At 43.8% G+C, this 1,010,721-nt stretch overlaps 5 protein-coding genes and 1 long non-coding RNA gene across 18 annotated transcripts; 3 read left to right on the top strand and 3 right to left on the bottom strand.

The window, feature by feature from the left end:
* Positions 1-132,269: 132,269 nt before the first annotated feature.
* LOC137371258 (protein furry homolog) lies at positions 132,270-665,239 on the top strand. 5 transcript variants are annotated; one of them, XM_068033517.1, is made up of 61 exons: positions 132,270-132,305; positions 206,974-207,173; positions 235,091-235,144; positions 291,218-291,357; positions 297,536-297,626; positions 298,812-298,891; positions 298,980-299,060; positions 302,631-302,799; positions 303,755-303,847; positions 303,934-304,032; positions 305,180-305,281; positions 306,998-307,101; positions 321,210-321,318; positions 324,561-324,647; positions 329,481-329,652; positions 334,775-334,907; positions 346,222-346,329; positions 354,477-354,732; positions 371,539-371,694; positions 374,208-374,294; positions 376,233-376,492; positions 376,941-377,130; positions 386,247-386,371; positions 407,888-407,945; positions 408,827-408,918; positions 412,424-412,596; positions 417,121-417,281; positions 429,898-430,008; positions 432,675-432,829; positions 440,362-440,461; positions 445,558-445,729; positions 458,848-459,104; positions 470,114-470,260; positions 482,302-482,470; positions 485,063-485,153; positions 493,598-493,683; positions 508,539-508,689; positions 527,081-527,184; positions 528,921-529,106; positions 530,982-531,180; positions 545,243-545,364; positions 552,274-552,461; positions 556,811-556,905; positions 561,303-561,910; positions 564,398-564,495; positions 564,597-564,767; positions 565,930-566,070; positions 570,566-570,745; positions 574,799-574,960; positions 575,130-575,204; positions 578,075-578,248; positions 589,499-589,699; positions 595,427-595,588; positions 611,626-611,774; positions 620,118-620,316; positions 621,979-622,128; positions 630,919-631,017; positions 635,193-635,276; positions 647,021-647,131; positions 649,285-649,487; positions 663,516-665,239. In XM_068033517.1, exons 1-61 carry the CDS (start codon positions 132,281-132,283, stop codon positions 663,772-663,774), a joined length of 8,964 nt encoding a protein of 2,987 aa, XP_067889618.1. In that variant the 5' UTR covers positions 132,270-132,280; the 3' UTR covers positions 663,775-665,239. The 5 variants fall into 5 exon arrangements, with proteins under 5 accessions (XP_067889618.1, XP_067889615.1, XP_067889617.1 ...); XM_068033514.1 differs by lacking the exon at positions 132,270-132,305 and adding an exon at positions 133,084-133,370; XM_068033518.1 differs by lacking the exon at positions 132,270-132,305 and adding an exon at positions 159,898-159,971.
* A 14,456-nt stretch (positions 665,240-679,695) lies between these two features.
* LOC137371257 (zygote arrest protein 1.L-like) lies at positions 679,696-689,633 on the bottom strand. The gene is made up of 4 exons (XM_068033513.1): positions 688,965-689,633; positions 688,408-688,500; positions 683,509-683,583; positions 679,696-679,942 (listed from the first exon to the last, which is right to left on the bottom strand). The coding sequence occupies exons 1-4, from the start codon at positions 689,622-689,624 to the stop codon at positions 679,799-679,801; spliced, it is 972 nt and encodes a 323-aa protein (XP_067889614.1). The 5' UTR covers positions 689,625-689,633; the 3' UTR covers positions 679,696-679,798.
* Positions 688,980-866,126, top strand: brca2 (BRCA2 DNA repair associated). Of its 6 annotated transcripts, none has more exons than XM_068033510.1 (27): positions 688,980-689,347; positions 705,406-705,548; positions 705,784-706,026; positions 709,012-709,117; positions 720,221-720,276; positions 720,567-720,607; positions 720,683-720,797; positions 731,066-731,118; positions 736,510-736,633; positions 747,504-748,925; positions 749,735-754,816; positions 770,084-770,182; positions 770,878-770,956; positions 773,187-773,635; positions 781,485-781,675; positions 784,755-784,942; positions 786,028-786,198; positions 787,776-788,175; positions 797,879-798,034; positions 805,909-806,056; positions 807,444-807,565; positions 812,258-812,456; positions 817,635-817,801; positions 826,412-826,550; positions 844,743-844,999; positions 860,907-861,056; positions 864,846-866,126. In XM_068033510.1, the coding sequence occupies exons 2-27, from the start codon at positions 705,491-705,493 to the stop codon at positions 865,971-865,973; spliced, it is 11,343 nt and encodes a 3,780-aa protein (XP_067889611.1). In that variant the 5' UTR covers positions 688,980-689,347; positions 705,406-705,490; the 3' UTR covers positions 865,974-866,126. The 6 variants fall into 6 exon arrangements, with proteins under 6 accessions (XP_067889611.1, XP_067889613.1, XP_067889607.1 ...); XM_068033512.1 differs by lacking the exon at positions 688,980-689,347 and adding an exon at positions 701,716-701,802 and having other exon boundaries at positions 709,015-709,117; XM_068033506.1 differs by lacking the exon at positions 688,980-689,347 and adding an exon at positions 701,716-701,802.
* Positions 866,127-868,651: 2,525 nt separating this feature from the next.
* On the bottom strand, positions 868,652-887,771 carry LOC137371253 (NEDD4-binding protein 2-like 1). The gene is made up of 5 exons (XM_068033505.1): positions 887,427-887,771; positions 875,755-875,882; positions 875,553-875,641; positions 874,639-874,715; positions 868,652-869,741 (listed from the first exon to the last, which is right to left on the bottom strand). Exons 1-5 carry the CDS (start codon positions 887,570-887,572, stop codon positions 869,627-869,629), a joined length of 555 nt encoding a protein of 184 aa, XP_067889606.1. The 5' UTR covers positions 887,573-887,771; the 3' UTR covers positions 868,652-869,626.
* Positions 887,353-898,108, top strand: LOC137371254 (uncharacterized). The gene is made up of 2 exons (XR_010975199.1): positions 887,353-887,842; positions 897,999-898,108. It is a non-coding gene; the product is annotated as an uncharacterized lncRNA (long non-coding RNA).
* Positions 893,550-981,366, bottom strand: LOC137371252 (NEDD4-binding protein 2-like). 4 transcript variants are annotated; one of them, XM_068033501.1, is made up of 11 exons: positions 981,262-981,366; positions 975,273-976,288; positions 969,027-969,151; positions 962,476-962,564; positions 961,174-961,250; positions 951,829-951,978; positions 914,759-916,797; positions 911,802-911,887; positions 906,064-906,109; positions 897,621-897,849; positions 893,550-895,043 (listed from the first exon to the last, which is right to left on the bottom strand). In XM_068033501.1, exons 1-10 carry the CDS (start codon positions 981,262-981,264, stop codon positions 897,659-897,661), a joined length of 3,822 nt encoding a protein of 1,273 aa, XP_067889602.1. In that variant the 5' UTR covers positions 981,265-981,366; the 3' UTR covers positions 893,550-895,043; positions 897,621-897,658. The 4 variants fall into 4 exon arrangements, with proteins under 4 accessions (XP_067889602.1, XP_067889603.1, XP_067889604.1 ...); XM_068033502.1 differs by having other exon boundaries at positions 893,550-895,005; XM_068033503.1 differs by lacking the exon at positions 893,550-895,043 and adding an exon at positions 895,051-895,968.
* Positions 981,367-1,010,721: the final 29,355 nt, after the last annotated feature.

Genomic DNA, 1,010,721 nt, shown 5'->3' with positions numbered 1-1,010,721 from the left:
AGACTTTCCTATTCTCTTTCTTCTATTTACTTTATTTCTAATTCACCTTACTTTATCTATTCCGTGCCTTTTTTATTAATATTTAAAACACCCACTTATTTAGTTTCCTTTACCTCCTGGGATTTAATTTTATTGATGAGACCCATATGGAAAAAAGTAGCATCAGTTAGGATGCAAAGTATCCCTTGTGGCTGTTTTGTTAGACAATTGAGTTCCTGACATGCTTGTGTTTATATGCCTCAAATTAGGAAGCATAACCATATCAGAAGTTATTTCATCTATGGTGTAACGATCTAATAGTGAAGAATTATAAATAATCTAATTGCAAGGATTTTTTGAAAAATGCATTCCAATTATCAAATGATTTTTGCATTGGCAATATTGCTTTTAAAAGGGATATTGATGCCAAATGTTTGTGGGAGTTCTGCTGGTCTCTGCTTCAACTTTGGTGGGATGCAGTTGGAACACCTAGAAAAATGGCGGAGACCTGGTTACGCCAGATTGCCATCATTTTCAGGTGTTTCCTCTGGCTGGATTTTACCAGCCCTTTGCAGATGGACTGGGAAGAGGGAGGGCTGGTAATATGGTGCCGAGAGGCATCGGGAGGGGAACCCGACGTCTTCCCGATGCCATAGCATATTAGAAGCAATGGGAACCTCAGCGGGGCGGCAGCCCACCGGGCAACCAGTTGAGGCAATTAAGCGATAAAAACAGAAAATGCTGGAAACGCTCAACAGGTCTGGCAGCATTTGTGGAGAGCAAAACAGAATTAACATGAAAGGCCATAGGTCTAAAATGCTAACTCTGTTTCTCTTTCCACAGATGTTGCCTGATCGGTTGAGGTTTTCCAGTATTTTCTGTTTTTATTTCAGATTTCCAGCATCTGCAGCAACTGGTTCACTGCTTGCTTAGAGGTGTACTGGCATCCACAAGAGCATATGTGGCACTACTGGTGGGAAGTAACCTGGAGCTCATCCCAAAGAAACAGGTCAGAGTTTGAAGATCATCCCCCAAGCTCGACAGTCATTGAGGAACTTAAAGTCCTTTGAAAAAGGGATATTGCAGCTTGGTTTAATTTAAAGTAGACATTTGACCGTTCTCTCATCTGAACACACATTACTTGAAATAAACTATGCTTAAACAGTGGAGATCAGTGAACATAAGTCAGTTGATTTTCAGATAATATTCCAGTTCCATAATACACCAGCTGTCCTGCAGAAAATTTATAATTACACAAAAATATTGATTCTTATTACAAGCCACTAGTATACAGAAGGGCTAGCATCATAAAGTTAAAAATAAAATTAGTGCATCATGGTACTATTAATGGAGCTGTATTAATTATTATATATTGATACTGTAAAATGGCACTTTAAATTTGCATTATTCGAATTTTCAGATGTTTACTGGTAAGCCCAGGGTGGGTATTTAATCTTTCCTTTATTCTAATTGTTTTTATCTTAATTACTATTCATTGCAAAAAATCTTCATCCAAGCATGGTGAATTATCTTGTTTTGCATCACCCTGCAGAATATACAACCGTATTTTAGAATTATTTCCTGATATTTTGCTAATGTTACTTAAACACTTCAGTTCCTAATATTGTTGACTGAAGCAGGTAGTCTTTGCTCTAATTAATCTGCCCTCCCTATATTTTTATTACTAAGGTATCCTGAGAACCATTGTGAATTTTGTTTTAAATTATGTATGCATGTACTGTACAACAGAAATGAAACTTGCTTTTAACTAATGGACACTGTTGGAGAGATTTCGCCAAGCAGAAAGATAGATCATGAATTTGGCTGATTTACATGGGAAATTATTAATCGAACATTTTTGAACTGAATATGTATCTTAATGTTAACTTATAAATGCAGATGAATTGAAAAAATATTTATTGTTGTAATATTTGTTTGAATCTAGGTTAATCATCATGCAGACAGCAGAAATTACATGTAGTCATGCCAGATTCTTAAGAAACATTATATTATCTTTTTTTTTACAAAATTTAGGCTGCCACTTCAGTGCACTACTGAGGCAGTGCTGCATTGTTGGAGGAGCAGTCTTTTAGATAAGATGTTAAACCAAGGCCCAATCTGCCCTCTCAGGTGGATGTAAAATAACATTTAATGGTTGTCACATGACTCAAGTTAAAACTAGAACAGAAAGACTGGTAACTGGGAAAGATGTAGGCAGAGAAGTGACAGTTGCGCGTCCCTTGATTGGACAAGATTGGGAGCAGCAATGCGCACCTGAGAGAGCAGCAAACTCGCAAACCTTTAGTTGTAGTGTTAGTGTTTACCTTCTGGAATGAGATAAAGTTAGCTCCTGCTGCTGAAGAAGTGTCAAGGAGGAAGAGACTAGATTCTTGTTGAATGTTTAAAGAGTCTCCTGTTTTTGAAGAAAATCCTGCTAAATTAATTCTCAATGCCGCCTGAAAAGAACTGTTCTAAAAGCTCCCAATGACCCATCTACGTGGACTCAGGGGCCAGACTGTATGCCAGCTTTGGAACACAACGTATCTCATCTGCTATATTCGTCAAAAATGAGCAAGTATTTAGCCCAAGTGTTTTTTCTGTCTGTAACAGAGCTCTGAACAAAAATCCCTTTTATTTTTCTGCTTAACCGGTGTATGTGTGTGGGTATATGCGAGTGTGAGGGGTTAAGGTAAAAATGGAACTTTAATATTTCAATCTGTGTGTTTATGCTTTACTTCATTACTGGTAAAGTCTTGTTTAATAATAAACTGATAATTTTGTTGTTCATGAAAGAAACCTGGTTGGTGCGTTTTATTCTGGAAAAAATAGAGTATATGATTGACTATATCAGTAAGTGGGAAAATTTAAATATATGTTGTGACCTGTGGAAAAGTGGAACTAGAATAAACGGTGCACTCCTCCCGCCTCAGTCGTAACAACGGATAAAATGTATATGAAAGATCTATTAAATGCATACGAGGCATGTTCAGACTTTGATAAATTTTAGCAAGACAGACTGTTATTCCATAGAGGAATATATCATGGAATTTAACACGTTATATAAAATATTGTAGAAATTCTATCTGGAGAGCCATTGTTCAGTACTAGCTTTCAAATTGTTGGATTGTGCTAAAGTATCAGACATGGCTAGGCTCCTGGTCTTAACTGGAGTGAGATTCTCAGAAAGACACATGCTTTTGGATCAGGTGGCTGAAGCTTGAAAGAAATTCCTGGGAAAGCAGTCATTTCCAGCAGCCTTCATGGCATAAATGGGATATTTGGCAGTGTCACAGGAGATGGAGGACTCAATGGTAGCGGCCTTTCAAGATCGTTTAGATAGGGAGTGCAAGCATCAATACAGCAGAAGAATCAAAGACAAAAGAAATGAGGATAGAGACATTTTTGGCAGATCTGGCAGATGACAGGAGTACAACAACAGATGAATGAACCCCAGGAACTCCTGTAGAATTATTAACAGATGTTGCAAATGTGATTCAAAATATTATTATGTGGTAAATTGTCCAAAGTGGAACAACCAGGTTTTCGAAGTGACGCATAACAGGGAAGGTTCAGAAGTGGAAGATGATGATATTGATCAGTTTGAGAGAATTGTACAGGTCACAAGAAGCTTCAGTCTGGTAATGAGTATACTAATTGTGGATTTATTTCATTGCGCTATGTTGGACAGTGGTTGCATATCCACAGTATGTGGAACAGTTTGGTTGAAATATTATTTAGATTCGCTTAGTAGTGAGGATCAACATAAGGTCAGGGAATATGAGTTCTACTTGCTTCAGGTTCAGGGATGACAACACATTAAAGTCACTGAAAGAGGTGGTGATACCATGCAGAATAGCTGTAGTAAGCCACTTTATTAGTACAGATGTGGTATCTATTAAGATACCCTTGCTGCAGAGAAAATCTTTCGTGAAAAAGGCACAAATGAAATTGGACATAGGACATGATAAATAAATTGTCTTTGGAAAGTCAGTAGATTTGCAATTTACCCACTCAGGACATTATTGCATCCCTTTAACAAAACCTAACATCTCTAATAAGAATGTTGAAGAAGTGTTAATGGCATCAGGTGATAAGAATTTGAGAGGGAAAAAAGCATTTGTCTTAAAACTACATCGACAATTTGCTCATCTCTCTTCTCACAGATTAAAAATCCTACTAAAGGATGTGGGGGTGGTTGATGAGTACACAAAGCTTATTGAAGAGATTAGTGAAAAATGTGATATATGTAAAAAGTATCGGAGGACACCATCACAGCCGATTGTAAGTCTCCCATTAGTACTAGACTTTAATGAAGTATTAACTATGGATTTAAAGGTGTGGGACAGGACAAACATTTTTATTTTGCATTTCATAGACATGGCAACAAGATTCAGTTTTTCTACAGTAACACCTGGTAAAGACAAAAAAGTGGTTGCAGATAAAATCATGGAAAAATGAATAGAGACTGGACTGGGGGCACTGGATAATTTCCTGACTGACAATGGGGGGGGGGGGGGGGGGAACGGGGGGAGGAAGGGCATTTGCTAATGATGAGTTTAGAGACATGCAAAAATCTGGATATTGTAGTGATGAACACTGCAGCTGAAAGTCCTTTCAGTAATGGACTCAAAGAAATCACACAATGATTGATGAGATCCTCCATAAAATCTTAGCCAACCAACCAAATTGAAAGCTAACATCTGCCCTGATGTGGACAGTCCATGTGAATAATTTGCTTCAAATGGTTGGGGGCTATAGTCCGTATCAGTTGGTGTCTGGGAGGAATTCCAGAATACCTTCTGGGCTGTGTGATCATCCCCCGGCCTTGGAAGGGACGACAATTAGTTCCACCTTTTATGTGCACTTGAATGCCCCATATGCAGGAAGGAGGGCATTCATCAAGGCAGAAGTCTCGGAAAATTCGGTGAGCCTTTAATCCTGGGGATTTAGTACACTATAAAAGAGAGGGGCAGAAAGAGTGGAAAGGTTCAGGTAAAGTGATAGGGTATGAATGGAAGACAGTGATTCTCCAACATGGGAGTCAAACTATTAGGGTCCATTCATCTAAGTTAATTGGGATTAATTATAAACTTGCAGAATCTGAACAATTAGTAGAAGGCAATGAGGCACCCTCACATACTCATATTCATTGACAGCTATGAGGAACAGAATATGGTAAATAAGAGGCTGGATGACAATAGGCAAAGTGATACCGGTGCACAGATAGGGCTATTTTACCCAAAGGACAACTGCCTAAAGTCAGTACTAGGGTAGTGAACATACTAGAAAGGTCCACTGAATGCCAGGATGTGACCATTGTAGGGAGACTACCGGCAAATTCAAACATTGGCTAAAAGTCCAAGATGATGAACAAGAGGTAAAATCTCTGGCAAATGAGGTGAAACAGTGAAAAGCAAGATAACATAGTGCGAGTCCCCATAGTGGGTCTGGAAGTGAGTCTGGAACTAGGAACCTCTGATCATGGGAGGGAAAGATCCTGTAGCAGTAGCCCAGAAAGAGATAAGGGGCTGGATTTTGTGTAGGATGTGGGGCTCCCAGCCGAAAAGGGGTGGGGAACTCCACCTCAGCATTTTTGCAGGCCCTTGGAGCAATCCTCCGGTGTTTTCAAATGTACGTTTCAGGAGGAAGGATCCCTGTCCCTTTAAAGATGGGGATCCTGCCTTCATGAGCTGCCAGCCAATCAGAGGGCCGGCAGCTCAGCAGTATCATCAGCGCCACTGGGAGTGGTGGCCACTGCCAGTACTGCAAAGGCCTTGGACCCAGGCCCAACGGTGGAACCCTGGACAAGTGGTAGGTGAGGCGGGGTCACTGGGGTCAGTCTGCAAGGCCCCAGCGAAGAGGGGCTGGTGTGTGGTCTTCTGGTCCAGGTAGATGGGGGGTCCCGGGGGAGTGAATTGTAAAACCCCAGCCAAGACAAGTAGAGGCCAGAGCTTGACTAGACTACACAATAGAGCAAGGAATACAGAACATTCTAAGAGCACTACTAGAAGTAGAAGCCCTTACGATTGTGAAATTATGGTGGCTGCAATCAAATTAGAAGAAAAATTAATGAGGCAAAACAAAAAGAGTTGGAAAGTTGAAAGGAATTTGTTGTCTATTCTGAAGTGCAAGAAAGGGAACAGCCAGCCTTATCACATAGATGGATATATATGGAAAAAGTACTGCCAGATGGGACATAAAAGGCTAAAGCAAGACAAGTGGCTCGGGGTTTTGAAGGCAGGAAAAGTGATTTTAAAAATTATCTTAGCTCTTTTAGCCACATACTCATGGGAATGTAGGTCGATTGATCTAAAAGCTGCATTTTTGCAGGATGAAAATTTCAAAGGGAAGTGTTTTTGAAACCACCTAAAGAAACGTGTAATGTAGAAGGGAAGCTGTGGAAATTAAACAAATGTGTTTATGGATTGAATGATGCATCAAGCGTATGGCATTTCTCCATTAGGTCTACCTTGCTGAAAGAACGCTATATTCAGCTGACAGCAGATCCAGCAATGTTCTCCTGGTATCACAAACAGAAAGTCGCAGGCATCTCTATGATGCACATCGATGATTTTCTATGGGGAGGTTCTGCAGAATTTGAGGAATTGGTTATAGAGAAGTTAAAAGGGAATTTAAGATTGGAAGTCAGGCTTCAGGGGCCTTTAAATGTATGGGGTTAGACACTAATCAGAATAGGTTGGGAATAACCTTGAATCAACATTCATAACTAGAAATTGTTAATTGTATCCTGATAAATCAGGCCAGGTTGTCATAGAAAGATGGTCTTGCACCCAAATAAGAAACAGAGCAGTTAAGAAGCTTGATTGGACAGGTAAACTGGTTATGCACTCAGACAAGACTTGATGCCAGTTGATGTATTGGCACTTAGTAATGTGATGCAACATGCCACAATTGAAGAGGTTTTGAAGGCAAATAAAACGTTCAAAAAATTAAATTTGGAGAAATGCATACTCAAGTTTCCAGCCCTGGGTGATCCGAAAGCCATGAGCTTCTCTTTAGTGATGCTTCTCATGCCAATCTTCCAGATGGATATTTGAGTACAGCTGGGTTTATCATATTCTTGGTGGGGGAAAATGGAAAGTGTTATCCCTTGGCCTGGTAAGCCAAGAAAATAAAAAGGGTAGTGAAAAGTACCCTCGCTGCAGAAACACTAGTGCTAGTAGAAGCGATAGATATGGGATTTTACTTATCTAACAATTTGATTGAAATCCTATACAAGGGGCATTCTGTGAAAAATTTGCCTATTGAATGCTATGTGGATAACCGTTCTCTGTGGGATAACGTTCATTCGACAAAGAGTGTCACTGAGAAATTTTAAGAATTGACCTTGCTAGTATAAAGGAAATGTTGAAGAGAAAATAAATCTCTGATATAAAATGGATCAATGCAAGTTACCAATTATCGGACTGTTTTACAAAGAGGAATGCTTGCTCCAAGAAATTGTTGGAGGTCCTAAAAGACCTTGTATTGTGATGAGTTGTACAAAATATGGAAAATCATTTTTCTTGATTTGTTTTGTAATTATTTAAGTATGTTATAAAGTTTTTTTCTTAAAGAAAGGGGAATCTGTTTATGGTAGGTTAATTAGGTTGCCAAAGATACACAGGTGAAGGGCATTGTTTAATTAAGCACTTAGAGCAGGATAGAAAGAGAGCCTGCTGGGACATGGGGGTGTTGAGCAGGAAGCACAGATATGTAATGCTGGATTCTGTGAATAAACTGACTATCGAGAAAAGAATCCATGTCTAGCTTCATTCTTCCCCATTTGGCTGATATCCATTCAACAGCAGAGGTCGTGGGTTTGCAAGGTGCTGTCAATGGAGCCTTGGTGAGTTGCTGCAGTGCATCTTGTAGACGGTACACACAGCGGCCACTGGGATAAACTTTATTGAGACAAGGTGGATGGGTATGGAGGCATGGGGGAACATGAAATCGAGTCAGGGCACGTCGGGCAGGAAGTCTGACATCATGACATCCCATTCCAATTTTCTGCAGGGAGGCAATCATGGCAGGCAGAGGTCCAACATTGACACAGCGGACAGGTAATTAAGATACCTTAGAGGTCAACTGAAAATGATTTTAGTCAGCAGTTACAAATTTATTAACGGCACATGGGTCTCACAGGGCTTCAGAATCTCGCCTCCTCAAGGAGGCGACATAGAGATGGCAGAGCATGGCTGGCTAGAAGGGGAGGCTATCAGAAGGGCAACCATCGAGGGCCTGGAAGGGCCCCGAAGGGAGGGCTGACCTTAGGGCATCAAGTGTGAGGGGAAGGTGTGCTGCGCTGCAAAGGGGCCAATACAACGATGGCAACAGGTAAGTGACACCTGGTCAAAGATCACAAGTATGGAGCATCAACAGGGGGACACTGGCAGAAGAAGACTGCCTTTCAAGGACAGGCCACTTATCATGGGCCTCATTCACCCCAGGCTTCAGGGATCCTGTTGAAGATGAGGTGCTCCTGGCAGGAGGGAGGGCCAGGCACCTGCAGTGGCACTGCAAGGGTCTATGAACCCACAGGAGGGTCCTAGGTGCCTCCGGACATGGAAGAAGGGCAAAGAGGATAGAGAGGGCTGCCCCACACAGAAGGAGGTACCCTCCACAGAGAGTGTACAGGTCGAGGCTCAACCACCTGAAGATGTCTGACAGCCAGTGCCAGTGAAGACTCCGCCTCTCCAGGGAGGCTGTGACAGACCTGTGTGCCATGATGCATAATGAGCAGTGCCCCAGGGGACTTGTTGTAATGCAAATACCAGTGACCCTGACGATCACCATGGCGTTGAACTTCTATGCCACCGGATCATTCTGGGGATCCAGAAGGGACACATGTGGAATTTCGCAGTCTGGGGCACATCGGTGCATCAAGCAGGTCACCATTGCCTTTTTCAGGAGGACCGAAGATTATGTACACTTCAAAACGGATCCCAACTCACAATCAGAGAGGGCTATTGGTTTCAGGGCCATCGCTAGATTCCCCCAGGTACAGGGTGTCATCGACTTTATGCATGTGGCCATCAAGGCTCCAGAATACCAGCCAGCAGTCTTCATCAACAGGAAGGGCTTCCATTCCCTCAATGTGCAATTGGTCTGCAACCACCGTAAATGGATCATGCAGGTCTGTGCACACTTCCCAGGAACTTGCTGCATTTTGAGGCAGCCCCAGGTGCCTGAACTTTTCCGGCCTCCCTCCAGCCTTCAGGGAGGGAGCCTTGGGGACAAAAGCTACCTACTAAGGACATGGCTGCCGACACCTGTGAGGGACCCACACACGGATGCAGAGGAGAGGTACAACACCTGCCAGGGGACAATGAGTAGCCATTGATCAGGCCATTGGTCTGCTGAAGATGAGATTCAGGTGCCTGGATCAGCCCTCCATTATGCCCCGGTGAGGGTTTCACATATCGTTATGGTTTTCTGTGTGCTGTACACCCTTGCCCTGCAGAGGGGAGAGCCAATGAGCAACAAGGATAATGACGAGCAGGATGCCTCTGCACACAATGATGAGGAGCAGGAAGATGGCTTGGCCAGATAAAGGGCCCCAGGGGCAACAAATGATTGGATATGAGTGACAGGCAAGGGAGGCTCATCACGCATTCGTGTTTCATTTGACTCTTTATGGCCTTTGTACCTTTTCCAATAAAGCCCTTCCTTGATGCAGCCATCTTTCAGTCTTCCTTCCTTAACGAAGCAATGCCTTACTGAACATTCATGCAGAGCAGATCTGGTGAGGCTCCAGAGTTGATACCTTGCAGCATCAAGCCCATGATGCAGGAGAAAGGGAGGAATTCCATGTCTGGCAGCAAACATTTATTTACATGTAGAGTATAGAGTGACAATGTGATCAAGCAAACACTGTGAAGACCCAGTGATTCTATGTGCACTTCTTAATTCAATTACGTGTATTCTTACGTGGTGCTGCCCCTGCACTGTTAGCTGAGGCAGAGGCTGTCTGGTCACCTTGTTGCCCTGTGGCTAGAGATGACCTTGGCGGTCGTCCTCAGGATGCCTTGGGCCTGGATAGCCCTGGCATGCTGTGGTCCTCCTGCACAGAAGCAATACCGCCTTTATTCAGCAGGGATAGAGGAGCTGGCGACACTGGCAGATGGAGCGAGGAGCTGGTGTCCACACCAAGAGCACCTTGAGAGGAGTGTCACACTCCCCCTCCCTACCTAGGCAGACTTCTGCCGCCCTGCTGACTAAAGAGGCCAGAGGACCAGGGAGGGTCCCTGCCCCCTTTTGCCCTGCCACTGCTGCTTTGCGGCCATGGTGAGGATGAGGGTATACAGGTCTGACCAAATGTCCTGCAGACAGAGCGCTCTGCTGGATGTGGCTCTCCATCACAGCCTCCAATCTGTCAATGGAGCAGGCCACTCGTGCACCAGTCAGAGACAATATCGAGCTCAAGGCTTGGATGGGCTCCTCCATCATCCATGTTTGATCATCTCTGCCAGATATTGCCGCACCTTTCGCTGCAACTCCAGCATTTCCCAGAAGCACTTCATGAGCCTGGGCTCAGCATGGGCTTGGCCTCCCACAAGCCCCCGACTGAGAGAGGCCTGGGCTACCACAGCCTCCATCAACTGCTTGGGCGTGTGTATGCTGTGTCCACCAGGTTCTGTGCCCACAACTAAAGTTGCGCGCAAACCCACTGTGGTGCATGTATCTGCGCTGGTGGAGGATTATGAGGTGCTGCTGGATCCTCTGAGGCTCCTTCCTCCCCCTCAGAGATGGCAGGAGATGTTGCAAATTCCAGTGTTCTCTGCTGTGCCACAGCTTGACCTGCATGACAGAACAAAGAGACATGTAAGGATCAAGGGCCTGTCCTCCCTCCATAGCAAGCACCACAATGATGCAGACCTGTGTGTGCACCTTATGTCTTGTGAGCTGCATGGCTCCAAGGTGGCTGATGCTGTAGTGTGCCCCTTACTGTCTTGAGAAGGTGCTCCTGTCTCCCCATCAGCAATACTACACCCATCATTTGGGCTGGCCAGCTCCATGGCCTCCTCCTCCATCGGCGTGAGCAGCTGAAGGGGACCCCCGCCTCTGGTCTTCACAGGCTCCCTACGGTTATGCGCCTTCTTCTCCTGCATGCAGAGGGGAGATGTTGGACCCCTAGCAACATCAATCCTAAAGAAAATAGGCTGCTTGCCTCATTTAATTGCCACCGTGACAGGCCATTGACCATCATGTGGCATCTCTTTTTCTCTTTGCCCACGTCTGGGGGGGAGATGGGGTTGGGGGGGGGAAATTGATCGTTCTCCTCCCAATGCACCCTCCTACTTCTCCAGATCAAGAGGATGACAGCGTTAAATGATCTTTTCACAATCCGATGAGGTCATTGAGTCACTTGCAGCACTGTATCCATGTGCGCAGAGTAACACTGCAGCTGCTGACCTCAGCTATCTGTTTTGGGTGGCAGGTCTCTTCCTCCTGTCACTCAGGAACAAGATGTCCCTCCTAACCCTAACATTCTGAAGGAGCACATGGAGGGAGGCATCAGGAAAGCTTGGGGCCACATGGGGTCCCCTGTTAACCATTTATTGAGAATTGCTGTTACCTCCTTCTCTTCCAGCCCTTGTGAGTGCAGAGTGCACTACAGGCCTGGCAGCCCTTTAATGATGGCTGTTTTAACTGCTGAGGCAACAGCTGACACCTTGCTCCCCGCCTCTGGGCCCAACCCTGACAACGTAATTGCATGCAAGGCCTGTCTCATTTGGGTTAATTGGCCAGCCGCCACTGAACAGCGTGCGGCCGGCCACTACTGCCCCCAAGGTGGATTGCGTCTGGCTCCTCTTGCCAGTGGGACTGGAGTCCCAAAAATAAAATCCAGCCCACTGTGCGCCAGTGGTGGAGGGAGTGAATGCTTGGTGGCTGGATTGCCAATATCAAGGGGGTTGCTTTGTCCTGAATAGTGTCAAACGTCTTGAGTGTTGTTGGTGCTGTACTCATCCAGGCAAGTGGATAGTATTCCATCACACTTTTGACTCATGCCTTGCAGGTGGTGAACAGTATTTGCGGAGTCAGGAGAAGTGCTACTTGCTGCAGAATTCCAAGCCTTTGACCTGCTTTTTTAGCCACAGCATTTATATGGCTGGTCCAGATAAGCTTCTGGTCAATGGTGACCCCCAGGATGTTAATGGTGGGAGATGGTATTGCTGTTGAACATCAAGGGGACTGGTTAGTTTCTCTCTTGTTGGAAATAGACATTGCCTATGTTACGGCCACATGGTGAGGGGTATGGATGGTTCCCAGTGTTCAACTCCCACCTGACCGCGGCAAGTATTTTTGTTATTAGGGTTTTAACCCCTTTGTATTTCATTTGTCAAATAAACAGACAACGACAGGTTTTCTTGTCGGTTTAAAGCAGAAGATTAATTATTTATTGAGCAACACATGCCTTTTCCCAAAATTGTGCAACTGCACCCACTCACGCATTCATTTGCACACACAGGCAAGAAGCGACAGAGAGAGGGAAAGGGGTAAGTGGTTTGAAGTTGTCTTCACCCAAGAGAATGAGGATGTAGATATGGAACTTAGAGAGAGAGACTGTGAGGTTCTTGAGCAGATTGTCATAGGGAGTGACAAGGTACTGGAGGTTTTGGAAGGCTTAAAAGTGGACAAGTCTCCAGGTCCGGACGATTTGTGTCCCAGGATGCTGTGGGAGGCGAGGGTGGAGATTGCAGGGGCTCTGACCCTAATTTTTAATTCCTCTCTGGCCACGGGGGAGATGCCAGAGGACTGGAGAACAGCCAATGTGGTCCCACTATTTAAGAAAGGTTGTAGAGATAAGCCAGGGAACTACAGACCAGTGAGTCTCATGCCAGTGGTAAGGAGACTATTGGAGAAAATTCTGAAGGAGAGAATCTATCTCCACTTGGAGAGGCAAAATTTGATTAGGAATAGTCAGCATGGCTTTGTCAGAGGGAGGTTATGCCGAACAAATTTGATTGAATTTTTTGAGCATGTGACCAGATGTGTAGATGAGGGTAGTGCAGTTGATGTAGTTTACATGGATTTCAGCAAAGCCTTTAACAAGGTCCCACATGGGAGACTTATCAAGAAAGCAAATGCACAAGGGATACAAGGTAACTTGATAAGGTAGATTCAAAATTGGCTTAGCTGTAGGAGACAGAGAGTGATGACAGACGGCTGTTTTAGTGACTGGAAGCCAGTGTCCAGTGGCGTACCACAGGGATCTGTGCTGGGTCCCCTATTGTTTGTCATTTATATAAACGACATAGATGACTATGTGGGGAGTAGGATCAGTAAGTTCGCAGATGACACAAAGATTGGCTGAGTGGTTAACAGTGAGGTGGAGTGTCTTAGGTTACAGGAAGATATAGACAGGATGGTCAAATGGGCAGAAAAGTGGCAGATGGAATTTAACGCTGAAAAGTGTGTGGTGATACACTTTGGAAGGAGTAATGTGACACGGAAGTATTCAATGAATGGCCTGACACTGGGAAGTTCCGAGGAACAAAGGGACCTTGGCGTGTTTGTCCATAGATCTCTGAAGGCAGAAGGGCAGGTTAATAGGGTGGTGAAAAAGACATATGGGACACTTGCCTTTATCAATCGAGGCATAGATTACAAAAGCAGGGAGGTCATGTTGGAGTTGTACAGAACTTTGGTAAGGCCACAGCTGGAGTACTGTGTGCAATTCTGGTCGCCACATTATAAGAAGGATGTGATTGCATTGGAGGGGGTGCAGAGGTGTTTCACCAGGATGTTGCCTGGGATGGAACATTTAAGCTATGAAGAGAGGTTGGATAGGCTTGGGTTGTTTTTGCTGGAGCAGAGAAGACTGAGGGGTGACCTGATCGAGGTGTACAAGATTATGAGGGGCATGGACAGGGTGGATAGGGAGCAGCTGTTCCCCTTAATTGAAGGGTCAGTTACAAGGGGTCACAAGTTTAAGGTGAGGAGCGGGAGCTTTAAGGGGGATTTGAGGAAGAACTTTTTTACCCAGAGGGTGGTGATGGTCTGGAATGCCCTGCCTGGGAGGGTGGTAGAGGCAGGTTGCCTCACATCCTTTAAAAAGTACCTGGATGAGCACTTGGCACGTCATAACATTCAAGGCTTTGGGCCAAGTGCTGGCAAATGGGATTAGGTAGACAGGTCAGGTGTCTTTAATGCATCGGTGCAGACTTGATGGGTCAAAGGGCCTCCTATGCACTGTATTATTCTGTGATTCTGTGAAGTGAGGTAGGCTTCGGAGTTCACGGTAAACCTGTTGAATCCTCTCGTAGGTCAAGTTCTCTTTAGTTGCAGGCCTGAGGTGTTAATAGATTTCTCTATTGGTTGAAAGTTTAGTTTGAAGACAGGGGATCACTTCCAGTTCACTGCTGCACAAGTTAAAATGTAGAATTCACAGCAGGACACCTTCCTTTTTGGCTTGCTGGATTTTTCTCCCAGCTCTCAGCTGAACAAGTTTTGGTGATGCTTCTTCCTGGGTCTCCCTCTCTTTTAGAGAGCTACCTTTAAAGCTAAATGTTTCTCACATCTCGCCTTTGTTGGGAGACAGAGATTTTCCTCCCTGTGGCGACCAACAATGGCCCAGGATGTGGCTACTTCACACCTTGTTTCCAAAGAACACATTTAATTCAGAAGTGCCTCTTGATGGGTTCAGGATGGGTGTAATTGATACCTCTTAGCTTTGAATGTATTCTTTTGGCCTTGCCAGTTTAAATATACAAAGGCAAGGTCTTTGGATCCTCGGTGGCCATTTTTAAGATCATTGTCCACTTCGTTTTTTGAAAAGAAGTCAATTTTTATAACTCTTCAGATTGAGTTCTTGTAGTTTCACTTTACATGAGCGCCACACCTGGAGATTATGCGGAAAAAATGTTGCTTGTCAGTTATCAGCCCAAGCCTGAATGTTGTTCAGTAAATGGGGAGTTACAAATGGTACTGAACACTGTGCAATCATCAGCAAACATCCCCACTCTGACCACAATTCAAAAGTTCTTCACTGGCTGTAAAGTGTTTTGGGATGTCCTGAGGTCATGGAAGGTGCTATATGGATCCAAGTTCCTTCTTCTTTCTTTTGTCGTAAATAATAATGGGACTGATCATTTAAATTTCTTATTACAGCTATCTGGCTTACTTATATCAAAAAGGTAAAGGTTTTCAACTGTCCTTATATATTAGAAAGGAGAAACACCCTCAGTCAATGGCGTACCCTTGAACTGTAGTCACTGTTGTAATGTAGGGAAATGTAGCAATACATTTCTGTTGCACAAAAGCAGACAAGCAGTTTTTCTTTGTGATGTTGAATGAGGGATAAATATTGGACAGACGCCTCCCCAGCTATTCTTTGAAAAGTGCAGTGGAATCGTTCACATCCACCTGAGAAACTAGACTCAATTAATGTTTTATCTGAAAGATGGTACAGTGTAACACTCCCTTAGCACAATACTGAAATCAGCCTAGATTAGGTGCTCACGTCTCTGTAGTGTGACTTCAACCAGCAATCTTCTGTACCAGAGGTGCAAGTGCCACCACTGAGCCAAACTGACACGTAGTGGAGCAATAGTGGTGTTTTTCACTGTGAGTTGGAGAATATGCAGCCTTATAGTTGTGTGTGTGTTATACCACACAACACAATATTATTTGACAATGCAAGCTTTGTTATATAAAAAATGTGGTTTGCCGTCCTTAAAGTGTTATTAATGGGAGTTCATCCAGAAATAACTTACAGTTGCTAACCGACAAATTCAATCTCTAACACTCGGAAGAGTGCATGTACAGTAAGATTATGATTGAACAACACCTTTTTTGTTAAATACAAGTTGACCACTGATTTTACCAGAGGTTGAAAGAATGAAGAAGTATCATAACAGGCAAAAATATATGCATTTAATATGCACGACTAATCTGATGGGTCAAACTGTAAACAATCAATGATGTGTCCAACCCAGGATGTATAATGAAGAAACAGCATGGGTGTCATTTCAATTTGTATCACCAGGCAAAAAACTGGACATTCTGAATCGGTCATGCAAGTTACAATGTCAATCCTGATTTTCTTTTTCATTGACTTAAATGCAAAAAAAAAATTGGGTGGGTGTAAATTAGCCAGCCAATCAGTATCACCAGTTTTTTGCCCTGTGATAAAAGTTAAAACTTATTCCGATATCAGCTGTTTGACTTGTTTAAAATGGATCCAGACAATTTAATATATTTATAAAAAGAGTCCTTATTATAAAAAAGTAAGGCTTTGAATAGATAAGAGTAATTTGACTTGATTACTCACAAAGAAGAGGGAAGAAAGAATATTTTATAATACTTACCAAATATGGTTTTTGGGAGTAGAGTAACTGATCACTGGAACTTCATCAGGCGTTAAATAGTAGTGAGTTCATGCATATGCAAAGGCCCCAAAAGTTTCTTGAAGGAAGGCCCAGAAGAAATAAGTAGGCTTTAGGAAAGAAGTAAAAATCAAGCCCTAGGTGCCTGAGAGAATAGGTCTCTGGTTCCCACAAGTTTGTTTCTCATTCAGGTCAGAAGTAAGTTTACATGTCTTGTGTGAACTAATTAATTATTGAATTATTTAAACTTATGATTTTTTTGTGCATATTATTATGACAGGTGAGAAAGGTGTCTAGGGGTCTTTCTCAGCCTTCACCTGGTCTTTTGTCACAGGGTTTAATTTTAAACACACCATGTTTTGAGCTCTCCCTTGGTGAATCCTTGTTCATCACTTAGCTATTATAAGGGAAAGAAATGAGCACAAACAAGTTTTCTTAGGTTTAAAGAAGAAAAGTGAAATTTATAAAAACTTAAACTGAAACTCTAACTCGGTTAATGCTTACGGAGACACACCGCACCCCATGCAAGCATGCATACGTGATCTGCACATGCAAATAGAGACAGAAAAGAGCAGAAGAAAAGATAAGTAGACAGGCTTGAGGCAATTTCTGAAAAGGGTTTTTTGTTACTGTGCTTTGATCTCGCTGTCGTCCTTGCTTGTAGATACATCTTGTTTTTCGTTGGGGCCCAGTATTCTTCTTAAACCTTGTTCACTGTAGGAGACTTTTCTCTCTTGGGGTTCATATGTCTACAATGGTTTCCGAAGCTGGTGAGAGCAGACAGGAGAGAGGTCTTTTCCAGTCCAGGAGCAAAACAGCTTTCTGAATTTTAAAACTCTGTGGCAAGTTCAAATTCAAAAAACTCCAACAGCCAGTCAGTCATGTGACTAAACTGGTCTGACCATGTCTGTTTGTGTATTTGGCCATCTTAGCAGTTAACCTGGAATGCTAGCTTCTCCACCGCAATGTCTGGTAATCAAAAGTCCATTGTGGGTTAAATTGGAGCAGGGAGTGGCCCCTTTGTCCTTTCCAAGTACTGTCTGTTACTATGCAAATGTATTTCCAGTCAAGGGTCTGGTGTTTTTTTCTTAAACAAGTTCTTTCTTTACTTCAGTAACAGTTTAAAAAGTCAATGTTCATGTGGTGAAATTAATGTGTTTCATTCTTGGCAGGTGGGGGCCTGCATGACAATATAGTTGGCTGGCTATGGAAACAGAATAGGCATCATTGTTTGAGTGATTTTATGAGTTTGTTTGGTGGTAGTAGCTGGTTCCTTATTGGCAGTTTTGATAAATAAGTTTGTGATTTAAATGAAATAAAAACAAATGCTGGAAATACTCAGCTAGTCTAGCAGCATCTGTGGATAGAGAAACAGAGTTAACGTTTCAGGTCGATGACTTTTCTTCACAACTGGGTAAAGTTAGAAATGTAATAGGTTTTAAGTAGGTCAAATAGGAGAGGTGGAAAGAGAGCAAATCTGTGATAGGGCAGAAGATGGGAGACATTAAATGACAAAAGAGTTGGTGGGGCAGAGCCAAGGGGAATGATAATGGGACAAGCAAAGAGACAAAGGATGTGTCCAGAGGAGGTGTGAATGGCAGAATAAAGAACAGTTGCCATCCGAAAATAAACAAGAGGAGAAAAAGAGAAAACAAGATTAAAACCAAAACATGCAAATTAAAGGAAACAAAATGCGGGCCACAGATTTCGCTCTGAAATTGTTGAATGCAATGTTGAGTCCATAAAGCTGTAAAATGCCTAATCGAAATATAAAGTGCTGTTCCTCAAGCTTATGTGAAGCTTCATTGGAACACTACAGTATGCTGAGGACAGAGATATCAGCATGAGAGCAAGGCAAAGAATTACAATGGCAGACCACCATGCTCAAGGGCATGTTTGCAGAGTGAACAGAAAGCAGTCACCTAATCAGGATTTGGTCTCCCCAGTATACAGCAGACCACATTTTAAGCCTTGGTCTCTCCCGAGCCGCCCACAAGGCATTGGGGTTGTTAGGGCCCATGCACAGGGATAAGTGGATGCCGGTGGGAGGAGGTGGGGGGAAGGGGGTGCGGGGGGGTGGAGGGGGAGGGGTGTGGTGGGAAGGGGTGGAGGGAAGGGGTGCGAGGGGGAGCTGGGAAGGGGGCTGCAGGGGGGGTATGGGAGGGAGTACAGGGGAAGGGGGTGTGAGGGGAAGATGGTGTGAGGGGGGAGCTGGGAAGGGGGTGCGAGGGGGGTGAGCTGGGAGGGGAGAGCTGGGAGGGGAGAGGGTCGGGGAAGGGGGTGCAGGTAATAAAACATTTCATCAGCTCCCACCATTGTCCACTGGTGATCCTCACTCAATCAGAGCGGCCTCCTCCCTGGAGCCCATCATGGCCGCGCCGCCCTTCACAGTCGACGCTCTGGACGGACAACTGGGTTTCCTGCCGGCTCGGGAGCAGCAACCTCGCTCCTTCATCTTTCAGGCGTTCACCAATAAAACTGGCATCGGTATCGTCGAAGGACAGGAAGACCACGTGGTCCGGAGCGGAACCCCGAAGGCGGTCATGTGTCACCTTTGGCATGTTTCTGGCAGTTCCTGCAGCCATACCGGTGCCAAACGTCATGCTCTGCACTCCTTTGGACCCCACCAGGAAGGCCGAGAGTGGGGTTTTGATGCTTGGGCAACTCACAACCTCCATACATCCACCCAGGCATGCGCCATGGAGAGGTCACTCCATAGCCGCCTCACAGCGACCAAAACAACACGGAAGGCAGCAGTTACGGGTTATAAGCCCAGCTCAATTGGCGTAGAGATTGGGCGCCATGGGTTGCCTTTGTCGGTGGAAGAGGTCATCGCATCTCACTGGACAGCTACCGCCCGCCTCAAACCGGGCAGCCCCCGGTCAGTAAGGTTCTGTTCCGCCACAGTCCACCTGCTTCAATGGGTGCTTGGAGCTCAGGGTCATTGCCCGACAAGTGGACTGTAACACCGCACCAAACAGCATGACAAAAAAAGGAAAGAAGGTACCAGCCCTTCGTTTTGCAAGCTGGAACGTCAGAACTATGTGTCCTGGCCTGTCAGAAGACCTTACACAAATCAACGATTCTCGGAAGACCGCCATCATTAACAACGAGCTCAGTAGACTCAATGTGGACATTGCAGCACTTCAGGAGACACGCCCGCCTGCGAGCGGATCTCTAACAGAGCAAGACTACACCTTCTTCTGGCAGGGTAGGGATCCTGAAGAACCAAGACGGCATGGAGTGGGCTTCGCCATCAGAAACTCTTTGCTCAGCATGATAGGGCCACCCTCAAATGGCTCGGAACGCATACTGTCCATCCGACTGTTCACCGCCTCTGGTCCAGTACACCTACTCAGCATCTATGCTCCAACACTCTGCTCCCCACCTGAAGCTAAAGACCAGTTCTACGAGGAACTCAATAATATCATTCGTAGCAGCCCCAATACCGAACCCCTTTTTCTGCTGGGGGCGTTGGGACCAACCATGACACATGGCCCTCCTGCCTTGGGTGCTATGGCATTGGAAGGATGAATGAGAATGGACAGAGACTGCTTGAGTTGTGTACCTATCATAACCTCTGCATCACCAGCTCGTTCTTTCACACTAAACCCTGTCACCAGGTTTCTTGGAGTCACCCAAGATCACGTCGTTGGCACCAGCTGGACCTCATCGTCACAAGGCGAGCCTCTTTAAACAGCGTTCAAATCACACGCAGCTTCCACAGTGCGGACTGCGACACCGACCACTCCCCGGTGTGCAGCAAGGTTAGACTCAAACCAAAGAAGCTGCATCACTCCAAGCAGAAAGGCCGCCCGCGCATCAACACTAGCAGAATTTCTCATCCACAGCTGTTACATAAGTTTCTAAATTCACTTGAAAAAGCCCTTCAAAACATGCCGACAGGGGATGCACAGACCAAGTGGGCCCACATCAGAGATGCCATCTATGGCTCAGCAATGACCAACTATGGCAAACGTGTGAAGTGGAATGCAGACTGGTTTCAATCTCACTTTGAAGAGCTGGAACCTGTCATAGCCGCTAAGCGCATTGCACTGCTGAACTACAAGAAAGCCCCCAGCGAGTTAACATCCGTAGCACTTAAAGCAGCCAGAAGTGCTGCACAAAGAACAGCCAGGCGCTGCGCAAATGACTACTTGCAACACCTATGCAGTTATATGCAGCTGGCCTCTGACGCCGGAAACATCAGAGGAATGTATGATGATATTAAGAGAGCTTTTGGGCCAACCATCAAGAAGATCGCCTCCCCTCAAATCTAAATCAGGGGACACAATCACTGATCAACGCAAGCAAATGGAGCGCTGGGTGGAGGACTACCTAGAACTGTACTCCAGGGAAAATGTTGTCACTGAGACCGCCTTCAATGCAGCCCAGTCTCTGCCAGTCATGGATGAGTTGGACGTACAGCCAACAAAATCGGAACTCAGTGATGCCATTGATTCTCTAGCCAGCAGAAAAGACCCTGGGAAGGACGGCATTACCCCTGAAATGATCAAGAGTGCCAAGCCTGCTATACTTATAGCACTCTACGAACTGCTTTGCCTGTGCTGGGATGAGGGAGCAGTACCACAGGACATGCGCGATGCCAATATCATCGCCCTCTATAAGAACAAGGGTAACCACGGTGACTGCACAACTACCGTGGAATCTCCCTGCTCAGCATAGTGGGAAAGTCTTCGCTCGAGTCGCTTTAAACAGGCTCCAGAAGCTGGCTGAGCGTGTCTACCCTGAGGCACAGTGTGGCTTTCGAGCAGAGAGATCCACCATTGACATGCTGTTCTCCCTTCGCCAGCTACAGGAGAAATGCCGTGAACAACAGATGCCCCTCTATGTTGCTTTCATCGATCTCACCAAAGCCTTTGACCTCATCAGCAGAGGTGGTCTCTTCAGACTACTAGAAAAGATCGGATGTCCAGCAAAGCTACTAAGTATCATCAGGATCCCCAAGGACACATTGTACAGCGAGCTCATCACTGGTATCAGACCCACTGGCCGTCCATGTCTCCGTTTTAAAGACGTCTGCAAACGCGACATGAAGTCCTGTGACATTAATCACAAGTCATGGGAGCCAGTTGCCAGTGATCACCAGAGCTGGCGGACATCCATAAAGGCGGGGTTAAAGTGTGGCGAGTCGAAGAGACTTAGCAGTTGACAGGTAAAAAGACAGAAGCGCAAGGTGAGAGCCAATTGTGTAACTGCCCTGGCAACCAATTTCATCTGCAGCACCTGTGGAAGAGTCTGTCTCTATAAGTGGCCTTTATAGCCACTCCAGGCGCTGCTTCACAAACCACTGACCACCTCCAGGCACTTACCCATTGTCTCTCGAGACAAGGAGACCAAAGAAGAAGAAGAAGAAGAAGGTAGATAAAATTATAAAGGAACTTAAAATTGGAAGTTGGGCTTCTGGAGCTTTTAAATATATTGGGTTGAATATTAGGTAGACTAAGTTGGGGGTAACCCTAAATCAACAGTCTTGCCTAGAGAATATTAATAGGATCCCAATAAATCGTGCCAGATCCTGTCACAAGGAAGAATCTGTTAAGGAAGAAGCAGACCAGTTAAGGAGCTTAATCGAGCAATTAAACTGGTTGTGCACACAAACTAGGCCAGATGCTTGCTATGATTTATTAGAATTCAGCACCATGTTATTGTTGGAGAAGTGCTGAAAGCAAATAAGGCATTGAAGAAATTGGGTTTAGACAAACGTACACAATTTTCCAGCATTGGGTGACCCGGCAGAAATTAAATTAGACATTTTTAGTGACGCCTCACATGCTTATCTTCCTGATGGTTATTCGACCACAGCAGGGTGCATTATATTTTTCGTGGGAAGAAATTATAAATTTTGTCCATTAGCCTGGGTATCGAAGAAAATAGAGGATAGTTAAAAGCACCTTAGCTGCTGAGACACTTGCACTGATAGAAGAGATAGATATGGGTATGTATTTATCGAGTATTTTCAAGGAACTCTTTTATAAGGGACAATTGAAGAAAAATGTTCTTGTAGAATGTTCCAGAGAGAGTGGTTATCTATATAACAATGTCCTTTCAACAAAAAGTGTCACGGAAAAGAGGTTAAGAATTGATTTCGTGAATATAAAAATGTTGGAACGAAAAGAAATTTCCAAAATAAAATGGGTTGATGCTAGTCATCAGTTATCGGATTGTTTTACGAAGAGAGGTTCTTGTTTGAATAAATTTTTGGATGTCCTCGAAGAGGGCCATCTTGTGTTATGAGTTAGGAAAACGTGGAGATTTTTCATGTTAAGATCGATTTGTAATTCTTTAAACAAAGTTTTTTTTATAATGTGGGGGGGGATGTACAGTATGTTAATGGCTGGTGTTGTTGAAGGTTAATGGTATAATGTAAGATAGGGAAAACTATCATTATTTTGGTTCTCTTTGTACATATGTGTATTTAATTTAAAGTAAAAAGAGGAATCTGTTAGTGTCTAAAGTTCTGTTAATGGATGTTAAATACCTAGTAGTTGAAGGTAATAGGGTGAACAGGTGTTGGATGTTGATTAGTTAATTGTACTCAGATGTATATATAAAGAAGAGCCAGACAGCACTAGCTGGGTGTTGTTAGCAGTGGAGAAGTAAGCTCTATGGCAAGCAATAAACAGTCTCCATCAAAGCATCCTAGTCTCAGTGTCTTCTTCACAAACAGGCTGGGAAGTTTCTCTAACATCCGTCATCTCTTCCAGCATGACATACACTTGGATGTCCCTATCTGATGCCAAATGAACTGGCTGCCGCTGGCTACTCACTTTACCAGATCGCAAGAGGCCATTGAACCTCTTCCTGCACTGGACCCAGGTCCTTCTCATGGTTTCCCGGCTGCTGACCTCCATGGCTACTTCCATCCATGCCCTCTTGGTCTCCCTGGAGGAATTCCTCCTCCTTGAGGCCGGGTGTAACAGCTCACTCCTCTCGAATATGGCATCTCCAGAGAGGCATCCGAGAAATAGGGTGCTTCCCAGGGACGCATGCCCATACAGGCCCTCTGTGCTCTCTGCTGCTGCTTCTCTAAAGGCAACAGCAAGCCCAGTGATGGCTCCCACTTGACTTTTAAAATTGCCCTCAGCGACCTGTTCCCACCTCCAGAACACTTCCAGCACCTCTAGTTGGGTGCTGGACTTGCTCCCAAGCCAATTACTAAGTTTGCATTTGAAAATTGCAGTGCATTAGCCCAGGTTTGGGGCCATGAAATGCTCCAGGCAATGGGTTCCCGACCTGTAACGAAAATCCAACTCATGGTACTTCCTTCTCTAGCACTATCCAACACTATCGTTTTGTGCATTTAATTCCTCTTTTCTACTTCTAAAAGCTGCTGCCCAAACCCCTGCCAATTTAGTTTAAACCCTTCCAAGCCACATTAGTGAACCTTCCCACGAAGACATTGGCCCCAGTCCTGTTGAGGTACAACCCATCCCCTTTGAATAGTTGCCTCCTTCCCCAGAACTAGTTCCAATGTCCCAGGGATCTGAAGGCCTCCCTCCTGCACCATGCCGCAAGCCAAGCATTGATCCTCCCTGTCTTCCTGTTTTTGCTCTTGCTACCTTGTGACATGGGGAGTAATACAGAGATCACTACCTTCACGGTCCTACTTTTTAATTTCCTCCCCAGCTCCTGAAAGTCTGACCTTAGGATCTCAATACCCACTCTCTGTCATTAGTTCTGATGTGTACCACAATTTCTGGCTCTCTTCTTTACCGCTGCAGAATAGTCTGCTCCCTCTCCATGACACTAGGGAATCGTGATGATGGTTACAGAATTGTGTGGCTGTCCCCCTAACTGGAATCTCTATAATGATTGCATGTATACTCTTTAGTGTTGCCTCCTGTGCAGTTCCTTGTGCATTTGTGTCATGGTCTAGACTGCACTCCTTCAAGGTGTCATCACTCTCAACAGTCTCCTTTGCTGAGTATTGGTTTAACAGTGGCACACGCTCTGAAGACTCCAGCACTTCCTGCCTCTTCTTACTCTTCTAGATAGCCACCCATCTACTATCCTGAACTCTTACTGCCTGTTGGGTGACCACCTTCTGGGACATACAATCTAGGAAACTATCATTCTCCCTGATGCTCCGCAGTGATTTCAGCTGCCGTTCAAGCTCAGAAATCCAGAGCTTGAGCTCTCGCAGCTGGTGACACTTCCTACATAGGTAGTCCCCCAAGACACATGAAGTGTCCTAAGGTTTCCATACGGCGCAAAATTTACAGGCAGGATGTTTGTCACGGGCTTCTCAACCCCACCGTCGGTCTCAAATGCGAGTTAGAAGGTGCACTGTGTGGGAAACAGTCACTTGTGGCCAATTAGTAGCCAGAGGATGGGCTAGCTGTCCAATTAAAAACAGCGGTGGGCTCTAGCAGCTGGAGGGTCAGTCAGAAGCCTTCCAGCTTGAAAGCAGCAGCAGGATGTCATTCAACTTAAGTGAGGGATTGGGTGCCCCAAAATGGAGGTTCCTTCCATTTTGAAATTTAAAATAAAAAAATGGCCTTGCAGGCAGAGGGAGCCTCTAACCTTCCCTGGTACACTGGTCCCCTGCCAGGGGAAAATTCCAGTCCACCTCAAATAGCAGGCCATAATAGTCCATTCAGTGGATTAGTAGGCTATCTGCCATTTGCGGGCAGGTAGCCCCAGTGCACATCCTGATCCTGCCTCCAACAAAATGGCCCAGGGGGTGGGGTGGAGCTGGGGAACCAGCACGCAGGCCAGTGCCGTGAAATTCTGCGGCTGCCTGCCTCTGTTGCCGCACCAGCATGGGGCTAAAAATCCTGACCTGTAACTCTTTAGTGACCTCATCACCAAAGCTAAACCAAGTAGTACTTCGATATTCTTAACCTTGCGTCGATTCTCACTACTTAGTGAATCAAGATAACATTTTAACCAATTTGTTTCCCACAGTGATGAAGTGCAAGCACTATCCAGCACTGCACAGTTAAAGGTGTCCATGACCATACATTCATCACAGGACTAAAACTCCTTGCGACCAGTACAATGTACTTGGCTTCATCATTATCTTCATCCTGTTCCTCAGAATTCTCTTTGTCATGTGCCATTTCGAGGACTCTCCCATTTTGTTCACCGCATAACGATACTTCGAGTCACACCTGAAGTGCCTATTAACTGTTTCTGGGAATTTCTGGGATTCATTTTCCTATTATTGCTGTTCCAGTTCTGTTTTCTGCTGTAATAGCCAGATCTGGTAAAGGTACTTTCATCCTCATTCTATCTGTCCTCAATCCTTCCATTGTATTGATGCCTGCATCTAGTATCGGGATCATTTCAAAATCTAGCAATCATTGAGTTCTCTATTATTTGTGACACTGCGGAATGATCCATTTGTTCCATAAGGGCTGAGATAGGAGTCGCCAACACATAGATCGGACAGCCTTTGGGTAGCTTACATAAAGCTCCTGACAATGCAGTCCGACCACCCATGACATCCTGCCAGCATTAATCTGCGCATCCTGACATCACTGTGCACTGCCATCACAACAGGATTAAAGAGTGGCTAGCAAGCGGAGGGAGGGGCAGAGCAAGCTGGGGCGGGGTGGAGCGAGCAGAGATGCGAAGCGAGCGGGGGTGAGTGCTCGTGATATTTTTCCTCAGTAGTAGAAGTAGCTCTCACTAAAGAAAAGGTTGGCGATCTCTGGGATGAAGGAAATGATAGTTTCTCTCAAGGCAGCAGACATCTGATATAACAGGGTGTCTCTCTCTGAGAACCGAACACCAGTTAGTAGCCTCCTAGGGAGCACTGAAGGTAGGACAAAGAGACGGCTGGGTGAGGGTACCGTCACCCAAAATTATCACTCATGCACTTGGAGGAAGATGGCACTGGTACTGTCAACTCCCTCACCAAGTGAAGAGTGTCACAAGAAGATTCACATGCTTAGTGGGACAGACAAGTCAACAAACTGCACAGTTCTTCCTTTTTCCTCCTTGCTCATTTTGATCATCAACACATTTTTCACCCTCTTAAAGCCACACTTCCACAACAAGCCTTTTATAATACTATCTGGATAAGAGCCATTCAACTCCCTATCTTGCACCATGCTAACAGCTCTTCTAACACACAATAACTGCATTGCACAAAAGCAATATCTCTTCCTTCACTTTAATACCCTGTCATGAAAATCCTACATGCCAAATGGGAAATATTAATTTCATCAGTTGGAACCTTGCCTGAGACTTTTACTGGAAATTCTTACAAATAACTTTTTTAAAAAGTATACTGGCGGCTAAGATAGCCACTGTAATTTATATTTGAAGCACCAAAGGATTAGACTGGAGACAACACGATTGACTCAACCTAGCCAGAACAATGGGGTGTTTTCTGATTAAATTACTTGAAAATGGCATTATCAACACGGTTGTCAGGGGCCATTGACACCCATTGACTTTGAAAGAGCCAACACCCACCAAGTGTGACTGGACAGCTTGAGGGGTAGAGCCTTGAATCTCAGAGAAGATTCCAGAAGGACCTCATTTACACTACAAAGAGGTTTGATAATGTCATGTGACTGCTTGTGCAGCTCTGAGGAGACTGTAAACTTTAACAGAAAGCAGAGAAGAGTAACTGAAAATCCATCAACGAAGCAGCTCTCTCTCTCTCCAGTCAGACCACCACAAGCAGCAACTAGGGGACAAGGATCAAACTCCTCTTCTGCTTTCAGGAGCCTGGAGAAAAGCAAGCCACCTCTGTGCATGTGGCCCAGCGAAGACTTCAGGAATACAACTTAAGCTGAGGACTTGAGATTTAAAACTGTATTTAAATTTCATTTATCCAGATTCTACTCCAACCACCAAACCTGTTTTCCTGCTGTAATCTATTCGTATGTGTGTGTGTGTGGGCTGAATTTAGGACTCCCCCAGATATTGGCATCCGTGGTGAGGGAAGTCTGAAGATTGCTCCAGAGGCTCACCACATGCCGGCCCCTCCGTCGCTTGGCGATGGGCCTGGTATTTACATATTTAAATAAATTTGCACACCTGAGTTAATTGCATGCCGCAGCCTCCAGTCCCGTTGCAATCTTTGTGCTGCTGGCTGGCAATCCTGCACCTTCCGATCCCCGTCTGGGGAATCGAGGCAGCACACTGGTTGGGAGGGGGAGTAGGTAATTTTTCTGTACAGGGGTGGGGGGAGCAGCGATTAAAGTCTTCTCATTGATGGAGGAGATTCGGGAAGGGGAACGTTTATAGTTTATGCACTTTGAGGGGGGAAAGGTCATTTGAAAAAGGAAAGTGTTTTAGGCTGTTAATCAATTTTATGATCATTTGGGAGTGGGTTGAGAGAAGGCCAAAAGTACTGCATCTAACTGTTTTTACTATTGTCTTCCAAAATCTTAAAATCTGCCAGAAGGGCTCAACGCCCTTTAAAAATGGCGTCAGCGCCTACACACAAGCAGCTGATGCCATTGCCAGTGATGGACAGGCCATCCCCTCCATATGATCAGGGAAAGGGGAGGGGCACGGGCCGCCCTGTTCATTCAAATGAGCCACCGCGCTGAAGATTACGGCGGCTCACCGACATGCATCCAGCGCAGGCAGGGCACCACTTCCTTCACCCGCTGCTGAGAAGAAGATTTCAGCCTGTATGAATATGTGCGTGAATGCGTAGGGTATTTTAGTAAGTTTAACCAGTTTAGAGTGTTAAGAAAAATAAACTTATATCTTTCTTGTTTAAACTCAAGAAAACCTGTCTGATTGGTTCTTTGGCAATCATATTAGAGGAACAGGAGCAAGCCCTCTCTGAGGTGGTAAGTTCAATCACTGTGTAAAAAGGATAGACCCTGTTGTGGTCAAACCAGAGAAGGGGTGAAAGGGGGAGCCTGAGACTCCTTCCTCCCCTAGCCGTAACAACACTCATAACCCTAAATCGATGACCTGACCTCTACCTCTCCCATGCAACTTGCCGCACACTCCTTACCTGCCAGCATTGCCCTATTACCTTACCGTTTTGAAGGAAAAATTGACTGACAATGCCTACCAAAGGCGAGCCACTAGAAAATTTTGTATTCTTTTAAATCCATCAACCCCTTCAAGGGCAGGGCCAGACAGCTAATGGGAAAATACTCAGCTTTTGGCATAGGAGATGATGAGGTCAGCAGCAGCTTGCCAATGCCAAGCTATTGTTTGAGCACAATCCCTTCAAAGCATCACACAGCCACAACCTTCCAGCCCTTTTTTAGTTTCAATGCACCAAATGGGGGTCTTTAATGTTCATCACCAACAGTGGCTTGTAGTACCACAACTGACTGAGCGGCAGAGTCCTGAAACAGACTGAGCTTGTTGTAGGTGGTGAAAGAACCAACATGAAGGATTAATCTACCTGACCTCATCTCACCTATGTACTGTTGAATATGCATCTGCCCATGATGGTGTTGGGAGAAATGACCATACAGTCCTTGTGGAGACAAAGGCTATCTTCACACTGAGAACACACTGTGTTGTGCCGTTGTGCGGCACTAACACCAGAATAAATGGGATGGATTTAGATCAGATCTCGCAGCTCAAAGCTGAAAATCCATGAGGTGCTGTTGGCCATCAGCAGGACAGAATTGTATACCACCACAATCTGTAACCTCAACGCCCGTCATATACTTCAGTTTTTCAATGCCATCATGGCATTGGTTCAATGGGAAAAGTAGAAAGCATGCCATCAGCAACGCCAGGAATTTCTATGATTCTATCCTGGAGTAAAAAATTGTAGGGCTGTGGGGAAGGGATGGGGAATGGAACTAGCTGATTTGCTCTTGCAGAGAGCCAGCAGGGGTACAACAGGCCAAATGACCTCATTCGGTGCTGTAAATTTCTATGATTCTATACCTGAAAATGATGTACCAGCATGGTGAGGCTACAACACAGGACTACACAGGAAGGGGCATGCTTTAGACATGAGCTAAGTGATCCAACAACTACAGATTAAATATCTGCAATCCTGCCACATCTAGCTATGAAGGCTGGAGGGCAATTAAGTAACTAAAGGAGGAGGGTTCTTCACGAACATTCCCGTCCTCAACGTTGGCAGAGCCCAACATGTCAGTGCAAAAGACAAGGCTCAAGCATTTGCAACCGTCTTCAACCAAAAATGCCAAGTGGATGATCTTTCTCAGCCTCCTCCTTAGGTCCCCACCAAAGATTACACTCTTCAGCCAATTTAACTCACATCAAGAAAGAGCTGAGGGCACTGAATATACTGCGCTCCAGAGCGAGCCATGCCTCTGTTCCAGTGAAGACAGACACAAAATATTTGTTGTGTGTATTTGAGACGAAGGTCAATAGACCTTTGGGTATGAAGGGAATTAAGGGGTATGGGGATAGTGTGGGAAAGAAAAGTTGAGGCATAAGATCAGTTTGCATAAGATCTTGTTGAATGGCCTACTGCTGCTCCTATTTCTTATTTTCAGGTGTATTGCAGCAAATAACTAGAACTAGACATTGGAGGATAAATACTTACCTCTTTTACAGGATCTGAAATTTGAAAAGTTCTTAGTGCAAGAAACCAGTGTTCACTTTGAAGAAATCAAAAAGGTCAGTTAGCTGTCCTGGAATGTTCTGAAAAGCCCAGATAGCTGTAGTTCCGGGTGTGTTTATATCCTATATCCAGATATGCAATAGGGCAAGGAGACAACAAATATAAAGTTAGAAGCATTGGATGCAATAACTGCTATAATAAAAAGAATACATACCTGCAAATGCTGTTTGGGAACTGAGAAACAATAATCAAAAATGATCAATTCTGCGTATAAATGCAAGTTTATTTGTTTGTGCATATGATATGGAAAGAAAATAGACTTATTGCAGAAGAAAGGCATGATTTTTGACAAATATTATTAGTGGGTTATTGCACATTTTATCATAAATAGCATCTGAAATTGTATGCTCTCTGAGCTTTAGCAATTAAGTAAGACAAGCAAGTCACTCATCTGCTGATTAAGAGGGTTGGAACCAAGTAATCTGCAAAGCAAACTAGCATTGTCATTACAATAGTGACTACATTCCAAAAAGTATTTTAATAGCTGTAAAGTGTTTTGGAATGTTCTAAGGTCATTATAGGTGCTAATAAATGTAAGTTCTTTATTTCTTCTGTTTACATCTCCGCTTTCAATGTTTGAATCTCTACATTATACTCTCTGCAGCCCAGAAAACATCGTAATCCAAAGTTATTATCAACACTGCTCCTAACCAGTCTTGTTTCATCAGTTAAGACATTCCACATAGTAGGTCAAGGCTCTGTGAATAGGAGCTACACTATCTGTTATTAAATTACAAGTTTCACTGACTAAATATAGATCTTACTGTAATAAAATTGACTGTCCATAATGAGGCATTGTTACTGTTCTGATGTTTGTTTCAATTTTTCTCTATATCAAAAAATTAGCAAAAGAAAATTAGCATTGTAAACATTTTCTATTACAACATATTATACCATGAAATTGGAAATTTGATCACCATCCACTGCTCGAAAATTGATAGCTTTTAAAAAAAACTTTGGATGCATTTCTTCTTCCAGGCTCATCAGAAATATCTATTACTAAACAGTTCACTATGTAAGATCTTTAATTGTGCTACAACTCACCTTTCGCAATAAATATACATGTGCATGTGTGTGTGTGTCAGAAATTGTTAAATGGTACACATTTAATGGGAAAGGCATATATTTACATTAATATATGCATATGTAGTAATATATTCAGAAAAAATTGTTAAAACTTTTGCTCAAATATTAGTCCTTTCATAATCCAACATTTTGTATATAAAATGCCTCTACAACGCCTGTGAAGCAAGTATTTATTTATCTTTGGTTTCATGACTAGGAAGAAGCTCAGACTACCATTATTCAACAGATTGTAATAGTGCTGCTGCTATGGTTATGAGTCCCTTCAACCTACCAACAAGCTTCGAGGGTCTTAATGTCTTGGGTGTTTCTGTTTAATATTGGAATGGCAATCTGAATTCCAGAAATAGTTCTACAAATTCCTAAATATAACATGTAATATGTGCACACTCACACTTGTGAAAGTTGTCTCTTCAGTACTCAAAACTCTATTGCTTAAGAATGTTCTTTTGAAACTGATACAGAATCATAGCTGAAATAATATGCAGTAATGTATTAAAAATCTTGCTTAGCTATTCCTCCAACACAATGCAATTTGTTTTTCTGGCTAGTTTTATCTCTGTGATATTTGGAAGAGTTCAGAAATTCTCTGCTTACTACCTTGGTAGTAGTCCTTTTGCTGAAAAACATGATAAGCAGAGAATTTCTGAACTCTTCCAAATATCACAGAAATATAACTAACCAGAAAAACAAAGGCCTTGAAATTGCATTGTGTTGGGGGAATAGAAACAGATATTAGCGTATCAGTTTGAAATTCTCTCTATCGTGGCAGAGGTGCTAACCTATTTGAAATCAATGAACTAATGCCTGCAGAGAGGAATTTTAGATGCATGCATCAAGCATACAGCATAATTGCAAGCCCACAGTTTTGCTGAAATTTTGTTATACCAAAATGCTCACAGAAATTCAAAATACTTACAACTTCTAATAAGTATCACTTTTTTTCATTCATTCATGGGATGTGAGTGTCGCTGGCACGGCCAGCATTTATTGTCCATCCTTAATTGCCCTTGAGAGGGTGGTGGTGAGTTGCCTTCTTGAACTGCTGTAGACCTTGCAGGTACACCCAGAGTGCTGTTAGGTAGGGAGTTCCAGGTTATTTGACCAGCGACAATGAAGGAATAGCAATATATTTACAAGTTGGGATGGTGTGTGATTTAGAGGGGAACTAACAAGTGGTGATGTTTCCAGGTGCTTGCTGCCCTTGTCCTGCTGGGCTTTAGAGGTCGCAGGTTTGGAAGGTGCTGTTGAAGAAGTCCTGGAAAGTTGCTGCAAGGCATCTTGTAGATGTTACATATAGCAACCATGGTGCTCCCGTGGTGGACGGAGTGAATGTTTAAGCTGGTGGGTGAGATGCCAATCAAGTTTTTTCCTGGATAGTGTCAAACTTCTTGAGTGTTAATGGAGCTGCACTCCTGACTTATGCCTTGTATATGGTGGAATGTTCCTGGGGAGTCAGGAGTTGAGTTACTCGCCACTGGATACCCAGCCAGTCTTTGACTTACTCTTGTAGCCACAGTATTTATGTGGCTGGTCCAATCCCCAGGATGTTGATGGTGGGGATTTAACAATGATGATGCCATTGAATGTCAAGGGGAGCTGGTTACACTCTCACTCTTGCTGGAGATGGTCATTGCATGGCACTTGTGTGGCGCGAATATTAACTTCCACTTAGCAGTTGAAGCCTCAATGTTGCCCAGGTCTTGCTGCATGCAGACATGGACTGCTTCAATATTTGAGGAATTACGAATGGAACTGAACACCATGTAATCATCAGCGAACATCCTCACTTCTGACCTTATGATGGAGGGAAGGTCATTGATGAATCAAAGAATGGTTACAGCGCAGAAAGAGGCTATTTGGCCCATCATGTCAGTGCTGGCTCTCTGCAACAGCAACTCAGCCAATCCCACTTGCCTGCCCTTTCCCCGTAGTCTGCAAACTTTTCCTCGTCAGATAATTATCCAGTTCCCTTTTGAAAGCCATGATTGAATCTGCCTCCACCACAGTCCCAGGCTGTGCTTTCTAGATCCTAACCACTCATTGTGTAAAAAAGTTTTTCCTCATGCTGCCTTTGGTTCTTTTGCCATTCACCTTAAATTGGTGTCCTCTGGTTCTCAATTCTTCAATCAATGGGATTCTCTCCATCTATTCTGTCCAGACCAATCACGATTTTGAACAACTCTATCAAACATTCTCTCAATGTTTTCTTCTTCAAATCTCTCGACCTGCTTTAAAGACAACAGCTCCAGTTTCTCCAATCTATCCATATAACTGAAGTCCCTCACTTCTGGAACCATTCTCATAAATCTTTTCTGCACCCTCTCTAATGCCTTCACATCCTTCCCAAAGTGTGGTGCCCAAAAATGGACACAATATTCCACTGGAGGCCAAACCAGTGTTTTATAAACCTTCACAATAACTTTCTTGCTTTTGTACTCTATTCCTCTATTTATAAAGCCCAGATTCCATATGCCTTATTAACTGCTTCCTCAACCTGCCCTGCTACTGTCAATGATTTGTGCACATATACCCCAGGGCCCTCTGCTTCTGCACCCCATTTAGAATTGTATCCTTTATTTTATATTGCCTCTCCCGTTGTTCCGACCAAAATGTATCACTTCAACTTCTCTGCACTAAATTTATCTGCTATGTGTTCACCCATTCCACTCGCCGATTTATGTCCTCTTGAAGTCTATCACTATCCTCCTTACAGTGCACAATATTTCCATGTTTGTGTCATCTGAAATTTTGAAATAGCACCCTGCACACCCTTCGCCCACTTTCCCCCACTGTGTTATTCTCTCCCGCCCCACTGGCCGCTCTCCCCCTTCGGCCACTCACTCCAGGCCTCGACGCTTTCTCCCCCTCCCCCCTTCTCCCCACTGGCCGCTTCTCCCCCTCAGCCACTTGCTCCAGACCTCACCACTGCTCTCCCCTTCCCCTCCCCTCGGCCGATTGATCCTCTTTTCCCGCACCCTAACCCCACACCTACCCGCTGCCCCCCCCCCCCCACCCCCACCACCCAGCCCTCTGGCAGATCGCCCTATCGTTTTCTCCCTACCTCCAGTCTGGGCCGTGCCACTTCCCTCCTCTCGGCTACTCGCTCCTACATCACCCCTCGCGGCCTGCTTTGCTTCTTCAAGCGGCTCGCAGAAAACGACTGAACGTGGGAGCGAGTGGCCGAAGGAGGGAGGTGGCGCGGCCTGGAGCTAGTGTCTGGAGGAGGGGTGGGTGTAGGCGGGGGGCGAGCGGCCGGAGAGCAGGGTGGCGGGGGAGCAGGAAGCGATGAGCAGTTGGCTGAGGGGAGGGGAAGTGTGGGGGGGCAGTGGTGAAATCTGGAGCAAGTGTGAATGTGTGGATTGGGAGAATGGGAGATTGTGGTATGGAGGTGGGGGTGGGGGATGGAGCAATAATTCACACAGTTATTTCTTCCATAGACTTCACAGTGTAAATGTTGACTTTACCGTCTTATAGAAAATTGCTTTACATTCCAAATTTCAATGGCAGTATCATACCAGAGGTCTTCTGCCTTTGTTAAAAAAAAACTGTTGAACAGGAGACATCCAAGAAATGATGCAAATGAAACAATGGCAGGAGGAAGTGGGGGACTGTCGGGGCTGGGATGGAGGCGACAATGGTAACCATTGGGGGGATTTTCAGGTTGAATTTGTTTTTGTGATAAATTGAGCAGCACCATCTTTCATCCTGGCAGCTGCCTGAAACGTCTCAGACAGTGATGTTTCAATGGAAGAGGCTGCATTTGCACTTGTGCTAGTACTGCACCACCTAGTGGTTGCATTGTCAGCATTTGATAAGGTACCACATAAAAGGCTGGTTAACAAAATTGAGGGTCAGTGTCCAATTGGATAAAAAAAATGACTTATGCATAGAAAACAGTGAAAAATGGTTTCTTTTCAAACTAAAGGATAGTAGACAGTGGTGTTCCCCAAGGGTCAGTGCTGGGACCATTGCTTTTTTCATATATATAAATGACCTGGATCTTGGAATACAGATTAGAAGCTCAAAATTGCCGATGACACCAAACTTGAAGGTGTGGCAAACAGGAAGGATGATATGAACCGCCCGCAACAGGACATGGATAGGCTAGCAGAATGAGCAGAGAGGGGGCAGATGGAGTTTAATACTGGCATGATGCAATTTGGCAGAAGGAATGGGGAGAGGCAATATATACATAATGGCACGGTTCTAAAGAGCGTGCAGGAAGAGACGGACCTGGGGTTGCATGTGCATCAATCTTTAAAGGCGGCAAAACATACTGAGTGGTTCGTAAAGTATATGGGATCTTGGGATTCATAAATACAGGCATTGAATACAAAAGCAGGGAAGCTATGCTGAACCTTTATGAAGCTCTGGTTAGGCCCCCAACTGGAGTATTGCGTTCAGTTCTGGTCACCACACTTCAAGAAGGATGTGAGGGTCCTTGAGAGGGTACAGAGGAAATTTACCAGAATGGTTCCAGGGATGGAGAATTTTAGTTAAAAGGTGAGGTTGGAAAAGCTGGGTTTGTTTTCCTTAGAACAAAGGAGATTGAGGGGAGATTTGATAGAAGTGTACAAGATTATGAGAGGCTTAGGTAAGGTAGACAAGGGAAAACTGTTCCCATTAACAAATGCTAGAAGGACTTCTTCTTCTTCTTCTTTGGCCTCCTTGTCTTGAGAGACAATGGGTAAGCGCCTGGAGGTGGTCAGTGGTTTGTGAAGCAGCACCTGGATTGGCTATAAAGGCCAATTCTAGAGTGACAGACTCTTCCACAGGTGCTGCAGAAAAAATTGGTTGTTGGGGCTGTTACACAGTTGGCTCTCCCCTTACGCTTCTGTCTTTTTTCCTGCCAACTGCTCAGTCTCTTCGATTCGCCACACTTTAGCCCCGCCTTTATGGCTGCCCACCAGCTCTGGCGATCATTGGCAACTGACTCCCATGACTTGTGATCAATGTCACAGGACTTCATGTCGTGTTTGCAGACGTCTTTAAAGCGGAGACATGGATGGCCGATGGGTCTGATACCAGTGATGAGCTCGCTGTACAATGTGTCCTTGGGGATCCTGCCATCTTCCAAGTGGCTCACATGGCCAAGCCATCTCAAGCGCAGCTGGCTCAGTAGGGTGTATATGCTGGGGATGTTGGCCGCCTCGAGGACTTCTGTGTTGGAGATACGGTCCTGCCACCTGATGCCAAGGATTCTCTGGAGGCAGCGAAGATGGAATGAATAGAGATGTCGCTCTTGGCTGACATACATTGTGCAGGTCTCGCTGCCGTAGAGCAAGGTACTGAGGACACAGGCTTGATACACTCAGACTTTTGTGTTCCGTGTCAGTGCGCCATTTTCCCACACTCTCTTGGCCAGTCTGGACATAGCAGTGGAAGCCGTTCCCATGCACTTGTTGATTTCTGCATCGAGAGACAGGTTACTGGTGATAGTTGAGCCTAGGTAGGTGAACTCTTGAACCACTTCCAGAGCATGGTTGCCAATATTGATGGATGGAGCATTTCTGACGTCCTGTCCCATGATGTTCGTTTTCTTGAGGCTGATGGTTAGGCCAAATTTGTTGCAGGCAGCCGCAATCCTGTTGATGAGTCTCTGCAGACACTCTTCAGTGTGAGATGTTAATGCAGCATCGTCAGCAAAGAGGCGTTCCCTGATGAGGACTTTCCGTACTTTGGTCTTCGCTCTTAGATGGGCAAGGTTGAACAACCTGCCACCTGATCTTGTGTGGAGGAAAATTCCGTCTTTTGAAGACTTGAAAGCATTTGAGAGCAGCAGGGAGAAGAAGATCCCAAACAGTGTAGGTGCGAGAACACAGCCCTGTTTCACGCTACTCAGGATAGGAAAGGGGTCTGATAAGGCGCCGCTATGCTGAATTGTGCCTTTCATATTGTCATGGAATGAGGTGAAGATACTTAGTAGCTTTGGTGGACATCCGATCTTTTCTAGTAGTCTGAAGAGACCACGTCTGCTGACGAGGTCAAAGGCTTTGGTGAGATCGATGAAAGCAACGTAAAGGGGCATCTGTTGTTCGCGGCATTTCTCCTGTAGCTGATGAAGGGAGAACAGCATGTCAATGGTGGAACTCTCTGCTCGAAAGCCACACTGTGCCTCAGGGTAGGCACACTCAGCCAGCTTCTGGAGCATGTTTAAAGCGACTCGAGCGAAGGCTTTCCCCACAATGCTGAGCAGGGAGATTCCACGGTAGTTGTTGCAGTCACCGCGGTCACCCTTGTTCTTATAGAGGGTGATGATATTGGCATCGCGCATGTCCTGTGGTACTGCTCCCTCGTCCCAGCACAGGCAAAGCAGTTCGTAGAGTGTGGAAAGTATAGCAGGCTTGGCACTCTTGATCATTTCAGGGGTAATGCCATCCTTCCCAGGGGCTTTTCCGCTGGCTTAGAGAATCAATGGCATCACTGAGTTCCGATTTTGTTGGCTGTACATCCCACTCATCCATGACAGACAGAGACTGGGCTGCATTGAGGGCGGTCTCAGTGACAACATTTTCCCTGGAGTACAGTTCTAGGTAGTGCTCCACCCAGCGCTCCATTTTCTTGCGTTGGTCAGTAATTGTGTCCCTGATTTAGACTTCAGGGGGGCAATCTTCTTGATGGTTGGCCCAAAAGCTCTCTTAATGCCATCATACATTCCTCTGATGTTTCCGGTGTCGGAGGCCAGCTGAATATGACTGCATAGGTGTTGCCAGTAGTCACTTGCGCAGCGCCTGGCTGTTCTTTGTGCAGCGCTTCTGGCTGCTTTAAGTGCTATGGATGTTAACTCGCTGGGGGCTTTCTTGTAGTTCAACATTGCAATGTGCTTAGCGGCTATGACAGGTTCCAGCTCTTCAAAATGAGATTGAAACGAGTCTGCATTCTGCTTCACACATTTGCCATCGGTGGTCATTGCTGAGTCATAGATGCCATCTCTGATGTGGGCCCACTTGGTCTCTGCATCCCCTGTAGGAGTGTTTTGAAGGGCTTTTTCAAGTGAATTTAGAAACTTATGTAACAGCTGTGGATAAGAAATTCTACTAGTGTTGATGTGCGGGCGGCCCTTCTGCTTGGAGTGATGCAGCTTCTTTGGTTTGAGTCTAACCTTGCTGCACACCAGGGAGTGGTCGGTGTCGCAGTCCGCACTGTGGAAGCTGCACGTAATTTGAACGCTGTTTAAAGAGGCTCGCCTTGTGACGATGAGGTCCAGCTGGTGTCAACGACGTGATCTTGGGTGCCTCCAAGAAACCTGGTGACAGGGTTTAGTATGAAAGAACGAGCTGGTGATGCAGAGGTTGTGATAGGTACATAACTCAAGCAGTCTCTGTCCATTCTCATTCATCCTTCCAATGCCATAGCGCCCAAGGCAGGAGTGCCATGAGTCATGGTCGGCCCCAACCCTGGCATTAAAGTCCCCCAGCAGGAACAGATGTTCGGTATTGGGGATGCTACTAATGATATTATGGAGTTCCTTGTAGAACTGGTCTTTAACTTCAGGTGGGGAGCAGAGTGTTGGAGCATAGATGCTGAGTAGGTGCACTGGACCAGAGGCGGTGAGCAGGCGGATGGACAGTATGCGTTCTGAGCCATTTGAAGGAGGCTCTAGAAGGACTAAGGGACACAGATTGAAAGTTTTGAGCAAAAGATGCAGGGGGAATATGAGGAATTTTTTTATGCAGTGGGTGGTAATGACCTGGAACCCGCTGCCCAGATGTGTGGTGGAAGCAGAGACAATCAATGATTTCAAGAGGAAATTAGATGTCCACCTGAGAGAAATAGATTTGCAGGGCTGTGGGGATCAAGCCAGGGAGTGGGACTGACAGCATAGCTCCGTGGAGAGCCGGTATGGACTCAATGTGCCTTAAATTGCCTCCTTCTGTGCCATAAATGACACAATGAACCTGTGACTCTAAAGGGAGAGAGCAGGAGAGTGGGGCTAATTGGACAGGTCTACCTAAAAGCCGGCACAGGCATGATGGGTTGAATGACCTCCTTCAGTGCTGTATCCTTCTCAGTCTAGGTCATTAATATAGATCAAGAACAGTAGTGGTCCTAATACCAATCCTTGGGGAACTCCAATATATACCTTCTTCCATTCCAAAAAGCAACTATTCACCACGACTGTTTCCTGTCACTCAGCCAATTTCGTATCATGCTGCCACTGTCCCGGTTATTCCATGGGCTGACAAGCCTGTTATGTGGCACTTTATCAAACATCTTTTGGAAGTCCATATACACTACATCAAGTGCATTACCCTCATCGACCCTCTCTGTTACCTCATCAAAAAACTCAATTAAGTTTGTTAAATACGATTTTCCCTTAACAAATCATGCTGGACTTCTTGAAGTAATCAACATATGTTCAAGTGACTGTTAATTTTGTCCAGAATCATTGTTTCTAAAAGCTTCCCAGGGTTAAACTGACTGGCCTGTAATTTCTGGGCTTATCCTTACACCCTTTTTGAACAAGTATGTAACATTTGCAATTTTCCAGTCCTCTGGCATCACTCCTATATCTAAGGAGGACTGGAATTATTATTGCCAGTGCACCCATAATTTCCACCCTTTCTTCCTTTCGTATCCTCGCATGCATCTGATCTGGCCCTGATGACTTATCAACTTTAAGTACAGCCAGTCTTTCTAATACCTCCTCTTTATCAAGTTTAGCCCATCTAGTGTATCAATTACCTCCTCTTTCATAGGAACATAGGAGCAGGAGTAGGCCATTCAGCCCATCGAGCCTGCCCCGCCATTCAATATGATCATGGCTGATCATCCACTTCAATGCCTTTTTCCCCACATTATCCCCATATCCCTTTATGTCATTTGTATTTAGAAATCTGTCAATCTCTGCTTTCAACATACTTTCACTATGACTTGGGAAGCATCTTCTTCCTTGGCAAAGACAGATGCAAAGTTGTCATTTAGTACCTCAGCCATGCTGACTGCTTCCTTGGGTAAATCCCCTTTATGGTCCCAAATCGGCCCCACTTCTCCTTTTACAACCTTTTTACTATTTATAGGTCTATTGAAGACTTTTGGATTCCCTTTTATGTTAGCTCCCAGTCTCTTCTCATACACTCTCTTTGCTTCTCTTATTTCTTTTTCATTTCCTCTCTGAACTTTTTATATTCAACCTTGTTCTCACTTGTATTATCAACCTGACATCTGTCATATGCACCCTTTTTCTGTTTCATCTTTCTCTCTGGCTTTGGAGCTCTAGATCTGTTTGTCCTACCTTTTCCCCTTGGGAAATGTACTTCAACCATACCCTAATTATCTCCTCTTTAAAGGCAGCCCATTGTCCCGTTACAGTTTTATCTGTGTCACACTCATGGAAGGAGCCGTGATGAAATAAACAATGAACTGGAGAATTTATGGAATAAAAAAGTAAAAGAACTGTGGCACTTGACTATCCAACAAAATTTAAGAGGTCAGGCGATACATCCTCCCCCCCACCCCCGCCCCCAGCCACTGGAAATATACGTTTGTCTGCTGAAGATGAAATGCGTTAACCTCATCTGTATTAGCTTTGGGGAGAACCCATTGAAACTGAAAGGGGCCCATTACATATTGATGACTCATATATACAGGAATGAACTAACAAAGACTTTTTGCAGACAGCCGGTCTCCATGCCCAAGGTCACCACAAAGGGTGTAAAGAACACCACTTCATCGGAAATAGATTACAATCAGAGGCCATCATGCAACAATGGCTCTCATATCCTGAAGCATTGAATGGTCACCACAGGGGAAATCAAACCATAGTCACCTGACCAAAATTCAAACTTGAGGGTATTTACCTTAAAAGATAGCCTTCAGGAGAGAGAGGGAGATCAGCTAAAGAAGACACTGAAAGCCACATCCAGCAAATGTCTGTGAGATCAGTCCAGCTAAGCAAGAAGCCCTGGTGCTGATATTATACTTCAACTTTCTGCAGCAGTGAAATTAAAATATGACCTTTATTTTGAAAAAAGTCCCCACCTGCAGAAGTGGGATGGAACATGAATTTCCATTACTGTCTCTGGACTGAAGTTTTAACCATTAGAAGTCTACAACACCTCAGCAAGTTCAAGACTGCAAACATCCAGGCCTGCACATTTGAAAAAGCTTTCCTCCCAAGAAGATTCAACAGGCTTCTGTAAACCACGAACTCTTATATCACTTGGGACATAAATTGCACCCTATCCTTTTCCTTCTATCTATCTATCCTTATGTGTGCTTGTGTGAAGGCGTGAGTGGATGAAGGCTGCGATCAATTCGGGTTTTGCTGTTTAAATAAAAATTTAAACTTCCTTTTTTTTAAAACCTATAAGAAAACCTGTTGCTGTCTGTTTATTTGGCAAACAAAACACTCAGGGACTAAACACCACTTTTTAAAAAAAACACTGTCTACAGTCAGTTGGCAGGTGACAACTGGAAGTGACCCACACCATTTCCCCACCTGTCTGTAATACCTGCCAATCTTTGATTCCAATTTACCAGGGACAAGATGCATTCTCACCCCACTGAAATTGGCCCTTCCCCAATTAAACATTTTTAATCTGGATTACTCCTTGTCCTTTTTCATAGCTAACCTAAACCTTATGATATTATGATCACTGTCCCCTAAATGTTTCCCGACTGATTCTTGGTCCTCTTGACCCACCTCATTCCCCAGAGCCAGATCCAGCAATGCCTCCCTTCTCATTGGACTGGAAACCTATTGATGTAGGTACACTCTAACTATCCCAGTCTCTATTAGGATAATTAAAGTCCCCCATTATAACTATTCTATAATTCTTCATTCTCACTATAATTTCCTTGCAAATTTGTTCTTCTATATCTTTTCCACTAGTTGGGGGCCAATAGAATATACCATTAGTGCAATGGTACCTCTATAGTTTCTTAGCTGTAACCAAATAGATTCTATCCTTGACCCCTCCAGGACATCTTCTCTCTCCAGCACTGTAATATTCTCCTTAATCAATACTGTCACCTCTCTTCCTTTCTTTCCTTCCCTATCTTTTCCACTAGTTGGTGGCCAATAGAATATTAGTGCTGTGGTACCTCTATAGTGCCTGGGAGGCACAGTGGCGCAGTGGTTAGCACCGCAGCCTCACAGCTCCAGCAACCCGAGTGCGGCTCTGGGTACTGCCTGTGCGGAGTTTGCAAGTTCTCCCTATGACCGCGTGGGTTTCCGCCAGGTGCTCCAGTTTCCTCCCACAGCCAAAGACTGCAGGTTGATAGGTAAATTGGCCATTGTAAATTGCCCCTAGTGTAGGTAGGTGGTAGGAGAATTGTGGGGATGTGGTAGGGAACATGGAATTAATGTAGGATTAGTATAAATGGGTGATTGATGGTCAGCACAGACTCGGTGGGCCAAAGGGCCTGTTTCAGTGCTGTATCTCTCTATGACTATCTTTCCCAAACACCTTGTATCCAGGAATATTTAGTACCCAGGCCTGCCATTTTTTGAGCCAGCTCTCTGCTATTGGTACAACATCACGTTCCACCTGACCAAACTTATTTACCACACCCTGTGCATTCACATACATGCGCAGTAAACCTAATTTCACTGACCTGAAACGTTAAAAGTCTGCTTCTCTCTTCACAGATGCTGCCAGACCTGCTGATTATTTCCAGCATTTCTTGTTTTCATTTCTAATTTAGACCTTGTTCTGACGAAAGGTCACAGTGGCGCAGTGGTTAGCACTGCAGCCTCACAACTCCAGGGACCCGGGTTCGATTCCGGGTACTGCCTGTGTGGAGTTTGCAAGTTCTCCCTGTGTCTGCGTGGGTTTTCTCCGGGTGCTCCGGTTTCCTCCCACAAGCCAAAAGACTTGCAGGTTGGTAGGTAAATTGGCCATTATAAATTGTCACTAGTATAGGTAGGTGGTAGGGAAATATAGGAATAGGTGGGGATGTTTGTTGGGAATGTAGGATTAGTATAAAAATGGGTGGTTGATGTTCAGCACAGACTCGGTGGGCCGAAGGGCCTGTTTCAGTGCTGTATCTCTAATCTAATCTAGGCCTGAAACATTAACTCTGCTCCTCTCTCCACAGATGCCGCCAGACCTGCTGAGTATTTCCAGCACTTTGTTTTTATTTCAGATTTCCAGCAGTATTTTACTTTTCTTACATTTTAATGGATTTATTTTTAAAATGTAAATTCAATTTTATTTTAAAATATGATCAGTAGATAAAGTAGCCTTTCATCTCGGAGACATGGGTTTGAATTCAGCCAGATTCGTGGAATAACAAGGTCTTTTGTCTTGGTTTTAAGAGTACAACGTCTGAATCCCCAATCTAGCTCCTCATCGCACAAGACTAAATTTCCCTTAATTTGGAATTTAACTGACACAAAATTGGCAGTCTCATTCAGAGATGTCACGTATAGACTGGAAAAAGAAAAATGGCCCTCTGATGCAGTGCTGGATGTTCTTCTTGGGCTGGGATTAAAACATGTTGTTAAATCAGAATAAAGGCAAGTAACGTCATCGAAAGATGCGATTCTATACATTACTCGAAGTCACTGATCCAACCGCTGAGTGGTCAAACAGATTTTTTCCGGTTTGCCAGGCCAATATTCCTAACCTTGATGAGCAGAAAATCTATCAACATGTTTTAAGTAAAATATCCTCGATATGAGGACGGGAGGAGATCCTAAAAAGCGTGTGCACTCGGTGTAATTAGAACAGAAACTCGTGTATGGATTTCTTAGTAACTTGGTTTGAAGAATCTTAAGCGTTTTGATGGGTTTTCGCACATCAGAAACCAGCCCGTCGAAAACAAAGAGTTTACTGGAGTTTGCTACAGTCATTCCGTACCTTAAAAAAACATCAGATTTCCGTGACAACAAGGTACCCAGCAACTTTGATGTATAGTTTGGTAGAAACGAGAAATGTCGCTGCAGGCTTTAAGACCTTGTAGGAACCTTTGTATTGGAGCGACTGAAATTCGGCGAGAGCGATGCGGTAACCAAACACGAAGCAGCACCTATTTTGATTGACATCGCTATTAACCACTCAATCAAACGACTGGACCGCGTGGCGTTTTAAGTAGCCAATGAGTGGAGGGAGTAGGCTGGTGCCCTGCTGGGTTCAGTTGGGAGCGACGCGGTAGCTGTGGGAACCACAGCAGCTGGGGTGGACCGAGTGAAACCAACAGTTAACGGTCGGCGCGAGACTGAACGATGGTGACAGTTGGAAACAACGGTCAAACGGTATGTAATTGTATGTTGCGTGAAGATATATATGCAGCCGCGCATGACCAAACTGCCATTGAAGCTTTATTTTATCTATAAATGTTCAGTCGAACATTTCTCATCCTGTTTACAATTTTTGGGAGAAAAGGTTATTTATAAGCAGCGCACTTTTTGTTTTATCTGCTTACACGTTTTGGGGTAAAATAGATAATTTCCCACACAGGTAAATTCCCGAGAGAGAGAGATCAACAAATTATTGTCCGTTCTCCTTTTATCGTCTAGTCCCAATTCATTGTTTTGAATTTCGTGTTCTGATGGGATTTTCATTTGTCATCATTTATCTTCTCCCCCGCTCCAAACAAGAATAAAACAAGTATCAAGCTGTTCATGAATAATAAATATTGCTTCCACCCTATGTGATTACACTTAATTAAATATATATTATTGAAATGTTGTAACTCTTTGTTCTTTGCAGTTTACTTTTTTAATTAACAAACGTTTGCATTCAATAAGTGTGAATAAAAAACAATTCCATTCGCAATATTCACAATGATCTCTGAGCATGTTATTTCTTACATTAAATATGCTCGTGATACTCGGTAAAGTTAATTTTAACAGTTATTTTGTGCCATTTTTGCATCTTCCCTGATCTTTCCTGGCATCGAACTCCAAATTGCTTTTCTGACGCTTAATTTCCTTATAATTATGCATTGTCATTAGGGTAAGAATGATAATGAAAGTGGACCTGGTGCAGCCATAATAATTGTTTAAAAAACAGTTTTAAAAGGATTGCAGGAACTTGCAGCAAGAACTTACAGTTAGTGAAAATTAGAGGTATATGCCAAATTCAAAGAATTGTTATAGTTGTTCTTCATTGACTGGGACATCCCAAGGTTGCGATATCAATTCACATTCTTTCTTCTATAAGTTGCTTTATGGGCCAGGTTTTCCTGTCAAAATAATGGTAAGGCTAATGGCGCTCAGTGACGACATGTGTCAGGTTCGGGTCGGGTCGCACTTCTGGGTCCGGCTTTCAGGCTCGGGACGGGCCAGGTCTGGGTCGGACGCACACAGTATTGATTGGATTTGAAAGGTTACTTGAAAAGAAATGCATTCGGAATCGGAAGGTCGGTAAAGTGAGCATTCCAGTGGTTGGGTCAGGCTCAGGTCAGGTCGGGCTCGGGAAAAAATGGAGGGACTTGGGCCAGGTCGGGCTCTGATCCAATGTGGTTCTGTCAGGTTTGGGTCAGGTTTTCCTGACCTGAGCAGGTCTTTAGCTCAGTGTCATTTATGCAGAGATGGTGTAGCAACTTCAGACAAAGAGCAGATGCGCTTTTATATGCCAATATGCAAAAGCTGAGGTCCAAGTTGTGCTACCCCATGAATAGCTTAGCAAAAATGGCATTTCGCTATTTGCTTCACCATTTTATTATGCATTGAATGTCGTAAAGTTGCTGTATTTGCACAGTAGATACCAACAAAACTCACCACAGAAAGTTAAGTCTTGTCCTGTCAAGTGTATGCATCTGTCTGACAATAATTGTGACTTATCACATAGTTATTCAACCTCTGGCACTGAAAATTAACTATTACAAGTGTGGATTCTCATTCCTCAAACATGACAGTATTGCATAGTATTTACAGCACCAAAACAGACTACTTAGCCCAATAGGTCCAGGCATCTCATCCACAAACTTAAACATTCACTCCGTCCACAACCAGCGCACAGTGGCAGCAGTGTGTGCCATATGCAAGTTACACTGCAGCAACTCGCCAAGCCTCCTTCAACAGCACCTTCCAAACCTGCAACCTCGACCACCTAGAAGGACAAGGACAGCAGACATATAGAAGCACCACCACCTGCAAGCATCACATCATTCTGACTTGGAAATATATCGCTGTTCCTTCACTGTTGTCGGGTCAAAAACATAGAACTCCCTCCCTAACAGCACTGTGGATGTATCTACACTAGATGGACTGCAGTGGTTCAAGAAGGCGGCTGACCACCACCTTCTCAAGGGCAATTAGGGATGGGCAACAAATGCTGGCCTGGCCAGTGACACTCACATCCCATGAAAGAATAAAAGAAGGCCAGTGTTTAATTGTTGTTGGAGATTTCAAAATGTAACATTTTAATTTTAACTCTTTCACTTTTCCTTTCTATCTCTGCAGTCTTTTTTCTCTCTCTTTCTGTGCCTGATATGACATTGAATTCACTCTAATTTACACTTTCTTCTCAGTTCTTGCACTGTTTATTTCATAATCATTCCATCTGATTGGTTAAGGATATACATAGATGCTTGCCCTGTTCACTCAAGTCTCAGATTACCAGCTTGCACTTTCAGCAACTTGCTATGCAAAAAAAATGTAAAAACTTGGGGCCTGATTTTCCTTCTGGATCTGGGAAACAGACATTGAAACTGTTTCCAGATCCCAATCCCACCCCTGGGGGGAAGCAGTCATAGGCCCCAGTTTTCACAGGGGGCAGCCTGTTAATTCGCTGGAGGACAGGTTGTTAATTGTATGAAATGTGTTTAATTATATGCAGGAGGGGGGTATTAATTAGGGTTTCTTTGAACACTTATAAAGAGACACTTGCTGAAACCTGAGGCATGGTTGAGTTAGGTGTATGCTTGTAATGTAAGACTGCGTAAAGATTGGCTCCAGTACTATCTTTCAGCAACTGGCTTTCTGGGATAGAACATGGGTTGGGTGACCAATTAGCGGCCACAGAGGCAGGAATGAAAGTATGTGGGCCCAATTTAAACTGACCTTGGCAGCCATTACTATGGCTGTCATTTTACTGAATCAATTGCTGTACTTCTCATGGAACAGGAACGGAGGGGTCAGTAATTTCCTTGGTTTCCCCCTTTCATCCTTCTTAAAAAGTGGAGTGGCATGTGCAACTTTCCAATCCAGAGGGACCACTTCTGAATCTAGGGAACTCTGAAAGACTATAGTTAGGGCATCTACAATGTGCTCCCCTACTTACTTTAACACTCGCGGATGGTCCTGGGGATTTCTCACTCTTTAGTTCCATTAATTTCCTTGTTACTGATGTTTTACTTACGTTAATTGTATTAAGTCCCTGTCCCCTATCGACTATTAATTTTTTCGGGACTTCTGGCAAGTTATCCTCCTTTTCAACTGTAAATACTGAGGCAAAGTAATTGTTCAACATGTCTGCCATTTCCCCATTATCAATGACAGTATCTCCATTTTCAGCTTTTAGTGGGCCTACATTGCTCTTGACCACTCACTTTCCCTTTATGTAACTATAAAATGTCTTCTTATTCATTTTGATGTCCCTTGCAAGTTTCCTTTCATAATCTCTTTTAGTAGTTCTTATAAGCTGCTTTGTGACCCTTTGCTGGTCTTTGTATAGAACATTACAGCGCAGTACAGGCCCTTCGGCCCTCGATGTTGCGCCGACCTGTGAAATCATCTGACCTACACTATTCCATTTTCATCCATATGTCTATCCAATGACCACTTAATTTCCCTTAAAGTTGGCGAGTCTACTACTGTTGCAGGCAGGGCGTTCCACGCCCCTACTACTCTCTGAGTAAAGAAACTACCTCTGACATCTGTCCTATATCTATCACCCCTCAACTTAAAGCTATGTCCCCTCGTGTTTGCCATCACCATCCAAGGAAAAAGACTCTCACTATCCACCCTATCTAACCCTCTGATTATCTTATATGTCTCTATTAAGTCACCTCTCCTCCTCCTCCTCTCTAACGAAAACAACCTCAAGTCCCTCAGCCTTTCCTCGTAAGACCTTCCCTCCATACCAGGCAACATCCTAGTAAATCTCCTCTGCACCCTTTCCAAAGCTTCCACATCCTTCCTATAATGCGGTGACCAGAACTACACGCAATACTCCAAGTGCGGCCGCACCAGAGTTTTGTACAGCTGCAGCATGACCTCGTGGCTCCGAAACTCGATTCCCCTACTAATAAAAGCTAACACACCATATGCCTTCTTAACAGCCCTATTAACCTGGGTGGCAACTTTCAGGGATTTATGTACCTGGACACCAAGATCTCTCTGCTCATCTACACTACCAAGAATCTTCCCATTAGCCCAGTACTCTGCATTCCTGTTACTCCTTCCAAAGTGAATCACCTCACACTTTTCTGCATTAAACTCCATTTGCCATCTCAGCCCAGCTCTGCAGCCTATCTATGTCCCTCTGTAACCTACAACATCCTTCGGCACTATCCAAAACTCCACCGACCTTCGTGTCATCCGCAAATTTACTAACCCACCCTTCTACACCCTCATCCAGGTCATTTATAAAAATGACAAACAGCAGTGGCCCCAAAACAGATCCTTGCGGTACACCACTAGTAACTAAACTCCAGGATGAACATTTGCCATCAACCACCACCCTCTGTCTTCTTTCAGCTAGCCAATTTCTGATCCAAAGCACTAAATCACCTTCAATCCCATACTTCCGTATTTTCTGCAATAGCCTACCGTGGGGAACCTTATCAAATGCCTTACTGAAATCCATATACACCACATCCACGGTTTTACCCTCATCCACCTGTTTGGTCACCTTCTCAAAAAACTCAATAAGGTTTGTGAGGCACGACCTACCCTTCACAAAACCGTGCTGACCATCGCTAATGAACTTATTCTTTTCAAGATGATTATAAATCCTATCTCTTATAACCTTTTCCAACATTTTACCCACAACCGAAGTAAGGCTCACAGGTTTATAATTACCAGGGCTGTCTCTACTCCCCTTCTTGAACAAGGGGACAACATTTGCTATCCTCCAGTCTTCCGGCACTATTCCTGTCGACAATGACGACATAAAGATCAAGGACAAAGGCTCTGCAATCTCCTCCCTGGCTTCCCAGAGAATCCTAGGATAAATCCCATCTGGCCCAGGGGACTTATCTATTTTCACACTTTCCAAAATTGCTAACACCTCCTCCTTGTGAATCTCAATCCCATCTAGCCTAGTAGTCTGTATCTCAGTATTCTCCTCGACAACATTTTCTTTCTCTACTGTAAATACTGACGCAAAATATTCATTTAACGCTTCCCCTATCTCCTCTGATTCCACACACAACTTCCCACTACTATCCTTGATTGGCCCAATCTCATTCTCATTCGGCCGGATCTGTGCTGCGTTTTGCATTTTTGTAAGCCCTTTTTGTTTTATGCTATCCCTAATCTCTTTAGTTGTCCATGGCTGTTCTTTCTGTGAAGTGGAGCTTTTTCCTCTCGGGTATAGACTCGCCCTGTATTTCATTAAATGTTTCTTTAAATATTCTCCACTGTTCTTCAGTCGTTTGACCCATTAACAGATCTACCCAGTTTACCGTGGACAGTCTCTGTCTCATCCTGGTAAAGTCAGCCTTACCCAAGTTTAAACTTCTAGTGGTTGATTCGTGCTTTTCACATTCAAACGCTACCTTGAATTCGATCATGTTGTGATCACTATTTGATAAATGTTCGCGCACAGTTAGGCTACTAATTAAATTTGGCTCATTACTCATAACTAAATCTAATATTGCCTGTCCCCTTCTTACATCTAGGACATATTGCTGTAGGAAACTATCCCGGACACATTCCAGAAATTCACTCCCTTTCTGACAGGTACTAGTCTGCCTTTCCCAATCTATGTGTAAGTTAAAATTAATACTACTCTGCCTTTGTTACACACTTGCCTAATTTGTACATTTATACAATCTAATACCTCAGAACTGCTACCTATGCCCCCATGATGCTAGGAGGGTGACGGCCCCTGCAATGCTCGAGCGTGTACAGAACACTCTCCCTGAAACCTGTGCACGCCCAATGGCACCTGTGCCAATGACTGAGTCCCCCTCTGCACCGTTCTCCCTTTTACACACCTAATTTCTTGGGGGCAACCACGAGTAGCTCCCCCACTGTGTTGCCACCTCCATGCAACTGGTCTGCACCTGACCCAGCATGCATCTTGTGCGCCCCCACCAACTTCTCAACATGGCCCTCTACAGGCTCGTAATGAGCTCTTTACCTTAATTGGATTCATTTGGGAATTGGGCTTGTAATTGGGGCTAACCTCCCATGTCCTGATGAAATCCGCCAATGGCGGAAATGATGTGTGGAATCTGGCACACTGGCCGGCGCCACTATTTTCATCATCTGCCCACCTCCTTTCTCGCCCTGGCAGTCCCTTAAAAATCAGGCACTTCCTGTCAGCGATGGTTCAGTTGGTAGCACTCTTGCCTATGATTCAGAAGGTTCTGGGTTTAAATCCCACTCTAGGACCTGACATAAAAATCAAGGCTGACACTCCAGTGCAGTACTGAGAGTGCTGCATTGCAGGAGGTGCCATTTTTTTAGATAAGACATTAAGTCAAGGCCCCATCTGCCTGCTGGACAGGATGTCAAAGAACCCATGGAACTATTTAGAAGAAGAGCTGGAGAGTTATTCCAAGTATCCTGGCCAATGTTTATCCCTAAATCAACATCAAAAACCAGATTATTTGGTCATTATCATATTGTTGTTTGTGGGAGCGTGCTGTGTGTACATTGGCTGCTGTGTTTTCTACATTTATAACAGTGCATTTATAACATTTATAACACTTCAAAAGTGCTTCATTGGCTGTAAAGTGCTTTGAGACACTGGTGGTCATGAAAGACACTATATAAATGGAAGTCTTTTTTTTTAAGTGGGCGAGTCTAACTAACAGCAGTTATCGATAGATGCCCTTCTAAAGCAAAATTTGGGCCAGTTGGTTTAAGGATCTAGCGCAGCTGCTGCAAAACGAATATGGTAGAGGAACCAACCACAATTAATATTGGGCACAGTGTAGTATTCCAACTGTGTAAATAGTGTACCGGATTAATAAATAACCTTTTGGCAGAAAATATGCCATATGCAGTTACATTGTTTTGTAATTTTTTGCCCTGAGCTCATTAACACTCTTCTGTGGTTGTTTTATAGTGAGCATAGTAACAAATCAGATGCAGCACTGGGCAAGTTTGCTACAATTGGTGATATCTTACAACTTGATTGTACTTCAAGGGGAAGCTTAAAACATGGCAATGGAGAAACAAATGGAACTTAAAATAGACAGATCCCTCTGAATACCAACATTTCCCAGTCTCTCTCCATTTAAAATAAAAATTCTGCTTTTCTATTTTTCCTGCCAAGCGGTAACTTCACATTTCTCCACACTACAGTCTATCTGCCACATTTTTGTCCACTCATTTTAACCTGTCATCATCCTTTTGCATCCTCCTCAGCTTACTTTACCACCAGCAAACCCAGGAAACTGCATACCTGTTAGTTTAACATCAATTACAGGGAAGTTGGACAAGTATATCTGATCTGAGAGTCGGCACAGATTTGTGAAGGGTCAGATCAATGAAGTCCAATTTGGGGAAGCGAGAGCTCATTCACTTTGGATCTGAAAAAGACAAATCAGAATTTTTTTCTTAATGGTGGAAGACCAGGACTTGTGTTTGATAATACTCCTGTGAACCTCCATGGGATGTTTGATAATGCTGCTGTGAACCTCCATGGGATGTTTTATTACCTTAAAGGTGCTATATAAATGCAAGTTATTGTTGAATGGAACGTGTAGGATGTTGCCTATATGGATTTTAAGATAGCATTCGACAAAGTACCACATAAAAGGCTGGTTAACAAAATGGAATGGAACTGGAGGGTCAGAGTCCAATTGGATAAAAAAAATTGGCTCAAGGATAGAAAACAGCAAATCATGGTAAATTGTTTTTCAGACTGCAGGATGGTAGACAGTGGTATTTCCCAAGGGTCAGTGCTTTTATTGCTATATATAATTGACTTGGATCTTGGAATAGAGTAGAATTTCAAAATTTGCCAATGATACTCAGCTTGGAGTTACAAACAGTGAGGATGTTACAAACTGCCTGCAACAGGACATAGGTAGGCTAGCAGAATGGACAGACAAGTGTCAGATGCAATTTAATACAGACAAGTGTGAGGTGATGCAATTTGGAAGAAGGGATAGGGTGAGGCAATATAGACTTAATGGCGCAGTTCGAAAGAGTGTGTAGCAACGAGGGACCAGGGTGTGCATGTGCATCAATCTTTTGAAGGTGGCAGGACATATTGAGAGAGTGGTTAGCAAAGCAAATGGGATCTTGAGCTTCATAAATAGAGGCATAGAATACAACAGCAAGGAAGTTATATTGAACCTTTATAAATCTCTGGTTAGGCCCCAACTAGAGTGTTGCATCCAGTTCTGGTCACCCCACTTCAGGAAAGATGTGAGGGTCCTTGAGAGGGTGCTGAGGAGATTTACCAGAATGATCCCAGGGATGGAGGATTTTAGTTACAAGGTTAGGTTGGCAAAGCAGAGGTTGTTCTCCCTGGAGCAAAGGAGATTGAGGGAAGATTTGATAGAGGTGTACAAGATTATGACAGGCTTAGATGAGTTAGACAAGGAAAAATTGTTCCCGTTAACTGCTGGTACAAGGACTAGGGGACACAGATTGAAGGTTTTGGGCAAGAAATACAGGGCAATTGTGAGGAAGAACTTTTTTTTGCAGCAAGTGGTAATAACCTGGAACTCGCTGCCGACAAGGCTGCTAGAAGTGGATACTATCAATAATTTTAAAAGGAAATTGGATGGGCACTTGAAGGAAATAAGTTTGCAGGATCGAGCAGGGCATGGGACTGACTGGATTGCTCCACGGAGAGCCAGCTTGGATTCGATGGGCTAAATGGCCTCTTTCTATGCCGTAAATGACTCTATGACACTGTTGTCTCTAGTTTACATAAATGACCTGAATTTAGAAGCTAATGTCAAGTGGTCAAATTAGCAGATGATGCCCCCCGCCCCAGAAATGGCAGTGAATTAAAGGCGTAGCTCAGAAATTACAGAATGAGTTAAACAAAATATGTAAATGAGCAGAAAAGGACAGATGAAATTTGATGCAAACAAGTGTAAAGTGCTAAAAAAAAATAGAGCTTACATATTACTCATGAATAGTGTTGAAATAGCCATGAATTAGGCTGCAAGAGACACATGAATATTAATAGATTTGACAGTAAACACATCAAAACAATGCAGAGTAATAATCAACAAATTTGATAGAATATTGAACTATGTAGCCAAAATAGTAGAATAAAAGTTGGAGAACTTTATAGAGCATGGTCAGATTACATCTTGAATATTGCATTCTGAGTTATGATAAACTGAACAGGAGACATTTGATCTTATAGAGTTATATAAGGGTATAGAAAAATGTAACCACAAAATATCTGTTAACTTAAACTATAGAGTACTAGAGAGGCACCAGTTCCAACTAATATCAGGAATTTTTTCTTCACACACAGTGATTAACGTGTGGAATAGTGGAGCCAAAACCATTGGTAGTGTTTAAGAAACAGCCAGATGTGATGATGTGGGGGATTTTATGATCTCTCTGGATGGATGAATTAAAATTTGGGGCGGCACAGTGGCGCAGTGGTTAGCACCGTAGCCTCACAGCTCCAGCGACCTGGGTTCAATTCTGGGTACTGCCTGTGTGGAGTTTGCAAGTTCTCCCTGTGTCTGCGTGGGTTTCCTCCGGGTGCTCCGGTTTCCTCCCACATGCCAAAGACTTGCAGGTTGATAGGTGAATTGGCCATTAGCAATTGCCCCTAGTATAGGTAGGTGGTAGGAAAATATAGGGACAGGCGGGGATGTGGTAGGAATATGGAATTAGTGTAGGATTAGTATAAATGGGTGGTTGATGGTCGGCACAGACTCGGTGGGCCGAAGGGCCTGTTTCAGTGCTGTATCTCTAAACTAAACTAAACTAAAATGGGCCAAAAGATCTTCTTCATCTGTAATTATCTTGGGATCTTGTGCAGCAAAGTTTTTAGCTATTGCAAAACTGTATTAAAGTTCCATATTGCAAGTAAAACTTCCTCTTGATGCAGATTTTGTCTGTTTGGTCAGTTAGATAATCACTTCTGTGGAAAATCTCCCTCATTGAATGCTATTGTTCAAAGGTTTCCCATCGCACCATGTGACAAATTACAGTACAGTTCATACTGCTTATCGTGGGCGCTTTGATGCTAACATGATTTGACTGCTATATGAATTGGATGGATCTATGCTGTTTGCCTATGCAATGCTATAGATTAATTATTTCCTCAATTAATATGTTGCTTTTGTGTGAGTAAAACAAGGGAACTGAAGGGACAGCTTTAATTGCAAACTGCCACCAAGAAATAAACTCTCGACATAGAATTATTTAAATCAGAAGTCACAAATTAATATGGATTTCAGATATTGCCTTAGCATGTGAATTCCTCTAGCAACAAATTATAAAAATCTGACCGATGCTTGAAAGCTGCCCTTGTTCACAACATTTGTCAATCACCATGTTCACAATTGTTTTTCAAATATATTCAGTAATAACCAACACTACTTAGAGGTTATTAAGTAAAATAGGTATTTGCACCTTCACGAAGTGTAAACTGCTCTTTCAGCATCTATTTCTGCCTGAAATGCACTTGATATACTGTAAGCAGCAACTTTGTAATTAATAATAATGGTAATGGCAAATGTTGGCACTAATACTTGCCAGATTTTAAATGATTGCCCCATTTAAACATTGTTTAAATAATGGGGACTATAACAACAATTATTCGGTGAACAAAGTCAAAATTTGGTTGATTTAGGAATTTCCCTGTGTCTGAATTGTACATGACTACGTTACCTTTATTATATGAAAATAAATTTAAGACTTTTTTTGCTCAATTAGATAAAGAATTATCAAAAGCTCTCCCAAAGACTCTCTTTTTAGGGATGTGCACTGCTATATGGTATAGAATCATAGAATGGTTACAGCACAGAAGGGGGCCATTCAGCCTACCGTATCTGTGCTGGCAATCTGCTAAAGCAACTCAGCTAGTTCCACTCCCCTGTCTTTTCCCTGTAGCCCTGAAAATTATTTCTCTTCAGATAATTATCTGATTCCCTTTTGAAAGCCATGAATGAATCTGCCTCCACCACAATCTCAGACAGTGTTTTCCAGATCCTAACCACTTGCTGCATAAAGTTTTTCCTCATGCCACCTTTGGTTCTTTTGCCATTCACTTTAAATTGCTGCCCTCTGGTTCGCGACCCTTCCACCAATGGGAATAGTTTTTCCCTACCTACTCTGACCAGACCACTCGTTATTTTGAACACCTTCATCAAATCTCCTCTCAACCTTCTCTAAAGAGCTGCAGCTTCACCAATCTATCCACATAACAGAAGTCTCTCATCCCTGGAACCATTCTCAAACATCTTTATTTTAATTTTATTTTATTTAGAGATACAGCACTGAAACAGGCCCTTTGGCCCACCGAGTCTGTGCCAACCAACAACCACCCACTTATACTAATCCTACATTAACCCCATATTCCCTACCACATCCCCACCATTCTATTACCACCTACCTACACTAGGGACAATTTAAAATGACCAATTTACCTATCAACCTGCAAGTCTTTGACTGTGGGAGGAAACCGGAACACCCGACGGAAACCCACGCGGTCACAGGGAGAACTTGCAAACTCCGCACAGGCAGTACCCAGAACTGAACCCGGGTCGCTGGAGCTGTGAGGCTGCAGTGCTAACCACTGAACTCTCTCTAATGCCTTTGTTTGTTCATTTGTTGGTGTCATCTTCTTCCCAGAAGATTGACGGCCATGGATCTCCATCTCTGTCTGTCCTGTACTGTCCTTACACATTCCGCATAGGTCACTTGCATCCAGTCCATTATATCTGTCATCCATTTTCTCCTCTGCATCCCTCTCCTATGTTTTCTGTCGATCTTTTCTTCCAATAATTGTCTCTGTCTACCTTCTGCTTTAATGATGATTGAAATATTGTATCTTTCTCTCTGACATAATGCCCGACTTTCCTCTTTTTCTCCAGCCTTTTCCAGCACTTCCTCATTAGTCTTTCTGTCTATGTAGGATATGCAGAACATGCTCCTTTATGTCCACATCTCAAATGCATTCAGCTTATCAATAGTCTCTTTGTTTGTTATCCATGTCTCTGAGGCATATAACATGGATGACAAAATGTAGCATCTCAGCATTCTTTTCCGAAGATTCAGGTTCAGTTTCATTGATGTTAACACATCCTTCATTCTGACAAAGCTGTCCTGGCTATCTCAATTCTCCATCAGATCTCACAATCACAACTCCCATCGTCTGATAACCTGCCCAAGGTATGCCTTCACATTCTTCCAAAAGTGTCGTGCCCAGAATTGGACACAATACTCCAGTTGAGGCCGAACCCGTGTTTTTTAAAGCTTCATCATAACTTCTTTACTTCTGTCCTCCATGCCTCTATTTATAAAGCCTAGGATCCCGTATACCTTATTAACCACTTTCTCAACCTGGCCTGCCACCTTCAATGATTTGTGCACATGTATGCCCAGGTCCCTCTGCTCCTGCACCCCCTTTAGAATTGTATACTTTTATGTTGTGTCCCCTCATTTCTTTCTGCTAAAATGCTTCACACTTCTCTGCATATATTTCATCTGCTATGTGTTTGCTCATTCCACCAACCTGCCTCTGTCCTCTTGAGGTCAGTCACTATCCTTCTCATAGTTCACAATACTTCCGGGTTTTGTGTCATTTGCAAATTTTGATATTGTGCCCTATATACCCAAGTCTAGATCATTAATATAGATCAAGAAAGCAGTGGTCCTAATACCGACCCCAGGGGAACCCCACTTCTATACCTTCCTCCAATCCAAAAAACAACCGTTCCTCACTATCTGTTTCCTGTCACTTCATATCCATGCTGCCGCTTTTACTTTCATTTTATGGGATTTAACTTTGCTGACAAGCCTGTTATGTGTCTCTTTATCAAACACCTTTTGAAAGTCTACACTGCATTAACCACATTACTCTCATCAACCCTCTTTGTTACCTCATCAAAAACATAAAAAAAATTACAAGCATTCCAGGTTTGATTTCTAATCTTAGTTGGGAAGGAGGGGTGCAACAGTAGAAGAAATTCTCTGGACAAACTGGTCTTAAAATAAACCCAATTTATTTATTTGCACATATTCAGTGCGTAGGTGCTCAGTTTCTGCCCCCTCATCCAATGCTTCCCTTGGGTGATAATGATGTTGTGTGTCATCAAACTCTTAGTCTTGTACTCTAAGTTGCTTGGCAAGTAGAAAGGATAAGTGCGATGGCTGCCTGCTGTGACTATGGTGTCAATCTTTTGCCAGCAAACAGGATGGCCCTGTTACTGCTTCTGTGTCCACTGCTGCAGTGGGGCTGCCTGGCATATCTGCTTTTATTTGAGGTAAAGAGCGACATGTACCAAATGTGGCATTGCTCTGAGAGAGACTATCTTATCTTTGTCTATTCCTGCATAATGGTTCTCCAATTAATCTCTTAGTATGTTAAAGCCTGATGAGCCCTCATGAAATTTGGAGAACAAAACCTCCATTGCAGCAATGTGAGCACTCATAATATTCCCAGTGTGCAAAAACCCCTGTTTCCATGGGTACCACTGCAGATGCACAGGAATATAGACTGGGTGGGCAAGAAGATGGCAGAAGAGGATAAAGTGGGGAAATGTAAAGTTACTCACTTTGGTAGGAAGAACAGAAACAGAATATTTTTTAAATGTTGAGAAACTATTAAATGTTGATGTTCAATGGGATTTGGGTATCCTTGTACATTAAACATAAAGTTAATATACAGGTACAGCAAGCAATTAGGTTGGAGTACAAAAGTAAGGAAGTCTTGCTGCAATTGTACAGGGGTTTGGTGAGACCACAGCTGGAGTACTGTGTACATTTTGGTCCTTGTACCTAAGGAAAGATATACTTGCCTTGGAGTGCTGCAACAAAGGTTCTCGAGATTAATTCCTGGGATGAGAGAGTTGTCCTGTGAGGAGAGATTGAGTAGCATGGATTTATATTCTCTCGAGTTTAGAAGAATGAGAGATGATCTCATTCGGAGTGCTTAACAGGGTAGATGTGGAGAGGCTGTTTCTCCTAGCTGGAGAAACAAGAACTAATGGGCATAGTGTCAGCCATGGTTCAGTTGGTAGCACTCTCACCTCTGAGTCACAAGCTTCTGGGTTCAAGTCACACACCAGCGCTGGAGCACTAAAATTAAGGCTGATACTGCAGTGTAGTACTGAGGGAGTGCTGCACTGTCAAAGGTGCTATTTTTCAGATGAGATACTAAACCAAGGCCCCACCTGTCTGCTTTAGGTGGATGTCAAAGAAGAGCAGGGGAGTTATCCCCAGTGTCCTGGTCAATATTTATCCTTCAGTCAACATCACAAAAATAGATTATCTGGTCATCATCACATTGCTGTTTGTTGGAGTTTGCTATGTGGAAATTGGTTGCTGCCTTTCCTACATTACAACAGTGACCACACTTCAAAAGTACTTCATTGACTGTAAAGCACTTTGGAACATCTGGTGGTTGTGAAAAGCGTGATAAAAATGGAAGTCTATAATCTCGGGATAAAGGATCAGCCTTATGAGATGCGGAGAAAATTTTCACTGAAAGGGTTGTGAGTCTTTGGAATTCCCTACTTCGGATGGTTGTGGATGCTCAGTCGTTGAGTATATTCAAGAGTGAGATAGATGGATAGATTTTTGGACTATAAGGGAATCAAGGCATAAGAGGATCAAGTGGGAAGGTGGAATTGAGGTAGAAGATCAGCCATCATTGTATCGAATGGTGGAGCAGTCTCTAAATGGCCTAATCCTGCTCCCATTTCTTATGTAACAAAAAAGGGATACAAAGAAAGTGGTAAGAGCTGCAAAAAGAGAACACAATAAAAAGCTTGTGAAGGATATAAATCATAAAGGTTTTTAAAAATATATATGAAGAGAAAGATAATGGCTAGAGCTAATGTGGACCCGTTGATGATAGGCGCAGGTGATGCTGTATTTGGAAAGTAGAAAATGGCAGTTACTAAACATCTACATTGTATAAGTCTTCAGAGCAGGGATGTAGATAAAGCACCAAAAATAAAAGGAGCATTAAAATAAATCAAGGGAAGGACCCATTAGATTTAATGGTCACAAAATTGGATTCAGTGTAAAGACCTGCGACCCGACCCGAACCCGACAGGACCTGACGACATGTGTCTGGTTCGGGTTGGGTCGCTCTTCCGGGTCCGGCTTTCAGGCTCAGGTCGGGCTGGGGCCGGGTCTGGGTCCAGGTCCGGGTTGGGAACACACAGTATTAATTGGACTTGAAAGGTTGTTTAAAAAGAAATGGATTCAGAATCGGAAGGTAGGTAAAGTGAACATTCCGGTGGTCGGGTCGGGCTTGGGTATGGTCGGGCTCAGGTAAGTTTGGGTGTGGGAAAAAATGGAGGGACTCGGGCCGGATCGGGCTCAGGTCCGATGTGGTTCTGTCGGGTTCGGGTCGGGTTTTTTTTCCTGACCTGAGCAGGCCTTTAATTCAGTGGTGCATTTGGTGTTGGTGTTAGGGGAGCCCGGAGGTGCTAAAAATGGTGGACGATCCACTTCCGGCATGGCCTGTGAAGATGGCTATGCATGGAACGGCAATGGTGTAGGCATGTCATGCATGCACCAGAAGCATGCAGAGTGCGCAGATCATCACGCCACTCAGTGTCTAACACTGATTTAGTGCCCAATGTGCCATTACGGACCCTACTTAAACCTCTGAGCTGAACTAGTATTCAGCTGCACAAAGGATCACCCCTGGCCCCCCCACTAGCGCTATTGAAAATGATCAACATGGGGCTTTCAAGTGAGGTGCTTTTGACTTTTGCTGCTGCAGAGTTGATGTACTGTGTTGTTGAATGAGTTATGAAAAGTTGTTGGAATCAGAAGGGACTTTTGCAAGGAGTTCAGTGGAGTTTGGAGACCTCTGAGCAGAAAACTTTATATTACTCATGGGAGTTTTAATTGTGGTTCCTCTTGGGCTGCAGCATGACAGGGAGATGGAACATTGGGCACAGGCAACCAAGAAGGGAAGCTGTACGCAGAGAGAGGAGGAGGAGGAGGGCTTTCAACAAAAGACTGTACCCACCTCAGGTATTCTCCTACCTCCACCTCAGCCAGGAGCAGTGTCTGAGCAGCTATGATTCACCAAAGAGATGGTCACTGAAGCGTGCTACCTCCTCCAACTGTACCTGCAGCTGCAAAGCAGGACAAGAACAGCGCTGCCATTGGCAGTCACGATCACCGTGACACTCAATTTCTACACCTCAGGATCCTTCCAGGCTGGAACCAGCGACATTGCCAAAATTTTACAGTTCGCCATGCATCGCTGCATCAGGAGGTCACAGAGGCCCTATACACAAGGAGAGGGGACCTTGTAGTCTTCTCTCTAAGCAAGAAGAGCGGGTACATGACTTTGCCAGGGTAGCAGGATTTTCCAAGGCGCAGGGAACCACTGACTGCACGCATGTGGCTCTGCGAGCTTCGCATCTCAACAGGGAAATGTTATAGGACCTGCAAAGGGTTTCACTTTTTTAACTTGCAATTGGTGTGTGAGCATGCACAGAGCATCATGCTGATTGATGTTTGCTATCCTGGCATCAGCCATGATGCTTTATCCTGGACCAACCAGGCATTCTGGCAATATTCGAGCCATGAAGGTGAACAAGAGGGTAGATACTTTGTGACGAGGGCCACCTTCTCTTCACATGCCTCATGAACCCCCTCCACCACCTGACCACACATACACAGCGCTTGTACAAGAGCTATACTGTGACCAGAAACATCTGGACTGCTCAGTGGGGTGTCCTGCAGTATTCGCCAAATTGTTTCTCCAAATTCATGGTGGTCTCCTACATTCTACACAACTTGGCTCTCATGAGGGTGTCAGACCTTTGGCGAGCACCTTGGGAAGAGCAGAAGGAGGAAGGGAGGAGGCATCCGAGACACCAACGCTCTGAATGGGCTGGTTGTGAGCGGCTTATTAGACTCCAGTTCGCCTGAAATCAACCCAACATCACGTTGCACCACAATTCCTCACCTTTCCAACCATCTGTTATTGATTATCGCAGCATCTTGGCAAAAGTCCAGAAATAAACAACACCACAAAAAAAACTTCCATGACAAGTTTATCCAACACTTGCAATAATATGTGCAAAATTGAAGTATTCACCCTTGTGCTTTCCCTTAGCGGGTCTTGTGGGTGCCTTTGCCTGACCTAGTGCTCCTATGTACTGCTACCCAAGTGGCTGCAGCATGGCTGGTGGATGGCTGCTGACTTTCAATGGGGGAGACTGCAGATGACCTTGCAGGACATCCTTGAGAAGCTGGACCCTCAAGCCCCAGGGCTGTGGACTGCCCCACCCCAGCATGGATAGCAGCAGTCTGGGCTGGCTGGCTAAGCGACATCAGCAGGAGAACTGGCAAAGTGGCAGTGGTGGGAATATGAATGGAGGTCAGCAGGTTATTGCAACATGGAGCCTCTCTGACACCCCCAGGGCAACACCTCAGCATTCCTAGTAATCTTCTGGAGCACAGATTGCTGGACTGCTGTGAAAGCATACCTGCCCATTATGGCACTGGTATCCACAGCCATGATGCCAATAGTCTGACATTGCATGACACTAAGCATGGATTTCATGGCTTCACTCTGACCTTCCACTGCAGCACTCAAGACTTTTTGCCTGTGCTGCAAAGCAAGTTGAGACATCGGCCACCAGATGCTGCATCACAGCTAGGTCCACATGTACTGTCATGAAATTGACCACCACTTCCATGCTGTAAAGGATGGGCTCCAGGCTCTGCACAAAGCCCTGTGCCCTGGAGCTGGACTCCTCACTGCTCCTTGACAGTGACAGCAGGCTCTGGCAGGCCTGCCAAGGCACAAGCATGTCTGTGCATGCCCGTTAGCCTTTTCCTATATACGGCCCCATCGAGTTCCTCATCTGAATCCTCTGAGCAGAATTTGTTTTGCGACCTTGCTTTCTGTTTTGCTGGCACATGTGCTATCCTTTTCCCCCAACCAAGCTGGAGCTCACTCATATCCAGTGATTCACTATGTGCTGATCCCACCTCTATTAATGTAAGTCTTTCTTCTTTTTTTCTCTATACTATCTTCTAAAATATGCGCAATGCCAGTATCCGAGCTGGTGGCTGAGTGTCAGATCAAGTGACTGTACTTGATGGGCAGACCCATCGTTTCAGCCCTGCCCCACTGAACTTATTTCTTTCTAGCTTGACTCTATATTTTCTCCGCTGGTCCAGTCTCTTCCCACCTACATCCGTGACTCTTCTGACGCCCTACGTCATTTTGACAATTTCCAGTTTCCTGGCCCTAACTGCCTCTTCTTCACTATGGACGTCCGATCTCTCCACACCTCCATCTCCCACCAGGACGGATTGAGGGCTCTCCGCTTCTTCCTTGAACAGAGGCCCAACCAGTCCAACACCACCCTCCTCTGTCTAGCTGAACTTGTTCTCACGTTGAACAACTTCTCCTTCAACTCCACTTACTCCCTTCAAGTAAAAGGTGTTGCTATGGGTACCCGCTTGGGTCCTAGTTATGCCTGTCTTTTTGTGGGATATGTCGAACATTCCTTGTTCCAGTCCTACTCAGGCCCCCTCCCCCAACTCTTTTTCCAGTACATTGATGACTGTATCGATGCTGTTTCCTGTTCCCACCCCGAACTGGAAAACATTATCAACTTTGCTTCCAAATTCCACCCTGCTCTCACCTTTTACATGGTCCATCTCCGACATTTCCCTTCCCTTCCTCGACTTCTCTGTCTCCGTCTCCAGGGATAGGCTGTAGACTCATTCATTATAAGCCCACTGAGTCCCACAGCTACCTCGACAATCCTTCTTCACACCCTGCCTCCTGTAAGGACTCCATTCCATTCTCCCAGTTTCTCCGTCTCCGCGCATCTGCTCTGATGATGCAACCTTCCACAACAGCACTTCTGATACGTCTTCCTTTTTCCACAACCGAGGATTCTCCACCCCCCACCCCCCCCACCACTCTCGTTGACAGGGCCTTCAACCGTGTCCGTCCCATTTCCCGCACTTCTGCCCTCACCCCTTCCTCTCCCACCCAGAAAAGTGGCAGGGTTCCCCTTGTCCTCACTTTCCACCCCACCAGCCTCCACAACCAGAGGATCATTCTCCGCCGTTTCTGCCATCTCCCCTCCCCTGTCAGCATTCCAAAGGGATCGTTTCTTCTGTGACACCCTGGTCCACTCCTCCATTACCACCGACACCTCATCCCCTACCCACAGCACCTTCCCATGCAATCGCAGGAGGTGTAATACCTGGCCTTTTACCTCCTCTCTCCTCACTATCCAAGGCCCCAAACATTCCTTTCAGGTGAAGCAGCGATCTACTTGTACTTCTTTCAATTTAGTATACTGTATTCGCTGCTCACAATGCGGTCTCCTCTACATTGGGGAGACCAAACACAGATTGGGTGACCACTTTGTGGAACACCTCCGCTCAGTCGGAAAGCATGACCCCAAGCTTCCAGTTGCTTGCCATTTCAACATTACCTCCTGCTCTCTTGCCAACATTTCTGTCTTTGGCCTGCTTGAGTATTCCAATGAACATCAACGCAAGCTCGAGGAGCAGCACCTGATCTTTCGATTAGGCACTCTCAGCCTTTCGGACTGAACATTGAGTTCAATAACTTCAGAGAATGACTGGCCCTTTTTGTTTTTAATATTTATTTTTCAACCACGTGCCAGCTTTTCATGTAGTCAGAGCTGCATATTTTTCTGCTATTAATACTCTCTCTGGACTACTGCTTTGTCTTTCACCACAAGCATTAACACACTCTTTGCCTTTGTCCCAGGACAGCTTTGTTATTTAATCTCTCCTGCCCTCTGCCCTATAAAACATCTTCTCCTTGGTTCTCTCCCCCACCCCCTCCCCTTCACATGCTTAAAACGAATTCTTTTCTGACCTTTGCCAGTTCTGATGGAAGGTCACAGACCTGAAACATTAACTTTGCTTCTCTCTCCACAGATGCTGCCAGACCTGTTGAGTATTTCCAGCACTTTTTGTTTTTATTTCAAGTGATGATACTTCTTCATCAGACACATTCTGTGCTATGTGGGAACTCCAGGATGAACATAAGAAGTGGGAGCTGGAGTAGAACATTCGGCTCTTCGAGCCTGAATGCCATTCAACAAGATCATGGTTGATTTTCTACCCCAACTCCAACTTTCCTCACCATATTCCTTAATTCTCTTTGTACCCAACAATCCAGGCTGGGCTGATAAGTGACAAGTAACATTCATGCCACACAAGTGCCAGGCAATGACCATCTCCAACAAGAGAGAATCTAACCATCTCCCCTTGACATTCAATGGCATTACTATCACTGAATCTCCCACTATCAACATCCTGGGGGTTAACTTTGACCAGAAATGGAACTGGACTAACCACATAAATGCTGTGGCTACAAAAGCAGGTCAGAGACTTGGAATTCTGCAATGAGTAACTCACTTCCTGTCTCCCCAATGCCTGTCCAATATCTACAAGGCACAAGTCGGGAGTGTGCTGGAATACTCTCCACTTGCCTGGATGGGTGCAGCTCCAACAACTTTCAAGAAGCTCGACACCATCCAGAACAAAACAGCCTACTTGATTGGTACACCATTCACTCCCTCCACCACCGACGCACAGTGACAGCACACTGTGTACCATACACAAGATGCACTGCAGCAACTCACCAAGGCCCCTTCGACAGCATCTTCCAAACCCGTGACCTCTACCATGTAGAAGGACAAGGGCAGCAGATGCATGGGAACAACACCACCTGCAAGTTCTCCTTCAAGCCACACACCATCATGACTGGGAGCTATATCACCGTTCTTCACAGTCGCTGGGTCAAAATCCAGGAACTCCCTTCCTAACAGCACTTTTGGTGTATCTATACCACTACGATTGCAGCAGTTCAAGAAGGCAGCTCACCTCCACCTTCTCAAGGGCACTTGGGAATGGCCAGTAAATGGTAAATGCTGGTCTAACCAGTGATGCCCACATCACACAAATGAATAATAAAAATCTACCAACCTCTGTCTTGAATATACCTAATGAATGTGCATCCTAAGCTCTCTGATATAAAGAATTCTGAAGATTTACAACCCTTTGAGATGAAGAAATGTATCCTTATCTCAGTCCTAAATGGCCAACCCTTTATTTTGAGACTGTGACCCTATGTTCTAGATTCCCCAGCCAGAGGAAATATTTTCTCAGCATCTACCTAGTAAAACCCCTTACAAATTTTATATGTTGCAATTGGATTAACTCTCATTCTTCTAAACTCCAGGGAATATAAGCCTAGTCGACTCGATCTCTCCTCATAAGACAATCCTCTCATCTCAGAAACCAGTCTAGCGAACTTTCAGTGCACTCCCTCCAGGACAGTTATATTCTTCCTTCGGTAACAAGACCAAAACTGCACACAGTATGCCAAGTATGGCCTCACCAAAGTCCTGCATAATTGTACCAAGACTTCTTTACTCTATTCCAATCCCTTTGCAACAAGACACTTCTTGTGCCCTGGATAACCATGTGTGCAGGAAGTTGTCATTTGGAGGAGCTTGAGCAGCAGCTGGTGTCACTACAGTGCATCCACAAGGCTGAGAGCTATGTGGATGGCACATTGCTGAAGGTGGTCATCCCGCAGTTTAAGTGTGTGCAGTCAGAGAGGGAATGGGTGACTGCCAGACAGACAAGGAGGACCAGGCAGGTAGTATAGGTGTCTTCTGAGTGCATCTTGTTCTCCAACAAGCTGGTGAGGGCAATGGTTCCTCTGGAAGTACAGTCAGAGCCAAGTCCATTGCACCACCAGTGGCTCAGCTGTATAGAAGGGGAGGAGAAAGGTCAGAAAAGCAATAGGGATAGGGGATTCGATAAGGGAAGAGACATGCATTTGAACCTTCAGTCGTGACTCCAGAATGGTATGTTGCCTCCCTGAAGGCGTTCAAGGAGAAAGGGGACCGGGCGCCACTGTCGATCCTCGCAGCGGAGCCGGTCTTCGCGCATCCGTCACAACGGGACCAGGTGGTGACGATTCACCTCTACAGCCCCCATGTTCCGGTGGTGGATATACTCCCCTTTCTCGCCAGGTACGTCGAGGTGGCCGGCAGCAGCACTGATGTCAAGGATCTCTTTGGGATTTGGACCAGCAAGCGGCAGGTCAAGGTGACCTTGAAGGTAGATCCCAGTGGAGCCATCATCCACCCTCCCTCCAGCTTCGCTATCGGGGGAAGTCGAGGCTTCTTGGTCTACGCTGGGCAGCCCAGAGTTTGCCACACTGTTTGTGTCCCGTGCTGTCACGGTCAGATCCACCGACGTCAAGCCGGTGTTCTTCTCCGACCACTGCCTCTTACTGGCCGACTGTCACTTACAGGACGACCAGCGGGTTGGCAGAGGGACGTGGAAGCTCAATGCTACACTGCTGACCCCAGAGAATGTTGAGGAACTCAAAAGGGATTACAAAGGTTGGAGGACCGTGAAACCCCTCTTTGAGTCTCCAGTTCACTGGTGGGAAGCGACTAAGGAGAACATCAAGAGGTTCTTCATCCACAAAGGTGTTCAGAAGGCGAGAGAGAGACAGAGGGAAATGTCCCGACTCCAGAAAATTATGCAAAATCTACTCCGGTTGCAGTCAATGGGGGTCGAGGTCAAGGAGGACCTCCAAGAGGTGAAGAGCCAGCAGGCCTCGCTCTTTGTCAAGGAGGCCTCCAAGATCATCTTCCGGTCCAGAGTCCGCTCCATCGAGCAGGATGAGACGTGCTCGCGTTACTTCTTCCAAAAGGTACACACAGAGAGCTCTGTTATCAGCAGCCTGAAGGAAGAAGATGGCTCGGTAACGTCTTCGCAGTTCGACATACTAAGGATCAGCAAATCCTTTTATGCTGGGCTGTATGACGCGAAGCCCACAGACAGCAGAGCCTCCCAGTCCTTCCTGTCATCTATCGGAGGTCTTAGATGACGGCAGGAGGGAGAGACTGGACAAGCCGCTAACTCTGGACGAGCTGACAAAGGCTGTCGAGTCCTTCGAGACGAGTAAAACTCCCGGGAGCGATGGCTTACCGGTCGAGTTGTACTCAGCCCTGTGGGACTGGGTCGGCCCGGACCTGCTGGAAGTATACGAGAGTATGCTCCTGGCCGGCAGCATGTCAGAATCCATGAGGAAAGGCATCATCACCCTCATTTACAAGCAGAAGGGGGAGAGGGCAGAAATCAGAAATTGGCGGCCCATCTCACTGCTTAATGTTGACCACAAGATTCTGTCCAAAGTCATAGCCAGTTGAGTCAAATCTGCTCTGGAGTTGGTGATTCACCCCGATCAGACCTGTACTGTACCCGGCAGGAAGATCTCTGATAGTCTCGCGCTACTCAGGGATACGATCACCTACGTACGGGACAGGAGGGTGGACACCTGCCTCATCAGCCTGGACCAGGAGAAGGCTTTTGACAGGATATCGCACACCTACATGATGGACGTGCTTTCCAAAATGGGGTTTGGGGAGGGAATCTGCAATTGGATCCAACTGCTCTACACAACCATCAGTAGCGCAGTCTCAATCAACGGGTGGGAATCAGAAAGTTTCCCGATCAAATCTGGACTCAGACAGGGCTGTCCTCTCTCCCCGGTCTTGTTTGTTTGCTGTATTGAACCCTTTGCTGAGTCTATTAGGAAGGATGCGAGCATAAGAGGGGTGACAATCCCAGGCAGCGGAGGCACTCAGGTCAAAACCTCCCTGTACATGGATGACGTCGCCGTCTTCTGCTCGGATCCGCTGTCTGTGCGCAGACTGATGAGCATCTGCGACCAGTTCGAACTGGCCTCGGGAGCCAAAGTTAATGACGGCAAGAGCGAGGCCATGTTCTTTGGGAACTGGGCTGACTGATCCTTTGTCCCCTTCACCGTCAGGTCAGATTACCTGAAGGTGCTGGGGATATGGTTCGGAAGGGCCGGGGCGTGCACCAAAACATGGGAGGAGCGAGTAGCCAAGGTACGACAAAAGTTGGGCATGTGGGGGCAGCGATCTCTCTCCATTGTGGGTAAGAACCAGGTCATCAGGTGCGAGGCACTCACGTTGTTGCTCTACATGGCGCAGGTCTGGCCCATACCCCACTCATGCGCTGTGGCAGTCACCCGAGCCATTTTCCGCTTCGTCTGGGGATCTAAAATGGACCGGGTCCGGAGGGACACGATGTTCAAATCTCTGGACAAGGGCGGGAAAAATGTACCCAACGTGGCCCTCATCCTGATGACCACCTTCGTGTGCGGCTGCATCAAGCTGTGTGTAGATCTCCAGTACGCAAACTCCAAGTGTCACTACGTGCTGAGGTTCTATCTGTCCCCGGTGTTGCGAAGGATGGGCCTGGTCACATTGCCGCGGAACGCTCCATGCAGTTGGGCCGTGCCGTACCACCTATCCTTCGTGGAGCAGTTTCTGCGGGAAAACACCTTTGACCACCGGTCCATCAGGCAGTGGTCTGCACGGAATGTCCTCAAGGCCCTACGGGAAAAGGAGACGGTGGATCCTGTCGGATGGTTCCCCGAGCAGACCGTCAAAGTCATTTGGCGGAATGCCTCATCACCAGAACTTTCAAACAAGCACCAAGACGTAGCTTGGCTGGTGGTGAGAAGGGCCCTCCCCGTCAGATCCTTCTTGCACACCCGAAGTCTCGCCCCCTCCGCACAATGCCCCCGCGGTGGCTGTGGTGGGGAAGAGACGGTCGCCCACCTCCTCCTGGAATGTGTCTTTGCAAAGCAGGTGTGGAAAGAGATGCAGTGGTTTTTGTCGAGGTTCATCCCAAGCAGCTCTGTAACACAGGAGTCTGTGCTCTACGGGCTGTTCCCAGGGACGCACACCGAGACAAACATCAACCGCTGCTGGAGGACTATCAATTCGGTGAAAGACGCCCTTTGGTCTGCCCGAAACTTGCTGGTCTTCCAGCGCAAAGAGTTGTCCACCACCGAATGTTGCAGACTGGCACATTCCAAGGTCCAGGACTACGTGCTGAGGGACGCACTAAAGCTTGGGGCAGCCGCAGCAAAGGCTCAATGGGGAAAGACCACAGTGTAAGGTCCCCCCACCAAGCTGAACTGAGGGGCTGGATCCATGGGAAACCCCTCGAACTGTATCGTTGATATTTTCTTTTGCTGTCAATGTGAAACTGTAATTGGCATGACAATAGTGAAATGGAAGGGTTGTGAAGAAACTCATGATAGTATAGAAGGAAACTGATCTCCCTTGCAATGTTTGTATTTTTTGGTGCTGTTTGAAACTGTTTGGCAATGTAATTTTTGCAGATTTTTGTGAATAAAGTATATTTTGGAAATTAAAAAAAAAATAGAATATAAAAGCTGGGAGGTTAAGCTAGAACTGCATAAAACACAACTTAGACCAAAGCTAGAATACCGAGTAGTTCTGGTTACCATGATGCAGGAAGCATACGATTGCACTAGAGGGGGTACAGAGGAGATTTCCAAGGATGTTGCCTGGACTGAAGACTTTTAGTTATGAGGAAAGATTGGAGCAGCTTGGGTTGTTTTCCTTGGAACTGAGGAGGCTGAAGGGCGATTTCATTGAGGTGTATACAATTTATGAGGGCCTAGATGGTGTGGATAGAAAGGATCTATTTCCCATAGAAGAGATCAATAACAAGGGGTCATAGATTCAAAGTAATTGGCAGACGAATTACAGAGGAGTTGAGGAAACCGTTTTTGGCCCAGAGGTTGGTGGGGATCTGGAACTCAGTGACTGAAAGAGTTTTAGAGGCAGAAACCCTCATTGCATTTTAAAAGTTCTTACATATGCACATGAAACGCCATAACCTATAAGGCTATGGACCAAGGGCTGAAAAATGGGATTAAGCTGGATAGATTATTTTCAGCTGGCACAGACAAAATGGGCAGAATTTAGTGAATCCGTCTCAGTCCTGGTGGACTCAGTCCTGGCTGTCGCTGCTTGTCATGTGTGCGGCCAACCCACCACAATCATGCAGCGGGCAGCCAATTATCGTAATAGAGGCGCAGGCCTGACTAATAGCATGCCAGGGGCAGGTGGGCAGCAAGGCACGAATGGTGTCTTCAGCAGAGACAACGCAGTGCTGGCGCCATCTTTAAAACGCTGCCAGCCCTGCTTAAACTGCTGCTTCACTTACTGACTTTGCTACTTTGCCTTTGTTGAAGTTTTGTCATTGCGGCTGCTGTGCCGCTGACTCCCTGCCTGGAGTGCCTTTGCTGCTGTGCTGCTGACCAAGGACTTAGAAGTCCAGGAACTTTCTGGAAACCAATGGGGGCCATGTCCAGGGCAGGACACCAGGTGATCCCATGGTTCAGTGATGTCTCCCTGGAGGTTCTCCTCCAGGCTGCAGTGGAAGGGTGTGAGGTCTTCTTCCCCAGCGATGGTAATAATAGGTCCTCCTGCCTGACCAAGCAAGCCTGGATGAAGATCACAGCGGAGGTTAGCAGCCGTGGAGTCACCTAATGCAACTGGGTCCAGTGCCGCAAGAAGATCAACAACCTCCTTCGTTCTGTCAAGGTGACTGCTCCATAACTCTCTCTCCTTTTTAGGGATAGCAAGTGGCTACGCAGGAAGATGCAGGACCATGGGGAGCCATTGCAACTGCTCTGGCAAAGCGGGTCAGCCTTCACCTCGTCCTGACAGATGCATGGTTGCCTCTCTGTCACTGGTCCCCTTCTTTCACAGTTCACCTTCATTAACTTCTTTGAGACCAGGCAGCAACATGAGCTATATGCGATAGCCCACTAGGGGACAAGGGGCTGACACTAGCAAAACTGTCATGTTAATCTCTCTGCGAAGTTTGACTATCTCCATCTTTCCACTTGCAGGACATGAGGGCCCACAACAGGAGGGAGGCAACCCCAAATGGCGGAGGAATCCCAGATCTTCAGCCTTTCTCCACAGCTGAGGAAGAGGTGTTAGAATTGGTAGGGACCCACGGCACTCACGCCATATCTGATGGAGAGACTGGAGTCTCCACGCAACAGAGTGAGGATTGGCCTCCATCGACATGCACTTCACTTCTGGAGACCCACAACATGTATGGTTGGCATGACGAGATCTGCACAGCCTAACCCACATATTTTTGTTCTCTTGCGCAAGTCAGCCGTCACAGGAGACTCGGCCAGAAGGGGGCCAGATGTCCACCTCTGAGAAGGAGGAGCACTTCGAGGTTGCACAGTCCCATGTTTCTCCTGCATTTTCTACCATTTTCACAGACCTGAAACGTTAACACTGCTTCTCTCTCCACAGATGCTGCCTGACCTGCTGAGTATTTCCAGTAATTTCTGTTTTTATTTCAGATTTCCAACATCTGTAGTATTTTGCTTTTATGATCAGAAACAAAATTGTTTTCTCTGTCGTAACAGTTATCTGGAGATGTGCACAAATGCACGTTGTTGTAGATTAAATTCTTGTCATTGCATTACATGACTTCCTTTCCTCATGTATATTGAATTAAATTCAATGACAACTTGCATTTATCTAGCACCTTTAACATAGTAAAACGTCCCAAGCTACTTCACAGAAGGGTTATCAAACAATTTGGCATTCATCCACATAAGGGCAGATTACCAAAAGTTTGGTTAAAGAGGCAGATTTTAAGGAGCATCTTAAAAGAGGAAAGAGAGGCAGAGAGGTTTAGACAGAGAATTCCAGAGCTTAAATTCATCATTTTATATTCTGCAAGAAAAAACATGCTTTTACTTAAAATAGAAAGACAGACAGTGGATGGATGGTCGAGTTTGGAGGAATTTATAATATTGTGTTTAGATATATTTCTGGGATCTTTCGAAAAATAAGACATTGTATTTCTCAAATACCTCGCTATAAGTGACTGACTATTTTCTGTGATTTAGGCCAGCTTGTATTTGTTTTGTATTTATAAAGTGGTTTAGCATGGTTTCTGTAGTGAAAGCCAAGCTACCTGCTGCAGTGCAGCTGTAGTCAACGCCATAAAGAGCTGAAAATTCCATTATAAAGCAGCTGCATTACCTCAGACAAAGGAAGGGGAGATTTTCAACTGCTGGCTGCCCACAGAAGTGGAAGCTGCTGTTCATCCACTGAGGGTATTTTAAGATGACCATGGTGGGTGACATAAGACATCTGGCTACGGACTGCAGCATCCCGGCCTTGGCCTGAGCAATCTGGGTCTGATAATTTCCAGCACAACACTGGCACTGGTTGAGGGGCTGATGGTGGGGGAGCTGGACACGCTGTTGTTCTGCGAGAGGTCAGCAATGCATCTCCCATGTTAACACTGCCACTCATGTGGAGCTGCACTTCAGCACTCCCTGTGTTCTGTGCAAGAGCAGAGTATAGGAGTGAGGTAATGGTTTGGAACAGTAATCTGAGCTTCCATTGAAGCTGTCAGAGCTGCCACCACAGGCTCTGTAACTGAGAGCCCCACTGTTATGGTCATAAGTGACCATGTGCCCTGTGATTGACTGCATTAATTCAATGCGGTATGCGTTGACTTTACACAAGTAGAAGGTAGAATTCTCCGGCATTATGTGCAGGTTTCCTGGCAGGCTGTCCAATTCATTTGGGTAGTTGGTGCACAGCCATCAGTCTTTTGTATGCAGAGCCCACCTCTACAGGCTGTTCCCAGGGACACGTACCATTATAAACATCAACTGCTGCTGGAGGACCAACGACTCAGTGAAACATGCACTTTGATCTGCCCAAAACTTGCTTGTCTTCCAGTGCAATGAGCTGTCCATGACCAAGATCCAGGACTACAAGCTAAGGGACGCACCAAAGCTTGGGGCAGCTGCCACAAAGGCTCAATGGGGAGAGGCCACTGTGTAAGGCCCTCCCACCATACTATTACAAGGGGCTGGAGATCATGTAAAACCTCTCAAGCTGTATACACCAGAGAATGTTTGACAAGAAATGTAAATGTACATTGTAAATATGGCAAGTGCAGTGAGACACTTCATGTACTGTATTGAAAAAAATGATCTGTATTGTGCTTTATGTAATGTCAAATTTGAACTAATGTACTTTTACAAATTTTATGAATAAAGCATATTTTTAAGAAAGAAAATAGGCAGAGCCCATGTGCACTCCTATGGAGGCTGGTAGACTTTCACTACAAGGCCAGGTCCCCACTATGGATCAGGACTGTGGAGTCCTGGCCATGGACCTCTGCCCATCTTTTGTCTTGCAGGAGTCAAGAAGAAGTTCTATCCCATACAGATCAATGAGGAGATTCCTGGAAACTTGGTGAAACTTTGGTGTCTCGGGCCAGTATATCCCAAGCACTTATATGCTGTGTCCTAGGGCCATCAGTAAAAATAGATTACTCCAATAACATGCCAGTAACTCATTGTGGAATTGCTGTAAAGTTCAAAAAGTAGCTTTATCCCACTGCCCCACCTCCCTCACTCAGAAATGTCACTCTGAATCCTGAGCTTAATATTGTTGTTGATTGCTCCACTGATATGTGGCCATCTATTAAATCTCAAGTATCTGCATTTTCATGTGGGCTTCATGCACAATAATTGTGAGATCCAGAGCAGGATTTTTATCATTTATACCAGTCAAGTGACAATTTTTGACGCTTGCATAGAGGGACTTTTTTGCAGGTGTTTCATGATTGAAGAGAGAGCATGGAGGGAGGGAGGTGTGGAGGGGAGGGGGGGGTGGAATGTGGAGGGGAAGGGGAGAGTGGGAGCATGGGAGGAGTAGTGGGAGAGCATGGGGTGAATGGGAGAGTGTGTGGAGGGGAAGGGGAGAGGATGGGCAATGAGGGGGAGAGTGTGGAGGGAGGGGAAGCAGAGTGTGGGGAGGGGAGGGGAGGGGTAATGAGACAGGATTCATAATAAGTGACCTCATAGTAAAGGATCCTCTAGGCAAGAATGATCATAACATGATAGAATTTCCCATTCAGTTTGAGGGTGAGAAATTTGGGTCTAAAACTAATGTCTTAAACTTAAAGGGTATGAAGACAGTAGGGTTAGGTGGACTGGGGAAATAAGCTAAAAGGTAAGACAGTAGAGAAGCTGTGGCAGACATTTAAGGAGATATTTCATATCTTTCAACAAGGAAATATTCCATTGAGAAAGACTGAGAAGGATACTCCATTTGTGGTTAACTAAGTAAGTTCAGGATGATATCAAATTGAAAGAAAAGCTATACAATGTTGCAAAGATTAGTGGTAGGCCAGGGATTGGGAACATTTTAGAAACCAGCAGAGGATGACTAAAAACTAATAAAGAGGGGGAAAATTGGAGTATGAGAGTAAACTAGCAAGAAATATAAAATCAGACAGTAAAAGCTTGAGTGTAAGGAGGTACTGGGAGGAATGGCAAACAGTAAGGATGATATGAACTGCCTGAAACAGGACATAGACTAGCGGAATGGGCAGACAAGTGGCAGATGGAATCTAATACAGACAAATGTGAGATGGTGCATTTTGGCAGAAGGGATAGGGTGAGACAATCTAGACTTAATGATGCGGTTCTAAAAAGTGTGCAGGAAGAGAGGGACCTGGGGGTGCAGAGGCATCGATCTTTGAAGGTGGCAGGTCATATTGAGAGAGTGGTTAGAAAAGTATATGGGATCTTGGGCTTCATAAATAGAAGCATAGAGTGCAAAAGTAGGGAAGTTATGCTAAACCTTTATCCAGCTCTGGTTAGGCCCCAACCAGAGTAATGTGCCCAGTTCTGGTTACCACATTTTAGGAAAGACGTGAGGCTCCTTGAGAGGATGCAGAGGAGATTTACCAGAATGGTTCCAGGGATGGGGGATTTTAGTTATGTTAGGTTGGAGAAGCTGGGATTGTTCTCCCTGCAGCAAAAGAGGTTGAGGGGAAATATGACAGAGGTATTCAAGATTATGACAGACTTAGATAAGTTAGACAAGGAAAAACTGTTTCCATTAACTGATGGTACAAGGATTAGGGGACACAGATTGAAGGGTTTGGGCAAGAGATGCAAGGGTGATGTGAGAAAGAACTTTAAGCAGCGAGTGGTAATGACCTGGAACTTGCTGCCCATGAGGGTAGTGGAAGCAGAGACAATCAATGATTTCAAAAGGAAATTGGATGGGCACTTGAAGGAAATAAACTTGCAGGGCTACAGGGATCGAGAGGGGGAATGGGACTGACTGGATTGCTCTGCAGAGAGCAGCATTGACTCAATGGGCTGAATGGCCTCCTTCTATGCTGTAAATTACTAGATAAATGATTTCCATAGCTGGGGGCTCCCCTCCGGGAACTCCCAAGTGTGGACACTGGCTCCTCAGCCCTTCCGCCAGTGAGCACAGTTCCAGCAACCGTGACAGCTGAGGAGTTGTGTGCACCAGTGCAAGAAACCCTCATGCAGCTGGGGCCTTCTCGGACTCGGCAGCCAGAGGACAGCTGCTGAAATCATCACAGGCCAAGGGACATCTTGATCAGCCTTAATTTATAAGTTGTTGACTTCCCCCTTAGTGGAATGCCAATGTAAGCACAGCCCTCATTTGACTATGATCTCCCGTGGCGCTTGTTTCAACTGGGCACTAGGCACGGAACACAAATGGGAAGGAGGCAACAGACTACATGCATTGAGATGAGTCTTTATTGGAGTCTCGGTGAGTGGACATCAGAGTGGTTGGAAATGGATATTTATGAGATTGTCTTCTGCCCCCTTGGCTGTCACTCAATCTGCCTGGCCTTAGGTGCAAGGGGTTCAACATCCAGTGCTGTTTGCTCATTTCCTTCCTCTGTGTCCTCCTAGTCAGTGGAGAAGTGTCGCTCAGGCATCTCATCGTCATGCAAGGCACGCCCCCCCCCCCCCCCCCCCACTACAGTCCTAGATTGTGCAGAGCACAGCAGTCCACCACAATACGTGATTCTCTCGCAGGGGCATACTGTAGGGCTCCACCGGATCAATCTAGGCAGCGGAATCACATCTTCAGCAGTCTGGTGGTCTGCCCGATGGTTCCTTGGGTAGAACCATGGCAAGTGTTATACCTCTCTGCTACAGGCGTGAGTAGCCAAGTCTTCAATGGGTAGCCCTTGTCCTTGAAAATCCATCACTGATGGCAAGCTGGGGGGTGGGTGGGGGGAGGGGGGGTGGGTGGAGGGGTGTGAAAAGCTGTGGCACCTGTCGAGTTATGTAGGCATTGTGGCTGCATCCCGAGAAGCTAGCACACACCTTCAGTAAACGCCTTCAGTGGTCGCAGGCGAGTTGAATGTTGATTGAATGGAAACCTTTCCTCTTGCTGAAGGTGGCTGGCTGATCCATTGGAGCTTTCATGGCCAAATGTGTGCTATCTATCACAGCTTGTACCCTGGGAAATGCAGTGATGCCCTGAATTTAGTGGCCCTCTTAGCCTGACCGTCAAGGTCAGTGTATTAGCATGCATAGATAATGACCCTCTTGAACAGGGCATTGGTCACCTCCTTGATGCAGCGGTGAGCTGCTGCCTGTGAGACCCCACATATGTCCCCGGTGGATCCGTGGAATGATCCAGGTCAAAAACGTTAAGCGCCACTGTGATCTTCAGGGCCACTGGCATAGGCTGCCCCCCCAAATCCCATAGGTCGCAACTTGTCCTGCAGCAGGGAGTAAAGTTGGTGGCGGCCTTCTCTGGCAATGCCGCTTGTCATTTTAAGGTAGCTGATTTGAGTCCAGTACTTTCAGGCGCAGGTGGGTCCTTCGTGGCATGGCCGGCTGCTGCTGCTCTCGTTCTGGAGCTTCACAGGCAGGCACAGCTGCATCTTGGCCCTCCCTCTGTTGAAGCACCGCATCACACCAATGGAGTACAAAAATACAGGGTGAATGAGACCTATGCAAGGTGCCCAGTGGACCTACAGAGTGATGTCGAAGAAGAGATGATCCTGCCCTGTGCACTGAGCTTCTGCAACTTCTCCTGGCAAAGTCCATGGTGGTCCTCAGTGCCCAACCTTGCTGATGACCATCCCTCTTGTTCAGCAGTATGGGCAACCACACATCTAGAGATAGTGGATGCATTGGTGGTTATCTTTCAAAATTCTATAGATTCTGGAAAGGTTCCTGTAGACTGGAAAGTAGCAAATGAGAATTGGTTAACAGACAGAAAAAAAAGAGTAGGAATAAACATCATTCTCAGGATGGCAGTCTGTTACGAGTGGAGTGCTGCAAAGATCAGTGCTGGGGCCACAGCTGTTCACAATCTATATAAATGATTTGGATGTAGTGACCAAATGTAATATTTCCAAACTTGCTGATGACACAAAACTAGGTGGGAATGTAAATTGTGAGGAGTACACAAGGAGGCTTCATGGGGACCTGGACAGGCTAAGTGAATGAGCAAGAACATAACAGATGGAATATAATGTGAATAAGTGTGAAGTTATCCACTTTGGCAGAAAAAGCAGAAAAACGGTATTTCTTAAATGGTGAGAGGTTGGGAACTGTTGATGTTCAAAGGGATCTGGGTGTCCTTGTTCATGAGTCTCTAAAAGCTAGCATGCAGGTGCAGCAAGCAATTAGGAACGCAAATGGTATGTTGGCCTTCAACGCAAGGGGTTTTGAGTAAAGAAGTCTTGCTGCAATTGTATAGAGCCTCGGTGAGACCACACTGGAATATTGTGTACAATTTTGGTATCCTCATCTAAGGAGGGATGTACTTTCCATCAAGGGAGTGCAACAGAGGTTCACCGGCCTAATCCCTGGGATGGCGGGACTGTCTTATCAGGAGAGATTGAGGAAACTGGGCCTGTATTCTCTGGAGTTTTGAAGAATGAGAGGTGATCTCATGAAACTTATAAAATTCTTACAGGGCATGACAGGTTGGATGTAGATAAGATGTTTCCTGGCTGGTGAGTATAGAACCAGGGGACATAGTCTCAGAATAAGGGGTAGGCCATTTAAGACTGAGAATGAGGAGGAATTTCTCCACTCAGAGGGTGGTGAACCTTTGGAATTCTCTACCCCAGAGGGCTGAGGAAGCTCAATCATTGAGCAATTGAGCATGTTCTAAACAGAAATCGATAGATAGCTAATGGCATCGAGGGTTCAAAAAGCGTGCCAAAACACAGGCGGAGAGACAGAGAGAGAGGAGCGCAGCCCGAGGAGCGGAGGGTTCAAAAAGCGCACCAAACCAGTCGGAGAGACAGAGAGAGAGGAGCACAGCCCGAGGAGCGGGAGCGGAGCCGGGAAAAAAAAAAATCAAAAAGTGACATCAGAGTAACATCACATTCAACAGTGAGAGCAGGGAAACAGAAAGCATCTGGGCTTCAGGTACGCTTTTAATTTAAATTGAAATCAAATATAGAGAAAGACTTGATCAATTTATTAGTATATAAACTAAAAACTAAAGCAGATTAAAGAACTAAAGATCAATGGGAAATTTAAAAAACAAATTAAAATCTAATTAAATAAAATAGAGATGCAGGGCCAGGCGATGTGTTGTACCTGCATGATGTAGGAGCTGATGGACCCCATTGTGGTTCCTAGTGACCACATCTGTAGCAAGTGTTGGTTGCTCGAGGAACTCTGACTCAGAGTTGATGAGCTCAAGTCTGAGCTTCGGACACTGCAACACATCAAGGAGGGGGAGAGTTACCTGGATGCTGTGTTTCAGGAGACAGTCACACCCCTTAGATTAACCACCTTGAATTCGGCCAGTGGTCAGGGACAGGAGGGTGTGACTATGAGTGAGGCAGGTAGAGGGATTCAGGAAGTAGTGTTGCAGGAGCCTCAGACCTTGTCCTTGTCCAACAGCTCCCTGTGTGGACGAGAGCAGGGAATGTAGGGAGGATGAGCAAACTGACCATAGCACCGTGGTACAGGGAACCATTCAACTGGGGGGAGAAAAGAGAAATGTAGTTGTAATCGGGGATAGTATAGTTAGGGGTATAGACACTGTTCTCTGTGGCCAGGATCGAGAGTCCCGAAGGCTGTGTTGCCTACCTGGTGCTAGGGTTCAAGATATCTCATCTGGGCTGCAAAGGAACTTGGAGTGGGAGGGGAAAGATCCAGTTGTCGTGATCCACGTAGGTACCAACGATAAAGGTAGAACGAGGATAGAGGTTCTGCTGAGGGAATATGAGCAGCTAGGGGCTAAATTAAAAAGCAGAGCCAAAAAGGTAATAATCTCTGGATTACTACCTGAGCCATGAGCTAATTGGCACAGGGTCAATAAGTTTAAAGAAGTAAATGAGTGGCTTAAAGATTGGTCTGGGAGAAATGAGTTCAAGTTCGTGGAACATTGGCACCAGTACTGGGGAAGGAGGGAGCTGTTCCGATAGGACAGGCTCCACCTAAATCATGCTGGGACCACAGTCCTGGTGAATCGTATAACTGGGCTGTAGATAGGGCTTTAAACTAAATTGTGGGGGGGGTTCAGTTACATGGAAAATTAGAAAGTCAAAGTTAAAGGAGAAGGTAGGAGTGCAGGTTAGTGATGAGGCTGATTGTTACCAGAAAATAAAAGGAAGGGACAGAACGTGTGAACGTCATATTGCACAAGAAATCGTACAAGAGTACATAAATTTGATAATAGAACAAACTTAAAGGCTTAGTATCTGAATGCACGAAGCATTCAGAATAAAATAAATGAGTTAACAGCGAAAATAGAGACGAATGAGTATGATTTAGTGGCGATTACTGAGACGTGGTTGCAGGGAAACCAGGTTTGGGAATTGAATATCCTAGGGTATTCAGTATTTTGGAAGGATAGGCAGGAAGGTAAAGGAGGTGGTGTAGCTTTGTTAGTAAAGGAAGAGATCAGTGCTGTAGTGAAAAATGATATTAGGCACTGGAGATCAAGACGTAGAATCAGTCTGGGTAGAAATAAGAAATAGCAAGGGAAAGAAGTCCCTGGTGGGAATAATCCATAGGTCCCCAAACAGTAATTCCGCAGTGGGGCACAGTATAAACCAGGAAATACTGGGGGCTTGCAAGAAAGGTACAGCAATTAGGTGGCACAGTGGTTAGCACCGCAGCCTCACAGCTCCAGGGACCTGGGTTCAATTCTGGGTACTGCCTGGGCGGAGTTTGCAAGTTCTCCCTGTGAGCATGTGGGTTTTCGCCGGGTGCTCCGGTTTCCTCCCACAGCCAAACACTTGCAGGTGATAGGTAAATTGGCCATTGTAAATTGCCCCTCGTGTAGGTAGGTGGTAGGGAATATGGGATTACTGTAGGGTTAGTATAAATGGGTGGTTGATGATCGGCACAGACTCAGTGGGCCGAAGGGCCTGTTTCAGTGCTGTATCTCTAAATAAATCAAAATAATCATGGGTGATTTTAATGTGCATTATGACTGGATTAATCAAATTTTCAAGGGTAGCCTTGAGGGAGAGTTCATTGAATGTATTAGAGATTTATTTTTGAGCACTGTGTTGTGGAACCAACCAGGGAGCAGGCTATTCTAGCTTTGGTATTGTGTAATGAGGTGGGGTTGATTAATGATCTCACAGTTAAGGATCCTCTAGGAAAGAGTGATCACAGCATGCTCGAATTTCAAATTCAGTTTGAGCGCGAAAAATTGGAGTCCCACACTAGCGTTCTGGAGTTAAAGGTAATTACATAGGCATGAGGACAGATTTGGCCCTAGTTGACTGGGCAAGAAGACTAAAAGATAGAACAGTTGATGAGCAGTGGCAGATGTTTAAGGAGATATTCAGTTCCTCCCAACTAAAATATATTCCAGAGAGGAAGAAAGATTCTAAGATGGAGAAAAAACATCCATGGCTAAGCAAGGAAGTTAAGGATAACAAAGACAAAAACTACAGCATACCATATTGCAAAGGCCAGTGGCAGGCTGGAAGATTGGGAAACTTTTAAAGATCAACAAAGGGTTACTAAAAAAGTAATAAAAAGAGCAAAGGTAAATTATGAAAGAAAACTTGAGCAAAATATAAAAACGGATAGCAAAAGCTTCTAAAAGTATATAAAAGGGAAGAGAGTAGCTAAAGTGAATGTTAGTCCTTTGGAGGATGAGACAGGGGAGTTAATAGAGGGGAACAAAGAAATGGCGGAGACACTAAATCAGTACGTTGCCTCAGTTTTCACGGTGGAGAACACTAGTACCATCCCAATAGTAAGAAGAAATGCAGAGGTTATAGAAAGGGAGGAACTTAGAACAATCATCATCACTAGGAAAAAAGTACTGAGCAAACTATTGGGATTGAAGGCAGACAAGTCCCCAGGGCCTGATGGCCTACATCTTAGGGTCTTAAAGGAAGTGGCAGCAGAGATAGTGGATCCATTGGTTATAATATTCCAAAATTCCCTGGATGCGGGAAAGGTTCCAGTTGATTGGAAGAAAGCTAATATAACGCCCTTGTTCAAAAAAGGGAGGGAGGCAGAAAGTAGGAAACTATAGACCAGTTAGTTTAACGTCTGTCGTTGGGAAATTGTTAGAAACCATTATTAAGGAAGTAATAACAGGACATTTAGAAAGTCAAAACACAATCCATCAGAGTCAGCATAGTTTTATGAAGGGTAAATCGTGTTTGACTAATTTGCTAGAGTTCTTTGAAACTGTAACAAGCAAAGTGGATAATGAGGTTCCTGTAGATGTAGTATATCTGGATGTCCAGAAGGCATTTGATAAGGTGCCACACAAAAGGTTAATACACAAGATAAGCTCACATTGGGTTAGGGGCAATTTATTAGCTTGGATAGAGGATTGGCTAACCAACAGAAAACAGAGAGTTGGGATAAATGGGTCTTTTTCTGGCTGGCAAGATGTAACTAGTGGGGTGCCACAGGGTTCAGTCCTCAGGCCCCAACTATTTACAATCTACATTAATGACTTGGATGCAGGGATAGAAGGTACTATAGCCAAATTTTCAGATGACACTAAAATAGGTGGGATAGTAAGTTGCAATAAAGAAATAAAAAATTTACAAATGAATATGGATAGGTTGTGTGAATGGGCCAAAATTTGGCCGATGGAGTTTAACGTGGATAAGTGTGAAGTTATCCATTTCGGTCGGAAGAATAGAAAGGCAAATTATTATCTAAATGGAGAGAAACTTCAGAGTGCTTCAGTGCAAAGGGATTTGGGTGTCCTTGTGCATGATTTGCTGAAAACTAGTTTGCAGGTACAGCAGGTAATAAGGAAGGCAAATGGAATTTTGGCATTTATTGCTAAAGGAATAGAGCATAAAAGTAGGTGAGTGTTGCTGCAACTGTACAAGGCATTAGTGAGAACGCACCTGGAGTATTGCGTACAGTTTTGGTCCCCTTACTTGAGGGGGGATGTAGTTGCACTGGAGGCAGTTCAGAGGAGGTTCACTAGATTGATTCCAGAGTTGAGGGGTTGATCTTATGAAGAGAGATTGAGCAGTTTAGGTCTTTAATCTCTGGAGTTTAGAAGAATGAGAGGAGATCTAATTGAAGTATATAAGATGATTAAGGGGATTTACAAAGTAGACATAGAGAGGATGCTTCCTCTTGTGGGGCAATCTGGAATGAGAGGTCATAGTTTTAGGATAAGGGCTAGCAGATTTAAAACAGAGATGAGGAGCAATTACTTCTTTCAAAGGGTCGTGAGTCTGTGGAATTCACTACCCCAGAGGGCGGTGGATGCCAGGACATTGAGTAAACTTAAGGGGGAGATAGATAGATTTTTAATTAGTAATGGGTTGAAAGGTTATGGAGAATGGGCAGGAAAGTGGAGTTGAGGCTGAGATGAGATCAGCCATGATCGTATTGAATGGCGGAGCAGGCTCAAGGGGCTGAATTGCCTACTCCTGGTATGGGGATAGAGCAGGAAAATGGCGTTGAGGTAGATGATCAACCATGATCTAATTGAATGGCGGAGCTCACTCGACAGGCTGAATAGCCTACTCCTGATCCTATGTTCCTATCTCACCCAACAGTTTGGTCACCCAATAAAAACACACAAAACCAAGGAACCCCCCCCACCCCCCCAGACTTGCAGAGCACACAGCACTGCAATCTGACAATGACCTCTGCACCCCCATCTTCCCCTGTGCAGCACTGTTCATGGCTGCCTACCCACTGGGGCACTGAAGTCTTGCTTCAGTGCCGCCAGCTTTTTGCGGTCGGGAACCTGAAGGCACGTGACTGCCGCCACTGTCCACTAAATCACAAGACATCATTAAATCAATGTGAATTAGACGCAAATGCATTACAATTAACTGCTCAGCAATTTAAAATAGATTCCGGTTGTGTTGGGTTGGCAAAGCCGCCTTGGTGTTTTCCCACACTGACTAAATCTGGAACCAAGGTTGCGATGCTGGATTTCTGGACAGACGCTTCTGACACGATTCTTCATCACCCCGATGCCACCATTTCCCCTTCAAACGGCTGCACGAAATTCTGCCCAATGGGCCAGACGGCCGCCTCCTATGCCATAAATTTTCGATGTCTCTATCTGACATCTGCTCTTGTTCATGCCCTTCTACCTGAGGCTGCACTGACTGTACAGGGTGGTGGTTCTTGGGTATCTGAAACCATAAGTGCATAAAGGTGGAAAGCAGGCAGTCCATGGCCACATCATCTGCTGCTCCTACTTCATACCAGTTGCAGGATGAGGGTGAAAAAAGTGGGATTTGAAGAGGTGGAAAAGGCAATATCATAGAGGTGAATTTTTACCAGCCTCCTGACGCAGGGGTCATGGCTTGGGGGGGGGAGGGGGGCCTCGAAAATGCCTCTGGGAGAGGTCTGCCATGGGCCTCGATGCCGGGAAGGTCCCAAACAATATTACTGGTGGTGGAAAGGCCTCGTGGTGGTCACCCCCCCCCCCCCTCGCCAACGGGAACAGGACTCAAATATTTAAATGGATGTAAGTTAGGGCGGCACAGTGGCGCAGTGGTTAGCACCGCAGCCTCACAGCTCTAGGGACCCGGGTTCGATTCCGGGTACTGCCTGTGTGGAGTTTGCAAGTTCTCCCTGTGTCTGCGTGGGTTTTCTCTGGGTGCTCCGGTTTCCTCCCACAAGCCAAAAGACTTGCAGGTTGATAGGTAAATTGGCCATTATAAATTGTCACTAGTATAGGTAGGTGGTAGGGAAATATAGGGACAGGTGGGGATGTTTGGTAGGAATATGGGATTAGTGTAGGATTAGTATAAATGGGTGGTTGATGTTCGGCACAGACTCGGTGGGCCGAAGGGCCTGTTTCAGTGCTGTATCTCTAATCTAATCTTAATGAATTAATGACCTACCTGCCCCCCGTCGGCCGTCCCGCTACCATATTCCAGTCGGTTGCTGTGACTCCACGCCTTCAGATCTCTGTTCGGAAATCCGAGGTGGCATACTGTTTGGGAGGGGGAGCAGGTAAGTTTTCAGGGCGGAAGAAGTGGGGAGCAGGGAAAAGTATTGCGATTAGTGGAAGGGATTGAAGGTGAAAGTTAATAAACTTTGCAGGGGAAAGGTTGGGATCGCAAGGTAAGTTTTTTTGGGGGGAGGGGGAGAGGGCAAGTAATAAATTGTTTAGTCATTGTGGGGTGGGAGAGGGGCTTGAAACTTTCATGAAGGTTTTTGCTTTAAATTTATAATGCCTCTCACTTTGAAAAATCAAATTCATTGCAAGGACTTGAAGCCCTTTAAAAATGGTGCCGGCGCCTGCACAGTGGCGCCGGACGTCATTGCCGGGGACGGAGCTCTCGCTGTCTCCCACATCATCAGGGAGAGTGGTCCGCCCCAGCCATGTAATTGAGCCGCCGTGCTGAATACTGCTGCGGCTCCGCAGAGCAAATACCGCGCGTGTGCCCCGCCATCTCTGAAGCAGCTGGAAAAATTCAGCCCACAGTCTTAGAGATACAGCTCTGAAACAGGCCCTTCGGTCCACCGAGTCTGTGCCGACCATCAACCACCCATTTATACTAATCCTACACTAATCCCATATTCCTACCACATCCCCACCTGTCCCTATATATTTCCCTACCACCTACCTATGCTAGGGGCAATTTATAATGGCCAATTAACCTATCAACCTGCAAGTCTTTGGCATGTGGGAGGAAACCGGAGCACCCGGAGGAAACCCACGCAGACACAGGGAGAACTTGCAAACTCCGCACAGGCAGTACCCAGAATCGAACCCGGGTCGCTGGAGCTGTGAGGCTGCAGTGCTAACCACTGCGCCACTGTGCCACCCCGAAACATCCTGGATGTTCTCGGCAATGCTGATTGCAATAGCCTCAGTCACTGCTATAACAATAATTCACAGTATTGCTCCTCCAAGGGGCTCTGGAAATGCAGGCACGCCTGTCCCCTGCTGATTGGCTGCTGCTCCCACTTGTTGTGTGCCACCTTGTCCTGAAAGAGAGAGGGAGGAGTGTCAGTGTGTGTGTTGCAATGCAAAAGGACGATGAGCCTATCATTGCTGAATAGCTGGAAGTATGTGGAAGCTGCAAGATTTGGATGTGAGGATCGCAGCAGTAGTATTTGAGGGTGAGGTTCAGCATATGAATGTTGGGCATGAGTCCTGATTGCTAGAGATTGCTGATGAGTGAGTGATGTGGGTATGATGCATTGAGCAGTATGAAAGTTTGGTGGTGCAGTGGGTAGGAGATGGCATTTGAAGATGCATTCATTGATCTTGGCTACTTGTGTGAGATGATTGAAATTTTTTGTGGCACTGCAGCCAAGTCCTCAGGGCCAGGCTCCTTGAACTGACCTCCACGGCTGCCTATTCCCATTCCATTTGCACTGCATGCCTTGAAGACCTTCTGGCCCCCTGCGGAAACATGACGTCTCTCCTCCATTCCACCTTTTGGACTAAGGGCATCAGCAATGCATCTCAGAACTTGGAAGCCCTCTCTCTGGCCTGCTGCTCCATTGGTATTCTTTATTCCTTGAGAAACATTTTTTGATACAGTTTCAACACTTGCTGCAGCTAGATTGCACCTCCCCTTTAACAGGTAAAAGCTTGCTATAAGAACTGCAGGCTGGCCACCCACGCACCTGATCTCCCAGCTGAGTGTAAAGACGGTCAGCAGTGCATTTAGCGCTGGGCTGCACACTGTGATCATGGTGATGAGCACAACGTTTTTATGCTGCCTGGATCACCTAGATCAGGTGGGGGAGTAACTGCGCATTGCAATCCCTGTGCCCACAAACTGGCCCTATCAAATTTTTAGTCCGCTGTGTGTTTTTTAAAAAATGATTATGGAGAAACTAATGAGATTAAAGATAAGACAAATCTCCAGGTTTCCACTCCAAGGTATTAAAAGAATCATAGAATCGTAGAAATGTACAAACAAAAGAAGGCCATTCAGCCCATCATGTTTGCACAAGCTGACAAGGAGCCAATCAGCCTAATCTGACTTTTCAGCTCTTGGTCCGTAGCCTCGTAGGTTACAGCACTTCAATGAGTGTCCAAGTACTTCTTAAATGTACTAAGGGTTTCTGCCTCTACCACACTTTTAGGCAGTGAGTTCCAGATCCCCAACACCCTCTGGGTGAAAAGATTTCCTTCGAAACCTCCTACCTCTTACCCTAAATCTACATCCCTTGGTTATTAGCCCCCTCAACCAAGGGGAAAAAGGGCCTTTCTATCCACTCTATCCAGACCCCTCATAATTTTATACACTTCAATTAGGTCTCCCCTCAGCCTCTTTTGTTCCAAGAAAAGAACCATAGTCTATCCAATCTTTCCTCAACTAAAATTCTCCAGTCTAGGCAATATCCTTGTAAATTTCCTCTGTGCTCTCTGTAACGCAATCATATCTTTCCTACAGTACAATGACCAGAACTGCAAGCAGTACTCCAGCTGTGGCCTAACTGGTGTTTTTATTAGTTCCAGCATAACCTCCCAGCTCTTATTTTCTATGCCTCGGCTAATAAAGGCATTGAATATAAGTATGACCTCTTGACCACCTTATTTACCTGTCCAGCCACGTCCAGGGATCTGTGGACATGCACTCCAAGGTCCCTTTGTTCCTCTATATTTCTCAGTGTCCTAACATTTATTGTATATTCTCTTGCCTTGTTAGCCTTTCCCAAATGCATATCTCAAACTTCCAGTGGTTTGAACTCCATTTGCCACTGTTTTGCCCACTTGACTAGTCCATTGATATCTTCCTACACACTACAACTTTCTTCTTCATTATCAACCACACGGCTACATTTTGGATCGTCTGCAAACTTCTTAATCATTCCCCTACATTCAAGTCCAAATCCTTGATAAAAACCACAAAAACAAGGGACCTCGTACTGAGCCCTGTGGAACCCCACTGTAAACAGCCTTCCACTCACAAAAACACCCATCGACCATTACCCTTTGCTTCTTGCCTCTGAGCCAATTTTGGATCCAATTTGCCTTAGATCCCATGGGCTTTTACTTTTGAAACCAGTCTGCCATGTGGGAATTTATCAAAAGCCTTTCTAAAATCCATATAGACTACATCCTTATTGACCCTCCTTGTTACCTCCTCAGAAAATTCAATCATATTAGTCAATCATGACCTTCCCTTAACATACTGGGCTGATGATCTTTGATTAATCTGTGTCTTTCTAAATGAAGATTCATCTGTCCATCAGAATTTTTTCCAATAATTTTCCCACCACCGAGGGTAGGTTGACTGACCTGTAATTATTTAGTCTGTCCCTTTCTCAAATTTTAAACAATGGAATATTGTTAGCTATCCTCCAGTGCTCTGGCACCACACCTGTATCCAGAGACGTTTGGAAAATGATGGTCAGAGCCTCCACTATTTCTTCTCTTGCTTCCCTTAACAGCCTAGGGTACAATTCTTCCTGGCCTGGGGATTTATCCACTTTCAAAGATGTTAAACCCCTTAATACTTCCTCTCTCACTATGTTAATTTCATCCTATATTTCACACTCCTCCTCCCTGATTGCAATGTCTGTAACATCCCTCTCTTGTGAAAACAGACGCAAAGTATTCATGAAGAACCATACAAAGTCCTCCGCCTCCACACGCAGTTTACCCTAATGGTTCCTACCCTGCTCTTTCTTTAGTTGTTCTATTGCCCTTTATGTATTTATTAAAAAATCTTTGGGTTTTCCTTGATTTTATACTTGCCAATATTTTTTTCATGCCCTCTTTTTGCTTTCCTAATTTCCTTTATAATTTCACCCCTACTTCTGTAGGTTTTCTGCAGTATTGAGCCCTCTGTATTTGTCATAAGCTTCCCTTTTATCTTTATCACTATCTCTTCCTTGAATACCTTCCAATGATCTAGCACTGATTTACCTTCAAGTAGCTGTTTTCAGTCCACTTTAGCTAAATTACATCTTAGCTCAATTCCCCAATTCAGAACTTTTATTCCTGGCCTGTCTTTGTCCTTTTCCATAACCACCCTAAATCTAACTGAATTATGATCACTTCCACCAAAGTGCTCCCCAGCTGATATCCCTTCCACCTGCCCAACTTCATTCCCTAAAACAAAGTCCTGAATACATTTTAAGAATTCTGCTCCCTCTGTGCCTTTCACACTAATTCTATCCCAGTTAATATTAGGGTGGTTGAAATCCGTATTGTTTTTGCACTTTACAGAGATTTGCTTACGTATTTGATCTTCTATCTCCCTCTGAATGTATGTTTGGGGGTCTATAGTACAATCTCAATAGTGCAATTTTGTATTCTTCAGTTCAATCCATATGGCCTCATTTGATGATCCTTCTACCATGTCATCCCTCCTCACAGCTATAATTTCTTTTATCAATATTGTCCCCCCTCCCTTTTTTTTTTAAATCCCCTCTCTATCTTATCTGAAAACCCTGCAATCAGGAATGTTGAGCTGACATGATGCCCTTCTTTCAGCCATGACTCAGTAGTAGTATAATACCATACTCCCACATGTCAATCTGTGTTCTCAGTTCATCTGCCTTATTCCCTAGACTTGTTGCATTGAAGTATATACCATTTAGCACTGTCAAACTCCCTTATTTATTTTCTAGCCTTTGTTTCCTCTGCCTTCCAAAGATACTTACTAATTTTCTGCCTTCCATTTTCAACTTTTCTTCTCCCCCTTCTGAATCTACTCTCAGGTTGCCATTCCCCTGCCAAACTAGATTAAACCTTCCCCAACAGTACGAGCAAAACCCCTTGTGCTCCATCTCCCACCTCCCCCAGAAGCAGTCCCAATGCCTCAGGAATCTAAAGCCCTCCCTCCTGCACCATCTCTCCAGCCACGCATTCCTCAGCTCTGTCTTCTATTTCTGTACTCACTGGAATGTAGCACTGGGAGTAATCCAGAGATTACTACCTTCGAGGCCCTGCTTTTCAATCTCTCTCCTAGCCCCCTTAACTCTGCCTTCATGACCTCATTCCCCTTTCTGCTTATATCATTGGTGCTGATATGGACTACGGCCTCTGGCTGTTCACCCACCCCCCTCAGAATGCACTGTAGCTGCTCAGTGACATCCTTGACTCTAACACCAGGGAGGCAACATAACATCCTGAAGTCACGTCTGCAGCCGCAGAAGCGCCTGTCTGTTCCCCTCACTACAAGATCCCCCACCACTATTGCTCTTTTATGCTTCTTCCTCCCCTGCTATGCAACTGAGCCACCCATGGTACTGTGGACTTGGTTCTGCCTGCACTCCCCAGAACCATCACTCTCATCAGAATTCTGAATATCAGTTGGAGAGCAAGATGCACTCATGGAATCCTTGCCCCGCTTGCCTGGTCCTCCTTGTCCTTCTGCTGGTCACCCATTCCCTCTCTACCTGCACATTTGTTAAGCTGCAGGGTGATCACCTCCAGAAACTTGCTATCAATGAAGCTCAGCCTTGCGGATGCCCATAGTGACTCCAGTCGCCGCTCAAGCTCCGACACCCAGAGCTCAAGCTGCTCTAGCTGGTGACACTTCCTGCACCTTTTGTCCAGGTCATGAGAAGCATCCAAGATTTCCCACATTGCACTGGATGCATCTTCCATGGGGCTGAGGTTTCTTGCCATGCCTTTACTTTCTAGATTATTCACGAGAAGCACTTACCAGCTACTCACCAATCCCTCCTTCCCTGGTTGGTATATCACTATAGCTGTTTTGCTATAGATGTTGCTTTCGTTATAGGTTGAGGGATCCTGAATTCAGCAATGGAAAAGCCTCCGCTCTTGACCTTGTCCAACAGGTACAAGGTACTTGCACCCTGTGTGGATGAGCAAACGGACCACTGCACTGTGGTACAGGAGGCCATTTGAGTGGGGGGAGTAAAAAGAAAAGTGATAGTGGTAGGGGATTCCATAATTAGGGGTACTGATAGCATCCTTGGTAAGCAGGACCAAGAGTCCCGCATGGTATGTTGCCCGGTGCCAGGGGGAGGGACATCTCTAACCAGCGTGAAAGGATATTGGAGAGGGAGGGGGAGGATCCAGTTTTGGTGGTCCACATTGGGACAAACAACATAGGCAAGACTAGGCAAGAGGACCTGTTTGGGGATTATCAGGAACTAGGAACAAAATCAAAAAACAGGTCCTCAAGGGTTATAATCTCTGGATTATTACCCGAACCACGTGTAAATTGTCATAGGGATAAGAAAATTAGTGAAGTAAACACGTGGCTAAAGGAGTGGTGTGGGAAAGAGGGGTTCCATTTCATGGGGCACTGGGACAGGAGGGAACTGTACCGTTGGGACGGGCTCCACCTGAACCGATCTGGGACCAGTGTCCTAGTGGAAAGGATGACTAGGGTGGTCATAAGGACTTTAAACTAGTAAATGATGGAGGAGAGGGAGGCCTCAGGGGAAGTCAATACAGTTTCAAAAACAAGTAACAGGGCAGAGAGTAAAGAAACAGTCAGGAACCCTACTTCAGGAACTGCAGGTAATGGCAAAACTGCAAGAAGTATACTGGTTTAACCAGAAGAGAGAAATAATAAACAGACGAATAAAGCATCAGTGCTGAGGGACAGGTTAGGGGGTATAGCCCAAATAAGTGTTCTATATACAAATGCACGGAGTGTAAGGAATAAACTGGATGAGCGACAGGCACAAATTCACATTTTTTTTAAAGAAATACAGCACTGAAACAGGCCCTTTGGCCCACCGAGACTGTGCCGATCATCAACCACCCATTTATACTAATCCTACACTAATTCCATATTCCTACCTCATCCCCACCTGTCCCTATATTTCCCTACCACCTACCTATACTAGGGGCAATTGCTAATGGCCAATTCACCTATCAACCTGCAAGTCTTTGGCATGTGGGAGGAAACCGGAGCACCCGGAGGAAACCCACGCAGACACAGGGAGAACTTGCAAACTCCACACAGGCAGTACCCAGAATTGAACCCGGGTCACTGGAGCGGTGAGGCTGCGGTGCTAACCACTGCGCCACTGTGCCGCCCATATGGAAGATGATGTGGTGGCCATTGCGGAGACGTGGCTGCAGGATGGTCCGGACTGGGAACTAAATATACCTGGTTATAAAGTTTACAGGAGGGACGGGGAAAATGGCAGAGGGGGTGGAGTAGCCTTACTGATTAGAAATATCACCTCCTTGGTGAGAAGGATATAATGAGGGGAAAGCATCCAGTGGAGACCTTATGGGTGGAATTGGGGAACAGAAAAGGATCTAAAACTGTAATAGGTGTTGTGTATAGACCCCCTGGTAGCAGTTCTGAGGTGTGAGATTGTATAAATGCACAAATTAGGCATGTGTGTAACAAAGGCAGAGTAGTATTAAAGGGGGATTTTAACTTACACAGATTGGGAGAGGCAGACTAGTACCTGTCAGAAAGGGAGTAAATTTCTGGAATGTGTCTGGGATAATTTCCTACAGCAATATGTCCTAGATGTAACAAGGGGACAGGCAATATTAGATTTAGTTATGAGGAATGAGCTAAATTTAGTTAGTAGCCTAACTGTGCGTGAACATTTTTCAAATAGTGATCACAACATGATCGAATTCAAGGTAGCGTTTTGAAAGTGAAAAGCATGAATCAGCTACTAGAATTTTAGACTTGGGTAAGGCTGACTTTACCAGGATGAGACAGAGACTGTCCACGGGAAACTGGGTAGATCTGCTAATGGGTCAAACGACTGAAGAACAGTGGAGAATATTTAAAGAAACATTTAACGAAATACAGAGCGAGTCTATACCCCTGAGAGGATAAAGCTCCACTTCACAGAAAAAACAGCCATGGACAACTAAAGAGATTAGGGATAGCATAAAACTAAAAGAAAGGACTTACAAAATTGCAAAATGCAGCACAGATCTGGCCAAATGGGATCGATACAAAGACCAGCAAAGGGTCACAAAGCAGCTTATAAGAGCTACTAAAAGGGATTATGAAAGGAAACTTGCAAGGGACATCAAAATCAATAAGAAATTTTATAGTTACATAAAGGGAAAGCGGGTAGTCATGAGCAATGTAGGCCCACTAAAAGCTGAAAATGGAGATATTGTAATTGATAATGGGGAAATGGTAGACATGTTGAACAATTACTTTGCCTCAGTATTTACAGTTGAAAAGGAGAATAACTTCCTGGAAGTCCCGAAAAAATTAATAGCAGATAGGAGACAGGGACTTAATACAATTAACGTAAGTAAAACATCAGTAACAAGGAAATTAATGGAACTAAAGAGTGAGAAATCCCCAGAACCTGATGGTTTCCATTCAAGGGTGTTAAAGTAAGTAGGGGAGCACATTGTAGATGCCCCAACTATAGTCTTTCAGAGTTCCCTAGATTCAGGAGTGGTCCCTCTGGATTGGAAAGTTGCACATGTCACTCCACTTTTTAAGAAGGGTGAAAGGGGGAACCAAGGAAATTACAGACCAGTTAGACTGACATCTGTGGTGGGCAAGTTGCTGGAGTCTATAATCAAGGATAGGGTGACTGAACACCTGGAAAAATTTCAGTTAATCAGGGACAGCCAGCATGGATTCATGACAGGAAGGTCATGCCTGACAAATCTCATTGAATTTTTTGAAGAGGTGACTTAGGTAGTGGACAGGGGAATGTCTATGGATGTTGTCTATGTGGACTTCCAGAAGGCATTTGATAAAGTCCCACATAAGAGACTATTAACTAAGGTGTTAACTAAGGCCCATGGAGTTGAGGGCAAATTATTGACATGGTTAGGAAGTTGATTGAGTGGTTGGCGATGGAGAGTGGGGATAATGGGTATGTACTCTGATTGGCAGTATGTGACTAGTGGTGTCCCACAGCGATCTATGTTGGGGCCTCAATTATTCACATTATTCATTAACGACTTGGATGATGGCATAGTAAGTCATATATCCAAATCTGCTGATGATACAAAGTTAGGCGGCATTGTAGACAGTCTAGATGATAGCATAAAATTGCAAAGAGATAGTGACAGACTATGTGAATGGGCAAAACTGTGGCAGATGGATGTCAATGCCGGCAAGTGTGAGGTTATCCATTTTGGACCAAAAAAGGATAGAGCAGGGTACTTTCTAAATAGGAAGAGGTTAAGTATAGTGAATGTCCAAAGAGACTTTGGGGGAGGGGGGGGGGGGGGGGGTGGGCGTGGGGTGGGTGTTCAGGTGCATAGATCTTTAAAATGCCACGAGCAAGTGCAGAAAAATAATCAAAAGGGCTAACAGAATGCTAGCCTTTATATCTAGAGGATTGGAGTATAAAGATGCAGAGGTTATGCTGCAGCTGTACAAAACCCTGGTTAGACCCTACTTGGAGTACTGTGAGCAGTTCTGGGCACCACACCTTAGGAAGGATATATTGGCCTTGGAGGGAGTGCAATGTAGGTTTACAAGAATGATACCTTGACTACAGGGGTTAAGTTACGAGGAGAGATTACACAAATTAGGCCTGTTTTTGCTAGAATTTAGAAGGTTAAGGGGTGATCTGATCGAAGTCTTCAAGATATTAACAGTAAAAGACAGGCTAGATAAAGATAAACTATTTCCACTGGTTGGAGATTCTAAAACTAGGGGGCATATTCTAAAAATTAGGGCCAGACCGTTCAGGCGAGATGTTAGGAAGCACTTCTTCATGTGAAGGGTGGTAGAGGTTTGGAACTCTCTCCCACAAACAGCATTTGAAGCTAGAACAGTTGTTAATTTAAAATCTGAGATAGATTTTTGTTAAGCAAAGATATTAAGGGAAAAGGGCCAAAGGCAGGTATATGGAGTTCGGCCACGGATCAGCCATGATCTCATTGAATGGCGGGACAGGCTCGAGGGGCTGAATGGCCTACTCCTGTTCCTATCTTCCTATGTTCCTATGTTATTGGAGATTTCGCTGGAAGCTCCCTATCTCCCACTTTAACTCCACGGTCGTGTCGCTCAGTTTCTACCCAGTTCTGCTGCGGTCGGTGAGCCTCTCAAATTCTCAAAGTTAGGTAGTCTCGAAGCAGTACTCTGTCGAGCTTGACTTCGTGCTACTTTATACTAGAAGTAGGTGAAGATATTGTTCATCTTCCAAAACTGTCTCAATTTAGGAATTCTCTCCTTGGAATGGAAAACTGCCAATGCCACTTTGAGATATAAACTAGAAAATTGTAGACCCATTTGTCACAGATCCGTGACTATAATCTGTTACTAGGAGCAGAGTGACTGAGCATATGAACAAATATGGGCTGATCACAGATCATGTGCATTGATTTATATGTGCATGTCTAGTAAACCTAGTTAATTTTTTGAGTGCCTGTGGATGTTATATTTACAAACTTCTCGAAGATGTTTGACAAGGTTCCATATAAGAGACTGTTAACAAATATGAGTGTGAGGAATTGGAAGCAACCTCTTGGTTTGGATTGGATATTGGTTAGGAGGCAGGATACAGAAAGTAGGGTTAATGAACGTGTACTCAGATTGGCAATATGTGACCAGTGGTGTTCCATAGGGATCTGTACTGATGCCTTAGCTTTTCATTATATTTATACATATATAAACGTCTCTCTTCCTTCAAACAAGTTTTCTGACAACACTAATTAGTTTTCATGGTAAATCATATAGATAGGAGCCAAAGGTTGCAAAGGGGCATTGAGAGATTCGTTGAGTTTAGGGCGACACAGTGGCTAGCACCACAGCCTCACAGCTCCAGCAACCCAGGTTCGGTTCTGGGTACTGCCTGTGTGGAGTTTGCAAGTTCTCCCTGTGACTGTGTGAGTTTCCACTGGGTGCTCTGGTTTCCTCCCACAGCCAAAGACTTGCAGATTGATAGGTAAATTGGCCATTGTAAATTGCCCCTAGTGTAGGTAGGTGGTAGGAAAATTGAGGGAAGGTAGGGAACATGGGATTAATGTAGGATTAGTATAAATGGATGGTTGAATGTCAGCACAGACTCGGTGGGCCAAAGGGCCTGTTTCAGTGCTGTATCTCTCCATGAGTGGGCAAAACTGTGGCAGATGGGGTTTAATATGGGAAAGTGTGAGGTCATCCACTGTGGACCTAAGAAAGATATATCAGGGTATTTTCTAAATGTTGAATTTAGGAATTGTTGATGAGTGGAGATATTTAGGCATGCAAGTACAAAAATCACAAAGCTAGTGGACAGGTATGAAAAATAATTTTAAAATCTAATGGAATGTTGGCCTTTAGATCAAGAAGGTAGGAATACAAAAGGGTAGAAGTTATATTACAGCTGTACAGAGACATGGTTAGACCCCTTCTGGAATACTGCATTCAGTTATGGGCAATGTACCTCAGGAAGGATATATTGGCGTTGGAGTGGGTGCACTGCAGATTTATCAGAATGATACTGAGGCTAAAAGAGTTAAATTATAAAAATAGGTTGCACAGACTAGGCTTGTATTCCTTTGAGTATAGAATATTAAGGGGGGATCTAACTGAAGTGTTCAAGATGATTAAAGGATTTGTTTGGGTAGATAGAGAAAAAATATTTCCTTTGGGAGAGTCCAGAACAGGGTGAATGGCCTTAAAAGCACTTCTGCACACAAATGGTAGCAGAAATCTGGAACATGCTTCCCCAAAAAGCTATTGAGGCTGGGTCAATTGAAAATTTCACATCCGATATTGATAAATTTTTATTCGGAAAAGGTAATGAAAGAAACAAGGTAGGTGGATGGAGTTCAAGTACAGATCAGCCATGATCTAATTGATTGGCAGAATAGGCTTGATGTGGCTACGAGACCTATTCCTCTTCCTATGTTCCTAATAAAGAAGGGATATAGTGAAACTGGCAGGTGTACTTTACAAATACTTTATATCAGTGTTTACAAAAGAGAAGGATTGTAAAGGAGCTAACTCCTAAATTGGTTAAAATTGAGTTTAGAGATTACTCAGGGCAGGTATCATGCATGTGGGGCGCAGAGCTGGTGGCAAGCCCCCAAGACACTGGCGTAAGGCTTAAGGCCATTTTAACTTCCAGGCTTCATGAATATTTGAAATGAAGGCCGTCCTCTTGATTGCCTGCAGAATCAGGCAGATTTGCACATTCCCTGACTCTACTTCAAAGTGGGTATGCGCCTCCTTAAAACGAGCCTCATTCTCTGCAGAGATGAGTTGAAGGGCTGTCCCAGCTTGCTTGAGTGTTCCTGGAAGGCCTAGTGGAGGAAGCATGGACCAGGAGGAAGATACTGTTCCCTAGAACCTGCAAGAATATCCCCAAGGCCATTATTAGGCAGGTCTGGACAGAGGTGGTTGGGATGTCAGCCAGCAGCGCCACCCCCAGGACCTGGGTTCAATTACCACTCAAGAGCAGCAAAAGTGAGTACACCTCCCCATCTCTCTACCTCTACTACCAGTACTTCATCACATCCTACAACTATTCAACAAGTACATATTAAGACAACTCTCTTGCTCATTCCAAAGACACACAACTCTTCAGTTTCTCTTTACATCACACACTAATGCCATTCTCTTTTCACGTACTACCACTTGCACAACGACCAACTACTCCCACCATTTCTTCCTCACTTCACATCACACATCTTTTCTCTTTACATTCAGCACCTGCTTATTCTTTCTTTTAGCTTACATCTGCTACACCATTCAATACTTCTACTTTATGCAGAAGTCCAAAACAAGCCCAGTTACCTTCCCAACTTCCACTTACTCTTGCTCTCTTTCTGCAGGACAAGACAATGCACAATGTCTAAGAGGAGAACAGGAGGAGTAGGGGAATCCTGAAAATCATTGCCCTCACATAGACAGAGGAAGAAGCTCTGGAGATTACTGGTCCAGGCAGGTCATGAGTATGGCACTTGGGGAGTCTGGCCAGCGTATCCAAGCAGAGTGTTTGTATATTATTTGTAACTCTTCATTCAACTCAACTCAAACAGCAAGTTTAGCAACTTCAACCTGTGTTCCATAGACCATTACCTGATCATGTGCAACTTCTCACTGACCTCTTAACTGTTCTCCATTTTCTCTTCCTTTTAGGGCCTTCTGAACACTAGGGACACCTGCAGAAAAACAGACTTTGGAGGAGGACCATTCTTCTGAGGATACAGCATCAGGCACTCCACCCCTCCCAGCCACCAGCTGTGACATTGGCACTGTGGATTAGGTAGTGAGCTAGAGGGGTTTATACATGGTGATGAACCTGGCACCAGTGGCAGAGACAGCAAAGGTCCTGGTTGGATGCGGAGGCCCTCTCCCAGATCTGCTGAGAATGACAGACATAGAAAATAGGAAAATAGGAGCAGGAGTAGGTCAATTGGCCCTTCGAGGACTTCCAAGGCCTACCCATGAGAAGTAAACTGCTGGCCACACTGTTATGACCGCAGTGGAAGCAACAAACTGTCCATTCAGTTCTGTCACTCCACAGGTTGCAGCATATTATTTAAGCTTTCACCCAATTGGAAAAACAGCCAAATTAAACCCTCTAGTAACCCCAGAATGAAACAAACCAAACCAGATATCTTTAGACAACAACAAATTAACTATTTTATTAAAAAACTAAATCTTAAACACTATTAAGATAAACCTATGTCTAAAGACCTTGTAACTCCTGTCCCTTTAAACATGTCAATCATAGGGCCAGCAGCTCAGCAGCACCACAGCTAGTAGTGGCCACTGCTGGTACTGCACATACCTTGGACACAGGCCCAGCGCTGGAACTCCTGACCTCAGGTAAGTGAGGTGGGTTTGCCAGGGCCAGTCTTGAAGGCCCCAGCAAGGGGGGTTGGGAGGGTGGGTGTGAAGTCCTGTGGAAGGGGGGGTCCATGGTGGCCGGTGAGGATCATCCATGGATACAGACTGCCCATGAAGGAGGGACAACACCCCCCAAGCGAGCAGGGAGGCTGCCTCATTTCATAAGGCGTCCTCCCCACATGCCGGTGGCACCCCCCCACTACTGGTTAGATCCCAGCAGCAGCAGGAAGAGGACCTTAACTGGCCATTAATAGGCCACTTAAGGCCCTCAATTGGCCTCTGGGCAGGAAGGCCATTCCTGCCCTTGGCAAAATCGCTTGACAATGGAGCGGCAACGGGCCCTCCGCCCCTGCCATACGTTGCGATTCGAGGAGCCCCCCGCCCCCCCCCAAGCCACCTCAGGCAGGAACTATAAAATCCAGCCCAACATTTCAGATCGATGACCCTTCATTCGAACTTTGGTCACAAAAGAATAGTTCAACCCCACCTCCTGGAGTGTTGTGTCCAATCTTGGGCACCAACTTTAGGAAAGCTTTGGAGAGGGTGCAGAAGCGATTTATTACAATGGCTCCAGGGATGAGGGATTACAGTTACGTGGAGAGAATGAAGAAACTGGGGTTGTTCTCATTACAGCAGAGAAGATTTAAGAGGAGATCTGATAGAGGTGTTTAAAATCATTAAGAGTTTAGATAGAATAAATAAAGAGGAACTGTTTCCAATGGCTAAAGGGTCAATAACCAGAGGGCACAGATTTAAGGTGATTGGCTAAAGAACCATAAGCAACATGAGGAAAATCTCTTTTACGCAGCACTAAGGTAATGAGTGGTTAGGATTTGGAATATATTTCTTGTCGGGTGATAGAAACAGATTCAAAAATAGCTTTTAAAAGGAAATTGGATAAATACTTGAATGAGAAAAAAATTGCAGGGATATGGGGAAAGAGCAGGGGAATGGGACTAACAGGATTGTTCTTTGAAAGCCAGTGGAGACGTGATAGGCTGAATTGTCTCCTTCTGTCTTACAGGTCCCCTGTCAATTACTTTAGTTTTACACCTCTTGATTGATCTGTCAATCGCTATATAAATGCAAACTGTTGTTGCTGTTGTAAATCAAATCCTTAGGATGAAGTCAGTTGCAGAACTATCACAAAGGCAATCCAGCAGTCTTGTGTATGCGTTACCTTTGCATCACCCTAGGCCAACTTTCTTTCAACAGATGGCGCTATCCAGGGTAGCCTTTGCATATAGCCATTTATGTATCAATACAATCACCTTCAACTTTACAGACACCTAACCAACATAAAATTGTCTTGTGTCTCGGAAGTTAAAAGACAAATAATTTACAAGATGATGTTTCATCTCCATACCCACTTGCACCTACAACCTTTCAAGTTCTTGTAGCAGGGTCTTTCCACCTCAAAGAGATAATTAAACTGCGAGTAAGATCAGTTCCAATTAAAAAGTTACTGGGCACAGTAAAATTAATCTAAAAATATCAATAGCAATCTCCATCTCTAACATGCTCCAAGGCCAATATATTTTGATGGGATCCAACCAAGGCTCTGTACATCTGAAGTATCACTTCCTCAATTTTGAATTCCAAATCCTTTGAGATAATGGCCAACACTATTAACCCTTTTGATTGCATTTTGTATCGGTACATCACCTTTTAGTAACTTGTGTACATGGGTGACTAAATTGCTTTGCTCCTACACAAGTCTAAGCCTCTCCTCATTAAGTATGAGGAGCCTTTCTTGGATCCAAAATGGATGACTTCACAATTCACCACATTGCATTCCATTTGCCACAGTTTTTCCCACTCAATTACACCCTGTTCCCATCTACACAACTTACTGTGACTCCTAATTTAGAGTCATCTGAAAACCTGGATATACAAATTTCCATTCCTTCATTCAACAACAACTTGCATTTATTTAGCATCTTTAATTTGGTAAAGAATGCCAATGTTCTTCACAGGGCCCTTATCAAACAAAAATTTGACACTGAGCCACATAAGGGGATATTTGTTCAAAGAGGTAGATTTTAAAGGAGCTTCTTAAAGGAGGAAAGAGAGATAGAAAGGCAGAGAGTTTAGAGAAGTGCTAAGGGCCTCAGCAGCTGAAGGCACAACTGCCAATGGTGGAGGGATTAAAAGCAGGGATGGTCAATGTCACAATTGGAGGCGTGCAGATTTCTTGGATGGTTATAGGGCTGGATGACATTTCAGAGATTGGGAAGGGTGAGGCCATTGGAGGAATTTGAAAACAAGGATGAGAACTTTAAAATTGAGGAGGTGTTGGAGGACATTGGTGTGGTCAACCATGGCAAAGGCTGTAGACAGATTGAGAAGGACAAACAGGGATAGTTAACCATGATCACAAAGACTCTGCTTCAAAAGTAGTGCTTCAGGGGAGGCGGTGGTACAGTGGCAATGTCAGTGGACTAGCAATCCAGAGGCCCAGGTTAATGCTATGGGAACATGGGTTCAAATCCCACATTGGCAGCTGGTGGAATTTAAATTCAATTAATAAAAAATCTGGAATTACAAAGTTAGTCTCAGTAATGGTGACCTTGAAACCATTGTTGTAAAAACCCATCTGGTTCACTCCTTTAGGGAAGGAAATTTGCCATCCTTACCTGGTCTGGCTAACATGTGAACATTCAGACCCACAGAAATGTGTTTGACTCTTAAATGCCTTCTAAAATGGACTTGCAAGCCATTCAGTTGTACCAAACCCCGAGAGAAAAGCCTAAAAGGAATGAAACCGGATGGACCACCCAGCATCAACCGAGGCACTGGAAGCGACAGTCCTGTCAACCCTGTTAGGACTCCTTACTAACATCTGGGGACTTCTGCCAAAATTGGAAGAGCTGTCCCACAGGCCAGTCAAGCAACAGCCTGACACAGTCATACTCACGGAATCATATCTTACAATGTCCCAGACACTACCGTCACCATTGCTCGGTATGTTATGTCCCATCGACAGGACAGACCCACCAGAGGTGGCAGCACAGTGGTATACAGTCAGGAGGGAGTTGCCCTGGAAGTCCTCAACATTGACTCCGGACCCCATGAAGTCTCATGGCATCAGGTCAAACATGGACAAGGAAACCTCCTGCTGATTACCACCCCCTTAGCTGATGAATCAGTACTCCTCCATGTTGAACACTACCTGGAAGAAGCACTGAGGGTGGTAAGGGCACAGAATGCACTCTGGATGGGGGACTTCAATGTCCATCACCAAGAGTGGCTCAGTAGCACCACTGTTGACCGAGCTGGCCAAGTCCCAAAGGACTTAGCTGCTAGGCTGGTCTGCAGCAGGTGATGAGAGAGCCAACAAGAGGGAAAAAACCTACTTGAGCTTGTCCACACCAATCTACCTGTTGCAGACGCATCTGTCCTTGATAGTATTTGTCGGAGTGACCACCGCACAGTCCTTATGGAGATGAAGTTCTGTCTTCACATTGAGGAATCCTCTGTGTGGCACTACCACTGTACTAAATGGGACAGATTTTGACCAAATCTAGCAACTCAAAACTGGGCATCCATGAGGCACTGTGGGCCATCAGCAGCAGCAGAATTGTATTCAACCACAATCTGTAACCTCATGGCCCAGCATATCCCCCTGCTCTACCATTACCATCAAGCCAAGGGAATACACCTTGGTTTAACAAAGAGTGTAAGAGAGCATGTTAGAAGCAGCACCAGGCTTTCCCAAAAATGAGGTATCAACCTGGTAAAGCTACAACACAGGACTACATGCATGCCAAACAGCGGAAGCTGCATGCTATAGATAGAGCTAAGTGATCCTACAACCAATGGTTCAGATCTAAGCTCTGCAGTCCTGCCACATAAAGTCATGAATGGTGGTGGACAATTAAAGAACTAACAGGAAGAGGAGGCTCCACAAGTATTCCCATCCTCAACGATGGGGGATCCCAGCACATCAGTGCTAAAGACAAGGCTGAAGCATTTGCAACCATCTTCAGCCAGAAGTATCGAGTGGATGATACATCTCAGCCTCCTCCTGAGATCCCCAGCATCACAGATGCCAGTCTTCAGCCAATTCAATTCACTCCACGCAATTTTACTAAGCTGAGGAGTGATTTAGCGAAAGTGAACTGGAAACAGCAACTGGCAGGTAAATCAGTGTCAGAGCAATGGGAGGCATTCAAAGGGGGGATTCAAGGGGTTCAGAGTAAACATGTTCCCACAAAGAGAAAGGGTAGGATGGCCAAATCTAGAGTCCCTTGAATGTCAAGGAGCTTACAGGGTAAAATAAGGCAGAAAAGGAAAGCTCATGTCCGACACCAAGAACTCAATAGTACAGAAAGCCGACAGGATTATAGAAAGTCGAGGGGTGAAATCAAAAAGAAAATAGGAAATCAAAGAGTGGGCAAGAAAGAAAATTTGCAAGCAAAATCAAGGTGAATCCAAAGATGTTTTATCAATACATTAAGAGTAAGAGGATAACGAACGAAAGAGTAGAACCCATAAAAGACCAAAAAGGTGTGGAAGATGTTGATATGGTTCTTAACGCATCTGTCTTCACAAAAGAGGGGGACGATGCAGATATTGTAGTTAAGAAGGATGTGATAAAGGGAGGGAGGAAGTATTAATGGGATTAGCACCCTTGAAAGTGGATAAATAACCAGGGCCGGATGAAATGTAACCAAGGTTGATAAAAGAAGTCAGGGAGGAAATAGTAGATGCTCTGACCATCATTTTCCAGTATTGCCGGAGGATTGGAGGACTGCTAACGTTGTTTAAACAGGGACCGAGGGATAGACCAAACAATTACAGGCCAGTCAGTCTAACCTCAGTAGTGGACAAATTATTGGAATCTATTCTGAGAGATAAGATAAATTGTCACTTAGAAGGACATGGATTAGTCAAGGATAGTCAGCATAGATTTGTTAAGGGAAGATCGTGTCTTGACTAACTTGATTGAATTTTTTGAAGAAGTAACAAAGAGGATTGATGAGGGTAGTGCAGCTGATGTGCAGTCAATACCAGGAGTCAAGCCCTGAGAACCTGGATGCACCTCTTACTTTCTCCCCTCCCCTCACCACAACCCTTACCCTGGTGCCTTTTTCCTTTTAGATACCTAAGAAGTGCAACCTGGCCTGGCAGTGGAGGAACACCAAAAAGAAATTGATGAAGACATACCAACACTTGATTTCACACTCGGGGCTCCTAGCTCAGCTACTCACACTGCACATATCTTAAAGAATAAATAAGAGGTGCAATCTGCATGTGGTGAGGCACCGAGTACGAGTGTGCTGCAGTCAGGGCAGGGGGCCAGCTAACCAGAAGGCAAGGTCGCACACGGATCTGCTGCAGAGAACTCAAATGAGGACTTTGATTGGGCAGCCTACAAAAGAACACTGATGGTTAAACAAAACAAAATGCTTGGTGTACTGGGGATCCTGCCAGAAAGTCTGCGTTCAACGTCAAGGAACATGGAGGAATCCAGCACCAACTTGGCACAGGACTGTGTGCAGGGCTTGGAACCCATCCTTTTCAGTGTGGAAGTGGTGGCCAACACCATTCATATATTTGTGGACCCAACCATGATGCTGCGTGTGAAGGCTGATGTAGCTTTCATTGCAGCATAAGCAATAGCAACATCTAAGTGCTGCAGTGGAACTTCAAACTGCTGCCATCATGGCTATGGCTACCAATATTCAAAGTGGCTTGCACTGTATCACAGCACTCCTGTAATGTGTTCTCCATCAGATCCGCTCCCTAAAGACCCTCTGTGGATATGGCCTCCTGCTGAGAGCCTTTCTCAACACTCCCTATAGACTTTTGCAACTGGAAACAACTAAGGAATGCACCAAACACTTTTCGAATCATAGCAACAGCCAGAAGAAATCAATCAGCAACTACCTCATAAGTAGTTGATGATCCCTTAAAATAGCACTGGTGGGGGGCTTCTTTCCCGCTGCTGAATAAGTATTGAGCTGTGTGAGGTTAAGAGGTGTTGGCTGGGACATTGAGTTCTATAATGGCACCCTTGGCGTCAAATCAGTGTGTACATCATGATCCACCTGCTTGACATATGTAGGGACCTTAGAGGCCTTAAGTCTGGATTCAGACCCTTACTCTGGAGACAATGAATCAGGCGAGACAAAATATTCAAGTGAAACACAAAGAACAAAGAACAGTACAGCACAGGAACAGTCCACTCGGCCCTCCAAGCCTGCGCCGATCTTGATGCCTGCCAAAACTAAAACCTTCTGCACTTCCGGAGACCGTATCCCTCTATTCCTATCCTATTCATGTATTTGTCAAGATGCCTCTTAAACGTCGCTATCGTACCTGCTTCCACCACCTTCCCCGGCAGCACGTTCCAGGCACTCACCACCCTCTGTGTAAAGAACATGCCTCGCACATCCCCTCTAAACTTTGCCCCACGCACCTTAAACCTATGTCCCATTGTAACTGACTCTTCCACCTTGAGAAAAAGCTTCTGACTATCCACTCTGTCCATGCCGCTCATAACTTTATAAACCTCTATCATGTCGCCCCTCCACCTCCGTCATTCCAGTGAAAACAATCCGAGTTTATCCAACCTCTCCTCATAGCTAATGCCCTCCAGACCAGGCAACATCCTGGTAAACCGCTTCTGTACCCTCTCCAAAGCCTCCACGTCCTTCTGGTAGTGTGGCGACCAGAATTGCACGCAATATTCCAAGTGTGGCCTAACCAAAGTTCTGTACAGCTGCAGCAGGACTTGCCAATTTTTATACTCTATGCCCCGACCGATGAAGGCAAACATGACTACCTTATCCACCTGCGTTGCCACTTTCAGTGACCTGTGGACCTGTACACCCAGATCTCTCTGCCTGTCAATACTCCTAAGGGTTCTGCCATTTACTGTATACTTCCCACCTGTATTAGATCCTCCAAAATGCATTACCTCACATTTGTCCGGATTAAACTCCATCTGCCATTTCTCCGCCCAAGTCTCCAACTGATCTATATCCTGCTGTATCCTCTGACAATCCTCATCACTATCCGCAACTCCACCAACCTTTGTGTCGTCCGCAAACTTACTAATCAGACCAGCTACATTTTCCTCCAAATCATTTATATATACTACAAACAGCAAAGGTCCCAGCACTGATCCCTGTGGAACACCACTAGTCACATCCCTCCATTTAGAAAATCACCCTTCCACTGCTACCCTCTGCCTTCTATGACTGAGCCAGTTCTGCATCCATCTTTCCAGCTCATCTCTGATCCCATGTGACTTCACCTTTTGTACCAGTCTGCCATGAGGGACCTTGTCAAAGGCTTTACTGAAGTCCATATAGATAACATCCACTGCCCTTCCTTCATCAATCATCTTTGTCACTTCCTCAAAAAACTCTATCAAATTAGTGAGACACGACCTCCCCTTCACAAAACCATGCTGCCTCCCACTAATAAGTTTGTTTGTTTCCAAATGGGAGTAAATCCTGTCCCGAAGAATCGTCTCCAATAATTTCCTGACCACTGACGTAAGGCTCACCGGCCTATAATTTCCTGGATTATCCTTGCTACCCTTCTTAAACAAAGGAACAACATTGGCTATTCTCCAGTCCTCTGGGACCTCACTTGTAGCCAATGAGGATGCAAAGATTTCGGTCAAGGCCCCAGCAATTTCTTCCCTTGCCTCCCTCAGTATTCTGGGGTAGATCCCATCAGGTCCTGGGGACCTATCTACCTTAATGCTTTGCAAGACCCCCAACACCTCCTCCTTTTCGATAATGAGATGACCGAGACTATCTACACTCCCTTCCCTAGGCTCATCATCCACCAAGTCCTTCTCTTTGGTGAATACTGATGCAAAGTACTCATTTAGTACCTCGCCCATTTCCTCTGGCTCCACACATAGATTCCCTTCTCTGTCCTTGAGTGGGCCAACCCTTTCCCTAGTTACCCTCTTGCTCTTTATATACGTATAAAAAGCCTTGGGATTTTCCTTAATCCTGTTTGCCAATGACTTTTCATGACCCCTTTTAGCCCTCCTGACTCCTTGCTTAAGTTCCTTCCTTGATATTCCTCAAGGGATTAGTCTGTTCCTACCCTTCCAGCCCTTACGAATGCTTCCTTTTTCTTTTTGATTCGGCTCACAATATCCCTCATTATCCAAGGTTCCTGAAACTTGCCAAACTTATCCTTCTTCCTCGCAGGAACATGCCGATCCCGGATTCTAATCAACTGACGTTTGAAAGACTCCCACATGTCAGATGTTGATTTACCCTCAAACAGCCGCCCCCAATCTAAATTCTTTAGTTCCTGCCTAATATTGTTATAATTAGCCTTCCCCCAATTTAGCACCTTCACCCGAGGACTACTCTTATCCTTATCCACAAGTACCTTAAAACTTATGGAATTATGGTCACTGTTCCCGAAATGCGCCCCGACTGAAACTTCGACCACCTGGCCGGGCTCATTCCCCAATACCAGGTCCAGTACGGCCCCATCCCTGGTTGGACTCTCTCCATATTGTTTCAAGAAGCCCTCCTGGATGCTCCTTACAAATTCTGCCCCATCCAAGCCCCTAGCACTAAGTGAGTCCCAGTCAATATAGGGGAAGTTAAAATCACCCACCACTACAACCCTGTTACCTTTACATCTTTCCAAAATCTGTCTACAAATCTGCTCCTCTACCTCCCGCTGGCTGTTGGGAGGCCTGTAGAAAACTCCCAACATCGTGACTGCACCCTTCTTATTCCTGAGCTCCACCCATATTGCCTCGCTGCACGACCCCTCCAAGGTGTCCTCCCGCAGTACAGCTGTGATAATCTCCTTAACAAGTAATGCAATTCCCCCACCCCTTTTACATCCCCCTCTATCCCGCCTGAAGCTTCTAAATCCTGGAACATTTAGCTGCCAATCTTGTCCTTCCCTCAACGAAGTCTCTGTAATAGCAACAATATCACAGTTCCAAGTAGTCAAGAAGGCATACGGCATGCTTGCCTTCATCGGTCGGGGCATAGAGTATAAAAATTGGCAAGTCATGTTGCAGCTGTACAGAACCTTAGTCAGGCCACACTTAGAATATTGCGTGCAATTCTGTTCGCCACACTATCAGAAGGACGTGGAGGCTTTGGAGAGGGTACAGAGGAGGTTTACCAGGATGTTGCCTGGTCTGGAGGGCATTAGCTATGAGGAGAGGTTGGAAAAACACGGATTGTTTTCACTGGAACGACGGAGGTGGAGGGGCGACATGATAGAGGTTTACAAAGTTATGAGCGGCATGGACAGAGTGGATAGTCAGAAGCTTTTTCCCAGGGTGGAAGAGTCAGTTACTAGGGGACATAGGTTTAAGGTGCGAGGGGCAAAGTTTAGAGGGGATGTGCGAGGCAAGATATTTTACACAGAGGGTGGTGAGTGCCTGGAACCTGCTGCCAGGGGAGGTGGTGGAAGCAGATACGAAAGCAACGTTTAGGAGACATCTTGACAAATATATGAATAGGAAGCGAATAGAGGGATATGGGCCCCGGAGGTGCAGAAGGTGTTAGTTTCGGCAGGCATCAAGATCGGCACAGGCTTGGAGGGCCGAATGGCCTGTTCCTGTGCTGTACTGTTCTTTGTTCTTTGTACTAATCCAAGCTCGAAGTTCATCTGCCTTACCTGTTATACTTCTCGCACGGAAACAAAGGCACTTCAGACTACCAGTCCCACTGTGCTCCGCTTACTGGCCTTATTTACTAGTTCCCCCTCATTTATTTCACTTGCTGCCCTACTGCTCTGGTTCCCACCCCCCTGCCACACTAGTTTAAACCCTCCCGAGTGAGGCTAGCAAACCTCGCAGCCAGGATATTTGTGCCCCTCCAGTTTCGATGCAACCCGTCCTTCTTGTACAGGTCCCATCTGTCCCTGAAGAGAGCCCAATGGTCCAGATATCTGAAACCCTCCCTCCTACACCAGCTGTTCAGCCACGTGTTTAGCTGCACTGTCTTCCTATTTCTAGCCTCACTGGCACGTGGCACAGGGAGTAATCCCGAGATTACAACCCTAGATGTCCTGTCTTTTAACTTTCTACCTAACTCCCTAAACTCCCCCTGCAGGACCTCGTCACTCTTCCTGCCTATGTCATTGGTACCAATGTGTACCACAACCTCTGGCTGGTCACCCTCCCCCTTCAGAATGCCCCCTGTCCGTTCAGAGACATCCTTGACCCTGGCACCAGGGAGGCAACATACCATCCTGGAGTCTCTTTCACGTCCACAAAGTGCCTCTCTGTGCCCCTGACTATAGAGTCCCCTATAACTATTGCTCTTCTGCACTTTGCCCTCCCTGCTGAACAACAGTGCCAGATGTGGTGCCACTGCTCTGGCTGATGCTGTTTTCCCCTGATAGGCCACCCCCCCAACAGTATCCAAAACAGTATACTTGTTAGAGAGGGGGATAGCCACAGGAGATTCCTGCACTGACTGCCTGCCCCTTCTAGCGGTCACCCATCTATCTGCCTGCACCTTGGGTGTAACTACTTCTCTAAAACTCCTGTCTATGACGCTTTCTGTCACCTGTATGCTCCTAAGTGCATCCAGTTGCCGCTCCAACTGATCCATGCGGTCTGTGAGGAGCTGCAACTGGGTACACTTCCTGCAGATGTAGTCGTCCGGAATGCTGGAAGCGTCACGGACCTCCGACATCTCACAGGTGAAGCACTTCACCCTCTAACTGACATTTCTAGCACTAATTAATAAATTAATTGAAGATAAATAAATATTTATTAAATCCTTCTAAATTGTTATAATAACTATATAGTCCCGAGTGCTAGATTCCTACTGTAAATATTAAATGCTAACTAAATACAGTAATCACCTTTCTGGTTTAGTTACTCTACTTATTAATTAATTAGGGTTTTAATCAATTTTTATCAATGTTTTATTTTCAAATTCAGTAAAAACAAAAATGTTCTACCAGCCAATCAGGTCACAGCTTTCCTGTGACTCACTTTCAGTTTTTTTACCAGAGGTAGGTTTTTTTATACTTACTGGCCCGGAACTCCGCCCTCCGAGTCTTCTCCCAGTCAGCTGTGCTCTTTGGAAGCTCTCAGCTCCCCTCACTAAGGACAGGTAGGAAATGAAAGGAGCTCCTCACCGAACTTCCTCAGTTACCAAACTTCCACTGTAGCACTCTAATACAACCCAAGTCAGCACTCTAGTGTAAACAAAGTCAGCAATGTCAAATGGCTCACTTTTATACTGACTGACTCTAGCCCCGTGAAATCTGGTTTAAGCCAATTCTCTAATTAACAAGGTGCAGCTGCAAGCAGAGCCTGAGTGAACCCTGTTTAAAGCTGGTCTAAAACTCACCTTCTCCAACCCTAACAGCAACTGTTAAGTTGATCTGCTAAATAAAAGACAGATTAGATTTAAGATAAAATTAACCCTTAATTATCCTCAGTTGTCAAACTTCTACTGTCGCACTCTGATGCAACCCAAGTCAGCACTCCAGTGCAAACTTGCTCCATGGTGGCCTCCCCACTGCTTGGCGATGGAACCAACATTTCAATATGTTAATAAACATAAATGAATGAATAATGAGTTACCTCGTCGCGCCGGCCGTCCCGCTCTGATATTACGGTTGGTGGCCGGCACTCCCATGCTGTCTGATCTCCAACCAGTGAAGTATGGTGGAACACTGGTGGGAAATGGGAAGTAAGTTTTCCGAACGGGAAGGGGGAGCGGGGTCAAACCTTTTTGATTGGTCTAGGGGGTGGTGGGAAGGGATAAAGTTGATAGTTCATTAACTTTGTGGGGGGGGGGGGGGTGGAGGGATCGCAAGGTAAGTTTTTTTTAGGGGGAGAAGGCAAGTAATTAAATTTTTAAGGTCATGGGAGGGATGGGAGAGGGTTGTGATAATTTAATTTAGTTTTTTATCATCATGTTTATTTAAAAATTCAAATTATATTGAAGGGCTGGAAGCCCTTTCGAAATGGCACTGGTACCTGCGCAGTGATGCTGGACGCCGTTGCCGGTATGGAACGCCTGCCCCCTGCACATCATTGGGGGGGGGAGCGGGTGGCAGGGTTGCTGTCCACCCCGGCCATGTAAATGAGCCGCCGCATATATCACGATGGCTCTGTGGAGTAAATCCCGTGCATGCGCGCTGCCATCTTTCGTAAAATTGAGCCCAGTGATGTAGGTGACTTTCTCTCTGGGGTCTCTGTCTGTAGTGATGATAGACTTGGACAGGTTTCGAAACTTGCAATGTTACCTGGAGAGAGAGCGATAGCCCCACTGGGTCCTGCACTAATTAGCTCCCAAAGCTTGTCTGCTGTAACAGAAATTCCAAGTTCACACAGACTGGGGAGACGGTCACGTGGTTCTGTCAGTATTTTTGTTTCTTTAATGAGGCCCAAAGTCTGAGAATCCCAAATCTCTCTCAGGTCGTATTGTTTTAATGGTTAGCCCCTGGAGGTACGTCTCCAGTAGTGAATGCTCCGAGATGGCTTCAAATGTCTTGCTAACGAGGGTGATCCTAGATAACTTACTCAACTGTTCAAGTCATTGTCCTGAATGAGAGCTTTTTAGATATGTGTCTCCACTTCAATGCCTTGGAATGTGAGGTGTTTAATTCAAATTGCGGTGGCCATCTTAGCTACCAACTTTTTGAAAGTTGCATGTAAGATTCCAGCTTTGTTTTTTAAAAGTTTAATGTAGGTTTCCAACCGATAAATTAAAAATCCTCATTCAGCACAGCATGTTTTCGTGACACTGCCTTCTGGATCAGAGTAACCAGATAACTTTCCCCTTTCCTGATGTATTGCAGTGTTTTTAGCTTGTCCTCCAGCTCACTGACTCTGAGCCGAAGCTCCTCGAGCCGCAGACACTTACTGCAGACGTGTTTGCCGTGGATCACAGTTGTGTCCACCAGCTCCCACATACTGCAGCCACAACACATCACCTGTCCTGCCATCTATATTATGTGTTAATTTATTTTTTTAAATTAATTTATAATTAAGAAACTCCACTACTACTAAGTCCCACTACTAATAGGCTTTACTACTGCTGGTAAACCTTACTACTACTAATAAAACCTTACTAATAGATTACCTGAGTCTCAGAAGATTCTTATTCTTATTATTTCAATTAATGTTATACTAACCCCAATTAAAATTCCTTAGTTTAGATAAGAAAAAAAGAGAAAAGAGGTGGAAGAGGAGGAGGAGGAAGAAAGGAGGAGACCACATGTACCAGCTGAAATTGGACTGAGCGAGAGGGACTGCAGAGTGAGGCTTTGCTTCAGCTGAAAAGAATTTCCCCACCCCCAACATGGACCCACTATCTTCTTACAATACATCAAAAAAAGCCAACAGTGATAACCTTCACACAACTTTATCTAACAATACATCAATAATACAGAAAAAAAGAACTAATCACCCTTGTGCATCGTCTCAGTGCCTGTCTAGCAGGTGCCCTTGCCTGGCCTTGCAGACCAACTCCAGGAGCTGCAGTATGGCTGGTAGAAGGCTGCTGACTTGCACCAGAGGAGACTGCAAATGGCCTTGGAGGATGTCATTGAGTAGCTCTGGGCCTTTAAGGCCCAGCTTCAGACTTCAGCATCACAGCATGGGTGTCAGCAGTCTGGGATAGCTGGTTGAAAGGCATCAACAAGGGCAGTGGGGGAGTGGCAATGATGGGAACACAAGTGCTGTCATCCTGAGAGTTAACAGCAGATTCAGGCTCCATGATGCCACTGCCTCTCTCATGGGGCAGCACCTCAGCACACCTCATCATCTGTTGGACTGCTGTGAGAGCCTACATGCCCCATAGAGCACTGAGATTCGCATCCATGATGGCAGCTGTCTGTGTTTGGATGGCAGCAGTCAAAGGCATGTGCTTTCTACAGAACGCTACTTGGCCCCCTGGAGTGTGAATAGGATGCCTGCATAGAAATAGATACCAGGATTGTGCAGGTCCACACTTTACCATGCCACAATCATGGAAAAGAGGTGGGTAGACCAATTTTTTGTCTTACTTAATAGACATGGGCATATCATGAACCATGGCCCCCAGCCTGAAATTTGGGGCAACTGAATTTCATGCCCTCAATGTTCGCAGATGACACAAAACTCAAATGTGTGAAGCAATGAGGACGATACTAGCAGACTTAAGGAGGACATAGAGTGGTTTATTAAAAGCCATAGAGTACAAAAGCAAATAAGTTATATTAAGCCTTTATAAATCACTGCTTAGGCCTCGGCTGGAGCACTGTGTCCAATTCTGGGCACTACACCATAGGAAGGATGTCAAGGCTTAGAGGTTACAGAAGGGATTTACTAGAATGGTAGCAGGAATGAGGGACTTCAGTTCTGTGGAGAGATTGAGAATATGGAGTTGTTCTCTTTGGAGCAGAGAAAGTTCTAGGGACTTTAATGGAAGAGTTCAAAATTATGAAGGGTTTTGATAGAGCAAATAGAGAGAAACTGCTTCCTTGGCAGGAGGGTTGATAACCAGAGAACACAAATTTAAGGTAGTTGGCAAAAGAACCAAGAGGGAGATGAGACTTTTTCACATAACGAGTCAATACGTCTGGAACACACTACCCAAAAGAGCAAGAGTCATGGAAGTGCATTCAGTAGTAACTTTTAAAAGGGAATTGGATATATATTTGAAAAGGAAACATTTTCAGGGATATGGAGGAAGAGCAGGGGAGTGGAACTAATTGAATAGTTCTTTGAAAAAGACAGTCACAACTTTGAAATGGCCTCCTTCTGTGCTGTAAGATTCTATGATTTTATGAATGTCTTCAGCTTCCTGATACCAGTAAACTTCTTCCTCATTTGCAACTAGGTGAGAGGGACTTGGGCTGCAGCAGTGACTCTGTTGGTGATGTCTTTCCTTGCAGCTTTCATCTGAGTTTTACTACAGAGTGTCTTGTAGCCCAAATAAGGTTATCTTGTTTTGGTGCACTTCCTGCAGCAGAACCTCCAACTATTCATCCTCAAAATAAACAGTTTATCCACATTTCTCCCTTGTGTCATTGTGAACAATTAGCCAACTTTTCTTCCATCATTACAACTTCCTCTTTAATAGAAAGCTGTAACTGTGTAATAGCTGCTGTCCTGCCAGATTTTGCAACCCAGCCAACTGTGCTATTGACACAGGTTCCCTGGGCATGTTTTCAAATGCCGGGAGCCTGTTCAAATTAGTGGGAGGAACCAGCATTGCTAAATACAGTATGGCACAACCTCTGATCTGCCAGTAAATTGTGACTGGCCATGGGCCAGCTTAACCTTGATTTTGCCACACCTGCTAAATTAGAGCTAGTATTCCTTCATATTTCCTGTAATCAATCATTATTATTCTGGTTAAGATAAAACTTATTTGCACTATGACACTTCATTGGAGGTTTGACACAGTGCCCATGCTCTACTTCTTTTAAAGTTTTATGTGGAAATCTCTGTGTAATTATCAAAAATGTCATAATCTGGAATGATGAAGCTTTGGAAAAGAAACACCTGTGTTTACAATGAAAAGGAGTACGTTTGTTCATTTTAAGCCAAACCATTATTTTACTATTACTACTTTTCCTTATGGTCACATAGGGTTATAAATTCAGCAGGATTAGTGGGAAAAATTTTTGAATATTGGTCTTCCTTAATAGCAAGGTTAATAACATTTCTCCGCAACAGCCTCATCCTCTTGAATTTATAATATGTTGTTTAATACCAATGTTGTTATTTTGTAGAAGAGTTCTTGAAGACATATCAAGAATCAATATAGGAGGTCCATTATTCAAAGCACCAGTTCTTTTCTCAGATGCCTTTTGTCTTTGCTTTTTGGCATCCACAAAGAGTAATTCTACTGCCCAGACACTAAAAACAGGTAAATACATGTTTAATTTCCACTGCCTTTGCATGAATAAAGTAGACATGCATACCAAGGGATTTGATAACTGCTCATTTTTACATCCTATGCAAAGCTGTTCTCACTCTTGTATTCTGTGGCAATTATTACATGTATAACAGTTTATTTGGAAAATTTAATGATATGTGGCAAGTGAAATGTATACTGTAGGTAAATGATAAAATATGGGGAAAACTACAGAGGAGTACTTTTGCTATATAAAAATAACCTTCAGTCCAAACCAGAGCCTGTTATTTATACCTTTTTTTTATTTTGGCCCCTCTCAAGTCCTTCTGTCCTTCCTGCTACCCAAACATATCCTTACATTTCTACCTTCTTGGGTAGTTTTCACCACCCCCCTCCCCAATCCTACCCTAACTCATCATTACTCCCCTGCTTTCCTATTATCCTTCTGCTAGTCCAAGTTTGATCTTGGATATGCCTATAGGTACCCTCTGTGCCTTTCTTGGCATTCTGAGAAGGGACCATCAAGGCGCTCAAGACTGCATCCTTAGGTGTAGGAACCCCAACTACACTGTCCTCCTCTCTCCCTAACTTTCCCAAACTACATGCCCAGGAGGGGTTAATCTCCTTCCCATCCCACTCACTCCTGCCTCCTCAGACAATGTGGTTGACTCTTAACTGCCTTCTGAAATGGCCTAGCATGCCATTCAGTTGTATCAAACTGCTACAGAAAAGTCAAATTAAGAATAAAACTGGACAGGCCACCTGGCATCAACCTAGGCACAGAAAAAGATAAAGGCACACCCTGCCCAGTTGACCCTGCAAAGCCCTCCTCACTAACATCTGGGGACTTGTGCCAAAATTGGGAGAGCTGTTCCACAGACAGTCAAGCAACAGCCTGACATAGTCATACTCACCGAATTATACCTTAAAGCTAATGTCCCAAACTCCTCCATCTCATCCCTGGGTATGTCCTGTCCCACTGATAGATAGACCCACCAGAGATGGCTGCTCAGTGGTATACACTCAAGAAGGAGTGGCCCTGGGAGTCCTCAACATTGACTCTGGACCCCATGAAGTCTCACGGCATCAGGTCAAACATGGGCAAGGAAACCTCCTGCTGATTACCACCTACCACCCTCCCTCAGCTGAAGAAATCAGTTTCCAACATGTTGAACAACACTTGTACGAAGCACTGAGGGTAGCAAGGGCGCAAAATGTACTCTGTGTGGGGTCTTCAATGTCCATCACCAAGAGTCACTCGGTGGCACCACTGTTGACCGAGCTGGACGAGTCCTGAAGGACATAACTGCCCAACAAGGCCTGCAGTAGCTGCTAAGAGAACCAACAAGGTGGAAAATTTTATCTGGTCTTGCCTTCTGTTACAGATGCATCTGTCCATGATTGTATTGATAAGAGTGACCATCTCACAGTCCTAGTGGAGACAAAACTTTGTCTTCACACTGAGGATATGTGGCACTACTACCGTGTTAAATGGGATAGATTCAGAACAGATCTAGCAGCTCAAAACTGGGGATCCATGAGGCAATGTGGGTCATCAGCGGCAGCAGAATTGTATTCAACCACAATCTGTAACCTCATGGTTTGGCATATCCCTCACTCTACCATTACCATCAAGCCATGGATCAACCCTGGTTCAATGAGGAGTGTATCAGGGCATGCCAGGACCAACACCAGGCATACCTAAAAAAGAGATGCCAACTTGGTGAAGCTACAACACAGAACTGCATGCATGTTAAAGAGTGGAAGCAGTATATGATAGAAAGAGCTAAGCGATCCCATAACCAATGGATCAGGTCAAAGCTCTGCAGTTCTGCCACATCCTGTCATGAATGGTGGTGGACAATTAAACAACTAACTGGAGGAGGTGGCTCCACAAACATCATACCCTCAATTATGGGGAAGCCCAGCACATCAGTGTAAAAGACAAGGCTGAAGCACTTGCAATCATCTTCAGCCAGAAGTGCTGGATGGATGATCCATCTTGGCCTCCTTCTAAGGTCCCCACTATCATAAGGTGGGGTCTTCAATGTCCATCACCAAGATTCACTTGGTAGCACCACTATTGACCGAGCTGGACGAGTCCTGAAGGACATATCTGCCCGACAAGGCCTGCGGTAGCTGGTGAGAGAACCAACAAGGTGGAAAAGCCTACTTGGTCTTGCCCTCACCAATCTACCTATTGCAGATGCATCTGTCCATGATAGTATTGGTAGGAGTGACCACCACAGAGTCCTAATGGAGACAAAACTCCGTCTTCACACTGAGAATGTGCGGCACTATTACTGTGTTAAATGGGATAGATTTCGGTCAGTCTTCAGCCAATTTGATTCACTCCACATGGTATCTGGGCCCCTGGGGTAGGGTATCCCTTCGTGGCACAATGGGACTGGCGGGTGCTAAGCACCATGTCTACCTCTTTCATCTGCTGTAAGCCATTATGTCCTCCAGCACCACACCACTTCCCATTCACCAACAGGCAAGTTTCCAATTGCAGGTAATTTCCATAGCGTGAGCTTGTTTATAATATGAAATTGATCCCAGGAAGGCATGTGAAGCCAGCACACTAAAAGCTAGATGTGTGATCTTTCTGCACCACCATACCACCTGTCAAACTTATGCCAGATTGGAAAATTTAGGGTGGTGTGTTTTCTACCAATTCTGTACTGTAGATGGAGTAGTTGTTCTTTTTATGGCTGATGTTTAAGAATACAAATCTTTTTTTAAAAAATCTGCCACTTCATAATGCAGTAAGCCAAAATATGCTGAAATTTGCCAATGCTGAATAATGTATTAGCTAATATACGTTCAGTCCGTGTTAGTGATGTTGGAAGGCCACGGAGCTTGTTACGAAAGTGCTTCCATTTTTAATATTTGATTTTTTGAGGACGCGTGTTAAAACTGAAAAGATTCCATGGATGTGTTTTTTTTTACCAAGTTCACTGAAAGGACGCTTGAGATGTTGTTTGAAAACACCTGTGCTGGAAAGTATGTGCTTTAAGCTCAACAAACTACAGAAACAAAGAACAAAGAAGAACAAAGAAAATTACAGCACAGGAACAGGCCCTTCGGCCCTCCATGCCTGCGCCGATCCAGATCCTCTATCTAAACATGTCGCCTATTTTCTAAGGTGACCTTGGTGACCTGGGGAAGATGTTTACAAGGAAGCCACATGTCAAGGTTTATGGAGATCAGGACGTTGACTTTCTGTTTGGGGTTTGGATATTGTTTTCAGTTCAGTCGGCGTGTGAACTGTTTTGAAGACAGCTGATGTTTTGCCTGCCGAGGAAGAAGAAACCACCCAGCTCACCTATTTGAAGAAACCCTGCAACGATCCAGCGTGGAAGAGCTAAAATCCCTGGTGCTACATCTCTTCTGAGAAGCTGGGAAAACCTGCCAGGTTAATTCTCAGAGCTGCCTGAAAAGAACTGCTTTAGAAACAACCCCAGTGACCCGTCTCCGTATAACCGAACGCCAGACCAAAAGGGACAACTGACTTCCTTCCAAAATTTCTCTTTTTTCTTCAAGAATTAGCTAGTATTTGGCCAAAATATTCTCTCTTTTTTTGTAACAGACCTCTGCAGAGAGAATTTCTGTATTTTTTCAGTGCGTGTATAGGGAATTTAAAAAGGGAACTTTCATATTTCAATTTGTGTGTTTGCTTTGTTTCGTTACTGGATAATTCTTGTTTAATAAACAACAAAATTATCAGTTTATTATCAAAGAAACCTGGTTGGTGTATTTTATTCTGAGATAAAGAATAGAGTATATTATGACCGACTCGGTAACTGGGTATACATTTTTAAAATCAAAGTGATTCCTGACAACGCAGCCAGCCGCTGACATAATCAGTGTGCGCCAAATGCGCACATGCGCAGATGGGCTCCAGTTCTCTGCGCGTGCGTGGCGTTCTGACTTGCCAGGACTGGTTACCGCATGCGCTGACAACTTCATCACAAAAGTGTCCATCTTTATGCAACGCGCCTGTTCGGCTCTTCTCCCCCACAACCACCCCCCCTACTCCGCTTCTCTCTGCGGCCGCTCCGCTCCATCCCCTACCCCGCCTATCTCCCCCCCGCCACCCGCGCTCTCCCCCATCCCTCCAGACGCTAGCTCAAGGCGGTGCCACTTCCCTCCTCTCTGCCACGTGCTCCTGCATCGCTTGATTCTTAGGGCGGTGCGTTGCGGGAAGGAAACAGGGGGCAGGGAGCGAGCGTACAGAGTGGAATGGCATGGAAAACAATTAGAATTGTCCAGCACTGTCAGAGGTGCTGTACTTTGGATTTCCATTGCGTGCTGCCATATGTTTACTTTGTCATTCTCTGATTATTTGAACAGCACCATCTTTAGCCCTGGCAGCTGCCTTAACATCGCAGACTGTGACGTTTAAGTGGAACAGGCTGCATTTGTGCATGCGCCAGTACAGCGCCAACTAGTGGAAGCGTTGTCAGCAAATGCAGCCTTTTAAAATATATGCTGTGATCTGCGGAGAAGTGGGACTAGAAAAGACAGTACACTCCTCCCACCTCAGCCGTAACAAAGTAATATTTTGTTTATATTTAAAAATACCTCTATCACTCCAAGACAGGAATTAATTAAAATACGTTTTACTTTTGTTTCTATAAAAGGTCACCTTTTTGAAAAAAGATAAATTTGGCTGGAATGGACCCATTAATCATCTGCAGTCACTGCAATCATTCCTACTTGACAATCCCATCACAAATAACAAATTAGTCAAAAGCAGGGCAGATTACTTAAATATCTAATTTACATCTTCAGCTGCTTCATCAATGACCTTCCTTCAATCATAAGGTCAGAAGTGGGGATGTTCGCTGATGATTGCACAATCTTCAGCACTATTTGTGACTCTTCAGACACTGAAGCAGTCTGTGTAGAAATGCAGCAAGACCCGGACAATGTCCAGGCTTGGGCTGATAAGTGGCAAGTACCATTCGTCCACATAAGTGCCGGGCAATGACTATCTCAAACAAGAGGGAATCTAACCATCTCCCCTTGGCATTCAATGGCATTACGATCGCTGAATCCCCCACTATCAACATCCTGGGGGGTTACCATTAACTAGAAACTGAACTGGAGTAGCCATATAAATACCATAGATACAAGAGCAGGTCAGAGACTAGGAATGATGCGGCGAGTAACTCACCTCTTGACTCCCCAAAGCCTGTCCACCATCTACAAGGCACAAGTAAGGATTATGATGGAATACTCTCCACTTGCCTGGATGGGTGCAGCTCCAACAACACTCAAGAAGCTCGACGCCATCCAGGACAAAGCAGCCCACTTGATTGGCACCCCATCCACAAACATTCACTCCCTCCACCACCGACGCACAGTGGCAGCAGTGTGTACCATCTACAAGATGTACCACAGCAATGCACCAAGACTCCTTAGACAGCACCTTTCAAACCCACAACCTCTACCACCTAGAAGGACAAGGGCAGCAGTTGCATGGAAACACCACCACCTGCAAGTTCCCCTCCAAGCCACACACCATCCTGACTTAGAAGTATATCTTCGAACTTCACTGTTGCTGGGTCAAAATCCTGGAACTTCCTTCCTCACAGCACTGTGGGTGTACCTACCCCACATAGACTGCAGGGGTTCAAGAAGGCAACTCACCACCACCTTCTCAAGTGCAATTAAGGATGGGCAATAAATGCTGGCATAGCCAGCTATGCCCGATTCTCACAAATGAATAAAAAAAAGTGGCTTTTGCAGCACATAAGAAAAAACAATAAATAATGAATTGCTACCTGGACAGATTTGTGCTTGATTTTATTTCCTGTAACACTTGTTTTTTCTTCACCATTGAATATATATGAAGTAATTTTGATACCCAATGTATTTTCACATTAGCAGACTAGGATTCTGGAGAGGAAGTTGCTGGGAATTGATCTTTCAGGTTATATTATAAATGCTGTCGCCATCATTGTTTACCACAATTGAAAAAAGGGTTGGGATGAAATAAAATTGTCATTTTGGTATATTTGACCCATTTGGATCAATTGAATATAAATTTATTAGGCAGCACAATGCTTTCTGGAAGTCCATATAAACTACATGACTGATGCAGATGCACATGCAGGGTTGCTTGAAGAGATGTAACACATTCAACACCGTCCAATCCTTTAGCACAGCACCCGTCTCTGTATTTTGAAAATTCATGGTTAGTCCTCCTACTACCTCATCACTAACCTCCTTTAGTATTCTGGATGCATGCATTAATTGTACACTTATTATTTTCCAGCACCCTCAGCCCTTAAGAATACATATATTTTTTGGGTTCCTTTCACTTACTGATTCACAAACCTTTGAAGACTTCCCTCATTCTCCTCTGTAAATAGCAATACAAAGTATTAAGCTACTCAGCTTTCAATAAACTAATTTTTGAATGGTCCAATCTTTCCCATTGTTCTTTTTTTAAATATATTTATTTTAAAAACTTTTTTTAAATTCCCTTTATGTTGGTTGCAACTTATTTTTCCTGATCTCAACCCACAGAGACTCGATATGTTGTTGTAATATTTTTCCTTTCTCCATGGAGCCTTATTCTCCTGGCCCTCCTCAATCTCTAATGCCCTAAGACAGCTGTTAAGCTAACTGGCCTGTAGTTTCCTGCTTTCTGTCTCCCTCCCTTTTTGAATAAAGGAGTTACATTGGCTATTTTCCAATCTAATGGAACCTTCCCCGAATCTAGGGAAGTTTGGAAAATTAAAACCAACACAGCAACTATCTCACTATCCACTTCTTTTAGGACCCTAGGATGAAGTCCACCAGAACCCGGGAACTTGTCAGCCCGCAGCTCCAACAATTTGCTCAGTACCAGTTCCCTGGTGATTGCAATTTTCTTGAGTTCCTCTCTCCTTCCATTTCCTGATTTACAGCTATTTGTGGGATGTTACTTGTATCCTCTATAATGAAGACTGATACAAAATACCTGTTCAATTCATTTGCCATTTCCTTATTTTCCCTTATTAATTCCCCAGACTCACTTTCTATAGGACCAATGCTCACTTTGTTAACTTTTTTCTTTTTTAAATCAAACGCAGCTGGCCACTGACGCCATCAGGCTGCGCCAAGGTGCGCACATGCACAGATGGTCTCCTGCTCTTTGCGCGTGTGCTGCGTTCCGACTTGCCAGGACTGGTTAGCCCACGTGCCGATGACATTATCACGTGACATGTGCATCTTCGGGCAACGCGCCTGGTCAGCCTCTACGCATGCGCTTTACGCGTACAGCAATGCAATGCTAACGGGTATTCACCCATGTGTCAAGCTCCACTCCGCCCCCCCCCCCCCTTCGCTGCTTTCTCTGGTTGCTTCACTCCCCCCCTCACTGCTCTGTCTGGCTGCTCCGCTCCCCCGCTCGCTGCTGTCTTCGGCTGCTCCACTCTTTCCGGCCGTTCTGTTCCCCCGCCCCCCCCACCCCCGTCCCCGGCCCGCTCCCCCCACCCCAGCCCACTCCCCCCCCTCCGCCCTCGTCCCCGGCCCACTCGCTCACTCCCTCCCGCCATTGTGTGCTGCCATGTGTTTAGGTTAGGTTGCCTTCGTGTGGTTATTTGAGCAGCGCCATCTTTAGTCCTGGCAGCTACCTGAAGTCACAGACTGTGACGTTTTAGTGGCACATGCTCCATTTGTGCATGTGCCACTGCAGCGCCACCTAGTGGTAGCACTGTCAGCAAACGCAGCCTTTTTAAATATCTATAGAAACTCTTACTATCTGTCTTTATATTTCTAGCTAGCTTTCTCTCATACTCTAATTTTTCCCTCATCAATCTTTTAGCCATTCTTTGCTGTTCTTTATATTCTGTCCGGTCATCTGACCTGCCACTCATCTTTGCGCAATTATATGCTTTTTCTTTAAGTTTGATACTACCTTTAACTTTTTTTAGTTAACCACAGATAGTGGGTCCTCCCCTTGGAATTTTTCTTTCTCATTGGAATGTATCTACTCTGTACATTCTGAAATATCCCTTTAAATATCTGCCACTGCTTCTCTATTCCTATCCCTTAACCTAATTTACCAGTTCACTTTAGCTAGTTCTGCTTTCATGCCCTCATAACTGCCCTTATTTAAGTTTAAAATACTAGTCTTGGACCCATTCTTCTCTCCCTCAAACTGAATGTAAAATTCAGTCATATTATAACTACTGTTACCTAGGGGCGCCTTCACTATGAGGTCATCAATTAATCCTATCTCATTGCACAATACCAGATCTAGTGCAGCCTGCTCTTTGGTTGGCTCCAGAACATCCTACTGTGTTCTTACTGTTAGGGAGCCAGTACACCACTTCCACGAGTGACTTCTTGCCTTTATCATTTCTCATCTCTACCTAAACTGCTTCTTCTAAACTGATTTTCTGAACTTAGGTCATCCCTCGCTAATGTGCCTTCCCCTCCTCACCCAATTCCCTCAACTCACCAAGCTCCCAGAACTCTGTTAAATCACACTCAGTCTCACTGTTTGGAGGCTTATAGAATACCCCTAGTAATGTGATCATACACTTTTTGCTTCTCAACTCTAACCAAATGGATTCTATCCTTGGCCCCTCAAGGACATCCTCAGTTTCCAACACTACAATGTCTTCCCTAATCAGTATTGCCACTCCACCTCCCTTTTTCTTTCACTTTCTTTTCTGAACACTTTATATCCTTGAATATTAAGCGTCCAGTCCTCACCATGTCTTGCATGATTGGTATTATGGAGATTTTAGGAGTGGTTTTCCTGATCTCCTATCATAACTTCAGCAACTCAACAAGGCTCCTTCGACAGCACCTTCCAAACACGCGACCTCTACCACACAGAAGGACAAGGGCAGCAGGTACATGAGAACACCACCACCTGCAAGTTCCCATCCAAGCCACACACCATCCTTACTTGGAACTATATCGCCATTCCTTCACTGTCGCTGGGTCAAAATCCTGGAACTCCCTTCCTAACAGCACTGTGAGTGTACCTACACCAAAAGGACTGCAGCGGTTCAAGAAGGCGGCTCACCACCACTTTCTCAAAGGTAATTAGGGATGGGCAATAAATGCTGGCCTAGCCAGCGACGCCAACCCTGGAGAAACAGTGATCCACCTGTAATTTCATAACCGCTGTTCAGTCTTTAAAAGTGTTCCACTTGTCTGCAACTGAAGTATGCTTGAGTAACCTTCCCCCAATATATTTTCTTTTGTTGCTACCTCATTTCATTAAATTTAGCCATGTTAAAGTTCAATACTCACTTAGTGCTACATTGTTCTTTCTACTAGATCACGTTAAATGTTATTACTCTTTAAGAATTCATGATAGATGTTTCTACTGTGTGTATGACCGGCACCAATAATGACAGGCCTGGAGTTTCCACACAATTCCCATGTAAATATCAATGTAATCTGGGCAACTTGGAATGAAATAGCACTAAAGTTCGTAGAACTTTAAACGTGAGTTGTACCTATAATTACATTATATTTGAGTATCCATAATCTTTAATGCTGATTCAAAAGTCCATTTGACCAAAGCAGTTCCCACCCAAAAAACTGGTCAGACTCAAGGGTCAGAATGGGGAGTTCCCACCGATTGTATCTGCTCAGGGATGTTAATCACATTGTGCCTAGAATCTCAGGCACAAAGGTACCTGTGGTCATGTGAATCCAGCGTTAATCACCTCTACCTGCAGTGACCAGCTGTCACCTATAACCTGACCTTGCTGTGTTTCTCCTGCTGCAGCTGCAATTACTTTAAATTACTCATAATTCAGTTTAAACTAGTGTAAATTCAACCAATTACAGCAGAGCTGTGTGGCATCAATTGACTGCTGGTCACAGGTCTGATGTACCAATGCAGATCAAAGTTTTTAATTGGCTTTATTTGACTGCTAGGACGAAGGGCATTAAATCAATCAGTTGAAGAATGGCTCATTTCCTGGCAATCCCACACCTCCCCGTGATGCTGGAAAATGCCCTGTTCCAGTCACAAATCAATTACGATGATTATACTGCATGATTTTGCTGAATCTTTGGAGATTTACATTTAGGCATATGCTAATGACTTTGCGTGGAAACTTGAGTATAACTTCACCATGTCCAGTGCATTCTGGAAGTATTTTGCTGATTGCACCCCAAGGGGAAACTTCAAGGTAGATATCCATTTATTCATGAATGTGCAGTGTTGGATGGCAGGCCCCTCCATACTCCCTCTTGCACCTCACAGTATATTTTGTATGACCACAATTGATTTATTTAGACAATCCTACACAGGCAGAAATCTCCAATTGTAATTAGGCTCTATGAAATATGAACCTCCAGATACTGCAGCAGAACCAGGAACTATACTGGACCTCCAGCCAGCAGTCGTCCATTCTTGAACATTCAGCACAACATGATGCTCCTGAACTATGTGCTGTAAGTCATGCTGTGCTTCCTCCTCAATCTCCATCCTGCAAGTCACAGATACACAATCAAATGTAAGACATCCAGAATAGAGGAACATAGGGACAGGAGTATGCCATTCAGTCCCTTGAGCCCATTCCACTATTCAATAATATCATGGCTGATCTGCAACCTAACTCCACACACCTGCCATTGACCCATGTCCCTTTGGATAACAAAAATCTATCAATCTCAGATTTAAAATGTGCAATTGATCTAGCATTAAGTGTCGTTTGCAAAAGATAGTTTCAAATTTTTACCACTGTTTGCATGTAAACGTGCTTCCTAATTTCACTCCTAAATGGTCTGGCTCTAACCATATGCCCCATCATTGTCGTAGTCCTATACTATCCAACCAAAGGAAATAGTTTCTCCCTATCTATCCTGTCTGTTCCCATTAAAAGTTTGAAACCTTGAGTCAAATCAACCTTAACCTTCCAAATTCCAGGTAATCCAACCCTAATTTGTGTAATCTCTCTTTGTAATTTAACCTTTGGAGTCTAGATATTATTCTGGTAAATCTACACTGCACTTCCTCAAAGGCTAATATATCCTTTCTGAGGTGTGGGATCCAGAACTGCACACAATGCTCCAGATATAGTTTGACCAAGACTTTGTATAGCTGTAGCATGACTTCTGACCCTTTGTATTCCAGTTTTTTAGATGTAAAGGCTAGCATTTCATTAACCTTTCTGATTATTTTCTGTACCTGTTTATTACACTTTAATGATCTCCACTGTTTCTTGCTTTTCACTGTTTGGAAAGTACTCTGCTTTATCCATTTTAGGTCCAAGGTTAAGGAACTCACATTTGCCTACATTGAAATCTATTTACCACAGTTTTGATCATTCACTTAATCTATCAATATCTGTTTGTAATTTAATGCTTTCATTTACACTGTTTCCTATGCCATCAGAGGACAGGAAAAACTTTTATTTATTTATTATTTGGAGGTACAGCACTGAAACAGGCCCTTCGAGTCTGTGCTGACCATCAACCACCCATTTATACTAATCCTACATTAATCCCATATTCCTACCACATCCCCTCAATTCCCCTACAATACTCGGGGCAATTTTATAATGGCCAATTTACCTATCAACCTGCAAGTCCTTGGCTGTGGGGGGAAACTGGAACACCTGGCGAAAACCCACACAGTCACAGGGAGAACTTGCAAACTCTGCTCAGGCAGTACCCAGAATCAAACCTGGGTCGCTGGAGCTGTGAGGCTGCGGTGCTAACCACTGCGCCACTGTTTAAGGCTGCATAATTCATTTCCAAGGTTCAGGTGGTATCTTCCTCTTGAAGGAGGCACTTGTAGAGATTATTTTGTCTGATGACTCTATTGTCCAAATCAAAATTGTCCAGGGCCTCAGTATCTACGACCATGGGAGGGGACCAAAATTGAATGCAGTGTTCTAGATGTAGCCTGACCAAGGCCTTGTACAAAGTAAGCATAATAATTGTTTAAATATACTTATGTACAGAGTTTTGAGTTGGTATTCAGTTTACACAATTGTAGTAATACTAGGCGTTCATATTTTTAGAGGATTTGTTTTAGAAAAGTAAAGGGAAATTGTTTGTGAGCAAACCATAAATGTAAGCATTGTCTACAGCCTTGTTAAACAGCACTGGAGGTAGCGAAGTGTTGTTGTACAATATTGTTCTTTGTTAACATATAAGAGTCATTCCATTGTGATATCAGAATCAGTTACTACGCATCTTTGGTGTTGGATTTTATACCAGATATTTTTGTGCAGTGTATTGAGGTGGAAAGATAGCATTGTGGGAGTAGTTACATTAAAATATACTCCCTTCTATATCTATTCATAAAAAGGCTTCTGTGGAAGATATCCTAGCTTTTACTCAGATAACAATGTGTAAATTAACTGTAATTGACTCTATGATTCTCTATGACTCATTCCATTTGTCTTTTTGATTATTTGTTCATGATATTTTAATGATCTGTGTACCTGAACTTTCAAGTCTCTTTGGGTCTCCACTGTTTCTAGCTTTTCAGTATTTAAAAAGCACACTGTTCTATCCTTTTTAGCTCCAAACTAGATGACCTCACAAATGCCTACATTCCCTACAGCCATACAAAGCCCTGATTCGACCACACCTGGAGTACTGTGAGCAGTTCTGGGCATGACACTTTAGGAAGGATATAGTGGCCTTGGAGAAAGTGCAGTGGAGAGTGAATATGGAGATTGATAGAATACTTGATACAGCAAATGTATGTTGCCTTTCTACTTTTAAGGACAAAGCTCTACTGTGATTTTAGCTTAGCTCAGATCATCATGGAAAAAGAACTCCCCTCCATTAATTAAAAAAATCTAAATTATGTTTTTTGCAGGAGAAAGAAGTAGTTAAGTAACTAGGAGTCAGTGTTGAGCCTGACAGCAAGCTGCAAGAAAGTTGTGACCCAAATTGGAAAATCATCATTGCATGGTGTGTATGTGTATTTTATGTTTTTTTGCTTGTTAAAGTTAGGAATTTTGGCTTTAGGGAATGGTCACTCTTGTACCTTTGGCACCCATTATCAGCATCAAGCCTGCACAGATAAGGATCACTCTGCCTCAACAATGTCTCTTAACCTAGGCTTAGTAGAACACAACACGCTGCATCATTATAAATTATTTTGTTTCCTATACTAGCTATCTTTATAGTATCACTGTATCAGATCAACAATTTACATCAAAACTGTTTTTCATTTTATGCCGTGTGCCTTTATTGTGCTCATCATGAAATAGGTTAACGCCGCCCTAATTAATTTCATGCAGAACCCTTGCAGCTAGCAGTTCAGACTGAATTTACACCCAGCTCCCAGAGATGAAATCACTCTTTTTCTGATTTTCCTCCTCTCCTTCTGAAGGTGCTAATTTGTGTTTCTGCTTTGAAGGTTTCACCCTTTACAATACCTCACTTAACTATCCATTCTTTACATCAGCCTAGGCATTATGTACTGCAGAGCTCTTCAGCTGTGCACACATCAGATGTGAGGCCAATCCTGTCATCACATGTGATTGATGTCCTTTGCAAGTCCCTTGCCTGTACTTTTAGTGCCACTTTAGAATCAGGAACAGTTCTCTTGGCCTGGAAGGATGCTCATTTAATTTCATTTTTTAAAAAGAGTGATAACACAGAACCAGAGAATATTAGGTCAATTAGTTTGACTTCAGTTATAGGTAAAATGGTGGGAATCATAAGAGATGTTCTATATGAACACCCAGACAAAGAAGGGGGTCATCATGGACACTTCACATGGCTTCTGGAAAATAAAGTCGTGTCTTAGAAATGTGATCAAATTTTTGGAAGATGTTACTAGATTAGTGATGATCAGAACTTGGTAGAGATAGTCTACCTGGATTTTCAGAAAGCCTTTGATAAGGTACTTCACAATAGGTTACTCTGCAAGATAAAGATGGCACCGCTCAATTTATCACAAAAACAACTTCAACCCGAAAATGCCCTCAAAGGTTGCCAATGCTGCTTCCATCCCACGCACCAACAGTCTGCTGCTCCCTCCTGCCATTGCTTCATATGTATCATTTCTTGGATGTCTCCTGCTCAACTATTTTGATTTTCTGACAAAGCCAGAAGATCTCTGGTATGATACTGCCATTGAAATTTGGAATGTAAAGTAACTTTCTATGGGAACATTGGTAATGTCAGCATTTACACTGTGAAGTTTATAGAGGAAATAACTCTGTGAATTTCTGCCCCACCCCCCACCTACCTCCATTCTGCAATCTCCCAATCCACACATTCACACTCGCTACAGCTTCGCCGTGCCCCCCCCCCCACCATCAGCTGCTTGCTCCAGACTTTGCCACTGCTCCCCCACTCCCCCTCCCCACGTTTGATCGTTCTCTGCGCCCTGCCCGAAGAAGCAAGGCGGGTCACGAGGGGTGACGTAGGAGTGAGTGGCCGAGAGGAGGGAAGTGACGTGGCCTAGAGCTAGCGTCTGGGGGTGGGTCAGCTATCTGAAAAGAAAAAGACACATTTATATAGTGTACTTCATGACCTCAGGACACCCCAAATTGTTTTACGGCTAATTAATTACTGTTGAAATGTAGTCACTGTTGTAGGAAACACGACAGCCAATTTGAGCACAGCAAGGTCCTACAAAACTGCAATGTGTCAATGACCAGATAATATGTCTTGTTGATGTTGGTTAATATTGGATAAATATTGCCCAGAACATTGAAAGAACTCCCCGTTCTTCTTCAAATAGTGCCTTGGGATCTTTTGCCTCTACCTGTGAGAACAGACTGGGCCTCAATTTAACATCTCACCTGAAAAACACCACCTTCAACATTGCATGATTCCCTCAGCATGGCATAGTAGTGTCAGCCTATATTATTTGCACAACTCTCTGAAATAAGGCTTGAACACACAACCTTCTGACTGAGAGGCACTGAGCTAAGGCTGAGCTAAAATGAGTTGAGGCGTTAGGGCTTGAGGCATGATTATAGTTTAGAATGAGCTGTAAGTTGTGTTAGTGTTTGGCATAGACAATGAGTATAGGTGGAGCAGGGAACACTTTGCAGCAAGGAACTGTTGGGCCATCTGTGAGAAACCTGGTATAATTGTGTATTGCTTCCTTGCTTATCATCAGGTATGTACCCTCGTATCCTGTTTAGAGATACAGCACTGAAACAGGCCCTTCGGCCCACCGAGTCTGTGCTGACCATCAACCACCCATTTATACTAATCCTACACCAATCCCATATTCCTACCACATCCCCACCTGTCCCTATATTTCCCTACCACCTACCTATACTAGTGGCAATTTATAATGGCCAATTTACCTACCAACCTGCAAGTCTTTTGGCTTGTGGGAGGAAACCGGAGCACCCGGAGAAAACCCACGCAGACACAGGGAGAACTTGCAAACTCCACACAGGCAGTACCCAGAATTGAACCCAGGTCGCTGGAGCTGTGAGGCTGCGGTGCTAACCACTGCGCCACTGTGCCGTCCTCTGGGAAGACTGCACAGAAATGCCAAATTGGGCAGCCCACATCACTGCTCCCCTCCTTTGTAGCTGCATGTCCACCAAACAAAGGAATGTCAGCTGTATCACTCATTCATTACCCACAAAATTGGTTTTGTGCCTCCATATTGGTTTCCTTTCACATTATTTGTACCTGATGCTTCTTTATTTTCAGCTTAGCTTTTGACAAAGTTCACAAATATGTGAAATTGATTTTGAAGCCTGATAAAGCTGAAATAAATATTTGTCCTCATGTCAGCCATTCACTTTTAAATTGGACTTTATAACCAGAAATTCCACTTGCTGCATTGAGCCATCTCTCTCTACAAAGCTACACAGACAACTGTGCATAATTATTCAAAGGTGCTGGATTGCAAATTTCAGAGCAGTCAGTGCATTTCCACACAGGGAAGGTGACAGAAAAACCTCTCACACTATGAATGCAATATCAGGCCTTTAGAGATGTGCTAAAGGTTCATTAAGACCCTCACGTTAACGTAAATGAGGTGTATGCCCAGAATGCCCTTTGAGCACCGGAGCAGCACTGCTTCCAAATGGAATTTACTTCAGTAATATTTAGTTTTCCTTCTAAAAGTCACCTTTTTCCAAATAAGTGACATAACCTGTGAATGATTTCCCTAAAACAAATCATATGTCTCTAAGCTGTATAGCAGGATACTTTTGTGTTTGCTTGTTTGAATTGGTGCTTAGGCACAAAGGTCTTTGAATTTATACAGTCAGCTTCCTAAAATCGCTGTATCATTCTATGATTTTAAATGTGTTTGAATGGTGAAAGCTGTCAAGTTCATTACCCATGCAATTAAAATGTGAAGATTTTCTGAATCTTTTAATACTAACCAAATAATCATATTGGTGATAGATTTTCTTGCAAAACCAGCTAGTGCCAGCAAGTTCTGGTTATGTTGGGAGTTCCTGCATTCTCCAGAGTGTCTTGCTATTCTAATCAATTCCAAAAGAATATTTTTTACCTTTTGTGTTGTTTAGTTTAGTTTAGAGATACAGCACTGAAACAGGCCCTTCGGCCCACCGAGTCTGTGCCGACCATCAACCACCCATTTATACTAATCCTACACTAATCCCATATTCCTATCACATCCCACCTGTCCCTATATATTTCCCTACCACCTACCCATACTAGGGGCAATTTATAATGGCCAATTAACCTATCAACCTGCAAGTCTTTGGCATGTGGGAGGAAACCGGAGCACCCGGAGGAAACCCACGCAGACACAGGGAGAACTTGCAAACTCCGCACAGGCAGTACCCAGAATCGAACCCGGGTCCCTGGAGCTGTGAGGCTGCGGTGCTAACCACTGCGCCATAACTTGTTTTGTAGGTAATAACTTGTTTTGTAGGTAATTTGTGAAGGTAAGGGTGGGATGAGAAAGGTTGATGGAACATAATGTTTTGGTTATTTTCATTTTCTGATGGTTTCATTTGGTTTTCAAAATATTTTGGGCCTGAAGTTCCACAAGTGTTGTTCCAAACTCTTGTCGTAACATTGGCAGGAGATCAGCAGAACCCCCAGAGAAATAGCATAAACAGGAGGACCCTGTAGATTTTCAGTTTCTTCCTGACTATGGTTGAGCTGAATTTTCTTTTCTTATGAGGATTTCCAGCATATACAGTCTGTAAATGGTTATTTTATTTCAAGTTCAAGAGCATTAAAACTCACTAATACATGTAATCTTATCTCTTTTGTTTGTGTTTAAAAGTATATAGCCTAGAAATTCCTGCAGGTGGAAGTACTTTGGCTGTGAGAAATGGGCAAGTGTAGTTTGGAGAATTATGTACTTAGAAACTCAGTGGCTTCCTGCCAGCTTCACAAATGATGTCATATGTTTGACTGACAACGATGCTCATACTCACACAGAATATGTGTGACCCTCATTAAAAGGTCAGATTCCAAGTGAATAAGGAGATAATAGAAAGTCCACCAAAATTCTTGTTTATTTGCTCATTCCTACACTGTGCAATGTTATATCCATCAAGATTCTCACCTGGTGGGAAGGAATCTCAAAGCTTCATATACTTTGGTCACCATTTAAACTAGTGGATTGCTTTCAGTGCTTCTCTCAAGATTTAATGGGAAATGATGACCAACAACAAATAAGGTATAGCATCAGAGGCACAAATTCCTATTTCTGCATACCAAGCAAAAAAGATAGAAAGACTTGCATTTATATAGCACCTTTTACAACCACTGGCTGTTTCAAAATGCTTTACAGCCAATTAAGTACTTTTTGATGTGTGGTCACTGTTGTAATGCAGGAAACACTTGATGAATGATAATATTTAAGAGAACACTTTTATCTCTATTTCTACAAGATAGCAACAGCAATGTGACAGGATTGTCCAATTTGTCCGCCTTGCAGAATTTCCCCAAAGTTCAGTGGAGCACTGATGGCAACCATCCGGGCTCTAACACATTGCAATGATCTACATGAATCAAGGGAGCTTCTGCTACATCAATGCGCAAGTGAACTATACAGACAAAACTGTAAAATTCAGATCAGGGAAAGCCATGATCAAATTGTACAATATTCTAGTTTGACCACACTTGGAGAAACATGTCCATTTCTGGTCGTAGGAGGCAGTGCAAGAGTTCCTAATATTATGATCTGAATTATGAAGGAACAGCAGAATGTCTTCGGCTTTTCAGCCTGTAAACAAGGAGGGAGAAATTATATAGTGTTGGCCTGTCAACACAAACTGGCCTCAGGTAACAATTCCCGTGTGGGATTAGTTATGCCAGTGGCCCGATGGAAATTGGACTTTGGGCCTTATTTAAATTAGACCGGAGAGCTGCTGCACATCCCCAGGCAGCCTGCCAGTCAAGTAGATATTAACTTTGGGTCCCTGCAATGCCAGCAGCAGCCCTCAGGTAGGTATTGGTTGATGATGGGTCGATCGGGAGGGCCCAAAGAGAAATGGTCTTCAGGACTGCTATGGAGCCCGGAGGCTCCATATACAGTTAAGTATTTTTTACAAGACTTAGCTTTTTGGTGACAGCCTCCAGTGGTTCCTTTAAGGATCATTAGTTCAGCTGCAGGTAGACTTCGTTGCCCTGAACACAGCAAGCCTGGTGCCGCTTGCAGGCTGATTAATACAGAGGAGTCCTAAAACCAGCATTTTGCTGGTTTTTGCATATACAAGAGGCCTAATGCCAGTTTCAGGCATGGACCGTGTATGCTTAAACTGGAACCTTTATCAAAGTTGCTGGTGATGCACTTCGGCACAGAATGTGCAAGTGTATGCTAACATCATACAGATAACTGTGTATTTCGTAAAAAAGGTTGCTAATCATTGTAAGGATTTTCTAGATTGCTTGTACCATAATACCATAGCACTTTACGAATCTTTAGAACTTTACAAGAATATAATCTGAAGTTGTCAGAAACTGCCTAAAACAGATGTACTAAAGTTTCAATGATAGACTATACCATCTAATTCTCAGGGCATGTAAAGAAGTTGGAATGTTTGCACATAAAGAATATACCATCACAGTTTTCTGAGAATGTTCCTGAAATTATTTAAAATCTTACAATTATTTCCACATCTTTGTAGTTGTTTGTGAGGAATGGAATCTTAATTATTTAATATCTTTTCTTAACTTTGTTCTGAAGCTATCCACTGCTGCTCGGAGAGACTATTTTGTAATTCTACACCTGTGTGAGGCCTCGCCCATTAAATCGCAGGACTGCCCTAACAAGAATGTGAGGTAAACCATAGGCAATCAGATAGTTGAGCTTACATATGTTTGAGGAACAGGATCCTCTACAAAGCCTTCCCATGTGAAGCTGGACTTAGTTCCTATTGTTTAGTTGATTTCAATGGCACTTGACGATAGCAATTTGAACTCCGTGATCAAAGATACTGCAGATTTACTCCAGGATGAATTAAATTCAAGGAGGAGAGTTAGCCTTCCACCAGAATTCTTGGTGCGGATTGATAATTATGAGAAAGGTAATAGGAACTACAGGAATGTAGAGCAAATACACTTAAGGCGCCCGAAGAAAAGACCTTCTATTTTTCAAGGTAGGAGATGGTTTTGTGATATATGTTGATTGTGACTTATGATTATGAAATGCTTTTTTAAATATGTAGATTACAGCCAATATTTCTGTTTAAAATGACATCTATATGTGCCAGTTTAACCAGAAAAAATATGAATAGAGAAATATTGGTCAAATTAACATGTTAGGATGTGTTGCCGGTTTTAACAGCACAGTGCGCCACAAGTAGTGTTTTAAATACAAAAGTTTAAAAAGTGCCCATGGCAAGAGTCTGTTTATGACTAAGTAGAACTGATGACTGCACAGCTAGCAATTGGTAATTATCTAAAGTTATGCTTTGCATTCCTCTTCCTCAGCAGAGCCTGAAGATTGTTGATATGAGTGGTTGTTTCAACCAGATCACTTCATGATCTATGCGAGAAAGCTGCTGAATGTATACTTTAAAACTATTGCGAAGCAATGTAAGAATATGAAACTTTCGGGCACTTGGCAAATGCTTTTTTATAATGCTATTAGTCATATCACTTTTTTAAATTCATACACGGGATGTGGGTATTGCTGGCAAGGCCGGCATTTATTGCCCATCCCTAACTGCCTTTGAGAAAGTGGTAGTGAACCACCTTCTTGAATACAACTGAGTGGCTTGCAAGGCCATTTCTGAGGGCAGTTAAGAGTCAACCACATTGCTATGGGTCCAGATTCACATATAGGCCAAACTGAGTAAAGGTGCCAGATTTCCTTTCCCAAAGGATGTTAATGAACCAGATGGGTTTTTAATGACAATCTGATAGTATCAGTAATGGTGACCATGAAACTATCTCTTTGATCCAACTTATTTACTTAATTGAGTTTAAATTCCCCAGCTGCCGAATTCATGGGCCAGATTTTATTCCGGTGACAGAGGTCCTGGCAGCGGGCCGGAAGGCGGGCGGGAGACCCTGCCTCAGCCCTCTGTTGGACCCATTTGCTATCTCATGGCGGGCAGTCAATTAACTGTCCCCTGTCAGGGATGCCATCCGTTTAAGGGACGAGCTCCCGCCTCCAGAGCTGTCGGACAATCGCAAGGCCGGCAGCTCTGCAGTACCAGCAGTGCCACCAAGAGTGGTGGCCACTGCCAGGTACTGCAGGAGGTCCTGCAGTTCCGAAGACGTCGGAGACCCCAGGACAGGTAAGTGGGGTTGGGTTCGCCGGGGCCATTCAGGCAAGCTCCAGCAATAGGGCAGGGTGGTTAATGATGATGGGAGGGGGCAACCATTGCCACTGGGGGCCCTCCGGGGGCCATCTATTGCCCCCAAAGGAGGGACCGCCCCCATTCCCGCTAGGAGGCGACCAGACTTTACCTGGTGTCATCTCCACGTGGCGGCGTGCTCTTCTGTCCTCCACAATATTGGAGTGGAGGCAGGAATATGACCATTAATTGATCATTTAAGGGCTTCAATTGGCCTGGGGCAGGAAAGTGGTCCTCGGCCTTCCCCACCCCAAACAAAATGACAGGGGACCCAGGCAATGTCGGGAATGACACCCCTAGCAATTTTGTTTGCCACCCCACCTCCATTACCGTCTCCAAGGGCAGGATAAAATTCTGCATGTCTCCAGATCATTAAGTTCAAGCCTCTGGAATGTTAGTCCAGTAACATCACTATGCTACCATGCCCCCTAAAATAGACATACAAAGTACATTAAAAACATTACTGTTTCTCCTGCAGTATTCCTCATGGTAAGTCAGAGGATTAGGTTGGGAAATGTAGGATTTGAGGTTTTGGTGCAGAAGGAAAGGAGTTGAAGTCGAGGTGGACCAAAACTTGGTAAAAATAAAATAGTAGGTCTGTTATGGCATTGTTCATGGTAAGATAGCAGCAGTTTTGCGTTGCTGGTTTTCTAACTCCCATTATCTTTCTGTTTTTTATGCCTCTGTGCCCTCTTGCTTTTCTCTTTGCCTTCTTACTGGGACCAAAATTCCAGAATCTTGCTCCACCTGCTGAAGTGCACAATAGAACTCTAGTACATCCTTGAATCCCAACACAGTTGCTGTCCCAAGCAGTTGGGACAGATCATTTAAATACTTGGGGTTGAATGCCATGCATCTAAGAGCTATGAGAGGCGCCCACTATGAGAAGATTGGAGTGCCATTCCAGTCCGATAGGGGATCAGAGGTTCAGGAAGGGAAGGAACTGTTGCTAAATTTAAAAATTGCTTCTTGGGGTGCTAAAAGGCCACTGTTAGAAAGGTAATTAATCTCCTCTAGGATTGACTACCGTTGTCTATAGAACTTTTAGGATATTTACTAGGTTCTGTTATGAACTCTTGTCAGGTCTGAACTGGCAACAGCTCTGTTGAGCCAAATGGGGGGCATGGGCAAAGTCCTGAAGTAGCCCGCGAACTCTCGCAGACACGGCCCACCATGACATTGCAGGGAGGGGAAGACCTGCTCCCTTTTGGTTGATTTAAAAAGCAAACAAAAGCTGGGAGCTCTATGGATTAGGTTTTTAGTCACTGTTGCTGAAAGTGAAACATCTGCTCTTTGCAGTCTGGCTTTTAGGTGTGTCACAAATAGTGCTTCATCCTGTTTTGGATTGAGATATTTCTGGAGCTAACCAGTTTGCTCTGACGTAAGTATTATGAAAATGACTTGAGCATTTATGCTCAAAATGTAGCAGATTATACATGTCTATCATCAACATTTTGGGCATTGCAAAATTCACCTTTGCTGACAAAAATCAGCGGGTTGTATTTCTTTTCCCCTCAGTGCTGCTCCAAAACACGCTCTGTTGCTAGTGGAAGTAGGTCCAGCCTGTGCATGTTGTAAGCGAAAATTCTTGTAAGTACAGGAATGTCTGCCCACAGTATGCAGTTCCAGAATTACTTCCATTAGCAACTGGGTTTGAGTAGAAACAACACTGAAAGGGGAAGGAAGGGACGGAGGGGGGGGGGGGGGGGGGGCGAAATGGATGTCAAAAACAGAGAGTGTAAAGGGGAATGGATGGCAATGATGGGGAAGTAATATGGGAAAATGCATGATGTTGAAGGGGGAGGGAAGGGGAAATGAATGGGAAAAGGAAGGGCTGGGAAATGAAAGGTGAAGAGGAGTTATAAGGGGACAGATGAAAGGGAGCAGACGGTAAGATTGGTGTTTTAGGAGAAGCTGAGAGCAACACTTTGAGAGGGGAAAGGAAGGAGATTACCAACTTACCAACTTCGAGGGAGTGGGAAGAACCATGTCAGCTTTAACTGAGGGGCAGGGCAAAGACTACCAGTCTGAGCTGGGTTACAGAGTGTAGCTTGAAAAGACAGGGAAGAGGAAAAATGGCAGTTTGAGTGGGGGGAGGGGAAGAAGAGTGCTAGTTTGATGTGCGAGGGGGGAAGAACCATGCCACCTTGAACTGAATGGATGAGAGTGCCAGCATAAATTGGGGAGAAGTGACAGCTTGAACTGGAAGGGAGAAGGAGTGTCAGCTTACAAGGGAGTGGGGGGTTGGAATGGGAGGGGGGAGGTGGGGGGGGGGGGTGTGGAGAGAAAGAATAGTAGCAGCTTGAATGGGGATAAGAAAAGAATACCAGCTTTAACTGGAGTGGAGAAGGGACCAAGATCAATTGAGGCGGGAAGGAAGAAGAGTTATAACTCGATTAGGATTGTAAGGAGTTTTGGGAAGATTTGAGGACGAGAAAATGTCTCAATGAAATGACAGGTAGTTGTATTTTTTTTAAATTCATTCATGGGATGAGGGCGTCACTGGCTATGCCAGCATTTATTGCCCATTGCTAATTGCCCTTGAGAAGGTGGTGGTGAGCTGCCTTCTTGAACCGCTGCAGTCCATGTGAGGTAGGTACACCCACAGTGCTGTTAGGAAGGGAGTTCCAGGATTTTGACCCAGTGACAGTGAAGGAACGGCGATATAGTTCCAAGTCAGGATGGTGTGTGACTTGGACGGGAACTTGCAGGTGGTGATGTTCCCATGCATCTGCTGTTCTTGTCCTTCGAGGTGGTAGAGGTCGCGGGTTTGTTCATCGGTGGTAGAGGGAGTGAATATTTGTGCCTGGCGTGCCAATCAAGCGGGCTTCTTTGTTCTGGATGGTGTCAAGCTTCTTGAGTGTTGTTGGAGCTGCACCCATCCAGGCAAGTGGAGAGTATTCCATCACACTCCTGACTTGTGCCTTGTAGATGGTGAACAGGCTTTGGGGAGTCAGGAGGTGAGTTACACGCCGCAGGATTCCTAGCCTCTGACCTGCTCTTGTAGCCACGGTATTTATATGGCATACAGTATCTTTGTTAGCTGGTTCCAGATTGGGTATTGTGCCTCTGTGAACTAGGTGGGTGGGGAAGGTTGGATGTGGCAGAGTGATTCCATTGAGGTAACGTTTAGGGAAGTTTCAAACACAAAATAAGAAACAAAATAACAATTTTACATCTAATCAATCATGAAGTATAAAAGTTTTTAAAAATTTGTTCCTGGGATATGAGTATCACTCCCTAATTGCCCTTGAGAAGATGATGGTGATCTGCCCTTCTTGAACTGCTGCAGTCCATGTGGTGCTAGGTAGGGAGTTTCTGGGTTTTGACCCAGAGATAATGAAGGAACAGCAACATATTTCCAAGTCAGGATTGTGCGTGACTTTGAGGAGAACTTGCAGGCGATGATGCTCCCATGCACCAATGTCTTTGTCCTTCTAGGCAGGAGAGGACATGGGAATGGGAGGTACTGTCAAAGAAGCCTTGGTGATTTGCTGCAGTACATTTTGTAGATAGTACACATTGCAACCACAGTGTGCTAGTGGTGGAGGGAGTGAATGTTTAAGGTGGCAAATAGGGTGTCAGTCAAGCGGGCTGCTTTATCCTGGATGGTGTCGAGTTTCTTCAGTGTTATTGGAGCTGCACCCATCCAGGCAAGTGAAGAGTATTCCATCACACTCCTGACTTGTGCCTTGAAGATTGTGCAAAAGCTTTGGGGATTTAGGAGGTGAGTCAGTTGCTGCAGAGTAACCAGTCTCTGGCCTGCACTTGTAGCCAAAGTATTTATGTGACTGCTCCAGTTGACTTTCTGGCCAGTGGTGACCCTGCCATCTCGCCTTTTCAGGATGTTGATGCTGAGGTGTTTGGGGATATTAATGCTATTGAATGTTAAGGGGAGATAGTTAGACTTGTTAAAATTAACAAGAATGTACAATTTTTAATATTAAAATTCACCAATCTAGCCCACCAATTTTGTGTCTTCAACAATTGGATTTTTTTCAGACATTGTATTGACTCCATATGCCTGTGGAGGCATGTTCAAGCTACAATTCCTGTAATGACCCCTATTTCTGGGGTGCAACACAGAAGAAAATAGGGATAGAGACCATTTTGCTGGATTTCCATTCCCAATATGCTTCACATGCACTATCCATCATGGGTTAGGCAGGGGTTGCACTATTACATCTAAAATAGGAACTCCTTCGCAAATTTTATTTACCAGTCCTGGCTACAACACCATTGGATTCAGCATGTCAATTCATGCCATCAGCTGATTGCAAATCAATAGCAACAACAACTTGTATTTATAGATAGTGCCTTTAACATAGTAAAGCGCTTCACAGGAGCAAACAAAATTTGACACTGAGTCATTTGCAGATTGCTCTCATGTTAACTGGGCAGTCAGTTTCCTAAGACTACATTTGAAATCCTGTTACCTTTGAAGGGAAAGACAATAACATAGTTAGAATTATTTAATTACTAATGAATTAATCTTTGGCTTTTTTTTTTGATGTGATAAGAATTAAAAGGTAGCCTGTTGCAATAAAGGTGAATTGTGGGCAAAAGCGAAATGGGTATTCCATTTGGCATACTTCAGTACACATGCTTCTTGGAGGAAATGGAGGAGGATGAAAAGATTATCTGGTCATCTCTTTGCTGCTTGTGGAACCTTGCTGTGCACAAATTGGCTGCTGCATATCCTACACTGTTGTAGTGGCTACACTTCTTCATGGGCTGTAAAGCGCTTTGGGACATCTTGAAGTTGTGAAAGGTACTTATTTTAAAGGTACTTCTATAAATGGATGTCTTTCTTTCTTATACATAAATTAACAAATCTATGACCTTTGATCTGTTCAGAATTCTTCCACGTTACCTGCAAAAATAAGTTCTTTCTGGCTTTCCCTTTGAGCTTTAACTTTATCTGCCCCTTTAATGATCCCAGTGGCTTTCAGGCCCAGGCAGCACCCAGACATCCTTTTTGTCTGGCCCTGTGCCCAAACGTGTGCCGAAGACTACTCCTAATGTGCACCTGCTTCATTGTAATGAGGTCCCGGAGGTTGCTCCGATGCTGAAGTATTGCCATAACACTTCTGGTATGTTGCACACTAATTGCTCCAGGACAGTGCCAGAAGAGGAAGATCGGTCCTATCAAGTACAAGCCAGGCTTTTGGGAGAGGCTGAGGTCTTCTAATAAAAACCTTTGGAGACATTGAAGGACACAAAGAACAAAGAACAGTACAGCACAGGAACAGGCCATTTGGCCCTCCAAGCCTGCGCCGATCTTGATGCCTGCCGAAACTAACAACACTTCCGGGGCCCATATCCCTCTATTCCCTTCCTATTCATATATTTGTCAAGATGTTTCATAAACGTCGCTATCGTATCTGCTTCCACCACCTCCCCTGGCAGCAAGTTCCAGGCACTCACCACCCTCTGTGTAAAAAACTTGCCTCGCACATCCCCTCCAAACTTTGCCCCTCGCACCTTAAACCTATGTCCCCATGTAACTGACTCTTCCACCCTGGGAAAAAGCTTCTGACTATCCATTCTGTCCATGCCGCTCATAACTTTGTAAACCTCTATCATGTCGCCCCTCCACCTCCGTCGTTCCAGTGAAAACAATCCGAGTTTTTCCAACCTCTCCTCATAGCTAATGCCCTCCAGACCAGGCAACATCCTGGTAAACCTCCTCTGTACCCTCTCCAAAGCCTCCACGTCCTTCTGGTAGTGTGGCGACCAGAATTGCACACAATATTCTAAGTGTGGCCTAACTAAGGTTCTGTACAGCTGCAACATGACTTGCCAATTTTTACACTCTATGCCCCGACCGATGAAGGCAAGCATGCCGTATGCCTTCTTGACTACCTTATCCACCTGCGTTGCCACTTTCAGTGACCTGTGGACCTGTACACCCAGATCTCTCTGCCTGTCAATACTCCTAAGGGTTCTGCCATTTACTGTATACCTCCCACCTGCATTAGACCTTCCAAACTGCATTACCTCACATTTGTCTGCATTAAACCCCATCTGCCATTTCTCTGCCCAAGTCGCCAACCGATCTATATCCTGTTGTATCCTCTGACAATCCTCATCATTATCTGCAACTCCACCAACCTTTGTGTCGTCCGCAAACTTACTAATCAGACCAGCTACATTTTCCTCCAAATCATTTATATATACTACAAACAGCAAAGTTCCCAGCACTGATCCCTGCAGAACACCACTAGTCACATCCCTCCATTCTGAAAAACACCCATCCACTGTTACCCTCTGCCTTCTGTGACTGAGCCAGTTCTGTATCCATCTTGCCAGCTCACCTCTGATCCCGTGTGACTTCACCTTTTGCACCAGTCTGCCATGCGGGACCTTGTCAAAGGCTTTACTAAAGTCCATGTAGACAACATCCACCGCCCTTCCTTCATCAATCATCTTCGTCACTTCCTCAAAAAACTCAATCAAATTTGTAAGACACGACCTCCCCTTCACAAAACCATGCTGTCTCTCGCTAATAAGTTTGTTTGTTTCCTAATGGGAATAAATCCTGTCCCAAAGAATCCTCTCTAATAGTTTCCCTACCACTGACGTAAGGCTCACCGGCCTATAATTTCCTGGATTATCCTTACCACCCTTCTTAAACAAAGGAACAACATTGGCTATTCTCCAGTCCTCTGGGACCTCACCTGTAGCCAATGAGGATGCATTTCTGTCAAGGCCCCAGCAATTTCTTCCCTTGCCTCCCTCAGTATTCTAGGGTAGATCCCATCAGGCCCTGGGGACTTATCTGCCTTAATGCTTTGCAAGACACCCAACACCTCCTCCTTTTTGATAATGAGATGACAGAGACTATCTGCACTCCCTTCCCTAAGCTCATCATCCACCAAGTCCTTCTCCTTGGTGAATACTGATGCAAAGACCAGTATATAAATGTATCATTTTTTGTGAAATATGTAATTTAAAAAATAATATTGTTTAAATTCTTATTTTGAAAAATAGAAATTTCAGTTACTGAGAAAAAAAAGGCAGGATTTTCCTTTTCGGAAATTATTTTGAATAGTATGTAGAGGCAATCACTAAAATGGTGAGTTATATATGTTTGCCAAGGTAAAACATTACTAACAATGAAAATACTATCAAAGTGCCTCCTAAAGGTGTCATAGTTGGAAAAAAATGGGGACAATTTAATAATGAGGTGTCCCAGAAGAGCTGGTTTATACAGGCGTTTTCAATGAAACGTGCACACTATGCACCAAATTTAACACTCGATAAACTGGAATCAAAAATTGGCAAGCAAAACTCTTATGGAACAATGGACTGACTTTAAAGAGGAGATAGATTGGGTACAGTTGAGGTGCATTCCCACAAAGGAGAAAGATAAGACAAACAAAGCCAGAGCTCCCTGGATGTAGAAAGAGATAGAGAATAAGATGAAGCGGGAAAAGGTCGCATATGGCGAGGCGGTGGTGTAGTGGTATTGTCACTGAACCAGAAACCCAGGGCATTGCTCTGGGGATATGGGTTCGAATCCCACCGCAGCAGAAAGTGGAATTTGAATTTAATTAATAAATCTGGAATTAAATAGTCTAATGATGACAATGAAACCATTGTCGACTGTTGTAAAAACCCATCTGGTTCACTAATGTCCTTTAGGGAAGGAAATCTGCTGTCCTTACCTGGTCTGGCCGACATGTGATTCCAGACCCACAACAAAGTGGTTGACTCTTGCACGCCTGTGAAATGGCCTAGTGAGCCACTCAGTTGTACCTAACTGCTACCAAGTCAATAAAAAAGAATTAAACCAGATGGACTACCCGGCATCGACCTAGGCACCGGAAACGACAACAGCAAACCCAGCCCTGTTGATCCTGCAAAATCCTCCTTACTAACATCTGGGGGCTTGTACCAAAGTTGGGAGAGCTGTCCCACAGACTAGTCAAGCAACAGCCTGACACAGTCATACTCATGGCATCATACCTTACAGACAATGTCCCAGGCACTGCCATCACTGTCCCTGGGTATGTTGTGTCCCACCAGCAGGACAGACCCAGCAGAGGTGGCAACACATTGGTATACAGTCAGGAGGGAGTTGCCCTGGGAGACCTCAACGCTGACTCTGGACCTCATGAAGTCTCAGGGCATCAGGTCAAACATGGACAAGGAAACCTCCTGCTGATTACTGCCCTCCCTCAGCTGATGAGTCAGTACTCCTCCATGTTGACCACCACTTGGAGGAAGCACTGAGGGTGGCAAAGGTGCAGAATGTATTCTGGGTGGGGGACTTCAATGTCCACCACCAAGAGTAGCTCGGTAGCTGCTAGACTGGGTATGCGGCAGGTGGTGAGGGAACCAACAAGAGGGGAAAACATACTTGACCTCGTCCTCACCAAACTGCCTGTCGCAGATGCATCTGTCCATGACAGTATTGGTAGGAGTGACCACCGCACAGTCCTTGTGGAGACGAAGTCCCACCTTCACATTGAGGATACCCTCCATTCTGTTGTGCGGCACTACCTCCGTGCTAAATGGGATAGCTTCCGAACAGATCTAGCAATGCAAAACTGGGCATCCATGAGGCGCTGTCGGCCATCAGCAGCAGCAAAATTGTACTCAACCACAATCTGTAACCTCATGGCCCGGCATATCCCCAACTCTACCATTACCATCCAGCCGGGAGACCGACCCTGGTTCAATGAAGAGTGCAGGAGCAGCACCAGGCATACCTCAAAATGAGGTGTCAACCTGGTGAAGCTACAACACAGGACTACTTGTGTGGCAAACTGGGTAAGCAGCATGCGATAGATAGAGCTAAGCGATCCCATGACCAACAGATCAGATGTAAGCTCTGCTGTCCTGCCACATCCAGCCTGAATGGTGGTGGACAATAAACAACTAACTGAAAGAGGTGGCTCCACAAATACCCCCATCCGCAATGATAGGGGAGCCCAGCACATCAGTGCGAAAGATAAGGCTGAAGCATTTGCAACAATCTTCAGCAAGAAGCGCCCCTAGCCAACCTGTTCCAGTACAGCTACAACACTGGCATCTACCTGGTAATATGGAAAATTGCCCAGGTACGTCCTGTACACAAAAAGCAGAACAAGTCCAACCCGGCCAATTACCGCCCCATCAGTCTACTTTCAAAGAACAAAGAACAAAGAAAATTACAGCACAGGAACAGGCCCTTCGGCCCTCCAAGCCTGCGCCGATCCAGATCCTCTATCTAAACATGTCGCCTATTTTCTAAGGGTCTGTATCTCTTTGCTTCCTGCCCATTCATGTATCCATCTTAAAAGACGCTATCGTGCCCGCGTCTACCACCTCCGCTGGCAACGCGTTCCAGGCACCCACCACCCTCTGCGTAAAGAACTTTCCACGCATATCCCCCTAAACTTTACCCCTCTCACTTTGAATTCGTGACCCCTAGTAATTGAATCCCCCACTCTGGGAAAAATCTTCTTGCTATCCACCCTGTCTATACCTCTCATGATTTTGTACACCTCAATCAGGTCCCCCCTCAACCTCCGTCTTTCTAATGAAAATAATCCTAATCTGCTCAACCTCTCTTCATAGCTAGCGCCCTCCATACCAGGCAACATCCTGGTGAACCTCCTCTGCACCCTCTCCAAAGCATCTCCATCCTTTTGGTAATGTGGCGACCAGAACTGCACGCAGTATTCCAAATGTGGCCGAACCAAAGTCTTATACAATTGTAATGTGACCTGCCAACTCTTGTACTCAATACCCCGTCCGATGAAGGAAAGCATGCCGTATGCCTTCTTGACCACTCTATTGACCTGCGTTGCCACCTTCAGGGAACAATGGACCTGAACACCCAAATCTCTCTGTACATCAATTTTCCCCAGGACTTTTCCATTTACTGTATAGTTCACTCTTGAATTGGATCTTCCAAAATGCATCACCTCGCATTTGCCCTGATTGAACTCCATCTGCCATTTCTCTGCCCAACTCTCCAATCTATCTATATTCTGCTGTATTCTCTGACAGTCCCCTTCACTATCTGCTACTCCACCAATCTTAGTGTCATCTGCAAACTTGCTAATCAGACCACCTATACTTTCCTCCAAATCAATCATCAATCATCAGTAAAGTGATAGAAGGTGTCAGCTACAGTGCCATCAAGTGGCACTTGCTTAGCAATAACCTGCTCAGTGACACTAAGTTTGGGTTCCGCCAGGGCCACTCAGCTCCTAAGCTCATTACAGCCTTGGTTCAAACATGGACAAAAGAGCTGAACTCTAGATGTGAGGTGAGAGTGACTGCCCTTGACATCAAAGCAGCATTTGACCAAGTATGGCATCAAGGAGCCCTAGCAAAACTGAAGTCAATGGGAATCAGGGGGAAAACTCTCCACTGGTTGGAGTCATACCTAGCGCAAAGCAAGATGGTTGTGGTTGTTGGAGATAAATCATCACTGCAGGAGTTCCTCAAGGTAGTGTCCTAGGCCCAACCATCTTCAGCTGCTCATCAATGACCTTCCTTCAATCATAAGGTCAAAAGTGGGGGGGGTTCACTTGTGATTGCACAATGTTCAACACCATTCGCAACTCCTTAGATTCTGAAGCAGCCCGTGTAGAAATGCAGCAAGACCTGGGCAATATCCAGGCTTGGGCTGATAAGTGGCAAGTAACATTCATGCCACACAAGTGCCAGGCAATGACCATCTCCAACAAGAGAGAATCTAACCATCTCCCCTTGCCAGTCAATGGCATTACGATTGCTGAATCCCTCACTATCAACATCCTAAGGGCTACCATTGACCAGAAACTGAACTGGAGTAGCCACATAAACACCGTAGCTGCAAGAGCAGGTCAGAGGCTAGGAATCCTGTGGTGGATAGCTCACCCCCTGATTCCCCAAAGCTTGTCCACCATCTACAAGGCACAAGTCAGGAATGTGATGAAATACTCTTCACTTTCCTGGATGGGTGCAGCTCCAACAACACTCAAGAAGCCCGACGCCATCCAGGACAAAACAGCCCGCTTAATTGGCACCCCATCCACAAACATTCACTCCCTCCACTACCGACGCATAGTGGCAGCAGTGTGTACCATCTACAAGATGGTATTAACGCACCAAGGTTCCTTAGACAGCACCTTCCAAACCCGCGACCACTACCAACTGGAAGGACAAGGGCAGCAAATGCATGGGAACACCACCACCTGCCAGTTCCCCTCCAAGTCACACACCATCCTGATTTGGAACTATATCGCCGTTCCTTCACTGTCACTGGGTCAAAATCCTGGAACTCCCTTCCTAACAGCATTGTGGGTATACCTACCCCACAAGGACTGCAGCGGTTCAAGAAGGCAGCTCAATAGCAGTTGAGGATGGGCAATAAATGCTGGCCTAGCCAGCAACGCCCACATCCCACGAATGAATAAAAAAAGACAGATGTCAAGTTGATAATAAAAGTGAGAACCAGGCTGAGTATAGAAAGTTCAGAGAGGAACTGATAAAGGAAATAAGAGAAGCAAAGAGAGAGTATAAGAGACTGGCAGCTAATATAAAAGGGAATCTAAAAGTCTTCTGCAGGCATATAAATAGTAAAAGAGTGGTAAAATGAGTGGGCCGATTCAGGACCGAAAAGGGAATTTACATAGGGAGGCAGACGGCATGGCTAAGGTATTAAATGAAGAAGATGCTGCCAAAGTCATAGTGAAAGAGGAGGTAGTTGAGGCACAGGATGGACTAAAGCTTGATAAAGAGGAGGTATTAGGAAGGCTGGCTGTATTTAAAATTGATGTCACCAGGACCAGATCAGCTGCATCCGAGGATACTGAGGGAAGTAAGAGTGGAAATTGCGGAGGCACTAGCCATTATCTTCCAATCCTCCTTAGATACAGAGATTGTGCCAGAAGATTGGAGAATTGCAAATGTCACACCCTTGTTCAAAAAAGGGTGTAAGGAGAAGCCCAGCAACTACACGCCAATCAGTTTAACCTCAGTGGTGGGAAAGCTTTTTGAATCGATAATCTGGGACAAAATTAACACTCACTTTGACAAATGTAGATTAATTAAGGAAAGCCAGCATCGATTTGTTGAGGGCAAATTGTGTTTAGCTAATTTGATGAGATAATGGAGATGGTTGATGAGGGTAATGCGGTTGATGTGGTGTACATGGACTTCCAAAAAAGCATTTGTTAAAGTGCCAGATAACAGGCTTGTCAGCAAAGTTGAAGCCCATGGAATACAAGGGACAATGTAAGCATGGATTCAAAGTTGGCTGAGTGACAGGAAAGAGAGAGTAGTGGTAAACGGTTTTGTTTTGGACTGGAGGATGGTATATAGTGGGGTTCCCCAGGGGTCAGTGTTAGGACCATTGCTTTTCTTGATCTATATTGATGACCTATACTTTGTGTGCAGGGAACGGTTCCAAAATTTGTGAATGACACAAAACTTGGATGTATTGTGAACTGTGAGGAGGATAGTGATTGACCTCAAGAGGACATAGGCAGGCTGGTTGAATGGGTGAACACGTAGAAGATGAAATTTAATGCAGAGAAGTATGAAGTAATACATTTTGGTAAAAGGAACGAGGAAAGCTAATGTAAATTAAAGGATACAATTCTAGAGGGGGCGCAGGTGCATAGGGAACTGGGAATATATGTGCACAAATTGTTGAAGGAGACAGGGCAGGTCGAGAAAGGAGTTAATAAGGCATATGGGATCCTCGACTTTATAAATAGTGGCACAGAGTACAAAAGCAAGAAAGTTATGATGAACATTTATAAAACACTGGTTCAACTTCAACTGGAGTATTGTATCCAATTCTGAGCACTACACTTTAGGAAGGATGTTAAGGCATTAGAGGGTGCAGAAAAGATATAAGAAAATAGTTCCAGGGATGAGGAACTTCAGTTATTTGGATAGATTAGAGAAGCTGGGGCAGTTGTCCTTGAACAGAAGGTTGAGAAGAGTTTTGGGAGAGGTGTTCAAACTCATGAGCGATCTAGTCAGAGTAGATAGGGAGAAACTGTTCCCACTGGCAGAAGGATCAAGAATCAAAGAACACCGATTTAAAGTGAATGGCAAAAGAACCAAAGGTGACATGAGAAAAAACTTTTTTATGCAGCGAGTGGTTAGGATCTGGAATGCACTGAGTGCGTGGTGGAGGCACATTCAAATGTGGCTTTTGAAAGGAAAGTGGATAATTACCTGAAGAGAAACAATTTGCAGGGCTACGTGGAAAAGGTGGAGGAGTGGGACTAGGTAAGTTGCTCTTGCAGAGAGCTGGCGCAGACACAATGGGCTAAATGGCCTCTTTCTGTGCTGTAACTGTTTTATGATTCAATAACTCTAGTTGATCTTTAGTATTCAGTTCAAGCAGGTTTATGAATGATAATTGGATCAAAGTGGAGGAAGGAGAAAGAAGATACGAGAGAGTATCAGGGTGTAAGGAATTGGAAGGGAGGAGATAGAGGTGACAGTCATGGATAGAGAGGTGACACGGAGGGACAAGGAGAGTTAGGGGAAAAATGAGCAGGAGGAGAGGGGGAAGAAGAGAGTGAGGGTAGGGGAACAGGGAGTGGATAGGGGCAGACACCAGGGCTACGTTGAGGCAATTAGGTTGGCACAGGTTGGGAGAAAAGGGAAGCAATTTTAGCAGTGGTTGGAGGGGATCAGCAAACAAATTTGGGGAAGCTCAAGCCCAACAAAGTCTATCAATGGGAAAGATAAGAAAACTCTCTTATGGGGTGAAGGGGTTGGCCAACGCCATAAAACTCTGTGAGGGTAGGGAGCCATCTCACGGAGGAAGAGTAAAACAGCAAATGCACTTGGAGGGGGATTACAGTTGGGAAACATGTGCGGTTGGGAACAGTTGGGGATTATTTGAAAGCTCTTTCAGGGGCTGTGGAGGGAAGGCCAAATAATATTTTAAGCAACAGAGGTGTGCCAGCATTCTCATCAGGGGTTGGGAATGTTTTCTAAGGCTTGGTGTACTCTCTGCAGATTCCATAGGCTAGCAAACAGTCTTGACAGAGGAAAAGAATGTTAAAAGGGAAAGAACTCTTGATGGGAAGAATGTTAATATTATGGAAGCAGGGGGTTTTTAAAGTCCAAAAATGATTTTTCATTACATTAATTGTCTTTTCTGTGCAGCGTTCAGTAATGACCATTGAGATGCTAATAAATGTGTCCTCTTACAATATTAGATGTAACAATTTGGGTTTGTCAAGATTAGGTAATGCCAGATTCAGGGAGGAGGCTAATAATTTTAATCACCAACTTTAGAAAATGCTTATAAGGAGGGATTAAGATAATAGTTAAGAGTAGTCAATAGGAGACGCTTTCTGATAGCCTGAGGGATGATAAAAAAAAAAATTGGACAGGGGGCTAGGTGGGGAGCATGGAAGGATGCAGCAATGTTTGACGTGTCTAGGCTTTGAGCAAAATTGAAGAAAAATTCCCCGACTGCCATCATTTTTACCTCTACTTTTATTGACTCCTCAGAATAACTGCAGTTTAAAATTAATTTCCTTTCAAAAAGATGTGAATGGAAGTTAAAATACAAGGTAAACAAAAATATTGTAATGGCTTCTGCAGCTAACTTTACCATGACAGCTCTTTCACATTGACACTTTCAGACATACTAGATAGATCTATATACTTGGTATAAACAGAATTATGCTGTAGCCACCCAATGGGTGAATTTGACATTATAACACAGTCATGGCTTGCATATATCGCAAATAAACATATCATACAACTGTTCGTACCAGAAATGTTGGGGAACACAGGGCTTAGTGAGAGAGAGGAACTGAAAGAAATCAGTATTAGTAGAGAAATGGTGTTGTGGATATTGATGGGATTGAAGGCCGATAAATCCCCAGGGCCTGATGGTATGCATCCCAGAGTACTTAAGGAACTGGCCCTAGAAATAGTGGATGCATTGGTGGTCATCTTCCAAGATTCTATAGACTGTGGAACAGTTCCTACAGATTGGAGGGTAGCTAATGTAACCCCACTAGGGAGGTAGAGAGAAAGCAGGGAATTATAGACCAGTCAGCCCGATGTCGGTAGTGGGGAAAATTCTAGAGTCCATTATCAAAGATTTTATAGCAGAGCACTTAGAGAACAGTGGTAGAATCGGGCAGAGTCAGCATGGACTTACGAAAGGGCAATCATGCTTGACAAATCTACTAGAATTCTTTGAGGATGTAACTAGTAGAGTTGATGAGGGGGAGCCAGTGGATGTGGTTTATTTGGACTTTCAGAAGGCTTTCGACAAAGTCCCATATAAGAGATTAGCATGTAAAATTAAAGCACATGGGATTGGGGGTAGTGTATTGCGATGGATAGAAAATTGGTTGGCTGACAGGAAACAAAGAGCAGGGATAAATGGGTCTTTTTCAGAATGGCAGGCAGTGACTAGTGGGGTACTGCAGGGATTGGTGCTAGGACCCCAGCTATTCACAATATACATTAATGATTTAGATGAAGGAACTAAATGTAATATCTCCAAATTTGCAGATGACACAAAACTGGGTGGGAGGGTGAGTTGTGAGGAGGATGCAGAGAGGCTTCAGGGTGATTTGGACAAGTCGAGTGAGTGGGCTAATGCATGGCAGATGCAGTATAATGTGGATAAATGTGAGGTTATCCACTTTGGTAGCAAAAGCAGGAAGTCAGATTATTATCTGAACGGCTATAAACTGAGAGAGGGGAATATGCAGCGAGAACTGGGTGTTCTCGTACACCAGTCGCTGAATGTAAGCATGCAGGTGCAACAGGCGGTAAAAAAGGCAAATGGTATGTTGGCCTTCATAGCGTGAAGATTCGAGTACAGAAGCAGGGATGTCTTGCTACAATTATACAGGGCCTTGGTGAGGCCACACCTGGAATATTGTGTGCAGTTTTGGTCTCCTTATCTGAGGAAGGATGTTCTTGCTATAGAGGGAGTGCAGCGAAGGTTTACCAGACTGATTCCTGGGATGGCGGGACTGTCGTATGAGGAGAGATTGAGTCAGTTAGGATTATATTCGCTGGAGTTCAGAAGAATGAGGGGGGATCTCATAGAAACCTATAAAATTCTAACAGGACTTGACAGGGTAGATGCAGGAAGGATGTGACCGATGGTGGGGGAGTCCAGAACCAGGGGTCATAGTCTAAGGATACAGGGTAAACCTTTCCGGACTGAGATGAGGAGAAATTTCTTCACCCAGAGAGTGGTGAGCCTGTGGAATTCGCTACCACAGAAAGCAGTTGAGGCCAAAACATTGTATGTTTTCAAAAAGGAGTTAGATATAGCTCTTGGGTCAAAAGGGATCAAATGGTATGGGGCGAAAGCCGGAACAGGCTACTGAGTTGGATGATCAGCCATGATCATAATGAATGGCGGAGCAGGCTCGAAGGGCCGAATGGCCTACTCCTGCTCCTATTTTCTCTGTTTCTATGTTTCACAGATAAGGGTTGTGTGTAATTCAGATAGGAATATTATCCAGTAGATCACAGGCATCCACTTCATGTAACTTCAGTTATAGTATGATAAATTTATTATACTGAAATGTGACAAAAAATGACTTACACTGAAAAATATCTACACATCAGTCACTAATTTTATATATTATTATTGCTTGTCAATATAAGTTTAAGCTGCAAATATGCATTCTTATATGGTAGTATAAATTTCCGATTAATGTTAGACTGTTGCCTTCCAATTTGGGACCATCCTACTTGATATTTCCTCTTAACACTTTCAAATATTTAAGTATGTAGGTACAGCTACCTGGAAATTATCCAGGGATCCAAAACACTTTTTAATCTGAGACCTATGTAGGTTAGGTCTAGCAGTCTTAAAGTAGACTCATCTATCGTATATATAAATCAAACTAATGTAAGAAACTACTGATCGGAGAATTTCAGCATTTGTACATCACATAATATGGCACAGTCAACCAGGAATTTACAATCTGACAGCCTACATCTAATAGACTATTTCATGCTTTGAAGCAATTGAAGCAGAGCTATGGAACAATCTAGATATTGTAGTTAAGGCTACTGAGACACTTATACTGTAGTGCAACTCACATGCAGTTCAATGGAGTGCTGAAATACAGATTCAATTCCCCTGACTGCCTAATAGTTGCGCTGTTGTGGGAGGGTACAAAGCCAGATGCCTGTTTATTAATGAAAAAACTAAAATCAGAAACAGATATTCATTTGTTTTTAAAAGCAAAATACTGCAGATGCTGGAAATCTGAAATAAAAACAGAAAGTGCTAGCAATACTCAGCAGGTCTGGCAGCATCTTTGGAGACAGGAACAGAACCCATCATCAGATGAAAGGTCACAGACCTGAAACATTAACTCTGTTTCTCTCTCAATTGATTTGTTTTTGTTGTGTGTCTCTTGGTGGCTAATGAAAGTAGCGTTCTCAGAAGCCTGAAAGCAGGCTTCCAACCTGCTGGATATGGATGCCAGCATGGTGACCTAGCACCAGGCACTGAAGAGGAAGCTGGATAAGTACATGAAGGAACAGTAGGATATCCTTAGGGTTAGATGAAGTAAGGTGGAAGGAGATTCATGTGGAGCATAATGCCAAGGAGAGGTGGTTGGACTTTCTCTTGCTGACAATGGCCGTTGCATGCCACTTGTGTGGCACAAATGTTACTTGCCACTTTTCAGCCCAAGCCTCAATGGTTTCCAGGTCTTGTTGCACATGGGCACGGACTGTTATAGTATCTGAGGAATTGTGAATGGAACTGAGCACTGTGCAATCATTAGTGAACATCTCCATTTCTGACCTTATGAAGAGGGAAGGTCATTGATGATACAGCTGAAGATGGTTGGACCTAGGACAATGCCTTGAGGAACACCCGCAGCGATGTCCTGGAGCTGAGCTGATTGGCCACCAACAACCACAGCCTTCTTCCTTTGAGCTAGTTATGACTCAAACCAGTAAAGAGTTTTCCCCCTCATTCCCATTGACTACAATAAAAGCAAAATGCTGCAGATGCTGGAAATCTGAAATAAAAACCAAAAGTGCTGGAAATACTCAGCAGGTCTGGCAGCATCTGTGGAGAGAGAAGCAGAGTTAATGTTTCAGGTCGGTGACCTTTCATCAGAACTGGCAAAGGTTAATAACCTGTGACTTTTCTAATATTTGTCAGTTCCAAAGAAGGGTCACTGACCCGAAACGTTAACTCTGCTTCTCTTTTCACAGATGCTGCCAGACCTGCTGAGTGGTTCCAGCATTTCTTGTTTTTATTTCAGATTTCCAGCATCCGCAGTATTTTGCTTTTAGAAAAGAATTAGGTTTTAAGCAAATGAAGGGGAGGGAGGTGGGGGAGAGAATAAAGGGGAAGCTGTTTGATAGGGCAGTGGGCAGGACAGATTAAATAACAAAGCTGTCCTGGGATAAAGGTAAAGCGTGTGTTAATGCTTGTGGTGAAAGACAAAGCATTAGTCCAGAGAGAGTGTTAATAGCAGAATAATGCAGCTCTGACTACATGAAAAGCAGGCACATAGTTAAAAAATAAAATATTAAAAAAAGGCCAATGTGATTATTGACAGCGCAGCCAGCAGCTGACATCATCAGACTGTGCCAAACTGCACACAGGCACAGATTGACTCCTACTCTCTGCACATGTGCTGCGTTCCGCATTGCCAGGACTGGTTGGCGCATGCACAGATGACATCATCGCGTAATGTAGGCAGAGACTGGCAGTGGAGGAAGCGGGGAGAGCGCAGCCAAAGATTTCCTCCTCCCCCCGCCCGCTCCCCCCACCCCCGCCGCTCGCCCGCCTGCTCCCTACCGTGCTCGCTCATCGCCCTTCCGCCACTCGCTCATCCCCCTCCCGCCACTCACTCACCCCCACCTGCCTGCCCCCTCACACCTCCCCCCCCACCCGCTTACCCCCTCCCCCCCCCGACGGCTGACTCCCACTCCTGCTCGCTCTCTCCCGCTTGCTCACCCGCCGCTTGCTCACCACCCCCCCCCAACTGCTCGCTCACTCCCTACCCCGCCGCTCGCTCGCTCCCTCCCTCCCTCCCCGGCCCGCTCACTCACTCCCTCCCCGGCCTGCTCACTCACTCCCTCCCTGGCCCGCTTGCTCTCTCCCTCCGGCCATTTGTGCTGCCATGTGTTTAGGTTGCCTTCGTGTGATTATTTGAGCAGCGCCATCTTTAGTCCTGGCAGCTGCCTGACATCGCAGACTGTGACGTTTTATTAGCACAGGCTGCATCTGCGCATGTGCCATTGCAGCGCCACCTAGTAGCTGCGTTGTCAGCAAATGCAGCCAAAAAAGGCCAGTCATGCTCTGAAGTTATTGAACTCAATGTTCAGTCCGCAAGGCTGTAGAGTGCCTAACGGAAAGATTAGTTGCTGCTCCTCGAGCTTGCATTGATGTTCACTGGAACACTGGAGCAGGTCAAAAACAGAAATGTTGGCATGAGAGCAGAGGGGAGTGTTGAAATAGCAAGCAACCGGGAGCTCGGGGTCATGCTTTCGGACTGAATGGAGGTGTTCCGCAAAGCAGTCACCCAATCTCCATTTGGTCTCCCCAATGTAGAGACCACCGTATTGTGAACAGCGAATACAGTATACTAAATCGAAAGAAGTACAAGTAAATCGCTGCTTCATCTGAATGTTTGTGGCCTTTGGGGGATGGGGAAGGAGGGACCTCTGCAGTCCAACATCAGGATTCGCCGTTAACAGCATCGCCAATGCCACCCCTGCCATGTCATTGGGGGGGGCGATGGCCACCATCGTTGTGCTAAATGGCCGCCCGCTGCGTGAACGTGGTGGTGCAGCCACTAACCTCACAGGTGGGGGGCGCTGCCATTTTTCAGTCTAGATGATAGCAAAAAATTGCAAAGAGATATTGATAGACTTGGTGAGTGGGCAAAACTGTGGGAGATGGATTTCAATGCAGGCAAGTGTGAGATTATCCATTTTGGACCAAAAAAGGATAGAGCAGGGTACTTTTTAAATGGGAAGAGGTTAAGTACAGTGGATGTCCAAAGAGACTTGGGGGTTCAGGTGCATAGATCTTTAAAATGCCACGAGCAAGAGCAGAAAATAATCAAAAAGGCTAATGGAATGCTAACCTTTATACCTAGAGGACTGGAGTATAAAGACACAGAGGGTATGCTGCAGCTGTACAAAACCCTTGTTAGACCCCACTTGGAGTACTGTGAACAGTTCTGGGCACCACACCTTAGGAAGGATATATTGGCCTTGGAGGGAGTGCAACGTAGGTTTACAAGAATGATACCTGGACTACAGGGGTTAAGTTACGAGGAGAGATTACACAAATTAGGCCTGTTTTCGCTAGAATTTAGAAGGTTAAGGGATGATCTGATCGAAGTCGTCAAAATATTAACAAGAAAAGACAGGCTAGATAAAGATAAACTATTTCCACTGGTTGGAGATTCTAAAACTAGGGGGCATAGTCTAAAAATTAGGACTAGACCGTTCAGGAAAGATGTTAGGAAGCACTGCTTCACGCAAAGGGTGGTAGAGTTTGGAGCTCTCTCCCACAAACAGCATTTGAAGCTAAAACAGTTGTTAATTTTAAATCTGAGAGAGATATATTTTTGTTAAGCAAAGATATTAAGTGATATGGGCCAAAGGCAGGTATATGGAGTTAGGCCATGGATCAGCCATGATCTCATTGAATGGTGGGACAGGCTCAAGGGGCTGAATGGCCTGTTCCTATCTTCCTATGTTCCTATGCATGTCTGTGCTAGATATCCAGGAAGATGCCATGACTCATTCACTCTGTAATAATGACATCTCCAGCAGGTTCTCTCCATGACACAGCCTCAACAGCTGACTCCTTCTCATAGATCTTATAGAAGACAAAGGCTACCCTCTGAAGATATTGTTGCTGAGTCCTGTAAGGAACCCTTCCAATTTCCACAGCAGAGATACATCAGGAGCCTCAACATCACCACAGCAATAATAGAGCAAGCCATTAGGTTGCTCAAGATGTGGTTCAGGTGCCTGGACAGATCTGGAGATGACCTTCAGTATGCCCCTCAAGGGTCTCCAGGATTGTTGCAATCTGCTGTGCCCTTCACAACATCACAGTGCAGAGAGGAGTGCTGCTGCAGCTTGAGGAAGATATAGAACAGCCGGTATTAGAGGTGGAGGAAGAGAGAGAGGTAGAGGACCCAGATGTGGCCATGGTGCCTGCAGTCACACACCTGGAAGCTTGAGTCCAGGCACGCCTCACTTAATATGTGTATGTAAAGACACCTGGCAGTGAAATCAGAAATCCTATTCCACCCCTCCCACCAAGACACACCTCATTCAAACAGCCAACTGTCATATTCACTTGCTTTCCTCCTCATAAAGGCAGATCATAACATTCACCTGAAGGCTAATGTCCAAGGTGAATGGGTGAGGCAACAAAGAAGAGGCCATGAGAAAGAGTTCTATTAAAGTCTTTCATTCATTGAAATAAACATCGTTATCACTCCATTAACCATGTCATAAGCACCATTAACCTTGTTATAAGCACCCAAGAGAACCCCCTGGTGCAGCTAAGACGTCTTTCTCATTTGCTTCTTCATACTCCTACATGGTGCCACCCCTATGGCTTCAGCTGAGCTGAAGACAGACTGTTCATTCCCCTGCTCTGACACGAGAGGCCTGTGGCAGACATAGAGTCGTCGAGTCATTACGGCACAGAAGATGGCCATTTGGCTCATTGAGTCCATTCTGGCTCACTGTAGAACAATCCAATCGGTCCCATTCCCCCAGTCTATCCCTGTAGCCCTGCAAGTTTACTTCCCTCAAGTATCCATCTAATTTGTTTTGAAAACATTCATCGTCTCTGCTTCCACCGCCCTCGTAGGCAGTCCTTCCTTGTACCATCAGCTAATGTACCAAAACTTGTACCATCTTTGTCTACCTTATCTAAATCTGTCATAATCTGTACACCTCTATCAACTCTCCCCTCAATCTTCTTTGCTCCAAGAAGAACAAACACAGCTTCACCAAGCTAACCTTGTAGCTAAATTCCCTCATCCCTGGAACCATTCTGATATATCTCTTCTGCATCCTGTCAAGGACCCTCACATCTTTCCCATGTCTTCTTTCCATTCTTCTCCTTTCTGAATGCTTCACCATCAAGATTTTCTGCAGCTTTTCATACCTTTGCCAAGGTCCCTTTAACTACTGCGACTTCATTGACAGGGTGAGGGTCATCATCGCGCCTGCACTCTCTAATTTGTCAGGAAACCTGGAAGCAGGATGCTAATGCCATGCCTCAGTTGAACAGCCACAGCAAAGCCCACACCAGCAACAACTGCGTTCCCGGGTCAGCCCCATTAAAATTCTGCCCAATTGTAATAATATGAGATTATAAAGTAAACAAAAACCCACAATGCTGGAAAACTCTGCAAATTAATATGCTGAAAAAGTTAGTTCGTTTATAAACACCACCCTGAAAACAGCCATGAATATAGGATGAAAATAAAAATAAGGAGCAAGAACATTGAATGTTTCAGGCTGTGTCCAGGCTCTGTGACCGAAAGTTGTTTACAGGCTGCCTCTGTTTACTGGCATTCATCTGAGTTTCTACCTTTGCCATTTCTCAGTCCATGTATATCGTGTCCAAACTATACTTGCTTGCTCCCATTGGCTGTGAGAAATTTCCTCCACGGTGTTGCTGTCAAATACTGTTACGGCCAGGTGAGGAGGGGGTTTCAGGCTCCCTTCTTGCCCCTTCTTATTTGACTGCAACAGGGTTTATTCCTTTTAAATAGTGGTTGTATGAGTGTTTTACCTTTCTCCTTTATTGTGATCGTGAAAGAACCAATCGGTCACGTCTTCTTGAGTTTAAACAAGAGGTAAGTTTATTAAACTTAACACTAACCTATTTTAAAAATATGCTACACATTCACGCACACATTCACACGAGAATCACACACACACAAATAGATTACAGGAGGGAAAATAGATTTGGTGGTTCGATTAAAGTCCAGAATAAATGGAATTTAAATACAGTCTGTAAAGTGGATAATCCATTAGTCCTCAGCTGAAGCTGTATTCTTGAAGTTCTTGGTTGGTCAAAGTGTATTTTGACTGGCTTGCTTTGTTCAAGATTTTCATGAAGGCAGAATCTGTAGTTGGCTGTCTTCCCCTGGTTGCTGGCTTTAGGCATGGAGGCTCCCCCAGTCGCAGACGGTTTTCAAACCTGATGTTTTCTGTGGAGAGAGAAAGAGAAGCATGCAGCTTTCGACTGCTGTTCACTCAGTTACCGCTTGTCTTCTGTCAGTGTAACAAAACTTATAGTTTTTTCAGAGAGGGACAGATGGTCACATGGTTCTCTCAATCCCCTTTGTTTTTAATGAACTTTTCTGGAACCTTCTAATGAAATTCAAGGTTCCACATGCCCCAAGATGCCAATTCACACTTGGAGGGGATTGGCTCTTTCAAAGTTAAAGTGAGGATTGCCTTGACTGCTATGCTAATGAAGGCATTTCAGGTAATTCAATCACTTAGAGCAATCCATTGTCCTGGGTGGGCTTCTTGTTAAACTTTCTGTCTCCAGTTCAATCTCCTGGTATTTCAGTGGCCATATTGGCTGTTAGTTTTTTTTTAAAGTTACTGTAGGATTTTTTCCCATTAAAAGTCTAATGTAAGTTTCCAACCAAGGAAATTAATATTTCCCATTGGCATTTAGGGTTTCCTTGACAATTACACATCTGATTACTTGAAAAAATGATCCTACATGTGGAAAATAACAATCCTAAAGCAGGAGATTTGTATTCCCTGGGTGAAACTCCCGCCAAATGCAGGAGAGTTGGTAGGGCCACTGTCTGGAAAGAATGCTAGGCCTGGAGTTTTCTTCCTGGGTGCAACGTGAAGGTTAGACCCAAAAATTCATCCAATGTTGAGCCCATTTTGCCCATGTCAAGTTACATCCAAATATCCTCCCAATCCCAATCTCATTAGAATATGCTTGAACTAAAAATGGGCAGACATTTGTGTAAAAAATGAGGCCCAGAGAAAGCACTGAGCTCACCCACATATTTCTTCCTTAAATATGAACATTTTACCTTCAATTCATTTAACCATCATTTATGTACATCCGGTCTACAATGTTTAGGAACCTGCAATTGGGAAAGCTTTTTAATTTTTAATGTAACTATGCCAAAAGATTGATTCATAGAAACAGAAAATATAGAGCAGGCCTCACTGAGGATTTTTTTGTTTAAAACCCTTGAAAAATTGCAGCATAATACCAGAAGATTGACTTTCTTCCCTGCTGTACCTAAAAATCAGGTCACAATTTTTAAAATTCTTTCACGGGATGTGGGCGCCACTGGCTCGGCCAGCATTTATTGCCCATCGCTAATTGCCCTTGAGAAGGTGGTGGTGAGCTGCCTTCTTGAACCGCTGCAGTCCTTAGGGTGTAGGTACACCTACAGTGCTGTTAGGAAGAAAAGAGACCCTCCAAACAGGTGCAATTGGAGGATGCTTTGTGGGTAGAGGTTCATTTGAGCATTGGGTTTGATGGATGGTCATTAAAAAAGGACACTTGGACAAATTGTAGTTCCAAGCATAACTAACTTATGTCCAAAATTGTGCGATCTTTTAAGTCACGTTATTGGGTTGCACCAAGATTATGCATTACACTAGGCGCAGATGCAGAGAAAGCTCCAGGCTATTGCTTCAGTCATGCATGAGCTGCAAATTATTGTTATAAAGCACTAAAGGCAAGGGATAAAATGTCATGTGAATCTTTAATTGATGCAAAGTCCTACTTTATGGCAAAATAGTAGCAGTATGTTAGCTGCTTACCTGACATCTAAGAAAAATTATTTTTTCAATTCCCAAATCTTTTTGATATTTGTTACATAGTCCATATTCTAAATATAAATATATTTGTAGGATATTTGATGTACTGTTTAAGGGGTTTGGCAAATAGTATGTCTGCAAAGGTCAGTTTTCTTGTACTGATATTAGAAAAAAAACATTGCAGTTATGCCAAGGACAGTTGAAATGTGTTGCAGAATGCTTTATATCAGTAGGGACTGCCTATACTGTAATGATAGTTGCTTTGAATTTGAAGAGTTTCATTATATGACAGTTTTTTGTCTCTAATAGCAAACATTAGAAATGCCTCTCCTCAAGAAATACAATGAACCAGATTTTGCTGTAGCAGGACATCTAATGGCATCTGCCATTAGTTAAACTTTTTTTGCCTACAAGGATGCTGGAAATGCAAACTGAAAGTAGCACAGAGAGGGAAAGAGGGCATCTTCTTAAGCAATGAGATTTACATTTTAAAAATAAACAGCAGAAGGTCTGAGAAGGAGGCTAAACGTATGAGCTGCATTCATGTCAAATCAGGTACAGAAAGTGAAACAAAGAGAGGGAAAGAAAGATTGGATAAGAGAAAGAACAAGACAGAAAGGAGAAGTAAGATTTTTTTTAAATTGACATTATTAAAATCTAATACACCTGAAGGAATACGACTCCACACTAATAATTAATTTAGGTGCCAAAGAGGTTGATTGGCAGTCACATTGTTGAAATGGTACCTATGCTTGTAATTACTAGCCCTAAATTCCGCCGCAGTTTTAGTTTGTATTTACCGTGCAAATAGAGCAACTCCACAATATTCTATGAATTCGAATGTCAATGGTGAGGCAGGGCAATGAAATGCTGTTTTTACGCCGTTAATGGCACAGCAGTGCAACGCGGACAGCATCATTTGGATATTTGCTTTTTATTGCTCATCTGCCTCTCATCTGAAATTGCTGCACCATTTATGCATAAATAACAACAAGCACCACTTTGCTATTTTGATAGCAAAATCTGGCCCATCGTATTCTGGGGTGGTTTGTATCATTTTATAGAGGAAGTGCAATCAATAACCTGAAAATGTATCATGCATTCTGAAATGAGCAGCACTGTATTCAGGCAGCATTCATACTGTCGCAGTATGCTTTCTGTGACTGAAATAAGTGTTGTAATTAAATTGGCTGTGTGACCACTAAGACAATTTGTTAATGTGAAACACGATGTTATTATTCCCTTCAAATTGAGTCATGTTGTATGATTAAAGGAGTAAGAATTTCCCACCTGTATGGAAAATATTTTTTGATCGCTGAATGTATCCAACGCTAGTATGCATTTAAAATGGTGCGTTGACGGGTAATGTTTTTTTCGGAATGAACCAAAGAAACTTAACGTACTGGCGATGGAACAGAAAAAAGCCAAGCTTAACGCCGTGCTGCGACTGATTCGCACGCGCTCTCCCCGGGGATTGGGCTGACGGATGAGCTTTTTAACGTCACTGCAACCAGATATATGGGTGCAGTTCTGCTTTACTGCAGTATGATGCGGCTGCATATATTTCAGTGCACTCTGCTTGAAGAAAAGATGAGAACGCTGCATATGCTGAGTTTGTTTTAGGGAAAGAAAGGATATAAAAACCGGCTAAATTCCCGTGATTACAGAAAATCTTTCACCGCCTTCTCAGTGTGGTTCCAACTCGGTGCTGTGTTTGCGTATGAAAGCGCAATGGATCAACGCAGCACTGTTCCCTTTTTTGCATAGATTTAAGTCTGTCAGACAGAAAAGCAACGAACAGGACACCTCAAACACTATTGAAGGACCCATTCTAATAGTATTTGTCTAGCAATTGTTTTGAGCAAACATACAAAGAATGCATGTTGAAAGACAGCAAACCTCAACATCATCTCAGTCCACCGATAAATACCAGACATTGACAAACAGAATACCAAGAAGATAGAAGCTACACAACGCATCAAGAGACCATTTAAAGACATCTTATGCTCTTTTAAAAGGACCGCTGAGAACAAGAATAAGAGTCTGTCTAGAGATTTCTTGTCTTCCTACCCTGCTGTTTATGTTACCGATTGTGCACAGTACCTGCCATTGCTATTTAGGATCACAGTAGCTTCTTTGTAAACTGCCGATATGGCCAGCCAGCAAGATTCAGGCTTCTTTGAGATCAGCATCAAGTCATTGCTGAAATCCTGGAGCAATAGTAAGTAAACACCGACCATAGTGTGCTCTATTGGACACAATACTCCTGATGGATAATGATTTTGGTTTATACATGCTATTGTTGCACATCTCTGTTTTTTTTGTTTCCAGCTGCCACTTGGAATCAAAATGTCATAGATTTAAATAATTCTCATTACGTGCGGAGGCTGTAATGGAATTAAGGAAGATTTGTCTTGATTGAATTCCCTTATCAAGCTGCTTTTAGGCCTACAATTACAGTGCAAGCATTTCCTGTCTATGTTTAATTTTGTTTAGACTTCATAATGAAAAAAATCCCCTGCATTTAAAAAAACAAGCAGGAGGGTGGTAGGACTCCATGCTAGTTGCTTTTATAATTGCTTTTTAGAACTGCGTAGTTCTGGCAGGCAAGTTATATGTAACGATAACGTATATTAACCGCCACATTGGCTTTAAAATGACAGGCGACCGAGTCACTCATTTTCATGTGTCTTTTTTTTTGTCATTAAAAACAATAGGTTTAGGTACGATTATGCATTCCATCGATTTAAGTAATAAGTGCAAAGCTTTTACCTTGAATATCTGTTTATTTTGAACATAGAAATTAGTTCTAAAGCATTCATGTATAATACCTGATTTTTAACATTTCAGTGGTTTAGAAAAACAAAATAAAGAAATGTGGAGGTTTTAGGTAGGGCAATTTGCCACAGATTGATCAGGTAATGATAGACTTGTTATATATTGTGGTAAATGAAAATGTGGATTTGAGAATTAACATATGTAATCATTACTCAGTGTCATATATTCTACCTCTGGACCCTGGTTTTGGAATTGTTTACTTTCTATCAGACCTCTTTCACGTTAGTGTCCTTCAAAATGTTTTTAATGCATTGCACAATTGAGAGCTACTGTGATAACAGTCTAGAAGCCTAAACTGATGATATTAAAGATATCGATTGTAATGTGCTATGCTGTTTGCAGTACCTGTAACTATATTTTTAGAAAATTTTAAAATACAGTCTTTGTATAAAACCTTTGATTTTATGGGCCTGACAGAACTGTATTTACATCATTGACCATCTTTGATTTTAGATCTCTTGCACAGTTTGTTGACATAATTCAAAGCCATTAAACAGTAACATAACAATTAAAAGGCCTTTTGTCATTTGAAGAAGTAGTCCTCTTTAAGAATCCATCATTACAGTTCTTCCTTTTCAAAGTTGTTGATTTAATATTCTTTGCACAGAAGAAAAGTGAAGTGCTATTTTAATTTATAGAATTGCATAGCGTATACAGCACAAAAAATGGGCCATTCCAGCGTTTATGCTCCATTCATGCCTCCTCTTGTCTTTCTTTATCGAACTCTATCAGAATAACCCTCTATTCCTTTCTCTTCATTTGCTTACCTAGCCTTCCCTTAAATGCACGTGTACTATTTGCCTCAACCATTCCCTGTGGTTGTGAGTTCCACATTCTTACTACTTTTTGGGTAAAGAGGTTTCTTCTGAATTTCCTATTTGATTACATTGATGACCTCTAGTTTTGCTCTTCTCCACAACTGGAAGCAGTTGTTTACTGTATCAAAATGTTTCATATAGATTAAAATTATTAGGTCATCACTCAGCCATCTCTTTTCGAAACCCAGCCTGTTCATCCTTTTCTAATAGGTGTAACATCAAAGTTCTGGTATCCTCCTTGTGAATCTTTTTATTTGACCTCTCCAGTGCCTTTATACCCTTTGTGTAATTGGCGACCAGAATTGTACACAGTACTCCAAATGTAATCTAACCAAAGTTCAATACGAGTTTAGAATAACTTCTCTATTTTTCAATTCTATCCGTCTAGAAATAAACCCGAGTACTTGGTTTGCTTTTTTTTTTTATGGCCTTATTAACTTCTACATCACTACTTTTAGTGATTTGTGTATTTGTAGTCCAAGATCCCTTTGTTCCTGTACCCCATTTATATTCTTATTCATGTAATAAGTGTGCTCCTTGGGGATTATTTTTCTAGGCCCCTGGAAGTTGATGTGGAGGCAGAGAGGGTAACAAACAATTTTAGGGAAAAAATGCTTCGGGCCAGTTTGTTGAAAAGTTTTCACCTTCGGCTGCTTTTCCCAGGGGCGAGCTGGGTCTGATGCCAGAAGCCCTTGCATCTGTGGCAGGAAACCAGTTAAGGTAGTTAGGGATAAAAACAAAAAGTACTGGAAATACTCAGCAGGACTGGCAGCATTTGTGGAGAGAGAAGCAGTTAACGTTTCAGGTCTGATGAAAGGTCACGGGTCACGGCCTCTGACCTGCTCTTGTAGCCATAGTATTTATGTGGCTGTTCCAGTTCAGTTTCTGGTCAATGGTAACCCCGCCACCACCTCCCCCCCCCCCCCCCCCCCAGGATGTTAGTGTGGGGATTCAGCGAGGGTAATGCCATTGAATGCCAAGGGGAGATGGTTAGATTCTGTCTTGTTGGAGATCATTATTGCTTGGCACTTGTGTGGCGCAAATGTTACTTGCCACTTATCAGCCCTAGCGAATGTTACTGAACATTGCACGATCATCAGTGAATATCCCCACTTCTGACCTTATGACAGAGGGAAGGTAATTGATGAAGCAGCTGAAGATTGTTGGGCCTAGGACATTAGCCTGAGGAACTTCTGCAGCAATGTCCTGGGGCTGGGATGGCACCTCCATTACATCCCTGCTGCTCTTGCTGCTTGCCCCTCAGCAGCACTCTCACTGGTGACACTGTGAAGGCTGCCAATTGCCCTAGCAATGAGCTGTGCTGTATCCACCTCCCTCTTCTGGATACTGCCCACTGTCCCTAATTGGATGGCACTCCCAGAGACGGGTTCTTAATTGTCCGGCACACATTAGATGGCGCCTGAGTCCTACTACTGCTGTGAACGGGGTCGGAACCTGAAATTTGTCCTGTTGCTGAAATGATCAAAGTCGAGAAAATTCAGCCTCTTATTTTTCTTAGCAAAATGTAATTCCTCACACTTATCTGTGTTGAAATTCATTTGTCAATTATATGCCCATTCTTCAAGTTTATTAATGTCTTCTTGCGATTTCTCGCTGTCCTCTTCAGTGTTGACTATCGGCCCCAATTTGGTGTCATCTGCAAATTTAGAAATTCTGTTTCAAGAGGTTTTATTTTTGTACTAAAATCTTAGAATTCTGTGTGTTTTTAAAAAAACTGCAAAAAGGATTTTCACTGGACGTGGACACCTGCAAATAGCTGAAATTTTTGGATGTTGACTTTGTATACAAGAATAGGAAAGCAGGCAGTTTCAAGGAAGCCAGCCAAGGGTTTTGCCCTCCTCAGAGCAACCTTTGAATGACACAGGAGACTCTATGACAGGTCACGTGATCGGCTCAGGAAGGTTTACTTTCACTTGGGACTCTTTTAAAAACCAGTGAGTTGGTCAAAGAGCAAGCATTTGAAATTTGTTTTCTGACCTGCCTGGAAATCAAAGTGGAAAACCCAGAAAAATACCTCTCTCTGTAAGAAGCAAACCTGTATTTGAAAGGTGACAGATTCCTATTGCCTTCTGTGTCAGAAGAATTCCTGCATCCAGTGTTGTTCCTGTTGCCTCCTGTGTTTTGGGAAATCCTGGAACATGAAGAAAGCTTCTACTAGTTTACTGCTTCTGTGAGTCCTCAGCAGACCTGTTGCTACACTCTTGCTGAAAGACCTATGACACCTGCTGTCGTCGAATTGCTTTGAACGCCTACCCATGACAGACTGTTCATCAACTTCGAGTGGCATCCAACTATTTGACTCTGGGATACCTCACCCAACTGAAGAATTTCCTACCAGAATAGGACCAACTGAATTACTTTATTATTCCTTTTATTTATGTGAAACAGCTGTAAACCAGAATCCTTTTTTCCCCCCAGTTAACCATTTTTATTGAATGTATGTGTGTGCATGAGGGCTAGGGAATTAGGGAGCTTTTCATATGTATAGATTTATCTCATTAGTTGTTAAGACTTTTTTTCTAATAAATGGTTAATGATGTTGTTTGAAGAAACCTGGTTGGTGTGCTTTATTCTGAGGGGCAAATAAAGTCTAATTGACAGTAGGTGGGAAAAATTTATTGATAGGCTGTGATCCGTGGGGAAGTGGGACTGAATTAACAGTGCATTTCTCCTGCCTGGGTCGTAACACATTTTTGATTCCAAAGTCTAAATCATTAATATAAATTGTGAATAAGAGTGGTGCCAGCACTGATCTCCACTTTCTGCCTTCTGTCACTCTGAATAGCTACCCTTTTCTCTTGCTTTCTGTCATTAAACCAGTTTAGCTATCCATTCTGCGACTTTTCCTCTGACTCAGCATCCTCTGAGCTTATTCGTTAATCTATTACGTGATACCGTATTGAAGCCTTTTGGCAATTTAGATAAATTACATATACAGCATTAACCTTGCCTTCACTGAATACAAATGTTTGGATAATTAGAGAAGAGCTTCAAGTTATTAGGAGTAATCCGTACATTCTAGGTGGAATTTTCTGAACTTAATCTCTGCTGAAATGGTGGGACTGTTAGCGGGTCAGGTATCACAACTGGAGCAAACTTTGCTGAGGCTGTTTAACTAAGCTATGCCATTAGCATCCCACCTCTGGGTTTTCCAACCAATCAGGGAGGGAGGCAGGATGACAAAGTGAGCAAGAGAACAGCCTTTCCAACCAAGTAAGCATGGAACGAAGTGGCCGAAGAAGTCAGCAGCAGGTATGGCTCCTGCAACCTGGCGATAGTGCACCAAGAGGATCCTGGACCTCCAGGAGGGTGGGAAAGGTGAGTGGCAGAACACTTTCAGGTGCCAAGTCCCACACTCTAGGCTGGACCTTGTTGTCCCACCTGTGGTGGGTTCCGTGGCAGGGGGACCTGAAGATGGGTCTGAATGAGGCCCACCATAGACCTTGACGATGGGAGGGCCTGGCCTGATCTTCCTGGCAGCGGTGAGGCTCTGTGTCAGCCAAACCCTGCCCTCTCTGTCGCTGGGTGACAGGACCTCAATTTAAAATTCAAATAAATAAAATTAATACATTTACATAGACTCACCAATCTTGAGGGACCAACGCAATGTTCAGACAAGGGCAGCAAATGCATGGGAGCACCACCACCTGCAAGTTCCCCTCCAAGTCACACACCATCCTGACGGAACTATATCACCGTTCCTTCACTGTTGCTGGGTCAAAATCCTGGAATTCCCTTCCTAATAGCACTGTGGGTGTACCTACCCCACATGGACTGCAGCTGTTCAAGAAGGCAGCTCACCACCACCTTCTCAAGGGCAATTAGCAATAGACAATAAATGTTGACCTGGCCAGTGATGTCCTTATCCCATGAATGAATTAAAAAAAACTTCCCGCGCCTTCAATTCCCTGTCCGGGGAACGATGGCGTGACACTGATGGGGAGGGGGTAGGAGGTCAGATTTTTAGTGTTGTGGGGGAACGTGATGGGGTCAGATGCATGCATTGGGTGTAGGGGATGGTGGGAAGGGTTGCACTTCAAACTTTGTGCAGTTTGGGGGGGCAGGGCAGGTAGGGCAGATGTAAAAGGTAAGTGTTTGGGGTAGGGAAGAGCGAATAGTTAATGTAACCATTATTGGTGGGATGGGAAAGGGGCATAAGAAATTATTTAATTTTGGGTGGTATGTGTTTAAAAATTTAAATTAGGTGGCAGGGCTGGCTGCCTTTTAAAAAAAAATGGCATGAGTGCCTGTTCACAGGCAGCTGATGCCATTGCCGGGGACGAACCGCCCACCCCCTCCACGGGATTTGGGGGGGCACCCCGCCATTTTTTGAGCTTGCCACCGAGATCAGCGGCAGGCTCTTAAAATCCAGTGCTCTGACTTTCTCAGTATTCTCCTTCACAGCACTGCTTAGAACAACATGTTGCAGCTGCACTCATTCCTCTCCCTGCTGGCACCTCACATCCCCTTCTGAGCAGCCAACACTCACACTCGCCCTCATCCTATTACCCTCTTGAGCCCATGCCTCACAATCACCCTCCATAAATGTTGTCCTTCCCTGCTATCCACACAAGCCATTTCTAACTCTTCTAACTCTCTGCTGTTTCTCTCCTGGCAGGGGAAGCCGCAATCCTGTCGATGAGTCTCTTCGCTTATGATGCTGCATTAACATCCCACACAGAAGAGTGTCTGCAGAGGCTCATCGACAGGATTGTGACTGCCTGCAGCGAATTTGGCCTAACCATCAGCCTCAAGAAAATGAACATCAAGGGACAGGACATCAGAAATGCTCCATCCATCAATATTGGCAACCATGCTCTGGAAGTGGTTCAAGAGTTCACCTACCTAGGCTCAACTATCACCAGTAACTTTTCTTTCAATGCAGAAATCAACAAGCGCATGGGAAAGGCGTCCGCTGCTATGTCTAGACTGGCCAAGAGGGTGTGGGAAAATGGTGCACTGACACGGAACACAAAAGTTCGAGTGTATCAAGCCTGTATCCTCAGTACCTTGCTCTACGGCAGCGTGGCCTGGACAACGTATGTCAGCCAAGAGTGCTGTCTCAATTCATTCCATCTTCGCTGCCTACAGAGAATCCTTGGCATCAGGTGGCAGGACCGTATCTCCAACACAGAAGTCCTCGAGGCGGCCAACATCACCAGCATATACATCCTACTGAGCCAGCAGCGCTTGAGATGGCTTGGCCATGTGAGCCGCATGGAAGATGGCAGGATCCCTAAGGACACATTGTACAGCGAGCTCGTCACTGGTATCCGACCCACCGGCCATCTATGTCTGCACTTTAAAGACATCTGCAAACACGACATGAAGTCCTGTGACATTGACTACAAGTCATGGGAGTCAGTTGCCAGAGCTGGCGGACAACCATAAAGGCAGGGCTAAAGAGTGGCGAGTCGAAGAGACTTAGCTGTTGGCAGGAAAAAAGACAGAAGCGCAAGGAGAGAGCCAACTGTGTAACAGCCCCGACAACCAATTTTATCTGCGGCGCCTGTGGAAGAGTCTGTCACTCTAGAATAGGCCTTTATAGCCACTCCAGGTGCTGCTTAACAAACCACTGACCACCTCCAGGCGCTTACCCATTGTATCTCGAGATAAGTAGGCCAAACAGAAGAGCAGGGGAAGAGAGCATGCAACCTCAGGGAAAGACAGAGACCCGTCGATTGGTGGGGGGCGGGGAGGGGTGGTTGTCCTCCTCTGACAGATACCTTGTTGGCTACTGGCAATTGTGCCACCAGGCCCACTGAGAAGGAGGTCTTGTTCCAGGAGGCTACAGATGTCAGCAACCACCTGTTGTGAAAGTCTGAGCCTCGTGAGATACTGGGTGGTGCTCTCACATATCAAGAGAGATGATCCTCTGCCTGTAGACTCTGTATTGGGGGCTTTGTTGTCTTCCAGCTTGATCTCTGTGTCCATCCTCTCTGCCATGTGGAGCAGCATGTGGCTGAGGAGAAGGTAGCTGCTGTTGGGGATTTTGATGCTGCTACTTGACTTGTCGCATCAGAGGTGGAAGGTAGAGCTGCATAAGCTTCCCCATGCTGTGCTGAAGGCTGGCAGCAGGGAAGTACAACTGAAGGTCAGTGAAGTGCAGGGCAGGTGAAGTACCTTCCAGGAAGTTGCCAATCATCCGCTAAGCAGTGAAAGCACACTCTCTGAGAAGAAATCTTATGAACAGTAGCCTCTCACCTGGCAGTATCTACAGCTCTTCAGTTTCACTGAAGAAACACTCAGGGCTGTGCATTTGCCTCGTTCACCCTGGAAACCTACTGACAAGTCAGGAAACGGGTGCCTGGCTGTTAAAGTCAGAATTAAGGGTGTTACGACCAGGTGAGAAAACTGTTTAGCAGTCTCTTTCAGCCTTCACCTGGTCTTACTGTAACAGGGTTTAATTTTAAAGACTGTGTTTTGAGCTCCCCCTTCGTGAATCCTTGTTCACCACTTTCCAATTATAAGGCAAAGAAATGAGCATAAACAGGCTTTCTTAGGTTTAAAGAAGAAAACTGAAATTTTATTAAATTTAAACTTAAACTCTAATTCGGTAAACGCCTACGAATACATGCTGCGCCCCAAGCTAGCATGCACATGCGGTATGCACATGCAAATAGAGACAGAAAAGAGCAGAAGAAAAATAGTGAAGAGGTTTGAGGCAATCTCTGAAGTGGGGTTTTTTACTGTGCTTCTATCTCACTATAGAGTCCTTGAATGTAGGTAGTCTTGCTTTTCGTTGGGGCCCAGTATTCTTCTTAAACCTTGTTCACTGTAGAAAGCTTTTCTCTCTTGGGGTTCATATGTCTTCAATGGATCTTCAATTCCGTGAGAAAGAGATGGGAGCAAGGCCCTTTCAGTCCAATTCAGTTTTAAAACTCTGTGGCAAGTTCAAATACAAAAAAACTCCAAGTCATGTGACTAAACTGGTCTGACCACGTCTTCTGTGTATTGGGGAAGCAGGGATTGGTTCCTTTGTTCCAACACTGTCTGATAGTATGCAGAAAAGTTCTTTCCGGCGAGGGGCCTGGCAATTCCTTGTGATAGGCCCTCTTTTCTTCCCAGCAACAATTTTAAGTTTTAATATTCATGTGGCGAAATATGTGTCTCATTCTTGGCAGGCGGGGGCCTGCATGACAAGGTTTAAAAGAGTACATAATTAGCTATTATAATATTTAAATGCCTTAACCGACAGCTATATTGGTTTCGCTTCTCATCTTCAATCCCTCCCGGGGGAAACCTGGAAGAGGGCAGGACGATGTTGGGATCCAGACCCGATGTCATTTTTGGGAGATTTTTGTGAAAATTCCCCCTCCATGTGTGAGGTACTCACTGAAAAATGTTGTAGAATGTCTATAGGATTCTTATGATTTTTAAAACAAAAATAGTTGAATTCCCTAAGATCTAACAGGATTATGGTTTTGAAGTTTTACAGAATTGCAGTAGTGAGAAATTATTAATTTTGTTTGTAGGCTATTTAACAGACAAGATTTATTTGCCTAATTGTCTCACCTGTTATTTGGCTTATTGAACTCCTGTAAACAATTCGCTACGAAGGCACAATTTCAGCAGCGTAATTCCTGCTCAAAATATTTTTAAGACTTTTAGCAGAAGACGTAGAATGGTAGCTCATGTTTATGTTGTGTGATCTCAGATGCATAATTTTCAGCATTCACTAGACATAGATAATTATGGGGCATGGTGATGCAATATATTCGAGTATGAGATGGTTGTGTGCAGTTTGAATCACATATTGTGTTAACTTCCAGATTTCATTAGTGTGCCTGCGAGGAGATACTGTGCAGAGGCCAGGTATCTCCCTAAGGAAAGGAAAAAATGGAGTATCATCACTAAGCTACTGTTGTGCGTCTGCTAGGAACTGGCTGGAATTGTATTAAAAAATCAAAGGATTCATGCCTTCCAAAATTCTTAGTGATATTTTATTTTCATGAAAATTACAGTAAAAGCTACAATGTGAATTTATGCCTGCATATATAAAGAGCTATCTAAACCTTGATCTTGTACATCTGTATCAAATCTCCCTTCAATCTCCACTGCCTAAAGTTTACGTATTTCAGGGTAATACCTGAATACCTTGAAATACCTCATTCAAATCAAGAAATTATGTTTAAACAACAGCAACTTTTATTTATATAGCACCTTTTAGCATAATAAAACGTCCCAAGGCACTTCACCAGGAGTGTTATTAAGCAAAATTTGACAACGAGCCACATAATGTGACATAAGGGCAGATGGCAAAAAGCTTGGTCAACAAGGTAGATTTTAAGCAGCATCATAAAGGAGGAACGAGAAGTGGAGAGGTGTAGGGAGGCAATTCCAGAGCTTAGGGCCTAGGCTGCTGAAGGCACAGACATCAATGGTGGAGTGATTAAAATCGTGGATGCTCAAGAATTAGATAAGCACAGATATCATGGAAGGTAGTGGGGCTGGAGGAGATTACAGAGATAGAGAGGGGCGAAACCATGGAGCAATTTGAAAAGAAGGATGAGATGTTTAGAATTGAGGCGTTGCTTGACTGGGAAACAATGTAGTTTAGGCAACATTCAAAATTTTAAAACCACACTTAATAAAGAGGAAACTGGATGGTGCAGTTGGTTGGTATACCCATCAGCTTCATCTGATAAGGTTAAAGAATTTCCTTTCCTCTAGCTATACATGTCTCAAAGAAGGACAGGCCTGGGTATCAAATAATCTTGGATACAAGGTGTTCAGGAAAGGAAAGGGGCAGGGGTGGCAGTATTGAATAAGGAGAATATTGCAGTGCTGGAGAGAGAGGATGTCCCAGAAGGGTCAAGAACAGAATTTATTTGGCTATTGTTAAGAAACAAAAAAAGGTGCCGTTACATTGCTTGGTGACGTCTATAGACCACCAACTAATGGGAAAGATGTAGAGAAACAAATTTGCAAGCAGATTACAGAAAGGTGCAAGAATTATGGAGTAGTTATAATGGGGGACTTCAATTATTTGAATATAGACTGGGATAGTAGTAGTGTAAAGGGCAGAGAAGGTGTCTTCTCTTATAGCCTGCCCTGAGGCTGCACCCCGATGGAGTTCTGTTTTTACATCCTATTTAAGGCCACAACCTGCTGGTTCCTTCCTTACAGCCTGCCTTTCTCCTGAAAGTCTGTTAAATTTATCTGGATTTAGAATTCCGTTGTTTATTGTCATGCTCCAAAATGCAGAGACCAGTAGTCTGAGTTCCACAAAGCTGCTCGGCATTTTCATTTCCCCCAGCTGTTATCATCTGCCTGGTTCATTTGCATGTTCCCAATGACTGACTCCTTGTTCTAAGATACAAAAGTCTGTGAAGGCAAAACCCATTGTTCTTCAGATATTACTGCTGTAGTCCCTTCTTCAGAAGACAATCTTTGATCTTTTCTCTCTGTTGTCCTGGTAACCTTTTGCAGATAGTCTTTTGCAGAGTGGAGGTGAGGTCAGGTGACCTTCTGGACTCCATCTTGATCTTTTAAAAATCACAATCTTTAAGACATAATCATGTTAGAAGGTCCAGCATTCATAACACCAGGACATCATTGCGCGAGTTCCTCAGGGTAGTGTCTTAGGCCTAACCATCTTCAGCTGCTCTTTTAATGACCTTCCCTCCATCATAAGGTCAAAAGGGGGGGGATGTTTGCTGATGATTGCACAGTGATCAGTACCATTTGTGACTCCTCAGATACTGAAGAAATGCATGCCCACATGCATCAAGACCTGAACAATATTCAGGCTTGGTGTGCCACACAAGTGCCAAGCAATGACTAGCTCTGACAAGAGAGAAACTAACCATCTTCTCAACATTCAACAGCATTACCATCACTGAATTCCCCACCTGGGATTACTTCTAACCAGAAACTTAACTAGACCAGCCACAAAAAACTATGGCTACAAGAGCAGGTCAGAGGCTGGGAATTCTGCAGCAAATAACTCACCTCCTGACCCCCTAAAGCCTGTCCACCATCTACAAGGCACACGTCAGGAGTGTGATGGATTACTCTCCACTTGCCTGGATGAGTGCAGCTCCAACAACACCCAGGAAGCTTGATACCATCCAGGGCAAAGCAGCCTGCTTGATTGGCACCCCATCCACCACCATAAATCTCACACCCTCCACCACTGGCGCACAGTGGCAGCAGTGTGTACCATCTACAAGATGCAGTGCAACAACTTGCCAAGCCTCCTTTGACAGCACCTCCCAAACCCACGATTTCTACAACCTAGAAGGATAAACAGCAGCTTCATAGGAACACCACCACCTGCTAGTACCTCTCCAAGCCACACACTATCCTGACTTGGAACTATATCGTTGTTCCTTCACTGTTGCTGGGTCAAAAGTTTGGAACTCCCTTCCTAACAGCTATTCCACATGGACTGCAGCGGTTCAAGAAGGTGGCTCACTATCACTTTCTCGACGGCAATTAGGGATGGACAACAAATGCCAGTCACACTCACATCCCATGAATGAATAACGTAAAAACACCTGATATAGAAAATGCAAATGGTCAGGAGTGCTTTTCTCAGTTGAATGTAATGCCACCTTGTTAGGGCAGATTGAGAGGAACTTTGCACTGGATGTGGTAGTTTTATTCTTGATCAGGGAATGTTTTGATTACACCTCTGTTAAACGCTTTGGGATTTCTTTTGCAATAAAGGCATTATATAAATGTAAATTGTTGTTTGATATTGACACCAAGTGACTAAATGAAAATTGTTTAATTTACCACCATGGTAAATAAGCAGTGGCAGATATTTAAGAAGATATTTCATACTCTCAACAAAGATATATAATATTGCGAAAGAAAGACTCTACTAGAAGGATGTGCCATCCGTGGCTAACTAAGCAAGTTAAGGATGGTATCAAATTGAAAGAAAAGGCGTACAGTGCTGCGAAGATTAGTGGTAGGCCAGAAGATTGGGAAAATTTTAGAAACTAGCAAATGATGATTAAAAAAGGGAGGAAATTTTTAATATGAGAGTAAACTAGCAAGATATATAACGAGTCAGTAAGAACTTAGACAAATATATAAAAAGGAAGAGAGTAGCAAAATTAAACATTGGTTCCTTAGAGAGACTGAGGAATTAATAATGGGAAACAAGGAAATAGCAGAGACTTTGAACAAGTATTTTGTATTTGTCTTCACAGAAGAAGACATAAAAAAATCCCAAGAATAGTAGAAAATTAAGGGAGGAATAGGAAGGGCAGAACCAGAACCAAAGCAACTGCGGCACAGTGGCGCAGTGGTTAGCACCGCAGCCTCACAGCTCCAGGGACCCGGGTTCGATTCCGGGTACTGCCTGTGTGGAGTTTGCAAGTTCTCCCTGTGTCTGCGTGGGTTTTCTCCGGGTGCTCCGGTTTCCTCCCACAAGCCAAAAGACTTGCAGGTTGATAGGTAAATTGGCCATTATAAATTGTCACTAGTATAGGTAGGTGGTAGGGCAATATAGGGACAGGTGGGGATGTTTGGTAGGAATATGGGATTAGTGTAGGATTAGTATAAATGGGTGGTTGATGTTCGGCACAGACTCGGTGGGCCGAAGGGCCTGTTTCAGTGCTGTATCTCTAATCTAATCTAATCTAATTGTCGCTAGAGAAAAAGTACTAGGAAAACTAATGGGACTAAAGGCTGATGGGGCTCTTGGACCTGGAGGGCTGCATCCAAAAGAAGTGGCTGCAGAGATAGTGAATGCATTGGTTGTAATATTCCAAAATTCCCTAGGTTCTGGAAAGGTCCCAGTGGATTCGAAAACTACAAATGTAACATCTCTATTCAAAAAAGGAGGGAGACAGAAAGCAGGAAACTATAGGCCAGTTAGCCTAACATCTGTCATTGGGAAAATGCTAGAATCCATTATGAAGGATTATGTAGCAGGACATTTAGAAAATCCTAATAAAATCAAGCAGAGTCAACATGGTTTTGTGAAAGGGAAATCATGTTTGACAAGTTCATTAGAGTTATTTGAGGATGTAACAAGCATGGGATAAAGGAGAACCAGTCAATGTTATATATTTGGATTTCCAGAAGGCATTTGATAAGATGCCACATCAAAGGTTACTGCACAAGATAAAAGCTCATGGTTTTGGGGGTAATATATTAGCAGAGATAAAGGATTGGCTAACTAACAGGAAGCAGAGTTGGGATAAATGGATCATTTTCAGATTGCCAAGCTAATTAGTGGGGTGCTGCAGGGATCGGTGCTGGGGCCTCAACTATTTACAATCTATTAATGACTTGGATGAAGGGACCAAGTATATTGTGCCAAATTTGCTGATACAAAGATATGTAGAAAAGCAAATTGTGAGGGGGGCATAAAGGGCTGGATTTTGTTTTGTAGACGGGGGTCTGGGCGGCAGGCCAGAAGGTGGGGGGAGACCTTGCCTCAGCCCTCCGTTGGGCCTCCATTACAATTACATGGCAGGCAGGCAGGCAATTAATTGCCTGCTGTAAGGGATTCAGTCCCTTTAAGGGATGAGCTCCCACCTCCATGAGCTGCCAGCCAATCTGAAGGCCGGCAGCTCTGCAGTACTGGTAGCACCACTAAGAACAGTGCCGACCGCTGTTATGGCAGCTGGCCCTGCAGTACAAAGATTTCCAGAGACCTCGGGAAAGATGAGTAGGTTCGGGGTTGCTGGGGCAATTCAGTGAGGGGAAGTGGCAGTCACTTCTGGGGAGGCCCGCCGGGGCCCTGTACTGCCCCCAAAGGAGGTACCTCCCCCACCCCACTAGGTGGGTGTCTCCCCATGGTGGCGGGCCCCTACACCTTCTAATTGAGGTTGATGTGGGAAGAGGCCCTTAAATAGCCATCAGTTGGTCACATTTAGAGCATCAATTAGCCTGGGGCAGGAAGGCCATCCTTGGCCGTCCTCGCCCTGGGCTAAATTGGAAGGCATCAGGAAGGCGATGGGCACTCTGCCTCGTGTCTTCTGATGCAATTTTATGGGCACTCTCCGTTCTCGTCCTGAAGGGGCCCATAAAATTCAACCCAAAGAGTCTGCAAAGGGATATAGATAGGTTAAGTGAGTAGGAAAAAATTTGGCAGATGGAGTATAATGTGGGAAAATGTGAGGTTGTCCACTTTGGTGGGAAGAATGAAAAAACAGAATATTATGTAAATGGAGAAATACTGCAGAATGCTGTGGCAGCAGAGGGGTCTGGGTGTCCTTGTATATGAATCACAAAATGTTAGTGTGGAGGTACAGCAAGTAATTAGGAAGGCAAATAGAATGTTGGCCTTTATTGCAACGGAGATGGAGTATAAAAGTAGCGAACTGTTGCTACATTTGTACAGGGCATTGGTAAGACCATATCTAGAGTACTGCGTACAGTTTTGCTTCCTTATTTAAGGAGGGATATACTTGCGTTGGAGGCAGTTCAGAGAAGGTTCATTAGGCTGATTCCTAGGATGAAGGGTTTGCCTTATGAGTAAAGGTTGAGCAGGTTGTGCTTATACTAATTGGAGTTTAGAAGGATGAGAGGTGATCTTATTGAAACATATAAGATTCTGAGAGTGCTTGACAGGGTTGATGCTGAGAGGATGTTTCCTCTCGTGTGGCAATCTAAAATTGGGGACACCGTTTCAAATTGAGGGGTCTCCCATTTAAGACTGAGATAAGGAGGATTTTTTTTTCTCTGAGGACTGTTAATCTTTGGAATGCTCTACCCTCGAGAGAAGTGGAGACAGGGTCATTGAATATATTTAAGGCTGAGCTAGACAGATTAAAGGCCTACTCAGGTCTGCAAAAAAAAAACCCGACCCAAGCCCGACAGAACCACATCCGACCTGGCCTGAGTCCTTCCATTTTTTCCCGCACCCGACCATCAGTTAACCTACCTTCCGTTTTTCACTTTGTTGCTGATCTGCACAAGCTTAAAGTAACTAATGAAACCACCTTTCTAGTCCAAAAATTAAATTAACAGTGGAGCCACTTACCTGTGATAGAGCATGTCCGACCGGGCCCGACCCGGGCCCGAATGCCAGACCCGGAAGTGCAACCCGACCCGACCCCGACATATGTCGTTGGGTCCCGTCAGGTTCAGGTCAGGTAGCGGGCCTTTAAGACAGATGTTTGATCTACAAGGGAGTAAAAGGTTAAGAGGGGCCGGCAGGCAAGTGGAGTTAAGGCCACAATCAGGTCAGCCATGATCTTGTTGAATGGCAGAGCAGGCCAAATAACCTACTCCTGCTTCTTATGTTCTTACTGGCATTTTTTATTGTATGTGTGCTGGTCAGAGATGAAGATTCTTTGGTATCAAGGTTATGAACTGATTTAGAATGTGGCTTGACTCCTCTCTTTCAGGGACTTGTCTTCCCATCACTTCCTGTTTATCTCAATTCTTCATTGGACTTAGCACTGAATTAATGTCTGTATCCTGAGCTGAACCTCGATATCTCATTTCATAACAAGTATTGAGATTTTGGCACTTTAAATGCCAGGGTAGCCTTGTGGAAAATAAATTAGCCCTGTTGAGCTTTTTTGCTCACTCCAGCGCAAGCTGCACACTATGAAAGTTATGTGATATTGGATGAAAATGGGTATTGTTCTTGCGAATTATCATACCAAGCACTGTAAATTTTAAAGCTCAAATCTAGGATCAGTTGTTGACTGTAGTGAGCATTCAACGTGCTCTTATGATTGTGGTAGGCTGAGAATTAAAATGATGACAGAAACTGCATGAGAGCCAAAGGTAGAAAATATTGCACAGAAAGCAGCTGCAGTTGGTTGCCTGGTCATCGCAGTGATGAGGTTTAGAAGTGGGTCAAGTGGGATAAAATGCACTGCATGTTTAATTTTTAAAACCGCAGTAGATGTGATTGGTAATGTGATAATATAATCAAATTGCAGGCATCATCATTGTACTCTTGTCTGCTTATACACAAGATGAACTCGCAAACTACTTTTCCTGGATTTTGCTTACTTTTCACTGGTGACAGTGCAGTAGCATCATAATTTTCGATTGGTTAACAAAACAGTTTTTGCCAAGCTTGCTGCACAAGAAGTAGCTTAAAACAGCAAGAATAGTATATTTGTTTTCTGCTGTGGGAAAGTACTGACTTTTATAGAAAATATAAATTTTACTCTAATCATTGTGAACGGTACTGATCACCTTTTTGACACCTATTAAATCTTCTCTGTATGAGACGTTGCCAACCACATTTCAGAAATTTACTTTGTAAGAATACCATATATTTTCCATTGTGATTTTAATGGAATTTGCCACAAATTTTGTTACAGTGAAGGACAGTAAACTGGTTAAGTTAGAGTGTGGTTCTTTTGTTAAGCAGAGAATCTGCAAGCAGCAATATTCTAGCCATTAGTAGCTAAATCGTACACGGTACAAATTTAAACTTTAAATTGCACGTTTGGAACACAAAATCACAATTAGGATTAGGCTTCTTGGCCAGCCAATTGAAATACATAACATACATAATCTAATGTTATGGTCGATTTTGTCACCGAACAACTATATCTAGTGTTCCTGGGGATAAAAAGGTAGTCTAAAAACTGAAAGTTTCACCTTTATACATGCTGCCCTGGAGTTACCTCTTTGTGTGCACCCAAAATTAAGTATATTTTAGTTATGTGCGTAACACATGTCCAATATTCTGCAATCTTTGAAGTCGCGTAATTTGTTTGCACCCAGATTATGTAGGTATCCAGGCACACAGATGCAGCAAAATTCCGGACCACCATGTCTGAGATTTTCTGTCCAGGATTAACAATTACACAGTATATAATTTCATCGTGATATCAGACCCTGGAGATGTTACAGAACACTCCTGACATTATAACAGCACTGAAAGGTGGGAAATACCAAACTAGTGACTAGAAGCCAAAATAGTTTTATTTATAAGTACTGTAAGAAAATACATTGAAGCAGTAAGATGTAGCAATACTTAAAACCATAAAGTTGGAATCAATCCACAAAGAGGAAACAATCGACATAGGTTTTTACTATGCAGAGTTATATTTCAATGACTCGAATAACCTATTAATATCCCCAGTATATATATCAAACCAAAGACATCTGAGGATGCAACTATCAGCCAGCTGAGATCAAAGACACAATGGATCAGTGTTACAATGAGAACAGTATTGAATGGCAAGACTGTCCAGCAGGTGTTTATATGTCATTAGTTTACTCGTGGGAGACGGTGGTGTAGTGGTAATGTCGTTGGACTAATAATCCAGACGCCCAGGCTAATGCCCTGGGGACACTGGTTCAAATCCCACCACAGCAGCTGGTGAAATTTAAATTCTACTGGTTAATAAATTAATAATAAATCTCAGTAATGGTGCCATGAAACTATCATCAATTGTCATTAAAACCCATCTCATTCACCAATGTCCTTTAGGGAAGGAAATCTGCCATCCTTAACTGGTCTGGCCTACATGCGCCTCCAGACCCACAGCACTGTCGTTGACACTTAACTGCTCTCTGAAATGGCTTAGCAAGCCACCCAGTTGTCAAGGGCAATTAAGGATGGGGAACAAATGCTAGCCTTGCCAGCAATCCCCACATCCCATGAAAGAACAAAAAAAAGAGGACCAGTTAATGCTTCAACCTAGCATATCATCACCTGGGCAGGGGGATTTTAACTGCCAGTGAGTTTCCAGCAGGAAACCAGTGGTTTGAGTTAGAGTCACACCTGTTCATGGCAGAATGAGGCAACTATCGGGCATGATTAACATGCTGAGAAGCGGTGGCTGGCCTGTGGTAATTTAAGCCCTTGGCCATCTTCCAGGACTCAGGTGAGGGTTGGGACTAATGTTCCATGAGGACCCAGGAAGAGCCCAATCCTCCTGTCCCGACAAAGGAGAGTAAAATAAACTTGTGTTGAATGCCCTCTTCTCTGACTCGATTTTACCTAGTGGGAAAGTTGCGTGGTTTCCCTACTCAGGTCGGAGTCAAAATCGCAGTCAGGGCCCAATGATATCATCAGAACTCGATCTGAATATTTAAAGAAAAACTCTGCTGGTATCAGGGAGATGCTTTTGCCATCTGCTCAGAAGAGCACGTTAAAGTTGAAGACGGCAGGATCCAGGTAGGGCAACATCAGGTAAGTCACTCGGTTGATTTTAACTGCCTCCCAACCTGGTTTCTGCCAGGTGGGTAGGGTTAAAATTGACAAACTGAGATTGCTCCTTCTGTATCCTGACTCATTTACGGATCAAAAATCCTGGGGCCTAAATTTTATAGACAGTTGGGCTTTAGTATTTTGAAATTTGGTCAGGAAAGAATTTGTCAAATTTAATTTTAAGTCATTTCAAAATTGTATGACACAAAATACACAAATCTCCCTACTTGTCACATCAGTCTAGCTATCCTCATATAAATTTCATGGTATCTCAAACCAAATCAGGCACAGTGTTTTTTTGGGATTCCTTGTTCGATATTCCAGTGCTAATGGACTTGTTTTCTCCTTTAAAGATTGGTCTCTTTCACCTTTTGTTTTCCATAATCCGCAAAGTGCCTGAAGTAATCATTAGCAAATTGTGGTCTGTTATCAGATACTATCTGATCAGGTGTACCATGTGTTGAGAAAACTTCTGATGACTGCTTCAATTGTTGTGTACATCCATTTAATCTTGATCCATCTTGAGAAGTAATCGATTATAATTAGATATGATCTTCCATCAAAGAAGAATAAATCTATCGCCAATCATTCCCATGGTCTAGTTGGGAATTGGGTCGAAATTAGAGGTTCTCTTTGATCCTGCCTATGAGATATACATATGCCACAATTAAAATCGGTTCTTCGATATCCTTTGAGATTGTAGGGTTATGGGGAGAAGGCGAGGGAATGGCAGTAGATGAATTGCTCTTTTGCAGAGCTGGTGCAGACACGATGGGCCGAATGACCACCTTCTGCGCTGTAATGATTCTGTGATAATCTATGAAAACCATTCCAAGAATAAGTGATGAGACTTGTTTTTTCAGTTACTTTTGCTGTATGTTCTTTTTTCAATACTGTATGACATTTCCAGTGAATATAATTTTATGTCTGATACAAGATTATAGAAGACAACATAGAAAATTACCAATAAATACTTGAGAAGTTGCATTGGGCTAGACTTTCTACCTATTGAATATGAATGGATACAAAAATAGCTTATTTATTGTGCCAGCATGCTATAGGAATTCATACTTAAGTGCACTTCAATATTGTATGATTTTATTTTTTTTTATCTGATACTCTTAGTTTATCACCCCAAATTCTTCCTAGCATCACTACTGCCATGACAGGCCTATAATCACCAATGTTCCACTCCAAATACAAAGTATGGAAGGAAACATTTATCATTATACAGCTATACAAGAGCTCACTGCACAAAATTAGAAGCTCCCACCTTTGCACTTAGCTAAAATTCTTGGCCTTGAAATTGCCAGCTCTTGGGTTGTGGAAATGGAGGTGGAGGGGTGGTAGTAAAATAGAGGGAAGCTGTTCTGGGACGGCTCCCTGATGCAGTCCCAACACCTGGGAAGTTTCCCAGCGTTGGGCTGTGAGGTGGATTGGCTGGCTGGTCCATGGGGATGGGCATCCGATTTGCATAATTCAAGGACCTATTACAGGCCATTTTACAGCACCGTTGACATTTTGTCAACAGTGGGGCAGCCCCCTTGCCGCTTGGAAAAGCCACCAGCTTCATTGAGGCAGCCTCACTGCAGCAGCCCGAGGGGACCTCGAAGCCAGAGGCTCCATGACCCAAAAGGCAGCCCCTGCGATCTTCCAGGAAGGGTTTCGCCTCCAACCTCAGGTCCAACTGCCTTTTGCCCCCTAAATTTTAATTTGTACTTAGCTGTTTGAGGGCGCCTTCATTTTGAGGCACACTGAGGTCTTCAACCTGCCTTAGCAGTGCACACCTCTCCCCATGGGGCTGCTGACCTTCAGAGCTGCCAGCCCTCTGATTGGACCAGCAGCATCAGGAGCCGGCCTGCTGTCTTTAATTGGGCTGGCCTACAGGTGGTCAGTTAGGTTCTGCTGCCGACGACTGTGGGCTCAAGACATGCTTTTCGGCCTGATGTTGGGGTCCCGAAGCCCATGGTAAAAGACGGGCCACACTGTGGGATAAAATTATATGAAAGCTTAATGCCATTGTCTGAAATACCAGGGGAATGGGAACCTAAATTGTAGTTCCAGTGTACAGGCTGTTGAGAGTAGTGAGGTAGGGGATAAGGTTACAAGGACGCAAGAGGGCACTGGCAAGCAAGAACTTGGTTTAAAGTGTGTCTACTTCAACGCCAGGAGCATCCGGAATAAGGTGGGTGAGCTTGCAGCATGGGTTGGTACCTGGGATCCTGATGTTGTGGCCATTTCAGAGACATGGGTAGAGCAGGGGCAGGAATGGATGTTGCAGGTTCCGGGATTTAGATGTTTCAGTAAGAACAGAGAAGAGGGTAAAAGAGGGGGGGGGTGTGGCATTGTTAATCAAGGAAAGTATTACAGCGGCAGAAAGGACGTTTGAGGACTCGTCTACTGAGGTAGTATGGGCCGAGGTTAGAAACAGGAGAGGAGAGGTCACCCTGTTGGGAGTTTTCTATAGACCTCCGAATAGTTCCAGAGATGTAGAGGAAAGGATAGCGAAGATGATTCTCGACAGAAGCGAGAGTAACAGGGTAGTGGTTATGGGGGACTTTAACTTTCCAAATATTGACTGGAAATACTATAGTTCGAGTACTTTAGATGGGTCTGTTTTTGTCCAGTGTGTGCAGGAGGGTTTTCTGACACAGTATGTTGACAGGCCAACCAGGGGCGATGCCACATTGGATTTGGTACTGGGTAATGAACCCGGCCAGGTGTTCGATTTAGATGTAGGTGAGCACTTTGGCGATAGTGATCACAATTCGGTTAGGTTTACCTTAGCGATGGGCAGGGACAGGTATATACCGCAGGGCAAGAATTATAGCTGGGGGAAAGGAAATTATGACGCGATTAGGCAAGATTTAGGATGTGTAGGATGGGGAAGGAAACTGCAGGGGATGGGCACAAACGAAATGTGGAGCTTATTCAAGGAGCAGCTAATGCGTGTCCTTGATAAGTATGTACCTGTCAGGCAGGGAGGAAGTTGTCGAGCGAGGGAGCCGTGGTTTACTCAAGAAGTTGAAGCGCTTGTCAAGAGGAAGAGGGCGGCTTATGTTAGGATGAGACGTGAAGGCTCAGTTAGGGTGCTTGAGAGTTACAAGCTAGCCAGGAAGGATCTAAAGGGAGGGCTAAGAAGAGCAAGGAGAGGACACGAGAAGTCATTGGCGGATAGGATCAAAGAAAACCCTAAGGCTTTCTATAAGTATATCAGGAATAAAAGAATGATAAGAGTTAGAACAGGGCCAATCAAGGATAGTAGTGGGAAGTTGTGTGCGGAATCAGAGGAGATAGGGGAAGCGTTAAATGAATATTTTTCGTCAGTATTTACAGTAGAGAAAGAAAATGTTGCCGAGGGGATTACTGAGATACAGCCGACTAGGCTAGATGGGATTGAAATTCACAAGGAGGAGGTGTTAGCAATTTTGGAAAGAGTGAAAATAGATAAGTTCCCTGGGCCAGATGGGATTTATCCTAGGATTCTCTGGGAAGCCAGGGAGGAGATTGCAGAGCCGTTGTTGTTGATCTTTATGTCGTCATTGTCGACAGGAGTAGTGCCGGAGGACTGGAGGATAGCAAATGTTGTCCCCTTGTTCAAGAAGGGGAGTAGAGACAGCCCTGGTAATTATAGACCTGTGAGCCTTACTTCGGTTGTGGGTAAAATGTTGGAAAAGGTTATAAGAGATAGGATTTATAATCATCTTGAAAAGAATAAGTTCATTTGCGATAGTCAGCACGGTTTTGTGAAAGGTAGGTTGTGCCTCACAAACCTTATTGAATTTTTCGAGAAGGTGACCAAACAGGTGGATGAGGGTAAAGCAGTGGATGTGGTGTATATGGATTTCAGTAAGGCGTTTGATAAGGTTCCCCACGGTAGGCTATTGCAGAAAAGACGGAAGTATGGGGTTGAAGGTGATTTAGAGCTTTGGATCAGAAATTGGCTAGCTGAAAGAAGACAGAGGGTGGTGGTTGATGGCAAATGTTCATCCTGGAGTTTAGTTACTAGTGGTGTACCGCAAGGATCTGTTTTGGGGCCACTGCTGTTTGTCATTTTTATAAATGACCTGGATGAGGGTGTAGAAGGGTGGGTTAGTAAATTTGCGGATGACACGAAGGTCGGTGGAGTTGTGGATAGTGTCGAAGGGTGTTGTCGGGTACAGAGGGACATAGATAGGCTGCAGAGCTGGGCTGAGAGATGGCAAATGGAGTTTAATGCGGAGAAGTGTGAGGTGATTCACTTTGGAAGGAGTAACAGCAATGCAGAGTACTGGGCTAATGGGAAGATTCTTGGTAGTGTAGATGAACAGAGAGATCTTGGTGTCCAGGTACATAAATCCCTGAAAGTTGCTACCCAGGTTAATAGGGCTGTTAAGAAGGCATATGGTGTGTTAGCTTTTATTAGTAGGGGGATTGAGTTTCGGAGCCACGAGGTCATGATGCAGCTGTACAAAACTCTGGTGAGGCCGCACCTTGAGTATTGCGTGCAGTTCTGGTCACCGCATTATAGGAAGGATGTGGAAGCTTTGGAAAGGGTGCAGAGGAGATTTACTAGGATGTTGCCTGGTATGGAAGGAAGGTCTTGCGAGGAAAGGCTGAGGGACTTGGGGTTGTTTTCGTTAGAGAGAGAGAAGGAGGAGGAGAGGTGACTTAATAGAGACATACAAGATAATCAGAGGGTTCGATAGGGTGGATAGTGAGAGTCTTTTTCCTCGGATGATGATGGCAAACACGAGGGGACATAGCTTTAAGTTGAGGGGTGAAAGATATAGGACAGATGTCAGAGGTAGTTTCTTTACGCAGAGAGTAGTAGGGGCGTGGAACGCCCTGCCTGCAACAGTAGTAGACTCGCCAACTTTAAGGGCATTTAAGTGGTCTTTGGATAGACATATGGATGAAAATGGAATAGTGTAGGTCAGGTGGTCGGCGCAACATCGAGGGCCGAAGGGCCTGTACTGCGCTGTAATGTTCTAATGTTCTAATCATCAGTGGTGTTACCCTATTTAAAATAGCATGCACATGCTTAATGCATTCACTAGCTTTTATCCCACAGCATAATTTCAGTGCTGTAATGAGAACACTGCCAATTTGTCTCTCTACATCCAACTCCACATTTTAAGGCACAACTTAAAACCTTCCTCTTTGACCAACTTTTGGTCATCCCTTCTGATATTTCCTTCTTTGGCTCAGTGCTATTTCAGTCTGTTTACACCTTTGCAAAGTATCTTGGGACGTTTTTCTGTGTTAAAGGTGCTGCATAAATGCAAATTGTTGTTGATTAGGAGCTAGGAGAAAAAAACTAAACCTAATTGTCTCAAGATATGGCCTCCATGTCTCCTTGCTAATGTTCCACCCTCAGTTAATTTGAAACAAATTAGCTTGTCATTTATTTCTTAAGCACTTTGTGGCATATTACTGAATTAAAATGGCTACTGTATTTGATTACATTCCAGTCACTGCACTCCAAAAGTAATTAATTGTGTGTAGCACTTTAAAATGATTTGATGATGTGATAAAGCACCCTGTAAATGCAAGGGAATGATTTTCATTTTTAGTTCTATTCAAATTCGTACAACTTTCAGACTCACCAGAATACCAAGTGCCACTAACATGCACTTTTCGCGTCCAGTCTTCTATGCATAATAATTCACAATTGGAGTGTGGAGCACAGAGCGTTTAGGAAACAGAAGGCTTTGTAAACTGAGTGCTAAGTCGGGAATTTGGTGCAAGTGCAAATTTGGTACAGAGGGGGAAGAAGATGCGGCTTTTTATTTTTTTACCTCCAGTACCTGGTGAGTATTCTTCTTTTGTCTGCAAGCTAGGAGACTGTAACTTGCTATTACTTTACTTTCATAAATTAGTAACTAGTTAACTAATCAAACAAATAAATGAGGTTAGACAGACCTGGCAGGGCACATGGGGTGCCATGACTGAAACATGTGAGCGTTTGTGGAATACATTGCAGTCCCGGACAACCATATCTGCGGTTAGTGCCTGCAGCTTAAGCAACTTCAGCTCAGAGTTGCTGAGCTGGAGTCTGAGCTTCAGACATTGCAGGGCATTAGGGAGGGGGAAAAGTTACCTGGACAGTTTGTTCCAGGATGCAGTCACACCGCTTAAGTAGAACTTTAAAGTTAGTCAATGGTCAAGACAGGAGGGTGTGACTGCGTATCAGGCAGATATGGGGATCCAGCATGTAATGATGGAAGAGACTTGACCCTTGACTTTGACCAACAGATATGAGGAACTTGCTACATATGCAGTTGAGAACATGGACTGCAGGGTGGATGAGAAAACTGACCATGGCATCATGGTGCAGGATGCCATTCAAGTGGGGGGAATGAAAAGGAATGTGTTAGTGATAGGGGTTAGTGTAGCCGGGGGATGGATGCTGTTTTCTGCAGCCGGATCGGGAGTTCCGAAGGTTGCATTGCCTGCCGGTGCCAGGATTAAGGACATCTCCTTGAGGCTGGAGACAAACTGGAATGGGGGGGGGGGGGGGGGGAGTATCCAGTTGTCGTGGTCCACTGACCTAGGTAGAACTAGGAATGATGTTTTGCTGAGAGAGTTTGATGAGTTAGCTTCCAAATTAAAATGCAGAACCTCAAAGGTAATAATCCCTGAACTGTTATCTGAGCCACAGCCAATTGGCATAGGGTTAAGCAGATTAGAGAATTAAACGCCTGGCTCAAAGAGTGACTTGGGAAACAGGGGTTTCGATTCATGGGGCACTGGCACCAGTACTCTGGAAAGAGGGAGCTGTTTCATTTGGATGGGCTTCACTTAAACCAGACTGGGATCAGTGTCCTGGTGAACTGAATAAGAAGGGTTGTGAATTGGTCTTTAAACTGGAAGGTGGTGGGAGGGGGTTCAGGAGAAGGAAAATCTAAAGATGAACGTTGAGGCAATAGAATAGTGTAGCGATTTGGATAAAGACAGGCAGAGTGGAACAGGAAGGGCCACCTGGTTTAGCGGTAATTGTGCATCAGCAAAAAAGATCCATGCAAACAATAATAGTAAAGAAATGAAAATTAAAGGCTTTTTATCTGAATGTGCAAAGCATTTGCAATAAAATGGATGAACGGGTGGCACAAAAAGAGATAAATGGTTTAGATCTAATTGCCATTACAAAGAGATGGAGCTGGATTGTCTTTATGGAGGCGGGAAACGGGAACCAGATCTGGTTTTGGATCAGAAATCCACCTCCTCTGGGAAACTGATGCAGATTACAATTTTCTAAGCTGGAGGGCCATGTTACAGAGAGCACAGCGGATTACCATAATGACCAAGACCCTTGCAGGAGCGTATTGGAGGGTGCTGCCCAACCGATCCAGGCACCAGAATCACATCTTCAGAAACCCGATGACCTACTCAATTGTTGGCCTGCTGAGCAGGTGGCATTGGTTGTTTCGTCTCTGTGCCTCTGGGCTCCTGTAGAGGGATTAGTAGCCATCTCTTCAAGGAATTTCCCTTGTCCCCTTGAATCCATCCACACCCTTAGGGGGAAGGTGTGAAGTACCGAGGCAGCCTGGACTGGTGGCGGATGAAGGAGTCATGGCAGCTGCTAGGAAAGTGAGTGCACACATAGAAGAAGGTCCTGTTATGGTCGCAGACCATTTGGACATTGAGAGAGTAGAAGCCCTTCTCGTTGATGGATCTCACTGGCCAGTCGCTGGGTGCCTTGATGGCCAGATGGGTGCAAGCTCATCCTGGCTATTCTGTCCAATGTCAAAGTAGCCTGTTCCCATCCGAACTCCCTCAGCTGGATTTTATGCGTTCACCAAGCCTTCCCCTGCCAACCACAGCTGCCCAAGAGATGCTGGCGGCCTCACGTCCCTTTCCGCTTTCCTGTCACTTGAGACTGAAAAGGCACTTCTTACAGCCACAGCAGTGGCCACTCTGTGATACATTTGAAGCAGCCGAACTCTTTTTTTGGGCCTCTGCAGTATTTGAATCGGCTCTTTGCATCGCCCTCATTGTCCCCTGCTGCTTTCATGTCTTGAACACCCTTTTGTGTTTCCCCCATGGCGTCCACCACATTCCCAAACTTTAAAAATGAAAAACTGCTGCTGACAAGTCCGTTAATGAGCTCTTTAATGAGTTCAACAGGCAATGAAGTGGAAGCATGTGCCCAACCCTTTCCATCATTGCCAGCGTCCCTTTAAAAATGGCATCATGCTCCAGAGGTGGCAGGTCCCAGTGCTGACCTCTGTGAACATGATATTCAAAATCGCGCTCACCTCTTTACCTGCACTCAGCGAGCTTTGAAAATCTGGCCCCTAAAGTCTATTATTAGAGACGTACTAACAGAGCATTTAAAGAATCATAATATGATTATGCAAAGTCAACACAGATTTATGAAAGGGAAATGATGTTTGACAAATGTGTTAGTTTTTTGAGGTTATGACTGGCATGGTAGATAAGGGGGTGTATTTGGATTTCCAAAAAGCGTTTGATCAGGTGTCACACATCCCATGAATGAATACAAAAAAAGATGCATGGGAACACCACCACCTGCAAGTTCCCCTCCAAGCCACACGCCATCCTGACTTGGAACTATATTGCCATTCCTTCACTGTCGCTGGGTCAAAATCCTGGAAGTCCCTTCCTAATAGCACTATGGGTGTACCCACACCACATGGACTGTGGTGGTTCAAGAAGGCAGCTTACCAGCACCTTCTCAAGACCGTTAGGAATGGGCACTAAATGCCGGTGTAGCCAACGACACCACATTCCCTGAAAGAATAATTTTAAAAAGAAATTGGCTATAGAACCTGAGAGGAATTGAGGAGAAATGTTTTGACAAAGAGGGTTGTTAAGATTTGAAACTCATGCTCTGAATGGGTGGTGGAAGCAGATTTCATAGCAACTTTCAAAAGGCAATTGAACATGTATTTGAAGAGGGCTAATTTGCAAGGTTATGGGAAAAAGGCTGGGGAGTGGGACTAAATTGGTAGCTCTTTCAAAGATCCAGCATAGACGGAATGGCCTCCCTCTGTGCTCGAAGATTCTAAGAACAGACATTCACATTTCAGTGGGATCATAAAATAAAAGCAAAATACTGTGCATGCTGGACATCTGAAATAAAAATAGAAAGTACTGGAAATAGACAGCAGGTCTGGCAGCATGTGTGGAGAGAGAAACAGAGTTGACTGAGTATTTCCAGCACTTTCTGTTTTTATTTCATAGTGATGCCACTGGGAAGTTTGCTGGCATAGCCATCATCAGGAAGAATAGCCTCCACCAACAAAGTTTGCAAATATTTCACTGCAAACATTGGGATTTGGATGCAGGTGCCGCTCTGAGCACCTGTTGTGCGACCTGACCTGTCTGGAGTTCTTCCGCTGGTCTCCTTTGCCTCCAAACACGCCACCTTGAGGGATTCCTGGTGCCAAAGCCTCCATGCCAGTGGAGGAAAATAGAAATAAGCAAATAGCTGCACCTGGCACTAAGGCTCTTTAAAGCCTAAGTGCCAACTGGAAACAGAAATACTACATGAAGGGCCTTTAAAAGTCAAAATGCACTTACTTGAAAATGTCAAAAGATAATTAAAAGATGCCTGAAAAATGCTGCAGGGTACTAATGCATTGTACCGTATAGTTGGGAACGAGTTTACGTCTTAAAATTCCTCATACAGTGAGGTGTCAGTCTCAAAAGATGAATCAAGAGTAACATGGATTGACCTTGTGGCAGACCATACATCTGGTATATTGGCTAGGGAATGATGCATGGTAGGTAGGAACATAAAATGGGAGGAGAAATGAACTTCCTGTTAGAAGTTAAAATTAAACTGAAAGATTTTCAATGAATTCTATGGGGCTGATTTTTGAAATAATTTCCAGTGAAAAGAACTTTAATCGATAATAAAAAATAGAGCTGGAAATACTCTTCAGGTCTGACAGCATCTGTGGAATGAGAAGCAGAGTTAGTGTTTCAGGTCTGTGGCCTTTAATCAGAACACTCTATAATGCATTAAGCTATAATGCTTTTTTATGTAACCATAGTGAAAGTAATGTTTTTTCTCCTCTATGTGAGCTTGTGATCTGACATTGAATTCCATTGGGAGAAGTTCATCTATTTTCCTCTGAAAGAGTGCTTTTGGTCATACATTGTGAACATAACTTCTACACATGACCTATACAGTGGCATTATGCTGTGTCCCTTTTTTGCTTTTGGAAACCGCCTACAGATTTAATGTGAACTTAATGTGGAGTGGGAGGGGCATGCCTGCTGCTCTACAATGAGGGAAGTAACACAGGTCAAACGTACCTTCCTGGTGGTAGTCTCAGTTTGGTTGCCAAGCACCTGAAGAAACTGACCACAGCATCCAAGGCCCATGTCATGGCCATGTCCCAATTCACAAGGGGTTAAGAGACATTTAACAAATATAGGTTAGCAGTTGCCAGATTTGATTTACAATTCATGCTGTGGTAACTGTTTGCAGCCAGGTCAGTGGTTGGACTGCAGCAATTAGCCTCAGCAAAGATATCCTATCAAGGACGAAAATAATCACCTTGGGTTACCACCTCTGTTGCTGCTAAAATCATTGAGGGTGAATTTTCTTTGGGCTTCTCTATGTGCGCTGCTGTAATTCTGGCAGAAGATACCCAGAGGAAATTCAGCTCCATTGATTCCTGCCAGAAAATGTTTACTTGTTGGTAGAGAGCACAGTCAGCCTCAGCAGCGCAGCATTCCCATGCTCAAATAGCTTATTGACTCTCTGGTCTCACACGTGAAAGAATGTCCATTGCAGCATGGTACCAGAGAACATTTGTACTTGTGGAACTAGATGATGCTTTGAATGGAGGGAAACATTGGGCATGTAAAGAATGGTGTGTGCCTAATATTTAGGTTTTATATGAAAATTATAGCTTGGCCCCATTATTTTAAATTTGAAGTTTTTCTATTTTTCTTATGTTAATTGGTTTCTCATCCTTTATTTTAATGCTCTGTTTCAATTCTTCTCAAATAAGGAGGGAGTGGCAGAGTTTGTTTTGCCTTTCTGGTCACCTTACAACCATTCTGCTGCCCAGTCCATGAGTGATTATCTCTCTGACAGTTGCCATGCTTTAAAAATGAATTATATCAACACATAGCAAGAAAGGGATTGACGGTTACAAGAATATTGATATTTCTGTTTGAACGATTTTGCATTAGGAAGAGAGTGACTGGATCTACAGTGGGTGGGGGGTGTGCGGGTGTGAATGGGGAACCTAACAGGATTATAGTATAGCGCATTCTAAGAATTATTACTGTATATCTAAATACAGCAAAACCAGTTACAATAATAAACTACACAATATATTAATGCTTCAACTGAGAATTCAGTAAGATTATTTACTGGAGCTGAACCAGTAACCTAAGCATCCATTTGACCCTGAGCTCAGCTTCCAACCTCATAGCCTCTCCATCACCAAGATTGCCTACTTCTACGTCTGTGGCATCGCCCGTCTCCATCCCATTGCAGCCCACATGCTTGTTACCTTCAGACTGCATGATTCCAATGCTCTGTTGGTCAGCCTCCCACCTTCCACCGTCCTTAAACTTCAGCTCATCCAAACTCTCCTACTGGTATCTTAATGTGCACCAAGTCTCATTCACCCATCACCTCTGTGTTTGCTGATCTACATTGACTTCTGGTTCAGCAACACCTCAAATTTAAAATTCTTTTGTTCAAATGCCTCCACGGCCTCTCCCCTTCCTATCTCTTCAGCACTACAACCCTCTGAGATCTGCATTCCTTTATTGTAGGCTCTTGTGTATCTCCTGTTTCCTTTGCCCCACGATTGGCAGTTATACCTTCAACTATCAAGGCCTTAAGCTGTATAATTCCCTCCCTCAACCTCTCTTCATCTCAACCTATCTCTCTCTTTAAGAAGTGCATTAAAACCTACCTTTTTGACCACCTGCATTAATATTTCTTTATGTGGCTCAGTGTTAAATTTTGTCTTGTACTGCTCATGTGAAGCATGTTGGGACCTTTTACTACGTTAAAGAAGCTACATCAATGCAGGTTGTTGTTGTATCAAAATTAATTTTGCTCAGTAAAATCCTTGTTCATGAAAAGTTACAATAGATTTTAAAAAAGGTTTACTTGAAATCATGCTGTGATTACAAAGACCAAATATGACATCCAGGGTTTGTCTGCAAGTTTACTGAATACTTCTGGAAGAATTTGTGGTTTTACACTGGCTTCTGGCACGCACTGTGTACTGGGGTTTTCTGTGGTGGAATCTGAGGTATCTGTACTTATTGCCAACATATGCTTGATTCAACTGTGCACTTCTAACACTTCAACTATTGTTTGATCAGTAATAATTACTGTATACAATTGTCAGTGTTCAGTGCCATTTCTTAAATTTAAACTGTATTCTTTTGGGCCTCCTTATCTCGAGAGACAATGGATACGCGCCTGGAGGTGGTCAGTGGTTTGTGAAGCAGCGCCTGGAGTGGCTATAAAGGCCAATTCTGGAGTGACAGGCTCTTCCACAGGTGCTGCAGAGAAATTTGTTTGTTGGGGCTGTTGCACAGTTGGCTCTCCCCTTGCGCCTCTGTCTTTTTTCCTGCCAACTACTAAGTCTCTTCGACTCGCCACAATTTAGCCCTGTCTTTATGGCTGCCCGCCAGCTCTGGCGAATGCTGGCAACTGACTCCCACGACTTGTGATCAATGTCACACGATTTCATGTCGCGTTTGCAGACGTCTTTATAACGGAGACATGGACGGCCGGTGGGTCTGATACCAGTGGCGAGCGAGCTCGCTGTACAATGTGTCTTTGGGGATCCTGCCATCTTCCATGCGGCTCACATGGCCAAGCCATCTCAAGCGCTGCTGACTCAGTAGTGTGTATAAGCTGGGGATGTTGGCCGCTTCAAGGACTTCTGTGTTGGAGATATAGTCCTGCCACCTGATGCCAAGTATTCTCCGAAGGCAGCGAAGATGGAATGAATTGAGACGTCGCTCTTGGCTGGCATACGTTGTCCAGGCCTCGCTGCCGTAGAGCAAGGTACTGAGGACACAGGCCTGATACACTCGGACTTTTGTGTTCCGTGTCAGTGCGCCATTTTCCCACACTCTCTTGGCCAGTCTGAACATAGCAGTGGAAGCCTTACCCATGCGCTTGTTGATTTCTGCATCTAGAGACAGGTTACTGGTGATAGTTGAGCCTAGGTAGGTGAACTCTTGAACCACTTCCAGAGCGTGGTCGCCAATATTGATGGATGGAGCATTTCTGACATCCTGCCCCATGATGTTTGTTTTCTTGAGGCTGATGGTTAGGCCAAATTCATTGCAGGCAGACGCAAACCTGTCGATGAGACTCTGCAGGCATTCTTCAGTGTGAGATGTTAAAGCAGCATCGTCAGCAAAGAGGAGTTCTCTGATGAGGACTTTCCGTACTTTGGACTTCGCTCTTAGACGGGCAAGGTTGAACAACCTGCCCCCTGATCTTGTGTGGAGGAAAATTCCTTCTTCAGAGGATTTGAACGCATGTGAAAGCAGCAGGGAGAAGAAAATCCCAAAAAGTGTGGGTGCGAGAACACAGCCCTGTTTCACACCACTCAGGATAGGAAAGGGCTCTGATGAGGAGCCACCATGTTGAATTGTGCCTTTCATATTGTCATGGAATGAGGTGATGATACTTAGTAGCTTTGGTGGACATCCGATCTTTTCTAGTAGTCTGAAGAGACCACGTCTGCTGACGAGGTCAAAGGCTTTGGTGAGATCAATGAAAGCAATGTAGAGGGGCATCTGTTGTTCACGGCATTTCTCCTGTATCTGACGAAGGGAGAACAGCATGTCAATAGTCGATCTCTCTGCACGAAAGCCACACTGTGCCTCAGGGTAGACGCGCTCGGCCAGCTTCTGGAGCCTGTTCAGAGCGACTCGAGCAAAGACTTTCCCCACTATGCTGAGCAGGGAGATTCCACGGTAGTTGTTGCAGTCACCGCGGTCACCTTTGTTTTTATAGAGGGTGATGATGTTGGCATCGCGCATGTCCTGGGGTACTGCTCCCTCGTCCCAGCACAGGCATAGCAGTTCATGTAGTGCTGAGAGTATAGCAGGCTTGGCACTCTTGATTATTTCAGGGGTAATGCTGTCCTTCCCAGGGGCTTTTCCGCTGGCTAGGGAATCAATGGCATCACTGAGTTCTGATTTGGTTGGCTGTATGTCCAGCTCATCCATGACTGGTAGAGGCTGGGCTGCATTGAGGGCAGTCTCAGTGACAGCATTCTCCCTGGAGTACAGTTCTAGGTAGTGCTCAACCCAGCGGTCCATCTGTTTGCGTTGGTCAGTGATTATGTCCCCCGATTTAGATTTGAGGGGGGTGATCTTCTTGATGGTTGGCCCAAGAGCTCTCTTCATGCCATCATACATTCCTCTGATGTTTCCGGTGTCTGAGGCCAGCTGAATATGGCTGCATATGTGTTGCCAGTAGTCGTTTGCGCAACGCCTAGCTGTTCTTTGTGCAGTACTTCTGGCTGCTTTAAGTGCTGCGGATGTTAAATCGCTGGGGGCTTTCTTGTAGTTCAAAAGTGCAATGCGCTTAGCGGCTATGACAGGTTCCAGCTCTTCATTATGAGATTGAAACCAGTCTGCATTTCTCTTCGCACTTTTGCCGTAGGTGGTCAAAGCTGACTCATAGATGGCGTCTCTGATGTGGGCCCACTTGGTCTCAGCATCCCCTGTGGGAGTGTTTTGAAGGGCTGTTACAAGTGAATTTAGAAATTTTTGTAACAGCTGTGGGTGAGAAATTCTGCTCGTGTTGATGCGCGGGTGGCCCTTCTGCTTGGAATGATGCAACTTCTTTGGTCTGAGTCTAACCTTGCTGCACACCAGGGAGTGGTCGGTGTCGCAGTCCGCACTGTGGAAGCTGCGTGTGATTTGAACACTGTTTAAGGCGGCTCTCCTTGTGACAATGAGGTCTAGCTGGTGCCAACGACGTGATCTTGGGTGCCTCCATGAAACCTGGTGACAGGGTTTAGTGTGAAAGAACGAGTTGGTGATGCAGAGGTTATGATAGGTACACAACTCAAGCAGTCTCTGCCCGTTCTCATTCATCCTTCCAACGCCATAGCGCCCAAGGCAGGAGGGCCATGAGTCATGGTCGGCCCCAACCCTGGCATTAAGGTCCCCCAGCAGGAATAGGTGTTCGGTGTTGGGGATGCTGCTAATGATGTTATGGAGTTGTTCATAGAACTGGTCTTTAGCTTCAGGTGGGGAACAGAGTGTTGGAGCATAGATGCTGAGTAGGTGTACTGGACCAGAGGTGGTGAGCAGTCGGATGGACAGTATGCGTTCCGAGCCATTTGAGGGAGGCTCTATCATGCTGAGCAAGGAGTTTCTGATGGCGAAGCCCACTCCATGCTGTCTTGGTTCTTCAGGATCCCTGCCCTGCCAGAAGAAGGTGTAGTCTTGCTCTGCTAGAGAGCCACTCGCGGGGAGGCGAGTCTCCTGAAGTGCTGCAATGTCCACATTGAGTCTACTGAGCTCGTTGTTAATGATGGCGGTCTTCCGAGAATCGTTGATTTGTGTAAGGTCTTCCGACAGGCCAGGACACATAGTTCTGACGTTCCAGCTTGCAAAGCGAAGGGCTGGTACCTTCTTTCCTTTTTTCATGTTGTTTGGTGCGGTGTATCAGTCCACCTTTCGGGCAATGACCCTGAGCTCCAAGCACCCATTGAAGCAGGCAGACTGTGGCGGGACAGAACCTTATTGACCGGGGGCTGCCCGGTTTGAGGCGGGCGGTAGCTGTCCAGTGAGGTGCAATGACCTCTCCCACCGACAAAGGCAACCCGTGGCGCCCAGTTTCTACGCCGATTTATCTGGACTTATAACCCGTAACTGCTGCCTTCCGTGTTGTTTCAGTCGCTGTGAGGCAACTATGGAGTGACCTCTCCATGGCGCATGCCTGGGCAAATTTATGGAGGTTGAGAGTTGCCCAGTCGTCAAAACCCCCCTCTCGGCCTTTCTGGTGGGGTCCAAAGGAGTGCAGGACACGACGTTTGGCACCAGTATGGCTGCAGGAACTGCCGGAAACATGCCAAAGGTGACACATGACCGCCTACGGGGTTCCGCTCCGGATTTTCTGTTAGGGTTTACTCCCTTAGCCTTGGTCTCTCCCGAGACGCCCACAAGGCAGTGGGGTTGTTGGGGCCCCTACACAGGTGTAGGATGGTGCCGGTGGGAGGAGGGGATGCAAGGGGGAGGGGTAGAGGGAGGGGGTGGGGGGGGGGGGTGCAGGGGAAGGGGGTGCGGGGTGAAGATGGTGCGGGGTATATTGAATATATAAAACTATCATTTTGGAGAGTGACAACTGTTTTATATAGATAACTGCACTTGTGCCATCGCACTTTTAGACATTTTAGCAATCCATAGCTTAGTTCTTCTTTAGCCTCCTTATCTCGAGAGACAATGGATACGCGTCTGCAGGTGGTCAGTGGTTTGTGGAGCAGCGCCTGGAGTTGCTATAAAGGCCAATTCTAGAGTGACAGACTCTTCCACAGGTGCTGCAGATAAAATTGGTTGTCAGGGCTGTTACACAGTTGGCTCTCCCCTTGCGCTTCTGTCTTTTTTCCTGCCAACTGCTAAGTCTCTTCGACTCACCACATTTTAGCCCCGTCTTTATGGCTGCCCGCCAGCTCTGGCGAACGCTGGCAACTGACTCCCACGACTTGTGATCAATGTCACAAGATTTCATGTCGCGTTTGCAGACATCTTTAAAGCAGAGACATGGACGGCCGGTGGGTCTGATACCAGTGGCGAGCTTGCTGTACAATGTGTCCTTGGGGATCCTGCCATCTTCCATGCGGCTCACATGGCCAAGCCATCTCAAGCGCCGCTGACTCAGTAGTGTGTACAAACTGGGGATGTTGGCTGCCTCGAGGACTTCTGTGTTGGAGATACGGTCCTGCCACCTGATGCCAAGTATTCTCCGGAGGCAGCGAAGATGGAATGAATTGAGATGTCGCTCTTGGCTAACATACGTTGTCCAGGCCTCGCTGCCATAGAGCAAGGTACTGAGGACACAGGCCTGATACACTCGGACTTTTGTGTTCTGTGTCAGTGCGCCATTTCCCCACACTCTCTTGGCCAGTCTGGACATAGCAGTGGAAGCCTTTCCCATGCGCTTGTTGATTTTTGCATCAAGAGACAGGTTACTGGTGATAGTTGAGCCTAGGTAGGTGAACTCTTGAACCACTTCCAGAGCGTGGTCGCCAATATTGATGGATGGAGCATTTCTGACGTCCTGCCCCATGATGTTTGTTTTCTTGAGGCTGATGGTTAGGCCAAATTCATTGCAGGCAGCCGCAAACCTGTCGATGAGACTCTGCAGGCACTCTTCAGTGTGAGATGTTAAAGCAGCATCGTCAGCAAAGAGGAGTTCCCTGATGAGGACGTTCCGTACTTTGGACTTCACTTTTAGACGGGCAAGGTTGAACAACCTGCCCCCTGATCTTGTGTGGAGGAAAATTCCTTCTTCAGAGGACTTGAACGCATGTGAAAGCAGCAGGGAGAAGAAAATCCCAAAAAGTGTGGGTGCGAGAACACAGCCCTGTTTCACGCCACTCAGGATAGGAAAGGGCTCTGATGAGGAGCCACCATGTTGAATTGTGCCTTTCATATTGTCATGGAATGAGGTGATGATACTTAGTAGCTTTGGGCATCCAATCTTTTCTAGTAGTCTGAAGAGACCACGTCTGCTGACGAGGTCAAAGGCTTTGGTGCGATCAATGAAAGCAATGTAGAGGGGCATCTGTTGTTCACGGCATTTCTCCTGTATCTGACGAAGGGAGAACAGCATGTCAACGGTCGATCTCTCTGCACGAAAGCCACACTGTGCCTCAGGGTAGACGCGCTCGGCCAGCTTCTGGAGCCTGTTCAGAGCGACTCGAGCAAAGACTTTCCCCACTATGCTGAGCAGGGAGATTCCACGGTAGTTGTTGCAGTCACCGCGGTCACCTTTGTTTTTATAGAGGGTGATGATATTGGCATCGCGCATGTCCTGGGGTACTGCTCCCTCGTCCCAGCACAGGCATAGCAGTTCATGTAGTGCTGAGAGTACTGTGTCCTGGCCTGTCGGAAGACCTTACATAGCTTAGTATGCACTGGATAAATATAGAGAAGCAACCACTATGCATGTTGTAGTCCATCATCGTGTACCTCAGCTAAAAATTATCCTTTCTCTGACCTTCAGTTGTGGAAAGCTCAACTACTGGGCAGAAGGGCATAGGCTGTGTTGCAACAAAACATCCCTTCAGAATTGATTTTAAAAATATTTGCCAAGAATACTGACTAGTTTCGTACTCTACATCACTTACCACAGGAAATGGCTGAGAGAATGCTAGAACAAATATTTATACATATCTTTTTAGCTCAGAAAGAATTATAGTAATTGAATTGCACAGATAAACAGGGAGCTCATGGAGATTACAGCAGCCTGTTGGAGGAAGTCCATTGCGATCAGCTTGATAAATGGACTTGGTAGGTACTCTGTATTATCGGCTTTTTAATGTTTGTGTGAGACTGGCTATGTCAGCTATGGACGAGATAAAATTTTTAAAAAGTGATATCAGGGTTATCTAGCAAAGCAGGGAGCAATACTAAAGCAACAGAATGAACGACTACTATTAGAATACAACTATATAGTAACCAAATACTGTAAAAGAAATTATTTTTAAAAATAACTAATGAGAATATTCTGTTATTGCTTTGAATTAGAAAATTAACTTTACACTCTGACTATTGGAATGATGCAGTAAATATATCTGTAGTTTTTAACTACCAAAATTTAAAGCAAATTATTTAATGGCTCACTTTTCATTGATTGTGTCTGCTTAGAATGGTTTTGTTTCACTACTCCTTTTCAGTATTTTTTAATATTTGGAACATTAGCAGTTGCCAGTAAGTTTAAATTAGTATTAATTTAAAAATAATTAAAACTTCCTAGTTCCATAGCTAATGTAAAATTTCAAAATAGAACCTACAGCAAATATTTGAAAAGCTACATATTTAAGAACATATTTTAACTGTACATAAATGGATTGTCAATAAAAGGAGTCCAATACCCTATTTACACAGGGAGATTGAATTCAGGTCTGGCAAGCTTGTATGAAATGCATTCATTTTCCTTAGTGTTGATAGCTGTTGCTGTTCTAAATAAGGACCCAGTGACTGACTATCAAATTACCAATGTGATGCCTGTATGAACTTGTCAAGTAAGAGCAGAATGCTTTAAGAAAACAGGATCTCAACAGTCTGATTCAATTTAATTTTCATTAAAATGATTTTAAAGACCTTACATAGTGGCCATTTTGGGACATGTGGCTGGATTTAACATTTCTGAGAGCAGCTCAGTCTGCTGCCAATAGTTAACTATATTCCTGATTTGCGACATAGGCTGGAATTTTACGCCCCCTGCGGGAATGGGCTGGGAGGCGGAGGAAGTATAAACTCGAGTGGGAGGTGGGGGAGGGGGGTGTGGGGGCGCCGTTCCTGTTGCCTACCTGCCCATGTTGCTATTTTACCAGCATCAGTGGAGGTGGCAAATGAACCACTTGCCTCAGGCCAATTGAGGCCCTTAAATGGCCAATTAATTGTCACTTAAGGGCCTCATCCCACTGCTGCTGGTATATTACCAGTGGCAGATGGGCACTTCAGTGCATGAGGAGGCCCCCCCAGCTGCACAAGGCACCCCCACTGAAACACCTCACCCTGCCCTCTCGATTGACACCCAACCGCATCCCCCCACTCACCCCCTGCCTCCTGGGGCTCAGCTGATTTCCCTGGCGAGGTCCGATCTCCACTTACCTTTTCCAGGGCCTCCTCCATTCTTGCTGGCCCTGTCTGGGGGCAGTCCCGCCACTCCTGTTGGTGCTGCTGGGACTGAAGTGCTCTTGGCTCTTTGATTGGCAGGTCTTGGAGGTGGGACATCCTGCCTCAGAGGGGCAGAATTCATGACTGAGGCCAATTAAGGCCTGGGTCACGCAAAATTGCAGCGTGGCTTCCAGGCCTGGCAGAGGCAACCACTCCCCTGACTTTTTTTCCTGCCATAGTGTACCAAAGTATGTTTATAGAAATGGATGACCAACATCTTCCGCCTTCCTGTGATTGCTACACATCTCTTAGAGTCATTAGCATTTTGGAGGTGGGCCCCACAGCCCCTTTTGAGGAGTTTTGCCAGACTGGGGCACAGCTTCGCAGTGACAGAACTCAGTGTAGAGATACAGACATTCTCCATGTTATCTATAAAAACCAATTTAAACAAAATAAATTCGTGCTCTATGAGGTCTGTGCAAGGCAATTCTCTGTGTACTGTTGTTCAGGCTGTGACACAGGAAAAAAGAATTGGGCTACCACCACTGTCAGGAGAATGTTGCACAATTTGGCCAATCAGGCATCCTTTGCATTCAGCACTGAGCAGAGGAAATGCATCGAATGGCCATATTTCCCCTATTTCTGTGGAATCCTACTATGCAAGAGGGTGCCTCAGCTGCCTAGAGTGAGGACACTGGAGGAAATTGGACATAGCATACCATGTGCTTGAACAATTGTCCAGTCCTACATCTGCCACCAGTGGGTAGCAAGTGGGAGATTTAAGTCTAATCTTGAAATTTCAAATTTTATCATGTTGGGGTGTGTGTGTGCATTCGTGTGTGTTGTTACGACCACGGCGGGAGAAACGCACCATCAATTCAGTCCTGTCACTCCACAGATCGCAGCATATTATTTAAGGTTTTCCCACCTAACCGGAAAATAGCCAAATTAAACACTCTAGTAACCCCCAGAATAAAACAGAGCAAACCAGGTATCTTTAGACAATAACAAATTAACTATTTATTGAAACTAGATCTTAAACACTATTAGAATAAACCTATGTCTAAAGACCTTGCAACTTCTTATTTTTACCTAACTTCCCCATTCACACACACACACACTCAAAAATAACAGTAGTTAACCGGTTTTAAAAAGTGGTGTTTTAAAAATTAGCTGTCTCTTAAGAATAAACAAAATAAATAACTCTTTGTGGGTTTAGGTTCCTGATGGATGAGGTATTCTAATGTGGAAATAGTCAAAGGCCACTCGTAGTCTTCACATGGATTTGGTGCAGTAGTCTGTTCTTAATAGGCATTCAAACTCTTCGGCTGCAGTAAGCATCACCAGGTCCCTCAGCAATACAAACGGTTTCTTGAAAAAGGAAGGCTTTTCTTCTTTAGGCAATTAACTCAGCCCGTAGCTCCCTGTAGAATTTTTGCTGAAAGAAAATAGATAGCTTTCTTCTCTTCAGTAGCAGCCTCATTGGAGATTCTGTCAAAACTAACTGGTCCGGACTGGTTTTTGCCAGTTTTACAGTCAAATCAAAACATTGAACCTTGTGACCTCACTCTCTCCTGCTGTCGCCTAGGGTAACAAGTGCAGCTGCTGGCACACTGTGCCTTAGAAATTCCAGAACTTTCTCTCCCTTAAAGGTGCACTGTTTATGACAGAGTCTTAAAGGCACATACTGTTTTTAATCCGAGGAGAAAAATAATTACAAGTCCGTGACAGTGTGTGTACATTTGTGCATGTGTATTTGAGCACAGAGGAGAGGCTCTGATTATCATAACCTGTGCTTTGTTGATAGAAAACATAAATATTCTAATTAGTGACAGCTGTGAAACAAGAATCAACAGACAGACACTGTTACAGGGAGAAAGAGACACGCACAAATGAAAAGCTCATCGACCTGAAACATTGGGCTGAATTTTCCACTGGGCGTTGGGACCCCGATGTCAGGACAAAATTGGGGTCCTAAGTTTGTGCATGTCACTTGGGCACCTGCCGGCACAACCATCAGGGAGGCAGCCTCCTAATTGGCTGCCTCCACGTTTGCCATCCTATTATGGACATCAGGCAGGTTCCCAAGGTGGGAGGTCCAATCTGAGGGCCCACAGCACAGGTCGGCTGGCAGCCCCACCAGGAGAGGTTGGCACTGCTGAGGTAGAAAGGCGATTGCGAGGGCGCCTCAATATGGAGGCACTCCGGACGCTTTCCAAAAATCTGAGAATGAAGAGGCCCACAGTTGGTAAGACCATCATTGGATTGGTTTTGGTAACAGGTGCGGCCTTTCATCCCAGCGGCATCTTCATTGGGCATGGAACCTCCAGCTTTGTTGGCCCCCTGGCCTGCTGCCTCCAAGGAGCTGCCAGGCTTCATGTTCAGCAGGGCCCATTGCAACAGTGGGAAACTGCCATTGCCTTTGGAAAATGGTCCCTAAGTAGGGCCTTAATTGGCTGCCCACCTCCATGGAAGAGATCGCCATTTTTGTTCCCAGCCCGCCCCTGGAAAATTCCCTCTGAGACAGGAAAGTGTCAGGGAGCCCCTCATTGGGCCTCCCACCTTGGGAACCTGCCCAATGCCCATTATAGGATGGCAAGCGCAGAGGCGGCCAATTGGGAGGCTGCCTCCCTGATGGTAGTGCCGGCAGGTGCTTGAATGACATGCGCAAACTTAGGATCCCAATTTCGTCCCGACATCGGGGTCCCAACGCCCAGTGGAAAATTCAGCCCAATGTTTCAGGTCGATGAGCTTTTCATTTGTGCGTGTCTCTTTCTCCCTGTAACAGTGTCTGTCTGTTGATTCTTGTTTCACAGCTGTCACTAATTAGAATGTTTGTTTTCTATCAACGAAGCACAGGTGTTTTTCCCCTATTTTCCTGGACCACCTGCCTCTAAACCCCATCCCCACATGGCCAGGAAATTCAGCCCGTTAATTCTATTTCTCCCAGCTGCTGCCAGACATGCTGAATATTTCCAGGATTTTCTGTTTTTATTTCAATTTTCTAGCATCTGCATTATTTTGCTTTTGTACAAAATCAGGCATACATGCTCCAGCATTAATTTCTCTTCCCACCCAACCTAAGCATGATAGGCTTTTGGCTGCCATTCACCACACTAATGAATGTAAATAATAGCAGAAAGGCAGGGCCTGACAATGCACCCAATTTCCCTATCTTCCACCTGTATCACTGCTGACCCCAGGGACAACCTGGAAGGGGGTGTATCCTAGGGCAGTGAATACAATCCAACTAAGCAGCACAATGGAGGGAGTGAGCCTAGCATTAGTCTTCTACCTGGCCTGTAACCAGCAACGCTGTCCACTCAGAATTGGGTATGGCCAAATTTCTAGACCATAATTTCTACACCTCTTTCAGCTGACCTACACACAATGCGAGATGGCTCACCATTGGACCATTGAATATTTGAGAACTTAAAATTCCCCATTGTACAAATGCTACCAATTTCAGATCTTCTCTTGAAAGATGTTGATCAATTCAGTTTGAATTTTCAGTATTTTCTTTGTTTTCTTTCAAATTTTCAGCATTTGCAGCATTGTCTTTATATTTCATTATGCAGCCAATTTAAATTGGGCATGTTTCTTAGGTTTGTCCCTATTGCCTTGTGCCTCTCCCCACACCCACTTGCTGCAAGCCCCAAGTCACTCTCACCACTGCTGCTCATTCCCTGACCAAACTGCCAACTCGATCTAGCCTTGGCCACTGTAGGCAACACCATCCTCGCGTGACCCAGTGAAATCTCGAGCCCTGTCAGGTAAAACAGATTTCCAGTCATGAAAGTACTCAGTGCCTTTTCAACTAAATTTAAAGGCACAGTAAGTGTATGATGATTTAAATCGGGTCCCAGACACAATTTGGAATCTGTCTTTTCAGCAGTGGAGAAATTGGGATTCCCAAAAGGGCTTTCCTAAGCATGTTTAAGTTACCATTTGTAATGTACCATCTGTTTGTACTTTAAATAACAGTGGCTTCTCATATTTCCTCTTATCACCTGTCACCACTCAGGCTTCTGTTCCGACCATCCTTATACTTCCCCTGCCCCTTCTGCATTCCCATCCTTGATGGGACCAACCTTTCCTCTGCTTTTTCCCCCATTGTAACTGCCAGCTTTTTGATCCAAACACTGATTTCCCACTCTCAGAAAATGCTGGAAATACTCAACAGGTCAGGCAGCATCTGTGGAGAGAAAAACAGAGTTAAAGTTTCAGGTCTGTGACCTATCTGTAATGAAAGGTCACAGACCTGAGATGTTGGGCTGGATTTTATGTAGGAGGTGGGTCTCCCAGCACAGGCCGAAAAAGCAGGGGGAACCCCACCTCTGCCTTTTTCCACCCACCCCCCCCAACCCCCGGAGCGATCCTTTGGTCTTTCTCTATCAAAGTTTCATGAGCCGGGGTTCCCGTTCCTTTAAAGATGGGGATCCCGCTTCCATGAGTTGGCAGCCAATCAGAGAGCCAACAGCTCAGCGCCACTTGGAGCTGTGGCCATAGACAGTACTACAGAGGCTTCGGACTCAAGTCCAGTGCTGGAGGAGGGACTCCCCTCACAAGCCCGCAAGGAAGTCACCTCGTGTTACAAGACGACCTCCCTGCGTGGTGGAGGCTCCCCTCACTGCTGGTAAGATTGCAGCAGCAGTGGGAAGAGGTCCTTAATTGGCCGTAATAGGCCACTTAAGGGCTTCAATTGGCTACTGGGTGGGAAGGCCGCCGTCGGCCTATCCCGCCCTGGGAAGATCGCTTGACGACGGGCCCTCCGCCACTGCCACCGCCACCCATCACAATTCTTTTCTAACCTTTGCCAGTTCTGATGAAAGGTCACAGACCTGAAACTCTGCTTCTTTCTCCACAGATGCTGCCTGACTTGCTGAGTATTTCCAGCACTTTCTGTTTTTATATTAATTTTGACAGACAGCAATGCATGCAAACCAAAAAGCAAGGCTGCCCCTATATCAAAATTTAGCACCTTTGAGCTTCCTGTAAGTCATGTTGGTGCCATCTCTTCAACAGCAATGTCAGCTTCACCAAGTGAGCCCAGCTGAACCTTCCTATTCTGTGAAGTATGTAATTCAGCAGTGCTAAAATGTATGGAAGAGGAATATTTCTAATGCTTCTGCTACTTTTGCACCATGGAAGATGTCAATGTTCAAGCTTTTGGATAATTCACCAGAAAAGAAAGTAAAAGATCAATGGTGGGCAAGTGCTGGAAATACTCAGCATGTCTGGCAGCATCTGTGGAGAGAGAAGCAGAGTTAACATTTCCGGTCAGTGACCCTTCATTAGAACTGGCAAAGGTTAGAAGTGTGATAGATTTTAGGCAGATAAAGTGGGGGTGGGGCAAGAGATAACAAAAGTAAAGGTGTTGATAGGACAGGGTCACAGAGAATAACTGACCAGAAGGTCATGGAGCAAAGGCAAACAGCATGTTAATACTGTGTTGAAAGACAAAGCATTAATGCAGAGAGGGTGTTAATGGACATGAAAATGAACAGCCTTGGCCCAAGGCACAAACATGACAATAACAGTGGGCAGGCACATTGTAAGAAAAATGAATGATGAAACAAACTAAAATAAAAGAAAAAGCAAAAAAAGAAAAAATAACTGAAAATAAAAAGGGGGGCCCATCATGCTCTGAAATTATTGAACTTAGTGTTCAGTCCGGCAGGCTGTAGCGTGCCTAATCGGTAAATGAAATGCTGTTCCTCGAGCTTGCATTGATGTTCTCTCGAATACTGCAGCAAGCCCAGTACAGATATGTGGGCATGAGAGCAGGGTGGTGTGTTGAAATGGCAAGCAACTGGAAGCTCAGGCTCATGCTTTCGGATTGAGCGGAGGTGTTCTGCAAAGTGGTCACCCAATCTGCATTTGGTCTCCCCAATATAGAGGAGACCACATTGCGATCAACGAATACAGTATACTAAATTGAAAGAAGTACAAGTAAATCACTGCTTCACCTGAAAGGAGTGTTTGGGGCCTTGGATAGTGAGGAGAGAGGAGGTAAAAGTGCAGGCATTACACCTCCTGCGGTTGCTTGAGAAGGTGCCGTGGGAACGGGACGAGGTGTTGGGGGTAATGGAGGAGTGGACCAGGGTGTCACAGAGGGAATGATCCCTTCGGAATGCTGACAGGAGGGGGGGCGGAGAGGAAGATGCATTTGGCAGTGGCATCACGCTGGACGTGGCAGAAATGGTGGAGGATGATCCTCTGGATGTGGAAGCTGGGGGGGTGGAAAGTGAGTTCAAGGGGAACCCTGTTGCGGTTCTGGGAGGGAGGGGTAGGGGTGAGGATAGAGGTGCGGGAAATGGGCCGGACATGGTTGAGGGGGGAATCCTCGGTTGAGGAAAAAGGAAGACATGTCAGAAGCGCTGCTGTGGAAGATTGTATCGTCAGAGCAGATGCGTCAGAAAAAATGGGAGAATGGAATGGAGTCCTTACAGGAGGCAGGGTGTGCAGAAGTGTAATCGAGGTAGCTGTGGGAGTCGGTGGGCTTATAATGAATATTAGTAGACAGCCTATCCCCAGAGATGGAGACAGAGAAGTGGAGGAAGGAAAGGGAAGTGTCGGAGATGGACCATGTAAAGGTGAGAGAAGGGTGGAAATTGGAAGCAAAGTTGATTGTTTTCCAGTTCGGGGTGGGAGCAGGAAATGGCACCTATTCAGTGATCAATGTACTGGAAAATAAGTTGGGGGAGGGGGCCTGAATAGGAATTGAACAAGGAATGTTCAACATATCCCACAAAAAGATAGGCATAACTAGGACCCATAGAAATCTCTGCTGAGTATTTCCAGCATTTCTTGTTTTCATTTCAAATTTCCAGCATCTGCAGTATTTTGCTTTTATTATGTTGGAAGTAAATGTTGTGTTAATCATTTACTTTATTGCTTAGATGCTGTGATGGTTGACACCATCTACCCCACTATATTAGTGAAATGCAACCTTGAAAATCTGATTTTTTAAAAAGTTTGTATGCTGAAGGTGTCATTCAGACAGTTTATTGATTATTCTGCTTTTTCCCCTCAGCTTCTCCAGTAGGCAACGGATACATCAAACCACCAGCAACACCTACAAGCAACATACAAGGTGAAAGAGGTCCACCAACCATGATGCCCATCAATGTTGACCCTGATATTAAGTCGGGAGAATATGTCTTAAAAAGCGTATTTGTCAATTTTACTACTCAGGCTGAAAGAAAGATTCGCATCATCATGGCAGAACCGCTGGTAAGTTAAGGAACAAAGATTTTTGTTTTAGTCTGTGGTCCTTCAAATTTAACACTTTCTTGTTAACTTCAATTTTTCCAGAGCTAGCTTCTTAAATGGAGCTCTGGGCAATCCCATTCATAAATGTTATTACAGGTCTATTAAAAGATACTAGTGATGTTCTTTGGCACTGCTCACAGATAAAAACAAATTGTTTAGCAACCAGAGATGAAGCACCCCAACTGTGAGTCACACTGTACAATTTCACTCATCTAGAATCACAGAATTGTTACAGTGCAGAAGGAGGCAATTTGACCCATTCGGCCACACCTGCTCTCTGAAAGAGCAATTCAGTCAGTTCCATTCCCCCGCCTTCTCACCGTAACCCTGCACATTCTTCCTTTTCATATAACTGTCTAATTCCCTTTTGAATGCTTCAGTTGAACCTGCCTCCACCACACTCAGGCAGTGCATTCTAAACCTTAACCACTTGCTGTGTGAAAACTTTTTCCTCATGTCACTTTTGCTTCTCTTACCAAACATTTTAATGTGCCCTCTCTTTCTCGATCCTCTCACGGGTGGGAACAGTTTCTCTCTATCTATTCTGTCCAGACCCTTCATGATTTTGAATACCTCTATCAAATTACCTCTCAGCCTTCTCTTCAAGGAAAACAGTCCTAACTTCACCAATCTGCCTTAATAGCTGAAGTTCCTCACCCCTGGAACCATTCTCGTGAATCTTTTCTGTACTCTGTCCAGTGCCCTCACGTCTTTCCTAAAGTGCGGTGCCCGGAACTGGACGCAGTACTCCAGCTGAGGCCAAACTAGTGTCTTATATAAGTTCAACGTAACTTCCTTGCTGTTGTACTCTATGCCCTTATTAATAAAGCCCAGGTTACTGTATGCTTTATTAACCGCTCTGCCAACCTATCCTGCCACCTTCAATGACTTATGCACATATACACCCAGGTCCCTCTGCTCCTGCACTCCTTTAGAAGTGTACCCTTTATTTTATATTGTCTCTCCATGTTCTTGCTACCAAAATGAATCACATTTCTCTGCATTGAACTTCATCTGCCACCTGTCTGCCCATTCCACCAACTTGTCTATGCTCACTTCCCCTCTGGACCTTCTATATTCAGCTTGCTTCTCGATAGTATTTTCTACCTGCATCTGTCATACGCAAACTTTTTCTTTTATCTTAATTTCTACCTCTTTTGTCATCCAGGGAGCTCTGGATTTGTTTACCCTACCTTTCCCCTTCGGGGGAACATGCCTTGACTGTGCCCAAACTATCTCTTCTTTGAAGGTAGCTCATTGATCAGCTACTGTTTTTCCTACCAACCTTTCACTCCAATTTATTCACCCTAGCGGAATTCTTACCCCACTGAAGTTGGCTTTCCCTCAGTTATTTATTCTTACTCTGGATTGTTCTTTGTCCTTTTCCATAGTCAACCTAAACTTATGATACAATGATCACTGTCCCCTAAGTGCTGTCCTAGAACATGGCTACCTGACCCGAACCCGACGACATGTGTCAGGTTTGGGTCGGGTCGCTCTTCTGGGTCCAGCCTTCGGGATCAGGTCAGATCGAGCCGGGTTGGACACACTCTATCACCACCTCCGGTATGTGGCTCCAATGTTAATGTACTTTTTGGACTTGAAAGCTTGTTTAGTTACAGTTTTTTTAAAGCTTGTGCAGATAAGCAACAAAGTGAAAAACGGAAGCTAGGTTAACTGATGGTCGGGTCCGGTTGGGCGCAGGATAAAATGAAAGGACTCAGGCCGGGTCGGGCTCGGGATGGATGTGGTTCTTTCGAGCTCGGTTCAGGTTTCATTTGCATACCCAAGCCGGCCTTTACTTGGCCCACCTCATTCCCAAGAACCAGGTCTAGTAGTGCTTCCTTTCTCATTGAACTAGCAACATACTGCTGGAGAAAGTTTTCCTGAACACAATCTAGGAACTCTTGCCCCTAATTACCCTTTACGCTACTACTATCCCAGTCTATATTCAGATAATTAAAATTATAGCCAATCTATAATTCTTGCACCTCTCTGTAATTTCCTTGCAAATTTGTTCCTCCATGTCCTTCCCCCTAGTTGGTGGTCTATAGACAACACCGAGCAATGTAACAGCATTTTTGTTCCTTAGCTCTAGCCAAATTGACTCTGTCCTCGACCCCTCTGGGACATCCTTTTTCTCCAGCCCTGCAATGCTCTCCTTAATCAATACTGCCACCCATCCCGTTTTTTTCCCTTTCCTATCTTTCCTGAACACCTTGTATCCAGAAATATTTTATTTTTTATATCATTTATATAAATTTATATAAAAATAAAAATATAAATATATAAATGTATAAATACATATAATTTACAACACCCAGTCCTGCCCTTCTTTGAGCCAAGTCTCAGTTATAGTCACAACATCATATTTCCACATGGCAAACTGCGCCTGTACCTCACTAATCTTATTAACCACGCTCCATGCATTCACATACATGTACATTTACCCTGATTTAGACTTTATTACTTTCTCCCTTACTCTGACCCCACCTAATAACTTACTATTCCCTATTCTGGTGCTGTCTATCTCCCCCAGTATTGTGTGCACCTTGGTATTCCTCTCTGATAGTTGCTCCTGGTTCCCACATCCATGACAAGTTACCAGTTTTGCTTCCATCCAATCTGAGCTCCCTCTCAGGTTCCCAGCCCTCTGTCAATCGAGTTTAAAACCCTCCCCAACAGCACTAGAAAATCTCCCTGCGAGGATATTAGTCCCAGTCCTGCTAAGATGCAATCCATCCATCTTGTACAGGTCCCACCTGCCCCAGAACTATTCCCAATGCCTCAGAAATTTGATGCTTTCCCTCCTACACCAGTTCTCCAGCCATGTGTTCAATTGCTTAATTCTCCTATTCCTATGCTTACTCGCCCGTGGGACTGGGAGTAGTCCTGAGATTATTGCTTTTGAGGTCCTGCTTTTTAATCTCCTTCCTAGCTCCCTGAAATCTGCTTTCAGGACCTCATCCCCCTTCTTACCTATATTATTGGTGCCAACGTGGACCACAACCTCTGGCTGTTCACCCTCCCTCAGAAGAATGTCCTGTTGCTGCTCCATGACATCCTTGACCCTGGCACCAGGGAGGCAACACACCATCCTGGAGTCATGTCTGCGGCCGCAGAAATGCCAGTCTGTTCCCCTAACTAATGAATCTCCTATCACTACTGATCTTCCACGCTTCTTCCTCCCCTCCTGTGCAGCTGAGCGGTGCCACAAACTTGGCTCTGACGGAACTCCTCTGAGGAACCAACACCCTCACCAGTATCCAAAATGGAAAACTGACTAGCGAGCGAGATCGCCTCAAGAGACTTCTGCACTACCTGCCTGGTTCTCTTAGATTGCCTGACGGTCATCATTCCCTATCTGCCTGAATGCTGCTATCCTGCGGTGTGACCACCTCCCTAAACATGCTATCCACATAGTTCTCTGCCTCGCAGATGCAGCACAGTGACTCCTACCACCGCTCAAGTTCCGAAACCCAGAGCTCAAGCTTGTGCAACGCGTGACACTTCCTGCAGATGTTTGTTAGGACTCATGGTTCGTCCATGCCTTCCCACATGCCACAGTCTGTACATTCCACTCAGCCGAGCTGCTCTGTCATGCCTTAACTTTACAGACTATTTATTATAAGTAGAATACTCACTAACCAGCTCCTTCCACTGCACCGAAGGAAGAACCAAATACTGGAGGGTGAAAAATATAGAAAAAAGGAGCACTTCCTCCCCCCTTCACTAAACTCCCCACTCACCAAGCTCGTATCTCCACATTCATACAAATTTTGAACTTTCGGATTTCTGTTGGATGTGTGTTACAGCACTGACACTCTCTGCATTCACAGCATTCTCAGCCTCTCCACCAATAAAGGATTGCCTCCTCCTGCACTGGCATAAATGTAGACCTGATTAGAGCTTGTTTCGTACCTCAGTCACTTACCTTCCAATATGTGATATTCCTGCTTGTCAGAAGCAGTTTTCATCTCATTGCTGAGTTCTGAAGTCCACATCTCTCTGCTGCTCAGCAGAGCTGGGAGAAGACCTTGTCCTCCAGTGAGCTGTCTCCTGACCATCCCTGCTCACTAGTGGTAACTGTTGCACTGTGTGAACACCTCTGTACCTCACTTTCTAACCCAACCAAGGTGTGATTCTCTACTGGTGTACTGTTGTTTTGGAGTGATGGAGTGTGTGAAGGTGCCTCCTCAGAAGAACTTTCCTCTGAGATGTCTACCTTGAGGGGCTCTGTTTTTTTGAGAAAAGCCTAGAGAAAAGGGACAGAAGTTTGGAGATACTGACTGGACAGTAGCAGATAAGAGGCACGATAATGCAAGTTGATGTAGTCAAGCTGTGTGCTTATGGATCCTTCAGAGGTTCATGACGAGATGCAAGGACTATTCAGACACTCTGTTCACAGAAGCTTCCACCCTCAAAATGTCCCATGTTGACAGTTCTTGCAAGGTCACTGATCTCAAGTACTTGCAGCTCCAGGTATGACTGCACCATGAGGTTGGGTGGTCTTCCTTCGTTCCCTGTTATTGTGGATTGTCTTGTCCTGCAGAGAGAGAGAGAGTTAATAGGTGTTTCATGCAAAGGATATTGCAGATGTCTGGGGCTACTGCTTGTTGTGCAGAGGCTGAGAGTGAAAAGAAGCAAGAGATGATCTTCCCAACTACATCCGTGACTCTTCTGACACCATACGTTATTTTGACAATTTCCAGTTTCCTGGACCCAACCGCCGCCTCTTCACTATGGGCGTCCAATCTGTCGACACCTCCATCCCCTACCAGGACAGTTTGAGGGCTCTCCGCTTCTTCTTTGAACAGAGGCCCAACCAGTCCCCATCCACCATCACCCTCCTCCGCTTGTCTGAACTTAATCTTACATTGAACAACTTCTCCTTCAAGTGAAAGGTGGTGCTGTGGGTACCCGCGTGGGTCCTAGTTATGCATGTCTTTTTGTGGAATATGTCAAACATTCCTTGTTCCAGTCCTACTCAGGCCCCTTCCCCCAACTCTTTTTCCAGTACATTGATGACTGTATCGGTGCCGTTTCCTGCTCCCGCGGCGAACTGGAAAACTTTATCAACTTTGCTTCTAATTTCCACCCTTCTCTCACCTTTACATGGTCCATCTCCGATACTTCCCTTTCCTTCCTCCACTTCTCTGTCTCCACCTCTGGGGATAGGTTGTCTACTAATATTCGTTATAAGCCCACCGACTCCCACAGCTACCTCGATTACACTTCTGCACACCCTGCCTCCTGTAAGGACTCCATTCCATTCTCCCAGTTTCTCCATCTCTGACGCATCTGCTCTGATGATGCAACCTTCCACAACAGCGCTTCTGATATGTCTTTCCTTTTTCCTCAACCAAGGATTCCCCCCCACTGTGGTAGACAGGGCCCTCAACCGTGTCCGGCCCATTTCCCGCACCTCTACCGTCAGCCCTACCCCTCCCTCCCAGAACGGCAACAGGGTTCCCCTTGTCCTCACTATCCACCCCACCAGCCTCCACATCCAAAGGATCATCCTCCGCCAAGTCCAGCGTGATGCCACTGCCAAACACATCTTCCCCTCCCCTGTCAGCATTCCAAAGGGATCGTTCCCTTCATGACACCCTGGTCCACTCCTCCATTACCCCCAACACCTCATCCCCCTCCCACGGCAACTTCCCATGCAATTGCAGGAGGTGTAATAACTGCCCATTCACCTCCTCTGTCCTCACTATCCAAGGCCCCAAACGCTCCTTTGAGGTGAAGCAGCGATTTACTAGATCAAACGCAGATCGGGTGACCACTTTGTGGATCACCTCCGCTCAGTCCGAAAACATAACCCCGAGCTTCCGGTTGCTGGCCATTTCAACACATCCCCTGCTCTGTCCTGGGATTGCTGCAGTGTTCGAGTGAACGCAAGCTCGAGGAACAGCATCTCATTTACCGATTAGGCACGCTACAGCCTGCAAGACTGAACATTGAGTTCAATAATTTCAGAGCCTGACTGGCCCCCCTTTTTATTTTCAGCTATTTTTTATTTTTTATTTTCTATTTGTTTATTTTATTTCATTTTGTTTCATCTTTCATTTTTTTTTACCATGTGCCGACCCACTTTTTTTGTCATGTTTGTGCTTTGGGCCAGGTTGTTCTATTTTTCTGTGAATTAACACCCTCTCTGCACTAACGCTTTGTCTTTCAGCACACCATTAACATACCGTTGCCTTTGCTCTATGATCTTTTGGTCAGTTATTCTCTGTGACCTTGTCCTATCAACACCTTCTCTTTTGTTATCTCTTGCCCCACCCCCGCTTTATTTGCTTAAAACCTATTACATTTCTAGCCTCTGCCAGTTTTGATGAAGGGTCACTGACCTGAAAAGTTAACTCTGCTTTTCTCTCCACAGATGCTGCCAGACCTGTTGAGTATTTCCAGCATTTCTTGTTTTTATTACAAGAGATGATCAGGATGTATAGGTGTTGAATGAAAAGCAGGTTTATGGAGTGTGTAGTGAGGAAGGAGCCACAGGTGAAGTTGGTTATTGTGCAAAGGCTAGCAAGCTTAAAGAGAATAATGCTATTATGGTGCTGTGAAGGGAGCAAGAAAGAGATTATTGTGTATTTGTAATGCGAATGAGAAGTGCTATTTTGTGCTTGGTAGTGAAGGCCACGGTGGAGGGGAGGGCAGTGTTGTGGGGTAGGGGGAAATAATTATTGCCATGTGCTGTTGAGAGAGCTGGATAAATAATAAACTGTAGTCAGTCCTGTTACTCAGATTGACTTGCAAGTCATTGAAGTGTTCCCTGCACTGGATCCAGGTCCCATGCGTGATGCTTCCTAGCAGGTTAGCAAATCGGCTGGAAAACCTACCGATTATATTATAATTATCCATCGATAGAGCCATGACTCAACCCCTGATTGTGATGGCAAGCCCACTTTTATCGAGGAGAATGATGATGTGCAGGTGAATTCTGCTTCCTCCACTGGCAGTCCAGTGTCTGGGGTAGTCTGGAGCAGACAAAGCAGCATCACCAAACCTGAGGGCATGATCTGATGATCTAGTGCCCATTTCTGTCCTTCAGTCTTTCCCTGGTGTCTGCAGCCAGAGCGCACCTCCCACTTAATAGATGCTGGCTGCCTTTAAGTGGCATCAGAAATGCTGATTTCCCATCCTGCAAATGTCCTCTGTGCATCCATTTTTGTGCACCATTTAATTTCTAAATCCTTATTCCTTTATTTAAGTCTTTCCCTGCTTATAACAAGACAATGTAATTTTTCTCCCACTGCCTTTTCTCCTGTTGTCTACTATCCATTTTGCTATTTTTATTTGTACATTAGAAACATAGAAACATAGGAAATAGGAGCAGGAGTAGGCCATTCATTATGATCATGGCTGATCATCCAACTCAGTAGCTTGTTCCGGCTTTTGTCCCATACCCTTTGATCCCTTTCACCCCAAGAGTTATATCTAACTCCTTTTTGAAAACATACAATGTTTTGGCCTCAAGTGCTTTCTGAGGTAGCGAATTCCACTGGCTCACCACTCTCGGGGTGAAGAAATTTCTCCTCATCTCAGTCCTGAAAGGTTTAGCCCATATCCTTAGACTATGACTCCTGGTTCTGGACTCCCCCACCATCGGGAACTTCCTTCCTGCATCTACCTTGTCAAGTTCTGTTAGAATCTTATAGGTTTCTATGAGATCCCCCCTCACTCTTCTGAACTCCAGCGAATATAATCCTAACCGACTCGATCTCTCCTCATACGTCAGTCCCTGCACACAATATTGCAGGTGTGGCCTCACCAAGGCCCTGTATAATTGCAAGACATCCCTGCTTCTGTACTCGAATCCTCTCGCTATGAAGGCCAACATACCATTTGCCATTAACCTCATCTATTTCTACCTTTTCTACTTTCTCTCTGATTTCATTTTCCCTTGCTTATCCAGTTAAAATGACACTTCATTTACCTGTTTTGCCAGCACCAATGTCTCTCAACAGCTAGAAAATACCTTCACAGGATCACCCATTATACTCGTTGTACAGAGTATTCCAACAAGAAGCTTGAGATATTCTTTCTTTGGGTAATTTGAATATATTCAGATACATTTCAGCCCCTTATTGAAGTTCCAGCCCATTTTGTTCCATCAGAGGATCTTGTTCAGTGCAAATTGGACAGAGAAACAGACAAAAAGGGCTATCTGGTGATGATCGCAGGTTTCACACCAGCTGGACAAAACCTGCTAATAGGAAAATCAGCCATTTGGTGTGATGTAATACAAGTATACTTCAAAAATATATTTGCTCAATGTGATCTCAGAATGTGGTTAATTAGTTTTGTTAAATTGTTTCATAGGACCACAGTTGTATTACATGCCAGAGTTAGCAACTCGGCATAATATAGATATGACCTAGTTAAATTTGTATTAAATTTTAATTGAGAATCACAGTGAATTAAAAGTTAAAAGAGACGTTGACCTAGAAATTTATGTGCACCCATTTTCTTGTTATCGGGGATGGAGTCAAAGGAGCAAAAGATGGGTCTCATGGACAATCTGGGCTTGGAGAGGGAATAAGGGGAAATAATTAGAGAAATGAGAGAAAAATACAGGTTTAGGTATAGGGAAAAGTTGTGGGGAAGGATTGGCTTTGTTGAAAACAGAAATAGAAGCAACTGCTGCAGCTGAATGAATGCTCTGAATCTGTGCGGCAAAGATGTCCATGAGCTTCTTCCATTTATTGCCAAATGAGAAATATTAATTTAATCGGTTGGAAACTTACAGTCGACTTTGAATGGAAAAAATCCCACAGTTAACTTTTAAAGAACTAGCAGCCAAGATGGCCACTGCAGTTTGCATCTGAAATACCAGGAGATTGAACTGGAGACAAAAGTCTACTAAGAAGCCCAGCCAGAACAATGCTTTGGCTAACTGAGTAGATTATGCAGATCATCCTCATTAGAAGGACAGTCAAAGCTATTTTGAGGCATTCATAAGTGGAGACGTCCCTCCAGGGATAAACACTGACAACCCCACCTAAGGGAGATTTTAGGTTTTATACTTCGGACCTCATTAAAAACAAAGGGGATTGAGAGAACCATGTGACCATCTGTCCATCTCTGAAAAAAACTGGGAGTTTTGTTACACTCACAGAAGCCAAGGAGTAACTGACTGCAGCAGCAGAGAAAGCTGTGTGCCTCTCTCTCTCTGTCTCTGTCTCTGTCTCTGTCTCTCTCTCTCTCTCTCTCTCTCTCTCTCTCTGTCTCTCTCTCTCTCTCTGTCTCTCTGTCTCTTTCCAGAAAACATCAAGTTTGAAAACTGTCTGTGACTGTTGACACAGCTACAGACTGCTACAGCCAGAGACCAGGAGAAGAGAGCCACCTGGACTGTCTTCAAGAAAGCCCTGAGCAAAGCAGGCCAACCACAAAGTGCACTTTGACCAGCCATGGACTTCAAGAATACAGCTTCAGCCGGAGGACTACCGCTTCACATCCACTTCACAGACTGTGTATTTAAGTTCCATTTATTCTGGACTGTAATCCAACCACCAAATCTATTTTTCTTTCTGTAATCTATTTGTGTGTGTGTGATTCTCTTGTGAATGTATGCGTGAATGTGTAACATTTTATTTATTATTTTTAAATCCGGGTTAGAGTGTTAAGTATAATAAAATTACCTCTTGTCTAAACTCAAGAAAACCTGTCTGATAGGTTCTTTCACAATCACAGTAAAGGTAAAAGGTAAAACACTCACGGAGGTCGTAAGCACAACCACTGTTTAAAAGGAATAAATCCTGTTGCGGTCAAATAAAAGGAAGGGCAAGAGGAGTGACTGTGACCCCCCCCCCCCCCCCCCCCACATAACAGAAGTGAGGGTAGAGAGGAGAGAGCAGAGAGACTTAACGGGTTGGTTGGTAGATATCCAGTGAAGGTGTTAACTGTGCACAATAGCAGATCTAGTATTGCATCAATTCAGCAGAGGAGTGAGGAATACTGGAAGTGAAACCCAAGGACCAAGCGTAGTGATGATTTTATTTTCACTGCTCTTCTTGGTTTTCACTTCCATTTACTGTTCAGTCCACAATACATACTTTCTGTCAAGATTTTGAGTCATTTTTATGTCAACCCTTAACATTGAAAATCACAGTGTAAATATTTTATAATAGCAAATCCCTACCTGCGTATGTAGTTCATCATCATTATGGGTTGTGTTAATCCAATTTTACTTTGAGATCTTTCATCGTCTCTGCTTCCACCATCCTTGTTGGCAGTGAGTTCCAGGTCATTACCACTCACAGCTTTAAAAAGTTCTTCCTCACACCACCCCCACACCACATCTTTTGCCCAAAATCTTAAAGCTATGTCCCCTAGTCCTTGTACCATCAGCTAATGGAAACAGCTTCTCTTTGTTTACCTTATCTAAACCTTTCATAATCTTGTACACCTCTACCAAATCTCCCTTCAATCTCCTTTGCTCCAAGGAGAACAACCCCAGCTTCCCCAACCTAAACTTGTAGCTATTTTCCCTCGTCCTCGGAACCATTCTAGTAAATCTCCTCTGCACCCTCTCAAGGATCCTCACATCCATCCTAATGTGTGATGACCAGAATTGGATGGAATGCTCCAGTTGTGGCCTCACCAGAACTTTTGAAAGGTTCAGCATAACTTCCTTGCTTTTGTACTCAATACCTCTATTTATGAAGCCCTAAATCCCATATGCTTTGCTAACCACTCTTTCAATATGCCCTACCACTTTCAAAGATCAATGCACATGAATCCCAGGTCTCTGTTCCTGCACACTCTTTAGATCTGTGCCATTCAGTCTATATTGCCTCTTCCTAACCCTTCTGCCAAAATGCATCATCTCACACTTGTCTGTATTAAATTTCATCTGCTCCTTGTGTGAAAATCAGTATCATCTGTGCCCATGTCCCACCAAAAGACAAGCATGCAAAGTTGATGGATTTGAGGATCGATCAATATGTTTGAGTAAAAGTGGCAACTACAGTTCTACAGAATGACATGCTTGATTGTCAAATTGTTAAAAATCTTCAGTCTGGTTTCAAAATGTTATTGTTGTTCATGCAGTGCTATTTAGATAAAAGATTTCCTTGGTTCACTATTTAATCCTTATATATCAATTTTCAGTTTCACTATAGAATGGTTACAGGGGAAATTTTTCCTTGTGGTTTTTAATTTAAACTCTTTTCACTGGTTAATTTTTGTAAATTAAAAGTCGCAGTTGCAGTACAAAGACAGCTGTGTTATTATAAATTGTTTTGGAAACAGATGTAACGTCAAAAGGATGTGATTGTTGGTATCTGTGTGTACTGTAAAAAGATCATGTTTTGTGTACATCAGAATATTAATCCTATACTTTTCTTGGGTTCAAAAATATGATATTATGGTTAATCTTCATTTCTGCATGTTTGTTGCTCCTGAGTTAAAAAAAAATCTTATCAATCAAACTACCTTTTAATATAGGTTACTGAAAAAAATAAAGTACTAATTAAAACAATAGTAGATATTCCCAATGGACAAGTATTTCCAAACATTGGTATCTATCAGATCAGCATGTGGTAATTCATGTAAACAAGGAAACTGGAGAATGGCTAGTACAGGAGATATTGGGAACATGGATTTTCTGGTTGGTTTCAGAACTCTTAAATTTGAGCTATTGTGTGTAAGTCTCATCAGACCACAAAGAAACACCTTTTTATCCACTGGGCTATGAATGGATACTGATCAATCTGTCGCCAAATGCTTCTCTACCTCCACTCAACTATTTCAGAAAAGATGGATGCATGCCATTAGATTGCTCGTGATGCAGAACACAATCACTGAGACTGAGAAAAATGTAGGAAACAACCTAAACTGCTCGGCTTGAAAGTATCAGTGCTTTACTAAAACTGCTAGGGAAGAGACATTACTATAGGACCACTGGATGTACAAAATTTGTTTATCGCAGTCATAAATCTATGCTACAATCCCACTGAGTTTGTATGTGGAAAATAGTGCTGTTCATGCTCACATCTATGTTTTCTGCATGATAATTTTTAAAGGGCCAGTGTAGAGTTAGTGGGAGTAATTTTGACTTTGTGTAACAGTTTATTATGGGTGATAACAAATCGACAGCCTGTTTAACATTTCTCTGGTAGGCTAGGAACAGATGAAGCACTTGAGGAATATAAAGACAGTAGGAAGGAACTTAAGCAAGGAGTTAGGAGGGCTAAAAGGGGTCATGAAAAGTCATTGGCAAACAGGATTAAGGAAAATCCCAAGGCTTTTTATACATATATAAAGAGCAAGAGGGTAACCAGGGAAAGGGTTGGCCCACTCAAGGACAGAGATGGGAATCTATGCGTGGAGCCAGAGGAAATGGGTGAGGTGCGAAATGAGTACTTTGCATCAGTATTCACCAAGGAGAAGGACTTGGTGGATGATGAGCCTAGTGAAGGGAGTGCAGATAGTCTCAGTGATCTCATTATCAAAAAGGAGGAGGTGTTGGGTGTCTTACAAAGCATTAAGGTAGATAAGTCCCCAGGGCCTGATGGGATCTACCCTAGAATACTGAGGGAGGCAAGGGAAGAAATTGCTGGGGCCTTGACAGAAATCTTTGCATCCTCATTGGCTACAGGTGAGGTCCCAGATGACTGGAGAATAGCCAATGTTGTTCCTTTGTTTAAGAAGGGTGGTAAGGATAATCCAGGAAATTATAGGCCGGTGAGCCTATAATTCCTTACTTGGTCAGGAAATTATTGGAGAGGATTCTTCGGGACAAGATTTACTCCCATTTGAAAACAAACAAACTTATTAGCGAGAGACAGCATGGTTTTGTGAAGGGGAGGTCGTGTCTTACTAATTTGATTGAGTTTTTTGAGGAAGTGACGAAGATGATTGATGAGGGATGGGCGGTGGATGGTGTCTATATGGACTTTAGTAAAGCCTTTGACAAGGTCCCGCATGGCAGACTGGTGCAAAAGGTGAAGTCACACGGGATTAGAGGTGAGCTGGCAAGATGGATACAGAACTGGCTCTGTCATAGAAGGCAGAGGGTAACAGTGGATGGGTGTTTTTCTGAATGGAGGGATGTGACTAGTGGTGTTCCGCAGGGATCAGTGCTGGGACCTTTGCTGTTTGTAGTATATATAAAAGATTTGGAGGAAAATGTAGCTGGTCTGATTAGTAAGTTTGCGGACGACACAAAGGTTGGTGGAGTTGCGGTTAATGATGAGGATTGTCAGAGGATACAGCAGGATATAGATTGGTTGGAGACTTGGGCGGAGAAATGGCAGATGGAGTTTAATCCGGACAAATGTGAGGTAATGCATTTGGAAGGTCTAATGCAGGTGGGAAGTATACAGTAAATGGCAGAACCCTTAGGAGTATTGACAGGCAGAGAGATCTGGGCGTATAGGTCCACAGGTCACTGAAAGTGGCAACGCAGGTGGATAAGGTAGTCAAGAAGGCATACGGCATGCTTGCCTTCATCGGTCAGGGCATAGAGTATAAAAATTGGCAAGTCATGTTGCAGCTATACAGAACCTTAGTTAGGCCACACTTAGAATATTGCGTGCAATTCTGGTCGCCACACTACCAGAAGGACGTGGAGGCTTTGGAGAGGGTACAGAGGAGGTTTACCAGGATGTTGCCTGGTCTGGAGGGCATTAGCTATGAGGAGAGGTTGGAAAAACTCATTGTTTTCACTGGAACGACGGAGGTGGAGGGGCGACATGATAGAGGTTTACAAAGTAATGAGCGGCATGGACAGAGTGGATAGTCAGAAGCTTTTTCCCAGGGTGGAAGAGTCAGTTACTAGGGGACATAGGTTTAAGGTGCGAGGGGCAAAGTTTAGAGGGGATGTGCGAGGCAAGTTCTTTACACAGAGGGTGGTGAGTGCCTGGAACTTGCTGCCAGGGGAGGTGGTGGAAGCAGATGCGATAGCGACGTTTAAGAGACATCTTGACAAATATATGAATAGGAAGGGAATAGAGGGATATGGGCCCCGGAAGTGCAGAAGTTGTTAGTTTAGGCAGGCATCAAGATCGGCGTGGGCTCGGAGGGCCGAATGGCCTGTTCCTGTGCTGTACTGTTCTTTGTTCTTTATTTCTATTGACTTCAATGGAAATAAAAATTGGGAGAGATATAACTCGCTATTACCTATTTTGTACTATCGCACCATGTCGACCTCATTACTTTTTCAAGACACTAATCTTAGTCTCGCAATAAAAATACACTCCGGTTAGAAATATAGGGCTGGATTTTTCTAGTTGAGAGAAGTCTCAGTGCTGGGTTCAAATGTGGGCCACAGAGCCGCATGGGGTGGGTGGACTTTATTAGGATCTTCCCATCTGCATCCACTGAACGTCCAGCAGGCGGGGGAGCTGGTCAAGAATAAGTGGCAGGTGGGCGGAAGTTCCAGCAGGTCAAAGGATGATGCCATATTTAAAGGCCAGTCTGCAGCCTTCATACAGGCTGCACACATAGGGCTGAATTTAGTGGGCCCATTGTGGGTCTTTTTCTTTTAGAGATGCAGCACTGAAACAGGCCCTTCGGCCCACCGAGTCTGTTCCGACCATCAACCACCCATTTATACTAATCCTACACTAATTCCATATTCCTACCACATCCCCACCTGTTCCTATATTTCCCTACCACCTACCAATACTAGGGGCAATTTATAATGGCCAATTTACCCATCAACCTGCAAGTCTTTGGCTCCTGGCAACGGACCCAGAAGTGGGCACCATTCCCGCTAGTCACGTGGGCGGCTGCCCTACTACAGTCATATGGTGGGTGGCCATTTTGCGTAATGTAGGCACGGGGCTTGTCCAATCACACGGCGGGAGTGAAATGCAATAATGGAGGCACGAGGCCCTCCCAGTCACACGGTGGGAGCCAGTTGCAAGATGCTGAATGCAACCTTTACAAGTGCTTCTTCAAGGTGTGAACCCATCCCTAGCAGCTGGACTCAAGGCAGGCTACCGATCAGGCTGTTCCTTGGCCTGTGATGACTTTGGTGGCTGTCTGATGGATTCCTGCACTGGTGTAGGACTCTGTTCAGGCATCATGGCTAATGGAGCTGAGCTCACTGGCAGAGGGGCTGAAGAGCCAGTTTCCACACTCGGGATGCCCTGAGGGAGGTCAGTCTCTCCTCCTCCCTTTCAAGGTTCACTCGAACTTCCCTGCTCACTAGAGAAGGACGAGGAGTTGGAGAAGACTCCAGCTGCCTCGTCCTTCTCATGCCTTGCCATTGCTCCGTAGAGCTCAAAGTAATGTTGTGCAGGTCTGCGCGCGTTTGTGGAATCTGGTTCTCTATGAGAGTCGCCAACCTCTCGATAGAGGAAGTCATGCGCTCGCATGCCTGAGACACAGCAGCACTTATGGTATAAATGGACTCCTCCATCGCCCACTCATGGCTGTGCATTTCCTCTGGCATCAATGCCTAATGTTGCCTTAACTCTCCCTGCAACTCCAGCATGCTGTGTGCTGTCAACACCAGAGGCTCATAGGACCAGTAGCGGATGAAGGACCAATGATGGCTCCGGGATCACATGAGACCTCAGAGGAGGAACTGTCATCTGAGGAGACAGTGTCACATCAGTCCAGCGCGCCCTCCACCAATGCAGACATACTTATGTCAATGGGCATTGACACGCATTTAGAAAGAGTGACGCCAGCTGATGAACACAGCACAGATGCGCACAAGCAGGTAACGGAGGCAGTGACAGCTGTGGCCACTTCCAATCAGAGGATTGAGAAAAGGCCCAGTGATGATGAACGTCCAGCAGGTTTCAAGATTCGGGAGTCATTAGCAAAGCAGCAGATGCTGGAGCAGCAGTGTGAAATGGGTAGATATCTGTCAATATTCCCAGAAGCTGTTTGCTTCCATGTGCAAACCATGGAGGAGTCCATCCCTGCCTTGAGCAGCACCATGTCTCTGGTGTGTGAGCGCATGGCCTCCTCCATTGAGAGAGTGGTGACCCTCATGGAGAGCTACATGCAGCATGCCACCAAACGGATGCAGGAGGTGTGCATCAACTTCCACAGTATGGCCTCATCCAAGAGCTATGTTGAGTGATGGGTAGGTGAGATGGTCCCGAAATGCATGGACCTGTTGCCAGATGTTCAATCACTCCAGGTTAGCAGGGAAGTGCAGGTGAGTCTTGAAAGTGTCAAGCATCTGCTGTCTGAAACCTATGAGGGCTTTTCTTAAGGCACTCCTTACGAGGACAGGGGATCCTCGTCCCCTTTGATGGTGACACAAATGCTGCATGCAGCACTGATGAAAGAGGCAGCTACTGCAGATGCAGGTGACCCCGAATGTGTTGGGCCCCTCTAGGACACCCAGAGGTTGTCCACTGTGGCCATCTCATCTACCAGAGTAGAAAAGGCAGCAGCCTGCCTCCATATCAGCTGCAGGTGCTGGGAGAGCACAACATGGAAGCACCTGGAAGCGTTCACGTAAATCCACCTAGTTGAACTTGGAGTCTCACAGGGTGATTTTTTTTTGCTGAATGCCAAAATATTAGATCTTAATACTTTAGAAAGCCTAGGGAAGTATAGAAAGTGCAGGGTGAAGTAAAAAGGAAATTAGAAAAGCAAAGAGAGGACATGAAAAATTATTGGCAGGTAAAATCAAGGAAAACCCAAAGATGTTTTATCAGTACATTAAGAACAAGAGGATAACAAAGGGAAGGGTAGGGTCTATCAGAGATGTACAAGGAAACCTATGCGTGGATGCAGAAGATGTGGGCAGGGTTGTTAATGAGTTTTTGTCTCCGCAGGAGAGGGTTGATGTAGACATTGTAGTTAAAGAGGAGGAGTGTGAAATATTAGATACGATAAGCATAATGAGAGAGTAAGTACAAGAGGGTCTGATATCATTGAAAGTGGATAAATTGCCAGGGCCAGATGGATTGCATCCCAGATTGTTAAAGGAAGCCAGGGAGGAAATAGCAGATGCTCTGAGGATCATTTTCAAATCCTCACTAGATACAGGAGGGGTACCAGATGATTGGACGTCTGCGAATGTTGTGCCATTGTTTAAAAAGGGTGCGAGGGATAGGCCAAATAATTACAGGCTGGTCAGTCTGACCTCAGTGGTAGGTAAATTGTTAGAATCTATTTTGAACGACAGGATAATCTGCCATTTAGAAAGGCACGGATTAATCAGATATAGTCAGCATGGATTTGTTAAGGGAAGGTCATGTCTTACTAACTTAATGGAGCTTTTTGAGGAAGTAACAAGAAGGATTGATGAGGGTAGTGCAGTAGATGTCGTCCACATGGATTTTAGTAAGGCATTTGACAAGGTCCCACATGGCAGACTGGTCAGTAAAATGAAAGCCCATGGGATACAGGGGAATGTGGCAGGTTGGATCCAGAATTGGCTCAGTGACAGGAAACAAAGGGTAGTAGTCGACAGATCTTTTTGTGAATGGAAAGCTGTTTCCAGTGGCGTTCCACAGGGCTGTGTTGGTCCCTCGCTGTTTGTGGTATAAATAATTTGGACTTAAATGTGAGAGGCATGATTGGGAAATTTGCTGATGACACAAAAATTGGCCGTGTAGTTGATAGTGAAGAGGATAGCCCTAGACTCCAGAAAGATGTCAATAGTTTGGTTGAGTGGGCGGAAAAGTGGCAAATGGAATTCAATCCAGATAAGTGTGAGGTAATGCATTTGGGGAGGGCAAATAAAGCGAAGGAATACACAATAAATGGGGGGATATCGAGAGGGGTAGAAGAAGTGAGAGACCTTGGAGTGCATGTCTACAGGTCCCTGAAGGTGACAGGACAGGTAGCTAGAGTGGTGAAGAAGGCATATGGAATGCTTTCCTTTATTGGCCGAGGTATAGAATTCAAAAGCAGGGATGTAATGCTGGAACTACATAAAACGCTGGTTAGGCCACAACTGGAGTATTGCGTACAGTTCTGGTCACCACATTACAGAAAGGACATAATTGCTCTCGAGAGAGAGTACAGAGGAGATTTACGAGAATGTTGCCAGGGCTCGAAAGTTGCAACTATGAGGAAAGATTGGATAGGCTAGGGTTGTTTTCCTTGGAACAGAGGAGGCTGAGGGTGACTTAATAGAGGTGTACCAAATTATGAGGGGCCTAGATAGAGTAGACAGGAAGGAACTGTTTCCCCTAACAGAGAGGTCAATTACCAGGGGGCACCGATTTAAGATGATTGGTAGAAGGATTAGAGGGGACATGAGGAAAAGCTTTTTCACCCAGAGGGTGGTGGCTGTCTGGAATTCACTGCCAGGAATGCTGGTGGAGGCAGAAACCCTCAATCCTGTTGAAAGGTACCTGGACATACAACTGAAGTGCTTTAACCTGCAAGGCTATGGACCAGGTGCTGGAAGGTGGGATTAGATTGGGCAGCTAGTTTTTTTGGCTGGAATGGACATGACTGGCTGAATGGCCTCCTTCTGTGCTGTAATTTTTCTATGGTTCTATCGTTTGTGCAAATTAAAGTTCTTGTAATGCATACTTTAATGGGTTGTCTGTTCATTTCTGCATCAGTGGGCTGTTGTCCGATGTTGAGCACTTCAGATGGAAGGTGTGGAAAGGTGTGCTCAGAATGAGGCCAATGATGAATGTAGCCCTTGGAATGACGTAATGACAGAGCCAGTGAGATGGTATAGTCGTTGATGAAATGCCACCAAGGCTCCCTCAGGGAGAAGATTGAATAATTTCCCAGGGCATTTAAAGTATATCGGAAGAAATATGTGCTTATGAGTGAGTCGCATCTCTCTGGCACACTTGTCAATGCCCGAAATCAGACCTGCAGATGCATTTCCATTGGCTGCTTGGTCTCGTGCCTTCTCCCATTCATCCTCCTAGGGGGAGGAGAAGGCAGTATGTCCAATATGGTTGTCCCTCTCCAATGCAACTCTCGTCTGGAGTGCCAGGTTCTGTAGAGCGCAGCGTTCCTCCATGATACACGGCCCTTGATGTGGCGTATTGCAGGGTTCCCCCCGATCTATCTCAGCACCTGAACCTCATTTTCAGTAGGCCAATGGCCTGTTTGATGGTCGCCCTTGTAGTGACATGGCAGCAGTTGTTGGTGTCCTCTGGCTCAGTGGTAGGGTTCGACTCAGGTGTAAACAACCATGTCTTTAGTGCAATACCCTTATCCCCCAGTATCCATCCACAAAGGCGTTTGGTGGCCTGAAGAGCTGAGGCACCTGGGACTGTCTCAGGATGTACGATTCGTGGCAGCTTCCCGGGAACTGTGCGCACACCTGCAGGATCCTTTTGCAGTGGTCACAGACTATTTGCACATCAACTGCGAGGGGCTTACACATTGCAGTCCCTCCAAATATTCAAACCTCCACTTAGCTGAACATCAGCCTCTGTTTGACAATGCAGCTGTACTCAATTGCTGTCCCTTCCAGCCAACACTCACCTCTCGCTGCGATCTCATCTCCTTTGAGCAGGCGGGTTGCTGATGCTGCGTGGAACCCATGCGCCCCATGGAAAATTTAAAATCCACTTCAAATTCACTCTCAATTGGCTGCTTATCAGCCTCAATTGCCAACCTGCCATACCTTGTGAATTCCGGATCTCACTGCCCAGTCACCCCTGGGAAGTTAGCCTGGCAGCAGGAAGACGTTGGGGTTCCACTGCGTGTTCCCCTGCCATTTTGCAGGCCTCCCCGCCCCACCTCCGAGTCCATTGCCACGGGACCAGTAAAATTCCACCGAAGGCTCTAATTTTAACACTGGGTGGATAGATGATGAGGCAAATTAGAAATTCACCCACAGTTTGCACTGAGAGCTGCTGAGTCTGGTAAGTCTGGTGAGAAGGAGTTTTAAGGGTTAATTTCTCTCTAAAGTCCAGTTTTTCTTCAATTTAGCAGTTAACTAAAATTACAGCTTAAGTAAGAGAAGTTTAAGTTTTATTCCAGCCTTAAAACAAGGATATACTAGCTCTCAGGGAGCAGCTGCAGCTAGTTACTTCGGAGGTGGCTTAAACTGGTTTTCAGAAGTTTGAGTCAGTTGTTTTTCAGAAAGTATAAAGCAGGGCTTCCTCGCTGCTGCTTCGTCTGAACTGAGTGCTACCTCGAGTGCACAGAGTGTAATGTGGGAGTTTGATGACTTGAGAGCATTCAGTGCGGGAGGTACTCCTTTTTTCAGCCTCCAGCAGCTGGCTCTTTCTTCGGTGCAGGGGAAGAAGCTGATTGGTGAGTAACTGGTAAGTTATTCTACTTATTCTAATAGTAATAAATAGTTTTTAAAGTTAGGGTAGGTCAGGGCCACTCAGCCAACTGGAATGCACAACCTGTGATATGTGGGAAGTCATGGACGCACCACATGTCGCAGACGAACACATCTGCAGGAAGTGTCACCAGCTGCAGATGCTTGAGTTCCGGGTTTCGGAACACGAGCGGCGGCTGGAGTCACAGTTGTGAATCCGCGAGGTGGAGGACTACATGGATAGCATGTTTATGGAGGTGGTCACACTGCAGTTTAGCAGCACGCAGGCAGAGAGGGAATGGGTAACCGCCATGCAGTCTAAGAGAACCAGGCAGGCCGTGCAGGAGTCCCCTGAGTCTATCTTGCTAATCAATTTTCCATTTTGGATACTGGTGAGGGCGATTGTTCCTCAGGGGAGTGCAGCCAGAGCAAAGTCCGTAGTACCACGGGTGGCTCAGCTGCACTCGAGGGGAAGAAGAAGAGTGGAAGAGCAGTAGTGATAGGGGATTCGATAGTCAGGGGATCAGACAGGCATTTCTGTGGCAGTAAAAGTGATTCCAGGTTGGTGCGTTGCCTCCCTGGTGCCAGGGTCAAGGATGTCATGGTGCGGCTGAAGGACATCCTTCTGGGGTTCTGGGGGAGGGTGAACAGCCAGAGGTCGTGGTCCACATGACATAGGTAGGAAGCGGGATGATGTCCCGAAAGCAGACTTTAGGGAGTTAGGAAGGAAATTAAAAAGCAGGACCTCAAGAACAGTAATCTCAGGATTGCTCCCAGTGCCACGTGCTAGTGAGCACAGGAATAGGAGGATTGATCGATTGAGCACTGGCTGGAGAATTGGTGTAGGAGGGAGGGCATCAGGGTTCTGAGGCATTGGGACCAGTTCTGGGGCAGGTGGGACCTGTACAAGATGGATGGGCTACACCTTAACAGGACCAGAACTAATATCCTCGCAGGGAGATTTGCTAGTGCTGTTGGGGAGGGTTTAAACTAGCTTGTCAGGGGGATGGGAACCTGGGAGATACCTCAAATTGGAAGGAAAGCTGGTAACAGGAGGTAGAAAAGTAGCAAGGACATTAGAAGGCAGGCGAAACAAAGGCGAGCATCAATTAGGCTTAGAATACAGAATAATGTCAAGAAGACAAGGTTAAGGGCACTCTACCTGAATGTACACAGCATTCGCAACAAGATATATGATTTAAAGGCACAAATAGAGGTAAATGGATATGATCTAATTGCCATTATGGAAACGTGGCTACAGGGTGACCAAGACTGGGAACTGAATATTCAAGGATATTCGACTTTTAGGAAGAGCAGGCAAAAAGGAAAAGGAGGTGGTGCTGCATTGATAATAAGGGATGAGATCAGTACATTAGTAAGGTAGGATCTCAGATCAGAAGAATAACATGTGGAATCTGTTTGGGTGGAGCTAAGAAACAGCAAGGAGCAGCAATCGGTGGGAGGAGTTGCTTATAGGCCACCAAACAGTAATGTGGGGCATGGTATTACTCAGGAGATTAGAGAAGCATGTAGCATGGGTAATACAGTAATCACGGGTGACTTCAATATGTATGTAGACTCAGTAAACCTAATGAGCGCTAATGCAGTGGAGGATGTGTTTCTGGAGTGTGTTAGGAATGGTTTTCCAGAGCAGTATGTCGAGGAACTGATTAGAGAACAGGCTATTTTAGATCTAGTATTATGTAATGAGAAAGGGCTAATTAATAATCTTGTGAAAGAATCCTTTGGGATGAATGACCATAATATGATAGAATTTTACATTATTTTTTGAAAGTGAGGTAGTTCAATCTGAAGCCAGGGTGTTAAATTTGAACAAATGAAATGCTGAAGGTATGAGGGGCAAATTGGCTGAAGTGGATTGGGAAAATAGATTAAAAGGTATGATAGTACATCGGCAATGGATAGTCTTTAAATAATTATTACATAGTTTACAGCAACTATACATTCCTTCAAGGCACAAAAGCCCCAAAAGAAAAGTCAGTCAACTGTGGCTAACAAAGGAAGTTACGGATTGTATGAGATTAAAAGAAAAGGCCTATAAAGTTGCCAGAAATAGTAGTAAACCAGAGGATTGGGAGGATTTTAGAATACAGCAAAAAAGGACCAAGAAACTGATAAAGGGAGAATAGAATATGAATGTAAACTAGCAAAAAACATAAAAATGGACTGTAAAAGTTTCTATAGATATGTAAAAAGGAATCGTTTGGCTAAGAGAAATGTGGGTCCATTACAGACAGGGTCGGGAATTTATAATGGGGAATAGAGAAATGGCAGAGAAGCTAAATGATTACTTTGTGTCTGACTTCACTGAGGAAGATACAAGAAATTTCCCAGAATTAGAGATCCAAGGGACTCGGGAGAATGAGGAATTGAAGGAAATTAGTATTAGTAAGAAGGTTGTATTGGAGAAATTAATGGGACTGAAGGCTGATAAGTCCCGGGACCTGATATTCTGCATCCCAGAGTGTTGAAAGAGGTAGCTATGGAGATAGTGGATGCATTGGTGATCATCTTCCAAAATTTTATAGATTCTGGAATGGTTCCTGCAGATTGGAAGGTAGCAAATGTCACCCCACTATTTAAGAAGGGAGGGAGAGAGAAAATAGGAAACTACAGACCTGTTAGCCTTACATCAGTCATTGGGAAAATGCTAGCATCTATTCTAAAGGATGTGATAAATGGACAGATAATAATGATCTGATTGGGCATAGTCAACATGGATTTGTGAATGGGCAATCACGTTTGATAAACCTGTTGGAGTTTTCCGAGGATGTTACTGACAGAATTGATAAAGAGGAGTCAGTGGGTCAGTGGACGTAGTGTACTTGGATTTTCAGAAGGCTTTTGATAAAGTCCCCCACAGGAGGTTGGTTAGCAAAATTAAAGCACATGGGATAGGAGGTAATATACTGGCGTGGATTAAGGATTAGTTAACAGGTAGAAAGCAGAAAATAGGAATAAACGGGTCATTCTCGCGTTGGCAGGCTATGACTAGCGGGGTGCCGCAGGGATCAGTGCTTGGGCCCCAGCTGTTCACAATATATATCAATGGTTTGGATGTGGGGACCAAATGTAATATTTCCAAGTTCACAGATGACACAAAACTAGATGGGAATGTGTGTTCTGAGGAAGATGCAAAGCGGCTTACAAGGGATTTGGACAGGCTAAGTGAATGGGCAAGAACATGGCAGATGGAATATAATGTGGAAAAATTTGAGGTTATCCACTTGGGTAGGAGGAATAAATGTGCAGAGTATTTCTTAAATGGTAAGAGATTAGAAATTGTAGATGTACAAAGGGACCTGAGTATCCTCGTCAATAAGTCACTGAAAGCTAACATGCAGGTGCAGCAAGCAATTAGGAAGGCTAATGGTATGTTATCCTTTATCACAAGAGGATTTGAGAACAGGAGTAGTGAAGTCTTGTTTCAATTGTATAGAAGCTTGGTTAGACCGCACCTGGAGTACTGTGCGCAGTTTTGGTCCCCTTACTTTAGGGAGGATATTACTGCCATAGAGGGAGTGCAATGAAGGTTCACCAGACTTGTTACCGGGATGGCAGGACTGTCTTCTGATGAGAGATTGGGGAAACTGGGCCTGTATTCTCTAGAGTTTTGAAGAATGAGAGGTGATCTCATTGAAACCTACAAAATACATACATGGATAGACAGGGTGGATGCAGGTAAGATGTTTCCCCTGGTTGGGGAGTCTAGAACCAGGGGACACAATTTCAAAATAAGGGGGAAGCCACTTAGGACCGAGATGACGAAACATTTCTTTACTCAGAGGGTTGTGAATCTTTGGAATTCTCTATCCCAGAGGGCTGTGGAAGCTCAGTCATTGAGTATGTTTAAAGCAGAGATTGACAGATTTCTACATATGGGTGCCATAAAGGAATATGGAGATAGTGTGGGGAAAAAGGCACTGAAGTGGATGATCAGCCATGATTATATTGAATGGCGGAGCAGGCTGAATGGCCTATTCCTGCTCCTATGTTCCCAAAACAAGCCTGGGGCTATATTTTAACTACCAAACCTTATTATAGATCAACCATGATCTTGTTGAATGGTGGAACAGGTGTGAGGGGACGAGCGGCCTACTCCTACACCTAATCCGTATGTTTGCATGTCCGTATAATCTCAAAAGAGGATTTCCCACCCACCAGTCTGACAGAACAGTAAATGTGTCCACTTTGGGAGCATACCCTCCAGTGGTTCAGCTGGAGGCCTATTTTAAGCGTCAATGCATCTCTTAAAGCACTTCTGTCTCGCCTATGTTTTGCTGAACAGAGAAAGGGAATAACACAAATGCCAAGGACCAAGCCCTCAGAATCTCTGAAGCCTCTTTGAGGTCCTGCTGGAAGAGATGAGGGAGAGCAGAGAAGTTCTTTATTCCAAAATTGGAAGGAGGGTGCCGAAGTGTGAAGTTTACCAGCCTGGAAGGAGGTGACAAGAGGTGGTCAATTCCAAGAGTGTCACCCACGGGATTTAGATTCAATGTAAGAAAAGGTTCAATGTGTCCAGCAACTATATGCCAGTCAGTTTAACCTTGGTGGTGGGAAAGCATTTAGAAACAATAATCCGAGACAAAATTAACAGTTTTTTGGCCGTGTGGATTAATTAAGGAAAGCCAGCACGTATTTGTTAAAGGCAAATCGTGCTGAACTAACTTGATTGGGATTTTTGGTAAGGTAACAGAGAGGGTTGATGAGGGTGATGCGATTGATATGGTGTATGTGGACTTCCAAAAGATATTTGAAAAGTGCCACATAATAAACTTGCCAGCAAAGTTGAAAGCCATTGAATAAAAAGGACAGTGGCAGCATGGATGCAACTTGGCTGCGTGACAGGAAATAGAGAGTAGTGGTGAACAGGAGTTTTTGGATTGAAGGAAGGTATACAGTGGGGTTCCCCAGAGAACTAGGTCCACTGCTTTTCTTGATATGTATTAGTGACCTAGACTTGAGTATACAGGGTGTAATTTCAAAATTTGCAGATGACACAAAATTTGTAAGAATTGTGAACTGTGAGGAGGATAATGATAGACTTCAAGAGGATACAGACAGGCTGGTGTAATGGCGGACGCATGGCGGGTGAAATTTAATGCAGAAAAGTGTGAAGTGATTTATTTTGGTAGGAAGAACGAGGAGAGTCAATACAAATTAAAGGGTACAATTCTAAAGGGGTGCAGGAGCAGCGGGATCTGGGGTTATATCTACACAAATCGTTGAAGGTGGCAGGGGAGGTTGCGAAAGCTGTTAAACAGGCATACTCTTATGATAAACTGCATAAAACACTGGTGCAGCCTCAACTGGAATACTGCATCCAATTCTGAGGCGTCTAGACAGAGTACATAGGGAGAAACTGTTCTCATTGGTGAAAGGGTTGAGAACCAGAGGACACTGATTTAAGGTGATTGGCAAAAGAGCCAATGGCGACATGAAAACTTTTTTATACAGCAAATGGTTAGGATCTGGAATGCCCTGCTTGAGAGTGTGGTGGAGGCAGATTCAATCGTAGCTTTCCGAAGGGAATTGGATAAACACCTGAAGAAAGAACATTTGCAGGGCTAAGGGGAAAGGGCAGGGGACTAACTGGGTTGCTTTTGCAGAAAACCGGCATGAACAGAATGGACCGAGTGGCCTCCTTCAGTGTTGTGACCATTCTCTAATTCTGTGATTCATGTGTTGCCCTCCCTCAGGATGTCAGCACTTCTATTCTCTCGCCATCCCCATAACCATTACCAACCATGGTGCTAGAAAGTCAGCTCTGGTCAGACTGCTCCAGCATCTGCCATATTTATAAAATCTGTGGCTGGACCCTCAGATGCTCAAGCATTCAGGACTTGCCAGTCACAAGCATATCAAAGTCCCCCATGTGAGCAACACCATCCCACCACCAGCTCTTCTGAAGCCCCTGGAGATGCACATCATCGGAGAAGCAGAGTAGGGGCCTAATGAAATTAAATAATAATCAGCTGACATTGTCAGTTTCCCCAATGCAATTTTCATGTCAATATGTGCTGTTTCCACTATTTCTTCAACCCACCCACATACCATAGGCAGCACAGATCAAAGTTAGGGGCAGGACCTGTACTGCCTATGGAACATAGGAACAGGAGTAGACCATGCAGCTGCTCGAACTTGTTCCAAGGAAACTGAGAAAGACTATTTCCTCTGCTTGGGGAGTCAGTAGCTTTTTTTTATTCCTTTGTGGGATGTGAACATTGCTGGCAAGGCCAGCATTTATTTCTCATCCCTAATTAACCTTGAAAAGGTTGTGGTGAGCCACTTTCTTGAACTGCTGTCATCCATGTGGTGTAGGTACACCCACAGTGCTGTTAGGATTTTGACCCAGGGACAGTGAAGGAGTGGCAATATATTCCCAAGTAAGGATGTTGTGTGACTTGGGGGGGAGTTTGCAGGTGGTGGTGTTCCCATTTTTTAAAAATTTAAGGTGGCCTTTATACCCCAGGCCCCTTTTATTTATTTTATGTCGGTGGTGGGGGGGGTGGGGGGGTGGGTGGGGGGGGGGGGGGGGTGTTCCCATGCGTCTGTTGCCCTTGTTCTTCTAGGTGATAGAGATTGCGGGTTTGGAAGGTGCTGTCAAAGGAGCTTTGGCAAGTTGCTGCAGTGCCTCTTGTAGGTTTGTATACACTATGGGTCATCAATTTAAATTCCTCTCTGAAAGAGTAAGGAGACACGGTAGGATAAATCTGGAACAATTTGCCACAAGAAATACTTAAGATCGGGACTATTCCATCATTTAAGGGAAAATTGGACAAACATTTGAAGCAAAGGAAGACACGGGTTTATGAAGATTGAGCAACATAGTAGCATTAATTTTGGATTGTTCTTGCAAAGAAACAGTACAATCGCTGAATGTCAAATGATTTCTCTGCTGTAAAACTCTGTACCACCAGCCCAGTACTGGTCTTGCTGTTGTTTAGTGGCAGTACAGCAGGAAGGCAAGGAAATTGTTTAGTTACTGCAGATCCACCCCAGACCCATCATTTAAATGTAGCAAGAAGGTCTAAGGGCAGCTGGCCAACATCCGAGCTGGTGGAGAGGCAGGAAATTTTGTAGGGCAGTTTTAAGGACAGGGATTTGACAGTAAGTCAATGTTCAAAGCTTCAATGTTGTATTACCCCAAAACTGTGTGAAATCAAGTGCTTTAATATAGTAAAATCCAGTCCATGGTGTGCTTCTGGGGAGAAATCCAATACTATGGTTAATTATACATTGACACATCTTTATGATGCCATCAGGTCTGCTGCCCAGCTTCCTTTGAGAATCGTAGCCTCTGCACGTACCAATCGTCTACCGAGCCAATGCCTGGTCACCTGTGTAGGTGTATGACCACTGCTGGGTGGGCAGAGAGCACCACACTTGCAGCCTGACCAAGTGGTGGCACAACACCAGCAATTATAGTATAACAGTAGCAACTAATTTTGCTGGACACCAACATTAGTGTGATCTTTTTAATGTCAGGATATTCATCACTCATTTAAACAGCTTGCTGGCAAATTTTAATTACATTCCAGAACAGTTTTGAATGTTGCATTTTGTTTCAAATGTATAGAGGTACACAGGAACTGTGTTACCTATCAGTGTTCTCCTGATAATGATTTACTTAGTGCATTTGTGATGACCTCTGTAACATTTTCTGTTACAGGAAAAGCCATTGACAAAATCCTTGCAAAGGGGAGAAGACCCACAGTTTGATCAGGTAAATAAAACAGAATAATTAATAAATGTTTGATACATTTGTTTTAATATTGAAGGCTTTTATTTACGAAATAATTAAATGTGCAATGTGAAAACGCATCAAAAAGCAGCAAAAAATAGTACAAATTTTGCAACACAATTGAAGAGATAACCATTGTTGTAACATATCTATACACAGTATTTAATTAAGTCATGCCATGTGGGAGTAACAACAACTTGCATTTATATTGTGCCTTTAACATACAATAATGACCCAAGGTGGTTCACAGAAGTGTAATCAGCCAAGAGGATGCTGAGCCACACGAGTTATTTGACATAGTGACTAAAAGCTAGATCAGAGAGCTGGGTTTTAAGGAGGATCGGAAGGTGAAGAGGCAGAGAGACTTAGAAAGGGAATTCCAGAGCACAGAGTCAAAATAACTGCAGGAAATTTTCAGTGATTGAGCGAAGGGAATGGGAGATACAGGTGAGGCCAAAGTCAGAGGAACAGAAAATTCTTGGAGCGTTGTAGGGCTGAAGGAGGTTACAAAGATAGAGAGGATCAAGGCCATGAAGGGATTTAAACACGAGGACGATCATTTTAAATTCAAAGCATTAAGGAAACAGGTCCCAGTCGTTACAACTGAGGCGAGAGGAGTGCACTGTCTTTTTCTAGTTCTCCTTCTCCACAGGTTATAACATATATTTAAATGTTTACCCAGTTACCAATACGGCCATTCATGCACCCTATTTTCTATTTCAGAACAAAATACAACAACCAGGTTTCTTTGATAAACAACAAAATTATCAATTTATTATAAAACAAGACGTATTCAGTAAAGATGCACCATTAACACACAGATTGAAATATGAAAGTTCCCTTCTACCTTAGCCCCTCACACACGCAGACACACACACACACCAGTTAACGGAAAAATAAAGGAATTTCTTTGCAGAGATCTTTTTACAAAAAAAAGGACAAAAAGTAATACTTTGGCCTAATACTTGTTAATTCTTGAAGGAAAAGGAGAAGATTTGGAATGATGTCAGTTGTCCTTTTATTCTGGTGTCCCAAATATACGTAGATGGCTGTCACTGGGATCTTTCTGGAGCAGTTCTCTTCCGGTGACATTGAGGATTAGTCTGGTAGGCTTTCCAGGAGAAATATGGCATCAGGGGTTTCAGCCACCACAAAAAACTCTCAGGGCTTTGCAGAGAGGTGGAGAAAGGACAGGTGATGTCTTATCTCTCAGCAGGCTGACCTCCAACTAACAAAGCAAGGGATGTGACTAGTGGTGTTCCGCAGGGATCAGTGCTGGGACCTTTGCTCTTTGTAGTATATATAAATGATTTGGAGGAAAATGTAGCTGGTCTGATTAGTAAGTTTGCGGACGACACAAAGGTTGGTGGAGTTGTGGATAATGATGAGGATTGTCAGAGGATACAGCAGGATATAGATCGGTTGGAGACTTGGGCGGAGAAATGGCAGATGGAGTTTAATCCAGACAAATGTGAGGTAATGCATTTTGGAAGGTCTAATGCAGGTGGGAGGTATACAGTCAATAGCAGAACCCTTAGGAGTATTGACAGGCAGAGAGATCTGGGCGTACAGGTCCACAGGTCACTGAAAGTGGCAACGCAGGTGGATAAGGTAGCCAAGAAGGCATACGGCATGCTTGCCTTCATCGGTCAGGGCATAGAGTATAAAAATTGGCAAGTCATGTTGCAGCTGTACAGAACCTTAGTTAGGCCACACTTAGAATATTGAGTGCAATTCTGGTCGCCACACTACCAGAAGGATGTGGAGGCTTTGGAGAGGGTACAGAGGAGGTTTACCAGGATGTTGCCTGGTCTGGAGGGCATTAGCTATGAGGAGAGGTTGGAAAAACTCGGATTGTTTTCACTGGAACGACAGAGGTGGAGGGGCGACATGATAGAGGTTTACAAAGTTATGAGCGGCATGGACAGAGTGGATAGTCAGAAGCTTTTTCCCAGGGTGGAAGAGTCAGTTACTAGGGGACATAGGTTTAAGGTGCAAGGGGCAAAGTTTAGAGGGGATGTGCGAGGCAAGTATTTTTACACAGAGGGTGGTGAGTGCCTGGAACTTGCTGCCAGGGGAGGTGGTGGAAGCAGATTCGATAGCGACGTTTAAGAGACATCTTGACAAATATATGAATAGGATGGGAATAGAGGGATATGGGCCCCGGAAGTGCAGAAAGTGTTAGTTTCAGCAGGCATCAAGATTGGCGCAGGCTTGGAGGGCCGAATGGCCTGTTGCTGTGTTGTACTGTTCCTTGTTCTTTGTTCTCTCTTGAGCACTATAAATCTTGACTTGTCACTTCTCTTGTAAACAACTCCCATAGTCAGAAGACACCTGTTGTTTACTTAGCTGAAGACATGTGACATCCAGTAAATGTTTTTAAACAGAAAGTTCAAGTTCCAACATCCTTCCGATGACCCTTTCAAAGAAAAAGTCCAACATCGATGGAATCTCCTCAGTCTTCCAGATGAATCCATCTTCACAATTTTGGCACACAAGTTCTCAAAAAAATTTTAAAATGCAAACACTTCCATAACACAATGTAAATCGGCAAGCACAGGTGTGTTGGGTGAGAAGGACTTGGTATGGAGTACAATATGTGCAGCAGAGTTTGAATGATTTGATGTTTATGGAGGGTGGGAAGTGACCATGAGATAATTGAAGTTAAATAAAACTATGGACTTTAACACAAGGGTTTCAGCAGGAAATAGGCTCTAATCGATGTTGACGTGGGCAATGTTACAGAAGTAGAAGTAGAACCTTTGTGATGGAGAGGATATGGAGTATGAATCTCAGCTTAGGGTGAATTAGGATGCCATGGTTGTGAACAATCTGATTCAACCTGAGGCAATGACTGTGGAGGGGGATAGGACTGATTGCAAGGTTATAAAGTTTATGTTGGAGTCTGAAGCCAATGGCTTTGCTCTTCCCAATGTTTAGCTGAATGAAATTGCAGATTATCCAAAGCTGCACATTGGACAAAGCAGTATGACAACAGAGAGTCAGCGGAACGGGAGAAAGGTGACAGCGAGGTTGTACTGATGAACTGAACATCTGTCTTTGGATTATGTTGTCAAGGGGCAGCAAGTAGATAAAGTAGAAGAGGAGTCCAAGGATATATTTTTGGGCCAATTCAGAAGTGCAGAGGTGGGACAAGAAACCCATAAGAACTAGGACCAGAAATAGGCCATACAGCCCCTCAATCTTGCTCTGTGATTCAGTAAGATCCTGACTGATCTACGTCAATTCTGTTTTCCCACCAACCCCATGTCCATTAATTCCCTTAATGTCCAAAAATCTATCGACCTCTGTTTTAAATATACTCAGTGGGAGAGGAGAGCATTCAAAAATCGCGCAAGAACCTTGGAGATTCGGAGAGGAGAGCATTCATAACGTGCCAGAATCTCAGAGATTCAGAGAGAAGCAGCGAGAGAGGAAAGCATTCAAAAAGTGCGCCAGGACCTTGGAGTTTCAGAGAGAAGCAGCAGGAGAGGAGATAATTCAAAATGCATGTCAGAACCTCAGAGATTCGGGGAGAAGCAGCGGGTGAGGAGAGCATTCAAAAAGTGCGCCAGAACCTCGGAGATTCGGAAAGAAGCAGCGGAAGAGGAGAGCATTCAAAAAGCGCACCAGAACCTCGGAGATTTGGAAAGAAGCAGCAGAAGAGGAGAGCATTCAAAAAGCACGCCAGAACCTCGGAGATTCAGAGAGAAGCAGCGGGAGAGGAGTGGGAGTTTCGGAGGCAAATCAAAAATCGAAAAGTGACGTCTCAATCAACAGAGAGTGCGGGGAAAGCGAAAGCAGGCCGAGTGAGTATACCAGTAAGCTTTTAATTGAATGTAAATTAATCAAATATAAAATAAGACTTGATTGATTCATTAGTATAAAAACTAAGGCAGATTTTATAATTTATCATATTTCGAGAGAGAGAGGGATCAGCAGGGAGCATATTGTTTCAAATTAGGAGCTGGGTAATTATAATTTTTTTCAATCGTGCTAGTGTAACAGTAAGTGTTATAATAAGAATATAAACACAGAGCGGGACTAGAAGTATTAAGTACAATTGATTGTTCAAACAGGTACTTTTAATTTAAATCAAACATAGCATCAAACATCCAAATATTTAACATCCAAATTAATTAATTAAATAGATGTGTTGCAGCTGTAGTATGTGGGAGCTGGTGGATGCCAATGCGATCCACGGTGGTCACATCTGCTGAAAGTGTTAGCTGTTCGAGGGCCTTCAACTCAGAGTTGATGAGCTGGAGTCTGAGCTGCAGACACTGCAACACATCAGGGAGGAGGAGAGTTACCTGGACACTGTGTTTCAGGAGACAGTCACACCCCTTAGATTAATTACATCAAATTTGCACCATGGTCATGGACAGGGGGGTGTGACTGCGAGTGAGGCAGGTATGGGGATCCAGAATTTAGCTTTGGAGGAGCCTCAGTCAGTGCCCTTATCCAATAGGTACAAGGTTCTTGCTCCTGGTATGGACAAGGGCACAGACTGAAGGGAGGATGAGCGATCTGACCATAATACCGTGGTTCAGAGTGCCATTCAAGTGGGGGAAGAAAAGAGAAATGTAGTAATAGGGGATAGCATAGTTAGGGGAATAGATACTGTTCTCTGCAGCAAAGACAGGGAGTCCGGAAGGCTGTGTTGCCTACCTGGTGCCAAGATTAAGGACATCTCTTCTGGGCTGGAAAGGAACATGGAGTGGGAGGGGAAGGATCCAGTCGCCGTGGTCCACGTAGGTACCAACGACCTCGGTAGGACTAGGAAAGAGATTCTGCTGAGGGACTATGAGCAGATCGGGGCTAAATTAAAAAGCAGAACCTCAAAGGTAATAATCTCCGGATTACTACCTGAGCCACGTGCAAATTGGCGTAGGGTAAATAAGATTAGAGAGGTAAATGCGTGACTCAAAGATTGGTGTGGGAGAAATGGGTTCCGATTCATGGAGCACTGGCACCAGTAATGCGGAAGGAGAGAGCTGTTCTGTTGGGACGGGCTTCATTTGAACCATGCTGTGACCACTGTCCTGGCGAATCGTATAACTAGGGTTGTAGATAGGACTTTAAACTAATTAGTGGGGGGGGAGGGTTCAATTGAAGGGAACTTTTAAAAATCAACAAGAAATGAGAAAACGGCGCAGGGTAGTGAAGAAGTGAGTGGTAATCAAAGTGCGACAGGAAGGGGCAGAAAGTATAAGTAGAAGAGTGCAGCAGAAATTAGAACCAGAATGAGGAATAATGCTAAAAAGTCAAAGCTTAAGGCTCTTTATCTGAATGCACGCAGAATTTTTAACAAGATAGATGAGCTGACGGCACAAATAGAAATAAATGAATATGACTTGATAGCTGTTACAGAGATGTGCTTGCAGGGTGACCTAGACTGGGACCTCCACATTCAAGGATATTCGACGTTCTGGAAAAATAGGCAAAAAGGAAAAGGAGGTGGGATAGCTTTGTTAATAAAGGAAGGTATCAGTGTGGTGGTGAGCAGTGATATAGGTGCAGTAGATTGTGATGTGGAATCAGTTAGGATGGAAATAAGGAATAGCAAGGGGAAGAAGTCACAGGTGGGAGTCGTCTATTGGTCCCCAAAGATTTGCCTTACTGTCGGACAAAGTGTAAATCAGGAAATAATGGAGGCATGTAAGAAGGGCTCTTCAATTGTCATGGGTGATTTTAATCTGCATATTGACTGGACAAATCAGATTGGCAGAGGTAACATGGAAGACGAATTTGTAGAGTGCATCAGGGATTGTTATTTAGAGCAATATGTTGCAGAACCTACCCGGGAACAGGTTATTTTAGATCTAGTAATGTGTAATGAGGTAGGATTAATAAGAGATATCATAGTTAAGGATCCTCTAGGAGGTAGCGATCACAACATGGTAGAATTTCAAATTCAATTTAAAGGCAAGCAACCCGGTTCTCAAACCAGTGTCCTCAACTTAAACAAGGGCAATTACAGACATATGAAGAAAGAGTTGTCTAAAGCAGGCTGGGAAAATAGACTAAGGGGAAGGTCAGTGGATGAGCAGTGGCAGACATTTAAGCAGATATTTCATAACGCTCAGCAAAAATTTATGCTGGTCAAAAAGAAGGACTCAATGAGAAGGATGAACCACCTGTGGTTAACGAAGGCGGTCAAGGAGAGTATCCAATCAAAAACTAAGGCATACAAAGTGGCAAAAACTAGTGGTTGCCAGAGGATTAGGAATTTTTTAGAAGCCAGCAGCGGATGACTAAAAAGCTAATAAGGAGGGATAAAATTGATTATGAAAGTAAATTCGCAAGAAATATAAAAAGAAACAGCAAGAGCTTCTACGGGTATATAAAAAGAAAGAGAGCAGCTAAAGTGAGTGTGGGACCCTTGGAGGATGCGAGTGGAGAATTGATAACGGGGAACAGGGAAATGGCAGATAATTTAAACCAATATTTTGCATTGGTCTTCACAGTGGAGGACACTATAAACATCCCACAGATATCAGATAAACAAGGAGCTAATGGGAGGAAAGATCTTGGAACAGTCTCTATTACGAGGGACAAAGTATTTGACAAACTAATGGGACTAAAGGCAGACAAGTCGCCAGGACCCGATGGCCTGCATCCAAGGGTTTTAAAGGAAGTGGCTGCAGAGATAGTGGAGGCATTGTTCAAAATATTCCAGAACTCACTGGATTCCGGGACGGCCCCAGCCGATTGGAAAACCGCTAATGTGACGCCCCTGTTCAAGAAGGGAGGGAGACAAAAAGCAGGAAACTATAGACCAGTCAGCCTAACATCAGTCGTTGGGAAAATGCTAGAGTCCATTATTAAGGAAGAAATAGCAGGATATTTGGAAAAGCTTAACGCAATCAAACAGAGTCAACATGGTTTTGTGAAAGGGAAATCATGTTTGACAAAACAAAGTTGATAGAGGGGAACCAGGAGATGCAGTGTATTTGGATTTCCAGAAGGCATTCGATAAGGTGCCACATAAAAGATTATTGCACAAGATAGGAGCTCACGGTATTGGGGGTAATGTATTAGCATGAACAAAGAGAACAAAGAACAGTACAGCACAGGAACAGGCCATTCGGCCCTCCAAGCCTGCGCTGATCTTGATGCCTGCCTAAACTAAAACCTTCTGCACTTCCGGGGACCGTATCCCTCTATTCCCATCCTATTCATGTATTTGTCAAGATGCCTCTTAAACGTCGCTATCGTACCTGCTTCCACCACCTGCCCCAGCAGCACATTCCAGGCACTCACCACCCTCTGTGTAAAGAACTTGCCTCGCACATCCCCTCTAAACTTTGCCCCTCGCACCTTAAACCTATGCCCCCTAGTAACTGACTCTTCCACCCTGGGAAAAAGCTTCTGACTATCCACTCTGTCCATGCCACTCATAACTTTATAAACCTCTATCATGTCGCCCCTCCACCTCTGTCATTCCAGTGAAAACAATCCGAGTTTATCCAACCTCTCCTCATAGCTAATGCCCTCCAGACCAGGCAACATCCTGGTAAACCTCTTCTATACCCTCTCCAAAGCCTCCACGTCCTTCTGGTGGTGTGGCGACCAGAATTGCACGCAATATTCTAAGTGTGGCCTAACTAAAGTTCTGTACAGCTGCAGCATGACTTGCCATTTTTTATACTCTATGCCCCGACCGATGAAGGCAAGCATGCCGTATGCCTTCTTGACTACCTTATCCACCTGCATTGCCACTTTCAGTGACCTGTGGACCTGTACGCCCAGATCTCTCTGCCTGTCAGTACTTGTAAGGGTTCTGCCATTTACTGTATACTTCCCACCTGCATTAGACCTTCCAAAATGCATTACCTCACCTTTGTCCGGATTAAACTCATCTGCCATTTCTCTGCCCAAGTCTCCAACCAATCTATATCCTGCTGTATCCTCTGACAATCCTTATCACTATCCGCAACTCCACCAACCTTTGTGTCGTCCGCAAACTTACTAATCAGACCAGCTACATTTTCCTCCAAATCATTTATATATACTACAAAGAGCAAAGGTCCCAGCACTGATCCCTGCGGAACACCACTAGTTACATCCCTCCATTCAGAAAAGCACCCTTCCACTGCTACCCTCTGTCTTCTGTGACTGAGCCAGTTCTGTATCCATCTTGCCAGCTCACCTCTGATCCCGTGTGACTTCACCTTTTGTACCAGTCTGCCATGAGGGACCTTGTCAAAGGCTTTACTGAAGTCCATATAGATAACATCCACTGCCCTTCCTTCATCAATCATCTTTGTCACTTCCTCAAAAACTCAATCAAATTAATGAGACACGACCTCCCCTTCACAAAACCATGCTGCCTCTCGCTAATAAGTTTGTTTGTTTCCAAATGGGAGTAAATCCTGTCCCGCAGAATCCTCTCTAATAATTTCCCCACCACTGACGTAAGGCTCACCGGCCTATAATTTCCTGGGTTATCCTTGCTACCCATCTTAAACAAACGAACAACATTGGCTATTCTCCAGTCCTCTGGGACCTCACCTGTAGGCAATGAGGATGCAAAGATTTCTGTCAAGGCCCCAGCAATTTCTTCCCTTGCCTCCCTCAGTATTCTGGGGTAGATTTCATCAGGCCCTGGGGACTTATCTACTTTAATGCTTTGCAAGACACCCAACACCTCCTTTTTGATAATGAGATGACTGAGACTATCTACACTCCCTTCCCTAGGCTCATCATCCACCAAGTCCTTCTCTTTGGTGAATACTGATGCAAAGTACTCATTTAGTACCTCGCCCATTTCCTCTGGCTCCACACATAGATTCCCTTCTCTGTCCTTGAGTGGGCCAACCCTTTCCCTAGTTACCCTCTTGCTCTTTATATACATATAAAAAGCCTTGGGATTTTCCCTAATCCTGTTTGCCAATGACTTTTCATGACCCCTTTTAGCCCTCCTGACTCCTTGCTTAAGTTCCTTCCTACTGTCTTTATATTCCTCAAGGGATTCGTCTCTTCCTAGCCTTCCAACCCTTACGAATGCTTCCTTTTTCTTTTTGACTAGGCTCACAATATCCCTCGTTATCCAAGGTTCCCGAAACTTGCCAAACTTATCCTTCTTCCTCACAGGAACGTGCTGGTCCTGGATTCTAATCAACTGACGTTTGAAAGACTCCCACATGTCAGATGTTGATTTACCCTCAAACAATCGCCCCCAATCTAAATTCTTCAGTTCCTGCCTAATATTGTTATAATTAGCCTTCCCCCAATTTAGCACCTTCACCCGAGGACTACTCTTATCCTTATCCACAAGTACCTTAAAACTTATGAAATTATGGTCACAGTTCCCAAAATGCTCCACTACTGAAACTTCGACCACCTGGGCGGGCTCATTCCCCAATACCAGCTCCAGTACGGCCCCATCCCTGGTTGGACTATCTACATATTGTTTCAAGAAGCCCTCTTGGATGCTCCTTACAAATTCTGCCCCATCCAAGCCCCTAGCACTAAGTGAGTCCCAGTCAATATAGGGGAAGTTAAAATCACCGACCACTACAACCCTGTTACCTTTACATCTTTCCAAAATCTGTCTACATATCTGTCTACATGGACTGAGGATTGGTTAACTCACAGAAGACAGAGAGTCGGGATTAATAGGTCTTTTTCAGGTTGGAAAGACGTAACTAGTGGAGTGCCACAAGGATCAGTCCTAGGGCCTCAATTAGTTACTATCTATATTAATGACTTGGAGGAGGGGGCAGAGTGTAATATATCCAAATTTGCTGACGATACAAAAATAGATAGGAGGGCATGTTGTGATGAGGACATAAGGAATCTGCAAGGGGATATAGATAGGTTGAGTGAATGGGCAAAAACTTGGCAGATGGAGTTTAATGATTAGATTAGATTAGATTAGAGATACAGCACTGAAACAGGCCCTTCGGCCCACCGAGTCTGTACCGAACATCAACCACCCATTTATACTAATCCTACACTAATCCCATATTCCTACCAAACATCCCCACCTGTCCCTATATTTCCCTACCACCTACCTATACTAGTGACAATTTATAATGGCCAATTTACCTATCAACCTGCAAGTCTTTTGGCTTGTGGGAGGAAACCGGAGCACCCGGAGAAAACCCACGCAGACACAGGGAGAACTTGCAAACTCCACACAGGCAGTACCCGGAATCGAACCCGGGTCCCTTCAGCTGTGAGGCTGCGGTGCTAACCACTGCGCCACTGTGCCGCCCTAATGTAGGAAAGTGTGAGGTCATGCACTTTGGTAGGAAGAATCAAAAGGCAGACTATTATTTAAATGGAGAGAGACTCCAAGAAAATGCAGCACAGAGGGATCTGGGTGTTCTTGTGCATGAAACACAAAAAGTTAGCATGCAAGTGCAGCAAGTAATTAAGAAGGCAAATGGAATTTTGGCCTTTATTGCTCGGGGGTTGGAGTTTAAAAATAGGGAAGTCTTATTCCAACTGTACAGGGTGTTGGTGAGGCCGCACCTGGAGTACTGTGTACAGTTTTGGTCCCCGTATTTATGAAAGGATATAGTGGCATTGGAGGCAGTTCAAAAGAGCTTCACTAGGCTGATTCCTGGAATGAAGAGGTTGGCTATCAAGAACGGCTAAACAGGTTAGGCCTTTATTTAGAAGAATGAGGGGTGATCTTATTGAAACGTAAAAGATTCTGAGGGGGCTTGACAGGGTAGATGTTGAGAAGATGTTTCCACTAGTGGGGGAATCTCGAACTAGGGGACATAGTTACAGAATAAGGGGACACTCATGTAAAACTGAGATGCGAAGAAATTTCTTCTCTCAGAGGGTAGTGAACATCTGGAATTCTCTACCCCAGACAGTTATGGAGGCTAGATCACTGGAAGTATTAAAGAGGAGGTAGATAGATTTTTGAAATATCAGGGAGTTGAGGGCTATGAGGAGGTGGCACAAAAGAGGAATCGAGGTCTGGGGCAGATCAGTCGTGATCTTATTGAATGGCTTGAGGGACCGAATGGCCTACTCCTGCTCCTATTTCTTTTGTTCTTATGTTCATCGTCTGAGCATCCATAGCCCTCTGGGGTAAAGAATTCCAAAGATTCACAACCTTCTTAGTGAAGAAATTTGTTCTTATCTCAGTCCTAAATGGCTGACCCCTTATTCTGGAACCATGACCCCTAGTTCTCGACTTCCCAGCCAGGGGATACAGACTCTCAGCATCTACCCTGTCAAGCTCTCTTAGAATTAAACTCCAGAGAATGTAGGCCCATTTTACTCCATCTCCCCTCTTAGGACAACCCTCTGATCCCAGGAATCAATGTAGTGAACCTTGATTGCATCTTCTCTGAGGCAGGTATATCCTCCCCTAGGTAAGGAGACCAAAACGCAGTACTCTTGGTGTGGTCTCACCGAAGCTCCATTGTCAGGCAAACCCAGCCCGCCCCGCCACCTACCAAGACTGAGGCACACATGATTTTGCCACATGGACATTAAAACTTAACAAGTGCAAGCCCCTGACTGGAAAGACATTTTTGCATAGTAACAGATGGTGTTGAAACAATGGGGACCCAGTAATTGCTTCTCCCATACACATAAGTGGTCAGGCCAGTTTTAGTCGCATGACTAACTGGCTGTTGCAGAGGTTTGAACTGAGAGTTTTACATTGGAGAAAACAGTACTTGAAATCAGAAAACTCCTGTCTCCTGGTTTGAGAAGACCTCTCCTCTCCTGCCTGCTTATCTCTCAGGGCACTGAAACCATTGAAGACACGTAAACTCAGAGAGAAAAATCTCCTACGTGACCCAGGTTTACAAAGAATACTGGTCCCCAACGAAACGCAAGACCATATCTTCAATCAAGGACTACATCGAGCTTGAGAATCAGTAACAAGATATTGCCTCAAACTGTTCGACTGATCTTTTCTTCTGCTCTTTTATGCCCTTATTTGCATGCGTGTATCTCGTGTGCATTCTAGCTTGGGCGCATCATATATCCATAGGCGTTAACCATATTAGAGTTTAAGTTTAAGGTTTAATAAATTTTATCTTTTTTAAACCAAAGAAAGCCTGTTTCTGCTCATTTCTTTGCCTTATAATTGGAAAGTTGTGAACAAGGATTCACAAAGGGGAGCTCAAAATACAGTGTGTTTAAAATTAAACCCTGTTACAATAAAACCAGGTGAAGATAGTAACAGACCCCTAGACACCTTGCTCGGCTGGTTGTAGCACCCATATAATTGCAGCAAGATTTCCTCACTCTTATAGTCCAATCCTCTTGCAATAAAGACTAACATACCATTTGCCTTCCTAATTGCTTGCTGTACCTCATGTTAACTTTCTGTGATGCAATGAGGGACATGCTTTGGCTATGATCAGGTAAGTAAGAGTGGAACCAGGTGAGGACAGTCACACTGAGCTGGACAACAGAGGACTACACAAGATAAGAACACATAGTGTAGGGGGTAACATATTAGCATGGATAAATGACTGGTTAGCTAACAGGAAGCAGAGAGTATGGACAAATGGGTCTTTTTCAGGTTAGCAAGCTGTAACTAGTGGAGTGCCACAGGGATCAGTGCTGGGGCCTCAACTATTTACAATTTATATCATGACTTGGATGAAGGGACCAAATGTATGGTAGCTAAATTTGCCGATGACACCACGATAGGAAGGAAAATAAGTTGTCAAATGGAGGTTAAGAGTCTACAAAATGATATAGATAGTTTAAGTGAGTGGGCACAAATTTCGCAGATGGAGAATAATGTGAGAAAATGTGAACCTGTCCACTTTGGCAGAAAAAATAGAAAAGCTGTATACCATTTAAATGGAGAGAGATTGCAGAACTCTGGGTACAGAGGGATCTGGGTGTCCTGGTACATGAATCACAAAAGGTTAGAATGCCGGTACAGCAAGTGTTTATGAAGGCAAATGGAATATTGGCATTTATTGCAAGGGGAATGGAATATAAAAGTAGGGAGGTTTTACTGAAGTGACACGGAACCTTGGTGAGACCATATCTGGAGTACTATGTACAGTTTTGGTCTTATTTGAAAAAGCATATAATTGCATTAGAAAAAGTTCAGATAAGGTTCACTCAACTAATTCTGGGAATGAAGGGCTTATCTTATGAAGAGAGGTTGAACAGGTTGAGCCTATACCTGTTGGAGTTCAGAAGAATGAGAGGTGATCTTATTGAAATATATAAGATCCTGAGGAGACTTGATAGAGTGGATACTGGGAGGATGTTTCTTCTTGTGGGGGAGACTAGAACTAAGGGACACAGTTTAAGAATAAGAGGTCTCCCTTTTAAGATGGAGATGAGGAGAATTTTTTTTCTCAATGTCGTTATTTTGTGGAATTCTCTTCCTCAGAAAGCAGTGGAGGCTGGGTCATTGAATTTATTCAAGGCTGAGTTAGATAGATTTTTGATAGACAAAGGAGTCAAGGGTTATGGGGGGGGGGCAGACGGGAAAGTGGAGTTGAGACCACAACCGAGATCAGCCATGATCTTATCGAATGATGGAGCAGGCTTGAAGGGCCACATGGCCTACTCCTGCTCCTAAGTCCTATGCTCCTATGAGATGCATTGGTGGATGTTTGTGTGAAGACTGTCAAAGAGATTGAGGAATATGAGAAATGATAGTGCACCAGATCACAGTCACAAAGGATGTAATTTGTGACTTTGATGGGGCCATTTCAGTTCTGTGACAGAGATGGAAACCTAATGAAAGAGACTCAAACATTGTGTTGGAGGTTGGATTGGAACAGATTTAGGAGGTGACAGCACATTCTAGGACTTTAGAGAGAGCTTGGGGTGGTAGTTTTCATGGACAGAGGGATTTTTTGAGGGGCAGGGTGATGACGATGGCTTTGAAAGGGAGGGGACAGTACCTGTTAAAGGTTTAGCTTGGTAGGCAAGAGGAAGATGTGGAGATGGTGCAGAGGCAGCTGAATGGATGGCTGCAATCACTGTTCCTTCTAAGCTGAGTGGTCACATGGCCAAGCAGCAACCCAAAGGTCTCTATACAGGCAGAGCACAAGTTTAAGTTACCAGCAAAAAAACTTTAAAGGTTCTGCGCACATAATGAATAGGCAACATAAAATAAAAAAAATTAGAGGGGGCATTGGTCGCAATCTTCGTGATTGAGAAGTCCATGATCCCTTCACATTTGTTGGATGTAAGGATGGAGATGCAGTGGAGAGGGGTTTAAGAAGATGATTGATAGTGGAGGAAGGAAGTCAGCGGCCATCTTTGCTCTTCAGGATGCTCCTGGAGTAATGAGTGGTTTTGGCAGAAGAGAGTAAGGCCTGATCGTGCTTGATATGGTCCAGACAGGTCTGGCAATGTATGTCTAAGTCACTTGTACGCTTAAGTCTGCACCCCTTGTACTTTAGAGAGTGAAAATGGGAGCCATACGAGGGGGAACAATCTAGGTGGGAAAGAGTAAAGGTTTTGTTGGGGACAATAGCATCAAAGATAGAGGAGGGGGTAGTTGAGCAGATTGTCAGCTTCAGAAATATCATGGTAAATAGAGAGCCAAATCTTAGACAGCTCGCTGCTTGAAAGTGCAATTGTAGGTAACTTAAGGAAGATTTTATTCTGGGGTGGGCACAGAAGGAAGTTAAAATGGATGATGTAGGGAGATGTGTGTGGAGAGGGATACAAGGAAGTAGCTGAAGATGGTCTTGTCTTAGTTAAAACCGTGGAAATACAGATGGCATCTGGTATGGTTGAGGGGCTGGCGTGAACATTGGTTGGAGAGTTTATGTGAAGAGAAAGATTAAGGGAGGAAAGGAGTGCAGGGAAACCAGAGGAGAGAAGACAAGGTGAGTTGGGATTGAGATTGAAATTACTGAGGATGAGGAGTTAATTAGTGCAGAGACTGTGGAACAAAAGGAGGGATTTAACTAAGTGAGAAACCTGTAGTGGGTCTCAGTGGTGGTGGGGGAAGGGGTGTGCAACGCAATAGAAAATGATTATTTTAAAACGAGTTGAGGTTTGAAGTAGGAGAAGGTACTAGAGGAGCAGGGAGATCCCATGGTGATAAAGGCCACACAGCCACCATGGCGTTTTAGGTTGGCTAGTTGGCGGAATGTATAGCCAGATGGGAAGGTGTCAGTAATAAGTATAATGTCACCACCTGTGAGGCAAATTTCCATCAAAGCCAAGATGTCAATGCAATAATCCATAGGTTATACTCCAATACCAGCCAGACAATTGTAGGAGTGGGATGTTGGGAAGGGGAGGAGGAATGGATGGGAAGGGGAGGAGGAATGGATGGGAAGGGGCAATGAAAGAAGGGGAGAGGGAAGAGCAGAATGGAAAGGAGAGGGGGATAAATGGCAATTAAGAGAGAAAGAAGAGGGAATAGATGGCAATGATGGGGAAAGGGAAGGGAAAATGGACTGCATTGATGGGGTGAAGAAGAGGGAGATTATATAACAAAGTGGATGGGAAATGGATGACAATGGAGTGCAAAGAGAAGTAGAAAATTAAGGGAAAAGGGAAGGAATAAATGAAAGCAGAAGCTGGAAGTAGTGCTTGGGTTTGTGAAAGGAAGTGTGCCAGAATTAATTGATGAGCTTGAACTGAGGAGGTTGGAGAGGGAAAAGATTGCCAGTTCAAACTGAGGGAAAAAAAAGGGTGCCATTTTAAATGGCAAGATGAAAGAAGAATTGGGCAGTTGGAAGGAAACTGTCAGTTTGAACATGGTTGTAGAAGAATGCCAGATTTAATTGAGAAGGGGGAAGTGCAGGTCGAATTGGGAGACATGATGCCCAGGACACTGAGAAACTCAATGCTCTTCAAAATGCCATGGTTAACTTTCATATCAACAGGATTTTAATTTAATTGGGGGAGGGGGGGGGGGGAGAAGCATTCAAGTAGTAACTGAGATGCTTGGTGAATGACAGAGAATTTTTATTAAGGGGGCAGGAGGTGGATAATGTACTGTGTCTCCCTGAGGCACAGCTGCCTCTTGGGCCTGCCTCCGTTGGAGGTGTGTCAACATGCCAGGGGGATCCAACAGCACAGAGTGTATGCGGCCCATGCTAGCTGACCTGGGACCTTTGGATCACTTCAGATGCAGTGACGACCCTGCTTTGGCAATATGCTTATCACTATTTGCTCGGTGGAATGCCTGATGTACCTCAGAACTCAAATTTACTGATGGTCGACCATCTTTTCCAGCAATGTGAGCCACCACACACAGTAACACAGCAATAATGAAACCCTATAATGTCCAACCATATCGAACCAAAACCTCCGCAGAGCCCCCGATACACCCAACCCCTTTGCAGAGCCCGCATCAACAGAATGGCAATGGCCTTAGAGACCCCTACTTCCCCATGCTGCAATGGTCAGGATACCTCCCGAGGCAGCACTAAGGCCTCTTACCTTGGTGCCACCAGCTTTTAATGGTCGCAAACCTGAAGGCACGTGAGTGCTGCCTGCCATTCACAAAATCACAGTCCATTCATTAAATTACAAATAATTGTATTTATATTCATGTTAAACAACATTTCAGCAATTTAAGATAGGTTAATTCTACTATGTTACTTCCTGAAAATAGAGACATGTTGTCGAAGCTTTTCGTCTAACACTCATCAGGACAATCCGCAAGAATAACCAACATAAGGGGAAACCAACTCTTTTACTACCTGAGAAGAGAGTGCTGATTGGTTGGCAAGTGAACTCTGATTGGTAGAGGCATTGCCATAGAGAATGCATCAGTTTACAGTGACTGACAGTTAACTGCCAACCTTTGTTTGAAATTTAAACCAGGTAGCTTGACTCTGGTCAAGGCATTGCCCTGAGGAATGAACCAGTGAATGGCTGTCAATTATTTTGTTCAGCTGAAACAGGTGCAATGTTTGTACATATTCTTTCTGTCTGCAAAGAACAGCGCTCACCTCTCCCATTGGGGCTGCTGGCCGAACATTGCTGCGTGCCCTCTCATTGGGCCTCCCACTCCACTGGTCTGCCAGCTATCCTTAATTGTACAGGGCTCCTCGAGGTGGCTTCTTAATTGGCTGCCTCTGGGAAGATCATGAGCGACATCCCATCCTGGCCACTTCCGGGTTCCCAACCTGAAATTACCACCCAACCAGGAAAATCCAGCCCATTGTTCCTCATTGAGGTCCAGGTAGGAGAATTTCTCCCTGAGCAGCCTGGACAGTTATGGCCTCCTGCTGAGAGCCTTTCTCCCCCTGTACCTCCTTGCTCTTCGAGCAACTTGTCTTGCTATGTGTCGCCTCTGCTCATTCTCTCTGTCAAACTGTAGTCCAAGAAGATCCATACTACTGTGTCTATGTCTGAGAGTGAGTGGTTTGTGCAAAATCCTTGAAGTCAGGAGAAAGTGCTTCAGTACCTGCCACACCATGTCCTGTAGATTTTAGTCACTTTAAACAACTCTAGAAACCAGCACAGCAATCACAGCAATAGCCAATTGAAATCAATCAGCAACTAAGTGAAAGTAGTTGATGATCCCTTTAAGTAGCATTGGTGGGGTGGTGGGGGGAATCCTTTTTTAAAAAAATTATTCATTCTTGGGAAGTCAGCGTCACTGGCAAAATCAGCATTTGTTGCCTACGCCTACTTGCGTTTGAGAAGGAGGTGGTGAACCACCTGCTTGAAACGCTGCAATCCACGAGGTGTAGGTACACCCACAGTGCTGTTAGGAAGGGAGTTTCAGGATTTTAAACCAGTGACAGTGAAGGAATGGCAATATAGTTCCAAGTCAGGATGGTTTGTGGCTTGGAGGGGAACTTGCAGGTGGTGGTGTTCCCATGCATCTGCTGTCCTTGCCCTTCTAGGTGGTAGAGGTCGCGGATTTGGAAGCCGTTGTCGAAGGAAGCTTGGTGAGTTGCTGCAGTGCATCTTGTAGATGGTACACACTGTTGACAGTGTGCGTCAGTGGTGGAGGGAGTGAATGTTTAAGGTGGTGGATTGGGTGCCAATCAAGCAGGCTGCTTTGTCCTGCTGAACGCATATTCAGCTTGCATGTTTAACAGAGGATGCAAGCTGGAGTGTTGAACTCCAAAATAGCAGCACTGGAATGAAATCAATGATCCACGACATGATCTGCCTACTTTATATACTTCTGGTGGACAGCCACTGGCCACATGCAAACACCCTCACCAAAATGGCAATGAGCGCAGCTCATACCCGAAGGGCACATGCTTGCAGCAGATGCCATTTTGGAGACAGAACAGCACTCACAGTGCCAAAAAAACAGGCACTAAGGAGCCAAACTTTGTGGCCAGTCTTTCTTCTCTGCCTCACTTCCTCTAACAGCACTTCCATAACTGCTTTCAAGAACCTAGGAACTCTGTTGTCCTGCAGACCTGCCAGACATTATGTAGTATATGGTAAGAGCTAATCATATTTTAATACTGTCCACTCTGTCGGGAGGAGTGGTGAATAAAGGAGTGAGACAGCATAGACAATTAAGTAGAGTCTCTGTGTGAGTTATTTCCGGTCTAAATAGCACAGAAAGATGGTGACGAAGAAGGGATGGATTTTATTGGAATTTCATTTCATTGGAATAATCAAGGACCAGAGAACATTGAAACTTTTTGGAATCCCTGAAGTTAAATTAGAGGATGTTTGAGTGGTTTAGAAAGATTGCTCCGTGTACACGTCGTGTTCCTGCACAGCTCAGTGAGTCAGCGTAAGGTACTTAGGGTGGAGGCTATCTTTTTTTTGTACCGCAGGAGATATAAACTGAGAGCAGATGCACATTTAGGCTGAGTGTTGTATGTAGTTGCATGAAAAAATGGCACAAAAAATTATTTGGGGTCAATGGGTAAATTCAGCCTTGACAAAGATGACTGGAGTAATTACGAACAAAGGCTTAATATAAAGCAAACAAAATAGACGATAAGGATAAAGTTAATGTCTTCCTCACCATGATGGGGCCAGATGCCTTTGATGTACTGTCTAACCAGTGTTGGCTGACAGACTCCAGTAATATGAGATACATCAAAATAAATGAGATTCTGGACTCGAATTATGGCACGATTAAGAATGAGATCGCATTTGAGTGTTGCATTCCAACAAACGAAATGGTTGCCAAGTGAATCTGTAGCGAATTACATTCTTGAGTTAAAGAAATTCTCCCACCTCTGTGGGTATGGCGCGAACTTAGGAGATAAACCTAAAAGACAATTTCGCAGGAGGTTTGAAAAACAATAAAATTCAGGCCAAACTATTAAGTTAAGGAAATAAGCTGACATGGAGAGAGACCTGCGATGAGTCCACGGCCATGGAAACAGCAGAAAGGGATAATTGCAGATTGCAAGGGAGTTCTTTTTCTAAGCCGGCAGGCAAGGTCTACTGGATTTCAGCGGGATCCAGGCCATGTGAGCCAAGTCCAGTCTCAGAGTCAGAAGTTAAGATGTTACCATTGCCATGATGGCCACAAACCATCTCAATGTCTCCATTTTCAGTCAAAGTGCTATGCTTGTGTGAAAGTCGGTCATATCCAGATGGCATGCAGGAATAGAGGAAACAGTAATCCTTCAGGTCACAGTCAAGCACCAGGTCAGGGCCAGGCGTCATTTCTCAGTCAAGGACCAGGTCACGATCAGAGTAGATCAGAAGCTAGTTCGGGAGCCTGGAAGTCCTCAAATGTGCATATGATTGATATGGAAACAGAAGTTGATGTTATCGAGCAGGAAGATCAAGAGCTGTACTCTGTTAGAGAACAACAAAAATAACACACGGAAGATGAGAGTAATAGGGCTGAAGATATAATTCCAGTGCCCACAGTAGGTAGGAAAGTAAAAGATTCACAACTTATATTCATCATTGATACAACTGCAGCAGTATCTGTTATCTTGGAAGGAGAGTGCAAGAAATCCCTAATTCACATTCCCTTACGTAAAACTGGTGTGAAACTGACTAATTATTCCAATAACAGTATTCCAATGGTAGATCAAGTTAGTGTTAAGGCGGAATACAATGATGCATCCTATTATTACCATTGGTAGTAGTTGGAGGGAGCAAAGTCTCCCTGATAGGAAGAAATTGGCTTAAGAAGATACGGTTAAACTGGTCTGAGTTATTTACAGTAGGGATTAGTAAGAGTAAGTCTGACATTGAGAAAGTGCTAAGAGATCACAAAGTGGTTTTTAAGCAAGGAGGACCAAATGATAAAATCACACATCACAAGACTGAAGTCAAGATAAAGTACAAAGTACAGCTGACATTTTGCAAGGCTAGGCCAGTGCCTTGTGCCCAGTTAGAAGTAGTAAGTGAAGAGTTGGATAGATTAGAAAGATCAGGGGAAATTAAGAAGGCAAAGAGCAGTGAATGGGCTGCACCCATTGTGGTAGTTAAAAAAGCAAATGGGTCTATTTAGATTTGTGGAGATGACAACCAAATGGTAAATAAGGTGATCGAAAATGATACTTAACCACTGCCTACCAGTGAAGATTTGTTATCTAATTTAGCCAATGGGAAGGTATTCAGTACGATAGATCTATCAAATGCATACTTGCAATTAGAATTAACTCACAAGAGCAAGGAATTGCTTACCATTCATACATGCAAAGGTTTGTACCAGTGCAAAAGGTTACCATTTCGGGCGTCTGCTGCTGCTGGAGTTTTCCAAAGCATCATGGATCAGATAATAAGTGGGATGAAGGGAGTGTGCTGCTTCTCAGATGGCATTCTAATTAGCAGTAAGATAGAGGAGAAGACATTGTAAGGTTGAATGAAGTTCTAGATTGACCAAGAGTATGGCATCAAAGCAAAAAAGCACAAGTGTTGCTTCATGGTGTCAACAGTAATGTACTTGGGTCACCAAATAGATGGTGCGGGTATCTACCTGATGCAGGAGAAAGTTGACGGGATTTTGAAAGCAAAAAGACCAGAGAACAAGGAAGAACTTAGAACGTTCATAGGGATTGTTGTGTATTATTCTAAGTTCATCCCCGATTTAGCTAACACATTCACCCCACTTTATGAACTGCTCAAAAATGGAATTGTTTGGGAGTGGTCTGTAGAGTGCCAGAAAGCATTTGAAGAAGTGAACAAAGTACTGACTAGTGATGCTGTTTTGGCCTACTGTGATTTCAAGAAACAACTGGTTTTAGCGTGTGTTGCATCACTACAAGGTTCCTTATCTCATATAATAGAAGATGGTATGGAGAGACCTGCAGCATATGCTTCACATACATTAACAAAGTCAGAGCAAAATTACTGACAAGTTGGGAAAGAGGCATTAGCCAGCATATATGGTGTTACAAAGTTCCACAAGTACCAAATTCACTTTGTTAACTGAATACCAAGCCCTTACGATCATCTTTGATTCAAAGAAGGGGGTACCATCCCTAGCAGCAGCACGGTTTCAGAGGTGGGTGTTTTGATTTTGATGACCCTTCAGTACGATATTAAATATTGCAAGTCAGCAGATCATGCTAATGTGGAAGTTCTTTCAGGATTTCCTGTGATGACTGATTCATTCTTAGCTACTGAGTTACTTGTGAATTACTTTACATACACAAATGACATGCCAATGTCTCCCAGAGAAGTTAGTGAATAAACTCACAGGGATGTGGTGCTCAGTAAAGTGCTGTCATGAATGGCTGGCCTAAACAATGTGATGATGAGAAACTACAGGAGTATTGCACACGTAGAGCAGAATTTAATGCAGCTGTTTAAAGCGGGAATGATGGGATGGTGGGGATGGAGAATCACGTTGAAACCGTCTGCCCAGAGATTTGGCGTCACAATGTCAGTTCCGGATTTTGTCAAAGGTGGGAAATCACCAAGGGAGCATTGCCACCCTGGTGCGATGGGAAGCTATTTTAAATTGCTGAACAGTTGTTTTGAATGCATTTACATCTAATTATCCTTGATTTAATGGCTGTCCCTTAACTTAGTGGACGGCGGGTGGCACTCAAGTGCCTTCGGGTTCACAACCGTTAAAACCTGGTGGTACCGAGGTGAGAGGCTTCATTGCCATGACAACGAGGTAGCCCTGAACATTGCTGCATAGGGGAAGAGGAGGGTTCGGAGGCCATTATCGGACTGTGTTGCTGTGTGCTGTACAAGGGGGATGGGGATCCCGGGGGCTCTGCAAGGGGGTTTGGAGTCTCGGGGCTCAGCAAGGGTTTAGCATGGGTCTAGAGGGGCTGTATTGGGTTCCGATAATGCTGTGTGAGATGGTTGGTCGCTCACACTGCTGGAAGGGAGGGTCAGCTATCAGCAAGGTTGGGCACTGACGGACATCAGGGACTCTGCCGGGAGAATTGTCAGAAGCTTAGTTGCCAAGGCAGGGTCGTCTCTGCATTGACGGCGATCTGCAGGTCAACTGACATGGGACTCGTACGCCCTGTACTTTTTGACTCCCGTGGTATTGTGTGGTGCCTCCAGTGGAGGAAGGGCCAAGAAGCAGCAGCACCTGACCATGAAGCTCCACGACAAGAGTAACAACAGCCAGCCATGCCAAGATGGGCCCACGTACGCCAGAGAGTGTATCGGACTTGAATCAGCTACCTCCAAATGTCCAAGTGCCATTGTCAACGAAGACTACAGCTCTCTAGCGAGGCTGTCAGCGACGTATGTGTCCTGCTGCAGGACATGTTGCGTCCAGTGGGATTTGGGGGTTACCCTATGGTAGTGGCCCTGAGGATTGCAGTGGCACTTAACTGTAACGTGTCTGGATCTTCTCAAGGATTCACCAGGGACGTGTGTGGGGTCTCACAGTCAGCAGCCCACCGCTGCATCAAGGAGGTGACCAATACCCTGTTCAAGAGGGCCAGTGACTATGTGTGCTACCAGACCCTGACAGTCAGACTGAGAGGGCCAGGTGATTTGGGGCCATCGCTGGATTTCCCAGGGTGCAAGGTGTGTTACATTGCATTCATGAGGCCATCATGGCTCCCCGGACCAGCCAGCTGCATTCATTAACAGGAAGGGCTCCCATTCAATCAATGTTCAATTGGTCTGTGAACACTGAAAGTGTTTCCTGCAGGTGTGAACTTTCTTTTGAGGAAGCAGCAATGACACCTACATTCTTCGACAGTCCCAGGTGCCACAGCTTTTCAGGCCCCCGCTTGTCTTCAGCAATGGATTATCGGGGACAAGGGCTACGCATTGAAGACTTGGCTTCTTACGTCTGTGAGGAACCCTTGCAATGCAGCAGAGGTGGTACAACAATTGCTACCATCGAGCAGGCCATTGCGCTCCTGAAGATGAGATTCTGCTGCCTCGATCGATCTGATGGAGACCTGCAGTATGCTGCAGCGAAGGTCTCACGTATCACCGTTGTCTGCTGCGCTCTGCACAGTTTAGTGGATGCCTTAAATGATGATGAGATGCCTGAGCGACACGCCTCCACTGACGAGGATGCAGAGGAAGGAGAGGAACAAGCAGCACTGTATGGTGAAGACTGTGCAATGGAGGCCAGGCAGATTGACATGTCAAGGAGGCAAGAGATAACCTCATAATCACCTGCTTCCAGCCACCCTGATGTCCACTCACAGAGAATCCAATGAAGACTCACCTTAATGCATGTAGTCTTTTCCATTTGTGTTCCCTGACTTGCGACCAACTGCAGTCTGCACTAGTGCCCATGGGAGAAAATATGTTAATGAGGACTGTGGTCATAGGAATTCTACTAAGGGAGAAGTCAGCAGCCGCAGTTAAGGCATAAAGGAAAATGGCTTTCAGACAATGATTGTTCATGATTTCACAAAATCACAGAATCGTTACAGTGCAGAAGGAGGCCATTCGGCCCATTGTCTCCGCACTGGCTCTCTGAAAGAGCAATTCCCTCAATTCCATTCCCCTGCCTTCTTCCCATAACCCTGTATATTCTTCCTAAACATATCACTGGCTAATTCCCTTTTGAATGCTTCAATTGAACCTGCCTCCACCATGTTCTCAGACAGCGCATTCTGGACCTTAACCACTTGCTTCGTGAAAAGGTTTTTCCTCATGTCACTTTTGCCTCTCTTACCAAATACTTTAAATCTCTGCCCTCTCATTCTCAATCCTTTCACAAGTGGGAAGGTTCTTTCTATCTACTCTGTCCAGACCCCTCATGATTTTGAATACCTCTATCAAATCCCCTCTCAGCCTTTTCTTCAAGGAAAACAGTCCTAACTTCTCCAATCTATCTTCATAACTGAAATACCTCATCCCGGAACCATTCTTGTGAATCTTTTCTGTACTCTCTCCAATGTCCTCATGTCCTTCCTAAAGTGCGGCACCCAGAACTGGACGCAATACTCCAGCTGAGGCGAACTAGTGTCTTATACAAGTTTAACATAACTTCCTTGCTCTTGTACACTATGGCCTATTAATAAAGCCCAGGATACTGCATGCTTTATTAACTTCTCTGTCAACCTGTCCTGTCGCCTTCAATGACTTATGCATAAGTACACTTAGGTCCCTCTGCTCTTGCACCCCCTTTAGAATTGTATCCCTTATTCTATATTGTCTCTCCATGTTCTTCCGACCAAAATGAATCACTTCACATTTCTCTGCATTGAACTTCATCTGCCACTTGTCTGCCAATTCCACCAACTTGTCTATGTCCTTTTGAAGTTCTACACTATCCTCCTCACAGTTCACAATGCTTCCAAGTTTCGTGTCGTCTGCAAATTTTGAAATTGTGCCCTGTACACCAGGGTCTAGGTCCTTAATATATATCAGGAAACACAAAGGTCCCAACACTGATCCTTGAGGAACTTCACTACAAACCTTCCTCCAGTTCGAAAAACGTCCATTAACCACTACTCTTTGTTTCCTGTCACTCAGCTAATTTCGTATCCATGTTTCTACCATCCCCCTTATTCAATGAGCTACAGGTTGTAGTTAATCAATACATGCAATATTTCCTACGCCCCCAAGTGTGGCTAGGTGGTTTTCTTAATACATTTGCGAGTGCTCCTACACGGTGTGATCCCTATGACAGCAGCTGGGCTGTAGGCAGGTTGCGGATCAGGCTGCCCCTTGGCCTGAGCTGACTTTGGCAGGCGTCCTCTGGCTGCCTGAAGCCTGGATGGCCCCGGTAGCCTGAGGGTGTCCTGCACTGGTGCAGAACTCTCCTCAGGCATCACAACTGCTGGAGCTGGGCTCACTGACAGAGGGGCTGAGGTGCCAGTGTCCACACTAGGGGAGCCCCCAGATGAGGAAGGCAGCCTCTGCTCCTCCCTTTTAAGGCTCACTTCAACCTCCCTACTCCCTAGAGAAGCACAAGGAGCGGGAGAAGTCTCACACCTTGCCACTGCTGCGTCGAACTCATGGCCAAGGTGATGGTGTGCAGGTCTGCGTGCATCTGTGGGATCTGGCTCTCCAGGAGGGTCGCCAACCTCTCTGTGGAGGAAGCTATGTGCTCACAGAACTGAGACACGACAGCACTCATGCCATGGATGGACTCCTCTATCGTCAGCTCATGGCTGTGCGTGGCCTCTGGCATCTCTGCAAAATGTTGCCTTACCTCTCTCTGCAACTCCAGGATACCCTGTGGTATCGACACACCAGAGGCTCGTCATCACCTTGGGGCTCAGCATGAGCCTGACCACCCACAGTCCTCTGACTGTCAAAGGACTCGGCTATCTCAGCCTTAGCCAGTTGCTCGGGCGCATGTGAAATGTTCTCAGCAGCTTGTGACCCTCATTCTAAAGCCGTGCCATTACCCACCAAGGTGAAAGTTTCTGCACTATTGGGAAGTGCAGAAGAGTCATGGAATGGTGCATCTTCTGAGTGTTCCTCCTCCTCAGAGCTTGAAGACTGTCTCCCTGCAGCTGCAGTCTCCTGCACACATCGACCTGCATGAGAGAACACAAATGTGTGGGTTAGACTGTGCAGATCTCGTCATGCCAACCATACATGATGTGGGTCTCCAGAAGTGATGTGCATGTCATGGAAGCCAATCCTTACTGTCTTGCGCAGAGACTCCAGTCTCTCCGTCTGATATTGTGCGGCCACCCTGGTTCCCTGAAAATTTCAAGGCCTCTTCCTCAGCTGTGGTGAGAGGATGCAGATCCAAAAGTCCTCTGCCAGGTCCAGGCTGTCTGCCTCCTGTAGACCCTCTTGTCCTGCAAGAGGAAGAATGGAGTTCATAAAAATTTGGAGAGAGGTCAAAATGACAGTTCTGCTACTGTCAGCCCTTTGTCTCCTACTGGGGGTCTGAAATATCTCATGCTGACACACGCTGTCAGGGGAGTTAACAGGGGTGAGCTATGAAGGAGGGTGACTTGTGACTGAGATGCAGCCATGCATTGTTGTGTTATTGGTTTTCAACACAAACATACCAAACCCAATGAGACTGCTTGGTAAATGGCACGAAGATCATTTGCACACATTCGATTCGTTAAAACAGTCACTTTCTGCTGAGGCATGTTTACAATATTACGACCCAAGGTGTTAAGACTGAGGCGGGAGGAGTGCACTGTCATTTCTAGTTCTGCTTCTCCACAGGTCACAACATATATTTAAATGTTTACCCAGTTACCAACACAGCCAGTCATATACTCTATTTTTTATCCCAGAATAAAATACACCAACCAGGTTTCTTTAATTAACAACAACATTGTCAATTTATTATAAAATAAGACTTAACCAGCAATCAAGCAAAGCATTAAACACACAGTTTGAAATATGAAAGTTCCCTTTTAAAATTCCCCACACATAAACTCACACACACACTGAAAGAAATACAGAAATTCTCTCTGCAGGGGTCTGTTCCAAAAAAAGACTAAAAGGAATATTTTGGCCAAATACTTGCTAAGTCTTGAAGAAAAAAGATAAGATATGGAAAGGTGTCAGTTTTTTGTTATGGCATCCCAAATACGCATAGACGGCTGTCACTAGGATCTTTCTGGAGCAGTCATTTTCAGGTGACGTTGAGGATCACTTTGGCAGGCTTTCCAGGAGAAATGCAGCTTCAGTTTCCCTATTTTTTTACATTTGATTCTCAGGAAGTTCTCAAAGAGATGGAAGAGGGTGAGCTGATGGTTTCTGCTCTCTTGGCTGGTTTTCTCCAACTGTGTTCAAAACAGTTCACACCACAACACGCTGTTCAAAGCGAAACCAAAAACAATATCTCTAGAGTCAAGCCTGCTGACCCCTATAAATTTTGACCTGTCACTTCTCCGTGAACAAAATCCCACCCAGGTCACCTAGGTTTCTGTTGTTTATTGCTTAAAGCACATGACTTTCAGCAAGGCTCTTCTAAAATAACAACTCAGTGTCCTTTCAATGGACTGTCAACAACAAAGCAAAGTCCAGCTTCTATTACATTTTCAGCCTTCTCAAATTCCTCTCCACAATTTAAATATAAGTCCTCAAAAACATATACTTAACAAAAAATATAGAAACCCTTTCGTAGCAAAGAAACTGCACTCTAAGTAGATGCTTCACAAAAAGCTCTCGGAGCATATCTGTTTGAGGAAAGTAGAACAATTGCATTTGGTTCCAAACGTTTGTCACCCACTCAGGTGAACAATTTGAACATAGAACGAGAATTATTAGCATTAGTTTTCGGTATTACTAAATTCCTCATGTACCTATTTGGCAAACACTTTGTCAAGGCTGATCATAAGCTATTGGTATTGATTTGGCAAAAACCACAAACCAAAGGTTACTAATCAAGGTACAGGGGTCTGATTGTGAGGCCTGACACAAATCTGGAAACCGCATGGTCTGACACATTGAGCAGACTACCCAACCCCAAGAAGACAGAAGATGTACTCTTAGATGTCCAAGTACACAAAATAGATGTCGAGCTAGAACATGTGTACATGCATGATCTAATGTGACAGAAAAAATGTGAAGAGCTTCAAGAAGAGTATTCCAGAGATCCTGTTCTAACAGTATTATGGCAGCTCATCATCAGTGAGCCGGATATGATGCAAGAGGTTCCCATAAAGCTCAGAACCTTTTGGCCGTACCGTGACAAATTAGGGATATCTAGCAGTGTCATTTTTAAAGTTAGACAAGTGTTGATTCCAAAAGCACTTTGTCAGGATATCCGTACACAATTACATCAAGGTCCAATGGCCATTGAAAAGTCAAGGTGACTTTCACGTGAGACAGTTTATTGGCCAGGGATCAATAATGACTTAGAACGAGCAGTGAGGATGTGCGATGCATGTCAAGAGCATTATACGGAGCCAGCACAGAGAGACACCGCATCCTTATACTGTTCCATCACATCCATAGTCAAGAATAGAAACTGACATATTTACCGTCAGAGGTGACGACTTTTTGCTTGTTACCGACCACTTCTCCAAATTTCCTATCATTCATCAACTGAGGAATACATCAAGCACATCGGAAGCAAACACAATAAGTGCCTTTTCAGTCTTTTTGGTTCCCCGAAGGAGATAGTGTCGGATAACAGTCCACAGTACACTGGTAAGCCATTTCAAGACACAAAGTGGGTTGTAAATCACATTACGTCATCTTCATATTATCCAAGGTCAAATGGACGAGCAGGATGGTGAGAACGGCAAAGTCATTAATTTTGAAGTGCAAGCAGACTAGTCAAGACATCCAACTAGCAATGTTGCATCTACGAGGAACACCACTGGGCACAGGATTACCATCCCTAGCAGAGATCATATTTGGAAGGCAAGTCAGGACAACTTTTCTGTGTCATCATTTGGTCAGATCGTCATCAATCCAAGACAAAAAAAAATGGGCATGACAAGAGAAAATGAAAATCACAATGACAAGCACGTAGGCAGGAATTACCTCCTCTATAGATCGGATGAAAGGTCAGAATGATTCATCTGCAAGAGAAGACATGGTTCCCTGCAGAAGTGTCCAAGATCTGTAACAAGCCATGGTCATAAGAGGTAACCACCCCGAATGGAGCGACGTCAAGAAGGAACAGATGTCAGCTGGAAGAGTTATCCAACAGCGTCATACCTGACACTCCTGTAGTGTCAAGTTCTAAGACTGGAGTAGAGGAAAATGACATGTACAACACCCAAGTACAATATAATTGTCAGTCTAGACCTATGAGTCAAGAGAAAGGATTTAACAGGAAAAGACAGGCAAGATAAAGATAAACTATTTCCAGGGGTTGGAGATTCTAAAACTAGGGGGCATAGTCTAAACATTAGGTCCAGACCGTTCAGGAGAGATGTTAGAAAGCACTTCTTCACGCAAAGGGTGGTAGAGGTTTGATTAGAAAACATCAGTTGATTAGAATCCAGGACCGGCATGTTCCTGTGAGGATGAAGGATAAGTGTGGCAAGTTTCGGGAACCTTGGATAACGAGGGATATTGTGAGCTTAGTCAAAAAGAAAAAGGAAGCATTCGTAAGGGCTAGAAGGCTGGGAACAGACAAAGCCCTTGAGGAATATAAAGAAGGTAGGAAGGAACTTAAGCAAGGAGTCAGGAGGGCTAAAAGGGGTCATGAAATGTCATTGGCAAACAGGATTTAAGGAGAATCCCAAGGCTTTTTATACGTATATAAAGAGCAAGAGGGTAGCCAGGTAAAGGGTTGGCCCACTCAAGGACAGAGGAGGGAATCTATGCGTGCAGCCAGAGGAAATGGGCGAGGTACTAAATGAGTACTTTGCATCAGTATTCACCAAAGAGAAGGACTTGGTGGATGATGAGTCTAGGGAAAGGTGTGGAGATAGTCGGGGTCATGTCAATATCAAAAAGGAGGTGTGGGGCGTCTTGAAAAACATTAAGGTAGATAAGTCCCCAGGGCCTGATGGGATCTACCCCAGGATACTGAGGGAGGCAAGGGAGGAAATTGCTGGGGCCTTGACAGAAATCTTTGTATCCTCATTGGCTACTGATGAGGTCCCAGAGGACTGGAGAATAGCCAATGTTGTTCCTTTGTTTAAGAAGGGTGGCAAGGATAATCCAGGAAATTACAGGCCGGTGAGCTTTACGTCAGTGGTAGCGAAATTATTGGAGAAGATTCTTCGGGACAGAATTTACTCCCACTTGGAAACAAATGAACTTATTAGCGACAGGCAGCATGGTTTTGTGAAAGGGAGGTCGTGTCTCACTAACTTGATCGGGTTTTTTGAGGAAGTGACGAAGATGATTGATGAAGGAAGGGCAGTGGATGTTGTCTACATGGAATTCAGTAAAGCCTTTGACAAGGTCCCTCATGGCAGACTGATGCAAAAGGTGAAGTCACACGGGATCAGAGATGAGCTGGCAAGATGGATACAGAACTGGCTCTGTCATAGAAGACAGAGGGTAGCAGTGGAAGGGTGCTTTTCTGAATGGAGGGCTGTGACTAGTGGTGTTCCACAGGGATCAGTGCTGGGACCTTTGCTCTATGTAGTATATATAACTGATTTTGAGGAAAATGTAGCTGGTCTGATTAGTAAGTTTGCGGACGACACAAAGGTTGGTGGAGTTGTGGATAGTCATGAGGCTGGTCAGAGGATACAGCAGGATATGAATCGGTTGGAGACTTGGGCGGAGAAATGGCAGATGGAGTTTAATCCGGACAAATGTGAGGGTAATGCATTTTGGAAGGTCTAATACAGGTGGGAATTATACAGTAAATGGCAGAACCCTTAGGAGTATTGACAGGCAGAGTGATCTGGGCATACAGGTCCACAGGTCACTGAAAGTGGCAACGCAGGTGGATAAGGTAGTCAAGAAGGCATACGGCATGCTTGCCTTCATCGGTCGTGGCATAGAGTATAAAAATTGGCAAGTCATGCTGCAGCTGTACAGAACCTTAGTTAGGCCACACTTGGAATATTGCGTACAATTCTGGTCACCACACTACCAGAAGGATGTGGAGGCTTTGGAGAGGGTACAGAAGAGGTTTACCAGGATGTTGCCTGGTCTGGAGGGTATTAGCTATGAGGAGAGGTTGGATAAACTCGGATTGTTTTCACTGGAACGACGGAGGTGGAAGTGCGACCTGATAGAGGTTTATAAAGTTATGAGCGGCATGGACAGAGTGGATAGTCAGAAGCTTTTTCCCAGGGTGGAAGAGTCAGTTACTAGGGGACATAGGTTTAAGGTGCATGGGGCAAAGTTTAGAGGGGATGTGCGAGGCAAGTTTTTTACAGAGGGTGGTGAGTGCCTGGAACTTGCTGCCAGGGGAGGTGGTGGAAGCAGGTACGATAGCGACGTTTAAGAGGCATCTTGACAAATACATGAATAGGATGGGAATAGAGGGATATGGACCCCGGAAGTGCAGAAAGTTTTAGTTCAGACAGGCATTATGATTGGCGCAGGCTTGGAGGGCCGAATGGCCTGTTCCTGTGCTGTACTGTTCTTTGTTCTTTGTTTGGAACTCTCTCCCACAAACAGCAGTTAAAGCTAGAACAGTTGTTCGTTTTAAATCTGAGATAGATAAATTTCTGTTAAACAAAGATATTAAGGGATATGGGCCAAAGGCAGGTATATGGAGTTAGGCTGCGGATCAGCCATGATCTCATTGAATGGCGGGACAGGCTCGAGGGGCTGAATGGCCTACTCCTGTTCCTATCATCCTATGTTCCTATGTTCCTATTTGACAATTCCAGATCTCAGCAAAGTTGCATTGTTACCAGATCAAGTCAAGTCAGCAGACCTGTATATTTCAGGGACACCTGATTAATTAACTTGAGAGTTCATACATGTTTAAATATTGTTCCCAATTATCCTATTTCATCATGTACATAGTTTATAACTTATGTAACTTTTCTATTTAAGGATGTTGGGGGATGTTGTGATATTGTTTTAACTGCCTGAATACTAGTTAACATGCTACTGAATATGTAAATAGTGTGATATACATCATCACAGGAAGTGATGCAAGTTAACATGTGACATAGTCGGAGCAGTGTTAGCAGGCAGCACATACGTTGTAGAGCTCTCCTGTAATTCTGTAATAAAGAAACGTTTAACGTCGAATGTAGGAGGTCGTTGACCCTCTTTCGGCAGTGCACCTATTTCCGATGGGTGACCCAACTGCTGCGACTATCTCTGCGGTCTCCAGCCAGGTTTGCTTAGTCACACAAGAGGAAGACTTCTTGCCATCGCTGGGGATGAGAATGTCCTGCCTTTTCCTTGCAGCCTGGAGGAGAATCTGCAGGGAGGCATCATTGAACCGTGGGGCTACCCTGTGACTTGCCTCCGCCATCCTGTGCTGTCTTCCTTGGGGGGTTGGGCGTTCCAGGAATCAGTCCAGCAATGTTTTCAGCTGCACAGATTTGCTAATGATACTAAGTCAGAAGTGCGTGCAGGGCAGGCAGGCTTTTAAATATGGCACCAGCACCTGTTTCAGAGCCCTCTGACATCATAATCAGCGACCCGCATCCCGCCCCCGCTACGTGATTGTAGATGGGGCCAATGGCTCCACTGTGCAAAATGGTAGGACTGGTGGTGGGCACGTTAAATTCAGCCCATAGAAATGAACTGAGAGTAGATTAAGGCTGTCGTCTTTGGGGTTTAAGAGCCAAGATTTAGAGAGAGATTGTTAGAAGAACAACATCAAGAGCACATAGGGATAGTCTGTATGAAAGTTAGACAGAGATATTGAAGAATTGGTGAAAAGTTGTGGTGTGTCTCAGAATGAGAAATGTTCCCCCAAATTTGCTTTCATTCCATGGTCAAACACAAGGGGCGGAATTTAATAGGCCCCCAGGAGACAGGCTGAGAGGTGGGCGGCCCATAAAATTTTGAGGGGTGGGGGTGGAGGGCCTGTCACCTTCCCATCACACTGCAGTTAAGTTGGGGATAGGAAGGGCCGCAAATGGCCTTCCCGCCCAGAGGCCAATTGAGGCCCTAAAGTGGCCAATCATTAACCACTTAAGCGCCTCTCTCCACCATCACTGGAATTAAACCAGCGGTGGAGGGAGGAGGGGGTTCCTCTGCCATGTGGGGAGGTCTCCCAGTAAAACAAGACAGCCTCCCTATGGGTTTATTTGAGGGACGGGGATCCTGGCACCAGGCAGTTAATTGCCCGAGCGCCATTGAATTGTGCCGTGCGGGGGGTAGGATGCCGAAGGGCCAAAGTGGGATTCCCCTTGCCTTTTCAGCCTGGCGTCAGGACTCCCACCAGCTCGACTAAATTCAGCCCATGGAAAGCATGGGAATGGATACATGTCAATTTCTTTGAAGTGGAAGGGAAAGAGTACTTTGTTTTGGTAGATAGCTATAGCAAGTGGAATAATGTTGACTTTATGCCCAATTACACCTGTGCCAAAACTGTTGCGATTTTGAGAAGTTGCAATTTATGGATTGCTAGAGATGTTGGTATCAGGCACTGGCCCCCAGTTTACGTCAGAAGAGTTTGGAATATTTCAAGTAAGAATGGAGTCAAACACATTCTGGTATCACCCAGCATCGAATGGTGCTGCAGAAGGAAGTGTGCAGATTATGAAGCCGTGTTGCAGAAGTATTTGCTAGATGACAAGCTCGACAGTGATTCCCACTTTTCCCTTCGGCACAGACAAGACAATTTTCTGTTCTCTTACAGAATGACCTCACAGTCTACAAAAGGTTGCTCACCTTATGAGTTTGTGTTTAAACATGCTCCTAAGACAATGTTTAGTTTGCTTAAGCCTGACATCAATTGTAAAGTAACAGAAAAGCAAGACAAAGCGAAGAGGAGTAATGATATATCAGGCATGAAACTTAAAGCATTCAGTGCTGGTCTGAGATCATGGTGCAAAACCACCATGATGGTAAGGAGAATATGTGTTTGGAGTTGTTGTAAAGAGACTAGGTGCATTCACATATCTAGTGAAGAAGAGTGGAGAGAGACTCATCAGTGTCAAGTTAGATCATTTGCTTGAATGAGGAAATCCGATAAAGGAGAGCTAACCCTCCTATAGTTCAGATTCTTCCTACAGTCCAAAGTGGAAGTCAGAAAGGAAGGGAAAGTCATAAAGAAACTTAAATTTTGTCGTATCACAGACTCTACTGTTCCGACGAGGTGAGAAAAAGGTCTAGGGTTCCCTTTCAGCCTTCACCTGGTCTTAGCGTAACAGGGCTTAGTTTTTAACACACTGTTTTTAGCTCCCCCTTGATGAATCCTTGTTCACTACTTTCCAATTATAAGGCAAAGAAACCAGCACAAACAGGTTTTCTTAGGTTTAAAGAAAAAAGGTTGAAATTTCTTAAACTTAAACTTAAATTTTAATTCAGTTAACGCCTATGGATACACGATGCACCCACGCTAGCATGCATATGCGATACACACATGCAAATAGAGACAGAAAAGAGCAGAAGAAAAAATAAAGTGGGAAAGTTTGAGGCAATATCTGAAGAGTTTTTGTTATGGTTCTTCGAGCTCACTTGAAAGTCCTTGATTGTAGGTAGATCTGGCTTTTCGTTGAGGCCCAGTATTCTTAAACCTTGTTCACTGTAGGAGACTTTTTTTTTCTTGGGGTTCATGTGTCTTTAGTGGATTCAGAGACTTGTGAGAAAGAGATGGGAGCAGACAGGAGAGATCTTCTCAGTCCAGGAACAAACAGTCTTTCTGAGTTCAAACTCTCTGTGGCTAGTTAAAAACCCTGGAACAGTTAGTCATGTGATCAGCTGGTCCAACCAGTCCTGGCCCCTGTGGATTGCATCACCCTAGCAGGCCCTGGAATGCACTTCCGCACCCCAGTCACTGTCTGGTGATCAACATCCATTGTTGAATGCGTTGGGGAATGTCCTTTGTCTACACAAGCACTATCTATTAATATGCAAATGTCTTTTCCAGCCACGGCTGATCTGTTTAACAAGTCATTTCCTCACTCCAGCAATAGTTTAAAACCAATGTTCATGACAAAATTAATGTGCCTCATTCTTGGCAGGTGGGGAGCCTGCATGACAGTACCATTAGAGCAAAATGATCGAGAGGCTTTGATTAAGACGAGTTGGTCGATGTCACAGTCCCAACCATTAAGTGGAGTTGGTAGTTAAAGTCAACATTCAGGTTTGCACAGTCTGAGATGTTGAGAGAGCAGAGCCAAACTCATGAAAATGGGAGAAGACAGCCAGACAGAAAAAGAAAGAAACCAGATACGTTAATTGGGCAGTAGGAAGGAAGAAGCAAGATCTTAAAGAGAAATTGGGAAATTGGAAGTATAAGCCTACTTCCCATTCCAAGAGAGGTTAAGTATTTTTTTTAAAATTTTGTTTTGTCAAATAAAAGGCCATTAGACTACATGGGTATGTTGAAATACTTGAAGTAGTGCAGTTAGATACTGATTGTATCAAATGGTACACAAAACACAAGATACATATACATAATGCAGTGTTATTTCAGGAAAGAAGTTGTTATTTTCATTATTTCTTGTCAAATTATGATTTTCATTATACACATATTGGTGTTGAGGCAAAAGATTTTTTTGACCTGTAATTTACTCTGGTTGTACTGGTCATATATGTATTGGGTGTGATTATAGGATAAACAAAAATGCAACCCAACCTGTTAAATTGCAGATATTGTTGGTTGTGTTGTGAGGTAATCTTTTTTTTTAAGTGAGGAAGAAGTGTAGTATAAGGTAAGAGCCGATCATATTGTATTACTGCCCTCTCTGTTGGGAGGAATGATGACTAAAGGAGTGAGACAACATGGCTGATTAAGTAGTCTCTGAGAGTTATTTCTGGTCCAAACACCACACACTGGACTGAATTTTATAGAGCCCTCGACGTCGGGATCTGTGGCGGGGGTGCCCCGGATGAGGCCCACCACGGACCTTGACACCGGCAAGACCCGGCCCGATATTGCCGGCGGTGGTGAGGCCTCGTGGCAGCCCCCTCGCCGTTCAGCGACGGGGCCGCCATTTAAATATTTAAATAAATTAACTTACCTAAATAAATGAGTTTCCCATCGCCTCCTGAAGTCCAGACGCGATCTTCACCCCGGCGCCTTCGGATTGCCGTCCGGGGAAATGAGGTGCAACACTGGTGGGGAGGGCGTTGGAGGTAAGTTTCTAGTGTAGGATGGGGGGATGGGGTCAAATTAACATCATGGGTGTAGGAGATGGTGGGAAGGGTTATAGTTTAAAGTTTTTGCAGTTTTGTGCAGGTATAGGTCAGATTGTGAAGGTAAATATTTTGGGGGGCAGAGGGCAAATAATTAATTTAATTGATATTGGGGGTGGAAGAGGAGGAAAAGAAATGTATTTATTTATTTGAATTCAATGTCACTTTAAATATTTAAATCGCCCGGTAGGTGTGACAGCCCTTTAAAAATGGCATCAGCGCCTGCGCACAGGCAGCTGACGCCATTGCTGGGGACAGACAGTCCGCCCCCTCCATGTGATCGGGGGTAGGGTGCGCTCTGCCCAGCTATTTAAATGAGCTGCTGCGCTTGGAAGCATGGCGGCTCTTTGGCATGTGGCCCGCATAGGCGGGCTGACATTTTTTCCAGTCAGCAGCGGGCTTATAAAATTCAGCCCATTATTGGTTCATAAACTTTCTGCCATGCTCCAAATCTGTTATGGTGTGTGCCTGATTGTAAGATGGTGCACTTTTAAATCTTACAATAACATACCAGTCCCCACCCTCAAATGGACATGATCCCAATCAGAGGTGATTCTGATACTTAAAGCACATCCCAAATATTTTAGTTAGGCTGACCACAGGTAAGGTATGGTGAGCCACTTGGCATCAGGTGGCTGTGAATCATGCTGTGCTACACTTTCACTTGGGATTTTGCCCAATTGGGAAATCTAGGATCTGAATGATAAAATTCTAGTAATGCCATCTTATGTAATGCATGAATTCTTTTTAAATTTTCTTTCTGGTTAGTACTCATTGGATACACTGGGAAGTGTGTTGCTCAGATAGAATTAAACAGTTCAAGTGCAAACCATTTTCAAATGTAGCTCTTGATAAAGGAAAGATGCTCTTAGTCTTAGAGATGAGTGACAAGAACTGTTGGCTTGCTTTGGAGCTGCTTATTTGATACAAGGGAATAGGACTTTGGTGTTTCAGATTAAAATTGTTATTTCTATTAAAAAAATTAGGAGGTCAATATTTCATATTCCTACTGTACCATTTTACACATGAAAGGGACATGAGTGGAACTGAAAGCTTTAACAAATATACACAAATTTTGCGTGGCACAATTTTCAAGTGTGCCTTGATTTAGTTTAGGTGTGCAGTGCTGCTCCTGGAGCAGGTGGCATCCTAATAACCATCTGCAAATCAGGGTAATATGCTAGTTTCAAGACCCAAATGTTATTTTGGATGCTATTCATGTTTTTATCGACAATTCCTCAATCCGCCAACAAACCATCAGTGGTACAAATTGGAAGGATGCTTTTCAGTAATATTTAAGGGGATCCCAAGTTGCTCTGAGATAAAATACTAGAAAGTTTTAGGAAAGGTTTAGCATCGATTACATAGTGTTTTTTTGGTTACATAGACCATTTATAACTACCCATAATACCCATAAGACATGATTAACTGTTACAGGCTTCTCACAATGCACTTTTGCCAGAATGGGGGTCCTTCTGGGAATTCCAGTGTCTAATAGAAGAACAGAAAGAAGGAGCACATGAACTGCAGCTGCAGAGAGAGAGAGGCAACAGAAGGGGGAGAACTTGCAGGGTTCCTTACCCTCCCAGAGTCTGAACTTCTCAGTGGAGCAGTGCCTAAGGAGGTTACACTTCTCCAGGGACATTCTGACTGCGTTGTATCACATCATGCAGCTCATGACCTATAGCCAAACACCAGAGGGACACAGCTTTGCCTGTTACAGTGAAAATCATTGCAGCCTTTGACTTCTTTTCCTCTGGCTCCTTCCAGGCAGCAACAGCGGTTCTCAGTAACAATCAGTCAGTCTCCATTACATGCTTGAGTTAAGCAAGTGGGCGGCGCATTGGTTAGCACCGCAGCCTCACAGCTCCAGGGACCCGGGTTCGATTCTGGGTATTGCCTGTGTGGAGTTTGCAAGTTCTCCCTGTGTCTGCGTGGGTTTTCGCCGGGTGCTCTGGTTTCCTCCCACATCCAAAAGACTTGCAGGTGATAGGTAAATTGGCTGTTGTAAATTGCCCCTAGTGTAGGGAGGTGATAGGGAATATGGGATTACTGTAGGGTTAGTATAAATGGGTGGTTGTTGGTCGGCACAGACTCGGTGGGCCGAAGGGCCTGTTTCTCTAATAAAATAAAAATAAAATAAGTGTTGAAACCCATTTCCCAGGTCAAACAATTTCATCATTTGCCCCATGGACAACTGGAAAGAACAGGATAGGACTCTGGAGTTCACACAAATTGCTTGTTAGATGGACCAGATGGTCCTTTTCGACACATTGCTTTTACATGTTTGAAAGTCCAGGATGTCCTTTACTAGATGCACATCAACCTGTAGTTTTCTGAGGATGTGGACGAGATTAACAAGGCCACATTTATTGGTGATTCCCAGTTTCCTGCTGAAAGTAGTTGGTGTCTTTCAACTACTGCTGTCATTGTGATGTGGTGTTCCCTATCTTTTTATTCTGATTTGAGGACGAACTTTGAATCATTCGATTGCCAGAAAGTCACATGAAGCTGTAAAATGAAATGCAAGACAAAGTGACCAAATTTTATATTGGCCTGAATTTTACTAGCACGCCACAAATTGTGGTGGCGCGCATTGAAGTCGGCAGTCCACCTGCGTGGAGAGACCACTGCTGAGCCCCCACGATATTTTGCACAGGCTCATTTAAATGGAGGGGGTGGAATGGCCACCCCCCAGTGACATAGAGGGGAGGCCACTCCATCCTAGGCAATGGCGTGCGGTGCCACCATGCAGGCACCAGCGCCATTGTTAAAGGGCTCATGCCCTTAGAAGAAATTAAAATTTTTAAAGGTACATTATTGTAAATGGTCTTTAAAAAAAAAAGCTGGAGGCCCTTTCCCACCACCGCCATGTTTGTTTTAGGGCCACCAAACCAAAATAAACTTTATTCCCACCCCGAACCTTCCCCCCCAACCTTGTTACTTTTGCCCTTCAACCCTTTCCCACCATCCCCTCAGCCAATACACAATGTTTCCCCTGCTCCCCACCCTCAAAATTTCACTACCCCCTCCCCATCCACCACCCCCCCCCCCCACCCCAGTGTCTTGCCTCAGTTCCCCAAATGGGGATCCAAAGGCGCGGGACTTACTGCTACCAGCCAGAATATCGGCATGGGACGGCCGCCTGGTCCAGGTAAGTTAATTAACATGAATTTGACTTAATTTCAATACACAAATAAAGGCTCTGCCACCATGCGGTGGGGGCGCCTCACCGAGGCCTTGCTGCCAGCGGTAAAATGCAGCAGCAAGGCCTTCTCAGAGGCAGGGGTCAAGGTGGGCCTCTCCTGGAAGAATTTTCCAGGACCCCCCGTCACGACCCCTGACGTCGAAGGGCTTGTAAAATTCAGCCCATTATGGTGCAAATCACCTATCTCAAGATGAGTCAGAAGTTATGCTGTTGAAGAGGGGTGTTTGGGTAAATGCTAGATAGATGCACATTTCCATTGGTAAAACATTTATAAGTGATGTTCTTAGAGACAGTGAGGTGTTTTTGATTAGTTCCAGTAAATGGTGTTTTCCTTACACATCAAATAGAAAGTGCCTTTACTGTTATGCAGCTGGGGAGAGGCAGAACACTAGCATTTTAAATCACGCTACCTTTCAAATTAAAATTTCATCCTATAACACTGCTGCTTTATCCTACAACTTACTGTGAATGATATAACAGGAGATATATCTGTTTGCCGTACCCTAATTTGGTGTCATAAGAAAATTTTGATATTAGTCCCTCTATGCCAGGGGTCAGCACCAGTGGCTCTGGAGCCAAATGCAAATCTTTAACATTTCATTTGCGGCTTCCAGCCTTTTCAAGTTGGATCGCATTATATGAAAAAACCTAAAGAAGTTAAGTCAAGAAAAGTAAGAGCTGTGATTTTATTGTGGGGATAAAAGGCACATGAACATGCATATACTGGAGATACGAAGAAAAAGATATCAAAAGAGACGCAAAAAAAATCAAAAAATGCAATAATTCAGTTGGGTCTATTTTAATTTAATTTTTTCTGTTGATATAATAAAATACATGTATTGAATTTATGAATCATGCAAATTATGTATTCTACCAGAGACACTTGGCAATTTGCCATGTATTTGGTTCAGCAATGCCAAATTTTTGTCTTGCAGCTCACAGTAATTTAGGCAAATATGTCCAAATCATTTGTGTATCTGTGCAAGAGAGATCCAATTCCAGACCCTTACAGCATATATTTGACAGTCTGAGAAATTCCCTCTATCAATGCTACCATTTTACCTTTAATACCATTGGCCTAAATTTTTGCAACAAATCTCCTACATGGCACTTTGTCAAACATTTTCTTTGAAATTCAAAATATACAACAGCCGTCCCTTTCCATTTCATGTTTGGTCATTACTTTGAACAATCTGATCAAATTAGTGAAGCTCGTCCTCCCCTTTACAATCTGTGTTGACTATCCCTGATCAGCCCAAACCTTTCAGAATGATATCCTTCATTATAGTCAATAGAATCTTTTCTGCCACTAGGTCCATAATTACAAAAGTGCAACATTTGTAACCCTCTAGTCCTTTATTACAATTCTTGGATCCAAAGAATTTGAAAAATTAGGGTTAGTGATTCTGCTATTTTATCACTAAGCTCATTCAGTATTTGGGAGAACTAGACCATCTGCCTCTAGTGACATAATTTCAGTGCACCTGGCACACAACTAGCCTGGTTACATACCTCCATAGATCCTACAACTACGACTGCCAGATCTTGATGGATCACCTTAAGAAATATTGAATCTCTCTACATTTGCCTGTCCACAGCCAAATGTTCATAATATTCCAGATTAATTTTGGAGGTTAAAGACAGTCTGAGGCTCTTCTTCTCAATGACACACTGACTAAGGCTGAATTTCTCATCTCCGAAGCTAAATGTATGGACTTTATAATCTCAAAATATTAGCATTATTCATGTCTCTGCTTCTACCTTCACCTCTGCCTCTGCTTCCTCCTCCCCCAGCCTTCTGCTTGCCTCATGTCTGAAAGCTGTATGCACACTGACTTCCACAGCTACTTGACTAAACTTCCTCTCATCCCCCTTCCTCTATGGACTCTCATTCTCCCAGTTTCTCTGTCACTGTCGCATCTGTTCTGACATGCCACCTTCTATACCAGAGCTTCCAATATGCTTTCCTTTTTTCTCAACCAAGGATTCCCCGCCATCATGATTGACAGGTCCCACGGCTGTATCTGGTGCATTTCCTGCATTTCTGCTCTTACCCCATCCCCCCCCCCCCCCTCCCTACCAGCCTCCACATTTAACAGGTTGTCATCCACCATTTCCGCCACCTCCTGGATGATGCCAGCACCAAACGCATTCCGAAGGGACCATTTCCTCCCCAACATTCTGGTCCCAATCACCCCCAACATCCGTTCCCCTCACCAAAGCACCTTCCATTCCAAGAGCAGGAGATGGAACACCTGCCCTTTTACATCCTCCCTTTCCACCATCCAGGGCCTCAAACACTCCTTCCAGGTGAAACTGCTATTTATTCGTACTTCTTTTAATTTAGTCCACTGCATTCGATGCTCACGATGCAGTATCATCTACTTTGGGGAGACCAAATGCAGATTGAGTAACCACTTTGTGGAACACCTGCAGTCAGTTTGAAAGCATGACTGAAAGCCAGCTTCCAGTCGCTTGTCATTTTAATATCTGCCCCATTTTCCCTGTGATCTCTCTGTCCTCAGCCTCCTACAGTGTTGCAATGAGCGTAAGCTCAAGGAACAGCACCTCATCTTTCGATTAGGTACTTTGCAGCCTTCCAGACTCAACATTGAGTTTAACAATTTCAGATCATAACCTTTGGTGTCAGTTTTTTAGATGCCAGCTGTTAGTGATGATTCTGTTTTCCCATTTACACCTCCTCTAGACCTATCCTTTTTTTTTGCTTGTTCCATTATCATCTCTTTTTGCCTTACACCATTATCTCTTTTATCATTTAATCGCTCCTGCCTTCAATCCTATCACAGACCTTCGCTTTTGTTCTTCCCCCTTCCCCACCCATGCCAAACCCCCTTCCCTGCCTCTGTAGTTGCTTAAAACTTGTTACAATACTTCTTCCAATTCTGGCATAAAACTGAAGCATTCTTTTTGGCAAGCATCAAAAACTGCTTACCAGAACCCTCGATTCTTTACCGCTTTATGGTTGCACATTCAAGCTGAACTTGACAGTATGCAAACATGCTGTCCTGTTTGAACCTCAACTGAGATTTAAAACCCATATTCAATGCATCATGAAAAGTACCTTTTTCTCCCTCTGCAAGATTCCTCGCTTTGGCTTTTATCTCCACTGACCATCGCTGAAACCCCCATGCATACCTTCCTAACATTTGGGTTCTAATTTTCAAAACTCTACTCGCCCACCATCCAAATAGCTTTCTAAATGAAAGTAATCACTTGTTATTTTTAATTTCTTAGTCTGCAAAAGGATTATGGACGAAATAAGCAAACTGTATCCTGTATTGACCATCAGAAGCATTGCAGTATTTTGCTTTTGTTTTAGCCCCCAGTTGGGATTGGATTCAGCTTTTTTAGCAGATATGTTACTATATCTGGTAACTTAACTCTGGAATTATAACCTCAGTATGCACCAAGTGTTTTTGCTTTTATAAGCAACATATGATATTTCAAATTCAGTTGCAAAAAGGCAAAATCATTCAGTTCCCATCCATGTTTAAGGCTTATGAAAGTGGTTGTATGACAGAGGATTTTAAGATCTAGAAATGTTATGCAGCCCATCTCATGTATTCAAGATAGCTTTGTTTAGCAATTTAAAGATTTGCTGGATGATTTTTCACTTTAGCTCTCTGGGTGTGCCCCTCAGCATATATCAGGAAATGGGCACCCCAGAAATAAAAAGATAGGCTAGGGTTGCACATTTTCTTGATGTTATGCCCTAGATGTGTGCTGTGACTGCCAAATCAGAAAAGCTGTCCTGTACAGTCATAGAGGTTTAAATTAGGTTCTCAGTTGAGTTCTTCAGTGTTAGGGCAGATTGTTTAAATGCCAATTAGTTACCAATGAAACTGCTTCTCAGTTGAAAATGATTAAACTCCATGAAGATTGAAACCAGTTGTAAAAGAAGAAATATTTGAATTTTGGAGGGCTATTCCATGTGAAAAGTATCCAAGCATGAAGATTGCCATCCTTTGTCTGTTCCTTATGTTCAATTACCCCTATGTGCCCATACTTCCTTTTCTAGCAAGTAAAATCAAATGTACTTTGTGGGAGCTGGTGGACACCAGTGTGATTCACTGCAACCACACCTGCAGTAAGCGTCTGCAGCTCGAGGAACTTCGCCTCAGAGTTGTTAAGCTGGAGTCCGAGCTTCGGACACTGAAATGCATCAGGGAGGGAGAAAGTTACCTGGACACTTTGTTCCAGGAGGCAGTCACGCCCCTTAGGTTAGGTACTTCAGATTTGGTCTGTGGTCAGGGACAAGGGGGTGTGTCTAGGAGTAAGGCAGGTATGGGAATCCAGAAGGTAGCACTGGAGGAGCGTCAGCCCTGTACTTCTCCAACAGGTTTGAGGTTTTTGCAGCCTGTGTGGAAGACAGCAGGGGCTGCAGGGAGGACGATTAGAGGTTCTTGCAGTCTGTGTGGATGAGAGCAGGGGCTGCAGGGAGGATGAGTAAACTGACTACAGCTCCGTGGTACAGGGGGCCATTCAAGTGGGGGGAATAAAAAGGAATGTTTCAGTAGTAGTAGGGGACAGTATAGTTATGGGGATAGACACTGTTCTCTGCAGCCGAGAGCATGAATCCTAAAGGCTGTGTTGCCTGCCTAATTGAGGATATCTCCTTGGGACTGGAGAGGAACTTGGAGTGGGATGGGAAGAATCCAGTTGTCATGGTCCACATAGGCACCAACAACATAGGTTGGACTAAAAAAGAGGTTCTGCTAAGAGCTAGAGGATAAATTAAAAAGCAGAACCACAAAGGTGATTTTTGCTTGGAAGATCAAGATGTAGAATCAGTTTGGGTGGAGATAAGAAATAGCAAGGGAAAGAAGTAACTGGTGGGATTAATTTATGGGCCCCAACAGTAGCTACACTGTAGGACAGTGTATAAATCAAGAAATAATGGGGGCTTGTAAGAAAGGTACCGCAATAATCGTGAGCAATTTTAATCTTCATTTCAGTTGGACAAATCAAATTGCAAAGGTAGCCTTGAGGGTGAGCTCATAAAGTGTATTCAGACAGTTTCGCAGAACAATATGTTCTGGAACCAACCAGGGAACAGGCTATTTTAGACCTGGTAATATGGAATGAGGCATGATTAATTAATGATCTCAAAATGAAGGATCCTCTAGGCAAGAATGATCTTAACATGAGAAACTTGAGTCTGAAACTAGGGTGTTAAACTTAAATACAGGCAATTACAAAGATATGAAGACTGAGATGACTGGGAAAATGGTTTAAAAGGTAAGTCGGTAGATAAGCAATGGCAGATATTTAAGGAGCTATTTCATAACTCTCAACAAAGATATATACCATTGCGAAAGAAACACTCCACAAGAAGGATGTGCCATCTGTGGCTAACAGGGAAGTTAAGGATGGTATCAAATTGAAAGAAAAGGTGTACAATGCTGCAAAGATTAGTGGTAGGCTGACCATTGATAAAAATTTAGAAACCAGCAAAGGATGAGGAAAAAAAGAGGGAGAAATTAGAATATTAACATGAACTAGCAAAAAATATAAAAACAAACAGTAAGAGCTTCTACAAGTATATAAAAAGGTAGAGAGTAGCTGAAGTAAACGTTAGTCGCTTAGAGGATGAGACTGGGGAATTAATAATGGGAAACAAGGAAATGGCAGGGACTTTGAACAAGTATTTTGTATGTCTTCATAGAAGAAGACACAAAAAGTATCCCAAGCGTAGTAGAAAATCACGAGGCAAAAAGGAAGGAAGAATTTAAAACAATCACTGTCACTAGTTAAAAAGTTCTGGGAGAAGTAATGGGACTAAAGGTTGAAAGTCCACTGGACCTGATGGCCTGCCTCCTGGGCTCTTATAAGAAGTGGCTGCGGAGATAGTGGATGCATTGGTTGTAATCTTCCAAAATTACCTGGATTCTGGAAAGGCCCCAGCAGACTGGAAAACCACAAATGTAACACCTCTTTTCAAGAGAGGGAGACAAAAATCAAGAAACTATAAGCCAGTTAGCCTAACGTCTGTCATTAAGAAAATGCTGGAATCCATTATTAAGGAAGTAGTAGCAGGACATTTAGAAAATTTTAATACAATCAAGCAGAGCCAACATGGTTTTGTGGAAGGAAAATCATATTTGACAGATTTATTAGAGTTCTTTGAGGATGTAGCAAGCAGGATGGATAAAGGAGAACCAGTAGATGTAGTGTATTTGGAATTCCAAAAGGCATTCGATAAGGTGCCACGTAAAAGGTTACTGCACAAGATAAGAGCTCATGGTGTTTGGGGTAATATATTAGCATAGATCGAGGATTGGCCAACTAACAGGAAACAGAGAATTGGGATAAATGGGTCATTTTCAGATTTGTAAACAGTAACTAGTGGGGGCCACAGGGATCAGTGCTGGGGCCTCAACTATTTACAGTCTATATTACTGACTTGGATGAAGGGACCGAGTGTATTGCTGCTGAAGATACAAAGGTGGGTAAGAAAGCAGGTTGTGAGGACGATTCAAAAAGTCTGCAAAGGGATATAGATAGGTAGGTGAGTGGGCAAAATTTTGGCAGGAGTATAATATGGGAAAATGTGAGGTTATACTATTTGCTGGGAAGAATAGAAAAACAGAATATTATTTAAATGGAGAGAGACTACAGAATGCTGCAGTACAGAGGAATCTGAGTGTCCTCTTGCATGAATCACAGAAAGTTAGCATGCAGGTACAGCAATTAATTAGGAAGGCAAGTAGAATGTTGGCGTTTATTGCCGGGGGTTGGAGTATAAAAGTAGGGAAGTCTTGCTACAACTGTATAGGGCATTGGTGAGACCACACCTAGGGTACTGTGTACAGTTTTGGTATCCTTATTTCAGTAGAGATATACTTGCATTGGAGGAAATTCAGAGAAGGTTCACTCGGTTGATTCCTCGGATGAAGGGGTTTTCTTTTGAGGAAAGGTTGAACAGGTTATGCTTATACTAATTGGAGTTTAGAAGAATGAGAGGTGATCTTATTGAAATATATAAGGTTCTGAGGGGGCTTGACAGGGGAAATGCTGAGAGGATGTTTCCCCTCGTGTGGGAATCTAGATCTAGGGGGCACAGTTTCAAATGAGTGGTCTTCCATTTAAACTGAAGATGAGGAGGAATTTCTTCTCTCAGAAGGTTGTTAATCTTTTGAATTCTTGACCCCCGAGGAAAGTGAAGGCTAGGTCATTGAATATATTCAAGGCTGAGCTGGAAAGATTTTTGATCTACAAGGGTGTTAAAGGTAATGGGGGCAGGCATAAAAATGGAGTTAAGGCCACAATCAGACCAATCATGATCATATTGAAAGGCGGAGCAGACTCGAGGAGCCAAATGGCTTACTCCTGCTACTTTTTTTTATTCTTTGTGTGGGCGTCGCTGGCTAGGATAGTATTTATTGCCCATCCCTAATTGCCTTCTTGAACCGTTGCAGTCCGTGTGCCGTAGGTACACCCACAGTGCTGTTGGGAAGGGAGTTCCAGGATTTCGACCCAATGACAGTAAAGGAACGGCGATATAGTTCCAAGTCAGGATGCTGTGTGGCTTGGAGGGGAACTTGCAGGTGGTGGTGTTTCCATGCAACTGCTGCCCTTGTCCTTCTACGTGGTAGAGGTCGTGGGTTTGGAAGGTGCTGTCTAAGGAGCCTTGGTGCGTTGCTGCAGTGCATCTTGTAGATGGTACACATTGCTGCCACTGTGTGTCGGTGGTGGAGGGAGTGAATGTTTGTGGATGGGATGCTAATCAAGTAGGCTGTTTTGTCCTTGATGGTGTCGAGCTTCTTGAGTGTTGTTGGAACTGAATGCATCCAGTCAAGTGGAGAGTATTCCATCACATTCCTGAATTCACAGAATCGTAACAGTGCAGAAGGAGGCCATTCAGCTCATCATGTCCACACTGGCTCTCCAAAAGAACAATTCCCTCAGTTCCATTCCCCTGCCTTCTCCCCATAACCCTGCACATTCTTCCTTTTCATATAACTGTCTAATTCTCTTTTGAATGCTTCAATTGAACCTGCCTCCACCTCACTCTCAGGCAGCACATTCCAGACCTTAAACACTCGCTGCATGAAAATGTTTTTCCTCATGCCACTTTCGCTTCTCTTACCAAATACTTTAAATCTCTGCCCTCTCGTTCTTGATCCTTTCACAAGTGGGAAGGTTCTTTCTATCTACTCTGTCCAGACCGCTCATGATTTTGAATACCTCTTTCAAATCACCTCTCAGCCTTCTCCAAGGAAAAAAGTCCTAACTTCTCCAGTCTATCTTCGTAACTGAAATTCTTCATCCCTGGAACCATTCTTATGAATCTTTTCTGTACTCTCTCCAATGCCCTCACGTCTTTCCTCAAGTGCGGTGCCCAGAACTGGATGCAGTACTCCAGCTGAGGCCAAACGAGTGTCTTGTATAAGTTTAACATAACTTCCTTACTGTTGTACTCTATGCCCCTATTAATAAAGCCCAGGATACTGTATGCTTTATTAACCGCTCTCTCAACCCGTTCTGTCACCTTCAATGACTTATGCACAAAGACACCCAGGTCCCTCTGCTCCTGCACCCTCTTTAGAATTGTACCCTTTATTCGATACTTTTTCTCCATGTTCTTCCTACCAAAGTGAATCACTTCAGATTTCTCTGCATTGAACTTCATCTGCCATGTGCCTGCCCTTTCCAGCAACTTGTCTATGCCCTTTTGAAGTTCTACACTGTCCTCCTCACAGTTCACAATGCTTCCGTTTCGTATCATCCATAAACTTTGAAATTGTACCCTGTACACCATGGTCTTGGTCATTAATATGCCTTGTCGATGGTGGACAGGCTTTTGGGGAGTCAGGAGGTGAGTTACTTGCCGCAGGATTCCTAGCCTCTGACCTGCTCTTAAAGTCATAGAGAGATACAGCACTGACACAGGCCCTTCGGCCCACCGGGTCCGTGCCGACCATCAACCACCCATTTTTATACTAATCCTATATTAATCCCATCTTTCCCTCTCACATCCCCACCTTCCCTCAATTCTCCTACCACCTACCTACACTAGGCACAATTTTTTACAATGGCCAATTTACCTATCAACCCGCAAGTCTTTGGCATTTGGGAGGAAACCAGAGCACCTGGAGGAAACACGTGGTCACAGGGAGAACCTGTTTCCTCCGGTTTCCTCCCACATGTCAAAGACTTGCTGGTTGATAGGTTAATTGGCCATTATAAATTGCCCCTAGTGTAGGTGGTAGGGAAATATAGGGACAGGTGGGGATGTGATAGGAATATGGAATTAGTGCAGGATTAGTATGAATGGGTGGTTGATGGTCGGCACAGACTCGGTGGGCCGAAGGGCCTGTTTCAGTGCAGTATCTCTAAAAAAAAAAACTTGCAAACTCCGCACAGACAGTTTGCAGAACAGAATCCGGGTCACTGGAGCTGTGAGGCTGCAGTGCTAGCTACTGCGCCACTGTGCCACCCATCTTGTAGCCATGGTATTTATATAGCTACTCCAGTTCAGTTTCTGGTCAATGATAATCCCCAGGATGTTGATAGTAGGGGATTCAGCAATCGTAATGCCATTGAAATTCAAGGGGAGATGGTTAGATTCACTATTGTTTGAGATGGTCGTTTCCTGGCACTGGTGTGGTGCAAATGTTACTTGCCGCTTATCAGCCCAAGCCTGGATATTTTCCAGGTCTTGCTGCATTTCTGCACGGACTGCTTCAGTATCTGAGGAGTTGTGAATGGTGCTGAACATTGTGCAATCATCAGTGAACATCCTCACTTCTGACTTTATGATTGGAGGAAGATCATTGATGAAGCAGCTGAAGATGGTTGGGCCTAGGACACTACCCTGAGGAACTCCTGCAGTGCTGTCCTGGAGCTAAGATGATTGACCTCCAACAACCACAACCATCTTCCTTTGTGCTAGGTATGACTCCAACCAGCAGAGTATTTTCCCCCTGATTCCCATTGACTTCAGTTTTGCTAGGGCTCCTTGATGCCATACTCGGTCAAATGCTGCCTTGATGTCGAGGACAGGCACTCTTGCCTCACCTCTTTAGTTCAGCTCTTTTGTCCATGTTTGAACCAAGGCTGTAATGAGGTTAGGAGCTGAGTGGCCCTGGCGGAACCCAAACTGAGCGTCAGTGAGCAGGTTATTGCTAAGCAAGTGCCACTTGATAGCACTGTCAACGACACCTTCCATCACTTTACTGATGATCGAGATTAGACTGATGGGGCGGTGATTGGCTGGGTTGGACTTGTCCTGCTTTTTGTGTGCAGGACATACCTGGGCAATTTTCCACATTGCTGGGTAGATGCCAGTGTTGTAGCTGTACTGGAACAGCTTGGCCAGGGGCGTGGCAAGTTCTGGAGCACAGGTCCTCAGTACTGTTGCCAGAATGTTGTCAGGGCCCATCGCCTTTGCGGTATCCAGTGCCTTCAGTCATTTCTTGATATCACGCGGAGTGAATCGAATTGGCTGAAGACTGGCATCTGTGATGCTGGGGACTTCAGGAGGAGGCCGAGTTGGATCATCCACTCGGCACTTCTGGCTGAAGATTGTTGCAAATGTTTCAGCCGTATCTGCTGCCTTGCCCTTCTAGGTGGTAGAGGTTGCGGGTTTGGAAGGTGCTTTTGACTTCCCTACTTTTCTGTTTTTAATCTATTCTCACTGACTCTCCAATTTCAGATTTCATACACAACAAAGTGCTAATCAAAATTTTAAATAATGGTGGAAATTGCATTGATTTGTGCACTTGATTGTGCCTGTGCAATACAAACATTTTTAATGTATTTACTGTGCTTAGCAGTGTTGTTATTTTTAGTAACCAAAAAAATTTTTTTTTTAATTGCTCTGCAAAATGTTGTATTGTTTGAATTAACATGATGACTGGATCTTCCTTATTATTCAGTGACAGAAAGTGTGCCATAGTTTACACTTATAAAGCTGGATTTTGTTCTCCCCCAGGCGTTAGGTTCCGTGGGGTGGGTGGGGGGGGGGGGCCTGAAACTGGCTCCAGATGAAGCCTGCCATGAACCTTGATGCCATGAGGACCTGGCCCGATTCTCCCGGCACCGGTGAGACTCTGAGGCAGCAACCCCGCCCCCCCCCCCCCCCCCCTGCTGCGAGGCGACAGGATCACAATTTAAATATTCAAATTTTTAAAATTAATAAATTTAAATATACTTACCTGAGATCTTGAGGGCCCTCTGTGATCTTTGGCAACTTTGTCAGTGTTGGGGCAGGGGTGGGGGGGGGAAGTGGGTGGTGTCAAGTACATGGAATGCCTGTAGGGGATGGTGGGAGGGGTTGAACCTTAAACTTTGGGGTGGGGAAACGTCAGATTTAAAAGCTAAGGGTTTTGTGGGGGGAAAGGGCACATAGTTATTGTAATTGATTTTGTGGGGGTGGGAAAGGGGCTAAAGAAATGTATTTAATTTTGGGGGATCTTCCTTTAAAAATTTAAATATGGCAGCAAGGGGCTGGCTGCCCTTTAAAAATGGCGCCACACCTGCATATAGGCTGCTGATGCCATGCCATTGCTGGGAACGCTCAGCCCGCCCCCTCCATGTGATTGGGGGGGGGGGGGGTGGGTGGGTGTGGGCCGCCCCGGCTATTTAAATGAGCTGCCGTGTTTAAGATCCCGGCAGTTCTTTGGCATGCGGCCCTGAGCTAGCCGTCAATGCCGGTGGCAGGCTATTAAAATCGAGCCCAAAATATTTCATACTAGTATGTATCACCAGTAATAATTTAAGGCAGCTTTAATATAATGGGGTACCATAGACTGCAGATACATGAGGCTAGATTTTTACGTTCGTCATTTGAGTGGTAAACTGGTGGATTGGATTGCCAGCTTGTTATAGAACTCACTCAATTTACATTTCCATTGAAATCAATGGACATTAAAATCAGGCAGCTTCTCTTCAAGGTGGAGGGGGCAATCCGCTCTGCTGCTTCATAGCCCAAGTGATAAACGTGAAAATTCCTTCCATGGTTTTGGTGCCACACTGACAATTCTGACCGTAAATTACACAATTTCTGTAGAGCTAAGAACAGTGGAAATGTACTATAGTATTGCAGTCCCAGGAGAACTTTCCCACAGCCAAAACAATTTTTTACTGAGAATAAAAGTAGGCCGACAGCGATCCCTAAGCTTACCACTTCCATCTCCCGTTTATTCTCTGTTTCCGTCTGTGAACCAACTTTCCTAGCCATGCTGCCACAATCCTTTTTATACTATATGCCTCAATTTTTCAACCAGATCTCTTGAGAAACTTCCTACCAAATGACTTCTAAAAATCCAACTACACTATATCTGTTGATTCCCTTTATCCAATCAATCACCTCTTTAAAAAGCTCAATTAAATTTGTCAAACACAACTTGCCTTTAACAAATCCGTGGTGGCTGCCTTGATTAACCCATGCATTTCTAAATGTTATTTAAATTTCTAAATTTTATCTCAAATTGTGGATTCTGAGATTTTTCTCACAAAAGATATTGGGCTAACTGGTATATAGCAATGTAAGCATGCCGATGTAAACAGTACTCTTTCTTGATTCCTATGTATGTCAAATACTATTCAACCTTGGGTGGTCAAACTTTTAAAGCTCACGAAGTAGAAAAAAATATCTGGCTAAGTGTTGCTTTTAAAATAGATTCATTATTGTTCTAACTCTACGTTAGATATTTTGAAACAAAATAATAGATTTTAATATAGTTTTAATGTAATTTAAACTTCATATTTTTAATATCAGTTGTTAACAACAAATGTCATTGTTCACTGAATTTAACACTATGTCTGGATAACTTTGTGAGTAATGACAAATTTTTGAAAATCTGAATTTAGACGACTGCTGCATTAAAATCCAAGTGGCAGATTTATCCATACAAATCTTGCAGTATAGTAAAGACATTGATTTAAAAATGTAAATCCTATGTGTGGTTCACTGTCAAAAAGAAAACCTTCATTCAGTTTATTTATATAAGTGTGCGCCAGTAAAAATAGCACAGGGTTTCATTTGAACAGACAAGTGTATTTTAGTGGTTGAAACCCAAGGTCAAGACAACCAGGCAAATGAGTACATTGAAGTGATATCTACCAACTGTATGAAGTTCATTTATAATGAAAGAAAATGAGCATTCATTGCAATAGACCATATTTGCACATATATTTAATCTGTTCCAACTATAACACAGAGCCAGGATTCATCTTGCCACTGGCTCAAAAGCCAGTGTGAATGAAGTCTGTAATTCACCAGACTGTCCAGACTCTCCTCCCTTCCTGTTATAAGTATGAAACCTTTACAAGATCAACCCTTCCTTCCTGCTTTGACTTGAAAAAATGATTTTAAAAAAAAAGTAACGACAGATGAAAGTGTGCTGATCTCTTCTTCCATGACAAAGTGCCTTTATTGTGACAAATGCAGAGTTAGAAAGAGGGGTAATTAATCTTTTTAGCTGAACGATGTCATTGTCTATTTAAAGTGTAGTTGTCTGTTATTTTTAGTTTGGTTAAAGAGGCAATGAAAAAGACAGGTAGAAATTGGTTATGATCAGTCTCCAGTGCAAAGTGAGCAGCGTGTTTGGAACGTGTGCCCAATGACGAAGGACCAAAGTTAATTCTAAATTGTGCCTAAAGCTTCCATAATACTGACAGGTTGCAAGCGCCATTTGTGTGCCTCAGTGCAAATCGCCAGTCAGGGCCTCCGCAATATCAGCCGGCTCAGACCCCTAACCATCCATAGGTAACTTCTTGGGGGCTGTGGGGGAGGGACATGCGAGAAGGGGCTAGCACGGGCCAACACCAACCCACAATATAAGGGTAAGGGAAAAGCCAAAAGATTTATTTGGTAGCAACCACTGGTTAGGCCATGATAGACCTGGAAAAACTGACCAGACCATGTGCAGCACCTGCTTTGCTTGGTTTTTGCCAATTTTGACATTGGGGTCTTAAAACAGCTGTTAGGTCTCTGATTTGCATATTCAAGGAACCTATTGCTTGTTTTGCATGAGTGCCCATGCATATTTAAAAGTTAGCGCATGTAAATTTGGCAGATCATACCTGAAAATTGTTCCCTCCGGTGTGAATTTTGATAAAGAGAGCGAGCTATCCAGTTCTACAGACTAACAGGATTCCTACAGATGCAAGGAGCCACTGAAGGAACACACGTACCATTGAAAGCCCCATATGACAACCCGCTCAATTTTATGAGCAGGAAAGATGTCACTCTATTAGTATGTAGTAGATGTACCATATCTATATTATGTTATCCTGCATATTAATTCCAGCTATCTAGGAAGCTGCCATGGCACTTACATCTTATGACAACCCTTGTGACTTGGAGCCATGTGTCAGAATAGTTGATTCGTGATTAGGACTATCTCCTGCAGTCATAGCTTAAGGCTTCTGTGAACAGAAAGCATCAATAGATAAATGAGGCCCATGCAACTACAATAGGCAGTCTCAGGTTTTACTTTAGGTGCTTATACAAATTTGGTGGAGCCCTTCAGTGCACCTTATAATGAGGCTTTCGAAATTAATTGCAGGCTGCGTGCTACATAACACTGATGAATAAGGCTTGCTACTTCTGGAAGCTGAAAACAATGATGATAAAAAGGTTGAACAGGTAGAACATGACATGGAGCAGTTCAGGCATCAACCATCAACCAGTGAAAGGAAGACCGAACTGATCGCCCTTTGCTTTCAGTAAATAAAAGACTAGCTCACCAAACAAAGCCACTTCACACATGCATGTACATGCCCACACCCTCAAGACTGATGTCTTAAGTTTCCTATGTCATCATTCAAACCCTAAAAGTTGGAAGCATACAAAAGAAAAAAATACTTGCATTTATATAGTGCCTTTCAAAGCCACTGGACATTCAGAAGCTGTTCACAGCCTATGAAGTACTTTTGAAGTGTTGATATTGATTGAGGGGTAAATATTGGTCACGACACTGGGGATGCCTCCTCTGTTCTTCTTCAAAATAGTGCCGCGGGTTCTTTTATTGTCCACCTGAGAGGGTAAATGGGGCTTTGGCTTAGTATCTCATCCGAAAGACGGCACTTCTGACAGTGCAGCACTCCCTCAGTACTGCACTGGAGTGTCAGCCTAGATTTTTGAGCTCAAGTCCATACACAAAATGAACTCCCAACATTAGTCAAGTTTACTTCACAGAACAGCACTCACCAAAGATGTGTATTACCACCATTGTCTTGGCTGCCATTTGAGACCATTAAACATCTACTGGCACTGTGACAGTTCTTGGGGTTGTGCAGGTAGTACTGGCTACCTCTGCAATCTCCCACCATGCAGCTAGGACCACCCTTTTAATAGCCTCCGTGCTCAACAGCTTTATCTTCTGGCTTTCGCTTCAGTCAAGAGAATCTCCATGGATGCATCCAAAAATCTGGGGGCCATTCCAGCTGCTGAAATCACTGCTGCACTTTCAGACATTTTAGCCACTGATTTTTGCTCGACAGAGATGGATGCACCACTTTAAACATTGTAGCTCTAAATTTCCCTTTTTTCTAATGGTGGTAAACCTATTGAGTGGTATTATGGTTGCAAATCAATCCTGCATATGTAATGAGGGCCCTGGAGAAAATTGAAGCAGGTTAGTGGTAAAGTCACATGGGTTGGCAATAACCTTTTTCCAACATTAATCTAACAATGGGAGGAGATGCCAGCCCGTATTATGGCAACTTATTTCAACTTTGGGACCGCTCAAATGGACTCAATATGATATTTCCCAGTCTTTCCTATTCCTATGTAACTGCAGCTGTTAAAAACCCAACTTTTATTCCCTATTTTAAAATTAAAAACTTTGTGACACCCTTCTAATTTGATTGATATTGATTGAATGAGCATTATAATTATGGCATGAAAGAAACGAATGAACTTGAATTTATCAGTGCTTTTCTAATTCTTAAGAGATCCCAGAGTGCATCACAGCTAATTCAGTATTTGAAGTGTAGTTGTTCTGTAAATAAATATGGCATACAATTTGCACACAGTTAAATTCTACAAAGAGCAAGTGGGATAAATGAACAGTTAATGGCTTAGAAATTCAGCCACATAACAACTGTTTTTCAGCTGCTAGGTCACCTCCAAAGCTTTCAATATGGCAAACAGAAGAAGCACGCTCATTGTGAACTGAAAGGGTGATGCCTGCTGTATTGGTAGAGGCCAAAAAAATTGACTTTCAGTGCCCATTCCTGAAACAGGCATTAGACCCCTTGCATATCCAAAAAGAGGCCTAGCCCCTGTTTGAGATTCCCCACCACAAGATTGATTTGCGCTGAGGCAGCCGGCACCAGTGCTTAGAGGGACTGCCTGTTAGGCTGCAAACACCAAGGTAAATTTTCAAAATATGCTTACTTGAATGTGGCGCCCCTGTCACTCTGGACAATTTCCCGACCACCAATTGCATTCTTCCCCTGGAGACCCTGCCACTCTGGACAATTTCCTGATCACCAATTACGTCCTTCCCTCCAGGAATAGTTGACAGATAGGGAGGGGCAAGGCCATGGAGAATATGAACACAAGGATGAGAGTTTTAAATTTGGTGCATTGTTGAATGTTGTAGTCGTTGTAGAGCACAAAGATGATGGGTGAATGGAACTTGGCATGTATCAGGAAATGGGCAGCAGAGTTTTGGATGAGCTGAAGTTTACAGAAAGTAGAAGATGGGAGGCTGGCCAGGAAAGCATTGGAATAGTCAAGTCTGCAGATAATAAAAGCATGGATGAGGCAGGATCTGGTACAGGCAATATTATGGAAGTGGAAGCAGGCAGTTTTGGTGATGGAGAGGATGAACCTTCTGAAATAAAGATGATGTCACAACCACTAGCCAAGCTAATGATTCAGACATTGATCCAAATGCAGTTGTTTTACATAAACTAATTAGATGTATAGCTGTATGTAATCTTTCATCTTTTGTTCTTTTCTCCCCCAGTTGATCAGCTCAATGAGTTCGCTTGCAGAGTACTGTCTACCCTCTGTTCTGCGCACACTTTTTGATTGGTATAAAAGACAAAATGGAACAGAAGATGAGTCCCACGAGTATCGGCCCAGAACAAGCACTAAGTCAAAAGGGTAATTATTTTTCACTTTATTTTAATGATTATTTCTGTTCCTGCAGCTTGTCTTATGGGTTCTATTCCCCTGCCCCTTCTTCAGGGACTTGTCACATATAACATCAGATTGTTTATTAACTCAAAGTACCCAATTGGAAAGAAAGATCAGTGTCATAGACTTAAGGATAAGGACAAGACCGCCTGACCTTCAGAATTTTCTCTCTCAAGAATTAACAGAATACTGCAAGTAGAGATTTTACATGGAATTTGTATGAATGCGTAAAATAGAATGCACTCATTCAGCCATTGTTTAAGCGAGTGAGAAATCCACCCAGGGACACATGTTCTAGATACATATGCAGATTATATATATATAGATATATATATATATATCTATATATATATATATACAAACAAAATCTCTTTGGGGCTGCTCGTAGAATGTCAAATGATATACTTTTTATTAGGACAGGGGGGTAATACAGTGTAATGCCTAATATATTCTGCTTCTAAAGTGTGCCTGTGTCTCTTTAAGGTCACAAAGTGTAATGTTAAATAAATAACAAAGACAACTTGTATTTATATAGTATATTTAACATAATAAAGCGTCCCAAGGCACTTCACAGAAGCTTTATAAAGCAAAATTTGACACTGAACCACATAAGGCAATATTAGGGCAGATGGTCAAACCTTGGTCAAAGAGGTAGGTTTAAGGAGCATCTTATAGAAGGAAAGAAAGGCGGAGTGGTTTAGGGAGGGAATTCCAGAGCTTAGGGCCTAGGCAGCTGAAGGCACAGCCACCAGTGGTGGAGCAATTAAAATTGTGGATGCTCAAGAAGTCAGACTTCGATGGGCATAGATATCTCGGAGGTTTATGGGGCTGAAAAAATTACAGAGATAGGAAAGGGCAAGGCCATGGAGCAATTTAAAACAATGTTGAGAATTTTAAAATCAAAGTGTTGCTTAACTAGGAGCCAATGTAGGTCAGCGAGCACAGGGGTGATGGGTGAAATGGACTTGGTGCAAGTAAGGACAGGGGCAGCAGAGTTTTGGATGACCACAGGTTTACGGAGGGTAGGATGTGGGAGACTGGCCAGCTGTGTGTTGGAATAGTCAGGTCTAGAGGTAACAAAGGTTTTGATGAGTTGAGGCAGGGGCAAAGAAGAGTGATATATTGGAGGTGGAAATTGGCGTGGCTATGTGTTGGGAAGTTTACCTCAACAGCAACAACTTGTATTTATATAGCATCTTTAATGCAATAAAGCATCCCAAGGTGCTTGACGGAGGCATTATAAAACAAAATATGACACCGAACCATATGAAGCGATATTAGGGCAGAAAACCAAAAGCCCGGTCAAAGAGGTAGGCTTTAAGGAGTGTCTTAAAGGAGGAAAGTGAGGTAGAGAAGCGGAGAGATTTAGGGAGGGAATTCCAGAGCATAGGGTCTAGGCAGCTGAAAGCACGGCCACCAGTGGTAGAGCGATTAAAATCGGGGGTGCTCAAGTGTCTGAAATTAGTGCAGCCCAGATTATTTGGAGGGTTGAAAGGCTGGAAAAGATTGCAGAGGTAGGAAGGGATGAGGCCATGGATGGATTTGAAAATAAGGATGAGAATGCAGTCCCACCCAGCTGGATGATGGTGGAACATAGGAGCAGGAGTAAGCCATTCAGCCTATCGAGCCTGCTCTGCCATTCAATACGATCATGGCTGATTATCCAATTCAATGCCCTTTTCCCACACTATCCTCATATCCCTTTCTGTCATTGGTATTTAGAAATCTCTCAATCTCTGCTTTAAACATACTCAATGACTGAGCTTCCACGGCCCTCTGGGGTAGAGAATTCCAAAGATTCACAACCCTCTGAGTAAAGAAATTTCCCCTCTTCCCGATGCTTATTTTGAAATTGTGTCCCCTGGTTCTAGACTCACCAACCAGGGGAATCATCTTACCTGCATCTGCTCTGTCTATCCCTTTAAGTATTTTGTAGGTTTCAATGAGATCATCCCTAATTTTTTGAAACTCTAGAGAATACAAGCCCAGTTTCCCCAATCTCTATTTATAGGACAGTCCCGCCAGCCTGGTGGAGAGGCATTGGAGGAGGATGTTTAGTTTAGTTTAGTTTAGTTTAGAGATACAGCACTTTAACAGGCCCTTCGGCCCACCGAGTCTGTGCCGACCATCAACCACCCATTTATACTAATCCTACACTAATCCCGTATTCCTATCACATCCCCATCTGTCCCTATATATTTCCCTACCACCTACCTATACTAGGGGCAATTTATGATGGCCAATTAACCTATCAACCTGCAAGTCTTTGGCATGTGGGAGGAAACCGGAGCACCCGGAGGAAACCCACGCAGACACAGGGAGAACTTGCAAACTCCGCACAGGCAGTACCCAGAATCGAACCCGGGTCCCTGGAGCTGTGAGGCTGCAGTGCTAACCACTGCGCCACTGTGCCGCCCTTGCTGTCATCAGCTGTGTCAAAGGCTGCTGAGGTTGAGAATGATGAGGAGGCAGAGTTTGTCTTTGTTACAGTCACGTAGGATGTCATTTGTGACTTTGATAAGAGCAGTTTCGGTAGTGTGACAGAGACAGAAACCCGATCGGAGGGATTCAAAGATGGAGTTCTGGGGAAAATGGGCACAGATTTGGGAAACGACAACACGTTCATGGGCTTTGGAAAGGAAAGGGTGGTTGGAGATGGGCCAGTAATTGGCAAGGATGGAGGGTCAAGGGTTGTTTTTTTGAGGAGAGGGGTGATGATGGCAGATTTGGAGAGAGGGACCAAACTTGAGAGAGAACCTTTAACAATGTCAGCTAATATTACAGCCAAGAAGGAAAGTTGAGTGGTTAGTCGTTTAGAGGGAATAGGGTCAAGGGAGCACGAGGTGTATCTCATGGACAAGATGCGCTCAAAAAGGGCATGAGGCGAGATAGGAGAGAAACCAGAGAAGACAACAAGTTCAGGGCTAGGGCAGGGGGAGCCTGAGAAGTAGTTTGGCTCGGGGAAGGAAAGGAACTGACGGAGGCAGCTGATCTCAATCTTGGTGATGAAGAAATCCATAAGCTCCTCACACTTGTTGTTTTAGGTGAGAGTGGAGGCAACAGGGGAGAGGGGTTTATAAATGGATGATGCTGGAATAGTAAGCAGTTTTTACAGACAAGAATAGGACCTTGTATGTGATCTGGCCTGATCTGGCAGTGAATGGCGAAACCAGTTGTCCACTATATCCATTCAAGACTGCATCCAATGGACTTAAGGGAGTAGAGATGATGGCCGTACTAGGGGAACAGCCAAGGTGAGAGAGAGTAATGATTTTAATGGGGACTAGGGCACCAAAGATGGAAGTGAGGGTGTTGTTGAGCAGATCGGTAGCTGCCGAAATGTCCTTGTGAATGGAGGGCCAAGGTGGTGAAAGGTATAGCTGGGTGGGGAGGCATCAATTAGGAGGAAAGTGCCATCAGCCTCACCCATGCTTCCGTTAAAGCAATTGTCCACAGTAAGTTCATGGATTGCTAGGGCTTTGTTTGCGAGTGAATGGATATTCTGGAGGGAGATGCGGAGAGAAGCGGTGATAGCTGGACCCCTGGCAGAGTACATAGGAGCAGCACTGGGAAAGGTGTCTTGGACAGGGAGGAGATTGGCAAGATCAGCCCCCAGCCGGCATGCTTGGCAGGAAGGTCGACAAGAGAGTAGGATGGGGTATTTGGAGTTGCAGCTCATGAGGAGGCAGTGATGAGTGCCTCGATTGGCCCTTTGGAGAGTGCCAAGAAAGACACAAAGGGGAAGCTGCAGGCTTATCTAAGAGAGAGTCAAGCCGAGTACAGTGGTCCGATAGCAGGAAGGTTGAGGAATACTGAAGGTTGGGGTAAGGATTTGGAAAGGCAGAGTACCCAAGAAGGGAGAAATGAAAGGAGCTATAATGACAGGAGAGAGGATCTAGAAGGGGCAGAGAGAAAAGAAGTAAAAAGAGGGAGGAAAATAATAAAGTAGAAGTGGAGGTGATGGGCTCGGGTCAAGAGCAGCAGCCAAAGTGTGCACGCAAATGGGCCAAATATGAGACCACGATTTTGAACAGTCTGGTTCGGCCTCAAATAGTTGCCAGGGAAAGGGATGAAGTCAATAGCAAGGGAGCGAAGTATGTAGTGAGGAACAAAATGATGGCTTTGATTTTCACAATATTTAATTGGAGGAAATTTCTGCTCATTCACTACTGGATGGCAAATAAGCAGTCTAATAATTTAGCAGCAGTGAAAGAGTCAAGAGAGCCTAAGATGATTAATGGTTTGATTGATCTTCAGCTGCAGGTCACAAACTTGGTTTTGTTTGACTCTCTAATGTGATTTTCAAGTTTAATTAAGAAAGAAAGAATTTGCATTTATGTAGCGCCTTTCATGTCCTCAAGATAGCCCAAAGCAGTCCACAGCTTTGAATGAATTACTTTTGAAGTGTAGTAAGTGTTGTTATGTAGAAGAAGAGGACTTGCATTTATATAGCACCTTTTATGACCACTGACTGTCTCAAAGCTCTTTACAGCCATTGAAGTACTTTTTGTAGTGTAATCACTGTTGTAATGCAGGAAACGCAGCAGCAAATTTGCAAGCACCCGTAAACAGCAATGTGATAACCCGATAATCTGTTTTTTGTAATGTTGATTAAGGAATAAATATTGGCTGGGACACCAGGGATAGCTTCTCTGCTCTTCTTCAAAATAGCACCAAAATACATCCATCCTAGCAAGATGATGGGGCCTCAGTTTAACGTCTCATCCAAAATTGTCCCTCTGTCAGTGCAGGGCGCCCGTAGTACTGCACTGGAGTGTGAGCCTTGATTTTTTGTGCTCAAGCCCTGGAGTAGCACTTGAATCCATAACCTTCTGACTCAGAGGCGAGAGTGCTATCACTAAGCCACAGCAGAAACTGTTGGCAAATATGATGCCAACTTGCACACAGTAAGGTCCCACCTAAACAAATAATATCAATATCAATAACAAATTAACTTGTTTGGTGGCATTGGTTGAGGAATACAGGTCAACAAATCAGAGGATTCCCCTCGTCGTCTTCAAATAGTGCCATAGTGTATTTTATGTCCACCTAAACAAGTAGATTTGAACCTTGATTTGGCATCTCATCTGAAGGTAATGTGCCGAATTTTTAAAAGGCCATGGAGACAGGACAGGAGGAGGAAAGGGCTACTAATTTCCAATACTGGTCGCGTGCTGGTCTCCTTCCATGGTTGCCATGGTCCCACCTCTGGGCCTTCTTTGTTCCAGGAGGAGCAGATGGTGATGGCTACCCACCCGCAAGCGCCAGGTAGCCTATTAGACCAATTAAATGGCCTATTAAGGCCGCAGAGAAGAAGCCAACTGGAATTTTCCAGGCAGCTTGCAGGCCCCCCACTGTGATCGAAACACATAGAGTCAGCCTCCCAGTGGCAGACTGGGTGGAGGGTGACCAGCGTTCCATCCCACCATGGACTCCCCTGCACCCGCCTTGGCCGTCGGGCCACAGCTGCAACAGCTGGCTGTCCAGTGAAGGGGTTGCCCTCCTCAATAACGGCCTGGCAGCAGTGGCCTTTTTAACAGTGAAAATTTATAAAAGTCTCTTCAGAAGGCCTCCTATTCGCCATCCAGCCTCAGGAGCCTGCCTGGCCTCCTTATTTGGACAGTGACCACGCACCCTGGCTACTAATTGGCCAGCTGGTCAAAGATCGTGTCGATGGTGAGGCACTGATGCAGTGCAGGTTTGGGACCCAGGAATTCACCCGACATCAGGGTCCCGACCCCAGAACAAAAGTCTATTCTGATACCCCCAGCAATGGAGCACTTCCTCAGCATTGCACTGGAATGTCGGCCTAGATTGTGTGTTCATCCAAAAGGGAGCAGCCCTCTTGTCTATAAGTTAGAGTACTGCCACTGAGCCCAAACTGACTCCAATATGATCTGTTCCTGGGGAAATTTCTCTATATATTGCAAATAGCTTTCTTTTGTTTCTTTATGCTTTTTTGGGGGACCTGTGACAAAGTAATTTGAGACTGATACTTGAACTGGAACAGACAGGAAGTACATACTAAACACACAAGTTTTATTTTTTAGATGTTATGCATTTGCATTTGATAAACTGGTCATCATTTGTATGTCACTGGACAATTCAAGTAAATACAATTCAGTTTTAACTTTTGTTCTTTCAGTGATGAACAGCAAAGGGATTATCTCCTAGAGAGAAGGGATCTAGCAATTGATTTTATTTTTTCTCTGGTATTAATTGAAGTTTTAAAACAGGTAAGTAACAGTTTTCTATTTTGTGTGTGTACTTACATGTTGAATTCTTCAATGTCAACCATTCTTTACAAATACGAGAGTTTCAAATATTAAGTATGGCAACAATAAATTGTGCCATAAAAATATCTTTACTTTACTGTTAGGTTAATTAAAGTTGTATTTGAAAAATGCAGTTACACCTCATGGTGATCCAGCAAGTGAATATTGTGGAGATCTGTGGAGGAGCTTGAATCCTCTGCCTGGCACCACAAAAATGTTAAAAAGAAAAGCAAAACTTCACCCTTTCCAGAGCACACCATTAAGGACTGCTGGTTAGGCTACCCAACACTTTGTATAACTGAGCCCAACATGCATACTGCATGCATTTACAAGAAAATTGCAATCAGGATCCCACAATCTGCATAGAATATTTAAATACCTTTCTGCTGGGCACCAATTTAAAGACCTGACTGAAAATTAAATAGACTTTGGACATTAAAGGGATGTCCAAGATGCCCACCCAATTTTCCATTGCCAGTTGCTAGTTTTTCAAGCCAATCGGAGGGCCAGCAGCTAGATGCCCACCCAGTTTTCTGTTGCCGCTTGCCAGTTTTTCAAGCCAATTGGAGAGCCAGCAGCTCTGCAGTACCAGCAGCGCCAATGGGAGTGCTGGCCACTGCTGGTACTGCAGGAGGCCCACAGTGCCGAAGATGGAGGTGACCCCGAGACACAGGTACTGGGGTTGGGGTCACTGGGGCCATTCAGGTAGGCCCTGGCAACAGGCTGTGGGGGGATGGTTGGTGAGGGTGGGTGGAGGGTCTTACCGAGGGACGGGGGCAGCCATTCCCTTGGGGGGCCCTCCAGGGGCCATGGATTGTCCCCAAAGGAGGGAACCCCCTGATCTCGCTAGGCATCTCCACATGGTGGCAGGCTCCGTCAGCTTCCATAAAATTGGAGCGGAGGCGTGAAGTGGCCCTTAATAGGCCCTTTAATTGGCCACTTAAGGGCCTTAATTGGCCTGGGGTGGGAAGGCCATCCTTGACCTTTCCTGCCCAGACAAAGTGGCATGGACAACGTCAAGCATGGCACCCCTTGCCATTTTTTTTGCACCACCACTTCCGTTCCTGTCTCCAAAGGCAAGATAAATTCCTACCCGATGTTTTCTGTTCAAGTATAGATTAAAAACTATATTTTATTCCTTTTCAGATTTCACTTCATCCTGTGCCAGACAACTTGGTCCATGAAGTTATTAACTTGGCATTCAAGCACTTTAAATATAAAGAGGGGTAAATATATATTCTCATTAATAAATTTATTCAGTAATTTTCCATGTATTTTTTATTGCTGACACTATACACATTGTTTTTTGTTTAGTTACCTTGGTCCCAACACTGGAAATATGCATATTATAGATGATTTATATGCAGAAGTAATAGGTGTTCTGGCTCAATCAAAGTGAGTACTACACAACTTTTTACAGTAATTGATAAGTTTCGGATATGCAATAACAGGTAAGGATTGTTTCCACTTATATTATCAAGAATTTTATATCACAGTAACTGTAATATCTTCACAAAATGAAAGACATTGGCCTGGAATTTCCACAGAGCTGCTACCACTCTTTCACCGTATCTTTGCTGCAAGTGCAGCATAAACACCAGAGCTAATTTTAGCTCCCAGTGGAATCTTTGAGCAGCAGATGAAGACAATCCAGGGTGGAATGTGAATCAGAAGCCTGACAGATTTTAACTGCTGGGTTTCATTGGAATCCTTCCAGTCAGCTGCTTAACCGCTTCAGGCAGAAAGTGGCAGCTGGTCAGTGAAAATCAGGTGGCCCAGAGACTGCCTGCCAGAATTGGAAGAAGGCTGACAGCAACAAAATATGTCCAAGAGGTGGGGTATTTGTACAGTCTCATGGTTTAGAAGAGAACCCAGAGCAGAAAAGGCTCAAACATTTATTGTGCGGCCCAGAACAGAGCACCTGTTTATTTTGATGTAACGCAGAATGGTTATACATACGCCTTGCCAACATTTTAGGAGCTCAACTAGAAAATAATGTTTTAATTAATATTTATATTATATAAAATATAATAAATTATATAAAAGAAATGTAAGTTATAATAACTAATTTTGCCAGTAGATATTCTTTAGTACATGAGTATTGAATTTTCGACTTATACCTGAAATTGATTTCAAAATAGTTGACTGAAAATAAACCTTGTTTATGTGCTTAGAGGCGCAGGGCAAAGCTAGAATATTTAATGAGTACTTCATATTGGTGCTTACTAAGGAAGAGGAATCGGACAAACTATCAGTTGAAGCGGAGAGAGTACAGGCAATGGAGTGGGTAAACATTGAGAGTGAGGAGGTCCTGGAAAGGATGGCCTTGCTTAGGGTAGATAAGTCACCTGGTCTGGATAGCTTGCATCCCAGGTTGCTAAATGACGTGGGGGTGGTAAGAGAGGAAGGGCTTGCTATAATCTTCCATTCTTCCCTAGATATGGGGGAGGTGCCAGAGGATTGGAGAGTGGCAAATGTGACACCCTTATTCAAGAAAGGATGTAAGGACAGTCCTAGTGGGCCAGTCAGTTTAACATCAGTGGTGGGTAAGGTTTTAGAAACAATTATCAGGGAAAAAATCAACAGACACTTGGAGAGGTTTGAGTTAATTAAGGATAGCCAGTACGGATTTGTAAAAGGCAGATCATGTTTGACTAATTTTTACCGATTTGATGAAGTAACAGAGAAGGTTGATGAAGAGAATGCGGTGGATCTTGTCTATATGGATTTTAAGAAAGTGTTCGACAAAGTACCACATAAAAGGCTGGTTAACAAAATTGAGGCTCATGGAATAGGTGGGTCAGCGTCCAATTGGATAAGAAAAACTGGCTTAAGGACAGAAAACAGCGAGTCATGGTAAATGGTTGTTTTCAGACTGGAGGATGGTAGACATTGGTGTTTCCCAAGGGCCAGTGCTAGGACCACTGTGTTTCTGTTATATATAAATGACTTGGCTCTTGGAATACAGAGTAGAATATCAAAATTTGCCAATGATACCAAACTACAAGGTGTGGTCATAAGATCATAAGAACTAGGAGCAGGAGTAGGCCCCTCGAGCCTGCTCCGCCATTCAATAAGATCATGGCTGATCTTTTCGTGGACTCAGATCCACTTACCCGCGCTCCCACCGTATCCCTTAATTCCTTTATTGTTCAAAAAGATATCTACCTTAGCTTTAAAGACGTTTACTGAAGAAGCGTCAACTACTTCACTGGGCAAGGAATTCCATAGATTAACAACCCTCTGGGTGAAGAAGTTCCTTCTTAATTCAGTCCTAAATCTGCTCCCTCTAATCTTGAGGCTATGCACTCTTGTCCTAGCTTCACCTGCCAGTGGAAACATCCTCTCTACTTGTATCTTATCTATTCCCTTCATGATTTTATATGTTTCTATAAGATCCCCCCTCATTCTTCTGAACTCCAATGAATATAATCCCAATCTACTCAGTCTCTCCTCATAAGCCAACCCCCTCAACTCCGGAATCAACCTAGTGAACCTCCTCTGCACCCTCTCCAGTGCCAGTATATCCTTTCTCAAGTGAGGAGACCAAAACTGCACACAGTACTCCAGGTGCGGCCTCACCAGTACCTTATACAGCTGCAACATAACCTCTCTGCTTTTAAACTCAATCCCTTTAGCAATGAAGGACAAAATTCCATTTGCCTTCCTAATTACTTGCTGTACCTGCAGACCAACCTTCTGCGATTCATGCACAAGGACACCTAGGTCCCTCTGCATAGCAGCATGCTGCAACTTTTTGCCATTCAAGTAATAATCCTTTTTACTGTTACTCCTACCGAAATGAATGACCTCACATTTATTAACATTGTATTCCATCTGCCAGACCTTTGCCCACTCACTCAATGTATCTATGTTCCTCTGCAAAGTTTCACAAGTCATCTGCACACTTTGCTCTGCCACTCATCTTAGTGTCATCTGCAAACTTTGACACCCTACACGTGGTCCCCAACTCCAAATCATCTATATGTGGTAAACAGTGAGAATGATACAAACTGGTTGCAACAGGACGTAGATAGGCTTGCAGAATGGGCAGACAAGTGTCAGATGGAATTTAATACAGAGAAGTGTGAGGTGATGCATTTTGGCAGAAGGGATAGGGTGAGGCACAGTTCTAAAGTGTGCGCAGGTTCAGAGGGACGTGGAGTTGCATGTGCATCAATCTTTGAAAGTGGCAGGACATGTTGAGAGAATGTTAATAAAGCATATGGGATCTTGGGCTTCATAAATAGAGGCATAGAGGACAAAAGCAGGGAAGTTATGCTGAACCGTTGTAAAGCTCTGGTTAGGCCACAACTAGAGTATTGCATCCAGTTCTGGTCACCACACCTCAGGAAAGATTTGAGGGTGCTTCAGAGGGTGCAGAGGAGATTTGCCAGAATGGTTCCAGGGATGAGGGATTTTATTTACAAGGTTAGGTTGGCAAATCTGGGGTTGTTCTCCCTGGAGCAAAGGAGATTGAGGGAAGATTTGATAGAGGTGTACAAGATTATGACAGGCTTAGATAAGTTAACTAATACTACAAGGACTAGGGGACACAAATTTAACATTTTGGGCAAGAGATGCAGGGGGAATGTGAGGAAGAACCTCTTTTATGCAGTGAGTGGAACTTGCTATCCATGAGGGTGGTGGAAGTGGAGACAGTCAATGATTTCAAAAGGAAATTGGATGGGCACTTGAAGGAAATAAACTTGCAGAGCTACAGGGATCAAGCAGGAGAGTGGGACTGACTGGATTGTTCCATGGAGAGCCGACATCGACTCAATGAGCCAAAGAGCCTCATTCTATGCCATAAATGACTGTATAACTTGAAATGTGACAAATTGTATTAGAATTAAATCAGCCTGAGCTACTGAACGATTTACAAAATATCACTTATATATATCTTTTAAAAAAAATAGCAACTGAAAACAAATAATGGAAAGAATCGTGTCTTTCACCTTGTAGGTTTCCAGCTGTGAAAAAGAAATTTATGTCAGAACTTAAGGAACTACGTCAGAAAGAACAGAACCCATATGTAGTTCAAAGCAGTATTAGTCTCATAATGGGTATGAAGTTCTTTCGAATTAAGATGTATCCTGTGGAGGACTTTGAAGCCTCTTTCCAGTTTATGCAGGTAATTAAGTTTGACTCATGAAGCTTCTTTAGTTATATTACTTGTACCATAATATTTTAGCATCAAAGTACAGTGGCATCAAGGGGTCGATTTTAACTCCTAGTGGGTTTCTGGTATGAAACTTCAGCAGTCAGTTAATTTCCTGGATACCTGTGGCAGAATGAGGTCATGCTGATTTTAACCGGTGAGCCTTATTAATATGCCACCTGCCGATTTCCCACCCGGAATATATTGCGGCCTGATGATATTCAGGTAAATGTGATGACAGGGGTACCTGTTGGGGGGGAGGGGGTGGGAAACCATGTCAGGGGAGGCCAGGCTTTCCATGTGTGGCTTGGAGGAACATTCCTGTTCCTCCTGGCTGCACGAAAGAACGTGAGAAATTTACCTTGAATGGCCTCTTCTACTTTCAATCTTCTAACAGGCCTTCGTCTTTTGGGCAACTTTCCCACTAAGGCCAGAATTTAAATTGCAGTCTGAGACTAATAACATCATCAGACCTCGAATTGCATATTTAAAGACAGATCCTGCTGGCAGTGGAATAGAAAAATAAATCAGGCAGTTTCTAAAACTAGCTGCCAATTCACTATGTGCTTATTTCATACTACTTCTGAAGACTTTATTTCATTCCCTGAAGTGTTTAATTTCAAATAATTTTTGGAAATACATTATTTGAAATACACATTGAGTACTTATTGAATAACAGTCCCAAGATACTTCATAGCAAAAGCTAGTTATGGCAATCAAAAAAACTGCAAAGTTTTATTTTATAATACTAGTAAATATGCATTCTGAATAATTTACTTATGAAAGTTACTGATTGTTGTATATAGATTTACAGTTGAAATTGTTTGTTTGACTTTTAACAAGATGTTAAAGCATTAACAATAAAATCATCTATGCAATGTTTTCTTTAGACGTACACTCCTGCTTTTATTTTGATTTGTTTCCTTAGGAATGTGCACAGTATTTTTTGGAAGTTAAGGACAAAGATATCAGGCATGCACTAGCTGGTCTTTTTGTGGAAATTCTATTTCCAGTGGCTGCAGTGAGTATAGTCAATTATATTAAATCTTAAATTGTGTTGAATAAGTTGCAAAGCAAATATATAGCATTTCTTTTTATATTTTTCAGGCTGTTAAAAATGAAGTAAATGTACCATGTCTTCGAAATTTTGTGGAGAGCCTCTATGATACAACATTAGAATTGTCAACACGCAAAAAGCATTCATTGGTGAGTAAACCCTTCCATTCACTAATGTAGAATTTTACAGTATTCATTCTTGAGAAAGCTGAAGGTAGGTTGTGGGTTACAAACAATTGTTTCATAATTTTACCATGGTCGTCTGGGATGTATGGATATAAAATTGGAGCATCAAAAGTATATCATAAAACTTAAGAGTGACACTGAGGTATCCATTATTTTTAAGAGTGTGTATAATGTGAATATAATGTGGAGAATGTTTTCAGGCTATTATTTCTGCCAGCATTGGGTATCAAAGCAGTTGCTGGCAGTTTACCCATGTCCACACTTCAAGATTAATGATTATTAAGTCACCAGTAATCCTAAAGTTTATTACTGTGAATGAACACAATAAGTATATATTTTCTTTAAATTTAAAATGTGATTTCTGGTTGCTAACTTACCAACATTATTAAGTGATAAGAATAGGAGACCTACCACTATTGATCAGTAATGTAACTGTAAACTGGTTTTTACACTGTGATTTGGGCAAAATTCACTGGCAGACAACCAAGGCACTCCTAGACTGTTCAAGTGGACATAAAGGATCTGTGGCACTCCACCAAGAAGCACAGAGAGTTTTTCCTATGTCCTGGCTAGGGTTCCCAACCTTCCCGGATTGTCTTCTAATCTCTAGGATTAATCTCCCGGAATTTGCTACAAACAACCTGGTAGGAAAACCATCAGGGCATTAAAAAAAGATTTTTTCATTGAACATTTCCATTTATTAGTTACACAAGTATTGGAGATAGAGTAAAAAGGTTGTTTGATTGACAGAATTCACTCAATTGGGTAATGAAGAGTCTATTTACTTTCCAGTTACTGTGGAAAGGCTGTGCAAATAGACGTGTCGGGTGACCAGTGGTAGCAGTGTGGAGGCAAGGTGGTTGACAGCAGATGCTCATGTGTTGAAACGTCTAATGTGTACAATTAGCACTGACAACCCCAGGCCTGTCCAACATCTGTCCCTTAACCAATATCACCAAAAATGGATTAACTAACTAGTCATTCATCTCATTGTTTTTTGTGCGACCTTGCTGTGAAGCTCTTTGGGGAAACTCCTGAGAATATAAAAGATGTTCTGTATCTATCTACATATACAAATTATTTCTAATATTTTTCTTTGTTTATTTCATAGGCTTTGTTCCCTTTGGTAACCTGCCTGCTCTGTGTCAGCCAGAAGCAGTTCTTTCTCATTCGATGGCATATCTTCCTGAACAATTGTTTATCCAATCTCAAAGTCAGTAAAACCATTTCTAATCAATTCTTTATGTGCAGTGACTGCAGGGTGGACTTTGTTTTATACTCCACATATAGCTTCCAGAGAACTCCAAGTCTCATGTAATATTGTATAGAAGTCATGAAATCTTTGAAGTAATCAACTTAGTACATTGTCTGGTAGAAATTACGAACTAGTCACAGGTGTGACTATGGAGACACTGTTTTAGCCACATGCACTAATTTTAGTAGAAAACACTAATATGCAATGCAGGTGAATGTATTTCATATGTCTATTTACTTGACAAATATCTACCAGCATTCAATGTGCAACTTTACAGTCTTCCTTTTTCACTAACGTTTGGACATCTGGCATAAGACAGCACACCTTAGTGCAGCATCTAGGTTTCTACCCAGCACTTGCAAGCAGTACTTTGACCATGACAGTGATTGCTGAGAAAGTTGACTCTCACAACGAGGTGCAGCATACAGCCCTGCTGTCCATCCAGAATGTGGTTGGATGTTGCTTGCTCTTTGCCATGATGGGCTGGATTTTACGGAGCCCTCGATGTCTGGATCCGTGGCAAGGGAGGCATGAAGATTGCCTCGGATGAGGCCTGCCACAGACCACAACGCCGGCAGGGCCCATCCCGATATTGCCAGCGGCGGCGAGGCCTCATGGCGGCCTCCCCCCGCCGCTCAGCAATGGGATTGCTATTTAAACATTTAAATAAATTAACTTACCTGAATAACTGAGTCTCCTGTCGCCTCCTGAAGTCCCACCACGATCTTCACCCCGGCAGCCGGCACTACCGTGCTTTCAGATCCCCATCGGGGGAAACGAGGTACAACACTGGTGGGGAGGTGGGAGGTGGTAAGTTTCTCAGAACGGGCGGTGGGGGAATGGGGTCAACTGAACGTCATGGGTGTAGGGGTTGGTGGGAAGGGTCATAGTTTAAAGTTTGTGCAGTTTTGGGGGGGAAGGTCAGCTTGTGAAGGTAAGTGTTTTGGGGGAAAGAGCAAATAATTAATTTCATTGCTATTGGGGGGATGGGAGAGGAACGAAAGAAATGTGTTTGTTTATTTTAATTCAATGTCACTTTAAATATTTAAATGTCCCGGTAGAGCTGACAGCCCTTTAAAAATGACGCCAGCGCCTGTGCACAGGCAGCTGACGCCATTGCCGGGGATGGACAGCCCGCCCCCTCCACGTGATCGGGGTGGGGGTGGTGGCCCGCCCTGGCTATTTAATCTTTTCGCCATTTTTTCGCCCGCCACCGATATCAGCAGTGGGCTTATAATATTCATCCCAGTGTGTCCAGTTGGAGCTGCTCGTTCTTGCTTGATTTGGTTTCTCCTGAAATCTTGGAGTGGTTATTCCGATTGGTAGAGCTTACCAGGATGGCATTTTCCAATCCGTACAATGTTGCAGGTGTTTTCATGGTGCTGAAGTCCAATCTTTTGACCCATGCTACAACACCATTGTATCAGGTGACCAATGAATGGTGACCGAGAAAGTAAAGCACACGCAGGATCAGAAAGCACTCATACAATTACTCTTTATATATTAAATTTTAATACATGGCACCCTTATTGCTTAGTTAATACTGGTAAATTGTCTCGTGTGGTATTCAGCCATACACAGCAGGAAAGTCCCAAGCTTATTTCAGATAGGGCTTTTTAGTAACAACAAAATATATAGACAAACTGCTTAATGACTTCATCTTTTCTCTTTCAGAATAAAGATCCCAAAATGGCTCGTGTTGCACTTGAATCACTGTACAGACTATTGTGGGTGTACATGATAAGGATCAAATGTGAAAGTAATAATATGACACAAAGGTAATAGAAATTTACGTTATTAAGGAACCATAACGAATATGCCAGATTTTAAAGACCTTGGCTATATTTTTCTTCGATTTTTACTTAACCTGCCCGACAAGAATGGGGCAGATTTGGCTAAAATACAACCTGTTTGATTTTACTCTCTATTAACTTCAATGTTCTCGCCTGGCATTTTAGGTTAAAATCGGGGGGTTCTCCCTGCCAATTTTAATGAAAACTGGTTATCAGTAAGGAAAAGTTTTAACATAGTTAGAAAGTGCTGAAGGGCAATTTATTCACGTTTTATTTTGCTGTAAGTGAAAAGGGTAACAGAAAAGGAAAAATAAATTTTTTGCCTTTAGGACCATAACAAAATCATTAATGGATTTCTGTAGCATTCTGTAGCTACTTGATCAAATCAAAATGCCCCTGTTAGGAACTGGATTTAGTGAGTTCAATGAGGGAAAAGATTTTGAAATATTATCCCAGCAGTGAAAGAAGTGAATCTTACAAATTAGTTTACTGTCTAGCTAGCATGGTTATATCAGCCATTGATAAGTGCATCATAGTGGAGAAGGACCAGAAAGGGAGAGAGTGGCCTCAGAGCATAGAGAGCAAGGAATTCTATGACTTGTATAAGTTACTATCCTAGGCAACAGGACCAGGGAGAGCACCAAGATGTTGCACCATGGACATTTGACAAAATTATTGACTCAGCCATGGAAATGGGGAAATTAATCTGTATATAAAGTATATATCCAATCTAATGCCATCAAAATATAATCCAATTTAAAACACATTTCTGTCCCCCTCTCCCTCCCTCTCTCCCTCCCTCCCTCCCTCTCCCTCTTTCCCTCTCCCTCATGCTCTCTGCTCACTCCCTCTCCATTTCTCCCTCTCCATTTCTCCCTCTCCATTTCTCCCTCTCCGTTTCTCCCTCTCTGTTTCTCCCTCTCACTCTCTTCCTCTCTCCCTTTCTCCCTCCCTCCTTCCCTCCCCCTCTGTCCTGCTCTCTCCCTCCCTCCCTCTCTCGCTCCCTCCTATCTCCCTCACTGTCCCTCTCTCTCCCTCCCTTCATCTGTCTCTCTGTCCCTCTCTCCCTCTCTCTGATAGTTGCAGAGAACGGGAACTCTCAGCTTTGTGATTGGTCAGTTTTTAAAAAAAATCTCTTCCAGTATTTTCACAGCTGACATGTGTTTAGAGCGGGAACAGCAGCTTCCAATTCAAACAGGTGTGGGGTTTTCTGGTGTGCTTTTTAAAAATAAAATCGGAATCCGCCAGAAAACCCCGAACTAGTCCAAATTGGAAGCGCTGTTCCTGCTCTAAACCCATGTTAGCTTTGAAACTGCCAGCTGCAATTTTTTAAAAAACTAACTGCAAGAAAAGTCAATTGGAAATTTCTCATCCCTGAAATTACCAGTCATGGACCTTCAAATGTTTTACCACGGATACCAGTGTCTGAGTGCGGACACGTTGCTGTTCCCTGAACAGGACTACCACAAAACAACTAGTTAGCTAAGATATCAGAGGAGCAGTGCATGAGAAGGCTGAGGATGAACAGAGAACCTGTGATTGAGGTGTATCGCCTATACTATGAACTCCCTCTAGGTCAGTCAAAATATACCAGATACTACTAGTACAGGTAAGGCCATTACTGTCATTAATATTTATGTCACAAAGACCTTCCAGACATCCACAGAGAACATATGAGAGACGCTGTGCCATCAGTAAGGCCTCACATGCAGTGGGCAACTTATTGGAAAATTGTGACTGCACTTGCTTTGATTTTCCAATAAATACCGCCTCTACCCACTGCCCCCAAGATCCCATCAGTGGTATAGGGTTTTGAAAAATTTACCTTTTCTACACAATGAAATAATGCTAGATTGCAAGAAAATTCAAAGTGAATTGATTTTAATAAACTTTTCACTGTTTATGGAGTAGATATTTGATACACAATTAAACTCTCCTTTAATTGATGAAGTAGTACTGGTTGGTGACTGCATAGTCAAGTGGCAGACTGCTGATTTCTCCATCTGCATAGAACTGATGAATTTATATCAACGGCAGACATATTCTTTACTGGTCGCTATGGGCTCATTGTTTTCAGAAACAGTCCCGATTGTGGGTTGTGCAAGGTTACTACTGTCACTAATGGAGGAATGTAGAACTGTCGATAACATGCATGCCAACTAGCTTTTTCTATCCTGCTCCATGAATACCACTGCTGGATGTCATCACCATATAATGCTCATGACCTGAGTCAGCATAAAACATGGACATTTGTGAAGTTTCAAATTCTCTCCCTGATTATAACCAATCTCCAAGAGATTTGAAGTTGGCCACTTTTCATCATGGAATTTGGATCCTAAAACCTCCATTTCTGTGCACCCTCCAGGTCCAAACCCTCAAATTCTTCTTTCAGACTGTTTGTATCTTCCTATCTTCAAGCTCTCAAGCTGCCTTGATGTCCTGGGCTCATCCAGGTCCCAAGCTTCCCCAAGTTGCTTTGAGACTCTCCTCCAGAGCACAAGCTCTCCCCAGGCTATCTCCAGCTTCAATCTCCTCAAGGTTCTGTGTTCTTCCCCAGTAGGCCTCAGGCCTTCTCCAGGTCTCAAACTCTGCCAGACCTCTTTCAATTCTCAAGTTCTCCCCCAGGTGAGTTTTTCCCTCAGGATTGCTTCAGATTCTGAACTTTCCTCCAAGTTTCAGGCTTCCCTTAAGCCTCTTGCAGCTCCAGGCATCATCCATGATTCAAGTTCTCCCGAAGGCTGCTTTCATTCCCAGGTCTCATCCAGGTTGCTAGCTCTCCCCTGGAATTCTTCTTGGTCTTTTGAACTTGACCTCTCCTGCAGGTTAATTCTACACCCAGGTTGCTTGCAAGTCTAAAACTCACCCCTTGGCAACACCCAGATCTTTTACTATCAGATATTTTTTGTATCTAAGCTTTTAAAAATGCAAAACAGGGACAAGAACCATAACATGGCCTGAATGTTTGGGGACAGGCCAAGCTTATGATTTTGGTTTCAGCAAATGGATATCTTCAATATGTAACATAATAAATTCTCCTGCAAAATGCTGGAAAATGTACCAAATAATTTTTTAAAGATTTTTCACCAGATGGCCCACTTCAAAAATTCCTCACACCACTTCCCAGCACTGCTATATCTCCATAACCAGAGCTCAGTGATTCACCTTATGCTTTCTCCTTTATTTCAGTACAATCTTCTATCCCCATGGGCTGAATTTTATATGTCTGCTCCCAAGAGCCGCAGCAGACGTAAACTATGCTTGTTTTGGAGCCACTGCATTATTAAACACGGCGGCTCATCTAAGTGGCTGAGGCAGATCGCACCCCCCCCCCCCCCCCCCACCCCGCTGATGACTTGGACGGGGCAGGCAGTGCGTCCCCGTCCCTGGAGTCAGGCGTCATTGCGCAGGCGCCGATGCCATTTTTAAAGGGCTTCCAGCCCTTCCATTTAGTTTACATATTTAAAGAAATAGGCATTTTAAATTTAATTTAAAAAAAATGTTTCCAGCCCCTCTCCCACCACCCTTCCCAATAACCATACAGTTCATTCCTTGCACTCCTCCCTCCCACAAAATACTTAACTTGTGTACCTGACCTTCCCCCCTCCCCACTAAAGTTTATAAACTTTTAACTTCAACCCCCTCCCACCATCCCCTAGACCAATCAGAATAGGTTGGCCCAGCTCTCACCCCCACTCCCCCTCACCACCCCCCCACACTGAAATAATTACCTGCTCCCCACCAGTGTCCCGCATTGGATCTCTGGACGTAATATAATTTACAAAACCCTACAATTCTCACTTCTACTCCCTTACTTTCTACATTCTTAGTAATGTTTGTGTGTGTCAGCTCAGTGCTTTTTTGTCTGTACTTTTAGCAGTGGATGTTTTCCTTTATGCCCATATACATGCTGTACTATAGTCTTACAGTCTCTTGTTAAGTAATATAAATTCTTCCTGACCTCCTGACAGTTCTTCCAAGTCATTGCCACTATGTTGGGGGGTGGGTGGGGGTATACTCTTAAGTGTCTATGCTCTTGTCTGGGAGCCCTATCCACTGGAAGCCAAAATAGAAATTCTGACACATGCAACAGAATTTTCCAAGCCTGTTGGATGGGGGTTCAGGGGCAAGAGGAGTGGGAAAGTCACAGAAATTAACATGGGGTTGGGATCCCGATGACATCTTGCCCTCTTCTGGCTTTACCGGGGGCAGCAGTGAAGAACTTCTGTGGGTCTGGTGGGAAGCCGCATGAGGTAGTTTAAAAGACATTTGAGAGCCTTTTTAAGCATGAAATCCCTCTTTCCCAAGTCTGCAACTTAGCAGGTTGGAGAATACCCGTGCACAGCGGGAAGTCATTGTAGAATGAATTGACCTATTACGAGCAATATAAAGGGTGAAACCAGCAAGCCTGTGGTCAACCATTGAAAGACTTGATCAGACAGGACCAGTTCCTTCAACCTAAGCGCACTGATTTCTTTGAGGCCAGCAACTTTGTGCAACCTTTTTCAAGGGACTTGAATACCTCTGAGTGTCATCTCACCTTATTTCCCCTACCATGCGAATGTACCTTGACTGTACCCGAACTATCTCCTTTTTAAAGGCAGTTCATTGTTCTGTTACAGTTTTGTTTGCCAATCTTTGATTCTAATTTACCTGGTTCAGATCCATTCTCACTCCATTGAAGTTGGCCCTCCCTCAGTTAATTATTTTTACTCTGGATTGTTTCTTGTCCTTTTCCCTAGCCAACCTAAACCTTATGATACGATGATCACTGTCCCCTAAATGTTCCCCTACTGACTTTTGATCCACTTGATCTGCCTAATTCCCCAGAACCAGATCCAGTAATGCCTTCTTGCTCATTGGACTGGGAACATACTAATATAGAATATTCTTCTACCTCCACGTCATTTTTCTCCACTATCCCCATATCCCTTGATGTCATTAATATCCAGAAATCTATCGATTTCTGATTTGAACATGCTCAATGATTGAGCTTCCACAGCCCTCTGGGGTAGAGAATTCCACAGATTCACCGCCCTCTGAGTAACAAAATTCCTCCTCCTCTCAGTCTTAACACATTTTAGAAACTCTTGCCCCTCTCTGCCCTTTGCACTATTAATATCTCAGTCTATATTAAGATAATTAAAGTGCCCCACTGTAACTACTCTATAACTCTTGCAATTTCATTGCAAATGTTTTTCTCTTTGCCACTAGTTGGTGGCCTATAAAATACACCCAGCAATGTAATGGTACCTCTATTATTTCTTAGCTCTAACCAGATAGTTTCTGTCCTTGACCCTTCAAGACATCCTGTCTCCAGCACTGGAACGTTTTCCTTCATCAATAAAGCTACCCCTCCTCCTTTCTTTTCTTCCCTATCTTTCCTGAACACTTTGCTGAGTGCAGGTACAGAGGCAAGCGCAATTTGAATATCTCATTCATGGAGGTCAGCACTGGTACCCACCGCCTCTGGAACACAACGCCATTTTGAAAGAGACACTGGCAGCTAGGAAACAGGTCAGGCACACGCTTCCATTTAGTTGCCTGTTGAGCTCATTGAAGAGAGCATTAGCAGGTTTATTAACAGCAGTTTTTAAGTTTTAAAGGCTGGGAATGTGGAGGTAGCCATGGAGGGGAGCATGGCAGGTTGATCTAGAGGTGAAGGCAGCGCGGTGTCATGAGGGCTGTGGGAAGGGCTGATTACAACATTGCAGAGGCCCAAAAAAAGCTCAGCTGCTTCAAAGTCCCGCAGAATGGCCATTGCTGCAGCTATAAAAAGTGCTTTTCTCAGTGGTGAGTAGCAGGAAACTGGAGAGGGATGTGGGCCCGCTGGCATCACTTGGGCAGGGAATGGCCTAGTGAATGCACAAAGCCCAGTTGAGGGACTCCGGATGGGAACAGGCCACCCTGCCATTGGATAGAGCAGCCAGGATGATCTGCGGCAGATTCAACTTCCTGGACAGCAGGAGGCCAGAGGAACACAGCGGGGGACTGCAAGGGGACGAAGGCACTACTCAAGGCATCATGTGCACAGCCCTGCAAATGACAGACTAGCAGTGCTGTAGGAGCCTGTGCCTATCCAGGCAGATGCTCTCTATCCTCTGTACTCTGATCCACAATAACCTGAGACCTCACAGCCCCCATGCAGTCCCCTGTCTGCAGCCGTCAAGATCTCTGTCGTCCTGAATTTCTATGCAACCGGGTTGTCCCAGGGATCAGCTGTGGACCTAGGTGGCATCTCGCAGTCGGCAGCTCATCAGGCAGGTCATGGAGAGAATGAGTCAGGCAACCCTTTAAACCAGCACCGGCTGGGGAGCGGAGTGAGAGAGTCAGGCAGCCCTTTAAACCAACCCCGGCCCGTGGAGTGGAGAGAGTGAGTCAGGCAGCCGTTTAAACCAGCACCGGCTGGGGAGCGGAAAGAATGAGTCAGGCAGCCCTTTAAACCAACACCGGCCAGTGGAGTGGAGAGAGTGAGTCAGGCAGCCGTTTAAACCAGCACTGGCTGGGGAGCGGAGAGAGTGAGTCAGGCAGCCGTTTAAACCAGCACTTGCCTGGGGAGCAGAGTGTGAGAGTCAGGCAGCCGTTTAAACCAGAACCGGCTGGGGAGCGGAGAGAGTGAGTCAGGCAGCCGTTTAAACCAGCACTTGCCTGGGGAGCAGAGAGTGTGAGTCAGGCAGCCCTTTAAACCAGCACTGACCTGGGGAGCAGAGAGAGTGAGTCAGGCAGCCCTTTAAACCAACACTGGCCCATGGCGCAGAGAGAGTGAGTCAGGCAGCCCTTCAACCAGCACCGATCTGGGGAGCAGAGAGAGCGAGTCAGGCAACCCTTTAACCAGCACCAGCTCAGTGGGTGGAGAGTGTGAGGCAGGCAACCCTTTAAAACAGCACCGTGGAACAGAGGGTTAGAGAGAGAGGGGGGACACAGAGGTGGGGGGATAAGAGAGGGTGGGACACAGAGAAGGAGTAGGGAGAGAGACACACACAGAGACACTGGGGAGAGAGGGAAACACAGCGACACAGAGAGAGGGGGGAGAGAGACAGACAGTCAGATAGAGAGAGGAAGAGAAAGAGACATAGAGGGCTGAATTTTACCACCCCCTCGATGCCCTGGGTCACGGCAGGGGGGGCCCAGTAAAATTCTGCGGGGAGAAACCCACCTTAAGCTGCGACGTCAAGAAGAGTCCGCCACATAGGAGGGGGATCCGCAGTGTGGCCCTCACGCCACCTGGCAGCAGCCCTTCATCTGCATATTTAAATCAACCTAAATGATATGTAAATAAATCTGTTCAGTCTTCTTGGAGGTCAGGTTCTCTTTTAAAGTTGCAGGCCCGGGATTTGTAGATTTCTTGGGTAGCTGAATCTTTAGAATCTAGAAATGGGTTATCATTTTCAGTTCTCTGCTGTGCAAGTTGAAGTGTAGAACTCACAGCAGGGTACCTTCTTTGGCTGACTAGATTTCTCCCAGCTCTCAGCTGGACAGTCTTTCATGATGTTTGTCCTGATTCTGTCCCTCTCTCCAGAGAGCTTTATTAAAGTCAAAATCTCTCAGATCTTGCCTCTCTTGGGAGACATAGATCCCCCTCCCTGTGGTGAACGACACTGGCCCAGCATGTGGCTACTTCACACCTTCTTTGTTTCAGAAGAATGCATTCAATTCAAAAATGTCTCAATGGGTTCAGGATGGGTGTAATTGACACCTCTTAGCATGAATGGATCCTTTTGTCCTTACCAGACAGTAAGACAGTTTGAATAAGGGTGAGCAGACTGGCCATGGCACTGTGGTACAGGAAGCCATTCAAGTGGGGGGAGCAAAAAGGAATGTAGTGGTTGTAGGGGATAGTATAGTGAGGGGGGTTGACAGTTCTGTGCAGCCGAGACCGTAAGTGCAGAAGGCTGTGTTGCCTACCTGGTGCCGGGGTTCGAGACATCTGCTCAGGGCTAGATAGGAACTTGGAGTGGGAGGGGGAGGATCCAGTTGTCATGGTCCATGTAGGTACCAACGACATAGGTAGGACTAGGAAAGAGGTTCTGCTTAAACGGTATGAGGAGCTCGGCACCGAATTGAGGAGCAGAACCTCAAGGGTAATAATCTCTGGATTATTACCTGAGCCACATGCCAATTTGCAGAAGGCACGTAAGATTAATGAAATGAATATGTGGCTCAAAAACTAGTATGGAGAAGTGGGTTTCGGTTTGTTGGGCACAGGCACCAGTACTGGGGAAAGTGGGGGTTGGACCGTTGGGACTGTCTGCACCTGAACCATGCTGGGACCAGTGTTCCAGCAAAGCATATAACTAGGGAAGTAGAGAGGGCTTTAAACTAAACGGAGTGGGGGGGGGGGGGGGGGGGGGGAGGGGGGGGGAGGGTGAGGGATCAAGCTTAGTTAGATGTAGCAACTCAAGGGATAGAGTCAGAGCAGGAGAGCAGAATAGTAATATGGGAAATGAAGGTCCGAGAATGGCAGGAAGGGGCAGAGAGAAAAAAACCTAAAACCACACCAACAGTCGAGACTAGATATTACAAAGATAACAAAAAGACAAAACTAAAGGCTCTGTATTTTAATGCACATAGCATTCATCACAAAGTAGACGAACTGAGGGTGCACATTGAAGTATATAAATATGTTCTGATAGCCATTACGGAGATGTGGCTGCAGGATGACAAGGATTGGGTCCTGAATATTGAGGGGTATATAAACTTCAAGGAAGCAAGGTAAAGGTGGAGGGGTAGCACTGTAAGTCAAGGATGGCATTAGTGCAATAGTTAGAGATGATCTTGGTTCAGGAGATAAGGATGTAGGAACGGTTTGGGTGGAGATGATGAATAGTAGAGGAAAGAAGTCACTAGTGGGAGTGGTCTACAGGCCCCCGAGCAGTAGAAGAAATATTGGGTGCTTGTGATAAAGGAATGGCAATAATCATGGGTGATTTTAATCTACATATAAACTGGAAAAATCAGATTGGCAATTGTAGCCTGGAAGAGGAGTTCATAGAATGCTTTCGAGATGGTTTCTTGGAGCAGCAGATTCTCGAACCAACCAGAAAGTAGGTTATATTAAACTTGATATTGTGTAATGTGACAGAATTAATTAATGACCTCAGAGTAAAGGCACCTCTAGGTAGCAGTGACCACAATATGATTGAATTTTACATGCAGTTTGCAAGAGAGAGGAGTGGGTCTATGACCAGTATTTTAAACTTAAATAAGAGCAACGATGTGGGCATGAAAGCTGAGCTAGCTGAAGTGAACTAGGTTACTAGGCTTGGCAACAGATCAGTAGAGAAGCAGTGGCAGACATTTAAGGAGATATTTCAGAATACTCAGAATAAGTAAATTCCTATTATAAAGAAAAATTCTAAGGGGAGGACCCACTATCCGTGGTTAACTAATGAAGTTAAGGAAAGCATCAACCTTGAGGAAAAGGCATATAATTACGCAAAGATGAGTGGCAGTTCAGATGATTGGCCCGAATATAAAGAACGACAGAGAACAACTAAAAGGTTAATCAGGAGAAAGAATTTAAAATATGAAAGGAAGCTAGCTAGAAATCTAAAAACGATAGCAAGAGTTTCTACAGTATTTAAAAAAGAAAAGAGTAAGTAAAGTGAGTATTGGTCCTCGAGAGAGTGAGAAAGGGGAGCTAATAGTAGATAATAAGGAAACGGCGGATGAAATGAACAAATATTTTGCTTCTGTCTTCACTATCGAGGATACCAAAAACATTCCGGCAATAGCTGTAAATCAGGAGATGGAAGGAAGAGAGGAACTTGGTGAAATTACAATCACAAGGGAAGCAGTACTGAGCAAACTGAAAGAGCTGCAGGCGGACAAGTCCCCAGGTCCTGATGGACTTCATCCTAGGGTTGAAAAAAAAGAGGTGGCTAATGAGGTAGTAGATGGGTTGGTGTTAATTTTTCAAAATTCGCTAGATTCTAGAAAGGTTCCATCAGACTGGAAAGTAGCAAATATAACCTGTCTAATCAAGAAGGGGGGGAGGCAGAAAACAGGTAACTATATGCCAGTTAGCTTGACGTCTGTCGTGGGGAAGGTGTTAGAATTGATCATTAAGGAGGTTGTAGCTGGACACTTAGAAAAACTCAGGGTAATAGGGAATAGTCAGCATGGTTTTGTGAAAGGGAAATCATGTTTAACCAATTTGTTGGAGTTCTTTGAAGGAGTGACATGTACTGTGGATAAAGGGGAGCCCGTTGACATACTGTACTTGGATTTCCAGAAGGCATTTGACAACATGCCACGTAAGTTATTGTGCAAAGTAGAAGCTCATGGTGAAGTGGGTAACATATTAACATGGACAGAAGATTGGCTGGCTGGCAGAAAACAGAGAGTATGCATAAATGGGTCCTATTCTGATTGGCAGGATGTGGGTCCCGCAGGGGTCTGTGCTGAGGCATCAACTTTTTACAATTTATATCAATGACTTAGATGAGGGGAGCGATGGCATGGTAGCTAAATTTGCAGGTAACACAGCGATAGGTAGGAAAGTATGTGGTGAAGAGGACATAAGGAGGTTGCAGACTGATATAGATAGGTTGTGTGAGTGGGCAAAAATCTGGCAGATGGAGTATAATGTAGGAAAATGTGAAGTTGTTCACTTTGGCAGGAAGAATAAAAAAGAAGAGTATTACTCAAACAGAGAACGACTGCAAAATTCTGAGGTGCAGATAGATCTAGGTGTTCAAGTCATGAAAGGTTAGTAATGCAGGTACAGCAAGTAATAAAGAAGGCTAATGGAATGCTATCCTTTATTATGAGAGGAATTGAAAATAAAAGTAAGGATGTTATGCTTCAGTTATACAGGGCATTGGTGAGACCACATCTCAAATACTGTAAGCAGTTTTGGTCTCCTTATTTAAGGAAGGCTGTAAATGCGTTGGAGGCAGTTCAGAGGAGGTTTACTAGATTGATACCTAGAATGAGCAGGTTGTCTTATGAGGAAAGGTTGGACAGACTGGGCTTGTTTTCATTGGAGTTTAGAAAAGTGAAGGGAGACTTGATTAAAGTTTATAAGATCCTGAACGGCCTTGACAAGGTGGATGTGGAGAGGATATTTCCTCTTGTGGGTGAGTCCAGAACTAGGGGGCACAATTTTAAAATTAGGGGACACCCTTTTAGGACAGAGATGAGGAGAATTTTTTTCTGTCAGAGGGTTGTGCGACTTTGGAACTCTGTGCCTCAGAAGGTGGTGGAGGCAGGAATATTGAATATTTTTAAGGTGGTGGTAGCTAGATTCTTGTTAGGCAAGGGAATCAAGGGGTCTTGGGGATAGATATGAGTGTGGAATTCAAAACACAAACAGATCAGCCATGATCTTATTGAATGGCGGAGCAGGCTCGAGGGGCTGAATGGCCTACTTCTGCTCCTAATTCGTATGTTTGTATGAATATAGAAGTTTGACCTTCATGGCCATTTTTCAGCACATTGTGCACTTTTTGAAAAGAAATGTTCATTTTTCGAACTCTTCAGTTTGGGTTCTTGTATTTTCAATCACTGCACTTCATGTGAGCGTAACAACAGATAGGGAGCGAGAGAGGGGGGGAGTGAGAGCAGTCAAGATCACTCTTGACAGATGGACATCTATCCAGAAAACTCTGCATCGCCACATCAAGTGTGCGGGCAGACATTGACTACTTGTAGGAGTAAAACCAATGCCAAGTATCTCACTAAATCAATGTTCAACATAGTGACGAGAAAGTAAGTTAATAAATTAGTCTTCTCATTTAATGCTTGTTCACAAAAATTCACATTTTTTTGTTGTTTTGATTAATAGTAAAATAAATTTCTAATGCCTTTATCTTTCTGAAATTTGCTGACTGCCCCCTATGTAGGACAAAAATTGTAATGTCGCCCCTCATGCAAAAAGGTTGGACACCCCTGCAGTTTCCGACCTTCAGACCCTCCCAAAAGACCAGCTTTAAAGAAAAATCAGAACTGTCAGTTTCACTGACAGTTGCTGCGAGTAAGAACTGCTGCTTCTGACCTTTAGGGCAGCTTCGTACTTTTCTGGCAGACTTTTTAAAATAAATCGGAACTGTCAGTTCTGGTGTTAAAATTTACTTCATCCTTCATAATTACATGATGTACTAATTGTATTAAATTCTGAAATTTTGGAATGCTAAGGTCACTTTGGTGATTTTGTACAAATGCATTGGTCCACTGTCATAACAGTAATCAAAGGGAAAACTAATGTTTCTACACATTTGAAGTGGCCTGAAAGCATTTGCATTTATTACAGATTGTTAATAGTGCTATGGAAAAAAATCAGCCTTTTTTATCTTTAATCTTCACTAATTTTCAGACCTTTTGGTCTTTGGCCACTCTCACCCCTGGTCGACAATTGAGGAGGGTGACTGTGAGGAATTGGAGCCAGAGGGCTGTAGATTATGGGTCAGCAACAGTGCTGTCCAATAAGATGGAGATTTGAGGAGGAGGCTGGAGAGAAAGGAATGTGTGTAAGGCAAGGGGTGTACCCCAGGTCTGGCCTCGCCAAGGCTCTATATCAATCTGTATCAGTTTATATCAATAATTTGGATGTAGGGATTAAATGTAATATTTCCAAGTTTGCAGATGACACAAAACTAGGTGGAAGTGTGAATTGTAAGGAGGATGCAAAGACATCTCAAGGGGTTTTAGAGAGGCTAAGCGAGTGGGCAAAAATTTGGCAGATGGAATACAATGTGGAGAAATGTGAGGTTATCCACTTTGGTAGGACAAACAGAAATACAGAATATTTCTGAAATGGTGAGAAGATGGGAAGTGTTGAACTTCAAAGCGACTTGGGTACCCTTGTTCATGAGTCACTGAAAGCTAACTTGCAGGTCCAGTACAATGAAGAAGGTAAATGGTATGTTGGCCTTTATTACAGGAGGATTTGGGTATAGGAGTAAAGATGCCTTCCTGCAATTATTATAGTGTGTGTATATATATATATATATACATTGCCAGACCTCATGATGTCATGGAACCTTTTCTATCACTGGATCCAGATCCTCGGCACCACACTCCCATTGCACACCGCCTCAGCAACTTCAAGCCACGCCTGCTTGGGGTGGCTGACTGGCCTCCTCCTGCCATCCTCCCGTAAAGAAGACTTCCTTTTGTGCCCTCACTGCTTGAATTATGATCTCTACGGATGAGTTTGTGAATAGGGTTCAGCCTTTCCACGTCTTGCATCCATGCTCCTGCTCTTTCCTCCCTTACACTGGATATTTTCCTCCAAACAGAGCTGCCATTGTGAGTCCTGCTGGGGTCCCTTTAAATAAAAATCCTTCATTGCTGCATTAGTTTGCCATTCTGCCCACCTACTCTGATTAGTCAGGGAACCTGGAGGTGGGCTGCTAATTGGCTTGCTGTGGGAAAGAGCAACCACAAGGCACACAAATCGGAGAGTTGGGTTCCCGAGTTGTAAATGATCCCTCCGTTGCAGCAGGTTGCATATGGTATAATTCCGTCCAAACTGCCTGCAATTTTCTTACTAAACGGTACACCCAAATTTCTGATTTGTTGGCAGGCAGAGGTCCCTACCAACAATGCAGACTTTATTATTATCCCCTGTGTTCAGTCCTTCCATGACATATTTTACTTGGAACTGTTTTTTAACCCAACCATCCCCCACCCCACCACGCCCCCAACCACCAACAAAAGAAAAGATCTACTTACATTTCTGTGTTTCAACAGTTGCCAGTGACTCCAGGGCCTATGCAGTAACAATGGCTTTATGAAAATTGCCATTCTTCCATTTTGCATAAGCATTGTGTTTTCAGTTACACCAGTGAAGTGATTGATGCTCTATTTGAAAAGTGTTAAAGTGCATTTTTATTCAACATTACTGAACACCACATTCCCTCAGATTTTAAGTGGACCAAAAAATTTAATTAAAAATTAACACTTCTCCCTTTTTTTTGAAGAGAAAATTGCAGTTCTAGATATTAATGATACTGTACTCCACAGCAAAACACTCAAATTTTAATGTAATGTCTTTTTTAATGACTGTATTTCACAACCAGTAATCTGTAAATTATTAAAAGCTGCTTGAAACATGATTGTCAGTCAACCATCGATCTCTCTTTCTTTTACAGTCGACTTGGAAGCATTACCACGACACTTTTCCCCAAAGGGTCTCGCAGCGTGGTGCCAAGGGATATGCCACTCAACATTTTTGTAAAAATTATACAGTTCATTGCACAGGTATTGAAAAGATACCATAAATTACTGTATCCATTACTGTTACTTTATTCTTGAAATAGCTCAATGACAGGGTAGATTTAAATAAATATAAACAAGATGCATGAACTATTATTATTATGCTATTTTAATATATAACCTTAATATATAAATATTTTAACAATTGAAGAGATTCAAAGATCTGTCATGCAGAATTTAGAAGAAGTGTAGATAGTTACAGCAGGGAAAAAATGAAAAGATATGTATTTTACATGTCAAACTATTAACAGAGAACTTGTTGGGGATCGCACTATTATTCACATTGCTGTGAAGTTGGGGAAGGCAGAGCTCCCCACATACATATTGAATCACAGATATGAGGCACTGTATATTAATTTTACTGATTAAAACCTTCAAACTTGCCTTTTTCGTTTGGGCTTTGGAGCAGCTGCTTTTTTGTATTAAGGTTTATAATCATTCTCCCCAAGTGATACCATCGTAAGCTGGTTATTTCTGATAAGTGATTGTTTGAAGAGCAATAACCAAATGTATTAATAGGAAATAGAATTCATGAGTGAAGTAAAAACTTCATTATAACACAAATAGCATAAACCTAGATATTCCGATATGAACATAGTTTAGATGTGAACAGCTAGTGGTGGGTTTATGGTGGTTTATAGTGGAAGTGAATGGTGGTGGACAACTAAACAACTAACTGGAGGATGTGGCTCCACAAATATCCCCACCCTCAATGATGGGGGAGCCGAGAACATTGGTGCAAAAGTTAAGGCTGAAGCATTTGCAACAATCTTCGGCCAGAAGTGCCAAGTTGATCATTCATCTCGGCCTCCTCCTGAAGACCCCAGCATCACAGATACCAGACTTCAGCCAATTCGATTCACTCTGTGTGATATCAAGAAACGACTGAAGGCAGTGAATACTGCAAAGGCTATGGGCCCTGACAATATTCCGGCAATAGTACTGAAGAGCTGTGCTCCAGAACTTGACGCAGCCCTAGCCAAGCTGTTCCAGTACAACTACAACACTGGCGTCTACCTGGCAATGTGAACAATTGCCCAGGTATGTCCTGTACACAAAAAGCAGGACAAGTCAAATCCGGCCAATTACCGCCCCATCAGTCTACTCTCGATCATCAGTAAAGTGATGGAGGGTGTCATCAACAGTGCTATCAAGCGGCACTTGCTTAGCAATAACCTGCTCAGTGACGCTCACTTTGGGTTCCTGACCTCATTACAGCCTTGGTTCAAACATGGACAAAAGAGTTGAACTCAAGAGGTGAGGTGAGAGTGACTGCCCTTGACATCAAGGCAGCATTTGACCGAGAATGCATCAAGGAGCCCGAGCAAAATTGCAGTCAATGGGAATCGGGGGAAAACTCTTGTCTGGTTGGAGTCAAACTTAGTGCAAAGGAAGATGGTTGTGGTTGTTGGAGGTCAATCATCTCAGCTCCAGGATATCACTTCAGGAGTTCCTCAGGGTAGTGTCCTAGGCCCAACCATCTTCATCTGCTTCGTCAATGACCTTCCTTCAATCATAAGGTCAGAAGTGGGGATGTTCGCTGATGATTGCACAATGTTCAGCACTATTCACTCAGATACTAAAGCAGTCTGTGTAGAAATGCAGCAAGACCTGGACAATATCCAGGCTTGGGCTGATAAGTGGCAAGTAACAGTCGCGCCACACAAGTGCCAGGCAATGACCAGAGAGTATCTAGCCATCTTCCCGTGACATTCAATGGCATTACTATCACTGAATCCCCCACTATCAACATCCTAGGGGTTACCATTGACCAGAAACTGAACTGGAGTAGCCATATAAATACCATGGCTACAACAGCAGGTCAGAGCCTAGGAATCCTGCGGCGAGTAACTCACCTCCTGACTCCCCAAAGCCTGTCCACCATCTACAAGGCACGAGTCAGGAGTGTGATGGAATACTCTCCACTTGCCTGGATGGGTGCAGTTCCAACAACACTCGAGAAGCTCGATACCATCCAGGACAAAGCAGCCCGCTTGATTGGCACCCCATCCACAAACATTCACTCCCTCCACCACCGACGCACAGTGGCAGCAGTGTGTACCATCTACAAGATGCACTGCAGCAATGCACCAAGGCTCCTGAAACAGCACCTTCCAAACCTGCAACCTCTACCAACTAGAAGGACAAGGGCAGCAAATGCATGGGAACACCACCACCGGCAAGTTCCCCTCCAAGTCACACACCATCCTGACTTCGAACTATATCGGCGTTCCTTCACAGTCACTGGGTCAAAATCCTGGAACTCCCTTCCTAACAGCACTGCGGATGTACCTACCTCACATGGCCTGCAGCAGTTCAAGAAGGCAGCTCACCACCACCTTCTCAAGTGCAATTAGGGATGGGCAATAAATGCTGGCCTAACCAGCAACGCCTATATCCCATGAATGATTAAAAAAAGTGTACTGTTTGCGGCCAATTTTCCAAAGTTAGCTCATGCATAGCTTCGGGTGCAAATTTGAATAGGTGCAAGGAGCACAAAATTGCACGTGGGTGAAATTTAAAGGAAGAAATCAATTTCTTCCCCTCCACTTCAAATCTGATTATTTTTAATTGAATTCTCCCATTCTCTCAAATTTCATGATAAGGGGCTGCATTTCTATAATAAAATGGTGACTGCATCTTTGAAATTCTTGGAGCAAGTTGCATACTTTTGAGCACCATAAAACTGCATTTTCCTGGAAATTCATTTCCCATAGTTATTTTAGCTCATACATTGTAGAGACTCCATTGAAACCCATTGGGATGATATCTGCCTAGAGTGGTAGCGCAAACCAGGCGATAGCAAGTTGGTAACCCATTTTACACTCTGCCTGATAGTCATTTACAATGTAAAATAGAATTGGGCGGAGTGTAAAATGGGCTGCTAAAGTTCTATCACCCGTTTTGCACTACTGCCCAAGACAAATTTTACCCCCCCGCCACCCCCCACCCTTAAATAAGTACGGCAAATAAAATTTCTATACACCTACAAAAGCAAAATATGCAGATGCTGGAAGTCTGAAATAAAAACAAAAAATGTTGGCTCTGATGCTGCCAGATCTGTTGACTATTGCCAGCATATTCTGTTTTTATTTCCATATAGTGTGATGTTTACATGTCTCTATGTATATTTCTTGTAAATTTTGACTGTTTTTGTGTGTTTCTGCAACAACCTGCAAAATTTGCTTGATTTTAAAGTCATTTAAGAAATTCTTTTCACTGATCAGGAGCGACTGGATTTTGCTATGAAGGAAATCATATTTGACCTACTTAGTGTTGGAAAGTCACCAAAGACCTTCAGTCTGAATCCTGAGGTATATATTGCATTCTTTCACAATATTTATTTCTTAATTTAAGATTGTTAGTATAGAGGGTGATTGCATTTATATAGAAAAAAAAAAATCTGATTTCTTTGCCAGTGATTTAAATCTCAAATTCATGTCAAAAATATAATGGGCTGAATTTTACCGGCCCCTCGACGCCGCGAGTCATGGCGCGGGGGCCAGTACAGTGCCGCGGGGAGAGGCCCGCCTCGACCCATGACGCGAGACAGGCCCGCCGCATTTTACTGGAGGCGATGGCGGGACCCCGGTGCGGCCACCTGTCGCATTGCAGCGGCACCACAATTAACATATGGTAATGCTTACTCACCTATGCTGATTATGCAGCCCGCCGTCTCTCCACCAACACTGCCGGATTTTCGTTGAACGGGCGGCCGTCACGTGCCGTCCCGTTCACGATCTGAAAAGCCAGCGGGTCCTCACTCTGCATTATGGAAGGGAGGAGGGAGGGGGGATACACAGGGTTCTAACTCTGCATTCTGGGAGGGAGGGGGGGATACACAGGGTTCTAATTCTGCATTCTGGAAGGGAGGGGGGGGATGCACAGGATTCTAACTCTGCATTATGGGGGGGAGGGGGGATATGCAGGGGTCTAACTCTGCATTCTTGGAGGGAGGGGGGGATACACAGGGTTCTAATTCTGCATTCTGGAAGGGAGGGGGGATACACAGGGGTCTAACTCTGCGTTCTGGGAGGGAGGAGGGAGGGGGGATATGCAGGGGTCTAACTCTGCATTCTGGAAGGGAGGAGGGAGGGGGGATACACAGGGGTCTAACTCTGCATTCTGGAAGGGAGGAGGGAGGGTATATGCAGGGGTCACACTCTGCATTCTGAAAGCAGGGGATCTGGGATTACTGAATGGAAAACTGTGCTGGCATGAAGGAAGTACCATGTACCATCCCTCCGTTAACAGTGTACGCTCTGTGTTTGTGAGGGGGCAATGGCACACTTGTCACCTGGTGTGTGGGGAGGGTGACAGAAAGGGCAGGAACATTACGGTTTTATGGATGGTGGGAGCAATCAATTCAGCTGAAAGGATTTTGATGTGGTCATGCTGTGCCACTCTGAGTGTTGGCCAAGATGGGCAGTGCCGTGGCACGTCACATAGTTGATCCAGGTAAGTAGCTGATCTACCTGTCAACACCAATCCATGCCCTGTTAGGGGAAACCTTTAAATACATGCAGGGTTCAACTTTATTTATCACATGGAAATAGGTATGGCTCATCCTACATTGTGTGATCCTCTGCACATGAAGATCCATATGCACCAGAGGCAATACCAACAGGCAGGTGCGATCCACGTAGAGGCCCCGGTCGTGAGCACCAGCCCCCAAGGGGAGCCCGCCATTACGGTTGCTGTGCATCCGCAGGTCCCACATGACATGCCATCGGATGTCAGAGCACCAGTGTCAGAGGAGATTGAGCATATAGAGAGGGTGGTGACATGTCTCTGTGACCTGTTCAAGGATGACCTGCAGCCTATGGGCTCCGTTGGACATCCCATTCCTTTGTTCCTCATAGTGGCAGTGGTTCTCAAGCCTGATGCCTCTGCAGCCTTTCAGGGGCCCACCAGAGACCTTTGTGGGGTCACACAGTCGGCAGTGCACCGCTGCATCAGGGAGGTCACCAATGCCCTGCACCAGAGGGCCAGTGAGGATGTCGGCTTCAGGATGGACTTTCACAGCCAGGCCCAGAGGGCCAGTGCTTCTGGCACCATTGCCGGAGAACCATAGGTTATAATGTTCATAGACAGCACTCGTGGCCATCAGGCCTGCTGGCAGGCTACCACCTGCAGACATCACAATTAAAGGAGCCCTCTCAATCTAGGTGAAGCTGGTATGTGAACACCGCGGCTGCTTGCTGTGAATGTGTGACTGCTTCTCAGGCAGCTACCATGACACCTGGGTCTTGTGTCAATCCCAGCTGCCACCGCTGTTCACTGAACTGGCTCAGATGGAGGGGTGGCTTCTTGGAGATAAGGGCTATCCTTTGCAGACATGGCTCCCGACACCGGTGAGAGACTCCACCACTGCTGCAGAGGAGAGATAGAATGCCAGCCACTGAGCTACATGAGCCACCATTGAGCAGGAGATCGGCATGCTGAAAGAGCACCTCCAATGCCTGGATGGATAGGGTGATGCCCTGTACTACGGGCTGAAAAGGCCAGCTCCTTTCTTTGCTGCTCTGCACAGCTACGCAGCCAATAGGGGCCAGGCCTGGCATGATGAGGAGAGACGTCAACAGGATTCCTCCTCGGTCTATGAGGACACTGAGAACCTACAACATGAAAGACGCATGGGAGGGCAGGTGGCACCCAGGCTCTGCACGTAGGGCTAGCAGTGAGCTAGGGACATACAGAAGTGGCTTATCAGACAAAGGCTGTCTGCTCTGTAGAAACCGACATGAGCTCTGCAAGCCACACATCACCCTCACTCACCTGCTGTGCACCAGTCCACATCTGCAGCATCCCAGTGTAGTGTAAATCATTACAGATAGCAGCTGGCTGAGCCAATGTCCATGTCACTGAGTCCATGGAGACTCTCATGAGTAATGGTGGCATGGCAATATTGTTATTGCATATGGTTATCCTGAAGGGCCAACAGTGCGAAGGGATGTGACATTGACGCTACGTGCTAGCACACATCATTCGCACAGAGAAAAGGACACACATGTTGGTGAGAAACATTTAGTGAAAGACGTATTTACATTGCTGTGACACCCATGCATTCCCATTTATGTCAGTGTGTTCTCTGTAAACCTCTGTAATACCTTTTATGGTCTATTTAAGTCTCACGTCCTGGAATGTGCAAAATTAACATTATTCACCCAGATGTGGCACGCCTACAAGAAGGAATGTTACACTTGAGTGGGAGAAGAGGATCGTAACTTCAGAGGACACTGGGACACAGCAGGGTAAGTATGTGGCAGCAAAGCAGAAAGTGCTGGGGTTACTCAGCAGGTCAGACAGCATTTGTGGAGAGAGAAACAGAGTTAACAGAGCTGCCTGACCTGCTGGATTTCTTCAGGACTTTCTGCTTTGCTGCCAGATTAACAGCAGCCTCATTCTTCAGCAGTCAGGTAAGTATTTCTTTGACAGCTGTCAGGAAGCAGGTGCTGGAGTGCCTAAAATAGGGCCCCAGCACCTGCTGCACAACTGTCAAAGACTCTGTCACTACGCCGAATGCCCCACTTCACCCCACGTAATATGGGGAGGGCGGCTCGGCGCCGTGATTCTAATGAGCCCCAGCAATTAATATCGCGGGGGCTATGCGGCGGCTGGCGAATGCAGGTGCCCTGCCGAGTTCAAATGCCGCAGATGGCGGCGCCCCAATACAATTCAGTCCAATGTTTTGATCACAACGTACAGTAAACTTTGAAGTATTAAAGTAATGAATGGTAATATTTGTCAGTTTTCTACCATTGAAAGAAATGATAAATGAGGCACCCATCAATATCCTTTGTTCCACAACCAACAGCATTTTGTCAGACTGCTTAGCTGGCATCGAGCTGCAATGAGCTGGAACTTTCACCAGTTGAAAAATTGGAAACATCTTATACTGCTCAAGACACCATAGACTCTAGTTCCTTCCCTAGCTGCTTGTCCGAAACTGGACATTATTGGCTGAATTTTCCGGCAGGCATTGGGACCACAACATCAGGGGAGGCAGACTCCTAATTGGCCGCCTCTGTGTTTGGGGCCCTATTAAGGACTGTGGGCTGGTTTCTGAGGTGGGAGGCTGAATCAGAGGGCCAACAGCATAGGACAGCTGGCAGCCCCACTGAGAAAGATGGTGCTGCTGAGACAGAAAGGCAATTGTGAGGGCACCTCAACATTCTTCATAGTTGAGAATGAAGATGCCCACATCTGATAAGGCCATGAGATGTGGAGGGGGAGCCTCTGCACAGGATTGGGTTTGGCCACAGCTACAACCTTTCATCTCAGCAGTTCCTTCATTGGGGCATGGAGCCTTCAGCTCCGATGGCGCCACCTTCAAGGAGCTGCCGGGCTCCGCACTCAGCGGTGTGGGGGGCAGGAGTCGTTCCGATGGCAGGAAACTGCTGTTGCCTTTGGAAAATTGTCCATATGTCGGGCCTTAATTATCCTAATTGGCTGCCCCCCTTCATGAAGTGGGCTGCCAACTTTGTTCCCTGCCCGCCCCTGGGATATTCCCTCGGAGGTGGGAAGGCATCAGAGAGCCCTCCCGATGCAGTTTCCACCTATTTTCCCGGCTCCAGCCTCTAAACCCATCTCCACCGAGTCAAGAAAATTCAGCCCTAAGGTTCATTGAGCCTGGCCTCTTCTCCATATAACACCTGGAGCTCCTTCCTTGTTGACAGAACTTACAGCCATCTTGGTCCCAGAGCTTTCTTTCTAAACTTCTTTACCTTGTTATGTATCCGCCTGATTTTCAACTGTTAATATCTCTATAACCCTTGGTCCCCCTTCTCAGTTGAGCCAGCTCTTTCTTAAAAGTGCCAGCTTACCCTGGGTCAACTACCTTCTCTGGGTTTACAGCTAGATCTTATATGAAAAATCTGTTTTAATATTTGAATTCTAAATAAACTGCTTTGAACCCAAGAAAATCCTAAAATATTTGAATTTTCTAGAAATTAACATGACATTTTGGATACCACCTTAATAAGGGGATTACCATATATTGGAATGGTAATGGGTGTAGACCATACAGGTCTACTCCTGCTCATATTTCTTCTGTTCTCATGCTTAATCATAGCCATGTAAATCAAGGAAGGTTGTCCTTTCATATTAAACTATTAACTTGGGTATTTTTGCAATATGCTTCACAGCGAATGAACATTGGTTTGAGGGCCTTCCTTGTGGTTGCTGACAATCTGCAACAGAAGGATGGGGAGCCACCAATGCCTAACACAGGAGCTGTACTCCCATCTGGCAACACACTCAGAGTGAAGAAGACTTACTTGAGTAAAACTCTGACAGAAGAAGAAGCAAAAATGATAGGTCAGTCATAAATTGTAATACAAAAGAAATGGCATTTTATTGCAGTGCTATAGCATTTCTGAAATTACAGCAAGAGGTTACGAGGTCCCTTGTTGAAATTCTAAAATAATGTTCTGCCAAGTTGAATGCCTGTTCCATTCTAATAGATCCCTTCAACAGCCGTAATAAAATTACTATTTTGGATATAGGACTAGAGCGAGTGACGTCCAAATTTGCAGATGATCCTAAACTAGAGGACATAAGAAATAATTCTGAGGACCAAATGAAGTTGCAAAGAGATATTTGTAAGGGTGGTCTGGGAAAAAATGCAGCAGATGGAATTCAATGTAAGTGAATGTGAAATGGTACATTTTGGTTTAAAAAGTAGTAATAATTATACTTTGAATGAGGGAAAGCTGGGTGGTATGGAAGAGCAGAGGGATTTGGGAGTTCAAGTTCACAAGACATTAAGAGGAATACCTCAAGTAAAAACAAAACAAATGGAATAATTTTTTTTATGGCAAGACGTATAGATGTTAAAAATTGGCATTTAATTATGCATCTATTTAAAACCTTACTATGATCACAGTTGGAATACTCTGTGCAGATTTGGGGTCCACACTATAGGAATAATGTTAAAGCAACAGAGAGTACAGTGCACATTCATTAGCAAGCTACCTGGTATGCGCAAATACAAAAATGAAGAATTGGGGCTGCTTCCATTAGAATGGAGGAGATTATGGTTGATTTGATAGAGGTGTTTAAAATCATGTAGGAATAGGGTAATTAAAAACAGATTGAAGCTATAATTGTTGCACCCCAAACCGACATAATTCCAGCAGCATACAGCAACAGGGTGGGAAATTGGAGAGGCTCGAGAACTGGACAAGATTTGTCGTCGAGCCTAGCCATCATAATTCAGGCAAGCTGCGCCCAGTACAGGTGGCCTGTCTCGGAATAACCAATTTTAACCAGTGCCGAGGACCACAGGTCAGGCCGAGAACAAGGAGGCAATTGGGTGGGGGGTTGTGGGGGGGTGGGTGGCACAAGTGCAGGCCAACAGTCAACATAATTGATTTATGGACCCAGAAAGAAACACTGCTGTTCCTATTGACTCCACAAAAAACAAACTTCTGAAAGATTTTGGGGGCTCTTTTTGAAAGTATAAAGATGGCATCACAAGGAAACAGTGAGATGAGTAAACTAAACTGAACTTTGAGGACTGCTGGTTAGGCATCTTAAAACCCATCACAAGCTCCAACTAGTCTTAACAATTCTAAGAGTCCAGATTTGAAATGGGCATAGTATGGAAATGAGGGCTACCGAAAAAAATGGCCACAACCAACTTAGCAATGGCCCAATTACCTGTGCAGATTGCGCGCAGGTCTCTGCACTGCCAGATTGATATTGTTAAGCCTGTTTTATGCCTCAGAAACAGGCGCAGTATTATTGAGTTTAGACCCTCTGGGGGGAATTTTATGCTCTCCCTGTGGCAGGTTTGGAGGCAGGGAGAGCATGTAATCGGGTGGGATGGTGACAGAGGGTATTCCTGCCACCTTCCCGCCTCCACAAAAATTAAGTCCAGGCCAGAAAAGCCTGTGAATGGTCTTCCCGCCCAGCCACCGATTGAGGCCCCTAAGTGGGCAATTAATGCCCAATTAAGGGCCTCCTCCCGCTGCAGCCCCAGTTAGCCCAGCGGTGGGGGTGCTTGTTGCCGTCCAGGGAGCATGGCAAGTAAAACCATGCAGGTTGCTTGCCAGCTTTGGGGGTGGGGGGGCGGGGGATATCCCTCATTAAAAGGCACTTAATGCCTGAGCAAGGCACCCAGAATCAGGACGGGTGGGGCCTGCTGAGAGCCTTGCACCCCCCCCTCCCACTGCGGCCCCCCCCAACAAGACCCCTCCTACCTGTGGCCTGGGTACAGCGCTGCCTCTAGGCCTCAGGTGTGTGCTCCACTGGCAGCAGCCACCACCTGCGCGGTGGCGCTGCTCAGTTAAAGAGCTGCTGGCCTCTGATTGGCCAGCTGCTCTCAGAGGGCAGGACGTCCGTTGTTTGTATCCTTGATCCCATGGAAGACCTGCTGCTGTCCAGTTAAGTGCCTAATTGGCATTTGATTCGGCTGACCTCTCAAAGAAGGGTGACGTGAGGTCGAGACCCCCGTCGCCCAGATAAAATCCCGGCCTCTGTTTCCAGTGATTGAGGTATCTAAACCAAAGGGACACGTGTGTTTGTCCTTCGTAGTCGAAGATGCCCATGACATCAATTAGAATTCATTGAGTTAAGTTTCAGGTTCAATGTGTTCGAAGGTGACTAATCAGTCCAATTTGAGCACAAAACGATCAGTGCATGTTAGACACACACGTGTTGTTGGTGCAGAAGAGGTGCTGATAGCTGCTTTACTCTAATTCTGGCCTCTTGTGCATTCCTGATTTTAATTGCTCCACCGTTGGTGGCCATGCCTTCATTTGCCTAGGTCCCAAACTCTGGAATACCCTTCCGACACCTCTCTGCCATCTCCACCTCGCTTTCCTCCTTTAATACACTCCTTAAAAACCTACCTCATTGACCAAGCATTCGGTCATCTGACCTGATATCTCCTTTTGTGGCTCGGTGTCATACTTTGTTTTCTAATGCTCCTGTAAATGCCTGGGATGTTTTATTACATTCAAGGTGCTATATAAATATAAGTTGTTGTTGATGTTGAAACCCTTCAGTGAGACTTTCAGGATGTCCTTGAAGAACTTTTTCTGGCCACCATGTGAACGTTTCCCTTCAATTAGCTTGCTGTAGAAGAGCTTTTTTGGCAAACACTCATCAGGCATCTGGCAGCATGTCCTGCCCATCTTATCTGAGCTGTCTTCAGCAGAACAAAGGGACATAGATATTAGATTAAATGTAAGAGATTTAAGGTAGAGAGCAGGAGAATCTATTTTAGAATGAGCATTGTGAGACTCTGGATTGCACTACCAGAATTAGTGACTGAAGCAAGGACTATGGCCCTGAATTTCATTAATGTTAGTTGTACCACCTAAATGCCGACTTTTAAAAATGTTACATTTGTCACTCGTTTCTAGAGGGAGTTTAACTTAAGTTTGATGGGTATACTTTTTGCATTTCACTTGGCTCTGGTGGAAGTCATGTTTAAAGGCAATGTGAGCAGCTTAGCCCTCAGGAAACTTGGGTACAGAAGTGCTCAAGTGTTTTCTGCAGATTCCAGTCTTTAGGAGAACACTTGAGGTCTGCAAAGGAATACTGCAGTGAATGTTACTCAGCACATTTTGATCAAATCTCTTCTGGGCATTTCTGCTCATCATCATCAGTGCATTGTGGCAGCACCAAGAGCAGTCGGATACTGCTCTACCTATTGGGCAATATGATGTGGCACCATCAACAACAACAACTACTTATATTTATATAGTGCCTTTAGCATAATAAAACGTTCACTGGAGCATAGTCATTTACGGCATAGAAGGAGTCCATTTGGCCTATCATGTCCTTGCCGGCTCTCTGCGGAGCAATTCAGTCAGACCAACTCCCGTGCTCAATCCCCGTAGCCCTAGAAGTTTATTTCCCTCAAATACCCATCCAAAATCTTTTGAAATCATTGATTGTTTCCGCTTCCACCACCCTCGTGGGCAACGGGTCCCAGGTCATTACCACTCGCTGTGTAAAAACATTCTTCTTCACTTCCCCGTACATCTCTTGTGCAAAACCTTCATTCTGTGTCCCCTAGTCCTTGTACCCTCAGTTAATGGGAATAGTTTTTCCTTGTCTAACTTATCTAAGCCTGTCATAATCTTGTACACCTCTGTCAAATCTCCTCTCAATCTCCTTTGCTTCCAAGGAGAACAACTACAGCTTTTACAACCTAACCCGTAACTAAAATCCCCCATCCCTCGATGCATTCTGGTAAATCTCCTCTGCACCCTCTCAATGGCCCTCACATTCTTCAAACAAAATATGACTGAGCCACGAAAGGACATATTAGGTCAGATGACCAAAAGCTTGGTTAAAGAGATGGATTTTAAGGAGTGTCTTAAAGGAGGAAAATGATGTAGAGAGACGGAGAGGTGTAGGGAGGGAATTCCAGAGCTTAGGGCAACTAAAGGCACAGCCACCAATGATGGAGTGAATAAAATTGAGGATGCACAAGAGACCAGAATTAAATGTGTGCAGGTATCTCGGAGAGTTGTGGGGCTGAAGGAGATTACAGAGCTAGGGAGGGGTGAGTCCATGGAAGGATTTGAAAACAAGGATGGAAATTTTAAAAACAAGATGTTGCTTGACTGGGTGCTAATCTAGGTCATTGAGCACAGGGGTGATAGGTGCGAGTTAGGACAAGGACAGCAGATTTTTGGATGGCCTCAAATTTATGGAGGGTAGAGAGTGGAAGACCAACCAGGAGTGAGTTAGAATAGTCAAGCCTAGAGATAATGAAAGCATGAATGAGAGTTTCAACAACAGATGAACTGAGACATGGGCAAAGTTGAGCGATGTTACGGAGGTAGAAATTGGCGGTCTTGGTGGTGACCCAAATATGTGGTCAGAAGCTCATCTTGGGTTCAAATATATCAAGGTTGCGTAGTGCAGACAGTTTCCAGGGAAAGGGATGGAGTCAAGCTGGGAAACGGAGTTCGGAGCGGGGACTGAAAACAATGGCTTCAATCTTCTTAATATTTAATTGGAGGAAAAGTAAGGAAAAATTGAAAGAAAAGTACTGAATGTTTATAGCAAGACCAGCAAGGTGTACTGGAAGAGGATGAAGACAAGTGGAACAGACTCCTAGCCCTGCGAGCTAGCATTTCAGCCCAGGAATGTTACTCATGTTGCTTGGAGGGAGGTTGCACTGAACCTCACGCCAAGACCGCTGAACAGTGCCATATCAGCAGCAATTCCATCACTCTCTTTCAGCACCGTCTCAGGCTGAACCAGATTGTTCACAATCTCAGCAACCTATTTGACTCTAAGCCATTTAAACAGTGCATCAACAGTGGATTGCACTAAAATACAATTTTCTCAATCTTATGGGCAAAATAATAGTGTAATAATAGTGTAGATGCAGAAGATAGCAAGGACCAGTACTTAAAGTTAATAGAGTCTATCAAAACTATTCTAAAGTTAGATTTTGCCCTCAACTCAACAGGAATGTCTCTGTACTATCCACAACTAAGAAAAGCCCTAGATAGCATCTTAAGGCACCTCGACAAAGAAGTTGGGCGTTGTATGATGTTGACCAATACACAGATATTGAACAAAGAACCTGAAGATATGATCACGTAAGCAAGCATATAATTGACGCAGAGCTCAGTTTTGAGTTAACGGTGAAAGGATGGGGCTGATTTTATATACTGGTGTACAGTTCGACATGGTTCAAAACTGGTGCAAATTTTATCAGAATGGTAATATGCTAGGAGCATTCAATTTTTCTGTCAAGTTATTTGTATAAATACTCACAATTCACATTGCAGATTTGAACATTTGCCAGGAGTGCGCTGGTGATTGGAATGAAAAATTGAATGTTGTTCAAATTTAAAAGGATGTGGAAAATTAAAGGGTACTGGCAAAATAGGCCAGAGCTTACTGTCACTATCTGTGCCAGCACAATGTATTTGCAAATTGAGTGTCTTGTACAAACAATTCTTCTGTTAACAGCTCTAACAGATAGCAGCCAGATACTTAGCCTCTGTCTCTAGAGATGTGTTTTATGTATAATTGCTGTGTACTGTTACTGTCTATTACCATATTTTCTACTTCCTTGGGGAAAAAAGCTAAGGCAAGAGGGAAAGTGCCAAAGTCCTCTGCATAATTCCATGATATCATTGAATTTAACTTGTCGTATGGAGACTGCATCCTCTCTGATTCACCTTATTTGTAAGCTGGATGTCAATGTATATGGACATTTGAACAATAAAGTGACCCTACAAAGAAGATAATTTTACTCTCCTCTCTTTAAACCCAAAGCCACACATTATTCTCAGTCAGAAAGTCAGCAGGAACCTGTTCACAGGCCTCTCAATGTTGTTTTGTAACCTTTGGCGTGAGGTGTACATGTAGAGACTGAATTGATTTGCCAACCACCTCTTCATCTCTCACACTGAGGACACATCTAGCCTCTGGTTAGATATTTATTAATCTCCCAGCATTTTTTTTTTGGAAATCTAACAAATGTTGACAATGGTTGTTCATTAATCTGTTGAGAATATGTATTTATATGTACATTCAGAAACATTTCTGAAGTCATTTATATCTATTTTTCAATTCCAGTATCAATCTTGTATTTTATGTATTAAATATTACATTTTATATTATTTTGCTCAATTCCTGCACTTACAGAAAGGAACATTGGGGAACATTTTGAGAACTCCCACTTGGCAATAGTGTCCCGAGAAAGGTGGGAATGTCTTACTGCCCTGTTTCTGCTGACAATATGGCACCACAAAAATAAATAAGAACTTTCTTGTGGGGCTGCCCTTTGGCCTGTCTGCCTGCTGAAACTGTGTGGAGCGTGTGTGGCGCACAGCATATAAAGCCCTACAGCCTTTTAATCTTCCCAAGGGCATACCACTAGACAGCTGGAGTGCCTGCCTAATTCTTTTTGAAGAAGCATGGGATGTATAAACATAGTACTCTGGGTATCATATCATGTTGCATTTAGATTGACTGAGCCAAATGACACAAGGCAATCCCACCTGCAATCTTGCACAATTTCACAAGTCATCTACGGTTATTATAAATAGACGAGATTCGCCAACATGGCTGTCACTGTAGCTGACCTGGAGAGGAGCAAGATAAGCTGTCTGGGAAGTCTGCTAAGGCAACTCCAACAAAAATTCATTTTTAATTTCAAAAATGTTTCTTTAACATTTCCATAATTGCTTTGTCATATTTACGAGTTAAACAGTATTACAGTATTTATGCGTGTGGATCCAAGGGGAAGTAAATTCTGTTCTAGCTACAAATAAAAACAAAAAGTGCAGCAAATAGTTAGCAGGTCAAGCACCGTCCGTGGAGAAAGAAATGGAGTCAGCATTTCAGGTCAATGACGTTTCATCAGGACAGTTCATTGACTTGAAACGTTGAGCAGAATTTTAGCTGCCAAGGGGTGGAGGGTTCAGGCACAGGCAGGGTTAAAGCCCCGAAAAGTGGCAGTAGATCATGTACTCGACATGACCCTGCCCACTTCTGGGCTTAACCTGGATGGGTTTGCAGGTGAACGTGGAACTTCTGTGGAGCTGTCGCATAAGTAATTAAAATATTCAAAGGGCCAATTAACTGTGGATTTAACACAACCTTATGGCTTTAACAGCCAGCACTTACATTTCCTGAGCTGTGTGTAACTCACCAGGGTCAACAAGACAAGAACACAGCGGGAGGCATTGTGAACTGTGACGAGGATAGGACCTTCAAAAGGACATAGACAAGTTGGTGGAATGGGTGGACCGGTGTCAGATGAAGTTCAATGCGGAGAAATGTAAAGTGATACATTTTTGTAGGAAGAACATGGAGTGACAATATAAAACAAAGGGTACAATTCTAAAGGGGGTGCAGAAGCAGAGGGATCTGGGTATTTATGTGCATAAGTCATTGAAGGTGGCAGGAGAGGTTGAGAGAGCGGTTAATACAGCATACAGTATCCTGGGCTTTATTAATAGGGACACAGAGTACAAGAGCAAGGAGGTTATATTGAACTTGTATAAGACACTAGTTTGGCCTCAGCTGGAGCATTGCGTCCAGTTCTGGGCGCCACACTTTGGGAAGGATGTGAAGGCAATAGAGAGGGTGCAGAAAAGATTCACGAGAATGATTCCAGGGCTGAGGAACTTCAGTTATGAAGATAGATTGGTGAAGTTAGGATTGTTTTCCTTGGAGGAGAGAAGACTTGTGATTTGGCAGAGGTATTCAAAATCATGAAGGGTCTGGATAGAGAGAAACTGTTCCTACTCGTGAAAGGATCAAGAATGAGAGGGCTTTAAAGTAATTGGTGAAAGAAGCAAAAGCGACATGAGGAAAAACATTCTCATGCAGCGAGTGTTTAAGGTCTGGAATGCACTGCCTGAGAGTGTGGTGGAGGCAGGTTCAATTGAAGCATTCAAAAGGAAATTAGACTGTTATATGAAAAGGAAGAACGTGCAGGGTTATGACGAGAAGATGGGGAGTGGCACTAGGTGAAATGCTCATTTGGAAAGCCGGTGCAGACACGATGGGCCGAATGGCCTCCTTTTGTGCTGTAACAGTTCTGAAGTGCATTGTCAGTGAAACTGACAGGCTGGGAAGCCTTCAAACAGTGAAGCTGAATAGCTACAGCCATGCCTAGGTGGGAGTCTGGTAGTCAGAATGCTTCCTTTCAGAGTGTGCTCGCACTGCTTGACAGGTGATTTTCAACTTCTTGGAGTTCTCTCACCTTGGTCTGCACTTCCCTGCTGTCAGCTTTTACTGTGGTGTGGGAGCAGCTTATGCAGCTCTACCTTGCATCTCTGATGAGGAACCAGCAACACCAACAGTAGCTGGAGCAACATACGAACATACTGTTACAAGGTTAATATTTTTGTGTTAAAAACTTAGAATTCTGTGTGTTTTAAAAAACTGAAAAAGGATTTCACCTGCAAATAGCTGAAATTTTTGGTTGTTTTTAAAGGAAGCTGAACTTGTATGCAAGGACAGGAAAGCAGGCAATTTCAAGGAAACTAGCAAGACCTATTCAGAGCAACACTTTGAATGACAAGGGAGACTCTATTTCTGGACATGTGACCTGTTCAGGAAGGTTTTTGCTTTGACTTTGGTCCTTTTAAAAAGCCAGTGAGTTGGACTAAAAGCAGGCATTTGAAATTTGGCTTTGACCTACCTGGAGATCAGAGAGGAAGACCCAGAAAAAGTGTTACCTCTCTCTGTAAAGGAATCCTGCATCTCTTGAGAAGAAATCCTATATTTCATAGATGGTAGATTCCTATTGCCTCCTGTCTCTGAAGAGTCCCTGCGTCAAGTCTGGTTCCTGTTGCCTCCTGTGTTTTAAGAAATCCTGAAAGCTGAATAAATCTTCTTCTGCCATCCTGCTGCTGTAAAACCGTGTTGCTGCACCCCTGATGAAAGACCTTTGTGAAGCCTGCTGCAGCTGAAATGCCTATCAAACACAGACTGTCCGTAAGCCTCGCCTGGAGACACTTCAAGTGGCATCCAACTATTCCACTCTGGGACACATCACCAAACCGACGCACTTCCTACCAGAACGTGACAACCTAAGTTATTTGATTATTCCTTCTTTTCCTATGAAACAGCTGTAAACCAAAATCCTTTTGCTCAGGTTAACTTTTTTTTAACGTATGTGTGTGCATGAGGGCTAGGGAAATAAGGAGCTTTTCGTATATAGATTTATCTGACTATTGGTTAAGACTTGTTTTTATGATAAATAGTTAATTTTGTTGTTGATTAAAGAAACCTGGTTGGTGTGCTTTATTCTGGGGGGCAAATAGAATGAGTAATTGGCTGTTGTTCGGTAGGTGGAAAAATTTATTGATATGCTGTGACCGTGGAGAAATGGGACTGAATTAACAGTGCACTCTTCCCGCCTCGATCGTAACAATACGAATATGCGAACATACGAATTAGGAGCACATGTAGGCCACTCTGCCTCTCAAGCCTGCTCTGACATTCAACAAGATCATGGCTGATCTGATTGTAACCTCAACCCCACATTCCTGCCTACCCCTAATAACCTTCCACCCCCTTGCTTATCTAGAATCTGTCTACCTCTGCCTTAAAAATATTCAAAGACTGCTTCCACCGCCTTTTGGGAAGAGAGTCCAAAGACTCATGACCCTCTGAGAAAAAAATTTCCTCACCTCTCTGTCTTAAATGGGCAACCCCTTATTTTTAAACAGTGACCCCTAGTCCTAGATTCTCTCACAAGGGGAAACATCCTTTTCACATCCATCCTGTCAAGACCCCTCAGAATCTTATATGTTTCAATCAAGTCACCTCTTACTCTTCTAAACTCCAGCGGATACAAGCCTAGACTGTCCAACCTTTCCTCATAAGACAACCTGCCCATTCCAGGTATTAATCTAGTAAACCTTCTCTGAATTGCTTCCAACACATTTACAACGCTTAAATAAGAAGACCAATTCTGTGCACAGTACTCCAGATGTGGTCTCACCAATGCTCTGTATTACTGAAGCATAACCTCCCTACTTTTGTATTCAATTTGCCTCACAATAAACTATAAAATTCTATTAGCTTTCCAAATTACTTGCTGTATCTGCATACTAACATTTTGTGATTCATGCACTGGGGCACCCAGATCCCTCTGCATCTCAGAGTTCTGCAATCTCTCACCGTTTAGATAACATGCTTCTTTTTTATTCTTCTTGCCAAAATGGGCAATTTCACATTTTCCCACATTATACTCCATTTGCCAGATCTTTGCCCACTCATTTAATCTATCTATATCCCTTTGCAGCCTACTTATGTCCCCTTCACATCTTACTTTCCTACCTATCTTTGTGCCGTTAGCAAATTTAGCAACCATACCTTCGGTCCTTTCATCCAAGTCATTTAATATAAATTGTAAAAAGTTGAGGCCCCAGCACTGATCCCTGTGACACACCACTCATTACACCAGCAGTAGCATCAGCTGCCTTCTTCTCAGCCACATAACACTCCACAGGACATAGGGGTTGGACACAGAGATCCAGCTCAAAGGAAGTGAGAACCCCACACAGGGTCTACAGGCAGAGGATCAGTTGCCTTGACATGTGTGAGAAACAGTGTCTTTTATGGCAAGTTGTTGCTCTCATATACAGCCTTCTGGCACACGATCTCCTTCCCAGTGGACCAGGTGGCATGCATTTTTTTTTATAGAGATACAGCACTGAAACAGGCCCTTCGGCCCACCGAGTCTGTGCCGACCATCAACCACCCATTTATACTAATGCTACACTAATCCCATATTCCTACCACATCCCCACCTGTCCCTATATTTCCCTACCACCTACCTACACTAGGGGCAATTGCTAATGGCCAATTTACCTATCAACCTGCAAGTCTTTGGCATGTGGGAGGAAACCGGAGCACCCGGAGGAAACCCACGCAAACACAGGGAGAACTTGCAAACTCCACACAGGCAGTACCCAGAATTGAACCCGGGTCACTGGAGCTGTGAGGCTGCGGTGCTAACCACTGCGCCACTGTGCCGCATTACCAATAGCCATCAAGTTATCTGTCACTGGAGCCCTCCCCCCACCAACCCGCTGAGATTTTCTGCCTTTCCTCAGAAATCTACACTCTTTACTGCAAGGAGAAAAAGCCCAGAGTTGTGAGTATAAGAAAAGGAGAGGAGGAAGGGCAACATTTGTGGGAGAGGAGGGGTGACTGTGAGGCATTGGTGTGAGATGGCACAAAGATAAGGGCCAGTGTGAGTGTTGGCTGTTCAGGTGGGGATATGAGGAGGAGACCTGGAGGGGGAGAGGAATGAGTAAAGTTGCAAGGTGTGTTGGTCTGAGGAATGTTGTGCAGGCGAATGCTGGGAAAGTGAGAGTGTGGGGGTTGGCACCTGAAGGTGTTATGCCACTCCTGCCCTCCTGAAGTCCTTAAACCTCTTGGGGCTCTGTCTCCTGGTTCAACCACACTCCACATTCCTGCTGTTCACTTCCTTAGCCACTTCCATCATGTCTACTTGGTTGGAGACACTGGCCTCTTCCTCCTGCCCTTGGCAAACATCACCTCACTTCAGTTCCTCAGATCGCATAGCAGAACCTCCAAGTAAGCATCCGAGACCTGGGAGGGGGGCAGCCTTCCCAGATCTCCTTTCCATTCCTGTGATTGTTGAAGCCACTGAAATCAATGTACATTTCAGCCATTCTGGCACCTCCCGGCATCCCTTGAACTAGGAATCCTTCCTTTGACAGATTAAGTGTGTCATCCTGCCCATCCTCTGGTTAGGAAGTGGGATGCTAATGCTCTGGCTGAGTTAAAGAACCATGGCAAAGCTCACTGACAGAACAAATGGAGTCCATGACCTGCTACTGGCTTTCATGCTGTGTGAGGGTCTATATGATTAAACTCTAACCGTTAACTCTGTTTTTCTCTCTGTCATGCTGTCTGACCTGCTAAGTATTTTGAGCATTTTCCACTTTAATTTCAGATCCAGCATGTGCAAGATTTTGTTTTTGTATTATTCTAGTACATGGGGCTGAATTTTAAGGGAATGAAGTGGACAGGAACGGAGGCCTGGGGACATAAAATCGGGATGGGAACATCGGGCAGGACGTTGTGATGTCCCATCCCAATTTTGTCGATGGCTGCAAACATAGGGGGCGGAGGTGCAACAGCGGGGGGGCAGATAATTAGGATACTATAGACGCCAATTGAAAGCGGCTTTATGGTCCAGATTGATTAGATTAGATTAGAGATACAGCACTGAAACAGGCCCTTCGGCCCACCAAGTCCGTGCCGAACATCAACCACCCATTTATACCAATCCTACACTAATCCCATACTCCTACCAAAAAATTGGATTTTTCCAACGCCGCACAAATTTCAAGGGGCATCAGAGGCTCACCTCCTTCAAGGAGATGATATGGAGGCAGGACAGCATGGCTGCCTGCTAGGAGAGGCTGTCGGGAGAGCAACCATTGAGGGCCTGACAGGTGACGAAGGGAGAAGATCGTGCATTGTGTGAGGAGTGAGTGGAAGATTGTTTGAGGGGGGGGGCATTGCAACTGGGCAACGGGCAAGTAATACCTGGGCAAGGCTCATAAGTGAGGGCAAGATGTGGGGGGGATGCTTGGCATTGATGGACTTGCATTCAGGGAGAGGGCACCTATCATGGGCCTCATTCATCCAGGCTTCGGGAACCAAATTGAACATGAGGTGCAGCAGAGTGAGAGGGAGGGCCAGGCACCTGCAGCAGCACCACAATCATCTGTGTGTCCACAAGAGAGTCAGCATCAGTCTCCAGATGGTGGAGAAGGGCGTAGAGAAGAGAGAGAGAGAGCAGTCCCACGCAGAAGGAGGTACCCTCCAGAGAGGATCTACAGGTCGAGCCGCAACAACCTGCAGATGTCTGAGAAGCAGTGCCAACAAAATGCTGCCTCTTCAGGGAGGCGGGCACAGACTTTTGCACCATGATGCAGGATGAGCTATGGCCCAGGGAACTTGGTGGGAATCCAATGCCAGTGGCCCTGAAGGTCATCATGGCGCTGAACTTCTATGCCTCTGGATCATTCTAGGGGTCATGTGTGGGATCTCACAGCTGCCCATCGGTGCATCAAGGAGGTCAACAGTGCCCTTTTCAGGAGGGCCGGCAACCATGTGCACTTCTGCATGGATCCTAACTCTCAGGCCAAGAGGACCATCGGGTTTGGGGCCATCGCTGGATTCTCCCAGATGCAGGGTGTCGTCGATTGCACGCATGTGGCCATCAAAGCTCCAGAACACCAGTCAGCAGCCTTCATCAACAGGAAGAGCTTCCACTCCCTCAATGTACAGCTGGTCTGCAACCACTGTAAACGGATTCCGCAGGTCTGTGCATGCTTCCTGGGAAGTTGTCACAATGCCTACATTTTGAGGAAGTCCCAGGTGCCAGAACTTTTCAGGCCTCCCTCCCACCTTCAGGGATGGATCCGTGGAAACCAGGGCTACCCACTGAGGACGTAGCTACTGGCGCCTGTGAGGAACCCAAACACATATGGAGGAGAGGGACAACACGAGCTACCATTGAGCAGGCCATTGGTCTGCTGAAGATCAGATTCACATGTCTAAATCAGTCCGGTGGAGCCCTTCACTATGCCCTGGTGAAGATCTCACGTAATCGTCATGGTCAGCTATGCACTACACAGCCAGGTCCTGCAGAGGGGGAAGCCAATGGGCAACGAGGAAAGTGAGGAGCAGAGTGCCTCCTCAGAAGATGAGGATGTGGAGGGAAAAGATGGGCAAGCCAGACCAGATGAAGGATCCCAGGGACAGTAGGAGTGGCCATGAGATATGTGCAAAGGAGGCTCACGATACCCTTCTACATTATCGTTTCCTTTAATCCTTACTGCCAGTCATTGCTTGACCAATAAAGACCTACCTTTATGCAGCCATGTTGTTACCTTTTTTCCTTAAGGATGCAATAGCTTATTGAACATTTGCGCAGCGCAGAGCTGGTCAGGCTCCAGAGTTGACCCCTTGCAGCATGTTTCTTGCCTCCAGCCTCTTCAGAGAGGCTAGGTTGCAATGAAGGGCCAAAGGCTTGACAGAAGAGAAGGGGAGGTCGTCTACATGTAACAGAAATGATTTATTAACATGCATACTGAAAGACACACGCATCTGTGATAACCGCATTAGTCTGTGTGCACTTTATTCTCTTATGTGAACCTCTATGATGTGCTCCCATTGTGCAGTCAGCTGGAGTGGCGGCTGGCTGCTGACCTTGCTACCCCTTGGCTAGGGATGACCTTGGCGGTTGTTCTCTGGATGCCTTAGGCCTGGTGGGCCCTTACATGCTGAGGGCCTCCTGCACAGAAGCAGTACCACCCGGCAGGGATGATGGAGGATCTGGCGACATTAGCAGAGGAGCAGTTGACCAAACCAAGAGATCCCTGAGAGGATCCCCCAGCTGTAGGAGGCAACCACTGCTCCACCCTAGCAAGGCAGACTTCTGCCTCCCTACTGACCTGAGAGTGAAGGGGACCTGGTGATGACTCCAGGTCCCTTGTTCCCTTCTTGCCTTGTCATTGCTACCTTGCACCCATGGTCAAGATGAGGGTGTTCAAATCTGCATGAATGTCCTGCACACACTGAGTGCTGTACTGGATATGGCACTCCATTAGAGCCACCAGTCTCTCAAATGGAGGGCGCCAGTTGTGCACCAGTCAGAGGCAATGTCAAACTCAAGGCCTGGATGGACTCCTGCATTGTCTGCGCCGGGGTGCGCATTGCCTCTGGCATCTCTGGCAAATGTTGTCGAAAATCTTGCTGCAACTGCAGAATTTCCCTTGATGCTGCCAATACCAGAGGCATGTCATGAATCTGGGGCTCAGCATGGGCCTGGCCTCCAACAGTCCTCCAACTGTCAGATGCCTGGGCTGTCACAGCCTCCTTCAGTTGCTTGGGCACATCTGTGCTATGCTCAGCAAGTTGTGTGCCCAGCGCAATCCCACCGAGATGCGAGTATCGACACTGGTGGAGGGTGCAGAGTATGATGTGCCAATGAACCCTCGGAGGCTCCATCCACTCCCTGCAGGCTCGCCGGCAGACTCAGAGGCTGTCTGATTTCGCACTGCTTGACATGCATGGGAGATGGGACAGATAAGGGTCAACGGCCTCCCCTCCCATCATAGCACGCACCCTTACAATGCAGACCCCTGTGGGCACCGGATTCCTGATGAGCAGCCTGGCTCCAACGCTGTTGATGCAGCGTTGTGCCCCATTGTGACCTTACACACTGTCTTGGGAAGGTGGCCCTGCCTTGCTGTCCACCATACTTCAGCTGTCTTGAGGTCCAGCCAGCTCCATGGCCTCCTCCTTCATTGGGGTCAAGACATGGAGAATGGGCAGCCCACCACCGGTCTTGGCCCACTTTCTCCGATTGTATGAGATCTTCTCCGGCAGAGGGAAGAAAGCTGTTGGTTCCCTCAGCGACACCAATCCCAATGCATAGGCTTCTGGCACTCCAGCTTCCATTGTTGGGGGCACACAAACGCCTCTTGCATCTGTCCCCTTCCCAGGGACCTCGCAAAATTGTGCTATAACAGGGGACCTCCTTTCAGGGCCACCTCGCCATGCCGCTGTCAGTCATCATACATCGTCAGACTCTTTGCTCACATCTGGGGAGTTGATCCTTCTCCTCCCAATGCACCCTCCTGCTTTGCCAGATGCAAGGCCCAACAAGATGAATGCATTAAGAGGTACTGTCATCACACCTGGATGAGGTCGTTGAGCTGCTTGCGGCACTGAATCCATGTGCATGGCATGACCCCACGGCTGCTGACCTCATCTGTGAACCAGGCCCGCTCCTCCTGTCCCTCGGGAACAATATATCCCTCCACTTCCTTGCAGCCTGTAAAAGCACCTGGAGGGAGACATCAGGGAAGCATGAGGCCGCCCAGGGACTCCTATCAGCCATCTCTTTTGTTTCTCCAATTATCTCCTTCTCTCCCAGGCCTTCACATTACAGCATTTAATGCAGGTCTGGCAGCCCTTTAAAAATGGCACCAGCACCGGCAGACATGTCACCTGATGCTGTATTCCTTGCCTCTGGGCCCGACATGGACCACGGCTCATTAGGCTTAATTGGCTGGCCGGCGCTGGATTGCATGTGGCCGGCTGCTTGTGCCCCAGACATACCTTGTGCCCGGTTCCGGTCCCGACGGAGGGGCTGGCTTCTCAAACATAAAATTCAGCCCATGGTGTTTAATTAATGGGACAGGATTTCTTACAGATCTGTGCTGTTTAAATTGTTGTACCTAAGTAAAATTCTTGATTTAAGGTTGTGTAGAAATGGATAGTCTATTCATTGAATAAGATTTTCTAATTAGATAAATGTAAAAAATGCAAGAATATAATTCCTTTTTGTTTTAAGTTATCAATTGACTGTTCTCTATATTGATCCAGGGGTGAGAGGAAACCAAAAATTGACCTTTTTAGGACCAGTGTAGCTGCCATTCCACGAATAATACCTGATGGAATGTCAAAACTGGAATTGATTGACTTACTGGCAAGGTATGTGTTTTGCTATCAGTTACGATTATAGTTAAGGATCATTAAGATCAGTTTTTATTGCCAATTTAAAAACCAGTATTGTTTCATGTGATGAGTTTTGATTAGAAAAAAGCTGTAATTATACTCTGAATAAAAGTAGGCTTGATACTGTGGAACAACAGAAAGTCTTGAGGTTCACACTATTAAATGCTGCATCTCAGATTGATACAGCTATAAAAAGCTAATCGAATGATAAGCTATGTAAAATCTTCAGGGCGACCTTAACTCGATTTTTTGTGTGCAGTATTGACCTCCATTTTATAGGAAGGATATTGAGAATTTAGAGAGGGAACAATGCAGATTCAGTCGGATGCTGAAATAAAAACAGAAAATGCTGGAAATGATCAGCAGATCTGGCAGCATCTCTGGAGAGGGAAGCAGAGTTAAATGGAATGAAAGGTTATCGACCTGAAACGTTAACTCTGTGGGCTGGACTTTTAAAACTCGCTGAGTGTGGGGTCGCGCAAGATTTAAAGATCATGTTCTCGAAGGTCGGCACTGGGACCCATTGCCTCCGGAACGCAAAACCATTTTTAAAGTGACGCTGGACGACAGGGAACAGCAAACCTGCAAGCCTCCGATTAATTGCCTGTTGAGCTCATTACAGCAGCAGTTTGGGATTTTTAACGGTAGGGAACAGAGAGAACACCATGTGGGGAACACGGCAGGGGACCATGAGGGCTATGGAATGGGGTGATTAAATAATGCTGAGGCACAAAATTAAGCTCAGCAGTTTCAAAAGTGCCAGAGAGTAGCCGTTGCTGGAGCTGTGATACTTGCTTTTCTTAGTGTTAAGTGGCAGGAATCTAAAGAGGGACGTGAACCCACACTTGGGCACCTGTGGTTAGCAGGTGAAGGCCTGGTGAACGAAGGCATCCCAGCTGAAGGAGCTCAGATGGGAACAGGCTTCTCTGACATTTGACAGAGCAGCCAGGATGAGCTTCAACAGATGCAGCCTCCTGAACAGCAGGAGGCCAGAGGAGCATAACGGGGGGCTGCAAGGGGAAGAAGGTGTTACCCAGGACATCAGGTCTACTGCCCAAGAGTCAGCTTCTTGCAAATGACAGAGCGGCAGTGCCACAGGAGGCTATGCCTATCCAGGCAGATTATCTCGGACCTTTGTGCTCTGATGAATAATGATCTGAGGCCTCAGGTCCCCCATGGTAGTCCCTTACCTGCCGTCATCAAGGTCACCGTCACTCTGAATTTCTATGCAACCGGTTTGTTTCAGGGATCTTCTGCAAACCTAGGTGGCATCTTGCAGTTGGCAGTTCATCACGCCATCAGGCAGGTCATGGATGCCATATTCTGGAGGGCGGGGGACTACATCCACTTTGACACAGATGGGCCTGCATAGGCACAGAGGCCACTGGGTTTCCCCTCCATCGCTGGATTCCCCCAGCTGCAGGTCATCATCGATGTGGCCATTATGGCACCCAGTGAAATCCATCAACAGGAAGGGCTTCCACTCCCTTGTCATCCATCTGGTCTATGGTCACACCAACAGCTTCTCCCATGTGTGCTCTCCCTTTCCTGGCAGCTGCCATGACTCATTCATCCTCCACCAGTCCAGGCTGACTCAGATCATTACTCTAACGCCCAAAGTGCATGGACAGATCCAAGAGGACAAGGGATATCCTTTGAAGACATGGCTACTGACCCCTCTAAGGGAGCCTCAGACAGATGCACAGATGCAGCCAATGCCACCTGCTCAGCGGCCAACCATTGAGCAGGCCATCGGCTTTCTGAAGAAGCAATTCCGGTATCTGGAACGATAGGGTGTTTCCTTCCAATACCCTCCTACAATGTTCTCTGTCATTGTGGTGGTCTGTTGTGCTCTCCATAACATGGCCCTCCAGAGAGCTGTGGACCTTGAGGACAGTGAGGCCCTGGAAAGAGACAGCTCATCATTGGAGGAGGAGCAGGAGGTAAAAGAGGAAGAGGAGGCTGAGGGGGATAACGCTGAACAGAGAGAGGTTCCCTTGCTGCGTGACTAGGTTAACCTCCTCCTGCCACTGTCTGGGAAGAGGACCTCCCTCCTCTCCCTTATGGCCACCAGCATTAGATCATGGTCAGCATCGATGAAGCGAGGGTGTGCTCTGCTCCTAGTGCCAGTCCTCCAGCTCCCCAGTAATATCTCACTTCCCTCTGGTGCTGTGGAATGCAGATCTATCCCTCAGGATAATGAGCAGCCTCAGTGATTGCTGCTGTGGGAGTCTAAATCAGTCCCACGCTTGATCTGACTCACCTCCATCCCAGGGTCCCCTGGCTCTAAATGGACAGGAAACCTGATACCCATTTGAAAATGACTGCATTTGTTGACAACGCTATCGGTAGGTGGCGCTGTTGTGGCACATGCGCAAATACAGCATGTGCCACTAAAACGTCACAGCTTGCGACTGTAGCAGCTGCCAGGACTGAAGATGGCGCTGCTCAAAGAATCACACAGAGGCAACCTAACAAACACGTGGCAGCATACAATGGCCGGAGTGAGAGAGCGGAGCGGGCCGGAGAGAGCAGCACGGGCCGGGGAGAGCGGCGCGGTATGGGGGGGGGGGGGAGTGGAGAGCGGCGGGGGAGCAGCGCGGGGGGGGGAGCAGCGGAGCGGAGGAGGAGTGCGTTTTTCTGTGCATGCGCCATAAACACAACAGCAAAAGACTTACCAGCCGGTCCCCGCACCCGGCGACATCAAGGTCTTCGGCCGCTCGCTCCCCGCGGCTCTCTACGGCCTCTCGCTTCCGGCCCTCTCCATCCAGCCATTCCCTCCAGCTGTGGATCCCCAATCCAGTTGCTTTCTCCCCTACTTCTCAACAGTACTTCAGGCATTGCAACTGTCTGGTCCCTGCCTTTTGCATGCTCCCTCTCCCCACCCCTCCCCCCTTTCCCTCTTCACCCACTCCTCCCTCTTCACCCATCCCTCCCTCCCCCTCTTCACCTCACCCTCTTCACCCACTCCTCCCTCCCCCTCTTCACCCACCCCTCCCTCTACCCCCCTACCTCCACCCCTCCCTCTACCCCCCTACCTCCACCCCTCCACCATAGTTGAATATCTGAAGTGCAGTTGCAAAGTCGGGGAAATAGCATCCAAAACAAGACCTCAACAATTCTGGGTTTAATTATTGAGAAGTTTTATTAAGTTCATTAAGCATCCGAGGAACTGCTATGCATGGATACATGAGTGTTGTGTCGCCAGCATTCCCGTGAGACAGACAGGCCGAGTCTCTGCTATGCACAGCTAAAGAGATTGTTCCTGGAGAGCCTTGTGGTGAATGAACGCTTGGCTCTCTATTCCACGACTGTATTGTCCATGTGAAGAAGGCAAAGTCACAAGAGTCTGAGCTCAGTCTATTCTTGGTGAATGTTCCCCAAGCGCATCCCAATGTGCACTCCCACTTCATCCATAAATGCAATGTTCCTTTCCACATCGTGACTAGCTCCGCAGCATGATCCAGTTGCCTTTGTTTCTTGAATGCTGACCTTAAGTCTCAAGGATTGTTTTCTCGACGGCATGTTTTACATGAAAAGAAATAAAGCAAATCAGAGTCAGAGCTTGCCTCCCTCCATCCACTGAAATTACTGTTGTGCACACCTTTTTAAGTTCTGCAGTGAAGGCACCAATTGATAACGTCGCCAATGAAGCACTTATTACCCACCTCAGATGCAGGAATCAGCACATCCTTGCGTCCTCTCCTGCACTGCCTCCTTTGCTTCAATGCTGTCCTTAAGTCTCAAGGATTGTTTTCTCAAGGGCACGTTTTACATGAAAAGAAACAAGGAAAGAACATGAGTGTCAGAGCTTCCCTCCCTCCAATGAAATTACCGTTGAGCATGCTTTATGTTCTGCAGTATAGGCATGTACTGATAACACCGCCAATGAATCACTTAGTACCCACCTCAGCTGTAGGAGTCAGGATGATGTAACTGCCCCTATCTCGTGATGGTTCAATGCTGCTCTCAGGGAAAACATGAATGATGTGAGGGTGCTGGAAAAAGAAGCACATTTCTTTTGGACTATGAACATAAAGCAGGCCATTTAGCCCAGCTGTTCCCTGCTAGTGGTTATGCTACTCCTGCGCCTTCCCATACGCTCCCATTTAATCCTGCCTACTACTATCAGCATCACCTTCCATTTCTTTCACTCTTACCTACCTTTGCCTTAAAGCAACATTGAGGATGGAGAACGGTGTGGCTGCACTCCCACTTCACCAGTTGTGTACGCAGCAAGAGCATTCACATTCGTGCTACCACTGGACACGGCATGCTTGTTTCTTTTAGTGCTCAGTCTCTTCTTGCTGAATGTTCCCCAAGTGCTTGACCCCTTTGGACGCCCTCTCTGCTTGACAGGCAGCAGCTGGCAATTGCGGAGTCTCACAAGGCTCTGCATGGTTGTTTCAAGGGCGGATGGGGAAACAGGTGGCAGTGTGTCCATGTGCACTGCTCTGATGGGTGCAGGAACAGGTGGCTGTGTGACCATGTGCACTGCTCTGATGGGTGCAGGAACAGATGGCTGTGTGTCCATGTGCACTGCTCTGATGGGTGCAGGAACAGGTGGCTGTGTGTCCATGTGCACTGCTCTGATGGGTGCAGGAACAGGTGGCTGTGTGTCCATGTGCACTGCTCTGATGGGTGCAGGAACAGGTGGCTGTGTGTCCATGTGCACTGCTCTGATGGGTGCAGGAACAGGTGGCTGTGTGTCCATGTGCACTGCTCTGATGGGTGCAGGAACAGGTGGCTGTGTAACTGAACAGCAAGGAAAGGGTACCGCAGGTGGGGGAAGTGGAGCTTTGAACAGGCAGGCGTATGTATGGTCCGTCAGATCATTAGGCCAGGGGGTGAAACGCTCAGGATCCATGGATTGTGGCATACGACTGATGTCCAGCGCGTGGCCACCTCCATCCGAAGGTGCCTCCGGGCAATTGTTGGGCAAATTAATTGGCTCCATCTCATCAGCCAGTCCTTGCTGCCAGCGGAGAGTCTGTCACCGCAGCCAGTCCAGTTTCCGCATGAGTGATGCCGTTCCACTCTGCAGAACGGCCTGTTGTAGCTGGTACAATTGATCTGAAAGCAAGCGGTATTTTTCATTGTAGCTGAAGGACCTTAGCTGTTCCTCTGTAATCACAATGGCAGCAGCCATGCCTGTCATCGTCGGTGTCTGAGATGCACGCCAGCGGCAGTTGGGGGCAAGCCTCTCCAAAGGCAGACCCAGATGCCTCTGCACAACAATAGCATGTTTGCAGGGCAACAAAGTCTGAATGGAGAAGATGCAGCTGCAGGTAGCCTGGCCATCATGTATCTGCAGTGTGTTTGTTCCCAGCCTGCAGCTTGACCAACTCTTCTACCTTCTGCCTTTCATCGTGGTTCAGTTGTCGTCTCCTTGCATAGAAGCGTAAACATTCTGGATGCAAAACCGGTATGTACAAGATGGTAGGAGCTGACACACGGTTTGTTCTTGCTCGTATTGAATTTCACACTGATGAAGACCTCACAGCTCAGGGCGAGATACCTGAAACGTTACACAGACATTCAATGAGCACGCTTCAAGTTCCTCGTGCCCTCACCAAAACGTCAGCCATCCCCAGGTGTGTTGTTGGCAGCAGTTTACATGTGCACCATGACAAGGTCCCAAAATCTGGCGTGCACCTGTTTCGCAGTGCAGAGGAGGTTGCGCAGAGGTGGTCGACCAGCCATTGCTCCATCCAGGAAATCACAGCAAAGGCAGTCCGTAGACACGAGGGTGGTATGCGCGTGGCTTTGTGGGCACAGGATCTCACTGACGAGATGTATTGATACTGCAAATCTAATCTTGGTTCGATGCGCATCAAGGAACAGCTTTACAGGACTGACAAGCTACACAAATGGAAATGTAGTGACCGCAGCACCTTCCTGTGATTCGGTCTCACCCCACTAGAACGGATGCGTGGCTGCCCATAGTGTACACAGTACAGCCTCACCGAGGCATACTTAAAGCGGATGGGAATTTCGACTTGCGTCTCTTGTCCTCCCTCTCAAGCGTATGGGTGCTCACTTTTTTAAATAGATTCCCTGTTGCCTGTAAGCACAACAGCAAATTGCATTTAAACAGCATTGTTAACACAGTGAAACATAACAAGGCACATCACAGGATGTGCCTACAGACCATGCTACCTGTTGAAACATCTCAAGTTTACTGCTGAAGTCGTCATAACTCTCGAACTCCTGGGTTGTGAAGGTGGCAAGGAACTGCTCTGTGGAATCTACTGAAGTTGCTATCATCGACGTTTGCAGTTCAGGAAGGCTATTAAGGGACCACACGGGAAACATGACATGAGATAAGAAATACAGAATGCATTCCATTGAAACGTTACAAAACGAAAGTGACCGTTTAGATGGAAAGCTGTTCGCTGGACTGCAGCACATGTACTGCCTGCATACAGCCCCAGACAATGGAAATGTTTTCAGAGCAACTTACAACAGGGACTGGAGCACATGTACTGCCTGCACACAGTCCCAGACAATGGAAAGGATTTTAGTGCAGTGCAGTGGACTGGAGCACATGCAGTGCCCCAGACAATGGAAATGTTTTCAGAGCAACTTACAACAGCAGAGGAACTTACCTTGGAGCAATCTCCTCTGTCTAATAAAAATGAAGCAGACTGAAATCTCCAAAACGACTAAATAATTGCGATAAAATGCGAGAAAATGCCCGACGAAACCTCTCCTCCTTCCACTTTCAGAAACTCGCGCCGAAGCTTTGACGCATGCGTGAATATCGGAAGATTGACGCATGCGTGAATATCCGTTGGCGTTGCATAAAGCACATGCGCAGAGGCCGACCAGGCGCGTTGCCCGAGGAAGTCCACGTCACGCGATGACGTCATCGGCGCATGCGTGAACCAGTCCTGGCAAGGCAGTGCATGCGCAGAGAGCAGGAGACCGTTTGCGCATGTGCGCACCGCGGCGCAGCCTGATGACGTCAGTGGGGAGCTGCGTTGTCAGGAATCACTTTGTTTGAAAATTGCAATCTGAAGCAGTTTCCCACCAGAGGCACGTTTCTAACCCAGAACCAGACCCGATTCCTGTTTTCTGTCTCCTTAACGAAAATCCAGCCCTATTTCTTTCTCCACAGATGTTGCCAGACCTGCTGAGCATTTCCAGCATTTTCTATTTCCAGCATCTGCATTATTTTGATTTTGTTCAGTAGAATGTTGCCTGATATGAGAAAATGTAGATGCAAGTTTGTCGTGAAAGATTGAGTCTTTTTTTATTAGAACAACACAGAGTACAGGGCGATGTAATAGAAGTATTTGAAAATTCTGAACAGTTGGGACAGAATAGATAGAAGCATACTATGTTTAGTAGTTATGGGTTCAAGAACGAGAGGCCATAGATACAAGATTAAATGTAAGAGATTTTTAAGAGGGCAGGGTGGCCAATTGAACCACTGAAAGGCCCAATTAAGGGCCAGATCCCAGCCCTGCATGCATTTTGCTGCAACAGGAGGGCCCATCACTGCATGGGGAGACTGCCAGGTAAACCATGTCGGCTCCCAACAAAGTCCCAGGTGAGGGGGGGGCTCTCCTTGATGGGCGCTCCATAGCACATGGAGGAGACCTCCCCCAGTGGCAATGGCCGCCCCTGCTCCCAAGGCAGCACCACCCGAACAACCCACCCACCAACTGCCACCGCCCCTCCTACTGTCGAGGGTGCCAAGGCTGTAGAGCTCCTAGCCCTCTGATTGGGCAGCGGCCCCAGTGGTGGCCTGTTAATTGGTCATCAGAATGGTGCCCCAGGGTGCAGCAGCCCACTGGAGTGGAAACGACTCTCGCTTTCAACCCCAGCAGCAGGACTTGATCGTCCTCTGCAAAATTAAGCCCATTATTGCAGGTTTCTGATAGGTCTGTTGCTGGTGCTTTAACTTTTGCACACCACAATGAATGTAAAACTTCAGAAAGTGCATAGCCTAGAGTTATGAATGCCCAGATCTGTGTTGAAGCTGAAAGAATAACAAAAACAAAAGTTTCACTTCCACTTAACATTTTGTCACTGTGCTAAGAAAAATTTTATCCTCTGTAATATGGGATAACCTACACATTATAATAATTTAAAAAATGTTTGCAACTCCAATTTAGGCTAACCATCCACATGGATGATGAACTTCGCCACATTGCACAAAATTCTCTTCAAAGTCTTCTTGTTGATTTTGCTGACTGGAGGGAAGATGTATTGTTTGGTTTCACTAACTTCCTACTTCGCGAGGTGAATGACATTCAACAGAATCTACTTGATAGCTCTCTAAAATTGTTGGTACATCTGCTCACTCAGTGGAAGCTTGCAATACAGACTCAAAGCAAGGATCAAGACCAAAATAAATCAAGGACCTCAGAGGTATGTTTTAATTTATCTGCTGAATCAGTCGTGGGTAAGGTTTTAGAAACAATTATCAGGGAAAATATCAATGGACACTTAGAGAGGTTTGAGTTAATTAAGGATATCCAGCAAGGATTTGTAAAAGGCAGATCATGCTTGACTAATCTAATTGAATTTTTTGTTGAAGTAACAGAGAGGGTTGAGAAAGGGGATGTTGTTTATATAGATTTTAAGAAAGCATTTGATAAGGTACCACATAAAGGCTAGTTAACAAAATTGAGGCTCATGGAATAAGAGGGTCAGTGTCCAACTGGATAAAAAAAAATTGTTTATGGGCAGAAAATAGTGAGTTGTAATAAATGGTTGTTTTTCAGATTGGATGATAGTAGGCAGTGGTGTTCCATAAGGGTCAGGGCTGGGACCACTTTTTTTTGTCTATCTATAATTGACATGGATCTTGGAATACAGAGTACAATCTCAAAATTTGCTGTTGACACCAAACTTGGAGGTGTGGCAAACAGTGAGGATAATATAAATCGCCTGCAACAGGACATAAATAGGGTAGCAGAATGGGTAGACAGGTGGCAGATGAAATTTAATACTGACAAGGTGATGCATTTTGGCAGAAGGAATATGGAGAGGCAATATATACTTAGTGGCACAGTTCTAAAGAGTGTGCAGGAACAGAGGGACCTGGGAGAGCATGTGCAGAGATCTTTGAAGGTGGCAGGACATACTGAGAGAGTGGTTAGTAAAGCATATGGGACGTAGGGCTTCATAAATAGAGGCATTGAGTACTGTTACGACCAAGTGAGGAAGTGGTCTCAGGCTCCCCTTTCGCCCCTTCTCTGCTTTGACCACAACAGGGTTTATTCTTTTAAACACAGTGATTTAGCTTACCACCGCAGTGAGCACTTGCTCCTGTTACTCTAATTATAATTGCAAATGAACCGATCAGACAGGTTTTCTTGAGTTAAACAAGAAAGATGTAAGTTTATTAACCTTATCACTCTAAACCGGTTAAAATTACTAAAATGCACATCGCATCCATGCCCACATTTATATGAGAGGCATGCGCGCGCACACACACACACACACACACACACACACACACACACACACACACACACACACACGTAGTTACAGAGAGGAAAAAAGAGTTGGGAGGTTGAAATAAAATGTGTAATAAATCAAATTCAAATACTGAGTTTCAGTGATCTTAGTTGAAGTTAAAGGCCGGAATTTTACACCAGCCCAACGAGCCGGATGGTGGCGGGGGCTGACGTAAAATGGAGCGGGAGGCTCCGGAGGCCTTCCTGACCCGCTACCCCCTCCGCCCCACTTTACGTAGGGCGGAGGGGGGTGGCGAAAAACGGGCCGCACACCCCAGGCTAATCAAGGCCCTTAATTTGCCAATTAACGGCCACTTAAGGGCCTTCGCCCAACTCCACGCGGATTTTATGTGTAGCAAGCGGGCGTCCTGGAGCCGGGAAAGGCCACCCGGGAAAAGCTGGCGGCCTCTCTGCGCTCTGGGGGTGGACCCTGACAATCGGGCAATTGAGGCCGCCCCCGCTTCCCCAACCACCCCCAGGACCCAAGGCGCCCCCCTTCCCCCCAGACAATCACCCTTGCCTCACTGGGGCCCGACTGATTACTCCCGGCGAGGCAACCCAAACATACCTGGACTCCTGGCTCCATGTCCTCAGCAGGGCTGCAGTCCCAGCAGTGGCCACCGCTCCCTGTGGCGCCACTGGGACTAAGCTACCTGTCCGCTGATTGGCCGGCAGTTCAATGAGGCGGGACTTCCTTCCTCAAGCAGGTGGAAGTCCTGCCTCGAAACACATAAAGCCTGGGGACCCGTAAAATGCGAGACAAATTCCTAGGCTAGGCGGAAACAGGTTCGCTACCGACTTTTACATCTGTGGCCAGCTCCCTACCGCCCAATGTAAAATCCAGCCCAAAGTCTTGAAGTCCTCGCTAGACCATGTGCACAATTCAGGCTTGCTTCTCTAGTTCTGAAAGGAGAAGGGCTTTATCCATGTCCTCTGGTTGTTGCCTGTAAGGATCTGTAGTCTTGAGGCTTAGTAGCTGCCACCGAGGCTTTCTTGAGACTTTGCTGGAGAGAGAGAAGTGAGAGATGTTCCTTCTTGGAGTTCAGTTACTGTCTTTCTGAGACACAATTCATCTCAGAGTCGCACAGTCATGTCATGTGACCACCTCTTTGTTTGAAACAGAAGTTTCTGGAAGGTTTTTAGAAATTCAAAGTTCTTCTCTCAAGCTGTGCAAACATACTTGGTAGGTGAGGGTTTGGCTCTTTCAAAGTCACTGGGTATCGATGGCTTTTGACAACCAATGTTGACAAAACCATTCTCGTTAATTGAATCAGGGAGCGCCCCCATTGTTCTGGCTAAACTAGGCAATCACCTCTGTCTCCCAGTTGGCCTTTGGCTTCTCATATGCACATTGTGCATGACCATCTTTAGTTGTTCTGTTATGATTTTTAAAAGTTATTTGTAATAATGTCCAGTAAAAGGTCTCAGGCAAAGTTTCATTTGACGAAATTAATATTTTCCCATTTGGCATGTGGGTTTTCCATCACGGTGCAAAAGCAGGGAAGTTATGCTAAACCTTCATAAAGCTCTGGTTAGGCTCCAACTGGAGTATTGCATCCAGTTCCAGTTACCACACTTCAGGAAGGATGTGAGGGTCCTTGAAAGGGTGCAGTGGAGATTTACTGGTGATGGTTCCAGGGATGGGGGATTTTAGTTACAAAGTTACGTTGGAATTGCTGCATTTGTTCTTCTTGGAACAAAGGAGATTGAGGGGAGATTTAATAGAGTTGCGCAAGATTTTGACAGGCTTAGATAAGTTAGACAAGGAAAAACTGTTCCCATTAACTAGTGGTACAAGGTCTGGGGGACACAGATTAAAAGTTTTGGACAAAAGATGCAGGGGAATATGGGGAAGCACTTATTTACACAGCAGGTGGTAATAACCTGGAACTTGCTGCCCTCAAGAGTGGTGGAAACGGAAAAAATCAATGACTTCAAGAGGAAGTTGGACTAAAGGCCTGCTCAGGTCTGCAAATGAGACCCGACCCGAGCCCGACAGAACCCCATTTGAGCCCGAGCCCGACTCGGCCCGAGGCCTTCCATTTTTTCCCGCGCCCGACCTGACCCAACCCGACCCAACCATCAGTTCATCTACCTTCCATTTTTCACTTTGTTACCTACCTGCACAAGCTTAAAATAACTGTAACAAAACCACCTTTAAAGTCCAAAAAGTAAATTAACATTAGAGTCACTTACCTGAGGTGGTGATAGAACGTGTCTGATCCAGTCCGACCCGACCCGAGCCCGAATGCCAGACCCGGAAGTGCAACCCGAACCCGACACATGTCGGGTTCGGGTCGGTAGTAGGCCTTTAAGTTGGATGGCCACCTGAGAGCAATAGACTTGCAGGGCTATGGGGATCGAGCCGTGGAATGGAACTGAATGCATAGCTCTGTGGAGAGCCGGCATGGGTTCGATGGGCCAAATGGCTTCCTCCTGTGCTGTATATGACTCTGTGAGCGAGGATAGACCTGCCCCGAGTTCTAGGCCTCCTGCCCTCCTGGGACTTCTTCAGAAGGTCAGCAAGTTTATTTAAACAGCAGCCATAAAAATGGCTGCCGTGGTCTGTTAAAATCAGACTTTAGAAATCCCACCTCTGTTTCCCACCTCCATGGCTGCTAATTGGACAACGAACCCACGTCCACATCATTTAAGGGTTCTCCCCCGTGAAGATTGTGCATAAAATCCATTTTCCCCAGGGGCAGTTTCGCAACCCGGAAATCGTCTCAGCTTGCGTTTCCCCCACCCCCAATGCGAGTATTCAGCCCCTTGTCTGACACCCAGTATTGGATGAGCCTCAATTACCTCTAACAAAACAATGGAAGACTCAAATCATCATCTCCCGCCCCCACCGTAAACTCTTTTCCATTGCCTCCTTCCTGGCCACTATCTCAGGCTGAACCAGACAGTTGTAAATTTGCTGTCCTGTTCATACACTAGCTGAGCTCTGACCCCATATCCTCTTTATTACAAAAATCCCCTACTTTCAACTATTCCTTACTGTTGCCCACCTCTGCTGCTACCTCAGCCCATCTGCTACTGAAACCTTCCTCAATAACTTGTCACCTACAGACTCAACGGCCAGACTTTTGCAGGCCTTATGGGGACAGGCTCGGAGGCGGGGCATGTATGAAATATTGGGATGGAAGATGCCGGAACAGAAGTCCGACATCTTCAGTCATCACCGGATATTTCAAGGGGCAGACGGCATGGCAGGAAGACATCGTGTCTCGACGCTGCGAGATGGTAATTTTGGCAATTAAATTGCCAATTGAAAGCTATTTTAAAGGGGTTTTTGAATTTTCCAGATAGTATACGGGAACCACGGGGCTTCAGAGCCTCGCCAGGTACATGGAGGCGGCAAGCTTCGGGATGTCAGTGCTGCCTTCACTCGGCAGCCATCTTTAAGGATAAGATGCTTCAGGTACAGGCTAGGAACATTCCAACAAGGGCAAAAGGTAGGGAAATCAAGAACAGGGCTCCTTGGCTGACGGAGATAGAGATTATGATGAAACAGAGGGTGCATGATGCATGTCAGGTGAACTCATCAAATGAGAACCAGGCCATAGACAATAAGTTGAGAGGGAGGTGAAGAGGAAAATAAGACTAGCAAAGAGAGAATATGAAAATAGAATGGCAGTCAACATAAAAGGGAACCCAAATATCTTCTACCGGCATGTAAATAGTAAGCGAGTAGTAAGAGGTGGAGTGGGGCTTATTAAGAACGAAGAGGGTAATATATGCTTAGAGACACAGGGCAAGGCTAATATACTTAATGAGTATTTTGCATCAATGTTCACTAAGGAAATGGAATGTGACAAAATATCAGTGGAAGCGGACAGAGCAGAGGCAATGGATAGGATAGAAATTGAGAGGGGGGAGTACTAAAAAGGCTGGCTATGCTTAGGGTAGATAAGTCCGGATGACTTGCATCCCTAGTTGCTAAAGGAAGTGGGGATGGAGATAGTGGAAGGACTTGCCATAATCTTCTAATTTTCCCTGGATATGGGGGAGGTGCCAGAGGATTGGAGAGTGGCAAAAGGGACACCCTTATTCAAGAAAGAATGTAATGACAGTCCTAGCAACTACAGGCCAGTTAGTTTAACATCAGTGGTGGGTAAGATTTTAAAAACAATAATCAAGGAAAATATCAATGGACACTTAGAGAGGTTTCAGTTAATTCAGGATAATTTTCCCAGGTGCTGGGTGTCATCAGCTGCACACGTGGCCATTAAGGCCTCCACAGGATAGCCAGTAGTCTTCATCAACTGTAAGGGCTTCCACTCATTCAATGTCTGTGACCACCGCAAATGGATCCTGCATGTGTTTGCACGGTACCCTGGAAGCAGCCATTGATTTGTAAAAGGCAGATCATGCTTGATGAATCTAATTGAGTTTTTTGATGAAGTAACAGAGAATATTGATGAAGGGAATGTGGTGGATACTTAAATAGATTTTAAGAAAGTGATAAGGTACCACATAAAATGCTGGTTAGCAAAATTGAGGCTCATGGAATAGGAGGGTCAGTGTCCAATTGGATAAAACATTGGCTTGAGGACAGAAACCAGTGAATTATAGTAAATGGTTGTTCTTGAGACTGGAGGATGGCAGACAGTGGTGTTCCCCCAAGGTCAGTGTTAGGACCACTGCTTTTTTTGCTATTATATATATATATATATTCTTTGGATCTTGGAATACAGAGTAGAACCTCAAAATTTGCCAATGACACCAAACTTGGAGGTGTGGCAGCGAAGATAATATGAACCGCCTGCAACAGGACATAGATAGGCCAGCAGACTAGATGGCAGATGGATTTTAATACAGACAAGTGTGAGGTCTTGCATTTTGGCAGATGGATAGGAAGAGGCAATATATACTTAATGGCACAGTTCTAAACTGTGTGCAGGAACAGAGGGACCTGGGCGCGTATGTGCATAGATATTTGAAGATGGCAGGACATATTGAGAGAGTGGTTAGTAAAGCGTATGAGATCTTGGGCTTCATAAATTGAGGCATTGAGTATAAAAACAGGGAAGTTATGCTGAGCCTTTAGAAAGCTCTGGTTAGGCCCCAATTGGAGTATTGCGTCCAGTTCTGGTCACCAGAACTGGTCACCAGAAGGATGTGAGGGTCCTTGAGAGAGTGCAGAGGAGTTTACCAGAATGATTCCAGGGATGGAGGATTTTAGTTGCAAGGTTAGGTTGGAGAAACTGAGTTTGTTCTCCCTAGAACAAAGAAGATTGAGGGAAGATTTAATAGAAGTGTACAAGATTATGACAGGCTTAGATAAGTTAGACAAGGAAAAACTGTTCCCATTAACTAATGGTACAAGGACTAGGGGACGCAGATTGAAAGTTTTGGGCAAGAGATGCAGGGGGATTATGAGAAAGCACTTTTTAACACAGCAGGTGGTAATGACCTGGAACTCGCTGCCCACAAGGATGGTGAAAGCGGAACCAATCAATGACTTCAAGAGGAAGTTGAATGGCCACCTGAGAGCAGGGTTACGGGGTTTGAGCTGGAGAGTGGGACTGACAGGATTTCTCTGTGGGGAGCCGGCATGGACTCAATGGGCCAAATGGCCTCCATCTGTGCCGTAAAATGACTCTACAACTCTATGACCAATGCCCTCTTCAAAAGGGCTAGCCAATACATCCATTTTCACAGCAGTCCAGACAGTCAAGCTGAGAGAAACATTGGTTTCGGAGCCATCGCTGGATTTTCCCAGGTGCTGGGTGTCATCAGCTGCACACGTGGCCATTAAGGCCTCCACAGGATAGCCAGTAGTCTTCATCAACTGTAAGGGCTTCCACTCATTCAGTGTCTGTGACCACCACAAATGGATCCTGCATGTGTGTGCACGGTACCCTGGAAGCAGCCATGATGCTTGCATACTAAGGCAGTCCCAGGTGCTTGAGCTTTTCTCTTACCCCGCTCCTTCAAGGATGGATTCTGGGAGACAAGGGCCACCCACTAAAGAGATGGCTACTTATTTCTGTGAGGACCCCAAGCACAGATCCAGAGGAGAGGTACACCACATGCAACGGGCAACCCGAGTGATCATCAAGCTGGCCATAGGTCCTTTGAAGATTCGATCCAGGTGCCTAGATCGATCTGGTGGCACCCTTAAATATGCCCCATCAGGGATCTTGCGTATTGTGGTCCTCTGCTGTGCTGTACACAACTTGGTGCTACACAGTGGGGGAGACATTGAACAATGAGGATATAATGGAGTGTCACACCTCCTCAGACTATGAGAATGTGGAGGAGGCTGGTTACCAGGCGATGCATCATGAAGGACACCAGGGGCCACAGGAAAGATGCAATGAAATACGCACAATAGAGGCTTGGGACAAGCATTTCAGATTCTACCTGATCCTTCCATTCCAATAATCCTTCACTTTCCTGCTGCACTATTGCCATTTCCTTCATTTAACATCCCATCACCCTGTGCCCAGTGACACCTCAGTCTTCATCATGGGGAAAGTAATGACCACATGTGATCCAGTCCCTTCCAGCCAGCCCTTGGGGTGAGCCAGGTTACTCCTGAAGTCCCAGAGGGGCAAAAGTAATGGAAGGAGATATCACCCCAATGCAGTACAATGCAGGAGGGATGATATGCTAAATGAATCATCAAATGAGGCCATATGGGTGGAGGTCAGAAATAAAAAAGGGGCAGCCACACTACTAGGAGTGTTCTATAGACCCCCAAATAGTGAGAGGGAGATAGAAGAACAAATATGTCGGCAAATATCTGAGTGCAAAAAAACTATAGGGCAATAATAGTTGGGGATTTCAACTACCCTAATATCAGCTGGGGGGATACAAGCAGTGTGAGGGGAACATATGGCACAAAATTCTTGAACTGCATTCAAGAGAACATTTTTAGCCAGCACATAACAAGACCAATGAGAGGGGGCGCAATTCTAGATTTAGTCTTTGTTAATGCAGCTGGGCAAGTGGATGAAGTAGTAGTGGGTGACCATTTTGGAGATAGCGACTATAATAGTTAGTTTTAATATAATCATGGAAAAGGACAAAGATAAAACAGGAGTAATAGTTCTAAATTAGGGGAAGGCAAATTTTACAAAACTGAGGTGTTCTGGCGAAAGTGGACTGGATACAGCTACTTCAAGGAAAGTCAGTGGCAAGCCAGTGGGAGGCATTCAAAAGTGAAATTCTACAGGAACAGTGAAGGCATATCCCCACAAAGATACAGGGTGATACGGCCAAATCGAGAGCCCTCTGGTTATCTAGAAGCTTACAGGGTAAGTTAAAGCAGAAAAAGAAAGCTTATGATGAACACAAAAGTCCGAGTGTATCAGGCCTGTGTCCTCAGTACCTTGCTCTACGGCAGCGAGGCCTGGACAACGTATGCCAGCCAAGAGCGACGTCTCAATTCATTCCATCTTCGCTGCCTTCGGAGAATACTTGGCATCAGGTGGCAGGACTATATCTCCAACACAGAAGTCCTTGAAGCGGCCAACACCCCCAGCTTATACACACTACTGAGTCAGCGGCGCTTGAGATGGCTTGGCCATGTGAGCCGCATGGAAGATGGCAGGATCCCCAAAGACACATTGTACAGCGAGCTCGCCACTGGTATCAGACCCACCGGCCGTCCATGTCTCCGTTATAAAGACGTCTGCAAACGCGACATGAAATCGTGTGACATTGATCACAAGTCGTGGGAGTCAGTTGCCAGCATTCGCCAGAGCTGGCGGGCAGCCATAAAGACAGGGCTAAATTGTGGCGAGTCGAAGAGACTTAGTAGTTGGCAGGAAAAAAGACAGAGGCGCAAGGGGAGAGCCAACTGTGCAACAGCCCCAACAAACAAATTTCTCTGCAGCACCTGTGGAAGAGCCTGTCACTCCAGAATTGGCCTTTATAGCCACTCCAGGCGCTGCTTCACAAACCACTGACCACCTCCAGGCGCGTATCCATTGTCTCTCGAGATAAGGAGGCCCAAAAGAAAAGATGATCACAAAAAAACTTAATACTTTAGAAAGCCTAGAGGAGTGTAGAAAGTGCAGGAGTGAAGTAAAAAAGGAAATTAGAAAAGCAAAGAGAGGACATGAAAAATTATTGGCAGGTAAAATCCAGGAAAACCCAAAGATGTTTTATCAGTACATTAAGAGCAAGAGGATAACTAAGGAAAGGGTAGGGCCTATCAGAGATGTAAAAGGGAACTTACACGTGGATGCAGAAGATGTGGGCAGGGTTCATAATGAGTTTTTTGTTTCTGTCTTCACAAAGGAGAGAGATGATGCAGACATTGTAGTAAAAGAGGAAGAGTGTGAAATATTAGATACGATAAGTATAATGAGAGAGGAAGTACTGAAGGGTCTGGCATACTTGAACGTGAATAAATTGCCAGGGCTGGATGGATTGCATCCCAGGTTGTTAAAGGAAGCCAGGGAGGAAATAGCAGATGCGCTGAGAATCATCTTCAAATCCTCACTGGATATGGGCGAGGTGCCAGAGGATTGGAGGTCTGCGAAAGTCATACCATCGTTTAAAAAGGGTGCGAGGGATAGGCCAAATAATTATAGGCAGGTCAGTCTGACCTCGGTGTTGGGTAAATTATTAGAATCAATTCTGAGGGACAGGATAAACTGCCACTTAGAAAGGCACAGATTAATTAGGGATAGTCAGCATGGATTTGTAAAGGGAAGGTCATGTCTTACTAACTTGTTTCAGTTTTTTGAGGAAGTAACAAGGAGGATTGATGAGGGTAGTGCAGTGGATGTGGTCTACATGGATTTTAGTAAGGCATTTGACAAGGTCCCACATGGCAGACCGGTCAGTAAAATGAAAGCCCATGGGATACAGGAGAATGTGGCAGGTTGGATCCAAAATTGGCTCAGTGACAGGAAACAAAGGGTTGTAGTCGATGGATGTTTTTGCGAATGGAAAGCTGTTTCCAGTGGTGTTCCACAGGGCTCAGTGTTGGGACCCTTGCTGTTTGTGGTAAAAGTTAATGATTTGGACTTAAATGTGGGAGGCATGATTGGGAAATTTGCTGATGACACAAAAATTGGCCGTGTGGTTGAAAGTGAAGAGGATAGCTGCAGACTCCAGAATGATATCAATGGTTTGGTTGAGTGGGCAGAAAAGTGGCAAATGGAATTCAATCCAGAGAAGTGTGAGGTAATGCATTTGGGGAGGGCAAACAAAGCGAGGGAATACACAATAAATGGGAGGATATTGAGAGGGGTAGAAGTGAGAGACCTTGGAGTGCGTGTGCACAGGTCCCTGAAGGTGGCAGGACAGGTAGAGTGGTGAAGAAGGTATATGGAATGCTATCCTTTATTGGCTGAGGTATCGAATACAAAAGTAGGGATGTAATGCTGGAACTGTATAAAATGCTGCTTAGGCCACAGCAGCAGTGTTACTAACAGTTCTGGTCACCACATTACAGGAGGACATAATAGCTCTGGAGAGAGTACAGAGGAGATTTACAAGAATGTTGCCAAGGCTTGAAAGTAGCTGCTATGAGGAAAGATTGGGTCGGTTAGGGTTACTTTCCTTGGAACAGAGGAGGCTGAGGGGTGACTTAATTGAGGTGTGCAAAATTATGAGGGGCCGAGATAGAGTAGACAGGAAGGAGTTGTTTGCCCTGGTGGAGGTGTCAGTTACCAGGTGATTGGTAGAAGGATTAGAGGGGACATGAAGAAAACTTTTTCACCCGGAGGGTGGTGGGTGTCTGGAATTCACTGCCAGGAATGGTGGTGGAGGCAGAAACCCTGAACTCATATAAAGGGTACCAGGACATGCACCTGAAGTGTTGTAACCTGCAAGGCTATGGATCAGGTGCTGGAAGGTGGGATTAAATTGGGCGGCTAGATTTTTCGGCCAGCCCAGACACAATGGGCTAAATGGCCTCCTTCTGTGCCATAATTTTTCTATGGCTCTATGGTGCTATAGTACAGCTTTATTGCTAAAAACAGACAAAAGAAGTAAATCTTTAACAATGTTTTCACTCATGAATTCCAAGTACAGCTAGGTGCTCTTAAATTTTTTTATGCATGCTTTTACATGGTGCACCCCCTGAGCTTGCAGCTGAGGTAGAGGCTGTCTGCTGACCTTGCTGCCCCATGGCTTGGGATGACCTTGGCAGCTGTACTCTGGCTGCCTGAGGCCCAAAGGGCCCCATTATACTGAGGGGCTTCTGCAGAGATGCAGGAGCCACCTCTGTTATTGAAGCTTCATGAGGCACTGGTGTCACTAGCCACTGTCCACACCAGGGGCACCCTGAGAAGAGCACCAGATGCAGAAGGCAGCCGCTGCTCCTCCCTTATAAGTCACATTTGTACATCCCTGCTGACCTGAGTAGTCCAAGGACCTGGGGGAAAAGCCAGGTGCCTTGTCCCCCTCTCACCCAGCCATTGATGCACATGGACTCATGGACTCGGCAATGGTGTGCAGGTCTGCGCACATCTCTGGCTTTCACTGAGTGGTTTGATGGATCAGGCTGTCCATGAGTGTCCACAGTCTCTCGATGGAGGAAGACATGCACACTGATGAGAGTGAAATGGCAGCACTCATGGCTTGGATGGAAACCTCCACTATCTGAGCCAGGGTGCGCATACCCTCTGGAAGCTCTGACAGATCTTCACACACCTCTTGCTGTAGCACCAGCATCTGCTGCCTTACTGACAACTGTAGAGGCATGTCATGAGCCTGAGGCCTCAGCTGTCACAGCCTTTGTCAGCTGCTCAGGCATGTCTGTGGTGTGCTCACAAGGTTGCAACCTCGAATCTAAGCGCGAATGAATACCCAGCAACGTGAGAGCATCTGCGCTGGTGGAGGGTGTGGGGAAATAATGTGACTATGCATCCTCTGAGGTCCCCTCTTCCTCCTCGGAGGTGGGCAGCTGTCCCCTGGTCATGGCAGCCCTCTGCTGTTGTTGCTGACCTGCGTTAGAGAAAAGATAGATTAAAGGGTTTTGCGCTTCCCATCACGTCCTTCCTACTACTACTTGTGTGGAGATCCTCGTGTCCAGTAGACGACACAGGAGCACCATGCCTCATGCATACCAAAGGCTCCCTTGTACCCATCCATGAGGCTACTCACTCTCTTGTGACCGCACTCCTGTCCCACCATCTGTGATGGAGCGGCCACAATGCTGCCTTGCCAAGTCCAATGCCACCTCCACAATTGGCATCAGGATAGCTAAGAAGGGAACCCTGCTGCCGGTCTGCACCCTTTCCTTCACGTTATGGGCTCTCTTTTGCTGCAGGCCCAAGATAAATAATGTTAGTCGCTCAACAAAGACAAGCACAACTCCTAAGCCGGTAGCAGCCTAGTTGCCCATGATGGGGGCATACAAATGCCTCCTGCATGCGGCCACTCTGGAGCGACCTTGCTACAGAAAACACTGACAGATGAGCGCCCATTAACCGAGATGCAGCTATGCCTCTGACAAGATATGCTGCTGCCTGACCCCATTTCCATCGATTGAGTAGGCATTTCCTCTTCACCAACTTCAGTCTCACATGTTGTCACATGTAAACCCCTAAGGGAAGCAACGTGCGGAGTACTCATCTTGGCTGAACGAGTAAGGTCATTCACCTGCTATGACACTGCAGGTTTGTTTGATCATGTTGCTGTCCCTGGGAAAGAGGACCTCCCGCCTTTCCCGAGTAGCCTGGAGGAGAGTCTGCAAGGAGGCATCACTAAACCTTGGGGCCACCCAAGACATTCTTTCTGCAATGCCTTTAGATGCCTCTTTCCAAGGCCTTCAGTGTGGTTAACATTGATGGCAGCAGTGTTCTTTAAAGCAGCAGGGTGCTTCACTGCAGCAGGTTGTTCAATGAATAAGCGATATTCAATTTAGCAGGGTTGTATTCAATTCAGCAGGGTTGTTCAATGAAGCGGCAATATTCAATTCAACAGGATTGTTCAATGAAGTAGCGATATTCAGTGAGGCAGGGTTCATCAAAGAAACAGTGATATCCAAAAAGTGCTGGCTTTTAAATATGCCGCCAGCACCTCCAGCCACATCACCTGACGCCCCTTCTGCTGCCTCACTGCCCGCCCCTGCTCCCTGACTGGTCGCCAACCACCCCCTCCCCCCACGCCCCCCCCCCCCCACCGCGTACCAGCAGTTAATTGGCCAGTTGCCTCAAGATTGTTTGCTCCTGGTCGCTCACCTCGCAAGTGGCATTGGCACCAGCTTTCGGTCTAAAAGTTGGGACCTCAGGCCTACCCACAACATCCAGCTCAACTGTTCCAATATTGTCCTGTCTGGCCTTCCATCCAAACTCTGTTGCCAATAAATATTCTGCTCCTTTTGTACAACCCTCTTCTTTTTACCCTAAAGATGGTGGCTGTACTTTCAGTCATCAAGGTCTATCCTCCAGAATTCCCTTCTAAAATCCTTTGCCTTTTCAATCTCTTCACTTAAAACTCCTCCTTAAAAGCCACCTCACCCTTCCTAATATCCCGTTCTTTGGCTCGATGTCAATATTTTTCCATGCACCTCTGTGAAGTATCAATGAGACATTTTTCTTTATTAAAGGTGCTATATAAATCAAGCTGTTGCTGTCAAAATGCTCTTCATCTCATTTTCTTGGGTCTGAGTCTGTAAGGTGGGCCTTACAGGTTGTGCTCAGATTAGAGGATCTGAGATAGCGCTGCCAGCAACTTCTTCACATCTTTGAACAGGTAAGTATTTGTTTTAAAGACCAGCAAGACAATTACTCAGGCTGTAGGCCTCTAAATTTACACAGAAGCCAGAAGATCCCAAAATTGGCAGACAGTAGCAGTCTAAAGCCTGCAGCAGAACTCAAGTTTCCTGAGGCACACAACCATTTACTGAGGCATTTGTATGCCTGGCAGAAGGCCAGAGAATGCTAATTAGCTAGACTATGATATTATTCTCGCTAAATTTAGCTCCAGTTAGTGCAGTGCAGTAGCCCACTGCTCAACCATGCTGGAGTGGGAAAAGAGAAAATTCTGCTCAAGTAACTCTACCCCTATAAACCTCACATCATAGAAACATAGAAAATAGGAGCAGAAGTAGGCCATTTGGCCCTTTGGGCCTGCTCCGCCATTCAAAACAGATCATGGCTGATCGTCTAATTCAGTACCCTGTTCCCGCTTTCTCCTCAAATCCCTTGATCCCTTTGGCATTAAGAAATATATCTGTCTCCTTCTTTAATACATTTAATGACTTGGCCTCCACTGCCTTCTGCGGTAGAGAATTCCACAGGTTCACCAACCTCTGAGTGAAGAAATTTCTCCTCATCTCAGTTCTAAATGGTATACTCCACATCCTGAGACTGTCACCCCTGGTTCTGGACTCCCCAGCCATTGGGAACATCCTCCCTGCATCTGGCCTGTCTAGTCCTGTTAGAATTTTGTAGGTTTCTATGAGATCCCCCTTCATTCTTCTAAACTCTAGTGAATATAGGCCTAGTCGACCCAATCTCTCCTCATACGTCAATCCTACCATCCCAGGAACCAGCCACGTAAATCTTCTTTGCACTGCCTCCGTGGCAAGAACATCCTTCCTCAGATAAGGTGACCAAAACTGTACACAATACTCCAGATGTGGTCTCACCAAGGCCCTGTATAACTGCAGTAAGACATCCTTGCTCCTGTACTCAAATCCTTTTGCAATGAAGGCCAACATACCATTCGCCTTCCTAACTGCTTGCTGCACCTGAATGCTTGCTTTCAGCGACTGGTGTACAAGGACACCCAGGTCTCATTGCACCTCCCCCTTTCCCAATCTATCACCATTCAGATAATAATCTGACTTTCTGTTTTTACAGCCAAAGAAATAACCTCACATTTATCCACGTTATACTACATCTGCCATGCATTTGTCCACTCACCCAACTTGTCCGAATCACATTGGAACCTCTTTGCATCCTCCTCACAGCTCACATTCCCCCCAGCTTTGTGTCATCTGCAAACTTGGAAATGTTACATTTAGTTCCCTCACCCAAGTCGTTAATATATATTGTGAATAGCTGGGGCTCAAGCATTGATCCCTGCGGTGCCCCACCAGTCACTGCCTGCCACCCGGAAAAAGACCCATTTATTCCTACTGTCTGTTTCTTGTCTGTCAGCCAGTTCTCAATCCATGCCAGTATATTACCCCCAATCCCATGTGCTTTAATTTTGCACACTAACCACCTATGTGGGACCTTATCAAATACCTTCTGAAAATCCAAATACACCACATCCATTGGTTCTCCCTTATCTATTCTACTAGTCGCATCTTCAAAAAACTCCAGTAAACCCATGCTGACTTTGTCCAGTCCCATTTATGCTTTCCAGGTGTTCTGCTTTCACATCCTTTATGATAGACTCTAGCATTTTCCCCACTGCTGATGTAAGGCTAACTGGTCTGTAATTCCTTGCTTTTTCTCTCTCTCCTTTTTTAAATAGTGGGGTTACGTTTTCCACCCTCTAATCTATAGGAACTGCTCCAGAGTCTATAGAATTTTGGAAGATGACCACCAATGCATCCACTATTTCCAGGGCCACTTCCTTTAGTACACTGGGATGTAGATTATCAGGCCCCGGGGATTTGTCAGCCCTTAACCCCATTAATTTCCCTGGCTCTATTTTTTTATGAATACTGATTTCATTCAGTTCCTCCCTCTCATTAGACCCTTGGTTTCCTAACATTTCTGGGAGGTTATTTGTGTCTTCCTTAGTGAAGACAGAACCAAAGTATGTGTTTAATTGTTCTACCATTTCTTTGTTCCCCATTATAATTTCCCCCGTTTCTGACTGTAAGGGACCTACATTTGTCTTCACTAATCTTTTTCTTTTCACATATTTATAGAAGTTTTTACAGTCAGTTCCCTGCAAGTTTACTCTCATACTCTTATTTCCCCCCGCTTAATCAACCTCTTTGTCCTCCTTTGCTGAATTCTAAACTGCTGCCAATGCTCAGACTTGCTGTTTTTTCTGGCAATTTTATATGCTTCCTCCTTGGATCTATCCCTAATTTCTTTTGTAAGCCACGGTTGAGCCCCTTTCTGGTTTTATTTTTGCACCAGACTGGAATGAATAATTGTCATTCTTGCACACGTTCTTTAAATATTATCCATTGCCTATCCACCATCAACCATTTTAGTAAAGTTCCCTAATCTACCGTAGCCAACTCAAGCCTCATACCTTTGTAATTTCCTTTATTTAGATTCAGGAACCTAGTTTCAGATTCAACTACTTCATTCTCCATCTTAATGAAGAATTCTATCATATTATGGTCGCTCCTCCCCAAGGGACCACGCACAACAAGATTGTTAATTAATCCTTTCTCATTGCATTCTATGATCCTATGATGGTATTATGTACTGTGAGGTTTATAGGGGTAGATTTATTTGAGCAGAATTGTGTCCTTTCTTTTATGTTGCCTTTCTTTGTTCTTCCTACAAAAATACATCACTTCACACTTCTCTGCATTAAATTTCATCTGCCATGTGTCATCCCTACCTCCAAGTTAAAAATAATCCTAGATGTGATGGCGTAATTTGAAAGCTCTAAGATCATTACAGTTTTCAAATAATGTAGTCAATCTCAGGACCCATTATTCTTCAATATATTTTAAGCACAAATATAACTTTAGAAAAAAGAAAAGAAGAATGTCACATGTTCGAAGCATAACCAAATAATTTGAATGTATAATTAGAATATTTTTATTAAAATGTTATGTAATTTTTAATTGCTATCTAATTATCACCATTAGCTTCAACAAGAAAGGAGTCCTCATTCAAATGTGCTACATGCTGTGGAAGGATTTGCACTTGTTTTGCTTTGTAGTTGTCAGATTGCAACACGAAGGTTGGCTGTTTCTATCCTGAAGGAAGTTCGTGCTTTGTTTTCAGCTTTAGGACAGTCAGAGGTATGGATGCTTCTTCTTTCTGTAATTAAAATGTTATTATACATTTTATGAATAAGTGATAAGACTATCTTATGCTTCTGCATTTGCAAAATTGGTAATACAAAACTGGCCATTTTATGTACCTAATATATGTACGAATTACGAGCAGGTGTAGGCCATTCGGCCCTTCGAGCCTGCTCCACCATTCAGCAAGATCATGGCTGATCTGATGATCTGATTGTAACCTCAACTCCACATTCCTGCCTACCACCAATAATCTTTCACTCCCTTGCTTATCAAGAATCTATCTATCTCTGCTTTAAAAATATTCAAAGACTGTACTTCCACCACCTTTTAAGGAAGAGAGTTTCAAAGACTCACGACTCTGAGAGAAAATAATTCTCCTCATCTCTGTCTTAAATGGGTGACCCCTTATTTTTAAGCAGTGACCCCCTAGTTCTAGATTCTCCTACAAGAGGAAACATCCTTTCCATATCCACCCTGTCAAGACCCCTCAGAATCTTATATGTTTCAATCAAGTCGCCTCTTACTCTTCTAAACTCCAGCGGAAACAAGACGAGTCTGTCCAACCTTTCCTCATAAGACAACCTGCCCACCCCAGGTATTAGTCAAGTAAACCTCTCTGAACTGCTTCCAATGCATTTACATCCTTCCTTAAATAAGGAGACCAATACTGTACACAGTACTCCAGATGTGATCTCACCAATGCCCTGTATAACTGAAGCATAACCTCCCTACTTCTGTATTCAATTTGCCTTGCAATAAATGGTAACATTCTATTAGCTTTCCTAATTATGTGCTGTACCTGCATACTATCCTTTTGCTTTTCATGCAAAAGGACACCAATATCCCTCTGTATCTCAGAGCTCCATAATCTCTCACCATTTAGATAATATGCTTCTTTTTTATTCTTCTTGCCAAAATGGATAATTTCACATTTTCCCACATTATACTCCATTTGCCAGATCTTTACCCACTCACTTAACCTATCTATATCCCTTATGTCCTCTTCACAAGTTACTTTCCTACCTATCTTTGTGTCATCAGCAAATTTAACAACCATACCTTCGGTCCCTTCATCCACATCATTTATATAAATTGTAAAAAGTTGAGGTCCCAGCACTGATCCCTGTGGCACACCACTCGTTACATCTTGCTAACCATGAGGAGGTCATAGAATGTTTTCAGGATGGTTTCTTAGAACAGTATGTTCTGGCGCCAACCAGTGAGCAGGCTACACCAGACTAGGTATTGTGCAATAAAAACAAGACATGCTGGAGATACTCAGCAGGTCTGGCAGCATCTGTGGAAAGAGAGTTAACGTTTCGGGTCAGTGACCCTTCTTCGGAACTGACAAATATTAGAAATGTCAAAGGTTATAAGCAAGTGAGGCGGGGGTGGGGCAAGAGATAACAAAGGAGAAGGTGCAGATTGGACAAGGCCGCATAGCTGACCAAAAGGTCATGGAGCAAAGGCAAACAATATGTTAATGGTGTGTTGAAAGACAAAGCATTAGTACAGATAGGGTGTTAACGGACTGAAGATTGAACAGCAGCAAGTACAAACATGAAAAAAAAACAGTGGGTAAGCAAAGAAACATACAAAAAAAAAGTTGTAAAAAAGAAAAAATAACAGAAAATAAAAGTAAAATGGGGGGCCCGTCATGCTCTGAAATTTTTGAACTCAATGTTCAGTCCAGCAGGTATTGTGCAACAAGATAGGATTAATTAATGATCTCATAAAGTAGGCACACCATGCAGCAGCGATCATAATATGATTGGCTTTTACATTCAGTTTGAGGGAGAGAAGAGTGGGTCTAAGACTAGTATTTTAAACTTAAATAAGGGCAATTATGAGGGCATGAAAGCAGAGCTAGCTAAAGTGAACTGGTAAATTAGGCCCTGAATGCCTGGGTTTTAGTGGGAGGAGCAAAAATCCAAGTTGGGAAGGGTTGGAATTTGGGGCAGAACCTGGTTCCACAGGTTTCTTCCCATTTTATTAATGTTCTGAAATTCCAGTATATAAGGGGCAGGTGTAAAAAGTACATCCTTCCCTTTCATTTTGAATAGCAGTCAATCGCAGAAATGACCACCTCCTTCAAACAGAACAGTAAGATGCTCTCTGATTTTTCTGACCCGGCCGTGGAACAGATGCCCAGGAACCACCATCAATAGTATGGTTGCCTGTGCCTTTAATCCACTCCATCACGTCTAGTCCACTTCACATTGGGCTACGCTGTTGGCAGGAAGTTCGAGTCTACCTAACTTCTTGGTGGAACAAAGCTCAAGGAATATCACGCCCCCCCCCCCCCCACCTCCACCTCCACCAAGTACTTACACAAACAGTACAATAGAAGTTCCAAATGATCTGTCACAAAAAATTAAGATAAATTTATAAACAACCACATTTTCATGTAAAATATATTCAAAATAATTCTGTTTTTTATAATTGTGCCTAAACTTGAATGGTTCAATTTGCATATGTATTTTAACATAATATTCTTTCAAACATAGGATGATGATAAGCCAATGATTGAAGTTATGGATCAGCTGTGTTCATCTATTCTGGAGAGTTTTATCCATGTAGCAGCCTCAGATTCAGTAAGTCTAAATAAATTATTGACTGTGAATTTAGGAGACTAAAGGTGCTTTCCAGAGTTAGTCTACACATCTTCAGAAACTACCCAAGGCTAAACAATGCAAATGGTTAATTGTTAAGTAGCGCCCAAAAAGGGAGCAAAGATGGCAAGGCACCCACCCATTCATGCCAACATGAGGCCAGCAATTGAAAATAGTCCTCAAGTAGTCATAAAGCAATGAGAACTGGGGGTTACAGTCAAAGCTTTGATATCCGGCATTTTACCTACTAGCAAGCTCTAATATCCAGAATTTCTAAAATCTCCCAAAGCTCTTCCAGGCCGAGTTTTCCCCAGTGCACGCTCACACATACTAAAGATATATTGGTGCACAGACCCCGAAAGATTAAGGGAAAATTAAAAATTGGCTTTCCCAAAGCTGGGCCCCTGGGCACCACTTGGTCCTCCGGAAATAATTTCAAGACGGAAGGTTCAATCTCCATGCAGACAATGGCAGGTGATAGGGCTCGGTGAGGCACAGCGGACTGTCCCAGTGCCCCATGGTTGTGCCTCTGCCCATCCGAGTGACAACAGGGAAAGGCAGAAACCGCTTTCCATCTCTTGAAGGCGCAAGGCCGAGGCCGACCTTCTCCGTGCGTCGGTTGGTGGTAGCAGGGCTCAAGGGGCATCCAACGGTACCAGAATCAACCCAGTCGGACACCAGGAAACCGGTTGTGAAATTTCCCAACCGGTTCAGTTTGGACCGCCAAAAACTGCGGGTGAAATGCTACCTTGCCTCGGTGATTGGTTCCCTACTCAGTATAATGGGATTCTTGGTCAGAAGTGTTTTGCTTTGGAGTTCCATGTACAACTCTTGATTAACTGAAATTTTTGATTATCCAGCACCTCTCCGGTGCGGCACTTGCTAGATAACAAAGCTTTTACTTGTATATAGAAAAATCAGATAAGAATGACTAATATAGTTATTAGACGAGATAAGTGGGTAATAGTAATTCATTATTTTGGTGACAGATTAAAATAAAACTTTTATGTACAAAGCATATCAAAGTATTAAAAGCCAGGTAAATCCTTTCAGAAATAAATTAACTAGAAATATTACGGAAACTCAGAAATGGCAATTTTAAAAAGTTCACAATTCGCAAATGAAAAGTGTGGATAACATCTAGATCACGTTAAATTGACTTGGGAGACAGCACACCCAGTGGGGATGGTATCACCAACTTTTATATTGCAATTTGAGCCCACAATTTCCAACAGTATCTGCTTGCAAGTTCAGAATTGTCCCTGATAACATATGTAGATGCTTCTGAAGTTTCAACTGCATCATTAGTCAGGTGAAAAATTAGTTTTAGGCAATAGGCAGGCTCTATTTAGTAATAGTAATCCCAAGCTGTAATGCGGGCTTCACAGACAAATAGCTTATTTTCTCCACTATCAACTGCCTCATTCTTTCCTTCCTTCCTTCCCCTTCCACCCTCATTTGTCATATCCCATTCCACGCCAAATCCTGCTCACTCATTCACTGATGTCTTGGCTGGCCTGGTCCCCTCCACATCTCTACCTCACTCTCCTCCTATATGACTTTTAAAACCCATTTCTTTGACTAAGCCTTTGGTCACTCTCTCTAATCTTTCCATCTTTGGCTGCTTGTCTTTTTTTTATTATGCCTCTGTGTTTAAGGCTCAGTGAAATACAGTACTTAATACTGTAGGCCCCAGCACTAAGATAAGTCTTCAGGAGGGAGGTTGGAGTGGGAAGCCAAAGGGTAAGTCCACCACTCCATTTTCAAGATTTATGCTAGGCTGTGGAGGTTAAAATCCACTTACACCCCCACCTTGCACCTCCATAAGGTCTTTCCCATTCATAGAGTAAATACTGTGCTGAATGTGAAAGAAACTTTAACATTCATTTCAGGATAATTAATATTTATAATTTTATACAGACCACCTTAACCTTTGGACACAATGGGGATTTACAGTGGCTGGTAGAGTGGAATGCAGTTTTGGTTAACAGCCATTATGATGTAAAGAGTCCTTCTCATGTCTGGATATTTGCACAGTCTGTGAAAGATCCGTGGGTTCTGTGCCTCTTCAGCTTCCTCAGACTGGAGAATCTTCCAAAGCATTGCCCTACTGCACTTAGCTATGCCTGGCCATATGCTTTTACCAGATTGCAGCTGTTGATGCCTCACATTGATCCTAAGTAAGTAACACTGAATATATTGGTTTATTTTTTAAAGGTGTTGAGAAACCACAGGAGCAATTACTCTGTTATGCTGACCTTTCCCTCTCTCCTTAGCCCTACTCAAGATAGTAGTTATGCAATTTGAAGCAAAACCAGATCTGGTTTAGGCTCTAGACATAATGAAAGGATTTGTTTTTTGACCTGAGTGATTCTAAGCAAAGGCTAAATGCACATTTTCCATGTAATGGCTGTACCACTCAAAGAAACCAAGGGAGCTTGTGGAGGCACTGTTAAGTGGAAATGGGTAGGCAGTGTGAAGGGGCTCATGTGGAACATAAACACTGGCATAGATCTGCTGAGCTGAATTGTCTGTAAATTCTTTGTAATACTGTGCATAGTTCTAGCAGACAGTAAGTGGTTTAAGATAGACTACAATTTCAGATTTCTGCTGTTCTATATTTTGCAGTAGTCCTATGTACACAAAAAAAGTGAGTACAGCAAGTGGTGGGGACAACTATGTGACCCTTTGGAGGAACTATCTTATCCTTTGCTTTGGAGTAGCGAAACCCAGTATCATGAGCCCTGGTCACCTTAGAGCTTCAACTCCAGAAATCATGGCTACAACTCCTGATGGTAGCTATAACTATGATAACAAGGTACCAATTTTTTTTATTTAACATGAGGGTAAACTTAATGCTTTGCAGCTAACTTTCTACAGAAAAATCAAAGCTGTTGAGATGAATTTTAAAAATTTATTTTGAGAATATTGTTAATTTTGAGGTGATTCCAGTAGTGTGGTATGTCTCAAAAAACGTGTGGCACTTTAATGAGCTAATGTGTATGTTGAATCATCTAGTTTCTGTAGGGAGGAGCTGAGGGAAACAATATGGCTTCCTGTTGGAAGAGAGGAAAGAAATCAAACGAGTTAATCGGAATGTTTTTGCTCATTGTCAGCTTGGCTTAGTGGTAGTACCCTACCTCTGAGTCAATAGACTTGAACACATTTTTTTAAAAAGACTTGTAGTTATATAGTGCCTTTCACAACCACTAAAGCACTTTACAGCCAGTGAAGTACTTTTGAAGTCACTGTTGTAATGACAGAATTGCAGCAGCCAACTTACGTACTGCAAGCTCCCATAAAAGCAATGTGATAATGACCAAAAAATCTGTTGTTTTTGTGATGCTGATTGAGGGTAAATATTAGTCAGGACATTGGGGATAAATCCCTTGTTCTTCTTCAAAATAGTGCCCTGAGTTCTTTTACACCCACCTGAGAAGGCAGACAGGGCCTCAGTTTAACGTCTCATCCAAAAGATGGGGGCAGTGTTCTAGCGAACCACATAAATAGAGAAGTAGAGAGGGTTTTAAACTGAATAGTGGGGGCAAGGGATCAAATTTGGGAAGATATGGTAAATCAAGGAGTAGAGACAAGGCATGAGAGAAAGGTATTAATATGGGAAATAGAGTCATAGAGTTATACAGTACAGAAACAGGCCCTTCGGCCCATCGTGTCTGTTAGGCCATCAAGCACCTAAATATTCTAATCTCATTTGCCAGCACTTGGCCCGTAATCTTGTATGCTATGGCGTTTCAAGTGCTCATCTAAATACTTCTTAAATGTTGTGAGGGTTCCTGCCTCTACCACCTCTTCAGGCAGTGCTTTCCAGATTCCAACCACCCTCTGGGTGATTTTTTTTCCTCAAATCCTCTCTAAACCTCCTGCACATTACCTTAAATCTATGCCCCTTGGTTATTGACCCGCTGCGCTAAGGGAAAAAAGTTTCTTCCTATCTAACCTATCAATGCCCTTCATAACTTTGTATATCTCAATCATTTCTCCCCTTAGCATTCTCTGCTCTAAAGAAAACAACCCTAGCCTTTTCAGTCTCTCTTCATAGCTGAAAATGCTCCAGCCCAGGAAACATCCTGGTGAACCTCCTCTGCATCCTCTCCAGTGCAATCACATCCTTCACACCCTACACAGTGTGCCCAGAGTGTGCTTAGGGTAAAGAAGTATGCGATAGGTGTGCCCAAGAGTGCTCTAAGCGTGCCCAGGATGGGCACGGAGAGAGCAAAGGTATAATGGGGTGACCAAGAGTGTGTTGTAGTGCCCAAATGTGTTCTCGGTGTACCCAAGTGTGTGTTCGAGATGCCCAAGGGGGTGCTCGGTGTGACCAAGTGTCTTTAGGCGTGCCCAAGTCTGTGCTAGGTGAAGGCAACTGCGCGCTAGGAGTGACCAGATTGTGCTCAGTTTGTTTAAGTGTGTGATAGGGGTTTTCAAGTGTGTACTAGGGGGTGATCCGAGTGTGATAGAGGCGCATAAGACAGTGATCAGTGTGCACAGAGTGTGACCAAGAGTGTACTGGAGAATAACAAGTGTGTGTTACGTGTGACTGAGTGTGTGCTAGGAGTGAGCAAGTGTGTGCCTGGGGTGCGCAAGAGCCTGCTAGGGGTGCCCAGGAGTGTTCTAGCTGTGCACTAGAGTGAGAAAGGGGAGCCCAGCTTGTGATAGAGGTGGCAAAGTTCATACTTAGTTTGCCCAGAGTGTGCTAGGGCTGTCCAGGAGCATGCTAGAGAATGACAAGGGTGTTCTACTGGTGCCCAAAATTGTGCTAGGAGAGCCCAAATTGTGCTAGGGTTGTTCAATTGGGTGATAGGGGTGCCCGAGAGTGTACTAGGGGCACCCAGGGTGTGAGGGGTGTGCCCAGTGTGTTATGAAGGTACCATAGAAAGTGATCAGTTTTCCCAGAGCGAACTAGGGTCTCAAAGCCTGTGATCGAGAATGACAAGAGTGTTCTAGGGTTGCCCAAGAGTGTACGAGGAGTGAGAAACTGTGTAATAGGGGTGCCCAAGATTGTGGTAGGGGTGACAAACATGTGCTAGCATGTCCAAGTGTCTGCTAGGTCTGCCCAAGTGTGGGCCAGTTTGCCCAAATATGTGCTCGGAGTGTCCAGCGATTGCTAAGTGTGCCCAGGAAGGTGCTAGGCCTGCACAAGATTGAGGTAAAGGTGGCCAAGAGAATGATGGTGTGCCCAAGAGTGCGCTAGGTGATGGCAAGTGAGTGGGAGGAGTGTCCAGATTGTCATAGGATTGTCAAAGTGTATGGTATGGGTGCAGAGTGTTTTAGGGGTGCCCAAGACTGGGCTAGGTTTTGCGCAAATGTGTGATTAGTGTGCCCAAGAGTGTTCTAGGCGTGGCCAAATGTGGACCAGGATTGCCCAGGGTGTTATGGGGTGACTAAACATGTGCTAGAGATGGGCAGGAGTGGTCTAGGTTGTCAAGTGTGTGATGGGGTGCCGAAGAGTGGGCTAGGATTGGCCAAATTTCTGCTTATTGTGCCCACACTGTGCTTGTGTGCCCAAGAATTAGAAAAAAGGGTGCCCAAGATTGAGATGTAGGATGGCAGCACTGAGATAAGGGTGCCCAGTATGTGCTAGGGTTGCAGAAGTGTGTACTAGGGGTGTCTAACTAAGAGTGTGCTAGGTGATGGCACATATATTAGGAGTGCCCAGATTATGCTAGTGATGCACAAGAGTGTACTTGGGGATGGCAAGAGTGTACTAGTTGTGTCCAAGTGTGTACTAAGGGTGCCCAGAGATTGCTTGGGGCGACCAGTGTGTGGTACAGGTGCCCAAAAGTGTGCTCAATGTACCCAGAATGTGTGAGGTCTGTCCAAGAGTGTGATATAGAATGACAGGTGTGTGCTATAGGTGACCAAGTGTGCACTAGGAGTAAGTGTGTGCTGCGTGTTCCAAAGTGCATGCGAGGGGTGAATAAACGTGTTCTCGGTGCGCACATGAGTGTCCTAGCTGTGTCCAAGAGTGTATTAGAGGATGGAAAGGGTTTGATAGGCGTGTCCAAGAGAGTGCTGAGGTGCCCAGAAGTGTTTTAGGGGTGCCCGAGTGTGTGAAAGAGGTGGCCAAGGAGGTGCTCGCTGTTCTCAGCGCGTAATGGGGGTGCCCACGTGTGTGCTGAGTGATGACATGTCACAGAATCACAGAATAAGACCGTGCAGAAGAGGCCCTTTGGCCCATCGAGTCTGCACTGATGCATTAAAACACCTGACCTGTCTACCTAATCCCATTTGCCAGCACTTGGCCCATAGCCTTGAATGTTATGACGTGCCACGTGCTCATCCAGGTAATTTTTAAAGGATGTGAGGCAACCTGCCTCTATCACCCTCCCAGGCAGGGCATTCCAGACCGTCACCACCCTCTGGGTAAAAAAGTTCTTCCTCAAATCCCCCTTAAACCTCCCGCCCCTCACCTTAAACTTGTGACCCCTCGTAACTGACCCTTCAACTAAGGGGAACAGCTGCTCCCTTTCCACCCTGTCCATGCCCCTCATAATCTTGTACACCTCGATCAGGTCACCCCTCAGTCTTCTCTGCTCCAGTGAAACAACCCAAGCCTATCCAACCTCTCTTCAAAGCTTAAATGATAAACAGACTGTGATAGGAAGGGTCAGAGCATACAAATCTGAGTAAATCAACAGATATGGCTAGAGGTTACAAAAATAATAAAAGGACGAAACTATAAAGGGTCTCTATCTGAATGCACATAGCATTCGAAACAAAACAGATGAACTGAGAGCACAAATAGAAAAAAATATACGATCTGATAGCCATTACAGAGACATGGCTGCAGGACGACATAGATTGGGACCTGAATATTGAAGGGTATATAGCATTTAGGACGGACAGGAAGCTAGGGAAAGGTAAAGGGGTAGCTCTATTAATTAATGACGGTATTAGTTCAATAGAGAGGGATGACCTAAGTTCAGCAGACCAGGATGTAGAACCAGTTTGAGTAGAGATGAGAAATCATAAAGGCAAGAAGTCATTTGTGAGAGTGGTGTACAGGCCACCTAACATTAACCACACTGTAGGATGGGATATAAAGGAAGAAATAATGGCAGCTTGTCAGAAAGGTACAGCGATAATTATGGGGGATTTTAACCTACATATAGACTGGAAAAATCAGATAGGCAGAGGTAGCCCCTAGGTAGCAGCAATCATAATATGATTGAATTTTACATTCAGTTTGAGGGAGAGAAGAATGGGTCCAAGACTAGTATTTTAAACTTAAATAAGGGCAATTATGAGGACATGAAAGCAGAGATAACTAAAGTGAACTGGCAAATCAAGTTAAGGGATAGGTCAAAAGAAATGCAGTGGCAGACATTTAAGGGGATATTTCAGAATTCGCAGAATAGATACATTTCAACGAAAAAAAAAATTCCAAAGGTGGGCCCCGACATCCATGGTTAACTAAAACAGTTAAAGATAGTATCAAATTTAAAGAAAAAGCCTATAATTGCGCAGGTCCAAAGATTGGACAGAATATAAAAAACAGCAAAGAATGACTAAAAGATTGATAAGGAAGGTAAAATTGAGTATGGGAGAACGCTAGCTAGAAATATAAAGACAGATAGTAAGAGTTTCTATTGATATTTGAAAAACAAAAGAGTTAACAAAGTGTGCGTTGGTCCAATAGAAAGTGAATCTGGGAAATTAATAATGGATAATAAGGAAATGGCAGATGAATTGAACAGGTATTTTGCATCGGTCTTCACTATTGAGGATACAAGTAACATCCCAGTATTAGCCGTAAATCAGGAAATGAAAGGGAGGGAGGAACTCAAGAAAATTACAAGCACGAGGGAAGTGGTACTTAACAAATTGTTGGAGCTGCGGGATGACAAGTCCCCAGGTCCTGATGGACTTCATCCTAGGATGTTAAAAGAAGTGGCTAGTGAGATAGTTGATGCGTTATTTTTAATTTTCCAAAATTCCCAAGATTCGGGGAAGGTTCTGGTAGATTGGAAAATAGTGACTGTAACTCCTTTATTCAAAAAAGGATGGAGACAGAAAGCAGGAAACTACAGGCCATTTTTCTTAACATCTGTCTTAGGGGAAATATTATTATTAAAGACGGTAAAGAAGGGCATTTAGAAAAATTCAAGGTAATCAGGCAGAGTCAACATGGTTTCGTGAAAGGGAAATCATGTTTAACCAATTTATTGGAGTTCTTTGAAGGAGTTACATGTGCTGTGGATAAAGGGGAACCTTTATTGTACTGGATTTCCAGAAGGCATTTGATAAGGTGCCACATCAAAGGTTATTGCAGAAAATAAAAGTTCATGGTGTAGGAGGTAGCATATTGGCATGGATAGAAGATTGACTAGCTAACAGGAAACAGAGAGGAGGCATAAATGGGTCATTTTCTGGTTGACAAGATGCAACGAGTGGTGTGCCACAGGGATCTGTGCATGGGCCTCAACCTTTTACAATTTATATAAATGACTTAGATGAAGGGACCGAAGGTATGGTTGCAAAATTTGCTGACAAAGATAGGTAGGAAAATAACTTGTGAAGAGGACATAAGAAGGCTACAAAGGGATATAGTGAGTGGGCAAAGACCTGGCAAATGGAGTATAATGTGGGAAATTGTCCACTTTGGCAGGAAGAATAAAAAGGAAGCATATTTAAATAGTGAGAGATTGCAGAGCTCTGAGATGCAGAGGGATATGGGTATCCTAGTGCATGAAACGCAAAAGATTAGTATGCAGGTACAGCAAGTAATTAGGAAAGCTAATAGAATGTTATCGTTTATTGCAAGGGGAATTGAATGCAAAAGTAGGGAGGTTATGCTTCAGCTGTACAGGGCATTGGTGAGACCACATCTGCAGTACTGTGTATAGTACTGGTCTCCTTATTTAAGGAAGGATGTAAATACATTGAGGGCAGGACAGAGAAGGTTCACTAGACTAGTACCTGGAATGGGCTGGCAGTCTTACGAGGAAAGATTGGACAGCTAGGCTTGTATCTACTAGAAATCAGAAGAGTAACAGGCAACTTGATTGAAACATATAAGACCCTGAGGGGTCTTGACAGGGGGATGTGGAAAGGATGTTTCCTCTTGTGGGATAATCTAGAACTAGGGGTCACTGTTTAAAAATAAGGGGTTTCCCATTTAAGACAGCGATGAGGAGAAATTTTTTCTCTTAGAGGGTCGTGAGTCTTTGGAATTCTCTTCCTCAAACGGCGGTGGAAGCAGAATCTTTGAATATTTTTAAGTCAGAGGTATATAGATTCTTGATAAGCAAGAGGGTGGAAGGTTATTGGGGTCGGTGGAAATGTGTAGTAATCAGTTCAGCCATGAACTTATTGAATGGCGGAGCAGGCTCAAAGGGCCGAGTGGCCTACACCTGCTCCTAATTCGTATGTTCGTATGTACCTCTGACAGAGCAGCACTCCCTCAGTAATGCACTGGGTGCTAACCTTGATTTTTGTGCTCAAGTCCTGGAGTGCGGCCTGAACCCAAAACCTTCTGACTTGGAGGTAAGTCTGATATAAACTGAGCCACGTCTTTGGACATCTAGGGCAGGATTTTCCGTTTTGGATCGGGACCCCGGCATTGGCATCAAATGCGGGTCCTGACCCCACACCCTGTTGTGAGCAACAACCCAACATCGATTTTTGCTAAATTGGTCAATTAATGACCAGAGGGCACACTTGTTGTCCAATAGGAGGCTGTCCAGCACTGAAGGAGTTGCAGCCTGCTGTTGCAGGTAAGGGAGAGAGGGGGTGCCTTCATCTACAGGTGCCCTCTCAGCACTTTCAAATTATTTGAAATAAAAAATTGCCACAGCAGCCAGACTAGCATTGTGGAGGATAGGCAGGAAGGAGGGTCCTCAATGTCATCCTGGAGCACTGGCCCCATGGTCATCCAGCAGGAAGCTGCCTCAAGGCAGCTACCGTGGTCACGATGCCCGTGGGAAAATTCCAGTCTGCCTCTGATCAGTGGACTTAATTGGGCAGATAGCTGTTCTGCATCTGATCTGGCCTTCCCAGAAATAGCTTGGGGGCGGGATGGTGATGGCAAACCAGCATGCCGGCCAGTGGCGTGAAATTACACTCTTACCCGCCTCAGTTCTCGCCCCTATCGGCTCCGAAAATCCTGCCCCTAAACTAACATTTCAGTGCAGTACTGAAGAAGGGCTGCCGTGTCAAATGTACTGTAGCTGGATGAGTTATTAAACCGAGGTCCTGTTCAGGTAAATGCAAAACATGCCATAGTATTCTTTCAGAGAAAAATAAGTTCTTCCAGTATCCCAGTAAACGTTCGTTCCTCAATCAATTCCATCAAAAGAGATTAGGGTCATTTATCCTATTTGCTGTTTGTAGGAGCTTACTGGGCTGGATTTTGTTGGGGTGGCAGTGGCCCCGACAATGGACTGGAAAGGCGGGGACAACTAGCCTTGGCCTTTTGAGGGAGCCCCAGCTGGATTCTGTGTCAGTCTCGCAGCTAATGAGCTGCCCTCTGGGCTCCCATTCCTTTAAGGATGAGATACCATCTCCAAGAGCTGCCAGCCAATCAGAGGGCCGGCAGCTCTTCAGTGTCAGCAGCGCCATGGGCAGCAGTGACCACTTCTGGAACTGCACCCAGATGAGAGATGTGACATTGGGCGCCGGCCTCACAGCAAGGTAAGTAGGGTTGGGGTCGTCTGCCCCAATCAGGCAGGCCCTGGTGAGGGGGCGCTGGGTGAAGGGTGGGATTGATTGGTGAGGCCAAGGGGGTTGTTGCTGCGGGAGCGGGCATTGCTGCAGGGGGGCCCCTGCAAGGGCCACAGCATGCCCAATTAAGAGGCTGCCCCCCACCCCCCGCCGCAAACCTGCAGGGAGGCCTCCAAGGTTCACCAGGAAGTCTCCCCAAGCAGTGGAGGGCCTGCCGTCACTGGTAAAATGCTACTGGCAGTTGGAAGAGGCCCTTAATTGGTCACTTAAATGGCACAATTGGACTCTGTGCAGGAGGGCTGTCCTCCACCTTACCCGCCGCTGGCAAAATGCCATGGCGATGGGAAACAGATGGGCATGCCACCCCTCACCCTCCCTCCCAATTTTTCGCACCATCCCCCAACCCCCCCCCCCCCCCCTCCAGCCTCCTATCCTGCTCCAGCAGGCCCCATAAAATTCAGCCCATTGTGTGCAAATTTGGCTGCTGTGTTTGCCTACCTAACAGCAGTGACTTCACTTCAAAAACAATTCATTAGTTATGAAGCACTTTGGGACGTCATGAAAAGTAGTATAGAAATGCAAGTTCTATTTTTCTTGCATGGTGGTTCACAATTATGTGGCCAAGGAGACCAGACGGTCTCTACAAAAAAAAGCTGAACGAAGTTAATTTATTCATCCTATTCTATTTTGTTCTAAAAAGATACAGAAAATAACTTTTATAAATATTGTATAAAATAGGAAAGATGTATATTTGAAAAACTGGAAAGAATATTTTGCACTCCTAAACTCAAAGGTTGCTTCCCATACATGACACTATTATGTGAACGACATAATTTTTGTGATTACGGAGCATAGGTGAAGAGGAAAAGACCATGACACAGGACACCATCAAAGTTGAAAGGGAAGAGACTAGATAAATTTGTTATTAGATAACTCCAACCTTGGGTTTTAAAATCTGTAGAGTGTAGAAGGAAGAGAAGTCTGAATTTCCTATTATCCTATTGCCTTTTTTTACAAATATGTGAGAGAAGGATTATGCAAAAACATATACTGGGTCAGATTGTGAAATATTAGTTTTATTGTATCATTGATGAATTTACATTATATAAATATATTTAATTAGCTGCATTTTTTTTTCACTTTTTTTGTATGAAATGACTATAGGCCTTTGAGGTAAAAAGTGAAATCATGATTTATTTGCACTAGAAAGTTCTTCAATATATTTTAGGATTGTCATTATTTATCGTTGCACAGGTCATAGGAACGCCATCTGTGGCAGTATTGTTGAAACAGCTGGTCCCATTGATGCGTGCTGAAAGCATAGAAATTACAGAATCACTGGTACTGGGATTTGGAAGGACAAATTCTCTTGTGTTCAGGTACCTCAAGAATCAACTTTTGGCTTTGCCTACTAAAATGTAGCAGTTATAATAAGGTCAGATCAAGGGCAGGAACGGAGGCAGACACACAAAATGGCAGGAGCATGCCCAACATTGTCCTGGCCCCTGCCATTTTGGCTGGGGCAGGGAAGGCTACAGACTGCCTTCCTTACACTGGCTAATTGAGGCCCTTAAGTGGCTAATTAATGGCCACTTCAGGGCAGCCTCTCGCCTCCACTCCGATTTCATTGAAGTCGGAAAGATCAGGGGCCTGCTTCTGCGCGGAGGCACCACCAGATAAAACCTGGTGACCTCATAGTAGACTCGATTGGGGAGGGGTGGGCCCCTCCTCTGGGGGCAATCCATGCCCCCCCCCCCCCAGCAGCAAAGACTGCCCCAACAGCAAGCCTGCCTGACTGGCCCCAGTGACCCCGACCCCACTTACCTGCGTCCTGGGGTCTCCCAACATCTTGTTCATGATAGGCCTCCTACAATACCAGCAGTGGCCACTGCTCCCAGTGGCACTACTGGTACTGCAGAGCTGCTGCCCCTGCAGAGCTGTTGGCTCTCTGATTGGCTGGCAGCTCTGGAGGCGGGAGCTCAGCCCTTAAAGGGACAGCGTCCCTGACGGCGGGCAATTAATTGGCTCCTTGCCGAGAAATTGCACCAGGGATCCACTGGAGGGCCAAGGCGGGGTCTCCCTCCACCTTCCGGCCCAGAACTGGGACCCCCGTCACCGAGATAAAATTCCGTCCTAAGTCTTTAATATCGCTTTACAATTTTTATTGCAGTGATAATTATAAATTTCAGTATGAAATAATCACCTTTGTATTTCAAGTGATTTGTGGATTATTTTGGCATTTGAGGGCTCTGTACATTTCTTTAAAAATAAAAAAACGCAGAAGCCTAGAATTTCTACAAACCTGTTTGGGTTACAGAAGTGCTGTGGAATGATTTTTGCAATGCCGCCTAAACGTTGTCAGCTCTCTATGCAATATTGCAGACAAGTGGTTGTTTGAATAACTTGGGCAGGTGCCCTGCATTTTGAGAGGCACCTACCCTACTGTGCTTTAGGAAATTCAGAATAGCACTCCAAGGATGAGGGGCCTGGTGGATGGAAAAATTATAAATAAGAATAAAAAAAGTTATCTTTAGCTTAGAATTATTATAAATCCAATGATGTACACAGGTAGTAAAGTCAGTGCAAATATAAAACAGAAACCCAATTGACACGCCCACTCACTTTTTTAATCGATATTAGCCACTAGAGGGAAATACATTTTTTACATAGAGTATTGAGGCTGTGGAATGTATGACTGGAGTTAGGGATTGAACCAGAGACCATGACAACATTTAAGAATAGATTAGATGAATGATTGAAGGAAAGGAGTGTAAAGGGATCTGGGAACAAGGTAGGTACAAGAGTTTAGGAGGGTGAAATTGGCCTACGCCAGCAGTATGAAACTTGCTCATAGTGAATTGCAGCCAATTATGCACTGCACCAGTTTTTATGTTCCATTGACTTGGAAAATATTGCCAAAATTTTTAATTTCAAATTAAGTAAAAGAGATCCTGAAACCAGGAAGCAAGTCTCGAAAAAAGAGTTTGAACTATCGTTCTGTGAACTTCAGTAGAAAGATCGGGCACGGTGAAAAAAATCAGTTGCCGATTCGCAACAACCCCATTTCGCCCTGCTGGCTTAGACCAATTTCACCTCCTAGGACTGCTGCTCATTTGGAGGACAAAATGAATATGGACTGTTAGCCCAAGCAGCCTTTTTTCACATTGTAATTTTATGTATGAACTATGCCCCAAAATGTGGCTAGTTATGCACTGGTGCCATCACATCCATCTGAAATTACCTGTCACAATTTCAGTTGAAGGAAAAAGGGGGCAGAATTGGGAATAGTATGCCTATTTTTTGGATGCTATGAGTGCCCTTAGGATTCCAAAATAACATCCGCAGAGCCGGCACACATCTGACACAATGCACACCAAATGCCATCTTGGTAAAAGGGTTAGCACATGCACTTAGTGTCTGCTCGAAGTATGTGAAGCAGGCAGATTATGATATGCTGAATTGATGCCAGCGCTGCCATTTTGGAGCTCCATGCTCCAGCCAATGCCCTCCCTTAGCCTTGCATAGCTGAACTCCTGTAAAACAGCATGAAGGACTCCCCACCAGCGCCATTTAAAAGGGACCAATAACTACTTACAGGTTGGTGGCTGCTTTATTTCTTCTGGCTGTTGCTACAATTCTACAAGTTTTGGGTGCTTTCTATAGTTGTTTCAAGTTTCGAAAGTCTACAGGGAGTGGTGTGGCAGGTACTAAAGGACCGGGGGCACAAGTCGGCCTTCCTCTTGGAATCGAGCATGAGTTAGAGAATGAGCAAAGGCCACAGAGAGTAGGACAAGCTATTAGAAGAGGGTGCAGGAGGAGAAGGGCTCCCAGCAGGAGGCCATAGTCATTCAGGGTGTTTAGGGAGAAACTCTTCTACCTGATGCAGAGCGATGACCAATACTTCAGATGTCTGCACTTCATTAATGATGTCGTCACTGAAATCTGCCAACTGCTGTAGTCACAACTCCAACCTCAGAGCAGGGTAAGGACCACATTGCCAGTGACTGTGAAGGTGACCGTGACAATGAACTTTTATGCATCTGGCTCCTAAGGGAGGCCAATGAGGCTGTCTATTCAAATAGAGATAACTTAATTAAATTCCTTCTTCCTTCTTCCTAGAGAGAAGCTAGTGAAATAAGCACAAAGGTTTGCAAGGATTGCAGACTTCTCCATAGTACAGGGTACCAGTGACACACACACATTTCTTTGCATGTCAACTCTGTCATGTATCGGAACCAAAAGTGATTCCACTCTCTCAACATGCAGCTGGTGTGTGACCATAGGCAGCGCACCATCCAGGTCAGTGCCTGGTATCCTGGTAGCAGTCACGATGCCTTTGTTCTACAACAGTCTGCTGTGCTAGCTGTGTATTTTAAGGCAAGCTATGACTACTGGGCAGCAGGTGGCAACCTACTGATGTCGTGACTCCAGTTCACAAACCACATACATGTGTATACAATGAGAGCCATGCCACCACAAGACTATTGGCATGTTAATTCTGCTGCCTGGACTGCTCTGGAGGTCCCCTGCAGTAGTCAGCTAATCCAGTCTCAAGATTTGTGGTGCATTCTGCATGCTGCACAGTCTTGCCAGCCTGGAGGGACAGCCCTTGCCACCATCTATCGGGTGATACTTTACCCTCCCAAATCCCTACCCCAACCCTTCAGTACTCCTGTACCTTTCTACTCTCCTGCAGTTGTTCCAGGCTTGACTCCCTCTTAGATAAGCTTACAGCTGCACTCTGTGCCTCTCTTGACATCCTCTAAAGGGCCCATGAAGGCACTCAGTGTTGCTTCATTACAAGCAGCAACCTCAACTGCCCCATCCTGCTCTCTCAGCCGACCTTCTCTCCCAGCAACACCCCCCCCCCCCCCCGCCCATTCTGGGCTAATCTTGCTGATTTCCTCCCTGTCCAACTCCCCCCGCCACGGATGACTCTGTGGACTCTGCCAATGGATCAGCCTTGTTGTATATTTGGTTGGTATGCTGCCACCTTAATATACTTAGTTAGTTTAGCTTAGAGGGATTCCTAGTCTTGATTACTTAGAACATTAACTTTTATTACATTATAACTATGTACAGCTCCACACCAGTCTGTGTGACTCCTCTGAAGCCATGCTGCATCTCTCCTCAAGTCCCTCTGACATGTGATCTCGTACATTCTTTACACTTTCTCACATTAACCCTTTCAAACCCTTGTACTACAAGCTATCACCGCCCCACTCTGCATTGTCCTCTAGAATGTCCGTTCTCTTGTGAAGAAGGTGCTTGCCATCCATGAGCTTACCGTGGACAACTGTATCGACATCATGGCCTTGATGGAAATCTGACTGAGGGGTGGTGACACCTTCACCCTAAATGAACTGTCCAGCCTTTGGCTCTCTGTTTACCACGACATTTCTGCAGCTACTGATTTGCTCAGCTGCATCCTCACATCTGCGTTTGAAGCCCTAGGCCCCACTTAAACTATTATTCTGTCGAACAAAAGCAAAATATTGATGATGTTGGAAATCTGAAATAAAAATAGAAAATGCTGGAAATACTCAACAGGTCTGGTAGCATCTGTGGAGAGAAAAACAGTTAACATTTCAGGTCTGTGACCTTTCATCAGACTCTGAGCTCATCCTGTCCATGAGACCCACCTCCCGCTCTCTCGACTCTATTTCCACTAAACTGTTGACCATCCAACTTTACTTCCTGGTTCCAACGTTAGCTAATATTGTTAACGGATCTCTCTCTCTTCAGGTACTGTCCCTCTCTCCTTCAAATATACCATTATCACCCCTCTCCTTAATAAATCAACCCTTGACCCCATCTTCTACCTCCTCATCTTCAATCTCCCTTTCCTCTCCAAAGTCCCTGGGGGTGAGGCTGGTGGAATTTTATGTAGGTGACGGGAGTCTCGGCCACCAGCTGAGGAGCCAGTGAGCCGCACGTTGCTTCCTCTGTGAAAGGTCTGCCATATTACTTGCCAATTAGGAACTTGAGTGGACAGCAGCTGGCCTTCTCCAGAATTAAGGACTATGGTGACGCAAGTCCTGTCCGATGACAGCTGCTGGCCAATTAAAGGCCTGAAGCTCTTTTACTGAGCAGTGCCACTGCACAGCTGGTGGCAGCTGGTGGTAGTGCACCTACTGGAGGCCCAGGAGCATCAAGGGACCCAGGCCACAGGTGAATCATGACGGGAGAGGTTTCAGAGGTGGGGATCGTGGGAGGTGGGTGGGTGGTGGAAGCAAAGGCAGGGGGTGGCTCTCAGCACCCCCCCTTTCCCAATGCCAGGTCCCTCCATCAGGCACTAAATGCCTTTGAATGATGGACCCACCCCCATCCCAGAACTGGCAAGCAGCCCGCACGGGCTTGCTTGGAGTGCTCCCTGCGTGGCGACAGGCCCAATCGCTGCTGGGCTAATACTGCAGAGGTGGGATGAGGCCCTTAATTGGGCATTAATTACTCACTCAAGGGTCTCAATTGGTGACAGGATGTGAAGGCCGTCCACGGGCGACAATCCCGCCCAATTAAATGCTCTTCCCGCCTCCAAACTCACCGCAGGAGAGAGCATAAAATCCCCTCTCCCTTGAATGTGTTGACGCCTCCCAAATCCATGCCCATCTTTCCTGGAACTCCATATTTGAATTCCTCCAATCAGGTTTCCACCCTGCCACAATACCAAAACGGCTCATCAAAGTCACAAATGACATCCTATGTAACTGTGACAATGGTAAACGATCCCTCTTTGTCCTTTTCAATCTGTCTTCAGCCTTTGACATGGTTACTCCTTCATCCTCCAGCACCTCGAAACCATCATCCAGCCGAGTGGGACCGCAGTTGCCTGGTTCCAGTTTTATCTATCTAACCGTAGCCAGAGAACCACCTGAAATAGCTTCTCTTCCCACTCCTGTACCATTACCTCTGGCATCCCCCAAGGATCTATTCTTAGCCCATTCCTAATTCTTGTCTACATGCTGCAGCTGGTGACATCATCCAAAAACACAGCATCAGTTTTCACATGTACACTGATGACACCCAGCTCTATCTCACTACCATCTCTTTCAACTCCTCCATTCACTCGAAACTATCAGATGGCTTGTCCGACATCCAGCAGAAATTTCCTCTGATTAAATATTGGGAACTCAAACTTATGCCCAATATCTCAGTACATGCAGATCTATCCTCTAAGATAAGCACAGTGTCAGTGTCTGAGTTGGTGGCATGCTAATATGAAATCAAGTGACAGTATACTTTCATCATCACTGTCTTCTTGGTCTTCCTCCACTACCTGGGTAGGTTGCAGTTTTTGGGTATCTGAAAAGAAAAAGGGGCAAAGGTAAGGCTGTGCTCAGGGGAGAGGGGAAAGTAGGAGGTGCATGCTTACAGACGAAAGAGACTGTGAGAGAAATGAGAGGCTGGATTTTATCCGGCCAGCAGGAGAGTGAGTGTAGGCGTGGGAGCCCGAAAAAATCAGGTGGGTGCACACGCCCGGAAACCCGACATCGTGATGTCGGTTCCAGATTTTATCAGCAGCAGGAAAGCTCCAAGGCAGCATTGCTGCCACGACACTGCGGGACTGCAATTTGTATTAGTGAACAGTTAGTTAGTATGTATTTGCATTGAAATGAAGCAGATTTTATGGGGGGTTTCAGATTTCGTCAACAGTACACAGGGATCACATGCCTTCAGATCCCCAGCCATTTAAAGGCAGCGGCACTGAGGCGAGCCCTCAATGTTGCCATGGGAAGGCAGCCATGGAGAGCAGTGGATAAGGGAAGAGTGGGGAGAGGAGGCCATTGTCGGCCTCTGCTGAGCTGTCTGCAAGGGTGAGCTCATTCTTGGGTGCAAGGGTAGGGTGGACACAGCCTCAAGTGCAAGGGTGTTATGGACACAGTCTCGGATGCAAGGGTGGGCACAGGCTTGGATGCAAGGGTGTGGTGGGTGTAATCTTGGGTTCTGGGCTTTCTGCAAGGATGGGCACTGAGGGGCATTAGCGTGTCTTCAGAGGGGAGTAGCAACGGGAAGGACCAAGACAAGTTAGTCTCTGCAAGGACAGTGCACAGGAGGAGCAAAACTCAGCTGGCATGGGTCTGATACACTCTGTCTTTATGGACCCCCATGCCACGCAGCAGCAGCTCAGAGGGAGAGAGGGCCACGATCCAGCTAGGCCCACCCGTGAATCTCCAATAGGAGAGAAGCAGCAGTCAGCCACGCCAAGAATGGCCTAGCCATGCCAGGGAGTGTACCGGACTCGCATCAGCTATCTCCAGATATACAAGTGGCAGTGTCAGCAAAGACTCCAGCTCTTCACGAAGGCCATCAACGACTTATGCACCATGCTGCTGGACGAGCTGGCTTCAGTAAACACCCAGTGCCCTGGTTCTGAAGATCATCATGGCACTCAATTTTTAGAGGTCTGACTCCTTCCAGGGATCAATTGGGGACATGTGCGGGGTCTCCCAGGCAGCAGCCCACTGCTGCATCAAGGAGGTGACCAATGCCTTGTTCAGGAGGGCCGACAACTATGTGTGGTACCACACCAATTCTGACAGTCAGGTGGAGAGGGCCATTGGCTTCGGGACCATCGCTGGATTTCCCTAGGTGCAAGGTGTCATTGATTGCACATATGTGGCCATCAAAGGCGGAGCAGCCAGCAGTCTTCATCGAAAGGAAGGGCTTCCATTCGTTCATTGTGCTATTGTCTTGGAAGCAGCCATAAAGCTTACATATTTTGGCAGTCCCAGGTGCCACAGCTTTGCAGGACCCCGGTTGCCTTCAAGGATGGATTCTCAAGGACAAGGGATACCCATTGAAGACATGGCTACTGACGCCTGTGAGGAACTCTCGCACTGCAGCAGAGGAGAGATACAACATCTGCCACAGGGCCACCTGAGCGACCATCGAGCAGGACATTGGGCTGCTGAAGATGAAATTCCAGGGCTTGGATTGATCCAGTGGAGCCCTGCAGTATGTCCCAGCGAGGGTCTTATGTATTGTGTGGTCTGCTCAATCTAGAACAGCAGACGGGGAGGCCTTGCATGAAGAGGACATGATTGATCGCCAGTCCTCTTCATGCAAGGAGGATTTGGAGGAAGCTGCTGAGCAGGCGGCAGTGGATCTTGCTTCCCTTTTACCGGACGCCTGGGCCATTGAGAGACATGCAAAGGAGGCACAGCACAATTTTATACATACCCACTTCCTGCCACCATGATGGCCTCTCAAAGTGAACTCAATAAAGACTCACCTGTTTCGCCTGTCACTTCCTTCCTATTGCACTCCAGTGCCTAGTGCCCAGCTTCACCACTCACTCTGATGCATCTGAGACGCTGACCAAACATGGCTTGTGCCTACACTGAAAGCCCATTGATGGAGTAATAGTTAAGGTTGCATCTCACAAGTCAGCAATGAAAGCATGAGCCATTTAAAACCGTGGATCTGTCCTCTATTTATTACCACAATTGTACCAAACAATGCAAAGGCCACAATTAATACACCCATGAAACCCCAAGTTCATCTAGGTGTTTTTTTTATTCGCTTTTAGTTTTAGAGATACAGCACTGAAACAGGCCCTTCGGCCCACCGAGTCTGTGCCGACCATCAACCACCCATTTATACTAATCCTACACTAATTCCATATTCCTACCACATCCCCACCTGTCCCTATATTTCCCTACTACCTACCTATACTAGGGGCAATTTATAATGGCCAATTTACCTATCAACCTGCAAGTCTTTGGCATGTGGGAGGAAACCGGAGCACCCGGAGGAAACCCACGCAGACACAGGGAGAACTTGCAAACTCCACACAGGCAGTACCCAGAATCGAACCCGGGTCGCTGGAGCTGTGAGGCTGTGGTGCTAACCACTGCGCCACTGTGCTGTGTGTTTCTACACAGTGCAACCCCTGCACTGGTTAGCTGAGGTGGAGGCAGGCTGCTAATCAGGCTGTCCTTTGGCCTGGGTTGACTTTGGCAGGCATCCTCTGCCTGCCTGAAGCCTGAAGGCCCCTGGCTGGCTGAGGGCTTCCTGCACAGGTCATTGCAGCTGCTGGAGCTGGGGTCACCAGCTGAGGAGCAACTGACCACACTGTGAGTGTCCTGAGGGGACCCAGCAGATGTGGTCAGCCTCCCCTCCTCCCTTTTACAGCTCCCTGCTGACCATAGAAGCACAAGGACCTGGAGAAGACTCCAGGTGTGTTGTCCCTCTCTCCCCTTTCCATTGCTGCGTTGAGCTCATGGCCAAGGTGATGGTGTGCAGGTCTGTTCACATCTGTGGGATTTGGCTCTCCATGAAGGTCACTATGCTGTCGATGGAGGAAGCCATATGCTCACACGCCTGAGTCATGGTAGTACTCATGGCATGGATGGACTCCTCCATCCTCAGTTCATGGCCATGCATTGCCTCTGGCAGCTCCGCCAGATGTTCCCTTACCTTTTTCTGCAACTCCAGCATGTTCTGTGCTGCCAACACCAGAGGCACATCATCAGCTAGGGGTTCAGCATGGGCCTGGCCACCCACAGTCCTCCAACTGTCAGTGGCCTCAGCTGTCTCAGCCTCCGTCAGCTGCTCGGGCACATGTCTGGTGGTTTCATCAGCTTTAGACCCCTCTCCCAGGCCCCCCTCTCCCAGCAACTGCACTTGCCTCTGAAGTGCCATGACCCATATGAGGGAACACAAATGTTTATGGGTACGGTTGTTCAGATCTCCTCATGCCAACCATGCGCGATGTGGATCTCCAGAAGTGTGTTGGGGGAAACACACTGTCTCCTCACTGTCTTGTGTGGACACTGCAGTTTCACCATCCGTGATTGCACAGCCACCCCGGGCCCCTGCTAGTTCCAGAGCCACCCCCTCTGCTAACGTCAAAGGATGCACATCAGGGATCCCACCGCCAGTCCTCGATATCTCCCTGGTGTTGTGGGCCTGTTTCTTGTGCAAACGAAAAGAGGGACACATTTAGACCTTGCATGAAGAACAACAGTGCACTTTTGCTAAAATAAGAGCAAAATACTGCAGATGTTGGAACTCTGAAATGAGAACAAAAAGTGCCGAAAATATTCAGCAGGTCTGGCAGCATCAATGTAGAGAGAAACAGAGTTAATGATTCAGGTCTGTGATGAAAGGAACGTTTTGTTCTCATTTCAGGGCACTTATGCTCATGGCAGCCCCTATCCCTTGATAGGCTCCTCCCCACATCCACTCTCTGACGATATAATGAAGGTGAGCTCTGGAAGAAGGCAGCCTTTCACCGAGATGCAGCCATGCCTTCTGCCCAATCACACCCCTTCCCTTTTGTTCTCTTCCCCACCAAAGCCCCCCCCCCACTTCACTTGCTTAAAACCTAATTATTTTCTAACCTTTGCCAGTTCTGATGAAAGGTCACAAACTTGAAACATTAACTGTGCTTCTCTCTCCACAAATGCTGCCTGATCTGCTGAGTATTTCCAGCACTTTCTTTTTTATTCAGCTTTCCAGCATCTGCAGTATTTTTCTTTTAGTTGACTGTTTGGTATGAGTCCTGATTGAGAGATTAGTGATGGGTTGTGGTGAATTGAGCAATGGCTAAGGCTAATGGTGCTGTTAGGTAGATATGGCATTTGAAGATGTAGGGCTGGGTTTTAAGCAGCCGGCAGGGTTCCCAACACAGGGCCTGAAAGGTGAGGGGAACCTCGCCTCGGCCATTTGGGAGACCACCGACTGCATCTTATGGCACTGAAGCAATTAAGTGCCTGGCACCAGGGTCCCTGTCCCATTAAGCATGGGGATCCCGCCTCCAAGAGCAACTGGCCAATCAGAGGGCAGGCAGCTCAGCAGTCTCAGGAGCACTGCCAGGAGTGTGGCCACTGCTGGAACTGCAGCAGTCACCGGATAAGGAGCAAGCATCGAGGCCTGCACTGCAGATAAGTGGGGGCGAGTCGCTGGGGCCAGTCAGGCAGTCCCTGGTGAGGGGAGGGGGGAGGGGGCAGTTGAAGGCAGGTGGTTGGGTGGTGGCACAGAGGCAGCCTTTGTCACCGGGGGTTCTCCATGTACCACAGATTGCCCATGGAGGCACCCACCCCACCCCTGACCATCCTACACAGAGGCTGCCAGGAGTTGCTGGGCGGCTTCCTCACATGGCGGAGATGTTATGTTTATGCTGGGTTGCTGAATATATTATGTATGTCTGATTTATCTCGGAGCAATGCAGATATCGCACTTGTATTAAATCACCAGGAGGAGGCAGTGGCGTACTAGTATTGTCACTGGGCTATTAACCCAGAGACCCAGTGTATTGCTCTGGGGTCACTGTTTGAATTGCACCACGGCATAAGGTGGAATTTGAATTCAATGAATAAATCTGGAATTTTTAAAAAAAGAGTCTAATGATGGCCATGAAACCATTGTTGATTGTTGTAAAAACCCATCTGATTCACTAATGTCCTTTAGGGAAGGAAATCTGCTGTTCTTACCTGGTCTGGCCTTCATGTGACTTCAAACCCACAGCAATGTGGTTGACTCTTTAAAGGCCTCTGAAAATGGTCTAGCAAGCCTCTCAGTTCTATCTAACCGCTACGAAGTCAATAAGGAATGAAACTGGACGGACCACCTGGCATCGACCTAGGCACCGGAAATGACAACGGCAAACCCTGTCGACCCTGCACAGTCCTCCTTACTAACATCTGGGGGCTTGTGCCAAAGTTGGGAGAGCTGTCCCTCAGACTAGTCAAGCAATAGCTTGACCTAGTCATACTCATCAAATCATACCTTACAATGTTCCAGACTCAGCCATCATCATCCCCAGGTATGTCCTGTCCCACCGGCAGGAAAGACCCAGCAGAGGTGGTGGCACAGTGGTATACAGTCGGGAGGGAGTTGCCCTGGGAGTCCACAACATAGACTCCGGATCCCATGAAGTCTCATGGCATCAGGTCAAACATGGGAAAGGAAACCTCCTGCTGATTATCACCTACTGCATCTCCCCCCCCCCCCCCCCCCGTCAGCTGATGAATCAGTACTCCTCCATGTTGAACAGCACTTGGAGGAAGCACTGAGGGTGGCAAGGCCGCAGAATGTACAATCTGATATGTTGGTTATGGGATCGCTTAGCTCTGTCTATCGCATGCTGCTTACGCTGTTTGGCATGCAAGTAGTCCTGGGTTGTAGCTTCACCAGGTTGACACCTCATTTTTAGGTATGCCTGGTGCTGCTCCTGGCATGCCCTCCTGCACTCTTCATTGAACCAGGGTTGGTCTCCTGGCTTGATGGTAATGGTAGAGTGGGGGATATGCCGGGCCATGAGGTTACAGATTGTGGTTGAGTACAATTCTGCTGCTGCTGATGGCCCACAGCGCCTCATGGATGCCCAGTTTTGCATTGCTAGATCTGTTTGAAATCTATCCCATTTAGTACAGTGATAATGCCACACAACACGATGGAGGGTATCCTCAATGTGAAGGCGGGACTTCGTCTCCACAAGGACTGTGCGGTGGTCACTCCTATCAATACTGTCATGGACAGAAGCATCTATGGCAGGCAGATTGGTGAGGACGAGGTCAAGTATGTTTTTCCCTCGTGTTGGTTCCCCCACCACCTGCCGCAGACCCAGTCTAGCAGCTATGTCCTTTAGGACTCGGCCAGCTCCATCAGTCGTGGTGCTACCGAGCCACTCTTGGTGATGGACATTGAAGTCCCCCACCCAGAGTACATTTTGTGCCCTTGCCACCCTCAGTGCTTCCTCCAAGTTGTGTTCAACATGGAGGAGTACTGAGTCATCAGCTGAGGGAGGGCAGTAGGTAGTAATCAGTAGGAGGTTACCTTGCCCATGTTTGACCTGATGCCATGAGACTTCATGGGGTCCGGAGTCGATGTTGAGGACTCCCAGAGCAACTCTCTCCCTACTGTATACCACTGTGCCACCACCTCTGGTGGGTCTGTCCTGCCGGTGGGACAGGACATACCCGGGGATGGTGATGGCAGTGTCTGGGACATTGTCTGTAAGGCATGATTCCTTGAGTATGACTATGTCAGGCTGTTGCTTGACTAGTCTGTGGGACAGCTCTCCCAACTTTGGCACAAGCCCCCAGATGTTAGTAAGGAGGACTTTGCAGGGTCGACAGGGCTGGGTTTGCCATTGTCGTTTCCGGTGCTGAGGTCGATGCCGGGTGGTCCGTCTGGTTTCATTCCTTTTTATTGACTTCGTAGCGGTTAGGTACAACTGAGTGGCTTGCTAGGCCATTTCAGAGGGCATGTAAGAGTCAACCACATTGCTGTGGGTCTGGAGTCACATGTGGGCCAGACCAGGTAAGGACAGCAGACTTCTTTCCCTAAAGGACATTAGTGAACCAGATGGATTTTTGCAACAATCGACAATGGTTTCATGGCCATCATTAGACTAGCTTTTAATTCCAGATTTATTAATTAAATTCAAATTCCACCTTCTGCTGTGGTGGGATTCGAACCCATGTCCCCAGAGAAATACCCTGGGTCTCTGGGTTACTAGTCCAGTGATAATACCACTACGCCACCGCCTACCCCACAAATGTGCATTTGTCCTTGTTGAGCGTCACATTGTGTTTTGCAAGTCGACTAAGCACTGCTGATAATCGTTGATCATGTTTAGCCTTGTCCCTTCCGTTGACAACTATGTCATCAAGCAGCTTGAGCATCCCCTCAACATCCGAGAAGACTGCAGAAACGATCTTCTGGAATGTACTAGGTGCTGAACTTAGTCCATATTGTATTCCACGGTACTGAAACACACCTTCATGGGTAACAAAAGCTGTAAGATATCAGCTTTGTTCTGCTAGAGGTATCTGAAGATAACTCTGTCGCATTTCCAGCTTTGTGAAGACTGTGGAGTTGTGAAATGTTGCTGACCATTCTTGAATTGTAGGAAGTGGATACTTGTCTGGTATGATAGCTTTGTTGACTGCCTTTAGGTCAATGCATACTCTTAAGTTCACCATTTTCTCGTTGTGCAATGACTAGATTTGATATCCACAGCGATGAGTCAATTCGTTCATGATACCGTCTGCTTCTAGTCGTTTCAGCTCCTGTGACACTTCAGGATGATTGCAAACGGCAACCATCTCAAATTCTGTGAAACTGGTCAAATTGATGTGTCAATGTGAGGCGCATGACAGTACCCTCTGATCTCCGCAAATCCAGTAAATAAGGAAGGATACTGGCCTATATAATCTGCATTATCAATCCCATTAATGTATGCTCCGGTGGGGTCAGCGCGTTTGAATCTAAGCCTTTCGAAAAGGTTTACCTCCATAAGGCTTCGGCCTTTAGCTACATAGAAAGTAAACCTGTCTAGGGTGACCTTTTTGTAGCAAACTGGAACTGTGATCATCCCTGAAACTGGAATAAGCTTGAAGAGTGTCTGTGCAGGAGTGAGAGAGAATTGCGAAAAATACCATTGGTAGAGTTTGTCACTCAAAATAGATACTTTTGCGCCAACCTCGCTAAGAAGTGACACTGAGATGCCTGCAATCTTGACTGAGCACTCCTTGAAGTGACCTTTTGTGTTGGTAAATACATGTTGTACCTTGCTCTCAGGAAGAGACTCCCCCATATGTCAAACCGATGAAGTCTTCTTTAACGCCCTGCACATCTTTGTAAAATGGTTCCATTTTAAATATGAGTTATACCTTTTTCCTTAAGCTGGACAGTGCATTGTGACTCGATGAGCATTTCCACAATTTGGGCATGGTTTTGAAGGTAACTGAGCATGATGGGGCACATTTTGCTGAGGTTACTACGGTCTTCTTGCTCTTAGCCCTTGCACTTGAAGCTGGTTGGGCAAGCTGTGTCTGCAACCCTGAGTGTAAGGGTGCATGTGTGTGTAATCTCTTCGAATCTAACATGGCAGATTCAGTCTAGAGTACCAAAGTTATTGCTTTTTCCAAGGTTAAGTCATAGTTTTCTAATTCGTGGTATTGAAGTTTTTTCAATTAATTGGTCACAAATTAGTTCGTTGGTTAATGTGCCAAATTTACATGTAGATGCCAATTGCTGCAATGCTGTCACGTATTGTTTAGTGGACTCACCATGTCCCTGTTCGGCATCCTCCTCCACATCCTCCTTGTCAGATGAGGAATGTTGTTCAATCACGTCCTTTTGATGCAAGGCTTCCCCTCCTCTGCAGTGCTGGATTGTGCAGAGCACAGCAGACCACTGCAATACATGAGACCCTTGCTGGGGCATACTGCAGGGCTGTGCCAGATCGATCCAGGGACCGGAATCTCATCTTCAGCAGCCCAATGGCCTCCTCGCTTGCGTGGACCCGTGGCAGGTTTTGTATCTTTTCTCTGCTGAAGTGCAAGGTTTCCTCACAGGCGCCAGTAGCCATGTCTTCAAAGGGCAGACCTTGTCCCCGATCTTGTTTGGAGGAAAATTCCTTCTTCTGAAGACTTGAAAGCATGTGAGAGCAGCAGTGAGAGCACAACAGGCGGACTAGGTATTATGCTCATAAAGCATTTGTAGTATGCATATGCTTTAACTACTGTATTTGTGAAATTACAGCTCCAGTGACCTGCGTTCAGTTCTGGGTACTGTCTGTGCGGAGTTTGCAAGTTCTCCCTGTGACCGCGTGGGTTTCCGTTGGGTGCTCTGGTTTCCTCCCACAGCCAAAGGCTTGCAGGTTGATAGGTAAATTGGCCATTGTAAATTGCCCCTCGTGTAGGTAGATGGTAGGAGAATAGTGGGGATGTGGCAGGGAATATGGGGTTAAATGTAGGATGAGTATAAATGGGTGGTTGTTGCTTAGCACAGACTCAGTGGGCCAAAGAGCCTGTTTCAGTGCTGTATCTCTTTAAAAAAAATATAAATAAGTAAGGCCTCATGGTGTTGGGGGTAATATACAGTGTGGATAGAGGATTGGTTAACAGACAGGAAGCAGAGCGTGAGCATAAATGGGGCATTTTCAAGTTGGCAGGCAGTGGATAGTGGGGTGCCGCAAAGATCAGTGCTGGGGCCTCAGCTATTTACACTCTATTAATGACTTGGATGAAGGGACAGAGAGTAATGTATCTAAGTTTGCCGATGATACAAAGCTCGGTGGCAAAGTAAGCTACGGGGAGGACATCGAGAGGCTGCAAAGAGATATAGACAGGCTAAGTGAGTGGGCAACAAGATGGCAAATGGAGTATAGTGTAGGGAAGTGTGAAGTTGTTCATTTTGGTCATAAAAATAGAAAAGCAGAATATTTTTTTAAAAGGTGTAAAACTGGTGAGTGTTGATTTATTTTTATTTTTATTTATTTAGAGATACAGCATTCAAAAAGGCCCTTCAGCCCACCAAGTCTGTGCTGACCATCAACCACCCATTTATACTAATCCAACATTAATCCCATATTCCTACCACATCCCCACCTTCCCTCAATTCCCCTACCACCTACCTATACTAGGGGCAATTTACAATGGCCAATTTACCTATCAACCTGCAAGTCTTTGGCTGTGGGAAGAAACCAGAGCACCCAGCTGAAACCCACACAGTCACAGGGAGAACTTGCAACCTCCACACAGGCAGTACCCAGAATCAAACGCGGGTCGCTGGAGCTGTGAGGCTGCAGTGCTAACCACTGCGCCACCCCAAAATTGATGTTCAGAGAGAACAAAGAACGGTACAGCACAGGAACAGGCCATTCGGCCCTCCAAGCCTACGCTGATCTTGATGCCTGTCTAAACTAAAACCTTCTGCATGTCCGAGGACCGTATCCCTCTATTCCCATCCTATTCATGTATTTGTCAAGATGCCTCTTAAACATCGCTATCGTACCTGCTTCCACCACCTCCCCTGGCAGCAAGTTCCAGGCACTCACCACCCTCTGTGTAAAGAACTTGCCTCGCACATCCCATCTAAACTTTGCCCCTCGCACCTTAAACCTATGTCCCCTAGTAACTGACTCTTCCACCCTGGGAAAAAGCTTCTGACTATCCACTCTGTCCATTCCACTAATAACTTTGTAAACCTCCATCGGCCTCGGCCCTCCACCTCCGTCGTTCCAGTGAAAACAATCCGGGTTTATCCAACCTCTCCTCATAGCCCTTCAGACCAGGCAACATCCTGGTAAACCTCTTCTGTACCCTCTCCAAAGCCTCCATGTCCTTCTAGTAGTGTGGCGACCAGAATTGCATGCAATATTCTAAGTGTGGCCTAACTAAGGTTCTGTACAGCTGCAGCATGACTTGCCAATTTTTCTACTCTATGCCCCGACCGATGAAGGCAAGCATGCCGTATGCCTTCTTGACTACCTTATCCACCCGCATTGCCACTTTCAGTGACCCGTGGACCTGTATGCCCAGATCTCTCTCCTGTCAATACTCCTAAGGGTTCTGCCATTTACTGTATACTTCCCACCTGTATTAGACCTTCCAAAATGCATTACCTCACATTTGTCCAGATTAAACTCCATCTGCCATTTCTCCGCCCAAGTCTCCAACTGATCTATATCCTGCTGTATCCTCTGACAATCCTCATGACTATCCGCAACTCCACCAACATTTGTGTCGTCCGCAAACTTACTAACCAGACCAGCTACATTTTCCTCCAAATCATTTATATATACTACAAACAGCAAAGGTCCCAGCACTGATCCCTGCGGAACACCACTAGTCACATCCCTCCATTCAGAAAAGCACCCTTCCACTGCTATCCTGTGTCTTCTGTGACTGAGCCAGTTCTGTATCCATCTTGCCAGCTCACCTCTGATCCCGTGTGACTTCACCTTTTGTACCATGAGGGACCTTGTCAAAGGCTTTACTGAAGTCCATATAGACAACATCCACTGCCTTTCCTTCATCAACCATCTTCGTCACTTCCTCAAAAAACTCAATCAAGTTAGTGAGACACGACCTTCCCTTCACAAAATCATGCTGCCTCTCGCTAATAAGTTCATTTGTTTCCAAATGGGAGTAAATCCTGTCCCGAAGAATCCTCTCTAATAATTTCCCTATCACTGACTTAAGGCTCACCGGCCTATAATTTCCTGGATTATCCTTGCTACCCTTCTTAAACAACTTGGGGGTATTCATACAAGGAACGCAGAAAGTTAACATGCAGGTGCAGCAGGCTATTAGGAAGGCAAATGGCATGTTGGCCTTTATTGCAAGGGGATTGGAGTACAGGAATAAAGAAATCTTACTAAAACTGCACAAGGCTTTGGTGTGACTGCACCAGGAATACTGTGTGCAGTTTTGGTCTCTACATTTAAGAAAGGAAATACTTGCACTGGAGGCAATGCAGTGAAGATTTACTAAATTGGTCCCTGGGATGAGGGGGTTGGCCTATGATGAGAGGCTGAGTAAATTGGGCCTATATTCTCTGGAGTTTAGAAGAGTAAGAGGTGATCTAATTAAGACATACAAGATTCTGAAAAGGTAGAAGCTGAGAGATTGTTTCCACTGGTTGGGGAATCTAGAATGCGGGACACAGTCTCAGGATAATTCATTCAGGACTGAGATGAGGAGAAGTTACTACACTCAAAGGGTTGTGAATCTTCTCTCCCCTGAGGGTTGTGGATGCTCCATCAGTGAATACATTTAAGGCTGGGATAGATAGATTTTGTGTCTCACAGGGAATCAAGGGATATGGGGAGTGGGCAGGAAAGTGGAATTGAAGCCCAAGATCTGACAGCATCATATTGAACGGCGGAGCAGGATCGATGGGCCATATGGTCTACTTCTGCTCCTATTTCTTGTGTTCTTGTGAAGTTATATAAGGCCATCAATTCATAGGCTGCCATTTAATCCTTTGCAGTTGAATATTGTTTGATTTTAGACTTGAAAAGAATTCCGTGTCACAAATATATTAGTTGGCTTTAGTCTGTTGCAGCAATCATGCATTGCTGCATAGAAACAAAATGACAAGGCTTAACAGTAGGGATTGGTCTACAGTACAACCTATTATGGTTTAACCATTCAATGTTTGTTTTGGGAAAATCATGTTAACACTAATGTACCTGCTATAAGCAGTGGGGATGGCACTACTTGTACTTAAATATGTTAAATATTTGGTACTACAGAAATTAAATTACACTAGCGTATGTAAGTTATTTCCTACTGCTAATTCTTTGTTGTAGTTATCATAGACTAAATACTATTTGCTGTTTGTTGTCAGTGTTAGAAAACTGTAGTCTGGAAATTACTGTTGGTGATACTCACAAACAAAGGCTTAAGCTTTTGTATAACACTCTAGTCCACCACTTAAACCAAGGTGTTAATCCAGGATGCAGAGACCAAGTGGGCCCACATCAGAGATGCCATCTATGACTCAGCAATGACCACCAATGGCAAACGTGTGAAGCGGAATGCAGACTGGTTTCAATCTCACTTTGAAGAGCTGGAACCTGTCATAGCCGCTAAGCGTATTGCACTGCTGAACTACAAGAAAGCCCCCAGCGAGTTAACATGTGTAGCACCTAAAGCAGCCAGAAGCGCTGCATGAAGAACAGTCAGGCACTGCGCAAATGACTACTGGCAACACCTATACAGTCATATTCAGCTGGCCTCTGACACCGGAAACATCAGAGGAATGTATGATGGCATTAAGAGAGCTTTTGGGCCAACCATCAAGAAGATCGCCTCCTTCAAATCTAAATCAGTGGACACAATCACTGACCAACGCAAGCAAATGGACCGCTAGGTGGAGCACGACCTAGAACTGTACTCCAGGGAAAATGTCCTCACTGAGACTGCCCTCAATGCAGCCCAGTCTCTGCCAGTCATGGATGAGCTGGACATACAGCCAACAAAATCGGAACTCGGTGATGCCATTGATTCTCTCGCCAGCGGAAAAGCCCCTGGGAAGGACGGCATTACCCCTGAAATAATCAAGAGTGCCAAGCCTGCTATACTTTCAGCACTGTACGAACTGCTTTGCCTGTGCTGGGACGAGGGAGCAGTACCACAGGACATGCGCGACGCCAATATCATCAACCTCTATAAGAACAAGGGTGACTGCAACAACTACCGTGGAATCTCCCTGCTCAGCATAGTGGGGAAAGTCTTCGCTCGAGTCGCTTTAAACAGGCTCCAGAAGCTGGCCGAGCGTGTCTACCCTGAGGCTCAGTGTGGCTTTCGAGCAGAGAGATCCACCATTGACATGCTGTTCTCCCTTCGCCAGCTACAGGAGAAATGCCGTGAACAACAGATGCCCCTCTATGTTGCTTTCATTGATCTCACCAAAGCCTTTGACCTCGTCAGCAGATGTGGTCTCTTCAGACTACTAGAAAAGATCGGATATCCACCAAAGCTACTAAGTATCATTACCTCATTCCATGACAATATGAAAGGCACAGTTCAGCATAGCGGCGCCTCATCAGACCCCTTTCCTATCCTGAGTGACGTGAAACAGGGCTGTGTTCTCGCACCTACACTGTTTGGGATCTTCTCCCTGCTGCTCTCACATGCGTTCAAGTCTTCAGAAGAAGGAATTTTCCTCCACACAAGATCAGGTGGCAGGTTGTTCAACCTTGCCCGTCTAAAAGCGAAGACCAAAGTACGGAAAGTCCTCATCAGGGAACTTCTCTTTGCTGACGATGCTGCATTAACATCTCACACTGAAGAGTGTCTGCAGAGATTCATCGACAGTATTGCGGCTGCCTGCAATGAATTTGGCCTAACCATCAGCCTCAAGAAAACAAACATCATGGGACAGGATGTCAGAAATGCTCCATCCATCAATATCGGCAACCACACTCTGGAAGTGGTTCAAGAGTTCACCTACCTAGGCTCAACTATCACCAGTAACCTGTCTCTTGATGCAGAAATCAACAAGCGCATGGGAAAGGCTCCACTGCCATGTCCAGACTGGCCAAGAGAGTGTGGGAAAATGGCGCACTGACACAGAACACAAAAGTCCGAGTGTATCAAGTCTGTGTCCTCAGTACCTTGCTCTATGGCAGCGAGGCCTGGACAACGTATGTCAGCCAAGAGCGACGTCTCAATTCATTCCATCTTCGCTGCCTCCGGAGAATCCTTGGCATCAGGTGGCAGGACTGTATCTTCAACACAGAATTCTTTGAGGTGGCCAACATCCCCAGCATATACACCCTACTGAGCCAGCGATGCTTGAGATGGCTTGGCCATGTGAGCCGCATTGAAGATGGCAGGAATACCAAGGACACATTGTACAGCGAACTCGTCACTGGTATCAGACCCACCGGCCATCCATGTCTCCGCTTTAAAGACGTCTGCAAACGCGACATGAAGTCCTGTGACATTGATCACAAGTCGTGGGAGTCAGTTGCCAGCGATCGCCAGAGCTGGTGGGCAGCCATAAAGGCGGGGCTAAAATGTGGCGAGTCGAAGAGACTTAGCAGTTGGCAGGAAAAAGGACAGAAGCGCAAGGGGTGAGCCAACTGTGTAACAACCCCGACAACCAATTTTATCTGGAATCACTCAGCAGGTCTGGCAGCATCTGTGGAAAGAGAAGCAGAGTTAACGTTTCGGGTCAGTGACCCTTCTTCGGAACTCCAGTTCCGAAGAAGGATCACTGACCCGAAACGTTAACTCTGCTTCTCTTTCCACAGATGCTGCCAGACCTGCTGAGTGATTCCAGCATTTCTTGTTTTTATTTCAGATTTCCAGCATCCGCAGTATTTTGCTTTTATTTATTAAACCAATTTTATCTGTTGCATCTGTGGAAGAGCCTGTCACTCTAGAATTGGCCTTTATAGCCACTCCAGGCGCTGCTTCACAAACCACTGACCACCTCCAGGTGCTTACCCATTGTCTCTCGAGACAAGGAGGCCAAAGAGCAGAGAGAGATAACCCAGCTATATTAACCCATTTATCTTATATAGGTTACTTTCTCTGCATAAGCAATGGCCTTCTTCCATTAATATAACGAACAATAATTTCTAAGCTTATATTCCTTATCGTTGAATACGTAGTTATACTTTTTCTCTTTTTATGATTCAGAGAATTAGTTGAAGAGTTACATCCGTTGATGAAGGAAGCTCTTGAACGCCGACCAGAGGTTTGTTTTTGAGAATTTGCTTGCAAGGCATACTGATAAAGACTTTGTTTCTGGTGAACCTGATTTCTTTTTCTTGAACACTCTAAATGCTATGTCATGTTTATTTGGATTGAACGTTATTGTATAATTACTTATGATAAAATAGGGAAAAATGTAGAATATGAAAATACAAGTTTATTTACAATTTTGAACTTGGCAAATATAAAAACTGAAAAGTGGGCTGGAATCAGATGCAAAAATAATGGCTAGGTGAAAATCAGTCTTTGAGGTCCTGCTTTGCACGTGAAAGAGTATGTGGGGCTGGACTTCCACGTAGCCATTATTTGCTCACCTGACCCCATTCCTTTTCACAGGGTCAGGAGCATTTAACTGTCATGGCAAGCACTGGCATCATTCGTACTGGTGGAGCACTCACCAGATGAGGGGGAGGAAAATTTGCTGGAGCACATTGTTCCAATGCATGTGGGCCCCAAAGGTCAAGGCTTTTTAAAATATATTGATGGTTCTCTATTTAATAAATTGCTGTGCAATAGACTGCATTACTGAAACCAGTCTCTTATTATATTTTAAACTTTTTCCCCTCCACCCCAGTCCTTAATCTGACCATCCTTCTGGCAAAATTTTTGATGGGCAGAAAAAACAGAGGCGACTCACTCAACTGGGTTCCGAGCTAAATTCATACCTGAATCCACCCCCCCACCCCCGACTCTAAGACCACAGCATCTTTGAGCCAATTTCAGAGAAGAAATTCAGAGGCTTTTTGTTTTTAAGTAATCTATTTAATAACAATAGCATTTACTGTTACTTTCCACAAATGTAATCTTGTTAAGCTTTACCATTCAGTCTATGTAGATTTCTTTTTTTTCTGTATTCTGTTTTAGAACAAGAAGCGTCGTGAGCGTCGAGATTTATTACGACTGCAGCTTTTAAGGATATTTGAACTTCTTGCTGATGCTGGTGTTATAAGTGACAAGTAAGATTGCAATAAAATGGCTGAAGGAAAAGATTAACAACATTTTCTGTTGTACAACACATAATTCAAAATTAAATATTAGATACTGTTGAGATACAAGATAGAATCTGTTTTGTAGTTCAGAAAAAATTCGTGATTATTTAAGAACTACGGGAGTAAAGAGGGAATTCAGGGAAAACAATTTCACACAAAGAGGAACAAGTTACCAAGGAAGGGTAGCAAAATAAACAGCATAAATGAGCTAAAAGGACCGTCAGATATTTTCTGCCAAAAGAGAAAATTGAGAACTGTAGAGCAAAAAGGGGATGGCTTGTTGGGCCAACTAAGATTTCCTGCATTCCAGAAATGGCATATGAATGCACTTTGACAATAGTTAAGCTTTGCATTGTTTTCTTTTTAAAATGAACAGAATGGGATTATGTAATATGTAATACTGTTAAATTGCAATATAGCACCATTTTATAAGTTTGCTAGTGTTCTTTAAAATAAATGAAAGTATTTGCATGTATGTATTTTGTACATTTGAGGGACAATTGCAAATGATTTTTAAGTATGTCATACCACAAGTGCGCCAGTTAACAAGAGGTAATCAACCAAAAAAAGGCAGAGATCTGTTACGCTTGGCTTCCTTCCATTTCTACTCTACGGCCGGACATTTATGAGCACGCTGCAAATCACGGCGGCACGCACTTATCTAGGTAGGCTTATTTAAATAGAGGGGGCAAAGCGGCCACCCCCGATAACGTAGAGGGGCCGGCCACGCCATCAGCAGCAACGGTGTCCGGCGCCATTTTTAAAGGGCTTCAAGTCTTTCCTGTAAATTTAAATGTTTCAAAGTCCCATCGCACTTACACTGGAAATAAAATTTTATTCAAACTTTGCATCCCCTGCCCCAGCCCCACAGAATGAGTTCACAATAAATAAAATTATATATACCCCCCACCTTCAGAATATTTGACCCTCAACCCCTTTCCACCAACCCCACAACCAATCAGAGCGGTTTACTCGGCTCCCACACCCCTCCTGACCTGAAGATTTCACTGCTCCCCCCTCCCCACCAGTGTCACGCCTTGGAACTCCGAATGGAGTTCCAAAAGCGCAGGACTTCCGGCCGGTGGCTGTAATATTGGCGTGGGACGGCCGCCGGGACAAGGTAAGCTGATTTACATGTTTTTTCATTAATTTTAATATCTGAATGAAGGCCCCACTGCTGAATGGCGGTGGGGGGCCGCACCAAGGCCTTGCCGCCACTGGTAGAATGTGGCGAGGCCTTCTCAGCGTCGGAGGTCGTGGTGGGCCTCTCCCGGATGAAGTTTCCAGGCCCCCCGCCACAACTCCCACACCGGAGGCCTCATAAAATTCAGCCCCTCGTGTGCGCATGGTAGCTCTGGGGAGAGACACAAGAAGCTAAGGCAGAGCTTTAAACATATTGAAATGACACCTAATTGTTGTCAAAACCTCTCCTGCACAATCTTTATGGGCATTATGACAGTACAGTGTTAGATGGTAATCACACTCCTATATAGTGGCTCTTCTTGGCTGATAGGGAATCAGCTGCAAGCAGAAATAGTCAGAAAATTAAATGAGCAATTGTAAGGCCACCTCTGGAACAATTTTCTCAATTGTTTTATTTTACCCTTCTTGCATCTAATTAGGAGGCCATGAAGCTTGGTGGTAAATGCCCTACTGCTTTTTGTTCCTTCAACTGCAGTAGTGTTACCAATGGGTTCCCCAATGGGAATCCACGACCTCAACATTTTGAATGAGAAAGAGGGGAACCCTTAGGGAGATACCACATTGATCAGGCAGCAACACAGGTGTTCTTTACTCACCCACCAGTACAGATAGAGATGCTTTGGCAGAGAATCAGTGCATGTGAGAGCTTCTATTCCAGAAAGGAAACTAAGGCAGGATTTTGCATTTTGGACTTTGGGTTGGGACTCCAACTTTGGGGTCCCAAACCCGTAATCTGTTGGGAGCAGTCGCCCAGCAGTGATTTTCCCTGAAATGGCCAATTAATGGCCAGAGGGCATTGCCGTACAATTAAGGATGGTGGGTGGGCTCTCAAAGCTGGAGGGCCAATAGGAGGCCTTCCAGCATGGAAGGAGCTGCAACCTGCTGTTGCAAGTAAGGGAGAGAGAGGGCTCCTCCATTTTGAGGTGCCCTCTCAGCGGCTTTTAACATTTGTGAATTAAAATATGGTTGTATCTGCAGGGCCACCATTGTGAAGGGAGAGCCCCTCCAGAGGGCCGTCTGCGACCTCAACTGTGACCCAGTAGGCAGGGAGGGCCTCAAAGCCTGCCTGAAGTGCTGGCCCACCTGTCTGCTGCCGGGTAGCCTCCTCCAGGCAGCTAGCCTATTCCTGATGGCGAGTGGGCCCACAGGCTGACTGGAAAATTCCAGTCGCCCTCTGATGATTGGCCTGTACCTTACCTTAATTGGCTACCCGCCTCTTGTGGGAAGGTAGCCCTTCCACCCCCGATCCCGCCTCCAGGAAAATGGCCTGGGAACAGAATGGTGACGGCAAACTGGTAGACTTGTGGCACAAAATTACTCACCCACCTCTGTACTCGTCTCTATATCAGAGTGAAAATTCAGCCCTGGGACAGCAGACTAGATACCACAAATAAGATGCGTGAATGCTACTCAAACTAATATTTGATTCTTGCATGGAATTACTCCAATCACAGTATGTCATGCTTTTCCTTGTTACTGCATGAAAGAATGCATGCCAGGGCATTCAACACATAGCATTATCCCTCACTGCCAAGATACCAGCAATTAAACATGCTGGCACTATTGCACCTATCTGACAACAATTGTATCTTAATAGATTCTGCATTTTCAGAAAGCCAAATGCAGACTTGATGTCACTTGTGACATCTGCAGCTACCGTGTAGCATGTGGCTGCACTACATATGAAAGTGTTGGTCACTGTACCACAGGCCTGCCTCCAACTCCTTCCAAGCATATTGCAAAGCTAACCGTTAGGAATGGTGCCATTGAGTGGCAAACAGACCTGCTCACCTTTCAACCCATCTCATGCGACACCAGTCCACCTCATCACCATTCATAAGTGGTCAGGTACTAACTGCTCCATTACTTGTCTGCAGACTCATGCCAACAGATTGGGTTTCCTTCCCTTCATTGTTTGCCTTTCACTTCTTTGCCTTTATAAAGGCTGCTAATGGGTTGAAATGCTTTTAGAATTTTCCCAAAGGCTGCATGAGATTTTGCCCCTCTTCTGTAATTTCTTGTTAATTCTCCAAAGCTCTTTAAATTTCACCTACACAGTTTTCTGCTCCAACCACTGCTACACCCATCCAAATTTGCTCTTGAAGCTGTGAACAATTATACAAATGGACTGATCCAGCAAGATTTGTACCAGTTCTTCATTTTAAACCAATAGATGACAATTATCTCCATTGTGTTTTATTGTTGTAAATAAATGGCTTTTAGTCTTCAACTGCAGAGAATAAACCTTAGTTTTCTTTCTCTTTGCTAGTACTAATGGAGCTTTAGAACGGGATACTTTGGCACTGGGAGCCCTGTTCTTAGAGTATGTCGATTTAACCAGGATGCTGTTGGAGGCAGAAAATGACAAAGATGTTGAAATTCTGAAAGACATCCGAGCTCATTTTAGTGCAATGGTAGCCAATTTGATCCAGTGTGTTCCAGGTAAAGCTATTCTACCTGTGCTGTTCCTTTTCTACTTTGAGGGATGTTTGTTGATTTCTTGAGCCCAATGTGGCAAGTTTTGTCATGAAAGAATTTTCCAAAAGTAAAATTTAAATCACACCCACCCTTTTATATGATTTTTAGCACAAAAAGACTTTAAATACTTCAAACAAACTAAACAGAATTAACTTTCTGACTTCACGTTTCTGGTAAGGAACCTCAACTGCCGGGAGCACATAACAGAAATTTGGGGATTTGCTGCTCGCCATTTTCTAACCATTAATCCAGGTGGTTAGAAAGTTACAAACAACATGCACCCAAATTTCCAATATGTGTTCCCTGCATGTTAGGCAGCCAAAGCCAGAAAATTACCTCTTATTTTTAAATGTAGCCATTCCTAAACTATAAATAGGACATAACAAAACTGATTCTACTTAAGGTTTATACATTATTCATTTAAATATGATCTTTTGAAGTTCTCCAACAATAAATAGAATGGGAGCATAATTATGATGCCATAATTATTGATTTGTCCAGAAATGTAATTTTGTTTTGATGAAGCACTACTGTACTGTATTATTAATTTTCTACCATTCCTACAAGCAAAAGGAAATATGTTATGACATAGTCCATCTAATTATCCACACTTAAATTGCGTTTTGTGTAAAGAGCTGGGGGGAAAGTAATTGAGATAGTCCTGACTTGTTAATTTGAGTTAATAAATGTCAGTAAGTAACCATTTTTGTGCACAGATAGTTATAATCCTGGAAATAGTTTGGATTTTTATGACCAAGTGACCAACTGTGGAAGCATAATGTTCTGCACATGTTCAATTCCAATATTTGGACTTTTTCTAGGTCACAGGTACATTTGTGTGAAGGTGATTATGTACAATAGTGACGCTCTTCACACAATTGTAGGATAAAGATTAGTGTTGGAGATAATTGTGGTTGATAAACACTTATTTCAATTGTACTCCTCAGTTCACTATTTTATTTTATTAATATGAAAGCAAGAGTCGGCCATTTGGCCCATTGAGTTTGCTCTACTACTTTAATTAGCCATGACAGTTTTATCTTTTTAATTCCTGCTTTTTCTCCAAATAAGTGTCCGTTTTTAAACGCCTCAGTTGATTTTGAATGTAAGGCCCTCTAGGGCAGCGCTCTCTACAGTCTCACAATCCTTTGTGTAAAGACATTTTTCTTCAATTTAGCTTTTAAACATCTTCTCATGAATTTTAAGATTATGTCCCATTGTTCTGAATCTTTCTACCAGAGGAAATATACATCCTATCAATCCTCTTAATTATTTTTAAATAAATGGGTTAACAACTGGTTTAAAATGCCGAGAGGAATGTCATGTAAATACATTAAGCATTCATCCACTTATGTCACTGACAATAATCTCTAGCCTCAAATTTTGTAGTAAACTAAATTATTAGCAATCTTCATTTGAGTTCATGTTCCTCTAATGGAGTGGTTAAACCAAGCCAAGCTAAATATTTGAGCCTCAACTTACACTTTCATTCCTATTAGTATGCTCTTTAAAAAGAAATCACACTGCCTGGCATGGTACTGAGACATACAGCATCAGGCAAGTCCCAGCTTTGATACCTAAGATGTGTTGAGTTAGGCAAAGTCAGCCAGGCAAAAGTGTAGGAATGTTACGAGCCAGTGAGGAAGGTGTCTAGGGGTGCCTGTCAGCCTTCACCTGGTCTTAGCATAACAGGATTTAATTTTTTAAATCCCTTGTTTTTAACTCCCCCCTTGGTGAATCCTTGTTTACCGCTTTTCAATTATAAGGCAAAGAAACTAGCACAAACAGGTTTTCTTAGATTTAAAGAAGAAAAGTTGAAATTTATTAAACTTGAACTTAAACTCTAATTCGGTTGACGCCTACGGATACACGACGCGGCCATGCTGGCATGCATACGCGATACATGCACATAGACACAGAAAAGAGCAGAAGCAAAATAAAGTGAAAAAGTTTGAGGCAATATCTGAAGAGTTTTTGTTACAGTTCTTCAAGCTCACTGTAGAATCCTTGATTGTAGGTAGATCTTGCTTTTTGTTGAACATAAGAACTAGGAGCAGGAGTAGGCAATTCAACCCCTCGTGCCTGCTCCGCCATTCAATACGATCATGGCTGATTTCATTTCAGCCTCAACTCCACTTTCCTGCCTGTTCTCCATAACCCTTCAACCCATTACTAATTAAAAATCTGTCTATCTCCTCAAATTTACTCTATATCCCGGCATCCACAGCACTCTGGGGTAGTAAATTCCACAGACTCACAACCCTTTGAGAGAAGTAATTTCTCCTCATCTCTGTGTTAAATCTGCTACCCCTTATCCTAAACCTATGACCCCTCGGCCCCACCAGAGGAAACTTCCTCTCTACATCTACTTTGTCAATCCCCTTAATCATCTTATATACCTCAATTAGATCTCCTCTCATTCTTCTAAACTCTAGAGAGTAAAGGCCTAAACTACTTTGGGGCCCAGTATTCTTCTTAAATCGTGTTTGCTGTAGGAGACTTTTCTCTCTTGGGGTTCATGTGTCTTCAGTGGATTCAGAGGCTTGTGAGAAAAAGATGGGAGCAGACAGGAGAGATCTTCTCTGTCCAGGAGCAAACAGACACTCTGAGTTCAAACACTCTAGCTAGTTCAAAAAAACCCTCTGGAACAGCCAGTTAGTCATGTGACCAGCTGGTCCAACCGGTCCTGGATCGTATCACCTTAGCAGTCTCTGGAATGTTCCTCTTACACACAATACCTGGTGATCAAGGTCCATTGTGGGTTGAATGTGTCAGGGAATGGTCCTTTGTCCTTCCATGCACTGTCTATTAATATGCAAATATCTTTTCCAGCCACGGCTGATCTGTTTAACAAGTCCTTTCCTCGCTCCAGCAACAGTTTAAAATCAATGTTCATGACAAATTTAATGTGCATCATTCTAGGCCAGTGGGGGCCTAGCATGACAGGGAACTATAATTGGCCATAGTGTTCCTTGGCCAAGGCTCCTCCTCTTCCGGGAGATCTGTAAGGAGGGAATAATAGAAGAGAAATAGCTCACTAAATAACTTTGTTGATTAAATGCTGAATTTTTGGAATGGCCTGCTCACTGTCTGCATTTCCTGTTCATTAAGCTGTAGCACATGTGTCATATCAAAAATATTTAAACTAAAAAGATTTTTGCCATTCTAAGTACATGAGTTGTTCTCATCAGCTGGTCAGTTTCAGTATTATTTCAATAGAATTGTGTGTGCTCTGATCTTGTATGTCAGTTTGCACTTAATGGCATGAATACATTTTTGAAGTATTACCGAAACCGGATGGTTGCCTTCAATCAAACCTTTATGCTCATGGCCAGTAGTCTGGTTGTTTACATAATGCATCCACAGATTTGCAATTATAATTCATTTTCAATGTCTAAAGTGCATGTTATTTGACATTTACCGTTGTTACTGAAGTATATTTAAATTTTACTTAGCACTAATCCTTTACAAAGTGTGCTAATATTCCTTACTACAGAACATCAATTTGGCCTTATCCATTCCTTAAACATGTTTTACCCTACATTAGCATGCTGTTTTGTTATGTTCTTGTCATTCTGTTTTGCCTTCTCCAAAGTTGAATAATTTTGCCTAGAAGTCCCAGTTTTTGGGTTTAACCATTATTATCTAATAAAATCCCACTGAATGCAGAATTTTAAAATTGGCATTTTCTTAAAACAAAACGGCATATGCATTGCTTTCCACAGCTGCTCTTTCCCGCCATTTCTGCATCTGGTCCTTTCTTTGGACCAACATAAATGTCTACATTCTCCACAGGGAAGATTGGTAAGACATTTTAAATGGCTCATTCTACTTTTTTTGTAACAAATAAAAAATAAACAAAATGCCAAAAAAAAACATTAAATTCAGTGAACAAGTGGACTGAAAATGAAAACGAATACAGGAAAACATAAATGCCATAACTCAATTCTATTCAAAATATCCCAATGAACATTTTTAATTTACAGTGACACTTCCAGGAGTATCTTTTAATTATCATCACAATTAAGCTTCTTGTTTAAATGTTTGCCAAACTATGACTATTAGTATTCCTTTTGGAGTGTGATAACAGTGAGTATTTTAACTTTCAAAATAGAATTTGGATTATATTAATAGACTATGATCCAATCTTATGATCATCTGAAACTTTGAAAAAGCTTTTATATTTTGGCCTTCATCATATTGACAAAATAGTTTTCTTTCAGCTACTTTGATACAGTCTAAAAGCACAGTAGCAGAACATGGACACCCATAAATCATTTGTGCCAGGAGTTATGCATACCAAAGCAATGTTAAATATGATTAATAATGAAAGCAATGTACTCTAACATGAGATAGTACATTTTAAAATAGCTTATTTGTCATCTGAAGCATGTAACTGATGACATGGCCTATTATTTTGCCACTCCTGCAGTTCTGTCATGTGGCTTTTCTTCAATGAGTAGAGATTAATAATTTTGTTCTCTGTAGTACATCACCGCAGATTCCTATTCCCACAACAGAGTTTGCGTCATCACCTCTTCATCTTGTTCAGCCAATGGGCAGGGCCATTTAGCGTCATGTTTACTCCTCTGGATCGTTATAGTGACAGAAACCACCAAATTACAAGATACCAGTACTGTGCTTTAAAGGTATGTTTTCCCATATCTGATTGCTTCCACTTTACATTTTCTTGCTATAAAAAGCTCACTGAATTAATATTAAGAGATTTTTTTCTAAATATCAAATAAAATTGTTCCGTACTTGGAATAACATTTTGCAAACTTATCTTTCTTCCTAGTGCAAGACCTTTTCTAATGTAGTTTTATATTTTCACAGTGACCTTTGCTAGCTTTTAATTTGAGTTTTAAAAATTCTTAAAAAAAGCTTTTCAAGATTTCCACATTGAAATGAAACTAAAACAAACATCGATTTGAGTATATCTTCCTCTGTTCACTGATGCTAGCAGAAGTATTGCTTCCCACAATATAAACCCATGTTAACCTTTTTGCTAGCATTAATCGAAAGAAGAAAATATACTCCACTGTCTCAAACATTATTAGGTCCCTAATTTCGTTGTTTTTTATCGTTACCATAATTTTTGCCAATGGCTGAGATGGCTTCCGCCACTCCAACTCCCAATTCTCATGAAGATAGTTTAACTTTGAAGTGTATAAACTGTTAATAGTATGTTTTTGTATTTATAATAATTGGTAGAGAACTATTAAAATCTGCATGTGAAAAGCTTTTGGCACCAAACTAGCTATGGAACTGGAGACAGCTTTTTACAATATCAGATTAGTTAATCTGATCAGATTAACAATTTGCTGGCAAGCATATCCCGGTTATTACTGCTGCTTTGTTTACTTGATCACAATACCATGGTTCCCATTTCCTCCATTCTTTATTGTAAACATGTTTCCTGCTAATGTACTGCTTAGCAACAATATATATGTTCGTATTTGAGAAGGCTTTTTAATACCAGCATGCTGTTGGTGTATTTGCTACTTCTATTCTGCATTAGGGGTTTAGATGCTAAGATGTGGCTGGATAATTTTCTTTACTGGTCATCACAATTCCACAATATGGATGGGCTTAAATTAATACATTTCATGGGTGAGCATACATTGGAATCAATAGTGCCACTATGTACAAGTATTAGACATTTTCAGGTTTCTGGTATTTATTTAGTTATACTCAGAGGGTTGCGAAACATGTATGCATGTATACATTTAGTAGAGTAATCGAGCTGAATTTTAACCTAAGAAAAGGGCAGGTTTGGGTTGGGTGAGGGATTAAAGTCTCAGAAATCTGCTTCCCAACCCAAACCCACTGCCAACACGTCCATTTCCAGCTTTACCTGAGGCTAGAATTTGGGCGAGCAACCAGTCCAATCCAAGGAACTAAGGTTGCAATATTTTATCTGATAATGAGGCAGCAAGCCTCTTGAGCGTCTTTGTCATGCAGATTTTAAACTTGAACTGCTGTTGGCCGGGTTTCACAAGCATCGGGGAACCTGGAAGCTTCCTCAAGGCGAGGACTTGGTGGATTCAGGAGTTAAATGCTTTAAAACTTATATCCTGGATCCATGTCCCTGGCTGTGAAACCTCCACAATTGGGCCCCTCACCCCAATCTTCCTCCCATTGCCTCCGATCCCTCCACCACCACTAGGCCCTGATCCCCACAACACCACCAGGCCCTGATCCACACCGCCCCCTTGCAGCCCCCAAGGCATCCAATTACCCCCAACCATGAGGCCTCCAACCTTCCTTCCCACCCGGCCCCAATGCTGCCCAGGCCCCCGACCTCTCCCCTAGGATCGGCAACCCCCCGATTTACCAACACCTCCTTTGCTTCCCCACTCCCCAGCACCCTGGTTGATCTCTGCTCCACTCAAACTTCTCCACCCCCACTGGTCAACACCACTCCTCCCCGAATCAACGTCCCCATTCTTGGTCAAGCTCCCCACCCCCCCCCCCCCCCCCCACCCCCCGCAAACCACATGTCCCCGGTGTGGACTTAGCTATTGCTGCAGCCTTCACTGACCAGCTCCCCACCCGACGAGAGGCCCGGTTTGTCAATTAGGCTGGCCTCCATTTGGGGAACCAATTAGTATTTTCACTAACACAGTATGGAGTTAAAGTTCCACAGCATGTGGGGAAATTCTGAATTGCATGTTCCCCACAACTTTCTGACCAGCCCGCACCCTGCAGGTTGGGCCGGTAAAAATGCTGCCCCATCATGTCAGTTAGAGTATCTCATAAAGCTATGAAATGTTTCACCTTCAATTTACTATGGGCTGAATTTTACGCCACCCCAGCAGGTCGGATGGGGGCAGCGTAAAATTGAGCGGGAGGATCCGGGAGGCCATCCTGCCCAGCTCCCACCTCAGGCCAACTTTACGGCGGTCGAGCGGGGTGGGGGTGGGGGGAAACAGCCTGCCCACCCGAGTCCAATCAAGGCCCTTACATGGCCACTTAACAGACACTTAGTTGGCATCTGGGGACGTGAAAGGCCACCCAACGGTAGCTGCTGGCCTTTCCACGAGCTGGGAGGGATGCCATGGCACTTGGACACAGGGTGCCCGATTGAGGGCCGCTCCCACCTCCCAACCCACCCCCTGGACCCAAGACACACCCAAACGAACACCTTAGCATCACCAGGGCATGACCGATCCCTCTGGTGAGACATGCCCAACTTACCTTCACTCATAGAATCATAGAATGATAGAAAGTTTACAGCACAGAAAGAGGCCACTTGGCCCATTGTGTCTGTGCCAGCTGAAAAGTGTTCCACCCATTCTAATCCCACCTTCCAGCATTTGGACCGTAGTCCTGCAGATTTTGAGTTGAGGGTTTCTGCCTCAACTAACCTTTCAGGCAGTGAGTTCCAGACCCCCACCATCCTCTGGGTGAAAACCATTTCCTCATCTCCTCTCTAATCTTTTTACTAATCACTTTTAATCTATGCCGCCTAATCACTGACCTCTGTGTTGAAGTAAATAAGCTCGTCACCTGCACTCTATCCAGGCCCCTCAAATTTTTATACATTTCAATCAGATCTCCCCTCAGCCTTCTCTGTTCCAAGGGGAATAACGCCAGCCTATCCAATCTGTCCTCATAGCTGCATTTTTCCAGTCCTGGCAACATCCTCGTAAATCTCCTCTGTACCCTCTCTAGTGCAATTACATACTTTCTGTAATGAGGTGACCAGAACTGCTCACAGTACTCAAGTTGTGGCCTAAAACATAATGATTTATACAGTTCCAGCATAGCCTCCCTGCTCTTATATTCTATACCTCAACTAATAAAGGAAAAGATTCCATGTGCCTTCTTAACCACCTTATTGACCTATCCTTCTACCTTCAGGGATCTGTGGACATTTATTCCAAGGTCCCTCACTTCCTCTACACCTCTCAGTATTTTCCCATTAATCGTGTATTCCTTTGCCTGGTATGACCTGCCCAAATACATCACCTCACACTTCTCTGGGTTGAATTCCATTTGCCACTTTTCTGCCCATCTGACCAGACCATCAATGTCTTCCTGCAGCCTACAGCTATCCTCCTCGCTATCTACCACACGGGCAATCTTTGTGTCGTCTGCAAACTTCTTGATCATGCCCCCCACATTTACCTCCAAATTGTTAATATATACCACAAAAAACAGAGGACCCAGTACTGAGCCCTGCGGAACACCACTGGAAACAGCCCTCCAGTTGCAAAAACACTCTTCAACAATTATCCTTTGTGTCCTGCCACTGAGCCAATTTTGTATCCACCTTGCTGCATTTCCCTGGGTCCCATGGGATTTTATTTTTTAACCAGTCTGTCATGTGGGACCTTGTCAAAAGCCTTGCTAAAATCCATGTAGACCACATCAACTGCACTACCCTCATCTATCTTTCTAGTTACTTCTTCAAACATTTCCATCAAGTTGGTCAGACAAGATCTTCCCTGAACAAATCCATCCTTGATTAATCTGTGCCTTTCTAAATGACAGTTTATCCTGTCTCTCAGAATAGATTCCAATAATTTGCCCACAACTGATATTAGACTAACTGGGCTGTAATTATTCGGTCTATCTCTTGCTCCCTTTTTAAACAGCGGTACTATGGAGAGGTCACTCCATAGTTGCCTCACAGCGACTGAAACAACACGGAAGGCAGCAGTTACGGGTTATAAGTCCAGATAAATTGGCGTAGAAACTGGGCGCCACGGGTTGCCTTTGTCGGTGGGAGAGGTCATTGCACCTCACTGGACAGCTACCGCCCGCCTCAAACCGGGCAGCCCCCGGTCAATAAGGTTCTGTCCCGCCACAGTCTGCCTGCTTCAATGGGTGCTTGGAGCTCAGGGTCATTGCCCGAAAGGTGGACTGATACACCGCACCAAACAACATGAAAAAAGGAAAGAAGGTACCAGCCCTTCGCTTTGCAAGCTGGAACGTCAGAACTATGTGTCCTGGCCTGTCGGAAGACCTTACACAAATCAACGATTCTCGGAAGACCGCCATCATTAACAACGAGCTCAGTAGACTCAATGTGGACATTGCAGCACTTCAGGAGACTCGCCTCCCCGCGAGTGGCTCTCTAGCAGAGCAAGACTACACCTTCTTCTGGCAGGGCAGGGATCCTGAAGAACCAAGACAGCATGGAGTGGGCTTCGCCATCAGAAACTCCTTGCTCAGCATGATAGAGCCTCCCTCAAATGGCTCGGAACGCATACTGTCCATCCGACTGCTCACCACCTCTGGTCCAGTACACCTACTCAGCATCTATGCTCCAACACTCTGTTCCGCACCTGAAGCTAAAGACCAGTTCTATGAACAACTCCATAACATCATTAGCAGCATCCCCAACACCGAACACCTATTCCTGCTGGGGGACTTTAATGCCAGGGTTGGGGCCGACCATGACTCATGGCCCTCCTGCCTTGGGCGCTATGGCGTTGGAAGGATGAATGAGAACGGGCAGAGACTGCTTGAGTTGTGTACCTATCATAACCTCTGCATCACCAACTCGTTCTTTCACACTAAACCCTGTCACCAGGTTTCATGGAGGCACCCAAGATCACGTCGTTGGCACCAGCTAGACCTCATTGTCACAAGGCGAGCCGCCTTAAACAGTGTTCAAATCACACGCAGCTTCCACAGTGCGGACTGTGACACCGACCACTCCCTGGTGTGCAGCAAGGTTAGACTCAGACCAAAGAAGTTGCATCATTCCAAGCAGAAGGGCCACCCGCGCATCAACACGAGCAGAATTTCTCACCCACAGCTGTTACAAAAATTTCTAAATTCACTTGTAACAGCCCTTCAAAACACTCCCACAGGGGATGCTGAGACCAAGTGGGCCCACATCAGAGACGCCATCTATGAGTCAGCTTTGACCACCTACGGCAAAAGTGCGAAGAGAAATGCAGACTGGTTTCAATCTCATAATGAAGAGCTGGAACCTGTCATAGCCGCTAAGCGCATTGCACTTTTGAACTACAAGAAAGCCCCCAGCGATTTAACATCCGCAGCACTTAAAGCAGCCAGAAGTACTGCACAAAGAACAGCTAGGCGTTGCGCAAACGACTACTGGCAACACCTATGCAGTCATATTCAGCTGGCCTCAGACACCGGAAACATCAGAGGAATGTATGATGGCATGAAGAGAGCTCTTGGGCCAACCATCAAGAAGATCACCCCCCTCAAATCTAAATCGGGGGACATAATCACTGACCAACGCAAACAGATGGACCGCTGGGTTGAGCACTACCTAGAACTGTACTCCAGGGAGAATGCTGTCACTGAGACTGCCCTCAATGCAGCCCAGCCTCTACCAGTCATGGATGAGCTGGACATACAGCCAACCAAATCGGAACTCAGTGATGCCATTGATTCCCTAGCCAGCGGAAAAGCCCCTGGGAAGGACAGCATTACCCCTGAAATAATCAAGAGTGCCAAGCCTGCTATACTCTCAGCACTACATGAACTGCTATGCCTGTGCTGGGACGAGGGAGCAGTACCCCAGGACATGTGCGATGCCAACATCATCACCCTCTATAGAAACAAAGGTGACCGCGGTGACTGCAACAACTACCGTGGAATCTCCCTGCTCAGCATAGTGGGGAAAGTCTTTGCTCGAGTCGCTCTGAACAGGCTCCAGAAGCTGGCCGAGCGCGTCTACCCTGAGGCACAGTGTGGCTTTCGTGCAGAGAGATCGACTATTGACATGCTGTTCTCCCTTCGTCAGATACAGGAGAAATGCCGTGAACAACAGATGCCCCTCTACATTGCTTTCATTGATCTCACCAAAGCCTTTGACCTCGTCAGCAGACGTGGTCTCTTCAGACTACTAGAAAAGATCGGATGTCCACCAAAGCTACTAAGTATCATCACCTCATTCCATGACAATATGAAAGGCACAATTCAACATGGTGGCTCCTCATCAGAGCCCTTTCCTATCCTGAGTGGTGTGAAACAGGGCTGTGTTCTCGCACCCACACTTTTTGGGATTTTCTTCTCCCTGCTGCTTTCACATGCGTTCAAATCCTCTGAAGAAGGAATTTTCCTCCACACAAGATCAGGGGGCAGGTTGTTCAACCTTGCCCGTCTAAGAGCGAAGTCCAAAGTACGGAAAGTCCTCATCAGAGAACTCCTCTTTGCTGACGATGCTGCTTTAACATCTCACACTGAAGAATGCCTGCAGAGTCTCATCGACAGGTTTGCGTCTGCCTGCAATGAATTTGGCCTAACCATCAGCCTCAAGAAAACGAACATCATGGGGCAGGATGTCAGAAATGCTCCATCCATCAATATTGGCGACCACGCTCTGGAAGTGGTTCAAGAGTTCACCTACCTAGGCTCAACTATCACCAGTAACCTGTCTCTAGATGCAGAAATCAACAAGCGCATGGGTAAGGCTTCCACTGCTATGTTCAGACTGGCCAAGAGAGTGTGGGAAAATGGCGCACTGACACGGAACACAAAAGTCCGAGTGTATCAGGCCTGTGTCCTCAGTACCTTGCTCTACGGCAGCGAGGCCTGGACAACGTATGCCAGCCAAGAGCGACGTCTCAATTCATTCCATCTTCGCTGCCTTCGGAGAATACTTGGCATCAGGTGGCAGGACTATATCTCCAACACAGAAGTCCTTGAAGCGGCCAACACCCCCAGCTTATACACACTACTGAGTCAGCGGCGCTTGAGATGGCTTGGCCATGTGAGCCGCATGGAAGATGGCAGGATCCCCAAAGACACATTGTACAGCGAGCTCGCCACTGGTATCAGACCCACCGGCCGTCCATGTCTCCGTTATAAAGACGTCTGCAAACGCGACATGAAATCGTGTGACATTGATCACAAGTCGTGGGAGTCAGTTGCCAGCATTCGCCAGAGCTGGCGGGCAGCCATAAAGACAGGGCTAAATTGTGGTGAGTCGAAGAGACTTAGTAGTTGGCAGGAAAAAAGACAGAGGCGCAAGGGGAGAGCCAACTGTGCAACAGCCCCAACAAACAAATTTCTCTGCAGCACCTGTGGAAGAGCCTGTCACTCCAGAATTGGCCTTTATAGCCACTCCAGGCGCTGCTTCACAAACCACTGACCACCTCCAGGCGCGTATCCATTGTCTCTCGAGATAAGGAGGCCCAAAAGAAAGAAGAAAAGACAACGTTAGCAGTCCTCCAATCCTCTGGCACCACACCTGCATCCAGTGAGGACTGCTAATCAAACTGGCTGCTTTGTCCTTGATGGTGTTGAGCTTCTTGACTGTTGTTGGAGCTGCACTCATCCAGGCAAATGCAGAAGTGGAGAGCATTCCATCACACTCTTGACTTGTTCCCTGTAGATGGTGGACAGGCTTTGGGGAGTTAGGAGGTGAGTTACTTGCCACAGAATTCCCAGTCTCTGACCAGCTCTTTTAGCCACAGTGCTTACATGGCTTGTCCAGTACAGTGTCTGGTCTATGGTAACCCCCAGGATGTTGATACTGGGTACTGAGGGATTCAGCCATGGTAATGCCATTGAATGTCAAGGGAAATGGTTGGATTTTCTCTTATTGGAGATGGCCACTGTCTGGCACTTCTGTGGTGCGAATGTAACTTGCCACTTATCAGCACAAACCTGAATGTTGTCCATGTCTTGCTGCATATGGATACGGACTGCCTCAGTATCTGAGGAGTTGCGAATGGTGTGGAACATTGTGCAATCATCAGCAAACATCCCCGCTTCTGACCTTATGATGGAGGGGAGGTCATTGATGAAGCAGCTGAAGATGATTGAGCCCAGGACACTACTCTGAGGAACTCTTGCAGTGATGTTCTGGGACTGAGATGATTGACCTCCAACAAGCCACAACCATCTTCCTTCGTGCTCGGTATGACTCCAACCAGTTTTCCCCCCGATTCCCATTGACTCCAGTTTTGCTCAGGCTCCTTGATGCCACACTTGGTCAAATGCTGTCTTGATGTCAAGGTTAAGTATGTTAGCCTTGCCCTGTGCCTCTAAGCATATATTACCCTCTCTGTCCCTAATAGGCCCCATTCCTCCTCATACTACTCATTTACTATTTACATGCTGGTAGAAGATCTTTGGGCTCCTTTTTATGTTGTCTCCCATTCTATTTTCATATTCTCTCTTTGTCAGATTTATTTTCATGTTCACCTGCCGTCTCAACTTATTGTATATGGCCTGGTTCTCACTTGATAAATTCACCTGACATGCATCTTACACCCTCTTTTTTTGTTTCATCATCATCTCCACCTCCTTCGTTAACCAAGGAGCTCTGCTCTTGGTTCCCCTACTTTTCCACTGGACCTTTGGGAACATTCATTTAGCACTAGTTTCAATATGCTGAATAACTCAATAGTTTATTACTACTGGGAATCTGCAACTAAAGCTCACAATTATTTATAAATGATACTTAACTTGCAGCTACGGACATTAGATTTTCAAAAATATTTCTTGTCAAGTTTTCAGACATTTTACTACTTACTGATAATCTATTATTATTTTTGCTTATCAGCCATTTGGCTGCCAGTTTAGTGCTAATGGTGCCAAATAATATGTAGTTTTGTGACGCAGACTCATGTCCACTAGAGACTGGCTTCACACTGCCAAATGCATTTTACATGAATGCTTACAGCTAACAGAAAATCTATTTTTTATCGCACCCGTTCAGTCTGGATTCAACCTAGATCCCAGAAGTGAATGGACAGTGCACAAACCCATTTTGATACCACCAGTTTGGCATTCCTAATGCAAAAATATTAAGTTGCATGAATTTGAAAAATAATTCTTTATTCAGGCTTCAGAAGACATTGCAAATGAAATCAATCTCTCTAATACAAAGTTATCTGAACAAAAATCATTGAGGCAATGATTTTCCAGCTTATAAAAATGGTACATCTAAATTAAATTTCCTGTATGTAACATGTTTCTGTTACATTTCAATTGGTTGAAACTGTTGGGAGGTCAATTTCTCGTTCTGTTTCAGCCCCACTTCAGTTTCAATGGTGTTGTATTTTACGTGGCCAAGGTGCACACCTGAATCAGATGGGAGCCTTGGACCTTTCTGCAGATTAAATTCCTGTGACACAAAAAGAAATCCATTGGCATTTAACTGCCATCTGAGTGTGATGTTAATTGTATATTATTTGGATGTTTAATTGAATTCAGGTGGTGGGCATTAACAAGGGTTTATATGTACTCATATTTATAGCAGCAGGCTGAAAACTCTGTTTTTGTTGCATCTTGCATGATATGCAATGTATGTGTCTGTAAATGTAAGCTTGGAAATGTATGAAGACTATTCTGTCCTTCACTGCTGGACTATCTGAATTGTAATATGGGGCAGCCAACAAAATGGGTGGAAAGAAGCAGCTAGTCAGCAAGATGTAAAAGAGGCCCAGGCATTAAAATTGACTGGGACATCTGCCACTCCTGGCAGACTGTCAGTTTTCCCAGCTGGCTTCTCACCCAGAAAAAATTCCTCTCCTGTCTCACACTTCAAAGAAACTCTCCAGGACACCTAATTCCAGCCTGCAGTCTCATAATTAAGCATGAATTCACTTAATGTTCCCTCAAAAGCAGTAGCTTCAAAAAACAAGGTGCTAGCAATGTATGGTGGATACATAGGAAACAGGAGCAGGAGAAGGCCATTTGGCTATTCTAGCCTGCTCCACCATTCAGAAAGATCATGACTGATCTTCTACCTCAATTCCACCTTCTTGCGTTATCCCTTAATTCCCTTAGTACCCAAAAATCTATTGACCTCTGCCTTGAATATACTCAATAAAAACATCCACAGCTCTCCGGGGAAGAGAATTCCAAAGATTCACAATCCTTGAGTGAATAGATCTTTCCTCATCTCAGTTCTAAATGGCTGACCCCTTACTCTGAGACTGACCATGTATTCTAGATTCCCCAGCCAGGGAACATTTTCTCAGCATCTACCCTGCCAAGCTCCTTAAGAATTTTATATGTTTCAATTAGATCACCTCTCATTTTTCTAAACTTCAGGGAATATAGGCCTAGTCTACTCAATCTCTCCTCATAGGACAATCCCCTCATTTCCAGGAACCAGCCTAGTGAACCTTTGTTGCACTCCCTCTAGGGTAAGTATGTCTTTCCTTAGGTAAGGAGACCACAACTACACATAGTACTCCAGATGTGGTGGTCTTACCAATGCCCTCTATAACTCTAGGAAGACTTCTTTACTCTTATACTCCAATGTCTTTGTAACAAAAGCTAACAGACCACTTGCTTTCCCAATTGCTTGCTGTACCTGCATGTTAACTTTCTATGAATCATGTACGAGGACACCCATGTCCCTTTGAATGCAAACATTTCCCAGTCTCACACCATTCAAAAAAACTCTTTTTTTTTATTTTTCCTACCAAAGTGGATAACTTCACAATTTGCCACATTGCATTCCATCTGTTCTGTTCTTGCCCACTCATTCAACCCTATATCTCTTTGCGGCCTCCTTGTCGCTTCTTTACCCACCTAACTTTGTATTGTCAGCAAACTTGATATGTTACACTCAGTTCCCTCTACTAACTCATTGTTATAGATTGTAAACAGCTGAGTGATTCTTGTGGTATACTGCTTGTTACAGCCTGCCAACCCGAAAATGTCCCGTTTATTCCTACTGTCTGCTTTCTATCCATTAGCCAATCTTCAATCCATGCTAATATTTTACCTGCAACACTATTAGTCCTAATTTTGTGTAATAACCTCTTTTGTGGCACATTATCGAATGCTTTTTGAAAATTCAAGTACTCTATATTCACTAGATCCCCTTTATCTATCTTACTAGTTACATCCTCAAAAAACTCAGATTTGTCAAACATAGTTTCCCCTTCATAAATCCCTGTTGACTGTGCTTAATCAAGATCTAGCTCATGAAAAAGACTAATCTATCTCCCTTCTCCCCAGACATCAACAGGCCCACTCTACATTACTGACAACCCCAATTGTAAAGGAAATGTGGGATATAGCTAAAGTCTGAAGTAACTGAATGCAGTGTTCAGATCAAAAGACTGCACAGTGTCCAGACAAAAGATGAGTTATTGGGGTCCAAATTTAATATTGCTGTTCCCATTTTATGAGCCTAAAATGAAAGCAGCAATAACCAAATCAACAGTACAAAGGCCTACTCCTGACCCGCATTGAGGTTTGCGCCACTGTAGACTTGGTTGGGGACAATTTTTAAGGCCCCCTAGTAACCACCTGAAATGATCACAGGCCCCATTTCAACATTGAAATGAGATTCCTGTGCTCATTTCAGACCCAGACTCTTAAATGTGTTTGCCCTTGTTATATTGCAAGTTCTGACTGGCATTTCTGGATCTTGAGCAGCCTAAACAGTGGCCTTTACATGGACCACTGGATTCCTCTGAAAAAAACACCCAAAAACATTGCCTCTTGGCTGCACACGTCAACTACAGGCTACTGATGGACTGCCCTCACCCCAACCCACTCCCTTTTGGACTTCAATATGGACTGAAATTTGTACCATCTTGATAAGTGAACTGTGCCCGAGTACCTCATTAATATCTGGAGTTTACTTGATCTATACTGATGAATCTACTTCAACTCAATTTACCCACATTTGTTCCTTATAACTTGATATCCTTACCTAACAAAAACCTATCAATCTCAGTCTTGGCAATTTCAGTTGACCCAGCATCTACACCCTTTTGGGCGAGAGTTCAAGATTTCCATTTCCCTTTGGGTGAAAATGTGCTTTCTGGTTCACTCCTAAATGGCCAACTTTTAATTTTAAGATTGTGCCACCTTGTTATAGATTCCCCCATCAGAGGAAATAGTTTCTCTTCAACTATCCTATTTATTCCCTTGTAATTTTAAACATCCTAATTAGATCACCCCATAACCTTCTAAATTCAAGGGTATATAAGCCAACCTGATGGAATCTGTCCTCATAATTTAACTCTTTGAGGTCTGGTAACATTCTGGTGATTTGCATTGATCCCCCTTCAAAGCCAATATATGCTTCCTGAGGCCCAAAACTGAAAACAGTACTCCACATGTTGTCTAACAAAGGCTCCGTATGTCTGAAGTATAACTTCCTCTCCTTTATTTTCCTGCGGGTTCTTTAAGTCTTCTATTGAAGTTACAAAAGGAGGCCAACAGAACCTGAAGAAATTCTAAGGCCAAAATGTGAATATAAAAACTTAAACTTTTACTTTAAAATATGTTGCAATTGAACTAGGTTTCTCATATGTTCAAATGTTGTTTCTGTCTTTTCCTCTTATTTCTTAGGCAATGTCAGCTGTACTGTGCTGTGGCCCAGTGTTTGATAACGTGGGTCTCTCTCCAGATGGTTACCTTTATAAATGGCTGGATAATATTTTGGCGTGTCATGACCTACGGGTAAGGAAATTATATGGTAATTTCGTAGTAATAAAGATTGTTGTTGAAGATTCATAATCCTTCACTTTAGATATTCATTATTTTCTCCTCAGTCTAATACACAATTCAATGATGCACAGGAGAAGCTAAACACTCTATTGAACACATTTGTTCGCATCTACTGTACATATTTTATTTTATTTAGAGATACAGCACTGAAACAGGCCCTTCGGCCCACCAAGTCTGTGCCGACCATCAACCACCCATTTATACTAATCCTACACTAATCCCATATTCCTACCATATCCCCACCTGTCCCTATATTCCCCTACCACCTACCTATACTAGGGGTAATTTATAATGGCCAATTTACCTATCAACCTGCAAGTCTTTGGTGGTGGGAGGAAACCGGGGCACCCGGCGGAAACCCATGCAGACACAGGGAGAACTTGCAAACTCTGCACAGGCAGTACCCAGAATTGAACCCGTGTCGCTGGAGCTGTGAGGCTGCGGTGCTAGCCACTGCGCCACTGTGCCGCCCATAACCTTGTGATGTCATAAACATAGGGAATAACCTGGTTCCAGGCAACTCTTCTCAACACCTTGAAATTCCAGTCCGGCTCCTAAATCCTGTGTTCCTATATTAGGTTCTATGAGTCAAGAGGGAACTTTCTAAAGACAGATTGGTCAGATTAAAATGAACAAATTAAAGTTATTCAACAAAAAATGTGAACAGAATTCTAAAACTCTGCATATTTTTGTGAAGGATTACTTTTGTTATATCAGTGCCAGAGAAATTTAACAATTATTTCTTTGCAATATTTGCCAGTTGTGTTCTGCAATTATATTGACGCAGTACTTTGAATTCTACCAACACACAAGGCTTATTGCACTATGGACTATATATATATATATATATATATATATAAAATATAATATATACTTTCTCTCTCTATGTATGTATGTATATATATATATATATATATATATATATATTTCTTTGGCCTCCTTATCTCGAGAGACAATGGGTAAGCACCTGGAGGAGGTCAGTGGTGTGTGGAGCAGCGCCTGGAGTGGCTATAAAGGCCAATTCTAGAGTGACAGGCTCTTCCGCAGGTGGGGCTGCAGAAAAATTTGATTGTCGGGGCTGTTAAACAGTTGGCTCTCCCCTTGCGCCTCTGTCTTTTTTCCTGCCAACTGCTAAGTCTCTTTGACTCGCCACACTTTAGCCCCGCCTTTATGGCTGTCCGCCATATATATATATAGCAATTCTACCTGTACCGTTAACATATACCTGTTTGTTAAAATTTACAGTTGGCATTTGCACAGGATACTCTTTGGGCTGAATTTTGTTGGCGTGACGCGAGTCCCAATGCCGGGCCAGAAAGTCAGGACAACCCCGCCTCAACCATTTGGGTGACACCCGGACGCATTTTTCTGCATTCAGGCAATTAACTGCCTGATGCTGGGGCCTCCGTCTCCTTAAAAGACAGGAGCTCGCAACCCCAATCCCCCCCGCCCCACAGAGGGCTAGCAGCTCTTTGGTTTCAGCAGTGCCACCGGGGTCAGCTTTCAAAGATGGACGCTGACTTCCCCACGAGGTAAGTGGGGTCAGGGGTCACCGGAACCAATCAGGCAGGCCCTGGCGAGGGGTCGGGGCAGATGGTGGTGGGCGTTTGGGGAGGGCAGTAAGTGGGGGGTTTTCTGCTGGGATGGTCCTTGCTACAGGGGGACCCTGCATGGGCCGCAGAGTGCCCAATCAGGAGGGCCTCCCCCCCCCCCCCCCCAGCCCACAGGGAGGTCGCTGGGTTTTAGCGGGCGGTCTCCAAACCTGGCAGGGGGGTTGCTGCTACCAGCCACTGGTAAAATTCCAGCAGTGGTCGGAAGAGGCTCTTAAGTGGCCCTTAATTGGCCACTTAAGGGCTTCAATTGACCTCTGGGTGAGAAGGCTGCCCTCCACCTTCCCCACCGCTGATAAAATTCCATGGTGTTGGGAAGGCAATGGGTACTCCACTCTCCCACCTTTCCTTGCCATTTTACAACAAACCCCCCCCCCCCCCCCACCCCTCAACATACCACCTCCCAGCCCATTCCTAGATGCCTCTTATGTGCATCCAAGTTCTTTAGAAACCATTGTTAACGGTAAAAGCTTCATAATAATGAATAGTCTGTTTTGGAATGTTATCTTAATATGGTCATGTAAACTGTTTATCACTTTTATATTGTATGTTGCAAAATTTTAAAAATTGTCTCAATGTTTTGGCTTTACAAAATCATTTTTAATATGACTTTTCAAATTTATACATAAAGTTAAAAGGTGAAGCATGTATAGACTTCTATTTAAATAATCAGTTGTTCACATGCAGACCGTGCATGAACATATGTTTTTCAGAAAGGCTACTGTTAGAACACCTGCACAATCAAGACTGATTAATGAAGCATTATTAATTTATAAGTACCTCTGAATATCTGTCTGGAAATTGCACTATGCAATATTATATGAACACTGTATGTTCATATTAAATTGCTAAGTCCATTATTTTAATGGAGATGCTTGACTGTTCAGAATGGCACATAAGGAATTTGATACAACCATTTTAAACATTTATAGAATAGTAAATAATAGTGTACCTTTCGGGCCACAATAAGAAGCTTCTTATAATATTAAGTCTTTTTTGATATTGTAGGTCCATCAGCTTGGATGTGAAGTTGTGATATTGCTGCTGGAACTAAATCCAGACCAAGTAAACCTTTTCAATTGGGCTGTGGATCGTTGCTACACAGGATCTCACCAGTTGGCATCAGGGTGTTTCAAAGCCATTGCTACTGTATGTGGAAGCAGGTAATCAACTTCGAATTGCTAGCTACTGTTCAGCACATGCTATGTGTAGCATAAGGTGGTAAAAGGTTAATGGAGAAGACAGTGAAAGAGACCCCTCCCACTGTAAGAATGATGATGCAACAGTCACATGAGATAGGCTGGAGAAGAAGAAAGAGCAGCACAGAGGCTGCTCGCTTAGGTAGCTTGAGGAGTGTGTATGTGGTATAATGTAAATAATAAACAGTTCTGAGTTAACCTTTACCTGAGCCTGAGACTTTCTCTAGATCCTCCCTAAATCACTACTGAAGACGCTACTAATAACAATACAACAACACACATATGGTGGCAGTGGTAAAACAGTGGAGAACAACTGACCCAGTACAACAAGAAAACAACTTACCTGCAGAAGAGACTGTGAAGAACTCCATAGCTGCAGTGAGTCAGAGAACAGAAGTGCAGGCTGCACCACAAAAGCGCGGTGGCCTGCAAGTAGAATCCAGCAATTGGATGAGTCATGGTACCAACATTCAGGAATCAAGTTAGAAACCCTTTGAAAAGCTTGAGAAGCTTGAAGTAATTTTCGAAAGGCATTGCGCTCAGAAAGTGAAAAAAGGGGAAAAACCCAATCCTTCATTCAGGCTGAACGTGAGGACAAAGAGCGGGAAACCCCTGAAAAGCACGGGAGCTCCCGCAAAGCACAGGAAACCCCTGAAAACAGCGGGGACAGTTCCTTTAAAGTAAACAAGCCTGAAAAAACAACAAACCAACTGGATTTCTTAGAGAAAGGGGAACATCCTAAAAAAGCCTATTAAAACAGCAGGGAACTCCTGAAAACAGCGGGGACACCTCCATTAAAGCAAGCAAGCCTGAAAAACAAACAAACTGAATTTTTTGAAGAAAGGGGAACACTCTAAAACTTCTTTTTAAGAAATGGAAGCAATTTGGATTCAAAATTAGGAATGCCTGAGAGTTTCCAGAATCAAGAGGGACCCAATTAGATTCAAGATGGGCTATCTATGGAGAGAAATGTTCCTAAGGTTTAGAATTCACTGCCTCAACCCATTCAAAAGGAGTCTGGATATGCACCTCAAGTGCTGTAATCTGCAGGGCTACGGACCAAATGCTGGAAGGTGGGATTAGAATAGGTGGATTGTTTTTCCGTAAGCACAGACACGATGGGCCAGGTGGCCTCTTTCAGTGCCTCAAACTTTCTATTTCTATGATGAATTGCTTCTCAACTCCATACAAAATCTGAAGTGGAACAAGTGAACACCCTTCTATATTCAGTATATGCGATTGTGGATTATGTAATTGTCTGACAAGGGATCAACGAGGCATCCTCTTCAAGGTATTTCACAAACAGAATACGGACAACCTATGAGCTGAAGACAAGCCATGGATGAGAAGGAGTCCAATGCATGTAGAATTTGTTAAGTTAAAGCCAGACCCCTTTCCTATCCTGAGTGGTGTGAAACAGGGCTGTATTCTTGCAACTACACTGTTTGGGATCTTCTTCTCACTGCTGCTCTCACATGCATTCAAGTCTTCAGAAGAAGGAATTTTCCTCCACACAAGATCATATGGCAGGTTGTTCAACCTTGCCCATCTTAGAACGAAGACCTAAGTATGGAAAGCCCTCAACAGGACTTTTTGCTGGGAACTCCTCTTTGCTGATGATACTGCATTAACATCCCACACAGAAGAGTGGCTACAGAGACTCATCGACAGGATTGCGGCTGCCTGCAACGAATTTGGCTCAACCATCAGCCTCAAGAAAACGAACATCATGGGACAGGACATCAGAAATGCTCCATCCATCAATATCGGCGACCACGCTGTGGAGGTGGTTCAAGAGTTCACCTACCTAGGCTCAATTATCACCAGTAACCTGTCTTTCGATGCAGAAATCAACTAGCGCATGGGAAAGGCATCCGCTGCTATGTCCAGACTGGCCAAGAGGGTGTGGGAAAGTGGCGCACTGACACGGAACACAAAGGTCCCAGTGTTTCAAGCCTGTGTCCTCAGTACCTTGCTCTACGGTAGCGAGGCCTGGACAACGTATGTCAGCCAAGAGCGACGTCTCAATGCATTCCATCTTCACTGCCTCCGAAGAATCCCTGGCATCAGGTGGCAGGACTGTATCTCCAACACAGAAGTCCTCGAGGCGGCCAACATGCCCAGCATATACACCCTACTGAGCCAGCGGCACTTGAGATGCCTTGGCCATGTGAGCCGCATGGAAGATGGCAGGATCCCCAAGGACGCATTTTACAGCGAGCTCGTCACTGGTATCAGACCCACCGGCCATCCATGTCTCTGCTTTAAAGACGTCTGCAAACGCGACATGAAGTCCTGTGACATTGACGACAAGTCGTGGGAGTCAGTTGCCAGCGATTGCCAGAGCTGGCGGACAGCCATATAGGCGGGGTTAAAGAGTGGCGAGTCGAAGAGACTTAGCAGTGGCAGGAAAAAAGACAGAAGTGCAAAGAGAGAGCCAACTGTGTAACAGCCCCGACAACCAATTTTATCTGCAGCGCCTGTGGAAGAGTCTGTCACTCTAGAATTGGCCTTTACAGCCACTCCAGGCGCTGCTCCACGAACTGCTGACGACCTCTAGGCGCTTACCCATTGTCTCTCGAGACAAGGAGGCCAAAGAAGAAAGCCAGGGAAACACTTTATGGAACAGAGATATCCACAACAGAAAGAACCAGGAGATTTCTGGACGGCAGATAGCTGCATGAATGGACACCTCACAAATTTTAAGCTTGACACGGGCTAGCGTCGCAGTATTATCTGACCATGAGCCATGGGTTATGAGACGTTACCTGCAACTGACAGATATACTGTTGCACGGTCCAGGCGGGCCACAACTGAGAGTAAAATGCAAACTCCAAGCAACTTTTCAGCATAAAGGAAGACAACTGGTTGAGAGCTTGTATGTCTTCAATAATCAAGAGTTTTCCTTACTGAACAGAAATGCATGCTTAGAACTGCAGTTGATTAAGAAGGTAGCCGAAGTCAAGAAAACAAAGGTAAGCAATTCCTTCCAATTGCCAGCCAATGCGTTATCGAGGGCAATGGTAGATCATCCAGCACAGGAAGACATGAAGTTCGTATGTGACATAGAATCATATTCAAAATTGGCCTGCAAACACACAGATGTTGCGGGAAGTACAACAAACACAGAAGAATGACGAAGAGTGCATCTGGATCAGACAATATTGTACACTAATGTAGCCACAAGAAAGTCCAGGAGGGAGAACAATGAAGAAGTTCCATGTGTATAGGAAATACTTTACCATAATTGACGGCTTATTAGTTTATAACGACAGAATTGTTATTCCTACTTCAATGAGATCTGATATCTTAGATTGTTTACACCAAGGCCATTTGGGTATAACCAACTACAGAGCGAGAGCACAGTCTTCGGTATGGTGGCCTGGGATATCTAAAGATATCAAGACCGTGATCAATAACTGTTATATATGTGCAATACAGAGGCCAGAACAGCGCAAACCGCTCTTGTCTACCAATTTCCAACTAGACCTTGGCAAAGGCTAGGCATGGATTTATTCATGTTTGTTGGGAAGTCATATATTATCATTATTGACAACTTTTCCTGGTGGATAGAAATCTGACAATTATATTCTACAATAGTTATTATAATCCTTCAGGACATCTTCGCGACACATGGGATTCTGGATTACATATTATCAGACAATAGACTACAGTTCGCAAACGAATGTTTTACGTAGTTTGCTGTGAAGATGGTCTTTCAGCATCTTATGAGCTCACAAAGGTATCCACAGTCCAATGGCAAGACAGAACAAGGTGTGCAAACCAGAAAATCTTTAGTCAAGAAAAATGAAGATCTTCCTATCTCACTCCTAGTTTATCATTTAACGCTGCTGCTGTGTGAATTACCACCAGCTGAATTACTAATGGGAAGGAAGTTAAGAACACAGCTTCCAGTATTGTCTCAACAACTAATTCCTGGATTGAAAACTCAAGACCATGAGAAAGTTCAAGAAAGAGAAAACTCCTACAGAAGGAAACAAACTCAGAATTATAATAGAAGATTTCAAGCAAGTAGCTTACCCAAATTAAACAATAGTCAAAAAGTTTGGTACGTGACCTGGATTGGAAAGGTACAGTAAAACATAAACATGAGGACTATCGGTGATCGTATGTTACACGAATGACTGAAGGAACATATGGAGGAATCAGAGGAATATAATTCCTATTCTGCAAAAGCAACAGCCAATAAACTATCTGCAAGATCCAGATGAAGATGAACAAACCCAAACTGAACAAAATACTACAACCTGTAGAAACAAGAAACCAAGTCAAAAACCCGGACTTACTACGATCGTCCCAGACAGATTACAACCAGATCGGGGAGAGTTGTCAAACCTCAGATGAGACTGAATCTGTAAAGTCAGAGACTTGGGGGGGGGAGAGAGAATAGTAGAGAAGTCATAAGTGTATATTTGGAAAAATGTTGGATAAAGAGTTGGGGGAGATGTAGTATAAGGAGGTAAAGGGTTAATACAGAATACAATGAGAGAGATCCCTCCCACTGTAAGAGTGATGATGCAACAGTCACATGAGATAGGCTGGAGAAGAAGAAGAAAGAGCAGCACATAGGCTGCTCGCTTAGGTGGCTTGAGGGATGTGTATATAGTATGATGTAAATAATACAGTTCTGAGTTAACCTTTACCTGAGCCTTTCTTCAGATCATCCCTGAAACACTACTGAAGACGCTAAACTATGCAAGGTATCAGATTAGTATTCGCGATTTGTTACTGCATCATCTTAACCTTAAAAACTTACGTGCTATTTCTATATCATTTCTCTCTTTTCACAAACTGCAAGTTAGAAGAATATTGACAGCTTTGCATGACAGACAGTGAAGATAATTTTTCACTTTTGGGCAGCGAACTGGTGAAGCATCTCAGCCAACTGCCCTTCAAGTGCGCAAGGAGGCCAGAGCCATTTTGAGCTTGGACCTCATTTAAGTCTCACCAGCAGGCACCAAACAGAGATCCCACTGCAGCTTGCCAGCTGCGGGCCAGTACAATATTTGTTACCTCAGCCACCACACCAGCCCACAAATCGTTCTGCAAGGCAGGGGAGGCGAATGCAGAGGGGAGTGATTCTGGGCACCCCTGCTTCTCGTGGCTGCACAAAATTATAATCCAGAAGCCTTTCTGAACCATTGAACACCTCTCCAAATTTTTATTTCCATTGACTCCAATAGAAGCGAAAATCAGGAGAGGTGTTTAACAGTTGCCCAAGCCGATATTGTGCATTTTGAACTATTGTTAAAAGTCAAAATGACTGCCAATATCTCAGTAGATGTATGACCAAACAAATATATGAATTAGGAGCAGGAGTAGGCCACTCGGCCCCTTGGGCCTACTCTGCCATTCAACAAGATTATGGCTGATCTGATAGTAACCTCGACTCCACCTACCCCCAATAACCTTTCACCCCCTTGTTTATCAAGCATCTATCTATCTCTGCTTTAAAAATATTCAAAGCCTCTGCTTCCACTGCCTTTTGAGGAAGAGAGTTCCAAAGACTCACGACCCACTGAGAGAAAACATTTCTCCTCATCTCTGTCTTAAATGGGCGACCCCTTATTTTTCAGCAGTGACCCCCTAGTTCTAGATTCTCCCACAAAGGGAAACATCCTTTCCACATCCACCCTGTCAAGAAACCTCAAGACCTTATAGTTTCAATCAAGTCACCTCTTACTCTTCTAAACTCCAGCGGATACAAGCCTAGCCAGTCCAACCTTTCCTCATAAGACAGCCTGCCCATTCCAGGTATTAGTCTAGTAAACCTTCTCTGAGGTGTTTCCAAAGCATTTACATCCTTCCTTAAATAAGGAGACCAATACTGTACACAGTACTCCAGATGTGGTCTCACCAATGCCCTGTATAACTTGACGTATAACCTTCCTACTTTTGTATTCAGTTCCCCTTGTAATAAATGAAAACATTCCATTAGCTTTCCTAATTATTTGCTGTACCTGCGTACTAATCTTTTGCGATTCGTGCACGATGACATCCAGATCGCTCTGCATCTCAGAGCTCTACAGTTTCTCACCATTTAGATAATACACTTTTTTATTTTTCCTGCCAAAAAGGACAATTTCACATTTTCCCACATTCAACTCCATTTGCCAGATCTTTGCCCACTCACTTAACCTATCTATATCCCTTTGTAGCCTCCTTAGGTCCTCTTCACAGCTTACTTTCCTGCCTATCTTTGTGTCTTTAGCAAATGTAGCAAACATAAATGGCCTCTTCATCCAAGTCATTTATATAAATTGTAAAAAGTTGAGGCCCCAGCACTGATCCCTGTGGCACACCACTCATTACATCTCGGCACATGGCGGCGCAGTGGTTAGCACCGCAGCCTCACAGCTCCAGCAACCCGGGTTCAATTCTGGATACTGCCTGTGCAAAGTTTGCAAGTTCTCCCTGTGACTACGTGGGTTTTCGCCGGGTGCTCCGGTTTCCTCCCACAGCCAAAGACTTGCAGGTGATAGCTAAATTGACCATTGTAAATTGCCCCTCGTGTAGGTAGGTGGAAGGGAATATGGGATTACTGTAGGGTTAGTAAAAATGGGTGGTATTTGGTCGGCACAGACTCGGTGGGTCAAAGGGCCTGTTTCAGTGCTGTATCTCTAAATAAAATTAAATAAAATCTCGCCAACCAGAAAATGACCTATTTATGTCTACTGTCTGTTTCCTGTTAGCTAGCCAATCTTCTATCCATGCCAATATGTTACCTCCAACCCATAAGCTTTTATTTTCCACAATAACCTTTGATGTGGCACCTTATCAAATGCCTTCTGGAAATCTAAGTACAGTATATCCACTGGTTCCCCTTTATCCACAGCACATGTTACTTCAGAGAACGCCAATAAATTGGTTAAACATGATTTCCCTTTCACAAAACCATGTTGACTCTACCTGATTACTTTGAATTTTTCTAAGTGTCCTACTATAACATCTTTAATAGCATCTTCTAACATTTTCCCTAAGACAGATGTTAAGCTAACTGGCTTGTAGTTTCCTGCTTTCTGTCTCCCTCCCTTTTTAGAATAAAGGAGTTACAGTAGCTAATTGATGTGATGTGTAAGTAAAGTGGTATTAGGAAGGAGAAAAACTGCAACTAGATTTATCAGTCTGTTGTTGCAGTATGTTCTGGTATTAAAATGTTCTAACTGATATAGACTAATCCACGATTATACACAGTTATACAAGAGCAAATTACTGTTATTGCTGGAAAGCTGAAATCTGTGGAGAGAGAAATAGAGTTAACATTTCATGTCAGTGACCTTTGGTCAGAATCGTACAGCTGAGTATTTGTTGTTAGACACAGTTATATTTGGCATTTCTCAAATTGATTCAGTATTAAAATAAATGAATGCTGATTCTTTTATTTATTAACCTGGTGAGGTTGAGGCTAGGCTGTGTATAAGCATCAATTAGCATCCTTACAGTGAGTTGTGAAATGTTTTCATTTTTCTTCCTAGGAATTATCCATGTGATATAGTGACACTGCTGAACTTGGTGCTTTTTAAAGCTTCTGATACAGACAGAGATATCTATGAAATCGCAATGCAGCTCTTGCAGGTATAAAGTAACCGATGTGAAATGTAGTTGAATTTTAACTATAAATACTGAAATGAGGGCCTGGATTTTACTAGTAGTGGGAAGTCCCGCTTCGGGACCAAATACCTGCACAGGTGGGCAGCAGGACTGCGGTGGCCTCTTAATTGGCCACCACCGGACCCGCCCTCCAATTAAGGATGGCCGGCTGGCTGTCCACACTACCAGCACAATCAGCAGGCTGGCAGCTCTGCAGCCTCTGTAGCACCAAGAGAGGTGGCCACTGCTGAGGCTGCAAGGAGAACGAGAAGGCACTTTCATTTGGAGGTGCCTTCGCAGGGGTGTTAGAAAATGTTTTTCTCTGCCAGGGTCAAGGAGACAGGTCCCGGTGATTGGAGGGGTAAACCATCCGGCAACGGCGTTGGGCCCGGGGGGGCCTTTGCCACCAGGGGCCCTCTCATTGGGTCATGGAGCCTCCTGACAAATGTTGTCATCCTGAGAGCAGGTTCGTGCTCCCCAGCGGGAATACCACTCCCCTGGGGCAACACCTCAGCAATCCTCATAATCTGTTGGAGGTCAGTTTACTGGATGGCTATGGCAGTCTGCAAAGTCCCTTTGAATGATATTTGCAGCGAAGATGACAGCAGTCTGAGCTTGTGTGGCAGCAAGCTCAGCTTGCATGGGAGTAGTCCGAGCTTCTATGGTAGCAAGCTTTATCTTTCATGGGAGCAGTCTGAGCTTCCACTGCAGCAGCCAGATGTTGGGTGGCTACTGCTTGAACTGCAGTGGAAGCTGAGATACTGCCATCAGATGCTACATCATGTTTGGTTCTGCAAGTGTGCTAATGTATTTGCCCACCACTTCCATGCTGAAAAGGGTGGGCTTCAAGCTCTGCAGAAAGCCCTTTGCCATGTTGGTGCCAGATTCCTCCATGCAGTCTTTCTGGCTGGTCTACCAATTCACCAAGCATTTCATTGAGTATACCTATCAACATTTTTCTGTAGCCTGTCCCATCAAAGTGCTCATTTGAGTCCTCTGTAGCAGAACATGTATGCAACCTTGTCCTTCAGTGAGCTGGCACCTGCGCTACCGTTGTCCTCTGCCCTGGATGCCCGGTGTCTCTCCACGTACAGATCCCACCTCTAAGCCCTCCTCCAAAGTAAGTTCAATGTTAGTATCTGAGCAAGTATGAGAGTGAGTGATGGTGTTGCTTCTTCACTGTCTTCCACCTGCAAATATCAGTGTTCAAAGGGACTTTGCAGAGTGCCACAGCCATCCAGCAAACTGACCTCCTACAGATTGCTGAGTTGTTGCCCCAGGGGAGTGGCAGTCCCTCTGGGGAGCACGAACCTGCTCTCAGGATGACCACATTTGTCCTCTCATCACTGCCATTCTACCACCTCTTACCCTTCCACCACTGCCTGGCCAGGTTGCGTTCTTGGGTATCTGAAAGGAGAAAGGCACAACAGTAGGTTTGTGGTGGGGGGCAGGGCATGGAAAGCAAGGGTTGCATGCTTATACCATCTGTAGCTTGTGAATCAAAAGAGATTGTGGAATGAGGGGGAAGTGGGATATGAGAAGGAAGATTAGGTTTCCAATTGTTTCAGCTCTGCTGCTGGCCATGCTCTTGGCAATGGCCAGTCCAGTGATGCCAAGCACCTTTGCCTGCAAGGACATGCAGCTGTGCCTGTCCCCCACCAGTTAGTTCCTGCTGCCAACAGTTATGCACGAACCTGTCCTACAAGAGAGAGGGAAGTGTGTCAGTGAGTGTGATGCAATGTGTTTAGATGGTCTTTGTCACAGTTGAATAACTGGCAATGTGTGCAGGCTGAGATGTGGATGTAAAGCTTGCAACAGTGCTAAATCTGTGAGGACATGAAGCTAAGAATGTTCGGTATGAGTCGTGAGATTTTTGGTAGGTGAGTGATGGGGCCATGGTGTATTGAGTATTATGTGAGGCTAGTGGTGTAATTGGTGAGATATGGCATTTGAAGATGAATTCACTGACCTTCAACATTTGTTTGAGGTCACTGAACTTTTTGCAGCACTACATCCAGATTCTCAGGGTTTGACTTCTGGCATTAACATTCAAGATTATCTGGTCCCACTTCCCTTGCAAAGTTTGTCTGGATGGCTTCCTGTGGATAGATGGCATCCCTCTCCTCTTCACCACACCCCCACCCCCTCATCAAAACATCCACTGCAGTGTCAAAGAACAAAGAACAGTAAAGCTCAGGAACAGGCCATTTGGCCCTCCAAGCCTGCGCCGATCTTGATGCCAGTCTAAACTAAAATCTTCAGCACTTCCAGGGTCCGTATCCCTCTATTCCCATCCTATTCATGTATTTGTCAAGATGCCTCTTAAACGTCGCTATCGTACCTGCTTCCACCACCTCCCCGGCAACAATTACCAGGCACTCACCACCCTCTGTGTAAAAATCTTGCCTCGCACATCCCCTCTAAACTTTGCCCCTCTCACCTTAAACCTATGTCCCCTAGTAACTGACTCTTCCACCCTGGGAAAAAGCTTCTGACTATCCACTCTGTCCATGCCACTCATAACTTTGTAAACCTCTATCATGTCACCCCTCCACCTCCGTTGTTCCAGTGAAAACAATCCGAGTTTTTCCAACCTCTCCTCATAGCTAATGCCCTCCAGACTAGGCAACATCCTGGTAAAACTCTTCTGTACCCTCTCCAAAGCCTCCACATCCTTCTGGTAGTGTGGTGACCAGAATTGCACGCAATATTCCAAGTGTGGCCTAACTAAGGTTCTGTACAGCTGCAGCATGACTTGCCAATTTTTATACTCTATGCCCCGACCGATGAAGTCAAGCATGCCGTTTGCCTTCTTGACTACCTTATCCACCTGCGTTGCCACTTTCAGTGATCGGTGGACCTGTACGCCCAGATCTCTCTGCCTGTCAATACTCCTAAGGGTTCTGCCATTTACTTATTTAGAGATACAGCACTGAAACAGGCCCTTCGGCCCACCGAGTCTGTGCCGACCAACAACCACCCATTTATACTAACCCTACAGTAATGCCATATTCCCTACCACCTACCTACACTAGGGGCAATTTAAAACAGCCAATTTACCTATCACCTGCAAGTCTTTTGGATGTGGGAGGAAACCGGAGCACCCGGCGAAAACCCACGCAGACACAGGGAGAACTTGCAAACTCTGCACAGGCAGTACCCAGAATCGAACCCGGGTCCCTGGAGCTGTGAGGCTGCGGTGCTAACCACTGCGCCACTGTGCCGCCTCTGTATACTTCCCACCTGTATTAGACCTTCCAAAATGCATTACCTCACATTTGTGCGGATTAAACTCCATCTGCCATTTCTCCGACCAAGTCTCCAACAGATCTATATCCTGCCGTATCCTCTGACAATCCTCATGACTATCCACAACTCCACCAACCTTTGTGTCGTCCGCAAACTTACTAATCAGACCAGCTACATTTTCCTCCAAATCATTTATATATACTGCAAACAGCAAAGGTCCCAGCGCTGATCCCTGCGGAACACCACTAGTCACATCCCTCCATTCAGAAAAGCACCCTTCCACTGCTACCCTCTGTCTTCTGTGACCGAGCCAGTTCTGTATCCATCTTGCCAGCTCACCTCTGCTCCCGTGTGACTTCACCTTTACCAGTCTGCCATGAGGGACCTTGTCAAACTGAAGTCCATGTAGCCAACATCCACTGCCCTTCCTTCATCAATCATCTTCGTCACTTCCTCAAAAAACTCAATCAAGTTAGTGAGACACGACCTCCCCTTCACAAAACCATGCTGCCTCTCACTAATAAGTTCATTTGTTTCCAAATGGGAGTAAATCCTGTCCCGAAGAATCCTCTCCAATAATTTCCCTTCCACTGACGTAAGGCTCACCGGCCTATAATTTCCTGGATTATCCTTTCTACCCTTCTTAAACAAAGCAACAACATTGGCTATTCTCCAGTCCTCTGGGACCTCGCCTGTAGCCAATGAGGATACAAGGATTTCTGTCAAGGCCTCAGCAATTTCTTCCCTTGCCTCCCTCAGTATTCTGGGGTAGATCCCATCAGGCCCTGGGGACATATCTACCTTAATCCTTTGCAAGACGCCCAACATCTCCTCCTTTTTGATAACGACATGACCAAGACTATCTACACTCACTTCCATAGACTCATCATCCACCAAGTCCTTCTCTTTGGTGAATACTGATGCAAAGTACTCATTTAGTACCTCGCCCATTTCCTCTGGCTCCACGCATAGATTCCCTCCTCTGTCCTTGAGTGGGCCAACCCTTTCTCTGGCTACCCTCTTGCTCTTTATATACAAATAAGAAGCCTTGGGATTCTCCTTAATCCTGTTTGCCAATACCCTCCTGACTCCTTGCTTAAGTTCCTTCCTCCTTTCTTTATATTCCTCAATGGTTTCGTCTGTTCCTAGCCTTCCAGCCCTTACGAATGCTTTTTTCTTTTTGACTGGGCTCACAATATCCTTTTTTATCCAAGGTTCCCGAAACTTGCCAAACTTATCCTTATTCCTCACAGGAACATGCCGGTCCTGGATTCTAATCAACTGACGTTTGAAGGACTCCCACATGTCAGATGTTGATTTACCCTCAAACAGCCACCCCAGAAAACCTTGCAGCATGCTCTCTCCCCCGTAGCACTGTAATTCACTCTTCTTCCTGCTCAGGCTCCTACAAGTAGTTGCAAACTTCTACAGCCAGAATGCACCTCCCACTTAAGAGCGGCTGGCTGTCTTTAAGTAGTGCAGCCTGGCTTTAAGTGGTGCGAGCCTCACACAAACTCGGGCCCTTTGCTGAGGCATGCAGTAGTGCTGGCTGCATGCAGAAATCATGTGAATTTGCAGGCAGCATAAAGCATCAGAAGCAAAGGGCGCGGGTTAATCGCACATCAGGATTCTCGGGCCTGTTTTAGGAGCTGTCCAATATGGATTCCCCTCACTGATCTTAAACCCACAAATGCAGCAATTTTAATCCAGGATTAACAGAAGTAGTACATACTGTGTGATGAATCCAGGACTCCAACAAGTTTTTATTGTATTTCTGCATCTAGTTAGAAGTCGCTATAACAGCTGATTTTACAATCTATTCTTGTTTTCAGATTCTGGAAGCAAAACTATTCCTGTATTCCAAAAAAGTGGCTGAGCAGAAACCTGATAGTATTCTGTTTGGAACACATGGACCATTACCTCATCTGTATTCTGTATCATTGTCTCAACTGTCAAATGAATTAGCAAGGATGTACCCTGAGCTCACACTTCCTATGTTTTCAGGTATTCTCTAATATATTAGATACATGAAAATAATGTTCTTTTACGGCATATTTTTATCTTCTGGTGAATAATGAGCACAAATTAAAGGTGAAAATGTGCAGTTTTTACACCCATGCAGTGTAAACCCATTAGCAAAGACAAAATAAAATCAGCCAATTATGACAAAGCTTTAATGTTACTCTTTCTGTATTTTTCAAGCAGTTAAATTTGCATTTAACCAGTATTAAGTGAAAGGGCTGAATCTTGATGGGCGGATTGCAGAGGCAGGAGGGATGGAGTTTCTGTCAGGAAACCCGGAATTTTGGGTTTCTCTGCATGCTATGGAGTTTTGACTTCACAGTTTTGGCTTGACCAGAAGTCAGCCTGATTGGCAGGCATGGCTTCCAGTTGGGGGAAGCTCTGCAGCAGGCCACAGCCATCTGCTGCTGTTTCTTGTGGGAGTGTGGGAAAGTCCAATCCCCTACTCCCTGGGGGGAAGGTGGTCTGATGGTTGTGGGAATACCTGAAGCTATCCTTGCCTCCCTGCAGCTGCCAGGTTTCCCTAAGCCTGCGAATTTTGACCAACCTTGGTTAAACCTGCAAAGTAGGTTAAATCAGAGATTGCCAGCCTCATTAAGATATTTAATTAGCCAACCTGCCTCCTAGAAGCACCTGTCCACTTTTTGTCCCTTCTCTGTAAAACCCAGATGTGGACAGGTTGGATCAAATTGGGGTCAAGTTTGAGATTTTTCAAGTGTTCGCATCTCACTCAACCTAACACACCTGTTTATGGGAGTTAAGATTCAGCTCAAACATTTCATTCATACAGCTTTGGAACCCACAAAACCTTTGCAAATGACACTGTATATGAAAGATTATTTAACTGACCAGTACCTATAGATCCTGATGGAGAACAGTTCAGAAAAACAGGCCAAATGTTTTGAACTGCGTCCTCGGGAACACCAGTAAATTTTCAGTCGACCCAAAGGCCTAGAATTTGATCACTCCCAGAACACTGCTTAAAGGCAGCCAGCATTTCTTCAAGAGGCTCTGTAAAAAATGTAACTTTCTCACTTTTGTGTGTGGGGTAAGGAGGAGCAGGAGTTTTTCCTAGGCCTTACAAGTAAAAGTTGAACTCTTCCCTGACCCCAGATTCTCTCCCAACTCCCGCACACCCTCCGCCCCTCAAACCGTTCTCTCCATGGGACCCTATACAGACCCTCTGTCAGAACACCTGTCTGCATGCCTGAGTTTTCATGGGCTGCCTGATTTTCTGCAGGCCGACAGCCACTACTTGGTGATTCTGAACAGGAAGTAAACTGGCGGTATAATAATGAAACCTGATAGTTAAAATCAGCGTGGCCTCATGCATGGGTCAAAAATGGACTGATACCCTCAGTTTCCCACTGGAAACTCATTGAGAGTTACAGTCAGCACTGAAGTCATTCGTGCCTCCATTGGTAAAAGAAATAAGGATGTCATTCGGAATTAAGCTGTTAGTTGCCAAAAAACAAAACGTGAATATAAATACACACATTTCTTATTGGAACAATGTCTTGGATATTTCTTTCCACCATGAATGATGACAATCATAAATGTTTGTGAATATTTCTTAAGCAAAACTTAAATCCATAAATGCAGGAAGTAATCTAACAGCTTAGCATGGTGCTGGCTTTCAAACTGATGCCCAGATGTAAAACTGGCATTGCTGATTAGCTGACCATTATAGAAACAGCCCAATTTTCACTTCCATAACTAGTGGAGTGCCGCAGGGATCAGTGTTGGGGCATCAACTATTTACAGTCTGTATCAATGATTTGGATAAAGGGACGGAATGTATGGTTGCTAAATTTGCTGATGACACAAGGATAGATCGGAGAATAAGTTGTGAAGACGACATAAAGGGGGGAATTTTCTGCTCTCCCCCACGCCGGGTTTTCAGGTGGTGAGAGCATATAATGGGGTGGGATGGTGGTGGGATGGGGGGAACCTCTGCCGAAATTAAGTCTGGGATATGAAGGCCCGTCAACGGTCTTCCCGACCCTCCGCCAATTGAGGTCCTTAAGTGGGCAATTAATGCCTAATTAAAGGCCTGATCCCACTGCCGCCGCAATTAGCTGAGGCACGGAAAGCACAGCTGGGTTGCTTGCTGGCTCCAGGTGGGGTCCTTTGTTAAAAGGCACAGTGCCTGGATGAAAGACCCAACATAAGGAAAGGGGTCACGCTGAGAGCCACCTCCCCTGCCCTTGGTACTGGCCCCCCTACAACCCCTTCCCCCATGACCCTCCCATCTCGCAAGACCCCTCCTGCCCTGACCTACCTGTGGCCTGGGTCCAGTGCCTCTCCTAGGCCTTGGGTGGGTGCTCCACCGGCAACAGCCACCGTCTCCACAGTGGCAATGCTCAGTTAAAGAGCTGCCGGCCTCTGATTGGCCAGCAGCTCTCAGAGGGCAGGACTTCCTTCACGAGGGTCCCTGATCCCCTGGAAGGCCTGCGGCTGACCAGTTAAATGCACCCAAGCTTTGCCAGCTTGCTAGTACTAATCTGTGCATGCATCAGATGTCATCATGCAAAAGGACATCAGACTCCAGCGTGAGTTTTGGAAAGCGGCCTCAATCGCCACTACTCTTCCCCGCTCCCTCCCGCAATCAACGCCTCATTCGCTGCTTCTCTTCCCCACTCCCCCCCGCAATCAAAGCCTCATTCGCTGCTTCTCTTCCCCACTCCCTCCCGCAATCAACGCCTCATTCGCTGCTTCTCTTCCCCACTCCCTCCTGCAATCAGCGCCTCATTCGCTGCTTCTCTTCCCCACTCCCTCCTGCAATCAGCACCCCATTCGTCACTTCTCCTCCCCGCTCCCTCCCGCAATCGGCACCTCATTCGCAACTTCTATTCCCTGTTCTCTCCCGTGCCTGCCTGTTCGCTGCTCCATTTCCCAGCTCCTGACTGGTCGCAGCTCCATCCCACCGCTCGCTTCCCGCCTCGCCATTAGCACCCCGCTTGCTCCCCCTCCCCCACCAACCCTCTGCTTCTCCGGCCGGTGCGGCAGGGAGCGAGCGGCGGGAGGAAGCGGTGACCAGTGGGCACAGAAGAGAATGACGAGATGGAGCAGCAAACAGTGTGAAGCGGCAGGAGGGAGCAGCGGGAAGGCAAGTGCAAGGGGGAAGCGAGAAACTGAATGCGACAATTGAGGCGGCAATCGCAGGAGGGACTGGGGAACATAAACAGCGATCACGAGAGGGTACTGTTGGGGGGGGGTGGAGGCGGCGATCACAGCCATTGAGGGGTGAGCGGGTTTGTGTTCAATTCTTTTTTTGTGTTATATTGAGCAGTGCCATCTTCATTACTGGCAGCTGCCTGAGATGTTGCAGACAGTGACATTTCTGTCAATGAGGCTGTATTTGTGCATCTGCCAGTACTGCACCACCTAGTGGTTGTGTTGTCAGAAAATGCAGCCTTCAAATTAAGTCCTACCTGCCAGATTAAGTTAGAGGTGGCTAGTTTCCCGTGCCACCCGGTTCACATTCATCTAAACCTAGAGTATACTACTTAGCTTTGTGCAGTTGTGTCTGAGGTCAGTGGTTTCATGTCTTGAACTCAGCGGCACAAGGAAGGCCAACATTGAAATGGATGTTTGTCTCCAGACTCGGTACCAGCAAGGGCCATTCTTCTCGGGATGACAGGGAAGGTATGGGAGGTGTGCATGGTGAAGCAGGAGAGGGTACTCTGGGAGACAGGCTGGGATTAGAGAAGCAGGGGAGGGTACTTGGGGAGGACAAAGGGTGGGGTTATCGGGTGCATGGAGGAGCAGGGGAGGGAGGAGGGGAGCATCCAGGGTGTATAATGGTTGTTATTGCTGCTGAAGCTGGCTGTGAGTGGCTTCAGGAGTGGTGGATTTAATTTGAGCATTACAGTCAACAGATGGTTATGAGGGGCCTAAAGGGAGGGCTGAGTGCTGTCAACATCAGGGACCTGTGGGGCGAATTCAGGGTACTGGCTGGCAGAGGGAATGGTCACAAGGCAAATACAGGGCAAATAGATTCTGTAGGGGAGAAGATCGAGACTTAGGTGTGGGTATTCTGCAACATCATAGGGAGGGGAATGGGACTCGGCAATAACATTAAGGTGGATTGAGGAGGATCAAGGATCAGAGTGGGCATTTGGATGGTAACGGGAGTAGGAACAGAGGGGAGGGATGGCATGAATAATTTGATTATGACCTGGTCCAAGGTAATTGCGGGGGCAGCGGAGGTAGTGGTGGGGGTTCAATGGTAACAGAGGGAAGGTGAAAGATTACATTGGGTGAGTCAAGAGTGATGGGTGCAGGCTGGAAGGTGGCAGGAAGAGGTTGGAAGGTGGGGAAACATGCCTTAAATTGTACATGCACCATTTTCTAGAACGATAATGCGCACCACATAGCCATTCAAGGATTGCAGATTGAGTGAGAGGAGACCAATGATGGTGGGTGCAATTTTAAGGCACGGAAAAGCGACCTGACCATTGCCTCGAACGTTCAGCTGACTGGCAACAGAAGGCTGAATTGGAACGTTCTTCTCATTTCATTATTTGCAAAGTTGCAAGGGCATGGGTCTCAGACACCCAATTTGTCTCCTACTATGGGAAGAAGAGCAGAGGGAGCAACTTAAGGAGGGCTGTTTTCCCTCAACAGATGATGCCTGAATGGCAGCAGCAAGCAGAACAAGAAGGTGAGTATGTTTGGAATGATAACATCCAGGAACGGCATTATCGAAGGCGGGCACTGGCATGTCATTGCATCCTCGGGACAAGGACAAATTACCTTCATATGTCAGAGAGGCAATGCCAGAGACATCTAAGTACGTCGCGTGACATGGTCACAGAAATTTGTAGGATCCTGCAGCATGACCTGCAACTGCTTGGGTTTGGTAGGAATCCCATACCAGTTGCCATCAAGGTTACTGCTGCAAACAATTTTTTTGCTAGCCTTCCAGGGATCAACGGGTGACATATGTGGCATATGTTTGCAACCCATAGGTGCATCAAAGAGGTGACCAATGCCCTATTTTGTCATGCCAATGATTTCATCTACTTACCTATAGACGAGGACAGCCAGGCAACAAGGTCTGCAGCCGTCGGCTCCATCGCTGGGTTCCCTAGAGTGTAAGAGGTGATCGACTGCATTCATACAACCATTAGAGCTCCCTAGGACCAGCCTGCTGTATTTGTGAATCGCAAAGGCTTCCACTGTTGGAACATGTAACTGGTTTGCGACCACAGGAGAAGAATCATGCAGGTTTATGCTTGTTTCCCAGGGAGCTGTCACGACTCATACATTTTGAGCAACTCACAGTTGCTTGGAATTTTTGACATACCAGCTGAAGTAGACAGCTGAATCCTGGGTGACAAGGATTACCCACTTTGGACATAGTTGATGACACCAGTGCAGAATCCCCAAAGTTCATCTGAAGAGCAATACAATGCAGTGCTGCTCACGCATCTACCAGAGCCATCATCAAACATACCATTGACATGTTGGTAATGCGTGTCCACTGCATTGACTGGTCTGGGGGTGCTCTTCAGTACGTGCCACAGAGGGTCTCATGAATAATTGTTGTCTGCTGTACATTGCACAACCTGGCAATTAGATGCGATAATATTTTGCATGCGGAGGAACAGGAGGAACAACAGTCTTTGTCAGATGAGGATGACTATGAAGAGGAGGAGAACAACAATGCGAATGATGCCTTTATGGATATCAGGGCCATGGAGAGACATGCAAGGGACATTGGAGAGAACCTCATATTTGTACATTTCAGCCAACATTGAGGCACTTCATAAAGGAACGTTGGGAGGAGAGAAAACATTCTCCAAATATGTTCACATACGTCGGAGGTCTCATTCATTGCTGTAATCAAAATAAAGGGCTGTTCTGACAACAGCACGTGCACCTGCAGTAGAGACGTGCCTAATGGCCTGTAGCTATCAACTTCATTGAAAGCGACCTGTGTCTCCATGGAAATATTGCCCTGCATCAAGGCATTGGATGCTACAACATTACAGCAGTTTGATGTGACTGGCAGATCAAATCTTTTCTGGATTACGATGGAACTGCAAACACAGCTATGCAAGGAATATAAGGGAGTGACCACAGAACTACAAATGTAAGGCATGTTCGTAATGAAAAACGTGTCAGGAGACCCGGCTGGCACATGCCCCCTCAGCTGCTGGGATGTGTCTGTCGTGCACACCAGATTGTGACCCAGCTTCTAATCTTAAACCCCCCCCGCGGATTGTGTGGATGTATCTGCGCTGCTGGAGGTGGAATATGAGGCAGGTGACGATGCACCCTCTGGGGCATTGGCATCTTCATCCCCAGAGGCAGAGTCTTGGGCCTCACGGCGTTCTGTCACTCGTGTGCGGGCACCTGCAGTGGAGACACAAACAGAGGCACATTAAACATCAGCTGAGCATGGGTTCACACACTTTCTTTTGGTGTGCACATATGGCTGCAAGACTGAAGATGGCACTTCATCCTTACGCCTTGAGGATCCTGCCTTGCCATCTGCGATTACTCTCACTCCCTCCTCTATCACTATTTCTACCACTTCCTCTTCAGCCAGTGTCAGGATTCTGATGTCTGGGACACCTCCACTTGTCTTTTCCCATTCCTGCTTGTTGTGGATGCATTTGTCCTGCAGGAAACAGTGCAGATTTAATGACATGTCAAAAGATGCATCACACCCATGATATACATGCAATGACATCACTCATTCTGGACTGGCTTTCGCACATAGGAACATAGGATCAGGAATAGGCCATTGAGCCCATCGAACCTGCCCTGCCATTCAATACGATCATGACTAATGATCCATTTCAATGCCTTTTTCCCACACTACAGCCATAAAGACGGGGCTAAAGTGTGGCGAGTTGAAGAGACTTAGTAGTTGGCAGGAAAAAAGACAGAGGCGCAAGGGGAGAGCCAACTGTGTAAAAGCCCCGACAAACAAATTTCTCTGCAGCACCTGTGGAAGAGCCTGTCACTCTAGAATTGGCCTTTATAGCCACTCCAGGCGCTGCTTCACAAACCACTGACCACCTCCAGGCGCTTATCCATTGTCTCTCGAGATAAGGAGGCCAAAGAAGATCCTCATAGCCCCTTATGTCATTGGTATTTAGAAATCTGTCAATCTCTGCTTTAAACTGTGAGGCTAGAAATAGGAAGATAGTGCAGCTAAACACGTGGCTGAACAGCTGGTGTAGGAGGGAGGGTTTCAGATATCTGGATCATTGGGATCTCTTCAGGGACAGGTGGGACCTGTACAAGAAGGACGGGTCGCATCTAAACTGGAGGGGCACAAATATCCTGGCTGCGAGGTTTGCTAGCGTCACTCGGGAAGGTTTAAACTAGTGTGGCAGGGGGGTGGGAACCAGAGCAGTAGGACAGCAGGTGAAATAACTGAGGGGGAACTAGTAAATAGGGCCAGTAAGACTAAGAGGAAGAGCAGGTAGGGAGATGTTGCTGAGCACAGCGGGACTGGTGGTCTGAAGTGCATTTGTTTCAATGCGAGAAGTATAACAGGTAAGGCAGATGAACTTAGAGCTTGGATTAGTACTTGGAACTATGATGTTGTTGCTATTACAGAGACTTGGTTGAGGGAAGGACAGGATTGGCAGTTAAATGTTCCGGGATTTAGAAGCTTCAGACGGATAGAGGGGGATGTAAAAGGGGAGGAGGAGTTGCATTACTGGTTAAGGAGAATATCACAGCTGTACTGCAGGAGGACACCTTGGAGGGGTCATGCAGCGAGGCAATATGGGTGGAGCTCAGGAATAGGAAGGGTGCAGTCACGATGTTGGGGGTTTGCTACAGGCCTCCCAACAGCCAGCGGGAGGTAGAGGAGCAGATATGTAGACAGATTTTGGAAAGTTGTAAAGGTAACAGGGTTGTAGTGGTGGGTGATTTTAACTTCCCCTATATTGACTGGGACTCACTTAGTGCTAGGGGCTTGGATGGGGCAGAATTTGTAAGGAGCATCCAGGAGAGCTTCTTGAAACAATATGTAGATAGTCCAACTAGGGAAGGGGCCGTACTGGACCTGGTATTGGGGAATGAGCCCAGCCAAGTGGTCGAAGTCTCAGTAGGGGAGCATTTCGGGAACAGTAACTATAATTCCATAAGTTTTAAGGTACTTGTGGATAAGGATAAGAGTAGTCCTCGGGTGAAGGTGCTAAATTGGGGGAAGGCTAATTATAACAATATTAGGCAGGAACTGAAGAATTTAGATTGGGGGCGGATGTTTGAGGGTAAATCAACATCTGACGTGGGAGTCTTTCAAATGTCCGTTGATTAGAATCCAGGATCGGCATGTTCCTGTGAGGAAGAAGGATAAGTTTGGCAAGTTTCGGGAACCTTGGGTAACGAGGGATATTGTGAGCCTAGTCAAAAAGAAAAAAGAAGCATTCATAAGGGCTGGAAGGCGAGGAACAGACGAAGCCCTTGAGGAATATAAAGAAAGGAGGAAGGAACTTAAGCAAAGAGTCAGAAGGGCTAAAAGGGGTCATGAAAAGTCATTGGCAAACAGGATTAAGGAGAATCCTAAGGCTTTTTATACGTATATAAAGAGGAAGTGGGTAACCAGGGAAAGGGTTGGCCCACTCAAGGACAGAGGAGGGAATCTATGCGTGGAGCCAGGGGAAATGGGCGACGTACTGACTGAGTACTTTGCATCAGTATTCACCAAAGAGAAGGACTTGGTGGATGATGAGTCTAGGGAAGTGAGTGTAGATAGTCTCGGTCATGTCGTTATCAAAAAGGAGGAGGTGTTGGGCGTCTTGCAAAGCATTAAGGTAGATAAGTCCACAGAGCCTGATGGGATCTACCCCAGAATACTGAGGGAGGCAAGGGAAGAAATTGCTGAGGCCTTGACAGAAATCTTTGTCTCCTCATTGGCTACAGGTGAGGTCCCAGAGGACTGGAGAATAGCCAATGTTGTTGCTTTGTTTAAGAAGGGTAGAAAGGATAATCCAGGAAATTATAGGCCGGTGAGCCTTACGTCAGTGGTAGGGAAATTATTAGAGAGGATTCTTCAGGACAGGATTTACTCCCATTTGGAAACAAATGAACTTATTCGCGAGAGGCAGCATGGTTTTGTAAAGGGAAGGTCGTGTCTCACTAACTTGATTGAGCTTTTTGAGGAAGTGACGAAGATGATTGACGAAGGAAGGGCAGTGGATGTTGTCTATATGGACTTCAGTAAAGCCTTTGACAAGGTCCCTCATGGCAGACTGGTACAAAAGGTGAAGTCACACGGGATCAGAGGTGAGCTGGCAAGATGGATGCAGAACTGGCTCGGTCATAGAAGACAGAGGGTAGCAGTGGAAGGGTGCTTTTCTGAATGGAGGATTGTGACTAGTGGTGTTCCGTAATGATCAGTGCTGGGACCTTTGCTGTTTGTAGTATATATAAATGGTTTGGAGGAAAATGTAGCTGGTCTGATTAGTAAGTTTGCAGACGACACAAAGGTTGATGGAGTTGTGGATAGTCATGATGATTGTCAGAGGATACAGCAGGATATAGATCGGTTGGAGACTTGGGCAGAGAAATGGCAGATGGAGTTTAATCCGGAAAAATGTGAGGTAATGCATTTTGGAAGATCAAATACAGGTGGGAAGTATACAGTAAATGTCAGAACCCTTAGGAGTATTGACAGGCAGAGAGATCTGGGCGAACAGGTCCACAGGTCACTGAAAGTGGCAACGCAGGTGGATAAGGTAGTCAAGAAGGCATACGGCATGCTTGCCTTCATCGTTTGGGGCATAGAGTATAAAAATTGGCAAGTCATGCTGCAGCTGTACAGAACCTTAGTAAGGCCACATTTAGAATATTGCGTGCAATTCTGGTCGCCACACTACCAGAAGGACGTGGAGGCTTTGGAGAGGGTACAGAAGAGGTTTACCAGGATGTTGCCTGGTCTGGAGGGCATTAGCTATGAGGAGAGGTTGGATAAACTCGGATTGTTTTCACTGGAACGACAGAGGTGGAGGGGCGACGTGATAGAGGTTTACAAAGTTATGAGTGGCATGGACAGAGTGGATAGTCAGAAGCTTTTTCCCAGGATGGAAGAGTCAGTTACTAGGAGACATAGGTTTAAGGTGAGTGGGGCAAAGTTTAGTGGGGATGTGCGAGGCAAGTTCTTTACACAGAGGGTGGTGAGTGCCTGGAACTTGCTGCCGGGGGAGGTGGTGGAAGCAGATACGATAGCGACGTTTAAGAGGCATCTTGACAAATACATGAATAGGATGGGAATAGAGTGATACGGTCCCCAGAAGTGCACAAGGTTTTAGTTTAGACAGGCATCAAGATCGGCGCAGGCTTGGAGGGCCGAATGGCCTATTCCTGTGCTGTACTGTTCTTTGTTCTTTGTAAACATACACACCTCCAAGCACATAAAAAATGGCAATTATCAACTTTCATCACAATCATTCAGTGTATGGCACCAAGGCTGCTCATGCATTCCACTGTTTGCCTTATCTGCCCTCTGCCTTATACACACAGAGCCAGTGAGAAAAGCAATGGAATAGCTTCGGCAAGACCACTTACCCTCGCCAATCTGAGCAAGACATTGACACATTTCCAGGTTCATCGCATAACCCCACGGTCCAAAACCTCGTCTGCCACCTCCATCCAGGCTGCCTTGGTCAAGCTGGAGGGTCTTCTGACTACATTCGCAAGGAAGAGGACCTCCTGCCTTTCACTGACAGCCTGGAGGAGAAGCTGCAGGGAGGCATCACTGAACCGTGGGGCAGGATGCTGCCTGTTGGCTGACATTTTTTAGTTTTTGCTGTAGACAAAAAAAATTATGGGGAGTTGATGCTGGGTTTGAAAAATTAACGAAGGGAAAAGCAGTTAAAACTGAGTAAACAATTCAATTGCACTAATTAAATTAGTCGGCACAGACTCGGTGGGCCGAAGGGCCTGTTTCAGTGCTGTATCTCTAAATTTTAAAAAAAATCTGAGGAAACTTACATACGACGAAGGCTGCTGCTCCTTGAGGCTTAGAATGCAGAATGATTTATAGCCGTGGCGCTCATGGTGCTTGACCGAGTGATGGTGGGTTCCATCAATGAAAGTAGGTTCCGCCGCATGATCGCATGTGCCTGATGTGCCCATCGCTGCATCGTTGATTTGCATGTAAAATTGCGTGCAAAACGGTAAAAATGTCAGAAGCGGAAGTTCTGCCAACTTCTGGTTCCGCCATAGGGATCCCAGCCATAAGATCCTGACAGGGTGGATACTGAGATGATGTTTCCCCTTATGGGAGAGACTAGAACTAGGGGACACAGTTTAAAAATTAGGGGTTTTCCATTTAAGACGGAGATGAGGAGACATATTTTCTCTCAGAGGCTTGTTAGTCTGTGGATTTCTGTTCCCCAGAGAGCAATGGAGGCAGGATCTCTGAGTATTTTTAAGGCTGAGTTAGATAGATTCTTCATTAACAAGGGAGTCACAGGTTATAGCAGGTAGACAGGAAAGTAGAGTTGAGGCCGCAATCAGATCAGCCATGATCTTATCAAATGATGGAGCATGCTTGAGGGGTGGAATGGCCTACTCCTGCTCCTAGGTCGTATGTTCGTATAATGGGCAGCTAAACCACAAGTTGAAAATCTACCCCATAATTTCTAAAGTCAAGCAGCTGTGTACCATCAAAAATAGCAATGATTTGTATCACAAGACAAAAGCTGTTGCATTATTTCCTTAGTAATTGATTTTGATTTTCATGCACTGCTGTTCCAACCATGGGCCTGGATTTTTCAGTGCCAGGCTCCGCCGCCAGGGCCAAAAGCAAGGGGTGACCCTACTTCAGCGGGCGGAGAGACCATGGACAGCATTTTACAGGTGGCTGCCAATTAAGCTGCTGCCACAGAAGGTCAGCAGTGCAGCCGGAGCAGTCACCATTGCTGGGACTGCACCTGGAGGATGAGGGTGCATCGATGGATGTGAGCCCTCACATCCAGGTAAGTGGAGTCTGGGGATGCTGGAGCCAGTCAGGCAGCTTCCAGCATGGGGTGCAGCTGGGAGGGTGAGGGTTGGTTGCCCCTGTGGGCAGGCAGTGCCTTGCCGCTGTGCGGCCGTTACCGCTGGAGGACCCTTCGTGGCTCAAAAAAGGAGGCCTCTCCCCCTGGAGCTTGCTGGGAGGCTGCCAGGGTATACCTGGTGGTCACCCCAAACACCAGAGGATTTTTAGATTTTTTTTAGATTTAGATATACAGCACTGAAACAGGCCCTTCGGCCCACCGAGTCTGTGCCGACCAACAACCACCCATTTATACTAATCCTACACTAATTCCATATTCCTACCACATCCTCACCTGTCCCTATATTCCCCTACTATCTATACTAGGGACAATTTATAATGGCCAATTTACCTATCAACCTGCAAGTCTTTTGGCTGTGGGAGGAAACCAGAGCACCTGGAGGAAACCCACGCAGACACAGGGAGAACTTGCAAACTCCACACAGGCAGTACCCAGAATTGAACCCGGGTCGCTGGAGCTGTGAGGCTGTGGTGCTAACCACTGCGCCACTGTGCCGCCCTGCTGCCGGTAAAATGCCAGCAGAAATGAGATGTGACCCTCAATTGGCCAATTAAATGGCTCAATTGGGCTCCAAATAGGCGGGCCATCTGCTGGTAAAATGATTTGGCGGGAAGGCATTTTGCACACCACCCGATGCCTTCCCATGCCATTTTCCCAGCCTTCCCGTCTCCAAGCCCACCCCCAAAGGCCCCGTAAAATTACGGCCATGATGCCAGCCACCACAGTATATGTTTTCTTCTGTATGCCTCAAAACAAAAATTGTTATTTTATAAAGTTTTTCTCTTGCAACATGGAAAAACAGAAGACATCTGCTTTCAGTATTTCTTCTTCATGTTTGGGATTTCCTTACAAACTGGAAAATACTGTGAATAATATTGTACAAATATGAAGTGATTTAGCACTTCCTAAAGGAAGAATGAAAGGAGTTTGTATCTTAAACATTAACCATAACAATAAAATGTGGTAATTTCTAGGCTATTTTGCACTGACAGGATCAGTATTGTTACATGTATAGTTTTAGAAATACTGAGGGATGACAATGTTTTGTTTACATCTCTTGACCAGAGGTTAGCCAGAGATTTCCAACCACTCACCCAAATGGCCGGCAAATTATGCTCACCTATCTTTTGCCGTGGCTTCATAATATTGAGCTAGTGGATGGTGGACTTCTTCCCATAACATCAAACCCACAAACTCCTGATGAACAAGCGAACTACAAGGAGGAGGAAATGATTAAGGAATATGGATTGAAAGGAAATGGCTGGGGGTCTCCACAGGCCACTTCTCTGGTTCTTAATAACCTCATGTATATGACTGCCAAGGTAATGCTTTATTTTTCCTTAACTATGAATGCCATGAATTTAATCTCATTTCCTGTGCATTTTAACACTGAAATGATTTAAGTTTGACATATATAGCATGAAATGGTTAAATTTCTCGACATTACTAATACAAAATATGCTAAATTTGGCTTTATAACATGCAAGTGTTACATTTTATTTTCAGTAAAGATAAAGCAATCTGTGGGGTAGATTTTCAATTTATCAATCAGGAATAAAGCTCTTGTTGCATATTAGTCACCCATTCCAGAAAAAGTAGTGCGAGTGTAAAATGGGTTTCCTTTACAGATACAGGTGAACAATGCCAATATGTTACTTGTGTTTTTGGTTATATTGCACTAAAATAATATAATGTAGTTATAATTAAAGCATAACAACATAAAAGTGCACCAGATTAAATAGGCCAGAAAAGACAACAGAAGACCAAGATTCACTGTCAATATCCAAATACCTTATACGCGGGGTAGATTTTCAACTTGCTGCCAGACGTAAAATTGTGGTTGTGGATCGGCTGCCCATCATAGAAACTTTCTCATTTTCACTTCCATTGATGTTACTGGAAATGAAAATCAGCCGGTTTATATTATGTTACTTTAGTGCAATATAACCAAAAACACAGGTAACACATTGGCATTGTTCACCTGTATCTGTAAAGGAAACCCATTTTACACTCACACTACTTTTTTATTTACATTACAGAACAGAGAAAAATACAGACCAGAACTTTCAGCTTCAGTGAAGGTGGAAAATAGGCAACCAATCCGATATCACCTTGTTTCACAGCCCCAATGAAGTTGAAAGATCGAGAAATATTCCTAAGTTTTCTGATTTTGTTACATCATGTCCTACCCCTCTATGAATGTAACTCACTAGTAATTATATAAAAATCTGTTCTGATATAAAAAGTAATCTAATTTAATTATATCGTTAAAAAAATCTAATTGTCTACTATATTCTTAAAAACTCTTGAAGTTTTACCAGTTTCATTTAAACATAGTCACATGGTATATCTATAAACTTTACCACAATATATAAATTATTTAACTATTATTAAGCGTTCCTACCGATGCAAATAATATCTACTTTGCAACAGCATTCTCCCTTGAATGAACCCTTAGGCTGTAAGCATCTGGAAATAACAATAGGTCACTTCATTTGAGTCCTTTCATCCTTATGGAACAGACTATTGAGAATTCTCTAAGTGAAGTGTTGACATTTTCAAAGTTCCTTATTAGTATTTACAAACTATCCCAGCCCTCACAGAGCTATTTAATTTATTGAACATTCACAGAAGATAATTTTAGAGTAAAGGGAAAGGAGATGGAGGAATTTCTGGATTGTGTTCAGGAGAACTTCCTCGATCAGTATGCTCTCACCCCAACTAGAAAGGAGGCATTGCTGGATCTAGTGCTGGGAAAATTAGGCTAGCCAAGTGGACCAGGGACAGAATTTTATATTGAACAGGAGGTTGCACCCACCAGCCACAAAGTCGGGGCGAGCCTTGCTTCACCGGGGAAGCCACACAGTGATTTTACTTGGCCCAGGCCCTTAATTGGCCTTGGGCAGGACTTCTACCCCTCTGAGGGAGGAAGTCCCGCCTACAAAAGCAGCCAGCCAATCAACAGGCCAGCAGCTCTCAGTCCCAGCAGCGCCATCAGGAGAGGTGACCAGTGCTGGGCTGCAACCAGCGAGAGAAGCAGCAATGGAGGAGGCCCCGGAACCAAGGTAAGTGTTTGAGGCCTTGCTGGAGACAATTGGCTGGGCCCTGGTGAGGCAAAGGGAGGGGTTTGTTGGGGGGAGGGGGAAATGTGCTGCAGTGAGGGCAGCTTGTGCTGTGGAGGGTGGGGGGGGGGGGGGTAGGCCTCGTGGGGCACAGGGTACTGTTACGAAAATGCCTCTTGCTTTTGTTATATTTTTTGAGGATGCATTTTTGAAATATTGAAGAAATGTTAAACTTTGGGGTTTTCAAAGGGAGTCATGTAAAGGCCACTTGACTTTTTGTAAAAACAGTCCCTGGAAATGTTTTTTTAAAAGGGGCACTGACAGGTCTTGTGAGGAAAACAAGCCTTTCTGTGAAATCACTTGACTTCCAGCAACAACAACAAACCTTTCTGGGAAGCCACCTGACTTCCTGCTCAATAAACAACAGAGAACTTTGGACACTCGGAGAAGTTGTTTAAAAAGAAATGATAGGTCAAGATTGATGGAGGTCTGAAGGCTGACCGCCTGTTGTCGGTTCCGCTTTTGAATTGTATTGCATTAGGGTTGCACTGTATAAAAAGGAAGATATCTTCCAAAGAGGGAATAGAATTCTCAAGGAAGGAAAGAATACCACAACCCAGCTCAGCTTTCCAGCACCTCTCGAAAAGACCCTGAGAAGTCCACTGTGTCAACTCATCTCGTCTCCTGTCTTTGAAGAAATGTCTGCTAAATTAATTCTCAACGCCGCTTGAAAAGAACTGTTCTGAAGACCCCAGTGACCCGATTACGTATACTCAGATGCCAGACTGTATGCCAGTTTTGGAACGCAACATATTTCATCTGCTGTTTCTTCAAGAATGAGCAAGTATTCAGCTCTACAAACAAAAATTCCTTTATTTTTCCAATTAACGTGTGTGTGTGTGTGTGTGTGTGTGTGTGTGTGTGTGTGTGTGTGTGTGTGTGTGTGTGTGTGTGTGTGTGTGTGTGTGTGTGGCTAAGGTAAAAAGGGAACATTTATATTTCAGTCTGTGTGTTTATGCTTTTCTTCATTACTGGTTAAGACTTGTTTTATAATAAACTGATAATATTGTTGTTTATTAAAGAAACCTGGTTGTTGTGTTTTATGCTGGGATAAAAATAGGCCGAATTTTACGCCGCCCAGCAGGACGGATGGTGGCGTGGGGACGGTGTAAAATTGAGCGGCAGGCTCCGGAAAACCTACCCGCTCCGCTTCCGCCTCCGGACAAGTTTACGGCGTTCAGGGTAGGGGGGGGGGGAATGGGAAACGGCACGCCCGCCCGAGGCCAATCAAGACCCTTAAGTGGCCACTTAAGGGCCCTCGCCCGCTTCCACAGGTATTTTACCCCTGGCAAGCGGGTGTGCTGGGGACGTGAAAGGCCGCCCAGCGATAGCTACCGGCCTTTCCGTGCCCCGGGTGGGGGGGCATGACAGTCGGGCACAGGGTGCCCGATTGAGGGCCGCTCCGCCTCCCAACCCACCCCCGGGACCCAAGACACCCCCCTCCCCCCAAATGACCACTTTGTGTGGTAATATACCAGCAGCAGCGGGAGGAGGCCCTTAGATGGCAGTTAATTGGCTATTAAAGAGCCTTAATTGGCCTAGGACGGGCGGGCCATTTCTCACTGCTGCCGCCGCTCATAAAATTGACCCATCCCACTGGTGAGGCATGCCCCTACTTACTTTCCCTCTATGCTCCCTGGTGTCAGCTGGGCTGCAGTCCCAGCAGTGGCCACCGCTCCCAGTTGCACTGCTGGGACTAAGAGCTGCTGGCCCGCTGATTGGCCGGCAGCTCACTGAGGCAGTATCTCCTCCCCCAAGTGGGTGGAAGTCCCACCTCGGGACAATTAAAACCTGTGGACCCGTAAAATACTGGACAGATCCCCAGGCTAGGCGGAAGCGGGATCGCCACCGACTTTCACGCCGGAGTCCGGCTCCCTTCCATCCACCATAAAATCCGGACCATAGAATCTATGATCGACCAAGTGGGTAAAAATTTAAATATATGTTGTGACCCTTGGAGAAGTGGAACTAGAATAAACAGTGCACTCCTCCTGCCTCGGTCATAACAGTGCCCGATCAGGAGGGCCCCCCAGCCCACAAGGAGGCCGCCAGGATTTACTGGGTGGTCTCCTGGGGGTCCTGAGCAGCCCACATGCCATTGGTAATATACCAGAAGCAGTGGGAGGAGGCCCTTAGGTGATAATTAATTGGCTACTTAAGGACCTTAATTGGCCTGGGACAGGCGGGCCATTTCTCACTGCTGCCGCCGCTCATAAATTTGCAGTGGCGGACGGGAAGGCGAGGGGAACGGCACCCCCCTGCCTCCAGCCTGCTCCTGTGGGAGGTGATGTAAATTTCTGGCCCATGTGTCTGTGGGAGAGCATTTGGTTAAGAGTGATCGTTGTATTAAAAGGTTTAGACTCGTAAGGCAGAAAAGCAAGGAACGATATAAGGTATAACGGCTAGATTGGATGTGATGAGAAGGAATCTAGCCAGGATAAAATGGAACCATAGACTGACAGGAAAACCTGTAAGGGAACAATGGGTTATCTTTAAGGAAGAGCTACTTCAAGTACAGGCCAGATACATTCCAACAAGGGCATCAGTAAGAACACTTAATTATGGTTAAATGATTTATATACTGTGCTAAAGTTTGTGGATATATCATGTGACTATGTTTAATATTACTGGCAAAACTTTAAGAAATTTTAAGAATATATTATACTATATGCATAATTATAACAACTTGTAAGTGAGGGGATCAGGCAATTAGGTTTTTTTCAACTATATAAGTAGATTACTTTTTCACATCATAACAGATTTTTATAAGGGAATCAAATACTGGACTCCTTGGATGTCAAGGGAGATAGAAATTAAGATGAAACAAAAAAAGAGGGTGTATGATGCATGTCAAGTGAATTCTTCAACTAAGATCCAGGCCAAATGCAATAAGTTGAGAGGGGAGGTGAAGAGGAAAATAAGATTGGCTAAGAGAGAATATGGGAATAGAATAGTAGTCAACATAAAAGGGAACTTAATAATCTTCTACCGGCATATAAATAGTAAGCGGGTAGTAAAAGGTGGAGTGGGGCCTATTAGGGACAAAAGGGTAATATATACTTAGAGGCACAGGACAAGGCTAGAATACTTAATGAGTACTTTGTATCGGTGTTTACTAAGGAAGACGAATCTGACAAAATATCAGTAGAAGTGGAGATGGTAGAGGCAATACTGGATTCACTCAGCAGGTCTGGCAGCATCTGTGGAAAGAGAAGCAGAGTTAACGTTTCGGGTCAGTGACCCTTTTTCGGAACTCCGAAGAAGGGTCACTGACCCGAAACGTTAACTCTGCTTCTCTTTCCACAGATGCTGCCAGACCTGCTGAGTGAATCCAGCATTTCTTGTTTTTGTTTCAGATTTCCAGCATCCGCAGTATTTTGCTTTTATTATGGTAGAGGCAATAGATAGGGTAAAAACTGACAAGCAGGCGGTACTGGAAAGGCTGGCTATGCTTAGGGTAGATAAGTCACCTGGTCCAGATGGCTTGCATCCCAGGTTGCTAAAGGAGGTCAGGGTAGAGATAGAGGAAGAGCTTGCCATAATCTACCAATCTTCCCTAGATATGGCAGAGGTGCTGGAGGATTGGAGAGTGGTAAATATGACACCCTCATTCAAAAAGGGTGTAAGGACAGTTCTAGCAACCAGAGGCCAGTTAATTTAACTTCAGTGGTAGGTATGGTTGTAGAATCAATAATCAGGGGAAAAAATCAGCAGGCACTTGGAGTGGTTTGAGTTAATTAAGGAGATCCAGCATGAATTTCTAAAAGACAGAGCATGCTTGACTAATCTAATTGAATTTTTTGATGAAGTAACAGAGAAGGTTGATGAAGGGAATGCGATGGATGTTGTCTGTATGAATTTTAAGAAAGTGTTTGATAAGGTACCACATAAAAGGCTGGTTAACAAAATTGAGGCTCATGGAATAGGAGGGTCAGTGTCCAATTGGATAAAAATTGGCTGACGGACTAAAAACAGCGAGTCGTAGTAAATTGTTGTTTTTCAGACTGCAGAATGGTAGACAGTGGTGTTTCTCAAGGGAATGCTAGGACCACTGCTTTTTTTGCAATATATTAATGATTTGGAACTTAGAATACAGGGTAGAATTTGAAAAATTGTCACTGATACCAAACTTGGAGGAGTGGCAAACGGTGAGGATGATATAAGCCGCATGCAACACGACTTAGCTAGGCTAGCAGAATGGGCAACCAATGCCAGATGGAATTTAATATAGACAAGTGTGAGGCACCTTTTGGCGGAAGGGATAGGGTGAGGCAATATGTACTTAATGGTGCAGTTCTAAAGAGTGTGCAGGAACAGAGGAATCTTCAATCTTTGAAGATGGCAGGACATATTGAGAGAGTGATTAGCAAAGCATATGGGATCTTAGGCTTCATAAATAGAGGCATTGAGTATAAAAGCAGGGAGGTTATGCTGAACCTTTATAAAGTCTCAACTAGAGTATTGCGACTAGTTCTGGTCACCACGCTTTAGGAAGGCTGTGAGGGTCCTTGAGAGGGTGCAAAGGAGATTTACGAGAATGGTTCCAGGGATGAGGGAGTTTTGCGACAAGGTTAGATTGGAGAAGCTGGGATTTTTCTCCTTGGAGCAAAGGGGATTGAGGAGAGATTTAGTAGAAGTGTACAATATTATGACAGGCTTAGATAAGTTCGACGAGGAAAAACTGTTCCTGTTGGGCGGCACAGTTGCGCAGTGGTTAGCACCGCAGCCTCACAGCTCTAGGGACCCGGGTTCAATTCTGGGTACTGCCTGGGCGGAGTTTGCAAGTTATGTAAATGATTTAGATCTTGAAATGCAGAGTAGAATCTCACAATTTGCCAATCATACCAAACTTGGAAGCGTGGCAAACAATGAGGTCGATATGAACTGCCTGCAACAGGACATAGTTAGGCTAGTGGAGTGGACAGTTGGCAGATGGAATTTAATACTGACAAATGTGAGGTGATGCATTTTGGCAGAAAGAATAGGGAGAGGCAATATATACTTATTGGGACAGTTCTAAGGAGTGTGCAGGAACAGAGGGACCTGGGGTTGCATGTGCATAAATTTGTGAAAGTGGCAGGACATATTGAGAGAGTGGTTAGTAAAGCAGCTGAAGTATTTTTTTTACTATTTTAAGTATGCTGACAGTGTAGCCTTAAAGGCAATTAACAGTATTGTGCTCATCATAAAAATCACCAGCAATAGAGAAGACTCAGAACTGCTTTGCCTCAGAATACACTCCTGAGCTTTAGCCATAAGTTCTTTAGTGCAATGAAACATATTAAATGCAAATTTCCTTCTTCTGTAGAATGCCAAAAGCAACTACACAATCTTAGGGATGCTTTAAGTAAATGTCAGGCACTGTCCTAAAGGGGAAGGAAATGTTGGAGAATGAAGGAACCCATACACATTGTCTGTATCTCCTAGCGGTTGCTGAGGAATGACAAACATTAAAGAATAGGTTGTCTCTCTACCAGCTTATTCAGGATAGATGGAATAGGGATTTAAAAATTATCTTCAAATGGTGGTTTGAGGGGTGCAGGGTGGGTCGAGAAGAGAAGAAATAGAAAAACACCAGTAAAAGAAATGTACAATACTTAGTAATTGGTTCCAGTTGTCAGTAATGTATCAAGGAAAAGTGATTCCTTTGATTAAATGTCAAAGCCCAAAGCAGATGCTTCAAAAAAAGAAAGATGATCACTTATCAGCTAAAAATACTACAATTACAGCACAGAATGAGACCATTCACCCTGCCAGCAACGTTCCCTCTAATTTTTTTTTTGTTATGTGCAGCCTATTCATTTAAATGTGCAAGCCATTTAATTCTTTCTGCACGGCTGTGCACACGCGGTAGCTTAAAGGAGCCAACTTATGCTTGGCCTATGCGGGGACTTCTGGGTTGCCGTGCTGCCATGTGGCTTAGAAGGAACATTGCCTGCTTGTGCCAGTACTAGCTCTTCAACTGGATCTAACTACTCTAATCCTAACCCCTGTCCTTTCTCTATATTCTCTTAAATTCTTTTAAAACTATTTATCTCTCTTTCAGATGTTACGTTGTCTGCCTCAACAACCACTTGTTGTAAAACATTGTGGGAGAGAAGTTCATATCATTTGCTTCTGTTATTGGGTGTTACGCATGTCCTTAGAGCTGTAAAATTTGGGGCAAATCGTGTCCTATGCCATATTGGTAAGGATATTAGTGTGCATGTAGTACATGTCCACTGGTAGTCTGTAGAGCAGGCAGTCATGACATCAGTGTGCAACACTGATTTGACACCAGCACTGCCAATTTGGAGCTCAACGCTCCAGCTAACACCTTCTCTTAACCTCGAACAGCTGTGCTTGCATTCAGCAGCAGGAAATACCCCCCACCAGTGCTACTTGAAAGGATCATCGGGGATTATCAACTACTTACAGGTTAATTGCTCATTCATTTCTTCTGGCTGTTGCTTTGATTCCACAAGTGTATGGTGCTTTTTATAATTGTTTTAAGTTGCAAAAATCAGCAAGGTATGGTGTTGCAATTGCTGAAGGAGCTTTTGCTGACTTCAAGGCTTCGGCACAAACCATTTGCCTCCCTTGGAATACAGCATGACTTGAAGAATGAAATGTGGTCATGTCAAGCAGGCGGCACAGTGGCGCAGTGGTTAGCACCGCAGCCTCACAGCTCCAGCGACCCGGGTTCAATTCTGGGTACTGCCTGTGTGGAGTTTGCAAGTTCTCCCTGTGTCTGCGTGGGTTTCCTCCGGGTGCTCCGGTTTCCTCCCACACCCAAAAGACTTGCAGGTTGACAGGTAAATTGGCCATTATAAATTGCCCCTAGTATAGGTAGGTGGTAGGGGAATATAGGGACAGGTGAGGATGTGGTAGGAATATGGGATTAGTGTAGGATTAGTATAAATGGGTGGTTAATGGTCGGCACAGACTCGGTGGGCCGAAGGGCCTGTTTCAGTGCTGTATCTCTACATCTAAAATCTAAATCTAAAACTGTTGGAAGAGGGAGGAAGAGGAAGGGGAGTAAGACTCTCAGATGGAGGCCATATTCACTCGGGGTTCAGGGAGCAGTTCTCCTACTTGAATCTCAGTGAGGAACAGTATGTGAGACATAGGCATAGGCAGTAAGGACGTCCTCACTGAAATCTGCCACCTGCTGCTTCCACAACTGCAACCTTAGAGCAGGACAAGGACCACATTGCTAGTGACTGTGAAGGTGACCGTGGCAATGAGCTTTTGTGCATCTGGCTGCTTCCAGGCTGGAGCTGGAGATATTAGCAATGTCTCACAGTTTGCAGTCCACTGTTGCGTAAGGGACATGACTGAACATGCCCTGGCTGCAAGCCACTCATGTTGCGGCTCACCATGCACGGATCCCACCTTTTTGCTATCTTCTGAATTATGCATAGTGTCAGTATCTAAGCTGGAGGTTGCCAGTGTGAAATCGAATATCTACTTATTGTTCCTCCACTGCCTGGCCAGGTTGCACTTCTTGGGTATCTGAAAGGAGGAGTGCACAAGAGCAAGGTTATGGTATGGGAAGCAGGGGAAAGTGAAAGGTGCATGCTTATACCATCTGCAGCTTGTAAATCAAATAACAGTGTGGGCTGAGGTGAACATGGGTTGTGACAAGGAGGGTTGGGTATGAAGATACCACCACCTGCGATGGGTTCAACCCTGCCACTGGCCATGGCCTCAATGATGGCATCCCAATAATGGCCAGAACCTTTTCTTCCATGGATGTTAGGGCATTCATGTGCGCCTATCCCCTCAAGTTAGACTCTGTTTCCTCCAGTTGTGCGTTACTTTCTCCTGCAAGAGAGTTAGAAGTGTTGGCGTGAGTTTGGGTGATGACAGACATGGTTGAATAACTGGCACTGTATGCAAGCTGTGAGATTTGAGGGTGAGGCTTGCAGCAGTGTGAAGTGTGTGAGGGTACGGTGGATTGTGTGAACGTCAGGTATGGGTCCTGATTGATACCGTTAGTAGGTGAGTGATTGGTCTGTGGTGAATTGAAGAGTATTTGAGGCTACTGGTGCTGTTAGTGGGATATGGCATTTGAAGATGCATTCACTGACCTTGACCATCCATGTGAGGTAATTGAACTTCTTGCAGCACTGCATCTGGGTCCTCAGGTCTTGACTCCTGGCAGTGACCTCCACGCCTCTCTGTTTCCACTGCCTTCTCATTGTGTATCTGTAGGGCCTCCTGCAGATGCAGAGCATCTCTTCTCCTTTCCACTTCCTCCACCAACGCCTCCAGTGCTGCATCTAAAAACCTTGGATCTCACTCTCTCCCATGTTGTGCCATGTCAGATTCACTTCTTGCACCACTGTCAGTACCTGCTCCACCCAGAATGCACCTTCCCTTTAAGCAGTGCAGGCTAGCTTTAACTGGAGCTCGTCACACAATATTGGCCTCCTGCTGCTCTGTTCAACCAATCAACAGCACAGTCAGCACTAGCTGGATGCTGAATTCATTGAAATGAGCAGGCTGCACAAAGTTGACGGGCTGCCTGCATAGGAATCAATGGGCGCAGGTTAATCGTGCATTGTGACCCCAAGCCTGTTTTTGGGTGCTGTTGAAATTAGTGGCCCCCAGCCACTGTTCCAATAACTGTGTGTGTAAAAATTTGTTATAAATTCCCCTTTGTACTTCTAGTTATAATCCTACTATTTGCTAACCAGTGTAAAATATCTTTAACTATTTATCGCATCAAAACCCTTCATAATCTTGAAGACCCCTACTAGATCCCAAGAGTAATTTGAACCTACCCGCCTGTTGCGAAATTGACAGAAATACATCAGCCACCAGTTTTTACACCCGGTCTGATTTTACTTTACAATAAAAGTAGCCTCAATATTTCAAGACTTTCTGCAAATCCATCACTTCTCACTCCTGGAGTTATTCTCGGGAATCTTTGGCTGAGAACTTCCTTGGCAATGCTTCCACTCTGCTACCATAACTCTGCTGATTGTACATCGGACACCCTGCTTATCAGTGTACCCTTTCCATGGATCTAAAATCCTTTTTAGAATAGGAAGGATATTATTGGAAGGCAGCATGATATCATTATGATACCTAAATATTGCTTAGACTTTTTTCAAAAAATGGAATCAGATCAGCTTCAACACTTGACATCTCTCAATGGACTTACTCATAAATTGTCTCCAAACCTTGTAATTAAAAACAATCTTTTTTATATCTTTTTCTAGTATGGGGATGAAGTTCCTGGATCAGAGATGGAAAATGCCTGGAATGCACTGGTGGACAATGAAAAATGGAGCAATAATCTCAGGATTGCCCTGCAATTTCTGATCAGCCTTTGTGGAGTTAGCAGTGACACATCTCTTCTGTTGTATGTGAGTAGCTTTAGAAAGCAACAGATAAGATGTGCTTTTAAGTCCACAATAGCAGGTGTGCATAATTGATGAATAATGAACAGGCGGCCAAACATATCTACATCTGCCATTTCTTTAGTATCTTCAGCACTGTAGTATTTTATACACCACATTTAGGAATTAATTAACATTGGAAATTATGCTATTTGTTTTTCAAAGTTGTCATCAAATATGTTACTTTTTTGTATATTTCCCTAATTACATGAAATTTTCACTTGTTGATGCAAATTAATCTTCTAGAATTGCTGCCTGATGAACTGGCCTTGCTAAGATAAAGACCAGAAAATAGATGGCCAGGAATCCCACCTGGTGGCCACTGAAAAGCTTCTCAGTTTTCACTTGCATTTAATATGCATATAAATTAGGACGGAGGACTTTTGGTGTTGTGGCACTTAGGTTTTTTGCAGGAAATGCTGAGTTTATTTTTGGATGTATTATTCTCTCTTAATCAAAGCCTGTATGAATGATTAATTAGAAGCAGTTGATTCACTGATGGGAGTTTTAACCTGGAGGAGTGCATGAATTTTCATGTGGGTGGGGGATGAAAAATGGGAGCCTGTCAACTTCTGGATTTTAACAAATGTTAATCACTCAATTGAAGTGATATTTCAACTCACTTTCTAATTTAACAGTGCATCCACAGGTTTCCTGGGCTTCCTGAATTTCACCAGTGAAAGCAAGCTGAAAATACAATATCAATTAAGGGGGCTGAATCAAACTCATGGAAATACCGCAATAAATACTCAGTACACAGAGGTGCTTTCTTACATATAAGTGGGTTTATTCACTGTACTTTTGCTGAGAGTTTACTTTCTACACTTTGGAGGCTTTCGCAATCACTTCAAGAAGATTTGGCTGCCCTAGATTGGACCTCAGGTGAGGACAAATAGGATCAGCACCAGTAGTCGCAGCAGCAACCTATTCTTGAGAGACCTGTAGCTGGACAGCAGAGAGGGGAGCAGCTTGCAGGGGGCACTACCCACAGGGTGTACAGGTAGAGGCTGAGTGTCCTTGTCATGTCTGAACAACAGTGCTTCAGGAGTTTCAGATTGTCATGTCAGTTGTTGATAGACATTTACAGCCTGCTAATAGCCCTACTGCCTGCTGGGTCTGATAGTCTTGCATTCCCAGTGGTTGTAAAAACCACCACCAGCCGCAACTTTTTTTAACCTCAGGATCCTTCTAGAGACATATCTAGGGTCTCTCAGTCGGCAACCCACAAATGCAGGTGACTGGTGGATTGTTTGCCAGGGCCAGCAATTATGCCAATTTTGCCAGTGATGACACCAATCAGAATGAGGGGGCATTCAGGTTTGCATCTCTGACTGGCTTCCCACAGGTTCAGGATGTAATTGACTGCACACACATGGCAATACAGGTATGCCCAGATAAACCAACTGCAGGGACTTTCACTCCATCAATGTGCAACTGATGTGCAATCACAAAAAGATATTTCTGCTTCTATGTATAAAGATTCCAGAGGAGCTGCCGTGATGTTTTCATGCTGCAGCAATCCAAGCTCCCTGATTCAAGCACACTTAAGCGGCAGACAGCTGCTAAGACACTTCAAACTTGTCTGATGACACCCATTGGAATCTTAACCAGTGAGGCCTAATAGCACTACAATGAATGTCATATGACCAGTAGATGTGTGATCAAACAATCCATTGGCATATGCTTCAGGTGCCTAGACATATTTAGAGATACCCTTCAGTACTTACCATCCAGCGTGTCCTGAATGGTCGTGTGGTCTGCACTCTGCACAACATTCGGAGCAGCAAGGTTTGGACCTGCAGGAGGAATAATGCACAGAATTCAGATCCTCTTCGGATGATCCAGAGGAGGAAGAGGAGAAAGATGATGAAGGCAATAAACCACCAACTGCTCACTTTACTGCAAAGGATGCTCTTATTAATGCAACATTGATGTAGGTTGCACCAGTGGATTGATGTCAGAAACATGTGCAATGGCCACTCTCCCTGCACCACTCCCCCAGCAATGCCACTGACACAAAGCAGTCCTGAAAGCAACAAACCACCACTTGCACATCCCCGCATTGGTCACCATCAATTCATGTCATCTCATTCAACAAGTTAGAAGGTGCGCCAGCAATGAAGAATAGGTAAGATAGGTGTGAAAGAAAATTTATGTGCTTGAACTAAGCAACTGATCTTCGCAACATAACATTTCTCATACACCCATGTGCATGCACTTGTGCAACTACAAAGTTTTGATTTAACTTTTTGTTCTGCTCCAATGTGGTGCAACCCCTGTAACTTCAGCTGAAGTAGAGGCAGGCTGCTCAGATCCCTGCCCTGACTGCTGAGATGTTCTTGGCTGAAACCTCTAAGTTTTGGAGCCTATGAGGTCTCCTCCAAAGTCTGTTCCACCTGCGCCTATGCAGGGGCAGACTTGGCCATCGGGAGGCCAGCTGGCATGTCAGATACTGACTGAGGGGGGCAGTAGGTGAGAAGATAAAGCACTTTAAGTGGAGTCCACATTTCCAGGTCCCCTTTTGCCATCAACCTTCTTATGGCCCAGCCACATTTCACTGCCACCACTGCTGGAGAGCAGTTTGGTGTAAATCAGTGCACACTGTAAGGCCAAGGTTAAGGTATCTGTCATCCTATTTAAAGTGGCAAACGTGTTGGCATCCAGAATTTGCATGCTTGTGGTCAAAACATACATAGATTCATTTGATTGCAGCGTTTAATGTTCCATGGAGATAGCCATTCCATCCATGGAAGAAGATATCATCGCAATGCCCCATGACAACAACCCACACATGCTTTGAGGTAGACGCCTCCATTCTCTCGCAGTCACAGTCAGTTTGCTTGGAAGGCCTGTCAGTCTGTTGCCCATTTGCTGCTGCTGCTCAATGATTTTCCTTTAAATCAGCGTCCCCCAGGGTATAGCATCTATGTCCTGCTGAGCAGAACTTGGACTTTCCGCTGTTACCCCTGCCACCAACATCTGCTCCTGCTCGCTTGTGAAGAATGAGAGCCTGACATCAGGTTCTGTAGCGGGGGTCGGAGGGGGCGGGGGCTGGAGAATCAGAGCGGCAGCGGCTGCCAAAGAGCCCAATGCCATGATTGCTGGGCCTGATTTTCCCGGTGGTGGCGAGGCTCCGTAGCAGCACCTCCATCACTCGGCAATGGGACCCTACTTTACATACTTAAAATACCTCTCTGCATAAATTTAAATTTAATCCCCCAAGAAATTACCTTCAATTCCCAATCTTGAGCACATCGTGCAGCACCCACACACCTTCACTTTCCCATCCAAGGGAAGCTGGCGCCAACGAGGTGGGGAAGGGGTCAACTCTGCATTATTTAGTGTATGGGGAGGGGAAGGGGTCAACTCTGCATTACTTAGTGTATCGGGTGGGAAGGGCTCAACTCTGCATTATTTTGTGTATGGGAGGGAAGGGGTCAACTCTGCATTAGTTAGTGTATGGGGGGAGGGGTCAACTGTACATTATTTAGTGTATAGGGGAGGGGTCAACACTGCATTATTTAGTGTATGAGGAGAAAGGATCAACTCTGCATTATTTTGAACTGTTTGCAGGGCTGGGAGCCTTTTAAAAATGGTACCAGCAACTGCTCCGCCATCAGGTGACACCATGAATGGCGTCACCAGTGCTGCCCTCACCACGTGATTGGGGGGGCAGCCACCATCAGTATGTTTAGTGGTCGCCCGCTGCGTAATTGCAGCGGCGTGGCTCCCGTGTGGGGCAGCTTCCATGCAGGGCGCCCACCATATTCTGCACCCGCCGCAGCTCCCGGCAGCAAGACGACAAAATCCAGCCCTGAGTCACCAGGTGAAAACATAACTATCTGTCTAACTGATTCCACTGAAATGTCAATATTTCAGCTGATGCATGGTATACATGAGTCCTTTAATGGTGTACCTCATAAGGAATCAACAACTGAAGAATTGTCGTCTGCAAACCTTCACTGCTGCCACACACTTGAAGGCCATGTTGGGGCCATTGTTTCCAAAATCACCAGAAAGATACCTGTACATAAACCATCTACAAGAGTTCAACAGAACAGGAGAACTCTTAAAGAAAAGGGGATCCATAAAGTGGATTGAAGAATACACACATTTGCTCCATCTCACTTCTTCCGGAATATTGTCTGATGACACTGATCTTCCTGACCTACAAATATAGGAAATTATAGGAAAGGATAGTACAATGGCAGGCACCACGTCTTACCGAGCACAGAGGGTACCTAACTGTGTGCTACAGAGTTCTGTCCTGTTTCACAAGTCAATTTAAGATGAATGATGGGGTTATTATTAATGTATTCAAGTTTTAGTATTCTAATGGTTGAAGATGAAAGAAAACATAGCAGAGAAATCAACAGGGCTGAACTGCCTGCATCCACCATTATGCCTTCCTTCACATATTGTGGCTCAGCTGTGTGAGTGGCACAGCTATGCCATCTTCTGCAAGGACATCTGTAGTCAGCCTTCACTATTGGTTTGATGCTGCCACTGACAATTAAAATCATCTCCACTCTTAATTTTTCTTCCTCCACTTTATTCTAAGCAGCACAGGATCATTTGCAGTATCTGCCAAATTGCTGTCATAAATGTACAAAACAAGTATTTGCTGCATGGTTAAGCCGAGCTAACGCTTCCATCTGCTTTCCCACCGAGTCACAATAAGAGCACAACATGGCTTCTCAGGTTCACCACGGTGCTGAATTTACGAGCATACAAATTAGGAGCAGGAGTTGGCCATTCGGTTGCGCAAGTCTGCTCCGCCATTCAATTAGATCATGGCTGATCTGCTTGTAACCTTAGCTCCACATGGAAAACATGGACATTAATTCAAGGAGGAGATATTGGGATTAATGATCAAAAACAAAATTGGTTGATAAAAATGTGGCCTTTAAGGAGGAAATTAATGGAGGAGAGGCAGGTGGAGAGGTTTGGGGGTAGTTGCAGAGCATAGGACCTAGGCAGATGAAGGCATGGCTGTCAATGGGGGAGTGTGTCTAAAGTGGAAGGAGGTGCATAAGAAGCCAGAGTCAGAGGAAAAGAGTACGACCATATGAATTAGGAGCAGCGGTAGGCCACTCGACCCCTCAGGCTTGTTCCGCCATTCAATGAATTCATGGCTGAACTGATTACTGCACATTTCCACCTACACCCTATAGCCTTTCACCCCTTGCTTATCAAGAATCTATCTATCTCTGCTTTAAAAATATTCAAAGACTCTGCTTCCACTGCCTTTTGAGGAAGAGTTCCAAAGACTCACGACCCTCAGAGAAAAAGTTTCTCCTCATCTCTGTCTTAAATGGGTGACCCCTTATTTTTAAATAGTGACCCATAGTTCTCAAAGAACAAGCAATTATTGGCCATCCTTGTAACCCTCTAGGCAACAAGTTACTGCTCTTTCTTTAATAGCACTTGCTCCACCTGATCTGTGTACTTGGATTCATCTGGTACGGTTGCCTAAAGCTGTATTGTCCATGGTGTGTGCAGTTGTGCTAATTTCAAATATAGGTGCGAATGACAGTGTGCTATGAGGAGCTTCTTCTGGATTATTGTCTGATGACACTGATTTTCCTGACCTACAAATGACAGAAGAGAAATTATGGGAAAGGATAGTACAGTGGCAGGCACTACGTATTACTGAACACAGAGGCCTAAGGTCTGCAACATGCCTGAGATGCCTGGCATGCCCTTTGAGGGTAGCAAGTGCAAAGTGGGTGTAAACTGTGGGCTAGGTTCATTGGACCCCTGACTTTGATACAAATTATGCAGCCATCCCATAATGTGACTTGGTGATACTCCATCCATTTGGAACAGGCACTGAAGAGAAGACTACTGTTAGAAGACAAAAATAAATTCAGACACCTGTGCCCTTTCACACCCTCGCCCCCCTATTTTCTCAGACCCTCTACAATTCACATTTAAAATTATTAAGCTTATGTTTAAATTCCATCAAGGTCTCACCCCTCCCTATCTCATAACTTCCTCCATTACCACAACTACTCCAAAATCCTATACCTGGTATTGTGCAACGAGATGTGATTAATTAATGACCTCATAGTGAAGGTGCCCCTCCATAGCAGCGAGCATAATATAATTGAATTTTACATTCAGTTTGAGGGAGAGAAGACTGGGTCTATAAGACTAGTATTTTAAACTTAAATAAGGGCATGAAAGCAGAGCTAGATAAAGTTAACTGGCAAGTTATGTTAATAGAGATGCAGTGGCAGACATTTAAGGGGATATCTCAGAATACACAGAATAGATACATTCCAGAGAAAGAAAAGGGGGAGGACTCACCATACATGGTGAACTAAAAAAAGTTAAAAAGTATCAAACTTAAAGAAAAAGCATATAATTAGGCAAAGATGGGTGGCAAGTCAGAAGATTGGACAGACTAAACACAGCAAAGAATGACTAAAAGATTGATAAGGAGGGAAAAATTAGAGTACGAGAGAAAGCTAGCTAGAAATATAAAGACAGATAGTAAGAGTTTCTAAAGATATTTAAAAAAGAAAAGAGTTAACAAAGTGAGTCTGGGGAATTAATAATGGAAAATAAGGAGATGGCAAATGAATTGAACAGATATTTTGCATCAGTCTTAACCATAAAGGATAAAAGTAACATCCCAGTATTAGCTGTAAGTCAGGAAATGGAAGGGAGGGAGGAACTCAAGAAAATTACAATCACCAGGGAAGTAGGACTGAGCAAACTGTTGGAGCTGCGGGCTGACAGGTCCCCGGGTTCTGATGGACTTCATCCTGGGGTCTTAAAAGAAGTGGCTAGTGAGACAGTTGATGCGTTGGTTTTAATTTTCCAAAATTTCCTAAATTTGGGGAAGTTTCTATTGGATTGGAAAATAGCGAATGTAACTCCTTTATTCAAAAAGGGAGGGAGCTAGAAAGCAGGAAACTACAGGCCAGTTTGCTTAACATCTGTCATAGGGAAAATGTTAGAAGCTATTATTAAAGACGTTGTAGCAGGGCACTTAGAAAAGTTCAAGGTAATCAGGCAGAGCCATCAAAGAGTCATGAAAGGGAAACCATGTTTAACCAATTTCTTGGGGTTCTTTCAGGAAGTAACATGTGCTGTGGATAAAGGGGAACTGGTGGATGTACTGTACTTAGATTTCCAGAAGGCATTTGATAAGGTGCCACATCAAAGGTTATTGCAGAAAATAAAAGCCCATGGTGTAGGGGATAACATATTGGCATGGATAGAAGATTGGCTTAGCTAACAGGAAACAGAGAGTAGGCATAAATGGATCATTTTCTGGTTGGCAAGATGTAGCAAGTGATGTGCCACAGGGATCAGTGCTGGGGCCTCAACTTTTTGCAATTTATATAAATGACTTGGATGAAGCGGCCGAAGGTATGGTTGCTAAATTTGCTGATGACACAAAGATAGGTAGGAAAGTAGGTTGTGAAGAGGATATAAGGAGGTTACAAAGGGATATAGATAAGTTCAGTAATGGGCAAAGATCTGGCAAATGTATAATGTGGGAAAATTTGGAATTGTCCATTTTGGCAGGAAAAGTAAAAAAGAAGCATATTATCTAAATGGTGAGAAATTGCAGAGCTCTGAGATGCAGCGGGATCTGGGTGTCCCAGTGCATGAATCACAAAAGGTTAGTATGCAGATGCAGCAAGTAATTAGGAAAGCTAATAGAATGTTAGGGGAATTGAATACAAAAGTAGGGAGGTTATGCTTCAGTTATACAGGGCATTGGTGAGACCATATCTGGAGTACTGTGTACAGTATTGGTCTCCTTATTTAAGGAAGGATGTAAATGCATTGGAAGCAGTTCACAGAAGATTTACAAGACTAATACCTGGAATGGGTGGGTTGTCTTATGAGGAAAGGTTGGACAGGCTAGGTTTGTATCCGCTGGAGTTTAAAAGATTAAGAGGTGACTTGATTGAAGCATATAAAGTCTTGAGGGATCTTGACAGGGTGGATGTGGAAAGTATGTTTCCCCTTGTGGGAGAATCTAGAACTAGGAGTCATTATTTAAAAATAAGGGGTCACCCATTTAAGACAGAGATGAGGAGAAATTTTTTCTCAGAGTGTTGTAAGTCTTTGGAACTCTCTTCCTCAAAAGGTGGTGGAAGCGGCTGCAGGACATCCCTCTGAGGGAGGGTGAACAGCCAGAGGTTGTGGTCCACACTGGTACCAAGGACATCAGTAAGAAAAGGGATGAGGTCCTGAAAGCAGATTTTAGGGAGTTAGGAAGAAATTAAAAAGCAGGATCTCCAAAGCAGTAATCTCAGGATTACTCCAGTGCCACGTGCTAGTGAGCATAGGAATAGGAGAATTGATCGATTGAACACGTGGCTGGAGAATAGGTGTAGGAGGGAGGGCATCAGATTTCTGAGGCATTGGGACTGGGACTGGTTCTGGGGAAGGTGGGACCTGTGCAAGATGAATGGGCTACACCTTAACAGGACCGGAACTAATATCTCACAGGGAGATTTCCTAGCGCTGTTGGAGAGGGTTTAAAGTAGCTTGTCGGGGGGGATGGGAACCTGAAGGGTAGCTCAAATTGGAAGGAAGTAAGCTGGTAACAGGAGGTAGAAAAGTAGCAAGTGACATTTAGAAGGCAGGCGAAACAAAGGCGAGCATCAGCTAGGCTTAGAATGCAGAATAATGTCAAGGGGATAAGGTTAAGGGCACTCTGCCTGAGTGCACGCAGTATTTGAAACAATGTAGATGATTTTAAGGCACAAATAGAGGTAAATGGGTATGATCTAATTGCCATAATGGAAATGTGGCTACAGGGTGACCAAGACTGGGAACTGAATATTCAAGGATATTCGACATTTAGGAAGGAAAGGCAAAAAGGAAAAGGAGGTGGTGTTGAGCTGATAATAAGGGATGGGATCAGTACATTAGTAAGGGAGGATCTCTGATTGGAAGAACAAAATGTGGAATCTGTTTGGGTGGAGCTAAGAAACAGCAAGGGGCAGCAAACATTGGTCGGAGTTGTTTATAGGCCACCAAACAGTAGTGGTAGTGTGGGGCATGGTATTAATCAGGAGGTTAGGGAAGCATGTGGCATGGATAATACAGGAATCATGGGTAACTTCAATCTGCACATAGATTGGGTAAACCTAATGAGCACTAATGCCGTGGAGGACGAGTTTCTGGAGTGTGTTAGGGATGGTTTTCTAGAGCACTATGTTGAGGAATTGATGAGAGAACAGGCTATTTTAGATCTAGTTTTATGTAATGAGAAAGGGCTAATTAATAATCTTGTTGTAAAAGAATCTTTAGGGATGAGAGACCATAATATGATAGAATTTTACATTATGTTTAAAAGTGAGGTTGTTCAATGTGATGCCAGGGTGTTAAATATGAGCAAAGGAAATTATGAAGGTATGAGAGGCAAATTGGCTGAGGTGGATTGGGAAAATAGATTAAAAGGTATAACAGTACATAGGCAATGGATAGTCTTTAAATAGATATTACATAGTTTACAGCAACTATGCATTCCTTCAAGGCACAAAAACCCAAAAGTAAGGGCAGTCAACCGTGGATAACAAAGAAAGTTAAGGATTGTATAAGATTAAAAGAATCTAATAATAATAAAAGAGGCCTATAAAATTACCAGAAATAGTAGTAAACCTGAGGATTGGTAGGATTTTAGAATCCAGCAAAGGAGGAAAACGAAACTGATAAAGGGAGAATAAAATATGAATGTAATCTAGCAAAAAATATATAAACGGACTGTAAAATCTTCTGCAGGTACTTAAAAAGGAAACATTTGGCTAAGACAAATGTGGGTCCATTGCAGGCAGAGTCAGGAGAATTCATAATGGGGAATAGAGAAATGGCAGAGAAGCTAAATGATTACTTTGTGTCTGACTTCACTGAGGAAGATACAAGAAATCTCCCAGAATTAGAGATCCAAGGTATTAGGAGGAACGAGGACTTGAAGGAAATTAGTATTAGTAAGAAGATTGTATTGGAGAAATTAATGGGACTGAAGGTTGATAAGTCCACAGGACCTGATATTCTATATCCCAGTGTGTTGAAAGAGGTAGCTATGGAGATAGTGGATGCATTGGTGATCATCTTCCAAAATTCTATAGACTCTGGAGCAGTTCCTATAGATTGGAAGGTAGCAAATGTCACCCCACTGTTGAAGAAGGGTGGGAGAGAGAAAATGGAGAATTACAGACCTGTTAGCCTTATATCAGTCTTTGGGAAAATGCGAGAATGTATTCGAAAAGATGTGATAAATAGGCACTTGGATAATAATGATCTGATTGGGCATAGTCAATATGGATTTATGAATGGAAAATCATGTTTGGCGAACCTGTTCGAGTTTTTTGAGGATGTTACTGACAGAATTGATAAAGGGGAGTCGATGGACATGGATTTTCAGAAGGCTTTTGAGGAGGTTGGTTAGCAAAATTGAAGCACATGGGATAGGAGGTATGGATTAAGGATTGGTTAACAGGCAGAAAGCAGAGAATAGGAATAAATGGGTCATTCTCGCGTTGGCAGGCTGTGACTAGTGGGGTAACACAGGGATCAGTGCTTGGGCCCGAGCTGTTCACAATATATATCAATGATTTGAATGTGGGGACCAAATGTAATATTTCCAAGTTCACGGATGATACAAAACTAGGTGGGAACGTGTGTTGTGAGGAAGATGCAAAGCGGCTTCAAGGGGATTTGGACAGACTTAGTGAGTGGGCAAGAACATGGCAGATGGAATATAATGTGGAAAAATGTGAGGTTATCCACTTTGGTAGGAGGAACAGATGTGTAGAGTATTTCTTAAATGGTAAGAGATTAGAAAGTGTAGATGTACAGAGGGACCTGGGTGTCCTTGTCAATAAGTCACTGAAAGCTAATATGCAGGTGCAGCAAGCAATTAAGAAGGCTGATGGTATGTTAGCCTTTATGGCTAGAGGATTTAAGTACAGGAGTAGTGAAGTCTTACTTCAATTGTATAGAACCTTGGTTAGACCACACTTGGAGTACTGTGTGCAGTTTTGGTCCTCTTACCTTAGGAAGGATATTATTGCACAGAGGGAGTGCAACGAAGGTTCACCAGACATATTCCTGGGATGGCGGGATTGTCCGACGAAGAGAGATTGGGGAAACTGGGCCTGTATTCTCTAGAGTTTCGAAGAATGAGAGGTGATCTCATTGAAATCTACAAAATACTTAAAGGGATAGACAGGGTAGCGGCAAGTAAGATGTTTGTCCTGGTTGGGGAGTCTAGAACCAGGGAATACAATTTCAAAATAAGGGGGAAGCCATTTAGGACAGAGGTGAAGAGAAATATCTTTACTCAGAGGGTTGTGAATCTTTGGAATTCTTTGCCCCAGAGGGCTGTGAAAGCTCAGTCATTGAGTATGTTTGAAGCAGAGATTGACAAATTTCCAAATACAAATGACATAAGGGGATATGAGGATAGTGTGGGGAAAAAGGCATTGAAGTGGATGATCAGCCATGATCATATTGAATGGTCGGGGCAGGCTCGATGGGCTGAATGGCCTACTCCTGTTCCTACGTTCCTAAGCAGAGTCTTTGAATATTTTTAAGGCAGAGGTAGATAGATTCTTGATAAGCAAGGCGGTGAAAGGTTATCAGGGGTAGGCGGGAATGTGAAATAATCAGTTCAGCCATGAATTTATTGAATGGCGGAGCAGGCTTGAGGGGCCAAGTGGCCTACAACTGCTCCTAATTCATATGGTTGTACTCTTTTCCTCTGACTCTGGCTTCTTATGCACCTCCTTCCACTTTAGACACACTCCCCCATTGGCAGCCATGCCTTCATCTGCCTAGGTCCTATGCTCTGCAACTACCCCCAAACCTCTCCACCTGCGTCTCCTCCATTAAGTTCCTCCTTAAAGACCACATTTTTATCAACCAATTGTTTTTTGATTATTACTGTAAAGTGTATTCAGAGTTTTTCTACATTAAATGTGCTATATAAAAGTTTTCATTTCTGTAATAAATCTAAATTTGTCACATTTCAGATAAAGAAAGTAGTAATTTACTTATGTCGTAACAACACTATTCAGACAATGGAGGAGTTGTTGTTCGAGATGCAACAGACAGAGCCTGTAAACCCTGTTGTCCTGCACTGTGATAATCCACCTTTTTACCGCTTTGCTCCAAGCAACAAAACTTCCACAGCTGCATCAGGTGAGACCTAAGTGTTTTTAATGGATTTTGGTGTACTGCAAGGTTTCAGTAAAAGGCTGCCCATTGTTGGTGTCAGGTGTCAGCCTTGACTCAGTGGTAGCACTCTTGCTTCTGATTCAGAAGGTTCTGGGTTCAAACCCCATTTCAGAGGCTCAAGTGCATGATCTAAGATGGTACTTCCGTGCAGTACTGAGGGAAATGCTGTCTTTTGGATGATACATTAAACCAAGCCCTTTCCTGCCTTCTCAGAGCCATATTGGAACTCTTCTTGCCCCTAGACATCTCTACAGTGTTGCTTTCCTGTTTTGACAACAAACAATGTGTATCTTCTTTAAGCTGTGGCATATCCTTAAGAAGTTGCAGCAAGACTGTGTTTCCTCTCTGCTAACCGGTGAGTTGCCTGAGGTTAGCATGTGTCTTGCTGGCAGTTCGCCTCAACCTTGCAAATTAGAGGTGACCTGAAAAGTCGAAATGAGTCCCCAGCTGACTCCTCTGGGTGGCCCTTGCAGTTTCCTTCACATTCCAAGTGTTATTAAAAGTGTTACTAAGGACTGCAGCGGTTCAAGAAGGCAGCTCACCACCATCTTCTCAAGGGCAATAAGAGATGGGCAACAAATGCTGCCCTTGCCAGCGACGCCCACATCCCATGAAAGAATAAAAATAACATTGATTGATATTTCATAGAACCTCAATGTAAAATATAAATGAACTGGGTCCAAATTTCCAATTAACATGCAAACCTATTAGAAGACAATCTCCAACTCTTTTTGTGCTCAGTGTTCAAAAGGCTTGCTGCTCTTGGTGCTTAAATTTCGTAGCTAGTGGGGGGGACTTCATTGATAGTAGCATTTGCTATCTTACTTTCACATTGAATTGTGGAAGTAGGTTAAAGCCAATGGCACGCATGTAAAAAAAAAATTGGAGCATATGATTAAAATGTGGAATCAGTTGTAATCCTGTCCTCAGCATATTAAGACTCCAGATACTTGTTTCCTTATTAGTTGGTAACAAAAAAAAAATGCTCTTTGTGATATTAGCATACAAATTCTTGGGATATTTCTGTGACATTCCTTTGGTGTTTACTTTAACACAGACATGAACTTGTTTATTTCAAACAAAACATAATTAGATGTAATCTTATGAAGCAAAAAGAGAAAAGGCTGGAGACAATCAGCAGGTCAGTTCTGAGGAAGGTTTATACCTGAAACATCAACTGACTCATGTTTTAGCAGAATGTTGTCCAACTTTCAGAGTTACGGCATCTAAAGTATTTTTCTTTTTGTTTCAATTTTTATTGGATTGATACTTATTCAAATCTATCACTAGTTAGCTCTATGAAGAATTTGAATACACTAACTTTATTGAGTCTGAGATAACTGGCTAAATTTTCCTGAACCTGAGCTTGGAGGCAGAGGAGCCGGGAAAATAATGGGATGGCTCCCCAATACATTCCTGCTGCTGGGGATGTTTCCCTGAGTGAGTTAGGATGCGGATCGGCTGCCCACTGAATGAAAGCGGACAACCAATTTACATAATAAAAGGCCCCAATAAGGGGTGATTTTTCAGGCTCGCCAGCATTTTACCAGCGGTGGAGCAGCACCCCACCCCAATCACATGTGGAGCTTGCCATCTTAATAGAGGCGGCCTGTCTGCAGCAGTTGAAGCAGGAGGCTCCATGACCCAAAGAGGGGGCTGCAGGCATGAAAGGCTGTCCCCATGCCCCCAACAATGCATCTGGAGGGGTTTCCCCTCTGATTTGAGGGGCCTGTCTGATTGGCCCCTCTGATTTATTACTTTAATTTTACCCCTTCGAGGGCACCTCTATGTTGAAACATTGGTGGTGCTGCTGAGGCTTCAGAGCTGCTGGCGCTCTGATTGGGCCAGCGGCATCGGGAGCCCAGCTGCCATCCTTAATAGGACGCCAAGTTTGGATGCGGCCAATTATGAGGCAGCCTCAGGGAATATCACTGTGCCGATCTTGCTGTCAGCAAGTGCAGGCTCAGGACTCGCATTTGATCTCAACGTCCTGGTCCCGAAGCCCAGATCTCAAAGCCCCCAGAAAATCCTGACCAACATCTCAGAATCTATACTGAAAATTGTAGCATAGATTAATGCTTCTGTTGGAACAGCAAAGGAATGTCATGCAAATGTGCTGAGTGTTCATATGCGAATACCATAAACAGTAATTACTCTGCTAATATTTTTTTAAAGTGTTGGCCAAAGTATTATACCCTGTGCTGAATGGCTCAATTGACCTTCCCTATTGGTAGAACATGCTTAAAATGTGAACATTTTAAATAAATAAACGAGTCATAATGCCTATCAGAAAACAGCTTAAACAAATAACTAACCTTACTTTAGTGCACTGTAAAGCTCCGTAGTTGATTAGTATATGGAGTCCAGTATGATTGCAGGCAAAGCAGTTTTGAATGTTTGTTTATGTTGTGTTGTTTTTAATATGGACATTTCCTTTGGTTTATTTGTCCACCAACCAGTCTTTTATTCACAGAAAAACATATTCTTGGCAGATTGTTAAAGCAATTCTTGGGTAACCTGTGTCATTTTGACTTTTCAGTATAATTCTTGTTACAGGAACTACATCTAGCACCAACACTCTGGTAGCTGGGCAGGAAAGTTTCCCAGAAATAGATGAGGGACGGATGATGAAGGAAACCGATGAAAGGTTTGTGTGACATCTTAAATCTCATCAATAACTTGCAGACTCAGTGCTAAAAGTTGCGATACAGTATTTCTTCGTTAAGTGGCAGCTGACTAGTGATGGATTTGGATTAGTAGCAGGAGGGCTTCAAGTTCAGGGAAAAAACGTGTCCAGTACCCTTCACAAATTGTTTTTTCTACATTACAGAATATTAATTCTGCCCTAAAGTAGAGCCTATGTAGTGAAGTATGCTTGGTATGTTAACTTGAAATGACTTCAACATATTCTACTACATGTGAAGGCTTAAAGATAAGAGACAGGGAAAACACACCTGTTCTATGATCTGTAAATTATAGCCCTTCCTTTAGGGTGTAAAGATAGCTGACATTATTTGGTGTGGGGGTTAGTAAAGGCCAACTAATGCAATTATCCCTAGAGAGGGAAATTTCCTGAGCCAGATATTCCACTTTTTAAGAATCATCTATTGCAACCATTATATAGCTCCAGGCTGATGTGGTAACTTCATTTTCTACCTTGTTTCCTGAGATCTTGTAATAGCATAAGAAAGTCTTTCGAGTCAACAATTTTGTCTTGTATTTTTAAAAAGAACAATGAACTAAGGTGAAAGCAAAATACTGCGGATGCTGGAAATCTGAAATAAAAACAAGAAATGCTGGAACCACTCAGCAGGTCTGGCAGCATCTGTGGAAAGAGAAACAGAGTTAACGTTTCGGGTCAGTGACCCTTCTTCAGAACTCAGGTGGTCCAGGCATTTTACCTTCCTTGGAAGCATGCCACAAAAAAACTACCTGAGGGGCTTTGACCAATGGGTAATGTTCTTGAGTTAAAAAGGAACACCATAAGATGAAGATCAAAAGTCCCAATGTTATGTAACTCCTCTCTCTTACTGGGTTGGCCAGACTGATATAGTAAAGTTTGCCATACCAGTTAAAATTCATAAACATTTTCCTACGTTTTATAAACCAGTGTAAAAGCATCTATGGTAGAAGCATCACAAAAATCTTATTTAAATCAAGGCATTCTGTTAATTTTATTGTCTGTATTTATCTCCCCATGCAGAAATAAATGGTGCTTTCCGAGTCCTCCCTATCACTCTTAAAGAGTTTTAAATTTACCATGCTTGATGCCCACATATTTGATGCAGCCAGTATCAATTAATGTACCAATCCTTTTGAGGAGTAAATTCCATCTGAAGTCAAATCCATCAAGCAAATGGTTGTTGATAAAGTAGAAGAAAAATAATGTTCAGGATTTTTTCTGTTCATTCATGGGATGTGAATGTTGGTGGCAAAGCCAGCATGTATTGTTCATCCCTAATTGCCCTTGTGAAGGTGTTGATGAGCCAACTTCTTAAACTGCTGCTATGTGATGTAGAAACACGCACAGTGCTTTTAAGGAAGGAGTTCCAGGATTTTGACCCAGGATTTAGAGTGACATGCAATTGTAATAGCAGGTTTAAGAATTGGTAAGCAGAGTTTAATGGCGAAGTTTAAGGGCGCAAAATTCAGATCCATAGCCTTACTAGAAACAGTGCAGTGGAAACCGATCACCCACCTGGGGATGCACACTGCGCCACCAGCTGCTTTTGGCATGGCCGACCATCTTGAGGAGGGCAGTAGCACAGTGTCCCCTGCGCCGGGAGCAACTGAACTCGTCCTATCAAGACGTCACACAGCTCACCTGGCTGATGTGATGCCCATTTTCCAAATCTGGACCACGTCAGTCACAAAAAATCAAGCATTCAGTTGCAAGATGGACCCTGCATTAGCTTCAGTTAAAGGGCCAGGCACCCAGCCTGCAGATAAGGTGATTTTGAAGGACTTCTGCTATTGCAAAGTCTCTGGAATTACTCTGGAGTGTTTTTGGATGTGTTGTGTTGAGTTCCTGGATTTGGCAGGGAGTTTTTTGTTCTTTCGTGGGATGTGGGCATCGCTGGCCAACCCAGCATTTATTGCCCATCCCATTTTGCCCTTGAGAAGGCGGTGGTGAGCTGCCTTCTTGAACCACTGCAGTCCTTGAAGTATAGCTACACCCACAGTGCTGTTAGGAAGGGAGTTCCAGGATTTTGACCCAGAAACAGTGAAGGAACGGTGATATATTTCCAAGTCAGGATGGTGTGTGGCTTGGAGGGGAACTTGCAGGTGCTGGTGTTTCCATGCATCTGCTGCCCTTGTCCTTCAAGGTGGGTTTGGAAGGTACTGTTGATGGAGCCTTGATGAGTTGCTGCAGTGCATCTTGTAGATGGTACACACTGCTGCCACTGTCTGTTGGTGGTGGAGGGAGTGAATATTGAAGCTAGTTGTCATGCTAGGTCCCCACCTGCCAAGAATGAGGCACATCAATTTTGTCATGAACATTGATTTTTAACTGTGGTTGGAGCAAGGAAATGACTTGTTAAATAGATCAGCCATGGCTGAAAAAAAACATCTGCATACAAACAGACATTGAAGGTGAGGATGCGCATTCCAGGGCCTGCTAAGGAGGATATAATCCACAAGGGTCAGTACTGGTTAGATCAGCTGGTCACATGACTAACTCTTGAACTGGCCACAGAGAGTTTGAAGGCAGAGTGTCTGTTTGCTCCTGGACTGAAAAGATCTCTCTCCTGTCTGCTCCATCTCATTCTCACAAGCCTCTAAATCCACTGAAGACACATTAACCCCACGAGAGAAAAGTCTCCCACAGTGAACAAGATTTAAGAAGAATGCTGGGCCCCAACGAAAAGTAAGATCTACCTACAATCAAGGTACTTACCTACAGTGAGCTTGAAGAACCGTAACAACAACTCTTCAGCTATTGTCTCAAACTTTTCCACTTTATTTCTTCTGCTCTGTTCCGTCTATATCTACATGTGCGTATCGCGTATGCATGCTAGCGTGGGAGTCATGAATCCATAGGCGTTATCCGAATTACAGTTTAAGTTTAATAAATTTCAACTGTTTTTTTCTTTAAACCTGAGAAAGCCTGTTTGTGCTGGTTTCTTTGCCTTATAATTGGAAAGCAGTGAACAAGGATTCACCAAGGGGGAGCTAAAAAAAACACGGTGTGTTTAAAATTACACCCTGTTACGGTAAGACCAGGTGAAGGCTGAGAGGGACCCCTAGACACCTTTCTCATCAGGTTGTAACATGGTGGATGGGGTACTGATCATGGTCTGCTTTGCCCTGGATGGTGTCGAGCTTCCTGAGTGTTGTTGCAGCTGCACTCATCCAGGCAAGTGGAGAGTATTTTATCACACTCCTGACTTGTGCCTTGTAAATGGTGGACAGGATGTGAGTTAGTTGCTGCAGAATTCCCAGCCTCTGGCCTGCACTTGTAGCCACAGTACTTATATGGCTGGTCCAGTTCAGTTTCTGGTCAATGGTAATCCCCAGGCTGTTGATCGTGGGGGATTCAGCGATGGTGATGCCATTGAACATCAAGGGGAAATGGTTAGATTCTCTCTTGTTGGAGATGGTCATTGTTTGGCACTTGTGTGGCTCAAATGTTCCTTGCCACTTATCAGTCCAAGCCTGGATGTTGTCCAGATCTTGCTGCATCTGGACACGGGCTGCTTCATTATCTGAGGAGTTGCGAATGATGCTGAACATTGTGCAATTATCAGCGATCATCCCCACTTCTGACCTTAAAATGGAGGGAAGGTCATTGATGAGGCAGCTGAAGATGGTTGGGCCTAGGACACTACCCTGGGGAACTCCTGCAGTGGTGTCCTGGGACTGAGATGATTGACCGCCAACAACTGCAACCATCTTCCTTTGTGCTAGGTATAATTCCAACCAGCGGAGAGTTTCCCCTCTGATTCCCATTGATTCCAGTTTTGCTCGGGCTCCTTGATGCCATACTCAGTCAAATGCTGCCTTGATGTCAAGGGCAGTCATTCTCACCTCACCTCTTTTGTCCATGTTTGGACCAAAGCTGTAATGAGGTCAAGAGCTGAGTGGCCCCGGCAGAACCCAAACTGAGTGTCAGTGAGCAGGTTATTGCAGAGTAAGTGCGGCTTGAAACACTGTCGACGCCACCTTCCATCACTTTGCTGATGATCAAGAGTAGACACGCTAGCAAGCATCCTTGCAGCAGAGCTTTGGGTGCCCCACTGTTTGTCTGGCCTTGGCTACCTCACCAGAAAGAATGTCCGTGGGTATGCGACCGTTTTCCATCCTGTAGCTGTGTCCAATCCACCGAAGCCGCCTCTAGTGCCAACACACTTGGGAGTTCTGCCTTTGAGAGGACTGCCTCATTTGTGATTTTGTCCTGCCAGGATATACCCATAATGCGCCAGAGACAGCGAAGATTGAAATCATTCAGCTTCTTTTCCTGGTAGCTGTAAGTCGTCCATGTTTCACAGCCATACAGCAAGGTGCTGAGAACCCAGGCCTTATAAACCATCAGCTTGATCTTAAAGATCAGTTTGGTTTTATCCCAGGTGCATTTCACGAGTTGGCCAAAGGTGGTAGCTGCTTTCCCTATGCCTGTATCCAGCTCTGCATCAAGTGACAGATTGTCTGTCACCGTGGACCCAAGATAGCAGAATTTGCTAACCACTTCCAGTGTGGTGTTATTTAGAGTAATCGGGGCGGGGATGCAACACCTTGTCCCATGACCACAGTTTTCTTAATGTTTATAGTCCAGGAGAACAAGTTACAGACATGGGAGAAACAGTCCATGAGTCTTTGTAGTTGAGTTTCTGTGTGAGCGACTAGTGCAATGTCATCAGCATTGGGGAGTTCTCTGATCATGACCTGATGTGTTTTTGCCTTCACTTTCAGCCTTGATAGATTGTAGAGCTTGCTATCTGACCTAGTGTGCAAGTAGACTACCTCCATATCTGCAGGGAAGGCAAAGGTCCAGAGCATAGAGAAGAAGATGTCAAACAGAGTGGGAGCTAGGACACAACCCTGTTTCACTACATTCTTCACTCCAAAACTGTCGAAGTGCAGCCATCAAACTGTAGAGTGTAATGCATGTTGTCATGGAAGGAGCAGATAAGACTGAGGAGCTTCGGTGGGAAGCCAATTTTCCCAAAACCTTTTTGAGCCCTGCTCTGCTGACGGTGCTGATTGCCTTAGTGAGATCTGCGAAATATGAATGTTGATGTAAGCTGGTAAATTTCCTTACACTGACTACAGAACTAGAAGCCACATGTACAAAATTACTTAAATAATAGATTCCTTTGAAACAGTGTGAATCAATTTCTGGTGAAGAATGGAATTGAAGGTTATATGAGGTAAATTAGATTCAAATTCTCTGAAGAAAATTATCATTTCTTGCCACTGAGATCATATCATTTTTGGATTGTGACTCATCTGTAATTTTGTTTGTAATTAGATTGATACCCTTGAGTTTTTCTCAATTATATTTAAGCACAATTAGAAATCACTGAGGTTAATCATCTTGGAAGTTTTGCCTTTTGTTTCTCATACAATTGGAAACATTGTGTAGACTCCTTTTATGGTGCAGATCATATGTAGTCTCTTGGAAGACACAGATTTAATGATGTGATTGGCTTATCATGATCTATATATTTTTATATAATTGCCAGTGGCTTTGAAGCAATTGCAACACCTTCCTGATCAATGCCCTTTCATACAGAATGTTATTCATGCATCTATAGACAGCAGGAAAAACTCAACTGTTGGTCATCCATTTTGTGCCCGAGAAAGGGCAGCCAACAGTTGAAAATCATTGGAGAAGGGGGCAACTTAGAGTCATAGAGTCGTACAGCATAGAAACAGGCCCTTCGACCCACCGTGTCCATGACAACCATAATGCCTATCTATACTAATCCCACCTGCCTGCATTAATTCCATATCCCTCTATGCCTTGCTCATTCAAGTACCTGTCCAGATGCCTCTTAAATGTTGTTACTGTTCCTGCCTTCACCACCTCCTCTGGCAGCTCATTCCAGATACCCACTATTCTTTGTGTGAAAAATTTACCCCTGTGATCCCCTTTAAACAGTGGCGCAGTGGTTAGCACCGCAGCCTCACAGCTCCAGCGACCCAGGTTCAATTCTGGGTACTGCCTGTGTGGAGTTTGCAAGTTCTCCCTGTGTCTGCGTGGGTTTCCTCCGGGTGCTCCGGTTTCCTCCCACAAGCCAAAAGACTTGCAGGTTGGTAGGTAAATTGGCCATTATAAATTGCCCCTAGTATAGGTAGGTGGTAGGGACAGGTGGGGATGTGGTAGGAATATGGGATTAGTGTAGGATTAGTATAAATGGGTGGTTGATGGTCGGCACAGACTCGGTGGGCCGAAGGGCCTGTTTCAGTGCTGTATCTCTAAACTAAACTAAAAACTAAACTCCTCCCTCTCACCTTAAATCTATGCCCTCTAGTTTTAGTCACCCCTACCATGGGAAACAGACTCTGGCTATCTACCCTATCTATGCCTCTCATAATTTTATATACCTCTATCATGTCCCCTCTCATACTCCTTCGCTCCAGGAAAAACAGACCCAGCCTATCCAATCTCTCTTTATAACTCAAGCCCTCCAACCCAGGCAACATCCTTGTGAATCTTTTCTGCACCCACTCTAGCTTAATCACATCTTTCCTGTAGTGCGGCGACCAGAACTGCCCACAGTACTCCAAATGTGGCCTAACCAACGTTATGTACAACTGTAACATGACATCCCAACTCTTGTACTCAGTGCCTCGGCCGATGAAGGCAAGCATGCCATACGCCTTCTTCACCACCCTGTCTCCCTGTGTTGCCACTTTCAGGGAACTATGTACTTGCACCCCAAGGTCTCTCTGCTCAAGAACACTCCCCAGGGCCCTGCCATTCATTGTATATGTCCTGCCCTGGTTTAACTTCCCAAAATGCATCACTTCGCACTTGTCTGCATTAAATTCCATTTGCCAATCCCTTGCCACTTTCCCAGTTGATCTATATCCTGTTGTAACCTTTGACAACCTTCTTCACTGTCCACTATACCACCAATTTTGGTGTCATCTGCAAACTTACTAATCATGCCCTTGGCCACCCCGTTGACACCCAGTGCTTCCCTGATGCAATATAGAAGCTGATCTGGAAGTTTTTTTTTATTCGTTCATGGGATATGGGCATCGCTGGCTAGGCCAGCATTTATTGCCCATCCCTAATTGCCCTTGCGAGGTGGTGGTGAGCTGCCTTCTTGAACCACTACTCCTTGGGGTGCAGGTACACTACCAGTGCTGTTAGGAAGGGAGTTCCAGGATTTTGACCCAGCGACAGTGAAGGAATGACAATATATTTCCAAGTCAGTGGGCGAATAGCCAGCCTGCCTAAAACAGGCGTAAGGCTTATGTATGCAAATTGTGGCCCTATACCAGTTGAAGGACCCTGATTGCAAAATTCAGGTACTAATTGCCAACTGTGTGCCATGCACCAAGCATTAAACCTAACCAATGATGCTTAAAGGGAACACTGGATTGCACTCAAAAAAAATTCCAGAAAATGTTAAGCTTTTATTTTTGTGGGTCCATGAGAAGCAGGAGCGGTCCTCCTGGCTCACAAAAAGATTCAGGCTTGCTGCAGGCTCATTCGAGATCCTCCCCATCACAGAATCATTGCTTCCCCCAGATCCTATCTGCCTGTCAAATCAGTTTAGGAACTGGCTGACTTCCTGTGCTCCCAGAATTGGTGAGCTGCAATAGGGCATCCATCCATTTGACACCCACAGCTCACTGTTAGCATTTGAGACCTGAACCCAAATTTGGTTTGGGCTGCACACTGGCACTAACAGGCAGCTGGAGCATTTGCTGCGCTGACCTGACACCCATTTCAGATCGAAGTCAAATTGCATGGTCACCATTTCTCTAGATGCTAAGTGTGTGCATATGGACATTGCATGAGGACAAGATTGGGGTCTGCTTTCATCACTCCACAATGGAATAGCTGTAAACACACACTATCTACAGTCACACATGAAACGTGGCAACTTGGCAGAATACCCTTGCGACTATGCCCAGCTGGAGTCTATGAGGAAAGCAAGATGGGGCGTGTGTGAGGAGGGGGAGTTCTCCCACAAAATGTCATTGGCTGCTCCTTTTTAAAAATAGGTATTGCATGTGGCCCTGTTGACTCAGTAGCTATTTGCACCACTATTCCTCATATCTCTAGGTGAGGGAAGGGAAAAATTAGCAGACATTTCTGCTTCTGTTACTCGTTGTCCTTGGTGCAAAGTGCTCAGGTGTGAATGCTAAGTGAGGACATGGTTGGTCACTTTGGGGATGGTTAAATAGCTACCAATTAAGCATACGCATGAAGAATGACCATTTGAACGTACGGGAGCTGTACTGCAGCATGACTTACCACTTTTGGAAAAGGACAGAAAATTGGAGGATCCTTTAGCAAGTAAAAATTCATATTTGTTTTTCATTAAAAGCTGAAAGTTCTCCTTTTATGTGGTTAAAATGGGCTGTTTTAGAATGTTGTCAATATGCCAATTTTTTTCATATTTTCTTAAGGTTCAACAATGTTGTGATCAGAGCACATTCTCGTCTTGAATCAAGGTACAGCAACAGCTCTGGGGGCTCCTATGATGATGAGAAAGGTAAGTATTTCATTATTTATTACAGTTATTTGTTCGTCACAGGCTGTTTGCAACTAGCAGTTGGCTAAATGGGTTACTTCAGTTCCACTGGTTCTCTACAAAGTAAATGTTTGTTCAAACTGAATTCAGTAATGCCGTCTATGTGCATGTGCCAAGACTGAATGCTAGTGCATGTTAAATGTTGCTTGAAAAAAACCATCAGTTTCTCCCGAGCATTGAGTGTCTTAAGTAATTGGTTCCAGGACTTCCTCCTGACTGTTAGATTGGCTAACACTTGCATATTTCCACACAAGGATCCATTTAAGAACAGCATCCTGTGCTTGATGTCATCAGGTTACTTCTAAAGACTGAAAAAATTCTTCAGATGTTGTTGTAGCCTGCAAAGGCTTCATAGATCACCTATTAGTCAAATACACACTTCAGCCAATTGAATCTGTGAAAATAAATCACACACCTCTTAACAAACACAATCCATCCACAGAACTATCAACATGTCATCAGTCAACCTAGAGATTAGCTCTCAGCAGCCATAAAATATGTTTACACAAGATGAGACATAAAAGACCTTCTTTCCTGAATGGTATGTTGAATTCTGTTGGTCGATGAATAGCCAAGATAACTGATCAGAACATTGGCTGCAAAATTTGGCACTGTAGTTTTGGCGCTACAGGACCAAAATGGCATCCATGCTGCACGCACATACTTCCCGCGTAGTTCACGCGGACGCTATTTTGGTGAGGGCATTAGCATGGGTGTTATTGCTCCAGAAATATACAAAGTGGGCAGATCGTGATCTCAGTCAGCCTGTAATGCTGGTTTGATACCAAGGCTGCCATTTTCGACCTGCAGCTTCAGCTGGCATCCTTTCTTAAACGCGCACAGCTGAACATGCTTTCAGCAGCAGCAAAGACCCCTCGAAAACTGACCCCGCCACCAAGATTGATTTCTTTTTTTCTATTCATTCATGGGATGTGGGCGTCGCTGGCCAACCCAGCATTTATTGCCCATCCCTAATAGCCCTTGAGAAGGTGGTGGTGAGCTGCCTTCTTGAACCGCTACAGTCTATTTGGGGTAGGTATACCCACAGTGCTGTTAGGAAGGGAGTTCCAGGATTTTGACCCAGCGACAGTGAAGGAACGGTGATATAGTACCAAGTCAGGATGGTGTGTGACTTGGAGGGGAACTTGCAGGTGGTGGTGTTCCCATGCATTTGCTGCCCTTGTCCTTCTAGTTGGTAGAGGTCGTGGGTTTGGAAGGTGCTGTCTAAGGAGCCTTGGTGCATTGCTGCAGTGCATCTTGTAGATGGTACACACTGCTGCCACTGTGCGTCGGTGTTGGAGGGAGTGAATGTTTGTAGATGGGGTGCCAATCAAGCAGGCTGCTTTGTCCTGGATGGTGTCGAGCTTCTTGAATGTTGTTGGAGCTACATCCATCCAGGCAAGTGGAGAGTATTCCATCACACTCCTGACTTGTGCCTTGTAGATGGTGGACAGGCTTTGGGGAGTCAGGAGGTGAGTTAGTCGCCGCAGGATTCGTAGCCTCTGACCTGTTCTCGCAGCCACAGTATTTATATGGCTACTGCAGTTCAGTTTCTGGTCAATGGTAACCCCCAGGGATGTTGATAGTGGGGGATTCTGTGATCATAATGCCATTGATTGTCAAGGGGAGATGGTTAGATTCTCTCTCGTTGTAGATGATCGTTGCCTGGCACTTGTGTGGCACGAATGTTACTTGCCAGCTATCAGCCCAAGCCTGGATGTTGTCCAGGTCTTGGTGTATTTTTACATGGACTGCTTCAGTATCTGAGGAGTCGCGAATGGTGCTGAACATTGTGCAGTCATCAGCGAACATCCCCACTTCTGACTTATGATTGAAGGAAGGTCATTGATGAAGCCGCTGAAGATGGTTGGGCCTAGGACACTACTCTGCGGAACTCCTGCAGTGATGCCCTGCAGCTCAGATGATCGACCGCTATCAACCACAACCATCTTCCTTTGCGCTAGGTACGACTTTAACCAGCGGTGAATGTTTCCCTGATTCCCATTGACTCCAGTTTTGCTAGGGCTGCTTGATGCCATACTTGGTCAAATGCTGCCTTGATGTCAGGGGCAGTCATTCTCACCTCACCTCTTGAGTTCAGCTCTTTTATCATATTTGAACCAAGGCAGGAATGAGGTCAGGAGCTGAGTGGCCCTGGCGGTACCCAGACTGACCGTCAGTGAGCAGATTATTGCTAAGCAAGTGCCGCTTGAGAGCACTGTCGACAACATCACTTTACTGATGATTGAGAGTAGACTGATGGGGCAGTAATTGGCTGGGTTGGACTTGTCCTGCTTGTACAGGACATACCTGGGCAATTTTTCCACATTGCCGAGTAGATGCCTGTGTTGTAGCTGTACTGGAACAGCTTGGCTAGGGGCGCAGCAAGTTCTGGAGCACAGGTCTTCAGTACTATTGCCGGAATGCTCAGGATCCACAGTGTTTGCAGTATCCAGGGCCTTCAGTCGTTCCTTGATAACACGCGGAGTGAATCGAATTGGCTGAAGACTGGCATCTGTGATGCAAAGAACAAAGAAAATTACAGCACAGTAACAGGCCCTTCGGCCCTCCAAGCCTGCGCCGATCCAGATCCTCTATCTAAACTTGTCGCCTGATGCTGGGGGCTTCAGGAGGAGGCCGAGATGGATCATCCACTCGGCACTTTCACCTGAAGATTGTTGCAAATGCTTCAGCCTTATCTTTTGCACTGATATGCTGGGCTCCCCCATCATTGAGGATGGGGATATTTGTAGAGCCACCTCCTCCAGTAAGTTGTTGAATTGTCCACCACCATTCACGACTGGATGTGGCAGGACTGCAGAGCTTAGATCTGATCCATTGGTTATGGGATCGCTTAGCTCTGTCTATCATGTGCTGCTTACGCTGTTTGGCATGCAAGTAGTCCTGGGTTGTAGATTCACCAGGTTGACAGCTCATTTTGAGGTATGCGTGGTGCTGCTCCTGGCATGTCTTCCTGCACTCTTCATTGAACCAGGGTCAGTCTCCTGGCTTGATAGTAATGGTAGAGTGGGGGATATGCTGGGCCATGAGGTTACACATTGTGGTTGAGTACAATTCTGCTGCTGCTAATGGCCTACAGCACCTCAGGGATACCCAGTTTTGCTTTGCTCGATCTGTTTGAAATCTATCCCATTTAGCACGGTGGTAGTGCCACACAAAACAATGGAGGGTATCCTCAATGTGAAGGCGGGACTTTGTCTCCACAAGGACTGTGCGGTGGTCACTCCTACCAGTACTGTCCTGGACAGATGCATCTGCGGCAGGCAGATTGGTGAGGACAAGGTCAAGTATATTTTTCCCTCTTGTTGGTTCCCTCACCACCTGCCGCATACCCAGTCCAGCAGTTATGCCCTTTAGGACTCGGCCAGCTCAGTCAGTAGTGGTGCTACTGAGTCACTCTTGGTGATGAACATTGATGTCCCCCACCCAGAGTATATTCTGCGCCCTTGCCCCCCTTAGTGCTTCCTCCAAGTGGTGTTCAACATGGAGGAGTACTGATTCATCAGCTGAGGGAGGGTGGTAGGTGGTAATCAGCAGGAAATTTCCTTGCCCGTGTTTGACCTGATGCCATGAGACTTCATGGGGTCTGGAGTCAATGTTGAGGACTCCCAGGGCAACTCCCTCCCGACTGTATACCACTGTGCCGCCACCTCTGGTGGGTCGGTCTGCCGGTGGGACAGGACATACCCGGGGATGATGATGGGACATTGTCTGTAAGGTATGTCAATAACAATTTTGACTTCTGGATTAGACTACAGACTATTCTACTGTTGAAGAACCTTTTTCCCATCGGACGGCTGTGAGGACTTCAAACAACCTTGGACTGTTTCACATCCGGCAGGAGCGTAAATTTGCAAGGATTCTAATTTTTTCTATTTTAAATGTTGTTTACATCTTCGTAGTATTTAAGAATTTAGTTTTTCTAATTAAACAGTTAATTTGTTGATTTAAAGACACCTGGTTTGGTTAGCCTCATTTGGGGGTTAATAGATGGTACAATTGGGTGGATGTTTCTTTAATTTGGAAAGTTAAAAAATGATATGTTAAGCGATCTGTGGAGGGATTGAATTAACAGTGCATTTCTCCCACCACAATCAGAATCGTATATTTTGATTGGGGGCTTTGACTGGAGCGGTCAGTCGTAACAATGGTTATTCGAGCGCAGCAGGGTTCATTATATTTTTGGTAGGAAGAAATGATAAATGTTGTCCATTAGCCTGGTTAGTGAAGAAAATAAAGACAATAGTTAAAAGTACCTGAGCTGCTGAGACACTTGCACTGATAGAAGTGATAGATATGGGTATGTATTTATCGAGTATTTTAAAGGAACTGTTATATAAGGGGCAATCGGAGAAAACATTTCCTGTAGAATGCTATATAGATAACCATTGTCTCTGGGACAATGTCCATTCAACAAAAAGTATCACGGAAAAGAGGTTGAGGATTGATCTTGCAAATATAAAAGAAAATAAATTTACAAAATAAAATTGGTTGATGCAAGTTGTTGGATTGTTTTACGAAGAGAGCTGCTTGTTCAAAGAAATTGTTCGATGTCCTCGAAGAGGGCTGTATGATGAGTTCGGAAAACATGGAAATTATTTTAATGTTAAGATCGCTTTGTAATTCTTTCAACAAGTTCTTTTTTGTTTTTAAAAAAGAGGGGAAATATACAGTATGTTAATGGCTGGTGCTGTTCAAGGTTAATGGTATAATGTAAGATACAGAAAAATGTATCATTATGTTGTCTCTCTTTTTCATTTTATATATGTGTATTTAATTTAAAGAAAAGAGGGGAATCTGTTAATAGATAATAAATTCTGTTCATGGATGTTAAATCCCTAGTAGTTGAAGGTAATAGGGTGAAGAGGTGTTGGGGTGTTGTTAGGAATGGAGAATTAGGCTCTGTGGCAAGCAATAAACAGTCTCCATCAAAGCATCGTAGTCTCAGTGTCTTCTTTACAAGCTGGCTTGGAAGTTTCTCTAACACCAGACTCGATTCAGCTACATCCAAATGTCAGAGCAATATTGCCAGCCAAGATTACGGCTCTCCAGGGGGGCTGTCACCAACTTACAAGCATGCTGCAGGACGAGTTGCTACCTATGTGTTTCGGGGTCACCCTGTCCCCATGGCCCTGAAGATCATCGTAGCACTTAACCTTTACACATCTGGATCATTCCAAGGATCTACTGGGGACATATGTGGCTTCTTCTAGGTAGCAGCCCACCGCTGCATCAAGGAGGTGACCAATGCCCTGTTCAAGAGGGCCAGTGGCGGTGTGCTACAGGACCGACCCTGACAGTCAGGCCGAGAAGGCTATCAGATTCGGGGCCATCGCTGGATTCCCCCAGGTGCAAGGTATGATACACTGCATGCATGGGCCATCAACGCTCCAACGGACCAGCCTTCATCAACAGGAAAGACTTCCATTTCATCAACATTCAGTTGGTCTGCAATCACCGAAAGTGTTTCTTTCAGGTATGTACACACTTCCCAGTAAGCAGCCACGATGCCGACGTACTTCAACAGTGTCAGGTGCCACAGCTTTTCCGGCCCCTCCACTTATCTTCAGGGATGGATTCTCGGAGACAAGGGTTCCCCATTGAAGATTTGGCGACTCACACCTGTGAGGAACGCTCACACTGCAGCAGAGCAGAGGTTTTTTTTTTAATTCATTCATGGAATGTGGGCATCGCTGGCTCGGACAACATTTATTGCCCATCCCTAACTGCCCTTGAGAAGATGGTGGTGAGCTGCCGTCTTGAACCGCTGCAGTCACTGTGGGGTAGGTACACCCACAGTGATGTTTGGAAGAGAGTTCCAGATTTTGACCCAGCGACACTGAAGGAACAGCGATATAGTTCCAAGTCAGGATGGTGTGTGACTTGGAGGGGAACTTCCAGATGGTGGTGATCCCATGCATTTGCTGCCCTTGTCCTTCTTGTTGGTCGAGGTTGCGGGTTGGGAAGGTGCTGTCTAAAGAGCCTTGGTGCATTGCTGCCGTGCATCTTGTAGATGGTACACAATGCTGTCACTGTGCGTCGGTGTTGGAGGGAGTGAATGTTTGTAGATGGGGTGCCAATCAAGCAGGCTGCTTTGTCCTGGATGGTGTCGAGCTTCTTGAATGTTGTTGGAGCTATACCCATCCAGGCAAGTGGAGAGTATTCCATCACACTCCTGACTTGTGCCTTGTAGATGGTGGACAGGCTTTGGGGAGTCAGGAGGTGAGTTAGTTGCCGCAGGATTCGTAGCCCCTGACCTGTTCTTGTAGCCATTGTATTTATATGGCTACTCCAGTTCAGTTTCTGGTCAACGGTAACTCCCAGAATGTTGATAGTGGGGAATTCATGCGATCATAATGCCATTGAATGTCAAGGGGAGATGGTTAGATTCTCTCTTGTTTGAGGTAGTCATTGCCTGGCACTTGTGTGGTGCGAATGTCACTTGCCACTTATTAGCCCAAGCCTGGCTATTGTCTAGGTCTTGCTGCATTCCTACATGGACCGCTTCAGTATCTGAGGAGTTGCGAATGATGCAACACTTGCCACAGCTCTACCTGTGCGACTATCGAGGAAGCCATTGGGCTGCTGAAGATGAGATTCCATTGCCTGGATAAATCCGGTGGAGCCCTGCAGTATGCCCAAGCGAGGGTCCCTCATATCGTGGTGGTCTGCTGTGCTCTTCACAATCTAGCACTGTAGAAGGGGAAGGCCTTGCATGACAAAGACATGATTGACCGCCACTCCTCAACCAATGCAGAGGTTACAGTGGAGGGTGATGAGCAGGCAGCATTGGACGTTGAATCCCTTGCACCAGAAGCGAGGCACATTGAGCGACGGGTCAAGGAGGCAAGAGAAAGTCTCATACCTACCTGCTTCCAGTCACCATGATGGCCTGTCAGAGTGAAATCAATGCATTTATTCTGTCTCCTCCTTTCTGTTTGTGTTCCGTGCATAGCGCCCAGCTTAACCATGCTCTGTGGCCCATGGGAGATGCGAATCAAATGAGGGCTGTGCCTACACTGGCAGCCACTAAGGTTGAAGGATGAAATCAGCAAATCACAATTGAAGATTGAAAGATTAAGCATTTTCTACAATGCAAGTTAACTTCAAAAACGAAGAAGCTTTATAAGACAAAACAAACGGCAAATGTGAAACACTCGTGAAAACCCCAAGTGTGTCTGGGTGATTTTCCTCCTGCCTGAGGCCTGGAGGGCCCCGGCTGCTTGAGAGTTTCCTGTACAGGTGCAGGACTCTCCTCAGGCGTTGTGGCTACTGGAGCTGGGCTCGCTGGTGGAGGGGCTGAGGAGCCACTGTCCACACTGAGAAAGCCCTGAGGGAAGTTCCCAGATGCGGAGGTCAGCCTCTCCTCCCCCCTTTCAAGACTCACTTGAACCTCTCTGCTGACCAGTGAAAGACAAAGAGCTGGAGAAAACTCCAGCGGCCTCGTCCTTCTCTCACCTTGCCACTGCTGTGTTGAGCTCATGGCCCAGGTGACCGTGTGCGGGTCTGCGCGCATCTGTGGGATCTGGCTCTCCATGATGGCTGTGCATTGCCTCTGGCATCTCTGCCAGATGTTGCCTTACCTTTCTCTGCAACTCCAGCATCCCCTATGCTGTCAACACCAGAGGCTCGTCATGAGCCTGGGACTCAGCATGGGCCTGGCCACCCACAATCCTCTGACTGCTAGAAGCCTTGGCTGTCTCAACCTCAACCAACTGCTCGGACCGTTTTCTAAAGCCAAGTAGAAACCCACCAAGGTGAAAGTATCTGCGCAGCAGGAAGGTGCAGGAGAGTTATATAACAGTGCATCCTCTGATTACTGGTCCTCCTCAGATGGAGTCTCCTGCAGATGCCAACCTGCATGAGAGAACACAAACATTTGTGGGTTAGGCTGTGCAGATCTCGTCATGCCAACCATGCATGATATGGATCTCCAGAAGTGAACTGTATGTCATTTGAAGACAATCCTCACTGTCTTGCATGGAGACTCCAGTCTCACTCACCTACAGCTATTGTGCAGCTGTTCTGGGTTCCAGCTAATTCCAGTGCCACCGCCTCAGCTGGCAACAGAGGCCAGATATGTGGTATTCCTCCGCCAGTCCATGAGGTCTCCCTGCTGTTATGGGCCCTCTTGTCCTGCAAGTGAAAAGACGGAGGTAGTCATACTTGGCTGAGAGATCAACATGACAGTGATGCTAATGGCAGCCCCTCATCCCCTGCTGGGATTTCCTATGTAGTTCATCCTCCCATTAGCTCTCAGGGGAGTTAATGGGGATGAGCTGTGAAAAAAGGTGGCCTGTGGCCAAGATGCTGCCTTGCATCTGTCAGGATGAGGTGACGCCTAACCCCTTTTGCCAGTGCCTTTGTGGTGCTTCCCTCCACATGTCACACTTCCTCCTGCATAGCCACATGCAATTCCTAAAAAGGAGAGAGGTATGGAGCAGTTGCCTTGGCTGAACGAAAGAGGCTGTTGACCCTCCTGCAGTACTGAACCCATATTCGACAGGCTGCTGACCTCCTCTGCGATCCACATCCAGGCTTGATCAGGCAGAAGGACTATTTCTTGCCATCGCTGGAGGAGGAGGACCTCTCACCTTTCCCTTATAGCCTGGAGGAGAATCTCCAGGGAGGCATTGCTAAACCCTGGGGCCACCCTTTGTCTTGCCTCTGCTGTCCTGCAGCGACTTTCACCAGGAGGGGTCCAGCAGTTGCTCCAACAGCTTCAGCAGAGACCACAAAACAGCAAAAGAATATAGGTCAGCAGTGCAAGTAGGGCTGGCATGTCTTAAATACGGTGCCAGCACCTGCTCTGGATTTATCTGATGCCATATTCGACACTTCAAATCCTGCCGCCGTCTCATAGACAGGCCCAGCGCTTCACTATGATAATTGACCACCCACCGCACGATTATGGGGGGACCAGCTGCACAAATGACTAGTGGGCACAGCACCCACTTCCAGGTCCGCCTCCTGGACCCGCAACGGGCTCACTAAATTCAGCCCAGTGTGTGCAACGTCTCCGTTTTACGAAGGCGGTGCTCACAGAAATTTGCCAACTTTAGCAGGCAGAGCTGCAGCCTCAGAGCAGAGCAGAGACAGCGCTGCTGGTGGCTGTGAAGGTAATTGTGGCCATGAATTTCTTTGCATCTGGATCCTTCCAGGCTAGAGTGGGCGCGTCTTTAACATCTCCCAGCTTGCCGTCCACTGCTGTATAAGGGAGGAGACTGGCGCTCTTTCTGCCAGAAGAGGGGAATACTTTGAATTCTCTCTGATCAGAGAAAAACAGGTGGAGCGTGCACGTGGCTTCACCACGATAATGGGCTTCCCCATGATGTAGGGTGCCAACAATTGCACACGTGGCTTTGTGGGCACTGCTTCTGAATGCAGAGATGTGCCACAACTACAGTAGATTCCACTCCCTGAATGTGCAGTTGGTGTGAGACCATGCAGGTGAATGCCTGCTATCCTGGCAGAAGTAATGATGCCTTTATTCTGCGCCAGTCTGCTGTTCCATCAGTATTTGAGCCACCACGTAAAACAGACGGTGGCTGCTAGGTGTCAAGCTATCCACTGACCACATAGTTCATGATTCCAGTGTGCAACCCAACAACATGTCAGAAGAACCATGTTGCCACACGAAATATCAAGTAGACAGACCATAGGGGTGCAATGCATCCAGTGCCTGGACTGCTCTGAAGGAGCCCTGCCGTACTTGCCAGAGTGAATGTTATAATTCGTTATGGTCTGCTGTATCCTGCTCACCCTCACCATCATAAGGGCACAGCTCTCACCACCTGCTGTATGGCAAGCAGGTGAGGACAAGGAAGAAGAGGAGGAGGAAGAGAGGAGGCAACCGACACATCCCCTTTCTGGTGGGCTGACCATGATCGGTGCATCCAATTGTGGTAGCATTGAACACAAACCCAATTCTCCCTTTTACAACAGTTTACAACAATTTACACAACCTTAACTTCCCTCTCTCAATGACCATCACAGCATCCACTAGGCTACAATGCTGAAATAAAAACCACCACAAAACTAAATTTAGCTAACAAACCATCCAATATTTCATACAAAAATCACCTAATCACCCTTGTGCATTACCTCACTGCCTATCTTCCATGTGACTTGCTTTGTCTTGGTGCTCCAATACAGTGCTACCCCGGTGGCTGCAGAATGGCTGGTGGAAGGCTGCTGGCTTTCAGTAGGATACCTCAGATAGTCCTGAAGGACAACCTTGAGCAGCTGTGAACCTAGAAGGCCCAGCTGCAGAATGCTGCAAACTGCATTGGCAGCAGGAGTCCAACCTGGCTAGTTGACAGGCAAATAGCAGGGGCTCTGGCTGAGTGGCAGTGGCGAGAGGACCAATGTTGTCGTCCTGAGAGTGGATACTAGGCTCGTGCTTCATGGAACCATTGCCACTCATTTGGTGTGGCACCTCAGCAGACGTGGTAATCTGTTACAGGACAGACTACTGGACTGCTGTGAGACCCTGCAAGCCCTTTTGAGCACTGGTATTAGCTGTGGTGGCAGCAGTCTGAGTCTGCATGGCAGCAAGCTTCGCTTGCATGGCAACAAGCTGAGATTGTATGATCTCAGTCTGAGCTTCCACTGCAGCACTCAGATGTTAGGTGGCTTCTGCTTGTTCTGCAATGGAAGCTGAGACATCGGCCATCAGATGCTGCATCATCATTGGGTTTGCAAGTGTTCTCAGAGACTTGGCCACCACTTACACACTGGAAAGGATAGACTACAAGGTCTGCCCAGAACGCTGTGCCAAGTTGGTGCAGAACTTCATGCTCCTCGACAGTAACAGCCGCTTTCTGCCAATGCACCAAGCATTTCATTGTGCATGCCATCAGCCTTTTTCTGTATGCCGCCCAGTCGAAGTTTTCATTTGAATCTTCTGCAGCAGAACTCTTGTGTGGCCTTGCCCTCTGGGGAGCTGGCACTTGCACAACCCTTTTCCTTTGGCCTGGATGCAAACTATGGTGCCTGGTGACTCACCACTTGCAGATCCCGCCTCAATGGTGCCCTCTAAAATACAGGCAGTGCCAGTATCTGAGCTGGTGGCTGCGAGTGTGAGATCAAGTGATGGTGCTTCATCATCAAGAGTCTCCTGCTTCTTTGGACTCCCATTCCCACGCTTGGCCAAGTGGAAGTTTTTAGGTGTCTGAAAGGAGAAAGGCACAAGGTAGGGTTGAGGTGAGGGAAAGTGGGGGGAAAGCAAGAGATGCATCTACAACTTGTAAATCAGAAGAGAATAGAATCATAGAATGGTTACAACATAGAAGGTGGCCATTCAGCCCCTCATATCCATGCCAGCTCTCTGTAAGAGCAACTCACCTAGTCCCATTCCTATGCTTTTTCTCCATAGCTCTGCAGTTTTTTTTTCTTCATATGATTCGGTCCTGGTGACTTATCAATTTTAAGTATAGCAGCTTTTCTAATGCCTCCTCTATCAATTTTTAGCCCATCCAGTGCCTCAACTACCTCCTCTTTCACTATGACTTTGGGAGCATCTTCTTCATTGGTAAAGACAGATGCAAAGTACTCATTTAGTAATTCAGTCATGCCCTCTGATTCCATGCATAATCCCCTTTTTGGTCCCTAATCAGCCCTACTCCTCCTTTTAACACCCTTTTACTATTTATATGCCTCTCGAAGACTTTTAGATTATTTTTTATGTTGATTGCCAGTTTCTTCTCTCACTCTCTTTGGTGCTGTTATTTCTTTTCTCACTTGCCCTCTGAACTTTCTATATTCAGAGACTATGGGATGAGGGGGAAGTGGGATGTGAGAAGATGGATTAGGTAGGAACACACTGTCATCTTCAATGGTTTCAGCCCCGCTGCTGACCACGGCCTCAGTCATGGCCGCTCTAGTGATGGCCAGCGCTATTTGCTCCATCAGGATGAGGATATGCAGTGTGCCTGTCCCCCATCGGTTATGTGCTGCAGCCTGTGGTTGTACGTCACCTGGTCCTGCAAGAGAAAGGAAAGTGTGCCAGCGAGTGTGGTGTGTCTGTAGTAGTTGAATAGCTGGCAGTGTTTGCCTGCTGTGAAAAGTGGGTGTGAGGCTTGGAGCAGTGGTGTGTATATGAAGGTGAGGTGAAGTTATGAATATAAAGTATGAGTCGTGGTTAATAGAAAATGTTGGTAGATGAGTGAAAGGAATTGGTGAATGGAGCAGTATGTGGTTAGTGGTTCATTTGCAAGGATATGGCATTTGAAGATGCATTCACTGACCTTGGCCACTCGTGTGAGGTCGTTGAACATCTTGTGGCACTGCATCTAGGTGCTCGGGGCCTGATTCCTGGCGTTGACCGTGACAGTGTTTTGTTCCCACGAGCTTCTTAGTGTCTGTCTGGAGGATCTCCTGGCCCCCTGTAGGTAGAGACTTCTCTCCTCCTGTCCACCTCCTGCACCAAAGCCTCCAGTGCTGCATCAGAGAATCTTGGAGCATGCTGTCTCCCCTGCTGCACCATAATTCACTCTTCTTCCTGCTCAGTCTCCCTTCTACAAACAGTTCCAGCTGCAGCCAGAATGAACCTCCTCTAAGAGGTGCAGGCTGGCTGTAAGTGCTGCAGGCTAGCTTTAAGTGGTGCGAGCCTCACATGAATTTCAGCCCCCTGCTGAGGCATACAGCCGCTCAGCAGTACATGTAGTGCTGGGCTACTATCACTTAACTTAGCAATGAAGTTTGTATGCTGCCTACATCGCAAGAGCATGTACAGGTTAATAGCGTGCCACAATCCCCAAGCCCATTTTCAGGCCTCATCCAACTTTTTCCCCATTGAATATTAAAAAGGAAATTCTCAAGCATGTAAACATGAATATTTCCCCTTCAACTGGTTACAGATCAACAGATCACAGATTAAGATAAGTATGCTACTGCATCTTTGACATCTGCATTTTGTGCTTTACACCCATAAAACAAGATGAAAAAAGGTGAAGAAGTTAACTATTCCACTGCTGCATTGGAATGGAAGATAAGCAACAGATAATAATGGCTCAATAAGTTCTGTCTGAGTTATGAAGTTGTTCCTCGTAATTGGATTTAAACTGGACATTGCACTGTTGTCTGTTCTGTTCAATGTTAGACAACACATCCAAGAATTTATTTCTCTTTCCCATTTTCCATCCGATTTTCTCACCCAATTCATCTTCTACTGAAGTTGGTAACTCATACTAGTGTTCGTGCCATATGTACTGGCTGGTCTCCATTATATGATCATTCTTCAAGTGTGGAAAGTGAGAAAGGGTGTTGTAGGCTTGGAAAACAGAATGTTGCAGCTGAACTAATCCTGTCCTTACTGTGGGGTAGGATGGGGGAAAAAAGATTTACTTTGTATGTGATGTGAATGAAATTTTAAACCTGTTTATAAATAGGTTTACAATTCCATTACTCACAGTGTTATTACTGAATCCCCTACCACCATATTGGAATCACCGTTGACTAGAAACTCAAGTGGACCCAGCCACATAAATGTCGTGGCTACTAGAGCAGGTAAGGGCAAATGGTTAGTGCTATTTGCCCAATATAGGTGGCTGCCTGTGCTAAGCATGGATGGTGTAAGTGGTGGAGACTACTGCGGGAATTTTACATTGGGCCAGAGGCCCTGCCCACTGACCTGAAAGTCATGCGCGAGCCCGCCACCGCAGAGCCTGGGAGGCACACTATGATTTTATGTGGCCCAGGCCCTTAATTGACCTTGGGCGGAACTTCTGCCCCTCTACGACAGGAAGTCCCACCTCCAAGAGCTGCTAGCCAATCAGTGGGCTGGCAACTCTCAGTCCCAGCAGCACCACTGGGAGCGTGGCCACTGCTGGGACTGCAGCCAGGGAGAGGAGCAAGCCGGCCCTGGAAAAAAGATGTGTGTAGCGGCGCACTGGGGACAATCGGCCAGGTCCTGGGGAAGCAAGGGAGGGTGTCAGTTGTTGGGGGGGTAATGTAGTGCAGTGGGGGCAGTGGGGCAGTGGAAGGGCCCTCGGGGCACAGGGTGCCTGATCAGAAGGACCCCACCCCCTCCAGTCAGCAAGGGGGCCACCAGGTTTACTGAGCGGCCTCCTGGGGGTCCAGAGCCGCCTGCCCGCCACTGGTAGTATACCAAAGAACCCCTAAAGTGGCAGTTAATTGGCCTGAGGCAGGCAGGCCATTTTTCGCCCCCGCCACCCCTTGTAAAATTACAGCGAAGGCGAGAAGGCGATGGGAAAGGCACCCACCCCCGACCCCCGCCTCCCACTCAATTTCACATCCTGCCGCCTCCAGCCCGTTCCTTCAGGGGGCGTAAAACTCCGTCCTATATTTTCATCTGGCTCCAGGTCATCCATCACTCTGATATTGCACTGTTGAATCAGAAGTTCTATGTTATACCGAAGACCAAATCATCATATTTCTTAATGCTTCTTCATTATTTTCTGCCATTTTTTCAAAAAGTTTTAAAATGTCCGCATATTTGTGGATACATTTCATAAGACCCTGCTTACTGCTGACAGGATCTCAGGCACTGGCTGTGTGTAACAGAACATAGAAAGTACACTACCTGCAATTTTAATGGATAACAAATTGTGGCAATTGCACCTGAGATTTTTCAATGTGCATAGACTCCAAGCAAGGCAGGATCTTGCAAATTTACCATTCATGCTAAGGGTGATGTCTGTCTCCTGACATGATTAGACAGTTATATTTTTAAACTGTTGGATATTGATTAAATAGCCATTACCATCATGCACAGAATATTTTTAATATTTCACTAGAGATAACTTCAATATTGTTATGTCTGTAACCCACAGGTGACCCGTTGCCTCCTTATGCTAGTTGGTTGATGAAAACGGTGGAGGCTAATATACCACAGCCCCTGCCAATGCCTGTTAATGGAGGCTGCTGGGCCCCCCTTGTGGACTACCTCCCGGAAACCATCACCCCTCGTGGACCACTTCACAGGTCTGGAGATTGTCTTCAAAATGTTAACTGTACTTTTAAAAGATTATTTTCAAAGTATTGACATTATATGTCAAAAATGTAGGTATTTTGTGTCCAATACAAGAAAGACTAATTTTGATCTGTAAACATTCAGACAATAACTCACTTTACATAAAGTAACAACTGTCGAAACTTACCTTGACAGTCTGGTTATTTATACTGACTGGGATACAGACTTGATTCATTATGTGACTACTGTCAGCAGCATTTTATAATCTTCACAAATCAATGAACGAGAGTGATTGTGGCCCCAATGATTAAGTAGAGAGAACGACGGAGTGCATTAGTGAGGGTGAGCCTGGAAATCCTGGGGACATGACGGTCCTGATGAATTTAACAACAGCACCTAATTATCATTTTTTAATTTAGTTTTTTGCCTGGCAGCCGGCCAGATGACAGGCTGATTGGGAATGCTTGCAGTTTGAAGGAGGAGGTAGGACTGGTAGTTGGGAAGGAAGGAAGGATCACATGTTGAAGGGGAAAGGTCATCAGATTGCGGGGCAGGAGGCTCGTGACTGCTGGGGTAGGGGCGAACATCAGATTATGACATCAGATCCTCCTGGCTCACAAGGAGTGCTATAAAAAGCACTTGGCTCCTGCAGCCAGCTGCTTCCATCTCCATTTAGCTGCTGGGTTTTCTGAGCTCTGGGAAAGGCACCCAGCCTTCCAATTGCACTGTGAGAGCCAGATTTAAGCATTATAATGAAGTTCCCTGCCTCACAAGGGTGGAACACCTGCACGACACACAAGTTGGATTGGGGTCATGTTTTGTAATTTTTTTATTTTAAACCGGTCCCTGACCCTCTCCCATCCAACTTGGGGTGGTTAGTATGTTTTTCTACAGTCCCCACCCCTGATTGCTTTAAATATCTGAAACAATGGGGCTAGGTTTCCAATGCGCATTCTCCGGATGGAGCCTTACCCTCTTTGTGGAAGCATGCCCACTATTTCCCAATATGCGTGAGTAAGGCTCTGTGCCAAGAATGCAGATTCAAGTAAAACTCTTCTGCATCCTGCCTAAGGCCTTGACATCCTTCCTAAAGTGTGGTGCCCAGCATTGAATACAGTACTCCAGCTGGGGCCAAACCAGTGTCTTATAGAGATTGAGCAGAACTTCCTTGCTTTTGAACTCTATGCTGCTATGACTAAAGCCAAAGATCCTATATGCTTTTTTTAACAGCCTTCTCAACTTGTCCTGCCACCTTCAAAAATTTGTGTACATACCAACACCCACCCCTCCCCAACCGCACCCCCCCACCCCGTTCTCTCTGTACCTGCATCTGCTTTAAAATTGTACTATTTAGTTTATATTGTCTCTCCTTATTCATTCCACTAAAATGAGTCACTTCATACTTCTCTGCTTTAAATTTCATTATGTCTTCCAAATTCACTAGTCTGTTAATGCCCTCCTAGTCTGTTACAATCCTGCTCATTATTTATTACATTCCCGAGTTTCATGTCATTTACAAACTTTGGAATTATGTCCTGTATACACAAGTCCAGTTCATTAATATATATCAAAAACAACAGCCATCCTACTGAAACAGTCCATATCCACGTGCAGCAAGTCCTGGACAACATTCAGGCTTGGCCTGTTAAGTAGCAAGTAACATTCGCGCCACACAAGTGTCAGGCAATGACCATCTCCAACAAGAGAGAATCTGACCATCTCCTCTTGACATTCAATGGCATTACCATCGCTGAATCCCCTATCACCCTAATCCTGGGGGGTTACCATTGACCAGAAGCTTAACTGGACCAGCCAGTTATACTGTGGCTGCAAGAACAGGTCAGAGGCTGGGGATTCTGTGGTGAGTAACTCACCTCCTGACTCCCCAAAGCATACCCACCATCTACAAGGCACGTCAGGAGTGTGATGGAATACTCTCCACTTGCATGGATGAATACAGTTCCAACAATACTGCTTGATCAACACTCCATTCACCACCCTAAACATTCACTCCCTGCACCACAGCGCACATTGGCAGCAGTGTGTACCATCTACAAGGTGTACTGCAGCAACTCACCAAGCTTCGTTCAACAGCACATTCCAAACCCGTGACCTCTAACACCTAGAAGGACAAGGGCAGCAGACGCATGGGAACACTACCACCTGCAAATTCGCCTCCAAGCCACAAAGCATCCTGACTTGGAGCAACATCGCCGTTCCTTCACTGTTGCTGAATCAAAAACCTGGATCTTCCTCCCGAACAACACTGTGGGTGTACCTACCCAACATGGACTGCAGTGGTTCAAGAAGGCAGCTCACCACCACCTTCTCAAGGGCAATTAGAGGTGGGCAAGAAACGCTGGCTTTGCCAGCAACACTCATATCCCATGAAAGAATAATAAAAAAATTGAACCCTGGCTAATACCACTGTTTACTTCCCTCCAGTCAGGTTAGGGCCCCTGCTCAGGGATACGAGCTAACAACCCTATTGCCTTGTGGGCGTCTTGGGAGAGACTAAGGCTAAGGGAGTAAACCCTAACAGAAAACCCGGAGCGGAGCCCCTAAGGCGGTCATGTGTCACCTTTGGCATGTTTCTGGCAGTTCCTGCAGCCAAACTGGTGCCAAACATCGTGCTCTGCACTCATTTGGACCCCACCAGGAAATCTGAGAGGGGGGTTTTCACACGTGGGCAACTCAGAACCTTCATACATTCCGCCCAGGCATGCGCCATGGAGCGGTCACTCCATAGTCGCCTCACAGCGACCAAAACAACATGGAAGGCAGAAGTGACGGGTTTTAAGTCCAGCTCAATTGATGTAGAGATTGGGCACCACGGGTTGCTTTTGTCGGTAGGAGAGGTCATCGCATCTCATTGGACAGCTACCGCCTGCCTCAAACCGGGCAGCCCCCAGTCAGAAAGGTTCTGTCCCGCCACAGTCCACCTGCTTCAATGGGTGCTTGGAGCTCAGGGTCATTGCCTGACGAGTGGACTGCAATACCGCACCAAACAGCACGACAAAAAAAGGAAAGAAGATGCCAGCCCTTTGTTTTGCAAGCTGGAATGTCAGAACTATGTGTCCTGGCCTGTCAGAAGATCTTACACAAATCGACGACTCTCGGAAGACCGCCATCATTAACAACGAGCTCATTAGACTTAATGTGGACATTGCAGCACTTCAGGAGACACGCCTCCCTGCGAGCAGATCACTAAGGGAACAAGACTACACCTTCTACTGGCAGGGTAGGGATCCAGAAGAACCAAGACAGCACAGAGTGGGCTTTGCTATCAGAAACTCTTTGCTCAGCATGATAGAGCCACCTACAAATGGCTCGGAACGGATACTGTCCATCCGACTGCGCACCGCCTCTGTTCCAGTACACCTATTCAGCATTTGTGCTCCAACACTCTGCTCCCCACCTGAAGTTAAAGACCAGTTCTACGAGGAACTCCATAATATCATTAGTAGCATTCCTAATACTGAACATTTGTTCCTGCTGGGGGACTTTAATGCCAGGGTTGGGGCCGACCATGACTCATGGTCCTCCTGCCTTGGGCACTATGGCATTGGAAGGATGAATGAGAATGGACAGAGACTGCTGGAGTTGTGTACCTACCATAATCTCTGCATCACCAGCTTGTTCTTTCAAAATAAACCCTGTCACCAGGTTTCATGGAGACACCCAAGATCACGTCGTTGGCACCAGCTGGACCTCATCGTCACAAGGCGAGCCTCCATAAACAGTGTTCAAATCACACGCAGCTTCCACAGTGCGGACTGCGACACCGACCGCTCCCTGGTATGACGCAAAGTTATACTCAAACCAAAGAAGTTACATCAGTCCAAGCAGAATGGCTGCCCGCACATCAACACTACCAGAATTTCTTACCTACAGCTGTCACAAAAGTTTCTCAATTCGCTTGAAAAAGCCCTTCAAAACACTCCTGCAGGGGATGCAGAGACCAAGTGGGCCCACATCAGAGACGCCATCTATGACTCAGCAATGACCACCTTTGGCAAACATGAGATGCAGAATGCAGACTGGTTTCAATCTCACTTTGAAGAGATGGAACCAGTCATAGCCACCAAGAACACTGCACTGCTGAACTACAGGAAAGCCCCTAGTGAGTCCTTAGCACTTAAAGCCGCCAGAAGCACAGCGCAAAGAACAGCCAGGCGCTGTGCAAACGACTACTGGCAGCGCCTGTGTAGTTGTATTCAGCTGGCCTCCAACACCGGGAACATCAGAGGAATGTATGTCGGCATTAAGAGAGCTTTTGGGCCAACCATCAAAAAGATCGCACCCCCTCAAGTCTAAATCAGGGGAAACAATCACTGACCAAAGCAGGCAAATGGACCGCTGGGTGGAGCAATACCCAGAACTGTACTCCAGGGAAAATGATGTAACTGAGACCGCCCTCATTGCAGCCCAGTCTCTGCCAGTCATGGATGAGCTGGACAAACAGCCAACAAAATCGGAGCTCAGTAGCGCCATTCATTCTCTAGCCAGCTGAAAAGCCCCTGGAAAGGACGGCATTACCCCTGAAATAATCAAGTGTGCCAAGCCTGCTATACTCTCAGCACTTCATGAACTGTGTCATGCGCAATGCTAATATCATCACCCTCTATAAGAACAAGGATGACCGCGGTGACTGCAACAACTACCGTGGAATCTCCCTGCTCAGCACAGTGGGGAAAGCCTTCGCTCGAGTCGTTTTAAACAGATTCCAGAAGCAGGCTGAGTGTGTCTACCCTCAGGCACAGTGCGGCTTTCGAGCAGAGAGATCCACTATTGATATGCTGTTCTCCCTTCGCTAGCTACAGGAGAAATGCCTTGAGCAATGGATGCCCCTCTACATTGCCTTCATAGATCTCACCAAAGCCTTTGACCTCGTCAGCAGATGTGGTCCCTTCAGACTACTAGCAAAGATCGGATGTCCACGAAAGCTACTAAGCATCATCACCTCGTTCCATGACAATATGAAAGACACAATTCAGCATAGCAGTGCCTCATCAGACTCCTTTCCTATGCTGATTGGTGTGAAACAGGGCTGCGTTCTCGCACCCACACTGTTTGGGATCTTCTTCTCACTGCTGCTCTCTCATGCGTTTAAGTCTTCAGAAGAAGGAATTTTCCTCCACACAAGATCAGATGGAATGTTGTTCAACCTTGCCCCTCTTAGAGCGAAGACCAAAGTACGGAAAGTCCTTATCAGGGAACTCCTCTTTGCTGACGATGCTGCATTAACATCCCACATGGAAGAGTGTCTGCAGAGACTCATCGACAGGCTTGTGACTGCCTGCAATGAATTTGGCGTAACCATCAGCCTCAAGAAAACGAACATCATGGGACAGGACGTCAGAAATGCCCCATCTATCAATATCGGCGATCACACTCTGGAAGTGGTTCAAGAGTTCACCTACCTAGGCTCAACTATCACCAGTAACCTGTCTCTCGATGCAGAATTAAACAAGCACATGGGAAAGGCTTCCTCTGCTATGTCCAGACTGGCCCAGAGAGTGTAGGAAAATGGCGCACTGACACAGAACACAAAAGTCCAAGTGTATCAAGCCTGTGTCCTCAGTACCTTGCTCTACGGCAGCGAGGCCTGGACAACGTACGTCAGCCAAGAGCGACGTCTCAACGCATTCCATCTTAGCTGCCTCCAGAGAATCCTTGGCATCAGGTGACAGGACCGTATCTCCAATGCAGAAGTCCTCGAGGCAGCCAACATCCCCAGCATGTACGCCCTACTGAGCCAGCGGTGCTTGAGATGGCTTGGCCATGTGAGCCGCATGAAAGATGGCAGGATCCCCAAGGACGTATTGTACAGCGAGCTTGTCAGTGGTATCAGACCCACCGGCCGTCCATGTCTCCGCTTTAAAGACGTTTGCAAACGTGACATGAAGTCTTGCAACATAGATCACAAGTCGTGGGAGCCAGTTGCCAGCGATCGCCAGAGCTAGCGGACAGCTATAAAGGCGGGGCTGAAGAGAGGCGAGTTGAAGAGACTTAGTAGTTGGCAGGAAAAGAGACAGCAGTGTAAGGATAGAGCCAACTGTGTAACAGCCTGACAACCAACTTTACCTGCAGCACCTATGGAAGAGTCTGTCACTCTAGAATTGGCCTTTATAGCCACTCCTGGCGCTGCTCCACAAACCACTGACCACCTCTAGGCGCTTACCCATTGTCTCTCGAGACAAGGAGGCCAAAAAAGGAGTCTGTAAAGCATCCATTCGCCACTACTCTCTCTACTTTCTGTCTTTTAACCAATTTCGTGTACACAGTGCCACTGTCCCTTTAATCCCATGAATTGTAATAGAAGTCCATTTTGTGGTACTTGTTCAAATGGCTTTTGAAAGTCCATATACATAGCACCAACTGTACTATCCTCATCAACCCTCTCTGTTACTTCATCAAAGAACTCCATCAAGTTAGTCAAACACGATTTGCCTTTAACAAATCCATGCTGAATTTCACTTAATAGCCCATAATCTTACAAATGGCAGTTAATTGTTTTTTTACAGATTATTATCTCTATAAGTTTCCACATCACCATGTTAGGCTGACTGACTTGTAGTCGCCAAGTTTATCACTCTTCCTTCTTTTGACAAGCATAAACCTCCAGTCCACTGGCACCACCTTGATATCTAAGGAGGATTAGGAGATTTCAACCAGAGCTTCTGCAGTTTCCACCCCTACTTCCCTCAGTAACCTAGGATGCACCCATCCAGCCTGGGTGACTTTTCTATTTGAAGTACCTTTCTTTATTTTTATCTTAGCAGTATCGTTATTCCCTGCTACTTTACTTTGGCATTGGCAGTGTCCTCTTCTCTCATGACGACAGATTCAAAGTACTCATTTAGTACCTCAGCCATGTCCTCTGACTCCACAAGAAGATCTCCTTTTTGGTCCCTAATAAGCCCCACCTTTCCTTTGACTACCGTTTTACAATTTATAGGTTTATAAAAGACTTTCGGGTTCCCTTTTATGTTAGCCACTAATCTGTTCTCATATTCATGCTCCTCTTATTCCCTTTTTTAGATCTCCTCTATACTTTCTGTACTCAACTTGACTCTCTTCTGTAATATTAACTGTACATTTGTGATAAGCCTCTTTCTTTGGTTTCATTTTAATTTCTATATCTTGAGGATATAGAAGCTCTCTCTGAATGGAAAAATTCTCATCCATATTAAAGACTTCTGAGCCAAGATCCTTTCTCACTATTGTCCTTATGCCATCCTTTACTATCAGGGCTACTTTTCCTCCTGCTCCATTCTGCCTGTCTTTTTGAAATGGATATCTAGTAATATTTATTTCCCAACCATGGTCACCTTTTAACCATGTCTCTGTAATGGTTAGATTATATCTAAAACATTTTTCTCTATTTGTGCTACTAGTTCATTCATATTATTGTGAATGCTTCGCACACTCAGATAAAGAGCCTTTAATTTTAAAAAAATGTTTTACCACTATTCTTTGCATGGACCTTTGTCGCTGATGCACTATTACCATTAAACTCTCTGACCCTTCTTGTTCCACTCTGCTTGTCGTTACTGAAATCGCTACACTGCTTTATTGCCTCGATTTTTCTCTTTACTGTACTCCCGGACCCCCTCCCCCTGGACTGAACGCCTACCCCACCATCCCTCCTTGCCGGGGCCTTCCGGACCAGCCCCGGCAACCCTGCCTCACCTATCTCAGGTCCAGGGTTCCAACGCGGTGGCCACTGCTGGTATTGCAGAGGCCTTGAACCCAAACCGAGTGCTGGAACTCCGGACCTCAGGTAAGTAAGGCGGGCTAGTCCGGAAAGCTCCAGTGATGGGGGGTTGGGGGTTGGTTGTAAAGCCCAGGGAGAGGTGGGGGTTGGGGGGTCCTAGGTGGTGCATTGTTTCCTGGCCGGACCCTCCCCCCCCAAGCCCCAAGCACCAAGCCCGCAGAGAAGGCACTACATTTTACAAACAGCCCTCCCTGTGCGGTGGAGGTCCCTCCCCTCAGCATTAGATCCCAGCGGCGGCGGGAAGAGGCCCATAAGTGGCTGTTAATAGGCTACGTAAGGGCCTCAATTGGCCTCTGAGTGGGAAGGCTGTTGTCAGAACCCGCCTCCAATCTCACCTCGGGGGCCCATAGAATCCAGCCCGTAAACTCTGCTTGTAATATTTTTTTGTATAAGTAGAACAAGCTACCTTTCTGACTGCCATCCACAACTTAAACGCACAATAGCACTCAGCATCAGTCATTCCATCTGTAGCAAGCAGCAGCAAAGTCACAGTGGCACAAACGGCACAGTGGCGCAGTGGTTAGCACCGCAGCCTCACAGCTCCAGCGACCCGGGTTCAATTCTGGGTACTGCCTGTGTGGAGTTTGCAAGTTCTCCCTGTGTCTGCATGGGTTTTCTCCGGGTGCTCCGGTTTCTTCCCACAAGCCAAAAGACTTGCAGGTTGGTAGGTAAATTGGCCATTATAAATTGCCCCTAGTATAGGTAGGTGGTAGGGAAATATAGGGACAGGTGGGGATGTGGTAGGAATATGGGATTAGTGTAGGATTAGTATAAATGGGTGGTTGATGGTCGGCACAGACTCGTTGGGCCGAAGGGCCTGTTTCAGTGCTGTATCTCTAAAACTAAAAACTAAAACTAAAGGTATACCAACTGCAATGGATCTAGATAGTCAGATTGAGGTGGCTACACCAGGTAAAGCACAGAGTGAACTTGGAGAGAGATTCAACTGAAACCTGCTGATTGAAGAGCTATCACATGTCTTTCCTTAAGTTGCAGGGCCATAAATTATAGACCTCAGGGCTTGAATTTAATAGTAGGATGCCTCCTGATCACCAACATTTTGTTATTCATTAGAGGATGACTATCCACTTTCCATGCAGGGTACCAAACAACCTGCAAGGTCTCAACTGTGATACTACTCACATCTGTGCAGTCATACATAACTGTATAACTGACTCACAGTCCAGCATGGAGAACATGACAACTCTACAGACATCTGCCTTAGAGCCCAGAGATTCGAAACTCAGACAGACTAGCCTAGATTATCAAATGTCGGTGGGGGCGGAAGAGGGTGCAGGTGCAATTTGAAAATCGAGTTCCCGGAGGGCAGCACTGGGTCCCGCCGCCCCGGAATGCAAAGTGAATTCTAAAGGGACACCAGGGAGGAGTGGGGGGGGGGGGGGTGGTGGAGGGGAATGGGAAACCAGCACACCTCCAGTTAAGTGCTTGTTAAGCTTGTTGATGAGCTCATTGAAAGACTTGTTAGGAGCCGTTTGCGATATTCAATAGAAGGGCATGAGGAAAATGCGATGTCTGGAACACAACAAGGTGTAAAAGTCATGAACACTGTAGGGGCCATGAGGGCTATTGGAAGGGCTGTTTGACATATCTTAGAAGTGCAAAATAAAGCTCAGCTGCTTAAACAGTGCTGCAGAGTAGCCATTGCTGGAGCTGAAAGACTTGCATTTGTGAGTGGTGAGTGGTAGGAATCTGGAGAGGGACGTGAGGCCACTGGCATCACTTGGGCACCTTTGGCAGGGGAAGGACTGGTAAACAAATGAGTGCCAGCTGAGGGAGTTGAAATGGGAACAGGCTACTCTGACATTGGACACAGCAGCCAGGATGAGCTTCCGAAAATGAATCCTGAACAGGAGGAGGCCAAAGGAGCACAGCGGAGAGCAGCAAAGAGAAGGCACTACTCAAGACATCAGGTATACCACCCAAGAGCCAGCTACCTGCAAATGACAAAGTGCCAGTGCCATAGGAGGCTGTGCCTATTCAAGCAGATTTTCTCGGCTATTTGTGCTCTGGTTCACAATGACCCGAGGCCTTGCGGACCCCATGCAGTCCTTACCTGCAGCCGTCAAGGTCAACGTGGCGTTGAATTTTTATTGAACCGGGTCATTCCAGGGATCAGCTGCGGACCTAGGTGGCATTTCACAGTCAACAACTCCACACCACCAGACAGGTCACAGATGCCATATTGCAGAGGGTGGGGGACTACATCCATTTTGAGACGAATGCCATTGCGCACGCACAGAGGGCATTAAGGTTTGCTGCCATCGATAGATTCCCTCAGGTCCAGGGGGTCATCAGTTGCACCCACATAGCTATCAAGGCATTGACACTCCAGCTAGCCAGATTCCTGAATAGAAAGGGCTACCACTCATTGAATGTCGAGCTGGTCTGTGACCACATGAAGCAAATCTTGCAGGTTTGCGCTCGGTCCCCAGGCAGCCGTCATGATTCCTTTATCCTCCGAGAGTCCCAGGTACGGCACCTCTTCAGGCCAACATCCAGACTTCGTGGTTGGATGCTAGGAGATAAGGGTTATCCACTAAAGAGATGGCTCCTGATGCTCATCCGTTACCCAGACATGGATGGGACAAGGCACGACAACCAGAGCCATCTACCAACACGTGCCTGAATTGAACAAACCATTGGCATCTTGCAGATGCGCTTCCGTTTCCTTGACCAGTCAGGTGGTGCCCTCCAGTACGAGTCAGCCAGCGTGTCTCGTATTGTGGTCATCTGCTGCACCCTACAGAAAATTACAATACAATGAGGCCTGGAGCTGGATGAAAAGGAGGACCTGGAACGCCATTCCACCTCGAAGAAGGACTAGGAGGAGGAAGAAAGGATCGCTCCAGAGGTGGCCAGCGCCCAGTCTTGGAGGATGACTACTGATGCTGTCCCAGACCTCAGGGTGACATGGCCACAAGGGCCATATTGATTCAGCAGCATTTCACCTGATCACCTCCAAACCTTTAGGATAGATGACCCCATAACTCACCTTCCAGCACAGAGAGCAATCATGCTGCAGTAACCCCTATCTGAGGGGTTCCATTGCCAGCCATAACCATGGAGAATGAGGTTTCCACTGCCAACTTTCTCCAACATCACACAGTATGGAAATACAGCATTCCAGCAGCTCCCCACTCACCCAACGTAACTTCATCCCCCTTTTGACATGAAGTATCAATAACACACATATCAGTTTGAATACATAAACAAAAGAGCTGAACTTCAGAGGTGAGGTGAGAGTGACTGCCCTTGACATCAAGGCAGCATCTGACCGAGTATGGCATCATGGAGCCCGAGTAAAACTAAGGTCAATGGGAATCAGGGGGAAAACCCTCCGCTGGCTGGAGTCATACCTAGCACAAAGGAAGATGGTTGTGGTTGTTGGAGGTCAATCATCTGAGCTCTGGGACATCACTGCAGGAGTTCCTCAGGGTAGTGTCCTAAGCCCAACTATCTTCAGCTGCTTCATCAACGACCTTCCCTCAATCATAAGGTCAGAAGTGGGGATGTTCGCTGATGATTGCACAATGTTCAGCACCATTTGTGACTCCTCAGATACTGAAGCAGTCCGTGTAGAAATGCAGCAAGACCTAGACAATATCCAGGCTTGGGCTGATAAGTGGCAAGTAACATTCGTGCCACACAAGTGCCAGGCAATGACCATCTCTAACAAGAGAGAATCTAGCTATCTCCCCTTGACATTCAACGGCATTACCATTGCTGAATCCCCCACTATCAACATCCTAGGGGCTACCATTGACCAGAAACTGAACTGGAGTAGCCATATAAATACCGTGGCTACAAGAGCAGGTCAGAGGCTACGAATCCTGAGGCGAGTAACTCACCTCCTGACTCCCCAAAGCCTGTCCACAAGGCACAAGTCAGGAATGCGATGGAATACTCTCCACTTGCCTGGATGGGTGCTGCTCCAACAACACTCAAGAAGCTCGACACCATCCAGGACAAAGCAGCCCGCTTGATTGGCACCCCATTTACAAACATTACTGCAGGAGTTCCTCAGGGTAGTGCTACCGATGCACAGTGGCAGCAGTGTGTACCATCTACAAGATGCACTGCAGCAATGCACCAAGGCTCCTTAGACAGCACTTCCAAACCCACAACCTCTACCAACTAGAAGGACAAGGGCAGCAAATACATGGGAACATCACCACCTGCAAGTTCCCCTCCAAGTCACACACCATCCTGGCTTGGAACTATATCGTCGTTCCTTCACTGTCGCTGGGTCAAAATCCTGGAACTCCCTTCCTAACAGCACTGTGGGTATACCTACCCCACATGGACTGCAGCGGTTCAAGAAGGCAGCTCACCACCACCTTCTCAAGGGCAATTAGGGATGGGCAATAAATTCTGGCCTGGCCTGTGATGCCTACATCCCATAAATGAATTTTTTTTTTAAATTGACGTTAAAATTAAAACAAAACAGACACATGTGGAAAACAGCACCCATATGACTTATTAAGTGGCATGGTGCCTTTCTTTCCCTACCACTTCTACGGGGTGCTCCTCCTGTGTCAGAAGATGAGGTAGAGGCAGCCTGCTCCCTCATCTCTGCCTCCAGCTGAGAGGCCCGTGTCTTCTGTCCTTATCTTGGAGGTGCCTGTGCGGGCTCATCCACAGGCCATGCCTGCGTCTTTGCAGGGACAACCTCTATTACAGGGTCTTGTGGCACAGATGGTTCCTGAGTTGGAGGGGACGAGGGCCAAAGGGTGACGCCAGTACCTCAGCCCTTTCCTGGCACCCTGGATGCTGGATGAGGCCACCGACTGGAACACAACCAGCAACCACTCCAAGCATCTCAGTGCCATCAGCGACTGACTCTGAGCGGTCAAAGCTGCGAGAGTCTCACTCTTTCTGTGCATATCAGTGCGCTACTCATGCATCTACTCGGAGTTGTGCTGCATATGGCTCTCCATGAGGTTGCCCAATCTCTCAATGGAGGAGCTCATCCAATCAAAACCCTGAGTCGTGATAGAGCACATGCGCTGCATGGACTTTTCCCTTCCATTGTCTGCCCATGACTCCTCAAAACCTCACGGATCACCAACAAATGGGAACTTATTTGCCTCTGATTCTCAAGAAAGACCTTCCTTGTTTGTGACACCTGAAGTACAGCATCTTTGCCCAGCGGAGCATCACTCCATCTTCTGAGGGGGTCTGCCACAGCTGACTCTGCCTCACCCTCCTGCAGCTTACATGTGGTGTGAGGTTCACCCGGTGCTCCCCATTCTAAGCTAGTTTGTGGCCCGACCAATGTGATTGTGTCTGTGCTGGAGGAAGGCGCTGAGGATTGATATGACATTGCTGCTTCCGGTAGCTCTCGCCCGCCAAGGAGGGCAGCGACATTTGTCCTTCATTACTGCGGTTCCCCTCCGCTACTGGCCCTGCAGGAGACACAAGAAGGTGGTTTTGGGAACTCAGCCTGCTCATCATGTGCCCCTAGCCCAAACAACCCCATCGAAGATATTGGTTCAAGGGCTAAAATACGTATAGGGCAGGCGTCTCCTCAATGCCATTCACCCCAAGATAGAGATATCAAATGATCTCAGCCTCCCATCTCCCCAGCCCAAATGGACTGGCACCTTGGCAATATCCAGTGTTGCCTCCTTCATTGGCATGAGACTGCACTCGGCCACACCATTACCCATTCTGGCTATTTCGTGGGCATTGTGGTCTCTCTTGTCTTGCGAAATGAGAAGAAAGTTTCATGAGTAGCATGCCCTCCTTCAACAAATCCAGCATAAATTCACATGAATTGGCACCCTCCTCAGTGATGCCCCCTTCTGAATTTCACCCCAAATGTGGTATTGGCTGCAGTCTCAATGATAGAACTGACCACTTGATATCACGATGTTAGCAAGACCTATGGACATTCTGTGATTCCAGTCCACCTGCATTCTGCTGCATACAGAGCAAATCACCTGTCACCCGGGTTCCACTTGCCACTCAGCTTTCCAGACCTTATGAGGTCATTGAATCTCTTGCAGCATTAGACCCACGTCCTTCGGGTCACTCCCCTGCCACTAACCTCCCTCGGCACCTCTATCCATGCCTTTTCTGTCTCCTTCAGTGGGTTCCTTCTCCCAGATGATGGGAAAAAGATTTCTCTCCTGTCACTAATAGCCATTGTTAATGCCTCGAGGGAGGAGTCTGAGAATCGTGGGGCTGCCCGTGGACGCTTGCCTGTTCCATCTCCTTTCGTGGTAGTTTCCAGCTGCTCCATTTCTTCAGCGAGTGGCAAGCCCAGCCATGGCTGCCGCTTACCTTTTCAAAGATCCCTCCTTTTTTTTTCTTTTTCCTTTTTTTTTCTTTTTCCTTTTTTTTTTAGAGGGAGCTTTACTCTGTATCTAACCCCGTTTTTTTTTTATTAAGGTGACCTTTCTACCCCAGGCCCCTTTTATATAATTTTATGTCGAGGGGGCCTTTATTCCTCAGGCCCCCTTTATATACATATTTTAAAATAACTTTATTCAAAAACAGATAAATAAACAAAAAACTCAAATTAAAATGCCATTCTCGGCATCGACAATGCACTCTAGTCCCTGCGGTGCCCACCGGTTGTGGAAGCCCTCAAGCATACCGGCAGACAACGCATGCTCCTTCTCCAGGGACACCCGGGCGAGAACGTAACCGCGGAAGAGGGGCAGGCAATCAGGGAGGACGGACCCCCCGACGGCCCGCAGCCTGGACCTGTGAATTGCCACCTTGGCCAGGCCCAGGAGCAGACCGCCAAGGAGATCCTCCTCCCGGCCCACGCCCCTCTGCACCGGGTGCCCAAAGATCAGGAGCGTGGGACTGAAGTGCAGCCAGAACTTGAGGAGCAGCCCCTTCAAATACTCAAAAAGGGGCTGCAATCTCGCAGACTCCATATATACATGGAACACTACTCGTCCAGGCCGCAGAAAGTACAGGCGGCCTGGGAGTCTGTGAACCTACTTAAAAGTCGATTGCACGGGACTGCTCTGTGTAACACCCTCCACCCCAGGTCCCCGATGTAAAGGGGGAGGACTCCCGCGTTGAGGGACCTCCATCGGGGTTTCCCCTCGCCACCAGATGGCAAAGATCCCTCCTTTACCGAGTCTCATCTCCCTGGGGTCCTGATGCCGCTAATTGGGCACCCTTTGCATTTATAAATAGCATTGCATCACCAACGCTGCCGTGAAGCAGGGTCAGGACTCAGAAATTATCTGGGCATTGGGTTCCTCACCCCGGAACGAACATTCAGGTCACTATCTCTCATGACTGTTCAGACTGCAGCAAGATTAGCCTTGGGCTCCAAATTTTAAAAAGGTTTTGTTTGGTTTCAATATGCGTGATGGGGAGAGACAGTTTGTCGGATTTCATTGTTCTCATTTCTGCCCAGAGATCAACTCCCATACCAAGTCTGGGAATACTGATGGAGTATTCAGCAGCAGGTGGGGCTGCTGTCTCACAAGACAGCACAACATCCAGCTACTCCAGTGAGCCTTTCCCCACCCTCCCGCAAATGAAGATATGCCAGAAAGTGAGCAATACTAAACAATCAATACAGTAGCAACTGTGGTGAAGCCTGTTGCAATAGCATATCATGGTCCAGCATAAGGAGTGAAAGGGCAAGAGACCCTCGTGGGGATCCAGCAGTTAGTCACTTCTTGAAGGAGAACTAGAATAGATTACAGAGTGCATAAAGAGTGCATCAACACTAGCAGAATTTCTCATCCACAGCTGTTATGCATTTCTAAATTCACTTGAAAAAGCCCTCCAAAACATTCCCACAGGGGATGTAGGGACCAAGTGGGCCCACAACAGAGACGCCATTTATGACTCAGCTATGACCACCTATGGCAATTGTGTGAAGCGGAATGCAGACTGGTTTCAATCTCACATTGAAGAGCTGGAACCTGTCATAGCTGCTAAGCGCATTGCACTGCTGAACTACAAGAAAGCCCCCAGCGAGTTAACATCCGTAGCACTTAAAGCTGCCAGAAGCGCTGCACAAAGAACAGCCAGGCACTGCGCAAATGACTACTGGCAACACCTATGCAGTCATATCCAGCTGGCCTCTGACACAGGAAATATCAGAGGGATATATGATGGCATTAAGAGAGCTTTTGGGCCAACCGTCAAGAAGATTGCCCCCCTCAAATCTAAATCAGGGGACACAATCACTGACCAACGCAAACAAATGGACCGCTGGGTGGAACACTACCTAGAACTGTACTCCAGGGAAAATGTTGTCACTGAGACCGCCCTCAATGCAACCCTGTCTCTGCCAGTCATGGATGAGCTTGACGTCCAGCCAGCAAAATCGGAACTCAGTGATGCCATTGATTCTCTAGCCAGCGGAAAAGCCCCTGGGAAGGACGGCATTACCCCTGAAATCATCAAGAGTGCCAAGCCTGCTATACTTTCAGCTCTGCACAAACTGCTTTGCCTGTGCTGGGATGAGGGAGCAGTACCTCAGGACATGTGCGATGCCAATATCATCACCCTCTATAAGAACAAGGGTGACCGCGGTGACTGCAGCAACTACCATGGAATCTAAATCTCCCTGCTCAGCATAGTGGGGAAGGTCTTCGCTCGTGTCGCTTTAAACAGGCTGCAGAAGCTGGCTGAGCGTGTCTATCCTGAGGCACAGTGTAGCTTTCGAGCAGAGAGATCCACCATTGACATGCTGTTCTCCCTTCGCCAGCTACAGGAGAAATGCCGTGAACAACAGATGCCCCTCTACGTTGCTTTCATTGATCTCACCAAAGCCTTTGACCTCGTCAGCAGAAGTGGTCTCTTCAGACTACTAGAAAAGATTGGATGCCCACCAAAGCTACTAAGTATCATCATCTCATTCCATGACAATATGAAAGGCACAATTCAGCATAGCGGTGCCTCATCAGACCCCTTTCCAATCCTGAGTAGCGTGAAACAGGGCTGTGTTCTCACACCTACACTGTTTGGGATCTTCTTCTCCCTGCTGCTCTCACATGCATTCAAGTCCTCAGAAGAAGGAATTTTTCTCCACTCAAGATCAGATGGCAGGTTGTTCAACCTTGCCCGTCTAAAAGCGAAGACCAAAGTATGAAAAGTCCTGATCAGGGAACTCCTCTTTGCTGACGATGCTGCATTAACATCTCACACTGAAGAGTGTCTGCAGAGACTCATCGACAGGTTTGCGGTTGCCTGCAATGAATTTGGCCTAACCATCAGCCTCAAGAAAACGAACATGGGACAGGACATCAGAAATGCCCCATCTATCAATATCGGCGATCACACTCTGGAAGTGGTTCAAGAGTTCACCTACCTAGGCTCAACTATCACCAGTAACCTGTCTCTCGATGCAGAATTAAACAAGCGCATGGGAAAGGCTTCTTCTGCTATGTCCAGACTGGCCAAGAGAGTGTGGGAAAATGGCGCACTGACACAGAACACAGAAGTCCAGGTATATCAAGCCTGTGTCTTCAGTACCTTGCTCTACGGCAGCGAGGCCTGGTCAATGTACGTCAGCCAAGAGCGACGTCTCAATTCACTCCATCTTCGCTGCCTCCGGAGAATCCTTGGCATCAGGTGGCAGGATCGTATCTCCAACACAGAAGTCCTCGAGGCGGCCAACATCCCCAGCATATAGACCCTACTAAGCCAGCGGCGCCTGAGATGGCTTGGCCATGTGAGCCGCATGGAAGATGGCAGGATCCCCAAGGACACATTGTACAGCGAGCTCGTCACTGGTACCAGATCCACCGGCCGTCCATGGCTCCGCTTTAAAGACGTCTGCAAACGCGACATGAAGTCCTGTGACATTGATCACAAGTCATGGGAGTCAGTTGCCAGCAATCGCCAGAGTTGGCGGGCAACCATAAAGGCGGGGTTAAAGCGTGGCGAGTCGAAGAGACTTACCAGTTGGCAGGAAAAAAGACAGAAGCGCAAGGAGAGAGCCAACTGTGTAACAGCCCTGACAACCAATTTTATCTGCAGCACCTGTGGAAGAGTCTGTCACTCTAGAATTGGCCTTTATAGCCACTCCAGGCGCTGCTCCACAAACCACTGACCACCTCCAGGCGCTTACCCATTGTCTCTCGAGACAAGGAGGCCGAAGAAGAAGAAAGAGAGGGGCTGCATTAGATATAGGTATACAGACAGCACAGAAAACTGGGAGGTGTAATTGGACACTACTCACCCAGCTTTCTACCTGGAATATGTAATTTGATCTATTGGCGGTCAGGCAGAGATAGATGCCAATTTATAATGAGACTGAAGCCAAAATATCCCTGCAGACAATGTGCGAAAAGCCCCCCAGAGTTCAGGTAATGCACAGCACTAGCACTCCCCTGATTTCAAGAAAACACACAGTGCCAACACTCCACAGTCTGGGTCCTGCTTTAAACACTGACTTCCGGTCCGCCTTACCTTCTCTTAAACCTTGCCTTCCTATATAACAGCCAGAATATCTCTTATTATGTTTTACACTAGTACATAACAACCTTCTGTACAGTGTCGCCAGTAACTGCATTCCCAGTAAGGAAATAAATGAAAAAAATTGAACCATCACATAGTTGAAATTACACAGCACGATTGTACAGTACTCACATTTTGCATTTCTGTGGAAACAGGTGCAATATAGCTGTTATCTTCATGACTGAGATGGTGGTTGACCACAGTGTTAGAGAAGACTGGGCTTTACATCTGCCTCTGTTAATTCATGCGCTCTTTCTGGGTAAGGCTATTTTTTCTTTTGCATTTGAAATTGTGAAAAATATATATATGGATTTATGAAAGGTGTGAAAGACTTACATTTTCCAGTTAGCATAAATGTACAATAATGGTGACAAATTAGTTATTGCAAATTACTTTGGTATTTTAATTTTTTTTTAAATTCATTCATGGGATGTGGGCGTCACTGGCTAGGCCAGCATTTATTGCCCTTCCCTAATTGCCCTTGAGAAGGTGGTGGTGAGCTGCCTTCTTGCACCGCTGCAGTCCATGTGAGGTAGGTACACCCACAGTGCTGTTAGAAAGGGAGTTCCAGGATTTTGACCCAGCGACAGTGAAGGAACGGCGATATAGTTCCAAGTCAGGATGGTGTGTGATGTGGAGGGGAACTTGCAGGTGGTGATGTTCCCATGCATCTGCTGCCCTTGTCCTTTGAGGTGGTAGAGGCCGCGGGTTTGGAAGGTGAAAGCATTAATCTATTTATTTTAAAATAGCAGTGAAAAGAATTTTATGTGAATGTATTAATGAATTCATTAATATTGCATGGCATAATTTCACCCTATATGTGACTAATATTGCATCAAGCATACCAGCATTTCAGAATTCACCAAAGCAGAAGTCATTCAATTTTTTCCGCATTGTTTTATTGGAATATTCTGTCAAAGTATTTGCACTGTTCCCACATAGGCAAGTTACCTTCATGCCCCATATGTAATACAAAGATAAACTGCATTCTATTGTTAATTACAAAAATGAGTTAGTTTGCATACTACAGAACTACCAGAGACGTAGCAGGAAAAATGATGGACAATTAGATGATAATCTCAGATATAATAGGTTTGTTTTAAACCAAATTTAAGTAGAAAATTCTACAAGAGGTCCAGACAGTGGTGGGCTTTTTAACCCCCAAGGGCCGGGGTCATTGGGGAAGTAAAAATTTTTAAATGTCAAATCCATATCCAACCCGCCCATTGACAGTTTTAGTGGAGGCAGGAGACAAATGCACTCGCAGGAGGCGGCTCAGACAGTAAAATCTTTTAAGGAAGCTGAGTGCCTCCATTTTAACAGTATTTTTGTATTAACCCATGCAGGCCGGGTTTTCTGTGGCTCAGGAATCCTGGCAGGTAAAAAGAAGTGAGAAGGGCCAGATCCATGAGGTAAGGACCACTTGTGGACTAGGAGGAGCAAGGGTGTTTCCTCCAAGCCCAACAAGCGTACCTTCTTACATGCCCGCAACTGGTCGATTGCAACGCCCACCCCCCCCCCCAACCGATTTCCAATTCCTGCCCCACAGCTCCCAGATCTCTGTTCTACGCCCCCCCCCCCCCACCCCCGCAACTCCCACTTCTACAATTTCCTAATTATCTGACTGCTTTCCCATCCAATAGGCAGCTAGCCTGTCAATCTGTCTGGCTGTCGGGTGAAAAACCAGCTGAAAAAATTTAAAAGACGTACTGCAGTTAAAATCTGCAATATATCCAGGAAACTATACTTTCAGGTTTCCAGTCCAGAAATCCTCTCCACACCTCCCACAATTTTTTTCATGGCACCGAGTAAATGCTGGGGCACATGTTCCAGTAATTGCATGTCATGCATACACTCAAAAAGCAACATAAATTAGCATCAGTTATCATTTTCACATGTACATCAGTATTACAAACCTTTATTTAACCAATGTAATAGCTGAAGACCAATGATAAGGTTGTACTTAATTTATTTTCCTGTTATCTATTTTTTAAGGTCTTGATCATTATCGCCCAGAAGTGTTTGAACACAGCAAAAGATTACTTTTACACCTCTTGATAGCCCTATCCTGCAATGATAATTTCCAGGCTGTGGCTTCAGTTCTGCTGCTTAACAGAGAAGTCAGTGAAAGTAAAACACTTACAGTAAAACCAGTTTACCCACCAGAATTTCTCTATTCAGGTAAAGATAAAATAAAGTGAGACTCCAGAAGTATAGTTACACACGGAGGATAAATAAATATATCTTAGTTTGTAGAATTAAAGTCATAAATAATTTTAAATGTTTTAACATTCCTGTTTTAAAACACACTTTATTTTGTGTAGATAACTTTTGAAGGCCAGGTGACAAGCATGAACTTTTCTCAATGTCACAAGTTATGAAATATTTACATATTTTGTTATTGTTATTTTGACATTATGAGCCCTTTTTTGTGGCTGCACTATTCACTGTTTCCCAACAAAGAGAAAAGGGAATGGCTTGTACCCAAACACTGCCAACAATGTTAGTTGGTTACTAGGATATGTTCAAAAGTGCTCTCGGCTAACTTCCATTCAACAGGGTAAAAATTAGTCTGTACCTGTTTTGAGCCTAGACCCTCAGCTGCATAGCAGTTTGTGCTCAAACTGAGAGGCATAAGGTTATCCCAAAATTGGGCCTCATCTAACTATTCCAGGCAAACTGCTGGCGCCTGTTTCACCTTCACAGGCTCCAGGATTGAATTTCAGTGGGACCAATACCTTTGCAGAATGGACACAGGCTATCCCACTGCTAAATTGGTAAGTGTTGCACCCCTGTTACACCCATAAAATGAATGTATCACATACCAATTTCTACCCCAATGTTTTGTTTTTCGTCCCATAGAGAAGACTTTCCATCAACTGAGTGCATCCCCTGATTATTCAGCTGAGAAGAGAACTCACCATATGGGAAACTGAAAATCCAAACAACAGTTCCCAGAATTCAACTGGACAAATATATGAAAGTTAGGGTTGAGAAAAGCTACTGGTGTGTAGTTTTTACAGAAAAACAGATAGAATCATGAATACAGTTCCTAGAATTTGTCATCAGAAAATTTTGACAATTTAGTGCCTCTCCACTGATTAAAAGCTTCAGATTCCCATGTAGTAAAAATGACATTTGATTGATTTAGTAGATGGCATCTCATAGGATGAAAAACAAAACCTTGGGGTATTAATTGGTGTGCATTGCTCCCGTTTTATGGGTGCAATATGGGCACAATGCATACTATTTTTTTTAATTCTTGTGATGTGGGTGTCGCTGGCAAGACCAGCATTTATTGCCCATCCCCTAGTTTCCCTTGAGAAGGTGGTGTTTTGATGCAATTCAAGTAGCTTTCTAGGCCAATTTGGGAGACAGTTAAGAGTCAACCACATTGATGTGGCACTGGAGTCATATTTGGCTAGCAAGGGTTAGGACAGCAGGATTCCTTCCCTTGGACTTTGAACAGTTGGGTCTTTGTGACAATGGATGGCTACATAGTCACTTTTCTGGTACGAGGATCTCATTTCCAGATTTTTTTAAAAACCTGAATTCAAGTTCTCAGACTGTCACAGTGAGATTTGAGCTCACGTTCGCTGGATTTGTGGTCTAGACCTCTGAACCATTAAACTACTATTCTCCTAAAATTAAATGCTTTATAGAAGCTTATGGTCATTAAGATAACAAATTCTGCAAATTTCTTGTAATTAAAAATCGAAAAATACCAAGCAGAGTACAGATTTTTTTACAAACAGAAAAAAACATTTGTACTTTACAAAGGATTTGAAATATTGTTAAATTGATATTTTTAATAGTTTGGTTTCAACTAAATTCACTTCCTGATCATTTACTAGGCAAAGTAAATAGTAGTAATTGCTAATATCACCTTATGCATCATATTATGGGATAAATGGTTCCAAGGAAACATGAGGTTAGGATGACAGTTTGTACCCTTGGAATATAAAGGATATTCAGATGTGCATTCAGATTTACAATGCAAAATGTATATTTTTGTAAAATGATTTTTACAGTGATAATCTTGTTTACTTGCACTAGGTGGTTTTGACTTCTTAAGAGAGTATCAGTCCTCTCCAGTGCCAGATTCAGGATTAAGCTCAAGTTCCACATCATCTAGTATCAGCCTGGGAGGTAGTAGTGGAAACCTTCCACAAATCTCTCAGGAGATGGAAGAGATTGAAACAGCAGCTGAAATAGATGAGAAGGCTCACAAGCTAATTGAGTTTTTAGCAACAAGGTAATAAGCATAAAACTTGGATTTCACTGTCCACGTCTTTAAGGCATTTTGTGTTCAATGTTGAGAAAGATCCTGATTTAATGTAAAGTATAAGAAAAGCATGTAAAATTTTGGATTGATTGCATTCGAAAATGTTTTTTTTATTCATTCATGGGATGTGGGCATCGCTGGCTAGGACAGCATTTATTTCCCATCCCTAATTGCCCTTGAGAAGGTGGTGGTGAGCCGCCATCTTGAACCGCTGCAGTCCATGTGGGGTAGGTACACCCACAGTGCCTTTAGGAAGGGAGTTCCAGGATTTTGACCCAGCGACATTGAAGGAATGGCGATAAAGTTCCAAGTCAGGATGGTGTGTGGCTTGGAGGGTAACTTGTTGGTGGTGGTGTTCCCATGCATCTGCTGCCCTTGTCCTTCCAGGTGGTAGAGGTCGTGGGTTTGGAAGGTGCTGTCTAAGGAGCCTTGGTGCATTGCTGCAGTACATCTTGTAGATGGTACACACTGCTGCCACTGTGCATCTGTGGTGGAGGGAGTGAATGTTTGTGGATGGGGTGTCAAACAAGCGGGCTGCTTTGTCCTGGATGGTGTCAAGCTTCTTGAGTGCTGTTGGAGCTGCACCCATCCAGGCAAGTGGAGAGTATTCCATAACACTCCTGACTTGTGCCTTGTAGATGGTGGACAGGCTTTGGGGAGTCAGGAGATGAGTTACTCGCCGCAGCCTCTGACCTGCTCGTATAGCCATGGTATTTATATGGCTACACCAGTTCAGTTTCTGGTCAATGATTACCACCAGGATGATGATAGTGGAGGATTCTGTGGTGGTAATGCCATTGAATGTCAAGGGGAGATGGTTAGATTCTCTTTTGTTTGTTATTCATTGCCTGGCACTTGTGTGGCGCAAATGTTATTTGCCACATATCAGCCCAAGCCTGGATGTTGTCCAGGTCTTGCTGCATTGCTATGCGGACTGCTTCAGTATCTGAGGAGTTGCGAATGGTGCTGAACGTTGTGCAATTATCAGCGAACATCCCCACTTCTGACCTTACGATTGAAGGATGGTTATTGATGAAGCAGCTGAAGATAGTTGGGCCTAGGGTACTACCCTGAGGAACTCCTGCAGTGATGTCCTGGAGCTGATATGATTGACCTCCAACAACCACAACCATCTTCCTTTGCTCTAGGTATGACTCCAACCAGCGGAGTGTTTTCCCCCTGATTCACAGTTTAGTTTAGTTTAGAGATACAGCACTGAAACAGGCCCTTCGGCCCACCGAGTCTGTGCCGACCATCAACCACCCATTTATACTAATCCTACACTAATTCCATATTCCTACCACATCCCCACCTGTCCCTATTTTTCCCTACCACCTAACTATACTAGGGGCAATTGCTAATGGCCGATTTACCTATCAACCTGCAAGTCTTTGGCTTGTGGGAGGAAACCGGAGCACCCGAAGGAAACCCACGCAGACACAGGGAGAACTTGCAAACTCCACACAGGCAGTACCTAGAATTGAACCCGGGTTGCTGGAGCTGTAAGGCTGCGGTGCTAACCACTGCGCCGCCCAGTTTTGTGAGTCCAGTTTTGCTAGGGCTCCTTAATGCCATACTCGGTCAATTGCTGCTTTGATGTCAAGGGCAGTCGCTTTCACCCCACCACTTGAGTTCAGCTCTTTTGTCCATGTTTGAACCAAGGCTGTAATGAGGTCAGGAGCTGAGTGGCCCTGGCGGAACCCAAACAGATCGTCACTGAGCAGGTTATTGCTAAGTAAGTGCCGCTTGATAGCACAATCGACAAAACCTTCCATCACTTTACTGATGATCGAGAGTAGACTGATGGGGCAGTAATTGGCTGGGTTGATTTGTCCTTCCTTTTGTGTACAGGACATAGCTGGGCAATTTTCCATACTGCCAGTTAGATGCCAGTATTGTAGCTGTACTGGAACAGCTTGGCGAGCCTCAAGTTCTGGAGCACATCTCTTCAGTACTATTGCTGGAATGTTGACAGGAAAATGTGATACAGTTTAAAAAAAAGTGTTGCACTAGTTATGAGAAAATGACCCCATTAAATTGAAATAATTAGCATACTTATAATTTCCAATAATAGAAATGACAGGCATGTGAAGTGGTCTTGTTTGCATCAGCACATCCAATTATCTCCAAATTCAGCCAGTCTTATCACAGGAAATCAAAGAATGCTGGTAACAACCAATTCCTTCCAATAACTAAAGAACACCCATTGCAGACTATTGACAGAGGACATGCAACCATTTCTTGATTTGAACTCTTCGAGATGAAACCTGAGACTGGTCAAAGTAAGGCAATGAACATTGTTACGACCCGATGAGAAAGAGGTCAAGGGTTCCCTTTCAGCCTTCACCTCGTCTTACTGTAACAGGGTTTAATTTTAAACACACAGTGTTTTTAGTTCCCCCTTGATGAATCCTTGTTCACCGCTTTCCAATTATAAGGCAAAGAAACCAGCACAAACAGGCTGAAAATAGGTTTAAAGAAGAAAAGTAGAAATGTATTAATCTTAAACTGTAATTCGGTTGATGCCTACGGATACACAACGCGCTCATACTAGAATGCATACATGATACACACATGCAAATAGAGACAGAAAAGAGCGGAAGAAATAAAGTGGAAAAGTTGGATGCAATATCTGAAGAGTTGTCGTTACGGTTCTTCGAGCTCACTGTAGAGTCCTTGATTGTAGGTAGATCATGCTTTTCGTTGGGACCCAGTATTCTTCTTAAACCTTGTTCGCTGTAGGAGACTTTTCTCTCTTGGGGTTCATGTGTCTTCAGTGGATTCAGAGGCTTGTGAGAAGGAGATGGGAGCAGACAGGAGAAAAATTTTCTCAGTCCAGGAGTAAACAGCTTTCTGCCTGAACCGTTTGTACAAACTTAAAAAGCTCAAGTTGTCCAGCAGGTTGGTCATGTGACCAGTTGGTTTGACCATATCCGTTTGTGTATTCAGCCATCTTAGCTGTCAACCTGCATTGCAAGCACCCCCACCTTCAACGACTGGTGTTCAAAACTCCATTGTGGGTTGAATGTTAGGGAATGGCTGCGTTGTCCTTTCAAACACTGTTTGTTAATACGCAGATGTCTTTTCCAGCCACAGCTGATCTGTTTAACAAGTCTTCTTCACTCCAGTAACAGTTTAAAATCAATGTTCATGACAAAATTAATGTGCCTCATTCTTGTCAGTTGGGGGCCTAGCATGACACCTCCATACCCAGTGGAATGAAATGCGATTTGAGAAAAGCACATTTCATTAAAAGGGTCAAGAGAAAATATAAGATACAGAAAAAAAAGCCATACATTTCTCTCATTCATTCCCATTCATTCATAAATCCTAAAACTTATTAAAATTGGCTTCTCTTGGTGCCAGGGCTGCTTTAATTGCCCCCTTTTTGACATCCCAATAAACATGTGTTTTTTGGGGGGGAAGTTTCTCTTCCGTTTGCCCATTTCCATGGTTGCCTAAGGTCTTAGTTCCTGCCGAGGTAATTTTTTTTTTAAAAGAGTCAGTAGTGGGCGGGTCTATCCTGAACACTCAGTGCTTTGCTGAGTCATGCAAAGGCTTTTGACTTCAGGGGATGGATGGCTTGCTTTTTTTTATGACAGTGGGGGAGGATTCTTTGCTAATCTCCCTTTATCCCAGAAGACATTCCTGCCTGCAGGTATTTGTGCTGGCTCTACTGCACTCCCCTGTGGCACTTCGACTAGGTGAGGCATCACTCTCACTGTTTCTCTGTCCCCTAGAGGTCTTTCTTTGACACTGCAAGTTCTTGTAAATGCTGTTAGCAACTTTGGTGGGGTGCTTCTAATGCATTTGCATAGGAGGATCTGGGGTCTAACTTTTTGAATTTTTCAGGGTTGACTGACCAGACAGTAGGAGTTTTCATCTGGAATTCCTCCAGGACTTCCTTTAACCTGCCCTCTTGGTCACTTTTTCCCTTTATCTGTCTAACCTTTTGCCAGCCTTGTGACTGCCTGTCCCTTTTTGTTCTCGGCAGGGGTCCCTTACAGTTCACCAGCCCTCTGCTGAAGGGTCCTCCTAACACTGGTACAAGACTTAGGGGTGCAGGTTTCACTGTAGGCTGTGTTTTCCCCTCAGCCTGGCACATTTGGCAACTCCTGCAGTACTCCACCACATCTTTGTGGAGTTTTGGCCAGTGTAGTCTCGTGGGCCCTTCTTAATATTTCTCCCTGGCACCTCTGCAACACCACTAACTGGTGAACTACTGTCCACTCCTTGCCCTCAGGTCTGTGAGGAGAACTCCATTTCCTCATCAGTACCTCATTCTTTAAATAGTAGCAATCAGGGACTCCCTCTGCTTCACTTTGCGACTGGGCAGCCTGTGCTAATTCTCGCAATACTGGGTCGGCTCGCAGAGCCTCAGTTAGGGAAAATCCATTTAATTCATTCCCTGGGTCTCCTAACTTTCCAAAGAATGTCTCGGACAGGCAGACCTCATGGCTATCTGCCTGCAGTGCCAATGCAGTCTCCTCTGGGGGAGCTGGTTTGATCATGGCCTGATCCACTACACATTTGGGGAAACCCCAGGGGTCTGTCTCCTTCCACTGCCCTGTCTCTCTGATCTCCCATGGTCTTTCTTTCACTACTTGAGGGCTACCACCTTCACCCCCGCCAGATCATTACCTAGAAGCAGATCAACCCCACCCACAGGCAAACTAGGGACAATCCCTACGGTCTCCGGTCCCAAAACTAGGTCACACTCTGGGTGCACCCGGTGTACAGGTACAGGCATACACTGCCCTCCAATACCATTCACCATCATTTTGGTGTTAACTGCACTCTGTGGGGGAAAGGTCAGGCCTTTTCCCAGTAAAAGTGATCTATTGGCCCCTGTGTCCCTGAGAATTACTATGGGCTTGCTTGCCCCACTTGAGGGATATACAGTTACTTTCCCTTCAAATACAAATCCATGATAACCTTCAGGAATCCTATTAAATTTTCCTGCATTTTCAGCCATAAGCTTCGTGGGTCCCACTCTTACTGCAGTTAAAGCCACAGCTTGTTCTGTGCTTTCCATCAGGTTCGCTTCTTCACTGAGCGGGTGTGCGCTGATTAACCCCACCTGTTTTCCCTTTAGTTTCCAGTAGTCAGCTTTTAAATACCCTGCTTTATTACAATGGAAGCACACAGGGCTCCGGGTCTCACTCTTGCTCACAGCACCTTCCTTTTTGGCTAGAGGAGGGCCCCCTGTGTCTCCTGTTTTCCTTTCTCTCCCAGGACTGCTTGGGCTCCTATCACCTTCCCACCCTTTGTCCCTTTTGGATTTGTGGGGGTGACTAGAAAAGGTTTTCTTTTGGGAAACCGACTTATAAATTGAAGCAAACTCATCGGCCAGAACGGCCGCTTGCCGGGCTCTCTGGACCCGCTGCTCCTCTACATGGGTCTTTAGGGAGAGTTTGAGAGAGTGTTTAAATTCCTCTAACAGAATTACTTCTCTGAGATTCTCATAGCTGAGCTGTACTTTAAGAGCCTTCAGCCACTGCTCAAAAGCCAGCCGCTTGCTTCTTTCAAACTTCAGATAAGTTTGATTAGCTTGCTTCTTGAAGGTTCTAAACTTTTGACAATAGGCTTCAGGTACTAATTCATATGCCCCGAGGATAGCACTTTTTGTCAGTTCATAATTTGATGAACTCTCATCTGGCAACAGGGAATAAACCTCATGAGCTTTTCCAGTTAGCTTGCTTTGCAGTAAAAGAGGCCAGGTCTCAGCAGACCATTTTAGCTGCCTTGCCAGTTTCTCAAAGGACACAAAAAATTCTTCTACATCTTCCTCATTAAATTTTGGAATTAATTGAGTTAGTTTTAACAAGGGCGGCGCAGTGGTTAGCACCGCAGCCTCACAGCTCCAGGGACCCGAGTTCAATTCTGGGTACTGCCTGTGCGGAGTTTGCAAGTTCTCCCTGTGACCGCGTGGGTTTTCGCCGGGTGCTCCGGTTTCCTCCCACTGCCAAAGACTTGCAGGTGATAGGTAAATTGGCCATTGTAAATTGCCCCTAGTGTAGGTAGGTGGGAGGGAATATGGGATTACTGTAGGGTTAGTATAAATGGGTGGTTGTTGGTCGGCACAGACTCGGTGGGCCGAAGGGCCTGTTTCAGTGCTGTATCTCTAAATAAAAAAAATAAAATTCTGTACCCAGCCTTGAATTACGCTCCTCCATATTGGCCATGCTTTCACTGGGGTTACTCTGTCATCGTCTAGTTAACTCAAGCCACTTCAGCTCTCTTTCTTCGCATTCATTCCGGAATATTCTTTCTCTCTGTCTCTCCTCCCTCTCTCGTTCCTTCTCCTGTCATTTTCTTCACGTTCCCTTTAGAAGGCTCTTTCTCCCTCTCCTGTCTCTTTCTCTTTTTCATTCCCTGTCTTCTCATTCAAGTTTCCTTTATTTCAGTTGTATCTTTGCTAGCAGTACCCTGTCTGGGTCTGGTTCTAGCCCTGTTTCTGCTTCTTCAGGTTCAAGGGAAAAATGGTTGGCCACTAGTCTTAGGAATTCAGACTTCCTAGCTTTGCCACGTACAGTGATCCCACACTGCTCAGCCATTTTCCTCAACTCCTCCATGGACAGTGCTGTTAACTTATCCCAAGTTACTTCACCCTGGCTTGGAGAGCTACTAGCTTCAGTTGCACACATGTTCGTATTCAGTCACACACAACCACAAGAAAACCTGTATTAATCTTGCTCTTTTTTGATTGGGAACAAATTGACTTCCCAATTCCAATTTATTTTGTTTGCCTGTGGGGGAATTCCGGACGCTAGCACCCAAATTTCTGTTACGACCAGGTGAGAAAGAGGTCTGGGGTCCCTTTGAGCCTTCACCCTTACTGTAACAAAATTTAATTTTAAACACACCGTGTTTGAGCACCCCCTTGGTGAATCCTTGTTCACTGCTTTCCAATTATAAGGCAAAGAAACCAGAACAAACAGGATTTCTTAGGTTTAAAGAAGAAAAGTAGAAATTTATTAAACTTAAACTCTAATTCGGTTGACGCCTACAGGTACACGACATGCTCACGCTAGCATGCATATGTGGTACACACATGCAGATAGAAACAGAGCAGAGCAGAAGAAATAAAGTGGAAAAGTTTGAGGCAATTTTATTTATTTTTTTATTTAGAGATACAGCACTAAAACAGGCCCTTCGGCCCACCGAGTCTGTGCCGACCAAGAACCACCCATTTATACTAATCCTACATTGATCCCATATTCCCTACCACATCCCCACCTTCCCTCAATTCTCCTACCACCTACCGTTACGGTTCTTCGAGCTCACTGTAGAATCCTTGATTGTAGGTAGATCTTGCTTTTTGTTGGGGCCCAGTATTCTTCTTAAACCCTGTTCGCTGTAGGAGACTTTGCTCTCTTGGGGTTCATGTGTCTTCAGTGGATTCAGAGGCTTGTGAGAAAGAGATGGGAGCAGACAGGAGAGAAATCTTCCCAGTCCAGGAGCAAACAGCTTTCTGCCCAAACTGTTTGTACAAACTTAAAAAGCTCATGTTGTCCAGTAGGTTAGTCATGTGACTAGCTGGTTTGACCATATCCATTTGTGTATTCGGCTATCTTAACAGTCAACCTGGAATGTGAGCTCCCCTACCTTCAATGTCTGGTGATCAAAACTCCATTGTGGGTTGAATGTCAGGGAATGGCTGCGTTGTCCTTTCAAACACTGTCTGTTAATATGCAAATGTCTTTTCCAGCCACGGCTGATCTGTTTAACAAGTCTTCTTCACTCCAGTAACAGTTAAGTCAATGTTCATGACAAAATTAATGTGCCTCATTCTTGTCAGGTGGGGGCCTAGCATGACAACGTGCATTTTAATACTTTCCAGTATGTCTGATGCAACAAACAACAATGCTTTTGCAGCCATAAACCAGCTCCTAGCATTTATGCTGTTAAATCTAATGTCTATAGGTAAAACTGGACCTACAAGTTTGCCACTGGCCTACAGAAGCCAGTTTTCGCAGCATAAATGCTCGAACCGCTTCATGAGTGTTGGGCTCCCTTTAGTTGTCTCAAGCCATATAAATAATGGCTGCATTTGCTGACAACACGGCCACTAGTTGGCACAGTACTGGCACATGCACCAATGCAACCTCATCCACTGGAATGTCACTGTGACGTCTCAGGCAGCTACCAGTAATAAAGATGGCACTGCTTAATTTGTCACAGAAAACAAATTAAACCCAAACTAAAGGCTTGCTCGGGGCTGCAAAAAAAAAAAACCTGACCCAAACCCAACAGAACCACATCCAGCCCAACCCGGCCCGAGTCCTTCTATTTTTTCCCGCGCCCAGCCCGACCCGACCCGACGCGACCATCAATTAACTTACCTTCCGTTTTTCACTTTCCTGCTGAACTGCACAAGCTTAAAATAACTAACAAAACCACCTTTTTAGTCCGAAAATTAAATTCACATTGGAGCCACTGTGATAGAGCGTGTCCGACCCGGCCTGACCGGAGCCCAAATGCCAGACCCGGAAGTGCAACCCGACCTGACCCGAACCTGATACATGTCGTCGGGTCCCATCTGGTTCAGATCAGGTAACGGGCCTTTAACCCAAACCCCCTTAATGGCTGCGATTGCCGCGTCCAGTCCACCCCAACAGTAACCCGCATCCTTCTGCCATCGCGCTTCTCTTCGCTGCTCCCTCCCACACCTGTCTGCTCGTTCCCAGCTTGCCGGTGCCTCCCCTCAGCCACTCGCTCCACATCTTGTCACTTCAACGGCTCGCTCCCCACCTTGCCTCTTCGGTGGCGCGTTCCCCGCACCCCCCCAGACCCACCCCCCAACACCCCGCCGCTTCTTCAGGTGCCATGGTGGGGAGCGATCGGATGAGTGGGGGAAGCGGCGAGGCCGGGAGCAAGTGGTCAAGGCGGGAAGCAGTGAGGCCGGGAGCAAGTGGTCAAGGCGGGAAGCAGTGAGGCCGGGAGCGAGCGACCGAGGGAAGGCAGTGACGAGGGCGGGAGCGAGCGGCGAGTGTGAGAGTGAGCGGCCGAGGGAGAGGAGGAAGCGGTTGAGGTGGAGAAGCAGCAATTGAAGCAGGGATGGTGGGAGGGAGCGGGGTACTTTTGGGGGAATGGAGGTGACGATCACTGCTATTGAGGGGTGAGGACATTATTGCATGGTGACTTCAGTGCGCACATTCATACTGGCGAGTTGCAAATGTTTGCACGCACTGATAACGTCCACAATCGCTCTGCGCATGCTCTGCGTTGTCAGGAGTCGCTCTGATAAATGATTCAATAGTGCCATCTACAGTTTGATTAAATTGCTTTTTAGAACCTCAATCAAAAGAGAATATTCACTCAAAGACTGATATATACATTTTTAAACATAGGATCTGAATATGTCTCGCCATTTTGTTGGAATTGGATCCATGGTAAAAGTTGTATTTTTTATTGCTTAACAAACTCATTTGTCATAATTAAGTAATGATGGCTGTATATTAATGGGAAACAATAACTTGGGAGAAGTACTTTCAATTTCAAGGACACCTGCTCCCCTTCAGAGCCAAGTTCTGCAGGGCAGGATTTCCACTGGACACTCTGATTTTAACCCAACCCCAACCCATTATCAATTCCAATCAATGACAGACTCCTGGTAGATGATGCTAAGAGGCAGCCACCATCTGCGCTGAGGGAATTACATCAGTGAGACCTTCACTGCAGCACCACAAGAGGCTGGGATGTATTTAAAGGAGCAGAAACACTCTGAAGGTGGCAGGAACTGCAGCTTTGTAGGCCTTGAGAGGGGATTGAATATCACATGGAGCAGGATGTGCACTTGCCCTTTGGGTTACAAAGCTATCAAGCCATATGGACAAAAGCAAAGGGAATAAAAATAAAATATCAAAAAATCTTACTCAAAATACCACCCTGCTTGTACGACTTGGTGGTGTAGGAGGTTAGACATTTATCTTTCATGACAGTGACTTGACAGTGAGTTGAAATCTAGTCCAGAGTGCTGAATGAACTTTTCCTCTGAATCTGAAAGAATCCTATGTTTAATGAGTTTAAGCAGGGGCAAACCATGTTCAAACGATATTAATCAGGAGATTAAAGGAGCATGTAGCATGGGTAATACAGTAATCATGGGTGACTTCTATCTGCATATAGACTGGGTAAACCTAATGAGCACTAATGCTGTGAAGGACGAACTTCTAGAGTGTGTTAGGGATGGTTTTGTAGTGCAGTATTTTGAGGAAATGACTGGAGAACAAACTATCTTAGATCTAGTATAATGTATTGAGAAAGGGCTAATTAATAATCTTGTTGTAAAAGAACGTTTCGGGATGCGTGACCATAATATGATAGAATTTTACATTAGGTTTGAAAGTGAGATAGTTCAATCTGAAGCCAGGGTGTTAAATTTGAACAAAGGAAATTATGAAGGTATGAGGGGCGAATTGGCTGAGGTGGATTGGGACAATATATTAAAAGGTATGACAGTACATTGGCAATGGATAGTCTTTAAAGAAATATTACATAGTTTACAGCAATTATACATTCCTTCAAGGCACAAAATCCTCAAACGTAAAGGCAATCAACCATGGATAACAAAGGAAGTTATAATTGTATAAGATTAAAAGAAAAGGCCTATAAAGTTGCCAGAAATAGTAGTAAAACTGAGGATTGGGAGGATTTTAGAATACAGCAAAGGAGAACCAAGAAACTGATAAAGAAAGGGAGAATAATATATGAATGTAAGCTAGCAAAAAATATAAAAATGGACTGTAAAAGCTTTTACAGGTACGTAAAAAGGAAACATTTGGCTAAGACGAATGTGGGTCCATTGCCCGCAGAGTCAGGAGAATTTATAATGAGGAATGGGATGTGGTATACTTGGATTTTCAGAAGGCTTTTGATACAGTCCCTCACAGGAGATTGATTAACAGAATTAAAGCACATGGGGTAGGAGGTAATATACTGTCATGGATTAAGGATTGGTTAACAGGCAGAAAGCAGAAAGTAGGAATAAAAGGTCATTCTCGCGTTGGCAGGCTGTGACTAGTGGGGTCCTGCAGGGATCAGTGCTTGGGCCCCAGCTGTTCACAATCTATATCAATGATTTGAAGGTGGGGACCAAATATAATATTTCCAAGTTCATGGATGACACAAAACTAGGTGGGAATGTGTGTTCGGAGGCAGATGCAAAGCGGCTTCAAGGGGATTTGGACAGACTTAGTGAGTGGGCAAGAACATGGCAGATGGAATATAATGTGGAAAAATGTGAGGTTATCCACTTTGATAAGAGGAATAGATGTGCAGAGTATTTCTTAAATGGTAAGAGATTAGAAATTGTAGATGTACAAAGGGACCTGGGTGGTCTTGTCAATAAGTCACTGAAAGCTAACATGCAGGTGCATCAAGCAATTAGGAAGGCTAATGGTACGTTAGCCTTTATCGCAAGTGGATTTGAGTACAGGAGTAGTGAAGTCTTGTTTCAATTGTATAGAACCTTGGCTAGACCACACTTAGTGTACTGTGTGCAGTTTTGGTCCCCTTTTCTTCGGAAGGATATTATTGCCATAGAGGGAGTTGCACAGAGATTCACCAGACTTGTTCCCAGGATGGTGGGACTGTCCTATGAAGAGAGATTGGGGAAACTGGGCCTGTATTCTCTAGAGTTTTGAAGAATGAAAGATGATCTCATTTAAACCTACAAAATACTTAGAGATAGACAGGGTGGATGCAGCTAAGATGTTTCCCCTGGTTGGAGAGTCTGGAACCAGTGGACACAATTTCAAAATAAGGGGGAAGCCACTTAGGACCGAGATGAGGAGAAATTTCTTTACTCATAGGGTAGTGAATCTTTGGAATTAACTACCCCAGAGGGCTGTGGAAGCTCAGTCATTGGACTGAATTTTACGCCTGCCCAGCGGGTCAGTTGGTGGTGTGGGGACGGCGTAAAATTGAGCGGGAGGCTCCGGATGGCCTACCTACCCCGCTCCTGCTTCCGGTTGAGTTTATGGCGGTGGGGTGGGGGGGGAATGGCCTGCCCGCCGAGGCAAAATCAAGGTCCTTAAGTGGCCACTGAAGGGTCCGCGCCTGCCTCCACGGGTATTTTACCCATGGCAAGCAGGTGTGCTGGGGACGTGAAAGGCCGCCCAGTGATAGCTGCCGGCCTTTCTGCGCCTCAGGGAGAGGTCATGGCAGTCGGGCACAGGGTGCCCGATTGAGGGCCACCCCCACCTACCAACCCACCCCTGGGACCCAAGATGCCCCCCTCTCCCAAAATGACCACTCCAACCTCACCAGGGAAGGACCAATCCCCCTGGTGAGACAAGCCCAACTTACCTCATCTCTAGGCTCCATGGCGTCAGCTGGGCTGCAGTCCCAGCAGTGGCCACCACTCCCAGTGGCGCTGCTGGGACTAAGAGCTGCCAGCTCATTGATTGGCCAGCAGCTCACTGAGGCGGGACCTCCTCCCTCATGTGGGTGGAAGTCCTGCCTCGGGACAATTAAAGCCTGAGGACCCGTAAAATACGATTAGGACTTTTACGTCGGTGGCGAATTCCTGTACACCTAAGGTAAAATCCAGCCGATTGAGTATGTTTAAAGCAGAGATTGACAGATTTCTAAATACAAATGATGTAAGGGGATATGGGGATAGTGTGGGAAAAAGGCATTGAAGTGGATGATCAGCCATGATTAGATTGAATTGCGGGGCAGGCTCGATGGGCTGAATGGCCTACTCCTGCTCCTATGATCGTAAATAGACCACCTCATCTGCCTGTCTTTTTCCATTTGGCTACTATTTCAATTTAATCCCACAAAGCTTCTAACTTGATGCCAAATTGGGAACTTCATAAAACAACGGAGTGCTCCTGCAGAAAACCTGAAAATACAATGTGAAAATGCACTAAAAGGTGCTTTTTTTGTTAGGGGCTTAGGCACATTGTTGGACATTGTAGAGGAAACTTTACTCTTCATCAAATTGTGCTATATCTAATTGGAAAGTGTTTGATATTGACACTGACTCAAGTGGAATATGAAATTAATTGGAAAAAAGAAGTCCTTTGCGGAAGATATTTATTATTTTCATTAACATTCATGCCTCCATATTATGACATGAAATATTTTAGATCTCCTCTTACTACTACCTGTAGTTACCATGTCGATGTGATTGCCTAGAAAAACTGGAAAAGCAATGTTAGGACCAGCCTTCAAGTTGATCTGGACAATCCAGTAGAATCTGAGCACACTGCTAATACTAACTTTATATTAGGTGCTCAGACCAGTCCCAGACACTGATCTTTCCTTGACACATGTGTAATCCATGTAATTGAATCAGCTACTTAGTTCAAGTGAGGATCCAAAACAACAGTTCCAAATGTAAGAAAATAATAAAATTAACGACAGGGGAGATTTTGAGACCTGCTATCTGTCTACTTTCTGCCAATAGTGTGGCCATTCCCATTTTCCCTGGGCCTGGGTAAGGAGGTAAGGTCTTTTATTATGCAAGTTGGGTTATGTGGCACATATAGGACCCCGATTGTCATTTTAGGGCAGTAGGCGTGCACCACACATGCTCCACACAGTACCAGCTAGTAGTCCAGCCATAGAGGAGTCCAGCAGGTAAGTTTTTTTTTGTGGCAGCTGTTATTGCAGCAGTCCATGCCAGCATACTGCCCTGGGGCTTTCATTTTGCCAGCCAGCCCTATGCTGATGAGGCCTGGCCCTCAAAATGGAACAGGTTTGGCATCAGGACTATTCGGCGGCCACCTAAAACCCACCTGCTGTCAAAATCTATGCCTATATATTTGAAAAATGAGATGTTGATTTTTACATAAACTGGGAAGCAGTTGATATTGAAAGTATCCTTCCATGCTGTCCTTATCCTGCAAATGAAGTCAGGGAGCAGTAAAGTCAAAGGCTACAATGTTTTAAATTTAAAATATAATTTGTATCAGGACTGATGTGATTACATAGTTCTGAATGCAAATTGCAAGAGTACAAACTGTGAATTACTTGGTTTTTAATAGACTCAGTTACAGAATGAAATTATTTTGTACAGGGCATTTGGACCTCTTTGGTGCCATGAAGACATTACTCCAAAGAACCACAATTCTAAAAGTGCTGAAGAGCTAACCAACTTCCTACGTCACGTTCTGTCTGTATTCAAAGATGTAAAATCAGGTATTTTACTTTTCTATTTCAAGAAATTTACAGTTCCAGCAATACTAAGCATGTGTAAAGTCAATTATTGTACATTTTCATGTTTACCATAGAATGATACAGCAGAAAAGGAGCCCATTCTGCCCAACGTACCTGTACAGCTCTCTGAAAGAGCTATTAATCCCCCTCCCCTGCTCATTTTCCACAGCCCTGCAGTCTTTTTTCCATCAAGTATTTATCCAATTTCCTTTTGAAAGCTATTATTTTTTTGGATTAATGTTGTTAACAGTTCCTTTTTAGGCTGAAAGGCCTGTAATTGTCAGATTTATCCCTCACCCCTTTTTTGAACATGGCGTGTAACATTTTCAAACCTCCAGTCCTCTGGCATCACTCCCATATCCAAGGAGGATTGGGAGATTATGATCAGAGCAATCTTTACTGCCCTCAGCAACCTAGGATGCATTCCATCCAGATCAAGTGACCTTTCTACATTGAGCATTGCCACCCTGTTAAGTAACTCATTATCTATTTTATCCTATCCAATTCTTCTTCTACTGCCTTTACTGTGACATTGGCAGCATTCTCTTCTTTTAGTGAAAACCGATGCAAAGTAATCATTTAATACCTCAGCCTTTTGCTTCCACCAGAAGATCACATTTTTGGTCCCTAATGGGCCACTCCCTTCCTTTGACTACTTTTTAATATTTATATGTTTGTAAAAGTCTTTCGGGTTCCCTTTTATGTTAGCTGCAAATCTATTCTCATATGCTTTCTTTGCCATTATTTCCTTTTTCAGTTCACCCCTGTACTTTTTGTATTCAATTATGAACACAACTGAATTATGAACACAACTCCTATCATAAATGTTCTTTTCCTCTTTCGTTTTAATCTTGATATCTTTAGTTATCCAGGGAGCTCTAGCTTTGGATTCCCATTTTGTCCCCTTCATGGGCATGTGTCCAGTCTGTATCTGAATTATCTCATCTTTGAAGGCCTTCCATTGCTCATTACTGCTTTACCATTAATTTTTGACTCTGTTCTACCTGGGCCAGATCTCTTTCACCTCACTGAAATTAGCCTGCCTCAGTTGAATATTTTCACATTTAATTTTTCCTTGCCCTTTTCCATAACTACTCTAAGCCTAATGCTTTTGTGATCAGTGTTTCCCAAATACTCTCCCATTGAACCATGCTGCACTTCCTTCCCCAGAATTAGATCCGGTAATGCTTTCTTCTACATTGGACTGGAAACATACTGATCAAGAAAGTTCTGTTGCATATATTTTCAGAATTCATCCCCTCTTTGCCCTTTACACTGTTACTATCCCAGCCTATATTAGAATAACTGAAGTCCCCAATTATCACTAGTATAAAGTTAGGGTTATAGAGTCATTTATGGCATAGAAGGAGGCCACTCAACCCATCAAGTGAATGCCGGCTCTTCATGGAGCTATCCAGTCATTCCCACTCTCTGGCTCGTCCCCATAGCCCTGCAAATTTATTTCTCTCAGGTGACCATCCAACTTCCTGTTGAAGTCATTGATTATCTCTGCTTCCACCACCCTTGTGGGCAGCAAGTTCCAGGTCATTTACCCGCTGCATAAAAAAGTGCTTCCTCATATTCCCCCTGCATCTTTTGCCCAAAACTTTCAATCTGTGTTCCCTAGTCTTTGTACCATTTGTTAATGGGAACAGTTTTTCCTTGTCAAATGTATTTAAGCCTGTCATAATCCTGTACTCTTCTATTAAATCTCCCAATCTCCTTTGTTCTAAGGAGAACAAACCCAGCTTTTCCAAACTAACCTTGTAACTAAAATCCTCCATCCCTGGAACCATTCTGGTAAATCTCCTCTGCACCCTCTCAAGGATCCTCACATCCTTCTTGAAATGTGGCGACCAGAATTGGATGCAATACTCCATTTGGGGCCCAACCAGAGCTTTATAAAGGTTCAGCATAACTTCCCTGCATTTGTACTCAATGCCTCTATTTATGTATCCCAAGATCCCATATGCTTTGCTAACCACTCTCTCAATATGTCATGCCACCTTCAAAGATCTATCCACATGCACTCCAAGGTCCCTCTGTTCCTGCACACTCTTTAGAACTGTGCCATAAAGAATATATTGCCTCTCCCTATTCCTTCTGCTGAAATGCATCACCTCACATTTGTCAGTATTAAATTGCATCTGCCACGTCTCTGCCCATTCTGCTAGCCTATCTATGTTTTGTTGCAGGCGGTTCACATCATCCTCACTGTTTGCAACACCTCCAAGTTTGGTGACATCAGGCAATTTTGAGATTCTACTCTGTATTCCAAGATCCAAATCATCAATATATCAAAAAAACAGTAGTCCCAGCACTGACCCTTGGGGAACACCACTGTCTACCACCCTACAGTCTGAAAAGCAACTATTTACTACCGCTCGCTGTTTTCTGTTCATAAGCCAATTTTTTATTCAATTGGACACTGATCCTGCTATTCCATGAGCTTCAATTTTGTTAACCAACCTTTTATGTGGTACCTTAATAAAAGTACTGAATTTGGGGAAGGCCGATTTCAATATGATAAAACAGGATCTGGCCAAAGTAGACTGAGAGCAGCTACTTGTAGAAAAGTATACATCAGACCAGTGGGAGTCATTCAAAAAGGAAATGGTGAGAGTTCAGGGCAAACATGTTCCTGTAAAGGTGAAGGGTAGGACCAACAAGTCCAGGGAACCCCGGATGTCAAGGGATATAGAGGATTGGATAAGGGGAAAAAAGGAGGCTTATGGCAGATTCAAAGCGCTGAAAACAGTGAAAGCCCTAGAGGAGTATAGAAAGTGTGGGGGGGTGGGGGGGGGGGGGGGTGGGGACTTAAAAAAGTAATTAGAAGAGTGAAGAAGGGACAGGAAAAAACACTGGCGGGCAAGATAAAGGAAAGTCCCATGGTGTTTTATAAGTATATTAAGGGCAAGAGGATAACCAGGGAAAGAGTAGGGCCCATTAGGGATCCAAAGTGGCAATCTGTGTGTGGAGCCGGAGGACCTAGGTGAGGTTTTAAATGATTACTTTTCATCTGTGTTCACTATGGAGAAGGACGATGTAGGTGTAAAGATCAGGGAGGGGGTTAGTGATATACTTGAACAAATTAGCATTGAAAGGGAGGAAGTATTGGCTGTTTTAGCGAGTTTAAAAGTGGATAAATCCCAAGGCCCAGATGAGATGTATCCAGGCTGTTAGGTGAGGCAAGGGAGGAGATAGCAGGGGCTCTGACACAAATTTTCAAATCCTCTCTGGCCACAGGAGAGGTACCAGAGGACTGGAGGACAGTGAATGTGGTACCATTAATCAAGAAGAGTAGCAGGGTTAAACCAGGTAATTACAGGCCAGTGAGTCTAACATCAGTGATCGGGAAACTATTGGAAAAAGTTCTGAGGGACAGGATTAATCTCCACTTGGAGAGGCAGGGATTAATCAGGGGTAGTCAGCATGGCTTTGTCAGGGGGAGATCGTGTCTAACAAACATAATTGAATTTTTCGAGGAGGTGACTAGATGTGTAGATGAGGGTAAGGCAGTTGATGGACTTCAGTAAGGCTTTTGATAAGGTCCCGCATGGGAGATTGGTTAAGAAGGTAAGAGCCCATGGGGATCCAGGGTAATTTGGCATATTGGATCCAAAATTGGCTTAGTGGCAGGAGGCAGAGGGTAATGGTCGAGGGTTGTTTTTGCGAGTGGAAGCCTGTGACCAGTGGTGTACCGCAGGGATCAGTGCTGGGACCCTTGCTGTTTGTAGCGTACATTAACGATTTAGACATGAATATAGGAGGTATGATCAGTAAGTTCGCAGATGACACGAAAATTGGTGGTGTCATAAATAGTGAGGAGGAAAGCCTTAGATTACAGGACGATATAGATGGGCTGGTAAGATGGGCGGAGCAGTGGTAAATGGAATTTAATCCTGAGAAGTGTGAGATGATGCATTTTGGAAGGACTAACAAGGCAAGGGCATATACAATGGATGGTAGGACCCTAGGAAGTACAGAGTGTCAGAGGGACCTTGGTGTACTTGTCCATAAATCACTGAAGGCTGCAGCACAGGTAGATAAGGTGGTTAGGAAGGCATATGGGATGCTTGCCTTTATTAGCCAAGGCATAGAATATGAGGGCAGGGAGGTTATGATGGAGCTGTATAAAATGCTAGTTAGGCCACAGCTGGAGTACTGTGTACAGTTCAGCTCACCGCACTATAGGAAGGATGTGATTGCACTGGAGAGGGTGCAGAGGAGATTCACCAGGATGTTGCCTGGGCTGGACCATTTCAGCTATGAAGACAGACTGGATAGGCTAGAGTTATTTTCCTTACAGCAGAGAAGGCTGAGGGGGGACCTTATTGAGGTATACAAAATTATGAGGGTCATTGATAGGATAGATAGGAAGAAGCTTTTTCCCTTAGCGGAGGGATCAATAACCAGGGGGCATAGATTTAAGGTAAGGGGCAGGAGGTTTAGAGGGGATTTGAGGAAAACAAATTTCACCCAGAGGGTGGTTGGAATCTGGAACACACTATCTGAAGGGGTGGTAGAGGCAAGAACCCTCACAGCATTTAAGAAGTATTTAGATGAGCACTTGAAACGCCATAGCATACAAAGTGCTGGAAAATGGGATTAGAATAGATAGGTGCTTGATGGTCGGCACAGACACGTTGGGCTGAAGGGCCTGTTTCTGTGCTGTATAACTCTATGACTTTATCAAATGCTTTCTTAAAATCCATAAATCCAGTTCTTGCATCTTTCTGCAATTTGCCTGAAATTTGCACTTTTTCTCATTATTTGGTGACCTATAGCATAATACCCATTGTCTCTCGAGACAAGGAGGCCAAAGAAGAAGAAGATAGCATAATAGTTCCTCTCTTTAAGTCTAATCAAATAGATTCTTGTCCTTGAATCCTCAAGTACATCATCCCTTCTAGTGCTACAACAGTATCTTTGATCATTACTCCCACCCCCATCTCCTTGTTGGTTTGTAGGGTACAGGCCCTGTAAATGCTCTTGGTTGGGGATGGAGGTTGGAATTCACCTGGTTTGTAGGTCACCAGGTTGGGTGAATTTGTAACAGATAAGGTGTGACACCTTAACGGTGAAAACTCCTTGCAGCACTGCCTACAGGTACTTGAAGGAGTTTTGACCGTAGGAGTAAGCTTCATGCAAAAGTGATTGATGAAACATATTCCCCTCATACTGAATTTAATGGCCCAGATTTTGCAGTTCCAATAGCGGAGAACATTGTGACGTTTGCTGTTATTGAGGGCCGCAATGGCACCAGAACTTCCAGCAAGCTCTCCTACTCTGAAATCTGGAATTTGCGGTGCACCTGAATGGGCCCCAGAGGAGTCCATGCTGATGGTCCCACAGTTCCTTTTCTTAAAGTGGCATAATTAAATTGTATACTTTGCCTATTTGCCTACAACTTGTAAGGATTTTTACATGAACAAAGTTAGGGCTACTGGGGACAAAGATAAGTGAGCAAAGTTAGTGGTCTGTCAGGCAGGATATAGATCTTTGAAATAAAAATGTCCTTCATGATTCCCCCGGCACCCCTCCCTACCCCAGCTCATCTTCCCCTGCACACCTGGCCTGCCCACATCCCTGGTACTCCTGGCTCCACTCCTCCTCGAACCCCAAGCTCCTCCAACTCACCCCCGCATCCCTGGATCTGCTCTCCCCCCTCCACCCTGCCACTCCTCCGGCTCCCCCTACACCCTCCACCCTCCAGACCTCCAGCTCTTACCCCACCCCCCCCCCCCAAGCTCCTCTGGCTCTCCCCATTCACCCCACCCCCTTCCGCGGCTCCTGACTCCGCTCCTCCGGCTCCAGCTCCTACCACCAGCTCCTCAGTCTTGCCGATGTTGGAAACAGCACTTGATGGGGACTTAAAAGAAATAAAACAAAATTTAAGTTGAAAGAAGTATTCACTGAGGAAAACTAAAACACTTAAAGGAGGTCAGTAGTTCATTGGATACTCTGTACACGCTACTTAATCGGTAATTTACTTTCTCACTTCAGTTCCCTGTCCTGCCACCATCACCCAGCATTGCACTGTATCTTTCAGTTGAGAAAATATGTTCCAAATACAAATACCTCCACAGCCTTGGTAATTGCATTCTGAACTGAGTTTATGAGTGCAATTTTAGTCTCCTTCAGACTCCTAACTGAAGTGTCAGCCTCGATAATATGCTAAGTCTCTAGAGTGAGGCTGGAACCTGTGATCATCTGGCTTAAGAGTTGAGAGTGCTACCTCTGAGCCAATGCTGATATTTGATGACCTAGAAACTGGGACTGGTCACCCAGTTGCTCTCACCAGTAAAACTGGAAGACCAAAATCAACACCTTTTCTTCTTTTGTTCATTTTGACTACACATCTTCTATGAAGCATCGCACCTTTTGGACCAATGAGAACTGACCAAACTTTCCAGATGCCATAGCCGAGGATGATGTTCAACCTTGAGTTCTTGAATGAAATTCCAATAATCATTATATTAAAAACAGTATAGTCTTTAGGCCTCCCCTACCCCAGGCCCTACCCCCGCTATCAAAAGGTCCTTCTCGCAACTTAACCTAAGTGATGGGTACCATTCAATTTGGTTGTGAATGACTGCCTCCTGCCACCCAACATTGCGCCCAATGGCTATGTGCTGCTTCCTGCTTGTTTTAGACAGGGCATGCAGATGACTGTCACGCTACCACAGTCAGGACGGATTGTTGTCTGCCCTGACCCACTCAATTCCCCACGTTAAAATCAAGGCTTACTTTTCAATAATGAGGAATTAATGTTGTTTTTCCTAGATTACTACTTAATTTAAATAAATATTTGTTATTTTTGACCTTATCTATTAACATCATAGCTGTTTTATAATAGTTAAAATATGTGGTCTCCCTGTTTTTTCCTAGGCTGCTGTATGGAACAGCGATTGAGTGAAGTTGCTCTACAAACAGCACTTTCCAGCTCTTCAAGGCATTATGCAGGTCGCTCATTCCAAATCTTCAGGGCTTTGAAGCAACCTCTGTCTGCACATGCTTTATCGGACCTACTATCAAGGCTGGTAGAAGTTATAGGAGAACATGGTGATGAGGTTCAGGTACACTTGACATGTCTGATGAAATTCTCTGCAAGTTACTATAACAGAAACTAGAACTTTGAACATTTTCCTTCATGGTTTAGTGGTTAAATACACTGCCTATCTGGTGTGAGGCTGAGCCATGGAAACCAAGAAGGTTTGAGATTTGATTTCTGGTCACTGCCCAGTTAGCTGATCTCAACCTGAGGAACTATGATTGGCTTTAGTCTCCCCAGCTGGCATTTTCCAAAGCTCCTGATCACTGTACATTGAATCCTTTTGGGAAATGCATTTTAGTGAGAATAAGGTCATGCTTGGTTGATACCACCAAGCTCGAGTAGCCAGCAAATATTACCATCTGAGCTCATGAATAGCCATGTGGACAAGCTATTGGAGAAATTCTTGTGGACCTGGAACTGTAATCCAATATGAGTCACCATTTTCTTAAAACTGTTCCCAAAAAAACTGAAAATAAACTGCACTGTTGCCTGAATTTCTTCTGGGCAGATGGTTTTGGGTCACACTAACAGTGAGCTACCATGGGCTGAATTTCACAGTCAGCAGCGAAGCAAAGTTGCTCACTGCTGACCTCGAAGAAAGCTGCCCATAATGAACTAGCAATTTCTGCTGCAGGGATTTCCCCTTTTCTGACATCAGTTTTAATCTGGCACCAAGTCCAGCAACAGTCATGTCGTCAAGCAGGCTAAGCAGCCACTCACATCAAAGTATTCTCACAAACATCAAACCAGGAAGTAAAAACATCTGAATCCCTTCACTTGTATTTTAAATTTTACAGAGAGCAAAATAAAGATTGGGACATAATAGGGGATTAAGGTAGAAGCTAAAATATCATAAATTTTAAAAAAACTAAATGTAGAATTTATCATAATGGAAAAAATTGACATTCAACAAATATAAATTACTTTTTCAGGGCTGGTTAGGCTGTTTCGCAGTTATTATGAACTTAGTACACCATTAAAAACCCAACAATCCTCATTCAACAAGCTGTAACTTTTTCAGGGGTTTCAACAGTGAGACTAAGAGCATAAGAATGGAAGTTCAATTATTTCTAATTGATTGCATTCTGGGGTCTCAACAGTGCACCCTCTGGAGAAGCGTAGAATCACTGACAGCTACTTCTGGATTTCCACATTTAACTCTGTATGTACAAACTCCAGAAATTGCAGTCAGTTTTGGAGGAGTAATGGCAGCAAATGTTTGCAGTCCTGCTGCCATTACTAATGCAAAATCCAGGCCCAACATTTTTTTTTTTCAATTCTTGCAGTACACATGATTTACATGATTATTTTAGTATATGTTCAAGAACTGAAGGCAATGTCTTTCTTTGAAAAAAAACTCATAGAATCATAGAAAGTTTAAGGCACAGAAGGAGGCCACTTGGCCCCTTGTGTCTGTGCCGGCCTAAAAACGATCCACCTATGCTAATCCCATCTTCCAGCATTTGGTCCATAGCCCTGCAGATTATGGCATTTGAGGTGCGTATCCAAACCCCTTTTGAATGAGTTGAGGGTGTCTGCCTCAACTACCCTTTCAGGCAGTGAGTTCCAGACCCCCACCACCCTCTGGGTGAAAATGTTTTTCCTCATTCTAACAGGACTTGACAGGGTAGATGCAGGAAAGATGTTCTGATGGTGGAGGAGTCCAGAACCAGTGGTCATAGTCTAAGGATACAGAGTAAACCATTCAGGACTGAGATGAGGAGAAATTTCTTCACCCAGAGAGTGGTGAAGCTGTGGAATTCGCTACCACAGAAAGCAGTTGAGGCCAAAACATTGTATGTTTTTAAGAAGGAGTTAGAGATAGCTCATGGGCTTAAAGGGATCAAAGGATATGGGCCAAAAGTGGGAACAGGTTACTGAGTTGGATGATCAGCTATGATCATAATGAATGGCGGAGCAGGTTCGAAGGGCCGAATGGCCTACTCCTGCTCCATTTTCTATGTTTCTATTCTCATCTCCCCTCTAATTTTTCTACCAATCACTTTAAAGCTATGCCCCCTCCTCTTTGACCTCTCTGCTAAGGTGATTAGACCCTTCACCTCCACTCTATCCAGGCCCCTCAAAATTTTGTACATTTCATTTATACAAAGTGTGTGCACAAATGGGCTTGATGGGTCAACTGTGTTCCAAATCAGATAACCAGACAGTGGAGGATAGAACTGAAGCCTAGTCTTTGTACACTTACAAACTTTTATTTATAGAGACACACATTATATATTATTCAACTTCAACCATCTGCCTGCTTCTATATATATGAGCGCAGGTGAGTCCCCAATTAATAATGCCCACCACCTGAATACAATTAACCCCCAATTGATACACAATTAACAAAATGGCTTACTCCAGTTACAGTGCATCAGTCACTATCATAAAAATCAGAATCCAAGTGCCTACAGATCATAATATAGTTGACAATGATTGGCTTCAATATTCTATCCAACCCCCTTCCTTAAGTGTTGTCAGGGACTCTCTGCTACCAGAATTGAAGGAGCAAAAATGTGAAGCCTAGTTTTTTTTAAAAAGTCTACAAATCTACAGGTAATCAGGAGGGATTTCCATGCTTAAGTGTTATGAACAGAATACTGAACATCTCACCAAGTATTATAGGTCTGACTAGCACCCATTTGATTATGCTAAATTTATTTGTGATGAAAACCACACCTGCCAAGAATGAGGCATATTAATTTCATCATATGGAACATTAATTTTAAACTCTTACTGGACTGAAAACATGGCTGCACCTGCATTCTAAAAGGACAGTGGCTCGAAACATTTGCATTCTAAAAGACAGTTGCCTGGAGAAGATAATGGAACTGCCCCCGATTCAATTAACCAAATGGATTTTGATCAAAAGACATTGAATGTGCGAAAGTCATCATTCCAGACCCATACTGAGGGTGTCTACTAAGATAGAAAGAATCCACAAAACCTCGCCAGGCAGGTTGTTCCAAAAAAGGATCTGGTCACATAGCTGGCCTGCTAGCCCAGGTTTGGTTTGAATTGTGTTCACAGAACAGTTTGAAGACAAATTGCAACTGAACTTGGAGAGAGCATCTCTCCCTCTCTCTCTCTCTGTCTCTCTCTCTCACGAAAAGAAGAGACTGCAACTGGATTTCAAGAAGACAGCAGCTCCTTGTCTCTCTCTCTGTCCCCCTCTCACACAAAGACAGGGACCCACAGAAGAAACTAAGCCTTAAGACAGAAACCATCGAAACAAGTTTGAAAATATGCGCTGGGCCCCAACAAGATGGCAAGATTTAACTGCAGTCAAACACTTTACATCGAACTCAAAAGACAGTAAATGAACTCCAGCTATTGCTTCAAACCTTTCCCCTTGATTCTTTCTCCTTTTCCGTCTCTATCTGCGTGTGTGTTTCTTGCGTATGCATGCTAGCGTGGTTGCCTTGCATATTCGTAGTAGTTTTAACTGAGTTAGAGTTTTAAGATTAATAAACTTACACCTTTCTTGTTTAAATCTAAGAAAACCTGTCTGGTTGATTTCTTTGCCATTGCAATTGGAGAGCAGTGAACAAGGATTCACTGAGGGGAAGCTAAAAACATGGTGTATTAAAAATTAAACCATGTTACGGCCAAACCAGAAAAAGGCTGAGAGGGAACCCCTAGACCCCTTTCTCACCTGGTCGTAACATATTCCGAATTCATTGCTTATAATCCTGTTCCATTCATGAAATTAAAAAGTCTTTTGCATTAGAAAGAATTCATATCCATTGCGCATAATAACATGGTTCTAACTTTTATACTTAAGTTATCACTAAGATATCTAAGTTGAAAAATGAGTTTAGAATTTTTCAGTATAATAAATTCAGTTGCTATGAATAATTAATAGCATATCCATTTCTAGCTAATTTTAAAAACTGCGCATAAATTGCTCGGGAGTCAAATCTGCCAGCTCTGGGTCCTCATCTGTCCTTGCAGTAACCGTAGATCCCATCCCAAATCCTCAAAGGGTGTATCAACAGCGTTCACCTTGACAGAGGCCTGGAAAGTTTGAGTGACACCATGTTGCTCCAACGGGGCAGAGGAGGCCCAGGAAAGGCCACACAGATACAAAGCAGCCGAACATTGCATCCCCCAAAGGAGCTATTGGGTCATCTTTGAAGTTAATCACTCCCCATTGGGAACAATTTCCTGCTGAAATTTGGAGCCTCTGGCTACTCTATAATAATTATTTAGGAAGCTTTTCTCAGTAGTATAATTCTCAAGACATTCCTATTTACTTACAAGTGCAATTATTAGAAAAAAAAGTCAAATGAAATCTGTCAAGTTGTACTTTTAAGAAAGTGCTGCTTACAAAATTCTAATTTTAAATATTATTATGACTTATGCTAGGGTTACGTAATGGAAGCACTCCTGACCCTGGAATCAGGCATTGACAATTTGGCGGATTGTTTGAAAAACAATGATCTGTTAGCTGTTCTGTCTCGGTAAGATCTTTTACCCCTTACAGAACATTATGTGATGTCTTAATTGTATGGTATGATATTTCAAGAAAAATATTTTTGTTCCAAAGCTAAAGAAGCAGGACTCCAGGTGGATGCTTTACCACCCACTGCTTTGATCAAACACTGACTTCACAGAATTTCTTACACAATTAATTTAATATATTCAGATGCATGCAGGTAAGATCCCAACCCATATTGGATCTAATATTGGGATCACCAGAGTAGGTTGGAGAATAGGAAATAGCTGTTATAGGGCTGCTGACAATAGAATTTTGCAAAATTAAGAGGGATGCAGCCTCTTAAAAGTAAGTGGCCACATATATGGGAACAGAAATTTGTACAGCTTTTCTAAAGGCTATACTAACCAATATAATTTTTAAGCCTTTATAAGCACTTCATGAAATCTGGAAAAATTAAAATGCTTTTATAAAGGCTGCATAGATTAAAACATTGGCTACCAAAGAAGGTTATAGATTAAATAGATTAATGACTGATTATAAATTAGCGTAGACAGACACCTGGGACCAGGTCATGTCTGCATTTTTGTCCATTGCTTGGGAGGATCTAAAGCAGAGATAGCAGGTAAGGGATCATTGCTGCTGTTTTATCTATAAGAAAAAAATACCTTATTTTCTCATAGCTTTCACTGTTACTAAGTTATCTAACATTGTAAGAAAATTGGCTCTGCAGTTGGCTGTGTACTTGTTAAAGATCTGTGTGTTCCTCCAACAGTTTAAGGCTCTGTTACAGGATGTGAATCAGTTTAAGATAGTGAAGATTGTTTCTAGCAGCACTGTGTGGTTAGGACATTTTCCATAGTATGGATAGTGGACAGCCTGAACTTGGATAACGTGATATTTTCAAGTATAGTTTGAAAGCTGGAAATACCAAGCCATGCAGACATTCCTTCAAAGGATACTAATCAGTGTTGTACTTCAGATTACCAAAAATGGGAATAGGATAGGTAATTTAATTGATATGGCCCAAGGATTAAAAATTTCACAATATGTGTGCTTCCAATGGTTCAGCCACTCTAATCCAGTAAATACTGAGATAACAGTAGTAGGACTGTTGCAATTGGTCTCAGTGTTCCTGGTTAGGGAAGGGAGAATGGTGACAATTTGCATACATGACCATTTTTTTTTTCTTTTGTGGAAGGTGGCCTTTATACCCCAGGCCCCTTTTATATTTTCCATGTCGAGGGAGCCTTTATTGCTCAGGCCCCCTTTATATACATACTTATATTTTTAAAATAACTTTATTAAAAACAGAAATAAACAAAAACTCAAATTAAAATGCCATTTTCGGCGTCGACAATGCACTCCAGTCCCTGCAGTGCCCACCGGTCACGGAAGGCCTCAAGCGTACTGGCGGACATCGCATGCTCCTTCTCCAGGGACACCCGGGCGCGAACGTAACCACGGAAGAGGGGCAGGCAATCGGGGAGGACGGACCCCCCGACGGCCTGCAACCTGGACCTGTGAATTGCCACCTTGGCCAGGCCCAGGAGCAGACCGACGAGGAGATCCTCCTCCTGGCCCAAGCCCCTCTGCACCGGGTGCCCAAAGATCAGGAGCGTGGGACTGAAGTGCAGCCAGAATTTGAGGAGCAGCCCCTTCAGATACTCAAATAGGGGCTGCAACCTCGCACACTCCGTATATACGTGGAACACGGACTCGTCCAGGCCGCAGAAAGTACAGGCGGCCTGGGAGTCCGTGAACCTACTTAAAAGCCTATTGCACGGGACTGCTCTGTGCAGCACCCTCCACCCCAGGTCCCCGATGTAAAGGGGGAGGACTCCCGCATAGAGAGATCTCCATCGGGGTTTCCCCTTGCCGCCAGATGGCAACGCGGACCGCCAGGGCGTGTCCGGCCGGCTGACGAGGGCGAGGAAGTGGAGAGTGTGCAGGGCCATACTTGACCATTATGCAGTGGCGACGGATGGACAGACACTGTGAGCAGGCTCGCACATGGATAATGGCCACTTCAGTGAGGCATTGGGGAGCATGCAGCATCAGTGGAATTGTACTCCATGTCTTCAGGAAAGGAAAGGAAAGCAGAGAAAGGCAGACAAAAGTATCAATGAGGAAAAAGAAAATAATATTGCAGGCTATTCCTGGCTACATGGATATCATTTGAGATTTGCTTCATCGTTGCCAGGAATATATTTAACAGCATCATCCCTTGTTATCAACATATTTTACCTTAGAAGACTCAAACATTTAACATTTGTTCTATTTTAACATAGAATTGGATAGCAAACAAATCCTATGTTGGTGTATAATGCTATTATGTAATATAGAAAATTTTACAGTACAGAAGGAGTTCAGTCAGCCCATCCGACCTGTGCCAGCATTTTGAAAGAGTGATCCAGTTAGCTTATTCCCCAATCTTTCCCATGCTCTTTTAAGTTTTATTTTGCAAATAGTTATCCACTCATGACTTGATAGACCAAATGGCCTCCTTCTGTGCTGTAACTATGCTATGAAAGCTATAATGATTCTGTTTCTACTGCTGTTTCCAAAAAGGCATTCCATATCTTAGCAAGCCTCTGCATTAAAGAAAAATGTCGTAATCTCTCCCTTCATTCTTTTGTGGATGATTTGAAATCAATGCCCTCTAGTTACCAACTCTCTGTCCAGTGAAAATAGTTTTTTCCAATTTACTTTAACAAAATCTTACATAACTTTGAATCCCTCCATTAGATCACCTCTTAGCCTTCTTTGTTCCAATGTAAAGAGCTCCAATTTCTCTCGTCTTTCATAATTAGAGTTTTTCAGCCCTGGAACCATCTTAGTTGAATTCCTTTTCCATGTGTGTGATATCCTTCCAATAGTAAGGCACCTGAAATTGGCTGCAATATGTTATAGAACCTAGATCTTAAGAAATAAGTTTAAGTATCAACACCCTTTTAAAAATTCAGTTATGGAAGAAGTATAATTAAATAGTTGCTTGGTAGTATAGAAATTGAGTATTGCTTATCAGGCTAGATGCAAGAATGCCAAATTTCAAAGGGAGCAACAATTTATACTGCATGAGAAAAGGGTGCTGATTCTTTGCCGAGTCAACTCTGATTAGTTGAGGCGTTGCCATAGAGAATGCATCAGGGAACTATTGCTGTCCGCACTTTTGTTTAATTTTAAAAAGGCACAATGCTTGGACATGTTCCTTTTGCCTGCAGAGGACAGGTTCCTGCATAAGTATATATGTAGTTTCTAGCAAGCGTAAGTGAGCCACATTGTGAGCCCGACTGATAATCTTATATTGGTTGTTACTGTAACTCTTAGCACACTCGGGATTGTTCAGTAAGTGCTGTCCAATCACATCTAACGTTAGATATTGTGTTCTGAGTCTTGGGGAGGTTGAGTAAAGTCAATCCTCTGCCTATTACGAATAGCCGAAGGGACGTGCTATTCGATACAATCTGCCAATTGTTGGGACGTACGGCCTACATACCTGGCATCGCACCAGCACTGGAATTCATATATCACATTACTCATTTGTGTGGTAGGCAGAACGTCTTTTTGGCTTGACGGCAGCATCCTGTTAATGGAAATTACCACTTACGTTGCTACTGCATAGTAGCAATGTGAAATGGCTAGCTTCACCTGTTGGTCAAATTTTTGAGATACCCTTGATAGGCTAGTTGAGAAATCCGTTAATGGATTCTCTACTATTGTCTACTGCAAGCCTACCTTCACTGGTCAATATACGCGTTGGGATTCCTACAGCTCCACACACTATAAGATTGGCCTTACCATCAATCTCCTAAATACGGCCCGAGCCAATTGCTCACTGTACAATCTTAACGCTGAGATAGGGTGCATCAAAGCTATCCAACAGGATAATATCTACCCCAATCTGATCATTTCTCATGAATGGGCCTGAGGCTGCCATTTTCAGACCTGAAAAGTGCCCAGTCTACCTCAAATTACCCTGGAAGGGTAATGTATCTCAAAAATATATCTCTCAAATATAATTAACCCCAATTTTTTAACTGTTTCCCTTAATTTTTAACAAAAGCATTGTTTATACCATCAATATTCACTATTTAATCCAGAGGAGAGGCTTAGAGGAGCAACAAAGCAAAATAATATGAGGGAGCTAAATTAACTTCTGTAGAGCTACAGGCAAGATCAAGAGAAGTGAGGGGGAAAAAGTGCCTGCTTTAGCCATAACTCTTTTAAAAGAGGTCCTGTTGATACAATTAATTCTTTCAGCTTTGCCAAGTTAAAACACATAACAGAGATTTACTTACTATGAACATATATAATGGAGGTGTAAATAAGGAATATTTTATCAATCAGAATTGCTTAATGCACATAGAAGTAATTCTGAATGTATTATGCTGTATTAATTTCTTATTTTGCTTTTATCAGGTCATCCTCTCCTGATTTTATGATGAATATCAAACTGGCATCAAGCCGGAAGAGCACTGGGCAGCTAAATCTAACATCGGGCATATTGAACAGTGGTGGAATTACTGCCGAACGCAGTAGACATCAGAGGAGCTTTTCTGTACCAAAGAAGTTTGGTGTTTCAGACAGATCTTCTGATCCTCCACGTAGTGCTACATTGGACAAAATCCAGGCAAATGGACAACAAGTCATTGTGTCGAAAACCCGGAGCTCATCCTCTCTTAAAGATAGCATAATTGACCCAACCAATATTAATAATCCCATGAATCTTTTGGCCACTATTTTCTGGTCTGCTGTAGCACTAATGGAGTCAGATTTTGAGTTTGAATATCAAATGGCACAGCGATTGTTAACTAAACTTCTGATTCATCTCCCTTTGGATAAGACTGAAACTAGGGAAAAACTTGAAAAACTACAAGGGCAACTGAAATGGACAAACTTCTCAGGGTTACAGCAGCTATTGCTAAAAGGATTTACTTCCTTATCCACCACAGACCTAACTCTACAGCTCTTTAGCCAACTGACTCCTGTTTCTCGAATACCAGTGATAGATTTGACTCAGGCAATAGGTAAATGCATGGAATAATTGCAATCATGAAACAGTACTATAGAACTCCATCGAAAATGGTTTTGGCCTTTTATAGTGAAGTAACTTTTATTTGAGTGTTTTTAATTTTTACTAATTCATTAAAGGAATACTCTAAGTCATATTTAAGTAAGGCTTATTTTCCTATCAAATGACTGAGACATGAAATATTGGGTTTAACATCTCAGTTAGGCAATGGAGATGCTAGGTCTAATTTTCTTATTTAAATATGAAATAGTGATTTTAGTAGTGAATAAGACGGCTGTTAACTGGGTAAGAGCAAATCCAATTAATTGTATTCACAGTGCATTTTCCAATTAATTGTATGGTATGCATACATGGGAGGAAAGTGGGTATAAGTCACATACATAAGAGGACTAAATACAAATAATAACCTATCATGGTTGCCATAATCTTTTCCAGAGGAAAACTGGGACAAACAGAAGGTTTGGACATATAAGCAGAATGCTAATTGCATAACTGGGAGATAGTGGGCTGAATTTTACACTGACGTGGGGGTCATGGTGGGGGGCGTAGAATACCTCCAGGAGAGGCCCGCCATGGTCCTCGACGCCGGGAAGGCTCGGCCCAATATTGTCGATGGTGGCGAGGCCTCGTGGCAGCCCCCCGCCGCTCAGCGACGGGAGCCTCATTTAAGTATGTAAATTAATTTAAATAAACAAATTAAGTACCTTTATGCTGCAGTCATCTGTCCCGGTGCGATATTCGTGACAGTGGCTGGCACTCCCGCGCCTTCGATCTGAAACCAAACACTGGTGGGGAGCGGGGAGCAGGTAAATTTCTCAGTGTGGGGTGGGGGAAGCGGTGTCAGAGTCATATCATTGGTGTAGGGGATGGTGGGAAGGGTTAGGGTGTAAAGTTTATAAACTTTGGTGGGGGGGAGGATGGTCAGGTGCACAAGGTAAGTGTTTTGTGGGGGGAGATGGCAGGTAATTAACTCTCTGATTATTGGGGGGGGTGGGAGAGAGGCAAGATTAATTTATTTAATTTTTTAACATCCATTTCACATCAATGTATCTTTAAATATTAAAATGTAATGGTAGAACTTGGAGCCCTTTAAAAATGGCGTAAGTGCTTGCGCAAAGTCAGCTGACGCCATTTCCGGGGACGGATACCCCCCCCCCCTCCTCCACCACGACATTGGGTGGGTGGTCCACCCCGGCTATTTAAATGAGTCACCGCGTTTAATATTGCGATGGCTCCGCGATGTACGGCCTGCAAGGGTGGGCCGCCATTGTTTTCACCTGACGCCAATTTTGGTGGCAGGTCCATAAATTTCAGCCCAGTATCTGCAGGACTAGAAATGCTACTAAAAGTGCCTGCCAGAGAGTCATATCAAATTTCCGGCTCTCCTGAAAAGCACTTGTGAAAGATTGTGGGGATTTAAAATTAAACTTTAGCAGGAGCAGCAAATGGGCAGTAACAGATCGCCCTTCTATTATACATCCCACCTGAGTTTCTTTGCTGTTTAAGTTGATAGGAAGGAAAATTGGGTGAGTGTATATAGGGTTGCCATACAGTAAAGGCAGACATATTTTGCTAGATTTTCACAATTGTAATGTTTCCACATATATCAACATTTCTCCCACTCTATTTCATGCTTTTAAATTGGTGTTCACAGGCAATAGATTTTTGTGTGAAACTATCCCTGTTGAGACACCATAAGATTATGATTTCATGATAATATGAATTTATGATGCCACAGGACCAGATTTTTGTTGGGTGAGTTTTACACAAAATATCTGCTCTCTGTCTGCCTCTGACTAACAATTATGAAGCATAAAATATAGAAACAAGAACTGACTGAGAGCTGATAAACAGTGTTTCCACTAAGCCACACGAATGTATGGCAGCCTGAAAGATACCACACAGAAACAATTTTGTGCAGCCATGCAAAAAATTTAAAGGGATCACGCAATGTAAAGAACAGGCCATGCACAACAACTAAATTTTAAAGGGAACATTGCTGATAAGTGTAAAAATAATTTACCTTATATCCCATAGAAATAAGTGAAAATTCAGGTAATTTCCCTTTTAGGTTGGTGGACAAACCATCAAGCTACAGGGAGATTTTCTCTGTTGGCATTTGTAGTGAAATATTGCACCTATTGGGTATATAGAGACCTACAGTTTTGTTACAAATAAGAAGCAGAGGAAATTTTTTGTGTACATAAACAGCTTAGTTGTCAACTAAAAGTGCAGCAATATTGTTTAGGAACAAGCAAGTAGAAGCCCATTGCTGAAGAAATTATGATAACTGGACTGTTCTAAATTGTAAAATATTTAAATACATGACAATACTCCATCAAAAAGTTTTCAAAGTTTATTTTTTTCAAATTAAATTCTGTAACTAAGTTTGAGTTATTATTAGAGCTCAAGAAATTAGCTTTAGAAATTGATTGCAATGGAGTAGTAGTTCAATTCTCTTTCCATTATTTGGCTATTTCAGGATTCCCTTTGAATGTTCTCTGCCTCCTACCACATTTGATTCAGCACTTCGATAATCCTACCCAGTTCTGCAAGGACACTGCAGATCGGATAGCCCAGGTTTGTGTTTTAGGTAGCACATTTAGCAAGCAGAATTTTTTTTCACAATCATGTTTTAGAATCTATTAGAGTCTAATATTTTTGTATGACTTCCCTGTTAGGTCTGTATGGAAGAAAAGAATCCTAAGCTTTCCAACTTAGCACATGTAATGACTTTGTACAAGACCCACAGCTATACACGAGATTGTGCTACATGGGTTAATGTCGTTTGCCGTTACCTTCACGAGTCCTTTGCTGAAATCACTTTGAACCTGGTTACATACCTGGCAGAGGTGTGTGTAATATATATTCTTTGCTATTACTATTTTGTGTTCTTTACATCTACATTGTTCAGTATTGTGTTCAGAATTTATTTCAGCGTGAAAGGCAAAAACTGAAAAAGCTGGAAACATATCGCAAAACAGAGTTGAATGTTTTGAGTTTGTACTCTTCTTTAAAATAGTTCTGTCTGTCACTCCACAAGCATTGTGTGTTTCCAGCCTTTTCTATTTTTGTTGCAGATTTGCAATATTTTTCTCTTTATTTCTTCAAGCATGCTTGTTTAAATAATGAGTAGTAATGCAGAGTGTCCATCCAAACCTTAATTGATTGGAATTTGGCAGGTTTAGATTAATTTAGTCAGGTTTGGTATTTTGAATTCAACTGTATATTCTTTAAAGAAAAAGACTAATCTTTCACCGAGGAATAAAATTATGTACAGTGCATCAGTACTGCTGTTTTAGCTAAAATCCTGTTCTGATAGTGTTTATTGTATGATCAGCTACCACTAGCAGTTAAGACACGATGACAAGGTAAGTGCATATTATTTTTAATTTTAAAGTGTTTTTTTATCCCTATTGGTTTGATGGGAAGATAGTATTATGGACATGAGGAGTTGATGCATCCATCTGATCTATGAGGTTCTAGTGAGGGCAAATGCATGAAACCTTGTGGTAATGTGCATCTATTTTTTCCTGGTGTAATGGGGAGAGAAGTATACAGCTTCTGCCTAGTTACCCAACCAAACACTTTAATAGTGGTTTCATCCACATTAAGCATATGAAATGGTTGCAGATCTTATTCATTCTCCTTAGCAGAAGGGAAATTTCTCTTCTCTCATATAGCAATTGCCCTATGCCCAAAAGCATGAAGAATAACTTTCACTCTTGACTTTGCCCAGCCATAGAATTCAGTGTTCAGATTTAGTTTTGGAGGATCTGAACTGTGGATCTCTAAATGCATGGTTCAAATTTACTCAACTGAGTGCTCAAAAAGTTTTGATTTTATTCAGGAAAATACACAAGAGTAATTAAGGTAGATTTGATGTTTATATGCATGCATTCATCCAGTTTTGGCAATATTCAGCATTCAATAATTAGTATCTTGGCTTAATGGCATAATAAAAGGTTAAACCAACTTTGAAATGAGCTAATGAATGCTCTTTTGACCTAACAGCTGTTGGATAAAGGTCTTCCCAGCATGCAACAGTCATTACTGCAGATCATTCACAGTCTTCTAAGCCATGTAGATCTATCATCGATAGCTGTTAAGCAATTTAACATGGAAGTTCTGAAGATCATTGAAAAATTTATTCAGGTAAAGTATTAACCAACAAAGTTATAGTTTCTGCTGCTACCAATAGAGTCAGTTATAACTTGTATCAGCATTGTAAGTTTTACATGCAGTGAAACAGATTTATTGGCACCAACAATTTAGTGATACTTTAACACTCACTACTTAACAATTAAGGGCTTCTCATTGGCCGTTAACATGGATTTTATGCTGTTGGTTACAATAAATTATTCATTGGTGAGCACTGTTGCTTAACTGAATTAGAACTGTTGGACTCGAATCTTCTCCTTGTCACAATAGCAGTTGATCCTCGGCAGGATGGTACGTCTATCCACCTAATATCTGCACTTGACCCTGACCCACTTTCTACAACAAGAGTATTTACATACTTCAGGTAGATACCTGCACCATTTACAGTGATCACCTCAGACTGAGGAAGGAAATTCACTGTTGAGAATTGCCACAATGTAATTGGACCCAGCAGTTTCAGGGGATTACATAGGATATACAGCACAAACAGGCCATTTGGCCTAACCAGTCCATGCAGGTATTTATGCTGAAGAGATTTAAAACGTACCCTTTTTTAAAAAAAAAATAGACTCTGTCATCAATTGTAGTAGGGAAATTAGTCTTTTAAAGTTAAAATACCTGCCAGAATCCAAAGCCAACTTGCGTAGTTTCCTAGGATTCACAAATAGTTGATTGTATCTATATCACTTATTGAGACACTGTTCAGTAATGTCTTTTGGATACATAAATCAAAATAGCATTCGCTTTCTTAATATGAAAATATTAGGTGATTACCAATGTAGCATTGTGTATGTTGATACCCACTTCCCCACAAGTAGCCCATCATTCAATGGCCATCTAACTTTACTGAGTTCTTAAAAGAGTTTGAAGGCTCAGTGGCTAGCAGCTGGGCAATCTGGCCATTGTTTTGCAACCATGACTCATGATGATGTCACACAAACTACGCACTAAGATTGAGGTGATATAAAATTTCCTCCATGCCCGGACCAGGATGGTGATCAAGCAGAACAGTGCTCTGCATGTCATACAACACTGCAACTAATAGAGGCAGCCTCCCAATAATGAGCAGGCAGCGGTGCAAAAGGAGAATAAGGAGTGGCAACAACATCTGCCTCCTGAGAAAGGAGGACTAGTTGCATCACAAAAGCAGTGACGACACTTGATTGATGTCTTCTTCCTTTGAGCTTCTACACCTGGGCAGTTATACTGCTGGCCTCTAGAAATTTGTGTAGCCCCTGGCTGCCTGCCGGCATGCGGGTAGATGTGAGATAGGAGGTTCCGGGAGAATCTCGCGAGAAATCTGGAGCGGGGAGGCCTAAAGATTCTTTGTGGGGGCCAGAAAAGTATGCCTGCTCCTCCTGGCCTTAAAAAAGAAAGTAAAAAAAAAACTCACCTCAAATGTTCCCTTCTGGTCTTGGATCCTTTTTTTTAACTTTACCAGCAAGGAAAGTCCTAGCAGTTTCCTCGTTCAGTCGAGCATTAATATAGCAGTTAGATTCTGATTATGTCATTGGACCCTGATCTGCACGTGTCAGTGAAGATCCCATATCTTTGGGCAGGCAGGTTGACTGTCCATCCATTAGGGAAGGTAAGTAATCCTGGGCATTTTAACTGCAAGCCTGCACAGTTTCTCCTTGGAGCTAATTAAATAATAACAACTAGCACAAAACTCAGGAAAGCCTTAATGGAAGTTGAGCTTAAAAAAAAAAGGAATACTCGATAAGCCTATTTTTAACGTCTTTGGGTGTTTTATAGGCCGTACCACCTGCAGGTCTATCTGGGGCCTCATTCTTGCTAAGTATCATAGAACATAGAACAGTACAGTACAGGCCCTTCGGCCCACGATGTTGTGCTGAACCTTTAACCTACTCTAGGATCAAACTACCTACATACCCTTCATACTACTATCATCCATGTACCTATCCAAGAGTCGCTTAAATGTCCCTAATGTATCTGCTTCTACTACCACCGCTGGCAGTGCATTCCACGCACCCACCACTCTCTGTGTAAAGAACCTACCTCTGACATCTCCCCGAAACCTTCCTCCAATCACCTTAAAATTATGCCCCCTGGTGATAGCCCTTTCCACCCTGGGAAAAAGTCTCTGGCTATCCACTCTATCTATGCCTCTCATCATCTTGTACCCCTCTATCAAGTCACCTCTCCTTCTTCGCTCCAATGAGAAAAGCCCTAGCTCCCTCAACCTTTCTTCGTAAGACATGCCCTCCAGTCCAGGCAGCATCCTGGTAAATCTCCTCTGCACCCTCTCTAAAGCTTCCACATCCTTCCCATAATGAGGCGACCAGAACTGAACACAGTATTCCAAGTGTGGTCTAACCAGGGCCTTATAGAGCTGCAGCATAACCTCGCGGCTCTTAAACTCAATCCCCCTGTTAATGAAAGCCAACACACCATACGCTTTCTTAACAACCCTATCAACTTGGGTGGCAACTTTGAGCGTTCTATGGACATGGACCCCAAGATCCCTCTGTTCCTCCACACTACCAAGAATCCTGTCTTTAAGCCTGTATTCTGCATTCAAATTCGACCTTCCAAAATGAATCACTTCACACTTTTCCAGGTTGAACTCCATCTGCCACTTCTCAGCGCAGCTCTACATCCTGTCAAGGTCCCGTTGCAACCTACAACAGCCTGCCACACTATCCACAACTCCAGCAACCTTCGTGTCATCAGCAAACTTGCAAACCCAGCCTTCCACTTCCTCATCCAAGTCATTTATAAAAATCACAAAGAGCAGAAGTCCCAGAACAGATCCCTGCGGAACACCACTGGTCACCGAGCTCCAGGCTGAGTACTTTCCATCTACTAACACCCTCTGTCTTCCATGGGCCAGCCAATTCTGTATCCAGACAGCCAACCTTCCCTGTATCCCATGCCTCCTTACTTTCTGAATGAGCCCACCATGGGGAACCTTATTAAACGCCTTGCTAAAATCCATATACACCACATCCACTGCTCTTCCTTCATCAACGTGTTTTGTCACATCTTCAAAGAATTCAATAAGGCTTGTGAGGCATGACCTGCCCCTCACAAAGCCATGCTGACTGTCTCTATTCAAACTATGCTTTTCCAAATAATCATAAATCCTGTCTCTCAGAATCCTCTCCAATAATTTGCCCACTACCGACGTATGACTGACTGGTCTATAATTCCCAGGGTTATCCCTATTCCCTTTCTTGAACAAGGGAATAACATTTGCCACCCTCCAATCATCTGGTACTACTCCAGTGGACAGTGAGGACGCAAAGATCATCGCCAAAGGCGCGGCAATCTCTTCCCTCGCTTCCCGTAATATCCTTGGGTATATCCTGTCTGGCCCCAGGGACTTATCTGTCCTCATGTCTTTCAAAATTTCCAGCACATCCTCCCTCTTAACATCAACCTGTTCAAGCATATCAGCCTGTTTCACGCTGTCCTCACAAACGACCAGGTCCCTCTCACTAGTGAATACTGAAGCAAAGTATTCATTTAGGACCTCCCCTACCTCCTCCGACTCCAGGCACAAGTTCCCTCCACTATCCCTGATCGGCCCTACCCTCACCCTGGCCATCCTCTTGTTCCTCACATAAGTGTAGAATGCCTTGGGATTTTCCTTAATCCTACCCGCCAAGACTTTTTCATGTCCCCTTCTAGCTCTCCTAAGTCCATTCTTCAGTTCCTTCCTGGCTACCTTGTAATCCTCTAGAGCCCTGTCTGATCCTTGCTTCCTCAACCTTAAGTAAGCTTCCTTCTTCCTCTTGACTTGCTGTTCCACATCTCTTGTCATCCAAGGTTCCTTCACCTTACCATCCCTTCCTTGCCTCATTGGGACAAACCTATCCAGCAGTCGCAGCAAGTGCTCCCTAAACAACCTCCACATTTCTGTCGTGCATTTCCCTGAGAACATCTGTTCCCAATTTATGCTCCCCAGTTCCTCCCTAATAGCATTGTAATTTCCCCTCCCCCAATTAAATATTTTCCCATCCCGTCTGCTCCTGTCCCTCTCCATGACTATAGTAAAGGTCAGGGAGTTGTGATCACTATCACCGAAATGCTCTCCCACCGAGAAATCTGCCACCTGGCCTGGTTCGTTGCCAAGAACCAAATCCAACATAGCCTCCCCTCTAGTCGGCCTATCTACATATTGAGTCAGGAAACCTTCCTGGACACACCGGACAAAAACCACAGATGCTGGAGACTTTTAAGTCCAGCATAACCATAAGCCATAAAATAGCATAATGCCTTCCCACCCTCATGGTAATGAAGCTCCTGTCTGCTTTGGATAGAAACTTTAGACCCCCATTGCTAAAGGGGACTCAAACAGAGAAAAATACAGGGGTAAAAAGCCACACCACAGCTTGCTATGTGAACAATAAATGAAAATGGGCAAGCTGTCGATATTTGTACCAGTTTGGATTACAGACCTGGTTTTCATCTTTAGTTAACCATAAATATTTGAAAATAATTCACATTAGCTTTACCTTTACAGAGTCCTCACTGGAAGGAGGCTTTAAATATTCTTAAACTAGTCGTCTATCGATCTGCAAGTCTGGTCTTGCCATCTTGTCAACACAGTGACTCGTCTCAAGTAGATATGCATCGAATATGGAAAAATGCTTCAAAGGAATTGCCAGGGAAGACACTGGAGTTTCACTTTGACATTTCTGAGGTATTTTTTGTCCCTGAGCTACTCTTCTGACCCCATATCCTTTCTAGCACAAAGACTGCTTACTTCCACCTACATAACATCATCCAACTCTGCCCTGCCTCAGCCTTCTGCTACTGAAACATTCATCCATACCTTTGTCATCTGCAGACTTGACTATTCCAATTGTCTCCTGCTGGCCACTCATTTTCCTTCCACCATAAATTCATTTAAAACTCCCTTTTGTTGACCGACATCGGCTTCAGTCCATTAATACTTCCAATTTAAAATTCTCATCCTTGTGTTTAAATCCACTCTTGGTTTTGCTGTTCCCTCTATCTGTATTCTCCTCTAACCCTTCAATTTCCTCCCCCTACTGTGCAGAATGTTCCATTCCACCAACCCTGGCCTTATAACACCCTCCTCTCTTCGTCCCACTATTGGCAACCATGCCTTCAGTCATCTAAGTTCCACCCCTTGGAATTCCTTCCCTAAATCTCGTTGCCTCTCCGCATCCCTCTCTTCCTTTTAAGATCATCCTTAAAACCCACCTCTTTGAACAAGCACCCCTCCTATTATTCCATTTTCTGCCTTGACATCCATTTAGCCTCATCATAAATCTATGAAATGCTTTGTTTTTTTTACATTAAAGACATGATATAAATGCAAATTGTTGTATTTTATTGTTGTATTCCTTAGAGCTGTTCCTGCTCTGACATTGTTACTTCACCATAAGTGTGGTGGAAACCCTGTTTACACATTTTTCCATTTCCCACCCCAACAATCTTGTGGGTCTTTGAGTGAAATTAGCAGTTAGTGCTAATTAAGGACAATTTTGTACAGTTGGCTTTTGTGTTCCTCTTTCTTTAACACAAACACACCAATCACACAAACAAGAGTGAATCTAAAAGGTGGGTTCTTTAATTGAAGATGCTCGGTATACAGCAATACTAGTAAGGTAGGTTAGCATGTCTTATCTTTGGAGCTGCTTCCAGCAACTGCCTGGAGATCAATGGGTCTGTACATCACATCCTGTCTGGTGATGGACAGCCATTTTAAATATGCCCCTTAAAATAATACCACAACATGGGCCCATGGCCAATGGGAACAGGATTAAGATTACTCAAACTCATTTCATCCTTTTCTGTGTTTAATTAAACTTACTTATTACTGAAGGAAATAAAATTATCTCCAACATAAGTTATTATATGGAATAAATAGTTTTATCTGTGAGAGAGAGAAAGTTAAACAGAATAGAATTTTTTTTATCAAGCCTCTTTCTATAGAACTTAGAAAACATCTATTGCTATCTAAATGTCAATACAATGGGCTTAATAACTATAGTAGAAAGTTTTTAAAACAAAAACTGAATACGTGGGCTGGATTTTCATTATGGAGGCGGGAAACAGGAGGCTGGTCTTTGGGCTAGAAACCCACCTCCTGTGGGAAACTGATTCAGACTGCAACTTTCAAATGTGTAAGCCCTTAATCGATATGGAGCTGGGTTTCCTGTCCATTTAGAGCCAGTGGGATTGAAAATGGCAGTGAATCAGATCAAATATGGGACTCGTAGATTCCTACGGCAACCATCACTGAGGCTGCTTGTTGGCCTCAGAACGAGATCTGGCTTCCACAGCACCAGAGGGAAGTGAGATGTCACAGGGGAGCTGGAGGGCTGGCACTAGGAGCAGGGCAGACCCTCACTTAATCAATGCCAACCTTGATCTAATACTGGAGGCTGTGAAGGAGAGGAGGAAGATCGTTTTCTCACAGGGTAGCAGAAGGAGGCCACCTCAACGTGCAGCAGGGGCACCTCTCTGTTCAGTGTTATCCCCCTTTGCCCTCTCTTCCTCCTCCTCTCTTACCTCCTGCTCCTCCCCTGATGAGCTGTCTCCTTCCAGGGCTTCATTGTCCATATAAGACTCTGGAGGGCCATGTTATGGTGAGTGCAGCAGACCACCATAATGACCAAGACTCTTGCAGGAGGATACTGGAGAGCACCACCTGACCAGTCCAGGCACCAGAATTGCATCTTCAGAAAGCCAATGGCCTGCTGAATGGTTCTTTTGCTGAGCAGGTGGCGTTGGTTATTTCGCCTCTGTGCCTCTGTCTGGGGCTTCTGCAGAGAGGTCAGTAGCCATCTCTTCCAGGAATTTCTCTTGTTCCCTTTGATCCATCCATGCACTTTAGGGGATGGAGTGAAGTAACAAAGCAGCCTGGACTGGAGGGGGATGAAGGAGTCATGGCAGCTGCCAGGAAAGCAAGCACACACATAGAAGAAGCTCTTGTGTTTGCAGGCAGTTGGGCGTTGAGGGAGTCGGAGCCCTTCCTGTTGATGGATCTCACGGGCCGGTTGCTGGGTGCCTTGCTGGCCACGTGGATGCAAGCAATAATGCCCTGCACCTGGGTGAATCCAGCAATGCAGGCTGAACTCAATGCCCTCTGAGTCTGCACAGGCCCATCTGTGTCAAAGTGGGTGTAGTCCGCTGCTCTCCTGAAAATGGCATCCGTGACCTGCCTGATGGCCTAATGGGTTGCTGACTGCAAGATGCCACGTAAGTCCATAACTGATCCCTGGAACAAACCCGGTTGCTTAGACGTTTAGTGTGACCGAGATCTTGAAGGCTGCAGGTAGGGGACTGCCATGGGGCCCGTGAGGCCTCAGGTTGTTGTGGCTGAAAGAAGACAGGTCCGAGACCATCTGCCTGGATAGGCATAGCCTCCTACAGCACTGGCGCTCTGTCATTTACAGGTAGCTGACTCTTGGGCTGTGCACCAGATATCTTAGGTAGTGCCTTCCTCCCCTTGCAGCCCTCCCCCACCGCCCCCCACCCACCCTCGACCACTATGCTCCTCTGGTCTCCTGATGTCCAAGAGGTTGCATCTGCTGAAACTCATGCTGGCTGCTCCGTCCAATGTCAGAGTAACCTGTTCCCATCTGAACTCCCTCAGCTGGGCTTTGTGCATTCACCAGGCCTTCCCCTGCCAACCCCCGGTGCCCAGGTGTTGCCAGCAGCCTTAGGTCCCTCTCTGGATTCCTGCACTCACCACTGAAAAAAGCAAATCTTACAGCTGCAGCACTGCCCACTCTGTGGCAATTTTGAAGCAGTTGAGCTTTTTTTTCTGGGTCTCTGCAGTATTTTAACCAGCCCTTCACATAGCCCTCACGGCCCCCTGCAGTGTTCACGACTTGAACACCCTGTCATATTCCCCAAATGGTGCCCTCCATGTTCCCAGCCTTTGAAAATCCAAAACTGCTGCCAATAAACCTGTTAATAAGCTGTTCAGTGAGCTCAACAGGCAATTAATTGGAGGCATACACCCAATCTGTTCCCTCCCTCCCAGCATCCCTTTAAAAATGGCGCCACATTCCAGAGGCGGCAGGTCCAAGTGCCGAAATCCGAGCATGTGATCTTTAAATCACGTTCGTCTCCATACTCAGTGGGCTTTAAAAATCTGGCCCTATATCTTTCATGAATAACACCAATTGGAAGCTTTTCAAGTTTTACTTTTGTTGATATTTTTAACTGAAATTATTCATTGCCGTGGCCTCAGCTCATATTACTGCCAAATTGCATCAATGTATCTAGTAAATTTGATCCATAGTTAGATGTTACTTTTAGATCATGATATTGATGCCTTTTTATCTGAAATGAAAATCATATAATTGGCAAATTTAGTAAAATATTATTAAGCATTTAACTCTGAAATTAGTTTGAGCCTAGTTAGAGTTCATATTGATATTTCCTAGTCATGAAAGAAACACTGATGCTTCTATTAAATAGCTCACCCATGCAATAAGCTGAAAAGAAATTTCATTTTTTTGTATCATCAAGCCTTTAAAATTGATTCTTTTCAAGTTCCTCCATGATTGGTTATATTGTATGTAACAAACATTACCTGCTATTAGGTGCTATAAAACACTGATTAGAGATCATGAATATCCTGAAGGTTTTGTCCATTAAGACCCACTTCCTATTTGTAGATTGCTTTTTAATGAACACAGGAAATTAAAGTCGGTTAATTAATGATTTGTGGGATGAGGTTGATGTTTGGTTTTCTTGGTTTTTTTTGGAGACTCCTGTGATTGGAAGAAGTTATGATGATCTGCATGGTCCCTCTGGGAGGGATGGAAAACCTAGGACAATAGCTGTCACTCGAAGCACTTCATCTACCTCATCAAGCTCTAATTCAAATGTTTTGGTCCCTGTGAGCTGGAAGAGACCCCAATTTTCCCAGGTATTCTTGAAATACTTAAGTTGCTATGTGTCACCTCCACTTTCTGTGTTCTGGTGTAATTGAATCTAAGTAAAATGTTGCATGGCACATAAAGGCAATGTGTAGTATATGAAGAGAAAGAATAGGTAAGTGGCATATTGCTTTAATATTACCATGTCTTCTCTTACAGAAAAGAACACGAGAAAAATTGGTGAATGTTCTTGCATTGTGTGGTCAGGAAGTAGGCCTGACCAAAAATCCTTCTGTAAGTTGATGACTTTGTTTATGTCAGTAACTATTTAACTGTAAGATATTAATAAAATACCTAATTATAGGTTTCGACATTTTAAAATGCTTTTCACATAATTGTCACTAAGACAGCTAAATATGCAAGATAGACGCTTAATAATTTAACCGTTATAAAAACAATAACAAGATCAACTATGTAAGTTTACTATTTGTTTTGGATTTTTATGTCTGAATTCTAGAAATTAAAATTATGCACAGAATGATCTGTGATTTGTAGCTTGGCATAAAAGTTTGGGTGGGTTTTCATTCCTTCAGAGGATGTTTTTTAAAACATTAAAATCATTTTTAACATTAATTTCTGAATTCGTTACATTTTTTTAATCTATCCAGTTCCTATTTCAATCCAAATCAACTGCAGTGACAGGCTCTCCCTAATGCTTCTATTACACCTGTTATTACTACACGTGCTGCCAGGAGAGTAAGGGTCAAAGTTCAGTTAGGTGGGCATATTCCAGTCTGGTGTTTTCAAATTGTCCATACTGCTGATTCAGTGCAATTCTAGTCAAGTTCTTATTTCAAAAAAATTTTTATTATATATTTTACTTGTAAAATTAGTAAATCAATAGTCAACACTAATTAAGATAACCACGGCCGGAATTTTATGCCACCCCAGCGAGCTGGATGGTGGTGGGGGGGCGTTGGCGTAATATGGAGTGGGAGGCTCCAGGAGGCCTTCCCGACCCACTCCCGCCTCCGCCCGACTTTATGTAGGGCGGGGGGCGAGAAACCAGCCGCCCGCCCCAGGCCAATCAAGGCCCTTAAGTTGCCAATTAACGGCCACTTAAGGGCCTTCACTCGCCTCCACAAGGATTTTTACCCATGGCAAGTGGGCATCCTGGAGTCAGGAACGGCCACCTGGTGAAAGTTGGCGGCCTCTCAGCGCCACGGTGGGGGGCCCCTGACAATTGGGCACAGGGTGCCCGATTGAGGGCCGCCCCCACTTCCCCACCGCCAGGACCCAAGACACCCCCCCATTCCCCCCAAATGACCGTCCTTGCCTCGCCAGGGCCTGACTGATTACCCCCGGTGAGGCAACCCAAACTTACCTGCACTCCTGGCTCCATGTCCTTGGCTGGGCTGCAGTCTCAGCAGTGGCCACCGCTCCTGGTGGCGTTCATGGGACTAAGAGCTGCCGGCTCGATGATTGGTCGACAGCTTAATGAGGTGGGACTTCTTCCCTCAAGCGGGTGGAAGTCCCGCCTCGGAACAATTAAAGCCCGGGGACCCGTAAAATACGGGATGAATCCCCGGGCTAGGCGGAAGCGGGTTCGCCACCAACTTTTACGTCAGTGACCAGCTCCCGTCCGCTCGACGTAAAATCCAGCCCCACTTCTCTAAAAGTTGATATTTTCAAATACGTTTTCTGTTTTCGTATTCAAAAAAATGTTTTCATTTTGTATGATATTAACTTTGATTTTTGCCTAGTTAGTATTAGAAAATTAAGGAAGTAACAACTGGAACATTTTTCTCATGTATGTTTCATAATATATATGAATTTCGGGATATCTATTACCTAATTTTAGTTTTGGTTTAATCATAAGTTCTTTGCCAAAATAAGTTTTTCTATATTTTATGCATTAGTCCAGTCTTGACCATTAATTGTAGATAATTTGTGATAGATGTAGCACAAACTCCAAAAACATTTCACAAAGCTTACAGTGGACAAGTGCACCACCAACACATTGTGCTGTGGAGAAGTCAGATACAGGTTCTCTCCTGTAATTTTTCATGTGGTGGGTTTCCATTGTCTGCTGGATCATCAGAACAAACTGAAGTGCGCTATTTTTCCAGAAGGCAAATTAACCCAGGCTACTCTTGTGTACCTTCCAGTAATCAATTAAAGGATATCTTGGGAACAGGTAACCTGATGCCTTCCAAAGTGGGGGATAGTGTATGTCACATAGAGATCTAAAAGAGAGGGAGAATTAACTAATAAAAGGGGGAAAAAACCTAAAATAATATCACACGTTTTAGATTTAAGCCATACAATTTTTTCACAAATTATGAGAATAAAAATGGATTGCACGTGTTTTGTGATCACATATGTTCAGTAAGATATCTTATGAATTCAAATTACTTGTGCCTGTATAAATATACAAAAAACTATTAAGTTTATTGTAAAAATACATTGATTTATTTGTGTAGCCTTTTCCTTAAGATCAACAAAGCAAAAGTTGATAAAATATGAAGTATGATATTCCTACATTTAAAAAGCAGTTTAAAAATAGGTTCTCCATTGTCACACAGCAAACAGGAAGTTAATGACACAACTTCCTGCTGTTGATTAAGGTCACATTGTTCATTCAGTCCTCACACCACAGCCTACTCTTGTTTCACTTTCAAAGAATCATATGAATTGTGTCACTTTAAGTAATAGCTAGTTCTTTCAAGCTAGTTGTTAAACATATGGTTTTAAAGGTCATATTAGTGAAGGTCATTATTTGTATTTTATATATATCAAGCAATAAATTGCAATTACTGCAGCATAGTTGTTAAGTCAATTAGTTGTGCTGTTTAAAGAATTCTCAAGTGAATATACCTGAATGCATTTGATCAAGTAAGATTTAGGAAGACCTGTGAAAGGTTTTTCACAATGGAAACAGAATCAGCAGAATGACATTCATTCCTTGTACAAATATTATTGGAGCACTGCAGAGCAACTCTCTCAAATAAATTATTGCTTGGTATTATAATTACCTGTATTTATCCTGGATATGTGTTCTTTTATATTGATAATCTTTTACACTAAGTAAGCATTTCATTAAATGTATGAATGCACCTGGTGGAAATACTTTTAAACTAAGATGAGGATATTATCTATTTTAGGTTATTTTCTCTTCAAGTGGGGATCTTGACCTTATTGAGCATCAGGCAAGCTTGGTATCATCTTCAGAAGATGGTCCAAGGGATCAAGAAAATATGGATGACACAACAAGTGAACAACAGTTCAGAGTTTTTAGAGATTTTGACTTCCTGGATGTGGAACTGGAGGATGGAGAGGTGAGGTTTCATTGAAATTTGCATTTTAAAAAATCCATAGTTTAGGAAGGATATAGGCTAGTGTTTCTAAAAGAGATATGGGTAATTATTTTCTTCTGCTAACTATTAACCAAACGCTAAAAAACATACAATTGCTTTGATGCCAGAATGATTAACAGATCTTCCATTATTATTAAATTTGGATGATAAGTTTTCTTTGTTTATCACTTACTGGAAATATGTTAATTGGATTTTAACTTAATCCATAAGAAGAATATGTGTGCATTAGCAAATTTTCAAAACATTTTGCTCCAAAAATTCATTTTTTTCTCTCCATCTACCATGTTAGATGCCATAGCAAATCTATACACCTGCCCCTTTAATATTTGAAACTTTAATCCTACTATAGTCTGCGAAGTAATGTAGAAACTGTTTGGTAGCAAAGGACCAAGCTGTTTAAAATAATGATTACAAAATATCAATTAGTTCATGGTTATCTTTTTAAATAAATGTTGAAGGAAATGCAGAGAAGTTCAAATGCATGTATTAATCTCATAAATTTGAAAGGAAAAGTTTAGCAAAGGTAAGTAGATCTCAAAATACCTAATTAAGCCAGCTTAACATTTTGTCTTGACTATTGGCTTCTACTAACATGCAAACTCTTTAAATAAGTTTAACCAATTCTTGATTGGATAACTAATTAAAGCAACTCTATGGAAAATAAACTGGAAAGGCACAGAAATTCATTGCTTGTCAGGCATTAGTGTGGTTTTGGAAGGGGCTGGATCTGTAAGCTATTCTGTTGAAAGAGAAAACATGATAGCAGTGGGAAGCCTAAAAAAGCAAGTTTGGTTTTATAGAAAATTAAAATATATTTTATTTCTTAGAAACTGAATGTTTTAATGTGTTTTTTAACTCTTTATTGCTGTCTAGGAACTTCAGGTAAGATATTCCATTGTGCAGCTTTTTTGATGTGTTGCAGTCTGCAAGTGGAATGTTTGTGCTATGTTGTAGCTAAGCAGCTTGTTGCATTATGTACTGTAAATGACCTCATGAACTCTGATGCTAGATTGGGGAAAATATTTACATGCATGTAAAGCAGAACTCATTATTTGTGCAATATTTACAAGAATAGCATTACCTTTTCATTTGTGGCTGCTCAGAGCAGGAATTCTGGTAATAACACTGTGCACTTTGCCATGATTTTGTTTCAAAAGCATGAGTAACTTTTAAGGGTCGTCATATTAAGCCTGTATTTCCAAAGTTTTCAAATGTTAATTGTAAATTTTACGGTAGGCTTTGCCATTTTTGGTATTACTTGACAACAACATGCTATTCCTGTGGATGATATGCAATACAATTACTGAGTAATGACTTCAGTTAAATTATGCCATTAGTGACATTGTCTCTTTGTTAGCATATTTGTAACAAATAGTGCTTAAATATGTTGCTTACTATGGTAAGATCTGCTGAAAGTTCTCCTGGTAAAAATGTTAGTTGTTAACAGGAACTGCTGTTTTTACAATTGCAATAGCTGAAAGTTTTAAAATACACCATTAAAAGCTTTAAAACGTAACTATGTTAAAGGGCAATTATTCCTTTTACATTAAGATTCTTAGAAGTATTTCAGGACATTTCTTCCCAATTTTTCTATTTCTCTCCTAAAAGCAATAACTCATGCTTCTCACTTCCAAATTATACCTTTACATTTATACCAGCACAATTACCTCTTCTGCACCTTCCTTAAATGCTCATTCTTCATATGAGCCTAGGTAATGGCTGTTTCTAGAAAGTGAGAATGCATTACAGCTGAGCCTTCCCATCTTCAGAAGTAAATTTTCCAACAGTTGGGAGTGAAACCCTTGTTGATTGTCTTCTAGCTCACTGCAGGATATTAATACGGTTGTACTGCCTCCTCATTATCCAGCTGAGATCACCGAAATTTATAACCACTTGCATTCATACAGCCACTTTAACAGAAAAACATTCCAAGGCACACTCACTATAGTGTTTTGACCAGGTGAGAAAGAGGTCTAGGGGTCCCTTTCAGCCTTCACCTGGTCTTACTGTAACAGGGTTTTATTTTTAAACGCACTGTTTTTAGCACCCCCTTGGTGAATCCTTGTTCACCACTTTCCAATTATAAGGCAAAGAAATGAGCACAAACAGGCTTTCTTGGGTTTAAAGAAGAAAGGTGAAATTTATTAAAACTTAAATTCTAATTCACTTGATGCCTACGGATACACAACATGCCCACGTTGGCATGCATAAGTGATACACACATGCAAATAGAGACAGAAAAGAACAGAAGAAATAAAGTAGAAAAGTTTGAGGCAATATCTGAAGAGTTTTTAAAGGGTCTTTGAGCTCACTATATAGTCCTTGATTGTAGGTAGTTCTTACTTTTCATTGGGACCCAGTATTATTCTTAAACCTTGTTCACTGTAGGAGACTTTTCTCTTTTGGGTTTCAGTTCTGTCAGAAAGAGATGAGAGGAGAGGTGGTCTTTTTCAGTCCAGGAGCAAAGAGCTTTCTGCCAGTTCAAACACTGTCTCTACAATTTCAAACTCCCCAAGTTGGCCAGCAGGGTAGTCATGTGACTGGTATAACCACTTCTGGCTTTGTGTATTGTCTGGGTCAGGGAATGGTCCTTTGTTTCAAGCAGTGTCTGTTAATATGTAAAAATGTCCTTCTAACCAGGGGCTTGGCAATCCCTTGTATCCGGCCTTCTCTTCTTCCCAGCAACAATTTGAAATTTAATGTCCAGGTGGTGAAACTAATATGCCTCATTCGTGGCAGGTAGGGGCCTACATGACAATAGTGTGAGGAAAACAAATTCTGAGGCAAAGAGGAGGAGGTTAAAAGGCATGACTGGTCACAGATTTAGAATTTAAGGAGGATCCTAAAGGAAGAGAGGGAATTGGAGAAACAGAGGATTTAGGGGGGCAATTTTGCGACCATGGGACCTAAGTTGCTGAAGAAATAGTTGCCAAAGGTGGTGCTAATGAAGAAGAGTCAGGGTGGGGGCGGGAGTGGGAGGGGTGCACAAGAGGCCAGAGTCAGAGGAATGGACGGTTCAGGAATAGTTGTAGGCCTGGAAGAGCTTACGGAGATAGCTCGTGCCAAGGTCATGGAGGGATTAAAAACAAGGATTAAAAAGTTCAAATTTTAGATGTTAGAGAACTCATGTTGGAGAGTTAATGCAGGCTAGTGAGGACAGATGTACTGGACAAGTGAGACTTGATGATTTGGGCAGATAAAGAATTGAGTGTGGGACCTGAGGGTTATAGAAGTATTTAACAACGCTGCTTTATCTTTTCTGAGAAAGGAAATTCAAGATTGGAAGGTGGTCAATGTTACTGTAATCATATATGGGCTATGAATGGAACTGATGAGCTGAATGCTCTTTTCTCAGTATGCATTTTCAAATGTTCCTATGTTCATAGTTTAGATGGCTCAGTACCAGAAACAGTGCGTCATTGGGGAAATCCTCAAGAAATTTCTAATGGCATTTCTTTTGCCACTTTTTTTTTAAGGATTGTCAAAGACTCAAACAAAAATATAATGGGTGAAACTTCCAACTACGGTGAGAGCCTAAACTGGATTAGCTGCCCATTATACATTCTACATGCTTTTGGAAAGGGAGGTGTATAATGATGGGTGGCTGATCTAATAATGCAAGTTTTATACCCGAGCTAAAATTGAAAGCTATATTCAGTGCAACCAACTTTATTGTCAACCAACCAGTTTGCACATACTTATGTAGATGCTATGGAATAGATTTTGTCTTCACTCTCGGAGTGATATTATGGCAGTGTGATCACCTGTCCTTTATAAAACGTGTCTGAATTTTATTTCATTTAAATCATTTGACTTTCGCTTGTAATTTTAGCCATCAAAGTTGAAGTATTTTGTTGCATCAGATTTATTTTGTTTGATCTTGTAAACATGAAATCTGACCACGGATTTTGTGACAATATGTAGCTTATCCATGTTGTACTTTAAAAGTGAGATTCCTATGAACAGCCACTACTATTAAAAATGGGATGATAGATGAAAAGAAAGTCCCACTCAAAGGGCTGGATTTACAGAGGCGGACTGGGCCTGAAAATACCAGCGCAGCCAGTGTGACTGTTTCCTGGTGCTGGCCATATTTGTTAGGGATCCCAAGCGATCCCTCATTATGGCCAATTAAATAATTAAGGAGCTCAATTAAGCCCTTGTTAATTGGCTGCAGACCAGGTGAAAGGAGGCGGGTACACTGTGGCAAGCCAGTCTTGGCCGCCCCAGGGAATTACCTGGGCCCCATAAAAGTGTGAATGGCATAGTGGGGGACTCGGCCTTTGACAGACAGGTGCGCTTGGTGCAGCACAGGTGGCGGGGAGTGGGCAGTCAGTGCATGGGCAGTGTAGGGGGGTCATCACCCTCCTGGCACCTGAGAGGAAGAGCTTCCTGTCCCTCAATGTTCAGCTGGTCTGCGGCAAAAACAAGAACTTCCTATAGGTGTGTGCTTGCTTTCCTGGTAGTTGTCATGACTCCTTCATCCTCTGCCAATCCAGACTGCTGCAGCTCTTCACTCTAACCCCCAAAGTCTGTGGATGGATCCTCGCATATCCCTTGAAGAGATCGCCTCTCACCCCTCTACGAGAGCTCCAGACAAAGGCACAAGGTACTACAACCAATGCCACCTCCTCACTAGGACAACAATTCAGTGGCACACTCCAATACACTCCAGCAACGGTCTCATTGTGGTGGTCTTCTGCACTCTGCATAATATGGCCTTCTAGAGAGGTGTGGACCTTGAAGACAGAGACCCTGCAAGCAGACAGCTCCGGAGGAAGAGGAGGAGCAGGAGGAGGAAGAGGAGTTTGAGGGTGAGGATACAGAACACTGAGGTGCTCTGCCTGCACAGGGAGGTGGTGGGCATGGCATGGGGCATGAAGTTCCTGTCAGGATGCCACGAATGTCAGGGATCATTTGATTCAGGAACATTTCTACTGAGCCTCGCTGACCCAGGATGAAGGACATAATATGGAACTCTGAGGTACCTGTGCTAGCATATCCATTGAAGATGCTGCCTGGGACATCTAAACCCACTGTCAATGAAGGAAGCACATTTGTCCAGAGACTTGGCTGTCACCGTTGAGGAACCCCATGAGGGGTGACTCCCTCATCCTCAGTGACCTCCTCAGCCCTTGGTGGGTTCTCCGGATAACTGAAGGGGAGCACTAAATGGGGTGCAGCTGACATCCCCTCCAACATCTCTGCGCCACTGACTACATAGTGGGCATACATCCTGTGGATGTCAGTGCGCAGTTCCTGCCTGCACTCCAAGTGTTGCCGCCTATGGCTCTCAATGACCACTCTCTATGGCCACTTTCTCAATGGGAGGGCTCATGCGCTCATAACCCTGAGCCATTGTGGCACTCGTAAGCTGGATAGACTCCTCCATTCTCTGCCCATGCATTGCTTCAGGGAACTCCGACATGTGGGAGCACATCTCCTGCTGCTGGTCTAGGTAGAGCCTTCTTTCCAATGATTCCGGAGGTCCTACATCTGTGCCAAGCTGAGCAGGGCTGTGTCTGTACTCCCTCCTCTTTTGAAGGGGACTGACCACAGCTGCCTCTGACACTTCCTCCTGCATACTAGCCCTGTGCTCCTCACCAATGCCACCCCATCTAAATGCGCGGGAGGACATACTGAGGTGAGATTATCTGTGCTGGTGCATGGTACATTTGTAGGCCAGGATTTTATGTGGCCCCCTGAGGCGGGGTTGAAGGCTGGAGGGGGCACGGAGTATTGGGGCAGGGGGTCGGAGGACCTGTCATCAAGCGATCTTCCCAGGGGCAGGATAGGCTGACGACGGCCTTCCCACGCGAAGGCCAATAGAGGCCCTTAAGTGGCCTATTAACAGCCAACTAGGAGCCTCTTTCTGCCACCGCTGGGCACTTGCCAGTGGCCGGGCTAGGTGGGGTAGCCTCCGTTGTGTGGGGAGGTGAGGTGCCCTCCTTGTGGGCTTGGGGGTGGGGTCCCTCCATGGGCAATCTGTGGCCCACAGAGGACCCCTGCCAAGAACCAGCTGACCCCCACCCCCGAACTGCATGATCACCGCCACCCCCCCTGCAACAATCCACCTCGCTGGGGCCTTCTGGACTGGCCCCAGTCGCCCCGCCTCACTCGCCTTGGGTCTGGGGTCCCAGTGCTGGTCCTTGTTCCGAGGATCTATAGCACCAGCAGTGGCCATCACTCTCAGTGATGCTGCCGATAACTGATAGCAGCTCTCTGAAGCGGGATCCCCGTCTTTAAAGAGTCGGAGATCCTGGCTGCTGAAACTTTTGATTTAAAAAGGCCGGAGGATTGTTCCAGGGGAGCATGAAAAGGCAAAGGCAGGGCTTCCTCCGCCTTTTTGGCCCAGCGTTGGGAGTCCCGCCCCCAATACAAAATCCAGCCCATAAGATGTGACAGTGCTTCTTTGGTGCTTTGCTGGTCATCTTGGGCCTCTGATGGGAAGGGCGAAGGTCTCATGGTGTGGACCTCTGCACCTGTGGGAGACACAAGAATAGAACATGAGAGCTAGTCGTGGAGAGCAGAAGTCTCTGCAGTGCTGAGGCTTCCCAAAGCAACTCAGTGTTCGACGTGCTGTTGGACAATGCACCCCCTTAATGAGCACATTTTCCTCTGAAATCAGCATCGCCACCATTATTGCCCATTTTGCCATGGCTGACTTCCTCCTGGTCTGTGATTCTGGCTATTTCCATAGCCTTGATCTGAAAGTTTGGTATCCCTTCGCCTGCTTGAGTCTCGTCTGGGCATTATGTGCCTGTTTCTCCTACAAGGGCAAAAGAGAACGTGATAAGGCACTGCTGTCCTCTGTGGCCAATGGCATTTGCCCCTATTAATTAGAAGCTGCATATTTTAGTGCTGGGAGCTCCTCAGCAGCACTATGGCTCTGAGCCATTCTGAGGGGTCGATAAATGCCCTGGACACACACCATTCCTGTGCTCAGGAGCAGCCTTGCTCCGAGGCTCCTCAGCTGTTGTGTCTGCCGGAGAGTGAATTGCCTGAGGCTTGGGGGTAACACTCACTTTGCCAAAGCATATGAGATCATTGAACCTTTTCCAGCATTGGATCCAGGTTCTTCTAACTATGCTTCTGCCACGGTCAGCGACAGCGATTTCTACCCAGGCCTGTTTGATCTATGTGGGTGGCCTCCTCCTGTCACCCTCCAGGAAGAGGACCCCTCTCTCCTTTTTTTCCTCATGGCATCTAGCATGACCTCCAGGTCAGTGTCCAAAAAATGAGTGAGGCTGCCTTGCCTCGGGTTCAAGGCCTCCAGCCCTCCTGAGACATCATTGATATGAAAGGTGCAGCCCAGAGTTCACTGTGATTCTTCACTGTCCGTTTTCAGCACTGAAACAGCAGCCACAGTAATGGCTGCCATGATGAATTTAAATCGGACCCACACCTGCATTGGCCCACCTCCGCTCCTGCCCCTGCGGCTGCTAATTGGCTGCCAAACCGGTTTTCACATCAATTAAGGGGTCGTCTCCGTGAAACTCAGGACTCATTTCTGTTTTTACCACCCCCTCCCCCTGCCCCCGTGATTGGGTTCAGGATCCGAAAAGGTCCCGACTTCTGTTTCCCACCCCAAACGCAAAAATCTAGACCATTCTCTGAAGCCCTTTATATTCCCTCAAACCATCATTATCCTCTTATTATAACGGTATACTAGTTTGTTTTCAGTGGAGAAAGACAAACATGTTGCTTCTCTTGATAGAAGAACCAAGCTCCTTTAGCATTGAGCAATATTACTTTACTTGTTGTAATTGTCATTAGCCTCACCAGCAAGTGTGAGATTTAATACTAGATTTGAAGACCTGTGTCAGTTCTCCCACTTTCAACCCTACAAATAATCATTCCTGCATCCTTCATGGAGGGAAACAAAATACCAGGAAGCCTTAACTTATCGATCCCACCTCCCCCTCCCCTTCTCCAATTTCGGCAAAGAGATCTGATAGAAAATAAGGAGTTGGAAAACACCATGGGCTGAATTTTCGCCAGTGAGGTGGGAAACAGGACCCTGGTTTGTTTTCAGATCAGAAACCCGCCTTCGGTAGGAAACTGATTAAAGTTAAGATTTTCGTGTGGGTGAACTCTTAATTGGTATTCCTGTCCAATTAGAGCCATTGGGTGTGGGACTGATTCAGACGTCCCATGGCAGCCATCACTGAGGCTGCTGGTTGCTCGAAGGGAGGAATCTGCTGATTACGCCAAAGCCTTCCACAGCACCAGAGGGAAGCGAGATGTCACGGGAGAGCTGGAGGCCTGGCAGCTGGGCAGGGCTGCCCCTCGCTTCGCTGATGCAGACCTGGATCTAATGCTGGATGCTGTGAGGGAGAGGAGGGAGGTCCTCTTCTCAGAAGGTAGCAGAAGGAGGTCACCTCGTCTTACAGCAGGGGCATCTCCCTGTTCACCATCATCCTCCGCCTCCTCCTCGTCTTCTCACCTGCTGCTCCTGCCCTTCCACGATGAGCCATCCTCCATTCACCATCCTCCATTCCCACACCTGTCTAGAGGGTCCTGTATGGAGAATGCAGCAGACCGCCACAAGGGCCGAGACCCTTGCAGGCAGGTATTGGAGGTGACTGGTCCAAGCACTGAAATAGCATCTTGAAGCCCGATGGCCTGCTCAATGGTTGTCCTACTGAGCAGCTGGCATTAATTGTTTTACCCCTGTCTGGGGCTTCTGTAGAGGGGTGAGTAGCCACATGGCAGCTGCCAGGAAAATAAGTCACACTTGGAGGATGTTCTTGTGGACGCAAACCAGCTGAATGTTGATGAATCTGAGTGGGCAATCACTGGGTACCTTGAGGCCACATGGGTGCAATCGATGATGCCCTGCACCAGGGGGAATCTAGCAAAACCCATTTCCCTCTGTGCCTGCAAGGCTGCATCTGTCATGAGCTGAAAGTACTGTCCAGCCCAGGCAAAAAAGGCATCAGTGACCTGCGAGATGCAGTGTTGTGCAGCCGTTTGCGTGATGCCACCAAGGTCTACAGCTGATCCATGGAAGGATCCAGAGGCGAAGAAGTTCAAGACCACAGTGACTTTTGACAGCTACTGGCAGGGCTTGGAGACCAGTGCCGTGAGGTACGAGGTCTTCAGCAACAAGGTCACAGATGTCTGTGACCATCTGTGTGGAGAGTTAGTCTCCTGTGGCACTAGATCTCGGACATCTCTAAGTAGCTCCATCTTCAGCGGTAGATCTTGTGTTAAGGATATGACCTCCATTGCCTTTCCTCTTTGCCCTCCTGCTGCTCGGGGCTCCACCTTTCCTGCAGAGGGTGTTGCCGCTCATCACCATTGGGTCTATCTGAGAATCGTGCCCCCATTGCCAGCTGCAGCCTTCCAATTGTCCTTGGCAGCCTTTTCCCCCTGCTCTTCTGCCCAGCGATGCCAGGAGCTGACAACCCCATTCAGTGCCCAAGCACTGAATATTCACTCTCCGCACCATCTGCACAGCGCCAAGATCACCTCCTTACAAAATGCTGAGTTCCTTTTGTCCCATTGATCCTCTTAGGGGGCCAGAGTGATGCCTTGGGGTGGTTATGACTGGCTCCCCACTCTGTACCTGCCTCCCTTCAGCAGATCTGCTGTAGATCCTCCTAAAACCCATGCATCCCTTCAAAATTCTATCCTTCCCCTCCAAGCTCTTAACGAGCTTTTAAATACTTTAATTGCCCTCAATGAGAAGGAGAGTGGGATCCCTGTCTCACCCTCTCCACGCCCTTGTTAAAGTTACCAGGACTGGGAACAGAGTCCTGAAACTGTCAGGCCAGCCGGTGCAGGTATTTTCATGCCCCCCTCATCTGCCTCCTTTCCCGAACTCAGTGGGGCCTGAAAATTCAGTCCCATGTTTATTCTCTTGACCCTTCAACAGAATGGGGTAAGACGATTTCTGACTGGTACATGTAATGATGTTGTAAATGCATTCATAAAGGTTTCTGCTGTTTGGTATTTCTAGCAAAATAATAAACAGAAATTTGCTGGAGATATGCCAGATTACTGCTGTAGCTCCACAAAATGGCCAGATCCTGAGCAACACTCTCTGCCTCAAGGCAGTCAGGTGCCAGATTTTGTGACTGCAGGTGGCATATGCACCCCCTAGTACCATACATAATAGGTGCTTTCCTGCTGATTCCAAAAACTCCAGTGAGATCAGCACTGGAGAGCCCTGTAAATGTGATCCACAGTGTAACAGTAGGATCGCAATATAGCTGTTGAGATCATGGCCCACATATGTGTGGGGTCACAAGCTTTTAGAAACTGTTTGTGATTTTATTGGAAATAGAAAAGCTTGCAAGGAAAATCGTCATGAATATACTTACTATTTTGCAACACACAAGGGACAATTTTTGCCCCATTTTCAGATGGGAACAGGGTAGGTATTCAGCTGTAAATTACAGCGCAGCACTTACCATCCATTCCCGCCAGCATTGATTTTGCTGCAATTTTGCAATGGTCCAGGAAACGGACAGGAGCCTACTTACAATAGTTTATCGGGGTTCTAAGCCATATTTAGCACCTCAATACAATTTTGATCTCCCACGGCCAAACCAGTGATCCTTAAAGGCCACTCAGAAAATAGTTTTTTTTTTATCAGTGATTGAAGTTTTACCGACCACTGTTGGTTCCTCCATGTCTTCTCCCCTTAATGCTCCACTGGTAGCTTGGGTCCAAGCTGCCTGTCAGTGCTGATAGTTTGTCAGTATTATTGTAATGAGGCCCGATCATGAAAATGTTTCAGACTTTGCACCAATGTCAACAGACTGGCATAGTGGACACCCTGCCCACCCCACACCATATTTACACGATAGTCAAAAATCCCTTCATAATGTCAAGGGAGTGCTTACCTCAATACCAATTTGTGGATCAGTAGTACTGCCACCAACCCATTTACTTGCCTGTACACCTCCTTAAGTCCCAGCAATAGTTTACTGTTGCTGTTATTGGTGAAAAGGGAAATCTGACTCCCCATTAATTGCTACCAGCAACTCGTAAAATATGTTAGTACTAGTTATGACCTTTGGAAGTAAATATTTTTAAAGTGGAAGAAAATGTTTTACTGATATTTTTGGATTTGTAGTTCTGAAAATTTTGTAGAATCACATTTTATAGCCTTTTCTGTTTCATTAATTGATTAAACACGGTACATTAGGATCTGCTGACTACATGTATTTTTTGTGAATGATGTTGCACCTTTTCTTTCAGGGTGAGAGTATGGATACCTTTAATTGGGGAGTACGAAGGCGCTCTCTTGACAGCCTAGACAAGGGGGATATGCAGCTTCTGGAGGAGAATCAGCTTTCAGGAAGCACACCCAGTCTAAATAAAATTAATCATGAGGATTCAGATGAGTCCTCTGAAGAGGAGGCGCTCACAGCAAGCCAGATTCTGACACGATCACAACTAGTATGTCAATGTTTTTTAATTTATCATGCCAATCGTGAAAAGAACTAAAAAATAAAATGCACAACATAGATTAAAATTTGATAGCATCTTCCATCAGAACCTAGACGTATAAAATGTTGTGTTTAAACTACTTAAAGTGAATTCTAAAAGTAAATATATATTTGAATTTGAAAGTTTTCTTTGAAGGTATTTTCTCCTGTTTCCGTACTAGGTCTTCACAGCACACACACTTACATCAAGAAAATAATCAAGCAGGCAAATAGAATATTTCTCTGTGTAGCTGAGCTTAAAAATTAAATGTCTTTATTATCAATTAATTGCATCCATAAAGAAAGAATTATGTGAGGAACTGGGATGTGCCGGAGAATTTACTCCACAGTCCGTTTGCATCATATCTATGCTGGTCAGTTCATGTTTTATTTCTTTGTACAAAAGATAGTAAAAATTTTCACACTTAAACATTCATAAGTGAGGATCTTTCACAATCCTGAAGAAACTACCTCAACATAACAAGAATAATATCCTTGTGACATTCTAGTAGTGTGTTCGCTGAACTGAATTCATTTTCTAATATCACAAAGATTGTAAGTTTTCTATTTATACATTCAGAAATTGCTATTTCTGACTTATGAACTCATCATCCATTTTAGTATCAGTAAGGGTAATTTTTACAACATTTTTTTTTCTATTTAGCTCAATATAATACTTTGTTTAATTCCAATTCTAATACCATATTTATCAGATAAAAGCCAACCGACAGTAATAACCCCAGTGTTTGAAGCACATTTTTAGATGCCAAAATTTCTTCTTCCAAACTCTAATCATTATGAAAAGTATTAGAAAGCTATAGAGTGCGTTTACACACACTGGAGAGCTGTCAGCCATTTTGATATATCTTGCTGCTTAACACAGATGAAATGGTTTGATGATTTCTTGTGGGACATATGGGGCAATTTTGAGGCAGAATGGATAAGCGGATGATTGTTTCTACAGACACTGCAGTTACAGCATGATCCAAAATCAATTAGCACCCAATAAAAGTGTTTTTATTGTTCCCCCAATCTTAAAATTTTGTCTGTTTGGACAAATCAAAAACTGTTAGCTAAAATTAAAGCTCATGGAATTGAGGCAAATTATTGACCTGGCTAGAAGATTGGTTAGATGATAAAATAGAGGAGTAGGGATAATAGGTATGTACTCAAATTGGAAGGAAGTGACTACTGGTGTCCTACAAGGATTTGCTCTGAGGCCTCACTATTCACTATATTTATTCATGACTTGGATAACATAATGATGATGATGTCAGATTCTTCATAGGCAAAGATCATGAGAAGGTTTGTCTCTGACCGTTGGTGACTGAAGAGGCCAATTCTTGATCTGCAGGCTCTTGAGCAGTTGGGGCACAATAACCCCTGGTTTGGAAGGACTGTGGTATAAGCAGACTCCTTCAGTTGTCTGCACCTTTCTTCAGAAGCCTCACGTCTGTTTGTTTCAAACTTGTAGGCTGCTTTGCTGGTTGTATCTGTTGGTAGCCTCCTGCTCCCACACCCATTGGTCAATGTCAGCCAGAGAGAGCTGTCTTTTCAGTTGATCTTTGAACCGTTGGCAAGGTGTACCTCAATCCTGCTTACCGTAGTTCACCATAAAGCACTGCTTTTGGTATTCTGGATTTCTCCATGTGTTACACATGTCCTGCCCAGCGCAGTTGGTATTGTAAGAGAATGCCAGGCAGATTGGCCCTGTTGAGGACTTCATTGTTTGTGGTGATGTTCTGCCACTTGATCATGTTGGATCGAAGACAGCGCTAATGGAAGCACTCCAGCAGTTGCACTTGTTTTCTATACAGACCCATACAAGAGGGTGGTGTTTACAGCTTCTCTGTGTAATTGAATTTTGTTGGAGATGCATAGTGAACAGACACACTTCGAATCGGCCAAAGGAGCTGTTGGCCTTTGGTCGATTCTCTATATCCTTGTTGACAGTGGTATAATTTGAGATAATGCTACCTAAACTGTTCTACTCCATTGAAGTTGCTACTGTCAGTGCTGATTTGCAGTGAATTATAATTTCCTCTGGGCCATGGTTGGTACAACATTTTTGTTTTCTTTTAGGCTAATATTAAGGCCAAAGGCATTTGCTGCCTCAGAAACAATAGTCAGCAAACAGAAGTTCAACAATAAACTCTTCTGTGATTTTGGTGTATGCCAGTAGTCATCACAGATCTGTTCAGAAGCAAATGTATATGCCCTTTGTCAAGCCTGCCTTTGCCTCCTGGATAACACATTAGAAAGCCATATATCCAAGTTCGCCAATGACACAAAGATTAGTGGCATAATAAGTAGTGTAGATGACAACATAAAATTAGAGATATTGATAGATTAAGTGAATGAGAAAAACTGTGGCAGATGGATTTAAGCACAGGTAAGTGTGAGGTCATCCATTTTGGACCAAAGAAGGATAGATCCCAAGTATTTTTAAAATAGTGAAATGCTAGGAACAGTAGTGGTCCAAAGAGATTTAGGGGTCAATGTAAACAGACCACTAAAATGTAGTGGGAAGGTACAAAAAAAACCAAAAGATTAATGAAATGTTAGCTTTATATCCAAAGGGCTAGATTTATAAAGGGGAGAAAAATTTTGCTGTAACTATACAAAGCACTGGTGAGACCACATTTGGAGTACTGCGTACAGCTCTGGACACTGCACCTTGGAATGGATATATTGTCATTCGAAGGTTGTGCAGTGCAGATTTACCAGAATGTTGATCAGGGCTCCATGTATCAAATTACAAAGAAAAAATTACATCAGCTGGCTTTTATTACCTGAGATTTAGAAGGTGAGGGGTGGATTTTATTGAGGTTATTAGGATTTTGAAATTCAGAGGAGAAGAAACTTTCTGCTATTGGAGTCTAGGACAAGGGGACATAACCTTAAAATCAGAGTCAGGCCATTCAGGAGAGAGTTAGCAAAAATTTCACACAAAGGGTGATCAAAGTGTACAATCTTCTCCCACAAAAAGTAGATTGTGGCTCAATTAATATTAAATGAGATTGATCTTTTTGCTAACCAATAATAGAGTCAAAGTGGGTGAAAGGAGTTAGGGTAGGGATCAACCACGGTCTCATTGAATGGGGGAAACACGCTTCAAGCCTAATGGGCTACTCCTGCTTCTATGTTCCTAGACCCTGCGGGCCATCAGCAGCAGCAGAATTGTACTCGACCACAATCTGTAACCTCATGGCCTGGCATATCCCCCACTCTACCATTACCGTCAAGCCAGGAGACCAACCCTGGTTCAATGAAGAGTGCAGGAGGGCACGCCAGGAGCAGCACCAGGCATACCTCAAAATGAGGTGTCAACCTGGTGAAGCTACAACCCAGGACTACTTGCATGCCAAACTGCATAAGCAGCATGCAATAGACAGAGCTAAGCGATCCCACAACCAATGTATCAGATCTAAGCTCTGCAGTCCTGCCACATCCAGTGGTGAATGGTGGTAGACAATTAAACAACTAACTGGAGGAGGTGGCTCTACAAATCCACATCTTCAATGATGGGGGAGCCTAGCATATCAGTGCAAAAGATAAGGCAGAAGCATTGGCAACCATCTTCAGCCAGAAGTGCCGGGTTGATGATCCATCTCGGCCCGCTCCTGAAGTCCCTAGCATTACAGATGCCAGACTTCAGCCAATTCGATTCACTCCACGTGATATCAGAAAGCGACTGAAGGCACTGGATACTGCAAAGGCTATGGGTCCAGACAATATTCCGGCAATAGTACTGAAGGCCTGTGCTCCAGAACTTGCCGCAACCCTAGCCAAGCTGTTCCAGTATAGCTACAACACTGGCATCTACCCTGCAATGTGGAAAATTGCCCAGGTATGCCCTGTACAGAAAAAGCAGGACAAGTCCAACCCGGCCAATTACCACCCCATCAGTCTACTCTCAATTGTCAGTAAAGTGATGGAAGGTGTCATCAACAGTGCTATCAAGCAGCACTTGCTTCGCAATAACCTGCTCTGTTTGGGTTCCGCCAGGGCCACTCAGCTCCTGACCTCATTACAGCCTTGGTTCAAACATGGACAAAAGAGCTGAACTCAAGAGGTGAGGTGAGAGTGACTGCCCTTGCCATCAAGACAGCATTTGACCGAGTATGGCATCAATGAGCCCTAGCAAAACTGGAGTCAATGGGAATCAGGGGGAAAACTCTCTGCTGGTTGGAGTCATACCTAGCGCAAAGGAAGATGGCTGTGGTTGTTGGAGGTCAATTATCTGAGCTCCAGGACATCACTGCAGGAGTTCCTCAGGGTAGTGTCCAAGGCCCAACCATCTTCAGCTGCTTCATCAATGACCTTCCTTCAATCATAAGGTCAGAAGTGGGGATGTTCGCTGATGATTGCACAATGTTCAGCACCATTCGCAACTCCTCAAATACTGAAGCAGTCCGTGTAGAAACGCAGCAAGACCTGGACAATATCCAGGCTTGGGCTGATAAGTGGCAAGTAACATTTGCGCCACACAAGTGCCAGGCAATGACCATCTCCAACAAGAGAGAATCTAACCATCTCCCCTTGACATTCAATGGCATTACCATCACTGAATCCCCCACTACCAACATCCTAGGGGCTACCATTGACCTGAAACTGAACTGGAGTAGCCATATAAATACAGTGGCTACAAGAGCTGGTCAGAGGTTAGGAATCCTGAGGTGAGTAACTCAGCTCCTGACTCCCCAAAGCCTGTCCACCATCTACAAGGCACAAGTCAGGAGTGTGATGGAATACTCTCCACTTGCCTGGATGGGTGCAGCTCCAACAACACTCGAAGCTCGACACCATCCAGAATAAAACAGCCCGCTTGATTAGCACACTATCCACGAACATTCACTCCCTCCACCACCGGCGCACAGTGGCAGCAGTGTGTACCATCTACAAGATGCACTGCAGCAACGCACCAAGGCTCCTTAGCACCTTCCAAACCCGCGACCTCTACCACCTCAAAGGACAAGAGCAGCAGATGCATGGGAACATCACCACCTGCAAGTTCCCGTCCAAGGCGCACACCATCCTGACTTGGAACTATATCGCCGTTCCTTCACTGTCGCTGGGTCAAAATCCTGGAACTCCCTTCCTAACAGCATTGTGGGTGTACCTACCTCACATGGACTGCAGTGTTTAAGAAGGCATCTCACCACCACCTTCTCCAGGGCAATTGGGGATGGGAAATAAATGCTGGTATAGCCAGTGATGCCCACATCCAATGAATGAATAAAAAAGACAGAATTTAATTCAATTTTGAAAGGTAAATTTCAGTACTTTAATGAAAAAAGTTATGCTTTAAAGCAGCCAACATTATAATATTGCACCTGGAGAACACCATTATTTCTGCTCTAAGTTAGAGAAGGTTAATTTTGGTAGATTTTAGAGTTTTAGCTCATGAAGAAATTACATCATTTAAAACAAATGTAATACCTAAAACAAATGCAAAGAAATTTCATCAATTGTTTACTGATTTTTTAACATGTCAAAAATTAAGTTTTTGATTGATTTCCATTTGTCTACTCAAGGATCTTCAAATTATACTGCGCAATATATTGCAGTATTTTGTTAGACATTATATATGCTTATAACACAGGTACATATAAGGTTTAATTTAGTTCCGACTGGCATCATATGCATTCAAATCATAATGGTAATACTGATATTTTCTTAAATTTGTGTTCTGTAGATGATGAATTTTGTACCTACTGAAGACACAAGTCACATGGATTCGCTATCAACCTCAGGCGACACAGCTTCTGCAGATCCACTTTCAGTAAACACAAGGACCCCTAGTTTGGAGGTCTCTCTGGCTGATGAAACAGACCAGCAGGTGCCTGGGAGGTCAAAGGTGAAGGAGCTTTGGTGGCATGCCAATCAATATTCATTATAAATGATTTCCATGTTTCTTCTCTGTTTATCATAATTTTGGGACTAAGTGGTATGGGTAGTCTTTGATAATGGTGGCTTGGTCATGTGTGGATTTGCATGTTTTTTAACCTCTTGCTGAACTGTTCTTAGCAGTGGAAATGGGTCATTAAGGAGTTTGCACTTTAAGAATATAATTATTGGAAACTGCCTGTTGCTAATTTATACTAATTTATTTCACAACGAAACTTGATTTTGCAAAGTGCTATGATCATTAAAAAGGTTCTGAATGGGTTGAGGCTATGGTTTATCCTGTTAACCATATGTTCATATCAAAGGGGTGGATATTTGCATGTGCAATTTTGAATCTGTGGTGTCTGGGAGAATACTCTATTGCTCTAAGGCCATACTTGCTGGTATCCAGCCAAAATATTACACCCCAGCTCTTCAAAAATTACCAACGACATTTCAACACAAGTGGATATAGTCACAAGTCCGATGAGGAAAAGGTTACTGTTTCTGAGATGAAGGTTGGTGAGAAATAAACTCTAATTTATAAGTGCTGTATGAGGAAGTATTGTAAAAATAATTTAAGGAAAATGTATAATTCCAAGATAAAAACAGATTATCTTAAACATTATTCTTATTCTAAGTTACTTTTAACTTGCATAATTGGCAATTAAACGATAACCATATTAAAAATTGTATTTAATGTGTATTTTAGTGTTAATTTCTAATACTTTTAATTATCCACCATGTATAGCAAGATGATGCTGTTTTGAGACATTTTCTGAATATTGGATTGGGGCAGTTCTGTGTTACTTTCTGCTACCATGTTGTTAAAACAAAGAACTCATTTATTAGGACACTGATCACCCAATAGGAAATCTGACTGCTGTCAGCAACACAGATAGCGATAAGGGCTGACCTCTCGTTATCACTAAGTTAATGCAGCATGCAGTGCAGAACCAGAAATCTGGAAACGCAATCAGGACTGTACTGCAAACCTTTTTCTGAACAGTTCAGCCAAGGGAAGCATGTAGTTGAGGATGAGTGGGAAATGCTGTGAAATATTGGATGGAATAAACATAATGAAAGAGGAAATATTAAGGGGTTTAGCATTTTTGAAAGTGGATGAATCACCAGGCTTGGATGAAATGTATCCTAGCTGTTAAGAGAAACAAGGAAGGAAATAGTGGAGGCTCTGTCCATCATTTTGGAGTCCTCTCTGGGTACTGACATGGTGCCGGCGGCTAACAAGGAAGATCGATGAGGGTAATGTGTTTGATGTAGTCTACATTTTAGCAAGGCTTTTGACAAGGTCATGGCAGGCTGGTCAGAAAAGTAAAAGCCCATGCGATCCAAGAGAAAGTGACACATTGGATCCAAAATTGGTTCAGTGGCAGGAAGCAAAGTGTATTGGGCAACAGGTGTTTGTGACTGGAAGGCTGTTTCCTGTAGGATTCAGCAGGGCTAAGTACAAGATCCCTTGCTTTTCATAGTATATGTTAATGATTTAGACTTAAATGTAGAGCGCATGGCTAAGAAGTTTACACATGATACAAAATTAGCCATGTAGTTAGTAGTGAAAAAGAAAGCTGTAGACTGCAGGAAATATCAGTGGGCTTGTCAGGTGGGCAGTAAAGTGGAAAATAGAATTCAATTCAGAAGTATGAGGTAATGCCTTTGGAGAGGGTAAACAATGCAAAGAAATACACAATAACTGGTCAGCTTCTGAGAATTGTAGAGGAACAGAGGGACTTTGGCGTGCATGCCCACAAACCCCTGAAGGTAGAAGGACAGGTAGATAAAGTGGTTAAGAAGGCATATGGGATACGTTTCTTTATTAACCAAGGCATGTAATATAAGAGCAGTGAGGTTGTGTGAGAACTGTATAAAACACTAATGATGCCACAGCTAGAATACTGCATACAGTTCTGGTCTACAGGAAGGATGTGATGACACTAGAGAGGTGTCATGCAGACCCCCACCTGCCAAGAATGAGGCATATTAATTTTGTCATATGAACATTAATTTTAAACTGTTGCTGGAGTGAAGAAATGACTGGTTAAAGAGATCACCAGACATTTGGGCTGGAAGGACATTTGCATACTAAGAGGTGCTGCTTGTGGAGACAAAAGACCATTCTCTGCTCTAATTAACCCAAATGGATTTTGATCACCAGACATTGAAGGTGCAAGGAAGTGCATTCCAGGGACTGCTAAGATCATACTATCCACAAATCTCAGAGGAGAGACTGTTCCACATGGCTAACCTGCTGGGCAACCTGGGGTTTTTTTTTTTGAATTGTGCCACACAGAAAGGAACAGAGGGCAGTTTGCATGAAACTGGAACAAGGAAGCCTCTCTCCTGGTTGTCTCTCTCGCTTTCTGCCAAGCCACCGGACCCACGGAAGACACGTAAACCTCAAGGGAAAAGACTCCAACATCGAAACAAGTTGAAGCATGTACTGGGCCCCAATAAACAGCAGATCTTACTGGCAACCAAAGGCTCCACATTGAACTCAATTATAATTCTGATGTTCTTCTTCTTAGAGATACAGCACTAAAACAGGCCCTTCGGCCCACCGAGTCTGTGCAGACCAAGAACCACCCATTTATACTAACCCTACAGTAATCCCATATTCCCTACCGCCTACCTACATCAGGGGCAATTTACAATGACCAATTTACCCATCACCTGCAAGTCTTTGGCGGTGGGAGGAAACCGGAGCACCCGGCGAAAACTCACGCAGTCACAGGGAGAACTTGCAAACTCCGCACAAGCAGTACCCAGAATTGAACCCGGGTCCCAGGAGCTGTGAGGCTGCGGTGCTAACCACTGCGCCACTGTGCCGCCCAAACTTTTCCACTTTTAGTCTTTTCTACTTTTTCTGTCTCTATCTGCATGTGTTTATTCCGTATGCATGCTAGTGTGGTTGTGTTGCATATTCGTAGTCGTTAACCGGATTAGAGTTGAAGATTAATAAACTTCCACCTTTCTTGTTTAAATCTAAGGAAACCTATCTGATTTCTTTGCATTACAATTGGAGCAGTGAACAAGGATTCACTGAGGGGGAGCTAGAAAACAATGTTTTAAAATTAAACCCTGTTATGGTTAAACCAGGCAAAGGCTGAGAGGGAACCCCTACACCCCTTCTCACCTGGTCGTAACAGAGGGTACAGAGGAGCAATGCAATGATGTTGCCAGGAATGGAGAATTTTCGCTATGAGGGAGGATTGGATAGGCTGGGGTTGTTTTGTTTGGAACAGAGGAGGCTGAGTAAAGGCCGGCTTGGGTCTGCAAATGAAACCCGACCCAGCCCGAGTCCTTTCATTTTTTTTCCCGCACCCAACCCGACCACACCACCTGGAATGTTCAGTTAACCTAGCTTCCATTTTTCACTTTTTAAGCTTGTGCAGATAAGCAACAAAAACTGTAACTGGATTTGAAAGGTTGTTTAAAAATTACATCAAGATTGGAGCCACATACCGGAGGTGGTGATAGTGTGTCCGACCCGGCCCAAGCCTGAATGCCAGACCCGGAAGAGCGACCCGACTTAAACCTAACAAATGTCTGGTCCCGTCTGGTTCAGGTCAGGTAGCCATGCTCTTGAGGCTGAGGGGTGATTTCATTAAGGTTTATAAAATTATGAGGGGCTTCGAGGGACTGGATAGGAAGGACCTATATCTCTTAGCAGAGAATAACCAGGGGGCATAGATTTAAAGTAATTAGTAGAAGGATTAGATAGAGGTTGAGAATTTTTTTCTCTTAGAGGGCGGTGGGGATCTGGAACTCACTTCTTGAAAGGGTGGTAGAGGCAGAAACCCTCATTGCATTTAAAAAGTACTTGGATATATGCTGGAAGTGCCATAACCTACAAGGCTATGGACCAAGAGCTCGTTTTCAGCCAACACACACACAATAGGTTGAACGGTCTCCTTCTGTGCTGTAAATTTCAATGACTCTATGATTGAGCAGGCTAACGTTCTGGGTTTGATCTGGCTCTTGTTGTACATTCGCTCTGAAGCCATTCTCTGGTATCTGACAGGAATTATGAGCCACGTATGCAGGCCATGTCCTTGTTGCCCAATATCCAGCCTGAAACCTCATGGCTTGGTTGGAATAAAGGCGATACAGAGGGCAGAAGCAAGATGAACAAATTGTGACTGCTGTCTGGAAGCCAGGCAAAGACCTGCATGATATCTGTGGTTGCAAACAAGTGGAACATTGAGGGAGAGGAATTTTTCTCTATTCAGAATGATGATGATGAGAATGCAAGGGAATGTGGATGCAGTCTATTGCACCTTTTAGATCCTTGGGAAGCCTGTAATATGGGCCAGCCTCTTGCTTTCTCTGTCTATTCGGAAAGTGATGTAACTATTTCTCCTGCTATAGAGTGCTTTGATCTCCCCTAATACAATGGTGAACAGCAAACTGCGAGAAGTTGCTGATTTCACCTGCTGCAGCCTTGAAACAAACCCCTGGTTCAAGGACTTTCTGTTAATAAGTGTGCCCACATAGCCCAACGCCTAATTATATGATGGTGTACACATAGACCTCCCCATGATCAGAACTGGCTATTAAGTCTTTCGCACATGCCCTCAGGTATGCTTCTTTGAACTTTCCAAGGATGGACTGAAGCACTTTGTGAGACGAGGCCAGATACTAATTAGTAAACTTTACAGGCAGTAAGGGAATGACAGCATAATAGATGCAATCAAATCTCACCTTGATTTGGCTAACTACAGAAGCCTCTTAACAAACAAGGAATATGTAAAAAATACATCACATTATTCCAGCTGTGGGCTCACAACTTTTTCTGGCCAGCCTTCTGTTCCTCGCCAGCTGTAGGCTTGAGATAACTATGCTTTCCCTCATTCAACCTGGCTTCGTGCCCAGACCTAGCTGCTTGACTGACTTCCTCTGTGTCCTCTTGTCTTTTCTTCCATATGTGTACCCAGGAAGTGGTAAATTTGCCCTCTAACTTCTTTCCCAGTCAGTGTTTCACCAGTGAACCTATCAACCAAACTGACTACTTCTCTTCCACCCTATAATTCTCAAAACACAACATTTAAACCTAAATCATTCCAAGGTGATTGTCAAGATTCAATCCCATTTTATCTGCATTTTTATTAATCCCAGTAGATTTTTTTTTCCTCCCCCATCTCCCATATGGAATGACAGCAATATCCTATTAGGATGTGAAGCTAATCTAATTCCAAAAAAATATTGTCATTGCAGGCCCCCCCCCCACCTGCCAAGCATGAGGCTTATTAATTTTCCACATGGACATTAAATTTCACACTGTTGTTGAAGTGAAGAAAGGACTTGCTTTAAAACAAATTGCCAGATCTTGGCTGGAAAGACATGTTCATATTGTCAGACAGTGTTTGGAAGGACAAAGCAGCCATTCGCTGACACATTCAACCCACAATGAACCCTTGGCTGGAAAGATATTTGCATATTAACAGTGCTTGAAATGTGTCCCTGACACATTTAACCCACATTGGACATTTGATCACCAGACATTGAAGGTGGGGGAGCTCGCATTCCAGGTTGACTGCTAAGCTGGCCGAATACACAAACAGACATGGTCAAACCAGCTAGTCACATGACTAACTTGGGCAACCTGAGTTTTTTTTTTTTGAATTTGTGCAAACAGTTTGGGTAGAAAGCAGGATGCTTCTGTCCGCTCCCATCTCTTTCTCTCAGAACTCTCAATCCACTGAAGACACATGAACCCCAAGAGAGAAAAGTCTCCTACAGCAAACAAGCTTTAAGAAGAATACTGGCCCCAACAAAAAGATCTACCTTCAATAAAGGACACTACAATGAGCTTGAGGAACCAGTACACAAAAAACCTCCTCAAATATTGCCTCAAACCTTTCCACTTTAGTTCTTCTGTTTTCTTTCGGTCTCTATATCTGCATGTGTGTATCGCGTATGCATGCTCGTGTGGGCGTGTCGTGTATCCATAGGCGTTAACCAAATTAGAATTTAAATTTAATAAATTTCAACTTTTCTTCTTTAAACCTTAGAAAGCCTGTTTGTGCTGGTTTCTTTGTCTTATATTCAAGATGGCGTTAGTCAGCAGGTTGCAGAGAAGTGGGCTGCTGAAAGTTTTAGTCAGGGACAGCTGGCACCGTGTGCTGGCCACTCTGAACCAGGAGAATCTCCTTCTGAGCTGCGAGCAACCCGGGGTCCCCGCCACCTGGAATGGTCTCACCGGCGGAGCCGGCTCGCAGAGTCCTCAGCCTGGATCCCAAAGTCCGAAAGCCACCGGGATCCAGAATGCCTACACCAAGTCCCCGAGAGCATCAGCAACAAGAAATGCATCTGGGTCATCAAGCATGAAGTCATGAGCTTGGGAATCAGCATCAAGGGAGGCAGGGAAAACAAGATGTCAATCCTGATCTCAAAAATCTTCAAAGGTCTGGCAGCCGACAAGACCAAGGCTCTATCTGTGGGGGACGCCATCGTAACATTCTGGAGCCCCCCTCGCACCCCCTTACTCCCCCTCCTCTTCCCACCGGCATCCACCTATCCCTGAGTAAGGGCCCTAACAACCCCACTGCCTTGTGGGAGTCTCGGGAGAGACCAAGGTTAAGGGAGTAAACCCTAACAGAAAATCCGGAGCGGAACCCCGAAGGCGGTCATGTGTCACCTTTGGCATGTTTCCAGCAGGTCCTGTAGCCATACAAGTGGCAAACGTCATGCTCTGCACTCCTTTAGACCCCACAGGAAGGCCGAAAGGGGGGTTTTGACACTTGGGCAACTCGCAGCCTCTATACGTCCGCCCAGGCATGCGCCATGGAGAGGTGACTCCATAGTCGCCTCACAGCGACCAAAACAACACGGAAGGCAGCAGTTACGGGTTATAAGCCCAGCTCAATTGGCGTAAAGACTGGGCGCCACAGGTTGCCTTTGTCGGTGGGAGAGGTCATCGCATCTCACTGGACAGCAACCGCCCGCCTCAAACCAGGCAACCCCTGGTCAGTAAGGTTCTGTCCCGCCACAGTCCACCTGCTTCAATGGGTGCTTGGAACTCAGGGTCATTGCCTGACAAGTGGACTGTAACACCGCACCAAACAGCATGACAAAAAAAAGAAAGAAGGTACCAGCCCTTTGTTTTGCAAGCTGGAAGTCCGAACTATGTGTCCTGGCTTGTCAGACAACCTGACGCAAATCAACGATTCTCGGAAGACCGCCATCAATAACAATGAGCTCAGTAGACTCAATGTGGACATGACAGCACTTCAGGAGACACGCCTCCCTGCGAGCGGATCTCTAACAGAGCAAGACGACACCTTCTTCTGGCAGGGTAGGGATCCTGAAGAACCAAAACAGCATGGAGTGGGCTTCACCAGCAGAAACTCCTTGCTCAGCATGATGGAGCCACCTTCAAATGGCTCGGAATGCATACTGTCCATCCGACTGCTCACCGCCTCTGGCCCAGTACACCTACTCAGCATCTATGCTCCAACACTCTGCTCCCCACCTGAAGCTAAAGACCAGTTTTACGAGGAACTCCATAATATCATTAGTAGCATCCCCAATACCGAACATCTGTTCCTGCTGGGGGGCTTTAATGCCAGGTTTGGGGCCGACCATGACTCCTGGCCCTCCTGCCTTGGACGCTATGGTATTGGAAGGATGAATGAGGAATGGACAGAGACTGCTTGAGTTGTGTACCTACCATAATCTCTGCATCACCAGCTCGTTCTTTCATACTAAACCCTGTCACCAGGTTTTTTGGAGGCACCCAAGATCACTGTCGTTGGCACCAGCTGGACCTCATCTCTTAAACAGCGTTCAAATCACACACGGCTTCCACAGTGCGGACTGCGACACCGACCACTCCCTGGTGTGCAGCAAGGTTAGACTCAAACCAAAGAAGCTGCACCACTCCAAGCAGAAGGGCTGCCCACACATCAACACCAGCAGAATTTCCTATCCACAGCTGTTACGTAAGTTTCTAAATTCAGTTGAAAAAGCCCTTCAAAACACTCCTACAGGGGATGCAGAGACTAAGTGGGCCCACATCAGAGGCACCGTCGATGACTCAGCAATGACCACCTACGGCAAACGTGTGAAGCAGAACGCAGATTGGTTTCAATCTCAATTTGAAGAGCTGGAACCTGTCATAGCCACTAAGCGCATTGCACTGTTGAACTACAAGAAAGCCCCCAGCAAGTTAACATCCGTAGCACTTAAAGCAGCCAGAAGCGCTGCAAAAAGAACAGCCAGGCGCTGTGCAAATGACTACTGGCAACCCCTATGCAGTCATTCAGCTGGCCTCTGACACCGGAAACATCAGAGAGGAATGAATGATGGCATTGAGAACTTTTGGGCCAACCATCAAGAAGATCGCCTTCCTTCAAGTCTAAATCAGGGGACAAAATCACTGACCAACACAAGCAAATGGACCGCTCGGTGGACCGCTACCTAGAACTGTACTCCAGGGAAAATGTCACAGAGACCGCCCTCAATGCAGCCCAGTCTCTGCCAGTCATGGATGAGCTGGACGAACAGCCAACAAAATCGGAACTCGGTGATGCCATTGATTCTCTAGCCAGTGGAAAAATCCCTGGGAAGGACGGCATTACCCCTGAAATAATCAAGAGTGCCAAGCCTGCTATACTTTCAGCACTCTACGAACTGCTGTGCCTCTGCTGGGATGAGGGAGCAGTACATGCGCGATGCCAATATCGTCACCCTCCATAAGAATGAGGGTGACCCCGGTGACTGCAACAACTACCGTAGAATCTCCCTGCTCAGCATAGTGGGGAAAGTCTTCGCTCGAGTCGCTTTAAACAGGCTCCAGAAGCTGGCTGAGCGTGTCTACCCTGAGGCACAGTGTGGCTTTCGAGCCACCATTGAAATGCTGTTCTCCCTTCGCCAGCTACAGGAGAAATGCCAAGAACAACAGATGTCCCTCTACATTGCTTTCATTGATCTCACCAAAGCCTTTGACCTCGTCAGCAGACGTGGTCTCTTCAGACTACTAGAAAAGATCGGATGTCCACCAAAGCTGCTAAGTATCATCACCTCATTCCATGACAATATGAAAGGCACAATTCAACATAGCGGCGCCTCATCAGACCCCTTTCCTATCCTAAGTGGCGTGAAACAGGGCTGTGTTCTCGCACCTACACTGTTTGGGATCATCTTCTCCCTGCTGCTCTCATATGCGTTCAAGTCTTCAGAAGAAGGAATTTTCCTCCACACAAGATCAGGTGGCAGGTTGTTCAACCTTGCCCGTCTTAGAGTGAAGACCAAAGTACGGAAAGTCCTCATCAGGGAACTCCTCTTTACTGATGCTGCATTAACATCTCACACTGAAGAGAGTCTGCAGAGACTCATCGACAGGATTGCGGCTGCCTGCAATGGATTTGGCCTAACCATCAGCCTCAAGAAAATGAACATCATGGGACAGGATGTCAGAAATGCTCCATCCATCAATATCGGCGACCACGCTCTGGAAGTGGTTCAAGAGTTCACCTACCTAGGTTCAACTATCACCAGTAACCTGTCTCTCGATGCCGAAATCAACAAGCGCATGGGAAAGGCTAAGAGAGTGTGGGGAAAATGGCGCACTGACATGGAACACAAAAGACCGAATGTATCAAGCCTGTGTCCTCAGTACCTTGCTCTACGGCAGCGAGGCCTGGACAACGTATGTCAGCCAAGAGCGGCGTCTCAACTCATTCCATCTTCGCTGCCTCAGGAGAATCCTTGGCATCAGGTGGCAGGACCGTATCTCCAACACAGAAGTCCTCGAGGTGGCCAACATCCCCAGCATATACACCCTACTGAGCCAGCGGCACTTGAGATGGCTTGGCCATGTGAGCCACATGGATGATGGCAGGATCCCCAAGGACACATTGTACAGCGAGCTCGTCACCAGTATCAGACCCACCGGCCGTCCATGTCTCCACTTTAAAGAGGTCTGCAAACGCGACATGAAGTCCTGTGACATTGACCACAAGTCGTGGGAGTCAATTGCCAGATATCGCCAGAGCTGGTGGACAGCCATAAAGGCGGGGCTAAAGTGTGGCAAGTCAAAGAGATTTAGCAATTGGCAGGAAAAAAGACAGAAGCCAAGGGGAGAGCCAACTGTGTAACAGCCCCGACAACCAATTTTAACTGCAGCACCTGTGGAAGAGTCTGTCACTCTAGAATTGGCCTTTACAGCCACTCCAGGCACTGCTTTACAAACCACTGACCACCTCCAGGCACTTACCCATTGTCTCTCGAGACAAGGAGGCCAAAGAAGAATTGGAAAACCGTGAACAAGGTTTCACCAAGGGGGAGCTAAAACAGAGTGTGTTTAAAAATAAAACCCTGTTACAGCTTGACCAAGTGAAGGCTGAAAGGGAACCCTGGACCTCTTTCTCACCTGGTCATAGCTGTGTCAAAATGGATTATATAAAAAAAAAGACCAATAAGCCTTGTGGAAGGCATTAACGCCTGCCTTGTGTTTTCAATTTCCTATCCTAGATAGTCTTGCAGAGTGGGTGGGGGAAATCAGAAGGAGAAAAGAGGATAAGGTAGGAGGAAACCCTGTGTGACATCTCCTCCAGCTTTGCCAAAGCCACCACTCTATACCTGACCATGATGGTCAGCATGCTTTCTTAAAGGCGGGGTGGGGGGGAGGAAAGAGGCTGTGTATGTATGAGGCTCTTCTTCCTCTGGTGCGAGCCTGCTTACAAGAGTTGTGTGTGACCACCTGCATGAAAGAAAGTTTGTCTTCTGTGGTGTTTGGAGAAGGTGTCTGTCATGGTACAATAGCTGGTAATCAATCTGTCTGACGTGAGTTGCGAGTAAGTGAAGATTCTAATAATGATGAGCCTGAGGACAAGGAGGTGTAGTGAATAATGAACAGCTCTGTCTGAAAGCAAAAACATGAAAAACAAGTTTAAGACTGGTACATGGTTTAAAAAAACCATCAAAATGGTGGCCATGGTCTGAAATTGTTGCATCCAGAAGGCTGTAAAGTGCCTAATTGGAAGATGAGGTGCTGTTCCTCGAGCTTACGTTAAATTTCACTGGAACACTGCAGCAGGGTGAGGACAGAAATGTGAGCATGAGAGCAAGGTGGTGAATTAAAATGGCAAGAAACCGGAAGCTCGGGGTCATGCTTGTGAACTGAGCGGCGGTGTTCTGCAAAGTGGTCACCCAATCTGCGTTTGGTTTCCTCAGTGTAGAGGAGACCGCATTGTGAGCAGCGAATGCAGTATACTAAATTGAAAGAAGTATAAGTAAATTGCTGCTTCACCTGGAAGGAGTATTTGATTATTAGCCAGGAACAGACTGAAACTGCAAAACCAGTGGCCAGTCACAGGCTCAGCAGGAGACTGCAGTCTCTGAGTCACAGCAGTGGTGGAAGCAGGGCAGTAAACTGATCAAAGTTACTTTTAAATATCGCAAAAGAGCAGCAGATCTGAGACAGAAGTTGGGTCTTATGGTAGAGCCAGTGTAGTGCAGAGCGGGGGTCGTCTTGATGTTGAGAGAAGTCCAGGAATTTGAAGCCAAGTCAAGGAAATAGTGCAGGAGGGAGGGCTTTAGTTTCCTGGATCACTGGGTCTGTTTCTGGCAAAGGTGGGACCTGTACAAGTTGGACGGGTTTTACCTGAACCGGAATGGGACCAACATCTTTGCTGGGAGGTTTGCTACTGCTGTTGGGGGGGGGGGGGGGCGGGGTTAAACTAATTTGGTAGGGGGTGGGATACAGAATGGAGGTACAGTAGGGGGTGATGCACAGTCAAATATAAAACAGAAACTGAGTCTGTCTGGAAAGCAGGGCAAATATAGACTTGTTAAGGCACAAGTGAAAAATGCAAGGCTGGATTGCATCTATTTTAATGCAAGGAGTCTTACTAGTAAGGCAGATGAATTTAGGGCAATGATTAGCACATGGGATAATGATATTACTATCACAGAGACACGGTTGAGAGAGGGACAGGACTGGCAGCTCAATATTCCATGGTATAGAATCTACAGGTGTGAGGGGGGGGGGGGGGTAAAAGAGGAGGTGGCATTGAACTGTTGATCAAGGAGTCAATTACTGCAGTAAGGAGGGATGATATCTTAGAAGATTCCTCAAGTGAGGCCATATGGGTAAAACTTGAAAACAAAAAGGGGGGAATCACCCGGCTGGGAGTGTATTACGGGACTCCAAACAGTCGGAGAGATAGAGGAGCAGATATGTAGAAAAATCTCAGAGAGGTGTACAAATAATAGGGTAATAGGGAATTTTAACTTTCCCAATATCAACTGGGATAGTCTTCGTGCAAAAGGCTTAAAGGGGACGGAATTCTTAAAATGTAGACAGGAGAACTTTTTGAGCCAATACGAAGAAAGTCCTACAAGAGAAGGGGCAGTACTGGACCTAATCCTAGGGAATGAAGCCAGACAAGTGGTAGAAGTGTCAATGGGGGAGCATTTCAGGGATAGTGACCATAACTCTAAGATTTAAGGTAGTTATGGAAAAGGACAAAGATGGACCAGAAATAAAGGTACTGAATTGAGGGAAGGCCGATTTCAATGTGATAAAAACAGGATCTGGTCAAAGTGGACTGGGAGCAGCTACTTGTAGTAAAGTCTACATCAGACCAGTGGGAATCATTCAAAGAGGAAATAGTGAGAGTTCAGAGCCAACATGTACCCGTTAAGGTGAAGGGTAGGACCAACACGTCCAGGGAACTCTGGATGTCAAGGGATATAGAGGATTTGATAAGGGGGGATAAAAGGAAGATTATGGCAAATTCAGAGTGCTGAAAACAGCAGAGACACCAGAGGAGTATAGAAAGTGTGGAGGGGTACTTAAAAAGGTAATTAGGAGAGTGAAGAGGGGAAATGAAAAAACACTGGCAGGCAAGATAAAGGAAAATCCTAAAGCATTTTATAAGCATACTAAGGGCAAGAGGATAACCAGGGAAAGAGTAGGGCCCATTAGGGACCAAAGTGGCAATCTGTGTGTGGAGCCGGAGGACATAGGTGAGGTTTTAAATTATTACTTTTCATCTGTGGTCACTATGGAGAAGGACGATGTATGTGTAGAGATCAGGGAGGGGAATTGTGATATACTTGAACATATTAACATTGAAAGGGAGGAGGTATTAGTTGTTGTAGAGGGTTTAAAAGTGGATAAATCCCCAGGTCCAGATGAGATGTATCCCAGGCTGTTGTGAGGCAAGGGAGGCGATAGCAGTGGCTCGGACACAAATTTTCAAATCCTCTCTGGCCACAGGACAGGTACCAGAGGATTGGAGGACAGCAAATGTGATACCATTATTCAAAAAGGGTAGCAGGGATAAACGAGGTAATTACGGGCCGGTGAGTCTAACATCAGTGATCGGGAAACTATTGGAAAAAGTTCTGAGGGACACAATTAATCTGCACTTGGAGAGGCAGGGGTTAATCAGGGATAGTCAGCATGGCTTTGTCAGGGGGAGATCATGTCTAACTAACTTGATTAAATTTTTCGAGGCGGTGACTAGATGTGTAGATGAGGGTAAAGCAGTTGATGTAGTATACATGGACTTCAGAAAGGCTTTTGATAAGGTTCCTCATGGGAGATTGGTCAAGAAGGTAAGAGCCCATGGGATCCAGGGCAATTTGGCAAATTGGATCCAAAATTGGCTTAGTGGCAGGAGGCAGAGGGTAATGGTTGAGGGTTGTGTTTGCGAGTGGAAGCCTGTGACCAGTGGTGTACCACAGGGATCGGTGCTGGGACCCTTGCTCTTTGTAGTGTATATTAATGATTTAGATGTGAATATAGGAGGTATGATCAGTAAGTTCGCAGATGGCATGAGAATTGGTGGTGTCGTAAATAGTGAGGAGGAAAGCCTTAGATTACGGGATGATATAGATGGGCTCTAAGATGGGCAGAGCAGTGGCAAATGGAATTTAATTCTGAGAAGTGTGAGGTGATGCATTTTGGGAGGACGAACAAGGCAAGGGAATATACAATGGATGGTAGGACCCTAGGAAGTACAGAGGGTTAGAGGGACCTTGATGTACTTGTCCAAAGATCACTGAAGGCAGCAGCATGGGTAGATAAGGTGGTTAGGAAGGCATATGGGATACTTGCCTTTATTAGCCGAGGCATAGAATATAAAAGCAGGGAGGTTATGATGGAGCTGTATAAAATGCTAGTTAGGCGACAGCTGCAGTACTGTGTACAGTTCTAGGCACCACACTATAGGAAGGATGTGATTGCCCTGGAGAGGGTGTAGAGGAGGTTCGCCAGGATGTTGCCTGGGCTGGAGCGTTTCAGCTATGAAGAGAGACTGAAAAGGCTGGGGTTGTTTTCCTTTAAAGCAGAGAAGGCTGAGGGGAGATATGATTGAGGTATACAAAATTATGAGGGGCATTGATAGGTTAGATAGGAAGAAACTTTTTCCCTTAGCGGAGGGGTCAATAACCAGGGGGCATAGATTTAAGGTAAAGGGCAGGAGATTTAGAGGGGATTTGAGGAAAAACTTTTTCACTCGAGGGTGGTTGGAATCTGGAACACTGCCTGAAGAGGTGGTAGAGGCAGGAACCCTCACAACATTTAAGAAGTATTTAGATGAACACTTGAAACGCCATAGCATACAAGGCTACGGGCCAAGTTTTTTAAAATTCATTCATGGGATGTGGGCGACGCTGGCCAGGCCAGCATTTATCGCCCATCCCTAATTGCCCTTGAGAAGGTGGTGGTGAGCTGCCTTCTTGAACCGCTGCAGACCATTTGGGGTAGGTACTCCCACAGTGCTGTTAGGAAGGGAGTTCCAGGATTTTGACCCAGCGACAGTGAAGGAACGTCGATATAGTTCCAAGTCAGGATGGTGTGTGACTTGGAGGGGAACTTGCAGGTGGTGTTCCCATGTATTTGCTGTCCTTGTCCTTCTAGTTGGTAGAGGTTGCGGGTTTGGAAGGTGCTGTCTAAGGAGCCTTGGTGCATTGCTGCAGTGCATCTTGTAGATGGTATACACTGCTGCCACTGTGCGTCGGTGGTGGAGGGAGTGAATGTTTGTAGATGGGGTGCCAATCAAGCAGGCTGCTTTGTCCTGGATGGTGTCCAGCTTCTTGAGTGTTGGAGCTGCACACAGCCAGACAAGTGGAGAGTATTCCATCGCATTTCTGACTTGTGCCTTGTGGACAGGCTTTGGGGAGTCAGGAGGTGAGTTACTCGCCTCAGGATTCCTAGCCTCTGACCTGCTCTTGTAGCCACAGTATTTATATGGCTACTCCAGTTCAGTTTCTGGTCAATGGTAGCCCCTAGGATGTTGATAGTGGGGGATTCAGCGATGGTAATACTGTTGAATGTCAAGGGGAGATGGTTAGATTCTCTCTTGTTGGAGGTGGTCATTGTCTGGCACTTAAGTGGCAAGTAACATTTGTGCCACACATCAGCCCAAGCCTGGATATTGTCCAGGTCGTGCTGCATTTCTACACGCACTGCTTCAGTATCTGAGGAGTCGCGAATGGTGCTGAACATTGTGCAATCATCAGCGAACATCCCCACTTCTGACCTTATGATAGAAGGAAGGTCATTGATGAAGCAGCTGAAGATGGTTGGGCCTAGGACACTACCCTGAGGAACTCCTGCAGTGATGTCCTGGAGCTCAGATGATTGACCTCCAACAACCACAATCAAGTGCTGGAAAATGGGATTAGAATAGTTGGGTGCTTGATGGCCAGCACAGACACAATGGGCTGAAGGGCCTGTTTCGGTGCTGTATTCCTCTGACTCCAAATCCCATTAAAATAGTGGAGAGATTTTAATATGTGTGTCAAGTGTTCATTGCAAATTACAGTGAGTAATAATAAATCTATACAGATTTTAAAATGATTAATAACAAGGTGTTAAAATTTCCTAACAATGTTGTTGAATGTTTGTATTTTATGGTTAAATTTTACCTTTCACTTGGCATAACAGCATTTTCAAGTATATCGTATGTTTTATTTTATTTCATTTATTTTATATTTTATACTAACTCTTAGTCTTTACAAATCTTATTTTTTTAGGACATTGAATTCATGACTGAGGAAGATGAACTTTCTGGATCTACAAATGAACTTCCATCTGCTCTTGAGGGCAATGATAGCTTCAGCCTTGAGATAACAGAACCAGAAGAAAAGGGTGATGGAGATGTCGAACAGTCAGGGCTTTCAAGGTTTGATTAAACTTCACATTGGCTTCAGTACATTTGTGTTTAAGATTACTGCTAATGTAGTTAACTTGACCATATAGTAGGTAGTAATGGGAGCTGTAGATTTCAGGATGACATAGAATGATGAAATGGGCAGAGGCATGGCAGATGGAGTTCAATATTAGAACATAAATAGGAGCAAGAGTAGACCATATGGTTTCTCAAATCTGCTCCACCATTCAATACGATCATGGCTGATCTTCTGCCTCAACTCCATTTTCTCACCTGCTCCCCAGTATCCCTCGATTCCCTGAATGACCAAAAATCTATCTGTCAGTCTTAAATATATTCAATGATGGAGCATCTACAACCCTTTGGGGTAAAGAATTCCGAATATTCATAACCCTTTGAGTGAATTCATAACTAAGGACAATGAGCTTTCTGGATCTACATGTGAACACCTCATTCTTTTAAATGCCAGAGAGTATAGGCCCAATTTACTCAGCCTATCATAATAGGACAACCCTCTCATCCCAGGAACCAATCTAGTGAACCTTCACTGTACGACCTCCAAGGCAAGTACATCCTTCCTTAGAGATGGAGACCAAAACTGTGCACAGTGCTCCAGGTGTGATCTCACTAATCCCTGTACAATTGTAGCAAGACTTCCTCGTTCTTGAACTCCAATCCCCTTGCAATAAAGGCCAGCATGCCATTTGCCTTCCTAATTGCTTGCTGTACCTGTCTGTTAACTTTGTGTTCCTTGTACAAGTACACCCAAGTAGATCATGGCTACCCGACCCAAACCCGAGAGGGCTCTACGACGTGTCGGGTTCAGGTCGGGTCGCTTTTCCGGGTCTGGCATTGGGGCTTGAGACGGATTGGACACAGTGGCAGTGCTGCCTTTTGGTCAGGGAGGGAAATGGAAATGAAAGTAAGCACCATTAATTTCCGGTCGTTGAGCCAGGTTGGCTCGGGCGCGGGAAAAAACCCAAGGACTTGGTCCCGGGTCAGTTCAGGTTCGATGTGGTTGGGTCGGGCCTGGGTCAAGTTTCATTTGTATGCCTGAGCAGGCCTTTACACCCAAGTCCCTCTGAGCATCAACATTTATAAGTTTCATGCCTTTTTAAAAAAAAAAAAAATTCTGCTTTTCTATTCTTACTACCAAAGTAAATAACCTCACGCTTCCCCACATTATGCTCCATCTGCCACCATGTTTCCCACTCCTTAACCTGTCTATATCTCTTTGCAGCCTCTTTGTGTCCTCTTTACAGCTTAAATTCCCATGTGGGCTTTGTATCATCAGCAAAACTATATACATTACTCTCAGTCTGTTCCTCTAAGTTATAAATATAGATTGTAAATAGCTACAGGAGAAATGCCGTGAACAACAGATGCTCTACGTTGCTTTCATTGATCTCACCAAAGCCTTTGACCTCGTCAGCAGACGTGGTCTCTTCAGACTACTAGCAAAGTTCGGATGTCCACCAAAGCTACTAAGTATCATCACCTCTTTCCATGACAATATGAAAGGCACAATTCAGCATAGCGGCGCCTCATCAGACCCCTTTCCTATCCTGAGTGGCATGAAATAGGGCTGTGTTCTCGCACCTACACTGTTTGGGATCATCTTCTCCCTGCTGCTCTCACATGCGTTCAAGTCTTCAGAAGAAGGAATTTTCCTCCACACAAGATCAGGTGGCAGGTTGTTCAACCTTGCCCGTCTTAGAGCGAAGACCAAAGTATGGAAAGTCCTCATCAGGGAACTCCTCTTTACTGATGATGCTGCATTAACATCTCACACTGAAGAGTGTCTGCAGAGACACTTCGACAGGATTGCGGCTGCCTGCAATGAATTTGGCCTAACCATCAGCCTCAAGAAAAGGAACATCATGGGACAGGACGTCAGAAATGCTCCATCCATCAATATTGGCGACCACGCTCTGGAAGTGGTTCAAGAGTTCACCTACCTAGGCTCAACTATCACCAGTAACCTGTCTCTCGATGCAGAAATCAACAAGCGCATGGGAAAGGCTTCCACTGCCATGTCCAGACTGGCCGAGAGTGTGTGGGAAATGGCGCACTGACACGGAACACAAAGGTCCGAGTGTATCAAGCCTGTGTCCTCAGTACCTTGCTCTACAGCAGCAAGGCCTGGACAACGTATGTCAGCCAAGTGCGACGTCTCAATTCATTCCATCTGCGCTGCCTCCGGAGAATCCTTGGCATCAGGTGGCAGGACCGTATCTCCAGCACAGAAGTCCTCGAGGCGGCCAACATCCCCAACATATACACCCTACTGAGCCAGTGGTGCTGGAGATGGCTTGGCCTTGTGAGCTGCATGGAAGATGGCAGGATTCCCAAGGCCACATTGTACAGCGAGCTCGTCACCAGTATCAGACCCACCGGCCGTCCATGTCTCCACTTTAAAGACATGCGCAACTGCGACATGAAGTCCTGTGACATTGATCACAAGTCATGGGAGTCAGTTGGCAGTGATCGCCAGAGCTGGTGGGCAGCCATAAAGGCGGGGCTAAAGTGTGGCGAGTCGAAGAGACTTAGCAGTTGGCAGGAAAAAAGACAGAAGCGCAAGGGGAGAGCCAACTGTGTAACAGCCCCGACAACCAATTTTATCTGTAGCACCTGTGGAAGAGTCTGTCACTCTAGAATTGGCCTTTATAGCCACTCCAGGCGCTGCTTCACAATCCACTGACCACCTCCAGGTGCTTACCCATTGTCTCTTGACAAGGAGGCCAAAGAAGAAATAGCTGAGGTCCCAACATTGATCCTTACGGCACTCCACTAGTGACAGCCTGCCAACTTGAAAATGCCATGTTTATCTCTACTCTTTCCTTCCTGTCCGTTAGCCAATCCCCTATCCATGCAAATATATTACCCCAACTCCATGAGCCCTTATCTTGCGTACGAACCTTTTATGTGGCACCTTTGTCGAGTGTCGTAAAAACCTTTCTGATTCACTAATGTCCTTTTAGGGAAGGAAATCTGCTATCCTTACCTGGTCTGGCCTACGTGTGACACCAGACCCGCGCCAATGTGGTTGACTCTCTTAAATGCCCTCTGAAATGGCCGAGCAAGCCACTCCGTTGTATCAAACTACAAAGTCAACAAGGAATGAAACCAGATGGATCACCCAGCATCGACCTAGGCACCAGAAACGACAACGGCAAACCCAGCCCTGTTGACCCTGCAAAGTCCTTCTTACTAACATCTGGGGGCTTGTGCCAAAGTTGGGAGAGCTGTCCCACTGACCAGTCAAGCAGCAACCTCACATAGTCATACTCACGGAATCATACCTTACAGACAATGTCGCAGACACCGCCATCACCGTCCCTGGGTTTGTCCTGTCCCACCAGCAGGGTAGACCTAGCAGAGATGGCGGCACAGTGGTATACAGTCAGGAGGGAGCTGCCTTGGGAGCTCTCAACCTCAACTCCGGACCCCATGATGTCTCATGGTATCAGGTCAAACATGGGCAAGGAAACCTCCTGCTGATTACCATCTACTCCCCAGCCCCCACCCCCCCCAAGCTGATGGATCAGTACTCCTCCATGTTGAACACCACTTGGAAGAAGCAAGATGGCAAGGGTGCCGAATGTACTCTGGGTGGGGGACTTCAATGTCCATCACCAAGAGTGGCTTAGTAGCACCACTACTGACTGAGCTGGTCGAGTCCAAAAGGATATAGCTGCTAGACTGGGTCTGCGGCAGGTGGTGAGGGAAAAACATACTTGACCTTGTCCTCACCAGTCTGCCTGTCGCAGATGCATCTGTCCATGACAGTATTGGTAGGAGTGACCACGGCACAGTCCTTGTAGAGACGAAGTTCTGTCTTCACATTGAGGATGCTCTCCACCGTGTTGTGTGGCACTTCCACCATGCTAAATTGGATAGACTTTGAACAGACCTAGCAATGCAAAACTGGGCATCCATGAGGCGCTGTGGGCCATCAGCAGCAGCAGAATTGTACTCAACCACAATCCGTAACCTCATGGCCCAGCATATCCCCTACTCTACCATTGCCATCAAGCCAGGGGATCAACCCTGGTTCAATGAAGAGTGCAGGAGGGCATGCCAGGAGCAGCACCAGGCATACCTCAAAATGAGGTGTCAACCTGCTGAAGCTACAACCCAGGAGTACTTGCATGCCAAACAGTGTAAGCAGCATGCGATAGAGCGAAGCAATCCCACAACCAACAGATCAGATGCAAGCTCTGCAGTCCTGCCACATCCAGTTGTGAATGGTGGTGAACAATTAAACAACTAACAGGATGAGGAGGCTCCACAAATATCTCCATTCTCAATGATGGGGGAGCCCAGCACATCAGTGCAAAAGATAAGGCTGAAGCATTTGCAACCATCTTCACCCAGAAGTGCCGAGTGGATGATCCATCTCGGCTTCCTCCTGAAGTCCTCAGCATCACAGATGCCAGTCTTCAGCTAATTCGATTCACTCCACGTGATATCAAGAAACAACTGAAGGCACTGGATACTGCAAAGGCTATAGGCCCTGACAACATTCCGGCAATCGTACTGAAGACATGTGCTCCAGAACTTGCCGTGCCCCTAGCCAAGCTGTTCCAGTACAGCTACAACACTGGTATCTACCCTGCAATGTGGAAAATTGCCCAGGTATGTCCACGCAAAAAGCAGGACAATTCCAATTTCGCCAATTACCGCCCCATCAGTCTACTCTCAATCATCAGTGAAGTGATGGAAGGTCTCATTGACAGTGCTATCAAGTGGCACTTGCTTACCAATAACCTGCTCAGTGACGCTCAATTTGGGTTCCGCCAGGGCCACTCAACGCCTGACCTCATTACAACCTTGGTTCAAACTTGGACAAAAGAGCTGAACTCCAGAGGTGAGGTGAGAGTGACTGCCCTTGACATCAAGGCAGCATGTGACCGGGTCTGGCATCAAGGATCCCTAGCAAAACTGGAGTCATTGGGAATCAGGGGGAAAGTCTCCGCTGGTTAGAGTCATAACTAGCACAAAGGAAGATGTTTGTGGTTGTTGGAGGTCAATCATCTCAGCTCCAGGATATCACTGTAGGAGTTCCTCAGGGGAGTGTCCTAGGCCCAACCATCTTCAGCTGCTTCATCAATGACCTTCCCTCCATCAAAAGACAGAAGTGGGGATGTTTGCTGATGATGTACAATGTTCAGCACCATTTGTAACTCCTCAGATACTGAAGTAGTCTGTATAGAAATGCAGCAAGACCTGGACAATATCCAGGCTTGGGCTGATAAGTGGCAAATAACATTCGCGCCACACAAGTGCCAGGCAATGACCATCTCCAACAAGAGAGAATCTAACCATCTCCCCTTAACATTCAATGGCATTACGATTGCTGAATCCCCCACTATCAACATCCTGGGGGTTACCATTGACCAGAAAGTGAACTGGAATCGCAATATAAATACCGTGGCTACAAGAGCAGGTCAGAGGCTAGGAATCCTGTCGTGAGGATCTCACCTCCTGATTCCCCAAAGCCTGTCCACCATCTACAAGGCACAAGTCAGGAGTGTGATGGAATACTCCTCTACTTGCCTGGATGGGTACAGCTCCAACAACACTCAAGAAGGTCGACACTATCCAGGACAAAGCAGCCCGCTTGATTGGCACCCCATCCATGAACATTCACTCCCTCCACCACCGGCGCACAGTGGCAGCAGTGTGTACCATCTACAAGATGCACTGCAGCAATGCACCAAGGATCCTTAGACAATATCTTCCAAACCCGTGACCTCTACCACCTAGAAGGACAAGGGCAGCAGTTGCATGGGAACACCACCACCTGCAAGTTCCCCTCCAAGCCACACAGCATCCTGACTTGGAACTATATCGCCATTCCTTCACTGTCGCTGGGTCAAAATTCTAGAACTCCCAAACAGCACTGTAAATGTACCTACCCCATATGGACTCACCACCACCTTCTCAAGGGAAATTAGGGATGGGAAATAATCGTTGTCCTAGCCAGCGATGCCCACATCCCATGAATGAATAAAAGAAAAACCTTATTGAATGCCTTTTGGAAAACCAAGTTTACTACATCTATTTGTTCCCCTTTATCTACCCTACTAGTTATGTTATCAAAAAATTCTAATAAGTTTTTCAAACATGATTTCCCTTTCGTAAAACCATGTTGACATTGTCTGATCACACTATGATTTTCTAAGTGCATTATTAATATTTCTTTAATAGATTCAGCATTTTCCCAATGACTGTTGTCAGGCTAACTGGCCTGTAGTTCCCTGTTTTCTCTTTACCTCCTTTTCTTGAATAGCAGTGTTACATTTGCTAACTTCCAATCTGCTGGACTGTTCTAGAATCTAGGGAATTTAAAAAATCATAACCAGTGCATCCACCATCTCTGTGGCTACCTCTTTTAGAACCCTAGGATGTAGGCCATCAGGTCCTTGGGATTTGTCGGATACTTTTTCTTGTCTGCTATTAATTGCCTTAAGTTCCTCACTCTTATTAACCCTTTGGTTACCCTTTACTTCTGGTATATAATTTGTGTCATCTATTCTGAAGACAGACACAAAATATTTGTTCCATGTCTCTGCCATTTCCTCATTCCCCATGATAATTTTTCCTGTCTCTGCCTCTAAGGGATGAACATTTACTTTAGCTACTCCTCTATGTATGTGGAGAAGTGTGAAGCAATACACTTTTGAGAGGACTAATATGGAAAGACATACACTCTTGAGAAGTGTAGATATGTCCAAATACGCCATTCTTTAAAGGTAGCGGGCAAGTTTTTAAGGTGGTTAAAAAAGCATATGGTTTACTTGAGTTTAAAAATAGAGAATTAGAATATAAAAGGAAAAAGGCCTCAGCTGGAATATTGCAGACAATTCTGAGCACCACACTTCAAGAAAAGTGTAAATGTCTTAGAATGGGTACAGAGAAAGTTTACCAGAATGTTACTCGGGATGATGAATTTCAGTTATGAGGAGAGGTTAGAAAAGTTAGGACTGTTCTCCTTGAAATAGAGACGGTTAAGAGGTGTTCAAGATGGTAGGTTTTGAAAGAGTAGATACCTTAAAAACTATTCCCTCGAATGGGTGTATAAATAACCAGAGATCATAGTTTAAAATCATTGGCAAAAAATCTAGTTGGGAGATGAGAATTTTTTTCACTGAGTTGTCGGGATCTGGAACGCTCGATCTGAAAAGCTGGTGTAAGTTAATTCCATAAATAATTTTAAAAGGGAGGTGGAGAGGTACTTGAGGATGAGGAACTGTCAAGGTTACGGGAAAAAAGCAGGGGTGTGGGACTAAGCCTGACTGTTTTCTTAAAGAACTAACAAAGGCATGAAGTACTTCGTAAGTTTGTATGATTCTATTGTATTTTTAAAAGGCAAAGCATGAAATGATTTGGAAGTTCAAAATTCTTTGCCGATTTTTTTTTTTTCAGGCTTCTAGTAGTTTCAACTTTGGTTTCAGGTAACAACCAAATGGAGAAAAAAAAATCTGAAGTAACATTGACCTCAACCCAACTTTGCTTTCTTTGATTTTGGTATTTATAGGGAGCTACAATTAATTGCAATTGTTTATTTAAAGCAGAGACTAAGTGAGCAGCTAACACCACAACTAGGGTCCAAACAAAAGAATAAACTATAGAAACTCAGCTCTTTCAGTCTATCTGGGTATCTAATTTGCTTTAGACTGGGAAACTAATCTTGTGGCCCTCCTCTGAACATTTTCCAAAGCCTCAATATTACCCTCCATCTGAGGGGAACAAAACTGGATACCATTCCAATTGAGGAGTAACCAAGGTATTCTACAAGGACAAAATTGTATGAAGCACCCTATGTGGTCCAGCTATAACTTCACAGTATTGATCATAAACCTCCTTTAGAAAGCTGTGCAGTAGAACACAGAGATCTCTTTCTTTCGCCACCTGCTATTGTCAGCTGTTCTCTCAGCTCCCTTCTTCACAATCCAATTTCAACATGATCAGCCTGAGGGTGTAGATCTACCAATGGGTGCCTTATGTTGCAAGTCTCTCACATCTCTAGCTATCCTGCACATTCTTCAATGGAATAGGAACACTGACTGTCCATCTACCCTTTATTCTACTGCCAATTGCCTGATGATTTCTCTTATAAATTAAGCTTGCCAGAGACTGGAACAGGGACTAAGTGGCTATGAGACTGAAGCAGGAGCTGACAATTCAAGCTAAGCAATCCGAGACTGGAAGAGGGAGTAGCAAGTCCCTGACTGGAGCAGAATTGAGAGGGCCTGCAGTCCCAAGAGACAGCTGCTAGATTTATTTTATTTTATTAATTGCATTTTATAATGTAAAATTTACAATATGATGTTTGTTACTTTCTTGCAGCTTCGCTGAAGGGGACAGGGATGGTCTTCATGTCTCACCTCCTCCCTCGCCTTTCTTTTCTGCAATACTTGCAGCCTTTCAACCTAAAGCATGTGATGATGCAGAAGAGGCATGGCGCACCCACCTCAATCAACTCATGTCTGATTCTGACGGTTCATGTGCAGTCCATACTTTTCATGTGTTCTCTTCCCTGTTTCAGGTGAGAATCCATCTTGATTTGTTTACATTTTTCCAAAGTACTATACTTTATATCGTATCTGAATAGATATATTCAAGGAGATTATTTCCAATTTTGTGACATGTTATGAATAGATAGCAAAACTTTCAGTTTTGCTACGATCTTAAATGGTGATTAAAATTAATTATTTATCTATAATTTTGTATCAGTCCTTCCTTCATTGAAAACTAAATGGTTTACTTTTTCTGCATGTTCCTTAAATTTTTTTTTTAACAGTATTACTTCTTTTGGTATTTTTTGGCCAGAATTTTATCCTTGGCGGACAGGAGCCATTCACTGACTGAAAAGTCAGTGGCGAACCCGCCTCCGCCTAGCCTGGGGATCTGATCTGCATTTTGCGGCCCCCAAGCCTTTAATTGGTCTGAAGCGGGACTTCCACCTCATTGAGGCAGGAATTACTGCCAATCAGCGGACCGGCAGCTCTCTGTCCCAGCAGCGTCACTGGGAGCGGTGGCCACTGCTAGGACTACAACCCTTCCATCAGAAGGAAGATGTCAGGGAACCCCGGAAGTAAGGTATATTATTTGGGGCCTCACCAAGGGTGATTGGTCGGGCCCAGGCAAGGCAAGGGTGGTCGATTGGGGTAGTGTTGGGGGTTGTTGGGGCAGTGGGGGCGGCCCTCCGTCAGGCACAGGGTGCCTGACTATGAGGGCCCCCCCACCAGCTCGTCTGAAAGCCACCTGCTTTTGTCAGGCGGCTTCTCCTGGGCCTGGACCACCCGACCGGCCACGGGTAAAATCCCCATGGCAGCGGGCGGAGGCCCTTCAATGGCCGTTAACTGGCCACTGGTCTCCACTGTTTCTTGAGCTCCTGATTTGCCTTGTCAGGGACATCCACATCTTATGAGGCAAATGTTATTAGGAGCAGAACCAGGGATGCAGACTCAACACACCAGTAGGCCCTGCTCCAGTGGCTCAGATTGCGAACTTGCGTGTCTATGGAGTTTGGTACAGCCAATGAGGTATGATGTAGTGGATTCACATGGGTGGTTGCAGGTTCCACCAGTGGGGCCAAGACCGGACTATTGGCCTGGACCTGATGGATGTTCTTTTTAAAGAAAACACTGATAGACCTCCTAATATAAGGGGCAAAGAAGAATTGGTCCTTGGGCCTCATCATGAGTTGCCGGCACTGGTCGTTGATTGTAAAACGGACACACCAAGTTCTACTCTATAAATCTTTGCACTTTAATCCTTTCTTTAAGGTCCCTTTTTATTCCTGTTTGCCCTATCCTCTTGTGTCTTTTTCACCTCCCAATTAAAAGGCAGGCAAGCTGCTTACATGTTTCTCCAATGCTGTCCTCTAATTATCTCCTGGGATCGCCATAAGAGTGGCTGAAGATGTTTTCTTCAATCTCTGTGAGGAAGCACCTGGCCATCCCAGAAAAGCACAAATTACCATGTTGAGTGAACAACCTACCTGGAATGTGTGATCCTACTCTCATGTGCTATGTCATACTTCCACTCTTATATTTCAGTTCTAAATAAAATTAAAACATAATTAATGGAGAAAGCCAACTGTCAACTTTTAAGGATGGAAATACAATTGAAAATAGATATAATTTGATTGAACCAGCAAATGAAAACAGACAGTAGTAATTAACTAATGTGAATTCTTTTCCAGTGTATTCGGAAGAAATTCTGTTCTCTGACATGGGATGTTGCAAGTTTCCTTGGGGATAGTCTGCGAGGAATAGGATCAAAATTTATGAGTTCTTCAGAGGTGCTCACCTCGTGCTCAGATTGTCCCACAGTTTTCCTAGATGCTGAAACTGTGAGTATTTTGTTGACAGTTTTTTTCATTAAATTATTTACAATGAAGATGGATACTTTAATTATTTGAAGACAGTTGAAGCTTTTAGCTCTGTTCATAAATGTCTTCATTTCCGTTTACTTTGTAGATTTGATGTAGTCTATATATGCTTTTCAAATTTTTAGCAATATAATTTTCCAAACCGTTTATATCAATAGGAAATATTTAACATAGTATTAAAACTCAAACTTTTCTTAAAGATTTCTCATGACAAATATATCTAGAAGTATATTAATGTAAATCACAGCTACCCAGTTTGGACAACTAAAACTAGATCAATGATAATGTTACAACTATTGCTAGAGCACACTTTCCCCTTGGTTGAAATATTATCTAATTAATTTTTACAAAAATATTAATTAGCTATGTTTGGACAGAAAATGGCCCCTTTTTTATTTACTGTTCAGGATTTAGCTGGAATTATTGAAGAAAACCTTCAAAAATGCATTTATGATGCAGTTACATTTTGCAACGACAACAATGGATCTCATGGAGACTCCTTGGAAGCATTCCTCAGACAGATAATGAGCTTTGATTTGGCCAGAATACAGTTTAAACCTTCCTTTTGAATTGTTCTCAAAGTGCAGGCAATGCTTACAGAACCATATTCATTGTTCATCCTCAGTTATCTTCATCTGCTCCAGACCTTGTGGTGATGGTATTCCCAAAATGGTGTTAAGTAGGGATAATGGCCATGAAATGTGGCTCCGTGATGCTTGGTTTTTCAGTGCCTTTTTGCCTCTAAAATGGTGGTATGGCGCACAGAAACAATTCTGGTGCTAGCCGCACTAGATGCCATTTTAGCACAGGTAGCATCTACCAGAAGTCTGCAGTGTAGGTAAATTGTGATGTCATGAAGTGCCAGCACTGACATTTTGGAGCTCAGTGCACCAGCTAATGCTATCTCTTAAACTCGTACAGCTGAAAATGCATTCAGCATCAGGAAGGATCCCCCACCAGCACTATTTAAAGGGATCATTTGAACTGGTTCTTGCTACAATTAGAGTCATGGAGTTATACAGCACAGAAACAGATCCTTCGGCCCATCGTGTCCGTGCCAGCCATCAAGCACCTATCTATTCTAATCCCATTTCCTAGCACTTGGCCCATAGCCTTGTATGCGATGGCATTTCAAGTGCTCATCTAAATACTTATTAAATGTTGTGAGGGGTCCTGCCTCAAACACCCCTTCAGGCAGTGTGTTCCAGATTCCAACCACCCTCTAGGTGGAAAAAGTTTTTCCTCTAAACCTCCTGCCCCTTACCTTAAATCTATGCCCCCTGGTTATTGACCCCTCCGCTAAGGGAAAAGGTTTCTTCCTATCTAACCTATCAATGGCCCTCATAATTTTGTATACCTCAATCAGGTCCCCCCTCAGCCTTCTCTGCTCTAAGGGAAATAACCCTAGCCTATCCAGTCTCTCTTCATAGCTGAAATGCTCCAGCCCAGGCAACATCCTGGTGAATCTCCTCTACAACCTCTCCAGTGCAATCACATCCTTCCTTTGGTATGGCGACGAGAACTGTACACAGTTCTCCAGCTGTCGCCTAACTAGCATTTTATACAGCTCCATCATAACCTCCCTGCTCTTATATTCTGTGCCTCGGCTAATAAAGGTAAGTATCCCATATGCCTTCCTAACCGCCTTTATCTACCTGTGCTGCTGCCTTCAGTGATCTATGGACAAGTACACCAAGGTCCCTCTGACCTTCTGTACTTCCTAGGGTCCTACCATCCATTGTATATGCCCTTGCCTTGTTAGTCCTCCCAAAATGCATCATCTCACACTTCTCAGCATTAAATTCCATTAACCACTGCTCTGCCCATCTTACCAGCCCATCTATCTCATCCTGTAATCCAAGGCTTTCCTCCTCACTATTTACAACACCACCAATTTTTGTGTCATCTGCAAACTTACTGATCATACCTGCTATATTCACATCTAAATCATTAATGTACACTACAAACAGCAAGGGTCCCAGCACTGATCCCTGTGGTACACCACTGGTCCAATCACAAAAGCAACCCTCGACCATCACCCTCTGCCTCCTGCCACTAAGCCACTTTTGGATCCAATTTGTCAAATTGCCTTGGATCCCATGGGCTCTTACCTACCCATGCGGGACCTTATCAAAAGCCTTTCTGAAGTCCATGTAGACTTCTTCAACTGCTTTACCCTCATCTACACACTAATCAACTCCTCGAAAAATTCAATCAAATTTGTTAGACATGATCTTCCCCTGACAAAGCCATGCTGACTGTCCCTGATTAATCCCTGCCTCTCCAATTGGAGATTATTCCTGTCCCTCAGAATTTTTTCCAATAGTTTCCTTACCACTGATGTTCGACTCACTGGCCTGTAATTACCTGGTTTATCACTACTATCCTTCTTGAATAATGGTACCACATTTGCTGTCCTCTAGTCCTCTGGCACCTCTCCTGTGGCCAGAGAGGATTTGAAAATTTGTGTCAGAGCCACTGCTATCTCCTCCTTTGCCTCACATAGCAGCCTGGGATACATCTCATCTGGGCCTGGGGATTTATCCACTTTTAAGCCCACTAAAACCGTTAATACCTCCTCCCTTTCAATGCTAATTTATTCAAGTATATCACAATCCCCCTCTCTGATCTCTACACCTACATCGTCCTTCTCCATGGTGAACACAGATGAAAAGTAATCATTTAAAACCTCACGTATGTCCTCCGGCTCCACACACAGATTGCCACTTTGGTCCCTAATGGGCCCCATTCTTTCCCTGGTTATCCACTTGCCCTTAATATACTTATAAAAAGCCTTGGGATTTTCCTTTTATCTTGCCCGCCAGTGTTTTTTCATGCCCCCCTTCGGTCTCCTAATTAATTTTTTAACTACCCCCCCCACCCCCCCCACACGTTCTATACTCCTCGAGTGTCTCCGCTGTTTTCAGCCCTCTGAATCTGCCATAAGCCTCCTTTTTTTCCTTATCCAATCCTCTATATCCCTTGACATCCAGGGTTCCCCTGGACTTGTTGGTCCTACCCTTCACCTTTACGGGAACATGTTGGCCCTGAACTCTCACTATTTCCTTTTTGAATGACTCCCACTGGTCTGATGTAGACTTTATGACAAGTAGCTGCTCCCAGTCCACTTTGGCCAGATCCTGTTCTGTCATATTGAAATCGTCCTTCCCCCAATTCGGTACCTTTATTTCCGGTCCATCTTTGTCCTTTTCCATAACTACCTTAAATCTTAGAGTTGTGGTCACTATCCTCGAAATGCTGCCCCACGTCTACCACTTGTCCGACTTCATTCCCCAAGATTAGGTCCAGTACTGCCCCTTCTCTTGTAGGACTTTCTACGTGCTGGTTCAAAAAGCTCTCCTGGATGCACTTTAAGAATTCCACCCCCTTTAAATCTTTTGCACTAAGACTATCGCAGTTAATATTGGGGAAGTTGAAATTCCCTACTATTATTACTCTAGAAATCTTTGGTGGTTTCCAGAGTTGTTTAAAGTTGCTGAAGTCTTCAGGGAGTGGTGTGGCATGTGATGTAGAACTTGGACCTAACTTCAAGGATTCTGCACAAACCACTTACTTTTAGACATGGAAGCAGTAATATATATCCCCCTTGGCCTGCAGCAGGGCAGGGAGAATGAACAGAGGCAACATCGAGCAGGACAAGCTGCTGAAAGGTGCATGTCGGGGGAGAACTGTTTTTAGCAGGAGGCCATATCCACTCAGGATTTTCAAGGACCAATTCTCTTACCTCCATCTCAGTGACGAGAAGTGCTTCAGACTTCCCCGCTTTGCTAAGGACATCCTCATTGAAATCTGCCACCTGCTGCAGCCACAACTGCAAGCTCCGTGCAGGATGAGGACAGCATTGCCAGTGCCTCTGAAGGTGACAGTGGCCATGAACATTTAAGTGTCTAGCTCCTCCTAAGCTAGAGCAGGCAATATTTGCAACATCTCCAAGTATGCCATCCATTGTTTCATAAGGGGAGCAGCTCTAGGTCTAGAAGGCCCAGCTTCAGACTGTACCATCCCGGCATGGGCAGCAGCTGTCTGGACTAGCTGGGCTGGCAACAGCAAAGGCAATGGCAGAGTGACAGTTGTAGGAGGTCACATGCTGCCATTCCGAGAGGGGAAAACTATTTTGTGCTCCATCATGCCACTGCCATAACCCAAGGCAGTGCTTAGCAATCCTAGTAGTGTGTTGGAGGACAAATTGCTGGAATGCAAGCCCCTTTGAACACCAGTATCTGTAGCTTTGATGGCAGCAGTCTGAGCTTGTGCGGCAGCATGTTGAGCTTGCATGACTTCAATCTGAGCTTCCACTGCTGCAAGACCACATTGGGTGGTTGCTGCTTATGTTGCAATGGTAGCTGAGACATCATTCAACAGATGTTGCATCATGGTTGGGTTCACAAGTCTGTGAAATGGAATTGGCCAGCACTTTCACGCTGGAAAAGATGGGCTCCAAGTGCAAAGCCATGTGCCAAGTTGGTGCCTAACACCTCCATGTTCCTAAACATTGACCGCAGATTCTCTGGCAGGTTTCCCAATGGACTGGCTGACAGGCAACCGCACAGGCACTGGCAGAGTGGCAGGAGTGGGAGGACGAATGCTGTCTTCCTGAGAGAGGCTAGCAGGTTCGTACCCCATGCAGAGGCACTGCTGAACCCCCGGGACAGCAAATCAGCAATCATAGTCATCTGCTGGAGGACAGATTGCTGGACTGCTGTGACGCCCTACAAGTTCGTTTTCACATTGGAATCCATAGCCTTAATGGCAGCAGCCTGAGAAGCACTCATCTCCGTCTCTGCAATAAAACTTGTGCAACCGCACCCTCTGGTGAGATGGTACCTATTCTATCCTTGCTGCAGCTCACTCATTCCTGTTTTCTAACCATATGCAGATCCTGCCTCTAATTTATCCTCAAAGATAAGCACAGAATCTGAGTTGGTGGCTGCCAATGTGAAATTAAATGACAGTGTGTCTTTATCATTACTCTCTCTTTGGTGTTAACTTCATTGCCTGGCCAGGTTGCACATCATGGGTATCTGAAAGGAAAAGGCACAGGGGTAGGTTTGTGCTTTGGGGAGGAGATTGTGGGATGAAGCGGATGTGAGAAGGTGGATTAGGTATGAGCATATTGTCATCTTAGATGGTTACAGTCCCGTCGCTTGCCACAGCCTCAGCAATGGGCATCCCAATAATGGCCAGCAACATCTCTATAGGGCTAGGACTTGCAGGCACACCAGTCCCCCTCTGGTTAACTGCTGCCGCCTCTGGTGGGGAACCACCGTGTCCTTAAAGAGAGGGGGCAGTAGGGCAGTGCGTGGTGTTCAAACTGTTAGGCTGTTGTGGCTGTCATGGTTGAATAAATGGAAAGTTGTGAGTTGTGGGTTTGAGGCTTGCAGCAGTGCTAAATGTGAGGTAAAGCATCTGAATGTTAGGTGCAAGGCCTGATTGATAGGGATTGTTGTTAGGTGAGTGATGGGGGTGTGGTGATTTGAGCAGTAGATGGGGCTAATGGTACAGTTGGTAGGATATGGCATTTGAAGATCTACTCACTGACTGACTTTGACCACTTTGTGAGGTCATTGAACTTCTTGTGACACTGCATCCCGGACCTTCGGTCTTGATTCCTGGCTATCTACTTCCACTGCCTTTTGACCATGTGTCTGGAGAGCTTCCTTCCCCACTGCAGATAAAGAACATCACTCTTCCTTTGCACCTCCTCCACCAAGACCTCCTTTGTTGCGTCCAAAAACCTTGGACACCGCTCCCTCCACTGTTGTGCCGTTCCTAATTCTTTCCCAAGTCAAATTCTCATCAACCACAACTCTCAGCACCTGCTCCAGCCACAGTACACCCCCCTCCCCTTCAAGAGATGAAGGTTAGCTTTAACCAGTGCAGGCAACCTTTAAGTGATGCTAGCCATGATACTGGCCCCCTGCCGATGCATCCAGCCAATGAACAGTATAGTTAGGGTTGGCTAGACACAGATCATGAACAAAGAACAGTAGAGCACAAGAACAGGCCATTCGGCCCTCCAAGCCTGCGCCGATCTTGATGCCTGCCTAAACTAAAACCTTCTGCACCGCCGGGGACCGTACCCCTCTATTCCCATCCTATTCATATATTTGTCAAGATGCCTCTTAAACGTCGCTATCATACCTGCTTCCACCACCTCCCCCGGCAGCAAGTTCCAGGCACTCACCACCCTCTGTGTAAAGAACTTGCCTCGCACATCCCCTCTAAACTTTGCCCCTCATCTTAAACCTATGTCCCCTAGTAACTGACTCTTCCACCCTGGGAAAAAGCTTCTGACTATCCACTCTGTCCATGCCGCTCATAACTTTGTAAACCTCTATCATGTCGCCCCTCCACCTCCGTCGTTCCAGTGAAAACAATCCGAGTTTATCCAACCTCTCCTCATAGCTAATGCCCTCCAGACCAGGCAACATACTGGTAAACCTCTTCTGTACCCTCTCCAAAGCCTCCACGTCCTTCTGGTAGTGTGGCAACCAGAATTGCACGCAATATTCTAAGTGTGGCCTAACTAAAGTTCTGTACAGCTGTAGCATGACTTGCCAATTTTTCTACTCTATGCCCCGACCGATGAAGGCAAGCATGCCGTTTGCCTTCTTGACTACCTTATCCACCTGCGTTGCCACTTTCAGTGAATTGTGGACCTGTACACCCAGATCTCTCTGCCTGTCAATACTCCTAAGGGTTCTGCCATTTACTGTATACTTCCCACCTGCTTTAGACCTTCCAAAATGCATTACCCTCACATTTGTCCGGATTAAACTCCATCTGCCATTTCTCCGCCCAAGTCTCCAACCGATCTATATCCTGCTGTATCCTCTGACAATCTTCATCACTATCCGCAACTCCACCAACCTTTGTGTCGTCGGCAAACTTACTAATCAGACCAGCTACATTTTCCTCCAAATCATTTATATATACTACAAACAGCAAAGGTCCCAGCACTGATCCCTGTGGAACACCACTAGTCACATCCCTCCATTCAGAAATGCACCCTTCCACTGCTACCCTCTGTCTTCTATGACTGAGCCAGTTCTGTATCCATCTTGCCAGCTCCCCTCTGATCCCATGTGACTTCACCTTTTGTACCAGTCTGCCATGAGGGACCTTGTCAAAGGCTTTACTGAAGTCCATATAGATAACATCCACTGCCCTTCCTTCATCAATCATTTTTGTCACTTCCTCAAAAAACTCAATCAAATTAGTGAGACACGACCTCCCCTTCACAAAACCATGCTGCCTCTTGCTAATAAGTTCATTTGTTTCCAAATGGGAGTAAATCCTGTCCCGAAGAATCCTCTCCAATAATTTCCCTACCACTGACGTAAAACTCACCGGCCTATAATTTCCTGGATTATCCTTGCCACCCTTCTTAAACAAAGGAACAACATTGGCTATTCTCCAGTCCTCTGGGACTTCACCCATAGCCAATGAGGATGCAAAGATTTCTGTCAAGGCCCCAGCAATTTCTTCCCTTGCCTCCCTTAGTGTTCTGGGGTAGATCCCATCAGGCCCTGGGGACATATCTACCTTAATGCTTTGCAAGACATCCAACACCACCTCCTTTTTGATAATGAGATGACTGAGACTATCTACACTCCCTTCCCTAGGCTCATCATCCACCAAGTCCTTCTCTTTGGTGAATACTGATGCAAAGTACTCATTTAGTACCTCGCCCATTTCCTCTGGCTCCACACATAGATTCCCTTCTCTGTCCTTGAGTGGGCCAACCCTTTCCCTAGTTACCCTCTTGCTCTTTATACATGTATAAAAAGCCTTGGGATTATCCTTAATCCTGTTTGCCAATGACTTTTCATGACCCCTTTTAGCCCTCCTGACTCCTTGCTTAAGTTCCTTCCTACTGTCTTTATATTCCTCAAGGGATTCGTCTGTTCCTCGCCTTCCAGGCCTTACGAATGCTTCCTTTTTCTTTTTGACTAGGCTCACAATATCCCGCGTTATCCAAGGTTCCCGAAACTTGCCAAACTTATCCTTCTTCCTCACAGGAACATGCTGGTCCTGATTTCTAATCAACTGACATTTGAAAGACTCCCACATGTCAGATGTTGATTTACCCTCGAACAGCCGCCCCCAATCTAAATTCTTCAGTTCCTGCCTAATATTGTTATAATTAGTCTTCCCCCAATTTAGCACCTTCACCCGAGGACTACTCTTATCCTTATCCACAAGTACCTTAAAACTTATGGAATTTAATTAACAGTCAGATGGAAGCTTCAAAAATTGCACAGCTTCACAGTTTAAAACATTTCTTAAAAACATTTTTAAAATAAATGTATTGACGCTTGTGTTATTAAGAATCACATTTCCCATATTTTGACCTTGCTATCACTGCCCATAAGTGTGAGTGTGGTAAACAAGAATTCTCATCCTGATGTCTGCAGGTTTATATTCAAGCATTCCCACTCTGCATTAAACATGACCTGTCTCCAATCTCACACCCCACAATACTTCCCCAAAAATTACCCGCTCCCTGACCTACTCGGGTTATTTTCAGAAAAATAGAGATTCAACCTTTCTTGTAAAAAAGCTAGTGAAAAACTGGCCCATTTTAACTCTACTGCAGTAAATTCACAGGACCCTAATACTTTCAGCAAAAAAGTTCGTACTTAAATCTTGTGAGTACAAATATTGTACTTTTATGATTAGTGTATGTATGTTCAAAATGGTGTATAATAGCAACTCTCTTTCCTCCAGTTGATTTCTTGTGGGCTTCTCGAAAGGCTGAAGTTCAATGTCTTAGAACTACAGGAATATTTGGACACATATAACAACAAGAAAGAAGCTGCACAATTGGTTAGTCATCTTTCAGAACATACCAAAGAATACTCTGATATTGCATTTTTAAATGTTCACTGATATTTAAAACTCCTGGCATTTTTTATCTATAACTATAATTACAAATGTACTTTTCTCTTTTTGAATTCTTCTTCCCCCCTTCTTTGCCAAATAGGGTTTGTTAACCTGGCACAGCAGCCAGAAATTCCTGCTAACAACACCTCTTTGAATGATATGTAATAAAAGTATGTAAAAAAAAAAACCCCACAAATTATCTGGAAGAGTTCTACATGAAATGTGTTTGGATAGTTTCAATGTGGCCCCTAATTGATCTTCAGCACAGAAGTGCATCCAATTTGGCACTAACTTGGAAATCTCACTCAGTGGGGCCACAGAATGACTGGTATTGTTAATGGAAAAATGTTACACTGTTACAGAATGTTGAAGTTGTACAAATTATTGAATCAAAGGAATTTTGTCCTGCATCTGACTGTAGTATATATGGCCTGGGGACATTCAATGCCTAAAATTGAAACACTTCTTTTTGTATTAACATACTAAATTTTAATAATTTTAGAAATAAACTTGTTATTGAAAATGCATTCAGGGTAGATATAGTTCAGTGCGTGTTGTGGCAGTAACCAGGAGACTCTCAGATTCGACCCCTGGTCTGTGCTGAGCTAGCCAATTACAGTAGGTGTGGCAGTTGGGGTTCTACATTTAGACTAGGGGGAGAAATTGGTCCACATTGCAAACATTTCCTGGGTTTAAATTGTTCTGCTGCTCCTTTACAGGCACTGCTGTATTGGTAAAGGCAACTTTCCACGCATCCCTGGTGGCTGCCCAAAAACAATCATTCACGTCCTTGCATACGGGGCCAAAAGTCTGTTTAAGGGCCCCTTCTGGAAACTGGACAGCTGACTTGCAGGTGGCGGGCACCATGAAAACCTAATTTTTTTTCTTGCTTATATTCATGTGGAGCTAGGAGTGGAGTGCTCCCCCTGGATCGACTGCAGTACTGCAGGCCACTGCTGGTCCACGCAAGCCTACTTCCTGTTTTCCTCCCCTCCCAGTCCCAGGACTGAGCTGAGGGCTGCTACTGATGAGGTAGTCAGCCCAAATTACTATCATACAAAAGTGATGTGCAGAAAAAGACTACCTGGTCCATGAAGCCTGCCCAACAATCAAGATCGCTGAAACGTCATGACCAGACACTTCCCTGCTGTCATTGAACCACAGAAAAATTACAGCACAGAAGGAGGCCATTCAGCCCATTGTGTCCATGCTGGCTGAAAAAATTAGCCACCTAATCTAATCCCACCTTCCAGCATCTTGTCCATAGCCTTGCAGGTTACAGCACTTCAGGTACATGTCCAGGTTCCTTTTTAAGAGAATTGAGGGTTTCTACCTCCACCACTGTTCCTTGCAGCGAATTCCAGACACCCACCGCCCTCGGGGTGAAAAAGTTTTTCCTCATGTCCCCTCTAATCCTTCTACCAATCACCTTAAATCTGTGTCCCCTGGTAACTGGCCTCCCACCAGAGGAAACAGGTCCTTCCTGTCCACATTATCTATGCCCCTCAGAATTTTGCACACCTTAATTAAGTCTCCCCTTAGCCTCCTCAGTTCCAAGGAAAACAACCCTAGCCTATCCAATCTTTCCTCACAGCTGCAACTTTCAAGCCCTGGCTACGTTCTTGTAAATCTCCTCTGTACTCTGTCCAGAGCAATTATGTTCGTTCTGTAATGTGGTGACCAGAACTGTACGCAATACTGCAGTTGTGGCCTAACCAGCATTTTATGCAGTTCCAGCATCACATCCCTGCTTTTGTACTCTATTCCTCGGCCAATAAAGGAAAGCAATCCATATGCCTTCTTCACCACTGTATCTACCTGTCCTGCCACCTTCAGGGATCTATGGACATGCACTCCAAGGTGTCTCACTTCTTTACCCCTCTCAATATCCTCCAGTTTATTGTGTATTCCCTCGCTTTATTTGCCCTCCCCATTACATTTGCATGTAATCTTCTGAGAGAGGCAAAATAACAGGAAAAAACCCCAAGGTCAATAAGGCAAAAAAATCTGGGAAATTCCTTTCTGACCCCCCACAGGTGATCAAAACTAGTCCAGGAGATCACATGGACTATGTGTCCATTATCTTTTAATCCACTTGCCTTCCATGATGCAATCCCTATCCCAGTCAAGAACTGGTCTAGCTCCCTCTTGAAGCCATGCAGAGTCAGCACAACCACACCAGCTGCCAATACATTCCAGAAGCTCACTACTCTGGAAGACAAAGTACTGCCTAACATCATGTCTATTCCTACTTTTGCATAGATTGAACACATTTAAATGAGAGGAAAGCAATCTGATTTGCTGCCTTTGGAGGCATGACAGTTGCTGGCAATTTACCACAATAAATAAAATTAGGCCTCAAGCTTCTATAGCACGTTTTATGAACATTCTTTGACTGAAAACGGGTCTAAATCAATTTCTAGACCCATATACCTGGGCTAGAACATGGGACGATTGTGTAGTTTCTGTTCCTAATCACTATCCATGAACCACCTCTGGAAGTCTGTGATTATCTGGTTGTTGGGTGAGCGTAAGACTGGACATGATGTTCCCCATAGTTAAATAACCTATTGCTATGAATTAAAGATTGTCTATTTGGTGAGTTGCCACTAGACAACTCACTGCTTTCAGATGAGGAATAGTAAGGAAAGAATAATCTAGATTTATTACCTATTCTTCACACAAATTTAAGCTTCATAAATATATAGAATGAAGATGTTACGGAAAAAAGAAATACTTTAAGGTGGTTTAGTTATCACACTGTTTTTTCATGTCCAGGAATTGGGTTTGAATCCAGCCCAGATCGATAGGTGAAAGTCTCTGGTACCTGTAAACAATACCATATGTGAATTTGGAGTCTCACGCAAAACTGTTTTCAATTTACTGTTAATTGCCAGTCTCGTTTTGAGACCTCGGAGATGACCAATGATGGAAATGGAAAACAATCACATTGCTACAGTTCAAAAAATTGTTTTCTGATGATTAAGGCATTTTGCTGCAGTGGACACCAGAATCTGAAATAATCATCCTTGATAACATTAAGAATTAAAAGCTGAAAATGTCTCTATTCTATCACTATCACATTGGTGGAGAGGAGTAAAAACAGGCAGAGATTTTTTTTTTTAAACAACAATCTAGTAGTTTCATCACCATTACTGATAACTGTGTAACAGCCCCAACAACCAATTTTATCTGCAGCGCCTGTGGAAGAGTCTGTCACTCTAGAATTGGCCTTTATAGCCACTCCAGGCACTGCTTCACAAACCACTGACCACCTCCAGGTGCTTACCCATTGTCTCTCGAGACAAGGAGGCCAAAGAAGAAGATGATTACTGATACTAGCTTTATTTAATTGAATTTAAATTCCCCAGCTGACATGGTGGGATTTGAACTCAAGACTCTGGAGCATTGATCTAGGCCTCAGGATTACTAGTCCAGCAACATAACCACTATGCTACTGTTCCCAAACTTCACAATCGGCAGAGATCAAGAGAGTCAAAAGTAACTTTTGCATTTTTCCTTCACTAAACTATGGCTCACGCACCAAACCAAGGTCTGACCACAGCACTGTTAGAGGTATATAAGGGCTACTTTTACTAGGCTCCGGCAGTGGCACAAATTAGAAAATTGAACCCTAACCTCAACACATCTTATTTAGTGAGGCATGATTTTGGAGGAGAAGAAAAAAAAAACAATCACACATTTGCATAATTGTAATATTTAAATTAGGCCCATTACGACATCACTCCAATTTAATTTACAAAAGATTTAAACAGTTCCTCCACATCTATGTTTCAAGCAGGGGTTTCACACCCATGTCAGGGATTCCTCAGGAAGTATGAAGTAAGCACAAAGGAACCAGACCTGGTGTGACAGATCTTTGCCCTTTTTCCTTTGCTTAACACCCTAGAAACAAGTGCCTGTTACCTGTAGTCTGAGGAATATAGGGACTTACCAGTCTGTTTTTTATATATTATTGCATTGTTTCTGTTAGCTCTAGTATGCATTTTATAAGGATGCATGTTTGACAGAAGAAAGTATGTTATTTTGAAGCAAGTAAAATGACAGAAGAAATTATATTATTTTGAACTAAGTATTTGCACTTTCTTTGAAAATAGTGGCTGGCAAACTGTAAAGCGTCATTCCCTGGAACTAAGGGAGATACAGTGATTACAAACCAGCCAGGGGACTCAGAGGAAAAGGTAAAAACTCCTTTGCCTGTTAATAAAATTATGTTTAAACTTGACATTTATATAATTTATCACATCTCTATATTGCAACTTAAAACTTGGGAACCAGTCAAATCTTGCTTTTGTGAGCTCAGCATTTGCTTACAATTTTAACAAGTTTGAATTTGTTACCTTATTGCATACACTGGCTGAAAGGATTGTCAATCCTGGTGTATAGAGTACCCATTCTCTTTCTATTTAAGTGATATATTGTAAGCCTAATTATTTAAAGGCCATCAAACCTTGTATAATATAATTGTATAATAGGGTAAAATTTACAATACCCTGATCACCGGCACGGCCTTGCACAAAGCTAACATATCAGAAGTCACAGGTCCACTCCCTTCGATTTTCTGTTCATTGAAATCAATTTTCCACTATGCACTGGTCTCTAGTAAATTAGCTGAGAGCACATTAAGCATTCAGATGTTATTGTCACTTAATAACTTCCTGACTGTAGTTACTTTGTTGTATAACTCATGTACTAAATAATCCTTCATAAAATCTAGAATTGATTGTCTATTTTGACATGAACATATGGTAGTTAATCAATTCAGATGCAAACTAAAGATAATTGCATATGCCCATCTACTGGATATATTTGAAATCACTTTGAATTGGGGAAAAAAAAACACATTGGTTGGCAGTTGTTTTAATCTCGTTTCTTTCAAATATAACTATTCCTACAGTTATGCCTTGTATGGAACTGTGCACTTTAATGCATGTTTTACAATGATCTTCTATACTCTGTTTTCTTGACTTTTTGCTCCTGTGACATGCTTGCTGTGTAGCAAATGGAATCCCTTGCAGTAAGTTACAATTCTTGAATATTTTCTAACTGTTAAGTTGTTAAATTTTGCTTACTAACATATATACATCCTAAGTACTAATGACATTCTTTGTACTTAACAGGATAGATCTAAATTACTTCAAAATTATCCCAGTTTTTAGTACTGTCCATAGCTTGATTTCTTCTCAATACTTCAGTTGTACAACCTCCAGTTTAGTTCGTATGACAATAGTTCGATTGAGGAGGAACCCTTATAGCTATGCACAGAAAATGTCAGAGTTCTTTCTCCACCTATTTGAATGATGATACCTTGTTCTACTGGTGGCGGCCACAACCACATCTAGAAAATTTGAGTGGAGCCGCTCTGCACCTGCACTACTCAAGGCAGGTTAATTTTTCAGAGGGGGGCCTTGAATAGGCATTTAGCTCCTCATTAGCATATTCAAGGCCCTAAAAAATGGCACGAATAATTTTCAGGCTTCCTTGAGACACAGGACATTGGTCCCCCAAAATTGGGCTTTGTTGCACCCATTTTACCTGGTTCCAGATTCTTGAGGTTTACAAAATTTTACATGCACTATTAAACAGAGGGTTAGATTTTACTAGCCCATTGGAGGTGGTCTGGGAGGCGGAAGGAGTGCTAATATGCAGTGAAAGGCTTTGGGAGGGATGCCTGATATCTTTACATCACAAACAGATATTACCAAAGGCGGCCGAGCTGGCGGGAAGAGGTTGCACTGGAATGCAGTGGGCAATTAACTGCTATATTATTTGGGTATTCTAATTTACAAGTCCACAGGAATAACAGAGCTTCAGAGCCTCGACAGCTATAACAAGATAATGGATTAGTGAGATGTCAGTGTTAGCTCCAGTTGGCAACTATTGCGAATAGTAGCATGGCTTGGCAGAGAGGGTGGGACAGAGTGGGCAGCAGAAGTAGTGATCTGGAGCAGGTACAAACATGCCTAGTGCAGCAGTGGCATATCACTTGAGTGCCCTCTTGGACTTGGCACTTGTATATGCAGAGCAAGGTGGGAGGCCCTGAATGCAGCTATTTGTCATGGGACTCATTCACTCATGTTTTGAGGCATCCAGTGAGGAGGAGCATTAGAGAGGGAAGGAGGTACAGGCAGCGGGGCGGAAGCACCCAGAGGAACAGCAAGAGCATGAACCTGGAAGGGGACATGGACTAGAAGGGTGCAGAGGGGCTTACAACCAGCGACTTGTTCACAGAAGCGGTTGCCCACTAGAGCGAGTCTACCGTCAGAGGCGTCAACTTCCTGTAAATGTTGGAGTGGCAGTGTCACCATAGACTGCAACTGTCCAGAGAGGCAGTCACCAAGCTGTGTGTCATGATGGAGGATGAGCTGAGCCCTATGGGAAGTGGTGGGAACCCAATACTTGTGGTGCTGAAGGTCAGCATGGCATTGAAGTTCAGCACCTCATTCCAAGGGCCTTCTGGAGATACCTATGGGATATCCCAGTCTGCGGCTCCTCATTGCATCAAGATGGTCACCAAAGTTCAAGAGGGCCAGCTAATGCGTGCGCTTTCACATCGATCCAGACAGTCAGGCTGAGAGGGCTATACAATTAGAGGCCATTGCTGGATTCCCTCAGGTGCAGGGTGTCATCGACTGCATGCATATGGTCATCAAAGCTCCCGCAGAGTAGCAGCAGCCTTCATCAACCAGAAGCACTCACTTAATGTACAACTGGTCAGCGACCACCGCAAATGATCCTTCAGCTCTGTGCAAGGTTCCCAGGAAGCTCCCATGACACCTGCATACTAAGGCAGTCCCAGGTGCCTGACCTTTCCAAGCCACTCTGCACACTTTCGAGGATGCATACTGGCTGACGAGGACTACCCACTGAAGACATGATGTCTGTACGGAACCAAAGCACAGATGCAGAGGAGAGATACAACAACTGCCACGGGACTGAGCGACCTGTGAGCAGGCCGTAGGGCTTCTAAAGATGCATTTCAGATGCCTGGATAGATCCAGTGGAGCCCTTCAGTATGCCCCAGCAAGGTTCTCTCGCATCGTGGTGGTGTGCTGTGCTCTACACAACCTGGCGCTATAGAGGGGAGAAGCTTTGAACAATGAGGACATCCTGAAGCATGATGTCTCTTTCAAAGATAAGGATATGGAGCGGGATGCCAACCAGGCCCAACAGGATGAAGACCCCGAGGCACATCAGGCAAGGCTGAATGAGATCTGCGCAAGGGAGGCTCGTAACACGCTAATACAGGCACATTTCGGATGGATTGAATGGATCTGTGAATAAGAATCAATGAAACTACAGCCTTCTGCAGCTCTGTTGCTGTTTCCTGGATTGCTCTTACCATTTACGTGAACCCGTAAATTCAGTAGACAGTGGCATGGGGAATGCATTGACCTCACTCCGTGTGGTCCTTCTCATCACACCCTACACCCTTTTGCGGAAGCCAGAGCACTTTTAAAGGCCCAGCAGTCTGTCAAAAATTAAAGGATTCCTCTTGTGTTGCATCATTCCAGATTTAATTTGAAACACAAACATTTGAAACATTTAAAAGGAAATTAGAGAGTTGTTAAATTATAGGGTAGTTATAATGGGGGACATTATCCAAACATAGACTGGGATAGTAGTAGTGTAAAGGGCAGTGAGGGGAAAAAGTTCCTAGAGTGTGTTCAGGAAAACTTTCTCCAGCAGTATGTTTCTAGTCCAACAAGAAAGGAGGCACTGCTACACCTGGTTCTTGGGAATGAGGTGGAACAAGTGGATCAAGTGTCAGTAGGAGAACATTTAGGGGACAGTGATCATTGTATCATAAGGTTAAGGTTGACTATGGAAAAGGACAAAGAAAAATCCAGAGTAAGAATAATTAACTGGGGAAAGCCAACTTCAATGGGCTAAGAATGGCTCTGGGACAAATAAATTGGAGTCAAATGTTGGCAGGAAAAACAGTAGCTGAACAGTAGGCTACCTTCAAAGAAGAGATAGTTTGGGCACAGTCAAGGTATGTTCCCTCGAAGGGGAAAAATAAGGTAAACAAATCCAGAGATCCCTCGATGACAAAAGAAATAGAGATTAAGATAAAGAGGTGAGGTGAGAGTCATTGCCCTGGACATCAAGGCAGCATTTGACCTAGTGTGGCATCAAGGAGCCCTAGCCAAACTGAAGTTAATGGGAAACAAGGGGAAAACACTCCCTTGGTTGGAGTCATACCTAGCAAACATGAAGATGGTTGTGGTTGTTGGATGCCAATCGTCTCAGCTCCAGGACATTGCTGCATGAGTTCTTCAGGGTCGTGTCCGAGGCCCAACCATCTTCAGCTGCTTCATCAATGACTTATGACTCCATCATAAGGTCAGAAGTGGGGATGTTCACAGATGATTGTACAATGTTCAGTACCATTTGCAACTCCTCAGATACTGAAGCAGCCAGTGTCCATATGCAGCAAGACCCAGACAGCATTTAGGCTTGGGCGGATAAGTGGCAAGTAATATGCACTCCACACAAATGCCAATGACAATCTCCATTTAGAGAGAATCTAACCATTTCCACTAGACATTCAACAGCATTACCATCATTGGATTACCCACTATCAAAATCCTGGGAGTTACCATTGACCAGAAACTGAACTGTTGCAGCCACGTAAATGCTGTGGCCACAACAGCAGGTCAGAGACTGGTAATTCTGTGGTGAGTAACCCACCTTCTGTCTCCCCAAAGCCTGTCCACCATCTACAAGGCACAAGACCGAAGTGTGCTGGAATACTCTCCACTTGCCTGGATGAGTGCAACTGCAAAAACAATCGGGAAGCTCGACACCATCCAGGACAAAGCTTGATCAGCACCCCATCCACCACCTTAAACGTTCACTCCCTCCACCACCACACAGTGGCAGCAGTGTGTACCATATACAAGATGCACTGCAGCAACTCGCCACACCTCCTTCGGCAGCACCTTCCAAACCCTTGACTTCTTCCATCTAGAAGGACAAGGACAGCAGATACATGAGAACACAACCACCTGCAAGTTCTCCTCTAAGCCATACACCATCCTGACTTGGAACTATATCGCTGTTCCTTCACTGCTGGATCAAAATCCTGGAACTCCCTCCCTAACAGCACTGTGGGTACACCCACATCAGATACGAACATACGAATTAGGAGCAGAATTAGGACATTTGAACACTCTAGCCTGCTCCGCCATTCAGTAAGATCGTGGCTGATCTGTTTGTGTCTCGAATTCCACACTCCCATCTACCCCGATAACCTTTGATTCCCTTGCCTAACAACAATCTATCTACCTCCGCCTTAAAATTATTCAATGACCCCGCCTCCACCACCTTCTGAGGCAGAGTTCCAAAGTTGCACAACCCTCTGCGAGAAAAAATTTCGCCTCATCTCTGTCCTAAAAGGGCGACCCCTCATTTTGAAACTGTGCCCCTTAGTTCTGGACTCCCCCACAAGAGGAAACACCCTTTCCACATCCACCTTGTCAAGATCATTCAGGATCTTATAAACTTCAATCAAGTCTCCCCTCACTCTTCTAAACTCCAGTGAAAACAAGCTCAGACTGTCCAACCTTTCCTCATAAGACAACCCACACATTCCAGGTATCGATCTAGTAAACCTCCTCTGAACCGCCTCCAACCTCCTTACATCCTTCCTTAAATAAGGAGACTAAAACTGCACACATCGTTCAAGATGTGGTCTCATCAATGCCCTGTATAACTGAAGCATGACATCCTTACTTTATTTTCAATTCCTCTCGTAATAAAGGATAGCATTCTGTTACCCTTTTATTACTTGCTGTACCTGTATACTAAGCTTTAGTTACTCATACATTAGAACACCTAGATCCCTCTGCACCTCTGAATTCTGCATTCCCCATTTAAGAAATACTCTGCTTTTTTATTCTTCCTGCCAAAGTGACCAACTTCACATTTTCCCACTTGATACTCCATTTGCCAAATTTGTGCCCACTCACTCAACCTATCTATATCAGTCTGCAACTTCCTTATGCCCTCTTCACCATATACTTTCCTGCCCATCTTCGTGTCATCTGCAAATTTAGCTACCATGCCATCGCTCCCCTCATCTAAGTCATTGAATTTTACATCCAGTTTGAATTTATATCAATCATATTGTGGTCGCTGCTACCTAGAGTGCCTTTACTCTGAGGTCATTAATTGATCCTGTCACATTACACAATACCAAGTCTAATATAACCTGCTCTCTGGTTGGTTGCAGAATATGCTGCTCTAAGAAACTATCTTGAAAGCATTCTATGAACTCCTCATCTAGGCTACTGTTACCAATCTGATTTTTCCAGTTTATATGTAGATTAAAATCACCCATGATTTCTGCCGTCCCTTTATCACAAGCACCCAATATTTCTTCTTGTATACTTCGTCCTACATTGTGGTTACTGTTCGGGGGCCTGTAGACCACTCCCACTTCTTTCCCCTATTATTCCTCATCTCCACCCAAACCAATTCTACATCCTGATCTCCTGAACCAAGGTCATCTCTAACTATTGCACCAATGCTCTCCTTGATCAAGAATACTACCCCTCCACCTTTACCTAGCTTCCTGTTCTTGAATGTCATATACCCCTCAATATTCAGGACCCAATCCTCGTCATCCTGCAGCCATGTCTCTGTAATGGCTATCAGATCAGGTGGGTTGCAGTAGTTCAAGAAGGCAGCTCACCACCACCTTCTCAAGGGCAATGAGGGATGGGCAACAAACGTTGGCCTTGCCAGTGCTGCCCACATCCCACGAGAAATGTTTTTTTTTAAATGGGCTCTACATTACATGTTCGCCAGAGGGTCTCTTGTGCCCATCCATCAGGCCACTCACTCTCTTAGGGCTCCGTTCCCATCTCACCATCAGCTATGGACCTGCTCGTTTCCAAGCCTCCAATTTCGCCTCTTCCTCCATCAGCCTGGATGGCAAAGAATGGGATGCTTCCACCTGTCTTGGCTTTCTCCCTCGCATTGTGAACTCTCATCTCCTGCAAGCACATTGGTGTCCATTATGAGTTGCCCGTCAAGAACCCGCACAATGCCTATGCTAGTGGCAGCCTGACTGTATTTATGGCTCCACAGGGATACCTCCTGCATATGGTCACTCAGTACTGGCAGTGTAGGGGTCAACTCTGATTGACTGGGGCCCTCCACAGAGAGGCTGACATACCTCTGATAGGCATTGCTGCTTCCTGGGCATTACCAATGACTGGGGGTGCATGCCCATCTACCAATTTCACATTCATCTGTTGACACATATAAGGCTGTAAGCTTAACATTGTGTGCTGCTCTCACCTTGCCAGAACGCATGAGGCAATTGATCCTCTTACGGCACTGTAGCCACATGTGAGGGACGGCCCCATGGCTGCTGACCTCCTCTGCAATCTCCATCCAGGTTTGTTTCGTCTGCTGGGCCAGTCTCCTCCTCCCCTCGGTTTCCAGGGCTCCCTCTCTCCTCTCTGGGGATGCTGTCACTTAACTTACTGCTGGCTGCCTTTTAAATATGGTGCCCACGCCACTTCAGTGGACTGCTCATCCGTCTGCCAGTAGTTAACTGGCTGGTTCCAATGGAATATGAAACATTAGCCCACAGCTGGCCCCCCCCCCACCACCCTCATGGCAACGGCACTCGCTTCTGGTCCCGACATCGGGATCTAGTGTTGTTTATTTTGGGCCTTATGACAAAATTCCAGCCATGTTCTTGCAAAAATATAATTTATTCTGTTTTTAAATAATTCAGTTATTGATTGCTTATGATTAGTCCTGTTCTTAAAAATGTTATTCCAAAATTATAAAATGTAGAAGGATTTTTTCTTCTTATTTAGCATTCTAGAATGAAAAATTCAAAGCATGATTTATTTACAGGTTACATAACCAAATTATAAGGGGCTGAATTTCTGCAGCGGTTTTCCTGGTTGACTATCATAACTTCAGCAAAAGATCTTTAGAGCCCACAGAGAAATGCCATTTATGCATTTTGTCCAGTAATTCTGCAGATCTTCTGCCAAAGTTGCAGTGGCTGATCAGGAGAACCCTGTGGAAATTATTGGTGGAGATTTTGAAAAGATCATCATTATTAGGGCGGCACAGTGGCGCGGTGGTTAGCACTGCAGCCTCACAGCTCCAGTGACCCGCGTTCGGTTCTGGGTTCTGCCTGTGCGGAGTTTGCAAGTTCTCCCTGTGACTGCGTGGGTTTCCGCCAGGTGCTCCGGTTTCCTCCCACAGTCAAAGACTTGCAGGTTGTAAAGTAAATTGGCCATTGTAAATTGCCCCTAGTGTAGGTAGGTGGTAGGAGAATTGAGGGAAGGTGGGGATGTGGTAGGGAATATGGGATTAATGTAGGATTAGTATAAATGGCAGCTTGATGGTTGGCACAGACTCGGTGGGCCGAAGGGCCTGTTTCAGTGCTGTATCTCTGTGACTCCTATTACAGGATAGATTTACAAACCTAACAAATTGCTATGTATAGTGATATGATTCGTGATGCAAAGGTACAACTGCTAGAAAAATTTATTGAAATTGTTTTTAACTAATCCTTGTAAAACTTCCACTGTAATTCAGCAAATACCCGTGTAAACGTTCTTGGTATACCAATATGATGCTGATAGAATTCAGCACCTTGAAAACTTCCCAAAAGTATAATGATGCCTATTTAAAATATTAACAAAAATAATGTCACTAAATTAATTTTTTTTCAGCTTCTGCATTCACTAGGGTAAGATTTTTCCATAGATCTTGTTAAACGTTTGTGAATTATGATTTTTGATTTGAGGGGAAGGAATTCAGGTAAAGTTGCAAAAGTCACCAATATGAGTCATTCATTTTGATAGACCTGCTGTCTACCAAACATTAAAACATGGATTCTGTAGCCTGGGGTCTGACATTTTGCTGCCAGATCGTCCCAGATCACTCAATATGTTTGCTTTGGAGCCCAATGTACAGATTGGGCAAGCATTAAAAATGACCTTACAGGCTGCAGGCTGATAATGGAACATATGCACAAAGTTTTATGGTAGCTATAAATGATAAAATCCTGCTATGTCTAAAATTAAAGAAATAAAGAACAAAACATAAATACATAAAACTTTAGCATCTTTAATATGCAGTTTTTGTCTGTCCAGACTGTTTTGATTGGTCCGATGTTAATCCAGTGAAATTTTACTCCTATGGAATGACAACTAGCAAAGCAGATATTGTAACATTTTACTGCAACACTAGGGTAGCGTGTTTACTGAGCGTAACAAACTCTCCCAACTGATTTTCTCCTCTCACTGCCCCTTTCCTTCTTCCTCCAACCCTTTCCCCCTCCACAGATGGGAGGCATTTCAACATCTCCCAATGAATGTAGGCCAAGAGATCCGAAAGTGTGAGGAGCAGGGCTCGAAGCTGTGTCTGTCCACATGCTCTTAGACACCCTACTCCCCAAAAAAGAGCCTTACTTTTCTCTGAGCTTAGTTAATGGTTGCTGCTTTGAGGTGTAGCTGCTCTGATGTCAATTGGAGCACGTGCTGCTGCCAACAGTTTCTGTCAGCGGCGGGGTTGGGGGAGTTTGGTGGAGAAAAAGAACAGCGGAAGGTAAGGGGAGCCCAACAACAAAGTTACCCTGGCTGGAGGTATTGTGGAGGGGGGGGGGGGCGGGGAGGTGAATGGCATGGGAGGAATGGTTGGTGGTGACGGCAGGATGGGGGGGGGGACTACCCCCGGCTGGAGGGATTGGGGACCAGGGGATGGCACTGGGAGTGGTGGGTGGGGGGGGAGGGGGAGTGGGAAGCAGTGTGACGGCGGGGCAGCATGGGAGATTGCTGGGGGGGAATGCTTGGGCGGTATGAAATAGAAATAGGGGATGGGGATGGGAAGGATGGAATGGAGATGAAGATGGTATAGGAAGAGGGGAGGGAAGAAAGGAATGGGATGGGGACGGCATGGAAAGGATGGAATGGAGATTTAAAGAAGTACTGTTGCAATAAAGATACTAATTTCACCACAAATGTTTTGCGGGTCTCTGTTAGTTTGAAATAAAATTGAAGAAAATGTAATGTCAGGAAAAGTTACGAATTTTGCCAGAAGATAAAACAATGCTTCAAACAATTTTCTTCATTTGCAATGCACTTTTTTTGTTGTACAATTTTAATAAAGTAAACGCACTGCATTATCTTTAAAAGGACTGAGTCCTACACAGAATGCCACTAACAGATTACCATCAATCCTTAATTTCTGCAGAGATGCTTTGAATATATATTCATCAAAAACTGCTTTAAAATGTTAATATTTCAAATATTTCTAAATAGAATTTAACTTGGTGAAATTTATATTTATACAATGCCTTATCACATTGAAATTGAAGGTTTTTGCACAGTGAATGACTTTAAAGCACAATGACTTTTGTGTATTTGTTTTAGCCAAAGCTTTTAGAATTTAATGTTGATGGCAAAAGGCACGGGCTGAATTTTACCAGCCCCTTGACGCCGTGGGTTGTGGCAGGGAGGCCTGTAAAATGCTAGTGGGAGCGGCCCGCCTTGACCCACGATGCGAGAAGGCCCCGCCAGATATTAGCGCCAGCGGCGAGGCCTCATTGCGGCCTCCCTGCCGCTTGGCGGTGGGGCCTTCATTACAATATTGAAATTCGAGAAATTGAAATGCAAATTAACCAACCTGCTGCGGCTGGCCATCCCACACTGATCTTACGACCAACCAGCCGTAACTCGTGCGCCTTCGGAACTCTGTTGGAGTTCCGAGGCGAGTCACTGGTGGGGAGGGGGTGGGAATAAAATTATCAGGAGGGAGCAGGGAAAACCATACCTATTGGTTGTGGGGATGGTGGAAAGGGGTTGAAGAGCAAAGTGAAGAGGTTGAGGGGGGGATGTTGGGGTTTGGAATAATGTTCATGTTGTTCATATTGCCCCAAAAACAACCACTGGGTGCTAGGTGGGAAAGGGCCTCCAGCATTAATTTCACTTTCTACATTCAATGCAACAAAATGTCACTTTAAAAATTAAAATCACTTCTAAGGGCTTGAAGCCCTTTAAAAATGGCGCCAGGGCCTGCGCGCTGGCACCGGACGCCGTTGCTGGGGACACAGTGGCCACCCTCTGCACGTCATCGGGGGTGGCCGCTCTGCCCCCTCCATTTAAATGAACCCCCGCGCTTAGTATCGCGAGGGCTGTGCCGGCACTTCAGTGTCGGAAGGCTGCCGCCGCAGAGCACAGCCGCTGATGAAATTCAGCCCCACATGTATGAATCATTATTATAAAACACTGAGAAACAAATAATTACAAGCAATGATTGATCAGAACAGATAGTGATTATTTCTCAGAATTGTACAAAGGTAATGTTCCTCAGAACCAGAAGCTTCAAAATTCCTAACTTCACCTACAAGTGGAAAACAGAGTAATAAGGTTTATTCTGTATCAGGGGAACTAAGTTATTTAAATGAAATAAATTAGGGAGTGAAAGGATTTATAATGACTGAAAGATCACTTATAAAAGCAGTAATTTAATTTAAAAGAGTATTGTTCCTGGTATTTATTCCCCAAATTAGAGATATCAAATGACACTTCTTTCAGTCTAGGTAATAACAATATACTCTGGAAAAATCTCTTCCTAGTGAAGAATTGAATACAGTTCTTAAATACAGTGCATTTTTAATATTTTACTTAGTACTTTCTTCCGAAAAACAGGAATTAAATTAAGTGATGGGTAAGCATGACACTGCAGTAATGAACAACTTTTGCATAGATGTGCAATTGCATCTAGCAACATTAATCATTTTAGGATGTGCATAATCTCTATTCATAATTTTTGCTCTACTTTGTTTAGTGGCTAACGATTTATATAACTGAAAATAAATATTTTTCCCAATATTATTGATGCTTGTTTTAAACTATTTGTCTGATTTCTTTACCCTGCGCAGCAACTTGAGTTGTGTCAAAGACTCTACAAACTCCACTTTCAGCTGCTGCTGCTCTTTCAGTCCTACTATAAACTAATTGGACAGATCCATGTCGTCAGTTCAATGCCAGAGGTAAAATATGCTCCTTTGAGATTGGCATTAGGCTAAATATTAGAGTAAGATACATGTAATAGTGTAATATTTAACAGGTAATGGCCTTTTATAATAGTTTATTATTTTGACTGTAGTAGTTGATCATGATTAGTTTGTGATTCAAAACTACTAAATCACATTTTTCCTTTTTTTATTTTATTGTTTTTCTTTTCTCTTTGGATCAGCTCTCTGTCCCAGAGGGTGGGCAAATGACTTGCTCCTAAGTCAATGCTAGTGCTACTCTTGAATTATCCACGAGAAAGGCATGTGATGATACCTGTTTTAACTCCCTCCCTGCAACTAAGTATACAATACTTAAACATACACTTAAAAGCAGCATTTAAAACAAAACTTTGCAGGTTTAATTGGTACTCAAACCCATCATAATTGTGAGCTTGGTCTACAGGTTGATCAGACCTTATCGAATCCTATGTATCGGTTCCAACAACCATTTTTTATACCTTTTGTCTTACCCACTCTATGTGACCATCCATACATTGCTGCTTTGCATAATACAGCTTCATTATTGGAGAATTTTAATGAGCCTGTACATTATCGATAGCTTTAGTTTTAGTGTTATTTTTCTATGGACAGGTACAACTTATATCATCAGTTTCATTCTTGTTACGTATAATTGCCATTCTACCAAGCATACCTACTAATTTTAAGTCTGTACCATTCCATACCAATCTCCTGCTTTTAAAAAGGATGATCTATTTTTGGATGTTTCCTTCTGCAGAAGATGTTATTAATTGTTTAAAAGTTCTCTGAAATATATGCAGAAGTCTGTACTCAATGTCTTTTAATTATATCTACTGAAGTGACTAAGCTGACCATTGCTCCAAGGACAGTCCTAATTCAACAGTTCATGATCATTGCATTGTAGATTGACTTATACTTTCTGACTTAATAGGCAAAAGCTAAAGGTTACTATTACTATAATACGAAGAGAAATCAATAACAGTATAAGATTAATAGACTTCAGGACTGATTAACCCTTTCCTTACACTTCAAGACAGTCACTATTTCAAGCTGCTGCTGCTATCAATGGGAAGTCCAGAAGAAAGACTAAAAGACACAGTCATAGTCAGACTCATACTTCAGGAGAAGAAATGTCAGAGGAAGAGCAGCAAAAAAATATCAGGCAAGAGAGAGAGAGACCAGACTATTACAGTATTTTATAGACATAGTTATATTCTGTAGAATAGATATTGTAGAGAGAAAGGGAAGACTTGAAGAGTAAAGTGGAGATAAAAATTCACCCCACCTCCATCTATTTGTACTAAGCAAAATATGATGGCTCTAAGGACAACATAACTGTTCTCTTCTCTTTCAGTAACTATTTTCATTGGAAGCTGAAGTTATAAATAAAGGAACAGTTCACACAGAGGTTTGCACAAACCTGACGGCCAATTGTAGTACTGCACCAGTTTGTACAGTTAATCATTCTTTCCATACCAACTACAAATCATCAACAACTGCACCTGGTCTTTGTTTAGTATAGTTTTACAACTCAGTCTAATTTACAACAAAATCAGACAAGCTCAACAACCTACCCAATGCTGCTAAATTGAAAAGTTGAACCCTATTGAGGTAGTGAACTCATCCTGAGATTTATTATTTAAAAATTCCCAGAAACAGTAAGGAATATGTGATTTAGAATTCCAGGGCTGCAAAGTATTAGTGATTAAAAGTTGAAAAACCTATGAAAGGTAAATTCAGGAGAATAGAATACTCATTATTTAGGCCTATATTTTCTGCACATGGTTTTGCTAGGCCATGCTGTGACTACATCAAGAAATTGAGTGCATGACCCTAGTCCTTTAGCAATTTAGTTTGGAACTTGCCAGGAGCAGATAATCAAGTGGTCTGGGGACAGCTTACCTTCTTTAAGAAGCTACTAGTTTCTATTCACTGCATTCCCCAAAACACATACTTAAAATCTACTACTTCTCCATAGGTTATCACATTTGAGCATTAAGTTGCTATGCTGCCATGAAACTTTGTTGTAAATAAATTTACGATAATGTCTTTTTCAGTGATGCAGAAATATTACCAGTTTGTTGGTAAGGGAATGGCTAAAATGAAAAACTGTTCTGATTTGTATTTTGTTATTAATGTTTGTTTACTAGCTACTGAATATGTCAAAAGAACTGAATGATTTGAGGGATAACCTGAAGGAAGCTTCAGCTCTAATAGCGGTTGAACCCCTCAAGGATGAATTCAGTTTACATGGCCTCACAATAACCTCCTCTGAAACTGCTGTTCAGACCATGCTGGAGTGTCTGAAGAACAGGGATCTTATAACTGCCCTGCGGCAAATCAGGGATTGCAGGTTAGTCTTTGGGTGTACTGTTTGCATTTTATAAATACTTTCTTTTTATATTGTATGTTGTATAATAGCCCTAGTTCTTTTGATTGCTTTGCTTAATCAGGTACAAGGACATTTTAAATGAAAAAATATTTAATTCTTTTGTTAAAATTACTTTGTTTTTCCAGCAAATGCATTGTTTTAAGTTTTAAAATTGATAGGCTATGATATCAATAATACTCTGCAATTTTTAACTTACGATTAACAAGCTATAATAAATTTAGGCCCATTATTTCCATTAATGAGTCAATAGCATAACTCATGAGCAACAAAAGTGCAAGTAAGATACAGCCTAACAAGTGGAAATGAAAAGCTTTAACAAAACACATATGGGCCATACAAGACATGAAGATCCCAGCTTCAATCTTCAGCATCCCTGGGTTAGACTAAATTTCCCCATTCCTGATCAGTATCCAGAAATCACTTCTGGAAGTATAGGCTGGATTTTGTGTAGGAGGTGGGGCTCTTGGCGCGGGCCAAAAAGGTGGGGGGAGCCCCGCCTTGGCCTTTTCCTGCGACCCTCCCCCCCCCCCCCCCCATGCAACTCTTATGTCTTCTTCTATCAAAGTTTCACGAGCCGGGATCCCCATCTCTTGAAAGATGGAGATCCAACCTCCATGAGCTGCCCGCCGGTCAGAGGGTGGGCAGCTCAACAGTATCAGCAATGCCACAGGCAGCAGTGGGCACTGCCGTTAATGTAGAGGCCTCAGATGACAGGCACTATGTGCTAATACCGCATTTACTTTTAATACGAATGTAAAATTTTAAGCTAGAAACTATGGCCTAGAAATTGGAATGTACTACACCCCTTTTACAGGAGTAAAATGGGCACCTAACAGCACAGTATGGTGGGCAGCATGCAGCGCTCATTCTGCATCAGATGCCATCCGCCATATTGGTCAGGACTCCTCTGTAAGTTTCCAAGATGCATGCCTGCATGCAAATAGGGGGCCTAATGCCTGTTTCAGACCTGTTTGCAAAATTGGACTGTGAATGCAAGGCAGCCAAACAAGCGGCCCTTACAGGGAATGCTGGTGGTTGACACCCAAAAGGTAAGATTTTTTTTTTAAACCTTCTAAAAATTACCTTATTGTAGAGCCAGCCATGGCTCACCACTTCCTCGGCATCCCAGATTCTGCTGAGGTCCTCAGCAAGTATCCAAGCTGGCTCAATATGTTCTTTTTTCGTGACCAGCAAGCTGCCCCTAGGCCGTGACTAGTGACCTCACCGGTGGTAAACAGACAAGGACTAGATCAATTTGTCATGTAGCGTGTGCTGCACCAGATGTGTGAAATCTAATTTTTAGGCCTATAACTCCTGCCAGTACAAACTTAAGTATAAACACTCAACTCGGTTGAAAATTTTGGAAAAGATAGAACTGATGATTAAATTAGGGTTAGGGCGGCAAAAAATAAAACAGTCACAAGTCTGTCAAACCCAGTTGATATTTATTTAAATTAGTATTAAATTACTCTGATACAGTATTATGTGACAGGAAAAGATGACTTGAAAGCTGGTGGTGAGCTGGTACCAAATGAGGTGCTAGTTTAGAGGGTAGCTCTCTATCATAGTAGAGTTCCTCCTGCAGAATGTGGGAGGTAAGGGTCGCCAAGAGTGTCCCTGCTGACTGCATCTGCGGGAAGTGCACCCAACTCCAGCTGCTCGCAGACCGCGTTAGGGAGCTGGAGCTGGATGAACTTCGGATCATTCGGGAGGCGGAGGGGATTATTGACAGGAGTTATAGGGAGGCAGTCACACCTCAGGTAAAAGAAGTAGGTAGATGGGTTACCGTCAGGGGAAGGAGAGGGAACCAGCAGGCAGTGCAGGGATCCCCTGTGGCCGTTTCCCTCAACAACAGGTATACTGTTTTGGATACTGTTGCGGGGGACGACTTACCAGGGGTAAGCAATGGGGTGCAGGTCTCTGGCACAGAGTCTGTCCCTGTTGCTCAGAAGGGAAAGGGGAAGAGGAGCAGAGCATTAGTCATTGGGGACTCCATAGTTAGGGGAACAGATAGGAGGTTCTGTGGGAACGAGAGAGACTCACGGTTGGTGTGTTGCCTCCCAGGTGCCAGGGTACGCGATGTCTCGGATCGTGTTTTTGGGATCCTTAAGGGGGAGGGGGAGCAGCCCCAAGTCGTGGTCCATATAGGCACCAACGACATAGGTAGGAAGAGAGATGGGGATTTAAGGCAGAAATTCAGAGAGCTAGGGTGGAAGCTTAGAGCGAGAACAACCAGAGTTGTTATCTCTGGGTTGTTGCCCGTGCCACGTGCTAGCGAAGAGAGGAATAGGGAGAGAGAGGAGTTGAACACGTGGCTGCAGGGATGGTGTAGGAGGGAAGGTTTTGGTTTCTTGGATAATTGGGGCTCTTTCTGGGGTAGGTGGGACCTCTACAAACAGGATGGTCTTCACCTGAACCAGAGGGGTACCAATATCCTGGGGGGGGAGATTTGTTAGTGCTCTTCGGGGGGGTTTAAACTAAATCAGCAGGGGAATGGGAACCTAAATTGTAGTTCCAGTGTACAGGCTGTTGAGAGTAGTGAGGTAGGGGATAAGGTTACAGGGACACAAGAGGGCACTGGCAAGCAAGAACTTGGTTTAAAGTGTGTCTACTTCAACGCCAGGAGCATCCGGAATAAGGTGGGTGAGCTTGCAGCATGGGTTGGTACCTGGGATCCTGATGTTGTGGCCATTTCGGAGACATGGGTAGAGCAGGGGTAGGAATGGATGTTGCAGGTTCCGGGATTTAGATGTTTCAGTAAGAACAGAGAAGAGGGTAAAAGAGGGGGGGGGTGTGGCATTGTTAATCAAGGAAAGTATTACAGCGGCAGAAAGGACGTTTGAGGACTCGTCTACTGAGGTAGTATGGGCCGAGGTTAGAAACAGGAGAGGAGAGGTCACCCTGTTGGGAGTTTTCTATAGACCTCCGAATAGTTCGAGATGTAGAGGAAAGGATAGCGAAGATGATTCTCGACAGGAGCGAGAGTAACAGGTTAGTGGTTATGGGGGACTTTAACTTTCCAAATATTGACTGGAAATACTATAGTTCGAGTACTTTAGATGGGGTCTGTTTTTGTCCAGTGTGTGCAGGAGGGTTTTCTGACACAGTATGTTGACAGGCCAACCAGGGGCGATGCCACATTGGATTTGGTACTGGGTAATGAACCCGGCCAGGTGTTCGATTTAGATGTAGGTGAGCACTTTGGTGATAGTGATCACAATTCGGTTAGCGATGGGCAGGGACAGGTATATACCGCAGGGCAAGAATTATAGCTGGGGGAAAGGAAATTATGACGCGATTTGGCAAGATTTAGGATGTGTAGGATGGGGAAGGAAACTGCAGGGGATGGGCACAAACGAAATGTGGAGCTTATTCAAGGAGCAGCTAATGCGTGTCCTTGATAAGTATGTACCTGTGAGGCAGGGAGGAAGTTGTCGAGCGAGGGAGCTGTGGTTTACTAAAGAAGTTGAAGCGCTTGTCAAGAGGAAGAAGGCGGCTTATGTTAGGATGAGACGTGAAGGCTCAGTTCGGGCGCTTGAGAGTTACAAGCTAGCCAGGAAGGATCTAAAGGGAGGGCTAAGAAGAGCAAGGAGAGGACACGAGAAGTCATTGGCGGATAGGATCAAAGAAAACCCTAAGGCTTTCTATAGGTATATCAGGAATAAAAGAATGACTAGAGTTAGAATAGGGCCAATCAAGGATAGTAGTAGGAAGTTGTGTGTGGAATCAGAGGAGATAGGGGAAGCATTAAATGAATATTTTTCGTCAGTATTTACAGTGGAGAAAGAAAATGTTGTCGAGGAGATTACTGAGATACAGCCTACTAGGCTAGATGGGATTGAGATTCACAAGGAGGAGGTGTTGGCAATTTTGGAAAGTGTGAAAATAGATAAGTCCCCTGGGCCAGATGGGATTTATCCTAGGATTCTCTGGGAAGCCAGGGAGGAGATTGCAGAGCCGTTGTTGTTGATCTTTATGTCGTCATTGTCGACAGGAGTAGTGCCGGAAGACTGGAGGATAGCAAATGTTGTCCCCTTGTTCAAGAAGGGGAGTAGAGACAGCCCTGGTAATTATAGACCTGTGAGCCTTACTTCGGTTGTGGGTAAAATGTTGGAAAAGGTTATAAGAGATAGGATTTATAATCATCTTGAAAAGAATAAGTTCATTTGCGATAGTCAGCACGGTTTTGTGAAAGGTAGGTCGTGCCTCACAAACCTTATTGAGTTTTTCGAGAAGGTGACCAAACAGGTGGATGAGGGTAAAGCCGTGGATGTGGTGTATATGGATTTCAGTAAGGCATTTGATAAGGTTCCCCACGGTAGGCTATTGCAGAAAATACGGAAGTATGGGGTTGAAGGTGATTTAGAGCTTTGGATCAGAAATTGGCTAGCTGAAAGAAGACAGAGGGTGGTGGTTGATGGCAAATGTTCATCCTGGAGTTTAGTTACTAGTGGTGTACCGCAAGGATCTGTTTTGGGGCCACTGCTGTTTGTCATTTTTATAAATGACCTGGATGAGGGTGTAGAAGGGTGGGTTAGTAAATTTGCGGATGACACGAAGGTCGGTGGAGTTGTGGATAGTGTCGAAGGGTGTTGTCGGGTACAGAGGGACATAGATAGGCTGCAGAGCTGGGCTGAGAGATGGCAAGTGGAGTTTAATGCGGAGAAGTGTGAGGTGATTCACTTTTGGAAGGAGTAACAGCAATGCAGAGTACTGGGCTAATGGGAAGATTCTTGGTAGTGTAGATGAACAGAGAGATCTTGGTGTCCAGGTACATAAATCCCTGAAAGTTGCTACCCAGGTTAATAGGGCTGTTAAGAAGGCATATGGTGTGTTAGCTTTTATTAGTAGGGGGATCGAGTTTCGGAGCCACGAGGTCATGATGCAGCTGTACAAAACTCTGGTGAGGCCGCACCTTGAGTATTGCGTGCAGTTCTGGTCACCGCATTACAGGAAGGATGTGGAAGCTTTGGATAGGGTGCAGAGGAGATTTACTAGGATGTTGCCTGGTATGGAGGGAAGGTCTTACGAGGAAAGGCTGAGGGACTTGGGGTTGTTTTCGTTAGAGAGAAGGAGGAGGAGAGGTGACTTAATAGAGACATACAAGATAATCAGAGGGTTAGATAGGGTGGATAGTGAGAGTCTTTTTCCTCGGATGATGATGGCAAACACGAGGGGACATAGCTTTAAGTTGAGGGGTGAAAGATATAGGACAGATGTCAGAGGTAGTTTCTTTACGCAGAGAGTAGTAGGGGCGTGGAACGCCCTGCCTGCAACAGTAGTAGACTCGCCAACTTTAAGGGCATTTAAGTGGTCATTGGATAGACATATGGATGAAAATGGAATAGTGTAGGTCAGATGGTTTCACAGGTCGGCGCAACATCGAGGGCCGAAGGGCCTGTACTGCGCTGTAATGTTCTAATTCTAATAGTAAGGAGGTCAGCCCATTTTTCCACTCCAGGGCACCATATGTAGGAGAGCATTTCTGCACGCCTGGAAGATAGCAGAAAATGAGGGCAAATGACCATTAATCCCACTGGCAGTACCAACCCTATGGTATGTGTTACAGGGGACAAGTCGCTATCTAGAGGGGGAAAAAACATACCCATTGTCGCCCTCATCCTGATGGCCACCTTTGTGTGTGGCTGCATCAAGCTGTGCGTAGACTCTCGATATGCAAATACCAAATGTCACTATGTGCTGAGGTTCTATCTGTCCACCATGTTGTGAAGGATGGATCTGGCCACGTTGCCATGGAATGCTCCATTCAGTTGGACCATACCGTACCACCTGTCCCTGGCGGAAAACTTTGTACCAAAAAACATCTTTGACCACAAGTTCATCAGGCAGTGGTCCACACTCAACGTCCTCGAGGCCTTGCGGGAAAAGGAAATAGTGGATCCTGTCGGATGGTTCCCTGAGCAGACTGTCAAAGCCATCTGGTAGAGCACCTCATCGCCAGAACTTTCAAACAAGCACTAAGATGTAGCTTGGCTGGTGGCGAGAATGCCCCTTCCAGTCAGATCCTTCATGCACATTTGGAGTTTCGCGCACTCTGCACGTTGGGCAGGGAAGAGACCATCGCCCACCTCCTTCTGGAATTTGCCTTTGCAAAGAAGGTCTGAAAAGAGATGTGGTGGTTTTTGTTCGAGGTTCATCCCGAACAACTCCTTGATGCAGGACTCTGTACTCTATGGGCTGTTCCTAGGGACACACACTGAGGTAAACATCAGCTGCTACTGGAGGACTATCGACTCGGTGAAAGATACTCTTTGGTCTGCCAGAAACCTGTTGGTCTTCCAGTGCAAAGAGTTGTCCATGACGAAGTTTTACAGACTGGCATATTCCAAGGTCCAGGACTACATGCTGAAGAATGCACTAAAGCTTGGGGTAGGCACTGCAAAGGCTCAGTGAGGAAAGGCCATAGTCTAAGGACTGCCTGCCATAGTATACCAAGGGGCTGGAAGCTGTAAAATCCCTCAGGCTGTATGTTTCACATGAAATGTATGCTGTAAATATCATGGGTAATTGCAATTGTATTGCGGCACCTCAGAGTCCCACATGCTGTATGAAAGAACTTGAACCATATTGTACTTTCTCTAATGACCAATTTGAAATGTTATGGAGTGTAGTTTTACAAATTTTATGAATAAAGTATATTTTCAGGGAAAAAAAATATTACAAGGAGATCAGACCTACACTGTACCCAGCAGAAAGTTCTCTGATGTTACGGGCTGAAGTTTTGTTAATGGATGATAAATACCTGACAGTTCAAGATAATAGGGTGAACAGGTGTTGGGTGTTAATTAGTTAATTGCATTCAAGTGTGTATATATAAAGAAGAGCCAGCCAGTTTGGAGAGCAGAAGTAAGCTCTGTGACAAGCAAGAAACAATCTCTACCAAAGCATCCTAGTCTCAGTGTCTTCTTCACAAACAGGCTTGGAGATTTCTCTATCATTGGTAGCAGAGGACAGTTGCCTGAAAGTGAAGATTGGGGACTAAGATTTATTTTCAGACAGGGGATTAGAATTGGAGGTTTTTTTGAGAAAGCTGTATTTAGAGGGTTTTTTTTGAAGAAGAAAGAAGACAAACCAAGTATTAGGTGTTGGGATATGATTTCCACTGCTGTTTTGTGAAGCCGAACCTTAGGATCAATTGAAGAATGAAGTTGATATATGGACACGGGTTGCGTCTTTACCTAAAAGGAAGCAAGGAATGGTCCTTGCACTTTCACTTCCCACCAGAAGCAAGATCAGGGGCAAAGTGTTCTCAGAGCTAGAGGCTCATCATTTGGATGATGAGGAAGGTTTGAACAAACTCTTGAAATATATGGATAAAATTTATATGAAAGATGACTTATTGAGTGCCCATGAGGCATGGTCGGACTTTGATAAATTTAGAAAAATGGGTGGTTCTTCCATAGAGAATATATTATGGAGTTTAACGGACTATATGCAAGATTGCAGTGATTCTGCTTGGAAATTCCTAGATCAGTACTTGCCTTCAAATTGTTGGATTGTGCTAGAATATCGAACATGGATAGACTCTTGGTATTTACCAGAGTTACATTCAATTGACGACATGCTGTTTGATCAGATGTCTGAGTCCTGAAAAGATTTTTGGGAAAACATTCCTTTCCGGCCGCTTTCGTGGCGCGGATGGGCTCTTTAGCGGTGACACCGAAGGTGGAGGATACAATGCTAGCAGCATTTTGAGGCTGTTCGAGTGTGGGAGCCAAGGGTCAGTATGAAAGGAGAAACACACAAAACGAATGGGAATAGAGACCGTTTTGGCAGCTATAACAGACGGTAGGAATTGGGTAATTATGGCAGAAGGATGAACCCCAGGAATAACCAAGGGGTGGTCAACAGGTATTTCCAATGTGACTCACTATGCGTTGCATTGTCCAAAAAGGTATAACAGGGTTTTTGAGATGACACATGACGTGGAAGGTTGGGAAGGCGAGGATGACGCGACCGATCAATCAGAAGGAATTGTACTGGTCGTGAGAAGCTTCAGTCCGGTAATGAGTGTCCGTGTCACAGATTCGTTCAATTGCACAGTGGGTGTACGTCTACAGTATGTGGAGTGGACTGGTTAAGGTGTTACATGGATTCTTTTTAAGGAAGACCGAAATAATATGACAGTTCTACCTGTTTCAGGTTTGGGGATGACAACACTTTGAAATCACTAAACGGAGTGGTAATTCTGTGTAAAATAGCAGGGGTAAACCATTTTATTAGTACGGATGTAATAATCAGTGATGTACCTTTGTTGTTAAATAAACCGTCTATGAAAAAGGCTTGGATGAAATTGTATATGGAACATGATAAGGCGATTGTCTTTGGGAAATCAGTAGCTTTGCGGTTTACACAGTGGGAACATTGTTGTATTCCTTTAGCGAGACCTAACATCTCCAAGCAGGATGTTAAAGTAGTATTAATGGCATCCGGGGGTAGGGAGTTAAAGGAGAAAGGGCGAATTATTTCAAAACTACATCAATAGTTTGTGCATCCATCTTGTCATAGGTTAAAGATTCTGCTAAAAGATGCAGGGGTAATGACTGATGACTACACTAAACTTATTGAAGATATCAGTGGAAAAGTGATATCTGTTAAAAAAAAAAAATACAGGAGGACGCCTTCGCGACCCATAGTGAGTCTCCCATTAGCAAGGGCCTTTAATGAAACTGTAGCAATGGACTTGAAGGTATGAGATAAAGAAAAAAGAAATTTATTCAACACTTTATAGATGTGGATTCAGTCTGTCGATGGTAGTTTATAGTAAAGACAAAAAAGTAATAGTGGACAAGATAATGGAAAGGTGGATAGGAACAGGACTGGGAGCACCTGCTAGGTTTCTAACTGACAATGGAGGAGAATTTGCAAATGAGTTCAGGAGTATGTGTGAAAATATGAATATTGTAGCAATGCACACGGCAGCAGAAAGTCCTTTTAGAAATGGGATTTGTGAGCGAAATCATGCCATAATTGATGAAATGCTCTGAAAAATTGTAGTCGACCAGCCAAATTGTAAATTGACTACTGCTCTGGCATGGGCAGTACATGTGAAAAACACGCTTCAAATGTTTAGGGGCTACAGCCCATATCAATTAGTTTATGGCAGGAATCCGAAAATACCTTCGGTAATGTGGGATCACCCCCTGGCTTTAGAGGGGGATTAGTTCAATTTTTGCAGAACATTTGAATGCCATGCACGTAGGGAGAAGAGCATTTATTAAGGCAGAGGTTTCAGAAAAAAATCAGGAGAGCTTTGAGGTATTGGATCAGGCCATCAGAAAAGAATTTTGATACTGGGAATGTGGTGTATTACAAAAGAGAAGGGCAGAAAGAATGGAGAAGCCCAGGAAAAGTTGTAGGCACTGATGGCAAAATGGTGATTTTGCAACATAGCAACCAAACTGTTACAGTACATTCCTCTCAGCTTATTGGCACTGATTATACATTGACAGAATCTGAACAAATGATGGACACTGACGATGCACCATGTACTTCACATGCACATATGTTGGACCTTTGCGAGCAACAAATTGTGACAGCTAACGGGCTGACTGAGAATGGACCCAGTGATAGTGAAGATCCAGATAAGGTCATTTATCCCAAAGGTCAACGACCGTAAGTTGGGACTAGAGTGACAAATATGCCAGAAGGGGATAGTGAATCGAGGGAACCCACCATTATAGGAAGGGCAAGAAAGGCCACAAGGAAATACAAACATTGGCTGAATGTGCAAGACAAGGGATGGGATATCAGACCTATAGATTGGCAGAAGAAAGTGAAAATGTGGAAGGTCTGAAAAAGTAGTACAAATTAAGACAGTGGACCCGAAGATGATCATAGTCCAAGGAAAAGGTCATGAACTTGTGAAAGGAAGTCTGGTTGTAGGAGGGACAGGTCGAGTAGTAGTAGTAGCCCAAAAAGGGATAGGAACTCTAGTAGGGGATGTGGTTTCACTAGAGCAAAGACCAGAGAGCAGGCGAGGGGTGCCACAAGAAGTAGGAGCCCTTACGACAGAGAAGCTCTAGTGGCTACAAGCATGTTAGATGGTAAATTGACAAAGGATGCCAAGCAAAAAGAGCTCGACAGTCGGAGAGAATTTGGCATATACACGGAGGTGCCAGATAGAGGACAACCAGCATTGTTCCATAGATGGATCTGTACAAAGTACTTCCCGATAGTACGTATGAAGCAAAGGCCAAACTTGTAGCTCGGGGATTTGAGGAACAACTGGGCGACCAGGAAGTTAGAGTGGACTCCCCAAAAGCAGGAAAAGCAAGTTTGAGGATTTTCTTAGACCTTTTAGCAACACACTCATGGGAATGTAAGTCCATTGACATCAAAGCAGCATTTTTGCAAGGGGAGAAATTTCAAAGGGAAGTATTTTTAAAGCCACCAAAATAAGCTGGCGATATAGATGGGAAATTATGGAAGCTAAACAAGTGTGTTTATGGGCTAAGTGATGCATCCAGGGTGTAGTATTTTTCAGTTAGGTCCATTTTACTAAAAGCTGGTTGTATTCAACTAAAAGTGGACCCGGCAATGTTTTATTGGTACTATGAAGAAAAACTAGCAGGCGTTATCTTGATGCATGTGGATGATTTTCTGTGGGGAGGATCTGAGGCATTTGAGAAATATGTGGTAGATAAAGTTCAGCAGGAATTTAAAATTGGAAGTCAGGCTTCTGGAGCTTTTAAATATATAGGGTTAAATATTAGGCAGACTAAGTTGGAGATAACGCTAAATCAACAGTCTTACCTGGAGAATGTTAATTGGATCCCAATAAATCGGGCCAGATCCTCCAAGGAAGAAGTAGACCAGTTAAGGAGCTTAATCGGGCAGTTGAACTGGTTGTGCACACAAACTAGGCCAGATGCTTGCTATGTTGTGTTAGAATTGGGCACCATGCTACTGTTGGGGCAGTGCTGAAAGCAAATAAGACATTGAAGAGATTGAGTTTTGATAAATGTACAATCAGGTTTCTGGCATTGGGTGACCCAGAAGAGATGAAATTGGTCATTTTTACTGACGCCTCATACGCTAATCTTCCGGAAGGTTATTTGAGCGCAGCAGAGTTCATTATATTGTTGGTGGGAAGAAATGATAAATGTTGGTCGTTAGCCTGGGAATCGAAGAAAATAAAGACGATAGTTAAAAGCACCTTAGCTGTTGATACACTTGCATTGATAGAAGCGATAGATATGGGTATGTGTTTATCAAGTATTTGAAAGGAACTCTTGTATAAGGGGCAATCGGAGAAGAGTTTTCCTGTTGAATGCTACATAGATAGCCATTCTCTCAGGGACAATGTCCATTCAACAAAAAGTGTCGCAGAAAAGAGGTTGAGGATTGATCTCGCGAGTATAAAAGAAATGTTGGAAAGAAAAGAAATTTCCAAAAATAAAATGGGTTGACGCAAATCATCAGTTGTTGGATAGTTTTACTAAGAGAGGTGCTTGTTCAAAAAAATTGTTGATGTCGTCGAAGAGGACTGTCTTGTGTTATGATAAGTTAGGAAAACATGGAAAACTTTTTTATGATAAGATCGCTTTTTCTTCAAACAAGTTTTTTTTTAGAGGGGGGGGAATATACATGTTAATGGCTGGTGCTGTTGAAAAGTTAAATAATGTAAAGAAAAATGTGTCATTATTTCTATAATATATATTATATATATATATATATATTACACATTTAATTTAAAGACAAACAGGAGAATCTGTTAGGCTCTGAAGTTATGTTAATGGATGATAAATACCTGGTAGTTGAAGATAATATAGGGTAGCCTCACGCTACTCAGGGATATGATTGCCTATGTTTGGGTCAGTGGGGTGGACATCTGCCTCATCAACTTGAACCAGGAGAAAGCCTTTGACAGGATATCACACACATGATAGATATGCTCTCCAAAGGAGTTTGAGGAGGGAATCCACAATTAGATCCAAGTGCTGTACACAAACATCAGTGGCGCAGTTTCATTCAATGGGTTGGAATTGTAAAATTTTCCGATTAAATCTGGAGTCAGGCAGGGCTGTACTCTCTCCCCTGTCTCGTTTGTGTGCTGTATCGAACTTTTGCCAAGTCCATCAGGAAGGATGTGGGCATAAGAGGAGTGACAGTCTCAGGCAGCAGAGGCACTCAGGTCAGAGCCTCCCTGTACATGGATGACGTCGCCATCTTCTGCTCAGTTCGCAGACTGATTATTATCTGTGACCAGTTTGAGCTGGCCTCGAGAGTACAAGTAAATTGCGACAAAAGTGAGGCCACGTTCTTTGGGTGAGCATATAGCCAAGGTGAAACAGAAACTGGGCATGTGGGAGTGACACTCCCTCTCCATTAGAGGTAAAAACCTGGTCATCAGGTGCGAGATGCTCTTGGTGTTGCTGTGCTGTGGTGGTCACCTGAGCCATCTTCCACTTTATCTGGAGGTCGAAAATAGACCATGTCCACAAGGACACAATGTATACATCTCCAGATAAAGTGGGCGAAAAACATTTCCAATCTCGCCCTCCTCCTGATTGCCACCTTTGTGTGTGGCTGCATCAAGTTGTGCATAAACCCTTGGTACGCAAACACCAAGGGCAAGATTCTGCCTGCGGGCTTCTGAACCCCACCGCCAGGGTCAAATGGGGGACAGAAGCCCGCACTGTGTGGGAAACAGTCACTCAGTGTGATTTTCTTGGAGCAGTCAATTAATAGCTAGAGGGCGAACTGGCTGTCCGGATGGGCTTTCAAAGCTGGAGAGTCAATCAGAGGTCTTTCAGTTTGAAGGAGCAGCAGGACGCCACGGCAGGTAAGTGAGAGGGCGTTTCAAAATGGAGTGCCCTTTCTCCAAGCTTATTCAAACTTTAAATAAAAAATGGCCTTTGTAGCTAGGCCACCACTGCGAGGGGAGTAGAACTCCTCCACAGTGCAGCCTGCGGCTGCTGCTGCACCCAGACAGACAGGGAGGGCCTCTAAGCTTGCCTGGAGCACTGGCCCTCCACCTGCACCCCACCCCCCAAAACCGGTCTCCCAGTGGGACACCACCTCCAGGCAGCTAAACTGTCCCCCTCCACCTCTGGTAGCCCTACCGTAGGCAGGTCCAGGACTATATGCTGAGGGACGCACTAAAGCTTGGGGTAGCTGCCACAAAAGCTCAATGGGAAATGCTCACAGTCTCGGGCCCCTGCCATCGTACACCAGGGGGCTGTAACCCATCTAAAACCCCTCAGTTTTTATGCACCAGAGAATGTTTGACATGAAATGTATATAGTAAATATAACCTGTAAATTGTAAGTGTAGTGAGGCACCCCAGAATGTGTATTGTATTGAAAGAAGTATTGCAGTTTTGTAATGTCAAATTTGTTATATAATGTACTTATACTTTTCATAAAATTTGTAAATTTTTTCAAAAAAAATTGTATCTGGCTGTATGTTGACTTAGAGCCTGTGTTGCAAATTGCACACTAAATAAAACAAGACTGCTGTTTGTGACTACTGACTTAATAAAATGACTTAATAGCAGACACCATGAAGCTCTGTGGCAGTTCCAGAACACTTGGCACAAAGCTTCCTTGTGGACTAAAGGGAAATGGAAAAGAAACGGAAGAAAAAAAGGTTCAGAAATAGTTTCAAAATGCTACTACAAATCTTGTCATAGGACTCCTAGAATGCACTTCCATAAACAACACACCTAAGCATAATGGATACCTATTTTATACTGTAGAGTAGATAAGCAAACATAACACCCGAGTGGAACCTAGTTTTATTACAGTTAACTACAAATTGGCAGACACTTCTAGTGCCAGTACATAACCCGACTGGAAAATTGGATGGGATGTCAAATGGGTGGAATCGATCTCTGTTGTTCTTCCTAACTGGTTATGCCTACTTCATACCTATTAATTTTTTGTAATTAATCAGAATATCTCTGAAAAATGTCTTATTTATTATTTGATACACTAACTGCCTTGCTTTAATATTTTGTTACAGGACCATATGGCCCAATGATATATTTGGCAGTAATGTGGAGGATGAGGTCCAGACCCTTCTTAACATCTACTTCAGGCACCAAACTTTGGGACAAACCGGCACATTTGCACTGCTTGGCTCCAATCATGATCTATCGGAAATCAGTTCCAAGCTGATGGAGCTGAATGGAGAAATTCAGGATATGATTCGGAAGGCTCAGAGTTATCGTGTCATCAGTACTTATCTTCCAGACTCCAGCACTGCCAGCACTAGTCTCTGACAGGAGTATTCTGTCTCCCTTTTGTTTACGACTGGAAATGCTGCAATGCTGGTCTGAAGTCCTTCGGTATCTTAGAAAAACTTGGCCAGGCTGTTCTCACATTTGTGACACTTCACAGTTTCACTAAACTTAAGTGGGAAGATCTAAAAATATGTAGCAATATCAAAAGATCAAAAGTAAAGTAAAACATCCAGTTGGATATAAAAATAACTTATTTTCAAAGCACACTTATTCCTACTTTGGGTAGTTATGTTAAGCTGACAAGATACAAGTTCACATATTAACTGAGGATACCAAAGGCCACTAAAGTTATTCTTCCTGAAAAATTATTTTGACAAAGATGTAATTTTACTTTAAGGTGTCAACAACTGATGCTATTTACGCAGAATGGTTGCAAATTCTAGGATTATAGGTAAAATAAGTGTGTGGTTTGTGACTATTAGCTTAATAAATGACTTGACAGCAGGCAACATGAAGCTATAGGCAATGCACTAGGAAGCAGTTTTGTTGAGCTGAAAGCCTGTGTTTCAACCCTTTTTTTTAATTGCTAAAAACTTTATTGTATGTCTAGAACAGGAGCATAGTTAGTCTGTCACAACTTGTTCACACTGAGCTGCTATAAAGCACATTTTTGTTAGAATAAAATGGCACTTAGTTGCTGTCTAAGAAGGTGTTTTACTGGGCCATACAATGGGATTTGTACTGTATTTGAAATACCATGATCAGTTCAGATGAGAAATATTTGGGTATTGGCTGCTTTTTCTACTATATGGAAGCTTTTATGGATTTATTTATAAATAGGAAAATGCTGCTTTAAATAGTTTTGTAGATGAGGCTAAGATTTTCACATTCTATTAGTCAATGCCTGCTGCACTGCCAAGCATGCACATTTATATGTAAAATATAAATTGTATTGAAATGTTTTGAAAATCAACAGGCTACACTTTAACTTTCTAAATTAAGCCACATAGCTGTGAATTTGTAATGTGTTTGGGGAGGGGGGGTCTTCTCATGCTGAGATTCTTCCTCATTTCTGAAACGCTTGTTCAAAGCTATTTTTTTTGCATGTAACATTTAATGACATCTCTAGGATTATCCATATAACTTATATACCTTATATAATTTTAGAGCTACTGTGAAGTATTTTAGATCTGTGTTTTGTTCTGTAAATTCATGGACTCTGTGTACAACTATAATATATCATAACTATGTCCAGTGATGTTATTCCTTGTGGAAAAGTGAGCTTTTATTTAATGCTTTCCCTTGCACTTCAACTGGTCTATCAAAACCAATAAAAATGTAGCAAGTTATGAGTTTGGCTGCTTTTCTATTATACCTTTATTAAAACTCAGTTTCCTAATTCGGATTGGTAGGGTATAAATCTGAATGGTACAGGAGTCTATGAACTGTAATTGGGGGAAAAAAGATGTAATTCTCTCAAACTGGCCTATATCCCATTAAACTCTGTGCATTATAATTAATTATTTTTGTGAAGTGGTTTGATTTCAATGTGTATTATTCACCAAAACCATGGTTTATATAAAGCACAGGTACCAGACAAGAGAAAGATAGCTCTTGTGCAGTTTCAGCAATTATCAAGTAAGCTAATTAATGACTGCTGGTTAAGTAGCAAAGTCACAGATCTTGCATTTGACCCCTGGTCCACTCCGTTACCAGGGACAGGGTTTTCCCTTTGGATTGGGGCCTGCCACTTGCAGGCAAGCAGCCCTACTGACTGCAATCCCATCTCCTGGAAAATGGCATGGGTGTGGAATGGTGCCAAAAAAAAACAGCACGCTGAGTGGTGGTGTGAATTTTCACTCCCGCCCACCCCCATATGGGGCTGAAAATTCCTGCCCCTGATCTCATGATCAGGAAGCTATCATGAGGGGGAGAGGGGATTCAAGTAAATTTATGTCTGAAGAGAAAAGTCAAGGCTGTAGAGCAGAGTAGGGTTTTGGGTATAATCAAACAGATTGAGGCAGGAAGGGACTAAGAGCGTAATAATGGTAAAAGGGCATTAGCAACAAAGGCTGAATAATGGAAAAGGGTTAAGATTAAAAAGGTGCTATGTCTGAATGCACAAAGTATTCACAGCAAGATAGATGAATTAATGGCACAAAGAGATAAATGGTTTGATCTGGTGGCCATTACTGAGATGTGGCTGCAGGGTGACCAGGTTGGGAACTAAATATTTTAGGATACTTGACTTAGAAAAAAAAAAGACAAAATGGAAAAGGAGGTGGGGTAGCCATGATAATAAAGGATGAGATAAAGATAGTAGTGAGTGTTGCATTGTAGGGCGTTCTAGAGAAAGTCTAGGACTCTGGTAAAGGTTAACTAACAACTATTATTTACAGTTATTATATACACTTTCTGAAAGACACCTAAGCTAGCATCCTTCGTGCTGTCAAACCTCCTCCTCCTCAAGCCTATCTCATGTGACCATTACATCATCGCTTGTACAGTGAGAGGGGTCTCTCTCACCGTCTTCAGTATTCACCTTTTATATCCTTATACATCTCCCAAGTCTTTATCCAACATTTTTCCAAACATATATACATTTATGACTTCTCTACTACTCTCTCTCCCACCAAGTCTCTGACTTTAAGGATTCAGTCTCAGAGGTTTGACAACTCTCCCTTATCTGGTTGTATCTGTCTGGGACGATCAGTAGTCTTCGTAAGAAGTCTGGGTTGCTGACTTGGTTTTTTGTTTCTACGGTTGTATTTTGTTCGGTTTGGGTTTGTTTATCTTCATCTGGATCTTGCAGATAGATTATTAGCTATTGCATTTGTGGAATAGGAATGATATTCCTCTGCTTCTTTTGTATGTTTCCTTAATTCGTTCGTATAACATACGATCGCTGATAGTCATCATGTTTATGGATTACTGTGCCTTCTCTATCCAGGTCACGTATCCAAACTTTTTGACCATTGTTTAATTCGGGTAAGCTTCTCGCTCGAAATCTCCTATTGTAATTCCTGGTTTGTTTCCTTCTTTAGGAGTTTTCTGTCTCAAACTTTCTTGTAATCTTGAGTCTTCAATCCAGGCATTAATTGTTGAGGCAATACTGGAAGCTGTTTTTTTTTTAAACTTCCTTCCCATTAGTAATTCTGCTGGTGATAAGGAATTATATACCTTTATGTGCTTGACTTCGGCTACCTTTTCAATCAGCTGCAGTTGTAAGTATGTATTCCTGCTCAGTAAAGAAATTTCTTGATTGTGTAGGACATATATGGTCTCTACCAGTTGTCTGTCTCTATGCTGAAGAATTGTTTGGAATTTGCCTTTTAATCGCAGGTGTCTCCCACCTGGACCCTGCAACTATATATCTGTCAGTTGCAGGTAATGTCTCTTTATCCAAGGTCAGACAATACCATGACACAAGCCCCTGTGTCAAGCTTAAAATTCATGAGGTGTACATTCATGTAGACAACTGCTGTCCAGAAATCTTAGTCAAGATTACTGATTTCTCCCAAGAACTCTCCTGGTTGTTCCTCTTGTGTGAACTGCTGCACTTGATTCACTGCTCTTTGCATGAAGGTCTTCTGCTTTGTATCATTCAACGAAGAAATCTTGCCATGGCACAGCTTCCCAAAGTGTCCAGTTTTTCCACACTTAAAACACTCAGCTTTACTTGCTGGGTACTACTCTCGTCTATGGATATTCTTGGCTCCACGACATTGGCAAGGTTTTCCTGTGTCATGCGCTTTCTCATCAATATGTTTTTTCTGTTCCTTTGTGTTTCCCTGGCTTTGGCTTAACCAGTTGGACAGGCATTGGACTCCTTCTCATCCACAGCTTGTCTTCAGTTCAGAGGATGCCCCTATTCTGTTTGCGAACTTCTGCCTGTCTTACACCGGAAAAGGCATTCAAATAGTAAGGTCTTACTTAGATTGCAACAGGTCTGACAAGGATTGATCCACTATGCCAACAACTGTCCTGTCTCAAATTAGTACTGCCTTTAAGTTGCTGTATTCGCAACCTTCTGCCAATCTATACAGGTCATTAATATAGGAGTCTACAGATTCGCCAATCATCTGCACCTGCTTATTAAGTTTGGCTCTTTATAAGATTTTATGACCATATCATAAGACCACATGAATTAGGAGCAGACGTAGGCCATTCAGCCCGCGGAGCCTGCTCCACCATTTAATAAGTTGACGGCTGATCTGTTTCTGTCTCGAATTCCACACTCCCATCTATCCCTGCTAATCTTTGATTCCCTTACCTAACAAGAATCTATCTACCACCACCTTAAAAATATTCAATATCCCCGCCTCCACCACCTTCTGAGGCAGAGAATTCCAAATCCTTTGAGAGAAAAAATTTCTCCTCATCTCAGTCCTAAAAAGATGACTCCTAATTTTAAAACAGTGCCCCCTAGTTCTGGACTCGCCCACAAGAGGAAACATCCTTTCCACATCCACCTTATCAAGACCATTCAAGATCTTATATACTTCAAGTCTCCCCTCATTCTTCTAAACTCCAGTGAAAACAAGCCCAGTCTGTCCAACCTTTCCTCATAAGACAACCCACACATTCCAGGTATCAATCTAGTAAACCTCCTCTGAACGCATTCACCTCCTTCCTTAAATAAGGAGACCAAAACTGCACACACTATTCAAGATGTGGTCTCACCAATGCCCTGTACAACTGAAGCATAGCATCCTTAACTTTTATTTTCAATTCTTCGTAATAAAGGATAGCATTCCATTAGCCGCCTTTATTACTTGCTGTACCTGCATACTAAGCTTTTGTGACTCGTGCGCTAGAACATCTAGATCCCTCTGCACCTCGGAAGTCTGCAGTCGTTCCCCGTTTAAGAAATATTCTGCATTTTTATTCTTTCTGCCAAAGTGAACAACTTCACATTTTCCCACATTATACTCCATCTGCCAGATTTTTGTCCACTCAACCCATCTATATCAGTCTGCTACTTCCTTATGTCCTCTTCACAACATACTTTCCTACCTATCTTTGTGTCATCTGCAAATTTAGCTACCATGCCATCATTCCCCTCATCTAAGTCGTTGATATAAATCATAAAAAGTTGAGGCCCCAGCACAGAGCCCTGCAGGACTCCACTCATCACATCCTGTCAATCAGAAAAGGACCCATTTATACATACTCTGTTTTCTGCCAGCCAGCCAATCTTCTATCCATGCTAATATGTTACCCCCTACACCATGAGCTCCTACTTTGCGCAATAACTTTTTATGTGGCTCCTTGTCTAATGCCTTCTGGAAGTCCAAGTATAGTACGTAAATGGGCTCCCCTTTATTGACAATGCATGTTACTCCTTCAAAGAACTCAATAAATTGGTTATACATGATTTCCCTTTCACAAAATCATGCTGACTATTCCCGATTACCTTGAGTTTTTCTAAGCGTCAAGCTATAACCTCCTTAGTGATCAACTCTAACACCTTCCCCACGACGGACGTCAAGCTAACTGGCCTATGGTTACCTGTTTTCTGCCTCCCCCCCACTTCTTGAATGGGGGGGGGGGGGGGGTTATATTTGCTACTTTCCAGTCTGGAACCTTTCCAGAATCTAGCGCATTTTGAAAAATTAACACCAATGCATCTACTACCTTATTAGCCACCTCTTTTAAGAGCCTAGGATGAAGCACATCAGGACCCGGGGACTTGTCAGCCCACAGCTTCATTTGTTTGGTGAATACCACTTCCCTGGTGATAGTAACTTCACCAAGTTCCTCTCTTCTTTCCACCTCCTGATTTATAGCTATTACTGGAATGTTTTTTGTATCCTCTATAGTGAAGACAGAAGCAAAATATTTGTACATTTTATCCGCCATTTCCTTATTATCTACTATTTACTAACCATTCTCACTTTCTAGAGAACTAACACTCATTTTACTTACTATTTTCCTTTTTAAATACCTGTAGAAACTCTTGCTATCTGTTTTTACATTTCCAGCTAGCTTCCTCTCATACTCTAATTTCTTTCTCCTGATTTACCTTTTAGTCATTCTCTGCCATCCTTGATATTCTGACCAATCATCTGACCTGCCACTCATCTTTGCACAATATCTGCTCTTTCCTTAAGTTTGATGCTTTCCTTAACGTCTTTAGTTAACCACCCCTTAGAATTTTTCTTTATAGTAGGAATATACATATTCTGAGTTTTCTGAAATATCCACTTAAATTTCTTCCACTGCATCTCTATTGATCTATCTCCTAGCCTAGTAACCCAGTTTGCTTCAGCGAGCTCAGCTTTTATGCACACAGTTACCCTTAGATACTAGTCTTAGACCCACTCCTCTTTCTTTCAAACTGGATGTAAAATTCAATCAATCATATTGTGGTCGCTATTACCTAGAGGTGCCTTTACTCAGGTCATTAATTAATCCTGTCATGTTACACAATACCAGGTTTATTGGTACGGATATTAAAATATTTATCAAAGGCTTGGAATACCTCCTCGGATTTATCAGTAGCCTCATTGATCCCTTGTTGGGCCATTGCATCGCCCGCAATCACATCTACTGAATGTGTTCACTTGTTCCACTTCAGATTTTGTATGGAGTTGTGAAGTGATTCTAACCCTTAGGAACCTTTTTCTCCAAAAGACCCAGTTTTGAATCTGATTGGGTCCCTCTTGATTTTCGAAACTCTCTGGCATTCCCAATTTTGGATCCATATTACTTTATTTAATAGACTTTATTTTAGACTGTTCCCCTTCAAGAAACTTATTTTTTCAGGCTAGCTTGCTATAATGGAGTGTTATAGGTGTTCCCTGCTGTTTTAATAGGCTTTTTTAGGGTTTGCCCCTTTGCTTGAGAAATTCAGTTACTTTGTTTTCTTTTTTCAGACTTGGATGCCTTAATGGAGTGTGACAGCTTTTCTCCAGTGTTCCCTGCTGTTTTAATAGGCCTCTTTAGGGTTTTTCCCCTTTCTTTGAGCACTTTCAGTCTTGTTTTTTTCTTCAGGTTTGCTTGCCTTAATGGAGTTTCCCTGCTGTGCTCGGGGGTTTCCCATGCTTTTCGGTAGTTCACGCGCTTTTCAGTGGTTTCCCATTCAGCCCGAATGAAAGATTGGGTTTTCCCCACTATTTTTTCCCTCTTCGAGCACGATGCCTTAAGAAAATTATTTAAGCTTTTCCAAGGGCTTTTAACTCACCCCATTGCTGGATTCTACTTTCACTGTTGCCACCATGTTGCGTTGATGGGTTTGAATAGTAGGGCATTCGAGAGAAAGTCTAGGACTCCGGTAAAGGTTAACTAACAACTCTATTATTTACAGTTACTATATACACTCTCTGCAAGCCACCTAGGCTAACATCCTTTGTGCTGCTATACCTTCTTCTCAAGCCTCTCATGTGACTGTTACATCATCGCTCGTACAGTGGGAAGGGTCTTTCTCGCTGTCTTCAGTATTAACCCTTTATATCCTTATTCTACAGTGAGAAACGATCTTAGGCCAGAAAATCAGGATGGGTAGAGCTATGAAATAACAAAGGGGAGAAACACTGCTGGGAGTAGTTTATAGGCCCCCTCACAATCAGTGTTGGACAGAGAGTATGTCAGGAAATTAAAGAAGCATGTAACAAAGATAATGCAATAATTGTGGGGGACTTTCATCTTCAAATAGATTGGACAAACCAAATTGGCAGAAATAGTTTGGATGATGAGTTCAAACATTGCAACAGAGATAATTTTCTAGAACAGTACATCCAGGAACCAACTAGGGAACAGGCTACTTTAACTCTACCTATTACACCGTACTAGATCTAATCTGTAATCTTATAGTAAAGGGAAGATCATATTGAGAATTTCATAAGTTTGTAAGTGGTCTGGTTAAATCCTAAAGTCTTCAATTTAAACAAAGCCATCTACGAAGATATGAGAAGCAAATTGGTTGAAGGATTAGGAAATTAGAGTAAAAAGGTATGATGGTAGATTAGCCATGGGGAATAAAGAAGTAATTCATTATTAAAGAATAAAAACTCCACTGGAAATGTGGTACAACCATGGCTAACTCAAGACGTTGAGGTTTACAATGATACCAAAGAGTAATAAGGCCGAAGACGGGCCTTGGGGTAACATATTAGCATGGATTGAGGACAGAAAGCCGGTACAGTGAACAGAGTCGCAGCGTGCAACTCGTGGGGTGCTGCAAGGATCAGTGTTTGGATCTCAACTATTTACAATCTGTATCAATGACAGATGAGGGGACCAAATGTAATATATTCAAGTTTTCTGACCATATAAAAAAACCTGTGCATGAAAGCAAGCTGTGCAGAGAATGCAAAGGAATACAGGTCAAGTAATTGGGCAAGAAGGTGGGCAGATGCAGAATAAAGTGGGGAAGTGTGAATTTATCCACTTTGGTCAGAAGAATGGAAAGGCAGAATAAGAGGCAGGAGTAAAGTAAATGCTGGTATTCAAGGGAATTTAGGGGTCCTTGTACATAAATCAAAGTTAACATGCAGGTACAGCAAGCAATTAGGAAGGCAAATGGTATATGTTAGTCTTTATTGCAATAAGTTAAGAAGTCTTGCTGCAATTATATAGGGCTTTGGCGAGACCACGTCTGAAGTATTGTGTATAGTTTTGGTCTCCATACCTAAGGAAGGATGTACTTGCCTCACGGGTTCAACAATAGATGACTAGATTTGATTCCTTGGATGTGAAATTGTCCTATGAGGAGAGATTGAGTAGAATAGGTCCATATTCTCTGGCATTTAGAAGAAACAAAATTCTGAGAAGGCTTAACGGGGTAGATGCTGACAGGCTGTTTCCCATGGTCTCAGAATAAAGGAGTCAGCCATTTAGGACTGAGATAAGGAGAAATTGCTTTACTAAGAAGGTTGTGAATCTTTGGAATTCTCTACTCCAGAGGGCCAAGGATGCTTGGTCAGAATATAAGACAGATAGATGGTTCCTTTGGCATCCAAAAACTTAAGTGATATGGGGATAGGGCAAGAAAGTAGAGTTGATGTAGAAGCACAGCTATTTTAATGGCATGGCAGAGCAGGCTTGAGTGGACATATGACCTACTCCTATTTATATTCAAGCTTTCCCCACACTAGAATTATAACAGGCAGAAGTTAACTCCCGACTGCTATTCAGCAATTTTTTCAAGAAGTAGGAGTGATGACAGGCCAGGATTGGGCTCAAGTGTAATAGCCTCTAACCAATCATACTTGCCAACATATTGTCTAGGCTCATTAGAATATGTAAAAATGTACTTCGGCAAGCAGATAACACCTTCAGAAGAAAATGGTGGAGGAAAACAAACTGTAGCCAATAAAAAAGTGCTGAGAAGAATTTTGCCTCAATTTAGACAAATTAATTATTTCTTGAATTGTTGAGCCATTTTTACACCAGCATATTTACAATATTTCTCTGTCCTAAGAATATTTGCTTTATGACTAAAATGATGCAGACTAGAGATTTTCCTGTCATGGGCTCCCCTTTGATGTGGCTCTATTCCGATTTCTTGGATCTGCTTCATGTTATTTATCTGTGGGCTCCCAGCAGTATTTGCATCAAAAGGCAGCTCACCTCTGAAGGAGGGAAATCTGGCACTGCTGTGGCTTTTAAGTAGCTATAAAAGTTTAAAGGGCCAGACCAGCAATTTTGGCAGGAATAAGCTGGGGTAGCAATAAACTGAAAATCTCAAGACTTTCTGGCTCTTCAGTAGAGGTGTTACTGTCAATTAAGAAGCTGCAGTTATTTAGCCAAGGGCAAGGCCAAAGAGAATGCTACAAGTACAGTGGAAGGAAATGCCCTCAGTAGTCCATGGCACCTTCGGCAACCCTGAATGTTTATTTAATACAAGAAATTGAACAACCTCAACCAGATAACCCAAGTTAAGCAAGGGCAGTCACACATTGAATCAATGCAATCAAATCTAGTATACACAAGTGTCTCAGAGCTTCCAAGATCTGATATGGCACTGTTCAGCTTTCCTCCAACTAAATGAGTGTTTACAACTATGGAACTCTTTTGTCGCAGTCAAAGGAAATGTTGCCAACATAAGCCTATTATTAAGGCTGCGTTTAATGACAATGCAACCACTAGGTGGCGCATTACTGCACAAACGCAGCCTCATCGGCTGAAATGTCACTGTATGCGACGTTTCAGGCAGCTGCCAGTAATTAAAAATGGCACTGCTCAATTTAACACAAAAAATGAATTGAACCCAAACCTCATAACCTCTCAATGGCCACGATCGCTGCTTTCACACCACCCCCCCCCCCCCAAGTACCCCGTTCCCTTCCGCTTCTCTTACCCTCCCACAATTACTGCCTCAATTGCCGCATTCATTTTCCCACTCCATTCCGTAATCACTGCTTCTCTTCCCCGCTCCCAGCTGCTGACTGCTTCATCCCGCTGCTTGCTCCCTGACTCGCTGCCCAGAACAGCAGTGGGAGAGGGGACAAGCGGGCAAGATGTGAGCAGCGATGAGAGGCAAGAGGGAAACTGGCGAACGCCAAACAGTCTGAAGTGGCGAGCAGTTGGAAAAGGGGAGGGGGCGTGGCTACTGAAGGAGGGGAGCAGGGTACTGTTGAGGGTAAAAGCGGCGATCACGGCCATTGATGGGTGAGGCAATACTCAGACGGCATTTCGGCTGATGTCATTACGTGGTGACATCGCCGCACACACGCACAGACCCATACTCACGCTGCAAATGTTCAGACGCACTGATGACATTGGCGATTGCTCTGCGCACGCGTTTGCAGGAGCTACTCCGTACTATTAATAATCTGTAGGCCTAGGAATCCAGTGTAGAATCTGCCAGTGGCACAGCCCTGATTAGCCAAACTATCTAAATCCAGTATCGCAAGCACTGGTACGCATGACAAGATAGTTTTGATCACATGCTAGTTGCATTAAGTGTGAAACCCATTCCTATTCAGAGTTGGCAAGGCACCATATGATAAGTGTCAATCAGTAGCACCTTGCATTTGGTACTTATGCCGTTCAAATGAAATGTGGAACCGGCTTATGTCTATGCACTACATCCATTGGAAAGGTTATGAACCAGGCAGCACCAGTAAAAAATATAGCAGTGACTTCCTTTGTGCCATCAAAAATGAACCAATAGCCTATCATGAGTATCATTGTGACCTGGCACTGAGTCTAGTGTACCTGCCAGAAATCCACTCCAGGTCGAGGGAAAGCAGATGGCACAACTTCCATGTTAATCTTGCAAAGCACAGCCCTCAAACTCTGCTATTGTTAGAGATGAACAAGACTGTCATAGTCAGGATGGCAAGCACACAGAGACAGTGGTGGTACAAGCACACAGACAGGGCAGGGGAGGTGAACGTGCAGAGACAGTGGGGGTGAGCACACAGACGGGTGGTCTGGTGGAGGGAAGTGATGCATGATTGAGATTGCAGGACCACACGTTTCTGCTCTTGGTGCATGGTAGAGGAAGGGAGGAATTGTTGGGGAGGGGAAAGAAAAAAAAAGTTAGTAATTTTCTTTTATCCAGTATACCCTATTTCTAATGCATTTAACTTTCCAAAATCTGCTCACCAGCAGCCCCCTCCTATTGGACAAAAATTTAATGTGGCCCCTCATGCAAAAAAAGTTGAATATCCCTGGTTTAAACTAAATTGGCAGTGGTTGGGTACCAGCATATAGAAGTTGAAACCAGGAAAAAAGTGCATAAAGGAGAAATAAGTGTTGGATAGTACTAGGGAAGGAAATAGTATATTTGATAGCAGCAGACAAGGAATACAAAGACAGGTTTACAACACATGTAAGTAAATGCACCTGAATAAGGTTTGAGTTACAAGCAGAAATGGCTGTGTGCCAATATATAGCAGCAATAATGGGAAGTGTGGCTTAAAAATGGTGAAGACTGGGTTCTTAATATTCAAGGATATAAAGTGTTCAGAAAAGATAGGGGAAAAAAAAAAAAAGTGGGGTGGCCGTCCTGATTAGGGAAGGCATTGTAGGTTGGAAAGAGGATATCCTTGAGGGGGGCAAAGACAGAATCCATTTGGGGGTATTCTATAGGCCTCCAAATAGTGAGAGAAAGATAGAGGAGCAAATCAGGGATGTGGTGATATTGGGGGTCTTTAGTTATCCAAATATCAATTCGGCTAACAGTAAAGGGAAAAGAGGGGGAGGAATTTCTGAAATGCGTTCAGAACTTCCTCATCCAGTAAGTTCTCATTCCAACTAGGAAGGAGGTATTGCTAGTTCTGGTGCTGGAAAATGAGGTGGACCAAGTGTTTGTGGGGCAATACTTGGATAAGAGTGATCATATGATAAGGTTTAGATTATTAAGAGAAAAGCAAGGATAATTTCAATAGGATAAGGAGGGATGTAGACAGGGTAAAATGGAACCAAAGATAGACAAGAACAATGGGTAATCTTTAAGGAAACATTTCAGATACATGCAAACAAGGGCAAAGGTAAGGGAACCAAAGCCAGGGCTCCTTGGACCATGATGGCGATAAAGAATATGAAACACCCACATTTTTATATGTATATAAAGCAAATTCTTCAAGAGAGGGGAACTGAAGAGGAAAATAAGACTGGCAAAATGAATGAGAATAGAATGGCAGTTAATATGAGGGAACCCAAAAGTCTTCTACTGGTATGTAAATAATAATGGTTTGTAAGATGTTTGGGGGGGGGGGGGGGGGTCTTTTAGGGACAAAGAGTGATATATGCTTAATTATTCTAGCCTTGCCCAGTACCTCCAAGAGTGCTTTGTATTGAGGTTTTCTCAGGAAGAGGATACTGGTAGAAATGGAGATAGTGTAGGTAATGGATGAGGTGAAAATTGATGCCAGTCTTTAGTACATCCTGTCTAAACTTAGAGTGGATAATTCACCTGGGCTGTATTATTAAAGGAAGTGGGGCTGAAGGTAGTGGAAGGACTTGCCCTAATTGTCTAATCTTCTAGGTAATTGGGGAGGGGGTTGAGGGGGGTTGCCAGAGGATTGGCAAATGGTAAATTGGACACCCTTGGTCAAGAAAAGAGTGCAAGGACATCCCTAGTAACTACAGGCTGGTTGTTTTAATATCAGTGGTGGGCAAGGTTTTTCAAAACAATGATCAGTGGGGGGGGGGGGGAGGAAAAAAAAAAGAGGGGAGGGGAAGAAAATCACCAGCCACTTGGAGGTTTGAGGTAATTAAGGAGATCCAGCATGGATTTGTAAAAGGCAGACTGTGCTTCACTAGTTTAAATTTTGATGGGTTAACATTAACTGCTTCTTTCTACAGATGCTGCCAGACCTGCTGAGTGGTTCCAGCATTTCTTGTTTTCATTTCAGATTTCCAGCATTCACAGTATTTTGCTTTTACCTCGAGTATTGTATCCAGTTCTGTTCTTCACACTTTAACAATGCGTGCGTCCTTGAAAGGGTGCAAAGGAGTGATATGATCCTGCAGTTTTCAGGAAATATGTGGTGTGTTTAAGATAGCAAAAGATCAGTACTGCTTGAAGAATAAGCAGGCCTCTGAAGTTACTGAGAAGGTGCACGCTCATTGCCTTGGATACAGCCAATTTTGAACTGGCTTATAGTACAGACTGTTCTAATAGAGGACACAAACAGCTGTGTGTTGGCACCTGAAAGGAGATCTTCAATAATTTAAACTGAAAGAAAAGTTACCCCTCAAAAATTCTAAAGTCAAATTGATAAATTTACAAAGTGTTTACAAGTCATTAATTGTTGAAGTTCATTGCTGGAGAAGTAAAGCAGAATTCAACGATAGAACTGGCTGTAGGCTAAGAACTGCTTTCCCCCCCATCAGATGCCTGTGAGGACTTCAAGCAACATTGGACTTTCACTTCCAGTAAGAGTGTAAATTTTCAAGGACTCAATTTTGTTAATTTTAAATGTTGTTTATATCTTAATGTTTAAGAATTTAGTTTCTGATTAAACAGTTAATTTATTGATTTAATGACAGCTGGTTTGGTTAGCCTTTTTGAAAGTTGGGTCTTTGAATTTGGAAAGTTTTAATGATAATTCAATCCTGTCCTTCCACAGATTGTCTAACAGTGCATTTCTGCCACCACAATCAGAATTGCATATTTGGATTGCAGATTTAGCAGAATGGTTCCAGGGATAATGAGTTTTGTTTTTACTACTTGTCTCATGGGATATGGGCAGCACTGACAAGGCCAGCATCTGTTGCCCATCCCCAATTGCCTTAGAGAAGGTAGTGCTGAGCTGCCTTCTTGAATCACTGCAGTCCATCTAATGCAGGTACACCTACAGAACTGTTAGGGAGTTCCAGGATTTTGACCCAGTGACAGTGACGGAACAACTGCATATTTCCAAGCCAGGATGGTGTAGCTAGAGGGGAACTTATAGGTGGTAGTGTTCCCCCACATCTGCTACCCTCATCCTTCTAGGTGGAAGAGATCTTAGGTTTGCAACATGCTATTGGCAGAGGTATGATGACAGTATGTACCATATGCAAGATTAACTCCTCACCCAGTGGTGATAGTGTATGAGGTACCAATCAAGAAAGCTGCTTGGTCTTGCATGGTGCCATGTTTCTTGTTATTATAACCATACTTATCCAGGCAAGTAGAGAGTATGCCATCACACTCCTCATATCTTGTAGATCAGTGGTGAGTTATTTGTCACAGAATTCCCAACCCTGGGCCTGCTTGAGGCCACAGTATTTGCAGCTGGTAGTTTCTGGTCAATGGTAATTCCCAGGATGTTTATAATGGGAAATTCAGCAATGGTCATGCCACTGAATGTCAAGGAGATGGTTATTGCCTGGCAGATGTTACTTGCCACTCATGAGCTCAAGACAAAATGTTGTCCAGGCCTTGCTGTATATGCATAGACTGCTTCAGGACCAGAGGAGTTGTGAATGGTACTAACATTGTACAATCTGTTGACATTCAGACTTCTTACCTTATGTAGGAGGGAAGGTTAGAGATGAAGCAGATGAAGATGGTTAAGTAGGATACTGCTGCAGGAGTTCAAGTCCTGCAGCTGAAATGATTGGCCTCTAATAACCACAACCATCTTCATGTAGGACTCCAACTAGTGGGAGAATTTCCTCTGCAATTTCCATCAACTCATTTGACTAGGACTTCAATGTTACACTTGGTCAAATGCTGCCTTGAAAATAAAGGACAATCACACACCTCTTTTGTCCCTATTTGGACTAAGTCTAATGAGATCAGGAGTCAAATGGCCCTGGCAGAACCAACTTGAGCAGTGACAAGGCTATTGCTGTGTAAAGCACTGCTTGATAGCAATGTTAACACCTTTTATCACTGATAGACAGCAGATTTATGGGGCTGTAATTGGCCAGGTTGGATTTGTCCTGCAGGGTTAGGCTGGAGAAGCTAGGGTTGTTCTCCTTGGAAGAAAGATTGATATCTGCAAGAGAGATGTACAGGATTATGGCAGATTTAGACAAACAAAATCTATTCCCATTAGCTGATGGTACAAGGACTGGAGGATAACAATTTAAAGGTTAGACAAAATTTAGATGGGACTATACATTGAATGCAGTGGATTAGAAGGGAGACCCAACTGACTGCTTGTGTTCTCTAAAGCCAAAGTGTCTTTTTTAGATTAAAAAAGGCATAGTTGAGATATGTTGACTGTTTAATAGGAGGATAGAGTCTTATATATTACAATCCAAATTAGAGTAAAGCTAGACCCTCTGATTAGATTCAGAGGATCAACTTATTCTGCTGGTGTACTCTTGCTGCAAGAACACATGACCCAATGTTGCATCTGCTACCTACACCCAAATACTAAAAATAGACAAACCAAAATAAACTGAAAACATTGTAATTGTTCATTGGATCAGGGCCTTAGCCAGCTAAAAAATGATCAGGTTTCATTTTAAAAGGCAGTTTCTCCTCAACCCCAGTGCTTAGAAACTACAAAGTTTAAGTGCTTTAATAATTTAATTCATATTGCACATATATTATATAATTATGCTACATAGGAATACAAAAAATCCATTATCCATGCCAGGTCAGTAGCCTTTGTGCCATACAAGATCAATATTTTGCATGAAATTAAACTAGAGAATACCAAATAATTCACACAATATACTTGAAGCTATATGTATTGTCACAGGATAACCTCTTGCCTCGGCAACGGCCACACAATTCCTGGCGGTGTGGTCTCTTTGGGTCAATGTGTCGCTTCTTCTGAGTGCAAGTGCAGCGGGTTTTGAAGCAAGTCTGATTAAAAAAAATTATTAAAAGCAGCTTCATAATCAAGCACACCACACCATCTGGTCCCAAATGAAAAATGTTTAGAAGTAGAAAATACATTCAAGATCTCAGTCTAGAAACTAGAGTGCAGCAGTTTTAATGGATTCCATCTCAATTGTGGGATCTATAAAAAGAAATGGGAGAGTAGACCATACAGCCCATTGAGTCTGCTCTGCTATTCAATATCATGCCTGACTTTCTGCCTCAAATCTACTTTCCCACCTACACCATGTCCCTCAATTCCCAGAGGAAAAAATCTCAGCCTTCTACATACTTATGTATGGGAAAGCCAGATGGGTAGCAGTACCTAGAGGAGTACATAGAATGTTTTGGGGATAATTTCTTGAAATACATTCTGGAGTCAACTAAAGAGCAGGCTATAGTAGACCTGGTATAGTGCAATGAAATGGGAATAATTAATGACCGCAGTTAAGGTGCCCCTAGGTAGCAGTGAACATATGATTGAATTTTACATTTAGTTTAAGGAATAGAAGAGTGGGTCCAAGACTAGTATTTTAAAACTTAATTAAGGGCAGTTGAAGGCATGAAAGCAGAGCTGAAGTGAACTGGCAAACCAGGTTAAGGGATAGATCAATAGAAATGCAGTGGCAGACATTTAAGGGGATATTTCAGAATAGATACATTTTAACAGGAAAGAAAACTCCCAAGGGTGGGACTTGTCATCTGTGGTTAACAGTTAAAGATGGTACCAAACTTAAAGAAAAAGCCTATAATTGCACAAAGTTGGAGGCAGTTCAGAAGATTGGACAGGATATACAAAACAAAAGGAGGTCTAAAACATTGATAAGCAAGGTTAAATTAGAATAAGACAGAAAGCTAGTTAGAAATATAAAAACCAATTGTAAGAGTTTCAATAGATATAGAAAAAAGTTAAGTGAGCATTGGTCCAATAGAGAGAGAGAGTCTGGGGAATTAAGAATGGATAATAAGGATATGGCAGATGAATTGGATAGATATTTTGCATCAGTCTTCATTGATGATACAAGTAACATCCTAGTATTAGCTGCAAATCAGGAAATGGAAGGAAGGGTGGAATGCAAGAAAATTAATCACTAGGGAAGTGGTACTGAACAAATTATTGGAGATGTGGACTGACAAGTTCCCAGGTCCGGATGGACTTTTAAACACCCTAGGAAGAAGTGGCTAGTGATAGTTGATGTTAGTTTTAATTTTCCAAAATTCTATATTTAGGGAAGGTGCCTTTAGATTGGAAAATAGCAAATGCAACTCCTTTATTCAAGGGAGACAGAAACAGAAAGCAGGAAACTACAAGCAAGTTATAGCAGGGCAATTAGAAAAATTCAAGGTAATCAAGCAGAGCCAACATGGTTTTGTGAAAGGGAAATCATGTTTAACCAATATATTGGAGTTCTTTGAGGGAGTTACATGTGCTGTGGATAAAGGGGAACCAGTGGATGTATTGTACTTAGATTTCCAGAAGGCATTTGATAAGGTGCCAAAGGTTATTGCAGAAAATAAAAGCTCATTGTGTAGGGGGCAACATTGGCATGGATAGAAGATTGGTTAGCATAAATAGGTCATTTTCTGGTTGGCAAGATGTAATGAGTGGTGTGCCGCAAGGATCTGTGCTGGGGTCTCAACTTTTTACAATTTATATAAATGACTTAGACAAGACCAAAGGTATGGTTGCTAAATTAGCTGATGACAAAAAGATAGGTAGGAAAGTAACTTGTGATGACGACATGAGGCTACAAAGGGATTATAGATAGGTTAAGTGAGTGGGCAAAGACCTGGCAAATGGAGTATAATGTGGGAAATTTCAGAATTGTCCATTTTGGCAGGAATTTAAAAAAGCATATCTAAATAGAGATTGCAGAGCTCAGATGCAGGGGGATCTGGGTGTCCGAGTGCACGAATCACGAAAAAGTTAGTATGCAGGTACAGCATACAATTAGGAAAAAATACAATGTTCTCTTACCACAAGGGGAATTGAATACAAACCATAGGGAGGTTATGCTCCAGCTATACAGGGCATCGGTGAGACCATATCTGGAGTACTGTGTACAGTACTTATCTCCTTATTTAGAGATGTAAACGCTTGAAGGCAGGAGAAAGTTTCCTAGACTAATACCTGGAATGGGTGGCCTGTCTTACAAGGAAAGATATGCGTGGAAAGTTCTTTACGCAGAGGGTGGTGGGTGCCTGGAACGTGTTGCCAGTGGAGGTGGTAGATGCGGGCACGATAGCGTCTTTTAAGATGTATCTAGACAGATACATGAATGGGCAGGAAGAAAAGAGATACAGACCCTTAGAAAATAGGCGACATGTTTAGATAGAGGATCTGGATCGGCGCAGGCTTGGAGGGCCGAAGGGCCTGTTCCTGTGCTGTAATTTTCTTTGTTCTTTGAAAGATTAGACAGGCTAGGCTTGTATCTACTGGAAATTAAGAGTAAGAGGTGACTTGATTGAAACATAAGATCTGAGGGGTCTTGACAGGGTGGATGTGGAAAGGATGTTTACCCTTGTGGGAGAATGTAGAACTAGGGGTCACCGTTTAAAAATAAGGGGTTTCCCATTTCAGATAAATTTTCTGAGGGTTGCAAGTCTTTGCTTCCACTGCCTTTTGAGAGAGAATTCCAGAGTGTTGGAATATTTAGTAGAGGTAGAAAAATTCTTGATAAGCAAGGGTGAAAGGTTATTGGGGTAGGTGGAAATGTGGAGTAATCAGTTCAGCCATGAGCATATTGAATGGCAGAGCAGGCTCAAGGGGCCTATCCCCTGCTCCTAATTCATATGTTTTTGTATATGATGCTAGAGCATCAAAACCCACTGGCAGAGAATTCCAAACATTCAAGTGAAGAAATTTCTTCTGTCCTAAACAAGCAACCCTCACCCTGAGGTGGTGCACACCTGCAACCCCCCCACCCCCTGCCAAACTCATGTTCTAGATTCTCAAACCAGGGAAACAACCCATCTACTATCAAGCCCCTTCAGAATCTTGTATGCTTTCAATGAGATCACCTCAAAATCAATATAGGCCCAATATAACATACCTCATTATAGGACAGCCCTGTTGAGATGTTCAATACCCATTCTTCACCTTAAAAAGATTAGGAAGCACAAATCCACTGGCCCTTCACATTACACAAGTACTCTTCCCCAGGTATACAGCTGGGCTCAATGATTGAAATGGTTGCTATCAAAAGCAATCATTGTGTCAGACAGTCAATTCTAACTACATGCATTACCCCTAGATTAATGTTACCAAACAGTTTAACTAGTCTGAAAAGTAATTAGCATACTGTATTGTAAATTAATCCATTAAAAATAGGTCTGCTTGTTCTCAGCCACATTTCAATAACCAAAATTGCTCAAATTAAGTTTCCAGCAGTGGAAGGGTACATCACTTTGCTTAATGTCTTTCTTGATGCATGAGTGGCAGAGGGAAAACACTGAACTCTTGTTCCAACTTCTGAAGATCCATTTTCTATCAACTACAAGTAGATAGTTTAATTATGCTGCAGCTTGAAAGTTTACATAAATTAGCTTACCTGGCACAGAATAGCTTCCACCCTGTAAGGATTGTACCCCTTATCACACTTGCGACAAAATTGCTTGAAGTAAACCTGAAGTGAGTAACAATGCAGTTACTTTTCCCTGCCCCTACTGAATGCCAGGATCAGTCAAACATGACAAGCTACTATGTTCAAGTTTCACACCTACCAAGTCATAACTTCAATGGTTAGACAATAATGTACTAGAAGCATATTATTTCTATGGGTCATTATTAACATGCAATTATTCCTTTTGCAGAGGCTGCAGCATCAAATTAAGCTTTAAATCGAGATGTGTACTGAGTGTTCAGTAGCTTCATTAGCTAATTAGATCTGTTTTGGGTAGAATAGATCTACCCAAGAACCCACTGTTGGAAAAAAACTTAAACCACACTCAAAAGCTTAAAAAGCAAAGTATTGCAGATGCTGGAAACTTGAAATAACCAAAAATGTTAGAAATACTCAGGAGCTCTGGCAGTGTTCAAGAGAAAGTTAATATTCCAAGTTGATGAACTTGAGTTTGATGAATAACCATGAATTTGAAACATTAACTTTCTCTCCAGATGCTGCCAGACTTGAGTATTTCCAGCACTTGGTTTTATTTCATTCAAAGCTTTCCAATGATTACAGATCAACCACAATACTACCCAAGATATTTGCCAAGAAATGCTACAGATAAATGCAATGTGCATTAACTACTGCTATAGTTTATGCATAATTGCACTTGTGGTGATGGCACAGATACCATACTTCTGGAGCTCTATAAAGGGTTAGCTGTAGAAAGTAGAGCATACTTCATTGAGAGCAGAGGCTCAGAATCCTGCAGTGAGTAACTTGCAAATGGTGCTGAGCATTGCACAATCAGCAAATATCCCCACTTCTGACATGGAGGAAAGGTCATTGATAAAGTAGCTGAACATGGTTGGGCCTAGGACATTACCTGGAGGAACTCCTATGATGTCCTGCAGCCAAGCTGACTGACCAACAACCACAACCCTCTTCCTTTGCACTAGGTAAAACTTCAGCCAGTGGAGAGAGTTTCTTCCCCTTCTTTCACCCCCCAACATTCCCATTGACTTGTTTTGGTAGGGCTCCTTGATGCCAGACCTGGTTAAATGCTACCTTGATATCAAGGGCAGTCACCTCCAGAGTTCAGCTCTTGTAACCACATTTGAACCAAGGCTGTAATGAAGTCAGCAGCAGAGTGGCCCTGTCCAAAAGACTGGCCCGGGGTGGGGGTTGAAAATGGTTGGTGGGTGGGGGAGAAAGTGTTGTGGCTTGGATGTAGCCCACAGGGTGCCTGGATCAGGAGAGCCCCCCCATGTCAGTCTGCAAGGAGGCTGCCTGGTTTCACCAGGTAAGTTTTGAGGCATCAGTCAACCATCAGCCAAGGGTAAAATACCCATGGCTGTGGGCAGAGGCCTTCATGTGCCAGTTGGCCTGGGGTGGGCCATTTCTCACCACCACACATACAATTGTGGCAGGGCAAGGGGGTCAAGAATGGGTGAGCCCCCACCTCCCACTCAATTTTTCACCCCTCCCTGCTATCAGCCCACTCATTTGAGGACATAAAATTCTGGCCACTGATTTAGAACATAGAACAGTACAGGCCCTTCGGCCCACGGTGTTATGCCAAACCTTTAACCTACTCTAAGATCAAACTAACTACCTATCATCCATGTACCTACCCAAGAGTCGCTTAAATGCCCCTAATGTATCTGCTTCTACTACCACCGCTGGCAGTGCATTCCACACACCCACCACTGTGTAAAGAACCTACCTCTGACATCTCCCCGAAACCTTCCTCCAATCACCTTAAAATTATGCCCCCTGGTGATAGCCCTTTCCACCCTGGGAAAAGTCTCTGGCTATCCACTATCTATACCCTTCATCATCTTGTACCCCTCTATCAAGTCACCTCTCATCCTTCTTCTCTCCAATGAGAAGCCCTAGCTCCCTCAATCTTTCTTCGCAAGACATGCCCTCCAGTCCAGGCAGCATCCTGGTAAATCTCCTCTGCACCCTCTCTAAAACTTCCACATCCTTCCTATAATGAGGCGACCAGAACTGAACACAATATTCCAAGTGTGGTCAAACCAGGGCCTTAGAGCTGCAGCATAACCTCGCGGCTCTTAAACTCAATCCCCCTGTTAATGAAAGCCAACACACCATATGCCTTAACAACCCTATCAACTTGGGTGGCAACTTTGAGCCATCTATGGACATGGACCCCAAGATCCCTCTGTTCCTCCACACTACCAAGAATCCTGTCTTTAAGCCAGTATTCCGCATTCAAATTCAACCTTCCAAAATGAATCACTTCACACTTTTCCAGGTTGAACTCCATCTGCCACTTCTCAGCCCAGCTCTGCATCCTGTCAATGTCCCGTTGCAACCTACAACAGCCTTCCACACTATCCACAACTCCAGCAACCTTCGTGTCATCAGCAAACTTGCTAACCCAGCCTTCCACTTCCTCATCCAAGTCATTTATAAAAATCACAAAGAGCAGAGGTCCCAGAACAGATCCTTGTGGAACACCACTGGTCACCGAGCTCCATGCTGAATACTTTCCATCTACTACCACCCTCTGTCTTCTATGGGCCAGCCAATTTTGTATCCAGACAGCCAACTTTCCCTGAATCCCATGCCTCCTTACTTTCTGAATGAGCCTACCATGGGGAACCTTATCAAACGCCTTGCTAAAATCCATATACACCACATCCACTGCTCTTCCTTCATCAATGTGTTTTGATACATCTTCAAAGAATTCAATAAGGCTTGTGAGGCATGACCTGCCCCTTACAAAGCTATGCTGACTGTCTCTAATCAAGCTATGCTTTTCCAAATAATCATAAATCCTGTCTCAGAATCCTCTCCAATAACTTACCCACTACCGACACAAGACTGACTGGTCTAGAATTCCCAGGGTTATCCCTATTCCCTTTCTTGAACAAGGGAACAACATTTGCCACCCTCCAATCATCAAATACTACTCCAGTGGACAGTGAAGACGCAAAGATCATCGCCAAAGGCACAGCAATCTCTTCCCTCGCTTCCCGTAATATTCTTGGGTATATCCCGTCTGGCCCCGGGGACTTATCTGTCCTCATATCATTCAAAATTTCCAGCACATCCTCCCTCTTAACCTCAACCTGTTCGAGCATATCAGCCTGTTCCACGCTGTCCTCACAAACAACCAGGTTCCTCTCACTAGTGAATACTGAAGCAAAGTATTCATTTAGGACCTCCCCTACCTCCTCCGACTCCAGGCACAAGTTCCCTCCACTATCCCTGATCGGCCCTACCCTCACTCTGGCCATCCTCCTGTTCCTCACTTAAGTGAGGAACGCCTTGGGATTTTCTTTAATCCTACCCGCCAAGACTTTTTCATGTCCCCTTCTAGCTCTCCGAAGTCGATTATTCAGTTCCTTCCTGGCTACCTTGTAACCTTCTGGAGCCCTGTCTGATCCTTGCTTCCTCAACCTTAAGTAAGCTTCCTTCTTCCTCTTGAAGAGCTGTTCCACATCTCTTGTCATCCAAGGTTCCTTCACCCTACCGTCCCTTCCTTGCCTCATTGGGACAAACCTATCCAGCAGTCGCAGCAAGTGCTGCCTAAACAACCTCCACATTTCTGTGGTGCATTTCCCTGAGAACATCTGTTCCCAATTTATGCTCCCCAGTTCCTGCCTAATAGTATTGTAATTCCCCCTCCCCTAATTAAATATTTTCCCATCCCGTCTGCTCCTGTCCCTCTCCATGACTATAGTAAACGTCAGGGAGTTGTGATCACTATCACCGAAATGCTCTCCCACCGATAGATCTGCCAACTGGCCTGCTTCGTTGCTAAGCACCAAGTCCAACATAGCCTCCCCTCTAGTCGGCCTATCTACATATTGAGTCAGGAAACCTTCCTGGACACACCTGACAAAAACTGCTCCAAACTATTTGCACTAAGGAGGTTCCAATCAATATTAGGGAAGTTGAAGTCACCCATGACAACAACCCTGTTACTTCTGCACCTTTCCAAAATCTGCCTCCCAATCTGTTCCTCCATGTCTCTGTTGCTATTGGGGGGGGGGGGGGGGGTCTATAGAAAACTCCCAACGAAGTGACTGCTCCTTTCCTGTTTCTGACTACCACCCATAATGACTGTTGGTTGAAAAGATTATATTGCTAAAATTTTTTACTAAGTCATGTCAAATAAAGCTAGTGTTCTGAAAAACCAACTGGCAGTTCAAAAGCCCATTTTATGTGGGCTGTGTAGATCATTTTTACTGCACTGGCTTTGGAACAGGTACCATCTCAATGATACAAAGGCTTAAATTACAAGAACAAAAACTATACAAATTTGGTTTGTAATTCCTTGAATTTAGAAAGGAGAGTGATTTAATTGAGGTCTTTAAAGTAATTGAAGGAAGTCAGGAAGCATCCCCTTCATCAGAAGTGTAGTGGAAATCTGGAATTCACCACCCTCACCTCAAAAAAAAAAGTTGATGCTGGGTCAAATGAAAATGTGATGAGATTGAGGGGCAAGGGGATCAAGGAATTATGGAACCAAAGAAAGGAAACAGTTGAAGTATAGAACATTCAGGTAGCACAATATTCTATTTTTATGTTGAAAGCCTACATTGTGCTGCCTAAGCCAGTTTTAATCAGACCTACTAAAATTAAATGGAGAATTGGAGCCAGAGGTTTACAATGCAAAAGCAGCCATTTTACCAATCATATATGCTAGTTTAACATTAGGACCAATCCAAAATAAAACATCGTGCCCTGAATCTTCCATGTCAAATGTTTATCTACCCACTTATTTCTCCAGCTACTCCCTTTGGCAGTGCAAGTATTCAGTGTTCTTACCACATTGTAAAGAACATAATCACTGTTGAAGCTTACCTTATTAGTTCCCGAAATACACCAGACATACGCACTCTCCCATCGGATATTGCAGTCTTTGCAATGATAATATCCATATTTCTGTTCCAGAAACTGAAAGAGTTTTCCAAGTAGTTAGATTAATTGGCCAAGTAGTTGCCTATGCAGACTAAGGGTACAAACTCAATGGTAGACACTCTTAATTTGGTAGCATTAGAACAATTGGCCTTAACATTTTCAGCATTGCCATCATCTGACTGTCTGAATTAGATATGTACAGTACTCTCCTTCTGCAAAGCCCTCACTAAAGTTATATTTTCAGATTACATCATTCACATTGATTACGGGGGATGTTACATCAAACAAGGTTTATTTCGGTTCAGATATTTTCATGCACTTCACCAAAACATTTTTATCTAGACTGGAACAGGCTTGCATGTTGCATTCCTTGTGTGAGCAGCTTCTGAAAAAGCCCTTCCCACATACAACCGCTTGTTGCAAGAGTCCCATTAGCTGTATACTAGTATTTACATTTTTGTATATAGCAATCGCTTGGTTAGGTTAAGTTTCACTTTTACCTGAAATCGGAACTTTTGGCTGTTCTCGCCTGCCTTGGTTTCTTGATCGGCCTGCTGCTCAGTTTTTTCATGATCATCTTCCTTCCCTTCTGCTGTATCCAGATTATCGCTCTCAGACAGAGGAGCTTCCTCTTTCTGTTCGGGCTGTGGAATGGAACCTTCTTCCCAGTCTTCTGAGGGAATGTTTTCTTCAGGCTTTTCTTGGTTCTTTTCCAAGCACCTATCAAATGCTAGGGAGTAAACGGCAACGGGGCGAGAGAAACGCACGACCGCTGGAGACCGCGACCTGGCTCGGGTAACCTCAAGGTCACTCCCAGCATCTGGAGGACTGCTTGGGGAGGGTGATCGGCTTCCCTCGTCTACTGTCCGTCGCTTCTGACGAGGTAGGGTCCGGGGCCCCAAGGAGCATTGCACGGAAGCATCAACTTTCGGGTTAACCTGGATCCCGATCTCTTTAGTATTTGCTTTTCTCAGGCGTGGAGTCAGGTTGGGGTTCACTTGAGAGAGAATAGCTTTCAGCTGCGCTCTCTTGTAGTTATCCAAGTACTCAACAGCGTCAACAGGACCATGAGGGTAGCTTTTCTGTCTCCAGTTCTGCTGTCTCGGTTTTGAGTTGTTATAAGTATATGTGTTGAGGGGTGAATATACAAACCCCTCCATTCCTAAGAATCAGCATACACAGGTCGAATTGAAGCCAGCAAGATGCCCTTTTATGTCGGAGCCCTGGCACTAGGTGTTAATTACTCCAGACCAGTTCAAAGTTGATTTTTTAATTGATAAACCAATTGTGTGATCAGGCTTGGCCTAGTGATTGCATTTTCACCTCTAAATCAGACGCTTATGAGTTTCAGCCCCAATCCAGAGACTTGAATGCATTATTCTCTGGTTCTGTTGAGGGGAGTGCTGTCTTGTCTTTCGGTTGAGAAGTTAAACTCTTTTCTGAAGTAGATGTATAATATCCCATGGTACTAAATGCAGGGAAATGTCCCTCAACCAACATCAGACATGAATCAGTTATATCATTCCTGTTTGTGGGATTTTATTGTGTGCAAATTGACTGCTGCATTTCCGACATTACAACCGTGACTACATTAAAAAAAAAACTTAATTGGCTGTAAAGAGCTTTTGGATGCCCTGATAACTGTTTTCACTTTCTGAAGTATGGTACACTTATGTGGCAAAGTAGAGTTTAGGTCTGCTGTGCACCTCAATTGAGAATGCTTGTTAGTGACATTTTTATTGGAAACAAGCAGTTATAAACATGAAACTATTTTTATTTTGAGAACATGGATAAATACAGCATATAAATGAGTTGTGCCTCAGAGATCAGTTATGCAAAAGTGTTGAGTAGACAGTTTGTTCTTTAAAGTTATTATGTATGTAACATTGAAGAATTCCAAAGCAGTGAAGCTATGGAAAGAACTATTTACAAGAAATATTGAAAGGTCATCAACCTGAAATGTTAACTGTTTTTCTCTCCACCGATGCTGTCAGACTAGATAAGTATGCCCAGCATTTTCTGTTTTTATTAAAGATTTCCTGCAGCTGCAATATTTTGCTTTTGTATTTATAATAAATATTGATTACATTACATCACTTCTCATGTAAATTAAATGAATTTGAAGTTCCAAGATAAATCAAAATTGTATATGTCATATATGACTACTTAACTGAGACCAAACTGAACCTGGACCATGACCCCACCACTGAACATCAAGCCATTGTTTCCAGGACTGTCACTGACCTCATCTGCTCTCATAGTTCCCCCATATCCCATACAGCCTGCTTCTACCTCTTTCCCAAGATCCACAAACAGGACTGCCCTGGTAGACCGATTGTTTCAGCCTGTTCCTGCCTCACTGAACTGATTTCTTCCTATCTTAACTCTATTTTTTCTTCCCTTGTCCATTCTCTCCCCACCTACATCCATGACTCTTCTGATGCCCTCTGCCACTTTAACAGTTTCCAATTTCATGGTCTTAACTGTCTCCTTTTCAGCATGGACGTCCAATCTTCCTACACCTCCATCCCACACTAGGATGTTCTGAGGGCTCTCCACTTCTTCCTTGAATGGAGGTCCAACCAGTTTCCATCCACCCCACCGTCTTCTGGCTGGCTGAACCTGTTCTCATATTGAACAACTTCTCCTTTAACTCATCTCACTTTCTCCGAATAAAAGGTGTTGCTATGGGTACCTACATGGGTCCTAGCTATGCCTGCCCTCTTGTGGAATATGTGAAAAATATCTTATTCCTGTCCTACTCAGGCCCCCTCTCTCACCTCTTTTTCTGGTACATTGATGACTGTATCAGTGCCATTTCCTACTCTCGCCCTGAACTGGAAAATTTAATCAACTTTGCTTCCAGTTTTCACCCTTCTCTCACCTTCACATAGCCCATCTCTGACTCTTCCCTTCCCTTCCTTTCTTTGATTTCTCTTGTCTCCATTCCTGGGGATAGGCTATCAACAAATATTCATTATAAGCCCACCAACTCCCACAGCTACCTCGACTACACTTCCTCACACCCTGCTTCCTGTAAGGAGTCCATTCAATTCTCCTAGTTTCTCCGTCTCCGTAGTATCTTTTCTGATGATGCAACCTTCCACACCAGTGCTTCTGATATGTCTTCCTTTTTCCTCAACTGAGGATTCCCCCCCCCCCCCCACTGTGTTGACAGGGCCCTCAAACATGTTTGATCTATTTCATGCACTTCAGCTCTCACCCCTTCCCCTCCCTCCCAGAACCATGATAGGGTTCCCCTTGTCCTCACTTTCCATCCCACCAGCCTCCATATTCAACAGATCATTCTCTGCCATTTCCACCACCACCAGCATGATGCCACCACCAAACACATCTTCCCTCTCCCCTCCCCTTTCAGCATTCCGAAGGGACTGCCTCCATGAAATGAGGACAATTCTTCTCTCTCAGAGAGTTGTTGGTCTGTGGAATTCTTTTCCCCAGGGAGCTGAGGAGGCAGAGTCATTGAATATATTCAAGTCTGAGTTAGATAGATATTTGATCGACAAGGGAGTCGGGGATTACTGGAGGGCGGGGGGGGGGGGGGGGGGTGGGTACAGGCTGGTGGAGGCAGATAGGAAAGTGGAGTTGAGGCCACAATCAGATCATCCATGATCTTATCGAATGGTGGAGCAGGCTTGAGAGGCCAAATGGCCGACTTCTGCTCCTAATTTTTGTGTTCGCTGCGACACCCTGGTCCACTCCTCCGTCACCCCCAGCCTCCCCCCACCATCTCCTTCCCACAGCACTTTCCTGTGCAAGCGCAGGAGATGCAACACCTGCCCTTTTACCACTTCTCTTCACCATCCAAGGCCCTAAACACCCAGTCCAGGTGAAACAGTGATTTACATATACTTCTCTCAATTTAGTATACTGTATTCACTGATCACAATGCAGTCTGCTGTACATTGGGGAGACCAAATGCAGATTGGGTGACCGCGTTGCAGACCACATCCGTTCAGTCCCCGAGCATGACCCTGAGCTTCCGGTGGTCTGCCATTTTAATTCTCCACTTTGCTTTCACACTGACAAACTATGCAAACAAACTTATGCCAAGAAATCCAAACTGCATGTGACAAAGGAAATCTATGAAAGGATTAAGAGGGCACTTGGACCTGCCATCACCAAAGTTGGTACCCTGAAGTCAGCAGATGGCAAAGTACTCACCAACAGAAGTAAACACATGTCCCACTGGGCTGAACACTACTGTGAGCTGTACTCCTGTGAGTCATGCATCTCCCACTCCACACTTGATGCTCTCCCGCAGCTTCCTGTTATGGATGAGTTAGATGAAGATCTCTCATCAATGGAGCTCGAGAAGGCCATAGACCACCTAGCGAACCAAAGGGCACCTGGCAAAGATGGAATCCCAGCCGAACAACTTAAGCATGGAAAGTCCCATCTATTGCCACACCTTTATGACCTACTCTTCTGGAAAGTAGGCTCTACTACAGGAGATGCGCGATGCCAAAATCATCACACTGTACAAAAACAAAGGCTACAGGGGAGACTGCAACAACTACAGCGACATCTCACTCCTTAGTGTCACGGAAAAGGCCTTTGCTAGGGTCATACATAGGGACATAGACAAATTGGTGGAATGGGCAGACAAGTGGCAGATGAAGCTCAATGCGAAGAAATGTGAAGTGTTTATTTTGGTGGGAAGAACATGGAAAGACAATATAAAATAAAGGGCACAACTCTAAAGGGGATGCCAGTCATTGAGGGTGGCAGGACAGATTGAGAGAGTGGTTAATAAAGCATATAGTATCTTCTTCTTCTTCTTTGGCCTCCTTGTCTCGAGAGACAATGGGTAAGCACCTGGAGGTGGTCAGTGGTTTGTGGAACAGCGCCTGGAGTGGCTATAAAGGCCAATTCTAGAGTGACAGACTCTTCCACAGGTGCTGCAGAAAAAATTGTTTGTCGGGGCTGTTACACAGTTGGCTCTCCCCTTGCGCTTCTGTCTTTTTTCCTGCCAACTGCTAAGTCTCTTCAACTCGCCACACTTTAGCCCCGCTTTTATGGCTGGCCGCCAGCTCTGGCGATCGTTGGAAACTGACTCCCACGACTTGTGGTCAATGTCACAGGACTTCATGTCGCGTTTGCAGACCTCTTTAAAGCGGAGACATGGACGACGGTGGGTCTGATACCAGTGGTGAGCTCGCTGTACAATGTGTCTTTGGGGATCCCGCCATCTTCCATGCGGCTCACATGGCCAAGCCATCTCAAGCGCCGCTGACTCAGTAGTGTGTATAAGCTGGGGATGTTGGCGGCCTCGAGGACTTCTGTGTTGGAGATACGGTGCTGCCACCTGATGCCAAGGATTCTCCAGAGGCAGCGAAGATGGAATGAATTGAGACGTCGCTCTTGGCTGACATACGTTGTCCAGGCCTCGCTGCCATAGAGCAAGGTACTGAGGACACAGACTTGATACACTCGGACTTTTGTGTTCTGTGTCAGTGCGCCATTTTCCCACACTCTCTTGGCCAGTCTGGACATAGCAGTGGAAGCCTTTCCCATGCGCTTGTTGATTTTTGCATCGAGAGACAGGTTACTGGTGATAGTTGAGCCTAGGTAGGTGAACTCTTGAACCACTTCCAGAGCGTGGTCGCCGATATTGATGGATGGAGCATTTCTGACGTCCTGTCCCATGATGTTCGTTTTCTTGAGGCTGATGGTTAGGCCAAATTCGTTGCAGGCAGCCGCAAACCTGTCGATGAGACTCTGCAGACACTCTTCGGTGTGAGATGTTAAAGCAGCATCGTCAGCAAAGAGGAGTTCCCTGATGAGGACTTTCCGTACTTTGGTCTTCGCTCTTAGACGGGCAAGGTTGAACAACCTGCCACCTGATCTTGTGTGGAGGAAAATTCCTTCTTCTGAAGACATGTGAGAGCAGCAGGGAGAAGAAAATCCCAAATAGTGTGGGTGCGAGAACACAGCCCTGTTTCACGCCACTCAGGATAGGAAAGGGGTCTGATGAGGTGCCGCTATGTTGAATTGTGCCTTTCATATTGTCATGGAATGAGGTTTTAAGTTTTAAGTTTTAAGTTTTTCAGTTTTAAAGATACAGCACTGAAACAGGCCCTTCGGCCCACCGAGTCTGTGCCGACCATTAACCACCCATTTTATACAAATCCTACACTAATCCCATATTCCTGTCACATCCCCAACTGTCCCTATATATTTCCCTACCATCTACCTATACTAGTGACAATTTATAATGGCCAATTAACCTATCAACCTGCAAGTCTTTGGCATGTGGGAGGAAACCGGAGCACCCGGAGGAAACCCACGCAGACACAGGGAGAACTTGCAAACTCCGCACAGGCAGTACCCAGAATCGAACCCAGGTCCCTGGAGCTGTGAGGCCGCAGTGCTAACCACTGCGCCACTGTGCCGCTTACTTAGTAGCTTTGGTGGACATCCGATCTTTTCTAGTAGTCTGAAGAGACCACGTCTGCTGACGAGGTCAAAGGCTTTGGTGAGATCAATGAAAGCAATGTAGAGGGGCATCTGTTGTTCGTGGCATTTCTCCTGTATCTGACGAAGGGAGAACAGCATGTCAATGGTCGATCTCTCTGCACGAAAGCCACACTGTGCCTCAGGGTAGGCGCGCTCGGCCAGCTTCTGGAGCCTGTTTAAAGCGACTTGAGCAAAGACTTTCCCCACTATGCTGAGCAGGGAGATTCCACGGTAGTTGTTGCAGTCACCGCGGTCACCTTTGTTTTTATAGAGGGTGATGATGTTGGCATCGCGCATGTCCTGTGGTACTGCTCCCTCGTCCCAGCACAGGCAAAGCAGTTCATGGAGTGCTGAGAGTATAGCAGGCTTGGCACTCTTGATTATTTCAGGGGTAATGTCGTCCTTCCCAGGGGCTTTTCTGCTGGCTAGAGAATCAATGGCATCACTGAGTTCCGATTTGTCATCCATGACTGGTAGAGGCTGGGCTGCATTGAGGGCGGTCTCAGTGACAACATTCTCCCTGCAGTACAGTTCTAGGTAGTGCTCAACCCAGCGGTCCATTTGCTTGCGTTGGTCAGTGATTGTGTCCCTTGATTTAGACTTGAAGGGGGCGATCTTCTTGATGGTTGGCCCAAAAGCTCTCTTAATGCCATCATACATTCCTCTGATGTAGTATCTTGGGTTTTATTATTGGGGGCATAGAGTACAGGAGAAAGGAGGTTATGTTTAAATTTGTATAAGACACTAGTTCAGCTGGAGTATTGCATCCAGTTCTGGGTGCCGCACTTTAGGAAAGATGTAAAGGCATTGGAGGGAGTACAGAAAATATTCACGAGAATGGTTCCAGGGATGAGGAACTTCAGGTATAAAGACACATTGGAGAAGTTGGAACTGTTTTCCTTGGAGAAGCGAAGACTGAGAGGAGATTTGATAGAGGTATTCAAAATCATGAGGGGTCTGGACAGAGTAGGTAGGGAAAAGTTCCTACTCATGAAAGGATCGAGAATAAGAGAGCACAGATTTAAAGTTATTGGCAAAAGAAGCAAAAGTGACATGAGGGAAAACTTCTTCATGTAGTGAGTGGTTAGGATCTGGAATGCACTGCCAGAGAGTGCAGTGGAGGCAAGTTCAATTGAGACATTCAAAAGGGAATTAGACTGTTATCTGAAAAGGAAGAATCTGCAGGGTTACGGGGAGAAGGCGGGAGAATGGCATTAGGTGAATATGGAGCGGTGGTGCAGACGCAATACGCCAAATGGCCTTCAGCGCTGTAACAATTCTGTGATTCTGTGACTTAAAAGACTCCATTTACTTGCAGACCGAGTGTACCCGGAAGTACAGTGCGGTTTCCGTGCCGGCAGATTTACTGTGGATATCTCTTCTCCATACAACAGCTGCAAGAGAAATGTAGGGAACAGAGTATACTTTCATAGATCTCACTAAGGCATTCAACACCGTCAGCAGAGCAGGGCGCTACAAGATTTTGGGAAAAATTAGCTGTCCACCGAAGCTCCTCAGTCTCATCTGTTCCTTCCATGACTACATGCACTGCACTGTACTGTTTGATGGCTCCACTTCTGACAGTTTCAGAGTGAAGAATGGAGTGAAATGGAGTGTCCCAACTCCCACTCCATTGCCATCCTCTTCACCATGCTCCTAACCTTTGCCTTCTCTGCAGATATGGAAGGAGTCGACTTGCACACTAAGTCAGACGACAAGCTCTACAATCTATCAAGGTTGAAAGCGAAGACAAGAACACATCACGCCCTGATCAGAGAACTCCTCTACGCTGATGATGCTGCGCTAGTCGCTCACATGGAAACTCAGCTACAAAGACTCATGGACTGTTTCTCCCATGTTTGTAACTTGTTCTCTTGACTATAAGTGTTAAGAAAACCGTGGTCATGGGACAGGGTGTTGCATTTCTGCCCCGATCACACTAAATAACACCCCACTGGAAGTGTTTAGCAAGTTCTGCTACCTTGGGTCTATGGTGACAGACAATATGTCCCTTGATGCAGAGCTTGATACAAGCATAGGGAAAGCAGCTACCACCTTTGACCAACTTGTGAAACGCTCATGGGATAATACCAGACTGCCCTTTAGGATCAAACTGATGCTTTATAAGGCCTGTGTTCTCAGCACCTTTCTGTATGACTGAGCAACATGGTCAACCTACAGCTACCAGGAAAAGAAGCTCAATTAATTCCATCTTTGCTGTGTGCGGCGCATCCTGTCAGGACAAAATCATGAATGCGGCAGTCTTCGCAAAGACAGAGCTTCCAAGTGTGTTGGTACTAATCAAACAGAGACGGCTTTGATGGATCAGGCATGTCCGCAGGGTGGAAGACGGTTGCATACCCAAGGATCTTCTGTATGGTAAGGCAACCAGGGCCAGACGACCAGTGGGGCGTCCAAAGCTCCACTTCAAGGTTGGGTGCAAGCGTGACATGCAGGCCCTAAACGTCGACAATCGCACCTGGGAGTCGCTAGCTGGTGAATGAGGGAAATGGCGACACATCCTGTGGACTGGTGTGCAGTGCCATGACAACCAGTGGCTACAGTGGCTTGGCAACAGGCGCCAACGCCGAAAACAACAACTCACATTGTCACTTGGCAGCAGAACCTGCCTCTCAAGGATTGGCCTTCCCAGCCATCAGGAAAGATGCACCAAGAGAAGACACCCCACCTAAATGGATTGTTTGCTGTGTGGTCCATCATCTTTCGTAGATGGAAGGATGCCAATGCCTTGCTTTTACGCCAACATCTCTGACCTCTGCCTATTGCAGTGTTCCAATGAAGCTCAACATAGGTTTGAGCAACAACACCTAATCTTTTGATTAGGCACTTTACAGTCTTCTGGACTCAACATTGAATTCAACAATTTCAGACTGTAATCTTTGCCCCCAATTTTGTTTCCTTTTCTTTGCATGTTTTGGTCTTAATCTTGTTTTCTCTTGTTTTGCTTTTGGACGGCAGCTGTTCATTATTCTGCCATTCACACCTTCTCTGGACACATCTTTTGTCTCTTTGCTTGTCCCATTATTACTCCCTTTGACTTTGCCCCACCAACTCTTCTGTCATTTAATGTCTTCCTCTTCCACCCTATCACAGACCTTTTGTTCTTTTTCCACCCTTTCCCATTTGACCTACAAAAAATATATTCCATTTCTAACTTTTCCTAGCTCTGATGACAGGTCGTCGACCTAAAACGTTAACTCTGTTTCTCTCTCCACAGATGCTGCCAGACTTGCAGAGTATTCCCAGCATTTTCTGTTTTTATTCCAAACTGAGCCTGTTTGAGAGAAATGTTAGTGACAAATATTTCAGGCACTTTGCTGGGATACAACAAAGCTGCAGGGATGCTATACCAACTGTTACGATCAAGTGAGGAGGGGTTGAAGGGCTCCCCTCTTTTCCCTCTCCTTGTTTGACCACAAAAGGTTAATTTCTTTTTTGAAAAGGATATACTTGCCAATTCAGTGAATGTTTAACTGTTTATCACTGTGATCATAAAAAGAACCAATCGAACAGGTTTTCTTGAGTTTAACAAAGAAAGGGGTTAGCTTTATTGTACTTAAACAAATCTAAGTAAAATAATAAAATACGCTCCCACTTTCACACACACACACTCGAAGTTTGCACACACACACACACAAATAGGTTACAGACTGGGGAAAGATAGATTGGTCAAATTAGAGTCCAGTGAAATAAAAGGTGTATACAGTCTTTGGAGGTTGGTGCCTCAGCTGGCTTCAGGCTGAATTCAGTGGCCGTGCGACTTTTCTTTGGTGATCCTGAGGCTTCTGATTTGTTGATGTGGACGGCTGATTTGGTGGTTCTCCTGGAGACATTAGTGCAGCTGATTTCCTTCAAGGAGTCACTCTCTGCAGCAGCAGTGTCCCTGGGGGGTCACGGTCAAAAAACAAGGTTTGAAGCTTGGATTAGAGAGAAAGGAGGGGCCACACTCAGGTCAGTGTCTTGCTGCTTGTCTCTCTACTGCAGAGAAAACACCATCTTAAGCACATGAAGGGTGGACTTGTCACATGTCCGTCACCCAGTGATTCAAGCATGGTAGTTACTAGTGTGTATTCTCTCTTGCTACTTAATTAGTCCATGTCTAGGAAGTCCCCTCTCACAGCTGGGGCCCAATTGTTCAAATGATTAGGTTTGAGTGCTTCGTCTCTAACAGTTGAATACCTCAAGTAATGGCCTAAACACCTTGTTAATGGAAACAGGATAGGTGGTTCACGCATATTCTCCAGGTCATTGTCCTTGATGTGTCTGTGCAGACATGCTGTCTCCATTTCAATGCATTGGAATGTCAAAAGTACAGTGATGCAAATTGGGGTAGCCATCTTTAGCTGCAAGCATCAAATCCCCTGGAATCTGTTTTTTTAAAAATTCAACTCAGGTTTCCAGCCAGTGAATTGAAATTATCATTCGACATAAAGCATGTTGTCGTGACACCAACTCAGTTTCATATCAGTGGCATCACAGACCTAGAGTCATAGAGTCATTTACAGCACAGAAGGAAGCCATTCAACCTATCGAGTCCATGCTGGCTCTCCACGGAGCTATTCAGTCAGTCCCACTTCCCCGCTTGATCCCATAGTCTAAATGTGTTAGTTTGAGAAATAATAAACATTACATCATAAATCTTCCACTGTGTGGGAGAGTCAAAAAAAATCTGTATCCAAATCAGTTATTTTCTTTATAATATCAACAACATATTTTCTTTTTAATATAAGAAAATTAATCATCTATAAAAAGACAGGATAACTCCCCAAATAGCAAGTGAATCCAGATCGCAGAGCACACAACAATAAGACAGACACAGTTAAATTTGTTGGTAAGCCAAACACCTTAGAGAAAAGTCAATTATATCCAATTTGGATCTGTCTTTTAAAAAACATATATGGATCTCATTTGTATTTTGCTCTATTACTCCGCATTTTAATTCATTTTAAGTCAATCCTATATATTAAGCGTCAACTTAAAGTGCTAGTTTACTAGAATTTATTAACCTGAACTCTCATTGTTCCTTTTTTTAATTCTTTCATGGGATGTGGGCATTGCTAGCATTTGTTGCCCATCCCTAATTTCCCTTGAGAACTGAGTGGCTAGACCATTTCAGAGGGCAGTTAAGAGTCAGCCACGTTGCTGTGGGTCTGGAGTTACATGTAGACCAGACAAGGATGGCAGATTTCCTTCCCTAAAGGACATTAGTGAATCAGTTAGGTTTTTGTGACAATTGATGATACTTTCATAGAACCATTACTGATGACTAGCTTTCGTCCAGATTTTTATTAATGGAATTTTTAGAAATTAATTGATTTTAAATTCCACAAGCTGCAATGGTGGAATTTGAACCCATATCGCCAGGTCATTAGTCTGAGTCTCTGGATTACTAGTTCAATGACAGTACCACTACACCACCGTCTCCCCCCATCCCAAGCCCCACAGAAAAAAACTGTAAGGGGTGTCCTGCTGAAATCAAACATGTCCATCCCCAGGGTATATGGAGTTAGCTGATCTCAGCCAGGACATCAATGAGGAGCTAGAATTGATTATCAATATCCTAGAGTTCCTGCTTGTTGTTGCCTGTTGTCTAGTTTCATGGTACCAAAGAAATTTCATTTGGAAATGAAAAATTGTGGCAGATGAGGGAAGAAATTTAATGTGATATGTGGTCCAAAATTTTACTAACTAGGAAAGAATGGATCTATTGTTGTCAAGCAATTTTTAAAAAATAGAATCACAAGCTAAAGATAGCTCAGTCATCTAGGAAAACTATACAATTATGGAACTCAGTTTCTTCTTAAATTATCGTGAGCATTTTGCTGACAGTACTCCACTTGGAAGTCCATTCCATGTGTGAAGAACTTCCTGACTGTCATATTACAGATTGATTTTTACCTTTTAAAAAAAAATGCCAGTAAACCGAACAGCACTAAACTTGTCAGGAAAACGTCAACTGTGAACAGAACACAAGAATAATTTTGACCCATTTGGTGACATCATCAACTGACTATGCACTTGTCCAGTGACTCCATGTGAAGGCACAGAAGATTTTGCCTTTTATTAAATTGAATCTGTGCCCTCATTTCCTATTCTTATGGTTTAATTTGAAATTGTTTTTCAGATTTACCTTTTCCATACCATATGATAGAGTGAGATTCCTAAAGCTCAGAGGTTTTGGGACAAATTATTGTGTGATGGAAAGGTTGAAGTACCCCTTTGTCATGTTCCTGTATGTTGAAAAAATGCAGACGCTGGAAGTCTGAAACAACAGCGAAACGTGCTGGAAACATACAGCAGGTCAGGCAGCATTATGGAAAGAACAAAAGTTCATGTATTGAGTATAAATCATTCCTTGTCCTGCTGAGTATAGCAAACGTTTCTATTTTTGTTTCGTATATTTTGAATCCATTTCATTTGCAAGCCAAGCTTGCCGAGAAGTCTGTCTCAGATGTGTGTACGAATGGATCAACTATCTTTAAGGTATAAATATGAGCCACGACCCTGTAGGACCGTATCCCTATTGCCATCTTGTGTTTTTTGAACAGCCCCAGTGTTTTGTCGAATTGGGCAGCAACTTTGAAGCTTGACTCTTCTGCAGGAGGTTTAAAATGACAGGGTTATTGCTGACGTCACAATGCCGTGCCAGTCACTGGATTGGCGAAAATGGAGAAAACGTCTGCTCCGATTGGCTGGGAGCGTCAGGATGATTGACCAATGACCTTTGGCATTGTGTGAGCGCGCGAAATTGTTGGAGCTGGCGGCAGCAATGGGGAATGTTCTGGAAGCTGTGGCTGAATGGTGCAAGATCTAAAGAATTATAACGTTTATTGTACGGTACGGGACTGGGTTCGTCACGGTTCGGAGATGGAATTATTTTGTTATCTAGATTTAAAGCGGGTAAAAATCTGTAAGTTTGTTCCGAGCAAGCGGCACATTCTTCGGCCTGTTTTTTCCTCGGGGTTTTGGTGCTTTTCCCCCTACTCCGCGGTCAGGAAACTCCCAAGACGCTTCCCAGGACTTTTATCAAACACAAATCTGACTCTTGAGTCACATAAAGAGATATTGGGGCGAAAAGAGGAGAGCGAGGTGGAGGGAGGGAATTCCTGCGAGGTGGTCGTTAAAATCTTGGATGTGAAAGAGGTCAGAATTAGATGAGATAAAAACAAGAAATGCTGGAACCACTCAGCAGGGGGGTGGTTCGGAAGGGTTCCGAAGAAGGGTCACTGACCCGAAACGTTAACTCTGCTTCTCTTTCCGCAGATGCTGCCAGACCTGCTGAGTGGTTCCAGCATTTGTTTTTATTTCAGATTTCCAGCATCCGCAGTATTTTGCTTTTATTTCAGAATTAGATGAGTGCAGATATCTCTGGAGGAGATTACAGAGATAGGGAGGGGGTAAGGCCATTGGGAAAATTTGAGCTGTTACTTAGGGGATCAGTGTAGGTCAGAGAGCACAGAGTTCATGGGTGAATAGGAGGCGGTTTGAGTTAGAAAATGGGTAACAGTTTTGGATGACATTTTAATAGAAGGTGGAAGATGGGAGACTTCTTCCAGAAGCTGTGCTACAAGATGAGAGCCTTGACATTGAAGCATATGTGATCGATACCCACTCTGTCAGAAAAAGATGGGGCTTGTCTGTTCTGGTATCAGTAAATTTTTAATAGTGATATCATTAATTACCAAGTAATGTTGCTGGTACTGAAACTGAATTTTTACAGTTGTAGAGTCTAATTCCTTTAACTTTTAATTGTTGCAGATTTAAAAAAAAATAAAAGGAAATATATTTTTCAGCTTTGTCTCGTTTATCTCAATCCCATCTTTGTGTCTCTTTTTCACTTTCTGTACATGGGTTGACATTGAGTTAAATATTCTAACCAATGTTTCCTGGTTCAGACTGTGTTCATCAGTAAGTATTCTTCAAACTGGTTCACACAGATTCCAATCTCTTTGTAGAGGACACTGCACTAAAATGCCTTTCTAGTCACACCAAATTCCAGTACAAAAGTCCATAGAAAGTAGCAAATGGTGCTGTAAAATTGAGCCCATTGTCATTAAAGCATTGTAATAATGCACATTGTGTGCAAGTATAGGCTGCTCCTCTGGTCTGAGATTCTGTACCTATGCTGTAGCTAGTGTTTCCAGTGTTTGCAGTTACCTGCTGGTAAGCACCTAATTGTAAAGCCCTGACCCATATTTCCTGCCATCTTTCACTTGAGTCAGGGCATTGATGCATTTAAGGGGAAGTTAGATGAGCACGAGGGAGAAAGGAATAGAAGGATATGCTGATAGTGTTCGAGGAGGAGGGTTGGGAGGAAGCTCTTGGAGACTAAACTGGCATAGACCACTTGGACCAAACAGCCTGTTTCTCTGCAGTGTAATTTCCTGATACTTCTCTGATGCATTGTGCTACATCTGCCTCCAATCCTGCTGTGTTACCAGGCTGTTATCTTGCCAGGGTAGACCCTGTGATTGAACTTTAGCATCCTTCACTGTATTATTTTGTATTCAGTGCTAATCCTGTCTGCTACCTTTGGTGAAGATTAACTTATTCAACTTCTCCATACCACATCTGATGTCTCTCTCCAGCAGCCCTTCCCAGGCATTCTGCAACTTTCTAGCCCCAGTGAGTAGTTTCTTGTTGCTTTACCTATCCATTATCTTGTAAAGTGTTTGTTCTTTTGCAAACAATGCTATTCTCATCTACAGTGATGTCCTGGTTGACATCTTGTGCTTGATCAAAATTTGGCAGGTTCCCTTTCATTGAGGCTGCTCCTGCCCAATTACATATTCCACTATATTTCCTTCCCAAGCTACAGTGTGTCACTCATCACTGGATATCGCTTGGCTCATTTGCCCATATTACTCTGGCTTTTTCTTCAAGTTAAAATGGCTCACTATCACCCAACCGACCTCGCCTTCAAAATCAGATTTTTAATCATTTATGGAATGAGGGCGTTGCTGGCAAGGCCGATTTTCATTGCCCATCCCTAATGCCCTTAAGGTGGCAGTGAGCTGCATCCTTGAACCGTAGCAGTCCGTTTGGTGAAGGTACTCTTCTTATTTCTGTTAGGCAAGGGTGTTCAAGGATGAAGAAGCAACGGCGATATATTTTCAAGTCAGGATGGTGTGTGACTTTGAGAATTTGAAAGTGGTGGTGTTCCCCTGCAGGTGCTGCCCTTATCCTTCTAGGTGGTAGAGGTTATGGGTTCGGGAGGTGCTGTCGAAGAAGCCTTGGCAAGTTACTGCATTACATCGTGTAAGTGATGCACACTGGAGGGATGATGCATCAGTGATGGAGAGAGTGAATGTTTAAGGTGGCAGATGTGGTGCCAATCAAGTGGGAGGTTTTGTTCTGGTTGGTGTTGAGCTTGTTGAGTGTTGTTGGAACTGCACTCATCCAGGCATGTGGAGAGTATTCCATCATAGTCCCGACTTGTGCCTTGTAGGTGGTGGAAAGACATAGGGGAGTCAAGAGGTGAGTCACTCGCCATAGAATGCACAGCCTCCGAATTGCTCTTGCAGGTGCATTGTTTATCAGACATTACTGAAATCTCCTCCCATCTGTCCTTTCAGTCTTTACACTGAGCAACTCCTCATCTTGAACTCACCCTGCCTCTGCTTTGATTTCCCCACTCTTCTCCCTGAGCCTCATGCTCCAGAAACACTCCCAATGCGCAGATAGGCCATCTTCTCTAATCATTAATCATGCAAGGGGTTGCAACCTCTTATTCCCCGCTCTGCTCCTAATTTTTGCCCCAGTAACCTACATCAGTCTCATCCCTGAAATGCATTTCCTGTTTCCTCAACCCCCTCACATCAGCTACTCATTACTAAACTTTCCCATTTTGGTTCCATGTTTGGCGATATAATTTTCTTGCTAATTTTGGCAAAGCTACTGTCTTCAAGCAAAAAATTGCATTTAATCCACTCCCCTTTTTTCTAACTCTCATTCCCAATTTACCCTTTCTCTTAAAAGTTTTTGGGTGTGTTCCAACCCAAATATCCCCTTGTTTCTTCAACCACCCCTTATTTGTGTCCCTCCAATTCAGCTTTCATCTCACTCAAAGTATCAAGGCCACTTAGATCAGTCACTATACAACCTGTGTGACTATGACTGAGGCTTACTGTTCCTCTGTCTTCCTTGCCTGCCCATTTTCCTTTATGGCCTGTCTCTGGTCTTTGTTCATATGGCTTTATTCAATGCTATGCATTTGTTTTTGACAGCCAAGTAAAATTTCCCTAATTGATGGATACCAGTTTAGTCTTGCTAAAATCTTTGTAGTTGAATGTAAACAACAGAAAGGTATGCTAGATTTGCTATTTGCCATTTTCATGGTGAGTTAGCAAGTACAAAACTAACATTTTTATTTGGAGGTTTCTTTTTACTTTTTTAACATGCACATCATTCTAGCAATTTAAATATTTTCTGTTTTCGCAGGAATAGCTGGATTAAAATCGGTTCCAGTTTTATTGACCTGATCTGCCAGTAGTAACGTTCTGTTGAGGTTGCATTGTTGAATGAAATGATAGAACAGAATTCAAGGAGGGCCATGTTTGATTTTACAGTCCTCTGTCAAGAAGGTAAGGAATACAAAACATTACTGATACTTTTATGTTGCTCTTGTGATACTGCCACTTCGTGGTACTGTGCTACACAGGTAAAATCTATTACACACATGTCTCAAGATTACTGTTCCCTGTTCTTAGACTGTAATGACTTAGTATCTTGATTTAAATCAAATGAAGGTACTATCAGGGCACGTTGCATTTGTATCCTTCCTTGTTTTTAAAAACACACTCTTGTCCCTTGTTGCAGATTTGGGACCATTATGTCCAAATTGGTTCGAAGAACTTAGTTTGTCAGCATCTTCTAACCAGCTTAATCGACATAGAGATGATGCCCGTTGCTTTACATCTAGTTATTTTAAAACACCATGGCCGAAGCAGACTTTATATAACCAGCTAGATTGTACTCCATCAATCTTCAGTGGTCTGACTTTAATAACCCCCTCAGCATCCACACCAGAACGAGGGAATTATCAGACTAGGTTGAAAAGAGGTAAGTCATCAAATCTCTGCAAAAATCCAGCGTATGTGTCATGTTTGATATCCTGAGATTCATGATTTTGGGGCTTTGAAAACCTGCATGTGTGGCATTTTCTGATGTAGCACAAGTTAAGTAGGGATGTGATGCCAAACTACTTTATTTTACAGCATATTATTCTGTAGCCCAAAGGGTAGAAAAACAGTTGGGTCCAACATTTTTGGCCATTTTTTTTAATTGAAAAACTACGATGAAGGGCTAAACTCCATAATGCACAACACAACTAAAGTTGAAAGATGAAAGGCTGAGGTAAATCAGGCAGCAGTGATTAGATAGTTGTTGGAGGAAGGAAAGATTGAGCTTCTTCAATTTAAAATTCTGCAGAAGAGTGAGGTAGAGCAGGAGACTGATGAAATTTATACGCATTGCATGTGAAAATTTGAGGAGGAACAGCGTGTAGAATACTTGAAATTTAGAAGGAACAGGGTATGAAAGATCAAGAGAAGCAATATTCAAGTTTTGAGCAAACATTGACTTCATAAAGAGATGAGCAATATTGTAGAGGCAAAGGAGTATTTTTGGCATCAAGCAATGGAAAAGTAGTAGGAGTTTCATACAGTCATAATGAGGCCATGTGATGAAGGGCTAAAGATATATGCCATCAAAGATGAGAGGTGGTAGCTTTGGTGATGCTATGAGAAACTATATGCAGAGGGATCTGGGTATCGTCGTGCATGAATCACAAAAGTTACTGTACAAGTACAGCAAGTAATTAGGAAAGCTAATAGAATGTTATTTATTGCAAGGGGTATTGAATACAAAAGTAGGGAGGTTATGCTGCAGTTATACTGGGCATTGGTGAGATCACATCTGGAGTACTGTGTACGGTATTGGTCTCCTTATTTGGGGAAGGACGTAAATGCATTGGAAGCAGTTCAGAGAAGGTTTACTAGACTAATACCTGGAATGGGCGGGTTGTCTTTTGAGGAACGGTTGGACAGGCTAGGCTTGTATCTGCTGAAGTTTAGAAGAGTAAGAGGCAACTTGATTGAAACATACAAGATCCTGAGGGGTCTTGACACGGTGGATGTGGCAAGGATGTTTGCTCTTGTGGGAGAATCTTAAACTAGGGGGTCACTGTTTAAAAATAAGGGGTTGCCCATTTAAGACAGAGATGAAGAAAAATATTTTCTTTCAGCAGGTCGTGAGTCTTTGGAACTCTCTTCCTCAAAAGGTGGTAGAAGCAGAGTCTTTGAATATTTTTAAGGCAGAGGTAGATAGATTCGTGATAAGCAAGGGGGTGGAAGGTTTTTGGGCGTAGGCAGGAATGTGGAGTTGAGGTTACAAACAGATCTGCCATGATCTTGTTGAATGGCGGAGCAGGCTCGAGGGGCTGAGTGGCCTCATCCTGCTACTAATTTGTGAGTTTGTATATCTTTCGAGAATTGAAACAAAATTTTAATTGCCTGTTGAGGGTTGTGGAAATTTGGAAGTTGTCAGCACTAAGAACATACTAACTGAAAGAAGTTCGGGGAAACCATTCTATCAATGGAGCTTATCCTTCCACAGAAACCTATTCTGTTTCCTGCCCCATCACACCGTTTAACTGACCGTTGAATGATTCCAGAGTTTTGCCTCCTCTGCCCTACACAGAAAAATGACACTTTGATGTAGGAAGCATTTCTTCATGCAGTCCGACCTTGTCTTTTAGCAACTTGTACCTATGTCGCCTTGTCCCACAGTTGTCATTTAACTTGAAATGAACTTTTTCTCGTGTATCCATAATTTTATGAATGTAGAATAGAGACACCAGCAACCAAGTGGATAGTAAAGGTGATAAACAGCCAAGATAATTCTGTGAATAAGGACCAGAAGAAGGAGAAAAGAACAGAACTTTCGCGATTCCCAAATTGATAGAAGAAAAGCTAATGGATTAGATAACAATACAGCAGAGTAGAGCAATTTGAGAGGAAAATAAATGACCATGAATATGACAGGTGGGATTTTAATTTATTTCGAAGTGCAGTCTTGGGGGCCCCAGCAGAGATTTTTGGGGCATCTAAGGCAATCACAAATGATTTACCGAAGTGTTCAAGAACAGAGCTTCAGACAGACTTGCTTTGGCGATTTGGAAGTTCTGGTGAGTAATATCAACAGCAATGTGAAAAATCATACTGACATTCACAGGTTCGGCCAGAACTTTCAAGGTAGTAATTTGAAAGCGATTGGTTCCATAATCATAGAATATACTAATATAAAGGCAATAAGACAGTAGTTTGAAGGGTAATGAGAATCACCTTCCTTAAGGATTTATCAAGAGACTGCATAAGAGGATGGTGAGATGGGTACCATCAGAACCAGATGTCTTCTTGAAATACATCTGATTGAATTACCCAGGTCGCCTTTGTTCACTTATCAGCTTTTCCCATTGAAGATGCTGTGCCCCACCATTGCATGGCACAGTAAAACGAGTCATCTTTAAAATATAAATCTCCCACAAATCTCCTTCATTTAGTAATGTAACTTTTTTCTTTTGAAGTATAAGTTGTGGTCAATGACTTGTGTTTCCTTCCCCTTTATTTTAAATTAATAGTATTACTGTACCTCCAGCTATACCATATTCACTTCATGAGCCAAGCAGGCATACAGATGATACCCTCCTAGGGTCAGAGGTTTACCAGTATTGCACTGTAATTATATTATAGGAAATGTGCGAGAGCTATCTTGCAGAACTTATCAAGTTTCCTGTCCCTCCCTGTAGGGAAATACCAGCCTTCTGTTTGGCACCCCTACCTAATAACTGGCATGTAGGAAATCAATGCAGATGTTAGGCTGAATCCAATTGCTTTGGTACAACAATATACTGCAATCATAATTGTAAAAATTTTGCGCTAACATGCTGCAAGGCTAAAAATAACATTGATCTCAATTTTAATGTGATTATGAATGAAGTGATTTTACAGTTATGTAACATGACAATTGGTATGAATTTGCATTTAGCAGGAAACTGTAGTTATTCTACTCTGCCACACGGAATTATACCTTCGTACAAGGCAAGCGAACCTGAAACCTCAAATCCAGCTGTTGATATTTCTTTAATGCAGAGGTATGCTCAATTCTTCTTTCTCTTTATGTTAATGCAAGGCACTGTGGCCTGAATTTTCTTCTTGGATAAGGTTACTGCCAGAAGTGTATTGGGGTTACACTTCTAACTGGTGGTGTGTCCCTATCCTATTTTCAAGGGTCAGCTTTATATTAATATGTTTGTGGGGATCTCTGAGTGCTATTCTCTTCACCTGTTGAGAGGTTCATTCTGAGGGTGGGGAGTGGTGGGAAAATCCAGCTCCCAAATTTTTAATGCTCTCTAGTTGAGGATTTACCAGCTAAAATTCAACCAAGGAGGAGCTAGCCCTTTTCATCAGAATTCTGATGTAAGGTCACAGACCTGAAATGTTAACTCTGCTTCTCTTTCCACAGATACTGCCAGACCTGCTGAGTATTTCCAGCACTTCCTGGTTTTTATTTCCGATTTCCAGAATCTGCAGAATTTTGCTTTTAGTAATCAAGAGGCCCAGGCTCATGCCCCAGGGACACTGGTTCAAATCCCACTATGGCAGCTGGTGGAATTCAAATTCAATTAATTAATGAGTTCCATTAGTGAATAAAAACTTTGGAATTGAAAGCTATTCTCAATTTCAGGGCACCATTGCTATCACCGATTGTCATAAAACCCCATCTGGTTCACTAATGTCCTTTAGGGAAGGAACTCTGCTGTCCTTACCTGGTCTGGCCTTCATGTGACTCTAGACCTTCAGCAATATGGTTGACTCTTAACTGCCCTCTGAAATGGCTGAGCAAGCCATTCAGTTGTCAAGGGCAATTAAGGATTGGACAACAAATGCTGGCCTTGCCAGCGATGCTCACATCCCGCACCCCCCCCCCCACCCCACCACGAAAGATTTTTTTAAAAATTGTGCAGACCCAATGCACCAAAGGCCACTTTCTGCATTGTAAAGTTGTGATTCTTATCCTAGAAGTATTTGGAGAAAAACACATCGGATAGGGCTTTCATTTTTTGCAAGGATTGCCATCAACTTTGTGAATCACACCTGTACATTTAAAAAAAATACTCCCACGCATTTTGCCTGAATGAGATGAAAAATGATACAGGAATGAATTATACTTGCTAGTACAATATGTAACTTCAGTTTTTATGGAAGGAAGTCTAGTGGGCAACTACAGGGTATCGTTGTTCTTCACTGCTACAAGGTCTTAACTATTCTGCAAACTAGAATTTATTTGTTTCATGGGTTGTAGGCGTCGCTAACAAGGCCAGCATTTGTTGCCCATCTTTAATTGCCCTTGAGAGGCGGTATTGAGCTGCCTTTTTGAACTGTTGCAGTCCATCTGGTGCGGGTACACCCGCAGTGGTGTTAGGAAGGGAGTTCCAGAATTTTGATCCAGCAACAGTGAAGGAGCGCTGATGTATTTCTAAGTCAGGATGGTGTGTGGCTTGGAGGGGAACTTGCAGATGGTGGAGTACCCATGCGTTTGCTGCCTTTGTCCTAGGTGGAAGAGATTGCAGGTTTGGAAAGTGCTGTCAAATGATCTTTTAGATTATGAAAAGGACAGGGAACCAAAAAACTCATTGGATGGATATTGATTCTTATTTATTGATGTAAATTGTATGATGCTGATTACATAAGGAATGATCCCTTTATTCTATAAAGGAATAAATAACTTGTTAATTCATTTGGGGAATTTTTGTGTTATGTGTGAGAATGGTGTGGCTGAGGTTTACCTGGAATTTACTTGATATTGAGGCTGGGTAATGCTGCTCAAACTGTTCTAATCAGTCCTCCTTCACTCTGCTTCTGCTTAATGCCTTATCAGCAACACAGCTGAGTTGGGGCCCATCATTTTTATGGGGTTTGAAGTGTGATAGTGCTGATCCATTAATTGTGTTGAAGTTATAAATTGTCTTGACACCATCCAGAACTTAATAAGAAATTAAAAAGTGGACCATCACAGTAAACTTGGATTGGAACTGTAAATGATTTGCACAAAATCTTGACTTTTTTTCACTCCATTTATGTTCAAGTAAAAACAGTTCACTAATACATTGTAGCTTACAGTACTATAGATTCCTTCACTGGTGGCAACAAATTCAGTATTGTAAACAGCAGAACTGTTCATTTACATTACTACCTTTCTGGTAGCAGTAGGGAAATTGATGAAGCATTGCTTGCACTATATAATGTGCAACTTACATAATGTTACGGTTACTTGAGACTTAGTTCAATAAATGCACAAAATGACTCATCGTATATGGGATGGAGTTCAACCTCGAAAATAAATTGAGGCATATTTAGCAGTGCTGGATTTTAGGAAGAAAAGCTTCACACTACAAATTTGCTCATAAAATGCAACATTTTATTTTATGCACAGGGATCACTATTGCCTAAATAACTGAAGCTATTTTTCCAAAGAGTGAGAATATGACTTTAGCACCCTTTTAGGTAGAATAGAAAATATTGTTAATTATTTTGAGTAGTGTTTGGTGAGGGGTTAATATTGTTGAAGGGATACTGTACATTTTTGTACTAAACATTATTACGACTGAGGCGGGAGGAGTGCACTGTTTATTCTAGTTCCAATTCTCCACTGGTCACAACATATATTTAAATTTTCCCACTTATCAATACAGTCAATCATAGACTCTGTTTTATCCCAGAATAAAACACACCAACTAGGTTTCTTTAAACAACAAAATTATCAGTTTATTATAAAACAAGTCATAACCAGTAATGAAGTAAAGCATAAACACAGATTGAAATAGTAAAGTTCTCTTTTTACCTTATCCCCTCGCACTCTCACACGCACACACCGATACGCCGGTAAACGGAAAAATAAAGGGATTTGCATTTTAGAGCTCTATTACAAAAGAAAGCACTTGGATTAAATACTTGCTAATTCTTGAAGACAAAAGAGAAGATATGGAAAGAGGTCCTTTATTTTGGTTTGGCGTCCCAAAAGCATATAGATGGCTGTCACTGGGATCTTCCTAAAACAGTTCTTTTTAGGCAACGTTGAAGATCAGTTTGGGTAAGCTTCTAGGAAATGCAGCAACATAGAGGTTTCAGACACAGGCCTTCCAGGACGAATGCAGCCACAGTTTCAGCCTGCTTCCTAATTTTGCATTTCAGCTCCTCAAGAGATGGAAAACTGGCAGGCTTTGTCCAAACTGCTGGAACAGACTGAATTGGGGTGGTTTGTTGTTCTTGGCAAGTTTTCTCCAACTGCTTTTCAAACCACTATTATCCCCAATTGCCTTTTGTAACAATTCAAAGTGAAACCAAAAACATTCCAGAAGTCAAGCCTCTTGACTTCTATAAATCCTTACCTGTCACTTCTTTGTAAACATCTCGCCAAGTCAAAAACAACCCCTACTGGGTAATTATTTGAAGACAGGTGCCTTCCACTAATTGTTTTTAACACTCCTTGATCCTTCCAGTAATTGTTTGTTTTCGAAGCCAGACCTCTTAGTAGCCCTGGTAAAAAAAAAATCCATGAACTCTTCTCACTTTTCCCAAAATAAGCCAATGTCCAGCTCTAAAATACATGAATTCGCAAAAAAAACTTTAAAATATAGAAGCATTCTGTTACGACCAAGTGAGAAAGGTGTCTTGGGGTCTCTTTCAGCCTTCACTTGGTCTTAATGTAACAGGGTTTCATTTTTAAACACACTGTGTTTTGAGTACCCCCTTGGTGAATCCTTGTTCACCGCTTTCCAATTATAAGGCAAAGAAATTAGCACAAACAGGTCTTCTTAGGTTTAAAGAAGAAAAGTGAAATTTATTTAAACTTAAACTCTAATTCGGTTAACACCTACGGATACATGCCACGCCCCATGCTAGCATACACGATACGCACGTGCAAATAGAGACAGAAAAGAGCAGAAGAAAAAATAGAGAGGTTTGAGGCAATATCAGAAGAGTTTCTTGTTACTGTGCTACGAGCTCACTGTAGTCCTTTTGCAGGTGGTCTTGCTTTTCATTGAGGTAAACCTTGTTCACCGTAGGAGACCTCTCTTTCGGGGTTCATGTGTCTTCAATGGGTCTTCAGTTTCATGAGAAAGGGATAGGAGCAGATAGAGAGAAGTTCTTAGTCCAGTAGCAAAGAGCTTTGACTCTGTGGCAAGTTCAAATTCAAAAAAACTTCAACAGCCAGTCAATCATGTCTGTTTGTGTATTCGGCCATCTTAGCAGTTAACCTGGAATGCTAGCCTCTCCACCTTCAATGTCTGATAATCAAAAGTCCATTGTGGATTAAATTGGAGCAGGGAGTGGCCCCTTTGACCCTTCCAAATACTGTCTGTTACTATGCAAATGTCTTTCCAGTCAAGGGTCTGTTTTTTTTTCAACAAGTTCTTTACTCCAGTAACAGTTTAAAAATCAATGTTGATGTGGCAAAATATGAGTGGCTCATTCTTGGCAGGTGGGGGCCTACATGACAATTCGTAACACCTCCATCCTTGGAGGAATGAAACGCCATTTTTAAATGCGTTTCATTACAAAGTGTGGAAAAGAAATAAACATTTTAAAACACATTTTCACGCTCATACTCATTCACTCTTTACCTGTAGCTAATACAGTTCTGCTTTGTACCATCTTTGCATTCAGATAATTCAAATCAAAGTTAAATTCCAGATAAAGCATCTGCAATTACATTATTTTTGCCTGCAATGTGGATAATCTTTAAGTGATAAGGTTGCATTAGTAATGTCCATTGGAATAGTCTGGCATTCTGGTTTGAATTTTTCCACAAGGCTAGGGGGTTATGATCAGTATAAACTAGGGGGTCTCTGTATCGTAGTAGACATAGACTTCAAAATGCTTAGGAGCCAATAATAAACCTAGGGTTTCTTTTTCCACTGTTGAATATCTTTTCTTTGATGTCGATTTAGCTTTTTAGAAAAGTATCCAACTGGCCTTTCTATGCCCGATTCATCTTGTAACGAAACTGCACCGAGCCCTAGGTCACGAGCATCAATTGCTGCCTTGAAGGGCTTAGTGAAATTTGGAACAGCCAACACTGGTTCATTAATCAAAATGGCTTTCAGCCTCTCAAAAGATGCTTGGCACTTCCCTGACCACGCTACCTTGGTTTTCTTTTCCTGTAGTAAATCTGTCAGTGGAGCAGCTATGGTACTAAAATTTGGTACAAACTAGGTAGAAACCACACATCCCCAAAAACGTCATGATTTCTCACTTAGTCTTAGGGTTAGGGAACTCCACTAATGCTTGTACTTTCGCTGTTCTTGGCAACACTTGTCCTTGCCCTACTGCATGCCCGAGGTAGGTCACTTTCACTTTTGCAAATTCACTTTATTACTAAATCAGGTGATTGTAATTTTTTAAACAGAGCTTCTAGTTGTTCCAAGTGGTGCTTCCAAGTATCACTGTGTACCAGCACATCATCAAGGTACTCTACACAGTTAGTAACACTGGCTACCACTTGATTCATTAGTCTCTGAAAGGTTGCTGGGGCATTTTTATAGCCCGAATGGCATCACTCGGTATTGGAAAAGACCGTCTAATGTGACAAAGGCCAATATTTCTTTAGCTCCGGGTGTTAAAGGAGCTTGCCAGTATCCCTTTAACACATCTATTTTTGTAAGATAAAATGGCACTGTTCACTCTGTCAATACAGTCTTCCAAGCGAGGAATTGGGTAAGAGTCTGTCTTTGTTACTGCATTAACTTTACTGTAGTCTATACAGAGTCTAGTTGGACTGTCAGGTTTAGGCACTAATACCACTGGTGAACTCCAGCTGCTTTGATTGAGTTCAATTAGGTGGTTTTCCAGCATGTATTGGATTTCTGCTTTCACCTGGGTCTGTTTCTCTGGACTTAAGTGGTAAGGATGCCCTTTTATAGGAAAGGATTCCCCTACATCCACATCATGTGTGGCTAAAGTTGGACATCCTGACTTATCCCTACAGACTCTTTTAAATGCTGTGAGTAGCCTTGTTAGGTCTTCTCGTTATTCTGCATCTAAATATGAAAGCATAATGTCCAATTTCGCTAACAATTCAGTATTAGCTAACCGGAGGTTCAATTTTGAGAGTTGTCTCAGCCTCCTTCTACCTCATCCTCACTATCCCTTTCATTCTTCTCTGTCCCTACTACCTGACATACGTGTGCTTGCTTATCCTCCTCCTGGAAATGATATTGTTTCAACATATTGATATGACAAAACCCATTCTTTTTCTGGCGACCTGGAGTATAAATCAAATAATTTACTTTACCAATTCTCTTGTCCACTTTAAATGGACCACTGAATTGTGCTTTCAGTGGTTCACCCTGTAAGGCAGTAATACTAACACCTCATCCCCTCGTTAAAATGTTTGGGTCTTGGCATGCTTGTCCGCCCATTTTTTTTCATGATTGTTTGGGAAGCTTTAAGGTGTTCCTGAGCCACTTTGCAGGCTATCATGAGCCATTCTCGGAACACGGATACGTAATCTAACACAGAAGATGCATCTCTCTTTTCTAAAAGCCTTTCTTTAATTAGTTTTAGAGGACCTCTTACCTCATTCCATAAACTAATTCAAAAGCACTAAAACCGGTAGATTCACTAGGTGAATAACTAGTGGCAAACAAAAGAAGTTCTACTCCTTTATCCCAATCATAAGGATATTCATGTCCCCTATGCCCTGATCATCGTTTTGAGGGTCTGATGGAACCTTTCTAAAGCTCCTTGTGTATGTGGTGTGCTGTGTTATACCCAAATTACCCATAACTTGTTGAAAAACTTTAGACATAAAATTGGAATCTTGATCCAACTGAATCTCAATTGGTAATCCATAGCTGGTGAAATACTGGGTTAACTTCTCTACCAGTACCTCCACAGAAATTATTCTCAAGGGAATGGCCTCAGGGAACCAAGTAGCCATATCTGTGATAGTATATATTGGTGTCCCGCTTTTGTTTTTGTTAAGGGTCCTATACAGTCTACCAACACCTTACTAAATGGTTCCCCAAAAACTGATATGGGAATTAGAAATGCAGGTTTTATGGCAGGTTGTGGTTCTCTCACAATCTGGCACATATTACAAAACTGCACCACGCCCTTGGAAAGACCTGGCCAGTAAAAATGTCAACTTATACGTGATGTGATCTTCTGGATCCCCATATGTTCCATGTAGGAACTTCATGGGCTATCCTTAATAGTTCCTGGCGATACTTAAACGGTACCACTATCTGATGAACTACCGTCCATTCTTTGTCCGCAGGTCTGTGAGGAGGTTTTCACTTGCTCATCAGAATCCCATCTTAAATATTGTAATCTTCTGGGACTCCTTTTGCCTCAGCTTCAGTTTGAGCTGATTGTGCCACTTTATTTAACTCTGGTCGGCTTGCTAAGCCTTGATCAGAGAAGATTTATTAAACATTTCCTTCGGATTATCCAAATCCCCAAAGAAAGTTTCAGATATTCGACTACCTGATGGTGATGCCAATTTTACCTCCGACAGTAGAACTTGTTTAGTCATTGCTTGGGTTACTACACATGAAGGAAACATTCCTGGAATCTTTTCCTGTAACTGTCTGTCTCTTTAACTTCACTTGGTTTTTCCGTGACTGCGGGAGAAGCTACGACCTTCGCACCGGCCAAATCATTCCCAGGAGTAGGTCAACTCCATTAACAGGCAAACTATAGACAACTGATCACTCTCCTGTATCCTTCACCACTCACATTCTCCACCTTCCAAGTGCATTTCCTTCTGTGACCATGCCTGGAAAGAATTCTCCTGCTTGTCACTTAAATGGCACTTTCAAACTCCATGCTGTCTAGCCTTTGGCCCTCTATTTGCCACAACACTTCTACAGTTACTGATCAATCATACCCTCTCCTCTACATTTGATGCCCTTGTCCCCAATAAAACTTTTAGTCGCTCCCACCCATCATTTTCTTTGTTACGGTCCCCGTCTACGAACATAATCAGATAAGCCACACATTGCCAGATCTCGCTGGACCACTTCTGCTTTGCCAAAACAGCTCGCCACTCCAGAATCATTTGGGATGCAAAGGGGCGGCGCAGTGGTTAGCACCGCAGCCTCACAGCTCCAGCGACCCGGGTTCGGTTCTGTGTACTGCCTGTGGGAGTTTGCAAGTTCTCCCTGTGACAGCGTGGGTTTCCGCCGGGTGCTCCGGTTTCCTCCCACAGCCGAAGAATAGCAGGTTGATGGGTAAATTGGCCATTGTAAATTGCCCCTAGTATAGGTAGGTGGTAGGAGAATGGTGGGGATGTGGTAGGGAATATGGGATTAATGTAGGATTAGTATAAATGGGTGGTTGTTGGTCGGCACAGACTCGGTGGGCTGAAGGGCCTGTTTCAGTGCTGTATCTCTCTATGATTCTATAACTCCTACAGTTACTGTTCCAGACAATAGGTCACACTCTAGGTGCACCCGATGCAAAAGTACAGGTATCTACTCCCTGCCAATACCATTCACTAAAACCTTGGCATTCAGTATACTCTCTGGTAGAAATATTATGCCTTTCCCCAGCAAAAGAGTTTGGGTGACTCCTGTATCCCTAAGTATAACTATAGGTTTACCTGCCTCACCTGAGGAATAAGGAATTACTTTTCCTTTTGACAAGAATTCTCTATAACTCCCAGGTATCTTGTTCACAAGCCCTGCACTCAGTGGATTTTGTATTTAGCCTTACAGCTGCAGTCAGAGCTATAGCCTGATCTGCTGTACTCTCAGTCAGGGCCCCATTCTCTGCATTGGCTTTGTGTACCCCAGTAAGTCCCATGGGTTTATCCTGCAACTTCCAGCATTCTGCACGAAGGTGTCCCACCTTGTGACAATGGTAACATTTAGGCTTGCGGACCTCACGTCCACCCTCAGCGCCTTCCTTTCTGGTCTGAGGAGCAGATCCTGGGGCATTCCCAGCTGTCCCTCCTTGTCTCTGGCTACTTGCCTTCATTTCACCCTCCCATCTTCTATCCTTCTCAGGTTTGTGGGGGTGATGGATGAAGGGTTTGGGCATATAAACAAGCTCATAATCATCAATTTCTGCTGCCTGTCTGGCCATTAAAACCTTCTGGTTCTCTACTAATGGAGGGAGTGAATTTTTAAATTCTTCCAGGACAATTAGTTCCCTAAGATTCTCATGCATGCCCTTTACCTTTACTGCCTGTATCCAGCGATCAAAAATATTTTGCTTTATCCTCTCAAAATTCTATATAAGTCTACCCAGACAATCTCTGGACGTTCCGAAACTTCTGTCAGTAAGCTTCAGGGATTAACAAATGCATCGAAAAGGACATTTTTGCCATCTCATTATCTGCAGAAACCTCCTCAGAAACCATGACGTAAAATTCATGAGCTCTGCCCATCAGCCTGCTTTGCATAAGTAGTGTCCAGCTTTCCTTCAGCGACTATGATATTAAAATGGAATTCTGATGAGGAAGTGGAGACCTTCCCACAGAGCTGTGGACGAAGAATGTATGGTAGTTCATCAGATAGTGGTACCGCCTACATATCACCGGGAACTATTAAGGATAGCCCATGAAATTCCTATAGCGGGACATGTGGGGATCTGGAAGACCAAATTATCTATAAGTTGACATTTTTACTCGCCAGGTCTTTCCAAGGGTGTGATGCAGTTTTGTAATACTTGCCAGATTGGGAGAACCGCAACCTGCCATAAAACTAGCACCTCTAATTCCCAAAAATGAAAAATGCCTCTACGTCCCTTTCCTCAAACTTAGGGAGGTCTTGCACAAATTTAAACAGCTCCCTGCTGGGTCCTGGCCTGGAGTCAGAACTTTCCTCACCAGAGTTTTCCTTGAAGTCAAGGCCACCCTGTTTTCTCAGTTCTAGCTTTTTAACTTCGAATTCCCTTCTCTTTCTCTTCGAAATTCGAGTTCATGTTTTTTCATAGTCAATTCTTTTTCCTACTCAAGTTTTCTCTTTTTTTTCTCTTTATTTGTCAAGTTCAAGCTACCTCATCTGTAACCGTATTTTAGCTAATTCAACTACACTACTCTCTGGTTTGCTTTTTTTCTTCTGCAAATTGCAAATGTTGTGCTATTACTTCAATTATGTCTGCTTTCTTAGCTCGTGGTTTTAACTCTTAACACCAACAATTCTGCCAAATCTTTTAGTTTAACCTTGGTTAAGTGTCTCAAATCACTCAGGGATACATCCTCCTTCCCCAGAAAAGTCGCAGCAACTGTTAAAGACATTCTGGTAGAGTAAACTTTAATGTACTGCACAAGAAACCTGATTTTTTTTTTCAATTATTATTACCCCACTTACAATTGCACATCGTTGGCATTGGATATCCTGCAAAGAGCCACCAATTATATGTTATGACCAAGGGGGGGAAGGAGTGCACTGTTCATTCTAGTTGATGCGGTCAATCATACACTCTATCTTTTATTCCGGAACACAATACACCAGCCAGGTTTCTTTAATAAACAACAAAATTATCAGTTTTTTCTAAAACATGTCTTAACCAGTAATGAAGTAAAGCATAAACACACAGATTTAAATATTAACATTCCCTTTTTACCTTAGCCACTCACTCACTCCATTGTAGAGCCCTATTACAAAAAAAGACAAAAAAACCCACTTGGATTAAATACTTGCTAATTCTTGAAGGAAGAGAAGATATGGAAAGATGTCCTTTGTTTTGATTTGGCGTCCCAAATGCATTCGCTGGGATCTTTCTAAAACCGTTCTTTTCAGGCGACATTGAAGAGTCCTCAAAAAAAAAACTTAAAAAAATATAGAAGCACTTGTAACAATATTTATAATGGCAAAAAAAGTATGATTCTAAGTTGGTATGTCAAAAATGCAGGTCACTGAAGTCTATTTCAATTCTGGGTTGTAATCTAAAGCCATTAGTTTTCTGAGGTAATAAATGCTTACGCTTGATCCCAACAACCTCTGAGATACATGTTGCAGGTATATATTAAAAAAATCAACTATCAAGTTTTTTCAGAGTTGGTCCTACACACCACATCCCTCCTGACAAAAGGAGATACTGTCGGTATGAGTGATAATATCTGCATTGAAGAGGAAAAGAAAATGCTCCATAAATCATGCCTCATAGTAAAACTACGAGTGCAACATATAAATTCAGCAAAAAGTTAGAGGCTAATTCATTTCTTTTTTACGTCATTCTAGCCCAGCTCTCTTGCACAATACATTCAGGACTCCACAGCGTACTTATCCTATTCAAGGTGGGTGTAATTTCTATATGATTGTCTACTATAATGCAGCAATTACTTGTCCAGATGCTCATGGCACTTTAAAATGTTGAAAATTGTCTAATTTGTTCACTTGTAGAACTGTCAAAATAACATTAGATTAATTAGAAAGGTTAAGTCTGACAACTGGGAGTAAGCATGTCCTCTTCGTACAAACAAATTAGCAACTGAAGCACACTTTGCCACAATTTTCTGCAAAATATTAATTACATTTATAGTCGGGTGCAAAAATATTCACAGTTTTAAAAAATATTTTCTTCCAGATGATGGATGTTCATTTTTCAGTCCTTTATTATCATCTGAGGTAAGGATTTGTTCAGTTTGATTTTTTTTTGCTTTGTTTTAAAGGAAAATATTGCAAACCTTATTTCTTAAATAGGTCATATCAAAGCAAATTTCAGAAAGCCTTGGAGTTGAGGTGGATCCTGACATGTCTTGGACTAGTTCATTAGCAACTCCTCCATCATTGAATCCAACAGTTATTATATGTAAAGGTGAGCTGTGAAAGCAATTTCAACCTTAGAAATGGGGAAAAAGAAATCCTTTATATAATTCAGTAAATGCGTTTTTGTGCTGCCAGTTTTTATATTTGATTTTTTGACCAAGTGCACGGATTATCAGTTACAAAAAGACAGCCAGATTTAGTAGTAGGTATTTTAAGTTTAATTATATGATATTTACTGCAAATGTTGAACATCTCTAATTCAGCTAGTGAAGTTGTTGGGGGTTGAGTATGGTGAATCAAATATTTGTGGATTACGAACAGCGTTCCACAAACAACTTTAAAATTACCTTGAAATGATAACTTTCTGATTAGATCCATTTTCTATTTTAGAAGAAATGTTTTTATCATTCTTGTGTTTAAGGGGTGTTTTGATTGAGATATTTCAATTCTTATTATATTATAGGAAAGTAGGGAACAACTCTTCCCTTTAGGAGGAGGATCCAGAGCATGGGTATATTAATCTTAGAATTGGAGCTCAGCTAATTAAATGAAAATTCATGAAAACTGTATTCAAATAAAAGATTTCGTAAATGTGGAATTCCCTTTCCCAGACAGCCAAAGATGCAAAATCGTTTGGGGTGTTCAAAAGAGACATTGATGTCTACTTGGCAATAAGGTATTCTGGGCATTGAGAAAGGCAGGGGATTGTTCTATAAAGATACAGCTGCCATGGCTAACCAAATGGAAAGAGTTGGCTGGATAGGCTGAATGACTCATTTGTGTTTGTTGTTCCTAGGCATAAGATCTCACATTGTAAACCTCTGGAAGAAACACACAACACTCCTCTGGATTGCTGTTATAAATGGAATCTTTATTATCAACTCCCTCTAGTGGCATACTGCACATGCTACACTAAGCATGTACGGTGGCCTAAAGGCTGGTTCGGGTCTGCATATGAAACCCAACCCGAGCTTGACAGAACCACCTCCGAGCCCGACCCGACCATCATTAACCTACCTTCCCTTTTTCCCTTCGTTGCTTATCTACACAAGCTTAAAATAACTAACAAAACCACCTTTCAAGCCCTAAAAGTAAATTAACATTGGATTCACTTACCTGAGGCTGTGATAGAGCGTGTCCGACCCAGCCAGACCCGACCCGAGCCCGAATGCCGGACCCGGAAGTGTGACCCAAACCCAACACGTCGTAGGGTCCCGTTGGATTCGGGACGGGTAGTCGGCCTTTACGATGGCCTCATGAACAGTACGCTATGCTAAGCGAATTTGTCCCTCTCGTACTCCAACTCGCTCAACCATGCATCAACTGCATTTTAAACTGCCCTAATATTTTTGACTACTGCCTTACCATTTAAGATTATTTCACATATATACCAACTTTTAAATTGGTTTTTAAGATCTAATTTTAAATTTACTTGTCACGAATTTTAATTAATCTTTTTGACCTACTGCTTAATATTTCATCATAGCTCACCCCTTTTGTACTTGGGATCATTCTTATCACTTTCCTAAGCCTCCTCATCACTGTATGTATGTTATTTTTGAAGTGGGGCAACCAGAATTGTGATTTAACTAGTCATAACAATAGAATCCAATGTTCCATTTGCTCTTCTAATTGCTTCTCCATATTTAAAAGCATTAAATCAATTGTAACTTCATTTTCTCCAGTGCTAATTCTGTTCCCTTCATTATATATTTGAATTTCGTTTAACATTTGTTATACATAGAGTACAAAGCAAAGGGGTTATGCTAAACCTTGATAAATCACTGGTTAGGCCTCAACTGGATTATTGTGTTCAATTCTGGGTTCTGTACTACAGGAGAGTGGGGAGCACAAGGTTATTGCAGAACAGAGTGCTAAAGTTGGGAATTTGGAGCAAGTGGGAATTCTCTGCTTTTTTAAATCTGCAGTAACTGGTGAGTTTTTTGTCCCTAAGCTTTGAAACTGTAACTTGATGTTACTTTACTAAATTAGCAACTGATCAAATAAGTAAATAAATAGGTTTTGATAGATATGGCAGGCCAGGTGGTGTGCTGTAACTGCAGCATGTGGAAGTTTGTGGTGAGCATTAGGATCCCGGACAACCACGTCTGCATGAATAAGGAAGGACAATATGAGAGTAGACTAGCAAGAGACATAAAAACAGATTGTAAATGTTTGTAGAGGTACGTAAACAGGAAGATATTCATGAAAGTAAATGTGGGCCTATTCGAGGCAGAGACATCTGAAATTTTAATGAGGAATAAAGAAATGGCAAACTCTGCCACCTAGAAGAACAAGGGCAGCAGACGCATGGGAACACCACCACCTGCAAATTTTCCTCCAAGGCACACACCATCCTGACTTGGAACTAAATCACCATTCCTTCATTGTCACAGGGTTGAAAACATGGAGCTCCCTCCCTAACACCACTGTGGGTGTATCTATGGCAGGTGAACTACAGGAGTTCAAGACAGCTCACCACCACCTTCTCGAGGGCAATTGGAGATGGGCACCGAATGCTGGCCTGGCCAGTGACACTCACATCCCATGAAAGAATAATGGAAAAATGGCAGAGACTTTGAACAAATACTTTATTCTTCTTGGTAGAAGACACATGGCACATTCCAGAAATAATGTGGAACTAAGGGTCTAGTAAGAATGAGGAGCTTAAAGAAATCAGTACAAGTAAAGAAATAGTACCACAGAAATTAATGGTACTAGGTAGCGACACATCCCCTGGACCTGACAACCTGCATCCTAGGGTTTTAAGAGGTAGCTGCAGAGATAGTGGATGCATTTATTTTGATCTTCCAGAAATCCTTATATTCTAGAGCAGTTCCCAAGGATTAGGGGGTAGCAGACATAACCCTGCTATTTAAGAAAGGAAAAGAGAAAAGGGGGAACTATAGGCCAGTTATCCTAGCAGTAGTAGACCAAATGATAGAATCTATTATTAGGGACGTGATACTTGGAGCACTCAAAGTCAGAATGGATTAATGAATGGGAAATTGTGTTTAACAAATCTGAGGATAGATAAAGGGGAAGCAGTGGATGTAGTCTATTTGGATCTTCAAAAAGCATTCAATAAGGTGCCACACAAGAGATTATTACACAAAACTGGGACTCATGGGATTGGGGATAATAATTAACATGGAGTGAGGATTGATTAATGGACAGAAAACATTAGGAATAAACAGAATCACAGAATTATTACAGGGCAGAAGGAGGCCATTCGGCCCATCGTGTCTGCACCAGTTCTCCGCACAAGCAATTCACTTAGTCCCATTCCCCCGTCTTCTCCTCGTAACCCTGCACATTCTTCCTTTTCATATAAACAGTCTAAATCCCTTTTGAATGCTTCAATTGAACCTGCTTCCACCACTCTGTCAGGCAGCGCATTCCAGACCTTAACCACTTGCTGGTTAAAACTAAAGTTTTTCCTCATGTCGCTTTTACTTCTCTTACCCATTACTTTAAATCTGTACCCTCTTATTCTCGATCCTGTCATGAATGACAACAGTTTCTCCCTATCTACTCTTTCTAGAACCTTCATGATTTTGAATACCTGTCAAATCACTTCTGAGCCTTCTCCAAGGAAACAGTCCTAACTTCTCCAATCTATCTTCATAACTGAAGTTCTTCATTCCTGGAACTATTCTTGTGAATCTTTTCTGCACTCTCACCAATGTCCTCACGTCTTTCCTAAAGTGCGCACCCAGAACTGGGCGCAGTACTCCAGCTGAGGGCGATCTAGTGTCTTATATAAGTTCAACATAACTTCCTTGCTCTTGTACTCTATGCCCCTATTAATAAAGCCCAGGATACTGTATGCTTTATTTATCACTCTCTCAACCTGTCCTGCCACCTTCAATGACACGTGCATATACATCCAGGTCCCTCTGCTCCTGCATCCCCTTTGGAATTGTAGCCTTTATTTTATATGTTCTTCCTACCAAAATGAATCATTTCAAATTTCTCTGCATTGAACTTCATCTGCCACTTGCCTGCCCATTTCACCAACTTGTCTATGTTCCTTTTGCAGTTCTACACCACCCTCCTCACAGTTCACAATGCTTCCAAGTTTTGTGTCATCTGCAAACTTTGAAACTGTGCCCTGTACACCTAGGTCTTGGTCATTAATATATATCAGGAAAAGCAAGGGTCCCAACACTGACCCCTCGGGAACTCCACTACAAACCTTCTTCCAGCCCGAAAAACATCCATCAACCACTCCTCTTTGTTTCCTGTCACTCAGCCAATTCCGTATCCATATTGCTACAGTCCCTTTTATTCCATAAGCTATAAGTTTGCTCACAAGTCTGTTGTGTGGCACTGTATCAAAAGCCTTTTGAAAGTCCATGTATGCACATCAACTGCATTGCCCTCATCAACCCTCTCTGTTACCTCTTCAAAAACTCCAGCAAGTTAGTCAAACATGATTTTCCCTTAAATCCATGCTGGCTTTCTTTAATTAACTAACATTTGTCCGTGTGACTATTAATTTTGTCCTGAATTATTCTTTCTAGAAGTTTCCCCAGCACCGAAGTTAAACTAATTGGCCTGTAATTGCTGGGCTTATCTTTACACCCTTTTTTGGACAAGGGTGTAACGTTTGCAATTCTGCAGTCCTCTGCCACCATCCCCGAGTCTGAGGAAGACTGAAAAATTATGGCCAGTGCCTCTGCAATTTTCACCCTCACTTCCCTCAGTATCCTTGAATGCATCTCAACCGGTCCTGGTGCTTTATCTAAAGAAAGAACAAAGAAGAAAGAACAGTACAGCACAGGAAAAGGCCATTCGGCCCTCCAAGCCTGCGCCGATCTTGATGCCTGCCGAAACTAACACCTTCTGCACTTCCGGGGCCCATATCCCTCTATTCCCTTCCTATTCATATATTTGTCAAGATGTCTCTTAAACGTCGCGATCGTATCTGCTTCCACCACCGCCCCTGGCAGCAAGTTCCAGGCACTCACCACCCTCTGCGTAAAAAACTTGCCTCGCACATCCCCTCCAAACTTTGCCCCTCGAACCTTAAACCTATGTCCCCTAGAAGCTGACTCTTCCACCCTGGGAAAAAGCTTCCGACTATCCACTCTGTCCATGCTGCTCATAACCTTGTAAACCTCTATCATGTCGCCCCTCCACCTCCGTCGTTCCAGTGAAAACAATCCGAGTTTTTCCAACCTCTCCTCATAGCTAATGCCCTCCAGACCAGGCAACATCCTGGTAAACCTCCTCTGTACCCTCTCCAAAGCCTCCACGTCCTTCTGGTAGTGTGGCGACCAGAATTGCACGCAATATTCTAAGTGTGGCCTAACTAAGGTTCTGTACAGCTGCAACATGACTTGCCAATTTTTATACTCTATGCCCCGACCGATGAAGGCAAGCATGCCGTATGCCTTCTTGACTACCTTATCCACCTGCGTTGCCACTTTCAGTGACCTGTGGACCTGTACGCCCAGATCTCTCTGCCTGTCAATACTCCTAAGGGTTCTGCCATTTACTGCATACCTCCCACCTGCATTAGACCTTCCAAAATGCATTACCTCACATTTGTCCGGATTAAACTCCATCTGCCATTTCTCCACCCAAGTCTCCGATCTATATCCTGCTGTATCCTCTGACAATCCTCATCATTATCCGCAACTCCACCAACCTTTCTGTCGTCCGCAAACTTACTAATCAGACCAGCTACATTTTCCTCCAAATCATTTATGTATACTACAAAGAGCAAAGGTCCCAGCACTGATCCCTGCGGAACACCACTAGTCACATCCCTCCATTCAGAAAAACACCCATCCACTGTTACCCTCTGTCTTCTGTGACTGAGCCAGTTCTGTATCCATCTTGCCAGCTCACCTCTGATCCCATGTGACTTCACCTTTTGCACCAGTCTGCCATGCGGGACCTTGTCAAAGGCTTTACTAAAGTCCATATAGACAACATCCACCGCCCTTCCCTTATCAATCATCTTCGTCACTTCCTCAAAAAACTCAATCAAATTAGTAAGACACGACCTCCCCTTCACAAAACCATGCTGTCTCTCACTAATAAGTTTGTTTGTTTCCAAATGGGAGTAAATCCTGTCCCGAAGAATCCTCTCTAATAGTTTCCCTACCACTGATGTAAGGCTCACCGGCCTATAATTTCCTGGATTATCCTTACCACCCTTGAGCTTTTCATTTATTTGTTCAGCCACCATGCTGCCTGCTGTAGCACTGGCCAGACTGGCTTTCTGTTGCATATCACATGACTCTCCAGTGCAGCCGTGAATGTGGCCCCGCTGGAACACTTACACATAACAACTAGTTCCTAGCTAATTAGTTCCTAGCACTTTACAGATAGAATAACAATATATAACAGCTGGAAAGTGGGATTAGGTTCAATAGCTCTTTTTCGACTGTCACAGAAATGATGGCCAAATGGCTTCATTCAGTGCTGTAGATGTCTATGTTTACCCCAGGATCCACAGCGTGAGAAGCCACAGAATAAATCAGACAGCAAATGGGAAATCCACACTGGAACGATCAGACTACTTTAAGTATAGACAGCCTATCAAATATCCTTCTAGTGTCTGAATTACCTCCTCTTTCACCATTGTCTGGGTTGCATAGTCTTCCTTGGTAAAGACAGATGCAAAGTATTCTTTTAATACCTCAGCTATGCAGTCTGCCTCCATGCATAAATCCCCTTTATAGCCCCTGATCAGCCCAATTCCTCCCTTTTACTATTTATATGTCTGTAGAAAACTTTGAGATTCCCTTTAATGTAAGGGGGCATTTTGGTTGTTTGTAACTAGCAGGATACCGCAAGAATCAGTACTTGGGTCTCAGCTATTTACAAACTATATTAATGCCTTAGATGAGGGGACTGAATGTAACGTATCCAAGTTTGCTGACAATGCACAGTTAAGTGGTGAGGCGCATGCAAAGATGCTGCAGGGATATAGACAAGTTGGGTGAATGGGCAAGAACATGCCAGATGGATTGTAATGTGAAGTTATCCACTTTGGTAGGACAATAAAAAATTTTTGAATGGCAAGAGACTGGGAAATGTTTGTATTCAGAGGGATGTATGAATCACAGAAAGTTAACACGGAGGTACAACAAGCAAGTAGGAAGGCAAATGGTATATTAGATCTTGTTACAAAAGGACTGGAGTATAAATATAAAGAAAGACTTACTACGTTTTGCAGGGCATTGATGAGGCCGCACCTGGAGTTCTGTGTGCAGTTTTGGTCTCCTCATTATCTGAGAAAGGACATACTTACCCTAGCATGAGTGCAACAGTGGTTCACCAGACTGGTTTCTGGATTGAGGGGATTGTCCAGATAGGAGAGATTGAGCAGACTAGGCCTATATTCCTGAGAGTTTAGAAGAATGAGGTATGATCTACTAGGAACATATAAAATTCTTAAGAGTTTGACAGGGTAGATGCTGAGAAAATGTTTCCCCTGGCTCGGGAATCTGGAATACTTGGTTGCAGTCTCAGAATAAGGGGTCGACCATCTAGGACTGAGATGAAGAAAAATCTCTACGCTCAAAGAGCTGTTAATCTTTGGAATTGTCTACCTCCGAGAACTGTGGATGTTCTATCATTGATTATATTGAAGATAGAGGTTGATAGATTTTTGGGTACTAAGCGAGTTAGGAGATATGGAGATAGCACAGGAAGGTGGGGTTGACATGCAAGATTATCCGTGATCTCATTCAATGACGAAGAAGGCTCAAAGGGCTAAATTGCCTTCTCCTGCTATTATTTCTTAAGTTCTAGAAAGGATGTGAAGACCTTGGAGGTCCAAAGGAAATTTACTAGAATGGTACCAGGCATGGGGGACTTCAGTTATGTGGAGAGATAGGGGGGGAAGATGAGTTTTTATGATGTGGAAGACATGGCCTGAAAGGATAGTGGAAGCCGATTCAGGAGTATCTTTAAACAGGGAATTGGATTTATACTTGGAAAAGGAAAGCTTTTCCATGCTACGTGGAAAGAGTGGAACTGATTGGATAGCTCTTTCAAAGAGCCACAGGCATGATGGGTGGAATGGCTCTGATTGTGATAATTTGTTGTAATTGGTTTAAATTCTGCAAATATTAACTGCATCTTCTGTCTCTATTTAGTGTCATCACTGAATATAACAAGCTTGCAATTGTGTAGTGCATCCAAGTTAATTATGTAGATATGAACCAGGAGACCAAGTACTGACCTAACACTGCATCTCAATTATTCCATTTTGTTTTTATCCAATTCCATGTTCTACCCTGGATTCTCATGGCACTTGGTTTTATTATGAGTTTCATTTGGGATCTTGTTAGAGATGTTCTGGAAGTTCAAATAAACTGTCAGAACATTCCACTATTTTATTTGTAATGTTTTCAAAAATGTTGAAGTTTTTTTGGTAGGAAGTAGTGACTTCCCAGTCCAAGTCTATGCATGCTATTTTTTATTAAACTATTGGCATATAATCAGTTAAGCTATACGAAGATAAAGGGAGATTGACTGTTTTTAAATAAGGAATGTAGTAACTCAGTACATTTGGACTGATGATGAGAAGAAAAGTAAAATTCTGTAAGACATGAGTTTAGCGAAGTTCACTTGCTCAAGCTTTAAGGCTCTCCCACCAGTTACTGGTGGTATAATGGGTATTTTGTTAGTTTATGGCTTTGTTTGAAATATTGTTCGACTTATTCAGTTACATCCTGTAAAGTGTTGGTTGATTTGGTGAATTCAAAATGTTATCAAAATTTTACTTCTAAAATGTATTAGCAATGAATATTTTTTATATACTTTATATATAACTTAAATCAGTAAAATACACTATTATGTTCAATATTGTAGGAGAGAAATTTCAGGTTAAAGTTTAACATTAAATGAAATTTATTAGACATGTATATTTTCATTTCATTTTTTAATACAGTGAATATACTATGATTTATTGCATTCCCTCGTCACACACAATCTTTGAACTGGATATAGTTGAGGTCATGACAGCCCACGTAAGAGTAATTTAATTCCTGAAGTCTAATGATGGTCACTAGTACTGAGCCACACACATTCCACACTCATCTCCATAGTTCTTTTGCAGACTTTCTAAGTTGCAATATCCACCTTCTTTCACAGTTTTTGCATATCATTTGTTTAATTATGCTCAAGTTTTTTTTCAGTTAATTTATTTTGCTGAATGAGTTAACTGCTCTGCAGTTTTGTTGCATCTTCATAACCGCCCTATTTTATCAAGTTTCTATGTCCTCTTGTAACATGCCTCATTGTAGTTCAGTTCTACCTTTTCATTTCTTGGCTTCACAATCTGATTTTGTTTAGGTTCCCCTGTCATGCAACCATTGAAATTTCATCCTGCACCTTTTGTTAAACAGTAGTTCTTTCTTGTGTACAGTTTTAGTTGGATTTGGCTATTTCAGTTCCACTGGCTCTCCTCCTTCGTTTAGATTTTTCAGACTTCCAATTCTGTTAATTTTATGTTTATCTTCCCAGCTTCCGCTGTACACTTTTATTTTCATGGCATTTTTTTTTTACTCAATGTTCTTCAGCTTCCTCTTGTGCCTTACACTTTCAACCTTCCAACGTATTCCTCTTCTTGTAGCTTCCTTCTGTTAAACTATTTTTCGCTCCCATTTTTATTGCTTAGCAAGCTTTGCTGACTCCAGTTCTTAAGGACCTATTATCAGTTCAGCAAAGACCTGCTCTTTTGTTTGCCTCTACTGCTTCCATATGCCATTAGTTAAGCACATTTTGGTGGGTGGGGTGGTTTGCAGTGAATTCCTGCACTTCAGCTCATGCTCTTAAATCACATCTGTCACCTAGATCCTGACCCCATCATGCCCAGGAATAGATTCCTTGGTGTTAAGCTTGTAGAATTAGAATCTGGATTTTAGGAATGACTTGACATGAAAGGCTGAAAAGTGCTTACAATGGGTTCACTTTGTTTCTTGGGCGGCGCAGTGGTTAGCACCGCAGTCTCACAGCTCCAGCGACCCGGGTTCAATTCTGGGTACTGCCTGTGTGGAGTTTGCAAGTTCTCCCTGTGTCTGCGTGGGTTTTCTCCGGGTGCTCCGGTTTCCTCCCACAAGCCAAAAGACTTGCAGGTTGCTAGGTAAATTGGCCATTATAAATTGCCACTAGTATAGGTAGGTGGTAGGGAAATGTAGGGACAGGTGGGGATGTGGTAGGAATATGGGATTAGTGTAGGATTAGTATAAATGGGTGGTTGATGGTCGGCACAGACTCGGTGGGCCGAAGGGCCTGTTTCAGTGCTGTATCTCTAAACTAAAAACTAAAAATAATTGTTGTGTTTTTCAGCCAAAGAAAATGACTTGCCTCAAGACAAGCCTAAGGAAGTACAAGTGCCTTTGGTAAGCCTTATGTATCTATTCTTTCTTTTGGGCCTCCTTATCTCGAGAGACAATGGATACGCGCCTGGAGGTGGTCAGTGGTTTGTGAAGCAGCGCCTGGAGTGGCTATAAAGGCCAATTCTGGAGTGACAGGCTCTTCCACAGGTGCTGCAGAGAAATTTGTTTGTTGGGGCTGTTGCACAGTTGGCTCTCCCCTTTCGCCTCTGTCTTTTTTCCTGCCAACTACTAAGTCTCTTCGACTCGCCACAATTTAGCCCTGTCTTTATGGCTGCCCGCCAGCTCTGGCAAATGCTGGCAACTGACTCCCACGACTTGTGATCAATGTCACACGATTTCATGTCGCGTTTGCAGACGTCTTTATAACGGAGACATGGACGGCCGGTGGGTCTGATACCAGTGGCGAGCTCGCTGTACAATGTGTCTTTGGGGATCCTGCCATCTTCCATGCGGCTCACATGGCCAAGCCATCTCAAGCGCCGCTGACTCAGTAGTGTGTATAAGCTGGGGATGTTGGCCGCTTCAAGGACTTCTGTGTTGGAGATATAGTCCTGCCACCTGATGCCAAGTATTCTCCGAAGGCAGCGAAGATGGAATGAATTGAGACGTCGCTCTTGGCTGGCATACGTTGTCCAGGCCTCGCTGCCGTAGAGCAAGGTACTGAGGACACAGGCCTGATACACTCGGACTTTTGTGTTCCGTGTCAGTGCGCCATTTTCCCACACTCTCTTGGCCAGTCTGAACATAGCAGTGGAAGCCTTACCCATGCGCTTGTTGATTTCTGCATCTAGAGACAGGTTACTGGTGATAGTTGAGCCTAGGTAGGTGAACTCTTGAACCACTTCCAGAGCGTGGTCGCCAATATTGATGGATGGAGCATTTCTGACATCCTGCCCCATGATGTTCGTTTTCTTGAGGCTGATGGTTAGGCCAAATTCATTGCAGGCAGACGCAAACCTGTCGATGAGACTCTGCAGGCATTCTTCAGTGTGAGATGTTAAAGCAGCATCGTCAGCAAAGAGGAGTTCTCTGATGAGGACTTTCCGTACTTTGGACTTCGCTCTTCGACGGGCAAGGTTGAACAACCTGCCCCCTGATCTTGTGTGGAGGAAAATTCCTTCTTCAGAGGATTTGAACGCATGTGAAAGCAGCAGGGAGAAGAAAATCCCAAAAAGTGTGGGTGCGAGAACACAGCCCTGTTTCACACCACTCAGGATAGGAAAGGGCTCTGATGAGGAGCCACCATGTTGAATTGTGCCTTTCATATTGTCATGGAATGAGGTGATGATACTTAGTAGCTTTGGTGGACATCCGATCTTTTCTAGTAGTCTGAAGAGACCACGTCTGCTGACGAGGTCAAAGGCTTTGGTGAGATCAATGAAAGCAATGTAGAGGGGCATCTGTTGTTCACGGCATTTCTCCTGTATCTGACGAAGGGAGAACAGCATGTCAATAGTCGATCTCTCTGCACGAAAGCCACACTGTGCCTCAGGGTAGACGCGCTCGGCCAGCTTCTGGAGCCTGTTCAGAGCGACTCGAGCAAAGACTTTCCCCACTATGCTGAGCAGGGAGATTCCACGGTAGTTGTTGCAGTCACCGCGGTCACCTTTGTTTTTATAGAGGGTGATGATGTTGGCATCGCGCATGTCCTGGGGTACTGCTCCCTCGTCCCAGCACAGGCATAGCAGTTCATGTAGTGCTGAGAGTATAGCAGGCTTGGCACTCTTGATTATTTCAGGGGTAATGCTGTCCTTCCCAGGGGCTTTTCCGCTGGCTAGGGAATCAATGGCATCACTGAGTTCCGATTTGGTTGGCTGTATGTCCAGCTCATCCATGACTGGTAGAGGCTGGGCTGCATTGAGGGCAGTCTCAGTGACAGCATTCTCCCTGGAGTACAGTTCTAGGTAGTGCTCAACCCAGCGGTCCATCTGTTTGCGTTGGTCAGTGATTATGTCCCCCGATTTAGATTTGAGGGGGGTGATCTTCTTGATGGTTGGCCCAAGAGCTCTCTTCATGCCATCATACATTCCTCTGATGTTTCCGGTGTCTGAGGCCAGCTGAATATGACTGCATAGGTGTTGCCAGTAGTCGTTTGTGCAACGCCTAGCTGTTCTTTGTGCAGTACTTCTGGCTGCTTTAAGTGCTGCGGATGTTAAATCGCTGGGGGCTTTCTTGTAGTTCAAAAGTGCAATGCGCTTAGCGGCTATGACAGGTTCCAGCTCTTCATTATGAGATTGAAACCAGTCTGCATTTCTCTTCGCACTTTTGCCGTAGGTGGTCAAAGCTGACTCATAGATGGCGTCTCTGATGTGGGCCCACTTGGTCTCAGCATCCCCTGTGGGAGTGTTTTGAAGGGCTGTTACAAGTGAATTTAGAAATTTTTGTAACAGCTGTGGGTGAGAAATTCTGCTCGTGTTGATGCGCGGGTGGCCCTTCTGCTTGGAATGATGCAACTTCTTTGGTCTGAGTCTAACCTTGCTGCACACCAGGGAGTGGTCGGTGTCGCAGTCCGCACTGTGGAAGCTGCGTGTGATTTGAACACTGTTTAAGGCGGCTCGCCTTGTGACAATGAGGTCTAGCTGGTGCCAACGACGTGATCTTGGGTGCCTCCATGAAACCTGGTGACAGGGTTTAGTGTGAAAGAACGAGTTGGTGATGCAGAGGTTATGATAGGTACACAACTCAAGCAGTCTCTGCCCGTTCTCATTCATCCTTCCAACGCCATAGCGCCCAAGGCAGGAGGGCCATGAGTCATGGTCGGCCCCAACCCTGGCATTAAAGTCCCCCAGCAGGAATAGGTGTTCGGTGTTGGGGATGCTGCTAATGATGTTATGGAGTTGTTCATAGAACTGGTCTTTAGCTTCAGGTGCGGAACAGAGTGTTGGAGCATAGATGCTGAGTAGGTGTACTGGACCAGAGGTGGTGAGCAGTCGGATGGACAGTATGCGTTCCGAGCCATTTGAGGGAGGCTCTATCATGCTGAGCAAGGAGTTTCTGATGGCGAAGCCCACTCCATGCTGTCTTGGTTCTTCAGGATCCCTGCCCTGCCAGAAGAAGGTGTAGTCTTGCTCTGCTAGAGAGCCACTCGCGGGGAGGCGAGTCTCCTGAAGTGCTGCAATGTCCACATTGAGTCTACTGAGCTCGTTGTTAATGATGGCGGTCTTCCGAGAATCGTTGATTTGTGTAAGGTCTTCCGACAGGCCAGGACACATAGTTCTGACGTTCCAGCTTGCAAAGCGAAGGGCTGGTACCTTCTTTCCTTTTTTCATGTTGTTTGGTGCAGTGTATCAGTCCACCTTTCGGGCAATGACCCTGAGCTCCAAGCACCCATTGAAGCAGGCAGACTGTGGCGGGACAGAACCTTATTGACCGGGGGCTGCCCGGTTTGAGGCGGGCGGTAGCTGTCCAGTGAGGTGCAATGACCTCTCCCACCGACAAAGGCAACCCGTGGCGCCCAGTTTCTACGCCAATTTATCTGGACTTATAACCCGTAACTGCTGCCTTCCGTGTTGTTCTATATTGTATTTATATTTAGAGATACAGCACTGAAAGAGGCCCTTCGGCCCACCGAGTCTGTGCTGACCAACAACCACCCATTTATACTAATCCTACATTTCCTACCTTCCCCTACTACCTACCTACACTAGGGGCAATTTACAATGGCCAATTTACCTATCACCCTGCAAGTCTTTGGCTGTGGGAGGAAACCGGAGCACCCGGCGGAAACCCATGCGGTCACAGGGAGAACTTGCAAACTCCGCACAGGCAGTACCCAGGACTGAACCAGAGTCACTGGAGCTGTGAGGCTGCGGTACTAAGCACTGTGCCGCCCCATCTGTTAGTCTATTTGGCATGAGTATGGGAGTTTTTGTCTTATAGTTTCAGTCTGCACGTTGACGCACATCAAAATCCTTTATGATGGTGAGGATGTTTTTGGCATAAGTGACTGGCAGAGATGCCAAAAGGTAGTTGTGTATATTTAACGATCAAGGGCCAGAAATTCCTCAGGGCCGCGATCTGTGTAATTATGCTGGAATTGAACCCATTGGTGACCTGTTGGAGTCCACAACAGTGGGATGTCACCTCACTTAATGCAGATTCCCACACCACTGTTGTGTTCCTAGTGCCTGCCTGTCCCAGAATTACGTTAAATACCGGGTCTAGGGACAGGGAGTGTTGTGCTGCCCTCTCCTGGAAACAGTGAGACAGCCCCTTTGTAAGAGGATTGGATTGAACAAAACTGGCCTTAATTCACTTTTTAGGCCATAACCCCAGTCAGAACCCCCAAGGCAGATCTCTCAAACGGTGTTGAGGCCGGTGTGCTTTATCCCAGTGGACATGCTGGCCTCTGAAGTTATGTTGATTTTCTTGGAGATTGAGGTCACATAACTTCTCTCTCCTCTGTGTGACTGACACTTCAGAGTCTTTATTTCCTACAAGGCCATATAGTACCTCCTAACTTGGGCTGGAGCTTCCTATTTCCTTGTCCTGCTCTATTTTCTGGCCATTCTGATGCATTCCTACCAGAGTTTATAGCAGTTGTGTGTCAGAAGGGCTGAAGATTTTTATCCTCAAGCTGACTGTAATGGGACTAGTTACAAGTATAGTAATTTGATTGTTTAAATGGACTTTAATGAAGTATGTCAACCATTGGGTAAAAGTGTTTCAGATTTTGCTTGTATAAAATTACTTCATGTGCAATATCCCTGTGTGATGCTGCCTATTTTGAGCTAGTTCTTCAGTTTGCTATTTTGCAAAGAAGTTCTAGATGTTGGTCTGTGTATTCCTAAAATGTTCCACTGTAACATTATTGTACTTTCTCAATTTAGAAAAGTAAATGGTTGTGTAACTGATTTTGTTGGGTGCAACCTAATTGAGTGTGTTCAGGATTTAAAATAAACTTAATGTTTTTTTTAAAAGGACTAAGAAGGTCATCTCTCTTCATAGTCCACAGAATTTTAAATTATTTAAATTATGACCATATTTTAGTCTTACATTTCAATTAACTAAGAAAGTAGAAAAGTAACACAAAAATGACTGAATTATCAGCAATAGTTTGTATTTCCATTTACTAAACAAGTGCAAAAAATTTGGAAGTTGGCTTGTGGGCCAGTGTGTAAGTACACTAACCTGCCAAATTGCTGAGTTGGGAAACCAAGGAACTGCTGGGGGAGAAGCAAACTGCTTTTGCCAAAAAGCTAGATAAATGGCATACTTGTGTATATTATAGAGTGCTGGTGGCAGAAACACAGGAGCACTGATCACTTGCTTGTCCTTACAACTGAAATCAGAAAGTAATTAACCTATTTTGCAGGGGTTTAAAAAAAAGTTTTTGAAACTTGATGTAATTATATGTACTGTTGAGATGCTAATCAACTATTCATTTGCTTGCAGCTTTTACACAGTAATTTAAATACACAATGCAATGCATTTGCTGTTGGTTTAAACAGTGCCTGTGCACTGCCTGTAATTGGGGAGGAGGAAAATGAGGAAATGGAAGCTATTGATCAGAGTTGTAGTAAGTATAATTGCTTTTCTTTAAAATTAGTTTCTTGCATTTTCATTTAATTTGAGTGATACAAAGAATTGAACCGAAGTAGCCTTGTCTGTGATTGAGATGTTAGGAATAGAGAGGTTCTGTGAGATGGCATCGTCAAGGCTGTGATATGAGTAGGGAGGACAAGAGGGCAATGAACTTTAATAAAGAGGGCAAGATGAGTTGAGATTGGAGATTGAAATTACTGAGGATGAGCGGTTGTTTAGTGCAGAAGCTGAAAGAGGAAAGAAGTGAGGATATCTCTGAAAAACATTGGGAGAATTTTATGTTCTCCCCTGCATCGGGTTTGGAGGCAGGGAGAGCATATAATTGGGCGGGATGGTGGTGGCGTGGTGGGGGGAATGGTGGTGGGGAAAGAGAGATCCCGCCACTTTCCCTAAATTAAGTCCGGGACGGGAAGACCCGTGGACAGCCTTCCCGCCCCACCACCAATTGAGACCCTTAAATGGACAATTAATACCCAATTAAGGGCCTCCTCTTGCAACCATTGGAATTAGACCAGCAGTAGGTGGGCTTGTCGCCACAAGGGGAGCACCGCAAGCAAACCTGTGCGAATTGCTTGCCGACTCCGTGGTAGGGGCATCCCTCGTTAAAAGGCACAGTGCTTGAACAAGGGACTTAGCATCAGGAAGGGGTCCTGCTGTGTGCCACCCTCCTGCACTTGCTGCCCCTGCCCCCACCTCCTCCCCCGCAACTTCCACTTTATGAAAGCCCTCCCGCTGTGACTTACCTGTGGCCTGCGTCCAGGGCCTTGGGTGAGTGCTCAACTGGCAGCAGTCACTGCCTCCACGGTGGCACTGCTCAGTTGAAGAGCTGCCGGCCTCTCTCAGTAGGAGGGATTTCCACCGTGGGTGTCTTTGATCCCAGGGAAGGCCCAATGCTGTCCACTTAAGTGCCTAATTGGCACTTGATTTGTTGGGCATTCCCCAGAGGAGGTGATGTGGGGTTCTCACTGGCCCTTTTGTCGATGGTCAAGACCCCCACCACCAAGGAAAAATTCCGGCCGTTGTGTGGGTTTGGGTGAGCAGTCGAGAATGAGGATTTTAAAGGAAAGGAGCGGAACAAGGTGAGGTGCTCAAAAAAGGAAAAGTAGGGGATGGAGCAGATAGTGGAAGTTATAGTCAGATGTGGAGGCTTGTGTGATACTGTTGAATGCAGTTGCTTCCTTAGAGATAGGGGAAATATGGGAGTAAAGTCACTGGGCTGCTTTGTCCAAGCTCAAAAGTCTCACTTGTGAAGGTCAGAGAACATATGTGAGGCATAAGGTGATATTGGTGGTATATCTCATCTACATGCAGCCCCTTGGCGCTATCATTCAAAATCATCTGAATGCTCGTTGACAAAGACTCGGTGTCACCTCACCACAACCCCTCTTCTGCTTTTGATTTGTCATGCTGCTTGGCCAACATCCAGTATTGAATGAGCAGAAATCTCCTGCAATTAAATATTGGGAAGACCAAAGCCATTGTCTTCGGTCCCCTCCACAAACTCCTTAGCCACCAACTCTGTCCCTCTCGTTGGCCACTGTCCGTTCACAGTTTTGCCGTTCTGTTTGACCCGAGATGAAATTCGGACCTGATTTTTTTCTCCATCACCAAATGTGCCTATTTCTACCTCCAATATTGCCCATCTCCTTTTGCTGCCTCAGCCCATCTGCTGCTGAAACGCTTATCCAGGCATTTCTTAACCTCTAGACTCAACTATTCCAAAGTTCTGCTGGCCAGTCTCTCACCTTGCACCCATTGTAAACTTCAGCTCATTCAAAACTCTGTTGCCCTTATCCTAATTCTCACCAATTCATGTTCACCTATCACCATTGTGCTTGCTGGCCTACCTTGGCTCCCTTTCCGGCAACACCTCATTTTTAAGATTCTCATTTTCAAATCCCTCCGCAACCTAGCTCCTCCCTAATTCTGTAACTTTCTCCAGCCTCACAACCCTCTGAAATCTCTGATCCTCCAATTCTGACAATTTGCACATCCTTGATTTTCATTGTTTCACCATTGACAGCTGTGCTCCAGCTGCCTACGCCATAAGGTCTGGAATTCTCTCAGCCTCTCTACCTCTCTCTCCACTTTTAAGATTCTCCTTAAAATCTACCTCTTTGACAAAATTTTGATCACCTGTCCTGATATCTCCTTATGTGGCTCAGTGTCAGATTTTGTTTGGTAACACTCTGAAATGCCTCTGGTTGTTTTGCTACGTTAAAGGCACTGTATAAATGCTTGTTGTTGTCACACAACATGCAAGAAAAGACAATGGATGGAATTGGGTTTGTCATTTGATAATCATTTCATTAGTACATAGAAAGTCGGATTTGTTTTTTTATATTAGATAATGGCTCCCCCTCTTTTTTATCGCCTGGTGATTTTTTTTTAAAGTGTTTTAACACAAATTTACAATAATTAAAACTATTTTACTGTTCATCTTTTCTAAAGCTATTTATAGCTAAAATGTAAGTAGCATGGCTGGTTGGCAGTCCTTGCTTTGCTGCTGCCATGATCATGAATATATTTCTCTGAAACTTAACACAAATTGAATTGCATATTCAAAAATAAACTTCACCAATTTGTCAGAAATCCATACAAACTCATTTTGGTAATCACAAGTTGTCTGCCAGGTTGGCTTCTGGGTGGTCAGCTCTCGAGGGAGCTCGTTTCCGTGCCCTTCTATCCACTGCCATCTGGCGTACTTTCTCCCTCAGTCTTCTCTCTTTCATTTTTGTATATTCCCTTGGCTCTAACAGTGGGTGTGTTCTAGCCCTAACTGCAAGTTAGCTGCTAGTTTAAACCATCACTGACCATCCCCCGATCATACCTGCTGTTTGTCTTCCTTAGTGAGCACTGAATTTTCTTTCTCAAGTATGGCTTTAAAATTCCTGAGCCCCTCTGGACATCATTTTGTTTCTGTCCTGGATTATTCTTCTTCTTTGGCCTCCTTATCTCGAGAGACAATGGGTAAGCGCCTGGAGGTGGTCAGTGGTGTGTGGAGCAGCGCCTGGAGTGGCTATAAAGGCCAATTCTAGAGTGACAGGCTCTTCCACAGGTGCTGCAGAAAAATTTGTTTGCCGGGGCTGTTACACAGTTGGCTCTCCCCTTGCGCTTCTGTCTTTTTTCCTGCCAACTGCTAAGTCTCTTCGACTCGCCACACTTTAGCCCCACCTTTATGGCTGCCCACCAGCTCTGGCGAACGCTGGCAACTGACTCCCACGACTTGTGATCAATGTCACAGGACTTCATGTCGCGTTTGCAGACGTCTTTAAAGCGGAGACATGGACGGCCGGTGGGTCTGATACCAGTGGCGAGCTCGCTGTACAATGTGTCTTTGGGGATCCTGCCATCTTCCATGCGGCTCACATGCCCCAAGCCATCTCAAGCGCCGCTGACTCAGTAGTGTGTATAAGCTCTGGATGTTGGCCGCCTCGAGGAGATACAGTCCTGCCACCTGATGCCAAGGATTCGCCAGAGGCAGCAAAGATGGAATGAATTGAGACGTCGCTCTTGGCTGACATACGTTGTCCAGGCCTCGCTGCCATAGAGCAAGGTACTGAGGACACAGGCTTGATACACTCGGACTTTTGTGTTCTGTGTCAGTGCGCCATTTTCCCACACTCTCTTGGCCAGTCTGGACATGGCAGTGGAAGCCTTTCCCATGCGCTTGTTGATTTCTGCATCTAGAGACAGGTTACTGGTGATAGTTGAGCCTAGGTAGGTGAACACTTGAACCACTTCCAGAGCGTGGTCGCCAATATTGATGGATGGAGCATTTCTGACGTCCTGTCCCATGATGTTTGTTTTCTTGAGGCTGATGGTTAGGCCAAATTCGTTGCAGGCAGCCGCAAACCTGTCGATGAGACTCTGCAGCCACTCTTCAGTGTCTGCAGTGAGTCCTGGATTATACTGTAGGATTTAGCTGCTCTGTCTATGATCTGATCTGTTACTTAATTTTAAAGTAACTTAGTCAGCTTACAGCCTTTCCCCAATCTCTGCTGCTTCCTGCTGAGACTGTAACTGGCCTACTGGTTCCGCTACAGTTTGGTTCCTAACCAAAGATTCACTATTCTACGCCTTCTGAATCTTTGGTGGTCTTCAACTGCGCTATCGTCTTTTTGACCCGCAACCGATTATGCACACCTCCTGAATCTTCTTTCCCATGAAAATATCTCCATTAGTGCATCCTTCGATGCTCTATCCTTCAAATAGCTTGTGGACTTCACACGCCTGCCACACCTGTCTCTGAACCTGGATAACAGTTTGTTGATCTGTGCTGACTCCATCCTGCTTATGTCAATTTTATCCCACCATGGGACCTCTGACTTTAACTCTGGGCTCCCCCTATTGCCTCCTCTCTTCTATTTCCACATTTTTGCCAACCCCTTTTTACTTTTCTCCAAATCCCTCCTAGACCCCTCTCTCTTGTCATCATATCTTCTTTCATTTCTACCTTCTCGAGTATTCTGCCCTCCCAAATTCTAGCCCAACCCATCAGTACTCTTGATCTTTCTGTTCTCCTGCTGCTGCTGCTCCAGACTTAACTTCCTCTTCGGTAAGCCTGCAGCTTCCCTCTGTGCCTCTTGGCATCCTCCAAAGGGCTCATTGAGGCATTCGCAACTGCCTCCTTACAAGCAGCAACCTCAATTGCTCCAACCTACTCTATAGCTGACCTTCCTAGGAGCTAATCTGGCCAATCTCCTTCCCATCCAACTTATCCCTCCTTGTGCTGACTCTGTGGACTTGCCAGCTGATCAACTATCACGCATCTCTCCGCATCTCTCTCCAGAATGTCTGTTCACTTGTAAACGAGGCTCTTGCCATACATGAGCTCATTGTGGATGATTGCATCGACATCAAGGCCTTGATGGAAACCTGGCCCCCAAATGAAGCCTCCCACCTGGCTATATCTTGTACTACTTTCCCTGCCCAGACTGTGTTGTGGCGGTGTGACTCTTATCACCAAATTATGTCTTGGTCCATCCCCTACTTCTCTGGCACTTTCTCCTCTGAGCATCTTAACTTGTTCCATCCCCATCGTCTCTCATTTAAACTCCTCGTTCTCTGCCACCCGCCATAAAAGCAATTCTCACTGAGATAACTTCACTGCTTCCCTTCCTCGGCTTCTGCACCGAACCATTTTTCATTTTTAGTGATTTCAACTTCCATTTCAATTTATCATGCTGTCTTTCCTCTGAGTTCAATGCTCTCCTATCCTCTCTAATCTCTCCCTCCATATAATCTCCCCAGGCCATGTTCAAGGCTGCTCCTTTGACCCTCTCATGGGAGGGAGACAAAAAGCAGGCCCGTCAACCTAACATTGGTCGTTGGGAAAATGCTAGAGTCCATTATTAAGGAAGGAATAGCAGGACGTTTAGAAAAGCTTAACACAATCAAACGGAGTCAACATGGTTTTGTGAAAGGTAAATCATGTTTGACAAATTTGCTAGAGTCCTTTGAGGATATAACAAGCAGAGTTGGTAAAGGGGAACCGGTAGATGTAGTGTATTTGGATTTCCAGAAGGCATTTGATAAAATGCCACATAAAAGATTATTGCACAGGGTAGGAGCTCACAGTATTGGGGTATTGTACTAGCATGGATTGAGGATTGGTTAACTCACAGAAGACAGAGAGTTGGGATTAATGGGTCTTTTACAGGTTGGAAAGATGTGGAGTGCCACAAGGATCGCTCCTAGGGCCTCAATTATTTATTTGGAGGGGGCAGAGTGTAATGTATCCAAATTTGCTGCTGATACAAAAATAGGTAAGAGGGCATGTTGTGATGAGGACATAAGGAATCTGCAAGGGGATATGGATAGGTTGAGTGAATGGGCAAAAACTTGGCAGATGGAGTTTAATGTAGGAAAGTGTGAAGTGGTAGGAAGAATCAAAAGGCAGACTATTATTTAAATAGAGAGACACTTCCAAAAAGTGCAGCACAGAGGGATCTGGATCTCCTTGTGCATGAAACACAAAAAGTTAGCATGCAGGTCCGCAAATAATTCAGAAGGTAAATGGAATTTTGGCCTTTATTGCTAGGGGGTTGGAGTTTAAAAATAGGGAAGTCTTGTTACAACTGTACAGGGTGTTGGTGAGGCTACACCTGGAGTACTGTGTACAGTTTTGGTCCCCGTATTTAAGAAAGGATATACTGGCATTGGAGGCAGTTCAAAGGGATTTACGAGGCTGATTCCTGGAATGAAGGGGTTGACTAAGCCAGAGCGGCTAAACAGGTTAGGCCTTTATTCATTAGCGTTTAGAAGAATGAAGGGTGACCTTATTGAAACGTACAAGATTCTGAGGGGGCTTGACAGGGTAGATGTTGAGAAGATGTTTCCACTAGTGGGGGAATCTTGAACTAGGGGGACATAGTTGCAGAATAAGGGGTCACTCATTTAAAACTGAGATGCGAAGGAATTTCTCCTCTTGGAGGGTAGTGAACGTCTGGAATTCTCTACCCCAGAGAGTTGTGGAGGCTCGATCACTGAAAGTATTTACAGAGGCGGTAGATAGATTTTTGAAATATCGGGAAGTTGAGGGCTATGAGGAGCTGGCATGAAAGAGGAGTTGAGGTCTGGGGCAGATCAGCCATGATCTTATTGAATGGTGGGGCAGACTTGAGGGGACGAATAGCCTACTCATTTCTTAATTGCTTATGTTCTTCTCACATCATGTCAGTCACAGATAAGGCCATCTCTCCACTTATCTCTATCGTTCTCCACCCATGTTCCCCTTTCCCCTCCCAACCCTACTCCTCTGTGCTGCTGCTGGGAATAATCCTATTGCAATTCACTGATAACCTCACTTTCAAAATCCCAACTCTCTAGCCTTTGGCCCTCCATTCACCACGATATGAATGGGTTTGGCAGTCAACTAGTTTAGCCACATCTGGCTGGACCACATCAAGTACTCTTGGGTTTTACTCTTGTTTTCCAAAACTGCTCGCTATTCTCAGATCATCCTGAAACGCAGCTTCTTTTCTCTACTGCAAACCATCTTCTTAAAGCCCTTTTCCTTGTCTCCTCCACCCTTGCCTCCAACAACAAGTTCCAGGAGCTCATGGTTTTCTTCATCGTTAAGATTGAGACCACCCAACTAGCTGCCTCTGCTGCTTCCTTCCCTTCCTCTAGCCCACCAGGCCATACTTCCTCTAAGGATCCTCCCCTGCTTTACCCTTGAACTTGCATCTTTCTCTAGTTTCTCTCCTATCTTCTTTTGTGCTTTCTCAGAGCTCATCTTGCCCATGAGACTCACCTCTTGCTCCACTGACCCTATTGCCACTAAGCTGCTGACCACTCAGCTTCCCTTCCTGGCTCCCATGCTAGCTGATACTATTAATGGTTGTCTCTCTTCAGGTACTGTCCCCTTCTCCTCCAAATCTGCTGCCATCACCCCTTTCCTCTGAAAACAACCATCAACCCCTCTGTCCTCACAAGCTACAGCCCATGTCCAACCTCAATTTCCCCTCCAAAGTCCTTGAAGATGCTGTCTCAAATCGGAATCCATCCGTCCCGGTCCATATTTGAATCGCTCCAATCGAGTTTCTGTCCCTGCCACAGTATGGAAACAACTCTTATCAAAGTCGCAAATAATAATCTGTGACTGCGACAAAGATAAACTGCTTGTGCGATGTGAAGGACTGAATATGCAAATTTTCTCCAACTTCATATCAGGAAGGTTCGAGCCTCCTTTGGACCCCATTACAAATTCCTTTCCCTGGCCACTGATTCCATCACTCTCCCTGGCACCTGTCTGAGCCTGAAAACATCCTTGGTGTCATATTTAACCCCAAAATTAGTTTCTGACCACACATCCATGCCACTCTAAGATTGCCTATTTCCACCTCCCTGACATCGCCTGACTCCACCGCCGTCTTGACGCGTCTGCTGCTGAAACTGTCATCCATGTCTTTGTTACCTTGCAACTTGATTATTTCAACGCACTCCTGACTGGCCTTCCATGTTCCACCCTCTAAGTTGAAGGACATCCGAAAATCTGCTGCCCATGTCCTAACTTGCACCAAGTCCCATTCTCCCATCATCGTTGTGCTCGATGACCTACATTGGCTCCCAGTTAAGCAACAAAATTTTAAAATTCGCATTCTTATGTTCAAGTTTCTCCATGGGCCAATACCTTTCTCTAATCTACAGCCCTCCCAGATATCTGCGCTCCTCCAATTCTAGCTTCTTGAGCATCCCCAATTGTAATCACTCCACCATTGGTAACCTTACCTTCAGCTGCCAAGGCCCTAAACTCCAGAAATCCTCCCTAATCCTCTCCGCTTCTGTTCCTCTCGTTCCTTCTTTAAGATGCTCCTTAAACCTACATGCCATGAGTCCTAATGTTCTTATATGACTGGGTGTCAGATTTTGTTTTATAATGCTCCTGGTGCTATATAAGTACAGGTTGTCGTTGTTGAGTCATATTTGCCTTGATATTTTTAAGTCGCCTAAAGAAGGAGCATTTGAAGCTATTTGGTGCCCTTTCAAAAATCTAATTCAGGAGTGCATCCCTGAGTCTAACAGTTCTGCACTTTGAAAACTTCAGTGAAGATGGATGTATTTTATATTTTCCTCTCAAAGAAAGAAAAATTCCAAGGGGAGGACCCACCATCTGTGGTTAATTAAATAATTTAAAGATAATATTGAACTTAAAGAAAAAGCATATAATTACGCCAAGACATGTGATAAGTCAGAAGATTGGGCAGAATATAAAAAGAGCAAAGAATGCTGAAAAGATTAATAAGGAGGGAAAAATTAGAGTAGCTTTCTCCCATAGCGAGAAATATGAACACATTGTAAGAGTTTCTATAGATATTTAAAAAGAGTTAACAAAGTGAGCATTGGTCATTTAGAAAGTGAGTCTGGGGACTTAATGGATAATAAGGAGATGGCAAATGAATTGAACAGGTATTTTGCATCGGTCTTCATAGAGGTTACAAGTAACATCCCAAATTAGCTGCATGTCAGGAAATGGAAGGGAGGACAGGACTCAAGAAAATTACAATCACCAGGGAAGTGGTACCGAGCACATTTTTGGAGCTGTGGGCTGACAGGCCCCCCACCCCCCGCCGGTCCTGATGGACTTCATCCTAAGGTCTTAAAAGAAGTGGCTAGTGAAATAGTTGATGCAATGGTTTTAATTTTCCAAAATTCCCTAAATTCGATTGGAAAGCAGCCAATCTAACTCCTTTATTCAAAAAGGGAGACAGAATGCAGGAAACGACAGACTAGTTAGTAAAAGGTCTAGGTAATCAGGCAGAGTGAACATGGTTTTGTGAAAGGGAAATCATGTTTAACCAATTTATTGGAGTTCTTTGAGGAAGTAACATGTTCTGTGGAAAAGGGGTGAATGGTACTGTACTTCAATTTCCAGAGGGCATTTGATAAGGTGCCACATCAAAGGTTATTGCGAAAAATAAAAGTTCATGGTGTAGGGGGTAACATATTAACATGTTTAGAAGATTGGCTCGCTAACAGGAAATAGAGTATGCATAAATGGGTCATTTTCTGGTTGGCAAGATGTAACGAGTGGTGTGCATTACTGTTGGGGCCTCAACATTTTACAATTTATATAAATGACTTGGATGAAGGGACCAAAGGTATGGTTGCTAAATTTGCTGATGACACAAAGATAGGTAGGAAAGTAGGTTGTGCAGAGGACATGAGGCTACAAAGTGATATAGATAGGTTAAGTGAGTGGGCAAAGATCTGGCAAATGGAGTATAATGTGGGAAAATATGAAATAGTCCATTTTGTCAGGAAGAATATAAAAGAAGCATATTATTGAAATGGTGAGAGATTGCAGAGCTCTGAGATGCAGAGGGACCTGGGTGTCCTAGGGCATATGTTTATTGTGAGGGAAATTGCATACAAAAGTAGGGAGGTTATGCTTTAGTTATACAGGGCATTGGTGAGACCACATCAGGAGTACTGTGTACAGAATTGGTCTCCTTATTTAAGGAAGGATGGAAATGTGTTGGAAGCAGTTCAGAGAAGGTTGACTGGACTAATACTTGGAATTGCCCGGTTGTCTTATGAGGAAAGTTTGGACAGGCTAGGCTTGTATCCACTGGAATTTTGAAGAGTAAGATGCGACTTGATTGAAATATATAAAATCTTGAGGGGTCTTGACAGGATGGATGTGAAAAGGATGTTTGCTCTTGTGGGAAAATCTAGAACAAGGGGTCACTATTTAAAAATAAGGGGTTGCCTATTTAAGATCGAGATGAGAAATTTTTACTCTGAGGGTTGTGAGTGTGAGTGTTTGGAACTCTCTTCCTCAAAAGGCAATAGAAGAAGAGTCTTTGAATATTTTTAAGGTAGGTGTAGATAGATTCTTGATGAGCAAGGGGGTGAAAGGTTATCGGAGGTAGGTGGGATTGTGGAGTAATCAGTTCAGCCATTTCTCCCCGTCTCTTTACTCCTTCATGTGTGAGTCTAAGCAGTAAATGCCAACCAGCGATTCAGTTGTGAGTAGTGTATGATTGAGGGGGAGGAAGCGGGGTCTGGGGCAACCATTACAATGCAGCCCAAACCTGGCTTTGCCTGATGTCCACAAATATGCACTTCCAACAGTATTCATTGGACAGTAGTCATGAACTGGAACTCTTGCAGACTGAAAACAGGATTGGGTGTCCAGTTCTGGATATCTGTTTTACATATTGATGCACTGCCAGCATAATTCAATTCATTTCCCATCCCTCTTGTTTTAGCCAAAATTATTATGCCGAATCTTCAGGGATGACAAATTTGGAACTCCTTCAAGTCATATGCTCTGATATTAAACATTCTTAATAATATTGATTAGTTTTTATTAAGTTAACTGTTGTCCTTTTCAGGGCTTGAAGATGGACCAGACAGTTCGGTTAATGATAGCAAAAGCTATGAAGATGGAAATATTTCTAAGCTAGTTTGGAAACAGACAGTGTCTGATGAAGCAATGTCTTTCACTGAATCTACATGTTTGGGACTGAGAAGAGTGAAATCTTACACTAGAAAGAGAAAGAAAAACTCCGCCATTGGCAATTTTCGGACAAGCAATATTAAAACTTTATCATCTCTCTCTCCTGATGAAAAGGGCTCCTTGGAGGGCATTGTGGTTGAGTCAAACTACAACGTGGTTTCTAATAACTTGACTCTTAGTCCAGTTAAAGACTGCAATACAGAACAGATTTTTTTGAATGATAAGAACTCCATCAATCAAAACCAGAGTCCTGATACTCACTCATATGACAAAAGCTCAGAGAAGGAATTATCAGGTCAGAATATAACTTCTTCATCTGACTGGTCACAGCTGAATCTCTCAGAACTTGATGAGTGCCAGATGTTTAATGGATGTTCTGGCATAGTGGATTCTTCTACAAATGCATTTTGTTTGAAAAATGTGGGGGATCTAACACTCAGTTCGAATGAAAATGCTAGTAATGAGCAACTAGATAACACTTCAGAAGAAGACATTGGTAAAGGATCCAGTTCTGTATCCTGTGAAGAGATGGGTCCAGTAGGGCAGCGTTCAACCTCTCATTCTTTAACAGACGAAGTAACAAAGATTAATTTTAATCACTGTGCAGTTGCTAATGATTTCAGAACAGTCGATGAAAGCACAAAGAATTCTGAAGCAGAAGTGAAATCCACTACTCCAGATCATACTTGTGGTTCAACCCAGTTGTCAAAACTACTCACTCCTGAAATTCCATGCACAGATTGTGTTAAACTCGGTGATCCAACACAAATTCAACTACTTGTCGAGGGATGGATGGATTTCGGTTCTGAAACTGTAGAAACCAGACTTTTTCCCTTTTGCACGAATGAAAGAGCACAGATAAAAAAAGGCACTAACCTTGAAAATAAAACAAACTTAATAAAGCCAATAACTACTTTGGAAGATCAGAAAGCCAGTTTTACAGACTCTCTCAGTAATGATGATATGCTCATTCAACAAACGGTAGATTCTAGAATACTTAGTGACGGTGTTTGCTGTGTAGCAGATCCAGATACTGCTAAAAGTACCTCACTGGTTCTGGATTTGGTAAAAAGTCAGGTGAATGAAGAAGACCAGAGTTTCTTACTTTCCAATCTGAAGGGACGTCCACGGAAATTCATTTACTCTCTGCAAGACCCTTCAAATCATGGAGCACATGAGAACATATCTTCGGACGCAGCTGATTTACAAAATAGTAGACCGATTCTTCCTCTGGCACTGAAGCCTTCCTGCAAATCATCCGCCCAAAAATCTGGAATGCTGCACAAGTCTGTGTCAGGTATTACTCACTTTGTGCTAATTTTTACTCTTTTTTTGCTATATCCTAAATGTTTGCAATTTTAGATGCCCTTTATAGATAACTGAAGTGTATCAAAGATTACCAACAGAATGGACTGAAGCAAAAAATAGTGCATCACAAATATACTGTCTGAGCCACCAACTAATTAGCAAATTCTAGTGATTTTGGGATACACTAGTAAAATACAAATTATAGTGCATGAGTTCATCAGTCACAAGAGTACACCATTGTTTAGCTGTTGCAGACTACATCCTATTCTCAGCATTGAGAATTTTTAATTTCACATCTCGTCAAAAACAGATTAAAAGCCAAGAAATGGTGTGTGTGCCTGTCCGTAGGAAAGCAAGTTAGTGTAGAAGTGGACTATAATAGTTTTTGTTTTAAGTGGCATTCAGTTGGTACTTTGAACTATCTCACATGCAACAGAAAAAATTTACATGAAGCACAACAACCCCCAACTCAGGCTTGCATTAATGTCACTCAGTTGTTTCTTTTATAAGAAATGGACAATAAATGTAGTCTTCCCAGCATTGCTCTCCTCTTGAAAATAAATGAAAATTTGACTAATCCTTAACAGTAGATTTTTTTTATAAAAGAAAAATATCATCTAACAAATTAATTGAAAGGGCCTTTTGTTTCACTTGAAGGACTTTCCACAATATTGCCAATTTATTTCTTTAGGAATTATGTGGACAAGATTTGTACATTTTAGCATAAGTTTTGTTTAGGTAATCTTACTCTATGACTTTTTGGGGGTTTTAACTTTCAATGTGCTTTTCTGTCTTTAGGTTTTACTACTTCAGGTACTTACAAAGAAAATGAGGAAGCTACCAACATTGAATTTGTTCCTGGCATTGATCCCTCTGATAAAGCCAGTGAGACACATGACCCTGAAGCAAATGAAAACCTGCAACACAATCATCATCTGCATAAGGTTTCTGACTGGGTAGCGGATAGAGTAATGCCTCAGCATCTTAAACAAGATGAAACTGCTGATAAATTATCACATGCTTCCAATAATGGCAAGAGTTGGAATAATTTTTTGACGCCACTGAACAGTAGACCCACTTCCCGTAACAGGAGGGAGCGTAGAATTTTTGCCGCAGCTTGTCACACGGTGGCTAAAAGGCTAACTATGGAATCTAAAGTGATGTTGACTAATAGGTTTGATGTCCAGGCTGGAGATACTGAGGACAGTTGTGTACTTTCAGTTGTTGACTCTGTTCAACCGGAGAAGGCATGTGTAATTGAAAATACTGTTATGCAGAACAAGGGGGAGTCCTATTTTGAGTTTAGATTGTCACCTTTATCTGATGCAAATCAAAGTCCTCTGCATTATGGTTGCTGTAAAACAAATCTTCAAAGAAACACAATTATCCATGATGACCTTGACAGTAATTATACATTTGTGCCAATTGCTACACAATTATCAACCAAGCAACTAGCCTGCACTTCGATTATATCTCACACAGTATCATCTCACTCCTCCTCTATGTCTAATGTTTTGTACAAAACAAAGCAACTTTTCTCCGATCTTAAAAATTGTAAGAGAACTTTGAAAAACAAGACTGGTCTGTCTGAACCCCAGCCAATGAAACCAAAAGAAAATATAGAGATATCAACTTCTTTTAATAAAGATAAACATTTTGAGGGAACTCTTGCTGTTGACGAAGAATTGCCAAATGAAGATCGGAGACTTGACTTGTATACTTTTGTAGAAGCTGAAAAGAGAGAATGTTCTGTTAATACAGATTTTCACATTGGTAATAGAAAAATTGCAGTGTTGGCATCCACTTTGAAGAGCAGAAAATTGATTGCTGAAGTAGACAATGATTCATTCTTGGCTTCTTCAGAACCTGTATTGGTACAGTCTTTGCCAGAATGTGAAACAAAATATACGGAAAGTGCTTTTACAGAAGTTAAGAAAATACCATACAACATACCATCTTCCACTATATCTAGTCTTGGAATGACTTTGAACAAGTCCACCAAGTTAACAGAGGGATGTATGAATTCACATAAGGAAGCACGAGCAGCTCTTTCTGCATCTATCACCAAAACAAAATTCTATGAGCTTGCTGAAATTACCCAACCTTCACACTACATTGTACCAATACAAGAAGAGAACACAAGTAGAATGGAATTGAAATCTCAGAGTGCAGATGGTGATATCAGTTCTGTGACAACAATAAAAGAAATTTGTACTGTTTTAGAAAACACACAAACCCCACTAATATGTGGACATTCTGAATCTTGTAAATGTGGGCCCAATTTTAATGACCTAAAGACTGCTGAACACACAGATTTATCTGCTGAAAACCTTTCAAAAGGGAAATTGTTAGAAAAACTCGAAAATGAGAGCATGGAAGTGAACTCTGCACATGAAGTTGTCAATGAATGTGTCACATCAAAAAATAGATTTGGGAATCAAGAAAGTAATAGTCCAATCTCTTCAGCTAATGCAGAGATCAAAACTGAAACTCCTAAAGTCAATGTTGCAATCGAAAATGTTAAACAGCCCCCAATTGCCTTTGTAAAAACACAAACTGTTGATTCCAGTGCAACCATGTCTCAGCCGAAATTGCTTGGGAAATGCGCTTGTTTGACAGCTAGTCAAACAGAGCTAACGGAATTGTTTGGCATATTAGAGGATGCAGGTAGCCAGTTTGAATGTACGCAATTTAGAAAACAATCTGCAATTGATGTAACTAACAAGGATACCAACCTGCTGATTAATGAGCGTTTAGGTCACACTCCACCAGCTCCTATTTTGGATAGATGGAAGGAGATTGATTTTGATGAAAGTTTGGAGATTGAACCTTCAGTGCTGTTGAATGTTAAGCCATGTAACTCGCAACAACAAGCAGAGTCCTCAAAGATGAGATCTGAAATCTATCAACCGAATACAGAAAAAATAGATCAAACCATACCAGATAAACTTGCTGATTTCTTTGTTGGCTTGAGTAATAAAGAGAAAGAAATTGCATCATCTACAGTACCAAATTTCCATACAAATTCTATGGAACTTACCTCAAATAGTGTTAAAGTAAAACCAGTTACAGTGCTTGATCAAGCAATTCCACCCCTGAAAGATGAAGTGAATTTTAAAGGAGAATATGGGGGTTTTTGTGCAGCAAATGGAAATAAAATAAAGCTCTCTGTTGAGAGTCTGAAAAAAGCAGCGAACGTTTTCAAGGACATTGACAATGATCAAACTACTACTCAGATACATGCAATTAGTAGTTTAAGTTATTTACCAGATGGTTCTGTCATTGAGTCTGCAAAGGTAACTGAGGGTAAATTAAATTATGTTCGAAAAACAGTAAAAAGTAGTGAGTCATACCAGCTTCATGCAGCTCATGACAATCATTTAACTGTAAAGACTAAAAATATTCAGGATAACACGTTGAAATGTGAGAGTAAAATTGAGAACAGTGATAGAAAAATAAGTGGTTTTCAGACAGTAGGGAGCAGGAGGTTCACTGTATCTGACGAAGCAACTCTAGATAAAGGAATATATTTAACTACCGAGCAAAATGTAATGAAAAAATCTGATCGTAAGAACAACGGGCAACCTAGTTCAATTAAAAATACAATTTGGGAAAAGAACACATGGCAACCTGGCTACAATGGCACAGAAGACACTGGGAACAAGGAATTAGTTGACTGTAAAATAGAGCCCACAGGTGATTACTTATTGCCCAAAACTTTTGCTAGCCATTTCAAACCCTTGTTTGAAGCACCAGCTATTGCGGGCAGTGATGAAATCAAGTGTTTCCAGACTGCAAGTGGTAAGAGAGTTACAAACTCCAAAGGAAACCTGAATAAAGCGAAAAGTTTGCTTGCGACTGAAGAATGCTGCAGTGAAAACTGCCAAAACTCTCAGCTACCTGCAGAAATAGCAAAAAATTCACCTCAACAACTTGATGAGAGCAAGAATACTTTTCAAAGCCATGTGGGAAAAAAAGGTTCAAATCTAGAACTCGGTGATCAAAAAGGGAGTAGTCAGACAGTATTAAATGTTTCGGTTTGTGCTGCATTTATAGTTCACAGTGAGAAAAATATCTGTAAGGATACTAATTCAATTCAAAATAATTCACTATTTGCTGCTACAGGCACTGGAATGAAAGGATTCCAAACTGCCAGTGGTAAGATGGTTCCTGTGTGCAAAGCATCTCTTGATAAAGCAAAAATTTTATTTGCTGAGGAGGATCTATTAAATAAAACTAGAAAACATTCTGTTGAAACATTTTCCACTGTATCTCTGTGTCCACATACTGGCTCACCTTTAATTCAGAGTGCAGCAAAAAGTGCAATGAAGAATCAGTTGGCGAATAACTGCAGTCCTGAAATGCTTCACCTCTTGAATCCTGAAAGTCACAGCAAGTTGCATGATTTTTCTGTTCAAAGTGAACATATATCTGAGCATTCGAATCTGGGCATTGGTCTAGAAATGAAAGGTTTCCAGACTGCTAGTGGTAGAAGAGTCAGTGTGTCAAAGGTGGCTTTGGATAAAGGGAAGGCTTTGTTTATTGAAGAGGATTGTAATAAATTGAGAATTCAAGATAGTTTAATATCAGATGCAAAAATTAAAGATGTATCTTGTGAGGGCAATGTTTTAAATGATGGAGACTTTGAGGAAGCTGAACTTCCACAAAGGTTAGATATGAGAAACCAAATGAACAGTCTTCCAGTGAAGCAGTCTTTAGGGTTCTGTACAGCAAATGGAAGCATTGTTTCAGTTAGTGAGACAAACTTAAAATATGTAAAAGAGAAATGTTCAGATGATGAACCTGAGGAAAGCAAAATTTCACTTTCAAATACTGCAAATATTAATCCAGATGTTGTTGCTGGTGATGTATCTGAGCCTCCTCACCGGTTTCTTAAAACTGGACTTATTGCCTTCAGCACAGCAAGTGGAAAATCTGTACATGTATCAGAAGAATCTTTACAGAAATACAAACATTTCTTTACTGAAGAAGGAGTTAATAAGGCGAAATTTAAGAGGACCATAGACAAAGATTTGAAATCCAAGGAAAACAGACTTTCTGAAGAAACGGATCCAGATACCTCCAGCACAAAGGCATCTCTTGGATTCAACACAGCAAGCGGAAAAGCAGTTTTTATTTCTGATGATGCACTTCAGAAAGTTAAGTATATGTTGAAAGAATTTGACATAAATGATTCTTTAAGTAGCTCAAAATGTTCAAAAAGTACATCTTGCGACAAACCTCAGCAGTTGCCATTAACATCTACTTGTTCTTCATCACTGTTTCATAATACCACAATGAGCAATGAACAAACATGTGAAGAAGAAAGTTCAGAGTTGATTCACAAAATATCAAGTAACTGCACAGAGAGTGGTTTGGTCATGCAAAATCCTGCCCAAGTAAAGTCAAGTGAAAAGGAGATTAATAGATCTACAAGAAATTTGGCAGCATCTTGGAATAAGTGTATTCTCATGTCTGGATTTCAAACAGCTAAGGGGAAAGAAGTAATGGTAGAAGAAAGTAGTTTAACTGCAGCAAGAATGCATCTGGCTTCAGATGAAAGTGATAAATTGGACCGTACTGCTGAGAGAGTTGATGTGCATATTGAAAGTAGAATTAAACCAATTTGCAAAGTAAGCAATATATCTACATCTATAGTGCATGCATTGAAGAGTAATCATGGCACACATTGCAAAACGCTAGAAAATGACATGGAAAAAGAGGCTGTGGAGGGTTCCAAGGTTTTGATGGAAGATGATGAACCTTTTGGCACTACACCAAGCAAGGTTTTTAGAACAACCTATGACAGCACAGATCAATCCATTAGACCAGAATTAAGAACAGGAAAAAGACGGAGATCAGAGGGAAAAACTGCAACAGGTAAGTTATATTAAATTTGGTGAAATTATTTAGGGTAATTTTTTTGAATTCTATAAAGGCATAATCCAGATGGCATGAGTCATTTGAGCCCTGGATGCTCCAATGTAGACCACTATTATGCACCTATTTAGTAGGTAGAGCAAACTGCTCATTCTACCTCCAATCAAGCATTAACTCATTTAAGTATCGGAATATTAAGCACAGCCAGTCCACAGATGGTGCAGTGTAGCTGTTGGCCACCGAAGGTCGAACAGTTCTTGACTAACCTTTGATTCTCTCCATCTCTGCAACTCTCCTCCTTCTAAAAAGCCACTTCAAAACAATTCACTTTAATCTAGCTATCACCTTCCTAATCACCCCCTTCCTGGCTTGGTGTCTTTCATTATGCCTATTGGGGAAGTGCCTTAGGGCATCTTTGATATTAAAAGCATGAGATAAAAGCAAGTTGTTTCTGGAAAGTGATCTGTGTTTTTTCCCCTAAATTATGTTGATTCCATGTATTGTAAGGTAACTCTCAGTTTCTGTTTAACCTGTATGTGCATATTTTCTCCAAATTTGGGCCCAATTTCTTTTTTTTTTTTGCTTTGCCCACTCCTACTTTCTTTACCACTTCCGGCCCTGCTCTACATAGAAACATAGAAAATAGGAGCAGGAGTAGGCCGTTAGGCCCTTTGAGCCTGCTCCGCCGTTCATTATGATCATGGCTGATCATCCAACTCAGTAACCTGTTCCCGCTTTCGCCCCATACCCTTTGATCCCTTTAGACCCAAGAGCTATATCTAACTCCTTCTTGAAAACATACAATGTTTTGGCCTCAACTGTTTTCTGTGGTAGCGAATTCCACAGGTTCACCACTCTGGGTAAAGAAATTTCTCCTCATTTCAGTCCTGAAAGGTTTACCCTGTATCCTTAGACTATGACCCCTGGTTCTGGACTCCCCCGCCATCGGGAACATCTTTCCTGCATCTACCCCGTCAAGTCCCGTTAGAATTTTATAGGTTTCTATGAGATCCCCCCTCACTCTTCTGAACTCCAGCGAATATTAGAATTAGAATTTTAGAATTAGAACATTACAGCGCAGTACAGGCCCTTCAGCCCTCGATGTTGCGCCGACCTGTGAAACCATCCGACCTACAATATTCCATTTTCATCCATATGTCTATCCAATGACCACTTAAATGCCCTTAAAGTTGGCGAGTCTACTACTGTTGCAGGCAGGGCGTTTCATGCCCCTACTACTCTCTGAGTAAAGAAACTACCTCTAACATCTGTCCTATATCTATCACCCCTCAACTTAAAGCTATGTCCCCTCGTGTTTGCCATCACCATCCGAGGAAAAAGACTCTCACCAGAGTTTTGTACAGCTGCAGCATGACCTCGTGGCTCCGAAACTCGATCCCCCTACTAATAAAAGCTAACACTACCAAGAATCTTCCCATTAGCCCAGTACTCTGCATTCCTGTTACTCCTTCCAAAGTGAATCACCTCACACTTTTCCGCATTAAGCTCCATTTGCCATCTCTCAGCCCAGCTCTGCAGCCTATCTATGTCCCTCTGTACCCTACAACATCCTTCGGCACTATCCACAACTCCACCGACCTTCGTGTCATCCGCAAATTTACTAACCCACCCTTCTACACCCTCTTCCAGGTCATTTATAAAAATGACAAACAGCAGTGGCCCCAAAACAGATCCTTGCGGTACACCACTAGTACTTAAACTCCAGGATGAACATTTGCCATCAACCACCACCCTCTGTCTTCTTTCAGCTAGCCAATTTCTGATCCAAAGCTCTAAATCACCTTCAACCCCATACTTCCGTATTTTCTGCAATAGCCTACCGTGGGGAACCTTATCAAACGCCTTACTGAAATCCATATACACCACATCCACTGCTTTACCCTCATCCACCTGTTTGGTCACCTTCTCGAAAAACTCAATAAGGTTTGTGAGGCACGACCTACCCTTCACAAAACCGTGCTGACTATCGCTAATGAACTTATTCTTTTCAAGATGATTATAAATCCTGTCTCTTATAACCTTTTCCAACATTTTACCCACAACCGAAGTAAGGCTCACAGGTCTATAATTACCAGGGCTGTCTCTACTCCCCTTCTTGAACAAGGGGACAACATTTGCTATCCTCCAGTCTTCCGGCACTATTCCTGTCGACAATGACGACATAAAGATCAACAACAAAGGCTCTGCAATCTCCTCCCTGGCTTCTCAGAGAATCCTAGGATAAATCCCATCTGGCCCAGGGGACTTATCTATTTTCACACTTTCCAAAATTGCTAACATCTCCTCCTTGTGAACCTCAATCCCATCTAGCCTAGTAGTCTGAATCTCCGTATTCTCCTCAACAACATTTTTTCTCTACTGTAAATACTGACGAAAAATATTCATTTAACGCTTCCCCTATCTCCTCTGATTCCACACACAACTTCCCACTACTATCCTTGATTGGCCCTAATCTAACTCTAGTCATTCTTTTATTCCTGATATACCTATAGAAAGCCTTAGGGTTTTCCTTGATCCTATCCGCCAATGACTTCTCGTGTCCTCTCCTTGCTCTTCTTAGCTCTCCCTTTAGATCCTTCCTGGCTAGCTTGTAACTCTCAAGCGCCCTAACTGAGCCTTCACGTCTCATCCTAACATAAGCCGCCCTCTTCCTCTTGACAAGCGCTTCAACTTCTTTAGTAAACCACGGCTCCCTTGCTCGACAACTTCCTCCCTGCCTGACAGGTACATACTTATCAAGGACACGCAGTAGCTGTAGCTGCTCCTTGAATAAGCTCCACATTTCGATTGTGCCCATCCCCTGCAGTTTCCTTCCCCATCCTACGCATCCTAAATCTTGCCTAATCGCATCATAATTTCCTTTTCCCCAGCTATAATTCTTGCCCTGCGGTATATACCTGTCCCTGCCCATCGCTAAGGTAAACCTAACCGAATTGTGATTACTATCACCAAAGTGCTCACCTACATCTAAATCTAACACCTGGCCGGGTACCAAATCCAATGTGGCATCGCCCCTTGTTGGCCTGTCTACATACTGTGTCAGAAAACCCTCCTGCACACACTGGACAAAAACTGACCCATCTAAAGTACTCGAACTGTAGTATTTCCAGTCAATATTTGGAAAGTTAAAGTCCCCCATAACAACTACCCTGTTACTCTCGCCCCTGTCGAGAATCATCTTCGCTATCCTTTCCTCTACATCTCTGGAACTATTCGGAGGTCTATAGAAGACTCCCAACAGGGTGACCTCTCCTCTCCTGTTTCTAACCTCGGCCCATACTACCTCAGTAGACGAGTCCTCAAACGTCCTTTCTGCCGCTGTAATACTCTCCTTGATTAACAATGCCACACCCCCCCCTCTTTTACCATCTTCTCTGTTCTTACTGAAGCATCTAAATCGCGGAACCTGCAACATCCATTCCTGCCCCTGCTCTACCCATGTCTCCGAAATGGCCACTGCATCGAGATCCCAGGTACCAACCCATGCTGCAAGCTCACCCACCTTATTCCGGATGCTCCTGGCGTTGAAGTAGACACACTTTAAACCAAGTTCTTGCTTGCCAGTGCCCTCTTGCGTCCTTGTAACCTTATCCCTGACCTCACTACTCTCAACATCCTGTACACTGGAACTACAATTTAGGTTCCCATTCCCCTGCTGAATTAGTTTAAACTCCCCCGAAGAGCACTAGCAAATCTCCCCCCCCCCAGGATATTGGTACCCCTCTGGTTCAGGTGAAGACCATCCTGTTTGTAGAGGTCCCACCTACCCCAGAAAGAGCCCCAATTATCCAGGAAACCAAAACCCTCCCTCCTGCACCATCCCTGCAGCCACGTGTTCAACTCCTCTCTCTCCCTATTCCTCGCTTCGCTATCACGTGGCACGGGCAACAACCCAGAGATAACAACTCTGTTTGTTCTCGCTCTAAGCTTCCACCCTAGCTCCCTGAATTTCTGCCTTAAATCCCCATCTCTCTTCCTACTTATGTCGTTGGTGCCTATGTGGACCACGACTTGGGGCTGCTCCCCCTCCCCCTTAAGGATCCCAAAAACACGATCTGAGACATCACGAACCCTGGCACCTGGGAGGCAACACACCAACCATGAGTCTCTCTTGTTCCCACAGAACCTCCTATCTGTTCCCCTAACTATGGAGTCCCCAATGACTAATGCTCTGCTCCTCTTCCCCCTTCCCTTCTGAGCAACAGGGACAGACTCTGTGCCAGAGACCTGTACCCCATTGCTTACCCCTGGTAAGTCGTCCCCCGCAACAGTATCCAAAACGGTATACCTGTTGTTGAGGGAAACGGCCACAGGGGATCCCTGCACTGCATGCTGGTTCCCTCTCCTTCCCCTGACGGTAACCCATCTACCTACTTCTTTTACCTGAGGTGTGACTACCTCCCCATAACTCCTCTCAATAACCCCCTCCGCCTCCCGAATGATCCGAAGTTCATCCAGCTCCAGTTCCCGAACGCGGTTCTCGAGGAGCTGGAGTTGGGTGCACTTCCCGCAGATGCAGTCAGCAGGGACACACTTGGCGACCCTTACCTCCCACATTCTGCAGGAGGAACATACAACTGCCTTAACCTCCATTCCCACTATTCTAAATTGCTACAACCAAAACTAAAATAAATTGATTTTAAACCGCCCAAATATATAGTTTTTACTTACCCAGCAGTCCCCTGGTCCTCCGAAAACAAAAGGGAATTAACTTTTAACTTACACTGAAATTGACCTCCCAGCTCCGTACCTCCGCTTCTGTCAAAGCTGCTGCAACCAATCCTAACCGACTCAATCTCTCCTCATATGTCAGTCCCACCATCCCAGGAATCAGTCTGGTAAACCTTCGCTGCACTCCCTCTATAGCAAGAACATCCTTACTCAGATAAGGAGACCAAAACTGCACACAGTATTCCAGGTATGGCCTCACCAAGGCCCTGTTTAATTGCAGCAAGACATCCTTGCACCTGTACTCGAATCCTCTCGCTATGAAGGCCAACATACCATTTGCCTTTTTTACCGCTTGTTGGACCTGCATGCGACTGGTGTACGAGAACACCCAGGACTTGCTGCATATTCCCCTCTCTCAGTTTATAGCCATTCAGATAATCTGCCTTCCTACTTTTGCTACCAAAGTGGATAACCTCACATTTATCCACATTATACTGCATCTGCCATGCATTAGCCCACTCACTCAACTTGTCCAAATCACCCTGAAGCCTCTCTGCATCCTCGTCACAGCTCGCCCTCCCGCCCAGTTTTGTGTCATCTGAAAATTTGGAGATATTACATCTGTTCTCTTCCGCTTTTCATCTCCAGCCTATTTTTTCTCCTGCTTCCATCCCTGGCCCAAGACTTTCTCAAACTAGCCTGTGGCCTCACTCTGCTCCTTTAGTATCTTGCACCATACCATTTACATCCTTTTCAAGAGGTAGGCCAAACTGTATAATATCCATTGCAGTTGACCATCCTGCCCATCTCAATCCTTGAGGGTTAACTTCTCTCATCATCTCCCCATAACTCCTTTATCTCTTCTATGCTACCTGGCCCTGCTTGTGGATTATCAATCATCACCCTGTTCTTTATTGTCCTGTAGAGTGCTGCAAGCTCTTGAATTTGCTTTCTGCAACTTCATTATAGCTAAATCAATTGGCACGATGTTTATAACAGAAACTTACTTATGGATGGTGACTCCCTCCCTCTTATCAAAGCCTTCTCACCTGGAGACACCTTTCATTATTTGCCCTGCTCAAACCGCCGTGGTGGTGGTATAACTCTTAGATAATTAGATAAGAACATAAGCAATAGAAGCAGAAGTAGCCCATATGGCCCCTTGAGCCTCCCCTTCTATTCAGTACGATCATGGCTGATCATCTTATAGAAATTACACCATGGAAACGCATCTTCTGGCCCAACCAATAATGTTTGTCTTTGTCCAACATAAAAGCAATAGTCCTAATCCCATGTGCTAGCCCTGATCTCAACCCTTTATTCCATTTTCCTTCAACCAGCTATCAAGTAATTAAATATTGACATGGCCCTCCCCACAGCCCCCCCCCCCCCACCCCCGCTTTAATGACTAACTCTGGTAGTGCACTCTGCAGCCTTGCAACTCTAGGTTTAAATAAACATTCTTCTGCCCTCTGTTGTCAATCTCATCTATTTAATTTTGTATGTATGTCCCAATAATTTAGACCTTTCAAACACTGAAAACAGTCTGTTTCTATTTGCTCTGTCTCATTCCTTTATAATTTTAAAACCCTAATCAAATCACTCCCAAGTCTCTTCCAATTAAAGTAGTTCCTTTCTTCACTTCTTTCTCTGTGTTTGTATTTCTTCATACCAGGCTGCATCCTAGTTAACATTATGCTGTACCATCTCCTGCCTTAAATCCTTCCTGTAGTTTGGAACTCAAAACTGCACTTCGTATTCCAACTCTATTGACAAGTTCCACCTCTGTTTTCTGGTAATTTTTCTTCCTTCAAGCATCTTACATTCTTCATCCCTTTCACTAAATACACCTTGTCTGCAGCCGTCCCAAACCCAGTGCCAGCTTCCTCTTAATGGGCTCCCCTTTTTTTCAGTTTTTGGTTTCTCGTTCAGTATTGCCTTTCATGAAAATTCTCCCACCCATACCCATGGTCATCCTCTCAATCTTACCATCTCAAGCAACTTCTCCATTTCACTGATTAATCTCGAAACAATTGCTCATTTCCCCCTTACCAACCACATTCCCTTACTTTTCTTCAAGCTCACTGCCCTCACCCTTGCTTCCTGCACAAAAGATTCTTTGCCCATTACCAATTCATTGATAAGCTCCCAAATCCCTCTTCTCTGACCCTCTATTTCTCACAAAATATCTGCTACTGTTGAGCCATTCAACTGCTTCCTTTAACATTTACATCAAATCAAATCACTGGTCATTTAATACTCATTCCATCCCCCCAGGTATCATCCTATTTGCACTCCCTTAACTTATTGCCAGATTGGGCCTAACCACATTAAGTTCTTCCTTACCTTAGTCTCCTCTGGAAAATCATCCTCTTATTATTACAGGGTCATCTAGAAGGGCAAAGGCAACCTACAGTTTCTTATTTTCATAACAAACAAACCCTTTTCCCAGTCCACACGCCTCCACGGTTACATCAAGTACAAAGAGCTCATGACTTTCTTTGTGTCTCAAGATTGAGACCTGACATGCAGCTGCCTGGACTGTCACCTCATCTCATTTCTTCCACCCCTGCATCTCATGCTTACTGACATTAATGTCTTCCTTTGCTCAGGTATTGTCTGTCTCCTTTCCAAAATTGCCATCACTTCATCCTCAAAAAGCCCATCCTTGATCCATCTGTCTTCCTGGGTCGTCTCTCTTTTTCTCGCTAAAATTTTGAACAGGTCCTTGCCATCTAACTCTATGCCTATGTCTTTCAAACATCCCTGTATGAACTCTTTCAGTCTGGCTTCCAACCTGCTCAACATTGAGATTACTTTGGCCGTAGTCACAGATTTTATCTTTTGCCTGTAACTGCAGCACATTATGCCTCCTTGACCCTCACGCTATGAAATTTGACAAAGTTGAACAAACCATCCTGTTGCATTGCCTTGCTTGCTGTCAGCTGAATGTAACTGCTCTTGTGTGATTCCACACCTACCTATTTCAATGCAGCCAGCACTTCTCCGACAGTGCATTTTCTTCCCACCCCACCGTTACCTCTGTAGCTCCCCAACGATACACCCTTGGTGCCTGTCTTCTTGGTCAGCTGCATTCTCTGCGGGGGTCAGGTTTCATACTTATGTGGATGACACCCAGTTTAACTCCAGTAACTTTCCCTTTGACTCCATAATCGCTTCTATGCTGCCAGACTGCCTGATTGATCTCACAGAAGGATGCCATTCGACCGATCATGTCCACGCTGGCTTTCTGCAACAGCAACTCGACTAGTCCCACTTCCCTGCCATTTCCCTGTAGCCCTGCAATTTTTATTCTATTCAGATAATTATCAAATTCCCTTTTGAAAGCCACAGTTGATCTGCCTTCACCACACTCTCAGGCAGTTCATGCCAAATCCTAAACACTGGTGTAAAAAAAAAGTTTTCTTCATGTCGACTTTTGGTTCTTTTGCCATTCATCTTAAGTCAGTGTCTTCTGGTTATCGACTCTTCCACCAGAATAATCACAGAATAATACAGTGCAGAAGAGGCCCTTCGGCCCATCGGGTCTGCACCGATGCATTAAAGACACCTGATCTGTCTACGTAATCTCATTTGCTAGCACTTGGCCCATAGCCTCGAATGTTATGAAGTGCCAAGTGCTCATCCAGGTATTTTTTAACAGATGTGAGGCAACCCGCCTCTACCACCCTCCCAGGCAGTGCATTCCAGACTGTCACCACCCTCTGGGTAAGAAAGTTCTTCCTCAAATCCCCCTTAAACCACCTGCCCCTCACCTTAAACTTGTGTCCCCTAGTAACTGACCCTTCAACTAAGGGGAACAGCTGCTCCCTATCCACCCTGTCCATGGCCCTCCTAATCTTGTACACCTCGATCAGGTCACCCCTCAATCTTCTCTGCTCCAGCGAAAACAACCCAAGCCTATCCAACCTCTCTTCATAGCTTAAATGTTCCATCCCAGGCAGCATCCTGGTGAATCGCCTCTGCACCCCCTCCAGTGCAATCACATCCTTCCTATAATGTGGCGACCAGAATTGCACACCGTACTCCAGCTGTGGCCTTACCAAAGTTCGATACAACTCCGACATGACCTCCCTGCTTTTGTAATCTATGCCTCGATTGATAAAGGCAAGTGTCCCATATGCCTTTTTCACCACCCTATTAACCTGCCCTCTGCCTTCAGAGATTTATGGACAAACACGCCAAGGTCCCTTTGTTCCTTGGAACTTCCCAGTGTCAGGCCATTCATTGAATACTTCCATGTCACATTACTCCTTCCAAAGTGTATCACCTCACACTTTTCAGGGTTAACTTCCTGTCTGCCACTTTTCCGCCCATTTGACCATCCTGTCTATATATATATATATATATTTTTTTTTTTTTTTTTTTTATTCATTCATGGGATGTTGGTGTCGCTGGCCAGGCCAGCATTTATCGCCCATCCCTAATTGCCCTTGAGAAGGTGGTGGTGAGCTGCCTTCTTGAACCACTGCAGTCCATTTGGGGTAGGTACACCCATAGTGCTGTTAGGAAGGGAGTTCCAGGATTTTGACCCAGCAACAGTGAAGGAATGGCGATATAGTTCCAAGTCAGGATGGTGTGTGACTTGGAGGGGAACTTGCAGGTGGTGGTGTTCCCATGTATTTGCTGCCCTTGTCCTTCTAGTTGGTAGAGGTCACGGGTTTGGAAGGTGTTGTCTAAGGAGCCTTGATGCATTGCTGCAGTGCATCTTGTAGTTGGTACACACTGCTGCCACTGTGTGTCGGTGGTGGAGGGAGTGAATGCTTGTAGATGGGGTGCCAATCAAGCGGGTTGCTTTGTCCTGAATGGTGTCGAGCTTCTTGAGTGTTGTTGGAGCTGCACCCATCCAGGCAAATGGAGAGTATTCCATCACACTCCTAACTTGTACCTTGTAGAGGGTGGACAGGCTTTGGGGAGTCAGGAGGTGAGTTACTCGCCTCCGGATTCGTAGCCTCTGACCTGCTCTTCTAGCCTACTCCAGTTCAGTTTCTGGTCAATGGTAACGCCTAGGATGTTGATAGTGGGGGTTCAGCAATGGTAATGCTGTTGAATGTCAAGGGGAGATGGTCATTGCCTGGCACTTGTGTGGCGCGAATGTTACTTGCCACTTATCAGCCCAAGCCTGGATATTGTCCCGGTCTTGCTACATTTCTACATGGACTGCTTCAGTATCTGAGGAGTCACGAATGGTGCTGAACATTGTCCACTCATCGGCGAACATCCCTACTTCTGACCTTATGATTGAAGGAAGGTCATTGATGAAGCAACTGAAGATGGTTGGGCCTAGGACACTACCCTGAGGAACTCCTGCAGTGATGTCCTGGAGCTCAGATGATTGACCTCCAGCAACCACAACCATCTTCCTTTGCACTAGGTATGACTCCAGCCAGCGGAGGGATTTCCCCCTGATTCCCATTGACCTTAGTTTTGCTAGGGCTCCTTGATGCCATACTCGGTCAAATGCTGCCTTGATGTCGAGGGCAGTCACTCTCCCCTCACCTCTGGAGTTCAGCTCTTTTGTCCATGTTTGAACCAAGGCTTTAATGAGGTCAGAAGCTGAGTGGCCCTGGCGGAACCCAAACTGAGCGTCACTGAGCAGGTTATTGCTAAGCAAGTGCTACTTGATGGCACTGTTGATGACACCTTCCATCACTTTACTGATGATTGAGAGTAGACTGATGGGGCGGTAATTGGCCAGGTTGGATTTGTCCTGCTTTTTATGTACAGGACATACCTGGGCAATTTTCCACATTGCAGGGTAGATGCCAGTGTTGTAGCTGTACTGGAACAGCGGAGTGAATTGAATTGGCTGAAGTCTGGCATCTGTGATGCTGGGGACTTCAGGAGGGGGCCGAGATGGATCATCAACTTGGCACTTCTGGCTGAGGATTGTTGCAAATGCTTCAGCCTTATCTTTCGCACTGATGTGCTGGGCTCCCTCATCATTGAGGATGGGGATATTTGTGGAGCCACCTCCTCCAGTTAGTTGTTTAATTGTCCACCACCATTCACGGCTGGATGTGGCAGGACTGCAGAGCTGAGATCTGATCCGTTGGTTATGGGATCGCTTAGCTCTGTCTATTGCATGCTGCTAACGCAGTTTGGCACGCAGATAGTCCTGGGTTGTAGCTTCACCAGGTTGACACCTCATTTTGAGGTATGCCTGATGCTGCTCCTGGGCATGCCCTCCTGCACTCTTCATTGAAGCAGGTTTGGTCTCCTGGCTTGATGGTAATGGTAGAGTGGGGGATATGCCGGGCCATGAGGTTACAGATTGTGGTTGAGTACAATTCTGCTGCTGCTGATGGCCCACAGCACCCCATGGATGCCCAGTTTTGCATTGCTAGATCTGTTCGAAATCTATCCCATTTAGCACGGTGATAGTGCCACACAACACGATGGAGGGTATCCTCAATGTGAGGATGAGACTTAGTCTCCACATGGACTGCGGTGGTCACTCCTACCAATACAGTCATCGACAGAAGCATCTGCAGCAGGCAGATTGGTGAGGATGAGGTCAAGTATGTTTTTCCCTCGTGTTGGTTCCCCCACCACCTGCTGCAGACCCAGTCTAGCAGCTATGTCCTTTAGGGCTCGGTCAGTCGTGGTGCTACCGAGCCACTCTTGGTTTTGGACATTGAAGTCCCCCACCCAGAGTACATTCTGTGCCCTTGCCACCCTCAGTGCTTCCTGTAACCCAAGACATTCAACCTCACTGTTAACCACTCGGCCAATCTTTGTGTCATCCGCGAACTTACTGATCCTACCCCCACATAGTCGTTTATATGAATGACAAACAATAGGGGACCCAGCACAGATCCCTGTGGTACACCACTGGACACTAGCTTCCAGTCACTAAAACAGCCGTCTGTCATCACTCTGTCTCCTACAGCTAAGCCAATTTTGAATCCACCTTATCAAGTTACCCTGTATCCCATGTGCATTTGCTATCTTGATGAGTCTCCCATGTGGGACCTTGTCAAAGGCTGCTGAAATCCATGTAAACTACATCAACTGCACTCCCCTCATCTACGTACCTGGTCACATGCTCAAAAAATTCAATCAAATTTGTTAGGCATGACCTCCCTCTGACAAAGCCGTGCTGACTATTCCTAATCAAATTTTGCCTCTCCAAGTGGAGATAGTTTCTGTCCTTCAGGATTTTCTCCAATAGTTTCCCTACCACTGACGTGAGACTCACAGGTCTGTAGTTCCCTGGCTTACCTCTACAACCTTTCTTAAATAGTGGGACCACATTAGCTGTTCTCCAGTCCTCTGGCACCTCCCCTGTGGCCAGAGAGGAATTAAAAATTTGGGTCAGAGCCCCTGCAATCTTCACCCTCGCCTCCCACAGCATCCTGGGACACAAATCGTCAGGAACTGGAGATTTGGCTACTTTTAAGCCTGCCAAAACCTCCAATACCTTGTCACTGCCTATGACAATTTGCTCAAGAACCTCACAGTCTCTCTCACTGAGTTCCATATCTACTTCCTCATTCTCTTGGATGAAGACAGATGTGAAGTATTCGTTCAACACCCTACCAATGTCCTCTGGCTAAACCCACAGATTTCCCCCTTGGTCCCTAATGGGTCCTACTCTTTTTTCCTGGTTATCCGCTTCCCATTGATATACTTATAGAATATCTTGGGATTTTCCCCACTTTTACCAGCCAGAGCTTCTTTATGTCTCATGCTCCTCCCTATTACCCTAGAGGGAACATGTTGGGCCACAAATGGGAATAATTTCTCACTATCTACTTTGTCCAGATCCCTCATGATTTTGAATACGTCTATCAAATCTCCTCTCAACCTTCTCTAAAGGAAACAAGCCCAGCTTCTCCAATCTGTTCATACAAGTGAAGTCCCTGATCCCTAGAACCATTTGCAAATCTTTTCTGCACCCTCTCCAATGCCTTCACATCTTTCCTAAAGTTTAGTGCACAGAGATCGACATGATACTGCAGTTGAGGCCAAGGGTTCACCATAACTTCCTTGCTTTTGCACTCTATGCCTATATTTATAAAGCCAATATTCTGTATGCCTTATTAACTGCTTTCCCAATTTGCCTTGCCATCTTCAGTGATTTGTGCACATATTCCCCCAGTTCCTTCTGTTCTTGCACACCTTTTAGAACTGTATCATTTATTTTATATTGTTTCTCTCGTTCTTCCTACTATAATGTATCAATTCATACTTCTCTGCATTAAATTTCATCTGTCATGTGTCCGCCCATTCCACCAGCTTGTCAATGTCCTCTTGAAGACTATCAGTGTTCTCTTCGCAGTTCACAATGCTTCCAAGTTTTGTGTCATTTGCAAATTTTGAATTTGTGCCCTGCACATCCAAGCCTAGGTCATTAATATACAGCAAAAGCTTTGTTATCTGGCGTGTGCCAACCTAAGAGGTGCCAGATAAGCAATAATTCTGGTTAATCAAGAATTGGTACTTACCAAGGCGGGTGGGATTTGACCTCCCGTTTCGAAGTAATTGCCGGGAGAGCGAAGGATACCCAAGGCCTAGCATTGGAAAAGCCGATTCCTAATTTTTCTTTAATCCTTTGGGGTTGGTGCCAAGATAGTACATGGGAGAGTCTGCCCTTTCAAACAAGCGCTCCCTGGTGGAGATTGTATGTGGAACTCGGGAGCAAAATGCATCTGACTGCAGGGTCCAAGAATCCCATTGTAGCAAATAGGGAACCAGTAATGGAGGCAAGGTAGCATTTCTAATCGCAGATGGCAATCTGAATTCTTGCGGAGATTTCAGATAATGGAGCTTGCCGGTTGGCTAAGTGCCAGACAACAAAGCTTTTACTGTCGATCAAGAAAAGCAGTGGTCCTCATACCAACCCCTGGAAAGCCCCACTCATAACTTTCTCCAGTCTGAAAAACAACTGTTCACCACTACACTGTTTCCTGTCACTCGGCCAACTTCACATCCGTGCTGCGGCTGTCCCTTTTATTCCATGTGTTTTAATTTTGCTGCCAAGCCTGTTATGTGACACTTTTTTAAATGCCATTTTTGAAGTCCAGATACACCACATCAACCGTGTTACCCTCATCAACCATCTGTTTCCTCAACAAAAAATTCAAGCAAGTTAACTAATCATGATTTGCCTTTAACAAACCCTGCTGGCTTTATTTAATTATTCCCCATTTGTCTAAGTGACTGTTAATTTTGTCCTGGATTGTTGTTTCTAAAAGCTTTCCCACAACTGAGGTTAAACTGACTGGCTTGGAGTTGCTGGGCTTATCCTTACGCCCTTTTTTTGAACATTTGCAATTCCAGTTGTCTGGCACCACCCCTGTATCTAAGGAGGTTTGGAAGGTTATAGCCATTGCCTCTGCAATTTCCAGCCTGTCCTCAGTATCCTTGGATGCATCTGATATGGTCCGGTGACTTATCACCTTTAAGTACATCCAGCCTTTCTAATACCTCCTCTTCATAATTTTTTAGCCCCTCCAGTGTCTCGGCTGCCTCTCCTTTCACTATGACTTGGGCAGCATCTTCTTCCTTGGCAAAGACAAATGCAAAATACTCATTTCACACCTAAAGCATGCCCTCTCCCTCCCTGCTTAAATCCCCTTTTTGGTACCTAATAGGCCCCAGTCCTCCTTTTATGCCCTTTTACTATTTATATGCCTATGGAAGACTTTTGGATTCCCTTTTATGTTAGCTGCCAGTCTCTTCTCATACTTTCTCTTTGCTTCTCTCATTTGTTTTTTCACTTCCTCTTTGAAATTTTGGTATTCAGCCTAGTTTTCACTTGTATTATCAACCTGACATCTGTCATATGCCGTCTTCTCCTGATTGATCTTGTTCTTTTTGTTTTCATCCACAGAGCTCTGGCTTTGTTTGTCCTACCTTTTCCTCCTCATGGGAATGTACCTCAACTGTATCCGAACCATCTCCTTAAAGGCGGCTCATTGTTCTATTACGCTTTTGTCCGCCAGTCTTTTGTTTCCAATTTACCAGGGCAAGATCTGTTCTTACCCCACTGAAATTAGCTCTCCTCCAATTAATTATTTTTTTACTCTGGATTGCTACTTGTCCTTTTTCATAGCTAACCTAAACCTTATAATACTATGATCACTATCCCTGAAATGTTCCCCAACTGACACTTGTTCTGCTTTACCCAAATCTTTCCCAGAACCAGATGCAGCAAACATATTTTGCTTTCTTCCTTGTTGGACCAGAAACATACTGATCTAGAAAATTCTCTTGAAGACGCTTTAGAAACTGTTCCCCGTCTCTGCCGTTTACACTATTACTATCCTAGTCTATGTTTGGATTAAGTCCCCCATTGTAACTACTTTGTAGTTTTGCACTTTTCTGTTACTTCCTTGCAAATTTGTTCCACTATTTATTTCGCACTAGTTGGTGGCTTATAGAATACACCCAGTAGTGTGATGGTACCTCTATTGTTTCTTAGTTGTAACCAAAGTCTGTGTTGTGGACGTCAAAAATTCCTTTAAGTTAACAGTGAGGAAGTGGAAGTGTGAGGACCTTTTTAAATAATGCATGGTTATTAATAAAACTGGATGATTTTTGTTTCAGAGGAACCACTACCAAAAAGACAGCTGTTGCCTGAATTTGACAGAACAATATGCAGTGAGCACAAAGTGACATTCAAACCTTTAATATGTAATCCTGAAGGTAGGCTGCTAATTCTGTATGATTGAGTTCTAAAACTATATGATGACATTTTCACATTTGTGTTTGAGTTCACTTTATTTTAGAGCTATCGTTTATTACCTTTATACGTTCCCTTCCGCTTCGAGTATGCATTATTTCTAGCTCAGAGGATTTAAATTTGAAAGTGAGGAACTGGACAATGTTGGTCTCATTTCATTGCTTATTTTTCTATGTGTGGGCAAACTTACTGGTTTCTCTTCATGGCAACCTGAACTATATTGGAAAATTACAGCTATTGTCTGTGTTCGAGCCTTCTAAGCTGTTCGTATCCAACACATGCTTCTTCTCCAGGCTTGACACACATGCACTGACTGCCAACCAAACAGCTTGGCAGTTTTTGCCCATCCAGATGTTCTGTGCCTGCTATGGGCTTGTCCAATCAAAGGAGAGTTGTCAATTTTATGCCCCTATTGACATGGCTTCTGTCGTAAGCCTAACCTGAGCAAGGTGACAAACAGTAACACTGTTGCCAGCCCAGCCCTCATTGTCCCCTTGATAATAAAACATTTACTTAGCTTAACTATAAATTCCTTTCTTTAAAAATATTTTTAACAAAACAGTCACTTTCATAACAGTGAGCTGTGTAGTTTTATTTGGACAACAGTGGATTTTTTTAACCATTGAGGGATGAAAAATGTAACTTTTTTTTTCTCCAGGAGTACTTCATGACCGAAGGAAGTTCATGTACAGGGTACCACTTAAGCCTGTCATCTGTGGACTATCTAAAGACAAAAGGTAATTTCAATTGTATGTTTCAGAAATGAAATTTAACCTCTGATTTAAAAAGTAGAATTTTGATTTGAATATTTTTGGTACTTGATTGGAAAAGCCAAACTTATAAATTATGATAGTTAATACTAGATCCACAAACACATTTGTATTTTAAATTAATTTCCATGCTCCAGACTGATTTTTGTATTGGTATTTAAAATGTAATTTCAAGGCCCCCTCTTATTTTTTCAGAATTTTCAGACTCTCAACTTTTATTTTCCCAAGTATTTATTGACTTATCTTTTAAAAGCTATTATGGATTCTACTTCTGCTTCTGGCATTCTGTGTCCCAACAACTCTAGATATAAAAAATTCACCTAACCTCTTCCTTTTGTTTTTTTTTGTGACAATCCTAAATTTATTCCCTTCAGTTGCCAATTTAGCGAACAGTGGAAGTAGTACTTCCCTACTGACATTGCTCAGATCACTCATAATTTTCAGCACCTCATTGGATTTTCTCTTATCCTCCTTTGCTCTGACACAAAGGTTTCTCTGGTCTTTACTCATAATTTGTCAGTTCCAGTATTGTCTTAATCTCTCCTGTCCATAATCTAAAGCCTTTCTGAAATAGGGTGCCAAAAATCGGACGGAATACAGTAACTGTGGCATAAAGATTTGTACAGGTTTAGCATTACCTTTTTAAATTCATTCTTGAGATTTGCATGTTGCTGGCAAGGCTGACATTTATTGCCCTGTTATCCTGAGAAGTTAGTAGTGGGCCTTCTTAAACCATTGTTAGATGTTTAATGCAGCTTGCTAAGCCACTTCAGAGGACAGTTAAGCGTCATCCATTTTGGTGTGGATTGGAGTCACTTGCCAAATCAGATGAGAACAGCAGCTTTCCTTCCCTAAAGGACATTAGTGAACCATATGTGTTTCTACATCAATCAACTAGCTTCACAGTCATTGATGCCAGCTTTTTAATTGCAAGTTTTTTTTTTGATCTGAATTCAAATTCTCAAACTACCATGGTAGGTTTTGAATGTGCATTCTCTGAATTATTAGTTCAGGTCTCTAGGTTAAAAATGTAGTAACATAAGCACTACCAACTGAAACCATTACTTGTACTCGCTTCGATTTTCGGTATTGAAAAAAAGTTTGCATTCTTTGCTTTATTTTGTATCTGTGTTCTCACTCTAGCTTCTGTTTCCCAGTCCAACTTTCATCTTTCCCCCCCCCCTTTTACCCTCTCCATTTGAGAGAGTGGCTGAAGACCTCCTGCCAGGCCTCTGCCAAATCCAATTTTCATACATCATCTGGGAGGTGTGCAGGAGTTTTGTTAGATGATTGTCCCTTTGACTTTTCTTCTCAATCCAGTTGTAAAGTACCTTAGTTTCCTCTTAGCTCTTCCACACTGGTATAATTGAGGTCAAGAATTCACAGTTGCTAGCCATGTCTATTAATTTGGACTTTTTTTGTCTCCAGTTTTTAATGTGGCTCTCACTTGTTCATGGCACAGTAGCACCATAGGAGGCAAAATAATTTCCTAGTGATGGATCTGGAATCTTTAACTGTATGTTAAAATCTGCTGCATTTAGAATGTATGCCTAGAACTTTTTGAATGCCAAAGATGATTCTGAATTTCTCATATTTAGTATGAATGTCCTTTTTGAGAACTTGTCACCAGTTACTTCCAGTCCTCAAAGAAGTGCCTGCAATGGACAGTGCCATGCAGTTTTGTTGGTGGTACCTATTCGTGAAGTTTACTAATTTCATTAGTATGTGTAGTCACATTCCCTATAGAGCCGCCTTTGTCAGCAATTATGTTTTCGTATTAATGTTTTTTCCTTCAGAATTTGGGCTTTCCAGTTGGGGAACTAGGGATGGCTCAGCCTGCAGTCTTTTCCGCAGAACTCCTTGTTACTACTCCTTAGTTGATCCTCTAGTAGACATATTTGAACAAAGGATGCAGGAAGTAATCTCTAGTTCATCATTCAACATCCCAAACCAACAAAAACAAAATTTTGCCTCCTTTGGCATTCATCAGTGAAAATCCTAGTTGAGCCTGAAATTTAAACTTGCGATCCAGTTTGGGTGCTCAGAGGTACAATGTTAGTGCACCCTTTCTAGAAAATTAGATTTTTTAAAAGTATATAATAGAGGTAGTCATCTTATCAGAAACAAAATTCTGTTCAGAAGAAAACCTTGCATTCTAATTGTTCTATTTCTAACAAAAAAACATATATTTCAACAGCGCTTCAAACAGCATTCATCAGCAATCGGTTTCTTCTAATGTCACATTCCCTGTCCAAGAAAACTCAATTCAACAAAGTTTATGCCTTCAACATGAAGTCAAGCCACTGAAAGGACAAGCTGCAGTATTCAAACCTCCATTCCAAAGACACTCAGGTGGTTACATGCAACAGAACAGCAGCAGACAGAGTACATCAAAGCCAGCAAAAACTTTTGTCCCACCATTCAAAACTCTTCCAATTTCTACTGGAATGGAAACACAAGAGAATGTGAAGATTGTTAATTCTCCAATGCAAGCTGAAATTGGGATTTCTACAAAGGCCAGTATCTGCTGTAGACATAAGCAAGATGATGTCACGGTTAAAGATGATAGTGTGATAGTCAGATGTGCTGAAGGCAAACTACGGTCAATATCTGATAGTTCAGAAGAACTTAAAGCTGATGCTGAAGGTAGTACTATTGTACCTATAAGTATTTTATTTATCCTGCTTTTTGTTTTAATTATTTAACCTAGATTAATGTTTTTCTGTAACTTGTTTTTCATTAAATTGAGAAACCCAAAATGGTCACGATCTGCAGCACAGGCCTCATAGAGAAGGGGCAAGGTAAATGGGGAAGTATTGATTTCATAATACCAAATGTGGATTTTTTAAAAAATCTGAAGATTGTAGGAGGGAAGCAAGAAGTTTCCCAGTCTTGGTCCTGTGAAAAAGTAAAGACCACATCAAGTAATTCTTGATTTCACCACAGTTTGAATGTAAGTAAGAAAAGTATGTGTAGGTTAGCCATATTTTTAATGTTGAATGTTACATGATTTAAATATGGGAGCCTGTCATCTATTGTTGGTGCAGTTATTCCCCAGTAAACATGAAGAATTATAAACAGAGATAATTAATGTCGCAGAGTTTGATCAACTTTCTGCATCAAGATGAAGCACTGTGATACTTCTTTCACTTTCCCAGCTTCATCCCCAGAAACAAAGCCCAGAACTGCGTCTGCTCTTGTTGGGCTTTCTATGTATTGGCTAAAAAAGAATACTGTGTCCTCTATACCCTTTACACTGTTTGTAACCTAGTTAATATTAGGGTAGTTGAAATCCCCTAATATTACTGCCCAATTGTTTCTGCACTTTTCAACAATTTGCCTACATGTTTGCTCTTCTATTTCCTCTGACTATTTGGTGGTCTATAGCATACCCCCAGCAGTGTCATTGCCTTTTTTTTCCTCAGTTCAATCCACATGGCCTTATTTGATTTTCCTTCTAGCATATTATCCCTCCTTAAAGCTGTGATTGTTTCTTTATTCAACATTGCAATGCCCCTTCCTTTTTATCTCCCTCTATTCTGTCTGAAAACCCTGAAACCAGGAATGTTCAGCTGACATTCCTGCCCTCCTTTAAGCCACATTTCAGTATTAATTATTACATCTTACATCCAGGTGTCTGTCTGTGCCCTCAGCTCATCTGCCTTATTCAGTGAATTGAAGTTCAATTGCATTGAAGTATAAACCATTAATCGCTGAACAACTCATTTGTTCTCTATTTCCTGGCCTTTGTTTCCCCTGCCTTCCATACTCACTCACTAATTTTATGCCTTCCATTTCCAGCTTTGCTGCTTTCCCTTCTGAACCTACGCTCCAGGTTCACATCCCTCTGCCATTAGTTTAAACCCTCCCCAACAGCACTAGCAAACCTCCCTGCCACGATATTGGTTCCAGCACGTACATGTTCCACCTCCCACAGAACTAGTGTCAATGCCCCAGGAAACTAAACCCCCTCCCTCTTGCACCATTTCTCACATTCATAGAATGGTTACAGTGCAGAAGGTGACCATTCGGCCTGTCGTGTCTGTGCTAGCTCTCCAAGAGCAACTCAGCTAATCCCACTCTCCAGCTTTTTTCCCGTGGCCCTGCGAGTTTTTCCTGTTCAGGTGCTTATCCAGTTCCCTTTTGAAAGCCAGGATTGAACCTGTCTCCATAACACACTCTGCCACTGCATTCCAGGTCCTAACCACTTACTGTGTAAAACTGTCTTTCCTCATGTCACCATTTGATTTTGAATACCTCTATCAAATTTCCTCTCACCTTTCTCTAAGGAGAGCAATCCAATCTATCCATGTAACTGAAGCTCCTCATTCTTGGAAGTATTCGCGTAAATCTTTACTGCACCCTCTCTAAAGCCTTCACGTCCTAGAGTGTGGTGCCCAGTATTGGACGCAAGACTCCAATTGAGGGCAAGCCAATATTTAATTAAGGTTTTTTTTTGCTTATGTATTCTATGCATCTATTTATAAAGTCCAGGATCCCTTATGCCTTTTTAACCATTTTCTCAGCCTGCCCTGCCACCTTCAATGATTTGTACACCCCATATCATCTGCATCTTCAGTATTCTCTTATTTTTGTACTCACTAGTGCATGGCACTGGGAGTAATCCGGAGATTACTACATTTGAGGTCCTGCTTTTTAATTACTTACCTAGCTCCCTAACATCTGTATTTAGGACCTCATCCTTGTTTCTACATATGTCATTAGTACCTGTATGAACCATGACCCTTCTCTCCACCCCCCCCCCCCCCCCCTGCAGAATATTTTGCATAAGTTCAGTGACGTCCTTGACCCTGACACCAGGGAGGCAGCATACCAACCTGGGGTCACATCTGCAGTCTCAGTCTCAGAAACACCTGTCTGTTCCCTTAACTATTGAATCCCTGACCACTACTGCTTTCCTGATCTTCCTCCTATTCCTCTGTACAACTGTACTGTGACCTGGCTCTGGCTGTAGTCCCCAGAGGAAATGTCGTACTCATCAGTATTCAGAACTGAATACCAGTTAGAAAATGAGATGCTGTCAGGGGACTCTGGCACTACCTGCCTGGTCGTCCTTTCTTTATAGCAATTACCCATTCCCTCTCTGCCTGCACACTTTTAAGCTGTGGGATGACCGCCTCCTGGAATGTGCTATTCATGTAGCTCTCAGCCTCGCTGATGCACTGATGTGAAGCCAGCTTCTGCTCAAGCTCTGAAACCCAGACAGAGTTAAGTGATCCCACAACCAATGGACCACAGCAAAGCTTTGGAGTCCTGCCGCGTCCAATTGTAAATGGGGGTAGGCAATTAAACAACTAACAGGAGGAGGAGGCTGTACAAACATTCCCATCATCAATGATGGGGTAGCCCAGTAAGTCAGTGCAAAAGACAAAGCTGAAGTGTTTGCACCAATCTTCAGCCATAATTGTTGAGTGAATGATCCATCTTGACCTGAGGTCTCCAGCATCACACATGCCCGTCTTTGGCCAATTCAGTCCACTCCACGTGATATCACATAATGGCTGAGAGCACTGGGTACCGCAAACACAATGAGCCCTGGGAACATCCCAGCTGTATTGTTGAAGATTTTTGTTCAGAACTAGTCATGAACCTAGCCAAGCTTCCCCAGTCCTGCTACAACATTGGCATGTACCCAACAATGTGGGAAAAATACCCAGGTATGTCCTGTCCATAAAAAGCAGGACAAATCCAATCCAGCTAATTACCGCTCCATCAATCAACTGTCAATCATCAGCAGAGTGATAGAAGGTGTCAACGACAGTGCTATCAAGTGGCACTTACTCATCAATAACCTGCTCACCGATGCTGAGTTTGGGTTCTGCCAGGGCTGCTCTACACCAGACCTTATTACAGCCGTGGTCCAAAGATGGGCAAAATAGCTGGATTCCAGAGGTGAGCGAAGAGTGGCTGCCCTTCACGTGAAAGCATTTGACTGAATGTGACACAAGGAGTCCCAATAAAATTGAAGTCAATGGGAATCGGGGAAAAATTTTCCACTGGTTGGAGTCGTACCTAGCACAAAGGCAGATGGTTGTGGTTGTTGGAGACCAATCATCTCAATCCCAGGACGTCGCTGCAGGAATTCCTCAGGGCTGCGTCCAAGGCCCAACCATCTTCAGCTGCTTCATTAATGACCTTCCCTCCATCATACTGTCCGATGTTCACTGATTGTAGAATGTTCAGTTCAATTTCTCTCAATAAAGCATTCTGTGCATGGATGCAGCAAGACCTGGACAACATTTCAGGCTTGGGCTGTTAAGTGGCAAATAACATTCGTGCCACACAAGTACCAGGCAGTTACCATCTCCAACAAGAAAGAATCTAGTCATCTCCCCATGATATTCAATGGTATTACCATTGCGGAATCCACCGCCATCAACATCCTGAGGGTTTCCATTGAACAAAAGCTTAACTGGATCAGCCATATAATTACTGTGGCTACAAGAGCAGTTCTGAAGCTGAAAATTCTACAACTCAACCTCCTGACTCCCCAAAGCATTTCGCCCATCTACCAGGTGATAAAATGCTCCCCACTTTCCTGGATGAATACAGCTCCAACATCACTCAAGAAGCTCGACACCATCCAGGACAAAGCAGCCTGCTTGATTGGCACCCATCCATCACCTTAAACATTCACTCCCTCCATCACTGGTGCAGCGTGGCAACAGAATGCACTGCAGCAACTTGCCAAGACGCCTTCGACAACACCTTCCAAACCTGTGACCTCTATCACCTGGAAGGACGCAGGCAGTAAGCATGGGAACACCACCACCGGCAAGTTGCCTTCCAAGCCACACACCGTCCTGACTTGGAAATATATCGCCATCCCTTCGCTGTCACTTGGTCAAAATTCTGGAACTCCCTGCCTGACAGCACTATGGGTGTAGCTGTGCCGAATGGTCTGCAGCTGTTCAAGAAGGTGGCTCACCATCACCTTTTAAGGGCAATTAGGAATAGGCATTAGGCCTTTCCAGTGACGCTCACATCCCATAAACGCATTAAAAAAAACACCGCAGTGCTTGAGCTCCTCCAGTTGACGACACTTCCTGAACAAGTTGTCCAGGATATGAGAAGGGACATGGCAGAGATTGTGTATTCAATAGGATTTATGGAACTACTAACTAATTTTTTAGTGTAACCCACGGCCCTAATTTGGAGAGAAAACAAAGACCACGGTAGTTCTCACCAACTAATCACTTACCCGCTGTCACTCCTTTTTTTTGTAATTTTAGATTCTCTGATTATATAATGATACCTCCACTCAAGTCCATGTTGTTCCCTGGGCCTTTTCTCCTGCTCTATTGGTGCTCCTATCACCTCTACACTTGCCGCCTCCGCTTAGTCTGCACTTTCAGGTGAAGGCATGCATTTAAAATTGCACTAGAAAGGAGCCAGCGCGCGCACAGTGGGCCAAATGATCATCTTCTGTGTTCTTAAGTGCTGTGTTTCTGTTGGTAAGCATGTCTGCAGTGGTAGTGCTAAGCCAGCTTGGCACCGATCAAAAAATAGGTCCGTCGTGGGATAGTGAGTTTGATTTGAAATCTGTGAATAGATCTTTGAGAATGTGGCAGGGTCAGTAATTGGTTGTAGTCTTTGACGGATGGCTCACTGGCTGAGGGTCTATAATTCAGGATTATGCTGGTCTTCATATTTTGTGTGGAAGTCATTTTCAGCGATTTTAAATCGGGTTACTTACAAGTGAAGGACTGGAAATCCTTATTAAAAATGCTTATTTTTGGTGACAAACCATTTTCAGCTGTATTGATTAAACTGCACCAAGTTACCACTCAAATACATCAAGAAATATTTTTTAATAGAAAAAAGAAAAAAAAATTTCATTCTATTACTTTGCTTGATTGCGTTGGTTCATGGAATATTTCATGTTTGTGATTATGCAAATGAGTTTTGAGAAACTTGAAGCATAATCTAACCAATGCTATTTCAAGTGCATTTTGGGTACAATTTCCTGATTGCATCCAAAGCAGAATCTCAATCCGAGTTGGCTTAAAAATCGGTCTTTGGTCAGCAGGTAGAGCTGTTTTTAAGTTATTGTGCTGACCAGCAAAAGACCTGAGTTGGTTCTGACCGTGTATGTTGTCATGCTCGGAAGGAGCCATGATGAAATAAACAATGAACTGGAGGAATTATGAAATAAAAGTCAATTGTTGAACTGGACCGTAAGAAAATAGGCTAATTTGTACCACGGTCAAATAGAGCAGAGGCCAGGTGACCCCTCCTGGACTGTCAATAAACGCATCCGTCTGTTGAGGATGAACCTCGTTTACCTTGTCCGAATTAGCTATGGGGAGATCCCATTGAAATCGAAAGCAGCCCATTACATATTGATGACTTCAATGTACAGGAATGAACTAACAAATGCTCTGCAGACAGACTGATTCTGCAGCCCAAACCAAGATTGTGAAGTAGCATTATTGTAACAGAAGGGTCCAGATCCAGACACCAATAGATAGCAATGATTTTCATATCCTGGACACTTGTGTGGTCAGATCAGGGGGGAGGGCCCTTTGTCATCTGACAGAGACTCAAATGTGATGGATTTTTACCTTAAAAGGTAGCTCTCTATATAGAGAGAGAGAGAGAGTGGAGATCAACCAAAGACCACAGAAAGACAGTTCCAGCCTAAGGCTGAGATACGGCCCAGCTAAGCTGAAGGACTCTGCTGAATAACAACTTGAACAACCACTGCAGCAGAGAAATTGCAAGGTGACTTTGAGACTGTCCATCTGTGAAACTACACCAGATTCACACCACCAGCTTCGGGTTGAGTTTTAACCACAGGAGACTACTTCAGCCCTCCCAGACAAGGAACATTCAGGCCTGCAACACAGTTATAAAATTTTCTCCTGAAAGAAACACGGAAGCTTCGTTAAGCTACGGACTGTTGTACAGTAATTTGGACTTGAATTGCAACCTACCCTTTCCTGTCTGTCTATCTATTCTTGCGTATTCATGTGTGTGAGAATGCATGTGAGGGTGATGTAGCAACTATTTCGGGAATTGTTTAAAAATAGTTTTTTTTAAAAAAATCTATGAGAAAACCTATCGTTTATTTGTTTATTTGACCCTAAAAACACTCTGGGTCCTACACACCATTTTTAACAGAACACTATCTGCGGTCACTTGGGAGGTGAAAAGTAGAAGCTACCCACACCACTTACCACCTATTTGTAATGTTCTATGGCGCAATGTTTTGAAGTTGATGTTTAGAGAGAAAGCGAGTGATGTCTTATATGTAGCAAGGGTAGTAGAGAAATGCATCATGACTGTTCATTCACCTTTTTTTTTCAATAAGTAAATAAAACCATTTGTTATTTCAGAGCCTGAGTCTTGGTCTGCAAGAATATCTTTTCTCAAAATGGGGAGAATCATGTGCTCAGTGTACAGGGAAAGTGTTCTCCATTGAAATGCCTGGGTCTTGCTATTGTTCGCCTGGATATAGGGATGAAAAAGATGGATGATGGAAAGTAGCGGATGCAAGTTCTTGCAGAGGTGGATAGCGACACTGAACCCAAGAAAATCTTTACTATTTTAAAAATCCCAAAACATGACATTGAACCATCAAGCACTATTCCTTTACTTGACTATCTGTATTCATACAGTCTACTGACTATCTCAACGTTTGGCTTCAGATTGACTATTAGCCGGCTGCAGTTCTGTCAAAATATAGCCCAAGTTCCTTTAAAAATGTCGCAGACCAAAGACCATTAAAACATTAATAGGATTCAGAACTACATGTTTTCACTTTAATACTACTGTCAAATAAATATAACATTAAAAGATACATAGGGTACTAGTCTTTGCATTGATCTGTGAGCAGAGCATCCTTTCTTAGCCAAATACTGCAGGAAGAATCCAATTAACAGTAGTTTTATGGAACCAAATAGACCAATTAGGTATAGAAGTACAATATACAAATATATATCTGATGCAATTATCAATCACGCCCATCTCAATCTGTCAGAGCCTATGCTATGTTTTCTCTAGTGAATCTTTGTTTTAACTGTATCGAGACCAGGAGATGTCCTGGGTTTTTGCGCAATTGCAAATCAAAAATTGGTGCAACTGTTTTGGGATTTGAACTCAAGACAATAAATATCCCACAAAAGTTTTTTTGCTCAGTGATAACCCAGGTTTTCTAAACATTCTCCATCTCTTAAAATTAAAAATGATAAAAATTGGATTGAGAATGGGAAAGGAAGAAGTTAAGATGATGGGCCATAGAGTTTCAGGTGTTATAATTTTTTTAACATTTAAATAAAATGTGGGAATTATTTAAAATGATTACAGCTTATTTCTGTGTCTCAATGGATGAGCTTCGAAAGAAACTTGTTGGCCTTAAGAGAAAGCAATGTCCCTGGACCTGTCAGCAGTCGTAGGCTGCATAGAAAGGGTGACTCGATAATGAACCTTTTCTGGTCTGCCTACAAGTACTTAATTTTGATGTTGTTCACAGGTTTCTCAAGAATATTTCAGAATTGGAGTTGTGCAAGGGATCTACAGGAAATGAGATTAATAAAGAAGCGACGGCAAACTATTCGTCCACAGCCAGGGAGTCTGTACAGGACTAAAACATCTGGTGCACCAAGGGTATCTCTTCATGCAGCAGTTGAAGGCAAAGTTCCAACACCTTTTACAGAAGAACAGGTACAAACTGCATTGCAATAATTGATTTTTCTTAAATTCAAATATAAATTAATGTATTATAGGCAACAATTCACAGAATACTCCTGAAAGCCAAGTTAAATTTTGAGCTCATCACACTAAGGAATGTTAGCACTGGGCCATGGAGCACGTATTTAATTGAAACCTGTCCTTTTGGTATTGTAACTCACCGAACTAAGCAACACTCAATCGAACTTGAATTAACTGACTGACTGTCTACTATCTTGTTAGATTATTCCAAAAGATCATCACCCCTTGGACAAAGATTTTTCCATGTATTTATGTTCTCTGGTACTGGTCTGACTTAACTGGAAGCCATATTCTGTGTTAACATCAGTACTATACAATATGGTTGTTTACTTCACTGTGATCCTATTTGCCTCTGTCTGGATTGTAGGTCTCTAATCTTCCTTCCTTAACTATCCCTTTTGCATTAGGGATTATTCATTTTTGCAGTTCTTTGCATCTGGATCTAATGTGGATATATCCTTCTTGAAGTCTGGTGACCAAAACTGTAGATTGCAATTGAGCTGTACTTAGGCCTGTGCATTATGAAGCCCAAGCATAAGATGTGCAGACATACAGTCTACTGGACCTGTATCCCAACATTGTACTTTGTCATTGCTCCTCCATTGACTTGACATGAAAATGACACGATTTTGTCCAGATACATTCCATACTTTTCCTTATTTCTTCTCCCTTCAGTGTATTCCTTTGCTGCTTATTCTATATCTCATTATTTGATATTTTGTATTACAGAAGAATAAATTCACGGGTCCCGTGCTCGCAGTGGTGAACTGCACTCCGAGATTGTGCTTGTAGATAAGCTATAATATCATAGTGCCAATTCTCCAAACCACGCTTTCTTCAAACATGGCTTCCACTAAGAGTGGAGGATTGGTGAATTTGCCCTTAAATGTAATTTCTCATTTGATTGTGTCAACTAAATATTTTTGCAGAAAATTACCTGCATCCTCCATCCCCACTGCACTTCCCATTTTAATGTATCTACAAATACAACAGGTTTATTACAACTGGTTTCTGTATCCAAGTCATTTTTATAAATACGCAAATGGTATTTGATCACTGATTCTTGAAAAAAAAAATTAATTCAGCAACTTCGTCCAAGTTGGTGCTGCACCTCTCCGTACTGACAAAATAAAATTTAATGGGTGCAAAAATAGTACGGGACTGGAGGAGGAAGTGAAAAGCAAGCGTATGACTATATCTAGTGCCACACAGATTAAATCCCTGGTCTCCTTTGGGATGCGCATAAACCCAGACCTTTTTAGTTACCTAACACAGCTACATAAACTTCATTATTCATCAAGAAAACAACAGGCAATAATGAAGCTGTGGTGTGGTTGCGATGCAATTAATTTAGATAAGCAGTTGGGGAAATAGAGAAAAACTGATCAGAAGCTTAAGGAGAGAAGTTGGTGGGGTTTGGGGATAAGTGCTATACCTAACTAACTTATACAATATGCAGAGACGATTTAAATGACATTAAGAAAATGAGTACCAAAACCATAAGAGACAAGAAACCCAATCACTCTTCATTTTCAGGATCTGCCCTACTTAAACTAAATGTCCAGGCATAGTTGAACATTTTTAGTTGATACTGTACTGATTGTATATGTTGTCAATTTTAGGCTTTTTTTGTAAGCGAAAATACTGTATTTGGAATTGTGTTTACATCACCTTATGCATAGTCATTTTAGCATAGCATAAGGCATTGGACACTAGGAAGTCATTTTTTCAGAACAAGTATCCTTGGGTACAGTTATTTTATTTATATCCTACAATTTAAACATGCAAAATTTAGATAGCTCAAATTGCAGCACCTACAACATTGACAAAACAATGGAGTTACAAAATAAATTGTAAACTCTATATTAAATATATATGCTATATATATATAAAATGTTCCAATTTCAAATTTTTTTTTTGTAATTTCTTTATATTTATTTTCTCAAGTTGCCACTGCATATTTCAAATATAGACTTGGCATGCTGGGGTTTCGGCCCCTTTCCACTGAGATATTATGTGGAATTGCTCCCACAATTTCATGAGTTGCTGATCTCAGACTTTGGTAGGACATAGTCTAGACTGTTCCAGATAGAGAACAGGAGTGTGAGGACTTCACTCAAAACTAGTCTTGCATGCCATCTACTGATTGTCATGGCTGGGCAGCTTTGTAGAAATGCAAATAGTCTCCTTGGAGACTCCTTGTGTGATGCTTACTCTGAGGAAATTTAAAAAAAAAAGGGGGGGAAAACTAGTTAAAACTAAATTTGGGGAGGATGTTTTGAGCATACATATTTTCCATTCTTTATTTCAATGCAAATTTAACTTCAGAAATGACAAATATGCAGTGCCATCCTCAGTAGAAAAAGAACTGAGTTGCTTGTGCTTTGTGGACCAGATTGTCACGTGGCCCGTAATTTGGGCACACCCGGTTAAAAACATTTAATTTGAGGTTATAAAGTGAACAGTAGAGTGATCAGATAGTAGGAAAGTGTATAATTTATGCTAAGGCCAGTGTTATCCTTGGAATAGAGGGACCTAAGCTAGTGGATAATGTTTAAGAAGTGTGGGGAAGCCCTCGGTCCAAATCTTATCAGCCATTTTCTTCCAGTTTCTTCCCATTTCATCTGCCTGGAAATAATTTATTTATTTAGAGATACAGCACTGAAACAGGCCCTTTGGCCCACCGAGTCTGTGCCGACCATCAACCACCCATTTATACTAATTCTATATTAATCCCAGTACCCTCTCACATCCCCACCTTCCCCTACCACCGACCTATACTAGGGGCAATTTATAATGGCCAATTTACCTATCAACTTGCAAGTCTTTGGCTGTGGGAGGAAACCGGAGCACCCGGCGAAAACTCAAATGGTCACAGGGAGCACTTGCAAACTCCGCACAGGCAGTACCCAGAATCGAACCCGGGTCACTGGAGCTGTGAGGCTGCGGTGCTAACCACTGCGCCGCCCATTTAGAGATGAGAATATATTAAATGGCTGAATAGTTTAAATATGTTGTTTATTTTCGCCAGTTATACACTTACGGAGTCAGCAGAAGTACTTTGGGGGTACGAGCAGAAACTGCAGAATCATTCCAGATCAACAGTCGAGAATTTTTCAGCGAGGAATTGTTTAAAGCTGGCAATGGCATGCAACTTGCAGATGGGGGTTGGCTTATACCCGATGACAGTGGGATGGCAGGAAAATCTGAATTTTACAGGTTAGATTTTATATTGTGTGTGTGTGTAGGTTTATCATTTCCTTCAATGCTAGAGATAAAAAAAATATTTTAAATGCACTATGACATGTAAATACACCTCTGTTGTTACCTGCTCTGCAAGTTTGCACTCTGTTTGATATGCTGTGGGAACTTCCAAAGCAAAATTTTTTTTTAAAAAAGAGAAAATCTGATGGTGAACTTATGCTGCCCTAACATCTCAAGAATAGATTGGCAAAGGCAGGGAAGTAAGTTGCTTGACCAACCATTTGGTCAGTATTTCCCATTTTGAATGGAGGCAGGACATCTATAAAAGAACACGAAGGTACCATTATACATAAAGGTGCTCTTAGAGCATGTGCTAGTTCATGTTCTATTACTTTTTGTTTTGGCAATTTTGTGCATACACAGACTAGGCCATCTAGGCAGTGGGTACAAAAATTGATGTTACATAGTGTTATTGTGTTATTTATAAACAGTGTTGAAATATGCTTCAGTAATGTGACATCGCATTTGCAGTAATTAAATGCATGCTTATTTTGCATTTGTAGTATAAATGTGCATCCATTAAACTGACAGATTGGTTGTGAATATTTGAAGCTGATTGTTTAAAGCAACAATTACGATTTTTTTGACAATGCCATTTTCATTTACACCAACTTGAATCTTGCGTGTGTGTGTTCTAAGTCATGCCATTTAGTCAGTGTTCTATCTATAGCAAAGTAGTGCTATACCATGTATGTTATAGCTAATGGTAATAATAAAAACATTCTGGAGATTTCCCCCTTCACGCATTTAGTATTAATATTATTATTTAGACATTTAACAGATACCTTTATCCCAAGTGACTTATACTCGATACTCTGTGCGGTATCTCACTTATACAGTAGACCTATTTCAACATGAGAAAATAAAAGTTTGGGTATTTGAGGGAGAGTTTTGTGAACAAAGAACTCTTATGGGGACATTGTTTTCCCAGGGATACAGTACCCCACCCAGGACTGTCCCCAGAAAACGGGGATGTATGGTCGCCTTACATTAGATGTGCTGTAATTTGATAAGTTTTCTTTTCCCCCCCGCCCCCCCAGAGCTCTTCTAGATACCCCCGGCGTAGATCCTAAGCTAATCACTGAAGCTTGGGCCTACAACCATTACAAGTGGTTAGTGTGGAAATTTGCAGCTATGGAGGCAACTTTCCCCCAAGAGTTTGGCAGCAGGTGCCTAACACCAGAAACAATCCTTCTGCATCTTAAATACAGGTATAGTCTACTTCACTTAAGTATATAATCTTGTTTCTAAGCAAGTTCTTTATATTTATAATTTTTTTTTGTTTCTCCTGAAGCTGAATCTTTGAAACTCAGCTGCCTTCATCTTAACTTGCACCAAGTCCCATTCATGCTGGGCTACTTGGGCTCCCACTCTGCAATGCCTCCATTTTAAAGTTCTCATGTTTCAAATCCTTCTGTGACCTTTCTCCTTCCCTATCTTTAACCTCCGCCAGCCCTACAACACTTCAAGATCTCTGTACTCTTGCAATTCTGTCCTCTTGAGCATCCTCGATTTTAATGGCTTATCCATTGCCATCCATGCCTTTAGCTGCCTCACCCCAAAACTCTGGAATTTCCTCCCTAAACCTCTCCATCTCTCTCTCTCTCTCTCTCTCTATTCTTTTAAGATGCTCCTTAAAACCTACCTGTTTAAGCTTTTGGTCATCTCTCCTAATATCTCCTTATGTTGCTTGGTGTCAAATTTCATTTGACGCTCCTTGGGACGTTTTACTATATTAAAGGGGCTGTATAAATGCAAGTTGTTGTTGTAAACCGAATCTTGTCATGCCATTATTCCATATTGGATGCGATAACTTTTGTAATGGGGTTTATTTCTACTGTATACCTCTGTGTAAAAAGGGGGATAGTTATAGACTTAAAAGAAAGAACTTGCATATTTCTAGCATTTATTGAGCCCTCACAATGTTCTGAAGTGCATCATATCCAATGAATTACTCTTGAAGAGGAGTCATTGTTATGTTGACGTAAGAGAAATTTACTATAGTTTTAAAAATGTGCAGTTTTAACTGTTTATGTAACACAGTTGTAAAAATGGTAAAACAATTAAGTAACCTCCCCTGAGTGTAAGCTTAAATGGTTTAAAGCAAGTCCTAATCTATTACTGGAATAGCCATAGATAAGTGGATTTTATTCCTTGAGAAAACTTGATTTATATGGTCCTTTTAGAATTTGTTTTAATCTGTACTCAATGATACCTTAAGAGGGGCAGAGTAATGATCAGAAATCAATCTGAATACAAGTTCTACTTTACCCCCAATTTTAACTAGGACCAGGAATCAAATGGGCAGGGGAAGGTTTGCACAAGTGAAACACAAAGCTAACTGAAGTCATAAACACCATTCTCTATCACTGGCCATGATGCTTTATCCCTCCTCCTCGTCCTTAATCTCTCTATAACGTCCTCCTCCATTGCCTTGCCTCCATTGTCCTTGCATGTAATTGACTTGGCTTCAATAGCCACTTGTGGTCATGAATTTCATATTTCTGGTAATCCGTTGCATGAAAAATTTCCTCTAACTTCCCTCTTTGTTCTTCCAGCATGTGAAGAGGCAGTATAAAATTGCACATTTGTTCTTTCAGACACTTACTTTACTCCTAAGTTTATAGTCCCTTCTTTAAGAAATTATCGTTGAAATTGATGTCCTCAAAGTTTTAATTAGAAGGGATGAGTTTTGACTGTGTTTTTGGTTTGTAGGATGAATTTTGAGTAAATGCCAGTTGAAAATGTTCAAATATGCAAATATAACTTTGTAATTTTGGCATTACAGGTATGATGTGGAGATTGATCAGTGTCATCGATCTGCCTTCAAAAAAATTATGGAGAGGGATGATGTAGCAGCAAAAACACTTGTGGTTTGTGTTTCTCAAATAATATCAATGGGTACAAAATCATTCCAAAATGACCATAATCCCAATGATGCAGTTAAACTGTCTAAAACTGTAACTGAAAAGAGTGCCATAGAAACAAAGAAGGATATACCCTTAGGAGTTATTGAAGTCACGGATGGATGGTATGGAATGAAGGCCCTTCTGGATGTTCCACTCACATCACTGTTACAGAAAAGAAGACTTGTAGTTGGTCAAAAGATTATTGTTCATGGGGCAGAACTTATCGGGTCACAGGATGCTTGTACACCTCTAGAAGCTCCGGAATCACTCATGATAAAGGTAAGGATGAAAGAATGAATAAACAGTGATAACTGAACAAATTGTTGCAATAATTAATTTTTAAATATACTTGATAGTTTTGTTTTATATGACATTTGCTCAGTAGTTTTTCTTATTGTGGGAAGATGGTTGGCATCACTAGTATTTTCAGCCAGCACAGACACGATGGGCTGAATGGTCTCTTTCTGTGCCGTAACTTTTCTGTGGTTTTGCTACAGTTTTATTCTATTCATCCATCTCGTCCAATAACTGTAACAGGGAGGATAGGGGCAGTTTTGGGTGCATGAGGGAAGTTAAATCCTTTAAAAATGACATAAAAGCAAAATACTGCGGATGCTGGAAATCTGAAACAAAAACAAGAAATGCTGGAATCACTCAGCAGGTCTGGCAGCATCTGTGGAAAGAGAAGCAGAGTTAACGTTTCGGGTCAGTGACCCTTCTTCGGAACTGACAAATATTAGAAAAGTCACAGATTATAAACAAGTGAGGTGGGGGTTGGGCAAGAGATAACAAAGGAGAAGGTGCAGATTGGACCAGGCCACATAGCTGACCAAAAGGTCACGGAGCAAAGGCAAACATATTGTTTGCCTTTGCTCCGTGACCTTTTGGTCAGCTATGTGGCCTGGTCCAATCTGCACCTTCTCCTTTGTTATCTCTTGCCCAACCCCCACCTCACTTGTTTATAATCTGTGACTTTTCTAATATTTGTCAGTTCCGAAGAAGGGTCACTGACCCGAAACGTTAACTCTGCTTCTCTTTCCACAGATGCTGCCAGACCTGCTGAGTGATTCCAGCATTTCTTGTTTTTGTGTCCTTTAAAAGTGACGTTGGGTCGGAAGCCCGACATTGTCTTACCCCTCTTCTGATTGCCAACTTCTTCAAAGTCACTTCACCTGTCTTGCACTTCACTCAACTTCAGCTTCACTTCCCTGCTGCCAGGCTTCACCACACATGGGGTCAGCTATTGCAGCTCTTTCTTGCACTTTTGATTAAAGAGCAAGAGGAACAGCACAAGATGTCTTTTCCTCAGCCACATGCCACTACATAGGGTAGAGGGAATGGACACAGAGATCCAGCTCCAAGGAGGTGAAACCCCCAACACAGGATCCACAGGCATTGGATCATCTCTATTGACTTATGAGCACAAGTGTCTCAGGAGGCTCAGCTTTTCACAGCAGGTCATTGCTGACATCTGTAGCTTCCTGGAGCAAGACCAAATGGACACATTGGCAGTTTCATTTAAGGTGCCATTCATGGGAGCCCTCCCCCAGGGTCTTTGACTCTCGCCCAGTTTTTTTTTTATTTGTTCATTGGATGTGTGCGTAGCTGGTAAGCATTTGTTTCCCATCCCTAATTACCCTTGACAAGTGAGTGGCTTACTAGGCCATTTCAGAGTACAGTTAAGAGTCAACCACATTGCTGTGGTCTGGAGTCACATGTAGGCCAGACCAAGTAAGGAGGGCAGATTTCCTTCCCTTTTGGACATTAATGAACCAGATGGGTTTTTATGACCATCGATAGTATCATGGCACCATTACTGAGACTAGCTCTCAATTCCAGATTTTTGTAATGAATTAATTGAATTTGTTAATCAAATTTAAATTCCACCCGCTACCGTGGTGGGCTTTGAATCTGCTTCTGCAGGGCATTAGCATGGGCCTCTAGATTGCTAGTTCAGTGACATTACCACCACGCCACCGCCTCCCTGTGTACTCTCTTCTCCTGCAAGGAGACAAAGCAGAGAGTTATGAGAAATAATTTATGTGGAGAGCAGGTAAAAATCATAGAATGATCACGGCACAGAAGGAGGCCATTCTTCATGTCTCTGTCAGCCTTCTGCAAGAGTAGCTCAGCTGGACCTGCTCCCTCACCCTTTCCAAATAGCCCTGCACATTTTTTTCTTTTCCGATAACAGTCTAATTTCCTTTTGAATGCCTTGATTGAACCTGCCTCCACCGCACTCAGGCAGTGCATTCCAGGTCCTTACCATTTGCTGCGTGAAAAAGTTTTTCTAAATGTCACTATTGCTTCCTTTTCCAATTACCTTAAATCTGTGATGCCATGTTCATGATCCCTCCACCAATGGGAACAGTTTTTCCCTATCTACCCTGTCCAGACCTCTCATGATTTTGAACACCTCTGAAATCTCCTCTCACCCTTCTCAAGGGAGAACAACACCAGCTTCTGCAGTCTATCCACGTAACTGAAGTCCCTCATCCCTGGAATTATTGTAAATCTTTTCTGAACCCTCTCTAAAGGACAATATTTGTGGAGGGTGACTGTGAGGCATGGGTGTGAGAAGGCAATAGGATGAGTGTTGACTGCTTAGATGGGAATGTGAGGTGCGTGGAGAGAGAGAGGAATGAGTGCATCTGCATGTTGTGTCCTGAGGAGTGCTGTGCAGGAGAATGCTGGGCTTGGCACCTGAAATTGCAGTGCCACTCACCTTTCCCACTCTCCTGAGGTCCTGGATCCTCAGTGCACTCTGTCCAGATTAGAGGAACTATAAAAATCACAGAATGGTTATAGCACAGAAGACTGTTAGGCCCATCTTGCCCGTGCATGCTCTCTGAAAGAGCATCTCAGCTAGTCCCATTTCCCCACCTTTTCCCCATCGGCCTCCGTATTTTTCCTCTTGAAAGTCGTGATTGAATCTGCCTCGACCACCCTTTCAGGCAGTGTTTTCCAATCTCCTTAAATCGCTATCCTCAAATTCTCGACCCTTCTGTCAATGGGAATGATTTCTCTCTATCTACTCTGTCTAGACCTGTCATGATTTTAAACACCTCTATCAAATCTCCTCAACCTTCTTTTCTCTCAGGAAAACAACCACAGCTTCTCTAATCTATCAACTTAAATGAAGTCCCTCATCCCTGGAACCTTTCTTGTAAACCTTTTCTGCACCCTCTCGAAATCCTTTACACCCTTCCTAAACTGCAGTGCCCAGAATAGGATACAATACTCCAGTTTAGGCCAAACAAGTGTTTTCCAAACTCTGTCTCTACTTATAAAGCCTAGGATCTCGTGTAGCTTTTTAACCACTTTTTCAACCAGCCCTGCCACCTCCAATGATTTCTGCATGTATACCCTGCAGATTTCTCTGTTCCTGCACCAGCTTTAGATTTGTATCCTTTAGTTTATATTGCTTTTCCTCATTCTTCCTACCTCTGGAGACGGATGATGTGGGCTTGGTTGTTAATGAATATTTTGTGCCTGTCTTCACACAAGAGGTTCACACAAGAGGGGGAAACGACACAGACATTGCAGTTAAGGGGGAATGTGAAATATTGGATGGGATAAACATAGTGAGAGAGGAAATATTAAGGGGTTTAGTATCTTTGAAAGTGATATATTACCAGGCCTGGATGAAATGTATCTAGACTGCCAATAGAAGCAAGGGAGGAAATAGTGGAGGATCTGACTATCGTTTTCCAGTCCTCTCTGATTACGCAAGTGATGCTGGAGGACTGCTAACATTGTACTGTTCTTTAAAAAGGGAGAAAGGGATAGACTGAGTAATTACAAGTCACTCACTCAGCCTAACCTCCGTGGTGGGCAAATTATTGTGAAAAATTCTATATTAATCGTCATTTAGAAAGGTGCAGATTAATCAAGCACAGTCAGCATTGATTTGTTAAGTGAAGATTATGCCACACTTCTGCTAACTTTCTCAGCCACTTCCATCCACGCCTGCTTGGTTGAAGAGGTTGTCCTCTTCCTCCAGTCCTTAGAAAGTTTAGAATCATAGAAAGTTTAAGGCACAGAAAGAGGCCACTTGGCCCATCATGTCTGTGCCAGCCGAGAAACGATCCACCTGTTCTAATCCCACCTTCCAGTGTTTGGTCCGTAGCCCTGCAGCTTACGGCACTTGACGTGCAAATCCAGACTCCTTTTGAATGAGTTGAGGGTCTCTGCATCAACTATCCTTTCAAGCAGTTTGTCCTCATCTCCTCTCTCATTTTTCTACCAATCGCTTTAAATCTGTGCCCCCTCGTCATTGACCTTTCTGCTAAGGTGAACAGACCTTTCACCTCCACTCTATCCAGGCTCCTCAAAATTCTGTACATTTCAATCAGATCTCCCCTCAGCCTTCTCTGTTCCAAGGAAAACAACCCCGCTTATCCAATCTTTCCTCATAGCTGCATTTTTCCAGTCCTGGCAACATTCTCATAAATCTCCTCTGTACCCTCTCCAGTGCAATTACATCCTTTCTGTAATGAGGTGACCAGAACTGTACATTGTACTCAAGTTGTGGCCTATCCAATGAGTTATACAGTTCCCGCATAACCTCCCTGCTCTTGTATTCTACACCTTGGGTAATAATGGAAAGGATTCCATATGGCTTCTTAACCACTTTATCGACCTGTCCTGCTACCTTCAGGGATCTGAGGACATTCACTTCAACGTCCCTTACTTCCTCTACACTTCTTAGTATTTTCCCATTAATCGTGTATCCCTTTGCCTTTTTAATATTTTGTTTGCCTTTGTTCCATGACCTTCTGATCAGCTATTCTGTGACCTTGTCCTATTTACACCTTCTCCTTTGTTATCTCTTGCCCCACCCCCGCTTTACTTGCTTATAACCTTTTACATTTCTAATATTTGCTAGTTCCGAAGAAGGGTCACTGACCTGAAATGTTAACTCTGCTTCTCTCTCCACAGATGCTGCCAGACCTGCTGAGTATTTACAGCATTTCTTGTTTTTATTCCTTTGCCTTGTTTGACCTCCCCAAATGCATCACCTCACACTTCTCCAAGTTGAATTCCATTTGCCACTTTTCTGCCCATCTGACCAGACCATTAATATCTTCCTGCAGCCTACAGCTATCCTCCTTACTATCTACCACACAGCGAATCTTTGTGTCGTCTGCAAACTTCTTGATCATGCCCCCTACATTTGCGTCCAAATCGTTAATGTACACCACAAGAAGCAGGGGACCCAGTACTGAGCACTGCGGAACGCCACTGGAAACAGCACTCCAGTCGCTAAAACAGTCGTTAACAGTTACCCTTTGTTTCCTGCCACTGAGCCAATTTTGTATCCACCTTGCTGCATTTCCTTGGATCCCATGGGATTTTATTTTTTTAACCAGTCTGCCATGTGGGACCTTGTTAAAAGCTTTGCTAAAATCCATGTAGACCACATCAACTGCACTACCCTCCTCTATCTTCCTTGTTACTTTTTCAAAAAATTTGATCAAGTTGGTCAAACAAGATCTTCCCATAAATCCATGCTGACTATCTTTGATTGACCTGTGCCTTTCTAAATGACAGTTCATCCTGTCTCCCAGAATAGATTCCAATAATTTGCCCACTACTGAGGTTAGACTGACTGGCCTGTAATTATTCAGTCTCTCCTTTGCTCCCTTTTTAAACAGAGGTACAACGTTAGCAATTCTCCAATCCTCCGGCACCATCCCTGTATCCAGTGAGGACTGGAAAATGATGGTCAGACCATCTGCTATTTCCTCTCCTGCTTCTTTTAACCGCCTAGGATACTTTTTTATCTGCCCCTGGTGATTTATCAACTTTCTAGGATGCTAATCCCATTAATACTTCCTCTCTCTCTATGTTTATCACAGCCAATACTTCACACTCTTCCTCCTTAACTACGATATTTGCATCGTCCCCCTCTTTTGTGAAGACAGACGCAAAGTATTCACTAAGAACCGTACCAATATCTTCCGCTTTCCTACTCGTAGGTTACCTTTTTGGTCTTTTATGGGCCCTACTCTCTCCTTAGTTACCCTTTGACTCTTAATGTATTGTTAAAACATCTTTGGGTTCACCTTGATTTTGCTTACCAATATTCTTTCATGCCCTCTCTTTTCTTTCCTAATTTCCTTTTTGATTTCACCCCTCCACTTTCTATACTCCTCTCAGCTTTCTGTCGTATTGAGTTCTCGGTGTCGGACATAAGCTTCCCTTTTCTGCCTTTTCTTACCCTGGAGGCTCCTTGACACCCATGGGGCTCTAGATTTGGCCACCTCACCCTTTTTCTTTGTGAACATGTTTACCCTGAACCCCTTGAATCTCCCCTTTGAATGCCTCCCACTGTTCTGACACTGATTTACCTTCAAGTAGCTGTTTCTAGTCCACTTTCGCTAACTCACTACTCAGTTTGATAAAATTGGCCTTGCCCCAATTGAGAACTCTAACTCCTGTTTTAGAACATAGAACATTACAGCGCAGTACAGGCCCTTCAGCCCTCGATGTTGCGCCGACCTGTGAAACCATCTGACCTACACTATTCCATTTTCATCCATATGTCTATCCAATGACCACTTAAATGCCCTTAAAGTTGGCGAGTTTTATCTCTGTTCTTTTCCATAATTATGTTAAAACTGACTGAATTATGATCACTACCACCAAAATGCTCTCCCACTGCTACTCCTTTCGCCTGCCCATCTTCATTTCCTAAAATAAAGTCTATAACTGCGCCCTCTCTTGTTGGACTTGCTACATACTGGGCAGAAAAGTTCTCCTGAATGTTACTTCACTGGAGTCCCTCAGATCCCACAGCAGGAACTCTAGAATGAGAGACGTGGGAAGCAGCCTTCCCAAGTTTCCTCTCCATTCCTGTGGTTTCTGCAGCCTCAAAAATCCATGTTCAGATGAGCCATTATACCCCACGCCATGATCCCTTTAATTAGCAATCCTTTAACAGATCCAGCATGTTCTGCTACCTGCCCTCCCTGATTGGCTGGGGAAACTGGAAGCAGGATGCTAATGAAATGGCTCAGTTGAAGAGCCTCGGCAGAGCCCACTGGAGAGCTCTAAGGATTCCCATCCTGCTAATGATCCCGCCATTTCGGCAGAGAAAATTTCACATGATACGTCTGTCATATTGCCCTGGCATCTGGCTACTCGCAGGTGATAAGCACTGCCTAGGTGTGTGTCTCCTCTGCCTAGGTGTGTGTCTCCTCTTGTCCCAGTTACTACAGCCTCTATTCAACACAGCTCACATCAGGAAGTAGCAGAGAACTCCCAGCTCAACATGTCCCTGTTCTCCATTGTATCAATTCTGTTTTGTTTATCAACCTTAATCTGTTAATTATGGATCTCACCATGTGTTGGAATTATCTTTTTGTACGATAAATGTGGAATTTCAATATTTTACTAAAATGGCATGGTATAATTGCCGTTTCCAATCTGAATGAAATGTTTTGGATCACTGAAGTATGTATGTTTACATTCAGGAAAATAGTATAGCTGCATTGAAAAGGGAAGTTGGTTCAAAACATGAGGGATAAAGAAATTGAAGGATATGTTGAAAGGGTTGGATGAAGTAGGGTGGGCGGAGGTTCATATGGAACGTAAACGCCAACATGGACCAGCTGAACCAAATTACCTCTTTCTGTGCTGTACATTATATGTAATCTGTAGGAATAAGAGTAAGCTATTCAGCCCCTCAAGTATGTGCCACCATTCAATTAGACTGTGGCTGGAGCTATACCCCAGCTTCATTTACCCACCTTTGCTTCATATTGCTTGATATCCTTACTTAACAAAAATGTATTGATCTTGGTCTTGAAAATTTAAATTGACCCAGCAACCACAACCTTTTCAGGAAGAGGATTTCCCCTGCCCTTTGTGTGAAAATGTGTTTCCTGATTTCACTCCTAAATTGCCTAGCTCATGACAATTTGTCCATTGGGTTCCTTCATAGAATCATAGAATGTATGACTCAGAAGGAGGCCATTCGACCTATTGTGTTTGTGCCGCCCAAACAAGAGCTAGCCAGCCTAATCCCACTTTCCTGCTCTTGGTCCTTATATTTGGTTCCTGACTCATTTCCCTATTATGATACTGAATGACCATGTTGGTTTGATTTGTGCCAGTGGTAATGACTGCATATTTATAGGGTCTGTATTGGTCATTCAGTGGTAATGGTACATAAGAAAGGAAAGCTGCGGGATTGTTGTAAAAACCCAACTGGTTCATTAAAGTCCTTCAAGGAAGGGAACCTGCCTTCACTACAGTTACGACCCAGGCGGGAGGAGTGCACTGTTAATTCAGTCCCACTTCTCCACAAGTCACAATATATATTTACATTTTTCCACTGAGCAAAACAGTCACTCAGTTACTCTATTTTTCCCCCAGAATAAAGCACACCAACCAGGTTTCTTTAATAAACAACAAAATTATCAGTTTATTATAAACCAAGTTTTAACCAATAATGAAGTAAAACATACACACTAATTGCAATATTAAAACCCCTTATTTATCCTAGCCCTCACACTTGCACACACACACAACTGGTTAATCGGGGGAAAAAGAGATTTTTGTTCACAGCTGTTAGAAAGAAATAGAAGGAATTTAAAAAAAAAACCACTTGGGCTTAAAAGAAGGTATGGAAGGAAGTCCTTTGTTTTGGTGAGGTGTCCCAAAGGCAAATAGGCAGCTGTCAATGGGATCTTCCCAGAACAGTTCTTTCCAGGGGATGTTGATGACCAGTCTGGGTAGGCTTCCAAGAGATGCAGCACAGAAAGCTCCAATCAGGCTTTACAGCAGGAGCAGAGATTTTCTTAGGTCTTATCCCAGCGATGTAGCAGTAAAAGTTTCTTCAAATACAGGAGGAGATAGTAAACACTTGATGCAGGAATTCTTCAAAGATGCAGGGATTCTTTAAAGAGAGAAAGATATCAGCTGTTTTCTCCTGGCAGGCACGCAGCAACTCTTTTTCTTGTATTCTGGCTAAACACCAACAGGCTCTTTTACAGTTCAAAATTAAACTAAAACTGTTCAGCAAGTCGCATGACAACCATAAATCTTGGCTTGTTACTCCTCTGCAATCCAAAATAACCCCTGCTGCTTTTACTTGAAAACAAATGCTTTCCGGTAAGACTTCTTTATTAGCCAAACCTTCTGTTGACTGACTTTTTTTAAAACACCAAGCTCAGCAGTCTCCAGATGACTCAATGTCCATAATTCAAATATAAGTTCTTAAAACATATTTTTCAAAAGAAACAGAAGCAGTCTCGTAACAGTGCTCAGTCTGGCATGTGACTCCGGTCACACGTTGCATGGTGGATATTGACTCTTGAATGCCCTTGCTTTGTTAGTGTCATCCAAATTCCAATATCCAAAAAGCTCGTCTAATGGGTACATGCTAGCGAATTTCACTAAATTGGTTTGTAATGCTAGCAGTACCAAACCTTTGCTAGAAAGTATTGCATAGAATATACAACAAAGAAACAGGTCATTTGGCCCAACCAGTCCATGCCGTGATTATGCTTCACTCGACCCAAAAATGTACACTAGTACGTAGTGCATCGATCTTCAATTCACTAACTTTTACATTGATTCCAGAGCATCCTGTTTGCTCTTTCTGCAGTTGTGAAGATTATTAAATGTGTGCAAAACTCGTCTGTGATGTTGCGCGTTCACTTTTCTATAATACTGCCAAGTGCTAGTTTGACATCCTGCTCCTTTGCTTGAAAATCCCATCTAAGTTGCAATGGAGCAAATGGGTAGCTCTAAACAGTGGTAAGATGTGATGCCAGAAAGTAATTGTGTTGAATGGTTATGAGCAAGCTGCATTAATTGTTGTACTCCATAAAAGAAGTTAGGAAAACAAATAAATGGTGAATAGTGTAGAATATGTCTAAATGACAGATTTCCTTTCTAATTTTAAAATAAAATTGCAATAGGACTATTATACATAATATTTCAATATAATAATCCATGCTTTCCCATTTAGATTTCAGCCAACAGTACCAGACCTGCTCGGTGGTATGCTAAACTAGGATTTCATCGTGACCCTCGACCTTTCCCATTGCCAGTATCTGCTCTGTTTAGTGAAGGTGGAATGGTTGGATGTGTTGATGTAATTGTTGTTCGAATTTACCCTATACAGGTATGAAAGATTATGCAGTAAAATTGCTTAAAGGAATATCTTGTTTTATAGATGAATTACTAAACAACTTTATTTAAAATCATAGAACATGAGATTCTAAGTTATAAATACCCTTAAATAAGTGAGTTTTTATCTGCATATGGATGCAAGGACCTGCAATCCATTATCATATTTGTCTGAGATCCTTTCGCCTAATTAAGACACACCTATTCTTTAAAAAGGAATTGCATAAGTTTGAGATGTTAAGTTAGAGTTTTATTTTAATGAGTTATCAAAGCTTACATTCACAAAAATATATATGTAATATATGACACTGTACATTTTAATTGCTTATGAGAGGAGTGCTTGTTTTTTTGGCATGGTTGTGCTTGTGTTGCTGTTAATTGTATAGTATTTGAGTAATTGTGTTCAGGTGGTGGGCATTAATTGGAGATTCACTTGTGCACCTATATATACTGTGGTGGTTGGGTGATGAGGTGCAAATTTGGAATGTGTGTCTCTAAATTAAAGCTTGTATGTATAAAGATTCTGCTCCAGTTCTATCCTTCATTGCCTGGTTATCTGGAATAGAACATTTGGGATGATTATCGGTCATGGGGTTCAGGCAGATTGTTTGGTCTTTATTGCTGGAGATTAATTAGATCTAGGAATTGGGGGTAGTGCACGACATTGGTGGGTCTGTAGTCAGTAGATGCATTGCTGTGTTGGGAGGTTGAAGGGCACAGTTTATGTTGTGAACCTTCAAGAATCAGCCTTAGACTGCATTGCATTTTTAGGTCATACGTCCTAGGTGAATGTCAAACAACATTTATTCTGATTGGGTGATGACTGTCAGATGTTTCAGCCACAACCTTTTATGGGGAGGACTGCACTTAACCACAGAACAGTGATGCATATTCTTCCAGCGAGCAATAATGGTTGTGCCAGCCTGCAGGGGAGTCTTCACTGTTAAATGAACAAGTCCACTAAGTACTGAGTTGGGTCTTTTAATTGTAGGATCTTGTCCAAAATGGCTGAATGGGAGGGCATGAGCAGAATGTGTTATTTTGATATTTTATTCCAATGTGATTTATTATTAAAATGCTTACTTAGCAATATAATAGTTAACCTTTTTCTTTTGAGGGAAATTTCTGTATAAACTTGAATAGTATGTGGAGCTGTGACATCACCTAGAATACATTCTAAATTGCTGTTGTAATTTAACAAACTAAATTTCTCTGAGATTGTAGTGTGAAACTTGGTTCAGTGGAAGGGACATAGCTTCAACTTCTGAAACTTGAGTTCGAATCAGGTCCCAGTAAAAATTTTATGATGAGTTTTTTTTTTATACATTCATGGGATGTGAGCCTCACTGGCAAGGGCAGCATTTAGATTAGATTAGATTAGATTAGAGATACAGCACTGAAACAGGCCCTTCGGCCCACCGAGTCTGTGCCGAACATCAACCACCCATTTTATACTAATCCTACACTAATCCCATATTCCCAACAAACATCCCCACCTGTCCCTATATTTCCCTACCACCTACCTATACTAGTGACAATTTATAATGGCCAATTTACCTATCAACCTGCAAGTCTTTTGGCTTGTGGGAGGAAACCGGAGCACCCGGAGAAAACCCACGCAGACACAGGGAGAACTTGCAAACTCCACACAGGCAGTACCCGGAATCGAACCCGGGTCCCTGGAGCTGTGAGGCTGCGGTGCTAACCACTGCGCCACTGTGCCGCCCCAGGGTCAGGGTGGTGTGTGACTTGAAGGGGATCTTGCAGATGTTGGTGTTGCCATGCACCTGCTGCTCTTGTTCTTCTAGGTGGTAGAGGTCGCGGGTTTGAAAGGTGCTGTTGAAGGAGCCTTGGGAAGGTGCAGCAGTACATCTTGTAGATGGTACACACTGCTGCCACATTGTGGCGATGGTGGTGGAGTGAATGTTTAAAGTGGTGAATGGGATGCCAATCAAGCAGGCTGCTTTGGCTTGGATGATGTCAAGCTTCTTGAATGTTCTTGGAGCTACGCTCATCCAGACAAGTGGGAAATATTCCTTCACATTCCTGACTTGTGCCTTGTAGATGGTGGGCAGGCTTTTGGGAGTCAGGAGGTAACTTACTTGTCACAGAATTCCAAAACTTTGATTTGCTCTTGTAGCCAAAGTATTTATATTCTGGTCACTGATAATCTCCAGGATGATGATGGTGGGGAATTCAGTGATGGTAATGCTGATAAACCTCAAGGGGAAATGGTAAGAGTCTCTCTTTCTGGAGATGGTCATTGCCTGGCACTTGTGTGGCGTGAATGTTACTTGCCATTTATCAGCCCAAGTCTAAATGTTGTCCAGGTCTTGCTGCATGCAAGCATGAATTGCTTCAGTATCTGAGAAGTTGCGCATGGTACTGAACACTCTGCAATCATCAGCAAACATCCCCACTTCTGATCTCATGCTGGAGGGAAGGTCATTGATGAAACAGCTGGAGATGCTTGGGCCTAGGACACAACATAAGGAACAATTGCTTCTATGTCCAGGGGCTGAGATGATTGGCCTCCAACAATCACAACCATCTTCCTTTATGCTTGGTATGACTCCAAGTAGTGGAGCGTTTTCCCCTTGATTCCGATTGACTTCAGTTGGGTTAGGGCGCCTTGATGCCACATTCGGTTAAATGTTGTCTTGATGTCAAGGGCAGTCACTCCCCTCACCTCTGGAATTCAGCACTTTTGTCATGTTTGGACCAAGGCTGTAATGAGGTCTCAAGTTGAGTGTCCTTGGCAAAACCCAAACTGAGCATTGGTGAGCAGGTTATTGCTGAATAACTGCTGCTTGATAGCACTATCGGCAACACTGTCCATCACTTTGCTGATGGTTCAGAGTAGACTGATGGGGTATTAATTGGCTGGATTGGATTTGCCCTGCTTTTTGTGGACAGGACACACCTGGATAACCTTCCACATTGTTAGGTAGATACCAGTGTTTTAGCTATACTGGAGCAGCTTGGCTAGGGGCGCAGCTAGTTCTGGAGCACAGGTCTTCATTACTACAGCTGGCATGTTGTCAGGACCCGTAGCCTTTGCTGTATCCAGTGCCTGCAGCCCTTGATATCACAAGGAGTGAATCAAATTGGCCAAAGACTGTCATCGGTGATGCTGGGGACCTCGAGAATGCCGAGATGGGTCACCCATTTGGCATTTCTGGCTGCTGATGGTTGCAAATGCTTCAGCCTTGTCTTTTGTACTGACGTTCAGGGTTCTTCCCCACATTGAGGATGTTGGTGATTGTGGAACATCCTCCTTTGTTTATTGCCGACCACTATTCACGACTGGATGTGGCAGGACTTGCAGAGCTTTGATATGATCTGTTGGTTGTGGGATTGATTTAGCTCTGTCTATAACCTGCTACTTTCACTTTTAGCATGCCTGTGGTCCTGTGTTGTAGCTTCACCAGATCGGCACATCATTTTTGCGTTTGACTGGTCTTGCTCCTGGCATGCTTTCCTGCACTCCTCATTGAACCAAGGTTCGTTTCCTGGCTTGATAGTAATGGTAGACTGAGGGATATGCTGGGCCATGAGGTTACAGATTGTGGTTGAACACTGTTCTGCTGATGGCCCACAGCTCCTCTGGGATGGCCTGGTTTTGAGTTCCTATATCTTTTATGAATCAATCCTGCTTAGCATGATGGTAGTGATGGAGGGTGTCCTCAATGTGAAGACAGGACTTTGTCTCCTCGAGAACTGTGCAGTGGTCATTCCTACTAATACTGTCATGGACAGATGGATCTGCGGTAGGTAGATTGATGAACGTGAGATCAAACAGGTTTTTCCCTCTTGTCAGTTCTGTCGCCATCTGTAGTAGGCCCAGTCTGGCTGATATGTCCTTTATGACTGGGCCAGCTCAGTCAGTAGTGGTGCTACCTAGCCTCTCTTGATGATGGACGTTGACGTCCCCCACCCACGGTACATTTTGTGCCCTTGATACCATCAGTGCTTCTTCCAAATGGTGTTCCAAATTTTGGCAGAAGTCCCGAGATGTTAGTGAGGAGGACTTTGCAGGGTCATCTGGGCAGGATTTGCCATTTTCATGTCCGGTGTCGAGGTTGATGTTGGGTAGTCCGTCCCATTTCATTCTTATTCGAGTCCTGAATAACATTAGGATTTAATTCCAAGTGTTCTCAAAATTGTCCGTAATTTGGCAAAAATTGGCTTTCCTGCTTGGAGGGAACATAGGATGGCTTATGTTGATCTCACCTGCATAAAGCATGCGAATAGAGTAGATGTTTTCGAAAGGAAATTAGGTAAGTACATGAGGGGGGATAAAAAGGAATGGAAAGATATGCTGAAAGGCAGAGGTGAGGTAGATAGCAAGGAGACTCGAGTGGAGAGTAAACACCATCGAAGACTAATTGGCCTATTTCAGTGTTGTATATTCTATGTAATGGAATTTTTTAATTCATTCATTCATGGGGTGTGGGCATCCCTGGCAAGGCCAGCATTTATTGCCCAGCCGTAATTACTCTCGAGAAGGTGGATATGAGCCGCCACCTTAAACTGCTGAGGTCCACTTGGTGAAGGTACTCCCACAGTGCTGTTGAGCAGGGAGTTTCAGAATTTTGACCCAGTGATGATGAAGGAATGGGGGTATGTGACTTGGAGGGGAACCTGGAGGAGGTGGTGTTCCTGATAGTGCTGTTGAATGTTAAGGGAATGTGGTTAGATTCTCTTGAAGGCGGCCATTGCCTGTCAGACTGCTCTACACAAACATCAGTAGCGCAGTCTCAATCAATGGCTGGGAATCGGAAAGTTTCCCGATCCAATCTGGAGTCAGACAGGGCTGTCCTCTCTCCCCGGTCTCGTTTGTTTGCTGTATTGAACCCTTTGCTGAGTCTATTAGGAAGGATGCAAGCATAAGAGGGATGACAATCCCAGGCAGCGGAGGCACTCAGGTTAAAACCTCCCTGTACATGGATGACGTCGCCGTCTTCTGTTCGGATCCGCTGTCGGTGCGCAGACAGAACATCTGCGACCAGTTCGAACTGGCCTCGGGAGCCAAAGTTAACCACGGCAAGAGCGAGGCCATGTTCTTTGGGAACTGGGCTGACCGATCCTTTGTCCCCTTCACTGTCAGGTCAGACTACCTGAAGGTGCTGGGGATATGGTTCGGAAGTGCCGGGGCGTGCACCAAAACCTGGGAGGAGCGAGTAGCCAAGGTACAACAAAAGTTGAGCATGTGGGGTCAGCGATCTCTCTCCATTGTGGGTAAGAACCTGGTCATCAGGTGCGAGGCGCTCACGTTGTTGCTGTACGTGGCGCAGGTCTGGCCCATACCCCACCCCTGCGCTGTCGCGGTCACCCGAGCCATTTTCCGCTTCATCTGGGGATCTAAAATGGACCGGGTCCGGAGGGACACGATGTTCAAATCTCTGGACAAGGGCAGGAAAAATTTACCCAACGTGGCCCTCATCCTGATGACCACCTTTGTGTGCGGCTGCATCAAGCTGTGTGTAGACCTCCAGTACGCAAACTCCAAGTGTCACTACGTGCTGAGGTTCTATCTGTCCCCAGGTGTTGCGAAGGACGGGCCTGGTCACATTGCTGCGGAACGCTCCATGCAGTTGGACCGTGCCGTACCACCTATCCTTCATGGAGCAGTTTCTGCGGGAAAACACCTTTGACCACCGATCCATCAGGCAGTGGTCTGCACGGAATGTCCTCAAGGCCCTACGGGCAAAGGAGACGGGGGATCCTGTCGGATGGTTCCCCAAGCAGACCGCCAAAGTCATTTGGCAGAATGCCTCATCGCCAGAACTTTCAAACAAGCACCAAGATGTAGCTTGGCTGGTGGTGAGAAGTGCCCTCCCCGTCAGATCCTTCCTGCACGCCCGAAGTCTCACCCCCTCCGTGCAATGCCCCCGCAGTGGCTGTGGTGGGGAAGAGACGGTTGCCCACCTCCTCCTGGAATGTGTCTTTGCAAAGCAGGTGTGGAAAGAGATGCAGTGGTTTTTGTCGAGGTTCATCCCAAGCAGCTCTGTAACACAGGACTCTATGCTCTACGGGCTGTTCCCAGGGACGCACACCGAGACAAACATTAACTGCTGCTGGAGGACTATCAATTCGGTGAAAGGCGCCCTTTGGTCTGCCCGAAACTTGCTGGTCTTCAACGCAAAGAGTTGTCCACGACCGAATGTTGCAGACTGGCACATTCCAAGGTCCAGGACTACGTGCTGAGGGACGCACTAAAGCTTGGGGCAGCCGCAGCAAAGGCTCAATGAGGGAAGACCACAGTGTAAGGTCCCCCCACCAAGCTGAACTGAGGGGCTGGACCCATGGGAAACCCCTTGAACTGTATCGGAAAAATTTTCATTTGCGGTAAAATGTAAAAATGTAATTGGCGTGACAAATGTGAAATGGAAGGGTTGTGAAGCAACTCATGATTGTATTCAAGGAAACTGATCTCCCTTGCAATGTTTGTATTTTTTGGTGCTGTTTGAAACTGTTTGGCAATGTAATTTTTACAGATTTTTATGAATAAAGTATATTTTGGAAATTAAAAAAAAATTGCCTGTCATTTTTGTGGTGCAAGTGTTACTTACCACTTGTTGGCCCAAACCTAGATGTTGTCCTGGTCTTGCTGCATGCAAATGGAACTAAGCACTATAATCATGTGCGAACCTATCTACATCTGAACCTACAATGGAAGGAAGGTAATTGAAGCAGCTGAAGATGGTTGGGCTTGGACATTGCTTTTTTTTGGCCATGTTTAGACCAAGGCTGTAATGAAGTCTAAAGCTGAGTGATTCTGATAGAACCTAAACTGAACATCAGTGAGCAGTTTATTGGTGAGTGTCACTTGATAGCGCTGTCATTGACAACTTTTATCACTTTGATGATTGAGAGTAGGCTGATGGGGTGGTAATTAGCTGGATTGGGTAGAGGGACTGCTGCTTCTGGAGCACAAACATTCAGCATGACAGCCAGGCTGTTGTCAGGGCCCATAGCAGTTGCTGTATTCAGTGAGCTTAGCCATTTCTTAATATCACTAGCTGAAGACTGGCATCTGTAGTGGTGGAGACCTCAGGAGGAGGCCAAGACAGATCATCTGCACAGTACTTTTGACTGAAGATGGTTGCGAACACTCTGGCACTCATTTGCTGGATTCAGCCATTGTTGAGAAGGGGGATGTACATGGAGCCTGCTCCTCCTCCCATTAGTTGTTCAATTGTCCACTGCAATTCACGACTAGATGTGACAGAACTGCAGAGGTTTGATATGAACCGTTGCTTGTGTGATCACTTGGCTGTATAGCATGCTGCTTCCACTGTTCAGGCATGTAGCACCGTGTTGTATCTTCATTTTGGCATCTCATTTTCAGGTATGCGTGGTGCTGCTCTGTGCTCTTCTACACTCATTGAGCCAGGTTTAGTTCCCTGGCTTGATGGTAATGGCAGAGCGAGGGATATGCCAGGCCATGAGGTTACAGATTGTGGTTGAATATAATTCTGCTGCTAAGTTCTTTGTAAGCTGCCTCTATCGTAGCATCAGACTTGGCTTGGGGTACGTGAAGATATAAAGTGATAGGCTCCCCTTAGGATAGAAAATATACATTGCTTCTCATATTGAAAAACATATTTAAGAATATACATAATACTGAAGCCACATTGCATAGATTTTCCTTATTTAAATGTTTTCAGGTATTTTTGTGAGCATGCTCTTGAATTGCTTCTACATTTTTATACAATTTATTTTCAGATGTAGAAATTGTTGCAGCCTTAATTTATTTAAGGTTAAGTGTCATCTTCAGTGAATAAATTTTTAACTTATTTCCATATGAAACACACATTGTAATTATAGTTTGTATTTCTGATAAATGATACTGTTTTTCTTCAGTGGATGGAGAAGAAATCCAGTGGAATGTATGTATTCCGGAGTGAACGGACAGAGGAGCGAGAAGCTCAGATACACTATGAAAATCAACAGAGGAAGCTGGAAGTGTTATATGCCAAAATTGAAGGTGAACTGCAGGAACAATACAGAGGTAATCACAACACTACACCTCTAAATGGATATCCTTGAAAATAACGAGCCATGTTTTTAGAAGTACTTTGATTATTGAGTTTTGTTCCACATTTGCTTTGATCTTTCAAATTATTGCAACTGGTGGTAAAGAAATGAGATCTGAAACCATTTTTATTTTTAAAAAGCACATTTTCTTGATTATGATTACATTGTTGTAGTTATCTCTTACGTTGAAATAATAAAGAATTAGCATTCTATACTAAATCTGTTGTCATTTTTAGACTTATAGCATGGCATTACATGTAATTAATCTGGGGTCTGGAGAACCATTGTGATGTTTAGCTGGAGCTGTATCGCCCTAAAGGCCATTGCTCATGTATTCCTTTTGGGAAGATACTCAAAGTTTTTTTATTTTTACTTATTCAATCAAGGGATGTGGGTGTCGCTGGCGAGGTCAGCATTGAGAAAGATGGTGGTGAGCCAAGCTCTTAAACTGCTGCAGTCTGTGTGGTGAAGGCACTCCCACAGTGCTGTTTCATAAGTACTTCCAGGATTTTACCCCGGCAACAGTGAAGCAACGGTGATTTATTTCCGAGTCAGGATGGCGAGCAACTTGGAGGGAAGCGTGCAAGTAATGGTGTGCACGTGCACCTACTGCCCTTATCCTTCTAAATAGTAGAGATTGCTGGTTTGGAAGGTGAAGAAGCCTTGACAAGTTGTTGCAGTGCACCTTGTAGATGGTACACACTGCAGCTTACGGTCATTGGCGGTGTAGAGAGTGGATGGGGTGCCAATCAAGCAGGCTGCTTTGTCCTGGATGTTGTCATTCTTCTTGAGTGTTATTGAAGCTGTACTGATCCAGGCAAGTGGAACATTTTCCCTCACCATCCTGACTTGTGCCTCGTAGATGGGAAAGGCTTTGGGGAATCAGGAATTGAGTCACCTGCTGCGCATTACCCAGCCTCTGACTTGCTCATAACCACAATATTTATGTGGCTGGTCCAGTTATTAGGTTTCTGGTCAATAGTGACCGCAACTCCCCCTCTTTTCCCACCCCCCCCCCACCCTAGGGTGTTGAATGGGGTGGGGGGATTTGATGATGGTAAAACTGTCGAACAGGGAAGGTGCTTAGGCTCAAGAGAAATTTGGATAATTGTAGCTACTTAAAAAGAGGAAGAGGAACAGACAGACTGAGGTTCAAATGCGCAGATCTTTTAAAAGATCTAATAAAAGTTAATCAACCTGGAAAGTTAACTGTTTCTATCCCCACAGATGCTGCCTGACCTGTTGAGTATTTCCAGCATTTTCTGTTCAGTTGTTTTATGTCCTTGCGGTGTAGCAACTAAAGAATAAAAACCATTAACAAAGTCAATTATATTAAATGAGTCAAATTTCTTGTTTTGAAGTTGACAAAAAGAAAAGAGAACACAAAATGCAGCCGTTAAATGAGCAACAGATCATGATGCTTCAGGATGGTGTAGATTTGTATGAAGCAATCCAGAATTCTTCAGATCCATTATCTGTTGAGGTAATTAAATGTGCACTTTACCTATCCTAAGTGTGTATATTTTTGTATATATATTAGCTGCTCTCCTGTAATCAGTGTTCTGGAGCATTGTTCTGATGATTAGAATCTAATCTGGCCTTTCCTTTTAGACCACTGCTCAGGTACCTGCTGTAGGGAAATCTGCAACCTTACTTCAATTAGAATCTGATCATTGGAAGTTTGTCTAGATTGGCAGCTAAGTTGCTGAGCTGCTTGGGGAGAGGGCAATTTATTTTAAAATCAGAAAAAAAACAAATGACTGGTTAGTCTTGCCTTCTAAATTTGTATTTAGGATTATGCAAATGTGTTTTAGAAGTAGGCCAATTAGCCCCTCGAGCCAGTTACATAGAAACATAGAAAACAGGAGCAGGAGTAGGCCATTCGGCCCTTTGGGCTTGCTCCGCCATTCAAAAAAGATCATGGCTGATCATCTAATTCAGTGCTCTGTTCCCGCTTTCTCCCCATATCCCTTGGTCCCTTTGGCATTAAGAAATATATCTATCTCCTTCTTGAATATATTTAATGACTTGGCCTCCACTGCCTTCTGCGGTAGAGAATTCCACAGGTTTACCACCCTCTGAGTGAAGAAATTTTCTCCTTATCTCTGTTCTAAATGGCATACTCCCTTTTCTTCGACTGTGACCCCTGGTTCTGGACTCCCCAGCCATCGGAAACATCCTCCCTGCACCTAGCCTGTCTGATCCTGTGAGAATTTTATAGGTTTCTCCGAAATCCCCTCTCATTCTTCTGGACTCTAGTGAATACAGGCCTAGTTGACCCAATCTCTCCTCAATCCTGCCATCAGAGGAATCAGCCCAGTAAATCATCTTTGTATTCCCTCCATGGCAAAAATATCCTTCCTCAGATGTCCTCAAACTGCAGGCAGTACTCCAGATGTGGTCTCATCAAGGCCCTGTGTAACTGCAGTAAGACATCCTTGCTCCTGTATTCAAATCCTCTTGCAATGAAGGCCAACATACCATTCGCCTTCCCAACTGCCTGCTGCACCCGAATGCTTGCTTTCAGCGACCGATGTTCAAGGACACCCAGGTCTCATTGCACCACCCTCTTACCCAATCTATCACCATTCAGATAATCCGCCTTTCTGTTTTTATGACCAAAGTGGATAATGTCCAGTCATATTTGTCCACGTTATACTGCATCTGCCATGCATTTGCCCACTCGCCCAACTTGTCCAAATCACATTGGAGCCTCTTTGCATCCTCCTCACAGCTCACATTCCCCAATTCAGTGAGATCATGGCTGATCATCGGCCTAACTCTATATACTCGTCTTTGCCCCATATTCCTCAATACCTTTGGTTAACAAATATTTATTAAACTAGAATTTAAACTTAACATTAAGTTAGAAATTAAAATTGGGTTGTCCCAGACCCACCCATCTTCAGCTGCTTCATCAGTGATATTCTCTCCATCAGGTCAGAACTGGGGATGTTTGCTGATGATTGCAGCATTCAGTTCCACTCGCAACTCCTGAGATAATGAAGCAGACCATTCCCGCATGCAGCAAGACCTGAACAACATTCAGGCTTTAGCCGATAAGTGGCATGTAACATTCGTGACACACAAGAGTCAGGCAATGTCCATCTCCAACAAGAGAGAATCTAACCACCAACTCACTCCCTACCTGACATTAAGTGGCATTACCATCGATGAGTACCCTATCATCGACATCCTGGGGGCTACCATTAACCAGAAATCTAACTGGACCAGCACTATCAGTAGTGTAACTACAAGAGCTAGTCAGAGGCTGGGTGTTCTGCGATGAGTAACTCATCCCCTGACTCCCCAAAGTTTTCCACCATCTACAAAGCACAAGTCTGGGGTGTGATGGAATACTTTCCACTTGCCTGGATGTGTGCAGCTCCAACAACACTCAAGAATCTCGATGACATCCAGGACAAAGCAGTCTACTTGATTGGCACTCCTTCCACTTCTGGCACACTTTGGCTCCAGTGTGTATTATCTACAAGATACACTGTAGCAACTCACTGAGGCTCCTTTGATAGCACCTTCCTAACCTGCAACCTCTACCACTTAGAAAAACAAAGACAGCAAGCACATGTGAACAACACCACTTGCAAGTTTCCCTCCACGTCACGCACCATCCTGACTTGGAAATATATTGTCTTTCCTTAATTGTCACTGGGTAAAAACTCTGAAACTCTTGGTGTGTCCAAGCCGCATGGACTGCAGCAGTTTAAGAAGGCAGCTCATCACCACCTTTTCGAGGATAATTAAGGATGGGCAGTAAATGCTGGCCTTGCCAGCATCGCCCACATTACACAAACGAGTAAAACAAAATTGATCTGGAGTTCCAAACTTGTACCACCAGGCACGTAGAAGTGTTTCCTAATTTCACTCCTGAAACGGTTTGGATCTAATTTTTATACTATGCCCCTAGTCCTAGACTCCTCAACCAGCAGCAATAATTTCCCTATCTGCACTATCTGTTCGCCTTAATATCTTGAAAACTATGATCAAATTATCTTTCAACCTTCTAAATTCAAGTGAATACAACCATAGTTTTGGTAATCTCGCCTCAGAATTTAACCCTGGGAGTCCAAATATCTTTCTGACAAATCTCTGCTGCACTCCCTCCACAGCCAAAATGTCCTTCCTAAGGTATGCCCAGAACTGCTCAAAGTACTCTAGGTGTTCTAACCAGGGCTTTTGTGTAGCTGAAGTATGACATCTACCCCTTGTATTGTAGTCCCCTGGCTATAAAGGCCAGGATTCCATTAGCTTTTTTGATTGTTTTCATTACCTGCTGATGACATTTTAATGCTGTATCTACCTGGACCCCCAAGTCTCTTTGGACTTCCACTGTTTGTAGCTTTTCCTCATTTAGAAAGTACCCATTTAATCCTTCTCAGGTCCAAAGTGGATGGCCTCAAGTTTGCCTACATTGAAATCCATTTTGCCACAGTTCTGTCTGTTCACTTCATTTACCAATATTCTTCTCTTATACTTCCATCTACACTGCTTATAGTAACGCCTAACTTTGTGTCATTAGCAAATCTTGGATATATGGCTTTCTATTCTGTCATCTAAGTTGTTGATAAATAGAGTGAATACATCCCTGTGGGACACCGCTCGTCACATCTTGTCAGTTAGAGTGCCTGTCCATAATCCCCAATCTCTGTCATTTTTTGTTGATGTTTCACACACAGTATTGTATCCGAAATATAATTGTTATCTGTATATGTAATATATAACTAGAAAATTGGCAATGCATTGCTCACAGAATAAATGACGTCTGCTTTATTGACTTCTGAGAGATTTAATGGCGTTATTACCTTGCAGAGTTTGTATCCTGACTTAGTATTTTTGTTGTATATTTTAGCTGTATTTCCATTAAGAATGAAAAGTAGTGTGGAAATATTAAATATTTAACTGGTTAACTATAAATAGTTTCTTTATTGTAAGAAAGCGTACTAGTGCTAGATTGGGAGATCGCAGGATTAAGAAGGTTAAAATGGCAACAGCTGGAAATCGTGTCACAAACAAACTTTAATGAAGTTTTAGAGCAGGACAGAAGAGTAGGTTAGGGCCAGATGCTGCAAGGCAAAGAAAGGGAGCAAATACAATTCAAGTGCAAGCAACCAGAGGTGCTCTATCTCCTGATGTTTCTCTGGCTTCATGCACAGCCCATATATAACTTGTCCTGACTGGCAGATGTCTACTTGTGCTAAGACTGCATATGTTACGTAGGTTGTTGGACATGCTCCAACACCCCTTGTTACATTTTGAATCTAAAGGTGTCGGCGGTGTAGGAGGGAGCCAAGTATTCCTTGGGCTATCCAGGGTAAGATCCAGTATGGGATTGTAGGATGCCCTAGATGAAATGAATAAGCCTGTTTTTTTTTCTCTTTATCCCCCGCTCCCTTTCTCGGGGTGGGAATGCCAAAGATGCAGATGTTGTTGCAATAACCCCTGTTGTTTGTCAGCTATTTTTGTATCCAGCTCTTTGTTTTATTTGGTTTAGGGTTTGATTGGAATGAGGTTTCCATGCCCTGCAACTCCGCTAGCATCCATTATGTCCAAACAATGCTCTGCTTGGGTGTTTGCAGCATAGAGTTCACAGATTACATGTCCACTGTATTGAGGGCATTTATCAAAATGTCCAGTTTTCTTTCTTGGCCTGCAGGTGCACATTTTTTTTAAATTCTTCCATGGGATGTGGACATCACTGGCAAGGCCAGTATTTGTTGCCCATCTTAAATTTCCCTTGACAACTGAGTGGTTTGCTAGGCCATTTCAGAGGGCAGATAAGAGTCAACCACATTGTTGTGGCTCTGGAGCCACATGTAGACCAGACCAAGTAAGGACGACAGATTTCCTTCCCTAAAGAACATTAGTGAACCAGATGGGTTTTTACCACAATTGATAGTTTCATGACACCATTACTGAGACTAGCTTTCAATTCCAAGGTTTTATTAATTAATTGAATTTGAATTCCATGGTGATATTTGAAGCTATGTCTCCAGGGCATTAACCTGGGCCTCTGGATTACTTGTCCAGTGACCTTACCACTGCACCACTATTTTCCCCTAGCTGGGGTTTCATTACAAGGGTTCTTCCTGAAGTCCTATGGGTATAATGTTGTCCCTTAGAATAATGAATATGTAGCATATGTTGTGTTACCTTACAGGCCTTTTTAAATGATCAACAATTGAGAGCTCTGAATAACTACAGACAATTGTTGAAGGAGCAAAAACAGATCCAGATCGAGGCTGAGTTCAGAAAAGCATTAGAAGGTGCTCAGAGTGAAGATAGCTACACAAAAAGGGATGTTACCCCTGTCTGGAAGCTGCGTGTTGTGGACTACAAAAGTCAGGACCCTGATGCAGGTGCGTATTGGATATAAATGTTAATCCATGCTTAACTAATTTACCAGTAAGGATATTATTGAATCAGCTAATGGGCTATTCGAGTGAAATTTGATTATGTAGCACTACAACAGCCCCAGCACTAGCGTCATTACCAGCTATCTACTTTAAATTCACCTGTATGCCTTCTTTGAAAAACAGCACTAAAATTGCACATTGTACGTTTCAAAACATTGGCTAATGGCAAGTTTGCAGACATTTTTAAATCAAATATTCAACTTTTCAATAACAACTTGTATTTATATAGCACCTTTAATGTAATAAAAAGACCCAAAGTATTTCACGGTGGTATTATAAAGCAAAATTTGGCAGCGAACCACATTGAGGTGATAATAGGGCAGATGTCCAAAAGCTTGGTCAAAGTGGTAGGCTTTAAGGAGGAAAGGAAGGTGAAGAGGTTTAGCAATGAAATCCCAGAGCGTAGCATGTAGGCAACTGAAGACATGGCCAGTAATGGTGGAGCAATTAAAATTGAGGATAATCAACAGGCTAACATTAGAGGAGTGCAGATATCTGTGTTGTGGAGCTGGAGGAGATTACAAAGATAGGGAAGGGCGAGGCCAAGGAGGGATTTGAAAAGAAGGATGAGAATTTTAAAATTGAGGTGTTGCTTAACCAGGAGGCATTATAGGTCAGCAAGCATAGGGATAGTGGGTGAACTGGACATAGTGCAAGTAAGGATGCTAGCAGCAGACCTTTGGATGGTCTCAAGTTTATGGAGGGTAGAACATGGGAGGCTGGTCTAAATTTTAAAAGTGTTTTAATTTTCGAAACAAAAGGGGTGACTATTACTGGACAATATTTATGGTTGCACAATTGTTGGTTTTACTTTTTTTTAAAATCTATTCTCATAATTAGTGCAAATTTGCTCACAGGAAGTCAGATGATGTGTTTAGAAGAACTGGAGTGTTACACCAAGTAATGCAAATATATTATTCTCCTATTAAAGTGAATTTTAAGGCCACAAAGTTTCATTGCTGTTAAGTAAACTTTGAGTGTTGCCATAGCAGCATGAGGAAAAACTTCTTCACGCGGCAAGTAGTTAGGATCTGGAATGCACTGCCTGAGAGTGTGGTGGAGGCAGGTGCAATCGAGGCATTCAAAAGGGAATTATACTATTATCTGAAAAGGAAGAATGCAGGGTTATGGGGAGAAGGCGGGGGAATGGCATTAGGCGAATTACTCATTCGGAGAGCACGTGCAGACACGATGGGCCAAATGGCCTCCTTCTGCTCTGTTACAATTCTGTGATAGTTTAAATGCTGGTCATGCCACAATTTTTTTTTTAGTTTAATTGATTTTGTAAGGCCACTGGGGTTACAGACATTCTGGCTCGTTTGTCAAATGCCTGTTTCTATACTTGTTTTTCAAAGTGTTACATACTATAATCTGCATGAGATCTTTGCACTAGATGCGCCATTTTCATATACATGGATTTAGTCTATACATATTTTGAGTCCATCACTTTTCATGCACATTGTTACAGATACAAAATAATTTCTTCAAAAAAAGGAAGGAAAGGTATGTCTTTGTTTCTTGCTGGGTTTTCTAACATTGGTGTGGAGCCAGAGATTTACAGATAATATACAGAGAAGCAGTTGCCACCTTTTTGACCTTCGGGTGGAGCGTTTTGGGTATTAGTAATTATCATTTGATCTTCAGATTTACCTATTTATAACGTGACCTTAAAGGGACCTTAATAGCTAAATGACATATTTAGGCTTAATTTATAATCTTATAAAACATTACTCCTCTGATTTGCCATGAACAATGACATATGAATTTCACTAGCATAAATGGTCTCTTGCACCCCTCAATAGTTTGGCCAGCCTCTCCCTAACAGTATGATTAGTTCGTCAGAGGTGCAAGAGTTACCCAGGGTGATTCTTGGCAAGCCCCCCTCTATGGTCGAGCACTGGTCTCTGCTTAGTTTTTTTCCACAATGGAACAGCTGAAATTGAAATATTAAAGGGCAGGATTTCCTTACGTTTATTGCACAATGGCAAGGGAATTTGTCTAAAATCACTTCTACGCAGTGGAAGAAGCATCTCTCTTAAAATAGTTTGATCTATTTAATGTGGCTGTAATATTGTGGCAACCTTGTAAGTTCTGCCAACGGGATAAATGTGAATATAAATCAGATCTGTGTAAAGTGAATGTTCAGCATTACAAGGCAGTAAAGAAATGAGTGGAATCAATTGAAAAAAATCAGGTACTTCTAAAATACTGAAAAAACCTTATTTCAGAACTTATTTTCATAGTTTTTTTTCTGAAGCTGACCATTACTTTGCCCTCCTTGACTTTTGTTGGGTTCCCATTTTCTCTCTTATTGCAACTCCTCATTCTCAGCTTTCCTATTTTACTGAACTCAGAAGATGAAATGAGTTTCCCATTCAGAAGACTTCTGTATTTTGCTTTAATTACGGAAGCGAAGGGGGCACAATCGTGGAAGGATAGGCTGGTTAGCAGCACAGGAGATACAAAGCACTCGCCCGCTAGTATCCCTACTATAGAATACATTTTGGTGAAGTTGTTAATGCGGCCAATAGAGGTGTTTGCTGGAAGTATGCAGAGTAGGCAGAATGTGATGTCAGTGTATAATGATGATTTGGAAATGGCTCCAGCTAACGCCCTCTCTTACACTCGCACAGCTGGACGTGAGCTGAGGCAGTATGAGCAGCTTAGGGCTATATTAAAAAGACCTCAGAGGTAATAATTACTACCTGATCCATGAGCAAATTGGCATAGGGTAAATAAGATGAGGGTGTTGAATATGTTTCGATTCATGGGGCACTGGCACCAGTAATGGGGAAAGAGGGAGCTGTACCGCAGCTTGAGCCGCTTGAACCACACTGGGACCAGTGTGTTCGTATAACTGGCTGTAGAGAGGACTTTAAATTAAATAGTTGGGGGAAGGGTTCAGGTGAGGGAAAACCTAGAAAGTTAACTTAGAAAGGCAAGGCACTAGTACAGGGTAGCAATACGGGTAATGATAACCTGAGGGTGACAGGAAGGGACAGAAAAACATAAGAGTGCACGAGCAAGTAAGGTCAGAGTAGGGAAACTGGTAAAAAGACAGAATTAAAGGTTCTTTATCTGAATGCACGTAGCATTTGGAACAAGATAGATGAATTGATAGCACAAATAGAAATAAATGAGCATGATATGATAGCCATTACAGAGATGTGGTTGCATGTGAAGGCTATCTGCTCCCACTAGCTTCACAGTGTCTGTCTAGAGAGCCTCCTGGCCCCCTATGGTTAGAAGACCTGTCTCTTCCTGTCCACCTCTTGCACCAAGGCCTCCAATGATGGAGCATCCCTTATTTAATCTTATTTCGGACTCAGTATGACCCACAAGTTTACTTAACATCAGTACACATAAATTAATACAATTCAAATGTTAAAACGGTTATCAAAGGAACCTATCCCATTTGTTTAGCTGCAAACGCTTACAATATTTATTTATTTATTTAGAGATACAGCACTGAAACAGGCCCTTCGGCCCACCGAGTCTGTGCCAACCATCAACCACCCATTTATAGTAACCCTACACTAATCCCATATTCCTACCACATCCCCACATTCCCTATATTCCCCTACCTATACTAGGGGCAATTTATAATGGGCAATTTACCTATCAACCTGCAAGTCTTTGGCTGTGGGAGGAAACCGGAGCACCCCTGGTGCAGAGCATCCGTCATGTCCCCGACAACAGTGTCCAGCGCCACTGCGCAGGCGCCCGTGCCATTTTTAAATGGCTTCAGGCCTTTCAGAGGTATTTAAATATTTAAAGGTCCTGGTCGCCAGGAAATAAAAATAAAATTTTAATTCAAATTTAAATCCCATCTTCCAGCCTCCAATCTGTAACCTAGATATAAATTGCCCTCTTCCCCAGCACCCCCAGAAAAAGCTTTTTTTGATATCCTGAACTTTCCCACCTGAAATCTGTTCCCTTTGACCCTCAACCCCTTCCCACCATCCCTGCAACCAATAATAAGTGTTTTCCCTGCGCCGCCACGCCCCCACCTCCAGCCCTGATGATTTTATTCTTCTCCCCTCCCCACCAGTGTCTTGCCTCGGAACTCCAAACGGAGGTCCATAGGTGTGCGAGTCGTGTCTGGTAAGTCGTAAACTCGGCGTGGGACAGTTGCCATTGGCAGGTAAGTTAATTTGAATGTTAATTCGCCTCATTTTAATGAAGGCCTTGCCGCTCGGCAGCAGGGGCCCGCACTGAGGCCTTGCCGCCGCTAATATCAGACGGGGCCACCTTGGCGTCGTGAGCGGGAGCAGCCTGCCTCGACTAGCATTTTACGGGCCTCCCCGCCATGACCCACAGCGTCGAGGGGCTGATAAAATTCAGCCCATTGAGTGCCAAATCATGGAGGATATGATGAACCTTTATAAAACTCTGGATAGGCCACAACTAGAGTATTGCATCCAGTTCTGGTCACCACACTTTAGGAAGGATGTGAAGGTCCTTGAGAGGGTGCAGATTAGACTTGACAGAATGGTTCCAGGGATGAGGGAGTTTAGCTACAAGGTTAGGTTGGAGAAGCTGGTGGTGTTCTCCTTGGAGCAAGTAAGATTGAGGGGAGAATTGATAGAGATGTACAAGATTAAGACAGGTTTAGATAAGGTAGGCAAAGAAAAGTTGTTCCCATTAGCTAATGGTACATGGACTAGGGGACACATATTTAAGGTTTTGGGCAAGATATATAGGCGGGATATGAGGAAGAACTTTATTACACAGTGAGTGGTAATGACCTGGAACTTGCTGCCTATGAGGGTGGTGGAAGCAGAGATTTTGCAATGATTGCAAAAAGAAATTGAATGACACTTGAGAGAAATAAACTTGCAGGACTACAGGAATAGAGCGGGGAATAGGACTGACTGGATTGCTCTACAAAGAGCAGGTATGGACTTGATGGGCCAAATGGCTGCTTCCTGTGCCATTATGGCAATGACTTTTTTGCATACTGCATTGTGATATCGCTTGCTATTATCCCTGATACTGTAGAAATATAATACTGTTGATTGTTCATTACAAGGTACAGATTTATATAACTTGTCCTCATGTATAATAAAACATTTTCATTTCTGTGGTCCATTGTACAAGTTTATTTTTCTTCCGAAACAGTCTATTTGTTAAACATCTGGCGTCCAGTTGCTGAACTACATTCCCTGCTAAAGGAGGGTGGAAGATATTTGATCTATTATTTGACCGCATCATCATGTAAGAGTCGGCTAAGTCGTGCTGATCTGCAGTTGACTGCTACAAGGAAAACTAGATATCAGCAGCTGCAGGTAATTCAAATACTTGAACCAAACTAAATTGATTTATTTAATGTTTTGCAGTGAGCATATTGTATGATGACCTCGTAAATTGAGCAACAACGAAACACTAAGTTAAAAACAATAAGCCTCCCGAAATATTTGTTGTCAGAGTAATTAGGAGCAGGAGTAGACCAGACAGCTTGTCGTACCTGCTGCGCCATTCAATATGATCATAGCTGTTGTTGCGCTTCGACTCCACTTTCTTGCCCGCTCCTCATATCCGTTGATTCCCTGAGACCAAAAATCTGTCGATCCCAACCTTAAATATATTCAACGATGGAGCATCCATTACCCTCTCGGGTAGAGAATTCCAAAGGTTTACAAGCCTTTGAGTAAAAAAGTTTCTCCCCACCTCAGTCCTAAATGATAGGCTGCTTATCCTAAGACTGTGCCCCCATGGTTTAGATTCCCCAGCTAGTGGACATCACCTCTCAGTGTCTACCCTGTTAAGCCCCTTCAGAATCTTGTAAGATGCAATGAGATAACCTCTCATTCTTCTAAATTAGAGAGAATATAGGCCCAATTTACTCAGCTTCTCATCATAGGATAACATTTTCATTCCAGGGACCAATCTAGTGAAACTTCACTGTACTGCCTCTAATGCAAATATATCATTCCTTGTATATGGTGACCAAAACTGCACTAAGTATTCCAGATGTGGTCTAAATAAAGCCCTATATAATTGTAGCAAGACTTGTTTATTCATGTACTCCAATCCTCTTGCAATAAAGGCCAAAATGCCATTTGCCTTCCTGATTGCTTGCTATACCTGCATGCTAACTTTGTGTTCCTTGTACAAGTACACTCAAGTCTCTCTGAACATCAACATTTACGAGTTCACGCCTTTTAAAAAAAAATATTCTGCTGTTCTATCCTTACAACCAAAGTGAATAACCTCACAATTGCCCACATTATATTCCATCTACCACCTTGCTGCCCACTTACTTAACCTACCTCTGCAGCCTTTGTGTCCTCTTCATAGCTTGCATTTCCTTTGTATCATCAGCATACTTAGATACATTCCTCTCTGTCACTTCGTCGAAGTCATTAATATGTATTGTAAATAGCTGAGGTCCCAGCACTGATCCTTGTGGTAGAGGCTTGCTTTAGGTCGGGAAAAAGAACCCGACCGAACCTCAGCGGGCCCGAGCCCGGCCTGGCCCGAGTCCCTCCGATTTTGGCCCGAGCCCGACCCGACTCGAACCCACCACTAGTCGACCCGACCTGACCATCCCTTTACTTGCGTTCCTGACATCGAACCTGTAAGAAGCTACAGGGCATCCGCAAGACGTCACAGTGACGCCACTCACTCACTGCGCAGACTCAGTTTTGTCCCGGACTCCCAGCTCAGGTACGTTTTTATTTTTAATACTTACCAGCAGAGCACTTACCGAGTGTGTCCAAACCCGACACGTCGTCTGGTTCGGCTCGGGTAACAGGCCTTTACCTTGTGGCACTTCACTAGTCTCAGCCTGCCAATTTGAAAATGCCCCATTTATGCCTACTCTTTGGTCCCTGTCCATTAACCACAGTATCACAGAATTATTACAACATGGAAAAAGGCCATTCAGCCCATCTTGTGTGCGCTGGCTCTCCAAAAGAGCAATTTACCTAGTGCCATTCCCCGGCCTTCTCCCCATACCCTGCCCTTTTTTTCTTTTCACATAACAGTCTAATTCCCTTTTGAATGCCTCAATTGAACCTGCCTCTACCACACTCTGGGTGCATTCCAGATCCTAACCACTTGCTGCGTGGAAGAGTTTTTCCTCATGTTGCTATTACTTTTTCCAATTACTTTAAATCTGTGCCCTCTTGTTCTCAATCCCTCCATCAATGTAACAGTTTTTCCCTATCTAACCTGTGCAGACCCCTCTTGATTTTGAATGCCTCTATCAAATCTCCTCTCAACCTTCTCTTCAAAGAAACCAGTCCTAGCTTCACCAATCTACCCATGTAACTGAAGTAGAGGCCTGCTACCCGACCTGAACCCGACGAGACCCGAGGACATGTGTCGGGGTCGGGTCGGGCCCATCTTCTGGGGCCAGCTTTTGGGCTCGGCTCGGGTCGGGTCGGGACGGACACACACGGTACGTGCTCTGCTGATCAGTATTGAAAATAAAAAAAACTTACCTGAGCTGTGAGTCCGGGACAAATCTGAGTCTGTGCAGCGAGGGAGTGACATCACTATGACGTTTCACGCATGCATTGCAGCTTCTTAGAGGTTCAATGTCAGGAACATAAGTAAAGGGATGGTCGGGTTGGGCCGACCCATGGTCTGGTCGGGCTCGGGGCAAAATCGGAGGACGTCGGGCTCGGGCCAGCTGAGGTTCGGTCGGGTTTTTTTTCCCGACCTAAAACAGGCCTCTAAACTGAAGTTCCTCATCCCACGATCCATTCTCATGAACCTTTACTGCACTCTCTCCAATGCCTTCACATCTTTCCGAAAGTGTGGTGCCAGAACTGGATGCAGTACTCCATTGAGGCCGAACAAGTGTTCTGTACAAGTTTGACATAACTTTCTTGCTTTTGTACTCTGTCCCTTTTAATGAGGCCTAGGATGCTGTATGCTCTATTCATTGTGCTCTCAACCTGCCCTGCCACCTCAGAGACTTATGAACATATACACCCAGGTCCCACTGCTCCTGCACCCCCTTGAGAATTACACCCTTTGTTTTCTATTGTCTCTCTGCATTCTTCCTACCAAAATGAATCACTTTACACTTTTCTGCATTAAATTTCATCTGCCACTTGTCTGCCCATTCCACCAACCTGTCCTTTCGAAGTTCCACACTATCCTCCTCAAGTTCATAGTGTTTCCAAGTTTTGTATCATCTGCAAATTTTGGAATTATGCCCTGCACACAGAGGTCTAGGTCATTAATATATATCAGGAACAGCAAGGGTCCTAACCCCGACCCTTGGGAAACTCCACTACAAACCTCCTTCCAGTCCAAAAAACATCCATTAATCACTGCTCTCTCACTTACTCTTGCTCTCTCTCTCGTTACTCAGCCAATTTCGTATTCATGTTGCTACTGTGCCTTTTATTCCATGAGCTATAACTTTGCTCACAAGTCTGTTGTGTGGCACTTTATCAAATGCTTTTTGGAAGTCCATGTATACCACATCAACAGCATTGCCCTGATCAACTTTCTCTGTTACCTCATCAGAAAACTCCAGCAAGTTAGTTAAACATGATTTGCCCTTCACAAATTTGTGTTGGCTTTCCCTAATTAACCTGCATTTGCCCAAGTGACTATTAATTTTGTCCCGAATTATCATTTCTAGAAGCTTCCCCACCACTGAGGTTAAACTTACTGGCATGTGGTTGCTGGGCTTATCTTTACACGCTTTTTTGAATAAGGGTATAAACAATTGCAATTCTCCAGTTCTCTGGCACCATCCCTGAATCTAAGGAAGACTGGAAAATTATGGCCAGTGCCTCCACAATTTCCAGTTTCACTTCTCTCCGTATCCTTGGATCATCCGGCCCTGGTGGCTTATCAAATTTAAGTATAGCGAGCCTTTCCAATACCACCTCCTTATTAATTTTAAACCTTCAAGTTTCTAAATTACCTCCTCTTTCACCATGACCTGTACAGCAGCATCTTCCTCAGTAAAGACAGATGCAAAGTATTCATTTAATGCCTCAGTCATGCTCCCTGCCTCCATTTGTAAATCCTTGTTTTGGTCCTAATGGGCTCTATTGTTCCTTTCACCACTCTTTTGCTATTAATATGCCCAGAGAAGATTTTTGTGCTCCCTTTTATATTAGCTGCCAGTTTCTTTTCATACAAGGTACATTCCAACAAGGGTGAAAGGTAAGGGAACCAATAACAGAACTCTTTGGATGATGAGAGAGATAGATATTATGATGAAACAAAAAAAGAGGGTGTATGATGCACGTCAGGTGAATTCTTCAAGTGAGAACCTGGTCATATACAATAGGTTGAGAGGGGAGGTGACGAGGAATTAGAATTAGAATTAGAACTAGAACATTACAGCGCAGTACAGGCCCTTCGGCCCTCGATGTTGCGCCGACCTGTGAAACCAGCTGACCTACACTATTCCATTTTCATCCATATGTCTATCCAATGACCACTTAAATGCCCTTAAAGTTGGCGAGTCTACTACTGTTGCAGGCAGGGCGTTCCACGCCCCTACTACTCTCTGCGTAAAGAAACTACCTCTGACATCTGTCCTATATCTTTCACCCCTCAACTTAAAGCTATGTCCCCTCGTGTTTGCCATCATCATCTGAGGAAAAAGACTCTCACTATCCACCCTATCTAACCCTCTGATTATCTTGTATGTCTCTATTAAGTCACCTCTCCTCCTCCTCTCTTACGAAAACAACCCCAAGTCCCTCAGCCTTTCCTCGTAAGACCTTCCCTCCATACCAGGCAACATCCTAGTAAATCTCCTCTGCACCCTTTCCAAAGCTTCCACATCCTTCCTATAATGCGGTGACCAGAACTGCACGCAATACTCAAGGTGCGGCCTCACCAGAGTTTTGTACAGCTGCATCATGACCTCGTGGCTCCGAAACTCGATCCCCCTACTAATAAAAGCTAACACACCATATGCCTTCTTAACAGCCCTATTAACCTGGGTAGCAACTTTCAGGGATTTATGTACCTGGACACCAAGATCTCTCTGCTCATCTACACTACCAAGAATCTTCCCATTAGCCCAGTACTCTGCATATATAAGACTGGCAGAGAGAAAAGAAAATAGAATGGCAGTCAACATAAAAGGGAACCCAAAAATCTTCTGGCATGTGAATAGAAAGCGAGTAGTGAGAAGTGGAGTGACCATAGGAGCAGGAGTAGGCCCTTCAGCCCTTCGAGCCCACTCCACCATTCAGTGAGATCATGGCTGATCTTCTACTTCAACACCATTTTCCTGAACAATCTCTGTATCCCTTGATGCCTTTAATATGTAGAAATCTATCAATCTCAGTCTTGAACACACTCAATGACTAAGCCTCCACAGCCCTCTGGGGCAGAGAATTCCAAAGATTCACCACCCTCTGAGTGAAGAAATTCCTCCACATCTTAGTCCTAAATGGCCTGCCCCTTATTCTGAGACAGTGCCCCTGGTTCTGAACTCCCCAGCCAGAGGAAACATCCTTCCTGCATCAATCCTGTTGAGCCCTGTAAGAATTTTGCATAAGATCACCTCTCATTCTTCTAAACTCCAGAGAATTAAGGCCCATTCTATTTAATCTTTCCTCATAGGACAGTCCCTCCATCCCAGGAATTAGTTTGGTGAACCTTCATTGCACTCTTTCTATGGCAAGTATATATTTCCTTAGGTAAGGAGGCCAAAACTGCACACATTACATCCAGATGTGATCTCACCAAGGCTCTATCTAATTGCAATATGAGATTTTTACTCCGATACTCAAATCCTCTTGTAATGAAGGCCAACATAATATGTGCCTTCTTAATTGCTTGCTGTACCAGCTTTCCGTGACTCATGAACAAGGACACACCAAGTCCCTTTGAAATTCAACACTTCTCAATCTCTCACCATTTAAAAAAAATACTCTATTTCTGTTCTTCCTTCCCAAGTAGATAACCTCACATTATATTTCATCATCCATCTTTTTGCCCACTCACTTAGCCTCTCCAAACCCCCTTAAAGTGTCTTTGCATCCTCCTCACAATTCTCACTTCCACCTAGTTTTGTGTCACCTGCAAACTTGGAAAGATTGCATTTAATCCCCACATCCAAATCATTGATATAGATTGTGAATAGTTGGGGCCCAAGCATTGATCCTTGTGGTACCCCATGAGTCACAGCCTGCCAATCTAAACATGACTCTTTTATTCCTACTTTCTACTTTCTGTCCGTTAACTAATTCTCAATCCATGCCAGTATATTCCCCCCACAATCCCATGTGCTCTAATTTTGCTTTCTAACCTCTTGTATGGGACCTTATCGAAAGCTTTCTGAAAATGTTAAGTATACCACATCCACCGGTTCCCCCTTAGCAATTCTGCTGGTTACATCCTCAAAAAACCCCCAACAGGTTTGTTAAACATTGTTTTCTTTTCATAAATCCATGTTGACTCTGCCCAATCAAACCATTATTTTCCAAGTGATCTGTTAACACATCCTTACGACTCAGTCTAGAGTCTATACAATTTTGAAAGATGACCACCAATGCATCTACCAACTCCACAGCCAACTCTTTCAACACTCTGGGATGTAGATCCTCAGGTGCAGGGGATTTATCTACTTTAAGCTCCCTTAATTTCTCTAGTACTTTATTAACTAATAATATCTTGCCGTTCCTCGTTTACACTGTTCCCTTGATTCTTCATTATTTTTGGGAGGTTTTTAGTACTTTCCTCTGTGAAGACAGACACAAAGTATTGTTTAGTTTCCTTACCATTGCCTTATTCCCCACTATAAACTCTCCTGACTCTGGTTGTAATGGACCCACATTTGTCTTTGCTAATCTTTTCCTTTTTACATACCTATAGAAGCTTTTACAGTCAGTTTTTGTTTGTCGCTAGTTTACTCTCATTCCATTTTCCCTTTCTGAATCTTTTTCCTGGCCCTCCTTTGCAGAATTCTGAAATACTCCCAATCCCCAGGCTTAGCATTTTTTTGGCAATTGTTTGCCTCTTCCTTTGCTCTAATACAGTCCTTGATTTCTTTCCTTAGCCACAGTTGGAACACTTGCTGGTTTTTTGTGCATTAAGGAATGTATTTTTGTTGTAAACTATGTATTAGTTTTTAAAATGCCTGTTTAAAATACTCCAACTGGAGTACTGCATCCAGTTCTAATCACCACACTTTAGGAAGGATGTGAGGGCCTGTGAGAGGGTATAGAGGAGATTTACCAAAATGGATCCAGGGATGGAAGACTTCAGTTACAAGGCTAGGTTCGAAAAGCTGGATTTGTTGTCCTTGGAACAAAGGAGTTTGAGGGGAGATTTAATAGAAGTGTACAAGATTATGACAGGCTTAGATAAATTAGACGAGGAAAGCTATTCCCATTCACAAATGGTACAAGGACTAGGGCACACAGATTGAAGGTTTAGGGGCAAAAGATGTAGGGGGTAGCAGCAGATGGTAATGACCTGGAACTTGCTGCCACAAGGGTGGTGGAAGCAGAGACGATCAATGACTTCAAGAGGAAGTTGGATGGCCACCCGAGAGAAATAGACTTGCAGGGCTACAGGGATCAAGCCGGGGAGTTGAACTGACTGGATGGCTCTGCGGAGAGCCGGCATGGACTTGATGGGCCGAATGGCCTCCTTCTGTGCTGTAAATGACTTTCTGGAGCTAGGCTGTCAACTAATCTTTGCTCTAAGCCCAATAACTCCCACAGCTACCTTGATTACTCTCATCAGACTGCTTCCTGTAAGGACCCTACACCATTCTTCCAGTTTCTCCATCTCTTGTGTCTTCTGACGATGTCTCCTTGCACAGCATTGCTTTTGATATGTCTTCCATTTCCTTAATAGAGGATTCCCGTCCACTGTGGTTGATGGGGCCCTTGCTGTGTGCATCTCTTTTCCCGCACTTGAGCCCTTATCCCTCCCCGTTCCACCCAGGCCCAAGCTCAGGTCTCCTTTGTCCTCTCTTGCACCCCACCAGTTTCCACATTCAAAGGATCATCCTCCACCATTTCTGCCATCTCCAACGCAATGCCACCAGCAAACATATCTCCCCCCTGCCTGATTCGACATCGAGAACAACAATTTTAGATCATAACCACTGGTACTTTTTCGGACAGCAGGTGCTGATGATGGTTCTGCTATTGCCATTTATAGCTCCTTTGGACCCATCTTCTGTTTCTTTACTTGTCCCATTACCACCTCCTTTTGTCATTTAATCATTCCTGCCTTTCACCCTATCACAGACCTCCCTTTTGTTCTTTCCTTCCCTACTTCTACTTGCTTAAAAACTGTTGCCTCTTTAGCAGATCAAAGATCATCAACCTGAAATGTTAGCGCTGTTTCTCTCAACACAATTGCTGCCTGACCTACTGACCATTTGCACTATTTTTGCTATTTATTTCAGATTTCCAGCATCTGCAGCATTTTGTTTTTGTATTATTGCTTTTCATCTTACAAATTTACCCAAGGTAGCACAAAATAGTAAAAGTACACATATATACACTGTGTGAATGAGTATTGAGATCACATGCCCAATAGCAGTGCTGATTACTTATTTTGTATTTACCAACCAGAAATGCAATAGTCTCATCTGGATTCCCAGTTAGTCATGTGTTACCAGTAGCTAACACACTGGGACAACACGGTTCCAGGTATAGAAGATAATAAATTTCATGGAAATGGTAAATTTAGAAAATTATGTTTAAATAAAGCTGCAAGAGTAGGATGAGGCACCAAGGATTCACACCCGTAAAAGACAAATTTAGGATTATGTTAGGAAGTTTTCTTTCACATAGACTGAAATTCTTAATTCAATTAAGAGCCAATTGGATGTTGCAATAGGAAACTTTATGGTAATTCTGGGTGGCAGAAGTGAAATGTGACAAGGGCCTTCCTTATCTGTAAATATCATGACATCTTATGTATTTTGTTTTTCCTTTTAGCCATCTCCCAACGTGTTGGAACAACTCTACCAACCTAGGCAGGCAGTGACCTATGGCATGCTCCTTGATCCATTCTTTAGAACCATCTGCAAAGAGGTGGACCTAGCAGGATATGTGATCCACATTTTGGGAAGATCAGGTACAAAATAACACGAATACAAAAGCAAAATACTCCGGATGCTGGAAATCTGACTAAACGCAGACTGAGTGACCGCTTTGCTGAACACCTCTGTTCAGTCTACAAGTGCAACTCTGAGCCTCCTGTTGTTTTTCATTTTAATTTTTTATCTTGCTCCCATTCTGACCTTTCTGACCTTGGCCTGCTACAGTCTTCCAGTGAAGCTCAGTGCAAACTTGAGGAACAGCACCTTTATCTTTTGACTGGGTGCTTTCCAACATTGAGTTCAACAATTTTAGATCGTAACCTCTGCCCCATTTTTATTTTTATTTTTCTCATGTTTTGTTTTTTACTGGTTCCCCCCTCCCCCCCCCCTTGTTTCTTTCTTATTCCATTTACTTTGTGTGCAGATGGCTGCGATACTGCCATCTACGCCTCATCCAGACACTGCTTTTGTTTCCTTACTTGACTTTGTACCATGAAACCTTTCGTCATTTAATGTCTCCTGCTCTCCACCCCATCACAGACCTTCCCTTTTATTCTTCTTCAGCCTCCCCACCCCCTGCTTCACTTGCTCAAAACCTATTACATTTGTAACCTTTGCCAGTTCTGATGAAAGGTCGACCTGAAACGTTAACTCTGCTTTTTTTCTCCACGGATGCTGCCTAAATCGCTGACTATTTCCAGCATTTTCTGTTTTTGTACTATATAATGGGAATTGTTTTACCAGGTTCAAAGTATGGAACTGGAAAAGGCCTTTAGGGCATATATATGCTCTATAAAATGAGCTATTCATGATCTTTATGTAACCAGTTTGGCTCCTGACAGGCCCAAGCAACATTCAAGGTTGATTACTTGGCTAAATAAAAATTAAAGTTGTTTCTGTAGTTTCCAAATTCCCAGCTGTACAAGTATTGTAGCTGAGTTGTTGTTTTCAGGCTTAGATGAGAGTCAAAAGAAAAGTAAGGGCAGCATTATGTTGTGGTTTATGAAATAATCCTGGATTCTTTCAATAATTCATAGTAAACCTATGTTTCAAGTTGTTTATTTTGTAAATCTTGAAACAGCTTATGGCTTTTCCTGCAGTAACCTGATTAATAAAACATTTTGGTATTGCTGTAATGCTAGATATAAGATTGCTGTATGTGACAGTGCCCTAAATACAACTCAAAGTTGGGATAAGACTGCAAACACAACTTGAGAAAATTGAAATGATTGTGCAGGAGCAGACAGACGGGGTGGAGGGTGGGGGGGAGGAAAGGGGGGTGAAGATGGTGGTGGGCATATGTGCACGACTCATTGAAGGTTGAGAAAGTGGTTAGTAATAAAGCGTATGGGATCTTGGCTTTATAAATAGGGGCACAGAGTATAAGAACAAGGAAGTCATGATAAACCTGTATATGACACTGGTTTGACCTCAACTGGAGTGTCGTGTCCAGTTCTGAACACCACATTTTAGGAAGGATATGAAGGCGTTAGAGAGAGTGCATTAAAGATTCATGAGAATGGTTCCAGGAACTTCAGTTACATGGATAGATTGGAGAAGCTGGGGCTGTTTTCCTTCGAGAAGAGAAGGTTGAGAGGATATTTGATAGAGGAGTTTAAAATCATGAAGGGTCTGAACAGAGTAGATAAGGAGAAACTGTTCCCATTGGCAGAAGGATCAAGAACCAGCGGACACCAATTTAAGGTGAATGGCAAAAGAAGCAATGGCGACATGAGAAAAAAAAAATTTTCACGCAGCAAGTGGTTAGGATCTGGAATGTGCTGCCTGAGAGTCTGATGGAGGCAAATTCAATTGAGGCCTTCAGAAGAGAACTGGATAATTATCTGAAAAGAAAATAATTGCAGGACTATGGAGAAAAGGAAGGGGAGTGGGACTAGTTGAGTTGCTCTTGCGGAGATCAGGCAAAGACACGACAGAGCAAATGGTTGCCTCCTGGGCAGTAGCCATTTTATGATTCTCTGTGTATATAACCAACAAATAACCACTTTACCAAAGCAAAAAACTGTAAAGCTGGAAATCTGAAATAAAAATAGAAAATACTAGAAATACTCAGTAGGTCAGCAGCAGCTGTGGAGAGAGAAACAGTTAATTTTTCAGGTTGATGATTTTCCATCAGAATCGGAAAAGGTTAGCAATGTAACCAGTTTTAGGCGAGTACAAAAGCAAGGAAAGGAGGGAGTTGAGGAAAGAAAAAGGGAGGCCTGTGATAGGGTGGAAAGCTGAAATATTAAATGGTATGGGATGATGGTGCAAGGCCAAAGGCTGTGGTAATGGGACAAGTAAAGAAAGATAAGGTAGGTTTAGAGCAGTGGTTCTCAAACTGGGATCTGCTGATCGCTGGGAGTATGTAGATACTTTGCAGGGGTCTGCGAAATAATGTGTAATGCAGGACCTCTAGGGTTGTAATCTCAGGATTACTCCCTGTGCCACATGCTAGTGAGGGTAGGAATAGGAGGATTAGGCAAATGAATGCGTGGCTGAAGAGCTGGTGTAGGCGGGAGGGCTTCGGCTACTTGGATCATTGGGATCTCTTCTGGTGCAGAGGTGACCTGTACAAGAAGGACGGGTTGCATCTAAACTAGAGGGGGACCAATATCCTTGCGGGGATGTTTGCTAGTACTACTCGGGAGGGTTTCAACTAGTCTTGCAGGGGGGTGGGACCCAAAGTAGTAGTCTCTCAGATGAGATAGTTGAGGCAAGTGTAGAAGTTAAAGCAAGCAAGTCCAGTAGGCAGGCCGGGCAAGGGGCAGGACAGGGAGTGTGGAAGGTCTGGTAGGTGAAATTGCATTTACTTTAATGCAAGAAGCCTTACAGGTAAGGCAGATGAACTCGCAGCATGGATCGGTACGTGGGATTGTGATATAGCTATTACGGAAACGTGGTTGAGGGATGGGCAGGACTGGCAGCTCAATGTTCCGGGGTACCAATCCTTCCGGCGTGACAGAGGTGGAGGTAAGAGAGGAGGGGGAGTTGCACTATTGATTAGGGAGGACATCACGGCAGTACTTAGAGAGGATATCACAGGGGTAATGTCCAGCAAGGCCATATGGGTAGAACTTAGAAATAAGAAAGGGGTGATCACTTTGATGGGATTATACTATAAGCCCCCAATAGTCAGAGGGAATTGGAGGAGCATATATGTAGGGAAATCACAGACAGGTGTAGGAATTATAGGGTTGTAATAGTAGGTGATTTTAACTTCCCTAATATTGACTGGGACTGCCTTAATGCTAAGGGATCAGTTGGGGAAGAATTTAACTGTGTCCAGGATAGTTTTCTGAAGCAGTATGTGGATGGCCCTACTAGTTTTGGGGCTACACTCGACTTTCTCTTAGGAAATGAGGCTGGGCAGGTGGTTGATGTGTCAGTGGGGGAACGCTTTGGGACCAGTGACCATAACTCTATTAGCTTCAAGATAGTTATGGAAAAGGGCGACACAGTGGCGCAGTGGTCAGCACTGCAGCCTCACAGCTCCAGCGACCTGGGTTCAATTCTGGGTACTGTCTGTGTGGAGTTTGCAAGTTCTCCCTGTGTCTGCGTGGGTTTCCTCCGGGTGCTCCGGTTTCCTCCCACATGCCAAAGACTTGCAGGTTGATGGGTAAATTGGCCATTATAAATTGCCCCTAGTATAGGTAGGTGATAGGGAAATATAGGGACAGGTGGGGATGTGGTAGGAATATGGAATTCGTGTAGGATTCGTATACATGGGTGGTTGATGGTGGGCCGAAGGGCCTGTTTCAGTGCTGTATCTCTAAATAAAAAAAAAAGGATAGGACTGGTCCTCAGGTTGAAGTCCTAAATTGGGGGAAGACTGATTTCGATGGCATCAGACAGGAACACTCAAAAGTTGAATGGGAGAGGCTGTTTACAGGTAAAGGGACGTCTGGTAAATGGGAGGCTTTTAAAAGTGAGATGGGAAGAGGTCAGGGCATGTTCCTGTTCGATGGAAGGGCAAGGCTGGTAAGTTTAGGGAACCTTGGTTGACAAGGGATATTGAAGTTCTGGTCAGGACAAAGAAGGAGGCATATGTCAGGTATAGGCAGTTTGGATCAAGCGAGGAGTGTAGAGGATGTAGGACTACACTTAAGAAGGAAATTAGGAGGGTGATAAGGGGCCGTGAGATTTCCCTGGCAGATAAGATAAAGGAGAATCCTAAAAGATTCCATAAGTATATTAAGAGTAAAAGGGTAGCTAGGGAGAGAGTAGGTCCCCTGAAGAATCAGTGTGGCAATCTATGTGCGGAGCCACGGGAAATGGGCGAGGTCTTAAATGAATACTTCGTATTTGCCGTGGAGAAGGTCATGGAAGTTAGTGAATTCAAAGGAGGGAACACCAATATCCTGGTGCATATCAACATTACAAAGGAGGAGCTGTTGGAGGTTTTGAAGGGCATTAAGGTGGATAAATCCCCAGGGCCTGACCAGGTGTATCCTCGGATGCTATGGGAAGCAAGGGAGGAGATTGCTGGGGCCCTGGCAGATTTTTTTGTATCATCGTTAGCCACGGGTGAGGTACTGGAAGACTGGAGGATAGCTAATGTTGTGCCTTTATTTAAGAAGGGCAGCAGGGATAAGCCAGGGGACTACAGACCGGTGAGCCTTACACAGTGGTGGGAAAGTTATTGGAAGGGATTCTGAGAGACAGAATTTATATGCATCTGGAAAGGCATGGTCTGATTAGGGATAGTCAGCATGGCTTTGTGCATGGGAAATCATGTCTCACAAATTTGAGTTTTTCGAGGAGGTGACCAAGAGGATTGACGAGGGCAGGGCGATGGACGTTGTCTACATGGACTTTAGAAAGGCCTTTGACAAGGTCCCGCATGGTAGGCTGGTCCAGAAGGTTCGAACACATGGGATCCAGGAAGCGGTGGCCTCTGGTACAATACTGGTATTGTCACTGGACTAGTAACCCAGAGCCCCAGGTATTGCTCTGGGGACATGGGTTTGAATCCCACCACAGCAGAAGGTAGAATTTGAATTCAATTAATTTAAAGCTAGTCTAATGATGGCCATGAAACCATTGTCGATTGTTGTAAAAACCCATCTGGTTCACTAATGTCCTTTAGGGAAGGAAATCTGCTGTCCTTACCTGGTCTGGCCGACATGTGACTCCAGATCCACAGCAATGTGGTTAACGCTTACATGCCCTCGAAATGGCCTAGCAAGCTACTCAGTTCAAGGGCAATTAGGGATGGCCAATAAATGCTGGCCTGGCCTGTGACGCCCACATCCCATGAAAGAATTTTTTTTAAAATCCAGGGTGAGCTAGCAAATTGGATACAAAATTGGCTTGGTGATGGGAGGCAGAGGGTGGTAGTGGAGGGTTATTTTTCAGATTGGAGGCCGGTGACCAGTGGTGTGCCGCAGGGATCGGTGCTGGGCCCTATGTTGTTTGTCATATATATTAATGACTTGGATGTAAGGGGCATGATTAGTAAGTTTGCAGATGACACCAAAATTGATGGTATAGTGGACAGTGAAGAAGGTTGTCTAAGGTTACAACAGGATATAGATCAACTGGGAAAATGGGCAAGGGAGTGGCAAATGGAATTTAACGCAGACAAGTGCGAAGTGGTGCATTTTGGGAAGTTAAACCAGGGCAGGACATATACAGTGAATGACAGGGCCCTGGGGAGTGTTCTTGAGCAGAGACACCCCCTTGGGGTGCAAGTACATTGTTCCCTGAAAGTGGCAACACAGGTAGACAGGGTGGTGAAGAAGGCGTATGGCATGCTTGCCTTCATCGGCCGAGGCATTGAGTACAAGAGTTGGGACGTCATGTTACAGTTGTACATTAGGTTGGTTAGGCCGCATTTGGAGTGCTGTGTGCAGTTCTGGTCACCGCACTACAGGAAAGATGTGATTAAGCTAGAGAGGGTGCAGAAAAGATTCACAAGGATGTTGCCTGGTTTGGAGGGTTTGAGTTCTAAAGAGAGATTGGATAGGCTGGGTCTGTTTTCCCTGGAGCAAAGGAGGCTGAGAGGGGACATGATAGAGGCATATAAAATTATGAGAGGCATAGATAGGGTAGATAGCCAGTGTCTGTTTCCCATGGTAGGGGTGACTAAAACTAGAGGGCATAGATTTAAGGTGAGAGGGAGGAGGTTTAAAGGGAATCAAAGGGGTAAATTTTTCACGCAAAGAATAGTGGGTATCTGGAATGAGCTGCCTGAGGAGGTGGTGGAGGCAGGGATAGTAGCAACATTTAAGAGGCATCTGGACAGATACTTGAATGAGCAAGGCATAGAGGGATATGGAATTAATGCAGGCAGGTGGGATTAGTATAGATAGGCATTATGGTCGGCATGGACGCGGTGGGCCGAAGGGCCTGTTTCTATGCTGTACGACTCTATGACTAGATCATTGTAATACCACTGTGAATTCATCATTTGTTACTAACATGAATTTAATTCTGAACATGGATCTCAATTTTGTGGGTGTTCATAATAGGAAAATTGTGGTTTGTACAAATAATAACCACTTGCAATAGTACCTTCAACATAGTAAAACATCCCAAGGCCCTTCACAGGATTATGATTAAACAAAATATGACACAATCACATAAGGAGATAGTAGGATAGATGACCAAAAGCTTAATCCAAGATTCAAGTTTTAAGTAACGTTTTAAAAGAGGAGAGAGAGGTTGAGAGGTTTAGGGAGGGAATTCCAGAGGTTACTGTCTAAGCAGCTGAAAGCACAGTCACCACTGGGGGAGCAATTATAATCTGGGATGCATTAGAGGCCAGAATTGGAAGAGATCTGGTAGAGATTTCAAAAGCTTGTGGGGCTGGAGGAGTTACAGTGAAAGGCAGAGACTGGGCTATGGAGGGATTTCATGACAAAGGATGAGAATTTTAAAACAGGCCTTTGCCAGACCAGGAGCCACTGTAGATCAATGGGCATGGGGATGATGGGTGAACAGCACTTGGTGCAATTGAGTATATGGACTACAGAGCTTTGGCTGAGCTTAAATCTGTGGAAGATGGGAGGCCAACCAGGAGAGCATTGAAGTCTCGAGCGAACAAAGGCATGGATGAGGGCTCCAGCAGCAGATGAGCTGAGGCAGGGGTGTAGTAGGCAGCAGAAATGAACGTCCCTGAAAATACACCATGAATGTATTTTAAATCTGACTTTAAACTGATTTCCATTAAGTGGACTAGATTATTTGAGATGAGTCTGACACATTAATATAGTGGTAGCACTTCTGCTCTGATTCAGAAGGTCTTGGTGATAAGTGCTGCCACCTAGGCTGGAGGAGTACATTGTTTGTTCTAGTTCCACCTCTCCACGGGTCACAACATATATTTCAATTTTTTCCCACTTACTGATGCGGTCAATCGTAGACTCTATTTTTATCCCAGAATAAAACATACCAACCAGGTTTCTTCAATAAACAACAAAATTATCAGTTTATTATAAAACATGTCTTAGCCAGTAATGTTGTAAAGCATAAACACACAAATTGAAATATTACTGTTCCATTTTTGCCTTAGCCGCTCACATACACAACGGTTAACTAGAAAAATGAAGGGCTTTTTGTTTTTAGAACTCTATTACAGACCAAAAAAAGCACCTAGGCTGAATACTTGCGCATTCTTGAAGAAACAGCAGATGAGATATGTTGTGTTCCAAAACTGGCATACAGTCTGGCCTCAGAATACACATAGATGGGTCACTGGGATCTTTTAGGATAGTTCTTTTCATGGGACGTTGATAATTAATTTAGCCGGCTTTTCGTCAAAGACAGGAGATGAGATGAGTTGATACAGTGGACTTCTCAGGGTCTTTTAGAGAGCTGCTGGAAAGCTGAGCTGGGTTATGGTCTTTTCTCCTTCCTTGGGAATTCTCTCCTTGGAAGTTCCATCCCTTTTTATACAGTTCAATTCCAACTCAAAACAGTTCAAAAGCGAAACCAATGACAGGTCAACCTTTTAACCTCCATCAATCTTAAGCTGTCACTTTTTAAACTACTTCTCCAGGTGTCCAATGTTTTCTGTTATTTATTGAGCTGGAAGTCAGGTGGTTTCCGGGAAAGGCTTGTTGGTGGAAGTCAGGTGGTTTCCAGGAAAGGCTTGTTTTCCTCAAGACCTCTCAGTGCCTCCTTTTTAAAAAAAATGTCCAAGTACTGTTTTCCAAAGTCAAGTGGTCTTTCCCTGTGAAAACTCCAAAGTTTAACATTTCTTCAATCTTTCAAAAATGAATCCTCAAAAAATATATTTAACAAAGTACAGAGGCACTTTTGTAACACAAGCCCCATTTCAAAGATGACCACACAATCTAGGCTGACACTTCACTGGATACTGAAGATTTGCTGCACTGTTGGAGGGACTGACTTTTGGGTCAACCATTAAACCACAACCCTGGCTTCCCTCCTCCCCCCATGGCTGGTTGTAAAAGATTCTACTTGAAGAGAATGGGACTGCTAGTATCCTGGCCAATATTTATCCCTGAGCCAACACCATAAAAAATGATTATCTTGTTATTTATCTCATACATGTAATTATCAATTATCTCTGTTTATGGGGCCTTACTTTGCACAGTTTAGCTGCCATGTTTTAATAAATGGTAACAATGACTATATTTTTATCTAGAGGATAGTATTAAGGGGTGGTCTTCGTATGATGAGGCACTGAGTATGACTGACCTGCAGCCAGGGTTGTGCTGGTGCCAGTTCAGCAGAGGGTGCTGCACAGGACTCAGATGAGCACTTTGATGGGGCAGTTTGCAGAAGCAGGCCGATGGGTATGCACATGAAATGCTTGGTGCATTGGCAGGACTGCCACAACATCTGCATGTAATGTCAAGGAGTATGGAGGACACAGATGCCAACTTTGGACAGGATCTATTGGTGCTGCAGTGGAAGCTCAGACTTCTGTCATGCAATGTCAGACTGCTGTCATAATGGGTGTGGATGCAAATGTTCAAAAGGACTTGCAGGATGTCACAACAGTCCAGAAATCTGTCCTTCAGATTGTTAAGATTGCTGAGCTCCATGGAGCATGAACCTGCAGTCCTAAGAGTAGAGGAAATGGGAACAGGAATAGGCTCCTTGAGCCAGCTCCACTATTCAGTCAGATCATGGCCGATCTTTGACCGCAATTCCACTTTCGCGCACATTTACCTTGATTCTCTTAGTCGAAAAATCAGTCTTTGTCTTGAATATGCTCAATGACCTGAGAATCCACAGCTCTCTTGGATAGAGAATTCCAATGATTCATAACCCTGTAAAGAAATTCCTCCTCACCTCGGTCTTAAATGATTGGCCCCTTATCCTGAGACTATGACCCCAGGTTCTTGACATTTCAGCCAGGGGAAATGATCTTTCAGCACTACTGTCAAACCCCCTCAACATCTTAACTTTCAAACAAATCCCCTCTCGTTCTTCTAAAAGAGAGTATAGACTCAATCCATTCAACCTCGTCATAGGACAACCCTCTCATCCCAGGAATCAATTAGTGAACCTTCGCTGCACTGTCTCCGAGTTAAGTGTATCCTTCCTTAAATAAGGAGACTAATTCTGTACATAGTACTCCAGGTGTGTCTCGCCAAAGCCCTGTACAATTGTAGCATGACTTCCTTGTACTTGTACATTAGCCCTTTGCAATAAAGGCCAAAAATTGCTTGCACAAGGAACACAGAGTTAGCATGCAGGTACAGCAAGGACACTCAAATCTCTCTAGACATCAACATTTAAAAGTTTCTCACCATTTAAAGATGTTCTGCTTTTCTATTCTTCCTATCCTTTCCCCACATGAGACTCCATCTGTCAGTTTCTTGCCCACTGACTTAATCTATATATTTCTTTGCCACCTCTTTGTGTCATTCTCACAGCATACTGTCCCACCTAGCATTGTGTCATCAGCAAACTTGGATACATTGCTCCCAATACCTTCATCTAAATCATTAATATTGATTGTAAATAGAGGCCTCAGCACTGATCCTTGTGGCACCCACTAGTTAGATGCCAACTTGAAAATACCCCATTTCTCCCTACTCTGCCTGTTGTCCATTAACTAATCCTCTATCCATTCTAATATATTACCCCAATGGCATGAGCCCCTACCTTGTGTAACGACCTTATTGAATCTACCATTAGTTACCTCCTTGAAAAACTCTAATAAATTTGTGAGACACTATTTTCCTTTCATAAAACCATGTTGACTCTGCCTAATGTTATAGGAACATAGGAGCAGGAGTAAGCCATCAAGCCTGCTCTGCCATTCAGTACGATCATGGCTGATCATCCACTTCAATGCCTTTTTCCCCACACTATCCCCATATCTTTTTATGTTATTGGTATTTAGAAATCTGTCAATCTGCTTTAAACATACTCAATGACTGAGCTTCCACTGCCCTCTGGCGTAGAGAATTCCAAAGATTCACAGCCCTCTGAGTAAAGAAATCTTTCCTCATCTCAGTCCTGTGTGGCTCCCCGCTTATCTTGAAATTGTCTCCCCTGGTTCTAGCCTCCCCAACCAGGGGAAACACCTTACCTGCATCTACCCTGTCTGTCCCTTAAAGTATTTGTAGCTTTCAATGAAATCACTTCTCATTCTTCGAAACTGTAGACCATACAAGTCCAGTTTCCCCAATCTCAATTCATAGGATAGTCCCACCATCCTGGGAACAAGTTTGGTGAACCTTCGTTGCACTCCCTGTATAGCAATAATATCCTTCCTAAGGTAAGGGGACCAAAACTGTACACAGTACTCCAGGTGCAGTCTAACAAAGGTTCTATACAATTGAAGCATGACATGAAAATTGGTGGTGTTGTAAATAGTGAGGAGGAAAGCCTTCGATTACAGGACGATATAGATGGGCTGGTAAGATGTGTGGAGCAGTGACAAATGGAATTTAATCCTGAGAGGTGTGAGTTGATTCATTTTCGGAGGACTAACAAGGCAAGGGAATATACAATGGATGGTAGGACCCTAGGAAGTACAGAAGATCAGAGGGACCTTGATGTACTTGTCCATAGATCACTGAAGGCAGCAGCACAGGTAGATAAGGTGGTTAGGAAAGCATATGGGATACTTGCCTTTATCAGCCGAGGCATAGAATATAAGAGCAGGGAGGTTATGATGGAGCTGTATAAAATGCTAGTTAGGCCACAACTGGAATACTGTGTACAGTTTTGGGCACCACACCATAGGAAGGATGTGATTGCACTGGAGAAGGTGCAGAGGAGATTCACCAGGATGTTGCCTGGGCTGGAGCATTTCAGCTATGAAGAGAGACTGAATAGGCTGGGGTTGTTTTTCTTAGAGCAGAGAAGGCTGAGGGGGGACATGATTGAGGTATACAAAATTATGAGTGGCATTGATAGGTTAGATAGGAAGAAATTTTTTCCGTTAGCGGAGGTGTCAGTAACCAGGGGGCATGAAGGTGAGGGGCAGGAGGTTTAGAGGGGGTTTGAGGAAAAATGTTTTCACCCAGAGGGTGGTTGGAATCTGGAACATGCTGCCTGAAGAGGTGGTAGAGGCAGGAACCCTCACAATATTTAAGAAGTATTTAGATGAGCACTTGAAATGCCATAGCATACAAGGCTACGGGCCAAGTGCTGGAAAATGGGATCAGAATAGTTAGGTGCTTGATGGCCAACATGGACAGGATGGGCCGAAGGGCTTGTTTCTGTGCTGTATAACTCTATGACTTTGCTACTCCTGTACTCAAATCCTCTTGCAATAAAGGCTAACATACCATTAGCCTTCCTAATTGCTTGCTGCACCTGCATGTTAGCTTTCAGTGACTCATTGACGAGGACACCCAGGTCCCTTTGTACATCTACAGTTTCTAATTTCTTACCATTTAAGAAATACTCAGCACATCTGTTCCCACTACCAAAGTGGATAACCTCACATTTTTCCACATTATATTCCATCTGCCATGTTCTTGCCCACTCACTAAGTCTGTCCAAATCCCCTTGAAACCTCTTCGCATCTTCCTCACAACACACAATCCCACATAGTTTTGTGTCATCCGTGAACTTGGAAATATTACATTTGGTCCCCAAATCCAAATCATTGATAGCTGTGAACAGCAGGGATCCAAGTACTGATCCTTGCAGAAACCGCTAGTCCCAGCCTGCAAACGTGAGAATGACCCATTTATTCCTACTCTGTTTTCTGCCTGTTAACCAATCCTTAATCCATGCCGGTATATTACCTCCTAACCCATGTGCTTTAATTTTGCTAACCAACCTCCAGTGGGAGACTTTATCAAAAGCCTTCTGAAAATCCAAGTATATTACATCCACCAACTCCGTTGATCAATTCTGTTAGTAACATCCTCAAAAAAAACTTGAGCAGGTTCGTCAAACATGATTTCCCATCATAAATTCATTTTGACGATGCCCAATCAGATTATTATTATCCAAGTGTCCATTTATCACATCCTTCAGAATAGATTCTAGCATTTTCCCTACCACTGATGTAAGGCTAACAGGTCTGTATTTCGCTGTTTTCTCTCTCTCTGCCTTCTTAAATAGTGGGGTGATATTTGCGACCTTCCAATCTGCAGGAACCATTCCAGAATCTACAGAATTTTGGAAGATGATCACCAATGCATCCGCTATTTCCATAGCTACCGCTTTCAACACTCTGGGATGTAGAGTATTAGGTCCCAGAGACTTATCAACCTTAAGCCCCATTACTTTCTCCAATGCAACCTCCTTACTAATACTAATTTCCTTCAATTCCTCATTCTCCCTAGTCACTTGGATCTCTAATTCTGGGAGATTTCTTGTATCTTCCCCAGTGAAGACAGACACAAAGTAATCATTTAGCTTCTCTGCCATTTCTTTATTCTCTATTATAAATTCTCCTGACTGCCTGTAATGGACCTACATTTGTCTTAGCCAAATGTTTCCTTTTTATGTCCCTATAGAAGCTCTTGCAGTCCATTTTTTGCTCGATTACATTCATATTCTACTCTCCCTTTCATTATCAGTATCTTGGTCCTCCTCTGCTGTATTCTAAAATCCTCCCAATCCTCGGGTGTACTACTATTTGTGGCAATTTTATAGGCCTTTTCTTTTAATCTTATACAATCCTTAACTTTCATGGTTGACTGACTTTTCTTTTTGGGTTTTTCTACCTTGAAGGAATGTATAGTTGCTGTAAACTACGTAATATTTCTTTAAAGACTATCCATTTCCTGTGTACTGTCATACCTATTAATGTATTTTCCCACTCAGCCTCAGCCAGTTTGCCACGTATACCGTCATAATTCGCTTTGTTCAAATTTAACACCCTGGCTTCAGATTGAACTACTTCACTTTGAAACATAATATAAAATTCTATCATATTATGGTTATTCATCCCTAAAGGTTCTTTTACAAGATTATTAATTAGCCCTTTCTCATTACATAATACTAGTCTTCTCTAGTCGGTTCCTCCACATACTGCTCCAGAAAACCATCCCTAACACACTCCAGAAACTCGTCTTCCACATCATTAGGTTTACCCAGTCTATATACAGATTGAAGCCACCCATGATTACTGTATTACCCACGCTACATGCTTCTCTAATCTCCTGATTAATACCATGCCTCACAATAGCACTAGTGTGTTGTGGCCTGTAAACAACTACCGATGTTTGCTGTCCATTGCTGTTTCTTAGCTCCACCCAAAAGATTCCCTGTTTTCTTCCGATCTGAGATCCTCCCTTACTAATGCACTGATCCCAACCCTTATTATCAGTGCAACAGCACCTGCTTTTCCTTTATGCCTGTCCGTCCTAAATGTTGAATATCCTTGAATATTCAGTTCCCAGTCTTGGTCACCTTGAAGCCACGTTTCTGTAATGGCAATTAGATCATACTCCGTTACCGCTATTTGTGCCTTTAAATCATCTACCTTGTTGCGAATGCTGCGTGCATTTAGGTAGAGTGCCCTGAACCTTGTCTTTTTGACACTATTCTGCATTCTAAGCCTAGTTGACACACGTCTTTGTTTCGCCTGCCTTCTAATTTTACTTGCTATTTTTCTACTTTGGTTGCCAGCTTTACTTACTTCCAATTTGAGCTACCCCTCAGGTTCCATCCCCCTAAGAAGCTAGTTTAAACCCTCCGCTTTATGCTTTTCTAAGTGTCTTATTAACACCTTATTAATAGCTACCAGCATTTTCCTGATCACTGATGTAAGGCTAACCAGTCTGTTGTTCCCTGTTTTCTCTCTCCCTCCTTTCTTGAAAGCGGTGTTACATTTGCTACCTTCCAGTCCACTGACACCATTCTAGAATCTAGGGAATTTTTGAAGATCGCAACCAATGCATCCAATATCCCTGCAGCTACTTCTTTTCCCAGTACTTATGCCATTGCCCCATTAACTGAAACTCATTTCTTCCCACACCATTCTTTGAGCCACACATTTAACTCTCTGATCTGGTTGACCTTGTGCCAATTTGTGCGTGGCTCAGGCAGTAATTCAGAGACTATTATCCTTGAAACATAGAAAAATAGGAGCAGGAGTGGGCCATTTGGCCCTTTGAGTCTGCACCGCCATTCAATACGATCATGGCTGATCATCCAAACTCAGTACCCTGTTCCCGCTTTCTCCCCTTATCCCTTGATCCCGTTAGCCCTAAGAACTATATCTAACTCTTTCTTGAATATATTTAGTGATTTGGCCTCAACTGTTTTTTCTGTGTTAGAGAATTCCACATGTTCACCACTCTGGGTGAAGAAATCCCTCCTCTTCTCGATCCTAAATGGCGTACCCCTTATCCTTAGACTGTGACCCCTAGTCCTGGACTCCCCCACCATCGGGAACATCCTTCCTCTGGAGTTTAGAAGAATGAGAGGCGATCTAATTGAGATATACAAGATGATTAAGGGAATTGACAAAGTAGACATAAAGAGGATGTTTCCTCTTGTGGGGCAATCTAGAACGAGAGGTCATAGTTTTAGGATAAGGGGTAGCAGAGTTAAAACATAGATGAGGAGAAATTACTTCTCTCAAAGGGTCATGAATCTGTGGAGTTCACTACCCCAGAGTGCGGTGGATGCTGGGACATTGGGTAAATTTAAGGAGAAAATGGGCAGATTTTTAATTAGAAATGGGTTGAAGGGTTATGGAGAACGGGCAGGAAAGTGGAGTTGAGGCCGAGATGAGATCAGCCATGATCATATTGAACGGAGGAGTGGGCCTGAGGGGCTGAATTGCCTACTGCTGCTCCTAGTTCTTGTGTTCCTGCATCTAGTCTGTCCAGTCCTGTTAGAATTTTGTAGATTTTTGTGAGATCCCCTCTCATTCTTCTAAACTCTAGAGAATACAAGACTAATCAACCCAATCTCCCAGGAATCGGTCTGGTGAACCTTTGCTGCACTCCATAGCAAGAACATCCTTCCTCAGATAAGGAGACCAAAACGGCACACAATACTCCAGATGTGGTCTCACCAAGGCCTTGTATAATTGCAGCAAGACATCCTTACTCCTGTACTCGAATACTCTCACTATGAAGGCCAGCATACCATTTGCCTTCTTAACTGCCTGCTGCACCTGCATGCTTACTTTAAGCAACTGGTGCACAAGGGCACCCAGGTCTCACTGCACCTCCCCCTTTCCCAATCTATCGCCATTCAGATAAGCTACCTTTGTTTCTGTCACCAAAGTGGATAATCTCACATTTATCACAATTATACTGCATCTGCCATGTATTTGCCCACTCACTCAACCTGTCCAAATCACACTGGAGCTTCTTTGCATCCTCCTCACAGCTCACACTCCCACTCAGCTTTGTGTCATCTGCAAACTTGGATATATTACATTTAATTCACTCATCTATCACAATATATATATTGTGAATAGCTGGGGTCCTAGCACTGATCCCTGCGGTACCCCACTAGTCACTGCCTGCCACTCTGATAAAGACCCGTTTATTCCTACTCTTTGTTTCCTGTCTGCCAACCAGTTCTCTATCCATGTCAGTACCTTACCCCCAATCCCATGTGCTTTAATTTTGCACGCTAATCTCTTATGTGGGACCTTATTGAAAACCTGAGGTTCTGATTAACTTAGAACCTAGCCCCTCAAACTCCTTCCACAGAACCTCATTCTTAGTTCTGCCTATGTTGTTGGTTACTACATGGATCACAACTGGACCCTCCCACTCCAAGTTCTTCTTCAGCTGTCATGAGATATAACTCTGGCACTGGGCAAGCAATTCTTCGGAATTCTGGTTACAGCTGCAGAGAACAGTATCTATTCCTCTGACTACACTATCGCCTACCACTACTTTATATTCCCCCACTTAGATGTCCCCTTGTATCATGGTGCTATGATCAGTTTGCCTACAGTCCTTGTCCATACAAGTAATACGTATCTCCCATACTGGTTAGACAAGGTCGAGGGCTGAGGCTCCTCCATCACTCTAGCCTGGGTCCACCATACCTGCCTGACTTGCAGTCATACCCTCCTTTCCCTTACCAGTGACTAACTCTAAAGTACTACTTAACCTAAGGGTGTGACTGCATCCTGGAACTTTCCTACTTCAAGATGTCCCACAATGTTGGTAGCTCAGATTCCAGCCCAACAACTCTGAACCGAAGTTCCCCTAGTTGCAGATGTGGTTGCTTTGTATCTCACTGGTCTCCACAAACTTCCACATGTTGCAGTCACGGCACACCACCTTCCCTGCCATGTTTATGTAATCTTGTTTTATTTAATTACTTGAAATTAGAATTAGATTATTCTGGTTTATTAATTTATTAGTTTATCTAGTTTAAGTCATTGATTTGATATAAGTTTCTCAGCTCTGAATTTAATGACTTACCTGCTGTCCTGTGATGCCACTCCTTGATTTAATTTTGTTGATTTTGCATTTGCTGCCGCACAGATCGCTGTCACTGCTGATCTTCCCACCACTGCCAGTCTACCAGTGCCCTTTCTGTTGCCTGTCAGCCTGCCAGCCAAGGCTACTGCCATCCTTGCCAAAATGGGGCAGTGTGAAGCTGGGCCTTCTAGGCCCAGAGGTTGCACGAGGTCTTCCTCCAAGGCCAGCTGCAGTTTTTCCATAGGAAGTCAGCTGCATGCTTGCTGCACCTGCTACTCTCTGGCAACAGAAAATGCAATGTAATCGGCTCCCTTCAAATAGAGAGCCTCAGTAGCTTCCTCCTATGCAAGAGTAGCCATAAAACTGCAAGATGTTGCAAATATCTCCAGCTGCAGGCTGGAAGGAGCCCAGCATATATAAAATATGGACACAGTTACCTTCGCAGCCACTGGCGATGCTGTTCTTACCCTACTCTGAGATTGTGGCTGCAGCAGATAGCAAATTTCAGTGAGGGCATCCTTACTGAAGTGCAGGCATCTCACATATAGCTCTTCGTTGAGGCTCAAGATAGGAGAATTGCTCCCTGAACATCTTGGGTGAATATGGCCTCCTGCTCAAAGTTAGTTTCCCCATCACTGGTATTCCAAGCCTATTACTGCACCCATGTATGGGAGCAACTGATTTGTGCCGAATCCTTGAAGTCGGGACAAAGTCCTTCAGCAGCTACCACACCACTTCTTGTAGACTTGAGCAACTTTAAAGAACTCTAGAAAGCAGCAAACACGTGTTCAATCATAACAGCCAGTAGAAATCAATCAGCAACTAACCTGAAAATGTTTGATAAATAATGCTGGTGGGGATGGCCTTCCTCCTTCTGAATGCATGTTCAGCTGTGCAGGCTTAAAAGAGATTGTTAACTGGAAGACTGAGCTCCAAAATGGCAGCACCGATGTCACTTCAGTGTTATGATTGACATCATGATCTGCCTACTCTGCAAATGTCCAGCAGACGCTCACTGCACACACTAACACTTCACCAATCTGGTTTCTGGCACATCTCGCACCAGAAGTGTGCGCACCTGCTGCACATCCTATTTTGGACCTCTAAGGGTACTCGTAGTGATCAAAAAAAGGTATTCCTTATCTGAATTTTGCACCTTGTATCTCAAATAGAACTTCTGGTTTGGCATTAATTGAATTGTAACATTTAGGCTATTAGAATGTCCAGTGTGGTGAGTAGAAATGTCACTATGATAAAAGGGGAGTTATGGCTGTTAAGTTAAAGTTAGTTATGAGGGAGATTTATTCTTCATTACATGTGACAGATGGTGCTTCCTCATTTTGAGCATAAAAGTCACCAAATGTGTGGTTTCAGGAAGTGAATTAGGGGAGCATTACAGTGCTAATTTATCTGTCTTGTACTGTATTGCAGGTGCACCTACAACTGTGTACCTGGCTGATGAAAATCAGGATCTGGTATCTGTGAAGTTTTGGGCAGGTTTAAATCAGCTGGCATTGGAAGATATTGTCAAGCCAGGTGCCTTAGTTGTTGCAAGCAACTTACAGTGGACATCGGATAGCTACATGGGTATTCCTGTACTGTTCACTGGGGATCTTTCCAGCTTTTCTGCAAATCCAAAAGAAGGACATCTACGGGAAAAGTACACTCAGCTAAAAATTTCGGTGCAGGTAGAGTATTTGAAAATTTCTATATTTGTTATTGCAATCTGGCAATAGAGTAAGCCTAGATATAGTTTCAAGCTGACTGAAACTGAAATATTCATCTGTACAAAGTTCCTAATATATTAGTAGTTATAACAGAAATTTATATGACTAACAATCATGTTAAGCCCCGTCAATGCTAGTACTTCACCCTAACTATACTAAAAGCATTTCATGTAGGAGGAACTCTATATACTTCCATACAAAAGCATTCTCTCATCTTCTGATCTTCAAAGCAGCCATGATAAAATTGTGAGATGGTTTTGGCTTAGCAGTATTCCAAACCAATTTTCATTCACGTAAGTGTTGGTTGTTTGTTTTTTACTCTTTTTAAATCAGAAGTGAGATCAAACAAGACTTGAAAATTTTATACCTAATGGTTTTATTAACAAAAACAGTACAGGTTTACAGATAGAGATGAATACAAACTTTAGTAGAATTCAAAACTTAGAATGCCGGATTCTTCTGTTTCGTAAAGACAGAGGTTAATTGTCTGCCAATGTCCAGAGAAATAGAGTAATTGTGGCACAGGAGGAGGTCATTCGGCCCATTGAATCTATACCTGCTCTCTGTAGAGCGATCCAACCAGTCCCATTCTGCCCCCCCCTCCCCCCCTCCCTCTGTTCCCATATTCCTGCAAGTTTATTTCCCTTAAGTGCCATTCCAGTTTCCTTTTGAAATCATTCATCTTCTCTGTTTCCACCATCCTCATAGGCAGCGAGTCCCAGGTTATTACTACTCGCTGTGTAAAAAGATTCTTCCTCAAATCCCACCTGCATCTTTTGGACATGACCTTAAACCTGTGTTCGCTAATCCTTGTATCATCAACTAATGGGAACAGCTATTCTTTGTCTACCTTATCTAAACCTGTCATAATCTTGTACACCTCTGTCAGATCTCCCCTCAATCTTCTTTGCCCCAAGGATAACAACCCAAGCTTCTCCAACCTAACTTTGTACTAACAGTGGCGCAGTGTTTAGCACCGCAGCCTCACAGCTCCAGTGACCCAGGTTCAATTCTGGGTACTGCCTGTGCGGAGTTTGCAAGTTGGCCTTGTGACCGCGTGGGTTTTCGCCGGGTGCTCCGGTTTCCTCCCACTGCCAAAGACTTGCAGGTGATAAGTAAATTGGCCATTGTAAATTGCCCCTAGTGTAGGTTGGTGGTAGGGAATATGGGATTACTGTAGGCTTAGTATAAATGGGTGGTTCTTGGTCGGCACAGACTCGGTGGGCCGAAGGGCCTGTTTCAGTGCTGTATCTCTAAATAAATAAATAAATAAAATCCCTTATTCCTGGAACCATTCTGGTAAATCTCCTCTACACTCTCTCAAGGATTCCCACATCCTTCCTAAAGTGTAACCAGAATTGGATGCATTACTCTAGCTGTGGCCTAACCAAACTTTATAAAGGTACAGCATAACTTCCCTGCGTTTGTACTCAAGACTTCTATTTACGAATCCTAAATTCCCATATGCTTTGCTAACTACTTTCTCTATATGTGCTGCCACCTTCAAAGATCTATGCACATGAACCCCCAGGTCCCCTCTGTCCTTCCACAATCTTTAGAACTGTGCCATTTAGTCTCTTTTGCCTTTCCCTATCCCTTCTTCCAAAATGCAGCATCTTGCACTTCTGTATTAAATTCCATCTGCCACTTGTCTGCCCATTCTGGTAGCCAATCTATGTCCTGTTGCAGTTGTTTGGTATCATCCTCATTGTCTACTAGACCTCCAAGTTTGATATTGTCAGCAAATTTTGAAATGTTATTCTGTATTCCAAAATCCAGATCATTTATATACATCAAAAAAGCAGTGTTCCTTGCACTGAACCTTGGGGAGCACGACTGTTGACCATCCTCCATTCTGAAAAGCAACCATTTACCATGGTGTGCTATTTTCTGTCGTTAAGCCAATTTTTTATCCACGCTGACGCTGACCCTCCTATTCCATGTGCCTCAATTTTGTTAACCAACCTTTTAGATGATACTTTTTCGAACTCTTTCCTAAAATCCATGTAGACATCCATTGCTTTCCCTTCATCAACCTTCCATGTTACTTCATCAAAAAATCAATTAAATTATTCAAGCACGATCTGTCCTTTACAAATTCATACGCGCTATCCTTAATTAACTCAAACCTCTCCAAGTCTTCAATGTCCATCACCAAGAGTGGTTCAGTAGCACCACTACTGACCGAGTCCTAAAGGACATAGCTGCCAGACTGGGGCTGTGGCAATTGGTGAGGGAACCAACAAGAGGGAATAACATACTTGACCTCATCCTCACCAATCTACCTGCCACAGCTGCATCTGTCCATGACCATATTGGTAGGAGTGACCACCGCACAGTCCTTGTAGAGACTAAGTCCCATCCTCACATTGAGGATACCCTCCATCGTGTTGTGTGGCACTGCCACCGTGCTAAGTGGAATAGATTTCAAACAGTTCTAGCAATGCAAAACTGGGCATCCATGAGGCGCTGTGGACCATCAGCAGCGGCAGAATTGTAGTCATCCACAATCTGTAACCTCATGGCCCAGCATATCCCCCCATTTACCATTACTATCAAGCCAGGGGATCAACCCTGTTTAAATGAAGAGTGCAGGAGGGCATGTCAGGAGCAGCACCAGGCATACCTCAAAATGAGGTGTCAACCTGGTGAAGCCATGAGTACCTTCATGCCAGACAGCGTAAGCAGCATGCGATAGACAGAGCTAAGCGATCCCGCAACCAACAGATCAGATCTAAGCTCTGCAATCCTGCCACATCCAGTCGTGAATGGTGGTGGACAATTAAACAACTAACCGGAGGAGGTGGCTCCACAGATATCCCCATCCTTAATGATTGGGTGGGGGGGGCGGCTAGCGCATCAGTGTAGTAGATAAGGCTGTAGCATTTGCAACCATCTTCAGGCGAAAGTGCCGAGTGGATGTTCCATCTCTGCCTCCTCCTGAAGTCCCTAGCATCAAAGATGCCAGTCTTCAGTCAATTCGATTCACTCCGCATGGTATCAAGAAACGACTAAAGGCACTGGTTACGCAAAAGGCTATGGGCCCTGACAATATTCCGGCAATAGTACTGAAGACCTGTGCTCCAGAACATGCCGTGCCCCTAGCCAAGCTGTTCCAATACAGCTACAACACTGGCATCTACTTGGCAATGTTGTAAATTGCCCAGGTATGTCCTGTACACAAAAAGCAAGACAAATCCAATCTGGCCCATTACTGCCCAATCACTCTACTCTCGATCGTCAGTAAAGTGATGGAAGGTGTTGACAGTACAATCAAGCAGCACTTGCTTAGCAATAACCTGCTCAGTGACGCTCACTTTGGGTTCCACCAGGGCCACTCAGCTCCTGACCTCATTACAGCCTTGGTTCAAACATGGACAAAAGAGCTGAACTCAAGAAGTGTGATGGGAGTGACTGCCCTTGACATCAAGGCAACATTTGACCGAGTATGGCATAAAGGAGCCCTAGCAAAACTGGAGTCAATGGAAATCAGGGGAAAAACTCTCCGTTGGTTGGAATCGTACCTAGCACAAAGGAAGATGGTGGTGGTTGTTGGAGGGCAATCATCTCGGCTCCAGGAAATCACTGTAGGAGTTCCTCAGGGGAGTGTCCTAGGCCCAACCATCTTCAGCTGCTTCATCAATGACCTTCCCTCCATCATAAGGTCAGAAGTGGAGATGTTCGCTGCTGATTGCTCAATGTTCACCATTCGCAATTCCTCAGATATTGAAGGGGTCTATGTAGAAATGCAGCAAGACCTGGACAATATCCAGACTTGGGCTTGGTTGGTGAGTAACAGCTGTTAGAGAATAACTCTAAATAGCTCGGTAAGTAACTAAAGAGAAAGGTCTGCAGTTCTTTTTAATATAGTAGGTAGTGTTTTTTGGGGGGAACCAAGGTACCTAGTGTAAATCTAATTTTTGGGTAATTTAAGGGAGTAAAAACAGTGGGATAAAAAACAGTGACAACACAGGAAAACTGTAAAGCTCATTGGTTGGTAAGTAACTGCTAATTTGAATTACCCATTCTAAATTGATTTCAGATTAAAGGTGAATAGGAGACATTTTACGGATTAAAAACTAAAGATCAGTCGGAAATTTGAAAAACAAATTAAAATATAATTAAATTGAGATGCAGAGCCAGGTGATGTGTTGTACCTGCATGATGTGGGAGCTGGTGGACCCCAGTGTGGTTCCGAGTGACAACATCTGTAGCAAGTGTTGGCTGCTCGGGGAACTCCGGCTCAGAGTTGATGATATCAACTCTGCGATACATCAGGGAGGGGGAGAGTTACCTGGACGCTGTGTTTCAGGAGGCAGTCACACCCCTTAGATTAACTACCGTGAATTCGCCCAGTGGTCAGGAACAGGAGGGTGTGACTATGAGTGAGGCAGGTAGAGGGATCCAGGAAGTAGTGCTGCAGGAGCCTCAGCCATTGTCCCTGGTTCAACAGGTTCGAGATTCTTGCTCCCTGTGTGGACGAAAGCAGAGACTGTAGGGAGGATGAGCAAACTGACCACAGCACCATGGTAGAGGGAGCCATTCAAGTCGGGCGAGAAAAGAGAAATGTAGTCTTAATCGGGGATAGTATAGTTAGGGGCATAGACACTGTTCTCTGTGGCCAGGATTGAGAGTCCTGAAGGCTCTGTTGCCTACCTAGTGCCAGGGTTCGGGATATCTCAACTGGGCTGCAGAGGAACTTGGAGTGGGAGGGGAAAGATCCAGTCATCGTGGTCCATGTAGATACCAACGATATAGGTAGAACGAGGTTAGAGGTTCTGCTGAGAGAATATGAGCAGCTAGGGGCTAAATTAAAAAGTAGAACCAAAAAGGTGGTAATCTCTAGATTACTACCTGAGCCACGAGCAAATTGGCAAAGGGTCAATAAGATTAATGGCGCAGTGGTTAGCACCGCAGCCTCACAGCTCCAGGGACCCGGGTTCGATTCTGGGTACTGCCTGTGCGGAGTTTGCAAGTTCTTCCTGTGTCTGCGTGGGTTTTCGCCGGGTCCTCCGGTTTCCTCCCACATCCAAAAGACTTGCAGGTGATAGGTAAATTGGCCGTTGTAAATTGCCCCTAGTATAGGTAGGTGATAGGGAATATGGGATTACTGTAGGGTTAGTATAAATGGGAGGTTGTTGATCGGCACAGACTCGGTGGGCCGAAGGGCCTGTTTCAGTGCTGTATCTCTAAATAAATAAATAAAAATTAAATTAAAGAGGTAAATGCGTGGCTCAAAGATTGGTGTGGGAGAAATGTGTTCGAATTCATGCGACATTGGCACCAGTACTGGGGAAGGAGGGAGCTGTTCCGATGGGACGGGCTCCATCTGAATCATGCTGGGACTGGAGTCCTGGCGAATCGTATAACTAGGGCTGTAGATAGGGCTTTAAACTAAATAGTGGGGGGGAGGGTTCAGTTGCATGGAAAAACAGGAAGTTAAAGGAGAAGGTAAGAGTACAGGTTAGTGGTGAGGCTGATTGTTACCAAACTGCAAGAAGTATACTGGTTAAACCAGAAGAGAGAAATAATAAACAGGCGAATAATGCATAAGTGCTGAGGGACAGGTTAGGGGGTACAGCCCAAATAAGAGTTCTGTATACAAATGCACAGAGTGTGAGAAATAAACTAGATGAACTGCAGGCGCAAATTCAAATGGAAAATTATGATGTGGTGGCCATTGCGGAGACGTGGCTGCAGGATGGTCGGGACTGGGAACTAAATATGCCTGGTTATAAAGTTTACAGGAGAGACAGGGAAAATGACAGAGGGGGTGGAGTAGCCTTACTGATTAGAAATAATATCACCTCATTGGTGAGGGAGGATATAATGAAGGGAAAGCATCCAGTGGAGACCTTATGGGTGGAATTGAGGAACAGAAAAAGATCTAAAACTCTAATTGGTGTTGGGTATAGACCCCCTGGTAGCAGTTCTGTGGTGTTAGATTGTATAAATGCACAAATTAGGCAAGTGTGTAACAAAGGCAGAGTAGTATTAATAGGGGATTTTAACTTACACATAGATTGGGAGAGGCAGACTAGCATCTGTCAGAAAGGTAGTGAATTTCTGGAATGTGTCTGGGATAGTTTCCTACAGCAATATGTCCTAGATGTAACAAGGGGACAGGCAATATTAGATTTAGTTATGAGGAATGAGCTAAATTTAATTAGTAGCCTAACTGCGTGAACACTTATCAAATAGTGATCACAACATGATCGAATTCAAGGCAGCGTTTTGAAAGTGAAAAGCACGAATCAGCTACTAGAATTTTAGACTTGGGTAAGGCTGACTTTACGGGGATGAGATAGAGACTGTCCATGGTAAACTGGATAGATCTGTTAATGGGTCAAACGACTGAAGTACAGTGGAGAATATTTAAAGAAACATTTAACGAAATACAGAGCGAGTCTATACCCCGAGAGGAAAAAGCTCCACTTCACAGAAGAACAGCCATGGACAACTAAAGAGATTAGGGAGAGCATAAAACAAAAAGAAATGGCTTACAAAAATGCAACACGCAGCACAGATCCGACCGAATGGGATTGATACAAAGACCAGCAAAGGGTCACAAAGCAGCTTATAAGAGCTACTAAAAGAGATTTTGAAAGGATACTTGCAAGGGACATCAAAATCAATAAGAAGAAATTTTATAGTTACATAAAGAGAAAACGGGTGGTCAAGAGCAATGTAGGCCCATTAAAAGCTGAAACTGGAGATATTGTCATTGATAATGGGGAAATGGCAGACATTTTGAACAATTACTTTGCCTCAGTATTTACAGTTGAAAAGGATGATAACTTGCCGGAAGTCCCGAAAAAATTAATTGCTGATAGGGGACAGGGACTTAATACAATTAACGTAAGTTAATCAGTCACAAGGAAATTAATGGAACTCGAGAGTGAGAAATCCCCAGGACCTGACGGTTTCCATCCGCGAGTGTTAAAGGAAGTAGGGGAGCACATTGTAGATGCCCTAACTATAGTCTTTCAGAGTTCCCTAGGTTCAGGAGTGGTCCCTCTGGATTGGAAAGTTGCACATGTCACTCCACTTTTTAAGAAGGGTGAAAGGGGGAACAAAGGAAATTACCAGTTAGCCTGACATCTGTGGTGGGCAAGTTGCTGGAGTCTATAATCAAGGATAGGGTGACTGAACACCTAGAAAAATTTGTTAATCAGGGACAGCCAGCATGAATTCATGATGGGAAAGTCACGCCTGACAAATCTCATTGAACTGTTTGAAGAGGTGACTAAGGTAGTGGACAGTGGAGTGTCTTTGGATGTTATTTATATGGACTTCCAGAAGGCATTTGATAAAGTCCCACATAAGAGACTGTTAACTAAGGTAGAAGCCCATGGAGCTGAGGGCAAATTATTGACATGGTTAGAAAATTGGTTGAGTGGTAAGCAACAGAGTGGGGGGATAATGGGAAAATACTCCGATTGGCAGGATGTAACTAGTGGTGTCCCGCACGGATCTGTGTTGGGGCCTCAATTATTCACAGTATTCATTAACGACTTGGATGATGGCATAGTAAGTCATATATCCAAATTTGCTGATAATACAAAGTTAGGCGGCATTGTAGACAGCCTAGATGATAGCATAAAATTGCAAAGAGATATTGACAGACTAGGTGAGTGGGCAAAACTGTGGTAGATGGATGTCATTGCGGGCAAGTGTGAGGTTATCCATTTTGGACCAAAAAAGGATAGAGCAGGGTACTTTCTAAATGGGAAGAGGTTAAATACAGTGGATGTCCAAAGAGACTTGCCACGAGAAAGTGCAGAAAATAATCAAAAAGGCTAATGGAATGCTAGCCTTTATATCTAGTGGATTGGAGTATAGAGACACAGAGTATATGCTGCAGCTGTACAAAACCCTGGTTAGACCCCACTTGGAGTCCTGTGAGCAGTTCTGGGCACCACACCTTAGGAAGGATATATTGGCCTTGGAGGGAGTGCAACGTAGGTTTACAAGAATGATACCTGGACTGCAGGGGTTAAGTTATGAGGAGAGATTAAACAAATTAGGCCTGTTTTCCCTAGAATTTAGAAGGTTAAGGGGTGATCTGATTGACGTCTTCAAAATATTAACAGGAAAAGACAGGCTAGATAAAGATAAACTATTTCCACTGGTTGGAGATTCTAAAACTAGGGGGCATAGTCTAAAAATTAGGACCAGACCGTTCAGGAGAGATGTTAGGAAGCCCTCTTCACGCAAAGGGTGGTAGAGGTTTGGAACTCTCTCCCACAAACAGCTGTTTTTTTTTTTGAGATACAGTACTGAAACAGGCCCTTCGGCCCACCGAGTCTGTGCCGACCGTCAACAACCTGTTGAAGCTAGAACAGTTGTTAATTTTAAATCTGAGATGGATAGATTTTTGTTAAGCAGAGATATTAAGGGATATGGGCCAAAGGCAGGTATGTGGAGTTAGGCTGTGGATCAGCCATGATCTCATTGAATGGCGGGACAGGCTCGTGGGGCTGAATGGCCTACTCCTGTTCCTATCTTCCTATGATCAGTGGCAAGTAACATTCATGCCACACAAGTGCCAGGCAATGACCATCTCCAACAAGAGAGAATCTAACCATCTCCCCTTGACATTCAATGGCATTATGATCGCTGAATCCCCCACTATCAACATCCTGGGGGTTACTGTTAACCAGAAACTAAACTGGAGTAGCCATATAAATACCGTGGCTACAAGAGCAGGTCAGAGACTAGGAATCCTGCAGCAACTCACCACCTGACTCCCGAAAGTCTGTCCACCATCTACAAGGCACAAGTCAGGAGTGTGATGGAATACTCTCCACTTGCCTGGATGGGTGCAGCTCCAACAACACTCAGGAAGCTCGACACCATCCAGGACAAAGCAGCCCGCTTGATTGACACCCATCCACTACATTCACTCCCTCCATCACCGACGCACAGTGGCAGCAGTGTGTACCTTCTACAAGATGCAGCAACGCACCAAGGCTACTCGGGCAGCACCTTCCAAACCCACAACCTCTACCACCTAGAAGGACAAGGGCAGCAGATGCGTGGGAACACCACACCTGAAAGTTCCCCTCCAAGTCACGCACCATCCTGACTTGGAACTATGTTACAGTTCCTTCACTGTCATGGGTCAAAATCCTGGAACTCCCTTCCTGATTGCACCGTGGGTGTACCTGCAGAGCACTTGGAGAACAGTAGTAGAATTGGACAGCGTCAGCATGGATTTACGAAAGGGAAATCATGCTTGACAAATGTACTAGAATTCTTCGGGGATGTAACTAGTGGAGTTGATGAGGGGGAGCCAGTGGATGTGGTTTATTTGGACTTTCAGAAGGCTTTTGACCAAGTCCCACATAAGAGATTAGCGTGTAAAATTAAAGCACATGGGATTGGGAGTAGTGTATTGCGATGGATAGAAAATTAGGTTGGCAGACAGGAAACAAAGAGTAGGGATAAATGGCCCTTTTTCAGAATGGCAGGCAGTGACTAGTGGGGCACTGCAGGGATCGGTGCTAGGACCCCAGCTATTCAAAATATATATTAATGATTTAGATGAGGAAACTACATGTAATATCTCCAACTTTGCAGATGACACAAAACTGGGTGGGAGGGTGAGTTGTGAGGAGAATGCAGAGGGGCTTCAGGGTGATTTGGACAATTTGAGTGAGTGGGCAAATGCATGGCAGATGCAGTATAATGTGGATAAATGTGAGGTTATCCACTTTGGTAGCAAAAACAGGAAGGCAGATTATTATCTGAACGGCTATAAACTGAGAGAGGGGAATATGCAAGGAGACCTGGGTGTTCTCGTACACCTGTCGCTGAAGATAAGCATGCAGGTGCAACAGGCGGTAAAAAAGGCAAATGGTATGTTGGCCTTCATAGCGAGAGGATTTGAGTACAGGAGCAGGGATGTCTTGCTGCAGTTTTACAGGACCTTGGTGAGGCCACACCTGGAATATTGTGTGCAGTTTTGGTCTCCTTATCTGAGTAAGGATGTTCTTGCTATAGAAGGAGTGCGGCGAAGGTTTACCAGACTGATTACTGGGATGGCAGGACTGACGTATGAGGAGAGATTGAGTCGGCTGGATTATATTCGCTGGAGTTCAGAACTGTGAGGGGGGATCTCATCGAAACCTATAAAATTCTAACAGGACTTGACAGGGTAGATGCAGGAAGGATGTTCCCGATGGTGGGGGAGTCCAGAACTGGGGGTCATAGTCTAAGGATATGGAGTAAACCATTCAGGACTGAGATGAGGAGAAATTTCTTCACCCAGAGAGTGGTGAACCTGTGGAATTTGCTACCACAGCTAGCATTTGAGGCCAAAACATTGTATGTTTTTAAGAAGGAGTTAGATATAGCTCTTGGGTTTAAAGGGATCAAAGGGTATGGGGCGAAAGCGGGAACAGGTTACTGAGTTGGATGATCAGCCATGATCATAATGAATGGCGGAGCAGGCTTGAAGGGCCGAATGGCCTACTCCTACTCCTATTTTCTATGTTTCTACCCCAGATGGACTGCAGTGGTTCAAGAAGGCAGCTCACCACTACCTTCTCATGGGCAATTAGGGATGGGCAATAAATGCTGGCCTGGCTAGCGACACCCACATCCCATGAAATACATTTTTTTTTTAAAGTACCTCTTGATTTTTTCCCCCTCTGATTATTGTTGCTAAAACTTTACCACTGAAATTAAACTGACCTGGCTGTAGTTACTAGGAATGACCTTACACCTTTTCTTGAATATGGGTGTCACATTTGCCAATCTCCAATCCTCTGGCACCTCCCCTCTGCTGTATCTAAGGAAGATTGGAAGATGATGGCAAGCCCTTCCACTATCTCCACTCCCGCTTCCTTGAGCAACCTGGGATGCAGGGCATCTAGACCAGGGACTGATCCACTCTAAGCACAGCCATCCTTTCCAATACATCCTTCCTATCAGTTTTCACCCCATCCATTACCTCGACCATCACCAGTTCTACAGATATTTTGTCAGCCTCCTCTTCCTTAGTAAACACTGATACAAAGTACTCATTAAGTATTCCAGCCTTGCCCTGTGCCTCTAAGTATATATCACCCTCTTTATTCCTAATAGGCCCCATCCCACATCTTACTACCTGCTTTCTACTTACATGTGAGTAGAAAATTTTTGGGTTCCCTTTTATGTTAACTGCCATTATAAACTCATATTCTCTCTTTGCCGGTCTTATTTTTCTCTTCACTTCCCCTTTTAATTTATTGTACTTGGCCTGGTTCTTATTTGAAAAATTCACTGGACACGCATCTTACACCCTCTCTTTCTTTTTTGTCTGTCTCCCTCATCATCCAGAAAGCCCTGGATTTGTTTCCCTTACCTTTCGCCCTTGTTGAGACATACCTAGCCTGTACCTAAAACATTTCCTCCTCCAAGATAACCCATTATTTGGCTACTGTTTTTCCTGTCAATCTTCAGTTCCATTTTACCTTGACCATATCCTCTCTCATCCTATTGAAGTTAGTCCTCTTCAATTTAGAAGTTCTACTTTAGATTGTTCCTTGCTCTTCTCCATTACTAATCTAAGCCTGATGAAATAATGATCACTGTTAGCCAAGTGTTTTTCACCACAGACACTTGGTCCACCTCATTCCCCACCAACAATGCCTCCATCCTAGTTGGACTGAGAATGTACTGGCCAAGGAAGTTCTGCTGAACACATTTCAGAAGTTCTCCACCCTACTTACTTTTTACTCTAACGTTATTGCAATCGATATTTAGGTAATTAAAACCCCCCAATATCACCACTCTATTGTTCTTGCACATATCTGTGATTTCCCTGCAGATTTACTCCTCTATCTCTCTCTCACTATTTGGAGGCCTATAGAATACCCCCAGTTGCTTCTCAACTCTAATCAAACAAATTTCGTCCTTGTCCCCTCACGATCATCCTCCCTTTCCAGAACTACAGTGGCTTTTCTGAGCAGTGCTGGCACCCCACCTCCCTTTTCCCTTCCCTATCTTTGCTGAATACTTTGTATCCTTGAATATTAAGTGCCCAGTCCTCACCATTTTTAAGCCAGGTTTCCATTATTGCCATTACATCATATTCCTATGCCGCTATTTGTGCTTGCAGCTCACCAACCTTATTCACTATACTTTGTGCGTTTACATTCAAACATTGTAAACCTGCCTTTGTATTCCTTGTGGCCCTTATTAGTCTGGTCCCATCTAATATAGTACTCCTTCCCTCTCTTCTATCCAGCACTCTTAATTTCTTTATGGACTTTATTCCTCTCTCCTACTTCTATTAGCTGGTGCCCATTCCCCTGTCAATTTAGTTTAAACCCTCCCCAACCATTATATTGAACCTCCCGATGAGCACTTTGATGTCCCTTTTGAACAGGTGCCTCCTGCCCCAGAACTGGTCCCAATGTCCCAAGAATCTGAAGCCCTCCCTCCTGCAGCATGCTTCAAGCCACGCATTGATCCACCCTATCTTCCTATTTCTACTCTTGCTAACGGGTGACGCTGGCAGTAATCCAGAGATTACCACCTTTTGAACTCCTACTTTTTAACTTCCTCCCCTGCTCCTGAAAATCTGGCCTTAGGACCTCAATACCTACTCTTTCTCTCTCTCGTTGATACTGACATGTCCCACAACTTCTGGCTCACTCCCTTTCTCCTGCAGAATATTATGGATCCTCTCCGTGATGTCCTTTACCCTGACGTCAGGGAGACAATACACCCTGCGGGACTTACGATGGTTACAGAAATGCCTGTCTGCCCCCTAACTATGGAATCTCTTATAACAACTTCATTTCTGTTCTTTACTATTCCCTCCTGTGCAGTCCCCAAAGCTATCAGTTTGAGTAGCACACACCCCTAAGACTTCTGCACCTCCTGCCTGTTCCTACTCTTCCAGATGGCCACCCATCTACTATTATGAACACTCTCTGCCTGTGGGATGACCACCTCCTCGGATGTACGATCCAGGAAACCCTCATCCTCCCTGATGCTTCACAGTGACTCCAGCTGCCTCTCGAGCTCTGAAATGCTGAGCTTGAGCTCAAGCAGCTGGAGACAGTTTCTACACACCAAGTGTCTTGAGGTTCCCACGTGGTGCAGGAATTGCAAGCAACAGGTCTCAGTTGCCATCCTTGATGTAAAAAAAATCTCTATTCCCTTTTTTAGAATCTAGTTTGTACCTTGTTTAAACTGTACATTTTAATTAATGTCTCTAGACCTGTTCTGTGCTCATTTTTAAAATTATTTTGCTGTTATACTTATCCCGATTGAAATTTTATTAATTAGTTTAACTAATTAGCTATAAATTTAATACAGCACTTTATAGTTTCCTGTTCCTAGTTTAAAGCACTGGCATAGTTTATATAAAAAAAACTATTATTCACCTGTCACCTCCCTGCTGTCCTCTGACATCACTCCTTGCATTTTTGGAAATACACTGATCAGGTCAGATCTGTTTCCCTGCCACCCCCCACCCCAACCTCCCTCCCTCTCTCTCTCTCTCTCATATCCTCTGCTAGTGTGACCGATCAGGTCTGCACTGCAGCTCGCGCTGTCCTTCTCTCTTATCCTCTGCTGCCACTACTATTGTCTCTGAACAGGTCCATGCTGTTCCCCCGTGCGCTTTTATTGTCTGTCGCCGCTGCTGGTGTGTCCAGTCAGGTCTGCGCTGTTGCCCCGTGCTCACTCACTTTTTTTTAATCCACTGCTGCCGCTACTGTTGTCTCTGATCAGGTCCGCGCTGTTCCCCTGTTCTTTTCTGCCCCTCATCCTATACTGCCACTGCTGGTGTCTCCGATCAGGTCTGCGCTGTTTCCGTATGAACATATGAATTAGGAGCAGAAGTAGGCCATTCGGCCCCTCGAGCCTGCTCTGCCATTCATTAAGATCATGGCTGATCTGTTTATTCCCCACTCTCTCTCTCTTTTATTCACCGCTGCCACTGCTCGTGCGTCTGATCAGGTCCATGATGTCCCCATGCTCTGCGCTTACTGGTGTGTCCGATCAGATCTGTGCTGTTCCCCTGCTGTCTCTCTCTTTTATTCTCTGCCACCTCTTCTGGTGTCTCTGAACATGCCCACACTCCTGATAAGAGGTTAACAAACCACCGGCTTCCTGCGCCGCATTCTTCTGGTCTGACACATGCACTGAGCACTGGTCGGTTTCCTGGACAGTCTTGTACCATTCTTAAATCTCTCTCGCCAATTTTCCATTCTCTCTTTCCTGTGGTTACACAGCCTGATTCTAGCAAAAAGCACTTGGTATTTACAGTGGTCTCGCACTGTCTTTCAAGGCTTCCTTATTTGTCGCATTCCAGACAGACGTAGCACTTTTTGAGTTTTGTCAATCTTCTCAATATGCCCTCTTGAACAGTCAGTTTAGCAGTTCTTCTAACCAAACTCTGCTCCTTTAGTGGGCAGTTCATCCAGGTAAAATCTAAAAATTGTTCCAAGAGTTTACGATTTTGATACTTCAACATATAAAGGTAGAAATTACTGTCAGCAGTGCCATCATATGTGCACTTGTACCAGGGAACACTGGGGATATGGGGTGAGTAATCCTGAATATTTAACATAACAAATTCCTCTCCTTGCTGTTATAATGGTGGTATTGGCCCTTGTATTTTTTAAATGAGAGGGATTTTGTATAACAACATTAATAATTCCTCAGGTGGCATTACTGTTTTATCTTTTTTCCACTGGACACAGTGGGTACATATACAAAACAAGAAGCTTTTTCTATTTTCCCTCTTTATCCTGCAGTAATAATTTCATTTGTACAGTGCACTTAATTTAAACACATGGCAGAGATGAGAGTGAGAAAAATTGATGCTGAAGCAGCGGTGATCTAAACCATGATTGAAGAGATAAGTTTTAAAATGCTGAGGGCTCCGCTGCCACTGGAAACATCAAAGGGAATGGAGGGCGAATATAGCATGAGCAGAGTTTGCAGAGATAGGTTGGGATGAAACCAAGGAGAAATTAAAAAAACTTCAAGGATTTTAAATTTTGATGCATTGGATGTTGGGGGTGAAGAATGTCACTGAGGTGGCAATAAAGAGCCTTCATGATGGAGAGGATATAGGCACTGAACCCATGCTTAAAAGTGTAGGTTGCCCTGAAATATCAATTGGCTGCCCATCTTTCCCTTATTGGAGAGAAACTTGGAGACCAACTATTTTTGCTGCCTCTTTGTTCATGATTTGCTCACTACAGGCAGTGGCTTCTTGGGTCAGCTATGTACAGCTGTAACCAGCTAAGTAATTGAAGGAGCATGTTTCCAATTTGCCATCAATGCTTTGAGAAGTCTACACCACTTTAAACAAGTTTATCTCATCAGAATTTACAGAAACATTATAGACTTTAGTGCATAATCTAGGCTGATCTAAGATGAAGAGCAATATTTTGGGATATCAGATTTGCTGAGGGTGAAGTTGGTTAATGCCAGTTGTATAAAATTGATTTGATTTAGCATCAGTGAGCTGAAAAGTGTTCTTTAAATGACTGGCAGAGCGAGACTGGCATCTATGGCATTGTTGCCAGTTCCATATTGAAATACTGGTATGACTTTATTTTGGTCAAATGAACTTAAGTAAACAGTAAATTAATTTTGCACGCGTTATTAAAGAGATTGTGTCAAACGGATTAACATACAAGTTGCTGTAGTTATTAAAGGTATAAATTCTTTCGGCTCTTTATGAGCTTCATAAATACAAACACGTTAAAATATTTTTTCTATGTTTGCCTGATTTGTCACTGAAGTAATATCTACAATTTGCATCATTACCACCACCTTAAAAATCTGAACTCAATACCATATATAAGGTTTTTCAGTTTATTAACAATTGTACATTCTTAATGTCTTGCTTTAGAACCTACAGAGTTTCATCAAGCACACTGAGGAAAAAGTGATGACTCTGCTTGAGACAGTAAATACTTCAAAGTTGTCCAGAGATTTTGATGCTCATCTTCTTGCTCCGACTCACAGGAAGTCCAGTTTTGTTCCAGTTAATAGCACTGTGGTATGTGTAAATGCATTCTACTAAAATCTCCCTTTATCATAAGTATATTTTACTTTCATAATTAATTTTTTTATTTGCTAGTTTTTCCACAAAAACACTTGTCAGGCAGGAACATTTTTATACAGTGAAAAAAAATCATTTCTGTGATCAACATTTTTAAGAAATATTTGAAGTAAGATAAATTCATTCTGGTGTACCTTGTGCCTATTTGAATAGATTATTCATTGTTACAAACAAAATATTTTAAAGATGGAAATAAAAGTAAAATACTGCGCTTACTGGAAATCTGAAATAAAAACAAAGTGCTGGAACTACTCAGCAGGCTTGGCAGCATCTGTGGAGACAAACACAGGCGGCGCAGTGGTTAGCACCGCAGCCTCACTGCTCCAGCGACCCGGGTTCAATTCTGGGTACTGCCTGTGTGAAGTTTGCAAGTTCTCCCTGTGTCTGCGTGGGTTTTCTCCGGGTGCTCCGGTTTCCTCCCACATGCCAAAGACTTGCAGGTTGATAGGTAAATTGGCCATTAGCAATTGCCCCTAGTATAGGTAGGTGGTAGGGAAATATAGGGACAGGTGGGGATGTGGTAGGAATATGGAACTGGTGTAGGATTAGTATAAATGGGTGGTTGATGGTCGGCACAGACTCGGTGGGCCGAAAGGCCTGTTTCAGTGCTGTATCTCTAAATAAAAAAAAATAAAATAAATTTTTAAAAAAGTTCACATTTCAGATCGATGACCTTTCATCAGAACTGGCAAAGGTTATAAATGTAATAGGCTTTGAGCAAGTGAAAGAGGTGGGGGGGAAGAGCAACAAAGGAAAGTTCTGTGATGAGGGGAGGGCGGGAGAGATTAAATGACAAAAGATGTCATGGAACAAAAGGCAAAGAGAGTGGCTATAGTTGTAATAAAAAACAAAGCATTTGTTCAGAGACAGTGTTAATGGCAGAATAATGAACGGCTGTGTCCGAAAGCAAAAACATGAAAAACAAGTTTTAAGACTGGCACATGGTTTAATAAAAGATCAAAATGGGGATCATGGTCTGAAATTGTTGAACTCAGTGTTGAGTCCAGAAGGCTGTAAAGTGCCTAATCGGAAGATGCAGTGCTGTTCTTCGAGCTTGCATTGAGCTTCACTAGAACACTGCAGCAGGCTGAGAACAGAAATGTGGGCATGAGAGCAAGGTGGTGAATTTAAATGACGAGCAACTGGAAGCTCGAGGTCATGCTTGCTGACTGGAGGTGTTCTGCAAAGCAGTCACGCTATCTGTGTAGAGGAGACTGCATTGTGAGCATCAAGTACAGTATATTAAATTGAGAGACGTACAAGTAAATCACTGCTTCTCCTGGAAATGAGTGTTTGGAACCTTGGATAGTGAGGAGAGTAGTCGTAAAAGGGCTGGTGTTACAGCTCCTGTGATTGCATGGGAAAGTGCCGTGGGAAGGGCACAAGGTGTCGGGGATTTTTATTTTTATTTATTTAGAGATACAGCACTGAAACAGGCCCTTCGGCCCACCGAGTCTGTGCCGACCAACAACCACCCATTTATACTAATCCTGCATTAACCCCATATGCTCTACCACATCCCCACCATTCTCCGACCACCTACCTACACTAGGGGCAATTTACAATGGCCAATTTACCTATCAACCTGCAAGTCTTTGGAGGTGGGAGGAAACCGGAGCACCCGGCGGAAACCCACGCAGACACGGGGAGAACTTGCAAACTTCGCGCAGACAGTACCCAGAATTGAAACCGGGTCACTGGAGCTGTGAGGCTGCGGTGCTAACCACTGCTGATGGAGGAGAGGACCAGGGTGTCACAGGGAAAGGTGCCTTCCGAATGCTAACAGGGGAGGAGGAGGGAAGATGTGTTTGGTGGTGGGGGTCGCAGAAATGGCAGAGGATGATCCTTTGGACACTGAGGCTGGTAGGGTGGAAAGTGAGGACAAGGGGAACCCTATTGCGCTTCTGGGAAGAGGGGAAGGGGTGAGAGCAGAGGTGCAGGAAATAGGTCAGATACAGTCGAGGGCCTTGTCAACCACCAAGCATGACCCCCTAGCTTCCGGTTGATTGCCATTTTCATTTACCACCCTGCTCTCACGCCCACATTTCTGTTCTCAGCCTGCTGCAATGTTCCAGCGAAGCTCAATGCAAGCTCGAGGAGCAGCACCTCATCTTCCGATTAGGCACTTTACAGCCTTCTGGACTCAACAATTTCAGACCATGACCCCCATTTCGATTTTTTTTTAATCCATGTACTGGTCTTAAACTTGTTTTTCATGTTTTTGCTTATGGACAGAGCTGTTCATTATTCTGCCATTAACTCTCTCTCCGGACAAATGCTTGTCTTTTTACTACAACTATCACAGACCTTCCCTTTGTTGCTGTTCTTCCCCTGCCCCCACTTCAATTGCTCAAAACCTGTTACATTTCTAACCTTTGCCAATTTTGACGAAAAGTCATTGACTTGAAACGTTAACTCTATTTCTCTCTCCACAGATACTGCCAGACCTGCTGAAGATTTCCAGCACTTTGTTTTTATCTTTCAGATGGATTGTTTAACAATGCAGTAGTTGGAGAATTAAAATAAAATATCAGTTTTTGGGAACGAAGTCTAGCTCTAAATCCAAAATCTACCAAATCTAATAGTCCCTAATTTGGATCTACCTTTTCCCAGAAAAAACACATTAACCTAGTGTTTGTGTTAAACCAAAAACTGACTTTTGATAATTTCAGGAAAGCTGCTGGTTTGTTTCTCACTTCAGATAGTCCTGTATGTTTTGACTGTGTGGCATGCCAGTGACCCTGTTTATATGATAAAATGAAAGCAAAATACTGTGGATACTGGAAATCTGAAATAAAAACAAAGTGCTGGAAATATGCAGCAGCTCTGGCAGCATCTGTGGAGAAAGAGAATTAATGTTGCAGGTCGATGACCATTCATCAGAAGTTCTGATGAAAGGTCATTGACCTGAAACATCAACTCTCTCTCTCCACAGGTGCTGTGCCAGGCCTGCTGAATATTTCCAGCACTTTCTGTTTTTATTCTATTTATATGGTCATGTGCAGTTAAATAATAACAGTAATTTTTATGTAGCACTATTAAAATAGTAAAATGTCCCAAGGTGTTTCACAGGAGCTTAATCAGATACAAATTCACAGCAAGCCAAACAAAGAGTTATGAGGATTGGTGATTTAAAAACTTGGTCCAAGAGGGAGGTTTTAAGTAGTGTCTTAAAAGGGGTAGAGGTTTAGGAAGGGATTATCAGACCTTACGTCCAAGGTGGCTGATGGTACTGCTCTCAATGGTGGGGCGGGGGGGGGAATGCACAAGAAACCATAGCTGGTGAGCACAGAATGCTGAGTCTCAACCAGGAGACACAATCTCAGATTAAGAGGTAGGCCATTTAGGACTGAGATGAGGAATTTCTTCAGAGGGTTCTGAATCTTTGGAATTCTCTGCCCCAAAGGGTTGTGGAAGCTCAGTATTGAGTATATTCAAGACAGAGATTGATAGATTTCTAGATAATAAAGATGTCAAGGAATATGGGGATAATGCAGAAAGGTAGTGTTGAGGTAGAAAATCAGCCATGATCTAGTTGAATGGTGGAGCAGGCTTGAGGGGCTGAATGGCCTACTCCTGCTCCTATTTCTTATGTAAGATTGGAGGAGAAAGATTTTTAATCCAACAGATTCTGCTGAATCAGATCTTTAAAAGTTAATAAAAGTGTTTCATCGATTCAATAATCCCTAATGTACTGATTTCTTTTCTTGTTATGCTCCTTAACAGCTTACTTCATCTAATGCTAAAAGTAAGCCACAGACACTTTCAGCAGCTGAAGAATCTGGATCCAGATCTGCATTGTGTAACACAAAAATGACATCTGATGATTCCCCCTCAAGTTTGAAGCAGAAAAAAATTAGTTTCTTATCTAGAATTCCTTCTCCAGTTCCGTTGTCTCCCCTCTGCAATTCTGTTTCAGCAGCTGTACAGAAAGGGTTTAGACCACCTAGGAGATGTGTCACACCACAAAGCTGTGCAGAAGCAATTCAAACTGCTAGTAATAAACTTTCCCAGGCATCATCTTTGAAGTGGACTGAAATTTCCAAAATAGCTGAAGATCAATGGGTTACAGATGAGGAACTTGCAATGATAAACACTCAGGTACTTCGTGAAGGTTGGGCAAATGGGCACCGTAAAAATGAGAAAGGAAAGGCACAAATCATCAATTCTAAGGACATTACCATATCATCTGAAAATGTTAAAAATAGTGACATTGATCTTGGATCTCAAATTTCCAAAATAGCTGAAGACAATTGGGTTACAGATGAGGAACTTGCAATGATAAATACACAGGCACTTTTTGAAGGGTGTGCGAATGGGAGCAGTGAAAAGGAGAGATGGAAGGTGCAAAGATCACAGATTATCAATACTACAGACCTTGTCTTATTGCCACAAAATGCTGGTTATCTTGATAGTGAACTTGAGAGCAAAGTTTCCAAAATTGTTGAAGATAATTGGGTTGCAGATGAAGAGCTTGCAATGATAAATACTCAGGTGCTCTGTGAAGCTTGGGTAAATGGGAGCAGCGAAAATAATAGAGGCAAGATTGAAAAGGCAAAAGTCGTCAGTTCTAATGACACTGCCTCAATGCAACAAAATGTTAAAATTTATCTTGACCGTGAACTTGAAATAGTCACTGCCTTGCCAGATAAAAATCCACCTGTTGTATCACAGTCCAAAAGAAGGCGTAAAGATGAATCTAGTATTGTAAGTTCAAGTGAAGACACTTGCCAGTCTAAAAGGAGAACTGTCACTGGCCAAAACAGTGATGGTGACAAAGTTGAAGTACAGGATGAGGATGATTTAGATAACAAACAAGTTTTGTCTCATAAGAAAGTGCAGAAGAAAAAATGAAATTGTTGCATTTTTCACTGCATTTGGACATTGTTTTGAAGTAAATATTTGGGTGTAAACTAGATCCATGCATTGCTGGTGCTCCCAATTATACATCTAGAAATTTTGTAAATGCACAATGTACCAATTTTGAATAAACGGTTTTCTTTTGTATGTACTTTGTCAGATCTAACTGCCATTTCATAATTTGTCATTCTTCATGCACTGAGTGACACGGGTTGCAAACACAGTATACTTTAGCTATGAGCCAAACTGATCACAGAAATATTATTTCTTCCAATTGTTATGAATTTGCTCTGTGAAGTGAGGATAGACCTTCTCAATATAGCTGCTGGTATGGTCACAGCACAACACTGCTCATGGGTATATACTAATTGGCTAGTCACCAGGATGAAAAAAATCAATAGTGTTGTAGGGATAACAATCTAAGGTTGCAAGCTGAGGCCAACAGCTAGGGGAGAAAAGGTGGATTTTATGGTACATCTGCCTATGCTTCTGAAAGAGGGGTGGGTGGGGGAACAGAATTGTAACCATTTTAGCAAACCCTACTATTCAAGAAAGTGGAGAGAGAGAAAATGGAGAACAATAGGCTAGTTGGTGCATGAAAATTATACTACAGAGTAGCAACAGGTATACTGTAATAGTTTTTTGTCTCAGGAAATGTATTGAGTATTACACACAAATAGAACACAATATAAACATTATTTGCATTTTGCTTTATCACTTCCAAGGCTTTTGCAAGGATTTGGCACTGCACTTCCAAACAAGTTACCATAATATATTTTTCCATCAACACAACATTCATGGCAATCTAGTTTCCTCTCCAATTGCTGATCCTTCATACATCTTATCCATTCATCATCCAACCACAGTCACTGTCTTCCTAATAATTCCACCACATTCACCAGCTTCCTTTAAAAGAACACGGGGGTAGAGTTTGCACAAGTTTTATCAGCACAATCCAGGAATAATCAGCCAAACCAACGCGTAAGATCAGGGAATTTTTAAATATAGGTTTCGTCAAGCATAAAGTAAGTTTCTGCAATCTTTGATGCTGATCTAAAAACCTAAGTCGGCCCCGCTCTTAAACTGGTCATGCCCCCAGATCAAAATAATGAGGATCAAAATAATGATGGATGGCAGATTTCTGCCTATTGCCCTCATTTGTAGCCATTTGAGAGGGGAGCTCTTCAAATTGAGCTTGTTTACTTAGGTGCACAGTAAACATGTTTTAGAAGTTTTTATATATTTAAAAGTATTTACTGACGAGTTTGCATAAATCAAGCTAATAATGGTAATTGTGGTCTTAAAAAGAGAAATTAAAAGTTCAACCAGCCCTTAACAGTGCGGCCTCCAAGTTGTTAACAGTTTATCTCATGATTCAATTTATAGATGTTAAAGAATTTAGCATAAATGATATTAGGAGAAATATCACAAGGGAGATTTGTCTTACTTGCTGAAGAAGTAAGAGCTGTGTTTTTAAATGTGGGATAAAAGACTAAACATTATGCTGCGCATTATGGTTTCAAATGATTACTTTAACGAAAAACATTGTTGTGTTCTAAATAAACTGTTAGAGTGGTATAGCTACACCATGATTATAGATATTGCCTTTGGTTCGAAGAACAGTTTTTATAATTGCGGCCATTATTTTTTCCAATATAGCTGAGACGATAAATTATATGTGCTATTAGAAGCTTTTTTTAAGCACAAGAATCAATAGCTGAAAAAATTGTCAATTCTACGCAAAAGAAAACGTGCAGTGATGTTTCTTCAGGGGAAAAAAGTTGATAAAGCCAAAGGCTAATTTAAGATTTGGGTAGCGTCACAATTCAACTTTGAAAACAAAAATAACTTTTTTTACCTATTCCTGGGAATGTAGAAACTGGATTTTTCCCCGAACTATATACAAGATTGAAATTACATGAAATTCATCAGTAACTAGTCATTCTTAAAAGTGTTAAAGCAAATGACTTTACAGCATCAGTAAGTGCATAATGCTTCTTAGATTTTCTCAATATACAATTTTTTCCTATTAAAGAATGTTTAGGCCTTTTTCCTGTACATGTAGATCTCCTGGGTAGCTAGAGGACTGGCACATGACTCAATCCTTTAAGGTCAATGCTTCTAAAAGACAGAAAAAACTACTGTGGTTCAGGATCAATTTAGATGCTGCTTTTAGTGGGGGTTGTTCCAGCTCAAGTAGTTTTTGGCTCCGAAAAGTACTTGTGTAATTCTAAAAGTACTACATGGAAATTATATTCCTCTGCTAGCTCAGTAGTCAAACTTGTATATTGCTGATGCCAAATTACCATGTAAACAAAAAATTGTGGTATGAAAAAGCAAGACAATATTTAAACTTCAAGGAAAATCCATCTCCTTTACACTTTGTTACTTCTAAATGGCTGTTGTCTTGATACTTCATCTCAATGATCTATTCATTTGGGGAATTTTGATTACTTATTTCAGCTGTGGAATCTTGAACAAAGTTAGCCAAAATGTGGTTTTCTGCCAAATCAAGGAACAAGAGATTTGAAATTAGGTTTTAAAGAATTTTTTGTGAGCCTAGGTGTGGTATTCGCATTGACCCCAACCCAGAGGCGTGCACCTTTACATTTGCACAAGATGGAAGTTCTGCAGTGGATAGCCTTGTACTCAAATGTCCAGCAAAACGTGTCTAAAGCAACAAAGTATTTTATTCTTAGAATTTTTGGTCCCAATCTGGTTTCATTATATAAAACATATGTACATATCATGGTTAAAAATTACAAACGTAAAAAAAAATTACACAAACCTAGAAATGAAAAGCTGGTGTCTGTAAAAGTGACTATGAAGCAGTTGATTTGTCATAAAAACTCATCTGGTTCACTAATGTCTTTTAGGGAACGAAACCTGCCATCCTTACCCCATGTGGGGTATATGTAAATTCCAGTCAAACACTGACATTGTTTACTTTATAACACTCTCCTGGCCTAGCAATCCACTCAGTTATATCAAACTGCTACAAAGAATAACAAGTACAACAGTTCAAGACAATAACTCGCCATTACCTTCTCAGGGCAACTTAAGATGGGCAATAAATGCCAGCATTGCCCACATCCTGAGAATGAATTAAAAATAACTGTAGATAACAGGTATTAAATTACACATCTGCAATTAGGAGTATAAAATTGTTATACAGAGTCTACAATATTAAAAATACAATTAAAACATAAAGCAACTGGGAAACAAAATGCATTTTACCATTACAAATCTATAAACATTCAATCTATAAATGCTGGAAAATACCTGCAGAAAATTATACAGCATAGGTTTGCTGCAGTAATTTCTAGTTCATAGCCTGTGACCATCTTAAAAAATTAATCAAATTATATTTGTCAAAATTACGATAGAATAAAGTCTGTTAGTCACACTTGTCATCATTACATTGTGATTAAAGACCTGAAGTGGTAAGTCCTCTGCTTTCTTTGCTGACTTGTCCTTAAGTTAAAAAAACTTTAAAACCATTGTGTTTGATTCTGTTTCAAATTTGAATTTGTATTACTGGATTTGTGCAATTAGTATTAAATCCTCCAGGTACTGAGTTTGTACAAACTCTTCGCCAGTATAGCTCCTGTTCCTCTTCCAAAAGCAACCTGTTGGCAGCTTTGACATCAGTTATTTCGGGCTTCCCTTTCTGCATGCAGCACTTTGTCAATAGTGATATTCCTCTCGTACCGTTCCTTCATTCGTTCAATTGTTTCTCTTGGGACACCATGAGTATTTATTCTGCACACATTCAAAAGAATGTATAAAATTATACTGTCCATTATAAACATAACTAAAGAGTACTGCATTTTATAACTTGTATGACTGAGTTAACTTAATATTCGGATAAGATCAAAAACCACAAGTGTCAACTTGAAAGCACACTCACCTCACTCACCTCTATGTTCAGACCCTTGTTCAGGATAAGCATATAATTTAGTTTTAACCAAGGGAGTACTGTTTTGTCATGGGTGCCATCTTTCAAATGAGATGTTAAACGGGTACAATATCTTGGTGGTCACGATACTGGACAAGAAGCCCAGACTTTGACAGTCAGAAAAAATTGTTAAACTGAATTCAATAAATCTGGTAATGATAGTGAACACTACCAGATTGTCATAAAAATCTAACTACTTAATTAATGATTGGTGTCCTTCAGGGAAGGAAGCCAGACATCCCCTTTCTGTGACTACATCACTCCACTCTCAAACTACATAAGTTGATTCTTAAAGCAACTAGAGATGGGCAACAAATACTGACATGTGAACATAAAAGATCGAATGGAAGGAGATCAAGGGACTTCTCTCGGTGTCCAGATCAGCATTCATCCCTCAGTTATCAGCGAACAGATTAATTTGTCATTTCTGATGAAAGGTCACACAGACTTGAAATGTTAACTCTGTTTTTCTCTCCACAGATGCTGCCAGACCTGCTGAGTATTTCCAGCATTTTCTGTTTTTGTTTCAGATTTCCAGCATCCACAGTATTTTGTTTTTGTGTTAACTTGTAATTTATCTTACTGCTGCTACAAAACCTTGCTACTGCATTTGCACCCATAACAGGGAAACTTAATCAATTCATATAAACTCAGACATTATAGATACTTTGTATTTGTGTATTCAGTGTAATGTACCTGAAATATTTGTGTGATCACAATGGAGCAATGGGAAATCTGGTTAAAAGAATTCTCCAATTAACTGAAAATTAGGAGAGAATGGAGGTTGGCAGCATATCATTACGTGAAGATCAGTTACTGATTACAGTCATAGAGTTATACAGCACAGAAACAAACCCTTCGGCCCACCATGTCCGCACTGGCCATCAAGCCGAACTATTCTAATCCCATTTTTCAGCACTTGGCCCGTAGCCTTGTATGCTATGGCGTTTCAAGTGCTCATCTAAAAACTTCTTAAATGTTGAGGGTTCCTGCCTCTAACTTCCCTTAAGGCAGTGTGTTCCAGATTCCAACCACCCTCTGGGTGAAAACATTTTTCCTCAAATCTCCTCTAAACCTCCTGCCCCTTACCTTAAATCTATGCCCCTGGTTATTGACCCCTCCGCTAAGGGAAAAAGTCTCTTCCTATCTAACCTATCAATGCCCCTCATAAATTTTGTATACCTCAATCAGGTCCCCCCTCAGCCTTCTCTGCTGTAAGGAAAACAACCCTAGCCTCTCTTCATAGCTGAAATTCTCCAGCCCAGGCAACATCCTGGTGAATCTCCTCTGCACCCTCTCCAGTGCAATCACATCTTTCCTATAGTGTGATGCCCAGAACTGTACACGGTACTGCAGCTGTGGCTTAACTGGTGTTTTATTAAGCTCCATCATAACCTCCCTGCTCTCATATTCTATGCCTCGGCTAATAAAGGCAAGTATCCCATATGCCTTCCAAACCACCTTATCTACCCATGCTGCTGCCTTCAGTGATCTATGGACAAGTACGCCAAGGTCCCTCTGACCGTCTGTACTTCCTATGGTCCTACCATCCATTGTATATTCCCTTGCCTTGTTAGTCCTCCAAAAATGCATCACCTCACACTTCTCAAGATTAAAGTCCATTTGCCACTGCTCTGCCCATCTTACCAGCCCATCTATATTGTCCTGTAATCTAAGGCTTTCCTCCTCACTATTTATGACACCACCAATTTTCGTGTCATCTGTGAACTTACTGATCATACCTCCTATATTCACATCTAAATCATTAATATACACTACAAATAGCAAGGGTCCCAGCACCAATCCCTGCGATACACCACTGGTCACAGGCTTCCAATCGCAAAAACAACCCTCGATCATCATCCTCTGCCTCCTGCCACTAAGCCAATTTTGGATCCAATGTGCCAAATTGCCCTGGATCCCATGGGCTCTTACCTTCTTAACCAATCTCCCATGCGGGACCTTATCAAAAGCCTTACTGAAGTCCATGTAGACTACATCAACTGCTTTGCCCTCATCTACACACCTAGTCACCTCCTCGAAAAATTCAATCAAATTTGTGAGATATGATCTCCCCCGACAAAGCCATGCTGACTATCCTTGGTTAAGCCCTGCTTCTCCAAGTGGATATTAATCCTGTTCCTCAGAATTTTTTCCAATAGTTTCCCTACCACTGATGTTAGACTCACTGGTCTGTAATTGCTTGATTTATCCCTACCACCCTTCTTGAATAATGGTACCACATTCGCTGTCCTCCAGTCCTCTGGCACCTCTCCTGTGGCCAGAGAGGATTTGAAAATTTGTGTCAGAGCCCCAGTAATCACCTCCCTTGCCTCACATAACAGCCTGGATACATCTCATCTGGGCCTGGGGATTTATCCACTTTTTAGACCGCTAAAACTGCTAATACCTCCTCCTTTTCAATGCTAATTTGTTCAAGTATATCACAATCCCCCTCCCTGATCTCTACACCTACATCGTCCTTCTCCATAGTGAACACAGATGAAAAGTAATCATTTAAAACCTCATCTAGGTCCTCCGGCTCCACTTTGGTCCTTAATGGGTCCTACTCTTTCCCTGTTTATCCTTTTGCCCTTAATATACTTATAAAACGCCTTGGGATATTCCTTTATCTTGCCCGCCTGTGTTTTTTCATGCCCCCTCTTCACTCTCTTAAATACTTTTTAGGTACCCGCCTCCACTTTCTATACTGCCATTATTCATTGATGGGTTGGGGGCTGGCAATTGGTTGTGAAAGGTGTAGTACCTATATTATGACAGACACTCTTGATACTTTTTTAATCAACTATATAAAAAAAATTCAGTACAATACATTTTAAAATAATGGGTTCAAAAATTAAATAGGGCCCTGGGTAGAAACCTGGTGGAACTACTGAATGCCAGAAAATAGGAAGGAACCCAGTTGCAATGGAATCTCAGCCACATATTTTGCAGTTAGCCATTTTCTGCAGTGGTGGGGCAAAATGCCATGGGCTAAACTCTGGATAGGATTGATAACTTGCAGACAGTATTCTCTGTTTGTCTGGATGAATGTTTTCACTGGCCTCTTCTCAGGCCTCCTCGAATGACCCGGAGCCGCTGTACCGTTCAGCTGGCAGTTCTGAGCCACCATCAGTAAATTTCTATTAACTGAGCAAGTTCTCCCTGTGTCTGCGTGGAGTTTGTAAGTTCTCCCTGTGTCTGCGTGGAGTTTGTAAGTTCTCCCTGTGTCTGCGTGGGTTTCCTCCGGGTGTTCCGGTTTCCTCCCACATGCCAAAGACTTGCAGGTTGATAGGTAAATTGGCCATTATAAATTGCCCCTAGTATAGGTAGGGAAATATAGGGACAGGTGGGGATGTGGTAGGAATATGGAATTAGTGTAGGACTAGTATAAATGGGTGGTTGATGGTCGGCACGGACTCGGTGGGCCGAAGGGCCTGTTTCAGTGCTGTATCTCTAAATAAAATAAAATAAAAACTAAATGAGCAGGCCTAAGACTGCTGACTGAAAGACACTGACTCCATGCCAAATTGCATGGTGGACAGGCCCATTGACTTCAGTTTTGCTAGGGCTCCTTGATGCCGTACTCGATCAAATGCTGCTTTGATGCCAAGGGCAGTCACTCTCACCTCATCTAGAGTTCAGCTCTTTTGTCCATGTTGGAACCAAGGCTGTAAAGAGGTCAGGAACTGAGTGGCCCTGATGGAACCCAAACTGAGCGTCACTGAGCAGGTTATTGCTAAGCAAGTGCCACTTTATAGCACTGATGGTGGGTTTTGTGGCCGGAGCAGGAGGTGGGGAGGCTGCAGAATTGAGGCAGAATCGCCCGCCATGGAACCTGACACCAGGAATCCTGGTTGCGATTCTCCTGGGGGCAGGATAGCCGACGATGGCCTTCCCGCCCCAAGGCCAAATAAGGGTCTCTTCCTGCCGCCGCCACTGGGATCTTACCTTGTAAAATGAGGCGCCCTCCTGTGGGCTTAAGGGGGGTTCCCTCCTTTGTGGGCAATTTGTGGCCCACGGATGACCCTCACCAGGAACAAATGTACCTCCTCCTGGACCTCCCACCTCGTGGACTGAAAGCCCAACCCCCATCGCTGGGGCCTTCTGGACTGCCCTTGGTGATCCCGCCTCACCTATGTCTTCTCTGGGGTTCCTCCGCTGGGCTTGGGTCCGAAGCCTCTGCTGTACTCCCGGTGACGCTGTCAGCCCTCTGATTGGCCAGTAGCTCTTGGAAGTAGAATCCCCATCTCAATTAAGTGTTTAAAGGGGCAGGGATCCTGCCTCCTTAAACTTTGACCTCAAAAGACCAGAGGATCGCTCCAAGGGTCAGAAAAAATGCAGAGGTGGGGATCCCCCTGACATTTCGGCCCAGTGCCGGGAGCCGCACCTGCTGCATAAAATCCAGCTCAACCGGATAAAAATGTATGGGAACAAAAAATAAACAGGATTAGGGACTATTTGGTCATATGGAGGATAAAGGCTGACATAGACTATTTGGGCCAAATAATCCGTTACCATTTTTTTAAACTTCTATACATTTCTATATGTAGGACATAGGTTTGAGGTTCTATGGAAGACGCCTTTAACTACTATTACCTTCAACTTTCCCCCTTTCCGTTATTAAAGCTACTAGAGCTTCCACTATTTCACAACACATGCCATTCTCTCACAAGAAGCAATTAAATGATTTATATAAACCTGGTTAATTTTCTAATGTCAAATTTCCAGGGTGTATCTGGTTCTCTGAACTTCACTTCATAACCACTCTCTCGCGCCTGTTGATGACAAAACATTAAACGAGAGTTTAAAATCTGGACAGCTAATCTAACACTTCATTTTAGCAGCATTTCCATCTAAGATCTAAGACTCTTTGTCCAGTTGTCCTTGGAAAATTTAGGAAAATCAATTTGAACAAAGTACATAAGTTTATTAGAATTTCAGTCTTTTTTTGCCTTTTGTAACAAATTTCTAACAATACAAGATAATACACATACCTGTCAGTGAAATATCACCAGGAAATAACCAGTATAGCACATAATGAAACCTGTAATATATTCTTGGATTACTGCCTTCATGGTCTGATACAGTTCTACAAGAAAATATGGTTGTCTTAAGGACTGACCAGGTATGATTTCTTAAGCAAAAGGGTGCAAACCACCTATTTTTGTTTTGCCTCTCTGCCGTTCTATACTTCTGTTCTATCACATTTTATTCTCTTGAAAGTGGATTAAAGATACTTTAAATTTTAAACTGCTCAAATCATTGCCTTAATCCATCATACTAAATTCCTTAATATTACATTTTTTAAAACACAAATGATAACCACCAATTAAAAAAACAGCTATTATAACCTGTAATTCTGTGTAACAATAAATGACTGATCACAGCACTGGCATGCAGAAGTAAAAAAAAAAATCAGACTTCCACAAACAAGGATAAAAATGATCGTAACCAATACAAACAAAAATGAAAACTAGAATTAAAAGATTGTTACAGAATTCTGCAAATCAAGAACTGCAAAGCTGATATTTTAAACAAGTTTTCAAACAACCTAGTTAGTGTATCGATCAATATTAGATACTGAAGAAATTAGTTGAAAATCTAGATCATACCATCTTTACATATGGTGTCATTTCCCATGCTTCAATGTTGGTATTGTCTATAATAATTGGAGATTTCCCTTGTCTCATGGCCGATTTGGCTGGAAGCAGATGCATTATATAAATGTATCAGCTGTAATATAGTAAATTTAAAGTGTTTAAAATGTAATTTTTTAAAAGTCAGAATGCCATAAAGAAGAATTTCAGTATTCACCTCTTTCATGGTTCCATTCATGAGCTTCATCAAGTAAGTATTTCTCGAATAAATAAGAGCCATCTTGTCTGATGAAATAATCATCTGTACTCAATATCACTGCACGACGAAACTGATGTTTTAGATTCCTGATTGAGTAAAGGGGAGAGGGGGTTGGAATGAGAAATTAGAAGAATTCACTTTGTAAATCCTCTTGCTACATCGATTTGTGGCATTAGACAACCTAAAGCAAAAAATCACCCTGAGAAGAGTCTCCATCCACCAGATTTATGAGAATGAAAGTCTATCTTCTGGTCCCTCTACGTGGTCAGTCTTTCCCTCATCTGGTTCAGTCTGGGATGGTGCCTGCCCCTGCGCAGCGGCCTCAGGGTTTGGTGAATGACTAGGAAGCCACATTTTTTCACACTGCTAAAATGGTAGTTAGTTCATCAAACCTGATGAGCAGATAACACCTCATACCGAAATCGGGAATTTCACAGCTGCATAGATCACAAAGTGGTGTTTCAGAAAGTGTTGTAATTATAATAAGGCACAAACCAAATGATTACATCCACTACAAAACCACATTGGTATGATTTTGCTTTCCAGCACTTACCCAACTCTGAATAACTGCCCAGGTTTCCTATTGACTATTTAAATTGTTTCCAAATGATACATCTTCCAGCAATGTCACCACAACCCTACCTCTCATTCATCTGTCCAACACCAACCCCCACAACCCCCGCCTCTCCCCCGCACCTTGCCTCGCTAGGGCCTGGCCAATTGTCCCCGCATACTTACCTTCATTCCGGGACCAGTGTCCCTATTGTTCTTCTGTCTGGGTGCAGTCCCAGCAGTGGCCACTGCTCCCAGCGGTGCTGCTGGGACTGGGAGCTGCTGGCCACTGATTGGTGGTAGCTTCTGGAGGCGGGACCTCCTGCCTCAGAGGGGTGGAAGTCCTGCTTGTGGCCAATTAAGGGCCTGGGCCAGGTAAAATCACTGTGTGGCTTCCAGGCCTACGGGAGGCGGGCTCGCCCCAGACGTTTTGGCCAGTGTGCGGGGCCTTCAGCCCAACAAAAATTTCAGCTAAAAGTCAGACACACCCTGATGCATACAAGTCTTCTATTTGATAATCAGTAAAGGCGATTGTCCAAAAAAAAAAATTCACCATGCTCTGTGTAATTGGTATTCCTGCATAGATCCCACAGTTTCCCCAGCTGAATCCAGATTCCCTCTTGGACCACAATTCAGTGGCCCTGTGCCCTACCATATTATAATTACACCATCTTCTAAACTCCCACTTTGTGATCCATATGGCTATGAAATCTCTGGCTTATGGAAGAGGTGTTAGCTGTTTAACTGGTTTGGTGTCCCACCTACCAGTTAAGCAGTGAGAGAAGTTTTGCTTGCTGTCCATTCACCAAAGCCTGAGGCTCAGCCCTCTGATATAGGATTGCAGTCACCTGATCTAGCAATTATACCCATACATTATCTGGAACAACTTTCTGAAAAAGGTCCATTATTACCTCAAATAATTAATTGAAATTTGTAATATTCCTTCCCTCTAATTACAGGTTTCAATGCCTTTCATTTCAACTATCAGTTTTCTATAATTATGGCAATGAACATTACGAAAGATGTTTCTACCTTTATGATTCTGGCACAAAGCCGAAAGCAACAAGAGCTGCTTAGAATCATAGAATCTTACAGCACGGAAGGAGGCAATTTGCCCTGTCATGCCAATTCTGAAAGAGCTGTCCAATTTAGTCCCACACCCCAGCATTTTCCCCATAACTCTGCAGATTAGCCCTCTTCAGGTACATGTTCAGTGGCCCTTTGAAAGTTCCTATGGAATCTGATTCCACCACCCTTTCAGATTGTGTGTTCTGGATCTTAACTGATTTCAACTGATAGTTGAAATGAAAGGCATTGAAACCTATAATTAGAGGGAAGGAATATTACAAATTTAAATTAATTATGTGAGTTAATAATGGACCTTTTTTGGAATGTTGTGAAAAAAAGTCTCATTTCCCCTTTAGTTCTTTGCCAGTTATTTTAAATCGATGAATTCTGGCTACTCACCCAGTTGCCAGAGGAAACAGTTTCTTTCTCTTGCTTCATCAAAAACCCTCATAATTTTGAATACCTCTACTCAGTCTCTCCTTGACCTTCACTGCTTTACAGAGAATAATCCCAGCTTCTCCAATTTCCCCATATAACTGAAGTCTTTCATCCTGGTAAGTCTGTTGTATAAACTCTCCAAGGCTTTGACATCTTTCTTAAAGTGTGGTGCCCAGTATTGTACACAATACTCCAGCTGAGGCCCAACCAATTATTTGTAATAGTCTAGCATGATGTTCTTTTTGTATTTAATCCCCCTATTTACACAATTTCTTGACCATCTTACCAACCTTCCCTGCCATCTTTAGTATGTCAGCTGTGGCTCAGTTGGTAGTACTCTTGCCCGAGTGAGAAGGTTGTAGACTCAAATCCCAGTCCAGGGCTGGAGCACAAAAATCTTCGCTGACACTCCAGTGCAGTACTGAAGGAGTGCTGTCTCTTGGATGAGATGTTAAACTGAGGCCCAGTCTGCCCTCCCAGGGTTTGTGTAGAAGATCTCCTGGCACTATCCTGAAGAAGAGCAGGGAAGTTTACCCAGTGTGCTGGCCCCAGGCAACTCCACTGCATACTTCTCTCCAGTCAGAAAAATATGTTAATTGCTACTCTCTGCCTTCTGTCCCTTAGCTGATTAAGCAGCTTAGTTATGACTTTAACATCATCTGTTCCCATTGTCTGAATAAGCTGGTTGTGTGGTAGTTTATCAAATGCCCTTTCAAAGTCCATATGTACAACATCTACTGCACTACCTTCATCAAATTCCACTGTTACATCAAAACAACTAATCAGGTAAGTCAGACATGTTTACAAATCTATGCTGACTGTCCCTGACACTTCTGTCTGTCTTTTGAGCCACAGTTTGTTTTAACCTTATCTATGATAGGCTGCTAACATTTCAGAAGCTTTTCAGAATCTATCCATGCTGTTTCCTTCCTTATAACTCATACTAAGTCCATCTTGATTTTAATCTCAAACACGGTGCTTTTCTTTCCCAACAATTCCCAGTTATATAGCATCTTTAACATAGAAAAAGTTTCTAAGCTGCTCCCAAAGGTGTAATCAGACAAAAGTGGATGCTAATAAAAAGGAGGAGGTGTTAGGAAGGGGTAACCAAAAGCTTGATTAAAGAGGTGGGTTGTAAGGACAGCTTTAAAGAAGGAGTTGGATGAGAACCTTAAAAGGGGGTAGAGGGATACAGATCTGGAATTTGAGTATGGGACTGTTACGGCCAGGGGGTAGAGGTGTGGTAGTCCCCAATGTTCACCTCCGAACTGATTGCAACAAGTGATTTTGTTACTAAGAGTTTTAACCCCCTTGTGTTTTATTTGTCAAATAAACAGTGACAGGTTTTCTTGTAGGTTTAAAACAGAAGATTAACTATTTATTGACCAATATTCATTCCCAAAATGGTCGCAACCGAACCCATGCACGCATTCACTTGCACGCGTGCACACACACACCAGAATAGATAGAGAGGTAAAAGGTAAGTGGTTTGAAGTGAGGTAATTGTTCGGAGTTCATGGTAAACCTGTTAAATCTTCTCGGAGGACAGTTTCTCTTTTTAAAATTGCAGGCCTGGGTTGTTTGTAGATTTTCTGGTGGTGGAGACTTCAGTCTGGAGGCAGTGGTCACTTTCGGTTCTCTGCTACACCAAATTGAAGGGTAGAATTCACAGCAGGGCTCCTTCTTTAGTTTTTTGCTAGATCTCTCACAGCTCTCGCTTGGACAGGCTTTTTGTGATGTTGTTGTGATCTCTCCCCTCTCTCCAGAGATGTACGTTTTAAGGCAAAAATCTTTCACATGTTGCCTCTGTTAGGAGATACAGGCCCCTCCCTGTGGGGACCAACAATGGCCCAGATATGGATACTTCACACCTTCTTTGTTTCAGAAGAACCCATTCAATTCAGGAATGTTTCTTGATGGATTCAAGATGATTCGGTGGGCCGAAGGGCCTGTTTCAGTGCTGTATCTCTCTATGACTCTATGAGTGTAATTGACACCTCTTAGTTTGGAACGTATCCTTTTGTCCGTAACAGACAGAAAGACAGTTCGAATATGCAGGGCCAGGTCATCTGACCAGCAGCCATTTTGCAGCACATAGTCCACTTTTTTAAAGGAAAAGTCCATTTTTATAACTCTTCAGTTTGGATCACGCTGTCATGAGCGTGACAGGGACCTAGACTGCTGAGGATGTGGCTGCTAATAGTGATGCAAAGGGAAAAGCGAAGGACAAAAGGCCAGAGTGAGAGGAATGTAGGGTTCAGGCTAGAGAAGGCTACAGAGATGGAGAGAGGCAAGATCATGAAGGTTTTTAAACACAAGAATGGGAATTTTATATTTGAAGCATTTGGGGGCTGAGATCCAATGTAGTTCAACAAGGACAAAGATGATGGAGGATTGGGACTTAGTGCAGATACAATATGAACAGCAGAGTTTTAGATGAGCTGAAGTTTACAGAAGGTGGAGAATGGAAGCCTGGCCAGGACAGCATTGGAATTGTTGAGTTTGCACATGGCAAAGGCATGGATGAGGGTTTCAGGTTGTTGCTTCAGCCCTGTAGCTAGCCAGAATTGTACTTTTTTATATCAGTTCATGGGACATGAGCATTGCTTGCAAGGCCAGCACTTGCCATCCCTTATTGCCCTTGATGTTTCTCTTGAACCACTACCATCCATGTGGTGTAGGTACACCGACAGTGCTGTTAGGGAGGGAGTTCCAGGATTTTGACCCAAAGACAGTGAAGGAATGATAATGTAGTCAGGATGATGCGTGGGTTGGAGGGGAAATTGCAAGTGGTGGTGACCCTAAGCATCTGCTGCCCTTGTCCTTCTAGGTGGTAGAGGTCACAGGTTTGGAAGGTGCTGTTGAAGAAACCTTGGCAAGTTTGCTGCAGTGCATCTTGTAGATGGTACACACTGTTGCCACTGTGCGCTGGTGGTGGATGGGTGCCAATCAAATGGGCTGCTTTGTCCTGGATGGTGTCAAGCTTCCTGAGTGTTGTTGGAGCTGCATTCATCCAGGCAAGTGCAGTGTACACCATTACACTCCTGACTTGTGTCTTGTAGATGGTGGACAGGATTTGGGGTGTCGGGAAGTGAATTACTGCAGAATTCCCAGCCTCTGACCTGTTTTGTAGCTGCAGTATTTATGTGGCTGGTCCAGTTAAGTTTCTGGTCAATGGAAACCCTCAGAATGGTGATAGTGGGGGATTCAGCGATGGTAATGCCATTGAAAGTCAAGGGGAGATGGTTAGATTCTTTCTTGTTGATGATGGTCATTGCCTGGCACTTGTGTGGCATGTATGAATGTCACTTACCACTTATCAACCCAAGCCAGAATGTTGTCCAGGTCTTGCTGCACGCAGGCACGGACTGTTTCAGTATCTGAGGAGTTGCGAATGGTGCTGAACATTGTGCAATCATCAGTTAACATCCCTCTTCTGACCTTATGATGGAGGGAAGGTCATTGATGAAGCAGCTGAAGATGGTTGGGCCTAGGACACTATCCAAGCTTTAGTGCGTTGCTCAGCACATAGGCCTGGACCTTGGAATTTGCCAGTCTGCAACACTCGGTCGTGAAGAACTCTTTGCACTGGAAGACCAGCAGCGTCCTGGGACTGAGATGATCGGCCTCCAACATCCACAAACATCTTCCTTTGTGCTAGGTATGACTCCAATCAGTGGATAATATCCACCTTAATTCCCATTGACTTCAATTTTGCTGGGGCTCCTTGATGCTACACTCAGTCAAATGCTGCCTTGATGTCAAGAGCAGTCACTCTCACCTCACCTCTGGAATTCAGCTCTTTTGTCCATGTTTGGACCAAGGCTGTAATGAGGTCTGGAGCCGAGTGACCCTGGCGAAACCCAAACTGAGTATCAGTGAGTAGGTTATTGCTGATTAAGTAGACAACACTTTCTATCACTCTGCTGTGAATTGAGAATAAATTACTGGGGTGGTAATTGGCCAGAAAGGATTTCTCTTGCTTTTTGTGGACAGGACAGAACTGGGCAATTTTCCACATTGTCGGGTAGATACCAGTGTTGCAGCTTGGCTAAGGGCGTGGCTAGTTCTGAAGCACAAGTCTTCAGCACCACAATCAGAACACTGTTAGGGCCCCTAGCCTTTGCTGTATCCACTGCCTTCAGCTCTTTCTTAATATTACGTTAATTGAATCAAATTGTCTGAAGACTGGCATCTGTGATACTGGGGACCTCATCCACTCAACACTTCTGGCTGAAGATGGTTGCAAATGCTTCAGCCTTGTCTTTTGCTCTGACCTGCTGGGTTCTCCCAACATTGAGGACGGAGATGTTTGTGGAGCCTACTCCTCCAGTTAGTTGTTTAGTTGTTCACCTGGTATGTATGACTATAAATTAATGTATATGTCACAAACCTTGTGCTGCTCTGTAACATTCGTAAGATGAGCTTTTGAGGAATCAGGCATTGCAAGAGGTAAATGACTAAGTTTTACTCTAAAAGCTAAGTTCTAAAGAAACGTACTGCCTTAGACTTTCTGCTGACCGCAGAGTTGGGTTGCATCATATGTGGCCTTGTTATTACAAAAATATACTTCATTCTTCCAGTCTTTGACCACTTTGCTATAACAGAAAATTATTGTAGACCAGTGAAGTTCTGTTAAGCTCGCCAGTATGTGTTGTACTGTTGTTCATTTTTCTGGGAATGTAAATATTTCTAAAATCCTTGTACTAATAAAACCACTTACTCTTCTCAGGGTGAAATGCTAGCTTTTGTAAGACTGGAATGTCTGTGTATCTATATCTAATATCCTTAGTCATACCATGACACCTCTTTGTGGTAGCCAGATGACTTTGTGGTACTGATCACAGTAGACTAGTTGAGCACAACAGGTAGCATAGCAGGAGAGTAACCTTATCCAGTCTGAGCGTCAGCTGTAGCTCAGTTGGTAGTATTCTCTTATCAGAGTCAGGAGGTTGTGGACTCAAGTCTCATTTCAGAGACTGGAGCACAAAAATCTAAACTGACACTCCAGAGAAGTACCAAGGGAGTGCTGCACTGTTGGCAGTACCATCTTTCGGATGAATTGAGGCCCCATGTACTCTTGCAGGTGGATGTAAAAGATCCCATGGCACTATTTCAAAGAACAGAAGTGTTATCACTGGTATCCTGATCAATATTTATTCCTCAATCAACATCACTAAAACAGTTTAGCTGATGAGAATTATATTGCTGTTTGTGGAAGCTTGCTACCTTGAAATTAGCTGCGGTGTTTCCTACATTGCAACACTGACTACACTTCAGAAGTACGTCGTTGGCTGTGAAGCACTTTGTGGCATCCTGAGGTTGTGAAAGATGCTATACAAATGAAAGTCTTTTTTTACAACCCACCAAGAACTTTGTGTTCCCCCAATTCTGACCTCTTGCACACCCTGGATTTTCTTTGCCCTTCCACTGGTGGCTGTGCCTTCAGTGTTATAGGTTGTAAGCTCTGTAATGTCCACTAATAGCACTGTGGGTGTACCTACACCCCAAGGAATGCAGCGGTTCAAGAAGGCAGCTTATCATCACCCTCTCGAGGGCAATTAGGGATGAGCAATAAATGCTGGCCTAGTCAGTGACGCCCACATCCCATGAACGAATAAAAAAAACTCTCTCCTCCTTTAAGACACTCCTTAAAACCCTCCTTTGTCCAAGCTTTTGGTTATTACCCCAATATCTCATGTGACATGGTCACATTCTGTCTGATAATGTTCCTGTGAAGCATCTGGAGAATTTTACGACATTAAAGGCATTATGTAAATGCAAGTTTTTGTTGTTGAGTCTAGCAGAACAGATACAGAATCTGAGGAGCTTCAGTCCACAACACTTCTATTTTTCAAATTCAACCCATGATCGCATTTATTTGTGGAGTGTGAAATCACTAATTACAGAAACAAGAACTAATAGGTGGCAGTTGGGCTGAGGCAGAAGCAGAGGTGGGAAGTATCACAGAGATGGAAGGAAACATCTTTGTCATGCACCAATATATATCCTCTGGATAAAATCGATGCAACTGGACGATCCGGCAGTGACGACAGCAAACTGGACGCTACGTCCAGATTCCTAATAGATACAGTAAAAGATGCCAAACTGCACGACGACTTCAGCAAACCTGCAGACGGAGCGCAGCGTAGATGCACCTGGTCAAGATCGGACGGGTCTGCCCGTTCCAGGACTGACTTCCTGTTTGTGTCCCGTGCTGTCACGGTCAGATCCACTGACGTCAAGCCGGTGTTCTTCTCCGACCATTGCCTCTTACTGGCCAACTGTCACTTACAGGATAACCAGCGGGTTGGCAGGGGGACATGGAAGCTCAATACTACACTGCTAACCCCAGAGAACGTTGAGGAACTCAAAAGGGATTATAAAGGTTGGAGAACCGTGAAACCCCTCTTTGAGTCTCCAGTTCACTGGTGGGAGGCGATCAAGGAGAACATCAAGAGGTTCTTTATCTTCAAAGGTGTTCAGAGGGCGAGAGAGAGAGACAGCGAGAAATGTCCCGACTCCAGAAAAGTATGCAAAATCTGCTCCGGTTGCAGTCGATGGGGGTCGAGGTCAAGGAGGACCTCCATGAGGGGAAGAGTCAACAGGCCTCGCTCTTTGCCACGGAGGCCTCCAAGATCATTTTCCGGTCGAGAGTTCAGAGCAGGATGAGATGTGCTCGCGTTTTTTTCTTCCAAAAAGTGCACACAGAGAGCTCTGTGATCAGCAGCCTGAAGGAAGAGGATGGCTTGATAACGTCTTTGCAGTCTGACATACTCAGGATTAGCAAATCCTTTTATGCTGGGCTGTATGACGTGAAGCCCAGGGACAGCAAGGCCTCCCAGTCCTTCCTGTCATTTATCACACAGGTCTTAGATGACGGCATGCGGGAGAGTCTGGATAAACCGCTAACTCTGGACGAGCTGACAGGTCCTTCGGGGCGAGTACAACTCCCGGAAATGATGGCTTACGGTTGAGTTGTATTCGGCTCTGTGGAACTGGATGAGCCCAGACCTTGCTGGAAGTATACGAGAGTATGCTTTTGGCTGGCAGCATGTCAGAATCCATGAGGAAAGGCATCATCACCCTCATCTACAAGCGGAAGGGGGAGAGGGCAGAAATCAGAAATTGGTGGCCCATTTCACTGCCTAATGTTGACTACAAGATTCTGTTCAAAGTCATCGCCAGTCGGGTCAAGCCTGCTCTGGAGTTGGTGATTCACCCTGACCAGACCTGTACTGTACCCGGCAGGAAGATCTCAGATAGGCAATCATATCCTTGAGTAGCGCGAGAGTATGTACAGGACTTAGGGTAGACACCTGCCTCATCAGCTTGGACCAGGAGAAGGCTTTTGACAGGATATCGCACACCTACATGATGGACGTGCTTTCCAAAATGGGGTTTGGGGAGGAATCCGCAATTGGATCAAGCTGCTCTACACAAACATCAGTACTGCAGTCTCAATCAACGGCTAGGAATCAGAAAATTTCCCGATCCAATCTGGAGTCAGACAGGGCTGTCCTCTCTCCCCTGTCTTTTGTTTGCTGTATTGAACCTTTTGCTGAGTCCATTAGGAAGGATGTGGGCATTAGAGGGCCAATCCCAGGCAGTGGAGGCACTCAGGTCAAAGCCTCCCTGTACATGGAAGACATTGGCATCTTCTGCTCAGATCCGCTGTCCGTTCGCAGACTGATGAGCATCTGCGACCAGTTCGAACTGGCCATGGGAGCCAATGTAAACTGCAACAAGAGCGAGGCCATGTTCTTTGGGAAATGGGCCAACCAATCTTTTGTCCCATTCGTCAGGTCAGCCTACCTGAAGGTGCTGGGGATATGGTTCGGAAGAGCCAGGGCGTGCACCAAAACCTGGAGGGAGCGAGTATCCAGCGTACACCATAAACTGAGCATGTAGGAGCAGCGGTCTCTCTCCATTGTGGGTAAGAACATGGTCATCAGGTGCAAGGTGCTCACGTTATTGCCGTTTGCACAGATCTGGCCCATACCCCACTCTGTACCGTAGTGATCACCCGAGCCATTTTCCACTTTATATGGGGATGCAAAATGGACCGTGTCCAGAGGGACACGATGTTCAAGCCTCTGGATAAGGGCGGAGAACATGTACCCAATGTCGCCCTCATCCTGATGACCACCTTCGTGTGCGGCTGTATAGAGCATGTGTAGAGCCCCAGTACACAAACACCAAGTGTCACTACGTGCTGAGGTGCTATCTGTCCCCGGTGTTGCGAAGGATGGGTCCGGCCACATTGCCATGGAATGCTCCATTCTGTTGGACCATGCCATACCACCTATCCTTCGTGGAAAAGTTTGTGCGGAAAAACACCTTCGACCACAAATCCATCAGGCAGTGGTCTGCAAGGATTGTCCTCAAGGCCCTAAGTGAAAAGGAGATGGTGGATCCTGTCGGACGGTTCAACGATCAGACTGCCAAAGTCATTTGGCAGAATGCCTCATCGCCAGAACTTTCAATCAAGCACCAAGACGTAGCTTGGCTAGTGGCGAGAAGGCTCCTCCCTGTCAGATCCTTCTTGCACACCCGGAGTCTCACCGCCTATGCACGCTGCCCTCGAAGTGGCTGTGGTGGGGAAGAGACCATCGTCCAGCTCCTAGAATGTGCCTTTGCAAAGCAGGTCTGGAAAGAGATACAGTGGTTTTTGTCGAGGTTCATCCCGAGCAGCTCTAACACAGGCCTCTGTGTCCTACGGGCTGTTCCCAGGGACGCACAAAACTGCTGCTGGAGGACCATCAACTTTTTGGTCTAGCTGAAACTTGCTGGTCTTCCAGTGCAGAGAGTTGTCCATGACTGAATGTTGCAGGCTGGCACATTCCAAGGTCCAGGACTACGTACTGACGGACGCACTAAAGCTTGGGGCAGCTGCCACAAAGGCTCAATGGGGACAGGCCACTGAGTAAGGTCCTCCTGCCATAGTGAACCAAGGGGCTGGAACCTGTGTAAAACCCCTCGGGCTGTATGCTGTGTAATGCAAATGTATATAGCATATATAAATGGAAAGAGTGGTGAGGTAACTCATGTTCCATATCTAAGGAATCTGAACGCTATTGTACTTTCCAAAATGTCAAATTTGAACTGCTGTGAACTGTTTTGTAATGTATTTTTAAATACATTTTTATGAATAAAGTATATTTTGGGGGAAAATGCTGTATATTTACTACATATTTCTCTGACTCATGTCCAAAGGCCTCCAGCAAAAGTTTAGATCTGATTAATGCATCTTTCATTGAAAAAACTGTACGTCATTAAAAGTTTTATAAATCTTTAGTTCACGGCTGATGTGAAGCATCAGTATTTATTTCCCCGGTGATTTTTTTTTCATTACTTTTCTCCAAATTTGTGCAGTGGAGCGAACACCAGGAAAAGATTCACTGCTTCCTAAATTATCATGGTTGAAGCTCATTGGCTTGCATGAAGCTAAGGGATGGGTCAATTAGACAATTTTACGGATTACTTTTTTTTAATAACATTGGTCGGAATTCTAACAAAGATGCAGTGATGGCATCGCGAAGATCGATCTTGTCAGGAGTTTAAAAACAAACCTGGCTAACGTGGATTTTCCTGAACCCGGCAGTCCCCTCAGTAAATAAAGGCGTTTTCTTGTCTGTGAGTGGCCTCTGTGAGCTTTGCGACCGGAGCGCTGCAGACTCAGGTTCTGAAAGGACTGCGCCAAAAATTCCACCGACATTTCCCCGAGCACCACAGTAGCTGCGGCCGCTTTCCAGCCACAGAGTCCGCTTCAAGAACCTTTAAACTGGAGACTTCAAAACACTTCTTTAGGAAATGACGCAAGGTTGTTGTCACCAGAAGTGGTGGCTTCTCCGGCAGAAAAAGCGCTTTCATTCCTGCCAGCTTCCTGCTGCCTCTCTCATGGCTGATAATGGAGCACACGTGCAAAGAACAAGGGTCAACCTGATACCAGCAAGAGGAAATTGTTAAGAGGGGCTGGTTAGACATGGTAATTACAGACCTTTTTATTTCAGATTTCTTTTATTTTTAGTATTTTTCCAACTTTGTTTTTATTTTGGAATAATACTTGATGCGGCTGCGGGGTTGGGGCGGGGAAAGAATGTGCTGGACTGAGAGAAAAGGGCTGGGTAGAGAGATTGACTGACTAATTGTTTCAATGTAAACACATGTGATAGGTTGAACAGCCCCCATCCTTCCGTTCTGTATCATTCTACGATTCTGTCCCTTTTATCCTTGTGACCTGTGTGCTTCAAACCAGTGCAAAAAATGTGTTCACAAAAACGAGGACGGACAGCAATTTTTTTAAATGGTTGGAATTGCTAGAACAGTGGTGAACTTGCCAGGAGCTTGAAATGAAATCTGGCTAAAGTGGAATCCCTGATCCGTGAAGCCCTTCCAGTAAATGAAGTGATTTTCTTTTCTGAACTACTTACCTCTAGCCCGTATGCTTTAAAATTTGATGTTACTTTTTTTCCCAAAATATACTTTATTCATAAAAATCTTTTAAAAATACATTACAAAACAGTTCAAATCAGCACCAAGTTGACACTACAAAGATTGCAAAGGAGATCAGTTTCCTTTAATACAGGAGTGAGTTGCCTCACAACCCTTCCATTTTCCCTGCCAAGTACATTTTGCAGCAAACCCATATTTTCTGTATACAGCCCAAGGGGTTTCCCACAGATCCAGCCCCTCAGTTCACTTTGGCGGGGGGACATTACACAGTGGTCTTTCCCCATTGAGCCTCAGCTGCGGCTGCCCCAAGCTTTAGTGTGTCCCTCAGCACATAGTCCTGGACCTTGGAATGTGCCAGTCTGCAACACTCGGTTTGGACAACTCTTTGTGCTGGAAGACCAGCAAGTTTCGGGCAGACTAAAGAGCATCTTTCACCGACTTGATGGTCCTCCGGCAGCAGCTGATGTTTATCTTGGTGTGCGTCCCTGGGAACAGCCCGTAGAGCACAGAGTCCTGTGTTACAGAGCTGCTTGGGATGAACCGCGACAAAAACCACTGCATCTCTTTCCACACCTGCTTTGCAAAGACACATTCCAGAAGGGGGGCAACAGTCTCTTCCCCACCACAGCCACCTCGAGGGCAGTGTGCGGAGGGGGTGAGACTCCAGGCATGCAGAAAGGATCTGACGGGGAGGACTGTTCTCACCACCAGCCAAGCTACATCTTGGTGCTTGTTTGAAAGTTCTGGTGATGAGGCATTCTGCCAAATGACTGACAGTCTGCTCGGGTAACCATCCGACAGAATCCACCATCTCCTTTTCCCGTAGGGCCTTGAGGAGATTCCGTGCAGACTACTGCTTGACGAATTGGTGGTCAAAGGTGTTTTTCCGCAGAAACATTTCCACGAAGGATAGGTAGTACAGCAAGGCCCAACTGGATGGAGCGTTCCATGGCAATGTGACCAGGCCCATCCTTCGCACCACCAGGGACAGATAGCACCTGAGCATGTAGAGACACTTGGAGTTTGTGTATTGGGGTCTACGCACAGCTTGATGCAGCCGCACACGAAGGTGGTCATCAGGATGAGGGTGACATAAGGTATGTTTTTCCTGCCCTTATCCAGAGGTTTGAACACCGTGTCCCTCTGGACCCAGTCCATTTTGGATCCCCAGATGAAGTGGAAAATGGTTCGGGTGATCGCCACAGCGCAGGAGTGGAGTACGGGCCAGACCTGCGCCACATACAGCAACAACGTGAGCGCCTCGCACCTGATGAACAGGTTCTTACCCACAATGGAGAGAGATCGCTGCTCCCACATGCTCAGCTTTTGTTGTACCCTGGCTACCCGCTCGCTCCAGGTTTTGGTGCATGCACCAGCCCTTCCGAACCATATCCCCAGCACCTTCAGGTAGTCTGACCTGATGAAGAGGACAAAGGATCGGTCAGCCCAGTTCCCAAAGAACATGGCCTCGCTCTTGCCCTGGTTAACTTTGACTCCCGAGGCCAGTTTGAACTGGTCACAGATGCTCATCAGTCTGCAAACGGACAGCAGATCCTAACCGAAGACTGCGACGTCATCCATGTACCAGGAGGTTTTAACCTGAGTGCCTCCGCTGCCTGGGATTGTCACCCCTCTTATGCTCACATCCTTCCTAATAGACTCAGCAAAGGGTTCAATACAGCAAACAAACAAGACAGGGGAGAGAGGACAACCCTGTCTGACTCCAGATTGGATCAGGAAACTTTCCGATGCCCACCCATTGATTGAGACTGCGCTACTGATGTTTGATCCAATTGTGGATTCCCTCCTCAAACCCCATTTTGGAAAGCACGTCCATCATGTAGGTGTGCGATATCCTGTCAAAAGACTTCTCCTGGTCCAAGCTGATGAGGCAGGTGTCCACCCTCCTGTGCTGTACATAGGCGATCGTATCCCTGCGTAGTGCAAGATTATCAGAGATCTTCCTGCCGGGTACAGTGCAGGTCTGGTCAGGGTGAATCACCAACTCCAGAGCAGACTTGACTCGACTGGTGACTACTTTGGACAGAATCTTGTAGTCAACATTAAGCAGTGAGATGGGCCGCCAATTTCTGATTTCCGCCCTCTCCCCCTTTCACTAGTAGAGGAGGGTGATGATGCCTTTCCTCATGGATTCTGACATGCTGCCGGCCAGGAGCATGCTCTCGTATACTTCCAGCAAGTCCGGGCCGACCCAGTCCCACAGGGCCGACTACAACTCAATCGGTAAGCCATCGCTTCCGGGAGTTTTACTGGTCTCGCAGGACCTGATGGCCTTTGTCAGCTCGTCCAGTCTCTCCCTCATGCTGTCATCTAAGACCTCCGATAGATGACAGGAAGGACTGGGAGGCTCTGCTGTCTGTGGGCTTCGCGTCATACAGCCCAGCATAAAAGGATTTGCTGATCCTTAGTATGTCGGACTGCGAAGACGTTACTGAGCCATCCTCTTCCTTCAGGCTGCTAAGCACAGAGCTCTCTCTGTGTAGCTTTTGGAAGAGGCAACGCGGGCACGTCTCATCCTGCTCAATGGAGTGGACTCTGGACCAGAAGATGATCTTGGAGGCCTCCGTGGCAAAGAGCGAGGCCTGCTGGCTCTTCACCTCATGGAGGTCCTCCTTAGCCTCAACCCACATCGACTGCAGCCAGAGCAGATTTTGTATTCTTTTCTGGAGTCGGGACATTTCGCTCTCTCTCGCCCTCTGACCATCTTTGAAGATAAAGAACCTCGTGATGTTCTCCTTGATCGCCTCCCACCAGTGAACTGGAGACTCAAAGAGGGGTTTCATGGTTCTCCAACCTTTGTAATCCCTTTTGAGTTCCTCACCATTCTCTGGGGTTAGCAGTGTAGCATTGAGCTTCCATGTCCCCCTGCCAACCCGCTGGTCATCCCATATGTGACAGTCAGCCAGTACGAGGCAATGGTCAGAGAAGAACACGGGCTTGACGTCAGTGGATCTGACCATGACAGCACGGGACACAAACAGGAAGTCAATCCTGGAACAGGCAAACCTGTCTGATCTTGACCAGGTGTATCTACGCTGCGCTCCGTCTGCAGGTTTGCTGAAGACATTGTGCAGTTTGGCATCTTTTGCTGTTTCCATTAGGAATCTGGACATAGCATTCAGTTTGCTGTCATCACTGCCGGATAGTCCAGCTGCATCGATGATGCAGTTGAAGTCACCGCCTAGAATGACCGGCCTGGATGTCGCCAGCAGCAGTCAGAGCTGCTGGAAGACGGTCAGCCGCTCGCTGCGTTGAACCGAAGCGTACACGTTGATCAACCGGAGCGGAGCATTGTTGTACATTACATCTGTTATGAGGAGGTGTCCGCCCACCACCTCCTTAACTTTGGAGATGAAGTTACCTCCCCGCAGCACAATACCCAGGCTGGAGGAACGGTAATCATTACCCCCTGACCAGATCGATGGCCCGTGGGACCACCATCGCAACCATTGCCTGTAAGTGCCGAAACAGTAGGTCGGCTTTGACCTTGGCGAGGTAGTCCAAGGTTGAAACACATCGCATGGAGGATTTAATGCTACGCACATTAATTGAAACAATCTTTACACCCATTTTTAAGTTAATTGTTGCTTCCCACACCATTTTTCCTTGCTAGTCCCAGTCCTTCGGTATGTTCCTGCATACCCATAGTGTACGCAAGTTGTTTCACATTCGTTGGGCTCAGAAACCCCTCCTGGTTTCTCATGCGGGGTTTATTCCGCTGGGATGACATTGAGTGGGGGGGGGGGTGGTGGGTCTTGTAGGCAGCAAGGCTTGGGCTGTCCACTGCTGTTGTTATCTTTCCCCTCTGTTCCTGCTGGAAAACATCACTGCCCCCGGCTTCCCGGAGCTGGAGTGCACGCAACACTTCTTTGTTCTCGGTGTCCCGGAGCTGGGATGCGCTGGGCATGTCGCTAGGTCCGGCGCTTTGGGTTTGGGGCACGCTGGGCCCATCATAGCTTCCAGTGCCCTGGAGCTGGGGGGCTTTATCTTCTGCCGCTTCTTTTGCAGGCCCTTCCTTGTTCAGTGAGGAGGAGCTACCGTAGTCTGTCTCAGATGGTAGCTTCCTCTCGCCACTGGTTTGGATGGTGGCCTGTTCCATTTTTGGAGATCTTTTCTTTGTGGAGAGGGTTGCTCGTCTCTTTCCCAGCACCAAACGCATTCACCATTCCTTCTCCCAGTCTTTCCTTGGACCTTGCCACCTGAGCATAACTGAGGCAGCGTTTTGGGCAGGTTTTGTAGAGGTGGCCTGCCTCACTGCACAGGTTGTAGCACTTACTCTGCTTACAGTCCTTGGTCTGATGGCCTTCCTTCTTGCAGACGACTGTGCTGCAGTTAGCTGCCACGTGAACAGATTTGCCACAGGTGTGAAACTCTGGGCTGCCCTGCATAGACCAAAAAGCCTCAACTTCCCCCGATAGCAATTCTAGAGGAGTAGTCAACAGTGAGGAGAGGAGAGTGGTAAGTTGCGTCACTATTTTTGTTTAGTTGAGCTTGCAGTTTGCAAGTTAAGTTGCAGATTGTAAACAACGTCCTATGTAATCCCGAATGCCGCGGAAGTTCTTACCTATCAATTTGCTGTGTGCAAAGTCCTAATTACCACCAACTTTCACGTTTCTTTTGTAGCTGTAACTCGCCCCGTGTAAAGTGCGGTTAATGTTTTTAAAAAAAATCAATGTTTAGTACTTGAATTTATAAGTTATTATTAGGGATGCCAAATACCCTCAGTACCTTAACGCAAGTGACCATTTTTTATTTGACCTTAGCAGAAGCATTAAAGAGTGGCTGTGCCCGTCTAGATAGTATAATTTAGCAAAATAACATGCAATATATAGAAGTGCTTCCTTCCAGCACCGTTGAAATAATATTTTATTGGGCATTAGTGCTCAGCTTATCATCAGAATCAGAAGTTGCTGTAATTTAATCAATGTGCATAATTCTGAATTCACAAGGATGGGAACTGGGAGCATTCATGGCAGCTGGCCTAATATGCTCACCTTTGGAATTCAAACATTTCACAATTTGAATGTTTCATACTACTAATTGGAAGGGAAATAGCTTGAATATTATTTGTGAACTTTTCTTGGGGTAATTAAACTGTGAGAATAAGCTGATTTATGTAGAAATGCAGAAACTGCCACTCATACAGATCAGTGTTAAGCACATGCAATACTTGCATACTTACAGTCCCAGTATAAACATGTAGGACAATTATGCTTTCCAGTGAGCTTTTATTGCATAATGAATATGAAATACAACACTTGGTCAGTTGGTCAGGTATTATCAAAGGTAGAGTGTTACAAGGCAGTACTTCAATGTAGCTGTTCTGAATACGTTAAAGAAAACTAAAATACTTTGCAGTCATCAAAACTATCTTGAATTCTCCACAGTGCTTTTTAAGGCAACACTTACTAAATCTGCCAGATGTTCTGCGTTTGATGTCTTGCATCAAATACCAATTGAGATTTGAAACATGAAGGTACAGGCGCATCCATGTAGCCCCATTAAATTAAAGCATATGCAACAAATTCCAACTTTTTGCACTTTCCCTTTTTTAAACTTATTTTACAAATTCAATTCATTGAGTTTTTTTCCTAAATCACAAATGTTAAATTAGAATGAAAAATACAGTTCCATTTTTGTTAGACTTGAGACTTTAAAAAATGAAAATACTTAATGTGTTATTGTTTTGAAAGGTAATTGATTCATTGCCCAGTGATTCCATTTGGTGTTTTAAAAAAATGCATAAATGGAATGCAATCAAACCGGATTCTAGCTGAAATTCAGACAAAGTTGTCTCAAGTTTGGGCTTCTGTTTTCTCCTCTCCTTAGATCCTCTCGAAGAACACCAAGACAAATTACTACCAGGCTTCCACCAATGCTGGTTCTGTATCAGGCAACTACTCCAAAGTAACCCAGAATAACTTGCCTCAACATTTCCCTCAATTTCTGTAAGGAAAGTGCCTGACCGCTACTCAGTTCCTCTCCTTCATATATTAAAGATCATAAGCTTAGCATGAAGTGAACCACAGGCATAAATCTGCATGCAATTTAAAAGGAAAAGATTCAACTCCAATATAAGTAAATACAAGTAGCAGCCTAACCATCAGAGTCAAACTGGGCTACTATATGGTACATGAAATGGATCAGAAAAGGTAAAACAGAAATTATATATTTATCAGAAATAAAATGGCATCAACCTCATCTCAAAAACCAAAGACAATATATTCTGAAGTTGATGCATGCAACTTCTGAACTGTATATTTGACAACTTCAAATTTTGTGTACTGAACAGTGGTTATGTAGGTACATAATTCATTAAAATATGGGATTAAATATTTTGATTGCTGTTTTGAACAACTCTATCATTATGTATTTTTTCTCCACAAGAAAGTCTTCTAGTTATGATTGTTTCTGTGAAACTGCACAACCACAACAGTTGCAAAGCATTGAAGTTTCAAAATTCAAAATTAGTATACATTGTGATCAAATAAATGCATACATGATTAGACCTGGTTTGTCACTAAAACACTAGATACAAAACAGAGCAAGAACAGAACATTACAAATGTACAATTATCAATTCTGTCATCAAAACTTCTTGGAAGTCCAATTAGTCCTCTTCATTCTCCAATTTTTTTTCTCACTATTTTAACACCAGCTTTGATGAGTCCAAAACCTGTAGTTGAAGTTATAGTTGATCTTAGCCTTCATATTCTGGGAATAAAAATACTCAGAGCAAAACAAAATCCTGATTTCTTTTTAACAGTCTAAAAGAAGAATTGATCATAATATACCAGCAGTAATGCAGAGAAAACATTTTTCTTAAATAATAAACCTTTTTTTAAAAAATCATACGGTTTTCAGCACAAACAATGCCAAACCTAGCTACTCTATTGCGTTGCCAGTTGTCTTTCAATTAATCATGTACACAGACATGCATGCAGCACCAACTTTAGTAATTCAATAGTTTTATTAACCATTTTACTGTTTCCTGACAATCTAAACATTCTCAATTTGATCCAAATACTGTAAAAGCAGCCAGGTTGTACAGTATTTGCTTTCAAGTATACAATATACCCATGAATTTGAAAAAATAAACAACTTTGCCTGTGAATGTTGCATGGGATTTACCCATTTATTTGGAATAATGAACAGTTCCAAATAGCAGGAATCCAACTGAGTAAAACATGAAACAAGAAGTATAAGGTTTTAATAGTTGATGAACTACATGATTGCACTGTCGGTTTAAGGGATTGTATGATATAAGAGCATTACCAATTTTCAAATATGGGAACCAAAAAGCACGTATGAAATCCCCACTCACTAACTCTGGATTAAGCAGTCGCGTTATAAGGGCTGAAATGGCAATGCCGACTTATGACAAAGGTTTTGCAGCTTGTTTAAAAATATATATAACATATAAATATGGAAGAAAAAGCTTTCAATCCACAAAACTATTATGCACAATTTGTACTCACATAAGTTCACCTATCCTCCAGGCAATAATTTACCAAACCCAGAATTTGGCAGATTTGAATTTAACAGTCTTTCACATGGAAGTGTGTCAACTTGTTGTTTATATGCATAGATGAGGTCTTCCCCACTCTTGATCTCCAAATGCAAATAAAGGACGTTTACACTTTTTGGGGGAGGAAAGAAAAAAGTTGGTATTTATATAATGCCTTTCATGACCACAGGACGTCCCAAAGTGCTTTACAGCCAATGAAGTACCTTTGGAGTGTAGTCACTGCTGTAATGTAGGAAACGCGACAGCCAAATTGCACACATCAAGATCCCACAAGCAGCAGCATGATGACGACCAGATAATCTGTTTTTCTGATTGAAGAATCACCTTGGTAATTGACTCATAACACGGTCTTCCTGCCATCTCAACAGATGACTTCCCACCTACCTACCCCCACTTGCCATAGGTAATGCCCTAGTTATTAAACTGAACAACAAATTAAAAGACTTCTTAAAAATAAGGCTAGAGCCAAGAAACAGGAGAATAAATGCAACATCAAATCAGAAAAGAAACAAGGGCAGTTCAGGTGGGAACTTTGCTTGTGGAAGGTCAACTATCAAATTCTGCGGTAATTTGTTCAGCTTCCAAATAGAAAAATAGAATTATATTAACAAGTGAAAACCTGGGGGAAAAGAAGTGCACACACCTATATTTTTAGGCTGGCTCAAAGTCCTGCAACACTCAAATGCTTACCTACTAAACTATCTGGCCAAAGGTAAGAGTTCTTGGAGAAAGCATACAAACTGCTAGCTATCTCTACTCATAGCCTCAATAGGAACTCATTACATGGTGCAGAAGGTAATCAATGAACACAAAAAATTTGTTCTAACAGTTATTGGGTCTTGTTGTGCAAAGGAACAGAGAAAACAAGGTCCCCTCCACAAAATAATATATATGTATATAAACAACAAGTTGACACACATATCTTTGCATGGAAATTTGTTTCATTTGGAAATGAGTTTGGGTAAACAAACAATTGTTTGGATTGGCACAAATGTTTCATCTTACCTAAACTGAAATCTAATGCACTGCAATTCAATGCAATGATGCACTGAAACAAGCCAAGAAGAATGTAAAGACTGATGCATTATAACATTAAGCTCCTGAGGTAGAGAAAGGCACGATAAAAATGCAAATTTGTTCTTTCTTTGCTAAAATATATAGATTTTTTGAATTACCTGAAAGTTAGATGCAATTTAAATTGAGCTTGGAAACTGCCTCGCATGTGCCAAACCAAGCAGGTGCACCAAAATATACAACTCACTAAACCTTTGTGCTGAAATGAGATCTATTATAGTTATCATTTTAAGAAGAAACTAAAAGAAACCACAAATTGATAGATTCAATAGGTCCGGTCATTAACCTGTTCAAAACCAACTGAGGAATTAGAGGTCACAATTTTTCTTTATCCTTTATAAATTAGGAGTTTCCCCACTGTATACCCTGCCAGACTTTAATGATAGATAAGATAGCAGCAACAAGGAATCTCAATGGCTTAGAGAACTACCTTATCTGGCAGAATTTGCAAAGATTATAAGGATTAAAAATCACATGACAATAGGTTTATAATTACAGTACTGACACCAGTAATGAAAATGCTTCCAGTGTGTTCAAATTGAAGTCCTTCCTAGATATTAACGTGATCCATACTGTAAACTGATACAACCCTGCTCCTCAAAACTCATAAAAGATGAGTTAATCATTACGTTCTTCCTCTTATTCTTTACTGGTATCAAGACATAAGTTTTTATAAACGGCCAGCCTACCTTTTGCTTCTGGGATGGTCTCATTACTTCATATTTTTTCAAGTAATAAGAAACTGTGTATCAGATGAAATTGTAACTAATTCATCACTGCCTAGGAGCTTCAGGTCTTGGTCACTCAAATTTCTATTAGGATACGAATCCAACACTGAAGATTTCTTTTCAGTTTCATGATTAGACTCCTGATGAATCTTTCCATTTACATCTTCAGTGTTGTAGAGTGTCATGCCACCTTCCATCCAGATGCACAATGGAAAAGAATGTTAATGGTCATGGATTTTGTATACATTAAATCAGATTATTGAATTAATAAGAATCTACCACAATTTACTATTAAAAAATGTCACTGACCTGAAATGTTAACTGTTTCTCTCTCCACAGATAGAGGAAGTGATGGCGTAATGGTATTGTCACTGGACTAGTAAACCAGAGACCCAGGGTATTGTAGAAGGTGGAATTTGAACTCAATTAATAAATCTGGAATTTAAAAAGCTAGTCTAATGATGGCCATGAAACTATTGTCGATGGGTTTTTTTTTTACAACAATCTGGTTATTAATGTTCTTTACGGAAGGAAATCTGCCCTTACTTGGTCTGGCCGACATGTGACTCCAGACCCACAGAAATATGGTTGACTCTTAAATGCCCTCTGAAATGGCCTAGCAAGCCACTCAGTTGTTTCTAACCATTACAAAGTCAATAAGGAATGAAACCAGACGGACCACAGAAACATAGAAAATAGGAGCAGGAGTAGGCCATTCGGCCCTTCAAGCCTGCTCCGCCATTCATTATGATCATGACTGATCATCCAACTCAATAACCTGTTCCCGCTTTCGCCCCATATCCTTTGATCTCTTCAAACCCAAGAGCTATATCTAACTCCTTCCTGAAAACATACAATGTTTTGGCCTCAACTGCTCTCTGTGGTAGTGAATTCCACAGGTTCACCACTCTCTGGGTGAAGAGATTTCTCCTCATCTCAGTCCTGAAAGGTTTACCCCGCATCCTTAGACTACGACCCCTGGTTCTGGACTCCCCCCACCATCAGGAACATCCTTCTGTTAGAACTTTATAGGCCCCTCACTCTTCTGAACTCCAGCGAATATAATCCTAACCGACTCAATCTCTCCTCATACATCAGTCCCGCCATCCCAGGAATCAGTCTGGTAAACCTTTGCTGCACTCCCTCTATAGCAAGAACATCCTTCCTCAGATAAGGAGATCAAAACTGCACACAATATTCCAGGTGTGGCCTCATCAAGGTCCTGTAAAACTGCAGCAAGACATCCCTGCTCCTGTACTCAAATCCTCTCGCTATGAAGGCCAACATAGCATTTGCCTTCTTTATCGCCCACTGGACCTGCATGCTTATCTTCAGCGACTGGTGTACGAGAACACCCAGGTCTCCTTGCATATTCCCCTCTCTCAGTTTATAGCCATTCAGATAATAATCTGCCTTTCTGTTTTTTCTACCAAAGTGGATAACCTCACATTTATCCACATTATACTGCATCTGCCATGCATTTGCCCACTCACTCAACTTGTCCAAATCACTCTGAAGCCTCTCTGCATTCTCCTCACAACTCACCCTCCCACCCAGTTTTGTCATCTGCAAATTTGGAGATATTACATTTAGTTCCCTCATCTAAATCATTTATAGTGTGAATAGCTTGGGGTCCTAGCAGCGATCCCTGCAGTACCCCACTAGTCACTGCCTGCCATTTGGAAAAAGACCCGTTTATCCCTACTCTTTGTTTCCTGTCTGCCAACCAATTTTCCATCCATTGCAATACACTACCCCCAATCCCATGCGCTTTAATTTTACATGCTAATCTCTTATGTGGGACTTTGTCAAAAGCCTTCTGAAAGTCCAAATAAACCACATCCACTGGTTCCCCCTCATCAACTGTACTAGTTACACCCTTGAAGAATTCTAGTACATTTGTCAAGCATGATTTCCCTTTCATAAATCCATGCTGACTCTAGTTCACTGTTCTCCAAGTGCTCTGCTCTCAAACCTTTGATAATGGACTCTAGAATTTTCCCCACTCCCGACATCAGGCTGACTGGTCTATAGTTCCCTGCTTTCTCTCTACCTTCCTTTTTAAATAGTGGGGTTACCTTAGCTACCCTCCAATCTGTAGGAAATGTTCCAGAGTTTATAGAATCTTGGAAGATGACTACCAATGCATCCACTATTTCTAGGGGCACTTCCTTAAGTACTCTGGGATGCAGACCATCAGGCCCTGGGGATTTATCAGCCTTCAATCCCATCAATTTCCCCAACGCCATTTCTCTACTAATATTGATTTCCTTCAGTTCCTCTCTCTCAATAAATACTCTCCACTTGCCTGGGCAGGGTGCAGCTCTGACAATATTCAAGAAGCTCAACACCTTCCAGGACAAAGCAGTCGCTTGACTGTTTGTGGATGGGGTGCCATTCACTCCCTCCACCATCGATGCACAGTGGCAGCAGTGTGTACCATCTACAAGATGCACTGCAGCAATGCACCAAAGCTCCTTAGACAGCAGCTTCCAAACCCGCAATTACTACCACCTAGAAGGACAAGGGCAGCAGATGCATGGAACACCACCACCTGCAAGTTCCCTTCCAAGTCACACACCATCCTGACTTGGAACTATATTGCCATTCTTTCACTGTCGCTGGGTCAAAATCCTGGAACTCCCTTCCCCACAGCACTGTTAGTGTACCTACACCACATGGACTACAGCGGTTCAAGAAGGCAGCTCACCACCACCTTCTCGAGGGCAATTAGGGATGGGCAGTAAATGCTGTCCTAGCCAGCGATGCCCACATTCCATGAATGAATTTAAAAAAAGATGCTGCCAGATCTGCTGAGTATTTAAGGCATTTTCTGTTTTTATTTCATCTTTGATCCCTTTGTCCTTGCAAATGAGCACTCCATCTCCAACCTCCCTTTCCTCCCCAAGGTCCTTGAATATGTTGTCTCCCAAATCCATGCACATCTTTCCAGCAATTCCAATGTTTGAATCCCTCCAGTCAGGTTTCTGTATCCACCACAGTACTGCAACGGTCCTTATCAAAGTCACAAATTACATTTTGTGTGTCTGTGACCATGCTAAGCTATCCCTCCTTATCTGTAGCATTTGACATTTGACCACACCATCCTTATCCAACAACTCACTGTCATCCAGTGAATGAAATAACTGTTGCCTGGTTCCATTACCAGTCGAATCGTAGCCAGAGAATCACCTGCAATGGCTTCTCTTTGTACTCCGACACTGTTACCTCTGGAGTCAAAGAACAGTACAGCACATGAACAGGCCATTCGGCCCTCCAAGCCTGCGCCGATCTTGATGCCTGCCTAAACTAAAACCTTCTGCACTTCCGGGGATCGTATCTCTCTATTCCCATCCTATTCATGTATTTGTCAAGATGCCTCTTAAACGTCATTATTGTACCTGCTTCCACCACCTCCCCCAGCAGCAAGTTCCAGGCACTCACCACCCTCGGTGTAAAGAATTTGCCTCGCACATCCCCTCTAAACTTTGCCCCTCGCACCTTAAACCTATGTCCCCTAGTAACTGACTCTTCCACCCTGGGAAAAAGCTTCTGACTATCCACTCTGTCCATGCCGCTCATAACTTTGTAAACCTCTATAATGTCGCCCCTCCACCTCCGTCGTTCCAGCGAAAACAATCCGGGTTTATCCAACCTCTCCTCATAGCTAATGTCCTTCAGACCAGGCAACATCCTGGTAAACCTCTTCTGTACCCTCTCCAAAGCCTCCACGTCCTTCTGGTAGTGTGGCGACCAGAATTGCACGCAATATTCTAAGTATGGCCTAACTAAAGTTCTGTACAGCTGCAGCATGATTTGCCAATTTTTATACTTTATGCCCCGACCAATGAAGGCAAGCATGCCGTATGCCTTCTTGACTACCTTATCCACCTGCATTTCCACTTTCAGTGACCTGTGGACCTGTACGCCCAGATCTCTCTGCCTGTCAATACTCCCAAGGGTTCTGCCATTTACTGTATACTTCCCACCTGCATAAGATTTTCCAAAATGCATTACCTCACATTTGTCCGGATTAAACTCCATCTCCATCAGTCCCCCAAAGACCTATCCTTAGCCCCCTTCTATTTCTCATTTACAGGTTGCCCCTCGGCAAGATCATCCAAAAATAATCAGATTCCGTATGTACACTGACACTCAGCTCGATCTCACCACAACCTCCCTCAACTCTTCCACTGTCTGATTTGTCATACTGCTTGTCTGACATTCAAGATTGGATGAGCAGAAATATCCTCCAAATAAATATTGGAAAGACCAAGCCATTGTCTTTGGTCCCTGCCACAGGTTTTGTTCCCCAATCACAATTTCTAACCCTGGCAACTGTCTGAAGCTGATGCGGACCGTTTGCATTTGGTGTTGTGTTTGACCTCAAGGTGAGCTTCTGACCACATTTACAACCCATCCCCCGACTCCGACCCTGCCTCAACTCATCTGCTGCTGAATTCCCTCATCCATGTTTTTGATACTTCTAGATTTAACTATGCCAATGAACTCCTGACTGTTCTCCCATCTTCAATGCTAAGAAAAGTTGTGTTCATCCAAAACTCTGCTGCCCTGATCTTAACTTGCACCACGTCTCACTCACCCATCACCCTTGTGCATGCTGATGTACACTGGCTCCCAGTCTGACAATGCCTCATTTTAAAAATTCCCATCTTTGTTCTCAATCCCTCCATGGCCTCACTCCTCCCGATCTCTGTAACCTCCTCCAGCTCTACAAGCCTTTGGGATCTCTGCACTCCTCCAAATCGGGCCTCTTGAGCATCCCCAATTTTAATCACTTCACCATTGGCCCCAGGTGCTTTCAGCTAGCGGCCTTGGCCCCAAGTGCTGGAATTCCCTCCCGAACCCCTCTGCCTCTCTACTGCTCTTTCCCCCTTTAAGATGCTCCTTAAAACCCATCCCTTCGACCAAGCTTTTGTTCATCTGTCCTGATAGCTCCTTTTGTGGTTCAGTGTCAAAAATGTTCTTTCATTAATAATGCTCATTAAGCCCCTTGGAAAAATTCCTATATTAAAAGGTGCTATATAAATACATATTGCAGTTGTTGTCGTACTGAGACATTGGTAAACTGTCAAATATGCATTCCTTCAATTGAAAATTGAGGAACAACCCAGCATTATATAGCATCTTATTTTACGGAATGGCCCAAAATACAGCCATCGGGTGAATTGCAATGAAGTGGAGTTGCTTATGCAAAAGATGCAGTATCCTAGGCCCAACGATCTTCAACTGCTTCATCAATGACCTTCCCTTCATCACAAAATCAGCAGTGGGGATGTTCACGAATGAACGTTCAATAACATTCGCAACTCCTCAGATACTGAAGCAGTCCGTACCCGCATCCAGCAAGACTCGGTCAACATTCAGGATGGAATGATAAGTGCCAGGCAATGACCAAATCCAACGAGAGAGAATCTAATCATCTCCCCTTGATATTCAATGGCATTACCATCGCTGAATTCCCTACCAATATCTTGGGGGTTACCATTGACCAGAAATTTAACTGGACCAGCCACATAAATACTGTGATTATAAGAGCAAGTCAGAGGCTGGGAATTCTGCAGTGATCAACTCACCTTCTGACTCCCCAAAGCCTGTCCACCATCTATCAGGCACAAGTCAAGAGTGTGATGGAATACTCTCCACTTCCCTGGATGACTGCAGCTCCAACAATACTTAAGCAGCTCAACACCATCCAGGACAAAGCAGCCCACTTGATCGGCACCCCATCCACAACCTTCAACATTCATTCCCTCCACCATTGACACACAGTGGCAGCAGTGTGTAAATTCTACAAGAAGCACTGCAGCAACTCACCATGCCTCCTTCGACAGTACCTTCCAAACCCGCAACCAGTTCCACCCAGAAGGACAAGGCAGCAGATGCTTGGGAATACCACCATCTCCTGACTTGGAAACATATCACTGTTCCTTCACTGCCGGTGGGTCAAAACCCAGGAACTCCCTCCCTAACAGCACTGTGGGTGTACCTATAACACAAGGACTGCAGTGGTTCAAGAAGGCAGCTCACCACACCTTCTCAAGGGCAGTTAGCAATGGGCAATAAATGCTGGCTTTGCCAGTGATGCCCACATCCCACGAACAAATATAAAAAAAAATGCAACGGCCATTTTGCACACAGCAATGCCCTACCATAAGCAATAAAATGAAAGAAAATTGATGTGTTGTTGGTTGAGCAACAAATGTTGGCTAGGATATCAGCACAATCACTACATCAAATTTTACCATAGGATCTTTAACATCTGCCTGAACAGATGGATGGGACACTGGCTTAATGTCTCATCTGAAGGCCAATACCATTAACAACTCCGCATTAAAGATCCCACTGCATTATTTAAAGAGCATGGATTGCTCCCAACTTTCTTTGCCAACTGGAAGACCAGAAAACAAACCATCTGATCATTACTAGTTCAGAAAGGCTCTTGTCTGTATCTACGTAACAATCACTGCACCCAAAAATGTCATTAATTCATTGTGTAAATCACAGAGATATTTTAGCATAGTGCTGTATAAATGCAAGTATGACTGCAAATCTGGTTTCCACTGCTACTGAGTTTATGTACCCAATACAAAGTGTAAACTATTATTTTTGCTAAGCTTAGGTATTAAGAAATAGGAACAGGAGTAGACCATATGGACCTGAGCCTGCTCCACCATTCAGTATGATCATGGCTGATCTTCTGCCTCAACTCCACTTTCCCACCCACTCCCCATGTCCCTCTACACCCTGACATACCAAAAATCTGTCTTATCTGCCTTAAATATATTCAACAATGCAGCATCCACAACCCTCTGGGGTAGAGGATTCCAAAGATTCACAACCCTTTGAGTGAAGAAATTTACCCTCATCTCAGTCCTAAATGATCAGCCCCCTACCCTGAGACTGTGCTTCCATGTTCTGGATTCTCCAACCAGGGTAAAGAACCGCTGTGTCTACACTGTCAAGCCCCTTCAGAATCTTGTAAGTTGCAATGAGATCACCTCTCATTCATCTAAGCTTCAAAGAACACAGGGCCAATTTACTCAGTTTTTCAAAGGACAAATCTCTCATCACAGGAACCAATCTAGTGAAGCTCCACTGTACCAAAGCAAGTGTATCCTTCCTTCAATATGGAGACCAAAACTGTGTGCCGTACTCCAGGTGTGGTCTCACCAAGGCCCTGTACAGTTGTAGAAAAGACTTCCTTATTCTTATATTCCAATTCCCTTGCAATAAAGGCCAAAATGCCATTTGTCTTCCTAATTGCTTGCTGTACCTGCATGCTAACCTGCGTTCCTTGTACGAGTACACCCAAGTCACTCTGAACATTAAAGTTTCAGACCTTTTAAAAATGTTTTCTTACCACCAAAGTGAATCACCTCACAGTTCCCCACATTATACTCCATCTGTCATCTTGTTGCCCACTCACTTAATCTATCTATATCTCTCTGTGCCCTCCTCACAGCTTACATTCCTACCTAGCTCTGTATCAGCAAACTTAGATACATTACTCTCAGTCTCTTTGTCCAAGTCATTAATATAGACTGTAAATAGCTGGAAGTCACTACCGAAGGTAGTAGTTTAGGCAAATAGTGTAGATGCATTTATGGGGAAGCTAGATAAGCACATGAAAGAAAAAGAATTAGAAAGATACATTGATGGGGTTAGAAGGAGGAGGTTGGGATGAAGATCACGTGGAACCTAAACAATAGATGGACCTGTTGGGCTGAATGGCCTGTTTCTGTGCTGCAAATACTTTGTAAGATTAAAGCTAGATACAAAGTGATTGCATCATTTAGGCTTCAAGATATAATAGTGGGAAAGAGAGATGATTCCTGTAACAAGTATATAAAAACTGGGCAAAATTTGAGGTGACATCACTATTTACAAACAGATGATCCTGAATGTTACAATGCTGCAAAGAGAGTACCGATTAGTTACTTGCTAGATCTTGATTAAATTACTGACACCTGGCTTCAGATACAACTTTGGCTGATGGGGTGCAAGCATCTTCTTTGATAACTGCAAGAATACTAATTGAAATGAGTGTAACCTGTTTAACATTAGCTTTCTATTAGACATAAACTGACATGATAAATTTATTCACAACTCAGGACAAAAACAATGTTAATTTAGCGAAAATACTCTCCTGGGTTTGGGTAAAATTTTAGGGCAGTGTAAAATGAGATCTATTTTCCTCAATAGTTGGGCTGTATCTAATGCAGGCATGAGTTCCAAAAGACTACTTTGCACAAAGATCTCTTCATCTTAATGAATAAAAACCAAAAATCCACTACATATAAATCGCATTTCTAAATGGATTTCAACTTTTTAAGAAGAAAAATCTCAATTTATCCATTCCAACAATAACTGAAGAACTCACCTTTGAACATGTTGGGATCCATCGATGAATTGTGTTTTAGCCTTTCCTGAAACGAAATGTTAATTCAATTAAATATTTTTCTCATTTAAAGTACATATTTTATCTTTCAAAGCCTTTGGTCCCGATATTTACGGGAGGGTGGGGAGAAAGCATGGTTGCGGGGGAAACTGAATAATCCTGGGAAGGCCCAAATCCCGCTGATACTAACGGCAGGATCTGATTACCAGTTCTTAATTCCGTTTCCAGCCCAGCAGCCGGCCAGATTGGGGACAGTCCGCAGCAAAAGGCAGAACTCATGGAAATCCGGAGGAACAGATCACAGAGCGGAAGGTTGGGCGGCTCAGCCCGAGGCCTGCAATCAGGAGGGAGGGGTTAATAAATAAGAAAAAAAAAATCGGCTGATCAATTGTGGCCTCCAGTGAAGGAGGTAGGTTTACTTGAGGGACTGCGGGAAGCAGTCCGACTGCTCTTGGTACATAAACAGTGCTATAGAAAACAATCATCACCCAAATGATGGAAGAAGTTATCAAGCAGCACTGACTCACCAACACTCGGTTTGAGTTCTGTCAGGACCACACTGCTCCTGACTTTTTTTGATCTTCCAGAATTCTAGATTCTGGAATGGTCCACGAGGATTAGAACAGCATTGTCCAATAGGATTTCGATGCTCGCCAAACTTGTGGCGATAGGTCACCATATTCGCCACATGATACAAACTATATGTAACATTAATAAAAACAAATGTGCATCATTTGAAAATAGGTTTAAAACCTTAAACCTGTCAGCGATCAAGACTGATACACCGCCACACCACTGCCAGAGCCAGGAGAACAGTTTTCAGAGGGTTTTCAAATGTTCTGCAAAGCAAGCCTGCTATATACACTCTCAAAAGGGTGGTGACAATCCGTTAAATTAAGTGTTTTGTTTCTGACAGTGTGAGTGGGTAAGAAGCCCAAGTTCAGACCTCAACAGTGAATTCTGAAACAAAAACAAGAAATGCTGGATTCACTCAGCAGGTCTGGCAGCATCTGTGGAAAGAGAAGCAGAGTTAACGTTTCGGGTCAGTGACCCTTCTTCGGAACTGACAAATATTAGAAAAGTCACAGATTATAAACAAGTGAGGTGGGGGTTGGGCAAGAGATAACAAAGGAGAAGGTGCAGATTGGACCAGGCCACATAGCTGACCAAAAGGTCACAGAGCAAAGGCAAACAATATGTTAATGGTGTGTTGAAAGACAAAGCATTAGTACAGATTAGGTGTGAATATACTGAATATAGAACATCAGCAAGTGCAAACCTGAAGAAAAACAACCTGAAAAAAACAGTGGGTAAGCAAACTGAACAAACTAAGATGAAATGAAATAAATGCAAAAAATGTAAAAAGGAATGCAAAAAAAAAAAGGAAGAAAAAATAACTAAAAATGAAAGTAAAGTGGGGGGCTGTCATGCTCTGAAATTATTGAACTCAATGTTCAGTCCGGCAGGCTGTAGTGTGCCTAATCGGTAGATGAGATGCTGTTCCTCGAGCTTGCGTTGATGTTCACTGGAACACTGCAGCAATCCCAGGACAGAGATGTGAGCATGAGAGCAGGGGGGAGTGTTGAAATGGCAAGCAACCGGAAGCTCAGGGTCCTGCTTGCGGACTGAGCGGAGATGTTCCGCAAAGCGGTCACCCAGTCTGCGCTTGGTCTCCCCAATGTAGAGGAGACCACACTGTGAGCAGCGAATACAGTATACTACATTGAAAGAAGTACAAGTAAATCGCTGCTTCACCTGAAAGGAGTGTTTGGGGCCTGGGATAGTGAGGAGAGAGGAGGTAAAGGGACAGGTATTACACCTCCTGCGATTGCAAGGGAAGGTGCCCTGGGACGGGGACGACGTGGTGGGGGTAATGGAGGAGTGGACCAGGGTGTCGCGGAGGGAACGATCCCTTCGGAATGCTGACGGGAAGGGAGGGGAAGATGCGACTGGTAGTGGCATCACGCTGGAGGTGGCGAAAATGGTTGAGGATGATCCTTTGGATATGGAGGCTGGTGGGATGAAAAGTGAGGACAAGGGGAACCCTGTCACGGTTCTGGGAGGGAGGGGAAGGGGTGAGGGTAGAGGTGCGGGGAATGGGTCGGACACGGTTGAGGGCCCTGTCAACCACAGTGGGGGGAAATCCTCGGTTGAGGAAAAAGGAGGTCATATCAGAAGCACCGTCATGGAAGGTAGCATCATCAGAGCAGATGCGTCGGAGATGGAGAAACTGGGAGAATGGAATGGAGTCCTTACAGGAGGTAGGGTGTGAAGAAGTGTAGTCAAGGTAGCTGTGGGAGTCAGTGGGCTTATAATGGATATTGGTAGACAACCTATCCCCAGAGATGGAGACAGAGAAGTCGAGGAAGGGAAGGGAAGTGTCAGAGATGGACCATGTAAAGGTGAGAGAAGGGTGGAAATTGGAAGCAAAGTTGATAAAGTTTTCTAGTTCGGGGCGGGAGCAGGAAACGGCACCGATACAGTCATCAATGTACCGGAAAAAGAGTTGGGGGAGGGGGCCTGAGTAGGACTGGAACAAAGAATGCTCGACATATCCCACAAAAAGACAGGCATAACTAGGACCCATGCGGGTACCCATAGCGACACCTTTTACTTGAAGGAAATGCATGGAGTTGAAGGAGAAGTTGTTCAATGTGAGAACAAGTTCAGCCAGGCGGAGGAGGGTGTTGGTGGATGGGGACTGGTTGGGCCTCTGTTCCAGGAAGAAGCGGAGAGCCCTCAAACCATCCTGGTGGGGGATGGAGGTGTAGAGCGATTGGACGTCCATAGTGAAGAGGAGGCGGTTGGGACCAGGAAACTGGAAATTGTCAAAATGACGTAGGGCGTCAGAAGAGTCACGGATGTAGGTGGGAAGAGACTGGACCAGCGGAGAAAAGATAGAGTCTAGATAGGAAGAAATAAGTTCAGTTGGGCAGGAGCAGGCTGACACAATGGGTCTGCCAGGACAGTCCCGTTTGTGGATTTTGGGAAGGAGGTAGAAGCGGGCTGTCCGGGGTTGCGGGACTATGAGGTTGGAAGCTGTAGAGGGAAGATCTCCAGAGGAGATGAGGTCAGTGACAGTCCTTTGGACGGTGGCTTGATGTTCGGTGGTGGGGTCATGGTCCAGAGGGAGGTAGGAAGAGGTGTCTGTGAGTTGGCGTTGAGCTTCTGCAAGGTAGAGGTCGGTACGCCATACAACAACAGCACCACCCTTGTCTGCAGGTTTGATGACCATGTCGGGGTCAGACCTGAGAGAACGGAGTGCCTCAAGTTCAGAGGGGGACAGGTTAGAGTGAGTGAGGGGGGCAGAGAAATTGAGACGACCAATGTCTCGCCGACAGTTTTCCTGTCGACAAGGGGAACAAGGTTCCCCTTGTCCTCACTTTTCATCCCACCAGCCTCCATATCCAAAGGATCATCCTCCACCATTTTCGCCACCTCCAGCGTGATGCCACTACCAGTCGCATCTTCCCCTCCCTTCCCCTGTCAGCATTCCGAAGGGATCGTTCCCTCCGCGACACCCTGGTCCACTCCTCCATTACCCCCACCACCTCGTCCCCGTCCCAGGGCACCTTCCCTTGCAATCGCAGGAGGTGTAATACCTGTCCCTTTACCTCCTCTCTCCTCACTATCCCAGGCCCCAAACACTCCTTTCAGGTGAAGCAGCGATTTACTTGTACTTCTTTCAATGTAGTATACTGTATTCGCTGCTCACAGTGTGGTCTCCTCTACATTGGGGAGACCAAGCGCAGACTGGGTGACCGCTTTGCGGAACATCTCCGCTCAGTCCGCAAGCAGGACCCTGAGCTTCCGGTTGCTTGCCATTTCAACACTCCCCCCTGCTCTCATGCTCACATCTCTGTCCTGGGATTGCTGCAGTGTTCCAGTGAACATCAACGCAAGCTCGAGGAACAGCATCTCATCTACCGATTAGGCACACTACAGCCTGCCGGTCTGAACATTGAGTTCAATAATTTCAGAGCATGACAGCCCCCCACTTTACTTTCATTTTTAGTCATTTTTAGTTATTTTTTCTTCCTTTTTTTTTTTGGCATTCCTTTTTACATTTTTTACAATCTTTTTTTGTATTTATTTCAGTTCATCTTAGTTTGTTCAGTTTGCTCACCCACTGTTTTTTTCAGGTTGTTTTTCTTCAGGTTTGCACTTGCTGATGTTCAATATTCAGTATATTCACACCTAATCTGTACTAATGCTTTGTCTTTCAACACACCATTAACATATTGTTTGCCTTTGCTCCGTGACCTTTTGGTCAGCTATGTGGCCTGGTCCAATCTGCACCTTCTCCTTTGTTATCTCTTGCCCAACCCCCACCTCACTTGTTTATAATCTGTGACTTTTCTAATATTTGTCAATTCCGAAGAAGGGTCACTGACCCGAAACGTTAACTCTGCTTCTCTTTCCACAGATGCTGCCAGACCTGCTGAGTGAATCCAGCATTTCTTGTTTTTGTTTCAGATTTCCAGCATCCGCAGTATTTTGCTTTTATTTTAGTGAATTCTGTGCAGATTCCATCAGTGAAGACTGCCTGTGGAGGGGTGGGGTATCACCGACAGCAATTTTGGATTTCAGTGTTTAACTGCACGCGTGGACACCATCAGTTGCAGTCAGTTTTACTGAGTAAAAAAGCGCTGACAGTTTCCCGATTGATAATACAACAAATTCTAACCCACTGTTCTTATCAGCAGTTTTCGTTTTCATTTCAGAACGAATTTGGAGGCATTTCGCCATCAATAATTTCTCCCATGTGCAGGACCTTTCCTTGGGTATACCTCTCACTACTATAACTATTCGCAAGCTCTTTATTTCTCTGTTGTCTTTAATATTTATTTCTATTGTTTGATGTTTAGATTACTAGATGATTGTGCAATCTTTTTGAAAACGGGCTTCAGTCATTCCACTGATCCATCCTGTCTGTCCCTCTTTATCTGATTCTATTAGAATGCTTGACTTTTCATTTTTCAGTGCTTAAGAATGGCTCAGCCTGAAACAATGAAAATCAAAAAACATTTGCAATTTTCCAGTCCAAGAGCACAATTTCTAAATGTAGAGATCTTTGGGATTTCCTCACCTACATGTTTTAATGGAAACCATTGCATCCTGAAGATTTGTCCATCTTTAAACACATTATTTTCTTTTAAAAAAAAATCTTATATTAAATTCACTAAGTTTTTCCCTTTGACTTTTTTTAGGATCTCTTGTACCAGTGGGGTGTTGTCCTCTTCCTTTACTGTGAAAGCAGATACAAATCATTCATTTAACTCGTCTGCAATTTCTTTATTGTCCATTATAGTCTTTGGCAGTCAAAAAAGATCAGTCACAGCAGAGAACTTTTCAACGCTAGGGAAAAAGTGCACTAATTTTAAGATAAGTCTGGGACCTTATACAAGATGCTACATGTCACTGCCCAGCATGATGTCAGGATATAATATAAAGGACATGCAAAGAATATGATTTTGCCAGAACCAAATCAAGTTTGGACAAGTTCCTATGGTGTCTGAAGGATGCAGAGTGAAAAAATGCATTGTATTGTACTTGCAGTACATGACACACCCCACAGGTATACACAAAAATGAGATATCTAAAAATATTTAGTGGCATTAACAAAGTTAATAAATATTGCCATCACCTTATATTTTACTTCTTGCACAAAGTAACATTTAAATATCTAACTTCACAAAAAAGCTACAAAAAAAACTTGCCTCCACTGACTTCTTCCACTGTGAATGGATCATTTTTGTTATTTGCTTGTCTAAACGAACTTTACAGTCTTCAGCACATAAGAAGTCTGAAACAAGGAGAAACTAACATGTCCATATTTTCTAAAATGTAAAATTTACTCAAAATTACTTGTTATAATCAATTAAAATGTAACAAATTATATAGTAATCCATGCTATTCTTTAAAATATCTACTGAATACTACAGTAACATTCAAAGGGTTCAGATAAAAGTGAATTCAAAACTTGCAGTTGATAAATAATAAGCATATCAAAAAGTCAATATAGATTTATGCAGGATAAGATAAGCTTCTTGAATAAATGCAATACTAATTAAAACAAATTGGATAATTTGGGAGTTTTCCACAGACTATTGGAGTATATCAGCTGTGGCCCGACTGCCAAAGATTAAGAGCCAGAAAAATAATCCACTACATTGAATAGAAAAGGTAAAAATCATTTTACAAACCCACAAATACATCACACAGTAGTCTAAAAATTGGTGTTAGAAATTTTGGGTCTGCCTTAGATATTTTCTCAAGATAGTGGTATTGGGGACTCCTTTAAAGGAGTCTGATCATGTTGCCTGTACTGCCTATACTTAATTATACAATAGTGTAGCTCAGGGGTGCAACAGTAGGTTCCCGTGTGATTTGAACTAGATATTCTTTCGTTCACACATACTTCATGTGCACTTTTCAATCTGAAATAAACATTAGTGAGATGAGGCCTCATGCAAACCATTACGATGTTTTATTTTACGGACAGCAAGTAAACATGCAAAGCAACAGTCAACGCAAACAAGACTTTGTCCACTTAATTGCAAACCTATTCTGAAAAGGTGAGGGGGGCAAAAAAATATTATATGCCTCGTCTCTTTCATGAGCTGATGTACATGCTTTGGGCATGACCTTCCTTCCTTAAACAATTTCAATCCACAAAAATTGAACTGCATTTTAGCTACCAGCTTCAGGCCCAGGTCAACAGCTCACAGTTCTCGGTTTAAAAATCTGACCAACTGCCTAAGTGTCCCTTTTCTCCTATAATCTTAGAATACCTGTGGGAAGTGGAAGTGCAGAGCCTCTAGTTTCTCTCTCCTTAAGGAGATTTACTGTCAAGTTTGTCAACCAACTCAATCTGGTATCATGTAAATAGCAACGTCTCCGCCTCAATAGATGTGAATGTTCACTGGAATCTCTAAACTAACTTCCATGACCTAAAGCAATCTTGTTCAGAATCTTCATCTGAATCCTAATCTACATTTTCTAGCTATGCAGGTCTATACATTTAACTCCTTGTGAGCTTCATTTAAAAATTTAAATTACATCAAGATCTTCCAAAGGCATGGTCAGGAATCCTACATGATATGTGGTTCTTCTAAACCAAAGTTAAACCCTCCAGCCATTCACTGCATGTAGTTCATAGCTGTCTCCACTGATAGACGAAGACAGCAAGTGACAAGTAATCATTTATTGCACTGGAATATGTTCTTACACAACAATTTCTTTGTTTAACCAAGAATCATCTGTTTGGTTTGGAAGTTCCCCAGATTTAAATTTCAACTTGGGCACTTTCTCTTTTGAGAATCTGAAGTCTGTTTAAATTACAAAAGGTTCAAACATGAACTTTCAGCCTTCCAAGAAAAATTAAAGGTAAACAACTTGCCCGAGCTGAAAAGGGTAGATAACTGTGCTAAGAATTCTTCAAAAGGAGCTATTTGCTTTAATCCCAATTTGCTGCTCCTTCCCCAAATATTTATCCAATTCCATTTTAAAAGAATCTTATAATCCATGCCTCCTTGGCCACAGATGGCAAAGCATTCACACCCTTTTGAACTTAATACAAAGTTTTAACAATGATCTGAAAACATTTCTTCTAACTTCCTGTTAGTGCTTCTAATGATAATCCCGAGTCTATCCTCCTATTTAGAAAAATCCCTAGCCATCTGTTGCTGAGAATGGTTGGACATGTATTTACAACTGAATGTACTATTTAATGTATTCAATATCAATGTGACTGTTTATAACAGTTCCTTGTGCAAATGTCCCCAAGTTTTCAAAGAGCCATAACACAGCCCACAGGACTGGACTGCACATGTAGCTCAGGGGTATTTTGTTGACCACCTCTTATACTTCTCTCTTTTAGTACAGGACAATTTTGTTTGAGAAAAAAAAGTTAGCATTTATTTCCAGAAGAGTTCCTAGGATGTGAGAAGCTTAAGAGGTGACCTAATAGAGGTTTCCAAAATGAGAGGTTTTGATAGGGTAGATAGAGAAGAACTATTCCCACTGGCAAGTGGGTCGATAATCAGAGGTCATAGATTTGAAATCATTGGCAAAAGGTCTAGAAGGAAGACCAGGTGACAATTTTTCCACACAATTGTAGGGATCTGGAATGCTCAACCTGAAAAGGTGCTGGAAGCAGATCCCATAAATAATTTTGACAGGAAGTTGGACAGGTACTTGAAGATAAGGAACTTACAGGATTATAGACAAAAAAGCAAGGGGGTGGGACTAAGTACAACTGCTCTTTCAAAGAGCTAGCACAAGCACAATGGGCCAAATAGCCTCCTTCTGTGCTGTACATTTCTATACCATGAACTCCAAGGTTTTCTTTGGTTTTCTCCCCAAGATGGACATTATTACACAAGTGCACTCAAATTATAATTCTTGTCCTGCTGAAATAGAAAACAGAAAAAGTTAACATTTGTTGGAATGTCTTCCACAACATTAATAATGAGGGATTCAAGGAAGCAATAGATATGTCACTTTCACAATGACATTTGTTACCATCTTTGAAAAATACAGTCTCATTTCTCAGTAGAGTTTGTATTTTATACAGGTTTTTCTTAATAGAGGAAACTGTTAGATGCAAGAATTTGAATCTATTTGAATAGTTGAAGAGAAACATGCTTTATTAATTTGTAGTGTTTCAACTTACCAGGGTCAATACCAGGAGACCCAAACAACTCTACAAGCTGCAATGCAAATTCAAGTGATAACTGCAGCTCGAGAAAAGGGCATTTTTCTGGGAACATTAGAAATACTTGGTCATCATCTTTCCTTGATTTTTCTGTTAATTCACATTCAACACATGGATTGAAGGATGCACTAAACTGCTCATCAAACTGCATCAAATGTCCTTCTTTCTTCATGCTGTCTACATAGGAAAATAAAACTTCCGAGGATCTGGAACTGTTTGCATAAGGTAAGCATTTCAAAACTGGTTTTCCTGTGAAAAATGTTTTGCTATTGTCCAATATTGTTGTAGAAGGATTAATGGTAGAAACATCGGTTTCCTGTGATGGATCTGGAAGCATATCATTATGCATTGTTTCATGTTTGAGTGTATGCAAAGATTGCACATTACAAGAGCCATCAAGTCCCTGCTTTAACAAGCTGGCCTCTTTGCTATGTTCCTTCTTTAATTTATTATTGATTATTTTGCTAAATGGAATGGTTTCACAGAATCGATTTACAAATTGAGAGCCTTCATCAGCAGTTTGGACCAGTTTTTCATGGCATGTTCCTATATTTTCCTGCACACTTAGGTTTACGCTCGCTATTCCACTCTGAAAGATATTAGTTGCTGACATACAGTTCTTTGGTTTAATCTCAGTCAAGAATAAGTCTTCCCTTCTGCTTTCTTTTGAATCCATTGCTGTCTCTCGAGAAATCTGAAAAGTAGGTGCTAATCTGTAAAACCGTTTGGGTTTTCTTCTGGAATTTATCTTGGCTAATGGTGGATTATAAAAGGAATCGTGCAGTATCATCAAGTTTGTCTCTTCAGTTTCATTAACCCATTCACCAATACAAAAACTTTTTGTTTCTTTCATGCCATCAGCTTTCTCAGAAACGATATCAGAGGGTGCAAATTGATTTGTCTCACACTGCGCTGTGGAAGAGTTATCTTCAGGACACAGTTGCAGAGGATAATTGTTTCCTTGAGAAATGTTTTCAGTTGAAGAACTTTCATGACAAAATGTAGTACGAGCCAATGGATTTTGTTGTGTAGTTTCTTGATACAACCATTTTTCAGCCTTATTCTTAACAGAAGCATCTCTCTGTCTGAATTTACAGTCTGTCTTTTGCCTCTGTTCATAGGGCCTATATATGTTACTTACAGGCCCATTACAACATCCCCAGCTGGCAATTTTTTCCCCCTCCAATAAATTGGTTAAAAAATTGCTGTTCAAAGTTAGATTGGCCATTTCCTTTCTTTTATAGTCATCAGCATCATCTTCCAAAACAGAGGTCTTTATTTCCTCCAATCCTTGAGCATACTCTAATGATGTTTGGTTAAATACACTTTCAATCTCAGGTGGATACTGAAGAGAACCAGCAACGGCATTTTTGCTTATATGAATACAATATTTCTGTGTCAAAACTACAAGATTTGCTTTATCAGCTGCTGTGTCTATCACAGAAATATAATTCTTCACTAAAGGACAATGGCTTTGATCCGATTCCCAGTGAATGCCAAATAAAGGTGAACTGTTTTTTAAATATAAAGAATCCTCATAATCTTCTGATAGATGTATATGTAGGTCACATGTCTCTACAGTCAAAACATCTGCCATTGTAAAACCTCCTTTAACAACTCGTTCATATGTTGATATAAACATATTCTCTTTTATAGAAAATACTTGCTCCTTATCTTCAAATACATTGCAATGAAGAATTTGCTCAACTTGTGCTCCAATACTATCTTGAGAATCTCTCAGTGTAGTCACCAAGTCAGTAACACTGATGTTTTCTGCCTCATTGTGCTCTTCGTCTGAGAGGTAATCTTCACATTTAGTTGTGTGATGCTCCTGAAATGCTCCAAGCCAACAGGATTCAGCTTTTATCTCAGACATCATGTTTTGGCAAGCTTTCACTTTTCTGTGCTGCCTGTGCTTTTCCTTATTTTTTGCATTTCCTCTTGTACGTTTGTTCAGAGGAGGAAGCACCTTTGGTTTCTTCCTACCTTTGCCTTTCCTGGAAATGAAATCAGAGAAGTGAAAACAGTAATTACAGCTTTCTAAAATGATAAAGGCAATTATTTATAACCAGAACAGCATTTGCACTTTTTGAACAGAAACTTCTAAATAATTGTGAAGCTTATCAACAGATATTGCATTTATCATGTAAAGCTTGCACTTGTAATTGCTCTTCAAACCTTCAAAGGCTTTGATTGATCTGGAAGACTTAATTGTGGGTCAGATATTCTCCCAATACTTAACACCCTCCCTTCCAATCTCTTTGCTCATCTGACTCAACTCACTGCCACAACTTCTGTCACCTAGGTCCAAAGCTCTGGTAGCCTTTGCTAAATCACTTAAGCTCACTCTCCTCCTTCAAGATCTTCCTTAAAAACTAGCTTTTTGGCATCCCTCATAATAGTTCCTCCTTTGGCTCACAGTCCATTTTTCATTATGCATCTATGAACCTTTTTGGGAATGTTTCTATATTAAAAGGCATGTGTTATATAAACACAAGTTCTCATGTATATAGCAGAAAGGCAATCTCCTTATATAGACTATGTGCAATAACCTGAACCCCATCAATGGGATCATGTGCGACAAATACCCCTTAATGATGATATAGTGCACCTGAGATCATGTGAGATGACTTCTCCAAAATTTGATAAATACCACATTGTCACACTAATGAATTCTGGATTATTTAATAGTCAAATTTATTCACAAGTACTATTACGTAGAAGATACAGCATGAAACTAAAAGTACATTGCTTAAAACAAAGACAAAATCAGTTGAAAAGGGGTTATAATGCACTTAGTCAACGTAAGTTTTAGAAGTGATAGGCAGAATGGGAAAGGAGGAGGGATTGCCCTTATTATAAGTGGGGAGATGGGGGGGGGGGGGGGGGCGGGGAGAGGGGGGGGGTGAATAAAGGCAGTGGAGAGAAAGGATCTTAGCTTACAAAATCCAAGAAGTAGAATCACTTTGGGTGGAGCTAAGAAACAACAAAGGGTCAGAAAACATTGTGGGAGTTGTTTACAGATCCTTAACGGTAGTTGTAATGTAGTGCACAGTATAAATCATGTAAGTAGGGTAATACAGTAATCCTAAGGATCATCAATCTTCATATAGACTGGGCAAACCAAATCTGCAGAAATAGTTTGGAGGATGAGTTCATGGAACGTGTACAAGATTGTTTTCTAGATCAGCAATCGAGGAACCAAATAAAAACAGGCTATTTTGGACCTTGTATTGCGCAATGAGAAAGGGTTAATCAATCGTCTTGTAGTAAAGGGAAGACTGACTTTAATATGACAGAATTTTATATTGCGTTTGAAAGTGATTTAGTTAAGACTGAAACTATGGTCTTGAATCTAAACAAAGCAAACTAATTAGGTATGAGCAGCAAGTTGGCTAAAGTATATTGCAAAATTACATTAAAAGATAGACAGTAGACAAGGCAAGCATTTAAAAAATTAATACATTTACAACAAATATACATTCCTTTAAGGCATAAAGGCCCAGAGAAAAAGTGGTCCAACCATGGCTAAAAAGGAGTTAAAGATAGTATTACATCAAAGGTAGAGGCTTATAACGTTGCCAAAAAGAGCAGTAAGCCTAAGGATTAGGAAGATTTTAGAATTCAGCAAAGGAGGACAGAGAAATTGATGAGGAAAGAGAAGAGGAGTAGACAAGCAAGAAAAAAATTCTCAGCGTTTTTATAGGTATGTAACTAGGAAGAGATTAGTGAAAGTAAACGTGGGCCCAATGAAGGTGGGTAAAATTATATTGGGCGAGTCAAGGAAATGATAGAGACTTTGAACAAATAATTTGTCTTCACAGTAGAAGACACAAAACATATTGCGTAAATAATGGGGAACCAAGGATCCAGTAAGAATGAGGAACTTAAAGAAATCAGTGTAAGTAAAGAAACAGTACTGGAGAAATTAATGGGACTAAGTGGCAACAAATCCCCTGGACTTGATGACCTGCATCCTAGGGTTTTAAGAGGTAGTTGCAGAGATACTGGATGCATTGGTTTTGATCTTCCAGGATTCCTTACATTCCAGAACAACTCCCGAGGATTGGAAGGTAGCAAACAAAACCCTGCTATTTAAAAGGAGAAAGAGAGAAAATGGGGAACTATAGGCCTGTTAGTGTTGTATATTGTTGTTAGTGTAGTTAGACTATTGTCTGAGTCTTTGTATGGCTAAATAGTAAACTTGTTTATTTTATATAATTATTTACACTCTCATTAAGGATGTTCAGCTAGCACTTCTCATGATGCTTCTAGTTCCTTCCAAGCCAAATACCCATGTGATTATTAGATCATCACTACAGTGGGAGAGGTTACTCAGTCTCAAACTTTAACTCTTTCAGACTCTTATACTACTGTTAGTCTAACACCAGTAGTAGGCAAAATACAAGAATCTATTTTAGAGACATGGTAATAGGGCACTTAGAAAATCATGATATGATTAATCAGAGTCAACACAGGTATATGAAAGGGAAATTGTGAGACAAATCTATTGAGATTTTTTGATTAACTATTATGGTGGATAAAGGGGAACCAGTGGATGTAGTGTATTTGGATTTTCAAAAAGCATTCAATAAGGTGTCACACAAGAGGTTATTACTCAAAATTAGGACTCATGAGATTGGGGTGAGAATTGGTTAATGGACAGAAAACAGTAGGAATAAATGGGACATTTTCAGGACTTTTATTCATTTGTGGAATGTGGGCGTCACTGGCTAAGCCAGCACTTATTGCCCATCCCCAATTGCCCTTGAACTGAATGGCTTGCGAGGCCATTTCAGTGGGAATTAAGAGTCAACCACATTGCTGTGGGTCTGGAGTCACATGTAGGCCAGAGCAGGTAAAGACAGCAGATTTCCTTCCCTAAAAGGACATTAGTGAACCAGATGGGTTTTTACAACAATTGACAATGGTTTCATGGTCACCATTAGCCTAGCTTTTAATTCCAGATTTATTAATTGAATTCAAATTTCATCATCTGCCATGATGAAAGTAAATGGAATTTGAATGGAATTGAATGGAAGAACGGATGCAAAGGGCTAAACGTCCTTCCAGGGATCAGCTGCTAATGTAAGTAGAATCTCACAGGCAGCTGTGGGCTGCAGGTTGCATCAGCCAGATCACCAATCTATTCTTTGCAAAGGCTTCCAACTATATTAAACTTGAGATGGATCAGGCCAGTCAAACTCAGAGGGCTGTCAGCTTCACCTCCCTTGCAGGATTTTCACAGTTCCAGCAGGTTGTATACTGCACCCATGTGGTAGTCAGGGCACCATCAGAACAGCCAGGCATTTTTGTCAACCAGAAGGGATTCCATGTGCAGCTGGAATGTGACCATCACAAGAGGATAATGCAAGTGTGCACCAAGTATTCAGGGATCTGCGATGATGGGTTCATCCTTATGCAGTCTCAGGTTTTGCAGCTCTTCTCTCCACCAGAAAGTCTCAGCGGTTGGCTCCTGGGGGTCAAGGGATATACACTCAAGACATGGCTAATGACCCCAGTGAGGAACTCTACTACAGAGGCAAAGGAAAGATACAACTGGAGCTACATTATCACCAGGGTAACAATGGAGCAAGCCACTGGCTGGCTCAAAATGAGGTTCTGTTGCCTTGACCAATCTGTAGGTGCCCTTCAATACGCCCAGCAAGGGTCTCCCGGATAACAATGATGTGCTGCACAACATGGCAGTTGAGAGGGAACTGGCGCCAGAGGAAGATGGAAAGTGGCCAGCATCCTAGGAGGGGGAGGAAGATCCTAAAGTGGCATTGGTGCCTCCAGCCAGAGACCTGCATGCCCAAGAAAACCACAATGGCCTCATCAAGGCATACTTCACTTGAGAACTGTGTTTGCTACATTGAAATCGTACTACAACAACCCCTATGCAAGCAACCCTCAAGCCCCCTTTCACCCCCAAGTTCCCTTCCTACATACACACGTCAATCCATCAGATTCACAACCTTACATTCTCATCAATGCAGCTCAGACCATTCAGCAGCATTTTACGGACCATGATATATGTGTTAACAAACAAACTATGTTAACCAACATGACAATAAATAGGTCACAAAAAACTCATGCCTTCATTGAAATGAAGAGCATCAATGTCACATTAACAATGTAATAAGTACCCAAATGATTCCCGATATGCAATTAAGACATTTTCCAAATATATTTTTAATTACTGCTATGTGGTGCTACCCCTGTAGCTTCAGCAGAACTAGAGACAGGCTGTTCATTCCCCTGCTCTGATGAGAGATGCCCATGGCAGACAGCATCAGTTCAAGGGCAGACTCTGTCCTGACAGCAGGACACAGCAGGTGGAGTTGTCAGAAGGGACAGGGCAAGGGTTTGGAGCGGGAGCGCCTTGCGAACAACCCCCACTGCCATCAGCCCTTTCTCCATCTTCTCTTTAAGGGCCCACCTGCACTTCCCTACCAACGATGAGCAGAGAGCAATTGGCTGCATTTCAGAGTGGCGTTCAGTTACCAAGGTGACTTGTTGGTTGATGCTTTGCAATCTGACAGCCATACTGTAAAAGCCATTGCTGTGGCCAGCATCCACTCGGTGGCCTGCTGGGTATGACTGCATGAGGTTGGCCACTCCTTAATGGGAGTTGTCATCAGTGCATATGCCCGAGACATTACTACACTCATGCTGGAGATGGACTCCTCCATTTTCCGTGCAAGGGTGCGTACTGTCCCTGGGAATTCTGACAGATGTATACACATTTCCCTTTCCTGCTCCACAAGTACTCATTTAATTCATAACTCCCAAGGTTCATCATCTGTGCCTAGCTGAGCAAAGCTTAAGTGCCCAGCGCCCTCCGAAGGGGATTGCCAGTGCTGTCCCTGTATTCAGCACCTGCTCACATGACGTGCTCCTCACCATATGCAATCCTATCTAACAGAGAATCTGGATCAATTGAAGAGGGTGTGCAGGAGTCATGTGACTGTAATCCTCAGAGTGCTGGTCCTCAGCTGAGGACTCCATGGCTTCCTCCCTCCTCTGCTGGCTCCAGCAATGCACCTGTGGGAGATGAAAAACATGAGTTAGTGCTGAACGTAGAAGAGAGAGTGTTTCAAGGTAGCATAGTTGATTATGACATTTGATGCACTGGAGACATTCAACATGAGTTGCAGTGTGATATCTAATACTGTCACCAGGTCTCAGGGTCATTCCTATCTCTCCATCACCAATGGCCTGTCCTGCTGCCACCCTGCCAATCTCCAGGCCTTCTTCCTCCATAGAGGTCAAGATAGCCATGGCTGCAGTTCCACTCCAGGTTCTGTGCTTCTCCCTGGGGCTGTGGGTTCCCTTCTCTAATGAGAAAAGGCAGAGTTAGGAATGAGTGTATCGGTGAATGCTGGGGATTGAGGGTGAACATTTGAGGAGGGTGACTGCAAGCAATGGTAGTGAAAGGGCAATAGGTTGCAGATGCATGCAAGTATTGTCTGGGAGATGGAGATTTGAGGAGGAGGCTGGAGAGAAACGGAATCTGTGACAGAAAGGTGTGTCAGTTAAAAGGAGTGCTGTGCAGAAGACTGCTCGGGAGGCAAGTGAGTGATGGCTGCCAGCTGAGTTGCAGGACACTCACCTTGCCAGACCTCATGAGATCACTGAACCTTTTGTGGCACTGGATCCAGGTCCTCGGCACTACACTCCTGCTGCTCACCTCCTCAGCAACTTCATGCCATGTCTGCTTGTTGAGACTGGCTGACCTCCTCCTGCCATCCTCTGAAAGGACTTCTCTCCATGCCCTCACTGCTTGCAGCATGACCTGTAGGGCGAGTCAATGAACGAAGGGACAGCCTTTCCACATCTTGCATCCACAATCCTTCACACTGCTCATTTTCCTCCAAAGAGTTCTGCCACGGTGAGTGCTGCCAGAGTCACTTTAAATAGAGATCTTTCATTGCTGCATTAGGCGCGGCATCTCATGCGCCCTCCCTGATTGACTGAGGAACCCGGAGCCGGGCTGCTAATTGATTTGCAACCACAAAGGCGCAGATCAAAGGGTCAGGTTCCCAACCCGAAAATGGTCCCACCATTATGGCAGGGACTAAGTTGGTAAGATTCTGCCCAAGAAGTCAAGCATTGTAATTTTTCTATTTTCTGATAAAATGTATTGAGAAGTTATTTCTTGCCACACCACATCTGTAAAAGTGCTCAGTTTACTACTAATTCCGCCCGAGTTGGTTAAGTATAAACCGAAGGCTGTTTACCATAAGCATTTCTGGTTTGCTATATTGCAACTAAATCAAAAAAACCTTTGATGGCATTCAGGCATGAATAAACATTAAAGTTGAGAAACGCAACAGAATGTCTGTGTTATTACAGTTGGCATAATGCTCTTCCCAATAGCACATAGTGACAATTTCCTAGGTTGGCACAGGTTTGAGATATTAAATGATCCATTAGAGTAAATAACTGATTTAAGATTTAAAGACATGATGAGCTGTGCTGAAATTTCAATAGTTAACAGAAAAGAAATCCCATCTTTTGAAGAGATATACCATAACACACACTCAAAAGCATTTCTCCAGTTTAACTGCCTTTTGAGACATGCTGTGATGCTACCAAATAGTTTTTTTGTTTACAAAAAAGAAACTGCAAATGCTAGAAAGCTCAAAATCTTAGATATGCACTCTCCCTGCCTACAAAATCTTACTTCCTGTTATCACTATTTTCTGTCAATTTTTCCCATTATTAATTCCTATCTTTACATTGATAAGGGTATTGCAAACTCACACTGTCACTGCATTATCTTTTGTTGAGATTAATAAAAAAATGTGCTTTGAAAAATTTGAATTGGTAAAATAATGGTGTAAACAACAATGATAACATTTATTCAAAAAAGTAATGACACTGAGCTGAATTTGTATTGTGCAATCTGAACATGTGCACTGTCCTTAATTTCACAAGATAGTTAGCACCAGTTAGTTCTACTGGTGGAATATTTTTCTTCAGTTACTGATTTGTTTTCCAAATTGTAAGAAAAGCTAGAGGTAAAATTTGAAAAGCTTTATTCAGGTAAAGTTTAAGTAATAAAAACAAAGTGATGGAAATACTCAGCAGGTCTGGCAGTATCTGTGGAGAGAGAAAAACAAGAGTTAGGGCAGGAGAGATTAAGTGACAAAGATGTCATGGAACAAAGGTAAAGGGAGTGCTAATAGTATTTTAATAATAGTAATATAATAAAAAATAAAAGATAAAAACAATGCAATAGTAACATTCATTTTCTACAACTATTAGCACTCCCCTTGCCTTTGTTCCATGATATGTTTTTCATTAATCTCTCCTGCCCTCTGCCAGATCACACACCTTCCCTTTTGTTGTTGTTTTTCCCTCCCCAGCCCCCTTCATTTGCTCAAAGCCCATTACATTTCTAACATTTGCCAGTTCTGATAAAACGTCACAGACCTGAAACGTTAACTGTTTCTCTCGCCACAGATGCTGCCTGACCAGAGTATTTCCACCACTTTGTTTTAATTTCAGCATCTGCAATATTTTGCTTCTATTTAAGTTTAATTAAATGTTTATACAAAGGTGGCGCATATGGTTGCATGTATGAGAATGAGTATGGGATACAGACCTGTCCTCTAAACTTGAGATAGTGTCTTTCGTCAGGTTAATATTAATAAAAAAATTTTTAAAATATGCTATTTTAAAATCATTTATCTCTTTCATCTGCATTAGCTGACTATTGAAAAAAGTAAATAATCTTACACCTGTAAGACAGTACTTCTAATTAAAGATAGAAATCAAGAGAGAACCTTTGCTCATTGCAATTTTAAAACCTATTCCATGAGCTTCAATTTTGTTAACCAGCCTTTTATGTGGTACCTTATCAAATGCTTTCTTAAAATCCATATAGACAACATCCACCACATTCCCTTCATCAACCTTCTCTATTTCATCAAATAATTCAAATTGGACTAGTCAAGCATGATCTGCCCTGCTGAATATCCTTTATTAACTCAAACCTCTCCAAGTGCCTGTTGATTTTTCGCTGATTATTGTTTGGGTCACATTTGCCACTCTCCAATCCTCTGGCACCTCCCCCATATCCAGGGAAGATTGGAAGATTATGACAAGCCCTTCTGCTCTCTCCATCCCCACGTCCTTTAGCAATCTGGGATGGAAGCCATTCAGACCATGTGACTTATCTACCCTAAGCATAGCCAGCCTTTTCAGTACCTTCCCCCTCAAATTTTTAACCTACCCATTGCCTCGACTCTCTGCTTCTACCGATATTTTGTCAGATTCCACTTCCTTAGTGAACACTGATACAAAGTACTCATTAAGTATATTAGCCTTGCCTGCACTCCGAGCATATATTACCCACTCTGTCTTGAATCGGCCCCACTTCTCTTACTATTCACATACCAGTAGAATATCTTTGGGTTCCCTTTTATGTTGACTGCCATTCTAGTTTCATATTCTCTTTGCCCATCTTACTTTCCTCTTCACTTATTGTATTTCACTTAGCATGCATCATACACCCTCTTTTTCTGTTTCATCATAATCTCTATCGCACTCGCATCGAAGGAGCCCTGATTTTGTTCCCCTACCTTCTGCCCTTGTTGAAATTGCATTGAGTCTAAACCTTATGATACTATGATCACTCTTACCCAAGTATTTCCCAACGGACACTTGGTCCAACTCATTTCCAAGCATCAGATCCAGCAATGCCTCCTTTCTAGTTGTGCCAAGAACATACTGATCAAGGAAGTTTTCCTGAATACAATCCAGAAATTCTTCCCTTCCTTTCACTTTAACATATCCCAATCAAAATTTGGGTAATTGAAGTCCCCCAATATCACCACTCTATAGTTTGAGATGGCTTGGCCATGTGAGCCGCATGGAAGATGGCAGGATCCCCAAAGACACATTGTACAGCGAGCTCGCCACTGGTATCAGACCCACCGGCCGTCCATGTCTCCGTTATAAAGACGTCTGCAAACGCGACATGAAATCGTGTGACATTGATCACAAGTCGTGGGAGTCAGTTGCCAGCATTCGCCAGAGCTGGCGGGCAGCCATAAAGACAGGGCTAAATTGTGGCGAGTCGAAGAGACTTAGTAGTTGGCAGGAAAAAAGACAGAGGCGCAAGGGGAGAGCCAACTGTGCAACAGCCCCAACAAACAAATTTCTCTGCAGCACCTGTGGAAGAGCCTGTTACTCCAGAATTGGCCTTTATAGCCACTCCAGGCGCTGCTTCACAAACCACTGACCACCTCCAGGCGCGTATCCATTGTCTCTCGAGATAAGGAGGCCCAAAAGAAAGAAAAAAGAATAGTTCTTGCACATCTCTGATTTACCTACAGATTTGCTAATTTCTTTATCTCTCTCTTTCACAATTTAGAGGCCTATAGAATACCACTAGTAGCGTGATCATTCCCTTTTTGCTTTTAAACTCGAACCAAATCATTTCTGTCCTTACCCCCGAAGGACATCCCCTCTTTCCAATACTACAATGTCTTCCCTAAATCAGTACTGCCACCCCACCTCCCTTTTTTCCTGATTTATCTTTTCTGAACACATTATATCCTTGTATATTAAGTGCCAAATCCTCACCATTTTCATGTCATGTTTCCATTGTTGCCACTACATCACATTCCTATACTGCTATTGTGCTTGAAGCTTACCAACCTTATTCACCACACATTGTGCATTTGCACACATGCATTTTAATCCTGTCTTTGCATTCCTTGTAGCCCTTTTCAGTTTGCTCCCATCTAACATGGATCTACTTCCTTCTCGTGTACTGTCCAACACTCTCGCTCTTATGATCTTATTCCTCTTTTCTACTTCTATTAGCTGGTGCCCATCACCCTGCCAATTTAGTTTAAACCCTCTCCAACCACAGGAGTGAACCTCCCCACGAGGACATTGGTCTCAGTCCTGTTGAGGTGCAAACTTTTGAATAGGTGCCTTCTGCCCCAGAACTGATTTCAATGCCTCAAGAAAACGAAATTCTCCCTCTGCACCATGCTTCAAGCCACGCATTGATCCTCTCTATCTTCCTATTTGTACTCTCTCTAACACCTGGAACTGCGAGTAATCCAGAGATTACCATCTTCGAGGTCCGACTCTAACTTGTGCCCTAGCTCCTGAAAATCAGACCGTAGGACCTCAATGCCTGCCCTTGCTACGTCATTGGTACCAACATGCACCCCAACCTCCGGTTCACTCACTCCCCCCGCTTGCAGAATATCCTGCACCCTTTCCATGACTTCTTTTACCCTGGCACCAGGGAAGCAACATACCATGCGGGATTATCGGTGACTGTGACAGAAATGTCTGTCTGTCCCCGTCTATGGAATCTCCTCTAACAACTGCATTTCTACACTTGGCTGCTCCCTCCTGTCCCTTGCCGACTGGTGCCATGGTCTGGACTGCACTCCTTCAACATATCCTCACTTCCAGCAGTCTCCAATGTTGAGTAGCAGTTTGAGAGTGGCACACACCCCAAGGACTGTTGCACTTTCTGCCTCTTCCCAGTTGTCCAGATGGCCATCCATCTAGCGTCCTGAATGATTACTGCCTGTGGGGTGACAATCCAGGAAACTTTCCTGCTCCTTGGTGCTCCTCGGTGACTCCAGCTGCCCCTCAAGCTTAGAAATCCTGAGCTCAAGTTGAAGCAACTGGATACACTTCCCACACACATTGTCGTCGAAGACGCATGAAGTGTCCTGGCGTTTCCACATGGTGCAGGCATTGCAAGCAACAGGTTGCAGCTGACCGTCCATGATTATTTTGGTACCTTGTTTAAACAATTTAATTCATGCCTGTAGACAGGCTCTGTGCTACTTATTAATTCATTTACTGTTATACTCACTGATTGAGGTTATTAATTTCTCAGCTGCTAATAGGAACATAGGAGCAGGAGTAGCCCAGACAGTCCATTGAGCCTGCCCTGCCATTCAATACGATCATGGCTGATCATCCACTTCAATGCCTTTTTCCCACACTATCCTCATATCCCTTTATATAATTTGTATTTAGAAATCTGTCAATCTCTGCTTTACACATATTCAATGACTGAGCTTCCACAGCCCTCTGGGGTAGAGAATTCCAAAGACTGACAACCCTGAGTAAAGAAATTTATGATCTCTGTCCTAAGTGGCTTCCCCCTTATTTTGAAAATGTGTCACCTGGTTCGAGACTACCCAACCAGGCGAAACATCTTATCTGCATCTACCCCGTCTGTCCCTGTTAAGTATTTTGTAGGTTTCAACGAGATCGCCTCTTATTCTTCGAAACTCCAGAGAATACAGGCCCAATTTCCTCAATCTCTCCTCATAGGATAGTCCCGCCATCCCGGGAAAAAGTTTGGTGAACCTTCATTGCACTCCCTCCATGGCAATATCCTTCCTAAAGTAAGGGACCAAAATTGCACACGCTGCTCCAAGTGCGGTCTGACCAAGGTTCTATACAATTGAAGCAAGTCTTCACTACTCCTGTACTCAAATCCTCTTGCATCGAAGGCCAACATACTATTTGCCTTCTTAATTGCTTGCTGCACCTGCATGTTAGCTGTCAGTGACTTATTGACAAGGACTCCCAGGTCCCTTTGTACATCTACAATTTCTTATCTTTTACCATTTAAGAAATACTCTGCACATCTGTTCCTCCTACCAAAGTGGATAACCTCACATTTTTCCTTATTATACTCCATCTGCCACATTCTTGCCCACTCACGAAGTCTGCCCAAATCCCCTTGAAGCTGCTTAGCATCTTCCTCACAACACACATTCCCACCTAGTTTTGTGTCATCCGCCAACTTGGAAATATTACATTTGGTCCCCACATTCAAATCATTGATATATATTGTGAACAGCTGGGGCCCAAGCACTGATCCCTGCACTACCCCACTAGTTGCAGCCTGCCAACTCGAGAATGACCCGCTTATTCCTACTCTCTGTTTTCTGCCTGTTAACCAATATATAATCCATGCCAGTATATTACCTCCTATCCCACGTGCTTTGAGAAAGTTCCCTAGTTTAGGCAGAGAAAAAGATAAACACTCACCAACCACGTACCCAATTTCCTGTGACGTCACTCCTCGATTTTTTTTCTTCTTTGTTCTCTTGCGCAGCGGTAGAGCAAGAGCACTATTGGACCTTCCGCTGTTCTCGCGCTCTCTCTCTGCTGCTACTGCATCTCAGTTGTGCGCTTCCTTTGTTCTCACAGGTCATTACCACTCGTGGCGTAAAAAAGTTCTTCACAACCTCAGAATCTCTTATCCAAACCTTAAATCTGTGTCCCCTAGTCCTTGTATCATGATCTGATGGGAACAGCTCTTATCTACACCCCCATTAAATCTCCCCTCAATCTCCTTTGCTCCAAGGAGAACAGCACCAGCTATTCTCAACCAAACCTTGTAACTAAAATCCCTCATTCCTGGAACCATTCTGATAAATCTCCTCTGCACCTTCTCAAGAATTCTCATTCTTCCTGAAGTGTGGTGACAGAACTGGACGCAATACTCCAGCTGTGGCCTAACCAGAGCTTCATAAAGGTTCAGCATAACTTCCCTGCTTAAGTACTCAATACTTCTATTTATGAAGCCCAAGATCCCATATGCTTTACTAACCACTCTCTCAATATTTCCTGCTGCCTTCAAAGATCTATGCACATGCACCCCTAGGTCCCTCTGTCCCTGCACTCTTTACAACTTTGCCATTAAATCTATATTGCCTCACCCTATCCATTCTGCCAAAATGCACCACCTCATACTTGTCTGCATTAAATTCCATCAGTCACTTTTCTGCCCATTCTGCTAACCTATGTCCTGTTGCAGTCGATTGATATCATCCTCATTTTTTTATTCATTCATGGGATGTGGGCATCACTGGCTATGCCAGCATTTATTGCCCATCCATAATTGCCCTTGAGAAGGTGCTGGTGAGCTGCCTTCTTGAACCACTGCAGTCCATGTGAGGTAGGTACACCCAAAGTGCTGTTAGGAAGGGAGTTCCAGGATTTTGACCCAGCGACAGTGAAGGAACGGCGATATAGTTCCAAGTCAGGATGGTGTGTGACTTGGAGGGGAACTTGCAGGTGGTGATGTTCCCATGCATTTGCTGCTCGTCCTTCAAGGTGGCAGAGGTCGCAGGTTTGGAAGGTGCTGTCTAAGGAGCCTTGGTGTGTTGCTGAAGTGCATCTTGTAGATGGTACACACTGCTGCCACTGTGCGTCGATGGTGGAGGGAGTGAATGTTTGTAGATAGTGTGCCAATCAAGTGGGCTGCTTTGCTCTGGATGGTGTCGAGCTTCTTGAGTGTTGCCTGGATGGGTGCAGCTCCAACAAGTGGAGAGTATTCCATCACACTCCTGACTTGTGCCTTGTAGATGGTTGACAGGCTTTGGGGAGTCAGGAGGCGAGTTACTCGCCGCAGGATTCCTAGCATCTAACCTGCTCTTGTAGCCACGGTATTTATATGACTATTCCAGTTCAGTTTCTGGTCAATGGTAGCCCCTAGGATGTTGATAGTGGGGGATTCAGCGATGGTAATGCCATTGAATGTCAAGGGAAGATGGTTAGATTCTCTCTTGTTGGTGATGGTCATTGCTTGGCACTTGTGTGGCGCAAATGTTACTTACCACTCATCAGTGCAAGCCTGGAATTTGTCCAGGTCTTGCTGCATTTCTACATGGACTGCTTCAGTATCTGAGGAGTCACGAATGGTGCTGAACATTGTGCAATCAGCGAACATCCCAACTTCTGACCTTATGATTGAAGGAAGGTCATTGATGAAGCAGCTGAAGATAGTTGGGCCTCGGACACTACCCTGAGGAACTCCTGCAGTGATGTCCTGGATCTCAGATGATTGACCGCCAACAACCACAGCCATCTTCCTTTGCACTAGTATGACTCCAACCAGCAGAGAGTTTTCCCCGATTCCCATTGACTCCAGTTTTGCTCGGGTTCCTTGATGCCATACTCGGTCACATGCTGCCTTGATGTCAAGGGCAGTCACTCTCACCTCACGTCTTGAGTTCAGCTCTTTTGTCCATTTTTGAACCAAGGCTATAATGAGGTCAGGAGCTGAGTGGCTCTGTTGGAACCCAAACTGAGCTTGATGGCACTGTTGATGCCACCTTCCATCACTTTACCTATGATTGAGAGTAGACTGATGGGGCGGTAATTGGCCGGGTTGGACTTGTCCTGCTTTTTGTGTACAGGACATACCTGGGCAATTTTCCACATTGCCGGGTTGACACCAGTGTTGTAGCTATACTAGAACAGCTTGGCTAGGAGTGCGGCAAGTTCTGGAGCACAGGTCTTCAGTACTATTGCCGGAATATTGTCAGGACCCATAGCCTTTGCAGTATCTAGTGCCTTCAGTTGTCTGCCACAACTCCAAGTTTGGCATTATCAGCAAATTTTGAAATTTTACTCTGTATTCCAAAATTCAAGTCATTTATATATATCAAAAAATGCAGTGGTCCTAGCACTGACCCTTGAGCAACACCAATGTCTACCATCCTCCAGTCTGAAAAATAACCATTTATCACGAGTGTTTTCTATCCTAAAGCCAATTTTTTTTTTTAAATCCAAGCTGACATTGACCCTCCTATTCCAGGAGCCTCTATTTTATTAACCAGTCTTTTATCAAATGCTTTCTTAAAGTTCATATAGACAACATCCAATGCATTCCTTTCAGCAACCTTCTCTTACTTCATCAAAAAATTCTATTAGGCAAGCACAATCTGCCTTCTACAAATCCGTGCTGGCTCTCCTTAATTAACTCAAACCTCTCCAAGTGCCTGTCGATTGTTTCCCCCAATTATTGTTTCTAAAACCTTACCCACCACTGATATTAAACTGACCGGCCTGTAGTTACGAGGAATGTCCTTAGGCCCTTTCTTGAATAAAGGAAACTTTTTAAAAAAAATTACTTCATGATATGCGGGTATTGCTGGCAAGGCCAGCATTTGTTGCCCATCCCTAATTGCCCACAGCTGTGGATCTCGAGTAACATGTAGGCCAGACCAGGTAAGGATGTTTTATACGGTATTTCCTTCCCCAAAGGACATTAGTGAACCAGATGTTTTTTTTTAAATGATAATCGATGATAGTTTCATGACACTATTACTGAGACTAGCTTTCAATTCCAGAATTTTATTAATTGAATTTTCAATTCCACCAGCTGCCAGTGAGATTTGAACCCATGTCCCCAGGGCATTAGCCTGAGCCACTCTATTACTAGTCCAGTTACATTACTACAACATCATCTCCCCATTTGCCACTCTCTAATCCTCTGGCACCTCCCTGTAGAGGGAAGATTAGAAGATTATGGCAAACCCTTCGACTATCTCCACCCCCACTTTCTTAAGCAACCTGGGCTGCAAGCTATCCAGATCAAGCGAATTATCCACTTTAAGCATAGTGTTAGAAATTAGTCATATGCCTCGTGCCTGGAATATTTGAAGCAATAGGTTATTTCTGTAAGTTTTGTTTTATTGAAAATTGCTCAAGGTTTCGTTTCTCTAGAAACAAATCACTGCAATGATTATTCTTAGATGATGACAGCTGTACCTAGCCCAGAAAAGGACCATGGTCAAATGAGGCCTAGTGGGAGGGCAACTGGTAGATGCTTAAAACAAACAACCATACTGCAAAACTGGGCCTTTCATTCAACCTTGCTTAATTAGGACTCTGCTGAAATACAAGTCAATTAGCGTGTGAAAGTGGAATAGAATCACTCCACGGTTCAACATGTGATAACAAATAAGGACAGTTGAACTGAATGTCATTACAAACAGCCAGACATAAATGGTAATATGGTGAGAAGACCAATAAAGTTAAGCAAAGTTTTCAGAGTTAGTTTGACACCAAAGATGGAATGCTTCTGGGGAGGATGGAACTACTAAGAGAGAACAGCTTGTGATGAGATAAAGAAAGCACGAGGTAAGAGTGATTGATCAGGGGCAGAAGCTATGTGCAAAGGCTCAAGAAGATAATGGCAGGTGAATGACATTAAAGGCGGAGTTTTCAACCTATAATTTAGACAAAGAACTCGATGTTTTATATGGTATTTCAAAATAAGTTAAATTCATGTTGTAAAGCACTTATGAATCAAAGGAGGACACTATATAAATGGAAGCATCATCAATAACAGAAAAGTCAAGACTGATGAGATACGTACATTCTTCCCAAGCTAAAGTATTGCATTAATGATTCACAAAGCATGTCATATACCACTTAAATCCTTTATAGCCATCATATACATAGAAGCACCCACATGGCTATTCTCATTTAGCATTTAACAATATCAAACCAACTTCAACAACTTAGAGCTCAAGTACAAATTAAGAAATTCATGAAACATTCTGGGAAACTCTCATCTTCCTGGGGTCAAGGTTTGTTAAAAAAAAATCTAGAGTTTAAAAAGTTAATGAAACATCAAATTAGTTTATTAAAAGTAAAAGCTCAAGATTTTACTTGTGGGCAGCCACTCATTCTCTGAATCCCCTTCCTCTTACTCTCAGTCTTATTTTCATCTACCCATCATACCTACTTGATCTCTTTAAAAATATTATAATCTTGTTATTTTTCTTCTTCTGCCTCTCTGCTTTCACTGTCAATTGGGAACAGACTTTACAGACTTAGATTCTGTAAACTGATATGGTGGCATCTTGGATGCTACCAGGTTCACCTTTGACAACCAAAAGTGCTCATCATTAACAAAGCAAATCGTTAGGAGCACATCCTCTCCAGCAGTGCCCAGATGAGGACATTTATTCACAGAGCTGTCAGGGATTAAAAATAAACACTTAGTATTTTATAAACCTAGCACTTTGCTCTGTTATTGTTAAATACTGAAATGTCACCATTACACAACAGCTCCAGCTGATGTGATTATCAATATGAAGAAAATATACATTTTTTATATTTACCAATAGCCAAAAATGTTACCATTTATTCACTTTTAAGCAATTTCCAATTACTGTAAGTTGTTTTCTCTTTAAAATTTGACTGATTAGTTTAAAGCATAAAAATTCTACGCAGGATTAAAACAGCTTAATTAGCAATGGAACCAAAACAAAGAATAATTCAATGGTCTGATGTTTTCCTAATTCATGTACTCAATTTTTAAACACAAGGTGAATCAATACATACAGAAAACATCTAATACCATATAATGGGTGCTGACCATAACTTTATGCACATGATTTATTTGGTCGAGGTAAAAATTATATCCCGCAAATCTTTATAGTGAATTAGCATTGCTTGCTTTCAAAAAAGATTTACAGATTATTATAACATATATAATGGATAAAAGTTGGCTGCAATTGAAGGCTTGGTCTATATTCAAATCCACACAAGACAGATTGTATTTAATGAACAAATATAAAGTGAAACCAAAAACATTGGGATCTGTTGTGTGTGAACTGAGCTACTTAAATTGTATCTCACCATCTTTGTTGACCCAATTTACTACTGATGTCCAGCAAGAAAGTGGTTTTATTTTTAAAACGTTACACAATTAAAGAATTACAAAAAGAATTTTTGATGTAAATCACTATAAAGCGAGACCTTTACACTGAAGAATGCTAATTCTAGCAATAAAATCATCCGTGGCAAATCTGCTAAAACTGAAGGTTTGTTTTAAAAAAATTATTTCAACTTCGTTATATTTCCAATTACATAATTTATTTTTGCTGCATTATTAAAAAGTGAATAAGGTTGGTGAGCACCTGGTTCTCTGGTGAGCTGTGCTTGCAGTGATAAGGCAAGAACTCAGAACTGAAACCCCATACGCAGCATGTTCCAGCTATGCTGTGTGGGTTAGCACTACATACATCAAATGCTTCCCACCAGAATTGGGATCAGGGAGGACAGCTTTAAAAATTAAAAACAGTTAATAACTAAAATTTCCAGCAGCAGTTAAATTTAATGCTTCCACCATGACATACTCCACTCTGGATGATACATTAGACCAGGATGGTCCAAGCTTCTGTCTTTGTATGCCATATCAGTGTGCAACATGGAACCTCAGCTACCACATATCAATGTTGATATGCTCATAAATTTCCTAAATCTTAAGCTGCTCTTACAAGTAGATCTTGGCGTTCTGATTTAAGCAATGAGACAACAATGCTAAAACCCTCAGGCTTATAAAACTCAAACATAAAACCAGCAAATAAACATGTGAATATAGATCAAAGTTGCTTGATTTCCAAGAGGCCAGATTGCAATTACTTAGGGTGATGACTGGACACCCCAGCAGCAGACGATCATGCTGATGATGCTCAAATATTTGCAGCCAAGGATAGGATAGGAATTGCATTCATGCATGATTCCACACATGGAACTTAAAATATTCTGTCTTTGCCATTGTAAGGTATCAAAATCAGTAGGCAAATCAACTTTGACTAACTATTTAACCTCGTCTGTTTTCAAAATTTACCCCATCATGCATGAAGTAATTTTAGTTATATATGACTTGGTCTCTGCCTTTGCCACAGTTACCATCTGTGAAACAATTAAGTTTATATCATAATTTAGACTTGATTCCAAGGCATTTCCCTTCTGATTTTTATTTTACTTAAAATTTACAAAAAGTTTCCATTTAACATGTACAGTAACCTAATTATATCTTTCTCTGAATGGATGCAGCATTCATAACAAGATGGATGAATTGATGGCACAAATAGAAATAAATGAATGAGTATGAGATGTGGCTGCAAGGTGACCAAGGCTAGGAACTGAATATTGAAGGGTTTTGGATATTTTGCAAGGATAGGAAGAAAAAGGAAAAAGAGATGGGATAGCTGTTAATAAAGGGTAAGATCAGTACAGTAGTGAGAAATGATCTTGGTTCAGAAGATTAAGACGTATAATCAGTTTGGGTGCAGATAAGAAATAACTAAGGAAAGAAGTCACTGATGGGAGTAGGTGATAGGCCCTGTATCAGTAGCTACATTATAGGACAGAATATAAATCGAGAAATAATGGGAGCTTGTAAGAAAGGCACTGAAATAATAATGGGAGATTTTAATCTTCATACCAATTGGGCAAATCAAATTGACAAAGGTAGCCTGGAGGACCAGTTCATAGAATGTATTCAGGATAGTTTCTTACAACAATATGTTGTACAACCAACAAGGGAACAGGCTATTTTAGACCTAGTAATGTGTAATGAGACCGTATTAATGAATGATATAATAAAGGATCTTCTCGGCAAGTGTGATCATACCATGATGAATTTCACATTCAGTTTGAGCAATTTAAAAAAAAAATTCTTTCATGGGATGTGGGTGTCACTGACTAGGCCAGCATTTGTTGCCCATCCAGAATTGCCCTTGAACTGAGTGGCTTGCGAGGCTATTTCAGAGGGCTGTTAAGCATCAACCACATTGCTGTGTGTCTGGAGTTACATGTAGGCCAGACCAGGTAAGGACGGCAGATTTCCTTCCCTAAAAGGACATTAGTGAACCAGATGGGTTTTTACGACAATTAACAGTGGTTTCATGGTCACCATTATTGAGACTAGCTTTCAGTTCCAGATTTTTATTGATTAATTGAATTTAAATTCCACCAGCTGCCATGGTGGGATTTGAACTCACGTCCCCAGGGCATTAGCCCTGGGCCTGTGATGAGAAACTTGGGTCTGAAATAAAGGCAAGTAGAAGGGTATGAAGACAGAAATAAAGACAAAGTGCTGGAAATACTCAGTAGGTCTGGCAGCATATGTGGAGACAGAAGGAGAGTTAATGTTTCAGGTCGGTGACCTTTCATCAGAACCTTCAAAGCCCTGAAGAGAGAGTTGGCTAAAGTAGACTGGAAAAATAGATTATAAGCCAATAGAGAAGCAGTGGCAGACATTTAGGAGAAATTTCATAACTCTCAAAAGATTTATTCCATTGAGAAAGAAAGAGTCCAAGAAGGATGCACCATCTGTGGCTCACTCAGGAAGTTAAGAATGGTATTAAATTGAAAGGAAAGGCGTACAATGCTGCAAAGATAAGTGGTAGGCCAGAGGATTGGGAAAATTTTAGAAACCAGCAAAGGATGGCTAAAAAGAGGGAGAAATGTGAGTAAATGTAAACTAGCAAGAAATATAACAAACCATAAAAGCTTCTACAAGTATATGCATAGGAAGAGAGTAGCTAAAGTACGTGTGGGTTCCTTAGAGGATGAGACTGGAGAATTAATGGGAAACAAGGAAATGACAGACTTTGAATAAGTATTTAGTATATGCTTTACATTAGAAAGCACAAAAAGCATCCAAGAATATTAGGAAACCAAGAGGCAAAAAAGGGAAAAAGCTTAAAACAAATCACTACCACTAGAAAAATAGTAGGAAAACGAATGGAAATAAAGGCGGACATGTCCCCGGACCTGATGGCCTGCATCCCAGGGTCTTAAAAGAACTGGCTTCAAAGATAGTGGATACAATGGTTATTGGGTTTCAAAACTCTCCAGATTCTGGAAAGTTCTCTGCAGATTAGAAAACCCCAAATATCACAACTCTATTCAAGAAAGGAGGGTTACAGAAAGCAGGAAACTATAGGTCAGTTAGCCTATCACGTCATCAGGAAAATGCTAGAATCCATTATTAAGGAGGTAGTATCAGGACATTAAGAAAATCATAATACAACCAAGCAGAGTCAACACGATTTTAAAGAAAGGGAATAATGTTCGACAAATTCATTAGAGTTCTTTAAGGATGTAATGAGCAGGGTCGATAAAGGGGAACTGGTAGATGCAGCGTACTTGGGATTTCCAGAAGGCATTCGATAAAGGTGCTACATAAAAGGTTACTGCAGAAGATAAGAGCTCATGATGTTGGGGTAACATATTAGCATGAATAGAGGATCGGCTAACAGGAAACGGAGAATCTGGATAAAATTTGTTTCCTATTTGCCGATCCTTTATTCATTTTCAGGTTGGCAAACTGTAACTAGTGGAGTGCCTTAGGGATCAAAGCTGGGGCCTCAACTATCTACGATCTGTACTTATGGCTCGGACAAAGGGACTAAATATATTGGAACCAAATTTGCAGACAATACAAATAAAAGGTAGAAAAGCAAGTTGTGAGGAAACAAATTGGCGTAGATAGGTTATGTGAGTGGGCAAAAAATTGGCAGATGGAATATAATGTGGGAAAGTGTGAAGTTGTCCACTTTAGCAGGAAGAAAAGTGGTATATTATTTAAATGGCAAGAGACTGCAGAATGCTGTGGTACAGAGCGATCTGGGTGGCCTTCTACATGAATCAAGGAAAGCTAGCATGCAGGTACAGCAGGTAATTAGGAAGGCAAATAGAACGTTGGCCTTAATTGCAAGGGGGATTGAGTATAAAAGTAGGGAAGTCTTGCTACAACTGTACAGGAGCTATTGGTGAGACCAGACTTTTTAAAAATTCTTTCATGGGATATGGGTGTTGCTGGCAAGACCAGCATTTGTTGCCCATCCTTAATTGCCTTTGAACTGAGTGGCTTGCTAGGCCATTTCAGAGGACATTTAAGAATCAACCACATTGCTGTGGGTCTGGAGTCACATGTAGGCCAGACCAGGTAAGGATGGCAGATTTCCTTCCCTAAAAGTACATTAGTGAATCAAGTGGGTTTTTGTTTTTAAATGACAATGGATGATAGTTTCATGGCACCATACTGAGACTAACTTTCAATCCAGATTTCTGTTAATTGTATTCAAATTCTACCAGTTGCCATGGTGGGATTTGAACCTGTGGCCCCAGGACCTTCGCCCAGGCCTCTGGATTATTAGTCCAGTAACATTACCACTACACCACCATCTCCCCGAAGTACTGCATACAGTTTTGGTCTCCTTACTGGAGGGATATACTTACATTGGAAGCAGTTCAGAGAAGGGTCACTAGGCGATTCTTAGGATGAAGGGGTTGTGGTATGAGGAAAGGTTGAGCAGGCTGGGCCAATACTCATTCAAGTTTAGAAGAATGAGAGGTGACCTTAATGAAACACAAGATTCTGAGGGGGCTTGACAGGGTAGATGCTGAGACGATGTTTCCCCTAGTGGGGAAATCTAGAACAAGGGGGCACAACTTCAAAATAAGGGGGCCTTCCCTTCTTTGATGAAGAGGAGGAATTTCTTCTCTCAGAGGGTTGTTATTCTTTGGAACACTCTTCCCCAGAGAACAGTGCAGGTTGGGCCATTGAATATATTCAAGCAAAGGAGGACCAAGGGATTGATTAAGAAGGGGAAAATAGAGTATGAGAGCAAGCTTGCGGGGAACATAAAAACTGACTGTAAAAGTTTCTATAGGTACGTGAAGAGAAAAAGATTGGTGAAGACAAATATAGGTCCCTTACAGTCAGAAACAGGGGAATTTATTATGGGGAATAAAGAAATGGCTGACCAGCTAAATGCATACTTTGGTTCTGTCTTCACAAAGGAGGACACAATTATCATACCAGAAATGTTGGGGAACACAGGGCTTACTGAGAGAGAGGAACTGAAGGAAATCAGTATTAGTAGAGAAATGGAGTTGGGGAAATTGATTGGATTGAAGGCCGATAAATCCCCAGGGCCTGATGGTATGCATCCCAGAGTACTTAAGGAAGTGGCCCTAGAAATAGTGGATGCATTGGTGGTCATCTTCCAAGATTCTATAGACTCTGGAACAGTTCCTACAGGTTGGAGGGTAACTAATGTAACCCCACTATTTAAAAAGGGAGGTCGAGCGAAAGCAGGGAATTATAGACCAGTCAGCCTGATGTTGGGTGTGGGGAAAATTCTAGAGTCCATTATCAAAGGTTTGAGAGCAGAGCACTTGGAGAACAGTGGTAGAATTGGACAGTCAGCATGGATTTATGAAGGGGAAATCATGCTTGACAAATATACTAGAATTCTTCGAGGGTGTAACTAGTAGAGTTGATGAGGGGGAACCAGTGGGTGTGGTTTATTTGGACTTTCAGAGGCTTTCGACAAAGTCCCACATAAGAGATTAGCATGTAAAATTAAAGCGCATGGGATTGGAGGTAGTGTATTGTGATGGATAGAAAATTGGTTGGCGGACAGGAAACAAAGAGTAGGGATAAATGGATCTTTTTCTGAATGGCAGGCAGTGACTAGTGGGGTACCGCAGGGATCGGTGCTAGGACCCCAGCTATTCACAATATATATTAATGATTTAGGTGAGGGAACTAAATGTAATATCTCCAAATTTGCAGATGACAAAACTGGGTGGAGGGGGAGCTGTGAGGAGGATGCAGAGAGGCTTCAGGGTGATTTGGACAAGTTGAATGAGTGGGCTAATGCATGGCAGATGCAGTATGATGTGGATAAATGTGAGGTTATCCACTTTGGTAGCAAAAACAGGAAGGCAGATCATCTGAACGACTATAAACTGAGAGAGGGGAATATGCAAGGAGACCTGGGTGTTCTCGTACACCAGTTGCTGAAGATAAGCATGCAGGTGCAACAGGCGGTAAAAAAGGCAAATGGTATGTTGGCCTTCATAGCGAGAGGATTCGAGTACAGGAGCGGGGATGTCTTGCTGCAATTATACAGGGCCTTGGTGAGACCACACCTGGAATATTGTGTGCAGTTTTGGTCTCCTTATCTGAGGAAGGATGTTCTTGCTCTAGAGGGAGTGCAGCGAAGGTTTACTAGACTGATTCCTGACTGACGTATGAGGAGAGATTGAGTTGGTTAGGATTATATTTGCTGGAGTTCAGAAGAGTGAGGGGGGATCTCATAGAACCCTATAAAATTCTAACAGGACTTGACAGAGTAGATGCAGAAAGGATGTTCCCGATGGTGGGGGAGTCCAGAACCAGGGGTCATAGTCTAAGGATACGGGGTAAACCTTTCAGGACTGAGGAGGAGAAGAAATTTCTTCACCCAGAGAGTGGTGAGCCTGTGGAATTTGCTACCACAGAAAGCTGTTGAGGCCAAAACATTATGTTTTCAAGAAGGAGCAAGATATAGCTCTTGGGTTTAAAGGGATCAAAGGATTTGGGGCGAAAGCGGGAACAGGCCGAGTTGGATGATCAGCCATGATCATAATGAATAGCGGAGCAGGCTCGAAGGGCCGAATGGTCTACTCCTGCTCCTATTTTCTATGTTTCTAGGCTGAGTTAGACAGATTTTTGATCTACAAGGGAGTATAGGGTTATGTGAGGCAGGCTGGAAAGAGGAGTTAAGGCCACGATTAAATCAGCCATGATCTTATTGAACGGTGGAGCAGCCTTGAGGGCTGGATGGCCTATTCCTGCTCCTATCTCATATGTATTTTCCACAAAAAGTTGAAGTTTAACGAGCTGGTAGAAGTGAAAAGTCAAACGAGGAAAAACTTGCAGTGCAAGTATGTAAAAACAAGAAAATTGTTTTAGAAGATGCATGTCAGGCAAGCCCCTCCACCTGCCAAGAATGAGGAAAATTAATTTCGCTACATGAACTGATTTTTAAACTGTTGAAGAAAGAACCTGTTTTGAAAACATTTGGAGACTTTGGCTGGAGAGAGACATTAGCATATCAACCAACAAATACTTCAAACGGACAAAAGGAGCTATTCCCTGCTCCAGTTTAATCCACAATGGACTTTTGATTACCAGACGTTGAAGGTGGAAAGGCAACATTCCAGATTAACTACTAAAATGGCCGAATACACAAACAGATGTGTTCAGGCCAGTTTTGGTCACACGACTGGCTGACTGTTGGAAGTTCCAATTCAAAAAACTCCAAGAGGGACTTTGAACTCAGAAGGCTGTTAGCTCCTGGACTGAGAACACCCCTCTCCAGTCTGCTCTCATCTCACTAGCTTCAGAAACCATTGAAGACATCTGAACCCCAAGAGAGAAAAGTCTCCTACAGTGAACAAGCTTTCAGAAGAATACTGGACCCCAACGAAAAGTAAAAGCTGTCTGCAATCAAAGACTTTACGGCGAGCTGGAAACACAGAAACAGTAACAAGAAACCCCCTTTAGAGACTGCATCAACCCTCTCTATTTTTTCTTCTGCTCTTGCCTGTCCCTATTTGCATGCATGTATCGCGTGTACATGCTAGCGTGGGAGCGGTGTATATCCATAGGTGTTAACCGAATTTGAGTATAAGTTTAAAATAAATTTCACTTTTATTCTTTAAATGTAAAGAAAACCTGGTGTGCTCATTTCTTTGCCTTATAATTGGAAAGCTGTGAACAAGGATTCACAAAGGGGGAGCTCAAAACACAGTGTGTTTAAAATTAAACCCTGTTTCAATAAGACCAAGTGAAGACAGTAAAAGACCACTAGACACCTTCCTCACCTGGTTGCAACATGCAAATAGAGTCTAAAAAACTAAAAATCAAAAGAACATATTCATATTCAACCTCATATTATGGAATGGATTTAAAACACATCAGGTAAGGGACCATTCGCTATGAAAAAAGCAGGTTATGACAGCTGCTAATGTATTCTTGAGATATTAAAGTTGTACAAGCTTCGCACCAAGGTAGGTGTGAAAAGCCGATAAGGTTATACATTCAGATTTTTTTTTTACCCTAGGTAGACTCAGGAAGTACAAGAAAACCCAAGTAGAAGTTAAATGGATTGGGATTTGAAATTCTGCTACAAGTAGATTATGACCCAGAATTATTATCTGAACAGTTTCAATGAAGCTATTTACTTGTGAAAGGTTCATGTTTTCATGAAGTTGATTTTTTGAAAAAAAATCCAAGATCATTCACATGCTGCATATTTGGGTCAGATCCATCATCTCCTACATTGGTGAGCTGCAGAATCAACTATTGCTAGGGAGTTGGGGTGAGTGAAGTACAAGCATTACAGAGACTACGCACTTCATAAGAGCAAAATAAATAAAACCAGGGAAAAGTGTCAAATGCATCTGTTCCTTCCTCCATGTTTCCAAGCTGTCAGCGCAAGTCGAGCACTGACAGAGGCAAAGAAGTTAGTCGGTTAGCCATTCTTTGCACTCCTGGAGGAAGAAAATAAATTAAACAAACTGAAAATGAGTCTCAAGTAAAACTACCCTTCATTAAGTATTAAAAATTCAACTTCTACACAAGCAGAGAATGAAAAATAAAACACCAAATGTTAAACACAAGACTAAAACACCAATACATCTGATTTTATTCCTTACTATTTCTATTTAATTAAGGAGTGCAGAGAATGCTTGAGTAATGACTTTATGACCACACATCATAATCATTTAAATAGTTTTATCATGATCACACATTTCACATCAACAGCAGTCACCACCAAACTAGGATCAACATGGAGATCAAGACATCCGGAGGTTATTCAGGACAAATTACATTAAATCTTTGATAGCTCAGATTCCTATGCAGATATACCATGGATATGTACAAACAGTGTGTCCTTAAATTATTTGTACATATGATCCTTATAAAAGGATGATTTAGCTGCTTGTTTGCAAGAAGTGATGCAGGCTATGAATTCATCCCAACAGCATTCCACTGAATTACGAGGCTCAGTTGTAACAATGCAACTGCACCATTGTGAAATGTACCCCTTTTTCTAGTAGCGAGAGCAGTTCAAATCTTTGCAATATCTAGCAGGCATAGTCAAGTGGCAGCCAATGCTTGGACCTGAACTCATCATGTAACACTATACTGTCTGTCCATCCAATTAGATAGATAGTCCTTATTGTACAAGATCATTTCAGAGTACTTACTGGTAGCTTTTACCAATACTGCTCAAGATTTGCTTAGTACTTGAAATTCCCCAGTTTGCACTGTGATTCCACACAGTGAAAATCTGCTACTCGATGTATGCCCAAAGGAAAGCTGGTTAACTAGAATAGGGTTAAAAATTAAATGAAGTATAAAATCCAAGACACAACTGAAAATTTCTATCCACAAATTAAACTAAACTGAGCGGACATCCTGTTACTCTGGATGCTACATCCCTAGTTAATCACAGAAATTAATTTCTATTTCATCAGTGATTTGAATGTCTGGTTGACTCACTGGGGATTGATTTTTGGAACAGTTTATCCCTAGGATCTGTTAAAGCTATGATGGGAAGATCCTACAGGTTTACTTTTCTAAAAACAATTCAATGGCAACAAGATGCCAGAGAAAACCATTGTCAATGAATAATCAACATCTAAATTCACAAAACTGATATCAATTCAGTCAGTATTGCTGGTTTACACACATCTTAGGCCGTCAACCATATTTCCATCCAATTCCCATACTTCATTCAATTTTGTTAAGGCTTCAACTTGCCGTTTTCTACAGTCCATCAATCTTCCAGTTAACTGTGGAGCATTCAGTAACTTAAATATCCATAAAAGTCGGTCACCCATTCGTGGACATTGCAAGGATATTTGAAATCAATACTGCCAATTTAAGTGCCCCACTTTTCCAATTTACTTACGAGGATCAAGGAACACAGCATTTTGAGAAAAAGTAACAAATGCATCTTCAATAATCTCCCAGCTCAGATTTAATTTGTTACCCTTCCAGTCCTCTATTAAATGCAAACATTGCAGTTGAAATTTATGAGCTGTTTCAAGTGTGACATGAACACCAGAAAGCCATTTTTTGATAAGTGCAGAACTTTCTGAAATGGATAGCATATGCAAATTGACAGAACAGGGAAGAAAATTAAAAAAAACTAAAATGTCAATAAAATTTAGAAACATTGCCCCATAACGACTGTTAGAGGTTATGGTTATGGCATTGTAAACCAACAAGCTTCAATCCTCCAAAGAATAGATATCAGTTTGAACAGTTCTGTCTCAGGCCAGAGACAGATTAACCTTGTCCATAGAAAATAGTTTTCCTCTAACATCTATCTTACTTCAGCTGGAACATAAGTACTGAAGGCTCATCAATAACTCTCAAGCTTTTTGAAGTGGCTTTCACCTCTCCAGAAGATCGACAATGATATTCAAATACAGACAACTGCTATGCTTGTCGTAACTTGTCGAATCTACATTTTAGGAGCACAGACACAGCAGAAGACCATTTGATAGAGTTTTAATTTTTGCTCTTGGTTTCGAGTACCAATGATTTCAAAACGGTCGATATGTAAGCAGCACTCATACCTAGCCTGTTAGAAGAACAGTGACAAGCCCTACATTTTTTTTTTTAAAAACTGCACTAACCAGCCAAAGGCAGGGCTAAAGTGTGGCGAGTCAAAGAGACTTAGCTGTTGGCAAGGAGAGCGCCAACTGTGCAACAGCCCCGACAACCAATTTTATCTGCAGCGCCTGTGGAAGAATCTGTCACTCTAGAATTGGCCTTTATAGCCACTCCAGGTGCTGCGTCACAAACCACTGACCACCTCCAGGCGTTTACCCATTGTCTCTCGAGACAAGGAGGCCAAAGAGAGAGAAAAAGAGAACCAGCCAATAAAAATCCTTTTGAATACTATGGGCAACTTTTCCAGGTCACAATGAATGCTGACAGATTTATTCATCAGCAATATTTCCTACTCTTGGATGGTTAACCTAATATATTAACATGACAATTTACATAATCTAGTAATGTTACAGCAATAAAGAACTTGAACATTAGAAATAATGTCATTACTGGATTAATAATCCTAAACATTTAAAATAAATTTAGATAAAAAATAAACTGAACATATTTTCATTCCTTTTTCTCCAGTTTCCTATCAATTCTGTTAAATCATTAATTTTCTGCTATTTTCTACCAATTCGAGCCTTTTTTGCCTTCCTTAACTGAATTACACCCTTTTTCTGCTCTCCGCTCTTATTGTCCATTTTGCTTATGGGATCAAAAAAAAAATGAATTTTCAATAGCGAAGGAACAGTTAGTTTTGCAAAGGGAAAAAGTTTAAGACAAAGGAAGTGAGCAAAGCTTAAAAGTTAATTTTTAAACAAACTTTTGTTTTGGATGTTTCGTTTGAGTTCCCTTAAATTTATATAAATGCGTGCTTTAGTTCAGGATTAATATTTCAGTTAAAAGCTATTTATGTAGGAGGAATATTATTTTACTCCAACAGTGGTCCAGATTTTGGGCTCAACAGGAAAGGAATGGTGCTCACCGTTCACTCCATTAATGCTGCCTACACAAGGTTTTGTGGGCGTTTAAGCAGAGACTTGCTCTAATCTGGCATCTTAACAAGCATGAGAATCTCTACAAGGCATAAGTAGCGTTTGTGAGCAGGATAACAAACAGCAAGGCTCTTCAATCAATTCAGATTGAAGATTCCTCACTTACACAAAAAGGACCAGGAGGTACATAAAGAGGGAATTATAAGTTAGATTTAAATCATATGCAGAAAGCAAAATTAAGATTGGGAAAGACAAATGGGATTAACAGACAGAATGCACCAGCCCTAACTTTCTAAGGCGTCTTAAGTGGGGAACAAGTAGGCAAGTGTCCCAAGTTCACACCATGACAGGTCTTTCAATGTTGCATCCATTGGCGAGGATTTCTACTGTGCACTCAGTGAGGAGCAAGATATCTCTGACAGCAACTTCCAGATTTCCACATTTAAACATGCGCACGCAGACGCCAGAAGTTGCTGTCTGTTAGCCTCACTGTTATTAATACAAAGTCTGACCATTATTTTTGTCACAGGTAATGAGTGAAAATAAAACCACCTTGACCATGGAAATGAGAGTTTCTCTAAACTGGTTGACAGTTTAAAGGTTTCACATGTTTGCAGTCAGAATGTGTCTGACACCTTGCCCATGACTAACTTTTCTGGGGCATCCACAAAGTACTCACAGCCTAGTGGAAAGTAATCGTAGTTTGATAACATAGCTATGCTACTGGATTACATATGTATTCTAAAAGATACAAATTATTTGATTTACTGGACAAGTACACAAAAACATGTTCAATAGAACTGGCAACCAATAAACAAATACTAATTTTTAGTCACTCAATAACCAGCAAAACTCAAACGAAAGAAAAACCAATAGTGTATATGGACATATTTGTTCAACATGTACTTGCTAATACACTAAGATGACACGTATCACGTTTTGGAAAAACTGAGTTCTACAATAAATATCCTTTTCGGATGATCGCTATAATATATTCCATTTTCAAAAATAATTGAAGACGAGAACGTGATCAGTTTTAGTGAAAGCTCAATGAAGAGTTTCACTTTTTACTGATCGCCCAACAGAAATTTTATGAAATCACTTGATAACCTTCTATCATTACACAACTAAAAAAGTTACCTGAGACTTTATGGTACAAGATAAATAGCCATGAGAAAGGCTCATCTTGGTTTATCCATCCAGAAAAACCCAACAGTTCCCTTCCCTTACTGTGGCATCCAGTTGTTTCATATAAAATACCAATTTGTTTTAAACAAGTTTGAACCTGCTCTCCTACTTTAATATGTAGTGTGAAGTAATTCTCCAAATCTATCATTTGTATGAGATTTACTATTTGTATATCCTAAGTTCACCTCCTTATGAGCCTGAAAAGCCTGTACTCCTCCAATCTTTCCTCACACAGCAGGGATCAGCATAGAACTGGGCAAAAAAAAAACACAAGGAATGGTTTGACCTATATCAGCTTTGAGCAACACCTCCCAACATTGTATTCTACTGGTTTAGATACATAAAAAACATGCAATTACAAAGTAGCTTTGAAAATAAAAACATCTCAAAAGTGCTTCACATAGAGTGCAAGCAAAGACAAATGTGGACAATGAGCCAAAAGAGGAATTATCCTGTGTAATAGGAGGTTGACCAAAAGCTAGATTTTAAAATGGATCTTAAAGGATAAGTGTATAGATAGGTTGAGGGACTCAATTCCAGACTGTAACTTTTCAAGTCAGAGAATACAACTGTTGCCCAGTTTCTTTGCTCCCAGTACAAATCCCTGGGCACCCAACCCACCATTTCCACCTACCCTGATGATACTCCTAACAACTGCCGTCTTCCAGCCTTCAGCCAAATTTATACCTGCTGCCATGGCTTACTGTGAAACCTCAGTTTTAAATTTGTCTAGCTGCATTGAGCAGATGTTTTTGGAGATAAAATTAAAACAACGTTTTGGACTTTCCAAAATCCACTGGGATGTAATTTCTTTAAAAAAAAATCAAGACATGCATCAGGTAGGATCTTCCCCTTCCAAATCCATGTTGACTGCTGCTTACCAGATCATTGTATAGAGACAATTATCAAGGTTACTCCTGATAATCCATCACTCCCAGATCCAACAGAGGTAGAAATACAATGTCCTTGCTCTAGAGTTTAGTGCAGTCTAAATTCAAGAGTTGAAATTATTCACTGGCTTGAAGCGTTGAGACACACAAACAATCCAAATGCCATAATTCTAAGTTTACAATCTAATAGTTCATCAGGTGCAGATTAGTACTTGGCTGAAATAGCCATGTTCTGAAGTTATTGAATTTAGTGTTCACGATAAGCACCTCTATAATTTCAAATTCTTTTCTTTTAGTGACTTGTAGGATTAACTCATTCATATACATAACCCTTATATCACTACACTCTCTAGCTGACAGGAAGGAGTGGGAACTTGGCAGTCAGGGATCTTTGGGAATGGTCCTCAGCAGTCAGTAGGAATCTCCTGTGGTGGGAGTGTAGGCCAGGGTTTCCTTTGCTTCAGCAGGCGTAGGGATGGGGGGCCCAGTTCTGAGGATTCCCCATAGATAAAAAGGGTGGGGTGTGGGAGAAGTATCATTCTCTTTTGTTCTCTAGATTCCCTGAAAATTGGCGGGGGAGGGGGGGTGGTGGTGGTGTTGGGGCTAGGAGTCCAAGGATGTAGAGGTGCCTGGGGGGAGCAACCATAAGTTTGGAGAGGGAAAGATGTAAAACTAGGCCTCTTCTGGTTTGCTGGCTACTCCTACCACATGTCTTTTGCAAACAGCTTGGGACTCCCCTTGTGTGGACTTTAAAATTACATTGCAGTGTCAATTACACCAGGGCCATGACTTGCGAATCTCAATAGGTACCCACCTGCTTTTAGTGGGGGCCTTGGCCATGACCTGAATCATCACCAGAAATATTATGGTCGCTGGGCTTGAAGCAGGGGGTTTTTAGGCAGGATCTCTTTTTTTAGGATTTTGACCCATTGCCCAACCTTTTCTTGCCTATCTGCTGGGGGTGGAGTGGAAAACTTAAAACAGGGACACAAATGTTATCTGTGTTGCATTGTTCAGTTTTTCAGAAGCATGGGAACAAGAAATGACAATAAATAATAGGATGTCTCAAGCAAAGTTTTGATTATTTAAAAAAAAAAGTTTTGAACAAAAGCTGGCTTAAATTTCTCATACTCTGATGAGTGACTTGGCAAAAATTAAGCAACTTATGCTTTTTATGTATCCATACACCTACAACTGAACATTTTCAACTCTGCAATTTAATTCTGTTTCCTCCAGCATAAATTTGCAAACACAACAGAATTTTAAGTGTACCAATACAAAATATATACTCTCCAAATGTTGAGCTGAAAAATTCAACAAGTAGCATATTAAAAAAAAATACAAATTGTACACAATTAATGATTACAGTACGACATACAACCTTACTAACATTGAGGCATTTTAATAGACAATTCGTTACAGATATTAATTACAATAAATCCCTATACAAAGTTGGAAATATATTTCAGCAAATTTACCATGTATATGTGTGTGTGTATACAAAACAAATGAATGACAATCTGCAAAAATTCTCCATGGCAATTCTATCTAAATTGAAGCCTTAGAAAATACATTCATATTAATTAGATGGTAATGACAAAATGTTAATAAGTAACGCATGACTATAATATACATACTGTGGGGATGTCCACTGAACTAGGAGGTCATTAAAAGAAGAAACCCAATTTCATCAACACCTCTGGAAACTTGACATTTGTCAGTCACTGAGCTTCTGTGAAACTTAACTGGCAAACTACCAGAAGGAATTGCTTAAGTCTTAAAAAAAAAATTAAAAGATCCAAAACCCAACTTGATTAAAATGATTACCAAATCTATTTCTTTGATTGATTAAAATGCTTTTAAACACTGGTCGACAAAGGCTTCAATGACCCCAAAAATGGTCACATAATTATGTACATCATTCTTTTAAATGGTCAACTGTATGAATTGTGTACTCTCAGAAGCTGGCCTTCAAATATGTTTCAGGACATTTTTGCTATTTTAACAGTAACTGTCTGAATGGGATGTAGCACTCAAGTACCAGATGAATTGTAGCTGCGGTGGTCTCTTGCACTGGGATTAGATACTATTCTCTACTTTTTTTTTTTGCTTACATCTAGTAAATGCAGACAAGAATTAAAAACAAAATAGCCTTGAAAGGGAAAAGAAAACTTGTTTATTTAGCATCTTTTGTGACTTCAAATACTTGTTAAAGTCACTGTTGTAATGTAGGATAAAGTGGATGCTAATTTGTGCACAGCAAAGAATCACGAACAGCAATGAAACACACTGACCAGATAAACAAGTTTTTCTAAAGAAATGTTGGTTTAAGGATAAATATTGGGCAGGAGACCAGGGGAATTCTCCTGCTGTCCTTTGACTCGTGCCAAGAGATCTTTCACATCCAGTTGAGGGGGAGCAGATGGGGCCTGACTTCAACGTCTCAGTCGAAAAAAAGCACCTCTGGTAGTGCAGAACTCCTGAAACATCAGCCTAGATCATGTGCTCAAATCTCCGGAGTATTGCTTGAACCCATGATCTTCTGACTCAGAGGTGAGTGTGCTACCACTGAGTCAAGGCCGATAGCTTTGGGCACAATTGTTCGGAAAGCTGAGCTATACATAATCGATTAATTAAAATTATTTTCATTATGTGCATCATGGACATTAAAAATATTCTGAAGTAGTATGCACCTGTTACTTCAGAACTATTAGTTTTATGTTTTAACTGCAATACTTTCAAGTTTTATGAGAAGTTGTCAGTTCTACCAATGTTAAGATTAAAAATGAACTAATTTTCAAACGAATTTTAAAAACTAATTGCTCTTTCTATATACATCCTTCGGGTAGGCCCGCAGAATTTCACTTATCACCACCTCTCCAAGGCTTTGCCTTAATCGCTACAAATTCTTCACCTTAGTTAACTGACAGGAACTAAATTGTGGAAAGGAAAAACAGTTGCGTCAATTTTTCCTCAATTACACTAGTTATGATGAAACAATTTAACAGTTCACCAAGCTAGGGAGGTGACCTCTGCTGCAGCATGTCCAACTACACTGGTATAAAAGGGTACTTCAAATGCAATACCATAGCCACTCTGTACAAAATATAAATAAATTTTCAATATCATAATAACCAAACTCTGAATTTATCTTGAAGATTTTTCCATTTACTGCGATGAATTCCACAACTGTTTCATGTAAATATGGGATATCTAGACGTTCCCACCTTAAAAGAAATTGGTTTCTCCTCTCTATGTACATGCAAAAGCCCACAAACATGAATGTTCTCATCTGGACAGCAAGGGCCATGCTTAACTTCTGGACAGCAATCAGCAAGTTAAACATGCTTTCTGTAATGAAAGGTTCTGTGAGAATTGTACAAGAACAAATGCTAATAAATCATAGTAAATACACTAACTGACTTACTGACTGCTTTTTAAAGTCTTACTCAAACTAGAAGCAATCAGCTGGTGGGAAATCAACTCTGTCTTATTACCAGGCTCTCAATTACAATTCACCTTTACATACCTACATCCTATTCATATTTTGTGTCACACAAATCCATATATAAAAGGACAAACATTTCATGCTTCAAACAAAAAGGTAACTGAATTTAAAAAAATACTCTTCTGCCTAAATGTTTATTTATGTGCCTAACACATTGAACATAAATGGAGAGCTTTAAAAAAAATAAAAAGATCTTCCAAAAACAGATTTTTACCCTCATCAATGTAATCTGCAGTTTGTAAGGTTATAAAAAGGGCTGTCATTATAAATGGTGAAAATCTGCTGTCCCACAAATTCATGTTATGGGAAGAAACAGTGGTAAAATCTGGCATTAAATTGTACAAATTGAAAAGACAAGAGTTCATGAAGCATCACTTGTGCTGTTATTCACAACACTGATAGAAGAACTATAATCAACAGGTCCTTCCCACCTCTGGTTATAATGTGGATGCAGATCTAGCAAAACTTTATTAATGCGTGAAGGCTCCACTGCATTTAACACTATATCTGAAGAAATGGGATGTTCAAAACGCTCCATCATTTGAATAATCTTCTCACGTGGAACTTGATGCTTATTCCTCCTAAAAGAACAGTACAGTTATCACTAAACATTTAGCAAATATCAATTAAGAGCATTTAAAAAAGACTGAACTCCATTTGCAGTTGTTGGGGCAATAGTAGCGTTAAGAATTAATTTCATTTATCTTGCATTAGAATGATTCCATACAAGGGCCATGTTGCAATCAAACTGAGCAAGTGTCAAATGATTTTATGATTTGACATGCTTGAACATTTTAATACCTTTAAATTTTCTCACCTATTTTGATCCCCTGTATTACACAGTATTCAATGTTGAAAGAATGGGCAAGCAACTTCAAACTTTTCTAGAAATACAAGAGCAGTGTGGATGACTAGCTCTCCAGTTCTGTGTCTGTCTCTGTCTAACTCTTATGACCAGGTGAGAAGGGGTCTCAGGGTTCCCTCTCAGCCTTTGCCTGGTTGAACAGTAAAAGGGTTTAATTTTAAAGGAGTGTTTTTAGCTCCCTGTTAGTGAATCCTTGTTCACTGCTCCAATTATAAGGCAAAGAAATCAAACAGGTTCCCTTACATTTAAACAAGAAATGTAGAAGTTCATTCATCTTAAACTCTAATCTGGTTAAGGATTACGAATATGCGATGCGACCACACTTGCGTACTTACACGATAAACACACATGCAGATAGAGACAGAAAAAGAGAAGAAATAGAGGGGAAACATTTGAGGCAATATCTGAGAGTTGCAGTCCTTTAAGTTCAATGTGGATTCTTTGGTTGCCGGTAAGCCTTGCAATTGTTCACGTTTCAACTTGTTCCAATGTAGGAGTCTTTTCCCTCGAGGTTTCCTTGTTTTCCATGGGTCCGGTGGCTTGGGGAGAAAGCGAGAGATAGCCAGGTGAGAGACTTGCTCGTTTCAGCTTCAGTTGGACACTGCCTTCTGAATTCAAACTGTCCTGTGGCTAGTTCAAAAAACCTGAGTCAGTTAGTCATGAGACTAGCTGGTTTAACCAATGATGGCTCTGTGGATTATATCATCTTAGCGGGGCCTGGAATGCCCAGTGTCTGGTGATTTTCAAACAAGTCATTTCTTCACTCCAGCAACAGTTTAAAATCAATGTTCACATGACAAAATTAATATGCCTCATTCTTGGCAGGTGGGGTCGACATGACACTACTCTTGCTCATCCAAGGTACTTTAGGAAAGATTGTACAACACCAAGCAAGAAGTTGCAGATAACTGAAGGCAACGTTAAAGAGATATGCTTTAAGGTTTTTGTAAACAGGGAGAGGGGTAGCATAGAAGACAAGTTTTGAAAGTGTTCCAGGATACAGGGATGTAGCGGTTAGAATTGAAGCTTAGAGAAGTGCACTGAAACAATTTAGTAAAATGTAGATGAGGATGAGGATATTCAAGTTGATGTGTTGAGGGTTGGTAAAGCAACAGAGCCAGTGAAAGCAGGATGATGAGTATGTAAGGCTTGGTACAGTATAGGATAGGAACAGTAGGGTTCTGGAGGTGTTGAAATCTGTGTGGGGGAGGGACAAACTTTGAAGGCTGCCAAGAAAAGCATTGGATACGTTAAGCCTCTAATGATGAATACAGAATTGGACAAATTAAATCTTGCAGTGGTGAATGTTTAGAGGTCATGGTCGTGATGTAGGAACACAGGAAGTGGAACTAGGTGATCTTAGTGACAGATCAGAAGTGGATTTAAAGCTTATGTCAGGATAAAAACAGAAATATAGGAATGGGGGAGACAGCCATTCAGCTCAGAGCCTAATCCACAATATCGTTATCCGTAGCAGTTCCATCATTTTCATTCCAATTTCCCATCCTCTCTCCATACCCCTTATTCTCAAGGAAGTCACAGAAGACTTGGGTTCACAAAGTGAATAAGGAAAGGGAATATCCTTCAGGTGCCAAGTTTCTAATGAGAGTGAATGAGATGTTGAGTTGGAGAAAGCACTGCGACTTGATGTTGCGAGCAGCCCAACATCACAGCAGTAATCATGAGAGCCAAGGGTGGCAGCAAAGAGGAGAAATTGCATATCATCTGCATACACAGGCAAGGTATCCCTTTGATTATGGGTATAATCAAATGACAATATATAGATGAAGAAAGGAAGGATCAAAGTAGAAGCCTTGGGCTACTGTACAAGCGTCAGTGCTATGCTGCAAGATGCTATACAAAGAGATGTACTGATTAAGCTGGGTCAGATAGGCCTAGAGTCATTAAATGCACAAGAAACCACAGATAAGTTCTTTCCCAAATGAGGCACTGCATCGCTGCCCATAAAAACAAAACTCAGGATGTCTGGCAGCATCTATATAGAGTAAGAAACAGAGTTAATGTTACAGGCTGATGACCTTTCATCAGAACTGGAAAAAGTTAGAAATGTGACAGATTTAAATCAGACATAGGGGCAGGGAATAGGAACAAAAAAAAAGGAAAGATCTCCAATATGGTGGAAAGCAGGAAAGATTAAATGGCAAAAATGGATGACAGTGCAAGGCAAAAAAGGAGGCAAATAATGGGACAAGTAAAGAAACAAAACAGTTATTTCGAGGAGGTATAATTGGGAAAGCAGAATCATTACCAACAGTTGCCATCCAAAAACAAAAGCAAAAAACACAATGGAGGCAGAAGTTATGATCTTAAATAATTGAATTCAATGTTGAGCCTAGAAGGCTGTAAAGTGCCTAGTTGAAAGAGGTGGTGCTGGTCCTTAAGTTTACATTGAGTTTCAGTGCAACAATGTAGGAGACTGAGGACAGAGAGGTCAAAGCGGGAGTGGAGCCAAGAAATAAAATGACAAGCGACTGGAAGCTCAGGGTCATGCTTGTGAACTTAACGGAGGTGTTCTGCAAAGCGGTCACCCAATCTGCACTTAGTCTCCGCAATGCAGCGGAGACTGCATCGTGAGCAGTGAATACAGTATACTAAACTGAAAGTACAAATAAGTTGGTGGAAGGAGAGTCTGGGGCCTTGGACACCAAGACAAAAGAGGTAAAAGAGTAGGTGTTGCATCTCCTGCACTTGCATAGGAAGATGCTATGGAAAAGATAAGGTTTCAGATTGATTACCTTTTAATCAGAACTGAAAAAAAACTGAAAAATCTGTTTCCACTTCTGATGACAGGTCATTGACTCGAAATGTTAACTGTTTCCCTCCCCAAGATGCTGCCAGATCTGCTTGGTATTTCCAATATTGTCTGCTTTGAGTTCAGATATCTTGCATCTGCAGCATTTTGCTTTTACATTACTGCCCATACTGTGTTTGATCTTGTTTTCAGTGCTGGCTAGTCATACTGGCAATGCAGCCAAGAAAGTCAGTAACAGGCAAGGTCAAAGAGTGGAAGCATAATGATAAATTTTATTTTTAAAAAAGGCTTGGAGCAGGAAAACTATTAAGTTAATCAGACAACATTAAAAGCTATATTAAAAATTAGCAAAGCATTTCAGAAAGGGAAAAACAGTGGAGACTCAGCATTTTACATACTTTTTGTTTTTCAACAACCAAGAAAACCATAATGTATAAAAGAGCCGCTTTTAAATGAATGGGCTACATTGCACAGCTGGAGGCAGCACTTGAAGTTAGGTCAGGAGAGCAGACACCAGACTATCACTTGACTAAAGAGAGAGCAGGGACACATTTAAAAAACATTCTGGAGGATAGCCAGTAATGGGCCCTAAGTCTGAAGAATTGAGCTAGACCCAATTCAACTCAAAAATATTGCTGATGCTGGAAATCAGAAATAAAAACAAAAAATGCTGGAAATAGGAGGTTTGTTAACATTTGTGACAAGAGGAAAAAAAGTCAATGTTTCAGGTTGATGACCTTCCATCAGAACTCAAACTAACTGAGTCTGGGAAGAGCAGGAAGTTGAGGAGGAAAGGAAGGAGAACACAGAAGTACAAAGCAGCCAGCAAGGCTGATTGTTTATAATTAGTAAAAAAAATGATGAGTACCACAAAGACATCAAGGCTGAGTTAGACAGATTTTGATCTAGAAGGGAGTCAAGGGCTATGGTGGACAGACAGGAAAGTGGAGTTAAGGCCACAATCAGATCAGATATGATCTTATTAAATGGTGGAACAGGCTTGAGGGGCCAAATGGCCTACTCCTGCTCCTTTTTCTTTTGTTCTTATCGGACTGAGTGGGGAGCACAGTGCTAAAACCCAAGTATCAATTTGAGCAGGCATTCTTGGGTCTGGTTCAAAATTACATTTCACATAATGCATCCATCTTTTTCTCAGCTGTTGTGCACCAAATTGACTCAGGCATTTCCTGGATGCAAACCTGGTTTTATAACGCTGTATGCTTCATAACAGGGAAATCAAATACACCATGAACAAAAAGCTATTTAAAAAAAAAACTTGACTGACAAAAATGTAAAAAGTACTTGACATTGGTTCCCTGGAAAAACCTCATCTCAAATAATGTTTTAACTTCTCCTCCAGCTAGTCTTGAAATCATATTGGAAAGCGAAACTCAGATGCTGTTACAGCCTGAAAAAGACAGGCTTTGAGCTCTGGACAAAGATGAATCTTTATGCAAAGAGTCATTGTTTTCTTTCAGATTCAAAACGTAGATGAATAAAACACATGCCTTTTGGTCCTTCAAGCCTGCTCCACTATTTAATAAGATCATATCTGATCTGATTGTGGCCTTAACTCCACTTTCCTGCCTGCCCACCAAAGCCCTTGACTCCTTTCTAGATCAAAATCTGTCTAACTCGGCCTTGATGCCTTTGTTTATGGTTAGAAAAAAAATTTGAATACCACAATCAGCCTTGCTGGCTGCTTTGTACTTCTGTGTTTGAGCTCCTTCCTTCCCCTCAACTTCCTGCTCTTCCCAGACTCAATTAGTTTGAGTTCTGATGGAAGGTCATCAACCTGAAGCATTGACTTTTTTTCTATCATACAAATGTTACCAAACTCCTATTTCCAGCATTTTCTGTTTTTATTTCTGATGGCCCTCAGCAAACTCTCGAATAAAATAGCTTTCCTATAAACTCTTAATTCAAAGATTTTAATGTTCGGTTTCCAGCTTAAATAATTTGGAAACAAACAAACAAGTATTGTTATAACATGAAGAATAACATTTGTAGTTAATTGCACTGAGAGAATTCTGATCGGCCAAGAGATTCGCCTATGCAAACATGCCAACAGTAATATCCTGGTAATTGTAGGCATTAGTATAAGTGGTAAATCCCTTCAGTTGACGGGGATGGCTTTGGCAAGAAAATCAATTTCAAGCCCAGGTTTCAGAGAGGGAGATTAAATAAAAGGGGCTGTCAAGAGGCAATGGAAGCGATACGAACTAGGCTACAAACTCAAGCTGTGAGACAGCGAATTAACTGGGGCTTGTGGCAAGATGATTGTGAGTTCAAATTAAACTGCTTCGGGAGACTGTTAACATGCATAGAGTCAAAGATTTTGGAAATAAGTTTGCAACAACAAAGCATTTGTTTTTCAGTTAGTCTTTCCCTTGCCCAGTGCAGCTGTATAAATCTTTATGCAATGTGAATTCTCCCTACAATTTTAGCATAAAAATTAAGTAAAACACTTTCATGACAACACTCCCCTCTTTTCCTGTGTGTGCATCTGTCTCTCTGAAATTAAAAATAAACTCAAAAATCCTATGACATTTTTCCCCAAGTTCTAAAATTAACAATCCAGCTCACTTCAACATTTGGAAAAACACGATTAACAAACATGCTACAAGATGTTGCTCTGAATAAAAGTCTCACAATGAGCAATCATTGCTACTGAATTATCGGTGTGAACTAAATAAAACTGTAATCATTACCCTTCGCTTTTCCTTCCATTTGTGCCTCTCAAAAAACTCCCTCTCAATAGCGCAAAATAAAACTGTTTTTCAATTGAAAAGCCTAAAATTGAAAAGCCAAGTGCATGTCAAAGAAAGACAATCATACTAATGCATGTGGAAAGATTTTCCTCAAAGCATATTCTGGAAATTACAAGCATAGATGTAGTTGGTAACTTTATTCATCTGACAGGGTAATAATTGAAGGAAAATCAATTCCAACCTTAGACTTTTGAGAGAGGCTGAAGCCAAGGAATTTATAAAAGAAAACCGATATAAAGATACCCGACAAAGAATTAGTTTGTAATGGCGAGTTTAATCTCATCATTGAATTTTTTTTATTCCTTTGCTTAACAAACCTTAATGATATTAGAGCATTTAGTTACTGCAGCCAGAAAGTGTGCATTTTTTTTTTTTGAGTAACTTCACATGTCACAATATCCTTCAAAGGGAATTGTGAAAACCATGCTTCACCTTTGTGAATGACACTTATAATAAAAATGTTTCAATTCCTTCAACTGTAATGCTGCCCAATATTTGTGTTCTATTTCTTACTGCCATGCAGGCCCCCACCTGCCAAGAATGAGGCATATAAATTTTGTCCTGAGAACATTGATTTTAAAATTTTTGGGAAGAGAAGGCCTGTTACAAGGGCTGCCAGCCACTTAGCTGAAAAACACTTGCATACTAATGGTCAGCAATGCGGAGACAAAAGGACCATTCCCTGACACATTCAACCCACAATGGACTTTGATCACCAGACATTGAAGGTGTAAGGAAGAGCATTCCAGAGACTGCAAAGGTGATAGAATCCACAAAAGCCAGGACTGGTTAAACCAGCTAGTCACATGACTAACTGGCTGGTCCAGGGTTTTTTTTAAACTGACCAGAGTTTTTGAACTCAGAAAGACTGTTTGCTCCTGGAGTGAGAAGACCTCTCCTGTCTGCTCCCATCTCTTTCTCACAAGCCTCTAGACCCACTGAGGACGCATGAACTTCAAGAGAGAAAAGTCTCCTATATCGAACAAGGTTTAAGAATACTGGGCCCTAACGAAAAGACCTACCTACAATCAAGGACTTTACAACGAGCTCGAAGAATAGTAACCAAAACCATCTTCAGATATTGCCTCAAACTTTCCCACTTTATTTCTTCTGCTCTTTTCTGTCTCTATCTGCATGTATCGCATATGCATGCTGGTGTGGGCATGTCATGTATCCGTAGGCATTAACCAAATTGGAGTTTAAGTTTAATAAATTCAACCTTTCTTCTTTAAATCTAAGAAAACCTGTTTGGCTACTTTCTTTGCCTTATAATTCAAGTTAGTGAACAAGGATTGACTAAGAGGGAGCTAAAAACAGTGTGTTTAAAATTAAACCCTGTTATGGTAAGACCAGGTGAAGGCTGAGAGGGAAACCTAGACCCCTTTCTCACCTGGTCGAAACACTTACCAACAGTTAAATTTATTTTTTTTAAGAATTAGAATTTTGAGCATTATGATCATGTTTCACTGCCTTAAACTCTCCTGGCGCAACACAAATATTTAAAAGGTCATCTTTTGTACGAAGAAAATTACTCCTACATTTCTACTGGATACTTCAAACAATTCATTTTCAACATTTAGTTGTCACCAGCAAGTCCAGCATATATTGCCCATCCTTAGTTGCCCTTGGGAAGGTGGTGAACCACCTTCTTGAACTGCTGCACTCTTAGTGCTATGGATTAGGGGTTCCAGGATTTTGACCCAACGATAATAAAGGCACAGCAAAATAGGTCCAAATCAGAACGCTTTCTGGTCATTGGACAGAATGTTATTGATGCGGATTTTAACTATGGTAATACCATTTAAAATCAAGACATTCTCTTCTGGGAGATGGTCATTGTCTGGTACATGTGTGGCATGAATATTGCTTTCCACTTATCAGCTTAAGCCTGGTTGTTGTCCAGGTCTTGCTATATGTGGACATGGACTGTTTCACTACCTGTGGAATTGTGGTTAGTGGTAAGCCCCACTTTTGACTGAGGAAAGGACACTGAATAATCAGCTGATGATAGCTGGGTCTATAACACTGAGGAACTCCTGCAGCGATGTCCAAAAATGAGATGATTGGCCTTGAACAACCAAAACCATCTTCCATTGCACGAGGCGTGACTCCAGCCACTGGAAATGTTTCCCCGATTTCCAATGACCTCACTTTCACTAGGGCTCCTTGGTGGCATATTCAGTCTATGTCAAGGGCAATCACTTTCATCTCACCTCTGGTCCATGTTTGGACCAAGGCTGAAATGAGGTTTGGAACCCAAACCGAGCATTGATGAGTAGATTATTTGGTGATTAAGTGCCACTGCTAGCACCATTGATGACTCATTCAGTCACTTTGCTGCTGATTAAGAATTGGCTGTAAAGATGGGAATTGGTCAGGTTGCCTTGGTTCTGCTTTTTGTAAACAGGACATACCTCATCAATTTTCTACAGAGTTGGGCAGACGGCTGTCCTGTACTTGTACTGGAACGTTTTAGCTACGGGATTTTGGAATTAAAATATTGTTACTGTTTTTTTTCCAAATTCAGAAACAGCCAAGGTGTGATATGAACTTGTTATTTGGATTATTCGTCCAGGACTCTGGGTCACTCGTCCAGTAACATAACTGTGCTACAGTACCCATAAGTAGATCCCAAGTAAACATCAAATTAATGAACTAGAATTTTGAATATAGTGTTTTGATTACCTTATAAAACAAATTCTAAATTCAGCTCTGCAACCACTATAAACAGGATTAAATAGTTATGAAAGGAATTCTGTTTCAGAAAATAATTTCATTGTTATTGGTAGAAATCATCAAGTGCAAGTGCATATTTTCCTCTAAACCTTTACAGCGACTGCTCTAATAAAATATTGAGAGATCCCGCAGGTTTAATACCTTCACACGAAGGGTACTTATGGGGTAACAGCTACAGAGATCTGTTTCTATCCCTTTAAATATTGCAGTAATATACACACAATAACGTTAAACAGCAAGAATGGAACAAAGAATTTGAAAGCAAGTGGCCATTTTGTGTCTGAAGAACGAAGAATATAATGTATTAGAAAGCATGTGGTTTAACATAAATGAAGATCATTTTAACATGTCTTTGATATGATTGCTACAATTTAAAGCTTTTCACCATTTTCCTTACTACTTACTGTCCACGGTAGGATGATTGACCATGTCCGTGGAACATGCTTTCTTTCAAAAAAAAAAGTACACGCAGCAATCTTCAAATCAATTGTAATATATTCAATAGTTTAATGCAAGCATTTTTTCCAGTTAGCACTTTTCAGTGTATGGCATTTGGAATCTTTCTTTGAAGCCATGTCAGAAATGTTTAACACAAGGGATCAATTCAAAGTTTGAAAAAAAAAAATCTTACTTTTCCAGCTCCACAACATTAAATTTCCACCAGGTTTCTGGCTCCCGAAAACTCACACTGTAACATCGTTCCACAGCCTGTGCAGGATAACAGTCATCAGCATCAGGATTAGGCATTTTGTAGACGAACAGTTATGTATACATAGCAATTCCAGACTTAAATTTTTATATACTGAATGTTTTGAATAACAAGTGCATTGAAGGTAGAATTGAAAGTTCCTGGAGTTTCATAATTTGTAACTTAACACCAGCAAGCCTAATCATACAAACATTTTTATTTATCACAGAAAAAAGTTGCCTTAGTTAAATGAAACATGCAACCCTAGAATGCAAATCATTTGAACTAAAATTCTGGCTCATACAAGCTGGTGCAAATAGCTTACTTACAGAGTGCAAGTAAAAGCCTGGCTCAGGTATAAAAATTAAAACCCAACCTGGGCCCGACCAGACAACAGCCAACTCGAACCCGACACGAGCCAGAGGTCCTTTAATTTTTTAAATGCCCATCCCCGACACATGTATTCGGGTTTGGTTGGGTAGCCAGGCTTTAGACCAGATATCGAGTACAGGTGCTAGTTGTTGATGTACCAGTGTTCAATTAACATCCTGAAGTTTAAAAACAACAACAAACACGGATTTCAAACAGGCGAAGGCGCCGTGACCCTGAGCACTCGCGGGAAAAAAAGTATCCACTTCAGAACATCATGCAATGTAACAAACAAGCTTCTGAACTGTATCAAGTTCTGATGTCATTAACAAAAAAAATCTCCACGGAGAATTCAGGTTGGGAAGTTTAATCTCCCGATCTCCAGATAATTTTAAATCCCTGGGCCAAGTATAGATTAAAGCAAGAGCTCAGTTGATGTTTCTGTACTTACTGCATTTACTGGTATCTTCCCTGGGCTTGTCAGTTTCTCCGGACTTGATAGATTTCAGAGTGTAAGGGGTTGGGTTAATTTCACTCGGGCGCTTTATGTCAGAACTTGTAGCTGTTTGTTTCCTCTCCTTTCCCCCCCACTCCTCTCACCTCTGATTTCTATTTTTCCTGATCTCTGTCCACATTCAGCCTGACCCGACCAGAGCCCGAATTCTGAACCCAGAAGAGAGACCTGACCCGAACCAGACATGTTTTCGGGTCCCATCAGGTTCGAGTCGGGTAGCTATGCTCTAGTGCAAGTCAACCTTAACATGCAAAGCTATTAAGAAGAAATGTGTTTCCTTTCTCTAAAAGCACTCATTCGATTTCCACTAAAAGTCATCGAGACTGCTTTCTAGCACATTTCAAAGTACACATACAGCTTACCATTTCCGCATATGGTTTCATTTCCCATGCCTGGATATTTGTATTATCTATAATTATAGGTGACCTGCCTTCATCCATAGACTTTTTAGCTGTTAAAAAAAGATATGGATTACATTCAGCTTTATACCAAAAGTACAATTAATTTATAACTTTCACCGAGTTTCTATTTATGTAAAACACAACCTACAAAACATGAAAATTCTTCAGTTTCTCCCCATTGTCATTTTCTCTCACTCTTGTGATACTCAGCAATGCTGCCACACTGCCTTTCAATAGATAATGCTTTAACAGGTCACACTTACTATGCATACTTTTTCCAATGATATCATGCTTGTTTCTTTAATGCAAACGATGGGCTTGAATCACCTGCTTACTAACTAAATTTGAAGTTGAAGGTATTGTCTATAATACTGATTTATTAATCTATTCATTCAATATTCACATACTTGATAAGTTCCATCCTACACTCTACCTTTGCCATGCAAATCATTTGCTTGGGAAATCTTCATACTTCCCTGGTAGTTCTGCAACAATAAACCACACGCACCTGCCCCCAATATATGCTCAAGACACACTGCGGTCTTACCCCACGCCAATAACTTCACCCTAGTTTGGTAACCCTCTGACCAACATAAAAACTTCACGCCAGCCAAACCTGTGCACAAGCAGACCAAGACAGATGGAACAGGTGTTGGGTCACACCGAAGAAGGGAAAAATCAAAGATAAATATTGCATCCTCCATTAACCGTTCAAAATTTAATCTAGGTCACAGCCCAATAATTCAGATATCTTAAGATGGAAACAAGGACATAGGCTGGAATTTTATGCCACTCCACCGAGCTGGAGGGTGGTTGGGGGAGGGGAAAAAGAGAGGGGGAGAGGGGAGGTGGCATAAAATTGAGCGGGAGTCTTTCCCGGCCCGCTCCCACCTCCGCCCCACTTTACGTGGGCCGCAGGGGGGAGGAGGGGGGGGGGGCGAGAAATGGGCCACCCACCCCAGGCCACTCAAGATCCGATTGAGGGCCATCCCCACTTCACCAACCACCCCCAGGACCTGAAACGCTCCCCCTTCCCACCAAACGACCATCCTTGCCTCGCCGGGTCATGACAGATTCTCACGTCGAGGTCAACCCCAACTTACCTTCAAGTCCTGGCTCCATGTCCTTGGCTGGGCTGCAGTCCCAGAAGTGGCAACCCCACCTGGGACTAAGAGGTGCCCGCGCGATGATTGGCCAGCAGCTCAATGAGGTGGGACTTCCTCTCTCAAGCGGGTGGAAGTCCCACCTCGGAACAATTAAAGTCCAGGGACCCGTAAAATACAGGACGGATCCTCGGGCCGGGCGGAAGGGGGCAAACCACCGACTTTTACTTCAGTGGCCAGCTCCCGTCGGCCCGACATAAATCCAGACCATAGATTCCAAACACCTGCCAACTCATTAAGGTCTTTCTCCTCCACAGATGAGTCTGAAAACAACCTCGAAGCAAAGAATAGCAATAATCCTTTCATCCTATTAGATACAGTTGTAGTTATTTTCGTGCACTAGTAATCCAGAGGCTTGGATTAATAATCTGGAGATCATAGTTCAAGTCCCACAAGGCAGTTGAGAAATTTAAAATCTAGAATGAAAAGCTAGCTATCAATCATCGTTGCCTTGAAACTACTGGATTGTCATTTAAAACCCAACTGGTTAACTTGGGAGGGAGACTTGCCACCCTTAACTGGTCTGGCATATATCTCACTCCAAACCTACAGCAACATAGGTGATTTATAACTGCCTCTGAAATGGCCTAGCAAGCCACTCAGTTGCATCAAAAACATCTACGATGGACTGCAGCGGTTCAAGAAGGTGGCTCACCACCACCACCTTCTCAAGGTCAAAAATGCTGGCCTTCCTAGCAACACCCACATCGTGTGATTGAACACATTTTTTAAAAAGCCTGTGCCTCCCTGAAGGCATCTGTACATCAACCTGCTGCACCATGAGTTCCAGAAGTATTTCCCCTCAAGTTGATTCAGAGCCTGCATGCCTGTATTTGTAGAGGGAAAAGTTAATTTCAGTGAAGTGGAGGGCCAGGAAGGGAAGTTGGGTGGTCAGCAGTTTTGTGGAAATAGAGTCAAAGGAGAAAGAGGGAGGGTCTCATGGACAAGGTGAACTCAGATACGGCATGAGAAGAAATAGGAGAGAAACTATAAAAAGGTAAGAGTTCATGGCTCAGCTGGGGGTTAAAACACAGTTTTTTAAAATTAAGACTTTTGACAGTGAATAAGAAAAGAATTTCCTCTTGCCGAGGAGTCAGTGGCACATCGTTAGATAATGTAAAGAGAGTAGTGAGGAGAAACTGATTTATGCAAAGTGTTATGGGAATAAGGAATTGCATCCAATAAGAAAAAGATAAATATTTGTAACAGAGGACCATACAGGCCTCTGGGATAAACCAGGCAGTAGGATTTGCTCCATCACAATGAGACCTATTGCCCACAAAGCATGAAGACTTACACAACTCTTGCCAACATTTCCAAGAATTATGCAGCTTTTCTGTCCTTGTTCCATCCTTCTCCACTGTGGTAAAGCAGAGCCGTCACCTTCACAAAACATGTAGCTGAAACACCCATGGAACATATCCTAAAAACAGAACAACATTTTGTTCTCTCTCTAGAGCTGGAGAAATTCTACAGAACTTCTCCAAATATTAATGATGTACCAAAACCACCCCCGCAAGACAAGAAAGTAGAACACAGGAGGGAACAGTACGAACAGCCCACCTAGATTAAGTCAAACACCAGAAGAATTGTGTTCACATATGCAGCTGTTCTTGTTGCTCCCTCCTCCCTGGGAGGAGCAACAAGTTCTTTCCACCCTTAAATGGGAAAAATCTTGTAACTGGGAGGCCTATCTTTTTACTGAAACATGCACAATTTCAAGCTGAGATTGCCATTTTTAAAAAAGCTCAACAGAGTTTCTCTGATAGCTGTAATTACATATTGTGAAAGGAAGAGGAAATCCATCATACCTATCCAGAAAATATTCACAGCATTTCCATTGCAGTATCCAGCTGGTTCATTATATAATTCCAGCATTCTGTTAAATTCTCTCCATCCAGAACTGCAATTCAGATTTTCATGATTCTTTGTGAACAACTTCCTGACATTAGTCCTATATTTTCCTTTCACTAGGTTAAACATGCAACACCCAGCCTGCTTATAATTTTAAGCAAGGCACCATTCTAGACCTCGGTGAGGTCCTCTGTCAGTTTGAGGCCGAGCAGCCCAAAGTTCCTTCAGTCTCTCTTTGGATCTCTAATGTTAAATATCAATCTTGTGGCTCTCTGCATCACTCCAGGTTGTGCACATCTCTTTCACATCTAGGTGACCAAAAACAGATGTAGCTATCAAGGTGCAGACCAAGGGAAGTGTACAATTTTAACATAGCATTTTTATACTTTACTAATTTGACAGCCAAGTTTTGCTTTCTATTTACTTTGCTAATTCTGTCCAAAGTAAGTGAATGTGTTACAATGTCTACAGACATCTAGACCACTTTGCAACTTCACCCGTAGATATTTCAATCCATTTATTGTGCATCCATTAATCCCTTAATTGTCACAATGTGCAATACCTTGTTTGCAACAATAAGTTTCATCTACCACTATTCTGCCCATTTAGATTTTATTTAGCTCATCTATTAGGTTACTTCATGAAACCATACAAAGCTCTGGGATGAACCAAGCAGTTGGATTAATTCCATGAGATTGAGATCTTCCTCCCACAAAGCCTTACACTTCTTTCACAGACAGTTACAGGAAATATGGAGCTTTCCTTATCTTCCACGCACCCCTCCCAGGTTCTGTCTCCTGCAATATCAAGTCTAAAGGAGGAACAAAAAGAATTCAAACAAAAATAAACAGGACACAAGACATGCTACTGACCTACCAGAAACTTTAGGCTTCAGCTAGCTGTTCCATCCAGTTCACCAGCTGCTTGCTCAAGTGGAACCCAAAAGTACAGAATCTCATCCTTTTCCATGAGGTGAGCTTCAAACACTACATCCATTTCCCCACCCAGACTGCTTACTCCCACTTTGAACAGTGCCTGTTAATCCCTCTACATCACCCTAATCCAACTTAATATCCTCACCTACATCGTTGAGCTCAAGGCAAGACTTCTACAATAACCTCATGGATATCTCCCCCATCCTAATAAAATTCCAATCACCTAAAACTCTGCAGTCTATTTCCTATTGTGCCAAGTCTCAAACAGCTATCACCCCTGCCCTTGTCAAGTTTCCCCGACTCCCTGCTCCCAGTCTCAACTTCAAAATCCTCACCTTTAAAACCTTCCAGAGCTTCCAGTACACCCCTTAAATCATCTCAGTTCTTCTAGCACACACTATCCCGTTTTTCACTGGTCTAATGTGCATTATCCTCATCCTCCTCCACTCCATCAATTGCGGCAGAACCTTAAGACACCATGTCCTGCACACTAGAATTCTCCTCCAAAACCCTTGAATTGCGACATCTGTACCCAATCTGTTTTTTTAAATAACCCTGTCTGCCAGCTTGGCCAACATCTTACATTTTCGGCTCTATAACTGATGCAAAGTAATGCGCATTTTACAACATGCAAGCCACTCTGTTCATATTGCTCTGGTGACATCAACAATCTGAAACATCAACTCTCTTTCTCCACAGATGCTGCCTGACTTGCTGAGTATTTCCAGCATTTTCTGTTTTTATTTCAGATTACCAGCATTCACAGTATGTCACTTATGTATATATGCTTGGATTCCCCCACCCCCTAATAAAATCCAAAATATCCAGAACTCTGCAGTTTATTAGCTATTCTGCAAAGTTTCAAACACCCTCTTTCTGTGGTTCCTCTCTCTCCTCTTGGAGAATCCAAAAACAAATTTTACAGGTTGCATGTTTAACTTTAAACTAAAAGCACTAGAAGCTTGGTCACGACACCTGAAGTAGTGAAATCTGTGTTGCACACAGTATTGTGCTGAAACTCACCAGACAATTATTCAATGGTCAAGCATAGTTTAAAGAATTTATGGGACGAAGAGTGAGAGGAATTACATAATGAATGTGGTCAATTTAACTAGCAGAGGGCCTGAGAACAAATGGGAGTTATATTAGACTCACTGATTACAGAAACAATGTACATTACAGAAACAAACAGAATAAATCCCAGACTCACCACTAAGCTGAACCAAACCATGATTTCAACAGTGTTCAGTTCTGGTCAGAAAAGCACAAAGTAAACACCCAAGTGGTACAGAGGTGTATGAGATAGATCCCCAGTACCAAAGGACAGAAGTATAAATAAAGGTTAGAAAACCTCAGATTCTTCAGTCTTAAAGACATGAATGAACGAGAATCTTACACAGAGAAAGTACATAATAAATGCAATGAAAAGAGTTAAACAAGTTTCAAGTTAAACAATGACTGTCGGAGGAACTGAGATACAAACTGATGAGTCAAATTCAGAACTGATGTCAAAATAATTCTTGATGCAAACTGCTAAATCCTACTCCTTTCCTCTCAGTGACAGACTCATAGTCCCAATGACAAACTACAACAGGTTTGTCGCTGTGATGAGCACTAGAAGTACTATAAAGCTGCACAATCCAGCGTCCTCAAATCTGAACTGAAGTAGCTCGATTATAAAAGGAGCTTAAAAAAAAAAGAGCTCCACAAAAAGTCCATGCTTAACTTGCAAATCAATAGGGCGGCGCAGTGGTTAGCACTGCAGCCTCACAGCTCCAGTGACCCAGGTTCGGTTCTGGGTGCTGCCTGTGTGGAGTTTGCAAGTTCTCCCTGTGACCGCGTAGGTTTCTGCCGGGTGCTCCGGTTTCCTCCTACAGCCAAAGACTTGCAGGTTGATAGGTAAATTGGCCATTGCAAATTGCCCCTGGTGTAGGTAGGTAGGTGGTAGGAGAATGGTGGGGATGTGGTAGGGAATATGGGATTAATGTAGGATTAGTATAAATGGGTGGTTGTTGGTCGGCACAGACCCAGTGGGCCGAAGGGCCTCTTTCAGTGCTGTATCTCTCTAGGACTCTAATAGATCTTAAGTACATGAAGGCTGGGTCAAGAACGCAAACTTTTTGGGAGGGGGGGGGGGGGGAAAAGTAAAAATAAACACTTCTTGGAATCCAAAATCTATTGTAGAAAAACTGCATTTATTAATGAATGAATCTTGAACTTTTCACTTACACCTGAATGGAAGTTTAAAGGTTACTTCTCAATCCACTGATAAATGATGGGAACTTCAAATTCTTACTTTGTTTTATGGCCTTGTGATTTCATCTGACAAATTTTCAAGGGCACAGCCGACTGCTACTTACGACACATTCATGTTCCCATACTTTTTTTTTTCCATTCCCATAGCTATTCTAGAAACAAAGCATGAAGGTCTGTCCTTCATTATCCACGAAGTTGACCAAATTTAGCTTCTAAACACCTTTATCTGAGGTTTTTCCTGATCAAAACAAAAAAATACCCAAAATACAGATGGAGTGAGAACAAAACAAACTTGAATTCATACCTCTGCTCTGATTCCACTCATGAGCTTCTCCAAGCAAACTGGGGTCAAACCAGTAAACTCCATTCCGACAGAAATAATCATCTGTGCTTAACACCACACCATTAGGACTCTGAGCTAATAGCAACCTGCGAATAGATATACTCAAGAAAGATTACATATGCAATTGAATCATATTTGGAAAAGCAAAATTATACAGCATATTAGTCAGTAATCGTAATCCATCAGGAAGAGTTTTTTTTCTAAAAAAGGTTCATCTATAGCAACATACAATGACATGAGACCCCTATTATAAATGTGTTTACTTTACAAAATATAATTGTAAATATTATGGGCTAATATAGCTCATCAGACCAATGGATGCAATTGTCAACATTATCTAGTGATAGAGAACATGCTGAATAACTTGAGAAATTTGTGAAACAAGAACTTTATTCCCTTTTAGGCACTTTACAAAAACTAAAACTAGCACAAGGTATGTTACAAAACATAATGCCATCTATTTCATTTGCTGCTCATTGTCAAGCATCATAGCTCATTATTAGTAATCTCAACAACATTTTCTCTGAACATTACCTCCACGTTTCCACAGATGGTAATATAAAATGCCCAACATAACAGTAAGCCAACACAAACTTTTTTTGTGATGATAATTGTTATGAAAGTGCTTCTGTTCTTTTGTTTTTTTGAGGATTCATATTTAAATTGTGGAAATGGATTAATTTTTTGGAAGGTTGAAGATTTCACAGATGCTGGACTTTGTTTTTGTTGACAAGACTCCATAGATTTTTTTTTTTTAAACAAGGGTCACAGAGGTTTAGATTAGATTAGAGATACAGCACTGAAACAGGCCCTTCGGCCCACCGAGTCTGTGCCGAACATCAACCACCCATTTATACTAATCCTACACTAATCCCATATTCCTACCAAACATCCCCACCTGTCCCTATATTTCCCTACCACCTACCTATACTAGCGACAATTTATAATGTCCAATTTACCTATCAACCTGCAAGTCTTTTGGCTTGTGGGAGGAAACCGGAGCACCCGGAGAAAACCCACGCAGACACAGGGAGAACTTGCAAACTCCACACAGGCAGAACCCGGAATCGAACCCGGGTCCCTGGAGCTGTGAGGCTGCGGTGCTAACCACTGCGCCACTGTGCCGCCTTGTTTGAAAACAACCTTTTACTGCAAGTAAACAACTGAAACCTTGGTGACCTGGGGGAAGATGTTTACAGAGACGTGACATATCAAGATTTATTGGGGTCAGGAGGTTCTGACTGGCTGTTTGCTGTTTCGTTTGAGATATTGTTTTGGTTCAGTTGGGGTGTGGACTGTGTTCGAAAGCAGTTGCAGATAAGCCTGCCACAGAGTAGCCACCACCAGCTCATCCTTTTCTATCTCTTTGAGAAGCCCTGAAAATCAAGCATGAGAACCAGAGAAACTAAAGCAGCACTGCTCCTGCGGCGCGCATGGAAGGCTTGCTGGATTAATCTTGGACGCCGCTTGAAAAGAACTGCTCCAGAAAAGATCATAGTGACCCATCACTGTATGCCCGGACGCCAGACCAAAAGGGCCACTGACATCCTTCCATATCTTCTCATTTTTCCCTTTCAAGAATTAGCAGGTATTTAAGCCAAAGTAGTTTTTTTTGTCTTTTTTATAACAGGAGGTCTACAGAGAGAATTTCTGTGTGCGCGCGTGTATGTGTGTGGCGGGGGGGGGGGGGGGGGGGGGGGGGAAATTTAAAAAGGGAACTTTCATATTTCAATCTATGTGTTAATGCTTTGCTTCTTTACTGGATAGGTCTTGTTTTATAATAAATTGATAATTTTGTTGTTTATTAAAGAAACCTGGTTGGTGTATTTTATTCTGGGATAAAGAGTACAGTATTTGAATGACCGTATCAGTAACTGGGTAAACATTTAAAAATACATGTTGTGATCTGTGGAGAAGTGGGACTAGAAAAGACAGTGCACTCCTCCCACCTCAGTCATAACATAATACAATTCGATAGTAGTAATGCCAATATTAAATTCCATTCGGATTTGAAACTGCAATTGGCTCACCTGTAGATTAGTACGCAAGTACTTTTAGTGTATTTATTGCAAGACCAAAAATCAGTAATAATACTCTGAGACAGAGACAATTCTGAATCACTAGAATAGCATTAACAAAATCAATCTTGTTAAAATACATACACACATGCATTTCCCTGTGTTGCTCATGATAAGCCAGAAGTGATACTGTTTTGAGGACAGGAGTTTCATACCAAGTTACGCACAATGTATTGTCTTACTGCTAAGGTGAGGGAACTGCCCTATAAAGGAAGAGATACCAGCCATTTACAACTCAATTGTTTGGTCAGGGAACTTGGCATATTGGAGTGTGCTAATCCATTCCCAACCAGAGGATGGAAGTGCAAGTCAGAAGCATCCAATGTTTTTCTCTTCCATGGGATGCGAGCGTCGCTAACAAGGCCAGAATTTCTTGCCCAGCCCTAACTGCCATTGAAAAGATGGTGGAGAGCTGCCTTCTTGAACCACTGCAGTGCTGCTCAGGAGAGTTTTCCAGATTTTTGACTGAGCAACACTGAAGGAACAGGGTTATAGCTCCAGGTCAGGATATCGTTTGTCTTATTTATTTATATTTAGAGATACAGCACTGAAACAGGCCCTTCGGCCCACCGAGTCTGTGCCGACCATCAACCACCCATTTATACTAATCCTACACTAATTCCATATTCCTACCACATCCCCACCTGTCCCTATATTTCCCTACCTATACTAGGGGCAATTGCTAATGGCCAATTTACCTATCAACCTGCAAGTCTTTGGCATGTGGGAGGAAACCGGAGCACCCGGAGGAAACCCACGCAGACACAGGGAGAACTTGCAAACTCCACACAGGCAGTACCCAGAATTGAACCCGGGTCGCTGGAGCTGTGAGGCTGCGGTGCTAACCAATGCGCCGCCCTTGGAGGGGAGCTTGCAGGTGGTGGTGTTCCATGTGTCTGCTGCCCTTGTCCTTCTAGGTAATAGAGGTTGCGGGTTTGGAAGGTGCTGTCTAAAGAGGCTTGGCGAGTTCCTGCAGTGCATCTTGTATATGCTACACATTGCTGCCACTGTGCATCGGCGGTGGAGGAAGTTAATGTTGAAGGTGTTGGATGGGGTGCCCATCAAGCAGGCTGCTTTATCCTGGATGGTGTCAAGCTTTTTAAGCTTGTTGTTGGAGCTGCACTCATCCAGACAAGTGGAAGAGTATTCCATCACACTCCTGACGTGCCTTGTAGATGGTGAATTCCCAGCCTCTGACCTGCTCTTGCAGCCACAGTATACGGCTGGTCAATGGTAAACCCCAGGATGTTGATAGTGGGGGATTCAGCAATGATAATGCCAATAATTGTCATGGGGAGATGGTTAGATTTTGTCTTGTTGGAGGTTGTCATTGTCTGACACTTGTGTGGCACAAATGTTATTTGCTACTTATCAGCTCAAGGCTGAATGTTGTTCAGGTTTTGCTGCATACGGACACAGACTGCTTCAGTACCTGAGGAGTCGCCGCAAATAGTTCTTAACACTGCAATCATCAGTGAACATCTCCACTTCTGAGCTTATGATGGAGGGAAGGTCATTGATGAAGCAAATGAAAATTGGACACTACCCTGACGAACTCCTACAGCAATGTCTTGAGGCTCAGATGTTTGGCGTCCAACAACCGCAACCATCTTTCTTTGTACTACTTATGACTCCAACCAGGGGAAAATTTTTCAAAATTCCCATTGACTTAAATTTTGCTTGGGCTCCTTGATGCCACACCCAGTCAAATGCTGCCTTGATGTCACTTCACCTCATCAATTCAGCCCTTTCATCCATGTTTGGAGCAAGGCTGTAATGAGATCTGGAGCCAAGTGGCCCCGGCGGAACCCAAATTGAACAATACTAAGTAGGTTATTGCTGTGTAAATGCTGCTTGATTGTACTGTCAAAGACAACTTCCAATCATCACTTTGCTGATGATTCATATACAACAGCACAGCAGCATCGGGCGCATACCATGTGCATTGATGGACATGGCATTTGTACTACTAGCAGATCTTGCTCATAGCAAGCTGGAGGGTATACAGGAGTGCGAGGGTTGAACCTCATCTAGATCTACTTGCACGAAGTTACACTTAGCTCCAACTAGCAAAATGGTAATCAAATCCAGTGTTTACTTGAATAATTTTCAAGATCAATTCATTGAAAAGGGTAAAAGTTAAGAGATGTTAAGATACTGGTTCTTTCTAGCTCAGTGTGTACGGTTAACGGTCTCTAACTTGTTATTTCTCTAGGCAAAAAGGTAACTGGTAATCAACAATTTGCAAAAGAATCATTCTGCAGCTTATGATCAATTTGTAAAAACTCAAAAATCCTCATATACCACAAGGAGACAAAATCTTTCAGCTATATCAGTCCACCACTTGCAATGACAACATTCAATTGATGCATGATAGGAAATTCAAAACTTCAGGCTATGCCATCTACTTGAAGCCAATAGAATGATAGTTGGTCAAATGTCAACTTTAAAGCAAGATTTTGAGCAAAGCTGAAACCTTCACAAAAAAACATTAACGAAGTTATTCAAATAAAGACAACTTCAGATATAAATCAAATTCTGTGGAGAAAAAAAAAGAGATATTGTTAGCGAATTTACTGGTTTAGGGACCATACATTAGCAGGCACTTAGTTTCCCTTTTTTCTTCATTGGTGTATACCCTAAGGTTGGTTATTCAGAACTTGATATTTTCTCAAGTCTTCAGTGATTGCTTTCTAGCTACCTTCCTTGCTTTTGATCATTAGGTTATCTGCTGCTATTTTACTTGGAGCTGATTAGGAAATTATGATGGCCACATGACTGCAAGTGTATATAAACACAATTAAAAAGGGAATGGTAAATGTGAACAGTTCAATTAAATATCTTATAAATAGTGGCAAAAATAGATGGATTATATTCACGAAAAACTGTACCAGAGAGGGTTATCCCTTCATAACACTGGAGCCACAAAAGGTAACAAATGATATTCCTTTGTTTTGATGCTATAAAAGTACATTAAAAATTCAACTCTTCTGAATTTCAACCAGCTGATAAATTACAGCTTTGGAACTAGTTTTCAACCAAATGGAACTGACTATGTTGTAGGTTTTAGCTTAAAATGAGCAACATGCTCCCGACTTGCCTGGATGAGTGCAGTTCCAACACTCAAGAAGCTTGGTACAATTCAAGACAAAGCAGCCTGCTTGATTGGCACCCCATCCACCACCTTAAACATCACTCCCTCCACCACCAGCACACCTTGGCTGCAGTGTACCATATACAAGATGCACAGCAACAACTCTCCAAGGCTCTTTCGACAGCACCTTCTAAACTAGTAACCTCTACGCCCCAGAAGAACAAGGGCAGCAGGTGCAGAGGAACACCACCAGATGCAAGTCTCGCACCATCTTGTCTTGGAACTATATCGCTGTTCCTTCATTGGGTCAAAAGCCAGGAACTCCCTCCCTAACAGCTCTGCGGCTGTACCTATAACACATGGACTGCAGTGGTTCAAGCAGGTGGCTCACCATCACCATCGCAAGGGCAATTAGGGATGCGAAATAAAATCCTAACCTTGTCAGCAATGCCCACATCCCATGAATGTATAAAAAGAAATTCTGAAGACACAGGAAAAAAAACATGTAATTAATGTTTACTTTTACTTTTTAAAAGACTTTGTTAATTAGTTAAAATACAAATATAAGCTGGAATGGATGAACACAACATTTTGTCATAAGTGTTATTAGAATTTATAAACCTGATGAGCGTTAACACTAATTTTGAAAATAATTTCTTGATAATGCATAAGCTAGCAACTGTGAAGTTGCGGAATACTATAACTTCCACGGAAAAACCAAAGATTAACAAATATATTCCTCTTCGGCTACCCACAATATATCAAACAGCTTTAATTGCCCTTCTGAAACTCTACAAACCAGACGCTTCAAAATCTACCATCGTTGCCATTAGAAATCAGCTCCTGGTTCAAATAAATTCTAAAGCTTATCCACAGTCAGATAACAAACAAAATTACTTTTATGATTGACTGACTAAAGCTCTTCTAAATACAGCAGATTGACAGTAGAGTTGAAATAATGCAAATATAAACATGAACATATTCTTTTCAAAAACAAAGTAACTGGAGAACTGCAAACAATTCAATTAAACTTACCGTGAAAGGGTAGATTTTCCAGAGCCTGGTGGACCACGCATAAATATGAGCACTTTATGTCCAATACCTGGTCTTGAATGCTGCTCTACTTTCTGATATTGATGACACAAGTTAGTTCTACCAGGCCTCAGCATAATGGGCCGACCCTCGGTATTTTGATGGGGGCCATAGTTACAAAAATATTGATGCCCAGATTGCACTGCGCAGTCATTGATGGGGCATACCTGAATACGACTCTCATTTGTTGTTGTGAACAGTGTACTGTTGCAGCCACTGCCATAACTGTTACTTAAAAACCGTCTGTCATGAGGAAAAGGCATTGGTCCCTGTGACAGGCCACTGTATCTTTGATAAGCGAGTGGGATATTTAACCTTGGCAGAGGTGGTCCTTGTGGTCCTATGAAAGGTTGTGGCTGGTTCCACTGAGGCCTTGAGGGGGACATGACAGTACTCCAAGTTGCATCATAGGGGTGTTCAGTAGCTGGAATTTGTGATGGATCAGTGCATGGGTCACCTTTTCTGCGAGTTTTATGTTTCACATATATAATTTTTTTGCATTCCTTATCAGTTTTATTTCCATGTTTATCTACTGCAGTATTTCCTTTGTTTTCTGCTGAACCATCCACACATTCATTAGCAAGCAAATGAGCCTCATTTTCAATTTTTTCCAATTCCTCATAAAAAAGACTTAATTCATTTTCAAATTCAACATTTTTTTCAGGCACGGTAATACAATTCTTCTCATTATGCTGCCCATTGCCTTCTTTGAATTTTGAAACTGTTAATGACTCATTGTCCACGTTTTCGCTCTGTGAGCTCTGATTGTTGTGTGGGGTGGGGAAATCAGTTCTACTTTGCTGTTCAATATCATTAGCTTTCTCTTTCTCAGGCAGTTCAAATGAGTCACTTTCACCTTGTGTGGCAGTCTTCTCTGTTTTTTGTCTTTTTGAACATGGAAAACTTATTCCGCCTTCACTGGGTTCCAAAGACGCAGTAATAACTTCTACAGCAGGCATCTGAAAAACAAGATAAACACTGGTTAAAAATGTAGAAATAGAGTTCATATTCTAGCCAGGCATGAATTTTTGAAGCATTTTAACTATGCATAATTTTGAGATCTTTTTATTATTTTTTCAAAATGCAGCTAAAGATATTTTCTAATATGCAAAATCTAAAAACAAGTCTAGTGTCTTTTCACAGTTACTTAAAAAGAGTTTTATACAGGATTGTTCTGATCAGGGATACCCTGTTGTGCAAAACCAGTCCTTGAAGCAAATGTGTGTGCATTGAAAAATTCCTATTTTCTAACTTTCAAATTAGGGAGTTACTCAGATGTCAAGCTGGTCCAGTATCCTTCATTTCCTTTTGTGTGCAAACAGGAAAAGTACATGTATTTTCCACTTTTTAATTTCATACTCCTGGTTAATTTCCTCAGTTTTCAAATCACGAAAATAAAATTATAATTTTGAGACAGGTTGCCATTACTTAAAAACTTTTCATTCTTTCTCATTCCTTTTGTCTTATAGCTACTACCTTATATCCTCTACAACTAAATTTCTACTTTGCTTTGGCTTTCAGAAACAATTGTGCTGCATTGCAGTGGTATAAGATTCATCACTTTCTAATCGATCTAATGTGGAAATGAAGAAAAGCAAATGGTTAACCCAGTATTTCATTATTCTAAAATTATAGCTCTTTAAAACTGAGAAAAAACAATGCCGATCAGACAGAGGTCAGGCAGGCTGGTAGTTCAACAGGAGATGTCTTCATTTTTTAAGCAGAGTTCGCACAGGCATCCAAGTTATACACACACCTAAAAATGAGATCAACCTTGTGAAGCTACAACACAAGGCTATATGCATGCCAAACAAGCAAAAGCAGCATGTAATAGATAGCTAAGCCATTCCACAACCAATGGATCAAATCAAAGCTCTGCAGTCCTGCAACATCCAATCGTAAATGGTGGACAATTAAAACACTAACCGGAGGAGGAGGCGGCTCCTCTACAAATATTCCCATCCTCAATGATGGAGGAGCCCAGCATATCAGTGCAAAAGGAAAAGGCTGAAGCATTTGTGACAATCTCCAGCCAGAGGTTCCGAGTGGATAATCCATTTCAGCCTCCTCCTGAAAACCCAGCATCAGAGATGTCCTTTATGGAAGGAAATCTGCCATCCTTACCTGGTCTGGCGTACATGTGACTCCAGACCCACAGCAATGTGGTTGACTCTTAAATGCCCTCTGAAATGGCCTAGCGAGCCAGTTATCAAGGTAATTAGGGATGGGCAACAAATGCTGGCCTTGCAAGCAACGCCCACATCTCATGAAAGGATTAAAAAAAATGCCAGTCTTCAGCCAATTTGATTCACTCCACTGATCAAAAAACAGCTGAAGGCACTGGATACTGCAAAAACTATGGGTGTTAACAAGACCCCAGCTGTAGTACTGAAGACTTATTCCGCAGAACCAGCTGTGTGCCTAGCCAAGCTGTTCCACTTCAGCTACAACACTGCCAGTTACCTGATGTGGAAAATTGCCCAGGTACGGTCCTGTCCACCAAAAAGCAGGACAAATCCAATCCGGCCCCATCGGTCTACTATCGATCAGCAGCAAAGTGATGCAAGGTGTCACTGACAGTGCTATCAAGCGCCACTTAAACAGCAACAACCTACTCACTGGCATTCAGTTTGGGTTCCGCCAGGGCTATTCAGCTCCTGACCTCATTACAGTCTTGAGCCAAACACGGATAAAAAAAAGCTGAATGATATTCAGTACCATTCGGAACTCCTCAGATACTAAAGCAGTCTGTGTCCATATGCAGCAAGACCTGGACAAAATTCAGGCTTGGACTAATAAGTGACTAGTAACATACGCATGCCAAACAAGTGCCAGGCAATGACCATCTCCAACAAGAGAGAGAACCTAACCATCTCCCCATGACATTCAAAGGCATTACCATCACTGAATCCCCCACTATCAACATCTTGGGGATTACCATTGACCAGAAACTGAATTGGAGCAGCCACATAAATACTGACTGTGGTTACAAGAGCATGCCAGAGGCTGGGAATTCTGTAGCGAGTAAACCACCTCCTTACTCCCAAAGCCTGTCCACCATCTGCAAGACACAAGTCAGGAGTATGGTGGAATACTCTCCACTTGCCTGGATAAGTGCAGCACCAACAGCACTCAGGAAGCTCGATACCATCCAGGACAAAGCAGCCCGCTTGATTGGTATGCCATCCACCACCTTCAACATTCACACCCTCCATCACGGACGCACAGTGACAGCAGTATGAAGGAAGAGGGCAGCAGACATGTATGAACACCAGCATCTGCAAGTTCCCCTCCAAGGCACACACCATCCTGACTTGGAAATACATCATCGTTCCTTCACTGTTAATGGATCAAAATCCTGGAACTCCCTCCCAAACAGCACTGTGGGTGTCTCCATACCAGGTGGGCTGCAGTGGCTCAAAAAGGCTGCATACCACCTTCTCAAGGGTAATTAGGGATGGTAACAAATGCTAGTCTTGCCAGTGACACGGACATCTCATGAAATGAATAAAAAAAAGATTAGTTCCAAATGTTAAGAGAAGGACTACCTTCAAAACATCAATAAGCAGTGGTTTCTTGGGGCATAAATATTGTCACAAAAGGTTTTATTTTTGAACTAAAATCTTGGACTTCTATGTGTTTCAAAGAAAAAAAATGAAAGGAGGATTTTGCTCAGTGAAAGATACCTGCAAAATAATTGGAATTCCAGAAATGTTTTGAAAGGAAGTTCAGAACAAAGAGTTGAACTTTATGAGTATTTTGAAAGGAAGTTAAACTTGTAAAAGAACAAGGAGGTCTGCAGTTTCAAGGAAATCACAGGGGTTTGGCCTTTCTTCAGAGCAGCTTTTGAACCAGGGGAGACACTGTGTCTGGACAAGTGACCATGTTCAGGTAGGTTCTTTTTTCCAGTTTGGACCCTTTAAAGGCCTGTGAATTGGACAAAGAACAAGCATTTGAAATCTTTGCTTGACCTGCCTGTAGCAAGAGAGAAAGACCATAAAAGTGCTACCTCTCTCTGTAAAGGAGACTCATCTCTTGAAAAGGAATCCGGCATTTGAAAGATAACAGATTCCTGTTGCCTCCAGCCTCTGAGGTATTTCTGCATCCAGTGAGATTCGTCTGCCTCCTGTGTTCTAAGGAAATCCTGAAATCTGAAGAACTCTTCTACTGCTGGACTGCTGCTTCAAAACCCAAGCAGACCTGTTACAATACACCTGATGGAAGACCGATGTGACGCCTGCTGCAGTTAAATTGCCGTGATCACCTACCCATCACAGACTGTTCATCAACCTTGCCTGAACAAACTGAGTGGCATCCGACTATTCAACTCTGGGACACCTCGCCATATCAAAAACACCCTACCAGAACATGAACCTCTTTTTTTTTATTCCTTCTAATCTTAACAATTATAATCCAAAATCCCCTTTTGAAACCAGCTAACCATTCCTTTTTGAATGTGTGCGCGCATGAGGATCAAGGGAATAAGGGTTTTTTATGTATAGATTTATTTCGTTATTTGTTAAGACCTATTATTTCTTTTCTAATAAATAGTTAATGTTGTTGCTGTTTAAAGAAACCTGGTTTTGTGTGGGAAAATAGTGTGTTTAATTTGGCTAGTCTTCAGTAGGTGGGAAACTTCATTTGATATGCTGTGACCTGTGGAGTAGTGGGACTGAATTAACAGTGCATTACTCCTGCCTTGGTCATAACAATATATTATACTCATCATGTTTGAATACAGTGGTCAAGTTGGGTAGTTATACTATACATAGCATTATTTGTGCTTAAAAGCTGCCTTAAGTTGCTATCTTCTGACATATGCAGCAGCTGTTCAATTGGTCACACTCATCTGAGTCCGAAGATTGTGGGTTCAAGTTCCACTGCAAGCCTTGAGCACAAAAAATTAGGCTGATATTCCTCTACAGGACTGAGAGAATGCTGCATTGGTGGAGGTTGGATGTTAAACCAAAGATCTGTCCGTCCTCTCAGGTGGACGTAAAAGATCCCATGACATTATTTCAAAGAGCAGGGGATCTTTAGTTCCCAATGAGCATCACAAAAAGAGATATTATCTGGTCATTATCACATTGCTGTTTGTGGGAGTTTGCTATGTGCAAATTCGTTGCCATGTTTCCCACTTTGTAGCAATACTTCATTGGCTATAAGAAGCCACGGGACGTCAGTGCATTTTTCTTTTTCATCACTGACCGATGTGACGCCACATAACTGTACGAGTGTACAGCACATAAACATCAAATGCGAAAAAAAACTGTACCAAAAATACTAGACCACCGTGCTCGGAAAAGGTAGCAAGTCCTGGTGCCACTTAAGTTGGTAAAAAGCTAGAATAAGGGCATCTTTAAAAATGCAACAGCCCGGAGTTCCATAACTTTATATATGAATACAGCTCTTATGTCAGCAAGCTTCAGAAACCACGAGCGTGAGTTCTTTACAAACGAAGGAGTAAGACTGCAGTCAAAAAAACACTTTTCCAAAAAGCAAACAAAAATACGTGCATTACAGATCTCTGCCGACAATCGCTCAGGGCACAGTCTGCGGCCGTTGACAGCAACGCATGACGGCCGTGACCTGTACTGAACAAATACAATGTTCCGGGAAGCACACGCTTCGCTCGCCAATCCACCCACCCACCCCGACGTTGATCCATTACGCTCAGCTTCGTTTTCCACACCCCGACACTGACAAGAAAGGGTCGGCAACATATTCCAAACTCCACCTGATTGGGGGGGAGGGGAGGAAGGGGACGACCCGAACGTGCCACGGCCAAGACGGTAACTAGGCCACTAGGCCAAAGCGTCAATTCTTCCACCACAACAGTTTTCTACGTCTTCAACCAGATAAGTTATAGCAACGACAATAAATAACCAACAGAATTCATACAATGTTTGGTTTTTAAAAAAAACTAACGCACCATTTTTTTACACCATAACTCAGATCGGACTCCGACCGTAGCAATACCGGAGACACTCAGGGCAAATGACGTCTCTGACCGCAGAGCTTTCTGGGAGTTGTAGTCGTGTCGACGACAATGCGCTGGGCGTGGCTAGTATGCAAATGACCCTCACTGCCTGGTGCTGGAGCACCTGGGTTCCGTCACAAGAGACACGAGAATGAATGTATCAGGTCAATGAACGTTCATCAAAAAAATACAGAAAATACAGGAGATACGCAGCAGGTCAGGCAGCATCTGTGGAGAGAGAAAAACAGTTAATGTTTCAGGTCGATGATCTTTCATATTGAGGTTTGAGAATGGAAGGAGCCTCATGGACGAAGATGATTAGCTGTGGAAGCCAAAATAGGGAATGAAACCAGGAAATTATTCACAGAAAACAGCATCTTATTTATTTGCAGGTGTAGGTAACATTGGCGGGACCACATTTTTATTACCCACCCCTAGTTGTCCTGAGAAGATGATGGTGGATTTTCATGTTGAACTGCTGGGTGACTTGAAGTGATGGTGCTAGCCAGGGTTGAATAGGGGAATAGAATTCTCAGTGTCTCAGTTGAGGGGGAAATGTGAGATCATGTAGAAAATAGTTACATGATATGACTAAGGAGGTTTGTATGTTCCATGTAGATGGATGAGCAAAAGTGGACCAAATTGGAGGGGGGAGGGCCAAGTGGCCTACTCCTCCTAATTCGTATGTTCGTAAATGGCCTTCTTCATCTGTATCTATCTTGAGAACTTTTGATTGTTATCAGACTCTTTGTCAGGACTTCTCAAGCATGCAAATTAACATTTAGAGTTCTGTACAATGGCTGAGCCACCACACAAATTAAGATGTTTCACCAAGGATTCCCCTGGACTGTGGTTGACAAGGCCCTCGACCGTCTTGGTCTCATTTCCCGCACTTAGCCCTCACCCCTTCCTCTCCTTCCTGGAACCATTATAGGGTTCCCTTGTCCTCACCTTTCATCCCAAATTCAATGGATTATCTTTCACAATTTTGGCCACCTCCAACATGACGCCACTACCAAACACCCTCCCCTTTCAGCATTCTGAAGGAACCATTCCTTCACCGACACTCTTCCATCATCCCCTTTTGGATGCGTACTTATGCTAAACATATTGAATTTATTTTGTGTACACCCTTTAGGAACTTGAAGATTCCTGTCAATTCAACCCTGAGCTTTCTCTTCTGGAGCATAAACATTCTCAGTTTCTCACCATCTTCTCATAATTCAGATGCCTCATTCCAGCTATGAATTTGATTGCCTTTCACTTCACCTTTCCAATATTCTTCTCATAATATAGTGACCAGAATAGTCTCTTCTTTGGTCTCCTTATCTCGAGAGACAATGGGTAAGCGCCTGGAGGTGGTCAGTGGTGTGTGGAGCAGCGCCTGGAGTGGCTATAAAGGCCAATTCTAGAGTGACAGGCTCATCCACAGGTGCTGCAGAAAAATTTGTTTGTCGGGGCTGTTACACAATTGGTTCTCCCCTTGCGCTTCTGTCATTTTTCCTGCCAACTGCTAAGTCTCTTTGACTCGCCACACTTTAGCCCCACCTTTATGGCAGCCCGCCAGCTCTGAATAGAACACAGTACTTAAGATGGAGACAGAACAGTGCTCTGTACAAACTCAGAATACTTTTCTGAGAATTTTGCTCTCTTCTTTAGGCTCTCGAGCCTAATATCTTATTTGTTCTCGACATACTGTGATGATGGCTGAAACAATATATCCATCAGTACCCCAAATCCTGTGTCATGAGCTGTAAAATGACTCAATTTAACTTATTCTGTCAATAATTATTATCCTTTCCCAATCTAACGAGTTTGCATTTATCTGTATTAAATGATGTTTGCTGATCTTCAGTCTAGCTTTCCCAAACTTTTTGCATCTGATTACCCCATTCTTCCACTACTGCCCCACCCCCCTGCCCCCTACAGCTGTTAGTGCATTTAATTAGCTTAAAAAAAGGGGAAAGTTTTTTTTGTTGGAAAATAAAACCTCTAGTGATAAGGTGAGTACTACTAAAGTGTTTTTTTTTTAATTCAGTGTTTTAATTCAGATTGTAGTGGGTAGAACAAGGCCCCTAGTGTAATTAGTATTTTTAATTAAGGGAGTAACTAATTAATCTAAGGGTAAGTCATGGCAGGAGAGCTCAGCCCCGTGATATGCTCCTCCTGCGCTATGTGGGAAATCTGGGACGCTTCCAGTGTCCCTGACGACCATGTGTGCAGGAAGTGTATCCATCTGCAGCTACTGGCTACCTGCATTATGGAGCTGGAGCTGCGGGTGGATTCACTGAGGCATCCACGATGCTGCGAACATCGTGGATAGCACATTTAGCAAGGTGGTCACACCGCAGGTCATGGCTGCACAGGCAGAAAAGGATGGGTGACCACCAGGCGGAGTAGTAGGCGCAAGCAGGTAGTGCAGCAGTACCCTGTGGCCATCCCCTCTCAAACAGATATACCGTTTGGATACTGTTGTGAGGAGGGTAAAGAGGATGACCTCCCAGGGGAAAGCAGCAACAGCCAAGCTCGTGGCACCACAGAGGCCTCTACTGCACAGCAGGGGAGGAAAAGGGGTGGAAGAGCTATAGTGATAGGGGATTCTATCGTAAGTGGTGCAGATAGGCATTTCTGTGGCCATAAACGAGACTCCAGGATGGTATGTTGCCTCCCTGGTGCTAGGGTCAAGGATGTCATGGAGCAGCTGCAGGACATTCTGAAGGGGGAGGGTGTGCAGCCAGAGGTCATGATACACATTGGTACCAACGACATAGGTGGAAAGAGGGATGCGGTCCTGCAACAAGAATTTAGGGAGCTAGGTAGCAGATTAAAATGCAGGACCTCAAAGGTTGTAATCTCTGGATTACTTCCTGTGCCACGTGCTAGTGAGCATAGGAATTGGAGGATAGAGCAGATGAATGCTTGGCTGAGGAGATGGTGCAGGAGAGAGGGCTTTAGGTTCCTGGATCACTGGGTCTGTTTCTGGCAAAGGTGGGACCTGTACAAGTTGGACGGGTTGTACCTGAACCGGAACAGGACCAACATCCTTGCTGGGAGGTTTGCTAGTGCTGTTGAGGGGTGGGGGCAGTTGGGGGGTGGGGGCGGAATGGCCAGAAATAATTGGGGGAAGGCCAATTTCAATTTGATAAAACAGGATCTGGCCAAAGTGGACTGGGAGCAGCTACTTGTAGGAAAGTCTACATCAGGCCAGTGCGAGTCATTCAAAGAGGAAATAGTGAGGGCTCAGAGCCAACATATACCCGTTAAGGTGAAGGGTAGGACCATCAACTCCAGGGAACCCTGGATGTCAAGGGATATAGAGTATTGGATCAGGAAAAAAAAGGAGGCTTATGGCAGATTCAGAGCACTGAAAACAGCGGAGGCACTAGAGGGTTATAGAAAGTGTAGGGGGGGGTACTTAAAAAAGTAATTAGGAGAGCGAAGAGGGGACATGAAAAAACATTGGCAGTCTATATAAAGGAAAATCGTAAGGCATTTTATAAATATATTAAGGGCAAGAGGATAACCAGGGAAAGAGTAGGGCCCATTAGGGACAAAAGTGGCAATCTGTGTGTGGAGCCGGAGGACATAGGTGAGGTTTTAAATGATTACTTTTCATCTGTTTTCACTGTGGAGAACGACAATGTAGGTGTAGAGATCAGGGAGGAGGATTGCGATATACTTGAACATATTAACATTGAAAGGGAGGAAGTATTAGATGTTTTAGCAGGCTTAAAAGTGGATAAATCCCCAGGCCCAGATGAGATGTATCCCAGGCTGTTATGTGAGGCAAGGGAGGAGATAGCAGGGGCTCTGACACAAATTTTTAGATCCTCTCTGGCCACAGGAGAGGTGCCAGAGGACTGGACGACAGCGAATGTGGTACCATTATTCAAGAAGGGTAGCAGGGATAGACCAGGTAATTACAGGCCGGTGAGTCTAACAACTGTGGTTGGGAAACTACTGGAAAAGATTCTGAGGGACAGGATTAATCTGTACTTGGAGAGGCGGGGAATAATCAGGGATAGTCAGCATGGCTTTGTCAGGGAGAGATCGTGTCGAACTAACTTGGTTGAATTTTTCGAGGAGGAGACTAGATGTGTAGATGACGGTAAAGCAGTTGATGTCGTCTACATGGATTTCAGTAAGGCTTTTGATAAGGTCCCGTATGGGAGATTGGTTAAGAAGGTAAGAGCCCATGGGATCCAGGGCAATTTGGCAAATTGGATCCAAAATTGGCTTGGTGGCAGGAAACAGGGTGATGGTCGAGGGTTGTTTTTGCGAGTGGAAGCCTGTGACCAGTGGTGTACCACAGGGATTGGTGCTGGGACCCTTGCTGTTTGTAGTGTACATTAATGATTTAGACGAGAATATAGGAGGTATGATCAGTAAATTCGCAGATGACACGAAAATTGGTGGTGTTGTAAATAGTGAGGAGGAAAGCCTTAGATTACAGGACGATATAGATGGGCTGGTAAGATGGGTGGAGCTGTGGCAAATGGAATTTAATCCTGAGAAGTGTGAGGTGATGCATCTTGGGAGGACTAACAAGGTAAGGGAATATACAATGCATGGTAGGACCCTAGGAAGTACAGAAGGTCAGAGGGACCTTGGTGCACTTGTCCATTGATCACTGAAGGCAGCAGCACAGGTAGATAAGGTGGTTAGGAAGGCATATTGGATACTTGCCTTTATTAGTCAAGGCACAGAATATAAGAGCAGGGAGGTTATGATGGAGCTGTATAAAATGCTAGTTAGGCGACAGCTGGAGAACTGTGTACAGTTCTGGGCACCACATTATAGGAAGGATGTGATTGCACTGGAGATGGTGCAGAGGAGATTCACCAGGATGTTGCCTGGGCTGGAGCATTTCAGCTATGAAGAGAGACTGAAAAGGCTAGGGTTGTTTTCTTTAGAACAGAGAAGGCTGAGGGGGGACATGATTGAGGTATACAAAATTATGAGGGGCATTGATAGGGTAGATAGGAACAGACTTTTTCCCTTAGCGGAGGGGTCAATAACCAGGGGGCATAGATTTAAGGTAAGGGCAGGAGGTTTAGAGGGATTTGAGGAAAAATGTTTTCACCCAGAGGGTGTTTAGAATCTGGAATACACTGCCTGAAGTGGTGGTTGAGGCAGGAACCCTCACAACATTTAAGAAGTATTTAGATGAGCACTTGAAATGCCAGAGCATACAAGGCTATGGGCCAAGTGCTGGAAAATGGGACTAGAATAGTTAAGTGCTTGATGGCTGGCACAGACATGATGGGCCTGCTTCTGTGCTGTATAACTCTATGACAGCAGATGTAGACAAGAGAATTTTGCTTCTGTACCAATTTTTAAATATATATTAAACACTACAAGAGCCCCAGCACTAATCCTTGAGGCAAACCACATGTGATTTTCTTTCATGGTTCAGTTGGTAGCACTCTTGCCTCTGAATCAGAAGGTCCACTCCAAGCCCCACTCCAGAGACTCTAAGAACGAAGCTAATCCATTGTAAATAATACACTACTGAGTTTCTAGATTTTCTTATCACAAGCCTAATTATAATACATTGTTTCTTGACAATTCAAATCAATTTTTTTCTCAGAAATTTTAAAGTGATCAACTTCTCTTCTGAAATTTTCAGACAGACACTTTGATTTAAATAGGACAGTTTTATAAAACCCTGGAGAAGAATTTCTGGGACTTTCTGTACCGTGATTATTTGATATAAATAACAGACACTTTGATTTAAATCAAACAGGTCTTTTTTAAATAAAAGCAAAATACTGCGGATGCTGGAAATCTGAAATAAAAACAAGAAATGCTGGAACCACTCAGCAGGTCTGGCAGCATCTGTGAAAAGAGAAGCAGAGTTAACGTTTCGGGTGAGTGACCCTTCTTCGGAACTGACAAATATTAGAAAAGTCACAGGTTATAAGCAAGTGAGGTGGGGGTGGGGCAAGAGATAACAAAGGAGGTCTAGATTGGACCAGGCCACATAGCTGACCAAAAGGTCAGACCTGCTGAGTGGTTCCAGCATTTCTTGTTTTTAGGTCTTTTTTAAACCCTGGAATAGAATTCCTGAGACTTTCTGTATCATGCTTATCTGATATAAATATTCTTTTAAAAAGGAATGATCTGTCAAAAATCAAGCTGATACAATAACTTGCCATTAAGTTTGAATTATTCCTCTCTTCAGCCTGTGAAACTTGTAATATAGTGTCAAAATAAGCTTGGGATCTGATCTGCAATTTGAAATTGTATATGTATTGTCGCTAGAGTTAAACAAGCACTGAATCAAACTAGAGAACAATACTTCATTTTTTTGCCATTGTCCTTTTGTTCAACCTATACTTGTGGTTTAACTTGAAGCAGTGCTCAACTTTTGTATTCTACTTTGTATTATATACCTGTTTAAAGTTCCCTCATATTACCTCCTTTCAAGGCTGAAAACTCAACATTTTCTCCTCTTGCTTCATGACTCAGTCTTCTGACAGTAAGGATTTGCTTTGTAGGCCCCTGCATTGCTTCCAGCACTTGGATGTTTTCAATGTGCTTCTGTGCCAGAACTGAACGCAGCACTCAAAATGAAACATAAGTAAAGCTTGATACAGCTTCAACATAGCTGCCTCAGACTTGTACTCTACTGATTGAGCAATTTAGCTTAGCATTCTGTTTGCTTTGTTGATTAATACTTCATCAAACATGATGAGTGTTGAGTCTGCTGTCACTCCCGGATTTCTTTCAACTTTTCTCCTGGTCAGTTTGAACTTATCTGTACTGAATTTAATCTGACAAAAATTTTCCTTTTGCAATTTTTGTCCAGATCCTTCTACAGTTACTTGGCTATTTCAGCAGACTTAACTCGGTGCCCTGATTTAGTATAATTTGCCAATTTGACCAATTTACATTGTGTTTGTGAATCCAAGTCATTTATGTGTAGATTTTAAACAGTAAGCTCCAGGAACAATCCATGAGGCCATCCATTTACATCCCCAGTTTAACAATGTATTACTCATTGCGTTCAAAGTTATTAGTTTACATAGGCATTTTCCATTATAAATGTGGACGTTCAAATTTATAATGAGAAAAACTGACGCAATGCGTGAAAAGAACAGGAAGACAAAGTAGTGAAAACAGGAAGCATGTCAGATATAAAAATTTGAAGACTAAATGTAGTCTTCAAATGAAGTAGGATTAGAGTGGATTGTAATTGGATCAGAATAACATAGTACTTAGTATTTACAGCACAGAAATTGGCCCTTTGGCCCACAGGTCTACATCGGTGTTAGGTTTCGCATGAACCTCCTTCCACTCTACTTTATCTAACCCCATCAACACATCCTTCTATTCCTTTCTCCTTCATGTAAAGAAGTTCCTTCTGAATTGCCAATTGAATTTATTAGTCAAAACATTTCAAAATACAGGAAGACATTAATAAACCTGTAGAGTGGGTGAATAATTGGCAAATGAACTTCAATATAGATAAGTGTGAGGTGTCACATTTTGGTAGGAAGAATAAGGAGGCCGTGTGTTATTTGTATATCAATTGGGTGTTAATTGTATTCAGATGGTGGGTATTAATTGGGAATTTACCTGTGCTCATATCGATATAGGAGCAGGTTGAAAGAGTTGTTGCTTTTTTGTTGGAGGTACACGCTATGCAATATGTGTCTATGTAAATAAAAACTTGTAAGTGTATAAAGAACAGGTTCCAATGTTCTGTCCTTCAATACCTGGCTATCTGAATTCTAACACCACATTTTCCTTGGAAAATAAGTGTCTGAATGGGGTAGCAGAGCAAATGGATCTGGGGTACAGATACACAAATCACTAAAAGTAGTGCAACTGGTGAATAAAGCCATTAAAAAAACAAACAAAACACAGATTTATTTCGAGGGCAATAGAATTGAAAAGCAGAGAACTTGTACAGAACCTTGGTTAGACCACATTTGGCGTGATGTGAACAGTTCTAGCCTCCATATTATGAAAAAGATACAGAAGCACTGGAGAAGGTGCAAAATAGATTTATTAGAATGATACCAGAATTGAAAGATTATACCAATTAGGAAAGATTGAACAGACAGGGGCTCTTTTCTTTAGAATAGCGAAGACTGAGAGGTGACCTGACAGAGATCTTTAAGATTATGAAAAGGTTTGATTGGTTAGACGTAAAGAAAATGTTTCCATTTGCAAGGGAGACCAGAATGAGAGGTGTTAAATGTAAGATGGTCACTAATAAATACAGGAGAGAATCTGGAAAAACTTCTTTACCCAGGGCAAAGTACTGCGGATGCTGGCAACCTGAACTAAAAACAGATAATGCTGGAAATACTTAGCAGCTCAGGCAGCATCTTTGGAGAGTACCGGAAGAAAGGTCATAAACCTGAAATGTTAACTCTGTATCCATCTCCACAGATGCTGACAGACCTGCTGAATATTTCCACAATTTTCTGTTTTTATTTCTTTACACAGAGAGTATTATAATGTGGAACTTGTTAACACAAGGAGCAGTTGAAGTAAGATTGGAGGAGGCTTAGAATCATAGAATGGTTACCGCACAGAAGGAGGCCTTTGGCCCACTGTGTCTGTGCCGGCTGTCTGCAACAGCAGCTCAGTTAATCCCACTCCCTGCCTTCTCCCTGTAGCCCTGCAAATTTTTTCTCTTCAGGTGCTGATTCAATCCCCTTTTGAAACCTCCAATTGTATCTGCCTCTACCACACACTCAAGCAGTGCATTCCAGATTCTAACCACTTCCTGCGTAAAAAAGTTTTTCCTCATGTTGCCGTTGGTTCTTTTACCTATCACCTTAAATTGGGTCTTCTGGTTCTCGACTGTTCCACCAATGGAAACAGTTTCTCCCTATCTACTCTGTCTGGACCCTCATGATTTTGAACACTTCTATCAGCTCTCTTCTCAACCTTCTTTTATCTAAGAAGAACAACTCCAGCTTCTTCAATCTATCCATGTAACTGAAGTACCTCATCCCTGGAACCATTCTGGTAAATTTTTTCTGCACCCTCTCTAAAGCCGTCACATCCTTCATGAAGTGCAGCAGCTAGAATTGGACACAATACTCCAGTTGAGGCTGAACCAGTGTTTTATAAAGGTTCACCATAATTTCCTTGCTTTTGTACTCTATGCCTCTACTTGTAAAGCCAAGGATCTCGTATGTCTTTTTAACCACTTTCTCAACCTGCCCTGCCAGTTTCAACAATTTGTACACATATACACCCAGGTCTCTTTGTTCCTGCACCCCCTTTACAATTGTGCCTTTTATTTTATATTGCCTCTCCTCCTTCTTCCTACCAAAATGTAACTCTTCACACGTCTCTGCATTAAATTTCATCTGCCATGTGTCCACCAGCCTGTCTAAGTCCTCTTGAAGTCTATCACTGTCCTTCTCACAATTCGCAATACTTTTTTCTTTTTGTCTTATCTGCAAATTTTGAAATTGTGCCCTGCATACCCAAATCTAGGTTATTAATATATATCAGGAAAAGCAACGGTGCTAGTTCTGACTCCTGGGGAACCCCACTGTATATCTTCCTCCAGTCCGAAAAAACAACCATTCACTGCTACTCTCTGTTTCCTGTCACTCATCCAACTTTGTATCCATGCTGCCACTTTCCTTTTTATTCCATGGGCTTCAACTCTGCTGGCAAGTCCATGATGTGGCACATTATCAAACGGCTTTTGTAAGTCAATATGCACCACATTACCCATATCAACCATCTCTGTTACCTCATCAAAAAACTCAATCAAGTTAGTTAAACATGATTTGCCTTAAACCAATCCATGCTGGCTTTTCCTAATTAATCAGCATTTATCCATGTGACTGTTAATTGTCTCTGAAAGCTTTCCCGCCACAAAAGTTAAACTGATTGACCTATAGTTGCTGGGTTTATCCTTACACCCTATTTTGAACAAGGGTGTAACATTTGCTCTGGCATCACTCCTGTATCTAAGGAGGATTGGAAGATGCTTGTGCAGAGCATAAACACTGACATAGACCCTTAATTGGGTCAGTGGTCTGTTTCAGTGCTATAAATACCATTTAACTATGTAACTAGCAAGTTATAAAGTCAGTTTACATAGGCATAGGAATTTATCATGGAAAATGTTTACACAGAAATGTGACAACAGGGAGTAACGTTTTCTGGACAGGAAGTGCATGTAGGAAGTAAGATTTTTAACATGCTACTAGTTGATCTCTCATCAGTGGTGGGGGAAAGGCAGTAAACTGATCAAAGTTACTCCAATGTCAAAAACAACAACTCACAGCGTCACTTGGCAGCTTCACGTGCAGCACTTGTGGCAGAACCTGCCTCTCAAGGATTGGCCTTCACAGCCATCAACAAAGGTGCACCAAGAGGAGACACCCCACTTAAAGAGATTGTTTGCTGCATGTCCATCATCTTACATAGATAGAAGGATGCCAACCAGTTGATCTCTCATGGCATCACGCAGGTTCTGTTTCCAGGTCAAGTCGGTTTAGAGGAGATAATTAAAGGAGAGAATGACAGCAGGGAGAGGAAAGGAGAAATGGAGGAGAGGGGGAGGAGGCAAAGAAGGGAAGGAGGAGAGAAGAAAACGGAATTGGAGGGGGATAAGCAAGAGGAAGAGGAGGGAGACAGGGGAGAAGAGAGAACAGAAAGGTGAACAGGGAATGGAAGAGGCAGTACACGGAGGGAACAGAGAAAGTGGGAGAGATGGAAGTGGGATGGAAGAAACAGGAGGGAGGGGATGAGTAGTGTAAAGGGGCAGGAGGAAGTGTCACGCTCATGTAAGGAGCAATGAACTATAAAATGAACTAATGAATTAACCTCCCAAAATGAACACACTTCTGCACAAAACAAAAGTGACCTCTCCTGTACTGCGAATATACATAGTGACTGCTGCATTCTGAGTCCATCATGATGTCTGGACCAGCCTTGAAGAAAGTATTGGAAATAGTAATGGCCCATTCAATGGTAATGGCTATCTTTTTCAATCAGTTGGACTAACAATGACCTTTGCAGATATAAAGTCTCCACACTCAAACTCAGGATAATAGGTGTGATCAAACATTATTTTATCAAGATAGAGTCATAGAGTTATACAGCACAGAAACAGGCCCTTCGGCCCATCGTGTCTGTGCAGGCCATTAAAATGAGCAACATTCAAACACCATTGTCTAACAATGGCCACACATTCAGAGACTTTGTATGAAAACACTCGGGGAAAGCAACTTTGATCACCTGCCAGAAACCATGCCTGATAAGGTTCTTTCTTTTAAAAAAGGAACTTTTTCTGTGCAGAAAGCAGAGCAGAGACAGAAATCCAGGAGGCTGAGAGAGAGATCTATTCTAGCCAAAAAGGAGACCCTACCTGTCATGCCCAGTGCAGGTATGTCCAATTCCTAACTTTAAACATGGACTATCTTCAGCATAGCATCTTCTGGAACTGTACTTTCCTTTTGTTTTAAATAAACTCAATAGACATTAAAAGTGGATATGGGCTGCAAAGATAGCTGCTGAAGGTCAGCTGACCTTGACTTGTATATTCAAGAACTGACTCACTGTCTGTGAGGTCAGAAGAATACCTTCCAGACGAAGAGGTGTCATCAACACCCATCCTGAAACCATAGGGAGACATTCCTGAATTGAATGATTTTCTCCTGAAACGAACTGTCTTAACCCTCTTCAGGATGAATGTCTCAGAACAATAAACAGGATGAGATTAATCAATCTAGACCGCCCCCACCATACTTGGAAAAGGAACTGTGAGATGTCACATGGTGGGGCAGCCATGTTGGTCTCCTTTTAAAAATCTTTCAAAATACAGACTGCAAAGAAAGCAGAAGGCAGACCAGACAGTACCATCGAGCCTTAAGAGAACTGGAGACTGCAACATCTGAGAGTCTCCGAACCTGTTCCTTTTCAAGGCCAACAGTACAAAAAATGATGAGACGACAAGCAATTAACCTCGTGACCTGCTGAAAATCCACCTCTTCAAGAGAATGCTGCACGACTTCAATATACAACTCCGGCTATTGAATTCATTAACTACATTTCAGGTGTGAAAATGCCTTCTTCACCGGACCCGTAACGTATGCCTTTTTCTCCAAGACGAGCCAAATCAAGTGACTTATGAACTATTCCTTTGCTTGTAATTTGTAAAAGTGCATTATCCTTTTAACGGCTTTCTTCATCAAGTGTGAGAGTGGTGAGTGAGTGAAGTAGCGTTAGATTTTCGGGGTGAATGTGTGAATAAAAATAATCCTCTTTATTTAAAACCATGAAAAGCAAGATGCTAGTTATTCAAAATGGCTATACACTCAGGGATTAAGAAATACACATCTTCCTTTTCAAAAGACACTGATTATGGACAGAAAAGGGAAAAAGAACTGGGGTTTCAGTTCTCTCTCAATTCTGTCTGTAACACTGCCGAATACCATCTTTAAAAAAAAAACCTAGAGGCAGAGATGAAAAGGTGACCTTTGAAATCTCCCCATCTGAGAGATTGAAACAGGATCCTCACCGTTGGACTGTAACTGAGATTCAACCAAAGAAACCTGCAAGAAAGCATCCGTCCGCCTGAAACTCTCCAAAGCTTGACTCCAGGGAACCAGGAGAAAAGGAACAACAGGCCTGCATCGTTTAAATTTTCCTCCAAGGAAAACAAACAAGGTTTCACAATGAACTCTTTTGAAAAACACCAGACCTAAATGCATACTATCTTTTAATCTCTATCTTTTCTCCTGTGTGTGTGTATGAAGTTGTGAATTTTCAGGGTTTTTTGTTGAATAAACATTCATCTTTCTTTAAACATATGTGAAAACCTGTCATTTGTCTGCTTAGTGACCATTAAATGCTCAAAGGTTAAAACACAAATCTAATAAAAACTGTGGTCGGTTGAGAGGCGAAAATGGAGAACCATCCCTGTCAGCCCCACCTGTCTGCAATAGAAGGAAGGAGTAGAAAGGATGGGGCAGGAGAACATGCCTGGGAAGGAGGAGGGGACAGTAGAGAAAGAAAGACGAGAGGAAGGGATGAGGTGAAGCAGGAGGAGGGGAGGTGAGAGTGTAAGTGTATTGAGTGGTTAGGGAAAGGGGAAGAGATGATTGACTGGATCATTTTAAAATTCTGAAACCCAAAACTTACCTTGTCTGTTCTCCTTTCCTCCCTTCCCCTTCCCCTCCCCTTTTTATTTCCTCCCACTATTTGAGGCATCAACAATCAGGGGCATTAATTTAGGGTAAGAGGTAGGTTTCGAGGGGAAATTGTTGCACCCAGAGGGTGGTAGGGATCTGAAATACACTGCCTGAAAGGGTGGCAGAGGCAGAAACCCTCATAACATTTAGAAGGTACTTGGATATCCATTTGAAGTGCCGTAACCTACAAGGCTACAGACCAAGAGCTGGAAAGGGGATTAGGCTGCATGGCTCCTTGTCAGCCGGTACAGACATGATGGCCAAATAGCCTCCTTCCATGCTGTAAATTTCTATGATTCTTTGATTTTATACTCATGCTCTCTCTTCTCTCTTTTTCCTTCTCTCATCTCTCCCTGACTTCTCCTAGGTTTCTTTTCCTCAGGCTGCCCGGTTTTGTCGAGCATTGCAGCCATATCGCCATCTTCTGGTGTTCAGTTACCCCTGTCCTTGCTGTTTTCCTTTGGCTTTGTCATAATATTGAATTTAAAAATTACTTACATAGCTTCACCCTTTCCTATGTCTGGAAACTGTTTCAATCCTACATCTGAACCCATGGACTCGATGGGCTGAATGGCCTCCTTCTGTGCTGTAACCGTTCTATCATTCTATGATTCATGCCTTTCACTTCCCCAACTGCTGTCCCGCACTTTCCCTCCCCCACTGTTCCATCATTGCTAGCAAACTCCTCAGCCGTACTGCCTAATTTCTCTGGAACATCATCCCAAACCCCCTGCATCTGTCATAATTTTGCCCATTCACAATCTGTCCATGCCTTTTGTAACTTCTTGCTCCCATCGACACAACTCATTGTGCCTCCTAACTTTGTGTCAATTGCAAACTTGGCTCCACAGATTCAGTCAAATCATTGATTTATATGATGAAAAGCTGAGGCCCTAGTCCAGATCCCTCAGAATGGCACTTGCCATATCCTGCCATTCAGAGTACATTTCTTTTATTTATCCTGACATTCTTTCTCCTACCTCCCAACCAATTATTAACCCATTTCACAAGGTTATCTTCAATTCATAGAACATAGAACATAGAACATACAGCACAGAACAGGCCCTTCGGCCCACAATGTTGTGCCGATCCTTTGTCCTCTGTCAAGGACAATTTAATCTATACCCCATCATTCTCCTTTATCCATATACCTATCCAAAAGCCTTTTGAAAGTCCCTAAAGTTTCTGACTCAACAACTTCCCCGGGCAAGGCATTCCATGCCTCGACCACTCTCTGGGTAAAGAACCTTCCCCTGACATCCCCCTTATATCTCCCACCCTTCACCTTAAATTTATGACCCCTTGTAACGCTTTGCTCCACCCGGGGAAAAAGTTTCTGACTGTCTACCCTATCTATTCCCCTGATCATCTTATAAACCTCTATCATGTCACCCCTCATCCTTCTCCTTTCTAATGAGAAGAGGCCTAGAATGTTCAGCCTTTCCTCGTAAGACTTATTCTCCATTCCAGGCAACATCCTGGTAAATCTCCTCTGCACCCTCTCCAAGGCTTCCACATCCTTCCTAAAATGAGGCGACCAGAACTGCACACAGTACTCCAAATGAGGCCTTACCAAGGTCCTGTACAGCTGCATCATCACCTCACGGCTCTTAAATTCAATCCCTCTGCTAATGAACGCTAACACCCCATATGCCTTCTTCACAGCCCTATCCACTTGAGTTGCAACTTTCAATGATCTATGCACATAGACCCCAAGGTCTCTCTGCTCCTCCACATGCCCAAGAACCCTACCGTTAACCCAGTATTTTGCATTCATGTTTGTCCTTCCAAAATGGACGACCTCACACTTTTCAGGGTTAAACTCCATCTGCCACTTTTCAGCCCAGCACTGCAACCTATCCAAGTCCCTTTGCAGACGACAATAGCCCTCCTCGGTATCCACAACTCCACCAACCTTTGTATCATCTGCAAATTTACTGACCCACCCTTCGACTTCCTCATCCAAGTCGTTAATAAAAATCACAAACAGGAGAGGACCCAGAACTGATCCCTGCGGCACGCCACTGGTAACTGGGCTCCAGGCTGAGTATTTACCATCTAAGACCACTCTCTGCCTTCTATCAGTTAGCCAATTCTTAATCCAACTGGCCACATTCCCCACTATCCCATGCCTCCTGACTTTCTCCATAAGTCTACCATGGGGGACCTTATCAAATGCCTTACTAAAATCCATGTACACCACATCCACTGGTTTACCCTCATCCACTTGCTTGGTCACCTGCTCAAAGAATTCAATCAGGCTTGTGAGGCAAGACCTACCCCTCACAAAACCGTGCTGACTGTCCCGAATCAAGCAGTGTCTTTCCAGATGCTCAGAAATCCTATCCCTCAGCACCTTTTCCATCAACTTGCCTACCACCGAAGTAAGACTAACTGGCCTGTAATTCCCAGGGTTGTTCCTATTCCCTTTCTTGAACAGGGGCACAACATTTGCCACCCTCCAATCACCTGGTACCACCCCCGTCAGCAGAGAAGATGAAAAGATCATTGCCAGCGGCTCTGCAATTTCATCCCTTGCTTCCCATAACATCCTTGGATATACCCCGTCAGGCCCGGGAGACTTGTCTATCTTCAAGTTATTCAAAAACCCCAACACATCTTCCCTCCTAACGAGCACTTCCTCGAGCTTACCAGTCTGCTTCCCACCGTCCTCTTCAGTAATACACCCCTTCTCATTCGTAAATACCGAAGAGAAGTACTCATTCAAAACCTCACTTATCTCTTCCGGCTCAACACACAGTCTCCCGCTATTGTCCTTGACCGGACCTATGGTCCCCCTAGTCATCCTCATATTTCTGACATACGCGTAAAAGGCCTTGGGGTTTTCTTTTATCCTACCTGCCAAGCATTTTTCATGCCCTCTCTTAGCTCTCCTAATCCCTTTCTTCAGATCCTTCCTGGCCATCTTGTATCCCTCCAGAGCTATGCCTGTGCCCTTTTTCCTCAACTTTATATACGCATCCTTCTTCTTCCTAACAAGACTCTCAACCTCTCTTGTCAACCACGGTTCCCTCACATGACCATCCCTTCCCTGTCTGACAGGGACATGCTTATCAATGGCCCCTACTATCTGCTCCTTGAAAAAGTTCCACATTTCGACCGTGCCCTTCCCTGCCAGCATATGCTCCCAACTTATGCTCCTCAGTTCCTGCCTGACAGCATCATATCTACCCTTCCCCCAATTGTAAACCTTGCCCTGTTGCACATACCTATCCCTCTCCATTACCACAGTGAATGCTACAGAATTGTGATCACTATCTCCAAAGTGCTCGCCCACCAACAGCTCTATCACTTGCCCTGGTTCATTACCTAGTACCAAATCCAATATTGCCTCCCCTCTGGTCGGGCAGTCTACATACTGAGTCAGAAAAGCTTCCTGGACATACTGCACAAACACTACCCCATCCAAACTATTCGATCTAAAGAGTTGCCAATCAATATTTGGGAAGTTGAAATCCCCCATAATTACTACCCTGTGACTTCTGCTCCTTTCCAAAATCTGTTTCCCAATCTGCTCTTCCACCTCCCTGCTGCTATTGGGGGGCCTATAGAAAACTCCCATCAAGGTGACTGCTCCTTTCCTGTTCCTGACCTCAACCCACAGTGCCTCAGTCGGCAGATCCTCCTCGAAAATTCTTTCAGCAGTTGTTACACTATTTCTAACTAACAATGCCACCCCCCCACCTCTTTTACCACCATTCCTAATCTTATGAAAACATCTATAACCAGGTACCTCCAAAAACCATTCCTCCCCCTCACCTATCCATGTTTCAGTGATGGCCACAACATCGTAGTCCCAAGTGCCCATCCACGCCTTCAATTCACTCACCTTATTCCTGATGCTTCTTGCGTTGAAGTATACGCACTTTAACCCTTCTCCGTGCCCATCTGTCCTCTGTGACAGTGCTACCTTCCCCAATACCTCACTACACTCTTTGTCTTTCTGAGTGGACCCACTGGTCCCTGGATTACAAGTCCGGTTCCCATCCCCCTCCCAAACTAGTTTAAACCCTCCCGAACAGTACTAGCAAACCTCCCTCCCAGGATATTGGTGCCCCTCTGGTTCAGATGCAGCCCGTCCTGTTTGAACAGGTCCCATCTTCCCCAGAATGCAGTCCAATTATCCAAGAACTGGAAGCCCTCCCTCCTACACCATTCCTGCAGCCACGTGTTCAGCTGTGCTCTCTCCCTATTCCTAGCCTCACTATCACGTGGCGCCGGCAACAAACCAGAGATAACAACTCTGTCCGTCCGAGCTTTCAGCTTCCAGCCTAACTCCCTAAACTCACTTCTAACATCTGTGCCACCCTTCCTTCCTACGTCGTTGGTGCCAATGTGCACCACGACCTCTGGCTGCTCCCCCTCCCCTTTAAGGATCCTGAAGACGCGATCACAAACATCACGGACCCTGGCACCAGGGAGGCAACAAACCATCCGTGCGTCTCGCCTGCGCCCACAGAACCGCCTGTCCGTACTCCTCACCATCGAGTCCCCGATGACTAGTGCTCTCCCATTCTCCCTCCTTCCCTTCTGAGCCACAGTGCAGGACCCCGTGCCAGAGGCCCGGTCACTGCAGCCTGCCCCCGATAGGCCGTCCCCCCCAACAGTATCTAAAACTGTATACTTGTTGTTGAGGGGAACGACCACAGGAGATCCCTGCACTGACCTCTTCCCACCTCTAACTGTTACCCAGCTGCCTTTGATTTGTGGAGTAACGACCTCCGTGTAGCTTCTATCTATCAACCCCTCAGCTTCCCGAATGATCCTCAGTTCATCCAGCTCCAGCTCCAATTCCCTAACACGGTCTGATAGGAGCTGGAGACGGATGCACTTCCAGCAGGTGAAGTCGGCAGGGTCACCGGAGGTTTCCCTCACCTCGAACATTCTGCAGGAGGAGCAAGACACTACACTGGCTGCCATTTCTTTTATTCAATGACCCCTTAGTTAAGTACAACTATAGATATTAACAAAAACAGTAAATAGCTTACCTGTTCAGTCCTTTTTGGCTAGAGGAGGAGGGTAAAAAGGGTCTTATTATTAGGTTAGAGGAGGAGGATGGGTGGGAGACACTACATGTGTAGTGGCTCGGGTTTACTCAGCTCCGCACCTTTAAGGAAAATACCCACCCAGGAGTCCTCGCTGCCGACCAGCTTCCGGTTTCTCCGGCGCCAAAAGAAACTCAAAGACAAGGAAAACAGTAAGTAAAACAGTAAGTACTTACTTTTAAAACACAGCTCCTGATGCCTTCACTCACCCACCGAAGAGTCGCTACCTTCTCCTGCTGCTCCGCCGGGAAATGAGGCCGAGTCCACGGAGCTCCGCACCTTTAAGGAAAATACCCACCCAGGAGTCCTCGCTGCCGACCAGCTTCCGGTTTCTCCGGCGCCAAAAGAAACTCAAAGACAAGGAAAACAGTAAGTAAAACAGTAAGTACTTACTTTTAAAACACAGCTCCTGATGCCTTCACTCACCCACCGAAGAGTCGCTACCTTCTCCTGCTGCTCCGCCGGGAAATGAGGCCGAGTCCACGGAGCTCCGCACCTTTAAGGAAAATACCCACCCAGGAGTCCTCGCTGCCGACCAGCTTCCGGTTTCTCCGGCGCCAAAAGAAACTCAAAGACAAGGAAAACAGTAAGTAAAACAGTAAGTACTTACTTTTAAAACACAGCTCCTGATGCCTTCACTCACCCACCGAAGAGTCGCTACCTTCTCCTGCTGCTCCGCCGGGAAATGAGGCCGAGTCCACGGAGCTCCGCACCTTTAAGGAAAATACCCACCCAGGTGTCCTCCATTTGCTTTCAATTTTGCTAATAATTTCTTATGCAGAACCCTATCAAATGCCTTCTCAAAGTTCATAGAGGCAACATCCCAAGACATTCCTTTATCCATCATGTTTGTGACTTCCTCACAAAAATTCAACAGGATCAGTCATACATGACCTGCCCTTCACAAAGTAATGTTGACTTTTTTGATCAGTTTATGCCTGCTCAAGTGCTGAGCCACTCAGTCCCTGATAGGAACATAGGAACACAGGAACATAGGAGCAGGAGTAGGCCATTCAGCCAATTGAGCCTGCCCCGCCACTTAATATGATCATGGCTGACCATCCACTTCAATGCCTTTTTCCCACACTATCCTCATATCCCCTCATGTAATTTGTATTTAGAAATCTGTCAATCTCTGCTTTAAACATACTCAATGACTGAGCTTCCCACAACCCTCTGGGGTAGAGAATTCCAAAGATTCACAACCCTCTGAGTAAAGAAATTTCTCCTCATCTCTCTCCTAAGTGGCTTCCCCCTTATTTTGAAATTTTGTCCCCTGGTTTTGGACTCCCCAACCAGGGGAAACATCTTGGCTGCATCTACCCTGTCTATCCCTTTACATATTTTGTATGTTCCAATGAGATCACCTCTCATTCTTTGAAACTCTAGAGAATATAGGTCCAGTTTCCCCAATCTCTCTTTTTGGACAGTCCCGCCATCCCGTGAACAAGTCTGGTGAACCTCGTTGCACTCCCTCTATGGCAATAATATCCTTCTTAAGGTAAAGGGACCAAAACTGCACACAGTACTCCAACTGCGGTCTAACCAAGGTTCTATACAATTGAAGCAAGACTTCACTACTCCTGCACTCAAATCCTCTTGTGATAAAGGCTAACATACCATTAGCCTTCTTAATTGTTTGCTGCATCTGCATGTTAGCTTTCAGTGACTTATTGACAAGGACACCCAGGTCCCTTTGTACATCTACACTTACTAATCTTTTACCATTTAAGAAATACTTTGAACATCTATTCCTCCTACCAAAGTGGACAATCTCACATTTTTCCACATTATATTCCATCTTCCACATTCTTGCCTACTCACTAAGTCTGTCCAAATCCCCTTGAAGCCTCTTTGCATCTTCCTAACAACACACATTCCCACCTAATCTTGTGTCATCCGCGAACTTGGAAATATTACATTTGGTCCCCACATCCAAATCATTGATATATATTGTGAACAGCTGGGGCCCAAGCACTGATCCCTGCGGTACCCCACTAGTCACAGCCTGCCAACGCGAGAATGACCCGTTTATTCCAACTCTCTGCTTTCTGCCTGTTAACCAATCCTTAATCCATGCCAATATATTACCTCCTATCCCATGTGCTTTAATTTTGCTAACCAACCTCCTGTGGGGGACTTTATCAAAAGCCTTCTGAAAATCCAAATATACCACATCCACTGACTTCCCTTTATCAATTCTGTTAGTAACATCCTCAAAAAACTCCATCAGGTTCGTCAAACATGATTTCCCATTCATAAATCTATGTTGACGATGCCCAATCAGATCATTATTATCCAAGTGTCCATTTATCACATCCTTTAGAATAGATTCTAGCATTTTCCCAATGACTGATGTAAGACTAACAGGTCTGTAATTCCCTGTTTTCTCTCTCCCTCCCTTCTTAAATAGTGGGGTGACATTTGCGTCCTTACAATCTGCAGGAACCATTCCAGAATCTATAGAATTTTGGGAGATGATCACCAATGCATCCACCATCTCCATAGCTACTTCTTTAATCACTCTGGGATATAGAATATAAGGTCCTGGGGACTTATCAACCATCAGCCCCATTAATTTCTCCAATACAGCCTTCTTACTAATACTAATTTCCTTCAATTCCTCATTCCCCCTAATCCCTTGGATCTCTAATTCTGGGAGATTTATTGTATCTTCCTCATTTAAGACTGACACAAAGTAATCATTTAGCTTCTCAGTCATTTCTCTATTCTCCATTATAAATTCTCCTGACTCTGCCTGTAATGGACCCACATTTGTCTTAGCCAAACGTTTCTTTTTTACGTACCTGTAGAAGCTTTTACAGTCCATTTTTATATTTTTTGCTCGCTTACATTCATATTCTGTTCTCCCTTTATCAGTTTCTTGGTCCCCCTTTGCTGTATTCTAAAATCCTCCCAATCTTCAAGTTTACTACTATTTCTGGCAACTTTATAGGCCTTTTTTAATCTTATACAATCCGTAACTTCCTTTGTTATCCACGGTTTGACTGCCTTTACTTTTGGGGTTTTTGTGCCTTGAAGGAATCTATAGTTGCTGTAAACTATGTAATATTTCTTTAAAGACTATCCATTTCCTATGTACTGTCATACCAATTTTCCCCAATCCACTGCAGCCAATTTGGCCCTCATGGATGGAAAGCAGACAGTAGATTCAAGAGGGAGAAAAGAAAAGTTGGAAATGGAAGATAGAAAATTAGTAAGCTTGTTTGGAAGGCAGAGGAAACAATGGCTAGAAAAATAGACAACAAGGAAGTTTGGCGGTGCTAAATGGTATATACTTCAATGCAACAAGTCTAGGGAATAAGGTAGATGAGCTGAGAGCACAGATTGATGCGTGAAAGTATGATATTATAGCTATTACTCAGACAGGGCTCAAAAAAGGGCAGGAATGGCAGCTCAACATTCCTGGTTACAGGGTTTTCAGACAAGATAGAGAGGGGGATAAAAAGGGGATGGGGTCGCAATATTGATTAAAGAAGCAATTCTAGCTGTAAGGAGGGGTGATATGATAGAAGGATCATCAAATGAGGCTACGTGGATTGAAGTGAAGGACAATAAAGGGGCAATCACACTACTGGGAGTGTACTATAGACCACCAAACAGTTAGAGAGAGATAGAAGAGAAAATATATAGGCAAAGTGCAAAAACAATAGGGCAGTAATAGTGGGGGATTTCAACTATTCTAATATTAAACTGGGATAGAATTAGTGTGAAAGGCACAGAGGGGGGCTGAATGTTATTATCTGGCTGCTGGGAGTGGCGGCAGGTGCGTAAAATGATGGTGGTCCTGCCTGTGACCTTAGCAGCCATGCTGCTGCGATTACACGGCGGTGGCCATTTCACATAATGATGGTGGCTGTCCTCCCCAATCATGTGGCAGGGGTGGCATTGGTGACGCCATTCACGGCGTCACCTGATGTTGGAGCAGGTGCTGGCGCCATCTTTAAAAGGCTGCCAAACCCTGCATTTACTCTCTGCATTCATTCATCATCAGGTCCTTGAGGCTAAAAGTCTTTGCTCTGCATCATTATGACAATATCAGATATACGATCAAGGGTGGCCCCACTTTTCAGTGATGCCTCCCTACTGATTCTCCTTCAGGCTGCAAGGGAAAGGTGGGAGATTCTTTTCCCCAGCGATGGCAAGAAGAGGTGCTTCTGCTTGATCAAGCAAGTCTGGATGGAAATCGCAGAGGAGGTCAGTAGCCGTGGGTCACCCGTTGGAACTGGGTCCAATGCAGGAAGAAGGTCAATGACCTCCTATGCTCAGCCAAGGTAAGTTGCGCGGTTCAAGATAGCTTGTTATGATCTGCTTTCTCACAAGTGTAATGCCGCATGGTTGCCAGAGCCGTTCCACTGGCAGGAAGGTCATAGCAGAATGATGGCAGATGACTGACTGCATAAGTGAGACCAGTCTCCCTCGTTTCTAACTCAGCCCAAGCGAGACCCATGACAGGTTGAGTCAGTATGAGAGAACAGACATCCCCAAGTTGCTGATGAGGGGCCCATGTTAGTATTTCCATGATGTAGATAGGTTTGGGACTTGGCATTAGCTGCATCCTTGATCTTTCAGAAGAGGGCCCACAACAGCAGGGAGGCAGCCAAGACCAGTGGTAGGGTGCCCCACCTGCGGCCTTTGTCTCAGGTCCAAGAGGAGGTGCTCAAGTTAGCTGGAAGCCAAGGAGCAGGTGCCAGATCCGCTGTCGAGCCTTGGGTCCCAGCTGAAGAGAGTGATTATTGCCAAACACAGAATGAATTGGAATTACATTTTATAGAGAAACACAATTCTGTCATCATTGGGACATGTGTACACTAACACCTAAATGTCAGTTGTTTACATTGTATCTTGCAGGGCACCCCTCGCAAATGATTCCAGACAATGATCGAATGACGACAACCTCTGAGGACAGGGAACACTTAGAAGATGCACTGTCGCATAACTTTCCTGCACCTTCTACCAGCGCAGATACTCTCACCTTTGTGTGTTTCTGCTTGGCTGTAGAATCAGGGTCACAGGCTGATGAGAGCACAACGCATACACACGAGCATCTGGCTGCAGCAGAGACAGCTGAGTCATCTGGCAGTCGGAGGACTGGGTGTCCAGGCGCATGCTGAGCCCCCAGGCTAATGACGAGCCTCTATTGTTGACAGCATAAGGCATGCTGGAGTTGCAGGAAAAGGTAAGGCAACATCTGGCAGAGTTGCCAGAGGCCATGTGGAGCCATGAGCAGATAATGGAGGAGTCCATCCATATCATGACTGCTGTCATATCATAGGCATGTGAGTGCATGGGTTCATCCATTGGGAGATTGGCGGCCCTCTTGAAGAGCCACACTCCGCAGATGCGCCATGACCTGCAAACCCTCGCCTTGGCCATGACTTCAAATCAACAGTGGCTGGGTGAGAGAAGGATTAGGAGCCTGGAGAGTTTTCCTGCTTCCTAGTCCTTCTGTGGAGAACAGGAAGGTTCCAACAAGCCTTGAGAGGACGGAGGAGAGGATGCACTCCACATCTGGGGTCTCCCCTTAGGGCGATTCGAGTGTGGACACGGGCTCCTCAGGCCCCCCCACCAGTGAGTCCAGCTCCAGCAGCCGTGATGCCTAAGGACAGTCCTGCATCAGTGCAGGAAGCCTTCAGGCAGCCGGGGCCCTCCAGGGCTCACGCACCCAGAGGACGAATGCTGAAGTCATCACAGGCCAAGGGACATCCTGATAAGCACCGTGCCTCCAGTCCAGCTGCTATCGTAGAAGTTACACTGCAAAGGAACACCTGCAAAAGTATTAAAAAGACACCTTGACACACATGGGTATTCACGGGAGAGACGGATATGTGGTGTTTAGTTTAATTAAATGTGCTTTACTATAATCATTCTTCATTGTTTGAAAATCACATTCCAAGGAGTGATTGTGACTCCTGCAATCCCATCATAAGCTTTACAGCATTGCCAATGTGACCATTGACATCATTAAAGTCTCAATGAGCATGATGTTTCATTGCATGAATGATGTCACATAGACAGTGGCTCAATTTGTTGCTGCCATTCATGCTAGAGAGACAGTACAGAGGGGTAAGACTTGAGACTACATGCATGATGGTGAGTTTTTGCAGCAAGCATATTTATTGCAATTCATGGATTGTGAAAACGTGATATTATTAGTCTCTGCCTTGCCTCCCTTGTGCGCTGCTCACCCTATCTGGCCTCCATCACTGTGCTCTGATCTTCCATGAGTGCTTGGCCTTGTGTGCCCTCATCGTCGGAGCATGTCTCATGCTCTCGTATTTCTTCATCCTGCAAGGCCTCCCCCTCTTTAGTGCTATGTTGTGTAGAAAGTAGCAGACCACAACAATGCATGCAACCCTCTCTGGGGCATACTGAAGGCCTCCACCAGATCTATCGAGGCAGCGGAACCGCATCTTCAGCATCCCAATGGCCTGCTCGATAGTCGCTCGGGTGAAACCCCTTCCTGTTTATGCGGGCAACAGGTTGGTCCATGGGAGCCTTACTCACACCTTGGACCTATAGGAATCCCGCAATGCCCCCAAATCCAATGGCCCTCTTGGTCTGACTCTCAGAACCTGTCCTGTAGTGCACATAGTCATTAGCCCTCCTGAACAGATCATTGGTCACGTCCTTGATGTAGCGGTGCACTGCGGATTGAGAGACCCCAAACATGTTGCCGGTAGATCCCTGGAATGATCCAGAGGCATAAAAGTTTAGGGCTACGGTAATTTTGAAGGCTACAGGTGACATATGTGGGTCTCTCAATCCGCAGCGCACCGCTGCATCAAGGAGGTGACCAATGCTCTGTTCAGGAGGGTGACCACCAAAACCCATTGGTTGCAAATCATTGTTTAGCAGCGCACAGAGTTCTGTGACATCCTCTCTGGCCAGCCACATTCTTCTCTGGCATTTTTGCTCAGACAACTGCAGGTATGTCAGCCGAGTCCTATAGACTCGCTGGCGTATCTGGGCTCTTCTTTGCCTTGGCGGCTACTGCTACGTATGTCTGGAAGCTTCCTCTTGAGCCGTAGCTGCCTCTTGGCCCCGTACCAACACTATTTCTGTACCCTGTACTGGACCCCCAACAAAAAACACAGAAACACTTCCTGAGTTCCCCCCTCCCAACACAATACACTTGCTGAGTTCCACTCTACCCTCCCAACACAATACACTTGCAGAACTCCCTGTTCCCCTCACACACACAATGCATTTGCAGATTGAACTTAGTGGCAATGTCTGCTTGAAAAACCACTTCCCCTAGATAACAAAGGTTAACTTACCTACACTCTCGAGGCAACAAGGACTCTCACCTCGGTAGCGCCTGCTTTTCAAAGATGTGAAACTGAAGGCACGTGAGTGCCGCACGTCATGCACAAGATTGTGAATGCCTGGTAGGATCGCAGCAAATTAAATCCAAATGTATGCAAAATAGTATGTAACAGATTTAAATTATGATGCCGTTGCGTCGGGGTGGAAGAGCCGCCACAGCACATCGCCACGTCCGACAAAATTAGGAACCAGCATTACAGCATCGGGTTCCGTGGCAGACGACTCCACGCGGATTCTCCAGCTCCCCCCATCAAAAAACCCGCCTTCCACAGGACCATAAAATCCAGCCCAGGAAACTGAATTCTTAAAATGCATCCAGGAGAACTTTTTTAGTAAGTCCAACCGCAGAGGGGGTGGTTCTGGACTTAGTTTTAGGGAATGAAGCTGGGCAGGCAGAAGCAGTATCAGTTGGGATGCACTTCGGTGGAAGTGATTAAATTCAGTTAGATTTAGGGTAGTTATGGAAAAGGATAACGATAAAACAAGAATCAAAGCTAATTTTACTAAGCTGAAATTTGATTTCGCCAAAGTGGACTGGAAACAGCTAATTGAAGGTAAATCAGTGCCAGATCAGTGGGAGGCATTTGAGGAAGAAATAGTGAGGATTCAGAGCAAGTATGTTCCCTTAAAGAAAAAGGGAGGGACTAACAAATCCAGTGGCCCCTGGATATCAAGGGGCTTAAAGGAGAGGATGAAGAATAAAAGGGAAGCTTATGACAGATACCACGGGTTTAATACTGCAGAAAACCTAAAGAAGTCTAAAAAGTGTAGGGGCAAAATTAAAAAGGAAATTAGGAAAGCAAAGAGAAGACATGAAAAAATATTGGCAAATAAAATCAAGGAAAACCCAAGATTTTTTATAAATATATAAAGAGCAAGAGGATAATTAAAGAAAGAGTAGAGCCTTTAGAGACCATAAGGGTAACCTGTGTGTGGAGGCAGAGGACATTGCTATGGTTCTTCATGAATACTTTGTATCTGTTTTCACAAAAGTGAGGGATGATACAGACATTGCAATCAGGGAGGAAAGGAGTGTGAAATGTTAGATGAAATTAACATAGAGAGGAAGTATTTCGGGGTTCAATATTTTTGAAAGTGGAGAAGTCACCAGACCAAATGAAATGGATCCTAGTCTGTTGAGGGAAGCAAGAGAAGAAATAGTGGAAGCTCTGACCATCATTTTCCAATCCTGTCTGGCCATAGGTGTGGTGCCAGAGGACTAGAGGACAGCTAATGTTGTACAACAGCTTAAAAAGGGAGAAAGGGATAGACCAAATAATTAGAGTCCAATCAGCCTAATCTTGGTGGTGGAAAAATTATTGGAAAAAATTCTGTGACAGGATGAATCTTCACTTTGAAAGACACAGATTCATCAAAGACAGTCAGCAGGAATTTGTTAACGGAAGGCCGTGTCTGATGAACATGATTGAATTTTTCTGAGGTGGTAACAAGGAGGGTCAATGAGGGTTGTGCATTTGATGTAGTCTATATAGATTTTAGCAAGGCTTTTGATATGGTTCCACATGGCAGTCTGCTCACACAAGGTGGCAAATGGAGTATAATATGTGAAGTTATTCACTTTGGTAGTAATAATAGAAAAGCAGAATATTTTTAAAAAGGCATGAAACTTCTAAATGTTGATGTTCAGAGGGACTTAGGTGTACTCATACAAGGTACACAAAAAGTTAGCATGCGGGTACAAGCAATGAGGAAGGCAAATGGCATGACTGAAATAAATTAGTATTAGTAAAAGAGTAGTACTGGAGAAATTAAAAGGACTGAAAGTTGATAAATCCCCTGGACATAATTATCTACCTCCCAGTGTTGAAAGAGGTGGCTGTAGAGATAGTGGATGCGTTGGTGATCATCTTCCAAAATGCTATAGATGCTGAAATGGTTCCTGAAGATTGGAAGATTGGACTACTCCTATTCTTGTGTGGAAGGTAGCAAATGTAACCCCACTTTTTAGGAAAGGAGGGAAAGAGAAAATAGGGAACTACAGACCTGTTAGCCTGACATCAGTCAAGAAAATGCCAGAATCTATTATAAAGATGTTACAATTGGACACTTAGAAAATAATGGTAGAATTGGGCAGAGTCAACATGGATTTCCGAAAGGGAAATCATGTTTGACAAACCTGTTAGAATGTTTTGAGATGTAACGCGCAGAATAGATAAGGGAGGACCAGTGGATGTGGTATATTTGGATTTTCATAAAGCTTTTGATAAGGTCCCACGCCGGAGGTTAATAAGCAAAATAAAAGCACATGGAATTGGGGGTAATAAACAGGCATGGATTGAGAATTGGTTAACGGACAGAAAACAGAGAGTAGGAATAAATGGGTCATTCTAAGGTTGGCGGGCTGTGACTAGTGGGGTACTGCAGGATCAGTGCTTGAGCCCCTGCTGTTCATAATCTGTATCAATGATTTGGTTATCGGGACCAAATGTATTATTTCCAAGTTTTCTGATGACACAAAACTAGGTGGGAATGTGAGTTGTGAGGAGGATGCAAAGAGGCTTCAAGGGGATTTAGACAGGCTAAATAAATGGGCAAGAACATGGCAGATAGAATATAATGTGGAAAAATGTAAAGTTATCCACTTTGGTAGGAAAAACAGTAATGCAGAGCATTTCTTAAATGTTGATGTCCAAAGGGACCTGGGTGTCCTTGTTCATAAGTCACTGGAAGCTGATATGCAGGTGCAGCAAGCAATTAGGAAAGTAAATGGTATGTTAGCCTTTATTGCAAAAGGATTTGCTTACAGCAGTAAAAAAGTCTTGCTGCAATTGTATAGAGCCTTGGTGAGACCACACCTGGAGTATTGTGTACAGTTTTGGTCTCCTTACTTAAGGAATGATATACTTGCCACAGGGGGAGTACAACGAAGATTCACCAGACTGATCCCTGGGATGGCGGGATTGTCCTCTGAGGAGAGATTGAGGAGACTGGGCCTATATTCTCTACAGTTTAAAAGAATGAGAGGCAATCTCATTGAAACATATATAATTCTTATAGGACTTGACAAGGTTGATGCAGGAAGGATGTTTCCCTGGCTGGGGATCTGGAACCCTGGGGTCACAGTCTCAGAATAGAAGGTTTAGGACTGAGATGAGGAGATTTCTTCACTCAGAGGGTGGTGATTTTGGAATTCTCTACCCCAGAGGGCTGTGGAGGCTCAATCATTGAGTATGTTCAAGACAGAGATTGATAGATTTCTAGATATTAAAGATATCAAGGGATATGGGGATTGTTACGACCAGGTGAGGAAGGGGTCTCAGGCTCCTCTTTCGCCCCGCGTCTGGTTTGACTGCAACAGGGTTTATTCTTTTAACACAGTGATTTAACCTACCACCTCAGTGAGCGCCTGCTTTTGTCACTCTAATATATTTGCAAATGAACCAGACAGGTTTTCCTGAGTTTAAATAAGAAAGATGTAAGTTTATTATCCTTATCACTCTAAACCAGTTAAAACTACCATACGAGAGGCACGCGCGCGTGCGCACACACACACAAGCACACAAATAGATACTGAGGGAAAAAAAGAGTTGGGAGGTTGAAGTAAAGTCCGTAATAAATGGAATTCAAATACTGAGTTTCAGTGTTCTTAGTTGAAGTTAAAGTCTTAAAGTCCTCGCTGGGCCACGTGCACAATTCGGGCTTGCTTCTCTGGTTCCGGAAGGCCGAAAAGAGGTTTATCCATCCTCTTTGTTCTTAACTGTGAGGATCTGTAGATTTGAGGTTTAGCTGCAACTGAGGCTTCCCTGGGACTTTGCTGGAGAGGGAGCGAGAGAGAGAGAGGTTCTTCCATGGAG

Source organism: Heterodontus francisci, chromosome 6 (assembly GCF_036365525.1).
Source record: "Heterodontus francisci isolate sHetFra1 chromosome 6, sHetFra1.hap1, whole genome shotgun sequence".
NCBI classification, from domain to species: Eukaryota; Metazoa; Chordata; class Chondrichthyes; order Heterodontiformes; family Heterodontidae; genus Heterodontus; species Heterodontus francisci.
The sequence above is the reverse complement of the archived record's forward strand: the minus strand, read 5'-3'. Positions and strand labels throughout refer to the sequence as shown.

Excerpts from the sequence above, each read along its gene's own strand:
- LOC137371258 (XM_068033514.1), top strand. The coding sequence starts at position 133,166 with ATGGCACTTGACGATAGCAATTTGAACTCCGTGATCAAAGATACTGCA. Across the intron at positions 432,830-440,361 it reads GCTACTGTATGTGGAAGCAG|GAATTATCCATGTGATATAG; the intron begins GTAATCAACTTC and ends TTTTCTTCCTAG. Across the intron at positions 508,690-527,080 it reads CCTCGTGGACCACTTCACAG|GTGCAATATAGCTGTTATCT; the intron begins GTCTGGAGATTG and ends CTGTGGAAACAG.
- LOC137371252 (XM_068033501.1), bottom strand. Across the intron at positions 969,152-975,272 it reads GGAAAATCTACCCTTTCACG|GTTGCTATTAGCTCAGAGTC; the intron begins GTAAGTTTAATT and ends ATCTATTCGCAG. Across the intron at positions 961,251-962,475 it reads TGAAACCATATGCGGAAATG|GCTGTGGAACGATGTTACAG; the intron begins GTAAGCTGTATG and ends TATCCTGCACAG.
- LOC137371257 (XM_068033513.1), bottom strand. The coding sequence starts at position 689,624 with ATGGAGGGGTTTGTATATTCACCCCTCAACACATATACTTATAACAAC. Across the intron at positions 683,584-688,407 it reads GTATTTCGGGAACTAATAAG|GTTTACTTCAAGCAATTTTG; the intron begins GTAAGCTTCAAC and ends TACTCACTTCAG. Across the intron at positions 679,943-683,508 it reads TGGAAGCTATTCTGTGCCAG|ACTTGCTTCAAAACCCGCTG; the intron begins GTAAGCTAATTT and ends TTTTTTAATCAG.
- LOC137371253 (XM_068033505.1), bottom strand. The coding sequence starts at position 887,572 with ATGTCGGTGGAATTTTTGGCGCAGTCCTTTCAGAACCTGAGTCTGCAG. Across the intron at positions 874,716-875,552 it reads TGACACCATATGTAAAGATG|GCGCGAGAGAGTGGTTATGA; the intron begins GTATGATCTAGA and ends TGTCATCAACAG. Across the intron at positions 869,742-874,638 it reads GACATTAGAAAATTAACCAG|AATAAATACTCATGGTGTCC; the intron begins GTTTATATAAAT and ends GAATGTGTGCAG.
- brca2 (XM_068033510.1), top strand. The coding sequence starts at position 705,491 with ATGATAGAACAGAATTCAAGGAGGGCCATGTTTGATTTTACAGTCCTC. Across the intron at positions 773,636-781,484 it reads ACTTAAAGCTGATGCTGAAG|GTTTCTCAAGAATATTTCAG; the intron begins GTAGTACTATTG and ends TGTTGTTCACAG. Across the intron at positions 861,057-864,845 it reads TTCCAGTTAATAGCACTGTG|CTTACTTCATCTAATGCTAA; the intron begins GTATGTGTAAAT and ends GCTCCTTAACAG.